Source organism: Ceratotherium simum, chromosome 10 (genome assembly GCF_057802395.1).
Source record: "Ceratotherium simum simum isolate JZ-2026a chromosome 10, ASM5780239v1, whole genome shotgun sequence".
Taxonomy (NCBI): domain Eukaryota; kingdom Metazoa; phylum Chordata; class Mammalia; order Perissodactyla; family Rhinocerotidae; genus Ceratotherium; species Ceratotherium simum.
In genome coordinates, this window is record NC_141909.1 from 74,329,458 (window position 1) to 75,482,890 (window position 1,153,433).

General features: G+C 41.1%; 5 protein-coding genes, 2 long non-coding RNA genes and 1 pseudogene across 13 annotated transcripts in view; 4 read left to right on the forward strand and 4 right to left on the reverse strand.

Moving 5' to 3' along the window:
• The first annotated feature begins 18,483 nt into the window (after positions 1 to 18,483).
• On the forward strand, positions 18,484 to 97,242 carry SLC7A1 (solute carrier family 7 member 1). Of its 2 annotated transcripts, XM_087436242.1 has the most exons (14): positions 18,484 to 18,725; positions 32,796 to 32,941; positions 55,267 to 55,365; positions 70,978 to 71,361; positions 74,371 to 74,529; positions 76,312 to 76,486; positions 82,693 to 82,814; positions 83,476 to 83,698; positions 84,484 to 84,623; positions 87,160 to 87,262; positions 89,014 to 89,231; positions 89,494 to 89,660; positions 90,347 to 90,455; positions 92,119 to 97,242. In XM_087436242.1, exons 4-14 carry the CDS (start codon positions 70,992 to 70,994, stop codon positions 92,220 to 92,222), a joined length of 1,890 nt encoding a protein of 629 aa, XP_087292368.1. In that variant the 5' UTR covers positions 18,484 to 18,725; positions 32,796 to 32,941; positions 55,267 to 55,365; positions 70,978 to 70,991; the 3' UTR covers positions 92,223 to 97,242. The 2 variants fall into 2 exon arrangements, with proteins under 2 accessions (XP_087292368.1, XP_014646738.1); XM_014791252.2 differs by lacking the exon at positions 32,796 to 32,941.
• A 3,804-nt stretch (positions 97,243 to 101,046) lies between these two features.
• MTUS2 (microtubule associated scaffold protein 2) lies at positions 101,047 to 679,958 on the reverse strand. Of its 4 annotated transcripts, none has more exons than XM_087436241.1 (16): positions 679,545 to 679,958; positions 663,094 to 663,166; positions 511,311 to 513,788; positions 504,637 to 504,877; positions 456,382 to 456,576; positions 298,399 to 298,563; positions 257,161 to 257,259; positions 246,204 to 246,415; positions 160,048 to 160,114; positions 124,427 to 124,641; positions 116,639 to 116,744; positions 113,705 to 113,778; positions 109,804 to 109,902; positions 108,572 to 108,691; positions 105,837 to 105,934; positions 101,047 to 103,938 (listed from the first exon to the last, which is right to left on the reverse strand). In XM_087436241.1, exons 3-16 carry the CDS (start codon positions 513,543 to 513,545, stop codon positions 103,725 to 103,727), a joined length of 4,140 nt encoding a protein of 1,379 aa, XP_087292367.1. In that variant the 5' UTR covers positions 513,546 to 513,788; positions 663,094 to 663,166; positions 679,545 to 679,958; the 3' UTR covers positions 101,047 to 103,724. The 4 variants fall into 4 exon arrangements, with proteins under 4 accessions (XP_087292367.1, XP_087292365.1, XP_087292366.1 ...); XM_087436239.1 differs by having other exon boundaries at positions 456,382 to 456,579; XM_087436240.1 differs by lacking the exon at positions 663,094 to 663,166 and having other exon boundaries at positions 456,382 to 456,579.
• Positions 679,959 to 774,864: 94,906 nt separating this feature from the next.
• On the forward strand, positions 774,865 to 794,709 carry SLC46A3 (solute carrier family 46 member 3). 3 transcript variants are annotated; one of them, XM_087436243.1, is made up of 6 exons: positions 774,865 to 775,014; positions 775,731 to 775,945; positions 782,511 to 783,381; positions 785,270 to 785,353; positions 791,054 to 791,210; positions 793,453 to 794,709. In XM_087436243.1, exons 2-6 carry the CDS (start codon positions 775,757 to 775,759, stop codon positions 793,535 to 793,537), a joined length of 1,386 nt encoding a protein of 461 aa, XP_087292369.1. In that variant the 5' UTR covers positions 774,865 to 775,014; positions 775,731 to 775,756; the 3' UTR covers positions 793,538 to 794,709. The 3 variants fall into 3 exon arrangements, with proteins under 3 accessions (XP_087292369.1, XP_004435348.1, XP_014646733.1); XM_004435291.3 differs by having other exon boundaries at positions 774,908 to 775,343; XM_014791247.2 differs by having other exon boundaries at positions 774,908 to 775,048.
• Positions 794,710 to 807,149: 12,440 nt separating this feature from the next.
• On the reverse strand, positions 807,150 to 824,423 carry POMP (proteasome maturation protein). Its single transcript, XM_004435290.3, has 6 exons — positions 824,259 to 824,423; positions 821,334 to 821,431; positions 819,486 to 819,546; positions 815,820 to 815,921; positions 812,075 to 812,168; positions 807,150 to 807,320 (listed from the first exon to the last, which is right to left on the reverse strand). Exons 1-6 carry the CDS (start codon positions 824,349 to 824,351, stop codon positions 807,253 to 807,255), a joined length of 516 nt encoding a protein of 171 aa, XP_004435347.3. The 5' UTR covers positions 824,352 to 824,423; the 3' UTR covers positions 807,150 to 807,252.
• Positions 824,424 to 856,347: 31,924 nt separating this feature from the next.
• LOC147916182 (uncharacterized) lies at positions 856,348 to 867,283 on the forward strand. Its single transcript, XR_015553365.1, has 3 exons — positions 856,348 to 856,592; positions 866,768 to 867,032; positions 867,232 to 867,283. It is a non-coding gene; the product is annotated as an uncharacterized LOC147916182 (long non-coding RNA).
• A 59,233-nt stretch (positions 867,284 to 926,516) lies between these two features.
• LOC147916183 (large ribosomal subunit protein eL29-like) lies at positions 926,517 to 927,014 on the reverse strand (annotated as a pseudogene).
• A 19,171-nt stretch (positions 927,015 to 946,185) lies between these two features.
• Positions 946,186 to 951,286, reverse strand: LOC147916184 (uncharacterized). Its single transcript, XR_015553366.1, has 3 exons — positions 951,199 to 951,286; positions 948,215 to 948,331; positions 946,186 to 947,813 (listed from the first exon to the last, which is right to left on the reverse strand). It is a non-coding gene; the product is annotated as an uncharacterized LOC147916184 (long non-coding RNA).
• A 26,211-nt stretch (positions 951,287 to 977,497) lies between these two features.
• Positions 977,498 to 1,153,433, forward strand: part of FLT1 (fms related receptor tyrosine kinase 1) — a 185,068-nt gene continuing 9,132 nt past the window's right edge. Inside the window, exons 1-28 of the mRNA XM_004435289.3 lie at positions 977,498 to 977,856; positions 1,003,191 to 1,003,287; positions 1,003,690 to 1,003,916; positions 1,022,837 to 1,022,961; positions 1,026,603 to 1,026,765; positions 1,026,870 to 1,027,006; positions 1,029,780 to 1,029,954; positions 1,031,345 to 1,031,462; positions 1,033,618 to 1,033,787; positions 1,034,203 to 1,034,362; positions 1,056,924 to 1,057,038; positions 1,065,984 to 1,066,092; positions 1,072,195 to 1,072,503; positions 1,077,234 to 1,077,380; positions 1,106,302 to 1,106,433; positions 1,117,931 to 1,118,037; positions 1,122,240 to 1,122,372; positions 1,130,176 to 1,130,280; positions 1,133,671 to 1,133,784; positions 1,136,027 to 1,136,115; positions 1,139,625 to 1,139,781; positions 1,140,211 to 1,140,308; positions 1,141,035 to 1,141,157; positions 1,142,770 to 1,142,881; positions 1,144,520 to 1,144,619; positions 1,150,265 to 1,150,370; positions 1,150,655 to 1,150,797; positions 1,152,996 to 1,153,080. Of these exons, the coding sequence (XP_004435346.1) occupies positions 977,793 to 977,856; positions 1,003,191 to 1,003,287; positions 1,003,690 to 1,003,916; positions 1,022,837 to 1,022,961; positions 1,026,603 to 1,026,765; positions 1,026,870 to 1,027,006; positions 1,029,780 to 1,029,954; positions 1,031,345 to 1,031,462; positions 1,033,618 to 1,033,787; positions 1,034,203 to 1,034,362; positions 1,056,924 to 1,057,038; positions 1,065,984 to 1,066,092; positions 1,072,195 to 1,072,503; positions 1,077,234 to 1,077,380; positions 1,106,302 to 1,106,433; positions 1,117,931 to 1,118,037; positions 1,122,240 to 1,122,372; positions 1,130,176 to 1,130,280; positions 1,133,671 to 1,133,784; positions 1,136,027 to 1,136,115; positions 1,139,625 to 1,139,781; positions 1,140,211 to 1,140,308; positions 1,141,035 to 1,141,157; positions 1,142,770 to 1,142,881; positions 1,144,520 to 1,144,619; positions 1,150,265 to 1,150,370; positions 1,150,655 to 1,150,797; positions 1,152,996 to 1,153,080 (3,720 nt within the window). The 5' untranslated portion in view covers positions 977,498 to 977,792. The remainder of the gene's footprint in view (positions 977,857 to 1,003,190; positions 1,003,288 to 1,003,689; positions 1,003,917 to 1,022,836; positions 1,022,962 to 1,026,602; positions 1,026,766 to 1,026,869; positions 1,027,007 to 1,029,779; positions 1,029,955 to 1,031,344; positions 1,031,463 to 1,033,617; positions 1,033,788 to 1,034,202; positions 1,034,363 to 1,056,923; positions 1,057,039 to 1,065,983; positions 1,066,093 to 1,072,194; positions 1,072,504 to 1,077,233; positions 1,077,381 to 1,106,301; positions 1,106,434 to 1,117,930; positions 1,118,038 to 1,122,239; positions 1,122,373 to 1,130,175; positions 1,130,281 to 1,133,670; positions 1,133,785 to 1,136,026; positions 1,136,116 to 1,139,624; positions 1,139,782 to 1,140,210; positions 1,140,309 to 1,141,034; positions 1,141,158 to 1,142,769; positions 1,142,882 to 1,144,519; positions 1,144,620 to 1,150,264; positions 1,150,371 to 1,150,654; positions 1,150,798 to 1,152,995; positions 1,153,081 to 1,153,433) is intronic.

Sequence of the window (1,153,433 nt, forward strand, 5' to 3'; positions counted from 1 at the left end):
AAGATGAACCCAAAGAGGCCTACACAAAGACACATTATAATTAAAATGTCAAGAATTAAAGATAAAGAGAGAATCTACAGGAGAAAAGTAACAAGTTACACACAAAGGAAACCCCATAAGGCTATCAGCTGACTTCTCAGCAGAAAAATTACAGTCTAGAAGAGAGTGGACCAAAATGTTCAAAGTGCTGAAAGCGAAAAACTTACAACCAAAAATACTCTACCCGGCAAGGTTATCATTCAGATGGAAGGAGAGAGAAAGATTTTTCCAGACAAAAAAAAAATAAAGGAGTTTATCACCACTAAGCTGGTCTTACAAGAAATGTAAGGGACTTATTTAAGTAGAAAATAAAAAGCCACAAATAGGAAAAAAAAATTATCAAAGAAAAAATGTCACTAGTAAATGCAAATAAACAGTAAAGGTAGTGGATCAATCACCTATCTGATTTCAAAATATACTACAAAGCTATAGTAATCAAAACAGCATGGTACTGGCAGAAACACAGACACACAGATCAATGGAACAGAACTGAGATCTCAGAAATAAACCCACACATTTGTGGACAGCTAACTTTTGACAAAGGAGCCAAGAACATACAATGGAGAAAGGAAAGTCTCTTCGATGAACGGTTTTGGGAAAAACGGGATGGTCACATGCCAAAAAATGAAAGTAGACCATTATCTTATACCACACACAAAAATTAACTCAAAATGGATTAAAGGATTTGAAGATAAGACCTGAAACCATAACACTCCTAGAAGAAAACATAGACAGTATGCTCTTTGACGTTGATCTTAGCAGTATCTTTCTGAATACCATGTCTCTTCAGGCAAGGGAACAAAAAGAAAAAATAAACAAATGGGACTACATCAAGCTAAAAAGCTTCGGCACGGCAAGGAAACCATCAACAAAATGGAAAGACAACCTACCAATTGGGAGAAGATATTTGCAAATCATATATCTGATCAAGAGTTAATATCCAAAATATATAAAGAACTCATACAACTCAACAACAAAAAACCAAACAAACCAATTAAAAAATGGGCAGAGAGGGGCTGGCCTGGTAGTGTAGTGGTTGGACTCTCGAGCTCTGCTTTGACGGCCCAGGGTTCACAGGTTCGGATCCAGGGTGCAGACCTACACACTGCTTATCAAGCCATGCTGTGGCAGGTGTCTCACATATTAAGTAGAGGAAAATGGGCATGGATGTTAGCCCAAGGCCAATCTTCTTGAGCAAAAAGAGGAGGATTGGCAACAGATATTAGCTCAGGGCTAATCTTCCTCACAAAAAGAAAAAAAAAATGGGCATAGGATCTGAACAGACATTTTTCCAAAGAAGATATACAGATGGCCAACAGGCACATGAAAAGATGTTGAACATCACCAATTATTAGGAAAATACAAATCAAAATCACAATGAGATATCACTTCATGCCTTCAGAATGGCTATTATTAAAAAGATAAGAAATAACAAGTGTTGGAGAAGACATGAAGAAAAGAGAACCCTCATACACTGCTCGAGGGAATGTAAACTGGTACAGCCACTGTGGAAAACAGAGTATGGACATTTCTCAAAAAATTAAAAATAGAACTACCATATGATTCAGCTATTCCACTTCTGGGTATTTATCCAAATAACATGAAAACACTAATTCAAAAAGATATATGCACCCGTATGTTCATTGCAGCATTACTCACAATCGCCAAGACTTGGAAACAACCTAAGTGCCCATCAATGGATGAATGGATAAAGATGTGGTATAAATATGTATGTCTATATGTATATATACACAATGGAATACTACTCAGCCATAAGAAAGATGAAATCTTGCCATTTGCAACAATGTGGATGGACCTTGAGGGCATTATGCTAAGTGAAGTAAATCTTTCACTCATATGTGGAAGATAAAACAACAACAATGAACAAACACATAGACACAGAAAATAGATTGGTGGTTATCAGAGGGGAGGGTGGAGTGGGATAAAAGGGCACATATGTACGGTGACAGACGGCAACTAGACTTTTCGTGGTGAACACAATGTAGTCTATACAGAAGTCGAAATACACTAATGTACACCTGAAATTTATATATTGTTATAAACCAATGTTTCCTCAATAAAAAACATAGATAAAAAATAATAATAAGATGTGAGATGTTTTACATTCCTAGTGGTAAACTGGACCACAGCAAAGGTATAAATTCTTCTCAAATTAATCTGTAGTTTAAAAGAAATTCCATTCAACATGCAAGAGTTACGTGTGTGGCAGAAAAGAAATGTGGTAAAATGATTCTAAGAATAAATTGATGTGAAGAGTGAGAATCTGAGAAAGAGAAATGGAAAGAGGGAAGAATTTACCTGCTTGATATTGAGCTAAGTCATAAAGCTGCCCAAAGGAAAATGGTATAAGACACGATTAATAATAAATCAACAAGAGAGCCTACAGAGCTCAGAAGTAGACCCTATAAACCTAAGCTTAATGTATAATAAAGGACTTATCATAAATCAATGGGAAAGGGGTGGATTATTCAACAGATGGTGTTGGTAAATTGGCTATATGGTGGAGAACTATATTCTTACTCCATTGCATAAATTAGAGTAAATTTAGTATACATTAAATAATTGCATATATAAGAACCTGTAAGGTCATATATTATATAAGTGACTTACTAATCTCTGGTCGGGAAAAGCTTTCTAAAGACAAAAGCAGCTAGAGAAATGAAAAAAGGGAAGATAACTAGATAAAAATAGAAAGTTTGTATGGCATAAGTCATAAAATTAAAATACTAATCTACCTATGGAAAAATCCTAACTGGTATAAAAAAGAGAAAACAATTCCTCCATCCTTATGACATAGGACATCACTTCATTGCTTTAAAATATTTTAGTTTTTACTTTTTTTCCCCAAACTCTCTTATTCACCCCTCAAAATGCTGCCTCCAGGTATCAGAAGTGTGTCCAGTACCTGGACAGGGCGTTCTGACCTGACGCTTTCCTTTACTTCCTGCAGATCCAAGTTTCAATTCCTTACAATTTCCCTTCAGCCTGAAGAGCATCTCTAGCATTAAGAAATTCTACTGCAAGTCTGCTGGCAGCAAATTCTCTCAGTTCTCATTTACTTGAAAATGTCTTTATTTCCCCCTTAGGACATTTCTGCCAAATACAGAATTCTGGGTTGACAGTTTGTTTTTTGTTTTTTGTTTGCTTTTTTGTTTTTAAAAACGTCATCCCTTGTGTTCTGGCCTTTATTGTTTCTGATGAGAATCCATGTTTTTTCCCCTGTTTGTGAGGTGTCTTTTTTTTCCTCTGGCTGCTTTTAAGAACTTCTCTTTGGATTTTTGCAGTCTGACTATGGTATTTTTCTTTGTATTTGCTCTGCTTCTGGTTTGCTGAGCTTCTTGGATCTCTAAGTAGATACTTTTCATCCAATTTGGAAATTTTTTGCCATTATTTCTTCAAATATCTTTTTCTGCTGAATGTGTGATTTCAGGCAGAAACGAGTTTACCTTCAGGCCCCATAGTGTGGTGAAGGGCCTGGGTTTAGGCTGTGAGGCCCTTTGGGCAAATCATTTAGCATTGAGAACTCTAGTTTCTTCTACAGAAGAGGAAATTATAATCCTCACCTTGTAGGATTTCTTTGAGTTAAATGGAATGGTTCTTACAAAGGTCTTAGAAGGTGTCAGTAAATGGTGGGCCGTATTTGGTTTAAAGCATTTCTCCAGAAGGCCACAGTTAAAATACACATATAATCAATTATCCTTTATTAACATCCTAAAAGACTCATTTGTTGAATTACTTGGCATAGATCGAAGAGTGTGTATATTCTTTTGTTGTGTATGGAGGAGAGAAGCACAGGAAAAGTTCCCAGCATGGGCCCCAGGTTTCCAGGTTGGCGAGGACAAGTGGACACACATATTTCAGCCTGTGTTGATCAGCAACCTGCCTTTCCCCAGCCACTGACCAGTGGGCAGGATGACTGCTTCATTCATCTTTATTACCAAATGCATGCTGCACAGGAGAGAATGCACAAAATTAGTAATCTCCATATTGTTATGTACTCTGCTATAGCAAAACAAGACAGTAGAACAGATGCACTGTCAGAATTAATGTCTTCTGGTTCTCTCAATTGTCATTGGTTTAATGGGACAAGTGTTTGCTTTAGACCTTGGTGCTTTGTCTATGTGTAATTTTCAGCGCCAGAAAAACAACATTGTCATAAAGACAAGAGATGAGTAAGGTTTCTAAATACCTGTTTCATTTCTTTATGCTGCTTAGAATGCTAATGTCTGTCTGGCAAGGCTGGCTCATTATGAGGGAACATGTGTGTATGTTGAAGGAGAAGGCTTCTGAGTCACTGTTTCCTGGGTGATTATTTGTGATGGGCAGACGGAAATCAATGCTGGAAATGAGTGGGACTGAGGAGGTCTACTGGGAGGAAAGATGTACAGATTAGGGAGAAGTGCCGACACATGATAGGAAGGCAAAAAAAGAGGATGCATGTTAGATGGGAGAATGGGAACCTGGCTGCAAAGTGAACCTGCATGTTCATGTGCTCATTATGGGTGAATGAGTGTAAGAATGTGTTGAAATGCTGCCTGTGGTGTCTGCCAGCATCTATTTGCATGTAATTGTTCCTTTTGATTGGCAATATGTCCCATGAATAGGAAGAAATTTTTAGTACAGACATTGCTGCAAATATATTTAGGTCACTGTAGAGTCAATCAAGATATTTCTCCTCCACTTTTAAAAATTCTACCCAGTGTCAATTAGTAAGTCAATAGTTACGTTGACTGTTACATCAGCAGTTTATGCATAGGGCTTTAAAAACTTAAGATTTCTATATGGGAACAGAAATCGGCAAATCGAAGCACCTCTGCTCCTCCAAAAAAGAAAATTCTGAAAGGAGAAATTTGTACTTTTTGGTACTTGTAACAACTAATTAGAATACCACACAGCCAACGTGATAAATGACTAGTGGTGGGGTAATAAGCTGTTCAGGATAGCTAACAAATAAATCTGTCAGGTGACACTTGTTATAAAACAAAATTCAACTGAGTAAATTTGAAGATCTAATTGGCTTTATTCAACAATTCATAAATCAGGCAGCATCCCATCTAGCAATAGAAAGGAGCTCTGAGGAGCTGTACAGAATGGAAGGTTTTAACAGACAGAAGGGTGTGGAAAAAGGAAGTTTTCTAACAAAGAGTGCATTGTTTCAGGCAAGGTTACCTTCCTTTGGGGGAAGGAGAGGGTCTATCATGCAGATGACCTCACTAGTGATGATCGGGAAATTCCAGAAATGCCAGAAAAACCCGTGACTGGTTAAAAGTCATTTTCTGGGAGAGGTTGAAACTGCAGTTAGGTTAGGTATTAAGTCTTGGTTTGCTGACGTGGGGCTTAGCACAAGTGACTCCATTTTGGGCCTATTGTTTCTTTTTTTTAACACACTTAAATAGGAAATGTAGTAAGAATAACATATTCCTCTTAAAACCAGCAGAGCAGTGATCCCAGCTTTATACTATGCTGAGTTATCTAGCTTGATCTAGTGGGAAAGTGTGGAGTTGGCCTGCCTGAGGCGTATTGGTATGAGGAAGTGGCATGAGGAAGCTTCTGGGAACGAACATAACCTAAGAGGAGAAAGTCCATTCCACAGTTTGGTTCAAGGCCAGTATTGAAGAGGAAGGGCATTTCTCATTATAGCTGGGTTGCTCCTGTTTTATCCTTTGGCCTGTTTCCCAGGGTTTCGTAGGAGAGGAGACTAATTAAAAAAAGGAGTAAGATATGACAAGTCTGTCCAGGCAGTGAGAGCACAGGGCAGTACTGGTGTGTGGCGTTGTGCAGCTGTGTGATAAAACTACCACAACTGGACATTAAGCTTATTTTCCCTACCTGGGATAAGATTGGAGCACAGGACAGATGTGGCTGGAGAGCTCACTGGAGCCAGATGGGAGATGTGGTACCTAAGAACACATGGTATAGATCCATCTGGGCACTCTGGGAATGAGTTGGGAGACATTTGAGCAAGTAGAGGAATGGAAATAGATAGTGGACACCAGTTTCTTTTTGTGTCTGCTCACATTCCTTCCCTTGGGGATCTGCCTCTTCCTCTGTTTCCATGAAACTGGTGGAACTGCCAATCAATATGCTCCTTGCATTGCCTCCATACCCCATAGAGGTAGGTATGTGACCCAGGCTAGCCGACAAGAGAATGCCATTCTGCTGGTATCAGCGAAAGGTGCATATGCTAGGGCATATGACCCAAGCAGAGCCTATCAGAATCCTTTTGTAGGGTTGAAATGGATGCTAGAAGGGGTTTCCCTCTGTGCTGCCCTTCAAACCAGTGGTTCCTACCACTGGAGAGATTTGGAAGAGAATATAGCCATCAGGAAAACTGTGAGATGGAGAAGACAAGACAGATTTTGAGGACCTGGGTCCAGCCATGTGTACCTCTGGCAAATCCTAAACTTTTCAGTTACATAACAATGAAATTTCAAAATTTTCCTACGGTTGTTTAAATCAGGTGTGGATTATTTGCAATCGAGTGACTCGACTAACATAGAGAAGTGGTTGTTTCTGTTTTTGACCATTTAAAACTATGGTCGGCTGTGACCCCTGGGAAAACGAGTCTCAAAGAAAGAAGTCGGGGACAGATAATCCTTTCCTCAGTCTCGAACCCAATGTCTCCTACTGTTTTACAGAAATTGTTAATAAGACCATGAATATTTATCTTTGGAAATTTTCAAAAAGTTGATGGTTTGATGAGATGAAGATAATTGATAAACATGATGTGCCCAAGAGTACTTCCTGAAGTGTTCACATCTCCCTCTCCTTAATAGAGCCTTATGTTATAAGATTGGGGACCTTGATCTCCAACAGACTGCAATCATCTCATAGCATCTGTTTCTCTGAGAAATGAGGGGGATGGGAAATAATGAAATGGACAGCTGTCTTTTGGGGGTAATAATATTTCCAACTGTACTCAGTTGGGGAGGGTTGAGAAGGATAGTGGAGCTTTATCCTTCCCATCACTGCTTTGTGTAGAACCTATGATTCTTATCTGGAATTCCCTCAGTTTATTCATCATTCAACAAATTTTTGAGTGCCTTCTCTGGGCAGGCACTCTGCTTAGCACACAGTGGTGGACAGGTAGGAGAGGGCCTTACCTTTATGGAATTTCATAGAAAATGAAATTGAGGCATAGAGAAGTTAAGCAACATTCTCAAAGCCCTGCAGGTAGTAAATGACTAGGGGATTAGATAAGTGAAGTGGGAGGGGAAAATGTTCTAGTTGGGGAATAGCACGTGGGCCGACCCAGAGGTGCCTCTGAGGAGCTGTCCAAAGCTTGGATTATGGGATGACAAGCAGCTCCAGGTGGACAGAATTGGTGGTAGATAAGAGCAAATTGGGGACTTTAGCACCCCTGTTTCTCCACTGCCTTTAACATACTTCCAGAGCTTTGTTTTCAGAGACTGATAAGCCCATTCAGTTTGGCCAAGGATCTGGATGACAAACTGCATTGAATTCTTCGCTCATATCTCGAAAATTGGCCCAGTGCTCTGACCAAAAAAAACCATGCCTCTATCAAAATTGGTGTCACGAAATGATATCTGAGAAGGCTCATCATGAGTGGTCCACTATTCCAATGGTTTTAGCAACATTGTAACAGTTGTGCTCTTGCTTATAGCAGTTGAGTGCCACTACTTGACAAATGAGCTAATCTTAGCGATTAACTCAACCTAATTTATTGGTAATCTTTCCCTTGGTGCTGAATTCATTGGTAGCCCAGTTACCTGGTGGTTCTCCCTTCCCTTTCCCCATATTGGAGTACCCTTCTGGACACAGATCAGATGCCATTGGCAATGCTTCTGGGTGTCTTTCTTTTTAATAACAGGTCACCATCCGCACTGTGAGCACCCTGGGACCCAAAGTCTGAACCCATCCTGTAAGGATATGTGGTATACGTGCACTACCCTGGAGCCTCAGGACACATCATCAGAAGTGATGTATTTATATTTACAGAGACATTTAGAGGATAGTCATCTCTTAAAACCTGCTCTGCAACAGTCCAGAACTAGGTAAGTAGGCTGTGGTCATCATTAAGCTTAACCAGTCTGAAATGTCAAATGTCACTCTATGCTCTGACTGGGAAAGATGGGGATGAAGATAACAGTGGGTGAAAAGACCACACTGCGGCATTGTTGGAAGCCTTTGAGGTTGAATAACAACCATCTGACCACTTGTAGCCACCAGGATGCTCTTTGAATGAACTTTGTCTTCGCTACATGCACGGCTAAGACCTGCTTTAATCTTTACTTATTTAAAGAGACGTCAGCCAAAGGCTCACCACAATGCAGCGATGATATTAAGCATATTTAACAAGCATGTGGCACAGGCACCAACCAATCAGAATAGGTGCTGGACTATAAACAATGGCTCAGTTGAACTGCTGCTAACCAGCTGAACCTCAGCCCTACCCATTGGGATCGTGTATTCTCTTTGCACCCAAGAGACAGTATTCAGCACCCAATGTGAGACAATCAGATGTTCCTCTAGGTCAGTGGCACTCAAAAGTGGGTGATTTTTGCCTTTCAGGGGCCGTTTGGCAATGTCTAGAGATGTTTTTGGTTGTGGGAGGGTACAACTGGCATCTAGTAGGTAGAGGCCAGGGATCCTGCTAACCATCCTACAATGCACAGGGCAACCCCCTGCAACAAAGAATTATCTGGCTCAAAATGTCAGTAGTGGAGAGAGTGAGAAACTTTGTTCTAGGTAATATCCTCAGTCTGAGCAATAGCCACCCCATGCTCTAAATTATAACAAACCTTATGCAGATGGTTTCATTGGCAAGTTCCTATCAACTTGTCAGCTTGGGTGTGTACCATTAGTTCACAATGAAAAGCCATTTATGAATACCACTGCCCCTATGGCTTTTTTTCCCACTAAGCCTCTTAGGAGCCAAAGAATAAAATAGTCACTGATGAAGGTATTCCACTGGTATTTCCTTGTATCAGCAGAGCATGCATTAGGTGAAAATTGCTGATGATAATAAGGATAATGATAGGTATCCTTTGTGGAGTCATTATTACTACGCAGCAGACTCTGCGTAGGGGCCTTTCAGGCTTTATTTTGACTCTTACAGCAGCTCGTTAGATTTCCCATTTTTCAGATGAGGAAACTGAGGCCTACAGAGGTCAATAACCTGTTGAGAGTCCTACAAATGGCTCTGTCTCTACCATCTGTGGTCTCAGCCACTGCATTGTGCTTGTTGCCTTGAGATCCCACTCTTGTAGAAGGAATGTTCAGCATAAGATGCAAACATAGAGACCTAATTCCAAGACTGTGAGGTTAGAGTAGCTGAAGGCAGGAGTAGGATGGCTAGGGATATGGACAAACTGTTTAGAAGCCCAAAATATCCTTGCATAAAGGTTATATTTTTGCTTAACCAAGTAGAAACTTCTAGGTAGTTTGGATGAGCTGAGATCTCATACCTTTTTCATCTTAATGCAACAAAAAAAAACCCTTATCTGTAATGAACATCTCCAGAGTGCAACAACCACGGTGTCTAGGTTTGTCTGAAGCTGGCACATCACCCAAGTGGCATACCTTTTTAGAAATCCAAAGAAGGGGATGGTTTCTGCCAAATTAAATCCTTGCAGAAATTAGCTAAGCCCCACAGAAGATGATGGTGGGGTGAGCTGCCTCCAGGTGCCACACAGAACCTTGAGATCCACGGGCGGGACTCCCCTGGTTGAGCAAGACAGCCGTGTTTTAGTGGAAAGGGATATGGAAGAGAGTCAGGAACCTGCATACCAGGGCCCACTACCCTTTCTTTGATTTCCTTTCTTCTGGCCAGAAGGGGGAGAGGATGGAATAGTAGGAGGACAGAGGAAAGAAGGCAAGGTAGGAGGGAGCCAGTGCTTGTCGACCCCTTCCTTTCACACGTTGTCTCCTTTAATCCTCACAACAATCAGTCAAGGGTAGATATTGTTGCCCTCATTTAAGGAGACTCTAAGAGGTTAAATAACTTGACCAAGGTCACGCCCTTGATTAGTGATGGAGTCCAGATTCACACCCACACATTTCTGATGCCAAAAGCCCTGTGTTTTCCACTCTGCCACTCTGCTCACGGTGGGAAGTAACAGCCTTCTGAAGCTGATAGCATTGTGCTCATATCAGTGTAGAGCAAGGGGACAGCTAGCGCTGGCAGCACAGCTACTAAACTGCAAATGATGGAGACAAGGATGACATGGAGAATCTCAAAGGCTTTCCTATCTTCCACGTTGGGCACATGAGCCAAGAGGGAGGAGAGCAGTTGTGGGAAACACCTTAAAAGCAACAAATTGATGAATAAGCATACAGTGGCGTCAGTCTTATGTGATGAAGAGTCCTGCACTGTCGGTCCGAGGACCTGGTTCTGCCCCTAATTGGTCCTGTGACCTTGAGGACTGCATGGTGCCTCCCTGCTTCTGTAAGCCCAGAGGTTTGCTCTGGTGGTACTTAGCTCATGTCTTTTTCAATTCTGAGAGCCAATCTTCTTACTGAATGTGATTTCCACCACATATTAGTTTGCTAGGGCTGCCATAACAAAATACCACAGACTGGGTGGCTTAAACACCAGAGATTTATTTCCTCACAGTTCTGGAGGCTGGAAGTCCAAAATCAAATTGTTGGCAGGTTTAGTTTCCTTTGAGGCCTCGCCCCTTGGCTTGTAGATAGTCGCCTTCTCACTGTGTCCTCACATGGCCCTTCCTCTGGGCACATGTGTGTCTGGTGTCTCTCTGTATGCCCCAATTTCCTTTTCTTATAAAGATACTAGTCATATTGGATTAGCCTTATTTAACTTAATTACCTCTTTAACGGCCCTATGTCCAAATACAGCCACATTCTGAGGTACTGGGGGTTAAGGCTTCAACATATGAATTTTAGGGGGACCCAGTTCAGTCCACAGCACACTATATATTCCAGAATGTTCTCCTAAATTTAAACATCAATGGATATAGCATTCATGTGTTAAAGGAGACAGCAAAGGTACGGAAAATTAGTTAAAAACTTTTTCATGAAGCACAAAAAACTTCCAAACACTATGGAAACCCAGTAGGAAATATATACCATTGGCCTTCAAATTTGAAGCAAAGTTAAACTGGGGAGGTGAGTGAAGAAGATTCCTCTCTCAGCGGTGACTCTGACCAGGGCTCAGGGTAGTCAGTGCTGGAGTGCTGGCCTGGCAAACCAAGCCCGTGCGTAGGGCTCTAGCTAAACAGGGGCCCCGAAAGATTTTTGTTGGAAAAAATGTGATATTAAAGAAAAAAACATTGAAGGGAATCAGGGCAGTACAGAAAAAAATTGGAAACGGTTGGACTTCCTCATACTTATTTTAATATTTTTATTTTGAATGCTCATGGGGAAGAGAGGACATCATCATCTTTTCAGAGCTCATGCCCTGGTAACCTGGTTAGTTGGTTACCTGGTGCTAATGGCCTAAAAGACTTCTCAATAGTTACATGCCAGGCCTGAGCTTCTTTCTTGACAAATCACAAGAGACAGTGGGAGTTGAGGATGAAGGCATGGGTGTTCTTTGGCTACAGAGATTTTTGGTGGAGGATGGGGCTGGAGGTAGAATTTTATTTTATTTTTTGGCTACAATTCTGATTTTTTTTTTGGGGGGGGGTGAGAAAGATCAGCCCTGAGCTAACATCCGATGCCAATCCTCCTCTTTTTTTTTTTTTTTTTTTGCCGAAGAAGATTGGCCCTGGGCATCTGTGCCCATCTTCCTCTACCTTATATGGGACGCCGCCATAGCATGGCTTGACAAGTGGTGCATTGGTGCGTGCCCGGGATCCGAACCTGCGAACCTCAGGCCGATGAAGCAGAGCGCGCACACTTAACTGCTACGCCACTGGGCCGGCCCCTACAATTCTGATTTTTAATAACATCTATTGAGTTTATGGTAAATTTTCAGTGTAGAATATAGAGGTAAGTATACAAAAGAATTAAAACTCCTTCTAGGGACAACATTTTTTTGTTTCCATCCTGATTATATATAGTATACATGTACATATGTATGTATAGAATGCATGTTCATATATATGGATATATATGTATGTGTGTATATACAAAAACTGGAAGTATATTGCAGACTAAAATATTATACCACATTCTCATAATATTATCTGAGGACTTTCCACAATATTAAATGTTATTTGAAAACATGATAATTAATGACTGCTTAATATTCTATTCTATTTTACAAGTGGATCTGAATGTATTTAACCAATTCTTTATATTTGGACATTTATGAAATTTCTTATTTTGCTATTATGAGTGGCCCTGTGATAAATACACACAGACATAGACCTTTGTGGGTATCTCTCACCATTTTCCTACAGCTATATTTTCTTACAAAGATGTACATTGTGAGAAAGACCCTTCCTCTTGAGGGTGGGCGCACCGTTTTTGTGGTGGAGAGAAAACACTTCCTACCATGACACAGCCATGCACACAGCTGGTTTCAAAGGTCTCCTACAAATGTGGCAGAGATCTGATTCCATTCTCTGTCAACTAACACCTACAGTCAAATCCTCAGCCCAAGGCCTGCACTTTTCAATCCTAATGGGTGTCAGACATGTCACTGGCTGTCCCTTCTGGAGGGGCAATATTTTGTCAAGGTGTTGATAATTCTTCCCATCTGGACCACGGTAGAAAGCTTCTAGGATAGAAGAGCTGTCTGAATCAGGACTCTTTTGGATATAATGACAGAAACTCAAGACAAATGGCTTTGGAAAAAAGAGCATCTCACCGGCTCTTATATCCAGATGAGTGGGCTCAGTGAGCACGGACTGGGGACTTGAGCACTGTTAACAGTTCCTTCATCCCTCACCTTTGCTTCCTCTGGGTGTCCACTTCATTCTCCCAGACTCTCTAATTCCACACAGCTGCCACTGTGGCTGCTGGTAGCACCTGGCTGACATCTGTCTGGCTCTGCTGACAGGGAGGAAAGAGACTTCTCTTTCTTCTAACTCCCAAAGGACCTGGGAAGGCTTCTGAGGTGACCTCAGTTTATGTCATCTGCTCACACAGTGTGCGCCCTCACTGCAGCCAGCAGGTGACTGACTGGCTTGGATCAGGGGCCTCCCACCTTCAATAAAATTTCTATGCTGAGGGAGATGGGGTTTTGTGAGATGGCAGCTCCTGCTGGAGGACGCAACAGTAGGGGAGGTTGGGAGGGACAGGAGCAGAATGCCCCAGAAAAGAGGATAGTGCTGGTTCCAGAAGAACAGGAAGGAGCTGCCAAGGAAACAGCAGAGGTACTCTGAAGAAGGCAGCGACAACTGTGTTCCTTACCTCCCCACCTGGACCCCCAGGGAAGCAGAATAGTGAGGTTTTACCACTCAGTCCTTGTAGGGCCAACTGCTGACAGCGTTTTCCTGCAAAAGTGTCTGGTTGAAAGAACATCTCTTTACTATAGATGAAGAAATGCTCCCATCTTAGCATTTCACGTGACCCCACAAATCAGTCTAGTGTCGAAGTTAATAACAATGTTCTCTGGGCATTTGCTACGTGCCAGGTATGGTGCTAAATGTTTTACATGAATATCATCATTTATCCATCACGGACACTATAATCCCTCTGTTAGAAGTGAGGAAAGTGAACCTTGGAGAAAGATGAAGTAATTTGCCTAAGTATATGTGGCTCAGAAGTTGCAAAGCCAGGATTTGAAGGCATGTTCTCTGACCCCAGAGCCCACACACTTAAGCTATCCAATACACTGCCTTGAAACACCTTAGAAAATAGAGCAGCTCCGTTTCCTTGATCTGCTTAATAAAAACAACTATTATTAAATGAGTACTTTCTATGTGTAGACCTATATCATGTATAGCATGTAGACTATAAAGGTCTGTATGTAGACCTTTACATATATATGTATTATATATAAGTACTATATATACTACAGTTTTAGGTTTACAAAAAATTGAGAGGAAAGTACAGCAAGTTCCCAAATACTCCCCACCCCAACCCAGTTTCTCTATTGTTAACATCTTGAATTAGTGCGACACATTTGTTACAATTGATGAGCCAATACTGATACATTATTATTACCTAAATTCCATAGTTTGTATTAAGGTTTTCTCTTTGTGTTGTACATTCTATGGGTTTTGACAAATATATAACAACAGCTATCGACCTTTACAGTATCGTTCAGAGTAGTTTAACTGTCCTAAAAATCCTCTGTGCTCCTCTGATTCATCCCTCCCTCCTCTTCCCTCCACAAGCCCCTGGCAGCCACCGATCTTTTACTCTCTTCATAATTTTGCTTTTTCCAGAAGTTGGAATCACATAGTATGTTGCTTTTTCAAATGAGCTTCTTTCACTTAGCAATATGCATTTAACGTTCCTCCATATCTCTTCATGGCTCAATAGCGCATTTCTTTTTATTGACAAACTGTATTTCATTGTCTGGGTGTACCACAGTTGTTGTTGTTTTTTTTTAAGGGATTTTATTGTATTTATTTATTATTTTTTTTTGCTGAGGAAGATTTGCCCCGAGCTAACATCTGTTGCCAATCTTCCTCTATTTTGTATGTGGTGCCACAGCTTGGCCACCGAGGCGTGGTGTAGGTCTACACTGGAAACTGAACCTGGACCGCCAAAGCAGAGCCCGCTGAACTTAACCACTAGGCCATGGCGCCAGTCCCTGTACCACAGTTTTTTTATCCATTCACCTATTGAAAGACATCTTGGTTGCTTCCAAATTTTGGCAATCAGGACTAAAGCTGCTATAAACGTTCATGTGTAGGTTTTTGTGTGGACACAATTCATCTGGGTAACTACCAAGGAGTGTAATTGCTGGATTGTACAGTAAGACTATGTTTAGTTTTGTAAGACATTGCCAAACTGTCTTCCAAAGTGACTGTACCATTTTGCATTTCCACCAGCAATGAGTCAAGAGTTCCTGTTGCTCCACATCCTCGACAGCATTTGGTGGTGTTGCTGTTTTGGATTTTAGCTATTCAATGGGTGAGCAGTGGTATCTCGTTGTTTTAATTTGCAATTCCCTAATGACATATGATGTTAAATATCTTTTTGAATGCTTATTTGCCATCTATATGTCTTCCTTGATGAGGTGTCTGTTCAGGTCTTTTGCCCATTTTAAAAGTTGGGTTGTTTGTTTTCTTATTGTTGAGTTTTAAGAGTTCTTTGCAGGGGTCAGCCTGGTGGCGCAAGAGGTTAAGTGTGTGCGCTCTGCTGCGGCAGCCCGGGGTTCGCCGGTTCGGATCCCGGGCGCACACTGAAGCATCACTTGTCAAGCCATGCTGTGGCGGCGTCCCATATAAAGTGGAGGAAGATGGGCATGGATGTTAGCCCAGGGCCAGTCTTCCTTAGCAAAAGAGGAGGATTGGCAGATGTTAGCTCAGGGCCGATCTTCCTCACCAAAAAAAAAAAAAAAGAGCTCTTTGTGTATTTTGGGTACCAGTACTTTACCAGGCATGTGTTTTGCAAAGATTTTCTTCTAGTCTGAGGCTTATCTTTTCATTCTCTTAATAGTGTCTTTTGCACAGCAGAAGTTTTAAATTTTAATGAAGTCCAACTTGTCAATTTTTTCTTTTGTGGATCATAATTTTGATGTATCTAAAAAGTCATTGCCAAACCTAAAGATCACTTAGATTTTCTCCTATGTTATCTTCTAGGATTTTTCTCATTTTGCATTTACATTTAGGTCTATGATTCGTTTTCAGTTAACTTTTGTGAAAGGTGTAAGGTCTGTGTCTAGATTCATTTTTTTTGCATGTGGATGTCCAGTTGTTTCAGCACCATTTGTTGAAGAGACTGTCCTTTCTCCATTGTATTGCCTTTTTCCTTTGCCTCAAAAATCAGTTGACTATATTGTGTGGCTCTATTTCTGGGCTTTGTCTGTCGGTTGTCATACTGTGTGTTGTGTGGGTCTGTTTCTGGTCTTTGTCAGCTGTCATACTGTGGTGTCTGCGTGTTGTCATGATGCTGAAAGCTATGCCACTAGTATGTCTAATACCAGCAGGGTCACCCAGGGTGACAGGTTTCAGCAGAGCTTCCAGACTAAGACAGACTGGGAGGAAGGACTTGGCCACCTACTTCTGAAAAAACTGGCCATGAAAACCCTGTGAATAGCGGTGGGACATTGTTTGATATAGAGCCTGGAAGATGAGAGGATAGCACAAAAAGACCGGGTAGGGTTCCGCTCTGCTGTACACAGGGTCACTAGGAGTCGGAAATGCCTCAACAGCACTAGCAACAAAAAATTCTAGGCTCTCTATTTTGTTTCACCTTTATGCATATTTTTCTTTTTCTTTTTTTCCACCTTTACTGAATGTATATTTTTCATTCTCACCATAAAGTTATTCCTATCCAGTAGGTAGTAAAACCCTTATTTTGAAGATGAAGAAACTGTGCCTAAGAGAGGACAATTTCCCTGCGCCAGCAGTGGGCAGAAAGTCGAGTTAGAGTTTAAAACCACATCTGTCTGACTCTCTGATGCTCTACACTTTTTGCACTCCCATGCTGACTAATGGTGCTAGGCTGGGACTTGGTCTGTCAACCGTAACCTTAGATGGTGCCCTCTAGGGCCAAAATTCTAGCATCTCCTTTCCTTAATAGTCTTTGGAATCTTGGCTCAATGCTCTTTGATTCTGAGGTTGCCTGTCACTCATGGTCCCTCTGGACCTGCAATGGGAATCTTAACTGCCTGAAGTTTAGCTGTACTTAAAAAAATCAGCCAGGTTTTTTTTTCAGTTTTTTAAAAACTTTTTGCTGAGAACTTGAGCATAATGATTTTTTCCCTGGTTCACACTGAATCCTTTTTGCTGGGAAGCTGCTTGCTTATGGGTCTGGTCACTGAGGGTCTGCTATTGTCTTTCTGAAGAGGAAGTCTGCTGGGTGGGATTGCTAAACTGAGCACAGTGCTACAAATCTCCTTGGTTAAGTTCCACCTATATACCCATCAGGGCCTGGAACATTTGCTCTCAGAATTTACAAATATTAACTCTGTGTTCCTTCTCTGCATTCCCCAAGCCGAGCATCTATACAATCTACTAAATTCTATTTTACTGCCAAGAGTCTTTAAAAAAAATCCTATAATCATATTTCAAACACTAAAGGATAGTGTTCTGATAAGAATATAAGGTTAATAGAGGTGAAAAAGCTTGCAGAAGACCACACAGGGAATGAAGTGGGAGAATTCAGATTCAAATTCAGATCTGGTGCAGAGACAAAGTGGGTGGTCCTTGAATCACACCAGGCTTCCCTCTGTGAGAAGGGGGACATCCTTTCAAGGCAGTGTCAGGGGGTAAAGGAGACTGTGTGGGATTCAGAAAAAGCCCCAACACAGGGGACCTCCTTGATGCAACTCGAGAGCATCATTTCATCACTGTACAATTGAAACTGAAATTTATTGTTTTAAAACAATGTATAGGTAGTCACTTATGATGCCAAACACTGTTCAAAATGCTTCACAAATATTAGCCCATTTCTATGCGTTCATTAAAACCTTTTCTGAAGCCAGTACCATGCAGTTATGTGCTCTATAAATAGCTAGTGTAACTCCAAGAGAGGATCACATCCAGTGGCTGACGACGAGCCCCTTACTGACCAAGAACATCAGGTGGGGGTAGGAGGTGTGGAAAGGATTCAAAGACCATGGACACTGTACTGTCGTTTTGTCTGTTTTCTACAAAGTTAGGAGGAGACTGGCAGAATTAATCTATGTCCCGCTCGCCTCTCCCATGTCACACATCACTGGATCTCCATAGACTGTGGTTTTGCCTGTTTTTTTTTTTTGGAGCAAAGAGAGACAACAAAGAGGGAGCTTGTGAGGTGAGCCCTGTGGGATTCGTTACTGAAGTCTCGGCCATCTCGGGGAGAGTAACTCCGGAAATAAGCCGCTTTGACGAGCCCGTTGGCCAGGTATGCTTGTCCCACGGCCAAGGGGCACAGGTAGATTCAGGCTTCAGGGCCCTTCCTGACAAGGGGCAAGGATAAATTATTTATTAAAAGCAAGGGAATAGCAATAAAATACTCCAATGATAAAGAAATGAAGATTTACAATAATTTTTAAAAACCCTTGAAGTGCTTCCCAAATCTTTTATTTTTGGAAAGGAAAACTGGCCGCGAGCTCGGTGTCAGCTCGCTGGGACCCGCTGGTCGGGGGTTGGCACGGCCGAGCCCGCCGCACTAGCCCCGGCCCGCCAGGCCTGCAGGGGACCAGAGGACGCGGTGCGGCCGCCGCCTCGGATTGGCGGAGAAATGGCAACACGCGGGCGGGGCGACCGCGAAGACGCCGGGAGGCGCCGCCCGCCTGCGGGGGGATCCCAGGTTGGCGCCCGGGCGCGCGACGACGCGCCGCCCCGCCCCCGCGCCCGCCGGGCAGCCGCGCCGCGCTTCCATTGGCGGTCGGCGGTGACGCAGCGCGGGCTGGGGCCCGGGGGCGGGCTCGCGGGGCAGGCCCGGGCCGCGCGGCTGATGAAACCCGGCGCCCGGGCCCGCCCGCCCTCACGCTCCATTCAGTCGGCGCGGGCAGGTGTGAGCGGCCGGTCAACTGCCTGGCGGGGCACGCGGCCAGCCGGCATCCGCTAACCGCAGCTCCCACTCTCACTGCGGCTCCCCGCGCCGGGCCTCCGTCCGAGCGTCCGTCAGTCCAGCCGCGCGTGCGTCCGTCCATCCACAGTCGTGCCGGCATCCTGCCGCCCGCCGGCTCGGTGAGTGCCCGGCCCCCGCCGGCGCCAGGGCAGCTCCCCGCGTCTGGGTCACCTTGGAAGGGACCCCGGCGCTGCGTGGGGCCGTGGGAGGGCGGCGCGGGAGCGGCGAGGGTCCTGCGCCCGGGGCGCTGGCATCCTCCAGGGTGGGCGAGGGCAGGGCGGGCCCGGGGGTGTGCGCGCGGGGCTGGTGCCCATGTGGCTGTCTCCTTCACCGGAGTCCATTTTGGTTCCCTGAAGGCGCGGCGTGGTGCATGATGCAACACCGAGTGAGTAAGCGTGGGCGACCTGGCGCCTCGGTGATGCCCACCCCGCGCGCCCTGCCAGGGACCCCGGCGCCGGGACGGACGGGGTGGTCGGCGTGGACAGCGGCGGGGAGCGGGTACGGGGGCCGGCCCAGGAGGCATCCGGAGACCTTCCCTTACATGGCGCGGTGCTGAGCACCCCGCCCCGCCACGAGGTCCGCGATGTGTCATCCGCCGCGGGTGGGGAGCCCGCCCGGCGGCCGGGATGGTGGTCCCGCGGCAGGTGGCCGGCCTGGGGACAACGCCTAGCACCCCGCACCCTGCCCACGGCGCCCACTCTCTTCCCTAGACCCCGGGACGCGCCCCGCCCCGCCCACACCTCTTGTCTGGATCGCCAGGGCTTTTTCGGGGAAGTCCCCTCTGGGTGGGCTTCCTTGTGACCTGAATTGGCCTGTAAAAGCTGGATTCTTCAAGCCTTCCAGATGGTTTGGAGCGGGAGGAAGTTCTTCCGGCTTAGTAAAGACAACCTATTCTCAGTGTGTCCCTTTCTGCGTAGTAGAAAACTTCCCAGGCCAGGCAGGTCTGGCAGTCCCTCTAAAACCTGTGTGTACACAGAGCGGCACTCGCACTGTAGTACTACCACAGCGTGCTATTTTAGTTCCTTCCCCTTTTCAGTGGGTGTGGGAACCAGTTAGGAGTTGTGTTTGACTTGTATGATTAGGATAGGCAGACATGTGCCTTCTGGAAGAGAACTCTACTTCTTAATACCCACAGGCAGGCTCGGGTGTGTGGAAGTACCTGGAGTTGGGTATTATTCCAGATTTAGTTACAAGGGAGAGGGTTGGGATTTCAGTACCAGGTGTAGTTCCCTAAAAATGTGCTCTTTAAAATTTGACCATTAGAACTGTGTATGTTGGCCTCTGTCTGAATTTCCTGATTGTATTTCATTTGACCTATAATTTACTTAGGATTTATCTTAACATTTGTTGCCCTTTATGTTCGGTTCAGATAGAAGGAAACGGTGATACATATATCCCCCTGATATTTTTAGTTGATCTCGGTGGAAATTATTATTTTTCTGTGAACACACCCTTCTGTCATTAAAACAAAAGATCTTATTTAAGTCACAGAATCAGAATAGAAATTTAGGGGGCAGAGTCAACAATGGATTAAAATAGTTTTTAAAGGTTTAGCATATTAAGATCATGTTTAATCATTATATATAAAATTTAAAAGGTGTCAAAGGAGTTTTGACTAAACCAACAGGATAAGACTAAATAGAGATCAGAAATGTACTCAGTTGTTGGATCTGGATTTGAGCCACGTGGGTGCTTGTATGTATATAATTATTTGCTTCAGAGAAAAAAAGGCTTGAAAGACAAGATTGCTGACCTCCCGAGTTTGAATACTAGGACGCGTGTTAATTATATTTGGTAGAAGTTTCCATTCTTCGATGGAATTAAATACATGTTTGTTGACAGTTTCTTTGTACTAAGTTTAGTTTCTACCAAGTAGTTTATTTCTACTAAGGCCAGTAAAAAGACCTAATTTTGGGGGTTGGCGTGGTGGCGCAAGCGGTTAAGTGCACATCTTCCGCTTTGGCGGCCGTGCGTTCGCAGGTTTGGGCCCGGGGGCTCACTGACGCACCACTTGTCAAGCCATGCTGTGGTGGGCCTCCCATATAAAGTGGAGGAAGATGGGCGTGGGTGTTAGCTCAGGGCCAACCTTCCTCAGCAAAGAAAAAGGAGGATTGGCATCGGATGTTAGCTCAGGGCTGATCTTCCTCACAAAAAAAAATTAAAAATTAAAACAATGCCCAGCATTGTTTAATTGAATTAATCCCTTTTCATTATTAACTATGTATTTGGCAGTATTGGTTTATTAATCCTAAGAAGGAATTCCAAACAGGAGTAAGTGCAGCCTTGTTATGGAGGGAAGCATTTTCCTCTGGGCCAGAGGCATCTTCTGAGATGTTCATCATTCCACCTGGCTCTTGGTCCTCACTCCAAGCAGGACCTGTGGATGGGACCCTAGTGTTTTTCTGTATGATTGACCTTTTCAGGCCTGGGGGCTCTCTATACCTCTGTCTGTTCCAGTTGAGGGCAGGTCTCATAGGATTTTGCTTTTACTCACATAAGATTTTGCTTTTACTTTGAGTGAGGTGGGGAACCATGGAAAGCTGTCTGGTAGTTTTCAAGGATTACTTGAAACACTGTATAGAGAAAAGATGGGTGGGTGGGGAGAGGGGCAGGCATAGAAGCAGGGAGACCAACCAGTTCAGAGACTTGTAACTAATCCTGGAATAAAACCCACCTCCAGGTTATTTCTACACAAGAGAGAGTGACCATATGTAATTTTGGTGAGAGATGATGGCAGCTTGGGCTGGGGTGGAAATGGTAGAAATGTGAGGTGGTCGAATTCTGCTCCGTCTGTAGGTTTATATACTTGCTCTATCTGTAGATTTTAGAGGTGGACCCAATAGGATTGGCCACTGGGTTCCATGTGAGGTGTGAAAGAGGTCGAATGTGATTTCAAGTAGAATGGAGTTGCCATATTAGTGAGATGGGGAAGGCTGAGGAGACAGCATGTTGGGAAGGACTTTTTAAAAGTCACAACTGACTTTTTTTAGACACTTCCCTCTTCAGGGGACTGGGCTGAACTAGATCTACCCTCTTGGGGGCCCTTCCCAGGTGCATGACTGTCTTGTAGCCACCTGCCCCAGAGTGGTGGCCTCCTTCCTTTTCACCCAGCTTTCTTGCCATTTCACCCCTTGCTGGGGTTCTCTTGGTGCCTGCAGCCTCCCTGTACTCCCCTGCTGCCCTCCAGTGGCACCTTCGCTGTGGGGTTGCCCTGTTGCCGTGGGTCCCCCATGGGGACCCTTTGCCCCTTGGTTCTAAAGCCGTGGAGTGTGTCTGCTTTTTCATTCCTGGGCCTTCAGGACACCTGCCTTCCAGGGCTGTAGACCACTGGCATTGGTTCCCAGGCCAAGGTTCTATCCACCCCAAGGTTTTAGGTCTCTTCCAGTTGAACCCTAGAAAGGTAGCTTTTTTAATGCAGATTATCAGCCTTGTGGTAAACTTTAGGGACTTCTCTTTCTGTTTCTCCGTAATACCCCCACCCCCTAACTCAACTCCAGGGCAGCTTTGAAAATAACTACCCTGCAGTTGTTCAAAGTGAATCATAATTTATTATGGGGGGGTTAGTACATTTGCCACCTGTGAATCTGCTAGAAGAGTGGGCAGCAAATTGGTAAAATGATTTGGTAGCCTACTAAATGTGTTCATTTCACTTGGAAGGCATTCCTTCAGATATTTGGCATTGGCGGAGCTGTGGGTGAAGCTGTTGACGCTGCCCGTTGGTCAGGGCTCATTCATCCAGCAGCACAGGCTCGAGGAAAGACATTTCTGGACATTGCAGTGGATTCCAGCATAAGGTTCACCCATCCTGCCACACCCAGGGGCTTTCATTTGGCTTTTTCCCTCTGGTTGTTGTCATTAGCAGTGGGGACTGCCAGATGGTGGTTTAGTGGACAATCTGCAGAAACTGGAGTTGGAGCTGTGTGGCTGAGGGAAGAGGCCTTCGCAGCTCAGTGCAGCCCGAGATGATCTGCCCTGAGGTGCAGGGTGCTGCTTTCAGGAGCTGGGAGCAGGTAGTACCAATGCCGGGAACAGCGCCACTTTAGGCTTCTGGGGTCCTGAACCTTGTAGCCTTGCTCTGTCTGTAGATCAGGGAAGCTTTCCTTCTCAGCCTCATAACAATGAAGCTAATAAACATAAGTCTGTAGTATTCTTTGAAAGAATGAAGGTACTAAATCAATAAATGTAGATTTCTTTCATGAAATAAGTTCTTTCTCTTAGCAGTCTGCTATTCTAATAATGGCAACCAGAAATCAAGCCCAGGGAAACCTTTGAAGGCCGTGGCGAGGTGGGTTTTTATGGAGGTGGGAGAATTTCCCTTCCCTTAGTAGCACTGCGTTTATTCCTATGCCATCTCTCCCCTTTTTCTTGAGTGGATTGTCACCTTTCCCCTACCTTTTCTAGAGGCACAGAAGGCACGGGCGGCTTTGTTTCCTTAGCATTCCATATTCCTGCTGTAGTGCTTTCTTCAGAATGTTCATTCAGATAAGGTTCTGGACAGTGAGAACAACCAAATGTTTTCCCATTTGTCCTTCACTCTCCCTGTGTGCTCCCTGCACAGCGAGTTCTGCATCGTAGAGACCATCTAGCCATGCTGGCGCTGGGCTGCCGGGGAGTAGCCTCTGCTTGATAGGGCCAACCAGAGCCCCTCGCGGGGCGGTGCACTGGGGGTCAAAGGAGATGCCATGGGCCCCTCCTGCAGAGAGGGCCGGGTCCAGCGTGGGCTCCACTTAGAGGATAAGTGCCTTTTCTAAGACAATTCTCAGAGCCACATTAAATTCTTTTCCATGTTGCTTGCATAATAATTGGCTACTAGTGCCTTTTTTATAGGGTTGAGAGGATTTAAATGAGGTAATCCAAGTTTTGCGCTTGACACAGCTTCTGGCATATAAGTGCTTAATATAAATGTTAGCTATTATACTGGGAAGAAAGCTGCACTGCAGGGGGTGGATGTCATGCTAGGTGTTGGGGGGACATTGAGCCTCTGAGGCATCTGCCAACCTGGGTCCAGGATCTGTGGGTGTGAGCCTCCTTTCCTGTACCATTGTCCCCTTTAGCCCTGGAGGGCCCTCTTTACCACTGCCCTTTCACAGTTAAGGTCATGGAGGGCATTTTCTGGCCTTTTTGCCGCGATGGGGAAGGGGGACATGGGGGCAGGAACCACAGGCTCTGGGGCTTATGTTGGCTCTGACTGCCTAGATGACCTTGAAGCCATTCATTCTTTGGGAACGAGGTGCTTCCTGGGTGAGGGTTTAGGGGGCAGGTTCCCTTAGGTCTCAGATCCACACACCTTGGGTTTGGCTCCTCCTCGCATCTCTGGGAAGCAGAGCTCACACGCCATTCTTAGTGCTTGCCTGCGTGTGTCTGTGTGTGTGCATGCATGTGAGCAAGGAAGTGTTTGTGTGTTGGCGGTGGGGTGTCTGCACTCATCATAGTCATCCTGACGCCTAAACACTTTGTCCAAATTACCCTGAGCGCTTTGGGTTTAAAAACTAAAGCCTCAGTTTTAGGGCCATCTCTGTTTTCCACCTTATTTCATCTCTTCCTTCAGGTGGTAATGCAGGATCCCCTAGTGCCTCGGGGTAGGGCACGTCGCCTGAGGGCAGCAGTGAGAGGGGAAGGGATCAAAACGTTGTCTTCTTGTTGTTTCTTCACACCGTTGTGATTATTATCTTCCTACCTGTGAAGATGCCTGAGTTAATCTTTTAAGGTCCACTTGGAAATGTTCTCCTTCTCTGTATCTTCTTATCTTCTGCCTCCCAAGTACCATTAACCAGTCTATTACCCCAAATAGGAAGGAAGGGAGAGGCCCTGGGGCTGGGTAAGATCCAGTATCACTAGCACTTAGTACTCACCGTGTTTTTTTATCTGTTTTCATTTAATCCTCACAACTTCTCACAAGGCCTGACGAGGTTGGTGCTCCTGCTCTGACTAGTGGGGGAGATGGAGGCACTGAGAAGCGACACAGGTTGCCCACAGGCACACAAGTAGGTGGTAAGTGGGAGAGCGAGGATTTGAACCCAGGGGGCCTGGCTCCAGAGTCCTAACCACCAAGTGTGCTGTAGGGCTGTGGGTGTCCGCCTGTGCCTTGGGCCCCAGCCTCTCTTTGGACCCTGTTCTGGCCTGCTGTGTGCAGGGTTCGGCACCAGGCTCTGAGATGCACGCAGCACACGGACCTGAAGACGGCTGGCCCGCACGCCCCTCTTTGTTTTAAGTCCCGCAGGTGCAGGAGCCAGCTGCTCCACGCTGGACAGCACCCTGCTTTTTCCGCTGTTTGCCCTGATTTCTCTTGACTGTCTTTGAACGCAGGTCTTCCTCCCTAAGCCCCAGCGGCAGAGCCCCGGGCTCCTGGCACAGCTGGAGCCCTGGTGTCCCTGGGACAGCTGTGCTGGGAGGTGGCCAGAACCGGGAGTGGTGTGTGTGACAGGCTGGGCTGCATTCTTTCTGGGTCAGTAGTTTGGCATTCACATCACCAGAGCCAGACTGGACGCGGAACTTCCTGCCCGGCCACAGGGGAGCCCTGTTTCATTTATGTACATCCAGTCATCTCTGCGTCTGCCTCCGTCTCTGCTTGGGGAGAGCTCTTTGCCGGGGTCCTGTGGGCTTCCCTGTTGATACTCCCTCCTTCTGAAGACCAGTGGCAGTAGGAGTCTCGCCCCACATCTTTGCTTTGCTGGTTTCTATATTGTGGTGAGGTGGGGCAGTTTCTCCTTCCTTGAAAGACACTTCTTTGACACCCTCAAGAAAAGCCTGGGGTCGGGGCTGCCTCAGCCAGGGTGGTAGCAAGCGCCCGTCTGTCCTGGGGAGACTCCGAGGTGTGCAGGAAGCCAGAGGTGCTGACAGGTGGAGCGGGGAAAATCTCCCCACCGCTTCCTGCCGTTCTCCTTTTTTCCTTTGCTCTTTCAGCTTTTTTTGGATAACATTTCAGACTTAAAGAAAAGTTGCAGGAGTAGTACAAGCAATTCCTATGGACCTTTTCTCAGATTCGCTGGTTGTTTACATTTGGCTCCTTCTGTTCTTTCTATTGATCTCTCAATCTACACACAGCATTTGGATTTTTTCCTGAACCATTTGAGAGTAAGTTGAAGACATCATGCCCTTTTAGTTACTCCTACCTACTTCAGCATGTGTTTCCTAAGAATAAGGGCGTTCTCTTACATAACCACAGGAGGATATCAAAATCAGGAAATTTAACATCGATACAACGTTCTCACCTAGTTCAAAGTCCATATTCAACTTTCAGTTGTCAAAATAATGTCCTTTATAGATATATATACACACACATATATATACACGCACATACGTGTATATACACACATGTATATATATATATTTTTTTTGCTGGAGAGGATCTTTCAAAGGAACTACGGTCTAATTTTCTATCTCATAAGCCTCTTTAAGAAAAAATGTTTCCAAAAGTTAGACTGTTCATCGTGAAAAATTTGGAAGCTACAGAATAGTAAAAGGAAAAATAAAAACCATCCATAATTCCAGCACAGAGGCTTAGCGCTCGGCCAGGTGAAGGGCTTGCAGAAAGGTGGTTGGAAGACTTCTCCAGCTCAGGGTACCCTGGGCATCCAGACCTGCACCCCAAACACCCCAGGCAGCAGCCCCCGGCGAGTCCTCGGGCTGTGGGGAGGGCAGGCTCCTTGTCTGGAAGGGACCGTCTTTCAGGCACCTGCCCACCACTTGGGCAGTCGCCCACCTGAGCAGGCAAATTTAACCACCTCGGGGTGGGGAAGGGTGGAGATCATTATTAAATACCCAGAACTTGTTCATGACTTGAAAAGAAGTGCTACAGGCCCTTTCCTGTCTGATATATCCCCCCGGCTTCCTAGACTTAGCGGAGGGTGAGGATGGGCACGGGGCCTTGGTGCAAAGAAAGGGCACTGGCCTCTTGGCGAATATCTCATGGTTATTTAATACGGTGGTTAGACTTGCCTTTTGTTGACCCTCGTGGCCCCCTGCCAGCGGGCCAGTGGAGGAATAAGAGGAGAAATTCTAAGTTGTGAGCTTTGCTCACTGTGAGTGACTGTGCCGCTCGGAAGTTCCTAGGGGAAGGTTTCAAAACTGTTGCGTGAAGTGAAGTGTGGATCTTGCTGCTGCATTTCGTTTATGGAAGCCGTCCCCTTCATCATCCCCAGAAATAGCTGGGAGGGTTTCCTGGCCTGGAAGGGGTCTTCGCTGAGTGAGTCTTGTTTCTGGAACAGTTCTGTTCTTAGAAGCTGGTACTGCTGGTACTGCTTTGCCTTGTCCACGGCTCCCCATCGGGTGTACCTCAGTTTCTCTGAGCTGTAAATCTACCCGGTGTTGCTGAAGATCATGATCAAAAGCCTCAAGTATTTTTCCATGTGTTTGTTTTTTCTTCTCCTGCCCCAGACCCTCTCCTTGAAGGAGCTGGCCTTGAGAGTGAGTGCGGTGGGCAGCCGCCCAGACTGTGGACACCCTGCTGAGGCCACGTAACTCCTAACCTGGACTGGCCAGGACCGAGGGCTGCTCTTCAAAGAAACCCTTTGAAGTGCAAACATTTCCTTTCCTGAAAAGAAGGGAAATTGAAATGAAAACATATTGTTCTGTGCAGACAATGTTCTCTTGGATCAAAGAGGGAATGGGGCTTATAAAGGGAGATTCACAAATTAGACCTTAATGTGGCACACTGTGGAGGTGTGACTGTGTTGACATCCACTGTCCGGGGTCTGTGAGTTGGTAAGATTGTATTTTCCTTAAGGTTCTAAATCTGGGTCTACTGTGCTATATTTAACTCTATCTCTGTTTTGTGTTGTGTTAAGCATTTAGAAATGTCTTTTGATAAATTATGACAGCATCCACAATGGAATATTATGTAGCCAATAAAAAAGGTATTTTCAAAGAACATTTGATCTTATGGGAAAAACTTTACTGTTAAAATTTAAAAAAAATCTGGATGCGATTTTCCACATTGTTATCTCACTGAGGTGTGTATATATATATATATATATATATATGCACAGAAAGGAAACACTGTTAAAATTGGACTGTTTTGTTTACCACTGTGTACTGTACACTGTGTATGAGCACTAAAATAGTGCTCAGCAAATATTTGCTAAATGAATATTTTTATAATTAGTAAAACAACAGTATGTTTTAAAGGAGGAATATCTTTGAGCTAAATAGTAACATTTTGGCAGGTGGGAAGAACAAAAAAATTATTTAAAATTTCTATTGTAATTCCATCCTGGCATCTCGATTTGGGGCTTATTTTGCTTTTTGGTACAAATAGGTACCACATTTTGTACTTTGGTACGAATCATCCTGTGACCGAGTGACTTTCACATTTCTATTTTTGGAATAATCCAGTCCTGTTGAAATTAGAGTATTGGAATGTTAAGTTTTTCCTGGATTGGTTATTAGACACTTTCGTAAATGGGGTAAAATTACAGCAACTTCTCACGTACTCTGTAGCTAGTGTACCCATTGGACCAGCTTGTCCTGTTCTGTTGTTGAGAATTTTTGCCAGATTTGCCCAGGATTTCTCATCTTTGAGCATCAGTACTACCAGGCTATACATCGTCCTGATTTCTAATTTATAAAGTTCTTTAAAAACACAGCATCTCATTCTTACCTGCAGTGTGGGTTAGCTTTGAAAACGGCCCGGTGTCAGTGATTTCATGCAGGGAGGATGAAGGCTGCAGCCGCCCATACTTCTCCCTGGTGAGATCATCTCGTTCCTCCTTCAGAAGGACACGGGCGCTTCACTTTCAGAGCCCGATTGGCAGCCTCTCTACCATGCCGTCAGCACAGGCTTCTGGAAGCCCCGTCTTTGAAAGCCTTTCTTTAGGCTGTGTTTGGGACAGGGATACAGGTGCCCACACACTGCTTCTCCCCGGGGGTGGCAGCTTTCAAACTTCTTTGGCTGTAATCTACAGTAAGAAATAAAGTTACACTGTGATCAAGTACATACGCAGGGACATACATATTTATATGGAGATTAAAATGAAAGTTTTCATGACACAGTACTCATTCTTAGTACTTGCAGTGCACTCTGATAATTTTTATGCTTGTCTGTTGCATTAGAAAAAATCCTGGTGGCGGCTTGCAGTTTGCAAACACGGCTGGGCATCAGCGTGCTAGACTGCATGCCCACCTACTCCCCTCTGTGTCCTGAACTTCAGGTTCCCTGGATGAGGGGATGGGGATAATTTTCTGTCCAGACCGGTTTGGACAAAGGCAGTTGGGGGAGAGAGGTTTCTTTTTGCGGTGCTTTGAGGGTTTCTGACTGAAGTGGACATTATTCTTTGTGATGATTCCTAAGAAGGCAAATCGGGGCAAGACCTGTGTGAATTCCGCTGCTGATGCAAACCGGAGTAGCTCTGTCCTTAGCTGACCTCACACGCTGGTCAGGCTGTGTGTGATTTTTCAGAGATGGGCCAAACATTTCTTAATTGTAGCACTTGGACTTTTTTGAGTTTATAGCCTATCTGAAAGGTGAGCCTTCTCTCTCAGAGTTAAGGGTTTGTGGGAAGAAGAGGGAAAAAAGATACTTTCATAGAAATATTAATTTTTGGACTCTCAAGTCTGATGGATTAAACTTGAACAGAGTATTGAAAATATAATATTAGCAATAGCAATCATATCATTAAATAGTTCTCCTTGAAAAGGTTGAATGGATTTTACATAAATTTAAATCTTGCTTGAGTAGTGTTATGAATTTTTTTTTGCTTAGGAAATAAATGTTCTTTAAGTAAGAAGTCTGTGTATATAATTCTTAAAACAATTGTAAATCAAGGGAATTGATTCTATGGAACAAGAGCATAGTGACATAACAGAACTAGAACAAGATAAATTGCCTAGTTTATTGAAACAATGTGCAGATTATCTGTCCTTGTTTCCTGTAAACTTCTTTTATTTACTACATTTATCAATAAAAGTAAATTTGTTGTAAGAACTCAGAGTTCTTAATTTATGGTCTAAAAATTCTTCTATAAGTTACAAATATTACCACCACTGTTAGTATTTGAGAAGAATTCTCATGAACTTGATTTTATGTTATTGAATATTTTAATATTATGTGAAATAGGGGATAATCTGTAATTATAATTGCATAACATGTCCCCTATAAATATATAACCTCAAATTTTTAACAGCTAGTTTGCTTTTTAAAAAAAAACTTTTGGTGGAGGACATTTCTTTCTCCCAGAGGGCAATCTTGGGAGAAATTAGGCAAGAACATTTATTAATTCTTTGAGTCATCTGTATTGAACTGGGAAGAATGTCTTGCTAGTCCCAGAGTTTGATGCAATCAGAATTTGGGGAGATTATCAGATGTAGTTTGCACCATGATTCAGGCCTGATTACTGAAGCTCCCTCAGGTTTGTGGTCTGGTGGTGAAGGCGAGGGCATCGCCACCTTCGATTTCCTGGGTGACTTTGAGTGGGGGCAGTAGCTGGGAGGAGAGCACGCTGTGCACAGATTCGTAGCATTTCCTTGTTGCTTCGGCTGCCTGTTAACTGTCCTACCTGCAGAGGAGTTCTTGCCTGTGAGTTGGTGGGGGCTTTGGAGCTAAGAGGCTCTGATTCCTCCCCACCCTACCCCCACTCCACCGCAAGTGTCTCTTTCCGTGGCTGTGACTGTGTGGGAGGGAAATGCCATTTTGCCCTAGAGAGGCACTGGGGGCAAGAGGGAGAGGATCACTCTCTCCACACACATGCTTTGTGGGAGCAGGCAGCACTGCCCCAGATTCAACTGAGTGATGACTCAGGAGCTGTAGTTCTCTTCCCCTCCCCTGGAATTGCCCTGAGCTAACAGAGCTGTATGGCCACTCTGTTAAGCATGTGGGCATGGGCAGAGGCTCCTTGAAAGTTCTGTGGCCTGAGGGCTATATCCCTGCTAGGTCTAGACCTCACCGAGGCCTGCACCCACAGATGCAGGTAGCAGAAATAAAAAAGCTAAACCTAGGCACAAGGCTAGCCAGGTAGTATTTTGTTTCTGAAGTGTCGCACACACAACGGGAGACATTTCCACTGTGTTGTGCCTATCGGGTGAATTTGCCATATGCCTCTTCGTTACTGCTATTGCTCCTTCATCACTATCTGAAAAGCATATGGGTAGGTACACGCATATGCATTGGACAGATGTGGCAATAGGGACAGGCATTAATGTTAGAGAAAAGGTATTCATGTCAGTAAGTATATAAGTTAAATAATTTGCATAATATAATAGTACCTTTAATATCTGGAAGTCAAACTTCAGATGTCTTTAAACTGTCTAGACCAGTGAAGTGCAGATCTGCTTCTGTAGGTCTGGGTGGGACTTCTCTAGCCAGCTCCCAGGATCTCTTGCAGTAGCCAGCATCTGTAAAACTGCTGGAACCTGGACCGAGCCAAGGGAGACCTGAGCCGCCCATCAGACTGCGTGTTCCCTGAGGACAGGGCCTGGGGCACATTCATCCTTGTGGCTCCTGTACCTGGGGCAGTGCCTGGTGTTGAGTAGATGCTCAAAAGATATCTTTTCAGTGGAACTGAAGCATTTGCTGTCCCAGAGCCCATTTACTTTGGTGCCCTTGGGATGGGAGGGGCGTGGGATCCCCTGGTTTATTCATTTCGGACCAGCCTGGTTATCTGTTGGCAGCTGGCTGCAGACAGATTGTAGTAAGTTACACTTGTTGGGAGTTGGGGCTCCCAACAGTGGGGAGAAGTGATAGCTGAGGCTCTGGCAGCAAGGGAGGGGACTGAACAACATATAAAGAAATGCAAGTATAAAGAAATGCAAGAACTAAGTGAACCGCAGTTTGGGATACATTTCAGGACATCTGTGTGTGTGACCATCTGCAGCTCTGTGCCTCAGTTTCCCCACTGGGGAAACTAACAGTTCCCGCTTTGTAGACTGCGTTGAGGATTAAATATATGAAATGTGTTTAGAACATTGCCTGGTGTTCAATAAATGTGAACTAGAATTAGGATTGGAGAATAAGGAGTTAAGTGTCAGTCTTCAGGGAGGTTTCTGCCAAGTGAAAAATCCCATTCCTGAGGTTGCACATACCTGTGTTGTTATTTTGCCAGTAAAGGAGTAGGTGTAAATTAACACGCAAAGTGGTTCTTCCAGAAGGCTGAGGAGTGGTGAAATGGTCTAAGGAGAGGTTGCTACTTGTTCTTTCTTAGTCAAGAAATTCTTAATGGAAGAGGTGGATGCCAGGAGCTTTCTAAGTGTGGAAGTCATGCCACGGAAGGGGGCATGGCGGTGCCAGAGCTGGGGCAGGAGGCGAGGTTCCAGGGTCCCCTGCTCGGAAGACCTTAAACCAGGATGCCACTTAGCAAGGGAGCCCACGTTTGGGTGGACGCTCAGCTGTTTGGGCCCCCTTGCAGCTTACTTATGTTTGGTTCTGAAGAAGTTTTTGGGGTGGATGGCTAAAGGTAAAAGGGGCGCCCAGGCATGGGTCCCCTCCACCTCCAGCACTGCAGAGGCACTGGACTCGGCCGAGGGGAGAGCCTTGCCTTTGAAGAGTTGGGGGAAAAACTTGGCTGCATTTGACCGTCGTTCAGTCAAAAGCTTTCTGCCTAGTAGGAGTGTTTGCATTGGGAAATTTAAAGTGAAGGAGACGGCAAAGCAGATCAGTTTCTCAAAAAGTGGTCCCGTTTCCCCAAGTGTTTGACTGCAGATGCTGTGGAAACCTCCAGGAGTCCCCCCGGATTCCTGGATTTAAATGGTATACTTGTAGTGTCTCACAGGAAAAAAAAAGTGGGGGAGAAGCAATGGGAGTGGAGTGTTATCACATCCAGTTATATAGGATTTTCATTTTTGCTGTGTTGTCTGGTTCATTAACTCAGATAGTCATTAGAAGGCTTTCTATTAAATAGTATACATTGAATTGAAATATACATTTACATTTTTCTTCAAAATTTGGGACTTGTGATCACTTCTGTAAAAAAGTTGGAGCCAAGACTGGATGTGCTAGGGAGGGCTGCGGACGGCGGGGGTGATGGGGGTCAGGGCGTGCCGGGGTGACCCCGTGCCCTTTGCTCTGTGTGCTTTGGTAGCTCTGCATTCTGCATCCTGTGTGTGTTGCGTTTATGAAATTCCATCATAGCATTTTTTCTTTGGGAAAATCAGATTCAATCTATGGCATCTCGTACAGAAATATAGGGGGTAGCTTATAATCACCTTTTTTACGCTTTTCAGTCTCTAGAAACTTACACATTATTTATTTGTCTCACCAGGCGTTACAGTGAGCAAGGCATTACACAGGTGAAACTTTGCAGTCGGCCCGTGAATATTCACTGTGTTTTATGGCACCCATCACCTTGGCAGAGAGGGAAAATCCATCAGCTCAGGACATGTCTTGATAGTTCAGCAAAGCAGCCAGGTGAGGAAATTAAGACACATTTTAAGGTGTAAAAAACGCCTATAACAGAGAAGGCTGTGCCATCCAGTGCAAGGTTCACGCTCGCCCTGTGTTTCTGGGTCATCTGAGCATGAGGAGGGGTGCCTTGTAGAACAGGGATGTTTTTGTGAATGTGCTGGGAAGTCAGATGTGGGGACATGGAGGGGAGGCATGGGCTTTTTATGTTGTGTGGTGGAAGGTGCTTAGAGCCTGGGGTCCTTTGTCGCCTGTTGCCCAGGCACTGAGGTCTTCTGGGGACTCATCACATCCTCCTCTCCAAGTGCCCCCGGGCTTGCCTCCCCCTCAGTTAGACGTGGCCTGGAAGTCCAGAGACCTCCATGCCACCAGCCTGGTCAGGGCAAGTGACTGGGCAAGACTGGGCACTCAGGGCCACATTTTCTGCTTTTGAATTTGGAAAAGATTGGATTAAGATACTCTTTTTAGGGTTTCCAGCCCTAAGCAGGAAATCGGTGACATTCCATGATTATGTATCCACCAAAGAGCTCTGTGTAGTTTGGTGTCCATACTATAAAAGTGGACATTGAGTGAGAACAGTAGTAATCTGATGTAGTAGAAACAGAAGGTCTAGTGTTAGGATGATGACAAAGATTTTGATGGAGAAGTGTCGCTTTGCCTGCGTTAACCCAGAACTGCTGAGCAGGGTGATTAGTGCAACCAGAAGGAGCAGAATGGCTCTTGTAAAAAAAAAAAAGCACACCTGGTACTAGTGTCTAAATGGTCCACCAGATTTGCATCCCCTCCTAGGAATACTCCAGAAGAGCCTGTTGTGCTGGTCAGACTAGTGTATTTCCTCAATGTGTCTCTAGAAAGAGTGAGCCAGTCTTGGACCAAGTATTTCATTGTCTGATGCAACACTTGTGGTTGCTTAGCCGTAGACGAGGGCTAGGACTTCCTAGCAGGGGCAGCTGGTTGCTGGTGTCAGGCCCTTGGCAGCAGCGTCCTGCTGTGTGGGGCATCTCCTGCTGAGGTTTTGGAATGTCGGGATAGACCATGAGAAGTTTCAGTCCCAAACTGTCTCACCAGGGAGGAAGCTTGAGAGAGATTATTTTTCAAAAGGAACAGCCAGCCATACACATCAAAATATATACAGTCCCCATCAAAGGAAAAAGAAAGAAAGGGTGCCCGTGTTAACCCACCCTGCACTTCTACAGCGGCAGCAAAGCCCAGCTGAAGCTCTGTGTTGTGATTTCCAGAAAGAGCTGTCCTCTGCCAGGAACGTTTCTTTTGGAAAATCCTTCCCAGTGTGCTTGCCTCTGCTTCTCTCCTCTGCCTCATCTGAGACATGCTTCTTCACAGTGGAAAAAGGAAAAAGGTGCTCTTAAGGGTGTGAGAGGGAAGGGGAAGGTTCTTGCCTGCTGCCAGGTACCGCATGCAGAGAAACGGCAAAGGTCACTCTTGAAAGTTCACTACTCTGGACAGGCTGTGACTGGGACCCAGTCCCAGGGGGTGTTGCAGGATCACTGCTTTTCTGGCCTTGGTGGATCCTCAGGGTGCACGGAGCACCTGGAAACAGCAGATCAGAGCAGCCTTCCCTCTGCAGCTGCTCCTCAGCCTTCGCTGCATTCTGGGTAGACTAGCCTGGAGACAGATGGTGGGACACCCGGCACTTTTCATGGGCCTCGACTTCAAGGAGCCCCTTAAGGGCATTCTGCCCAAGGTCCTTTTTGATTTGCCTTAGCGGACTTGATCCGGCCGATGATAGAGCTTTCTTATTTAGATATGCAGATGTGTATATAAAAATAACATGCCCTTGTATCGAGCAGTGCACATTCAGCCGTGCCACCGAGTTCATGTAAGGTTCAAAGGAGGACAAAGGATGGCAAATGGTCAAATGTGCAAAAAAGACTTCAATTGTACAGCCAAAGTTCAGATGTCTTAAATATCTGCTCTTCGGACAGAAATTCGATAAGGATTGTATTACAGAAGAGGGGAAATTTCTAGTCTGCAAGTCCCAAAGAAGCCTTCATTTTTATTTGGGAATGGAGGAGAGTTCATAGGAGGGTTAACTGGAAGATTTGGGACTGCCCGGTCTGACAATACCAAGGGAAAGAGACCTAATCAGAGTTTAAAACTCCCACAGGCCATCGTGAACCACAGATGTATCAACCAGCTCTGGAAGTCAGGGCTTGTCCTGTTTCAGGACTTTCAAATGTCTTAGAATAAATAAAAATCAAATAATTCTTTCCACAGCTGGTAACAAACTGACAGAACCAGCGGGAGTAGGGGCAAAGGGAAGTGGGCTCGAGAAGAACGTTGTTGTCAATAGTTGCGTGGCACATGGGACCCAGGGGTGTGTGGGGTTTATCACGAATCTTGAAACTGCTGTCATGGGACATGCCTGCTCACAAAGCTGCTTCTCCAAAGGCAGGACTTCTGGCCAGAGTGGGCCAAGTTTGACTGAGATATTGTGTCTTGTGCCCTTGGCCCCCCAAACCTGGACTGCGTTGCATTTCAGAGAGGAGCAGCACAAGCTCGGGCCTGAGACACCCTGCTGAGTTGTCGTGTTTACATTCTGTGGTCATTGTAAAGTGAGTTGCAGCACCAGGATGTACACAGCCTGAATTAGGAGCCCTCTCCTGGAGCTAAATTCCAGGTGATTCCCCTGCCCTCTCCAGGGTGTTCTCTCCCAGCCTGTCTCCGTTTACTGGGGAGCTCAGAGAGCCACACTCCTGTGGGGGCACTGCTGCCCTGCAGTTAGTGCCCCTGTCCTCCCTTTTCCCGCTGCTCCGTGTCCTCCACACCCCTGGCCAGGTGCTCGCAGCTGGCTCGTGCATTTCTCTCCAACTGTGGGAGCCCGTTGAATGGGCACCCTGCTCTGGCTAACCCGACCCAGTTGGGTGGGAATACGGAGTCAGAGCTGGAGTTGAGCCAAGTCACTGGCCGGAGCTGTGGAGAAAAGCCCGGGAAGCCATTGGGGCAAAGTCAGCCCCAGAGAGAGGCTGGCGGCAGAGTGGAGGCGCAGGGAAAGGGCCTTCAGCCCCATCTGACTGTCAAGTTCACTGTACTTTTAGCCAAAGCAGACCCCAGGGAAAAAAAGACTATATTACGTATGGAATTTTATTTGAATTCTGGAATTGACCTTGTGTTTCACTGTTCTGACCTAGAGCTACCTGGATGGGAAGTGGGAGGAGCCTGGGTTTTGGTGGCAGACAGACCTGGGTTCCAGCTTTGGCTGCGGTGCTGGCTGGGCATAGGGACCTGCTCCAAGCCTTGCCCTGTGCATCCTTCAGAATGACACCACCTGCCGGGTGTCTGGGAATTGAGGGAGTGGCTGACCACTGCTCTCAGCACCGGGCTGCACACTTAGCAGCTGGGCAGTAAGTTTAGTTCTCTTAGTATGTCCCTCCTTATGTTTCTGTGTGCTTTTTAATGGTGGTAGAGATGGTGCATTTGTTGTCCGGAAAGACCACAATGCACTCATCTAACAAGGTTCCTCAGCAAATGCACAGGTAAGGCAGGCTGTCAGCACAGGTTCAGCGACGCCTGGAGCACCCCAGCTCCCTTCCATCTCTGATATTCTGCAGTTCCGTGAAGTACAGGTTTGATTTGAAATTGGTATTGTTGGTGTCAGCTTTTAGAAAGTAGGAAGAATTTGGGACCCCAAGAAACAATGATATAATGCAAGTGACTCACCCCAATGTTGAGACCATGTCAGTTACGTTAATTCCCTGCTGTTAGAAAATCGGTCAGTATTATCTGAGATAGTTGTGTGGTTCTTTCTACCTGCAGAAAGCATTATATTTCTTGACTCTGCCAGTCCTATGAGTTTATGCTCTTATTCACTAGACAACATTAAGCATTAATGATGTTGGTGAAAATTAATGATAAAAAGTGTATCTTCAGCTATGAATGGGGAGCTACGGGCTAGTAGGTCCTTCCTTGGAAGTTGCAAGGCGGTGGCAGATGACCAGAGCTGGCACCAGTGTCCCCCACATGAGGACACAGATATATTCCTTCGGGCCAAGTTTGAAAAAAATTAGTGCTAAGAACGTGGACTCCATTTGGAATTTAAACTTTTTGGGATTGGTATGAAAAACCTTTGGTTTAATTTGTACATAAACTTGCTTTTAGCTTAATTCTTTTAACTCCATGATAAAATACTTAAGAGTTTAGTGACAGAGGCCTAGCATGTTTGTTTTATGCCAAGTAATAGCATATCCAAAAGCTGAATGCAGCTTTCACTTTGTCCAAGCTCGATTTGTTTGTAAATTCTAAATTTGAGGCGTTTTAGCAGCATGGAAAGTTCACAGTAGCAAAGCAAATAAAGATTTCTTTTTAAAAATTCAAAATATACCGGGAATTTATCCTAAGATGGAAGCAGCGTGCAGTACTCTCTTTTTAAAAGTATATGTTGTCTTTTTTTCTGAAGTTTATTGTTTTGATAAGCCATCCCTGGGATTTTTTCCAGCACAGATCAAGGGAAATTGGCTCAGGGTTGAATAATACTTTTGTGTATAAATAAGAAAATCGTGGTGTTCTTAGATGTTTGTTTGATTAAGTGCTCCTGTAACTAAAGAACAGTTAGAACAGTCACACAAAGGCATAGACAAGAATGCACTGGGAGCTAGACCCGCTCCAGTTCGGGAGGTGGTGGCCTGTCTTCTCTGCTGTGTTTGTGTGAATCTTAACATGTGCTTCATCAGGTGGATAGCAGGTGGTTTTGTTCCTTTGTTGGGTTTCAGCCCAGCACAGATACTTGTGATTTGTGCTACAAATAATCCTCAGCTGACAAACTGGTTAAAGAGCAAAGAATATTAGCTACTGTGGTGAGTGCCATGGAGTGTTAAGATTTACCCTAGACTTGCGTTTTCAATAATTATATGATTGCAAATTTCAAAACAAAGCTCTTTGAGAAGTATAGCATTCATTCATTCATCCATTCACCAAATGTCGGCTGGGTGCCTGCAGGTGTGAGCACCAGAGTGCTCGCCTTTAGGGGGCGTAGTTCCGTGGGGTTCTCTGCAGATACTGTGAGAACCCTATTTCTTTATGATTAAGCTAACTAGAGAGAATGCCAAACTTTCACCACCCTTTTTACCTGAAAACTAAGCTCCTACTAGTTCACAATTGCCTCTTTTTCTAATTAGACAACCTAGTGATCTGTCATCAGCCTACACCCCCTTGTTGTCTCTCTGAAATATTTAATATGGTTGGCCATTCGTTTTCCTGTCGACTCTCCTTTTCTGGTCTGTTGCAGGCGTCTTCCTCCATGCACAGTATGTGAGGGGGCTTGTCGGAGAAGGGGGTCATTACTCACCACTCTCTCTGCAGAAGTGCCTTTGCTGGGAGGCGATCTGTGGAAATCAGGGCGGATGGTCAGGGCAAGGAGGGTGTGGGGTGGGGGTGAGGTGTTCAGGCCTGAGCCGTGGACACGAAGCTAGGGATACCAGATTTAGCAAATAAAAATACTGGATGCCCCGTTAAATTTGCATTGTAGGTAAGCAGCAGATATCTTTTTAGTATAACTGTTTTATACTAAAAAAATTATTTGTTGGCAGTATTTGGGACATAATTATGGTACGTTTGGGACATACTTATACTACACCATTATTCATTGTTCACGTGAAATTCTTATATAACTGATATAACTGATATATCCTGTATTTGAATCTTGGACTCTTTCTAAAATTGTTCTTTTCCAAAACATCACTAAGGTGATGGTTCCTCCTGTGGCCCCCAGAATGTGGTTCTTCCCCATGGTTCTCTTAACAGCCTTCTTCCCTCCCAGGGAGCTCTCCCTGTCAACACTTACCTCTGGAGGAGCCCCATCTAGAGTCTTCGTTTCAGATTCTCACATACTCATCTGCTTGCTGGGTATTTCCATCTGTTCTTCTGGACACAGGACATTTGACACACTGTTTTGATCTGAGGATGTTTTGACTATGTGAATATGAATATTTTATCAGAAATATCCCATATGAATTTTTAGTGAAGATATTTTTCTGAGTGAACTTCAGTTTAAGTCATTGATTAACATTTTAGAGTACAGATAAACCATTTAAATTTTACATTTTTCTGAAATTATTCTCATCAGTGTAAATTATTTTCCACTTAAATTTTCGAGAAAGGTTTTTGGCATTTATCAGCCATCTATCTGTGACAGATTTTACTGAATGTAGCTTCTGCCACTGTTTATGTACCTTATTACTTCCAAGTCCAATTTTCCTAGGTCAAATTTTGCAGATTTAAACTTGTAGCACGTTCATAGGCCTTTGTCGGTTGTGTGTATGTGTTGACTTTTTCTCGCTGGTGTGATTGATTAGTTAGTTCACAGGAGTGAACCAGCACTGGTCTACCATATTGCTGATTCACTTCTTTTGTCTGCGTCTCATCACGTGGTGTATCATAAGCCGCAGCAAAGAGCGGAGGGTGGAGTCAAAACGGTAGAGTTGCCATGTCTTACTTAGGTCTCACCCGCACCTCAAACTCTGTACTTCCAAACCTGAACTTAGGATTTCTCTGCCCAAATTTATTTTTCTTGACATCCAAGCTTGAGATTTTAGAGTTTTCTTAGACTCATTCCCATCTCTTGTCTCTAATATTCAGTAATTTAATGCATCCTGTCGATCCTTCTTCCCCATCAGTCACATCCGTCTTTCTTTCCTGTCTGGTCCCACTATCCTCTTCAGTAACCCTTAGTGGTGTCTTTAAGCTTCCCAACCCTTCATCTTTCTGAAATCCTATGTGGTCTCCTTGTATGTTTTTGTACATGTCCTTTTCCCCCTGTTAAACTACAAGCCCCTCTAGGGCAGGGACTACATAGCTTTTTCAGTCGCCTGCAGTTGCTAACAGAGGTCGTGCATGCAGTGGAACACTGGTTAAGTAACTCCTGGTTGCAAGATCTTGGCTCTGCCCCTGATGGCCTGGGGGCCTGGCTGGTAGATGGGCTTCCCTGGGCTTGGGCGCGACTTGGCGTTAGATCAGGTGGTCCAGCTGTGTCGCCTTCCCCACCTGCCTTTGGTGCCTGTGTCACACACCCCACAGGTAGCCTCAGCTCTGAGAGCAGCGCCCTCCTGGCCACTGGCCATCTGGCATCCTTTCCGGTGACATTTCTCTTTGACCTTTCCTTTGAAGAAGGGTTTTGAAGCAACATTGTACACGTAAAGGTCAACAAAGAAGAGTGGATGATATGCCGACAGAAATGTAAGTTAAAAGGCAGGAAGTGAGGTTGCTTAATATAACCAGGTTGGAGGGGATGAGCAAAAAAAATGCCCTTGAAATTCTTCTTTAATCATTTGTCTTTAGACTTGTAAAGTGGGACATGGAAAACAAACATTTCCATTCAATGTATACACAGTTTGGCAAAACAAATAACTGGGCTTTGTGAGTGTCCAGACCTCCTGGAAGGAGGAAAGCAGCCTCCTGACTGGGCGTCCCTTCTCCGCCTGAGCTCAGAGTGGGAGAAGTAGGTGAAGCAGAGAGTTTCATTTGCTAAATGCAAGCTGAAACTTCCTCGTTTGGCCCAAGAGCCAAACAGATGCAAAGGCCTCTGGGTGGAGTGGTGTCATCCAGGGGAGTGACCCATGGCCTGGCCCTCGGGGTATGACCTGCTCCTTTTTAAAGGAGGCACTTTGGGGCCGGCCCCGTGGCTTGGCGGTTAAGTGCGCGCGCTCTGCTGATGGCGGCCCGGGTTCAGATCCCGGGTGCGCACCGACGCACCGCTTCTCTGGCCATACTGAGGCCGCGTCCCACATACAGCAACTAGAAGGCTGCGCAACTATGACATACAACTATCTACTGGGGCTTTGGGGGGGAAAAAAATTAAAAAAAAAAAATTTAAAGGAGGGACTTTACTGAGCAGGTCCCAGCACCGAAGTGACACGCTGAGATCCAGGGAAGTGACACGCTGAGATCCAGGACGGCTGTGGTCCCTGCCTGCCCCCGCCACACGAGCTGCAGGGGACCGCAGTCGTCAGCTCTGCAGACACCGGGACGTTTAAATATTTAAAAATAAAAGTCAGTGGTTAAAACAGTCATTATTATGTTGTTTATACATATTTTTTTTCATATTTTTATATATATTAGTTTTATTTGTATTTTAATAGTTTTAAGTCAATTTAAATATTTCTAGGCAACCCCCCAAATCTTCCACCATCTGAATTAGCACAGATAGAAATAAATCAATGAACTTATTTTTATTTTTTAATCTGTATATTTATAGTGCTTTGTCAGTTACAGAATAGCCTCGTGTAATAAAAACACAGCTATCATTTTGAGTACCCACTTAATCGTCACAGCCCTTTACGAGTTGGTTGTTAATAAGATCTCTTATAGATTAAGAAAATAATAATAATAGTAGCAGACATACAGCGCTTACTGTGTGCCAGGTGCTCGTCAGTGCATTGCATGCATTAATTCATTTGAACCTCCCCCAAGCTCTGAAGTAGCTATCACTATTATTATCTTCATCTTGCAGGAGGAGAAAAGGAAGCTCAGAGAAGTTAAGTAACTTGCCCACCAGATTCTGAATCCAGTTTTAGCTGAGATTTTAACCTCCATCTTGCCTCCCCATTCCTTGAACTTCACAGGGGAACAGGCAGGGATGGGGTGGGGAGGTGTAGGTGAGCTAAGTATCATTATCCCAGTTTTCAGATGGTAAGACTGAAACAGAGAAGTCGAGTGACTTGCCCAAGGTCACACAGCCTGGGGCAGGCAGGTCTTCTGATTCCTCATCAGGTTAGGGAGCAGATATAAAATGGGACATAGGAAAATTTTTTTCCGTCCAATATGTACTTAGTTCAACAAAATCAATAATGTAGCTTGATAAAAGTTGCCAGGCCTTTATAGCCAGGCGCACGGAGCCCTGGCCTTGTCTTCCATGCTGAGTTCAGGGCAGAGGAAGTTGAGGAGAGGGACCGCTGTGCACAGCAGCCATTTCATTTTATGCCATAAAAACATGGTGAAGGCGCCTGCCCAGGGGTTCACGCTCAGGTAGGAGCTACTGTTTTCACTGTTGGCCAATCTAGGTAATGCGACTGAATGAGGCTGGGAGGGAGCCTCGTGTTATGTCAGGAAACTTGCTGCTTCGTCCTGACTTTTTTTTTCTTTTTGCTTAATTTGTGGAATGTGACTGGACATCTGTGGACAGACGAGGTGGTGGCCTTGCTGTGCACACTGGTAGGGCTTGGTCAGCCACAGAGGTGGGTCCTGGGGGGATCCGCCCTAGTGAAGGGAGTTTGGGATGATGCCCCATCAGCCGCTTACAGCTCTGGTAAGCACCACTGCGGTTCTCTGAGGCTCCGTTTTCTCATTTATGAAATGAGGATTGTGTGTTGATTTTCTATGCATGTGAAAGACCTAGCACAGCGTCTGTGACATACCAGCTGCTCAGACTGTAATAAATTAAAATGAAAACTTAAAAATATGTGTTTTTATAATGCAATGTGTGGTTATAACTAATCACTATAATCTCCCTGGGCATTTCTGATACTCGGATGGGTCTAGTGTAGCTCAGGAGCAGCTCACTGTAGAGGGAGAAGGGCAGATCACTAGGTGGTTCACGGCCCGTCCAGCTGGGCAGTTGTATAATAGGGGCATTGTACTTGGAGAGGGCCGGGACTGCCCGCATTCGTCAGGCAGCATCAGCAGCTGCACACATCAGAGCTCACTGCCCCTGAGGCTGTAGCCATCAGGGCCCCTGCAGGGAACAGATAGAAATCCCAGATTAGGTCACGAGAGGTGAGTTTAATAATGTGTTTACAAAGGTACGGGTGGTCCGATGGTGTTAGGAGCCTGGGGTATTGAGGGGGCACCCTGAGTAGCCCTAGCACCCTAGGCCTGGAGGGCCCAGGGGAGGGTTTGGTGACTACAGCTGATGTGTTGAGGGGGATCTTTTGTCAGAGAGGCCTCGCTCCTCTCCTGCCAGTGCCCAGAGAGCCGGGATGCACACAGGTGAGCCTCAGGGGTACTGGGGGAGGGCGGAGAGCGGCTCCGGGGCGAACAGGTGCGAGGTCAGGCCTTGGAAGACAAGGACATTAGGGGAGTTGTGCAGCGCCACCCCCCCCCCCCCCCACCGTCTTGGTCTGCTTTGACAAGACTCTCTTCTTAAAATGTAGTCAAAATGATTAGACAGACGCCCAATTTGAAAGCGATTAAGCTGATGGCTTCTTTGGTAAAATTCCTTCAATTGCTTGGAAGCCTGAAGATGCGCGTGTGAGTGCTCCTATGTCATTCACTGTGTTTGGACTTTGCTTGCCTCGTTCGTAAAATAAAGGCATAGATGAGATCAGGGCCTAGCAGGCTGGTCTGAGAAGGGCCAGATAGCACACCTTTTAGGCTTTGTGGGCCACGTGTAGTCTCTGTTGAATAATAATCTTCCTCTTCTTCCTCCTTATTTTTTTTCTAAACAAACTTAATAAAAACCATTCTTAACTTGTGGTCAATACAATAATGGGCCAAGTGCCGGAGTCTGCCACCTTGTGGACTAGATCTTGGTTTCCCTAATGCACTGTGTGTGCTCTGTATGTGAGATGATTTCAGGGAGGCGCAAACAAGCGTTTTTATTTAGTAGTATGTTAAATTCTAATGCATAGTGGAAGACACATCCAGAGCTCACTGCCCATCAGGCTGTAACCATCAGGGTCTTTGCAGGACACAGATGGCACTCTCACTGGGTAATGAAGCTGAGTTTAATATCTGATTTCAGATCATTTTGGTGGTGCTCCATTTATGAGAGTAATACAAAGTTTTTAAAAATATATTTAAATTATGAAAAGGTGGATTCCTTTAAGGAACAACATTATAAATAACAGTCTACATGCTACACAAATACAGCAAAAACTCGTGAAGGTGGTATGCAAATGGACTGGTTTGGAATGTGTTGGATCACCTCGTAATTCCTTCCCAGCGCTGGCATTCTTGATTATTTCGTATATTGTATATAGCCTGTTGGGACCGTTTCCCACAGATGAAAATGTTGTCAAGAAGTGCCTGAAGAGGAAATTCTGTGTAAGTTCAGCGGGGAGAACAAGAGGACAGAGCCATGTTTAAGCCATGAGTCCCAACTGATAAATGGCAGGTGTGAGCCGTGCCCCGCCCACCTTGCACCCCGCTCCTGGGGTGGGGGGAGAATGGTCCCTGGGTGGGAGCCCTTTGGAGTCATAAACCACTTCCTGCACATTACATTTCCCTAACTCTGTTCATGGGTAGGATTACAGTGACACAGCCAGCAATTTAGCCCCAGGGGAGCAAATTAAGTCTATCAAAGTACAGAATTCAGAGGCCAAGGCTCGTAAGTGCCTGCTTAATTCCCTTTGGTAATCACTGAGCTGGCACAGGCAGGCTCCTCTCCTGAACCTGGGCTCCTCTCCTGGCCACAGCCAAGGCTCATTTGTCTTCATAGGCTTCCTCAGAGCTGCCGCACTGTCGGGGACACGTCTGTGGGAAGATAGGGGTGGGCTGACACCTGCCTGCCGGGAATTGTCCCCAGAGCTCATAAATGCCCAGGAGAGTAGCATGAACTCGCCTGTCAGGTGTGCCTTGGCAGACAGAAGCCTGTGACCAAGCCTCGTGAGCATTCCGAACATTCATTCAGTGTGGGAAGCATCCCAACATTTGCATCTTGTGCATTTTTCCTTCCAACTCCCCAAGTTGTCTTTCCCCTGCCTCTCTGGTGTTTATTTGCCCTGGTAGTGCCCTGGACGGTCTCAGAAAACACTGTGCTAGTGCTAAGCTTTGTTACATCTTTTATGGCCTGATATTTTACTTTCTTCTGATTCCCTATTAAAGCCATCCCATTTTCTCTGAGATCCTGGACCATATGCACACGCAGAGTGAGAGGAGTTCCCTCTCCCCTTACCCTGTGTGAGCTAAAATTCAGTATATTATTTAAACCAACAAATGCTGCTTTTTCCTCAATTTTATTATTCTGTGCCCTGTCACCATGAAATATTTAAGCTATGTATTAAACTGGAGCTTATGTTCACAGTGTAACAGAACAACAAAAGATGAGGCTGTGCTTCTAGGGAGAATTTTATTAAACAGGAGCTAGTTTCACATTCGTGAAACTCTCAAAGCAAAATGACTGTTACATATAATAAATGGCTTGTGCAGATAGACTGGGGATCCTCTTCCCAGCTGCAGCCAGAGCTGCAATTACTGATTTTGGGTAGGAGGTGGTAGAGTTGTGACATGAAGCAGAATTAAAGTATGTGGAGAAAGTGCTGCTTTAGCAACTGAACTCGTATAGAAGGTGTTGGGTCTGCCCAGGCCTGCAGGTTAACAGAAACACCACACTGCGCTTCCTTGTGGACTGGGCGCCTCTTAGCTTTTTTTAAAAAATAATTTTATTGAATATAATTTACATACCATAAAGTTCATCCATTTAAAATATAAATTCAGGGGCCGGCCTGGTGGCGCAAGCGGTTAAGTATGCACACTCTGCTGCGGTGGCCCAGGGTTCGCCGGTTCGGATCCTGGGCGCGCACTGACACACTGCTTGTCGAGCCATGCTGTGGCGGCATCTGATATAAAGTAGAGGAAGATGGGCACGGATGTTAGCCCAGGGCCAGTCTTCCTCAGCAAAAAAAAAGGAGAAGGATTGGCAGATGTTAGCTCAGGGCCTATCTTCCTCACACACAAAAAAATTAAAATATAAATTCAGTAGTTTTTATTATATCCACAGAGTTACACAACCATTACCACATTTTCATCACGCGTAAAAGGAAATCTGTATGCATTAACAGTCACTCCCCATTCTCTCCTTTCCATCCCCACCCCAGCCCTAGGCAACCACTCATCTACTTTTCTGTCTCTATTGAAGACATTTCATATGAATGAATAACACAATATGTGGCCTTTTGTGACTGCCTACTCTCACTTATCATGTTTTCAAGGTTCATTCATGTTCTAGCATGTGTCAGTACTTCATTCCGTTTTATGGGCAAATAATATCCTACTGTATGGATGTACCACATTTGGTTTATCCATTCATCATTTGATGGGCTCTTTGAATTGTTTGGGTTTAACCACTTTTTGGCTCTTATGAATAATGCTGCTTTGAACATTTATATACAAGTTTTTGTGTGGACAGAGGTTATATGCATCTAGGAGTAGAATTGCTAGGTCATGTGGTAACTCTATGTTTAATTTTTTGAGGAATCTTCTTAGTTTTTTTTTGAATTGTAAGTATTTTCTATTATATTTTTAAAGTGTACGTTTCAGTGGCATTAAGCACATTCACACTGTTGTGCAGTCATCACCACATTCCTCCTTGTAGGTTTTGATGAAATAATCAACACCATCTCTTGCGCCCCAGAAAGGGGAAGTGACTTTGACTTTGACTTGGCAAAGGGGTGGGTTAATAGTAAGTCAACTCACTACCTTTTGAGAGCTAAAATGGGTGAAGGGTCCTTGGCCCAAAACTGTAGGGTCTGTCTCTGCATAGATGCTTCTGCTTTAAAAAATGTTGGTTAAGAGGGGCAGGGTGGGGCTAACTTGAAGAGGCTGCCCAAGAACTGGGAGTAGGGGAAATAGTGAGGTGGGCTACTGCCTGCATTCTGGGGACAGCCCACTGGGCGTGTTGGAGAGACACCGTCCCTCCAGGGCACACTGCACAAGCACAAGAGCCTTATTTTCCCGGTGGATCGACAGATCTAACTGGGCCCTGGCAGGTGGCATAAGGGAATCCTGAGTATAAAGGAATGTAGATTATATTTACTGAGTCTAGGAAGAGTATACAAGTGTGGGGCCGAAATGTATGTGCGTATCTTTAGCGCTGTAGAGCGAGATGAGGTCGTGAGGAAGGTTGGCCTAGACCATGGACAGCAGAGTTGACTTCAGCTCCCTCCGCCTGTCTCACAGCAGCCTGGTCCCCTTGCTCTCCCTCTCCTGGCACCCCTGTGCACTCTTCCACGCCTCCCACTTCCGTGTTGCTCAGCCCTGTCCTCAGAGTGCTTGCCTTCCTCCCTCAGCCTCCCCGAGCCCTCCCCTTGGCCGCCTTCTCCCTGGACCTCTCCTGGGTCTGTTGGCTCTGCCCTGAGATTCCCCCAGGCCTCCTTTCTCTGCTGCTCATTTTGCAGAAAACCCTGCAGTTTGTGTATTGTGTTCATATGTTTCTGAGTAGCTCTCTCACCTTTCCAACAATACAGCACTTCCCCCCTGGCAAAGACTGTATTTTATTAAACTCTGTGGGTTAGGTCACTGGCGGACAGAAACATAGGTGTCCAAATTCAGGGGAGGTGCCACAGTCTGTCCCAGCAGCTCATTAAGGAGATGATTCTTTTAAAATATTGACAAACCAGGTAATTAAGAGCTGATTATTCACATGTCAAACAACTCTTCACTTAAAACCGGAGGATTACTTTAAATAGCAGCTCCCCCTGGCTGCATTTATCTATTTGTATAGCTCATTAGCTATTTGGCAGAGAAATTTCAAAATGCCAGCCAGAAGCTAGGGCAGTTGAAGAGCAGATTTATGAAATGAAGAGGAAGTATTTCTGACATTATGTCATTTATTCAGAGAAATCCTCCAAGAGTGCATTTATTTGTGAAAGTCCTTAATATATTTATATGCATAATCTCAATTTATTTTTTTAAGCAATTCTGTGAGCTTCACAGCAGTTTCCTCAGTGGAGAAGTGAAGAAGTAGAGATTCAGAATAATTTGCCCAGGCTCATTCAGCTAGTCAGTGGTTGAGCAGGGATTGAAACCAAAGTCATCTTCAAAACCTCTGCCTGCTCATTCGGTTGCATCTTACTGTGTTTGCTAAGTGAGAGGATCGTCCTTGTGTCTAATTAAAGGTTTACTGTAATTACACTGTGGCCCATTGCCCTAGGGGACCTATTATACGGCTTAGGTAGAGTTTCAGTAGTATTACAAATAATGGAGCATCAGAGTGGATTTAGGGTTAGACATACCGAGATTTGAGCCAAGGCTCTGCTTTATGCCTACTTCGAACAGCTGCTTTTCCGTATGTGAAAAGGGTGTAATAGCTGTATAAACTTCAAAGGCTCGGTTGGAGCATTAAATGAGATTATATACATACGTGCCTTATGAGAGGGCACTGCTATATAGTAGGTGCTTAATGTAAATGCTAGCCATTATTATTATTATCAGTCAGCCCTGGTGGTCTAGTGGTTAAGATTCAGCACTCTCGCCACATGGCCCGGGTTCGTTTCCTGGTCAGGGAACCACACCACTCTTCTGTCTGTTGCTCTACTGTGGTGGCTGTCATACTGTGGCGGCTGCATGTGGCTGTGATGCTGAAAGCTCTGCCACCGGGATTTCACACACCAGCAGGGTCACTCTTGGTGGACAGGTTCCAGTGGAGTTTCAGAGTAGGAAGAAGGACCTGGTCACCTACTTCTGAAAAACTGGCCATCAAAACCCTGCGAATAGCAGCAGACCGTTGTCTGATGTGGCGCTGGGAGGTGAGAGGATGGCGCAAGAAGACCAGGCAGGGTTCCACTCTGCTGTACACAGGGTCACCGGCAGTTGGAGTGGACTCCACAGCACAAACAACAACAAAAATTATTATTGTTAGTGGATATATCTGAGTTCAGATGTGTACTTATTTTTGCTGGACCAGAAGTAGAATTCTGAGGATAGCTGGTGAGAGCATTTAAAGTGTAGGGAGGGAAATGACAGAATGGAAAATCAATATATTCTTCCGTCCCTCCCCGTCCTCCAGCACTTCTCCTCCCTTCCTCTTTCTCCCCACTATTTTCCTGCACGAATCATTTTTTCCTTTTACGGTCTGAGAGGATTTCTGTATTAGGTCGAACTCTTAGAACTTAATGATTTCGTTGTTCAAATTCTCAGGCGTTAAAAAATAAAGAGGTTCACGGCTCACTGGCAGGCAGAGCATTTCTGGGAAAGAAGCTACCATCCTCATATGCTGAACACCGCCTCATCTTTGTGCTCTCTCAGCACCACACGGCGGAGATGTCCTTCCTAATTAAACACTGAAACAGTGCATTTTGCATAACAAGAGGACTTTTCTGTAAAGTGGCAATGGATCCTTAATATCAGTGGAAATATTTACCTTCTCTGATCTTCTGCCCCTCATCTGTGAAATGGGGATAGGTGTCCTCCCGGTGGCAGGTGGCATCGTGAGCAGTAACTGGGGGGCACACAGTAGGTGCTCAGCACTGTTCCCTCTCTGGAAGCCCCACATGACAGGCCTGTCTCTTCACGCTTTTGATCTTCTCTGCATGATACTTACCGAGTGAATGTGTCTCCAGCAGCTCTACAAGGTATCCGATTCACTCTTACAAGTGAGAACCCGGATTAATAAGTGAAGCTTGTCTTAGCCCGCACTACATTTTTTAGTCTTTAACTTTTTTCCTTCATCTACTTGCCTCTTAGTTATGCTTAGTCCTGGTTTGGGGACGTCCAGGTTCTCCAGGGATGTGACAAGGTTTTGCTTTCTCGTGAATACGTGCTCATTTGCAGACATTATTTGTAGGTTTTTTAAAAAAATAGTAAAATATTATTTAAAAATAATTTTTAAACCAGTTCACTTAAAAAAAAATATCTGTAAAACACTTTGCAGCCCACAGTTCACACAGGAAGACAGGTTTTCCCCACCTCGGTGCTATCAGTAATTCTTTGTTGTAGGGGACCGTTCTGTGCGTTGTAGGATGATCAGCAGCATCGTCAGCGTCTACCCGCTAGATGCCAACACCACCGTCCCTCAATCGGGACAACCAAAAATGTCTTCAGACACTGCCGAATGTCTCATTGGGGCAAAATCAGCCCCAGTTGAGAACCGCTGCCCTGCACCCTCTGACTCAGCACCCCCAGCCTTTCTCACTGCTCACTGCTCTTTGAGCCGTCACCAGGAGATTGAGGCCGATGAGGAAGAATCACCTTCACTGGGCTGTTGCAGTGCACAGCAAAGGAGGATTTTGTAGCCTTTTCCTGGAATATTTTGCATAACAAAGGAAGGCTGAATCATCAAATTGTGAGCCTAGTGGTTGTTTCCTTGGTGCAGATTGAGCTGGTGGAGTAGTGGTAATTATTAAAGGGATGGGGGTAGGATAAATATCTTGCTATTATCTCCCTGACCACATTTCCTTTAGAGTTTGTGATTTTTCTCCCCCCGGTAAGCATTGTGGAACCACAAATGTTTGTACAGATTGTGTGGTCTTTCAAACTGCGTGTGTGTTTAAATGCTGTTGCTGCCTTAGGGAGTGGACAGAAACTGGTGTAGGTCCCAGTGAAAGGTAGAGTCAGAGTGGACATTGGAAATTGGAAGAGGTGACATGTTCACATTCTCAAGTGGACACTGGAATCCATTCCTCGAGTTGGCCTGGGGAACCGTTGAGTTAACAGCTGTAAAACCCACTGTTTTACATCAGGTAAGAGACAATCCGTTTTCATTGAGAAAGTGGTAAGCGAGAATATGTCGTGCTGTCACAGAGCTGTGGAAGTCAGGACGTGTGGGTGAGGTGGAAGTGGAGGGGAACATGATAGGTAAAAGTATTTTGGTTTCTGGTACCATCCCAGTCTGCCCTTTGTGAGTATATTATTTCAGTTAACAAGAGTCTAGTCACTTTTGGATAAGTCCAAGATGCAGAATTTCAGGACTGGAAGGCTAAAGGACAGAGGGGATCCCTCTCAAGTTCCTGTGGTCCTGAAAACCATTTTGGAGTGGCCAGCTCTTAGCGTGTTGCAAGTGCAGCTGCTGTGGTGGTCAGTTCTTGCTGCAGCCCCCACGGCGTCCATTCTGCAGGCTCGTAACAGATAGAGGGGCAGAAAGTGCGAGAGTCTCTGAGGACAGTTTTGGATCCTTTGGTGATGTCTGCAGGCCTGCCCTCATGGTTCTGGGGACATTCAGTGCTCTTTTCTTTACTTCAGGTTTTGATTCCGTAATCCATCTCCTTCCTTTAACAGGGAGGTTACCTCAGTTAACTTGTTTGCAGTGCTGTTCAGCCTCTTACCCCGTGCTTCCTTTTAACAAACAAAAATCTTGTGCTGAAATTTCAAAATTATTCAATGCCAAAGAAAAAAATTAATTATGATTTGCTTTTTAAAACTACAGATGCTGTCCTTCCAGGATTCTGACACCCCCACTTATCCCCTTGGGAGCTGCTTTGGCTGTTCCATAGGAACTCGGCTGGCCATCCCGCAGGAGCTCTGTTCTTGCCAGAGTTCTTGTTTGGAGTCAGTAGACCTAACAGAAATCCCCTAACTGCTTTGCACTGCGCTCCCTGTAGCTTCTTTCCTTACAGTACCCCTCCCTAATCTCTGACTTTCTCGTGGGATGGAGCCCTTTCTTGTGTAGTTGGGGCTCATCTTATTTCTAATTATTTCATGGAATTGCTGTAGGAGATCAGAAGTGTGCTACCTCCAGTTAATATTTCATCTGTTCTTATTTTTTGAAGATGTGTTCCCAATGGTCTAGTTAGTTCACTGCTGCATCCCTGGTTTCTAGAACTGTATCTGGCACTCAAGACATTTGTGGAATGAAGAACGGTATAAAAACTCATTCACAGGCAAAACAGCTACTTAAGTTGCCAAAAAGTTGACATTATGTTTAACAAAATAAATTGAAAAACATTTTTAGTGGTTCCTGTCAATGTATTTAATGGAAAGATCTGATTCCCTTTGATTTATAAATTTTTCAGTGGAAATATGTTTGCTGATGTTTTCAGGTTATTTTATGTACATATTTTCCATCGGTGTGCCAGGTGTCTCCTATTATACAGAGTCACATGGTGTCGCAGTCACACCTTCACAGACCCCGTGTGCTCCTGGAACCCTGTCATGTGTGGTGCTGGAATGCTGCTTACTATATTTATGAAATAAATGAACTTGAATTCTTTAGGTATGAGGTGTAGGTAGCATTCTCATTACTCTGTTTTTAACAAGTGAATTTTCAAATCTGAAAAAAGCAATAAATTGGTTGGAACATTCTTAGACTAAAGAAAAGCAGTACTAATGAATTTATTTACTATGTGTTCCCAGCCCATTAATCTTGATGAATTCAACCTGGATTAATGTATGGCATGCTTTTCTTTAGGACTTCTAAGTTGAGCATTAACTGCTTTTGTACCATGACAGGAAAATGTGCGTAGAGCCAGAATCACTGTCAGGCTGCTTCATTATGCCTAAAAGAGCAGGAGAGCAGCTTTCCTGATGTGAGCATATGTTAAACTTGGCTGTGTTCACTTCATTGGGCAGCTCTTAAAGCAGCATTTCTCGAGCTGTTTGGTCTCAGAACCCCCTTACACTGTTAAAAACTGGTGAGGACTCCAAGGGGCTTTTGCTTGTGTGGGTTGGATGTATCAATTTTTATCATATTACAAATTAAACTTTAATTTGGAATATTTATGTATTAATCCATCTAAAAATAACAATAAACCATCTTATGTTAACATACATAAAATTTTTATGAAAAATAACTATTTTCCAAAACAAAAAAATTTAATAGGAGTGGTGGTGTTTTACATATTTACAAATCTCCTTAATGTTTCGCTTAATAAAAGGCAACTGGATTCTTATGTCTGCTTATGTGTCATTCAGCTTCGATATGTTGTTTTAGTTCTTTGAAGTATAGAAAGAAAGCCCTCAGATATGTACTTGGAAAAGGGAGGAGTACTTTAGTGGCTGTTTCAGATAATTGTGGATATCCTCTTTTGATACTACACAAAAACTCACAGGCGGCAGTGTGTTCCCCTGTGGGATCTGAAACCATATCAATGAGGTTTTTGTGCTCTAAGATGCATGGGTCTGTTTTGTGCTTTGAGTCAGTCTTTTACTCATGTATGATTCTGTGTCTCTGCATTACTGTCTTATTGAATTATGCAAATGTTGACACATTTCAGCATGCAATATTTTTTTAAAAATCACATTTGTTAATATTACCACCACCATTACCAGAAGACTCTAAGTTTTGGGAAGCTGTTGAGATTTTGGTAACGGACACAAGTTTTCCCAAATTCTAATTTTTTTGCTTGAAAGTTCAAATTTTATCATTGGCAGCAAACTTTGTCAGTTGTTTTCTTTCTAGATTCTGCTCTTTTTATTCCAGAGTTTTCTTCCTAAGATACAGATCCTATCATGGCTCCTGGCTGTCTCTCCCTTCCCCCGAGAAGAAAGCGCAGTTTTTTTGGCTTGGCCACAAGGACTTCGATGGCTTTAATGCCTTTGCCCCCACTCCCCAGCACTCTGACAGTTTCCAGCCTTGTTTCAGGCCTCTCATTTTTTTTTTTTCTTTTCTTTAGTGGCTTAAAACAGCACAAATTATCTTGCAGTTCGGGAGGTCAGAATTCTAAATAGGCCTCACTGTGCTCAAATCAAGGTGTTGGCGGGGATGTGTTCCTTTCTCAAGGCTCTTGAGAGAGACTCCGTTTCCTTGGCTTTCCCAGCTTCTGGAGGCTACCTGTACTCCTTGGCTTGTGGTCCCCGACCACAGTGATAAAGCCAGCAGTGGCTGAGGGAGTCTTTCTCACATTGTATCCCTCTGACACTGACTCTCTACTCCTTCTTCCTTCCTTTAAGGACCCTGGTGATTACATTGTGCCCACCTCAGAAAGTCTTCCTGTCTCGAGGTCAGCTGGTTAGACCTTCATTCCTTCTGCAACATTAATTCCTCCGTGTTATGTAACCTAACGTATTCACAGGTTCCTGGAGTTAGGATTTGGACCTTTTTTGCGGGGGTGGGGGGTGGTTATTATTCGGGCTGTCACACTTAAGCCTCTGTATTTTTACATTCAGTTCCCATTCTCTGGAACACTTCCTCCCCCTGCCCCATATATGTTGGGTAAACTTATCCTGTAATCATCCCCTCATTGCAAAAGCCTTTCCTGAAGTCTCCAGGTGGGGTCAACGACTTTCTCTGCCAAGACAGAGCCTCACGTATGGGTCACCACCTTGGCGCCGTCTCGCAGTCAGGTGTCTGTATGTCTGTCTCCCCATTGGACTGTGAACCTGAGCCTTACTCATCTTCGTTTCTCTCAGTGCCCTTGGGGTACTTGGCACATGATAGAGAAAGAGCAATATGTTGACAATTTTGGACATTTGATTATGGGCTGTGCTTTAGATGCTGTTGAAGGAATGTTCAGTTTCCTTGCTGTGATAATGGCATTGCTGTTATATAGGAGAGCGGCATTCTTGGGAGTTACTTACCAAAATACTTAGAGGTCAAGTGTCACAATAGCTATAGCTCGCTATCAAATGGTTCGTGGGAAAAGGGCATATTTATATAGAGAAAGATAAAGCAAATGTATTAAATATGGCAAAATGTTAAATATTGGTAATTGTAGATGAAGAGTATGTAAATATTCATTTAACTTTTCTGTGGATTTGGACGTTTTCAACATATAAATTGGAAAAGAATGAAACATTTATGTAGAATGATTGTATGAATGGTTGGTTGGGATGGAATAGGATTCTAATTTTTGGAAATCTGGTTTGCTACTATTCAAGATATTAAAACTGTAGCTGTTGATTAGCATCTTCATGTGCATTTTTGGCATAATGATAATCCTCCCTACATTCACATTACATGCAAATCATATTCAGGAAGCTTAATTAAACCTCTCCAGCTCCTGGGTGAGTGCATGAGTATCTGCAAAGTAGAAATGGTAAGATTGAGAAAACAAAGGATTTTATCTGCTACTCGTCTGGGGGTTCTTCCTCAGCGAAGAGTGACCATTGCTGCATTCAGACGGTGGCCGCTCCAGTCACTAGATCCCGTTCCTTCTGGGGCTGCAGGCCACTCTACCAGGCACGTCATGACAGTGCACGTCCTTCATTTAGAGCAATCTGTGGCCCATCCCGAAGTCTTCAGGCCAGGTGTGTGTCAGCTGGTGCAGGAGCGCTCCACTGTGAAACGGCCGATTCCGCGGTTCGGAGTCCAACTTTACTGAAGGGACCAGCTTAGGCGTTATGCCCCTGCCGACCTCAGTTCTCAGTGCCAGGGTCAGGAGAGGATTCGCTCCGCTTTGGGCCTCCAGCAAGGCCTCAGAGCTCTCGCATCTCCACCTCTGTCCCCTAGATTTGTGGCAGTAGCCCGTCTGGGCAATGCTTTTATATCATCCATATTTGAAATATGGTCTTCCATTTGTAGGGGTGATGGGGTAGAACCTGTGGTTTGGAGGCCATCTAGCCTGGTTTCCCATCTTCTCCCCTGCCAAGTAGTGCTTTGCCCATTCCTGCTCGGTCCCCACGGTGGGATCCTCGCCTCCCCCGCCGTTCATCTCATCCTCAGTTGGTGTTACTGGTGAGATGTCCTTCCTGATGCTAAGCTGAGCGGAATCATTACTTCCTCTAACAGCCACAGACTTGGAGGTTCTGGGGCCAAAACAGATGGATTCTAACATCTCTTCCTTGCCTTTCAGGAGCTTGAAGCCCCCACCTCATCTCTCCTGAGAGGTCTCTGCTCCAAGACCCAAGTGATCTTTGGTGACAAAGTGACGAATCCTCACATCATATTTCAGGTACAATCTGCCTATCAGCTCCAGAGCAGCATGATCTTCTCTTTTGTGCTAGATTGTGTTTTTCATTTAGATCTTTAGTAAGTTGTTGACTTTTTAAGTTACCTGACAGCTAAAACCCTAAGTTGTCATCTTTTTGGAATTTATAACTGTTGAGCTTTTTCAGACTCCAGCTCTTCAGTCCCCATTGACCCGTCAGAAAACAGGTGTGCCTTTTCACTTCAGTGGGTTTATTAAATTCCTACATTTCCTTCAAACAGAACTCTTAACATCCTGCAGATGGCAAAGCCTTCCACACAAAGGCCTGGTCAGCAGGCCACGCTGTGGAGAAAGGGTCTGCCTGATGCCTTCTCCCTCACTCCTGGGGCAGACGCCCGGATGCCGTGTGGGCTGCAGCACCTGGAGAGACCTGTGCTCTGTACAGCGGCTTCTGGCTCATCTGTGATGGTGTGTCTGCAGGGGAGTGATGCACTGAGCTGCATTTCTGCCTTTGATTCTTGGAGCCTTTGCATTTCTCAGGGTCAGGGGCTGGCTTCGATTTCTTTCCTGCTCCAAACTTTTTGTCTTGCTCCTGTTCCTCTCACTCTTCTACTTTTCACTCTTTTACTTAAGAATTCTCCTGAAGCTTGCTGTTAGGTTTAGATGCTGTAGCAATCTGCTGTAGGTCAGTGTATTTCAGGCTGGTCCTGTGGCCCCAGAGTCCTGAGGGGGCACAGGAGCCAGATGGGCAGGACAGAGGAATGTCAAGGCTAGCCAGCGGAACTTGGTGTCCCCCCCCACCCCTTTAAATACGAGTTGCTTCAGTTTTGTCTGATTCTTATATTTGAGTCTGGTGTAGGGTGTAGTTTGGGAAAAAAGGGTTCTATTATTCATATACTTGAAAGCTATCGCTCCAGTTCTTTTTCACTTAAAAAATAGGTTCACTGAGTATGGAGACTTCACCGTGTTTGTCACTATTTTATTCATCACAGAGTTTTTTTCAAGTGTGTGTGTGTGTATGTCCGTAGAAGAACCTCACCTGACTTTCCTCCATGCCTCCCACATTTCTTGCAGTCCTTTGGGCCATTCATATTCTTAATTCCGAGTATAGAGCTATATTAAGAGTGCACGCATAATCAGGATCAGCAGCCCATGCCGAGTCCTTCATCAGAAGGACTTTGTGGAGGAGATAGCCAGTGACCTTTGCCACGTGTAAGCATCTTTGAGCAGGCTGCCTTGCAATCTGAAGGAGGAAGGAGGGGCTCCCCAGAGCTCCTGGTTCCTGGAGAGGTTTACAGCTATAAGTAAGTACCTTGTTTATGAGACTGTTGCAGCCTTGTAAATGTCAGAATCAAAGATGCAGAGTCACCAGGTGCACTTTCCCAAAGACAGTCAATAAAATTAGATTCTTGCCAGCAAGGAAGTGGGAGGATATCCCATGTGGTGCCAGAAGCCACTGTAAGCCTTGAATATCCTTTTCTTTCCTCCATTCGGCGCTTATTTGGTAAAAGTGCTTGAATTAGAGTGAGCTCATTTTGCGTTCTTCCTCCTCTTGCTGCGATGGTCGGATGTGTCTTTGCTGTCTTAACACCCTGTCTCAGAACCTCTTCGTCTGTTACTAATGCGGGGGCTCGTGGAGGGTGAGTGTTCACGTCTGAGAGAAGAGGCTGAATCAGACTGTTCCGTTTCTTGGGCCGGCATTGCTGTGACAGAACGTGTGGGGAAGCCCTCCATGCTTCTTAGGTCCTTGGGCACATGTCCTGAACCATGTCCAAATCAGGGGAATTGACCACCCACCGGACACCACTGGGACCTCACTCTTTCTTGGATGAAGAGATAGAGACCAGGTGCCAAATGGTGACAGAGATGGCACATCTCCTGGAGGCATTTTGGTCTCTGCCACACTTGTTTGTGTTCTTTGGTTTATCATATTCTGTCTTCTCCACTAAGAGGGCAGGGAGCTTTGTGTCATTCCCTGCTGTTTCCTCAGCACCTGGAAGTGGGGAGGTGTATAGTAGGGGTGAAGTAAATACCTGTTGAATGGATGGATGGTTGCTTTAGTCTTCCTTTCCAGACTGTGAGGACTCTTGAGAGCAGAGACAGTGTAGATCCTGTAACTCCTAGAAGAGTGGCATAGGATAGACACACAACTTATAAAAAATGAAATAATAGCCATTTAATGTATGCCGTTCTTCCAGAAGGAGGAAATTACTTCCAAATCATCAGCCTTAATGAAGAAAAAATAGTTTCAGGTGAAGTAAAGGTTAACTCCACCATTGACACAGAGAAAATTAAATAAATGTGGGGGCTCTGGTTTTTAGCTCCTTGAATGTTTAAAGAGAGAATGAATGCAGATTCACGTATTATCTCATGACTGTTTGGACTATGGATTAGTGGCTGTGTAACAAACCACCACAGACTTAGCAGCTTAAAATAACACACCTCTGTTTTCTCAGTTTCTGTGGTCAGCAGTCTGCATGCTTAGCTGGGTGCAGTGCTCAGGGTCTCACAAGGCTGCAGTCACAGTGTTGACCGGGGCTTGGTTCTCATCTGGCGGCTCAACTGGGGTAGAATCCACTTCCAAGCTCCCTCAGGTTGTGGGCTTGGAATCCATTTCCTCCTGGTTGTAGGATTTAGGGATCCGGCCTCTTGCTGGCTGGCCTGGAGGCCACATTCATTGCCACGTGGGTTTTCCAAACATGGCCACTTACTTCATCAAGCCGGCAAGGAGAGTCTGCTCACAAGATGGAGCCTTATATAACATAACGTACTCCCGGGCGTGACATCCATCACCTTTGCCATATTCTGTTGATTAGAAACAAGTCCCAGTTCCTATCCACACTCAAGGGGCACCAGGAGGTGGGGGATCATGGGGCCACTGTAGAGGTTGTCCGTCACAGATCATCTTGCCTTGCTCCTTGAGAGGAGGGATTGAAAAGTGGTTCCTGTCTGCTATCCATTTTTTTGAAAAATTATTTTGTTCCTTTCTTTTTTCCATAATGATCCATGATTTTAAATCTATTAAAGGCTTACCCTGTAGAGTTACATGGTCCATTTATCCTCCAAAGTAACATGGATGTCCTCGTGCCCTCACTGATGCTGCTGGGTGGTGGACAGCTCCAGAGTGCTCAGTTCTGCTTTAGGAGAGTTTTGGGTAAAATTGCTTTTTGTGAGCTGCCTTATAACCCGACTGCGGTTTTGTTGCATTGTTCATATAGGAAAATGTGATCCTGAGTCTCACGTGACTGACCATCACTGAACTTCTAGAGGAAAGATGTCCTCACAGTAGGTTTTTCTGTGGCAGTGGGGCAATGGAGAGAGTATTATTTGGGGCATAAATGGCATTGTATATTTTCAGCCCTTAAGAGTTCCTTAAAAACAATAGAGGTAGTCTGTGCTGTGTCTCCTCATTCTCTGAAGATATGGTGTCTGATTGTCATAAAGCAGTAACCAAAAGAGGGAGAATTTCAATTAACTGCAGTCTGGATAATTGAACGTTGGCATATTGAGAGGCTCTGGGGTCAAGTTTGGGTAGCACTCTGGAGTGCGTGTAGCTGTGGTTTGTACCATTGCCTTCCATTACGGCAAAGCAGGTGGCACTGCCTGTGATGTATGATGCAAACGTGGTCCGTATGATGTGCCGAAAGAGCTCCTTCACTCTGGCACTGCCGTCCAGCTCCCTTGTCTCATGGAAGTAACTACATTTGTCCAACATTCTGGGCTGCTTTGTCCATCTCTGACTTCAGCCTGATGCCCAGGGCAGTCCTCTCCTGGTCTTTGTTCAGTCAAGCATTCTGGTATTCGCAGGCCCTCTCGTAATTGACCATTTGCTTCCGATGCCTCAAAATTATTTCAGTCAAATCAAATCACATTCTCCTCTATAGTAGAGAATGTTCTGTTACCCCTACTAGGATTTTTCCTCTAAGTGTGTTACGTGTAAAGAAAACCTCATGGTGGAAAAGTACAACAGTAGTTGTTGGACTGGAGACAGGTCAGGTGGTGAACCACGCCAGGAGGCTGTGACGTTTCTTTCAGATTTTAAATGCTTTTCTTTAGGGGTGAGTGTCTGAAATTTTGGCCACCAGTGTAGTATGGTTGCAAATAGGACAGCAAGACCTACCATAAAATGTGGCATTTCCTGCTCAGGGATTTTTCGTGCGTGGCTTGTACCACATAGACAATTCCCATAGTAACTGCGGTCGTGTATGTTATGTGTGTCTCAGGGCTTTTTGAGGAAAAAACAGGGACAGGGAACAAAGAGCAGGTAAATATGACAAGTTGTGGCATTTGTGTGCAAAGTTGCTTTATTAGTTGGATTGAAAGATCGTGCACAAAGGTGAACGTATTGATTTGCTACCCCCAAAAAAAGAAGGCTGAGCCACGAGCAGTTGGCAGTCCTGGTGCCAGTCCACCCTCCAGTCTGTCCTTCACAACAAGACCAGATTACTCGTCCCGATATTATTTTGTTGGTGTCCTTCCTTTGCTTATGTAAGTCCCTCACCTGGCCATTCTAGACTCCTACATGTGCCACCTGCCCTGCCTGCTGCTCCACACACCCACCCTCTGGCCCCACCTGTTTACTATCTGACGTGCGTCACCTGCAGCTCAGGGGGCCTGTGCTTTATTTCCCTGGTTAGAGTGTAACCTGCTGAGAGGTGAGAGGTGAACCACAGAGTTCACTTGTGTCCCTCAGTGTGTAGCAGAAAAACACGTGTGCCTGCAAGTCTCTCTCTCAGTAGCTAACAGGTTTTGAATGACCTTTGAACCACTCTTGTTTTCTTAAGTCTGTTCTTTGGAACTCACATTGCCTTTTCTGATTTCAGTCTAATTCCCCAAATAATACAGACTCAGGCTCAGAGGAATGTCTAGGGACATGACCAGTGAGAGGTGAGAGTGCGTCTGCCTGTTACAAGTCCTTTACCCTTGGCCATTTTTCTAGGTAAAAATTTAGGTAAAATTGACAGTTTTGGATGGTTCACCCTAATCCTACATAAAAGACTGTTTAACTAATACACGGCCATGGCTTATAGCAGTGCAGGGCTATCCTGGCCTTGGGGGTGTAGGTTGTGGAAAGAGGTTCTTCATGTTTTGGGTCAGCCCTAGATGAATTCTCTTCTTTCCACATTTACTTTTTGGAAATTTCCGAATGTGCACAAACTTGGAGAGAAAGCATAATAAAACCTCGCGTGCTATGTCGTCCACGTCTCCTCGTAGACTCTGGATGTGGGCTTAACTTGTCTTTGGACCCTCATGCCTTCCTTTTCCTCCAGTTGTTTGTTTGTTGGTTTCATTAAAAGAGGTTTCCTGGGGCCGGCCCGGTGGCGCAAGCGGTTAGGTGCGTGCGCTCTGCTGTGGTGGCCCGGGGTTCGCCAGTTCGGATCCCGGGTGCACACCGACACACCGCTTGTCAAGCCATGGTGTGGTGGCGTCCCATATAAAGTGGAGGAAGATGGGCATGGATGTTAGCCCACGGCCAGTCTACCTCAGCAAAAAGATGAGGATTGGCAGATGTTAGCTCAGGGCCGATCTTCCTCACAAAAAAAAAAGGGGGGGGGTTCCTTTCCCTTCATTCAGAAGCAATCCATACTTACTGAAAAAAATGTCAAAATGCAGAAAATGAAAAGCATCCATCATCTCCTGTAGAGACACCACCTTATGCCCCTTCTAGACCCTTCTTTATCTGTACTTATATTTATGTATGTTGTTATTTTTAAGGGGTACTGTGCATGCTTTTTTGACACTTTTCCCCTCATGTTTATCAGGGACATGATACCTCCAACCTAACGTTTATTAACCCACCTGCCCTGGCCAGCTCTTTCCTCCGCACACCATTTCTTTCTGTATGCTCTCTGGAACACGCAACCAAAGCCCCGGTTGGGCCCTGCAGCCCACATTACCTACTTTTCCCAGTCCCAGACAAAGCTTCTATTGCCTCAAAGCCGGTGGGTCTTGGCCAGCGGGCAGAGGGAAGTGGGTGATCACGTTGATTCACTCCACTGTGTGAATAACTAAGTGACTTAATTTGTACAGAGGTATTGGCATTCAAGAAGGGGTTGTCACTTAACCCATGTGAATCTTTTATTTGTAGGATTTCAGACAGGGTGACAAATAAAGTAGGAATTGTCAGGCAGCAGGGAGAATAAGCTTGGTCAAAGTTGAGTCAGTGTGGCACCTGGCGTGGAATAGGACTTCTGGAATTAGATGACCCAGGATAAATCCTGGCTTCCCTACTTACAAGTTAGGTGACTGAGGGCAATATAATCTGCCACCTGAACTCCACTCTTCTTCTTACGAGAGCTCTGGTGAGGGTTAGATGAACTCGTGTATCTGTCTGGCGTAGAGCTGGTGTCATGTGATGCTCATTGTTTCTGGTGGACCCCAGCTCATCGGGAGTCTGTTCTGCAGGTCAGTTCCAGGAGCTGGCCCTGATTGTTCACAGCTTCTTTTCTTTGTCTACTTTTGAGCCAGTGCATTTTCTAGAAATTCCAAGTTTTTTCACGAAGCCACTTGTGACAGTGGGAAGACTGGGGGAAGGTATTTCCAAGGCTTATGTGTAAACCAGTGAACTGCCTGGGTTTGTTGTGAGTAAACGAGTAAACAGAAAAATATCGGTCTGTGGATGTACAGGGCAAGTTAGATCCGTTTTGCATGGAATCCTCTGCTTTGCTCTAGTTCCAAATTCCAGTGCTCCTTGTGCTTTTTGCAATAGGACATTTCTAGAAGGAGCTAGGGAGAACTCTAATTTACCTTTCGGCATACCTTAGAGGCCTGGAGAATTAAAGAGGTAATGTTCTGGTAGTAAGTCTGAATTCTGATCTTAGGGGGACTTTATTTGAGACATTTCTTTCCCATTTGAGATTTGAGAGCCAATTCTGTAAGTTTTCAAGGCCCAGATGAAGTGCTCACAGTCCACATGCAGCCTACTCGAAGAACGCTGCCCCTCCTTGGGGCCTGTTCAGTTCTAGTGAATGGACATTGTACTTGAGGCGGTGGCAAGTCTCCCCTGGGACCTGCCTGCAGAGTTTGTAGATCACTCAGCTTCACGTTCCTGTGAACAGATACAGACTGTGAAAGTACGTTTGATGAACAGCGTGCATCAGAGGCACGCTGAGCTCCTGGTAGAAGACGTGGTTTTGTCGTAAGGCACTTCTACACACAGGTGTCTGTCCTGATAAAGCACGGCCCCCCTAGGGATGGGGACACCGTCCAGAGACATAAATACTCCCTAATCACATCCTGCTGGCTTCAGGAGGAAACATTTTTAGATTTTATCTGGTTCTTATAAAGATGTATTTAATAGTTCTTCGACTGGCTTCTTGTTTTGTGTGTAATTCTTTGATTTGGGTAAACAGTATTGAAAAGATGTGAGTATAGTTAAGTAGACGGAATTAACAGTATCTTTGGTGAAGCCTCAATTAATGACAACCCTGGTCATGGGACCCTGAGCTGATTGGGATCATCTGCCCTCTGCTTCTATGAGGCAGATCATCTGACAAACAGATTGCTAATTAAGATTTAAAAGAAAGAAATTAGAATGATGAAGAGTGCCTACTAGTGTGGCAATCATAATGGTTCTTTGCCTTTGAAGAATAGCAAATTTTGCTTTTCAGCATGTTCCCTAATGCATTATCCTGTTTGATCCTCACCAGCGCTGTGCAGTGGTTGGACAGTAGTACCATCCCATCTTTCAGATGTGGAAACTGACCCCAAACACTGACTTAAGATAATGAATTTGGGCCTTACAAAAACCCAGGGCAGGGGTTATGACAAATACTCAAGCTGTCCCACAGTGGAGCAGGGAAGACCCTCAGGTAGGGGTGGGGTGGGGATAGAGCACACCCCATGACAGAAGTTCTCTGTGAGGAAAAGTGTGTGGCAACTATTTCAAGGCTTTATAGACAGGACTATGTTGCTTAGGTTAAATTTGAACCCAACTAGCATCTTTTACATTTATATTCATTTTACATTTTACATTCACTTTACATTCGTTTAGAGAAACAGAAACGTGCTCCTTGGTGAATCAAACCATTAACTATTCAGCTAATAAAATCTCCTTTGCTAGAGAGACTCTCATAAGTTGGTGATGGTGATGGTGATGATTCCCTAAGATGAAAGACTGTGTCCTGTTAGTGTCCTAAATTTAAGTCAGCTGATAATTACTGAGAGCCCGCTGTGGGTACTGTCATGTTATGGTCCTGGAAATCCTACTTGGCGCCTCCTGTGTGCTAGGGGCATAGAGGATGATTAGCTCGCAGCCCTTCAGGTGGGACACGTGTGGACACTCAGTCCTGTGATGAGGCTTCACTCCTCTCTGCCAGTTAACTGTGCCATCTGTGCCCCCTTCTTTCGTATACAACCTCCCCAAACCCTGGAGACCCTAATTCAGAGGACATTGCAAGGCTTTGGAGACAGTAAGACTGGTTGGAGCCCCGACTCCATCTTTCATTGGCTACATGCCCGTGGGCGAGTTATCTGGGAGAACTTCACAGAAGTTACTTGATCTGTGGTGAGCCGGGCTTCATTAGTTTTAAAAATCTCCCCACATGATTTTAATGTGCAGCCAGGGTTGAGAATTATGAGTTCTTGTCAGCTGGGTGTCCTTATTTCTAGAATGCAAAGTATTGCCTGCTAGATAAGATGGTATGGAGACTGAATAAAATAATTTATGTAAAGGATCTTTCATTTGGCTTGGTGCCCCAAAATGTTGTTGTTATTAGTTATGACTATTGTTTTCTGCTTTAAAAAGTAACACATCTCACAATACATAATGTGGCAAACATAGAAAAAAAGAAAACAGCCCAGAATCCAAAAGATCACCTCCATTAATGTTTTGGTATTTTACACTCTGCACATACGTATTCACTGGGATTGTATTACGTACTTGTTCACTTGACGTTTTCCCATGACATTAAAACTGTTGAAAACACTTTACTGTCTACATACTATTTTGGCAACAGATTCGCACTGGAAAGATCTTGCTCCAGTTCTCTAATTCGTATGGCACTGTCAGCTCCCGGCCCTATGGGTTATTTACTTGGGCCTCTGCCAGGTGTGGCCCTGTGGGGTGGCGGTGCTGCTCACGGCCACCGTGGAGCCCTGCAGGCTTCCCTACTCTTTAGTTGCTCCGTGCCTGGGCCAGTGCTGTGGTCACGATCTGCGTCTCCACTTCCATTTGCCTTGCTCCTTGCCATCCCTGCTTGGAACCTCTGTGGGCAGTTGCTCCCCGGCTACCTGACTTCCTCGCCTGAGCCTGGAAGCTGCGCTGCCCAGCTGGGTGCATCCCCAGGGCCTCCTCTGGAGCCTCTTCCTCTGAGGTTGGAAGTCAAGGCAGATCAGAACCTCTGGTGGCTGGCTATCTGCAGTTAGCCCTTGTGGAATCAGTGGAAGGGAGGCCACTGGGAGGCAGGGCTCCTGGGACTTGCTGCAATGGCTGAGGTGTGAAGGTCAGCAAGGCCTAGAGGACCGGTGGGCACCTTGAGGTTCAGCCATCACGTTGGCCCTTGTGCCTGCCTGTGCCAGTGAGAAGCCACATTGCCTGTAGGTTGTGGATTTTAGAAAAGCATAAAGTGTCTTTGTAACTGAGGCTTCTAATTAGAAGCAAAGACATGCCCAGGTGGACTAATGGGCTTTAGCCTCTGTCCTCGCTCAGTGAAATTCCACCTTTTTTCCCATGAAAGTAGTGGCCTTTGAGACAGACTGTTAACCTTCTGGTCCTACATCCCTCCTTTGGAGCTCCATCACCGTGCCGGCCTAGCTCCTGGAGCAATTGTGTGTGTTCGCCCTTCCCACCCCAACACTGCTTCCTAGAGTGGGTCTCTGGGTTCGTGCATTTCCCTAAACCCTAGCTATGGCGAGCACAGGGCATCATAGCAGGTGTGAGATCAGTGAATTTGGGTGGAATTTAGTTATATCCTCGGTGTGTTCCTTGATGCCTGGGATCAGACAAATGTAGACCCTGGGAGGCTTTAAAAGAGTCCAGATCCCGGAGTCACATTTCACCCTAGGCGGGTGGATTCCTGCTGCCCAGGGAGGACATGTGCCCGTGAGGTCCTGTTGCCGACTGCAAACCTTGGCCATTGTTTTGTATGCTGCATCATTTTTGAAGCCCCCCCCAACCCCCCTCTCACAAACTTTTGGTTCAATTCTGTCATTTTGTTACCTCCTTTCACAGTGCCATGCCTACTTCTTGGGTCTTCATCTTTAGTGTCTACCAGTCCCGTCTACACTCTGATTTCTTTTTTAATTTAAGTTCTTGCACCTGGGCCTCCTAACATCTGGGAGGAAGTGGATCCAGCTTTGAGAGCACTTCCTTCAACACAGGTTTCTTTTCCTTGCCCTGAGTCTCCTTCTCTCCCACAGTGGCCAGTGTTCTAGAATGCTCTTTTTTTGGACCCCTTCTACCACCTGGTTGAGATCGCTCAGTCACGAGCATTCTGCTCCCTTCCTTGTTAAAGTTGCACAGCTCTAGAGGCCTCCAGGTGCCTCAGGGACAGCCGCCCACAGGCTGCTATGTGGTTGGCCAGCTGCTCATGCTGTCGGGAAGCTGAAGTGACTTAATTGATGATGTATGCCCACCTATTAGTGCTATCCCATTAGGCCAGCACCCGAGCAAAGACCTACTTTCTTTAGCCTGGTGCAAATATAGACCACAGTGTATCTCCTGTTGGAAAGATAGATTTTACTCTGGATGGCTCCCACCAGGTGCCTGGTGAAAGCAGGTCATTTGGGGCCTGGCTGTTCCAAAGACCACTTAAAGGAAAAGCGAAAGTATTGACTTAGTAAAATTTCAATATTAAGATTTTCTCCAAAGGATGGCATTTATGAACTTAGTATATACAACAGCCTACGTCTGACCCTTCCCCTCCTTCCTTCAAGCCATTAAGCTGGACTTTTTCAGTGATGGAACTGTCATTAAATTTGCGAGTGAAAAAAAATCATACCATTCACACTTGCCCACCTTTATCAGAAACCTTCAAAACAGCATAGAAAAGTCTCTATCTCGGAAATCCTGACCCATTGGATCATGTTACTCTTATCGTTATGTAGTGATTAGTAGAATAAAACTTGGCATTAGAATTTCTGTGGGAAAGGGACATATTTCTTTGCTTTTCCAGGAGGATACCACCTAAGATAAGTGTTCTTTAATAATAAATGAGTAATGAGTAAGATCTGAGACTCACTTTGCAAGATTTCTGTCAAAACCTCAAATGAAAGTGTAGGTGTCGACCATTGTACAAATTCCTCCTCACAAGAAAGGATAACCTAATTTTCAGATCATTCTTTCAAAGCGTCCTGGCAACTTTCTGTGTAAACCCGAACAGCAGGAAGTCTGTATAAACCTGACGTCGCTGGGACTGGAACGGTTAGGTTAGTTTTGTGCAGAGGAGTTTTGTTTAGTCTCACTGTTGGTTGAATGACCAGCTTCGGGGTCCGAGCGTGAATGTAAGTGGTGGAATAATGTGTACAAGACACTGACAGATGATGCCTTGAGAACATAGTTTTGCGTTACTTCCAAGGAGACAGAAAAAATATTTCTTAAAAATAAACTAGGACACACATAGTATCTCATTTTCTCCTACCCTGGAAAGTAGAAGCGAACGCCTATTTCAAGACATGTGCGTCCTCTGCATTATCAGCTCGGGGCCCCAGTGGCAGTTGGCTGCATTTTTGTCCAGTGTCTTCCAGAGGAATTGAGTTTGCCCCAGATAGCAAGCAGTACTTAAGAAGTAACCAAGGTAAAAATAATGGGAAGTTAATCTCTAGTCAGGGTCCCTGCTGTGCTTCTCCCTCCATTAGTACACAGAGCACTTCCCTCCAGATAGGCCAGGAACTGTTCCTGAAGAATCTGGGCCACTGTGAACCTATGTAAAAGAAATGAACGGCCTCTGTGTAGTTAGTTTGTAGTCTCAACAAAGAATTCCTTTTCACATTATGTTTGAAAACCGATATCTGCGTCTAAATTCATAGAATTCAATAACTGGCTGCTTTATTTTGAAGATGGTGCTGAGGTCCCCTGTTTGTCAGTCAGTGGGTTCTTTGAGTGGGTTTTCCACTGGGGGGCCCTCCCCCTGCTGGTGACACACAGGCGCGTGTGGCACATACACTTCATAGCGGTGCACGTCTTGGTGGGTCATTTTGACCTAATGTGAGGTCAGTGGGCTCCCATTCACCTTCCGTTCTAAGGAGGCTCAGAAATCTGTTCCTGAGGTGTGTCTAGGCTCCAGTGTGCCCCTGGCCAAGAATCCCGGTGTGGTCACTCTTGCTGCTTTTGCTTCTTGTTGTTCCACAACAACTCACTTGTGAGACAGGAGTGTAGACTAGGGACCAGCCCTTCCAAAGAGTCCAGGGCAGAATGCATCTTGCCCTTCAGGGGAAGGCAGATGGCTCATCCTCGCCTTCTGGGCCCTTAGGTTAGGAAAAGGATATTTGATTGCGTTTTCTTTGCCTTGCACTTGGCCTTTATTGTTTTGGGGAGAGAATCTGCTTATTCTTAACCAAAAACTATGTCTGGGAGAGGACGGGAGCAGGCAGGCACTCTCTAGATGTGGGTCACGTTTACCAAGCAAGTTGAGACAGTGCAGGGGATGAGGAGCTTTCAGACCCCACGCCCCTTAAGGTTCCCGGCTACTTAAAATCCTCCCCTTCTCCAAGAATGGTGGCGACAAGGTATTTTACAGCGATGTTCGCACATCCTCTGGCGTGGTCTTTTCTGCCAAGGGTGGTGTTGAAATGTTACATCTCTCCTTTTAACTTATTATCCAAGCGACTGTTTCCTAATGGCGTTGTCGTGATTTGCAGTCTGACTTGAATAAGTCCAGTTAAATCCTGTAAGGAAGAAAAGGCAGTTTTGGGGGAATTACACCCTGGGTTCCTTGGGACATGCTGGGGCCTTCCCCAGGGCCTGGCGTCTCAGGCACGTCCTCACAGTCCTGCTCCCCGCTCCAGCCACTCAGAGCCCTCGTCTTGACCGTCTAGGTGACCTGCTTTCCCCAGGCCCCACCGCCATGCTGGAACACCTCAGAATCTGCTCCTGACTGAGAGCGGTCAGAAACAGGCCCGGATGTTGCTGAAGACAAACTGGGAAGCCATTGATGTCCGTGCTCGTTTTCTTGTTTGTGTTGCCTGCCTTTTTCTGCTCCATCAAACCCTGTGTCTGTGATTTTCTGTTCTACAAATAATGCCATCTTACCTCATTTCCTTGCTGCCTTACTACACAGTGATATCATTTCCTTTGCACCTGTAAGGCCCTAGGGGAGGAGCTGGCCCACTGCGCCTTCAGAGCTCTGTGACCTTGTTTGATACTTGGCTCTCTGAGTTGTTTTTCCTCCACTTCGTAACAAGGGGATCAGATCGGTTGATTTTTCTTCCCCATTCTAGCTACAAATTTTGAGTCTTGATATTTTTCTCTTCTCTTGGCCTGTCAGATAAAATACAGAGAGGGCACACACACACACACACACACACACACACGCACACGTTCCTCTGTGACCTGGAGCTGGCCAGTAACATGACCCACACAGAGGGGCCCTGGCCTGAGGCTGGGAGGGGTGCCAGACTGCGCTGCACCTGAGTGCCTGAGGCCTCAAGGGTGTGGATGGGCAGTCAGGTATGCTAGGTGGTTAGGTCTGGACTTCACTAGATCTGCAATCTCTGTGTAGACTATTTTGTTTTCCAATGACTTAATTAGCAAAGTTAGGTCAGTAAATATCAATTGATGATAAAGATGAAAAATCAGTGATATTTTTTGTACCTCAGTAGCTAAAAATCATGATAGCTTATCTCTGCACATGCTGTTTTTTTTTAAATAAACTCATTATTTTAGAACAATCTTAGATTGATAGAAAAATTGTGAAGATAGTACAGAGTTCCCAGAGACCCCACATGCAATTCCCCCATTATTAACATCTTATAGCAGTGTGGTGTATTAGTTGTAATTCATGAACTAGTATTGGCACTACTGAAGTCCACACTTTATTCAGATTTCCTTAGTTTTTCCCTAGTGTCCTTTTTCTGATCCAGGATCCCACATCACATTTAGTCGTCCTGCCTCCTTAGGCTCATCTTGCTTGTGACAGTTTCTGGGACTTTCCTCATTTCTGATGACCTTGACGGTGTTAAGGAGTATTGGTCAGGTGTTTTGTAGAATGTTCCGCATCTGTGATTTATATGCTATTTTCTCATGATTAGACTGGGATTATGGTTTTGTGGAGGAAGATCACAGAGGTAAAGTGCCTTTCTCATCACATCGTCCAGTCAACTTGGCTTATCACTGTTGATATTGACCGTGACACCTGGCCCAGGTGTTGTTTGTTAGATCTCTCCACTGTCAAGTTACTCTTTTTTTTCCCCTTCCAGACTGTCCTCTTTGGAGGGAAGTCACTAGGGGCAGCCCACACTGAAGGGTGGGGAGTTATCTTCCATCTCCTTGAGGGTGGGCGCTGGCCCATCCCAGTCAAGGACCTCCACAGTATGAGCCACCTAGGCAAGATTGGCCTGTGCATTATAGGAGAGCGATTTATTTTTTTATTTTTGTTTTTATTTTTTTGTGAGGACGATCAGCCCTGAGCTAACATCCATGCTAATCCTCCTCTTTTTGCTGAGGAAGACTGGCTCTGAGCTAACATCTATTGCCAATCCTCCTCCTTTCCTTTTTTTTCCCCCAAAGCCCCAGTAGATAGTTGTATGTCATAGTTGCACATCCTTCCAGTTGCTGTATGTGGGACGCGGCCTCAGCATGGCCGGAGAAGCGGTGCGTCGGTGTGCGCCCGGGATCCGAACCCAGGCCGCCAGTGGCGGAGCACGCGCACTTAACCGCTAAGCCACGGGGCTGGCCCAGGAGAGCAATTTAGACACTGACCTGGGATGCTGTCCTTGATGTGCCTGGCACCCTGGGGCCCTCACTGGGTGTGTTTCGTGTGAGGTTGGATGATGTAAGCCATATGTGAACACGTGCCCTCTCTTGATATGTGCTCAGGAATATATCATATAGCACGTTGGGCTAACATTTTAGTCCAGAAGAAAAGTGCTTCCTGGAGTGGTAACAGTTACAAAAAGCCCTAACTTGTAATAGTTCAACATTTTTTCTCTTCTGGACCTAACTCTGTGTTAATTTAAAAGTGGAAACAGCTTGGTCCTTGCTCTCAGAGGATCCCCCAACGGTCTAAACAGCATTGTCATTGTTAGTCAAGGCCTCTCGGTTTTAATAATTAAATTAAAATATGGTTTGGTTTGCCTTCTGTTACAGTGTACTTGGAATAACGTCTTGTTTTTCCTGGTAAATTGTATGATTATTGAGGGCAGGAGCAATGTCATTAATTTGTGTTTCCCATACTACATAATTTCTGCCCATAGAAGGTTTCAGTTAAGAACTGAGGTAAACGTGGAAGCTCAGAGACCTCAAAATACAGTCAGCTGGTATATTGGCCTCCCAGGTGTTTCTGTACATGCTGGTTAAGCCAAAGACTGGAGAAGCCCTTGGCGGGTGTTCTGACAACTAAACATGGAATTCCGAGATTTAAAACATTTGAGCAGTAAATGACAACAAAGGACCTTGTCGCTGTCTGTGTTGCGGTAAGAAGAGGTTAATAGGTAAAACAAAGGCAATAATGAAACGCCTTTGTTCTTTTTCTTGGGCAGATCTGAACAGCAAAATGGGCTGCAAAGTACTGCTCAACATTGGTCATCAGGTGCTGCGGCGGAAGGTTGTGGACTGCAGCCGGGAGGAGAGCCGGCTGTCTCGCTGCTTGAACACTTTTGACCTGGTGGCGCTGGGGGTGGGCAGCACGCTGGGTGCTGGCGTCTACGTCCTTGCCGGAGCTGTGGCCCGTGAGGATGCCGGCCCTGCCATTGTCATCTCCTTCCTGATCGCGGCGCTGGCCTCAGTGTTGGCTGGCCTTTGCTACGGCGAGTTTGGTGCTCGGGTCCCCAAGACGGGCTCAGCCTACCTCTATAGCTATGTCACTGTCGGGGAGCTCTGGGCCTTCATCACCGGCTGGAACTTAATCCTCTCCTACATCATCGGTAAGTTTCAGGAGGCCTGGAGCCTGCACCCTGCACCCCTCTTCTGTTGTTCTCACCTTCAAACTGTGGGCGATGCCCTTATTTGCTCCTCAAATAGCCTGAGTCTAGCTCGTCCCTAGGATCTGTCTTCTCTCTTGACTGTTGTTCATTTTCTCTGTTCCTTTTATGGAAGGGAGGCAGCCTTGTGGGCGCTGTGCCCTTGTTTTTAATGATCAAGTGCGTCACACCCTTAGTGGGGCAAGCCAGGCCGACAAGGAGGGTCATTCCTGTTCACACGAGAGACAGAGACTCAATAGGATGTTTCTAATTAGGTAAAAAGAATTTAGTGTCTTTCAGTATGTTTTTCTGGTTACTATAGTAAATATATCACTGGTACAAAAAAAGTTTGGGAAATATGGGAAAGTACTAAGAAGAAAGTAAAGATTGCCTGGTCTCACAACTCAGAGAAATTAATTCTGTTATTCATTCATTCCTTCTTTCTTTCCACAGATATTTATTGAGCACCTCCTCTGTGCCAGACATTATGCTAGGTGTCAGGGACACAGTGGAGGAATGAGATGATCTCTGTTCATAAGAGTGGGGGTATAACCATTGTTAATATCTTTGTGAACTTAAGTGTATATTTTTGTGCAGTATCTCTTTATTTATAAAATAATATATAGTAAACATTTCTCTTAGCATTAACTATCTTTCTATAGTAATATTCCTAATGATTGTATACCATTACATAGATTTATACACATAGCATAATTTATTGGGGGTCTTGTGAGGTATTTAGATTATTTCCAGTTGTGGTGCTATTGTTATAAACAGTTAATTACTTAATATCCATAACTTTTTCCCTTAAAACGGTCTAAGAAGCGGGCATCTGGGTCTGTGGGCCTGCATATGAGGCCCATGTTGACTGTGATCCTCCTGATGGCCAGGGGCCCCTTTCCTCGAATCCCTGCCAGCCCTGGGCATCAGCATTAACCAACCAGCAAACAAAAACAGCAAAAATAGAAAGTCTTTTGGATTTGGTAGGTTGAAATGCTTTGTTTCTCTCTATGTAATTTGCATTTTGATTACAACCAAAGTTGAACACATCAACTTAAAAGAAACAAACACCCAAATGTAAGAATAACCAAAAGATATGAATGGCTAGCCCACAAAAGTAGAAATACAAATGGCCGCTAACCATTCCATTTGTATTTTAGCAAGCTTTTTATAGCAATAAACAAAAGTATCAAACAACAGTGAGATGTGGTAAGTTGAGCCATGTGGAGCCCGGCTTGCTCCTGTGTCCACCAGGAATGTCCCACTCGGTGCTGTGTGCTGCCTGCTGGGACGCGGGCCCTGGGCCTCTGGGGGGCGCCCACTGCCACTTGGCCGTTCCAGCTGCCAGAGGGCTCCCGCCAGGCTCGCGGAGCGGCACCTTCCCTTTCTTTTCAGTGCCTGCGGCGTCTGCTGAGAGCCAACATAGCTTACTCCTCTAAGCTGGAAAATAAAATTCATAATGATGGTTTTTCTCAGTGCAACACCAAAACTCATAACCACAAACGCTCGCACAAGCTGAAGTCTCTCAGTGGGATCGTAGCTGTTTTAGATGGGCTGTTATGTTTCCAGAGGCTTTACCTGGGCATAAAACAAGACAGTGAGTATGAGGCGGCGGCTGCTTCTGGACCAGCAGACAGAAGCTGCTTGGCCAGAGCGTGTTTGCTTGTGCGAGATTCACGCGTGTGTTATTGCACGTGATTGTCAGCCTCAGCTGCTGGGGAAGGGCAGTTTTCCCAGCAAACGGGTTTTTTTTTAAACCCATGATTCCAAGACAGGGAGTAGGGTAGGCTGAGGAGGCTGGGGCAGCCCCTCTCCTCCAGCAGGGTGGGGTGTGGGAGCCCCCTCAGCAGTGAGCCAGCCTCTGGGGCAGATGGGGAGACCATTTTTCTTCACTGAGTTGTGGCCTTGATGGATAGAATTCGTAATAAGCCGGCTGCTCAGGATAAAGAAATGTGGTTACATTTTTGAGTTGTTGGAAAAATACTGTGAGACCAGATAGCGAAATTGAATCTGTGCAGATCACTCTGGCAGAATCCTGTGGATGATCCAGACCGCAGTCACCAGCAAGGCCCCCTTTGAAAGTAAAGGAAAATGCTATTGTGAATATTGGAACTTTTGCAACATTTCCTGAGAAACAAGCTCTGGAAAAGCAGTGACTTTATTCAGATTGAAAGAGAGAGAGAGAGAGCACGGGCGGGCAGTCAGCTGTTGTTGGCATGTGGTGTGCTGTGTCCACTTTTGTTCCTCCTGGCGGGGAGTGTGGGTGTGGGGAGAATGAGGAGAGCCAGGCTTTGTCTGCAGTCAGGCACTTGGGGGCCTGTGGGTGTCAGCTCAGGTTCAGGCACAAAGTGACAGAGGTGGCTGACGCCTGCTCCGGGGTGATCAAGTGACTTTGTTCCCTGAGGTGAGGTCAGCCTTTCACCTTCTGGATCTCCTTGGTCCCCTCTTGCTGGGAGAGCAGTGTCCGCTCAGAGGCAGGTACTGTCAGCTCTGCTGCCAGGAGGGTCTGGGAAAAGGAGCTTCCTGAGCAAGGGGTCTCAGCCTGCCCACTGCAACCCCTAAGTGGATCATGAAATCAGCGTTATGGTTTGCCACCAGTATTTCTTTTTGTAATGAAATAAAATAGGTAGAATTGAATGAATACTATCAGAGCCCCTCTCAGGTGGTAAGGGTAACATTGTTTTGTAAAACTTTTATTATTCAGTTATGTCTTTGGAACACGGTATACATGTGCGTATTGGGTTGTGATGGAAAAGGCATTTCTTTCCAGGCCCTAGAAGCCTTCACATACTTTCACTTCACTGTTTGTCAACACTAATTGACCCTCGCTTCTGAGTTAGCATATAGTGGGGTCTGGCTGCTGCTGCAAAATTCCATTGCACTGTCTGTGGTCCCTGCATGGGTGCTGTAAACAAGCTTGATGACAAATACTGTTTTCCTTCCATTTATTTCTTCCTGTGTACTCTGTGACAGGTACTTCAAGCGTAGCGAGAGCCTGGAGTGCAACGTTTGACGAGCTGATTGGCAAACCCATCGGGGAGTTCTCAAGGAAACACATGGCTCTGAATGCCCCTGGAGTGCTGGCCGAAAACCCAGACATCTTTGCTGTGATTATAATCCTTATCTTAACAGGTAAAGCCACGCATTGAGAGAGACATCAGGTTAGAGGGAGGGGTCCAAGGTATAGGACAGGCTCCCATTAAGTTTGTTTCTTCCTTTTCTCTTTCTCTCTTCCCCTCATTTTCTTTCTTTTTTTGTAGTTAACGCAGACATCTTTTTTGTCTTAATGGCTTCTTCTAGATTCACATAGGGTTGGCCTACTTAATAGCTGTCAAGTTGGCTGTCATTGAATTAAAAGAGAATCCCAGGTGTTTGCATAACTGTAGTGTAAGAGTTTGTTAGTACTGCAGGCTTTTTGTACAAGTGACCCAGGGATGCAAAATCTTTAGACTCAGGGGATGACCATCTGGAAAGGAAGGTTGGTGTTCATCAGCCAGGAAGATGTGGAGAAATGAGACCTGTCTGGAATGCTAACGTGTGCCTGGGTGTTAGAGCAGTCTCGGGTGGTTGGACACCTAACAACCGTCAAAACCCCCTTCACATAAATAAGTTTCATGACAAAGTCGTGGGTATAGAATTTTAAAATTCCAGGTATTGCCTGAACCCAGCTGATGGCAGCTTCTTCCTGGTGATGTTTACTCGTGTCTCAGCCTCTAGGGTGGGAGTTTTGTTAATATAAACATTAGGCTGAAATGCAGGTAAATTCTCCTTTGAGGTTAGAAAATCTTGGATGGGTTTTAAACACAACACACTGCATTTTACACACCTCGTATTTGAAATCACTTCGCACAGGCCGGTCTCAGCAGTATTTCTGGTCCAGCTGGCAGGTACCTGTATCAGAAGTTAAGTTTGCACTGGTGAGGTTTTCATAAACATGAGAGGGAGGGACGCTAAAGAAAACACAGCCAAGTGTGATGAGCTGCTCCCTGTGATTAATTGCTCAGTTCTATTCTAACATCTGTATTTCAGAATTCAGTCTATTTTGTAGAGCATTTTTTCTTTTAAAATGTATAAAAGGCGTACACGGCAGGGCAGTAGTCTCAAATCATAAACATTGATGTCACGTCTTCCGGCACCTTTCCAAGCCTCTTTTCTTGCCTAGCGAGAGTTTACCAAGAAGTCCCCAAATGGCGTGTCTACTCCAGGTGGCCCCGTGGCATAAGCCTCAGAGATAGTGTTGTCATGTGGTTTCTGTGCATTTTTATCACTTTTTGTGTATGTGAGTTTACGAGCTAGGAGTGGTCTAGCTCAGACATTGTTTTATGTGCACCAAGTCCAAGGAGGAACCGTGCGTGTTAGTGGTTCCACAACCACAGATAGTTCTCGTTGCTGATATTACCAATGTCCCAAAGTCAATCTGAATCATTTCCTCATCTGAAAATCTCTCATTCTACCAAGAAACTGAGCAAAGTGTCTCCTCCTTGGAGAAAATAAACTTCTGCTCCCGGGGTGGGGGTAGTTCTCAGTAATATACTTTTAGTGGGGGGGAGGGTGCAGGGAGAGGCTCTCTCTTCATCCCCTGGGAGGGGCTTGCTTTCCACAGGCAGTTGGCTATGATGTTCCTGATCCCCGTAGTCTTTTGGTGCCCCTGGATGCCGTAGTCAGTTCCAGAGGGGACCTGGAAGACCTGATAGCTTTATTAAACACCCCACGGACTTTGGTTATTTTGATCCCTGCCTCTAGAGAGATAATTAATTCAGCCCCATTCCCAGAGGCTCACAGAAGTCTTTGGAGGTTTGATGCCACTTGGATTCTTTTTAAGTCACTCTTTTGTCCCTATCCCTGTGCCAGTAAGGATTTGCCTGGTGCGAGGTTGACATTCAGACAAAGTTCTCTGTTTATGCACTTTTTTAGGACTTTTAACTCTTGGTGTGAAAGAGTCAGCCATGGTCAACAAAATATTCACTTGTATCAATGTTCTGGTCCTGGGCTTCATAATGGTGTCAGGATTTGTGAAAGGATCAATTAAAAACTGGCAACTCACGGAGGAGGATTTCCGGAACACGTCCGGTCATCTCTGCTTGAACAAGTGAGTGGTTTCTTCTGTCTCTTGGCATGTGACAATTCATGTATTTGGGGGATTTAATTGGCTAGAACAATACGAGCCTTTTTTAAAAATGTAATTGGAATTTGAATATTTTGATAATTTTTTTTTTTTTTTGCAATGAGGTAGCTGAGGGTGTTTTATTTGTTTGAAATTTGTGTTGTTTTATTTCCCTGTATTAGAACATTGTATGACAAAGGAAGATATTTCTAATTGCAAAAGTGTTCATAGTTGAGGATCATTGTCAGACTCAGTAAGTAATTCCTTTTTCCTCTGGTTTGGTTTGGTTTCATGACCAACCTCTGAATTTTGTATTCAGAAAAGATTTTCTTTGCAATACCAGAGTGATACCACTTTATTTTGAAATGCCTTCCTATTTAACATAGAAGAAAGAAGAAATGTGTGGAACTTTTATCACAGGCTTTTATCAGAGGTTTTTAGAATTACTAAAGTAACAAAAAGTGATTATTATAATCTCTTTGTCCCACACTCTACTTGGCTGTGTCAGCCCTAAAAAACAGTGGCCCCATCACCCTTTCGTGTCTCACCCGGGGTTGGAGCCAGGTGCCAGGCCGCTCTTGATCCTGTGCCTTTTCAGGCCCCTCAGTGAACCCTCACCAACAAGCTCATATTATCTAGGAAACAAAAGCCAAACAATTGTAATGTATCTTTTTTGTCAGATTTTTAGGTGAATCTTAGGGTCCCTGAATGGAGAACTGGGAGTTTGATTTTGCCTACACTTCTATTTTGATTAAGGCTAAAGGTTCAACTGCTCTGATAAAGAGACTCGCCTAAAATGCAGTGGCTTTAAAATAATGTCTCAGATCCTGAAATAAGCAGTCCAGGTTGGCTGGCCAGCGCGGCTACACACAGGCTTTCAGGGACCCAGATCGTCCACCTGGTTGTTCCATCGTCCTGAGGACATCGTCCTCGTCTGCCTGGACAGAGCCAGGCTGTGGGCATAGGCATGATCCGGCTCTCCCAGAAAGGGAAAGAGAGTGTGGAGGAGGGCGTGCCCAGTGCTTTTAAGGACAGATCCAGAAGACAGGCGTCCCTTCTGCCCATATTACCCTGGTGAGAATCTGGTAGGTGGCCACATCTAGCTGCAAGGGGGGCTGAGAAACGAGATCCCTCATTGGGGATCTGAGTGGTCACATGCCAACTTGGTGCTGGTTCAGGGCCAGGTGCCCAGCCATGTCCTCCAGGGGTCTGATCAGTGGACAGGCGTTGATGTGTGACTAGGTCACTACCAGGGGTCTGATCAGTGGACAGGCATTGATGTGTGACTAGGTCACTACTAGAACGCGAATAAGAAACTATTGAATTAAATGCAGGAAACGTCACCAACTCTACCATTATGTGGTTAACAGTTCAAATAAAGAGAGCCTGCCTTTTGGGAACTAAACTCTATTACAGAGAAGTGAGGACTTTTAATAATATATCATTCCCAGACATTCCTGTGTCATATTTATGCCAAATTGATTGGTGCCCATTAATCCAGGGTGGAGTAAAGCCAATTCAAAATATGCTTTGAAGTAACATAGTAGACTTTGAAAACTTTGGAAGCCTATTTTGTGGTTGCTCTTTGCAGGTCAGGACTTAAATATAGAGGGCACTTCCTGTTTCCTGGTCGTCAGTGGAGACTGACTTTTATTATCTTGGTGAAGAGAGTGTTTGTACCAGCCGATGGTATTGACTTTCCTCGGTTGCCCTCACACTTCATGTGCTAGTGATGACAAACTGTGCTGGCCTCCCAGACACAGTGGCATTTGTTGCCGGGCCCTGTGGTCATGGGTGGGGCGCCTTCAGTTACATCTGCCCAGCCCCAGGAACACTGCCGTAGAGGTGGCGCATTAGCCACTTGAAGAGGTGGAGTGCTGCGGGCCTGGGGCATGGCTTGCTCTTTCATTTTCTTAAAACTTGTAAGCTTCTTTCTTTCTTTTTTTTCCCCCCAGCCCGTAGATTTGTGCCTCCAACAATGACCATGTAGTCTTGCATGAAATTGCTTGTCTCTCTGAAATAGTAGAGCATTTCCCAACCAAATCACACAGTGTGGAGGAGCTTCAGCCTGTGTGGGTTTGGAGGCAGTTCTGACCACGCTGGGGTGTGATGTGATGGTGCTCTTCGCATGGCCAGCTGCAAAGGCCCCTTTGAGCCTGTGGGTCAGTCTGTCTCTTGGTCTGGAACAGGAATGTTGTCCTGCAGTCTGGCTGGTTCCTTCCCGCCCTGGGCGTGTGCTCCCCCTGGCTTGCTTACCCCGTGTCCTGTGGACGGGGAACAAATGTAGTTAAGAGGAAAGCCTCAGCACTACATGGAAGCCTGTTGAGAAGGTTTGTTGGGTGGTGTCTGTCAGGTAGGATGGAAACCCAAAAATAACATTGGCTTCCACAAGATACAGGTTTAATTCTCTTGAGTCAACACTTGCAGACGGTCAGTCCAGCATGTATCACTTCTGTGGGCCAGGAATCCAGTTCTGCCATCTTTGCCCATGGCCCACATTCCCAGGGTCGCTTCAGGGTACAAGATGGCTTCTCCTACTCCAGCTGCCACCAGAGGAAGGAAATGAGAAAAATTCCTTCTTTTAGAAGAGCACCCTCCCTCCACTGCTTCACTCCCCTGATGTCTCTCCTGAGACACATGCCTATGCCAGCTTAAATCAAATGGCTACACCTCGTAGCTGGAGACTCTGAGAAACATGCAGTCTTTATTCTTAGTGGTCCTGTGCCTAACTAAGTGTTCATTACTGTGTAGTAGAAGGGCAAGTGTGGCTTTTGGGGACAAGTAGAAGTTTCTGTCAGGGTGGCAGGTGGAAGTTATGAGATCCGAGTCCTGATGAAGGACGATTACCACCGATGCAGTGGGAAAAGGCCATGTCGGGGAGATGACGCCAGCTACCACCACGGTAGCTCCCTGTCAAGTCCCCACCCCAGGCTTAGGGACGTTTATTAATATGCGACAGACACCCTTTCCGCCCTTCCTTTGCCAGTTATTCTCTTTGCTAACTTCTGAGTACCTGGCTGGGTGGGTGCAGAAGGGTACAGGGGAGGGAGCACTGACCTGAGATCTGGGTTTAGCCTGCTCTGTCACCTGGGGACGTCTGCCAGGTGGTGGCCATGGCAGCCCCTCTGAGCCTGCCTCCTCGTCTCTCATGTGTAAGTTGCCAGATGACGAGTGGGCACAACCACCACGTGCAGATAACGGGTTAATTAGTGATTATATATATATAAAGAGCTTTTAAAAAATATTTCTAAATGTTTTGGTTTGAGGCTGTATAGAATGAGTTCTGTGATTGTTTTATATCAGTACTCTGCCACTGGCATCAGTAACACCCAAACTTTTCTTAAAAGTTGTATTTAATTTTTTGAGTAGGTAATATAATCACGTGGTTCATATGTCATAATGTTATAAAAAGGTTTACACTGAGAAATCTTGTTCCCATTCCTTTCTTCATCTACCTCATTCTCCCATCCCCCCATAGATAATGATTTTTATTATTTTTGTGTGTGTAAGCTTCCAGCTTTTATTTGTAATAATAGAAGCAATTGCAAATACATATTTATATTTATTTTGTGTATTATATGTATATAACATATACCTATATTTCCCCTTTTCTTACACAAAAAAGTATCATTCTATATCCACTTCTGCACCTAGCATCTCCCGCAGGTCTGTTCGTATCAGGACCTTGTTCTTCTTGATAGTTGCATGGTGTCCCAGCACCGAGTGTGTAGTGATGGTTGAGAGGGGGCCCAGCTGGAGGAGCGGGCGCAGTTGTATCATGGTCACTGGGGACTGGAGTACTGTTGGGACGGCTGCTGGAGTTTATGTGGGGCACACCCTCCATGGAGCTCGTGTTCCATCTGCTGTGAGGTTATCTGATTACACCCCCATTACATACTTCCGGAGGAGCTAAGGAGATGCCCTTTGTTTTGCTTTCCTTTTGCTCTGCTAATTACCCAGCTCCCTTGCTCCCCATCTCTGTGCTTTTATTGTTATTTCCGCTTCACCTGTCTGCGTGACACAAGGGGTGTTCCTGCCCTCATCCTCCTCTGTGAGTCCCGTCTCTTTCTGGCGTTTAATGTCGGTAACGCCCTGCACTTTCCTTTTCTCATGAAATGGAATTCTCAGAACCTTTCTAGGTGCTTCTGCCATGTGGTTGTTTAAAGCAAACTCATCACTCATGGCCTTCATTTATTCTCATTCACAGCTGTTCCACAGCCCTCAATGTTGGGGGGCATGCAGACGCAGGTGGGCATCTGGGGACCTTTCTGTACCTGTGTTTGTCCTGGCAGTGACTGGGGACCTGAGTCCTCCTTAGAATCCTGGCAAAGACCTTCCCATGTTACCAGTTGTGTCCAGGAGTCAAAGGGGTCTGCCTGGACCCCCCCAGAAGACATCTTGATCTTGAGTTCCCCTCTCCCCTGGTCTTCTCATCCCCTCTCTCCTGAGATACTTGATCAACTGTTTTGTTTTAAGCTTCAACCACTTTTTATAATAGAAGCCAGCTCACCAGGGTGTTCCATATTCTTTGTGATTTAAGGATGCTGTGAGGGCTGGCCCACCAGCTGGGCAAGGCCTGGGGAGGCATGTATATGTCTTGAATGAGGAGGTGGCAGCTCTGCCACCCATGCATCCTATGGCCCCGCTGACTCACTTGTCCTGGGCTGCCATTTTTGTACTGGGGTTGGTGGTTTATTTTAGTCATACTTTAAGATGACAAGTCTCTCTCTGAGTCTGGCGATGATTTTTCCTACGTCCATCACTTGTGTGTTTCTTGGCGTTTCCCTTGTGTCAGTAGAGACCCACAGTAAGTCCCACATGTAGCAACTTCTTTATACACTTACTTCCAGTGGCTTGCTGGCGGTTTCTGAGACTGAGAAATGTGATTATCCTCTAGGATCAGCATAAGGCTTAATCTCCATTGGAAAATAATTGGGTCCAAACTGTCAGTGTGTTTTATTAGCCAGTCGATAAATCCCATTGAAAGCAAATTTGACGAAATGAGTTGCTAACCCAACCTTAAGAATATCAGTGTTTATAGGATTGGACTATTCTATCTGGCTCTTCTTCTCACATTGGGAAGTGAAGTGGTCAGGGGCAGCTTACCCTGAGGAGCTGGGCACTTTTCAGCCAGTTGAGTTGGGAGGGACAAAGGGGAGGTGGTGACCATCTTCTGGGCAGAAAGCCTGCCGCTCTGGGGCCAGCAAAAGATGTGGCTGGTTGGGGTGGAGCCGAGGCTGCCCTTCTTCAACTGGTTGGAGTTTGGTGGTTTTTCAGGTGGCAGCAGAGGTCCAGGGTGTAGGAGGCTTAAAGTTACTTGGTGACACGCAGGGCCCGGGGTAGCCAGCCAGACTGATGTGAGAGATGGCCGCCCCATGCCCTGTATGGCGGGAGATGGGGGCTCAGGGCCACCAGATGGGGCCTGGGAGAGCCTGAAGCACCATTCTAGGCCTGGACACAGTATTCAGAATCACAGGTTTTGCATCATTGGGACTATTTTCTGAATCTCCAAGGACTTCTTGAGTTTACACAATGTGCACGTTTGACTCTGCATTCATTACTTCAGCAAATGTGCGCTGAGCCCTGCCCATGTGCCCGAGCCATGCTGGGCGCTGGTCCCCACCCATTTAAGCACCCCCGAATGTTTGCTTTGTGCACGTGAGTGCTTAAGAAATGCTTTTGTTGATGAAAACAGTTGACTTTTTTAACCTCAGTGTCTTTGGAAATGCTTGTTTTGAGACTTGAGTTACTGGTAAATATGGGAGACTTTGCGTTTTGTTCCTGGGGCAGGGGCCCCTGTACCCAGCTGGCAGCTGTGTGTTGCTCTGAAGCCTGATGTCTTTCTCTGAGGGTCCCAGGGGAGAGGCCACCGTTGTTGGTTTCTCCCCTCTCTCCTGTTGGACACCCTGTCTCATAGTCCCTGCATCCTCCCCCCACCTGTCAATATTTAGAAGATGCTTCTGGAAAGGGCTTGGTGCATACCATTGTGGCTCTGGGCCATGCAAAGCAGAGGCCTGTCACCCACGGAGTCTGAATGCAGTGGCTAGTGACAGCTGTCTCAAGGATCATTTACGAGGGTCTGGAGCCCCCGGCCTGGGAGTGGTCATAGGTCAGCGGGGTGACTGGAATGGCTTCTCTGCAGGACTCTGAAGCCGGTGTTGGGAGCTTTGACTGTGGCTCTTTTTTTCTAGTGACACAAAAGAAGGGAAACCTGGTGTTGGTGGATTCATGCCCTTCGGATTCCCTGGCGTCCTCTCAGGGGCAGCGACCTGCTTCTATGCCTTCGTGGGCTTTGACTGCATCGCCACCACAGGTACGCCCCCCCGCCTGCTATCTGGAGCCCAGGCCCCAGGTCCTCCTGCCCTCTCATCAGACAGGCTGCACTAATTTTACCCATGGGTCGCTGTTTTCCTTCCTGTGGACACGTGCCAGTTGCCACTCTTTACATGAGTCACGTGTAGGTTTGTAGCTTCCTGCTAATCTTTTTCCCCCCATTATCACTTCCCCACGTGGCAGTCCCTGACAGGAAACTCAGCATCGTGAACCTGATGGACCGTGCTGCTGCTGGGCCGGGATAATGGCAGCGTAGCTGCAGCCTGATTTCATATCTCTGCATCATCTGGGAGAAATGAGCCCATTAAAAATATTGTCATCCTGGTGGATTGAATAGGCTGGGTTCCACTGGGCCTCCCCAGTTTTCTCTGCCAAACAGAACAAGTCTTTTCCTTGGCTGAACCATGATGTAAAGGCCAGGAACACCATCCCAGGGCTTATGAGTCCTCTCATCTGTGTTACTGAGGGCCACCCCTCGGTTCCCAGAAGACCCTGGTTCCCACAGAGCCGAGCACTGTGGGGTGGTCATTTGTGGGTGGCGTGGGTCCCCTGGACACTGAAAGTCCTCGGGCATCTCGCAGGTTTGTGTGGATGCCCCCTGCCATCCTGCCTTCCTGGGGCTGACTCCTTGCTGCTTCTAGGGGAAGAAGTCAAGAACCCCCAGAAGGCGATCCCCGTCGGGATCGTTGCGTCCCTCCTGATTTGCTTCATTGCTTACTTTGGGGTGTCGGCTGCCCTCACGCTCATGATGCCATACTTCTGCCTGGACAAGGACAGCCCCCTGCCGGACGCCTTCAAGCATGTGGGCTGGGAAGGTGCCAAGTACGCGGTGGCCGTCGGCTCCCTCTGTGCTCTTTCCACCAGGTGAGGATTCTGAAACTCTTGGGAAGACGCAGGGTGTAGCAGGCCATGTAAAGCCAGACACAGGTTTGCTGTTAATTTTCCTCTTTTCCCTTGAGAGCCAGCACCCCAGCCCTGATTATATGGTTTTCTCCTTGTTGTTATTAATCATCCAGGAGTTGATTGGGTTGTTGCTATTTCATCACGAAGAAGCTGAGGCCCACTCTTCAACATCATCCGCTTAGCAAAGGTCTGGCTCTCTGCCCCCGCCTTTGGCCACTGGACCAGGCCACCTCTTTGAGCACCATATTTTGGCCCTTAGTTTGGCCGTAAAGCAGAGGCTACCTTGAAAAAGGGAGTAAGTGCCTTTTCATGAGAAACATTTTGCCCCTGAAGTTTCCTACTAGCCTGTATAAACAGGAAATATTTGGTAAATATTGATTTACCATAGAGAAGTCCTCATGAATGCAGTGATGCTATTTTCTGTTTGATTCAGCTAGAAATAATTGCAGGAATAAATACAAAATTTCCCCCCCCCATAAAAATTACGACTAGATACCATGGTAATTTATGTTAGACGTTTCCCCTTCTTTAACTTAAGACATACTTAGAGTGAGTGCTTTTTCTGGAGTTGATGTATTGAATTCTGAGTCTTTTAGCTGCGAGTTCACACGGTTTGGAGGATGGCAGTTCCTGGTGAGAATTCAGGGCTCCCTCGCCTCGGTGGTAAACTGCCTGGTTGCATTGTGGTGCCATTATTCCTGACAAGCTAGTTTTACTGATGCATTTTGCCTCTTCCTCCCATCTAGTCTTTTAGGTTCCATGTTTCCCATGCCTCGAGTTATCTATGCCATGGCTGAAGATGGACTACTATTCAAATTTTTGGCCAAAATCAATGATAGGACCAAAACACCAATAATCGCCACCTTAACCTCAGGTGCCATTGCTGGTAAGAACTGGAATTAATTTCACGTGCCAATATTTTAACAGTTGAGTTACTATTCCCTAGGGAAGTATCTTGAATTGTACTAGTCTGTGAGAAATTTTAACTGGTCTTTTTAGCACTTGGTTTTTACCCTGGGGACCTGGATTATTGCAAGGTAACCGCCCTTTTGACAAAAGGCAAGGGGTGGTTTTCTAGAGGATGTGATGGAATTCTCAGAAAGTTTGAATTCTTTTATTATTATTATTCTCTCATTGGACAGAGCTTAGAACACACACTGTTCCTTCAAAGTCATTTGTCTGTTCCCTTTTCTGAAGGCCCTTGAGTAGACTTTGGTGCGAGGACATCTTGCATGGTACAAGCCAAGTGACTTTTTGTTAGTCCTGGAGATTCAGTGTCCCTGTATCTTAGCTCATGGATTCTCTGCAAAATAGTTCCTTTTGATCAGTGTTTTATAAAATGTGCTACTTATTCCCCATTTTCCTTAAGTGTATGAATAATGGCAGGCCCAGAGGAGGTTTATCTTATCAAATTGCAGGTTCCTCACCAAGAGGACAGTTTTGACAGATGAAATCAGTGGACTGAAGACCCCTTGGAGCTATGCGATGTTCCAGGGGCCCCCGATTCAGGAAAGAGGAGCCCAGAAGGAAACTTATGTGCACACGCACTGAATGCTATTTGTTTTATATGTTTGTATGTTTAATGACTGCATTTCATAGCCCCGAGAGGCAGGCATTACCCCATTGTACAGCTGTAAAAGTGGAGGCCCGGAGAGAAGAAGTGAGGATGCACAGCCAGTAAGTGTGGAGCTAGCTTGTGCTTCCTGGTTTGTTTTTATGCCCAAGTGACTGGCTCCTTCCAGGGTGTGAGTAGAGCAGTGGGTCTTTTTGGTAAATTAGGATATGTGATATCAGTCACAGTTTGTATCACAGGGACCTGTCAGTGGTCACTGGTAAGACATCTGACCGTCTTAAATGAATGAATTGTTGTTAGTATATATGCCTTTAGCACAGTGTGTTTAGTTTTGTGGATTAATATTATATGATGAAAGACAGCTAGTTTTTCAATATTTAACAAATTTGTCATGTAATTCTACATTCCAGAGAGCGATCACAGTGGTCAGGCTAAGGGACACCGTGTGGTCAGAATACGACCATATATTTAAGGGATTAAGGAATTGGAGATAGTGAATATTTTTTCAGTATTTACATGTAATTTGATCGTATTAAGGACTGGCTTTAATTTCCTTCTTGTGCTAATTAAGGGAGATCAAACTATAATCTTTAAAATGACTATAAAGGACTGACTCTTTCTTTTCATTTGTTGGGAGTGGTAAATAAGTATTTGGTTTTCTAAAATCACCTCACATGGAAGAAATTTGGCTCAAGTTTCTCCGGGAGTGGGAATGTAGGCATTTGTGGCACGCACAGTTGGATACTGTTCTGAATACCCAGAAGGCCCTCAGTGCTCCTTAATCCTATTATTTATCCTCAATTTAAGTTTGTTTTAGTTGCAGTAATCTATAGGGGCTTGGGAAATATTTGTGGAAACGTAATGGTTTTGTGTTTATGTTTTTACTTGTGTTGATTGCATGTGATTTGAAAATACCCCAAAGTAGAGCTAGCCAAGTTATTTTTAAATGGGAAACTTCACATATAGACCCACATAAATAGATATACATACTCTCACAAAAGTTACAAAGGATTTTCAAATAAGCATACATTTTTTTTTTAAGTGGGGTCATGGTGAAGGGACTGATACTGTTTGGGAACAACACTGCTTTCTATGCTCAACTCTCGGGGTTACGAGCCCCTGCAAGTCCTCCCGGAGCACTGGACTTGCCCTCATCCACCTCCTCATCACTGTTGCCTACTGATGCATATGTCTTGGATGATATGCTCAGGGAGCCTAGGGACTGTCTGGTCTGCTCTGTTCAATGATGTATATCTAACACCCAGTAACTGGCACGCTCTCAGTGAGTGCTGGGTAGATAATGGAGGAGTGGGTGGATGATAGATGAATGGATGGATAGATGGTGGATAGATGGATCAATGGATGATGGATGGATAGATGATGGATAGATGATGGGTGGATAGATGTACGTGACTGTCTATGAGTCAACATGGTCTAAAGGAAGACACACTGGACTTGGAGTCACAAAAATTTAGTTCAGATCCTAACTTTTCCATTTACCAGCAGTGTGACCTTAGGTAAGTCTTCCAACATGTCTGAACTTCAGTTTCTCCATCTGTAGTGTAGAGATAGCTTGCAAAGTTGCCATGAGGATCAAAAAAGGTCATGTTGATGAAAGTAGTCTCTATATAAATGTTAATTATTATTAGTGTCTGTTGAGGATTGTGTATATGATTTATTCTTGAGCTTTTCCTCCCTTTAAGCAGTGTCTTTCCACGGAAAGGGCCAGGGGTGAGGGGGGCAAGTAAATGCAGGAGCACTTACGTGCCCTGGATCACAGGCGGTAGGGGTTCTGGCTGTCAGTATGTTGAGGGCCGTCCATGGATCCTGATGTCTGTCTCCTCCCCAGCTGTGATGGCCTTCCTCTTTGACCTGAAGGACTTGGTGGACCTCATGTCCATTGGCACTCTCCTGGCTTACTCTTTGGTGGCTGCCTGTGTGTTGGTTTTACGGTATGTATGGCTTTTCTGGATTCCATGACTGAAATGTAGATGCACCCTGTTAGCATTTTAAGAGTTCATACTAATGGTTTATTCAGTATAAATTTTAGGTTGTTGATGGCTCCTTTGGGAACCGCCCAGGAGAGGTTAGGATCTGGTGGTTGAAGCCTAGTTACAGAGAATATCTTTGAAAAGAGTCAGAGGTGGTCCCACATCCCTCTCTCATGTGCCGTCATTTTTCTCACTAGACGTTGGGAGGATAGAGATAGGTTCTCAACCCAACTTTTGGGCCTGGATCCTGTGATTAGAATTTTTGAAGGCTTAATGATTTCAGCTTGGTCCAGGTTCTTGGGACAGAGGGCACTGGGGACTGGCCCTGGTGGGAACTGGGGGAATCCAAGACCTGTGAAACTTAGGTCAGTGATGCTTCTGTAGTAGCATTGCACTACTGCTGGAGGAACAAGTCCTATTACATGGTATGGAGTGGCTGAGGTTGATGCTCAGGAAGACTTTCCAGTTTCTGGCTGTTTTAGCCTTGTGTGGACCAGGCCAGCCCTGTGGACGGCCATAATAAAGCAGCTCTGGGCCTAGGCTTGGTGTCCTGATGTTCTCAGCAGCTCCAGTCCTTCCTCCCCAAGCACACGCCTGGGCCAATTTTCCTTTGCTCTGGAAGGACAGGGCTCTACTTCCTTACTCCCAGAAATGACCAAGGTAGCATTCATCATGAGAACATGGACTCATGGAGACTCTCAGTGTTGCTTACCTGGCAAGACCCTCCTTATTTATTTTCAGGTATTTAAACTTGCAAGGCCATTGATTCCATTTCTAATGTACTCAGCAGTTAATTTACTTAAAACCTGGGTTGAGCCTTGGTAGTGGCTGTGTGGAATCAGCTAAAACTAGTTTGCTAGATTTTTGACTACTTATTCCTTCCTAAGGGCTTAACACTAGAATTTTCTATGAGGTCCCCTCACTTTCTTAATTGACCGAATGGTTTTGTATACATGAATCAGTGAAAAAATGGTTAAATATCTTTATGTTCACTCTTAGATTATATGCAAAATAATTTATAAAGCACTCTGTTTTTCAAAGCTGGTGGAAAAGATTTGAGCTCTGTTCATTTTGGGTGGGAAGATAAGGAGCCTCATTTAAAATGAATGCTTTACATGCAGGTAGCTTGTGTCTTGGAAATCCTGCCACAGGCTCAGTCCATCACTCACCTCTATAGAGGTATTTATTCTCAGGCACATGGAGTTTTAAAATAAATTGATCCAATTAAGTCTCACAAACAGAATTTCTCAAATCCATCAGCCTGCAGACACATTTCTCCAGCTCTGCACCAAACAGGATCGTAAGGTTATTGCTTTCTATTTCTGTCTGTATCTTAGCTCCCTACAGCCGTAGTTTTGTTGGAAATGGCCTACTATCTTAAGCATCCAAGGGCCAGTGCCACTTCACAGAGCAGGAGGAACTGTCTCAGGACATTCCTCTGGGCTGGTTCATGGTGGAGGTTAGGTTGCCTCAAACCAGAGACAGCAAGGAGGGTGTGTTACCCAGAAGCAGGGGCGGAAGATGAGGACCCCGCTCCCCTCCTCTGTTTCTGCTTTGCCGGAGAACGCATCGTTCTGACCATCTTCTTCCCATTTTATGCCTTGTGTCCTGGGCAACCTACCTTTGAAGGCTTACTAAGTACTTGAGTTAGTGTGTGTCCTTTTGCTTAATTAAACCATATTCCAATGGTCACGTAATACGTTTCTTGACAGGTATCAGCCAGAGCAACCTAACATGGTATACCAGATGGCCAGAACTACCGACGAGCTAGATCAAGTAGACCAGAATGAACTGGTGAGCACCAGTGATTCCCAGACAGGCTTTTTACCAGAAGCAGAAAAGTTTTCTTTGAAAACCGTACTCTCACCCAAAAATATGGAGCCTTCCAAATTCTCTGGGCTAATTGTCAACATTTCAACCAGCCTCATAGGTAAGAGCCTGCCCTTCCCTGTAAGGTATTTGGGGTCTGGCTTGTTGGCATTGCGTGGTTTCTTGTTAGTGGTGGCTGGGGGAAGTGTCAGAAGGGATAAGCATCTGTCTTGCTGCTGGACTGTGATATCAATTATTCTGTCCTAACTGTAGCTGATGCCTACAGAGATGGAACCTCCCTCTCCATAGGTTTTGGGGAGAACTGGGGATACCTGTGGAAACTTGAGAAATGGTTGAGTCTCACCTCTCTCTCTCCCCCTTAGCAATTCTTATCATCACCTTCTGCATCGTGGCTGTTCTTGGAAAGGAGGCTCTGACAGAAGGGAAGTTGTGGGCAATCTTTTTGCTCACAGGATCTGCCCTCCTCTGTCTGGTGGTCACGGTTATCATCTGGAGGCAGCCTGAGAGCAAGACCAAGCTCTCATTTAAGGTGAGCAGCTTTGCCCAGCGGGCCTGTAGGGAACCTCCTGGCAGGCCGAAGAGCCTGGCACTCCTGCTGGAAGGCTGGCCTGCGTGGGCTCTGCCAGGCCTGCATGTCCAGAGGGAGGTGCTTGTCAGCCAGCCTCGGGGGAATATGAGGCAGGGGTCCAAGGGCACAGTGTTTGCTGAGAGAGGACCTGCCCGTGGAAGAAGGCACCCCTCCCTGCCTCTGGCTCTCGAGTGGCTTAGCACACCTTCTCATAAATGTCCCTCTAGGTGGATCGCATGTCATTACCAAGCCTTGGAGGTGACCAAGTCTTCTGCATTTTTAGATTATACAAATAATAAAATAGTTCAACCTTAGAGATAAAGTGCAAGTCCCTCTTCTAGTCTTTTCTTCAGCAGGAGAATAGCAAGAGGGGAAAATTAGAATAGCTCTCATTTTGGCAATTAGTGGCTTAGAACCAAACTCCTGCCTATTAGGGGTGTGTGTGTGTGTTGTGAGTGTGGAGAGGTGGGTTGGGGGGCAGAGGTAGGGTTGGTACTCACTTCCTCTTCCCTATGTGAATATGGCAGTCCCCTGTAAATCTCAGGTGCACTGTCTTTCTCTAGGTAGTTTTCTCGGTGATTCAGATGGGTGCCATCTCTGTGCCCTCCACCTGGCAGGTCTGACGCTTCCACCCCCTGTCTCTGCAGGTGCCCTTCCTGCCGGTGCTCCCCATCCTGAGCATCTTTGTGAACATCTATCTCATGATGCAGCTGGACCAAGGCACGTGGGTCCGGTTTGCAGTGTGGATGCTGATAGGTACGTCAGGTGGTGAATTTCACTGTGCCCACAATGTCCGATGTCCTGGCATCTCTCGGGGGGCCTCCCCCCCCCAGAGCTGGTGCCGTGTGGCTCATTCTTCTTCCCCGCTGCTTGACTGGATGGCTAATGTCATTGAGCCTCCCTCCTTTCAGATTTTAAAACACAGTGAAAACACGTTGTCAGCGGTTTTCTCTCAAACAATAAGGAACTCCTGCTACACTGTGGGTTCTCCTCTCACTTCTAGATGCTTTTCATTTTAATAGCCTCTTCCCTGAACTGATTATCTCGTTGGGCAAGAGCTTGAAGTTACTAAGAACAAGGCTCTGAGTGTGCTGTCGACAAAGCACCCGTTCATTTCACCCCAAATGGGAGAGTGTGGACTGGGCCTCCCCCCGGCCTGGCTGGCACCTGCACCAGCTCATGTGGGCTGCGGGCACTGGTAGGGCCTGCGGGAGGCTTGGGTGTCACTGTGCAGGTGCAGTCCCTACGTGGGGCTGACCACGGCTCGCCGCCGCTCTGGGCCTCTGGCATCAGGCACTGGAGGGGATGGACCCAGCTTCCTTCCTCAGTGTCTGAGGCCGAGTGCTGATGCCCAGGGGACTGGCCTTGACCTTCGCCCCTCAGTGTCAGGTCAGTGACAAGAGCAGTGACCTCAGGCCCGTGTTTCTGCCAAGCCTGTCAGCCCCGAGAGGCAGCACTTTGGGCAGATGGCTGCAGCCGCATGATCTGCAGAAGATACTTTGCTGCCCCATTCTCTGCAGGCCCCTCGTTCTCTGAAATTCTGGCCTGTGTCTAGTTAGACGTCTCCCATGGAGCCTTGATGCGAGCGCTGGCTCAGTCTGCAGCAGCGTGCGTGGCCCGCTGTGGCCGTTCCTCGAGATGGGGGTGAGGCGCTCACTCCCGGCTTGAGGCAGAGGACGCCTGCTTCTGAGCATCCCTGATGTCAGTGTTAGGTTATTTCCTGGCTCTAGTTGCTGAGTCCTTCCTTTAAGGCCTGCTCTCCTTGTGTCACCTGCACAAGGTGGCCCCGGTCCCTGGGCTAACGTCCCTGGGCGGGTAGTTAGAAGCACAGATCCCCGGCCCCACCTTGGATCTTTGGAGTGGCCTGAATTCCTGTGTTACGTGCATTCCTGGGTGACTCGAATGCGTCCTGCAGTCTGACAGTCACTGTAGAGAATGGAGCAGTTGGGACTGGACAGACAGCACGGGGATCTGGGGGAGCCCTCGTGCCTGCTGGAATCCCGCCCTGCAGGGACCAGCATGACTTCCTGAGGGTCTGTCCTGTCCCTTCCAGTGGCCACATGGGTCCTCAGCCAGGTGGGTCAGTGGATACAGCTGAGGGACTGAGCCCTTCCCGGGGCCCCCAGCCCCGCTGCTCCCCCTGCTCAGGAGCTGCCGGAGTGAGAGGCTCTCCAGAAGGGCGCATGCCTTTGCCGCACCTCCAGGTGAGACGGCAACCTTTGCTGACCCTGTTTGATGAGTTGTGTCATTTCTCCAAATGTGCAAAGTTGGCCCCCGAGGGCCGCTCGCTTTGGGCTCAGGCCCTGGGCAGGCCGCACGGGTGGAGAGGCTCTTCCACGGGCGTCAAGGCCCAGGGCCGCCCTCTGCCTGCTTCCTGGAACTGCTCGGTTCATGCGTGGTCTCTGCTCTCGGCCCGCAGGCTTCGCCATCTACTTCTGCTATGGTTTGTGGCACAGCGAAGAGGCGTCCCTGGCCGCTGACCAAGCAAGGACTCCTGACGGCAATTTGGACCACTGCAAGTGACACACAGCCCCGCCCCCTAGAGGTGGCAGCAGCCCTGAGGGACGCCCGTGGAGGACCCAGGAGCACCTTGCTTTTTCCACCAGTGTGTCAGGACCCACCCACATCCACAAAGCCCCAGCACAGCAAAAGGTGCAACTACTTGAACCGCAGCCTCAGCCCACAGCTCACGTGTCCTGCCCAGACCTGCCCTGCGGTGGGCTCACCAGGCCCGGTCACCTCTGACAGCTCCCTGGCCAGGGCCACTTGGCTGTGGCTGGCTACTGTGTCTCCTAACCTCCCTCTGAACAAAGAAAGCAACTCCTCGTCACCAGCTCAGTGCCCGTGCTGCGGCCTGAGGCGGAATGGAGGTCATCTCCTGTTACCTTGGGAATCCAGGCCTCTCCCCAGGGATTGTTCTGATGTTGAACATGTTGCCTACTCCAGACTTTTAGTAGCCATCTCCCTGCTCAACGCCAAACAGCCGGCCATAGATGCAAGATGAGTACCACAAAACAGGACGTCCCCAGCAGTTCTACCCCCAGAGCCAAACGACAGCAGTTTACTTAAAAAGGAAAAACAAGACTGGTTTCCTTCTCCCCCTTCTGCCCTCTGAGTTGCTTCTAGAAGAGGTCGTTAGGACTATGACCCCTCCCTCACTTTCTCTTCCAGACAGAGGCTTTGCTCTGACGCTGTGACAGACCCCAGCACCCCGCCACACTCCAGCAGCAGGCCTGAGGGCAGGGGCTTCCGTCACAGACAAGGAGAAGGTAGTGTCACTGTGGGGACAAGGCGGCAGGGCCAGCTCCACTCTGCGCTGCGCATGAATCGGGGGTCCTCCTTCAGCTGCGTCCCCTCTGGGCCTGGGCCCGTTCTTGCTGCTTCTGGCATCTCTCACTGCTGGCTGTTGTCTCCTGAGTAACTGGAACATGACAACTTTATTTACCTAAAACCGGCCTCAAATTAGCAGAGCTTAGAACACTGTTTCCTGTAAGTCTTTGCCGTTCACTAAATCCTGCCCTCTGACGCTTTCGGTCCATGGCCTGAGTCTTGTGAGGTTCTCAAGGCAGGTGTCGCTCGTCCTCAGGTGGCAGTGGCCAGTTCTCCCTGCCGCTTCTGGCCCCTGACGTGATCTGTTTGGCCCCTCTCTTACGTATGATCAGATTGAGTCCTTCTGTTCGTTGCTGTGAATCACTCCACCCAATTAAGTTGACGCCTAATGTTGACTTGGAAAATGACCACATAGTTACCCTGTGCTGTTGGTGTGTTGTTCAGGCTGTGGGGTCCACACATGAGACAGTTGGGGTCATATTGCTGTCCCTCTCGTGTTTCTGTTGTCCAGATGCCATGGGTTTATATATGACTTTGTGACCCTGCCCCGGACCTCCTGCCTCCAGAAGTCAGAGCTGTGGGGCCTGCGTCGTGTCCCGGTCCAGTGCCCTCCCCTCCCCTGGCCCCAGAGGGCTCACGGCGTTCACGCACTCCTTGTGGATGGAAGCCAGAGGAAACAGGAATGCTGGTCGAGTCCTCTTTCCAGTTGGAGTGTCAGTCAGGAGTCAGAGGGCCCTGTGTTGACGGGACGGGAGGGGGACGGGCATTTTGGACGCCCCAGAAAATGTAAATGCTGCTTTCGAAGCTTAGTTCCTTTCCCATTTCTTCCCCCTCTGGCCTTTGACACAAATCTGGTAGAAAGAAGCCTGATAAATTGACGGCACTTGTCTTTTCTCCCTCTGCCCCAGAAAATTCTTGGAGAGAAATGCAAGAATTAGTGAAGCGGCCAAATGGCCGGGTCAGCCAGTGGAGGGCGGGTGGGCGGGCGGGCAGGTGGCTAGGGGCTTGGCCTTCATTCCAGGCCCTGATCACCTCACTGGAAGCTTTTTATTCTAAATATCATTTGTGAATGTTCCAGAGGGAGGATCCTAAGAGCCCAAAGCTTGGATTTCCAAAGAGAGGTATTTAAATTTATGTAGATTGGTGCTGTACAATATTTTGATAAATATTAATTTATTTTGTTGGGGTTTTGGTTGTCTGCTGTGTTCTTGGGCCCTGTTAGCTATTTGTTTGCTTGTTTTTTTTTCCACATGGACAGAGAGAATTTGAGGGAAAGAGGGCGTCCACGAAAGGTAGAGAGGAGAGAGAATTTTTTTTTTTTACTTTAATATCTGGCTGAAATTTCTGTGCAAGACAGTACCCAACAGACTGTTTACAATTGATATTTCAGCTGGCAACAGACATCACTCTACGGACTGAAAAGGTGTTTCCCCTCCAGCGGCTCCCGGAACGAGAACATCCTGACGGATGTGAGTCTCCTTGCTCGGCCCAGAGCCGGAAAGTGCCGCCCGGAAGGCGCCTGGCTCAGTGAGGAGAGGCCCCTGCCCCCTCCCTGGTCCACGGTGGCACCTCCCACTTAGGAAAGGACACCTGAGGTGACGCAGACAGTAGTTCACTGGTCACTGCTTTTATTGAGAGGAGTTTTTGTACAGTTGCCAGGGGTTTTCCCTTCTGTGTGTGAGGCTGTGATGTAAGGGGTGATGTTGGGTAAACCTCTCGATGTGAATAGACTGTCTCATCACACCCCTCCTTCCTGCCCCCGAAATACACACACACACACACACACACACACACACGCAGGCGAAAAGAAAACCCACCAGAAGTGCCGACGGTTTCACATCTCTCAGCTGCACCCTCCCCACCGCCCCCAACAAGGATATGATTCTCAGTTTCATGGCTTGGCCAGTATTTTCCTACAGTCAGAAATTCCACATTTCTAGAGACATGCCCTTTGGGACTGTTGTGTCCTCTTTGATCTGTGCCTGCGCCCCAAATACTCCCACTGGAAAGACCCGTTTGTGGTGAGTAAGCAGCCAGCCGGCCCTGCGTGATTTCATGGTGGGAACTCACGAAGAAGCAAACAGCGGGGCCCCCAGATCTCTGCTGGAGAGGGAGGGTGAAGGGGGGCTCCAGAGAAGCAGCTGAGACGGGAGCCCGCTTCCGGGGGGGACCTTTGGAGGGAGATTGGGCCTCTGCACACCCCTCCAGCCTCCACCTGCTCACACCCCCTCAGACCGACTTTGGGGCTGGATGTGTTTTTCCAAAGCAAGAGGGAGGAGTGATGGAGCCATCTTTCCCAGCCGTTTGGGAGACTCTCAACTTCACTGTCGTCAGACCCCTCACCTCTCCCCCACTTTCAGTTTTGTTCCATTGAGTCATCTGTCAGGCCATCAGCTGCCTGGTCCATGTGCTGATGCTGTGGTTTGGACACCTCGAGCCTCCCGCCTGCTGTGTGTCCACAGGCATCTCCACCCACCCCGAGCTCCCAAGGCCCTGACACACTCCCTCCTGCACACTTGTGTTCACACCTGAATGAGGCACCCGGCCCAGCCGGACCCGTGGCCAGGAGTGCGCCGTGCTTCGTGCGTGGGGGTGGGGAGGCGCATGGGAACTTGTGTTATACCATGTCTCCCCCCAGCCCTGCCACAGAGCAGGCATTGTGAGCGGATGAGGTTTTGCTGGCTCACATAGGATGGCCTCCAGCCTAACATTGGAGACGGAGCTGTGAGTGCAGGGTGGGAGGCTGGGTTCCTTGGGTGAGTGTGGACATGCCTTATGAAGGCCCCACCTTGACTACAGGAGAACTCATGGACATTTTGGGGGGCTCACTGCTGGAGAAAACCTGCCTGGCTCTGTGCCAGGACCCGTCTTGTCTTCTTTGAATGTCCCACTTTTGCACATCTAAGAGCCGATTGTTCTGTTGGGACCTAAGAGCCACCCCCATGAAGACAGTGGTGCAGGATCTTGGCGCCAGGCCCCATCACCGGTGTGTTCTAGGATGGATGGAGAAGTGTGTTTGTGGGCACGTCTTTGCTCTGCTGGACGTACGTAGGTGCGTGATGCTTGTGTGCAGAACTGTTACAGAGTTTACTTCAGATAGAACTAAATATATGTTATATATAATTGTTATGTATAATTTAAAACAAATCTGTTTGCTGTTGTAATGAGAGTATTGTATGTAAGGCTTCTTACGGAGAGCGAGATGTACATTTTATCAGACTTGTGGACTTTTTTTAGTAATGAAATGCTTTATTGATCCAGTGGTGCAAGAAGCTACACTCGTGTTTCGTCATCGTAGTTAAGGTGCCTATTGGGTTTTAAGGCAAAAAAAAAGGTCAACTGAATTTCACATTCATCACTAGAATCCAGTCTTTTTGTGCCGGCTGCTTCACTGAGCAGCAGTGGTCTCTTTCAAGAGGGACGTGGACCGGCCAAGGGTCTCAGGGGACAGTATTGAGGGGCCCTCCTGGATCACCCTGTGCACGTGTTGAACTGCCGCCTGAAACACCCACACGAGATGGAAGACCTTGGCTGTGAAGTCCAAATTGATTTTCTCAGGGTATGAGCATGTGGAGCAGGGTCGGGAAACAGGGCTGCGAAGATGCATTCAGACTTTGTTAATTTATTAACAAAGTATATGATATTGTTTCTTGATGACAAACTTTTTAAGTTTGGGACTTATTTTTCCATTTGAGAAATTATATATTTAAAATAAGTTTCCTGCTTTAAGTTGTGCCTTTCAGCGTCGATGGGTTTAAGGAGCACAAAGGGTGATATCAATGAGGGTTGGTTTATTATCAAATCTGAATTAGCTGTGGTTTCTCCAGTAAACTTTATCTTCTACTGACCATGGAGCCATTATTCAAAGAATTGTGTGTTTTTTATTATGTAAATTGTATAATATTTTTTGCTTATTTGATGTTCTATTTTTCTAATAGTTTTCTTATAGTTTCTTATAATTGTGATATGAGGTTTAGATTCTGAAGCTAACTGCAAATCAGGTTGGTCTCTGCTGGTCCCTCCTGTTTTTGTTTTAAGGGCAAGCATAGATGTCCATCGCCTTTAAAAAATGTGAAACTCTGCTCTGTATCCCATTTTTGCTGACAACACTGTACGTTGACAACTTCGTACCCTACTTTATGTTGTAAAATCAAACTATTTTGTGGTACATTATCTCATGCTTCCGCAGATTCTAATAAATTCTGTCTATGGCTTCAGTGTGCACGGTGTCATCTCAAGAACTCTGGCCGCTCCGGGCGGCGTCCCAAGCTTGGCAGCACCCCAGGGACAGGTCCAGGTCCCGCTCCTTGCTTCCTCAGTATCTTCCTGCTTCCCCCAGCCGGACGTCGGATGTCGCACGGCTTCCTTTCCCTTCAGCCATTTGGCGGAAACCTCATTCCGACCGTCAGCGCCTCAACCTGGGGATCCGTCCAACTGTCATTTGGGGTGCTCCGACGCTGGCTCCCCGCCTTCACTCTTCACGCTTGTCTGGGGTTTGGCCCCCAGAGACCTTCCCGCCAGTCGAGTTCTACGCACAAAGCTGCTCATTTGCTGAAGGACGTGGGTGTCGTGCGGCCAAACCTCCCCCCGCCAGGACCACCTCAGCCTCCGCTTCCCTCCACACCCCCCGTTAGGGAGGGTGGGGTACGCGCAGGCCCGGCAGGGGCTGGGGGAAGGACTGTAGCTGTTCCGGTAGTAATTCCTGACCTCTCATCCCCCCACCCCCCCCTTGAGAAAGGAAGCGTTTTCTTGCACAGGAGGCAAATTCAGTCAAGTGGGCCTTAATTCTCAGACACCAAGACGCAGTGATTCAGCGATCACGCTGGAAGATCTGCGCCGGAAGGTGAGGCCTAACCTCTGCAGTTCTCTCAGCTGATGGGCAGCGCCGGAGGCGGACACCCAGGGCCGGGGGCGGAGGTGGGGGGGGAGGGGCTGCTCCGCGTGCTGACCATCGGGAGCACATGAGAAGACTACATGAGCGTGCCACACATTTCATGTTCGTCGACCACATGGTAAACCAGACCACGTGGCTTGGACGGAGTGGAAGCATCCCCACCCCGCACCCAGGGGGGCGCAGTGCGTCCGGGGACGCGGGCAGGCAAGGGTCCCCTTTGCCGCCCCCCCAGCTGGCTCCCCCAGTGAGATTTCTCCGTTAGAGGTTGTGCTGACAACTTGCGGGTGCCAGTGTGCCCAGCCTCTGGCTTACAAGCCAGGCCAGCTTCACAAACCGTCCCAGAGTGGCCAGCGGCTCCCGGAACTGGGAAATGCCTCCGGGGGCACTCTCGCCCCGGCTTTGTGCGTGTGTGTGCGGAGAACCCACCGCGAGGCGGAGCCCCTTCCGCGGCGCCACACTGCCACCTAGTGGCCGGCGCGGTGCCGGGCGGGCAGCCTGAAGAGTCCCCAGCAGGGGTTCAGCAGTGTCTTAGAAACCCCTCGGAGGCCCCTCGGAGAAGCGATTCCAGCTTAGAGGACTGAGGTAGAGTCACCTGGAGCAACTTTTCCCTCGCACAGTTTGGTTATGAAACACTTCTGGTGAATCAAAAGCTGCCCCCAAACAGCTTGGCATTCGCAGTCGGGAGGAATCCTATGGGCCTACTCACCAGGCTGCAGCCTGGGGGCTGCCGGAGACCTCCAAATCTGTCACTCCAGCCCAGCCTTGCCCAGCCACCAACAGAGCCAGGGAGGGCTGGAACACCAACTGTGGATAACCCTGTCTACCCCTCTGCAAAAGGGAACAGCTTAATTTAACAAATTAAGCCTGTCCACCAACCCATAAATACAGCCAATTACAAAAAAACTGCAGTGTGAGAAAAGGCTTAGGGGCTAAAACAGGCGGTACTTTTGCTAATGAAGCGAGCCTTTTGGCCTACTTCTCAGCACAGTCAGCAGGTAATCCCTGTGGATTCCGGACTAAGTTGGGGAGGGGAAAAGTCGTGCGGGTTGGACTTTCCCGTGGATACTTTTAAGTTTTTTCCTCCTTAAAACAATGAAGTTACTTATTGAGTGCCTCCTTTGATACCAGTGCTCTATAGTGCACGGGAGACAGATGGGAATGCACATGTCTCCCGCTCCATTAATTTGGGTGCAGTTAAAGCGGGAAAGCACTCCGCACGCAGCAGCAGCTGTGCACCGCTGCCCCGGCCTGCGCACCCAGCGGGAGCCGCGGGGCCCGGGCAGGGCCCTGGGGCATGCGCAGGAGGGCGGCCCCGCTTAGGACTGCAGCATCCTGTCCCTGCTCGGTGCTGGTGCTGGGAAAATCTTGGAGGCTTGGTGAGCGAGGCCAATGAGCCTGCGTCTCCTGAACACATCTTGCCTCCATGCTGGGGGGAAGAACAAGAGCTGAGTGTTCAGAAACCCCAGGCGTCCTGTTTTCGTGTGTTTTTTAAAGAGGTTTGAGGTGAGAGGTTTGAGAGAAGCAGACTGGTTTTTGTTTTTTGTTTTTTTTAAAGGTAATTTAGCAAACTTAAATGCGCTAACTCCCTCTGTCTTAACCAGAACAGAACCGGCCTTTGATGGTGTTTTTTTAAATTTTTTTAACCTTTGACCCGGACTCTCCAGTAGGCAGGCCTCTGACTCTTGATAATCACGGCTGGGATGCCAGGGTGCAGTCCCAGAGTCGCTGCGTGACATGCATATGACGCAGCGCGAGGCGCCCACCACCAGCTGTGAGCAGAGCCTTCGACTCCCCAGAGCAGGTGGGAAGTATCCGGCCACTCCGTGTCACCTGAGCTCCACTCCTCCTGCTGAGGATCCACGTCTCCCACGCAGGGAGAGCTGAGCTGTGCAAGGGTTCTTGGCACCGAGGAGGCCACTGAATGACTGATTCAAAGGTCTCCTCTGGCTGCTGCAAATTAGCTGTGGGATGGGCCCAGCTCTCCGCAGACAGGAGGCAGCCAGTCTAACCTCGTTTCCTACACATGGCAGGGGGCACGGCACCAGTCTGCTCCTTTGTTAAGTGGAGGTGCTGATGTGTGCCTTGTTTACCTCACGTGTGGGGGAAGGACACTGGAACGTGGTTATTGTAAAAGTGGAGGGCACAAGACACCCCAAAGACAAAACGGGTTGGGATGTGTTGACAAGTAAAGCATTAATAAATAGGTAGTCGCGGTCAGTAATGGAAGATGAGTGACCCAGAGGGGATGCAGTGGGCTTCCTTGCGGGGCCGGTAGTGGCTCGAGGTGATTCATCATCTGTGGACGGAGGCTTGTTCCGCAGTTGTTCAGGAGGGCAGGTTGCTGAGGTCTCCCTAAAGTAGCTGCCACTGCCACATGCCCTGCAAAACCACCACAGGCAACTGGCCAACTTAGGGGTCCCCCTCAAGACGGGGCAGGCTCCTGTAGGACACGCCAGGGTCAGGCTGGCCAAACCGGCTGCAGCCCATCCTGAAGGCGGGGGGTGGGGGGAGCAAACACTTTCAGGTTGCAACAAGTGTCCTGGCTGCACGGGGGGCGTCAGAGGAAGAGCCACAGAGCTTCCAGGGTCCTGGGTCCCCCTGTTGGCAGGAGAGCTCATGATAAGGAAGGAACTGCAGTGACCACGGACACCACACCAGGGGGCCTGTCCCCTGCCGCTCTGAGAGGACAGCTCTGTGACGACCCAGATACAAAGGGACAGGATGCAGGGCAGATGGAGCTCTCTCTGGAGCAGAGACAGAGGGCTAGGTCTGAACTTGAAATTGGTGGTGAGGGGATTGCACTCAATCTTGTGTGTCCTTTTTCCGATTGACTCCAGCCCACCCCAGCCTACTGAAGACGGCCTCCCAGAGCAGATCCCAGAGCTTCCCAAAGTCAGGGTGGGTTGCTGGAGATCCCAGGCCGGAAAGATGGGTGTGGCGACCTGGGGCCTGCTGAGTGGGGGGAGAGGAGGTCTGGAGACTCAGCGACAATCAGCTGACCCTGGCACACACAGAAAAGGAACCCAGTCTGCAAAACATCTCCCTGCCTCGGATCCCCAGGCTGAATTTCCTGAAGCCTGAGAGGGCCAGGCCAACAGTCACAGCAAGTGCATATCACAGAAGGTCCCTCAAGCTGATTTTAATATGCTTCAAACACAAATATGCAACACAGAAACTGTAGGGGCCGGAAAAGGAACGTGTGACCCCATTCAAATAATCACGGAGTGCGCAGCCCTCCAGCCCCCACCCCACCCAGACACCCAGCCAGCACCTGTCCCAGTGTGTGGTGGTCCGGGGGCAGGGGCAGGGCACCGGCAGGCCAGGAAGAGGTTGATGCGGTTTGGGGGGGGTGTCTGATGCAGGCGGGGAGGCTGCAGCACCTGTGCGTGGAAACAGCTCCTGCCTGGAGGTGGACGACAGGGAGACTTCCGTGTGGAGAGAGGGCTAGGTCCTAGTGGGGTGTTGGAGTGGCGAGGAGGGGGCACAGCGCTGCCACCCCAAGGGTTTCAGGACGGGAGCCATACATGACGGGCGTCCATGACGAAGAAACGAAGCCAGGGCAATGTGAGAATTAGCTCAAGTCCCCAAGGTCAGGCTGGCTAGGGCACAGCTTGAGTCACCTAGTGAAGGATTACTTGGTTCTAACACCACTACGACTTTGACTGCAATAGGCTAACACACCGAACCACACTGGAACATAACACTGAAGTCTGTATTGCTGTGTAACTGCATTTAGCAGGTGCCGTTATGGAAGCAGCTCCTAATTTGGAGAGCTGAGCTTCACCGAACTTGTGTTTGCAGGTGATGCCTGCTGGAAGAGTAAATAATTGTGTATTTAGTCAATGCGGCATGATCTACTCTAATGGAATGCCCAACTCAATATCACAGCGTCATGCAGAGCCACTAAAGGAAAAAAGAAATGTTTCTTCAATGTGTATCGACTGAGTATGTCCCCAGGATGGGCGAAGACCCTAGGAGGTTTGTTAGAAATGAGATGTACCTGAGGCCAGGAAGCCCGGCCTTGACCCACGCAAGGAGCACAGACCAGGTCTGTCTTCATGCCGGCCACATATGCACCGAGCAGGCCGGGCCCTGGACAAGCTGGCCCCATCCTCGGGCTACTTCTTCCCTGCTCCGTGGCTCTGGCCCACAGAGCATCCCTGCATGAGTCCGCTCCCCTCGGGTTCGCTCAGACAGCCCTGTGCTCAGGACAATTTTGAGGGGCCTTAGAGAAAAAAGTGCAGGGTCTTGGTCACAAACAGGAAACAAAGGCATATTATCATCATCATATCAAGTGTTAAATCTACGTCTTCCTTTCGTGCGTCATGCTCCTTATCTTCCAAAGCACTACAGGAATACCTCACATCCTAATTCTACCATTTCAGAGACGAATGCCAGCCCAGCAGCTAGTGACTGCCAGCTGGCTGTTTCATTGGGCTCCTCTGTTTGGAAGACCCTCCTGGGCCTAAGATGGGACCACTGTCAGCTGTGGCATTGCTTGATGGTCCAGCAGAAAATAAACCTGTGTTTCTGGGAGTCATGGGATGATCTCGCACAGCTTGAAACTGATCCCCAGGACCTAAGAGTTGGTTTTCTGGGAGCCCCTGCTAGAACCCCTGAGCCATCTCAATGTACAGTGATGGGTTGGGTTATAGAACCAAACTGAAGGGGGGGTTGCCTAGGAAATGGGGGCCTGAGGGTCATATTTTGGTGGGTTGACCGTTTACAGTATAACATCAGAGCAAACCAAATGAAATGCCAGAGTAAGCTTTCCTACTCTGTGCTTGGTCAAAATGGACCCTCTCAGAAGTTTTCCTTCTAGAGGACGGAGTGTGCATGGCCTTGGCCAACTCCAAGGTCATTCTCATCCTCACGCTAGAAGGTCACGCTCTTCCATATTTTTCCCAGGGTGCAATAGCTTAATGACGGATTCCAAGATGCCATTTAGGAAAAAAAGGAAAGCTTGTGTTTACAAGACCATAGATGATTCACTGTCACGAGTAATGCCTGCAAAACTGCTACACCCCTCAGGGTCTCCCACTGCCATCCCTTATCCACTCATGACAGGAGTGAGTATTCATAATTAAAATTTGCAAATGGAATAATAGCGACCTCACATCATGTTGACTAAGAAGCTGTTTGTTCTAAAGGCAGTTACCGTCCACAAATCGCTGGTGTTTGCGTGTAAGAGAGGACCACTTGGTGGCAGGTTGAAAGGCGCTTCTTCTCTGTAGCTTTTTTTTTTTCCTTTTTCTATTTTGGGTAGAAATATTCCTGGGAAGCTAGATAGAAATGCATTTTCATTTCCCAATAATTCTTAGGCACAAGTTAGAAAACTGCTGACCTTCACCAAAATATGTCAGCACTTCATGTTATAAAAAATGCAATTCAGAACCGCCACATGTGTATGTACGTGTATCTAAATATACACACATATTGGTGCAGTACACAATGATTATTCAATGTATATTCAAAACTGAGCTATTTGTAACTAACCTGAAATTCTGCAGTGAAAGTTCATTGCTCAAGAACAACTGGAGTTTCTTTCTTTCGTTGTTTTGGCTCTAACTACGGTCAAACATTTGCACACCAGACAATACCGTTTACACTTTCCTAAGTGCCAACACCAGGACAGTCTTACACGGGGATCAGGAGAGGACTCCGCCTAGGATGCAGCTATGCAGCTACTGAGCATGCGCGCAGGGCCAGCGGGGGGCCAGCCATGGTCAACGCTCCCTGCCTGGCCATGGCCAGGTGCAGGACAGGGAGCCGCGGCCGCTCCCCAAGGCTGCGTGGTGGCGTCATCTGGGTGTCGTGCTGACTCTGGCGGGAGAGGAGGGCCCGGAGGAGGAGCCGCGGTAAACGGGAGACGTGGGGGACAGTTTAATCGGGCTGGTTGGGTCCCCAGTTTGGAGCTTCCAAAGCAGCTCTTCGTTGGTTCGGCTCAGTCTCTTTTTCTCCTGGGTTTCTTTCTCCACGTATTCCTGGAGATTAGCATTTTCCTCCGACAGCTGTCTGCATGGGGAGCATAAGAAACCCTCAGGTGGCAGTCATGCCGGCAGGCACTTAACTTGAGCCTCGCCAGACTAATGGGTGCAGGGCCAGGGGAGGACACGGTGGATGCCCGCGGGGAGAACTGCTGCAACCAACAACCTGGGCTGAAACACGATTTCCACTTGTCCCGCCCACACTTCTGTTTCCAGAGCCTGGCCAGCACCTAATCTGCTAGCAGTCCCTCTGCCCCAGTCAGGGAGGGCGCTGGTTGTCCAGTGGACACAGCCAAAGCCAAAGGCCGAAGAGGAAAGGAGGGAAGTGGAGGGCCGGTGTGGGTGTGCCAACTGGGAGGCTCGGAGACAGTGGCCATTGACAATATGGTAGCACAGGGACAGGGCTGTCAGCCTCAGGACACCTCCTGGCCTCCCTGCCCCCTGGCTCTGGCCTATGTGATAGCAGTCACCTTCCCTGCTAAATTCTGGTCTGAGCATCTGCCCCCGTGCTGGACCAAGCCCTAGAGGGCAGGAGCCAGCGCTTTCATCTTTGAATCCCTGGCATCCAGCCTGTTGCCTGGCACATAACAGATGCTCAGTTAATGTTTGTTGCTAACGGATGCTAAATGAATGATGAATCGACACATTTTGTGCCTTCTGTCATAAAGCTCAAATTGCTTGCTTTGTTGCATTTTTTAAAAACAACAGCACCTTTCAGGAATTGACAGCGAGAAGTACATATGCATTTTGTAGCTGGACAGACCGGGGCCAGGAAGTTGCCCCGCTGGGGTAAAGCCTGGACTTGCTCTTTGGACCAGGGTGCCTTTGCAGATGTCCTGGGGAGGCGTGTGGTGCTCCGGTCGGGCAGAGGCTCGTCCTCCCCCTCGGCCTGTGTCTGTAGTGGAGGCCTGTTGCCCACAGCCAGAGAGGAGGGTGACAGACCTGCTGCCCCAGCAGTCTCTCCTCTGTGCCCCTGGGGTGAGAACATAACGCCAGCACCAGGAGCTCAGTTGGGAGGCAATGTGTGTGTGTGAGAATGTGTACAAGTGTGAGTGTGTGTGAACCTGTGATGGGAGTGTGTGTGTGCTTGTGTGAGTACATGTGAGTGTGTGACTGAGTGTGAGTAGGTGTTGTGTGAGTGTGTGCGTGCAGAGGGTGACACACACGATTGAGGGCTCTGGTGTGGGTCTCACGGAGCTGGCTCAGCCTGCATGGATGAGATCACCTCAGCTGGCTGGTCAAGCCCCACCCCTGCTTCCCTCCCTGCTGACAGCAGAAGGGAGTGCCTCCACACCCTTTCCAGGAAGTCGGGGCACCTCAGATCAGGGTCCTGGGGGGAAAGGCAGGACCGAGATGGAAACGGTGTCACTCCGGAGCAGCTGCATTCGGCTACACAGCTTGCTCTGGCATGTTCCCTCCCTGCTGTCCTCTGGCCAGGCCAGCTCTACTCTGCACGGCCAGGCTGGCCCAGGACGACAGCTTAGCAGCCGAGGGCCCTACCCAGGTCTGCACTGCTGAGCTAATGGAGCTCAGGGTCAGCTCACGCAGTGGTTGTCTTCTGCCTGGGAACACCCAGCTGGCACCCCTCTCCAAAATCTCCTCCCGAAGTAACCCCCTCCAGAAGTCAACTCCTTCACCTCCGGCTGTGTTGGAGGCCCCTGCCACATGCTCTTGCCAATTTTACTCATTTCTCTCAAGGTGGCGCCCACTGATTCGCAGAGCCAGGGCACAGCTGCGTGGCCAGAGTGCTGTGTTTCGTTCTTCCCTTCAGGTGGGAAATGCCAAGAGCCTGTGGGGAAGCCTCACAGCTCCGAGGAGTGAGGAAACTTGGATGTTGGACAAAAACAGAGCCTCAGAGAAGCTCAAGGGCCAAGCCACTCCGTGGGTGATGCACGCTTTGAAGCTCAGACACCCAGGCCCACCTACCTTGTAACCACGGTGTTCTGGTCGATCCTCGCTTTGAGGTCTTCATTCTGCTGCTGGAGAACTTGGATCTTTTCTTCCAGGATGATGTTCTTTTCTGCCTATAAAGGATATGGTGTTAAAAGGTTCTCAGCAAGGCCATATGGCAGGTAGAAGACCAGTGCCCTTGGCTTCTGGGCTGTGGAGGACTATCAAGAACAGTGTTTTGCAAACTGCAGTTTGCAATGCAGTAGTGGGTTGTAAAATCAGATTAGAGGGATGTGACTAGCATTTCTTTTTCTTTCTTTTTTTTTTTTGTGGGGAGATCAGCCCTGTGCTAACATCTGCCAATCTTCTCTTTTTTTGCTGAGGAAGACTGGCCCTGGGCTAACATCCATGCCCATTTTCCTCCACTTTATATGGGACGCTGCCACAGCATGGCTTGCCAAGCGGTGCATTGGTGCGCGCCTGGGATCCGAACCGGCGAACCCCAGGCCACCGCAGAGGAGCATGCGCACTTAACTGCTTGTGCCACCAGGCCGGCCCCCCAGCATTTCTTTTTTAAACAAAATGAAACAGAATAGAAAATACCAGAGTGCACTGTATGTAGTAAAAGTATTGTTATATATTTTTTAGATATATATTTTTCTCATATACATTATGTACGTGTGTATGTATACATTGGATTCCTGTGTAGAATATATTTCTTATAATGAGTGTCCCCAGGTCCTTGCTATTGTCAGAGATAAGCCACGAACACCACCAAGACCTAGTTTGGCTAACAGGTCCCATGGTTCTTCCCAATGGGTGAACAGCACGCATCAGCATCCCTGGCTGGCGTGCATATGCTATATGACATCCTGAATTAATGGAGGGATGGAAATATAAATAACGTGGCCACATTTTTTTCCTTCTGAGGTTGTGGGCAGCCAGGAACACAAAGCTCAGGACCAGCCTGGCACACGATCAGAACACAACATCATCCACGGTTGTTTCTCCCCCGCAATTGATGCCACTCTCTCTGTTAGTGTGTCCCCCAGGGCCTGAGGCCCAGCTGAAGTACAGTTCCATCCTAAGATGCATTTAGAAATAAATTATTTTTTGAAAAGAATGTGACAAATTCACTGTTAGGGTAGTTAATCTTTAAAGAAAATTGTCACCACTCCCTGAATAAGGCTTAGGAATCAGAGCCAAATGATGGGCCTCTGTCCCTGCAAGGCACTTCACCCCAGCCCTCCTTTTTACTCCCAGGAAATGAGAAGTGATTAAATTGGTTCTTTTTTTTTGGCCTGGAATGAGAAGTCACGCATGCCTGCAGAATGCCTGGAGCATGGCTAAAAATAGCCAAATAAACCAGAGGCTTGTGGGTGAGCACAACTAAATGCGGCTGGCTCAGCCTGGAGGAGGAGGGTTGTGGTCCCCATGTTGGCTGGGCTGCATGGCAGGGCCAGGAGGGCCAGGGCTCTGTCCATGAGCCCCCACTGCCCTTAGCTCTCTTTGCTGGGAAGCTCTGAGCTGCTAGAAGGTGCCAGGGGGCCAGCATCACCCAGGATGCAGGTAACAGACACACGCCATTCTGCCCCCATCCTAATTGATAAGCACTCGTGCAGCAAGAGATGTCTGCAAAAAAGGGACAGTGCTAGATAGAGAGGGGATGTGACAACTGAATGCAACAGGTGGTCCCAGATCAGCTCCTAGTTTTGATAAACCAGCTTCAAGGACGTTTCAGAGACAAATGGGGGACTTTAAAAGTTAGATGAGAAGATCAATTACTGAGATGGTAAGTTGAAGATTTGCTAACTGAAAGACAGCAGGATATGAAACACTTGTACGTGTGTGTGGGGGATGTCTGAGGTGTGTACACTTACACAGAGGAAAAGCCCTGGCAAGTGTTAACAGTGGTAGAAATATATTTTAATTTTCTTATTTTTGTTTATTTTATAATTTCCTATAATGCATATATTTTCCTTTTAAAGTATTAAAAGTTTATTTTAAATATAACAGTAGAAAAAGGAAAAAAAATAATCTGAGACCGTTGGGCCAACTTCCACATCAAGATGGTACCTCCTTGGAAGCAGGCTTCTCTGCTACTAACTTGGGACGACTGTCTCAGCTCTGGCCCTTGCACCTGCAGGGCAGAGGAGTGAGCTCTGGGGTGCTCTGTTCCCCCAAAGAGGTGCTCTTCGCTAGTTCTGTGGGAGCCCTCAGGCTGAGAGGTGAGGCAGAGAGTGTGGTGAGAGCAGGGAGCGGAGCACTGGGCGGGCTCCCGCCTGGGCTCGGCCGCCATTGGCTCTGATGAGATGTGCCCCCTCCCTAGCCTGCATCTCTGCATCTGTAAGAAGAGGCTCCTGACAGCACCTGCTCCCGTGGACTGCTGTTGGAGTCAAAGAACACACACACCTAAAGTGCTTTGCAAAGTGCCTGGCACACACCAGTGATGCTCCACCGGGGCTTGCTCGCCACGTCTCCCCTGGGAGGACGGAGGCACTAGCACTTCAGAGTGATGCACAGGGAATGGAGGCAGGAGTCAGCAGGGCTCCAGAGTCGTACAAAATGAGGCCACCTCTGGGATTCCTTATCAGAACTCCTGGCTTCCTAAGAAAGGCCTGGAGACTCAGCGATGCATTTTCTGTTCAGCTGTAAACAATGGACAGGTAAGGGGCCAACCGAGTGAATGGTGTTAATGATGACATCTGTGATGACAGCAGGGAACATCATACAGGTTACTGGGGCCCTCCCAAGGAAACAGGCCGACTCACCAGCTTTTCCAGCTCGATAATCTTCTTTTCCTGCTGGTGTATTTGCTGATTCTTCATCTCTAATACCTGCTTCAGACTCTTCATGTCTTCTTCCAAGTGCTGATAGGGAGCCAATGCAATCTACAGGGACAGAGAGCAACGAGCTATTTACCAGGGGTCTCGGCAAAGCCCATTATTCACCAATGTGATGAATTCAGCTAAATCTAGCCTTCTTTAATAAGCTCCCCAATAGGCACTGGAGGATGAGAGCGTGAGAGCACAAGCGAGAGAGAATGCTCACAGCCTTCCCTGAAAAGTGCCCACTAGTTTCCCACTGGGAACGCTATTAAAAATCCAGCTCCTCGAGGAGCAGGAGAGATAAAGCCAACATTCACTGCAAAGTCTGGATGCTGGAATGGCTGGACACTCCTTACCCATCCCCCAAAGGGAACTTATGGAGTAAAAAGAGTAAATTCAACATTGGCTTTTAACATTCACCCAGACTACGTGATTCAATAGACAGCTGGGGACTTACAGGTCCCATCTGGGCCCATGGAGACCCCCTCTCCCATTGCATAGGAAATGAGCAAAGTGGTTTAAAAAGAAGAAAAGGCATTTTAGAAACAGAAATGTTAGAGAAAGTTTGCCAGATGCAACAAATAAAAGTACAGGACATTCAGTTAAGTTTGAATTTCAGATAAAGAACTTTTTTTAGTGTATTACATGGGGCATACTTATACTAAAAACCTCATTTCTCTGTAATTCAAATTTAACTAGGTGCCATGTCTTTTATCTGGCAAGCCCTACAGCAGAGGGAAGGAATGTTGCCAGCTTTTCTGGAAAAAACTCCCCTCAACCTACTGACTCACGCCTCAGCGGTGCGTCCCTGTGGAACCGGAGTTGGGAGAGAACAGGATGGAGGGGGTGGTCGTGGCCCAGGTGGAGGGTTCCCAGGCTGTGCTTATCACAGGAGCTCAGGGACAGGGGCTGGGGAGCGGTGTGGAATGTGGCAAGAATAACATTTGGATGGAGAAACCCACAGCTGTCCTCTGTCTCAGGAAAGAGGTGCTGACAGGAAGATGTTTAAATCCCGGGGAGGTCCTGACCAGCTGTCACTTTGGCAGCGGATCAACACAGAGGCCCTGTCTTTAGGGGAGACTGCTGAGGAAGCCACGTGGCTTCCTGGGGTGAGGTTCAACAGAGACACCTCCTGAGGGCCCCAGGGTACTGGGAGGCCTGGAAAGCATGACTACCTCCAGCTGCTCTTCAGTGTTTTTCCGCAAAGCCTCCTCGAAGCGTCTGGCTCGGTCCCGCAGAGACTGGCTCTGGAAAGTCAGCGTGTCCACCTGGTCCTGCAAGTAATTACACAAGAAGTCTGGCTCAGTCCACTGCAGACACTGCAGCCTGAGCAGCTGTGATGAGACACCTGCCACCTCGCCCCGGGGGAGCTCTTCACAGGGCAGCAAGATCAGAGGCTACTTAGATTTCCCGTCCCAGGGGCTCCACAAAAGGGGCATCGCACGATGGAGAGAGATTCGCCCAAACGCCCCTGTTCTCCGCTTCTTGGTGCCTTGTCCAGAATGGGCCACAACAACACTGACAGATGAATGTTTATGCTGCACATCAAGAACACTGACACCGGGCAGGGCCGGGGTGGGGGGGGATTAAAGCACGCGGCCCAACTCTGAACACCTCCTGAGATGAGGAGGTCCTCCCTCTCAGATAAGAAGCTTGTGAAGGGGGGGCATTTAATTATTTAATATCTGAATCACAAAGGCCGACAATCAGCATAGTGAGGTGTCTCGGCCAGGGAGCATCTAGCCCCCGGCTTCAGGAGGGACAATTAATCTATCTCAACTGTCTTTACTTATAAAGCTCCAGCCAGAAACCGTCAAACCGTCCTTGACTTCTCTCTCCACCTGAGACCCCTCTCCCAAACACCAAACGCCCTAAATATCAGGTCAGTGATCAAGTCCTGCTGGTTCGTCCTCCTTCATGTCCCTGGAATCCACGAACACTCCTGAGCCCATTCCGTCTCCCTGGGCTCGGGCACTCCACTGACTTTTTCCCAGACCCGACACCTGTGTTACGGTTCTTTTGCCCTCATGGTGGAGTCAGGGGAGCTTTCTAAAGTGCAAGCCTGTACCTGCCTCCCTGCTACGTAAAACCCCATTGCCCTCAAGATGAAGTGCATACTCTGACGCGGCGTTGACATACCTCCCGATCAGCCTTTCTTGTCTCCAGCCTCGGTTCTCACTGCCCCCCTCTCATCTTATGTTCCAGCTCTCCTGCTGGCGATGCCTTCATCGGCCAGCTCCCTCTCATTCCTGGCTCTCTTCTGGCCTCCACTCGGCCTCCCTGGGCCTCAGGACTGGATTGCATGTCCCTGGTGTGAGCTGCCACGTGAGCTGAGTCTGTCCCCCTGTTCAGACCCTCTCCCCAGCTAGAAGGACACTCCTGGCCCCAGCACATGCCAGCTATGGGGCAGCCCTCTGTGTATGGGCTGAAAGGATGAACGCGAGTCTGAGGAGGCACTGCGTCCCTTCCCCGGCTGCCAGGGCAGATGCAACTACACTGACTCCTCTTCTCGTGACTCCAGCAATGACTGATCGTGGCAGGTGAGCAAAGGATGCCGAGCAGTGGGCTTTATCTCGACGCTCAAACAGAGTGAAGAGATGGTGCTTCACTCATGCCAAGTATTCCAAAGTTCTCTGCCCAACAACACCATTTCTGTAACATTAAAACATAGGGACCAGGGTCTTCCCATGGACTCTTCTGGCAAGAGGAATGGCCTCATCTCACCAAATGTTAGGAGCTGGGTATTGTAAATTATTAGTTCTACATAATAGCACTGTCATGTATGAAGTGATGGCTCGACTGCTTTCTTCATCATGGCGGAGGACTCTGTTTTGCAAACCATCCTTGGCAGGTTCCTTTTCCTGCTTTTTTGTTTGTTTGTTTGTTTTCAGTTACTTCCATTTCATTTTTAAGGAATAAAAGCCCCCACAGTGCCATCAAATGCAAATGCTGGTGTATTAGGGCACTATAGTTGTCAGTGGGAGTTTGTATGCACACGAGCTGGCACCTGTAAATCATAGCCCAGGACAACCCCAGCTGAGCTCAGCACACTTCCCCTGCACTGCTGCAGTTACGTTACCTTCTAGAACGTGAGGATAAAAATGACTCTAGCTCTATACGTCTCCTACACCAAACTTCGACAGCATTGTCAAAGGAAGCATTTCTTTCAAGCCTCTCCTCCTCCATTAAAAAACAAAACACTGAAAAACTCATCAGGCAAATACCACCCAGGATGGATCCACAGTATCACACTGTGATTTTTCTACCTTATTCACCTTTACTCGAAACAGAGCCACAGGCACACAATGGAGCCGCAGCAATCAGACAGGACAGACTGTTTTTCAACTTGGGTTGGGCTCCTTTATGACAAAGTAACAGGCACAAAGACCCAGCTGGTGACCATGCTGGGTGACTCAGGAGTTAACCAAGGGCATGATGATAATGATGATGATGGTAATAATAATAAATGTAACAATGCTTTAAACTATTATAATAGCAATAGCTGCTACTTATTAGCACTCAGTATGAGTCAACCTGGTGCTACACACTTTACACACATTATTCCCTTAATCTGCTCACACCTCGAGGAAGGTACTATTGTCACCCGTTTTACAGATGAGTAAACTAAGGTTTACAGAGCTTGCGTACTGTCCAAGGTTTCAAAGCTAGTAAGAGCAGGTGAGGACTTAAGCCCAAAGCTCGAATCTCAACCACTAAACCTGTTTCTCTAGCTGCCACTAGCCCCAGGAGGGCACCCTGAGCACCTCCACCCTCCTTGCCGCAAATCATCTCCAGCCCAAATGGATTCTGCTCTCTGCTCGTGAAGAGTTACCACTAAAATGCACGCAATTCACGACTGTTTGATGTTAGTGGCAGAGTGAAGACTCACTGATGAAACAAAACTGTCACTGCTTTTGGTTTTGGACTGGATGGGGTTTTTGTTACGTCATGGTATGGCTGTCACTTCCCTAGTTTGTGTTCCTCAAAGACAGTGCCTCTGATGGTGTGGGGTGTGGGGTACACGAGGAAGGTAGTTTGGGGTTACTGTTAATTTGCTAAGGATAAGCCACATGAGGACCGCACAGGCATATTTCAGGTCCATCGATGGATCAATGGATTGGTGGTGGGCTCACAACAGGCAGTTTCTCATTTAAAATTTTTGAATAGGACACTCAATAGCAGTGACACTGGCTATCTGAACAATCCTGGATTCTTTTCTTGGGAGGGCAGCTCTGCGCAATGAACACTGCCAGGGGAAAGTGAGCCATCGAAGAAGTGAAATTCCTGCCTTTGTATTACAGTTATGGTAGTCAATGGATACCACTGCTATTGTCATCCACAATTTCCAGATGTGAGTGTCCCTAATATTTAAAAAACAATCTTGCTATGATTGGGATGTCCACAGCTGAGAATGGAAGCAGGGCTACAACCTCACCCTAGCAGCTCCTCCCTAGGGCTGGAGGTGGTCAACGTCTTTCCACAGAAGCAGTTTGTCTGGGTCTCCAGAAGGCAGGAGGAGATACACGTGATCGGGGAGACCCTTCCTTTTCCCCTTAGGGGTCAGAAGGAAGCCAAGCAACTTCCCTGGAGTTTTCTGTAGGTTGGCAGTGGGAGGCAGAGAAGGTTCTTTTCATCTCACCCACCTCTGGATGATTAAAGCCCCTTCTATAATTCCCAGAACATGTCCTACGACTTCTGCCCTTCACAGCTCTCCTTACACCATCCCCCCTGCCTAGAATGCTCTCCTCCTAGAGTCCTCCCCTTTCCTCAAACACAGCCAGTTACTCCTCTGACCGTAGCAAGTGCAGGGCAATCTCTTGGAACTCCTGTGGCACTCACTAACAGTATGACTTGTTTGGTGCAAGCATGTGTTACCTTGTGGTTGTCTGACACCATCTGTGTCACAGCTCTCTGAGTAGACAGTAAATTCCTTAAGGGCAGGGAGCATGTCTTCTTTACCTCTGTATTCTAATGCTTAGTGCAGGATCCAGTACATAGTAGTTGCTGGATAAATGCTTGCGGACTGGAATATTGATGCTGCCGTTATCTCAATACTAGAGTTAAGGAAATATTAACCTGTAATGACAGTCGCAGCTTTTCAAAATTTTCTTCCAATTCTTTCTTTTCAAGCTCGTGGGTACACATCAATTCTGGAGAGAAGACATCAAATTGTTAAGTTGGTCTTTCTTTTGCAAAGGATCAAACAAGATTCTTTTGCCAGACTAAGAAAAGGACTTAGGTAAATAAGGGACACCAGTATACAGCAACTTAAGCCTAAAGAGACTTCTCCATCAGTCTGAAATTGGATGCAATGTTATTTAAAAGAAAGAGAAAGGAGGAGGAAAGAAATAGGAGAAAGGGAGGAAAAAAGAAAGAAAGAGGAAAGAAATGAGGGAGGGAAGCAAAGAGAACACAAGTGCACACACGCACACACACACACGCACACACACACATGCTCATTTCTATACCCTGCTCTACCACCACCCAGGCCAAGTCAGATTCTCCAACTCTTCCTATTAGTATAACAACTGGGTAATCGAGGTTAAATCTCCATTTTCTTCCCCTCCCAGGATCACTCTGCCTTTCCACCACAAAGCAGCAATCTGGGGCTGAAGAAGGGAGCTTTTCAAGGAGAGTGGAGCTGCGAGCAGCTGTCTTGCCAGCCGGGGCTTGCTGCAGAATGGACGGGTGAATGGGACCAGCCAGAATGGATGGGTGAATGGGACCAGTGCTGTGTCTGCAAGGACACCTTGGTGCCCTCTGGGCCATACTGTGAACACAGAGCTCTAGGATTTGCTTGAGCAAAGATCTGATGTTAAGACACTCAGACAGAAGGGAGGACTAATTGGATTGGTCCTCTCAGTGAGTTTGGAACGATTCTATTCTGTGAAAAGTGTCATTCCAGTACTAATTTGAAAGTTAGGCAAAAAGATGTCATGTAAGAGTTATTAAGCAAATGGATTCTATCTTCCTCCAGATGGGAACAGTCTTAGTAGCTGGGTGAAGCCCATCTCATTCTGGCTACACAAGCAATTTGTTTTCATGTTATAACTGGAGGGAGGAAAGGTCTCATTAATTAGCCTGGATCATTGTGCTTCCAACAGGAGAGTACTGGAGAACAACAATTACCATTCTGGCTGGCATGAGCTGCAATTAGGAAAAACATTGTGGTTTCCATTGACCCAAATCTTTTAACTAATGATGGTGAAAGTCTCTAAGAAATCCAGTTGTTATAGCTGAAATTTATATTTGGAAAACAAAAGTTTGTGCTGGTTTCATTGACATAAAACAATGTGGCCTTCTGGTCTACCTGCCTTTGTCTAAATGATTAGTTTTAATAGTCATTGAGAGCATTACCCTGACCATAGTAATGAATTTTGTAGCTACCATTACATATGCCTACATTGTCTTGACACTACATATAATTCAAAGGCCTTGGATGTGGCATTGAAACAAGACTTCATTAGTCAGAAAAACGTACCAGGTCTATTTATATGAACATCCAGAAACAAAAAGCAACACTGTGGCTCATTGCACCATTTCCATTCATATTCCCTATCCAGAGACCATTTTCCTACAGAGCAGTGATGGGCTTTAGGACATTTTCATATGATTCCAATACCGTAAGAGAAAAGTCAGTATCTGTTGTGGAGATGGTATAAACTGTGGCTAATATCTATGTACCCATAATGTATTTCATTACTTTAAGGTATGACACTCTGTCTCACGCTTAATACTGTGCCCTAAGACAATGGTTCTCAAATTTTGCTACATATTAGAATCACCTGGGCAGCTTTAAAAACTCCTGATGCCTGGGCTGCACCCAAGAGCAGTTAAATTGGAATCGCTGTGGTGGGATCCACAAATCAGTATCTTTGAAAAACTCCCCGCATGGTTCCAACGCGCAGCCCAGGATGAGGACTGGTACTCTGAGTGTGAGACACGCTATCCGGACGGAGGTGACACGAGTAACTAGTGCTCAGGAACTCAGTGTCTCTTGCCTCCAGCTTGTACTGCTTCATGTCCTAATAGTTCCGAGAGGTGGTGGGGCTGGTGCTGCAGGGAGGCAAGACCAGGAGTACTGATGGCTGCACAGTGGGCTTTGCTATTGACACAGAACATTTAAAAAATGATAACGAATACTGATATTAATTCTCAAATTTTTAAAATTCATTAACTTATTGTTAAATTTCATGGTTTTTAATGTACTTTAACGACCAGCTGACTGGGGGAAAAAGTGAGGGGAGGGGAAATTAAAAAATAAATTGTATATATTAATGTAAATGCACGTTAAAAGTGTAAAAAGCTTCTTTCACAAAGTTAAAATTTTAGTAGTACTTTGTAAACATTGTTGCTGTTGTTCTTATGACCCACATAAAACCCTAAATATCAAAAGATAATTCAAAGCTATAAAAAAATGTGAAAAGAAAGATCCAAAGACTCAACTTAAGCCTATGGTGAATGTGGTCTATGAGTGCAAGGTGTGGAGACCCAGATCCAATCAGATGCTCTGTGGCCCTGAGAACATCACAGACGTGGGGAAGTGTGTCCATATCTTTGCCATTTAATTTTATAAGGCTACAAAACAAAATAAAGCCCAGGATTTCCATGCCTACTTTAGAATAGTGGTTCTCAAGCTTGGCTACCCATGAAACCCACCTCAGAAGCTTTAAAAAATCTTGCTGCCCAGGCTGCACTCTAGACCAGCTACATCGGAACCCCAGGTGGGACTTAGGCTGGCATCAGCCTCCTGTTACAGCTCCTCAGGGATTCCAATATCCAGGCAAGGGTGAGAGCAACTGCTTCAGAGGAAAGAAGTAGTTGCCTGGATCCTAGACTTCTCTCTCTTCTTTCCACAGGAAGCAACACAAAGACACACCAGGAAGGAAAGGGAGGAAGAAAGGAAAGAGGATCTAGAGAGGAAGGAAGGGCCTCTTGCTTCCACAGCAGGAAAAGTCCGGCTCGCACAGCCTGCTCCTGCTTACTGCACTCATCAAGGCTGGTAGCTACCTTGGACTTTGTGGTCGTGGTCATCCTGCAGGATCGCAATGGCAACCGTGTGGTTATTTTCCATCTCTAGGAGAGTAGCTTCATGGCTGGCGGTGATATCTTCTACCTGAGGGAGATCACAGTTACGGTTACACAGTGAGCTGGGGAATTGAGGGCAGCAAGATCCTCGCTGCTTGGAGAACAGAGGTGGAATTCAACGAGTGGAAAGGTCAGTGGCCCAACACGTCAAGGACAAGTCATTCTGCTGAGATGACAGCCGTCCTCAGCCTTGTGCTGAGCCAGGAGAGCCAGGATTTGGTGGTAACATGGCAGCCCCTGGAGTCAGAGGGAAGTCACTGCCACAGCGCAGCTGTTACAGGAGGACATCAGCTCCCAGTGGGGGATGGCTACCTAGGCCACCTCTTCACGGTCCTGGGCCTGGCTTTTGGGCCATCCCCTTCCCACTCCGTTCTTTCCCCTTGCGCCAATCACTCTATGAGGTGATGACAGAGAAGGAAAAGAAGAGGGTCCTCCCCACTAGATATTGTGTTCTCTCTATTTCCCAGTGGCAGGTAGGAGCTGCAGTACACAAGGTAAATGGAGGGAACGAACACTTACCAAGCTACCTGCTCTCAGTGGCTCCATTTAACCCTCACGGCAACATTATGAGGTAGATATTTTTATGCTCATTTTACAGATGAGGAAACCAAGGCTTAGAGAGTTTTGAAATGTTTTGCCCAAGGGTGAGTAAACAGCAGGGCCAGCAGTTGGCCCAAGTCTGACTCCGAAGGTGAAGCTCTCTCAAACACACCACGGCTGCCCCCAGCAAGACCCATAACTAGTACCTTATGACCCTCTCCCCAGCACCAAGGCAGGCTGGCAGATCTGTACGATCCCACCTCACCCGCTGTGTGCACCGCATCCACTTCCTAAACGTGAGCTTGCCCTGCTCAGGTCCGGGCAATGTGGAGCTGCTCCCGTGGAGGGCTGCTCTTGTGTGGCTGCAGGGACATGTCCAGGAGTTGAATCACAAGCAGTGCGGCCAGTCCAGGATCCTTTATTTTCACCCTTCCTGATCGCTGCCCCCAACTCACCTGCCACGTTTACTGTTCTGTTATGGTTGTTGTGGCTGTTGCCTTCACTGCAAATGTGTGACTTATAGGAGTAATTGCACAAACGACCTCTCCCTGTGATAGCAAACCAGAACAGAGTCTTTCCAAATTCTTCGTTGGTGACCCACTGTAAAAATTACCACTGAACATCGTAACACAGGGCACACCACACGAAACCAAAGTGTCACAAAGCAATACTTTCCCTTCCTATTTGCAATAATCTGGTTTTTAAGCTTTTATTCTATTTTACTTTGTTTTCTCAAAATGCTAATTACAAACCACTAAATTTATGTCACAACCTACAAATGTGTTAAGACCTGGCATCTGAAAAACACTAAACCAGAAAAGGTGCCCGGGTCCTGCAGCTCTTTGGTGGACTAGTTAAGGACATATTGCCTGGAGCTGGTGGTATTCAGCCACCTCTTCGAGTCTCTCATGTCTCTGGGGATAATTCCCAGGCTGACCTTTGATCTAAAGGGGGAAGGGATCTCCAGAAGAAAGGAAGCCCACTCGCAAAGTGGGTGCGTGGGAGTATTTGTATTTTAAAATGGGATAGATTCCCATTCTAGATACTATAATTGCATGGGAAAATTTGTCTGACTTCTCTCTCCTACAGTAAATGAGACCCTCATCCACTAAAACAGAAATCTCACTGGCAAAACCAACTCTGAACTCCGCGGTGTTAGGAAAGCCACATTACAATATGAAGACGGACATGGTGGGCAATGGCTCACTTTTGTTCACTGGCTATTCTTGATTAAACAATCCTTGACTTGAAGCTCAGAGATGAATCCACTAGCAGAAAGGCTGATTGCCACAGTATTTAATTGTCCAATTCCTGTTTAGATGAGGTTTTTATGGAATTTTTGTCCAAAGCCTTCCAGTCTCTTGGAAAAATAAATCACTGGTTTAAAGAAAAAGGAAATATCTTTTCTTTCCACTCCATTACTGATGTCAGTCAAGCCCACAGCACACTGCCTGTAGAAACAAGCACGCACACATTATCTGGAGGTAAGTTACCCAGTTTAGTATAAAGGAAAATCTTTTATCAGTCCTTGGTGTGATTCTAATTTGTTGGTCTCTCATACAAATTGCCATGGGTGGTTTCAGAAAAGAGAGATGAATGGAAGGACTAAGTTCCAGAAGCGTCCCATGTGTCCCTGGAGCTGGACATGCCCCGACTGGCAATACCACACTATGTGTGTGGCTGAACATGCCCTTCCGGTTTGTTGGAAGGCAGGTCTTTGATTTAGTGGTGATGAAATACCACACCCAGCATATTAAAGATCATGTAAGGGCAAGATCCATCTGTTACAGCTTCTCAGAGGTGCTTTTATGAATGAAATACTCGTCTCCTCACTCTGAAAGGCCACATACAATGAGAGGAATGCCCAGTATAGTTTGAAGGAAACCAATGAGAGCCAATGAGCCAAAATTTGGGCACAATCATCCTTACCCTTCAGTAATCTAGGTTTCTTTACATCTTCATGGTTTTAAAAGAATGTTCCCTCTATGAAGAAGGGATTCTATTTTTTGTCATAGTATTAATCCCCATGACTTCTCCTCCCATGGCTCCTGGCTTCTTTCTAGAGCACGAGTTCACATTTCGAAGAAGCCAGTAAGAACTCTCAGCCTGAGAAGACCTTGAAACCTTCTGCAGGCATTTGAAGAGATTCAGACAAGTCGACCCAAGGGAAACACAAGATAATTTTATGCATTGTAGATCACCAAGTCAGAGGCAAAAGGTGCTAATCCATTATCAGGGCATAGCAAGCTTATGCGGGATGAAGCATCCTTCTCTTCCTTTTAGAACCCTGGGTGGGGCCCCCTTAGACCACTGCTGGACCACCCTCCTTCCTCCCCCAGGAAGACGGAGTTCTGGGCTGTGCCACGGAGGAGTCTGTCAGTGTGCCCATCAAATCACTAGTCCTCGTCACATGGAGAAGCAGCTGCTCCCTGTGGCAGGCACCATGCCCACAGCTGCTTGCTGTCCAGCTGGGCTGAGTCACAGCAGAGCAAAGGGCTGGAGAGCCGCCCTCTCAGACGGGTAAGAATAGAGATGCAGGGTTTACTTCATTTAGCCATTTGCAAAATGCAATTATCGGAGGCTTTGGCAATTCACTTAGAGAAGCCATACATTTAGAATGAAGAAACATGTGCTTTATATTGTTTCAGCTTTACTCATTAAACCCAAACCAGATTAAACGCCCATTTACCCCCATCCCAGACATGTATTCCCATCTGATGAGACAGAGGGAGCCCACCCATGTTTACTGTCTCCAGGGCTCTCGTAACGACTTTCCTTCTAGATCAGGAGGGGCTCCTTCCCTTCTGTGCTGGTATCCACTCAGAGCAGGCGGCCAGCCAGGCCAGAGCTCCCGGTCCGACTTCATCCCATTCCGGGGTGTGCCTTTTGCCCCCTCTGCAGCCCACCACGTGGGCAGGTGTTCAGAGAGGCCCCATCTTCCCTGCACCGCCTCCTCCCAGCGTACAGCGTCTCTGGGCAGTGACGGGTGGGAGCTCTGGTGCTGGAAGACTGGGGGCCCCTCGGGACCTCATTCTATTTGATTAGAGAGAGTGTGTTCCCTGCTGATGGCAGCTGTGCGCCTGCTGTGCAGGGGGACTAAAGAGACGTAATGCAAGATGATGGACAAAGTGGCCTCTGTCCACTCTGATGAAGCTGAGGATGATGCCTTCGGAAAGGATGAACGGTACCTCCTGAACATGAGACAAGGCGACCGTCAATTCCACAGGCTGAGGACGACGCTCCTCAGGGGGAAGGAATCTCTGCTTGGACTTTATTCAGCAGAATCCACAATACATCTAGGAACCAGCGGTCCCTGATGCGAGTGACTTCAGGGTCAGGTCAGGGAGTAAGACAAACTGCCAGAGGGTCTTGGGGGCATGGGGTCAAAGGTCACAAGTCTGATCATTGAACGCCAGGCTCTGTGACCAAATATCTTCAGCGAAAAGCCAAAGGCAGCCCAGAAAGGAGGACTGGAAGCTTGGCTGAGGAGGAACTATGTTTGGGGCAAAAAGAGAAAAAGCATGTGTGTTTATAGTGAAAATCTGTTTTGTGTGCTTTGAGAAAGGGTAGCTATGGCAATTTGGCTTCTATTAATGTGTAGCCAGCTATAGAATGAGGGCTGATTTGATTAAACACTTTTATAATCATACTTGAAAAATAAAAGTCATACCATGTCTTCAAAGTCAGTGAAGAAAGCCAAGAGGCACGGCCACGCCCTGGCTCAGCCCCTAAACTCTGCAGGACTGAGGAACGCGTCCCTGCGTCTCCAGGCCCTGGGGATCCTTGACAAACACCAGATGCCAGGCCCCACTCAGTGATTCTGATTCAGTTAGTGTGGGGGGAGGACAAGGTGTTTTGTAGAAGTTCCCCCAAGTGATTCCCATGTGTGGCCAGAGAGACAGTCGTTGTCCCTCAGGTGAATGAGTGGACAGTGGAGCTGTCCTGAGGGAGACCCTGCAGTCGAATCAGAGGGCAGCCTGCCTGAGCAAGCGAGCTCCCAACGTCAGTGAAGCCTCAGAAAATCCCACGGGTCAGACTGAAGCAGCCTCCCTGCTGCCGGCTCTGGGGCGCTGGGGTGTGAGGAGAGGCCAGATTGGTTAAGTCGAGTTTTAAATCTCCAGAAGGATACAGATGTCACTCTCTGTGGAGTTAGCACTGCCGAGTGCAACCGTCCCTGATCAGGAAGACATGAGTGTGGAGAGTTCTGCATGGATAACTGAAACCACAGAAAAACACCCAAACCTCCACTGCAGGCATGCACTTGAGTCTTCTCCTGCACTAAACAAATGAGTGCTTATTCTATTTGGAAATGAAAATACTGGATTAGGTGCGTTTCCTCCTTTTCCTCTCTGCCTGCACGCTCTCTGCCTGCATGCTCTCTGGTGGAGAAGCTGCAGGCCAGGGTAACAGTCAGCAGCAGGAGCAGAATCAGAGGCCTGAATAATTCAGAGGTTTAAATCATCCAAACCCCAAACCCAATGGGCTGCTATAGGCAAGGTTTACTCAGCTGGAAAGCACTCAGATGCTATTTCCACCATCAAGTGTTCCCTCGTCCTCCCAGCTGGAAGTAAACTCTCAATTCCTAAACACATCATCTGTATTTCTCACCCAGTATTATGGTTTCCAGGCATGTGTCTCAGAACGTCTCCTGGTCCATAACCTGAGGCTATGGAACAAGCTAGTATACGTTTGATAAATCTTGGCATCTCTTGCCGTACCCTATCATGATGCCTTCGTACAGTGGGCATTCACTAAATCTCTCTGCGTAGTGAATGAATCAATGAATGAATTGCTTTAGCTATCATCAAAGGTCAAGAAGAACAGAACTCAGAGCCCCCATAAAACAGAGCACTTTTTAAATATACATAGGTCGCTTGTGTAACTCATTCTCAAGCAGAATAGCCAGGGCCTTCTTTCCTTTCAGTCCCTCCCAGTATGAAATCTCTGAAAGGCTGCCGAGGCCCAGATTAGCGGGGAGGTGAGAGCACATCTCCCGGCATGCGCTTCTGCACCGACCAAGCCCAGCGAGGTGTTCTGCCCCAGGCTGCGCCCCACCAGTGGATGGGCTCCACTCAGCAGAGGCCTTAGCTCTGTGGTGGTGTCCATACACAACACCCCGACGTGAGCCTTCAGTCAGACGGCTCCCTTGAAGCACATTCTTCTGCCTGATAACGACCTCCTGCCCTCCCTCCCCGCCTCTTGGCACCTTCTAAGCCAACCCAGAACTTCGGACCAGAAGTCTCAGTGAACACGGGTATAAATATGTTCTGTGTGTAGTTGGGAACGAATAGCCCCAGGATGCAGTGGCACAGAACAAGGTGACAGCTGTACCAGGTTTGAGATGTATCAAGGGCCATGAAATAGGTAAGCCCATAGACAGCAGCAGGCACAAATGTCCACGTACAGGAGTCACGCTCAGTGAGCTCAGGAGGCAAGATGCTGGGGGTTCAGTGTCTAATCTTAGCACCAGCAGGTAACTTTAGCTGTAACCTATTCTGTTTCCTGGTCTCTAAGTCTCAACTCCCTCAAGCAGGCAGCCGTGTCTGGTTTCCACAGGCCTCTAAAAAAGGAGAATGACTAACCTGAGATGCTGAATAGAATCAAGTGCTATCAGATCGATTGTTTTTTTGTGTGTGTGTGAGGAAGATTAGCCCGGAGCTAACATCTGTTGCCAATCCTACTCTTTTTGCTGAGGAAGACTGGCCCTGGGCTAACATCCCTGCCCATCTTCCTCCACTTTATATGGGATGCTGCCACAGCATGGCTTGCCAAGCAGTGCGTCGGTGTGCACCCAGGATCCGAACCCCGGGCCGCTACAGCGGAGTGCGCGCACCTAACCGCTACACCACCGGGCCGGCCCCGAGATGGATTTTTAATTACAACGACAGTACTTACTATTACTCTGCAATTCCTCCTGTGCCCCTACGATGCACAAGCCTCTGGGGACCGTCACTGTCCAGGATATCTATTTGGAAGCAGCCCAAGGAGGGCAGCCCAATGTTCACGATAATGAAGGGCCACTCAGCACTAGCCTGAGATTTAAAGAGCACTCTTCACAGATGTCACTGTACCTTAGGACTATCATAAGCAGACTATGTGAAATCACACACCAATTAAAAGGTGGGAATAAGGCATCAGAGCCTTGGGGACTTAGAAAAAACAGGAGCAGAACTAGTTCTGACGGAAGCAGAGTTGGCTTGTCCCAATCGCCCGCCTCCCGTCAGCACTAGCGGTCGTAATTGACAAGGCAGCTGGCCGTGAGGATGGGCACGTCGGCTCCTCCTGCCTTCCTGCTGACAGGCTCCCTGGGAATTACTTTCTAGTTATTTCAGGAAGAATTACCTTCTCTAGTAAGACCGCTGGGCTCAGGTTAACTAGTGTCATCATTCTTTCATTTGGCAAAACCACACTGAGGGCCTCCTCTGTGCAGGCATGGTCAGGTGCCAGAGATCTAGCCGTAAGCCTGCAGACAATTCTAACCTGGTGCTCGACAGCACGGATGCTGGAGCCAGACTGGGTTCAGCCCCGGCTGGTCCATGACCAGCTCTGTGAATTCTGGCAGGTCACTGAACCTCTGAGTCTTGTTTTTTCACCTGTAAAATGGGGACAATAATGGCACCTCACCTACTGTGAGGATCACATGAGGTAGTAGATGTCAAGAGTTCAGGGCAGTGCCTCGTGCACCGCAAGGGCTAGATACGTGTTTGCTTGTCATTATTACTGCCCTCATGGAATGTGCAGATGATAAACAGGGTACACAAGTAAAATTTACAATGTGTTAGATAGTGACAAGTGCTGAGGAAAAACTGCAGCAGGGAGGGGGCGGGGAGGGTGTACGTGGTGCAGAAGTTGTAATTTTAGATAAGGAAGGACCTCACTGAGAAAGTGACTTTTGAGGAAAGTCTGGAAAAGAGGGAGAAAGGGAGCCATGGAGTGTCTAGAGGGGGAGCATTCCAGGCAGAGTGCAAAAGCCCCAAGGTGGGAGCACACCTGGGAGGACGAGGGAGAGAGGGAGGGAGGGAGGGGACAGTAGGAAGAAATGAGGTCGGGGAGTGAACTTGGAAACAGCTCACCCACTGAACAGAACTTCTCGCTAAAGCAGTGCCGGCTGCCCCCGCTTCCACCCGCGTCTCCCAGCAGCAGGGCCTGAGCCCAGAGCCGCGCACTGACCTGCTCCTGGTGCTGACACCGGATGCGCAGCAGCTGGGCGCCGTGCTCCCCCTGCAGGCGCGCCACCTCCGCCTGGAACCGCAGCTGCAGCCGCTCCTCCAGGTCCTGCAGCTCCGCCCGCTGCTGCCAGCCCAGCTGCCTCACCTCGGCCTCAAAGCGCCTCTCCAGCTCCTCCTTCTCCCTCTGCAGTGTCTCACACTTGGCTGTGTTGAAGGCTGGGGGAGAGAACAACATCTTTTAAAGATCGGTTAGGAGGCGCCGAAAGGTCTGAAGCCGCGTCTCTGACACCCGCGGGCACATCCTCAGGGTTCACGTGACGACCAGGCACGAGTCTCTTCCTTTGGCAGAACTTCACCGTCTGTAAAGTGTCTCCCTTCTCCTGCACCTGATCCTCACAGCAGACACAGGAGGCCGAGAGGAAACCTGACCCGGGCGCTCCGGGGACTTGCCCAGGGTCAGCCGGCGTGTGGAGCAAAAACTGCGGGGGCAGCTTTGGGCTTTCTGACCGCGAGCCCCGTGTTCCTGCCGCTAGAGCAGGGTTTCTCTGAGGGTCCATGGACCACAGGCATCAAAAATCTTGGGCGTTTGTTAAAAATGCACACTCCTAGGCACACCCCGGGTGGATCAGAGCCCTGGGGCAGGAGCCCAGGGCGTAAACTTTTCACAACGCCCACGGCGACTCTTAGGACCATCCAGGTTGAGACCTGGGCACACCCGGCAGCCGAAGAGAGGATGGGGGTGGGGGTCCAACAGCCAAGCTGTTCGCCCAGGCTGAAAGGCCAACAGGACAGTCTCAGAGAAAGTGCGGGGGTTTCCTTTCAGGTGACCGAAGCTTCACTCACACCATTCCTCTCCAGCGGAAGGACAGGGACCACTCGATCCCCTTCCGTGCAGGCGTGCCTCCCCTTCCAGTCCTGGCTTCTTCCCCGGGCGCTGGCAGGGGCTGAGGCAGTGACAGCAGACCACGGCTCCTGCAACTGCTCCTCACCCGGGAGCCTGCGCCCCCTGGGCTGCGGGCAAGAGTGGCTGCTCTCATCCTAAAGATGGCCTCCTCCACTGCAAACTGCTTCCAGGAAGGAGAAAAACACTGACAATCTCCTCTGTTTAGGTCAAGTGGAGTTGACCGTATACACGCACCCAGAGGTCGAGGGGCACATACACATCCTTCACATTCCACAAAGACTGGGTGCCACCATGCTCTCCACTCTGTGCTACCAGCTGGGGAGACATTGTCATTTGCTTAAAAATTGAGTGAGTCGGTATATGTACTGGTTAATGGTACTCTACACCCAAGGCGTGGTTAGTTATGATCAGAAATATACACCCAAGGTGGTTAGACAGCATTTGAAACACCCTGATCAGAAGTCCCACCCTACAGAGACAGCTAATTCAAGGCCTTCTTTGCCACATTCGACTCTAAAAGAGTTTTTTCATTAGCATGAGGGATGTTTAAAACACTTTTTTCCCCTGGTAAAATGAGTGGTGGATTGGCTGGATATCATTTGGCACCTTGCCCCGTGTGAACAGTGTGTAAGAGTCTGGCCAGCCCAGCAGCCTAACGCTGTCCCCAACGGCCTTCTTGGCCTAGGGCTTCGACTGGCCCAGTGTCCCATGTCCCACCCTTTAATGGAGGATTCTGATGCACAATCTGGCCAAGTTGTCTGCAGGATCTGCCAGTGTAATCGGGGTGTCCTGAGCGTGGGGTGGTGGCTGCTGTCCACCCACATGTAGGCAATAAGAGGATGCACTGTCTGTAGGGAATTTAAAAGCAATAACCAATTGGAAAAGCCCTCTGCTTTTTATTGCCACCTTTGCCAGTAATTCTAAAGAACGTTGGTGAAAAAATACTCGTCCTCAAAAAAGTCTTTTGTTAGTCTAAGTTCTGAACAATTTCTACAATTACTTGTCGAGGTGTTTAAAAATAATTTTTGTATTTTAAAATAATCACAGAGGAAAGTTGGAAGTACAGTACAAGAACATTACTGTACAAATGACATTTTTTTTCCCTGAACCATTTGAGAATAAGAGGCTGCCCTGCTGTCCCATCACTCCCGAATTCCTTAGTGTATATTCCCTACCACAAGGACATTCTCCTACATAACCAGGACACAATCGTCAAAATCAGGAAATCAACATTGATCCAACAGTGCCATCCAACGCTCAGACTCCATTCAAGGTTCACCAGCTGTCCCAGTAATGTCCTTTCTAGAAAAAGGATCCAGTTCTGAAGCATGAGTTGCATTTAGCTGTCCTGTCTCCTGGGTCTCCTTTCGTCTGGGACAGTTCCTTGGTCTTTCTTTCCTTGACTTTCAGGATCTTGACACTTTTAAAGATGACAGGCCAGTTATTTTGTAGAATGTCTCTCAATTTGGTTTGTCCGATGATTCCTCATTATTAGATTAAGGTCATGCGTGTTTGGCAGAAATATCACAGAAGTGGCACTGTGCTCTTCTCATTTGAATATTAATAAGTTTGAATAATCTTTAAAATGAAATTTCTTCTTTTTTAATTGTTTATATAGTGAGTCAGGAAAATAATGCTTATTACTGATTATTACAAGGTTATACTGGGAATGATTTTGTGTTATAGAAGAGGGAAGGTTACAAATGGTCCAGTCTGGGTGTCAAATGTTAGGTATGCCCCTGAATATATATATTATTGTCACATCTGCTGTGAGTAAACCTTTTAGGCGAGGTCTGCCTATGGGCCAGGTTGCTGGGAATGCACTGGGCGTACCACCACAGGGAGTAAGATGCCTTTTGCTTGCTCGCTAATAAATACTAGCATGAACAGCAGACTCGGTCTGAGGCCTTCTGGTACCTAGTAGTGGGGTCGTGGTGGAGGAGGTCCAGAGTCCTCCCCTACTCTGATCACTGGAGCCTATGGTCCCCACAGAAAGAACCTAACAGTAACTAATGGCCATAGTGGCTCAGGCCTGGCAGCAGCAGTGAGGAGATGCCTGTTCCCAGGAGTCCTGACCCGCTGGCTTTAACCCAGCTCCAGCCTTTCCCAAAGACCCTCCAACGGGGGGAAGTTATTAGGGATTTCACCAGGGCCTTTGGCTAGTGAAAAAGGCTATCAGGATCCACAGACTAGGTAAGAGGTGTATATATAAGGCAGGTTTATCCTGGGGTGACTGGACAAAGACATGGAATGTCCATTAAAACAACAGTGCTTGATGGATTGAGACAAAGTCAAAATGAGGCAAACAGAGGAGCAATAATTTTACCTACACACGGGGAAGGCGGAGTCATCCGACAGACAAAAACCTGGCGCCACTGGGTAATGGCTGGGAGCCCCAGGGCGGGTTTCTGGGTGCCTGGGGCCTGTTTGTAGAGTGCTCTTGTTTCTGTAATTTGGGTGAACTAACTTCATAGTGGTCTCTGCCCCATGTATCGTGCCCGGTGGATGGGATCACAATAAAACAGTGACAACAATCCTTTTGCTTGTATTTAAAATAGGTCCACAAAGCAGGGCACAGAGAGGAGACACAAATGGTTAAGAAACATGAGAATGGACGGTCGGCACCATTCGTGATTAAATACATGCAAATTGAAGCCAGAAATAATTTCTCACTTAAAAGGCTGATCAAGATGAAATACTCCGATAATACAGGAAGGGTATGAGGAAAGCAGCATTTGATGGACTGTTGTGGGAATTAACTGATAAGCTGCTTTAGAGGGCAAAAATATCTTCCAAAATTTAAATGATACGGATGGGAGCATTAGAGGGTGACAGCTCAAGAGTATGGGGTTTCTTTTTGGAGTGATGAAAATGTTCTCAAGTAGACTGTAGTGACAGTTGCGCAACTCTGTGGATATGCTAAAAACCACTGAACTGTACACTTTCAATGGGTGAATTGTATGGTACGTGAATTGTATCTAAATAGAATTTTTACAAAAAAGGAAAGAAAATTTAAAAAATAACATGACGGAAAATATCTCAGAGGATAAATTTAGATGTTTTTATAGAAGGAAAGTTCATATTCTGATTTTAAAACTCTATATAACAATGGTGAAGATATATGCTGGCAAAATAAAACAAAAATGAAAACCCCACCACTAAGCTGTTTTATACACACACACAGGCATATGTGGAGCCTAAGAACCATTCTTAGTGTTTCTTAACTAGAGATATATCAAGCACATAAAACTCAAATGAAAATAATAAAAAATGCTGATCATGTATTTTGTCCTTGGTAAAACACTATTTTGTATGGGAAAAAAAATGATTTATCATATACTAATATCAGTATAACTCCAGAAAATTAAGGCAACTAGTTGACTATACAGATTGTGTAGATGGAATAAAACAGATGAAAAGGTAAAGAAATGAATAAAAGCAAATCAGTTACATTGGAGAGAAAAATTAAATGATGCATAATTTTAACCCAACAATTTTACAAGTGCACAAAAAAACTTGATCAAGGATGACTACTAAGTGTCATTTGCCTTAGGGAAATGGTGGGGGGCTACTTAGATAAACGATAAACCCAAGATACATATATGACAACTCCTATATACAATGGGATATAGGTAGCTACTAAAAAAATAAGGTAGGTCTTTTTGTGCTATCATGGAGTAATATCTGTAATATATTGTTAAACAAAAAAGGCAAGATGCAGAAATAGCATGATGGTGTAATTCTATTTGTAGTGGAAATGTATCTATCCATCGTCTATCTCTCCTCCCTCCGGAGGTTGTGTGCTTAAGTTACAGGACTCACTGCCCAACCAACACCGGCAACAATGTATATTTAATAAGATTCTACTATTTGTTTGCATGCCTGATGAGTAAAAACATTTAAAAAATTACCACCATTATTAAGGAGAAGACTGGGTTTGAAAAGGTTATGGTATCCAGCGGTCAGAAATGACATGACTCTTCTTACTATTTTATTTATATCAGTGGCAGGATGACCCATGGGCCTGGCACTGTCTGGGGGCTCAGAGACGACTGGTTTTCATACAAGAGCTGTTCTCCCTGAACTGCACTGTTGCCTTAAATAAATCATGAGCTGTGCAGGCCTCAGTTTTGCTGTCTATAAAGTGGCAAAGTAGTCATTTTTTTCACATATAGCTCCAATCTCCAAATTCCAAATTGCTATTATGCACGAGAGAGGTTATACTTATATTCTTCCCAGACCCCATGTTTTGAGCCCCAGGCCTGCAGAAGATATTGGATGAGATGAGCAGCTGGGCCACCAACGGAAAGAGTTCCAATGACAGAGTCCCTGAAGAAATAAGCGTCCTCTTGCCTTGGGTAAATTTTCAAAAATGTATCTATTCGGGCACTTTGCAGACAGAGATTAATGTGGGCTAATTTAACAGCGTTAGACAACATCCAGAGGCTTACTTTCATTCCTCCTTTATTTATAGGAATAGGAATTCACGTGAAAACATTCGGTACTTCACAGCGAGAGGCAAACACCACAATAACAAGTCCCTAAAATCTAAGAAGCTAAGACAATGATTTCTAAAATATCAGGATTATGATTGGCCAAGACAATATAACACTTCTCATTCATAAGCATGAGTTTGAAAAGCAAAAGCAGGATTAGAATCTATTGTACAGTTTAGACAATTGAAAATAGACATGTATGTATGTATGAATATATGTATAGTGTGTATATCTCTCTCTCTCAAAACACCTAAAATATTATTAAAGCTGCATTTAGAACATCCTCAGACATATATAATACAAAGATACCAATCTACCAGTCTATGAGTGTAGCACAAGAAGATGCAGTGTGATCCTTGGGACAATGCAGGGTAAAATTGCTGTGGAACTATTTGTAAAGCAAGCTTAATTTCAACCCCAGTTCATAAATCAAGTGAGAAGGAAAAAACTCAGTGAGTAAGACCAATTTTCTTTCAACAATTGCCCCAAATGTCTCTTGAATAATTACCACTTTTTATTGGTTTACCAGAGAGGTAGCAAAGAGCAGTAATCACAGCACTAGACCTAAATTGAAGAGAAGTATCTGGCTGTATAGCTCACGCAAAAAGCATAAGGAATAATGTTATACTGCCTTTTGCAGCATAGGGAGTGCTTTAGATATAACAACTATAAAATAAATCATCTAAATATGAAGAAATGATACTGTGTATGAATAAACGGCCTGTTATAATGGTCAGTGTTAACGGGCTGAATTGCGTTGCCCAGAATTCATATGTTGAAGTGCTAACCCTCAGTGCCTCAGAATGTGACCATGTTTAGAGACAGGATTTTTACAGAGGTAATTAAGATAAAATGAGGTCATTAGGGTCAGCCCTAGTAATCCAATATGACTGGTGTCTTTATAGGACACAGACAGCTACAGAGGGAAGACGATGTGAAGACACAGGGAGAAGGTGGCCATCTGTAAGCCAAGAGGAGAGGCCTCAGAAGGTACCAACCCTGCTGACATCTTGATCTCGGACTTGCAGCCTCCAGAACTGTGAGAAGATAAATGTCTGTTGTTTAAGCTCCCAGTCTGTGGCGCTTTGTTATGGCAGCCCTAGTAAACTAATATAGTCACTAGGATGGAAGCACATCTCAGTTAGATAAGAGATTAATTTGTTTCTTTGGGAGATAGGGAGTAATTGAAAAGAGAAAATAACTTTCAAGGAAAAAATTTAATTTAAAAATTACCCATAGTCTCACTACACAAGGAAAATGAAATTTTCAATTGCATAAGCCCTTCATAGCTGTAGCAGTGGTGTGAATTCTTAATATTCTGTTAGGAATTTTCCACGTGTTCCCACTTCACATTTTTATGGCTACCTTATATTCTCATGTTGAAGTACCAAAATTTATATGCCCTTGTTGTTGGACATTTGGTTCATGTCACCCACATATTGTTTTTCTTTTTACATTAGGATAAATTCCTAGGAGTGGAATTACATGGGGTTAAATCATGTGCATCTTTACGCTGTGAAGTTTTGGGGTTTTTTTTTTTTTTTGATGGCAGTGATCATGCAACAAATCAGTGCCCACCAGGGGGAGCTCTAATGCCTGAGAAATGCCCTCTGGCGGCGAATGCCTTTCTCCAAACTTGTCAGATCACAGAGACACACAGGAGGCAAACAGGCTCAGTCTCATGAAACAGGCTGCCTGGGATCCTGGCCACACTGCCCTCTACAGCCCTACTCTCTTTTCTCTTTCCTTAAGATCATCTTTTTGATGAAGATGTCAAGAAGAGAGAAAAGGAGAGCTAAAAATGGAGTATGAAAGGTTCATGGACTAAGTAGAAATAAGAGGGAAGGGGCCAGAGAGAGTCCTGGGTCTCCTGTCATTCTGCAGGTCCATGCAGCATCTCCAGGGCCTGTGACTACCTGAGAGCTTGTGCTGTAAAAATAACAGCTCGCATTTATAGAGTGCTTCCTGGGTGTCAAGCACCTGACATACTGGCCTCACCTAGATAGATATTGTTGCCCACTGTAGCCCTACTAGGTGTCCAGAAGGTAGACTAATCTCCATTTGCAAGGAGCAGGTGGGAGCTGAGAAAGGATAACTAAGTGATCCAAGGCCACTCTGTGAGTGGGTGAGGCCCCTGCAGAGCAGGGGCTGGAGCCCAGGTGAAGTCTCCCCTTTCCTCCGCCCCTGCACTGGGAGCAGCCCAATGCACAGGCGTTTAACATCTCAGAGGCAGGGCAAGGCTTTGGCATATCACCTTCTAAGCACTCACTGCTCTGAATCTCAGTGTATCTCTTTACCTGCCTGTCTCCCTCACCAGTGGGCAGGGACAGTGTCACATCAATCTGTATTTGTGGTCACACGGGCAGGCCAACAGTCAACAGACAGTAACTGAATTCACTCAGCACCTGCCATGTGCCACGCCCAGTCCTAGGCACGGTGGTGAACAGGACACGCTGCCACGGAGCGCAAACAAACAAATGAGCAAAATTATTACACGGCAAAATTCTTACACGGCAAAATTCTGGATAGCAAAAACTTGAGATAACTGCAGAGAAGGTAAAATAAGGGCATGCTAGGGAAGAACTGGGGAGAGGGCAGATTCCTTTAGCTCGGGTAGACAGGAAGCCACTCTGAGAAGACACCCTCTGAATGGAAGTGAATGACAGAGCAGTGTGCAGAGGTGGAGGGAGGGAGTTCCAGGCAGAAGGAACTGCAGGTGTGAAGGTCCTGAGATGGGTTCCATTTCGGAATGCTTAAGGAACAGAAAGACTACCACGGGCTCGAGTGTCCATGAAGGACAGAGTGGAGGGAGGTGAAGTTCAAGAGACAGGCAGGGTCAGATCATGCAGGGCCTGTGGTTTCTGGAAAGGAGTTATAGTTGTAGTCTGGTAACAGTGGAAAGCCCTGGGACAGTCCTAAACAGAGGATAAGAAGAGCTAATGAAGCTTCTGAAAGATCCCTCTGGTGGCTGCACGGAGAACAGACCGTGCGAGGCAAGGATGGAGGCACAGCAAGCAGCGAGGAGGATGTTTTTGGAGTCCAGGCAGATTTACTGGGGATGGACTGAGGCTGCAGCATGCTGAGGGATGGACTGATGTGCAACGTACTTGGGAGGCAAAGCCACCTTGACCTGCTCGTGGATCGGATGAGGGAGATGAGGGAAAGACAGGAATCAAGGATGACTCAGGCTACTGATCTGAGCAACTGGGGGTGGTGGTGCCATTTAAGGAGACAAAACAATGGAGGAGTCGTCCACCTGGGGAGAAAACCATGCATTAGACACTGAATAAATCTACTGAATTAATAGATGAGTTCATGTACGTATAAGGGCCCATAGTTCACAAGTGTTATGGTGGAATTCTCCTCTGATCTGTGCTACTCAAGAAGGGCCTTTCTGAATGCTGTCAACTAGTACAAAAAAGATGAAATTCAGGACTGCTGAATTTTGACAAGCCTTGTGACACTTAAATGATTACTGACAATGTTTCATTGCACATGGTTCATATGCTGTGGTCTATTTTACAAAAGTGTTGAAGTCTTAAAAGCATGAGATCCCGGGACAGGCTCTAGCTATTAAATCTCCCTCTGAGAAGTGGGGGCAGACTGACAGATGTGTTTCTCCCTGTGGGTGTGTAAATGGTTTGTGGAAGGAGATGTGAGATTTGGCTGTAGTGAGATGAAGAGCGTTCTCTAGCTGCCAGGAGTTTTGAATGCTAGGTAACAAATATGGAAACATTTCTTATCAAGGTGGCATTTGAACATTTTACTTACCTACTGGTCTAACTTTGGCAACACAGTCCCCGAACTGGATGACTATATATAGAATTCCTCAAGATTCCCAAATACATGTCATAAAGTGCTGCACTAAAGTCCCATCCCTTACTGCTCAAACTTTCACACGAGTGATATTAATAACTCAGACTGTACACTGAATCCTGAATATCAGAGTTTCCAGAGAACAGATTAGAAGGGGTGGGGGAGGTGGTGAGGTGGGGAGATGGGAAGTCCAGGAAGGGAAGTGGTCAGGTGACACCTGGAAAGGAGCGGAGACAAAGGCAGATCCCCCCGAGGCAAGGGAGGCAGGAGGAGCCCCGGTCTCCAGGCCCGGCCTCTGTTCCAGGCACTATCAGCACTAGGTGTGGGAGTTGAGGCAACTCACTCAACCTCTCTGGGTATAAACACTTTCACTGTAAAATGAGATCAGGCACTCTTATGGGCTGAATTATGATCCCCTAAATTCATGTGTTGAAGCCCTAACCCCCAGTACCTCAGAATTTACTGTCTGGAGATGGGGTCTTTGAAGAGGGGATTAAGTTAAAATGAGGCCATTAGGGTGGGTCCTAATCCAATATGACCAGTGTACTTATAAGAAAAGGAGAGACACCAGGAAAGAGGAAATGGATTTAAGAGGGTGGTTATAATTATGAGTTTTGAAAAGAAAAAAAAGCTATCTACGTGAGAACTAATAACACTACAGCCCATAAATAGGAAATGACTTTATGAGGAAATGGTTTTCCACAGAGCCTGTTTCTTCCTTTCCTCCAGGTTCATTTGGGCTTGCAGAGTTTTAAAAGCATGTCTATGGCACCAGCTCATCTAATGCACTCCACGGGGCCATCCTGAGGGTCCGGGCTTTGGACAGCGCAGATAATGGCTTCAGGAGGTATGGGGAGTATTTACTGCTTTTAATTTATTTTTCTCTTGAGCAAAATGGCATCAAAAAGATGATCCTTTAATTTTATCTCAAATTAATATTTGTTACATATATTGTACAGGTAACATCATCTCCATGTTGAACATACCCTCTAGAAGGAGCTTTTACTAACTTCCTGAAAAATGTTTAAACAGAAGCATAATTTGAGGTTCTGGACCCCTCTTCACTGGGTGGAATTTACCTTAGAGTTCTAAAAAATGACTCCTATGACCCTGACATAATAAGCTTCACAGCCTGGAGTGGCCCCATTTGACAGAATGTTACTAACCTCAATGCTTCCCCTTCTTCGCTCCGAGGTGGGTATGGAGACCAAGTGGCTGCTAGATAATAAATTTTAATGCATTTGATGGTAGTAGGCTTAAATATCATCATCCCTTCTTTCAGGTTGTCAAATGCAAAGCATGACCTGGCCTGGGTGCTCTGTGCTCTCTACAGGATTTGAGAGATCCCCCTCAGAGGTTTTCCTAGATGTATAATTGTCTTTATTTTTTATCCAAGGGTTTACTACTTTTAATTTTTCACAGGAATGAAGGATTGTTTTAAATCTATGAAATCTAATTTTTTAAAAGGTGTGCATTTCCACATTAACTTATCCCAGCCTCTCTCCATTACTTCAAATATATCAAATTGATTCCAAGGAACAAATGAGCCCCCTTGAACTATTTCTACCCACTCATTTTTAGGCATAGACACAGAAGAAGCAACGTTTTCAGGCAATCTCAAGAGCCCAAGAGTGTATTCATGAATAACGGACCTGTCTGTCCAATGCCCTGGCTACAGCTGCTGCCTTTATCGATGGGTTCCCATCACTTAGCACAACGCCAGGCTGATTTCCATAGATACATGCTGACTCGAATGAGGCCAGGACATCACTCCCACAGAGTCCCAGTCCTCACTCCACTGAGGGGACTAGCGGAGGTGCTGAGACAGCAGCACAGGACAGCCACACCCCTGTCAGCGCACCTGGAGCTGTCTCACCTGCGGACTCTGGCTTGTCCTGGCTGATGGGTTTGTGTCCCTACTGCACGGGTGGATCCCATTTACCTGGTAACCGTCTCACCACTTCCACGGGAATCATCACGCCCGTGGTGGCAGTTTCTTTGCAGAGACCCAGCTTCCGGCCAACATGCAGACTCTTCTAATTTATACAGTCACTAAAACTGAGCAGTTAGAAAAGTGACTTTCAGCTGAGAAATGAAGACAACTCTACCTCACTGAGTGGTGCCAGGATTAAATGTGAAGCACCCAGCACAGCACCTGGTTGGAGCTCACCCTTGCTTTGCTGTGTGCTGAGGACTTCCCACTCAAAGCGTGGTCCACTCACCTGGGAGCTTGTCAGAAACGCAGACTCTCGGGCCCACCCCAGACCGACTGACTCAGAACCTGCACACTAACAAGATGCCGGGAGAGTCACGTGAGCAGCACTGTGCTGAGGAGCACGAGGTGCACTGACGGCACAGGGAGGAGAGTCTTCATCCCTCAGTGGCGCTCCTCTCTCTGAGCACACAGCCTCCAGGTGGGTAAAAAATCAGCTTCAAGACTATTAATAAAGTAAAAGTTCTCAGTACTTAAAACCTAAAAGTATGTCGTTTGACCACAGTTAGCGTTCAGTAAAGACGTGTGGCGCTGGGGCAGCCAGAGTTGGCTGTGAGTCGGGCTCAGGAACCAGCACGGAGGGTGGGGGTGAACCTGGCTTCATGAGATGCTCAAATGAAAGGAGGAGTGCCTGGCAGGTTTCAGAACGTGAGGACAGGAAGAACGGCAAGTGAGAGAAAATGAAATAAAATCCGTTTGAGACCAGATGATGAATCACACTGACCCCTTTCCAGGGCAGGGGCTGGACAGGCAGCCCCAAACAGGGCCAAAACAATAGCGTGAAAAGATTACAATTTTAAGGGTAGCCTACCTGGTTACCAGGTGTGAAATGTACAGAGACACCTGCCCCTGTGGCATTTCTTAGTATTATGCAGAAAATACCAAGACGACCATGCTGCTGGACAATGTGACGTGAAGGGGGGAATTTTGGGGCTCCTTGCTTTGCCTCTCCTGCTGTTCGGAGGTTGTGGAGAACCCATGTGCATGGGCACAGTGCCTCCTATTAGAGAAAGACAGAAGGCTCCTTGGAGACACCAAGGGGTTACAACTTCTGGCAATAAATAAGGAGGGAGTCAGGCAGTAGCCCCTGCAGTGCTTACTGTACGTGACAGGCCTCTGTGGCTGCATCTGCTAGACGTGGGTGGTTTTTAAAGTGACTTCGAGCAAATTCAAACTTGAAGAGTGGTGGTGAGACCCTGTAAGAGAAAGAGTCCCAGCATACACTAGCATGGGGATGGACAGCATGGGACCTGGCACTAGGTCCGCAGGATCCCGGCTATGCTGGAGGAGCAACCTAGACCGGCCTGAATAAGACTACGGGTGTCTCCAGTAGGGAACATCTGGAGAATCATATCAGAGGTCCACCTGTAGCTCTTAGGACAGGTTATAACACATTTCCAGTTAAGGAAACTCCTCAGTTGTTTCGTAGAAAAGGTTCAGTCATTCTCGGTTAATCCTGTTACTGTCTTTACAGAACACTGAGTTCAAGACCTCTTTCAAGTGCTGTGGCCAGAGCACAGGCACCTCAACAGACGTGAGCTTGAGCTTACTAGCTGACACTCCTGTGCAGGGGATTAATCCCCCTCTAAGCCTCAGTTTCCTCATCTGTAAAATGGGGACTACTGTAGGACTTACCTCCTAGGGCGAGTGTGAGGTTTAAACGGGATAATTCAGAGTAAGTGCTTACCATCGTGCCTGGCCTCTATTAATCGTTCAAAAAATTTTGATGGGGGTACATAGAATCATGGCAATATTACAAATGGGAATATTTTCCAGCCTTCGTGAAAGCTAAGGTGATACAAAGCATAAGAAAACACACACATCACACACATACATTTAATGCAGTGGGCCCACTTGGACTACTGAAGTTAAAACTCTGGTCCCCAGTGCTGGTGTGAGAGGTCACTGCTGCCCTAGCCAAAAATTATTTTCATGTGGCTTATTACTGCTTTGGTTTGCTGCACATCCTTAAGCACGTATTGTTTGAGGAAACAGTTATCAGATAAGGACCTATGCCCAGTGCCCTGGGTCTCATTAGAGGCTGCGCAATGATTACTTCTGCCAAATCCAAAGCCTGAGGTGATCATGTCCACCTCACGTAGTGGCCACAAGTGTGGCCTAAGGTGCTGCTTGCCAGCAAGGGCCTGCGTGATCATGGTCTTCATCAGAATCCCTAGGAAGACAAGTTCTCCCTTTTGTTACTGCTGGTTAGAATATTACGTCTGTTTCTTAAAACGTAATCACAGAGAAGCAAGAGGGGGCTTCCTACCACACCAGGTGCCAGAAGATGTAAAAACTTCTTTCTCTTCCACATTTTTCCAGAAAAAGGCCTCAGGCAGAGAGGAAGGGAAGGAGTACCACTGGATGGAGGGCCTCTGTGATGGTCACTGTCGGCGGCATCACGGCTGCGGGTACTGAGCGCTCTCTACATGCTGGATGCTCTACTGAGTGCCAAGAGAGGGTTATTGAACTCCACAGAAACTCTGTCAACTGGGTGCAATTCCTACTTAATGATCCCACCTTACAGAAGAGAAACCTGGGCAGCAGAACCAAGTGAGTCCAAACCTGTGGCAATCTCCAGGCTGTGCTGCCACACGGTCCTGTGTTCAGCCAGTGGTTCCCAGACCTGAGCGGGCATCAGAATCACGTGCAGGGCTTGTTAGAACAGAGTGCTGGGCCCACCCCTAGGGCTTCTGATTCATTAGGTCTGGGGTGGGGCCCGAGAATCTGCATTTCTAACAAGTTCCCAGGCGATGCTGATGTTGCTGGTCCAAGGACCTCATGCTGAGAACCACTCCTGTAAGCAAAGACAGTGCTTCTTAAACTTTAATACAAATTATCTGAGGATCTTGTCAAAATGCAGACACTAATTCAGAGGTTAGCAGGGAGCCTGAGAGTCTGCATTTTGAACAAGCCCCAGCTGGTCTAGGGTTGCTGCTGGTCTGGGGACCACACTTTGAGCAGCAAAGCCCTAGGGCTTAGTGCTCAGTACTCAGGCCACAGAGCCCCGCCTCCCCTCGTGTGTAGAAGACACACAGCCTTTACCACCTGCCTCTGAAAAGCTGCTCAAAAACAGAGCAGCGGGCAGACAGTGTCTATCGCTGCTTATGGGACCTGCCCTTGCTGCCACTCTGAGCCAGCTGCCCGTCTGGATTCAGGCCTCTGTTCTCTCACCTGGCTTGAGCTCCCAATGCTGACCCTGAGGCTATCTGTGCTGACTTAGCTCTGAGGCTGTACCCTCCTGGTGAGTTCGAGTCCCAGGACACGGAATTTCCTTCAAGGTTCCAGCCTGTGGTTTCTCATCCTCCTCACCCCTTAGTTGGAGTCATATAGTGACACCCTGTCCCCCAATCATGTACCCTAGGCAGTAAGGAGACTGGCACCTGCTCACAGCCATCCTCCCCATGCCTATCCCCATCCGCCTCCCAGGCACCTTTGCCAAAGCTGGGAATGGCCTGCTCAACACCATGGCCTCCAGGCCCTTCCCAGAGCCAGCAGCCACAGCTCCACCAAGACTCCACAATGGCGTCACCACCATGCCCTTCACAGGGCTTTGGAGCCCCAGGAATGGCTCCAACTCAGCTGCCTCCACCGGCCAACATGGATTCCTTCAAATCCTCTTATTTCTTTGCTCAGAAGAGGCTGTGTGTGTGTGGCCACCAGATGGGGGCTCTGAGGTCAGATGGCCGGGGTTTGGATCCAGCCTCTGCTATTTTGGCTGTGTGGCCCAGGGCAGGTGACCTAACTCTGTGCTTCAACTTCACCTGTACAATGCCCTAATTGGGCACACAGCCTTGACTTCTACTTCACTGAGAAAACTGGAGTCAACAGGCATGGAGCTCTACCACTCTTCATTCTGAACCTTAAAACAATCTTCACTCTGGAAGATGTCTTGTCTGAGATTATATTCCTTGATGACTACTTCCCTGCACTCTTATATCTATACCCCCTGTATGAGTTTCCTGTCACTGTTATAACAAAGTACTACAAACTTAGTGGCTTAAACTAACTCAAATTTATTATCTTATAGTTCTGAAGGTCAGAAGTCCAAAATAGGTCTCACTGGGCTAAAACCAAGGTGTCGGTAGGGCTGTGTTCGTTTTTGGAGACTCTACAGGAGAATCCATGTCCTCACCTTTTCCAGCTTCTAGAGGCCACTTATATTCCTTAGCTCATGGCCCCTCCTCCATCTTCAAGGCCAACAGCACAGCATCCTCAGATCTCTCTCTCTGACCCTTGCTTCTGTGTCACATCTCCTCCTCTATCTCTGTGCCTACTATCTTCCTCTTTCTAAGAACCCTTATGATTACATTGGGCCCCAAAGGAGAATCCTCCCATCTCAAGATCCTTAATCACATCTGCAAAGTCCCTTGACAACATGAGGCAACATACTCACAGGTTGTGGGGATCGGGATGGGGACATCTTTGGGGGCATCATTCAGCCTACCGCATCCTCTCGGTTTCTCCTGAGCCTCATTCCTTCCTATGCCCTCTCCCACTCCAATTTTCCCTCACTCAAATGGCTCCATGCACACAGCCTCTACAAATGTTTGAGTCTCTCTTATCTTTAACAAGCAAACCAAAACCACACCAGAGCACAACCTTCCTCCCCATGCTCTCCTCTGCTGCTTACCCTCCACTTCTCTCACTCGTCATAGCCAAGCTCCTCACAAAACAGGGAAACATCTCCTGTCTCTACCTCCAATCTCTCCTTTCCCATCTGCTCTTCAAACCACTGCAATCAGACAGTGTCAGCCCCACCTTCTCAATATGTCTGGAATTTGGCCACTTCTCCCTCCTCCCTGCCACTGTCCTGGCTGCAGCCACCATGACCTCTCATCCCGGTTTTACTGAAAAGTCCCTGAACTGTTCTCACTGCTCCAGTCTTTGCCCTGGACCAATCAGTCTCAACACAGCAGCCAGAGAGAATCCCTGAAGACGGAGTGAGCACACTGCTCCTCTGCACGAAGCCCTCACCTCACTCAGGGTGCAGGCCAAGTCTTCACACCGGCTCACCAGGTCCTGCACGTTCTGAGCCCCGTGGCCTCCTCACCTCAACTCTCACTCCTCTCTCCCTCGTTCACTCTCCTCCAGCCACACTTGCCTCTTTGCTGTTCCTTGAACACTTTTAGGCCTCTGGTTCTCAAAGCAGGATCCTCAGAGCAACAGCATCAGCAGCACTTGAAAACTTGTTGAAACGCAAATTCTTGGGTCCTGCTCCCTTCCTACTGAATCAGAAACTCTGGGGGGTGGGGGGCCCAGCAACCTGCACTTTCACAAGCCCTCTAGGTGGTTCTGATGCTGAAGAGGGAGGACCACTGCTCTAAGCACCTTCCTACCTCAGGGCCTTTGCACTTGCAGATTCTCTGCATGGAAATCCCTTCTCCCAGCTCCCTCATGGACACCTGGCTCTCCCTCTCTGGGTCTGGATCTCAGCCCCAGGAGCCCCTCGTCTCAGCTCAGAGACCACTGCACCCTTGTCAGAGGTCTGAGGTTCAGCTCCATGAAGTGTCTTATCCAAGCTTCTGAGTTTTAATAACCTCAACCTCTTCCTGAGTACCCCTAGCTGCTTCTGACAGCTGCTACCTCCATGAGACCTCAGAGTTCTCAGTTTGCCTTTTCAGTTGCCTACTTAACAATTCTTTATATTTAATTCTCATTGGTAAAATATCTAGCATGGTTTCTGCCTGCTGGCTGTGCCCTGACTGACAGTCTGGTGAACTCGGGGATGTAAACGCAACTCCTTGCAAACCCGGCCAAATGCAAATTGTCCTGCTCCCACTAAAGTGAACAGAGAGGGGAAATGAAAGAAAGTCCCTTGTCATTCCAGCTGATCTCTGTTGAATGTATTTTGATGTGCACTTTGTCTGTCTATGTGTGGAGTGTGGGTGTGCGTGTGTGTATGTATACTGTGCGGTTCTTCCTGATATTAAGTGATTTATTATCTAAAATAAAACCCTTTAAAATGCCCCTAAGAAGCCGTCTGGTTTAGAAAATCACCAGATTTTCTATAGAGAAATAATTCTACAGAATATATAAGATAATAATTCTACAGAAAAGTAGGAAAAGCTTTTGCCAATTTTTTTTCAGATTGTTGACTTGGAGGAAAGGCAGTGGAATTACATTACGTATATGAATGTTTTTGTGAACATTTTTTATTAAGAAAAAAATCCGTTTATCCCCTGATCTGACTAAACAAACACTGAATAAACATCAGGAAGGAGCCCTGCACTTGAGCGTTTCCTGGGCACCTCGTGCTCTGCCCGGCCCTTCCAGTCACTCTCCTGCCCGAGTCCTTCACGACTCCACATCACTGTGACAGATGAGCCCTTCACCAACTCACTGCTGCTGGGAATAACTGAAGAGGAAGGAACAGGGTTTGGGGATAGAAAAGGGAGAGAAAATGGGTGGCAGAGCAGGAAGGGAGGCTTTTGCATTGAAGCTTTGATGGGAAGAATCAACTGAAGAGAAGCAAATCCAGACCTAAACACTGAACGCCACACCTGTTAGGGGCAGGGAGCTGAGCGGCAAGAACGCGGAGCGGACGCCTGTGCACTAGGGCTGTCCTGGGAGTAAGGGAACCAACAAGACCAGTCATAATATCGGGAACCATCACCATTTGAATGGAGAGGAAGATATTAAAACAACGAAACAAAAACACTGTCTCAGAGTAGGCATGAGAGGCAGAGAACCTATGGGGAAAACAGGCACAGTTCTGGAGGCTGACAGACCTCAGCTTAAATCCCTGCTGTACAACTCATAACCCTGGGCAAGGCAATGTTCGCTTCTCTGAGCCTCAATATTCTCATCTGTAAAACAGGCATAATATGGCCTAACTTGCAGGGTTATTGTGAGAATTAGAAACCGTGTATTTACACTCCCAGGCATTTCACAGGCATTCAATAAGTGGCAGCTTTGATTATGAGTGATACATGTAGAGTCTGCAAGCATCTGGTGAAAGTCACAGGGCAGGAGAGCCTGGAGTGCCTCTAGTGGGTACGGGATGGAAAGAGGAATTAATTCAAATGTGCAAAATAGCATAAATACTATTTCTGTATAGTCTGCTCTATTATTTTATTTTAGCGAATAAAAAATTCGTAATCTCTGTCTCCCCAAAGAATTTTCCCCATGTAGTCTTAAGTTTCTGGAATACAAAATCTCTTGCACAAGGTATTCAGGAAACTAACCTTGACTACTAAAATACTCCTCCCCTTGAGGGGTCCTGGCATGGTGGCAGGAAGGGAGAATCAGATGGATAAATGAACAATGACAGCAATGTTACAAGTTGCTATACATTGTGTGCTGTGCAGGCAGAGAAGCAGAGAAGTGCGATGGAGCAGGAACTCCTCTAAGGAGCAGTGGTCCAGCCAGGGCATTAGGGAGGTGATGGCTGACTTGAGTATTCCAGGAAGCTTGGGGAGGTTGGCAGGGTGAGGAGAGGGAGAGGCCAGTTCAAGGCCTCTCTCAAGAGGCAGTGGAAGCTGGCAGAACTACAGTGGAGGAAGTGGATGGAAAGTAGCAGGAGTTATGTCTGGGAGGCCAAACAGCAGCCCCAGCATGCCATGCTAAAAAGTCTGAATTCTATTTATCCTACAAATGATATAAAGTAACTGAAGGATCTTTCTCTATCATAGCATTTTGATTTTTATTTTTTGCATGTGAAAAAAATTCAAGAAACTTGGAAAGGAATGTGGTGAACAGTGATTTTTCCCTCCCACTCTAGACCCTCTAGCCAGAGGCCACCACTGTTCTTGTCACAGGCAAACATGTTTCTGGGTACTGATGGATTTTAATCAGGGAGGTGATGGAGGATGGACTCTAGGAGCAAGAAGGGAGGCAAGGGGACTAGTGAAGAGGTTTTTGCAAAAGGAGGGGCTAAGTCACTAAAGGAATGAGGAGGAGAGAACATAATTAGGATGTACTTCCAAATTATAATCAACAGGACCTGGTGACTTACTGGATGTCAAGTATGAAGAGAGGGAGAGGTAGAGATGATGATGACTCCCAGCTTTCCAAATTAGTTTACTCTTTGAATTGTGGCATCAATCACTGAGCTAAAAAACTGCGGTTGAGGGCTGGCCCCGTGGCTTAGCAGTTAAGTGCGCGCACTCCGATGCTGGAGGCCCGGGTTCAGATCCTGGGCGTGCACCAACGCACCGCTTCTCTGGCCATGCTGAGGCCGCATCCCATATACAGCAACTAGAAGGATGTGCAACTATGACATAGAACTATCTACTGGGGCTTTGGGGGAAAAATAAATAAATAAAATTATAAAAAAAACAAAAAAACAAAAAAAACTGTGGTTGAGCCTGTCAGCTGTCCCTCATCTTCTTTTCTTTCTTTTATTCCTAGTACTCTTCAAGTTTTAACTGGAATGGCTGCCCTGCTGGAGACTCTGTTTTCCAGCCTCCTTTACAGCTCCCTGTGGCCATGTGACTCTGATTGGGTGAAGGGGATGTGAAGAAGTGATATGACAACTTCTAGATCACATTCTTATAGGGAAGCTGCTTGCCCTCTCCCTTCTCTCTTCCCTTTCCCTCAGGCTGAAATGTGCTCCTGTGTGCATCAGCCTCAACCACACAGATGGACAATGGCTTTGGGGATGGCAGAGCAGAGACGCCCAGCCATCCTTGGGCCTCTTATCTTTGGGCTATTACATGAGAGAAAAAAATTTCCCTTTATCTTATTTATCCCAGTATACCTGGGGGATATCTTTGTTATAGCAGCTTAGCTTGTACTTGAACTAATTTAGGAATATACGATGGAAAGCAGAGATTTTGTTTTGTTTTGCTTTGAGGTGGGGAGTGTGGGGTGGGTGGAGACAAAATTGTTTGACCAGGAAAAGTTGTACTGCCTGTGGTTCGCAAAGAGATGACCTCAAGAGAGACCAGAGCTAGAAACGTGGACTTGGGAGGGCATGGCTTAGGCGGTAATTGAAGCCATCAATGAGATCACCAGAGATATCATGGACTGAGAAGGAAAGAGGGGCTAGAACAACATCTGGGACAAACATATTTTAAGAACAGAGCCACTTAACTTCATCTTATGTTACAATCATTTGCTGGCATTCCTGTTTTCCCACCTGATTATAAACTCTTTGGGTTCATGGATTATAGCTTACTCATCTCTCAATAAAATACCTAGCACACTTTTATGCAGAATGGGCATTCAAAATTATCTTAAGAACAGCACTCTTAAAATGCTTTATAACTTAGCCATAGATTTGCTTTCTATTTTTCCTATTCATAAGTGTGGACCTAGGCCATTCTGAGTCAGTCTTTAAGTGCTGGGATTTAGAAGACAGATCACAAACACAACTGAGTGGTGGGCCGGGGGGACCTGCGGCAACCTTGAGAGAGTCCATGTGCCCAGGTGAAGGGGGGTGGCTGCCACTTGGTACAAAGCCAAATAACTCAATAAAAAATGGGCAACAGACACTTCAGAAAGAAAGATATCCAAATAGCCAATTAGCAATACAAAGTGCTCAACATCATTAGAGATCAGGGAAATGCACATTAAAACCATAATGAGATACTCTTCACACCCACTAAAATGGCTAAAATAACAACAACAACAACAAAATTACTGACAATTCTGAATGTTGGCAAGGATGTGGAGGAACTGGAACTCTCAAACATTTTTGGGGAAAATGCAAAATGGTACAACCATTTTGAGAACTGTTTGGCAGTTTCTTCTAAGGTTAAGCTCCCATCTATCCAATGACCCAGTAATTTCTCATGTGGGAATTTACCTGAGAGAAATGAAAAATCTGTCCACAAAAAGACTTGTGCAAGGATACTCATAACAGCCTTATTTATAACAGCAAAAAAGTGGAAACAACCCAAATGTCCATTACGAGAGGAATGGATAAATTAATTTTGGTATACTCACGCAAATGGAACACCACTCAACAATAAAAAAGGAACAAACCATTGATATACTCAGCAAAGTGGATGAATCTCTCACGTGGAGCAAAAGCATCCAGACACAAAAGAGTATATACTGTCTGATCCCATTTATATGAAATCCAAGAACAGGCAAAACTAACCTATGGTGATAGAAATAAGAAAGTGGTTATTTTAGAAGTAGGGAGGGGGTGGAATTGACTGGAAAGAGGCCTGAGGGAACTTTCTGGAGTGATGAAGATGCCCTATGACTTGTTTGGGGTGGTGATTACATGGATGTATTCATAGCCAAAGATCATCAAACTGAATATTTAAATATAAAAAAAACTTAAAAACAACAAATGAATAGTCTTTTATATTTATCCACATACTTATCCTTTTGATAATCTTAATTCTTTCCTGTAGATCCAAATTTCTATCATTTTTAAAGGATATTTTCTCTGGATATGGAATTCTGGGTTAACAGTTTTTCTTCTTCTTTCAGCACTTGAAAAATGTCGTTCCGCTGCCTCTGGCCTCTGCTGTTTCTGACGCGGTTTACTGTCGTTCCCAGCCTTATTTTCTGTATGGAACGCCTCCTTCTCTAGTTGCATTCAATACTTCCTCTTTAGCTTCGGTTTCCAGCAGTTTGACTATGATGTGCTGAGGGGTGATTGGTGTTTATCCTGTTTGGCATTTCACTGAATTTCTTGAGTCTACAGGTTGCTCTTTTAAAACCAAATTTGGCATGTCTTTGCCTATCATTTCTTCAAATATTTTCTCTCCCCTCTCTCCCTCTTCTCCTCCTGAGGATCCATTACACAGCTGTTAGATGGCCTGATGTAGTCCCACGGGTCACTGACACTGTTCATTTTTTTTTAATCTTTTTTTCTCTCTGTTCTTCAGATGGATAATATCTGTTCATCTGTCTTCAATTCACTGACCCCTTTTTCCGCAGTCCCCAATCTGCTGTAAAGCCCATCCAGTGCATTTTTCAGTTCAGAGATTCTACTTTTGTGTTCTAACACTTCCATTCAGTTCTTTTTTATAGTTTTCATTTCTCTGTTGTGCTTCCTTGTCTATTTACTCATTATGTTCCTCTTTTTCTAGAAGTGCTTGAATATGTTTATAACAGCTTTTTAAAGTTCTTATCTGCTAGTTCCAACATCTGGGCCATCTCAATGCCCACTTCCATTGACTCCATTTTTCCTCGATTATGGGTCCTGCTTCTTCATATGTCAAATTTCTTTTTTTATTGTATGTTCAACACTGTGGGTGTTATATTGTAGGGAGTTTGTATTACACTGTTTTTCTTTAGCAGGTGTTGAGTTTTGTTGACAAGTAGGTAAACTACTAGACTCCTTTGATTCTGTCACACTTGGTTTTATGCATTGTTGGGATGGGTCAGTCTCTCTTTAGTCCTCAAGAGACCCTTACTCTAGGTCATGGTCTTTGCTCCTAAAGCCTGGCCTTTCTCAGGTCTCGACTCAAGGTGCTCATTGAGCTCTCTCCACCCTGGCTGGGCTGGAATTCCAATGTCTCCTAGCATTGTACAACCTCTGGTACCTCCATTCACCTCTCAGTCCCGCAGCAGCCACCCTCTCAGGGCTCGCTGTGCACACACAGCCTATCCTTCGTCTAAGAACACATGGGAAACCGCCATGCAAATTCCTGGGTCCCTCCTCTGCTCAGCTTACTTCTCTCCACACTCAGCCTCACAATTTCTAGCCACTTTAATGACTCTGAACTCTGGTACCTGCTTTTTCAGCTCAGCAAGATGGTGGTCACTGCCTGGAGCACTTTTCTGTGCTGTGGTCTGGTAAGTGGCCCCAGGCAGAAAGCTACATGGGACTCACCTAGTGTGTTTCGCTTTTCTCAAGGCCCACAGGCTGTGGAGTCTATTGTCCAATGTTTTGAAACAGCTGCCTCCTATATTTTGTCTGTTTTATAGCTGTGTACAGTGGGACGTTAAGTCCAGTACTAGTTGCTCTGTTATGGCTGGAAGCAGAAGTCAGGGCATGGGCAGTTGGTAAAAGCTCCCAGGTGATTCTAATAGGCTTCCATCTCCTCCCATGGAGATCCTTGGCTAAGAACTGAGGTCCTAGAAAAGAAAGTTATAGAGATGGCTGCCCAAGGCTATCCCAGTGAGATGTCATTATTATTTACAGTGCATGATTGATTCTGGTGCACTAAGCAGTCTTCTGATTACAATTTTAGCTTTCTAGGTAGATCTGTCTATTAGGAGATATATTTCTCATTGTAAATTAATAAATTGGTTTTTTTTTCCTACATCAGGCTCTAGGAAACTTAGTTGAAAGGTGTTTCCTTGAAAGTCAGAGCCATTCTTGGCATACTATCAAAGAAAACACAAAAAGTTGGACTACAGTGAATCCACCAAGGTCAATGCTCACACTTAGCTGCCAGCCTGGTCTCTCCATCTGGAACCATCATTCTGATTAGCTAAACTCTGATCACATTCGTCATCACAAGCTTTTCTTTCTTTTTTTTTTTAAGAAATCAGTTGTGCTAAGAAGGCTTGAGATCATGACCAGATTCATTATTATTCAAACCTAGTAAGTCTTTACACGGTTCTGTACAGTGCAGAATTGGCCTAGTTATCATCTTCTTCACCAGAATTAACTTCCCAAAGACCTGACATTTCGCTGAAAAACTGCAATTTTGGTCAAAAATAGTGACCTGAATATTAAATAAGCATATACTGCAATTTATATACTATTTTGTTCAAATAAACTGCCAAATTAAGGGAATAGATTGAGAGTACTCTCGAATACCTGAGTATGGCCCCAGTGGTATATGTGGTTTTTGAATGAATGAGAGTAATTCATAATGGCATTAGACAAGAAAAATCAAATGTCAAAAAATCTATAAAGAGAGAATTATTTGAGTCTTATATCCCAAACACCGCCCCTGCTTTTTATACAAGGAATTTAAAGAGTTTCATAAACACAAACTCATTTGCTCTATTCTCTTGCTTAGGGATGGCCACATGGAAAACGTAACTGTCTTCACTGTTTTTCCCATTTCCCAATGGAGAGATTAAGTCAATGATGTCATGAATGCTGTTTCAGTAACTGATCAAGCGTATGGAAGAATCACTTCTTCACTGACTCTTCCATTTACTTTAAGCTCAGCTGTTTTACCCCTAAAAGCCTTTCCTGGACCCCTGACTGGGTTACAAACCCTCCTCTGAACTCCCAGACATCTACTACTTCACTCAGTACACTGGATTTTAATTATCTGCTTATGTGTCTGTCTCTCCAACACACAGGCGTTCCCTGACATCAGAGACCGTGTCACATCCCTTTTACTCCCAGCACACTAAAGGGAACATCTCCTGCGTTCAATTAAGTTTATAAAATGAAGCCATGATGGTCCACATTCCATGTGCTAAGCCCTGGCTGGATGGAGCTCAAGATACAAAGAAAAATAAGAGAGGATCTGTGTGCATGAGCAATTCACATGTGGGAGGTGATTATATTTGCATAATTTGTATGTGATTGTCTGTCATTTAAAACCTGTATTTTGTAAGATGCTCGTCAGTGATTTTCAGGTTAAATCTATATAGCATGCCATGTCTTTCTCTTGCTTTTCATTAGCTTCCCCCAGACACCAGTTAAGATCTTACAACATGAAGGCAGCATGCTGTGGTCATGGCGGAACGAGATAAGGACCCAGCTCTGTTATTCTTAATAGTTATGTGATTTGAGGTTTGCTTTTAGTCTTTATAGTCACGACTTATTCACCGTTAAAATGGTAGTGGTATTATGCACCGTACCTATCTCATAGGGTTGTTGTCAGGATGAAATGCAGTAATATGTGAAAGGGCTTTGTAAGTCATACATCACTGTAAATATTAGATTTATGAAGTCACAATTTATGGAGGCAGCTGACTCTGAGTTTCAAGAAGCCACTTGTCCTCAGGATAGTTTAGGGGCAACCCTTGGTATCCTGAATTATTCTAGTTAGTTAATTTAGGTTAGTTAAGGATTAAACTCACAGGTTCAAAAATATTAACATTAACATATATCAGAAAGCAGAATTATCTTTATTCATAAAAGAATAAATATTTTAGAGAATCACAAAACAAACATTTCCACATAACTAAAATTGCTATGAATATAGACTTCAAAGGATTTTATAAATATCAAAAAATATGTTACTACCAATTGGAATAAATCTTTGTCTCAAAGAAAGTGTAGCAGTTTTGTGGAATTGTAGCTGATAATGTATTTTCCATGGCAACCAAACCCAGTCTCTGGTATACTTAAGGGAGTTTTCAGTCTTGATATTACTGTGCGTGGGTAAGTACCTGTTTGGGATAGAAACTAAAATGACTTTAGAAAATTACATTTACTGGCATAAAATCTAACCACGGGAGTTGGCATCACTGGTTTGAATTTTTCCCATCTCAGAACTAACAACATTTCCCTATGAGTAGGAGGAGCAGGTAATTCCCAGACCTAGTCATGCTGAGTGATCCATCTTGCAAAGAAAGCAGTATATTTGAAGCTATATTGTCATGCTCAAATTTCTAACAGCAGACTAAACCTACTGGATCAAATCTTCTTTCAGATAACACTACTTGCCTCCTCACCAGAGAGCCTAGGACAGTGACAGTACATATTGGGTCCTCCCAAATTGCTGAGCAAATTGAATGAGAAGATTCAACTCTGCTGATCAGAAAAAATTTTGCATCCCAAAGATTTTGATATTTTGTGTTTTTATTTTCATTCAATTCAATATATTTTCTAATTTACTTTGTGGTTTCCTCTTTGATTCATGTTATTTAGAAGTATGTTGTTTAATTTCCAAATGTTTTGAGTTTTCCAGGTATTTTCATGTTATTGATTTATAGTCTAATTCTGCTATAGTCCAAAACATTTTGTATAATTTCATTTCTTTTATATTTCTTGAGGTTTGTTTTACGGCTCAGAATATGGTCTGTGTTGCTCAATGTTCTGTGTGCATTTGAAAAGGAGGTATATTCTGCTGTTGTTGGATGGAGTGCTCTATTAAGTCAATTAGGTCAAGTTGTTGATAATGTTATTCAGGTCTTTTATATCCCTACTGATCTTCTGACTGCTTGTTCTATCAATAGAGAGAGGAGAGCTGAAGTCTCCAACCTAATTGTGGCTGTGTCTATTTCTCCTTTCAGTTCGATCAGTTTTTGCTTCATGGGATTTGAAGCTCTACTGTTAGGTACATAGATATTTAGTATTGTTACATCTTTTTGGTGCACTGACTCCTTTATCCTTATCTAATGGCCATCTTCATTCCTAGTAATATTACTGGTCTGAAGTTTACTTTGTGTGATATTAATATAGACAATCCAATTTTCTTTTGATTGGTGTTAGCACAGTGTATCTTTTTTCCATCCTTCTACTTTTAAGTTATCTACGTCATTATATTTGAAGTGGGTTTCTCTTAGGCAGCACATAGCTGCGTCTTGCTTTTTTATCCAATCTGACAAACTGTCTTTTAATTGGTATGCTTAGAAGAGATATTTTTATAAATTGGAAAATGTACACTATTTTTTTGTTCCCAAGATTAGTTATTTTTTCTGAGGTGTCTTCTTGGTTTTTGCATTTTGATTCAGCTTTTTTAAAGCTGTGAGAGGAACGAAGACAGCAGAATCTAATCTGAAATTTAAGAGAATTAGCATATACTAAGCTCCCATTATTCTGCCAAACATCCTGCTAGATGTTTTGCTCTCACACGCCTGGTGTCACAGGACTATTCTCTCTATCTTACTGATGAGGCAACTGGGGATCCATAGCACAGGCTGCTAGTAGCCCCCCAATATACATTCTCCCCTTCCTCCATAGTAATAAAATAATATCTGGGCAAGGTCACCAAGAAAAAAGAGCATTTTTCCCTGTCTCTCTTGTGACTAGGTTTGCCTTGTGACTTGCTTCTGGCCAATGAGATACAAGCTGAAGTGTAGTTCCTGGAAACTTTCCCCCAAAGACAGCTGACCCACTCTTTCTGCTTCTTTGTTCATTCCTTCCTCCATCCTACTACCTGGACTATAGATATGATGACTATAGCACCAACTGCCACACTGGATCACGAGGAGAAGGGCCACAGTCTTGGGTTGGTAGAACAGTGAGCTGTAAGAAGCCTGGGTCCCTGTGGACTTTGTGAAGCAGAACCATACCTGTCCCTAGGTGAATACCTCCTGACTTTTATGTAAGAGAGAAATAAAAATCTACCTTGATTAAGCTACCATTGTTTGGGGAGTTTGTTATTTGTCCCTGAACCCAATCCTAATGGACATAGTCTAGGACCAATTCACATCACACTGTGTTATATAATTACACTAGAATCCATGTTTGGACAGAGTCATACTAGCATCTTTTATCGTTTTGTGAGTCATATAGAGCTGGGAGAAACAGCTATTCTATTTTGTTTATCTGATTTTTCAATTTCCTAAATTAAAAATTCCAAAAAAAAATTTGGTGGTGGGGCTGGGGATACTGTGGTAAACTTACGTACTATACGTAGAAGAATTCTAGACTTGGGTTTAAGACTCCACCCTGTCCCATACCAGCTGTAGGCTCTTAGGGAATCTCTCTGAACCTCAATTTTCTTTTTTTTTTTTTAATTAATTAATTAATTTATTTATTTTGTGAGGAAGATCAGCTCTGAGCTAACATCCATGCTAATCCTCCTCTTTTTGCTGAAGAAGACCAGCTCTGAGCTAACATCTATTGCCAATCCTCCTCCTCCCCCCACCCCCAAAGCCCCAGTAGATAGTTGTATGTCATAGTTGCACATCCTTCTAGTTGCTGTATGTGGGACATGGCCTCAGCATGGCTGGAGAAGCGGTGCATCGGTGCGCGCCCGGGATCTGAACCCGGGCCGCCAGTAGCGGAGCGCGCGCACTTAACCGCTAAGCCATGGGGCCGGCCCTCAATTTTCTATAAAATAAAGATATCGACCCCTACTTCACTGAGTTGTTTAAATGAATAAATAAAACATAATATATGATACAGCTTAGTAAGTACTAAGCACTATCATAAAATTGGAAGATCATAAAATTGGAAGACAAATTTTATGTATAACCCTTGTGGGAGATCAAAATTGGCCAGGCTGAAATATATCTTTTTACCTTGATTATGTTCTCTGATGGACATTTGACCTCCCCCACTAACTGCCTAAAGAATTTGACATAGAAGATCTGTTCCAGGAAGGAGTTACTATCTGATGGCTGTAATATAATGTAAAATAGATGTTACAATAGGAAAGGCACCAACAAGCCCATCGTATCAAAAATTCTGTCTTTCTGGCCACTTTCTCTAGATGGCCCTGCAAGGAGTTGCCAGACAAACATTTACATTTATAGGGGAAATCTCCATTTGTAAAGGTATCTCCCTCTCTGTATTGGGAAGAGAGGGGATGACTTCATTTCTAGAAACTTATCAATGTGGAAGGTGAGGCCTTAAATCTGCATAATAACCTTACTCTTGTTTACTGTACTTTAGTGGTAATCTCCTGTAACTGACTCCCCTCACCCCCAACATCCTCCTTTGTCTTTAGCTGAAGATGGTATTTAAGACGAGAATTTCTGCTATTGTGTTGAGAAACTCAATGTCCCTGGTTTCTTCCATGTACACATGTTATTAAACTTGGTATTATTTTCTCCTGCTAACCTGTCTTGTTAATTATTTGGCCAGCCATAAGAACCTTAAGGGAAAGGGCAGAAGGGGATTCTCCCTCGTCCCCCACACCCTGAAAGGTAAAATCATTTCACAAATACATTTCCAGTGGTGCGTGTATGTGTGTGTGGGTTGCAGTTATAAATGAGAATAAATTGGGGCAAATTCACTCTAGTTAGTCCCTTAAGAACAAAATAAATAACAATTCAGTGCTTACTGACACAAACTTAGATTTCTATCATACCTTTATATCAAAACTCTCAGAATTCTTTATTTTATATTAGAGAAACATTCAGCTATTTTTTCGCTTCTTTTCAATAAGCTGACTTCAATCAAAATGATTTAACTGTTTAGTTTTCTGCACAATACCTGAGAAACTTTGCCAGAATGATTGCTTTTTTAAACACTGCTTTCTGTTTTAAAACTATATTTCATGTTAAGTGTGTTTAAAGTGTTCAGTAGAGATAAAAAAGTTAAGTCCATCTTAAGTTTGAAGCTGGCAGAAAGATAAAAACCCTAGGGCCTGGCTTGGGGTGGGAACAGCCAGAAGAGAGGTTGTAAAAAGTATGAAAGAGGAGGGAGGCTAGGAGAGGGGGACAGAAGCCACATGAGGAAGCAGAAGGCAGCTTTGTCCATCAGCACTGGGGACTGGGTAGTGCAGGTAACGAAGGCCAGAAGGAGGGCAGCTGGGGTGATTGAGAGCTTCAAAGATGAGAGGCAATTTCACACCAAATTCAGATAGTCACAGCTTTGAGCAGCCCTGAGGAAGGAGTCTGGGGGGAGGCGTGCAGTGGGGTTAGTGTTGTCCAGCTGGAGTCTGCATGTACATCTCAATAGGAATTCTAGTCTGGCTGTGAGAGCATCGGGGCCAACAAGGAGTGCGAGACAGAAGGCTCCATTTGAACCTAGCTATGCACTGCATACGTTTTCTGTCTGGTGGAGTTTATCTAATTCATTTTTTTAATTCATACTTTTTTAAGGCTCAGGTTTTTTAATAAGGCAGCTTTGCTAGAGAGAGGACCATAAGCATCTACCTGATGGTGGTCAACAACTTGAAGCATCAGCTCTCAAAGGGAAATAATCTGCTTCTAGGAAGAACATCTTATAAATCTATTTCAGCATTTACAAATATAAGAATGACCCTTTAATTATTTCACATTTGACTTCCAAATTTGGAGAATGCCACTTTATCCAAAAATCAAGCCTCATATTTTAAGAACGACATTTTCTGGGAAATCTAAATGTGATTAAAAAACCAAATATTAAATATATTTCTAGCATCTTTGCTCCTGCTTCCCTGGAGGTGGTGCTGGATTGTGGTTTCCTGGAGATCCAAAATGCCCTTTCATCTCACAACCACTATAGCTTGGGGAACGCTTTTCCAAGGACACACCCAATTAAGGCCAACTCCAATGACAAGGCAAGAGCCCTCATCCCTGGAGGGTGACTCGAGGATGAGAAGCTTTCAAGAGGATGACCAGAGGTCCCTGTCTCCATAGGAGATACAACATAACACAGATGACGGCAACGTCAACCACTCCACAGGAACTCTGCTCATGGACCACAAGAAGCTCCATCCCAAACTACATGCTGGTACATAATTGGATATTATATGTCTCTTCTCCAGTATGTGTGTCTGTGTGCGTGTGTGAGAGAAAGGCAGAGGCAGAGGGAGAGGGAGAGGGAGAGGGAGAGGGAGAGGGAGAGGGAGAGGGAGAGGGAGATTGATTTAATTTCCTCTTTATAAGGCAACCCTAGCTACACTGAGATTAAATCTGCCATAATCTTTTATCTTGATTTACAGAATAAACATCAAGGCCATTTCACATACAGATGAGTTTAGAACACATGTGAAATCCTATCAAAATTATTGATCCACACTTTCAAGAATATATTCCAAGAAAATAATACAAGAGCAAAAAAGTAATTTGCAAATAGTACACTCGTTGCATAATAGGAAAAAATGGTAAACATCCAAATATTCAAAGGGAAAGAGTAGCTTATTCTAATTTATCAATATGATAGAATGTTTTATAACTATTAAATGACAAATGTGAAAAGTTTTTTTGATACATGGAAAGAGGAACGGGAAACAAATAGAGCTTTTCTTTCCATAGGTATGCAGACCAGGGAATGCCTGAAAATGGTCATGGCATCCATTGGTCCAGGGCACATTCACTGGGGGCAGCAGGCGTCAGTAGGTGCTCAATAATTGTGCTCTTTCCCTTTCTACAGGCATCCATCCAAATCTTAGTCATCATGCAGGCCCATCTCAGACAGCCCCTCCTCCACGGAGCCTTTGGCTGTAAGCTCCTTGAGGATACGAGCTGAGTCCTGTTCACCACTGACTCCTCCATACGTAGCACCAAGTCATAGCTAGCCCACATGGTGCCTTTGTGCAAATTAGAAAAAAGTGCCCCTTCCTCTGGATGGCAGCAGCTCCATGATGGGGCACATGGCTTGGTGAGTGGCTGCAATGTGGCTGCATTTCAGCCCCCACTCAGAGAGGTGCCTATTGCAGGGTAGAACCTACTTCGCCATCCACGGTGACCCTGCCTAGCCACACACTAGGCACTCAATAAATATTTGTTGAGTGAACGAATGGACTGAGATTAAGGAGAACTAAGTTTTTCTTTTTGATACTTCTTGCAGGTGTCCCAGCTTTAACCAAGATCTTTGACCAAGTCTCAATTTACCCATCTCTAAAGTGTGGTGGATAGGTTACAGTCATTAAGATCTGGACCACTTCTGAAATGCTGTGACACTGTACCTGCCACATACAAGGTGCTCAGAACCTTGTTAAGTGAATGAATCATTCTCCATAACTGGCTCGGTGTGGTATAATAATATATTGGTCTTTGTCCCTGGAGCTCCTAAAACCCTTTGACTTTCCTGAGTGACAGGAATGTTCTTTGTTATTCATAATGAGTCCCTTCCCTTCACACCTGAGTTCATGCTAATAAGACGACTTACTGTGGGACCCCTAGATCAGGATGGGGCTGGTCACCAGAAAGACCAGGTAATTAGAGGGTTGGAACTTTCAGCCCCGCTCACCCACCTCCAGGGAGAAGGGAAGCTGGAGACTGGGTTATAAAAACTCTTGAACAAGGAGATTTGGAAGCTTCCAGGTTGGTGAACACATCGAGGTGCTCGGAGAGTGGCTCGTTCTAAAAGGGCATGGAAGCTCCTTGCCACCCCTCTTCCCCCAAATACCTTGCCCTATACATCTCTTCCCTTTGGCTATTCCTGAGTTGTATCCTTTATAATAAACTGGTAAATGTAAGTAAAGTGTTTTCTTGAGTTCTGTGAGTCCTTCTAGTGAATTATCAAACCTGAGGAGGGGTTGTGGGAACCCCTGAATTTATAGCCAGTTGGTCAGAAGTACAAGTGGCCTCTGGGACTTATGATTGGCATCTGAAGTGGAAGCAGTCTTGTGGGACTGGCCCTTAACCTGTGGAGTCCACACTAACTCCAGATAGTTAGTGTTGGAATTGAATTGTCGGACACCCAGTCGGTACTGGAGAATTGGTTGTCGGTGTGGAAAAAGCTCCCACACATCTGATGTCAGAAGTGGTGTCAGAAAACATCACTTATCAGGAGATATTCTCAAGGTTTACTTGTAAATCAACTGCCAGCAAATCCCTACTTAAGAACTATTATCATCAGGGATTCTCAATCAGTGTGGGACAACATACATTAAAATCTATGGTGGGGACACTATTCGAACTACACACCTTCTGGAAGATTCAGCTGTAGCTCCACCAGAGAAGTCACAAATGGGAATGCACTGTAAATGTGAAGTGTGACAGCAAACACACCAGGGGATTACTTTCTGTGGTTGGTTCCTGAAAGCCATCTAACCCAGAAGGGAACTGACTCAGGACTGACAGCCCCTGCCTGACAGGAAAGGGTGAAGGAGGAGGAGGAAGAGGAGGAAGGAGGACACTCCTCCCCCTTGGCCGGGGGCCAGGCCAACCCTCTGTGTAAATTCAAAGCAGGTGGAGTTTGTCTTTTGCATCTTCCCTTTCTGCACCCTCTCCCCAGCCACCTGGGCTTCTCTCCCTAGGCCCCTCCTGCTGCCCATAGCCCTCGACTACGGGACCCCACCATCCCAGGCCGAGCACAAATTACCCACTGCCCCCCCTTGTCCCTGACCCAAAACAAAACCCCAGCTCCTTCAATGTAGTTTATTGATTCTCAAGCTGTCCCTAACAAACATCTGGGGAATTAAAATATTGCCTAGGCCTCACCCTCAAATATTTTGATTCTGTTGCCTTAGGGTAGGTCCTGGGAATTAGTATTTTAAAAAGCATTCCAGGTGATTCTAATATGCACCATGGCTGAGAACCACAGCCAGAGCTGAATCTGGCTAGATGCTAAAAGCCTTTGTTTGAATTTATTCACACCAAGGGTGTAGACAACTGATGGGTACTTATGAGCAGATACTGGCAGAATTTAGGGCAGCATTTTAATGGCTATGAAGAAGTTTAAGCAGTAATTTTTAGATTTGGCAGACAGGACAGCCCTGTTCTGGGATCTGCAATAAGCTCCCCTAAACTATTCTGACGTCTTGCAGCTTCTTCCCTTCTTCCATGTCTGAATTTACCACCTTTAGAAATTCCACATCTTCCTATAGGCCCCTCAGGGTCCCCTTCTCCAGTGGCCCCCATCAGACTCAGCTGACAAGAGGTCTAAACAAGGGTAGGCCCGGTGGTAGGGAGATAGGATTGACCATCTCTATATGGTCACTTGTAAGGCAGGTCTGTAAGCTTAATTCTCTGTTCCGTTCAAGGGAATACACTGCAGGTCTAGACACTAGAATTTACAGACTTTACAGGTAACAGTTGATCCCCATATTTCCCTGTCTTTCTTCTCTCACAAATGCAGTCTCCTCAGTGATTCTGGTACTTTCTATTAAAGTGTCCACTGGGGCTGAATGCTGGGCTGAATGGCCCGGGCCGTGGTGCTGCCAAGGCCTTCCACCCTCCCTCACACCCCATAGCTTTTTCACTTGGCAGGTGACTTCTGGTTCTATTCTTAGCACTAATGCAGAAATAAAACGAGAGAAATACAAAAACCCAATGTAATCCTTGCGTGGTTCCTGCTGCATTCAGAAGCTTCGGGAAAGAGCAGGAAAGCAGCAGTGGATTTGGCACACCCTACCCAGCTGGGTCAGGACGAACACCCCCAGATCCAAAACTTGCCCACAGCGGGTGCAGACATTTCTCTGGGAAGGAATTCACCCTGGAGTGGAAAATCCCGTCCTCTGTCTCCAGATTCAAGGTGCTGCACACCGAATAGTTATGAGAGTCACCTTTACAGACTGCTTTCTCATCGTCTTCTTTAATCGACTTTCCTTTTTATGAAGGGGACCTGAGGGACAGAGAGGTCAGCCAACTCGCCCTGCCTGAACCTGGGTCATCGGCCTCCAAAGCCCACGCTCACAACCACTAAGCCTCAGAACCATCTAAGAACTCATCCATTTCATGGGGAAACACATGCCCTTGTGGACCCTGGCTTCCTAGGAGCTTTCTTCACAAACGCTGCCATTGCCGTTCCTGGCAGGCCTCTCTCAGAAAACCTACATCTGGGTTCATCCACGGGCTCCTCCTCAGAGGATGGCCAAGTGTAGTAGGTGCCCCTGCAGCTGTGGCACAGTCTTGCTGCTTGGATCACACACAGGTGAGGCTGGGAAGGAGGAAATGTTATTTACTGCTTTCCCACAGGGGCCTGCTCTCCTTAGAGGGGAGAAGAGGCCACTGCTGACCTATCTCAATGACAAAGGATGTCAGAAAACTCATAGTGAAGAAAAAAAATTTTAAGGTAAAAACAAAAAACGAAACAAAAGGGTGGGGGAAGCTGTGGTTGGAAATCATTGCCCCATCCACTGCACACCTGTGGGCCTGTGTTCCCTGGGAAAGTCTGGCCTTCAGAGTCGATGCCTATTTGCAGGGCTGGCCTGGAGGAAAGGCACCGTGCCACCACCAAGAATGCCTGGGACTGTTCAAGTCCCTTCGCTTATGGAGGAAGCCACACCTGCACATGGTGGGCTACCCCCAGGACCACACCGGATGGACAAGAAATGCCCACTGTAAAGAGAAGAGCAGGCCAAGGGGAATAGGCCATGTTTATTTCATCTTTGCTGACTGATTCCTGGGGAAACAGAGTAATAGATCCTCTAGAGAGAAATGGGGTCAAGAAATTGGAAGATGGCAAATACTTGGTCTAATCTTTGGCCTAGAATGAAAGTCTACCTCTTGTGACATCCCCAGGGCCTATGGATCATCCTACCATTCGTAATGTCTCTTATGGTTCAGACTGAACTATATAATCTTATCAGCCAAAGATTAGGAGTTTCAACGTGAGCCCTAGCATTTTTAATCCATCCAGACTTGTGTTTTTGACCTTGTTCTACATCTATTTCATGGCAGGGTATACGGTGGCAGGAAGCCATGAAATACCTGCACCTTACAGAGAGTGCCTCACGTCATCCACCAAAGCTGGGCTGCTGCTTTTGGAGCGCTGCCCGCCAGGGGGTGCCTAGATGAAAAGGTGCTCTTAACAGCGCACAACGCAGATGGATGTATGTGTTGCCATCTGCGAAGAGCAGAGTCAAGGCCTGATTAGTTCCAGTGTGAACTGTTATGAAGCTGTCTTTATAACAATAGAGACGTAAAAATTACGGCTCCCTGCAAGGCTACAACAACCCACCACTGTGTTGGGTAAGATACTTCATTCATCTAGGCAGGTTTCCTCTGGCTTATTACACGAGACATAATTGCTTTTGTTACACATTCACAGGTATCAGGAAGACATGCTTTATGTTCCTCATTTTCAATACCCTACTTACCAACTTCATCCCTGATGTTTGCAAGTTCGATTGACAGCTCTTTTTCTTTCACAAGGGCACTTTCATTCTGAAAAAACAAAACGGATACCGAGAGTCCCCTAGTTTTATGCTAGATAAGCACTTTCACATGTTTAATTAACGAATCATATTAAGCAAATATTTATAAGTCTAGCCCTTAAGGAGATAATTTTTTCATTATATAAGCATATAAAAACTTACAAAGCCACGTCTGACTCATTCATTTGTATCACATTCAAATTGCAAAGCTTGCAATATCATATTAATAATACCCCTGGTTGTGCTTTTCTCTATTGGCACTCTTGTATATATCATCCTACACTACTACTTTGCATGTCTACATCCTACCCATTAATCTACTGTTATACATTATTATACATTGTTAATTATTATCACTATTACGAAATTTTTGACCATGAAAATGTCCATGCCATATTTCTCCGAGGGGCAAACGCTTATTTTACCAACTGTCCCCTTAAACTTACCCTTTTGTCCATACATGGTCAGCTACCTAATGAATAATGAGCAGAGACCTTAACACAAAATGTTTCTCTTTGTAACAAGACCAACACCAAAACTTAAGGTTTCCAAGTTTTTTGTTCCACTCTCTGCATCAATTGAAGGAACAAGAGGAAAACTCATACGAAGTATTATTTAGTGCAAAGAATGACATTTGTAACTAAACGACTGCTAAGTTGTTTTCAAATCAAATACATTCTATGACATAAAATAGAGAAATAGTTGAAGATGTGCTGAATTTGTAATCTGGGTTATTGAGTCACCATAAATATTTACATCTGTTATGATTTTATTACTACTACTAATAACAAGGAAAGATGTGCTCTATAAATTCTCAAGTAGAAATACCAAAAATATAAGCTTTCAAGAAAGTCTCTGTTATTCTGTAGAATGTATTTCCAAACAGGGAATTTTGGCTAAAATGTGCACCAAATATCCAGCATGAATATCATCAGGGCCTCATGAATGTTCGTTCTTTCTTTCTTTCTTTTTTTTTTTTTTTGTGAGGAAGATCAGCCCTGAGCTAATGACCAATGCCAATCCTCCTCTTTCTGCTGAGGAAGATTGGCCCTGGGCTAACATCCGTGCCCATCTTCCTCTAATTTACATGAGACGCCGCCACAGCATGGCTTGATGAGTGGTGTGTAGGTCCAAGCCCAGGATCCGAAACTGCGAACCCCAGGCTGCCCAAGCAGAGTGCGCAAACTTAACCGCTATGCCACCGGGCTGGCCCCATGTTCTTTCTTATTAATCTCCTCTGAGTTTGATTTTAGCACCTACGAAGAACCTGGGCCAAATGTGAATAGACAGTTGCCACAATCTTGTTTCTGCGTCTACTGCATTCAGACCCGGGTAACACGTGTGCTACTTTGGGTTGATGGGAGGGTCTCAGGTTATCCAAAGGGCATTTGCTAAGCAATGTCATAATTTCAAAATGCCAAAATAAAATTCTATTTGCATAATAAACTGAGAGCTATTTTAGTCTCAAGCATCAACAGCTATTAGCTCATGGTTCTCTGAAGAATAACTTGGCAATAGTACATGCTTTCAGGGACAGTGGACCCCCATCTCATTCATGAAGCTGTCTCCTTCCAGCCCAGCCCATAGCATCCCTCCCTTCCCTGAATTTGAAAGCTAGCAATCACACCTGAGAGTGTACACTTTCCTAATCACTAAGCAATGCTGCCTCTATGCCATGCCCAGTGCACAGGGTTGTCATGAGGGTTAAAGAAATTAATACATGTGAAGTAGTTAGATCATGCCCGGCATTTAGCAAGCTCTATACAAGTGTTAGCTGTTAGGATAACTCCATTGTTTCCTTTTATCTTATTTGCAACTGGATAACATCCTATAGATAATAGGTGCTTTTCTATATTAAGTATCTAAATGTGGTTAGAACTGGCATGTCAGTCTTATGCTCTGTTGTTGTTTGTTTTTAATGCACCTTCCTGGCTCTGCCCTGGTTTACTCTAAGTTCAAAGCCTGGAGAACCCAGAGCAGGGAAAAGTTCTCATCAGACTGATCACAGGGATTAGATGCTAGTTCTAACAGCAGCATATCGTGACCGGCTGACATGCAACTTGTTACTACAAACTAAGAAAATTTGGTATTCTGGAGAGGGTAAATTTCAGTGTTTACCCTGAAATAATTTTAAACGAGTGAAAAAGCTAACTTGTTTCTACCATCAAGAATAAGTTTGAACACTCGTATCCTCAAGTCCCAGGCACAGCCAGGGAATGGAAATACCAGATTTATCAGTCCAGAAATAGGATTACTAAAGTATTCACCCTGAGTGCTGGGAGTTGCAAAGACTTAGATGAGCTTAAGCAGTGAACAACCAGAACTTAACAAAAAACAACAAACCAACTCTAATTTCTAATCCAAAGCCAACCTTTCCCTCTGCTGGGTAGCGGCCCCCGAGAAAGCAGCCCCGGGCAGATGTTAACAGTGCAGTGTGGAGGGATCTAGCCAATCACAAGTCACACTACACTTTCCGGGCCACAGGAGAATTAGACATTTTGGGAAGGCGTGGCTTGAAGGTCCAGTGAGAAGGACAGGCTTCAGCTGGAGACAGTGTTGATTATGGTAGAGACTGCTGATGAAGACCTTCAGACTTGACTCACTTTGGTGAAAAGCTAATGCTGATCTCTGTGGCCAGGCCTGCCCCACCCATCTTTGCTCTAGGAGAAATACAAGTGAGAGTAAAAGAAAAGCAAGAAGCAAGAAGAGAAAGGGAGGGAATGGGAAGAGCGATGAGATGGAAGGGGAAGCAGGAAGGAAACAAGAGTGATTAGAGCCCCTGTACGCCCTCCATTTGGGAAGCAGAGAGGGAGAAGACTGAAGGAAGATGGCCCCATCCCACCCTCAACCCCAAACTTCTGCAGGCACAGGCTATAAAACCAACCAGTTTCAAACACTGTCATCAAATGTCTTACAAGGAAGGGTCAGCTGCCAACAATAAGAAACAAACCTGACGGCTAAAATGTCCAAGAAAGTGTCTAAACTCTGGTAAAATCTGGCTAATTACTACACCAGTATTGACACTAACCTTTATCAAACACTTTCTGTATGCCAGGCACAGCACAAGCCCTTTATCTCATTTACTCCTCCATATACTGTCAAGTGGGTCGTGGGTTTAATTTCCTTTTTGGAGGATGAAACTGAGGCTCTATGGCTAATTAACCAGCCCCCGCACAACCGGCCAGGAAATGGTAAAGGCAGGAGTTTTAACCCAGAGTCCACACTCTTCATCAAACACTAACACTGAGATTCTTCCCTCCTACCTATGCTCACATCAACCTAACATCAAGATCCACATTGCATTTATCCTCACATTGGATCTGAGCACTTATTACCACAAAGCTCTTCACATCTAACTGGAAGAGAGGCAGTGTCAGCTCCTGATCACTCTATTTCAATGAAAAAGTTCTCTGGTTGCATTCCCACCCCACCCTACGGCCTGAACTGCTTGTATCTGTCCTCTGTGTTGATTTGTCAGTTGCATGTCAGTACATTTCCAGTATAGCTTACATGGGGCTGTAACTTCTGATAGGATAGCTATTTATCAGCTTTCCTAACCCTTTCTGCTGGCTTCTGGATACATTCCTGCTGAAGATGCTGGCACAGCTCAGCTCTGCTCGCTAAAGTCAGCCTGTGCAGTTTGGCGACAGCCCTTCTTCCCTAAGTGCTTGTTTTTGAAAGGATATCAACTCTTCTAATTGATGAATTCTCTGCATCAATTATTTTTTGTTTTCTGCAAGCCAAACCAGAATGACGTAGTGCTGCCCTGCACTGGAATGAGTCAACAGCCATGACTGCAGCAACACTGCTCCTTAGGCAAGAGGTGAACTTAAAGGGAACTTCCACTCTCTACTCCTTGCCTCACAAAGTTATCCCTCCTCCATCATGGCTCAACAGATTCCAGCAGCCATCTGGCAAGGCCCTTAGGTTCTGCTGAACATCCATGAGTAAGGCTGTCCCAAAGACTCCCTTTGGAAGGATCCTGTGCCACCATTTGCCTTGGCTCCCCAGCCTACGCCAGGTCCAGGGCGATGACACAGTGGGATGGCTGAAATACGAGCAAGGCCTCCTCTGCCCGCCCAGTGTTAGATCAGTCCTTCCCTACACGGGGAATGAGTGGAAAATTCCTAACTGGTGCCAAGCACATGAGGTCCTGCTTTCACTCCAAAGGGCTAAGAATAGAACTCAGTATTAACCATCCAAACTATCCTAGTGATACAGTCCAGAAATCACGAAGTCTAAGAAGGCCATCCTTTAAAATTACTGTTTACTCTATGACAGGCTTAGCTGGAAATGGACACTTGGAGAACATTCATCTAAGCCCCATTCCTGCAGCTGCGTCTTCTTAGGTACCTCTTTTATTTGGTCACACACCTCTCCTTTGCACTCCGAGTTCTCTCTCTTCAGCGTGGTACACTGCATTCACAGATGGAATCCAAGATGAGCTATCCCCATGACACATCCAACTCTCCCCCTCCACCTGCAGCCCTAAACATACCACCTCACATCTGCTACAGTGGGGCCTACATTTCTTCTTGGACATGGCTCTCCATGCTAGGATGCACACAAACTCTCGGAGAACGCTGTCTTTCGTCTTTCCCAGCTACAGAAGCCTGGTAAAGCATACAACCTGCTACTCATTCCCTTAACTTCAAGCAACTGGATGTGTGGCTAAGCCCCAAGCAAGCCTGCCACACTCTGTTACTTTGACATGCTTGGTCAACTCGGGTGGCTGATGCTACCCCTGTGAACTTGTGGTAACAGGAAGTGAAAACGCCTCTCCTGGTTAGCATCACCCTCTGATTCTACACTTGGACATCAGCCACCTAAGTCCCTCCTCGAATTAGAAACTAACAGAACAGCCTGTTTATTACTAAAACTGAACGTTGGGTGAATCTGAGCTCCTTTCACCCCAACTAATTCAGAAATAGCAAATTTATATAAAACAACACATATTTACTGAGTGCCTACTACGTGCCAGGCAGACACACCAGAAAGGATATTTCTGCCTTCAAGGAGCTTAATAGTCTCCTAGAGAGTCAGTAAATAAATAAGCAATTACAAAACAATGTGATACAACTCAACCGGGCAGGGCTGGCTGGGACATTTCCTGAGCCCAGAGGATGAACAAGCTGGAGGATACGAAGGGAGCGCCCACACGAAGGCCAGGAGAACTGGTGACACAACACAGCCCTTGAGGCTCTTTCTAGGACCCCCTGTCACCCCAGCAGATGGGCCCTTCTCTTTCTGCCTCTGGTCTGTGATTCTCCCTGAAAGAATTCTTGATCAGCTACAAAAGGTACTGGTGACAATTCCATAAAATTCACTGTAGTTCTGAGTGTTTTTATCAGCACCCTCTTCCCTACCTGATAAACAGAGGCATATAAATGTAAATTAAAAAATATATATATATGTTAGCCCAAAGACTCCCCACTAATCTCTCCTATCTTTTTAGTCTGCCCTGAAATCAGTGCAGATCAGGAAAATTCAACCATGTGAGCGGGGCCGCTTTTCCCCCAGACTAAACAAAAGAATCACAACAGGGAGTTAAATGAGAAATCTGTAGAATTCTGGTATTTGAGGAAACATCCAGATCCTTTTTACTGGGAATTTTTGAAAATCAAAGTGACATACCTACAAACGAAATTTCAAAGAAGTTAAGGAATTCTTCATTCTTCCCATAAACAATATTGCTTTTCACCCAGGGCCCCATGAGTTCAGGTTGGAATTTAAGTCTGCTTGGTAGAACTTTGTCTTAACAGGGAAACATTTTCATTTGTAGTTCTAAATGACCAGCTGAAAGGTGATATCAATAGAACATGTAAGTCTTCAGCGTTGTTTTCATACCATCATTTGTGAATATTGCATTCATTTTCAATACTAATACTGTGAAGATTGGCCAGATTCATAATACAGCTCTGTGGAAAATTCCTTGGGGAGGTAGACTAACCTTTTGTTTTTCATTTCAGTTATTATGGCTTTAAGGCAGCACCGATGCCCTGCTTTGACTTAATCAATACATATTATTTCTTCCACATATAATTAACACAGGCCACTGTATTTTTGTATCTGCTTTTCTACTCTGAAACGAAATTTAATATAGACTGGTCAAAGGTGAGTATCATTCACATTTAATATTCTCAAATACATGTCACTGTCTTCTTGTGTGGAAAATGAGCAAAGCCATATCTTGTTTTAAAAGAAATCAGAATGATTACTTAAGGGTGCTTCATTCCAGCCTTTGTCCTTGTGCATGCTGGGGAGAGCCAGTGGCTGCAAAACATCGAGCTTACCTAAGAGGCCGTAGTTAATAAGGGAATGTCATACCATACCGGGATGACTAATAAACAATTAGAAAGGACAGAGACTTATGGGGCCCAAGGAGAAGAAATGTGAATCCAAAGAAGTAATGCTAGGAAATTCTGGATCTCAGAGTAAGCAAAGGAAAGGAAAATTAGCCAGTATCATGACTTGTGATCCAAGTTTCTTGACTTGTCTGGATTCTATCATCCTCTAATCACCTTCCCAAATTTATTACTGCCAAATTATCCATGCATACCTGGGAGGAACAGTCAGGTGCCTTCTCCCAACTCCCACCCCTACCAAGAATTTAGAGAAAAGCTAAATAAGATTAGCCTCTGAGATTATAATCAACACATAAAAGGTTAGGGTAGAGATATGCAAAGTAACCCCTAAAGGGGCAGGACAGGACCTAAACCAGCAAGACAAGGCCAGCTGCAGTAAAGGGAGCAAAGCAAAGTGAGCTGAGAAGAGGCAGCCAGCAGGGCAGTGACAATCGCACAGCCTTCTCGAGTGTATTTCAGGTTAGATGGGTGATGGCACATGGACACCCAGGCTCTGAGGCCTCTCAGGGCCTAAATGTCAACTTGCTGACTCAGATTCCATTCTCACCAAAGCTTCTTATAAAGCTAGATTTTGGACTCTAAAAAGAAATAACATGTTCATCAGGCTTGTCATCATTCTTTTGCTTGTCAGTTACATTTCTTATTGTTAAGAAACAAGTTGGCATTCTAGTTTATACATCTAGTTTGTTTCTCTTAATAACTCAACATTCCTAAGAATGATCAGCTCTGGAAGGTTGGGTAAGGACTTTCTGTACACAGAGCTGCTAGCTTGATCCTGGACCTCCTTATGTGACAGGTGAACGGACTCTTTAGGACTCATCCGGGTGTCCCAGTGGCCTTCCTGGGTCAAACCTTTCCTTTCAAAATACCTTTAGAATGAGTCTTTCTCAGATTGCCTCTCTGCTCAAAATCCCAAGATGGATTCCTACTTCTTATTAACTCAAGTTAAAAAACGTGGGTCTGGCTTTTGGCCTGGATAATATTTCCCCACAATCTCTATGTCCTCAGATTTCCCACTGTGTTTATTCTCATCTTTCATCAGACTAGGCTAAAACCCCTTTACTCATGCATTCCCTGCTTCAAATTCTATTCCTTCTCCTCACCGGTTCATTAAAACTCCACCCCATTCTTTAAAGTGCAATTCATGTTTGATTTTTTCCAAGAAACCTTGCCAATGATTCCAACACAGATTTCTCCTTTCACTAGATTCCATAAACAGGTATGGCCAGTACCACATAACTTTCACATAACTATTCTCCAGTCTTGTACTAATGTTTTAAGCCTCTATAAGTGTTATTGTTGCCTACCTCACTTGTAATTTCTCTGGAAAAGATGGAAGTACAACCAAATGAACAATTGGTAAACTCCACAGGGTAAGCTGTGCCTTTTAAGAATTCTTTGATAGTCCCCATAACTGAGCACAGAGTAAACCACCAATAAATATTGTCAATGAACAGGTGTTTTATAAGTTGAAAATACATAAGCACGATCAGCTTTTAAAAACCATTTGTTCATTTAACACATTTTTATTCATTTTATACTCTAGACAAGAATCTACAGTTTCTCCCAATAAATTAATGCTAAAGAAGCATCTTCAGATTTATATTTCTCAGCCTCATCTCTGAAACCGAGTACGTAAAAAGTATCTTTAATTGTCCCACCACTCTTTTCAGAACATCTTTAGCTGCACTATGATCAAACTGTTAAAAAAATTTTTGTTTCTCAAAATTAAGTTTTTTATTTTGTATCCATATCAAGTTCTGAGGGAATGTTTCTTTTTTTAAGGTTTATTAAGCTGGGCTAAAGTAACCACAAACAACTTCATCAACGATTTTATTAGGCCTCTTTCAATGCTGATGCTGGGATTGTTAGCGCCAATTAACAGATTGAAGGATTTTATGGTGGGATTTAAAGGAGTACTGATTTCCAGAGTTGGAGATTGGAGTGGAATCCCAGTATACTCCTAGTCTACAATGCCTGGCCCAATAGGTAACTACTGAAGAAACAAGTGATTCTGGCATACTGCCTATGAAGTTATCCTGAAAAGCAGGCAACTAAATAAAACAATGACTTTTTTAATTTAACAAAGGAAAGCCCTCAATTCCTAAAATGAGCACCTACGAACAGATATTTACAAAACCTCCAATGTGAATGCTATTCTAAAATAGTGGAAATGGGTGTAAACACAAGGAGAAAGTTGACAGATGCAGTGTAAGTTTTTAAGTTTTCCTCAGTAGAGAATAATTTGTATTAAGTTTGAAGTTTCAAAGCTAAAACATTTGCAAGTTACTTAAACATCACACTACCAAAGAGATGAAATAACATTTAATTATCTTCCAAAGTCTCCAAATTAAAGAATGACGCAGGGATAATTATTTTTATGGACTTGATTTGAAAAAAAAAAAAGGAGGACATATTCACTTTAAAATATATTTTCTCAAAAAAGGCCTGCCTGTTACAGCTTCTATTTCTAAAACTTTTGTACCAGGGCTTAGGAATATGAACACTATAATATTGTTGTACATGTAGCAAATCCTTCCCTTTTCTTACAACTAGTGTTACAAAACTTTCTTCAACACCCCTTTGCAACTTCTTCTCTGGAAAAAGGGCTTAATCACTTCAATGTTGGATTGCAAACAACTGAGTGCAAACGTTTTCTATTTCAGTTGGTTAGAAACACATAAATGTGTACATAAATATTTTAGTTCATATGGTAGCAGAAGCCAAACCCATTGAAATAGTTAATTTCGATTGGAACAAAAGAACCAGGTGACTTTTAAGACATCAGTTAAATTTTCCTAGGTAGTATGTAACCTGACGTGAGGTCCAAGTCCATAAACAGAACCGATAACTAAGATGTTCCCAAGTGACCCCCTTATAATGAGTTTTATATTAAGCCATATATTTTCCTTCACTTGGTCACATACTATACCTCAAGCTATCTATGTAGCTGACACCCACATGTGTAGAAAGAGGCAATTTCAACCCCTTGTTAAATCTCATTTCATGCATCTTTGAGAAATCCAATGTGTGCGATAATAAAGTGTATCACAGAGACAAGATTTCTTGCCAATGTATTTCTAGTGAAAATTAAAAGTGAACTTAAAAGCATATCCTAATCCCTCTGCAGGCTCACAGGCAAATATCAAAAGCAAAGAAAGGCTTTGTGTTGGAATTGTCAAACAGTTCTTCTATTCTCAGTTCCCTGGCTGTGAATTTTCCTTCCAGTGAAGATGTGAAAACACTCTCAGGCTCTCTGGCTTGTTAAGTTTCCACCTCTATGTTATTCACCCCTCTGTGATGCAACGAAGTACAGAGAGAATGACTGCATTGGTGCTTCTTCTCTGACCTTAAGAATATAAATTACAAGGATGGATGCTGTTTGTAAAAAAAAAGAGTGGTAAACTTTCAAAGTTAGCAGTTGGCCAAGAGAAACATGTCTAGCTAATGGAAATTCCCCACTGGTAGGTCTTAGGTTTCACAGGTACATTAAAATGCATTAAGGATATTCCAAGGATTTCTTGGCAGTTTGGATTTTGAGATGTTTGAGCAGAGCCCTACTGTTTCAGGAAAATGCAACAGTTTCATCTGAGACTGCAGGAATACAGAATTATATAAGGCACTGCAGAGTATGTGAGACCAAATGTTTCTGTGAACACCACTCACGATTCAGCCTCCTGCTCACCAACAAAGCACACACACATGCCAGGGGAGAGGGACAGAGTGGCTGGCTCAGGCTTTCTCTCTGCCCTTTCGAAGGAGGAGGGGGAAGAAGAGGGAGAGGGAAGGCAAAGTACCGTCTTGTCCAGGCACTGAAGGCAGTTATAAGGCTTGCAGCAGCAGTGGCCCATCCCGGCAGGCTGGCTGGCGAGGGGACCTCCTTCATTCAACGTGTCAGCGGTAATTCCTAAGGCGAGGTAATGGCTCAAACGAAAGGGGCGCGCCACCAGGAGCTGTCACAACTTCCATGTGGTCCCCTCGGCTACCTTATTTCTCCTAATAACTTCAGGAATCCAGGAGCCACAGGAACGAGAGGAGGAGGAGCGCAGAGCGGCAGGCAGCATTAGGATTCTGCTGCGGGGAGGGGGAGGGCGGGAGCCGGGAAGGGAGGGGCCGGGCGGAGGGAGGGTCACTTTGCCACTGGAATCCTCAGAGTGAGGCAAATCAATAGTCGCATAAAAATCGAGCATTTACCAGTGCCACCTCCCTAAGAGGACAGCCAGCCTGCTGTCAGCAGGGAGCCGTGCCGCTCCCACCCCTCCCGGAGCGAGCGCGGATGCGCCTGTGCGCGACGCACACACGCCTGGAGAGGGACGCAGGAACACAAAAGAAGATCCCCGTCTTCAAGGGATACTCTGGGCTGAGGACTACGGAGGGGGCTGAGAGAGACCTCGCTCTGCTCAAACACTGGCTTTCTAGTTTCCTGAGAAGGAAAAATATCTGTAGACGTGGTGGATATGGCCTTTCCTTCCATAAATTCCTCCTTTCAGGGTACTAGTTGCCTATGGGGACCACCAACTGCTCATTTTCAGATTTATGTGCCATGAACAATTTTTGTCTTGTTTGGTGAAATATTTATATTTGAAATATAATTATAAATATTTTATAAAATATTTATTTTATAATATAATAAGTATATATGAATAATTATAAATAAATTATAAATATACACAAACCATTTAAGTGGCTTAACGAATTAAAGTTGAGGTTTGGGGCAGATAGTTCTCCTGGGCATATTAGCATAAAAACCTTAGAGGACTTAATCTTTTTTGCACAATTTGTAATTTTTCAAACAGTTAAAAATCAAAAAGGGAAGGGAATAGGGGGCAAAAGTTTTTTTCAAAAGAGACTTGGTATTTAAAAATATATTTATGCAATCCTGAAAGTAAAAGATGTAAATATTTATAAGATTAACTTTATATTTCCTGATATCTCAAAGGAGAAATCCTGAAATGTATCATCTTCAGAATTATACAATTACATCTTTCTCCACAAAATTTGCCTAAGACTATAAACAGACAATAGTTGTTAAAATTAGATAATTTTACTAACTTGAGATTTTCCAAGCAGATTTTAATTAAGTTAACACTGGCCATTTAGATTTGCTTGTAGAGAGGATAACGGTATTTGGTGATCAGATAAGAACAGACTGGAATGTTTGCCCTAAACTTGAAAGAATAAGTTCAAATCTTTCTTTAAAGCTAATAGGTCAATTAGTTTAATTCTTTAAGAAGGCAATATGGCTGTACTTACCAAAATTTTATTTTATTTATTCAAATTCAATTTCTATCAAAATTTTAAATATACACTTTGACCCAACATTTCCACTTCTATCCTACAATAATCTTCACGTAAATATGCAAAGGTGTATGCATAAGGATCCTCAATTAAGCATTGTTTGTAACAGCATAAAAGTGGAAAATATCCAGATATCCAACACCTTTCCACTGTATGGAAAGATGATATATTGTTGAGTGAGAAAATAAACTTTGATAAAACACAAAGCAAAACTATACACATATATATATTTGTATATTTCTAGAATAAAGCTTTTGCAAAAATACACACTGTTCATATCAGGGCAGCTGACTCGTGGGGAATAGGAAATAGAGGTGAGGGAGCAAATTTCCACTTTTTATTCTCTTGACAGCACGTATTATTTTTATTGTTTTAAAACGAAGTGTACCAGGGGAAGGCGGCCACCACGGCCTGGGCTCTGTGACGTTGGGAGGTGCAAAGCTGCCTCTCTCTCACAAAGCTCCCTCCTTGGCAGGGAGCTTGGGCCGACCTCCCAGAGGGAGAGAAGCTCATAGTACCTTGAGCTGGAACCTGGGCTGAGAGCTGTTCCTGGGACTTTTGAAACCTTGGAAGAAAAGCTTTATATTGCAAGAAGCGGTGCCTTGGTACAACCACATTCACAGCTGCTTTGTTCACAATAGCCAAAAGGTGGAAGCAACTCAAGTGTCCATCGACGGATGAATGGATAAACAAAATGTGGTACATCCATACAATGGAATATTATTTAGCCTTAAAAAAGAAGGAAATTCTGACACATGCTACTACAGTACATGGATGAACCTTGAGGATATTATGATCAGTGAAATAAGCCAGTCACAAAAAGACAAACGCTACGTGATTCCACTAATACGAAGTACCTAGAGTAGCCAAATTAATAGAGACAGAAAGCAAATAGTGGTTGCCAGGGACTGGGGGAGTGTGGGAGCGGGGAATTGTTGTTTAATGGCTATAGAGTTTCAGTTTTGCAAGATAAAAAGAATTCTAGAGATTGGTTGCACGTAATGTGAATATAGTGAATGTCACTGAACCGTACACTTAAACGGTTGAAATGGTAAATTTTATGTCATGTCCATTTTACCGCAATTTAAGATTTAACAAGTGGTGTCTTGCATTCACCTGGAGGCAGCAGTTCTTGCACAACAGGTATCTGATCAAGTCAAGATAGAGCAAAGCCCCTATTGTGGAAGGGCCAAGGGGAATGGGGAGGCTCCAAGAAGCTAAACTTCTCCCTCTGGTGATGTAAAGCTTTCCTTGGGCAGAATTGTCTTTGTGCACCTTAGGAAACTGTTTCTTTGCAAATGAAGATCTAGGTTGCACCGTACTGGAAAAATCACTGCTTGTTCTCAGGCCACCCATGAGAGCGCTCGCCCAGGCAGGAGCCCACGGGAGACCAGGGAGAGACTGGGGAGGCCACACAAAGAACGATGGGACTCAGCTTCTCCTGTGCACAGAGGGCACTAAAGGGCACGGGCCTGGGGTGGCTCAGTCCGTCCTACACGGCATTGCTGAAATTGCACACATGGTAAGATTACTCAGAGCAAGTAACCCAGATTTTGAGAAATGCACCAATGTCCTGGAGTTGTGCATGTTTGTTTTCTTTATAAGTTAAAAAACTTCAAACATACTCAAGAACAGAGGGATAAATACAAAGGACCTTCATATACCCATTTCCACTTTCAACAGTTATCAAGATTTTGGCACATTTGTTTTATCTATCCCTTTTTTACTTTTTTCCATATATCCATCACTCAGATTCAGCAGTTATCAAGATTTTGTCACTTTATTTTCACTTGTCCCATTTCTTTTTTTCTTTGTTAAAGTATTTTAAAGCAAAGCCCTACATACTTTAGTATGCATCACTGAAAATTATGAACATTTTTACATAACCACAATGCCATTAAAACACCAAACAAAATTGACAATATATCCTTGGCATCTAATACCTAGTTCATAACCAAAGTTTCCTGGTTTCTAAAAGAAAATTATTTTACAGTTGATTTTCTTGAATCAGGAGCCAAACTAGGTCCACATATTACATTACGGGGTAAGTCTCTCAGGCCTCTCTTATCAACAGCAGTCCCCATCCCTCCCCTTCCTTTCTCTTCCATGCCATTGACTTGTTCAGGAACTGGGTTGGTTGGCTTGTAGTACGTCCCACATTTTGGATTTGCCTCTTTCCTTCCTTGTGATGTCATTTCACTTGTTCCTACATCCCTGAAAATGAAATTTAGTTCTTAAGGCTGGCTGAGATTCTGGCTCAATTTATTTGGGCAATAATAGCCCAGCTGTGATGCTGTGAGCATCATATTACATCCCATCAGGAAGCACACAATGTCTGGGAGTTCCATTTTTAGTGAAGCAATAGAAGATCAGATGTGACAACTTCATCTGCTCCATTGTAAAGTTCCCCATCAACCTTTCATCTCAAGGTTCATTGGTTAATGACTATTACCTGAATTAATTATTTCATTGGGAATTACAACATGATATTCTTATTCTATCGTCCTTTTGCATTTATTAGCTGGAATTTTTGTATAAGAAATGAATTTTTCATCATCAACTAGGATGATTTCAATTCCCCACAATACAGTTGGTACAGGAAAGATAGGATAAATACTTAATCCTTTTCTTTTAAGTGCCAATTTTCTGAATGGAGACTTGGTGTTGCAATGGTACCCAATGAGGTTGTTTGCTTTCTCTCACTTTTTCAAAACAGCATTATAAACTCATGTTTTTATGTTAATGTACACAGTGCATTTTAATCAACTGAATTCACTATCCTCTTTAGACGCTCAGTTTATCTCATCTCTGGCCAATGGGAGCACCTTCTTGTTGGTCCCTGTGTCCCTTTGACACAACTCCTTAGGCTCCATTCCTTCCTTCTGACACAACACAGTATCCTAGTCCCATCGTGGATATTTGTTGTCTTTTGAGGGCCACCTGGCAGGAGTGAGATTTCCTTGAAGGAAGTGATCTTTCTCACAGATCAAAGGTCCTTGGAAGAGGTCACTGAAGAAATCAGGATGGGGCCTTAGGATGGGGTGAGAAAGTAACAGCTCCTTCTTTTGGGGCCTTTAAAAGCAGGAAAATGCTCAATGAAACTCACTTCGAGGGAAATAAACTGGACTCTAAAACACGGTGGCAAGCCAAGGGCTAGGTAGGGAGGTACCTCTCGTAAAAATTTTCTAAGGAGTCCCCAAAGTACTTGAATATCTGAAAAAAGACTGAACTACTTGAAGACATATAGAATGGAGATTTAGATTTGGCATAAAAGGAAGCTGGGACCTCACTGTCTGATGAAATCTGGGACATTTTGGTTCCTAATATTTAAAAAAGTTTGAGGGGCTGGCCCGGTGGCGTAGAGGTTAAGTTCATACGCTCCACTTCAGTGGCCTGGGGTTCACAGGTTCAGATCCTGGGTGCGGACCTATGTACTGCTTGTCAAGCCATGCTGTGGCAGGTGTCCCACATATGAAGTAGAAGAAGATGGGCACAGATGTTAGCCCAGGGCTAATCTTACTCACCAAAAAAAAAAAAAAAGTTTGAGGTGGTTTTTATTTCTAGCATATTTCTTGCATGTTTCTTGCATTGGAGTAGGAATGAGCATTTAGAAAAGTTATATGAAGGTCTATTGGTATACCTCTTCAGAGAAAAGCTTATAAACACTCTATGTTTTGGAGCAATAACTAATAATGAACATTAACTGGTCATTAACAGATGCCAGGCACTGTGCTTAGGGCTTGCATCCAATATCTTATGTGACTCTTAAAAAACAAGTGAAATAAATCCTATTATCATCTCCATTTTGCAGATGAGAAAACTGGGGTTCAGAGATTACACAACCTGTTAAGTGTACAGAAAGCCAGGAAATGATCGAGTAGAGTCTTGAACTCAGATCAGACTTGAAAGCTTATGACCTTAGCCACAGTGCTTTATCAATTGCATTGCAATTGTTGAGGCTTTTTATTTGCAAGGCTTACAGAATTGTAAGTTTGTGTTATAACCTGGATAAGGGACCTGAGCATGTGAAATATAAAAGGGAATTCAGACATATTTATCAAACTGCCCCACATTTTCAGAACTTGGAACAAGAGCCTCTACTGCAGTGTTTTTTAATTTTTTTCTTAAGTACATTCACAAACCAATGCACAAATAACTTTAAATTGACACGGTAGAAACCATGTGCACAAGCTAATGTTAAAATGTTCAATTTTATGGTTTCATTGTCTTCCTTAAACTTGGAATTCCTCACCCATCCCCTACCCCCAGCACCCCTGTCAGACTCATGTCTCCTCCTGCTCAAACTCGACTCCCCAGTCCCAGTCAGCACCACTTCACCTCCTCTGCCTGATCCTCCCATTTGGAGTGAATTTTCTCCTTCTCTGTGATTTCATGTCATTCTGTATAGTTGCTCTTGCTAATGACATTCTGCTTCATGTAATAGTAATTGTTTACATTTGTCTTCCCCAAAATATCATGGCCTCTTTGCTATGCCATCTTCACATTCACACCCACAACACTAGCAATCTGCCTTGAGAGTAAGTCTCAATGACCGTTTCCCCAAGTGATGCGGGATGGGACCTCGGAGGAGTGGAACTAAGGGAAGGGGCTTCGTGGCAGAGGCATTTTGGTGTTTAGTGCAGTTTGTGAGCCATGGGGCCATTTGCAGGAGATCAGAGATAACAATTGTATCTCTGTTTCACTATTTATTTCAAAAGAAAACGATGAAAAATGATCATGAAAGAGCCTCTTACAAATTGTCAAGGCAACCATCTGTTTATTTTGGTTCCACCGTCCAGGCCCCTCCTTTTTCCACGCATCTAAAATATGAGCTGGAGCTTCAGCACTGGATTTTAGCAAAGAGGATAGCCAGGAAAATATGCGTAGCTTTTACCAAACACAATCCATCTAGAGATTTTAATGGGTAAGAACGGACTGGAAAGGAAAAATACCAAACAGAAATCTTTAAACTGGTCGAGATTGGTGGTTACGATGATCTGCATACAGACAATAGATGTTCTGAAATATCTTTGATGTAATAGCCAGGACTTAGAATTTAAGGGAATTATAAAAAAGAAACAAATGGCATATGCACTATTCTGTTCTCAGATACTTGTCAAAAGAGAACTATAAAAATGTCACTTTTCTGCAAATATCCAAGTAGGAAGGTTGCTACTTATGTAGGACAGTCTTTTTTTCTAGTCTGTTAGTCTTTGAAAGTACCTTTATTTCTTTTCCTTTTAAGTCAGTGACTAGGATGATTGCAGGAGAGGTATCATCTTTGTTTCTGCATTATATTCAGAAGAGTTGACTACTCTCATAAGAGAAGTCAAATTCAAAGTGATCTCTACTAGCTGGATGAATAGGTTGGACAAGATTAGATAACTGACAAGTAGAGTCAGATACAGAGAAGGGAAGCAGCTGGCAAAACTCCAAAGTGCATCTGTCTATTTGACATACACCAGATGAGAGGGAAGATCACAGTGGACCATAAGCTGAATATCAATCAACAATGTGGCTGCCATTATAAAGAAAGGATGAAAGGATGTGGCCAATCCTTACTATACTGTGATGAAGCAGTGGCCTCCCCAAAACAGACTGGGATCACTGTAGAAATGGGAGAACGTGTCACTGATCTCAGCATATGGTTTCTCACCTTTGGGAAGACTAGCCCCCAACTCCTCAGCTAGGTTAAGTTTCTCCCAGAAACCTCTACTCCTTCTTTGTAGCATTTCTTACCATGGCAATGAAATAGTTATCTGATCTGTTTCTTTAATATCATCTTCCTACTAGGTCACCAGCTCCATGAGAGCAGTGACCACATCTGCCTGTAAGGATTCAACTGTATCCTTATCACTTAGCCCAGTACCAGACACGCAGTAAGTACCAGTTGGATAAATACATTAAAGACTGAGTGGTGGGGCCGGCCCGGTGGCGTAGTGGTTAAGTTCATGTGTTCCGCTTCAGCGGCCTGGGGTTTGCAGGTTTGGATCCCTGGCACAGACCTATGCATCGCTTATTGCTTATGCAAGCCATGCTGTGGCAGGCATCCCACATATAAAGTAGAGGAGGATAGGCACGGATGTTAGCCCAGGGCTAATCTTCCTCAGCAAAAAGAGGAGGATTGGCAATGGATGTTAGCTCAGGGCTAATCTTCCTCACCAAAAAAAAAGACCGAGTGGACTTACCCTGGTTAAAGCTGAAGAACTACAGGACACAGAGACTCTACTAATATGCAACAACACAGATGTTGCTCTAACATCTGGAAGGTGTTTAAAACCCCTGAACAACAGTAATCCTTGGTGCCAATTGCAAAGATATTGTCAAACAAAGATGGAGAAAGTGCTTTGATATTCACCTGGACTTTTCTTTTGATTTGGAGCTTGGAAGAAGTACAAGATTTTAAGGGCATACCTTTCCATCATTATCTTTATGATATAAGAATGGAAGAAAGCTGACTCTCACAACCACCTTACCATTTTTCTCTCTCTTTTTCTCTTTTTCCACTGATGATAAGACCCTGGCCATCTATCTGTGTGGGTCTATCACTAAACAACATTGTTAGCAATGTTCACTCTAAATTGCCACATGTCCTCAAACCAACGATTCTATATAGCCTTTATTCTGCAGCACATACCCAGATTCCCAAATATGCTATCACATCAGGGAAGAAAATGGCAGGTGTCCCACAACTAGTGATTACATCTGATGTTTGCAAAAAGTCTACATTTACAGTGAAGGTGACCATAGTTCTTTGAAAATAATATAATGAACTATAATCTTACATATAATCCACCAGCAAATCCTGTCCGCTCTACCTTAAAAATAGATCAAGAATCTGATGACCTCTATACCTCTGCTATAAGTAGCCTGGTCCAAGCTGCCATCATATTTCACTTGGATTATGGCAACATCCTCCCAATAGATGTTCCTGTATGTACCCTTGCCCCTACCTCCAATCTATTCTCAACAAATTGGACTATGAGAAATTTTAGAAATAAAAGTCAGAGTATGTTTCTCCCCTATCCTCTATCCTCCAATGCCTTCTCTTCTTACTCAGAATGAAAACCAAAGTGCTTTCAATGGCCCTTGGTACTTCACCTCCTGTTACCTCTCTGATCTCATTATCTAGTGCTCTCCTCATCATCTACCACATTCCAGCTATGCTGGCCTTCTTGCTGTGTTTCCAACATGTCAAGTATTTTCTCCTCTCAGGCATTTTGTTCCCACTGATTCTTGTGCCTGGAATACCCTTTCTCCAGATATCCACACCTTGTTTCCTAACCACTGTCACCTTATCAGTAAGCCCTCCCATAATACCTATGTAAATTTATAGCAGACCCTCACTTACCCCAGTACTCCCTATCCCTTTTTCCTGATTTTTAACTCTCCAAATTACTTACCATAACTTGCTTATTTGTTTGTTGTTTATCTCCTCCTACTAGCATGCACTCCCACTGTAGTGTGGGGTTCTGATGGCTCTTTTGCATTCTCTACTTTGAACAGTGCCTAGCACAAGGTAGTACCGAATAAATATTTTTTGGGTTAATGAATAAATGAATGAAAACCAAAAACTAGCTCAGGTCAAAGAGAAAAGATGAAAGGTACAAATAAACATCTTAAAGAAAAAGGAGGGATATTCTACAGATACAGTAGAGATTAAAAAAGAAAAAGAAGGAAGATAATGGAATCTACCTAAGTCCACATCTCCAAACATTTCTTCAAAATCAATAAATAATAACAAGAAGAAAAAAATTGTCAGCATAAGTTAAGGATATACAATGCCTAAATTCAAAATTATTATAAGTAAAATATAAAACCCACCAAACTTCAGAAAGCAATCTCTCATACTCTTGCCCTTTCGTAAGACTTTTCTCTGAGGAAGAATGAGGTAAGAAAAACTGCAGGAAAAAGAAAAGAGCAGGGCTAGTTAGTTCACTCTAAGTAAGAAAGTCCTACAAAAGTCTCCTGGGAGAGCCACATGTGGTCTAACAAGAAGAAACTTAAAGGTATGTGTGACCTGAAGTGGCAGTATTTGAAATGAAGAGCTTCTGGGGAAGAAAAAAGGCAAAAAGGAAAGAAGAAGCACCCTATGGCAACTGGGTGGTGAAGGGAAAAGGAAAAAAGGGGGAAATTTAGGGTCCTACAAGACAAAAGAGTACCAAAAAAATCAGAGGACACAATCCCTGGCTCTACTCACCCACAAAATCCACTAAAGAATCTGGACCTGGCTGCACTGACAGAAGAAGGCACCAAGCAGGAATCTTAAAATCAGTGCAAGACTACAAAAATGAACAGAAAAAATGCATAAACAGAAACAGAGTTTTCACAAAGACTCAGAAAATAAGATCCAACACACCTCAACTGATGAAAATTGCCTCCAAGAAAACAACCATGGAGCCGAAGAAAATTATAAAAGAACACTCAAAACTGAATTAAATACACTAAAAGTAGCATTTGGAGATAAAAACAAAAGATCTTGAATGAGAAATGTAAAAACTAAGAACAAAGAACAGGAAATAATAAAAAGAGAATTACTTGAATGTCAAAATGGAAGAAAAAAGTTATCTCAGAAATGAAGATTAAAAGGTGCCCAAGGTAAGATATATTAAAATAAAAATTTAATAAGAAACATTTTAAAAGGTAGAAAAGCAACTAAGAAAATGAAAATGAGAAAAAGAAAGAAGTAAAAAGGGTCATAGAGAAAATATTGGAAATGGAAAACAGAAAAAGAAAAATTAATACTCATATTTTTAGACTCCCTGAAGAGGAAAACCTAAACAATGAAACAGGCCTAATACTTAAAAACTATAGTTTAAGAAAACGTTTCAGAAAATTGCATCTTCATATTGAAAGGGCCCACTGGGTGCCTGGGAAAATTAACCCAGATTTAGCAACTCTAAGATGTACCTGTTAAAATTCAGAAATTAAAAAAAAAAAAATCAAGACCTCTAGGCAAAAAGATCATCTAATTACAAGGCCAGAAGTATTAGCTATTCAAAGCAAGACAACAATGGAGCAATATTTAAAAATAAATAAACAAATAAAGAACAACTTAATGAAAGAAAATATGAAATAAGGTTTTTCTACAACGTTAGGCCATCTAAATATCAAGGCTATAGAAAAAGTCTGAAACACACAGGGACATAGGGAATTTTGTACCTATGAGTTTTTCTTGAGGAATAGCCTAGACTACAACCTTCCTTCATCTAAGAGATGACTGGAAAATTTTCAGCAAAGTAACTGATGTGAGCATTTGTATAGAGAATTGCAGATCTAAGACAAAAACGAATGTGAGAATGAGGGTGGAAGACTAATGTACAAATGCTATGTCTTGACAATAGAAATAATGTAAGTAAACACTGGTAAGGGATGGAAGAGAGAATGAAGACAGTAAAACAAACTTATTGGTTGCTGTGTAGGCAATAGGTAGGAGTTAAAGGTTACAATTATAAACTGGCAAACCAGATGGTCAAAGGTTAGCTGAGAAAACAGGGAACTATAAACATTCAAAAAGGTGTAAGTACAAAGGTAGCCACTAGAACAAAAATAATGTTTTCCTAAATTCCATCCTTTAAAATTAAAGAGCAAAGAATATACATCTTTAGAAAAAAGCAACGCAGCAAATATAGTAGATGTAAATATAAAACATTATGAGGGAATTGAGACCAAAGATATCAGCTATATCAATGAATGTGATAGACTAAATTCACCAATTAAAAGAAAAAGATTCTCAATTTGGCTCACAACGTAAGACCCAACTATATGCTATATCCATGAAATATATATAAAATGATTCAGAAAGGCAAAATATAAAAGGATAGATAAAGGTATTCAGGAAAATGGAAACAATAAGAAAGTAGAAGTAGCAATCCTGATATCCAGCAAATAAGAATTCAAGCTTAAAAGTGTTAAACACAACAAAGAAGGGCACTTTTTAAAGCTAAAAGCCAAATTTACAATGAAGATTTTACACTTATGAATATCTATCCTCCAAATAACAGGGCAAGCAACTTTATGGAGGAGATTTACCACTCTCAGTTCAAGACAGATCAAGTGGACAAACAAAACAAAACATAATCAATTAGGTATGCTTTATGGATATATATTGAACTTCATATTTTGATAATGGAAGTAAAGATACCTTTTTATCAAAGGTCTTTGAACCATTCATAAAAAGTGATCACAAAGAAAACATCAGAAAGTTCCATGAATTAGAAATTTTACAAACAATGCTCTCTGATCACAACGTAATAAAAGTAGAAATTATTAACTAATGAAATAAAAACAGAAATAATTAATCAAAATTAAAAACAAAAAGGTCACCCACCTGAAAATTTAAAAAGCCTACCATTAAACAATTTTTGAATGAAAGGGAAAATACAAACTCAAATTAAAGAATTCTTTTAGAAAACCACAAAAACCAAAAACCAAAAACAGTAACATATGGGATACATTTAAAGCAGTTATCAAAGGAAAACTCACAGCAGGAAATGCTTTCAAAATTAAAAAATGAAAATATGTAAATACACGACTTAAATACCTCCCTGAAAAAACTGGAAAAGAACAACAAAGTAAACCAAAAGGAAGGACTAGGAAGGAAATAATAAAGATAAAAGCAGAAATTAATGAAGTAGAGAATAGAAAACTAGGAGACTTAATTGAAAAAACTTAACAAAATAGGAAACCACTAGCTAACTTGAAGAAGAAAAAAGAGAGAAAGCACAAATAAACAAATAAGCAATGACAAGGAGGAAACAGAAAGAAGAATTAAAAATCATAAAAGAATATGTTGTAGACCTCTATACAAATAAATTTGAAATCTTAAATGGATAATTTTCTAAAGAAATATCGATTATCTAAATTGAGCCCATCAGAGACAGAAAGTTTAAACAGACTAAATTTCCACAGAGGATACAGAGACAATTATTAAAGAACTGTCACTCCTAAAAGGAATCAGGCCCAGATATTTTCACCATGGTTTTCTACTAAACCTTCAAAGATCAGATAGTTTCAGTGTTCTATAAATTGCTCTAGAACATTGAAGATTGTGGCAGGCAGAATAATGTCTCCCTTTCCTTGAAGGTTGTCTATGTCTGAATTCCCAGAACCTATGACTACGTTATGTTACAAGGCAAAGAGGAATTAAGGTTTAAGATAGAATTAAAGGTGCTAATCAGCTAACTTTAAAATACGGAGACTATAGTGGATTATCCAGGAAGGCACAATGTAGTCAGAAGAGGCTTTAAATGTGGAAGAGGGAGGCAGGAGAGTCATTGTCAGAAAGATAATAAGAGAAAAACTCAACTATTGCTGGCTTTGCAGATGGAAGGAGGCCATGAACCAAGGAATATGGGTGACCTCTAGAAACTGGCAAAGGCAAGAAAATAAATTTTCCCTTAGAACCTCCAGAAATGAAGACAGCCTACCAATATCTTGATTTTAGCTCAGTAAGACCCACTTTGGACTTCTGACCTCCATAACTGTTAGATAATAAATTCGTGTTGTTTTAAGCCACTAAAACAGTGATTTGTTTGATTTGTAGTGATTTGTTACAGCTGCAAATAGAAAACTAATACAAAAATAAGGAAAAACTTCCTAATTCTTTTAGTAAATTGAGTATGATCTAATTTTGATACCTAAACCTGATGAAGACTCTCCAAAAAAAGTAGAAAAAAACATTGTCATTCATGAATATTAATGCAAAAGGACTAAATAAAATATTAGCAAACAATAAATAAAATAATACATCATAACCAATTGGGATTTGTCCCAGTCATTTAAGATTGTTTCAATATTAGGAAATCAATACTGATAGATCTAAGGGAAAAAATATGATTATCTCCATAGATGCTGAAAAAGCCTATGACGAAAAGTCAATAACCATTCCTGTTAATGGCACTCAAGAAAATAGGAATTGAAGGACATTTTCTTAACATGATAAAACACTTTAAAATGACAAAAAAATATTAGTCTTAAAGCCATTATTTTACTTAATGTGGAAACACTAGAAGAATTTCCACTCAAATTAGAAACAAGGCAAAGACACCTACTCATCTCCATTACTATTCAATACTGTACTAGTGGTATTAGCCAATGCAATTAGAAAAGAGAAATTAATGAGATGTGAAAGATTTGGTAAAGAAGTAAAACTGTTCTATCTTTACATGACATGACAGTATAACTGGAAAGCTCTAGAAAATCAATGGTCAAGGATAAAATTCTCAGTACAAGAATTCAGTAAGGGAGCAAGATATAAAATTAACAGACAGAAGTCAATTGCCTTTATATACACAAACAATGACTAAACAAATGATAGAAGATAAACTCCAATTTATAATAGCAACAAGGAATATTAAATATGTAGAAATAAACTTACCAAAAATATGCAGAACTTATATGAGGAAAACTTAAAATTACTCTGGAAAAACACAAAAGTAGACAGACAAATGGAAAGCATCTTATATTATTTAAAGGATGACTCAGCATCATAAAGATATCTGTTCTCATTAAATTAATTGATAAATTTAATGTAATCCTATTAAAAGTACCAACAAGCCTCTGTTTTATGGAGTTGGACACATTGATACTAAAGTTTACTTAGCAAAACAAACATACAAGAATATCTAGGAAACTACTGAAAAAGAACATCTATGCAAGGGGACTAGACCTATCAGACACTAAAACATACTTCAAAGCCTATTAAAACGGTGTGGCACCAGCATATGGATAGACCATAAACCAGTGGAATAGGATAGAAAGCCCAGAAATAGATCTAAGGACATATGGAAATTTAGTATAGGATAAAGCTGGCATCTCAAATCATTGGGACAAAGATTGACTTTGAATAAGTGGTACGGGGTAGCCCTTGGATAAAGATAAAGTTAGATCTATACTTCACACCATATCCAAGAATAAACTCCAAATGGATCAGGAGTTTAAAAGTAAAACCATGCAAGTACTGGGAATAAAAACAAGTGGGTTTCTCTTTAACATTAGTGTGCAAAAGACTTTCTGACTATGACTAAAAATACAGAGGCAAAAAAACTAATAAGTTTGACTATATGAAAGTTTTTATGTTTGGATAGTAAAAACTACCACAGACATAATCAAAAGATAACTGACAAACTAGGAGGAAACATTTGCAGCATGTATCACAGATAGAGAGCTAATATCCCTAATGCATAAAGAACTCTTCGAAGTTGCCGAACCAAGAGCCAAGAACCCCACAGAAAAACAGGAAATCAATAATTTAAAAAAATATAAAAATAGCCCTTAAACATATGAAAATTGTTCAAAGTTTCTCATGATTAGAGAAAAGCAAACAACATTGAGATACCATTTCTCACCTATCAGCTTGGCTAAAATGAAAACATATGACAGCACATTTGATTGGCAAGGCTTTGGGAAACACTCTCATACATTGCTGGTGGGAATGCAAACTGGTGCAAATCTATTGTAGAGGAATTTGACCAAATGTAACAAAACTATGTATGTTCGTACTTTTTGACCTAGAAATTGCACATCTAGGATTTTACCTTGAAAATACATCTCTAACAATGCACAAAGTTGTTCATTACAGCATTGTTTGTAGTTGAAAAATATTAAAAAACAACCTAAGCACTCATACATGAGCAAGTGGCTCAATAAGTTATGGTACATTTGCACAATGGAGTACTATGCAGCATTTTAAAAAAAGGAATGAAGAAGATTTATATGACTTTATTTGGAATGAGTTCCAGAATATATTGTTAAGTGGGAAAAAAAAAAAAACAAGGTGCAAAAGAATATCTATACTATACTGTGCTATCTTCCAGGTAAGAGAGAACATAAGGAAATAAACATGTATCTGTTCCTTTGTAACAAGAAGGATAGAACAGAAATGAACCTCACCACTACAAGTGGGTTGGCGGGAATGAAGTAGAAAGAATGAGGAATGGGAATGGGAATGAGATAGAAGGGACGAGAGGAGAGTGACACTTCTCTAAGTATACCTTCTTGTGTATCCTTGTGTGTTAAAGCAATGTCAACGTATCACATACTCATTAAAGTAAGAAATAATTAAAATCAACCAGGATGTGTAGGGAACCCAAAATAGAAATCAAACAATGAACTTAACTTTTTCTTAACAAATAAATAACATAACCACACTGAAGCAAATGGGGAAGAAAAAAATTAAGTAACTTTGGAAAACAGTATCTTGACTATATATTACAAGGCTAAAGACAAAAAGAACTGTACATAAATGGGTGAACAACTGAAACCACTTTATGTTTATTCTAGGATAGACCAAAAAAGTAAATATATCGTAGATAAGGAGAGCCATGTTTCTCACTGTTGGAGAAAGGAATTACAAATAAGCTAAGGGGGCAGGCTAGAAGAAACTCTATGGATCGGAGGCGGAGGTCTCAGAACAAACTCATCTCGTATCTTTAATGTATATACAAGTAGACAGCTATACATGTGTAGAAACTTGATAAATGATACAGATTGCATTGCACACAAGTGAGAAAAGGATCAACCATACAATAAAAGGGGCTGGGACAAATGGTTATCCATATGAAAACAAATAGAATTGATGGCCTACCTCATGTCATAACAAAAACTAATCCCAATTGTATTAAAAACTTAAATATAAAATTAAAAACGTTAAAACACTAGAAAAGACTATAACAACACATCCTTATGCTCTTTTGGGGGAGAAGGTTTTTTGTTTTTAATCAAGACACAAAAAATTACAAGCAATAAAGAAAAAATAATAGTAAATTTGACTCCCATTAAAATTAGAAATTTGCGTCATCAAAAGTCACAAAAACAAAATGAAAATCAAGTCACATACTGGAGAAAATGATTGTAATATATATGTCATAAATGATTAGTATCCAGAATATGTAGAAATTATTTCCAATTGGTAAGAAAAAGACAAATAACGCTAGACAAAGGAACAAAGGATAAGAAGTAATTCTCAGAAGAGAAAATGCAAATGATCATTCTTAAATAATAATTAGTGAAATGCAAATAAAAGCCACAGGGAGATACCAATTCACACCAACAGACTGGCAAAAATTAGAGTATCTAATAATATCTCTGCTGGTACAGTCACAGTAGCTGGTAGAAGTATAAATTAGTACAACGACTTTGGAGAACAATGTGGCAATATGAGAAAGGTGAAGATATATGCACACTTTGACTCAGTAATTCCACTTCTGAATATATACCTTAGAGAGAAATTTTTGCATATGTACACAAGTTGGCATGTTTAAGAATGTTCAGCTCATTTTTAATAGTGAAAAATGAAAACAATCTGTCTTTCAATTAAATACTGTATATCTAAATTATAGCATAGTCATACAGTAGGATTTCACACAGCAGAGAAAATAGATGAATGAGATCTACATGAATCAACACGGAAACATCTCAGAAACATAAGTTTGTGTGTAGGATGAGATATACAGTATGATATTTATATAAATCAAAAAACATGCAAAAAGCAATGTTATATATTGTTCATGTTATAAATATTTAGGTGACAAAAATATAAAAACATTCTTCCATTAAAAAAATTTTCAGGTGTACATCATTATACCTATATGTATATGTATGTAAATATATATATATATTTACATCATTATATTTTGACTTCTGTATAGACTACATCATGTTCCCCACCAAAAGTCCAGTTGCCATCCGTCACCCTAGACATATGCCCCTTTACCCCTTTCGCCCTCCCCTCACCCCTTCTCCACTCTGGTAACCACCAGTCTGTTCTCTGTATCTATGCGTGTGTTTATTTTTCACATATGAGTGAAATCATATGGTATTTGTCTTTGTCTGTCTGACTTATTTTGCTTAGCATAATACTCTCAAGGTCCATCCATGTTGTTACAGATGGCAAGATTTCATCTTTTTTATGGTTGAGTAGTATACCATTGAATATATATATACCACATCTTTATCCATTCATTCATTGATGGGCACTTAGGTTCCTTTCAAGTCTTGGCTATTGTGAATAATGCCGCAATGACCATAGGGGTGCATATACCTTTTTGAATAAGTGTTTTCATGTTCTTTGGATAAATACTCAGAAGTGGAATAGCTGGATCATATGGTAGTTCTATTCTTAATTTTTTGAGGAATCTCCATATTGTTTTCCATAGCAGCTACACCAATTTACATTGCCACCAGCAGTGTATGAGAGTTCCCTTTTTTCCATATCCTCTCCAACACTTGCTATTTCTTGTCTTTTTAATAACACCATTCTGATGGGCATAAGGTTATATCTCACTGTGGTTTTGATTTGCATTTCCCTAATAATTAGTGATGTTGAACATCTTTTCTTGTGCCTGGTGGCCATCTGTATATATTCTTTGGAAAAATGACTGTTCAGATCCTCTGCCCATTTTTGATTGAGTTGTTTGTTTTTTTGTTGTTGAGTTGTATGAGTTCTTCATATATTTTGGATATTAACCCCTTATTGAATATATGATTTGTAAATATCTTCTCTCAACTGGTAGGTTGTCTTTTTGTTTTGCTGATGGTTTTCTTTGCCATGTGGAAGCTTTTTAGTTTGATGTAGTCCCATTTGTTTAATTTTTCACTGGTTTCCTTTGCTTGAGGAGGCATATTCAAAAAGATATATGAGACCAACGTCAAAGAGCTTACTGCCTATATTTTCTTCAAGGAGTTTTATGGTTTCAGGTCTTACATGCAAGTCTTTAATCCATTTTGAGTTAATTTTTGTGTATAGTGTAAGATAATGGTCTACTTTCATTTTTTGCATGTGGCTGTCCAATTTTCCCAACACCATTTATTGAAGAGACTTGCCTTTCTCCGTTGTATGTTCTTAGCTCCTCTGTCGAAGATTAGCTGTCCATAGATGTGTGCTGTTATTTCTGGGCTTTCAATTCTGTTCCATTGATCTATGTGTCTGTTTTTGTACCAGTATCATACTGTTTTGATTTCTATAGTTTTGTAGCATATTTTGAAATCAAGCAGTGTGATACCTCCAGCTTTGTTCTTTTTTCTCAGGATTGCTTTAGTTATTTGGGGTCTTTTGTTGTTCCATATAAATTTTAGGATTCTTTGTTCTATTTCCGTGAAAAATGTCATTGGGATTCTGATTGGGATCACATCGAATCTTCAGATTGCTTTAGGTAATATGGACATTTTAACCATGTTGATTCTTCCAATCCATGAGCATGAAATATCTTTCTATATGTGTATGTCTTCTTCAATTTCTTTCAACGTCTCATAGTTTTCAGTGTACAGGTCTTTCACCTCCTTGGTTAAATTTATTCCTAGGTATTTTCTTCTTTTTGTTGTGAGTATAAATGGGATTGTATTCCTGATTCTCTTTCTGCTAGTTTTTTGTTAGTATATAGAAATGCAACTGATTTTTTTATGTCGATTTTGTACCCTGCAATTTTACTGTATTCATTAATTATTTCTAATAGTTCTTTTGGTGGATTCTTTAGTATTTTCTATATATAAAGTCAAGTCATCCACAAATAGTGACAGTTTTATTTCTTCCTTTCCAATTTGGATAACTTTTATTTCTTTTTCTTGCCTAACTGCTCTGGCTAGGACTTCCAATACCATGCTGAATAAAAGTGGTGAGAATGGACATCCTTGCCTTGGACATCTGTTCTTAGAGGAATAGCTTTCAGTTTTTCACTATTAAGTATGATGAGAGCTGTGGGTTTGTGACACATGGCCTTTATTATGTTGAAGTACTTTCCTTCTATACCAATTTTATTCAGAGTTTTTATCATGAATGGATGCTGAATCTTGTCAAATGCTTTCTCTGTATATATTGAGATGATCATGTAATTTCTATGCTTCCTTTTGTTAATATGGTGTATCACATTGATTGATTTATGAATGTTGAACCATCCTTATATCCCTGGAATAAATCTCACTGGATTATGGTGTATGATTCTTTTAATGTATTGCTGTATTCGATTTGCTAATATTTTGTTGAGGATTTTTGCATCTATGTTCACTAATGATATTGGCCTCTAATTCTCCTTTTTTTGTGTTGTCTTTCTCTGGTTTTGGTATCATGGTAATGTTAGCCTTGTAATATGAGTTAGGAAGTGTCCCCTTCTCTTCAATATTTTGAAAGAGTTTGAGAAGAATAGGTATTAACTCTTCTCTGAATGTTTGATAGAATTCACCAGAGAAGCCACCTGGTCCTGGATTTTTGTTTTTTTGGGAGGTTATTGATTACTGTTTCAATCTCTTTACTAGTGATTTGTCTATTCAGATTCTCTATTTCTTCTTGAGTCAGTTTTGGGAGGTTGTATGACACTAAGAATTTATCCAGTTCCTCTAGGTTAACCAATTTGTTGGTGTATAGTTTTTCATAGTATTCTCTTATAATCCTTTGTATTTCTGTGGTATCCATTGTAATTTCTCCTTTTTCATTCTTGATTTTATTTGAGCCTTCTCTCTTTTTTCTTAGTAAGTCTAGCTGAGGGTTTGTCAATTTTGTTTATCTTTTCAAAGAACCAACTTTTAGTTTCACTGATCCTTTCTGTTTTCCTTTTAGTCTCTATTTCACTTATTTCTGCTCTGATTTTTATTATTTCCTTCCTTCTACTGACTTTGGGCTCCCCTTTTTCTTCTTTTTGTAGTTCTTTTAGGTGTAGTGTTAGATTACTTGAGATTTTTCTTGTTTTTTTTGAGGTAGGTAGGCCTGTATTACTATATACTTCTCCCTTAGTACTGCTTTTGCTGCATCCCATAAATTTTGGTATGTTGTGTTTTCACTTTCATTTGTCTCCAGGTATTTTTTGATTTCTCCTTTGATTTCTTCATTGATCCAATAGTTGATCAGCATGTTGTTTAGTCTCCACATACTTGTGACTTTCCCAATTCTTTTTTCTTGTAGTTGATTTCTAGTTTCACAGCATTGTGGTCTGAAAAGATGCTTGATATGATTTCAATCTTAAATTTACTGAGGCTTGCTTTGTTTCCCAACATATAGTTTATCTTTGAAAATGTTCCATGCGCACTTGAGAAGAATGCGTATTCTGCTGCTTTTGGACGGAATGTTCTATATTATATTTATTAAGTCCATCTGGTCTAGTGTTTCATTTAAGACCAATGTTTTCCTGTTAACTTTCTGTCTGAATGATCTATCCACTGATGTAAGTGAGGTATTAAATTCTCCAACTATTATTGTGTTGCTTTCAATTTCTCTCTTTAGGTCTGTCAATAGTTGCTTTACATACTTTGGTGCTCCTTTGTTAAGAGCATATATTTTAATGAATATTATGTCTTCTTGATGGATTTCCCCCTTTGTCAATATATAGTGTCCATATTTGTCTCTCACCTTTTTTTGGCTTGAAGTCTATTTTGTCTGATATAAGTATGGCTTTACCCACTTTCTTTTGGTTGCCTTTTGCTTGGAGTAGCATCTTCCATTCCTCACTTTGAGCCTGTTTGTCTTTAGAGCTGAGATGGGTTTCCTGGAGGCAGTATATTGCTGGGTCTTGTTTTTTAATCCATCCAGCCACTCTGTGTCCTTTGATTGGTGAATTCAATCCATTTATATTTAGAGTGATTGTTGACACATGAGGGCTTAATACTTCCATTTTATCTTTTGTTTTCTGGTTGCTCTATATTTCCATTATTTCTTTCTCCTTGTGTTTTTGCCTGTGATTTCAGTTTGGTGGTTTTCTGTGATGTGTTTCTCAGTCTCCTCTTTTTTATGTTTTGTGACTCTGCTTTGAATTTTTGTTTTGTGGTTACTGTGAGGTTTGTATAAAAGAGCTTATAGATGAGATCGTCCTTTTTCTGCTGGTAGCCTTATCTTCACTTGCCTATGCAGGTTCTTTCCTTTTCCTCTACCCCTTATGTTTTTGTTGTCAGAAATTATCCCTTTTTGTATTGTGAGTTTGTTACCAAATTGAAGTGGTTATATTTTTTTATTGATGTCATAATAGTTTATAACATTGTGAAATTTCAGTTGCACATTATTATTTGTCACTCACCATATAAATGTGCCCCTTCACCCCTTATGCCCACTCCCCAACCCCCTTACCCTCTGGTAACCACTAAACTGTTCTCTTTGTCCATGTGTAAGTTTATCTTCCACATATGAGTAAAATCATACAATGTTTGTCTTTCTCTGTCTGGCTTATTTCACTTAACATAATACCCTCAAGGTCTATCTATGTTGTTGCAAATGGGACGACTTTGTCTTTTATTATGGCTGAGGAGCATTCCATTTTATATATATATGCCACATCTTCTTTACCCAATCATCAGTTGATGGGCACTTGGGTTGCTTTGACTTCTTGACTATCGTGAATAATGCTGCAATGAACATAGGGATGCATAAGTCTCTCTGAATTGTTGATTTCAAGTTCTTTGGATAAATATCCAGTAGTGGGATAGCTGGGTCATATGGTATTTCTATTTTTAATTTTTTGAAAAATCTCCATACTGTTTTCCATAGTGGCTGTACCAGTTTGCATTTGCACCAGTAGTGTATGAGGGTTCCCTTTTCTCCACATCCTCTCCAACATTTGTTTTTGTTTTTCTTGTTGATTACAGCCATTCTAATGGGTGTAAGGTGACATCTATTTTTTTTTTTTTTTTGGTGAGGAAAATTAGCCTGAGCTAACATCTGTGCCAATCTTCCTCTATTTTTTGTATGTGGGATGCTGCCACAGCATGGCTTGATGAGTGATGTGTAGGTCTGTGACTGGGATCCGAACCTGTGAACACTGGGCCACCAAAGTGGAGCATGCCAGCTTAACCACTATGCCACTGGACCAGCCCCTTAATGTAGTTTTGATTTCCATTTCTCTGATGATTAGTGATGTTGAACACCTTTTCATGTGCCTATTGGCCATCTGTATATCTTCTTTGGAAAAATACCTGTTCATATCCTCTGCCCATTTTTTGATCAGGTTGTTTGTTTTTTTCTTGTTCAGTTGTGTAAGTTCTTTATATATTTTGGAGATTAACCCCTTGTTGAATACATGATTTGCAAATATTTTCTCCCAGTTGGTTAGTTGTCTTTTCGTTTTGTTCATGGTTTCCTTTGCCTTGCAGAAACTCTTTAGTCTGATGTAGTCTCACTTGTTTTTTTCTCTTGTTTCCCTTGTCTGAGTAGACATGGTATTCGAAAAGATCCTTCTAAAACCGATGTCAAACACTGTACTGCCTGTATTTTCTTCTAGTAGTTTTATGGTTTCAGTTCTTACCTTCAAGTCTTTGATCCATTTTGAGTTAATTTTTGTGTATGGCAAAAGATAATGGTCTACTTTCATTCTTTTACATATGGCTGTCCAATTTTCCCAACACCAGAAGAGACTTGCCTTTCTCCATTGTATGTTCTTAGCTTCTTTGTTGAAGATTAGCTGTCTGTAGATGTGTGCTGTTATTTCTGGGCTTTCAAGTCTCTTCCATTGATCTGTATGCCTGTTTTTGTACCAGTACCATGCTGTTTTGATTACTATAGCTTGGTAGTATATTTTGAAGTCAAGGATTGTGATGGCTCCAGCTGTGTTCTTTGTCTCAAGATTGCTTTAGCTATTCAGGGTCTTTTCTTGCCCCATATGAATTTTAGGATACTTTGTTCCATTTCTGTGAAGAACATCGTTGGGATTCTGATTGGGATTGCATTGAATCTGTAAATTGCTTTAGGTAGTATGGACATTTTAACTATGTTTATTCTTCCAATCCATGTGCATGGAATATCTTTCCATTTCTTTATGTCATTATCGATTTCTTTCAATAATGTCTTATAGTTTTCAGTGTATAGGTCTTTCACCTCCTTGGTTAAATTTATTCCTAGGTATTTTCTTCTTTTTGTTGCGAGTATAAATGGGATTGTATTCTTGATTTCTCTTTCTGCTAGTTCATTATTAGAGTATAGCAATGCAACTTATTTTTTAAGTTGATTTTGTACCCTGCAACATTGCCGTAGTTGTTGATTAGTTATGATAGTTTTCCAATGGATTCTTTAGGGTTTTCTATATATAAAATCATGTCATCCACAAACAGCAGGAGTTTCACTTCTTCATTGCTTATTTGGATTCCTTTTATTCCTTTTTCTTGCCTAATTGCTCTGGTCACAACCTCCAGTACTATGTTGAATAAGAGTGGCGAAAGTGGGCACACTTGTCTTGTTCCTGTTCTCAGAGGTATGCCTTTCAGTTTTTCCCCATTCAGTATGATGTTGGCTGTGGGTTTGTCATATATGGCCTTTATTATGTTGAGGTACTTTCCTTCTATACCCATTTTATTGAGAGTTTTTATCATAAATGGATGTTGGATCTTGTCAAATGCTTTCTCTGTGTCTATTGAGATGACTGTGTGATTTTTATTCCTCGTTCTGTTAATGTGGTGTATCACATTGATTGATCTGTGGATGTCAAACCATCCCTGTGTCCCTGGAATAAACCCCACTTGATCATAGTGTATGATCTTTTTAATGTATTGCTATATTTGATTTGCCAATACTCTGTTGAGGATTTTTGCATCTATGTTCATCAGGATATTGGTGTCTAATTTTCCTTCTTTGTATTGTCCTTGTCTGGCTTTGGTATCAGGGTGATGTTGGCTTTGTAGAATGTGTTAGCAAGTGTTCTGTCTTTCTCAATTTGGGGGAATAGTTTCAGAAGGATAGGTATTACATCTTTTTTGAATGTTTGGTAGAATTCTCCAGAGAAGCCATCTGGTCCTGGACTTTTACTTTTTGGAGGTTTTTGATTACTGTTTCCATCTCTTTACTTATGATTGGTCTATTCAGATTCTCTATGTCTTCTTGGTTCAGTTCTGGGAGGTTGTATGAATCTAAGAATTTATCCATTACTTCTAGATTGTCCAGTTTGTTGGCATATAGTTTTTCATAGTATTCTCTTATAATCCTTTGTATTTCTGTGTATCCATTGTAATTTCTCCTCTTTCATTTCTAATTTTATTTATTTGAGCCTTCTGTCTTTGTTTATTATTGAGTCTGGCTAAGGGTTTGTCAATTTGGTTTATCTTCTCAAAGAACCAGCTCTTTGTTTCATTGATCCTTTCTACCATTTTTTTTTTTTTTTTGTTGTTGTTGTTTCAATTTCATTTATTTCTGCTCTAATTTTTATTATTTCCCTTCTTATGGGCTTTGTTTGTTCTTCTTCTTATAATTCTGTTAGGCGTAGTTTAAGATTGCTTATTTAAGATTTTTCTTGTTTGTTAGGGTGGGCCTGTATTGCTATGAATTTCCCTCTTAGGACTGCTTTTGCTGCATCCCATATGAGTTGGCATGGTGTATTTTCATTCTCATTTGTCTCCAGATATTTTTTGATTTCTCCTTTAATTTCTTCAATAATCCATTGGTTGTTCAGTAGCATGTTGTTTAGTCTCCATATATTTGTGACTTTCCCAGCTTGTTTCCTATAACTGATTTCCAGTTGCATAGCCTTACGGTCGGAAAAGGTGCTTGATGTGATTTCAATCTTCTTTTCTTTTTTTTTTTTGTGGGGAAGAATGGCCCTGAGCTAACATCTGCCAATCCTCCTCTTTTTGCTGAGGAAGACTGGCTGTGGGCTAACATCCATGCCCATCTTCCACCACCTTATATGGGATGCCGCCACAGCATGGCTTGCCAAGCAGTGCGTCAGTGTGCACCCAGGATCCGAACCAGCGAACCCCGGGCTGCTGCAGCAGAGTGCACACATTTAACCACTTGTGCTACCAGGCCAGACCCTTAATCTTCATAAATTTACTGAGGCTTGCCTTGTTTCCCAACATACGGTCTATCCTTGCAAATGTTCCACGTGCAGTTGGGAAGAACGCATATTCTGTTGTTTTTGGATGGAGGGTTCTATATATCTATTAAGTCCATCTGGTCTAGTTTTTCATTTATATTCACTATTTCCTTGTTGACTTTCTGTCCGGATGATCTATCCACTGATGTAAGTGGGTTGTTAAGGACCCCTACTATTATTATGTTGTTGCAAATATCTCCTTTTAGTTTTGTTAATAGTTGCTTTATGTACTCTGGTGCTCCTGTGTTGGGTGCATGTATATTTATAAATGTTATGTCTTCTTGGTGGAGTGTCCCTTGTATCATTATGTGCTGGCCCTCTTTGTCTCTCCTTACCTGTTTTGTCTTGAAGTATACTTTGTCCGATATAAATATGGCAACACCTGCTTTCTTTTGTTTGCCATTAGCTTGGAGTATCATTTTCCATCCTTGCACTCTGAGCCTGTGTTTGTCTTTAGAGCTGAGATGTGTTTCCTGGAGGCAGCATATTGTTGGGTCTTGTTTTTTGATCCATCTTGCCACTCTGTGTTTTTTTTTTTTGTGTGTGTGAGGGAGATTGGCCCTGAGCTAACATCTGTTGACAATCTTCATCTTTTTGCTGAGGAAGATTGGCTCTGAGCTAACATCTGTGCCCATCTTCCTCTATTTTTGTATGTGGGATGCTGCCACAGCATGGTTTGATGAGTGCTGCATTGGTCTGCACCTGAGATTCAAACCTGTGAAGCCTGGGCCACTGAAGTAGAGCGTGCAAACTTACCCCTATGCCCCTGGGCCAGTCCTGCCACTCTGTGTCTTTTGATTGGAGAATTCAATACATTTACATTTAGAGTGATTATTGACATATGAGGGCTTAATGCTGCCATTTTATTGCTCATTTTCTGGTTCTTCTGCATTTCCCTTGTTTCTTGTCCTGTGTATTTTGGACTACTAATTCAGTTTGGTAGTTCTCTATGATGGTTTTCTTAGTTTTCTCTTTATTTACCATTTGTGTCTCTGTTATTATTATTTGTTTAGTGGTTACCATGAGGTTTGTATAAAAAATCTCATAGATGAAATCATCCATTTTCTGATAGCTTCTAATTTCCTTAGACTAAGCCAATTCCATCCCTCTCCTCTTCCCCTTCTAAGTTATTATTGTCACAACTTATTCCATCTTGTGTTGAGTTTGTGGTTAACATGATGAGATTATATTTATTTTTGATGTTTTCCTTCTCTTTATTTTTAATGTTATAACTGTTTGCTAACCTGTTCTGATAGAGAGTTGCAATTTTCTGATTTGGTCTACCTATTTATCTCCTTGCTCAAGGCTTTGTGGCCCCTTTCTTTTTTTTCAGGTATGAGGGCCTTCTTGAGCATTTCTTGTAGGGTCGGCCTTGTGGTGATGACTCCCTTAGCTTTTGTTTATCTGGGAAAGTTTTCGTTTCTCCATCACATCTGAAACGTATTTTCACTGGAAAGAGTATTCTTGGCTGAAAGTTTTTATCTTTCAGAATTTTGAATATATCATTCCATTCTCTCCTAGCCTGTAAGGTTTCTGCTGAGAAATCCACTGAAAGCCTGATAGGGGTTCCTTTGTAAATTATTTCTTTCTGCTTGGCTGCCCTTAATATTTTTTCTTTGTCACTGACTTTTGCCACCTTTACTGCTATATGTCTTGTAGGTCTTTTTACATTGATTTAGTTAGGAGCTCTATTAGCTTCTTTCACTCATATTTCCAGCTCCTTTCCCAGGCTTGGGAAGTTCTCAGCTGTTAGTTCTTTGAACAAGCTTTCTGCTCCATTCTCCTCTTCTCTCTCTGGAATACCTACAATCCTTATGTTGCATTTCCTAATTGAGTCAGATACTTCTCAGAGAATTTCTTCATTTCTTTTTAGTCTTGGTTCTCTCTCCTCCTCTATCTGAAGCATTTCTATATTTCTGTCCTCCAGACTGCTGAGTCTCTCCTCCATAATATCAGCTCTGTTATTCAGGGAGTCCAGATTTTTCTTTATCTCATCCATTGTGTTTTTCATCTTCAACATTTCTGATTGGTTTTTCTTTATAGTTTCAGTCTTTTTTGTGAAGAAGTTCCTGATCTCATTAAGCTTCTATCTGTATTTTCTTGAAACTCGTTTAGTTTTTTTATTATAGCTATTTTGAATTCTCTGTCATTTAGATTATAAATTTCTGTGCCTTCAGGATTGACTTCTGGATGCTTGTCATTTTCCTGCTGGTCTGGAGTATTAATATATTTTTTCATACTGTTTGGTGGCATTGATTTGTTCCTCCACATAGTGATAATATCTGGTTGCAGATTCCACCTGCTGCCACTGGGTGAGAGTCAAGAGCTGTGTATTCTGAGCCCACCGTGACCCTGGCTCACTCACTCACAGCTGCTGCTTTTCTCTCATATGTGTGGGTGCTCTCGCTGCCCAGCTGAGCTGGAGCACCAGGTTGGGAGAGGGGCGCTTTCTTCCCCGTGTGGTCCCAGAGGTGTTCTCGTTCTGCCCTTGCACTCTGCTCTCCTGGGGTGCTGGCTTGATGAAGATACCCCTGCAATAGCTTAGTCATCTCTGTGTGGGCTTTCCCACAAGCTGTGAGGAAACTTGGAGAGCAAAGGTATTCCTGAGCAGCACCACCCCTCCCCCCTCTCCTCTCAGAGCCACATGCAGTCCTACACCCTGGGTCGCTGCCATTGTCGGGGGGAGAGGAGATTCCCTTACCTCCTTCCACTTCCTCTGGGGGGTCCAGCACCTCCACCTTCAGAAGTATGGCTGCATGGGTCTCTCAGATGTCTTTTGTGTTGTGTGAATGTCTTCTGCTGGTCTATGAATGTTCTTTTCACTGTATCTTAGGAGGGAGAGTCTAAGGGAAGAGCTCACTCTGCCATGATGCTGACGTCACTCTCCTGGTTATAGTTATTTTTAATGCTTTCTCTCCTTTTAACCTTTATGTTATAATTGTTTGCTAACCTATTCTAACATAGAGTTAATCTGATTCTATTTGTCTATTTGTCACCTTGATAAAGCTTTGTATACCTTTGCCTTTTCATTTCAGGTCAGAGAGCTCTTTTCAAGAGTTCTTGTAAGGCAGGTCTAATGGCAATGAACTCCTTCAGCTTTTGTTTGTTTGAGAAAGCCTTTATTTCTCCTTCATATTTTGAAAGATAACTTTGCTGGATAGAGTATTGTTGGCTGACAGTTGCTATCTTTAATATTTTGAATACATCATTCCACTCTCCCTTGGCATGTAGAGTTTTGCTGAGAAATCTGCTGATAGCCAATGAAGGTTCCTATGTAGGTTATTGTTTTTTTCTCTCTGGCTGCCCTTAATAGTCTTTTTTTGTCACTGACTTTAGACAGTTTTAATATAATATGCCTTAGAGATGGCCTTTTTTGCAATGAGGTAATTAGGTGTTCTATTAGCTTCATGTACTTGTATATGCAGTTCCTTTCCCATGTTTCAGAAATTCTCAACTGTTATTTCTTTATATACATTTTCTGCTCCCTTCTCCATCTCTTCTCCTTCTGGGATACCAATTATCCTTATGCGGCTTTTCCTAATTGAGTTGGACATTTCTTGTAGAATTTCTCCATTTAAAAAAAAATCTGAGTTATCTCTCCTCTTTCACCTGAATCATTTCTAGATTTCTGTCTTTGAGCTAGCTAATTCTCTCTTCCATATGGTGTGCTCTATTTTCAATGCTTTCTACTTTATTCTTCACCTCATTTATTGAGTTCTTCAGCTCCAGAATTTATGTTTGGTTCCTTTTCAGAGTTTCAATCACTTTGGTGAAGTGCTCCTGTTCATTAATTTTATTCTTGAGCTCACTGAACTGCCTGTCTGAGTTTTCTTGTAGCTGGTTGAGTTTCTTTATGATAGCCATTCTGAACTCTTTATCAGTTAGATTGCAATCTTCTGTGACTTCAAGTTTAGTTTCTGGAGAGTTGTCATTTTTCTTTTTGTGTTACTATATTACCATAGTTTTTCATAGTGCTCAATGAGTTGTTCCTCTGCTGCACATCTGTAGTTGAAAAAACCTTTCTTATTTTGGTAAGGCTTTGTTTAGTTTGATCTGAGCTGCTTCTGGTTGTATTTGAGAGTCTGTGCCTTCCACCCTCCACTGCCTCTGTCAGAGGTCATCAGTGCCCTTGTTGTGCTGCTTGTGCCTCTGAGGTTGCTGGCGCCTTGCTGCTTATAGTGTCACTGCAGTCACAGGTATTGTCACTGGGGTCACCAGGCTTGCAAAAACCTCTGCTGCTTTCAGGGTCCCCTGAGTCAAAAAAACCCCAATGCGGTGAGGGCAGGAGCCAGGGTCATGGGCACCTCCACCACCATGTCTGGGTTTGTTGGGTCTGCAGGTGCCACTGCTGTGGGAGGGGGATCCAGAGTTGTGGGCACTGCTTCAGCTGGTGGGGAGACTGGGGTCGTGGGTGCTGCTGTTGCTATTACCAGGCTCTCCATGACCTTGGGTGCTGCTGCCACGTGCGCCACTTGTGCTGCTGCACTTGGGTTTTCTGGGGGTGCTGGCACTGCCATTGCTGGGGGTTCAGAGTTTGCAGGTGTCATTACCACTGCTGAGTGGGCTGGGGTCAGGGGTATGACCATCGCTGCCATGATGGAAGGGGTACCTGGGTTGCAGGTGTCACTGCAGTTTCAGGAGTCTCTGGTCTTGGGCACTGGTGTGGTTCATGAAACCTCAGGTCACAGGCGCTGCTGCTGCTGCCAGGGCACCAGGGTCTTGGATGCTGTGCCTGCTGCTGGGAGGGCTGGGTTGGAGGTGCTGCTGCTGAGGGCGGACAGGGGACTGGGTAGCAGGTACTGCTGTGGTTCCTGGAGCCTCTGGTTGTGGGTGCCGCAGCAGTTCCTGGCACCTGCAGGAGCATGGGCTGCCTCAGTTCCTGGAGCCTCTGGTCTCAGCAGCTGCTGCTGCTGCTCCCCCGGTTCCAACGCCTCCACCAGGTCCAGTCCTCCCAATTTCAGATGTTTGGATGTATGGATCTCTCAGGTGTTCTGGTGTGCTATGCAGAGAATCCTTTGTTGGTCTATGAATGTCCTACTGGTTGTAACTCAGAGGAGAGAGACAAAGGGAGCAACTCTCTCCGCCACGATGCTGATGTCACTCCTGTAAAAATATTCTTGGAAGTTGCAGTAACTAGCCTTCAAGATGGCCCCCAATAATTCCCACCTTCTGGTATTCACCCCATTGTATAGTCCTGTCCCAAACTGTCTTAAGGTTGGTCTGTGTCATCAGTAGTATATGGCAGAAATGATGGTATATTACTTCCAAATTAGGTTATAATTTGGCTCTGGCTTCCATCTTTAGCAGCCAATTTTCAACCTGTCTGATCTGCTGCTGTGGGGGAGAAGCAAGTTGCCATGCTGTCAGCAGCCTTAGGGAAAGGCCCATGTGGTGCGGACTGAAGCCTGCAGCCAGCGAGGACCCAAGGTCTGCCAACATGCGAGTGAGGCTGGGGGAGGATCCTCAGCCCCAGTCTAACCTTGAGATGACTGCAGTTTCAGACAACAGCTTGACAGGAACCTGGTGAGAGAGTCTGAGCCAGAAACACCAGCTTCTACTAGCTAAGTCTCTCCTGGATACCTGACCCTCAGAAACTGTGTGAGGCAATAAATGTCTATGGTTTTAAGCTGCTATGTTTTGTGGTAATTTGTTATGCAACAATAGATAACTAATGCAGGGTAGGTTTCCTCTTGGAAGGGATAGTCATAAGACCATAGAGCAGTACATAGGGGGCTTCCCCTTTATCTGAAAAATTTTATTTTTGAAATAAAATGTCTAAAGAAAATATGGCAAGATGTTAAGGTTTATTAAACTTAGATAACTAGTACATGGTTGTCATTATATAATCCTTTATACTTTTCTGCATGTTAGGAGTATTTGACATGTGGAAGAACAGTGTTTGCCAGTGCTGCACCTCACTGGTAGCAAGACAGTCTCCACCAGCAGGGCAAACCTGCAGTGGGTGGTGATTCTGCTGTCTCACTACTGATTATGCCGAGTCTTTTCTGAAAGTGTTTATAAGTCACTTACACTCTGCAGGATTACAATACAGAACTTCAGAAGCTAAAGTTTTCGGGTGGGCTGCACTATTTAATTTCGGTTTCTGTTATGATAAATGAGAAACAGTATTGAACTTGACATTTTTATTTTAAAAACTGTGATGCTAATAAACTTTCTAAAAGCCCTCATATTTGGATAATAAAGAAGTCAAGAACAGGCTGTCAATATAATTTAAAGCTGAAAAAATTAGTATAGGTTCTGGTAAAATTATTTAAGAAGCAAATCAAAATGCTTAAGCCATAGCTACTTAACATGATTATAAGTGCTGATTATTCAAATGAAATTAATTAGTCACAAATTTCCCAAGAACACTAAATTACTCCCTAGCGCAAGAAAAACAGGCAATTTTATTCTCTCATTGAATATATGCTGGATTATTTTCTTTTCCTGGAAATATGGAAAGCAATTGAATATTTATTGATCAGTGTCTAAAGAAAGATCAGGAACCCTTTAGTTTCACAATCAGTATAGAAATGGTGAACAATAAGAAAAGCTTCTTGAGGCTTAATAAGTATACCGAAAATCTAAAAAAAAAAAAAAAGAACTTGTCATTACTAAGCATGCTTCCAATGACCTCTCTGTTGGAGTTAAGTAAGAATTTCAAGAGAATGCACTTTCAGGAAGGCAGAAGGAAACCCGGCTTTCCTGCTCATTACAAGTTTAACTTAAAACACTACTTTGAGTCTATCTTCTTTTTGGTGATTGACCAGCTGTTTTGCCTTGCCTATTCTGTTTTGTCATGAGGATAAGCCCTAAAGGGACAAGGATCAAGCACATATTTTCTCTACCCAACCTTTATCCATTCCTCATTCTGTTCATAATCTAAGTTTCAACTCTAAATGTGGTTCAGGAAGGCTGATGTGGCATGGGGTCGACTCAGGTGTTAGCACAGAATTGAATCTACCAGCTATGTGTCCTCAGTCTGGGGAAAATAAGCCACGAAAGCCTCCTGTGGCTCTAAGGTCAGCATTAAAATAGTATCTCTGTGGAGAGAAATGATGCTAGGGAGCCAGGCAGGGGACTAATAACGGCCTTGAATCTCAAATCAAGGAGCTTGCCCTTTATTTGTTCAGCCTGTGACTCTGGAGAGCTGCTGGAAGGTTTTAATAGAGAAGAGGCATGGTCAGATTGGCATTTCAGATAGCTCCCTCCGTGAAGCAATGAAGACTTGAGACAGTTGACAGAGTACAGATGGAATGTCCTTGAAAGATAAATACAGATGTATGGATACAGATTTATGAGAAAAAAATTGGAGAGGAATAAGGCAAGGAGGGTGTATTAGTCTGAGTTCTCCAGAGAAAAAGAACCAATAGGATATATGATATATACATATTCTATATCCTATATATATGCATATACACTGTTACATACATTATATAATATGTATGTATAGTATAAATATGTATATACATACATATACACTGTTACATATCGGTGTGTGTGTGTATGTGTGTGTGTGTGTGTGTGTATGTGTATATACATATATATAGAAAGAGAGAGAGAGAGATTTATTATGAGGAATTAGCTAATGCAATTACAGAGGCTGAGAAATTCTGGGATCAGCTGTCTTCAGGTTGGAGAACCATGAGAGCTGATGGTGCAGTTGCAATCTGTGTCTGAAGGTCTGAGAACCAGGAAGGCCGGTGGTGTAGTTCTAGTCTGAAAGTTGACTTGTTTGAAACCCAGGAGGAGCCTATGTTTTTGATCAAGTCTCAAGGAAGGAAGAAACCAATGTCCCAGCTTGAAGGCAGTCAGGCAGAAGGAATTCTGTCTTATTCTGCCTTTTTGTTCTAGTCAGGACTTCAACTGATTGGGTGAGGCCCACCCACATTGGAGAGAGCAATCTGCTTTATTCAGTCTACCATTTCAAATGTTAATCTCATCTAGAAACATCCTCACATATATAACAGAATAATGTTTGAGCAAATATCTTGGCACTTCATGGCCCAGTCAAGTTGATGTATAAAATTAACCATCACAGAAGGTTACCAGTTTCCTAGTTTATGTGATTGTGGTACCAAAATGAAACAGAGTAACCAACATTAGGAGAAGGTATGGCAGGAAACCAATGAGCACTATTTGGGATCTGTTGCATGGATGTTCCTGGTAACTGGGTGGAGACAACAAGCAGGAAGTTGGATGTACAAATTGGGATGTTCAGAGATAGAGTTTGGAGAGCCTTTAGCATCCATGTAGTAACCAGGACAGGATTACTGTCCTGGGATGGGTTGAGAAAGAACCAGTTTAAAAAGAGAGAGAGAAAAAAGAAATGGTCAGAAATGGAAGGAAAATCAAAAGAATGCAATATCATAAGCTAAGGAAGTAGCATTTCCAGAATTAAGGTGTGACCAAAATGATCAAAAAGAGATTCAAGAAGATAGAGATTGAAAAATATCCTGCAGCACTGGCAATTAGGACATCGTTGGGGATGGTCGTGGTGAAAGCCAGACCCATGGGGAAGTTGGAGTAGAAGCTGTTACAACAGGTAAAAGAGCAGAAAGGTGAGATGATAGAGAGGGGGATGTGGAGAGACGGGAGCTGAATTTTAGGGAGATGACAATGTTTATAGGGTGAGAAGGAGTCAGGAAGGGAGGAGAAGCTAAAGAGATAAGTGTGAGAGGGTGAGTAGTGGAGCAGGGCCCCAAAAGTAGTGGCCAGGGATTCTGATCAAGAGTACAAGCATGTATGTATGGGGCCAAGAGGAGGGGGGAAGATACTTAATTGGATTGGAGGAAGGGGCTATCTATCCTCTGGGACTGGGGAGACACAAGTGAGGGTTAATAGAGATGTATACAATTTTGTAGGGGAGCAGGGGTGTGAGAAATTGAGGGAGATCATGCTCAATAGTCTTATTCGTCACAATGAAGTAGAAGGCAAGGTTTTCTGCTAAAAGGGAGAGGTAGGTTTTTCACTCAAGATGGTGGGCTGAGGACATGCATCTAATGCCTTCCCTCCCTCCCAAAGTTCAGGTTTAAGTTTATAAGCATTTATTGGAAAGAAATACAGAGAAGTGAAAAACAGTATCACAGAAGACCTTCGTAGAGAACGGGAAGCTATGGTGATGAAGCAGCTCTGGACGGCTTGATAATCTGAATTACTCAAGAGGTTGCCTGAGTGGTCTTATCATCCCTCAGTAACAGGTGGGCCTTGCTTCCCACTCCTGCAACTCTGCCATATGCATGATTCAGCTTTTTCTACATTTTCTATTTGTTTTTCTGCAGCGCTACCCACTATTGTCTCTATACTCTTTTCTCTATCTCAGGTTTTATGCTTACTCGTGACATGTACTGCTTCTTGGCTTTTTCTTAGCACTTTCTCTTTTCCAGCTTCTGACTCTACTACCATCTGCTGACTCTATCACTATATCTCAAGAACAAAGTCCCTAAGAGAGAGGCTCTGATTGGTTCCAGCAGGCACTCTTCAGTACAGAACATGCCACTGGGTAGAGCTCGTGCCTCAGCTGCTGGTCATATTTGTTGGGGCCAGGGTGGTGGGGTTTGGGTACCAAGCATAGTGACACAAGAAAAAGGCACTCAAGTATCATAGGTGACTCTCTTATATAGGTAGTTGTAGGCAGAAAGTTGAAAGGAGAAACAAATCCATGCATAGATTTCATATTCAGAAATGTGCAGAACCAACACAAAAAAAGCATGGATATTTTCACACACACACACATATATTACTTAAGTCCTGAAAAAATGAGATAATACTATTTCTTGTTCCTAATTAAATGACCCAATATTGTCAGGATGTTAATTCTCTTCAAATGAATTTATAAATCCAATGCAATTAAAATTTAAATCCCAATGAACTTTTTTTTTCAAATCTGACACATTTTTTAACAATTCAACTGGGAGAGAAAATGCATAAGAATAGCCATGAAAAATTTTCAAAGATAATAGTGGTGAGGAGAAAAATGCTTGTTATCTATATAATTTTATTATAAAACTACAGTAATTAAAACAGCATGGTCCTGGCACAGACATAGAGAAGTGACTATGGAACAAAAAGAGAGCCAGAAACAGAACCATGTATGTTTTGAAATTCAATAGTGTAATAAAGGTGTCATTTCAAATCTATGGGAAATGACGGAGTGGTGTTGAGACAACAGGCTGCTTATGTGGAAAACCAAAAAGATGAACCCTCTACCTCACATCATGGACCAAAATAAATTTCATATTGATTTAAAATCTAAACATTACAATTAAAACTATCAAGGTATCAGAGACAAATATACAAGAATATCATTATACTCTTGGGGAAGGAGAGTCTTCCTAAGGATAAAATCAAACCCATAAGACATAAAGAGAAGAGGCATCGATTTGACTACATAAAAAGCAAAAATCTTATAATGTGTTGAAGGACAGCATAACCAAGTAAACAGAAATCTATTGATTGAGGAAAATATATGCAACTCATATGACAGACAAAATTCTAACATCTCTAATATATAGTTTATCATAAATCAATATGCAAAAGACAAACAACCGAAGGGAAAAAAGACGAGCAGAGGATGTGGACATGCCCTATGCCTTTTGAAGAATAGCAAAGAGCATAAGATTTGAAATTTTTAAAAAGTATATTTGTGCCCAACCTGCCAAAGCACCATGTGTACCCCCGGACTACCAAGCATATTATTTCCTGGGGAGAGGGTTTGCTAAACACCCTGAATGAATAACTAATGATGACATTTTAGCCTTAACCCTGGCTACTGCTGACAAAAGGCCATCCTATGAACTTCTATTCAGTCCACGAAAGAAAAAAGGACAGATTTCAGATTCCAGGATAGATTATTGTCTGATTATCTATCTCTGATTAGATATTAGGTCTTTTCAATTTGTGGAACAAATGTCACAGTAATAACATCACATGATCTTCTCTTTATCATTTCATCATTTCTGTGCTGCTTAGAGATGTTCTCAAAGTCTCAACCGATTCTTAAGTTCTCCAACAGCAAAGTCCACATCTTTATTGCTTCTTCATTGCCTCCCACTGTTTTACGGGTGTGCTTCATTCAGACTTCATGAGTGCTGACTGCTTATATGCACATCCATTTTCAGACACAACATTCCTTTTTCCATTTCAGACCTCCTTTCTGAGATTATTTTTCTCATTTTCATCATTTGAAAGTTCCTTTAATGAGAGTCTGTAGATGGGTAAATCTTTCAATCTTTGTCTAAAAATGTCTTTATTTTCCCCACATTTTTGAAAGATAGTTTCACTGGGAGTACTATAAAAGACTGACTGTTATTTTTTCCCAGTACCTTTTCATCCCACTGTCCTCTGCTTCATTGTTGTTGCTAAGGAGTTCGTTCTCAGTCTGTTGCTCCTTTTGTAGATATTCTTTTTTTCTATGATTGTTATAAAAATCTTCTGTTTGTTTTTTGTGTTCTGCAATTACACCACACTGTATTTAGGCATGAATTTCTTTTTATTTACCTTGGTTCATTGTTCTTTTTAAGTCTGAGGATCCATGTCATTTGTTAATTCTGAAAAATTCTTAGTTGTCGTCATTTTTCACAATGCCTCTCCCAATTCTCTCCATTCTTTCTTTCTGGAAATCTCATTACATATGTTGGTCTATTTCATTCAGTCCTCTATGTCTGTTAACCTCTTTGATATTTTCCATTTCTTTGTCTTTTTGGGCTACATTCAGTGTAATTTCTTCAAATCTTCAGTTCATGAATTATCCATTCTGTAGTTGAACTCTCCTACTAAGTTTCAAATTTCAATTATTATATTTTCAAGTTTGACAATTTCTACTTGGTTCTTTGATAATTTTTGATAGACTTTGAATCACATTTTGGATTCCTTCTTTTCTAAGACCACATATTATACATACTTTTTTTGAACACTGTTGCTTATGACCATTTTAATGTAAAAAGTCTTTTGTATGTGGTTCTGTTTTTTGTTGTTTCTGCTGACTCTAACATGAGACTTTTTTGGATGTGTTTTGTGATTTTTTAAAAAATGTGTGCTCCTTTTTTTGGAACTCTAGATGCGGGAATTCTTTGAGGCCTGATTTGAGAATGTACTTCTCTTGGGAGATTTTGCTTTTATTCAGACCCAAGGTCATTTCAAATTTAAATTCTTGCCTTGCAGCTTTCAGATAAGGCCAATGGCATAATGAGAGGCACGTGGGCTGGCCAGTTGTCACAAATTATCAGGGGAAACTTTTAAATTTTCCTTTACACTAGCATGATCTTTAAATTTCATTTTAAAGTTATAAGACATATCTAACACACAGAGAAGTATGGTAAGTAATAGAAGATGTGTATATATAATACCAAGATCAACAGATGGTTTTTGTTCTATTTGTTTCACAATTGTTTTTCTTTCTCATTTCTAATTGTTTCACAATTCTCTTTCATTCTTGGAAAAATGTGTCAATTCGTATTAACAAAATATAATAATTATGTTCAAAGAGACTTAAACCATGAGCAAATATGATGATTTTACTCTAATACATTTTAACCAAAGCTAGTTTAATTTATTCAGAGAATTAGGGGTTTGAGTCAGGGCATGAAGGAAATGGTAAGCATTTGGAAGAGTTGTTGAGAGAAACTGGAGGAGACGACAAAACAAAGAAAGGCTTGATAAACAACAGCTCTGAGAGCTCAACGGAGGCTGGAGGCACAGACCAGTAACGGCTCACGACTGCGAGTGTCCGCGTTGCAGGGTCCACATATGACTGGAGTTCTGCTTGATGGTCTGGCAGAAGAACAGAGAGTTAGGGAATCCACAGGTAGGGTAGTTTAAAGAAGTGCTCTTCAGATTTAACGTGCATACAAATCATCTGGGGATCTTGTCAAAGTGCAGATTCTGATTCAGTGGGTCTGGGATGCGGCTTGAGACTGTACATTTCCAAAAGTTCCCAGGCATTGCCAATGCTGCTATTAGTAGCCAAGTCGTCCTGGCTAGGGAGAGAATGGAGACAAAAGGGCCCTGACATAGTGGAAGAAACAAGAGGGCCCAAGGAACTGGAAGGAGATCTGGAGCGTTGAAGAAGAGGTGTAGCAGGAATAAGAGATGAGAGGTGGGCAAAGAAAGGAGACTGGTCAGAGTAAGTTATGACAGTTTAGTGTTTGTATTGTAGAGCAGTTCCGCTTAAGATAGAATCCAGGACGTAATTCATGGAGTGGGTAGTTGAAATGCAGTTGTAAAGGTATCTGGAGTTAAGAAGGTCCAGGAATTAGAGATTCAGTTGTTAAGTTGTTGGTTGGGTTGTCAACCTAGTGAAGCCTACAGTGATTACAGGAGGAGTTGGGGTAGAGAAGAGGGGGAGCCTGCTTGCAGGTCTTTAATAAGAGGGGCTAGATGGGGTGGTCATGAGAGCATCTGAGAAGTTGGTAGCTGATCCTGGCAAGGAGGGCTAGAGGGCAGACATAGACTCAAAATAGGATGAACTTTGAGGTTTAGATGGAAGCACAATGAATAGTTGGTATGTGCACGGTTAGGAGCATTAGTTAAGGAAAGGAAGTGGAGAGAACACCTTTGAACAAGGTTGATAAGCAGGAGAGTTTGTTTAAAATGGAATGCAGTCATTAGTGGGAAGAGTGGAGAGTTAACAGTGAGAGAATGAGTCTGTAGTAGACACTCTGGTGCCTTGCTCCGATCCCTTAACTCACTGGCATGCTCATCCCCAGTTGCTGTAAGTGCTGATGCCTGTGATGTTCTTTAGAGAAGAAAGGTCATTGGCTGGGAGGGGTCACCCTGCTCAGAGCTGCGTGGGAGGTAACACTCCCACCCCCAGAAGTACCAGTAACCGCCTGATGTGGGAGTATTAAAGCTCTTTAACCTCTGGACTGGACAACTCTGTGGGGTGATTTATGTTCCAGAGGCTCACTGTGGATCAGGCCATGACAAGATGTCACTGAGACCACACCCTTGCTCAGCTGCTTCCCTTTTCTTGCCCTGTTTCCCTAATGGGTTTTTCCTGAAGAACACTCCCTCAATAAATCACAGCCACCCAAACCTCTGTCTCAGTTCTGCTTTGGGGATCCGGACAGAAGGCAGGTGGTCCCAGAAGCAGCCCTGGGAAGCAGACGCCAAGGATGGATTCTGGAGCTGAATCATCCACCAGCCACTGGCAATGATGGGGTAAGTAGCAATGGTTCCTGGAAGACTACAGCACACGTGGTGAACTGGGATAGAGTACATATGGAAAGGGATACAGTGGCTTGTGCACTGTCTCCAGCATTTGTGAGGTACGAAGGGAAACAGGAATTTTAAGGACTATGGAACTGGGTGGCTACTGCTGAGAAGCACTGATGCTTTGAAGAGAAATGACAGATCAGGGCAATCAAACATCAATCAAAGCAAAGTATGAATGCCAGAGGGCCTCCTTGGCAGCATATAAAGAATTCCTCATCTCCATCAACCAGGCTCAGGACCCAGTCTAAGAGGAGCAGGCATGTCCTTTCAGAGAAGGAAGATTCTCAGCTCTGGCAAGTCTCCTACACTATCGTCAAGTCCCAGAGAGGAAAAGATTGGGACCTTGAGACTCAGGATGAGGATATCTGGTGCTAACAATGCTCATAGTTCCCTAAACCCTATGACCTGCAGAAGTGATTACCAATCTTCGTTAGGGAGTAGTACAACTTCCACCCCTTCTCAAATGAAGCAGTGCCTTACAGACCACACATGTCCTCCTGAGGATCTGCCCCTACCTCCCCTGTTAGCAACCAGACCAAAACTAGGGTCAAATCTTGGCATGACCCAGCAGAAACTGCTGGGCCTGCTAAGGGAGGAGAGAGATTAAAAGCCAAGGACCTGCAGGAACTGGCTAACCTTTCCGGCAGGAATGAGAGGATATGCCTGGGAGTGGATCCCAAGGGTACTGGATCAAGGGGAAGAGCAGAATATAAAGCTGGATAAGTGTGAGGTTGTTAAAATGGGGCACTTTACATGAGACAGGATTTGGGGTATGATTATGATATGCTACTGGTTCATAGAAGCTTGGAAAAAGTGGTGGCCCACAATAAAAGAACTAGGGATGCCAAAATTTCCATGGCAGACTAAAGAGGAAGAGAACAAAAGAGTCGGTCAGTGGACATGCTAGAATGGATCTTTTATATAAGATTGGGAGACCCACCTGGCTGACTACATTCCTCATGAGGGCCTGAGGATACTCCTTTTACTAAGGTGATGAGGGTTACACCGCGTCACTCAGAAGCTCAGCTGAGGCTCTCCTCTGTAAGCCCTGGCTGATAGCACAAGATGCTGTTATAAAACAAGACTTTTCAGTAACAATGGGAATAAGAGGATCCCAGAATGCCTCAGGCCATGTGACAGCACATAAGCACCAGCCAGACTGGGGTGACAGTATGATGGACTGATCTGCAGGGATCGTTGGAAGAAAACACGGTGTCCTAGAGGCAATATATATGGGCATCCAGCAGGGGTACTGCTTAACACATATAACCAAAACAAATCAGGAATGGATGAGCCAATTGAGGTAAGCCATTCCAACAGAAAGTCAAGATGCCTTCTCTAGTTTCCAGACCTGAGTCAGTTCTCAGACACAAAACCCATCTACCAAAGGAGAGGCTAGATCCCCAAGACCCTGAAACACCACAACAAGTGTATGCAATAGTGATTCCCGCACTCCTTTACCAAAGGAACCAATGGCTTTGACTTGGCTAAGTGTATATTGTAAAAGGGGAAATACCCAGACCTTCTGAGGGATGTTGGATACAGGGCCATAGTGGACACTGATACCCAGTGTCCTGGTACTGTGCACTACCATGCACCCCCTATTAGAGGAGGAGCATGTGAGTCAGGTAATAAATGGAGTCCGGGCCCAAGTTCAAAGCAAAGTGGACCCACAGAGTCCATGGACCTCAGTGATTATTCCCTTAGTTCCTAAATGTATGATCAGAAGGGACATACTTAGCAATTGGCAGAACCTTCACATTGGTTCCTTCACCTGTGGAGTAAGAACTATTGTAATAAGAAAGTCAAAGCAGCAGTCCATGACATTGTCCTCTCCCACCCCAGATAAGACAGTAAATTACAAACACTCTTGTATCCCAAAAGAACGGCAGAGGTTAGTGCCACTGTTAAAGACTTGAAGGATGCAAGGCTGGTGGTTCTTATCATATTCCCATTTAATTCACCAATCTGGCCCCTGAAAAAAACCAGATGGATCATGGTGAAAGACACTGCTCCACCACAAACCTAACCAAACAGTAGGCTTGACGTGCCTGATGTGGCAATATTTACTAGAGCTGATGAACACAGACTCTGGAGTGTGGTACATGGCTATTAAACTGACAAATGCACTCGCCATACTAATTAAAATGGAGGGTCAAAAACAGTTAACCACACACAGGATGAACAACATTACACATCAAAACCTTGACCTGGAGCTACGTTAATTCTTCTGCTCTCTGGCACAACAAAGTCTGAAAGGACTTAGGCCATCTGAACATTTGAGGAACATCACACAGGTCCACTACATTGACGAAATCATGTTAATCTAGCTACATGGGCAAAAAATGGCAAATACAGTGAAGGTTTTGGTAAGATACATGTGCTCCAGAAGGTAAGTGATAAACTCTTCAAAGATACAGGGGCCCAATACATTGATAAAGTTTTCAGGAGTCCAGCGGTCCGGGGCAAGGCAGAAAATTTCCTCCAAAGGGGAAATTCCTGTACTCTGTGCTCCCAACACTAGGAAGGAAATCTAACCCTTGCTTGGCTGCTTTGCATTTTGGCGGCAGCATATTCCTCACCTGGGAATACTGCTACGGCCTGTTTATCAGGTGACGTGGCAAGAGTTCTGTAGTTGGTCTTGGCTGTAGTCCCAGCCGCCCTGCCGTTTCCCTACCCAGCTTCCCTTACTCCCTTATGGGTTTTCTTGGAGCACAACTCCCCAATTTTCATGTGCTCTGAGATCCCTGTCTCAGACCCTGCATCTAGGGAACTCAACCTAAGACACGTTCATAAAAGGGACGAGGTAGTCACAGGTGAGAGAGGAGGGCTGGCTTTTATTTGATGGCCAAGGATTATAGGGATGAAAATAAGCCACGGTTACATGTGATTGGCCTCAAGTATCCCAAATGGATGTAGGTCCCTGACAGAGGCTGCCCCACGGGCCTGGGTGAGGGCTGACCCACAGTGAGCTGAACACAGACATAAACCTCGTTGTACTCCTAGTCACTGGCTTATCATCTGCCTAGACTGTTTGATTTTGGAAAATTGCAGACATGCAGTATACCTATTTGGAGAAAATGCTTCTGACCAGAGGCACTGCAAGCCCTCCAAACCATACTATCTTCTAAGAACGCGGCTGAGTTGGATTCCATGCAGGCATGATGGAAGCTATACAATAAACCCTTCCTGAATTTGATTTCATTAAAAAAGTAGATCGGTTTCAAGCACTGTGATAGTCACAATTTTAATCCCCAACATTACATTTTAAAATGTATTACAAATTATATGACACTTTGCAATAATTCTTTTCATGCCATTAATTCATTCAACAAATATTATCGAACATCTACAATATACCAGGCACTATTCTAGGCTAAGATAATAGTGGCTCTGGGATTTTTTCAATACAGCATTTATCTATATAGATTTAAATGCCAGCGAATTGAAACATACACCAGGAGTTATCACCTATTGATCATATGTTCCCTGTGTTCGTGTTTTTGAGTGTCTTAGAGGTGACACTCTTTCCTTCTTTGGATTATAAGCTTCTAGATGATGCAAACCACGTGACTACTCTTTTCAAAAGTCGTCTCATCATGTCTGGCAGTGTTCTGCCCCTGGTGGGTGACTGATAACATCCTAACCACAGCTGAGCACACCCACACAAAAATGTAAGTTTGTTAGTCCACAAACAACTGTGGTTAGTTTCAGGAAGCTTATAAAGCAAGACCCCAAAACTGTCTCAGTGTAGGAGTCCTGGCTGGTGTTATTTATTTCATTTCAAACCTGACAGCATGAGAGAGAGACAAGGAGTTTTTTCTCCTTGTCTCAGTGTACTGCTGATAAATGTTGCAGGGCAACAATTTTAAAAAGATCCAAAAGATATCATATTTTGAAAGCACGACATGCCAATGTTCCCCCTACATAATGAATATATTAATGAATTTTGATAAAAAGAGTTATGTTCTTGTCTTCTTGAAACAGCCACTTAAGCAAAACAAGTAGCATCCTCAGAAGGGTTTGTTAAGTTGCAGTTCAGGATTTCTGGCATCCTGATTAATAATCCTGGCCTTGCCATGAATAATTGCTATGAATTTTCTTAATAAAGCAAAACTCAGCTGTGACTCTATATGTACCCTTAGAGTGAGGAGACCTCACCTTCTCAACTGACACCGTCCCCAGTTCTCCTCACCTCAGTTAATAGCACCACAATTCACTCACCATCCAGACCAAGAACCAAGGGGGCATCTCCGATTCCTCTCTTTCCCTTCACTGCCGCCCCACAATCTAGTCCACCAACTGTGTTTGCTCCACCTTCAAAATATACCCCAGCCTTTCACCACCTCCTCCATCATCACCCTGGTCCAAACCAGCAGACTTCTCACCTGGGTTATGTCCATGGCCTCCAAACTGACCTCCTGCATCCACCCATTCTCCACAGAGCAGCAAGGATGGTCTTTTTAAACATGTCAATCAGGTCATGCACTATCCACATTGAAACCTTCCAGTGGTACTTACCACAGCAAATAAGCCATTTGACAGATGATCTGAGTCTTGCCTAACTCTTGGGCTTTATTTCCTTCTATTTCCTTCTTATTCCTGGCATTCCAGCCACACCTTCTTGCTGTTTCTCAAACATATCAAAACCATTACTGTCTTAGGACCTGCGTTCCCTCTGGCTGGAACATTCTTCCCTCCACATTTTCACAAGGCTGGCCTCTTCTCTTCATTCAAGTCATCTCTTCAGATGAGCCTTCCCTGATTACCACAAAGTAGCCCACCCCACCCCCAGATACTCCTTATGCCATTGCCTTGGCTTTATTGTCTTCATAGCATTCATAATTATACAAAATTATGTCATATAAAACTACATTATACTGTGCATATGTTTATGTCTTCCCCACTAGAATATAAGGTCTTGAGGACAGGAACTCTACCTTGGATCTCCAGAGCCTAGAATAGTGCCTGGTATATACTAGGCATTCAATAATATTTGTTGAATGAATTAATGGCATGAAAAGAATTATTACAAAGAGTCATACAATTTGTAACATACATTTAAAAACATAATGTTAGGAATTAAGATTGCGACTGTCACAGTGCTTGATACAGTTCTACTTTTTTAGTGAAATTAAATTCAGGAAGGATTTATTGTGCAGCTACACGTGCTCACCAAGCTACTGACCTTATGCACAAAATTAATGGGAACACATCCTGTGTTCTGTCTTCAGTGTTATCCAGTAACTGTGGTCTTCACCTCAGGAAGCCCCTGGGTTTTGGTAACTGGTTGGCTACAGGCCAAGGAGGGAAGAACTTCACATGTCACCGAGATTCTGAGCAGAGCTGACAGGGAGAATGGCTGGCCCACTGGTATTGATTAGGAAGTTACAGGGTGGGTGAGTGTCTGTTTTGGGAGAGGAAGCTAATGTAAAAGTTTTCAGAGTTGATAGTTTCACTTGGTATCCAGGAGACTGGGCAATAAGATTTGCTCAAGGTCACTCCACGGTGAAAAGCAAAAACAAAGGGCTGTGGCCTTTGGACTCTGTGCTATTCTCCAGGTTGAACTTTGCCAACCAGTGTTCTGGGCAACCTTAAGAATCAGTAGAAACTACAATATATCAATATAATAATAAAGATAATTGGAAGTTTTGGCTGACTACCAACTCATTACTCCGCCTTCTTCACTGCTGTGCTTACGGCTGGCCCTGGGAAGAAGTGGGTGCAGCTATGCCTCCTTGAGGCATTCTGCCTTCTTGAGGATTCTGGGACTCTGTCGTATGGATGGATTTCTCTAGTTCAGCTCGTGAAAAGGAATGGTTTTCTTTTCTTCTTTTGATTGAAACCATTCTTGATTCCCAAGTATCAGATATCATTGCACAGATGATACAGATGATACACTTATAAATATTTTTCTTTTTTTGTTTTTGGTGAGGAAGATTTGCTCTGAGATAACATCTGTTGCCAATCTTCCTCTTTTTCTTTTTTTTTTTTTTTTTTGCTTGAGGGAGATTAGCCCTGAACTAACATCTGTGCCAGTCTTCTTCTACTTTGTATGTGGGATGCTGCCACAGTATGGCTTGGCGGGTGGTGCAGACCTGCACCCGGGATCTGAACCCACGAACCTGGGCTGCCGGAGTGGAGCGTGCTGAACTTAACCACTATGCCACGGGCTAGCCCTTAAAACTATTTTCAAGTGTACTATTCAGTAGCATTAAGTACAGTCACACTGTGGTACAACCACCACCATCCATCTCCAGGGCTTTTTCATCTTCCCAAACTGAAACTCTGTCCCCATTAAACACTAACTCTCCATTCCCTGTCCCCTCAGCCCCTGGCAACCACCATTCTACCTCTATATCTATGAATTTGACTACTCTTGGAACTTTACATATGCACTTTGATCGGTTCTATCAGTTGCTAAGCTAGGAACATTTTAAAACATCAGTGCCTCAAAATTCATATAAATTTACACCAAAAAGGGTAAATTTTACACTATATATGTAAAGAATTCCTCAATACACCTAACTTAAAAAAACATTAGTGCTAATTTCCCCAGGGACAGGGTAGTCTAGAGAAGACACGGGAGGTGTTGAGGACTGTCATCTCAGCTGGTGTCCCTGTGGTATTGGGATTCAGCTTTGCTTTTCTCGCACTCCGCACAGATCTCAGAGACCAAGAATGCACGTGATGCAACATGGATGGACCTGGAGGGCATCATGCTGAGTGAAATAAGCCAGACACAAAAAGACAAATACTATGTGATTCCTCTCATATGAGGTACCTGGAGTAGTCAAATTTATAGGGACAGAAAGTAGAATGGTTGCCAGGGGCACAGGGGAGGGAAAATTTAGTGTTTAATGGGGACAAAATTTCAGTTGGGGAAGATGAAAAAGTTCTGGAAATAGACAGTGGTGAAGGTTGCACAACAATATGAATGTACTTAATAAACCTCGTTAATGCAGCTGAATTGTACACCTAAAAACATAGTTAAAACGGTAAATTTTGTTTTAGATTTATATCATTTATTTATTTATTGTATTATTTTTTACCACAACAAAAAACTGAAAAAAATAAATTTTTTAAAAAAGAAAAAAAAAATATCAAGAATGTGAAGAAGACTCCCTAAACTTCTCAAGGGCACGCCCATTCTGAGATATTTCTCCTGAAGCTATCTAGAGTGAGGAATTAGACCTCCCTAACTTAACGCTCCTTCTGTGCGCTACACACTGTACCTTACTGCAGTAGATTTCCTGTCCCACAGCCACCGCAGCAAAAGGCTGGAGAAGGCGGTAGCGCTTGTATTGTGAACATCCAGCTGTAACCAGAGCCCCTTTGGGGTTCTACTGAGCCTGAAGCCAACTGTAAATATAAACAGCTCATCAGGAAGTTCTCAGAAGTAATGTGGTAGGACCATCTGCAGTGGCTCTCTTCCTAGCCAATACCCCAAACATCTTTTCAGGCTTAACGCAAATGCATCTTACAAATCCTTGTTTGTCCATCACATCAGCTGATTTGACTCATAAGCTACCCTTGACCGTTTCATACACCTCTGACCTTACAAATAATTTGGGCCTCATGATTCCTTACTCTTTGTTCCCTCCAGTTGTTTCTCTTTATTTAAAAAAAAAGGCACAACAACCTTTGCTTTCTCCTTTCTGTCAGTAAAAGGAAACTAAGATTAAAACAACCCAGATCAGCTCAAGGGGAACAAAGGCATCAGGTGTGTAACAGCACCTCTGAGATGTTATTAGGCTTAACTTACAGACCATCCCTGCGATAAGAAAAGGAAGGGGTGGATGTGTGCAGGTGGCCCTTTGCAATGGCAGTTCCAATAGGAAATACTGCGGGGCGTAAGACAACAGCCTTGGGCTAGTGAGACATACAGTGAGATATAAAATAAGAATCTGTCTTTTTCAGTTCAAACGCATATAAAAGTTGAGAATGTGCCCATCAGAAATCATATACCAATGGAGCCAAACTCAAATTCTACTGAGAGGTGATAATCCAATATAAGTCATTCACAGATGATGCGTCGTAAGACATTTCCCTAATTTCTAGCCCAATTTGCAATGCCTGCAAAGGTTGCTTAATTATTTTTCAGTTTTAAAATAAAATGATTCTCAAGAGGAAAGTCAAAATTGACTTTGATGATTATAAACAATGAACTTAGCCTTTAACTGTTTTGACAACCAGGAAGTCAAAATAAGAATTGAATCTAAGCTCTGTGTGTATAGACAGAGGCTAGACTTTGGATCCTAGAGAGCAAAGTTTAGTCTCAGTAATCTTTCTGCCTGGGTAAATTACAAAGGAAGGCAACTAGACGCTATTTTGTTGGACTCCTATGTCTAGAGAGTTTGACATGCTGCATTTATGGCACTTCATTTTACCCACAAAATTAATCAGGTAAACTATAAAAAATAATGAGACGAGAACAAAGCCAACCTTCCTGATTCCATCTTAATTTTTCCACTGGTGAAATTAGCAAATTCACAGTAGCCTGTCATGGTGCTAAACTGAATGTCAACTAAGGGAAATACACTGGGGTTGAGAATAGACCTGGAAGGAATTATAACCTCCCCATCTGGTTGTCTGCCCACCACCGGGTTAATTTCACACAGGCTGGTGGAGTTGGGGGACAATCCATCTTTGGCTTTGCGGGTAGGGGCCATGCTGGGTCCTCAGAGCCACACGGCTGCAATTTCACTGGGCAGTGTGACAAAGTTCTGTGCTCCAGTAAGTACATGTTCAGAGTGAAGCAGTGACACAATCACATATATGTGCTGTATTTCTAGGTGTGACAGGATAACAGAGTTTCTAGTTTTTATATTATTAGGTATAAATATCACTAACAGGATTTTAAAATGCTGACTGCCATTGATAGGACCTCAGTCCTTAGACTGTGGAATGTACCACATGCGTCTCAGCGAATGGCATCGCTATCCACTCAGCTAAGCAATCTGAAGCCAAGCTCTCCCTAAACACCTTTCCTAAGCAGCCCCTGATAGCCAATCCTTCACCTAATCCTTCTGATTTTACCACCCAAGCATATCCTATCTTTACCTGCTTCTCCCCCACTCCACTGTTGTTCAAGATGCCATCATCTCCCGCCTTGTTACTCTAATGGCTCCTTACCGGTCTTCTTGAATTCACTCCGACCCCTCTCCATCCTATGGTCATTCTGTGCAAGAGTATACCTCATGGGCACACAAAACTGACTGTTACACACTCCCCCAAAGCTTAACCTGGTTTCTATTGTTCTTAGGATAAAATAGCACTCATTACCCTTCTCTACCTGTTGTGTCCCTGCCATGCTCCTCTCTCTAGAACTTCGTGGCTTCTTCTCCACCCCTCATGGTTATGGCCCTACCGGGTTTCTCCCACCAAGGGGACTTTGTGCTGACACTCCCACTGCTTGGGATACTCGTACTTTTTCCTCCTCATCTAATGAAAGGATCCTTCCATTCTCAGCTCAGTCAGTTATTTCCTTAGAATTAATTACCTCCCTCACCTCCTATGAGAAGTCAGCTCTGCTTTTATGAGCCCTCACGGCACAGTGTGCCTCTCCACCAACCCGTTACAGCTCTGAGTTCACACATATCCGTCAACTCAATGAGTTTTCATACAAACTGTTACCCCCTCACCACCACCCCCAACTCCACCCCCACTGCCTACCATCCTGCCTAGCACATGGCAGGCACTCAGTAAATACCTGTGGAATGAATAAATGAAAATTCCAATATTCTTGGGCTTTAAACCTTCAAACCCTTTGAGTGGAAAATCTACCAAGACACAAGTGGCAAAACTTTTTAGCACGAGCAGTTTCCCTGAGCCCCTTCCCTTGCTGTGTGGAGGGAAGAGCCCTAAGAGGGACCTTCAGTCTGCTCTCAGTATAGCTCTGACCTTTGCTAACCCCGTAGGAAGGAGCTGCCATGCCTTGTCCATTTCTAAAACCTCTATTTAGAATGCAGACTTATTGGGGTTATTCTCTTTCAGGGGAGTAATTGGGCAGCTGGACTCAGGTGATCAAGGATAAGGTACATATGTATGTTAATAAATATAGAAAAAAATAAACTCATTAAAATTTACTGACAATTATAAAATGACAAAGACTCTCTCTTTGATCAAACTTTAGTCAGGCTCCTCTGAGCCCTCCTTATGACTAGGCCTCATCCTTGGGCCCTGTCTTTGTCCAGCTGGCATCCTTCTGCCAGCAAGAATCCTACTAAGTCAGTTTATCCGTCACCTTCGATATCTGGTCGCCCCCAATATCTGATCAAATTCCTCAGCCCCTGCCCTTGATATCTGCTCACCCTGGCCCGCCTGCAGCAAGAATCCCCCGTCCCTGATGTCTCCTCTTTATACGTGTCCACCCACTGACCCCTCACTCTGCTCGTTGGCTACAAATTCCCAGCTGTCTTTGCTGCATTTGGAGTTGAGTCTACTCTCTTTCCCCTACCTGTGATAGTCTTCACACCTATCATGATGATCAAACCTTCCTCACTGTTTTAACAAGTGTCAGAATAAGCTTTTCTTTAACAAAAGGAAAGATTTTACCTGGGGCGGGTCCTCCACCTTGAAGTGTTCTTTCATTTGTTCATTCTATTCATTCATTTATTCAAAGCATTCTAATTAGGTAATTCCTTTATCCTTCCCACATTTAGTGAGGGGCCAAGATGCTGAGGGTGTGTGTGATGACAGGCTTCTCTATAAAATGTGCTCTATGTTCTGAAATGGGGTTCCCTGTTTGAGACAGAGACAGAGAGAGTTTACCTTCCCCAGAGAGGGAGAGTGCTAGGAAAGGTTGGATCAGAAAGTTAAAATAATCATGTCTTTCTCTTCTGGTAAACAAGAAAATGACTCACTTTGGCTCATGTCTGGATGAGATGGTGTTCTGGGTGTTGGTGATTCTGTCACTGATTGATCTAGCACAGAGCAGCTCTGTCCTGCAGTTCATTTGTCCCAAAGCTGGGGTAGAAGCCGCCAACGAAAGGAGGGCTCCAGCAATAGCAGGCAATAGGCAACCTGCATTAAAGCCTCACTGTTGAGAAAGACTAGGGACCACGGTCCAGTGTGGATGTGACAGGGCAGGGGGCTGAAGGAGTTCTCTATCCCCTTTTACTGAAGGGTAGAGGAAGACAAGTAAGAAAATGCCTGTGGCAGGAAGCAATTGGAACCTTCTTGGTTGTCCCTGCCATCTCTACTTCCTACTCCCTCAGCCTGGGCATTTGGCAGGAGGCCAGGGCAACTCAGTGAGCTGTGGGCGCGGTGCGCCCAGCACCCAGCCCTGCTCCAAGCATCACCCCTCAGAGAACAGGGGCAAGCCGAAAGAGTTACTCTAGGGGCCAGAGGGACAATGACACCAGGAAAGATCTTCTGGTCGGACCACAAAAGAGCACATGTTGGGCTGTATTTTGGAAAAATTACTTTGTATTTCTTACAAATGACACATTTTCAGCCTGCCTTATGACGCTCCTGAGACTTCATGCTGCACTGACAAGTGTAGCCTGGAAGCCAGTGTTGGTCTTGTTCCTTGCCGGACCTTGGAGCCTCAGCAGTGCGGCTGACACACCGTGGAGCCAGAAGAAAAATATAATGAATGGGTGAATCTCACTGAGATTGGGATTAAAATTTGATCCCAACACTAGTGTTGCAAACTATATGGTGGTCCCTCCACTCGTATTTTTAAAACTAGAGCTACATATTTTTAGGCCACTAGCACTACTTGAGCAGGAGCTGTGGTCTGTTTTCAGCTGGAAATAACTATCTAAGGTTAAGCGGCTTAAATTAAGATAGGCTGGACACAAGAGCAGGGCTAGGAGCTTGCTGGCTGGGGTCCAAGGCTGGGGGCTGCCATGTTTGAATGATTTTCAAGCTGGGCAGATGAGGCTGTGTCTCGTGGAGGCACCGGCTGTCTGCAGTACGTGCCCCTAGGGTGATGTCAGCAGCTGTAGCTGGACAGGTCTCACGTACCCAAGCTGCTGTCAGGACCGAAGATAAGAGAAACAAACCACGCAGAACACGATCCTTGGCATCACAAGTAGTAGAGGCCTTTATTTTAATCCTGTAGCTCTCAAGGGACCCAGTCTATTAATAGACATAGGAATTCAGAACAGAGTTTGGACTGAGGTGTTCTCATTGACTGTTTGGGTTCCCTCTCTACATGCTGAAACAGTATCCATGTGAACACGCATGCAAAGTTCTGCAACTGAAACTATCCTCTTCCTGATAGAATGTAACAGGTCCAACCCTGGGTTACAAAAAGCTGGTATTTTTATTGAGTAGGGGGATAAATCATGATCATAACAGAAAGTCCAGATAATATCAGTAGTCTGATGAACACTGGATTTCCACTGGGCTTGGATAAGTAAATGGAACTCATCATTACTTTGTTTCATTAAGACAAATCTCTTCCAGTGGAAGAGAAGATTATTCATTTTGGCTGTAATATTTCCCCTTGCTGTCTACCTCTCACAAAATATATTCATGCAAAAAGACTGTTTTAAAAATACACACAGATTTTTTTCTCTTTTCTTTGGGGATTTTGCTGTGGTGCACTGAAAAAAGTATTCACTAGCTTAAAAGCATTTTTCGAAACGCAATCCCACTCCAGGTTTAATTATATACAATATAGGTCAACTTATTTTAAATGGGCCCACAGTGGCTGCCCCTGAACTACTTTTTATGTTGTGCATGAGTAAGTTTCCCTATTACTGAGAAAAAGTGGACAGTTACAAGTTAAAGACAAACGCTTCCTCTATGCAGGTAGCCTGTGGATGATGTTCGAGGACAGGAACAAGCAGATGGAACTGGAAGATGCTGATTCTCTGGGTGCTGCGTCTCCTTCTCCAGCAGATTCGGAGGGGGAGCCCCTCCTTCAGCACAGCCCATGCCCGCAGCCGCCCTCTCACTATGCTCCCGTGGGCACACCTTCTGATCAGCTCTAAGATCACAGGGGCTGGTTCTGACCCCTGAAAGAGGTGAGGGAAGACGGCAAGCCTGATGTGGCGGGAACGCAGAACTGAAAGCCCCAGGATGAGAAATCTTTCCTATACAGACACACTTCATGTTCAAATCAGAAGACATTTTTCCACGTGACCCCAAATTTGAGAAGAGTCATTTGTTCAATCTTCCCTTCGAAACACGTTTTGCCTCGGCTCTGCAGAGCTGTCCATTCCTTCCCACTGCAGGGCCTCTAGGTTAGATTATAGGGTCACCCCAGCTGCCCCCAATAGCTGAGATTATGAAGGAGTGGAAATTGACATCATTTCCTTTAGGCCCTCACATCTATTTAAAATATCATTTTTACGAAGATGGCTGTTAGGCACTACACTACCGAAAGCCTTGAACAGGGAAAAAAAACCATATACATATACACACATATATACCCAATTTTCAAGGCACGTGAACTTGTGTTCGCCACTTGCCATGAGTGACCTGTCCTTTAACAAGACCAGAAGCCAATGAAATCAAAAGCCAACAATGCAAAGAACACATGTCTCATCTTCAAATACATCTCTGTATTAAGTGGCTGGACTCTGTGACCCACCATCTTCTAATACATACACCGCAATCTACAGGCAGTCCACCACCTCACTGCCTCCCAACTCAGTGCTGTATTTATTCTCTCTTTTCTTGCTCATGTTGCTGTATTGCTGTCTCTCTGCTACCTGTCCTACCACCTGCCAGGTGTCTCCCATGTAAGCCTCACTTTCCCCAGGAAGCCTCTCTACTCATTTCCAGCACACTCCTATCTTTGATAATTAATCACACTGACTTAGATTTTCTCATGTGTTCTCACAAACAAGGCCAACTCCGTAAGGGGAGCTACTATGTCTTATACAAAAGAAGAATCCCTTTGGATCCAGACTATGAAGGCCCACAGCAGTTTCTCTGTCACTTCCTCTTCAAGTAAATGTCAGATAAAATGTACTAGCTAACGGTTTGAAGAGCACCAGTTCTATTTAGCCTACTTGACATCTTCACTTGATGTCTCAAAGGCACCTCAGACTCTACATGTGGAGTAGAGTCTCTCATAAACCTCTGTGGAGCCCACTTATCCCATCATTTCTATCTCAGTGAGTGGTACCCCCATTCGTCTGGTTCCCCAGCCAGAAACCTAGACCTCATCCTTGGCAGCTAGCTTTTCTTTATCCCTTATTCCAACACATCACTACTCCCTACCCAACTCACCTCCTGAACATCTCTCCAACCATCCATAGACTTTTCTCTGTCTCCACATCCACCATGCTGGTCCAAGCCACCACTATCTGCTCCCATGTGGACTACTGCCATGGCCTTCTATTTGGTCTCCCTGCCTATCTGTTCTTGAAATGTGAATCTGCTCAGGTCACCCTCCACTCACAGTCTTACTTTTGCTCTTAGATAAGGACCGGGATCCCCATCACTGCTTAGGAGGCTCTGCGGGGTCTCGCCTGTCAACCATCTCCCCAGCCTATTCAGAGGAGCCCAGTGGCCTCCTCCAGCATCCTTCAATTCCGTGGACATGCATGTCCCCTCTCCTCCACAGTGATTTTTACCTGCAGCCTCCCTGCCGCAAATCCACTGGCAATATTGTTCCCTGACCTCTTTCTTCAATCTTAGAGACACATCCCAGATCTCCTAGACTAGGTCGCAGCCTCCAATACCGCTTTTTACATTTATTTTTGTGGTGACTTGTTCAGTCCCTCCACCAGATCCGGGCTCCACGAGGGCACAGACTGTGTCTGCTTTACTCTCTACTGTATCCTCAGTGCTGAGCACAGTTTCCGGGCCAGAGCAGGCACCTGACCATTATTTTCTGAATAAATAGTCATCATCACGAGGTGGCAGAGTGTTCAAACCACTTTCATGTATGTTGCCTCGGTTCACCCTCATCATAGTATCATTTTACAGATTAGGAAATGGAAACAGAGAGATTCTGTGAAATTTCCAGGTCACAGTGCTGATAAAGACAGATCAGAGTTGAGACAGGTTTTCTGATCCCCAGTTCTTGTGCTTGATTGTACTAAGTATCATTGCAAATAGAAACTGCTAGGAGGCAGCAGAATGTGGTGATAAACACTGGTTTTAATGTTAGAGCGACCTTGCTTCAGATCCTAGCCCTGCTCTGATTTACTTTGTGACTTTAGGCAAAGTAATTCATCTCTCTAACTCATGACAGTGCCCACCCACAGGGCTGTGGCGAGAATTAAACAGAACAGGGTACAGGGAGCCCTACTCAAGTGCCTGGCACATGGTAAGCATCCATAAATGTTAGCTAATAATAATGATGGAAAAATAGTGTATGAGTCCCTCTTAGTTCCAATACCTATAAGTAATTCCTAGACTCCGGGAGGTTACTTGTATACTGTAACTAATGCTATAAGCTATAAGCACTATAGCTTCTGACTATATAGTATCAAACCCTTTTGCTTTATTGTGTAGGAATTTTAGCCATTCTCCACCTCTGCTTGCTGCAGCTGCAAACTTTCACCTCACTCTGTCTAGTCTACTTTATATGCCCCAGATTTTTTTCCTGGCACAGAACTTCCTCTCACTCCCTCAATTCCAGCACCTTCTGTACCTGGGCAGAAGCCTAGAAATCTGCCCCTTTGGTATCCCAGCTATAGATTACCAGTGGCAGAAAGGATTGTGGCCAGCTGCAGATTGTAATTTGGGTTGTTCTACCTCTTGCTTCCCTCACTATAAATCCTCCTAAAATCAATGTAGATTTTCCTAGAAGGGAATGTAAAAGCAGGCAGTCACAGCTATCTCAGCACGGGATTTGCTCTGCAGCAGCCTAAGCTGACCTCCATTTCTTCTTTGCTGATAAAGGCAGAGCACCCCATGAGCCTATCTCGGTGCATTCCTTCTTCTAGCAGAACAACTTAAACGATTACAAATAGAGGTTAACGAGACCACCAACAGAGTACAACTCACAGTTATGCCAAATCCAACCCACAGAGAAATGAGTGGGGTGGGGGAATCCCCGTTCCTTTTGGGCCCTCTCCACTTTAAACTCTTTGTTGTCTTTAAAGATGAAGCAAGTGTTAACATATGTCACTTGAAATAACAATACAAACTCACTGGAACGAGTGAGTTCACGGTCTGAGACTATACTCTAGTGTCAACTGAGATTCCCAGTGCCCAGTGTCAGGGCCGGTGTTGGCCACTCTGAGCCAGCATACTGTGTCCCTCTAGGGTTCTCTACCTCCCTTGCCATGGGACGGGGTGCCCCGAGAATTGAGGGACTGGAAACCCTTGTGTTTCTTCTTGTCATGAGAGGTGGTATGGAACATCGGAGGAAAGAGCACAGCTTGAGAGTCAGATGCCTTCAAATCCTGGCTCTGCTGTGTGGCCTCAGCGACTTAGCCTCTCTGAGCTCCAGTTTTCTATCTGCAAAAAGAGACTGTCTCATGTACACGGTGGTTGTTACAGCCCTGAGGCCTCATCTGGAGGCCAGATCATCTTAGCAGGTCAAAATACACTAATACCACCATTCCTTCCTATTTTCACTTATAACAGTTTTTTTTAAAGGTATGTTAACAGATATGACCTTCAAAATTTCAAAACTATAATTTTCTATATTCTGACTGCCCTTAATCTCTACCCTTGAGCCTCTGTTTTTCCTCATTATTGGGAAATGTAATATAGTTGCTTTTAGGTTGAGTTCAATCCTGTAATTTCTCAATTTAGGTTTACAAAAATCAGCCACCTTCCAGTTTGAAAACTCCCTCCTTGGTTTTTCTTCTCTCCTACTCCACCCTGGGTTGATTCCAGGCTCCGGGGACTCATGGCCCCAGTCACAGTGGGAACAGGGATTTTCTGGTTTCTGGTTCTCCTTCCACCTCGCCCCTGGGCTGGCAGCCTTTGAGCTATGGCTCGTCTGGAAGGATCCTGGGACAGTCGCCTTTCACACCACACCTGCTGCTGTGTACGACCATGCCTTCAGGGTTGTGGTCCCTGGCTCTGTCCTCACGGCGTCCCGTGAAGACTGTGGCCTCTGGTGTCAGGTCCACACAGGTCCCCTGCTCCATCTTGTATCAGTGGTGATCTCCCTCCTCTGAAGCTTTCAGGCGACTCCTTCTGCCCTCACCACTCTTCCACAACCTCTGCTCTGCCACTGCTAATCCACTGTGGCTTGGGGGAGGTCAGTGAGGTTTGTAACCACCAGGAGTCCAAGTGGGATGAGCAAGGCAAGGGTCTCCACCACTCTGGGATCCCCCAAATTACAAGGGATCCACTGGGTTTGAGTCTCTCCTCTAGGACTCAGCCTGAGGCAGGTGCAAACAGACTAAGGCTGAAATTTTGAGATTCTTCTAAAACACTCTTCCCTCTTCTCAGCTTGGATGATTTCCCTCTAATTGAGGGAGAATGGAAGCCTAGAGATTAATTTCTGCCCAGTTTAATTGCCCTTTGAAAATCTATTTTTTTGTCTCTCAGGCTTTTCAGAGTGAAGCTGAGAATACGAGTCCTTGTTGAGCTTCACGGCCATGCTATGGCGAGGGGTGCCTTGTGCCTGGATGCGCAAGTCAGAGGCTGGGCAAGAGCACATCAATGAGTGCTCTGAACGTTTCTCCTCACAAATCAACACATCACACATTATCCTGCCACAGATGCAACCTATTCCCATGAAGAAGTGAGAACTCTCCCCACCAAGCACTAAGTATATTTGCCTTTCCTGCAAATTTCAAATGAGTAAGACCCAAAGGACAATAAGAAAACGACCACACGAATTGTGATCTTTTCTCAAAATTTATTTTAAAAATTAACAGACAGTAAAACTGACTGTGTTGTTTGTGTGTGTGACTTTTTTGTGTACAGTTCTATAAATTTTAAAACATATATAGAGTTATGTCACCACCACCAAAACCAGAATATAGAACAGTTTCATCACTCCAAAAAACTCCTTTGCACATTCTCCTCTCATCCCTGACCACTGACAGCCACTAATATGTTCTCCAGCACTGCATTTTGTCTTTTGGAAAATCTCATATAAATGGACTCAAAGAGCATGCAACCTCTTGAGACTAGCTTCTTTCACTCAGCATAATGTCCTTATATTTTTGCTTTCAATTTCATTGGTTTCTCCTCCTATCTTTATTATTTCCTTTCCTTTGCTTGCTTTGGGGTTATCTTTGTGCTATACTGTAACTATGCTATATGCTATAAGCATAATTCTTTTTCTAGTGTTTTGAGGTGGAGGCTCATTGATTTGAGATCCTTCTTCTTTTCTGAGTTTTTAATGCTATAAATATCATTCTAGGCACCATGTTAGCCATGTTCCACAAATTTCTAAATGCTGTATTTTTGTTTTCCTTCAGTTTAAAATATATTCTAATTTCCCTTGAGACTTCGTTTTGACCCATGGGTTATTTAGAAGTGTGTTAATGTCCAAATGTTTAAAGATTTTCCTATTATCTTTCTCTTATTGACTTTTGTTTAATTTCATCAAGGCCAGACAACATACTTTGTATGATTCCAATTATTCTAAATTTGTTTGTTTTATGACCCAGAATATGGTCTATCTTGGCGAATGCTCCACGCGCACTCGAAAAGAATGTGCCTTCTGCTGTTGTGGGATGGAGTATTTTATAAACATCAATAAGATCCTGCTGGTTGATGGTGTTATTCAGCTCTTCTAGATCCTTGCTAATTTCCTGTCTGCTGCTTCTGTTTATTACTGAGAGAGGGGTGTTGAAATCTGGATTTGTCTTTCTCTCCATTCAGTTCTCTCAGTTTTTGCTTGATGTCTTTTAAAGGTCTATTGTTAGATGCAAACACATTTAGGATTGCTGTCTTCTTGGTGAATTGACCCTTTTATCATTACATAATACGCCTCTTATCCCTGGCACTTCTCTCTGCTCTGGTCTACTTTGTCTAATATCAATTCAGCTACTTCAGCTTACTTTGATTTGTGATTCTATCTTTTTAACATTTACCCTACTTATGTTATTATGTTTTAACCAAGTTTCTTGTTGACAGCATATAGTTGGGTCACGTTCTTTTAATCCATATTTCCATACATACTCTGACAATCTTGGTCTTTTAACTGGTGTGTTTAGACCACAGGTTAGCAGACTTTTCTTTTATAACAAACATTTTGGATTTTGTGGCCGATATGGTCAGTTGCACTACTCAACTCTGCTGCTGCAATGAAAAAGCAGCCACAGGCAGGACATAAAGGAACGAGCGTGGCTGTGTTCCAATGTACAAAAATAGAGTTGGCCCATGGGCCATCGTTTGCTGAAATCATTACATTATATTTAATGTAATTATCGATATGTTTTAATTTAGACCTACCATTTTATTGTTTTCTGTTTGTTCCCTCTGTTTCTCCTTCCTGCCCTCTTTCGGGTTATTTGAACATTTTTCAGTACTCCATTTTAATATTTTTATTGTATTTTTGACTACGTCTCTTTGTATAATTTTTTATTTGTTCGTTTGGGAACTACAATATGCAAATTTAACTTTTTGCAGTCTAATTAAAATCAGTATTCTACCACCACAAGTGGAATGCAGAAACCTTACTGCCATCTGGATCCCTTTGCATTCTCTAGTCTGGGTAGTAATCTTATGAATCACATCTATGTGCACGAAAAACCCCAACAGACAATGTCATAATTCTGGCTTCCAGCCTTTAAATATATTTTAAAGAACTCAATAGGAAAAGAATAGTCTATTATATAACCAGATATTTACTATTTCTGTTGTTCCAAGTTTCCTTCTGGTATCATTTCCCATCTTTCTGGAGAACTTCCTTTAAAAGTTCTTTTATTTATTTATTTTTTCTTTAATTTTTTGTTGAGGTAACATTGGTTTATAACATTACATAAATTTCAGGTGTACATCATTATATTTCAACTTCTGTGTAGACTACACTGTGTTCACCACCCGAAGTCTAGTTGCCATCCATCGCTGTACACATGTGCCCTTTTATAAATGTGTCCCTTTCACCCTCTCCTCTCCCTCCTTCCCCCCTGGTAACCACCAATTTATTCTCTGTGTCTATGTGCTTGTTTGTTGTTGTTGTTTTTTTATCTTCCACATATGCGTGAAATCATACAGTATTTGTTTTTCTCCATCTGACTTATTTCACTTAGCATAATACCCTCAAGGTCCATTCATGTTGTTGCAAATGGTAAGGTTTCATCTTTTTTTATGGCTGAGTAGTATTCCATTTTGTGTGTGTGTGTGTGTGTGTGTGTGTGTGTATGTATATATATACCACATCTTCTTTATCCATTCATCCATTGATGGGCATTTACAATGTTTCCAAGTCTTGGCTATTGTGAATATTGCTACAATGAACATAGAGGTGCATATATCTTTTCAAATTAGTGTTTTCATGCTCTTTGGATAAATACCCAGAAGTGGCATAGCTGGATTCTATGGTAGTTCTAGTCTTAATTTTTTGAGGAATTTCCAAATTATTTTCCATAGTGGCTGCACCAGTTTACATGCCCACCAGCAGATTACAAGAGTTTCCTTTTCTCCCCCACTTCTCCAACACTTGTTATTTCTCGTCTTTTTAATAATAGCCATTCTGATGGGCATGAGGTGATATCTCATTCTAGTTTTGATTTGCTTTTCCCTAACACTTAGTGATGTAGAACATCTTATCATGCACCTGTTGGCCATCTGTATATCTTCTTTGGAATAATGTCCGTTCAGATACTCTTCCCATTTTTTAATTGGGTTCTTTGTTTTTTTGCTGTCAAGTTGTATGAGTTCTTTATATAATTTGGATATTAACCCCTTATTGGATATATGATTTGCAAATATTTTCTTAAAGTTGGTGGGTTGTCTTTTCATTTTGTTCATGGTTTCCTTTGCCATGCAGAAGCTTTTTAGCTTGAGGTATTCCCATTTGTTTATTTTTGCTTTTGCTTCCCTTGCCGGAGGAGACACGATTATTAAAAAAGATACTGCTAAAGCCGATGTCAAAGAGCATCCTGCCTATGTTTTCTTCTAGGAGTTTTATGGTTTCAGGTCTTACATTCAAGTCCTTAACCCATTTTGAGTTAATTTTTGTGTATGGTATAAGATAATGGTCTACTTTCATTCTTTTGCGTGTGGCCGTCCAATTTTCCCAACACTATTTATTGAAGAGACTTTCCTTTCTCCATTGTATGTTTTAGGCTCCTTTGTCAAAAATTAGCTGTCCATAGATGTGTGGGTTTATTTCTGGGCTCTCAATTCTGTTCCATTGATCTGTGTGTCTGTTTTTCTGCTAGTACCATGCTGTTTTGATTACTATAGCTTTGCAGTATATTTTGAAATCAGGGAGTGTGATACTTACAGCTTTGTTCTTTTTTCTCAGCATTGCTTTGGCTATTTGGAGTCTTTTGTTGTTCCATATAAATTTTAGGCTTCTTTGTTCTATTTCCATGAAAAATGTTGCTGGGGCTTTGATAGGGATTGCACTGAATCTGTAGTTTGCTTTAGGAAGTATGGACATTTTAACTGTGTTAATACCTCCAATCCATGAGCACAAAATATCTTTCCATTTCTTTGTCTCTTCTTTGATTTCTTTCAACAATGTTTTATAGTTTTCAGTGTACAGGTCTTTTACCTCTTTGGTTAAATTTATTCCTAGGTATTTTACTCTTTTTGTTGCAATTGTAAATGTGATTATACTCTTGATTTCTCTTTCTGCTATTTTGTTGTTAGTGTATAGAAATGCAACTGATTTTTGTATGTTGATTTTGTACCTCACAAATTTACTGTATTCATTTATCATTTCTAATAGTTTTTTGGTGGATTCTTTAGGGTTTTCTAAATGTAAAATCATGCCATCCATAAATACTGACAGTTTTACTTCATCCTTTCCAATTTGGATCCCTTTTATTTCTGTTTGTTGCCTGATTGCTCTGGCCAAGACTTCCAATTCTACACTAAGTAAGAGCATGCAAAAGTGGGCATCCTTGTCTTATTCTTGTTCTTTGAGGGTTAGCTTTCAGTTTTTCACTGTTGAGTATGATGTTAGTTGTGGGTTGTCACATGTGGCCTTTATTATGTTGAGTTATTTTCCTTCTATACCTATTTTACTCAGAGTTTTTATCGTAAATGGATGCTGTATCTTGTTGAATGCTTTCTCTGCATCTACTGAGATGATCATGTGATTTTTATTCTTCATTTTGTTAATGTGGTCTATCACAATGACTAATTTGCGGATGTTGAACCATTTTGCATTTCTGGAATAAATCCTACTTGATCATGGTGTATGATTCTTTTAATGTATCTTGCTAGTATTTTGTTGAGGATTTTTGCATCTGTGTTCATCAGTGATATCGGCCTGTAATTTTCTTTTTTTGTGTGGTTCTTGTCTGGTTTTGGTATCACAGTAATGCTGGCCTCATAGAATGAGCTAGGAAGCATCCTTTCTTAAATTTTTTGGAAGAGTTTGAGAAGTATAGGCATGAAGTCTTCTGTGAATGTTTGGTAGAATTCACTGGGGAAGCCATCTGGTCCTGGACTTTTGTTTTTTGGGAGGTTTTTGATTACTGTTTCAATCTCCTTACTAGTGATAGGTCTATTCAGATTCTCTATTTCTTCTTGATTCAGTTTTGTAAGGTTGTATTATTCTAAAAATTTATCCATTTCTTCTGGATTATGGAATTTGTTATTGTGGAGTATTTTCTAGTAGTCTTTTATAATCCTTTGCATTTCTGTGGTAACAGGTGTAATTTCTCCTCTGTTTCTGATTTTATTTATTTGAGCCTTCTCTCTTTTTTTTTCTTTTTAGCCTAGCTAAAGGTTTGTGAATTTTGATTTTCTTTTCAAAGAATGACCTCTTAGTTTCATTGATCTTTTCTGTTGTCTTTTTAATCTCTATTTTATTTATTTCTGCTTGGATTTTTATTATTTCCTTCCTTCTACTGATTTAGGGTTTTGTTGGTTCTTCTTTTTTCTAGTTCCTTTAGGTGTATTGTTATATTGTTTATTTGAGATTTTTCTTGTTTTTTTAAGGTAAGCCTGTATTGTTATAAACTTCCCCTCCTAGTACCACTTTTTCTATATCCCATAGATTTTGGTATGTTCTATTTCCATTTTCATTTGTCTCTGGATATTTTTTGATTTCTCTGTTGATCCAATAGTTGTTCAGTATAACAGTTCTTTTAGACCAGGTCTGCAGACAATGGATTTTTTTCAGTTTTCCTTCATCTGAGAATGTCTTTATTTCACTTTCATTTCTAAAAGATATTTTCACTGGATATAAAATTCTAGGTTGATGGTTCTTTCTTCTAGCATTGTTAACATGTTCCAATGTCTTCTGGCTTCCATAGTTTACAACGAGAAATATGCAGTCATCTGAATTGTTGTTCCCTTATAGGTGATGTGTAATTTTTTTCTGACTGCTTTGAATATTTTTTCTTTGTTTCTAGTAGTTTGATTATGGTATGTCTGGGCATAGATTTCTTTGGGCTTATCCTGTTTGAGGTTCACCAAGCTTCTCAAATCTGTAGGTGTAATTCTGTTTTGTGTAATTTCACCAAATTTGGGAAGTTTTCAGCCATTATTTCTTCAAATATTTTTCTGCACACACTTTCCTTTTTTTCTGGGACTTCTATGACAGAAATATTAGACTTTTTTACATTGCCTCTCAGGTCCTTGAGTCTCTATTCTTCTCTTTTAATTTATTTTCCTTCTGTTCAGACTGGACAATTTCTACTTATCTATCTTCAATTTCATTGACTCTTTGTCATTTCCATCCAGTGAGTTTCTTGTTTTGGTTATATTTTTTAGTTCTAAAATTTCCATTTGATTCTTCTTTATATCTTCTATTTCTCTGATAAGACTTTCTATCTTTCCATTCATTTTAAGAGTACTTGGCCTTACTTCTTGGAACATTTTTAAAATTGCTGCATTTAATGTCTTTGCCAAATAAATCAACATTTGTGTCATCCCGACTTTATTGTCTGTTGGCTGGCTTTTCCTATACAAGTTGAGATTTTCCTGGTTCTTTGTATGCTGAGTAATTGTAGATTGTGTCTTGGGCATTTTGAATATTACATTAGGTAACTCTGGGTCTTGTTTAAATACTATGGAGACTCGATAGCAGGCAATTGATCAGGTACAGTTCAGGCTACCAGTTCCATCCAGCCTTCTGTGGATTGTGTTTCCAGTGTCTGTTCAGTTTTAAAAGCCTTTGAAGTGCTATTAGGATCTGCCTTATATGTGCACCAAATGATGGCTGGTCTGGCACTGGGTGGTGGCCTATCCTGTAGTTCAGTTGTCAGAGTCCACGTATGCTGTTAGGGTGAGATTCACACACGTACATTTCAGGGGTGAGCCCAGGGGCTCATAAACAACTTTAAGGGATCACTTTCCCAGGTTCCTCCCTCTTTCCAATCTCCACAGTCCTTTCTAGTTCCCTGGGGCTCCCCTTTTTAGTCCTCCAGCCAGAAAGCTAGGACTTTAGTTACCCCACTCTGCTGTGCACTTCTCACAATTGTGCTTATATCTGTGGCTAACTGGCAGAATAGAAAGAGAACAAAAACAATGGGTTTATCCCACCCTCTAGGGGCACAGCTCCAACAAGCAGGGAGGAAAGTTCCCCTCCCTTAGAGTCTGGCTTTGGCAGGCTCCTGCCGCCACCATTGCTGTTGCCATAACCTCAAAGGCCTCTTGTAGATTGGGCATATGAGAAAACAGAGAAAAGAAAAAAAGAGGAGATTTATTTAGCTCTCCCTGAGTGCCAGGAGTTCCCTTTCCCACTTCTGTAGCCAGAAACAGAGGGTTTCTCATGGAGCTCCCTCTGCCATGTCCAGGTGTCCACTTCCAGGTTTCAAGCTGCACTGAGGTCAGCCCAGGGGATACTGGAGAGAAAAACTCATAAATTCACCACCAGTTTTGTGATACTTCAAATTCTGGTCTTCCTTCCAATCCTCCTGCCTCATATTCCTTTCAGAGTTCTCAAATAGCTGTTCCATGCATTCTGCCCTGGCTGTATAGCTTATTTAGTGGGAGAGATAGGGTGGAGTCTGCTTCCTCCATGTCACCCAGAACCAGAACTCAATTGGGATCCTTTAGATCACCTCCTTAGTTTATTTGTTGGGTCTTCATATAAGAAATGATATTCTGGGCTGGCCCTGCGGCTTAGCAGTTGAGTGCGTGCGCTCCACTACTGGCGGCCCGGGTTCGGATCCCAGACGTGCACTGACGCACCGCTTCTCCAGCCATGCTGAGGCCACATCCCACATACAGCAACTAGAAGAACGTGCAACTATGACATACAACTATCTAATGGGGCTTTGGGGGAAAAAAAGGAGGAGGATTGACAATAGATGTTAGCTCAGAGCCAGTCTTTCTCAGCAAAAAGAGGAGGATTAGCATGGATGTTAGCTCAGGGCTGATCTTCCTCACAAAAAAAAAAAAAAGAAAGAAATGATATTCTGAGGAGCTACTAATTGGCAATAGTATACATTAAGATCCACAGAAGAAAAAACTTCTGACTATATAAAGAAGAAAACAATCTGAGTATCTCAGGTCTGAAAACTTGTTCAGACTTTTACTTTTGGGGGGAAACACAGCATCTTGTGTCTCTCACTTAACAGCCACCTGAATCTGTTTCATGGCTTGCCCTGGGCATGGTGGAAGGTCTTTCATGGAGAGGGTATTTGTCCCCAGGAGTGGGGCAGAATACTGAGCTTTTGGCCATCCTCATGGTTAATCTCAGAGCTACAATTATTACTTAGAATTTGATAATTTAGGGCAATAAGAAATCAATATGGTACTAGTGCTCCTTCACTCATGGTGCCAAGTTGTTGAATGGAGCACCGCTTTTCACTGCAGGCACTGAATACTGCTCTCTACTGATTGTCAGAAGTGTGACATCTCAGCATGAGGTCAAGATATTATTTTGCATTGAGATTTTGGTCTGTTACTGTTGCTAGACTGATACGAGAATGAGAAAAATCAAAGCAGAAATATTCTTATCACTGCCTGAGAACAGGCCATGTGTTAATACCCTGGTGGCACTCTGGAGAACTGTGACTATCCATGCAGCCCTGGTCAGAGGCAGGGGCTGTAATAAATGTCCCACATGGTTTCATCTGGCTACAATGCTGATAGGCAAAACTCTCCTTTGCATCATTCTGATCACGGTAAATCAATTTCATGCCTTTGTCAATAAAATACCATGGTTAGAATAGTGGATGGAGCACTAGAATTGGAGGCAGGAGACCTGCATGAAGTCTTAATTCTATTGCTTACTAGCTATCAGACCCTAGGCCAGGAACAACTTCTCCTCCTCTGATTCTTTATCCGGAAAATGGGAATACCAAGAGCTCTCCTGCCTGTCTTTCGGCAATGCTGAGAGGATCAAATGAGGTGCTTTGCAACTAGTAGGTGGGATATTCGACTGGATTTTCTTGAAGGAAGACCCTGCGTCATATCCACTTTATTATTCTGAGATATAGCAGGTGCTTGTTAAATATGTGATGAATAAAATAATAAAAAAAACATTATTTGATCAAAGCAACCTGAGTTATCTATAAAATGAGCACCAAAACACCTGCAACAAAAGGTTCATGTGAGGATTAAATGAGATAATGGACATAAAAAGCATAAAGGACATAGCAGTGCCCGGGACACATCAGGTGCTTACAATTATCTTTTCCCTTAAATCCTGGAGGCTTTTCAGCAGATTTTTGAGATGGAAGCAACAGGGTTCTCAGGACTGCAACAACTGAGCACTACCTGAACGTGAGAGTCACAGGACCCCAACAGAGTGGGCCTTAAATATCAACAACTACCTTCATGCTTTGTATGTCTTTTGGAGACTTGACCCCTTTATCATTATTTTGTGCTCCTCTCTATTCCTAATAATGTTCCTTGTTCTGAAGTCTGCTTTGCCTGAATTTAATATAGCCATTCCAACTTTCTTTTGATTACTGTTAGCATGGTATATCTTTCTCAATCCCTTTACTTCTAATCTGAGTTTTTATATTTAAATTGGGTTTCTCACAGACAATATATAGCTGAGTTTTAAAAAACTAATTTCTGACTATCTCTGTCTTTTAATGCGTGTGTTTAGACCACTCGCATTTGTGATTATTGATATAGTTGGATTAATATCTACCATCTTTATAACTTCTGGTCATTGCATTTGTTCTATTTCTTTTTTATTTCTTCTTCTGGATCCTTTATGTTTGTAAAATAAACATAGAATTCTGGCTCTGTGTTTCTTTCAAACTGAAATAAAAATTGGGGAAATATTACTGAAGAATTTGAGAAATGATATTACCTCCTATCTATTTTGTCAGCACAGTACTTGTGATAAGTCTGTTTTCAAGAGAACACTGTTATGTAACAGAGTCTCAATACTTTTGAATTTTAAATGTTTCTCTTTCTATTCCTGGTGGAGCAGAAGCGATGGGCTTTCATCCTCTCCAGGGACTGACTTACAGATATAGATTGTTTGACTCTGGGTTTGTGCGTACATAATTGCTTCTATGAGTTATCTCATAGGCAAACTTCTTGCAGTGTACAACATAAATCTTATTCTTGCTGTCTTAGTAATTTGATTGTCAGGAATAAAATGAAAAATGAAAGTAGTTGTGTGTTTTTAATTTCAAACCTAGTTTCACTTAAGTTTATGGAATAGGCAGGTCTGTAGTTCACACTTCAGTGAACAAGGGGGAGGAGAGCAGCACTTGCTTTTTGTAAACTTCCCTGGAATTTAAGGTAATATTTGGCATGCACTCTTTTCTCTGGGCACGGATTTTCATTTCCAGACAGCGCCCTGTAGATGTCACCATTGCCACTTCTCACAGGGTGAAGTGCCCAGCCTCACAGGGGGCTGAAGGGAGGGTGAACTTTGCTAAACCATTTGACTGTCAAGGAACCAAGAAAACCTGGTTGTTCTTACAGATACTCTTCTGAAATTGCCAAACTCTAGGGTGTTTCCTCATTCTGCATCGTTTTCATCCACTTTTTGGTACCTGGTATAAATCACCCTCACCTTTCAGAAATTCTTCCCTCATATTTGAGGTGAGATTCTCCTGTTTTCAACAACTTTTCTCACCACCTCCTGTTTCCCTTCTTTTCCTCTCCCCCTCCTCTGGCCCCTAAGGGGCGCTATCCTGTGTCTTCCTTGCTCCTCTGTGTATACTCTCGTGTCAATTGCATCCGTTTTTATGTCACTTCTATGTAACTGACTCCCAGGTTTACTTTTCTAGAGCTTCCTTTTTCTCTCCTGACATCTAAACCCATGTTTAACTCCCTAATGGAGACCCCAGCATCATGAAGCAAAAAGAACCTTGGAAATCAACAAAGGGAGGCTACACCAGGTGTGGAGGATGTTGCATGGAACACAGTCAGCACAAGCAGAATGGCAGGAACCCATAAATTGAGTTAATTTAAGAGAAGCAGAAATTCAGAGCCACAGGTAACTATAAAAAATAGAAACTCTTTCTATCTGAAATTCCTGAGACAATGGAAGAGACAAAGAATAATCCCAGAATGTGGAATGGGATTCTCGACAATTTCTTCCAAATTTCAAAGGGACAGGTGACATTTAAGTTAAAAGTATATTTTGGGGGAAAAATGCTCATCCCTATGGGTCCATTGGACCTGGACCTTGAGAGTTCATTACTGCACAATGTGTGCAGTTCCTGAGAAGATTTTTAAAAAGAGAATCCACAACCCCTTTAAATAATTCTGAGCTATAAACACACATAGTCTTAAGTTGTTAACACTTAGCATTCCACAGTTTTGTGATTTATACTTGGGAGCTGTTGGGCCTGGGGTGGGGAGGGTTTATCATTTACCATCTGGAGCATCTTATACCTGTTAAAGCCCCAATGAGCCCCTCAATCAGCTCACAACCTGGTTCCTTGGGTCCTGTATCTACCCTCTCCCTTCCATCAAGACCCCTGATCCTCCTTCTGGCCCTCTCACTCTTACCTGGATTATGAGTACTACTAGCAGAGCCTCCTAATTGTTTTCTCTGCCTGGAGTTTTCTTTCTACCTTCCATCCCACGCCCTGCTACCATAGTCATTTTCCTAAAATGTAGCTTCAAACACTTTAGTGCTCTGTCCAAAACTCTCAGTGCCTCCTGACTGTCTCAAATAGAGTCAGAGTCCCCTCTTTTTACCTTGTTGTTCAAATTCCCAAACCCCCCCACCTCATTTCCAGTTACTCTCAGTCTCACACTCCAAGCTTTAGGCAAACTAGACTCTTCACCCTTCACCAAGTGGCCCTGCCCTTTCCCAGGGCCACCCGCAATGCCAGATCCCTCCACCTCTGCCTACAGAAATCTTATTTACTTTTGAGGGCCAGTTCAGAAGCATCCGTTCTCTCTGAAGGGCCCCCAGTGACCCCGGAGCAGGAATCGCTCCTCCTTGCAGGCTCCCTCAGCGCCACGTCAGCACTCCTCACACTCCCCTCTGTGCTCCAGCGGTTTGAACCCGTGTCTCCCCTCGGGAATTGGAAGTCAGGGTCTGAGACTTAGTTTTTAAATCTTCCATTAACAAATGGGTGTTGATTTAAACAGAATGGTTAGCGTGGCCAGTGATGTGCTTTTGGGATCAGAGATAATTCAAAGGGTGTGTGTGCAGTGAGGAGGAGGTGGGGCGGGAAACGTGGAGGGAGGCCCTTAGCATAACTCACTACAGGCGACGAGGTGCCTTTCACACACGGACCCACGTTCCCAGCTCCAGCCCCAGATGGAAGGCACAGCACAATCTACCATGCCACTTGTACCTTTCAGAAAGCAGACGCCAAAAGGGGCCAAGGCGTGGGCTCAGCCTCCCTAGGGAGGCTACTCCACAGGGAGTACTGTGGAGGGAGTACTCCACAGCTACTAGGGAGCTACTCCACAGCTCTCTCTGTCTCCTTGTCTCTTTGAACTAGCAGTTTTCCTGAAAAGTTACAGGAGATAATAATATCCTTAGAAATTCACTCATGTTTTAAATGCTCCACAGAAGTTTGTAACTTAAAAATGATTTTCCCAAAGAGAAAAATGTAATTTATATTTTTTAAACTGTGATCATCACATCGCAGATACACTTAAAGTGGGCTTTAAGTGGGCTTTACCAATTAACAGGCAGACTCCATCCCCTGAGGAAGAGCTGAGTGTTTTCTGGTATTTAAATTACAGCACTGCCTCACAGAGTCAGAGGAACTGATCACAGACCCCAGAGCATGAGAGCCCCTTCACTCTAGTCTTGTCTCTGAAGTTGGACCTTTAGTTACCCCATTTTATAGAAAAACTGAGGTCTAGGAAAGTTAGCAAACTCATCTCTCACAGGAAAGAGGTTTTGGAGCTGAGGCAATCATATCTCCTATCTCTTCAGGCAGTAATTAAACTTATCATTCCTTCAACTGGTTTTTACTTGGAGGGGAGTTCACATAAATTTAATTTATTTTAAAATAAATTTCCAGTGATGTTTACGTAGAGACTTTGGTAATTCTCAGAGGGCATGGGTCCAGATAGGTTGAGTAGCAAGGCCTCACGAAGTGCTATTCCCACTAGGCTCTGCTGCCTCCCTGGCCTGTAGGAAAACTACACTGCATGCTGCATCTTAGAGTATTCTGAGGGCATGCACTTTTACTACAGATCACTTTTAACCAACCACCAACCAGGGGGAACCCTCTGGGAAAAGCCTTCAGGCCCCTTTTCAAAAGGAGCGGATGAAACTCATCTTTCTTCTCCCATGGTGTCCATCTGTATTCAAAACAGGTATCATTTAATTTTAAACAAGAAACCATTTATGACAAAGTGTAAGAGAGATGAACTAAATGGTGGCAATTAGTTTCTACCTCAGTCAAGCATCTATTCTTATCTTACTACACCTTATTATGAAATTTAGACTATCTCAATGAAGTTGGATCTTATCAGGCCCCAGTACTGGGAATCTTCCATAAAAGTTGAGAAGACTTTGCAATTTTGAGTTTTATTTTCTACCTACCACTATGTTTTCCATTATTGACATGCCAGGCCAGCAGTTCTTATTACTTCAAAGAGCTGCTTGGCACAGCGGGGGTATTTCCATCTCTTGATATTGTGAATATTTTGATATTTGGGGGTTATGCTAAGAATTTCCTTAAGCTAGAGTCCTAAGAGTCAATGCAAACACTCACAATTCTTCCAGGAAGGTACTATGGCTACATTTACTTTTGTGACACATAACATTCTTTTACAACAACAATCATTGGAACAGTCAATTTACCACTTCACTAACATTTCCCACCAGGTAATATGCTGAAGAACTGTCAGAAATGTCAACCTAAGTGCTCACATTTTCTCTAAGCCTTTAGTTATTCAAGGTAAAATTAAGGGGAAAGAAGATAATCACAGGGCATTGTTTCTAAGGGGGGAGGGGCGCCAAACACTATATTTAAATGGCCATTTTTTAGGATTTAGGGAGCAAGAAAGAGCTTACTGTTTTCAGTTTTGATCAGATGTAATTACTGCTCTGAGAGCTCCACTCAGTGGGAAAGTTTCTGAAATACGAAGTCCTCTAGCGGGTGGACATAATGGCTTCACTACTGCTTTTGGAGCTCGAGGGCAGATGTTCATCCTGATGGATCCCTGAGTTTAAAATCTTAATGTATTAAATGGCTAAAGGAAGCAAGCATTTATTTTACAAAAGGATTCTACCTCTGTCTCTTCTCTCCTCCCCTTTAACACACACCCTGCTCTGATCAAAGAACCAAACCAAGTGGTATGGAGCAAGGAAGATGACTCTGGACCACCTTCACCATGAGGAGCATGCCATCTGTTATAGAGGACTCATCACACTTTTAGAAACAGTTCCCAAGTTCCCAGATCTCTATTCATAAATCATTAACTAATTTACCAAGAGCTTAAAGATAGGGAGGAGGACATCACTTTGCAGACAACAGGCTTTGAGTGTTCCCTTCCCACACATGCTCTTCCTTCCTCTTTACTCATCCCAAATCCTGCCCATCTCTCCATCCCGGCTCTTCCAAGTCTCCTCAGACCACTCCCTTCCCATTCACAATCATTGGGCTCGCACCTGAGTACATATCACTTTTTACGGCAACAGGTTAAATATCATCTTAGATACTTTCTGTTAGCATCCGGTATAAGTGTTTAACTTTTAGATTATTTTTTCACATTTTTTGCAATTATGTTTTTCCCCCCTTAACTACAACAAGAGGGGAGAGAGGGAGAGGTAGCCACCGTATAGTTAGTACAACATGGGTGCTGGTTCGGGACTGACTTGCATCTGTGTTATGGCTCCGTTACTTCCTAATTATGTCGTCTTTTGGAGGGCCATGTAATCTCCCTGAGCCTCAGCTGCCTCAACTCTCACATGAGAATAATATCTACACTGGCTAGGGTTGTTGTGAGGGTTAAAATAACATATGTAAAGTGCCTAGGATATAGGAGACGGTCAATAAACAGGAGCAATATTGCTATTTAGGATCTCTACCTTTTACTTTTTTGAATCCTCCATAGAACCTTTCATATGGGAGAGGCAGCATTGATAAAAATCTTCTACTAACATAAGTGAATTGAAGTTGAAAAGTTGAAGTTGGAATATATAAACTATATTTAAAATATGTACCCTTAAGTAACAACAAAAACATAGATGAAGTGAATGTAGCAGAATGTTAACAAGTATTAAATACAGATAATGTTATATTTCTACTCTTCTGTATTTAAAAAATTTTTTTGTGATAAAAGTCAAATATTAAAAGCAAAATATATATATGCATATGTATATATATATATGTATATGTATGTATAGAAAAAGCCAAAGCAAAGTACATATATGTATATGTATATATACACACACATACATGTCAGAGAGAAGGAGGCAGATGCATTATTAATTTTTGTTAATTGATTGACATGCATTTTCAGGCCTTTTATGCCTAAACTATTTAATAATAAATAAAAAACAATCAAAAACCATCATCTACCATCACATTTATAAAGTAATGATAAAAATGACACAAATCAATATGAAAAAAACATTTAATAACTATAACAAATCTTATTAAAATAAAATGAAAATACATACGCCCTCAGAGGTAACTTGTATAAAACTTGATGCTGCAGGTGAGGCACACCTCTTAATCCAGGACCATCGTCTGGATTGTTTCCTGTATTAGCCACCAGGGGCTGCTAAAGAGCAGCGTTCCCAGGAACCAGGCAGCAAGAGAAGGATAAAAATCATTCAACTTGACCCTGAGAGGTGGGAGTCCCTGAGTCTGGGACTACGGATTTCAGCAGATCCTTTGGCCTGTGGTGAGGACCAGGCCTTGCCACAGGGGCACAGCTGTCTGCAACCAGTGCAAGTGTGAAGCTGGTGTTGGCACCTAAATGTGGCATCTTAGAGTCCCTGGACGCTGGGCTCAGGCTGTGTCACAACTGACAACTTGCACGGCTGGTCTGCCAGAAGCTGTAACGCATGGGGCAGAAATGGAAGATTCTTCTCTAGGCTTCTAATTCCTTTTTTCTAGTGATTTCCCACATACTGAGACTTACTTCCAATATATACTTAATGACATCAGTGCATTCTGGAAAAAATATATAGCAGCAGCTGAACAGCTAGACTAGAAAATTATTTCTATTCTTAAAGTACACTCCAGACCAAACCCTGTGTTTTAACTTTATGTATCTCATATTTATCTTATTCATCCCACTTGAGAGTGAAATATTTGAGGGTAAGCCTTCATCAGATTTCCTTGTACTCAAAAAGAATGTCTTAGTGAGTGTTTGTTCCAAGTACTTCCGCCCATTAATTTACCACATTCTCACAATACTCTTGTGAAGAGTTATTATTAATCCTATTTGAAATTGAGGAAACTGAGACTCAAAGATGACTGGTCAGAGGTGACTCAGCCAGTGGGAGGCTGGGCAAGGGTGAGGATGTTATTCCTTTTGGAGATGATGATGAGGCTCAAAGAAGGGCAGTAACTTGCTCAAGCTCTCATAGCTACATGTGGGTGGAGATGGGACTGACTCCTTGCTGGCATCGTGCCCTCTCTCCACTATGCCATGCTTTGCAGACAAACATGCTATAGCGTAGAAAAGATATATGTGTAGAGTTCCAGCAAGGTCTTCTAACCGGAGGAGCAAAAAGATATTGCCTTTTCAGGCTAGCTATAAATGTCATGCTCTTCATGGCTGGCATGCTCGGCTATGACCATTCCTCACACATAATAATAATACATGGGCTCCCCACAAGAATGACACTGAACATGTCAGGATCACTAGACCTCGTAATAGAGGGCTCCATCACTGGAGGTTTCCAGGTTGCTTTGTCTCTATTTTCCCAGGTGCTTGACCCCATGTCATACCTCCCGGTCTAACTTGGTATTACTAGGAAACTCTCAGATCAATCATCTTAAACCACACAGAACACGACAGCCTGTGTGGAAGCCACTTATGTTCAATTACAGACTTTTTTTAAACATGTCCATTTTTTCTTCTGGGGTTTATCTGGAGAGAGAGTTGAGACCAGAAAGACAGAGAGAACACATTGTGTGGGAGGTAAAATGTCATGGTCATTTGGGAGGCCTGTCTGGAGCTGCTGACTGTGATTTACTGAAAAGAAAATGAAACTCGTCCACTGTCCGTCTTGCTGAAATGTCATGCCGAGCGCAGTTCTAGCAGTAGGGAGGGCCGATGGTGATGCCTACGAATCACCTGCTGGCCCTTTGGTCTCTGATTTAAGAGCTGTGTGTATGCTGCAGAGAAATAAAACTCACAGTCATGGGCCAACAAGGCATTTTCCTGGGGCACAGAAATGCATAACTATGGAGAACCAACCCTTAATTTCCACACAAGAACTCTCTTCTCTGCCATGATGCCATAAATGGGGTCCAAAGGCTCCAACTCGAAGACACAGTGCATATTACCAATCTGTGATATCCGTGTCTGCTGAGACGTCGATCCACATGAAACCTTCGTCAAGGATTTGTTATGGCATTGTGGACGACGCATGGAAGGAGTATCCCAGAGCGGGCAGAGTAACAATGTAAATGTTATCATTAAACTTCAATGAACAACCCTGTTTTCCTTTCTTTATTAAAGATTTGACAGTCAGTGGAAAATACACATCCAGCTGAAGAACAAAAAACAACCCACTCTTTCTCTAATAAGAAAAATGTTCAATATTTACCACGGCAAGTCAGGCCTCTTTGGCACTCAAAAATGTGTTTGTAATGTTAATTCTTACGAGGGTGAGTATACAACTACTTCAATTGTTCGAGGCTGACACCAACAGTACAAGACCAGAAAGAAGATATGAAATTCAAATTGGTCATTTATTGCTGGTGTTAAAATTTTGGTTAGGGGAGGTGTTGAAACTATTGGTAAAACTGAATTCTGTTCACCTTGTCTTTCATTACAACAACAAATTTGTTAATTGGCTCTTTCTGCTAAAAGCTTTAAGAAAAAAAAGAAAACAACAGAAAAGAGCAGCTCGGGCTTCTATCTAGGGCAAGGGGAGGGTGCAGGATGTCATAAAAGGCTGAAGCCCTCCACACTCTAAGGTTCAGATGATAAACGAAACCAGTGGACATGGTGCTACTTAACAGTCTTCTGGTTTTCTTCTTTAAATTAGCCAGAGATCTAGTTAGCTCATTTTCTTATTTGGAGAGCATTTATATAGAATTTTTACTTCCTCCCATTTATAGATACCAGAAGGTCCATATAGGAAACTCAAAATGCCCGATGAGTTTTTAATATGCTAATTCATAATGTTTAAACCTTAAAGGTAAATGTTCATTTTCTCCCCCAAACATGCCTTGGCTACCTCAAGGTGGAGCACAAATGCACTCAGTCAGACACCAGGCTTCCACCAGCCTCTGTTCCACATCAAGAGGCAGGAAGCTGAACTACACCATGGCCAATAACAGACTCAGTGTCCAGATGGCCCCAGGAGCCTCTGGACGCTTATTTGCTGAGAAGAAACCAACCCTCTCTGCATTTTCAGAAAAACCGAACGAGCAGGGAGGACTCCTCTGGCCCCATGCTGCTCCACAAACACTGTGAGCATGGCCCTGAGGAGATGCCCTCAGGCCTGGCACATTCCATTTCCCATCCACAGCCAAAGTGGAACAGCACTGTGGCCCTGTCTCCCTTTGATCTAAAATGGGCAGAAATTTCAGAATCTGGCCATTTCATCTCTATAATGCAAACAATGGCATATTCCATTTTCTTCAAAGAGCTCACCTTCAAAATATTCATTTATATCTTTTTCTTTCTTTCTTACATAATTTTCACTTTTGGCATCAAGATTATTAAATCATTCTTCCCAGACTAATTTCTTTCACATCTAAGTATAAACCTGGCTCCCAAGACGTTATATGATGCTGCTGGAGATTTCATATGACCTTCCGAAAATCAAACCCGAACTCTAACCCCAAACTCAAACTAAAACACACACACACACACACACACAAATAACCATCACCACCACCCCACCACCTCCCCAAACAAAAAGGCCTTCAACATTCACCAAACATGGCCTCACCTTTCTAAAGAAATGCTGAGTGCACAGGGCGAGAGCCTCGAAGCCGCGGATGGCCCTCCTCAGCTCCCCCTGGACGAGGCCCAGCTGCCTGGCCTGCTGCTCACACTTCTCCTTCAGCCGCTGAACCAACTGCCGCTCAGCTTCACGGGCCTGCAGGTCTGGCTTGGGGGGAAATCCATTTCGGGGAGCTGTGGTCCTCTGTTTGGGGTATCCTGTAAAGAAAAAAGTCACGTGTAAAAAACAATTCAGACCAAATGTGACAACAGCCCCTTATGACAGGATTTCATCAAGAGGAAGTGGCCGAGAAGGAATTGCCCATGGTTTGCCATCTTAGGTATCAGAAAAAACAGAGACTTAAAATATTTGCTCCATTTATGTGGTTCTAAGTGCAAGGTTTCATGCTTGGAAAAAGAAGAACAGACAAATTTGCCAAATTCCTTTCAGCTTCCTATATTTCTTCCCGACCTGCTAACAGAGATTGAAGCAGTTGTCTTTTTTCTTCAAGGGGCTTGCTCTTTGAAAATGTCTAATAGGAAGTAAATCAATCAATTCAGGTCGAAGTCAGAATTATAACCTAGCAACCTTTTAATTGGGCACCAGGGAGTAATGCCTACACGCCCCTCCCCTCCCTTCCTGTGGTCGCTCTAGTGACCTTTTCTTCAATGTCAAGTTCAAGTCACACCCCTGGTGACCCTTGCTCCAGGGATTTCTGGCTTTAAATTCCTACAGCATCAATGTCCTCCAAAATATTCCCCCCATGTGACCACTCACGCCACCTCCACGGCTAAAGGTCCAGTCCAGTTACGCTCCATTGCAGTAAGAAGAAAGTGCTCATTCCCTACCATGGCCCACAAAGCCGCTGAGATCTGGCTCCTGTCGGGAAAACACGAGGTGTGGGGTTGCCACAGAGGAAGGAGCCAGAAACTCCGCCTGGGGTTGAGGACAGGGTGGGGGAGGCTTTAAGGAGAGGTGACTTTTAGGCTGAAGCTGGAAGGAGTAAGGCAAGGCTCTAGGAAAGAGCACAGGGACAAGCACTGCATCATATAGTCAGGGGCCCCGGGTCAGCCAGAGTCCCCCTCAGAACTGCCGTCCCTCTGTGCGAGGCTCAGACAGACCCGACACCCACAGAGGACCTCTGTGGTGGACAACGGACTTGCATCCCAAAGGAATGCAAGTAGATCGTGTCCTAGACGACAGGACATGGATACTGACCACACAAGTATGAATAAACTTCGATATTTCAAATGTTCTTCTGTCTCCCTCATCTGCTTCCAAAATGGCAGGAGTAACATACAAAACAAACTGGAAAACGGCAGCCTCTTCAGTGCCTGACTCTCTGAGACACAGCAGAGTAATAGGCTTGTCAACACACAAGTGGCCTCATCTTTTAAGGGGGAAGGGGTCATTGATCTAAATACTTCTGATTATTAATTTAATGGTAATCATGCTAATTTTAATTAAATCTTCCTCTTAAGAAATCATCAGAGATTGCAATGCGACCTCACATATGACATATCCCAAACTATTAAGACTTAATGGATAGTAGAATGTGAAATTATTGCTTCTTAAAACCTGTCTATGACAGTAGAGTACATAATATTCCAGAAAATCCATTTGCATGTTGTAGGCAAATCAATCTTAATATATACTTAATCTCAACATTCTCAATACTGAAAACAGAAGAAAAATAACTACCAACAGAATGTGAGCGATTTTACTACCTGCCTCAAACTCTAAGATACAGCCTAAGACCGAAGGTAGGTTTTTTTCATGACTACTGTTTGCCATTTTATTGTTGTGGCTGCTCATTTTATAAAACACCCCAGTGTTTTAATTAATGTGTTGAGGTCACAGGTGCCTGACATGGTTACAACAGAAGGCACTTCTGTTAGTAATATGAAGGAATAATAAAACATATTTCCAGCTCAGTGGATGACAGCTAATTGTGATCCATGGCATACAGAGTCACCTCTGAGCTTGTGGACATTAGTAAGCACTCATGTTTTCATGTATTTTTGGCTGTCAGACCTATCCCCTGTTATTATTATTATTACTATTATTATTACAATTATCATTATTCTTAGGTTAGAATTGTACTCAATGGTAAATGGACAACATAAAAGGATTTGGTGAAATCCTATTCTTGGCGCTTACTTTGATATTGGTGTTATTATTATATTGCTTTTATTCACACACTCAAAATTCCAGCGTTCTATCAAACAGCAGTGCGTTCAGTCCACATTTCTCTTCCTGGGGCCACCAAATTAACATTCTGAGCCAAGAAAGCGGCTCCTCTGAGAAGGCCGGCTTTTGGTATCAACACAGCCAGTGAAAGGTTAGCTGCTTGGTGACACCAAACCACCTCATGAAACCCATCCTTGTTTGGGATCCCTGGTTGGGGCACATTTGGCACCCTACCACTGCCACAGCACAGACTAAGGCTCAGGCCCCAGCTAGGACTGTAGGAAGGAAATGCAGAAAAACAAGGTGGGTTTTTTGCTTTATTTATTGCTTTTAGTTGAAAAAGGACCTGCCAGTCTCTAAGTATATCCAATATAACTTTGCCTAAGACTAACAATCATTTCACCGTCAGTAGCATATTTTTGGTACTCACTAAATCAGTATTCTTTCGTGTGCCGTCCATTTGTGTTAACTACTTCTACAGTGAACTCCCTGAAGTACTGTTCTGTCACTTACTTTCCTGTCCACCCCTATGTCAGACCATTCTCAGGACGGTACATAAGGACGGGGGGGCTCATCCACCATCTTGGGGACAGAGAGCTTATGTTGAAAGATTACTGACAGCAAGCCAGCTTCACCTGTTTCATTAAAAATTTAGGAGGATTTTTTTTTGCTTCTGCTGTCTTCTCTTAAAAGCACACAATGAAGCTGAAATGCTAATCTGCTTAGGAAGGGGTTAACAGGGCCACGGGATGGAAAACTTCCGGAGGGCAGTGATCGTGGCAGCTGGTGGAGCTCCTGGTCGGCACTGGAGGGCTGTGGTGATGACTCACTTCTGATGCTTACAGCCGTGTTTCTCCAGAAGAGCCACCAGGCACACTTTACACGAGGGGCATGCCATGTCCCGAGGACACTTCGGGTGCTGGAAGGTTTTGTTCTCACTTCCTTCCCTGTTCCTTGCGGTATTTATATTGCTTCTGGGGTGGCTGAAGGTTCAAAGCAGGCAGGCATGCCACTGACCCCCCTCTGCAGTCAGGCCCAGCCTCCTTACTCGGGTTTAGTTCTTTTAAAAAAATCAAAACTCTGGTCTCCTACAATATCCTTCTGAGTTCCACCCAGTTGATCTAGGAAACTGATATTAATGAATAAAGACCTTCAAAACAGTGCTTAGTGAAGGTTTTGGAATCTTTAAACGCTGTGAAAAAGAGAGCAGAAATACTAGTTTTTGTTTGTTTGTTTTGGTTTTTGGTGAAGAAGACTAGCCCTGAGCTAACATCTATTGCCAATCCTCCTCTTTTTGCTGAGGAAGATTGGCCCTGGGCTAACATTCATGTGCACCTTCCTCTACTTTATATGGGACACTGCCACAGCATGGCTTGATAAGCGGTACATAGGTCCACGCCCGGCATCCTAACCTGCGAACCCTGGGCTGCTGAAGTGGAGCGCGCAAACCTAACCACTATGCCAATGGGCCGGCCCCAGAAATACTAGTTTTTTACCCACTGCCCCTTGTACACTTCCCAATTGTTAATGAGACTTATCCTCAATGTGACTCTTCCATATGAAATACGTGAACAGAAATACCTAGACCAGCTCTTGCCATGACCCACAGACAGAGCTGATTTCATATGTATGCTTCGTGTCATGTTTTGATGGGGATGAAAATACTCGACACTTTTATTGAGCACCTACTGTGTGAACCATATGTGCAAGGCCCGTGGAGAGTGCAAAGGAATGTGGCCCCGTCCTTGATCTTAGGCAATCCATTGTCAGTAGGGGCTCAGCCAGGCCTGGATTTCAGGTCTTCTGACTCCTCGCCCAGGGCTCTCACCACTTGAGCACCCAGCTGATCCACTCCACAACATCTCTAACACATCTCACAGGTTTGGGGCATATTCTAAATCTAGAACATCCTCTGTTATCTCAATCTTGCCCCAATCCCAATTTCTTTTTAGCCCTCCTATTAGCTGCATAACTCTGATTAGGGGCAGATAGAATCGACGATGATTCCAGCGAAAAATGGCAACTCAGAGGAAAAAGCCAGTAACCTTCTACTCACAAAGGTGAATGCAAGCAGTTTGCGTGCAAAGGCTGAGCACTGGGGAGAACGCAGCCCTTGAAAATGGAAAGAGAACATTAAAAATTAATCTGTAGCCATCCAGTCACTATCCAGAGGATTCTAATGGATGGAAAAGCTTAGTTTAATTTTAAATCTGGAAACTTAACTGACATAAAAACAAATGAACAGAGCATTAGAACCTGTGTATTTACAACATCAGAGAAGGCCCATGACCTGAACACTTGTAAACAAGAAAAGAAAGATTATAGGACACAACTTTAATAGCTTTCCGGCTTAAAGAAGAGCACTTCATGAGTTTCGTCAACATCCTAACAGAAAGGAGATCTGTTCCTTGCAGATTGGCACCAGCAGGACACCTCAGAGAGCACATGTGCCGAGTTCTTTGTGGTCTTGGACAGGCTTTATTTTTCTTAAACTGATCTAAATTTATTTCAGAAAATTTTGCCCAGCAGCATGCTATTTTCCTACTTAGTGTTGGCACTTGTTTGCCTGGGGTTGGCTAGTGGTGGGGAAGGGGGGAGAGCAGATGGCACGAGGGTAGGAAATCTCCCTCCAGTCAGTCCTAAGCATAGGTGAGGGCAGGAGTTACTACACTGGGCAGCATCCACCCATATAATAAGTGACCTGCTCCACTCTAGAAGGGAGAGGTTTACATTGCCCATTCCAAGGGAGGAGCAGATTCATTTCTCTTTTGATGTATAGAAGAACAGAAAAAACAGAAAGTTACAATCAGGGTTTCCAAGACAAGCTATCGAAAATTTGTCACTATAATCTACTCTCTAGCAAAATAAAAATTGACATAAAGTATTTTCATCTTTAGGAAATTCTTATGATTTACAAGAAGTACAGGTGCTATTTATCAAGGTAAATCTGAAATTCTCTTTTCTCCAAGGGTGAAAAATCGTGGTTTAATAGTACTATAGCAATTGCTGAATTTTTATATTAAAAAATACAGCTACTTGTAGCCAAGATGGAGTAAGGATCAGACTTACCTTCTCATCTGAAACTACCCCCCAAAATTTGGCCCAAATATATAAGACAAGGGTTTTCAAGACATTCACAGTCGGCGATGAAGCACAGCGATCCCCGAGAGTCGGCCGACGATTGAGGCGAGCCTGCAATTGCCTCGGCCTCCTGCCTGGAGCTGCTTTCCCGGCTGCGGCCCAACGAGTCGCCCAGGCAGAGCCTGGTGTTTTCCCTGAGCTGAAAAAGTGGAGCTGGGGGCTCAGGAAGTTCAGAGGTCAGAGGTTACAAGGCAGAGTGGCACAGAGGACAGAGCTCCACAGAGACAGAACTCTGGAGACGTGCAGAGGGTCCCCTCGAGCTTTCAGCCAAGTTCTGATCAGTGCATGGTTGTGAGGAAAGTATCCAGCACCAGGGAAAGAATTCCACAAAGGACTAGGGGAACAATTCCCAGAGCTCCCAGGGGCCAGAAATGGTTCCTGTTCCCATCAGCCAGAGTGGAAAACCTCATCATTCACGGGCATCAGGTAGAGCATTCAGGAGGGTTTTGTCTCAAGGGTGTGGTAAAATCAGCCCCAGATTAATTGCTAACTGGGACCTGCCTAATGACGCTGAAAAGCAAGACCCAAAATGATTAAATTCTTTCCAAGTAACATAGTTCTATTCAACAGCAAAGCTCAAGAATATTTATAGGAATAAAAAAATATCCAGTGCCCAACAAGGAAAATATACAATGTCTGGCATCTAAAAAAACTCTCAGGGGGCCAGCCCCATGGCTGAGTGGCTCAAGTTCTGTGCACTCTGCTTTGGTGGCCTGGGTTCACGGGTTCAGATCCTGGGCAGGGACCTGCTCCACTCATCTGCCATGTTCCACATGCAGGGTACAGGAAGACTGGCACAGATATTAGCTCAGGGCTAATCTTCCTCAAGCAAAAAAAAAAAAAAATTCTCAGGCATGCACGTAAGCAGGATATACAACCCATAATAAGGAGAAAGCGCAATCAATTGAAGCCCACCAAGAAATGACACAGATGATTAACAGTTATATAACTATATTCCATATGTTCAAGAAGCTAGAGGAATGATTGAATATGTCAAGTAGAAACAAAGAATATGAAAAAAAAAAAGACCTAAATAAAAATTTTAGAGATTAAAAACTCAAATGTCTGAGAAGAAAAATACACTGGATGAGATTAAGAGTAGATCAGACACCACATAAGAAAAGATTAATGACATGAATTTTCATAGCAGCATTATTCATACTAGCCAAAAATTGGAAACAACCCAATTGTCCATCAGTTGAATGGATAAGCAGAATGTGATATATCCATGTCATGGAATATTATTCTACCAAAAACAGGGATGACATACTGATTCATGCTTTGACATAGATGAACCTTGAAAACATTATGCTAAGTGAAAGAAGTCAATACAAAAGGCCACACATTACATGATTCTATTCATGTGAAATGTCCATAAAACAGAAAGTAGACTAGTGGCTGTCAGGGGCTGGGGGAAGCAGGGAATAGGGAGCAACTGCTCACGGGTATGGTTTCTTTTGGGGGTGATGAAAATGCTCTGGAATTAGTGGTGATAGTTGCACAACCTTGTGAATATACTAAAAGCCACTGAACTGCATACTTTAAAAGGGTGCATTTTACGGTATGTGAATTATAGCTCAACTAATAAAAAGACAATAAGGATGTTCTGATAGGCCCATTTGGACATGGGGACATTTTGCCGGCATTTTATGAAAATGCCTGTGTCAAAACAGCTGCATCAGAATGTCCTGTGTCCGTTTAAGATATGGTTTCTGCTATCAAGAAGCTTAGAGCCATGGACGAGCAATAGCTTTGACATGTTGATGCTTAAATGTGTTATCACGAATCTGCACCATAACCCTGCAGCATAGACAGAAGTCCCATTTTACAGAAGAGAAAACTGAGGCTCAAAGAAGTTATGTGATTTGCTCAAGGTTATATATCACGTGAGCCACTGAGCCAAGATTTGAATCCAGTTCAGTCTATTCTTTTGGGCCAAGAAACCTGAACATTTAGAAAGTGCACCTAACAGCAGAGCATCAAAATACATAAAGCAAATAATGATAGAAATGAAAGGAGAAACAGAGAAGTCCAAAATTATACTCTGAGATTTCAACAGCCTCTCCTCAATTACTGATAGAACATGTAGACAGAAAAGCAGTAAGGATACAGAAAACTTGAACAGAATGCTATCAACCAACTTGACCTATGGTCTTAGTAGAAGGCTCCACATAGGAACAGCAGAATAGACATTCTTTTGAAGTACATATGAAACATTTACCAAGACAGACCTTGTTCTGGGTCATAAAACAAGTCTCAATAAATTTAAGAAGACTCAAGTCATCCAAGTATGTTCTCCAACCACAATGGAATTAAATTAGAAATACAATCAGAAAAATCTCTGGAAATTCCCAAATATTTGCAAAGTAAACAACACACCTCTAAATACTCACAGGTAAAAGAAGAAATCAAAAAGGGAAATTTGAAAATCTTTTGAACTCAATATATCAAATATATAAAAATTTGTGGATTATAGCTAAAATAGCATATAGAGGGAAATTTATTATACTAAACACATGCATTAGAAAAGAAGAAAGACTTCAAACTAATGACATCTGCTAATTAAACCCAATGTAAGCAGAAGAAATAATAATGATCAGAGTAGAAATCAGTTGCATACCCTTCCGGAAAAAAAGAAATTAAAGCTGTACCTCACACTATATACAAATTAACTCAAATGGATCATAGACTGAAATATAAAACCCAGAGCTCTAAATCTTTGAGAAGAAAATGTAGGAGAAAATCTTTGTGCCTTGGGTTATGCAAAGAATTTTTAGATAACACCAACAACATGGTCCATAAAAGAAAAAAACTATGAATTGGACTTCATGAAAATTAAGAACATCTACTCTTCAAAAGACATTGTTAGAAGAATGTCAAAACAAGCTACAGATTGTGGGGAAAAAATTGCAAGTCACATAGTTGAAAAAAAAATTGTATCCAGAATATATAAAAACTCTCAAAATTCAATAAGAAGACAAAAAAATTAAAAATGCTAAAAGATTCGAATAGATATTTTATCAAAGAATACATATAGATGTCAAAAACAAAAAGATGCTCAACATCTTAACATCATTAGTTATTACGGAAATGCAAATTAAAACCACAATGAGATATCAGTATGGACCTATTTATAATGTCTATAATTAAAAAGACTGACCATACCAAGTGTTGGCAAGGATGTGGAGGAGCTGGATCTCTCATACACTACTGCTGGGAATAGAAAATGGTACAACCATTTTGGAAAACAGTTTGGAAAACTTTTTAACATTTTTAAAGAGTTAAACACACAGTTACCATATCACTCAGGCATTCCACTCCTAGATATTTACTAAGAGAAATGAAAGGAGATGTCCATACCAAGACTTGTACAAATGTACATAGCAGCTCTATTTATAATAGCCAAATACTTGGACCAAAAAAACCCAAAAGGGCATAAAGAGGTAAATGGATAAACTGTGGTATCTACACAGTGGAATTTCTATTCTTCAATAAAAAGGAAGGGACTACTGCCACATGGATGGATCTCAAAAAAATCATGCTGAGTAAAGGAAGCCAGATAAAAGCAGAGTACATATTAGATGATTCCATTTATACAAAACTTTAGAAAATGCAAACTAATCTATGGTGACAGAGTGGGGACTCTGATGGCAGTGCAGAGGGGCAGGTGGGTAGGTGTACCAAGGGGCACCTTTGGGGATGATGTATGTGTTTGCTCTCTTGATTGTGGTAATGGCTTCATATGTGTATGTATGTCAAAATTTATCAAAGTGTACACTTTAAATATGTGTAGTTTAATATTTGTTAATTATACCATAATAAAGATGTTTCTAAACTAGAGTACCACAAATTTTCTTCTGTTTAGTATTTTCTTAGTATAAATATCTCCATTCCATTACTTTCAACCTTTTAGTATTCTTATATTTTAGGTGTGTACTTTGTAAACAGTCTAAAGCTAGATTTTATGGCATATAATATGCACTTAATAAATACTTTTTGACTGTTCAATAAATGAATCCAGTCTGGTAATCTAAATCTTTAATTTAGTCTAGAGAGTCATGTACGTTCATTATGACATATCTGAGTTCATTTCTAATGTCTTATTTTATTCTTTTATTTTTTCCTCTCTCTCTCTCTCCCTTCCTTCCTTCCTTCCTTCTTTCCTCTCTGTTTTTTTTCTTTTTCCTTTCTCCCTTTTTTGCCTTTGTTTGCATTGATTTAAATTTTCTTTATCCTCATTCCAACTTCTCCCGCTCTACTGATTCAGAACTATATACTCTATTTTATTATAACCAATAAAATAGAAATTTAACACATATATTTTAACTTAACAAAGTCTAAAATTACACAATACCTTTACTCTCTTCCCCTAAAATATAAGGACCTTACTCATGGTAGCTTATTTCCTTGTGTGCGTAATAATTTCATTTTATTCTGCTAAGTGCACACAAGTACTACAGCACTTTAAATTGAATTTTCAGACCACAGTGGTAGCATGGATTCTAGCTCTCAAATGGGGGCAGGGCAGATCTGTGGTGAGGAATTCCTAAGGGAGGGCCATTCCCCTTCCCCACCTTCTCTCAGAGCCAAAGCTGCAATAAACAGGCCAGTCTCCTCCTGCAGGGTGAGTTTTCTTTTTCTTTCTAGTTCATCCAGTGAGGGTGTTGCCTTTCAGAAATTCCAGATTTATGCAGGGTCCTCCAATCTGATCTCCCACCCTCTTTAGGCACCAGGCTTTGTCTCCTGACCCTCATATGTGTGGCTTTGGCTTATTTCCTATACATTGTTAAGTAACCAGAAATTTTAATAAGTCCTCTCCTCTCCAAGTTTTCTGGTTAATAGTGTAGTGACTATGAATGCAGTTTTGGGGGTCAGAGTGCTTGGGTTGAAACCAAGACTCTATTACTTATTTCCTGTGGCTTTAGGCAAATTAATGAAAATCTGCGTACCTCAATTTCCTCACATGAAAAGGGAGGGACAATAATAACTCACGTGTCATGGAGTTATTGTGGGCATTAAATAAATTAATACATCTGAAGGCCTTAGGACATACCTGGCATATAGTAAGAATGCAAACATTAGCTGCTATTATTGCTACTATTTGGGGGCTTAAAGAAAATGTTCTGAGGTTGTACTGCATTCTACAAAGGGGTTAATGCCTTACAATATGAATTTTCATAATAAACAATTTTCAACTCTCAAGTGACATTATGTAGCTTATTCATATCTGAATGTAAATAAATGGCTTCCTCATTGACAAAATAACAAGTATTTGATATCCACTGTTTCCCTGTTTTTCTTCCTCTTAGAAAATATTATCTCTTGAGGTTAGATCTTCAAAGTCTGTTTTTCAATTATAAATTATTTCTGCATGCTGTTGGAATAGCAGATACTCCTACACAGAGAAGATCCTACCACTGAAAAGTAGCATGATAACATTTTGTTTTTTAAGATACAATGATGCCAACAGCTGGTTCATTTCATCTAGAGTCAGAACGCATATGTATGTCAAGCCCTGGAACAATCATGCATACCATACGGGCCGGCATTGCTCTGTTAATGACATTTGAACAAAATAAATTCCAAGTTCCAGTCTTCTCCCCAAATAACACACATCACATTTCTTAAATACCTGGTGAATGAAGCTTGGTGGTTGAAGCCGCTATTCTCTTAGGAGATGAAACAGCAGGTTTATTAGCATCTTGATCTTTTTGTACTTCTTTCTTTGTTCCTATATATGGTTTAAAAAGAGAAAAAGAAAGGAGGAGAACTTGTTACAATTGAAACAGTAACACAAGATGTTTGAGGGAAGGGAGGCTTAACAAAAGGCAAACAGAACAAAATAATATTTGGATGATTTGTTGCTATGGTCACCACCCCCTGTGCTTCAAGAATGACACACTTGTTTCTAGCAAAGGGAAGTGAGTTGTAGTGGTCAGGGGAATAAGCACCCTGCTGTCTCTGATCTGATGAAAAACGTCCCTGTCTCTGGAGGTCACTGGACCCTGACGACCCTGACAAACTATCTGGGAATTAAAATTGTACTGTTCGTAGCCACCAACTTGGTCTGCCTGTCTCTTTCTGCTGAAACAAATTTTCAAAAGACAGAGAAGGAAGCTGTAGCTGAATATAACTGCTAATGACTTCAGCATCGTCAGGAGCTGAGCCACGGGGGACACGGTCTGCCTCTAATTAATCTCCATGCAGCTGGTCCACAGAAGTGACCTAGAGAGCCCTTCAGCTCTCTCGGCTGCAGCTGAGCCTTCGTGGAGCCTGCTGCCAGAGCCGGCCCCAGCAGAATGGGATAACGGAGCGTCGGCGATATCTAAGAACAGCACGTAGATGCTCCTCAAATTCTGTCCAGGGGCACTCAGGGCACGGTGCCGTGTCTCCCTTGCGTGCCGGGCACGGACACTCACCTTTACGTCACCTTCATCAGGAAGTCAAAGAATAATGGATAGAAAATTAGAGAAATAACAGACCTGGAGGTACCTAGACCTGCCACCACTTCAGCAGTTTATAATGTCGTTTCAAAAACAAACCTTGGTGATGGTTCCTTAGATGCAGAACATGACTGTCCCACTTTCTCCCAAACACTGCAACCTCACTCCTCTTTCGGAGGTAGCCGCTGCTGGCGATTTAGCGTCTGTTCTTCCAGACCTTTTTCTAGGTATTTATAAATATATCTACACATATTCAAATGCAGCTATTAATTAACTAATGAATCACATACTGCAATTTCTTTTCACCCATCTACATTTTTAAAGATCTTTTTCATATCAGAGCATTTTTATTTTAAAAATGCCACATTGTATTAATAGGCAAGATGTACCATAATTCATTTACACATCCTCCTATTGATGAACATTTAGATTGTTCACAAGTTTTAGCTATTAAAATAGCTAAATGTGCTATAATAAACATTCTTCTACTTGTTTCTTTGTACACGTGTACCAGTATCTTTACAGGACAAATGCACAGAAGTGCTTTTGCTGGATTAAGAGTCTGCTCATTTGCAATATTGCTAGACACAGTCCAATCATCCTCCAAAAGGAGCTACTAATTTACAGTCCCAACCAACAGTGTGGGAGGGCAACTCTTTCTACACGCCCCACACCCTACTGACACTCAAGTAAGTCCCAATCATTTTAATTTTTGCCAGACACCGAGTCTTTTCATATTGGTCATGTGCATATTTCTTTGAAAACCGCCTAATGAAACCTTTTGCTCATTTTTCTTACTGATGTGTAAGAACTCTTGATTTATTCTGGATATTAATCTTTTGCCTGATATGTAAATTACACTTTCCAGCCTTTTACTTTTTAACACTTATTTATAGTATCTTTCACTGTGCTGTAGTTTTAAATTCTAATACATTTGAATATGTCAATTTTTCCCTTTACAGCTTCAAAAGCACTATTATAGATTATTTATACGTATGAGTGTGTGCAAGTATGCGTGTGGGTGTGTGTATATTACTGGGGGGAGAGATCATTTCAGGGGTTTGGAGAGGGAGCAAGTGTTGGGATCAAATCTCCTCCTCTCTTGTTCTCCTCTGGCTGACTGGGCTCCCCTTCCCCCCAGACCTGCCTCACCCCCTCCATCCTTGCCCACCCACCTTCTGCTCTCCCACGCACACATCTCTCATCACCTCCTCTGTTTTTCCGCCTTGGGACAAACTGTTTTAGTATTGTTGATTTAACTCTTCTAAGGCCTGAATTCTCTTTTGTATTTTCCTCTCCTACAGTTTTCTTCCTAATCTCAATATGCTTTGTGTCATTTAGTTAATGCACCCAAGACTTTCACATCTCAGTAACTGACACCACCATTCACTCACTGTGCTCAGGCCCAAAATACTAGGAGTGACCGTGAGTTGCTTCTTTGCTCCCTGCCCCCATTAGCACATCATCAGCAAAGCTTGTTGGCTCTCCCTCTCTGAGAATACCTCCCAGGTCTGACCACTTCCCTCCCCTCTCCTGCCTCTGCAGAGCCCATGTCACCAACACCCCTTCTGCCTCCTCTACAGCCTCCTCTCTGGTCTGCTGCTCCCACTCCTGCCCCTCTACAGCTTATTCTCCCACAGCAGCAGATGAATTACTTAAAATCTAAGTTAGAGCAAGTCATCCCAATCCCAAAAGCCTCCAGTCACCTCCCAAGACACTCAGAGTGACATGCAAACTCCTTACCACAACTACAAGGCCCTAAAGACCAGTGCTATCCAATAGAAATATCCAATAGAAATACGAGCCACTTATGTAATTTTAAATTTCCCAGAAACATTTAAAAAGTAAAAAGTACAGTTAAATTAATTGTAATAAAATATTTTATTTAACCCAAGATATTCACTATCACTTCAACATCTGGCACTGGCCACATTTCAAGTGCTCAGGAATTGCTCAGGAGCCAGTGGTCACCATACTGAACAGCACAGCCCCAGATGATCTGGTCTCCTGGGGACAGACACACTGTGAAGGTTAATTTTATATGTCAATTTGACTGGGCCACGGGGTGCCCAGACGTTTGGTCAAACATTATTCTGGGTATATCTGCATTCTGGGTGTTTCTAGATGAGATTAACATTTGAATTGGTAGACTGAGTAAAACAGATTGCCGTCTCGAATGTGAGTGGGCCTCATATAATCTGTTGAAGGCCTGAGTAGAACAAAAGGCCGAGTAAGAAGAAACTTGGACTGCCTGACTGGTTGAGCTGGGACATTAGTATTCTCTTGCCCTTGGACTGGAACTTACACCATTGGTTGTCCTGGGTCTCCAGCTTGCTGACTACAGATCTTGGAATTTCTCAGCCACTATAATTATATATAAATATATATATATATAAATTATATGTATAAAGAATATACATATAAAATATATTATATATATCCTACAGGTTCTGCTTCTCTGGAGACCTGACTAATACACACATTGACATCACTCTGCCCCCTGCTCACACACTCCAGCCATACTGTCAGCCTTGCTGGTCCTTAAACATGCCATGCTTCCTCCCATTCTGGGCACTTTAGGTTGAGTTCCTTCCGCACAGAATATGCTTCCTCTAGACCTAAAGCATGGTCATCCATTCATTCAGGTCTCTGCACAAATGATAATCTTCAGAGAGGCCATGCCTGACACTCTAGGTAAAATAGCCCTCCTGCCAGTTGCTGCTCTCCCTTTCACTTGTTTTCTTATTCTTCACAGCATCTATCACTACACAAAAATATGTTATACACTCATCTGTTTGTTTATTGTCTACCTTTCCCACTAGAACATCAACTTCAACCAGAGGGCCACACCCTTCCCTGGACAGTGTGGTCATTCCATCAATGCCCCTCCTGCCCTCTCCCTCCCACTGGGCTCCTTTCAAGATAGCTCCTGGCCAGCATTTTAGGGCTTACAGAAGGCTGGAACTGTGGAGTCCTGAAAGCCCAGCCACCCCCCACCCCGCCAGTGAACCCACATCCCCCTGCAAAGTACCCAGTCTATGGCTCTCACTCTTCTATTCCCTCCCTCTGCTCAAATTTTAGGCATCAATAAACACGGAAAGGCACCGAGACTCCTGGGAGCTGAGAAAGGAAATGTTAAAGGCCAAAAGTCTGTGCTACACACAATGCTTTAAAGGAAAACTAAGTATGAATATTTATTCAGAGTTTCAATATTTTCCATCCAGCCTTCATGGAGTGCAATTTATCAGCTTCTATCAAAAATTTAAATATTGATAGACTTGACCTGGTAATTCTGCTTCTACAAATCTCTCTTTGGAACACTTTCACAAGTGTGAAAAGATGTATGTTCACTGATACTTCATACATTATTCACAAGAATAAAGAAGTGCAAATAACCAAAATGTACACTGGGGAATGGTTAAATAAATCATGGTATATCCATACTATGTGGTATTACGCAGCCATTACAAAGAATGAGGTAGCTCTATATTGTACTGGCATGGAAAGATGTCCATGATAAATAAAAAAGCTAGTTACTGAACAGTATGCATGGCATTATCCCATTTTTATAACACAAAATGTTATCTGTATTATGGTTGTAAATATGTAAAAAGGTCTGAAAGACAGGCATCAAATTTTTAATAATGGTTACTTCTGAGCAGTAGGATTGAGGGAATTTTACTTTTTATTTTAATATACTTCTGCATTATTTCCATTTTTTTAATGATGATCACATATTACTCTTATAATAAGAAAAAATACAGAAGAGAAACCAAACCCAAAATCAAAATAATTTGTCTGATCAATGAAAGGATAAGGAGAGAAACCAGCCTAGTGCAACCAGTTCTACAAGAATTACTTTGATCAAAAGTTTCACGATCCCTCCCCCTAGGAACACAGGCTGCCTGGAAAATTCCTGTGTGGTTCCGGGAATTCTTGAAAATTACCGCAATTAGTCAAGACTTTCAGCTCTTTTCGCAGTTTTCTTGCAATCTAGACTTAGTCTAAATGTTTTTAAATGTACCATAAGCTTTCATTTAACCCTATCAGATCTCCAAGTATCCAGAAACACCAGTGTGGTTTCGGTCTCATGGTTTTCCTACTGCCCCTCTGGCCATTCTCCCAATCTTCCTCGCTGTTGCTTCCTCCTTTCCCTACACCTGAGGAAAGCTGCCCCTGGATTCTGCCTTGGCCTTCTCCCGTCCACTCTTCTGAATGAACTTGTCTACTCAACATGCATACACTGCAGAGCTGTATACATTAATACTCTAAAATCTGTTATTTCCAATCCAGATGGGCCCAGACATCTCTCCTGAGATCCAGACCTGTTTTTAGCTGCCAACTAGACATTACCACTTACCTACTAGACGACCAAATCATTATGCCCCAAATGGAACTAATTATCTTTCTTTCAAATCTATTACCCTTCTTATATTTTCCATCCTGGTCAATTGCTCCCCTAGTCACCGAAACCAGGAACCAGCAAGTCCTCTTCCTTGTCCTCCCATATCTAATCAGTCACCAAGTCTTTCTGATTCTACCTCTTAAGTAGCTCCTGGATCTGACCCTTTATCCATTCTCACTTTTAACCTTAGCTCAATCCTCATCATTTCTTGTTGGGACAACTAGAAAAATCTCCTAAGTGACTTATCTGTCTTGTGTCTTACCTTCTTCATCTTTACCTAACTCATCCTCCTCAAAACTGCCAGATGACCTTTCTTAATCACTAACCAGATCTCTTGATTTTACTTTTAAAGGCCTTTCCAAAGATTTCCATGGTCTTCTGTAGGAAGTCTCAACTCTGTGTCACGGGATAAGCAACTTCCAGGATCTCATTTTCTCTGCCACTCGCCCCTGCTTTGACGCCGCAGTTTCCGTATGACAGCCTGTGTCTTCACCTTAGGCTCTTCCCTTAGGCTGCAGTGCTCAATCCCTCCCTTGTCTGCTTGGCCCACTCCTGATCATCCTCAAATTCAGCTCACCTCTCTTCTCTGAAGACTTCTGTATTAGTTTCCTATTGCCACCAGAACAAATTACCACAAACTTAGTGGTTTAAAACAATGCAAATTATTCTCTTATAGTTCTGGGGATCAGAAGCATGAAATCAATCTTACTGGGCTAAAGTCAATGTGTTGACAGGGCTGGTTCCTTCTGGAGGTTCCAGGGGAGAATCCATTTCCTTGCCTTTTTCAGCTTTCAGTATTCCTTGGCTTGTGGCCCCTTCCTCCATTTTCAAAGCACATCACTCCAATCTCTGCTTCTGTCCTCACATTTCCTTCTCCTCTAACTCCTCCTGTCTTTCTCTTATAAAGGCCTTTGTGATTACATTGGGTCTATCTGAACAATTTAGGATAAGCTCCCCATCTCAAGATCCTTAACTTAATCATACCTGTAGAGTCCCTTTGGCCACCCACAGTAACATTCATAGGTTCCAGTGATTAGGACATGGAATATTTGGGGCCATTGTGCAGCCTATCACACCTGCTCTAACTGAGTGAATAAATGAGGAAACTCTTTTGACTTACCAAAAAGGCACTAATTGCTTGGCCTGAGTCCCTGACACTTATATATGAAGGTTTTCCTAATTTCCTCAACTCCCCTTGAATAGCAGTCTTTCCTTAGACCCCATTTGGCTCTACTCATTCTCTTTCCCCCAGAGCAGACTATATGCCTCTAGTGGACATGTCTTGTTTGGCCTGGCCACCTTCTTTTAACAGCAACCAAGCTGACTTTTGGGGAACCAACCCTTCTCTCCTCTTGGTGCAGGTGGTTGGGTGGGGCTGACTCACCTGAATCTCGAGGTGGGCATGTGACCCCAGCCTCTCAGTGAGAGCTCCGCATCATGCTAGTGTGACAGAGCATCCTGGTTTGAGAATGAAAACAAGATCCAAATTGGGATGATGAGAGCCCTACATTGAGAATTTTGCTGGAATAACTAAAAAAGAATTCTTTTTCTGATAGATGCCTAAGCTGGTGGAATGTAAGCCTAAACATCTTTGTCCCCACTTGGAGAGAGCCTTTGTGAAGAAGAAGCGAACAGAAGGGAAAGAAGGGCCAGGAGAGGGAAAAACATTCATGATGACACTGTTTAAGCACCTGAGGTACGGCTATACCACATGTTAGCATTATCTCAGGAAATTTTCAGTCATGTGAGCCAAAATCCCTCTGACCTTTTGCTTCCTTTTTCGCCTATGGCAGTTTGAATTAGGTTTCTGTAGCTTGCAATCGAAGAAGACCTAAATTATACAATGCTGGCCAGAGAAAACAGCTCCTTGATAAATATATACACACACTCATCTCTCATGGGGTTGTATATTAGCCAGCACTACGCCTTGTGTACCTCAGCGTACCCTATGTACACGGAGATGCAGAGCTACGTAAAAGCATGTGCATATACCAAATCCAGAGCCCTACCACTGGAGCTTTTGGGGTGGGAGGAAGAATGAGGCAGGAGGAGGAAGAAATGCCAGCCTCACTGTGGTCTCAGAGGAGAAATCCATAGAGTTTGATTTGAATCACTGTCACTGATAATATTCACCCAATTCCAAGCAATTACTACAAATCCAAATAGTCCTAAAGTGTTTCATCATAAAGAGAGCAGCAAGAAGCATCCAAAGCCCTAGGTTGAGAGGTGCTGCCTGGCGATCATACATAGTTCCTCAGGATAGAAAAGAAGAGTGTACCAGCTCAGTTTACCACATGGACAAGGGCCTTCCACAGTGATATGAGGACTCTGACAACTGCTGAGAGAAGACCCGTTTTGTGTTTTATTCCTGAACTGGACATCGTAAAAGTGACTAACAATCTATTCATCATGGATGCCTAAGGCAGAGACCACTTGCACAGCAGCCGTGAGAACATGACCAAAGCTGCCCAATCAAGAATGAGGGGCTCATGCTGAGGACGAGGCTGTCATCCTAAAAAAAATGTAATGAAAAATGACAATGGCTAATTCAGGATCCTCACTGAGCACATAAAAATAGAAAAAAATTAGATTTAAGGTAATGGTTAGAAGAATGCTATGTACTTTTTTCCCTAAAAAGAAATAAGCACGTCAAAAAAAATCAAAGGGAATTTTTACAGGCTCTTAACCTCACACACAATAGGCTGAAAATTCCTTCAAGTAAATCTCAGTATAAGTAAGGAAAGATAAGAAACAAAAAAAGGATAAAGAAATATACACAGCAATAGACCTTATCGCCCACCCATCTGATCTCCTTACTCCATACTCCTGCAAAAGCGTAGGTAACGGGGCTGATCCTTCCCTCAGCTCTACAGACCCGCTCCCAGAAAAGGAACATGAACAGCCCTGGAAGGAAGACAGAGAGGAGCAAGAAGAAAAATGAAATGCAAACGTGGCAACAATGCAAGTGATTATTATAGTGCTGATGGAACTCAAAGGAGGTGAATAGAAAAAATGAATGATGTAATCAGGAAATGGAGATTCTGAAGTCACTTACATGACAAATAGAATGGGGGAACATTTCAAGGGAAGATTTATAGGGATTGAATAGAATGAAGAAAGGAAACGTTATGTAGATAGAAATATATCAAATAAAAGAGGAATCTGGATGAGTTATAAGTGAGAGAGAGAGAGAGAGAGAGAGAACACTCCAGAGGAGTCACAGGCACAAGAAGAGAAGGAAACAGTTTTTAGCTGCCAATAGCAATTAAAAAAATCAACAGGAATATCTGATGTTGGTGGAGAACAGAGTTAACGAGGGAAACAATCTGAATATCGGGCTATACTTGAGAAGAGGCTGAATTTTAACCTATTTAAGGTTCTCTCCATTTCAACAACCATTTATTGCAAGCGTGAGGGTGGACATTGTAGCTGGGAAGAAGAAGGAGAATAAAGGAGGTCCCTGTCTTCAAACAGAGGCCTACAAAAACTAGACTTAAAATACAGACCTAATTATTCCCTGGGATAATTTAATTAAATCAAGGAACAATTTAATTCTGAAGATTGTTATGAAAATGTAAGGACAGAAGAATGAAGAAGTGGGGTTTTTTGACAAATATCAAATATGTGCAAAAGCTTTAAAACCACCCTCTCCCAAAAATGTTATTATTCCTTCATTATTAAGCACCGAGTATGCATTAGCACTGTTTCAGTGAAAGAGGGTGGTGTGAGCTGTCATGGAGATTATATTTTCATGGAGTGTATTTATCATAAGCATTTATAAATGCCAGGCACCACCTTGCAGTTGCTTCTATGTATATTTTCTCACTTTAACCTACTCTAAACTCTGTTGGCATTATTACTAGTATTATTACTTTGCAAATGAAGAAACTGAAGGTATGGAGGTTGTAACATATGCACGTTTACCAGTACCAGTGAACCTGGGACTTCCTGTCCTCACTTTAGCCTGCATTTCACTGCACCACAATGGCCTCGGTGAGTCCTGAGAAGTAATGAGTCCTATTGCCTGCCTGCCCACCTGCGCTTAGAAGCACAATGAATCTAGGTGAGTATGACTCCATATGAGGGTTTAAAGGAAAGAAGGATGGGGCAGGGGTGAGAACGCTCAGAGCAGACGGAGTGCGAGGAGAGGGCAGGAGAACATAGATGCTGAAGGTTTTCTATTTTAGATTGTGACTAAGAGACCAGGGAATGGCTCAACCTACTTCTTTGCTAAAGCTGAAGGCCAGTGAATCCCTACATCCTTTCCATCCCTGACCCCAACCTTCCTTTCTCTGACTCTTAGTCCATACTGGGTGGAACTCCTTACTCCTTTGGTAAATAACTTCCCTCTACAACTTGCGTCCTCAGTGTCTCTCAGAGCAACCTTCTCAAATGGTTGCCCCTTGTCCTTATCCTCCTCACCCAACTTATCTTTGAGTCAGGAGTTCTCCTTCAAACTATCTAATACCCCACCAGAACTTGAAAGCTCCATGCTCACATAAAACCTCTTTTCCATTGAGGTTCCAAACTTCTGGCTGGCTACACTAACACCGTTCCCTGCTGTCACCTACAGCATGGTTACTGTCCCCACTTAGCCACAGGCACAGTCTTTCTCTTTCTCCTAGGTCCTGCCATCATCCTGGTAAATGTCAATGACCTCACGCATAACTCATCTGACATCCCAGTCCTTCGATGTCTGCTACTCCTGCCAGGTGCCGTTAATTAGGACCCCTGGGAATCACCCTGGACCTTGTCATCACCTGGACTCCATCTTTGAAATTCATATACCCCACTTTCTGAACACAACCTTCCTCCAGCCGTCTATGTTACTGTCACTCCATCACTCCATTTCTCTGATCTAGGTTACGAATCTCTTTATCCCCAAACCACCAGCCTCCTCCTGTCTTCACCTCCATTCTTACCCAATCTAAAGCTGACCCCAATGTCCTTCACTTCTACCATCCTCTTGTCCACACTCTTGTTCTAATGTCACAGAGGCAGCAGAAACCACCATGGTCACAACAGTCTGCAGAACCCAACCCTAGCATAATCCAGTTTTCACCCTCCTCTAGTCTAGCTGAGCATACGACACAGATGGGGCCACCAAATTTACAGTTGCCAGCTATAACTACAGCCACAACACAGTCCAGCAATTCTCTTATTTTTTTCTCTTCACCTTTTGCACTCCTCTTTTCAACCTTTTCTTTAAAAAAAAAATCTAAGTTCTAATATGTACCTTTCTAAAAGGTCATTCTGCAAGGCGTTTAACAAAAAACAGCAGTATCTTGGTCCCACCCTCCATCTGCGCAATTCATACTCCTCACTTTCAACCTTTTAAGCTGTTTTTCCTAGTATTTATCTCCATATATGTAAATAACATGTTTATACTGATAATTTTTTTTTTGGTGAGGAAGATTGGCCGTGAGCTAACATCTGCTGCCAATCTTCCTCTACTATATGGGATGCTGCCACTGCATGGCTTGATGAACAGTGTGTAGGTCCGTGTCCGGGATCCGAACACATGAACCCCGGGCTGCCAAAGTGGAGCACTACGCCACCAGGCCGGACCCTATAATGATAATTTTTGAAATTTACATTTTAGACATTTTAATAGCTTCCTACTACAGAAAATGACAATTATGCTCTCTATAGGCTCCCTTCCACACTATCTCCCTCATCATGTCAATACAATTGAACCATAATTTTTGGTTAAGTCAAAATTCATTGTTCATCTTGTTACAACTACAGAAATATTATTCACAACTGAGCAATTGGCTTACTTATACAACTTTTTGTTTTCCCTGGATTTAACAGCTCTCTTGGTTTTTGTTTGTTTAGATTTTTATACATATTTTGCTAATTCTCCCCAAAACTTTCTATTAGAGCACAACTCTCCTCTCATGATTATGTAAAAGGTTTCCTTTTATTTTCCTGGAGCCTTCAATTCTCCATTTTATTCTGAACTGGTAATTTCTAGGCCTGTTGCATGGCTGTCATCCTGAAATCTCCCTTCATTATCATTCCGCAAAATTCCTTTGCCTCTTTCCTATGTTTTTTTCTGAACCCCGCATGTCTTCCTCTTTCTTGATCTGCTTCCTTATTTTGGTAGAGCAAACATTTTTTTAAGTTTCCAGAGAAAGGTACATGGGAGGTAAATTATCTGACATCTTCCATGGCTGAAAATTTCTTCATACAATTGATTGTTTGGCTTAATCCAGAATTCTAATGTGGCAGTTATTTCCTCCAGAATTGTGAAGGCATTTCTCTTTCAGCTTCCAGGGTTGCTACTGAGAAGTTCGATGCCATTCTAAATTTCAACCTTTTGTACGTGATCTGTTTGCTCCCTTGGGAAGCTCTTGGTACCTTCTTCTTTCCCCAGTATTGTGAAATTTCGTGCTGGTGTGCTGTGCTGTGGGTCTTTTTTCATTAATTATACTGGGTACTTGGTAGGCTTTTTCAGTCTGCAAACTCTCATCCTACAGTTCTGGAAAATTTTCTTGAGATGTTGCATTGATAATTTCCTCTCCTCTGATTTCTCTATTTTCTTTTTATGGGACTACTATTATTTGTGCTCCAGATTTATATCTATATCTATCTATATACATATCTATATCTATATATCTCTCTCTCTTTGCATATATCTCCCATGCACATGACAATCAATATACCCAAAATTGAACCCCTTGTCACCTAACAAAACAGCTTCTCCATCTCAGTAAATGTGTCTTTTGTCCAAGCCAGAAATGTTGATCTCATCCTTGTCTCCTCCCTCTTTCTTGCTTCTTTACATGCAATAAAATGCCAAATCCTGTGACATATGTACCTTGTATCTCTCTTAAATTTAGCCCACTTCTTTGTTTCCTAGTCACTGCAACTTCCTAATTCAGACCAGCGTCACTTCTCTTGTAGAACTCTACAGCAGCTTCCTATATCCTCTTGTCTCCAACTAACTCTGCTCCGACTCATCCTCCAGACCATCCAGAGGTTTCTGGATGCTGCTATTATGCTCTGTGGCTACAACTTTATTACACTAGAGGTTGAATGTCCTTTACCTGTCCATATTCTCCATTAGACAATACATTACCTGAGAATCGCCCACCCAGGAAATATTTGTAAACAAATGAGTTGGTTATTTTTACTAACTAATCATGTTCTTCTTCTGTGGAAAATGAAATCAACCTTGAGATTAGATGAATTCCTGACATTTTGAAACCTCTTCTTATTTTCTCCTCCTCCTTTCTTCTCCTGTACCTCTCTCTCCCCCACATAATATACAGACATGTCCTAAGTGAGTAATGAGAAATCACTTTACACACTGTGAGAAACAAAATGAGTAAAGCTCTGAATGTGATGGATTTGTGGGAAGAAAATAATCCAGTTCTCCTGGGGAATCAAGATACCACATGATCTATTACGTACTGAGAAAATGTGAATAAGTAAGTCATGGTGGGAAAAATACTTTGTATTTTTGAAACTACACAAATAGATATTCGGGTTTTACGCATTGTGACAGTTTTAGTTAGCTAAGCCAAAATGAAAGAAATGACCTGGGTTATTTGTCTCATTCCACCCAATAACTTACTTTCACATTAATTCAAGAGTACAATAAAATCGTGCTTTTCAGAGCTAACATTTTTCCTCATAAAAATAAAAAATCCCTAGCATGGTCTATTTAGTATTAAATAAGTGCCCTTATGTTAGTATCCTGTAGTTTTACTCCACAGGCTGCATCAGCCCTGTCTTCTTTTCTGAACTATTCATTCCTGGAAGGATCCTAAGCATTCTGTTATTCATTCATTCATCATATATTTATTAGGTGGCTCCACTGTACTTGATATGGTATTAGCTGTTGGAGATTCCAAGGTGAAAAGATAAACCCCTTATCTCCAGAAACTCATCAATTAGTAGGACATGTAAATAAGTAATGACAAGATAACATGGCAAGTGCCAGCCCAGAGGTCTGGATAAAGATTTCTCTCTGGGAGCTCCGAGGAGGAGCCACGTAGGGCTTCACCGAAGAAGAGTATGCTTGAGCTGAGATGTGAAGTATGCAGAAGAATCATCAAGAAGGAAAGGGCACAACAGGGAGGGGGATCATGTGCAAAGGTACAAGGTGTAGAGAGACAGCACATTCAGTGACAGCAGGAGGGGTATGAGACTGGAGGGTTTGCTTCTTGAGTCCAGCCTGTATTGTCTCTAGCTCTCTGTGATCTCTAACTTCACCAGACCAAGGCAAATAGTCTCACTCAGTTTCCCTCCAACATATCTGAATTCCCCTGAAAATCTAAATTAAGGCTAAATAAGACTAATGTTCAATCAAATACTTATTATAATATATATATTTTTTTTACTCTCTTTTTCATAATTGGGAAACTGTGATTGAGGTTGCCAATGAATGGAAATGATGACTAATGAAAAAATAGAAAGTAAACAGGAAGTTAAACTGTTTTTGGCTGCTACTGCTTATAGTTTAAACTAAGTTATCTGGTTAAGATGACAGACCAAGACTCAGTCATCAAATGTAAATAAATATTTAAATAAGTTATTTCCTTTTTTATAAAATGATACATATTCATTGTAGAAAAATGAGAAAATACACCTTCTCTTCATTTTCAGCATATCGTCACCCAGCAACAACCACTAGGAACTTATTGAAATATATTATTTCAGATCATATTATGTGTATTTATATTTTTTCTTAATAAAATACTCTAATACATTTTTAAACATTTTTTATTGTGAAATATAATACTTAAAACTTATTTGTACAGTTTAACAAATAATTATAAAGCAAATACTCAGGAAACTGCTATCCAGGTCAAGAACTAGAACATTAGAACATCACTGGCACCCCAGAAGCTTGTCATGTCTCATGCCTCTTCTTTCCCCTCTGTGGAAACCACTGTCACGTGTTTTTGGTCATCATTTCCTGCTTTTCTTCATAGTTTTGCCACTCCACATGCACCCTTAAACAATATCCTTAAGTCTGTTTGTAAATTTTATATCAATGAAATCATACTATGTGTATTCTGCTGTTTTGCAATTTTTTCTAAACATGTGTTCACAATATTCACCCATATTGCAGCATGTAGCCCTACTTCACTCTCATTGCCAAATAGTGATCCTTGGTATGCACATATCACAATGTCTTCATTCATTCTACCATTAATGGAAGTTTGAGTTGTGTCCACTTCCAGTTTTTAGCAATTATAAGCAATGCTGCTTTGAACATACTTATACACATCTCCTGGTACATGTATGTATGCATTTCTCATATACCTACAAGGGGAATTCTTAAGTTAAGGCCCGTGTGAACTTTAGTAGATAATGCCACACTGCTTTCCAAAGTGGCTGTGCTCATTTCCTTATTTTCCGTCAGGACAGTGTGAGAGCTCCTCACGTACCACATCTTGGCCAACACTTATGAAAGTCAGATTTTAAATCGCTGCCATTCTGATGGGTGTCCACCTCACTGTGATTTGAACTGCATTCTCCTGGTCACTGATGAAGTTCAGCACCTTTCTCACATGTGTATTGGACATCTGATTATTTCTTTTGAGGGGTGTTGGCCAGGTCTTTCTGTTCCTTTTTGGTCTGCCTTTTTTTGCACTGACTTGTAAGGGTTACCTGTAATATAATTTTGGAACCTTTCTAAACCTTAATATGTCATGATCATCTTTCATGATAATATTCATCTATAATATTTTTTCAAATGTAAACTAATTACTAACTCGGTAATTTAAATGACAACTCACAATTGAGACAACAGACACTATAAAATAGAAGCTGTGGTTATAAATATCAATTGTTTTTAAGTTGGAGGTGGAAGTAGGTAAAAGATATAATGGAGAGGTTGCTTAGCATGTATTAGCATATCTGTTAAGGACCTGGACACCCAGTTCTACCATGTCCTTAGTTGTGTGACCTCAGGCAGGCTAAACTCTCTGAACCTATATTTTCCCCTGTGTAGAATGGATGATAATAACGGTAACATGTTGTTGAGAGAATAAAATGGTATAGTGCATTAAAAGTGATTAGCATAACGCCAGGTACTTATTAAGCATGCAAAAAATGGTACTTACTAGCAATATTAATTATTATAAATATTTGTTTAGAACCAATGGATTATAAGCACGGTGCTAGTGATTTAATAATCATTACTGAATGAGGTTGGTGTTATTCTCCTTTTTTCAATGAAGAATCCGAGGTCAAAGAGGTGAAGCAATTGAATCGAGGTCACACAGCTGTTAGTGGGTCTAACTTCAAAGGTCATTCCCTGTTTCATCTGCCATCCAAATTCTACGTGATAGAAACTAACAATTCACTGCGGCTTGTTAATAACGTTGTTCCACTCATTGGAACAAAAATCATGTGGAGACAGAAATATGTTCAAGGTGCCCTTTGCTTTTTTAAACCTAAAAAGATGTAGCCAATTAAAAAAAAGAGGGTTCTATAACTTGTTGTTCTTTCCCTGGTCTTGGGCACAAAAGCACTGCACACTGGCAGCCAGAGCAGGCTGGTTCTCTGCTGGGTGATGTCGGCCACAGCAGCTGTGTGCAGAGGGCCATCGCTGTCAGAACCACCCTGTTCCAGAGCTACAAAAAGGGCACAGGGTGCAAGTATGAGCTTTGCAGTCAGATGCCCAGGCTTGAGTCCAACCCTGAAATCACCTGGTTTTGTTACCTTGGGCAAATTACTTGATCTCTCTAATCCACAGTTTCCTAATCTATAAAATAGAGTTAAGAATAGTACCTGCGCATCACAGGTTTATAAGTGAAGATGAAATCAGACGGTGGGTATGGCTAAGTATACAGTAAGTACTTGATACATGCTGGTTAGTATCATTATTATAGTTGCTCAATGTCAGTTTGGCCTGTTTTATGCTATTTATCCCATTGTCCCAGCTCAGATACATAGCGTGATGTTGTAACATTACTTTAAGTTGTGTATACTGAATAATTTGGCGTTCTACTCTTATTCATTCCCCATCTCTATCCTGCCACGCAGACTGTTCAATAGTCAGAGCTACTCCTGGGCCAGAGGACTCTGTATTTCAGGGTCCTGTCGCTGGTGGTCACAGCCTGGCTTCTCTTGTTCAGCATGTGGTCCAGGTGACAATGGTGAAGCCACAAAGAAACAAGATAACACAAGGTTGCAGGCAACTTGTTTTTCTTTATCTGACACAAGAACAGTTCTAATTACATTCAGGCTCACTCATCTAGGGTCTCATCTTTCATCCCAAGCACTTTACAAAACAAATATGGCTTCCTTTATAAGAGGAATTCTACTTGATTTTTTCATGATATCATATATTCTGGAATCTTAAGTCAATGACATATTCAGCAGTCTTAAGTCATAATCAACGTCATGTTTAATCAGCCAATCTTCCAATAGGTAAATGAAGTTAGCATATTAGGAAAAGAAGAGGCTTTGGAGAAAGATAGACCTCAACTCAAATCTTGGGTCGGCTAGATAGTAACTGTGGGAAAGTCACATTTTGCTCACGATTAGAAATGGGAAAAGAGGTACTCCACAGTGTTGCTCTGGTATTTAGAAAGATGGTGAGTTTAAAGCACTTAGGGCAGAGTCTGGCACATAATACTAGGCAATAAATTGTAGAGATCATGCTCATGATGACAGTGGTGGTCATCAAGATGGTCAAGTGCCTAGGCTAGTGAAGGACTCATCAGAGGTATGCAATCAATAAGTGGCCATCTTGGATGAGAATCAGATGTTTGGAAAGTGGTTGGAAGTGGCAGGGCAAGGAGAAAGGCATAACAGCCAAAGGTAACAGTGTGAACAGAGGGAAGAGTTTGAGTAAGGCACAGGGACATAGAGTGTCCTGGCTTCTTCAAGGAATCGGTGGTGGCATGACAGGACAGAACGCTGAAGTGGTAGGCAGGCACAGCTCAGAAGCCTGTGTGCCAGGCTGGGGAGTCTGGATCTGTACCCATAGGCAATGGGGAGCCATGAAAAGGTCCTAATCAGGGAGTAACAGGACCAGATTTGATTTAGAAAGGTGAAAGGTCACAGCCAGCAGTGGGGAAGGGTGGGATGGAGGGGTTTAGATTTATATCAGCTAGGCTGGTTGGGGGATTATTGATTAGCAAAGTGTGGGGCCCATGGTGTTTCTCAGTGCAAATATGCTGACTGATGGATGAAGAATGAAAGATATGAAAACATTGCAATGCCCAAGAAACGTGTTATTCTTTTCCATTTATCTTAGAAAATGGATGACTGGCATTTGTCTCTTTCTTATTAAATCTGCATTTTTTTCTATCCCCCATGAAGACAGTAATTAGTGTTTGGTATTTCATTAATGTAAGATAGCTAGCAGAATATACAAGTCTGGAAAGAAATGAAAAGTTTTAAACAGCAACATGTAATTAAAAGTTCCATGCTCATCATGCTAAGAGATTGGGCTACATCATGGTAGCAATTTGCATAACAATGCATTTATAGTACAGTAGGCAGAGTTCTGAAACACATAAATGTCGGAAATCACAATGGAAAACACTGCTCTAAAAGACCATTTGCATTAATTACTGCTGGACTAGCTCCCATAGCTCTTCGAGGCTGACAAGCAGAGTGGGCAAAATACAAGGTGTGTAACCTTTTAGATACACTACGTGTATATACTCTTAAGTGAGAGTTAGGTTTTTGTGCCTTACTTTTGAGGAGCTGCCACAAAATAAAAGGTTTCACATCAGCCTGCAGGTGGCTTAATATCAAGGTGAGTCACAGCGTTTTATGAATTCTCTGCTGGTACTATGGGTGTGTCCTATAATGCTTCCCAAATTATCTAAAACATCATTCTTACTGTTGTTTCAATGAAAGAATTGGAAAGGCATAGCAGAAAAAGATAAATGTATCTTCTCCCTTACTTAGATCATTCTGTGGCATTTCAATTATAATTGCTAAATAGCACCCTAGGCCACTAAACTGGCAATAGAGGATGAGGTTATTAGAGTTTAGACTCAAGTGCCCTAAAATAAATAAATAAATCAAACTCTTGCAATGAACTGCTTAAGGGGTAACCTTTGTGTAATGATTAAAACCAGGGTGGACTCACCAGTAAAATCAGAGACTGATGAAGCAACTGTGAATTTTCCATGTAATATTTTTTTCAAGCTGTCTGTCTTTTGACCATTTCGCAGCTTGCAATTTCCTCCATAAAAGGGTTGGAAGGGGAGAGGAGGGTGTAAATTTTCAAATTAACAAGGTATCTAACTGTTAGCAACCCTAGTCCAAGATTTTAAGGCGAGGGAGCCTTGAGAACCTCTAATATTTACAAAGAGGGAATTCATGTTGTTCACCTGCATGGAATGCTGTTCCCCACCATCACTGTCTGGCAACTTCTATCCATCCTTTAGGTCTGTGCCTGCGTGTTTTCTGCATACTACGTTAGGTCTATATAGTATGCCTTCATTGTACACTCATTTCTCTTTCACAGCACTTAGCATAACTGTAATTAAATAATTATGTGTGCAAGCATGAGTTTTATATTTCCCTTTTCTGGTATACCATTGGCTCCATGGGGACAAAGACTATGTTTGTCTCATTCACCATGGTTTCCCCAAGCATCCAGCACAGTGCTCAACTCCAAGAAGGTACTCAGGAAATGTTTGTTGAATGAATGGATGCCCTTCCAATTTCACCTGTCCTCACTCCCTGGGATGACTGCGAGTTGACTCTGGTGTCACAGATTATGATTCACAGTGCTTCCCGGCCTGCTGTGAGGGGCTGGGAACCTCTCCACTGCTGGCCAGAAAGAACAGCAAGCAGGCCTTCTAGGACAGCCACGAACAACTCTGAATGATAAAGTGGACAGCTCCTCTTACCAGACATTCCATACATCATCCCCGCCATATTTTCCTGTCGCTGTGACCTCATGCAAAGGGATGGGTCTCAAATTTATTGCCTTTTCTTTTCTCCCACAAAGATTCTTTCTAAACACTTCTACTCTCCTATAACCGCCTCTATCCCCAACTAATTGCTGGTTCCACTGTTAGCTTCACAATGACAAATAAGTGCAAGCTGCGACAGCAATTGCGACTCAGCCTCAGGGAGAACACAGTCAACTCCAAGCAATAACACCATTTGCACTGAAGAGCCCAGCACTGCCTAATTCCTTTGAACTTGCCTCCTTCAGATCTCACTACTGGAAGGTTTCTGAACACTCCTGAATCAACATGGGCTTCTGCACTGTGAGGTGCCATGGCTCTTTCATTATCAGAGAAATAACATGCTCTTAGAGCTATTTATGTTAAAGGAGCATATATCACATGCTATGGTAAGAACGACCCCCCCAAATCATCTAGACCCAAGATTCCAGTGGTACTCAAAGTAATCTTTTTAACTGTATTATCTTTTCCAAACACAGAATATTTTATTTCAGCAAGCTGTCACCCAATTTCTTCATTTAAGGTGAGCCCAGAAAGGGGAGATGATGCTTGGCCAGACGGGAGGGGGAGCAGAGGGAACTTGTTAGAGCAGCTCTCTCCGGCACATGGCACATCATAGTGCTCAGTAAACACATTTTGATGATGTAGACAAGCTACTTGTATTTTTTAATTATAGTATGCCCAGAAATACCTAAATTTGTGGAAGTTAAAGTAGAAATAATAATCTGCTTTTAAAGAAGTAAATTTAACTTTTATGATACAAGTGGAGTTTCTGTAGCCGATAGGGTAACAGCTCACTATTCCCAGACATTTTTTTCTATAGAGAAAGAGGAACCCAAACAATAAGACAGCAGCTGTTCATTTTCTATATAACCATAGGAAATCCTTCTATACCTTGAATTTTATTTTCTATAATACTTCATGTCAACATGACAGAAGCAGAGGGCATATTGACCAAGAAGTAATTTATCTTCAGATCAATATTTTCAACTGAAAATATTTTCCTGTTTGCTACAACAACTGCAAACCAGTTTGAAGAGTCAATGGGTAAAGCCTGACTATTTATGTAAAATTATATGGATCAGTGCACTGGTGAGGTTTTGTATTTGACCTATGAACAACAGAAAAGCTTTCCATGAAAATTTTGAGGAAAAGAACCATTGAAAGATCAAAGCTAAGTTTCTAAAATTCTTGGGAATCTTACTTTTACATAGCCATGGATAGAACGTTTAGCATTTTTTTTTTTTACCGTTGCACTAAATCTACAACACTTCCATTGTCATCACACTTATGTCAATGAGACAATGATCACTATCAACCTATAGGAAGATGATATTATAAGAATGGATCATATTTTATACCTCCCAACATGTTAGAACAGTGCCTTGGCACTCAGCCTGTGTGTGAAAACCCAGGGAAGGAGAGGCATGGACAGACTACAGAATTATTGTAGGGGATCTGAGAAACCATATATGAGGTCACCAACATTGTCTTAGAAAGAAGAACTCAACCTCTAAGATGTATTTTTCAATGGTAGTTATTTCAATAAAATGTAATTACTTGGCCTCCGTCTGAGTAAGACTACTTAAACAGCATAGTACAGAGGTTAGGTATATAGGTTTTAAAGTCAGACAGACCTCGGTTGATTCCTGCTCTGCTACATAGAAGCTGTATGACCCTGGGTGGGGAGGGAGGGTGGGGGATACTTAATTTCTCTAAACCTCAGATTCCTCTAGAATTAAATGAGGGATTGTACATAAATCCCTAAGCATACTGCAGGGTACATAGAGAATGCTCAATAAATATATCTTTAAAAAAAAGAAAAGAAGAAACTTTAACAAAATAATTTTGTTATTTATATGCCTGTTATCTAAAATACTTATGCATCCTTCCAATTATCAACATAGATACTACACTTAAGACAAATTGATATGGACATATTTGCCTTCATAAACTGAACTGAGACAACTCTTACTTTAGAAGGACAGTCTAATGCACATGCTAATCATTTACTTCTGTGGGTTCTCTAAATTCTTGCTTATAGAGTTAGATTTCATAAAGGACATAAAGATTTCCAATCATAAAGATTTCCAATAAGAAATTTCTTCAAACAACTCTTATTTAATATTGTATCATTGATTTAATTGATTTATGGCTATAAGAAATAGCTATAGTCAAAATATTTCTGTGTTATTCATAAAGCCATATTTTGAAATGACTCAGTATTTCCACTTCTGGAAATCTATCATAAGAACATACAAGTATGAGAAAGGGTTAATTCAGCAGGCCTGGATTGCTCAAACTGTACACATTCCCAAGAAGGGCCATATTTTCATGACTGGCCCTTGACCAGCTCCTGGGAGCCGAGCTTTTGGAATGTTCTGACTGGTAAGACTGTTCTGCATACCTGAGGTCTGGGGTCACACTGTACCAGTTTGCCTAGACAGTTTATACATTCAGCAGGTGCTATATGCTTATGTGACTGATCCATAATAAAAACCCAGGAAAACCAGGCTCAGGTGATACGCTGTCACACATCATTGCTGAAAGAATTAAGCACATGTGTGCGATTCCACCAGGAGGGGACTCTGGGGAGCTTGTCCCTGGTTTCCTCTGAACTTTGCTCCATGAACTTTCTCCCCTTGCTTTTTCACTCTGGATCCTTTCACTGTTATAAATTGTAATGAGGAATATAACAATGTTTGAATCCTGTGAGTTCTTCTAGGGAAATCATCAAGCCTGAGGGCAGTCTTGACGACCCCAACAACATATGGTGTTGCAAAATAAGCTTATTGCAATTAACCGTTTCATGATAGTGAACCATTAAAAACGACCTAAATATTGGGCAGGAGATAAACAGTTCCACAAGTTAAGGTAAATCAATATAAAGTTGTTATCATTAAAAGTAACATTTTCACATATTTATCATGACATTGGAAAATGATTAGGATATAATGCTAAGTGAAAAAGCAAGATGCAGAAACTATATATAAAACTTCAACTCAAGTATGAAAAACCATCCATACCTGTATAGAAAAAAGACTGGAAGGAAATGCATCAATATATATTATTAGTGGCTATTCATGGACTGTGAGATGATATTTTATTGTTTCATTTTTTTCTATATTTTTCATGCTTTTGTCTCAGAGTAAATTATTATTCTATTTTTATTGAGTTATTTTTATATATTTCATTGCCAATATCGAAACATGTTTGGAAAAATTCTAACAATATGGAAAGAACATAAAACTTAAAAATGAAATTTCTCTTCATCACAAATTTTCTTCTAACTGGACACCACACTGATAATAGCTATTAAGTATTTTAATGATACTTTCCACCTTTTTTTCTGTAAATATGCAAAAAGGCATATATAAAAAAGATTCATTTTTATTTCAGATTTTGAAAAAATGGAATCATGTTCTGAAGCTTTCTCCCTTTGACAATATACTATGGATATCTTTCCATATAATTCATATATATATCATTTTAATGACTATATAAGAGTCTAGTGAATGTATGTATCATACATACTCTTATTTAAATATTTCCATATTGATGGATATTTAAACTGTTTCCAACTTTTATTATAATAAATATTACAAAAAAAGTTCCTGTACATATATCATTGCTGCTTGAGCAAGTATTTTTGTAAGAGAGATTCCTAGCAGTAGAAATACTGGATTACATGTTATACACACTTAAATTTTCATAGATATTGACAAATTGCCCTCCAAAAGATTGTACCAATTTACATTCCCACTAATGCTACAAGAGTGTTTGTTTGCCATATTCTTACCAACACTGGCAATAATAAATCCCAATTTTTTCTAATCCAATCTGAAAAAGATGGCATCTTATTTAAAGAACTGAATGTAGAGGAGGAGAGTCCAAGACGGTGGCATAGGAAGACCCTGAACTCACCTCCTCCCACAGATATACCAAAACTACAACTACATATAGACCAATTTCTTCTGAAGAAGGGAGGGCTGACTGAACAGCTTTTGCACAACAAATGATAGAGGGACCACATAAAGATGGAGAGGAGAGAGGAGACACGGTATTGACGGGAACCCCACTCCCGATGTGGTGATCTACAGCAGGGAGGGATATTGAGGGGCCTGTGCACAGGCTTGCCTGCCCTGGAGCATAGCAAAAAAACAGTGGTTTAAGGGACACCTAGACTATACAAGAAGGAAGTCGATTTACTAACCCTAGAGCACCTACCACACGAATAGGGAACTGCTGGAAGTCTCTCCTGGGTCAGAGGCACGAGTGAGCACTACTTTTGCATTTCACCTCCATCTCGATAGTGTGGGCAGGAGCACAGTCCAGATGTGCTAGCCAGCTTGCTAAGGCCACCCCAGTGTGCTCTGGGCCCCTGGCCCACACCAGCTCCACCTGCCCCACCATGGTGACCCTGGTGTGGCAGACCCCAGGACCCCCCAGCCCACACTCACTCCAACTCCAGCCATCCTGCCAGGGCAGCCCCAGGACGCACTGGCCTGTGCCCATTCCAGCTCCAGCTGGCCTGCCAAAGCCACCTGGCACATATAGTCTACACAGGGAATGCTCCTACACAAGGCCACTCCTTCAAAACGAGAAGAGTAGCTGTTTTACCTAATTCACGGAAACAAACACAGAGAGTCAAACAAAATGAAGAGAGAGAGGAATGTGTTCCAAACGAAAGAACAAGATAAAACCCTAGAGAGAAAACCCTAATGAAATGGAGATAAGTAATTTATCTGATAAAGAGTTCAAAGTAATGGTCATAAAGATACTTACCAAACTCAAGAGAAGAATGGAGGAACACAGTGAGAACTTCAACAAAGAGTTAGAAAATATAAGAAAGAACCAATCGGAGATAAAGAATAACTGAAATGAAAAAGACACTAGAGGGAATCACTAGCAGATTAGATGATACAGAAGAATGGATCAGTGATCTGGAAGACAAAATAGTGGAAATCTCTCAATTAGACTAGCAAAAGAAAAAAAAATTAAAAATGGAGATAGTTTAAGGGATCTCTAGGACAACATCAAGTATACTAACATTTGCATTACAGGGGTCCCAGAAGAAGAGAGAGAGAAAGGGGCAGGAAACTTATTTCAAGAAATAATGGCTGAATACTTCCTTAACCTGGGGAGGGAAACTAGACATCCAGGTCCAGGAATCACAGAGAGTCCCAAACAAGATAAACTCAAAGAGATCTACACCAAGACATATTATAATTAAAATATCAAAAGTTAAAGATAGAGAGAATCTTAAAGGCAACAAGAGAAAAACAACAAGCTCCATACAAAGGAACCCTCATAAGACTATAAGTTGATTTTTCAGCAGAAACTTTGCAGGCTAGAAGGAAGTGGCGTGATATATTTAAAGTGCTGAAAGGAAAAGAACTTACAACAAAGAAAACTCTACCCAGCAAGATTATCATTCAGAACTGAAGGAGAAATAGAGTTTCCCAGAAAAGCAAAAACTAAAGGAGTTCACCACCACTAAACCAGCCTTACAAGAAATGTTAAAGGATCTTCTTTAAGTAGAAAAGAAAAGGCCATAACTAGAAATAAGAAATCATATTACAGAAAAAAATCTCACTGGTAAAGGCAAATATTCAGTAAAGGCAATGGATCAGCCACTTAAAAAGCTAGTATGGGGGCCAGCCCGGTGGTGTAGTGGTTAAGTTCAGTATGCTCCATTTCGGTGGCCTGGGTTAGCAGATCTGGATCCCGGGTGTGGACCTACACCATTCAGCAAGCCATGCTATGGCAGTGACCCACATATAAAAATAGAGGAAGATGGGCACAGATGTTAGCTCAGGGTCACTCTTGCTCAAGCAAAAAGAGGAAGATTGGCAACAGGTGTTAGCTCAGGGCCAATCTTCCTCACCAAAAAAAAAAAAAAAAAGCTAGTACAAAGGTATAAAGACAAAAGTAGTAAAATCAACTATAATTACAATAAGTAGTTAAGGAATACCCAAAATAAAAAGGTGTAAAATATGATATCAAAAACATAAAATGTGGGGGGGAGGGTGTTGTAAAAATATAGTGCTTTAAGAATTCGTTTGAACTTAAGCAATTATCACCTTAAAATAGAGTGCTAGATATATAGATCGATATATACGAACTTCATGGTAATCATAAACCGAAAACTTACAATAGAGACACAAAATATAAAGATAAAGAAACCAAAACGTAACACTAAAGAAAATCATTAAACCACAAGAGAAGAGACCAAGAAAAGAAGACAGGAACAGAGAAGAACTACAAAAACAAGTGGAAAACAACTAACAAAATGTCAATAAGTACATACCTATCAATAATTACTTTAAATGTAAATGGACTAAATGCTTCAATCAAAAGACACAGGGTGGCTAATTGGATAAAAAAACAAGACACATCTATATGCTGCTTATAAGAGACCCACTTTAGATCTAATGGCACACACAGACTGAAAGTGAAGGGATGAAAAAAGATATTCCATGCAAATGGAAATGAAAAGAAAGCTGAGGTTGCAATACCCATATCAGACAAAACATACTTTAAAACAAAGACTATAAGAAAAGACAAAGAAGGGTACTACATAATGATAAAGATATCAATCCAAGAAGAGGATATAACATTCATAAATACTTATGCATCCAATATAGGAGCACCTAATTATATAGAAAAAATATTAACAGGCATAAAGGGAGAAACTGACAGTAATATAATAATAGTAGAGGACTTTAATACTCCACTTACATCAATGGATAGATAATCCAGACAGAAAATCAATAAGGAAACATTGGCTTTAAACGACACATTATACAAGATGAACTTTATAGATATATACAGAACATTCCATCCCCAAACTGCAGAATATACATTCTTTTCAAGTGCGCACGGAACACTCTCCAGAAGAGATCACATGTTAGGCCACAAAACAAGTCACAATAAATTTAAGAAGATTAAAATTATATCAAGCATCTTTTCCAACTACAACAGTATGAAACTAGAAATCAATTACAAGAAGAAAATTGAGGGCCGGCCCTGTGGCTTGGTGGTTAAGTGCGCGCGCTGCAATGCTGGTGGCCTGGGTTCGGATCCCGGGTGTGCATCGAGGCACCGCTTCTCCGTCCATCCTGAGGCCGAGTCCCACATACAGCAACTAGAAGGATGTGCAGCTATGACATACAACTATCTACTGGGGCTTTGGGGGGAAAAAATTAAATAAATAAAATCTTTAAAAAAAAAAAAAAAAAAAAAAAGAAGAAAATTGAAAAAAACACAAACAAATGGAGACTAAACAACATGTTACTAACCAACCAAGGGGTCAATGAAGAAATCAAAGAGGAAATAAAAAAATACCTTGAGACAAATGAAAATGGAAACACAACTTTCCAAAATCTATGGGACACAGAAAAAGCAGTTCTAAGAAGGAAGTTCATATCAATACAGACCTACCTTGAGAAACAAGAACAATCTCAAATAAATAATCTAACTTTATGCCTAAAGGAATTAGAAAAAGAAGAACAAACAAAGCCCAAAGTTAGCAGAAGGAAGGAAATAATAAAGATCAGGGTGGAAATAAATGAAATACAGACTCAGAAAACAATAGAAAAGATCAATAAAACTAAAAGCTGGTCCTTTGAAAAGATAAACAAAATTGACAAATCTTTAGCCAGACTCATCAAGAAAAAAAGAGAGAGAGCGCAAAAAAACAAAATCAGAAATGAAAGAGAAGTTACAACTGACACCACAGAAATACAAAGGATAATAAGAGACTACTACAAACAATTATATGCCAATGAATTGGAAAACCTAGAAGGAATGGATAAATTCCTAGGAACTCACAACCTTCCAGGACTGAATCACAAGGAAATAGAAAATCTGAATAGACTGATTACAAGTAATGAAGTTGAATCAGTAATTTAAAAACTCCCAAAAAACAAAAGTCCAAGACCAGATGGCTTCACAGGTGAATTCTATCAAACATTCAAAGAAGACTTAATACCTATCCTTCTCAACTTATTCCAAAAAACTGAAGAGGAAGGAATGCTTCCACACTCATTTTATGAGGCCAGCATTATTCTGATACCAACACCAGATAAAGACACTACAAAAAAAGAAAATTACAGGCCAATATCCCTGATGAACATAAATGCAAAAATCTTCAACAAAATGCTAGCAAATCAAATTCAAGAATAAATTAAAAGGATCATCCACCATGATCAAGTGGGATTTATTCTAAGGATGGAAGGATGGTTCAACATCCGCAAATCAATCAACATGATACACAACATTAGCAAAACAAAGGATAAAAATCATGATCATCTCTATAGATGCAGAAAAAGCATTTGACAAAATTCAACATCCATTTATGATAAAAACTCTCAACAAAGTGGGTATAGAAGGAACATACCTCAACATAATAAAGGCCACATATGACAAACCCACAGCTAATATTATACTCAATGGTGAAAAGCTGAAAGCTTTTCCTCTAAAAACAGGAACCAGCCCACTCTCATCACTTTTATTCACCGTAGTATTGGAAGTCCTAGTCACAGCAATTAGGCAAGAAAAAGAAATAAAAGGTATCCAAACTGGAAAGGAAGAAGTAAAACTGCCACTATTTGCAAATGACATGATACTATATATATAAAACCCTAAAGATTCCACCAAAAAACTATTAGAACTAATAAATGAATTCAGTAAAGTTGCAGGATACAAAATCAATATACAGAAATCTGTTGCATTTCTATACACTAATAACAAGCTATCAGAAAGAGAAATTAAGGAAACAATCTCCTTTATAATTACATCAAAAAGAATAAAATACTTAGGAATAAATTAAATCAAGGAGGTGAAAGACTTGTACTCTGAAAACTATAAGACATTAATAAAAGAAATTGAAGATGATACAAATAAACAGAAAGATATACCATGCTCATGGATTGGAAGAATTAATATTGTTAAAATGTCCATACCACCCAAAGCCATCTACAGATTCAATGAAATTCCCATCAAAATACCAATGGCATTTTTCATAGAACTAGAACAAAGAATCCTAAAATTTGCATGGAACCACAAAAGACCCTGACTAGCCAAAGCAATCTTGAGAAAAAAGAACAAAGCTGGAGGTATCACACTCCCTGAATTCAAACTATACTACAAAGCTATAGTAGCTATACAGTATGATACTGGCATGAAAACAGACAAACAGATCAATGGAACAGAACAGAGGGCCCAGAAATAAACCCACACATATATGGTCACTTAATCTCTGAAAAAGGAGGCAAGACATACAACGGAGAAAAGACAATCTCTTCAATAAATGGTGTTGGCAAAACTGAACAGCTACTTGCAAAAGAAAGAAACTGGACCCCTATCTTACATCACATACAAAAATAAATTCAAAATGGGTTAAAGACTTGAATGTAAGACCTGAAACCATAAAACTCCTAGAAGAAAACATACGCAGTATGTTCTTTGACATCAGTCTTAGCAATATTTTTTTGGACCAGTCTCCTCAGGCATGGGCAACAAAATTGTTATTTTTGAAAGTGGGGCTACATCTGAATAAAAAGCATCTGCACAGCAAAAGAAACAACCAGCACAATGAAAAGGCAACCTATGGAATGGTAGAAAATATCCACAAACCATCTATCTGATTTGGGGTTAATCAAAATATATAACAAACTCACACAACTCAACAGCAAAAACACCACCCCATAAAAAAATGGGCAAAGAACTTGAACAGACATTTTTCCAAAGAAGACATATAGATGGCCACTAGGCATAGGAAAAAATGCTCAACATCACTAATAATCAGGGAAATGATATCAAAACCATGATGAGATATCACCTTACACCTGTCAGAATGGCTATTATCAAAAAGACAAGAAATTACAAGCATTGATGAGGGGGTAGAGAAAAGGAAACCCTCACACACTGTTGGTGGGAATGTAAATTGGTGCAGCCACTATGGAAAACAGTATGGAGATTTCTCAAAAAATTAAAAATAGAACTACCATACGATCTAGGAATTCCAATTCTAGGTATTTATCTGAAGAAGATGAAAACACTAATTCAAGGAGACATACGCACCCCTATGTTCATTGTAGCATTATTCACAATAGCCAAGACTTGGAAACAACCTAAATGCCCATTAACGGATGAATGGATAAAGAAGATGTGGTATATATATACAATGGAATCTACTCAGCCTTACAAAAAAGATGAAATCTTGCCATTTGTGACAACATGGATGGACCTTGAGGGCATTATGCTAAGCGAAATAAGTCAGATGGATAAAGCGAAATACTGTATGATTTTCACTCATGTGTCGAACACAAAACCAACAACAGCAACAAACAAACACATAGACACAGAGAATAGATTGGTGGTTACCAGAGAGGAAGGGGGCAGGGGGGAAGGAGGAAGGAGGAAGGAGAAAGGAGTAATAGGGCACATGTGTATGGTGACGGATGGCAATTAGACATTAGCTGGTGAACATGATGTAGTCTCCACAGAAATTGAAATATAATGACGTACACCTGAAATTTATATAATGTTATAAACCAATGTTACCTCAATTAAAAAAAAAAAAAGTGGGGCCAGCCCAGTCGCGTAGTGGTTAAGTTCTTGTGCTCTGCTTTGGCGGCCTGGGTTTCACAGGTTCAGATCCTGGGTGCGGACCTACGCACCGCTTATCAAGGCACGCTGTGGCAGGCATCTCACATATAAAGTAAAGGAAGATGGGCACAAATATTAGCCCAGGAACAATCTTCCTCAGCAAAAAGAGGATGATTGGCAACAGATGTTAGCTCAGGGCCAATCTTTCTCACCAAAAAGAATAAATAAAAGAAATAAAAAAAAGAAATGTTTAAAAACATACAATTAAAGTCACCATGCATTATGTTGCTTAAAGTAACTTTTTTAAATTCACGGATTTAAAATGTTAAAATCTTAAAAATTTGTGCTGGAAAATAACTTTCTCTCTTCTGATGAAGCGACATGCTCTTTTTTTCCCTGATTGTGTTTCTTCTTTTGCCCTTGTAGCCAGGAAGCTCCAAGCCTAGTTTTGTCAGGCTTTTCTCTTTTTCATTTTCTTTTCATTTATTTGTTTGTTTGTTTGTTTATTTATTTAGTGAGGAAGATCAGCCCTGAGCTAACATCCATGCCCATCTTCCTCCACTTTATGTGGGACGCCGCCACAGCATGGCCTGACAAGTGGTGCGGTGCGTGCCTGGGATCCGAACCTGGGCCACCAGCAGCAGAGCACATGGACTTAACTGCCACACCATGGGGCTGGCCCCGCTTTTCCCTTTTTATGACTTGGGTTTTTAGCCCCATATCTCTGTTACTTTGTGTCCTTTACTGAAAGCTACCTTGGATCTTTTCTGCAATCAGAAAATGATTAACTCATAAATAAATTAGAAAATGATTGAATAAATAATAAATAGTGACTAAATAAATAAATAATAAAGAAAAACCTATTATATTTAATTTAAACTTTTTCAGGTCATTCGTTTGTTAATTCATCTTACTATGAATTCTTAGTCTGCTAGAATTAACTGGAATCCAGCTGATAAGATTACAGATCTCTTGCTCTCACTCTAATTATTAGTTTACAAATCTGTTTACCTTGTTGTGAGCTCCTCAAGGACTGTTCTAATTATCCTTGAATCCAAGTCACCTATGGCTTAAAGCAAGCATGTTTTAGATGTTTGCTGAATGAATGCACCAGAAAAAAGTCACTCACAAAAAAGCACACGTGAGAAATCTAGGTTAAAGGAAACAGCCAAGTACTCCCAGGATATTTCTATTGTTGGTACACGTTGCATCTATAATCATGGATGACAGTAATTGAGCAGATGACCCAAAGATACAAGAGCTTGGCTGTCATTAGCCTGGAATCACCAAGGGAAAGAAGCAAAGCATCAGAGTTTAGTAATGTTTCCAACAACAGGGATTAAAACAAGAGTTGGTGTTACCTAAGCAATTGAAATAATCCAAACACCTCACAGTCCCTAGAAATCCAATTATTTGAGATTTATCTGTAATCTGCATGCTTACCTTCTACTTTTTAATTAGCTTGATGACAGAACAAGGCAATGTGAAAGCTGATTTTGTTTTAGAAACTAGATTTCATTTAAATTAGAAATTCAAACCAATGGAATAAATGCAAAGCTAAAATTCAGTAATAAAATTTATCTTTTAAGAACAATAATTTTGAAATACAAGGAAGACTTGGCTGTTGGAATTAGATAAACCTTAGCAGAGAAAGTACTGAAATCTTTCAATGAGCTTTCTGCTTCGTTTTCCCAATCCACACTCTCTTCTGATAACTCAGTTCCTCTTTCTCTGGATTTTTAGGCACTGTGTGTGGTCTCCTTACCTGAGCTGGGGAACAAAACAAATACGGCCTCTCCTTATTGATCCCATTCTCCTGACGATGGGGAAAGAAGCAAAAAATGTTTCTTAGACCAGCAGCACTAAAACCTCAACCACCTCAGGAGGTCAGCTGGGCTGAGGCCAAGGAAGATGACCAATAGTGGGTACAGCACAGTCCTGGAAAGAGGGGAAGCCCTCAGCCTGCAGTGGTTCACAGGGGCCACAGTCAAGGGTCTACACAGTGGCTGGTGTGGGGTCCTCCAACAAGTAAACTGAGGGTTGTTAGTCCTTGTTCTAAAATACCCTAAATCAAATTCAGAGCCTTAGGGCACCGTTGAAATAAGTTTCTGAGCAGACTTGGGCCAAGACTCAGGAACTCGGTCCTCTGTCTGCTGCATGTCTCACCCAGTGCCCCAGCAGCTGGGCCCTGACCACAGACCTGGAGGAGGAGCCTGCGACTAACAGAGTGGGGCTGGCAGAGTTAACAATGGACAGAGGAAACCGGGAAGGAGAGAGGAGAACGAGAGATGTGATGGGGGCAGCTGGCAGCTGTTTCCACCCAGTGAGACTTCTGTAATTTGCCATCAGTACCTAAGAAGCCAACCTCAAGGCAGGCAGCTCAGGTGGGGTTCTTGGGGTGTCTGCTGGAGCCTGTTCTAGGAAAGCGGGGAAAGGGCATCACTTATCTTAAGGAGCTGGTTTGTCTTGTTGCTTCATTAGGTAACCACCTGCCCCAAGACACAAGTGCTTTCTGAGCACTCAGAGTGGCATATGCCCCAAATTATTAGGAAGTTATAACTTTCATTCATTCAACAGGTATTTGTTGAGAGCCTGCTTTGTGCCAGGAACTATTGCTGGTGATTAATTAATATTTACTCAATATTTACTTACTAAATATCTTATCTTACTGTGATAAGAGCTATGAAGAGGAAGGTCCCTGAAGAGGCAAAATCTAGGTCAAGACCAGAAAGAAAAACAGATGTTAACCAGAGGAAGGAGAGGAAGAAGGAACGGGCTGTGTGGAGAGGGAATATGGTGGGTCATGTCGGGTAAGAAATGTTCCCTAGCAGACAGACTTGCAAGAAAGGGCCACCATGACGTTACTTGTTTTCAGGAAACTCCGACCCTAAAGGGAGCACGGCACAGAAAAGTTAGCTACCTTTTAACCAGTGTTAAAAAGAAAACCATAGGCCCCAAATGGTGTCACTGGTGTTAAAGCCCATGATAGCAAACTAGACTTAATACCTGATCTAACTGCAGTTTCAACTTCTCCCAGAAATGTAATCTTAATCAACCAGTCTGGAATTTTCTGGTCAAGCATCAGTAAGGCCCCCTCCATCCCTCAGAGGAAAAAGAGACAATCTTTGTGATAAAACCCTTGATGCCCCCCACCCTCCCAAAAAAGATGTCCCAGCCCAAAAACAATCTTTTCTTTACTTTTGCTAATAGCTTCCTTGCTCCACCCTCCTGCCTATAATAACCTTCCATTTTGTACAACCCCTCCCAGTGGCCTTCTAGTCGCTGAATGGGATGCTGCCGTTGTTAATGAATCATTTAACAAAGCCAGTTACATCTTAAATTTACCCGGTTGAATTTTGTGTTTCTTTTAACACCAGAAGTAAATATTAAAGAATTATGGACAAAGGCAGTAAAATAATCACTTAGAGAAAGGCCCAGAACAGCATTTCAGGGGCTATTCACTGAGTTTTTCTTCTCTCCTGGCCTTGAAAATGTACAGGCCTCTTGTATTTAAAGGATTTAGATTCAAACAGCATTTATTAAATACCTATTATGTTCTATGTCCTTTCATTGATTTTAACTCTGAAAACAATCCCATGGAGTATGTTCTATTATCCTCCCACTTTTTTTTGTAACTAATGAGAAATATAAAAAGATTCCCTAAATGCTGATTTGCCCCAGGTCAAATGCTAGCACGGGGGAGCTGGGATTGGTGCCCACCCAGCCTCCTCACGGGCAGTGGAGTGCATTGTCCACTCCCGTCCTTTAGCCCACACTTATGCTTTGCCGGGAAAGGCTGTCTACGCTCATGTATGCAAAAACTAAAAGGTTTATATTACATGCTTCAATTACTGCTCAGGCCTCAAGCTCAGACATTCATGGACCCCAGACCAAAACCTTCTACAGCTATATGGTAGAAAAAAAAGAGGGGGGTGGGGTATTGCAATTTACTGTACAAAAATAGGAAAACATATTTTTATAAAAGACTGGCACCTCCTAACCCCTCCCCCACAACACACATTCAACACACACACGTTTATTTAGCATATGCAGGGTCAACCTAGGAGAAGCACTGATGCAAAATAATCATTAGGAGGAAGAACCAATTGGGCTCTTTTTGCGGTATTTTATCCTGTCCTCTTAAAAACCAGCATCTGAAATACTGAGACCACGTGTAGACGCTACTCCTTGATTATGCATTAGGCTGCACTGCTCTTCTCACATCATCAGTAATGAACCAGTTGGCAATGTAGGGTCAAAAAGCAAGTTAATCATTTTGTCAAACCTCCCTCAGAATCCACCTCCAAAGTCCAGTGGAGCTTCTGGTCTCAACGAGAAGAAAGTGCAACTCTTTCCAAGACTAGTTCCCTTTCCTCCTGCTGCAGGGCCTGATCTCCCCACCAGTGGCACTCCACCACCTAGCAGACCTCACTCTAACACCTATCAGCTTTTCTCATCTTTACTCCCTCCTTCTTTTCTTGATGCTTCTAAACACGAAGGTTAAGTGTCACTCATTCTAAAACCAAGAATTTCCTTTGTCTGTGGTTCCCTTCAAGCCACCACCCTGTTTTCCTTTCCTTCATCTTTCCATTTCAACAAAGAACAATCTATGCTCACGGCTTCCACTTCCTCACCTGCCACTCACCCTTCCGTGCTCTGAAAGCTCTGTTTTCTCTGGATGGGCCTCTCTGTCAGCACCTTCCATTTTTTGTTACCAGAGGGCTACTTTCAGGCCTTTCTTCCTTTGTGCTCTCTACATCCTCCCACACGAACTCACACACACCCACAGCCTCAATGCACAGAGCAGTGACTATAAGCTAATGACTCCCAAATCTAAATCTCCAACCCAAACTGTCCTTAGAGCTCCAGACTTCTTACCTCCAGCTGCTTACTGGATACTGTTATCTGGATGTTTCCCAAGCACCTCAAACTCATCTCATCTGAAACTAAATTTATCATCTTTCCTCTAACCTTGTCCTCCTTTGGCCTTCAGTCTACTAGTTAAGGGCAGTATTAGCCACCCAGTTGTCTAAGTGAGGAACCCTCAGCCATTCCTTACCAGGTGCTACACACATTAGGCTGTATAATAAATAGCTTATTATAACATTTATCAACTTTTCAATAACTTTGTGCTTCTCTGCCATCAGCCTGTGAATCCTTTGGGGACAGGAACTGTGTCTCACTCATCTTTCTGTCTCCAGAACACTCTATCCCCCAGCACAGACACTCAGTGAGCTGGTCGTTGAATTAGTGAAGGAAGAGCAACTATACAATGTGCTTTGGTCTAGAATAGGAGAGGAAGCAATTATTACCATCACAAAAGATTTTATCTAGAAAAGCAAGTCCAGTAAATCTACTGGATGCCTTGTAGGACAGCTTGAAAGAGTGTTAACTTGAGTTTTCAACAAAGTGATAGCTTATCATAAGAAGGAATAAACAAGTACAGACTTAAATTTTGCCTCTGGAGAGAATAACATACACGTCCCCTTGTGGGAGGGCTGGCTGCACATTTTCACACATATACAATTTGGTTCTTAGGGAAAAGCTCCTACTTCTCTTTGGGCATTATTTGGAATTTTAAGGAATACCTGCAGGTTGTGTGTGGGGTATTCTCAGCCATGAGAGAGAAGTAAGGAAAGACCACACAGAGGTCATGGCATCACCAGGTGAACTCCTAACCAGGTGATCTCAGGAGGGGCTGGCCTAAGGCAAGAAATCTTGGGTACCATTTTGTTTACTACCCTCCCCAGTTCACGCACATGAAATCTGATGGTAATGGACACACTGTGGCCCACAGATAGAATTCTGATACTCCCCAGCTGGATATTTATCATATTTTTATTGAAAAAGCACTGGAAACACACGCAACATATGTTTATTTCCTGAAGCCACCACATGACCTTTGACAAGTCATTTCACCCGAGTCTTGGTTTCCCCATCTGTAAAACTGCCTACCTCTCAGTGTTTTTGTGAGGACCAAATTAGATTCATTATATTAAAGTGTCTTACAAAGTAATACAAAGTGGAAGAGAATTGTTGTTATTAAGATCGCATGGCTTTCGAAAATACCCTATGTAACAGAAATACTTTGGAAAATAATGAAATTTTTATGGTCTTAAACATTGTTTCTCCCTTTCCCTCTCTTCTCCACACCTGAAATACCTTATTTCCATTTAACTGTACCTCCACTAAAACAGTCACTCTCTCTACACATTTTACTTTGTTATTATGTAACACTTTAAACATATACTAAAGTAGAGAGACTAGTTTAGTTAACTTAATGTATTCCATTACCCAGCTTCAACAATGAGCAATGTGTGGCCAATGCTGTTTCATGTTCTATAGCACATTGACTATGCCTGCCACCATCCTGGGTTATTTTGAAGCAAATGCCAGATAGCATATCATTTCATACACGGGAATTTCTAAAACATGACTCTTTTTAAAAAACAAACCCCACAAATACTACCACCATGCTTAAAATATTAACAGTAACTCCTTAACATCATCTAAAGCCAATGTTCACATTTCCTCAGTTATCGTCTAAATTTTTTTTTTGGTGTATTTCTTTGAATTGGGGTGCAAAATAAGATTCATGCTTTGCAATTGGTTGATATGTCTAAGTCTTTTATAATTTACAGGTCCCCTTCCATCTCCTTTTTCCTCCAGAATTGTTTGTTTCTTTGTCTTTTGCTTTTTGCAACTTTGTTGTTGCTGCTATTGTTGAATAAATCAGTTGCTTTGTCCTATAGAGTTTGCCAGAGTCTGGGTTTGTTGATTCTATTCTCATGGTGTTGTTTAACATGCTTTTCTGTCCTTTGTATTTCCAGTAAATTAATAGTTAAATCTAGAGGCTGGTTCAGATTCATTTTTTCCCCCTAAACTAATTCACAGATAATGTTGTATATATTTCCATCAGTATAGTTCATAACGTCTGGTTGTCTCTTTCAATTGATGATCATTGCCTTCCCCCACTGATTCATTAGCAGCTGTGAAAAAGGTGATGTTCTATCATATCTTATCTATTAGCTAGAATACTTTTATAAAGAGAAACTTCCCCTCATCAACTACTTGGTTATCTTGAGGCACAGACTGAATAGGAGAAGTAGCTAAAATGTTTTATGCTTTTCTTTCTTTACCTGATTTCAAAATAATAAGTAGTTTCCTAGCTATTGCCTTGTTTTTGTTTTTTGTATCATTATGCTCTCATGGATATACATATATTTTGGTGAGTGTTAATCCACTGCAGCAGTTATGAATCTTATGGATATTCAAACTCTCTCTCTTTTTTTTTTTTACCAGTTGGAGCTTCTCCAGTTTAACTCTTGAGTCCACTTGATACAACCCTCGTAGTCTTTGAATTCTTCTTGGCTTTTTAGAACAGCAAGATGTTCTGGGGTCTGTAGTTCCTGCCCTAGACCTGGAACCAGCCATTTCTTCAAGGACCTCTATCTCCCTTTAGTGGGAAATGTATTTCGAGTTCACAGTCTGGGCATGAGGGGTGCTTGTTGCTATTGGCTTAGTCACTGTTTATAACTTTTCAATGGACAGAGCTGGGAATATATATATATATATATATATATATATATATATATATTTTTTTTTTTTTTGGTGAGGAAGACTGGCCCTGAGCTAACATCTATTGCCAATCTTTCTCTTTTTGCTTGAGGAAGATTGTCGCTGAGCTAACATCCGTGGCAATCTTCCTCTATTTTGTATGTGGGACGCCGCCACAGCATGGCTTGATGAGCGGTGTGTAGGTCTGCACCCAGGATCTGAACCTGTGAACCCTGGGCTGCTGATGCGGAGCTGCAGACTTAACCACTACGCCACAGGGCTGGCCCTGGGAATATTTTTTTAAAGATAAATTTCAGATGAGTTCATAATTTACCCCATAATATACATATCCCATTTATCCCATAATACACAAATTCAGATAACAGCAGATTCAAAATCACAATAACAACGCCAGCACCAATAATATAACTATTGAGAACAGTTTAAGATTTTTTTCTGCAATTCTTTTTGAACATAGGGTATCTACTATTAGAGATGTACAAATGACTGTGTTTTAAAATCTCTTGGAAGAGTTCTTCTCTGTGTGTTTATGCCACCAACAGACCATACAATTACTTTCATTTGTTTAATTGTACTTTTGATTTTTAGAGATCATCTTTTAAAGTTCAATGTTAATTTTTAATTGTGTAAAATATTTATATGACTTTAAAGTCAAATCTACTAAACAAGGTGTATTCAAAGTCTAGCTTCTATCTCTATTCCCTCCATCCTATTCGTTCTTTTCCTCTATAAGTCAACATTTTTAAAAATTTCAACGCTTATTCTTCTATTGCTTTTTATTAATAGAACCAAAGATATGTATTTAATTATACATATAATTTCCCTATTGTTTAGATAAAAGGTAGCCTACTACATATAATTTTCTCCACCTTGCTTTGATCACTTGATATCTCCTGAAAATCAATCACCTTCTAGTAAAATATGGAGACATTTCCCATCCATTTAGCAGCTGTACAATACTGCATCTTGTGCATGCATCACAATCCACTCAGTGAGGCCCCTATTAAGGACATCTGAGCTGTTTTCACTATTTGCTATTGATAAATAAATGGCAAGCGATAGGACATATTGGAGCATATGAGGAAGCCATTTGGGGTAAAACTAATTCGGCCTAAGTTTGTTTTTCCAAAAGGGCCTGTTGCCTGCATTATGTATCTGCTTTGCCATGTAGATGAGTAGGCCAGAGTAAATGCCCTTAAGATAAGGATGCAACTTCCCCCACGTTGGCATTTCCTTAAGGATAAGCATTTCCCCCTAGGCAGTGACATTGCAATCATATGTGATACATGCTCTTTGACGGTATATAACCACTCTGTACACCCCACTTCTTTGGTACCCTTCCTTCCTTAGGGAAGGAAGTCCCCAGACCATGGTCCTCAAAAGTTGGCGCATAATAAACTCACCCCAATTTTGATTTATAGATTGATTATGGATTATTTACATCGACACTATTTTAAAGCAGCGCTGTAATGAATCTCTTTGTGCACTGTCTTTTTGCCAGTCTACCTTTGGGAAAGAGTACTAGAGGTGGGACCACTTAGTCAAAGAATAAATGCATGTGTGATTTTATTAATTACCAAATTCTCCTTTAGAGGAGTCGTACTATTTTATATTCCCACCAGTAACGTATAAGAATGCCTCTTTCCCTGCAGCCTCACAATAGAGTACGTTTTCAAACTTTTGGGTTTTTGCCTAATAGGTGAGATATTATAGTCCATTGTAGTTTTGCATTTTTCTTATTATGAGTGGTGTTGATTATCTTTTCATATGGCTAAGAGCCACTTGCACTTCTTTTTCTAAGAACTGTCTGTTCAAATTCCTAGCCCACTTTTCTCTAACAATGGTTCCCAAAGTGTGATCCCTAGACCAGCAGCAGCAGCCTCGCCTGGGAATTTGTTAGAAATGCAAATTCTCAGGCCTCACCCCAGACCTGCTGAAGAGACACTCCGGGGATGAGGCCCAGGATTCTGTGCTTTAACAAGCCCTGCAGGTGATTCTGCTGCACTAAAATTTAAGGAAGCTGGTCGATAGCCAGCCTTGATCCAACAACTGTATTCTAACTTACCATAGGCTTGTTAATTGTTTTCTATTTAAACCAAGGCTAAACTGCTAAACTCAAAGATTCGAATGTCATGTGACATTCATTCGTTCATTTGTTGATTCATCCAACCGTTAACAAATAGACTTAAGTATTCACTGTGCTCAGTCCCTGTTGCAGGCAACGGGGATACTGTGCTCAAGAAAACAGACTAGGTCACCGCCCCAGGAGCTTTTCTTCCACTGAGGAAAAACTAAATTAAAAAAGTCTTTGAAGTCTTACCAAAGGGGATTACAAGGTGCTACTGCATCTTACAGCAAGGGGCTCCAGCTAGTCTAGTGGTTGGGGTACGCAAATTAAAATAACACTGAGCTAGTATTTTACCCTCATCAAATGGAAAAAATTTTAAAAAGGATAATACCTATTCCTAGCAGGGATGTGGGTGGAATCGTGAAGCACTGAGCCCTCTTTGAAAAGGACTCTAGCCATATCTACTAATGCATCAAACACAGCAATCCCACTCCTGGGAATCAATCCCCATAGAAGGAATGTCACCCATTCAAGGAAATTTACTGCAGCATTGTTTGTAGGGGCAAATACTAGTCACAAAGTGAATGCCCATCAGTGGGAAATGGTCGAATAAATCATGGTATATCCACACCAGGCAGCCATTGGAAAGAATGAGCCATACCACTGACTTGAAGGTATTTCTATGACATAATTTGAGTAAGGAAAGCAACATGTAGAAAAATGCATGTAATGCAACCTTATTTTTAGAAACTCATACAAGCCCATATGTGTGTATATGTATATACATTGGTATACGATTACAGTCATGTGTCACTTAACGATGGGGATATGTTCTGAGAAATGCATCAGGTGATTTTGTCATTGAGCGAACATCATAGAGTATACTTACACAAACATAGATGGTGTAGTCTACTACACACCTAGGCTATATGTTACTAATCTTATGGGACCACCATTCTATACACAGTCCATTGCTGATGGAAACATTGTTATGCAGTGCGTGACTACATATGACCACAGAAGAAAAGTACAGAGGAATAGATACCAATATGGGTAAGCCATCTATAGTGGATTAGGGCTCAACATTCATTCCCTTCCTTTTAGTGTGCCTTCCTATAGTGCAGAAGATGGAAAGCTAAGAACTTCATGCTTGGACACCCCTGCAGGCAAACAGATGCCTTTGTGTGAGATGTGGGAGGAGAAAGCAGGGCAGGGGCTGCTTCGGCAGTTTCTGCTGACAAGCACCTTCACTTGTCAAACCTTTGCATCAGCTGAGTTCCCGTGTCTGGTCACTAGCTTCCTGGGAGTGGAGGGGAAGGACACAGGGCATCCGTTTAGCTGGTGTGGATCTAGCAGGAACAGCGTGGCTCTGGAGCCAGCCCTTCTGAGGTAGCTGTTGATCCCTGGATCCAAGCTTTGCTGGTGCAGGTCTGGAGCCAGCAGGGGAATAGAGCTCCCCAATCCTTGCAGAGGCAGCAGTTCCCCATGGGGTGCTGGGACTCATTCCCAGAGGCACAGCTTAGAGCTTCCTGCTACATTCCTTCCAATGGTTTCGTCAACACCGACTTCCCTGAGCCAAATGCCAATCTGCCTAAAATAGCTTGATTCTTGTTTTTTCGCAATTAAAACTGATTCAACAGGTTACCAGTTGAGGGAGGAGTGAGAGGCAGTTTTGAGAATTTAAACATAAGAATATACAAAAGTGCCTTGAAAATAGTGGTATTGTTAACTTTAAATGCATTTGAAACTCATCTAATCATCCCATCTAAAGAACTGATGTACACAGGGACTTGCAAAAGACATTTTAATGCAGAAACAGCACTCCACTTTGGAGCTTCTCCAAGGCAGAAAGTCTTACCAGCGGGTGTGGATGTGGATTTCGGCGCCGGAAGCAAACTCCTGCGGGGTGTTGTCACACTGGAGGATGCTGGACCAGGGGCGGTCCGGCTGGCCCCCTTGGGTGCGTCTTTGGAAGGCAGAGCTGCCTTCAGAGCCGGCTGATCTTCATTCCCAAAGGTTGAACCTGTGGGAGGCGGATAGTGTGTTAATTATAACTTCATGACAAATGGATGGACCCCCGCTCCCCCTCATTCGCAATTGCCAACCAATCCTAATGCCATCATCTGCTTTAGAACTTGACCTGACTCTTAGTGAGTGGCCTTGAAAAGTATTATTCTGAGAATGGATTTGGAAAAGAGCTCCCTTTAGTCACTGCATAATAGTCTGTCACTCAAATTCCCTGTGCAAGGCGCTCCACAAGAGCCAGAAGAAGCCTCTCTCCTCCGAAGACTTTACATATGTGCACACGGTCACACACACACACACACACACACTTGCTTATGTGGATGTGTGACTGTATATGTATATGCTAAATATTTATTTGATAACTCACAGAGGATGAGCAACCCTTGTTTGAAAAACAGTGTGAGTGACCCAGGAGAGGTGAGAATAAGAATATATATATGTACCAATAGCCCAGGAAGTTGATTCAGAACTCCCTGAAACCCGGCTAATTTTACTTTCAGCATAAGAGGCTTGGGAAGAAGGTAGAGGGGTGGGGAACATGGAGACAGAGAACCCCTTTGAAACTCATGAAAGCTTTTTGTTTGAAAACCTGAGGCCTCACCAAACTGAGAAGACCCCGAATTAAAGGCAGAAGACAGTTATTGATAATTTCAGCTGACTATTCAATATAGAAACAGACTCTGTCTATAGGACAGCTTGTTTACAATCGACTGCTCTGACACTCTGAAGATATGGCACACTGGGATATGTGTCAGATTTAAATGCACAAAGTGGTTGTGGCTCAAACCTTTCTTCTAGATCTTTCCCAACCTACTGTGGTTTATACATTTGCAATCGCTTAAAGACAATGACACCACCATCTATTCCCTGTTAAAAGATAAATCTTCTAAATATACCTCTGAGTACAGCTGCAAGGCCTAATCTATCAAATTAGAGAGCCTGACCATACTGAGATTACTGCTTGTCTGGAATACAACTATGCTGTTAGGAACGTGACCACCTACCGTGAAAAATAAGCAATGACAGTTGGAAGAAGTATACAGAATTTTAGGGAAAGATTAAATTTTTTGTTTTCATCATTTTAAAGGGATAGTCATTGCAGCCTATTTAGATAGTGCCTGCATAAAAATGATAACATTATTAAAATGGCTTTAGTGTTCAAAACATCCAAGAGTTTTATTCAACCACTTGGAGTAAGAGATTGTTGCTTTTCTCCCTCTGAAGACCTGAAAGTCTATTTAAAATTGGTGACATTTGTTTTGTTTCTAAGAAAAGTGTATTCAGGAAGGAAAAATAAAGAATGTGCTGTTTCCTAACATAGAACCTATGCCCTATAAGTCTTTTGTGGTGCTGTGACAGTTTTTGAACAGTTCTAAACAGTGCTAGGAGAATGCATCTGATCTATGCAAACAGAACAAACAAACTGAAACTCCACCCAAAGGATCTGCGCTGTCAGATCCTGAACGTCAGATAAAAACACAAGCACGTGTCTGATCCAAACCTAGTCAGGAAGGGGACACCACGCACCTGCACAACTGTGACTCTTAGCTTCAGATCACAGAGCAGGCTCACCAGCCCAACACTAGAACGCAGAGAATCTCTGCAGGCTTCCAGCACATTTCAGATGGGGGGAGGGGCTCAGCCAGTAGAAATAGTTCACGTGGAATTATCTAAAGTTTAGCCCACTGCTGACATCCGGCCAGAATAATCTATTCCCTGAAGTGTGTAGTGGACGCTGAAACAAGCACAAAACTTTTCACGCTGAGTCTTTTATTTAACAATTTATTAAAGTTGTTTAAGAAGGGAAATATTTTATATCATTTGTAGAGTTCAAAAGCCCTTTTATTAAATCCTCTTGTGCCTGGCATCATTCTCTTACATGAAATTTATTCTTCAGTGAACATGTCAATTTAGAGATTTGGCCGCTTTCCAGGACTAGAAGTACGAAGTGTCGAGGAAGCTATGTAGTCCTCTCTGAGAGAGGTCTTGAATTACCAAAAAATAAAATGAAATAATAAAATAGAAATCTCTATTTTTGTCCAGTATTGCAAGATACAGCTGGCAGTAAACAGTACTACTCTTTGAAAACCAGCTTAAGCTGGCCAGTAATTAAAGACATATTATTCAGTAAACGAAAAGTACTCTGCATTTGGAAATGGCTGCTGAATTCTATAAATGCTCCGGGTACTTCACAACAATGCAGACAGCATTAAACTACTGCTTGATAAGAGGAAAGAAACAACTGGAGATAAACAGACTGTGCTTGTGTGAACCAGAAAAACGTTCTGGAGGATTCAGCCAGCGGAAGTGGTTCATGTGTCTAATTCAGTCATCTCATTCCCAACCAACCCTCATCTACTCTGGCCTGAATGAGCCAGGTGATAAATGGTGCAGAGTCAGGAGACAGACGACCAGGGTATGGATGCCCCCTCCTCTATCCTCCGCCTCTTGCACCTCAATTTCTTCATTTGTTATGGGGATAATGATAATTGACCTCACAGAGCTGTTGTGAGAATTAAAAGAGCTAACACAAGTGAATTTTTAAAAAGTTGATGTAAAAACTGGTACAAGGAAACACTTAGAGTAGTGTCTGATGCATGGTACGTGCTGATGTGTTAGTTATTAACACTCACAGGTTAGTTTTAAGTTTAGCAGCTAGTCATTATAGCAAACCAGTTTTTCATAGGAACTTGGAAAGCATTCAAGGATTAATATCAGATGGGCTGCTCTACATGAGAAGAAAGGAGAGGATTGAAGTAAATCTAGGATAAACTGCAGGATGAAAAACCAAAGAGAAGAGTGACAGTATGATTCTCTTTAAAAAATATGATGAGCTACTTCAGACATAGGAAAGGGTGAGAATAACATAATGAACCACCAAGCTTAAGAAGTATAAAACATTGCCAGTTCCATTACCAGTGAAATTGCTGGGACAGAGGGCACGAGTGTGTTCGACTTTCCTAGACCTTCAAAAATTTGGAAATTGCTTGTTGCAATTCACACTAACCACAGGTAGTGACTGTCAGACTTAAATTGATTAATTAATTAAATTGGTTTTAATTCATAAGTCTCTGACAGGTAGTGAGGTTGAACATTTTTTTCATACAGTTATTGGCTATTCAAGTTTTTTCTTCCATAAGATTCCCATTCATAATTTTTGCCCATTTTTCAACTGAAGTATTTTGCCTTTCTAATTGTCATATATGAATTCTTTGAATATTCTAGATACTGATCCTTTAATGGTACATACTTCAGATATTCTCCAATCTTTGGGTTGTCTTCACACTTCTGATGCCTTTATTCAGAAGTCTTTCATTTTAATGCAGTTGATTTTTCCGTTTTTTTTCCACTTTATTTGTACTTTGTTTGTCTTAGCCTTTCATTCCCTATCTGACGTCATAAAGATGTTCTCCTGTGTATTCTCCTGAAAGTTTTAAAATTTTGGTTTTCTCGTTTAGATCATTAGTTCACTTGGAATGGGGTGTGAGGCAGGGATCAGATTTGTTTTTATTTTCTATGTAAAGAGCCAATTGTCCCAGCTCTGTATATTGGATAGCCCATCTTCTCTGCAATATCTGCATTGCCAGCTGTTGTATGTCAAGTTTGCATACAGGCATGATTATTTTTTTTTGGAAGCTGGAAACCTTCTTCTTTTTTTTTTTTTTTTGTGAGGAAGATCAGCCCTGAGCTAACATCCATGCTAATTCTCCCCTTTTTTGCTGAGGAAGACCAACTCTGAGCTAACATCTATTGCCAATCCTCCTCCTTTTTTCCCCCAGAGTCCCAGTAGATAGTTGTATGTCATAGTTGCACATCCTTCTAGTTGCTGTATGTGGGACGTGGCCTCAGCATGGCCAGAGAAGCGGTGTGTCGGTGTGCGCCCGGGATCCGAACCAGGGCCGCCAGTAGCGGAGCGTGCGCACTTAACCACTAACCCACGGGGCTGGCCCCGAGGCATGATTATTAAAGGAAGCTAACAATCTCAAAATTTCAGTAACTTAACAAAAGCTTATTTGTTGATCATGAATCATCTAAGGCAGGTGCTCTGTATGGTCTGCTGTCCTGGGGAGCTCTAGTCCAGGTAGGAACTCAGGGACCCAGGCTCCTTCCATCTCATACTTTTGCCCTACTCTGGGTTTCTCAAGAGACCTTAACATTCAGCTGGTATGTGGGGAAAAAGTGAATTGTTCATGGGAGGATTTTATGGGTCAGGCCTAGAAATGGTGTGTATCACTTCTGCCTTTAGTCCACTGGCTGAAACTCAGCCATGTGGGAGGCTGTGAAATGTAGTTTAGTTTATGCCCAGGAGAAAAGGGAAATGGTTTGATGAACAGCTATCCCGTCTGCCACATGAGGCTCCATTTCTGACTCTCTATTCTGTTTCGTTGGTATACTATACCAATACCATCCTGTATTTATTTATTGCAGTATAAGACCAGTTCCGGCATACCAAACCAGAATAACACAAGTACCTGCAACCTTGTTCTTTTATTTTACAAACTGTCTTGGCTATCCTTGGCCCTTTCTCTTACATATAAACTCTGGAATCTACTTGTCAAATTCTATGAAGCGAATTTTCAGTGGATACAATTGTCTCTTCTCAACTGCAACATAATTGAAGGAAGAGCAAGCAGGGATTTCACCAAGATCAGCAAACATATGCTGAGCACCAATTATAGTCTAGGTGCCATGTTAAATGATAGAGATACAAAGAAGACTGAGTCCCGTGAAAAAATAAACATCAAAATAGATGCTTCTAAAAAGGAGCAGCACTACTCTGCAGGGGAACAAAATTTGTGGGGATATCCTGGCTTGAAGCAATACTGGCCTTTATTGGCTGGGGCTCTCAGTACCTCTGTCCAGAAGACATGCAGAATGTAAGAGACCATGGAGAACAGGGGTTAATAAATGTTAGCTGAGTGGTATGAGGCAGGGAAGAAAACAACATTTTCAAAAAACAATCACATGTCATAAAGGGAATTTTCCTATACTAAGAATTCTGTGAGCTGCCAACTTATTTTCCCTAATTCCTTTCCTTGTTCCATGCCAGTGGTGTTCCCCAGGTTTATCACATTATCACCACCAAAGTATGAAGGCATTCCTCTGCTCATAGTAACCAAAGGACTATAGCCTCCTGCTTCACTGCTGGATAGTGGCCAGTTTTTGTAGATTTCCAAACCATCATATCACCAACTTACTGTTTGGAAGGTGAGATCTCCCTCATTAGAGTGCGAGAATTTGCAAGGTATATATTCTGCATGGTTATAGAATCCAGCTGGGTCCAGTTCAATACATAAACCTAATTGCTATACATTTTTCTCTTTAAACCATCAGGACAACTAGGCTCGTTCAGCACCAAATCCTAGGAGAAAGCAATCTTCTTCTTCCTCCAGGGACAGCTCCTAAAGTTGATTCCTCAGATGCTTGAACACCCTGAGCTGATCAACTGAATCTATCAAAATCTCATGAGTTGGACCCCTACCTCACACCATATGCAAAAACTAATTTAAAATGGATCTAAGACCTAAATGTAAGGGCTAAAATTATAAAACTCAGAAGAAAACAAAGATGTAAATCTTAATGACCTTGAGATTAAGCAATGGTTTCTTAGGTATGACACCTAAAGCACAAGTAATGAAAGAAAAAAATAGATAAATTAGATTTCATCAAAATAACAATATTTGTATTTCAGAGGACACTATTAATAAAGTGCAAAGAAAACCCACAGTATAGAAGAAAATATTTACAAATCATATATCTGATAAGGATCTAGTATCCAGACTATATCAAGAACTTTTATAACAACAATAAAAAGACAACCCAATTAACAATGAACATAGGATTTGAATAGACATTTCTCCAAAGAAGATATACAAATGGCCAATAAGCAGATGAAAAGATGGCCAACATCACCAGCCTTTAGGGAAATGCAAATCAAAACCATGAGATACCACTTTAAACCACTAGGATAGGTGTAATAAAAATTACAGACAATAACAAGTGTTGGTGGAGATGTGGAAAAACTGGAATCCTCATACATTGCTGATGGAATTGTAATATGGTGCAGCTAGCTGCTTTGGAAAGCAATTTGACAGTTCCTCAAAATGTTAAACATAGAGTTACCATATGACCCACCAGTTCCACTTTTAGGTACATGCCCAAGAGACTCGAAAACATATGTTTACACAAATGCTTGTACACAAATGTTCATAGCACCATTATTCATAATAGTCAAAAAGTGGGAACAATCCAAATGTCCATCAGCTGATGAATGGGTAAACAAAATGTGGTCTATCCATACAATGGAATATTATTTAGCCCTAAGAAGGAATGAATTATTGATAAAAGCTACAACATGGACGAATCTTGAAAACATTACACTAAACGGAAGAAGCCAGGTACAAAAGGCCACATATTGTATGACTCCATTTATATGAAATGTCCAGAATAGACAAATCCATTGAGGCAAAAGTAGATTAGTGGTTGTCAGGGGCTGGGGGAAGAGGAATGAGGAGTGGTTTCTAATGGGTAAGAGCTTTCTTTCTCGGGTAATGAAAATGTTCTGGAATTAGATGCGAGTGATGGTACATAACCTTATGAATATACTAAAACTGCTGGATTGTATACTTTAAAGGGTGAATTTTATGGTATTTGAATTATATTGCAATGAAAAAAAAAATCTCATAATAAGTTTTCTTTCCCAGATCACAAGTTCCTCAAACTGTGATTCAGGTCTCACCTCTCCCCTGAGGGACTCCTGGTGTTCTTTTCTCATGCAGTTATTATTCCTATTCTCTCCCAGATGCCTACATTGTGGCTATAGCTGACCCCAACCAGTCTGTCCCAGGGTTGTTCTGTCTCCTGAGGGCATACTTTTGTATGATACAAAAAAGAATAACCCTCAAAACCACTATTGCATTCCATTCATTACAGCAGAATGACCAGGCTCCTATGTGAGGAAGAAGATATTCAATTGATCTCTAAACCCCTTCCCCCTTCTCATCTACTCCCTCCAGAGTAGGTGTGGGTCTGAGCTGCTCTGGTCATACACCACAGAGAGAAGAAGACACATGCAAATTCAGACCAGAAAAGGCTGCACTAAAGGAATGAAAGTTTCTCACAGAATTTTCGGCACCGGGAGGAGGAAGTGTAGGTTTACAGCACAGCTGATCTCCTCCTACAAAGTAACGAGTGGTGCCTACTCAACCTTCTCAAAAGGACAGTTCTGACTGTGACCGAAGTCAGGATGAGAAAGTAGTGTTTCTGACCTGTATTCCAATGGTCTTTTCACCATTTCATTTACTGGGAATGCCAATCACTGAGCCTGAACTTTAAAGAGAAGAAACAATGGCTATGAGGTACAAACACTAACCAGACCAGAACAAGGTTCTTAAGGGGAAAGCTGTAGAAGAAAAGCAAAACAGTTATTAATAATATGAGGGCATTACAGCTAAACCTTAAGAAACATATTTCACTGATTTTGAATATTTATCCACATTATAATGATTAACTACTGTCTTCACTGATTTTTTTTTTTTTTAACAATCCCAGGCAATCAAGTTGTATAATGTTCTGGCTGCATGATTGCCTAATTGATGCATATTTCATTGATTTAGCAGCATTTACCACTTGGTGGCAAAATTTAATTATTAAAGTATCAACTGAATGTTTTATTTCCCACCTTCTGCATATTTTAACCCAGGTGTATATTTTATTTCTCACATTAAAGAGCTAAAGTAAACTTGCTATCTTACCATTTCAGCAAAACCATTTCTTTGTCAAAAATGAAGTAGACTAAGCCTTCTATGTGCCAGGCTCTACACCAGGCAAGAGGCATAGGACAGACATGGTCCTGTCCTCACACAACTTACATTCCAGTGAGGGTGACACACAGACCACAAACAAGTCCAGACGAATAAAATCATCACAAACTGTGATTAGTTATTGGAAGAAACACAAGGGGCAGAGCTAGAGGAAAGACTCAAGGGTGAAGGAGGGGAACCTACTTTAGGTGGAGTGGCTGGGGAAGACCTTTCGGAGGAGGTAACATCTAAATTAAATATTTCTCTCTGTTGCACACTGGCCCTCGACCTCATTTATTCTTTATTATTAATGATCATCACTGTTCTAGAAACTTAGATTTAAAGTGTCAGAATCATCTTGAGCCCCTCCTCCCCTTGTATCATCCAATGCAAGTCAGTGTGCTCCTGTTTCCTTTATGAACTTCAAATTTAAATCCCTTCTCTGCTCCTATGGCTGGCAGCCAGGTCAGCCCCTTAGCACCTCTTGGAGAGACAATGGCACCCACTCCTCTCTTCCCCCGGGTCCTTCACTCAGTTCATCCTTCTCACTGTGCCCCACTCTTCTTCCTAAAACACAAGTGGCTCAATGTAGTCTTCCAAATCAAGTCCAAACTCTTCTTTCTGGCATTCAAATCCTTCCATTATATGGTCCCAATGTATCTCTGCCTGCCTTACTTCCTGCTACCACATCCCGCACAGTATAAAGTGCAGGCAGGCAGGACTCCACCCTGTGACTTCCTGCCCTGCCATAAACAACGCTGCGCTCGAGAAATATTTGCTGTATGAATGAAGAAAGTACTGAGTGCAAATCTGTCCCATGGGGCCAGTGCCTCCTTTCATAGCAGCTGCTGCTTCTCCATTTCTGAGCCCACAGACTCTCTAAAAGCTTCACATTGTCCACAACAGCTCCCATGAACATAGTCACACTGAGCATGGCTAAGGTGGGGCTTTTGTTGTTTAAAGGTGGAGGTTGTCTATAGCGTAGTGTGGTGGTTTTCAAACATTTTTGAAAACAATACACAAAAAGATAAACATCAGAGCTCATCAAAGTTTAATGGTTTTTGGGTCTTTCAGCCCAAGCACCAATAGCCCCTCTCCCCAAGAAAGGGTACTATTTACCTAATATTTTTCTCTATATCATATTTCAATTTTTGCTTTAGTCTCATCTTAGGCATTAACCTCTGGGTTGATAAAGTTTGAGAGGCTAATAGTTAAGTGGTTAAGACTGCCTAGGTTCAAATCTTGGCGCCTCCTCTTACTAGTTTTCTGACTTGGGACAAGTTGCTTAATCTCTCTGTGTCTCATTTCTTCATCTTTAAAATGAGGAAAACAGGGGCATGCCCGGTGGTGTAGCAGTTAAGTTCACGTGTTCCACTTTGGTGGCCCAGGGTTTGACAGTTCAGATCCTGGGCATGGACCTACTCACCGCTCATCAAGCCATGCTGTGGCAGTGTCCCACATAGAAGAACTTGAAGGACCTACAACTAGGAAATACAACTATGTACTGGGGCTTTGGGGAGAAAAGAGAAAAAGAGGAAGATTGGCAACACATGTTAGCTCAGGGCCAATCTTCCTCAAAAAAAACCAAAAAACAAAAAACAGCAGAGTCACAGCAGATGGGTATTTAAAAAAATAAGGAAAACAGTAGTGCCTACTAATTAGAGCTGTTGGATTAAAAGAGGTATTACATGTTTAGAGTAAAGTGCTTAGAATAGTATCTGGCACATATGAGCACTCGGTAAACGGTAATATTGATATTATGCCCACTAACCCAACACTGAGCCTCATTCAAGCCCACCAGCCTTTCCACTCTTCCCTTTTCTTCCAGTCACCACTCTCCCATGGCTTCATATCTTTCCAAGGCAATAACTGCAATCAGTCTTGGGAGTCTGGTTCTGAACAGGCAACTCTCAAGAACCATGGTTCTTTATTCATCTTTCCCTGGTAGACTAAGTCCTAACGAAAGAAGGAGAAACATATGGCATGCATTTCACCACTCCCACTTCACCTGGAGCAAATGTTAACTTCTTACTAAGCCAAGGGTGGCCTCAGAGTCTTTCTCAACACAGTATTCCAGGAACCCAGTAAATGATTCTAGCCCTAGACCAGAAGACATGTCCTCATCTACACTTAGCATCCTGATCAGGTGGCATGACACACTTCTATAGGTTAGGTGCTAGATGATTCCTCCAGGTCCACAGGAATTTACTGGATTCCTACTGCAGGGCCTCGGCTCCTGAGCTCTTCTGGCTGGGTTTTGACAGAAAACTGTTAACAGTAATAATAATAATAATAAGAGTACCATATAGTAGAGTCATAAACACCACAAGCTCTGTCTAAATCCAATACTAGTTTTGAAACTTACTAGTATTAGTCTCTTTAAAAAGTTAATTAACAAAGCCTCTTTTATGAAATGGCTTATTATTTAATTTATTTATTTACCCTCTGTCATTAGACTGATCTGAGAATTAAATGAGAAAATGCATATAAAGCACTTTGCAAAGAGCCTGGTACAGTACTCAAGAAACGCTAGCTGTCATTATTAGTATGAGCACGAGCATCAGCAGAAGCAGCTCTCTTATCAGCTGTCATTTCTTCAAGCTCCTCATCTATCCCACAGGACCCCAACTTTATGAGATCCTGTTCCACGCAATCCCTACGGAAATACCCTCAAGACATCCTGAACTCCACCAGATCAACAATGGAAGCAGGAGATTTCAGTGAGTAGTGGTACTGACACTGGCAGTCATCTATACCTCCCCAAGTTCCTGCTGCTTCAAGAGGTAGTTTTTTCCCAGAGCTAGGCATAATTCCCCCAAATTTCCTTCTTTTGACAATGATCACAATTAAATCATCACAGAGGAGAAAAAACTTTTGTCCCTCTACTCTCTATCCTCCCCCCACCCCCCCACTCAAGCAGTCCAAAAAAGCTTCCACATCTCCTCCTGGAGTTCATTCTAATATATATAGCAAAGAGAGTGCTCCTCCTTATTTCTGCTCAGGAAATAGGGGGAATATGAGTGCAGATGAACTGGTAAAATGGGATTCACAGTCCAGGGACACAAATGTAAAAGGGAAAGTAGGTCTGTATGAATGGTGTCCTTCTCTCCCATCTAAGAGAGCTGTGACATTTTGTGACATGGGCAAGTCCTTTAAAGCCCAGTTAAATGCCACCTTCTCTATAATATCTTCTCTCTATTCTCCTCTAGGTAACAAAAGTACATTAAGAAAGACCTAGCTGGTAAACAAAGAAAGCAAAGGCCACGGGTGATAATACCATCTTTCTTTAAGTCACTGAAGTAATCACAGAAGATGAAAGCCAGCATCAACCAGCCCAGGACTTTTGAACTTCCAGGACATAATGACTTAAAGCTTCCTTTTGATTTGAGAAATTCTCTTTAATATATAGCAAGTCACATCCCCAAAAGAGAGAATATAGTCAAACAATATTTGAAGGTTAGTTACTTAAAAGACCAAAGGCTAATGTGATATATCAAGAGACTTTTGAGCAACTTTTTACCATTCCTCTTTTATGTCAATTAGACCAGTTGTAGTAAATCCCTTCTCCCTATCTGAAATACTTAAAAGCTTGAGCCATCATCCATGAACACTCTGGTTCATCATTGTGTGAATCTTGTAATAGTTAATACCTTGAAGAAAATAGTTAAACTGGAACGTTTTAATTATATGCTTAATATAGAAGTTGTTAAAAGATAACAGCATCTGATTTGAACTCAATTTAAATTCCGCTGCAGTTATTAACATGGTATAAGACATTATAGAAATGATCAAGGGCTTATACCAGCTTTTATTAATAGAGCACTAACAAAGTTTAGGTATTGCATTTCTATAGCTTGGATTTTATAGTCTAATATAGTCTCTTTCTTGTGTCACAGATCTGTTTAATGAGTTGTTTTGAGGCATCTGAGGGACTCATGGATTATTCCGTGTCATACACTGCTTTAGTCATTGAAAGAATCCTAGGGTTATGTAGAGAAATAAATCGTTTTTAAACTAAAATTACTGGACTCATGAATCAAAACAAAACAAAGCAAATTCTTCTTTTTTTCGCTTTGGCTATCTGTGCATTCCTGGCCTTTGGCTCCGATGAAAGGAGACTGTGGTCACTGAACCCCATTGTTAGGTGCTGCTACAGCGCTGAGAACATGGTAACCCTGGGACAGTCATTAACTTTTCTTCATCTGCATCCTCATTTGTAGCATCAAAAAGCACTGTTGGGACTGAAAAATCATGTAGATAGTAGCTGATATGTGGCAAGCACTAAATAAATGGTAGGCTCCCCTCTCCTGGCCTCTGAAAGCCACTTCTTGCTCATTTCTTAGTTTATGAACAAAACCTTTTTCTTGAAAGTCCTTTCTAATGTGAAATTCCAAATATCAAAAGCCTTATCTCTATTCATTTTTATGAGTAAAGCTATGACCTGCACCTGCTGTCCCAAACATCACTTCTGCAAAATAAAATCTCAACTATTTAAAAACCTACCATAAAACCACTCAAGCAAACATGATTCAAACTGTTTTTGCAAATTATCATAAACAGCCTAATAAATGAACTTTACAACCTCTTTAAAGCCTTCAAATTTTGTAAGATATCAGCAAAGGCTTAAGTTGACCACTTCCCTTAGGGAAATTCCTCAGGGAAGGTGCCAGCAGCCTCCACACTAAGCCTAAGGCAGTGAAGCCAGGCCCGTCTCTTGCCTTCTGGATTTTCTGATTCTGTGATACCAAGCTAGTGCCCTCATGAACTGCAGTTTTTCTGCACGTTCCTCTCCCTCTTCAGTTGTTTTTCTTTGAGGTCCTCCAACAAGGGCAGTCTTCTGTTAGATAACGGTGAGGGTGCAAACACCCGGGGGCTCCCTGCATCTCCGAGGGGCAGGGCACCCCACTGTCTGCACTGCGCCAGACTTTCAGAACACATCCATGCCTTCTCTCCGCTCTCAGTCCCAATCTGAACAAGGACCAGCTAATGAGTTCCCTTTCACTTTGTTGTTCTTGCTGTCGTTTTTAAAAAATCCATAAAGTTGAAGAATGTTTGTAAATAGAAAGTATAAATATCTATTATTCATAGACCTTAAAATTCATAAATTAAGGTTTATAAGTGGAAGCATTTTCATCAGTAGCAAAATCTGGATTCTTCATTAGTCAGAACATGTGGCTAAAGGGCAGAGAATTCTGAGAAAGCTTCACCTTAACTAAGTGGCAGTGGTAGCTTTGGGCAGGTATATACAGGGAATGATGGCTGGAACCTTCTTTGTTTTCTACCCTGAACAGTAAGATGCCAAGAGCCGTGTGCACAGAAAGGAAGTAATGGGCCAGTCTGCAGCCTTGGGGCTTAAGCAAAAGTAGAATAAATTGTTTCCTAAAATATTTATGAAATGCAAGATCTGCTAAGGTTTCCTTCCCTGAGGAGACTTCTGGTAAAGTATTACACAGCAGATAGGAACAAAACCCTGGGCTACTTCAAGGAGGAAAATTTTTATTTTAAATAATGGCAAATTCTGAAGATAAATGTAATCAAAGTGTGTGTAGGAAGCAGGATTCTAAGATGTCCCCCAAGAGGCCCGCTCCCCAATGTATACCCCCTGTATAATCCCCAGGAAGGGATTATGATGGACTTTCCTCCCAGGATTAGGTTATGTTATCACATATCTGATGTTAAGAAAGGGAGATTATCTGGGTGGGCCTAACCTAGTCACATGAGCCCTTTAAAAGCATAGTGTTTTCTCCCGCTGGAGACAGAAGAGAAAGTAAGAGATTCGAAGCACTAGAAGGACTCAACACACTGTTACCAGTAAGCAGGTGGAGAGAAAGTAGCAAGGAATGTGGGCAGCCTCTGGTTGCTGAGCGCAGTCCCCAACTGATAGCTGGCAAGAAGAGGGGGACCTTAGTCCTACAACCGCAGTAAGTGAATACTGCCAGCAAGTGAATGAGCTGGGAAGTAGCTTCTTCCCCAGAGCCTGGAGATGAGAACTCAGCCCAACCAACACCTTCATTTCAGCCTTTGAGACCCTGAGCAGAGATTTCAGCTGCGCTGTTTGTGAGCTAATAAACAGGTGTTTTAAGTGGCTAACTCGGTGGTAATTTCTTAGGCTGCAATAGAAAACTCCCACAGATTACTAGTGCATCAGCCAGGTAGACACGACCAGCTGTGGGCCAGCACAATGCTGAGTGGAGTTGGGCCTCAGAAAGGTAGGCTGCAGTAGAGGTGAGGACAAACTGAGAACACCCCAACCACAGTGCCCCCCATGGACTCATGGGGGCTGCCCTGATCCCCTGAAGCCAGCTACCCTAGTGGAAAGCACATGGATCCACATATATACTAGACAGTCTCGGAGAAACGTCTCGATCTTTCTGAATCCAAATTTCCTCATCTGTAAAATGGTTTCTGGTGCAAACTTAAAGAAATAGCCTAGATAAAGCACCTAGCAGGGTTCTTGGTACATAGTAGATATTCAATGAAATGTTACCTTCCTTCTCCCTTCCAATTTCTTGCCATCCTCTGTTTTCTAAAATACCAAACTAATCACTTCCCAGTTGAAGAACTTTCAATGACTCCTTATCTCTTATAAAGTAAAATCCAGGCTCTTTAGTAGATCACAGAAGGCCACTCCTTCCTTGCATCTTTAAGTCCAACCACACTGGACTATTTATCATGCTGTGAATATCCTATGCTGTTTCTTTGACATTGTTGCCTTTAAACATGTGATTCTTTCTATCTGGAATGCCTTTCCCATTCCCTTCCTGCCAGGAGAATTCTGTTTCATTCCTTAAAAGTCAGCTCAGGCATTACAATCATAGTAAACTGTTCTGGGAAGGTTGCAGACAATGGTAATGACATCTTGCTCTCATGTACCGAAGTCCTCTGCATACATATCTATAGTCTGCCACACAGAAGCATTAAGGAGTTTGGACTTGATCCTGAAGGCAAGAAAAAACCACTGAAGGGTTTCAATAGAGGAATGACATGGTCAAGTGTACATTTTAGAAAGATTGCCATGGCTGTGGAGCGGGGAAATTGATTTTAATGGGGCAAGCCTGGGGGCAAGGCAGTAATCCGAAGCTGTTTCAGTAGATCAATGAGACAAAGTAGGGGGTCCCAGTTAAGTAATATCCACTGGAAATAGTACTGAGGTACGTCAACTGTTTCGGAACAATGAAGACCTGACCAAAAAAAAAAGGCAACTTCAGAGAGAAAATGTTTAGAAGCAGGTGAGAGGGGCTCATATTATTGTTGATGAGCCATCATTAGTTTGAGAATACCTGCTTGGATAAGTCTTTAATAGGCTAAGATGTGCTAATGAGCCTGATTTGGACCAACTCCAAGTCTTGGCAGGATTCTGAATGAGATGTGAAGAAAGTTCACTTCAATGCAGAAGAAGCTAGTTTAGGATCAATTGAGAGTGGAGCAAATCATGGCAATTACAAATGACTTAATTGTCCCTCAGTAGTAGAGATGCTGTTTGTTTTTTGCAAAGTGTCAAACATTTTGAAACACCAAAATTAAGTCTGCTATTTCTTTCTTTCTCTGTTTTTAGCAAATGAAATACTTATGTATTCTGTTCATGATAATTCTCAGAGCCATATACATATACAGACCCTAAAGAGACTTAGAACATGAAAATATGATGATGACAAAAAAAGGCACTGCCTTCTTCCTTTTGTTGGTGCTTTGCCCTCTTCACCCCCATCCAAGCTCAGCCTGTGCCCCACACTGTGGCCCCTCCTGCCCTGAGCAGTCAGCACTGGGGCTCAGGTTCACTGATGCCCCTGCACAGGAGCTGGCACTGAGGGCCATTTCAATGCCTCAGTACTGACCACTGTGCTTACCTGAGAAGCTGACCCAGGACAAGACGTCCCAATGTTGGCCACCAGATTCTTGCTCCCCAAGTTGCTGTCTGGCAGACACAAAGACATACCCTCGCTAGTCACTGGGCTTCCTTTTGGTTCACTTTTGGTTCCCTGACTGCTGTGAAAGTAAACAATGAAAACCTCATTCAAAATGGAGTTGGGAAGCCCTGAATGGGGAGCTCTCATGTATGTACCTTCTGTCACAGCTTACTTTACATTCCTGGGCAGAAAGAAACTTACTTTACATAGCTTGGCAGGAGGAAAAAAGGTCTTCTCCTTGCCCAGCAACAATGGGAAGCCAATGGTAAGCTGCTCTGACTCAGCCAATGAGAAGCCCTCACAACCCCAAAACTCTTGTTCTCCTCCAATAGACTTTTGTTCATAACGGCCCTACCCAACTTCCTCCTTTCTTCTATGAAAGAATGCTCCCCTCATTTTTTCTCTGGACTTGCCTATGGTTTGCCATAGTTTGCTTGTCCTGAATTGCAATTCCTTTGCCATTCATGAATAAACTAATTTTGCTGGTAAAACAACTGGCTTTCATTTTTAAGGTTGACATTACATGGTGTCAGAAGTGGGATCCGAATGAGACAAACCCCTGTGGGACTGATGACCCCTAGAACTGTGTGCCGTACCCACTCAAGCCCTTTGTGCTCTCTGCTTCCATGAGTCATCTTCTTCCTTTTGATTTGGTAAGTCTCCTCTCAGATTCAGACTCCCTCCTTTGGTTGAGCTCTCGGATTTTATTCAGGATCTGTTTAAAGGCTTTGTTCTTTCTGGTGAGTACTCATTTGTTTTTCTGAAAACTATGGTTTTGAGTAATGAGATCTCAGTCCTCTAAACTTTCAGGAGGATCCTCCCTCTGGGACCCTGGCCAGTTTTCTGTTTAAAAAGTATGATCCCTCTCATGCACAATTTTAACTAAATGGACCAACCTAGCTAAAGTTAATTTGGCACTCCAATGGCCATTATGAGGAACTTTCAATCTCCCTAAACTTGCTTTTCTCAGAACTAAACTAGAAAACCATGCCTCTAAAATTAAACAGACTGAATGGGATGCCTATTTTAATTGGTACCTGGAGGCTTCCAAACACATTCAAGATTCTAAATTTGCCTCTTTGCAAAATACCATTTCTAAATTAACCAAGGTGAACAATTGAAAGAAGTCAAAATGTCTTCTGAGGCCTCTTCTTCCCTCCCCCATCTTCTTTGTCTCCAGAGCCATCTTGTTCCCCTCTTCCATCTTCTTTGTCTCTGGGCATGCAGCAGCCATCTTGTGCCAAGGCCCCACCTCTGATGCCATCTTCCTCATTTCCCTCTATCCTTCTTTACCTGAGTACTCATGTTTTACTAATTCTCTGTCTGAACTGCCTTTCCACTCTGAAGAGACTATTAAAAAGTTACCTTCTAAAACATAACCACCCAAGTTTGCAGGCAATCCTCCTCAGATATCTTTCACTCCTTGGTCAAATGCTGAACTAAAGACCATAGTTAAAGAATTTATTAAATATAGGGAGAATCCTCAAAAGTTTTTGTAAATGGATTACCTCCTGAGACTAGAGGATTGATAAAAAGGCAGAAAATAAGATGAGAGGCCACCGGTCTGACTGAACTCATGACCATAGCTGATATTCAGAGCCTGATAGGAATTTGTTTTAGGCCTTCTCCCTTAAGCTAAATGTACCCAGAGGGGAAGAAAAACATTCCAACATGGATGGATGGGTGTGTAAGTCCTTTGATATCATTTAGGTGGCAACCCAATTCTTTGAGAAATTAAAAACAGTTGTCCTTGTCTTATAAATCTAGTCTTTACAGGACCAGAGGTGTGGCTGCAGAAATAATTTAAAGTCCACCAATCCTTTTTACCAATCCCAAAATCTCTCCTATTTATATCAAAAGGCTTGTAAATTTGGCTTTAGGAAACCTAACTCTTTCTTGCAGGAATTTGCATTCTTTCCCTGTGCCTTTGAGATGTAAATGTTAACTCTTATCTAGGCTATTTCTTTAAAGCATAAACTTCACAGAGGTAGCTCTTATCAAAAAAAACAAAAACAAACAAAACAAAAACACCAAAGGGGGAAAGGTCATTTGGAACTTGACTTGTCAAGGACAAATACAAATCTTAAGTGTCTTCTCCACAAATATTAATTTAAAAGATTTAGCCATCTGATCAGGTAAACTTAACTTATTCCAACTGCCAAAGCAAAATTTGGATCTAACTGTTCTTTTATCAACTAGTGAGTTTTGTATTGTACCTGCTTCATAGGTAAAATTTAATAGAAGCTATAGGTCTTTGTTCACACCTGTCTGTGTGTTTTTGTATGTCTCTCTCTATATGTTACAAATGTACATTATTTTTCTACCTCTGGATGGTACTGCCAACATTACTTTGTAAAATCAATTGGCTTAAAATTTATGTGCTTATGAATTTAGTATTCCTAAAACTCAGAAATATAGAAACTAACCCAAATGTTTTTCAAGTTCATGTGATCTGGAATTAATCTTTGGTAAATAAAAACTAGTTTAAGTTTGTTGGTTTAATTAAAATACATATATCTTCAGAGTAATCAGCATTAAAAATAAAGACATATAACTTTTATTATACCTGGGTTTACTAGTCAAATATGTTCATGTTATCTCTGTTGCAAAATTTGTCAGCAAGAAAAATAATGCAGTGATGGCTGACTTTAATGTCTCATGAAATTTTGTTGAGTAGTCTAAACATAATTGTTGGAAGCAAGTTATTTTGATAGATGTAAGATAAGACTTTCTAGGGAAATTTTTTGGCAAATAATGTTTTATGGTATGTGTACTTAAAAATACCTCCCAAATCTTTTTGGTAACTTGAAACTTTAGAGTTTTGCTAAGTTAAATAGTAGAAATTCATTGAATATCTAGATCATTGCCAAATAAGACAAAATGTTGAACACTAATTACTTAACATAAACTTATCTAGTTTTGGTTTCCTATTGCAGAGAAACTAAAGATAAATTTGGGTCTGTTTGTAAACGTGTCTTGTGATTTGTTGAAAGATTGTACTATGAGAAAGCACATGTTTCTAGAAATTATGAAATGTACTCATAAATTTGCCAGTCTAAAGAATGCTGGTGTAACAGACAGTTCACAGTTGCTTAGTCTTAGTTTTCACCAGAAATAAAAGTGTCTAAGGGATAAGAATTCTAATTACTATATGTAATTAAGACTACTAGAAATAATAAGGGAAACAATTCTATATGCAACAAAAGTTGGATATGTTTTTAGGTATGAGATATGGAGATGCATTTTTGTTAAAGGAACAGAAAATAATTTTGCCCTAAAGAGAGGCTGAAAAAGAGGGAAAACATAGGACAAAATGCAAATATAAAAAGAAAGTTAGTGGGAAAGGAATCTTTGAAAAGGAATTTTATGTGTGATCAGAACTGGCTAAGATAGGAATAAATTTAATCAACCCAAATCAGCTTTAATATCAAAAATAAGCTGATGCAAAATTAAAATTTGATTTTCTTTCTGTTAAAGTGACAAAGTTTTCTTGGACCATTGGTCTGCTCTTGATAAGAGACTGTAAAATTTTCTTTACCTTTTAAATAATCTGCCTAGAAAACAAAGATTCTGTGTTTTGTTAAAATAATTTCCTGGCTCCAAAAAAACCAAATCTTCTCTATTAAAAGAGCTAAATTCCTTATAACTATTTAACTTTCTGTATTTGACTTTAACAGCCTTTATTGTTACTTTGGTTAAATGGATAACTAAGCAGTGTTTCACAGTGACCTATGATTATATTCGACCAAATTTTTTAAAACGTTTTTGATATTTCTGATAAACTTCCCCAAAATCAAATCCTAAATAAAGTCTACTTGACCTGAAAGTAACTTTGGGATTTTCCAGAGGGTCCCTAGAACACCTCAAGAGATTTGTTCTCTCTCGTCATAAAAGAGAGATATTAAATTAATTATGCTTATTTGGTATGTTAAATTACCTGGAAGGATTGTCAAATAAGAAGTGATGCTGAACCTTCTTAGATTATATTTGTGTAGATATATGTTACTAATATAAATGTTCCAGAAATTATATAAAATTCTGATACATACTGGTATAATGTTAATCAGTCATAATTCTAGGTATTATCTTAAAATGTTATATGTCATGGAAATAACCAATTTTCTTGTCAACTGCATTGTAATGAACTCTAATCAAATCTTTAACAACGCCATTTTTAAGTCTTTTGTCATTTACCGATGGTTGTTTTACTCTGATGCTTTGATTAAAAAAAGTTCCTACAAAAGTGCTTCATCTTCAAAGAGCTTTGACAAGTACTCTAAAATACAGGTTTCTGACAACTTTAAGATCATAACACCGAACTGGATAAGAATTTCTAAAACTCTAGTGGAGAAGTGATTGCTTTAATGTTTTTGTTTTCCAGATTTAAAGGACCCCTTTTTCTGCTCTCCTCTAAGCTGTCTATGGCTTGCAGCAATTTGGTAAAGTGTATTTTTGCAGCAAGGGATGAAACATTTGTCTTTTTCTCCCTGCCTGATCCCTCTGGGATTCTGAAACTCTTATTAAATATTCTTATTTTTCATGACAATATATATATTTGCATAAGTTCAGTAAGGATCTGTTCTCCTTGTAACAGGATGTCCAGTGCACCTGGCTCCTGCTTCTTCTGATCCACAGCTGATAAAAGGAGATATACTTCAATACTGTAAAGGCCTTATTGCTTCCATTGAAAATAACTATGCTTAGTAGAGCAATCCTTTCTCAGCGTGCTCCCGGGAGACAAAGACCTCCAACATCACTCCCTGCATCCTGGAGATTTTGTCCATTGGAAAAGACATCTTCAGAAAGACTCTCTTTAACTTTGTTGGAAAGGCTCCTGTGAGGTCCTGTTAACCAACCCTTGTGCTGCCAAACTCCAAGGAGTAAATTCTTGGATTCACATGTTACATCTCAAGAAAGCACCAAACCCCACCTGGACCTGCACACCAAGTGGTGACCTGAAAGTAAAGATTTCCAGGAACTGAAGCAGACAACAGCTGAAGGAGACAGCTTTCCTAAGATGACTGGACCAGGCCTGTATATCCTTTTTTTCCTTGCTGGTTCTCAAACTGCTATTCTGGTAAACTCTGTACCACAGCCTCACAGCTGGAATCCCCAACAAGTACCTTTTGATTCTGACTTATTGCTTGATATTATGCTAATAATATTGCAGTCCCCTTCTAGGACTAGGCCTCTGTCACTGCCCTGCTGCCCAGGCCTGGAAGAAATAGGAACTAACACTGACCTAAGGGCTAATGCCTCTCAAATACTTTTATTAAGCACCTACCTGGAGGAACTCATTTAATCTGTGCAATCTTCTGCTCCTTTTGCAAAAGCAGAAACTAAGCCTGCGTAATTTGAACCAAGGCCAGATTACAAAAGCAGTAAATGCAGAGTCAGCATTCAAATTCACGTCTGTCTGACTCCAAAGTCCAAGTTCTTTCAACAATTCAATATAGCTTTCCCAAAAACTGAAGGCTGCTCCTGAACCCCAGCTGTCCAGGCCCGGGCCATTAGCTATGGATTCCCCTTCTATAGCTCACTCTCCACTGACCTGGAGCTCCCATTACCTTCTAGCTCTCCCCACAGGCTCTGGCTGACAGCAAACAGACAGCTCTGCCTCACAGATAGGAGTTATGAGTCCACAAAACATAGACCTGGTTTGTCTTGTCTTCTTCAAATCCGAAAAGGTAAATCCTAGGATTTTAAAAGTTTGGTTCTTAGAGATGTCTTTAATCAGAAATGTTTCTTACAGTGTTACTTAGTCTTTGATTTTATTTTCTACACAAATGTAAAACCACCATAGAACAATGTCACCAAATGAGCCAAAAGAAATTTACAACCAATATTGAATACCGGTGAGTTCCTTTACCCTTGTGAGTAAATAGTCAGAATTGCAATTCTGGGATGACAGTTTGATGGATGGACCAGAGGAGGCTGTAAGCAATCCTCATAGAAACCTATCTGATGGAGGAGAAACTACTCACTTAATCTTGTCTGAAATGGAAAAGCCCCAAGATTAATCTTGAAAACAAAGGCCAAGGCTGATCCCCCTTCCTTGTTCCACCCCCATCTGGATCCTTCCATCTCTACCTGGCTCAGAACACTAGAGATTTGACCCCTTTAGACAGTTCTGCTTACATCTGCCTCCAGCTATGTCAGGTGCAATTACAGTGGCTGCATTTGGAAAATATTCACCTGGGAACTACCTAATGCTGAAGCAAGTGCACACTATGGGCAAAAATAATTTTGCTTGTAAGCAAGGAGAACTAGCATGAACTTGGCATCTTACAGAAAAAAAATCACAGGGCACATTTAATTCAAGTAAGCAATTCTGTGAAAAAAACATTTTTTAATTGGTGGCCTGGTTATTATAACTTTAAAACTACTGAACAGGGGAAAGACAGAGAAAGCAAAGAAGCAAGTGGTCCATGATTATCTAGCTCAGCTGGCAGTTACATAATTCTGGATCAACAGTACAAAAAGTTGAAAACACGCAGAATGAGGCGAGGTGGAGGTAATCTGAGCTGACAGTGTTTTCATATTTCTGTGAAGTGGTACTCTATTTTCTTGTCACAAGGAAGGAATCACTGGTGCAAACACAGAATGCTAAATGGATTGGAGGTTTTGGAGACAGAAGAAGCACTTACTTTTAAACTCAGGTGGGACTGCCTTGAGTGACCTGATGGTACGTTTCTCAGAAGGGAAAGCCCTTTGCCCATGCAAATGAAGCATGAGAAGGCGAAGCACTTTCAATATGTCTAGCTTCCCCAAACCAGGAGCCGATGGTCATGTTGGTTCCAATCTTCCAAATAAGAAACCTCAATGCCATCAGACTTACTGTTGCACTGTACCATGGTACATCAAGTCAATGCCATTGCCAAATACTGCTGCCTGTTCCTGCATAAAATATTTCTTAAATCCATTTTTCCATTCCATCCCTTAGCCGGGTCTGGGTTCAGGCCATTCTATCTCTGTCTTCATGGTTGCTTGTTTGTTTGTTCATTCATTCATTCACTTACTCACTCATTCATTCATCTAATTCAACAGACCCTCCTCTGTGCCTGGTAAGACCACAATATATAAGCCCCAATGAAGCTAAACCTTTAGCAAGGAAAACATTAAACATATAATAACACTTAAAGTGATTCACAGTCAGATATAATCGCATCCTAATCCTCCAACCTCGTCACTGCCCAACTTCTTCCTGCTCTATTTCTTTTCCAGATCCCAGTTCAGCTTCTAACATACTATAGTATTTCTGGGTTTCTTATGCTTATTTATCTATTTATTTGGTCTCATCCTGTTAGACTGTAGGTCTACAGGGATTTTGTCTATTTTGTTGACTGATGCATCCCAAGCACCTAGAACTGGGTCTGGCTCATAGAAGATATCTGCTAAATAACTCTTGAATGGATGAATGATGTGATAAAGCCTACAGAGGAAAAGTACAAGAAACTTTAAGAAAGAATAACTATATAAGTTGTAACCTAATCTGGGGAGTGGGGAGGTCTGGAAAGACTCTTCAAAAGAGTCACATTTAAACTGAAACCTGAAGGATGAGGTTAGCTAAGCGAAAGGAGCAGGAAGTATTTGGAGAAATGGAGCAGCTCAGGCAAAGGCTCTAAGCTGCAGGAATGATGAACTAGGCAGTGATCTGAAGGATGGTGAAGTCAGGAAACGGGGGCACCAGGGAGGGGGTGATGCTGAGGGAATCTGAATCTGGTAAGGGGGCAGGGCCTGGATCACACAGGCCTGTAGGTTACAGTAACATTATCTGGCTTTTAACCTAAGAGCTATGGGAAGCCACTAAAAGCTTCTAGCAGGGGAGCGAGATGATCTGATGTGCATTTTTCAAAGATCACTCTGGCTGCAATGTGGAAATGGCAAGAGTGGTTATCGAGTGAGGGCTACACTTTTGTGGCAGGCCAGGCATGCGATGACAGTGATGGGGTTAGAGATAGACAGGAGGACAGATTCAGGAAACACACAGTAGGTAAAACTGACAGGAATTGGTGGTTGATTAGATGTGGTGGAGGAGGAAGTTCTTGTAGATGACTCCCAGGTGTTTGCCTTAAACAACATGGAGGATGGTGGCACCACTTACTTTGATAGAATATTCTAGAGCAGGGACAGACTGCAAGGAAAGGGGGCAGGTCATGAACACAGCTTTGGGCAAACTGAGTTTCAGAGGCTTGGTGTCATCCAGATAGAGATGCAGAGAGAAACATTAGATGTCTGCTCAGATGTTCCGTTCTCCAGGAAGCCTCCCCTGACCGTCCTACTGAAGCACCCTCCTCCCCCTGCCCACGACCTCCACTACCATGTCAGCCCCCGAGGGCAAGGACCACATCTGTTTTGTTCACTGCTATCTCCCCAGCATCTAGAACAGTATCAGGCACATAGAGAGGACTCAATAAAATTGGTCAAATAAATAAAGGAGCTCAGGAGAGACACTGGGCTGGAGGTAGAAAACTGAAAGTGGGCAGTGAATAGAGGTAGTACATGAAGCCATTGGGTAGATGGGCTTGTTGGAGAGAGAAGAGAAAAGGACCCAGGATGAAACCCTCAGAAGAAAGGAAAAAAAACCTCAAAATGTAAAATGAGGTATTAATAACACAAAAGTCCCAAAGAGGCACATTTAGTATAAATATCCAATTCTCTCTCAGGTTACCCTTCTGGCAGAATGTTCTCCCTGCTTTAGCTCATCAACAAATTTTCTTGCAACATCTAAAATATTACCCCTATTTCAAACCAATGTGTCCTCTTCATCCACTCACATTTTCTGAACACGCAGTCTCTGCAGCATCCCTAAATCAGTGTAGCAGGACACATTTAGCCCCACTCCCAGAAAAGGCTAATTATCAGGGTGAGTCCCAACGGTTTATGTTTATATATTATTATTATTGTTATTATTATAATTTGGTTACCTTATGTGTTAACTAGGCCCAGTTTACAGACTCAGTCAGAAAATACATGTCCATGGGAACAAGTATTTCATGCTCTAGTAAAGCCATGACTTGAAAGTACCTCTCCACCAATTCAGAATCCACCAAAGAGTATTGCTACACTGTAAAATTAGTTTGGACAGGAGGCAAGACCCTAGAGCCTGGAGGGAAAATCAGTTTTATTTCCATGCCAATCTTGCAGTGCCAAGTTCAAAAGAATTCCAAATGCTTTGTTCTAATTTCTCATTAAAACCTCACAGCAGTATGATGGTTCCTCAAAAGATTAAACCTAAAATTATCATATGAGCCAGTAATTCCACTTTGGTGTATGTAACCAAAAGAATTAAAAGCAATGATTTGAACAGATATTTGTACACCCATGTCATAGCAGCATTATTCACAGTGGCCAAAATGTGGAAACAACCCAAATGTCCATGGATGAATAAATGGATAAACAAAATGTGGTACATGCATACAATGGAATATTATTCAGCCTTTAAAAGGAATGAAATCTGATACATACTACAACATGGATGAACCTTGAAGACATTATGCTAAGTGAAATAAGCCAGATACAAAAGAACAAATATTGTATGATTCCACTTATATGATGTATCTAGAGTAGTCAAATTCATAGAGACAGTAGAATGGTGGTTGCCAGAGGCTGAGGGAGAGGGAATGGGGAATTATTGTTTAATGGGTACAGAGGTTCAGTGTGGGAAGATGAAAAAATTCTTGAGATGGATGGTGGTGATAGTTGTACAACCATATGAAGGTACTTAAAGCTACTGAACTGTACACTTAAAAATGACTAAAATGGTAAGTTTTATGTTATGTATATTTTACCACAATAAAAAACAAGCCAGCAAACAATTCAAAAAAACCTCAACACCCCAGATGGTAGGCATTATTATTATTATCCCAATTTCACAGGTGAGAAAGCTGAGGCTGAGTGATAAAAGACTCATCTGAGTAAGTGCAGAGCTTGAATCTTCATTTTATGCTAAATGATGTTGTTCATACTACCTTAGCCAGAAGATCTTGTATTCCCTCTACAACTTTCACCACAGCCTCACTCACAACTTTAAATTATAAATCACCATCTAGTCACTTTCTTCTTTTGCTGCACTTTGAATTGTCAATGAAAAGCGGGAGCATTTCACGAACTTAAGAGACTCGGTGTCTGAATGTCTGATGAAACACACCCTGGGTGACACAGTGGCCTTATCCATGCTGCTCTGGTGCTTAAAGCTTGGTCAATATGGACAGTTTGCTCAGATCTATGGGAATCCCACATCTTCTGAGCACTGAAGATTATTTTTTTCATAGGTAGGCATTAAACTAGAATTTATGGGCAATAAAAAAAATTAGAAATTCTTGGTACTTAACTAAGAAATTTTCCAATATATATTAAACTTGTAAGTAGTTTATCCAAAGAAAAAGCTAGAGACAACATTGATCAATATTTTTTCAAATTGAGAAGACATATTTAAACTAAAATTTTTGAAAGCCTAAAATCACAATTATTCCCTCCCCTCTGTGAAACGAGGGAGAGGAGAGAAAAGTGAGAACCTTTATGTTACTGTGACACAGAAGTCTTCATTCTCTCCCCCTGTGTTCAGTGCTTCACTGGGGAGTGGTACTCAACGTGAGATGCTCAGAGATTATCTAGGACGGACAATTCAGCCATGCAAGAAAGATGAAATGATTGCGTTATTTCCAGAGAGGGATTAAGACAACGGGGCAACTCTTCATTTATCAAGTAAACGAGAAGCATATTGTTCTGAACGGCTGTAATCAATAGCACTGTTCTGAGGCCATTAAGAAGGTATGCTGATATTGAAGCTCATTAATTTTCCTGTTCAAAATCATACAAACTTCAGGATTTTGGTGACAGAATAAAACAATCTCTGGTCAGAGCAGAACCTTAAGAGCCAATGTCACAACAAAATCCAAACATTTCAACCTAAATATTTTTTCCTCCTTTTTCACTGTTTGGTGTACTATTTTGCCATCTGTTTTCCCCTATCCATTTCTATAAAAACCTCTCAATATTGCCTTTGCTTGAATTTCATTGCTTAAAATCCCAAGGGCCCCTCAGCTACTTACTCAAAAACTTGTTCCTAATAAAATGAGTGTTGGGAGGGAAGGAAGCCGTAGCAAGGTGCTGTTTGGGAAAGGCTGGTTATGTCTGTGGCTCCCTCTACATCTCCACTAAGCATCTTCACTAGCGAATACAAGAGATTCTCACTCGCTGATTGGGACCACAGCCTGGAAAAGGACGTCCTGGATTAGCCGGCTCTCTGCCTTGTCTCTGAGCTCCGCGTCTTGTAGCAGCGTGAGATCTGGGCTAGAGGAGATCTGAGGCCTCTCTCTGGTTCTGGAGACTCTCTTTTGGGGAGCTCTGGGGGATCTAAACAATCTAGGGCTATGGAAGGTTCACTGCGGTGTGCTCCTATGTCAGTGTTCATTCTCAGTCTCTTGCCCTGCCACTCCTTCCCTCCCTTCTACATCCTTCCCCGCATCTTGTCCTTTGTAAACCATCCACTGGGTCAATACTTCCAAAACCTCAGTCATTCCCATACCACCTTTGCTATTTTTTGCCACATCTGCTTGCCACTCTGCTAGTATTTACTGAATATCTTAAAAAGAAACTCACTTTTAAAAAACTTAAATACATTTTTATAATGGATTTTATATCACAACATAAACACACCAGTATCATTTTCCATAAATATAAGATAACTATTAATTGAAATGCTAACAAGACCATATTAAAATCTAGCTTTATGCCTGAGACCCACTCTCTCTCCGGCAAAAAGAAAGATTAGCAAGAGGGGTCTTTAAAGAACGGCAGCAGAAATGAAGACTTTCTCCTTGATTAACGATAAGGATGGGAGGAGAACTGAAGCAAGAATCAACTTCTCACCTGTGACCTCATGCAGTTGCTGTCTAGTCAGTGCCAAGTTATGAGAAACACTTCCCTTCCACACCAGTCTCTGCTTGGAACGCACTTTGGACTTCCTTGCCCATGCAAAACTGATCTCTTCCAAGGACTCCTTTTCCCCTGCTGCCTTCTCCAGCCTAAACGCTTGTTCTTCCAAGGCCCAAATACTATGGAGTTAAATTGGAAGAAAGTTTTGCCATCTCTGCTCTCCTCATCCCAACCCAAACCATTAATTAGCCCCCACCTTCCTGTGAAATGCTCACCTGAGGCTCATGACTGAGGCTCTACTTCTCCTTGTGCCAGTAATCCTGTCCCACTGCCATGATTGTTCCCTCTTATCAATCAAAAACATTGGCATCTGGGGCCAGCCCAGTGGTGTAGTAGTTAAGTTTGCATGCTCTGCTTTCGCGGTCCAGGGCTTGTGGGTTCAGATCCCAGGTACGGACCTACACACTGCTCATCAAGCCATGCTGTGGCAGTGTCCCACATACAAAAGAGAGGAAGACTGTCACAGGTATTAGCTCAGCAACAATCTTCCTCAAGCAAAAAGAGGAAGACTGGCAACAGATATTAGCTCAGGGCCAATCTTCCTCATCAAAAAAAAGCAAAAACAAAAAACAAAAAACATTGGCATCTGGCTCATCTTTTAACATCTCAAATTAAGCCCTTAACAGGATGTTTGCAATATCCAAATGAATGATACATCCAATACTCTATCCTAATAGTTCCTTCACATTGTCAATTCAACTGATTTTTACTGTTCATCTACCTCATTCAACCTTAACCACAGTCAAGCACCACACCTTGGAGCTGAACATATTAGACACCATAAATTCCAATTTCATATAGCAAGTGTAAGTTCCCATCCTTCCAGTTTTCACATGCCCCTAACCTCATCAGCATTTCACTTGGATCTCAGGGGCCCATTCAGTCTCCATATCCTTCATTTTCTCCTAATCAGCCTCCTTCTGCTTGCACTTGCTTTTCCACTCAGCCTAGAATCCACGGTTGAAAATCAGAGCTATTCCATCAGTAGGGTCTTCCACATCCACTACTCCATCCTTACTGAGCCCCTCTTTGGCAAAACCCCAGCTCTGGATCATGAATATGATTCTCTTTCTCTGCTCTTAGGCTGCCAAATGAAATGGCCCTTTCATGTTTGTAGTTGCACCAGAACTGCATTAGCACTGTGTGTTTCCGACTATAGATGGGCCATGAGCACCAGCTGACTACTGGTCATTGGCCCATCCCATTCCCTTCAGCATCTATTCCAAAGTTCTACCTCTTTTCTCAAGCCATCTAGCCTCAACAACCCCCAACCCCCAACTTACTATCAGCCTCACCCTTCAATGGAGAAAGCTGAGGTAAATAGGCACATACTACTTCACTTCCCACTTCTGCAAGCCTATCTGCAAATATACCCATCCTTGCCTCTGGCCTCAGAGATTCAGACACACTTTCTCTTGGTCAAGGCCAACCCCTCCACGTTGCTATTAATCCCATCTGCTACCATCTCCTCTGGAATATTATTCCATCAATTATTCCAGTGCTTTTCAACCGTGGCTATAAATTAGCATCACCTAGGGAGCTATAAAAATTTTATGGATATCTGAGCCCCACTACCAGACCACGCAAACGAGAGTTTCTATTTTTCTTCAGGAGCATCCTCCAACCCTCCCCCTAGCCCAGGTGGTCCCAATAGGCAGCAAGGGTTGAGAACCACTGAATTATTCCCTCACTCGTATATCTTCAACACTCTTCCTTTCCTGGCTCCTTGTCTCATGCTTATAAATATTCTCAAGCCTGTGATATTGAAAAGAAAATCTTCCCTTGATGGTCTGAGCCTTCAAGGCTTTAGTTCTTGAATCTCTTGAAAGAGTAGCCTCTACTTGTGACCCCTACTAATCACGGTCCACTAATTTCTAAAGCCACTACAAACTGGCTTCCAACCTCTCCAAGGCTATGAAAGCAGATGTAATCAATAGCCTCCAAATTCTCTACTCAGGAGACCCGTTTGGTCTCATCTTCCTGGGTCTTTATGCTGCATTTGCTGCTGTTACTCATCTTGACAATCTGCCCATGGGCTTCTGTGGCTCCGCTCCGTAGGGTAGAAAAAATAATTTTCCCTTTACCCTTCTAGGCTCTCGGCTGAGACTGCTCCCCCCCGCCCCCGCCAATAAGAGACAGATTAACAGGAGAAAAACAAATTCAATTTCGTACATACGGGAACCCCACAACGATATGAGACCCATTGAGGCTTATATACCATCCTGAGCCAAGGAAAAGGATAAGGGTCTGGGTCTTTGAAGGGGGGGGAAGGCAATTCACAGGAAGATGAGAAGAGCAAATGTTTGGTAAAAAAAGTTTGCTCTGCCACATAGATAAGTCTCTCAGATGAAAAAGTGATCTCTGGTATTAGCTCTTTGCCTGGTACAGGCCCCCTTCCTAAATTCTTTTAAACAGTTAAGGGGGAGGTAAAAAGCTTTTCCTGAGTCTGCTGGGTTTGGATTGCCTTCAGCTCCATTGGGGTGGCACATTTTGCTACCCTTCAACTCTCTTTCAGTTCTCCTCCTACATCCACCAACATTTCCTCTTGGTGTGGGGTCGCCTTCCTCCTGCTCTCCCTTACACACTGGTGTCCCCAAGACTCAGCTTCAGCTTTCCTCACTCTACACATCCCCCCTGGATGACCTCATCCCTCTCATGATTTCACCTTCTCTTACATGCTAATGATACTCAATATCTCTAGCCTTGATTTCATTCCCCAGCTTTAAATGAGTACATACAAATACCTGCTGGACATCTCTCCTTGAGTGTCCTATGGCATCTTAAATTCAAACTGTCTCAGACTCTCTTGATATCTTCTCCGTTGCTGCCTCCTAAGAACTGTTCTTTCTGCATTTCTTATCTCAGTTACAGGCACTACCATAAACCCAGTCTCCTAAGCCAGAGCAAGTTACTTAAACTCTCTGGGCCAGTTTCATCCATAAAAGAGGGACAATAATGATACTATCCTCCTCACATGTTGTGGTAAGAACTTAATGAGACAATACATGTAATGTACTCAGAACCATCCCCAGCAATAGTAGGTACTCAATAAATGTTAGCTGTTATTATTAGACTGTAAGTTCTTCAAAGGCAGGGATGATGTCTTATTCATTTTTGTATCTTCAGGGCCTAGCACAAAGGTGCTCAATAAATGTTGATAGGAACAGAAATCGAACCAGCATGGCTTCCTAAGGGTTCTCTACACTGGAAAACACCCATAAAAGTATAGTCAAGGTAATGATATCATCCAAACAGATAATTCAGAAAGAGAAAGGGAGCACTAAAATAGTTAAATTATACAGTGTTTTTGAAATATTTATTACAAAATAATTGGTGTTAAATGATAACATAGTTCTATTAACTGGATAGATAAAATGTGATGTATCCATAAATTTGAATACTACTCAGCAAAAAAAGGAACAAACTACCAAAAACATTATCCTTAGTGAAAGAAGCCAGACATAAGAGACGATATATTGTATGGTTTCATTTGTATGAAGTTTCCAGAAAAGGAAAATTTATGGAGACAGGAAGTAGATTCCTGGCTGGTGGTATAAATGGGCATGAGGGATCTTATCAGGCTGTTGAAAATGTCCTAAAACTGAATATGGTGATGGTTGATCAACTTAGTAAATTTACTAAAAATCATTGAATCATACATTTGAAGTGGGTGATTTTTATGATATATAAAATATACCCTAATAAAGCTGTTAAAAATAATACAAATATAAAATATTTTATATTTATAAAAAATAAATTATAATCTAGTTTTATTAAAAACTACTTTCAAAAATAAAATTATTTCTTAAATATCAAAATAACATACATCTAGGATGACTACTAAACTGAAGGAGACACTGGGGTGAGCAGGCATGAAACGGGACTGCTCCAGGGGAGGCAGCATGGACAGTAACCCTAACGATAGCACATCTCTCAGAGCAACAACCCCCCTGCTGACCCAGAAATGGGCTAGTCTCTGGGGTTAATGGGACAGAGCGCCAGAGGATAAATTAATTCACTTACTGTGCCAGCCCAACACCCACAATTTTAATGATTTTTATTCACTCAAAAATTAAGCATCTATGATATACTTGGCACCATCCTAGATGCTAGGGATATGAAGATGAATAAGAAAGGATCCTTGCCCGAGAGAGGCTTAATGACTTACAGGAACAAAGAAACTTAAACAAAACAAATGCAATCGAATGTAAGATGTGGGTTTTTAGAAATCTGTACTGGTTAGGCGGGGGTTTGAAGAGAGAATGAAACGTCGATCCTACCTATCAGGAGGGAGGCAGATCAGAAAAGGCTTCCAAGGGGATGTGACCCCAGAAGGACGAGCGAGTCGGATAGCATATGCCTGACACTGTGCTGGCACTGGGCATGTAAATCCCTGTCCTCGTGAAGCTAAAAGGCAGTACACAAATACACAGCAAGCTAATACATCTTTACAAATGAAGTAACTGCAAAGAAAGGAAAAGATTAAGGTGTTGGGGAGAGAAGTCCTATAGTGTGCTAGGCATTTGATTGTCATTTAAAGTCACTATAGAAATATGTCAATTCTATAGACAAGAAAAGAGAAACTGACAGAGGGAAGTGGTTTTCTCAAGGCCACAGAGAAGGGAGCAAATCTTAGAGCTGGGAACAAGCTCCAGGCGTTCTAACCCCGGTCTGGGGTGCTTTCAACTACGTTCAAAGGTCTCTTTTTCCTGATTTCACATTCAGGCAACCTGAATTTGATTTATGTTAAATTTAAAATACATTTTAACTTTTTCTTCTCTCCTTTGTCAATAATTATAATAAAAACAAATATGTAATGTCTTTAAAGAAGATGGTAAGGAGAAAGGAGGAATGAGGCATCTTCTGTCATTTAAAAGAATTATAATTTTTCTTTTTTGTAAAGTTAGATTTTATACATAAAGTGTTCATAAAACTGTCATACCTACTGACTCAACAAAAAAGAAAGCAAATCAAAGGTAGAAGGACAGATTTGAGACAAAAACAAATGTAGTTCGTGGAAAATACTCTTCATAAAATAAAATCCTAAGAAAGGTAAAAATTGCATTTGTTTGCTGAGAATGCTCATCCCACAATCAGAACCTCACTGCTTGGGAATTTTAATCATACGAGATAACTCAGAACCAATGATCTACTGATGATAATACTGAAATTTTTATAAAGCATTGAGAATCCAATTAAAGAAAAATCAATATTTTATTTATTTTTACCTTATACTGACAAAAGCTTATTTTTTTTAGCATTATAATTGTGATTCATGCAGTGCAAAGGCAATTGAAAAATAGCAAACGTGGAAGCAAGTGCACTTGACCTCATAAACAAAGATCAGATATTTGATAACATGCTAAGTCTTTCCATCATCATTACCACAGCATTAAATTTGCAGATGGTTCCTACAGCATCACATCGGGTAGCTGGGATTATATATGCTGGAGTTCTTACAGCAGAGAGAGATCGCTAATTAGGCCCGAGTTGTCAGCATGCTCTACTGTGAGGGAATGAGTTTATAAACACCTCCATAGTTTGTTAGTAATAATGCTGGTAACTACATTTAGACAGTGCTAGGAATAATAAAATATATCCTGATGAAACACTGGCCATATTAACTGCAATTCTCACGGCATCTCTCGTGTCTGTTTACTGATTGTGTGGGCGAAACAAAACTACTTCTCTTTCCAGAAGGACTTGTAATCAAAACCTGAACAGGTTTATTTTATATCGACTTTAGACCTAGGAGGTCTATGGAGGGGCTTCAGGAATCCAGAAACCATGTGCAAAATGAATGAGTATTTTTCTGAGAACAAAGTCCACAGGTATTTTTTTCAGATTTTCAAAGGAGTCTGTGAGCTCCCCCAAATCTGAGAATCTCTTGGACTGCACCCACGTCTGTCTGCTCTGATGAGTTCTACCCCCAAGAATCCAAGAAGTGGCCTGACCCCTGAGTTACCCCAAGCACCACAAAAGGAAATGCATATTCCATCCATTCCATGCTCTGTGTGTCCCTCCCACTAGATCATGAATCACTGGCAATCAAGACCATTTCTCATAGAGCACCCAACACAGTAATTGCCCTGTAATAGATTCTCAATAAGTAATTGCTAAATTTAAATGAAGTGAATTAATAGAAGAATGAGATATGTTATGTATAGGCCATATAACTATATCGTAACTGAGGCCCCAAACGGAAGCATTAACTACAAGATGAGTGTAGTCATCAATCCAGACTCGCAGGCAATGGTGTGGACAGGACCGGCACACAGGGATCCTCTCCTGCCTCCACTCCTTTGTTTCTCACATGCGAAAATTCTGGATAAAATAAAGCAACATAACTGTAATTACACAGTTGAGCTAAAACCAAAAAAGGGAAATCTCCAGCTATAAAAAGTCAAGAAGGAATCAAAGTCACAGAAGCAAGTAGGAGTTGAAGCCAAACAACTCACTGAACATGCCCTTAATGTCTGGGGTCCTGACAGCCCTGTGGGTACCGAGTCTAGACCACAGACCACAGGGAGCTGGAGACTGAGCGACCTGCCTGAAATCAGGACATGCAAGGATCAGAGAATTCCACCCTTGGCCTGGAGAAGATACAGAGACACAGAATCATCGGTAAGCATGCTTCTATGACCCAGAGCACACAGGACTGTCTTAAAAAGCCACTGCACCCAACATGAGCTCACAGTCAATAAATTCTAAAATATTAAAAACCTTTTAAATCACCTCCAGTGATCCCTGTTCTATATAACGAGACATAACTGCAGTCATGTGCTGCATAACAATGTTTCAATCAATGTCAGACTAATCTTGGTGGTCCCAAGATTAGTACCATATAGCCTGGGTGTGTAGTAGGCTATACCATCTAGGTTTGTGTAAGTACTCTCTATGATGTTCTCACAACGATGAAATCGCTAATAACACACTTCTCAGAATGTATCACTGTTGTTAAGCAACACATGACTGCACCTAAAATAGAAGCAAACCAGATCCATTGGAAATTTTAAAAATGGTTTTTTAAACAACTCTTGGATCAAATAAGGTACCAAAACCACAACTGCAGAAAATAACAAACACTTAAAGTATACAAATGAAAACAGTTGGCCTCTAGGAATAAGTTTATTTTTGTGTGTGTTCATCTTTCTACCTTTATCCTGCTCTTCCCAACAGAGAATGAGAATTGGCAATTGGTTACATTCCAGGACTCTGATTGAGACACACCTGCTAGTGACCAATATTAAAATAGACCCATAGGTCTGACTGTTCTGCATCTCCCGTTATAATGCTGGAGCGATAATATCAGCACCTGTTCCTGTACGGGAAGAGACAGGAACATCTAGTTTTCTCTCTCTCCTCTCTCTTCCTCCATTGTAGACCCTGCTGTGGCTTAGACCAGCCTAACACTGAGACGTTTTGAGCTAACGTGCTTTTTCCTGCTCAACAATACCTTTCTCTGTTTCCATCTCTCAAAGTGCTGGTGGTCATGTACTATACTTTTCCAATATATTGTATTGGATTTGGGTTTGCATTTTGAAAGGAGTGAAACAGAACAGGCCTCACTATTACCGTTTATCAGAAGCTACTTAAGTCTCTTCTGGCCAGGAAAATAAGTGTTCTCCACTGTTAATCCTGGCTTTCTAGGTTCTTTATACTGGGGCTTGAGTTCTCAGGAACCTCATAGGAAAAGGTGATTAACTGAGGTCAGGATTCTGCGTCTTGGCCGTTCCAGACAATAATACGATCAATAGCACCAATCTCACCCTAATTATTTAATAAAACCTACAGAATACACTCAAAGATATATTCAGAGTAAAATACATGTTCTGTGCTAAGAGAGAATAAAATAAATGAAGTAAACAATCAACAGAAGAGGTTATAAAAAGTGCAAAGAAATGCCCATGGAAAGCTAAAAGACTGATTTAAAGAAAAAAGGAATAAATTAGGAAAAAGAAAAAATGGTAGGTTAATAAATTAGCTTTTCTTGAGAAAACAACCTCAATATACCATACAAACCTTTAGCTATTCAATAAAAAAATGCAAATATATAATATTGACTACAAGATGGGAAGACAGAGATACAGATAAAACTTAAAGAATTGTACGTTAATGGATTAGGAAATTTGAGTGAAGTGCATAATTTTTTAGGTAAACATATTACAGAAATTAATTAGAACACCTTAATAGGCCAAAAAACAAAGGAATCATTAAGAGAGTTGCCAATTACTGATTTATAATCAGCTCCAGGCCAAGATGGTTTCATGAGTGAATTAGAAAGAATTAGTAATTCTTAATTAGTTTCAAAGTACAGAAAAAAATAACTCAAGAGTAGAAAATCTATTTAAATAATTGATTGTATCAACAAAACAAGGAGAAAAATCACAAGAGTCTGTTGATTCTTGCTTTAAACAAACACTTGACAAAATTCAACATTTATTTCCTGATTGGAAAAAAAGACCAAATAAAAACAGAATAGGGATAATTCCTTAAAATGATAAAAACATGTATTTCCCACCATCAGCTGAACCATTAAGATTACCAAACACTAGAAGTGTTCCCAACAAAGCCCAAAATGAGATAAAAGTATTCATTAACATCATTACTTAATATTATTTAAAAACTGCAGCTGAAACAAGAGAATAAAGCAAAATATTAAATATTATAAGTGAAAAATAATTATTATTATTTGCATTTTTTGTTAGTATTTCATTACTAACATACGTAGTAAGTCCAAAAAAATCAACTGAAGTATTATAATCAAAAAGCATTCAATTAAATGACCAGTTAAAAATATAAATAACAATAGCATTATTAGTTTAAAAAAGAACATAAAAGATCCCATTCAAGTTATTTACAAATAAATAAAACACTTATACACAAATTTAACTGAAAATGTGTGAGATTCATAATAAAAAGAAGTACTAAGTTCTATTTTGTGGGGAGGTGACCTTGAAAAAATGATTTTGAAAGGCCATTTTGAAGAATAAACTTGTGAGAATAGCTGGGGTTGTGAGAAATAGAAGAGTTAAAGGGGGAGCGCCACCCCCAGAGACAAAAGCTACATAAACACCAGTGGTAAATGCTATCGTATTATACAGCGTGAAACAGACAGATCCATAAAGTGGAGGGTCCAGAAGGAGATCCCAGCAGGTGATAAAGGTGGCATTACAAATCAGCGAAAAAAAAAAGGAGCTATTTCCTAAGTGTTTGTACAATTGGCCAGTTGTCTGGCTACAAATCAAGCTTGACCCTATTCTCAGGCTTTCTACCAAAATAAAGTCTAGGTGAACCAAAAATTTATATTTTAAAGAATAGAAGAAAATATGGCTAAGCAAAAACCAAGACCAAAATCAAAATAAACAGCTGAATATGCCAGGAATGGGGAAAATATCTGTTGGTAATATTCCAAAAAAAAAAAAAAAGAATTAATGATAAATGTATATACATTTTACTACAGAAGGTAAAGACCTTAACAAAAATCCTACTGGAAATAAAGTTAGAAATATAAACAACATACATGTGGGTAAAACATTTACAAAATATAAGAAACACAAAGGTTTACTAACCCTAAGATAAACTTCTTACAAATTAATAGGAAAAAGATGAACATCCAAATAGAGAAATAGATGAAATATACATAGGTAATTAATAAAAGAAAAAATACAAGGGACCAATAAAATGAAAAGATGGAGTGATGGTTAATCACAGAAAAATGCAGGTAAAACTATCATGTATCACTTTCTGCTTATCCAACTGGCAAAGATACAAAAGTCTGACAGTAGTCTTGGTGAGGGTGTGTAGAAACGCATCCATGCTGGTGGGAGTATGGTGACCTCACCATAAGGAAATTTGGCCAAATATATCAATTAGCGTTTTGTATAACCTCAGATCCACTTTGAGGAATCAATCTGCAGAAGGCAATTGGTCATACACGCAAGGTCACAGTATGGCTAATAATAGTGCAAAAAAAAAAAAAAAACACCCCTCCCACACACATACAAAATCAAAAAACAAAAATTAAGCCGACTTCAATTTCCAGTCCAGAATGTAAGTAACTTGGAAGTCATCAGTCCCACCCACACAACAAAAAAACAGCTGAACAAATAAAATCAGTAACTCTTCTTAAATCCATCTGACTGAGGTCACAGGGAAAATCACTGTCCCCAAAATTGGAAAGACAGACAGGCTGATACAGAGAACACAACTGCTGGGAGCAGAAGCCCACAGGCAGAAATCTCCGTAGGAACCAGTACTGAGCATGAAAACCTACACTGTAATTGAGGTATTGCTGGAGGCTCAGTGGGGATGTGATTGCGAGTTAAAAACTTACATGAGCTTTATCTCCAGGAACCCTACCAGGTTTTCACAGTGAAGTTCAGAGAAAAAGCCCATTGTGCTTCTGGCAGAGGGAGGGTAAAAGCAGGAATTTTGAAATAAGTCAAGAGCATTCTGCTCTTCTTAATAAGGCCTACCCTCTGGAGAAACTATTTTACCAGAGACTAACCAACTGTTGATAGAAATATGAACGTTAAAGGTGCTTCTGGTAGGTCTCAGATAGAAAAGAGGAACATGTTATTGGAAACTGGAGGAAAAGTGATCCTTGTTATGAAATGGCTGAGAACTTGGCTTAATTGTGTTCTGCTGTCTGGCGGAAAGTAGAACTTGCAAGTGATGAATTTGGATATTTAGCTGAGGAGATTTCTAAGCAAAGTATTGAAGGTGAGGCCTGGTTTCTCTTTGTTGCTTATAGTAAAATGCAAGAGGAAAGAGAGAAATTGAAGAAAGAAGTGTGAAGCAAAAAAGAACCAGAACTTAAAGATTTGGAAAATTCTCAGCAAAGAATGAGAAAGCGTGAGCTGGTGAGAACACCAAGGGGGTGGCTAGACAACCGTTAGCTAAAGAGATTAGGCATGCAACTTGTAGATCCAATCAACCATCTCAGCAGAAGTGCTGCCTGCTTGGACTGGAGGGGACAGGAAGGGATGAAAGAAAGGAAGGCTGCTGGATTTCCGGGATTCTACAGGTAGGAAATGGGCAGATAGAGCTATTCAGCTGTGAACATGTGTTATCCTTCAAGAAAAGGGAAGAATGACCCCACAGGCAGTTCAGCAGCTGATTCCTCCTTGGTTCCAAAGGGCAGGGCCAACTCTTTGGTTTTAGAGAGTGGGGCTTCCACCCCAGGTAGGCATGGAGGGTGAGGCTGCTGCCCCAGCGGGACCAGAGGATAGAGCGTGAAGCCAAAGAGGATGATTCTCAAGCCTTAAAATCTAATGGAATGTACCCTGCCAGATTTCAGACTTGCTTGGGACCTGTGACTCCTTTTCTTCCTTCTGATTTTCCCTTTTATAATGGGAATGTCTATCCTATGCCTGGCCCACCATTGTATTTTGGAAGCATATAACTTATTATCTGGTTTCATAGGTTCACAGATGGAGGTAAATTTTGCCCCAGCATGAATCATACCTTGAGTCTCACTCATATCTGATTTAGATGGTATTTAAATAAGAGTTTTGACTTAAAGCTGATGCTGGAATGGGTTAAAACTTTTGGGGATGTTAGGATGGGGTGAATGCATTTTGCATGTGAGAAGGACATGAGTTTGCGGGGCCAGAGGATGGACCATTATGAGCTGAATTGTGTCCCCCTGCCAGTTCATGTGTTGAAGTCTTAAGCCCCAGTACCTCAGAATGTGACCTTATTTAGAAATAGGGTCATTGCAGATGTAATTAATTAAGATGAGGTCATACTGTTTTAGGGGGAAGGCCCCTAACACAATATGACTAGTGTCCTTATAAAAAGGAGAAATTTGGATACAGACACTTACACAGGAAGAACACCATGTGAACATAAAGGTAGAGAAAGGGTAGTGCTGCATCTACAAAACAAAAACACCAAAGTTTGTCAGCAAACAACCAGAGCTAGGAAAAAAATAGATTCTCCCTCAGAGCTCTCAGAAGCTACCTGGCTCTCAGAAGCCAACCCTGCTAACACATGGATCTCAGATTTCTAGCCTCCAGGAGTAAGAGACAATAAAGTTCTATTGTTTAAGCCACTCAGTTTGTGGTACCTTATTATGGTGACCCTAGAAAACTAATATAATAATCAAGCATTATTTATTCAAGATATACAAGGCTGGTCTAACATCACCAAGTCAATTAATGTAACCTCTCACATCAACATGCTAAAAAAGAAAAATCATATGATCATATCAATACATACAGAAAAGTATTTAACAAAATCCAGTACCCATTCATGACAAAAACTCTCAGCAAACTAAAAAATAAAGGGAAGCTTTCTCAATTTGATAAAGAACAACTACAAAAAACCCTACAGCTAACATCATACTTAATGGTGAGAAAACAGATGCTTTCTTGGCAAGATTAGGAACCAGGCAAGGATGTCCACCCTCACCACTCCTATTCAACATCATCCTGGAAGTCCTAGCTAATGCAATAAGACAGGGAAAAAAATAAAAGATACACAGATTGGAAAGGAAAAAATAAAACTTTGTTCACAGATCAAAGAAGGAACAAAAAATACTCCTGGAACTAATAAGTGACTGTGGGAAAGTTTCAGGACGTGAGGTTAATACGTAAAAGTCAATTGCTCTCTTATATGCCACCAATGAACAACTGGAATTTGAAATGAAAAACATACTACCATTCACATCAGCACCCCTAAAAATGAAATGCTTAGGTACAAATATAATAAAATATGTACAAGATCTATATGAGGAAAACAACAAAACACTGATGAAAAAAATCGAAGAAGATCTAAATAAATGGAGAGAGACCCTATAAATGTAGATAGGAAGACTCAAATTGTCAAAATGTCAGTTCTTCTCAACTTGATCTATAGATTCAATGCAATACTAATCAAAATCCCAGAAAGTTATTTTGTGGATATTGACAAACCAATTTTAAAGCATATATAAAAAGGCAAAAGATCCAGAACAGTCAACACAATATTAAAGAAGAACAAAGGGGACTGACACTACCTCACTTCAAGACTTACTATACAGCTATAGTAATTAAGACGGTATCATATTGGTGAAAGAATAGACAAATAGATCAATGCAACAGAATAGAGTCCAAAAACAGACCCACATTAATATAGTCAACTAATCTTTGACAAAAGAGCAAAGGCAATTCATTGGAAAAAAGATTCTTTTCAACAAATGATGCTGGAACAACTGGGCATTCACATGCAAAAAAATGAATCTAGACACAGACTTTCCACCTTTCTCAAAAATTAACCCAAAATGGATCATAAACTTAAATGTAAAGTACAAAACTATAAAACTGCTAGTAGATGACACAGACTAAAGATAACATCTAGGTGACCTTTGGTTTGTCAATGACATTTTTAGATACAGCACCAAAATCATGATATATGAAAGAAAAAATTGATAGGTTGGCCTTCATCGAAATTAAAATCTTCTGCTCCATGAAAGACAATGTTCATAAAATAAAACAAGCAGCCACAGTCTGGGAGAAAATATTTGAAAACATATCTCATAAAGTATTGGTATCTAAAATATACAAAGAACTCTTAAAACTCAACAGTAAGAAAGCAAATAACCCAATTTAAAAATGGGCAAAAGACCTGAACAGACACCTCACCAAAGAAGATATAAAGATGGCAAGTAAGCATATGAATAGATGTGCAACATCATATGTCATTAAGGAATTGCAAATTAAAACAACAATGAGATACCACTACACATCTATTAGACCGGCAAAAAAATCAAAACAATGACAACACAAATGCTGGCGAGGATATGGAGCAACGAGAACTCGCATTCATTGCTGGTGGAAATGCAAAACAGTACAGCCATTTTGGGAGACAGTTTGACAGTTTCTTACAAAACTAAACATTTTCTTACCGTGTGATCCAGCAACTGCACTCCTTGCCATTTACCCAAGAGTTGAAAACTTATATCTACACAAAACTTGCATAGGAATGTTTATAGCAGCTTTATTCATAATTGCCAAAACTTGGAAGCAACCATGATGTACTTCAATACGTGAGTGGATGAACAAACTGTGGTACATATGTACAACAGAATATGATTGAGCAATAAAAAGGATGAGCTAGCAAGCCACAAAAAGACATGGAGGAAACTTAAAGGCGTATTTCTAAATGAAAGAAGCCAATCTGAAACGGCTACATATTGTATGATTCCAATTATATGGCATATGGGAAAAGGCAAAACTATGGAGATAGTAAAAAGTTCAGTGGTTGCCAGTTATTTAGGTGTGGGGGATGAAAGAGGGATGAACAGGTAGAGCACAGGGGTTTTTTAGGGCAGTGAAACTATTTTGTATGATACTGCTATGGTGAACATATGTCATCATACATTTGTCAAATCCATAGAATGTACAACACAAACAGTGAATCCTAATGTAAAGTATCAAATTTAATTAACAATAGTCTGTCAATATCAGCTCTTCAGTTGTAACAAACGTACCACACTAATGCTATATGTTTTATCCTACTATTAATAGAGTAAACAGAGACAAGGGTAAAGGAGTATGGGAACACTCTACTTTCTGCTCATTTTGCTGTAAACCTAAATCTGTTAAAAAAAAGTCTATTAATTTAAAAAATGGCAAAAAGAACTAAATGAATAAAACAAAAATTAAATAACTCTGGGAGCAATCTAAATGTTTTTCAACAGGAGATGGTTTACCTAAATAACGGTGGAATCACACAACTGAACACTATGTAGTCATTAAAGTCATACACAGCTATATTCATCAGTAAAGAATCACCAGTTGGGTAGATCATATTATGATGCAAAACTGCTCGTATAATATAGGACGATCTTTACAAAATTATCCATCGGTGTATGCGCATATATCAATATAGAGGCAATGCCTGGAAGAACCTGCAGGGACATACTCAGGCAGTGGTGACAGAGGGCAAGACCCATGCCTTTCTGTCTACTATGGAATCCCCAACACCCAACCTGCATATAGTAGGTACTCACAAGATAGTTCTGAAGTGAAAAATGGAAATCAATTTTTTTGTGTAGTTTTCTATATTGCTTGACTCTTTTTTTTTTACATGAAACCATATTATCATTAGAATGGAACAGGGACTGGGAGCTATTTTCACTCTGGAAAAGTCAACCTACATACTTCAGGGCAAAAATCATGACTGGCTCTTAACACTGTGTGAAATTCATTGAATAGCTGCTCAATTTCCCATTTTATCGTACGAATGAAGGCCCAGTCCTAAATAGCTTTCTTTTAAGAAGTACCTACAAAAATAATTGCCTATTACTTCTCTTCACCATGTGAGGTACAGTGGTGGCAATATTCCATTTCAACCTTTCAAATGTCTTTTTCAGATGAGAATAGCCTTCTGAAATAGGAACGACTAAAATCACTCATTTTTTTTTTTCCTTCCAAAAGCATTCAAAGGAGTTGTTTTCCTTTTTTTCCAGTCAACCTCCAGGCGATATAGTAGATTTCCCTCTCCCTTTCTAAATGATGGCACAAATGTTTCCCCGGAAATAGCAACTTCTTACACAGAATTAAAAAGCTGAGATTGGATCACCACAAATACAAAATGTCTGTGGGCGAGGGAAAATACAAAGTCACATTTCTCCCAGCACACGTTCTGAATTACAGCTTGTCATGGCATCTCCAGAAGATTGCTGGTAATCATTAGTGGTAATAAAATTGCTTAGCTTTGTGCTTCAGATTATCAAATTTACATAAAAAGGAATCTAAAATGACATCAATGTTCACTACAATTTTACCTATTTTACTTCTGCGTAAATTTACATTGGGCACACTCACTGACTCAGACCCAAGAAGCCAGTGGGATCAGTGTCACCGTCCCCACTGGTGGCAACATGTCTGTCCTCCTCTCAGGTGCCTGAGCCGAGTCCACATCTTAGTCACGTAGCCCCCACACCGTGCCAGGCTCAAGGTGCTTCCACATCGCCAAAAATTTTTCTAAAAAAATGCAAAAACCAAAACCCTCAGTACATGGCACTAGGCAATAGTTGAACCATATCACAGTTGGAAGGAATAAAGTGGAAAGAAAAGTTAAACCTTGTCAACCTAATTTCTAAAAAGGCAACAGCAAGGCCAATGTCATTGAGCACACATTTCACACGATATTTGTTAGCTCTGCTGTGAAACAACTTCGAAGTCATCTTGATGTTCCTTTTCCTCATGTCCAGCCCCAATGCCTTCATGCCCCTCTGGACAGGAGACTCTGAACTTCTAGGGACTTTCACAGTCAAATCCCTCCTAATTCAGTTGAAAAAAACCCCGCAACTCTAAATTCAAACACTTGAATTCTTGCGAGGAATGCTTTCACTCCCAGAACATTCAATACGGACATTTCTCCGTATGTTCTGGGGAACAGTTAAAGCCCCATGTTGTGAAAAAAGAATTTTCTACATACTTGAAAGAAAGCAAAGAGTAATTAATTCAAAATCATAGGTAATGTGGAGAAACCCAGACGGTACTAACTCCCTCTCGCCTCCCACAGTCATATCTATTGAGGTAAAAATGAGCAAATGTGGATAGAACTGCTCAGTTAATTCAGGTAAAAAACAGGCCACTTACAACCAACCACCACCCCTGGAACTCTTTCTGCTTTGACTATCTGGTTATAGCAGGATTTTGCATTAACAGTGCAGATCAAAAACATTTTCTACTAAACAGATTAGACACCTATAGTGTCCTGAAACGGAGACAGGAGTCTGGGTTCTGGTATAAATTCTTCCCCTCAACAGCAGTTTATTTTTGATAGGCTCTTGGAGTCTATGATCATATAAAACCGAGGTTCCAAACCGACACCTGCAAGCAAAACAGACATATCAGCCCAACAGGCATATTCTGTTTGGTTCACACATTGTTTTCAGAAATCATGGAATTAATTAACAATATTCAAAACTGAAGGATTTCACCAAAAATCTGAATTTCTGGCTTTTATTTATTTTTTTTAAATCAGAACATCTGGAAATACTAAACGACACCGGCTGGAGTTGGGTAGTGGCTTCCATCTTTAGATACGGCACTGACTCTTCAGTTTGCCACAGTCTCCACCGTTCTCTACTGTCTACACAACTCTGAGGTCAAATGTCACTAGCCATTAGTCATCAAGCTGTGCCATTGTTTCTCTTACACTTGAATGAAAGGAAAGCGAAATGTTTCTTGTATCCATATTTAAAGCAGCATAATGAAAGACAGATCCAAAAAGCTGAATGTGTCGTAGAAAAATGTGAGAAAGTGATATTCTTCACTTCCACATAAAAATATACTAGGTATTTAATATGCAAATAAGCATGTCAGCAACGAAAGAATACAACAGAAAATGCCATTTTGAAATAAACCACAATAAATTCAGGCATAAGGAAAGATTTGTAATGAAAATTTAATAAAATGAGAAAAAGAATTATTTTATTTCTGTTAGAAACTATCAGATTTGTTTCTGAATGTGAATGAATAGCTGCTGCAATTGTGAAATAATGAATTAAGTGAAAGAATTGTTGAGCATTCACTCTTTAAGGAATAGTGAGTTTATAAAAATGTTTATTGAATGTGGCTATAATTATGTATCCTGAACAGACAGAAATGGGCTTTTGTAAATATAAGTGTAATCTGAAACATAGTTGTTCAGGGTATTGAAGAATTAATGAAAAACTTACAGGACAAGTTGCATGAAAAAGATAAATGATTTGTGACATTTTCTAGTGCAGCTGATGAAAACATTGTAAGCTACATTTATTTGTGGGGTGAAGAGAACTTTGATGTGATTAAAGAACTGTTGGATGTGGTGCCCATGAAACAGCAGCAGGAAATTATTTATTTTTGTGGGTTGGGAAAAGTTTTTAAGTTTTTTTTTTTTCAGAAGTTTAGTGCAATAAGCATGTCTAAAGATAGTCCTCCTGTGGGTGGTAATTTCACATGTGCCATAAAACATAACATGTTCGTGTTATGCTATATAACATTCAACAACAACATTTATAAGGATAATTTAAGTCAGTTCATTGAATCATTCAACAGGAAAGGCTTTGCACTAAAAAGTTAAAAACAGAACGTAATAAAATTATGAATGAGAAACCTTCTATGGCTTGAACTACAATTCAATGCTTGGCTGGATGGACTGGATGTACAATATGGTATTCGGCTATACTATATAAAGTCAAGTGGTGGTGCTGGAGATATTTTTTTAAGTGTTAAAAGGAATACATTTGTTTTCTTCATGCAAGCAAAATCCTGATGGTAAAACAGTGGATCAAAGACTTGGCATTCTTGGATGATGCTACAACCCATCTAAAGACTTTGAATACTCTTCTGCTTAGATGTTCAGAAGCAGTACACAAATACACGAACTGATTGGTAAGGTCATCTGGCATGAATAATTCAGCTCACTTTCCTATACTGAAATAAGTCTCCAGAAATGAAAATGAGGGCCTGAACTTTGGTCACAAAATTATGAAGTTGAAAACTTAATTCCCCGAAATTGTTATCTGATTTCAAAGTTTATGAGAATATGGGAGGGAGGAGGGCGAAAGGGATAATTTGGCACACGTGTGTGGTGATGGGTTGTAATTAGTATTTGGGTGGTGAACATGATGTAATCCATGCAGAAATAGAAGTATAATGATGTACACCTGAAATTTATACAATGTTATAAACCAATGTTACTGCAATAAACAAAAAATTAAAAAGTTTATGAGAATAGATTACCAATGTTTAATTTACATTTATCATTATCAGGTGTGTTCAGTTTGCTTCTGACTATGAAGGAATAGCTTCTATCAGGCCAACCTTCCTACTGAAAAGAGCAACAATTACAAAAAAATATACTAAATATAAAAATTAGCTGCTTTAAAGCATCAGAGAGCAACCAAAATAGTCAGGATTTGAGCAGTCAACATACCAGCAGGAAGCAAAACATATTAAGATGTGAGCCAGACTTCCTGCTGCTTTTGTCCCTTGGAGCCTTTGCTGTTTGCAGCACAGGGCACTTAAGCCGAGTAGAAAACAGCAACCTCACAAGGTGATATCTGCAGGTATTTTCCTCTTGGTTTTCAGTTATTTGGTCTTCTCTTCTGGAATGTCTGGTAATTTTTTTATATAATGCCACTGGTTTTGTATTAAACATTCTAAAAGTTCTAGATGATGTTATCTTCATCAAAAAAGGATCTAATTTTTACCTGGCTGCCAGTAAGAGTACAGGCAGATAACTGGTCAGATTTCAACTTAATATAAATAAGGAAGAAATGTACATAGACAAAATGAGTTGCTTCTGGAGATACTGAGTTTCCTACAGCGACAGGAAAATGTTCAGATATTCGGCCAAGCACTCTGTGGAAGTGTTTCAGAAAGGATTATTGTACGTGAAGTATGGTTGGATTAGACGACCTTTAAAATTCCCTTCCAAGATAGATTCTGTGAGTTTATTTTTAAGGTAAAGAAACTAATATGCTAAAACAAGACAGAATCCAACCCAAATATTCAAATACGACTATAGGATTCATGTGTCTAAAGCAACATAAGACAGATTACAGAGCCATCTGAATCTCTGTTGTTATCAATAACATAGCTGTTTTGGAATGTTCCATGAAAAGTCAGTAGGAAAGGAAACTGCATTTAACATAGTACACATTAAAATTATCCTTGATCCTGGACTATGATAAAGTGGATCAAGAAGACAGGCTGTTCTAAGCAAAGGCCAAGAAGAGAATGAAGGAAAAAGTTGGGAATGAAGTACTTTACAATAAAAAAGATGGTTCAGATGCAGAAATTACATGAAAGCTAGAGCTCAAGACAAGATTAAAGCCAATAACCAAAGGTGGAACTTCAGGAAGAACCAGCAATCACCGTCAAAACCTAGAGGTCAAACCAGGCAATGCATCAGAGACAGGAGAGCCAGCAGAAGCCAAGCCTCAGAACCAAGGTACCAAAGTCTAGGGAACCTTAAAAATGACCACAGCCTCCCTTAGTCAAGAAGCCTCTTCATGTTCACATCACGGCAGAACCAACAGAACCTCCCCAGAGCGCAGGCACACCAGCAGCTGGAGCAGTGCTGTGGCTTATACCCATCAGACCTTTGCACTATGGATGCTGTCATGGCCGTTTCTCAAGCCAATGTACAACAGCTCCCGGGGCTATGTTGTTACGGGACAGCGAGAAGGCAAAGCCACTTAGCACGAGCCTGTGAATTTTACAGATTTACAAGAAGGAAGGCAATTTGTTTACTTAAAATTTGTATTACATACATCACACTTACATATCTAATTTCACATGCTTATATAAATGCAACATTTTCTCTCTCTCCCTCTCTTCCTTGCTTCCCTCTTCCTCTGCTCTCCCTGCATCCCTTCTACTACAGGTAACATGGTGAGCTACCTAGTACTTCATGCTAATATCATTATTTACAAAACATACAGAATCATACAGGGTTATTCTGTCATTGCTTGTTTTATAAAAACGAGCTCTTAGATGCACTTTCTTGCATTTTGCTTTACTCATAGATATCCCTTCAAATCACCTGGCAGAGTTCCAATTCATTCTCTTTAATGGCTGCACAATTCCATGATGTGGTGGCTCCATGATTTATAATGTATTCAACAACTTCCCTGGTGAATGCCATGCATTTTATTCCAATTTTTGCCATGACATGTGTTCATAACTATCATTATACATATATCTTTATGTACTGATACTTCTATTTCTATGAGACTATTCTCTATTTCTATGAGACTATTTGGGTTGGATCCCCAGCAGTAAGACTGCTGGGTGAAAGGGTACATATATTTTTAATGTTAACAGATATTTCTAAATTGCTTTCCAAAAGGGCTGTAATAATTCACAAATGTAACACTATAATTCTATTAATAAAAACCTGGATATATTTTGGGATAAAATGCAAAAGTTACATGATATTTTTGAAAATATATAAGCATGCAATGAAACATGGGACTTTCAGCCATCCACAAGCTAACATCTCTAGGGAGTAGATTTTCTCTTCCCTGCCAAGTTTGAGAAGTCCTAGATTACAGGATGGAAACAGCACATTACCTGTAGGAATAGTACATACCTCTTGCTTGGTGGAGAGCCTGATACAGTCCGTTCTAAGGAGAAAGTGACTTCCCTCCCAGAGGTTAGAGTAACATCAGCCCTGCCTATAATGTTACCCTCCTGTCACAAAGCTTATCTATGTGGTTGCTGATTCTCTCCATTTATTCAAATTACTTTCTTTGGCTATTCAAATGCATAGAGAGACCTCTTTTCCTCAGGAAAGATTTTAATATTAAAGAGTCTTCAAGTGTAAACAAAAGCAATTCAAGATTTTAAGAATTTATTTCCACATTCGATGCATTCTGATGATCCCTACTGAATTCTATAGTCTTGAAAGCTTTGGAGGAAAAAAAATTAATGATTATCTCATGTTTAAAATTTATAAACATTAAAAAAATGAATCTAGATCCTGTTTTGGGAATTCAAATGGAGTTTTCTTGAAGCATCAAGCAATGGTGGCCTCTGACAGAGTGTCTCTAGCTCTCTAACTTCTTCATATGAAAAGCTTTGATATTTTAATATTTAAAATCTAATGCTGTCATTTTCTTCTATTGATGGTGTAAATGAAAACATGAGAAGCCACTTCGAAGTTTAGCACTTAAATTTGGCTATAATGTCAATTATTATTTGGCGAAAACCATAATGAACTATCCCTATGTACTTCATACCATTTTCACCTTTTAAATATACATTTTTTTATTTAAGCTAAAAAATGAACATAAATTGGAATGGTCCATGAAGAAGCTATAATGTTATCTTTTTAATCTGAGATAGGCTGTCTCATTAGCATGTTCTAAGATCAGATGGCATGATGACGATGAGACATGGGCTATTGTTAACTCGGTGGAACCACTGGAAAAGCACAGCCAGCACTAACCTAAATTTAATATGGCATTTTGGGAGACACAGCGCTAATTCTCAAGGACATATCAATCCCAGATTGATTCCATTGTTACACTAGAAGCATGAAGTAATGAATATAGAGAGTTTATCAAGAGAAGGTGCAATTTCTTATTTACTCAAGACTGTTGACAAATTGTTGAAAAATATTACACAGAATATGGTACATCCCAGATTTAATTTATTCTTAATTAATGCCATATTATCATTCTTGTTCCAAAAGGTAAACTAGGTATTTCAGTAACAGAAAGTATTCTTTCAGTCAGCACACGAACACAGTGATAATTTATGCCGAGCAAAGCAGTTAGACTTTCTAACATCGCCTTACCTAAACTGGTAAAAACATTTTGATGCTAATTTAGTAAGACAAGAAAACTAAAGAGAATTCACTTCAGTTATTTAAATCCTGTCACTGATGTTCATGCCTTATGGCTCAGATAAACAATTCAGATGTCTCTTTCTAATCATGTTTCCTGAATTAATCTTTCAGCTGGTGGACCATGATATGATTCACTGAAAGAATGTCACCCTCAATTTTATGATCGTAAAGACAGATGGGAGCAGGGGCTGAAAGGATACAGAATTGCACTGTTGTGGCAAATGTTAGGAGAACACCACACAACTTTGAAAATTATTACTTTTTAAATCAGGTTTGGGGACTGGTCGAGATGGCAAAATATGATCACACTTTGATGTATATCCTCTGCTCCAAACATAGGCCAAAGACAGATTTGAAATATAAATAGAGGTAACCATGGTCATCTTCCAAATGAAGACAGAGTTGTGAGTCAGAATTGGAAGAGAATAGGAAGCTGTGGGAAGGGCACACGAGGCTCCCAGTGTGGAGGCAGGCTCCTATGGAGATGCGGACACACTGTGCTCCACTGTCCAAGGTGGCCACCAGAGGAGTTAGCCTTGTGAAGAATGCTGAACAAACCCACTGCTCACTGCAGACGTAGAGAGGTTGGAGGAAGCAGACACAGCTTGGTGACCAGGAACCATGGCAGTGCCCTCATCTCCCACTATATCCAGGTGTGGTGACTGAATCAGAGATAATATCATCACAGCACAGGAGCTCAAACCACCTGTGAAGACCTCATTCTGGATTGGAGGATCCAGAGCTTGGAAGACATAACCATTAAATAGGGAAGACAAACATGGTGGGAAAAAGAGAAACAACAGTTACAACAAAATGAGCCGGTAAACAAAGGTTGCAAAACATATTAACACTAATGCTAAGAAAGCCCACAAATCTGATACATGAACTTACTGTGAATGAAGTCATTTTATGGACTAGTCTGACAAAGATTTTAGAATTAGTATGTTTAGGATACTCAGAGAAATAAATTAAAGCATACCCATTAAAAAAAAAACCCAAGACATTATGGAAAGAAAGTGGGCAGAAATGAAACAACATATGGATACAGAAGAGAATTAATTAGAATTTTTTGGAAAATTTGGTCATTTAAATAAATAAAAACAGTCTAGATGGGATTAACTCTAGACTGGACAATGGAAGCGAGACTTAGTGAATTAGAAGAGTTCTGAGGAATTGACCACAATTCAGCACAGAAAGACCAAGAGGTAAAAAGAACAGTTAAGCAATCTGGAAGATAGACAAAGAGGAGGAGAAATATTTGAAGAGATAACAGCTGGAAAATTGTAAGGCACCAGGACTAAATCATAGTCCAAAGATGTGAAGGACCTTTTTGATGTAAATTACAAAATGTTACCAAGAGACATAAAAGAACACTTGAACAATGCAAAGACATAGCATATTCATGGAAAAGAAAACTTAATATTGTAAATATTAGTTCTCCCAAATCATTCTATTAACTCAAAGAACAATTGTAATAAAAATCCAAACAGTTTTTATTTTTAAGCTGAACAAGTTGATCCTAAAATTCACAGGTAAGAACAAAGGCCCAAGAATAGGCAAGATGATAATAAAGAAAAAAAGAGTGAGAGAAATTTATCTGCCATATCTTAAAACTTAGAATAAAGCTATATCAATTAAGACAGTGCAGTATTGGCACAGAGACAGACAGAATGCAGCACAGTAGAGCACTCAGAAACAACTCTACACACCTGGAGAAAGCAATGAGGTGGTGGGGAACCACAGGCATGGGCAAAGACAGACTATTTAATAAATAGTTCCTGGACCACAGGTTATCTCTAAAGAAAAAAAGCTCTATCTTTAAAAAATCTATGTCTAAGGAAAAAAGTAAAATGAGACCTCTACCTCATGCTAGACATAAAAATCCATTGATCAGTTGCAGGAAAAATAAATACTGTAATATGAAAAGTAAAACTCCAAACCTTGTAAAAAAAACATATTGAGGAAAAAACTTGGGTAGAAAAGAATTTCTGAAGAAACATAAAGAGCATAAGCCACAAAGAAAAAGATTGACAAGTTTGATTAAAATTAAAACGAAAAACCTCTATCCACAAAAGAGACCATAAGTAAATTTAAAATATATTTGATATTCCTATAACCAACAAAGGATTAGTAACCAGAATATATAAAGACTAAAATAAGTCAGAAAAAGAGAAAAACTAAACAGAAAAATGGGAAGTATATAAATTGGCAATTTATAGAAGAAATCCTAATCACAAAAAAATATATACGAAAAAGGTGCTCTCACAGACTAATAGTCAGGAAAATGAAAATTAAAACAATAAGATGCTATTTATACCACTCAGTTGACAAAAACAAGAAAATCTGACAATAAAAACGATTTGCAAGGATGGGGAACAAACTGTTCATACAGTGCTAGGGAATGTGAACTGGACACCACTTGGAATGGCATTTGGCCATCCCTGGTTGAAGGAAGAACTATGCACGAGCCCTGTGACCCGGGAATTCTACTCAGAGACTTGCTCACAAGTGGTTCTCATCTGCACCATAAAACAGAAAACAATCTGCTGCATTATTTTCTCAGCTCTCCCAAGGACAGTATATAACTAGCACTGTTCTAGATGCATAGGTGAGAACCTAATTCATACATACAGTGGGTGGCATGGGGCATTCAGGCTTAATTCTCCAGGGGACCCTGGCTGAGGAAGGCGGTGAGCGATGTTCACAGCCCCATTGCTGGAAATAGTGAAATAAACTATGTGTCCATCAACAGGAGAATGGATATATATATTGTAGTATATACCAGAACACTGTATAATAGTTATCAGGAAAAACTCAAGCTACATATCAATATATTTCAAAAATAATGGAGAATGAAAAAAGTAAGTTGCATAATATTACACATACTCTAATACGATTGGTGTAAAAAATTTAAATATGTAAAAAAATACTACATTTTAAGTATAGATAGAAATATGTATAGCAAAAATATAAAATACATGCAAGAGAATGATAAGCAGCAAATTCACAATGGGAGAGGACCCTGGGGTTGAGGAGAGGTTCACAGGAAAATTCAACTAAACTGTAATGTTTTATACCCTTAAAAATCAAATTATGGAAAATAATATTTGTTAAACTTTTGTGATTAGAACATGAGTGTTTGTATTATTTCCTATACTTTTCTGCATGTAAAATAGCTCTTAAAAAAGTAAAAAGACTAAAGAAATCCACAAAATGTAGGTCTCCACATTTTTCTGGACCTGTAACATCTGCAGTACTTTAGGCCTGTGTCATCCACCTTGATTATTTTGACAGCCTCTGTGATTCTGGGCTTGTTCCTCTCAAATTCATCTTCTTCCCTTCTCTGTTGCCAGAGTGATCTCTTTAAAAAAAAAAATCTGACCACATTGGTCACTCTTTAAAACTCCACCTTTAGCCTCCATAGCAAGCACACAGGCCTTCTTCAACGCAGCCCAGAAATCCATTTCCAGCCTTATCTTCCAGTGTCCCCTCATCATTTGATGCTCCCAAAATACCAATTTCTCTTAGTTCCTTTGAACACATCACACTATTTTTTGCCTATGTCTTTTTGCTTAGGCTGTTTCCCCTCATGAAACACTCTTTCAACAACTGCTCAGGCCCCACCCTCACCAGGATGACCCCCCTGATTGGCCCAGGCTGGGCTGGGTACCCCTCCTCCTGTCCCCATAGGACCTTGTACTTTCCTGTCTTTTGGAACTTGACACTGTGTATCTTCTAACACCAATCCGAAGTGCTACGACTTTTTTTTTTTTTTAATTCAATTTATTTAACCTAAAAAAACAAAACAAAAACAGTTCACCCATTTCACCCACCTCCCCACTCCCCACCTCTGGCAACCACAAATCTGTTCTCTGTATCTATGAGCTTTTTTTTTTTTTTTAAGACTGTGATTATTGACTATTGTAGCTCTTAAGACTTAATATAATGCCTAACCTAGAAGTGCTTAACTGAGTTGAATGGTGTGTCCTACAGTTACTACTACTTTCCCCCTTTCTAGTTCTCCCTGACTGATTCGGTACTCTAGGTCACTGTATAAGAAAATGAAATATACTCAGGAAATGGGGTGGTCACTCTCCTATAAGCTCTTGCATTGTTCAGCAACCACAGAGAGATCTTCGAGGTATGTATTAACAGGATTTCTGCAGTTAGAAGCCTGGAAACAATCCCTTTTCACTGTTCTGCTCATTGGTCTAAAATGCAAACTTATGCTATTGACTCAGTCTCCCCAAAGAGTTGACACTGGATGAAAATATGGGCTGCACTGTTTGGTTACATCCTCTCTTCCGGTACTTCCCCACGGTATCCTCCTCCCCACCCCTTTTCTCACACCCAGGGCATCCTACTGTCTTTCTCTTACGTTTTAATTTACCATCTCTGCTTTTCATCTACTTGGGACCTAAGTAAATTTAAGCCACAGTGTGCTTTTCCCAGGTATACTGTAGGCAGCTTGACTATGGCCTCAGAGATATTCACTAGTTTGAGTTTAAAAATAAATAACTGAAATTTCAAGTGGACTAAGGTAAATGTATGAGAAATGTGACATGGTTAGCATTTTTAACAAGCAGCTTTCATGCCCTAAACAGAATCACACACCTATCACACACTTACTAACCTAGACCTTTTCTAAAACATCGCTTAACTAAATCCCAAATGTCTCAGAAAATTTGAACAAAATATTTAAGACCTAGATGAAGTTTATGAGCATACACACAAACTGTAATTACTGAATTTGACTGATTTACTACTCAATAAATTTTGCCCAAGTACCATCGATGCAGTAATAAAATATTTTAGCACAAAGCAAATTTTGAGATTTATGATATCATCGTGGACTTCTATGCTGTTAACATCTCCTCCCAGCTTTATTTACCACTTGGGAAATAGCTCCCTGCATTGTCCTCACTGCATCACTGACAAATATTTTTTTGCAGATGCCCTATTCTACATGGGACTGGAGACTTCGTACAGGGGAAGGTACAGAAACTGATGATTATGTCATTTCACAGTCATTACCAGCTACTTTACAACCACACCCATTCAAAAACGTCAGCAAGACACTCAGGAAAATGTATCCTGAGCTATTCATCTTTCTTTCTAGGTCTAAATACGAAGGTTCTTGTGAGCAGGGAATGGTTGGTTGATAATTAGCTCCACCTCCAGGATCATCATCTGGTGAGAGGTCTGGGGATTCAGCACTGGCTCAGTCCAGCTGTGGTCTCTTGGGCACAGCAGCCCAGTCACCCCATATTCCCCAACCCATCACTTGCACTTTAGGTAGCCCTCCCTCACAAACACTGCAAAGAGCTTCCAGAAGCGTAGAGAACACAGACACATATCGTAACTGCCAGGATGTCAAAATCTGTTATGCTAGTACCCAGGGAGACAAGCTCTAATTATCACCTTTCCACCTTAACAACTGCTTCTCATCACTGTTTTTATACCTATAATTCTCCTTAGACTCCCTGTGAGCCAATAATGCAAAAAAGACAAAAACAAAAAACTACATTTATATATTGGAAATTCTAGTGCCACTATAGAATGTCAAAGCCACCAAGAGACTGAGATTCTTTCCGACATTTTCCCATCTCCTACAGCTTATAGTTGTCTAAAGAGATATCCTCAAAACAAACTGGATTTCTGAAGCCCCAACAGCAGCATGACTAATAATGAATACAACCGCAGCAAGCTGAAGCACTGAGATTCTGGAGGAAGGGGTCTAGAAGGTAGATCTGAGAACGCCGATGACCAAAACCTCCTGGGCTGCCCCAAATCCAGCCATATGGCAGCTGTTAGATGGTGCTGCCTGCTTCTCTGCACAGGATTCCAAAAAGAGCTCTTCTGTAATGCGCATGCCTATGAGGGCAGGACGAGAGTACGGGACGTTCTCAGGGTAAGTCACTTGAATCTGGTTGTTTCGATTAAAAGGGAAAAACATGTGGTTACCAAAGTCCGCTATGGTGAGGATGTAGGTCACAGTCAATGCCCGCAGGCCAAGCGGTCATCAAGGTTTCACAGTTGAGAAATGCCTGGAAAGCAGCCCTTGGCTGACACACTGCCACAACACTGTCACCCTGACAACTTCAAAGTACAGGAATGACAACGAACTAAGTTATACACCTGAAATGTTCCAGCTTGAGAATGACAGCATGCTAATTAGGAAAAAAGCCAAGCCAGCACATCTTTTCTACCCAGGCGGCACTGAATTGCTGCAGCCAATCAGTGCACAACAAGCTAAAGCAGTGTGGCTCTCTGCGCTCACCTGTGCCTACCACCCACAGGCCACTGAGCCCTCCTGGGAGTCCCTGCCAAGGCCACAGTGAGGCCAAACCAATTCCAAGACAGGCAAGCTTCTCAACCACCTCCACAGCATGGGGCTTAGCGGAGGTGGCATCCATGTGGACCACGGATTCTGGCGCTAGATGACCTGGGTTTGAATCCCAGCTCCACCACTCACTAGCTTTATAAATCTGGGCAAGTTACTTCAGCTTTCTTTGCCTCAGTTTTCCCATCTGAATAATGGGGTTAAAATAGTATTTAACTCACAGGTGGGATAAGGACTGAGTGAATATGTGAAAAGCATTTGGTATTGTAAGTGCCATATAAGTGTCAGGTATCACTGTTATTTTTCTTATTCCTAGAGCACATGGGAGAAGAAAAAAATAGGTGGATCCTCTGAAGGTTTATCACTGAGGATACTCTCTCCTCCCCTCCATAAGAGCGACTGCTTAGGATCCACCTCAGCTGTGAGATGGAGCTTCCCAGCTTAATTCAATGGGCAATAAATTATATTTTAAGTGAAATAAAGTAAAACAAAGACATGGTTGAGCTACATAAAAGAGCAAAAGATCAGTCAAGTAAATTGGTAAGTTAAATAATTAGAGGTGAAAAATCTTTTTTCTCCAGTGAATTTTAACTGTCCCCTTGCCTGGGCTAGAGAAAATTATTTTCATACTAGGTGGATATTATCAGTTTTAATGGCTTAACTAAAACAAAGAGAGCTTTATAGCCTAACATTATGAGGATAACATGAAGAACTGTTCTGAGAGTTTAACACATGGGAACATGTCTCTCCATGCTGTGAGATAAATATTAAAAATTGTAATTGTCTCTTCCTGAGAAACAAAAAAGATCCCCATAACAATGCAAATTACTTTTGGTTTTCTATTCTTGGAAGAAGTTTCTAAGAAGTTCCCAACAACAAATTCTTGAACCTAACATTTGTGAAAGTCCCAAACACTCTGTCCTGTCATCCTGTGTGCCACACGTTCTAGAGATGAGATAAACATAATTTACAAATGCAGCCAAGTGGCCCAGGCCTGTGTGAGGGCCCCCGGGGAATCCAGGACCTTTGCACTACCCTAATTCCAAGCAGGATCTTGAGCTCTGGCCTGCTGGACGCAGAGGTGCTTCCCCAGATCAGAGCAGACCTGCATCTTATCTGGCCACTGGCGCTTCTCATTCTAATGTTTTCCGACTTCCAGAATCTACATGTTGTCTATTTACCTCTATGGTACCTATGTAGGGTAGGGGATTCGAGAGATTTCAGGGCTGAGCAAGGAAAAAGATACGACCACAGGTGGCAGTAATAAACACGAGGGTTACTGGATGATGCTTTGACAGGCTTGCACGCAGGGGAAGTCCTCACAGCATAAGGTTGTCCAGAGGCTACCACACAGGGTTTCTACTCAGAAGGGAAGGAAGGCAAGGGAACTCCTCGGGGATACAATGGGATGGGAGAGGGATGGGAGAGGATGCTCATGTGATGTTGCTCAGCAGCATGGCTGGAGTCTTGGGTCAGAGCGCTCTGAAGGGCAGCAGCAACTTGGGGTCCTTATAGCCCATGGTTTATCTCATCTGTGGGTGGCAGATATTGGGTACAGTTTTACAGGCTGTATGCAAAGCAGGCAGACTCTAAATGGCTAAAACTCTGCTTATCTGGGCTATGTTTAAAACAACTGGATGTGTAAAATTTTGAATTTGGTGCTGGTGGGCTTTTGAGCTAATAAGTCTCAGCCTGTTGCGAAGAAATAAACAGTCTAGCGGCCAATATACAAAGCCCATTTTTGTTCATTCATATAAGATGCCTATTAGGCCAAATGAATTACAAGACATATATCTTTCTGACTAGCATAATTTGTGCTAAATGGGGCTAAATCATTTAACCTAGGGACCTACTGGTAATTTCTGATTCTTTTGCTACTTAATCACTTCATTTCTCTGACCCTACTTCCCATAACGGAAAAGTCAAACACCTACTAGTGTTTATTCTACTTCTCCTTGACGCCTTGACACTGAATTGAGTCCTAGAGAAGACACATGAGAAGCACCTGAGATGCTTGATAAAAATACAGATTCCTGGACCCCATCTCCCTACCAAACCTGTCTTTCTGGGGGATGAAAATCAGTAATTTATAATTTTTTAAAGTTCTCCAGGTGATAGCCAGCCAGGCTGTGAACGAAGATTCTGGAAGCTTCCATGGGGAAATGCAAGATATGATCTCTGCCGTCAAGAAATTTCCTTGTTTCGTTGAAACAAGACAAATGCACTTTGGGAACAGAAGAGAGAGGTTCAGGCAAAGGAAAATCATGAATGAGCCAGAGAAGTCAGCACAGAATGTCTGTGGGGCAATGAGGAAAGTACCACGACCTCTGTCAAAGGTGTATGTTGTGAGGCAATGAGGAATTCAGGTTGGCTAAGTAGGCTGGGCTGGAGTCATACTACAGAGAGTCTTCGTCAGTCAGAAAAGAGAATACCGACCAAGTGTGGCAGGAATAAGGACACATCAAAAGATAGGAGAGTAACGTCAACAAAGTATCATTCTGGATGTAAAGCCTCTTGCCATAACCTATAGGTGTATAGAAATGAAATAAAACACATGCCACAACTTTGCTATTATGAGTTATTTTATTTTTTTACTGTGAAATACAGTTCTAAGATATTATACATTTTAAGGAAAACAGCTATATAACCAATGTGTTATGTGTATGATTGGAATATAGACTATATCTAAGATATCAGAAGTACGCTATGTAATAAAGGAGCCAGCAGGCACATTGTTCAGTACTTGAATGTGGCTACTTCAAATTGAGAGGTGCTATAAGGGGAAAAAACACAGTATGAAACAATAATGTAAAATCTTGTATTCATAATTTTTATATTGATTACATGTTGAAAATGATACTATTTCAGATCTGAGCTCAATAAAATGTATTATTAAATTAATTTCGCCTGTTCCTTTTTACCTTTTTAATGTGACTACCAGAAAACTTAAAATTATATAGGTGGCACACATATTTCTATTATAAAGTGCTGTCCTAGAATTTCTCCCTTTGATTCTGTGCCCTTCCTGACTATAGAGAAAATTTTCTACTGAAACATCTTATATATGGTAAAACTGTAAAGCCATAATAAGATGTTGCAGTAGCAGCTTTGGCTCTTGTAGTCATATCTCTGAATATTTAAAGAAACTTTAGGTTTCAACTGTGCTTCACTTGTTCCATTCACATCATTTTTGATTGAGCAATGTGTTGGGAATAATTCAGGAAATGGCATAAGGAACTCACAATGCATAAGCTTCATATTTTCCCAGTAGATATTATAAGTATACTCTTTCTATATGGATAATATTTAAAACATATTTTACATCATTTAAAAATGTCCATTACTGCTAATTGGTAAATGCAACTAAGAATGTTGATCTTTTAACATCTAGCAGCCAATTGCAAGGTGTTTTCCCTTTAAAATAACTTCCTCACCAAAGCTCTGCAAAACTTCTTATCAGTTTATATCTTAATCATTGTTGTCTGACTCCATCATTATTTTGCTTTTTCTTCCTTGCTGCAAAAAACTTTTTAAAAATCACCTTGAGAGAATGAAAAATTCTCTCACTTTCTCAGGGCAGCATAAGCAGCTTTCTCGCCTTTCATTGCTTTGTTTGGTAGAGGATATTACCATTAAAGGTAAGCACTTAATTTCAACTTAGTGCACTGCACGCAGGACTTCTAGTTGAATGTTAAAATGGAGGTTTAAACAGAAGCATTATAATATCTGTAGGATAGATGTCCTGAAATTCTTTTCTTTATATGGTTTTATACCACCTGCCCTTCACCAGTGGAATAAAAAATTATATAATTACAGATACCTACATACAATGCCATTCTAAAGCTCTCTGAATAAACTATAATATATAATCAAGGTATCAACAAACAAGACATTTTAACAGTGAATAAGGGAATAATAATAATATCTTACATTGTCAGAGTACATCAATCATTTTATCAATTATTTTTAATATTTCATCTTTTCAAACCCTATGAGATTTATAATCTAATTTTATTGATGAAGCATTAATTGATTTGTCGAAGGAAAGGAAACGAACATTTGTTAAAACTCTATACGATAATATGGATTAAGCAAGTTCATAAAATTATTTTATTTAGTCATATCTAATCCCAACAGCTTCGAGACAGGTGAAATTGTTAATTTCTAGTTGAGGTTACAGAGGCTCAGAGGTAACTTGTCAACGACCACATAATAGTGAGGAAGTAAGAAATTACAGATATCAACTCAGTTCTTTTTGCTCCAAATCCAGCACTATTTCCACTGCAATGAAACTGACCACATACAAGAATTATATTAATTCTTTTAAGTCAATAGAACTAGTATGAAAAGGAAAGGAATCAAAAGTAGGAGATAGGAATGAACCAATTTGGAAATGAATCTATGTATGTACATCAGGGTTTTTAAAGCCTCTATTTTAGGGATAGCAGTGAGATTATTTATTCTATGATTCAATGGTTACTAAAGGAATGAAATGATTGGAAAAAAAGAGATGTGGCAGAAAAACATAAAATATAAAAAGTGCATAATAAAACCTTGGAGTGTTTTCAAGGCATTCAGAAGTGGGCATACAGAAATGGGGACCATTTCTGTCCCAATTTGTTATAACCCAAAAGGGAATTATACCAACAAGGTTCAGAGGTCAAATGTAACCTTGGAAGGGAGTAGAAGGAGAAAAAAGTTCTAGTTTCTTCTGGTTACTGGTAAGCCTATCACTGAAGTTTTTAGGACAAAGGAGTTTCAACATAGATTTTTAACCTTTATATAATCAGGTTCAGAAATTAAACTCGATTAAATTAATTTTGGTAACAGGTAAAGTAATCGCCAATGGAAACTGAGGTATCTTAATGGAAACATGTTTCTGAATTGGTGACATAAGGATAGCTAGGACTGAATAAGCCTAAGTATAATAGTAGTCAACATTTATTTATGGGCCAGTACCTATATAATAGCTTTACAAACATGTCATTTATTGCTCAAACCAGTCTTCTTTCTAGGAATTTATCCATTTCATCTACATTATCTAATTTCTTACAATTGGGCATAGTACTCCCTTATAATAGTACATAGTACATAATACAATTGGTCATAGTATTCTCTTATAATGCTTTTTCTTTCTTTAAGGTTGGTAGTAATGTCCCTCCCCTCTGTCATATCAGATTGTAGTGATTTCAATCTTCTCACATTTTTTTCTATTTGTCAATTTTGTTAATCTTTTCTAAGAACCAACTTCTGGTTTCACTGAATTTCTCTATTGTTTTTCTGTTCTCTGTTTCATTTACTTCTTCTCTAATCTTAATTGTTTCTCTCCTTACGCTTGCTTTGGGTTTTGTCTGCTCTTCTTTTACTAACTTCTAAGTATGGAAGGTTATTGACTTGAGATCTTTCTTACATTTTAATCTAGGCATCCACAGCTATAAAATCCCTCTTAAGCACTGATTTAGCTATATCCTATATTTTGGCATATTGTGTTTTCATTTTTATTCATCTCAAAATATTTTCTAATTTTTCCTTTATGATTCTTCTTTGACTTATTGGTTATTAAGGAGCATGTGTTTTAGTTTCCCAAATTTCTGTTTTTGTTGTTTTTTTGTTTTTTATTATTCAATTTTCTTAATAGTTATAGGCTATTCAAATGAACTGTCTCAGATTGGGTGAGTTGTGGTAGTTCATGTTTTTTGAGGAATTGATCTATTTCATCTAACTTGTCAAATTTGTATGTGTAGAGTTGTCTCATCAGCTCAATTATTCTTTTGATATCTGCAAGGTTTGTAGTACTATCTTTTGTTCCATTTTTTTTTTAATTTTTTGTTTATTGCAATAACATTGGTTTATAACATTGTATAAATTTCAGGTGTACATCGTTATACTTCTATTTCTGCATAGATTACATCATGTTCACCACCCAAATACTAATTACAACCCATCACCACACACGTGTGCCAAATTATCCCTTTCACCCTCCTCCCTCCCCCATTCCCCTCTGGTAACCACCAATCCAATCTCTGTCTCTATGTGTTGGTTTATTGTTGTTATTATCTACTACTTAATGAAGGAAATCATACGGTATTTGATCTTCTCCCTCTGACTTATTTCACTTTGCATAATACCCTCAATGTCCATCCATCTTGTCACAAATGGCTGGATTTCATCGTTTCTTATGGCTGAGTAGTATTCCATTGTGTATATATACCACAGCTTCTTTATCCATTCGTCCCTTGATGGGCACTTAGGTTACTTCCAAGTCTTGGCTATTGTGAATAACGCTGCAATGAACACAGGGGTGCATGTATCTTTACACATTGGTGTTTTCAAGTTCTTTGGATAAATACCCAGCAGTGGAATAGCTGGATCATATGGTAGTTCTATCCTTGATTTTTGGGGGAATCTCCATACTGTTTTCCATAGTGGCTGCACAAGTTTGCACTCCCACCAGCAGTGTATGCGAGTTCCCTTCTCTCCACATCCTCTCTAACACATGTTGTTTCCTGTCTTGTTAATTATAGCCATTCTGACGGGCGTGAGGTGATATCTCATGGTAGTTTTGATTTGCATTTCCCTGATAGTTAGTGATTTTGAACATCTTTTCATGTGTCTGTTGGCCATCTGTATATCTTCTTTGGAGAAATGTCTGTTCAGGTCTTTTGCCCATTTTTTAATTGGGTTGGTAGTTTTTTTGTTGTTGAGATGCATGAGTTCTTTATATATTTTGGAGATTAAGCCCTTATCAGATGTATGGTTTGCAAATATCTTCTCCCAATTGTTAGGTTGTCTTTTCGTTTTGTTGATGGTTTCCTTTGCTGTGCAGAAGGTTTCTAGTTTGATGTCGTCCCATTTGTTTATTTTTTCTATTGTTTCTCTTGCCCGCTCAGACATGGTGCTTGAACATATGTTGCTAAGACCGATGTCGAAGAGCGTACTGACTAGGTTTTCTTCTAGAAGTTTCATAATTTCAGGTCTTACATTCAAGTCTTTAATCCATTTGGAGTTAATTTTTGTGTATGGTGTAAGGTAAGGGTCTACTTTCATTTTTTTGCATGTGGCTATCCAGTTTTCCCAACATCTTTTGTTGAAGAGACTTTCTTTTCTCCATTGTATGTTCTTGGCTCCTTTGTCAAAGATTAGCTATCCATAGATGTGTGGGTTTATTTCTGGGCTTTCAATTCTATTCCATTGATCTGTGTGTCTGTTTTTGTGCCAGTACCATGCTGTTTTGGTTACTGTAGCTTTGTAGTATATTTTGAAATGAGGGAGTGTGATACCTCCAGCTTTGTTCTTTTTTCTCAGGATTCCTTTATCTATTCGGGGTCTTTTGTTGTTCCATATAAATTTTAGGATTCTTTGTTCTATTTCTGTGAAAATGTTGTTAGAACTTTGATAGGGATTGCATTGAATCTATAGATTTCTTTAGGAAGTATGGACATCTTAACTATGTTAATTCTTCCAACCCAAGAGGACAGAATATATTTCTATCTCTTTGTGCCTTCTTCAAGTTCTTTCAGCAATGTTTTATAGTTTTCCATGTACAGCTCTTTCACCTCTTTGGTTAAGTTTATTCCTAGGTATTTTATTCTTTTTGTTGCAATTGTAAATGGGATGGTATTCTTAATTTCTCTTTCTGCTACTTCATTGTTAGTGTATAGAAATGCAACTGATTTTTGTATGTTGATTTTGTATCCTGCAACTTTACTATATTCGTTTATTACTTCTAAAAGTTTTCTGGTGGATTCTTTAGGGTTTTCTATATATAAAATCATGTCATCTGCAAATAGTGACAGTTTCACTTCTTCCTTTCCAATCTGGATCCCTTTTCTTTCTTTCTCTTACCTGATTGCTCTGGCTAGGACTTCCAGTACTATGTTAAATAGGAGTGGTGACAGCGGGCATCCTTGTCTGGTGCCTGTTCTTAGGGGGATAGGTTTCAGTTTTTCACCATTGAGGATGATATTAGCTGTGGGTTTGTCATATATGGCCTTTAGTATGTTGAGGTACTTTCCTTCTATACCCATTTTATTCAGAGTTTTTATCATAAATGGATGCTGTACCTTGTCAAATGCTTTCTCTGCATCTATTGAGATGATCATGTGATTTTTATTCTTCATTTTATTAATGTGGTATATTACGTTGATTGATTTGCGAATGTTGAACCATCCCTGCATCCCTGGAATAAATCCCACTTGATCATGGTCTATAATCTTTTTAACGTATTGTTGTATGCGATTTGCTAGTATTTTGTTGAGGATTTTTGCATCGATGTTCATCAGTGATATTGGCCTGTAATTTTCTTTTTTTGTGTTGTCCTTGTCTGGTTTTGGTATCAGGGTAATATCGGCTTCATAGAATGAGTTAGGGAGCTTCCCCCGCTCCTCAATTTTTTGGAAGAGTTTGAGAAGTATAGGTATTAAGTCTTCTTTGAATGTTTGGTAGAATTCACCAGGGAAGCCGTCTGGTCCTGGACTTTTATTTTTGGGGAGGTTTTTGATTACTGTTTCGATCTCCTTACTGGTGATTGGTCTATTCAAAATTCTCTACTTCTTCTTGATCCAGTTTTGGGAGGTTGTATGATTCTAAGAATTTATCCATTTCTTCCAGATTGTCAAATTGATTGGCATATAGCTTTTCATAGTATTCTCTTATAATCTTTTTTATTTCTGAGGTGTCTGTTGTAATTTCTCCTCTTTCATTTCTGATTTTACTTATTTGTGCCTTCTCTCTTTTTTTCTTGGTGAGTCTAGCTAAAGGTTTGTCAATTTTGTTGATCTTTTCAAAGAACCAGCTCTTGGTTTTATTAATTTTTTCTATTGTTTTTTTGGTCTCTATTTCATTTATTTATGCTCTGATTTTTATTATTTCCTTTCTTCTACTGATTTTGGTTTTTGTTTGTTCTTCTTTTTCCAGTTCCTTTAGGTGCATTGTTAGATTGTTTATTTGAGATTTTTCTTGTTTGTTGAGATAGGCCTGTGTTGCTATAAACTTCCCTCTTAGAACTGCTTTTGCTGTATCCCATAAATTGTGGCATGTTGTATTTTCATTTTCATTTGTCTCCAGGTATTTTTTGATTTCTTCTTTGATTTCTTCGTTGACCCAGTCGTTGTTCAGTAGCATTTTGTTTAATCTCCATGTATTTGTGGCTTTTCTGATTTTCTTCCTATAGTTGATTTCTAGTTTCATACTGTTGTGGTGAGAAAAGATGCTTGGTATTATTTCAATCCTCTTAAATTTATGGAGACTTGTTTTGTGGCCTAATATATGTGATCAATCCTGGAGAATGTTCCATGTACATTTCAAAAGAACGTGTATTCTTCAGTTTTAGGATGGAATGCTCTGTACATATCTAGTAGGTCCATCTGTTCTAGTGGGTCATTTAAGGCCTGTGTTTCCTTATTGATCTTCTGTTTGGATGATATATCTGTTGGTGTAAGTGGAGTGTTAGAGTCTCCTACTATTATTGTGTTGCTGTCTATTTCTCCTTTTATGTCTGTTAATAATTGCTTTATATATTTAGGTGCACCTACATTGGGTGTGTAGATATTTACAAGTGTTATATCCTCTTGTTGGATTGTTCCCTTGACCATTATGTAATGCCCTTCTTTGTATCTTTTTACAGTTTTTGTTTTAAAGTCTATTTTGTCTGATATGAGTACTGCTACCCCAGCTTTCTTTTCATTGCCATTTGCGTGGAGTATCTTTTTCCATCCCTTCACTTTCAGTTTGTGAGTGTCTTTAGGTCTGAAGTGTGGCTCTTGTATGCAGCATATATATGGGTCTTGTTTTTTTATCCAATCAGCCACCCTATGCCTTTTAATTATAGCGTTTAATCCATTCACGTTTAAAGTAGCTATTGATAAGTATGTACTTACTGCCATTTTTTAACTTTTTTTTTCTCAGTGTTTTAGTAGTCCTTCTCTGTTCCTTTCTTCTTCTATACAGAATTGATGGTCTCTTTAGTTTGACCTCTGTCTGAAAGCTCTACTCTTTAACTCCCCTCCTCCCTCCTTTTATGTTTTTGATATCATATCTAACCTCTTTTTTGTGCATTTGTATCCATTACCCTCTTATCATCGAAATAGATAACTTTTCCTATTTGTGGTCTTCTCTTTTCCCCTTAAATCAGTCCCTTTAACATTTCTTGTAGCACTGGTTTCTTGGTGACAAACTCCTTTAATTTTTGCTTGTCTGGGAAATTTTTGATCTCTCCTTCCATTTTGAATGATAATCTTGCTGGGTAGAGTATTCTTGGCTGTAAGTTTTTTCCTTTTAGCACTTTAAATATATTGTGCCACTCTCTTCTAGCCTGTTAGGTTTCTGCTGAGAAGTCAGCTGATAGCCTTATGGGGTTTCCTTTGTATGTAACTTGACTTTCTCTTGCGGCTTTTAGGATTCTCTCTTTATTTTTAATTCTGGGCATTTTGATTATGATGTGTCTTGGTGGGGGCCTCTTTGGGTTTATCTTGCTTGGGGCTCTCTGTGCTTCCTGTACCTGGATCTTTGTTTCTTTCCTTAGGTTAGGGAAGTTTTCATCTATTATTTCTTGAAATAGATTCTCTGCCCCCTTGTCTCGCTCTTCTCCTTCCGGGACACCTATAACACGGATGTTAGTGCGCTTGATGTTGTCCCAGAGGTCCCTTAGACTGTCCTCACTCTTTTTAATTCTTTTCTCTTTTACCTGTTCAGCTTGGGTAATTTCTTCTAGTCTTTCATCCAGCTACAGATCTGTTCTTCTGTATCCTCTACTCTGCTTTTGAGTCCCTCTAGTGAATTTTTCATTTCCAATATTGAATTCTTTATTTCTGATGGGTTCTTTTTTATATCTTCCATTTCTTTGTTGACATTCTCACTGAGTTCATCTATTCATCTCCCCAGATCAGTGAGCATCCTTAACACTCTTTGTTTGAACTCTCTGTCGGGGAGGTTGCTCATTTCTGTTTCCCTTAGTTCCTTTTCTGGGGTTTTGTCCTGTTCCCTTACTTGGAATGTATTCCTTTGCCTCCTCCTTTTGCCTCTTTCCCTGTGCTTGTGTCTACGTATTAGGTAGGTCAGCTACGTCTCCTGCTCTTGGATAGGTGACCTTATGTAAGTGATGCCTTAGGAGGCTTCCAGGGTGCTTCCCTCAGTTCTCAATGTTCCAGTGGTGACCCCTATGTGGGCTACGTGTGTCCTTCTGTTGTGGCCTATTTTCTCTCCCTGTAGGCGCCCAGGGAGGCCGAGTTATGCTCCTGGCCAGCTGTTGTAATGCTCAGCTGCTTGTAGTTGTTGTGGGCCCTTCAGTCTCTTTATCAGGTGTGGGGAGCCCCAGCACAGTTGGCTGCAAGTTCTAATACCACATTTGTGTTGCAGTATTTCTTTTAAGTGAGTAGGCCCCCAGCCTGGCAGTTGTTAGGCTCAGGGCCTTACTAGTTCTATAAGCCTCCAGCCTTTAGGTCTCTTGTCAGCTCTCTGAAGATTGCAGCTTGGTGGGGCTGGCCTCAGGCACGGGAGCACCCAATTCTTTCAGGCTTTGGAAGGTGAGGCAAACCCCCTATGTCGGTCTTTGAGAAGCACAAGTCTTCTGCAGCTGACAAGCCCTGCCACCCACAGGTCCACACACACAGTCAACACAGTCCTGCCCCATGTGCACGCCCCGACCTCCCGAAGCAGACTCAGTCTCTCCACGGCGGGAGCCCGACACACTCCACCACCGCCCCACACTCTCCACCTGCTCCTTGTACACGTCCTGCCCCACTGAAGTCGGCTCAGTTGCCAGGCTGCAGAAAATCCAGTCACCAATCTATGCAGGTCCACGAGTTGCCTGAGGGCTTGTTGTTGGGTGAGGCCAGTCTCTAGGGTGGGCTGCCTGCCCTGGCTGAGCTGGATTAAATTGGTGCTCTAGTGGGTGGGGCAGACCTGGGCTAGCAGGCCTCAGGGAGAACTCCAATGGCGTCTGTGTCAGCACGCCCACACCAGGCCACAACAATGGCCGCCGCCAATGTCCCAGTCCCTGGAGTGGTCTCACCTCTCACCGAGATGCACTCAGGGTCTATCAGGTGAGTCTCTTTTCACCAAAGCACTGTGCACCTTTCTTTCTAGTGATTTTAGGTTGCTCTCTGAAACGGGTGTCTTTGCGCGTGGGCCCTTTAAGAGCCGGTTTTAATTTCTTTGCCAACCAGCTTTTCCGGGGGTACTCCCCAATGCTTTAGTAGCAGGCAAAGTCAGATATTATGCCACTCGTCTCGATTGTGCTGGGTCCACAAAATGCCCACAGCGGGGGCGCTCCAGGCTCCGGGCCCCGCACCTCCACGGAGGCTGTGTACCTGTGGGTTGCTCCCGGGCGGCCATGAGGCGCTGCGGCTTGTGAAGGCGGCGTTTTTCTTCTCCAGAAGGGAGTTTCTGCCTCTTCCACCTCAGTTAGGATTGTCCATTGTTGCAGGAGTTCCTCTTATCCAGTTTTCAGTTCTGTCTCGGGGTAATTTTTCCACAAGTAGTTGTACATTGGCTGTGTCCGCGGGAGGAGGTGAGTTCAGAGTCTGCCTACGCCGCCATCTTGACTTCCTCCTGTCAATTTTGTTAATCTTTTCTAAGAACCAACTTCTGGTTTCACTGAATTTCTCTATTGTTATTCTGTTCTCTGTTTCATTTACTTCTTCTCTAATCTTAATTGTTTCTCTCCTTAAGCTTGCTTTGGGCTTTGTCTGCTCTTCTTTTACTAACTTCTAAGTATGGAAGGTTATTGACTTGAGATCTTTCTTACATTTTAATCTAGGCATCCACAGCTATAAACTTCCTCGTAAGCACTGATTTAGCTATATCCTATATTTTGGCATATTGTGTTTTCATTTTTATTCACCTCAAAATATTTTCTAATTTTTCCTTTATGATTCTTCTTTGACTTATTGGTTATTGAGGAGCATGTTTTTTAGTTTCCCAAATTTCTTTCACTTATTTATTCCTAATTTTATTCCGTTGTAATTGAAAAACATACTTTGTATTATTTCAATATTCTTAAATTCATTGAGGCTTTTTTTACATCTTAATATACAATCTGTCCTGAAGAATGCTCCCCATGCAATCGAGAAAAATATGTGTTCTGCTACTGTTTAGTAGTGTCCTATAGAAGTCTATTAAGTCTAGTTGATGTATAGTGTTGTTAAAGTTTTCCATTTCCTTGTTGATCTTCTCTCTAGGTGCTCTATCTATTATTGATAGTGAAGTATTGAAGTTTTCAACTATTATTGTTTAATTCTCTATTTTCCTCTTCAATTCTGTCCGTTTTTGCTTCATGTAATTTGGAGCTCTGTTGTTTGGTGCATGTATGTTTATAACTGTTCTATATTCTCAGTAGATTGATCTTTTTGTCATTTTACTCTTCTTTGTCTCTAGTAACAATTTTTATCTTAAAAGTCTATTTTATATGATATTAACATAGACACTCTCGTTCTCTTCTGGATACTCCTTGTATACTATATCTTTTTCTATCCTTTTATTTTCACCTTTTTGTATCTAAATTAAACCTAAAGTGTGTTTCTCGTAGATAGCATATAGTTGGATCATATTCTTTTTTAATCCAATGTTAAATTCTCTGTCTTCTAATTGGAGTGTTTAATTCATTTACATTTAATATGATTATTGATAAGGCAGGATTTATGTTTGCCATTTTGCTATTTGTTTTCTATATTTATGTCCTTTTTATTCCACTCTTCTTCCATTACTGAATGCTTTCTTTTGTGTTAAATAGATATTTTCTAGTTTACCATACTAATTTTCTTGTCATTTCTTTTACTAAAGGACTCTTTTTGGTATTTCTTGTAGAGAAGGTATGATAGTGATGAATTTTCTCAGTTTTTGTTAATGTGAGAATGTTTAATTTCTCCTTCAATATTGAAGGATAGTTTTGTTGGATATAGAATTTTTTATTTATAGTTTTTTCTTTGAGCACTTTGACTGTGTCATCCACTGCCTTCTGGCCTCCATGGTTTTTGAATGAGAAAAAAACTATTAATATTTTTGAGGATCCCCTGAACTTGTGATGATTTGCTTCTCTCTTCAAGACTCTGTCTTTGTTTTTGGATTTTGACAGTTTAATTATGATGTGTCTAGGATAATTCTCTTTGAGTTTATCCTACTTGGAGTTTGTTGAATTTCTCCAATGTGTATATTAATACTTTTAATCAAATTTGGGAAGTTTTCAGCCATTATTTCATAAGGTATTCTTTTGGTCCCTTTTTCTCCTCTCTTTCTGGGACTCTCATTATGCATATATGGTTAGGCTCAATGATGTCCCACACATCTCTGAGACTCTTCATTTTTCTTCATTCCTTTTTCTTTGTGTTCCTCCAACTGGAGAATCTCTACTGATCTATCTTTAAGTTAGGTGATTCTTCTGCTTGCTCAAATCTGCTGTTAAGCGCCTCTGGTGAATTCTTCATTTCAGGTATACTTTACAACTCCAGAATTTCTATCTAATACTTTTTATATAATTGCTATCTCTTTTTTGATATTTTATATTTGGTCAAGGCATTTTTCTCATACTTTATTTACTTAGACATGGTTTCTTTTCATTCTTCAAATATATTTGAAACATCTGCTATAAAGTCTTTGTCCAGTACATTCAATGTATGGGCTTCTTCAGGGATAGTTTCTATCGACTGCCGCCTCCCCAGTGCACTGCTCCATCCTATGTTTGGCCATACTTTCTTTATTCTTTGTGTATCTCATTATTTTTTGTTGAAAACTGAACATTTTAAATAATAAAATTTGGCAAGTTTTGAAATCGGACTTTCTTCTTACCCCAAGGTTTATTTTTGTCATTGTTTGTTTAGTGACTTTTCTGGATAAATTCTGTAAAGTCTATATTCATTGTCATGTGTAGGCACTGAAGTCTATTAACTTAGTGGACAGCTAATGATTGGACAGAGATTGCCTTAAATGCCTAGAACTAGTAAGTCTCCCAGTCTTGCTGAGTGGCTGTGTGTGTTGTTGGTACATGCCTTCAATATTCAGCCAGGCAGTTTACAACTTCACCTTAGCCTTTACTTACTGCTTGCCCAATGCCTGAAGTTTAGCCAGAGGTGAGAGTTTAGGTCTTCACTGAGCATGCACACAGCCCTGGGAATATGCACAGACCTACATATGACCATGGCCTTCTAGATTCCCAGGAACATATCTGAGCTTTTCAAAGCCCCCTCATGAGGGATACCTCATTCCTCAACTTTTCCTTTTTAAGCTTTTTGGTTAGCCGATTGTTTGTTGAACTGTTATCCTCTGCCTCAGTCACAATGTTCAACAGTTGTCTCTGATTTTTTTCAATGAATGTCCCCAGCAAACAAAAAAAGGCTGTTTGCACAGGTATGAGTTAGGTCCAAAGAGACAGCTTTGTGAGTGGGGTCTTGCAGAGAACCACCACACAGGTTAAACAATGACAATTCTCTGAGAATGTGGCTTTTAAGGAATTCCAACCTTGTTTTGTCCCCTCCAATGGCTGCCAGATTGCTAGGTTTTACCAAGACTCCACACTATTAGTTTCAAGTCTATCACACAGTTGTGGAGAAGACAGAAATAGAGCACGTAAAAATGCCAGAAAACTCACTGTTTTACTGAGATTCAGCTGTTTTTCCTGAATAAACACTCCCCAGATTGTAGTAAGCCTTTGGTCAATTTACAGGATACTGAAAATATTGATTATGATAATTTTTGCCAGTGTTCTCATTGCTTTTATGGAGGGGAGTATTTCCTGATACTAGTCAGTTTTTCACAAAAGTACCAAAGCAATCCAATGGGAAAAGGAAAGTGTTGCCAAAAAAATTGCTAAATCAACTGGATAGTCCTATGGAAAAAAAAATGAATCTTAACCACTAACATCTACCATAGACAAAAATTAATTAACTGAAGAGTTTAAAATATAAAATTTGTGCAAGAAAACATCATAAAATTCTTTGCAACTGGAGATGACAAACGTTTCTTAGACTTGATACAGAAAACAACCATAAAAGAAAAAAAAATATTTCATCAAATCTTTAAAATCTTATTATCGAAAGACCTGGTGAAAAAATGAATAGGCAAACCACAGATCAGGATCAAATATTTGTAAAACATTTATCTGACAAAGGATTTGTATCTAGAACATATAAAGAACATTTACAACTCAATACTAAAGACAGACAACACAATAAAAATGGGAAAATGTTTTGAACAGATATTTCACAAAGGAAGATAAATGAAAGGCCAATACATACAGGAAAAAGTGCTCAACAACATTAGCCACCATGGAAATGCAAATTAAAACCACAGATAATATTATAAACTCACCAGAATGGCTAACACTAAAACAACTGACAACAAATATTGGCAAGGGTCTGGAGGTACCAGAACTCTCAAACATCGTTGTTGTGAGTGGAAAACAATACAACCACTTTGCAAAAAGTCTGGAAGTTTCTTCTAAAACTAAATATATGCCTATCCTGTGACCCAGCGATTCCACCCCTATGGATTTACTCAAAAGAAATGAAAGCAAATATCTACCAAAAGGCGTCTATAAGAATGTTCATATTAGCTTTAGTCTTAGTAGCCAAAAACTGGAAACAGTACCGGTGTCCATCAGCAGAATGGATAAATAAACTGTGGTTTATTGATACTATGAAATAGTGTTCAACAATTAAAAGAACAAATTACTGTTTTGTATAACAACATAGATGAATCTCAAAAACATTATGCTGAGTAAAAGGAGTCAGACACAGAAGGGCATCTGTATGAGTCCATTTATATGAAGTTCAAAAACAAACTACAGTAATCTCTGGTGAAGAATACCAGAATAGTGACTGCCTCTGGAGGATGGGGCCATTGCAGATTTACTGGGAGGGGCATAAGGGAGCTATATAGGGTGATAGTAATGTTTTATATCTTAATGAGATTTGGGCTACATGATGCCTGCATTTGTCAAAGCTAACTAAATGGCATGCTTGAGATTTGTATATTTGCCATAGGCAAATTTTACCTAAAAAAAGTCTATGAACAAATGTTGAATTCTAGATAATGATATGCATGCTGAAATGTTTAGAGGTGAGGTGTACTGATGACTGCAACTTACTTTGAAATATGCAAAAAAATAACAGACTTATGGATAGAGGGAGATATATGATGAAATAAATACAGAAAAATGTTGATTGTTGAATCTAGATGGCAGATAAATAGGTAAAAACTGTACATTTATTTCAGCTTTTTTATGTTTGAACATTTTTATGATAACATATTGCGGGAAAAAGGAGAGCAGTGAATGACACTATCTTCCACTATAAATACAGTTGGGTAACCCGGCATATTTCTCCATCTCCTTGAAATTATACAAAAGAAACAGACTTTGAAAATTCTATTTGTAGTAACATTAGGAGTCAGATAATGTGGAAAAAATAAATAAGGATGCAGAAGACCTAAATAATATTATTTGTAAGGTTGATCTATCAAACTCATTTGACCCTAATGATCACTTCTTTTTTTCAATTATTTTATTGAGGTCATAATGGTTTATAACATTGTGTAACTTCAGGTGTACACTATTATATATCAGTTTCTGTATAGACCGCATCATGCTCACCATCAATAGTCTAATTTTCATCCATCACCATACATATGTACCCCTTTACCCCTTTCACCCAACCCCCAACCCCCTTCCCCTCTGGTAACCACTAATCTGTTCTCTTTATCCATGTGTTTGTCTATCTTCCATATACGAGTGAAATCATGCAGTGTTTGTCTTTCTCTGTCTGGCTTATTTCACTTAACATCATACCCTCAAGGTCCTTTCTTAATAGTTTCTTTCATTTAGCTTCCAGGATACCATATTCTCCTGGTGTCCCTCCAACTTCACTGTTTATTCCTCCTTGGTATCCTTTGCTGGTTCTTCCTCTTTTCCCCAACCTCTTAAAGTTAGAGTGTGCCCAAAGTTCAACTCTTGAACACCTTCTTTTCCTACACTTATTCTCTTGGTGATCTCTTCCAGTTTAATGGTGTTAAACACCATCTATTCGCTCATAACCTCCAACTATATCTCCAGCCCCAACCTTCTCCTCTGAACTCCGAATTCCTTACTTGATATCTCCATTTAGAAGTCTAATAGATAATTCTAATTTAGCAAGTCCAAAATGGAGCTCCTGATTCCCCCCGTCCCAAACATATCTCCTAACCTGCTCCACCGTCAGTTTTCCTCATCTCAAGTTGCTATCAACTCCATCCTTCCAGTTGTTCAAGTCAAACTGCTGGCAATCATCCTTGACTCTTTCTCTCACACCTCAACTCCAACCCATCAAGATACCCTGTTGGCAGTGACTTCAAAATATATCCAGAACTTGGCTGCTTCTTACCACCTCCACTGCATCCACCCTGGTTCAATTCACTATCACCTCTTGCCTGGATTATTGCAATAGCCCTGCTGCCTCTATTCTCAACACAGTGGCCAGACAGATCCCATTAACACATAATTCTGTTTATGTCATTTCTCTGCTCAAAAAATTGCACGGCTTCCCTTCTCACTCACAGTAAAGCCAAAGTTCTCTCCAGGTCCTAGATTGCCCCCCTCCCCCATCTTCCAGCTCACCTCCTGCTACTCTCCCCCTTGCTCACTCTTCTGCAGCCACACTGGCCTTGTTGCTATTCCTGGAACTCATCTAGTTCCTCCTGCCTTAGGATCTTTACAGTGGATCCTTCACCTTTTCCATACCTTTGCTTAATTCAATCTTCTCACCTAATTTGAAATTCTAACTTATTCTGGTATTCCTGATCCCTTACTCTCAGTTTTTTTCCTTCATACTTCTCACCTACTAACATGTATTATTGTATTTATTACTATCTGTCTCCTCCTGCCAGAGAGCAGCACCTGTCGCTCTCTCAAAGACCAGAGCCAGTCATCAGTGGAGACTGTGGAGAGGAGAATATCGAAGCCTAAGCAGAACTAGTGCCAGACAGGCAAGTTCTGGCTCTGTTTTGAAGTTAGTGCCTACACGTCCTCATGGACTGGATGTTGGGTGTGGGAGAAAGAGAGTTAAGGATTACTCCAAGGTTCTTATGTTAGCAGGATTTAGCCTCAGGCTCAATTCACTCCAAATTGCAGACATCTGAACCTTCTTCTTTAGAGATATTAGAACAAGGAAAAATATCCCTGTTGTTAGCCACCAGGGAGGGGAGACCAAAGGAGAAAGAGGTAGACACATCAATTAACTAACTTAAGCAGGGGCAAAGGGAGGCTGAGAAAAAGGAAGCAAATCCTATAATTCTTCTTGACACACTGCATTACAATAAAAATGTGTATAATCTGAGAGCACTTTCTTAGGAGTACTTAACTATAAAGCCAGAATACCTGTTACAATTATTTTCTATTATCAGCAAGATAAAAAATGTGTTTATTGAAAATTCTCTGATCAAAAACTTCAATACGCACACATACACATATATACATATATGTATCTTTATGATACATACACATATATAGTAGTGCACAAGTTATAATGATTTCTAAAAAAGTTCCATATGTAACAGAAATTTCAAAATGCCTTTTAAAGTCCTTTATTAGAAAATCTATTAAAATTATTCATATGGATTTTATTGTTACAGTAAACATCCCTGGCAACTGAAGAATATTCTGTTTTGATCCAGTAATCACATCTACTAAACAAAATTCCTCACAACCACTAAATTCTAATACCCAAGGCAAGCAAACCAAGACACTCTTGCCCCAAAGTCATCTATCTGGGCACTAAAAACAGCAACACTTTGCCTAGAAAAGCTCGAAACCATTGGCATTAAGAATCCAGCTTTCTGCAATTACGATCCACTCACACCCAAGCTGGGGTCCTATGTGGTAATGGGCAGGCTCAGGGTTCCCCAGGAACCCAGGTATGCTGGTATGCTGTGGCACATGCAGCAAGGAGACCCTCACACCATTCCGCCCAGGTTGAGAGTTTAGTGGGTTCCTGAGGAACATCATTTACTCTTGTCAGCCGCGGAGATGACGGACCCGTCTGTAGGGCACCTCTGCTACCTGTGGCTGACGGTGGTATGCAGTTAGTACTGAGGAAACCAAAGTTCCAATGCAGCACTGTGACCACTGGGCTGGTCAGGAGAACAGGGCTGTGGCTGTCATGGCATCATCCCTAGCTCACTTTCTGACACCCGGTCTCCCAGAAGTGTTGAAATGGTGAAAAGAGGCAGAAGTGCCTTATTGTTTTTTCTCAAAGATTTCAACACCTTTCAGATCTGGCCTATAAAAGAGAGGAGAGAGCTCAATCATAGGAGAGGTGAGGATTTTTTGAGGAGATACTAAAATGGGTAGATTTAAAATAAAGTGGATATAAATAAACTTGCTTTTCAATTTGGCTCTTAGGTCCTGTTATGAATATCTGTATATCGAGGAGAACATGATTTATGGAAAATTATACTTGGATCAGAAGACAGGGGCATGAGTGTACTAATGAGGTCAGAAGGCCTACTCTGACACATCCCCTCTCACAGGGTGCTGTCCCACCAACAATAGCCAAACCTCATACCATGTGACCAACCCTGCCTGCTTGTTTGTAAAGGATAGGACCAGAGGTGGTCACTGGACTCAAGGGAAGCCAGTCCATAGGCTGGCCAGCGACCTGTGACCTGGAGAAAACAATGAGTTGGGTAATTGAATGCTTGAAGAAAACAGAAAATAGATGATGAACCACTAAGTCAAACGCTGCAGATTTATCTGAGGATATACACATAAGTCCACGGATGCCCATGAAAGTCCAATCTCTCAGGAAAAAGTTCAGGCCCTTTGTTTCCAAAATGAATCATCTTAACATCTTAAGATTTGCCAATGAAAGGCTGCAACTTAATTTGCTTTTAGTAAAACACAACTTCTATCTTTGCCCTACATCCCACTTTTCTGTCTTTATCTTAGGGATGTTCATTTCTTTCTAATACTTGTATTTGGCAATTAAAATCAATATAGTATATATGTCTGGGCTCATGTGACCCACTTCCTATGTGCTTAGAGGTAGTGGGGTTAAGTGACCCACTGGGTTGTGTGCTTCATGGAGGCATATCACTGCGAGTGCAGAGATCAATCAGCCATGGCAAAGTGCTTATGAAAAAGCCAGCCTTCAAGGAATAACTTCCCTCTCCAATGTTAAAGACACATAAATTATTCAACCCCCTTAGAAAAGGGTTTTACCGAGAAGTATTCAAAGTCATTACAAATCATTTTTCTTTTCTAAAGAACATCTTCATTTGGAAACCAACCAAAGACAAAATAATCAACCAAATTTAGGACCAAAAAAACTTTCTCTTCACCTACCTAACACATTACATGTGCTGATTTTTGGAGACAATTGATTCACCTCAATGCCTACATAGTGTATAAATACCTGAGAACACAGCAATTGTTACTAGTTTTTAAAGAGTTTATTTATAACCCAGCCATAAAATTTCTCCTCAATCTGAGAATAAAATTCCTATAGATATTTTTAAATGAAAGGGCCTAGCTGTTCCTATGTATCAAGTGAAATAAACCAGAAAATCTGGAAAGACTTGGTCAAAAAGCACATAAACAATTTTAAGCAACAGTTTACTTACTGGAAATCATAGTGCAAATCAAGCGTATTTTCAGATTTTCCTAATAAGAATAAAAAAATCACCAAATTTTCAAAGTTTGTTTTTAATTGTTTAAGAAAGATATTTACTTCCTATGCTTTTTGTTCTAGAAAACTCCATGGATTGAGGACATATATCATCATTGTATAATATTTAGTTTGCTGATAGTAGGTATAAGAATTTTAGAAAACTCAACTGATAAATCCCTACTCAGTCATCCAGACAGAGGCTTCCCTCTCTCTCCTTTCACGAGGAACCTCTTCATGGTTATTATCCAGCTGCTGCTAAATATTTCCAGTGGCATTGCCATGAACAAAATCTTTTGACAAAATGTAGGCCAGTAATTGATCTATTAAAATCTTAACTCCCTTTACATTTAAGTTTGCTCATTTCTTTCAAGTTTCACACAAATACTTTGTATCTTACTACACTAACCCATGTTAAACAATCTCTTGCATGTGGTTAATGCGGAGGTAATTTTTGGACAGTAATCAGAGACATACTCTTTCTTCCTAACTTCTTGGGTCTTATCTTTTCTTCTTGGTGAGGTAGAATTGACTTGACTGCCTCTTCATGAACCAGTCATCAATACCTGTCCGTTATTTTATATTTTGAGCTTCAGCCTACATTATATTAAACCAATGAACACAAATAAAGTACACTACAGAAATTTCAGAATGTCTGGGTAAAGATTCTCAATCAACAGCACAGTTTTCTATAATTAAACAGCGATGTAAGAAACCAAGGTAGACTTCTACTTGGAGAGGTCACATATCTGCTGGATGTATTACATCTATCTCAGAATCCACTTGTGTGGCTGAGACCTAATTTGTTTAAACTCTGGTGCTCCTCTCTAATTTACCTAGGCTGATTAAATCTTATTCCCAGAGGACCGCCCCTTGCCACACAGTCCAAAGAGGCCACCAGATTTTCCTATATTATAATGTCAAATGCGATTTGGTCAATGAAACCCTCCACACCCTGGTGCTTCCCACATAGCAGGGAAGACATAAGTTATTTGGGAGACTTAAAATCTACACATATAAATTAGAATGTCTTATAGATATATCTCCTATAGAGATAAGAAGCCCTTTTATTCCATTAGGACAGTGGTTCTCAACCAGGAATGATTTTGCCTTACAGGGCGATGCCTAGAGAAATTTTTTATTGTCACATCTGGGGTAAGGGTGGTATGGCATCAAGAGGGTGCAGGTCAGGGATGCTGTGAATCATCCTAGAGTGCACAGGACAGGGCTCCAGAACAAAACGGCAATAGTGCCAAGTTTAGAAACTTTGCTTTACATGATAATTGCTAACTCAAGTTTTATAATTCTTTTTTTTTTTTTTTTAAGATTTTATTTATTTATTTATTTTCCTCCCAAAGCCCCAGTAGATAGTTGCATGTCATAGCTGCACATCCTTCTAGTTGCTGTATGTGGGACGCGGCCCCAGCATGGCCGGAGAAGTGGTGCATCGGTGCACGCCCGGGATCCGAACCCGGGCCGCCAGCAGCGGAGCACGCGCACTTAACCGCTAAGCCACGGGGCCGGCCCAGGTTTTATAATTCTTATAGTATCTCTTGGGAGTTCAAGAATTTTTAAATTCTTTTAAAAAAAATTAATTATAATTTATTTTAATTCTAAAAAAAATATAAGCAATATGGTCATTTGTAGGGGTGGGTAACCAAACAAAAATTGGCAAGGCAACAAAATTTAACAAGTTTGAGTTTAATGGATATAAATATTTTAGCCAAATTAAACAATTCAAAATTTTACAGGACTTATGTGGCTCAGGATTCAATGTGATTTGACCTATAAGCTAAATGTCCAATAGTTCATTGTAAGTTCCATAAATATAAAACAAACCAAGTGGTTAGAATGAGCTCTCCTGAAGGACCACACCCCAGCATCCGGGCTCTACAGATAAGAATATAGCTGTAGGACTATGACATTTTATGTCTTACCAAGACTCTTGGATCCTAGAGGATTCATTGTCATCACATTCAAGGTTTTGGATCTTTTTTTCTTCCCAGAAGGAGAGGGAAAAAAGCAGTGTATAAGGGGATTCACGAGATTTTGGGAAATAATGGTTGAAGGTTTCCCTGCCTCCAGATTCCTCCACAGATGATGTACCTAAGGGTCCTCTTCTGAGCACACGTTGGGGGTTCACCACCATGCTGTATGCAGCCTTGTGACAGGAGTTACATTGATCCAGTCTTGGACTAACATGGACCCATTCCAGCCTGCAGGTCATGGTTGGGTATTTTAAAGTGTTTTAGGACCAGAAATTTCCAGGAAGGAAATAGAATTACCTTTTCATTTAAACCAATTGCTGCTCTTTCCACTATAAAATCTATTTCAGAGTTGGCAAATAAGTTTCTTTACAAGTGCCAATTTCAATCTATTGAGAAAGCCTTGTGTAGAGTAGTGAAGATTCCAGGCTCTGCAGGAAAGAGTTCTGAGACCAATTATTGAAGGCTGGAGATAAGGAGAAATGGCTGCCCTTTTAGATCTCTTCCCTACAACTTCCATGAATGAGAATTTAACATCCCACCCAGCCTTAGAGCCTATAATGATTTTCTTTAAAATTATGATTATTTACAGTAGCTTCTTTTCAGTTTTTTCTCCTTTAAATGAATCTCCATTTTTTCTCTTCACTTTTCTGTCTAACTTTATTCTCTTTGTGATCTTCTCTAGTCTCACAGCTGTAAGTATGACCTAAAGGCTAATGACTTCCAAATTCTTATCTCCAGCCCGGACCTCTCCCCTAAAGTCTAGACTTGTGTATTCAACTGCCTACTCCACTTATATGTCTATTAGGCATCCCAAATGTAAGATGTTTAAAAGTGAACTTCTGATTTTCCTCTCAAACCTGTTCCCAGCAAACATGGTGGCTACAGGAGAATGAGGATGATAGCTGGGCAAATCTAGACAGAGAGATGGGGTGAGATGACCCATTGCTCCCTGCCCAGGTATTTGGGCATGGAGGAGATCTGAAAATCTTTCCACAACCTCGGGTAAACAGGAGAAGCTGAGAGTAAAGAGCCACCACGCCTGCTGACAGCCAGGACGCAGGGCATGGAAACCCTTCAGCAGAAGCTCAGAGAGAAGACAAGGAGGGTCTTAGGTAAGGAGCAGTGCCAAAGAAAGCCAGAATATGGAGATGGCCCAGCCAACACAAAGAGCAAGTCAAGCCCTGGGAGCAGTACTACATACCACCTGAACCAAGAGAACAAACAACGGGCGCCACAGTGGGGGATGCCATGATGATAAACGCTGATACTAAACACCAAGCAGGACAAGGCCTCTCAGTGCAGTGAGGCCTGGAGGACAGAACGTGAATCAGACACTCCTGCTCTCCACCATGATGCCACATAACCCGCTCTCTGTAACCAAGTGCCAAGGGCGGGGGGTAGCTGGAGGAAAATCTTGTAGAGGAAAGAGCAGTATAGTTTTAAATCTGCATTGCAATAAAATGGGAAAAATATTGAACTAATGGAGTATTACCCAAAAGACAACATTTTCAACCCTGCAGAAACTGAGCTACCTTGAGGTAGGAAAATCATATTCTCTGTTATCAGCAGAACTGGTGCCTCATGACCAAGTTGAATTCAACTAAAGAAAAATGAAAAAAAATATGACTCTCCTCAGGACCAAGTTGGGACCGTAAAGTGCAAACCCACCAACTATATAAAGAGAACATATAAATACATGTGGTTGTTGGGTGAAAAGGCCAGGCTGTCTCTGTTACAGTTGTACTAAATTATAGATTTAAAATTTGTGCAATATTTAAATAAATGCTCATCAGCCACAACAGGATGCAAGCAAGTCTCTGTTGTAAGTCTCAAGAAAAAAAAATAATAAACCATATTGTCGAGACCCTGCATAATTGAGCGTTATACTTCCAGACAGTATTTGTTGGCCACGTGCACATGAAGCCAAAGTTCTATTTCTGTTAGCAACAGCCTATTGTTTGCTCAGAGGTAGTCATTAGCGAGTTCAATATATCCAGTAATCTAACAAAACACTAGAAGTATTGTAGCCCTCTAATGCCACAATGCTTCCCAAAGTCATCGACAGTCTACACAGAGCAGTAATGACAGATATCTACACAGGCTGCTTTCTTTGTTACCATCCTAAAGCAATATTTTTCCAGCACACATATCAAGTGGAGAACACACATTGTCCAATGGAGTTTTGTCATTTTCTCCTTTGTTACTGCCTATGAAAGTTTCAATGGAAGTGACTATAATTACAAAGGGAGGAACAGCAAATCCCCCTTCCTGGGGGTAAGAGGAATCAAATCCCTTTCTTTAATAATCATCCATAAATATTTATGTGTTACTGTCCATTAGTCTTCACCATTCCACAAATAAAAGGCATATTCTTATACTGTCTTCCATTATTCAAAGAAAGAATTTAGACTTTATGTTTACAATGTACAAATAATATTGGACTTCAGTGTCAATTTTTCTGTTTTAAATTATTTTCAACTTGTAATAAAAGAATGAAAATTTTCTAAAAACAGTATTAAACAGTGATACATTAAGATCCTCAAAAATACGATTCTCAGGTCCTATATATATATAAGACTTAAATATTACACTCAGATTCAAATTACACATTTGATTTATGAACATGTTATTGCCTGAAGATATAATCAAGGCATGAAGAGGCTGAATGATTGTCAGCAAAAGGAATAGTGGGCTGCTTCAATTTAGGGGCTGCAAAGATGCTGCCCGGGCACAGCTCAGCATTTTACACGAACTTTACAAATAGTTAATCCTTATAAAACATAAATCTCAGGGAATTTAATTTTCATGAAATACTGACCATAAATAATCAACATTTGCCCCACTGGAACAAAGGAACAAGCCCTTCAATTTATTCCACCCAAGTTCTGCAATATTATACAGAAGGGAAATTCTCGTCCACGTGACCATGTGGGTGTCAGGAGAAAACTGTAATTTGCTGTAAACCAAATTAAACAACAAAGTCTCTAATCAATGGAGGCAATATATTTATCAGGCAAATTGAGGGTAATTTTAGAATGCAAAACAGAATTAGTTTGGCTAACCTTTTATTCATATATCACTCATTTTTACAGTCCAAATCCAACCCTGTTTCTGAGGAATAAAATACTTTAGAATTCCACAATTCAGTATGGACAACCATGACAAACACTAATGAATAGAGCATGTAAGCTACTGTTCTCGTTCTGATGGCTCACCGGTTATTTTAAATGTGAGGCTTAAACAGTGTGAAGGATTTCTCAAGGGTAAAACAGTAAATAGAAATGTGCAAACTACCAGGGGACCCTCCTTCTTTGTTGTCAGGAAATTGGTTTCTTGATAGTCTCAGAGGTAAACAGAATGTATTAAGAGTGCACCCAAACAAGCAATATGTCACATTATGCAAAATAAGTGGTGTAGACATATCATTCTATGTCCAGGTAGCATGGAAACATCTAGGATCGATGAAGCACATTTTCCAATAATGTAAAGAAAAACTGATTTAAGGGGAAAATGAGAGTAAAACAACTGTTAACTTGTAGACATGCTGTTTCAAATTAATATAAAATCAAATGAAATCAGACTGCCTTTGCAACTGCAACAGCACGGTTTACAACACGCCTTAGAGGGAAAGGAGTGAAGAAGTCTGTATTCCCTGAATAGAACAGGACAATATCACCTAAATACTCAAAAAGGGAGGAGAGATAAAAACATCTCAATTAAAATCCGAGTTTAGGTCTAAGAGGCTATCAGAAGGTAATACATACAAAAGATATGTTTTTGCAATTTTACTGTCAAGAAATAGACAAAGGAGTGTTTTTTTTTAAAAAAAAACAAAACTATATATAAATGCTTATTTGAGCCACAAAATAAAAGTGAGAAGAGCAATATAATTTCTTTGAATATAGCACCGACCCACTCATAATCTTCTCAGAAGAGTTCAGATAATTCATCATCTTGACCTTCTCTGGGAGAGAATCAATATGCTATTTCCATTCTAATCATTCACTCTGAACTATAATTTTTTTCCTAAGGAAATGGAAGACATTTAACACAGTACTAAAGGCCCTGATATCTCAGATTACTAAGCCCTTCCACTCACATATGAAAATTATAGATAACCAGGCAATAGACCAAAAACTGGAGTTTTATAAGGAAACATATAAATTAAAATGGGAGAGTAAAACCAATACTTATTTGGTGTCACATAGATGTCTGAATTTTAGTTTATTTCCTTAAGACCATTAACAATTAGGCCAAACAAAGAAAAAACAAGATATACTTTAAAATTGAAGCAAGGGACTGGAGAATTCAAGCCAACATACACTTTTGGCTGTTATTTACATATCCTAGGGCTTGAACTTGCCAAGTAACAGTATCCTTTCTCAATTTCTATTTGCAAACAGACAAATCCTTACAGTAGAATGGCTGACTCCAAAAAGTAAAGATTGAGGATACACAGATACTGATTTTAACACATTATACCAAATATCAATAAAGAAAAGAGGGGCCGGCCCGGTGGCTTAGTAGTTAAGTTCGCATGCTCCACTTTGGTGGCCCAGGGTTCCTGGGCTCAGATCCCAGGCGTGGACCTACACACTGCTTGTCAGGTCATGCTGTGGTGGCATCCCATATACAAAATAGAGGAAGATGGGCACAGATGTTACCTCAGCAAAAAGAGGAGGATTGGCAATGGATATTAGCTCAGAGCCAGTCTTCCTCACCAAAAAATGAACAAAGAAAAAATAAGTTATTAAACAATTTTTACAACAAAAAATGAGCAGGTGTGATTAGTTTGCAACCAACACAAACAAGTCCCAGACAAAAGAATTAACTGCCTAGAAGGGTGCCTGGCACACACTAGGTAAACATTTGATATATGTTGGATAGAAGAATGAATGAAAGAATCAGGATGAAAACCTACAAAAACGTGATTCAATGATTTATATGATCTTACTCAGGACTGTGACATAATTTGCAGGCCCAGTGCAAAATGAAAATGCACAGCCCCTTATTTAAAAATTATTAAAAATTTCAAGATGGTGACAACACAACACTGAACCAAGCATGATGGGTCCCTTCTGAATGCAGGGCTCGTGTAGCTGGGTGGGTCGTACACGAAAGCTGGCCCTGCTCCTACCCACAGCACTCTAAGCTGCCTCATGGGGCTCTCTAATGCTTTCAGACCATGATTCTGAGCTCAAACACAGCTCTTTCCTCTTCCTTTCCCTCAGGTTCTAAACATACACAAGGGCTTCATTGCCTAATGTGCTCCTTTATGTTTGGCCCTTAAATATCTCGCCTTCTCTTCTTGTTCCAGAATAGTGTAATCATGGTATCTCCACTCCTACTCCCCACTTATTTCTCACCTGCATATTTTCCCTTAGATGGTCCACATGCATCCCTAACATAGCCTGTCCCAATCTGACTCATTACTTTGTTGTATCCTCCATTTTCCTTCTCTACTTTGTACATACTTCAATCACTGCATGGATCACACCTTAATGTGATTTTGTGTGCTTGTCTGTGACCCCACACTAGCTTGGAAATGTCCATTTGTCCCTAATACAGTGCCTGGCAATTGATAGATACTCAGATTTTTGTGGAGATAAACAATCTCCTGCCTAGGGTTCTTTTTGTAATTTTATCTCTTGAATGATTTCAAGCTTGATTGTGCAATTGAATCTTATTATAATAAATTATAATGCTAATTTCAGTTAGAGCCAAGAATCCTAAATTGAAGAAGACACTGGAATGGACATTGCCAACATTTAATTCCCCATGAAATATCAGGTCTGCCTAATCCTTTAATTCATTACACCATTTTATTCAGTTTATTAAATGCTTCAATTTGCTGGATGACTTTTCTCTTCACAGGCCAAAGAGCATTCACATGGGCAATAGTAAATTCTTGATGTATTAAGCCCTAAATAACTAAAATCATGAATCATTTTGGTCTTGTTTTCACCCACCACTTTCAGGAGGATAGAAGACATAGCATGTTTGAGAGGGAAGTGATCTTAGAGATCCTCAGGGTCTGCACCTATATTTTAAAAATGACAGGACTGAGGCTCAGTAAAGTGAAGTGACCTGCCAAGGTCACACAGGGAGTCAACAGCATAGCAGTCATGAGATTACAGACATAGATTCCTGCTAATAGATATTGTTGCCATTGACATCACAATCATCCTCTGTCTCCAAACCTCATGGCAAAGACTACTGGCTCTTTCCCTATGTGCATTCTCTCCTTCCATCTTAGTAATATAACCCCATAATTTTAGTGGAGCATGTGGCTTCCTGGAAGAAAGAAGACATTTCCCAGCCTCTCTTGCAGCTAGGTAGGACCAAGTAGCTAAGTTCTGAGCCCTGAAATACAAGCAGAACTGTAGTGTGCATCTTTTGGAAACTGCTTTGAAAAGAAAGGGAGTACCCCATTTTTGGTTCCTCTTCCCTCCTATTGACTGGAATGCTGACATACTGACCGGATTTCAAGCAGGCATCTTGGACCACAACATTGAAGCGTTGAACTGAAGTTAGCAGAGAAATATAATAGAAGGAGCTTGGGTCCCTAACACCAAGTCATATAAGGCTTCTGGGTTTCTCCAGGTTCCTTTTACATGAGAGAAAAATTAATTATATCCCTTTTTAAGCCATAATGATTTTAGATTTTTTATCACATGAGGACAAACCTAATCCTGACTGATATAATCCATATACCCTATCTTTTCCTCCACTTGACTTCTTCTACTTGTAGATCTCACCTCCACTTCTACTTATATTAGGTCTACCTTATCTTCCTCACGACTCAGAACAACTCCAAATCTGCCCCATTGCACCCCACAAGTCTCATCACTGCTCACTTAGAAGAGGAAGTTCTCATGCAGATCATATTTCAGCCCAATCACCTGTGCTTTCTATGTCAACAGCTTACAAAGTCTACTGATGTTCAGAGTGAGCATCCTCAGGTCCTGCAAGATTCTTATTCACTAAATCAGGACTTAATTGTATTCAGTATTCTATATTTACAAGGCAAAGGAGTACAATGAAACATTGGAGAAAGGTTTTTGATTAGAACCTGAACAAAAAAAGATTCCTGTTAGCTCTACATCAACCAGAGAATTTAATTCACTAGAACTCTTCCTCCCCACTCATCAAGGCTTCCGGCTAAGTGAAGATCCTATGTTTCCAAATTTCCTTGTAAGTATATGCACAACAATCCACAGTTTACAGATGGAGAAGAGGAAATTGGAAAAGGTACAGCAAATTTCTAAGAGTCAAACCACCAGTCAGTGAACATCTTATTTCCTGATGCAAAGACTGATGCAAGAGGAAGCCTTTCTCCCTCTCAGTTCAAGCCTGGGACTGCTGCCACATTTTAGAAAGATGTTTTTATCAATGGTCTCTAAATATAGAAAGTTGTTTCAAAGAACTACATTACTGAACAACAATAACAACAAGAGACACACGCTTTAATGAGAAGGAGAACATCCATCACTGTCTGTGGCTGGAGGAAATACTGGGGTCTGGAGCATTTCTCCAAGCTGCCTGTCAGCCCTACCCTGAGGTGTGAGCCTCCTTTGGGCACACCGGGCCCTGAGAGCAGATGCTCTGTCCCACTTGGGAGACCTCAGGGTGGAAGGGCAGTAAGGAAACTAGACAGGTGTCTCTGTTGGATATGAACTTAAAATTACTAACATTTGTATTCAGTTTTACACTGCACAAGGCATTTTCATATACACTATGTCATTGGATTTAAAAAATTCAGCCCCAGAGTTTCCTTCACTCTGTCTCGTAGCAGCAGATGCTGATAAACACTGGCATGATTCCTAGGAGAATAGGGTTGATGAACCTCAAGTGGGAATGAAGCTCTGATTCGTTAGTGCTCAATTTTGTTTCAGGTTGTCAGTTCTCATGAGGTAGAGTTAATAGTAACAGAGTAATAATAATAGTAATAGGGTCATAATGTAAGCTCCCTTGCATTCTGGAAGCTCCCATTAAGAAAAACTCTTTCTGCACCTCTCCTAAGTTTTTCTCTTCTCAGATTCATCGCATTCTTGTACATTTTCCTCTACCTCTTCTAAATCAGTTGGTCCCCTCATACTTGAGCATCTTCCTTGCCAAGGCTAGTGTCCTCCTACATAGCTCTCATTTCTATAGGGAATTCATGTCAAGCCTTTCCTTGTTTTTCCATGCTCTTTCTTACTAGTCACTACTGTGGCTTTTCTTTGAATCTTTTCTAATATATCAACATGCTCCTTGCAGTGAAGTGTCCCGGGGTCTCTTGACAGGAAAACACTCAGAGTTAAAAGGTGGAGGATTTAACTATACGTAAGGTAATATGAAAGGCATATGCAAAATGTCGAATCTTTGTTTTAGGCATGTCTGCACCTTTCTTGGCATCGCCTTTACTTTCTGCAGATTTGGCTAGACAGTCCTTGTGATGTAAGAGAATGACCCTTAAGTTAATATATGAGCACTGGCTAGAAATGTCCTTACCTGCTTGCCCAAATTCAGTAGGACAACAGAAAATTAAATACTTATAGAGAGCAAAGAGGTAGATAAAATGAGGATATCTCTAAATTGAGAATGGACTATCTAATTATATTTATATACATAAAATATATACACATATATAATTATCTATCTGAAATTTTGCCCATCCCAGCACAGTCCCCTGAATACAATGCAGATACTTGATCCGTGCTTCTGACACACATATAAATTAGCAGCCTGCCTTATTCTGATACAAGCTGACTGCTGCAAGTACCACCTCTTGTAATCCAATATAAAAGGATGATCACACACTCAAAAACATTTTATTTTCCAAACAACTATTTCTATTTTACTTTTAAATGCTAAGAAACTGTGGTACCTAGGCATATACTATCTACATGCTTCACTTGTTTTGTTCTGTAAAATAGAAGGACATTTCACCAAAGGACCTATAGAGTACCCCATCATTGGGCTAATAATCCACTTTACTATTAATCCTACCTTTATAAAATGCCATGCATTATGTTTCATTCTCTTCAACATCTATGCAGGTTCATGAGAACTAGTGAGGTCTAATTTGGATTTCCTATGCTTTTTCACCCCAACAAGCCTGGAGCACAGAAATCAGAACTGAGGTAGCTGTCCTATTAAAAGCTTTGGGCAGGTCACAAACCTAAAAGGAAACTTACCTCTTTGGTGAGTACTCCATATATCTGGTTCAGTTACTAGTATCGGGGCAGGATTGACATGCGCATGACCTAGAAATGATACTGAAGATACAACATACTCTTTTCACATATACACATGGATTAATAAAGTGAAAAGAGCCAAATGTGTGTGATGGTGTATGCAAAACAGTAGCATTCTCCCCCTGAGGCAAGGTTTAAATTGCAGAATTAGGATTTCCCAGCTTGAACTCTTCCTCCTGCTTTGAACTTTAATATAGGGATCCTGGAATAATGGTAGTAAGACTTAGGGAGAATGAAGAAGGGGCAATTTGTTCACAAGGCTGGAAATAAAATATTTTGGCTGTCAGTTGTGTCACAGTTGAATGCCTGGCCCATCTTCCTGTCTGAAAATGAGGGCCTCCTTGTTTGTTCTAAAAAATAGCAGATCAATATGGGTAAAATTAAGTAAATTTAATCAAGCAAAAGGAATAAAGATTTTGAACTGTGAATTCTGACCCTTGCTCTGGCACTGCCTGTGTTTTGGTAGGTTATTTAATCTGTTCAACTATAAGATGAAGCGAACAGCAATTACCTTCTTTTCAAGAGTGCTGAGAGAGAAAATTCAAAAAAGAACACTGACTGCTAGACTGTCAAATCTAAAGCTTTTTATAAGAACAGGGCCATCATCTAATATTATTTATTGAGGGGTTGTGGAACAAGGCGCTTCTCTAAGCACCGTCCATGTGGAGCTCAGCTGAAATCTGAAGCATCATCAACATCCATAAGAAGCACAAGTCATCTTCGGGGCTAACGTGGTCTGGAAAGTCAGCAGTTCCTTGTTTAATGACATAAAGCCAAGGGTAGTCCTTTGGGTAACATAAAAAACATTCAGATAATGTTCAGAATAAACTCTCCTCTACATTTTCTGGGATTTAGTAAGTCATTTTGGCTTGTTTCAAAGTTTGCTCATTATATAAACATTAAGTAAATTTGTCATAATAGATACACTAAATATCTGCAGATACAATTTAAAATGATATTAGTTCAACAAAATTATACATATCACTGTGTCCCTTTTGTACTTTGGTAAAAAGGACACAAAAGCATTGGTTTTGCTCTCCTCTTATCTCTCTGTTCATGACCCCTTCTATTTCTTTCAGTACTGTACATACATGAATTTGAGAGGGCAAATATAATATTACTTAGGTCCTTTATTGTGGTTTATTCCTAAAATATGTTCTGATTTTAACTTTTCTGGTTAAATAAGACAATTTAAAAGATCTAATTATTTTCTAATGGTCAAATTTAGAAACACACTGACGTTCTTAGTTATCAATATCAGGAGAGACTGCATTACAATTCAACTTACATAAAGCACTAAAGTAGTTTGATTTAGAAAGTAGTTTCTTTTAAAAAAAGTGATTACATTATTAGAAGTACTTTATTTTTAAAAAGCCTAATAATAGGTTCTAGAGAATACTTGAAAATTAAATCTTAAGAACATGAGAACCCATCTGTGATATTAAATGTAAAATATATGGCTTGAGAGATGCTCCTGTTCTCCCATAAAGCCACATGTATTATATTGTTGGAAAAATTGAATTAACTGCATAGAAGCATAATGAAAGGCAACTGAAATTCTTTTACCTTTTTTATCACCAATTGAGCTGGATTTTCTTAAAGCTAAATTAAGTTTTATGGTTAATAATGGTAGGCTACTGACCTAGTACGTATTTAAATGCCAAACCCTCAAACAACTTTTTACAGAAGCTAACATCTAAAAAGATGTCTGTATAAAAGCCATTTTTTTGGAAATATATATGTAAATACATATAAAAACCACCACTGCAAAGAACTACTATCTTACTTCCCAAATAAAGCCCTATCTAAGTATGTTACAAACATAGAAAAAATAAGTTCTATAGAATTAAACCCTGGACGTTTATGGCTGGGAATTACGGGAGGATGAAGAAAACCTCAGAAAGGTAGAGGCATATAATGGGCTTGGAGCAGACACCATCAACAGTAGCAAGAAGACTCATGGATTGTTCGTGTCTAGAACTGCAGGAGAAAGGAAGCCCATGCTATATTAGGTAAGAAATGACATCTCAGGAAGCTCTGTTGAAGAGTTCATTTGTTGGAAGATTCCTTTATGGAATTCTACTCCAACCTTCTGTCAGTCTTCCACGTCAGCCTATTTTTCCCCTTCAATTCTACGGGTCTATAAAACTGTGTTTCAAAGCTCCTGTAACATAAGTTTCCAATCCAGAAGTATTGATATTTATACATAAAATCCTAGTCCTAGAGAAATAGATATTGTTTGAAATTTAAAATCCTGTGTCCTCATTCTAAGAGTGGCCAGGACGTTCTTTTGAGAGTAAGAGCAGAGTTCTGTTTTCTCAAATAGCTGTACCCTGACATAAGTGTTTTGGTAAAGGACATGCTTTCTCACTGCATCAATTTGGTGGAAAGTTAACTTCTCATGGCATTTAACTATTCCCCACTGTCCTTAGTAGAAAATAAAATGCTTCAGAGCAGGAAGAACTGCATCTCAAACATTTTGCTTCCACCCAGAACACAGTGGACACGTAGTTAACGTTGCATTGACAGAAGAAATGTAGTGACGGCCAAAGATATGTAGAAGAAAAGAATTTGCAATTAGAAGATGAATAAGTTCTGGTGATCTAATGCACAGCATAGTGATTATAGTCAACAATACTGTATTATATACTTCAAATTGCTAAGAGACTAGACCTTAAATGTTCTTACCACACAAAAAAAATGATAATTACGTGACATGATAGAGGTGTTACCTGTATCAAATCAACACATTGTGTACCCTAAACACACATAACGTTATATGTCAATTATATCTCAAAAAAATTTCTCTGCAACATCGTCTACTTATCAGAACACAAAACCTCTATCTGAATTACAGCAACGGTTTTAAAAAAAATTTCTTTATATCAGTAAGTTAGCCATTAAAACATGACTGGTGTCACATTGTCTTCACTTCCTCTCAAAACTTTTATAAAGGCATCAGGATAGACAAAGGGATACATGATAAGAAAAAACAGGCTTCAGTGCCAGCTCTTAAGCAACTCATGGGCTATATAGAGGTTGAGAGAGATTATTAAACAATCTTAAATGTAACTATAAAAGTGCAGCTCTCATAAGAGCTATAAAGGAGAGGAGTGTAAGAGGGGTATTGTGTGTGTGGCTGAGGTGGGAGGAGTGAGGATTAATCTAGTCAAGAAGGTCAGGACAGGCTTCCCTGAAGATGAGATGTTTTAGCTGAGATCTGTTAACTAGTGTGAAGAATTAAAGGAAGGATAGGCCTGGGGTGGGAGCAGAATATGCAAAGGCCCTGAGGCAGGAGGGAGCATGCGAGCACCTGCAGGATGGTCAGGGCTGTGTCAGTGGAGACTGATGGCAGCCTGGTGTGTAATGACACTAGAGAGCAAGGAAGAAGCAGAGCTCACGGTACCTCATAGCTCTGCCAAGCAGTGTAGTTTTACTCTAAGACCCATGGCAAGCCCTTCTAGGTTCAAGCTTTTCAATATTGTCCTGATTACAGAGAAATATTCATCCCTATTCTTAAAGTCAAACCTCTAAGAATTTTTTTCAATATTTTATAATGATACATTTCTACCTTAAATGGAATTCCTTTTCCATAATTCCAATGCTTAAGTAGAAAAATAATCTGTATAATTATTTTATTTTTTTCATTTATTGCTAATAGTAGAGTAACTGATTTTAAATTATTTTTACTTAAGGTGGACAAAAATGGTTTCCTACTTGAAGTTATTTCATAAGACCAATACATAGTTATTTGTGGTGTCAGGACTTCTCCAGAAAAAAAGCTCCAAGAAAGTACTCTTGAATTTAAATATTCTGTAAAAAGATCTTAACTTCAGTCATTTTCTCTTTGTGGGTTCCCACTCCAGTGTAAAAATGCTGTGAAGTAAATTCACGTATATGTTATCCCTAGACAAAGAATGGGAATACCTCAAACCATATTACATGAGAGACTGACACAAGAAAGGCTTTTCTCCAAGAACCCTGTCAATAACCAATTTTAAAGAGATCATCTTTGACTGCCATTGTGGTTTCTAATCACTGAAATCATTAAGATTTATGTAAGGCACCTGTCTTCCCACCACAGCGCACATTAGCCAAAACTGCTGTCAAAAATATAAGCTCAATGCACAGTGCTGCTAAATTTAGGACAGAAATAATGATGCAAACAAAATGAGCAGACAGAAAAAATGCCACCAGGTAGGAAAGTGTTGCATGGATCCTGGAAGACAAAGGAAGAAGGGATTCTGCGTTTCATCACAGGCACGGGGGCACTTCTGGGCTGGACTCACAGAGCAGTGTATCTGCGTGTATGAAATCCTGCTCTCCATTTGATCTTCCAGTCATCTCGCCCAACCACCCATAAGCAGATCTGGGTAGATTTTACGGCATTGGGAAGGGGAAATGCTGCATAATGATTCCTTTTTGGGGGATCCTCTATTCTCTCCGGGACAGTGGGAACTGGCTCTATGAACTTGTTGTGACTTCTCTGAGCTGCTTTCCGGGCAGTTAAGAAAGGGTGGGAACTGGAGTTTTCGGCAATGTTCAATTAAAGGGTGCTTGAGCTCTGGGCACACAAGGTCAAGACAAAGGTGTCCTCATCCATTGAGGGATTCAGGACTCATGACTCCTGGTGTGGAGGAAAAGATCATGGAGATTATTTTGAAACACTTTCCCTAATATGTATGACTGGATTCACTGGGAAGTCCAAAAGTGTCCCACGTATGGACTGCAATATTGGTTATGATAGGCTAGAGAGACTGGGCTGCACTCATGCACACACACACACCCATCCACATACACAAAGGTTGGGACTAGAAAAGGTCTAACTTTAAGGGAGTGGGAGAGACAAGACACAATGTACTTTCTTCACAGCCTTCAGAATCCATTTGGCTTTCTATGCTCATTCATAGCCCCCAGGAGACAAGGATCAAACCCCTCAGCTGCATCAATGAACAACAGCAAGCCTCAGGCACACCAAGTTTTAGATCCTCAGGGGTTTGATCTGGCTCTGGTAACTCAACAGTCCATCAGCAAGCAAGAAATGAAGCAGCTATAGCGTAAAACACTTTGTTAACACATATGCATACACTCGGAATTAGACTGACACAGCCCCTTATCTCCAAGAATTTTATCAAGTAACAGTGAAATTTTCTAATTTCACTGTTCACTTCTAATACAGCCAGAATAATATGATTTAGAAAACATAATATTTATTTTAAATGGCCAAATAAGGTCTTTGTTTTAACCTGATCACTTGATAGTTTGTATTTGTCTATCTGTTCGATAAACATTGTCAAAGGAGCTGACGGACTGTGTCAGGTAGTAAACCACTGACGGGTATGAATAACACCCTAGATGAATCAACACCTTAGATTCCTTATTTGATATGTATGCATACTGTTTAATTTATTGAGTTTCTACTCTTTGCTAGGCAATGTACTAGGAACTTGGGATACACTCAGGACCAAAACAGACAAAAATTCCTGCCTCTCAGGAAGTTATGTTCTAGAACATGGGGCCACACAACAATAAGATAAACCAATTATATAATTATATTGTATGTGTAGTGGTTGAATATTGTCCTTCCAAAATTCATGTCCACCCAGAACCTGTGACTGTGACCTTATTTGGATATGCCACAAATATTACACTTAACTGTAATCAAGTTAAGCTGAGGTCATACTAGATTAGTGTGGGCCCTAAATCTAATATGACTGGTGTCCTTATAAGAGGAGGGAAATCTGTACACAGAAAGATACACGGAGGGAAGATGGCCACGTGAAGACAGAGGCTGAGATTGGAAGTATGCTGCCACAAGCCAAAGAATGCCAAGGATTTCAGGCAACCACCAGAAGCTAGGAGAGTCAAGGAAGGATCATTCCCTAGAGCCTTCAGAGGCAGTGTGATCCTGCCGACACCTTGGTTTTGGATGTCTGGTTCCCAAAACTGTGAGAGAATACATTTCTGTTGTTTAAGCCATCTCAGTTGAGGTACCTTGTTACAGCCGCCCTAGGAAACCAATGCAGTACGTTCAAAGGAGAGAAGAACTACGGGAGGTACCAGGGTAAGGGGATCAGAGTGAAATGGGAGAGGGTTTTCACTATTAAATAGGGTAGTCAAGGTAGGCTTCACTGGGGAGATAAGAGTTGAGAAATAATTCGAAGGAGTTGAGAGAATCAGCAATGTGGATATCTGGGTGAGCAGCCCTCCAGGCAGAAGTGGGAACGAGCATAGCATCCCTGAGGAAAAAACAGCAAGGAGGCTGGTGTGGCTGGAGTGAATGAGCTCAGGTCAGAGTAGCAGATGATTCGAGTTGACATAGAGATGCCAGGCCACTGCAGTAGATCGGCTGATTGCATCTTGCAGTGGATAATCATACGGTTTTGAGTAGAGGAGTGACATCATCTGATTTGGGTTCTAGAAGGATCACTCTGGAAGCTATGTTGACTTTAGGGACAGGGATGGAGGCTACTGTAGTGACCCATTCTGAGACAATGGTGGCTTGGACCAGGGAGGCAGCGATCTTAGTGGAAAGAAGTAGTTAATTATTTCAAAGGTAGAAGCACCAGGATTTGCAGACAGACTGGACATTGGGGTGTCACAGAAAGAGAGGAGTCCGAGACAACCTCGAGACATCAAGGATTTTGGCCTGAGCAACTGAAAGAATGAAAATGCCATCAACTGAGAAGGGGAGATTGTGGGTAGAGAAGGATTTTGTGGGGTTGGCAAGAGTGCTGGAAGTCAGAGGTTTGGTTTGGGGTCTACTAAATTTTAAGATATCTGGTAGACATCCAAATGGAGATGTCAGGTGTGCAGCTGGATAAATGACCCTGCAGTTCAACAGAAAAGAATGAGCTATAAATGTAAAATTGAGTCATAGGCACACAAATGGAATTTAAAACCATAAACTGGGTGAGATCACCAAGAGCATGGAGACAGAGAGAGAAGAGGACCAGCCACTGATCCCACTCTAAGAGGTAAGGTAGAAGAGGGAACCAGGAAGGTACACACAGAAAGTACCCCAAGGAGGACGTCAACCAGCACGACAAATGATGCTGCTGGGTCAAGAGAGCTGGGGACTGAGAGGTGGCCTGCAGTTAACACTGTGTAGCTCACTGGTGGTTTCTGTACCTTCTGGTCAATTGTGGAGATGAAAACCTAACTGAAGTGGGTTTGAGAGAGAATGGGAGAGAAACTGGGTACAGACAACCCTTTCATAGAATTTTGCTGCAGAGAGAAGCAAATTTTTAATTTTATCTTGCAACAAAATGCTTGAATAGCTCAAATTGGTCAAGTTCTTTAGTGATTGCATTAGTAATTACTCTATTTCTTATAAAAACCAAGATATATATATTATATACAAATATGTTATATAATTATATAAATATATGCTATATAATTTATAAAAATATAAAACTTCTATTATAATATACTTACATGTACTTTAAACTTTTTCTTTTGAGCTAATAGTAGACTTCATGCCAATAAATAAGAAATAATACAGAGCAATCCTGTATACCTTACACTCAGTTTCCCCCAATGGTAATGTCTTAGAAAATTATAGTACAATATCACCACCAAGATATGGACATTGATGCAGTCCACTAATCTTGTTCAGATTTCCCTAGTTTTACCTATACTCATTTATGTCTGTGTGTGTGTGTGTGCGCGCATGTGTGGTCATATGCAATTTTATCACATGTGTAGTTTTGGGTCTCCATCACCACAATCAAGATACAGAACAATTCCATCACCACAAGGATTCCTCATGTTGCCCTTTTATAACCATACCCACCTTCTTCCCACCACCCCATCCTCCCAACCATAAACCTTTTAAATAGTAATATATTCTCCATTTCTATAATTTTGTCATTTCAAGATTACATAAATGGAATCAAACAGTATGTAACCTTTTAGGATTGGCTTTTCTCAACATAATCTCTGAAGACTCATCCATACTGTATATCAACAGTATGTTCTTTTTTAACTGCTGAGTAGTATTCCATGGTATGGACGTACCACAGTTGTCTAATCACTTACCTATTAAAGGACCTCTGGGTTGTTTCCAGTTTTGGGCTAGTACAAAGAAAGCTGCCATGTACATTCAGGTTTTTTGTGTGAATACAAATCTTCATTGCTGCGGGATAAATGCCCAGGAGTAAAATTGCTGGGTTGTATGGTAATCAAATGTTTAGTTTTATATGAAATTGCCAAACTGTTTTCCAGAATGGCTGTACCATTTTACATTTCCTCCAGCAATCAATGAGTTACCCAGTTCTTCTGCATTCACCAGCATTTGGTGTTGTCACTATTTTTTATTTTAGTCATTCTGATTGGTGTGTAAAGTGACATCACATTGTTGTTTTAATCTGCTTTTCCCTAATGGCTAAGGATGTTGAACGTTTTTTCACGTGCTTATATGCCATCTGGATAGAGATAGCTGTTCATGTCTTTTGCCTATGTTCTGAGATTTTTTTACTGTTGAGTTTTAAGACTTCTTTATATATACTAGTCCTTTGTTGGATATGTGGTTTTCAACTATCTTCTACAGTCTGTAGCTTATCTCTTCCTCCTCTTAACAGGAACTTTTGCAAAGCGAAAGTTTTTCATTTTGACGTGCTCCAATTTATCAATTTTTCCTTTTAAGAACCATGCTTTTGATATCCAATTTAAGAACTCTTTGCTTAGTCCTAGGTCCTAAAGATTTTTTCCTAAAAGTTTTATACTTTTATGTTTTACATTTAATTTGGAATATGTATGTATGTGTATATGTGTGTGTGTATATATATATATGTATACACACATACATACACATGCATATATAGAATACTAAAATGACTCCAAAACTTATTAAAAAACTACCCATTAACATTTGGTGTATGTCCTTCCAGTCTTGTCTTGTGTTATAAAGTTTACCTTTATAGATGCATATTTTAAAAGTTTACACACACACATACGTATATAACACATGTATACGTAAACTTTTAAAACACAAAATTAGGATTATATCACCTGAATTTTTCAATACTATGAACATTCTCCACGGCAACTCTCTTAACATCATTTTTAAAGCTACACAGTATTCCTTCATACAACTATTCCAACCTGTTTAATAGATCTCCCACTATCAGTCATTTAGGTTGTTTTGAAATTGCTGCTCTATCATATTGAGCCCTCCACATTTTCTGGACTCTTCTGATTTCTGCCAATGTCTTCCGGCTGGTGTAACTTCTCTGGAGGTGGCAGCTTGGAGGACAGGTTGGATGCACTGAAGAACGGATCCTGGTTCCCATCCCTCCTTCTCATTATTGCCATGCTTGGACAGCGGGTTCCCTGAGCATCGTGAAGTTTCAAGAATTCAAAACTCCTTTGGTAAAGAACCAGAGGGAAAAAATGAGGAAGGCTGGGGTGAGGACATTGAGGCAGATTTGGGGCCCAGCCAGCTGGAACGATGGTCTTCTTTTTAATTCTGCATCGTCCCGTCTTGAGAGGTGGCCACAGTGTGTGGGTGAACCAGTGGACAGAGGCAGAAGAGATAAGCATGTGCATCCCTTATTTCTTTCAGACTCCTGAGTGTGACAGAAGCCAAGGAGTATTTTTCCTTCTGTGCCTTCCTTGCTTGACAGAGAACAGCTCTCCTGAATTGCTAGAGACTTTTCTTTCCTAGTCCAGGCCCCTCTGTGGTCCTGATGCTGCCGGGGTCTGGAGAGGCAGCAGTGACCTCAAGCTTCTCAGACGCCTGGGCTGAGCCCTGGCTCTGCATCTCCCGCTTTCTAATTGGCAAAAAACCTACCTCGTGGAATCATCCTGAGGATTAAATAAGAAAATATGAGAAAAGTACCCAGTGTCTGGCATTTAGTAGGTCCTTCAGAATTGGTAATCTTTTGACCCATTCTGCAAGTTATTCCTGCCAGGGATCAAAGTGTTCAACTTCCTGGGAGCAGAGACGTTTGAGAGTCCGGGAGGGCCAGCCTCCTTGGAGTGAAGCATTTTGATTGCGTCTGTGTGAGGGTATTTGCTGTAGTTGGTAAGGCTGGGATGTTAAAATTCCACCACGAAGAGGCACTCATGCCATGTGTGAGTGTTTAGTTTTTAAAGTTGGAGACATTTAACCCGGCTTTTCATGTCTCCTTAGAACTTCTTTCTCTGTTTTTATTTCGCCTCTTAGACCCCTTTAACAAACTTTTGAATTAACGTTGATTGATGTTAGTCCAACACTGATCTTTTCTACCTTGTTTGAAGAGTAGTATGAAGATTCACCCTGGGAGTGTGTCAAAAATGCAGATTCCTTGCTCTAGCTTTGGTGATTCTGACTAGAGGCCACACCAAATATTTCATGCATTCGTCCTGATTTGGGGAGGTCAGTCTCTCCAGAACAGAAAGTGATGTCTGAAGCCTATAGTGGTCATGGCAGTGCTGGGGCTTCAATCAGCCTCAGAACTCGAGGTCGTGGGTACTTTCTATTTTCTCATGGTAGGTATTTAGTGTGGACAACATAGTTCAACGGAGAAACAAAAATATTATCATCATTTTCTAAATCAAATCAAATTCTAAGATTTATTTGTGGGCCCATTTTTCACTTAAAGATATTATGAAAATTTAAAAGTTAAAAACACCAAGTGCTGAGGAGTATGTGGAGAAATAGAAACTCTTATAAACTGATGGAGGGACTAGTGCAAACTGCTAGAACCACTTTGAGGGCATTTTATATATTTAGTAAGGGTGGAATGTGGAGAGATGTACACAACCTAACAATTCCACTTATAGACCTAGAGAAATGTTCACACGCATGCACAAGGAGACAGGTGCAGGTATGCTCATCACAGCGTAGTCTATAAAAGCCCCACACTGGGAATAAATCTAAATGCCATGAGCAGTGGGATGGAACACACACAGTGGAGTTAATGGATTAATGGATGAATTAGAGCTGTGCAGATGAACACGAGTGAATCCCACAAATGGTGAACAAGTTACAGAATACAGAGAGTTTTGTTATCTTTACCTAGTATTTAAAGACATTTAATACAATACTACATGTTCCTCATGAATACCCATTACTTCCACAGTAGCAGTTTTATAGCATGCACAGGAAGTAGGTGCATCAGTATCAGGCTCAAGGGTGTATCAGGGAGTGGGACTTGGGGGATACAAAGGGGTTTCCACTGTGTCTATACTGCTTTATTTATTTCAAAAGAGATCTGAAACAAATTTGGCAAAAATTTACATTTACTCATTTTGAGTGCTGACTACATAGATTTCTGTTTTGTTAATTCTCCAGTTTACTATGTTTGGAAACTTCAGAATAATTTTTAAAAGATATCAATACAGATATTTTGCATCCACTACATAATTCTTCCTATTCCAAATGTGCTTTGGAGTTTATAAGACTCTCTGCCTGTATCCTCAGAGTAACCCTAAAGTAGGCAGGGGAAACGTTGCCTCCATTTGAAGAAAGGGAAGCTCAGAACGGCTAGTGACTTGCTCAAGATCACACAGCCAGTAAGAGGTAAAGCCAGGATTCAGGCCATGGTTTCAAATCAGGGGCTCTTTCTTCTCATCAACTAACATCTTTCTAGACATTTTTATTTATAATGAGCACTTCAGTGCCTTTTAATGCGTAACTCTGAGAGCCTTCTGTCAATGATAGGTATAATTTTGATTTGGCAGATTGAAAAACCAACTTGGATAGCTATTTTATGATACATTGATATATTCAAGATCGCATAGTAAAGCAGTGTTGGAACCTATACTGCCACCCATGAACTCTTAATTAATTTGTTCTTTCTAGCCACTGTCAACCTTCCAAGTTTTAAAACTAAAAATCAAGTTTATAACCATTTATAATCCAATTCTTAAAAATACTTTAATATAATTTATTCATTACATGATTATTTATAACACTAAAAAATGGTAGCACCCTAAATTATTAACAGTAGGGCAAGAAGTAGGTAATTGTGGTTAATCCGGTCATTAACATTTAGTCTGAAGACTCTGTAGCAATGGGTAGGAACAATATGTATTTAGCCAGCATACATGGGTCTGGGTGAATTGCTACTTATGGCTAGTGGCCATTCTGATTAGATACTGCCCATGCCTCTCGTGTCCACATCTGTGCTGTATCAGTTATTAAATATCTTTAATATCGCCCTCCTTAGGATGCAACATAAGTGGGAAAAAAACAGAAGTCAAATTATATTACACTCTGATTACAGTCACAGAAATATGTATATATAAAAAAATATACGTACACATACATAATTGAGTTAGGGTGCTAGAATTACTGGTGGTTTTCCTGCTATATCACAAATTTTCCACAATCTTATACCGATTTTATAACTTGAAGATTAAATATTGGAATCTTATCTTAGAGTAAATCTGCCCCAAGTCTGCCACTTTATGATCCTATCCTACACTGTGCACTCCACCCTGCTCTTCCCACAAGGGCACAGTTTATGTGCTGAGGCAGTGAAGTGTAATGCATTGCTGAAAGAGGAGAGACAATAGCTCTACTCTGTTTTCAGCAATAAGATCAAATGCACTGGACTTAGTTTATGTGTTTCTATTTTGCTAAGGGTATTACAAATTACATAGAGATACAGAAGACCAAATGCTATCAGCCCTTTTTAACAAAATTCTGATCCTCTTAAACCCCCCAGTTCACCCAAGTCTTATTTTCTCTATTGGGATGTTACAGAAACCCACACATCTCTTCAAGGCTGAAAAAGCATGCTTAGTGCTATCAGGGAAACTACAGTTTCATCAAATATAGGTAAAGCTTTCAAATCTTATAAACCCTTGTGATGGTATTATATTTTATCTTTATCAACCTTCCTAACCAGGAGAATTCATCCTTACAATTCAGAGGAATGAAATTGTAACTTTAAAAACAGGTCCAGGTTTCTTGTTACAGACCCATACGTGTTCGGGACGCTTGCTCACGGCATTTTATTCCGTCAACAGGAGCTGGCGTCAGTTAAGCTCACCTTCTTTTCCACTTACCTTGTTGAAAGGCGCTATTTTAATGTGACTTACATCTTTGTACCAATAGCTACTTTTTCTTCTCTTTTTGAAAGGATCAGTTTCTTAAAAAAATTGCAGACTCAAAATATAAGGGAAAGCAATGAGGTTCTGAATTGAGAAGCAGAAACACCAAAACAACTGAACATTTCACTATATGTAATAGTTAACACATAAAATCCAATCCAGCTTAGCCATACTAAATAATTTCAAGTGGGAAAATCTGTCAGACAATTAAACATATTATGTAAGCAAAAGTTGTAGCATATGGCATGATGATAGGTAGTTTGAATTCTTTTCATGCATTGCTTTTCCTGCAGAAGTATCTAGCAATGTTCCAACGCTTGGCTTTTTATCTGGTATTCTAGTATAGGCTGTGCAGAAATCCCATTTTGCAGTATCATTGCAAAAGTATATTATTTATGAAATTGATTCTTGACACATTGTGTTGTGAGAAGGTTAATGGCTAATTGATCTAGCCAGTAGTAGGATTTGCTAGGTTGAATAATGCATGAGATGACAGCCTTTTAATTCGTTTATATTTCCAGTAAGACTATAAACTTCTGCAGTATTATAGGAAAGATATGTAAAATGATTATGCGGATTAGTTCACATTGCTTTTAAACATTTAAAATGCATTTGCAACTTGAAGAGTAACCAAACAAATGAGTTCAGATATTTAACAATGATGTAGTTCACAACGGAAATCCATAGTTTAAAAGCTAGTTTCTGCATAAATCTTAAATGTTCTCAACTAAGAATTTATTTTCTATTAAGTTGGTCTACAAAATATAGTAACATTTTTTTCCCCTCTAATTTTGGTAATTAGAACCAGTGAGCTATGAAATAGCAAAGCCAGGGTTGGAACAATACAGTAACTATGAATGACCTCCAACATCTGAACACGCCTCTCTTTGCCACCCTTCAACTCCTTTTGAACAGGAAACATTAGATTCTTTTAGGTGCCCATGGCCAGTTTCTCTTCCAGCCACCTCAAAACTCTTTTGATTCTCAAAACTTCTTGACCGAGCAACAGAGAGTATAGGTCCATATTACAGCTGTATCCTTCTACTTTCCTTCCCACCAAATAAAACTCAGAGACTTTAAAATGCTAAAAAATGCAGTATTGCCTGATCCTTTTTCAACCCAAGTGAAACACTGTTAAATAAAACCAAAAAAGAAGAAGAGGAGAGAAGAATGAGGAGGCAGAGGAGGAAGTGGGAAGGGGAGGAAGAAGAAAACTGAGGAGGATGGGTAGGGAGGATACTATGCTCACTCAGCAAGAGCCAAGGGAACACTAGAGAATGGGCAGGATAGGATCAAGCCCATGGCATGGGGGAGCGGGGGGCAGCAGCCAAGTGGGGTTATCCTAGAGCTGGAGGTAGTGCTGGGAAGGAGGCAGCCAAGTGCCAGCCATCCTTCCCCTCCAGCAGATGGAAGCATACAGTGGGAAAGCGTTGTGGACTAGGAGCCTCCTGATTCCCTTTTAAAGCATTTGCAGTTGTAACACTGTATGAGAAGAGGCTCAGGTGAGGTTAAGAGACGGTGGCAGAGGAGGGGTTGTGCTCAGCAGCCACGATTGGGTGAGAACTGGCTAATTTGTTTCCAAGGGAAATAAATTATTGTGCATTTGAGAGTGGTTAGTTAAAATTTATCAGTTAAATTCTATCATGCAGTACAGGAAATGTGAGTTTTTTAACTACTAAAATGTCTTTAGACTGTTAATAGGTTAATGGTAATGACACGGCAATTGCCCTGTCCCATCTAACCAGACAACTTAGCTTGAGGTTGGACTGTACTTGTTCATACACTGAAGTGTCAAGATCCACCAGAACCACTGATTTGTCTAAATCAGCCAACTTACAAAGAATTTTGGACTATTTAAGTGGAAGGAATTATGTGGTTCATCTGGTACAACTCACACTTTGTGTATGTAAACTTGAAATCCAGGGGGTTAGGGGACTCTTCCAAGGTCACACAAACCAACAGTCTCCTAAGTCCATCAAGTAATTACCCTTCACACGTTAAGCCTCCCAGATCAGAAAAATGAAAGCATCATGATCATACTTTTCGGAAACTCTTCTCTATTGTAATGCCCCAGAAAGCATCTATTATGGTGATTATTTAGTACTATTTTTTAAAGAAAATTCCTTGGAAACAATTAATTGAGGCATAGTGAATATTAGCACTGTGCATATAAAATTCTCCTTTCAGGTAATATATGATCAGGAATATAAGAAGTGTCTGATTTCAGATTGTGGCTCTGACAGATACTTGTCACTGAAGAAATCATATACAATTAGCTAGCTGGTGGCCTCCATTTTATCAGCTATAAGAGTTTTCCAAGGAGAGGAGATGATGTGTGGATATTACAAGGTACCAACAATGAATTTAACCTAAATGATATCACAGGCTTCTTAGATGAACATTACTTCCTCCCGAATGTACCTCACTGATGGCTAACGAGTGTGGCTGAGATCAGCTGAGTAACAGATTCAGCTTTGACCTCATGACATATAGGCTTTATTTGAATTTCTTTTATAAAAATGAGTATTATAGCGACTTTGCTAAAGTTAAGAATATTTGCAACAACTGTTGTTACCTGCTAGTCCTTGGTTTGATATCTCATTGGTTTTTCCATCCTGATTGAAAACTGACTTCCACACAATAATTATTAATCAGTTTATTTGTTCATTGATTCAACAAATATATATTACACACTTAATATATCCTATACTGTGCTAGGCACCCTGCATAAATTATCTTTCATCCTTAAAACAATCCTGCAACACAGACATTGTTGTGCTTCCCATGTTACAGACAGGAAACCAATGAACTCAGGTCTGTGTGGTATCATACACTCTAGTCTGCTTCATCAAGAAATGTGAATATCACAAGACAAATATCATTAGTCTTCATACTGGCATTTAGTCACATTTGTATAGGGAGTAAGTCGCCTTTCTTATTGGATAACTTGTTCATCTCAGTTGCCAAGAAGTAGTTTTCTCCTGGCATGTTTGCCAAACATTAATAAGGAAGTCTGATTTGGGGTTCAGAAATGGCAACACTGTGTGATTCTAAAATAATGATGACAGTTGCTCATGTTGGATGTGTGATGATCTATAATATGAATTGTTTGGTCATTTTTGTTTTAAAGCATCTGTGTAAAGAGATCTTGATCTTTGGATCAAGAAACGGGAGTATAAATCTGTTTTAAATTATATCGACCACTTTTCAAAGATTTAATTCTCAATTTTTTTTCTTAAAATTATCATTTTAAATTGAATAAGCAGGCCATATATAGATATCAGTATCAAAAATCAAATACCTGATACCCCAATTTCTAAAGTACTGATACATCCAGAATATTTACATCTTATTTGTGGCTGCACACTCCAGCTGGGGCAAAGGAGAGACTCTCAGAAGTTATGACACTCTCTTTATTAGGAAGGTGTTGGTATTCTTTGGGGAGGGTAAAGGTTTATTTGACACTTATTTTTTGTGTGTGTAAGGAAGATCAGCCCTGAGCTTACATCTGTTGCCAATCCTCCTCTTTTTTGCTGAGGAAGATTGGCCCCGGGCTAACATCCACGCCCATCTTTCTCTACTTTATATGGGACGCCACCACAGCATGGCTCAATAAGTGGTGCGTCAGTCTGCGCCTGGGATCGGAACCCGTGAACCCCGGGCCGCCGAAGCAGAGCACACGAACTTCACTGCTATGCCACCAGGCTGGACCCTGACACTTTAACATAAATTTTTGTAAAGAACATTATGCAGTAAACTGAGAGATATAAAGAACCAACCACAACAACAAAATTTTACAACGAATGCAGAAGCAGTATTTCATATGACAGTAGGAGGCACAGGAGGTAAGAACACTACGCACTTGAGTCAGGAAGACCCAGGTTGCCACCTAGGGAATAACTTTTGCCCAGGTGTCTGAACGTGGTAGTATGTTTTTTGTGTTACCATGAATCCGTTATGCTTACTTCTAAAACTATTTATGCTAATGTACTTGCTATTGTAATTATGTAATTTAACTAAAATATACCGTAAGTTGAAATACAAGTCCACAAAGAGAGAAATTTCTCTGAAGAAGAGATTGAATGGTTGGTCTGACAAAAATGATAGAGGCAAGTTTCAGAAAAAATTTTCTGAGACTCTTAGAAGACTACAAGGTGGCAGGTGTAGGGGACATGGGAGGTATAACACTCTAGAAGCATTCTTCAGTTGGTCTACTTCAAATACGTCTTTAAGAGCTTGCTCACCTGAAAAGAAAGATAAACTGGAAATTTTAAATGGCCTTGGTCCTAGAAGGTTGACATACTCATATTCATGAATTTTAGGTGAAAATAAAATATTTATGATATATGTAAATTTTGTCTTATTTTTTGACCAATAATTACAATATTAATTATTCTTATTGCTATTATATGTGAACTTTGATAAAAGTTAATAGCATAACATTAAGTGCAACTTAATGAAGACAGTCCTACCAGGTCCTATAATAAAGCCATTCAGCAACCTTAAATGATCCAAAGACGTAACCAAAAGTGCCGAGAGAAGTGGATGAATAACATATCTGATAACCTTCTGAATTTGTCTCAGATGTGTTCTTTGCAACGAAGCCTCTAGCACATTACTATGGCAGACAGACCCTAAGGTGTGACCCCACCCCCATAATTCCACCTGCTACTGTTTATGCCCTGTGTAATCTCTTCACCTGGAGTGCAGGTGGGACCTGTGACTTGCTTATAATCAATAGAATAAAGCAAAAGTGATGGGATACCGCTCCGGAGACTAGGTTATGTTATTTAAGTATCCATCTTAGACTGCAGCAAGAGATTCTCCTTGCTAATTTGAGGAAGTAAGTGGTCACGTTGAGCAAGCCCATGTGGCAAGGAACTGCAGGTGAGCTCTAACTGCAGGTGGCCAGTAGGAGCTCAAGGTGATCCCCAGACAACAGCCAGGACCCTCAGTCACCTTACCCCAAGGAAATAAACTCTGCCAACAACCTAAGTGAGCGTGGAAATGGATTCTTCCCCAGTTGAGCCTCAGACAGGATGCAGCAGGCCAACACTTTGACTGCAGCCTCCCGAGACTCTGAGCAGAGAACCCCGCTAAGCTGTGCTTCGAGATAAGGTGTGTTGTTTTAAGCCACTAAGATTGTGTAATTTATAATACAGCAATAGAAAACTAACATAATTACTTATTTGGTGGATTTGTAGCCACATCTGTTTACCTTTCTATCCCTCTCACTGGACTGGGAGCTAGTTTGAAGATAAGAACTGTGTCTTGATTTACTTTTGTTCTCAACACACCCTGGTGTTTAGCACACTTGTCTGACACAGAGACGGTCAGTAAGAGTGTGCTAAATAAATAATCCAGTGAACAGATGAATGAATGAATGAATGTGGCACTTTAGCATTCCAGTGCATGGGTTAACTACCATGACACATTGCCTTTCTCTCTAATATCTCTTGGTTAATCAACATGCTGAGGAAACTGAAACTATTTCCTTTTCTAAGCTAGCCATTTATCGTCATTAAAATGGAACTGCTGTCCTATTTTCTGGTCATACTGTTTGATTAGATCCTTTTGGAATATTTTGTAGAATTCTCTGTGGTTTTTACTAGCCTACATAATTTTGTGTCATAAGCTACTTCAATGAGCTAGCTACTCTTCTCCAACTAATTATTTCAAATGTTAGGCACCAATTCCTGAGGCACCCCATTAACTCCTTTCTATGAAGAGAATCTGCACAAATTTCCTTTCTCTGAACCAATTCAAATCCACATGAGAACTTGATTTCTCATTCTGTCATTAGCAATAATAATCATATTCAGACTTTGGGATGATGAAAGTATTTTATACCAATTATTTTGTTTATCTGTGTTATACCCAGAGATAGACTTCTATGTGATCCCCATTTTTTAGATAAGAAGAAAGAGGCATAAAATGTTTTTGGAGTTAACCTGTAAGTTAGGTATTTGTTCAGTGAACAACTTATTAAGCACTGAGAATATATGGGGCACTATATTTAGAAAAAATGAAAGGAAGGAAGGCAGGCAGGCAGAGAGATCTGTCTTGTCTGCCTTATTAAATTATAAGTCCTCCATAGTTTTACCTGTGTTTTTCAATTTTATTTTTTCTATTAGTATTTCCACACACAAAAGCTGGGCATAAACCTTCATCACCTTACACCTAGAAAAATACAACAACTGCCTGTTTGTCTTAGTGCTTCTGATTTATCCCCACCCTTGTTTATCCGACTCAGGACTTAGAGAATGTTTGCTCAACTCTATCTTATTGCTTCTGAGGATCCTACAGTGACTTTCTTGTGTCTATTATTTAAGATACAAACATTTTGGCTTGTTAAAGACTCTTTTAGACACTTCGTTCATTCATCCTTCCCAATCTAATATTTTCTGTTAATTTTTTTTTTTTATTTTATAACCAGGAATTCTCTACATCAGCCAAGATAACTAGCTTATTGCCCCTTTAAGCAAAACTTCTTTTCTACTTGCTTTTTTATATGCCATCTCTTCAAGCCAACATGCCCTCCCGGCTCATGTTTGACAGCCTGACTTTTCTCTCCCCCTTTAAAAGCAGAGACAATATTCACCTGTGATTCACCTAATTCTACTCTGATTAGGCCTTAACTCTTTGCCTCTCATATATCTGAACTTTTCAAATTTGCTTCCATTTATATCAGTGCTTCCTGGACCAGCAGCATTAGCGTCACCTAGTAACTTATTGGAAACGCAAATTCTTGGGGTCTACCTCAAATAGACTGAATCAGAAACACTGAGGGTAGGTCCCAGCAAATTGTTTTAACAAGCCCTCCACATGTTTCTGATGCACGCTACCATTTGAGAACCATTGATTGATAGGTGTGTGTCTAAGTATATAAGTAAAAATACACACACATTTCCTAAATGGTATGTCACTTAAAAAAATTAGTCAAATACCCATTTAGTTTATAAGCTGTTTCAGATGGCAGGAAGTATATGATAAAATTTAACTAGTATTATTATTGTTTTTCTAATACCCACAGCACCTAGAACAGTATTTTCCACAAATTTAATGCTCATTACGTTTGCTAAATACCACTTGTCTCTTTATCCCATCTTGATTCATTAACATTTAAGCACCTTTGACCAAAAGGGTGCAAAGGAAAAAAAAATAAATGAAGCACATTATTAAGTATGTATTTGCAGCTCTGATTAAGGCTGGGATGGCCAAAATTAGTTCTGCACACAAAGCTCTTTGTCATGGGGCGCCTGTGTATTTCTACAACCACGTCTTCCTCCCAAGGCTCCAGTACATACTGAGCTATTTGTGCCTCTCCAACAGCATCACTAGGCTGTAGCTTCTACCTGGAATGTCCTTCTCTATTCCTTGCATGCCTGGATAACTCCTCTGTATTCCTCAAGGCCCACCTTCAGGAAGCTTCTCTGTCTCCCATTCTAACATAGTGAGACACCCCTCCCTTGTGCTTCTGGGGTGCCCTCTATCCTATCCTGGCACTTACCACACTGTATGATGAAAGCATTTCCACTTGTCTGTCGGCTCCACTACACTGCATTGTAAGCACCTTGAAGATGGGGTTCTTATCGTTGTATTCCAGTGCTTGTCATGCAATTGATGCTCAACATTTGTTGACCAGGAAAAAAAATAATTGGGTAACATGTGATACTAGGTGTAATTAAGTTTTCTATGCTTTAATTTCCTCAACAGTCAAACATGAATATATTTTATGCTAACAACAAATTTAGTAGAGAATTAGAATGGGATTCATTTCTGCTGGTTCCTGAAGGGGTCAGGGGAGCCCTGAGGCTGTTTCTGCTCCCCCTGCCTCCCCCAACATCTAGAGCACATTGACACTGACTTTCTCCAGCAGGGATACCAGTAATCCAGACACACACGTCAGACTTGGGATAAGCATGAACATAGACTTTGTTGTATTTTCAAGTACAACCTGCAGCTACCATGGGCAAGTTTGTACTATCTCTGCTTCCCATGAGGAAAGCCTCCTTGACTGTCCACCATACGGAATTGTGCAAATGATGGGTCATCATGCCCGGCAGAGGAAAAGGTCATTTTCTAGTGATTGATGTTTCCTAATCACCTAACAGGGCACTGGGGCACGCAGAGGTGAAACAAACAAACAAACAGACAAACACCTTTGGGTGATGATCTTCCAGGCCAGTAAGCCCTCATTCCATTGCTTAGGACAGAGAACAATTTGTTCAGAACACCACCAAGCCCTAGCACTTGGTTCCCTACAAAAGGAAGCCATTCCAAAATTAGCTGGAGCAGTGGGGACTAATTCCTGTTCTCCTTCACTATCCCTGGCACGTGCTCTGACAAGACATGGGACTGCAGAGGCCAACCTCACAGCAAAGTCATGTTTGCACTGGCCACAACAGTTTGTGAGCAGTGCCAGGAAACACAGTGGTGCTTTAAAGGGCCCAGAGATTCTTCAGGAACTGTCATCCCTATGAGAAGACTACCTTCAAATTCTGTAGGCACCAATCGCTTCATAGCTTATTCCTAAAAGTCTGAAGATTCTAAAGTTAACATTTTTCATTATTTATTCTTAAAGGAGGATATTCTCCTCATTTAAGAGACTGCCTATTTTGATGAAATTAGGAAAGATTTTATGCATATGTTCATAAATAAATTCAATCTATTTTGATGGAGAAAAGTTAAAATGTGTATTTAAAATGGCATCTGGTTAACAGCCCCCAGTGTAGTTTCTCAACTGTGAAAACTCAGAGGAAGAAGAAAACCCTCTACAGAGGACGAAGTCAAGATGGCAGCGTAGGCAGACTCTGAACACACTTCCTCCCGTGGACACAGCCAATTTACAACTACTCGTGGAAAAATTACCCCTGAGACAGAACTGAAAACTGGATAAGAGGAACTCCTGCAACAAAGGACAATCCTAACTGAGGTAGAAGAGGCAGAAACTCCCTTCTGGAGAGAAAAAACACCGCCTTCACAAGCCGCAGCACCTCATGGCCACCAGGAGCAGCCCACAGGTGCGCAGCCCTCCCTGGAGGCACAGGGCTAAGCCGGGGAGCGCCCCTGCTGTGGGCATTTTGTGGACCCAGCACAACTGAGACGAGTGGCATAACATCTGACTTTGCCTGCTACTAAAACACTGGGGAGTACCACCAGAAAAGCTGGTTCACAAAGAAATCAAAACCGGCTCTTAAAGGGCCCACACACAAACACACCCGTTTCAGAAAGCAACCTAAAATCACAAGAAAGGTGCACAGTGCTTTGGTGAAAAGAGACTCACTTAATAGGCCCTGAGTGCATCTTGGTGAGAGGTGAGACCTCTCCAGGGACTGGGACATTGGCAGCGGCCATTGTTGTGGCCTGGTGTGGGTGTGCTGACACAGACACCATTGGAGTTCTCCCTGGGGCCTGCTAGCCCAGGGTCTGCCCCACCTGCTAGAGCATGGATTTAATCCAGCTCAGCCAGGGCAGGCAGCCCACCCTAGAGACTGGCCTCACCCAACAAGCCCTCAGGCAACTTGTGGGCCTGCATAGATTGGTGACTGGATTCTCTGCAGCCTGGCAACTGAGCCGACTTCAGCGGGGCACGGCGTACACAAGGAGCGGGTGGAGAGCGAGGGGCACTGATGGAGTGTGTGGGGCTCCCGCTGTGGAGAGACTGGGTCTGCTTCGGGAGGCCGGGGCGCGCACACGGAGCAGGACTGTGTTGACTGTGTGTGTGGACCTGTGGGTGGCAGGGCCTGTCAGCTGCAGAAGACTTGTGCTTCTCAAAGACCCACATAGGGGGTTTGCCCCACCTTCCAAAGCCTGAAACAATTGGGTGCTCCCATGCCTGAGGCCAGCCCCACCCAGCTGCAATCCTCAGAGAGCTGACAAGAGACCTAAAGGCTGGAGGCTTATAGCAATTGTAAGCCCCTGAGCCTAACAACCTGCCACGCTGGGGGCCTACTCAATTAAAAGAAATAGTGCAACACAAATATGGTATTAGAACTTGCAGCCAACTGTGCTGGGGCTCCCCACACCTGATAAAGAGACTGAAGGGCCCACAACAACTACAAGCAGCTGAGCATTACAACAGCTGGCCAGGAGCGTAACTCGGCCTCCCTGGGCACCTAGAGGGAGAGCAAACAGGCCACAACAGAAGGACACATGTAGCCCACATAGGGGTCACCCCTGGAACATTGAGAACTGAGGGAAACACACTGCAGGCATCCTAAGCCATCACTTACATAAGGTCACCTATCCAAGAGCAGGAGACGCAGCTGACCTACCTAATACGTAGACACAAGCACAGGGAAAGAGGCAAAATGAGGAAGCAAAGGAATACATTCCAATTAAGGGAACAGGACAAAACCACAGAAAAGGAACTAAGGGAAACAGAAATGAGCAACCTACCTGACACAGAGTTCAAACAAAGAGTGTTAAGGATGCTCACTGATCTGGGGAGATGAATAGATGAACTCAGTGAGAATGTCAACAAAGAAATGGAAGATATAAAAAAGAATCAATCCGAAATGAAGAATACAATACTGGAAGTGAAAAATTCACTAGAGGGACTTAAAAGCAGAGTAGAGGATACGGAAGAACGGATCTGTGAGCTGGACGAAAGACTAGAAGAAATTACCCAAGCTGAACAGTTAAAAGAGAAAAGAATTAAAAAGAGTGAGGACAGTCTAAGGGACCTCTGGGACAACATCAAGCGCACTAACATCCGTGTTATAGGTGTCCCGGAAGGAGAAGAGCGAGACAAAGGGGCAGAGAGTCTATTTCAAGAAATAATAGATGAAAACTTCCCTAACCTAAGGAAAGAAACAAAGATCCAGGTACAGGAAGCACAGAGAGCCCCAAACAAGATAAACCCAAAGAGGCCCCCACCAAGACACATCATAATCAAAATGCCCAGAATTAAAAATAAACAGAGAATCCTAAAAGCCGCAAGAGAAAGTCAAGTTACATACAAAGGAAACCCCATAAGGCTATCAGCTGACTTCTCAGCAGAAACCTAACAGGCTAGAAGAGAGTGGCACAATATATTTAAAGTGCTAAAAGGAAAAAACTTACAGCCAAGAATACTCTACCCAGCAAGATTATCATTCAAAATGGAAGGAGAGATCAAAAATTTCCCAGACAAGCAAAAATTAAAGGAGTTTGTCACCAAGAAACCAGTGCTACAAGAAATGTTAAAGGGACTGATTTAAGGGGAAAAGAAAAGACCACAAATAGGAAAAATTATCTATTTCCATGATAAGAGGGTAATGGATACAAATACACAAAAAAGAGGTTAGATATGATATCAAAAACATAAAAGGAGGGAGGAGGGGAGTTAAAGAGTAGAGCTTTCAGACAGAGGTCAAACTAAAGAGACCATCAATTCTGTATAGAAGAAGAAAGGAACAAAAAAGGACTACTAAAACACTGAGAAAAAAAAAGTTAAAAAATGGCAGTAAGTACATACTTATCAATAGCTACCCCCAAATGTCAATGGACTAAATGCTCCAATTAAAAGGCATAGGGTGGCTGATTGGATAAAAAAACAAGACCCATATATATGCTGCATACAAGAGACACACTTCAGACCTAAAGACATTCACAAACTGAAAGTGAAGGGATGGAAAAAGATACTCCACGCAAATGGCAATGAAAAGAAAGCTGGGGTAGCAGTACTCATATCAGACAAAATAGACTTTAAAACAAAAACTGTAAAAAGAGACAAAGAAGGGCATTACATAATGATCAAGGGAACAATCCAACAAGAGGATATAACACTTGTAAATATCTACACACCTAAATATATAAAGCAATTATTAACAGACATAAAAAGAGAAATAGACAGTAACACAATAATAGTAGGGGACTTTAACACTCCACTTACACCAACGGATTGATCCATAGATCAATAAGGAAACATTGGCCTTAAATGACACACTAGAACAGATGGACCTAGTAGATATATACAGAGCATTCCATCCAAAAACTGAAGAATACACGTTCTTTTCAAATGCACATGGAACATTCTCCAGGACTGATCACATATTAGGCCACAAAACAAGTTTCCATAAATTTAAGAGGATTGAAATAATACAAAGCATCTTTTCTGACCACAACAGTATGAAACTAGAAATCAACTATAGGAAGAAAATCAGAAAAGCCACAAATACATGGAGATTAAACAAAATGCTACTGAACAACGACTGGGTCAACAAAGAAATCAAAGAAGAAATCAAAAAATACCTGGAGACAAATGAAAATGAAAATACGACATGCCAGAATTTATGGGATACAGCAAAAGCGGTTCTAAGAGGGAAGTTTATAGTGATACAGGCCTATCTCAACAAACAAGAAAAATCTCAAATAAACAATCTAACAATGCACCTAAAGGAACTGGAAAAAGAAGAACAAACGAAGCCCAAAATCAGTAGAAGAAAGGAAATAATAAAAATCAGAGCAGAAATAAATGAAATAGAGACCAAAAAAACAATAGAAAAAATTAATAAAACCAAGAGCTGGTTCTTTGAAAAGATCAACAAAATTGACAAACCTTTAGCTAGACTCACCAAGAAAAAAAGAGAGAAGGCACAAATAAGTAAAATCAGAAATGAAAGAGGAGAAATTACAACAGACACCTCAGAAATAAAAAAGATTATAAGAGAATACTATGAAAAGCTATATGCCAATCAATTCGACAATCTGGAAGAAATGGATAAATTCTTAGAATCATACAACCTTCCAAAACTGGATCAAGAAGAAGTAGAGAATTTGAATAGACCAATCACCAGTAAGGAGATCAAAACAGTAATCAAAAACCTCCCCAAAAATAAAAGTCCAGGACCAGACGGCTTCCCTGGTGAATTCTACCAAACATTCAAAGAAGACTTAATACCTATCCTTCTCAAACTCTTCCAAAAACTTGAGGAGGGGGGGAAGCTCCCTAACTCATTCTACGAAGCTGACATTACCCTGATACCAAAACCAGACAAGGACAACACAAAAAAAGAAAATTACAGGCCAATATCACTGATGAACATCGATGCAAAAATCCTCAACAAAATACTAGCAAATCGCATACAACAATATGTTAAAAACATTATACACCATGATCAAGTGGGATTTATTTCAGGGATGCAGGGATGGTTTAACATTCGCAAATCAATCAACGTAATACACCACATTAATAAAATGAAGAATAAAAATCACATGATCATCTCAATAGATTCAGAGAAAGCATTTGACAAGATACAGCATCCATTTATGATAAAAACTCTGAATAAAATGGGGATAGAAGGAAAGTATCTCAACATAATAAAGACCATATATGAGAAACCCATAGCTAATATCATCCTCAATGGTGAAAAACTGAAACCTATCCCTCTAAGAACAGGAACCAGACAAGGATGCCCACTGTCACCACTCCTATTTAACATAGTACTGGAAGTCCTAGCCAGAGCAATCAGGCAAGAGAAAGAAATAAAAGGGATCCAAATTGGAAAGGAAGAAGTGAAACTGTCACTATTTGCAGATGACATGATTTTATATATAGAAAACCCTAAAGAATCCACCAGAAAACTTTTAGAAGTAATAAACGAATATGGTAAAGTTGCAGGATACAAAATCAACATACAAAAATCAGTTGCATTTCTATACACTAACAATGAAGTAGCAGAAAGAGAAATTAAGAATACCATCCCATTTACAATTGCAACAAAAAGAATAAAATACCTAGGAATAAACTTAACCAAAGAGGTGAAAGAGCTGTACACGGAAAACTATAAAACATTGCTGAAAGAAATTGAAGAAGACACAAAGAAATGGAAAGATATTCTGTGCTCTTGGATTGGAAGAATTAACATAGTTAAGATGTCCATACTTCCTAAAGCCATCTATAGATTCAATGCAATCCCTTATCAAAGTTCCAACAATATTTTTCACAGAAATAGAACAAAGAATCCTAAAATTTATATGGAACAACAAAAGACCCCAGATAGCTAAAGGAATCCTGAGATAAAAGAACAAAGCTGGAGGTATCACACTCCCTCATTTCAAAATATACTACAAAGCTACAGTAACCAAAACAGCATGGTACTGGCACAAAAACAGACACACAGATCAATGGAATAGAATCGAAAGCCCAGAAATCTACCCACACATCTATGGACAGCTAATCTTTGACAAAGGAGCCAAGAACATACAATGGAGAAAAGAAAGTCTCTTCAACAAAAGGTGTTGGGAAAACTGGATAGCCACATGCAAAAAAATGAGAGTAGACCCTTACCTTACACCACACACAAAAATTAACTCCAAATGGATTAAAGACTTGAATGTAAGACCTGAAACTATGAAACTTCTAGAAGAAAACCTAGTCAGTACGCTCTTCGACATCGGTCTTAGCAACATATGTTCAAGCACCATGTCTGAGCGGGCAAGAGAAACAATAGAAAAAATAAACAAGTGGGATGACATCAAACTAAAAACCTTCTGTACAGCAAAGGAAACCATCAACAAAACGAAAAGACAACCTAACAATTGGGAGAAGATATTTGCAAACCATACATCTGATAAGGGCTTAATCTCCAAAATATATAAAGAACTCATGCATCTCAACAACAAAAAAACTACCAACCCAATTAAAAAATGGGCAAAAGACCTGAACAGACATTTCTCCAAAGAAGATATACAGATGGCCAACAGACACATGAAAAGATGTTCAAAATCATTAACTATCAGGGAAATGCAAATCAAAACTACCATGAGATATCACCTCACGCCCGTCAGAATGGCTATAATTAACAAGACAGGAAACAACATGTGTTGGAGAGGATGTGGAGAGAAGGGAACTCTCATACACTGCTGGTGGGAGTGCAAACTTGTGCAGCCACTATGGAAAACAGTATGGAGATTCCTCAAAAAATCAAGGATAGAACTACCATATGATCCAGCTATTCCACTGCTGGGTATTTATCCAAAGAACTTGAAAACACCAATGTGTAAAGATACATGCACCCCTGTGTTCATTGCAGCGTTATTCACAATAGCCAAGACTTGGAAGCAACCTAAGTGCCCATCAAGGGACGAATGGATAAAGAAGCTGTGGTATATATACACAATGGAATACTACTCAGCCATAAGAAACGATGAAATCCAGCCATTTGTGACAACATGGATGGACATTGAGGGTACTATGCAAAGTGAAATAAGTCAGAGAGAGAAGGTCAAATACCGTATGATTTCCTTCATTAAGTAGTAGATAATAACAACAATAAACAAACACATAGAGGCAGAGATTGGATTGGTGGTTACCAGAGGGGAAGGGGGGAGGGAGGAGGGCAAAAGGGATAATTTGGTACATGTGTGTGGTGATGGGTTGTAATTAGTATTTGGGTGGTGAACATTATGTAATCTATGCAGAAATAGAAGTATAATGATGTACACCTGAAATTTATACAATGTTATAAACCAATGTTACTGTAATAAACAAAAAAGAAAAAAGAAAACCCTCTACACTGACAATCATGACTGCAGACAACCTAACATTTCAACCAAATGTTTGGACAAACAGTTGCTAATTACAAGGCTGGTGATGCTTGATAGAGAAAATCCAACCTGGGAAATGCTGGCTGATGGAGAGAGGGCCCAAGGAGGAGAGGCTAGTTATTCCTCTGCCCCTATCCACTCACTGTCTCAGAGACCCAGCACCTGCACTAGTCAGAAATTTAAGAGCACAGGAAAGAAACGTCATGACATGAGAGGACTGGAGCTAAATGTTGAAACCAATGAAAACAGATATGAATCTAAATAAGTGTTGTATATATTTGGAAAACGGGGTAGTTTGTCTTATACGCTATAGGAAAATGTAATGATTACCCCAATCTGAAACCACCAATACCAAGAAGTGGAGTGAAGAGAACGAGACAATAAAAGGGTACAAAACTCCGTGTCTCAAATAGGACCAACGCAACAAAAAGAACAGAGTCAATAAATATATATGAATTGATGTAAGAATTTAGTATGATAATAAACATGATCCTTTTTTGTTTTAAAAAATTAAAATGAATAAGACATTATAATATCACCTTCATTTTTTCTTCTTAAATAACTTTGATAATTTTTCATTCTACTTATTTCAAAATAGTATTCGTATACTTTTGGCTCATTTCCAGAAAACTGCTTATGCATTTTATGTACACACACACACATACATACAAAATACATGTTCCTGGGTCATTTTACAATTTGGGTTGAAACCTGGGTGCGCTACTCACCAGTAGTGCCGTCTTGGGAGGTCATTTAACAGTTCTGTGCCTCATTTTCTCATCAGTAAAATGGAGAAAATCATACCTACCTCACAGGCTCGTGGTGAGGATTTTTAAAATAAGAAAATCCACATTAAGTGCTTAGTGCAGCTCCTAGAACACAGTAAGCACTCAATAAATATTAGCAATAATCACTTTGTCATCAACAACATCTCTGGATGGTAGAATTATGGATGACTTTTTACACTGGGTATACACTGCTATCTTCTAGAATCTCTACAGTGAACATATATTCTTTTTGTGATGAAAGAAGAAGCAGACATTGTTTAAAGCCATCCAAAGGGATGGTCAAGCAAGTGGGAAGTGAGCAGGGAGGCCAGGCCTTTCTAGCTAGAGTACAGTCCAGCATCCTTCCAAGCAACTGTCCCCAAGAGCTCCCAGCAAGCGTGGCCCCAGCCCTTCATGCTCTGCTACAGAGGTCTCGAGCTGGCCTGTGTCCCTTTGAAAGTGGAAGATATCTCTCTGCCCTGCTGCTGCCATGACCATGGAGGCAGTTGGCCAACCATATCAGATCATCCTGACCTGAGCATCTGTGCTCCTAGCCTGCTGTTTGAAGTCTGCCAGCAGCACTGCCTGCTGTCTCAGGCAAAACACCACTCCAGGCCAGAAGGCATATGTCATAGTGGTCAAGACTGTGGGCTTCTGAGTCCACTCAACTTGGGTTTAAAACCATACTCTGCTACTTTCCAAATCCTACAGGCCTCAGCTTCTTTTAGTATAACAACATCTACCTCCACAACTGTAAAATGATAAGCTCAAGGCCTGGCAGGTAGTAAGAAGCCAATATTACGATTAATTTTCCTGTTATTGTTACTATTACTTAATCTACAGAATTATAACCTGGGGCCTCAACAACTTTGAAACATCATCACACTTTTTTGTTCATGGCATCGCCATGGCATACACAGAAATGTTATGCAGATGGTATAACTGACACATTGAGTCTTCAGTCAATTCCATTTGACACCTATTTGAGGGCCTACTATGTGCTGTTTTAGGCACTTGGGAGAAATCAGTGAATAAAAGAGACAAGGATCTTTCCTTTTTGGGACAGAGGGAAATGGATAATAATCAAAACATACAAAAGTAAGTAAATTATATATGTAAACTAAATCAACATAATGAATAAGTGTACTAGATGGTGAAAAATAGTAGAGCGAGAAAAAGAAAAGAGGCTTGGGTGTGCTGAGGGGGTGAGGGTTGTCATCAATGTGGGGTAGTCACAGCAGGCCTCACTGGGAAGGGGAAATCTGAGCAAAGGCTAGAAAGAGGAACTGAAGGTCCAGGGGAAGAGCCCTCAAGCTTTCAAGCAGGAGGGAGCCCAGTGTGTGGGCGGAATGAAGAGCAAGGAGCCCAGTGGCTAGCGCAGCATGAGCAAGGGGCAGACAGCAAGAGAAAGAGTCAGAGAAGAATGAGGATTAGATAACACGGTGGGTCATGGTGGCCATTTTAATAAGGGCTTTGGCTTTACTCTGAGTGAAAGGAAATTTGGAGATTTTGGAGTGGAGGAGAATTTGATCTGACTTAAATGTGTTAAAAATGATCACTCTGGCTGCTACATTCCTTATCCATGAGCTTTACATCTGCCTTTTTATTGAAAAACGAAACTGCAACTTCTTCCCTAGCAGTAGTCTGTATTCTGTCTGCCAACCACAGCTATTCTAGATGCGAGATTGTAGAGAAATTAACTATATACTCAAAATCTACACATGTTCCTACTCCCTTCAATAGGGAATGGGCAAATCCTCCTCTCTTCTTGAACTCCATTTTGCCCTATGACAGGGGCAAGACCCTAACCTGATCCTCAAACCTGCAGCTAAGCAAACATCACCGTCACAAAGCACTCTGAAAGCAGGAAGGATGAGAGTTTCATGTTAGCAATGAACGACCAGCCAGCAGATAGGGCCCTCCCAGGATCAAGAAGGGTCCTGGGATTTCATCTAAGTGTAAAAATAAAACCAACCCTCCTTGTTCTTACCATAACGGACCATGACTTCACCTACCCCAACTACCCATTTTTCTATGACATCCCCATAAATTATGTATCTTAAACTGGAAATTTGTATCTTTTGACCACCTTCACACATTTCCCCTACCCTTCACTCCCTGCCTCTGACAACTACCTATCAGTTCTCTGTTTCTGACTTTAATTTTCTTAGCTTCCACATATAAGTGAGATTATATAGTATTTATCTTTCTCTGTCTGACTTATTTCACTTAGCATAATGCCCTCCAGGTCCATCCATGTTGTCACAAATGGCAGGCTTTCCTTCTTTTTATGGATGAATAATATTCCATTATATATATATACACCCCACATATTCTTTATCCATTTACCTGTCCATGGACATTTAGGCTATTTCCATATCTTGGCTATTGTGAATAATGCTGCAATGAATATGGGAGTGCAGACATTTGGGAGATAGTGATTTCCTTTGCTTTGGATAACTACTCAGAAGTGAAATTGCTGAATCACACGGTAGTTCTATTTTTAATTTTCTGAGGAACCTCCATACTATTTTCCATAGTGGCTGCACCAATTTACACTTTCACCAACAATGCATAAGGGTTCCCTTTTCCACATCCTCATCAACACTTGTTATCTCTTGTCTTTTTGATGATAGTTATCCTAACAGGCATGAGGTGATAGCTCATTGTGTTTTTGATTTGCATTTCCCTGATGATTACTGATGTTGAGCACCTTTTCACGTACCTGTTGGTCACATGTCTTCTTTGGAAAATTGTCTATTCAGTTCCTCTGCCCATTTTTCAATCATACGTTTTTTTTTCCGAGTTGTATGAGTTCTTTATGTATTTCGGATATAAACCTATTATCAGATAAATGATTGCAAATATCTTCTCCCTACTGGTAGGTTGTCCTATCATTTTGTCGATGATTTCCTCTGCTGTGCAGAAGCTTTTTAGTTTGATGAAGTCCCACTTGTTTATTTTGTTGTTGTTGCCTTTGCTTTCTTTCAATGTCAAATTCAAAAAATCATTGCCACAACTGATGACAAACAGCTTACCCACTATGTTTTCTTATAGGAGGTTTATGGTTTCAGGTTTTATGTTCAAATCTTTAATCCATTTTGAGTTAATTTTTGTGTATGGTGTAAGATAGTTTCATTCTTTTGTATGTGACTGTCCAGTTTTCTCAGCACCATTTATTAAAGAGACTATCCTTTCCCCATTACATATTCTTGGCTCCTTTGTTGTAAATTAATTGGCCATGTATGACCCCATTATATTCTGAAGAGAGTATTTTCTGCTTCATAAAATCAGTACCCCACATCATACAGAAGCAAAGGGGCTGCCAGAACCAGCATTCTAGGCACAGCACACTTCCCTTTACCAGCCTCAGCTCATTTCATCCTCCTTTCACTCACAGTCACATTCCACGGGCTGTTGAAAGAGCAACCTTTCCTGAACAGGCGGAATCTCTTTGTTTAAACAATGACGATATGGGGAAGATAAAGAAAATATATTCTAAATGGAAAGATCACCTGCAGTCTGTCACATAGGGAAGCTGGCCTTCAGAACAGGTTGCAATCATGAACCAAAATTTTCTGCTTTATAACTCCAATTGTGAAAAGAATATATTCCACAAAGTCTGGGCCCTGGCCCAATGACAGAAATACAGAACTACAGTTCTCCCAAATAACAGATCTAAATGACAGGCAGTCCTTTCTGAATCTTAATGTCATTTCAGATGAAAAAACAGACTGTCAGAGAAAAACAGTTCCATGGCAATCCCTGGATTTATGAGTAATCATGGTACTAAATATTTATAAACCAGGGAAAGTGTACAAAGTGTCCATCATTCTGTAAAATTGTGCTTGCCACAACATTTAGAATAGTCTAAAGAAATGCTCTACAAGGCCCCATGTTTAGGGCAGTGGTTTGAACAAAGTCTTTGTTTTATCATTTACAATTTCCTTTCAAGCAGGGGTCATCTTTTAATTTAGAATATAAGGCATCAAAGAAGCAGTGTTTTCTCTTTTTATTTCCATTTAATCACTGAATATATTTAGGACTTGTTCATTTTTATATATGAGCAAAACATAGAAGCATAGAAAGAATCAAAGCTGCAAGAGGGTCTTTTTGATAAACACAGAGGAAGGTAACCTGGCCTTCTTTTATATATGTATTAACTGCACAAGTATTACATGGCTGTCATCAAAATTTTTAAATAATGGTAAGAAAAAGAAGAAAAAACCAAAATTGCCTCAAATGCCACCATTCAGAGATATTCACTGCTGATTTGGGGAAGTGATATTTTTCTTCGTCTTTGCTCAAGCAGACATTGACGGTCTTTTTCTTTTTCCTTTTTATTGTGATATAATTCACATAGTATAATATAGTTCCTTTTTAAAAAATCTACAGTATTGAGATTTAATTTACACGCACTGATATTCGTTTTTCTCCCTACATTTTATGGTACTCTACAATTTATAAAGTGAGATAATCCAAAAGACCTCTTATATCCAGCCCTTCCTCTCCATCTTGCCACTGTGCGACTACGGTCCCCCATCATCTGTCCCCGGACTACTCCTCACTGGTCTCAGCTCCTCTAGTTTCACCTTCCCTAGTCCACTTTCCACACTGCCCCTCATGTGGCCTCCTTTAATTCACAAATCTGAGTCATTTCTTGCTGAACCCTATTTCGTGGTCTCCATGGCATCCATGCATCGCCTCTAGGCCTGAATGCCTGGCATGGCAGGGGTCCCATCTGGCTTCCCACACACGAGGCCTCTGTGAATTCACATTGCTGTTCTGTTTGTCCCACCTGATAAACTCTGATGTTCCTTCAAGATTGTCTCCTCTTCTTCCACCACCTTCTTGATGTCCCAAGCAAACGTGTGCACTTTTCCAATCTGCTCACTTTCTCTATACGCACCTTATAAATGTTGGCTTCAATGCTGATCTACCCACCAGGCTATAGCTCTTGGAAAGTAGGAATAGGGTCTTTTCAGGTTGGTATCCATAGCCCTTTACAAGGTATGTGGCATATAGCAAATAGTCAACAAGAGCATTTGTTGAACGTATTAATCTGCTTTCCCTCAACTTTATTGAAGAATAATTGACAAACATAATTGTATATATTTAAAGTGTACGATGTGATTTGATATACATGTACATTGCAGAATGATTACCAAGATCAAGATAACACATCCATTATCTCACACAGAAAACTCTTTTTTTGTATGTGGTGAGAATGCTTCAAGCAACTTTCAAGTATACAATTCCAAATTATTAACTATAGTCACCATACTGTACCTTACATCCTCACAACTTATTCTTCTTATAACTGAAAGTTTGTACCCTTTGACCTACAGCTGCCTATTTCCCCCTCCTCCCAGCCCCCTGGCAACCACCATTTTAATCTCTGTTTCTATGAAATTGGCTTTTTTTTTTTTTTGATTCCACATATAAGTGATACCGTACAGTATTTATCTTTCTCTGTCTGACTTGTTTCATTCAGTATAAGCCCTCCAGGTTCATCCATGTTGTCACAAATGGCAGGATTTCCTTCTTTTTTTATGGCTGAATAATACTCCATTATATATACCACATTTTCTTTATCCATTCATCTGTCCATGGACACTTCAGTTGTTTCCCTACCTTGGCTATGGTGAATAATGCTGCAACGAACATGGGAGTGTGTATATCTTTGAGATGATGATTTCATTTCCTTTGGATATATACCCAGCAGTGGAATAGCTGGATCATAGGATAGTTCTATTTTTAATTTTCTGAGGAACCTCCATACTGTTTTCTTTAGTGGCTACACCAGTTAACATTCCCACCAACAGTGCATAAAGGTTCTCTTTTCTGCACAGGCTCACCAGCATTTGTTATCTCTTGACTTTTTGATGACAGACATCCTAACAGGTCTGAGGTGCTATCTCACTATGGGTTTAATTTGCATTTCCCTGATGATTAGTGATGTCGAGCACCTTTTCATGTACCTGTTGGTCCTCTGTATGTCTTGTTTAAAAAAACGTCTGTTCAGGCCCTTTGCCCATTTTTCAATTAGGTTATTTGTTTTCTACTATTGAGCTGCATGAGTTCCTTATATATTTTGGATATTAACCACTTATCAGATATGTGGTTTGAAATATTTTCTCCCATTCCATAGGTTGTCTTTTCATTTTGTTGGTGGTTTCTTTTGTTGTGCAGAAGCTTTTTAGTTTAATGTAGTCTCACTTGCTTATCTCTGCTTTTGTTGCCTTTGTTTTTGGTGTCAAATTCAAAAAGTCATTTGCCAAGACTGATGTCAAGGAACTTACTCTCTATATTTTCTTATAGGAGTTTTTATGTCTTCAGATCTTAAATTTAGGACTTTAATCCATTTTGAGTTGATTTTTGTGTATGGTGTAAGATGGAGTCCAGTTTCACTCTTTTGCATGTGGCTGTCCAGTTTTCCCAACACCATTCATTGAAGCAACTATCCATTCCCCATTGCATATTCTTGACTTTGCCATAAATTAATTGATCATATATACATGGGTATCTGTTTTTACGCCAGTAGCATACTGTTTTGATTACTGTAGCTTTGTAATATAGCTTGAAATTGGGAAGTGTGCTGCTCCAGCATTGTTCTTTCTCAAGAGCGCTTTAGCTATTCTGGGTATTTTGTGGTTCTATACAAATTTTAGGATAGTTTTTTCTATTTCTGAGAAAAACACCATTGGAATTTTGATAGGGATTACACTGAATCTGTAGATCACTTTGGGTAGTATGGAAATTTTCATGATATTAATTCTTCCAATCCATGAGCATGAAATATCTTTCCATCCATTTGTGTCTTCTTCAATTTCTTTCATCAATGTCTCATAGTTTTCAATATACAAGTCTTTTACCTCCTTAGCTATATTTATTCCTAAGTATTTTATTGTTTTTGATGCTATTGTAAATGGGATTGCTTTCTTAATTTCTCTTTCAGATAGTTTGTTAGTGTATAGAAATGCAACTTATTTGTATCCTACAACTTTACTGAATTCATTTACTAGTTCTAACAGTTTTTTGGTGAAGTCCTTGGGGTCTTCTATATATAAGATCATATCATCCACAGAGATAATTTTATTTCTTTCTTTCCAATTTGGATGCCCTTTATTTCTTTTTCTTGCCTAATTACTACGGCCAAGACTGCCAGTACTACGTTGAATAGGAGTGTCAAGAGTGGGCATCCTTGTCTTGTTCCTGATCTTAGAGAAAGGTTTTTAACTTTTCACTGTTGAGTAAGATGTTAGCTGTGGGCTTATCATACATGGCCTTTATTATGTTGAGGTACATTCCTTCTGTACTTAATTTGTTGAGAGTTTTTATCACGAAAGGATGTTGAATTTTGTAAAATGCTTTTCCTGCATCTATTGAGATGATTATATGATTTTTACCCTTCATTCTGTTATTGTAGTATATCACATTTATTGATTTGCATATGTTGAACCATCCTTGCATCCCAAAGATGATTACCACTTGATCATGGTGTATGATCTTTTTAATGCACTCCTGAATTTAGTTTGCTAGTGTTTTGTTGAGGATTTTTACATCTATTTTCATCAGGGATATTGGCCTGTAATTTTTTTTTTCTTATAGTGTCCATCTTTTAAACCACACTGCAGAGCAGGAAGGATGGAATTATTATTCCCATTTTACACAAACTAAACCGGGGTAACTAAAGCACAAGATGATTCCACAGCTCTTGAGTGACACAATTGAGATTCACACCCATAATGTCTAGCTCTAAGTCCTTTCTATAAGACCAAAGCCTACTTAAGCTGCTGCAAAGATGGAGAAACTCAGCTTAATATCCTGCTCTCTTCTAGACTTTGTATGGCTTTTGAGTGTGTTATTCTACTAACAATTGAAAACTGAAAAGATGGGAATCACAGCATCTATCCCTTGTCAACTTGCATGGGGTGATTAGTGTACAAAGCTCACATTCCAGTGAGGATAACATTGCTGAATGGGATAATGTCCCAATCAATAACTTAAGTTCAAAACCCAGGCCACCTCCTCATCCTGGGCCTTTTTTTGCCAGCATCCCTATAGCTCTGAACCTGCCTCTTCTCACTTAGTCCTGGATTGAGGCTATCCCTCTCACATTCTAATGATTCCCCTATGCTTCAGCCCCCTACCTCTCTTTTTGGCACTTAGCCCTTCTCTCTTACGGCCAGAGAGGCACAGAGACTGGGCAGGATCCTCTGAGGACACAGGACACTGACCTCCACTGTCTGATCACGCTGTGGCTCCTCTGGGACTGGAAATAGAGACGCTGTTTCAGGAGACAGAATGAATACAGCTCCTTCCAACAAGGGAGATGCCGACACATTTCTCTTCCTATAAAGCTATTTTTAGTTCTTTCAAGGGTCTCTGAATCCAAACAATTCAAGGAACTGCCCGAGTTCATAGTTTCAACATGTTCCAACTTTGACAAAATACACTATGTCATACAGAAAGAGATCCAACCAGTCCTAATTACGGACCCACAGCACCTGCTCAGGAATACATTGCTAGCAGTGTCTAGAGATGATTTCTGAACACTGGTGGCCCCTCAGCACTAAGTATCAGGAAGAAAAGCAGGGTTTGGGTTTGTGCTAGACAGATAAATCAACTAAGAAAGAGCAAAAACAATTATCAGTGCAATGCAACTTCCAAACTGAAAATAAAAATGTCATACAATAACGTTAGAGAGAAATCTGGACTTCAGATTAAACACACAACACAAATCTACACTAGCATCTTCATGAGCATATCCAGCTTTAGCCTGAGTTTGAAAGCAAGCCTCTTGCCAGAACTTTCAAAGAATCCTACTATAGAAAGAGAAAAATTCTAATGAAGGATGAAGCAGAAAAAAAATCACCCAGCTCTGAACAGCTGTTTATAAACTGTTCTCATCCAAACGACGCATGTGTAAGAAAATTAAAGAGCTAAGTCCTAAATGGGTCACACAGAAGTGAAAAGGATAAATCATGACCTTAAATAAATGACAGACTCTACTTCTGAGGCCAGTGGGCAAAGTGGAAAGTGAGGGGAATAGCCACGGCGCTTAATGGCCAAGACAAGGAGTGAGAGAGACACCATTCTGTGTGGACTCCATCTATAGAAATGATGAGGAATAAAGTTATTCTTCTTTACCAAATCATTCTTATTATGCTCAAGGATGTGGTGTTATATATTCTGACTGACTTTCCCCAGTACTCATTCATTCAATATCAATTGAGTTGTGGGACAGGCACATGGAGAAATGTGGCTCCTGCCTGCATGTAGCTGTCAGACCAGAGGAGGTTCAGAAAGCAACAGGGTGCAATGCAGGGTGTGTGTGTGCTACGAGAGGCTGTATCAGTCAGACTTCCACGGGAAACAGAACCTGTAGAATATGAACCCGTATATACGTAAGTGTGTATTCATATACACTAGTCCCTCCTTATCGGTGGTTTCGCTTTCCACGGTTTCAGTTGTGGCCCACTGAGGTCTGAAAATAATGCTAGGTCACAATGCCTACATCATTCACCTCACTTCATCTCATCACATAGGCACTGTATCATCTCATATCATCACAAGAAGAAGGGTGAGTATAGTACAACATTTTGAGAGAGACCACATTCACATAACTTTTATTGCAGCATGTTGTTTTAATTGTTCTATTTTATTATTAGTTATTTTTGCTAATCTCTTACTGTGCCTAATCTATAAATTAAACTTTATCATAGGTACATATGTGTAGGAAAAAACATAGTATATATAGGGTTCAATAGTATCTGCAGTTTCAAGCATCCACTGAGGGTCTTGGAATGTATCCTCCATGGATAAGGGAGGACTACTGCATCTGTATTCATATGAATACATATATATGTGTGTGCAACCAGATATATGTATGCATTCATATATATGTATTAATATATACACACACATGCATACACAGATTTATTTCAAGGAATTGACTTATGCAATTATGGGGGCTGGCAAGTCCAAAATCCACAGTACAAGTCTGTAGGATGGAAACTCTCAGGCAGGAGCCAATGTTGCAGTCCTGGGGCAGAACTTCTTCCTCAGGGAAGCCTCAGTTTTGTTCTTAAGGCCTTTGAAATGATCAGATGAGGCCCAGCCAGATTACAGGGGTTAATTTCCCTTCTTTACTTAAAGTCAACTGGTTACAGATGTTAACTTCATCTACAAGATACTGCCATAGCAACACCTGGATTAGTGTTTGAGTGAATAACTGGGTGCTATTGCATAGACACATTGACACATAAAACTGACCATCACAGAGGGAAATTTGGTGAGCTGCAGGAGGATGGCAGAGACCTCTCATTCATACTTGGGCGGGAGAGGAGGTGTAGAATTAGTTAAGGCTCCTGGAGGAAGTGTTACTAAAGACTTACAGGCTGGAGAGCAAGTAAAAGAAGTAAGAAGTGGTGTGGGAGAAGCCCGACTGCTGGGGTCATGGGCAGAGTAGGCAGGAAGCAAGTGGACACGTGAATGGGATTCCAGGAGCCCAAGCAGGGTAGCCCCAGAGCCAGCATCAGAGGCAGAGAAGTGAAGATGCTTATACTGAGGATCACAGCACTGAACACTGAGTGAGCACTGACTACATGCCAGGCACTGGCAAGTGTTCACTGTGCTTTCCATGCATTAGCTCTTTTAATCCTCTCAATTACCCTGTGACACAGGTACCCCTAACCACATTTTGCTGATGAGAAGCTGGTATACAGAGAGGCCAACTAATTTCCCAAGATCACACAGCTCATAAGCATACAAGCAGGATCCTAACCCAAGCCTTCTAACTAGAAAAAGGGTCTGCAGGTTGTGGGAAAAACTAGCGTCAAGGGCACAGAAGGAGAAATTACTGTAGCTTTGGACAGAAACAGGAAAGAAAGGGCTAAAGATGAGTATAGAGAGAAGGGTGGATAGCAGTTAAAGAGGAATTCCAGAGAGTAGGGGAGGTTTGGAATAGCCACCGTGTAAAATGGGGTAAGAGAGGAAAGGATGGGAAGATTAGCATAGAGAGCAAAGATTTCAGAGGCTGCCCCTTCTTGGTGTGACCATAGGTGGGAGCTGTTAGTGCAGAATTAAAGTTTAGTGGAATCACAGAGGCAAGGAACTGAGAAGACCAGGTGCTGGATGGGTCAGCCATACGGGCTCCCAGGAAAGAGCAAAGTTAAGGCAAAGAGGAAGTCCAGGTGCCAGGACTTCCCATCAACCTGATTGTTCTCATTTGGAGAAAGAAACTGAGTGTCAAAATAATTCACCTGCTTAACTATCTTCCTCATCAGTCTGCTCTAGATAACAGTTAAATACAGTGAAGGCTGTAGTCAGAGTAGAACATACGGATCTTGCGTTAGAAGGAAAAAGAATCCCCTTTCTTCTGTAGATATCCATTGGCCAATCCAGTTGAATCACTTCAATTTTGTATATTTCCTACTGGCTCTATTTTTGTGGATCACAGGCATTAGAAACGGAATGCTTCAAACGAAAGCTCTGAGTTCTATTCCGTTGCTCTGTGCAGAAAGTACAATGAGTGACCTAACTATTGTCTTTTTTTTCCTAAGCTTAACCAAAAGAAGTCCTCTGGATTTAAAAAATCATCGTTAAAGAAAAAGTTTGCCATTTAGTGGCTTTATTTTTCTGGGTGACTTTAGAATGTCTCATATAAAGCTAGTAGTCCTCAGAGTGCAAATCTGGTAGCAGATATCCACATGTCGCTTCCGGTCTGAAAGACTGAGTGTGGTTTGGCAAAGAAAACAAAATGTGGGAGCTGCCACACAAACCACTGTTCTTGCAGAAAAAGCACAGCACTTGACAATCCAAGTGTTTATATTTTTCAATAGAGGAGACAGAAATGAAAACATTTAGATTCAACATTTCTTCTATCATTTTAGAAGATATAAAATTAATATTAGATTTGTTCCTGTTGACAACAGTCATATGTTGCTTGGCAACCCCAAGTGTTTCTTGGGTCAAATCGCAAACTACTAGAGCAGCTACTCATCTTTAAACCAAGGAAGCTGCTCAAGAAGCTGAATGTTATGCCTATCACATACCCAGATCTCACTTTTATACAGGATATTTACAACACATAAGATGCTCCCACTATTGGATGTAACACTGGATGCCCCATTGGCCCTACAAGCTGTCCTGAAGCCATCGAAATGACATCCTGGCCCACTTGATCTAGTTTTCTATTTCCTTAGTAGCTACTACATTACTGGCTGTCACCAGATTCTTTTTAATTTATTTTCTAATTGTGGCAAAATATACATAAAATTTATCATCTTAACTATTCTTAAGTGTACAGTTCAGTGGTATTAAATAAATTCACATTGTTGTATAACGATCACCACCATCCATCCCCATAACTCTTATCTTGCAAAACTGAAACTCTGTATCCATTAAACAACTCCCATTCTCCCTCCCCCCAGCCCCTGGCAACCACCGTTCTATTCTCTGTCTCTACAATTTCGACTACTCTAGGTACCTCATGTATGTGGAATCATACAGTATTTGTCCTTTTTTGTCTGGCTTATTTCATTTAGCATAATGTCCTCAAGGTCCATCCATGTTGTAAAATGGAATTTTACAGAATTTCCTTCCTCTTTAAGGCTGAATAATATTCCATTGTATGTATATACCACATTTTTGCTTATCCATTTATCCGTCAGTGGACATTTGGGTTGCTTCCACCTTTTGGCTACTGTGAATAATGGTGCTATGAACATGGGTATACAAATATCTCTTCAAGACCATGCTTTCAATTCTTTGGGGTATATACCCAGAAGTGGAATTGCTGGATCATTGGTAATTCTATTTTTAATTTTTTGAGGAACCACCAAACTGTTTTCCATAGTGGCTGCACCATTTTGCATTCCCACCAGCAACACACAAGGGTCCTAATTTTTCCACATCCTCACCAACACTTTCCATTTTCTGTTTTTTTTAATAGTAGCCATCCTAATGAGTGTAAGGTGGCCAGTGAATTTTATATGTGCTTTATTTTTTAATATCTCTACTTCTGCAGGTATTGTACTATTTTATAATAATTTACATTAAATAGAATATCTGTTTTCTCCTCCACTAATCTATGACCTCCTCAATGGCAGGAACCAAGTATTCTTAATCTTAATACCCCTCACTTGAAACAGAGCCGACAACATGGCTGGTCCTGAAATATAAGTTTTCTGAATATCTGCCCCATTCCTCATTAGCAATGGAATAACACAGCTTTGAGTAATAAGTTCACTGGAGATTGAGGAAGATCTTGAATTCTAGGCTAAGATGTTTACCCTATCAACAAGGGACAGCAATTATTTGCTGTTTCTGCAAGAGGTTGCTATAATCAACTGTTTGGTGATGGTAAGGTGACCAGAGCACCTGGAGTCAAGGAGTCCGATTACCTGGCTATGCAGTCACACCTGGTGTGGAGGCAACACATGTCTGGATAAGGATGGCTGCCAAGGGAATGAAGCAGAAGGGTCCAGGGGAGGACTGCGGCTGTATTCTGAGAACACTATGGTTTTATTCTCTGGGAGAAACTCCCAGTTTAACACGGAGAGGGGCTCAATTCATGGTTCAGGAAAATGTATTTTTCAAATTTTTATGTTTTGAATATTAAAAGTAGTAATATCAATGCGGTAAGTTAATAAATGATGCTAAAACCTCAAAGTGAGAAGAAAAAATGGAAATGGAAATTAAGAACACAATGTATCACAGAGTATTTAAACTATCCATGAAAAATGAAAATATGAAATCAGTAAATGATGTAAACAAGAAACAATAATAATTAAATATAAGTACAGTGAAAGGAAGCTAAAGAAATTAGAGAAACAAAATCAATGAATACTGATTTTAAAATTGAATAAAATATTTCAAGTATTACTAGAAGAATATTAATATAAAACACATGGCTTTAAAAAAATGAACCACACAAAGATCAAAGATAAAGAAAAGGAAATAAGTTATAAATTATAATAATTTTGATCTTTACCATTAAATTATTTCCAGTTTTTAAACAGTTACTTAGCACCTAGAATAGAGCAGGCATGGAACTAGGCACTGGGGACATGGCAGACCCAGTGACTGAGAAGCTAACAGTGTAGCTGGAGAACAATCAGATATTGGACACAAAAGCCACATTTTTGTTCCTCTCTCCATGTGATACATCCTTCTGACAGAGTTTAAAGGGATTGAAGGAAAGAAACAGTGAGATGACTGGGGATGAGAATTTGTTTAGATAATATCACATTGTTTAATTTCTTATCTCTGTTTCTGATGGTCAGGCAGGGGGAAATTTCAACTCCTATAAGAACCTCTAAAAGGTAATCAGAAAACCATGTTTTTCGGCTTGATTCTTTACTAACCTACCCATCTCCTTTCTTTAGCTAGACAGAGATTAACATGAGTGGAAATATATGAAGCTGATTCTAGACAACATTGCAAAAACACGATGTCTCATCTCTATTAACAGATGCCACTGGGAAGGAAAGTAAAACCAACCTAGATCTTCCAAAGGAGCTGCAAATGTGGGTGGGAAAAGAGTGTCTTGCTTTAAATAGTAGGAAAATATATTCTCAGTTTAGTCATCAGCAAAAAGTCCATGTGGCTAGTGAGAAGGAAATGCAGCCATGGGTAGTGACAGAACCCACAAGGGTGAGGACTGACAGCCCTCCTCATTACTCATTCACAGTGGAAACGTTCCCACCATCACCTCCATCAACACAAAGCCTACACTTTAAGACCTAGTGCAGCTCAGCCCCTTCTTCTCCCTCCAAAAAGCCTCACCTGCTTACCTGGGAGTAATTGCCTCATACTCGGGGTATGCGCCCAACGCACGGGCTGTTTTGGCATCGGTAGAACAACTTTCCGCTCAGGATTTAGTTAGTTAATAAGTATTCCTATTTATACTACATTTTATATCCTTTAGCCTACAAGGAGCCTCAATTACGTGCTCTCCTTCTCACAAGACAGTGGGGAATGAGGTTTGGAGACATGAAAGGGTGAGCGAGCTGCAGACTGGGGACTTGAACCATCGTCTTCTCAATGAAAGTTCTGTGCTCTTTCCACACCTGTGCATTAGCCTGAAACATACCTTCTATAGAACCTAACTTCATTACTATAGTTCTTAATAAAATTCCCCATATTTATCTATATGACACTGCCTATACAAAATCAATATACATAATTACTTATATAAAATTAATTTTATATAAAGAAATCTTTTTTAAAAAACACAACATAAATACAAGCTCCTTAATACCCAGACCCACATCTTCCATATACATTTCTGCCTTGTTACTCAAGCACCCAGCACTGGATAAAAGCAATGGGCTCTTAATCAATATTTCTGGAGGTTTTTTGAATATGAGAGTGATCAAAGACATTTTCAGGGATCCATGCCTGATATCTGTCAAACTTGTACTGAGACAGTTTCCTTAGGGATAAGTGAGAGTTATTTCTTATAGACATCTCATAAAACATCTATATTGTTACCTCTTGAAAAGTAATAAGGGATTACAGGGAATTTTATGATCACTGAAATAACACTCCCTTGAGAAATCAAGAAAGATGGGAATATTTCAAACACTCACACTTTGTTAGGGAAGTGATCTGGCATTTTGTTCCATGTATTGTCTATTCCATAACATGACACAACTCATAAAAGAGGCTTTTATCAAAGTCTTTTCTGAACACAAGCAGGTTCTGCTTTTTCTTGCTATATTAACTATTTTATACAACCTTCTTTCATCTTTTAATTTTTGTCAGAATGTTGTAGAGATTATTTCTGCCCCACTTTGATCTCCACCGCCAGAGTAACTGAATTCAACAGTAGTGGGAACTGTAATGCACACCAGTCCCAGGGGCATCAGGCCATCCTTAGGCAGTAAATTGCCCCCTCCCTTCCAACTGAAATTTAAACTCCTTCTCAGGTCTCTGGTAATGATGGGTCAATTAACCATTTTTTCTTTTTCTTTTTCTCTTAAGATGTGATATATTTCCACCTTCTTTTCTCTTCCTCTTTTTTTCTTCTCTTTTTCCTTCTCTCTTCACTCCCCATGTTTAGAAAATATAAGCGAACAAATTTCAGTCTCCAATACCTCTTACTATTAACATTAAAGTAGAAAGTAATCTAAGCATATATCTGTTTTTTTAATTGAGATATAATTGACATATAACATTGTATTAGTTTTAAATGTACAACATGACTTGATATATGAATATACTGCAAAATGATCACCACAATAAGTCTAGTTAACATCCATCACCACACATTGTCACAATTTTTTTTCTTGTGATGAGTACTTTTAAGATCTACTCTCTTAGCAACTTCCAAATATATACTACAGTATTATTAACAACACCATATATAGACAGCATAACTTGTATGTCCTCCAACTGTGATAAAGGAAAAATACATGGAAAATATAAGAGGTATTTCCTTACAGTTTCTAAATGAAAATGTGAGAAGGAGCAAACTAGTGTTCTAGGGGCCCTGGTACCCCTGAGAACCTTCTGCTCTGGAGTCTTGGGACCAGAGACCCAAGATCCATAGCAGGCATCTCAGAAACCCCGGTCCCACCTCTCACTCTACAGGGAAGACACTGGATGCCCATAGGTCTTACATGATTTGTCCAAGGTGATAGCCCAGGTCAGTATCCAGATTCATGTTCTCCTAAACTCCTAGTCACCCTTCATTCCACCTCACCGGCTCTCTTGAAGTCTGTGAGGAGGAGCACAGGGTCTGGCCAATTTCTGTGCTCAGCACACAACACTCACACCCCTACCCTCAACGGTCTCCATGGATTGCTCACACAGAAACTCAACCAGTATCTACACACTGCTAACAGGATACTGGGTATTTGGGGCAGCTGAACTCAGCTTCCTGTAGATGCTGTCATCATCCTGTAGATGATGTTCCCTTTCCCTCAGCAAAGGGAACATCACAGGAAACTGGTAGATTCTAGTCACTGCCATTTTATGTTGTAGGACCTCAACAATGGAATCTCCTCGTCCTAAGACTCAAGCTACACTTGGAGCAAGTAAACCTTTCTCTAATAAACCCCTGAGTGACATTAGCGCCTTTCACCCTGGTGTGCATCATGGCATGAAGACATCAGACTGATGTTTTAGCCCCAGGCTCATCACCACCTCACCCTGGGATGGTGATAAATGTCACCTCACCTTTCCTTACATCATCTCCTCCTCTGTAGAATGATCATATTCACTTGGATAATGTCTAAGGTGCCAGTGTGGATCTTCTAGGCTTCTGTGATGGTAAACAAAGGCTCCCAGAAGGAACAGACAGCTAAGGACATGTGAAAAAGGAAACTAGTGCAGTGTACGAAGATGCCCAAGAATATAAAGGGCTATCCAAAGGGAACTCACATTTCTTGGACAAGTAACCAGTCACTAGCCAGTGAGCACATTTTTCCTCAACCGTAATAAAAACTAGGAAGACACAGACTGTTTCTCAAGCACTTTCAGAACCACTGTTAGACACAAACTAATAGCACCTGCTTGAAACATCTGCTCCTTGAACTCCACCTTAATTAGCATATTTATTCAGTGAAACCATTTTGACAGGGTCCATCCAGGCTCATTTGCCTTCATTAACAAACCTTACTGGTGGCAAAAGAAGTTTCCCACGTCGGCACCAACTTTAGAGGCACACCTCAGGGCTGACAGCGCCCAAGATGTGTTGGCCTTTTCCATTTTCTAATAAAAAGGGCCAGAGTAAATAGGTGTTAGCAGTTGACAGCTGAGGCTGTCTGCTGTGTCAACTCCCTGCCACACACAGTTTCAAATAAAGAGTGCCAGGGAAAAGATTCGAGCCTCAGATTTCTGTCACAGTGGCCATGGTGGGAGATTCTGGGATGGCTGCTTTCCTGTCACACTTATTTGTGGCAAGGGCAAGAGCTGGGTGGGGAGACTTCATTGCAGCTTTTAGCAAACCTGTAATGAGGGTGTATGCATACACACATATGTCCGTCTATAAACACACACACACAGAGGAATGTGAGGGAGGTTTCCTGCACCACTGCTCTCAATTTTTAGTAGCCAACCCTAAAAACTGAGGAGAGTGAGTGGTGGAGGGGCGTCAGCATCTGCCAATACTTAGCCCCATGTCTCCTCAGCACATGACAAGGGCAGTTACCAACAGATGTGGAGGTGGGCAGGGCAACCCTCTCTCACAGCTCTCAGAACTGCTGGTGGTCCTCCATTGCCACACACTAGTGGTAAGAATGACGGGGTCCTGTGCCTGCTCAGGCCAGGGCAGAGCAAGCTTAACCAAAGTCCCCCTGAGTGGCAGCAGGCAGGGAGATGCAAAATGCTAAGGCCACAGTATCCACATTTTTGTCAGAGAAATCCATCCATCTTTACCTCAGACCCATATTAAGAAGTTACATAGGGAGAGGGAGTCAAGATGGCGGCGTAGGCAGACTCTGAACTCACCTCCTCCCGTGGACACAGCCAATTTACAACTACTCGTGGAAAAATTACCCCTGAGACAGAGCTGAAAACTGGATAAGAGGAACTCCTGCAACAACGGACAATCCTAACTGGGGTGGAAGAGGCAGAGACTCCCTTCCGGAGAGGAAAAACGCCGCCTTCACAAGCCGCCAGCTTCACGGCCGCCGGGAGCAGCTCACAGGTACGCAGCCTCCCTGGAGGCGCGGGGTCCTGAGCCGGGAGCGCCCCCGCTGTGGGCATTGTGTGGACCCAGCACAATCGACACCAGCGGCATAATATCTGACTTTGCTGCTACTAAAGCATTGGGTAGCATCCCCAGAAAACCCGGCTCATAAAGAAACTAAAACTGGCTCTTAAAGGGCCCGCGCACAAACTCACCCGTTCCAGAAAGCATCCTAAAATCACCAGAAAGAAAGGTGCACACTGCTTTGGTGACAAGAGACTCACCTAATAGGCCCTGAGTGCATCTCGGTGAGGGGTGAGACCTCTCCAGGGACTGGGACATTGGCGGCGGCCATTGTTGTGGCCTGGTGTGAGCGTGCTGACACAGACGCCATTGGAGTTTTCCCTGAGACCTGCTAGCCCAGGGTCTGCTCCACCCGCTAGAGCACCGATTTAATCCAGCTCAGCCAGGGCAGGCAGCCCACCCTAGAGACTGGCCCCACCTAACAACAAACCCTCAGGCAACGTGTGGGCCTGCATAGATTGGTGACTGGATTTTCTGCAGCCTGGCAACTGAGCTGACTTGAGCGGGGCAGGGTGTGCACAAGGAGCGGGTGGAGAGTGTGGGGTGGTGGCGGAGTGTGTGGGGCTCCCGCCGTGGAGAGACTGGGTCCGCTTGGGGAGGTCGGGCGCCACACGGGGCAGGACTGTGTTGACTTTGTGTGTGGACCTGTGGGCGGCAGGGCTTGTCAGCTGCAGAAGACTTGTGCTTCTCAAAGACCCACATAGGAGGTTTGCCCCACCTTCCAAAGCCTGAAACAATTGGGTGCTCCTGTGCCTGAGGCCAGCCCCACCCAGCTGCAATCCTCAGAGAGCTGACAAGAGACCTAATAGGCTAGAGGTTTACAGCAATTCTAAGGCCCTGAGCCTAACAACCTGCCACGCTGGGGGCCTACTCACTTAAAAGAAATACTGCAACACAGATGTGGTATTAGAACTTCCAGCCAACTGTGCTGGGGCTCCTCACACCTGATAAAGAGACTGAAGGGCCCACAACAACTACAAGCAGCTGAGCATTACAACAGCTGGCCAGGAGCATAACTCAGCCTCCCTGGGCGCCTATAGGGAGAGCTAACAGGCCACAATAGAAGCACACACGTAGCCCACATAGGGGCCACCCTGGAACATTGAGAACTGAGGGAAGCACACTGGAAGCCTCCTAAGCCATCACTTACATAAGGTCACCTATCCAAGAGCAGGAGACGTAGCTGACCTACCTAATACATAGACACAAGCACAGGGAAAGAGGCAAAATGAGGAGGCAAAAGAATACATTCCAAGTAAGGGAACAGGACAAAACCCCAGAGAAGGAACTAAGTGAAACAGAAATGAGCAACCTACCCGACAGAGAGTTCAAACTAAGAGTGTTAAGGATGCTAACTGATCTGGGGAGAAGAATAGATGAACTCAGTGAGAATGTCAACAAAGAAATGGAAGATATAAAAAAGAACCAATCAGAAATGAAGAATACAATACTGGAAATGAAAAATTCATTAGAGGGACTCAAAAGCAGAGTAGAGGATACAGAAGAACGGATCTGTGAGCTGAACGAAAGACTAGAAGAAATTACCCAAGGTGAACAGGTAAAAGAGAAAAGAATTAAAAAGAGTGAGGACAGTCTAAGGGACCTCTGGGACAACATCAAGCGCACTAACATCCGTGTTATAGGTGTCCCGGAAGGAGAAGAGCGAGACAAGGGGGCAGAGAATCTATTTCAAGAAATAATAGATGAAAACTTCCCTAACCTAAGGAAGGAAACAGACATCCAGGTACAGGAGGCACAGAGAGCCCCAAACAAGATAAACCCAAAGAGGCCCACACCAAGACACATCATAATCAAAATGTCCAGAATTAAAGATAAAGAGAGAATCCTAAAAGCCACAAGAGAATGTCAAGTTACATACAAAGGAAACCCCATAAGGCTATCAGCTGACTTCTCAGCAGAAACCTTACAGGCTAGAAGAGAATGGCACGATATATTTAAAGTGCTAAAAGGAAAAAACTTACAGCCAAGAATACTCTACCCAGCAAGGTTATCGATCAAAATGGAAGGAGAGATCAAAAATTTCCCAGACAAGCAAAAATTAAAGGAGTTTGTCACCAAGAAACCAGTGTTACAAGAAATGTTAAAGGGACTGATTTAAGGGGAAAAGAGAAGACCACAAATAGGAAAAATTATCTATTTCCACGATTAGAACGTAATGGATACAAATGCACAAAAAGAAGTTGGATATGATATCAAAAACAAAAGGAGGGAGGAGGGTAGTTAAAGAGTACAGCTTTCAGACAGAGGTCAAAACTAAAGTGACCATCAATTCTGTATAGAAGAAGTAAGGAACAGAGAAGGACTACTAAAACACTGAGGGAAAAAAAAAAAGTTAAAAATGGCAGTAAATACATACTTATCAATAGCTACTTTAAACGTCAATGGACTAAATGCTCCAATTAAAAGGCATAGGGTGGCTGACTGGATAAAAAAACAAGACCCATATATATGCTGCATACAAGAGACACACTTCAGACCTAAAGACACTCACAAACTGAAAGTGAAGGGATGGAAAAAGATACTCCACGCAAATGGCAATGAAAAGAAAGCTGGGGTAGCAGTACTCATATCAGACAAAATAGACTTTAAAACAAAAACTGTAAAAAGAGACAAAGAAGGGCATTACATAATGATCAAGGGAACAATCCAACAAGAGGATATAACACTTGTAAATATCTACCCACCCAATCTAGGTGCACCTAAATATATAAAGCAATTATTAACAGACATAAAAACAGAAATAGACAGTAACACAATAATAGTAGGGGACTTTAACACTCCACTTACACCAACGGATAGATCATCCAAACAGAAGATCAATAAGGAAACATTGGCCTTAAACGACACACTAGAACAGATGGACCTAGTAGATATATACAGAGCATTCCATCCAAAAACCGAAGAATACACGTTCTTTTCAAATGCACATGGAACATTCTCCAGGATTGATCACATATTAGGCCACAAAACAAGTCTCCATAAATTTAAGAAGATTGAAATAATACCAAGCATCTTTTCGGACCACAACGGTATGAAACTAGAAATCAACTATAGGAAGAAAATCAGAAAAGCCACAAATACATGGAGATTAAACAAAATGCTACTGAACAACGATTGGGTTAACGAAGAAATCAAAGAAGAAATCAAAAATACCTGAAGACAAATGAAAATGAAAATACGACATGCCAGAATTTATGGGATACAGCAAAAGCGGTTCTAAGAGGGAAGTTTATAGCAATACAGGCCTATCTCAACAAACAAGAAAAATCTCAAATAAACAGTCTAACAATGCACCTAAAGGAACTGGAAAAAGAAGAACAAACAAAGCCCAAAATCAGTAGAAGAAGGGAAATAATAAAAATCAGAGCAGAAATAAATGAAATAGAGACCAAAAAACAATAGAAAAATTAATAAAACCAAGAGCTGGTTCTTTGAAAAGATAAACAAAATTGACAAACCTTTAGCTAGACTCACCAAGAAGAAAAGAGAGAAGGCACAAATAAGTAAAATCAGAAATGAAAGAGGAGAGGTTACAACAGACACCTCAGAAATACAAAAGATTATAAGAGAATACTATGAAAAACTATATGCCAACCAATTCGACAATCTGGAAGAAATGGATAAATTCTTAGAATCATACAACCTTCCAAAACTGGATCAAGAAGAAGTAGAGAATTTGAATAGACCAATCACCAGTAAGGAGATCGAAACAGTAATCAAAAACCTCCCCAAAAATAAAAGTCCAGGACCAGATGGCTTCCCTGGTGAATTCTACCAAACATTCAAAGAAGAGTTAATACCTATCCTTCTCAAACTCTTCCAAACAATTGAGGAGGGGGGGAAGCTCCCTAACTCATTCTACGAAGCTGACATTACCCTGATACCAAAACCAGACAAGGACAACACAAAAAAAGAAAATTACAGGCCAATATCACTGATGAACATTGATGCGAAAATCCTCAACAAAATACTAGCAAATCGCATACAACAATACGTTAAAAAGATTATACACCATGATCAAGTGGGATTTATTCCAGGTATGCAGGGATGGTTTAACATTCGCAAATCAATCAACGTAATACACCACATTAATAAAATGAAGAATAAAAATCACATGATCATCTCAATAGATGCAGAGAAAGCATTTGACAAGATACAGCATCCATTTATGATAAAAACTCTGAATAAAATGGGTATAGAAGGAAAGTACCTCAACATAATAAAGACCATATATGAGAAACCCACAGCTAATATCATCCTCAATGGTGAAAAACTGAAAGCTATCCCTCTAAGAACAGGAACCAGACAAGGATGCCCACTGTCACCACTCCTATTTAACATAGTATTGGAAGTCCTAGCCAGAGCAATCAGGCAAGAGAAAGAAATAAAAGGGATCCAAATTGGAAAGGAAGAAGTGAAACTGTCACTATTTGCAGATGACATGATTTTATATATAGAAAACCCTAAAGAATCCACCAGAAAACTTTTAGAAGTAATAAACGACTATGGTAAAGTTGCAGGATACAAAATCAACATACAAAAATCAGTTGCATTTCTGTACACTAACAACGAAGTAGCAGAAAGAGAAATTAAGAATACCATCCCATTTACAATTGCAACAAAAAGAATAAAATACCTAGGAATAAACTTAACCAAAGAGGTGAAAGATCTGTACACCGAAAACTATAAAACATTGCTGAAAGAAATTGAAGAGGACACAAAGAAATGGAAAGATATTCCGTGCTCTTGGATTGGAAGAATTAACATAGTTAAGATGTCCATACTTCCTAAAGCCATCTATAGATTCAATGCAATCCCTTATCAAAGTTCCAACAACATTTTTCACAGAAATAGAACAAAGAATCCTAAAATTTATATGGAACAACAAAAGACCCCGAATAGCTAAAGGAATCCTGAGAAAAAAGAACAAAGCTGGAGGTATCACACTCCCTGATTTCAAAATATACTACAAAGCTATAGTAACCAAAACAGCATGGTACTGGCACAAAAACAGACACACAGATCAATGGAATAGAATCGAAAGCCCAGAAATAAACCCACACATCTATGGACAGCTAATCTTTGACAAAGGAGCCAAGAACATACAATGGGGAAAAGAAAGTCTCTTCAACAAATGGTGTTGGGAAAACTGGATAGCCATATGCAAAAATGAAAGTAGACCCTTACCTTACACCATACACAAAAATTAACTCCAAATGGATTAAAGACTTGAATGTAAGACCTGAAACTGTGAAACTTCTAGAAGAAAACATAGGCAGTACGCTCTTCCACATCAGTCTTAGCAACATCTTTTCAAACACCACATCTGACCAGGCAAGAGAAACAATAGAAAAAATAAACAAATGGGACTACATCAAACTAAAAGCTTCTGCACAGCAAAGGAAACCATCAACAAAACGAAAAGACAACCTAACAATTGGGAGAAGATATTTGCAAACCATACATCTGATAAGGGCTTAATCTCCAAAATATATAAAGAACTCATGCATCTCAACAACAAAAAAACTACCAACCCAATTAAAAAATGGGCAAAAGACCTGAACAGACATTTCTCCAGAGAAGATATACAGATGGCCAACAGACACATGAAAAGATGTTCAAAATCACTAACTATCAGGGAAATGCAAATCAAAACTACAATGAGATATCACCTCACGCCTGTCAGAATGGCTATAATTAACAAGACAGGAAACAACATGTGTTGGAGAGGTTGTGGAGTGAAGGGAACTCTCATACACTGCTGGTGGGAGTGCAAACTGGTGCAGCCACTATGGAAAACAGTATGGAGATTCCTCAAAAAATCAACGATAGAACTACCATATGATCCAGCTATTCCACTGTTGGGTATTTATCCAAAGAACTTGAAAACACCAATTTGCAAAGGTACATGCACCCCTGTGTTCATTGCAGCCTTATTCACAATAGCCAAGACTTGGAAGCAACCTAAGTGCCCATCAAGGGACGAATGGATAAAAAAGCTGTGGTATATATACACAATGGAATACTACTCAGCCATAAGAAACGACGAAATCCAGCCATTTGTGACAACATGGATGGACATTGAGGGTATAATGCAAAGTGAAATAAGTCAGAGGGAGAAGGTCAAATACCGTATGATTTCCTTCATTAAGTAGTAGATAATAACAACAATAAACAAACACATAGGGACAGAGATTGGATTGGTGGTTACCAGAGGGGAAGGGGGGAGGGAGGAGGGTGAAAGGGATAATTCGGTACATGTGTGTGGTGATGGGTTGTAATTAGTATTTTGGTGGTGAACATGATGTAGTCCATGCAGAAATAGAAGTACAATGATGTACACCTGAAATTTTTACAATGTTATAAACCAATGTTACTGCAATAAACAAATAAAATAGTAACCTCAAAAAAAAAAAAAAAAGAAGTTACATAAAAAAGGATTGTAAAATATCTCATTCTTTGCCCACAAAAACCCCAAAACACAGAAAGAGAACAAAGCAGTCAAATTAGAAAAAACATCATGGACACAGTAAAGAAGTGCTCTTGTGTAGAAAAGAAAAGTGAGGGAATTTTTCAGAACTTACTAGAAGTAACCCTCCTTAGCAATGGACAAAACATAAATAGAACAGTAGACTAAAGGCTGATATAAGAAAGCAAAATCGCCATGTCTTAGCTATACTAGGAGAAGGCTCTCACCAGTTCCTTAGAGAGGAAGAATTAGGCATTATATCAAAATCTACCACATATAATCTAAATTTATTGTATACACTTAGGGTAAAAATAATACACAGTAAATGCATCTAATTCTGTCTTATGGATTTAATTATTTTCAATGTATCCCTGTTGTCTTCACAAGGTCCTGGATTGCATGACAAGTAGATATCTGAACTCATCCCCACAGCCCTAACACAGCAGAGATGCTGGGGGTCAGCCAGCCAGGCGTGGAGGCAGACTTATGGAGCTCACACTTTATTTCTGTCCTAGTGTGTTCCAAGTTAGAACAGCACATTATACACAGATATCTACACATTAAAACAGTAAAGATGCAGTCACAACCCCATAATGCCTGGTTGATTCGGCTGATATTATAATCTGTTACGGCCCCACAACCATTAAGTAAAACAAACACACACGTTCTGTCATTCAGCCTAACATTATGACCTTTTTTTTTTTTAAGAATAATTTGGAAGGACTGTTGAATATCACCAAGTCCAAATGCCTCATTTTACGGATGAAGAATTTGAGGCCCAAGCAAGTAAAGTGCCTTGCCTAAGGCCACTCAGCCCTGTATTCCTGGCCACCAGTCCAGCTCTCTTTATATTTCACTACTTTGCTAATTTAAAGGAAAAAAAGGGACAATCGATAAAATATATTTTCATATTTAATTATGAAAGGTATATTAGATATAAAGATACATTATCTTCAGTATATACAAACAGTTTTTCAACATTTCAATCAGTTCTCCTTTTTTGTGATTTTTGACAAGACCAACTAAATTTAAAGGAAAATAAAGAATACCTCATCTTTGGTGACTCGTGTTACTGGTTACCCTGACGCATGTGGCTGGTTGACATGTAGCCTGGTCAAAATCATCCTTACATAACATAGCTGGAAAGGAACTTGCAGATGCCAACGCCAAATTCACAAGTGCATACACTGCTCAATGATATTCAAACCCCAGTTGGTGAATCTATTTTACTGAAATCACCATAGGAACCAAAACTGTCTCATACACAACCTGCACACATTCAACTATGTAAGAACAGTTAAAAAAATATGTCAGTTTAGCCTCCAAAAGTTATCACACTCACCAGATAGAATTTTTAGTGTTTATTGGTGGAATAGAAATTTTAATAGCAGTTACAGCATTAATGGGATCTAGACATTCTTAATCACAAGTTCTATATTTCATTTCAGCTGGTGGTATTTGCTAGCAGATAAAAATCTACATGTCACTTATTTTTACTGTATGTTTCTCTCACATCTTGTCTTATTTTCAATTCAGGCTGCTCTTGTTCAAGAGTGTAGAATGCAAAGAACCTAAAGTGATTTAACACTTCTATTGTCTGCATAGCAAATTCACAGGGTAGGATTTGCATTTCACAGAAATGAAGTTTTCTTTTTATCCATAAGGATACATTTAAGAATTTTTTCTAACTGGCTGAACAGTGTTTCATCGGTAGTCTGGCATCTCCCTGACTTGAAAAATCCAAATTTCTGCATCTCAAGAGATCCAAAGAACAGCTTCACCTTGGGCTTTCCCTTTAGCTCTCACTATGTCTCCACCTTGGAGAGGGCAGGGCAGGAGACTGGCTGAACAGGAGGTCTTCAAGGAAACCAGAAAGAGGCTGATGGAGCATTCACGGCTCCTTAGCTCCTTCTTGGTTATTTCCCACCACAGATATGTTGCCGTCTGCATCTCACTCCCCTCACTTTCCTTCCTTACCCTCCCCCTCCATCTTTCCTTTGACTTAATATATTTCTCTTCCTACCCCCCTCCTTCTTTTTCCTTCTAGTTTGGATATTGTCCAACCCTGTCTGGATGGAGTGGGATTAAGTTATTATATGTACACTCCATGAAGGTATCTTAAACAAAATGTTAAATTACATGACTCTGCTGTTGTTATGAGGATAATGGCTCTGAGCTCTATCACTATGGATGATTTATGCCGTCTTCCAAGACCTAGTCTTATGATCAATGGTATGAACTTATAAACCAACCAGTTAGGGACAGAGGCAGAATTTATGGTTTTAGAAAAGTCTCCCCAGCCCTAACCCCTATACAAAACTTTAAAGCGATCAAATATGAGATCGTCATTAGTTACACATAACCAACCCAGAAGCCCAAAGCTCCAGTCTTCAGGCATTCATGTGGGATGCCTCCACAGGGATGAAGAAATGCCTGCCATTATAAACCTTAAAGATGTTATGATCAGAATCATTATTATATCCTTTAGAAAATCCAAACTAATAACACAATCTAGAATCGTGTTGTCCAATAGGATAGCCACTAGCCACATGTGGCTATTTAGATTTAAACTCATTAAAATGAACAAAATTTAGAATTCAGTTCCTCAGTTACCCTAGCCACATTTCAATGGCTCAATAGCCTCATATGACTAATGGCTACTGTACCAAGAGCACAGATATGGAGCATTTCATTGTCACAGAAAGTTCTATTGGACAGTGATGCTCTAGATACACACAAGGGCCCTATTATAAACCAGCAAGTAACAAAATGCCTTTCTTGGTGATGATAATTAGGAATTTAAATTTTAGAAGAGAATTTTACACTTTTGACCATAGTAGTGAATTCTGTCTCTAATTCTTGAGCCAACTAGACACACTTGCCATAAACCCAGTGATTTCAAATTGTGGTCCATGGAATCCTTTAGGGATTGGTACAACAGGACACAGGGCAGGGAAGGAGAAAGGCACAGAGGGCTCAGGGCTCCCTACATCCCTCTTCAACCAGCACCTCTGTTTCCATGGAGTTGTATTTAAATACCAGTTGACTCAAAACCCCTGAGAAACATATATGCACTCTGGAATTCGAATTGCTGTAACTTACAGTACAATAGAGACAATAGATGGAGAGAAGTAGGATCTACCACCATCACTGGAGTCAGTCCTAAAATCTGGTAGATTGCTTCCAGTATAAAATCAAGTTCTCCAACCTAAAGTTGGCCTTTCCGCAACTCTGCAAGTCTCCCTTCACCTCTTACTGATTCATGTTATATTTCTCCAGGTAACCATCATGTGCCTTTTTACTTTATGAAATCCCAATTCCATCACATTTGCTCTTTGCAAAAACCCTACTTTTTAATTACCTGGAGCAAATGAAGCTACCTAATGTGAACTCCGTGAAGCTCTTTTCCTTCCATCCAACATTTCTCTGCACTTGTCCATTAACCCTTTGTTTGTGTCTTCACGGCCACCCTCTCCGCTTGTATTTGATATCATTCCCTCCTATTTGATCCACGAATTGCTCCATCTATTACCCTCTCCTGCTTTTGTCTCATCTTCAATCTCTTCTCCACTGCTGGATCCTTCCTCTCAGATCATAACATTCTTATATGTGCTTAAAAAAAAAAAAAGGAAAGACCAAACACAAAACAACTTTCCCTGCTCCTCTACTGAGTGATGGTCCTTTCTCTTTCCTCCACCAAACATCTTAACATTCATCTATATTCTCCATCTTCACCTTCCTTACCCCCTTGTAACTTGATTTCTGCCCCACACTTTTTGTTCAAACTAACTTCAAAGTTACCAGTGACCTCCCAATCACCAAGTCTGCAGACCCATTTTTCTCAGTATTGAAACGTCAGCCTCCGCAGCAAAGACAGCATTGACTGACCATCTTCTTTCCACGAATCTCTCTCCTCCCTGGGCTTTCCTGATGCTTCTCCCTCCGCACTGACCAGGCCTTCTCTGGCTGTGTCCTCCCTGCTCCCAACCTAGATAGATATGCCCTGCAGAACCTGGCGGCATCCCTCATCCCATGTTACCTACTTGCACTCCCCCAGCGATGTCAGTCACGGTTCCAAACATCACTTATTTTCTATGGCTGCTCTCCTGAATTTCAGTCCAGTATTTCTATAAATCTGCTGGATGTATTTATATGAATGCTTTTCTGGGACCTCAACATGACGAGAGCCCCTCAAACCCACTCCTCCTCCTGAACCCACGGTTCTGCAACTGGCACCCTCATCCTTCCAGGTAGCCCATCCTCTCAGGTGCTCTTGACCTGTTAGTTCTAACTCTTTCACATTTGGTCCTTCCTTTCCACCCCCACTGCTAACCTCTATTTCAGGTTTCCACTAACCCTCACCTCCCAATTGCTGTTTGTTATGGGAGCCACAGAACCCACTGACGTTTATTTTCTTTCTCACTGAAAACAAAAGGAATCATCAATCTGTGACCCCTGTCTACTGCCTTAAGGAAGATACTGTGTGGATTTTTATGAACTTTCCCAGAAGACAGCCTGTGTGTGTTATAGCACTACAAGGAAGCATGTATTGTTGGCAAAGTTCCTGCAAGAAGTCAATATATGTCTAGAAGTTATACTTGCTTGCTTTTTACTATTTCTTCTCTGTCACTGTCCCAAGTGAAGTTAGAGTTCTAACAGAATGTTACCTCTGACCTATAATTTCTGCTAAGATAAAAGCAATCAAAGGTACGAAAACATTCCCCCCTCCTCCTGCTCCCTCTTCCCACCTCCCCATCTCCGTTCTAGTCCCGTATCAATAATCTAGGATGTCCAGCATGAGGCAGAGGGCAGGAGAAGAAGGTGATTTCCAAAAATCTCACAGCCCTGTATTTTATAGAAAAAAAGCAGGGCAGGAGAACCTTTGAGTTGCTCTCTGTCTGTTAGTGTTCTGAAATTTCCTCCTCATATGACAGGGAACAAATAACAGAAGTAAGATCTGGGCAGAGGGAAGCATCCCTCATTTTGGCAGAACTAAGATCTCTCACCCTCAGTCTCTGTTCTCCAAACTACTTTGTTCACCACTATCATATTAATTTTTCTTGAATACACTTCTGATTACTCACCACTTAAGAACCATAAATGGTTCTACATTTTTTATAGAATAAAATCACAGGATCCCAGTTCTTGAGAGCCAAAAGTGGTCAATTCATTTAATTCAATCCCTCCCAACTTTATATAATAAAAAACTGAGTCCAAGGCCAGCCCTGATGGCCCAGTAGTTAAGTTCGGCATGCTCCGCTTCAGTCACCCAGGTTCGGTTCCCAGGTGTGGACCTACACCACTCGTCTGTCAGTGGCCATGCTATGTCAGCAGCTCACATACAAAAAGAGGAAGATTGGCAACAGGTGTTAGCTCAGGGCGACTCTTCCTCAGGAAAAAAAAAAAATCTGAGTCCAGTGAGGTCAACTAACTTTCCCAAAGATTATTCTATTACCATAAATGCTGATTTTGATGCATATGATGCATGCGAGCATGGCATATTTCTTATCTTAATCACTTTTCCATAATTCAAGGTATCCTTTCTTCATTAAATATTGTGAATGAGCTGGAACATGCTAGAACACGGCACTATAAACCTTTTGAAGGACAGTGTGATTTCTAACAGTTTTGCTCACATATCTGAGTCAAGGTGGATAAACTAGATGTTGCTTAAGCAATAAAAAATTATTTTCACTTATAGGCAATGCTGAATAATACTCAGAAGAACCATGTTCTCCTTTGTAAATGTGTGTGAAGGAAGAGAAAAATAAAGAACTGAATGTGTGGGAATAATTGGGAAAATTAACAGCAAGATTCAGCGTAAATGATTCTATTTTTTCCATATAAAGAATACTTCAAATTACATAATTACAGATTCCAGGGACACAGATATTTAAATCGATCAGAGACATGTGTTTGACTTCCTCATTTCCAGAGAAAATCAGTAGCTTATTTTGGTTTTCGTTCTCACTCTTCTCTTTTACCACCCACCCAAATCAGGCTGAGATATTTGACAAAGTAAAACCCTAGTACAATGGAAATTAGACTCTAGAAAATGAAAGCTGTGTGAAGCCCTCCACACACTGCAAAATCAAATGTTCCCATTTTTTCCTACAGACATTAGAAAGGCACAGAAATAAAATCAGATCCAACTCTAAGTTTCTATTTTGAGCAGAGGTTTTAAAAGCCATCAGCTTAGATTAATGCGCTATGTATTAGTCACCTTGCATAAATGTTTCATTTAAATGGAACCCAACTGAATTTATTTTCTTAAATGATAACATGCTAAGGGCCTGGCAGAGCCCTTTTAGATAAAGAAATCAAAACATGACTTTCCTTGCCTATATTTTATAAATATACAAACAACCACAAGCTTATAGCCCAAAAGTAAGAGACTCCCATGAAAATCAACTGATTAATTTCTAGAACTGCCACCTTAATGTCTCATAAATGACATGTTTCAGTTTAATGCTCAGAAAGCTACTCACCATACATGAAAGAGGTGATTATAAAAATTTTGAAATAGAACAAATGTCATCTTCCTGATTACATGTTATCACTACCACTTTCCTTACTCCATACCAGACACAGTTACTCCATGATGGCCATTTTTTCAACTAAGCTTTTAAATCCTTCTCACCATAGAATTTTATGCACATGGCCAATGGATGGAAATAGCCATAGAAACCTTATTATTATTATTGTGCAAGGCCCTGTTCAAAGCACTTTGCATATATTAATCCCATTTAACGTTCCCATCAATCCTATGGTGGTTTTTTACATTACTTTTATTTATTATTAGTAATATTATTATTATTTTACAATGAGGAATCAGATGCACAAAAAGAGTAAGTAACTTGCCCAAAGTCACAGAGCTGGTAAATGGTGGAGGCAGAATGCCAACCCAGGCAGTCCACCTCCAGAGATCAAGTCCTTCATCACTACGCCATATTGTCTCTTAAGAAATGCAAGCCAATACAGAGAGAAGATGGGATTTTAACCTTCTTTTATGGAAATTTTCAAACATACAATAAAAATAAAGTAAATAGTGTAATGAACCCTTCTAGTTCCATCATCCAGCTTCAAGGATCATCAAAAATTTGCCTATCTTTTTTCACGTATACTTCCCCATCCTCTCCAGTTTTTTTTTCTTTGATGGATTATTTTACAGCAAATCCAGAAAGCTGTCATTATCTAAAACCAGTGTGGAATAATTAGATCTGAAGATATAATGCAGTAGCACTGAGACAGCCAGGGAAGAACCTGAGGGGTGTGAGGTCTTTCCTCAACCCCAATTCAGAGGGATTAGATGCTCCCTCCTTCATGTACATCCTCCCTCATTTGCCCACCAAATGCTGTGCAGTCTTCAACCATAGCCACAAGAAGAGTTCCCTGTATACTCCTATCTCCCCACTGGATTCTAACTTCTCAAGGGCAAGGATCATACTGTCCTGCTCACAGTAGCCCCCAGTACTGAGCTCCATGCTTACCTCATAATAGATGTTGAAAGAGATTAGGGAAGGGAAAATGAACAATCTGATCTTCACAAAACAAGACAACCAAGAAAAATGAGGCAGTTCAACTAGACATTATTTTTAATATAAATAAAAATAACATCCCCCAAATTTCAGTTTATCTTACAACCATAAATGGTCAGCTTTCATAAAAAGAAAACAAAACATTTATACTTTAATCTCATTCCGGGTAGACCTGATCATTGTCTGAGTGTTTTGAAAGGGAATGTACAAGGATGTTAATAAGGCTTAATCTCAAGTAGTCAATAGCTTCTCTGAAATCTGACCTCACAGGTCCCTTTCAGCTCCTTTTTCCATGAATGAAAAATGACTCTTTGCCAATGGAACACGAGATAGGTTAATGACTGCTTCAGTAGGAGTTATTAACAATACTTCTTGTCAACTCTGATCTTATTGGGAATGCATGTCAAATATAGAAAATCAAACATATTATGTATGTAAATGCATTCTATAGTATTCATAAGCATAAATGCTGAAGTTAACTTGCAAAAAGCTCTCATATTAACCCTCATTTTCATTAATTAACCTTCCAAAAAGGCTAGTGATTTTCCACTTCAGATTATTATCCCCAGAACCCAAATCCTGTTCAATAATTAAAAGAACATCTACTTAAGTATTAAAACAAGAAACAAAACTCTAGAATTCAACGAGAATATCTAACCTCTCCAAATTGAGATATCTAATTTTGGAAACTGAAATTCTCTCATGAAAATCCTCAACAGAAAAGGGTTTTAGCTCAATTCTTTTAAAATGGCTAATTATATGCAAGCAGATATAGTATTACTATATTACTAGACATTTGTGAGACTATTAGGTCAGTCTACATGACGATTTATCTCTGAATATAATTATACTATAAACGACCTATTATCTTTCCTACTCTTTGAGTTGTATAAATTATCTATAGGTAAACCACAGTCAATGGAAGTAACATTTTTGAGATAATTTAGAAAACTGTGAAAACCACAATGATGACCTTCACCAACTATCAAGACCTGTGAAAGTCTTGATAAAGTGAAAATGTGTGTTCCCAGTACAAATTACATCTGAAAGCTGACCAAATTACTCTCTCTTGCTCCACACTCTTACATAAGAGAAAATGTTTCTATTAGGAGAGAAATTCTCTTGAAATTCTACTAGTGTAAAGGCCACGCTAGGTAGTGTGAGGGATACTGAAATTATTGAGACACATAACCCCCATCCTCAAAGAGCTTACAATCCATAGGGGAGACAGGACATAGAAACAAATAACTACAACAAGATAGTATGTGATAATCCACAAAAGTGATATACACAAGGGGCGTAGGAATTCCTAGGAGAAAAGACGACTTTGGGTTCACAGACGAAGGAAGGCTTTTTAGAGGAAATATTTGAATTGCACTTGAAAATGACAGAATCTACAGAGAGATTGGGAAGGAGGAGAGAGTATTCTAGAGACGAACAGTTTAAACCAAGACCTAAATGCAGGAAAGCACAAAGCTCTCAGAGAAAAATGTGCATAATTCTGGTTGGCTAGTTGAGGGTGTATGCCAGGGGGTGGTATGCGGGAAAGGAGAAGGGGGCTGAGCAGGTCATGGAAGACCTGGAACATCTGCCGAGCAACTGAAGCAAGCACAGAGGCACCATGGACCAATCAAAACAGAATCAAAAGGAAAATTATCTAGGATCACGTGCTTTGTGGATTAGAGAGTGAAGACGTACTAGGAATAGTTTAGTGAGAGGTACCACAGATTTAAACTAAGACGATGAGGAGAGAAGAAAGAGGATGGAGTAAATGAGAGAGAGAAAGAATTGGTCACATTTGATCACTGAATACAAAGGAAGGCGAAAAGAAGGTGAGAGGTAATGCTGACTCTAAAATGTCCATCCTCCATAGCCAGGAGATCATAGATATTATTAAAAGATAGAGTAACTTTGAGAGGAGGTGTTGGTTTGGAAAAGATAATGAAAGATTCATTTTCGGGAAATGTTCAGTTTGAGGTGACGTGAGTCACCCAGTTGGAGATATCTGGAAGGTCATGTGAAACATAGGTAATTCTAGAGAGAGGTTGGGGCCAGAGGTACGGTTGCAGTATTGTGTCCAAAGTGCTAAGAGCTGAAACTGTGGATAAGATGACTGAAGAATTGGAATAGATGCATTCTGAGAACAAACCTTGGGGAGCTCAAACACACGAGCCTCAGAGTACAGGAGACAGACAATGCCATGATGAAGTGGCAAGCTGCACCAGAAATGGCAACCCCTTAGACTCAGAAGGTTTTCTGGATGCACCAACGACTCCCGCAAAAGATCGCCTAGAGCCCAACTCCACCTCCCAAAATACTGCCCAGCTTACAACCACCTCTGAGAAACAACCTGATCACTACTCAGAAATTAAGCCTCCATCCCAACTCAGGAACTTCTATCCAACTTTGTATCATTTTTAAAGCTGTGGGCACATATATCCTTGTGTCATGATTATTTATACAAATGTCAGCCTCTCTGTCCACCTCCTCAGCTAGATCCCTACTTCCCCCAACATTCTACTACTTCCCTGGACCAAGAAAAGAAATAAGGAAAAAAACCTTCATTTCTCTTTTATACTTCTTCCAAATTCTTTGTCTCAAGATTTCTGGTCTTAGCTCACCCCATAGAGAAAGTGTGACAGTATTTGTGAGAAAGTGTGACAGTATTTGTGAGAAAGTGTGACAGTATTTGTGAAGAGAGGAAGAGGAGGAGAAATTGGAAAGGACAGATGCTATCTTCTTCATATTCTTTTCTGATATTTCCTGTTTCTTGAGTACCCAATATGTTAGATGCTATTCAGAATACACAATGAGATATGATCCTCTACATAAATTATTCTATCCTTGGGGGATATGATTTATTTTCATTAATGATTAATTCATGAAACCCTAAGTCTTCCTATTTTTCCCACACACACCCCCCCGAAGGTTTTAACTTTAAATTACACCTACTCACCCACTGCGAAAATCAAGTCTCCACGTAACTGCTGAGAAATCTGACAACTAGCTATACTTTAGGCTACAGTATGTTACCAACACTCAATTCCACAGTAATTGTTTTCTCTAAGTTTCTATTGCCTAAAGCATATTAGAGGTTTCTTTCTTCTCTGAAAACTATAAAAAAAAATATGAGCTACACACTGGATCAGACCTGCTCAAATACTATGATTTTAAGTTTAAATTTGTTGTAAGTTAGAGAATTATTCCCTCCCACCCCCTACTCAATTTAAATCTTTAAAAAGCTGTGGGTCACTAGTGTAATTTGAGGTTTTATTTGAGGTTCTAAACGGGCCAACCTCATCATCTTCCCATGATGAACCTGTAAAGCAGTGAAGGGAGCGGTTGAGGGCTGTCTCCTGCAGCACAGTGAAGAGAAAGGATCTGTATTCACCCAGAAGAACCGAGCCACGAATCGGCAATTACAGGGAGGCAGCTGAACCCACGTGGAGCACGCCTGACAGTGAGAGCTGCCTGCCCCAGAGCCGGCTTCTTCACAAGATGGAATGCTCCCTACCACCTGAAATGTTCCCACAGGCCAGCTGACAACCTGGAAAGGGGCGGGGAGAGGTGGGTTTGGCCTGAGGGGCCTTCTCAAAGCTACTCTGACTAGAAGATTTGCTTCACTATTAGAAAGAAAAGACTTTAAATCATAGGTGTGTCTTCACCATGTTTGGCAGCTTTAAATAAAAGCTGCCTTTAAACAAAAGGAAGAAGAACATTATTCCTGAGCCAGGAGCAAGTCATTCTGATCTCAGTTTGCTCAGCTATAAAATGAGGAGGTAGACTGGATGCTAAGACACCTCAGGTTCTAAGGACCTACAGACAAAATTCATTTCCCTGTGTCTGCTCCATTTGCCCAAACGTTGTGGAAAAAGTACAAAGACATACCAGGGCACTTGCCTTAGAAAGCCCCTGCCCAGTGGGGTTGTACTAACGGCACGGAGCCTGAGCCCAGGTGGAGGACAGATTCTGCACAGATCAGGGGGCCCACAGGCCTCCCCTCTCCACACGCATCATCACTTACCCCACCGGACCCAGGAAAACAGCACAGTAAGAGTTGCAGCTGAGCCAGAGTAGCCCAGGAAACACTAATAGGTTCATAATGAATCACTTAAAAGTGTCTGAAATACAGCATGCCACAGTCACTGTGGACACTGTTCATACTGTTTATAGGCACATGAGTATTTAAAAACAGGAGCTGCACATTTGCAAATAGTTCCTTTTTATAGCCATGTTTCAGATTTTGAGACATCTCCTGTGCCATGACGTAACCCCTAATTTCAGTGGTATTCCTACAACGAATCCTAAGTGAAAGTGGTGTCTGAAGAAAGATCAACGTTCCAAGAAGGAAAAATGAACCACCTCTGATATCATGTTAGCTGTTCCTATGAGCTAAGCCAGCAAAGCTCTGCTCCTAGGGTTTGAACTAAGGACTTTCAGCTCTTTCAAGAGCTTCATATTTTACTTAATCCTTGTCATCAAAGCATCGTCTCTCCACTCAAGAACAGACACAAAATTTTTCTTGACATTAAATCTCATAACAAGTATAAATGATTAATGGTACTAAGACATCAATTCAAATATGTGTGGAGTTTTCTGTGGTTTACTGGTAAAGTACAAATCTCACATATAGTTAGGTGGCAACTAATTACAAATCAATTCTAACATACTGTTTTTTAAAAATAGAAAACAATTCTAAATAGAGTAAATATTGCTTTATTATGAAGTCTTTAAACCAGGAGTTATTTTCTCTGGCACATAACAGCTCTTGTCTCCCTGGGTCATCAGGGGGTCCCTATCTAGTATTCGTGGAAACAGAGGTGAGAAGAAAAGCCCTAAGCACACCTGGAATCATTCCGTCCACACCTGTCAGCTCTCTTTTAGCAAAAGCTGGTGCCATGGGGACATAGCTCAACTCACCTTGAGGTTAATTTTTTTTTTTTTTTTTTTTTAAGAAATTAAAACCTTAACTCCTTCCTTGGAAAGCTATATACTGGACCATATGAAATTTTTTATCATTCATGCTTCCTCTAAAAGAGAAACATGCCACTGGTAATTTTACTACTAAAAATGATGACAAATAGTTGCTCCTATATTTAAAAATCTTCGGACTGTTAATATACACATACATATCTAAAAATATGAGTTACACATGTGCAAATAGTTCTTTATTATATTCACATTTCAGATTTTGAGACATCTCCTGTGCCATGATGTATCCCTAATTACAGTGGTACTCCTAAAATGAATCCTATGTGAAGGTAGGTCTGAGACACATCACCTTAAAGAAACCAAGTGAGCAAAGAACTTCTTAGAAACTGCTTACGAACACATCAAGATAAAGGAAAATGTAATGCAGTACTTTTAGGAATAACTAGGTAGACTAAAATTAGAACTGTAAAGGTACAAAGGTTCCACACATCATCTCTGTAAACCCAAGAAAAGATAAAGAACAAGCTTGTAGAAAGGAAATCGAAAAAATAATATAAATTCAATCTCATTCTCAATCTCTCTTCCCCTCCCCCTCTCCTCTCTCTCCCTCTCTCTCTTTCTCTCCCTCTCTCTCTTTCTCTCCCTCTCTCCCTCTCTCTCTTTCTCTCCCTCTCTTTCTCTCCCTCTCTCCCTCTGGCTCTCTGGCTCTCTCTGTTACTCCAGCTTGATTCAACTACTATAATCCCTTCAAAACAGCTCTCCACATGAAAACTTCTAAGACTTTCCTGGCCCTCTGGCAAATTCTTGCTAACCAACATCTGAGATGTCACAACTTCAGACCCAATAACAACGACTTTGAAGTTGATGAAGTGATATGGTTTGGTCATCAAAGGCTCAGCAGAATGGGGCAGCCTCCAGATCTTCTCTAGGGACAGTGACTGTTGTGACTTGCTCTGAGGCTATTAATTCATACTTTAAAATACAGTTTATGATATCAGTCTCAGGAACCAGGCCTGGAGTGGCATCATCTCACCTAATGGGGACTTTGCTGGGCACAGACTTGAAGAAGCTCAGCTGTACTTTCCTATTTTTAACATCGTTTAGTTAACTTTTAGAAAGTCAGTCAAGTGCTCCACCAACAAGAATGCATGACAGGTAATCACAGGTGACAAAAATGACTCTTTCCACTAACATTTAACACCTAATATGTTTCAAGATAGCACAATGTGGTGACATCTGTTTTGGATCTTTCTTTGACTGCTTACTTAGAATCCACGAAGCAAAGGCCTCCTGGAATCAGTCCCTGGATAAGTCATTTTCTAGATTTAAGAGTAATTTAAAAGTCTTTTTCTGGCACATTAACTCTCCATAACTGAGAAAATGAGAGTGCCAGATAGGCTTTTTTTCTTCAGGAGATTGTTTTTTCAAGTCCCAACAATGGTAGATTAATGGAGTCAACCCAAATTCTTAGCATAGCACGCAAACAAAACGAAACACTGGTAACACCCACAGGCTGATTCACCTTCACCGCCTGCGCGGCCCGAGGGGCATCTTCCCGCAGGAGAACAGCGCAGGCCCCGCTCGCCCGCCCCACTTACGGTTGGCTAGCCGGCTCTGCTCGGGCTGCGCGCTGTCCGCCGACTGGGTGCTGGAGACGGAGGACACGCTGGAGCTCCGGACGAAGCCAAATGCCGCCAGCTTGGCTGCCGGGAGACGCGAGTATCCGGGAGGACGAAGTCCAGATTTTGGTAGATTGGATTTTACAGCATTTGAACTGGAGGCTTTCTTCAAATCTGCTAAAATGAATCCAAACCAAAAAATATATTCATATATTCTCAGTTGACAGCAAGATAAAGAATACACGGATTATGCATACTAATCCAGCTCTATCACAAACAGACCACAATTAATCTTGCAGGGTCCAATTCAGCAATTCACCAATACATCATTAGGAGAAAGGCCCCTCACTGTGGGCTGGGTGCTTCAGAGAACTCAACTAGGAGAGGCAGCAAGCCAATGAGACAAGCACAAACAACTAATCCTATTACACAGCCATAAAGAAAGTTATAAAGTGCTGAGGAAGCTGAATGGAATGAGAACACTTACAGGAGTAAGTTACCCTAAAATTGTGAAGGTGAGCTATACCTTGAAATCTGACATACAATGGGCCAAAAACCCTTATGGAAATACTCATTAGCAATTATAACCAGTATGTAATAAGTCATAGAAACAGGTACAAGGAATCATTTACTAACCTTTTGTTGGTTGTAGGAATGAGGTGGAAGGAGCACAGACTGTGGAGCTGGCCAGGTTGAAATCTGGTCTCTACCAATTACTAGCTGTGTAACCTCAGGCCCTTAGAACCACAGCTTTCTGCCATGGAAGGAACAGGGAGGATAAAACTGGCCTCCCATGTTTAGTATAACTATTACTGCTTGTAACACAGAACTTGATAGGTGCTCAAATTAAGGCTAGGTTTCTTTTCTCCTTTTTCCATTATCTATTTTTATGTTAGTGCAAGCCTCAAAATTAGTTCCCAGATATGTGCAAAGCCAGCTAATTTTGAAATAATAAAAGCTCATGCTATCAATCCATCATCTCAGCACCACTATGTGTGAGCCAGGCTCCAGCCACAGCCACTGCAATGATTATCCCAACACTATGAGAGGTCTCTCAACACCAGATAGAACCAGAATGTTATCAACACACTGATGCCCTTTAATATGAAATATAAAAGGAAAAAGGGCCAAGCTTTCTAGTGTTCTGTACAACTGTTCTAGTCAAGCCATTTAACAACTTTCACCTGCAGCCATGTTACCGTGAGTGCAATCTTATGTGAGATCTTGTATACAGATGTATACAGATCCTTCAGTGGTGTTCTCATGCTCAAGTTAGTCAATTCTTTATTATTTACTAAAAGATTAGCCAGGTTGAGGATTAATACCAAAAAAATGGGCCATTTGTAAAAAATTCAATGTCTAAAAATCAATGAAGAATCTCTATATTAGAAAGTATCTATGTGTGGAAATATAAAGAGAACCAACAGATGCCAGGCTGGGTCTATGGTGCCTCTTCCTCTACCAGCAGCTCCCCTTAAGAGTGAGGCTGTGCCCAGCTGCATGTCCGGATGCAGGCGGAATCTGAACATCTATGGTTTCCTGACTCCTGGGTCAGGACTCGGAGGGGGAGGAGTCAGGTAAGTGCAGAAGGAAGAGGGAACAGGAAGCTAGGACTGCAAATATTCCCAGCTCAGGTCTGTCCTAAAGCTTGGAAAAAATGCTCAAATAAGACAAAGAAGAAATAATCACTGTTTAATAGGTAGTAATGGCCCTTTTGCAATTAAATGTCATGTTCAATGCCTTTAAATTGTTGTTCTCATATTACTATGCATACTTTTAGGTGATATCCCCAGAACAATGAAATTGTCCCCATTTACCAGATATCATTTTCACAAGTTTACACCAAATCAATTTTGGATGATGCCTGTAAAACAGTAAAAGAGTTGCTAAAAATCAGATGTAATTTCAACAATAAGTGAACAGTAAACCCACCACACTTTGATACTATTTTCAGTTATATAAACCTCCTTCCAGTTAATCAATAATTGACTTAAGATTATGCAAGACCAAGTGATAAGAATATGAATAAAATATTTTTTTCTGGAAAATAAACCCATTTTTGGGAATGAAGGAAAAGTCAGAATTCCTAACAGACCACCTTGGCATGCAGTAAACATTCATTTAATATTTATTCGAGAATGAAAACTAAGTTTATTAAACCATTATATAAGGCAATCAAGCCACTGAAAATGTTCAAAGAGAAATTTATTCTATTCTACCCTTACCGAGATTCAATTACTGTTCATTTCATCAGTAGCAAGGTAGCAGTGGAACATGTGGAGAGAGAAGAACCAACAACACAGGACTCCAAGTACACAGGAAGTTGGTCTCTAAATGACTTTTTAGCTTTCACTTTCCCTTAGTCCAGCTTTTCCTTTTAATAAAAGCACACGTGTATGCGTATGTGTATGTGTCTGTGTGTGTTTAGGCTACTTGTGGAAGTGTGCTTGCCCCAACTCTCTATGTATATAATTTTTCTAAATCCAGTGTAACCTATACTATACATCAAGCTACTATACCATGGTCTCTCCTTCTACCAGACAAATCTCATGAATAGTATACATACCTTCAGGGTTTGGAAGGGCAGGTCTTATTCTTTTTATATCACCAGGGCCTAGCACAGTGGTTTTGACAAGTTATTATTCAATCGAGTTTAGTTGAAGTCTGCATTAGCCAAGCTTGCAATACGTTCATTTAGCCCACTGTATGAGCTGAATACCTCCACTAGTCTCTGCATGAGAACTAGTCTGAAGGGGAGCTCACAAGTCTGCTTTTTAAATAAGCACCTCAGTGATGCTCGTTCAGGTAGCTACCAGAGCATACTCTGAAAACTTCAACAGAAGAGACCACCTGACCCTGTGAAATGATTACATTCAGCTGCTCTGATGGAATATACCTTAATTTATTCTTAGTTTCTCATACAAGGGATGTAATTATAAAAATAAGCAGGCCTTACTAGTTCTCAAACAAGTCCAACATGTCAGAGGAATGTATTTTTTTAAGTATTTAGTGTCCCTGGACTATTCAAGAATATAGACTTTGACAGAAATAATGCACCAAGGTGCCTAGTAATCCCTCAATAAATAAATGATAGCAATTAATATAATAATAAAACTGAGGAGATACATAAAAGAGAGAACGTCCACAATGGTAGCCTGAGGGGCTCCATGGACATTGTTTCCAGTGAAACAACCATAATTGGTGAAAATTATTTTTAAAAAACTACAATCTTTTAAAGTGTCTGGAAATTGTTCTAAGGGCATACAGAAAATAAAGAACCATTTATATAAGAAAATCTACTAAATCTCAGTAAGAACAGTGAGAATGAATGGCACTTGAGCCATGACTTACTCCCTTCCTTCCCTGCACTCCCATCCATCTCAGCATGATGAAAGCTCTACTCTGGGTGGGTGTAGCCAAGACTACAGGTTTCCTCTCCCCATAGTCAAGAGCTACAGTATCTCACTGGGAGAGGCAGGCCACCACCATTTCCCATCCCCATGCCCACCTCTTCCCCCCGTCCATGTTGCAGAGGCTAAATTACTTGCAAGTGTATCCTAGAGGTCAGGGGACCCTTCCTTCACTCAGCCCCAGGTAAGAAGGCAAAGCCATTACCCCAGGCACAGCAGGCCAAAAACACTGCTCTCCTGGCTCACTTGTAGGTTAGAGGTTCAATACCAGGAGAAGTAAAGGGAGAAAATCAGAAGCTACTGCCCCTGCCTAGCGCCCACTTGTAAATCAGGTATGTCACCCCAAAAGAAAGAGGCCATTGGTCCCACCAGCCCCCAGCAGAACCAAAACTAAGAGATTTTGCCCAAGGGTAGAGACAGACCATAAGAACAAAGATGGCTGAAGGACTCTACAAAGAAACTGACTTTATCTGGAATAGAGTGTGGAAGAAGTTCAAGCCTAAGGGCACTCTTGAAAACAATGGAGATTTTGATGGTAAGCAATAAAGAGGAGACTGGTAGCTCCATGAGAGTAAGAAGATAAACTGTAGGTAGGCTAGTTTATCAAAGAGAACCAGGGAAAGAGCTAAGAAGAGCCTGTCAGGGATCAGAACTAACCTCAAAGAGTGGCTTCAAAAACCACCCCTGAAAAGGGGGCTGAATTCAATTGGATCAGACTGAGGAGCAATTTACAGCCCAGGGCATTGTAGAAAATGATAGAGCCAACAACCAGTAATTAGTGGATCCTGATAGCTGGATGTGTCATCAAAGGGAGAAAGACAGCTTAACAGTGAGATCAGGGAAAGAGAAAAGAAATCTCTGCTAAAATACTGTCAGAGTGACTATGCTCATGCCCAAGGCTCTGCCCTCTGCGGAGGGACATCAGTGGCTTCACATTGTAGGGGACATAGGCTTAGACCAACCAAGTCACTAAACAAATAAATAAGTAAACAACAACAAGCCCTAGACAGGAAGGAAGGTAATCAGTATCCAGAGATGCTACAATATATCATGTAAAATATCCAGTGTACAACAAAAAATTTGAGACATGCCAAAAAAAGGAAAGTGTGACTCACACATGGGGAAAAAACAGCGAGCAACAGAAATTGTCTGTGAGAGGGCTCAAATGTAGGACTTAGCAAAGACTTCAAAATAGCTATTATGAATATATTCAAAGAACTAAAGGAATTCATGGTGAAACAAGTAAAGGAGATATGATGACAACGCCTCATTAAATAGAAAATAACAATAAAGATAGAGAAATTATTTAAAAAGAAAGAAAGAAAAAGGGATCCAGTAGAAATTCTGGTGTGTTCAACACTTTTACAGTATAATAACTAAAATAAAATTTAACTGGAGGTCTTTAAAACAGATCGGAACTGGCAGAAGAAAAGAATTAATGAACTTGAAGCTAGATCAACAAATATTATGCAAATTCCAGGAACAGAGAGAAAAAAGAATGACAAAAAATTAATAGAGCCTCCGAAAAATGTGGGACACCATTAAGTGCAACAACATACAAATAATGTGTATATCAGAAAGGGAGGAGAGAAAGGAGCAGAAAATATATTTGAAGAAATAATAACTGAAAATTTCCAAAATTTACAAAAAACATTAATCTACACATCCAAGAAGCTCAATAAAATCCAAATAAGATACATGAAAAGAGATCCACACCCAGACACATCATAGTAAACATGCTGACAGACAAAGACAAAGAAAATCTTGAAAGCCAAAAGTGAAAAATGACTTTTTGTGTACAAGTGAATCCCAATAGATTAACAGCTGACTTCTTATCAGAAACAATGGAGGTCAAAGGGCATGAGATAATATATTCAGTGTTGAAAGAATAAAACTGTTAATCCAGAAACTTATATCCAGTAAAACTATCTTTTAAAAATCTAGCCAAAATAAAGACATTCCTAAATAAAAAAAAGTGAGAGATAATATTGCTCAAAGACTCACCTTATGAGAAATACTAAAGAAAGTCCTTCAGGCTGAAAGCAAGTGATCTCAGACGATAATCTGAATCCTCACACAAAAAAACAAAGAACACTGGTAAAGGTAATTATGTAATTATAAATACATATTGTAAGTATAAATATGTATTTCTTCTCTTCTCATGACTGACTTAAAATGCAATTGTATAAAACAATACATATATAATTGTATTATTGGGCCTATAACACATAGAAATGTAATATATTTAACAATAACAGCACAAAAGAAGTGGATGTGAGCAAAGCTGAACGGGAGTAAGGAAATGACACCATATGGTAACATGATTTCACAGGAAGAAATTAAGAAAACCAAAAATGGTAAATAAGAAGGTTAATATTACAAACTGTAAAAAATATGTACTCACTCTCTTTTATTCTCTGCTTCTTTAAAAAACATAAAATTATATGAAGTAATAACTAAAAATGTGTATTACTGAGTTTGTAACATACATAGATGTAATACATAGAAGAATAATAGCACAAAAAGGAGAAAGAGGGAATAGAGTTATGGAATAACATTTCTATATCACACTGATTTGATATAAGTATTAAGTAAATTCTGATAAGATATATACGATAAGCTCTAGAGCAATCAATAAGAAAATAAGTCAAAAATATAGCAAAAGAATCACTAAAGGAATTAAAATGCTACACTAGAAAATATTCACTCAGTGCAAAAGAAAGCAGTAATGAGGGGTAGAGAAACAAAAAAGACATGAGGTAGACAGAAAACAAAACAAAAAGTAACATGGTTCATGTAAATCCAACTATATTAAGAATAACATTAAATCTGAATATATGAAACAATCCAATCATAACAGAGATTGTCAGACTAGACAAAAAACGATATCAAAATACGTGCTGTCTGAAGGAGAGACACTTTAGATTCAAATATACAATTAGTTTAAAAGTAAAAGGATAGAAAAAGACATATCATGCAAAGAACAACCATCACAAAGGTGAAATGGCTACACTCATATCAGACAAAATACGTTTTAAAACAAGAAAGAGATAAAGAGAGATATTTGTATCATGATAAAAAAAGTCACTCCATCAGGCAGATATAGCAATTATAAGTGTATATACACCTAACAACAGAGCCCCCAAATATATAAAGCAAAAACTTAAAGAATTGTCTGGAGAAATAAACAATTCAAAATAATAGTTGGAGATTTCAATACCTCACTTTCAATAATGGAACAACTAGGCAGAAGCTCAACAAGGAAAGAGATGACTTGAGCACTGTAAACCAACCAGACAGACCTAACAGACATCTATAAAACATTCCATCCAATAGCAACAGAATATACATCCTTCTCAAATGCATATAGAACATTCTCCAGGATAAACTATATATTAGGCTAAAAAACAAGCATCAATAAATTTAAAAGGATCAAAATGATCCAAGTACATTCTCTGATGATAATGGAATGAAATTAAAAATCAAGAACAGAAGGAAAATAGGGAAGTTCACAAATATGTGTAAATTAAGCAACACACTACTAAATAACCAATGGGTCAAAGAAGAAATCACAAGCGCAATTAGAAAATACTTTAAGATGAATGAAAATGAATATATGCCATACCAAAACTTACAGGAAGCAACTAGAGCAGTATTTAGAAGGAAAGTTCTATCTGTAAATGCCTACAATAAAAAAGAAGAAAGATGTCAAATCAATAAAGTAAAGTTCCGCCTAAAAACACTGAAGAAAGAAGAGCAAACTAAACCTAAAACAAGTAGAAGGAACGAAATAATAAATATTAGAGTAGAATTAAATGAAACAATGAAAAACAATAGAGAAAAATCAAGTAAATCAAAAGTTGGTTCTTACAAAGATCAATAAAGTTGACAAACCTTTAGCTAGGCTGACCAAGAAAAAAAAAAGAGAAGACTCAAATTGTTAAATTAGGAATGAAAGAGGGGATATCACTACTGATTTGCAGAAACAAAAAGAATTATACAGGAATATTATGAACAACTATATCTCAACAAATTAGATAACCTAGTGAAATGGACAAATTCCAGAAAGACACAAACTATGAAAACTGACTCAAGAAGAAATAGAAAATCTGAATATACATAGAATAAATTTATTCTGAGATTGAATTAGTAGTCCAAAAACTTCCCACAAACAAAAGCCCAGGCCCAAATGTCTTCACTAGTGAATTCTATCAAGCATTTAAAGAATAATTTATACCAATTCTTCACAAATTATTCAAAAGAAAGAACACTTCCAAACTCATTCTATGAGGCCAGTATTACCTTGATACCAAAACCAGCCACATATAAAAAGGATCATATACCATGACCAAGTGAGATTTATCGTAGGAATGAAAGATTGGTTTTTAAGATGGTAATCAGTCAATGTACTATACCATATTAATAGAATAAAGAAAAACCACATGATCATCTCAATAGATGCAGAAAAATAACTTGACAAATTCCAACAGCACTTCATGACAAAACATGTAACAAACTAGGAATAAACAAAAATGTCCTCAACCTGCTAACGGCATCTAGGAAAAACCCATAGCTAACATCATACTCAATGGAAAAAGATTGAATTCTTCCCCCAAAGATCAAGAACAAGACAAAGATGTCTGCTCTCACCACTTCTACTCAACATTTTATGGAAGGTTCTAGCCAGGGCAAGTAGGTAAGAAAATAAAATAAAAGGCACGCAGACTGGAAACAAGAAGCAAAGCTTTCTCTATTTGTAGATATATATACAACATGTTGTACATATGTTGTATATGCATATATATGTATATAGAACATGTTCTATATACAACAACATGATGTTGTATATAGAAAATCCTATGAAATCTACTAAAAACTATTCAAACTAACAAATGAAGCAAGTTTACAGAATAAAGTTCAACATACAAAAATCAATTGTATTTCTATACACTTGCAATGAACAATCCAAAACTAAAACTTAGAAAATTTCATTTACAATAGCATCAGAAAGAATAAAATACTTAGAAACTGTAGTACAGGGTCAGAGTCCATTTTTTATGTTTGACTGCTAACAGCTACCAAGTCTCAAACTCCGCACCCCCTTCTACACTCCCCATCCACCTTCTTTCCCACAGCTGGGAAAGCTGATAAGAAAGCCCAATACTCCCTCCTTTGGCACTGGCAAGAGACTCAAACTACACAAGACCCCGCCCATGTCCACGGGAACCTCCCCTTGCCCCACTCCCTAACAACAATTAAAAAAGGCTGAGCCAGTGTCCTTTCCTTGCTCTCTCAAGCCATTTCAGACATGTCTGAGAGGCCTGCCCTGCTCTCCCCAGAGACTTCCATTATGTAGGTAATAAAATTCCTCCTACCCTCTTGCTTTGGGCATGGCATCAGTCTTGACATCCAAACCAAATTTTGGGTGAGGGTCCATCCTATCTCTTGTGAGTGGCCACAACAATAGGTGCTGTGATAAGGGTACTGAGGCAGTGACCACCATCACAGGGGGGCTTTCTTCTTGCTTTGCCTGTTAACTGGCTCTGCTGCCTGATAGCAAGCATGCCCTGGAGCTGCTGCTTGCTGGCCAGCTCGTGCTTTGAGTTGTGCTGGTCTGTGCTGCATTAGCCAGTCCTGCAGAGCCTCTGTTATAGATTTACCTGACCTAAGTTGAAAGTTTTAATAATTAATTGGTTTTTAAGAACAAGAATATGGGATTGGGGCGGGGGTCCTTCTTAAAGTGGCCTTGGGTCAAGTGTCTTAGCCTGGACCTATCTGTATGTCTTAGAATGAAGGTGTGACTGATGCTTGGCTCGGGAGAAAGACTACCCTGTGCTATACACAGGCCCACTGGGTGGTCACTCATGAAAATGCAGTCACTAGGGGGAAAAGAGACAAAATGGGAAAAAAAAAGCAATTATATGAAGTGCTGATGTCTGCACTCCTAAGAGCAGATGGCTCAGCAGGACCCTCAAGACCTCTGTTGCTGCTGCCTATGCCTCTGTCACAACAAAAAACCTGATCCTCAGGGATTCTGACTGATTTGAGGCTCTCTGGAGGAAATTTAGAAATATGAGCAGAGAAGAGACAACAAGTCTCTACTAGTAAAAACAAGAAAGGAAATAAAGAAAGGGGGCAAAGGGGAAAGAGAGAGAGAAAGAAACCTGGATACAGGAGAGGAAACAAAAAACTAAAACAGAGGTCCATAGCTGGACCCAACTGTAAATCCAAAATTTACTAAAAGAATTTCTACAACAAAAGATAAAAGGGCACTGACTGACTTTTGTACCTCTACAACAAAGTTCTTTAACTTTAACATCTGCTTAAATGCACCAATTGGCAAACCTTCATGGCCTTAATCAATACCGGGGGTCAAACTACAGTTATACCTGGGGATCTCAGTAAATTTAAACAATGTATCCCCTATAATATTCTGTTATCTTAAAGGAGTTACTGAACAGAAAATAGAGGACACATAGGTATGCTTCACCTTAACCACAAGAATTAGAGTCTTGACTAAATTGCCCAGTCAAAGCATCCATTGCCCTAAAATATCCCACAGGGGGCATGGACACTCAATGATTAATAAATTTAAATAAATTAAGTTTTTGACACATACAAATTGGCTTGACAAAATGAGATCCCATGGACCATACCTCCAGTTTAAGTAGTTAATATGACTCAATGTAAATTAAAACAGGGCCTGCAAGGATTGAAACCCATTATATAAGACCACTCCTTCTCCACTTAACAACCCAATTTGGCCTGTTCTTAAACTTGGAATGAATGACACCTCACAGTGGATTACACAACCTTAATGCTATGGTGCTACTCATTAAGGCCTCCAGACACAATATTATTAGAATTAGTGACTCCATCCAATCAGAAACTGGAAAATATTTTGCTATTATAGATTTGGCTAACATGCTCTGTTCAGTTCCCATTTCAACAGTCTCTCAGTCACGATTTTCCTTCACTTCCAAAGAGAGAGAATACACTTTTATATGGCAGCTATCCAAGGGGTACCTCAACAGCCTTGCCATCACATGCAATCTTTTCAGGCTAGATCTTGACTGCATCCAACCTTCTCCAGGAGCATAGGTCTGACCTTACATTGATGACATCCTCCTCTGAGGACAGTCATTTGACACACTCATTCAGGACATACAAATACTGACAAAAAAGGGATGGGCCATTGCCCTGCACATAGTGCAAGGCCCTGCTACCTTAGCTAAATTTCTGAAAATTATTTGGTAAACTGTGGGGTACTCCATCCCTGACACTGTCAAGAAACAGCTAATGATCCTATCAGCATCCAAAATACTAAAAGAAGCCCAGGATCTTTTAGGCTTTTTTGGGTTCAGGAGGCAAAATATCCCCCACTTGCAAATTTTACTTAAGCCTATTTATGCTGTTACTTGCGAATCGGCCCACCTTCTTTCGGGTGCTCTCCAACAAAAGGCTCGAGAATCTGTCCAAATTCCAGTCAGTACATACTCCCATTAGTGACCACAGAGAGTCCCTCACTGTAGAGGCTTTAGTATACCTCCTGGAGTCTCTAGACCACTCATAGTGTTAAAAGTAGCTCACGGGATTCTGATGCAAGAAAATTGGCCCTCCTTGGCCCTGTACTATACAACATTAGAGTGGCAACTGCTGACCACCTGCTGGTCTCTCCTGAAAAAAGAAGCTCTCATCTGCCCTGAACCTGTGACCCTCCATTCCCAGGTCCCCATTATGCCTCAGGTTACAGAAGTGGCATCCCACAACTCAGCACAGATAGCGAGGCTTCCTTGCTACAGGATGGAGCCAAATCTGGGCCTTCTGGCATATGTTACCTGCAGGAGGGGGTGGCTTCTCCATCCTCAGTCCCTTGCCTGATGCCACAGTGCTGGAGGAGGTCACCCCTCTCCCAGACCGCTGTATACTTTACAGATAGAACCATCACCATCACACTTGACAGAGCTTGTTGTAGAGCTCCTGCTTTTCATCCCTTAACCAAGATGTCCCTGATTAAAGATGAAAGCCAAGGGTCAGCACAATTAGACAAACTTCAGACAGTCATTTCACAGTGGATGCTCTGGTCAAAAGTTGGTCCCATCTGCGTATTTTTACATTCCTGGGCCAGTGCCAACAGTGTGGCCGTCTGGTCCAGCCAATGGCAGCAACAATTCCTTGTTCAAGGTTGCCTCTTTTGGGGTAAAAAAAACAAACCTCTGGGAATCTCTTTGTCACAGAGACCCAAAATATAAAGCAACGTCACATATATTTCTACATCTACTAGTAACCACAATATAAGGCCTCACAGACAGCCCTTAACCACTTTGGAGTTCCAAACACTACTGATAGCGAACAAGGCAATCATTCTGCTTCTCAGAATCCACAATACTGGGCTCTTGAACAAGTGATTCAACAGAATTTTTGCCTTCCTTACTGGCCTCAGGCTGCAAGCCTAATAGAGTGCCTTAATGACTTACTAAACACATTCAAATTCAATTAAATGAAAGATAGTACATTTTAGTCATCATATATCAGGGCTCTCCCTCTCCCCACATCTGGGAAAGCTTATAAGAAAACCTGGTGCTCCCTCCTTTGGTGCCCATGGCCCAAAGTCAAACCACGCAAGCACCTGCCACAACACTCACCCTGGCCCACACCCTAACCACAATGAAACCCCAAGTGAATCTCCTTTCCTTGCTCTCAGGCCATGTTGCACCTGCTTTGGAGGCCTGTCCTCCTCTCCCCAGAGATCTCAATTATGCAAATAATAAAGCTTTCCATACCCTCTTGAGGTATGTGTGTGGCATCATCAGCTTTCACTAGGAAAGTGAAGCAAATGAGGGTTTTCCATTTCGTCATCTAAGGTATCTACGCAATCACCTCCTTAGTAAAGTTATAATTATGGGAGAACCAAAGAACAGGTTTTCTTACTTGTAACATTTTACTTATACCAAAGTGTTTGAAAGTATGAAATGCACTGCTTCTAGACTATAAAGCTATTTCATGAAAAGGCTGCTCTGTAATATTTCACTTTGCTTTCCCATAAATCCAAATTACCTGTATATTTTCCTAATACTAAATGGGTATCTGAACAAATTTGGGGTATAGATCCATCTATATCTTCAAGGTAGCTACAACAGGAATAAATTTAACAAAAGAAGTGTAAAACTTATTGTCAGAAAACTACAAAACATCGTTGAAAGAAATTAGAGGGCCGGCCCCGTGGCTCAGTGGTTAAGTGTGCGCACTCTGCTACTGTTGGCCCGGGTTCGGATCCCGGGCGCACACCGATGCACCGCTTCTCCGGCCATGCTGAGGCTGCGTCCCACATACAGCAACTAGAAGGATGTGCAACTATGACATACAACTATCTACTGGGGTTTTGGGGAGAAAAAGGAGGAGGATTGGCAATAGATGTTAGCTCAGAGCCGGTCTTCCTCAGCAAAAAGAGGAGGATTAGCACGAATGTTAGCTCAGGGCTGATCTTCCTCACAAAAAAATAAATAAATAAAAATTATTAAAAAAAAAAAAGAAATTAGATAAGAAACAAATAAATGGAAAGACAGTCCATGTTCATGGATTAGAACACTCAATATTGTTAAGATGGCAATACTCCCACAACTGATCTACAGATGCAATGCAATCTCTATCACAATACTTTGCAAAAACTGATAAACTGATCCTAAAATTCATATGGAAATTCAAAGGACACAGAATAATCAAAATAATCTTGAAAAATAAGTACAAAGTTAGAGGGCTCACATTTCCCAATTACAAAACTTAGTATAAAGTAATCAAGACAGTGCAGTACTAGCATAAGGACAGACACACAGTTTAATATAATAGAATCAAGATTCCAGAAATAAACCCAACATTTATGGTCAACTGAATTGCGACAAGGATGCCAAGACCATTCAGTGGGGGAAAGAACAGTCTTTTCAGCAAGTGGCACTGGGACAAGTGGATACACATATGCTTAAGAAGCAAGTTAGACTACTACCTCACACCATATTAAAAACAACTCAAAATGGATTAAGGACTTCAATGTAGGTGCTAAAATTTAAAACTTTTGGAAGAAAACATAGGTATAAATCTTCATGATCTCATATTAGGCAATAATTTCTTATATATGACATGAAAAGCATATAGCAACAAAGGAAAAAATAGATAAACGGAATTTCATCAAAATTGAAAGCTTTTATGCTTTCAGTGTCAAAGGACACTATCAAGAAAGTAAAAAACAAAAACTAAGAATGAGAGAAAATATTTGCAAATTATATATCTGATAACTGTCTAGTATCCAAAATGCGTAAATAACTATAAAACTAACTCAACAATGGAAAGAAAAAGAACCAAATTTTAAAATGAGCCTAGGATTTGAATAGATATTTCTCCAAAGAAAATATACAGATTGCCAATAAGCACGTGACAAGATGCATAACATCTTTAGCCATCAGGAAAATGCAAATTAAAACCACAATGAGATACCACTTCATATCCTATAGGATAGCTATAATCAAAAAGACAGATATTAACAAGTGTTGGTAAGGATGTGGAGAGATTAGAACTCGCATACATTGCTGGTAGGAATGTAAAATGGTACAGCCACCTTGGGAAACAGTTTAGCAGTTCCTCCAAAGGTTAAATACAGAGGTGCCATATAACCACGCAATTCTACTTCTAGGTGTATCCCCCAGAAAAATAAAAACATACGTCAACACAAAAACTTGCACATAAACGTTCATAGTGGCATTATTCATAATAGCCAAAAGGTGGAAATGATGCAAATGTATATCAACTAATGAATGGTTAAACAGAATGTGGAATGCCAATACACTGGAATATTTTTCAGCCATAAAAGGGAATGAAGTACTGACACATGCTACAATATGGATGAACTTTGAAAATATTATGCTAAGTGAAATAAGTCAGACACAAAAGGCCACATATTATATGATTCCATTATATGAAATGTCCAGAATAGGCAAAGCTATAGGGACAGAAAGTAGATTAGTAGTTGCCAGGGGCTGGGGTTTGGGGAAAATGAGGAGTGCCTGATTACAGGTACAGGGTCTCTTTCTTCTGGGGTCACGAAAATGTTCTAGAATTGATTGTGGTGATGGCTGCATAATTCTGTGAATATACTAAAAACCATTGAACTGTATCCTTTGAAACAGTGAATTGTATATAGTATATGAATTATATACGAATAAAGCTGTTACATTAAAACAAAAGTTTAAAAAAAGAATAAACAATTCTTGTCTTCAGTTCAGTAACAGGCTTACACTAAGCTAGAGCAAACTGATAGATATTTTCCCAATCTCTACCAGTATCTTCACTTTCAAAGGGCCTGTGTCAGATAGAAAACTTGGTCTGTCATTGTGAGTCCTCCACAAAAACCCTTCTAACAGCCAGGTGAAAGAAATGTTTTGTACAGCAGATCAAAAAGACCTTTCCAAACAAATATAATCATAATGGGGAAATAATTAAAATAACTTCAAAAATTAATAGACATTGAAAAAAACTCTAGGATCAAATATTCAAAGCCCATGCAAAGAAAATGAAGCGGACTCACTTCTTTTATTTTTATCAAGGTTTTATATTCTGGCAAGATTTCACCAAAAAAAAAAAGTTAAAAATTCCTGTTTGAACAACAAAAGAGACTGTGCTGCTATCAAATGTTTAAAAGATGCGCTGCTCTTTTAAAGTAATACTATTTTTCTTTTGAAGGATAAATCCTTCGAAGATGCAAATCTTCACATTTTGATGAAACTTCAAGAATTATATTTGTTTTTGCCTGTTTCTTTTTTGTACTGATTCTCCTTGAAATATGACTCTGTAATGCTAGAAATATCTCAAGCAACTAGAATCAGATCATAGTGCTTCTAAGGTTCAATTTTATATTGATAAAGATCCATCCATCACTGTCCAACATTCTTGACATCCTAGGCAGTAAAACAAAGACTTAGAAAGTAAATGGATATTAATCCAATCCAATATGCATTCACAGATGCCTACCGTTTTTACAAGGTGCTGTGGGAAATTCAGAAACAAAGAAGGAGTGGACCCCAAGTGGGGCTTACAACCTACTGGAGTAGGGGCATTTGTTCACGAATAACCACAGCCAAAGAGAAAAATGAGAGTGTAGGGCCAGGACAGAGGCAAGACCTAGTGCTGTGGGAAGAAAAGAACCAAATGAAGGCAAAATCATTAAGTAGAATGATTCAGAGTTTTTTTTATTCAAGGCCCATTTTTTCCTTATAATTTTATATTTGGAATGTTTTTTCTCTGGTATATTTATATGTACAGGGCAATACATTATTTGAACCACACTACTTTTTTAATTTTACTATAGTTCTTCCTAGTTGCTTTTGAAATTATCTTTCACAGATATGTTGTAGAGAGGTGGTTTGCTTTGTTCAAATGGCTGAGAAACAATTCTTCTCTCACCTTGTTCAGGAATATGAATAAACAGCAGCTTTTTATACCAAGTTTCCCTCGTGCTGGGAAACAGTAAAAATAAGTTTTCAGTATTAAAGCTTTTCTCCCACAGGAGAAAAGGACACAATTAAATAAAGCAAGGGAAATGGCACATTTCAGGATTGTAGTAAAGATCTGGATCTGATACAATTACCATCAAGTGTATAATCTCAGGCCAGACTCAAACTCTCTGAATCCGTTTCCCCACATGAAAAATGAGGATAAAGCCACCTACCCATCATGACAGAAGAGAAATTGCATCTAAAGTGCATGTCATATTGCCTGGCATGTAGTAAACACACAATAAATGACAGGCATTGCTATCGCTGCTATCACTAATGTCACTGTTGTTGCAATTGCACAAAGTATCTCCCCACCAAAAGAAAAAAACAGAACATAGTCAAGGTACATGCTGGCCAACTTTCAGGATGGCTCTCCAATGATCCTCACCAGTGAATCAGAACTGACCTGTATGACCAATAAAAGACTGTGGAAGTGACAGACTGTGACTTCTGAGTCTAGATCAAAAAACATATTGTAGATTCTTCCTTGAGCTCTTCGATTGCTCACTCAGGGAGAAGCCAGCCACACCATCAAGATATCTAAGCAGCCCTGTGCACAGAAGAGGAACTGATGCCTCCTGGCAACAGCCAGCACCAACTTGTCAGCCATGTGAGTAATGATTTCATCTTGGAAGTGGGTCCTCTATCCTCAGTCAAGCCTTCAGATGACCGTAGACTTAACTGATTCTGACTACAACCTCGCAAGAGGCTCCAAGCTGGGATTACTCAGCCAAGCTGTTCCCAAATTCCTGACCCACAGAAACCATTAGATGATAAATATTATTGTAGTTTTAAGCCACTAAGCTTTGGTGTGACTTGTTATTCAGCAAAATATAACTAAAACAGATATTGGTACCTGGAAGAGGGATGCTACCATAACAAGAATCTAACTATGTAGGAGCAGCTTTGGAACCAGGCAGGGGGTAGAAGCTGTAAGGAACTTGAAGAGAGCATTAGTGAAAGCCTAAAGAGCTTCAAAGAGACTTTTAGCATATGCCTATGGCCCTTGAGGAAGCTGTCAGTGAGGGCTTAAAGGAAAGTGAGGAAACTGCTGGGAAGTGAATCCTTGTTAATCAGTGGCAGAAAGTTTAGCAACAATATTACCTGCTGTAATATGGAAAATAGAAATTGTATCTAATGAATTTAGGAATCTAGCTAAGGAGATTTCCAGGTAGAGTGCTGAAGATTCTACCCAGCTTCTTCTTACTCTTCTGGTAAAATAGAAGAGTAGAGGGATAAGCTAAAGACGTTAACATAAAGGAGCTGTTAAACATAAAGGAGCTAGGGCTTGTTGAAAATTCCTAGCCTCTCCAGTTGGTAAACAATACTAAAATTAAGAAATGGTTTCTGGGCAAAGATCATATCTAGGCCATGTCAGAAAAACATGGTCTAATGATGAAACAAAGGGATGCCTGTAAAATCCTTTAGTAAGACTTTGGAAAGATCTAAGGCAATGCCTGAAATAATTGTTAAATAATAAGGCTTCAAAAAAGCTTAAGGTTGTTGTCCCTTATAGCCTCAGAAGAAGCCCAAGATACAGAAAGGCTTATTTTCAAGTTATTTTTGAGTGTGGCTTTAGTCTAATAGAGTGAATCCAATAATACTGATGGGAGACTCACAAACATTTTAAGAGAATTGTATTAACAGAAAGACTGCCAGCTTAGACTGAAATAATCACGAGACAATACTACCTGAAAGCAGGTCTTTAGATATCCAAACTTCTACATCCAGGAAGCAAGCTGGGAAAACCCCTCAGATGCAAATCTTTTACTGAAAAGGAAGACTAAGAGTTCAGAACCAAGAGCCCAGAGGGTAGAGCCAAGAACCATGAAAAATCATTCCCAGACAGTACAACTTAGTGTTAATCAAGGAACCACCAACACGTGCTCTGCTGCATTTCGGAATTGCTATAGGCCGATGACTCCTGTCACTGTGTGCCTCAATTACGCCACTTTTTCTTAATGGGAGACTCTATTGAAGTTATCCTATCCCTGTCCCACTGCTGTCTATTGGGTACATGGAGGGAAAAATTTATGTCTTTAGATTGCAGGTTTTTGGCTCAAGAGGAATTGTACTCAAGAAACTGTACTCAACTATACCTAAGTAACTTCATTCATGCCTAGACCTGATTCAGATGATGGCAATCTGCATGATGAGCTGATGCTGTAAAGGATGAGATTTTTGTGGGCCATCAATAGGGGTGAGTGTTATTTTGCACGTGGAAGGGGCACAAATCATTAGAAGCCAGAGAGTAGACTGTGGTAGCCAGCCTCCAAGATGCCCTCTCCCTGCAATGATCTTACCTCCTACTATTCACACTCTTATGCAGTTCCGTCCCACAATTAGTCAGAGCTGACTTGTGTGACTGGTAGAATACTGAAGATGTGAAACTTCTTAGGCTGTATTGTAAAAGACATTTCAGCTTCCTCCTTGGTCTCTTGGATTGCTCACTTTGGGGAACACCAACTGCCATGCTGTAACACCCAAGCAGCCCTGTGTACAGACCCACATGGTGGTAACTGAGGGCTCCAGCCACACCAACTTGTTGGCTATGTGAGTGAGCCACCTTGGAAATGTGTCCTCTAGCCTTCAGCTTTCAAATGACTGCAGCTCAGCTAACATATGACTTTCTGGATTTGAGGACAAGGCTCAATTCAATGGGGGCATTCTCTCCACTATGACAGTGATGTCTCAGCTTTACATAGGAATTGTCCCAATTTTAGCTTTAAAAGTCTCACATCTTAGGAAACTCACAGCACCAGGCAAACCAAGATGGCTGATCACCTTACATTTATAGCTCCCAGGCTTGGCAACTTCAACACTTATAGAACAGCTGTGAATCTGGATATAGGTGGAAAAGTCCCTGAATGTGAAGAGTGATGAAAATGAGAAAGACATGCCTACAGTAACGATATGGAATGAGCTGCCAACCAGAGAGTAGAGTAAATCCTCTAACCATTGAAGAAGAATTCAAAATCTCAGCAAAACCAAATCATTAACATTTAAAAGAGAACCTCCAGTGCTGGATAACTGAATAGCCACATACAAAGGAATGTAGTTGGACCCCTATATCACACCATATGCAAAATGTAACTCAAAATAGATAACAGATCAAAATTAAAGAGATAAAACTATAAAACTCTTAGAAGAAAACAGGCATAAATCTTCATGAACCAGAGTTAGGCAAAAACTTCTTAGATATGACAGCAAACGTATAAGCAACAAAAACAACAAAATAGATAAATTGGACATTATCACAATTAAAAACTTTTCTTTCAAAGGACTCAATCAAGAAAGTGAAAAGACATCCACAGAATGGGAAAAAAAATTGCAAATCATATATGTGATAAAGGACTTGTATTGAAAATATATAAAGAACTCTTAAAACTCAACAATAAAGACAACCCAATTTAACATGGGAAAAGGATCTGAATAGACAGTTCTCCAAAGGAGATATACAAATGGCTGATAACCATGTGATTCTTCCAACAAGCACACGAGCACCTGCTCAATATCATTAGTCATTAGGGAAATGAAAACAAAGACCACTATGAGATAACACTTCATATCAAGAGGATAGTTATAAATAAAAAAGCAGATAATAACAAGTATTGGAGAGGTTATAGAGAAATTGGAACCTTCAAGCAGTGATGGTCGGAATATAAAATGGTGAAACCACTTTGGAAAACAGTCTGGCAGTTCCTCAAAATATAGTTACCTACCATAAGACCCAGCAATTCCACTCTTAGGTACATACCCAAGAGCAATAAAAACAAATATCTACACAAAAACCTGTATACAAAAATGTTCATAGTGGCATTATTAATTACAGCTGAAAAGTGGCTGAAACAACCCAAATGTCCATCAATTGATGAATTTATAAATAAATTGTGATATGTCCATACAATGGAATATTATTCAGCAATAAAAACGAGTTGTTATGGACTGAACTGTGTTCTCCCAAAATGAATATATTGAAGCCCTAAGCACCAATATGACTGTATTTAGAGACAGATCTTTAAGGAGGTAATTAGGTTAAATGAGGTCTTGAGGGTGGGACCCTAATCTGATAGGACTGGTTTCCTTATAAGAAGAAGAGAAACAAGAGATCTCTCTCTCTATGCACACACAGAGAAAAATCCACGTGAGGACACAGTGAGAAGGTGGCCATCTGCAAACCAATGAGAGAGGCTTTACCAGAAACCAATCCTGCTGGCACCTTGATCTTAGACTTCTAGCTTCCAGAACTGTGAGAAAACAAATTTCTGTTGTTTAAGCCACCCAGTCTGTGGTATTCTATTATGAGAGCCCAAGCAGACTAATACAGGACTGAAGTACTGACACATGCTACAACATGGATGAACCTTGAAAACATTAAGGCAAGTGAAAGAAGCAAGACACAACAGGCCACACATTGTATGACACCATTACACAAAATGTCCACAATAGGCAAATCTATAGAGACAGAAAGTAGATCAGTGGTTGCCAGGGGCTGGAGTATGGGAAAAATGAGGAGTACCAGATAATGGGTACAGGGTTTCTTTCCTTTTGGAGTCATGAAAATGTTCTAAAATTCACGTGGTGATGGTTGCACAATTCTGTGAACAGGCTTAAAACCACGGAATTTACACTTTAAATGGGTAAATTGTATGGTATATGAATTATATTCCAATAAAGCTGTTATTTAAGAGAGAGAGAGAAAGAGAGCGCGCTAGAGTTAGTTAGCTAGTTAACTAGCTCCCAGAAAGGAAAATAAAGAGGCAAGATAGGAGATACAGAAAATTAGGCAGAAGATGGATGACTAGATCAGCCCTTCTCAACCCAAAGACAGATGACTAAAATAGAGGCATCTGTAGTGTCAGCAAGGAGCACAGCCACTTGAGACTAGCACAAAGGGTGGGAGAATGAAAATGGCATCAAGGAGAGTAAAAATGAAGAAGTAGGAGAAGGAAGGGAAGGAGACTAGAACTGCAGATCCTCTGGTGTCACTCAGTTCCTTTGAGTTCCAGGAACACTAATTGAACATACATCGGATGTCATGCTAGCTCTTGCAAAATAAAAACAAATGAGGCCTAGTCCTTGTAATACCAGCATCAGACACACACGTAGAAAATGCCAATAAAATGTGCTCAGCGGTGTGGCAGGGCCAGAGCCCAGAGCTGTGGGAGCACAAAGGGAGGGGGCCCCGAGCCCAGCCTGGGCAGATCAAGGAATGGTGTCTAGGAAGGCAAGCTTGAGCTGGCTGATAAAGGATAAACAGGAGTGAGCAAAGTTAGAAAAGGGGAGGGAAGGGGGCGTTTCAGGGAGGAAGCTGCTTGACGAAGGCAGGGAGAGCCAGGTCTGGTGGTGGAGACTAGGCTGGAAGAACCGATTGACATTAAGGTCCCTGGACTTTCTCCCAGCAGCAATGTAGAGCCAATCAAATATGTTAAAGGAAGGAGAATAGGAATTGATTTGCTGGTGGAGGATGGGTCAGGGAGGGGCAAGGCTGGAGGTAGGGAAATCAGTTGGAAGCCAGCAGGTAAGGAGAGAAGTCCAGATGACGTTCAGAGAGCAGGGATGGAGTGGAGTGGATGTACTCAAGTTACAAAACCAGCAAGTCTTGCTGATTGATTACTTGGGGGGTAGAAGTGGGAGAAGGTGGGGAGAGGGCAGGTGAGTAAAGAGTAATCCTCTTGTTATAGGAACAAGAAAAGGGCTATATACCTGAAAAATCTCCAAGGGAACCACTGTAGTTAAGCCATGCCCCACTGAGATCATGCACACCTGAAAATACAATTTGTAGGGACTTTAGGAAAATCCTTCTTCTCACTTCAAAAAGAACATAAGCAAGCTTTGGTCAGAAGAGCCCCACAGAAGGCTCTCCTACAGAGTGGTTGGACAGCCTGTGGGGGTCACTCCCTGTGAGCAGCAAAGCAAACCCCAGAAAGGCACATAATGAAGAAGAGGGTGGACACCTAATGCCTGAACAGGCAAGGCTGCAAACAGACGGAGGGAAGGCTTAGATCCTACACTTTTGATAAAAATTCTGTCTAGCCAGAGGTAAAGGCAAAAGCACAAAAAAGCTTTTGCTAAGCTCATTACAGATGTGTCAATAATCTGGGAATGATGAGCAGAAGAAAAACTTAACTGAGAGTGGTGGCTCACTGGCATTTAATATCCAGGCCAGAAAGGGAAACTAGTCAAAGCTGTTTTGTTAATGCTTTTGGAGCTGTGAAGAGATTGCTCTAAGGTAAAAACAGATCACTGTGCTAAATGAGCAATAAATAATCTGCAAAACCAAATAAACCTACTTATGCAGTGTGTCTTTAATTGAGGTCCAAATCTTGAGTTTTACTTTCTTATAATAATCTAAAAAACTGAGATTAAGCATTTTGGCGTTATTAGAATAACCAGGATCTGAGTATCTGCATTTGCATTTCTGTTTAGATCTTGTTATATCACCTAAAATGACTGCATTTAATCCAGAGATTCACAAGTATCCAGTGACATATTTTTCACTGTATTAGAATAAAACAGCCACTAGGGAGAGTTGAGCTATCTATACATATTTGGTCATTGTATAAGTGATCAAAACCTTTGTGTAAGGGAAGGGAACTGGAAAGGGATAGGGTCAGGAACGGGCATGAAAGAGTGTCACAAACAGAAAGAAATTAGCAGAAGGGACAAGTAATGTAAATACTGCAAATGTCATCCCTGTGTTGCTGGACAGATCTGCTTATAAGTAGAAGCTGTTTAAAAAGATATGTCAAATACAGGTGACCTTGCACTAGTACATTTTACAGAATTAGAAGAGCTAGTCAATTACTTTTAACTGATTCTAAATCTACTGATGCTACCAAACTGCTGTATTATAAATGTGGATGGATAAAGCCCTTGGATCCTATTTATATTAGTGAGTCTCAGGGAAATCTTCAGAGGCTCAAAGCTAATCGAAAGGAACAATATATTTATGAGCAAATGCAGTGGAATCATCTGTTTTCTGATAAATGGCTTTAGCATTTCAAAATAGAAGAAAAATTAAAGCGCTTGGTCTATTTGCTAAGGAAAAAAACTCAGAAAATTATATTATGATGACATAACATGTCTTTTCCATGGAGTGCATTTAAAAACACAGTTCTCAGAATGCTTTTACAATACTGATGAAACATTCATTTTACAATACTGAACAGCACCCTAAGAGGTGCTGGTAATCAGCCGTCACTAGATTTAAGTAGAATAGGAGACGGCAAGCTCAAGGTGGTGGATAGAACACAGGTATTTTTACCCTCTCTAATCAAAGCCTGAAAATGAGAGGAATTCAATTTCAGAGGTACAGTTAATAATAACAGCTAACGTTTATTGAGTTCTTTCTATTAAGCGCTTTACATATTTAAACCTACAACAACAGAGAGAAAAGAGACAGGTACTTACTAAGCCAGACACTGTATTTCAACAATGTCTAGAACACAGAACAGAGATAGAGGCCCCTGACTGATGGGCAGAGGAGGAGAAGCGCAGCCTGCAGCAGATGTGAGAGCAACACTGCAGCAGAAGCAACGTGCTGACCTCCCAGCCTCTACAGCCAGGGGCGCAGAGGCACGGATCCAAGGGAAGGAGGAGTAGGAGTGGGCTGCAATAATGAGGGAGAAATTGTAACCCCCACACCACCAGCTCCCTAATTGGAGCATGCAGCGTCCGGCACCCAGGTATTTATCTCCCACATCCCCACCCCCTACCAAGCCCCAGGGTGAGAGGAAACAGACTTCTCAAGAGTTTGAGCAAATGAACTCCAAGTTCATCCAACTCAACAGTAAGAGTGAATGATCACAAAGAATTTGAGAAAATCTTCCAATATAAAACAAACAACAAAAAATTAAGACAAAGAGAAACTCTGCCTCCGAGAATATAGACAGAATTCAAGCAACAAAAGATATCTTTAAAAAAAATCTAATTACTATCCTCAGAGAAATTTGGGAAGATATTGCCACAATAAAATAAAGAACAATATGCTATGAAAAGAAGCAATCAGAAACCAAGGCATTCTTGGAAATTAAAAATACTAAAACAACTCGAAAGAAGGGTTAGAAAATAAAGTCCAGTAAGATTGTCTAAAATGAAGAAGGAAGCGTGAGATAAGACAAAACATGTAATAAAAAGTAGACACAAGTAATCGCTTTGGGAGGTCCAAAAACCGAACAGTAGGACTTCCACGAAGAAAGAGAAAACAGAGAAGAAGAAAGTGACAAGTAAGAACACAAGATGATTGCCCAAAGCTGAAAGGAGACACAAGTCTTCAAACTGCGAGTTTAACAAGTGCTTAGCAAGATAAATCAACCAATCCCTCCTTCCGTCCCTCCCCCGTCCTTACCTTTGTCCCTCCCTGCTGCCTCTGAGTCTCTCCCACTCACTCTCTCTCCTCCTCTCCCTCTCTGTCTCTGACATGCATATGCATGCACACACACACACACCTGAAAATTTTTAAGACACCAAGGACAAGAGAAGATTCTGAAGCTTTCAGAGAGAAAAAAATCACGTCTCCTAACAAAAGAATATTTCTCAGACTGGCATCAAGTTTCTTTTGAACAACACTGGAAGTCTTTATGTTTTTAAAGAAAATCATTTCCAAGCTAGAAAATTATATTTAATCTAGTGAATGTAGGCTAAAGACAGTTTCAGAAATGCAAAAAGTCTGCAAGTTTGCTTTCCTCAAACTCTCTCTTAGGAAATTAGTGAGGATGTACCGCAACAAAACAAAGAATCCAAAGAGACGGAACACGTGAATCCATCCCAGAAGAACATCTAGTCAAGAAGGCAAACACAAGCTGCAGGATCATAAGCCCCAGAGGGAGGCACCAGGAGAAACAGAAAAAGGCATCCTGAAATTGAAAGCCCAGGACACAGTGGGTATCCAGTTAATATTTATTGCATGATTCCATCCCTCACTCCAGTTTGAGACTCTACCTATCCAAACCACTCAACACTCTCCACTCTGAACCTGTGCTTTGAAGTCATGTTTTTATATGGTTTTGGGTTAAGGAAGGAGAAGAATGTATACAGATAAGGCTACAGCCCCTTTCCAAACTATGTAAAATCCAGGGAGGCAAGCTTTGTGCTGGGTGTTCATATACAATGATAAATCAGGCAGAAGTCTTGAGATTCCACGTCAACCAAGGTCAAAGATAGCAGGACAAAACAGTCCAGATTATTCACCCTCATCTTTACCATCATTTTAAATAGCAAACAGTTGGATCAGCTAATCACAAGGGCCATACTCTTCAGCTGAGTCCCATTAGAATTACAGGATTTTTGCCTGTAGAGCTGAGTGAAGGATGGCATTACTCATTCCTGCTTTTTATTCTTGAATTATTTTCCCTTCCAGTCTATTCTGATGTGAACTTGACTCACAGGGACAGGAAGTTAGTCAAAGCCACCTCCTAAAACCCAACTACTTCTCTCCACTGCCCCACTCCCACCCCCAACCTCGGATGAGCTATCATTTCTGGTATACTGCAATAGCCTCCTAAAGGGTCTTGGTCTCCAACCCTTCTTAGCCCACTCCAGCCCATTCCTGTCCCTCAATCCATTCTCCAAACTTCAGTCCAACTGATAGTTTTAAAAATCAGTCCCTTAATTAACAACCTTTAATGGCACTATCTTGCTCTTAGGATAAAAGGCAAATGAACTTCACACAGTTTGCTGTGTCATCACAATCGCCTTTTTTCTCATCCCTCCCTGACACTTGACATTCCAGTCACACAAGTCTTCACATGGACCATTCCCTCTGCCTGGAATACCCTTTCTTTCACTCCCACCATTTCTTCATCCCTCACCCCACACCTCAAATCCTTTGCCCCTTCATACCATACTACATCTGAGAAATTTTCCTGGACTCCAACTCAGGGTGAGCCCCCCTCCTATGTTCTACTGAGCTCAGAAGATTTTCCCATCACAGCATTCTATCACATTGTATTGTAATCGCCTGTGAGATCTCTTCTAGCTTGTTCATGGTTGTATCCTCAGTGCCTAAAACAACTTGACACACTGTAGCTGCTCAACAAATACTTATTAAATATACAAAGTTTGTCCAAATAGAAGAATAGTTGTTATGCCTGTGCTCCACCCCAGGGCCACTGAAGTTGACTTTCTCAGTCTGGGCCAAGGAAACTTGCATTTTTAATAAATTTCTTCAGGGTGTTATTAGGCATGCTCAATTGCAATGAAAGTAAGTCCAAGATAAGAGAGCTTGTCTGCTGAATGCACAATGAAAATAGTCATTGTCAATGTCCCTTTCAATAGTATGTAGAAACGGGTAGTGTTGAGACATATATTAAGACAAACACCAGAACAAATTGAATGGCTCCTCTGCAGCCTCCAAGATAAGTCCCATGGTCATCTAGTGCCATTAAGACACCAAAGGAACTGTAATTAGGCCATGTTCCCTTGTACCATCTCAGTAATTCACCAGTTTGTCTTATGAGGATGTTTTCTCATCTGATTTAAATCTTCCTTGGTAGATGCTATAGTTCTCATGAAATTAAGTAAAACAGTGATAAAAATAGTGAAGTGGCACTTAGGTAATGTCAATAAACTGTTCTCATTGTTAACATAGGAATCACCACTTCACCCACTCTGCTTTTCATCTATTCCTTTCCTCTTCTGTCTTAGAAGAATCAATGTTCCACTTCCACTCCAAGGTTCACCCTTCTCTATGTGATCTTGATTTCATTATTTACTAGCCTCTTGGGGATCTTGTTCTAACAGTTACCCACCACGCCCTTCAAGTTCTCTCCACAGGCTGCTCTCTCACATTTCAAACTAGTTCCAATCTCTCCCGCCACACTCTAAAACACAAAACAAAACTCAACCCTGCTTCCCCCTCCCGCTTGCACCCATGGCTCCTTTCTCCAGCAGGACATTTTTAGAAACAGCAGTCTATTCTCATTATTTCCACTTCCTCACTTTTCATTCACTTCTCAACCTACTAATAAGTGACTTCCACTCCCACATTTTACTAAAATTGCTCATTCAAAACTAGGTCACCAACTGCTTCCTAATTTCCAATCCCAACAGCCTGTTTGCATTTTTACTTGTTCTTTCTTCTGTGCGACAGTCTTGACCATTTTCTACTTTGGAAACTCCCTCTTTCTTAGATTCAAACACTACATTTTCCTCGTGCCTCCTACCCACCCACCCTACAGTGTTCTGTCTCTTATAGGCTTACTTTCTTCAGTTACTCCTTAAATGTGGGTATAAAGTTCCCTTCTTGACTGTTTCCTTACTCTACCCTCCTTCTCTCTCCCTGAATCTGCTCATCCATTCTCATGGCTTCAACTCCTCTCTAGGGGGGAAGGACCCTCCACATTTATATTTGGTCAGACTCCTCTCCAGCTCCAATTTCTACCTTTTGGAAATTTCTAACTAAATGTCTCCTAGGAACCACAAATTCTGCACATATCAAATAACTAAACTGCCCATCACCACCCCCGATCCTACAGAACATCCCTCAGTGCTCCCTACTGAGTAACTGATCTCTATAAAGGATCCGAACCATTCAAACTGATGACCTCCCTCTCTGCGAGGTATATATTCTACCTGTCAATGCAAGTAATCAATAATCAATCTATAAATCAAAATTGGAGTGAGTTTATTATATGAGCTTATCTGAAGACCATGTAGCCCAAGAGAACTCCTTCACCAAAAAAGGAAGCTCTCGGAAGAAGCAAGGTGTACAGCATGGTTATATACCATCTTGGAACAAGGAACATCCATCAAATATGATAGAAATATCTTTTTTTACTATAATCACAATATGTTTTGCTAGCACAGCAGGTCAGTGGTCACAAGACATACACAGTAGGTCAGTTTGACCCCTAGTTTTGGGGAAGAAGTGCTTATCCTTAAAGAAATGCTGATATGGGGGGAGGCATACATCCCTATCTTTAAGGCATCATTCTTTGCTTTGGGATATCGTAAATGTTTAAAGCAGATGTGCAATGCATGCTTGAAAGGCCACATCAGGCCTTTCTGAAAAACAAGGTCAGGCTGAATTAGTTTTAAACCAAATGGCTTCCTCATATACCTCAATATTTTAACTTTACTTATTGCTTTTCATTTATTCATCATTTCTTAACCCCTTGTCAGCCTGCTAAACTCCTATTTATCCTTCAAAATTCAGCTCAACTCACTTCATTTAGAAAATTTCTCCAGCGCCCCCATCTGCCTGAGCTGAGCTGTGCATTCTGCACAGGTCTCTATCAAGTACTTCTCTCTTCCTATTGCAATCAGTGACTTATCTCTCTACATCTCCACAAAGTCATGGACTATAGGTTTAATCTGTGTATCCTGAACACACAGACCAGCACCTGGACCATAATAGGTCTTCAGAAAATCTTTGTTGAATAGCTGAATGAATAACATACTGAAAAAAGAAATAAAGGAATGGATCTGACCATCTCAAAGACTAGTGATTCTCTAAATCAGTGGTAGGTCAGGAAACTACAGCCCACAGGCTAGCCATTTGTTTTTACAAAAAGAGCTTCATTGGAACACAGCCATGCTCATTCATTTACATATTGTCTGTGGCTGCTTTTGCATTACAATGGCAGACTTGAGTAGTTTTAACAGAGACTGTTTGGCCCACAAAGCTTAAAATATTTACTAACTGACCCTTAATTTGCCCACCTCTGCTCCAAAACATCTCAAGACCTTATCAACTTTCCGAAATGATGAAACAACAACTACTACTTCTGTTGCCGCTATTATTAACATTTATTCAATAGATATTGGTGTTATAAATTCTGCTGTTCTCATAGACTATACATTGCAGTGGGGTGAGATATAATAAATACGTAAAAGCAAAATAAGATAATTGCAGATGCTAAGATAGACAGTGAAGGAAACAAACAGGATAATGTTAGAAAGTATCTGGTTGGGAAAGGGTCACTGTAGAGAGGGTGATTGGGGTAGCCTTTCTTTCTGGGTCGGTGACATTTATGTTGAAACCTACAGGAGGAGACAGATCCAGTCTTGGAGAGTGTTGGAGAAAATATGTCCTAGAAGGCACAGTGAGAACAAAGGCGCTTAGGTCAGAAAGAGGTTGGCATGCCTGAGAAACTGAACGGAGGCCACTGTGGTGATGTCTAGTGAGAAGAAAGAAAGGGATGCAAACAGGTTCGAGGGAGGAGGCAGAAAGAGACCTGGCCTTAGAGGCCTTGGAGGCCGGGTGAGGTGTTTTGATTTGTTGATTACGTTTTGAATGTCAGGCACTAAACTAAGAGCTTCCATTCAATCCTCTGAACAATCTATTGCTTTAGGTTCTGTTATTATTCTCATTTTAGAGACAAAGAAATCAAGGCTCAGAGAGGTGTGGAGTGAGTAACTAATAAATTGAGAACCTGGGTCTGTCTGACTCAGACAAGGACTGACCAGTAGTCTACACAGCCTCCCTATTGCTCTACCTGAATTCTATAGTATAGACCATCAACTAGAAAATTATCACGATCACAAAAGCAACATACACCATTATAAAAATCTGGAATATACAAAAAAGTATAAAAAATGTTATCTCATACTTACATTACAATAGTGGTTTCCTCACTAGCCTCCCTGGCCTCTCCCAACCATTATCTATCCATACTGCTGCTCATAACAATCTCTTCAAAATGTAATATTATGTTAATTCTCTATTTAAAAATCTAAAGGTTTCTAATTCCCTGTCCCATCCACCCCCCCTAAAAAAAACAACCCTCCAAACTTAGCCTAGCACTGAAAGCCCTTCACAATCTGGCCCCAAGCTACTCATCTAGCTTTGGTTCCAGTGACACCCACAGAATTGGTCCCTCTTTCCTAAAGAAGCCACAAACTTCCATGCCTCTGCCATGTTCTTCCTGCATGGACCTCACTGTTTCACTCTGTCCACCCCATGAATTCTTCCAGGCCCAGCTCCCATGTCACCCCTCTACTTGTCAATACAGGATAAGCTGCCCCCTAACATTCTTCCCCCTCTAATAACACCTTCCCTCAACACATCACAGTGCTTTGCACCGAGCCAGTGCTGGAAAATGTTTCCTGAATGAATGAACGCTTCACCAGCCCTCATTCTTTCTATCACTGAGCTCTGCAGGAATGGGAAGAGGTGAAGGTCCTGCTGCTATCTGAGGGTATCCAAAGGATTTCATACCAATATCCTTCGCAGACACTAAATACATTAAAAATCGGAACTAGTCTTCTAATACAAATCAAAAGATTCAGAATTATTATATGCTTTGGCACTGAAAAGATAAAAATCATAAAGGAAAAATAATGCTGTCACCTTAGAATTCTTATTTTAGAAATATCAAGCATTTGCTTACATTTTTGCTAAATTTCTGACATTATCATGACCATTCAGACTTTTCAACAAAATAATATTAACTGTGCTTGTGTTGTCAATTGTTCCAATCAAGTTTACTTGCTCTTCAAAATGTTACATTAACTTAATTGCCTACATTTTAAAATTAGGTAGGATGCACTCTGCCTTTTAAAAAAAAATTACCAAAGAGAAAAGTTTACACAGTATGTTAAACTCTCAAATAAAATTTATTTTAATACACAGAATTCATAACAAAACTGAATGTAAGTTGAGAAAAATTATCCCAACTTCTCATCTGATTGAACTTCTCTGGTTATTTATAGAATGGAGTATTCTCATATAGGCTTTAAAAAACTTCTATTCTGACACTTTCACTACTCCTAACAAAAAATATAGTTCTTTCAGGTTGCATTGGCTGACACAAAAACGTCATGCTTTCAGCAATACTGGGTATATATTTATTCTCATGAGCACAAATTACATCCTGATGTGCTGTACACGTTATAGGTTAACATTTTTACATAATGTTTTAGGCCATGAGAGAAGTTTTTCTGAAGAAAGAACATAAAACATATAGATCTACTAAAGAGGCAGTACATAAAAGTACTACCGTTTTACTCCTTAGAAGTGAGGGATCTAGCAACAAATTGTTTTTATACACAATCTTAGGTTTCACTAATACAGATTTTATGTCTACCTAAAGGGAGGTAACAGCCTTTGAGCACTTAAACAGCACTTTGAGTTTCATACCCAGGCCTGATGACAGTAAAACTGCATAGTTTTACGCATGACTGTGGAGTCAAAAAACACTGTATACAAAAACACAGAAATAATGTAAAATGTAAGGAAGTGCTTAGGTTCATTTATTCTTCAGCAGACATAGTAACATCAATATCTGTAAGAATTAAGGTCTTAGGAAATCGCATTAATTTATGACATAGAAACTCTGGGACAACCTGCTTTGTGGGGTAGCACGTATTTATTTCATATCCAGTTCTTTTGGGCCCCTTTAAAGCCATGATGCACCTAATGGTACCCACAGAGCCAACACAGGGAGAGAAAAATCAGGAATTCTTCCCAAAGTCTAAGTCACAGGCTTACTTGCCTGTTAGAGACCTAAGAGTTTTCTTACCTGAGAATTGAAAAAATGCAGTCTATGCAATTCACATATCAAACCAGATCTTAGAATTCAGAGTAAGGGAAATTACTTGAGGTTGGAAATGTATAAATGCTAAATGACAGGGTGCAGCATTAAGGGCTGTTCCTATCTCCAGCTCTCACTTCCCAGTGTGATGGTATTCAGAGCCTTGAGTGACCATGTAAAATAAAGATATAAGAATAGTCAAAGTAAGAGCAACAGAGAATCCTGACCTGTTGAGTGTGATACCAGTTAAACACAAAATACAACAGTATTTTTAAACTATTCTTAAAATAATAACAAAAAATCTCTAAAACAACTTCTACATAAATAGCCTGGAACTAAAAGAGTAAACACAAAAGAGAAAGAAGGTTTTTACTAGCTACAACAAACACCATCTGATGTTAACAATCTTTGATAAATATGTAAAAAAAAAATTCCACCCATGAAGATTTAATTGACCTGGAAATTGCCATAAACAATTAGAAAACAAAACAAAATGTATGAAACTAACATTTTCAGAAATTGTACAAGAGCCAGCACAGGAATGTGATCCCTTAGAGAAGGAAAAGAAATAAGGTGCTCTATCATTGCCCAATCTCACTGCCTAGAGGCACTTTCCATGCCATAGCACAGGAAGGAGGAACTTGAAGAGAGTCTGTCCATCACGGTGAGTTGAAGACACAGAGATCAAAGTTTGGAGAGTCCAAGGCAGCGAGAACATATGAGCCAAAGAAGAGGAAGATATGCAGACAAATTGTTCCAGAAGTATCCATTAGAGTCCCCATTGAGCTTCTGGATGAATACCAATCTGTGCACGCATAAAGTAAAAACCCCACAAGACTGACTGAGAACAACTTCTGAGGAAAGAAAAATTACTAGGCAGCTATAATAAAAACAATTCCCAGGATGTACACAGGCTGGACATTGTTCCACTTCCCTACAATGAGAGTCAACAGACCTTGTGGAACACATGAGTACTCAACAGAGACTCCAGAAATGAGCTCTAGAATAAAGGTTACTCTATAGCCACCTAAAAGAACTTAAAACAAGACTTAAAAGGATTAAACTAATCAATAACTAACTAAACTACCTGCCATAAAAAGTTCAAAATTATTTAAGGAAATAGAACAAAATGCAGCATCAAAAGACGTAGAGTCCACAATGTCCAGTATCCAATCAAAATTACTAGAAATAAGAAGAAACAGGATACGTTACCCATAAAACAAAAAAAAAACTCGTCAATAGAAACAGACTAAAAAATGACACAGATGACGGGAGAACAGAAAAGAATGTTGAAAGTTATTATAAATACACTGCACATGAGCAAAGAGGTAGATATAAACCTGAACGTGATGAGGAGAGAAGTAAAATACATATAAAGGACCTAAATGGAATGTCAAGAGAGAAAATATATACCATCTAAAATGAAAAAATGGACTGGATGAAATTAGAGGCAGACACTACAGAAGAAAAGATCAGTGAACTTGAAGGCAAGCAACAGAAACTATCAAAAATGAAGCACAGAGAGAAAAAAGATTGAAAATAAATTAACAGAGCCTCAGTGACTTATCAAGCTAACATATACATACATATACACAGACATATATATGCATATATACTTTATATTTATAATACTTATTTGTCTTGATTTTAAATTTATTTTTACATGTATACATTATTATATATACATACACATGAATGTATAAAGACAGAAAAAGTATTTGAAGAAATAATGGCAAAAATTTCCACCTTTGATGATACTATAAATCCACATTATCAAAGAAACTCTATAAACACCAAACAGAATAAGCCAAAAGAAAATCAACCCATGGCACATGATAATCAAACTTAGGAAAACCAGTGATAAAGAAAAAAAGCTAGAGACAAAGACATAGAGCAGACTTCTTGTCTGAAACTATGCAAGCAAAAGACAATGGAACAAAATCTTCAAAGTGTGGAAAGAAAAAACTGTCAATCTAGATTTCCATACTCCGTGAAAATATATATCAAAAAAAGGATAAAAAAATAAAAATAAAGATGAAAGACTTCTATAATCTTACAAATAATGAAAAAATTCATCACTAAAAGCCTGTACAACAAGAAACATTAAAGGAAGCTCTTAAGGCAGATTAAAAATGATACCAAACAGAAATATGGAGGAAACAAAGGAATGAAGACAATGGAAATAGTAAAATATGTAGATAAAAATATACAATATTTTTTCACATTTTGAAATCTTTGTAAAAGATAATCAACTGTTTAAAGAAAATTAATTAACAACATATTTTGGGATTTATAATAAATGTAGAAATATATAAAAATAACATCACAAAGAACAAGAGGAGGGAATGGAAGTACACTGTACAGAGATTCTTATACTATACATGAAACGTCATAATACTATTTAAGGGTAGACTGTGATAAGTTAAAGATGTATATCAAACTCCTAGAACATGGATTGACAAACTTTTTCTGTAAAAGGAAGACAGTAAATATTTTAGGCTTTTTGAGCCATAACATCTATGTTGCAACCACTAAAATCTGTCATTTTAGTGTGAAAGCAGCCACAGACCATACATAAATAAAAAAGCATGATTGTGCTCCAATAAACTTTATTTATGGAAACAGGTAACAGGTCTGATTTAACCCACCAAGCACAGTACATCAACCAATGCCTTAGAGCATTCACCAAAAGAAAATAAACCACAGAACTATATCTAACAAGCCAACATTGGAGATAAAATGGAATCTAAAGAATAGTCAATCCAAATGAAGGCAGTAAAAGAAGAAAAAAATAAAGAAGAGATGGTTCAAACTGAAAATAAATAAGAAGATGGTATATTTAAACCCAACCATATTGATAATTTCATTAAATGTAAATGCTCTCAAGACTCCAATTAAAAAGCAGAGATTAGCAAACTGGATTTTTAAAAGCCCATTTTAAATATAAAAATATAAATATATTAAAAGTATCATAATGGGAAAATATTTATCAGGTAAATACTAATCAAAAGAAAGCTAGAATAGCTACACTGATATCAGACGAAACAGACTTCAGAACAAGGAATATTATCAGGAATAAAGATGTATATTTCACAAGGAAAAGGGGTGAATTCAAATAAAAAGACATCAAAATCCTAAATGAGTTTATACACATAATAACAGAGCTTCAAAATATGAAGCAAAAATTGGAATAACTGAAAGGAGAATTTTTAAAATCCACAATCACATTTACTGATTTCACCATTCCTCTCTAAGTAACTGATAAAACAAATAAAAAGTATAGTAAAAATACAGACGACTTGAAGAACACTATCAACCAACTAGCCCTAACTAACATTTATAGAACAATACATCAAACATAAACATATTTTCAGTCATCAAATAAGCCTTAATGAGGTTATAAGGACTCAAGTCAAACAAAGGATGTTCCTTGACCACAATGGAATTAAACCAAAAATCAATAAAGGGTATCTGAAAAATCCCAAATTTGGAGGAATTAGCAACACAAATTAAATAACCTATAAGTTAAAGAAGTCATCTTTTTAAGTGAATGATAAAAAAAATAAATATCCCAAATACATAGCTGGAAATCGAAATTTAAAAAAAAATTGGCAACAGCATAAAACACTGTAAAATACATAGGGAATTTTTAATTGTGGTAAAATACACATGACATAAAATTTACTATCTTAACCATTTTTAAGTGTACAGTTTATAACGTTAAGCATATTCACATTATTGAGGAACCAATTTCCAGAACTTTTTCACCTTGCAAAACTGAAACTCTATACCCATTAAACAACTCCTGATATCCCCCTTCTTCCCAGCCTCCGGCAACTACCATTCTACTTTCTGTTTCTATGAAATTGACTATTCTAGATACCTTATATAGTGCAATCATATAGTATTTTTTGTGTGTGATTGGTTTATTTCATTTAGCATTATGTCTTCAAGATTCATCCGTGTTGTTGTATGGGTCAAAAATTCCTTCCCAGGCCTGGCATCGTGGCCCAGTGGTTAAGTTCGGCATGCTCCACTTTGGCGGTCCGGGTTCGGTTCCCGGGCGGAGACCTACACCACTTGTCGGCAGCCAATCTGGGGCAGTGACCCACATACAAAATAGAGGAAGGTTGGCACAGATGTTAGCTCAGGGTGAATCTGCCTCAAGCAAAAAGAGGAAGACCAGCAACGGATGTTGGCTCAGGGTGAATCTTTCTCAGCGGAAAAAAAAAAAAAAAAAAAAAAAATCCTTACTTTTTAAGGATGAATAATATTTTACTGTAAGTATATACCACATTTTGTTTATCCGTTCATACATCAATTGACAGTTGGGTTGCTTCCATTTCTTGGCTATTGTAATTAATACTGCTATGAATTTTTTAATGTACAGAATCTCTACATCAAACTAGAAAATCCTGCTGAGAGAAATTAAAGAAGGCTCAAATAAATTGAGAGATATACCACATTCATGGATTGGAAATCTTAATGTTGTTAAAATCTCAATTCTTCTCAAATTAATCTGTAGATCTAACACAATCTCAATCAAAATCACAGCAAGCACATATTTAGAAATTGAAAAGCTGATTCTAAAACATGTATGGAAATTGAGATGATCTAGAATAGTCAAACAATTTTGAAAAAGAATAACAAGTTGTGAGATTTATACTACCTGATTTCAAGACTTACTACAAACCTATAGTATTCAAGCGAGTGTGGTACTGGCATAGCAGAGGCATGTAGATCAATGCAACAGAATGTAGAGTCCAGAAATAGACTTACATTTATATGGTCAGCAAATTTTCAATGGAAAAAGGATAGTATTATCAAGAAATGGTATTGGAACAATTGGACATCCATATGCAAAAAATGAACCTTAATCCATATCTCATACCACATACAAAAATTAATTCAAAATGGATCATAGGCCTAAACATAAGAAATAAAACTATGGAACTTCTATAAAATACAGAAAAAAAGTCTTTGAGACCTTAGGTTAGTCAAAAGTTCTTATATAGGAAAAAAAAATCATAAACCATAAAAGAAAAATCTTATAAAAAGGAATTTATCAAAATTAAAAGTCTACATTTTGAAAGACACTGTTAAGAAAATGAAAAGTCATGACAAACACCAGAAGAAAATATTTTCAAAAGATATATCTAAAAGATAACTTGTATTCAGAATATATAAAGACCTTTTACAACTGAATAAGAAGAAAAACACTCAGATTTTTTTTAATGGTCAAAGGATTTGAACAGACACTTTACCAAAAAAGATATATGAATGCAAATAAACACATAAAAAGATGTTTGACATCATTAATCATTACTGAAATGCAAATTCATACTAATTATAGTTTTAGGGCCGGCCCCGTGGCCTAGCGGTTAAGGTTGGCGCGCTCTGCTTCAGCAGCCTGGGTTCGGTTCCTGGGCGCGGACCTATACTACTCACCAGTGGCCATGCTGTGGCAATGACCCACATATAAAATAGAGGAAGACTATTAACACAGGGCAAATCTTCCTCGGCAAAAAAAAATTAATTATAGTTTTATATAACTGCACGTCCACTAGAATACCAATATTAAAAAAGACTAACAATACCAGATATTGGTGAGGATATGAAGCAACCAGAACTCTCACAAACTCCTCATGACAATGTAAGATAGGAAACCATTATGGAAATAGTTCAGCAGTTTAATTTAAAATTAAACATACACACCATAAAACCCTGCAATTCCACTTCTAGGTATTTGCCCAAAAGAAATGAAACCATATATCCACAAAAAGATCTGTATATGAATGTTCATAGTATCTTCATTTGTTATAGCTAAAAACTGAAAGCAACCCAAATATCCATTACTAGGTGAACGGATAATCAAATTGTGGTACATCCATCCATACAATACTCAGCAATAAAAGGAATGAACTACAGATACAGGCAACATCATGAGCAGATCTCAAAAACATCATGCTGAGTGACAGACACCAGATACAAAAAGAGTGCATAGTATGTGATTCCATTTATATCAAAATCTAGAAAACATAATCTACAATGACAGAAAGTGGTCAATATTTGCCTGGAGTAGGGCTGTAGGAGGGAGGATTATCTGGTAAGGGGCAAAAGTGAAATTTTGAGGATCGGAAAGGTTCTGTGTCATCCTTGTGGTTAGATAGGTATATAACAGGTATGTAAAAGTATATTAACCTTGACATGCAAACCTCCCCAAACTGGATCCTGCCCATTTCCCCAAGGAAAGAATGAACTGGGCCCTCCAGCTGCATCTGAATGGCAATGCTCTGTCATTCTGCTGATTAATAACATGAATCATTAACAACACAGATCTCAATTCGGGTACTATTACTCTGAATTACTAGATCTGTGACCTTGTGAATGTTACTTAATCACCCTGCGCCTCGTCTGTAAAATAATTACCTTATCTATGAAACAGAAAAAGAAAAAAACAACCTATCTCATAAATTTGTTTGCAGATTAAATAAAATATTGTTCTATATAATAATCACTCTGAAGTTACAATTAACTATCATCTTTGTCGTCATTATACCTCGGTTGTCAAAATAATCTTGTATAGAAGCTCAGCCTTAAAACAAGACATTCCCTTCACTAAGGCATAGCACGATAACCCTTCCCCCACACCTAATAGGCATCCTTCATCGTTCGGGACAACAGCTTTCTTAACTTTTGTTTACCTTCTGAAATTTTGTGGCAGTAAGCCATTCAGATGCTTGTTCCTTTGTCTGGACCATTTTCATTTTCCTTACTTATCTAGGCCTTCCTTTTCCAGCTGTTTGCTTTTCTAAAAGCAGAACAAATAGACCTGGGAAAATGAGTCCAGATAATATTTAGCATATTGGCAGCAATAAGATAAAAGTGTCAGTTCCCACAAAGGTAATAGGTTTTTTGTGACTCATAACACATTTGAGTACAGCTAACGGTGCTGCATCTGTTTGGGTCACATTCAACAGAGAGGCAGCTTTCAGGGAAATTCTGCACATTGGTGTAGTCATTCTAAATTACCACACGTATTTTTCGGAAACCCCGAATATAACAAAATCATTCTCATTCCCCAAACCATGAAGTAACTGCAAGTCTCATCTAGCATTTCTGCTACTTGCCTCTTACATTCCATTAACTTGAGTTGGCTACACTTAGGTGTCATCTTCCTTCTGTCTATCTGCCTAATTAGGCTTTTGTCCCCATTACTCTATTTAAATTGCCCTTGTAAAGAAAATCAGTTACTTCCATGTTGCTAAATTCACTGATCCATTCTCTGTCCTCAAACTACCCAGTTCCTTAGTGGCACTCAAAATTATTGACCACTCCTTGCTTCTTTGACATACTTCCTTCTCTTGGCTTTCAGGACACCATATCCTCCTGGATTTCTACCCAGTGTACTGGCTGCTGCTTCCAAGTCTTCCTTCCTAGAGCTCCAAATGCTGGAATGTAGAGGCTCATCCTGGGATGTCTTCTGCTCTCTGGCTACACTCCCTTGACTTTAGCAGCATCTGGTGAACCCCGAATTTCAATCTCCAGCCCTGACCTTTCCTAGAGCCCTTGACTCATATATCTAATTGCCTCTGTGACAGCCCCACTAGAATTTCCAAAACAGAACTCTTTGTACTTCCCCCCAGGCTTAGTCTTCCCCCTACCCCCTGGCTAGTCAACCCATCTTAATAAATGACATCACCATCCAGCTGGGTGCTCAAGCCAAAATTCTAGAAGTCCTCATTGGCTCTTCTCTTTCCCACTCGTTCATCCTCAACATCCAATCCTATTGGCTCTGTCTCCAAAATATATTCCAACAATTCCATCCTCTTCTCCCTTTACCCTGCCAGCTACCAGTATCTCTCATCTGTATAAATGCACCAGCTTTTAACTAGTCTCCCACTTCTACTCTTACCTCTTCTATTCTATTCTACACAGACTACCCAAGATGATCTTTGTAAAACACAAATCAGATCACATATAAAACTTGTATGGGCTCCCCATCACACTTGGATTAAAATCTAAACTCCTTACCAGGGACTCCTTACCAGGAAACTTCTCTTTCCTCAGGGAAATGGGCAGGATACTAGGTCTCCTCCAGGCCAGAAGGCCTGCTCCTAACCTCTGCCTCATGGTGATGCTCTGAAGGAAGCCTGGTCCCAGGCCTGATGATAGACCTTTATGAGAGTTCTATTACCTCGGTGATCTTCAGTGCTACCTTGCCTTGTGAGTAGGCCCTATATGATCTGGCCGTCGTCCACCTCCCTACTTTCTCTCCTACTATTTACCTCTCACTCCAGCCATGCTGACTTTATTCCTATTCTCTGACCATGACAAGCTCATGCCTACCTCAGGGCCTTTGTGTGTACTGTTTCTTCTGCCTGGAATATATTTCCTGTGCAAACAGCTAGATAGGAAGACTTTACCTTATGAGAAGATGAGTGCGAGTCCAAAAAAAACAACAGGGCATAAACTCAAAGAGTCTCAAGAAATAAGGTGGGAAGTCCAGAGCTTCCCCAGCCTTTCTCTGAGGGCACCCAGGACATGGGTTGAACCAGAAAGGAAGGCTGGCAGTTACTCTGGGTCCAGTGGTGGTGAGGTGGGGTATGGGGCAGGGGGAATCAAGAAGATCCTGATGGCAATGAATGGGGTGGGCATCAGGGAGTATTCATGGAAGATATTTGAGAATTGGGGAGAAAGAGAGAAGCTCCAGAAAAGTTGTAGGATATGAGAGACTAGGGGAGAAAAGGGAGTAGATTTTTAGAGTGGTTAGGAATTGGATCACTTGCTTTGTAAGAAGCAGGTATAAACAGTAATGCCTTATTATTCTCTTGGTAGCTGAAATGAGCTTCTTTAAATGACTGTGTCAAAACTGACCCATCTGGGGCCCAGGGGGTGCTTAAGGGAGAGACCCAGTCTCTGCACTTCATCTTGAACCAGAACAAATGGAATTGGGCACTTAGTTCTATAAAATTTTATGGTAATGAGAGGAATAAGAAGTATAATGGCAACAATGTATAATGATAATAAGAGGAAGGGAGACAAACAGAGAAAGAAAATACTTTTTGCGCTTCCCAGAGACCCAGGCTCCTGCAGCCAGGGCCCAGTAAATGTGTGGTGGTAAGAAGAGGAAGGGGCGTGGGGAGGGGGGCTTTTGATTCTCACTCATCTTCTCATAAGGCGAGTTCTTCCTGTCTAGCTATCTGCATGATGTTCACACACGGAGGGGCTGGAGCTTGATTCAAAGCTGGCAGGACTTCTCTCTGCTCCATGGTGAGGACCTGAGGTTGTGTGTGAGCACAGGCTCTTGTTTTAACCTATTTCTCTCCAGACAAATGAGGTTGGCGGCTGTTGGGCTGCTTGTATTTCAGAGTCTCTTGACACCCGACCTTGCAGACTGATTACTGTAAAGCTGTCTGTGCTCTCATTCAGCCCTGCCTCCCTGCTGATCTGTGGTGAACAACAGGGTCACGGACACTTGACTCCTGCCTATGTACTCTGCCCCACTGCTGCAAGCATGGGTTCCCCAGGGTGAGCTACCTGCTCTGTGGGCTCCCCTGACCAATCCCCACCTACAGCTGAAAGCATCCTCTTTAGGTGTTTTCTGCATTTGACAGCCCCTCCTCCATCATTATGGTTTTGATACACAAATATTTCTAGATTTGCTAAAGACAAAGTCAACACTCTTCTCCTGTTGTTTGCGGGGAGACCTCTGAGAAAAGAAAGTGGCCAAAACTTCTTAACACCACCATCTTAAGAAAACTAGGTGTCTTGAAAAGAGATATGAGAATAGCCTGGAGACTCCTTTAACGGTTCCTCATTAGATTCGTTCCTAAGCATCTCAGCCAAAGGAGTCAGTCTATCCAGCTGATGTTTGGTGTAAGACTGACGGCTACAAAGCTTAGATCCTGCTGCTCTCCAGGGGTGCATAAACTCAAGACTCGCTAAAGCTTATAGTCCCCACAACACCCGTGGTGCCTCCTTGGGGCCTCCCCGGCAGCAGTACTCCACCCTAGTCCCTGTTGCCTCGTGTGGGGTCAGCTAAATTCCCCAGGAAGGAAAAACCAATGGATGTCCTTGTGAATAGATTCATTTTGATAAAATACATTAATAAAATTTAAATTCACTTTGTCTCCCAGACCTAGACTTTCATCGGCTGAAAAGTTTCAAAATCTGTCATATACTTTTTCATCCTAAATGGTACCACACTAAATGGTAACTGACAATGTACAAAGGCAGGAGTCAATACGTATTTTCTTAAAAGGCCAGATAGCACACGTTTTGGGCTTCTGGGCAATATCCTGTCTCTGTTACAATGACTCAACTCTGAAAGCAGCCATAGACAAAAGGTGAACAAATGGACATGGCTATGTGCCAATAAAATTTATTTACAAAAACAGGTGGCCAGCCCATGGACCATGTTTGGCCAACCCCTATTCTAAGGTATAGAAAATCCACAAATGTTGGTCTTATCCTTATTAAATAAAGATACTACATTAGAGTAAGATTTAACATAGGCAATTAAAGGATGTAGTGTAGTGCGGGGGTTGAGATAAGAGTCTTGAGTCAATTCTCTGTACTGTGGCTTACAAGCCACATGACTAAGGATGAGTTACTAAGTTTCATTTCCTTCACTTATAATACAAAAAGAACGATAGTTCCTAATGCACTGTGGGTACAACATGTGTTGTATAACTCCGACAGAACCCCTCAACCTCATTAATACTTCTGCAGCAAAATGCATGAATAGTCACACAAAGCAAGATAAATAAAAATATAAATATTTATGTTGGTGGGTAAGGTATTGTCATCAAATGAGTTATTTAAAAACCTTGTGGTTTCATAGCTTTTAGAATTTTAGAATTGCAGATTTGGCATTTTAGACTTGTATTTATTTATCAGTTCTATTTTCTTATTTTTAAATTAATTGTTGATGCCCTTTTCATCAATCTACTGGAGTCTTGATGTTTTTCTGATTTTACTGATTTTACTGATTGCTTAAAAACACAGAGAATTAATTTTAATATAGCCAAATCTATCCACGTTTCCTTTTAAGATCTGGGCTAACACAATGGAAATGTGCAAGAAGTGATTACTGAACAAATGAATGAGTTTTTCTTTCTCTCCGTAGCTTTCTAAATTCTAGTCCTGGGTGAATCTCACTCCCTCCTGCTGGAAGATTTCTTGTAATGAAGGAACAAAATGAGAAACTCCTCACAGAGGTGGTCAACAGGAAGGCCTGGCAGGAGGTGAGCACTCAGACTTCTTTAATATGGAATCCAAGCTGATTGGTTTTTCTTTCTTCCCTTTCACTCCAGAAGGACATTATGTAGATATTTCTCTTCATTTCCTGAGAGAGTTTGAAAGTTAAACCCTTCTAGCTCTCAAGTTAAGAGAAACTATTAATAGTTTTTTGGTAGATAATGAGTTTGGCTCTGCATTTAATGGACCATGTGAAATAAAAAGAAAATAGTATTTGAGGAGAAAGAGAATATCTCTGAGGAAAACATGAAGAAAAATGGAAGGATATCTGCAGAAAGAAAAGAAGTGAATGAGTGAGCATATTGCGAGAGAAGGTCCTGAGAGCCTGGGGACTCTAGCAAAGTTGCTCAAGAAGGGAGAGGGTCTGCTGTCTGGGATGAGCCAAGCGAGTAGGCCAAGCAAAGGGCCACCGGCAAGGCTCTGGTGCCCAGGAGCCAAAGGGAGCTGAGTCATCGCCCTGTAAAGCTCCTCAGTCTCTGGAGTAAGAACTTCTCACTGTCCGTCCCAGAGCCCATGCCAGGTGATCTCTCAACAGCGCTAAGAAGGATTTGACATCTCCAGTATCCTGCAGGAGTGACACCCACCATTGTCACGAGGCTTTGCTGGGTCCCCTATAATCATCCATGTGGACACACATCTTTCTCTAAATTAAAATACCCAGAAGCCCAAGAAAAAAAGTTGGAGTCCTGAAGGAGTAGGGATGGAGGAGTCCCTCATAGATGCACTTCTGAGGGCCGAATTGAACTCTGAAAAATGTTACCCTCATCACAAATGTGTGACACAAATAAGCCGGCCTCAGAAGGAGCTCAAGCTGCCTGCCTCTACTGGGTAGTGTTATTTTTATGCAAGTGCTATTCTTCAAGACCTTGCATTATTCAAACCTTGACTATTGCAAGATGAATCCCAACAAAGTTTATTTTTAGGAATTTGAAGTTTTTCCAAATTTTGTGCATGCAGTAAAACTATTAACATTTGTTATATCACGCTATTTCAAAAGTACATAATTCAAGTTCACAGCAAATTTACAACTTACTGATGAAGGTGAAGGTGAAATGGTGCTGGATAGCAATGGCAGCACAGCGAAGGGGAGAGTCATAGCTTTGAACACCATCCATCTGCTGATGACTAACACTTTCATGTCTCCAGCTAGGTACTGTCCCCATAACTCTAGTCCCCTAGATCCAATGCTTTATCCTGTAGGATAACTAAAGGCATTTCAACCTTAACATGTCCTAAATTAGCTTCTACCTCCTCTGCTAAACCCGCTTGTCCATACCTCTCTAAATGGCAACTCCTAGTTGCTCAGGCCAGAGCCCTGAAGTCACCTTCCATTGCTCTTTTTCTCTCACAGTCCATGTCCAGTCAGTCAGGATCCCCCCTGTCCTCTACATTGTCACTGTCTCTCATCACTGCCCGGATCATTGCATCACCTCCTGCCTGTTCTGCTTCAGTATCTGTCCCCTCAAAGTGTACTCTCAACATGGGATTCAGAAATCCTGTTTACACAAAAGTCACTCACGCTGCCCCAGCTCCAAACCCTCCAATGGTTTTCTCAGAGTAAGAGTCAAATCCTTCCAATGGCTCTTACACCTTACACAACTCCCCCACCCGCAATGCCAATCACCTCTCTATTCTCATCTCCTATTACTCTCCCCTCCACTCACTCTGCTCCAGCCTCCCTGGCCTTCTTGTCACCTCAGGGCCTTTGCACTGGCTCCTCCTTCTGCCTGGAATGCTCTACCCCCAATATCCTTCCCTCACTTCCTTTGGGGATTGGTTTAAAAGTCATCTTCTCAGGGAGGCCTTTTTCAACCACCCTATTTAAAACTGTAATCCCCCTCCTTCATGTCCCAAACCTATATTCCTCTTCGCTAATGTTTCCTTTTCTTCAGTACTATTTATTCTTCCAAAAGACCATGTAATTTATTTACTTACTTAAAAAAAAAAAAGTGTGCTCCCCCAATTCTAGAATTTAAGCTCCATGAGGCAAGGATTTTTGTCTGCTGTCATTTCCCCACACCCAGAACAGTGCTGACATGCAACATTACTGACAGTCCCTCAGTAATAATTGCTGAATGAGTGAAACAATCACATAATTGACTTGTAGCAGCTCTGATAACAACAGGTAGACTCATCATAATATACACATATCACGGGAACCATCAAAAACTAATTTGATGTTTTTACTGAAGTGATTGTCAAAAAAAAACTAACCATTAAGACCATCAATAATTACCTGAGTAAAGGACAATTCACAAAGTAATATAATGGCAAACAGATGAAAAAAGTTCCCCTCCACTAATAATAAGAGAAATGCAATAACAATAATAATAATAATAATGGCAATACTCAATGCTGACAAGGGTATGGCAAGAAGATAGCACTTTCAAGAAACACTAATATGAAAGTAATTGTTACAAGTTTTCTAGAAAATTAGTGGGCCTTAAAAAAATGTTTGGATATGCTTTTATCCAATAATTACACTTCAAATATCTATCCTAATAAAACAATATGAATGAAGACAAATAAGTATATACAAAGATACAAATTACAACATTATTTAAAATAATGTAGAGGGGCTGGCCCCACGGCCTAGTAGTTAAGCTTGGCGTACTCCACTGTGGTGGCCTGGGTTCGCTTCCCGGGCACAGACCTACACCACTTGTCTGTCAGTGGCCATGCTGTGGCAGTGACCCACATACAAAATAGAGGCAGATTGGCATGGATGTTAGCTCAGGGCGAATCTTCCTCAAGGCAAAAAAAAAAAAGAAGACTGGGAACAGATGTTAGCTCAGGGCGAATGTTCCTCAACAAAAAAATTTAAAAAAATAATAATGTAGAAAAAGCAGAAGCCAACTGCCAGTAATCGGACAATGGTTAAATAAATCCTGATATTATTTCCCACAGCCATCCACTCTTCCCATTTCCTCAAAGAGGATGTCCCTGAAGCACCTCTGTCCCATCCATATAATTCTTCTGGTTAATTTTTCAAAACACTATGTTCCTTGCTTTTGTAACATTTATCACAATTTATAACTATGTATTGTCAACTAAAAAAGTAATTGGCCAGTTGTTTTTCCCTCAAGACAAGTTTATTTGAGAACAACCCAAAGAATTGTAATTTGGGATACACAGGTTATACCATAGGCAAAGGAAGGGGCTTGCTTTTATAGAGGAAAAGGGGTAGTTGGAAGAGGCTGTAATAAACAAAGAGTCCAATGGAGGAAACTGGGAGTCTAAAGTGTAGGGGCTTCTCATTGGTTGAGTTGCTACACTCTCTCATTGGCTGGGCTGTTACCAGTGGGAGAGAAATCTTCCTTCCTCCTGCTAGGTAGTAAAGTAGAAAACACCTTCCTGTCAGAGATGCAAGCATACATCTCTTCCTGTTTGGAATAACTGATGATGTATGACAGGGTGTGAGAGCTCCCCCTACAGGCCTTCCCGACTCCAATTTAGTTGAGGTTTCTTTAATTAATTTCACAGTATCTATTTCCGTGCTTATTTTTTTGTCCATTTCACCCATTACGCTGTAAGCTGCATGAAGGCAGAACTCTGTTTTGTTCACTGCTGTAGTTCTCAATTTACAACTTTTGGCACATAAGCACCCCAAATTTGTTGAATAAATGAATGAACAAAACAGAATATTATGCTGCCATTAAAATATTTCTGAAATATTTTGATAGCATAGGAAATGCCTACAATATGATATTAGTAAGAAAAAACAAAATTTAGATTATTATTTCAACTATTGAAAAATGCTTAGGAAAAAAAACACAATGGAAGAAAAAACTCCATAATATTAACTCTGGTTGGGTGATAAAAATCAAAGTAATATTAAACTATTACTTTCTTCTTTATATTTTTCTATATTCAAAATTTTTTACAATGACTATTGTAGTGTAATCACCTGATAATTAGCTCTTTTAATTGTAATGTAAGCGCCTGACATTAAGCTTTTGATTGCCAAGGCAACCACTTCAGGACATCCATCTCAAATAAACACATGACAGCTACACAACTAGATAAAGCGCCAGTCTGCCCCATCCGTGAAGTTCCCCTTTTTAGAAAGCTCTGGTTGACCTAGATAACTGACTCTCTGACTGACCTCTTGCTTTTCCCTATCTGCACTTTAATTCCTACGCTTATGTTTTAAATTCACCAACAAAGAGTGAACCTCGAAACCCTAGGCACCCCACCCTCAACCCCAATAAAGGCAAAACCCCAGGTTCATGCTCTCTTTCTCTCTACCTGCAACCTCATTGCGCGGCCCCAGGCATGCGTGCCACGTACCCTCCAGGACCTATGAGTAATAAACTTTGATTTTTCAAAGTTCCCTGATGGTTGTTGCTGAGGTACATCTTATAATCATAAGAACCACAAGGGCCAGTCCAACCACAACATGGCTCCGAAAGGGGAAATGTCTGTGGGTGCTTGCCACAAGTAGTACGGGCCCAGGTGAGTGCCCCCAGGCATTTCTAGCCAATAGCATCACTACTGATAGGTTGAGACTGACCCAAAATAGGTATGTATTATTGCTATAATTAAATAACACACAAAACCTGGAAGAAACCACATGAGCAGAAGAATGGAGAGAGGAAAACAAAGCAGTGCAGAGAACATCAGGAGACGATACTGCTCAGCCACCGCAGAGTGGGAGGACAGGCTGGGCAAGGAGGCAGGGTCATTCTGTAAGTAAATATGGGGTGTTCGAGATTTGTGGACAGATGAAGTGTGCTACGGTCAGTGCTGTAGTGTAGAAAGATCTCTCTGACAACCTACAGCCCACAGGCCAAATCCAGCCCAGCATCTGTTTTTGTAAATGACGTTGTGTTGGAACACAGCCACACTCGTTCATTCACCCACTCTCTGTGGCTGCTGTCACACTATAGCAGCAGAGCTGAGTGGTCACAACCCAGACCATAATGGTCTGTAAAGCCTAAAACATTTACTGTCTGGCCCTTTACAGAAAATGTTTTCTGAACTCTCATCTACACGATGTAATAGAGAAGGGAGAAACTACAAGAAGTGAGGAGGTGGTTACAAGGGCCATCATTTTATTTTATTTTTTATAATTTAATTTAATATTTAAAAAAATTTTTTGTGAGGAAGATTAGCCCTGAGCTAACGTCTGTTGCCAATCTTCCTCATTTTGCTAAGGAAGATTGGCCCTGGGCCAACATCCGTGCCCATCTTCCTCTACTTTATATGTGGGACACATGCCACAGCATGGCTTGATAAGCAGCGTGTAGGTCCGCGCCTAGGATCCGAACCTACAAACCTGCTTACGAAGAAGAGCGTGCAAACTTAACCACTATGCCATGGGGCTAGCCCCACAACGGCCATCATTTTAAAAGTGAGATGGAGAATGACAGCTGCAGACAGACGAGTCTTGATAAATGTCTGTGTTTACAATCAGATGGAAGAACAGAAAAAGGCTCCTCTGAAAGGGTGAGAGGCATTCATATTTTAGACAGTTATCATCACTTTATACGATTACTATTTAAAAGTGCAGCAGGAAGAACCAGCAATTGCTGGGTCAGTTACCTGTAGGATCGGAACTGTAGAGACTGGCAGCTGTTGCTATGGGTCCTGGTGGGTGGATGGCGCTTGCTGAAGACCTTTGACTCGCAATCAGGATCCTGTTCTTTGCAGACGGTAAACGGGACATTGCTCCCAATCCCAGCTGGGGCTTAAGGAGCATGGCCGATCGATAGAAAGTTGGAGGAACTTCGTAGTGAGTATAGGGAGGAGAACAAAATTCTTCTTTTCCAGGACGTTCTGTAACCTAAGATAAATGATCAAAAGCTCAATCAGAGAACTTCACGTCATAGGATGAGTACTGAACGTGGTCAGGAGACCAAGGCTCCAACAATGACCACACTGGCACCACTGAGTTGCTCCATCACAGACCACTTACCTTCTCTGGTCCCCAGTGTCTTCATCTCTAAGTTGACAATACTACTGGATGATCTCTCAGGTCTCTTCCAGTTCTAACACTCTATGAATCTCCCTTTCTCTGGGAGAAAAAAGAACTCACTCTATAAGATTTTCAATTTTGATTGCTACAAAATCATTGGAATTTGTGCAAGTAGCCAATCTATAAATAAATAATGTCAATGAAACAAAGAAAGAATTTAGCAAACATTCATAGACTTCTTAAAGTTTTATTATTCCTAAGGAGAAAAGGCACAATTTTTATGGTAAACTAGTCTTATAATAAGTAGATGAACTTGATCAATTTATGTTAAGTCTTCACTAGGTTACTTAGGAAAAAAATATGCATTGTTAATGAGGGAGAAGAGGCTATTTGGAAGAATAAGGAAGTTAATAGAAAAATGTTTGCAGGCTTCTACAATCTATTTACATAATTAAAAATGAGAGACTGCAAATTACCTCCTCTGAGTGTCTTCCCTAGCAAGGTGGTGCTCCCAGGAATGTTTGAGCAAGTTTCATTACAATGGAGGTTCTAGGGCAGAGTCTTGTTGACTGCTGAATTCCCAGCACCTAGAATAGTATCTGGTACATAGCTGAAGTCAATACATATGTATTAAATAAAGGAATCATGTTTCCATTCTTTCTTAAATTGAATAACATAACATTCCCATTCCTTTTTCCTGTAGTTAACGGTTTAGACTAGAATACAACTTATGGCTACCTTTTATATATGCAATTCTGTACTCACAAAGCCTGTTCATATTATCAGTGTTTCTTCCTATTAAAAATGAAAAAATAAGACAACTAAATAATTTATTTCAAGTTTAAAAAAATAGTGCCAGAGGCTATGTATGAAAAGATGCATCTGTTAATTAATTCTGCTCTAAATCACAATACATTTAATGTGTCAAATTTATATTTGTTCAGGAATCACAAGCATTTAACAATATTCTTTAATAGGAGCTATAAAGCTTTGATCCAAGCTGTTGCAGAGATAAACCCTTAGTTTGATACGCTTTTAATGTTGAAATAGATACAAAATTCTCCTTAAATTGACATTATTGAAACAAAAGATTAGGCCTTTCAAGTTGTATCATAATCACATTGTAAAATACACATGATTGCTAGAGTAGATAGACTGAATTCAGGCTGCAGCAAATCACATTCCTGTGAAAGAACATTCTACATCTGCTCTCAGATAAAATTTTTCCCATTCTCTACCTACTCTCTTACTATTAATTTTTAGCCTTTCTAGTATACTTATGTTTCCTCTATTTTTTAATTTTAATTTCTAAATTTTTGATGCCATTGCTCATTGCTTTTAGAGGGTGCTCTCATGAAAAAAGTATTATCATTTCTAACCTACATCCGTCAGGTTTTGGGGATTGCAATATGCTGATCTCAGTAATTCCTCAGTTCTTTCAAACTGGGTAGTTTTCAGGGGCAAAACCCATCATGCTGTCACTCAAAAATGACCTTAACAATTTCAGTAACTTCAACGTGTTAAAATCAAAAACAAATGGAGACTAGCCTTGAAAATTCCCTGAGCAGACAAAACCAGTTCAGTCACACACAGCTTAATTTAGCTTATTTTGCAAGACTAACTTGACCTGGGTCATTTCTTACTTATGCCTCTGAAAATCATAGGCAAAACTTGAACTGTTTCCCAAGGTTGATATGAGGATTCCCTCTCATTCTCCATCATTTAAGAAAATTCTAATATTATAACCAATCACTGTGAAGAATAAACAGTCTCTATATAAGCAGCTTCATGACAGTATACCCTGAGCCTCATTCTGTGTTTGGGTTAAGTGCTCCCAGTTTGTAAACTGTCTTTTTGGGGTGTGCATAAGAAACTTCTCTTTACTACTTTGGTGATTCATTGGTTTGACTTCTGTTATTTCTAAACTTTCGACAAATGCCTATCATTTTGTTGTATAACGTGTCTCTGGTAAGATAACAAATTCTTTAAAAAGGTGAAAAGTATGCCTCAGATGCCTAATCTGTGCATTTTTAATAAAACAAGGGAATCTACAAAAAGCTTCATACTCTCTTCTTTCATCCTTATTGACAGAACACAACAGGAATCGCTGCACAGTCATCAACACAGAGAGAGGAACCTCAAATGGTTTTTTCCCCTCCTTCTCTACTGGAGTATTTTTAGAGAAATAATTTTGAAAGCAAACTGAAGAATCCTTGTGATTTCAAACAAACTCCTAAATCAATCAAGGCACACAAACAAGTAAGTGCTTCCTGGATTGTCCCTCTTCACATCTGCCCTGTCCTGATTTCAGTGGGACCTGGGCTGGGGAGACCTGGGGTAAATGTGGAGGCTTCACTGAGAAGCCATTGGGATAGTTGCAGTGAGAGGGCTTGTGATCACTAATTTTGTCAACTTGGCCAGGCCACAGTATCCAAATATTTGGTCAAAGATTATTCTAGTTGTTTCTGTGAAGGTAGTTTTTTAGATGAGATCAACATTTAAATCAGTAGACCTTGAATAAAGCAGATTACCCTTCATAATGTGGGTTGGCCTCATCCAATCAGTTGAAGGCCTTAACAGAAAAAGAGAAGAGGGAAATCTGCTAGCACACAGCCTTTGGACTCAAACTGTAGCATCAACTCTTCCCTAGGCCTCCAGTCTGCCGGCCCACCCTGCAGATCTTGGATGCGCCAGTCTCTACAACTATATGAGCTAATTCCTTACAGTCTCAATAGATACATACATACATACATACATCAATGTATGTTTTTTTCCTCTGGAGAACCCTGACAAACACAGTGTCCTTCAGAGATGAGGTGGTACGGGGGTAGGGAGACCAGCCCTAATCCCCCATCAGTCTATTGCAAGCACACTACCTCACCCTGTCCTCTCAGCCCTGCCCCCTTCTGCCCACCTCCTTACACCAAAAATGAAAAAGGTTCCCCCAAGGCTCAAGAGAAGGGAGTGTCCTTGAGACCTCAGGATAGCTGAAAGCAGAAAGCAGTCTAAACGAGGAAGCATATTTTATCGTCCTGGCACGACCAGATCCAAGATTATCTTCAACACCGTTTCTGGAAACTCTAAACGCCTGTGTTGTTCCTGCCAGCTGAGAAGAGCTCCCCGTCTCAGAGGAGCACTGGTTCTTGACTTCTCCACTTCTACTCATGCTAGCTAACCAGCAGGACTCTGTCAGTAATGATGGAAGAGTCTGAAGTGGGTTTGAGTTTGTATTGGGAAGACTTTCCCATTTAATTAAAAAGATATATAACTTCTACAACTGAAAAATATTTCTGTTGTAACTGGTCAGAAATGTGTTCTCTTCCTGGAGCTTGGCTGAAGCCATCCTGTGGTGAGCTCGGGGCACACTGGCAGGGGAGGCAGCTTTCGGATCTCCCTGCACCCGGCATGAACACAGGAGGGGAACTCGCTGGGTTACATCAGGTCGTAGCAATAGACACAAAGGCCAAGGGCCAGCCTATTCTTCACTTTTGATTAAAGAAATTAGCTCAGCACCACATCCGGCGCTTCTCTGCTCTATCTTGTATCCCGAGGAAAGGGCCTGGGCCTCAGATGTTCTGATTATGGCAGAAAATGGTCCCCAGACAGAGTGGCTGGCGCACGGGGGTGCTACTGACCCCACACCAGCGGGGTCTCTCTGAACCCCTCAGAACAACTAAAGCCATACAAACACCCATACTACCCCATTTCCTTGAGACTTAGGGTGGCTTCTAGAGGATTAAGTATAGAAAATATTTTGGAGAAAAATGTGCATATAATATAGAAATAATTCTATATTTTATGGAGGGAGCAGAAGCAATACAAAAAAGGAAATATACAAAAAAAAATTAAGGGTCACAGACAAAGAATTGCAGACAAATAACAGGATTTTTGCCTACATATCCAAATAAAGTTTCTCTCATGAATGTGTTTTTCAGAGAAATATCTAGGGGATCTTTTTGGCAGAGGGGAGAGAGGTACCAAATTAGTTTATCTGAAGAAACGGTACAAAGGAAAGAACTAAAGTGAATGTTTTGGGACAACATATAGAAAAGGTAAAGGTAACCCCAATAGGCATGCACTGCCTTGGTGACAAGAGAAGTCACCCCGGTGGCTATGGCTAAGGAGGCCATAAGGCTTGGCCCTCTTTATCACTGTCTCCCAGGGTGTGCTTGTCAAAGAGATACGCTGCCATGCCAGATTTGGGGGCCCTGTCTTGCACTCATTACTTCTGCAGCGATACTTTGAGAAGAAAGAGGTTCATTCATTTATTTATCCAGCTTTGGTACCTGCAGCCCAGAGAGGGTTGGATGGCTGTCTCCCAGAGGCCTCACAAGGAGCATCCCTGCCTTAGTGAAGAGCCCAGTGTCAGAGCCCGACCCTAAGTCTCCGAGGCCCGGGTGGATATGTTTTGGGAAATTTGAGCAAGACTCATATTAACCAAGTTCAGAGACTGACATATAAACCAGAGTGGCAATCTGTCCATTGTTACTGAGATGCCACTGTCTAGGGCCAGACTCTAGTGTCCTCTGGCCAGAACACGCTCTCACTGCAGGCTGCCGCATGAGAAGCCCAATTAAAACACCGTGTAGCCCTGCACAGAGAGACGAGCCCATGCCAAAGAGACTGGACCCCTGAACTTTCCAGCCAGTATCCTCTCTCCAGAGACGTGAGGAAGCCTCTCCAGCAAGCCCAGAGTCAGAAGACAGGGAGCCAACTGGGTGATTCGGTGCTAACAGCCTACCCCAGGGCAGGACAGATGGTCAGAGCTTGCTGTGGTACCTGGGCAGTGCTAGCCTTGGTCAAGATCTAGTCTGAGAATAGATTCACCTCTTCCTCTGTGCCAGAGCTGACAACTGCTGTGATCAGTACATTCTATGCCAGTACATTCAGTGAAGCTAGAGTCCAACTTTGGACCCATTCTGTCTCTAGGGAGCTTTGGTTGACTTTTGTTTGGATCCAACATGTATGAGTTCATAATTCAGCTATCATTCAACATTTCTTGGGCATGTATTTATGCCAAGCACAGTTCTAAACTCTGGGGACACAGCAGGGAACAAAAAACAGGAAAAGTCCCTGCTCTCATGGACTTTACATTCTAGTTGATGCAGCAAAAACAAAAAAGTATATACATCAGGTGGAGATAAGCGCTAAGAAGAAATAAACTAGAGAAAAGAGTCTCAGAGGGAGAGTGAGGCAGCCTCTCCAATAAAGTGACATTTAAACAGAGACCTAAAGAAAGTGAAGGTGAGAGCTATTCAGATATCTGGGAGAAGAACATTCCAAGCAGAGGGAAGTGCCAGGGGCTGAGGCAGCAGAGGGAGAGCGGAGGAAGGCGAGAAGGTCAGGGAGGTAATGGAGCCATCCCAAAGGCTGAGGCATCCTGCAGGGTCCAGCCTGTGTCCTGAGTGGCCTGGGCAGATCTGAAGGGTGTTAGGGAGAAGGGTGATCTGAACTGGCTTTCCCTGTAATTGACCACGCTGGGGGCCCTGAGGAGATTGCCTCAGGAGACAAATCTTTCTGAGCCCTGGGAGGACGACTCGCCACAGCACCAGGTGCTGAAAGGGCCAGCACAGGGAGGACACGAGGAGGGCCTACGTGAGCACCTCAGCACTGTCACTGCTTCGTGGCCTTAGATGAGCTACTCAAACCTCTCCAAGTCTGCTTCTTCATCTATACAGTGACAAAAACTGCACCCCAACCTCCAGAGAATTGCTGTAAGGAACAGTGAAGACTGAGAAAGATTAAACACATGTTCTGTGGGCCCAATGCATAGCAGGCACTCAACCGAACGTCAGTTGTAATTATTATTCTCACTTAAAACAAAGAGCCCACACCTAACACATCATTTTCTACTCACTGTGTTCTTCACATGCATGAACACGAGAATCTCCCGTAAGGAAAACATTCCCCCTTGGGGGGTGAAGTCTGATCAATTTGAACAATATATTTATTTTGGATTTTTTTTTCCATTGACCTGGCTTATAGAAGAATTAGCCTCACTTATTTAAACATAGAAGCCAATTTAAATGCAGACATCTAACTTCATATGTATTATATGGTATTTAAACAAGTCTCCTTAGATGTTAAATCCATCTCATTATGACCGCCAAACTCTTCTAGTCAAAAGTGTTCATTTGTCTATGATCTCCTCTACTTAAAAACATCCATTTCTGTACAAGTGTATCCATCAAAATCTGCAATTTGCTAAGAGAGGATATTCTGTTTTCATAAATCATTGAAAATACACAACAAACTTTAGGATGTTCAACCTATAGTTCGTACCACAATGACACTCTCTTACCTCCTGCAAAAACTTCTCACTCATTTGGCTGAAATGGTGTCCTGGAGGCTTGATCCCGGACACCATCAGTCCAGAACTGAAGACCCTGGGCTTCTGCAGGTCTGGCTTGAATTTCTCGTAGAGGTGGGCAGACGGTTTCAGGTCACCACTCGCCGCCTTCTCCTCTTGGGGAAGAGGCATGGTACATGTGGGCGGAGCGTACGGAAGCCCCACTGGAACCAGCGAAGTGTCCACCTGGCCAAGGGCCTGAGGATTCCTCCTGATGTAGGTGATGATCTTAGGCCTCACGTGCTTGGGTTTGGGCATAACGACGGGCTTGGGCTCTGTCCTTTCCTCTGTTTTTTCAACCTGGTAGTTCTCCTTTCCCTCCTGTGAGGAAGGTACATCCTCGGAACGTACGACGACAGGCTTGGGGATCCCAGTGGGGCAGGTGTCCTTGTCAGGCACTTTCGGGGAAGTGGTCAACAACCGTGCACTGTCGGTGGGAGGTGGGGCAGCCGAGGGCGACCCCGTGTCTACACTCAACACACCGAAGTCCTGAAAACTGCTACTGGGTGGTGTAGGCTGGTGGGTCACATTCACAGTTGTCTCTGGGTGGAGGGGTGCTGGGACATTGAGAGGAGAATCTGTTCTTGCTGGGGTACTTTCAGTCTTAACTGCATTTTCTAGATGGTTCCTACTTTCGGCAACAGATGTAATGATCTCTTTGCTTTCCCCTGCTTCTGAGCTGCTGCTTTGAGGGTCAAGGGGCTCAGGGACCTCAGTTCTGCTCTCTCCAATCAAAGCATCCGAAGTGGAAACCGTAGCACTGTCCCTGGTCCCACTGCCCAGCACCCCTCTCCCCTCACTAACATCCAAGGGCCTGCTGTCAGTTGGATCTTTAGGAATAAAAGCTACATGACCATCACCTGGTGAGATGCTGCTGGATGCCATTTCACCCAATTTCCTAGCTGCACTTGGTGAATTTTTGCCAGTGGGCTGATTATCAGCGGCTCCCAAGGAATCGGGGCTCTGTTGGGGGGTTGTTTGAAGAAATCCCTCCTCACCCAGGCTGACTGCTCTCTTCTTCTGCTCACTACTCCTGCCTCTTTCCACGCCAACGTGGTGGAGACTGCCATGTGACAGACTGCTCAGTGCACCAGCGGTGGCTTCTTGCTGTGCTTCCCCACATGGCCCCTTTCTCTCTAGGGACAACATACTATCCTCCTTAGGACATCCCAGACCCTCCGCCTGGGTTGACTTTAATTCCTGCACGGCCCTGGGTTGGACAAATTTCAGCTCCAGCCTGGACTCTGCCTTTCCCTGACCTAATTGTGCTTCTGGCTTACTCAGGACTTCCTTTGATGCTGAAGGTGAATTCAGAGCACGCTCTGGGTGGGCAGAACGTGATGTGCTCTTGTCACTAACTTTCGGTACGTGTGCCCCCTCCATCTGGGTCTCTAAGGGGGTGGCCTCCTTGGTTTCTGAGGTAGATGATTTAGGATGACGCACACTCTTGCCCTCTGAGGTATTGTCAGCTGGAAGCAAAGCTGCCCCTAGAGAGTGGGCTGTCAATGTCCTCTGTGGCCCCTCCCCACCGCTGGGCACATGACAGGGGGCTTCAGGGGAGTCCAGCGGTGCAGGCTGCAGAAACTGCCGAGTCAGGTTCCCAACACGCTCCTTTGTGAGCACGTCCACTGCAAGAGCAGAGCTGCTTGCTCTTTCCAAAGAATGCCTTCTCAATTCCTCATTGTCAAGGGTCTTTGCCAATTTATCCTTGGGAACAGGCCGGGGAATTTCAACATCCCTTTTAGCTAAAACCTCTGGGCTGGACTCACCCATAACATTCCTCCAACTTGACAGGCTTGATCCCTGAATACTCCGAGGGGTCTGCGGGATATGTGTGCCTCTCTCCATTGTGTGCTCTTCATTTAGTTCTCTAGGAACGGTTGGAGAAAACTTAAAATCTTTCAGGCTGGTGGGGCCAGCGTGAGATCCTTTCCCAAGGCCCTGAAGTTGGTGAAATTCCTTATTGAAATGGGTGCCATTTCCTGGCTCACTTGTATTTGCATTTCCAATTTCATCTCTCAGGTCACATGTCTCAGACTCATCATGAGAGGAACTGACCTCCAATGTGATTTGATTGGCATTGGTATCTCCCAGACTTAGGATACTCTCATTATTATTTTTCACTCCATTTCGGTTGTCCCGCAACTGAGTGTAACATGATTTCTTAGGAGCCACTGGGACGCTCATTTTCAACTCTTCAGTGGGGGCTGCTTGCCATGCAGTCCTACTTCATGGAAAGGGGCTTCCTTCAAGCTGCTATTTGATTAATAGGAAATTCTCAAGCTGCCTGTTGCCCCCTGACAATGTCACATTGCGACACTGCTACAACCATTTTCAGAGCAGTTTTAAAACCAAGCATTGTCTTGGCATACAGCAGGATGACTGATCTGCTAGGTTCCTGCTGAATGAGAGCCAATTAGTCCATGAGACCTAGAGAGAAATAAAAATAAATCAGATTAGATTGACAAACAGAGATTCTCAGGAGAAAAAATCATAGTAAACACAGATTACAATCACTTTCATAATATTATTTAATTCACTCTATCCACATATTTCTCAAAAACCTTTCAGATAGGGGCTCCTGCTGGCCAAATATGGGAAAATTGGAACATCAAAATGATTCATGTTAGAAATAGATTATGAAAACATATTAAATCTTAAAATTAAATTTTAAAAACCTACAAGTCCATACCAAGACTGATTAAAAAGGGTGGAGGAGAAAAGAAGGCTCTTCTTTACAGAATATCAACTAATACAGGAAAAATTATAGAATTAGAAAAAGCATCATTTTGTAGTCACCAGAGTAATAATTATCTTGGGCAAGGGACACCAATGGTTGAAAAATACTGGTTGAAAGATTGTTTGGGGAACAGGATATTCATGGAATCATAAGGTACCATCCTCCAGATTACTTTATTTCTTACAAAAGAAAAATTTTATCTTTACAATGGAGAAAGCTGGTAGGCACCACCTTAACTAAGTGATCAAATTTACCATGTCACTAGTGGAAACTGACACCACGTGCTCCTGATGTAGGCAGTCCTCAGCATCTATATCACCTATGCAGTATTCTCGCTATGAATGTTCAACCTGAATTTAATCATGAGGAAATAATCAGACAAATTTAAAATAACTGGCCTAAACTTGCCTCCAAAATGCTAACAGATATCTACGAATAATGCATGATCCTTGACTGGATCTTTGATTTTACAAAAAATTAGCAAAGGATATTATTGGGACAATTACAGGTTTCTATATGGATTGTATTTTAGGTAAAGGTATTTTATCAATGTTAACTTTCTTGGGTGTATAATACTATTGTGATTATATCAGATAATCTTTGTTCTTGGAAGATACATGCTTTTAAACATGACATGTCTTTTAATGACATGTTTTCTGTAACTTACTCTCCAGTGGTTCAACAAAGAGAAAAATATGCGTGTCGGGGGGTGGGGGGGGATGCATATGAAAGAGAGAGAGAGAAAATGCAACTGTGCCAAATGATAATTTGAAAATCTAGGTGATCCATTCTACTATACCTCCAACTGTTCTATAGGTTTGAAATTTTTCAAAATAAAAAGCTGGAGGAAAATTCTATCCCAGCCTTCAGGGCCTGCATGATCCAGCCCATACACACCTTTCCAGCCTCATCCCCACTATTCATCCTCTTCCTCTCTAGGCTGCAGCCACACTGGCCTCATTCTTCATATTACCATGTTCCTTCCTCCCTGCTTCGGGGGCTTTGCTCGTACTCTTTCATCTGCATAGAATGCGGACTCTTCCCTCAACGTTACTCAACTAACCCCTTTGTATTCATCAGTTTGCAGCATAAGTACCACTTCCTCCAGGAAGCCTTCCCGACCTACTAGCCTTTCCGACCTCCTTCTATAATGACCTTTTATCATATCCCATATTTTCACTTTAAAAAAAAAAATTCAGATGTGCTAGACACTAAAGAAAATATCGTTTAACACCTAGCATGTGTGTTAGGCACTTAATATGTATTTGTAGCATGAATGAATGAATGAATGAATGAATGATGAAGAACAATGTTATTTTTACTCTCATAGGGCTTAAAATCTAACATAGTATTTAAATTTCTATGAAAGTAGACTCACAGATCATCCCTAAACCTCTCAATTCAAGGCTAACATTGTTTTATCCACTACTGTGAATACATTTTATTAGGCACCGGGGATGGGAGAGTTTAAAAGGAACAAGGTTCCGCTCCGTCCGCAATTCCCCCAATGGGGATTCAAAGTTAACAGCCTTCCACACCTTCCCCCTCATTCATACAAAATATGCGAGTACTGAGATGCACATTACGTGGGAGGCTCTTGTCACGTTTCCACTGAAATAAGTTACATGGCAACCTGCTTGTCTTCTCTTCACCATTGTTTAATATATTATTTCATACATTCAAAAGAATATTTGTGTATTCATACATGTATATACATTCATGTATACATAATACATATACATATATATATATACACACACAAATGTATGTTATAAAGCAAAATAACATAATGAACACCTAGAACCAAGGACTGAGAAATCACCAATAAATTGCAGTTACCTCCATGTTCCTCTCCATCCCAGCTCCCAACTTTTCTAACTTAATTTTTCACTTGACAGCCTATCATGGACATCCCTCAGCTGATAGAGCTCTCTTTTCCTTTCATTTCTTTTGCATCTATTACATAAGCATGTATTTTTTATGTAAATGAGATAATTTCCTATAAGCTGGCTTTTTGTCAGTTTTTTTTCTTTTTATTTGCCCCTTCTTCCCTCAGCCCAAGACACGCTAACATCCTGGTGCAGGTCTCTCCACTCCTTTCCCCATGTCCGTATACTCCTATCCAGATACACACACCTGTAGCAGTGTGTGCTTTTGTTTCCCACCACACTGCTCTTCTGTTCTCTTCATGTCACACTCACTATCTTCATCCTCCCACTTCCTTGTGTCTCCCACATTCTTCTTCTCCTTCTCTGTCTTCTTCCAGGCCTGCCTTCAGTGAGCCAGGGACACCGCCAGCTCCAGCCTTGGCCGGATACGGCCCTCAAGCCTAAGCAAGGTGCTGACACTCTGCTCCCAACCTCGGTTCCCTGACACAGAAGTAATTCTCAAGGAGCCCACATTTCTTTCTTTACTCCATTTTAAAAGTGTTTTCCTTGAAGATACAAATGTCCTCTGGGCACAAATATAAAAAGCATGTGGGCAAATCAATAAGACAACAGTTTAAAAGAACACTGTGCTCTCTGGGTCAGGAAACAGGTATCCCAGAAAGTCAGGGAGAGTAAGGAATTCCATAGACATGGGCCATCCACAGAAAGTGAGCATCTCTGATTCTCTGTGGGCAAAATTTAAAGCATGAAACCAAGAGCCCTCTTTGGTTTGAACTATTGAAGCTGGGAGAAAGAAAGAAATGAATTCTCAGCAGTGACAGCAAAACCAGAGCATCATAAACCACAATCCACAATCTGACTGCTAGAGAGCGACAAACAGGTACAAAATCAGTATCTTGCTAGAAAGAACTGTATTTTAATTTTTAAAGAATTACATAATAAATGTTCTTTTTCTTTGTCAGTAAACAATAAATGTTACATTGGTAAGGGGATGGAAAGGTAGAACCTCCGAGGGCCCAAGTATTCTTCTCAGCACTAATCCATATCTGCAAAATTTAATGTTTAAATTATAATTAATTTTATTTAATCTTAAATTTTAAGTTAAGCTATTTAATATTTGTAATGGCCTCCAGAGATAGATCTTAACATCCCCTTGCCTTTTTTCTTTCTCTTCAGGTAAGGAAGTGAAAGCACAGAGAGGGTAACATTCCCAAGGTCACACAGCTAAGAAGTGGCGGAGCAGGGACAGAGACAGGAAGGTAAAATCCAGGCAGAAAGTGGAAGCTGTAAAAAGAAACGCTGCCTATTGGTGGAACTGTATAGATCACACAGGAAGAATCAAAGGAAAAGTCACCACCATCAGAACAAGAATAGAAAAGCAAATTCATAAACCAAAACAGGAGAAAATGTTCACATGAGACAGGAAAAGCAAATTTAAAAACCTTCGTCTATTATAGAAGGCAAATCATGTGCAGGAGGTAATGTTTCCTGCTTCCTTCCCTTCACAACAGCTTCACACCTCCTCCCAGGGCTCCATCATTTGGCCAGAAGACAGTCACAGAGTCAACATGAGCAAGAGTTTTTTCTGGATCTGGATTTCAACCCAGGGTACTCTACTATGATGAACACTTTTTCCCTAATATAAACACGACCATAAAAATTCAGACTCATAACACAAGGGTGTGTGATTAAACAAAAAATGCAAATATGTCAACCAACTGTGCTAACCCCCCACTTGAGGTGCATTTTCCCAGGGTGAGACATGTAACTTTCATGTGCTTCACATCCATGACTAAAAATAGTTACAAACGATGGCCTTAGAGGTAAATAGTAATTTATCTTGGAAAAAATCCATTAAGTCCTAGGTGCAAAAGAAATTTAAAGAATTTCTAGGCTCCTAGCCTATCTGATACTTAAAGTAACTTTTTTTTTTATAATTTTATTTATTTTTTCCCCCAAAGCCCCAGTAGATAGTTGTATGTCATAGCTGCACATCCTTCCAGTTGCTGTATGTGGGATGCGGCCTCAGCATGGCCAGACAAGCGGTGCGTCGGTGTGTGCCCGGGATCTGAACCCGAGCTGCCAGCAGCGGAGCGCGTGCACTTAACCGCTAAGCCACGGGGCCGGCCCTCTGATGCTTAATAGTCTTCCAATAGTTTCCCCTACTGCTAGGGTGAAAACTCTAGTGTCAGGAATCCACCAGCTCTCTAAGCCCACCGCACCTCTGCACAGGGCCACTGTCAAACTTGCCCACAGCTGAGATCTGCCTCCCTAGAGCGGAATAATACAATTCTTCGTCCCCTGGACAACCCTTCAGGTGTTTGTAAAGAGCTGTTACACTCCCTCCCTCCTCTAAACCTATTCTCCTTGTTAAAGAACTCAGATTCTCCTAACTGTTGGAGAAGCTTTTGAAAACTCCCACCATCTAAGCACACACACCAGGGAGCCTGAAGGCCCTCTTAAACAGGATGCTCAAAGCTGCACACAATACTTCAGTCCCAGGTGCCTCATCCAGGGTCATGTGGAAGCAAGACTTCCATTCTCCTAGCTACCTCTAACCACACCATCTAAGGGAGTGACCTCTTCACGAACATATAAATCACCTCGTTAATTCCATATCATCAATTAGAATGCCAAAGTACCATATGAGTTACTTCTAAATTATACCGACTCAATCCTGGAAATTTGCAACTGGCTTTTAGCACCTACGAGTAGGACCATAAAAATATACCTGTTGAATTTCATATTGCTAGTCTAGGTCCATTGTTCTATCCTATTTAAAACGTTTTGGGCCCACTCTTAATTTTTCACCCAAAATATTTGCAATCCATTCTGTTTTCATACCATCTTCAAAGAGGTAAGTACACATTCCATGTTATCATTCATTTCACTGATGCAAATGTCAGCAGAACAGGGCAGGGCACGAGGCAGCAGCATCTGGTGCCGGGGAAAAGTAACTCCATGATGCTCCACCTCTGCTATCAGCACTGCTTATTGCACACACACAGGTACTCCTCTGCCCACTAGGCCCTGCAGCCACCGCACACAGCTTGTCCACAAGAACGTCAAGAGAGAAGAAACCTTGTCAAATGTGTTGCTGAAATAATTATAACACCCAAAAGAACTCTCATCAAAAGAAAGAGGGAGAAAATGAAAGTGAAGAAAGAAAAGAAAATGAGGCTGATCTACCATGACCCGTTCTACACACTACCCAACATTCTCCTAAGGACCACTGTTTATTTTTCTCAGTACTCATAAGTCACCAATACCAATGCTTTCTAAAATCTGACAAGGGCTCAGCATCAGGATCACTGACACACAGTTTGAGCACTGCACCCTCTCCTTACCAACAAACAAAATTGTCTTTGCCCATCTTGAACAATCAGGCATGCTTCAGCTCTCCCCAGCTCACAATCTCTGATAGTGGTTTGACCATCTCATCTAGAACTGTTTTCAGTTGAATGCATATACATTTCTGAATCACTAAGCAGACTGATAGCATCCAGATGCTCATATACAATCTTTTTATCCATCTTGGGCTTCAATTTCCCTTTACCAAGTGTGTTCTGCCCACCCCCATGTGGAAGGCGTTCTCGGACAAAGGGGAACTCTGAAGCAGCCATCTCTGTGCCATCCACTAACATGACAGTGAGCTAACTTGGCTGAAGGACAGGCTAAGGCCAAACTTCTTAGCTTGACCTTCAGGGTCTGATGAGCACTGGGCCCATGTATCTTTCCAGAATTAATCCCCTTTACTCTTCTAATTAAAATACACCTGCCCAATAAAATTGTCCTCCCTACCCAATAGCTCCAGCTTCTGAGCTCAAAGGCCACCTCCTCCATGAAGACTTTCCTAAATTTTCTCCTCCCTCTCCCCCTAAAACGGTGGAAAAGGAGCTAGATACTGAGTCTCCATGTCCTGAATCCCCAGATCTTTCCTTTTGGCACTGTCATACTATGTTGTTCTAATTATAGTTATGTACATTTTATTTTTATTATAGTTAAGTATGTCTTTTTATTACAGTTACATGTGTCTTATTTTTATTACAGTTACATGTATCTTATTTTCTTTATTAAAATATAAGCTCATTAGGTTGGAGGTTAACAGTTCAGACACAACTGTTGCCCATGTGGAGTCTGGGAGAGCACTTCGCACATAGAAGGCCCTTGGGATGAAATAACCTCCTCCCAACTTGAGCTCAAAATGGCAAATGTTCACCTCACTTTCAATACAGCATGGGCCCTATCTTTTTTTTTCAGTCTTTTAAGATGGAGATTATAAAGCCACCCTTCCCAACTGGGTAACTGTTTAGGCACCCTCTTCCCCTCACCTCAGGAGGGCTGTACCAGAATATCCAGAGGAGATTATATGGAAAAATGTATTCTGATCATCATTGTTTGATTTATATTTGTCATAATACTTAATTTAATTGAAAAATAAATAGAGGAAGTTTGGGGGATTTTTATGTTATTAAAGAGAGCATGGGTTTTAAAAGATTGAAAAATACTGTTGTACACTCTTCCTTAGATGCCTGGTCTGCTGTGGAATGCTTTATCAGTTGTGAATTTCCATATAAATATTCAAGAGCTGTGCCTTCGAATATAAATGCAATTCCATCTGACTTAATAAAACTTATTTGCCAAAGAAGTTCCAACTGCAACTCCTACCACGCAATAAATTATCCTTCAGAAGAACTTTAGAATACAGAAAAATATATAAGATATGAATCCCAAATTTAACAGTAAATATAATAATAAAGCAAAAAAGTCAAAACCTCAACTTTCAAATTTTAGTTGACATTTTTACTGAGCATATATTTGGGGTCTATAATGTTCCACCACATTTAATAAGATAATTTTACATAAAGTTACTTGTAAGTATTTACATACAAGTCTATATATGCTTTAGAAAGTTTTGTGGTAATCATCCCTCTGTGTTTTCTGCAATTATAATTACTTAGGAATAGCCAGGTTTTTGGTCCTATTTCCTAATGTTGTGTATGTTTATTCTCAACAGGCACAATTATAGGTAGTCTAAAACTGGATGCACCACAGACTAAATGACCTTTATAAGTTCAGTTTCACCAAGATACGGTTGAAAGTTGAATTTTTGGTTGGGAGATGGTAAATATATGTTCAGGGACGGTGTAGCTATCTGTGGTGCTGAATTCTGTGAAAGCGTGCCAAATAATGTGAAATACAACAGCTCTCTGGAGCCTGCCTTTCTCTCCTTATCTAGGTACAGAACATGAGCAGTACAGCAGGTTTTATTCTAATATATAAACAGGACTGTGTTCAGAAAAAATTTCTTCTTCTTTTTTTTTTAGGTAACAGAGGCTATTTTATTTTTATTTTACCTTGAGTAAAAAGAGTGAAGAAGAATAAACACATAAATGAAATGCTGTTATTTCCCCCTTTATAGAGGGCCAGGACAAGAGGTAACTTGACTTTTCATAGGTTAGACCAACCTGACATTTAAGCAAAATATTACATTAATTGATATTTAAAGTGTCTCCAAAAATTGTTCTCCAAAGGAAGCCTCATTTGCATTTGCCAACAAAAAGCATTTGTTTTCCCCTTTAAAAAACAAATCCTTCCTTCCAGGACAGAATTTCACCAGAAAATATCGGGTATTCATTTCTTGCCTATTATGCTTAATATTTATTTTGTTTTGTTTTTGTCTTGAATGATTTTCTTTCCAAAATGGAAATACTTAACATTGCCAATTTTAAAAGAAATGGATCTTCACTGTATTAAAAAAAAAGTAAAATTATACCAAAGTCTCCTACTCCCACTCCAAGAAATAGAGTTTGATGTGTGGTATCCCAGATTGTTTTTTACACTCAGGGAAGGAGTTCTGTAACTCCAGTTTTTCTCTTTGCATGTCATGGACACCTCCCCACAGAAATACATGTAATAAATACTTTATCAGTCTTAATGGTCACTTTTACCATAATTAACCTACCAATCCCCCTATTGTCAGACTTTAGATTGTTTTCAGTTTTTGCCTTTTAAAATAACTCTACACAGAAAATTGCTGAATGCACATCCTTATTGCACCCCTTATCTCCTTAAGATGCATCCTAAAGGCAGAATCACCGTAGCCGAGGATGCACATTTCATTTTAATCCAGAACTCTGAGCTCCAGGAGGGGTTTCCGATTCCTTTACAGGTGCATCTCCTGTGCCTGGACCATACGGCAGGGCCTGATGCATAATGGGTGCCCCACAATGATGTGTTGAATAAATACATATTGCCCTCAAGAACAAAAAGCGTCAATCTTCATTCTATCTCTACTTCCCTCTTCCTACTCCATCTTCTCTCGCTCAGAACTCTTCACAACTAGAATGACCAAATCACTGACCACTCAAATAGGGACTTTTTTCTTGTTTTGGACTTTTTTCCAATTTCTTATTAGCATAATTTACATATAGTAAAATTCACCCTTTTTACTGCATAGTTCTGCAACTTTTGGCAAATGTATGCAGTCTTGTGACCACCACCACCACAAACAAGATCTAGAACAGTTCTATGAGCTCCAAAAACTCTTAAGTACTTTGGTAGTCGACGCTTCCCTGACCCCCAGCCCCTGGCAAACAATGAAGTGATTTCTATTCCTACAATTTTGCCTTTTCCAGAATGTCCCTTAAATGTAACTATTTAGTGTGTAGCCTTTGTGTCTCGCTACTTTCACCTAGCACAGTGCATCTGAGATTCCTCTATCAGTAGTTTGATCCTTTCTATAGCTAAATGTTTCCATGCTATGTCCCACAGTTTGTTTATCCATTCCCCAGTTGAGGGACATTTGGGTTATTGGCAAATGGTTTTGGCAATTGTAAATAAAACTGTTATACACATTCACATACAAGTTTTTATATGAAACTGAAAAACTTTTGAGAGTTCAAAAACGCTAAACCAGACAGAATGCCATGACACCAGTTGTAAACTAGACATATGGTTACCCTGTTTATAACACACTTACCACCACCCAAGATGATCTGACTCTTGTGCTTACTTGCCCATTTATTAGCTGCCTTTCCTCATCCTCTATAAGCTCCAGGAGAGCAGGCATCTCCTCCTCTGTTCACTACTCTGTTGTCAAGCCTATAACAGTAGCTGGCATACAGTAAAGATTCAAACACATATTTTAATTAGATAAAGTTCACTCAACACTAGGAATTTATTTTCAATACTTGAATAGCATTTACACTACCAGGTGCTATTTTTAGCGCTTTACTGCATTTAATCCACGTAACAATCTTAGGGCTAGATACTACTATCCCATTTTACAGATGAAGAAACTAAGGCAGAGAGAAGTTAAATAACTTCTGAAAGTAAATGGAAGAGCTGGAATTTGAACCCACAATCCATGCTCTTAAGCCTCCATGCTAAGCTTCCACAGAATCATCAATTTTTAAAGTTGATAGGTTTAAAAAATTTTGTTATTTTATTTTGTTATTACTTTACCTCTAGTGAGGTTACACATCATTTCACATCATGTTTGGCGATTTGTATTTCTTCCTTCACACTGCATATCTCTGAAGTGAAATTATTTTTAACTATTATTTTTAATGGCAAACATGGGAGACAAGCTATTTCCAGAATTCAGATTTAATCAAGAGAAAATGAGATATTAGAACTTTAAGGACCTGTTCCAGGAATTAGGGCCAGATAAAAGACCTCTTGCCTCCCGCCCACCTCACACTGCCAGTCCTCGGCCCTCCCAAGTCTCCCCTATGTGGATTACTGGTGCCGTTGTCCACCTCATCACCAAAGCTAGAAATCTAAAAACCCTCCTTGGCTTCTTCCTTTAACTCACACTCCATCCATCAGCAAGGCTATCAGATGAACTTCCAAAGTTCGTCACCAGCCCGCCCACTTTTCCCCATCTCTGTCGCCACCATCCTCTCCCATGTGAGCCACTTATAAATCTCCCACCAGATCTCTTGGCTTCCACTCTTGTTTCTCTAAAGAGGCATTTTCCCTTCACGAGGTAGCCAGAATAATATCCTGACATATTAATCAGATCAGGTCATTTCCCTGCCACAACCCTCCCCTTCCTCTGACCTGTGTGGCCGTGGGAAGCCTCTCTCCTCCCTCACTCTGCTCTCCCACAGGAGCCTCGCCTTGTAGCCTGCCATCAGGCTTCGCATTGCTATTGTCACTGCCTCACACGTTCCATGCCTGGCTTTCCACATGGCTGGACTCTTCTTACATTTCAGGTTTCAGCTTAAATGCGCCCTCCTCAGACAGGCTTCCTTGATGGTCATCCTCTCTCCCAGTCACAGCACCTTGTTGTTTCTTTCACAGCCTTTCCCAGCTTTACCATGTGTTCACTTGTTCATTGCCTTCCTCTCCCAATAGAACATAAGCTCCAGGAGGATAAGGATCACAGAAACCCTGCTCACCACGGATCCCCAGTGACCAGAATAGTGTCCAACACGTTGCGGACACGTAATAAATATTTGTTGAATTAACTAACATGGTGGCATAATTTAATCTTTCCTAATTTATTTAGCTCTCTGACTAATGCCTTGCTGAGCATATATGAATCACAGAATCACTGAGTGTTAGAGGTGAAAAGGAACTGAGACTAATTAATTCAACCCTCTCGTTTTATACAAGGGTTGCAGCCTAGAGAGGCGTCGTGATGAGGGACTGCACCCTAGAGAGGCTTCGTGACTTACTCAAAGTCCCACAGCTAGGACCTGTCATAGCAGGGCGGAGGCCAGGCTCCTGAGGCCCCAGTCTAGTGTTCGTCCTCCTGGGCAGACCGCAGCCTCCCTGGAACAGCTTCCTGCATTAGGCAGTAAGAGAAAGAAGGTGACGTGGAGACAGGACTCAAAAGGGCTCTGAGATGGATCCAATTTATTGAGCATCAACTGGAAAAAAAACACAGTACAAGGAACAATAGGAAATAAAAGATGAATTTTAAAAAGGTTCTAATCCTCAGAGAAATTGCAATCTCCTGAGGGAAAAGGGATCTAAGGTACATAAAGCTAACAACGAGAGTAATAAAAGCAAAGCAAGGTGTCATAAAATATGCTGTTAAACAGAAATACTAAGCACCACACAATGACAAGGAGGAGGCAGAAATTCCAACTGAGAGGCTGGGGACAATGAGATCTTTGCCCTTTCTTGCAATTTATAAATGTATGTATGTGTGTACCTGTGTGGAGTTTTACAAAGACTCCTGCTGGCCACCCCACACTCATGTCTACCAGAAGTGCCACATCATTCAAAGACTGGGTCCTGGATTTATAGGTGATGCTTGAGTCGCATGTCCCCTTTTCTCCCCCAGCTGCCCACATCCTCACAATCTCTTTACCTGTTATTCCCCAGTGGTGAAGTGCTAAGGAAAGGATGCCACTATGAAACAAATCTGTCACACACTGCTTGCTCTAAAAAGGATTTCACGAGGAAAGAGGGCAAAATAATAACTAAAATGAGGCACGAGGATTATCTGCAGATTTCATTTATTTTTGCAATCCGTATCTGCCTACCAGAAAAACTAGGAATTATCTGTTCCAGCAAAGGAAGAAAATGTTGTCATCTAGTTTAAAAGATTGGCAGTTTCAAAAGGCAGCAAGAACAACTGGATATGACAATCAAGAGTTGGTGATAAATTCTCTGCCATTGCTTCATAAGACAGGTGAGAAAAGCTAATACGTTGAACACTAATAATCTATCTACAAAATAGATGAGATCCAAACTCTTCCAATAACATTATTATGTGCTTGTGTTTATTAACAGGAGGCTAAAAAGAGAGACAGAGACTTCAAATCTAGATAAAAGGAAATACTTTTTGACTTATGGAAAAGGAAATGTATTGACATATAGACGTTTCAACTGGCATCCAGGGGCTGAATCAGATGAGGTTTTGTTACAGTCTTGCTGCAGGAGCAGGCAGCAGTTTTTTAAAAATTGAATTCCAATGTATGTTTGCCAGGCATGCACCTTCTCCTTCTCCAGGGGCTGTCCGGCCTATTCACTCACACCTGGTTGCTTCACAGCCTATGTGACCTGCCTGGCACTTGAAGGCAATTGAAGACCCACTCTTTTAGATTTAGAGCATCTCCTCTTATTTATTCACCTGTCCAAGTATTAATATGAAACTGTAATATTTGATTAATCTATTCCCTTCCTCATTCCTACCACAAATGCATTATTTGAATATTCCGATCAAACCCACTCTCCTCCTTTCTTTCCTACCAATAGTCCTCTGGCCCAAGCTGCTTCTGCAGTGCAGATGGTGGGCCAAGCAGTGGCAGGAGAATCCTTAAATCTACTTGAGCAGGTGGGGAGGGAGGCTTATTCTTGGGGGGCTGGGGGTGGGAGAGCTGGCTTGGTGCAAGCTGAGAGGGCAACGCAGACGCTTTCCCGAACTCCACTGCTAGGTCCCACTCAACCTAGCTTCTCCAAGTAGGTTTATTTCAAAGCTCAAGGTGTACCTCTCTGACTGTCTTCTGTGCGCATTAGAGCCTGGGAATGGACTTCAGCATTCAGGGTGGGGCAGCACATGCCTCTCCTTCATCTGCAGGACTGCAGGCTGTAAACCTCAGGGACCGTCTGCTATCTAAAGAAGAAAGAAATCTTTCTAACATCATCAGGGATAACGTGAGAATCACCTCCAGCTCAAAAGCCCACACCGGGTCACTATAAATGGGGCTCTTTAAAATCACTTTTTTTTTCTGGAAGATGAATTTCTTTTATCTTTCATCAGAAGCATATAACCTTGCTTCTGTCAAATGAACTAGACACCTAGAAGGATGAAGCTAAATATTTAACACCATGATGCAGCCCAAGCAAAAAAGTTTGTAATACCCAGAAAGCAAATAAATAAACTGTGTGGTGACTGCAAAAACCTCCAACTAAATGGAAAGGTATCTACTCTCACGTCCCAAGGCCTTTGGTTAAGAGTCTCATTCATTGCACTGTGTAATGAAAAAGGCATTTTGGATTACCATGCTTGGAATGTCTTTACCTCTAAGGAAGAGACAAAGAAATGAAGATAAATAGAAAAGGAAACAATATATTACTTTGGTTAGGAACCAACTTGGACTAGAAACATGCAAGAAAAATAAACGATATATGCTAGAGAGAATGATTGGTTTCTCTATACAATCGAGACAAATGAATAATATTGCTTTAGTTAATCAATTGCTTATAGGAATCCTCCAACATTTTACCAAAACTTGAAGAACAATAGTAAAAAAATACTTATATCCCCAACAAAATTCAAGAATGCTTTTTAAAAGAGCAACATGTGGACTTGTACTTGAACAGCATTGGATCTATAATCCCAGGGTGGAAAACTGGCTTGCTAGCATTTCTGGAATAGGGCATAGGCTTCCTGCACCCTGATGATCAAAACAGGCAACTTCCCAAAGCAACAAAAATCAAACATTCCCAGAAAGCACAAACTTGAATAAGTATGAATTTTAATGGGCATGTTTTAAACATTTAAAATTGCGGTTTAGAAATTCACTGTCAAATAACAGAGACTCAAACATTCATTTTAATCAAAGACTCTTAAAGAAATAGCGTAAGTCTCATGCTTCTTACCTTTTAAATAAAACAGCCAAAAAGCTAATTAGTCAATTTCATTTAGTGATTCACAATCACATCCTCTTATATGTATGATATGTGTGCATATGTTTTAGGCATGGAAATGGGAGCAACGGTGCTAATTTGCCCACCCTAATGGGTGGTTCTGACAGCTTCAGGAAGGCTCCTGACCCCGTGTCCCCAAGGACTGCTCCTCTGACCAGGGCAGCTCTCCAAGGCTGCAGGGGCCGCCCAGACTGTCCTCCATCTGATTTCTGGGACAAGTACATTTACACACTGACTACCCTCCTCCTGACCAGAGAAACTGGTTCTAGGTTTACTCTTAGGGGTTCTTCCTAACTACAGCATGAGGACAGCTCTGAAGAGGAGGAGAAAGCAAGAAATCTGTTTGACACGACTCTCCATGGGAGCACTCCTTTGTGTCATCAGGAGTCAGGATGCAGTGAGTAAATCAGAAGAAAATCTCTCCCCAGCAGTGGGGCATAGCCTGCCGACCAGGCAGACAGGCTGGGCGCGGGGATCCTGAGAGAGTGGGGGTGGTGGTCTGCCCAACCAAAGGGAAGGAAGTCAGTGTGCTAGCCTGAAAAGGCCCAAGCCCCGCAGCCTGAGAACCTGTCAGGAAGGAGGGGAGGAGAGTGGTACCCCTGCATGACAGGTCCTCTGATTAATGTAAAAAGAATAAAGTGATACTGGAAAGTTAACGCAAATTCTCCATTCTCTGCCAAAAGCCAGGTGACTAGAGGACAAGAGAGAAGAGAAAAGGAGGGGAAAACCCAAGAAGCGTTAAATTAAAAAAAGAAATTGATTTAGGAAAGAGGAAAATGCTAAGCAGTGATTTAGTACTTCTTTGCTTAGAATTCCGTGTGTGTGAGTGTGTGTGTGTGTAAATATTTTATAGCTTTTCATCCCCATACTCAACACCTCAACTAGAGCAAAGGCATACAGCACAACGCATGACTCCAGATTCCAATCTCGCTCCTAGATATGAACAAACAGCCACGAATTACCAAATGCATAAGAAAGTCTTCAAATGAAAAAAAGATAAGGCATTAAAAAAAATGCAAAAAAAAGAAGAAAATTTTTAAAATGTGTTTTCATTTACATGCAATAAAATTCATTCTTTTTGGTGTACAGTTCTACAAGTTTTCACAAATGCATAGAGTTACCACCAACACAACCAGATACAGAACAGCCACATCACCCCAAAAGCTTCTCTCACGTCACCTCTTTGTAATCGCCCCTCCCCCACCACTAAGCACTAGCAAATACTGATCTATTCTCCCTCGCTATAGTTTCGCCTTTTCCAAAATGTTATATAAATACAATCATACAGCATGTAGCCTTTTAAATCTGGTTTCTTTCACTTTTAGTATGGATGAATCTAGATAATAAGATTATTATATTATTATATTTTATTATTATAATTATTATATTAATATTGTTAATATTAACATAGAATGCATATTGCATTCTAGGTCCATCCATATTATTACATGTATCAATAGTTCATTCTTTTTTATTGCTGAGTAGTATTCCATTGTGTGGCTATACCACAGTTTGTTGATCCACTCACCAGTTGAAGAAGAAAACATTTAAAAATTCTAATTAATTCCCTCAGAGATAGAAGAGTGTCCATAAAACAAGAATAGGATGCTATAGAAAGGGACAGTCAGAGAATAAATAAGAGCTCATAGAAATTAAAAATGACAATTAAAATGTAAAAATCCATAGAAGGCTTTAAAGACAAAATCTGGCAAATCTCTCAGAAATTAGAACCCCCAAAAAGGAGAAACTAACAAAGATAGATTAATTAGCGTATCAATGCAGGAGCTCTAAATTCAAACAGAAATGCAGAAAAAAAAAGAACAGAGAAAATGCGAGGATGAAATTACCAAAGAAACAAAACAAGGAAATTCTCAGCACTGAAAAACACAAGTCTCCAGATTATAAGGGCACACTGGGGGCATAGAGAATAAAACTCGGCGTATCGCGTGCCACAGTATCACGTAATTTCCATGCCCCAGGAACGAAGGGACATTCCAGAGAGATAAAATAGATCACAGATAAAAGGAATCACCAACAACAGATTTCTGAACAGTATAACAAATATTTGAAGTCAGAGGAGCAATTGTAACACTCCAAAAATTCATGATTTCATCTAAAATTCTATATCTTGCTAAACTATCAAACCAAGTGTGAGTACAGAATAAACGCATTTTCAAACAAGCAATAATTCAAATATATATACATATTTCCCAAACTTCTAAAGAATATGCTTCTGCAAAATGAATGTATAAATGAAGAAGACAAGGGATCCAGGACAGAGGGACCAAAAGAAAACTCCCAAGAAAACAAGTGGCACCCAGGACCAGAGATGAACCAGCTGAGACTGGAGGAGAAGGACGGAAGGTTGTAGGAGGCGGATCCAGTGAGAAACCGCAACTGATGGCCCTGCTGTGTTTGGATATCTGTGTTTAGTAAGCGTTCTGCAGGTTCTTGGAATTCTTTTCTCCAAGTGATAGAGGAGGCTCTTTCTTCCATGTTTGTCTCTCTAAGAACAAAGAAATCTTCCCCGAAGCAACCCCTATAGGCCACCCCTCGCAGAGCAGGCGAATGGGGCCATGGTGACTGGCTTGGCATAATCAGGAGTTACTGCATCAAGTGGCAAAGAAGTGGACATCGGAACAAAATCAGGCTTCAGCCACAAAGAAGGAAGAGGAAACGGCTGTCGGGCAGCAACTGACAATGTCCCACGTGGCATGTATTAACCTTAGGGGGAAAACTGAAGGAAAAAAAGAAACTTGTGTGAGAAAAGAAATGAATCATCAGAGTACACTACTGGGATCATCAGTAAATTACCTGTAATACAATAACGTAAATAGTTACTGCTGATTTACCCAAATTTTGGAAGGCTGGAGAAAGGAACAGTGGGAGTATGCTGTAAGAGAACTAAACTCTCCACTGCTGTGATGGGAAACCAACTGATGATGCCCAAACAAGAGACGGAGGAAGAGCTCATGCTTAGAATGGTGGGGCCAGAGGGCAGAAGAAACGGAAAAATGATCTGAAATCTCTTGCCTCTGAGGAGTAGGATTTAGAACAAGGAAGGTGGGCAGAGGACTGCAGCTTCTTGTTATAAGCCTTTTATCACTAGAATAAAATAAAAACTAGAAACTTTAAAATCACTGTTTTCTTACAAAATATTTAAAGAAAACTGAAGCAAAGTGTGAAAATTTAGATCATTTTAATGAAGACCTAAAGCTACAAACTCCAAAGATCTACAGAGCACATTTCAGCTTAAATTTAAAATTTAAGAGATCTGAGGAGATCTGTATTAGATGCCCGGAAACTGAACAGATTGGCTGTTCTCACTGAAATGACAGGACAGCTGATGCTGAAGCTGAATCAGGAGGAAGAAAAACACTAGTATTTCTGGTTTGTTCAGAGAAGAGCAGACCCCAGCTTCACCAGCGGCCTGGGCAGGTGAATGGAGACAGCATTCTGAGCTCAGTAGCAGGAGGATTTTGAAGGAATGCTGGGCTTCTTTAATGAAAATGAAGTCACAATTTCTGAAGAGTCATCGATCTTGATACATATGAACCAAATTTTAAGATTTTCCAGCTGCCTGCAGAGTGGCAACTCAGGATACCTCTGAATTATCCACATGTTCTATCAGAAGCATACTACCTAGAAGACACAGTCCCCCTGTATCACTACTTAGAGAGAGAATTAACATCTGCCTATTGTTAGGCCTCTCAGAACACCATATGACCACCATACACATTAAACAGGTCCTCTGAATAAGGGAAGGGGAATGTGGCACCCTCTGCCCCTCTGCTTTGAATCCCGGTTCTGTCATCCTCTGGCTGTGTAGTCACTCACTAATCTCATCCTGTTTCCTCATCTGCATTTTAATGCAGCTGAAAATAGTAGTAGCTTGTAGGGTTGTTGTGAGGGCTGGAAGTCATGTATGTACACACTTATCACGTCGTGGGTATTAAATAAATGCTAGTATTGCTGCACTGCATTAAAAAATACGTACAGACTCACTGCTACATGGTTGACTGGGCCACAGAAGGGGTAACGCCCACTGATGTAAGAACTAGTTCTGTTGTTTGCTTTTTCGTGTTCCTATCAGCATCCGGGGCAGAGTGCCCCGTGTTTGCACCTAACTTCTGCAGCAGCCTTGAGCATCCTCCACTTTCACCTTGCTTTTACTCTGCCCATTCTCAACCCAGCTCCAGAGCTGCTCCCAGTTTCACCCACCCGCTGGTTATGTCGTCACCCTTCTCTTCATTCTAGAATTTGCACAGCCCCTCAACACAGAATAAATATTTAGCCTCTGTTCCCGAGACTGACTTTCTCTATAGTAAGGGACTGATGAAAGTATCCATTAGGCAGAATTTCATCTTTAACAGAATTGGCTACAATCAGATAAGAAAAGAATTGTTACTATGGGCCATCTGCCAGGACATAGAAATAGTTTCATTTTAAAAGAACAGATGACATAATACTATTCCTTTTCAACATTATCTCCATGGTGCATATTCCTAGAGAGCAGATTCTGTGCTTAGCAGAGTCTCAACAGCACACAGAAGTACTCTGATGAATGCTGTGTGCTAAGCTAACAGGACTAGGTTAATTTTGGTTAGGAAGAAGCAGGGTTGCAAGACATTGGTATCATTACTAGAAAACTGTAACATGTAGACCATAATATGTCCGGTTCACACCTGCCGAGGTCACACCGGCCTACACTTCCTCTGCCTGTGCCACGCTTCTGCACTTATGTGTGTCCTTATTGTTCATAGTTATTTCTATATATGCCTCATTTTCTACCCCTCCCCGCCCTGCCTTGTTCACAGAACCTGCCTGCTCTTTGGGGCAGGGTCCTTGCTTTTGGCATCTGTAGATCTCTTTTCCAGACCTTTCTCATAACAGGCACTCAATAAAACTTTGCTGAATCACAGAAAACTGCTGACTTCTGATTGGGGGATGGGCCAGCACTGCCATCAAAGCCATGTTTGTGAATTCTAGCCCCTTCTGGCTGCTGGGCTGGCACCACTCCCCCGACAGAGCTCCCACACTCCTCAGCCTCACAGAGGGCTATGCGGGGTTCCTCCATCATTCTATGCGTGGCTGAGCTCTGAGCACTGTCCACAGGAGCTACGTTGCCAAAACTAGGCTAATGCATTCACTACACGCATTACGCAGCTACTTGGTGGCAAAGGTGGCCGGTGCTAAGAACAAAGAGGTCCTGAGGTGGGAATCCTCACCGCAGAAAGGCTCTTCTGGTCTGTAAGCCTGCGCCGATCCCCAGGGCCTCATCGGCTGCTCCAGCGTGGACACCAGGTGATGGGAAATCCCTCGCACACCCTTTGAAGTCCTCCTTTGTTCCACAGAACCTGCTCTTCAGGCACTGGGCACCCACATTCCTCTGGATTCCTATGCATTTTCTTTATTTCTTTCTCATGATCTTTGTCACTTTCTGACACAAACTATTCCCTACATCCTTGTCTTTTCCTCCCTACTAAATTTTCATCTCCTTGATACAAGGATCGCAGCCCAGTTCACCTCTGTATCCTTTATAACATCCAGCAAAGGGCCTCACCCAGGGCAGGTTCTCAGTTCACCTTTGCTGAAAGAAACACACCTGTTTAATAGGCACCAAAAATTTAAACCCCATCACTTTCTAGCAACTATCATTGATGTAAATTTTCCTGGAAAGCTTTATAAACAAACATGCTGAACTATTACATTAGGCACTTTCTGATGGTACAATTGGAAATTATGTTTGGAAACTACAAAGAGTTGCTTTTCATTACACAACAGATTCATATTTTCTTCTTTTTTGTGCTTACCTTGTTGCCAAGGTAATGTGCCATTCTTCAAGGTTCTACTTTGCAAACATTCATTTAAAGACCAGAATTTTGAAAAGGTTTGTCTAGTATATAAATAAGCATTTCATGCATAAAACTACTCCTTGGGAGTATCGTGAATATACCGTACAAAGAATGCTGTAGGGCAAGACTTTCAAACTGGAATCAATTTAGTGAGTCATGACCCACATTTAAAAAAATGAAAACATAATAGAGAAGATTAATTTATCACATTTCCATGGGTAAGTATTGTTTCCTGAAACTTTTTTCAGTTAAGTGTGTATATGCGTGTGTGTGTGTGTGTGTGCGCGTGCAGGTGTGTGTGTGTGTGCATGTACATCCTTTCTGGGTTGCAGAGAAAAACGTTTGAGCAACACTGTGGTAGGGATATTTGTCATTGTTTTTGGCTGCTGGGAACCAAACCAACTTCCTATTTTTAGGTAATTCTCAATGCTGTCAGTCTTGGCAGAGGCAAGGAATCTCCATCCCATTAAAGAGGCAAAAGGAGGGAGCTCCTCACCTCCCTTACCCCTAGGGAAGAGAACCAGCCTTGGTCAAATGGATGCTCTCACTTGGGACTTTGAATCTCTAGCATGTGACACGAAGAGCGAGATGACACTGAGATTGGATGCGAGATGTGCACAGTGAGCAGCAGCTGGCCCAGCAGTGGAGGCTGTGCCTGGAGCAACAGCGAGAGCCAGCAGGCACCCTGCTTTACTTGGTGCTGCTGCCCACGCTCCCGGCTCCTGCCCATCGCCCAGGCATCATCCACAGCCTTCCTTTTCTACTCAAAGTTACCAGAGTGCGTTTCTCTTGCTCACAACCAGGAATCTTCAATGATACAGATGTCATGCCAAGGAGTTTGGCCTCGATTCTGTAAGAAATGGGAAACTCTTGCATAATTTTAAACAAGAAGGATGAAATCAAGTTAGGCAGTCCTATATAAACTGGGTTGGAGACCAGAAACACTGGGGCAAAAAAAACAGTTGGCCCAGACCAGGCAGAATATGAGAACTTGAACTAGGACAAAAACTGTTAAAAAGAAATCCCATTAACACTTTCTGCATGAACTACATTGACAAGGAGAAGAGTACGAGAGACAAGCTGAAAGCATAGCTGTAAAGATCCAGCGAGGCCAGCACCGAGCACAGTTAAGAGCGTGGGCTCTGGAGCCAGACTTCATGTATTTGAACCTAGACTAACAGTGGGTGAACTGGAGTCAGTTACTTAACCTCTCTGTGCCTCAGTTCTGCCATCTGTAAAATGGGAACAACGATAGTACCTAACTCAGAGTTGTTGTTGTGAGAATTAAATTAGTAAAGATATGTGAAGGGTGCTAGGCACCCAGTAAGCAGGATATAACTGTTTGTTAAAGAAAATCAAAGAAAAAAACTCTCTCCCTCCCAATTACTACAGCAAAGCTGTTGCTTTGGGTCTAACTTGGGGAGTGAACTTCCAATATGTTGCTCTTCTTAGGCTACTTTAACTCTACTTTTAGTTATTTGCAATTCTGTTGGGAAAGGCTTTCACAACAGGGTTTATGCACAATTAGAGCCTAATCTTTAAATATCTCATTCGCATTACTGTCTGTGAATTCATCCACAGCTAAAGTTCAATGCCGCTTATTAGCTAGAATCACTGGGGAATCAAGTGTTCCACATAAGTTAATTTTCTAATAACTGAAGCATATCTAAGAACAAATGCACATAAAAGTTTGAATTATGTTAACAGATAGCTTGCAAAACATATTGTATAGTTTCCTACTTTCTTAAAAAGAGTGCCTCAAAAATAATATTCATATTTCTTTTTTTTTTTTGGTGAGGAAGATCAGCCCTGAGCTAACATCCATGCCAATCCTCCTCTTTTTGCTGAGGAAGACCGGCCCTGAGCTAACATCTATTGCCAATCCTCCTCCTTTTTCCTTTTCCCTTTTTTCTCCCCAAAGCCCCAGCAGATAGCTGTACGTCATAGTTGCACATGCTGCTAGTTGCTGTATGTGGGACGCCGCCTCAGCATGGCCGGAGAAGAGGTGCGTCAGTGTGCGCCCGGGATCTGAACCCAGGCCGCCAGTAGCGGAGTGCGCGCACTTAACCGCTAAGCTATGGGGCCGGCCCCAATTTTCATATTTCCATGTTGACTTAGGTTGATCGTTTTGAATGAACGTCGGTCATTGGATTAATGCTGTAATACAGTGCTGGTCTTAAGGATTAACTACTAGGGTTTAAACATCTGTTTGCTAAACTATTAGCTCAACTACGACTGTATTGGAGTCCTTGTATCTCCATTTTACTTTAATTTTTCCTGCATCTTTCTTTGCTGTTAGTTAAATATTACATCTTGCAGCTATTGCTATTTCTGCTTCAGAATATAACTTTTCCTATTTTGTTATAATCTGAAATCACATTGCAATAGGTACTAAAATTATGTATAAAGCAAGAAGTATGCAGTAAATGGGTACACAGTATATTGATTGTGGTGTGGGCACGAGACTCCAACAAAGGGCAGGAAACTTACCCTGTACATTTTGTGGAATCTATCTAGCCTACTCTCTAAAAACTGATCCCAGATTTTTATTGTTAAGGACAGCTGAGGATGCTAAAAGAGCACTGTGAGTTTGATTAGTAACAAGTAACAGCTGAAGGTAAGGACGGTAAGCATCCCCTGAACCCTAGACTTGTGTATAAGGCCACCTACTCCACATCTCCACTGTATTAGTTTCACCTTGCTTCTGTAACAAAGTACCACAATGCAATGGCTTAAAACAAGACATATTTATTATCTTGCAGCTCTGGAGGTCAAAAGTCCAAAATGGGTCTTAATGGGCTAAAATCAAGGTGTCAGCAGAGCTGCATTCCTTTTGGAGACTCCAGAGGAGAATCTATTAACTTGCCTTTTCCGACTAGAAGATGGAAAATGGATTTCAGGAAATGTACAGAGGCCACCTGCCTTGCTTGGCTTGTGGTTCCTTCCTCCATCTTCAAAGCACATCACTTGACCTCTGCTTCAATCATCACATCTCCTTCTCTGACTTAGACACTCCTGCCTCCTTCTTATAAGGATCCTTGAGATGATATTGGGCCCACCTGGAAAATCCAGGCTAACCTCCCCATCTCAAGACCCTTAATCACATCTGCCAAGTCCCTTTTGTCGTGTGAGGTAACATATTCACAGGTTCCAGGGATTAGGATGTGGACATCTTTGGGGGCCATTATTCTGCTACCACACCCATATGGATGTTGAACAGATCTCAAATTTAACACACACAAAACTGAGCTGCTGATCTTCCCACTCAGTCCCACCACCTCTTTCCAAACCTGTTCTACCCACAGTCTGCCTGCATTTCAGTTGACAGCAAGTTGACTCTTCCAGTTGCTCAGGGCGATAACTTGCAGTCACCCCTGTCATCAAGTTCTGTTAGGTATTCTTTCAAAAATGGATCCAGCATCTGATTACCTCTCCCACCTCCACAGCTACCGCCAATCCAAGCCACCATCTTCTCTCAATGGGATCCCTGGAACAGCCTCCTATACAGTCTATTCTCAACCCTGCAGCCGGAAGGAGACTTACTAAATACAAATTAGATCACGTCATTCCTCTCTTCAAACTCCTCCAATGGCTCTCCATCTCACTCAGAGTAAAAGCCAAAGTCCTCATGACAAGCACCCCAGGAAGAAAGAAAAGCATAGGCAAAGGCTCAGAGATGAGAAAGCACAGTGTTCTAGGAACTGAAAGTTGCTCAGACTATCCTGAGCAAAGACTATGAGAGGGAAGGAGAGATGAGAATGTGCACGTGGGCAAGGGTTTATCCCCACATTAGGTGGCCTGACCCTCGCCTAAGGGCCATGCAAGCAGCTGATGATATTCCGCAGAGCCGTGGCTCACCCAGGTCTGCACTGTGGGAAGGCAGCTCTGGCTGCAGCCTGAGATGGGACAGAATGAAGCAGGGTGAGAGGAAGGAAAAGAGTTGGGAGGCCGTTGGAGGAAGGCAGGAAAGAGAGGACAGTGGTGGCAGAGAAAAAGGAGAGTGGGCAGATTCACGGCCATCTAGGAGGTCAAACGGCAAAACTTGGTGACAGCTCAGATTTGAGGTCAAGGATGACCTCTGGGTCCTGACTGGAGTGAATGGGTATCTAAGATGGCGATACTCATCATCCAGACGAGAAACTCATCAGGAGGAATGACTGGGTGTGACATGCTGAGACCACGTGTGGGAGACAGTCAAGTCAAAATGCTAGAAGATGATTGGCCATATGGAATCTAGTGATAAGAGATACTGGCTGGAAATGTGTATTGCGAAGTCTTCAGTTTTCAGATGGTTTTTAAAGCATGGAAATAGATAAAAACCACCCAGGATGAGCATATAGAAGAGAAAGGGAGGAGGGCTCAGGACTGAACCCTTTAAGGGGAAGAGAAGTCTACAAAGGAGACTGAGAAAGAATAGCTAGAGGGTTAGGAAAAAATAATAGAATCTGCTGTAATGGACAGAATGCAAAAGAGCATTTGTAAGAGGAGAGGTCACCAGTGTTAAATACTGTCAACAAGCTAAGTAAAAAAGGTCTGAAAATGTTCCATCAGGTTTAGTATCAAATAAGTTGTTAGAGACCCTGACAAGAGCAGCTTCAGTTGAGTTCAAGCCAGACTGCAGTGGGCCGTGGAATGAAGAGGGGAAGACAGCAAGAGAGGAGAACTGTTCACGACGGCTGGGAGGGGAGATGAGGCCATCAGGACGGTGTCTGAGGAAGAAGGCGGGGAGGGGTCCAAGGACATTTTCGCTTCTTCTCTCTGCTTTCTTTCCTTCTTTTCTTCTTTACTTGCTTCTAAGGTGTCAAAGATCTGCACGGTTAAATTCCTTATGGGAAGAAGCCATCAAGGAGAAAAACAGGAGATTATCAACGTGCAAGGTCTCTGACAAGGAAGAGAAGATGGGATCCAAAACGCAGCAGTCACAGTCCCCTTCTGGTCTCTACTCAAGTGCCACCTTGTCAGAAAGCTCACCCATCTCCACGCAGGGCCCTGGGAATAAAATGGAAAATCAGATGGCACCCCTACCCTCAAAGAGCCTCCCACCACCAGGGGGAGTGGAGGCCACTAACGCTGACACTTCGTATATCCTGTGTAAGCGCTCTGCTGGGTAGCACAGGGTGCTGGTAGAAGCAGCCAGGCCTAGAGTCTTCCAAAGGCCCAGAGGGGCAGAGAGGGACAGCCAGAGTCCTAGAAGTGTCCAGCCATAAACTGAGCTGTGAACTACTGAAAATGCAATTATAAAAGAAATATTTTTTATTAGCACCTTTCTGGAAATGTGACAAGTGTGGAATCAGCTTACGGTTTTCAATGTTACTCACATCAGTGTCCAGTTTTCATTGCCCCCTGTGTATAGGGGAGGCTGCAGTAAGGCCCTGCTTTCCTCTCCTGCATCCCCCACCCCCCCAACCCCACCCTGTGAGTTCTCCACCCAGGGCAAGAAGCTCAATACCTGTTCTTCGCACCCTCGGGGAAAGAACAGGGCAGCATGCTTCCTCCTTTCTTAATTGAAAGCTATGAACACCATCCTTCAGAGCTGGGCGGCCTCCATCCCACCTTCCCCTCTGCCCTGAGCCCGGGGCCTGGGTGGTGAGAAAACCTTCATAGTGGAGCCAGGAAGCTCAGGACAAGGGCCCAGCCCACTCCTGTTGGGCAACCACACTTAAAGACCAAATCTCCCTGCTTCTGGTCCAGGCATAGCCATCAGAAACCATCTCCTTCGCCCTCTGCCCTCTCCCCTTCCCTCCCACCTGCTGCTCAGCCCAGGTGGGTCCTGATTCCCCATCCTCCTCCCCATCCTTTCCCACAGTGCTCATATCTGATCCCTTTTTGCTCTGAAACCAAACAGTTACATAATGTGCCACTGTGGAAAAACATTTGTTGAAATCTTAATTTGTTTCTTTCCTCTGTTTTCCCTTTCTCTGCCTGCCTCCCCCAAGCAGGTAGCTGGCTCTGGGCTTCCTGGTCTCAGGAGAGGTTTGTGACTCAGGAGAGCAGGCACTGCCTGTAAGCCACTTCCCTTCCTGGCTCTTGTCTCCAAATCCTTACGCCCATGGAGGAAAAAGGGTTTCAGGCAGCGAGAGGAAGAGCCTCTGCGAGAACCACAGAGCAGGGTGCAGAGACTGAAAGATTTCCCCCAAGTAAATTTCCCAGGCCCAAAAAAGAGAGAGGGCTGTGGTTCCTACAGGCAGTCGGGCCTGTGCTGGCCATGCTCCAAAGCCAGCAGAGCCTGGGGAGGAGGAGCTTCGGCCCGGCCTAGGCTGGGCTCCCAGGCTGCACAGGTTCCTGGTGCAGAAGAGAGAGAAGAGTGGCTAACATGAAGAGACTGTAGCATCTTGGAGGTAACTGCTGTGGACTTGACACCCACGACCAGAGGGATGTCCCTCCTGCTTCCTCCAACCCCAGGACATTTGCACAAAGAGAAAGGAGGAAAGAAGCTGGAAAAAAAAATAGCTAAGATTGAATTTCCTTCCAGCCCAAAGCAGGAAAAAAGCTCAGAGTCAAAATTAAGTTATAGAAAATGAGGCGGTATACCTGAGTTTCAAAGCTGGTACACCACCTTGACAGAAATACAACAGAAAACCTACTCGTTAGGTAAAACATGTGTCCAGCTTGTGCTGGACAGCAGAGGCAAGTCTGCGTTTATTTGCATCCTCTCCTACATGACTAACAGCAGCACAGACCCTAACTGCATAGGTTAACAGAGTTATAGCCTTAAATGAACTATAAGCTCCTTTTTAAAAGCCTAGCCCTTAAATTAAACATGTACCAGCCCACCTGCTGACTGGTAGCCAAGCCCTCCTGTCTCACCTTGCTCCTCTGCCCAGGAGCAGCCAAAGTCACCTTTTAAATATGAGAAGGTGATCACGTCACTTCTCTAAGGGCTCCCTTCTGCCCATACAGCACAACCCGATTTCTTGAGCAACCATAAAGCCTTTCACTCTCCAACCACCATTTAACTTGCCAATATCACCTCCCCCACCCCCATTCTCCCCCATGGACCCTCTCTAATCACAGAGAAACGCATCATTCCATAAACATACCAGCACCTTTCAAAGTCCCAGTCCTCCAACATCTCCCCTGCCTGGAATTCCCCATGCCCCCTACCAACTTTGTGCCTGGCACAGAGAGGTTAGTCAACAAATCTCAAATGAATGAATCACTCAATGAAGCCCCAAACCTACAGACATCTCCCAGTGAGTTTACCACGCCTCACAGGCAGGAGAAGATTCTGGTGTCCTCCTTCCACACAAGCGCTAGTTAAGACAGAAGGGCAGGGGCAGAGGGTACAGACACATAGGCCAATTCTGTCCTACAGAGGCATTTGATTTGACCATCACAATGTAATGATTTAAACTCATTATCAACAAGCATAAATCGGGGAATTCTGCCTAAATCATCCATATTCTTGACTTAAGCTGGAAAACGAGGCAACCTGGCCTTGACAGCCCAGCGTTCCTACACAGCAGCCCTCTTCAGGAGTAGTACTCGCCCTCCATTCATCCCATCCTCACCCCTCACACTGTCACCCCAACAGATGTGAGGCGGCTACCATCCACCACTTCCTCCTAGCTAGACTCCCACACGTGGACCCCCTGCCTGGCCCCCATGGGCACCCAAATAGAGGCCTCTGGAGCAGAAGACCCAACTCTCATCACACGATGACCCAAATCCATTGACTCCTTTATTCCCATCACCAACACGCTGAATTTAAGCCTCTTCCACACCTGTGACCCCACCACCACTTCTCAGGGTTTGTTGGGGGATATTTTCCTGGTGCGGGAAGCTGGGGAGGGACTGAGTTAATGAGGCTAATTTTTTTTTTAATTTCTTAGCTGTATATCTGAACTACATGTGCTTCTCTAAAATTTCCTCATACATTTATCCCTTTTCTAAAAAGGTGTCACTATCCTGGCCTCATTTTCATAAGCTTCTTTCACCGGGTTAGGTCTTAGGCAAGAAGAGAATTCACCTCAAAGACCCAGTTACCAAGCAATGATTTTCCTGTGGCTGCCTAGATTCTCTGGCTCCTTCTCAAACCAACAACTGACCCAGCATGCAGAATCACAGCTCCCGGCGCCCTCCCAGCCTCAAGAATTTTATAACACATGCCCAACAGAGCATCTTAAATTATAGGGAATCAATATAAATCTCCCTCAGCAGACATGTCTAAGCTGATGAAACTGTTGACAAGAAAGCATTTGCATCTCTTGATTAGAATCTGGTCCAAAACCAATTGAATCAAAGTACTGCAAAGCCGTTTTACAAACAATTGCTTTTGATTACAAGGAAAGCTGAACGAGCAACATCTTTGTGCTATAAAGGGGCTTGTTCTCATATTAAACTAATATTTTAGGCGTGAGCTTACATCACTTCAAACTATATTACCCCCTGAATTATTCAAAACCTTCTCTAATTTTTAGTACACATAAATAAACTCCCCTTAATAAAAATGCTCCCTCTGAGAAACACCTCGGCTCTTTGTCAACTCCTAATGCACCTCTTTGACTATTTGATAATTAAGCGACTTTGAACATTTTTGTACTAACAGTGATAATTATACTTTCTGAAATAACTGTCCACATTCAGTAAATACTTTGGGCTTAAGGTCACTAAAAGCTTTGTTAGTGGCTCTCTATATTTAGACTTTTGTCCTTTTCCTGATTGATCTCTTTGCTCACAAACCCATTTCTCTAATTTTCTGTTTTCTCCACAATGAATTTGTAACTTCTTTGGTGGTGGAGTGGAGACTGACACTGAAAGGAAAGGTGATTCCCAAAAGGCTGTCACTGACAACTATGACACTTTTGCTTTACAACATGTTCGTACAAAACCAGTTCCTGAGGAGTAGACCGATTTGCAGGGACGTGAAGACGTACGACGATGTGCAGGCGCCTGCACCATCCCTCTTTACAACTGGAGAAGTTGAAGGAGAGTCGAGTTCAGGTACTGGGCATCATGAAAGTTTCCATTCCTCTTACAGCAGTAGCTTCATGCCTCTAATTTAAACATAATCTGCACACATCCTTACTTGTGTCTTTCCAGCCCCAGAAGCAAAGGGGTTCCCTGCTCCTAGGTTGTTATGCAATTCCTTCCTGTCTCTTCAGGGTCTTTATCCTCCAATTATTTATCTTCTATACCAGAGGCTCTCCACGTTGTTTGTACACTGGAATCACGTGTTCACTGTAAGCAGTACTGATGCCTGGTCCTACCCTGACACATTCTAACTTAACTATTCTGGGGCATGGCCTGGGCTGTAGGACATTACTGTGCAGCCAAGACAGAGAGCCACTGCTGTCTGTTGTTAACTCCTTCAACAACGCAGGATCTATCTCCCCAGCCCAGAAGTCACAGACTCACAGCCTGTGTGCCAAAATCACCTAGAGATACATGCGTGTGTGTGTGTGTGTGTGTGTGTGTGTGTGTGTGTGTGTGATGTGTGGCAAAATACACAGAACATAAAATTTACCATTTTAACCATTCACATTTCTCTGCAATGAGATATATGCTTTTTATGGAAGGAGTAATCATGTTATTTTAAAAGTGTTTATAATTAGGGACATTTCACATAAAAATCCAGATGTCTGGAATCTGGCAACAGGAAGTTAATATGGCCTCTCAGCAGCAGTCACCTGGGACAGCACGATGCTGCCCCTTCAGGCAGGGCATGTGTCTCAGGGTTACCAGGGTCCCCACTGCTCCCCCGAGGTTACTCCAGCCTGGTTCCCACAGACAGGCTTTACCTTAGTCTATTCACAGGGTCAAGCCTCCTCAACCCTAAAATTGCCCCACGTCTTTGGATCTCATGTCTCTTTCTAGCTACCGCCTCTGTCTCTTTCCCTTTTTCCTCATCTCCTATTCACTCCTCAAAGCCCTGAAATCCAGCATTTTTCCTTCTACTGCACTGAGCCCACCCTGGCAAAGATCAACGACCTCATGCTGCCAAATCCCAGGGCCACTGCCCTGCCCTGGGTAGTCTCAGATCCTGCATCCTTCTGGGACTCCCTCTGTCCCTCTCCCGACTCTCTCCCAGGGTTCCATCCTTGGCCCACAGCGGGGGAAGACTCCCTGTGTGCCTGGGGTTCACACGACCCCACAGGCTGACAAGCACAACAGCGGATTACTCAGGGGCTCCAGGGGAATCTGAGAGGCAGGTTTGGGCTCTCAGCTCTGTCGCATATGAGCTGTGATTTTGGGCCATTTATTCAGCTGAAGCCCAACATCTTCATCTAAACAATGCAGACACGACAGCAGTCTGTGAGACAATGTGCACACAGCTCCAGACCAGAGCGTCGCTGTCCAACAGAACTTCCCGATGGAAATGTTCTGCATCTGTGCTGTCCAATATGGAAGCCACTAGCTACATGTGGCTACTGAGCACTTGAAGTGTGGCTAGTGTGACTACAGAATTTTTAATTTTATTTAATGTTAATTAAGTTTAAATTTAACCGTTACATGGGGCCGGTGGCACCCTAGCAGACACTGCAGCTCTGGAGTGACCAACACTCAATGAGATCAGTAAACAGAGCTATTATCACTGTCACTGTTAACAAAGGGGACAGGAACAATAAACTTCTCCAGCTCAGACCTCCCACCTGAGCCTCAGGCTCTGAGGGAACGGACCTCAGGCTAGCTGAGGCCTGGTCCTGTTAGCAGATCCTATGCTCGGAAGAGTCACAAAAATTTGGTCAGGACATGCAGTCAACAGTCAGGAATTGTCGTCCCAGCCATTTGCACCTGGAGGAGGCAGGCCTGTGGCCACGGTCTCCAAGACACACAGGATGGCATCTTCACTACAAGCGGGTGGAGGCCCCAGTTGCTGGGCTCCCTTCTGGGGCCTGAGGCTGGAAAGTTGGTTCCTCTGGCCTGGAATGTTCACCAGGGACTCTGCTCTATGCAGCAGGTAAGTTCTTACATCCTACCTCTATTAACATCTCTCTGTGACTCATCCTCATCCTGACAGCCACAACCCAAGCATCAATGGACACCTTCCTGTGGACTCCCCTCAGGCCATCACCAGCCCAGAACTGAGATCGGTGTCTCCGCCTCCCTCCCAAGGCCACACTCCTTCCTACCACATCCTCCCAGTTGATGGCCTGAGCCATCCTAGACACCTTCCAAACACCAAATCCAGCTGCTCTAGACCCACCCACATAACCTCTTATACTGTTAAAAGAAAAGTTGGAAATAATCTCCTTCCCTCCTCTTATTTTACAAATTAAGAAACCAAATGAGGTCAAGAGAGGGTGTATTTGTTAGGGTTCTCTAGAGAAAAAGAAACAACAGAGTGTGTGTGTGTCTGTGTGTACGTGAATAGAGACAGAGATTTATTTTAGTGAATTAGCTCTTGGAATTATGGAGACTCGTAAGTCAAAAATCTGCAGGGTAGACCAGCAGGCTGGAGACCCAGGAAAGAGCAGATGCTACAGCACAAGTCCAAAGGCCCTCTGCTGGCAGAATTCCTGCTTGCTGGGGCTGGGGAGGGGGGGATGGCAATCTTTTGTTCTATCTAGGCCTTCACCTGATTAGATGAGGCCCATTCACATTATGGAGAGCAATCTGCTTCACTCAAAGTCTACTAATTTAAATGTTAATCTCATCCAAAAACACCCTCACAGAAACATCCAGAATAATGTTTGACCAAGTATTTGGGTACCATGGCCCAGTCAAGTTGATACATAAAATTAACCATCATAGAGGGTAAATTACTTTACCAAGGTCACTGAGTTAAGGTCCAAGGAAAATCTAAGATAAGCTTTAAAAAATACAAGAGTATAATTTCCCTCATTGCTAAAGTATTTTAAAATTAAGAAGCAAACATTGGTAAAAATCATTTTCTTTGGCATAAGAATAGGCTGTGCTACTTATTAATAACATCTATAACTATAAAAACAATATAATACGTAGCTAACATTTACCAAGTTACTAAGGACCATGCTCTGTGGTATTTGCTTTACATACAGTATCACATCCAATCATCACAGCAAACCTATGACATGGTTATGCATTTTTGCAACGCCTTTGGGTTATATTTTCAAAGAAATAAAACTTGGTAGCATGTATGTATAGCCAGATTCAAGGATGCATTTGAACTGAGATAATTTTTTTTTTCTGTCTAAAAATCAAAACCACAACATTAGGCACCGATATCTGGGAATGACCATATATCCTCTGACCACTAAAGTACAGTACTCCTAGGTTGCTGGCATCAGTACTAACAATAAAAGGTTGACATGCATCAACTCTTTGGAATCTTCTCCCAATCCAGGGCATTCCTCAGCCCTTCCAAAGTAAATCAAAGTCTGGATGAGTTTGCTAATCTGAGTTTATTCCGTTATTTCAGACAATACAGTCACTACCAAAGTCCACAACCCCTTATCCACAATCCTGAATACCAAAAGATCTGGAAACTGAAAGGTTGTTTTTATAATTCATTTGATACCAAAATATTACCTAAACGGATATGATGCTATATATAGTCTTTTCTTAAAATCCCACTTAGCGAAAAGGTCCATATGTTTTACTTCAGAAATATTAATGTACTTGAGTCCCTAGACCCTATTAGGAATGTCATGTCTATATGGTATAGGCACAGTCCAGAAATCTGAAAAGGTACAAATTCCTGCACATATTTGGCCCCAAGGGTTTTACAGAAAGTGTTAAGGATCTATACTATGCCCACTATACAAATGAGGTCACCAAGGTTCAAAAAGAACCCAAATGTAGCTTCATTAGATGCCAATGCCAGTACATGGATTGTACTTACCCACTGTACCACATCTATAAAGCACTTCCACACACATTTACAGGAAGCAAGCTGCAAACCTTTATGGAGCATTGGAAACCATTAGCTCTGTTTTGTGGACCAAGAGTTAGAAACACTGAGAAGGCAAATGATTTGCTTAAATACATGTGGTCTCATCGAAACCGGATGCAGAGTTCTCATCAAGACCCCTTTTATTGATAGGAGGAAGAAACCAAAATTCCCCCAAAAGAAATAAAGGGAGGGAGGGAGGGACATATGTGGAGTCTGATTTTCCCCAAGAGATTCTCAACTGCAAGAGATTTCAAAAGCCACTGTAAATTCAGAACTATTCCCCTTATTCTTCTGAATGTCTTTCCCTCCTTTCTGTCTAAGCAGAATGAAGACGCCATTAGGAATCCAGCCAAGTTCACATGATTACTCAGCAACCTTCGCCATTCACTCAGGCACATCAAGGAGCAGAAACAGCCAGGATGAGTGCCAGCCTTTGTCCCAGGGAGCAATGAGAAGGGAAAGCCAAACTCGGTTGTCAAGTCCACTGAACATGGGGCTGGAAACAGGAAAAGAAAGAGTGGGTCAGAGGCCAGACAGGCAAAGAGTGGGGAGAGATGGAGAGAACCCAGAGCAAAGCAAGAGAGGCCAGGCAATCGCTGCCATTTCAGGGAGCCATTGGGGCCCGTGTGCCATCCCGCAACAGGCTGTGAGTCGAGGACAACGTGTCAAGCAGCCCTGGTGAGCGGTCTCCCAGTTATAGTTGTTACACAAATACCCCAGCACCCATTCACTGACACCAGTTGGCTCTGCCCTTCTTACTCATTTCCTTTGATTGTAAATGCTTTCAATAAAATAACTCGAGACTTAGGAACTGATTGAGAGAGAGTGGCTCTAGAGCATACACCTCAAACTTGAGCATGCACCAGAGTCACCTGGAAGCTTATTAAATACAGATCACTGGGCCCACCCCCAGAGTTTCTGATTCCCTGGGCCTGGGGTGGTGCCCAAGCTTCCAGGTGGTGCAGCTCTAGAAAAGTGATGACCAACAGAATTACAATGTAAGCCATAAATGTAATTTTAGATTTTCTAGTAACCACATTTAAAAAAGCAAAATCCAACAAGTGAAATGAATTTAATAATGTATTTTATTTCACCCAATATATCCAAAAATGTCATTTCAACATATCGATATAAAATAATTAATGAGGTATTTTACATGGTGTTTTTCATACTACGTCTTCAACATCTGGTGTGCATTTTACATTTACAGCAAATAATTTGGACTAGCCACCTTTAAAGTACTCAATAGCCACACATGGACAGTATAGTTATAGAAGATCCCATTGTATGTGAAAAACAATGTATGTAGCAGGGAGATTAGCTTGAGCCCACGTGACAGTCACCCAATATATGAGAGAAGTTAAGGATCTGTGGAGGGCTGGAGAGGGGGACCTGCCAGGGATCTCTATGTGACAGATCACAGGATATCCTGGGAATATTCATCCTAAAGAATGTGAGAGTGGAGGCCTTCACACTTTACTCAGTCAGACAGAAGCAGAGACCCCGGGTCCTCATGAAGTCTACACCTCAGAGTGGTCTGTAGTCCGCCTACGGCCTCTGCCCAAGTCCTAGGTAGAAGAATTATTATGCTATAGAATAAATCAACTCTAAAAGAGAGGCTCTGTTAAATACAGCATCAGGAGCTCAAAGAGGCCCCACTAGGTAACCCATGTAGCCGAGAGAGCCCCTACCCACTCACCACTGCCTCCTCCCCCCGGTACCAACACAGAGAAACTTAAGGGGGATGTTCTGCACTAGATGTCTGCGGGATAGGCACAGAGCTTCTCACCTGCAGTTCTAGCCTCAGACCAGAGTCAGTGCCTCAGTGGTAGGACCCATCGCTGCAGCCGGCCAGATCCAGGACCTGAGCAGGAGCAAGAAAGCCTCCAAAACTATTTGTAATTCACCAGACCCTCCCTGGGAGGAGGGTGGGGATTGAGAGGGTTTGAGTAGGACCAAGTGACAATTTATGGCTCTCTAGAGAAATGATAAAGGACAGGTCTACCAGCAGATACTGACTGCCGAGTCCATTCTCAGACTCCTGGTCTCTCAGCACACTGACATTACTCTGACTCCCAGAAAGGCATGCATGAAACTCAGGAACGTCCAGCTCCACAGAGCCACAACGCATCTGCCTTTGGTGACCACAACCCTCTGTGAACGAGAAATGAAGACAATCTGTGCAGACACAGAGCCTGCCTTGGCCACTGCACCAGTGTCCTCTTCACAGCCACCTGAGGGAGGCTGCAGGCTGCCCCGCCCTAGCTTGCTGGTGAGGCCCACTCGCTTCAGCTCATGCCCCTTGGATTTGTTTTTTTAAGATTACTTTTTTATGGTAAAATATACATTAAAACTTACCATTTTAACCATTTTTAAATGTACAGTTCAGTGGCATTTAATACACTCACATTGTTGTGTAACCATCACCACTACCCATCTCCAGAACTTTTTCATCTCAAACTGAAACTCTGTACCCGTTAAACAATGACTCCTCATTTCTCCTTCCCCCAGTCCCTGGCAACCACCATTCTACTTTCTGTCTCTGTGAATAGGCACCTCATATAAGTGGAATCATACAGTGTTTGTCTTTTTTGTGACTGGCTTATTTCACTTAGCACAATGTCCTCAAAGTTCATCCATGTGGTAACACATGACAGGATTTTCTTCTTTTTCAAGGCTGAATAATATTCCATTGTACGTATAGACCACATTTTGCTTATCCATTCATCCATAGATGGACAGCTGGGTTGCTTCCACCTTTTAGCTATTGTGAATAATGCTGCTATGAACATGCATGTACAAATATCTGTTGGAGTCTCTGCTTTCAATTATTTCATGTATATACAGAGACATGGAATTGCTGGATCACATGGTAGTTCTAATTTTTTGAGAAACTTCCATACTGTTTTCCCTAGCAGTTGCACCATTTACATTCCCACCAACAGTACACAAGTTTCAATTTCTTCACATCCTCACCAACACTTGTTATTTTGTGTTTTTTTAAATACTATGTTAATGGGCGTGAAGTGGTATCTCACTGTGCTTTGATTTGCATTTCTCCAATGATTAGTGAAGCTGAGCATCCCTCTGATTTTCACTCTTGACTGCTTCTGACTTGGGCATCTGTTCCCTAGCCTGGGCCCACAGAACCTGCCTTTTTCCGTCTGTCTTCACTGTCTTTGTGACCTTGGACTCTACTTACCTGTGGGACCTTCTGTTCTTGCCCATCTAAATGTTCTAATTACTTGCTCCAGATGCAGTAGATATTCACCTTGGCCATCACTGGCACCCTCTGTCACACCCAAGACTGAGTCACTGCATAAGAATTCTTTCCCTATGCCAAGAAGAAATGAGACAGAATCCTCAGGGTATTCAAAGAAAGGCCTAGCACTGAGAAGCAGTCCCCTGGCTTCCTCGTTCCTTCCAGGTAGAACAGAGGACCAGATCTATTCATACCCACTCGAGCCTTGCGATGACACACTAGTGCTCCAGCCTGGCCCGGACCCCCGACGTCGGCATCCGCCAGATCCCTGAGGCAGGCCAGACAAACCCTCACAGAGCCAGAGTTTCTTGAGGCAGCAGGGCCACCAACGACAACTAGAAAAATAAAAGTGACACAAGTGGTCGCTGGGGAGGAGGCCCACTGGCAAGTGCCACTCAGGTCACGCTACACTTGCCCAGAAAAGAAAGCCAGACCCGGCAAGACATCTTTCCCAAAGCTCCAGGGAAACAATACCGAGTGGTTTTACTTTTTTTATTCCATTTCTTTCTTCATTTTTTAAAGGTTTTTATTAATTTGCATACAATAAAATGCACCCCTTTGAGTATACAGTTCAGCAAGTTTTGACAAATATATACAGCATATGTGTAACTACTACCTCAATCAAGATACACCCTCCAGGATTTCCCCCTGCTCCATTATAATCAACCCTCCCTACAGCCCTACAGCCCCAGCTCCTGGAAACCACTGATCTATTTTCTGTTTCTATAGTTTCACCTTGTCCAGAATATCTTATGGATAGAATCATATAATATGCAGCCTTTTGAGACTGCCTTCTTTCATTCTGTATAATTTGTTTGAGATTGATCCATGTGGTTTCAGTATCAAGTTTCTTCTTTTTAATTTCTATTTTTTTAATTGTGGTAAAATATACATAAGACTTACCATTTTAACCATGTTTAAGTGTTCAGTGGCATTAAGTACATTCACGTTGTAGTGCAACCATCATCGATAACTTTGCTTTTAAAGGCTGGTCTCATTAAATGATTATTTTTGAACTTTAATTCCATTCATGGTCCCTTGAGAAAAATGTGCAAGTTTGACAGCACATTCTGTTGGCAAGACTATGAGTAAGTCAAGATATGTCCCAGACTGCCAGCAAAGTCCTGGCTCATGCCTGTTGCCCGAGTGTGATTATTAATAGAGCTGGTTTCACTCTTAAAAGCGTTCTGGTTTGGACGATAAGCCACATGGCCGCACATGCCACAGGCAAATAGTTTCTCTCAGACATTCCTGGTGAGAGACCAAAACAAAAAATAGATATATTTTAAATAAAAAACCTTATGGTCTATTGAATTACAACTGTCAAATTACAAATACATTTATCTTTGACCCAAAAATCTCATTTCTGAGATTTTTATCCTACAGATAGGTATACCTGCACTTGCAAATACAATATTACAGCAGTGTTTATAAAAGAAAAACATCAGAAACAATCCAAGTAGCCAGAATGCTGGTTACATAAACATCATGTATCTACCCCTGCCCCAAAAGAATTACCATGCAGCTGTAAAAAGAATGGAGAGGGTCTCTGTGTTCTGATATGGAAAGAGCTCTAGGATATATCCTTAAGTGAGGAAAACAAGGAAGAACAGTATGTATAGTGTGCTACCTTTTGTGTAAGAAAGGGAGCTGGGAAACAATTATATTTGCATTTGCTTGCATTGGCATAAAGAAACTCTCCCAAAGATTTTGGAAGGATACACAGAAACTAACCTGTCTGTCTATGAGGTGGAGGAGTGGGATGAGAATGGGGGTGTCAGTAAGGTTCTAATGTCTTTTTAAATTTTTTCAACAGTGCAAGTGTATTACTGGTTCAAAACTAACTAAATAAAAGGAAAAAAAGAGGGTAAAATGTGAGAAAAGAACTGCTAAGTTTAATGGCATGGATTCTTTATTATAATCAATTTATTTCCAATATTCACAAAATCAATGAATTTACCTTTCAAACACTGAATATCCTCAAAAGCCCTCAAATAATCTAGAAAGTGACCTCCCCTTCAAAATTTATCATGTAATTTGGCTAAGGATGAGAAAGTTTCTTCTGATAACATACTTTAAATTTAAACATGTCACCACAAAAGAAAAAGTGCCTCCCTAATTCTCTTCTGGATGCCGTGTGAAATTCTTTTGAGGGAATGATGTTTCTTGATAAGTGGAATCATTTTAAAGTAAAAAAAAAAAAAAAAAAAACGTTGCTCCAAATTTAAAAACATTTCCTTGGTTCAATTTGTGTGTTAAATGTTAGTATGAAAACAATTTCTAGCATCGTGGATGTTCCATGAAATGATGAGCACAACAGATTTTTTGATATTTGATAAGACTTAAATTAATTTTTAAGTATGCTTGGATGCAAAAGATAAGTGTATTAATTTTCTATGGCTACTGTAACAAAAACCCACAAACTCTGCAACTTAAGAACACACACATATGCATTTATTATCTCACAGCTCTGTAGGACTGTGCACTGGCTGAAGCCCAGGGACAGCATGGCCCAAGGGGGTCCTCTGGTTAGAATCTCACAAGGCCGAAATCAAGGGCTGAGCTCCTTAGTGGAAACCCTGGAGAAGAATCAGCTCCAACCTCATTGGCTTGATTATTGGCCAAATTCAATTCCTTTGCAGTTGTAGGACTGAGGTCCTGTTTCCTCCCTGGCTGTCAGCAGGGGGCTGGTCTCTGCTCCTAGAAGCTGCCCATATTCCTTTTCACTCTTTCCATGTGGCAGGTCAGTCCCTCTTATGCATCAAATCCCTGGCTTCTCCTTCTTCTGCATCTCTCTGACTCCACCCAGAGAAAGTTCTCTGCTTTTAAGGGCTTACGTGATTAAACTGGGCTCACTCAGATAATCTCCCTAAATTAAGGTCCATAATCTTAACCACATCTGCAAAGTCCCTTTTGCCATGCAAAGCTGAAGCCAAAATTCAAGCCCCCAGTTCAAAACCTGCCTACAAGGCTGGTGGAAGCAATCATTGCATGACGGCCCCAGGTCATTCTGGCAGTTATGCTACAGAGAATCTTGGGAAATTGGGCATTTTCTGAGGCACCAACTCACAGACTTACCTGAGCCTCCTACTCTTCTAGATTCCTTTACCATTTTGAATTCAGGAACCACTTTTGACCTAAGAGGACTGACCCCAAGATAACCACAAAAAACTAAATTGAGGGTGACTACATGTTTTACCATTAAACTCTTCTGTTAACTTCCAACTTCTTATTTCTAAATCTTGTCCTCAAGATGATAGAACTAAATCTCTTTTAAAAAAAAAAGAATAGAAAGGATTATTTTCAGCTTAGAAAAAGCCAGTATACCTTAAAGAAATCCAGTATATTCTTTAATTATCATAATTTATTCTTTAAAATGGAAAGGGCCAGATAATGGTTTTCAGGATGAAAAGGCACTATTAATTTTCGATGATAATTCTTGTTCATAATTATTTTATTTTATTTTTTGCTGGGAAAAATTTGCCCTGAGATAACATCTGTTGCCAATCTTCCTCTCTCTCTTTTTTTTCCCCCTCTCCAAAGCCCCAGTGCATAGCTGTATATTCTAGTTGTAAGTCCTTCTAGTTCTTCTATGTGAGCCGCTGCCATAGCATGGCTACTCACAGACAAGTGGTGCAGTTCTGCACCCGGGAACCGAACCCAGGCTGCCGAAGTGGAGCGCACCGAACTTAACCACTAGGCCTTAAGGGCTGGCTCTTCTAATAATGAGTTTTGAAAAAGGATAGGGCCGCTTTAACTAGGCAGAATTTATAAACGTAAATATAAGCCAACAACAACTTGGCCATGGAAGTCACACTTCTCAATCCAGAGTACTTAACAAAGGTTTTATTTAAGTCTTCAACTATGGTTGGAGACCTCAAAAAAGTCTCTCTCAATTAATTTTCTTCCAACCTTCAGTTCCTTAATAAAATCACCTGGAATCTGTAGTTATCCTAAAATGCCCACTGGTGCTCCTTGCAATGTCTGAGTCCAGAGTCTGCAAAAGCTTTAGGGGGTAGGGGAAGAAGGGACTTGCTACCTTCCAGATGACTCATGGACTGACAAGGGGGTTGCTTTCTACAGCCCAAAGGAAAGGTGGTCACTTTGGAAAGGTCAAAGTAAGTTGAGTGAAATGAGGTAGTAGGTCCCAGGAATGGTGCCACTCTAGCTGGCTGTACTCCAGCAATCTCAGCTGTCAGAGCCTGACAGCCTTTGCTCATATCCCTGGCAATGACCTGAGCAGATGGTGCAGCGTCCACGTGGCCAGTCATGAGAGACCTGTAACAAGGCTGGAGAGCCAGGAATGGAGCTCACTAGGTCACTGGGGCCAGAAGATGTGCTGCTGTCTTACAACAAAAGGATATCATCATGAATAAGTACACTCCACAGGACATATATTCTTGTAATACATCTGAGTCACGATTTTAAAACAGACCACAATCACAACCTTCGTATCATAGTAATTTCCAACAGACAAGAGCGATCAGTATCTCAGTGGAGTTCCAATATGAGAAAGACATATGACTAAGTGGATAAGAATGCCGTAAGAATTCACACAAGCCCAGGCATATTATTTCTACATTTTAATGAGAAAACAAAGATATAAATGATGCTCCTCTTCCCATTCTTCTTCCTGCAAATGATGTTATTTAAGCTCTTCCTGTGTTGCTTAATCCAACAGTCAAAATTTTTATTCCTGAGTTGGCTTCCTTGGATATTCTATTCTGTTCAATAATCAAAACTGTGTCTACAAAGTGAGGGGCCAGGGCTCACTCTAGTTTATCCTTGCCTGAACTGTTTTGTGAAACTAGGAAAGTCCTTCTGCTGTAAGATCCTTAAACCATGGGGGAAGTTTTCAGCAGTAGGTAGCTAAGATATTTGCCTATTTCACTAAACATTCTATGTTCTTAATATACTCTAATGAAGTCAAGTGCAATAAGAATGCTTAAAGAAAGAGCTCATGTGGCAAGAGAAATGTAGCCCAGAAAATATAGTTCTGAAATTTGGCAGAGAAATTCTATTTCATGAAGCAATGTCACCACCCTTTGTGCAATGTTGTGATTTAAGTCATTTTTCCATCTTCATGCCCATTGCTCGGCTGTGACTCTCTTGCAGGGGACTGCGGTGGTCTGGGAAAGAGATAGCAACTGCATCATAACCAGCATTAAAGTGTGACACGTAGAGAGGTTAGGTTTGTCAATCAGTATTCTTAAACTGAAAACGGTAAACAGGCAAAGATAACTTTCTGAACGTATAATGTTTGAATTTCTCATTAATAAACAAATCCTGAACTTCATCAGCTCAAAAATTGAATTAGCACAGTACTGTTTTGTTTATCATTTTCTCTGCCTGCCTCCAGTGAAAAGAAATAAATGTTTATCTATCATTTTGATTTATAATAGAGGCTTTCATCTCTACCTGATAATACAGCAAAATAACATTGTGACGACTGGTGTACCTGTGAAGCTACTACCAATCCATAAATGTCTGCTACTCACAAAATTCTGTTCTGTCAAATAACACTTTTCTGAGTGAGTTCTGAGCTCACTCTTTTAAGTGTGTCTCCCAACTCTCCACTCCCACAGTTGTTCTACACCTCCCACCAGACTTGTCCACTTTCCCCACGCTGGTCCCTGTCCCAAACAGCCCAACGCCAGGAACCTGATTCACAGAACCCTGGAGCTGGAGAGACCTAGAGGGCCTCTGATTCAATCTGCCCTCCAACCTTACTCCCCTGGAAGTAATCCATACCAATGTAAGAATGTCTAACTCATTCATAGTCTATCCAAAGACATTTGCATTTATTAAAAGTTGAATAGTAACCCAAAGGATTATGTAATTTATAGAATTCAAGAAAGTGTAAGCAATAAAAATGAAAACATCTAAGCTATCTGCAAGAAGATATTTTGAACCCAGGACCCCCACAACAGCAAGCTGCCACCGTCTCAGGTCTGCCCCCAGGGTCAAGCCCTCTAAGCTAGCACTGCTTTTCACGGCTTCTACCCACCTCCACTTGTAAACTCACAGACCAGCTAAGAGCCTTCCAGGGTTTCACACACACACACACAACAGTCTTCACAGAACCTCTGGAAGAAAAGGGAGGTAGGGAGGCGGGGCAGCCACGTGAATTTAATTCTAGAATTTATGAGGTGGCAGAGGGAGGGGGTGCTGGTTCTGTTACTGTAGCTAAAAGAGCAGCTCTAGTAACTCTGTCCTGCAGAAAAAGAGAATCTCCTAAGCTAAAATTCCCACTCTCTTAAAATTGGTCTAAATAAAGGCCAATTGGCTTGAAATATTTTAAAACAACACTTTGGGCAATTTTAAATGAAAAAGAGACACAGTAATGAGATTTATCAATCATAAATTTCTTAAACCTACTGTGAGAAAAATACATAACAGCTGACTCATCATCCCCTCTCTCCGCCTCCACCCACAGCCCCACCCGATAAACCTGCTTCCTCACCTGCATTCATGAGCTTGAGGTCACATACAACCTCCTCCTCTCCCTCACTCCTCAGACCCAGTTCATAACCAGAGATCTGTTAAGAAGAGGTAATCTATACCCATGGCACAAAGTTCAAAAGATGGAAGGATCAACCTGCATAGATGAAATGAAAGTCCCCCTTCTCCGTCCCTTCCCCCAACCACCTAATTGTCCTCAACAGAGGCAACCGTAATTCCTTGAAGAGTTAGTCTGTGCATATTCTTTTTTTACCATCAGGATTAGCATAGTATGCAGATAGTTTCTGCACCTTTCTCCTCCCACGCACTTCCACTATTTTGGAAGCTGGTCTGTGACAGTCCACATAAAGCTGCCTTTTTCTTTGTAACAGCTGATCAGATGCCATTGTATATATATGTAACATAATTTAATCATTCTTTCACAGTCATTCAGATTACTTCCAATCTTTTGCTATCATTAAAATGCCCTGCTGATTTTAACTTCCAACTGTTTCTCATATGCACTGTCTCTTGCATCATCCTCCTATATATACTTCCACTGACTTGATTCTGTATTTCATCATCCCTCCCCTGGACTATCACAATAGCCATGTAATTGATCCCCCTTGATTCTTACCCTCTTCCCACTCTTCATCTTTCAAAATGCACCACAATCTACTGAATTACAATTCTGTCCATACCTGCCCCAAGCTTAAAATTCTTCAACAGCCACCACTATGTATTCAGTGAAGGTCTGCTCGAATGTCCCACCTATCGTAGTCATATCAACTGAGTAATATCAAACTGCTTGTAGTCCTCATACAACATCAGGCTGCTTTGTACCTCTCCTGTCTTTGGCCATACTGTGCCCTCATCCTGCAACATCCTCTCATCTTACCTCATCTGCCTTCAAGACAGCACTACCACCATCTCCCCAGGAAGACATCTCTGAACCCTCAGAATAGACAATGAGATTCCACAGCTGCCTGTGCCTACCTACTTCAATTTGCCTTGTACAATTCATAGTGAAATTATTACAAAACTCTCTTCGCCTCCACTGTAAGCTGCAGGAGGGAAGGAATTCTGCACCTTTATAACTGAAATACAGTAGACTCTTAAACGTTCATTGCAATGAACTGATATGGAACAAAAAAAGAAGCTGAGTTTCCAAATGGTGAAGGTGATCAAGATGTTACTATGTCTCAGTTTTCCCATCACAAAAATTGGGGATAACAGTATTTTCCCCATACAGTTGTGGTAAAGATTAAATGAGATAATATGCATCAAATACTTAGAACAGTGCCTGGCACATGGAAAACACTCGACAGATGTTTTATGGTGTCAAGGAGAATAAGGATTGGGAAAAGATCTTCGGTTGGTTGACCAGGCTGTCACCATGGTCTTCTGAGGAGTTTTCCTACATGTAAAGGCAAAGCTGGAAGGGATGGCCATGATGCTGGGCCTGGGATGGAAACTCCCGCTGAGAAAACGGCAGAAGAAGCCACTGTGTAGTGTCAGAGGAAGAACCAGGAGAAGAAACGCAAGGACTGCTGGGCAATGGCAAGGGTCCCACTGACCATGCATGTGCCTCTGTGGCCCAAGCCAGGAGGAAAGCAAGTCAACAGAAGGAGCTGTCAGAGACTGCCCAGGAGGAGGGTCAGGTCTTCAGATGGGGGCCTGGGGATTGGGGAGAAAGGAGAACTAAACATGGCTTTGAGTTCGTTTTTAGAATCAAGACACTTGAAATAAATGTTATACCTCGATGACTCTGATCGCTAGGGTTGGGAAGGGCTATGGCTAAAATTCCAACCCACTTGACACTAACAATTTCAATAACATCCTACTGCCACCAATAACAACTGAACTGCCTACTGAGTTCAGTGCGGAAGAGTGTTAATTGTTCTAGAATTTCCTCAGCATTGCAGTTTCCTGGGCTTGATCAAATGCCCCATAAGGAACTTCATTTTCTTCTTTTACGACTGAAGGATTATCACTCAGTCCTCTCATTTCCCCTAGGGAGCAAAGGCTCCAGATGGGCCAATCCCCGTCATATGATTTTCCAAGAGCTATCCACATTCCTTTGTATACATAGCTTCGCCATTTATTATTCATTCTACCGACTATCTAATCTATTAACGTGCTGAGCTTTCTTTATAAATCATGAATTAGCTATGTGGCATTTTGGTGAACAGTAAAACTGTCAGGGTGTGACACATGGAGAGTCTTGTGTCCCAGAAATTTCCTTTTGCCATTAGTCCTAAGGAAATAACACAAAGCTGACAAACAGTAACTCCACTTTTTAAGATTGTCAATTCTAAAGGAATATAGGAGCTGTATGTTTTCATCATTCATGTATTCATTCATTCCACAAACACTTACTAGGAGCCTACTATATAACAAGCACTGTGTTAGGTGCTAAGGAACAGAGACAAGCGAGTAATTCAGTATTTCACAGCTCCTTCAACACCCATTTATACACTGAGGAGGAAACAAGTAAAATGACAGATTAGGTCATAAGGAATCAACCTTACTGTTCATGATCTTTAAAACTTGAGCCTTTTCACAATTCTGTTCTCCTGACAGAAAGTCCAAATCAGTGGCCTACAAACTGAATTCAGATATAGTTTGTTCGGCCAAAACTATATTTTTAAAACGTGAGTCAGTATTTTAAAAACAAAATCAAGAGATTTCACAAAATTGAACTATTTTTTAAAAATATTTCCACTTTCTTTTGGAAAACACATGAAAATATCTGCCAACATTGGATTCACATTCCCACAAAACAAAAATCCCCTAGAGCGGAGTCATAGCTGTCCCTTTAGATCGGCCACGCCCTCTCCAGGACCCATCACTGCCCATCACTTCTCAATCTGGAAAAACCCATTGTCAGCCACCACTTACCAGCCCCATCAGTTGTCTGCATCCACACAGGTATCAAAGGTGGAAAATAAAATACAGACTAAGAGGGCAGTCTGACTCAAGAAAACCAGGAGGGAGATAATTTTCTGAATCTGTGAAAAACAGTCCCACATGTCACATGCGCAAACACATCACGCCCAACACGCTTTACTCAGTTACATAAAACTGCAGGCTACTGAGGGCACCTATATTCACTCTCTGCCCAAGTGTACCCACTGACACACTTACCAATACCATTCCCATCACATACTAGCCAACAAGGAGCATCATAATTCCAGGCCCTTTCTAAGGCTAAAGTCCTTAACGTGAGATATCAAAATAGTAGCTCTCTCTCACCTTCCTTCTTTCCTATTAAACTAGTAAGGATCCCAGCCTCTACTTTTCACTTGCCTTGGTGATTTTTCTCATGACTATCTAATATTGTGCTAAAATAAAAATATAAACCTTCTCCCTATTCATTTCCAACATTTAGAAATGACTTGTTCTGTCTTACTAGTAATCAGGAAAGGCAAACTAAAATTACAATTAGAAACCCTTGTCACAAAAACCCAGGGCTAGAATGGGGAGAAACAGGAAGGAACTCTGCAAATAAGACACAATCACTTTTAAGAGTAATTTGGTAACAATCAGTCAAGTTGAAGATACATACACCCGGTGACCCAGCAGTGGGACTAGAGTGGCGGCTTTCAACCGTTTTTTACTATGACTCTCAGTAAGAAATACATTTGACATTATAACCCAGTGCACCTGCATACACACACATCTAACTAAAAGTTTAACAACAAAACCTACCCTTCTAATGTGCAATGAATTTTGACATTTTTTTATATAATTTATAACCAATTTTTATTGTTACTATTATTCAATGTTGGTTGCAATTCACTAAATTGATTTCATGACCCATTAATGTGAGGCAGTTTAGAAAACACTGGCCTAGAGGATACCTCCCACGTGCCCATGAAAATCTGTGTCCATCAGAAATCTTGTTGCATTACTTTTGCTAAGAATGAAAAATTAAAAATAATCTCAGTGTCCATCAGACAGGAAAAATAAAATTTCATATTCATATCATAGAGGAGTGAAAATGAATAAACTAAATCCAGGTACCCATTCTGATAAAGCTTAAAATTAATGTTAGGTTTTCTTCTAAAAAAGAGTAAGTTACATATGCAGAATGTATGTAGACTTTAAACACAAAAAATAGAACTGTATATTTCTTTGGATACATACATATTAGTAAAAGGATAAAACCATGCAAGGAAAGGATTTATACCTACTTCTGAATAGCAGTTTTCTTGGGGAGAAGGGCATAGGGAAGGGATTAAGATAGGGGTTTGAGGCTATAGCTGTATCTGAAACATTTTATTTCTTATTAAAAAAACCTTCAGCAAATGCAAAAAGAATCTGCATCTCTTAAATGTGGATGTGCATACGAGATGAATTATTTTCTGTACTTTTATATGTTTGAAAAAATTCACAACATAAAATTTTTAAAGAATTACCTTTTCAAGGTACACATTTCTCCCATAAGACAGGAAGCAAACCTCAAAGGATACGAAGGTCATCCTCTAGCACTGTGCGGCAATCAGAATGCCAGCCATCAACAGGAGGCTCTGAATTGAGGATCTAGGTCTTACTGCACTGTGGACCAGAAGGTAAAACTGACCTCAGTGGTTGTGCTTCTAGAACTATTCACAATTGGTCCCTTTGAAAAACTAAGATCGTTTGAGATTTTTGAACATTAAAGTGTTCTACTCCCAAATGCAGACTGCTTATTCTGAAGCTTCAGTGGTTGAAACGCTGCCTGGTGCTGAACAGGCATGATTTTAGCTGACTCCTCGTAAGGCCACCTGCTAAAATAATGTAGAAGGACTTTGTGGGGACCCATTTCTTCGTAGATTAATAACGCTGACTGTTCTCTGCGGTGGAGGGTCCTGGAAGAATAGGAAGGTCACTTCATCAGAGAAGCCATTCATCATCGTACCTGTGATTGCTGTGACCCCAAGGGCTAGCATCTTTGCCGCACATCCCCATCTGCAGACAACATTCTCACAGCCTCCAAAGACAGCTCTGTTTGTGCAGATCTAAGATGCTGAGCAGTACTCAAAATTGGTTTGATCTAAGCAAATATTTCTTTCTCCTCAATAGTCAGTCTGTATGTACAGTTTGAACACCCCCAGACTCAATCCTGTCTATATCTTGTGAAATTTGGAAGTTCTCACTAACATTAAAGTCACAATTCACAGGCTGGACTCCACCTTTGGCTATTAACACTTGGTATTAGTGTTACTGTGAATTGTATAGCACAGCTGTTTGTGTGCAGCATACGAATCTCATCCATTACTTTATTTACAAAGGAAGGTTTGGTATTGCAGACAGAACATGACAAATGGGATAAGAACACCTAAATCTGTGTCCCATTTTGGCCACATGGAAGCTTTCAGACCTGGGGCAACCCCTTCACTGTTTAGGACCTCAGTTTCTCTGCCCACACTTTCTCACAGGTTTAAATGAGAACTAAATGAGCTCAAGCATGTGGGGAGTTCTGCGTAAAAGAGAAAGTATTATGCTGCTATTAGAGATAATAGCAATAATTGTCATGTCTGTGCCCCATTACGTAATGCAAATAAACACCTGAGATTGCTGTTTCCATGTCTGTACATTGCGATCCATTCAATTTTTCTATAGCTCTTTTTGCTAAAATCCTAATGGGTTTAATTTTTCTCTCACTATTAATTTGAATTTTTCATTACAATTTCTTTTTCAGCTTGAGAGAACACTCAGTTTATTTCTTAAAATGAAAACCCGTGGATTCCTTTGGACGTTTTCTAAGTCCCTAGTTCACCAGCGATGATGCGTGGAGCGCCACGCCAAAATCCTGGATTTGTTGTCCTCAAGAAACAGCTCATTTGGCATGTTTCAGTGGCTCTGGACCACGTGTCTGACCTCAATTCATCAATATTAAGAAAAATGCACTACTGATAATAAGTCAGTATAGTGTTCTTATTATTTTTTAAAAATATTCTAAATACAAATATCTTTAAAATGTTTTCAAGTGATGAAAATGATAAAGCTTTCCCATAGCATTGCTAAAATTCCAAATCCAACACCAATCTCTACTTTCTGGCATTATTTTCTGTGTGTGTGTGTGTGTGTGTGTGTGTGTGTGTCAGGGGTAGGAAATGTATAATACTGATTTGTGAGCGAAGTCCAGATTAAAATGCCAGTGATTTTAACAAACTAAATATTGAGTACTGCTCTTACACCCATTTGCGTTAGCTACCCTTGCTAATCTCAAATATACATGATAAAATGGCACACGGGTGCCTGTCACTCTTGATCCTGCCCTCAGCTTGGGCACAGGGGGACCTATAACCCTAAGTGTCTCCTGGGGTCACTAATGCCATTCAGGACCCAGAGAAACGTGTTTGTACAGCTCTTGCCCCATGGCCTGAAATAAAACACCAGAATGCAGTGCAGGTCTGTGGGTTGTGCTGCTGCCAACATGGGAGGTGGGTGCTGCATCAAGGGTTGGAGCCCTTCCAGGGCAGGGTGCTGCAGTAAGAGGAAAGACTAAGCTTTCAAATCCTTCCTCTCAGATAACACAATAACCATTTCTCAACTAAAAGGTTTCCCAGTAGGGTCAAGTCTCCACATTCTTGCTTCTCTTCATGTTCTAATTCATGGTTCTCAAGCAGAGGCCTGCAAACTTTTCCTGCAGAGGGCCTTATAGTAAATACTTTAGGCTTTCCAGGTCACAGAGTCTCTGTCTGGACTACTATGCTGCTATATTGAAAAATAATTTGATTTAAAAATTTGATAGCATAATCTGTATTTTGCCTTTTTTTTTTGCTTTGTTTGGCACTCTCCAGTACTCTTTTATTCCCCCAGCTTTATTGAAATATAATTGGCATATAACATTGTGTAAGTTTAAGGTGTACAACCTGATGATTATGTATTGCAAAATGATTATTACAGTAAGGTTAGTTAACACATCCATCACCTCACATAGTTACCTGTGTATGTGTGCGTGTGTGTGTGTGTGTATGTGTGTGTGTGGTGAGAACATTTAAGATCTACTCTCTTAGCAACTTTCAAGTATATAATACAGTATTATTAACTATAATCACCATGCTGTACATTAGACCCCAGAACTTATTCATCTTATAACTGAAAGTTTGTACCCTTTGACCAACATCTCCTCATTTCCCCCCACCGCCCCAGGCCCTGGCAACCACCATTCTACTCTGTTTCTATGAGTTTAGCTTTTATAAATTCCACATATAAGTGAGATCATCAAGTACTATGTCTCCGACATTTCATTTAGCACAACGCCCTCAAGAACCATCCACGTTGTCACAAACGACGGGACTTTCTTTTTCTCATGTCTGAATAATATTCATATATTATGAATAAATATATGACATACATCACATTCTCTTCATCCATTCATCCATTGATGAAAACTTAGGTTGCTTCCACGTCTTGGCTATAGTGAATAACGCTGCAATGAACATAGTGGTGCATATATCTTTTCAAATTAGTGTTTTCCTATTCCTTGGATAAATACCCAGAGGTGGAATTGGCGGATCATATGGTAGTTCTATTTTTAATTTTTTGAGGAAGCTCCATACTGTTTTCCATAGTGCTGCACCAATTTTACATTCCCACCAACAGTGCACAAAGGTTTCCTTTTCTGCACATCTTCTTTGGCACTTGTTTTCTCTTGTCTTTTTTGATAAAAGCCATTCAAACAGGTGTGAGGTGATATTTCATCATGGTTTTGATATGCATTTCCCTGACAATTAGTGATGTTAAGCCTTTTTCAATATCTCCGTTGGCCATTTGCATATCTTCTTTGGAAAAATGTCTACTTAGGTCCTCTGCCCATTTTTAATTGAATCTTTTTTTGCTATTGAGTTGTATGAGTTCCTTATATATTTTGAATATTAATCCCTTATCAGATATATGGTTTGCAAACATTTTCTCTCATTCTGTAGGTTGCCTTTACATTCTGTTGATTATTCTTTTTGCCATGCAGCTTTTTAGTTTGATGTAGTCCTACTTGTCTTTTTTTGTTTTTGTTGCTTGTGCTTTTTAATTTTACTGCATAATTTGAAGATTTTAGAAGAGAAAATAATTTTTTTAATTGTAGTTTAAATTTTTTATATTTAGTTTTATTTACATTTTTATGAAAATATAATTAATTTTGCATACTTTGGATACAATTACATTTTACTTTTTAATCCTTTAGACGATTGAGAATGAGCACAAGTAGAGATTGTTTTAGAAATAGAAATTACAAAAGTAGAACTCAGAGAAGACAAAGGTTAAAATATTAAAAATTTTCAAGAAAGCAATCTGCTTAAATTTTTTAAATGTTAAAACTGAAGGGGCCAGCCCCACGGTGTAGTGGTTAAAGGTTTGGTGTGCTCCACTTTGGCGGCCCAGGTTCACGGGTTCAGATCCCAGGTGCGGACCTACACCACTCATCAGCCATTCTGTGGTGGCAGCCCACATACAAAATAGAGGAAAACTGGCACAGATGTTAGCTCAGGGCTAATCTTCCTCAGCAAACAAACAAACAAAATTGAAGTGATCAGGCTTCTGGAGAGCATGACCAACATAAAACTCATGAACAGAACATTACAAATTCTTTATTTAATGAAGATTCAATTACTGATCAAAGCACTAAAAATGAACAAGAAAAGTATCCACATAAAGTCCGAGTTCTGAACTGGTTAGAGAAAATTTCAGGAACTTTATATTCTTTATTAAATCAAGATTTAATTACACACTGGCCCATTATTCTGCATGTAATAATAATAGCACAAAATAACAAATAAATTCAGTCAAATCTGATATTTTCCTGACATTCACTCATATAAAAATCATAATGTTACACGTCTTTTATTTTATTTTTTGTGAAGAAGACTGGCCATGAGCTAACATCCATTGCCAATTTTCCTTTTTTTGCTGAGCAAGATTGGCCCTGAGCTAACATCTGTGCCAATCTTCCTCTATTTTGTATGTGGGATGCCGCCACAGCATGGCTTGATGAGCAGTATATAGGTCTGTGCCTGGGATCCGAACCTGTGAACCCTAGGTCACCAAAGCGGAGCACATGAACTTAACCACTATGTCACCAGGCCGGCCCCATAATGTTACACATTTTTATTTTGCCATCGCTACAATATATTTGTCAAGGTATAGGAATAGAATATATTTTATTTAGCAGGTTGTTACCTCAATTCATAACTTTTAAATACATAAGCATATGGTATGAGGCCTCCATTTGTACTTTGCCTCAGCCTCATGGTATAAAATATACTTTGGTTCATCCAGATAATGAAAAATATACAAATATTAAAATTAATTTTTGAATAACATTTTTTGTGGAGAAAGATATTTGAGATGGAATGTTAGCTAAAAAAATAAGAATCACTACTATAAATACTTTATATATAACTATGCAACAAAAAGAGACTTGAAGGTATTACACTGTAATGTTAGCAGGGGTATTGCTGAGTGGTGGTATCATGGATAATTTCTACTTACTACATTTTCCAGTTGTGTAAATAATAAGCCATTATTTAGATAACCAAAAAAAGCAATAAACGTTGTTAAAATAAATAACAGAGTGAAGTATATTTCTTTCCATGTGCACAACATTTTCATGTTCATACATGTTTTTATATGATGTTTAACATAGAAGAACCATGACCATATACTTCCTTTGCAACAAATTGCTCTCTCCATATATACAGACTCCTGATTCCTGGAACATATGCTGGGCTACTTTTCCCAGTGATGATGAAAGTTTTACACAGATCATGTCATCTGGGTGGCAAGGGCAAATGTATGTGAAGTAAGTGGCTTGGGAAAAGGGAAACAATAATGGCCATGGGGGTCTAACTCAAGATCCCACCTACATTCACACCAATTTCTAATGCCATGAGCCAACCAGACATGGCAGTGTTTTTTTTTTTTTTTTTTTTTTTTTTTAGATTTTATTTATTTATTTTTCCCCCAAAGCCCCAGTACATAGTTGTCTGTCATAGCTGCACATCCTTTGCTAGTTGCTGTATGTGGGACACGGCCTCAGCATGGCTGGAGGAGTGGTGCCTCGGTGCGCACCCGGGATCCGAACCCGGGCCGCCGGCAGCGGAGAGCACGCACTTAACCGCTAAGCCACGGGGCCGGCCCCATGGCAGTGTTTTTGGTGAAGAACGTCTACAATGTCACCCAACAACACAAAAGGGGCTTTTTCATTATAATGATGTTGATGATTAGATGATGACATAGACAGAAATGCTTTAATTCCTCCAGCCTATCTTCTATTGGTAAAGCAAGAGATTCTTAATAGGTCAGTACTTTCCTTTTTCTTCTTATTAGCAAGACTACAAGGATAAAAGTGGAGTAGAATATACACTATGGTTTATTCAATAAACCACACTTACGTTTTGTTACTTTAAACCTCCCTGCAAAGTTCCTGATTGACGAATAGACTATTTCAGCAATGCCTCTCTCCCTCCATTATAAACAGGAGCATGTTGAACATGTGATATTAATACAGTAGTCAGGCTCAGGATGAGCTACATGTTGAAAGCAAAAGAAGCTAAATTTAATTTGTATAATACTCATCTTCATGACCAATGATACCACTGACTCCTGCCCATGATGGGATTAAGACAATAACAATTTATTTGAACTATATTATCCACACATTGTAAGTACAGTGCCTGGTATGTCTTGCAGGGAGTTTCAAGCCATAGTTAATGATGTCTAGTATATGGAATTGCTATTGCAATACTATTACTGCCAGACCATGGCAGTAGTGTTCAGGATTTACTCACATTTATCACACCTAATCAAGAGGAATTTTGCTACTATTTTCATTAAATTCAGCTTGTATAGATTGCCTCTGAGAAAGATCATCCCCCAAATCAAGAAATACTACATAATTTGTAAACTTCCTAAATATCTCACAATGAATATTATTTCCATAGGGCATAGGCCCAGGTTTGTGACGTCAAACATTAAACAACTACTGAGTTTGAGAAATGTCCAAAAGAGGGTAATCAACTCTTGAATTAACAGTTAATTAAAACACCAAAAGCAAATTATCTAAGAACTTCTTAAAAATCTAATAATTTAAAAATCAAACATAAGCAAGTAAACTAAATGTCTTTAAGCAAGTTTCTAAAACAAAAAGTTGTGATCATTAGGATCCACTCTTCTAAGCAGCTAAAGAATTGTCTAGGAATTAATAATTTTTTGCTATTTTGGTGTTGATACAAAAAGGGTGAGCTCATCTCTTTTATTTACTAAGTACTATTTGTAGGGCACCATAAAAATAACTATATGATAAACGCTCTTGCTTTTATTACCTTATTTCATTATTATTATTTGGTTAACAATGCTAGGGGAAATACAAACATTTTGTTTTTTACCCAACATACTGGAATTATCTCTGTAAAGATGCCGTTTTTGAGCACTGTCTAGTTAGCTAATGTAACTAGTTAATTTTATCTACCAGCTTGGCTGGGTCATGGTGCCGATTTTGGTCAAACACCCGTCTACATGTTGCTATGAAGGTATTTTTTTAGATCAGATTAACATTTAAATCAATAGACTTTGAGTAAAGCAGACTGCTCTCCATAATGTGGATGGGCCTCATTCAAACAGCTGAAGGACTTAAGAGAAAAGACTGAGGTTCCTCAAGGAAGATGGAATTTTGCCTCCAGTCTGCCTTCAGACTCAAGCTGCAACATCAACATTTTCCTGGGTCTCCAGTCTGTCAGCCTGCCCTGCAGATTTCAATCTTGTCAGCCTCCACAGTCCCATGAGCCAATTCCTTAAAAGAAATCTCTCTCTCTCTCTCTCTCTCTCTATATATATATATATATGTATACATATATATGTATATATATATACACGTATACACACACAGACACACACACACACACACACACACACACACCCTACTGGTTCTGTTTCTCTGGAGAACCCTGACTAATATAGCCCGTCACACAGACATGCAGTTCTTAATTGTGGGCATTCAGTGAGAAGAGGCATCCGAGTGTTCTCTCTCATAACCAATATAACCCATTACACACCTCAGACAGGAATTACTCCACACCTAAAATAGGAAGACAGGAGTTGAAAATGTACCAGAAGGCCCATTTTAAAGTCCAAACACTGAGACTCAAGATCTAGGCCCACTGACTACAAACAATGGAATACGAACAAATGATTTAACTGCCACACTGCAGTCTCCCCGGGCATGGAATGAGGCACCTGCTATCACTCCTGCCTACCTCTGGAGGCTCTAAATAAGACTTGGTTTATTGAAAGAACTCTATAAACTATAAAAAAGTGTAACATTGACTGGAAGGGCTAGAAGAGGGCAGATAATAAATCACAACAACCCGCTTGAACCTCATTAGGATGACATGGTTATAACAAGAGACTCTTCCCACTTTGTTACTAAAATGGAAAGTGACACACATATGCCATAGGGTGACTGCAATTACTGGGCTGCTCATCAGCTAAAGGGAGCAATCACACAAACGGCATGTTTCTAAAATGGGAGCCACATCCAAACTGAGAGAACATATGGGACTATAAGATATACATGCACAGCATGAGACTCTGCCAAGATGAAACAGGTTTGAGCTCAGGGATGCAGTGATTCTGTTCAGAAATGCACAATCAAGAAAGGCCAGCCATCACTAAGAGGTATTAGACCTTGGGCATCTGGGTTCTTCTAACCCAAACCAAGCGTTAAGAACACAGAAAACCTTCCTATACACAATGAAAGCTTAGACTGACTGGAACACTGACCCTGTTCACTTGCAAGGCACAGAAAGTAGCAACAGAATTGTTTATCTCCAATATCAACTTTAACTCTGTAGGCACACCTGCAGTCACTGCCCTTTATAATTTATTCAAAAACTATGTGAGTACCTCCTAGATGCCAGGAACTGCTTAGGTATTGTGGCTGCAGCACTGACCAAGACAAGACTGGCAGGTTCAAGAAACATTTCTCCAAAGAAGACATATGAAAGGCCAACAGGTACATGAAAAGATGCTCAACATCACTGATCATCAGGGACATGCAAATCAAAACTATAATGAGATATCATCTCACACCTGTTAGGACAGATAGTATCCAAAAATAAACTAAACCAAAAGACAACAAATATTGGCAAAGACGTGGAAAAATTGTAACCCTTGTACACTGTTGGTAGGAATGTAAAATGGTGCAGCCTCTATGGAAAACAGCATGAAGGTCTCTCAAAAGATTAAAAATAGAACTCCCACATGATCCAGAAAGCCCACTTCTGGGTATTTATCCAAAAGAACTGAAAGCAGGATAATATCGAAGAAATATTAACACTCCCATGTTCATTGCGGCGCTATTCACAATAGCCAAGATGGAGAAACAACGTAAGTGTCTATCAACAGATGAATGGATAAAGAAAATGTGATATATACATACAATGCAATGTTATTCAGCCTTTAAAACGAAGGAAATTCTGCAATATGCAAAAACATAGATGAACCTTAAGAACATTATGCTAAGAGAAATAAGCCAGTCACAGAAGAACAAATACTGCATGATTCCATTTATATGAGGTATCTAAAATAGTCAAACTCACAGAAGCAGAGAGTAGAATTGTGGTTGCCACAGGCTGGAGGAGTAGGAAATGGGGAGTTGCTAATTAATGGGTATAAAGTTTCAGTTAGGGACTTCCGGTTTCTGGTTCCATACGTGAGAAGCTTGCAAGTCGCCATTCTGTCCAAACAAGTAAAAGCTGAATAGACTGAAAAATCAACAACTCTTCTTGGATCCACAAGAGAGAGGAGGACACAGGGCAAACCTCAGCCCCAAGACTGGAAAGACAGCCAGGCAAACCACTTCTCTGAGCAGAGGCTCATGAGCAGAAACCACTGCAGGAACCAGCGCCGGGGCAGGAAAACTTGAACTGAGGATTGCTCAGGCTCAGTGCAGACAACTCCGAGAGTTAAACACTACAGGGGGACCCAGTCTTGGGGGGCCCCCACAATATTGTGAGATTTACCTCCAGGAGCTCAACCAGGTTCCCATAGCAAATATCAGAGAAAAATCCCCTCTGGTTTCCAGCAGGGGGAGTGGAAAAGGAACCATTTTGAAATATGACAGAGCACTCTGTTCTTCCTAAAAAGGCCTGCCCTCAGGGGAAACTAGTTAACTAGAGCCTAACCTGCTGGGGCGTTATCAGAGCCTAACTGACCTGGGGAAGGGAAAAACCCAACTCTAGTCCGCTCCAGTCTTCCAAGTGGGAGAAGAAAAATACCCAACCCTATCTCACTCTAGCCATCCTGTCCCACCTAAAGAGGGGGCTGGAAATAAACTGAGAAATACTTGTGAAGCTCACAGTCCGGAGGCTCAGGCTCATCAAAAAAAGGAGACCTAATCACAGGACTATAGATACTTCCCTTCCCCTCACACATCACCACATTACTAAAAGCCTATTTACAGCAGTTCCTTTTACCTGGTACATCATATCCAGCTATCAAGAAAAAATTACAAGGCTACCAAAAGGCAAAAAACACAGTTTGAAGAGACAGAGCAAGCATCAGAACCAGACATGGCAGGGATGCTGGAATTATCAAACCGGGAATTTAAAACAACTATTATTAATATGTTAAGGACTCTAATGGATCAAGTAGACAGCACGCAAAAACAGATGGACAATGTAAGCAGAAAGATGCAAATCAATCCTTCTTAGAGAGATCAAAACACTAGAGATCAAAAACACCGTAACAGAAATGAAGAATGTCTTTCACGGGCTTATCAGTTTACTGGACACAGCTGAAGAAAGAATCTCTGAGCTTAACATTTAAATCAGTAGCTTCGAAAACTGAAAAGCAAAGAGAACAAAGTTTCAGTTATGCAATGAATAAGTTCTAGAGATCTGATGCACAGCATTGTGCTTGTAGTTAACAATACTAGATTATACACTTAAAAAATTCATTGAGAGTAAATAGCACATTAAATACTCTTAGAATAAAACAAGAAAAAGAAACAGAGAGGCACTATTGACTATGTTAAGAGGTTGGGATTTTATTCCTAGTAGTATGGGGAATGATTCAATCCAATTTACATTTTCAAAAGCTCTCTTAATTGCAGAATAAAGACCAGTCTGTGGGAACAGGTATAAGGGAGAGTAGTTTGGACTAGAGTAATAACAGTGACGAAAGAGAGTGGGGACACATTTTGAAAGTAGAGGCAATAGGACTTACTAAGGCTGTTGACTTAGGCAACAGAATGGATAGTGTCAGCATTTACTAGAATGAGGATGACGGGGGCGGAACAGATTTGGTGGAGAAGAATTAGGAATACTCCTTTGGAAATGTTAATTTTGAGATATCTATTAGACATCCACGTGTAGGTATCATGTAAACAATTAGCCAAATAAGTTTGGAGCTCAGTGGGATGGTTGGGCTAGAGATTAAAATTTCAGAGATACCATGGCTTTTACAGCCAGGATCTGGGTAAGACCATATGGGAAAAGTGGAAAGGAAGGCCAAAGAGGCCACAGTTGAGCCCTGGCACACTCCAACATTCAGAAGTCGAGCTGAGGAGGAGACTGAGAAGTGTGGCCAGGAGGAAGCAGTACACACAGAGGTGTCAAAGAAGGCAAGAAAGACTGTTTCAGGAAGGAGGGAGTGAGCTACTGTGCAAAGCTCCCAAAAGAATAAGTAAGATGACAACAAAAGTGACCACTGGAGTTGCCAAATGGAAGTTTCTGGTGAAGTTGGCAAGAACAGTACCAGTGGCGTGACGAGGGTGGGAGCCCAGCTGGAGTGCAGTGAGGACGATCAGCGTGATGAGAAGGTGAGGACAATGTCTGCAGACAACTCTTTCCAAGAGTCTTCCTGCAAAGGGGAACTGCAAAATGGAAGAAAAGTAGGGACAAGAAAGGGTTCTTTGTTTTGTCTTTTAAGGAAGGATGTATTACAGCATGTCTGTGTTCTTTGGGAATGACAGAGTAGAAAGGGAGGTGCAAGAGAGAGGAACCCAGGGGATTCTCAGGACATTCCACCTGCAAACTTGACCCCACACTCCCTGAGGCAACACGACTAAGGTGGTTGGGATGCAATGCACAGAGACCAGAGTCCATGAGGCTCCAGAAACTCGTACACAGCTCTAACTACAGCACACCCGAGGACGCCAGGGCACTTCTTGGGTGCAGAGGGCTCTGCAACCTTTCCTCAAACACTCCTCTCCAAATCTTGGTTTACTACGACCAGCAATTTTTGATAGATTCTAGGCAATAATAATAAATACAAGACTGAGGCAAAAGGAGACCAAGAAATGTTAGCAAAAGAGTCTCCAGAGATTCAAGAGCTATGGTGAGCAATGGCACACGCTGGCTGCAAACAGAAAACTATGGGGTTTGTTTCCTTTCAAAGCAGCAGCACTTCCACTAATTCCTCCTAGTGTCCTGCCACCCACAAATCTACGTTAAAGATATAACCAGAAGATATACAAAACAGGAAATGGTTGCAAGAAGATTTTGTGTGTGTGTGTATGTGTGTGTGTGTGTGTGAGGCAGATCAGCCCTGAGCTAATATCTGCCAATCCTCCTCTTTTTGCTGAGAAGATTGGCCCTGGGCTAACATCCATGCCCATCTTCCTCCACTTTATGTGGGACGCCACCACAGCATGGCGTGACAAGCGGTGCATCGGTGCTCGCCCGGGATCCGAACCTGTGAACCCCGGGCTGCCACAGCAGAGCGCGCGTACTTAACTGCTTGTGCCACCGGGCCGGCCCTGCAAGAGGAAGATTTTTAATTCAGGAAATAATAGAGAGCCAGAAAAACATATATTTAAGTCTAAGTAATTTTATTATTTAAAAAAATATTAGAGACATAATACAGGGAATATCAAGGAATGGGGCCACGGACAGCGTGGGATATAGAGAGAGAAGAGAAAAGAAAGCATGCCAAGATTCTTGACTCGATTGGAAGAAGAATGCATTTGACATTTTTATAAGAATATATATATTTTTTACCATCAAGTAAACTAGTATAATTTTTCTGGACAGCAATTTGACAAAATATATCAAGAGATTTTTAAATGTTTATTCTCATTAATCCAAGAATTCTACTCCTAAAACCTTAACCTAAGCAAATAATCAGAGGTACAGCCAGAGACTCCTATTCAATGATGTTCATGAGAGTGTTAAGATAACAAAAATTTGCAAACTTCCAACATGACCAAACATAAATCATTTTACCCTCACAGTATAGTATACAGCCATTAAAAATAACATTCATGATGACTATTTAACAAAGTGGAAAAACTCTCATGATACAAAGTTAAATAAAAAAGTACACTGCAAAACTATGTATCTTTGATGATCTCAGTTTTGTAAAGTGTACAGTAAACAGACTGGAAATAAACACAACAAAAATTAACAATAATTTTCCAGATGGTGGGATGAGAGATTTGTACTTTCTCTACGTTAATCTATATTTCCCAGTTGATCAGCAATGAATATTTTTATAATTGGACGTTCTATAACGTGAAATTTTACGTTTTAGCAGAATGGCGGGAGAGGAGAGTCAGTGGAAGTAATTACAATGGAGTGAAATAGAATGTGTCTAGGTTTCAGTTCTTTCTGACCTCCACGGTTTCTGACCAGAAGGCCAATGCCATTCTAATTGCTTTTCCTCTATAGATAAGATGTTATTTCTCTAATGTTACTTTCAAGATGTTTTTGTCTTGTTTTCAAAAGTATGACTAGGATATATTCTGGTATGGATTTCTTTGGGTTTATCTGTTTGGGATCCCTTAAACTTCTTGAATCTGTGGGTTTATATCTTTTGCCAAATTTAGGAATTTTTCAGCCATTATTTCTTTGAATACTTTTTAGGCCCACTCTCTTTTTTCTTCTCTCTTTCCAGGATTCTGATGACATGAATGTTAGATCTTTTGTTAATGTCCCATGGGTCCCTGAGGCTCTGCTAATTTATCTATTTTCTCTCTTTTGTTTAGACTGGACAATTTCTATTATTCTTTCTTCTAGTTCACTGATTTTTCCTCTGTCCCCTCCATTCTTCTGTTGAGCTCATTCATTGAGTTTTTTATTTCATTTATATTTTTCAGGTCTAAAATTTCCATTTTGTTCTTCTTTATACCTTTGATTTCTTTGTTCACATTTTTTTCATTCATTTTAAGTGTGTTTGTAATTGCTCTTTGAAATATTGTGTTTATTGAGATATAATTCACATAGTATAAAATTCATCCTTTTAAATTGTACAAATCAGTGGTTTAATATATTCACAAAGTTGTGCAACCATCACCACTACCTAATTCCAGAACATTTTATCACTCCAAGATGAAATGCCATACCCATTAGCAATCATTTTTCATTCCCCTTTATCCCTAGTCCTTGGAAACCATTAATCTACCTTCTGTCTCTATAGAGTTGCCTATTATATACATTTCATAAAAATGGAATCCAACAATATGTGGCCTTTTGTGACTGATTTCTTTCACTTAGCATAATGTTTTCAAAGTTCCACTATGCTGTAGCAGGAATCAGTACTTCATTTCTTTTTATGGCTGAATAATACTCCATTATATGTACATATGACATTTTGTTTATCCGTTCATATTATTTCCACTTTTTGGCCTTTATGAATAATGCTGCTATGAACATCCATGTACAAGTTTCTGTGTGGACATATGTCTTCAACTCTCTTTGGTGTATACCTGAGTAGAATTATTGGGTCACATAGTAACTCTATATTTAACTTTTTGAGGAACTGTCAAACTGCTTTCCAAAATGGCTGTTCCATTTTACTTTCCTACCAACAATGTAAGAGGGTTGCAATTTCTCTGCATCCTCACCAACAGTTCTTATTGTCTGTCTTTTTAATTATAGCCATCCTGGTGGGTGTGAACTAGTATCCCATTGCAGTTTTGATTTGCACTTCCCTAATGACATTACAAATCTTTTCACATGTTGTTGAAGTATTTTTATGATGGTTGCTTTAAAATCTTTGTCAGATAACTCTAACATCTCTGTCATCTCAGTACCAGCATCTATTGATCGTCCTTCTTCTTTTGGTTTGAGATCTTCCTGGTTCTTGGTATGACAAATCCTTTTTTATTGAAACCTGGACATTTTGGGTATTATGTTATTATGTTACGAAAACCTGACTCTTATTTAAACTCTCTGACATTGCTCTGACAGAGAAGGGGTTTGGGTGGGGACACTGCCTCATTATTTTACTGACAGGTAGAGCTAGAAGTCCAGGTTCCCAACGTGGCCTCTGATGAACCAAGGAAGGGGTATATGGCCTCATTACCGCCGGGGTGGGGGGAGGTGTGTGTGAAAGTCCTGACACTCCACTAGGCCTCCTCTGACACCATCACAGTGGTGAGTGGGAAGGGGGACTTGTTACTGCCAAGTGGGAACAGAGGTCCAGGCACCTTACTCAGTCTTCTCTGCCACCACCCTAGCAGAGGTGTTGGGGCACCCATTACAGCCTCGCAAGGGTGAAAGTCTAGGCTCCCCACTCAGTCTTTGCCGGCTTGGGTGGGAGCAGAGCCACGATTTATTCCATGGTATTTGACTGGAATAGAGTGGTTATTGTGTAAACGTTTTCTATCTTGCTAACCTGCTTCTTTCCTGGCTCTTTGGTGAGAGAAAGCAGGCTTTTGTTGGGGCTTTTTAATCTGTGCCCATTGGCTGTTCTCAGTTGCTGGCTTCTTCTGCTCCAAGTCTAGGATATATGAAGCAAGAAGAAAACCCAGGGAATTCACCACTGTGTCATTCCTCAAGGTCCATAGCTGGCCTGCCTTCTTCTCTCCACCTCTGAGACCCCCCTCATGTTTTATACATAAAGTACAGAGTTTTTAGCTGTATTAGAGAAGAATAGGCAAAAGTATGCCTACAACATCTTCCCAGAGACAGAAGTCCAGCTTGTCTTTTTAAACACAAATTAAAAAAAAAAAATTGTTAAATCTTAAACACAGACATAGTTTTAATGTGAAGTATGCATTTCCTTATCTTTCTGAAACATAGGCCATTAAAATTAATTTAACCTTTTTGACAAGGCTCAGCAACACACGCATCCACAGCTATATATTTATTCCACAAGATTCGCTTCGAGTTCGCTATGTGATAAGGACTCTTCCATCACATTAAATGGGATCTGTTGACCCCGTTTTGGAAGTTCCTGTGATTGCCTGTTCCTTTTTCTATTTCTCGCTCCTGTCAATGTGACTGCCTCCAGAGAATCCCCACACCTTTTAATCTGCTACTTCTAGCAGTGTGCAGCCTGAGAAACCAGACAGTTAAATCTCTAAGAGATATTTTTAAACAATAGTAAACAGACTAAGAATAACAGACTCTACACTTTATACACAAATTTTCCAACATCTCATTTGGGCTACTCTGCTGCCTTTTTGGCTTACTTACATTTTCCGCATCATATTCCAGTTAGTTGAAGTTGCACAACAAATGACCTCAAATCACATGAAGTGCTACTATATTTATAGATTCATTTCACCTTCATTGAGATCAGATCCAGCAAGCAGCAGGCCTGTGGGAAAACAGGAGACCCATGCCAACTACAGACCACTGGAAAAACGTTCACCTCCTGGTGCCTCTACAAACCCACTACCCAGGAGGGAGGCCTGAGATCACAGATGAGCTGGCAAGTGAGGATTCCAAACTACTGTGTTAATTAAGCAGGAGGACCAAGTTAAGCACAGATACCTAATAAGCACTTTGAAATTTTTTCTTACTTTATTACTGTTAGAGCCTAACCAAAGCTGACAATTCTAGCAAAACAGATTGTAGCACCTGTGAGTTTCAGGAAATGTGCTATACTCAGAAAATATGTCCCAGAGGCATGTTTTTTCAAGATGCCTAGGCTAATAATTGGTTAAACACTGACATTAGGGCTTAGTCTCATGCCTTCTATCATATGCATATCACAAAATAACAGAACACTATGTTCCTGAGTTCCATGACATCCGGAATCAGTTCCTGACATCAGACTGCAGGCCTCCTGCCACCTACGGTCCCGAGACAGAACTCTTAGTCCCTAAGAAAGAGTGTGAGTTTAAAGTCAGGGAGTCTAAATTCACCTCCGTGGCCTTGGCAAGTGACCTGAATATTTTTCTCATCAAACATAAGGAAAACACCCCTGCTTTACTGAGTTTTGATGAACTTTGGAGAAAAAAACCACAGTGCAAAAGAAACATGGATATCCAACGAACGGCAAATATCATTGCTGTTACTGATTTTTATCCATAAGGAAAAGACCACCTCTCTATGAAGGGAAAGGATATCAGACACTACACTCAAGTTACTAGCATCTGTGGACCAAAGTACTGAGTTGATTATTGGTCTAGTTAGAATCAACTCAGTGTCCCCAAATCCAGAGTTCTTTGTGCAAATGTAGTACATCTTCTAGCACACGTGGAAAGGCAGATGCAAAGCCCCAGATCATGAAAGGCATCTGCCTCTTCTCCAGAGCGGCCTTCTTCTCACCAGCCATCTATCCAGTCTCCCCACAACTGCCACCCACACTCCCTCACTCAATGCCTCTCTCTCCCTTTAATCTTCCAAGTTATGGTGTCTGATTTGTTGGTGTTGGTTTTTTTTATAGCCATGCACACTCACTCAAGGTTTGGGTCTTTATTCTATATGTTTTCAACCCACCGGTCCCTCCCCTTTCAGTGCAATCCCCTGGACCTTTCAAATATCCAATTCTACGGATTCCATTTTCTTTGAAAAGAGAGACTTTGGTAGGGATACCTACAAATCTTGGTGTGATGCTCCATACAAAGATGGGAAACCAACATATAGCAGGGGTAGGGTAGACAGAAAACCAGAAGGAGCACTGGGTTGCTGCAGCCATACTGAACTGATGTGGAAGGACCTACAACCTGTGGAGGGAGAGAACTTCAAGGGAAGTTACTGTCTGGGGGCTAAGGTGGGGGTCGGCAAAGGGTGGTGAGAATATCTAGAGATTGAATCAAGAAAATCCATTGGTGCCTAGGCAAAGCAAGGCTTCTAGGTTCCCATGACTGCCCGAGCAGAAAGGGAGTATGCCATGATGGCCTGCATAGGTCCTCTTAAGGCATCAGACTGGGCTCCCACGGGCACTGCTCTTTCAGTGCCAGGTCAAGTGGGTGGTGGAATTGTGGCTTGGATGTGAGAGTGATAGAGTGTCAACTACAACCTCACCACAGATGAGGGCAGAAAGGAATGATGGAGACAATGGGATCTGAAGGCAGAAATTAAGCCTTCATTTCAGTAGTAAAACCATCTCATTCATAAGCATCAATTTTCTGGGACACAGACACCTAGAAAAACATCATATATGGGTCACAGTGAGCTCCTCAGTTATATCAGTCTTTTTATGGCAGCATCATTAAGCTATTTATAGTGAGCAATTAAAGATAGCCTAAGTGGGCCACCACATTCCTCTCTGGCTGGCTAGGGCTGGTGTGCTGTAACACTAACAAGATAAAGGCTTTCCTTAAATGCTGTGCTACACAAACGCCTTCTCTAGATACGTACAAATCGGCCTTTAGTTTGTATTTATATTTTATTTTTTAAAGTTAATTTAATTATTCACGGAATGCATTATCCATAATGTGAGCTACATTACAGGAAATGTCACGAAAATTTTTCAATGCCAGGCACATGGCCAGCATGTGGCTATAACATACGGGTAGGCGGCAGGTAGAAGGCACAGTCCTCAGAACCAAGTAGACCAGAGTCTGAATCGCATGGCTGTGAATAAACATTACATTGGGAAAGTCAGTATCTCTACTTCAGTTTTCTCAACTGTAAAACCAGGATCTATCTATCGATTGACTTTATAGTGTTTTTGTATATAAAGTGCCTAACAATTTTTGGCACCTGGCATTGCTCAGTAAGCTGTTTCAGGGACAGTCAACAGAGCACGTGACAAATGAAGTCAGGTTATGAAGAGACTTCTGGATATACTCCACTCCAACCACCCTTGCAGTGAACTTTCAGAAATAAACTCAGCCTCATGAGTAAGTACCCATGCTAGGATCCCAACTCTGATCACTTCTTCCCAACCTCCTCCCTCCCTCCCTCTCCTCACATATCTGCTCCCCAAACAATCGCACATACACATCTGCTTATGTTGCTCATGTTCTTGGAAGGCCACCCTCCCCCATGCCCAAATATCTATCTACCTGCTCAAAATCATACCTAAGCCTGATGGCCCCACTCAAGCGAGATCTGCAGTCTTCACAGAGATTCCCACCATGATACTGTCCTACCCAGAACCTCTCCGCACTGACCACATCCCCATATTGGTCACTATGAGTACATTAATGAATAAATGAATAGATTCTCCCTCCTAATTCAGTCCAGTTGCGTTCATTTAGAACATGCTGCCACAGGCTCTGGGTGCATGGAATAACAGGTGGAGAAACAAATGGAAGGCAACACTTTTGTTTTTAGGACAGAACACTTGAGCAGTCTGTATCATCCGCAATGCTTTGAAATTAAGAAGTGACACACTGGGATCTTAACTCAGACTTGTCGGCACTCATGGTGAAGCCAGGAAACGATTTGACTTTCACTGTCACATTCACTGAAAAACACTTAAGACAAGCCACTGAGAACTTCTTGAGTAAAAATTCTATATTTTTCTGTGGAACTTACTGGCAAATGACATAAAAATTTATGTTCATTATTAGTAAAAATGAATGCACTCTGAAAATTCTGACTTTTTTCCCCTGAAATTTTAAGAAAGTAGGTAAAACTTAAATAAACCACTCTCTACCAATAGAATTTAAAGATCACTTTGTCATATATTAAAACTTGACTTATACTGGGATATTTCTAGAGTCTCCATTCTGCCCCTCTGATATATTTGTCTATCATACTGATTTTATTATAGTAGCCTTTATAGCATGTTTTAATGTTTGATAAGGGAAGCCTCAACTCTCCCTTCAATATTTTTTTTGGACTTTAATAAACAGTGCTGGCACTTTCAGTTGTCCATTTGGAACAAAATAAATTTCTTACATCATATATAAAAATAAATTACAGATAAAGAAGAGGCTAGACACCAAAAATAAACTAATAAACTCTTAAGAGAAAATCTAGGTGACTATGTGTATAACCTAACGATGCCTAGAGACTTTCTTATTCAAGAAAACAAGGAAACATAAAAGATATATTTTGCTACATGAAAATTTAAAACTTTTGTAGAGCAAAAGCTATCATAAGCAAGGTCTAGACACAAACAATAGATTTGGAAAAAATATTTGCAATAAAAATTTAAAAGGAAAATGCTAATGTCAATAATATAGAGAGCCCTTAGAAACTGATACAAAAAATGAAAATAATCCAAAAGAAAAATGTGCAAAAAGATATGAACAGGCAATTTGCAGAAAAACCAAGATCCAAAAGACCAAATATATGGAAAACTACTCAAATTCACTCTTTCCATTCAGACTAGCAAAAATTATAAAGATGATGAACACAATGCTAACAGAAATGTCAAGAAAAGGACACTCATAAATTGCTGGTGGCAGTGTAAATTGTTACTGAAATTTTGGAAACAATCTGGCAGTAACTATTGCTTAAAATACACTTTGATGACATTCCAACTACTATAACATTTTCTTAAAAAAAAAAAAAATAGTGCAGGGCCAGCCCAGCGGCATAGTGGTTAAGTTTGCATGCTCCACTTTGGCAGCCTGGGGTTCACCGGTTTAGATCCCAGGTGTGGACCTATGCACCACTCATCAAGCCACGCTGTGGCGGCGTCCCATACACAAAAAATAGAGGAAGATTGGCACAGATGTCATCTCAGGGCCAATCTTTCTCACCAAAAAAAAAAAAAAAAAAAACAGTGCAAAAGAATAAAATTACAAATATGTTTACTGCACCACTGTTGCTAATGGCAAAAAAAAAGAAACAAAATGAATGTTTATTAATAGGGTAAGAGCTGACGAAGTAATGATAGGTCCATATCATGGGATATTATACAGCCATAAAAGAATGAATTAGAGCAATTCTAGTTGAATTGGAGGTACTTCTATGAAGTTTTGTTAAATAAGCAAATGTAATGTAAAATGGTGCAGCCATTATAGAAAACAGTATACCAGTTCCTCAAGAAATTAAAAATGGAATTACCATATGATCCAGCAATTCCACTTCTGGGTATGTATCTAAAAGAATTGGAAGCAAGGTCTCGAAGAGATATTTGTACAATCATGTTCACAGTAGCATTATTCACAATAACCAAAAGGTGGAAGTAACCTAAGTGTCCATCAATGGATGAATGGGTAAACAAAATGGTATATACATACAACAGAATATCATTCAGTCTCAAAAAAGGAAATTTTAACACATGCTACAACATAGATGAACCTTGAGGACATTATACTAAGTTAAATAAGCCAGACACTGAAAGACAAATACTGTATGATTCCACTTACATGAAATATCTACAATAGTCAAATTCATAGAGACAGAAAGTAGAATGGTGGCTGCCAGGGGCTGGAGTTAGGAGGAAACGGAGAGTTGGTTTTTAATAGGTACAGAGTCTCAGTTTTGCAAGACGAAAAGAGTTCTAAAGATTGGTTGCACAACAATGTGAATGTATTTAACACTATTGAACTGTACACTTAAAAGTGGTTATGATGGTAAATTTTATGTGTATTTTACCAGAATTTAAAATTTTTTAAATATTAAGAGAATAGGATATTTGATAACAAGGTGAGTGAGGTAGTGGTAAGAAGTTAGGCTGGAAACTGAGAGAGTCTGGGAAAGTGAGAAAACCCAACAGCATACTAAAATCCATAGCCCCAAGGCCTTTGGAATAACCCAGTTGCCCATTAAACTGGTGCCCAAATCATAAGCAACAGGAAAACTGATTCCGGCTGCCCAAAGTCAAAGCCCGGCTGCACCCAATGGGGAGAAGAGATGTTAATATTCCATCCTGGGGAAGGTCAACCTTCCCATAAAATGGGCAAAAGAGTCCCTTCCTATGCAGCGAAGACTGAAAAATGTTTTCTTAATTTAAAAAAAAAGTTTGAACATATATATCCTACTACCTATACCTGTTCTCTTCTATATCCTATAAAATATACATATACTCTATAAGGTGAAAGAAAAATGAAGTTCAGAAATGTTGAGCAGCTTCCAAGATTTACAAGTTGGTAGCGCAACAGGGTGGTGAGGAGGAGCCCTCAACCTGCACTTGGGATCTGCACTGAGCTTGTGATATAAAAGCTCCAGCTAGGGCAGTGGAGAGTGGACATCTGTTATAATATAGAGAGCCATATGTGGGCCCGGAAAGAGTTGGTTCCTTTCCTTTTCCACACACCTGTGAAACGAGCAATGGCTGACATTATCATAACAAAAGCGATGTGTTACAAGTCCACCACGGTGCTCTAAAATATGCTGCCAACAAAGTTATAAAGCCTCCTCTGACATTTAAACAGATTGGAAGCAGCAATTTCATAATATTAAAGAAATAAGAAATATTGAAATGAGGAAAAAAATCTTAGAAGCCAACAAGACTAATTTCCTACCTAATAGAGGAACCCACCCACAGAATCTCTGGCAGGTAGGTGCCTGACGTCTGCTTGAAAACTTCTAATTGTAGGGGATGTCACTACCTAACAAGACAGCCCATTCTATTTTTGAACAGCCCTAAAGAGTTATAAAGTTCCTTCCTATACAGAACCTGATATTGCTTCCCTGTTACTTCTACTTCTTGGCCTGAGCTTTATCTTCTTAAAATAGATTATTTAAAATTATTTAGAGCAATCTACAGATTCAATGCAATCCCTATCAAAGTCCCATGAAAAATGTTATTGGGACAAATGTTAATGGAACAGAATTGAGAGCCCAGAAATTAACCCACACATCTATGGACAGCTAATTTTCAACAAGGGAGCCAAGAACATACAATGGAGAAAGGAAAGTCTCTTCAATAAATAGTGTTGGGAAAATTGGACAGCCACACGTACAAGAATGAAAGTAGACCACTATCTTACTCTATACATAAAAATTAACTCAAAATGGATTAAAGACTTGAATGTAAGATCTGAAATCATAAAACTCCTAGAAGAAAACATAGGCAGGATGCTCTCTGACATCAGTCTCAGCAGGATCTTTTGGAATATTATGTCTCACCAAGCAAGGAAAACAAAAGAAAAAATAAACAAATGGGACTATATCAAACTAAAAAGCTTCTGCACAGCAAAAGAAACCATCAACAAAACAAAAACAATTGGGAGAAGATATTTGCAAATCATATATCTGATAAGAGGTTAATATCCAAAATATATAAAGAACTCATACAACTCAACAACAACAAAAAAACAAACAAACCAATTACAAAATGGGCAAAGGATCTGAACATTTTTCCAAAGAAGATATACAGATGGCCAACGGGCACATGAAAAGATGTTCAAAATCACTAATTATTAGGGAAATGCAAATCAAAATTACAGTGAGATATCACCTTACATCCATCAGAATGGCTATAATTAACAAGACAGGAAATAACAAGTATTGGAGAGGATGTGGAGAGAAGGGAACCCTCATACTGGTGGGAATGGAAGGGAACCCACTGCTGGTGGGAATGCAAACTGGTGCAGCCACTATGGAAAACAGTATGGAGATTCCTCAAAAAATTAAGAACAGAACTACCATATGATCCAGCTATTCCACTTCTTGGTATTTACCCAAAGAACACGAAAACACAAATGCATAAACATAGTTGCACCCCTATGTTCATTGCAGCATTATCTGCAATAGAGAAGTCTTGGAAACAATGTAAATGCTCATCGATGAATGAATGGATAAAGAAGATGTGGTGTGTATATATATATACACAATGGAATACTACCAGCCATAAAAAATACGAAATTTTGCCATTTGCAACAACATAGGTGGACCATGAGGGTATTATGCTAAATGAAATAAGTCAGACAGAGAAAGTCAAATACTCTATGATTTCATTCATAAATAGAAGATAAAAACAACAATAACAAACTAACAAACGCATAGATACATAGAATAAATTGGTGGTTACCAGAGGGGAAAAGGGGAAGGAGGAGAGAGAAAGGGGTGACTGGGCACATGTGTACGGTGATGGATGTTAATTAGTCTTTGGGTGGTGAACATGATGTAGTCTACACAGAAATCGAAATATAACGATGTACACCTGAAATTTACGTAATGTTATAAACCAATGTTACCTCAATTAAAAAGTAAATAAAAAGAAAACTATTTAGGTAATTTAGGATCATCTGAGAACATTCCTCTCCAGCATGAGGTAACATACTATTTGCTTGGAGGTATATGTAAGTCACACAAGGCAGGAAACGGTGACTTTTATGAGGGCTTGGTCACAAAGTTCCCACTCTGAAGGAGGTTAGATTCTGGAGGTCAGAGTCACAGTAAAATTATTTTGCTAGCGAAAAATAGTTAACATCATGCTCAGTAATTTTGATTGCATAAATATGCTAACTGGGAAAATGAACTGTCATCTTTGAACAAGAAAAAGATGGCCTATGAATTCTGTTAGAATTTCTAAAGAAAATTTTCCTGAAGGCATAAACAATATACTTCAAAGTAATTATAGTCTCAACCAGCCCACTGAAATTTACAATTGCCAATAATAAGTTGCTCCTTTCTCCCATTATCCTCAACAAATTAATATGATAAAGTTTTCTTTAAATCCTGGGTAAACATTTAATCATGTAGCCAATACAGCCCATTTTAAAAATGGTTAACGGGTTCTATTTCTAAAAGTTCCCTCAAATCCTTTCTCCAAGAAAGAGTGGCATATATACAATTATTTTTTTCCTTTGATGGAAAATATGAAAAGTAAAATTAAACAAAAAACTGGCTTCTCATCTTTTCCTTAAATACAAAATTTTAAATGTCCATTAATCAGCACTGGAAGACCTGCGAGGTGTTGGTGACACAAGTGCTATGGTGCTGATTCTTCACACGCTAAGAGTGCACTAAAACATGATTTTAACTAGGAGGCTACTTTGGGTCCACAATAAGAGCTCACTCATAGTTTGTTTCCATTAATAGTCACAAACCCTTTTTCACAAAAACCAAAAGATATCATGTAACTTTGGTAGATACTTTGAAGACTCCTTTTCTAAATGAATAAATCACTCACAAACATGTTGGATGTTAACTTTTTTGTTACTTCATCGAAATAAAACTATTAAGTTACATTTACAAACTTGTTTCTCAAACAGATCCTTCCATAAAATCAACACCGGCTCGTGCATTCCAAAGCAAGAGACCGGCCCCTGGTCTTGAATTCAGCTCCAGGCTGCATAAGCATCACTGTGCACCAACGGAGTGGAGTGCCAGGCCTTTGAAAGCACCCCCCACTTTCAAGACGCAGACACTCCTTTCAGCCACATTCCTTAACACTCGAAACATGAAATTCCAGTGAAACGTTAATTAACAAATTCAAGGCTCAAATCAGGATGCTCATATAAAGTAATATAAAACCTTATGTAAGCCACAGTAATGAGAGTGAACTCAATTACAATAAAGAAACATATTTAGTTAAGTAAGAATATTTTAATTATTGCTTATTCAGAGATGGATATAAGTGGCAAAGGCAATTAAATATCCCCATAAACCGAAAATTAACTGTAAACAGCCCCAGCATATTTCTTTGCTTACCATCCTATGGCCTCCAGTTAATTTTATTTCCCCAAATAGTTGCTTACAACCTACTCACATAAATTTTTCTCCATCCCTAAAGAAGTCTGCTCCTTTGGCTGTATCAGCATCCCAGGTGAAAAGGACCAAGTGAGCCATATCTGCCCAAGTGTATCAGATTCAGACATTTGATACACAGCTTTATTCAGGAACCTGTTAGAAATGCAGGCTCTTAAGCTCCACCCCAGACCTGAGAATCAGAATGTCCATTTTAACAAAATCTCCAAGTGATTCCCAAGCATATGAAAGTCTGAGTGGCACTGCTTTAGACCAGTAGATCTCAAAGGGTGGCCCCAGGAGCAGCAGCAGCAGCATCACCTAGGAGCTGCTACAAATGCAAATTCTTGAGCCCCACCCTACTGAATTAAAACCTCTGGGGGTGGGTCCCAGGATCTGTGGTTTAACAAGCTCTCCAGCTGACTGCTATACTCAAAAGCTTTAGAGAACCGTTGCTCTAGACCAGGGGTTGGCAAACTTTCCGTGAAGGAGCAGACAGTGAACTCCGTCTTTGCAGGCCACATGGTCTCTGCGTTAGGCAGCTGCAGCAGGAAAGCACCATGCACAATTTGTGAGCAAATGAGCTCGGCTGTGTTCCAGTACAACTTGACTACGGACACTGCAATTTGAATTGTACTTCATTTTCACGTGTCGTGAAACATCCTTCTTTTGATTTTTCTTCAATCATTTAACGATGTGAAACCATTCCTAGCTGACGGGCCACGAAAAGAAAGACAAGTGGTGAGCCAAACTGGCCTAGTTTACCAGGCCCTGCTTTAGACCACGAGATGATTTTCCCCAGCGCCCGGTGACCTCCTTTTTTGACACACCCGAGTCCCGACGGTCATCCCACAGGCTCAATGCAAATCAGAGCGCTAAGCAACCTCGCCTCTCAACAGAAGTATAATGTTTAAACACAATCTATAATTTTATGGAAACAACCTTGCTGAGGAGGGTACACAAATCTCCCACACTAATAATGCTCAGGAAATAAAGCGAGATTCTGTGGAGAAGTATAATACTAGTGAGCTTTTCAAAACTTAATTGGAAATGGGGGTGGAGGAGCACATGAAAGAATCCAACAGATTTCGTAATCTGAGTCCAGCCCATCTTTCTAATCTTATCTCTATCTGCCGCCTGTGCTCCAACTGAATGCAACACCTCTCTCTCTACCCAAATCACACCGGGTGTGTGCCCACCAATCTCTCCCACCCCTCTCTCCATCAGGAATGCCCTCCTCATTCCTTAATGTCTCACAGAAATACAGCTCCTCCGTGAAGCACTCCCAATCCTCCAGCAAAAATCACTCTCTGTAGTCTTTCCTTGTGTTTCTATTATCCTGATTACCATATTCTTGCTTTATTTGTAGATTTTTAAAATATCCTGCACTAAATTATAAACTCCTTGAGGGTAGCAATATCTTACTCATCTTATATTTCACAGAGCACAGTTAGTCCCATAGCAGAGGGACACAGTAGTCACTTGCATATTTTCTGAAATGATTTATATTTAGTGAAAATATTGTAAAAAGCATTATAGAAACAACAGCAGTGGCAGCTACCATTATTGCATCTCTAGTGCCTGACACTTAAAGTTACCTCCAACCGGATAAGAAAACATCCTTTATGGTAGGAATTCTTGTGCCTATTTGACAGAGTTGACACTGAGAGTCTGAGAGCTTAATCAGGTTGTGCAGTTCAGAGGTTCTCATGGTGTGGTCCCCAGATGAGCAACATCAGCATCAGCTGGAAACTTGTTGGGATGTAAATTCACAGGGCCCACACCCCCCACTCAGGTGTTTCTTTTTACTCAGGAAAGGATGCTGAGCTTTGGTAAGATCTTGTCACAGCCTTTTAAGTGAAAATGTAGATAGATAATTCTTTGATATGTGTCTTTTAGAGATTATCTTGTTCCTCAAATTCTTCCTGAAAATTTGAGTTAACCAAATGCTTACCTATCACCACAACTCAACCCAACCATCAGGGTGCAGTGGATGGAGAGGTACAGACATCAAATGTGGGAAATCCAGCTACTTTCATCAGGTACATGGTCCAAATGAGCATGGACTTTATGAAGACATTTCATAAGAACGCAGTGATGGAATGAAATGTCAATAATGTATAGAAAGCAAAAAGTAAAGATACAAAGATCACAGCAGTTGATTATTTATTCCAGCTGGTGCAAACTGAGGGGTCATTTGATATTTGATTTGGGCAGTAGTAGTTCCTAGGGGCTATTTGAAAAAAAAGTTTAAGGCTAAGGGTAAACTGATAGGCTTAAATATCAAGAAGTTTTTCACCAAAGAGATGTCTGTAACTGGGGTACAGCTGCCGCCAACAGTCATACAGCAGTTTTACCACCGTGAGGGAACACCTACTGTGCATTCATTAGGCCTATTTTATCATTTGTCACAATAAGACTAAATTATCTTATGTAGACCAGAAGATGCTGGTAAGAAAACGAGGATTTCCTTCTAAGAGAGAGTCTACCATGTTTTTTATTCTCTTCTCCCTTGCCATGTATTTTCCTTCAAAGTTGCTGTGTATGTTTTAAGGTTAGTTAACTTTATGCATTACCAAAATCATAAAGGTCAATATTTACAAAAGATGTGAAAGAAACATGTCCATATTCATAGGTTTGGGGATATCTTAATTTACCTTGAGATCCACTTTGCAAAGCCCATAAGCAAATTCCATAATTATTCAACACAAGAGCATCAAAGTGAACATGCTGGCCCGATGAGGAGCTGTAGTCACGTGAGGCACACAGCGGATGCAGCTCCACTGAGAAGGAGAAATTCGGTAAGAGGTGGATATAAGTGATAGTCGCCTGAAATTTTCTGAACAAAAGAGGGAAACTGAGCAGCCTGATCTATGAAATCATGTGTTCCCTTTGGTGGAGCTGATTCAAACGGGCATGGGATTCCTTTTCCGTGGCCTCCTGTAATAAACTACCTAACCTAGGCGTAGACAGCAATAGGAAAAATACACGTGGCAAAACTCCTAGGCTGGCCTCAGGATAGAACTTGAGGGAAAAAGACTATCTATATGAATAAAATGGCCCAAGCAGTCTTCATTACAGTCGTGTATTTGTAATGCATTTATAATTACTAATAATTAATTAAAGATATTCCTCAATGAGGCAATTTTGAACACAGTAATATTACCAGTCCTTATAAACATGAATAATCATGGACAGATGGATTGCTATAATAATTACAGTGATTCTGTTTGTTTTCATTTTTTAGAAAACCCTGAGGAATAGGTCTGGGAGAACTCTGACAAATCTGAGACACATGGCGGATCATCAGAAAGGGACTTACTCTCTCTTGGGGATGCTTCTTACTCTCGATAAACCTGAGTTTCCTCATTTGTAAAGTGTAGTTAATACTAATACCTACCTCACAGGTATGTTATAAGCATCAAATGAGACAAGAGATGAGAAAGGTGCTCTGGGAATGCTAAAGCTCTCTACAAAGGAGAGTCATTTCCACACGGGAATAGTTCACATCAAATGAATGGAGGGCAACAATTTAAAATTGTGGGCTAATTTCTGTAAATGCTATTTCATTTAAACTAAGTGATAATATCTGAATTTCAAATTGTTTGAGAAAATTACTAATTATTCTTTATAGCAACCTCCAAAACACTGAAACATTTTCCAGTTATATAAATGATCAGCCTAAAGGCAAACCATAGGAACACGATACACAACAGATGCTGCTATTGGCCATATTTGAGGAACACTTAAAATGCTGATCAAGCCATCTCCCTCAATATCCACGTCATGACTTTTTTCTTATGATCTACTGAAGAATTACATTTGTGAATTATCACAGCTTACAAAAGTCCTATCCCCTTGCACCCCTCAACCCCACTCCTTAGACATGCTCGTGCACACACGCACGTACACACACACGCAGAAATAACAGTAAAAGTAAAAGCACCATTGGCAATTCTAACTAGGCTAGTTAATTTAAAGCATCCTCTACCTACTAGTTGTTTTTTAAATTTCTGAGTCTTCCAATCAATAGAATGTCAATAACAGAACTTTTTCCTGTAGCTGATTTCTGTAGATTAACATGGTAATATTAAACTATATAAACATGAATCTCCAAGGATGATGACATTGCTACAGAAGATCCTTTCCATTATCTGTAGCTGTGCACTAAATGCACTACTGAATGAACCATCATCCATGAGGTACAGAGGGCTTTTGAAGCACTAAAAAACTAGCACATACATTTTTAAAGATGTACATACCATAAGTAAATGGTGTTTAGAGTAAATACCATGCCAGCCTGGAGTTCAGTGACAAGCTGTATGATTTAGGCTGCTCAGACCACTCACTGGGCCTATGTAATCATGAGTTTCAATTTTCAAACGACCAGAGAATTCAATTTTTAAACAAAGAAAGAAAGAACTAAGTAATCACAAGTTTTAATTTACAAACACAGAAAAATACTTAAAATTTTTGTGGCATAAATGAACAATGTTACATTGATATAAGAAAAGAAAGAGCAACAGAACAGAATAACTCAGAAATAAACCTCATTATATATAAAAATGTAATACATGACAAAGAATCCATCACCAGGAAGGGAAACATTGTTTAATAAATGGTTTGGTGAGTACCAGCTGGCAATTTGTTTTACATATATACACACACACACACACATATATATGACAAATATATATGTAACAAATATTTGTTACAAATATGTATATAAAATTTAGGCACCCCATTCCAGGCATACAAAATGGTGTCAAATTAATTTTTGTATTTAAAAACATAAAAATAAAACCACAGGAAAACAAAAATAAAATGCAATTGAAAATTTTTCAGCTTCTAGAGGTGACACCTTCCATGCTTAGAAAGACAGAAGGAAAAAGCAATGGAAAAGCAGCACAGATCTGCCTATATACAAATTTACCACCACCACAGGTTTTTTTAAAAAACAAAACACTAGGAAAAATCTTTTTGCTAAATATGACAGTTTTATTTTTGTTAGGTAAATTGATAAAAGCATTAACCCAAGAGGTAAGTAACTAGATAAAAAGCACTCTTGAGTGTCCTGTGCTAGAAAAGCTCCTTAATTAGGCAACCCCCGCCCTTCAGCCCCTTTCCTTCCAGTGACATCTCCAGCCTCGTCCCCTTGCATCCTGTACTCCTGCCACACTGAGCTACTTACAATCTCCAGGTGAGTCCAAGTTCTCTCAAAGCCCCATGTCTTTGTGCTTTCACTGTACGAGAGTGGCCATGTCCCCATTCTTCCACCAGAAAATTCAGCTTCCACCTTTCAAAACAGCTCAAGTCGCACCTCTACCAGGACACCTGCCCATGCCCACTTCTATCACCATATGCTGACCTGCTCTGTCAACATGGTCCGGGAGAACTTCCTGTGATGATAGAAATGTTCCATATCTGTGGACGGGCTATGGAGCACTTAAAATGTAGCCAGTACAGCTGAGAAACTGACCTTTTAATTTTACTTACTTTTAATTTAAATTGTCTTATGTGGGTAGTGGTTTCCCATATTAGACAGCATAGTAATCTAGATAGAGGCCTTCGGGAGCTCACTGACTTTGTCTTATTTACCTCTGTATCCCGATCACCAGCCCAATGCCTGCTACATGAATAGAAACTTGGTAAATGTTCGTCAAATGAATAATTTTAGGTGTTAATTATGAACCAAACACTCTGAGTACATTAAATGTATTATCTATCTGACCCTAAAGACAACAATATGAAATAAGCACTTGTTTTACCAGTGAGGAAATGAAGGAACTAAGAGGGCTAAGCAATGTATGGACTAAATTTCAGTGTCCCCCAAAATTCATATCTTGAAGCTGCAACCCCCAATGTGATGGTATTTGAAGGTGCTGCCTTTGGGAGGTAATTAGGTTTAGATGAATTCAGGAGGGTGGGGCCCCCATGATGGGATTAGTGTCTTTTGAAGAGGAAGAGATCAGAGCATGCTCTCTCTCGCTCCCTGCCACGTGAGGACACAGCAAGAAGGTGACCATCTGCAATACAAGAAGAGAACCCTCTCTAAGAAACCGAAACTGCTGGGACCTTGATCTTGGACTTCCTAGTCTCCAGACAACGAGAAACAAATGTCTGTGGTTTAAGCCACCCAGTCTGTGGTATTTTGTTGTAGCAGCCAGAGCTGCCTAAGACAAGCAACTTGTCCCCAGTTACACACATAGTAAATGTTGGGAAGGGATTCTAAGCAATATACCAAAAGAATGATTGTAGGTATTGTGTTTATTTAACTACGTTTCCAAGCTTTTCATGACACGGATGTGGTACTTTCTAATTTCCTTTATTAAGTATTAATGTATTTTTATATAAACTATTTTATATTAAAGTATAACATACATACAGAAAAGTGAACAAGTAATTAAATGAGTCAACACAAAGTGAACACCCCAATGAAACTACCACCCAAATCAGGAAACAGAATATTACCAGCAGTCTAGAAGCCTCCTTATTGTGCCCTCTCATACCACACTCGCCCCCCTAACCATTCTCCCTACAAGTAACTTCTGACTTTTTACACAATAGATTAGTTTTGCCTATTTTTGACCTTGATAAAAAGTCATACATATGAACTCTCATGTCTAGCTTCATTGACTCAGCACTGTCTGTGACATGTATTCATGTCATTGTGGGTAGCAACACTGCTAGTGATTGCCGTACAGGATTCCATTGTAAAAATATACCACAGGTTGCTGATCTATTCTCTTACTGAAGGACATCTGGGTCATTCCCAGTTTGGAGCTGTTAGGAATAACAGTGCCACGAGCTTCTGGCATACGTCTTTTGATGCCTATATGTCCACATTTCTGTTGGTTATATTCCTAAGAATGGAATTGCTGGGCCATAGGGCATGCAAATGTTCAGCTTTTGACTAGCAGTTTCACAAACTGGTTACCAATTTATACTCTCACCAGAGTATGAGAGTTCTAATATTCTCCAATGTTGTTAATATTGATATTTTCATCTCTTTAATTCTAGTGATCCTGGGGGGGAGTGTGTATATTGGTATCTCATTGTGGTTTTGTTACATTTTCCTGACGACTAATGGAACTGAACATCTTTCCTTTATTTATTGGCCATTTGGATATCCTGTTTTGTGAAGTGCATGTCAAGTTTTTTGCCTACATTTCTATTGAGTTCTTATCACTGCTTTTTAAATATTTAGTTATTTAAATATTCTGGATATAAGATCTTTGTCACTTGCATGTATTATAAATACCTCCTCTCACTCTGTGGCTTGCCATTTCAAACTCAATGATCTTTTTCTGATAAACAGAATTTCTTCATTTTAATACAGTCCAATATTTTCTGATGAGACTGACAGTGATTTTATGGTGTCATACAATGTGTCAACATTTGAAAGATATGTGTAACTCAGTGGATAGATATTTTCCAAATGACCAATGCGTGGTGTTATAAAATCACGCATGAATAAAAAAATCATTCAAAGTACAAGATAGACCAATGAATTTTAGTGAATATTATAAAAAGTTCATTGATAAAGTTTCAGATTCCACTTCGCAACTAAGCTTTAAGAAATTATCACTTGGGCCGGCCCAGTGGCGCAAGCGGTTAAGTGAGCGTGCTCCGCTGCGGGGGCCCAGCGTTCGCCAGTTCGGATCCCGGGCATGCACAGACACACTGCTTGGCAAGTCATGCTGTGGCGGCGTCCCATATAAAGTGGAGGAAGATGGGCACGGATGTTAGCCCAGGGCCAGTCTTCCTCAGCAAAAAAAGAGGAGGATTGGCAGATGTTAGCACAGGGCTGATCTCCTCACACACACACAAAAAAATTATCACTTGTCAAGTTTGCTATATCAAAAAATATTCAAAACTATTGAAAAAAGCTATTAAAATATTCCTCCCTTTTCCAACTTTCCACAACATCTTTGTGAGGCCAGATTTTCTTCATATACTTCAACTGAAACAGATATGTTGTCTTCTGGTTCTGTCTTCTATTCTTCTATTAAGCCAGACATTAACAAAATTTGCAAAAATATAAAGTAATAATGCTCATTAAATTTTTTATTTGGAAATATAGTTATTTTCCATAAAAATGTATTATTTAGGTGAACATGTATTGGGTTTATTATTTTTATTTTAAATATGTATTTATATATTACATGTTCATAAATATGTTTAATTTCCTAAGTTAATTTCTGTAGTCCATATCCATATATAATACTGTATGATACAGTAAATATTCAAAAATATAACCCAGGAGAACCGCTGGTATAGTTGTTCTATCAATTACTGAGAGAGGGGTGTTAAAATCTTCAACTATAATTATGGATTTGTCAGTTTCTTCTTCTAGTATTTTTTCTTTATAGCTATCTATCAGTCACCTACATATTTAGAATAGCTATCATTCTCACTTTATCTCTAGTAATGATTCTCTCAAAGCTTACCTAGATTATAGTAATATAGTTACACTAGCTTTCTTTTGGCTAATGTTTTTTTTTTTAAAGTGATCATGTTCTCCTCTTTTTTTTTTTTTTTTTGAGGAAGAGTAGCCCTGAGCTAACATCTGTTGCTAATCTTTCTCTTTTTCTTTTTTCTCCCCAATAGACCCAGTACAAAGTTGCATATCCTAGTTGTAGGTCCTTCTAGTTCTTCTATGTGGACGCTGCCTCAGCATGGCTTGATGAGCAGTGAGTAGGTCCACGGCCAGGATCGGAACTGGCGAACCCCGGGCCACCGGAGTGGAACACGTGAACTTAACCACTATGCCACCAGGCCGGCCCATGGTTAATGTTTTCATGGTATACATTTTCAGCCATTATTCACCTATTGTGCTTTTCTCTCTATCTGCCCCCCTCCCCATTTTCTGGGACTCTATATATATGTACAACACATCTTTTTACCCTGTCCCATAGGTCTCTTATGCTCCTTCCTGTTTGGCATTTTTTTTCTAATTCTTTTTTATCTCCATGCTTCAGCCTGGACATTATTTTTACCTATTTTCTAATTCACCATTTCTCTCTCTAGCTCTATCTAATCTGTCCTTAAGCCCATTGTTGAGATCTTAATTTCAGTTAATTTCTTAAATCTAGATTTTTATTCTTTCTTAGAGTTTCCAGTTCTACTCTTACAGTTCTAGCTCCAGTACAGTTCTCCATCATTTAGTTGCTTGAATCTAGTAATCGTAGTTATCTTAAAGTCTGGATTTGATAACTCCAATAACAAGCTAACCCAAAAACAGGGTCTGTTTCTTTTGCCTGTTTAATCTCTTGGTTTTCAGTCAATTCTTGTTTTTCCATACTTATTTTTTTAATTGAAGGATAGAAATTGTGTGTGAAAACTATTAAAGATAATTTGAGACTCTAAAGAATGTTATTTTTCACCAAAGGGATTTTACTTTTGCTTCTGGCAGCAGTCAGGGTGGGGAAAACTGCTTACTTGCATCAGGGATTGTGCTAGGCTTCTGTCTTCACAAGGTCTGGCCTATTTCCAATTCACCCATATTCCTAGATTATAACCTTTTAGGTGTCCCAAATAAAAGCATGATGTTTATCAGAACCCCTCATTTTTGGTGGGCTCTGAATTGTATTTTTAGTCTCTGCCACCCATGAGTCTTCTAGAAGCTTTGCTCACTTTGAACTGGCATATGCTTCAAGTGGAAATGTAGTGCCAACAGTCAGGCTCACTCCTCTGGGATCTTGGCTCCACAGCCCTTATTGCATTGGTAGCTCTCCAATGCACTTCAAAAACAGTTGTTTTTTAAATTACTATTAAGGTGAAATTCACATAAAATAAAATGAACCATTTTAAAGTAAACAATTTAGTGGTATTTAGTACATTCACAATGTTGTACAACCACCACATCTATCTAGTTCCAAAATATTTCCATGCCTGCAAAATGAAACCTCATACCCAGTAAGCAGTTACTCCCCATTTCCCCTCCCCACAGCCCCTGGCAACCACCAAGCTGCTGTTTCTATGGATTTACCTATTCTGGATATTTCATACAAATGGAATCACATGACATGTGACTTTCTGTGTCTGGCTCCTTTCACTTAGCATAATGTTTCTGAGGTTCATCCACATTGTAGCACATATCAGTACTTCATCGTTTTTTATAGCTGAATAATACTCTATTTTATGTATAGATCACAATTCGTTTATCCATTCATCGACTGATGAACATTTGAATTGTTTTCACCTTTTAGCTATTGTTAATAGCACTACTATGAACATACATGTACAAACATAGGTTTTGTCTTGGCTTTTGTTTTATTTTGGTTTTTTATTTAGCTTTTCTAGTTCTCAGGAGGTGAACTGGTTTGCAACAAACCAGTCCACCATTGCCAGAACTAGACCTCAAATTTTATTTTGAACAAGTATAATATTAAAAAATTAATCCTGATCTAGCTACTAGTAGGAAGACTTATTCTTTGGAATATAAAACAAATACTCAATTTTAAATAATTTGACACACATTTGGAAACTGCTTTATCAATGCTTTTTGAAGACTATCTAAACTTTCCTTAGGCCTGAATATGAAAACAATTAGTAATGTTAAAACCAACTCAGCCTCAGAGACATAGGCTACACAAATTAAAATATAAAAATTCCTTTTTTACACAAAAAATAAAAACAGATATTCTTGAGTATTTCTCCTTTTATTTCTCAAGTTAAAAATGCCTGGTTTTCAGCTATATGTTGCTCCCACATTTAAAAAGTACTACAGTGGCTACAAGGACATTGAATTTTAAAAATTAACATTCGACAGAAAAGAAATAATATTTTAATACAAGGAATAGCAGTTGGGCACAAGCAACCCAGACTCTCAGCCCAATTGAGAAGTTTGAGCTTTAAGAATAATGAAAGCAAAATGCAAAGTGTGAGATTTTATGAAGTTTGAGAGGAAGATGAAATGGAAATACAAAAATAGACTTGCCCAACAAAGAAAAGAAAGATGGTGACAGGGATGTACCAGAATATTTTGGTTAATTTCTGACAAGTCTAGAAATGTGAAGCAGAATGAAGAAATTACAAGTGTAGAAATCTGATTTCATGGTTTCTCTCTTATCACTATATGCCTACACTATTTAAACAAGTGCAGAGTTAATTGGAAAAGCACAATATTAAACTATGTTTACTTTTATGGATTCCCATTTTAAAGTAAATAAAATTATCTCAGATGCTTTTCAATGTCTTAAATTGAAAGTTTTAGTAGCCCAAAGCACTTAACCTACTGGCTTATTTACAGAGAAAGGTGAGTGGTATAATCAAGCAAAACACTTGGTCTTTTTGTGGCTCTCTGTGCCTCAATTTCTCCAATAATAAATTCCCTCATTTCTAGAACTGAAGACCCCATATAGGATGTTTGGGAAACTCTCATAGTTGTGTACTGCAGATGCTAGTAAAAGAGGGAAATGAGGCAAAATTATTTTTAATGATTTAAATGGTTTTGTTTCCTCGAGACTATATCACCCCTAAAAACTCTAACCTTTTTTGTGATACACCAACTACTGGTTTTAAAGAGGGCAAGAAAACAGTCTTATCGTTCTGACTAATATCACAATAATCAGAAGGCTAGAGATATCCTTCTTTTACTAAATCCTTTAGGAAAACACAAATACATTTTTAATGAAGTCAGTCATGTTTAACAACACATTAAACTTTAATTTTCATATTCTCAGAGGCCTGCACGCACAAGAGGTTGGATTAGGGAAACATCCTTAGTCCTGGGCATCCAGGACCATTGGATAAACAGGGAGGTGTGGGTCAGTGGTTAGGAATCTATGGGAAGTTGCTCTTCTTTTAAAGGAGTACGGTGGTAAGCCCCTGGTCCATCCCAACTCGATGTCTTCTCCCCAGAACATATCCCAAGCACCTGCCTTCTGTCCTAGGGATTAGCAGACCCAAGTACCGGCCTCACAGGCCACAGGAGCCTCCACTGTTCCTCAGTCAGAAACTGTACCCTGCAGCCATGGAGAAGATAACTGCGTCCTGCACCCAGGCTCATTCTAGGCTGTGCTCCCAGGACACACAGCAGTCCACCTTGATTGCTCCAAAAGAGCTGGAAAATTCAGCTTGGTGCCACGATGATGTCAGCAGTGGAGAGCCAGGGAGTCCATCAGGTGGCTTGAACCGCCTTCCTCCTCCCGGGTACCCACTTTTTCTTTGTGGTCTAAAGCCACAAGAATCTGCTCCCCTCAATTCTCTTTCAAGTCAAACTATGCCCCCATTCCCTCTACTACCCTAACAGCTCCCCTTAAGGGAAAAAATGCATCATATATAGAAAGTCATGTCATTTCTTATAGCACAAAGGAACAAACTGGAACTACCAAGAAGGTGAAGTCATATAACATTTACAAATGTTAACAGATGGGCTCCCCTCTTCCCCCTCCACACTTCCCTCCAGCACAGGGTTCCCACTCAGGCAGCCAGACATTCTGCACCATCTCCTCAGGATCAGTATCTCAGAAGAAAGCAGAGACGACCCAGTCAATTCTTGGCCTTTGGGTTTCCAAAGCCTCAGAAGACACAGGAGAACGCCTGAGGAGGAAAGGGCTAGCTTACCACACTCACACACCCCTTCCACCAACGCTGTGAGCAGGATAGATTCCTGCCCTGAGAAAGTCGAAGCGGAAGCCCGGAGTGAGTAAATACCCTGTTCCTGAGGACGGTGCTCTGCACTCTTCCCACAGGCCTTGCTGGGCACTCTAGGCCTCCAGCAAGTGAGCTCTCCAAGAGGCACAGGCGCTGAGGAAAGAGAAAAGGCCACACCACCACTTTCCTAGCTGTGAGCCAGACATCCCTGAAGACTCCGAGAGATAACAAGCACAACTAGAGGCAAAAACTAGGTCAGGACCAAAGTCAGAGAAATCATTTTTATCTTCAAGTAAAACACGTAGTCAAGAGGGACCCAGATTACAACGGTAAACGAAAAAAGAGTGACAAATCAAGTTGACTTTCAGGCTTGTTGAGGGGCTGGGGCTGACAACAGTGCCAGAGCGCCGGCGCCCTCCACCTGCTTTTGTGCAACATCACGGAGTCACGCGACTACACAGCATCTACCAATTCTCCCTGGGGGGTTGTAAAGGAACACAGTGAGAAGTAATCTCACGCCAGAGTAGCTCTCTTGATTTCCCTTACACAAAATCTGGCCTCAACAATGTGTCTGGTCTGGAGGTCCCGCCCAGAAGGAAAGCAAACGCAATTATAAGCACATTAACTCAGCCTCAGCATCCAAACATTTGGCACTTACAAGGGAAGGTCATCAGAGAATAATCTGTGGTAATTTAAGGAGAGGGCTTGCCAGAAACAACATAAAATTCAAGAACCTAATCCTAAGGTGACAGCATGTGATGATTATTGCTGTCAGCAGAGTCACTTATACAACTCCATATGTGTCTTCAAGAGAACAATATATATATATTTTTTTAATATTTATTCCTAACATTTTTTTTAGGAAGATTGGCCCTGTGCTAACATCTGTTGCCAATCTTCCTCTTTTTCTTTTTTCTCCCCAAAGCCCCAGTACATAGTTGTATATCCTAGTTGTAGGTCCTTCTAATTTAGTTCTTCTATGTGGGACACCACCTCAGCATGGCTTGATGAGTGGTGAGTTTGGATCCGCACCCAGGATCCAAACCGGCGAACCCCAGGCCGCCTGAAGTGGAACGTGTGAACTTAACCTCTAGGCCACTGGGCTGGCCCCTCAACAATATTTTTAAACCAAATCAAAAATAAGTGTTGGTTTTAGGATATAGAGCAACTGGAACTATTGATGGGAGCAGAAACTCATACAACCACTTTAAAAACCTCTTTAGCAGTATCTCCTAAAACTAAACATATGTACATCCTATGACCCAGCAATTTCACTCCTGAGCATACACAAAGAGAAATTAGTATTTAATGTTCACCAAAAAAATACACAGAAAAATGTTCATAACATTATCACGCATAATAGTCAAAAAACGGGAAACAATCCAAATGTCCCTCAACATAATGGATAAAGTGAGGACTATTCATACCACAGAATATCTCACAGCAACAAAGAAAAAAACTGTCATATGCTGCAGATATAATGTGCAGCAAAAGCACCCAGACACACACTCTAGGATTCCATTTATATGAAGCTCAAGTGCAGGCAAAACAATTCTGTGGTGACAGAATAATAGTTACCCTCGAGTGGGGAAAGGATGGGCAGGGGCACATCCATCCAGAGAGTGCTGGAACTATTCTATATCTTGATGTGGATTGTGGTTACACAGATTTATACATATATAAAAATCCATTGTGAGCCAGCCCTGATGGCCTAGTGGTTCAAGTTCGGCGTGTTCTGCTTAGGTGGCCTGGGTTCCCTTCCTGGTCGCAGAACCACACCACCCATCTGTCAGTCACTATGCTGGGGTGGCGGCTCACATAGAAGAACTAGAAGGACTTACAACTAGGATATACAACTATGCACTGGGGCTTTGGAGATGGAAAAAAGAGGAGGATTAGCAACAGATGTTAGCTCAGGCCGAATCCTTCCCTGCAAAAAAAAAAGTCCATTGTGCCGTATATTTAAGATCTGTGTCTTTATTGTATGTAAGTTATAACTCAATACAGAAGTAAACTTTAAAAAAAAAAGCAAATAACACAAGATATTCACCACAAAGGTAGCCTGCTATCCTCAGCATTAACCAGTACCTATATCCTCATAGTACACTGATGCATGAATCGAAAAGGGCCCTTCTCTCTAAAAGTATAAACTGGAAAACAAGACACAAGAACACTAACATATAAAACCAATTAATGAGTACCCAAGAGACTGGGAACACATGAAAACAGGATGCGATGGTAGGGATATATGAAATAAACTTTAACAATCAATATCTCCATCATGTACAACGTTAGGCTGATTTTTCTGCTATAGTGCACAATTAATCTATTGTTTATAGGCACATATAATAGATTTATTTCATTTTCTGGCAGGAATCTTAACTTAATTATGGTATTTGGTAGAAGAGTGGGGTCTAGTTCCATTAACTCCACTCCTGGGAAGTATCATCTGATAATATGAAATGTGCACATATAAAAGCCTTCAGCATTTATTGCAGTTAAAATTTATATCAATAAATTCCCACTTCATTAGTCCAATTGACCAACGGCCACCCTGGCACAAAGTCAAGGAATCGTGAGTCAATTTCTGCCAGAGAATCCCATACATATAAGCTGCATTTCACAGAACAGTGGCCATTATCATCTGGGAAGTGTCTCCCCAGAGGGGCAGCACACAGAATAGAAATAGGAAGGTCTCTGAATGGGACAAACGTGTGGTCTCAGTTAAATGACTTATTATCCTGAACCTTGGTTTCCTCATTTGCCAAGTGGTGGGAAATAAGGCACATCTTTACAGAATTACTGTAAAAATAAAACAAGGTAACAGTCAATGGACTCTAAGCCCCATGTGGACAGACACCAGGTCTGTTTCATCACTGTGTGCCCACACCAATCACATAGCAGAAATCCCATAAATATATGTTGTGATGGTTAATTTTATGTAACAATGTGGCTGGGCTATGGCACCCAGTTGTTTGGTCCAACACCAGTCTAGATGTTGCTGTGAAGGAATTTTTTAGATGTGATTAACATTTACAATCAGTTGGCTTTAAGTAAAGCAGATTACTCATAATGTGGGTGGGCCTCACCCAGTCAGTTGAAGGCCTTATGGTCAAACACTGAGGTTTCCCAACAAGGAAGGAATTCTGCTTCAAGACTGCAACACAGAAACCTTGCCTGAGTTTCCAGCCTGCCAGCCTGCCCTACAGATTTTAGACTTGCCAGTCCCCACTGTCCTCAGCCAATTCTGTAAAATAAGTAAGTTGAGAGAGAGAGAAAGAAGATACCATATATCTACTATTGGCCCTGTTACTCTGAGGAACCCTGATTAATTAATACACACGCTGAATGAGTAAACATAAGGCACCCAGGACCACAACGAGTTTACAGTAAACACACAACACAATGGTAGAGCCTTACCTTTTTTCCTCTTGACTTCGTTAATTCCCCCCTGTGCAGCAAGTGTGCCCTTACTTTGCATGTATATCTCATATTTTAATTATTAAAAACAGCTACAATTTATTTACTGTCTGCTTACTATGAGTCCGAGCACTGTACTGACAGGATTGCTTTAAGCGCAGAACAACAGTGTGAAAGGAAGGAGATAATATTCCTGTTTTACAGGAGAGGATACAAGCATTGAGAGTTAATTCTCTACTGCCACAATGAAACTACACAACAAAACCCCAAATCTCAGTGGCTTATAACCACACTTATTTTCCCATTGTGTGTGTCCACACATCAGTTGAAGCTCCGCTGATCCCACTGGGCTCCAGGTCAAGGTGGGTTGGGTCTATTTCTCACTCCGGGGCCCGGCTACAGGGGCAGCGACTCCACAGCACATTCTTCTCAGTGCAAATCCCCTGAGCAACAGCCCAAGACACAAGCACATTCAAGCCTCCACCTGCATCCCATTTGCTAATATTTCACGAGCCAAGGCAAGTCACGTGGACAAAGTCAAGGCCCAGGAGAAGTATGCTCCCACCACCACACGGCCATGGCCAGGGTGTTAAAGTATAATACGATAACAGAGGGTGAAAAAGTGGGCTCAATTATGCAATCTACCACAAGTACCTCATCCAAAGTCATACAGCAGCCAGTTAAAACCAGGACCCAGCTCCACTGGACCCCAGGTCTGCCTACTCACCTGTTCTAATTCTTCCACAACAAATAGCTATAAAAAGGCAATGATTCTCAACCCTACTGGCAAGAGTTATTGCAATTACCTGTATACTTTTTCCAGCCTACTGTGGACCATCAGCCACAGCCCACTCCCAATCCCATAAGTACCTTATGGTCACTAACAGGAGCGTCATCCCTCAGGTGTGCTGGAGCTAACAGTAACCACCGTTAACCGTATCTGACCAAGTGAAAACGTTCCAGATTCTACTCTACTACAGTAGATGTTCCAGGTGGAATTCTACTAGAACAAGGCAGATACTCAAAAACCACCGAGTCAACTAAACTAAAAATCACTGGTCTTATTAAAACCCATCAGTGCCTGAAGGAATAAAAAAAATCTTAGATATGTGAGATGTTTTTCTTACTGAAGTTGCCAACCATTTCCCTGTACATGGAGCTCTATACACTTCCACTCTACCTTTGGTTCATACCAACACAGGGAGACCCAAAATTCTAAAACTGCTCCGTAAGGAAACAGAAGTGCTGTGAAGGATCATGCCTGGCTCCCATTCCCAGCCCCAAAGGAAGAGAGCCAGGCAGGCAGGGCTCCACCCCATCACACAATATTCCCCACGTTCTCTAGCTGACCTCCACTCGTAAGCAACTCATGGATCCCACCACCCAGCTTCTAGGGAAGGCCCTCCATCCACCTGCAGGATAAACGATAAGAAAACTGCCTTGATGCTGCTGCTGGTCAGTTATGCCCAGACAACCACACTTTAGTGCATAAAACACAATACCAGTGTTCTCAGAGACAATCTTCTGTTTAATAGATAATTCGTCATAAACACACCTGCTTTTACTACAACAGGCAAAAGAAGGTATTCTGAAGAAGGGAAAATTAAAGACCACAGCCCATAAACATTTATTTTTTCTTGAAAACAGTCTCATATAAAAAAGAGATGGCTCATGACTGAGCTAGACCTTCGAAATCTCAGCACCACCTGGAATCCTGCTCCGGCGAGACAATGATCTCGCCCTAATCCCCTCAGGCTTCTTGCTCCATTCTCGCTGCCTCTGCTTCCACCTCCTCCACCCAACCTTCCCCTCCCCAGGTCACCAGACTTTTCTTCATAAAACCCTTGTAAGATCATGTAACTTTCATCCTCAAAAACACACGGCGGCTCCCTAATACTTGCACACTCCACAGCAGGCGTCACCTCCCTCAGCGGCCAGACCCTGCAGGTCTCCTCCAGCCTCAGCTCCCCGCGAGGGCAGGGGCTGCGTCCACCGTGACCACTGCCGTAGCCCAAGCCGCCAGCTCACACTTGGCACCCAGCAGGTGCTCAGAAGTGTCTGTTGTTGAGTGAATAAACCTGGGCTTCCAGACTCATTTCCTACTAAATAAACCTCTCCCTCATTCACCTTGTGTTACACCCAAGTCTCCTGCCGCTCCTTGAATGCAGCACGGACTCTCCTCCACACTTTTGCTCACACTGGGCTCTTGGCCTGGAATGACATTCCCACCCATTTTCTATGCATCGAAATCCTTATTTCAGGTCAGGTTCAAATGTCAAGTTTCAGGACTTCCCAGATTTTTCCAACAAAATCATTTTATCTTTGTTTAGAATTGATTTCCTAGTGCTTTGTACTATTGTTTCTCTCTCTCTCTCTCTCGCATTATAGAGAAATTTAAAAAGCAGGGCCTTGAAAAAAAAATACATCTTTGTATCTTCCTTCTGCTTAGCATAGTATTTTGCAGACAGGAATACATAAGAAATGTTTGTTAAATCAAATCTCATAGGCTGCTGCAAAAATTCATAAATTATAATACTATTTACATCAATCAAAAAATAATTTTATGCTATACATGCTGCACATTTAAGTAGAAGAAAATTTCATGACTATAAACACTAGAATACCTAGTTATATCCCACAAGTATAACAAAATCTTGATTATCTGGTACCTTCCTGCCCCCAATATCCTAGTAAAACAAGAATCTAATGAACTAACAACGATCAGAATCCCATTTACAACTACATTGCAACAACAAACAAATAAAGGAACAATAAACAGCACACACAAAACTACAAAGGCTTTAATGGTCTACAGAAATTAAATTCCAGAATACACTGTTGTTATTTCAGCAACTAAACAACTCCACTGATATAAATCCCTTACATCAGATTTCATTTTGCACTGCAAACTGTATACGATTTTTTCAGTATATCTTTGTGAAGATGATTTGTGGGGATTTATTAGACAAAATTTCAAATACTGAAAAGATGGCTGACAAGCTATTTTCCTTTAAGAGGTTAACTCAGAATGCATAATCAAGTATAAAAGTTAAGCCTACAACTAAGTTTATTTTTTTTAAAAAATAACTTCAGAAAAGAAACCAGAGTTAGACAATAAGATGGCTGGCCGCTCACTCCTACACCATCCATGACTGAGTTTATGTGATTAAAACGTGAAGGAGAATTTACCTAATTAAAATTAAGTACAAGTTGTCTTATTTGATTAGCTCTCTCCTTCACAGGCATGAGTCCCATAACTAAATGCCCTGGTGACAGCTCTTCTACACAGCTGTCATTTTAATGGAAATATACTTCAGTAAATTCAGCAAATTTCTATCTACCACCAATTGTTAATCCATGTCAATCTCATTTAACAACCACAAAAACCATTATGAACTTGTCAGCACTTTAATTTCCCTAAATGAATTTAATTGACTTTTTATTATTCATTTGATATTAACATCATCTTCTCTTAATAACAAAGTACAACAAAATTACCCATCATGAATGCCCACTATTTTTAAAGCCATACCTTTTAGAAACAGATTAGATGGGGATTTGTGTCTTCAACAGCTAGTCACCAATTTAACTGTTATGAAGAACATAATAATGAGAAGCTGAGGAGAACTCCCACCCTTGGGAGGGAAGGAAGAAGGAGGGTATCAGATGTGGTGGAAGACAGCGACCAAATTAAGGCACTGTTATCTCAGACAGGGTAATGTGGCATCAAGCTAAATATTAGTACATAGCATTTTTACTACTCATCCAGAGTATCAAGATCCTGCTGATGAATAACAATGCCAAAGGGGTTTTATCTTTGTTTATTTTAATTCCCACAGTCATATCTACCTTCTTTTGGTTTCATAATAACAATAATCACCCACCACAAAAAAAGCTAATACCTACTATGTGTTTGCTATAAGAAGATATTGTTCTAAGTGCTTTGTCTATCCTGTTCCACTCAGTACTCACAATACCTCTATACAGTAGTACTATGGTTCCCCGATGTGTATATGAGGAAACTGAGGAACCAGAGGTGAGGTAAGTTGCCCAAGGCCTGAAGTTGTAAACAGTGGAACCAGGATTCAAAGGCAAGCCAGGGACTCAGCCCCGGGTTCGTAACAACAAGGTCTGGTTTACCTCCCCAGTGTGAGAGGTCCTAGAGTGGGAAGAACAAGACTCACCCAACAGAGAAATGTGAGTCCCAGGGAGTCCCAGGCAGGATTTTGAAAACATAGTGCTAGATATTTTGTAAATGTTTAAACAGCTTAAAAGTGGCTAATGATTAGTATTTCTTCATGAAGGACAAATGTTAGTTTTTAAAATCTTTAAATTGATTACATGTTACACACACGTATGAGTATCAAACTCAATTTATTCAGTGAAAATATTTGTCTTATGTCAAACAGAAAATACAAGAACTTAACCAGGAATTCAATAATTGTTTAATCATTAAATGAGTAGAGCCAGAATCAATATCTTTCAAATTCTTTCCTTAAGGAACTTTCAATTCCATTGATTTCTGTAAAGTTGGGGATGGCCAACAGCTTCTTGTGTCAGAATAATTAAGCACAACATTTCAATTCTGCGTAAAATGCAAAACTGATCCAAAATCGCCTTGCTTGACCCAAACAATTCTATGACCCAAAGCAATCAAGGCATCTCTCATCCCACTGTCCTCTCAGCATTAGAAAGAGGATCTAAGATAAGGGGCAGGAAAGAAATTATTTCCTTTGCAATTCAGTATATGGAATCAGTCTTACTAAAAGAACACATCTTGCCTGACAAGACAAATTTAATGCTGGTTTATCTTTCGGAGCAGAAGGCTTTTTTTACACGAAAAAACGGCCATCAGTTAGAGATCTCATCTGCTTGCTCACTAATTCCCACTAATCTTAAAGTGATTTCCACACTGTTTCCATCCCTTTTCAGTGCCAAAAGGACAAGAATTACCTTGAGATAATCCAAAGACAGTCCCCTGGCTGAGGGCTTCTGGGTGCTGCTTCAAGCGATTGAAACCGGGAGACCAGATGGCCACACACTCCCCTTCAGCTATGATGAGCACTGACCACAAGCATGGTGCCAGAGAGGAAAGGACCGTGCCAACTTAGCCCATCATCCCCACAGAGAGGCAGCAACAGCTCCCTCTCCTTTATTCCCTGGGCATGTGGACTTAAACTTCTGTTTTTATATTTTCAGAATGACATGACTCCACACTAGCAAAATAGATTCCATCTACTGGAATTTTCACCTTGGTCAGATTCAGCAGAGCTCCAGACATCTGTACCCAAGAGCAAGAGTACGTTGCTCAATTGCAGGATCACTCTCAAAACTTTTCAAACAAAAGGAAGGGAAAACAACTACAGAAAGGAAATGAAAGCTGAACAAAAAATATGTGAGTCTGGACAAAATGGCGTAGACTCCTTTCTCCCTGACCCTCCCCACTAAGTATAAGTATAAAGCCTGAAAATAAAGCAAGAGTCAACCAAAGCCAAATTCTGAAAGGCATACAGAGGAAGGTAGATGATTAGGAACCCTAGGACCGAAGGAATAACAGAGCAGCAGGTGCCTTAGGATCTCCCACCCAAAGGCAGAAGGCAACCCAGGCCCGGCATTTCCTGATTCTCAACCTAGCAACAGAGGGCCCCCCAGGTAGGTTCATTTCTCCTCTGAATCAAAAGGCAGTCCTATTGACAACAGCAAGGGTGAGCCAAGCAAGGGGCACTGATGAGGAGTCCTTCCAACAGCAAGTGTCCAGGGGAAGCATTCTCCTGCCAGTCAGGCAAGAATACTAACCACCACGGAGAAACATGGGGAGGAGGGCGGGTGGCTCCAAAAAGGGGAGTTCCACCACAAATACTGCCTGGAAAGCCTCTTTGTCCCCGACGGCCTAAGACACTCCTCTCCATGTAGAGGCACCTGGGGACCAGGCAGCACAGGAAAGACGGATCCCCCCACATCAACACCCAGGCTGGGAAGTGTTCTACATCCCCACAGACAGGGAGATCCCACCACAAGTGACCTGGCATGGGAAGCTACTTTGTTCCCATGGGCTGGAGACTCCCCTCCCCCAGTGAGAGACACTGGGAATCCGGGCAGCACCAGTAAAGGGGATCTCAATACAACAAACAGCCAGGAACAGGAAGCTTCATTGTCCCCATGGACCAGAGACACTTTTCCCCCATGTAGAGGTGCAAGGTGTCCTGGCCTGGGTAAACTACTTCAGCCCCCTCAGGCAGCACCAGCAGGGACCAGTGAGAGCCCCAGTGGGACTACATACACCAAGCAGGCTTGAAAATTAAATTGTGATTGAAAAAAGCCCATAAAAGTAGGCCAAGATCTGTGTACTAAACCCAAATAGTGTGACTGCCTTCCAAAATAAAAGATTTATTAAATAGGATTCAGAGACTCCTAACATAATAGCCAGAATGTCCAGAATATAATTAAAAAATCCTCATCATACCAAGAACCAGAAAAATCACAACTTGAATGAGAAAAAACAATCAACTGGCACCAACACTGAGACAAATAAGATGTTGGAATTATCTGACAAGAATTTTAAAGTAGCCATGATAAAAAGGCTTCAATAAGCAATTACAAATTTTCATAAAACAAACGAAAAAATAAAACTGAAAAATACAATAACAGAAATAAAAAACTCAATGAATGGGCTCAGTAATAAAGTGGGGATGACAGAGGAGGTGAACAGGTGACAGAGGTGAACCTGAAGCTAAAACAATAAAATTTACCCAATCTTAACATCAGAGAGAAAATAGACTGAAAAAAAATTAATAGAGCTTCAGGCACCCATGGGGCAATAAGAAAAGGTCCAATAATCTATCTTTTGGAGTCCCAGAAGGAAAGGAGAAAGAGAATGGGCTGAAAAAGTATTTTAAGAAATAATGGCTGAAAATATCACAAGTTTGGTGAAAGACATAAATCTACAGACTCAAGAAGCTGAATGAATTCCAAATAGAGTTAAACCCAAAGAAATCCACACCAAAACACATCATAAACTTCTCAAAACTAAATACAAAGAAAAATTTTGAAAGCAGCCAGAGTGAGACAATAGATTACCTATAGAGGAACACCAATTTGGAGTACTCATCTGAAACCACGGAGACCTGAAAGAAGTGGCATAATGTTTTTCAAGTGCTGAAACAAAACACCTGTCAACTGCAAATTCTTTATCCAGCAAAACCATCCTTCAGGAATGAAGGATAAAGACATTATCACATGAAGGGAAACTAAAATAATTTGTTTCTAAAAGACGTACTCCTCAAATACAGACACACAGATCAATGGAACAGAATTGAAAGGCTAGAAATAAAACCACACATGTATGGACAGCTAATCTTCAACAAAGGAGCTAAGAACATACAACGGAGAAAGGAAAGTCTCTTCAGTAAATGGTGCTGGGAAAATTGGATAGCCACATGCAAAAGAATGAAAGTAGACCATTATCTTACACCATACACAAAAATTAACTCAAAATTAAAGACTTGAAGGTAAGATGTGAAACCATAAAACTCCTAGAAGAAAATTACGTAGTACACTCTTTGACGTTGGTCTCAGAAGGATCTTTTCAAATACCACGTCTATTCAGGCATGAGAAACAAAAGGAAAAATAAACAAATGGGACTTCATCAGACTAAAGAGCTTCTGCAAGGTAAGGGAAACCATGAACAAAATGAAAAGACAACCCACTAACTGGGAGAAAATATTCGCAAATCATATATCCGACAAGGGGTTAATCTCCAAAATACATACAGAACTCATACAACTCAACAACAAAAAAAACAACCTGATCAAAAAATGGGCAGAGGATATGAACATTTTTCCAAAGAAGATATATGGATGGCCAATAGGCACATGAAAAGATATTCAACATCACTAATCATCAGGGAAATGCAAATCAAAACTACAAAGAGATATCACCTTACACCTGTTAGAATGGCTATAATTACTAAGACAAAAAACAACAAATGTTGGAGAGGATGTGGAGAAAAGGGAACCCTCACACACTGCTGGTGGGAATGCAAACTGGTACAGCCACTACGGAAAACAGTATGGAGATTTCTCAGAAAATTAAAAATCGAAATACCATACAATCCAGCTATTCCACTACTGGGTATTTACCCAAAGAACATGAAATAACAATTCAAGGAGACTTGTGCACCTCTATGTTCATTGCAGCATTCACAATAGCCAAAACGTGGAAGCAACCCAAGCGCCCACTGACTGATGAATGGATAAAGAAGATATGGTATATATATATATACAATGGAATACTACTCAGCCGTAAAAAAGACAAAATTTGCAACAACATGAACGGAACTTGAGAGTATTACGTTAAGTGAAATAAGCCAGACAGAGAAAGACAAACACCGTATGATTTCACTCATATGTGGAAGATAAATAGGACAAAGAGAATGGATTAGTGGTTACCAGAGGGGAAGGGGGTTGGGGGATGGGCATAAGGGGTAAAGGGGCACATGTATATGGTGACTGACAAATAATAATGTACAACTGAAATTTCACAATGTTATAAACTATTATGACATCAATAAAAAAATAAAAATTAAATTAAAAATTAATTAATTAATTAAATTAAAAAAGACATACCCCTAAAGAATGGCTCAAGGAAGTTTTTCAAATAGAAAAGAAATCATAAAGTCATAAAAGGAATCCAGATGAAATGCACCAATTCCTCAAAAACCACAAACTACCACAACTCACTCAATATGAAAGAAACAATTTGAATAGCCCTGTAACTACTGAAGAATCTAATTCATAATGTAAAAATCTCCCAAAAAGGAATCATCAGGCCCAGATGGTTTCACTGGAGAATTCTAACAAATCTTTAAAGAAGAATTAACACCAATTTCATACAACCTCTTCCAGAAAATAGAAAATGCAGGAACACTTCCCAACTCTTAAGGCCAGTATTACCCTGATACCAAAACCAGACAAAGATAGTACAAAAAAATATACTACAGACCAATATCTCTCATGAATTTAGTCACAAAAATCCTCAACAAAATATTAGCAAATTGAATCCAACAGTGTATAAAAGGAATTATACACCATGACCAAGTAGGATTTACTCTAGGTATACACAGCTGGTTCAACATTTGAAAAAACCAATCAATGTAATCCACTGTATATACAAGCTAAATAAGAAAAACAACATTAATTGGGATGCAAAAAAAGCATCTGACAAAATCCAACACCCATTAATGACAAAAACTCTCAACAAGTTAGGAGTAGAGGGGAACTTTCTCAACTTGATAGAGTACCTACAAAAAATCTATAGCAAACATCACACTTAATGGTGAAAGTCTGGATGCTTTCCCCCTAAGTTCAGGAATAAATCAAGGTGGTCTGCTCTCATCACTTTTATTCAACATAGCACTGGAAGTTCTAGCCAGCACAATATGGCAAGAAAAGAAAATAAATTAGATTGGAAAAAAATAATAAAACTATCTCGATTTGCATATGATATAATTTACTATGAAGAAATTCCCAAAGAAACCACAAAAAAAAATCTCTTGGAAATAATAAATAAATTCAGCAAAGTTGCAAGAACAAGATCAACTCACAAATATCAACTGCATTTCTATATGCTAACAAAGAGCACACAGTAACCAAAATTAAAAACACAATACCATTTATAATCTCTCCAGAGCAAATGAAATACTTAGGTATGTACTTAACAAAATGGGATGTACGGGATCATTATGCTGAAAATTACAAAATGCTGATGAAAGACATCAAAGAAGATCCAAGTAAACGGAGAGACCTACCGTTTTCATGGATTGGAATATTCAACATAGTAAAGATGTCAATTTTCCCCAACTTAATCTAATGCAAGATCCCAGGTTTTGATGGGGGTTTTTTTGTAGACATAAAAAAATCTTACTCTAAAACTTATATGAAAAAGCACAGTCTCTACCATAACTAATACAATCTTAAAAAAAAAAAAAAAGAACAATATAATAGGAGGAATCACTCTACCCATGATCAAGACTTACGATATTGCTACAGTCAATGTCTTGCTACATCAAGACAGTACGATATTGGCAGAGGAATAGACACACTGATCAATGGAACAGAGTAGAGAACCCATAAATAGACTCACAAAAATATGCCCCACAGATACTTGACAACAGTGTAAAAGCAAGTCAATGGAAGAATGATAGCCTTTTCAGCAAATGGTACTGGAACAATCGGACATTCATAGGCAGAAAAATGAACCTCAACCAATACCTCACATCTTCTACCAAAAATCAACTGAAAATTGATCATATATTTAAATGTAAAACATAAAAATATAAAAGTTTTATTTTAAAAAATATAGGAGAAAATCTTTGGGATCTAGGGCTAGGAAAAGAGTATTCTTAGGTTTGACACCAAAGGCACAATCACATAGAAGGAAAAATTGATAAACCAGACTTCATCAAAATTTAAAATGTTTGTTCTGTGAAAGACTCTGTTAAGAGGATGAAAAGACAAGCTACACATCTGTGATTTGCAAACCACATATTTGAAGATGAATTAGTATCTGGAATATGTAAAGAACTCTCAGAAGTCAACTGTAAGAAAACAAACAAACTCGAATTTAAAAATGGGCAAAAGACAGGAACCTTTCTCCAAAGAGGATATACAGATGGCAAATAAGCACATGAAAAGATGTTCAACATCATTCACCACTAGGGAAATTAAACTAAAACCAGAATGAGATATCACTACACACTTATCAGAATGGCTAAAATACAAAATAGTGAAAATACCAAATGCTGCTGAGAATGCAGGGAAATCGGACCACTCGTACATTGCTGATGGTAATGTGAACTGGCATAGCCACTCTGTAATACAGCTTGGTAGTTTTTTTGTTTTTTTTTTTAAGTCAACATGCAGTTACCACACAACCCAGAAATTATACTCTTGGGCATTTATCTCAGTGAAATGAAAACTGATATTCATAGAAAAACCTGTACATGTTATGGGCTGAATTGAGTTCTCCCTACCTCCAAATTCATCTGTTGAAGACCTAATCCCCAATATCTCAGTATGTGACTGTATTTGGAGACAGTGTCTTTAAAAAGGTAATTAAGATTAAATGAAGTCATTGAGTAGGCCCTAATCCAATATGACTGATGCTCTTAGAAGAAGAAAAATTTGGACACAGACACACACAGAGGGAAGAGCAAGTGATGACACAGGGAAAAGATGGCCGTGTACAAGCCACGAAGAGAGGCCACAGAAGAAACCAACTCTCTCAATACCTTGATCTCAGAATTAAAAGAAAATAAATTTCTGTTGTTTAAGCCATTCAGCCTTTTGTACTTTGTCATGGCAGCCCTAGTAGACTAATACAATGAATGTTCACAGCAGCTTTATTCATAATAGTCCAAAAATGGAAACTACCTAGATATCTTTTAAACAAACTGTGGTACATCCATGCCATGGAATACTACTCAGCAGTAAAAACAAGCAAACTATTGATACACACTATTTGAATTAATAATGAGAGAATTAAGCTGAGTGAATAAAGTGAATCCTAAAAGGTCAAAATCACAAATGTGTGATTACATTTATTTTGTCTTGAAATAACAAATTCATGGAAGTGGAGAACAGATTAGTGGTTGTTAGCGGTTAAGGATGATGGGGGCAGGGGCAGCGGGTGTGGTTATAAAAGGGCAATATGAGGGATCCTTCCTTGTGGTGATGGAACTTCAGAATCTTGACTGTGGTGGTGAAACATGAACCCACACATTTGATAAAATTTCACAGAACTAAACACACACAGACACAAAGAAATGCAGGTAAAACTGGGGAAATCTGAAAAAGATGCATGGACAGTATCAATGCCAATATTCTGGTTGTGATATTGTACTACAGTTTTACAAGATGTTATTGAGGAAAAATGGGTAAAGGGTACACAAGATCTCTATTATTTCTTACAACTGCATGTGAATCTACAATTTCTCAAAATAAAAAGCTAAATAATGCCAAAGAGAAGTGTATTTATTGCCTGGAGAAGTAAAACTGAGATATCGCCCTTGCTGGGCCAGGGTGGTTGCAGTAGGGACTGAAGAAAAGGTAGGAATAAAGGAATTTGAATTCTTTGCTAAATAAAAGGTGTGCATCTCCATCAAGTCTGCATTATTTCATTATTATTCTCCTTAACCACCTATACAGTAGGCAAATATTCTAACTAATCATTACTTCACAGAGGAAAAGGCTGTGCACAGACTGATGAGACATTTAACCAAAGATGACACCACACATTACAGCTCATGTGAAATCAGAACTCAGGTGCCCAGAATTTCCAGTCTATTATATAGGATTATTTTTTAAGTATGTCTAAACTAAAAATCTAAAGCCTCCATGGTGATTTGTATTTTGCTTTATTTTGCTTGATAAATTTCTTGGATAAATTGATAAATTTAACTTTGAGGCACTTAAACCAAAAAGGGAAGTTCTGTACAACTGTCAACCAACATACTAATGAATGCCAAGCCCAGCTTGCATGGCACTCAGCTGGTACTTTCTAAACTCCATCATTCATTTTCCTTGAAGACACAACGTTTGCAATCAGGGGATGAAGGAGTTGGCCACATCCTATGCTTTTCATTGTGTCCAGAAGAATAACACTATCTTCAGTGTCGTGCTCAGGATGGGAAGATAGTCACTGGGTGAAGAGAAGGGCTTTGGCCCTAAACAACAACCCATAATACACAATGCCCTGGGATGGTGAACCTGAGACAAAGGAAAGTTTTCAAGTTTTGATAGTGCTTCTGGTTATATCTCTTACTACTCATCTTTAGAACTCACTAGAACCCTGTAATTTGGCTTATTCACCAAACCAGGGCCAGCTTCACAGGCATGCAACCTATGCAAGGGCCCCATGCTTGGTTTAATGCTCTGCTGTCATGGTCTGGAAATTCTTAATAATTTTTTAACAAGAGAGCTCACATTTTCATTTTGCCCTGGGTCCTGCAAATTATACAGACATTCCTGCCTCAAACACATCTTACACTTCTCCCCATATCCCTCCCCAACAAAACTTTCAATCCATTCTTATAGAATGCCTCCTGATTCATCGCTGCCTATCAGAGTCCTACTGGTTACTTTAACATCCAACAGAAACCACAACTCTTCCCTGACCAACTCAGCCTAATGTCCTGTATCATTTATGACCTATAAATTACTCTGATAATCAATCACACGCTGCACTGAGACAGTGCTGATAAAATGTTAATTACGTTTTCTTTTGTCATTTTCTTCTTCACATCTTTTTGTCCTGGATCTCAAATACATTAAAATTCAATGAGGGCAGAGAAAATAGTCTCACACAGTACTGTCTGATAGAACTTACTGTGATGATAGAAATGTTTTATATCTGTGCTGTCTCATGGAGTAGCTATTAGCTACTGTGGCTAATGAGCACTTGAAATGTGTCTGCACTTGAAATGTGTCTGATGCAACTAAAGAACTGATTTTTTTATTGTATTTAACTTTAATTAATTTAAATTTAAATTTCCACATTTGCTAGTGGCTAGTGTCTTAGACAGCACAGGTCCAATGCTTGCTGCTCTGTAGCTTCCGTAGAGCCTAGTGCAGAGATGTGTGCACAATGGACGACTCAGCTGTTCTGATTTGATTTCTCAAGATCTTAACATTCACCTTCATGGACCTGTAGAAGGTCAACCAAATTTTTTAAGGAAACAGGTTTTCAATAAGTTATATACCAAATCTCGCTACTACTTAAACTATTACTGGTAGTTATACACTATCTATTAACAGGCTTTAATCTAAAAGAATGAATATAACTCTTTGTCTGAATTAATATTGGGGAGTTATGTGGTTCCAAATTTAAGATACCTATCTATAATTTTCTTTTGATTACAGAATTCCTTAAAGTATCTTTCTATATCCTAACACTCCAACAGAAACACAGCTCATTATTGCACAAATTAGAAAAAACAATTCTAATAAAACCCATGAAATATTGCCTAGCACTCTATCAGCCCAGTACAGTGAAAGGCTGATATGATATGTTGTTCTCTTCCGTCAGGGCTGCAGTCCCAGAGACCAATGAAACCACGTCCTAGAGGAGGCCCACTGTATTCCAGATCTGGGAGGTACAAACACACGTTGGGGCCACCTCCACATACAGATACTAGCTTCTTTCTCCTTCCCTCTTTGTTTTTCTAAACATAACTTGGCACACACAAGTCTGGCCTTCAGTTGCTGTGAATAGATGATTTTCAGGAGAGCTAAAACTGACAAACAGACTTCAAGCTCTTTGAGATGCTTTCATATTTTCTTGAACTTTTCTCTGTTTTAAACTGTATTGTCTTAGGTATTTCTTTTATTGCTACAGGACTCTGGCCTCCAAAATTGATATTAATCATCAATTAACCAATTTGTCAATCTTACTGTATATCCAAGAACTTTTGTATTTAAACATTAAGCTAGTTAAATACCCACATGGCTCCAAATTTCCATACCTAGAGCATATGATGTCCCAGGCTCCAAGGATTTCATTGATTGTTAAGCAAAGTCTGCCCTCCCCTTTACTAGAATTTTTCACACAAGTGGACCCCAGTTTTCGCCTCAGCCTGTATCTATCAGACATTTATACGCCACAAATGCATGACATAACATAGACTCACAAAGGAATGGGCAGCATCTCTGTGTAGTAAACACATGATCTGAACCTCAGTTGTACTTTCACAAGTCCTGCTTGTAGTAGGACTGTATTAGACAGCTGGAGCTGCCATAATAAAATACCACAGACTAGGTGGCTTAAACGCCAGAAATGTATTTTCTCCCAGTTCTGGAGCCTGGGAAGTCTAAGATCAAGGTGCTGGCCAATGTGGTTTCTGGTGAGAACTCTCATCCTGACTTGCAGACAGCCTCCCTCTCACCGTGTCCTTACGTGGCAGAAAGAGAACAAGAACCAGCTCTCTGGTGCCTCTTTTAATAAGGGTACTAATCCCATCATGAGGGCCCCACCCTCATGACCCCATCTAAATCTAATCACCACCCAAAGGCCCAAATCCCATCACATTGGGAGTTAGGGCTTCATCATAGGAATTTAGGGGGAGACACAATTCAGTCCACAGTAGGGACAGTGATGAAGAGGGAAGTTAAATAGTGACGAGTGGCCTGGCAGGCCCTAAAGAGCCAAATGATACAACCCTAAAAGCTCTCAACAACTAACTTACTCTATGTGCCTTTTGGCCATCACTAAAAAACAAAGTGCGACTTAATTGCTGTAAGTGCAAAATTCCAAGTCGTTAGCAAAGGCAAAACAATGTCTCTCTGGATCCAGCTTTACAATATATTTCTTTGAGTCAAAAAAATTTGAAAATCTGCACATGGCAGAAACTAAGCCTCACAACTCAAGGATATAAATAATTATAATCATGTTCTATTCATATGGAAAGTCTGTTTAACCTGTCTTCTCACTCAGCCAGCTGTGGCTCAAAAAACCATTTGGAGGGTATCTCAATGCTCATACAGTCTCTCTCTGATGTGTCTGAAATCCGAGATCCTCCAGGGAAGCAGCAAAGCACAGTGTCTTAGGAAGCCCTGTGCTTCATGAGGGACTTCTGTTCCTATATTTCAGAAAGAGTTTCAGAATTACTCATTATACAACCTTAGAAAAATTACCAGGCATACCAAAGCTAATAGAAATGTATATAATGAACTCAGAAATCAGCTCACACCTAGCAGCTCTAAGACTCTTCCAACCATAGATCAGATTAGTTGATCAAAGGCTTTGCCTGTGGCTCTCAGGAAGAAATTAGGATTACCATTTTTATTGTTTCCTTGGTCATTTCCAATCTATATCTTCCCTGTGTCATTTTCTGTATTAAATTAAAGAATCCTGAAAGATCTCCTCGAAGCACCATGTGGCCAGGAATAATTTCCTTGCTGCTTCTGTTGGTCCTTTCTTCCTACACAAATACTTCTCGCCCAGCTGACTTAGTAAGCAGCTTTTCAACTAGTTTTTTTATCTAGTTAGGACAGTTGACTCTGATTACATTTATGATACATCAATTGCATGCTAAAAGTCTTCAGTGGCTCCCACTGCCTCAAGAAGAAAGTACAAACTTCTCACCTAGCATATAAGAACCTCCATAACCACTCGTTAAGTAACCCTTCACAGTTATTCCTTGCTATTCATTCTTCTCTCCAGCCACATGGAATGCTGTTGTTTCCTGAGTACTCTCCAGGCTGTCCTGCCTTCCGACACGTGCTTATGCTGTTTTCTCCTCTGGAAATGCCCACCACCTTCGCCCATCCTCTTCACATCTGCCACCCCAAGTCTCCACATGCTGAATAAATGTGATCCCCACCATGAAGCCTTCTCTGCTATTCTCTAAATGGAAGTCCTCCTTGAGAGAGGAAAAAACGTGGGTCAGGAAGGAGAAAACGCCCAGCCCCATGAATCTCTCATCCATCCACATCATATGATTCAAAATATAATCTCAAACAAATTAACTACAGAATGAACTCAGAGTACTCTTCATCCTGAAATAAAGATTAAAAAGCACAAACCTTTTTACTGTTTTGGGTAAACATTAGATATGTTTTGCTATAAAATGTTCCATGTGTCTTAGATTAAAATATTTTTTTTTTTAGAGTGGGAAGTTGTTCTAAAAGAATAACCTCTGCACCCTTGAACTTACTGTTCTGTCTGTCTAGAGCTCTGTCCCTTTCCTCTCAGCCTGCCAAATGCTTAGTGAGACCGCAGGATGGTTCAAGCACCAGCTGCCCCAGGAAGCTTTCAAAATACCTCACACCACAGCCCCAAACTCCACCCTGTGGAGTTTGCTCATTCAGTAAATGTCTATCCAGCGCCTTCTCTAAGCCAGGCAGCATCATAGATACTATAAATATAAATATTAAAGAGACAGCCCCTCCCTCAAGGAGTTGGGGGTACGGAGTTTGACAGGTAAATAGATAATTATAATAGGCTATGGTAAGTAGAATCATAGGAGTCTGGAAGTCTACACAGGATACCCAGGAAACAGGAAGGGAGACCCTGGCCCAAGCCTAGTGGAGAGGGTCAGGGGGTTAAGGAAGGCTTCCCAGGGGGAAATAACACCTGAGTGGATCGTAAAGGAGAAGTAGGAATCAGCCAGACCAAATGAGATGAGCAGGCAGGGGAGGGAAGGTACAGGCTAGAAATGAGGTTCTGTTATTTTTATTTATTTTGTCTTCTCCTTTCAGAGTACTGCACCTATTATCTTTTTGTTCCCTTGGTCAGGAACTTACAAGTTACAAAACTCCTTCATATTATTCTTTAAAGATAACTTCTAGTTCCAACAGTTTATGATTCTGCTTTTCTTGTACGTGCACGTGAATTTTTTAATAGGTACTACATTGTACGGTATAAAATCTGAAAGATAAAAGAGTATGTAGTGAAAAGTTAAGTTCACCTGCCACCCAGTTCCCTTTCACAGAGGCAACCACAGGTACCAGTTTTCCAAAACATCTTTAAATTAACATATCTGGCTCTTAACGGAAATATTGGCTGTATCCACTTTCCACCTGCAACTTTTTCATCTGAAAAGACGTTGGATGCACCCAGGCTCCAGGTGCTCAAAGGGTTTACGAACACTAATTAGTACCAGCAAAATGTATCCCACATGTCCTAGGACAAATCTCTTCTCCCACAGCTTCTTTCCATGGACAGGAACAATATTAGACAAGCAAGGCAGCCTGCAGCTCGTTCAGAGGAAGAGCTGACACCTTGCAGGGTTGAAAAAGAGAAGACTCCGGGAGACATGACAGCTTTCTTCAATTATGTAAAGGACTGTAATGGAGAAGAGAGATTAGAGTTGGCTCCCGTGATGTCAAAGGGTAAACCAGAACCAATAGGAGGAAGCTGTGGGACCCAGGAAGACAGGCTGTTCTAACAGTCACAGCTGGCTAAGATGGAGTGGAATCCCTGGTGGCCTTAGTCCAGGGTAAATTAGGAAAGAATCAAGCACAAAAAAAGGATGAGACCAAATGGCAAGATCAATGCTTCTCAAAGCAAGATACATATTCTGCTAGTAGAATGTAATCTAATTTTAGCTGGCATAAAGTGACTTTCTTAATTGTTAAATCTTTTCATGTTTATTAGAAAAACATATAACTAGTAATAATAGCCAGCATTTTCTGAGCATTTACTATGTGCAAGGTACTACTGTAACTGTTTTACATTCTTTCTTTTTTTTCATTTAATCCTCACAAAAACCTTATGAGACAGATACTGTTATCATCCCCACTCTGCACTTGAGGAAACAGAGATGTAGAGAGACGGAGTAACTTGCTCAAGGTCAGTACACTAGTAAAAGGTGGAGCCAGGATCGGAACCCAGGCACTCTGGCTCCAGAGTCCAAGCTGCAACATTATCAAATCCAGATACTATGCCCAAAATGAGGCTAAGCCAAACATAGGATATAATCTAGAGAAAATGTATTAAGTAACTAATAGTGCAGGTAGTTCTCAGATATGGCAAAAATTATGGATACAGCATTCAAATCTGATGTCTGAAATACACTTGTCTAGATGTTTCAATAAGGTCCTTTCCAACCCATCTTCTGGAATTACCACCAAGAGCTGCTATACTTAGGCCATTCTACGGTTACAGAGTACAAATCATTAGAAGTGAAGCTGCATAGCCAAATAAAGGATGTTCCAGGGACAATACTATGCTTTATAGCCTAATAAAAAGTTGCTACATTGCATAGAAACTTTTCTGCTAAGTCCTCCGAAGCAAATACTGGAAGGCAAGTGAGGAGAAATTTAGCCAAGACCCTAATTAAGTATTGGAGCTCCCTAGCATCCTGCCTCCCCTCACCCCAACAGCACTCACCCCCACTATAATGGAAAACATATGCCTTCTCATGGTCAAACTCCACCTAAGAGTAGAAAACACAGGCGTACACTGAAGGAGGAGCTTTAGTGAGGTCATGCCAAGTTTCTACTTGCTACTCTTTTGGGCTCTTATCCCTCTTGCTACTGGTTGTTTATTATGGAAACTCTTAGAATCACAAATTAGAGCATCTTAGAGTACAACGTTTTTGCCATGTCTCCCCAGGCACGGCTACCCCTCTCCCAAGAGGAAAAAAATCCCTCACCCTTTCTTTTGAAATGCAAATCCCAGCATGCAGCATAAAGCACCACTCTATCGTTAATACTTATTCGTAATAAACACATAAACTGAGAGAAAACGCGGAAGCCTTGACCATAAGACGCCCATGCTCAGTGCGCACTTCAGCTTCATTACAACTTCAGATGCCCTACAACAGAGAGTAATTATCTAATAACTAGGCAGCTCACCAAAATCTGTGATGACTCTGCTATAATTAGAAAGTCAGAAATAATGAGCGTGTACCTGCAAGCCTGACGCTGGCACAGAAGAGAAAAATGCTCCTGTGCAAATGAGCTTAAGTGCTTTGGAGTAGGCAATGCATGTCTTAATTCAATCATCTTTGCAAGTCAAGTGAACCCCTAAATGCCTCTGACTTTCTCCCCCCTTGAATGGATGCCAGTAATGAGATCCCTTCTTTTTTTCCGAAGCCTGTCATACAGAATGGGGAGCATGTGCAGAGCCACCCCTCCTGGGAAGAGCCGAGAACAAGCGAACGATGAGCCTGTCAACTCCATCATCACAAAGAATTAAAAAGAAATTAAAATAAATGGATTATATGAAGCAACTTCGGTAAACGCTAATTACTTCCAAGTAGATCCTTGGTTATCAGACTTCACTATCAATTACATTTTTTCTTAGCGGGGCGGTCAATTTAGCAATTTTATTCTTTTTCTTTAATTAGTCTTTCCAAATGATGTGGTTTATCCCTTACCCTTAGACCTAGATATTGACAATGCAATTTTAAATGTAAAGGACAAGACTCAAAGGTTGATTGTAATATCTCAAGGGACCAATTCTCTCTTGAAATATCTTTTGCTTTTCAGATTTCACAAGATCTATGCAGGGCCTCCAACAAGAATAATAATCGACAGCACCCCCTGATTAAGATGCCAAGGGGAAAATCTAGATAGATGGGCTTTCTTCATTTGATATATTCTCATTCTATATTAGACTTGACTCTTTTCTTTCTACTTTTCTTGTCCTATTTAAAGCATTTTCATCAGTGTTTCAATATCTATTTTTATTGTGCTCATAAAACAATTATTTAGTAAAACTCTAAGTCCCAAACATCACGCAAGGTACCAGGAAAACGAGGTCTAGAAGGACTCAATCCATTAAGAGCACTGACAAATACACAATGGTCAATAGTGCAAGCCAACAGTGCTAACAGAGGAATGGACAGTGTTTTATAGGGTCACTGGATTAATATGTTTTGCTACAGAAGACAGGGGCAGGGATAAACGGGCAGGAAAGGTTTTGCAGAAGAGTAACATTTGAGCTTTGTTTTTATAGGGAAGAAAGGGTAGAAAAGTTGTTTGGGACCAAGAGAAAAGCATGAAGAAGAGTTGAGGCCCAAGTACATATGCCATACTTGAGAAATGTCCAGGTGAGAAGATTCCTCATGGAGTTTAGGACACGCTCAGTTTACCAGGCCTTTAGGACATGCAGGTGGGGATGCCTGGTGAGGCAGTTTGGATGTCATGAGGGAGGTAAGAGGTGGAAATAACTGCCCAGATGACAGCTGAGGCCAAAGGAAGAGATGAGACTCCCCGAGAGGGAGTGGCGTAAGAGATGGGGTCCAAGGACACACTTCAGAGGACACTCCCTCACAACTTTGCAGTCACATCAGCCTTTGCTTCCTTTCCTGGGTACATGAAGCTCATTCCCATCACAGGGCCTTAGCACACACCTCCTTGGTCTGGAATACTTCCCCTCTTGCTTTTGCCCAACATTACTCAGGCCTCAGACCTCAGCTTAAAAGCCTCTTCCAGGGGGCCCACCCCTCACCCCCCTTCCTCAGCGCTCTGTAGTTTTCCTTCATAGGGCAAAACAAAACGGAAATTATGCAGTAGTACGTGTAATCATTTATTTAACATTTGTTCTCCACTAGACCCACCTGCTTTGTCCTCCAAGTCCAGCCCTAAGTCTGCCACGGAGCAGGCACTGCATAAATATTTGCTAAGTAAATGAGGAATTTGCTGTGGTCAGAGAGACTGGAGGTGAATCAAGAATCAGTAGTGTCCAAGGGGCCAAAAGGGGCAAGCATATCAGGAAGAATGTAGTCAATAACAAGGAAGCTACCCAGAGAAGAAGCACAACTAAAACACCAAAGAGGCCTACTTCTAAGAAAACTAATGAGGATGATTAAACTTCTTAAGGCAGTAATTCAATCAGGTCAACTACATCAACCAAACCCCTTCAGTCATGGCTTATTATCTACAAAATGAAGGCCAAACTCCTTAGCTGGCACCCAGGGCCTTCCTCAGCCTTAACCTCCATTGATCTCCAATTGAAACCCTCATGTTGGCCAATGATTTACTCCTCAACGCTGGACATTCTGACTTCTGACCCTTGGATCTCTCCAGACAGACTGGCTTCCCAGCTCTCTAACCTGACAAACCTACAAATACTTCAAAGCCAAGGGAAATGCCAGGTCCTCACCGAAGTCAACCTAATCCTAAACTCTTCTAGCCCACGGTGATCATTAATCTGAAGTCCTAAAGCAGCTTTGGTCTACGTTACTCAAAAACTTCAGATACTTAAATTTGTGTGCACCTTATCTCCCCTAATTTATCAGCAAGTTTCTTGAGAGCAAGACCACATCTTATACTTACTTCTGTCTACTCAAAAGTGCCACAGTGATGATTTGCACACAGGCAACACTCATTTCCCTTTGGAACTCGCATACTTAATCCAAGACTGAGCTCCTGATCCGCCCCTCACACACTCTGCCCCATCTCAGCTAATGGCACCCACAACTCCATCTCTTTCCCACTGAGGCCAAAAGTCTTTCTTGGTGCCTTTCTCTCCATAACTCGTATCTAATCCATCAGCAACTCCTGTGGGTCCAACCTGAAAAACAGAACCCAAATCCCACCATGTCTCACCACCTCCACTACCTCTACCCTGACCCAAGCCTCTGTAATCTCCTGCCTGCATTCTGCAAGAGCCTTCAAGCCTCCCTGCTTCCTCTCTGGGCCCCCCTCTGTCTTTTCTCCAAAAAGCCCAAGTGATCATTTCAAAATTAAGTCAGATGATAACACTCTTCTGCTCAAAACCTTCCAACCTCCTCCAATCTCACACAGTAAAGCCAAGTCCTAACACGGCCTACGAGGCCCTTCTCAATGCGGCCCCTAATTCTCTGGCCTCATTCCTGACCATCCCCAGCCCCCATCCAGTCACTGTGCTCCAGATGCACCGGCTGCTTTGCTGTTCCACGTGCAGAGAGGCACATTCCCATCTCAGGGCTGTTGGACTCGCCATTCCCTCTGCCGGGAATGCCCTTCCCCAATGGATCTGCAAGCCTCACTCCTCACTGCCTTCAGACCCTGTGAGGCTCTCCCTAATGACTTTTTTCAAAATATCAACCATCCCAACACATCCTATCACCCTTCCCTTCTAAATGTGTTTTCATAGCCCTCACCACGACCTAACATACAAATATTTCACTTATTTTCCTTTATTTTGGTCTGGTTTGCCCACTGCTATATCCCCAGTGCCCAAAATATTGCCTGGGACCAATTAAGGACTCAATAAATATGTATTGAATGTGCATCGAACTAACAGATATTTATCTACTCTCTGAAATATAGTATTTAATATTCACCTTTAAGATTGGTCCATGCAAGTATGTGCCGTAAACACTTCTTGCTTATAAACCAGGGCCATCCAGAGCCAAAGGTGAATGAGGGTAGTTAAGACTGGCATCTCTGAAATTTGACCCACAGCCTGCTCATGGTGCACACTTCGCTGCCTCTCCCAAATCAGTCTGGATCCTAGTTCAGGCACTCTTCAGCTGTCTAACCTTGGGAAAGGCACTGCATGTTTCTGGTCTTCAATCTCCTCTCCTAGAGAACACTTAACCCCCCTAAACAGGGCATGTATAAGAGCATCTAGCATGGTAGTTGGAGCACAGGCTTCAATAAATGTTGGCAGTCAACGTCAGCTCCTTTTCCTCCCCTTTACTCTGAACACGAAGGTCAGAGTAAACACTACTGATGCTCTCCTCCATGTGGCCTCCTGGCATCATTCCGTTGCGAAGAACAGTTCTCAATCTGGTCGAACACGAAGGTCTGTATTCTCGCCAAATTTTCTCACTAATATTTACAGATGATGTATACAAAAAAGTAGAACTGCTGCAAAGCGAGATAAAATGCAATACATGAATGATGCTTTTCTTAAAACACAAATCAAATCTGTTAAGATAAAGTGTGCTACTATATAGAAATTTATTTATTTATTCATTTATTCATTCATCTATCTGGAAAATATGACCTGAAGTCAAACTCAATCACTGACGATAAATTTCAGTATAGCCATTTGAAGTGAATCCTTACCTAAAAAAAGCAAAAGGTGCAAACGGAAAATTCTACTAGACCTTAGAATTTTAATTCCCATAAATATGGGTGAAGAATCCAACAAAATAGCAAACTCTTCCAATAATTACTGTTAGTTTGTCTATTTTCTGTACACTAGGAAAATCTGTGGCTTGTCTTTAAAAAAAATTTTTTTTTAATTTATTTTGAAATTGTAGATTCACAGGAAATAGAAAAAAAATACAGGGAGGTCCCATGTATTCTTCTCCTACTTTTTCCCAATGGAACATCTTGCTTAACTACAGTAAAATATCAATCCAGAAAATTGACATTGGTATCATCTACAAACTTTATTCACATTTAACCAGTTTTAAACCCCCTCATTTCTGTGTGCCTGTGTGAATATGTGTTGTAGCTCTATGCATTTTTTATTGCAGTAAAATATACATAACAGAAAATTTGCCACCTTAACCATTTTTAAGTGGCATTATGTACATTCACACTGTGTGCAACCATCACCACCATCCAACTCCAAAACTTTTTCATCTTCCCAAACTGAAACTCTCTACCCATTAAACAATAATTCTCCATTCCTCCCCTCCTCCAGTACCTGGCAACCACCATTCTACTTTCTGTCTCTATGAATTTGACTACTCTGGTACCTCATATAAGTGGAATCACAATATTTATCTTTTTGTGTCTGGCTTATTTCACCTACCATAATGTCTTCAAGGTTTCATCCATGTGGTAGCATGTGTCAGAATCTCCTGCCTTTTTAAAGCTGAATAATATTCCATTGTATGTGTATACCACATTTTGTTCATCCATCCATTCGTCAATGGACATTTGGATTGTTTCCACTTTTTGCCTACTGTGAGTAATGCGCTGTGAACATGGGTGTACAAGTATCTGTTTCAGTCCCTGCTTTCAATTCCTGTGGATATAAACCCAGAAGTGGGATTGCTGGGGCCTATGGTAATTCTATTTTTAATTTTTTGAGGAACCTCTATCCTGCTTTCCATAATGGCTATACCAATTTACATTCCCAACAGCAATGCACAAGGGTTCCAATTCCTCCACATGCTGGTCAACACCGTTTTGTTTTTTTTATAACAGCCATCTTAATGGGTATGAAGTCCTAATGGGTGGTTATGATTTGCTTTCCCTGATGAGTAGTAATGGTGAACATCTCATCAATGCAATTTTATAACATGTTTAGATTCATGTAACCATCACCACACTCAAGATACAGAACTGTTCCATCACCACTGGGCTCCTTTGTTCTACCCCTTCACCACCACACTCTCCCCCATTCCAAACCCCTGGCAACCATTAATCTATTCTCCATTGCCATCCTTTTATTTTAAGAGTGTTATATTAACAGAATAGTAAACCTTTTGACGTTTGGCTTTTCTCACTCAACATAATTCCCTGGCGATCCATCTAAGTTGCACGTATCAATAGTTTGTTCCTTTTTATTGCTGCATAGTATTCCATGGTATGGCTATACCACAGCTGTTTAACCATTCACCCATAAAGGACATTTGGGAAGTTTTCACTTTTTTGCTATTCTGAATAAAGCTGCTATGAATATTTATGTACAGGTTTATGTGTGAACATAAGTTTTAATTTCTCTGGGATAAATATCCAACAGTGAAAATGCTGGGTCATGCGGTAAATACATGTTTAGTTTTACAGGAAACTGCCAAACTGGATTCTAGAGTGGCTGTAAGATTTTACAATCCCACCAGCAATATATCAGTGATCCAGTTTTTCTGCATTCTCAGCAGCACTTGGTATTGTCACTATTTTTACTTTAGCCATTCTGATAGGTGTGTAGTGATATCTCATTGTGGTTTTAATGTGCATTTCCCTGATGGCTAATGATCTGAACATCTTTACACGTATTTACTTGCCATCTGCATATCCTCTTCAGTGCAATGTCTATAAAGTCTGTTCACATCTTTGTCCTTTGACAACTTTCAGACTGGACTATTCATTAATGTTGAGTTTTGAGAGATCTTTATATACCCTACATTTTGTCCATTTTTGGATATGTGGTTTAGAAATATTTTTCTCCCAGTCTGGAGCTTGTCTTTTCATGTAACATAAGTGGTTGAAATTTACTAAAAATAACTCCAACCATAGTAAAGGAAAAAAATCTATACACAGGAAAATAAAATCTGGAATAAAACACTCAAAATGTTATCTATGATTATTATTGAGTAGTATAATTTATGGTAACTAGTTTTTCTTTTCTTTTTATATATTTTCCCAAATATGCATATATTACATTAAAATTTATTTTTCCTATTATAAAATACATAGATCTTCAATATTTGATTTTCCTTTTCTTCTAACCTTTGCTTTTTGGTGGATAAATACAGTGTTACCAACTAGGTTGTTAGCCTGGATAAACACAGTGTGTTTACTATGATTCCTGGACTTTGCTTTTCCATTTCACAAAATCCAAGATAGAACAACAAACTTGATTCTTTACTTTATTCATTTACTGCTATGTTTCATAAATATTCAGGAATCAATATGAATATTTATTGATCGGCTAGATTTATTCTGATCTTGATGCAATATATTTTATTTTTTCTCATTAGCCTAGAGTAATATGCAAATAGGAAACAATAACGAGTAGACAGGAGAGAAATGAGATTTCAATTTCACCAACAGTAAATGCTTTTCTCATATTTTTCATAGTTGATGTGAGTTGAGCACAATGAATACAGATTTCCTCCTTAAATCATATTATTAACCAAAATTTGTTGAACAGAAAAGTAAGACCAAATGTTGGTGAAATAAAGTTTCAGCAAAATTTGCCCAAATGTTTAATGAAATGGCGAATGGAGCCTTTCAATAGCTGAATCTCTGTCTTGTTTCAATATATCAGATCCTTCCTAACTTCATTTCTTTGCCTCAACCCCATGATCAATCACTTCAGATATTATTAGTATAAATACCTTCAACTTCTTGACCCTTGTCTCCCTGACTTGAGTTAATCCAACCACCTCTACCTTCTCTGTTCTCCTCTCATAGGCTGTTGAGCACTGACTCTGAAAACCACATCACCACACCAATGGTGCCTGGATACATCCCTACTGTCAATGTCAATTGGGGACTAAAGGAAATTCTTTCACCTGTTTAGAGAGTTCTCACTCCTATCAATTTTCAACCTTTCCTAGATCATCAAGGGATCATCAAGGGACTCTACTATTCAACGAAGATCATTTAAAACTCTCTCTTAAAACACACAGACCAATATACCCTGCCCAACAGATAGTTACTCCATCAAATTTGTAGCAATGATGTTTCAAGAATGTACTCAACAAGGGAAGCCCACAGGTCAAGTTTTCAACATCAACCTTTCATACCACTAGTACACAAGATAATGGGCCAGGAGAAGTCTCACGACACCCAATGAAACATACATTCTAAGAAGTAAAACGGTATCCCACAGACCCTGCCCTACCCTCAACACTATGACCCTACATTCAGTTCTAAAATTTGAACTTCCTCGTTGGGATTAACAACACAGAGAAACATGAAAGCAGGGGGAAGAAAAGAAGGTCTTAAATAGTAATTGAACCATATTCCTCACTGGTTCCAAATATGATCTGGGAAAAAGTCCACTCTCACCTGAGTTTTCCCAGCCACTCCAGGCACTTAAAGAAAATATATTCTTTTCTAAGCCACAAAGATCAATGTTTGAAAGTATCCTGGGCCATTTGACTAAAGGCCACCAAAAAGTAGGTTTGATCCTCATATACATCCATTAAAGTCTTTCAGAACCACAAAACATGCACCCTAATCCACCAGCCATTATTCAAATGATCAAGTGCAATCCTTGCACCATAACTAGACAAAACACATAGACCATGCTCTATACTCAGGAGGTCAGTAGCTTCATTTCCAAATGCAAAGGAACACATTTTGGAATGTGGTACAACAGAGAAGCCAGCACCTCTGAGGCCTGTGCTGCCTGTAGGACAACAAGTACCAGAGAAGAGAATTAGCCAAGGAATTCGTTATCTGCATGCTAAATTTATTTTAAATAAACCAACAACGGCCTCAGCAAGATAAGAATTTAATTATAGTTTACAACATCAAGAGATATAATATACGTATACCCATATTACTATGGTTTAGCGGGAAAGTGTCTGAGTATCTTCTTGCAGATTCATTTACTAAAGCAACATCATCACTACATTAATTACAGGATTTATAGAATCTCACACTAAATTCACTTCTTTTAACTGAACAAGTGTCAACAAGTAATGTGAGATTTTATGGTTCCTACCATATGCCATCATTATAATATGACATTCTCTGTTATACTTCCGCTGGCTTACAACTTATAAATAATGGATCAGATTTGCTTTCTTAGTTTTACTGAAAATGGCCCTTTGACTGGGATATACTAGCAAAGTTGTCTAAACATATAGCTATCAAGTTCTTTTAATTATAAATTATTTTAAATAATTCTATTAATTGTAAAATAGCAACAGGCTATTTAAATAAGTGTTTTTAAAATAGTATTTAAAAGTAAGACAATAATATGCAATGTATAAATGTTTATCTCCCAGGAAACAAAAACAATCATAGGATTTGAGAAATGAAACAAGAAGATAAAAGAACAAATTAATTTAATAAATATTTATTGACAAAAAATTATGTGCCAGACATTGTTCTAAGTACAGGGGATACAACAGGGGGTATAGGCGATACGCAGCATGTATTCCCTCCTTCCTAATAAAACCCTGATTTTTTTCAGGTATTCCCCTCTCCTCAACGCATCCCCCCAGGAGAAGTTGGCTATACCCCTAAGTCCATGGGTGGGCCTGGTTGATCCAAGGGTAATTGCATTCCCACCACCAGAGATGGGCTCAACCTAGGCCAAAGACCCACCAAGAGCGCTTTCCTCGGGATTTTTGAAAAAGATCTTCCTTGATCTTCTGAGACCTCCAGGAAGTACATCTCTCTTCCTCTATACAGTGTGTGGGGATTAGAGGCTTGGACCTGCTGCAGCCATCTTTAGGATGGCTTGAGGATATGGAGGGGAGAAGCACGAAGATACGTATTCAGATGGAAATGAAGCTGGAACCTCTAGAGGATGTCACACTGAATTTTACCCTACCTCCTGGCTTCCACATTTATGTGTGCTAATAACTCTCACTATTTAACCAATCTTAACTGGATGTTCTGAGCAAGCATCTGAAGGCAACTCTTGGAGGACAGACATAGTCTCTTTGCTTCAGAATTTATAATGTGGGAGGGGGGAGGACACAGATGCTGATCCAGTACTCAAAGTTATGCTCCTTAATTTTGAAGGAAGGCAGAGAAGGGGCAAAATTTAGAAGGGCTAAAACTCTCCTCAGAGAGATTCATGTTTCAGCTGTTAGCTCAACCATTTAAATAATAGCATCTCAGAATAACAGTGTACAGGCAGCTCTAGGAATTTAGTCCTTTCTGGCATTCTGCCACCCATCCAAGTCTCATCAATTTGTAAATTAAAAAACATTTTAAACAGGTTTTAGTAGGCAAAACAAATGATGAATAAAACAAATCCTGTAACATTACAAATAGCAAACTTTCAAATAATCACTTAAATATTTGCTATAAATCCTTTGTTTTTATCTCGTATTTATAATCTTTTTTTATTGAGGTAACATTGATTATAACATTATATAAATTTCAAGTGTACTGTAAATCCTTTTAATAAGAATAATCCTTACTGATACATTCTTAACATCAATGAACAGAAACCGATTTTTTTCACTTTAAGATACAGTTTTATCTTTCTTACTAACCCCAAGTTGTTGAAATGGTCATCAATATTCTTGAGTGATACTAAGTGATCAATTACAGAATTCAGCTGAACAATTTTCTCCCTGGGAAGAAGCCAAATCCATACCAATCCCGCAGCATATATTTAATTATGGGGTATTTTTCCCTTCCACAACAGCATAGACTATGTTAATCCTTTAAATATTAAACATTAACATGAATACAGAACACTCAACACATAGGCTTACCACAGCAGCAATGTAAGGGCATGCCCAGGATAATAAAATAAAACAAAACAAAAAGTGAATCTATTTAACCCAAGTTCGAAGTTTGTCTAACCAGGAACAATTAGTCTCCACTGGATTCATTTATTCACTCATTTAATACATTTTTACTGAGCGTCTATTATGTGTCAGGTACTGTGCTAGTTGGTGGGGGTACATTGGACCCTTCCTTCATAAAACATTGTTTTGAGGAGTCATCAACAAAATAATCTCACAAATACATGTGAATTATAATTATGGTAGAACTACAAAACAATGGTTTGGGAGGTTCTACTTATCTCAGGAAAATTGATACCAAAACAAGGCTCCTTAGAGTGAATCCACTTAAAACAAAACAAAATTTTCATAGCAAATTGTGGAAAAGGATAATTTATGTGGCAGCCAATCACATCCTCCCCTTGGATGCTTAATATGGATCTCAAACTTTACATAGCCAAAAGAAAACTTTTGGTTTTCTCCCCAAAACCTACTATTCTCCAAGTCCACCCCAACTAAGTAAAGAACATCATATCTACCCAATTGCTCAGGACAAAAACCTAAGAATGCTCCTCAACTCTTCTCTTTCCTTCACACCCTCCTCGAATCCATTGACACATCTTTCAAGATGTATTCTAAACTCACCCACTCTTCCTCAGCTGCACCACCAGAGTCCACACCATTCGTCTCTTATGCAGACTCCTTGTACTGGAGCCTCCTGACTGGGCTCTCTGCAGTCTGCTCTCCACACATAACCACAGTCACCTTCTTAAAGCTTTTGAATCAGGTCACGTGCTTCCTTCCCTTCCTGAAAATCTCCAATGTCTTGTCACCCTACTGTCTCTCTCATGAGCTGCTCCTATAAACTCCTAAGTCTTTCTAGCCACTATTCCTGACCAACTGCAAATATAACCGAACTTGATAAATGCCAACTAATCAACAATTTTAATCACTACCAGAAGCATGGCCACCGATAACCATGGGCAACCAATGTGGGGAGAGGGTGAACAGCTCAGCAGAGAACTTCCCTGAAGAAGAGATGCGAGAGGTTGCCATGTGGAGTTCCACTCCAGTCAGCCTTCCTTCCTCATCCCCATTCTGTCATCACTCTGCTTCCCCAGGTGAGGCCATTTGTCCAACCATTTGGATAATGGAAATAACATCAAGGTGGCTTTTGTTTTAGTTCTCAAACAATAATAGACATTTCATTTGGACTCCTCCTTAAGACCTAAGTTTCTTTAAAAAGTAAAATTTTCAATTTAATAATATTCTACATACCTTTCTACTAATGAATATGAAGAAATTAGTCAGCCCAAGAGTGAACATTTTAAAGTAATTCAAATACCTGATGATAACCAAAACAGTCTGTATTGCACAGAAAACAGATACATAAAATACAGGGATCTGCTCCCTTCATTTTTTGTTTTACTACTTCTTTTTAACAAAACCATACGAACATTACTGAAAGGAAAGAGTCCTTCTTCACAATGAGAATTGATTTACAAATAGACCAATGAAAGTCCAGCCATTGTAAAATTACTTTAAGGACCAGTTAAAATGAACTGGAATTTAATAGCTTTGAAAGGTCCTATGACCAACGCCAATGTGAAGTCATCTGAACAATGAGCCATCCAGTTAAACTCATTAGAAGCTGAGAGAGGCGGCTTTAATTACTTAGCTATTAAGACTTAGAAACCCAGAGCAAGTTAAGGGTTAGGTCCAATGAGGGTAGGAGTTGAAGCCGGAGTCAAGATTCTAGAAAGCTCTTCAGGAGCTCAAAATGTTTCTTCCCTTTGAAAAGGATTTGCAGCCAATTTGCAGATAAGCAAATCAAACCTGTGTAAACATTACAGCTGGGTGGTTCTGAACGAGAAGTTTCTGGCAATTGTCCTGGATACTACTTACGTTCACCAACCTTCTCCTTCCTGCTTGCACCCAAGAGCTGATGAGAAACTGAGAGAATCCCGCACACATGCAAGTCATGTGATGGGGTCGCTGAGACGAGTCCTAGGGATCACTCAGTCCAATGCTTCCCAAACTCCGGTCCAAAATAAAGTTTTTATCAATCACTCTATGGTGAAATTAAAAAAAAAAAAAAGACAGACAGTGAACTCTTTATAAAGCTGAATTTATTTCACATCTAAAGGACTGATAGTCTGAGATTATAGCTTTCCTACTTTTCTGGAGTTAGAATGTCCTTTCTTTTATAAACGCTATAGGCAACAAAAGCAAGGAGAGAATGACCATGAGGATGGTAGGTAATTTCTTTCTTAACGTACTTGGTTGGCAAAATTAAAATCTGGAATATTTTTCCTAGGACTGTCTAGTCCCTGAAATCCAAAAAGCTAAGGATGCACTGACCAATTCTAATTCTCCCCTTTATAAGGCCTGCGTCCTGCTAACAGGTGAAAGTCTAATATGAGGAGGAATATAAGCAGCAGCAAACTGAACGGGAGGAACACCCTGGGCAGACGGAGCCCAGGACCAACAGTATAACACTGTGGGTGAGTCACCCCACTCCTCCCCTACAACCCCAACCCAGAAAGATGAGAGAAGAGCTCACTAGAACTCTGACATCAACGAACAGAAAACCACCAGTGTTGTCACTGATTATGGTACCTTCTGATGACTCTGGGTGAGAGTTAAACCATCACAGAAGTAAAGGTACCAAGGCAAGAAACAGGTGAATTCATCACATAGGATAACACTATTATAAGGTAACACATTAAACATTATTATACTGCAGTATAAATTTTCACCTGAGTAGGCTAAAATGCACATCCAAAATTCACTAGGTTCTCAATTTGGGAGAAAATGCTGTTCCTCTGACATCTATTTGTTCCTATTTTTTTCTTGAAAGCATCCCTGTGATCCCTTCATCTCTGTTCCAGGCAGATAAAGACGAATGATATGAACAGAACATGCTTTAAATTCCTTAGAAGTAAGTACAGGAATTACGCAGTTGTCTAATTATTTGTGTTGGACTTTTTTTTCCTTCCAAGGATCATAACTGTCCCAGGACTTCAAACTGCCAGGGCGCTGGAGTCCAAGCAAACAATACACATCTTGGTGAGGACAGCTGTGCAGACAAGGCTCAGCACTTGTAGTCAGGCCCCTGGGTCCCAGCACCAGTACAGCAGGAAGAACAAAGGAAGCTGCAACAGTCAGTCACTGTGGCAAAGCAGTAAGCATGGGGTGCAGGTCCTCAGGACAGCTGAACAGAATCACGCCACTGGACCCACAACCGGCTTATGAGAAAACTCCACACTCTCTGCCTGATGCAGGAACTTCCAATATTCTTCATCTTATTATTGAAGGAAACCCACACACACTGATTAAGAGTTACAATAGAGGGGCCGGCTCCGTGGCTTAGCGGTTAAGTGAGCGCGCTCTGATGCTGGCGGCCCGGGTTCGCATCCCGGGCATGCCCCAAGGCACCACTTCTCCGTCCAACGGGAGGCCGAGTCCCACGTACAGCAACTAGAAGGATGTGAACCTATGACATACAACTATCTACTGGGGCTTTGGGGGGAAAAATGAATAAATAAAATCTTTAAAAAAAAAAAAAAAAAAAAAGAGTTACAATAGAATTTAAATACAACAGAAGTCTTCTAGTATAAAAAGCTTTAACTTTCCTCCTACTGGATTTTGTTAAGTAATGCAAAGTGATGTTTGGCAGAAAAGATAAGAAAGTCAGTGTTGAAGCCTTGCGTAAGAGATTTACTGGAGTTCTGAAGAATATTGCTCCTTCTCCAGAGCACCTGGAATATATAGCAGGTCTACAACTTCCACTTTGCAGTACTGGTCAATACACTGCCCATCCCCTGTATTTTTTTCTTATAATTTTTCCTTAAATTTTCAAATCTATCTTACATCAAATATGAAGGGGAAAGTGGGAAGAAGAGAAAGAGAGCTTTGGTCACATACCCCAAGGGATTAGAGTCACAAGCAAATTTTATTTAGTAATAATAAAGACAGAAGTATTTGCTTAATACAAAGAGCAAAGGTCTTTTAGAGGCTAAAAATTTTGCCATTCTCGGCAACTGTCTTGCCAAGACCAGACCAACACCTTCTTTCACCATCATTCTGCCCTCCTACATCTACCGTCTACCCATGAAGTATAGTAAGTGAGATTTAAGACTTTTACCTATGTTTTTATAGGCTTGCAGGGATTTAGGGATTCTTTATGTAACTTGAACATTTGCTTCAGGTAGTAGGTGTAAGATGCTGCATTTTAATTCATTCATCATCCTGCTACTGTTTTTAAAAACTTTATCTGCATTTTAAAATTCATTTAACAATTTCAATCAATCCTCAATTATTAAATATATTTTTAAAAGGAGGATGTAGCGGGGCCAGCCTGGTGGCATAGTGGTTAAGTTCAGTGCACTCCACTTCAGCAGCATGGGGTTTGCAGGTTCAGATCCCGGGCACGGACCTACACCACTCATCAAGCCATGCTGTGGTGGAGATCCACATACATAATAGAGGAAGACTGCCAAGATGTTAGCTCAGGGCCAGTCTTACATACACACACACACACACACACACACACACACACACGGAGGATGGAGCAACTTTAAAACACAGCTGGCCCGGTGGCGCAAGCGGTTAAGTACAGGTGCTCCGCTGCGGCGGCCCGGAGTTCGCCGGTTCGGATCCCGGGCGTGCACCAATGCACCACTTGTCAAGCCATGCTGTGGCGACAACCCATATAAAGTGGAGGAAGATGGGCACGGATGTTAGCCCTGGGCCAGTCTTCCTCAGCAAAAAGAGGAGGATTGGCAGATGTTAGCTCAGGGCTGATCTTCCTCACAAATAAATAAATAAATAAATAAACACAGGCATGGAAGTCATATACAGAAGGATATCCAATAATCCTTCTATCAATCCTTGCATCAAATAATACAGCACAGAGAAACCTGTCTAGTTCTCAACCAAAAATAAAAGCTAAATTAAAACTACTATAAGTTAAAAGAAAAATTATACATAGTTATCTAAAAACCATTCTTTGCAACTAGTCTCTAAATCTTATATAAACCATCTTTAAAATAAGAATTACGTGATGAGAGTTTAAGCATGAAAATCTAAGTATATACTTCAAACCATTCAGAAATAAATTTTAAAACCTAGCTGAAAACCAAGAATCGTCATTTTAGTATTTTAATATATGTGTAACCCACAGTTTTCAGCAGCCAAGAAGCAAAGATGCCACAGGGACCAACAGTAAAAACCACAAGAGGCCACGTGCTGAGCAGCAGGAGGCAGCACACAGCTCTTTGTTCCCATCACACCCTTACCTGCACACTTCTATCATCACTGGTGCTTGCCAACTATTTGAAGCTCAGGAAAATGATGCTCCAATCAGAATTTCACCGGAAGAAAAAAAAAGTAGCACAGCTTAAGGAAAGCTATGGCTAAATTAACACTTAAGCTCAAATAGGATCAAAACAATGAGATGGTGCAGTAAATAGCACCAGTAATAACAGCGGCCACTGTCTCATGGACAGACACAAAATGCAATGCACACATGTGCCCCCGTGCAGACAGCAAACATCCTCTTGCTAATCAGCATCAGAACCACGTAGCCGGGGAAGCACTAAAATACACTCCTCATGAAAAATTAAACACATCATCAGTGGACACCCCTCCTCCTGTGTTTACACTTGTAAGAAACCCCAAAAACCTTTTATTAGCTTTTGAGATGAAGAAAAGGAGGAATCCAAACTCTAATCAGAGTTCTGCTACAGCCGCGGATGGTGTGTTTCCAGTTTTGTTTTTAAGAAAACAGTTTGGCTCCTTCAGGGAAATCACAAGAGAAAAGCAATTACAAAGAGATGCAGCAGCTGAGTATCCAAGAGACCATCATTCTAGTGCACCCCGTCCTCCCAAGAACGTCACCATGGGCAAAACCCACCAGTCTGTTCCCAATGGCACTGCTCTTTCTGCACCAGCCCAATCAATGGGCTAATTTTAAGTGGAATACACTAGAAACACCATAGTCCAGCTCATGGTACAGGAGATTCCACCATCAAAACCCTGAATATTACATAGCACAAGATGTATTTTCTCCCCATTTAAAATGTGCAGCCTACATGGATATTTGCTGCTAAAACAGGTTGCATAACTAAGCTTGGCCTCATATTATCGAGCACTTACGAGGGAATCACAAAGTCACACTTGGAAGCACAAATGGCTAGAACAGCATAGCAGTTTGCCAACTTAATACGAAGATTTCATATTTTCTGGGTGTTTCATCGCTTTAATTTGACTCTGACACATGAGTGAGGGGTTGACCCAGAGGACTGGGGAAAGAGCTAGAACCAGAATGAAAATGAAAGGAACTCCATTAGCTCCGTGTTCACACCTCTAAGGCAATGTTTCTTTAAATCATAGACCTTTGTGTCACCAACAGCCCAATCTTTACCAGTACTTATTAGAAATGCAGATTCCCGAACCCCAGCCCAGAGCTGCTCAAGCAGTCTCAGGGGACGGACTCTGGAATCTGTGCTTGTAATTCTTATCACACTGAAATTTGCTCCATGAGCTACCAACTGCTTCACAGACAGGTTGAGTGGGTGGACACACACACACACACCATGCACCTTTGCAGTTGTATTCACTTGAAAGAATTTTACATTTCGAACTTTAAAGTAGGAGCACATATATGGTTTCATATTCTTCAAGAGTTGCTGTATCCATATTAACCAAAAATTAAATTACTGGCAGCTGTCAACTATGTACACGGGGGCAAAAACAAATTTTAAAAAATCAAAGGACAATACAGTGTAAAAAAACTGTTGACTGCAGACTTACAATCATGGCTCATATTTGCCCGTCACCAACTAACTCAGACCCCTCTCTGGGGATCGCCCAATTTTTCCTGAGGGAGGACTGAAGTGAAAACGCCTGACAGAACTGAAGCATCTGGCTGGCAGCTTCCATGTGAAGCACCTGAGTGGGGTATTTTTGTTTAGTGAGTTTGAAAGCCTACAACTTCTCGATCAAGCACAATTTCAGGCCCACACCTTTTAAATCGTCCTTTGATTTAGCCATTGTCAAGCTACCATTGTAGGGTTTTAAAATTCATGGTCTTTAGCTATTAATTTAATGAATATTAACTTATATTTTACCACTTATGACTAGTTTGAAGTTTATTAAATGGTGGAAAAAACACCAGAAAAGCCTTTTTAAAAAGTTCTTTTTACAGTTTGGTGGTTACCAGGGGGAAGGGAGTTGATGGGTGGGCACAAGGGGCGAAGGGGCGCATTTATATGGTGACTGACAAATAATAATGTACAAGTGGAGTCTCACAATGTCATAAACTATTATTACATCAATAAAAAAAAGCTGAAAAAAAAGTTCTTTTTTTCTCCACAGCTTATCACTATGCTTTTTACATAAAACTCAGAACAAAAGTCCCTGAATTCTTTGCGGATAACCAAAAAACTGGATTATAAATTATAGAACAGTCTAAGCTTTATTCTAAGAAACTGGATTCAGGATTCCATGCTGCAGATCCTAAAACATTAGTCGAGCCCCCCAACAAAACTTTCTCACCTCCCTCCCATCACCCCAGACCCTTCCTAGCAATCTACAGGACATGGTATGCTCATTTTGACACGTTTACATCCTGGAATTGTCACCTTCATTATTTATTCATTTTTATCTATCTCATTCTAAAAAACGGACTGAGACAACTTACATAAGGTCGTTATAAATCCTGTCACCTCAAACAGACAATAAGCTCCAGGAATGAAGAGAGCTCTCAGGCATTTTGGCTCAAAATATTTTACAGAACCCTAGAATATTCTGTTCCCTCCCATTCCTGTCCTCCTACACAGAGCACTGCAGGAAATGGGGTTAACTTTTAGAAGCTATTTTAAAGTGAAATGAGCACCTTTCCCCGTGTCCTTTTCTGTACTGCAGACCTCTGCTGCGTTGATGGCTGGCACTCACCAGTCGCTCTGTTTAGTTCTGAGGACGCAACAAAGGATCGCTTATTCCTTTCAAAGTTTTCATGGAACACTCCATCAGGCAGTTTGGTTTTTAATCACTCAGAGGATAAATTCCTATAGAAATGAACCCAACAGAACATAAAAGCTCTTACTACATTATATTATTCTGAAATGGAATACTAAATCAAGTGGCTACCCTTCCTTGACAAAAAAAAACAACGGCAACTTCAAATGTGCTTTCCAGAGATGGTGACTATCTGAACTAAGCCCCCCACAACCTAACTCGGGCCCTTGGTGACCAGCAGTGTGCACTGGCATGACAGACAGCTGGAGCCAAACTGCCTGGGAACATAACACAGTGTCTTTAAAATGGGCCACATGGGGAGTGAATATAGTTCTAAAGTTAATCAATCCCCCTCTCTAACTGGGTTGGCCTGCTTACAGCTAGGTTCAAGATATTGGGAGAGAAACACAGGGTAGTGATGACAAATAATAGGAACTCAATAAATAGATACTGAATAAATGAATGAGGTCAGGGTCTCAGAGACCTGAGTGTCCTTCAAGTACCTCCTGTGCCCAAATCCACTCCCTCAGCCTTTCAGTCCCACTAAACCACCCAGGGGCCAAGCAGGACCCCGTTAGCAATGACAACGGCAGCGGCAGAGACCTAGTAAGTTACTGCAGGCACTCCTCACCTCACCCACCTGAACAGCCCCTGCCGAGCCAGGAAACCTGCAACATTCAGTAGCTGCAGGTGCCAAGCACTTGCCATGATACATTCTTAAAGCCCAGAGTTCACCCGTCTAGACACGATCACAGCTCAAATTTTGATATGTGTGGGTTAATCTGATAACCTGAAATCTGGTTAACTTTGCCTTCTCCATAAAATAGTGTAGAAAGCAACCTCACTTCCCTTTTACTCTAGTGGACCCTTATAATATACTTGCTATGGTTACTATGTTGTTAACAATTGTCAGATTGTGAGCTCATAATTGGTATATAAGAGAGCTTCCTGCATTTGTGAATGTGTAATGAAGGAAGGTGAGGATGGTTAGAAAATCACCTAAGTGAATCTTCATAGATGCTCAGAAGTGGGCAAAGCGGCAGAAGAAGAAAACCAGAGTCAGAGTCAGAGTCATGGGGATGTAATTAGTGACTCCTAACCTGTGACTTCTGAACTCCAGAGAAGGAACTCTATGGGGGCTGGAAGCGGAAAATCAACTTCATATTAAAATATCTGTTTTCAGCAGAACCTGAACTTGCTAGTGGCACCTGCGAAACATTATTCTTCTGCTAAAATGAGTTCCCTTTTCTTCTCTGGAAAGCCCATTCCAGGCAAACACAGCGACAGGTGTGCAAAGCTGATGATGCACCCAAGGCAGAGGAGCAGAAACAGCCGCCTGTCATTACTGACCTCTCCTGTCTGAGGCCAAGTCCCTCAGCCTCAGGCTGTGTTAGAAAGCTCACAAGGCTTGGTGCACAAAACGCCTTTAATGACACTGTGGTTTCTGCATAATGGCTCGGGGGGATCACTGGGCTAAATCATGATTTGTGTCAGTCTCACCAGTTTTCCAGTGGGCTAGGCGTGTCCCTCAGACCAACAAACTGTAACTGAGCGGAAGGGTTGTAGAGGACCTGAACTTGTGAACCAGAAAAGGGAGGGAATTTTAATAAGGAATCATCTGTTTTTCTGGGGGACAAAAGAGCATGCAGACGAGCTCCTGAGAGTCAAGGAAGCCAATTGCTTAGGAGGTCAGAGGAAAGCTGGAAGAAAGAAGGAAAGGAGTTGCGGGATCAATGAGCTTGGGGCTCTGTTTTAACTACCTCTGGATAAAGATGAAGCGTGATCAGCAGAGCTTTCTCCTACACATTACTGCAATGTTTAGGAAGAGAAGACAAGATAGCATGTGAATGACTTTTCTATGTTTGTATTTCTGTAATTTCTTCTTCTTTTGATCACCCTTAGTAATGATAATTAAATATATGTTTGAAATTATAAAACAAATAAAATGTTAGCACCATCACTCTAATAGGAAATTGTATTATTACATATTCCTTATTCATACATGTTTAGCTGAAGTCATTTTGTATATAAAATTTTTATTCCTATTTTTCAGATTTTTAATGTCACATTAAATTTTTCCATGTTACGATAATCTTCAAAATAACTTTTAATGACTTTAGAATTCATCCAGAAGATATATCCCAGTCCCTTAGTTTTTAAGATGTTTCCAATTTTTCACTATTACAAATAAAACTATGATAAGCATCCTGTGTGTAGACAGCTTTCTTTTCTGTATTAGCTCCTTAGGATAAATCCCCAGAAGTGCGACATGAATCACTAAATATTCACACATTTATTGATTTAGGGATTGCCTGTCAAATTCCTTTCCAAAAGTTTTACACTAACTTAAATTACAACCAAAAATGTACCAGAGTATATCTTTGCCAGCCCAAGTATTGTTTCCATTGATTTTTTTCAAGTTTAACAGATAAAAATGGTAGCTTCTTTCCATTTGCATATATTTGATTCTACTTATAATGACCTATTTCCATATGTTTATCAGCTCCACTTCTTCCAAATTATCTATTCATGTTTTTTTGCCATTATCTACTATTTATCAACCTGGATAAGCTCTTTGTATAACAAGCATATTAATACTTGATCATATTTGCAATATATTTCCCACTCTGTCTACATTTTGTTTTTATATATGATTATTTTACTTTTACGTAGTCAAATCCCTTGATCACTTCTAGTCCTTGAAAGTCACCTGTCCTCCAGGGGCTTCATAAATATTACATTCTATTTTCTTCTAGTTTTTCAAATGTTTGATTGTGTTATTGTGGTTCTTTATTACTTATTCATATGGAATTTGGGTATATCCTATCAGATCTTACCCTAAATAAATGTTTTCCAAATTTCGAACCAGCTACATCACCAATATCATTGAATAATCCCATTCAGATTGATTTGTGTTACTTCCCTTGTCAAACACGTTCATTAAAATCACATGTGGGGTAAGGCAGGCGTGCATGTGTGTGTGTGTATATGTGTGTGTGTGTGTGTGTGTGTGTGTGTTAGGGTCTATTTCTGATGAAGTTCTTCTGTAAATGTTAGCCTCTCTTGTGTTAACGATGAAAATAAGAAGGGTTTTCTTTTCCACACACTTCTGGGAGCTGGGTGCGTATGGTTGCAGCAAAAATCTCAGGGGGAGGACCTGTGGGGAGTTCTCTGGGAATCTGTGGGAACAGACTCAGGGAAAACCAGGCACCGGCTGACTTTCCAACTCAATATTCCAAGTGGTCACACCTCTGGTCAAACCTCTAGAGCATTCCCTTTCACACATGCATTGCTCAGGCCGCTGAACACGGAGAATATCTGCCTCCTAACTTTCCCCCGATTCTTCCAGAGACTCGTAAGCACTGACTGAGTGCCCATTATGTGCAGGCACTGCTCCAGGCCCAGCAAAAACAGCACATAAGAAAGATCCTAGACTCCTGATCCGTGAAGTATTCCCAAAGATCATATTTTGGCCTTAATATAATAGTAGCTACTGCCTACCAATTGCCTACTAAGTGCCAGGCATTTTTAATTTATTAACACACAGTCATCTCATTTAAAAAGGGTTGAGAAAAGGGTTGCTTCAAAGCAACCCTCAGACCGGCTGCTGTTACCATTTTAGAGTAAAAGAAGCTGAGACTCAGAAAAGCTAGATAGATGCCTACACAAAGCTAGTAGTGACAGAACTGTACCCTCGCCAGGACAGTCTGGCCTCACAACCTCGCAACTACATGCAGAAAAATAATTCTGTAGAGCTTTATGTGGATGTGCAGGCTACCTGCAATTAATTCTCTAACACAAATCCGGCAATCACCTATTAAATAGGCAATTAATCTACATAATCTCACACATTTTACAAGTACAAACGCACTACACGCCACCATATATTATTTCCTGTTTTATATACCAACCTAACTCCAGGGGACTACTTCCTCTGTTTATGCCATGGCACTGAGAAAATGCCCCTGTAAGGGGGATAGAGACAGTCTCCAGCAAGGAGCACCGCCCTTGACTGGCCCTTCTCTGAGCTGCAAGGTTCAACCATCTCTATCCGCTGGCTCTCTGAGACTGATAAGACTCCCTAATAGACAGAGTATCTGATAAGAACAGCATCTGTTACTGATGGAACTAGCAAGGGACTATCTGCCTGCCACTGGCAAGCAGGATTCCTCTTATCAGGCCAAGGTACCACTGTCCAGCAGAGAGCTACAACGAGCACAACAGAAACCATGAGATGCACACACTGAATCGCTGTCACATCTCTCCCCATGTGTAACGACACCGTTTGCCAAAGACTGAGTGTGTGCAGGATGAGATTTCACATATATATTTAGTAATTCTCTTAAAGCAGTACAAGAAGGACCTGTTCTAGTTCCTTCAGTCTCCAGCACACACAGAGACACAGTAGAGAGAGAGTAGAGAGAAGGGAGCAGTCAGACTCCAAACATCAACTTAGAGCTAGAAAGATGGACCGAGCACACATCCCATTTTATGCTGGAATGGGCAGCACATGGCAATGTGTGCTAAGACGCGCTCTACTGCTTGCTTTTTCCTTAGGACTGAAGGCAAGATAGCCCATCCTCATCAGACTTTCCATGCTCTTATAATTACCCTGGGTTTCTCCACTGGGTGCACATGAGGTGTCTGAAAATGTCAAGACGTGGGTCCCTTTTCCAAATCTCTTGTTTTAGCCTCTCAGCTCAAGTGACGATACATGAATCCTCAGGTGTTTGTTCACGTCATTTCAGACTCCATCTTCTTAGGAGGAAGAAAATCAAATTCCCCAATCCCTGCAAAAAGCCGGCAAAGGGTGACTACTAGGAATGCTGACTCATTACTCTTCTACAAACGAGTTGTTTGCTTGTTTTCACTGAAAATGAAACCAGTTATCTGGAAAGAAGAAACAATGGTATTTTTTTAAGGGAGGAGGACCCTCAATAAAGTCTAGAAATATTCTTTTGATGATACTTCCAAATGGAAGCTTTCCTTACAGATGGCAGAACACCATAGCAAATAGCAATTAAGCAAATTCTAAATCCATCTTGTCAAAGAGATCTACCACTTTGTCTAACTGATCACAGCTAAATGCAATTTAAATCCTCCCCCTAACTCCGCCTCCCCCCAGGCTCAAGGTTTTGCAACAAACATAGGCAGAATGAAGTTTATTGATCAGCAAGATTAACTCTGATATAAAACCCAACAGTCAGTCTGTCTCTTATCGAGCTTCAGGGGGACACGTTACAAGAAAGGCGTGTGCCCCTCCCCCAATCTGATCAGCAGGCTGTTTTCCTCACATCCTGATCATCCCACACAAACATTTTTCTTCAAGCAACATACACATTTTCCACACTATATCTTTTCTCTATGTATGATGCTTCTCTGTGAAGCTCCTTAAATAAAGTCTCTCTTAAGTTAGTCACAGAATGATTTACCCCATGCCTTCATAAATTCAATATGCTTTATGAAAATAAAGTTTTACCTCAGTAGTTCAGTTTAATAGCAGCTACTTGTACTCCACATTGCACTGAGTGCTGCTAACTCACAAAAGCCTCAATTGCTATAGTTTTGGAAGCTGGCAGACGTCCACGCATAGGGCCGAAGGAAATCAGCATATGTCTAACGAACTCTGAGTCCTAAAAAGCAAAGCGTCGCCCAGACAGGCCCAGCTTACAAATGGGTCTATAAACACAGTTTTCCATAGAAATGACTATACTGGAGGGAAGAGGTCCCCAAGCATTCCCCAAAGTCCTGTTGTTCATCACGTCTCCGAAGAACCCAGCCATGGCACACAACCCTGGGGACTGTCTGCAGATGTCCAACCCAGGACAACGCCACGAGCAGCTCACTGTCCTCACAGGCTACACCCAACCCATGCAGCACTGACAACCAAAACCTGACAACGCAGGGTAAAGTCCAACCTGGCTTCCAACCCCACTGGGCCTCAGCTTCTCCTGTAAAACGGAGGCAGTTAACACCTAATTCAGAGCGTTGGTGTGAAGAGCAAGTGCGACGACTGCAGGGCTTGGCTCTGCACCGGGGCCTGACAAAGGCTCCAAGATTGACACCTTAGAAAAATCACATATAATTATGTATTTCCTCCCCTCCCCCAAAAGGCAGCCTGTTCCCTTGTTCTTGCTGCCCCTTGCTATCAGTTTAAAGCCCTCTTGATTCCTCGTTTCCCCACTCCACAGGTGGCTGTCTTGACCGTCTCCTGCCTTCTTCCCTCACCTCTCTCACCTGAATGCAGCTTAGTTCAGGGAATGAGTACTGGAGACAGAATCGGAGGATCCGCCTTCAACGCTAGCTTTCCCACCTCCTCATCCCACAGAGCACATGCTCTGTCTGAACTTGCCCCCAACCCCCCCTGTCCTTTTCTACCTAAACCTTACTCATTCTCCAAAATTTTGCAGAAAGCTCGCTCCCCCATAACCTTCACCCCACACACACATTCTGAGTTAGGGGTTCCTGCCTCACACCCTGATAACCCTAGTGCATGCCTCAAGAGAAATGAACACATGATACTTGAAGGTATCTGTCTCCCTTTCTAGATGCTAAATTTGGGAGGGTGGGGGTAGGTGGTGAGCACACACCATAATTTTGTTTGTAATCTCCAATGCAGCAGATCTTCAAAATCTATTTGATGTTGCTGGGGATAATGATAATAATGTCCTGCCTGTCCTACCTACCTGGGAGGTAGGTGGAGGAAGAGAAGGAAGAAGCAGGGCCAGGAATAGAGTAGAGATACAAGTTTAAAGAACTACATGAAAGTACTTGGCCGACTACTAATTGGTATGCAAATTTTAGTCTTAATATTATTTTATACAGCAGGTCAGTGAAAAAGACAAATTTGCAATTCAATGTTCCTGTCTTTTTTTTTTTTTTAAGGATTTTATTTATTTATTTTTTTCCCCTTAAAGCCCCAGTAGATAGTTGTATGTCATAGCTGCACATCCTTCTAGTTGCTGTACGTGGGACGCGGCCTCAGCATGGCCGGAGAACCGGTGCGTCGGTGCACACCCGGGATCCGAACCCGTGCCGCCAGCAGCGGAGCACGCGCACTTAACCGCTAAGCCACGGGGCCGGCCCTCAATGTTCCTGTCTTTACCCACAACCCCAGTATAACAGACCTGGTATAAATGAGAAAAACGACCCAGGGTAGAAAAGGCTTTGGATCCTTGGATACCTTCTTTCAAGAATCCTTCCTGTAAAACAATTCCAACCCTAGGGAAGATGTACACATCCTGACTCGCCTAAACAAATGAGGACTCCACCTCCCAGGGAAATGGCTCACCCTCACTGGTTCTTCTCCATCTTTGATTAGGTCGGATCCCTCTATCACACATTCAGAGCACCACAGGGCTCTCCTGCATAGGACTTAGTGCTGCTGTCATTGTATACTAGGACTTTTTAATGGGATTAACACAGCAGGGGCCATGTGTGGCTTTGTTCTCCACTGTGTCCTTAATGCCCAGCCCAGGGCCTGGCACATAGCAGGGGCTCAAAGGTATTTATGGAAAGATCGGTGAGTGGATGGATGGATGGTGACTACTAACACTGGAAAGACCAACGTGAAACTATAAGGTTAGACTCTGAGCAGAACACTGGAGCAAACTTGAACTTAAGTAGGCATCTCCTCTAACCCTGATTTATGTTCTCTCATTCCCTAAATACTTTCTTACATACTGATCACTAAAGCTCCATTAACCAGTCCTTCACTCATTGCTTCCACATTACTGTACCAAATGTATTTTCATTCCTTCTCTATTTATCAAAAAACTTCAAAAGGGCAGTTCTGTAGTTTGACTTTCAAAACTATTATCTATTTCCTCCTTTCCCCAAAAGGCCTGTTCCCTGGTCCTTGCTTCCCCTGCTTGCTGGTTACCTCACTCCACATGTTTATCTTTACCTTCTCTTTCAAGAGCCAACTTTGTTCTTGTCTGGGTCTCTACTCCATCTCCCCCATGACATCTTCCTAAAAACTGATCTCTGATTTTTAATTCCTCCAGAAAGTTCATGGACTGTACGACTTGAATCTTTTGGATTCTTAATAAGAAGAAACATTAGTTGGAAGGTCAAATTTCTAAGCATAAGAAAGCTCACCTTTGTCTTTCAGGGCTACTATCTTCCCAAATTTTCTCGGTTGGTACAACATTCCCTGTAAGAAACAACCAATTCTACACCTAGAGTGGCTCTTTGAAACAGTATTAATTGCTGTAAATTAAATTTAACCTTGTTGCAATACACTCAACGCCAAGGTCCTCCCTCCCCTCCAGGTCAGCCAGGCAAATGGGCGACCAGCCCTCTCGAGAAATGTCAACACCTCCTTAGAGAGTCGGTGGCTTATGTGCCCAGCTGCTCTTATGTTTTTATTTAGTGGCTAAGCAGTTGTATTCTGGAGCGAGAATGCCTGGTTCAATTTCAGCTATGCCTCTTAGTTGTGTGGCTCTGGGCAAGTGACCTTATATGAGCCTCAGGTTCCCTATCAATAAAATGGACTCATAACAACATCTACCTGATAAGTTCACAGTGAGAATTAAGTATGCTAGAGAACATGAGCACTGGGCACGGCACCCAGCCCACCCAGCACTCTATGAATGTAGGAGTCTCTCTCTGCATAAGCACCACTTTGGGGTTTTGCGGGGTTTGGGGGTATTTTAAGCTCCACTCCTCTCATTCCACTTTAATATGGATTGAAATTCAGGATATATTTGCAACTTAACAAAATCACAGCAAACAAAGATGCTAAATAGTACTCTTTTTTGAGAAGGACTCTGTTCTACGACCAATGAAAGTAGTCCTTTTATAAATCCTCCTTTGGCTATTTTCAGATTAGTTGGCTAGCCAATAAATGCACAATTTAGTATTCGGTAAACAAATTTGTCAAAGAGATTTCCCCAGATAAGTGGCAGCACTCCAGAGCCAGGCAGCAGATGCACACAAGTGCAAACCTCAGCACTGCCGCGCGGTTGCTGGCAGAGTGAGAGGAGCAGCCCTGCTTCCAGCTGATGGCCACTACTGCTCGGGCTTCCCACAGGCCACCTGCTCTTCCGGGGGGCTCTATCTGCTCAGCCAAGGGCCGGCCCTTGGAGATGCCCAGTCCAGCCAGCTATGAGCTGCAGGCTCAGGATGCTTCAGATGCAGCACTCATTCCACTTAGCTGCCTGAGTTCGAGCCTCATACCTGCTATGGAAAATTTTCTGGACATCTGGGACTTTGGTACATATGTAGTCATCCATTGACTCAGTCAACATTTCATGTGCCAGCTATATGCAATGTGCCTGACTTTGCAAAGCAGCAATCTTCAAACTGGGGCACACAAAGACTTTGCAAGGGTACTCATTTTAAGGGAATGGCTTTATATATCCTTATCTCTTATTTGTACTTTTTCCCAAGTTGTTCTGCCTGGGAACATCTTTCCTTCTCACATCTGCCCTTCTTCCATTTTTTTAAAGAAAAGCATATCCCTCACACATCATGGATCTTTCTATAGTGCACTGATTCAGGCTTTAAAATCTTCCAGTGACAATGGGACAGTTCCAAATGTTGGTATATCAATAAAGACTGGAATATCAGTCAGAATCTCAATGGGAAAACAGAATCCACTTTAAGTATTTGCCAGAGGGAATTAATGCAGGGAACTGAGAAACCAACTGGGAACCGTGGAACAAGACAGAGAGAAGCAACTGCTGAAAACTACCACTAGCCCTGTGTAAAAGAACAAAGGGAGGGGGCCCCCTGGGACCAGCATCCCAGGGAGGAAGCTGGAAACACCATAAGCCTGTCCAGTGGGAGTTGGAACCACCAGGGGACTCAGCTACTGCTGGAGATACCACCAAAGTCCAAGGGTAGGGGGATGAACTCTGGCTCCTCCCACTCCCCAACCCTCCACTGAGAGCCTATCAAATCACCTGGGATTTTTATTCCATTGGCTAATTGAAAAAAGTGATGTAATCAGTTTTACTTTAAAATATCAACATTTACAATAACCTAGGGATTACATTGCAATTTTTTAAATTTATGATGAAACTTTTCAATGTTAACTTTTAAAAATGTGAGGGTACATATGATTTTTCAAAATTCTTTTAGGAGGTACATGAGCAAAAAGTCTAAAGACCTGGGAAATATAAATATAAGCTGTCCCCTCTTCGATGGGTTCACGGAGAAATCAGGCGGAGGGCGGGAAGGAGGGACCAGATCACGTTACTGAGCTCCTCCTCCTCGTGCTGCACAGGCATGCAGTCCTTACAAACGCTAGGAGGTAGAGATATTGCTATCTCTGTTTTACAGAAGTGGAAACAGGATCTCGGAGGTTCAGTGAGCTACCTAAGGTCAAGCTTGTAAGTGACAGAACAACGATTCAAAACCGAACTTGTTTAATTTCACAATTTCTTCTGTGGGGGAATCACCTCCTGATTTCAAAAGCACAGAAGCAGTATGTTATAAAACATGCCCTAGAGCAGCGTTTCCCAAACTGTAATGTGCCTACAAATCACCTAGGAATCTTGTTGAGATACAGATTCTGATTCTGGAGGTCTGATATGAAGGCCTGAGCATCTTCATTTCTCAAAGGTTCCCACATTTGGGGACCACACTTTGAATAGCAGGACCCTCGAGCAGTGGGCACTGAACTTTCTTGCGTGGACTCCCCAAACAGTAAGACACTTTGAGCACGCATCCCCAGTATGTGTTCACTTGTGTATTTATAAATTGTATATACACATATTCTGACCCCTAACTAATATAACAAGACACACCATCCAGTTAGGATGAGATACATTGTTACAATAATAACCATAAACTCACATTTCAAATGTTCTTGGTGATTTTGAATTTGGGGCCAACTTCTTGTCCAATAGGATTAGGTTGTCATTGTTTTTTTTACTTGGCTAAAGAAACAATACCATTTCTGCCATTTCTTGATGTTCATTTGCATTTTCACTTGTTAGTACGGTAGTCAATTTCTGTCATTTAAGCCACTTACCTATTGTGTGAAGGTGAACTTAGTTAAAACTAGATAATGTAATTTGTAAATCTACTTAACCCTGCACACATGCTGCAAGAGAGGCAGGGGTCTGAAGGTGTCACTCTTTCCCCTCCAGACGTGACCTCCCACTGCTCCCGCAGCACACTCCGCTCAGAATGTTACAGGTGACCATGTGAAGCTGTCTGTCCGTCCTTATAGCAAAACATAATAAAGCTTAGTTTCTGTCCCATCCTCCATCCCCAAAGGAATTTTATGAGCCTCCCCAGGGCACCCACATTGGACACTGCCCAATTTGGAAACTGCATCCTCAAGAAGAGGCTGCATGTCCTGCAAGAACAGAAAGAACAAGAGATCACTTTCATGGTCAACATGCTGCTGCTTTCATGACTAAACGCATTTTCAAATAGTTTAACAAATGCGTAATTAGTAGACAAAAATATTTTATATGGGATTTTTTAACCCCTATAAAATTACACTCCCACCACACACACTTTGAACATTTTCCTCCCTTCCCCACTTCTCAAACTTAAAATCTCTTCCAACTAAATCCAAATGAAGTTTAGAAACAACAAAACATTTAATATAGGTGTTAATTACAACACACTATCAGACCTATTTCAGGTCATCTGGTGCTGTCTGCCCACAGGCATCTGACAGGGAAATTTTTTCCAAAGTATTTAGAAATTCTATAAATTTATATTGCTCAAAAACAAATATATTTTTAGCCTTTCAAAATATTTAGAGCCCTGAAAGACAATTAACTTCCCTTCTCGCAAGCCACTGAGGACAAACCTCCCAACTTCCGTCCCCAGCCACGTTTCTCCATTACCGTCATTCACATTTTCATCTAACAGACAGTTAATGAGGGTCTTCTATATGTCACATCCCACTCTAGGTGCTGGGAAAACAGCAGAGAACAAGACATCCTCCCAGAGCTCACACTGCAGTTGGGGAGACAGACAAACAAATGAGTATGTAACGCAGTGATGAAGCTCTGAAGAAAAGAAGATGAATAAAGAGGGCAGAGAACAGGGGTGCTACAGATGGCCTGGTCAGGCAAGGCCCTTCTGAGGGCCACACTGGAGCAGACGGGGAGGCAGCAAAGGGGCAAGCCATGTGCCATATGTGGGGGAGGAAACCTGTAGCAGAAGGGACAGCACATGCAAACCTGAGACAGGAAGATGATTGACGCGCTCAAAGAACAGCAAGGAGACCAGTGGTCGGCACAATAGGAACAAGAGGGCAAAGGAGGAAGGCGTGGGGTTTTATTCTGAGTGTGTTGGAAAGCAAAGGAAGAATTGTGAGCAGGGAGTGATGTGATGGGAATCAAATTTCAAAGGCTCACTCTGGCTGCTGCATGGAGAAACACTGAGGGGAGCAAGAGTGGTAACAACACACACCCACAGTGCTGCCTCCTCCGGGAAGCAGTTCCCAAGGCCCAAAGATGGGCGCTACGTCCTTCTCAGGGGCTCCTACGCCCTCCAGATACTTCCCATGGGCCAGGGCTGGGGGCTGATGCTTCAGGGCTCCTCAGCTGCACAAGCCCCTTCTAAACAAACCTTCATTTCTCTAACAAATTCTCTCTTTGTAATGTTGTACATTTTTAAAGAAGGCCCTCCAGAACTGTATGCTTCAGGCCCTGGTCAGAGCCCTTTCCACCTGCCCCATAACTGCTTGTTCATTTGCCTGTATCTCCCCCTAGACCCTAAGCTCCTGGAGGACAAGGACCATTTCACATTTACTACTGTATCCATGACATCTGCTTAGTACCTAATACACTATAGCCACTCAGTGGATATTTTCTGAATCATTCAACGCACACACATATGTGTGCCTGTGTATAACATTTTTAAACAAGTAGTCTGATTTCCTTTCTCTGTAGATTAGCAAACCCAGGACTTCAGGTCACTTGGTCTTCTAAGACGAATTCCATCAATCTCAATACCCAAATGCATGTGCTTACATGATGGTATTTAAAAATACAATTTAGAATCTTGCAGAATCCCTAGCCCTGCATGTAAACTATGCAAATGTTACGGGTTTCTTATTTCTCATAAATCTACTCCAGATGCATTTCCTCACCTTTCTTTACCTCCTATACAAACATAAGTAAAGGCTTTTGCTGGAACAGCAATATACCTTACTGCTAAGACACAGGAAAAAACACAGCATAGAAATAACCCTCAGACACACCTCACAGCTCTCACAGAGCAAACAAGCACACGCACATATATACACGTATGTGTGCCTGTGCATAATATTCAGGCAAGAATAAGCTTTCATCCTTTTCAGAACATATTTTAACTTGCAAATAAGTGATCATCCTCTTTTAACAGCAATATTCCTCTTCTCTTCGGCAGCTGAGAGATACATTCAGCTGCACACAAAAAGGGGAAATTTCCATCCAGAAACATTTCCATCCAGAAACCATGTAAACAGGCAAGTGAATATTCTGAACACAAAAATCAAGGTAAATTTTCTCTACCCAACGGTCTCGTATGAACAGAAAACAAGTATTTGTAATGAGAACAGGTTTGATAATGAAATTTTAACACCCAGCATGAGGTTTTAATTTTAATGTATTTGTCTCAGTTTTTGCTGAAAAATGAATCAGCTGTCTGAAGACCAACCTCCGGGATGGTTTAGAGACACCCTTAAAAAATGCTGCACAAAACACCAATGTTCTCTGTAGCAAAATTAAACTTCATTTTTACAAGTCTCTTCTCCGGTCTACTGCTTAACACTTTAATGTTAAGCACACCCTCTGGGCAATTTATGTTTTTAATATTGCTCTTCTAAATAGAGCTGATCAAAACCCACTGCTGTTGGGAATTCTACACAATATTGCAAAGTTCCCAGTTGAATCTAGGGAGAGGGTCCCTGGTGGGACTGACAGGAATGCCCAGCCCAGTGGGCTTGGCTCTGGCCAATTAGCAAAGCATGTCCTCTCTCCCTGAGCTTGCAGCCAAGACCAGGGCACAGTCACAGACATACACACCTTCCATGTTGTACCCTGAGAAAACAAGGACTGGCTGCCTTCCACCTCTGTCCAAAAACTGCAATGGGGTCCTATACATATAGGAACTTACCTCTGCCTAATGTTAGGACAGCATTTACGTTTTTGTCTGCCTTTAGGTCTGGAGTTCGCAGACAAGTTGTAAGTGCTCTTTCGCATCCCTTCTTGGTCCAGGGAGGGACTGTCAGAACCTTCACTCAGATCTTAAGCCAGCGGGCAGGATGCTGTGTGCAGACTCTGGCCAAAAACCCCTTGCCTGGTGGGCATTTATCCAAGGGGTCCCTGCTGGACAGAAGCGGGATGCTCTTCTGTTCTCATCGTCTCCTTCAACGACCACAAAAAGATGAATTTCTCCCCAGTCAATTTTTTTTTAAACTCCTGAGGTTTCTATAGAGTGGAGTCCTCCTGGTGCTCTCCTTATCTCTACCCACCTCCTCACTCTGGGACTCACATCCAGATGCAATGTGCTGATGGCTGTTCCCCTGAACCCCTGATGATAAACCATGACTGCAAGTTGTTTCCCAAATTTGGATGAATTGGGGGAGGGAGGACTCAGATGGTTAAAGATGTCTGATGCAGAAAAACTTAGGAAGGGTTTCACAAAGGGATCAGAAGTTCAGCTGGATCTGTAAAAGAAAACTCAAAGGTAGAGAGGAGAGAGAAAATGACATTCTGGACAGAAGAACATGGTGCGCAAACAAGTAGCGGCAACAAGAGGCGTGTTTAGAGAAGCAGCAGGGAAATCTGGCTGGAGCAAAGGGCTCTGAGAGGAAAACAGTGAGAGAGAAATTGGGAGGAGCTTTTCCCAACAGAAGCGGCACAGAGGGCGCCCAGGAGGCAGGGCAAGCAGCCTTTTGAGCTTGTTCTCATCCTATCAGTCCGTGCCCCTGGCCGATGGTGCTGCCGCTACGCTGCATTTCTGCTTCCTTTAAGGACTCTGTATTATGTGCGCCTGTTTGCCTATTCTAGGTTTGTGTTGAGTCTGCTTTTTGGTCCAGCTGTTTGCTTGTAGCATATTCCTCTGTGGCTTTAGACCAAGTGGGCTTTTGTGAACTTCTGCTGTGCATTTGCCTGTTCAGCTTTCCAAACAAGCTGATATCCCGAGTCGATGACTTTCTGGCTTCTCCCATTTGGAGAGTCAGGTGTCTTATTTTTACTGACCTAACTCTTTGAATCTTCGAAATGACTTGCATTAACTCTGGCAGCACATTTTCCACTTAGCTAACTGTGAAAGTACAAAAGGAGTATTTGGAAAACAAATAAAATGCTCCCACCTCCAGGAATATCGGCATTTATGAACTCATGCATTCATGCAACAAATGTATATTAACTATGTACTGTTACAGGGTCTGTGCTAGACACTAGAGATACATTAGTAATGTTGTCCAAAACATGCTAAGCAGTAATCAAATAAAACAATTTATCCTATGGATTAATAAAAATAAGTGTGTTATTGTTAAAAAAAAAAAAAAAAAAAAGGCACGCAGCAAAAGCCAAATTAAATAAAAGGGGTCAGCAGTGAAAAATCACTGCCACCATCCTACCTTTCACCTAGCTCTCTAACCCCCTTTTGCTCAAAATCATCTTTTTTATATCTCTATGGGCACTATCTATATTTTGATTTTGGGTCTTGTAAAATATTCTAGTGAATATGAGCAATATAGGTTATTCATACAGATAAAGGTTTCTCAACCTTGGCACTACTGACATTTTGGGTCAGAAAATTCTTTGTGGAAGACTGCCCTATGCATTATAGAGTGATGAGCAGCATCCCTGGCCTCTACCCATTAGATGCCAATAGCACCTCCCCAGTTGTGACAACCAAAAATGTCTCCAGACATTGCCAAACACCCCCTGGGAGAGACAGCAAAATCACCCCCATTGAGATCTAGACCATTTAGGCCAAATGTGTTCTTTCATCAGTAGCAGAGGGATTGAAGGCGAAGGAAGGGCTACAATATTCTAAAACGGCAATTAATTGGGATGCTTACTAGAAGATTCTTCTAATTTAATTTTCTTTTAAACTCAAGAATCACATCCCTCTTGTTATTGAAAATATTTCCAAAATATTAATCTCCTTTCCTGCCACACTAGGTACCATTAACTGAGTATAACTTAATTCTTTTGACTACTATAGTTCTTATAGTATCTAAAACTATTTTTCTGTACAGTAATTATTGTCATACAGTACTACAGATATAAAACACTAATATGAAATCAATACTGATTGACCCCCAAACATACTAACTGTGAGTGGCTTAGGAAGGATGGAGAAAAGGGGGCCTGTGAGTCCCACCTCTGTGCTTCCCCTGTAACATTCCTTTAAATCATTCTTTTGAAATTGTTTACATATTGGGCTCTCCCATTAGACTGTAAATTCTTGGAAAACAGAAACCAAATTTTATTCACTTTTATGTTCTCAGCCTCTAGCATAGTAAATATGACAAAGCAAGCATTCCATAAATACTTATATACCTGAACTGAAAAAGGAGTATGTACCAGGAAATATGAGAAAACATGGAAACATGCAGTGTGGGAAAGGCCCTGTATTTCTGCTAGGAATCCGGGTGTTATGTGTAGGTAAATACATGGAGTGGTCAGATAACATGAGGGCTAAGCCTGGCAGAGGCAGAAGGCCCAGGTCATTGCTCACTCTGTCACGTGAGCAGCCTAGCTACTCTCCTCCCTCCCGCTCTCCTCCAAAGGCCGTGCTTTGCAGGCAGTGGACACTGGATGCTGGAGCTATACGAAGCCCAGCTGGCATTAGAAAGCAAAACTCCAAAGTGGCATCGATCTTCAGGGCTGCTGCCCGGTTTCCTCACACAGTACCCTAGCAAGAGATGGGCTTGGCCGGTGTTGAAAAAGCCAAGGATGAAAGGGAGCACAGAAACATGCTCACAAGAGAGTTACAGACAGAAGAATTAGGCCATGTGGGGAAGGAAAGGAGACCTCCCCAGCAAAACCACTGTACCAGCTCCTCATCAACTCCCTATCATTTGCCAGAGCAACGACAAGAGAGAAGACACAGTATAAATAATCAACAGGGAAGAGAGTGACAAAATCAAAGAAGCCTTAGAAGTCTCACAAGTCATCTTTAAGGGCCTCTAAGATCTAATCTAGGCCTGATATCCCTCTGAGCACCTCTCTTGACTCCTTCAAGGCAGTGCATCCTTTTGCCTTTTCTATTGGACCACTCACTCTCCTTCTTCCCTCTCAGAGCTCCTACGCCCCGTTGTCCTTCCCTCCGAGAAGCAAAACTGTAGATTTCACCCTCATCCCCACCTTCTCCTTTGCACTACATCTGACGAAGAGAACCAAAGTGCCACCAAAAAGTTTAAGTGATATTGATTGTATTTGCAGAAACTCCATGAACAGTTGTTCATGCCTATTTTAATGTATTCCCACTTTACAAAGACAGTTACCTTAGGTGATTGTCTGGCATGCTTCTCTTGCCACCCTACAGTACAGTGCAATGGCTCAACCTGGATCTAAGAAGGACATGCAGTCTTCCACACCATCCCCATCTTAAACAGTGAGAACCACAAACAATGAATCCAGCCCTCTGTGCTTTGCTCAGAGAATGTTTTCATTCACCAAATATTTATTGAGCCCCATTACATGTAAGCATTTTATCAAATAACGTTGGGACTGAATGAGGCACAGATCACACCACTGAAGAAATACAGTGTCCAGTAAGGAAAGAACATGCGTTTGTACCTAACGGTAGTATAAAGTACAAGGAGGTATCACACACTTGGTACTGATGAAGTGCTACAGAGCCGGGAGCTTCCTAGACTATCATTCTTATTGTGTCTGCCTTTCAGGAAGACAACGAGTCCTAATCCCCTTTTCCTATTAAAATTCACTGCTTTTGTTAAGTGTGCTTTTCTTAATAAATGAAGACTGCTTTGTTTTCTGAACACATAACAAGAACTGCTTCTACATGAAGCGGAAGAAAACATGAGTTCTTCTGACAAGCAGCCCATTAAAAATCCACCATAAGTGACACATTATTTGCACACTTATAATAGTCTGTGGAGATTAACCTGCCCAGATAATTTAATTTCTTCTAAAGAGAAAAAAAGAAAACAGAACTAAAATATTTAAAGGACACATACAGCTTTTCACTTGATGGACTCAGAAGTGTCTCTGTTCTTTTGGGTTAATGTTAAAACGCTCAAGTGAACCGAAACGCATATTAGAATTTATAATTAGCCAAGTGCTTCCAATCGAATTCTTTCTTGCATTTTAGTTACTACAGAGAATTACTATTCCTTTAAATTAAACTCTGAATAGAAAGCTGCCCTGGATTGGTAGACACCAACAACTTAGTTTAGATCCCCACGGTCTTCTCTCACGTGTCTTCCACACTGGTGTCCACATTTAAGAATGTTGGTTCAGTAACAAACTAGTTCAGATCGGTGCAGTTATGTAAATGCCTCAACATGCTCCCTGGTGCCAAATCATAACTTAAGCAGCCTCACTCCCATTTAAGACTCTCTTTAATATGTCCTATTCTGAGGAAGGAGTTAAAAAAAAAAACCTACGTACATGTTAAAAAAAAAAGTTTAACACTTCTAGAAATGTCAACTTCTTAAAGGAGACTTTTAAACTTGGCCTTCTTTGGGAGGGAAAAGCAACATTTCCTTCGTGCCAGGCACTGTGACATTATCGGGTGCTCCCCCTTATCATCCCTTTGGATCCTTACAGAACCACAGGACAGGTGCTATCCTATTTTAAGGTAAAGAAACTGTAATGTAAGTCAGGCCACACACTGCAAGATGACAGAGTCGAGACATGACCCAGAGTGTCACCAAATTCCACACTGTCCTTCGTCATGGCTTGCTGATGACACATCTCGTCCTGAGTGACAAAGATAACAAGTTGTATATGTACAACAGCATAAAGAGAAACCCAATGTATCAGGGACTCCACTGCAAAGCCAGTGCTTCCACTGAGCGAGTTATATGCCTTGAATAAAGGATTTTTTTAATTCTAGTTTCTTAAGTGAAGTGAGTCTTGCCTTAATCTCTCAATGTGTCTCTGCTGCAGAAAGAGTAAGAGAAGGACTACCTGAATCTTCCTGTTTTCCTCCAACTGAGATGAAAGAAGAAGGATTCCACTTCCCAGAGCCACAAGCTTCCAAGGTGCCTCATTTACCCTATAAACATTCACTGAGGACCCCCCTATGTCAGGAGTTCACTGGTCGAGGTGCCAGGAAAACAGCAGTGAATCAACAAGCAGAATGCCAGCCCTCGTGGAGTTGACGTTCTGGTGACGAGCTGGACACCAGGAGCAAGACCAGAAAATGCTGCAGACCCTGGTTCTCGCCCCCACTGCCAAGGCTGCTCCCCAACACACACAGGCCGACAACTACTTCTGAAAAGGCCATTCTTTCTATCCCAGCATCTGAGGGGAAGAGCCCCACCTTAGCAGCTGAACATGAAACACACACACAGAATTCTCAAAAATCAGGATGCTAAGTACAATGAATAATAACTATAAAATAGGAGGAAAAATTAAATACAAAACCCTTTTCAGGCAAAGTAAATCTTAAAAAATCATTTTTAAACAGCCATTTAATTCACCATCCTATCATTGGACAGAACCAAACTAAGCCTTCAAAAGAAGAACTGGAAATAGATGTCCAGCTGATCTCTCTATGCAAAGTCCCAAGCTTCTGCCCCCAGAAGTCACTACCAACTGGCTGTGTCAGCTCAGGTTCTCAGTGTCTCTAAAAGGAGGCAGGGGCAGGGGGTGGGTGGGGGGTGCCGGGGGTGGGGGGCATGAGATGGTGGGGGGAATCCACATTGTATTAAAAATGTGCAAGTTGAAGCAATAACTCATAAAACAGGTGAATAATAACCTATTCATTTTTAATTCTTCTGTAATTTCTGTGATAATTTTAAATCCAATGAACTCATTTGACATAATATGAGTATCACAGGAAGTTTTCCAGGATTCCCACTGTAATTCATCATTAACTGGACATGTGTTCAAATATTACATAGTTCCCTGCTATCTGCCTCTAATAGCAGGAGTGAAGCTATTTCGTTTGCCTACTGGCGTGCTTACCCATTTAATTACCAAAGATGACACAGTGCCAGTGTGATCCAGGCCCCTGTGTGTGTGCCCTGATGACCTAGTTTAATAAAATCTGGCCCCACGTCAAATAGAACACAGGTTTAATTCCTAACTAGAGAAGCTGGATAACAGTCTGTATCTAAGAGCATGGGAGAGCAGTACGTGGAAAACTGTGCAGTCTTATGCACCATTTAAAAACAGAAACAAAGAAGCCTACGTGGATTTATATATTAAAATGTCGTTGGCCTCTTCTTCTCCCATATTTTCTGCCTAAGGAAAACATGGATTAGAGAAAAGATTAACCTCACCCTCCCTGAAATAATGGACTCTGAGATGCTGGCGCTTCTAATCTACTCCTAAGGATAATTTTAAAGCAGAAAACAAGACATACACGTCCATAAGTTTCTTCATATATTCAAAATCTGAGGATATTTCAGTCCTATTTGACATTTAGATATTCCAGAATCACAGGACCTTCTTTGGCGGAATTTAAAAAAAAAAAAAACCATAGTCTATAAAAATCTCTTAAGGTCTCTAGGAAACAAATTGTAACTGACAATTCCTGCACATCTCATTATATGGTGCAAATTTATTTCTAGGATTCCTCTGGCTTTGTTCAGCTGGTGCCCTCTAATGACAGAATTACCTGCTCAATTTTAAAGCAGTTCTGTCTATGAAGCTATCAGGCTTCATATTATGGAGGACGAGACAGGCTAGGGTGAAACATATATTTGGGAAATGAAAAAGACTTTTAGGAATAGATCTGATCCAGTGTCCAAGGGAGTAGTAAAGCCTAGTGGTTAAGGGCACGGCAGGCTGCAAGCCCCACTCCACCCTTCACCACTTACGAGCTGGAAAATGAGGGTGATGGAGCACCTGCCTCACAGGGTGTTTAAGGAGCAAATGAAATGATGAGTTATCAGCTCAACACAGCACTGGAGTGAGTGAGCACTCACTATATGGTAGATATCATTAGCATTTAAACACTGAAAAGTCATTCCATTCCATTAAGTACATGGCACTATATACCTAATCTAACTACTTCCACCATACGATCACCCACTAACTTCCTTTTTTAAAAAGCTACTCTTTGCGTCTGAATCTCTCTTGCTGCAGAGTATGTACATCTTTACATAATCAGCATAAAACATCTCTTATTAAAAATAATCGAGACAATTATTTTGATCATCTAGTGATAAAATATTTCAATCCAAAAATTATGAAGATTAATGACAATAAGAATGCTAGATTGTTGTTAAATATCATTCTGTTTCATTTTAACATTCATTAAGGTAGTGTTTTCACAAATATTTTCTAGTAGCAAATATCATTCTCCCTACCGAAAAGTAAGGAAAAATGGAACAGGAAATTATTATCTCAACATCACAGATGCCAAAATTTAGACCCAAAACATCTTCATATTCTCTTTCCTCGTTATTCCAAAGGCAAAGGGGAAAAATCAGACCTAATATCCACAAAGTAAAACAGACAGCTAAGCAATTATCCATGGGGAAAATTGATTTATATAAGCCTCCATAATCCTCTTTCCTCTTTTTCTTCTGCCCCCTCAACTCATTTAAAAAAAAAATCCACATCATCTCTTTCTTCAAAACATAGATCATGTATGAGTGGTGGGGGTGGGAGAGAGATTTCAGATGTAATAACACCAGGGCCTTTTTCCCTAAATCATATAAATGGTTCTCTTAATTGATCATGTGTCCCTCTATTTCTGCATTCAGAGTATCAAATGCCCCACTAAACACACACACACACACACACACACACACACACACAGAGAAGAAAGAAATGTGGGGCGTGAGCAGGGGTACGGGAAAGAAACATCAACATCTACTGGAATTATAACTACTCTCTGAGGTTTCCTTTTTGTTATTTGTAAGGTAAGGTGGTATCCTCCGGGGGATGAAGGGATGGATAAATGATACAATAAGAAAACTAGCTTAGTGTTCCACAAAGAGGAGCCCTGGGAATGTCCCTCTGATCAATTCTGTCATCAGGACCCAAGGAAGCAAAAGCCTCTTCCTAGGCCCTATGTTTTGTGTCTATGGCCTGGCACCTTTTCCATCTCCCATTTCCTTCCTTCACCTCAGTCATCAGTGTCATAGCGGCTGCTGCCACCCCTCCACCACAGCCACCCCAGCAAACACCACCATCCTGACCACCCCTACAACCACCATCACCTCCACCCTGACCCCAGCTACCGTCACCATCACCACCACCACCACCTATCCACACTGCATCATTTTTTCCCATAATATTCTTTTTTCCTCAATAACACATCATTCATCAGTCACATTCTCTACCTGCGGCCCTCTCTCTGGCCCAATATATCTCTCTTACCCTGTATTTGTCAATCAATATCTACCCATTAACAACAACATAACAGCTTTTTGTCCTATAAGAAGATTAACTACAAAAATTCATAAGTAGGGAAGAGCCATCCATTGTGAACACACTCAACATTTTGAAAGCAACTCCCTTTTACTGGAAAAAATCTCAAGTCTAAATAGTATTTGAGAACAAGAATCTCACAGAGGTGGCAATGCACAGAATAAAGCCGACTTCAGTAGCACTGGGAATCTTTCTGTATCACTGCATTGCAGGAACTCTGTCATAAAGTTAGTTTAAAACTGAGTTTAGGCGTTCCTTTCCTAGTTTTACCCCTAGAAAGCTCAGGCTACCCCTTCTGGCCTCCAAACCTATAGGAGCTACTGTCCCTCTGATAAGTTTATTTCATGTAACCCAAGTGTCCAATCGAAGCCATACTTCAAACTATTATTTTTATCCTTTGTCCCCAATGACCAGAACTTAATCAAAGCCTCCCTTCCTTAGAGTCTGTCCTGAGTTGAATCCCAACAAAGCAAAGCCAGCCTGGCAGCTATTCAGGTTGTAAACTATGCAAGGCCACCACATCTAAGGGGGCACCAATCACATCATTAGCATTTCTGCTATTTTAAAAATTGTTTGTATTTTTATTACAACTTTGATGATTTAAAGATGGGTAATTTATTTTTATTAAAATTTTCCACCATACGGCAACAAAGTGTCTTGTTCTACAAGCCAATATAGTCCGACAATTTTCCATCAGATGGAAGTAAAATGTCTGCAGAAGGGGTACCTTTGTCTAATTTGCACAAAATGCCATATAGGCTAGCAGCAGCCCTCAGAAAAGCTTTCCTCAAACGTTTTAAACTTTCTACGGTCTTGGCTGTTCACTAAAGCTTCTACTCTCAGTTTAATAAACTCTTTGCATTAACATTCCCCGCCCCCCCAATCCGATCCAGTCTTTTTCTCTCAATAACTTCACTTATCAAGCACCTCCTCTACTCAAGCAAGCCCCTAAATACTACTTGTCCTATTTCTATCAATTGATATTACTAAACACATGTTAACAATAACACGATAACCTTTTGTGGCAGCAGAAGATTAATTACCACTAGGAAAGAGATGTCCACTACAGACACACTCCACAAATTTAAAATCATTAACAAAACTTATTGCTTGAACTCGAGGTTCAATCAATGTCTGAATATATTCCTCACATTTTAAAAAAAGCAAAATTAAATTAAGCTTTAATGTGAGAATTCATTTTAATTTAATTGTTCCATTAATAATAATTACAAAAAGTTACCACCAGCTATTTACACTGAGTACCAGGAACTGTTACACAACATTTAAAAGGCAATCCTGGATCCAAGTCAAATGGAATGATAAGAATAGAAATCCACATACACTCACCGTGACCCCCAGAAAACAAGTTTTACTGCCATTGGTGACAATTTGCCCTAGTTGACAACCCAGGTGTGGAAACCTTAAAAAGACAAAGATATAGGGGAAAATTTAGAAGAAAGCAGAAAGATTCAGGAAAGCATAAACAATAACTTCATTATAATACTACTTCTCACTGAAAAATAAAGTTAAGTGCAGAGGTCCTTGAATCTATGCAGTAATTTTATCACAAATAAACGCTTCATAATCGGAGTTGTTTCATAAAGTCACCAGTTTTCCATTGGCTGTGTCTAGGATGTTAGAGATACTTAAGCTTATTTTCAGATTAATCCTTAATGGATTACATGACTTCAATTTTTCTTTCCATCTTAATCCCTCAAGTAGTTAATGATCTGAAAACTGATTCTTAAATACACCATATAAATGAAGTATCTTAAGGACTGACAACTTGGCTTTTGTCAGAGGAAGAATACCTCTGAAACATGAATAATTATGTCCATTTTGTAGATCTTAATTTTCTTAAGTTGCACCAAATTTATACTCTGTTATGCTTCTTATTTTCTTCTAATTCAGAAGAAATAAAAAGCCAGAGGTACTATGAATCCTAAAATATTAACATATTAATATTAATTAAATCCTTAATAAAACAGTATTTCAAAATAAATCAGCAAAAATTACTTTCCTTCCTAAACTGTCAAGCAAGATTAGTTGTTAGGTGATAGAAAAGACACAAATTTTCCTCCCAAATGCTACTGTAATAGATACCACAGAATGCCTGCTATTATTAGATTGAGCCATATAAAACTGCTGATATCCAACCATTTTTTACCTACAAAAATGATAATTTCATCATTTTTCCAAACAAGAAAATAGACAGGATTGGAAAACCCAATGATTATGAAACAATTAAATCTTCAAAACTACCTATTGCTCAGCACATATCATTTTTCTGAGCAGCATCACTCTTTGGGCATTAACTATCTCCATTCCAACCCAAAATATCTTCATGATACCTAAAAGGTAAGTGAATTGCCTCCAGCATTTGGAAGGGCTTGAGAGCATCTTTTCAATTCTTCCTTCCCACCCAGTCCCTGTTTACTGCCAACTCCCTCTCAGCTTCCTCCTTACAATGTTAAGTCTTTTCCAAGAGCGTAAACGTGGCAGAGAGAAAAGCTGAGGGCTGGAAGGCAAAAAGGTGAGAGTAAGAATGCAGATCTCTAAGAAGATGAGGCTAAAAAAGCATGTCAAAAGGAGTGAGGAACAAGATGCAAGGGGCTGTCAGAGGAAGGAATAAGATGCAAGGGAAAGAAAGCAGAAGGGCCGCCAGTACTTAACGTGGTGGGGGAGCATCACACCACATTGAGAAAATTAAACAGGTCCAAGTCCAGGTGGAATGAAGGGAACGTTTACTTCTGTCTAATGATATATTTAGTAACTCGGCTATCTTAGGACCTACCCCAACCACCACTCCCACCCCATCCCGCCACTGCTATGAACAAGCACAACAAACACCACCAGCACCCCACCACTATCGACGTACTGTGGGGCACGTGCAGCACTACTGGAACTAAAAACCAACAGAATAGAGGCCAGCTACAAAAATTTACATGTTAACAAAATGTGTTTTCTTCTGAGATAGAATAGGAAGGGCTTAAATAACTTTCCCTCCTGCCAGGAGACCTATTAAATGAGCAGTCTACCTTAAATTATTTTGTTTTGTTCTGTGCGTGAACAAGCAGCCAGTTGCAAAATAAACTTGTTGATCTCTTTTTAGTATCATTCATCTATTTCTCAAAAATTAATTATTTGAAGATAAGATAGGGTCAAATTCAGCATCCTGACTATGCAGAGTAGTGACTTTGCAAAGTCCAAGTTGCTATGCTGGGTGAAACCTATTGTTTTGTTCACATCCAATCAGAATTTTAAAACAACATAAGACCACGAGAGGAAATGCAAGGAGAGAAAATCCAGCGTTCAGAGCACTCTTCATTGTTCCAGCAGTGAAGGTACTTAAAACAGAGTTAGTACAATCTAACATGGACCACTATAACGTTGAAGGTAAATGCATTAAGGATGGCAATAGCTGAGTGGTAGCACTAATAGAAACAGAAAAAGGAAATCATTATTATTATAATAAGTATGGCAACAGATAAAGAGCTGCTGCAAATAGAACAGCCCTAAATTAATAGACCAGTTGGAATTGCACTGCCCACTGAGAAAGAGAATTAGAAAGTGACTTTATGTTAATAAAGCAACTGTAATAAGAGTGTAAACAAAGTTAAGGAGTGCTGGCTAAGGTATTTGAAGACTGTATAGACATGTATGGAAGCTGCCAGGTACCAACTAAATGAGGCCATCCTGTGAAGAGCCAGAGGCTGCCTGAGCACCAACTGGTCAACCTTGCACAAAGGAGCCCTAGGCCACTGGTAATTATCACTGCAATTTGAGCAGGGTCTACAGAACATCAACCAGGCAACAGAACATGGAAACTGACATAAGAGGCAGGAGGAATAGGTATTACTGACCACCCTAGAGTCCATATAAAATGGCTGACAAAGTGAACTCTCTACACACTAGCACGCACATCTGAAACAGATGGCTGCATAGTAATCACTGAGGGAATTTGTTACACACAGAGATTTCTGGGCACCACCCTGAAACTTATTCTTGAATTTCAAGAATTTATATTTTCAAAAGCCTTCCCTGGGTAGTTCTGGAGCAGAGCCCCGTTGAAGAACCAGCCCTAGGGAAATATACAGAAACTACCAGAGAATGGGTCTCTCAATTCACCAGGAGTCTGAGCTGGACCATCAGGCATGGTACATACAGTAGTTCACTTAATCTTCAAAGTAACTCTCTAAGTAGATTGCAGTACCCCAGGTTTGCAGAAGAGAAAACCGAGGGGCAGGTCCAAAAGGTCAAGTGACTTACCCAACATGCTAAAGTAAAAAAGAAAAATCTAACCGCGTTACTTCCTTCTTAAAGCTCTTCGGTGGGTGCCCAGTGCCTAATATGGAATATATTCTAAATTCCTTTGCAGGTACCCTCTAAAAACATGGCCTCCAACTCTACTCAGCCATATCACTCCTTCAGCCACCTATTCACATCCATACTCCAACCGAACTAAACTTCTAAACAATTTCCTGGGGCAGTGCTATTTCAAGCCTCCCTGACTCTGCCTTTGCTCTTGTCTCCTCCTGGAATGCCTTTGCTCTTCATCTATCTCATGTTCCAAGATGGAGCTCAACCCTCGCCTCTTTATGAAGCCTCTCCTGACCACCACTGACCCTTATCCAGGTAGAACTGACTACTTCCTTTGACGGCTCCTGCAGTAATTAGAATAAAGTAACACTTTGCTTCTCTCCAGTATTACATGTCTGATCATAGAAATAGACTTACTTAATTTTTGAGAAGAGATATCAGTAAATGTTTTAAGACTAAATACAGTGTAGAGCCAAAGCCAGAATCTGAAGATGGATCCAACTCAAAACCAGTACACCACGCTGTATCTCCAGCAGCCTTGAATCTGATTATATAAAAATTACTCCATAACTATCAATACAGTAGCCACTTAGTGACATGTGGCTACTGAACGCTTGATGTGGCTAGTCCAAACTGAAATGTGCTACACGTGTAAAATTTTGTTGTTGTTTGTGCCATCGAGTCATTAGTGCCATCAAGTCAATTCTGACTCCTAGCAACCATGTGTAGAGAAGAGCGGAACCCTGCCCAGTCTTTTTGTGCCATCCTCTCACCTTCCAGCGCTATATCAGACAGCGCTCCACTGCTATTCATAGGGTTTTCACGGCCAATTTTTTCAGAAGTGGGTGGGCAGCTCCTTATTCCTAGGCTGTCTTAGTCTGGAAGCTCCGCTGAAGCCTGTCCACTATAGGTGACCCTGCTGGTATTTGAAATACCAGTGCATAGCTTTCAGCATCACAGCAACATGCAGCCGCCACAGTATGACAAGCAACAGTGGTATGGTTCCCTGACTGGGAAACCAATCCAGGCCACTGTGGTGAGAGGGCTGAATCTTAACCTCTAGACCACCAGGGCTGGCTAAGTGTAAAATACACACCTGATTTTGAAGATTCAGTATGAAAAAAGAATGTAAAATATTTCAACATGTTAAATAATATTTTGGATATAGTAGGTTAAATAAAACGTATTAAAATTAATTCCATTTGTTTCTTTTTGTCTTTTTAATGTGGCTACTAGAAAACTTAAAATTACATTGTGGATCACATTATATTTCTATTGGACAGTGCTACTCTATAAAGTATAGCCTTTCTCTTCCTTACTAATAAATCTGTTAAGATGATGCTAACTTTTCCTAACGATTATAGAGCCATGGACATCAAGACTGCACTGTAGTGTTACACAGCATGGTCCTGCTGGACATACCGAGTTTGTTCCTACATTAAAAGCTCACAGAATATTGCTTTCAGAGTTCTACCAACTCACTGGAGTTCTCCTTCTCAGCTATCAGCTGTTGGTACTTCACAGGTAAGCACCAACCTTTCTAAGGTTTCTAATCTTCTCATCTAGATATCTCTCTGAATTCTGAGGCAACAGGCCTGTAGGGAAAAGCAGGGCCAGGACTAGGCTAGAACCTCCAAAACAATGTTGGATAAACGTGACAAGATCAGACATCCTTGTCTTGTTCCTTATCTTAGGGGGAAAGCATTCAGACTTTCACCACTAAGTATGATGTTACTTGTGGGGTTTTTGTAGATGTCCTTCATCAGGTTGAGGAAGTTTCCTTCTATTTCTAGTTTTGTGAGTGTTTTTATCATGAAGTTCTGTCAGAATTTGTCAGATGCTTTATTGTGTCTATTGAGATGATTATGTGGTTTTTATACTTTATCCTATTAATATGGTATATTACATTGGTTTTCATTTATTAAGCCATTTCATTTATTAAGAATAATAAATGGTTTTCTTTTATTATTCTTCAGATAAATCCCACCTAGTCGTGACGTATAAACCCTTCTATATGTTGCTGGGTTTGGTTTGCTAGTATTTTGTGGCAGATTTTTGCATCTATATTCATAATGAATATTGGTCTGTACTTTTTTTGTGATGCCTTTGCCTGGTTTTGGTATCAAAGTAATGCTACCCTCAAAGAATGTGTTGGCAAATGTTCCCTCCTTTTCCATTTTCTGGAAGAGATTGTGCTCAATTGCTGTTAATTATTCTTTAAATGTTTGGTGTAATACACCAGTGAAGACACCTGAGCCTGGGCTTTTCTTTGTGGGAAAATTTTTGATTACTAATTCAATCTCTTTACTTGTAATAGGTCACTTCAGATTTTCTGTTTCTTCTTGAGTCAGCTGGGTAGTCTGAGTCTTCCTAGGAATTTGTCCATTTCATCTAGGTTATCTAATTTGTTGACATAAAATTATTCATAATATTCCTTATGATCCTTTTTATTTCTCTAAGGTAGGTGGTGATGCTCCCACTTCCATTCCTGATTTTAGTAATTGAGACTTCTCTCTTTCTTTCTTGGTCAGTCAGCTAAATGTTTGCCAATTTTGTTGATCTTTTCAAAAGACCAATTTTTTGGTTTCATTGATTTTCTCTATTATTTTTCTGTTATCTATTTATTTCTGCTCTAGTCTTTATTAGTTCCTTCCTTCTGCTTGCTTTGGGTTTAGTTTGCTCTTCTTTTCCTACTTTCTTAAGGTGAAAGGTTAGGTTATTAATTTGTGATCTTTCTTCTTTTGTTACTATTGGCATTCACAGCTATAAATTTCCCTCTAAGTGCTGGTTTACTGCCATCCCATAAGTTTTAGTATGTTTTTGTTTTCACTCACCTCAAAGTATTTTCTAATTTCCCTTGTGATTTCTTCTTTGACCCATTGGTTATTTAACTGTGTTGTTTAATTTCCACATTTTGTGAATTTCTGAAATTTCTTTCTGCTATTGATTTCTAATACCACTCCATTGTGGTCAAAAAACATACTTTGTATGATTTCAATGCTTTTAAATTCACTTAAACTTGTTCTATGGCCTAATATATGTTCCATGGCATAATACATTCTATTCCGAAGAATTTTCTATGTGCACTTGAGAACAATGTGTATTCTGCTGTGGGTGGGTAAAGTGTTCATTAGCCTGTTAGTTCTAGTTGGTTTACGGTGTTGTGCAGGTCTTCTATTTCCCTGTTGAACTTCTGCCTAGTTTCAACCCATTATTGAAAGCAGGATATTGAAATCACCAACTATTATTGTTGAATTTTCTTTTTCTCCCTTCAATTCTGTCAGTTTTTGGTTCACATATTTTGGGGATCTGTTGTTAGATGTTTGAAATGGTTACATCTTTCTGACGGACTGACCCTTTTATCAATATATAATGGCCTTCTTTATCTCTTGTAATAATTTTTTACTTAAAATCTATTTTATCCAGTATTGGTATAGCCACTCCCAGCTCTCTTTTGGTTACTGTTTGTATGGTATATCTTATTTTATCCTTTTCCTTTCAAATTATTTGTGTTTGAATATGAAGTGTGTCTGTTGTAAAGAGCATATAGTTGGGTTATGTTTATTTAATTCATTCTGCCAATATCTACCTTTTTATTGGAGTGTTTCATCCATTTATATTTAATGTAATTACTGGTAGGATTTACATCCGCCATTTTACTAGGTTTTCTACATGTCTTGTGTCCTCTTGTTCCTCTATTCCTCCATTACTGCCTTCTTTTATGTTAAATAATTTTTTGTATACCATTTTAATTCTCGTTTCATTTATCATATATTTTTTAATTATATTCTTAATAGTTTATACTGTCTTTTACAATTACCTATGTAGTTACCTTTACCTTATTATGTAGTACTCTATTTCTTCTGTGGATTTGAGTTATTGTGTAGTGTTCTTTCATTACAACCTGCAAGACTCTGTTTAATATTTCTTATAGGGCAGGTCTGCTAGTGACAAATACTCTGTTTTTGTTTTTTTGAGAAGTCTTAGGTTTTTTTTTTCTATTTTGAAGGATAGTTTTGTTGGATATAGAACTCTTGATGAGATGGTCACTCTTTCAGCACTTTGAGCATGTCTTCCCACTACTTTCTGGCCTCTATAATTTCCGATGAGAAGTCTGATGTTGGTATTTTTGAGGATCCATCATACATGATAATTTACTTCTCTCTTGCTGCCTTCTTTGTGTTGGCTTTCAACAGCTTGTCTGTTGTGTGTCTGGGTGTAGATCTCTGCATTTATCCTACTTGGAATGCACTGAGCTTCTTGGATTTGCAAACTAATGTTTTAAATGCAATTTGGCAAGTTTGGGGCCATAGTTTCTTCAAGTATTCTTTCTGTCCCTTCTCTTCTCTCTTCTCCTTCTGGGACTTCCATTATGCATATGTTAGTAGTCATGATGAATAGTCTGAGGTTCTGTTCATTCCTCTTTATTCTTTTGGCTTTCTGTTCCTCAAACTGCATAATTTCAATTGATCTACTTTCAAGTTCACTGATTCTTTCTTCTGCCAATTCAAATCTGCTGTTGAGCCCCTTTAGTGATGTTTTCATCTCAGTTATTGTACTTTTCAATTCCAGAATTTCTATTTTATTCTTTTTTTTATAATTTCTCTTTATCGATATTCTCTATTTGGTGAGACATCATTCTTACACTTTCCTTTAATTCTTTAGACACTATTTCCTTTCACTCTGAACACATAATTGCTGACTTAAAATGTTTGTCTAATAAGTCCAATATCTAGACTTTCTCAGGGACATTTTTAATGTTTTTTCCCCCTGTGAATGAGTCATACTTTCCCGTTTCTTTGTGTGTGTTGTAATTGTGTGTTGGAAACTGTATTTTAAATAATATAATATGGAAACTCTGGAAATCAGATTCTGCTCCTCCCACACCAAAGGTTTATTGTTGTTGCTGTCTGTTTTTGTTGTTCCTAATGCTATTTGTCCATTTCCTGAACTAATTCTGTAAAGTCTATTTTCTTCATCATGTGCAGCCACTTAAATCTCTGCTCAATTTGCTTTAGTAAGTCAGAAAATGATGGGACAGAGATTTCCTTAAATGCTTTGAACTAATATATCTCATAGCCTTTGCTGAGGGGCTCTGCACATGTACTGTCACAGGCTTTCTGTGCTCTGATAGGTAGTGTACAACTCTGCCTTAGCCTTTTCTTCCTGCTTGCACAGAGCCACAATGTCACGCAGAGGTGATAGATTATGGCCTTCTCAAGTCTTTCCTGGGCATACACACAGACTTGCACATGCACACAATCCTTCCAGAGTCTAAGGAACATGTCAAAGCTTTTCAAAGCCCTCTATGGATATCTCCTTTCCCAATTGTTCCTTTTAATTTTTTTGGTCAACCTCTTGTTAACCCAAAATAGTGTAGCCACCTCAGGCAGCTGTGATGTTAAACAATTGCTGCTAATTGTTTTCAACAAATGCCCTAAGGCTGTTTACACAGAATGAGTTCTGAGTCAGATGAAATAAAAACAAGCTCTGAGTAATAAAATCACTGGAACAAAAAAACAAAAAACAAAAAAACAAGCTCTGAGAATGCAGCTTTTCAGGGAGCTGCCCGACAGGTCATATACTGATGATTTTCTGCGAGGTGGGCATTTAGAGAGCTCAAAAGCTGTTCTTTCCCCTCTAGTAGCTTTTACTTTTCAAGGCTCCCATGGTGCTAGGAAGGTGTAATGGAAATAAGTTTAAATGCCCCAAATTCCCTGTTCCTACCAAGATTCAGTCTTTTTTCTTGAATAAACACTCCTTGGACTGTTGCAAGTCTTTGGTTAATTTCCAGAGTTCTAAAATAATTTATTTTAACAATTGTTGCCCCACTTGGTGAAATTTTGTTCTCACTGTTGTTTTGGAGAAGAAGATTTACAGAATGTCCATATTCCAACATTCCAGATGTGGTTCCAAGTGATTTTTTTTTTCAAAATAAAAATTAATGTGAAAAAATCCATGATGAACAAAATATCAAAATTTTAAATCAAGACGTGATCAATAACAGTGTCATGCCATGCCATATTGGAGCCTGACACAAAATAAAAAATCAAATACCCTGTAATTTTAGAATTTTTGATATTTTTATTTTTTAAAACCACATTAAAATTTATTTTTATTGCTCAATTTTTTGGTACTCCTTCAATTTTGTGCCTGGGGCAAGTGCCTGACTAATCTCTCGCACTCCCAACCCTGGAAAAGGGTGATTTTCAGACCACGTCTCCACTTTTTTTTTAAGTCTCCAAACTGAGATATTAGTTCTAACTCACATTTATATTGCATTACAATATCTTGGGCTGTTGTCAAAATGATAATCCTAAAATCTAGCAGGAAAATTTCAGTATGAGGTTTGGGGATAGAGGATAAAGTATTGTATTGTATTAAACTAACTTCCTAAAACTGCTAGTAGTGACAGATTAGCTCACTCAGTATAAAACTCATTACTAGCTGCCAGTTAAACTAATATAATGTGGGTTTCTTTTAAAGAAATACTTGCTAGAGTCTTTAGGAAATTAAATGTAATGTTTGGCATGTCTGCCATATAAACTTCCTAAGATGTTATGCAACTCCAATAGAAAATGCATCAAGCTTAGAAATATCAATTTGAACCAAAATTATTCTGTTGCATGACTTTAGTTCTCAACTTTAGTTCTCTCTTGACTTCCCCTGAAAATAAACTGATAGAAATACAAGAATTAAGGACAAAAATATGTTTTTCTTAACATGTGGCAACATCTCCAACCTGAGAAGACAATTATTTGTGTGTAGAGAAAGACTGCCTGTCTTAAGAAGCTATTTCGAGTGAGTAATTTCAAACAGCTTAGTACAAAGACAATTAATTCTGGATGATTTGAGATTACTTCTTCTATACTATCATTTAACAGAGATAGTGTTCATATTAAGTTTTTAGATTAGTACTTTGCAGTATCAGCCTGGTGAAGTATGGAAATTCAACTTCCCTATTAAGTGTTCATTATTTGCTTCTGCTGTTTTATTGTCATCTCTTGCAATCCTTGGCTCTATATTCCATGCTTTTTCCACTGTGCTTTTGAAAAGCATTTAAAATCACTATATCAATATTAGCCTGTTTCTGGACAAATTTATTTGCTTTACTACAGTCTTTATAGAAGCTAATACACTATGTTGGCTTTTCATTTCTGCAGGTGAGTCCAAGTTCCCAAAGTCAATATCAACCTGTCATTAATATTGGGTTAGCACTAATCATATACACTGCTGACTTACCCTTAATGAGTGTGTTTACACACTGTTTTGTTTTTCTAATGGAACTGAAACTACTGGTTCAATGGGTCTGTAGGTGCACAAAGGGTGGCAAACCTATAAAGAGAAGTCTTGAAAGATCACACAGCCTATCCTCTGTGAGACAGGGGAAGTACATCTGCCTGAGAGACAATAATCCATCTTACTAAAAAAAAATCACTCAACAGATCGAGTTAATAATCTCTTCTCCTTCTAGCTAGTCTAATTTTTGGTAATAAAACATAGAAATAAGAAATAAGAAAAGAAACTGGGGCCAGCCCTGCGCATGGCAGTTAAGTTCGCACATCCCACTTCGGCGGCCCTGGGTTTGCTGGTTCGGATCCTGGGCACGGACCTACTCACCACTCATCAGGCCATGCTGAGGCAGCGTCCCACACAGAAGAGCTACAACTCTACAACTATGATACACAACTATGTACCGGAGCTTTGGGGAGAAAAAAGAAAAATAGGAAGATTGGCAACAGATGTTAGTGCAGGGCCAATGTGCCTCAAAAAAAAAAAAAAGAAAAGAAAAGAAACCAAAATAATCATTATATGATATGATTATCTACCTAGAAAATTCAAGGGAAATAACCAAAAAAAGATTAGAACTGATGAGCTTGAAAAGTGCCTAGTTATACAATTATATCTTAAAATCAACAGCTTTCTATATATCAATTATTGGTTATATATAGATGCTACAGTCTGATTGCTTGTGTCCTGCCAAAATTCATATGTTAAAAACCTAATGCCCAAGGTGATGGTATTGGGACGTAGGGCCTTTGAGAGATGATTAGGTCATGAAGGCAGAACCCTCATGAATGGGATTAGTACCTTTATAAAAGAGGCCCCAGAGAGCTTGCTTGCCCCTCCACCAAGTGAGGACACAACAAGAAGGCACCATCTGTGAACCAGAAAGCAGGCCCTTACCAAACACCGAATCTGCTGGCGCCATGATCCTGGACTTCCCAGCCTCCAGAACTGTGAGAATAAGTATCTGTTGTTTATAAGCCACCCAATCTGTCGTATTTTGTTACAGCAGCCCAAAAGGACTAAGACAATATAATATAACCAATATGCATAATATATATAACCAATTAGAAGGGGGCCCATTCACAAAAGCTAAAGAAGAATAGAAAATACCCAGTAATAACCTTAAATCACCCATTGTCCAAAGGTGGTAGGCGTGTGAGAGAAGCCTGCAAAGTGAGAGACCATACAAAGCAACAACCGGCACAGAGAAGAGGCAAGAACGCCAGTCTCCCACATATGCCACCTTCCTAATGCCACCTGTTGTGTGTTCACTGGGCCTGCTATTGTGCTCCTACCTGCCAGCAAACAATCCAAAGAACCTTAGTCTATATGGAAGATTTTTTCTTTGACTGTGTGAGGGATAAAAATGGTTATAAGCTAATGGCTTGAAAAAGTAAACAGCTATCCATCCTTGTCCCACACCCCTGTGCCCCCTGCATCCTGGAAGGCTAGGCCTTTCTACTACTAGATAGTTCCTGGCTGCTTCTCCCCACTGGCTTCTCCACCTTTTCCACTGAGGGATCTACGACAGCCAGAGGCCAGGTCTGCACACATGTTTTCTGGTTACTACATGTAGGGCAGCCATCTGAGCATACAGGAGCCTCATCAGCCAATGAACAACTGCCACCCCTCAAACCCTAACCAGCCCCAGATGCTTTTAGGCCACGGGGTTCTCTCTGCCTCAGTTTTACCTTAGAAGTTGCTCTAAGGTTCTTGACATTTTGACATTCCCCAAGAAAGAGTAGTACGGTTCCCACTGTCAACATCCTTTATTCATCACAGTTCTATTTGTGCCTAGGGGACTGCAGGGAATCCAGGCTGAAATGAGACTTTCCTGTCAGCCCCTTTCCTACAATAAGCCAATGGGGACCATCAATGAAGACACACAACCTCCCTCCCTACTCCTAGCTTATGTAATGGTCTAGAATGGATTCCAGATGTCCTAAGAGGCCCTCAGTTGTACCTGGTCTGAAGCCACCACACCACCTAAGGCCCCAAGAGCAACACCACCATTCTCTGACACAGCCTAAGGTCACTGGAGAGAGGGGTCCAAGGGTTGGCCCAAGAAACCACCACAACAGAATTATAGGGGCGGGCTGCTGTTGTGGGGAAGCACTGGCCATCTGCACGAGAATCCCCCCACAACTGCCTGCAGCACCAGCCATCCCTGCTGGTCCTCATGGGTGCCAGCTGAGCTCTGTCTGAGGGCCCTGCACTGGCTCTTCCCCAGATATCCAGATGGCTCAGTCTTCCATCTCTTTTAGGGCTCTGCTCAACATCCCTCTCAGGAGGCGTTCCCTGGACACTCTATTTGACACACAATTCCCTGCCCTACACTCCTCCGCCCTCTCTGATTCATTTTTCTCCATAGCACTATCCCCACCTGATATATTAAATATTTTACTGAAGTTTCTCCATTACACTGTAAGTTCCTCAGTTTTTGCCTCTTTTGTTCACTGGTCAAGAATACCTAATGCCTAGAACAGTACCTGGCACATAGACACTCAAAAGTATTTGTGTGATATTAAAAAAAAACAAAGCTGGACACTAGTTAAAGGCAGTACAGACAGATTTCATTCAGTCTGTACTGCAATAGGGGGAGGAGACTTCATCATAGAACGGAGCTCAACTCCATGCCTTGTAGAGGTGACTGGGCATTTTAAAGGAAGAATGAGGGAATAAGGAGGGGGAACAAGCAGGGCTCAAACAGAGCCAAGGAAGTGGAAAATTACAAAATCAGGTAGGGTGGTTGGTCAATGTCAACGTCGTTAGGCCACCTGTGTCTGCTAACCAGCACTCGTCAAAGTTAGGCTCCCACCCTCCCACAGAGACCGGCAGACAGAGGCTCTATCCTTCCTAATGATCACCTTTCAAAGGAATGGCTTTCAGGTCCTCGAGAAAGAGACTCCTGGGTTGCAGGAGATGCATATAAATCTCAAAGGGGCAGAGAAATGATGATAATTGTAAGTTTTTCTAATAAACGTTTAATAAAACGGAAGTCAGGGCCTATCATCAAGTGTTGGTTGGAACAAAGGGTAAATCCTTTCAGCAGCCTTGAGCTTTCCCAAACAGGAACTCAAGGAGGGCTGGTTCATCCCAGGGGCATGGCCTTAGGCTGCTAGAAGCCATGTGAAGAGTTTTCTCAAGTCTCTTAATGTGTGTGGGGGGAGGGGGGTGGACAATATTGTGCTGAAAGCTGCAGTTCTTATAAACCAAGGTTGAGGTCTAGTCAAGAAGAGGGCTCAGAGGAGCCCAAATAAAGTTTGGTCAAGGAGAGAGTCTCTGTGGATGGGTGGGTGGATGGGTGGAGTATAAGGGTTGGCGGGAAAGGGGTCAAGATGGTAAGATCTGAAGACATCCAAATTCAGATATGAAGTAGAAACCACTTCAAAGAGAAAATCCTCCACTCTTTTCAATAACTCCCTCTCAAACATGGCGTGGACACAAGGCTCCCATTTACTCACAAAAACCGTGAATGGGAACAAGTTGATAGTTCATCCTAGTCATTCCCAACCTGCATCCGTTTCCTGCAGGATTTTCCAGGCCTGAGTTTGCTCACTGTTTAAACTTTAGATTAGAGACAGATCCTAAGGAGTTCACAGAAAGATCTCCTATGGACCTGATGCTATCTGTTCCTATTAACACTTTATTAATGGGGCATCTTTCAGTGGTTGATTTTTTCTTCTTTTCCCCTTGGCAGCTGCCTAGGAGATGCGGAAGAGCTTTAACCCACTTTCTTCCCTTCCCCACCCCCGTCTTGGTTCTTCTCCGCCTCCAGCTCACACTCATCCAAAAGGGTCCTGTTCATACACCACCACAAGGAGAAGAGTTGGTTCTCTAGGTAACCACCTGATTTCCACACAGGCTCCACACAGCCCCTGCTTATAGCAATTTGCATTTTCCCAGCAGGTCAACAACAATATCAGCCAGATTTCTTTTTTTGTCTTTTCATAAGACTACGGATGTTAAAATAGGAAAAAACATTTTTATAGTGGAACTGAACCTTTGAACACAATTCGGAGACAGGGCAGATTCGGGGTTTGTGGATCCTTACGTTTATATAATGGGAGGTGGGAGGGGTAGTGAGGGCGTCCTCCTTATTTAAAAAGAATCCAAAATTACAAATACAAACTTAGGTATGACCATGTGAACATGTTGCTAGTGGCCTTCCCAGGGGTCTGGAAGAAGCCTGAGTTGGGGGTCCTGAAGCTTAAGACTCATTAGCTTCCCAGTCAATCTGCCTCTGCTGGGAGATATAAAAGACTGGAGAGGTTTATACCGCAGCACTAAAAATCTCTAGAAAACCGCTAAGCTAACAGTCTTCTCTTACATCAATCCTCTAGATGCTATTCTTATCTCTCTTTCACAAACCTCCATCCCTGGTGTTCCCTCTAATTTGGCAGCAGCAATTCATTATAAAAGTGCATTTGCTGGGCTGGGGTGTGCATCCTTCCCCTATTTTGGCTTTAACAATCTAGTACTGTGTCAATTATGTAACAGCCAAAACAGGGAGTTTAATGGAGTACAAAAAGCATAACTCGTAGTTCTTACATAAGCCTTCATAAACCATCCATAAGATCTGCTCCCAGATTTCAGTATTTGGAATTACACAAGGTAGACCAAAAACGATTCAGCAGTCAGGCTTATTTCCAACCCTAAAAACAACAAAAGCTTTTTGCACTTAATTTACTAGTCTATATCAACATCATACATTTTTAATTTGATTAAGAAAATAATCTTATCTTTTCCTGTAAACATAAAGGAATATCCTGACACTACGACTCAACTTCACTGCTGCCTCTGCACAAAGATATGTCCCACTTAGGACTTCCCTACGTAGTCCACATGGAATCACAGGTCCCTGATAAACGTCAGTTTTTCTTTGCAGATTTAAAGAAAATCAAAGAAGATATTTAGACAAAATACGAAAGTGTACATGCTATAATTCTTCAATAAATCTCCCTTCCAATACCATTTTTCTCTCTCCATATTTCTAACCACTTATTTTTTACTTACCTTAAACCAGTGTGGCCACACCTTGGGCTACAAAGTGACAAAATAAAAGAAAGTGCTATCCAATAAGTCCCACCCCTGGCTGCACATTAGAGTCACCAAGGGAGCTTTTAATATTACAAATGTCACAGCATCACCCAAAACCAGTTAGAATGGAATATTTGGGAGGTGGGGGCAAATGGGGTGCTTAGACATCAGTATATCTGATGCTTTCTACTTTAGTCTTATTCTTGCCTGAAAAAAATAACCATATGAGTGGGGGGGGGGGTCTTTAATAACTGGCAGCTCATAATTACAAAGTTTCCATCAGATATAAAAATAAAATTCTAGTTTGAAAACCATAAAGGATATCTGTGGGATTTTTTACTATCAATAAGTACTCAAAGAATTGTCATCAAGTTTCTTAACAGCCTTTACAAAACCTATTTTATTTTTTAATGGTTTGCAATTCTACCTAATGAGTTTAAAGAAAGGGCCCTACATTATTTTAAAGGGTATCTCAAGCTAAGACCATGCTTATCTTCAAGTAAAGTTTTGGTTTAAAGCAGAAATTATGGTTCTGACATATCTTCAACCTCTCTTCTTAGGTGCTCTGGTAATCACTTTTATAACTTCACCAACGAGCAAATATTTTTTTAAAGCACTTATATAACAGAGAGTACAGGCGCCTTGGGTATCCTGCCAAGAGTACTTCTTTCCGTGTTTGTATTTAAAATAGAATGGTAGTAACATCACTTGTGTGCCTGAAATTCCTTCTGTGCACAGGCTCAGAATGAAAAAATGGATGTAGCAAATCGCTTCACTGCTTTACCATTATACAGCTCAAAGGAAATAACACATTCATACTAAATTAAGACGAAGACAGAACAAATTATCCAAAGCTGGGGGGTGGGGGGCTCGGTTTAACTAACCTCGCCTCCCTTCTAAAACAGACGACGTTTAACCTGGCAGCACGCGAAGGTGCCAAACGAGCTGCAGTGCCTCAGCCGAGGCAGGGGACGCAGGCAGGAAAGAAGTGCTATGCTGACAGAAAAGCCAAATAAATGCTGCGCCGCCCTGAGCCCTGGCTGCAATCACTCCCTAACTCCGTGCACCTGTCCTCGAGCGGGCTCCAGAAGGCAGGCACCAGAGCCCAGCCCGACCCCGGCGGACTGTGCAGAAGAGGATTCGCTCACCTGGGTGGGAGAGAGCCAAGAAAGATGTCAAGCCAGCACTGCCCTTAATGAGACGCTCAGCCAGGACCAGGTTCCCACACGCTTCCTCCTCCTTCTCGTCCTCCAGCTGGAGTTTTCTATTTACCGACAGGTCTGGACTCTGCTGACCGGCCAAGGGTGTCCGCAAAGGGGGGCCCCACAAACTTGCCAAGAGAAGCCAGCAGAGGTGGCGCAGGTGGAGGAGCCGGCTCCCAGACCCTGTGGCCTCGGCCGCCCACGCCCGCGCTGCGCCGGGAGCGCCAGCCCCGCGCCCCCGCACTCACCTCGTCGCCGCCACCGCCCAGGCGCAGCGGGGCAGCCGGTGGCGCGGACGGGGACCGCCGACAGGACGCCGAGGCGCCACCTGGCTCGGCCGCGGCGGCGGCTGCTGCCCCCGCCGCCTCGCCCGGACAAAGGGAAGCCGCGGGCCGGGCGGCGGCGAGGCCGGAGCCTCGGAGCGCGCTGCGCAGCCCGCACGCCTGGCTCGCGAGGCGCAGTCCGCGGTGACAGCCACCGGGCGGCGAGCGGGCCCGCGCGGGAGGGCGGCACAGGCGCGCACCCCCTCCCGGCCGCCCGGAGACGCACACGCCGAGACCCCGGCGCCTCCTCCCGGCCCCGCGCCCGCGGACCGCAGCCCCGCCACCGGGGAGCCGCAGCGCCCTCTGCCGGCCGAGGGCCGCCGTGCGCGCGCCGGCCGCCTCCAGCTCCCTGCAGGCCCGTGGGCGCAGCGCGGTGGCGGCCCCTCTGCGCCACGGCGGTCCCCAAGCGTCCCGGCGACCCCAGGGGAAGGAAGGAGTAAGAGTGAGGAGGCGGGGGCTACAGGGCAGGGGGTTTCGAGAAGGGGATGTGCTGTTTTCCTCCTAGGACGGAAGAGGGAGCAGCTTCGAATTCTGTGCAGCAGGAGGAATTTGGGTTCAGCACTGGGAAGCCCTTGGAGGCGGACGGATTCCTGATTCACAAGGAGCCCAAAGCTGATATCTGGAAATGTTTGCGGCAAAGGCAGGCGTTTCTTTCTAGAATCAGGTTTATTTCTCTGTTTAGTAAGCACCAAATGTGCCTAACACTGTTCGACGGGTTCTAGAGAACCTTGACCCTCTTATGAATAAATAATAACTTCTCAAAGGCCCTTCCAGTCCTCCTGAAATGCTCCCGGCTCCCCTAAGCAGTGCACCTAGAAGGTTTGAAAAGCCAGGCAAGATCAGAGAGCTGCTCCCTGTGGTTCAAAAGGCAAAGCAAGACGCATTTATCATGACGGAAGTGAAAAGGTGGTGCTGGTCCTTGCACTATTTAGGTGGTGGTGTTTTTTAAAGGGGAGTGTCTTTTTACAAACTACCATGTTAAGCAATATTTTATACTAGATATTTTTTTTAACAGGCTGGACTACTTGGTGAAGGGAAATCATGAAATAGCACGTTTTTCCCACACCACTGTCTTTTAAAGTTATTCTGTCAGATCTCCCTTCTCTGGAAGAATCTAGGGCAGATTTCATAGCTCTTCCTGCCGCTTTCAGGTGTTAATAAACAGTCGTATGCTCTGGTATTAACAAGTCCAGTCCAATCCAAATCAAAACTCCAGTCTCATTCCGGTTAGGCTTTCCCCACTCCCCTCCCACTACCCACCAGCTCCCAGCCCAATCCAAGCTCAGAAGCCTGCAGGGGACAGTGAAACCTTGTCTTTTCTTTTTTGTTCTAGTCCTCCCAACTAGCTCTGCGAAGACTGGTTCCTCCAGGATGGCAGGATGGGAACCTCCCCTGCATCAGGCCCTGGTCCTAGCTTCCAAGTCAGCTTCTCCTCTGGCGGTCCACTTCACACAGACCCTCTGCCGGGTCACCAGGCTCTGGTGGGCAGACCCAGTGACCTTCCACCACATCCACATTGACCCACAGAAAACACTTGGCCTTTTTGCCCATCAAACTCTAGAAGTGCAGATCACCACCTCTGCTGCACACCCTGCTCTTTCTCTGGTCACAGGCAGCTCTGACCAGCCTCTCTCCTTGAAACTTCTCAAGTAGGAGTCAAGCAGCCATCTCAGGGGTCATGCATGTCCCCAGACCCCAGGTGACACATGCCAAGCTCTCCAAGTAGTTCTCCGGAAGCACACCTTTCTTTGCATGAAGTGGCTGGGTACTCCCACGTCTCCCTAACAGCACCCTCTAATTCTCACTACCAGCCTTCTCCTTGGTCACTCTCTCCTCTCCTTAACTTTAGGCTGAACTCAGCAGAACCCTTACTCAGCAAATTCTACAAGATGGTCCAAGGCCTCTATTTAAAATGTGGAGATGGGGGCCGGCCGGGTGGTGCAGCAGTTAAGTGTGCATGCTCCGCTTCGGTGCCCCGGGGTTCACAGGTTCGGATCCCAGGCGCGCACTGATGCACCGCTTGTCAAGCCGTGCTGTGGCAGTGTCCCATATAAAGTAGAAGAAGATGGGCATGGATGTTAGCCCAGGGCCAATCTTCCTCAGCAAAAAAAAGAAAAAAAAGAAAGGAGGAGGATCGGCATCGGATGTTAGCTCAGGGCTGATCTTCCTCATACACACACACAAAAAAAATATGTGGAGACACCTCTCTCTGTGGCAGGCACGGAGGGGTGCCACTCAAATCTTGAGAGTATAACTAACTGACAGCCTCCAGCTGCCATATCTTTGGATCCGCCACAGCACTCACACTGAGGTCACACGTCCCCAGCCCATGACTGAGCATGGTGGGAGAACTAGAGCTGGGCCATTTCTGCCTCATGCAGGACCCCTCTGATGGGCAGCCTTTGTTCCAGAACTCCCCATCACACTGCCAGGGCTTTCTCAGGACTGCACTACAGTCTGGAGCTCTTCCTACCTCATCTTCCTCCCTTCCCTCTCTCCTTTCACAGGTCTCAGCCCAGCATCATAGTCTGAAGGCTCTCCTCACCTCCAGGCCAACCTTCTTCTCCTTCCTGCACTAGCCTATACAGGTGTTTTCTCAACATATCTTTTGCACATCTGATCCTTCTTGGCATCTGCCTGTCAGAGGTCCCCAACTGGCACAGTCACCTGTTGTTCTCAGCAGTTATCCCAAGACAAGTCCATTTTAACATTGGTTACTCTTGTATTTAGAAACTGTGAAAAGAAGAATAGAATGCTCTTTTGACCAAAAAAACACCATCAGCAGGTATCATAGTATAGGTTCCTCTCCCCTCCCCACTTCAAAGCAGAACCTGATAGAAGGACTTGGATGCAGAGAGATTATTTTGATAGGTGACACCAGGAAGCAGGAGTGAGGAAATTGAAATATTGAGACAGGGAAGTCCGAAAAGTCAATATAAAGGTATGTTATCAAGGTCACTGCCATATGCAACAGGTGCTCAATACCAATGAGATCTCAGAGAAGCTTACGAAAGTCCTCCCAGAATTGTCATTTCAGAGACATGGGGCTGAGCATTTACCACCTAGCTCGTATTCTCTGTGGATTGGAATTGTCTTTGGAGCTTTAACTCCCACACACTTCCAGGCACCCAGGGCTTTAGAAAAGACCCTGAGGCAGAAAAACGGAGTGACTAATGGCAACATCCTTGAGGTGACACTGTCAACTTGAGTCCCAGCCCACAGGGTACGTCAGAGCTATGGTTCACGGGTAGCCAAGGAGATGAGGTGCGGGCATCACAGTGTCTGCTGTACCAGGTCTCAGGTGTATTTTCCCATTGCTTTACCAGACTGAGGAGCATGTAGGTAGGCCAAAGGCCTCCGCTTGTGCAATTCCGAATGGCTGAAATGCCAGTGGAAAAGGGCACAGGAAAAAAGGGTAGAGTGGTATTTGCAAGTTATGAACAACACTTGGCAAGAGACTGAATTCTTAGTCCGTTCAGGCTGCCGTAACAAAAATACCATAGACTAAGTAGCTTATATACAACAGATGTTTATTTCTCGCAGTTCTGGAGGCTAGGAAGTCCAAGATCAAGGTGCCAACAGATTTGGTGTCTGGTGAGAGCCAGCTTCCTAGACAGCTGTCCTGTCCTTGTAACCTCACATGGTGGAAAGGGTAAGGGAGCTCTCTGGGGTCTCTTTCGTAAGGGCACTAATCCCATTCCTGAGAGCTCTGCCCTTGTGACCAAATCACCTCCCAAAGGCCCCACCTTCTAATACCATCACATGGGGGCTAGGTTTCAACACATGAGTTTTGGGGGACACAAATGTTCAGACTATAGCAACTGGTTTACCACACAGCGGGATATTATTGGGAGTTAGTGCCCATGGGAAGGGAAGGGGACCCGGACTGGATAGAAGGAACTGGATTGTGATTGAAGCCCTGCAAACCCTCAGCCAAACCACGGGAGCTCTGGAGCACTTGCAGAGTGGCGCACTGGAGCCCGCCTACGCCAGCGCACAAGTGCCAACTGGTCAATTTTTAGGAATTTTGTGAGCTAGTTGTTAAACACAGCCATTCTTAAAGATTGAATTCTATAAACTTAACAATTTTATATATACTATATTAAAAACAAAGTTAATAAATACTCATCACTCCCATTACTTTGCCACATGTGTATATCCTCTTGAGTTTATTTACATCTAGCGTATCTGTATGGTGGCAATACCATACCATAGTGTGTACTATTGTGCGTCTCTTTCCAACTCCACGTTCAGCGGTATCACTTTGATGGCCTGTAATCATCCACGGGGAGTATATTTACACGACAGAAATTGGCAAACACTCCAAATCAGGGTTTTCTCTGTCCTACCCCCACATCAATGAGCCAGGTGTTAAACATTTCTGAGCACACCACTGCATATATGACATAGTCAGAACTGTCCCAGGGTTCTGAATGGCCTGAATGGCCAGATCTTTATGTCCCCACCCACATCAGTCCCTGGGTGTGGACTCTCTGGGAAAGGTGCGCTCCTGGTGAGGAGGCCCTTCTGCAGGTGAAGCCAACGCTGAAGGAGCCAGCCTGGGCCGGCTGCTGACAGCATTCCCCACAGCTGAGGAGACAAGCCCTTCCTTGAAGGGGAATCTGGGCCACACGTCTCCATATCCTCCACAACTGACATAAAGTCCGTTAGAGTTTTCTCTTATTAATTTTAAATACTTGCTACTTCCGTAGTAGCATCCATTTTTGTTTCTAATTTTGTTTAGATATGCCTTTTTTTCTTAATTCATTCTGCCTGAGGTTTGTCTCTTTTTTGTCTTTTTAAAGACTCACTTTTTAACTTTTTTGATTTTACTGTATTTTATTTACAATTTTACAGTTTCTGCTGTGATTATTATTATTTCCTCTCTTTTCTGTTTTTTGTATTTATTCTATTGTTCTTTTTTCTAACTTCTCAAGTTGAAAGCTTAGCTCATTAATTTTCAGTTTTTATTTTTTTCAAATAAATTTCCTACACATTTTTGTATGTGGTGCTTTCATTCGATATCACTAAATTGTAAATTCTCAATTTCCATTATGATTACTTTTTTGACCCATAAGTTATTTGGAAGTATCTTTTTAATTTCTAAATGTATGAGGCTTTTTTACATATCTTTTTACTATTCATTTCTAATTTACTTGCATTGTGGCCAGAAAACATTGTTTCATACAGACTCTTTGAAATTGATATACACTTGCTTTGTGGCCTATTGATAAATACGCCACGTTCTTGAGAAGAATGTGTATCTTCTGATTTTTAGGTGCAGGGTTCTATGTGTGTTCATTAGGTCGAGATTTTTAATTTTTTGGTCCAAATATTTTATATCTTTTCCAATATTTTGTCTCCATGAGCTATCAGTTACTGAGACGGGAGTATTAACATCTCCCACTATGATGCTGAATTCATCCATTTCTCTTTGCAATCCTGTCACCTGCTGCTTTATGTATACTGAAGCCATGTTACTAGGCGCAAACAAGTTTTAAAATGTTACACGTTCCTGGTGAATTATACTGACTCTTTCTCACTAATACTTTTACCTTAAAATATATTTTCTTCTAATGTAAATATTGCTACAGAAGCTTCCTTTTGGTTAATAATAGCCATATATCTTTTTCTATCTTTTAACTTTTCTGTGTTGTCTTGAGTGTGTTCCCTGTAAATCTGCAATATCTGGTTATTTTTATTCAATCCGACAACATCTATCTTTTCATTTGGAAATATACCTCATTTAATTACTTACATAATTATTATGTAGTTATGTCAATTATTTATATAATTGAACCTATTCTGCTGTAGAATTTGCTTTCTATTGGTCCTGCTTTTTGTGCAACTTCTTTTCTTCTTTTCTGCCTCCCTTAGATTGAGGGAAAATTTCCATTGTTTGATTTTTCTTATTATAGAAGTTAAACACTCTATTTTTTTTCTTCTGGTAGTTATCCTTAAACTTGTAACATGCGTAGGTAACTGGAAATTCTAATTTTTTATATCTCTGTGCTTTTCCTGAATAATAAAGGACTTTTGAGCACTTAAACTCCAATTATTCCCTGCACGTCTTACATGATGTCATGCAATATTTTAGTGGATATTTTTACTCTGCAAATTAGACGGTGTTATTATTATTTTACAGTCAGTGTTTGCTCACCATTCCTTCTTGAATCTCAGATCTTCCTTCTGGGATCAATTTCCTTCTTTTTGGAGTGTGTCATCAGAAATTCCTTCGTGAATGTTTATTGGTGATAAACACTCTCCAGTTTGGTTTCCTAACGATGTCTTTTTTTCATCTCCATTTTTGCACAATAGTTAGCTATATCCACAATTCTAGGTTAACAATTACTTTCTCTTCAGGCTTCCATTGCTGCTACTGCAAAGTCAGCTCCCAGCTCAGTTGTTATGCATTTGAGAGTGATCTCTCTCTTCTCTGTCTGCTTTTGAGATCTTCCCATTGTCTTTGTTGTTTTGCAGTTTCCTTTTTTAGGTCTTGGTGTGGATTTCATCTTATTTTTCTTGTTTGTGATTTATTGTGCTTCCTGCATCTAAGAATTCTTGTCTTTTACCAATTTTGGAAAATTCTCTAATACTATCTTCTTTTTTTTTTTTTTTTATTTTATTTATTTATGTATTTATTTATGCCCCCAAAGCCCCAGTAGATAGTTATATGTCATAGATGCACATCCTTCCACTTGCTGTATGTGGGACGCAGCCTCAGCATGGCCAGAGAAGCGGTGCGTTGGTGCGCGCCCGGGATCTGAACCTGAGCCGCCAGCAGTGGAGCGCTCCCACTTAACCACTAAGCCACAGGGCCGGCCCCTCTAATACTATCTTCTAATATTGATTTTCCCCATTCTATCCTTCTGGAATTCCAATTAAATGCATATGATAATTTCTTATTCTATCCTATGTCTCTCTCAGTCTGTTTTTCTAATTTTCCTTTTTTTGTTTTTCTCTCTGGTCTCTTTTCTCTCACTCTCTCCATCCTGTACAATTCCTTCACATGTCTATTCTAGCTCACTAATTTCTCAGCAGTAGTGTCTAACAATTAGTTTACCCATTCATTAAGCCTTTCTTGATGTTCTCTTTAGTTCTTTTTCATTTCTTAACGTTCCTATTTTCATTTCTTAAAATTCTAGTCAGTTCTTTTTCAAATGTGTTTTCATTTTATTGTTTCTTATTCTTTTCTCATATTTTCAATTCTCTGTTTAATTTCAGTAAACCTGTTAGGAATACTTTAAAAAATTTTTACTTTTGATTATTTAAATACCTGAAGTCCTCAAGGGTCTAATAATATTATTCGCTTTTTCTACTCACTCTCCCTCATTGTGGGCGGTTTCCTCCCATATTTGGTAATTTTTATTTAGAATCATGTTTGGTTTCCTTCTGGCCTCCTTTTACTGGTGGGTCGGTCTTTTTATAATGATGCAGCCCTTAGAGGTTTTATGCAGTGGTCTTACTTCCAACATCTCCCCCATATAAACCAAGACCTAATCTACCACGCCAAAGCAGTCAAAACCCTAGTTTACAGGCAACCTACTTATTAAGTGCTTTCTTACCATTCTGGCTTTGGTCTCTCTTTTTCTTTTAGTCCCTAGTCAATTTATCTTACTCTCTTATGAGCTTAGCTATGCATTAAATTCATGTTATGATGGCCTGGGTTCTCCTAAATGCAGGACATGAGAGTGTTGTGTGCAGGTGGATTATTTGGGAAGCGATCCCAGGGGACAGTAAAACAGGGACCAAGGAAGGAGGGAAACCAACATTAAAACTCATTATTAAAAAAAAACTAGCTCACGGATACAGAGAACAGATTGGTGGTTGCCAGAGGCGGGGTATGTGGAGTGGGCAAAATGGACAAAGGCCATCAAAAGGTACAAACTTCCAGTTACAAAATAAATGTCACGGGATATAATGTTAATAATACTGTATTGCATGTTTGAAAGTTGCTAAGAGAGTAGATCTTAAAAGTTCTCACAAGAAAAAAAATCTTGTAACTATGTACAGTAACAGATGTTAACTAGACTTATTGTGGTAATCATTTCACAATATATACAAATATTGAATTCAAAAAACTCATTATAGAGTTAGCCACTGCTCCGGGAGACTTATGCTCAATCTTTCTGGTTCTTACAAAATGCATCTCAGATATGTTGCAATGCACCACTCATATCTCTTATGCTTTCCAGTAAGTCCAATCCAGCACAGAGTTCCCTTCATGGTGGTGGCCAGCAGTAATCTCTATAAGACTTAATACAGGTGGGTTAGCGGAACAAGCTACAGGTTCTTCTGTTGCACCTGTTTCCTAGAAGGTCACGGATAATCAACATCTTCCTCCTATACTTCCCACTCCAGATTGTCTTTAGCTCTGCCAGGACTTTCACCAGGCTAGGTAGCTTGCAAGAGAGGCTAACTCTCACCTTACTCTGACCCTTACTTGCCTTGCCTTCACTGAGCTGTGACTGCTACAATTGCCCATTCATTGCTATTGCTGGGCATGGAAGTACCAAAAGATGCCCGGTGAGTCCCTGCATTCCAGGCATACACCTTTTTGCCCCCATCATGCAGCAACAACTCTAGCTCCTCATGATGACCAGGATCAGCATCTCCTGCCAGAATAATAACTCCTTCCCTTGCCTTCTGGTCTATTGCCATGGGAAGCTCAAAGTGACAGATGGTAGTTGTAGCCTCAAGTTCAGTGGAACCATTACAGTGAATCAGGGCCTCTAATTCAGCAAAGTTCAAGGTTTCACAGGAAGCACAAATTATGAGTGGATCACTGGAAGTGTTGATAAGAGGGTCTTATCTCCACATGGTTCCTAGATTAACATACTCTGGCTATTGATCACACGGCATCACCCATAAACCAATAGTTTAGCACATATACCACTGTGAAAAACTACAAAATAAATGTACAAACATGTGCGTGTGTGTGTGTGTGTAAGCTATTTTTCTGCTCAAGTTGAGCTTTAGATACCAGCCTGGGGGTAATGGAGGGATGGTGTGAGTGGATCTTGATGAGTACAGCATAATTTTGTGAGGCATTTGCCTTAGGTGAGATTTTTACAGGCAATCAAGCAAGCAGAGTCTTCTGTCCTCTGGCAAGAGGGACGGGGCTGCTTCTACCAGTCCAGAAGTTTCAAGGAAATCTAGAGGTTCAAAAAACTTAATCTTGTCAACCCAAACAACTCTATCTCAGGTCTCGAGACCCTACTTGTCTCATACCAGGGGCTTGACTGTGACATGGGAGACCAGTCGAGGCTGTGTCTTCAGTCTCCTGGGTAGCTCTGCCACAATCGTTCTAATTATCTTTGCCTCAAACTGTTAAGCACTAAACTTACTACATTTCTCATGCTTATCCACTGCATGTGAGAACATTAGTAATTTTGATGCTACTGTGTGCCAGGGTTATCATTATCGGTTTCTACTAGCAATGGAGTCCTTATTGCTGTCTGACTGAAAAGTGATCCAGCCAAAATCCCATCCTGAGGATATGCTCACTTCTATAACTGTGTTAGCACGGACTGCCCTGAAAGCAGAGCCTGGGGAGAAAAAAAAAAGCTTGCGTTCAGGTAGTTTATTGGGCAAGTGATCCCAAGAAGCTGTTATTATGGAGGGGAGTTGTAGATGAAAGGAAAGAAAACTACTAATGGATGCATTACTGAGTTGGCCACTGCTGAGCATGAATGGTATTAGATCTTGCCAGGTCTTTTTGAAGAACATTTTATGGAATGCATCTCAGAAATGTCCTCCTCAGAAATGAAAGGGAGAATCTCTTTATCCACTGGCTTCCATTTCCTGTTGGGTAAAGGTGGTCCTATGAGTTTTAACTCACGCACTCTTCCAGAGTGTGCATGTGGGAGAGATGAGTAGTTCCTCCAGGGACCCCATGCCGTGATGTCAGATGTTTCTTCAGGGAGGAAAACAAGAGATACTCAGAGCAGAATCAAGGTGAGGTGCTGTCTGGTTATACTGAAGGAAGCTGGTCTATGCCTCATGAAATTGGTTGCTGCACCAGCAGCTGGAGAAAAGGGTGGGACCAAGAGGATTTACAGGGGTCCACAAGCAGTGCCCAGTACAGGTATTAACTGTTTATTTTATAGCAGTTTTAAGTGTTTGAGTCAGGAGTTGGGTTTTTTCTTAGAATAACCAGTCCTCCCATATATCTGAAAGGAGAATCAACACACTGGTGTCTGTGCATGTGCCTATGGAGTGCATTGGAGAAATCTTACAGTGTGATGGGAAAAATACCGAATGTGTCAAAAATTAGAAGGTGTTGTTTCCACTCTGACTTTGATTATATAACCTAAGCAGGTTACTTAACATCTATGAGGCCCAGTTTCTCCATCTATAAAGTGGGAATAATAACAAATGACTTACCTACCTTATAGGACAGAAATCAAAGAGATAATAAATATAAAAGTATTTTATAAGCCGCAAAATGCTGTAATGATATAATTTATGATGATTGTAAACATTAAAGCTTATTCTTGGTGGCCTGACTACTCTCTGTACCCCATCCCCAAAACCAAAACTATACCAAGTCCTGGGTTTTTGATAAGAAAAAATTGACATGAAAGAAATGCTTGAAACAAGGAGAGAAAAAAATAATAAACCAGCTGTGATGGTATTCTTTAAAATGAAGCAGATATGTTGCAGAGGTGTGTTTTGTCACGTAAAATGTAACTGGGGCAAGGATGTAGAAAAATTGGGACCCTTGTGCACTGTTGGTGGAAATGTAAAATGAGACAGTTGCGATAGAAAACAGTATGGCAGTTCCTCAAAAATAAATAGAATTACCATATGATTTAGCAATTCTACTTCTAGGCATATACCCAAAGAATTGAAAGCAGAGACTCAAAGAGATATTTGTACACCCCTGTTCATAGCAACAGTATTCACAATAGCAAAAAGGTGGAAACAACCCAAGTATCCATTGACAGATGAATGGATAAACAATATGTGGTATATACATATAATGGAATATTATTCAGGCCTTAAAAAGGAAGGAAATTCTGACACATGCTATAACATGGATAAACTCGGAAGACATTGTAAGTGAAGTAAACCAGTCACAAAAGGACAAATACTCTATGATTCCATTTATATGAGGTACCTAGAGTAGTCAGATTCATACAGATAGAAAGTAGAATGGTGGTTGCCAGGGGCTGGAGGAAAGGACAATGGAGAGTTGTTGTTTAATGGAGACAGAGTTTCAGTTTTGCAAGATGAAAATTTCTGGAGATAGAAGGTGGTGATGGTTGTACAACAATGTGAATGTATTTAATGCCACTGAACTGTACATTTAAAAATGGTTGAGATGGTAAATTTTACGTTATGTATCTTTTACCACAATTTTTTAAATGTAATCAATGCTTGAAATAATATAGGAAGCACAGGGATTGTTTTCATCACGAGAGCACCACTGCATCAAGGGTCAGTGGGATCCTCCTTGCCTCCTTCCCTGGCTGGGTGACCTAAGGCTTGCTAGGCTTGTATGAAGCTTGAGTGGGATGTGCGGACATTCCCCTATCAATGACAGGCAGCCATACCTTCCCATTCTGAACACATTGCCCAGATCCTAGGTGAGTGGGCCACACAAAGCCTGAGGGCATGTTTCCCATAAGTCCTAGTCCCCACACGAGGGGCTCTGGACCTCCCAGCTGCTCCTCATCTCTCTGCCACTGATCTGCAACCACCAACCTGGCTCCGGGGAGAATGGAAAACCTTTCACTCAGAGCAGGGAAAGCAGAGCTGAAAGACTGGAGACCCAAAGGCAGACTTCTCAGTCTTCCTACAGTGTCTCCAGAAGCTAGCCACAACTGTCCACCTTTCTCTCCCTTAGCATGGTTCATTGCACGTTGGCTGCCGTTATTAAATACTATCACCACCACCTCCCTCTCGTGTAGATTACAGAGCTGGTTACTCTTCTCAAAACCTGTCTCTGACTTACCCTTGGCTCTAAAGTCCAAGAGTTTAAAGACTTTTTTCTTCTGAAATTTGACACAGTTTTGAGTATAGTAGTTAATATCCTAAAAGACCCTGGCACAGAGGGGCTTGACTGCATTTTGCCTCAACTATGCGCACTCTCTTTGCATTTGCCCTGAAGGCCAATTTTTCCTCTAATCTGAGACTGCTCAAATCACACAAATGGTAAAAATATATATCTATAATTTCTGTCCCTAGACCTAAGATAAATTCCCCCAGGCAATAATATTTGGCAGGGGTGAAAAATCAATAGAATAAAAATGGCTGCAATCCTCTTGATGCTGTTTGAATTTCTAATGCATTGTGAGTCTCTGAGAATGTGACATTAATTTAGGGCTATAACTAAAATACTAAAATATATCAAAAGATATGTTCTTGGCTTCCCTTTGCTTGTACTTATTGTGGAATAAACTTCAGTTATTATGGCAAAGCCTATTGAAAAATGTATACATAGATTTTAACACAATCTATGGCATACAAAGGTCCTTCTCTGGAAATCTGATATATTCAAACCAGTTTTCCTAACATCCCAGATTCCCTAATTGTTACTTTATGCTATAGTATCTAAAGACCTAATCACAGAAGACCTTGCAAGAGGCTTTTTTAGGAGAATGAGAATCCCCTAGCATGTTACCTAAGATCTCAGAAAGGCATTTCTCTGGAGACCAGTGAATATTGACAAAAAAATTCAAACATGATTATAAAATTTGCACAATGAAGGTATATGAATTACTTACATTCCTTCAGGCCTCCCATATCTTGACCAGTTTGGTCCAGGAAGGGCCTTTTCTTCTTTTATTAGGCATTCAGTTCTCCAGAGGCGGTTACTGGGCACAGTGGAAGGACCACACTGGCATGTTCCTCCTCTCGGGGAATTTACATTCTGGGTAATTGCAGATTGTTCAAGGACTGTGGAAGAAATAATAGGACAACATGATAGAAACTTGGAGAGGGTGGGTATCTACTTTGGATGTGAGAGTGTCCTCCCCTGGCACTTTGTATGCTTGGCTGAGCCTCAGGCTCTGGGTCCCAGAAGGAAGGGAAAGTGACAAGTCCCAGGGGGAAAAGAGCTTGCTAAATCTTTTTTAGCTAACTCATTACTTTTTTCTAAATTCAGTGGTTAATTTCAAGCTTTTTAAGTACTTAATTTTAAGTACTTAATCAACTGGAATTGATTTTTGTGTTTTGTGTGAGATGGGAATCTAGTTTCAATTTTATCCATGTGGATACTCAAATGTTCCAGAATCATTTATTAAATAGTTCCTTCTTCCCCCAATTATCTGCAATGCCACTGCTGTTATGTATCAAAGTTCCATAAGTATGTGGGCTTCTTTCTGAACTCCTTATTTTGTTCCACTGGGCAATTTGTCTAACCCTATACCAATATCCAATGCATAAATGCTACAGATTTATAATACGTCTCTATATCAGCTAGAGCAAGTCCATCTACCTTACGCTTCTTGACTATTTTTGACCCTCTTCCCTTCCATGTAAATTTTAGAACCAATCTATCAGTTCAATAAAAATCTCATTCGGAGAAAATAAACAACTTCATGCTATTGAGTATTCCTCTGCCAAAACATGAATATCATTCCTTCTTCTTGGATGTTCTTTAATGTCCTCCAATAAAATCTTATGATATTCTGTATAGAGACCTTGCACATCTTTTGTTAGAGTTATTCCTAGTGTGGTAGGTTGCCATTTGTCTCCAAAAATCCATCCTCCTCTTCCTGGGCACACAGCCACCCAGCAAGAGACTCTATCCACCCCAGGAGTGATGGTGCATGTCTAGGTAGCTGCTGCTTTCCCTGGACTCAGCTTTTCCTCACGTTGTGTTGACCACAACACTGATATGTGAGGGGCCCAGCTTTGATTATTCAGATGAGTACATTGCTCTTAGGAATGACCTAGCAACAAAGTAGAAGGAACTTAGGTCTCTAGATGACCTGTTGAAGCAGAGCTGTCCCGCCAGCCTAGACCAGCCAAGTTAAAAACCTCTCTCTTATTTAAGCCATGCTATTTGGAGGTATTTGTTATGGTGTGTGATTTTTTTTATACACAGTTAGATTCTGTTTAGTAATATTTTATTTAGGATTTTTATATCTATGCTTAACAGTGATATTGAACTGTAATTTTCCTTTATTTTAGTGTTCTTTTCTTGTTTTGATGCTAGAAAATGCGGTAAGACTATTTCTACACTTTCAGTCCTCTGGAAGAATTTACCTAAGACGGAATGATCTGTTTCTAGAAAATTTAGTTGAACTCCTCTGTAAAACTATCTGGATCTCGTATTGTTCCTGTTGGGAAGAATTTTACCATTGAGTGATTTGATTTCCTTAAACTTTCTTTGTTAATAAGTAATAAGGACTATCTCAATGCAGTTTTAATCTCCATTTTTTATATTTCTAAATGGGTTGATCATCTCTCCATATGTTCATTAATGGTGAATTTCCTATCTTGTGGGCTGCCAGTTTATTTCCTTTTCCCATTGTGATCATTTAGATTAATTCTGCTTCCTCTCCCACTGTGGATGGAATACCATTCCTTACCCTAATTATCTGGAGCTTGGCCGTATGACTTGCTTTAGCCAATAGAATGTTAGCAGCCATGACATAAGCAAAAGGCTTTAGCTGTACTTGCTCAGACTGGCTTATCTTTTGCACTTTTGCCATCACCATGAGTACCAGCCCTGGGTAATCATTGGTCTTAGAGTGATGAGAGACACTTGGAATAGACCTGCACCCAAACTGCATCCTGGAGCCAAGCCCAGCCAACTTGCAGCCTGAAGCAGAGTTGCCAGCCCAGTCCAATCTAAGTTAGTCAAATCAGAGTTGACTGGCAGACTCCTTTAGGAATAAGTGCTGTTGTTATAAGCCACTGAGTTTTCAGGAAATTTGTTACACGGTATTATTGTAGTAATAGCTGACTAACACATCTATTTATCCAACAGGGTGTCAGAGAGTTTCTTACCAATTTTTCTAATTATGAACATATAATTTTATATATAATTATAATTAATATATAATTAATTTTATATAATTATTAGCTTATTGTTGTAACTATTGCCCCTGTGCTAGAGTTTGTCTTGTATTTTGATGATGTTTCTTAATTTTACATAAGGAAACTGTCATTTTTAGTTAAATTTGTACATTTTTTTCTCTGTTAATCTTACACTACTTTTGAAACAAAATGGTCTTTCCCAATGCTAAGATTTAATACATAATCAATTCCATTTTCTGTCTTTCTAAAACTTTAAAAATACATAATTCTGTAATCTATCTGGAATAAAAGAGGTATACTAATCATTCCTACATCCTCTTATTTTCTTCCCCAGTTCAATGTAATATATCTGAGAGCCCTAAAATTAATCCTATTTTTAATTGGAAAAAAATTTAAATTGAAAACTCATTAAGATTATATAATAGTTATCCTTTTAGCTAACGTTTGTTTTTGCTTTAAATTTTTAATTAACATAGTAATTAATTTTTAATTAGCATACCAATTTAACTATTCCAATTACTTTGTGTTTAACCAAACTGAAATTAAGCTTTCATTTGCTGCCCAACTCCTCTAGAGAATTTAAATTCACCACAAACTTCTAGTAATCCGCTTCTCTGTTCCTTATTAACCAAAATAATTTAATTGCTTCCAAAAATGTTTACTATTTCTAGTTCCTGGATTATCTTACAATCCTCTTGTCTGTACAAGTTGGAATTGAAAGATGCATATTTTATTATTAGAAGGACTAGAAAAGTGTGTGAATATCATCACCGTATTGGAATCCTGGTGTGAGTGAATGTCTGTCCCTCGGTATAGCCTTCCCTGACTCTCCCAGGTGGAATTTGTTGCTCTTTTCTCTGTAGTCGCATAGCAGCATTGTTTATAGGACTTGCATTGCAATGTGCTTTTGTTTACATGTTTGTTCATCCCATTTGATTGTCAGCCCCCTTTGGCAGTTATTCATTTCTAGTTGTCTAGCACCTACTTTGGTACTTGGCTCATAGACGATGCTCAGTAGATGTTGATTGATTGGTCAACTAACTGGAAGGTTGCACTGGGTGATATGAAAGTGACAGTGGGCAGCCTATTTTGGTTAGCTTCCTTTCTCTTTCCTTTCTCGGGTTAGACAACGACCAATATACAATTCACTTAAACTTTTGTGCCGGGTCATTCTTTTATATCTCTTACTCTAGATCAGAGGGCCCAAACACCACATAGGAGGTAGGAAAGTGGGAATAAAAAAGATTATCCCCAGTTTCTAAAACTAAGTTATTCTAGCAGCGTGATATGTTAGAAAGAGCACTGAACTAGGAGTAAGGGGCATGGAGTCTAAGTCCAGCTCTTCCCCTTAATACCCAGTTCAGGGCTGGTCACTTCATTCCTCAGGGCTGCAGTTTTGCCATCTGTAAATTGTAACATGCCACTGCATTACACAAACTAAGTCCTTACGACTCTAGTTCTCTACAAAACTAATCAGGATTAGAGTCATTCATTAGGCAGCCACATTGCAGAGCAGAAGGACAGGGGGCTTTGGCGTCAGGAGGATCCAGCATTGAGTCCAAACTGTCAGTTACTAGATTAACAGCCTTGGGCAAGTTATTTACCTTCATTGATGCTCAGTTTTCTGTGAGAAGTATAATACCTCTCTTGTCAAGTTGCTGTGAAATTTAAATGAGATCAAGTAGATGAAGCTCCTGCCACCATGCTTAGCACCCAGTAGAGTCTAGACAGGGACTTTGGTGTGTTAATCATACCCCTGTCCTTACACACAGAGGAAGCTCATCTCTCACCTTTCACCTATGTTCCACATACATCACACACACACACACACACACACACACACACACATACACACACACGGAACAGGTAAAGACAACAGAAGTCCACCAATTTTAATGGCGTTTTTTCCTATGATGTTGGTACCATCATTGCCAAAAAGAGACGCTATCTTAGAGGCAGTGATTTCATGGTTAAATATTAAATTCTTAATGTTTTACAATCATTAAAGAAATATTCTCTAGGTAATTCTGTCTCCAATGAAATAAAAAATCACCAGACATGTAGAACTTGGAAATTGGAGTGATTCGGTTCTTTAAATCCTGGACAAAGTTACCATTCATGTGTAGGTCCATTCCAATTTTTTTAATTATAAAGAATACTTCCTACACAGTAACCAATATTACATGATGGCACAATAAAACAGTATCACCAACTGTTCAAAATGTTATATTTCCTCTGTACTCTACACCCTGGATCTGGAGACTGAAGTTTTGTGATTGCTTGTTTTGAAACAAAACTCACCTACCTACAAGGCAGTTCACTTTGGAATCGGCTATCCAAAACTGCAACAGCCTTCAAAAGCCCAGAGGGAGAACATCAATGGTTAAACTATTGTCTCCCACTTGGGTTTTGAAATTCGTGATTTGGCAGCATTTTCTTCACCGATTTTGAGGTAGAGCTAATGCCTAAGTCTGCCCAGCAGAGGGCAACAGGACCCACGGGAAAGCACCAAGAGTGTCCACCGCGTTTTACAAGGCTCCACTAGTGGCAAGCCCTGGCCCAGGGGGTTGACGCTCCGCTCCGGGCCAAGAAGAGCGCCAGGGGCCAGCGCAAAATTCAAATACCAGTCCCTTGTTCAAAAGGCAAGAAAAAAGCTTTTCCTTTCTTCTGCAGTCTCTCTCGACCTGTCATGTTGTGTTTTATTTGCTATTTTACGTCAGCTTCCTCAGGCACAGGGATACCAACAGGGTGGGTGCAGACCCTGAGGGCCCCCGCCCTGTGACTGGACGCGCAGAGGGCGCGGCCCGGCCCCCACTGGGCCTCCTGCCACTGCGCCCAGGCTCCGTTGGAGCGAGAGCAGCAGCGGCACGGCGCCCGGGGCCCGTCGGGGCGAGGGCAGCAGCTGGTGACCCAGAACCCAACCCAGGGCGGTGAGGAGGCGGCCGGTGGCAGGACTGCGCATGAGGGAGGTTCTGAACCCCTGGCACAGGCTCCGTGGACTCACTGACTTCACTTACAGATCACAAATGCAAAGATTAAATTAAGAATTTCAAGGTGGCTACCACAGAGCCTTAAAGCCAAGTCGGGTCCCCCTTTCTGAGCATGGGGCCTTGTGGGACGGCACTGGGCACACACCTGTCCAGACTCTCTGAGTCCAGACAATGCTAACAACCTAGGTCCCCCTAAATCCAGACTATGCTGTCAACTGCATGCCTTCCAGCTTTGGAAGAAAAGGAGTTAACAACTCCCCAAGATCCTTCTACCATCAGAGCAGAAAACATCTTGCGGGCCGCCTCCTGGCTTAGCGGTTAAGTGCGCGTGCTCTGCTGCTGGCGGCCCGGGTTCGGATCAGGAGCACACTGATGCACTGCTTCTCTGGCCATGCTGAGGCCGCGTCCCACATACAGCAACTAGAAGGATGTGCAACTATGACATACAGCTATCTACTGGGGCTTTGGGGAGAAAAAGGGAAAAAAAGGAGGAAGATTGGCAATAGATGTTAGCTCAGGGCTGATCTTCCTCACAAAAAAAAAAAAAAAAACAGAAAACATCACTACGGCCCAATCTCCTCTTTCCCACCTCTCTCCAGCCCCATCAGTCTCCTTGAGGTTTCCTGAACACCCCAAGCTTACTTTCCCTTCAGGACCTTTGCCCTTAACTGTCCCCTCCCCTAGGCTGCTCTAGCAGCCTGTGGGAGGCTGCCCTCCCTCCCTTCATTCAGAGCTCTGCTCAGAGGCCCCCTTTCAGGGAGGCCTTCCCCAGCTAAAATAGCACCCCCTCAGGTGGGACCTGACCCTGTAACCAGATATGGTTTTCCTTAGAGCACTTATCATCACCTGATGTGTTATATATCCATTTGTCTGCTTTCGGTGGGTCTGCCCTGACTAGAATGTCCATGGCAGCAGGATTTTTGTGGGGTTTTGGTCTGTGACTGTATCTCCAGCTCCTAGAACAGTGTCTAGCATGTGTAAACTCTTGAATGTTGAGAATAAGTGTCTTGACAACCCACTGTCTGATGGCACAGTGACTAAAGAACACCCCAGGCAGGGCCTGCAGGGCATACCTGTCAGCTCAGTGGATGGCATGGGAGAGAAGATCCCTTTACCTGTATGCAGATTGGATATAAAGAAGAATGCAGACGTTGCATAATACCTTCTTTTCCTTTCTTTCTTTTTAAAATTATTTTATTCAGGTCACATTGGTTTATAACATTGTGTAATTTCATGTGTACATTATTATATATCAGTTTCTGTATAGACTGCATCGTGCTCACCACCAATAGTCTAGTTTTTAATCTGTCACCATACATATGTGCCCCTTTACCCCTTTCACACACTCCCTACCCCATTCCCCTCTGGTAACCAGTAATATATTCTCCTTATCCATGTGTTTATCTTCCACTTATGAGAGAAATCATACGGGGTTTGTCTTTCTCTGTCTGGCTTATTTCACTTAACATGATACCCTCAAGGTCCATCCATGTTGTTGCAAAAGGGATGATTTTGTCTTTTTTTATGGCTAAGTAGTATTCCATTGTATATGTGTCTTCACTTGTATCATTGTATATCCATGTTCTTTATCCATTCCTCAGTTGATGGGCACTTGGGTTGCTTCTACATCTTGGCTATTGTCAACATAGGGGTGCATAAATCTCTTTGTATTGTTGATTTCATGTTCTTTGGAACAGAATTGAAAGCCCAGAGATAAAACCGCACATCTATGGACAGCTAATTTTTGACAAAGGAGCCAAGAACATACAATGGAGAAAGGAAAGTCTCTTCAATAAATGGTGTTGGGAAAACTAGACAGCCATAAGCAAAAGAATAAAAGTAGACCATTATCTTACACTATACACAAAAATTAACTCAAAATGGATTAGAGACTTTAATGTAAGACCTGAAACCATGAAACTCATGCAAGAAAATATAGGCAATACACTCTTTGACATTGGTCTTAGCAGCATCTTTTTTTTATGTGTGTGTGAGGAGATCAGCCCTGTGCTAACATCTGCCAATCCTCCTCTTTTTGCTGAGGAAGACTGGCCCTGGCTTAACATCCGTGCCCATCTTCCTCCACTTTATATGGGATGCTGCCACAGCATGGCCTGACAAGCAGTGCCTCAGTACGCGCCCGGGATCCGAACCAGCAAACCCCGGGCCGCCGCAGTGGAGCACACGCACTTAACCACTTGCGCCACTGGGCCGGCCCCTTAGCAGCATCTTTTTGAATACCATGTCTACTCAGGCAAGGGAAACAAAAGAAAAAATAAACAAATGGGACTACATCAGACTAAAAAGTTGCTGCGAGGCAAAGGAAACCATATAGAGTACCCTTCTATTTTCCCATCGCCTCATCTGTGGCACTTTTACAACACCCTTGGAGAGTGACTGCTTTGCTCTTTTTGCAGGTGAAATAAATAAGGTCCACAGAGGTAAAGACTCTTACTTAGTCACACAACTCATAGTGGCAGAACCAAGTGTAGAAGACCAGACCCCAAGACTCCTGGCTTTTATCTTTGTCCTCTTTTCCAAGATCGTGCTGTTCTGACATGTGGTCTGTAACCTGAGCTTTTCATTTTATCTCAGGGTCAGGAGGTTAGACCGACTGCCCCTCACAACTCTACCTAGCGGCCCAGCACCCCGGGAATTTACTCAGCTTGCTTGCAGAGACCAGTCAGCTTTGCCTTGGATTCAGTTCAGGGTCAATATTCAATAATTCTTTGTTAATAAGCCCAAGCATATGATGTTTCTAAGCAACTGCATATCAAATGTCAAGAGAAAATATAAGGGAGTGCATTGTACGTTGTGAAACATTGCAATAGACAGGCATATTCTAAGTGATGTGATTTTAAGTGTTTGCTTCCTAAATGATCATTGATCTCTGGCCCCTGAGGAGGTCACTGTCTGGCCCTGAGCAAGGCACTTGTTCCAGCCCAATACTGTAGTTAATTAGCCACAACTACATTTCACATGAGGGTTTTCTTTGTGGTGAACTTTAATATTCAGCAGGAGAATAGACACTCTTTATTCCTTTAATTGTGTTTTCCTAATTAAATAGCAAATTGTAATTGCTTCTTACTCTTCAAAGGAAGATCTTAGATTTCATCCTTGAGTTCCTATGCTCACATTTTATCTTAACTATTTTTAAAACCTTGGCACAGGGGCCAGCCCGGTGGTGTAGTGGTTAAGTTCATGCGCTCCTCTTCGGCAGCCTGGGGTTCGCAGTTTCGGATCCCAGGCATGGACCTATGTACCACTTATCCAGCCATGCTGTGGCAGGCGTCCCACATACAATAGAAGAAGATGGGCACAGACGTTAGCTCAGGGTCAATCTTCCTCAGCAAAAACAGGAGGATTGGCAACAGATGTTAGCTCAGGGCTAATCTTCCTCACCAAAAAAAAAAAAAAAAACACCACACCTTGACACAACTAAGTAACCAAATAAATCTTACACCATAGATAACTTTTGGATAAGTATAAAATTTCCTGTTTGACACTAATCTTCACAACATGATTATCTAATAGTGTCAGATGTATAATTATTACAAAAGGGACAAGAATAATACACTTCAGTGTAACTGGAGAAAATGAAATATATCATACCCTTCTCCATGAACCACTGTTTCTCATTTCTTAACCTTGATTTTTTTTTTATTTTTTTATTTTTGTGAGGAAGATCAGCCCTGAGCTAACAGCCATACCAATCTTACTCTTTTTGCTGAGGAAGACTGGCCCTGAGCTAACATCCGTGCCCATCTTCCTCCACTTTATATGGGACACCGCCACAGCATGGCCTGACAAGCGGTGCGTGGGTGCGCTCCCGCATGGGAACCGGGCTGCCAGCAAGAGAGCGCTCGCGCTTAACCGCTACGCCACAGGGCAGCCTCTTCCTAATCTTTAAAATGGAAGAAATCCCATCTAACTCTTCTCTACTTAAAGGAAGATTATGAAGATTAATTTAACACTCTTGGAAAGAACAAAAATATTTTAGAATGAATTTTGGAAAGCAAAGGTACAGTGTTAATAATAATATTATTTACAACATAGCTGTCTCATAACAGATTGGTAAAGATGAAGAGATGTATAGAACATAGAGTTTTAAAACTGGAGGAGGGGGCCGGCCAGTGGCTTAGCGGTTAAGTGCGTGCGCTCCGCTTCTGGCGGACCGGGTTCGGATCCCAGGTGCACACCTACGCACCGCTTGTCTGGCCATGCTGAGGCCACGTCCCACATACAGCAACTAGAAGGATGTGCAACTATGACATACAACTATCTACTGGGGCTTTGGGGGACAAAAAGGAGGAGGATTGGCAATAGATGTTAGCTCAGAGCCGGTCTTCCTCAGCAAAAAGAGGAGGATTAGCATGGATGTTAGCTCAGGGCTGATCTTCCTCACAAAAGAAAAAAAAAAAAAACTGGAGGAGAGGCTAAAGGTGATCTGGCTCAAATTCATTTGACAGAGAAATAAACGAAAATGCAGAAATAACAAATTATCAGAGTTTAAGAAACCTATTTTAAAGTTTTCCTTTGATAGATAAGATTATATAACTGTTTTTTTTTATAATTTTATTTATTTATTTTTTCCCCAAAGCCCCAGTAGATAGTTGTGTGTCATAGCTGCACATCCTTCTAGTTGCTGTATGTGGGACGCGGCCTCAGCATGGCCGGACAAGCAGTGCGTCGGTGCGCGCCCAGGATCCGAACCCGGGCCGCCAGTAGCGGAGCGTGCACACTTAACCGCTAAGCCACGGGGCCGGCCCTATATAACTATGTTTAAAGAGGGAAATAAACTTATTATTAGCTCATTCAGAATCCATCATAGTAGTGAGACAACTAGTGTCTCTTTTAGGGGCTACAGACTATTTACAGCAGCCTCTTTAACTATTCTACATAGGTCAGGCTTTCCAGATCCTTCACCATCCTGCTTACCCTCGATAAATTTTAAATTGTCAGTGTCCTTCTCAAAATGAGTAAACTTAAATCCTTAATACTATTCTCACCACTATAGGGAACTGTGGGGTTGGCACCTCCTTGAAACCCAGGTGGGTCTAATTAATGCAAACCAAAATCACATCCATTTTTGGAACACCTGCATAGCTAAAACCCATAGGCCTCTCCTGTGTAAACTGCTTTAAAACCAGAGGACATCTGTTCTTTTTGTCTGCTTAGTATCCATTTCTCCTACTTCTGCACCAGCACCTCAATTTTGCTTTGGGGAGTTACCACTCTATCCACTGGAGAGAATCTTGGAAGGACTATCAATCCAGATAGCCTGCCCTGCCCTGGCCTGGCCGAGAGGTGGGCATGTGACTCCAGCTACACCAACCAGCTGGCCCCTCTCTGGCATCTTGACCCAGAAGGAGATACCAGTAGGAACGGATTGATTCGAAAGACACTGTCCATCAGTTACTTCCAGTCTCCTGGATCCTCAAAATTTTTCTGGTTTTGGAGCTTCTAAATTTTGGTTCTTCAGCCTTACCTTCGATTCTATGAATACCCCTGTATCTCTCGGTAAAATCCTTCTTTTGTCTTTTGTTAAAACAGTCAGTTTCTGTTGCTTTTAACCAAAATCTCTACCTCTACACCTGGCCTCCAGGCTATTTTCTGGTTTGTTTCCTTGTATGTTTGCTGCCCCTCATCCTCTTCTATCAGAGAAGGGACCTTGTCTGCCCTGTTCATTGCTGGATCTCAGAACTGAGAATTGTGTTTGTAATATGGGAAGCTCTCAAGAAATATATGTTGGATGAATGACTGATACACAATTCCCTAAATAATCCGGTTGTCAAATCCAAGTACATTGGGATGATAAACTAAAGAAACCGGATTTTTTAGTTAGTCTATTCCTTTATAAATAAGAACTCATAAAAGAAAGAGGAAAAAAAGTCTATAAGAGACTATTTAAGACCTGATCCTCCTGTTTTCTGCCGAATTAGCCTCAGAATTGAGCAACTGGGAAAGGGTGGAGAGGACCTTGTAACAGAGTGGATGATTCAATTCATTCTGTCTCCAAGGAACTGAGCCCTGGGGAGGTACTGCGGCTCTTGTGGCCACAATCACTCACTTCTCTCCTCCCCAGCCCAACAAGCCAGGGAGAGAAGTGGATCAGTGCAAATGATCCTTAGAGAAACAGCTCTGCATTCTGTACTTGCTGTGTAATCCACAACGAATTTAATGTGGGCCTGAAACTAGTCTTGGTTTAAAAAGAATGAAGAGAAACAGTAAGAAAGGGAAGAGGAAAGTGCGGATAGAATTGTTGTGGCCAGTGTTTGCTGACAATGATAATGAGATGACTACTGAAGACATAGGCACAATGAGAAGATGCTCACAAACTTCCCACCCCTAGATATGACATAAATAAAATCTGAATTATTAGCACTCTGGAGGCCTTTAAAAAACCATAAGGAGGCTGCAGAGCAAAAGCCTTATATTACAGAAATGTCAGTTGGCCCTTACCCTCACAGAGGCCTTCCCAGAGATGCTCATTGATAACAGCTAATGTGAAGTGAATGTCTGTTGTGAACCAGACGCCGACCATGCTGAGAGATGCGCCTGCATTTTCTTACATGACTGCACAGTCTTCTGGGGTAGATACTACCATCATCTCCCATTTTACAGATTAGGAAAGTGAGATTTAGAGAGGTTAAACAACTTGCTCAAGGCCACACAGCTAGCAAGATTTCAATGGGATAGCAAGAGCTGCTCGTCTGGAGAGCAGAAAACAGGGTAGGATAAAGGAGAGAGGCTAGTGAGATCCGTGTCTCAGCCCAAACTATGAGTGTGAAGGAGAAATTTCAGGAAAAGATTAGGTGAGAGAAAACCAGAGTGGAATCTAACAGTATTCAAACTGCCCAGCTTTCCTGGGGACCTGGGTATGTCCTGAGCCCCCCCAAGGGGCTTTCATTCACTCCCACCCCACTCCCTCTCTGTACTGTTGCTTCCAAGATATTCCCCGTCCACCCTCACCTACCATCCCCTTGTAGCAGATTAATCTGACTGAGAAATTTGGTGTTGTGATTTCTGCTGGTGTCTCACTGAAAAATAATGAGAAGTGTTTTTCTCACCCTACTCCCAGAAAGCAATCATACCTTTGAGTGTTGAAAACTTGGCTTTCTCTTGACCCAGAGAAGAAAGAACAGGTCTTTGGAGGTGCCCTAAGTTTTGAGGAAGAGGGAGTATGACCCCTCCAGCCCCAGGAAGAGTTGGATCCTCTAAAAAGAGGTTCTCAAAATGCTGTCCCATAGGGATCCCCAAGACCCTTTCAGTGGATCCAGGAGGTCAAAACTATTTTCATAATAATATGATGTTATTTACCTTTTTCATATTCACTTTCTCATGAGTGTACAATGGAGTCTTCCAGAGGCTACCTGGTGTGTGAGGTCACAACAGATTGAATGCAGAGGCAGATAGGAGAATCCAGCTGTCTTCTATTAAGCCAAACATTAAAGTAGTTTGAAAAAATGTGAAACAATACCACTTTCCTCATTAATATTTTTTTGTTTTGGAAAATATATTAATTTTACACAAAAATATGTTACTTAGGTTAATATGTAATGGGCTTATTAATATTTTTAGCTGAATTAATAATGATTTTAAACATTTCTCAGTTTTAATTTCTGATACAGTAAATATTGATAGATACAACCCACATAAACAAAAGCTCTTTGGAGTGCTCAATAATTTGTAAACCAAGCATGATGAATTCTAAGAGTGTTGGAAACCTGAGCCCTGCTTTCACATGTCCCGGAGATGGCTGGACTCGAGTCAGAGTGAGTGCCTCGATGTCTGTGGAGACTGGAATCTAAACCGCAAGGCTCAGGAGCATCAGTGAGGGTCTACTGTAGTTGAACTGCCATCGGTGGAGAGGCCCACGTCTGTGGGCACCACTCCAGCCCACCTGAGTGCAATGGAAGCAAGAGGGATTATGGCAGCCACCATCCCATTTCCCTGAGACCACATAAGCGCTGGGATTCTATTAAAGAATTCAATAGAGAAGGGCAGTAAGAGCCCCAGTAATGACCAACGTTGACTATGCCACCAACCGGGGAGTTGGAGATGTGGAGCTAGATTTGATTTGTCAAAAAACAAAAAAGTCAGGTGTCATGTACCTGAACATCATGAAACAAATTCCTGTCTGCTGCACATTCTTCCTTTCCACATCTCTATTATCTTCCAAAGTTCCTCAAAGCCTAAAAAACCTCGCCTATTTTTTTGACCTCCTCATCAGCATCGACCTTCTCCTCCTGCACCTTCATTGCATACTTCCATTCCCTTCCACAGCCATGACCTATACCTTCTCATCACCTGGACCCACCCCTCCTCTGGAATCCTAGCTCCAGCATCCATGTTATGACCACACCCTCATCCTCCCGGCTGGGTCACCCAGTTACTTCTTCTGTATCAGTTCTTTCCCTTTGTCCAGATCTCCACCCCTTAATCCTTCTCCCTTGCCCCTGTCTACCTCTCCTGTCAACACTCCCTTCCCTCCCTAGCTTAGACCCAATGTTTTATCCTATCAAATTTCTCTTGGCGTTCTCAACAAGCTCACCTCACTGTCTTTCCATCACACCCACCTGGCAAAACCTAAACCCTGGATTACTCCAACTATTGGCATTCTCAATGCTTTTAAGCACTATAGAAGAAAACCACACCACCTCACAGATTGTGTCACTATAAATTCATGGTGTCTGGCCCAAATTGGGTTCACAACCTTACCAGCCAATTCTTCCAAGTTGCTTTGGTTGAATCTCCTTCCCACTCTCCACAATGGCTATTTCAAACCATCTCCTCTTTCCTCAAACCACTAACTCCACCACTCTCCTTCTCACCCTTAGGTGATGACCTGACCTCTCACTTTTCAGGGAAAATAAAAGATACTAGAAAGGAATCTTATAAACTTTTTACCACCTCTCCTACAAACTTAGCTCCATTCATACCCACCTCCTTACTTCTGTTACAGTAGAAGAGAACGTCTACTGTGTTTGAGATCCCATCTCTTCTCTCCTCACAGACACATCTCCATCAGCTACCTCCTCTCTGTCCTGTATCTTCAGTCCCTACCTCCACCAACACATAAATCTCCTTAATGTCTGAAAAGAAAGAGAAATAAAGAAAACCTCTTCTAAGCCACATCCTCCTCCAGCCATTATACCATCTTTCTGTTTGTCGCTTGTCTCTACTCTTTCTCCTCCTATACACTCTTCATATAAGTCATAATCTGGCTGAAAACCAACAGATGACTGTATCAATTAGAAGTCCTTGTTTTCAAGTAACAGAAGCCTATTCTGACTGCCTTAAGCATAAAATGAATCAATAAGAAAGAAATAGAGCAGGAATGATCAGGAAACCTGGACAACCAGAATCAGAAGAAAGGCAGAAACCAGAACAGCCTTAGGGGTTTAGGTAGTAACAACTATTCAGTAGCCTTATCAGGGCCCCGCTGTTGAAATGAATGAACTTCAGCTGTAGTTGCTATTCTTGTGCCTCTGTTTAAGATCCAAAGTCCCAGGAGACTACCAAGAGTGCACACAGTGTGGAAGGAAGTTCGCTAAAAAGCAATGAGGGTCCTATAATAAAAATAAGGGTGTAACGATACTGCATGGCAAAAACGAAAAACAAATGTTTGCTACAACTCTTTCTATCCTGATTTAATGACCTCTTTGCAGCAGTGAACACTGCTTGTTCATTGTCTGTTAGGAAACTCTGGAATGTAAGCTCCATGAGGACAGCATCTTCAGAACCTTGGACAGGGCTTGCTACATAAAATGCACTAATAACTATTTGCTGAGTGAGTGAATGTTGACCACTCATCCTCTTGGAATCCTCTCTCCCTTGGCTTTTGTGATATCACACTCTCCTGATTTCTCTCTGAATTAGTTTCCTAAGACCACTGTAACAATTTACCACAAACTAGGTGGCTGAAAACTACAGAAATTTATTCTCTTACAGTTCCAGAGGCCAGAAACCTGAAATGCTTCTTCTGAAGACTCTGGGAGAGAATCTGTTACTTTCCTCTTCCAGCTTCTAATGGCTCCAGGCATTCCTTAGTTTGTGACCACATCACTCTAATCTCAACCTCCATCTTTACATCATCTTCTCCTTTGCATATATCTAATCTCCCTGTGCCTCTCGCTTATAAGAACACTTGTAATGGCATTTAGGGCCCATGTGGATAATCCAGAATAATCTCCTCATCTCAAGATCCTTACCTACATCATATCTGCGAAGACCCTTTCTCCAAATACAGTAACATTCCCACATCCTAGGACCCATCTTTGAGAGCCATTATCAGCCTACCATACCTTCCTACCTCTCTGACCACTCCTCAGCCTTGTTTGCAGGCTCCTTCACCTGAACTTTACATTTTGGTGCTCTCTAGAATTCTGCTGAACCCACTTTTTTTTCTCATTCCACACATTCTCCCTGGTAAATCTCATTTTCCCACAAGATCTCAATTACCAACTACACATTGATGATTTTCAAATCAACATCTCTAGATTAGAAATTTTTCCTGAAAACTAAACCCATATAACAAACTATTAGAAAACTCTCCTTGGATCTTGGATGTCTCACATAAACTCCAAATTCAAACATCCAAAAATGAGTCCATTGTCCTCTCACAGATCTTCCCTGTTCCTGTGTGCCTGTGTCAGTTAATGGCACCAGTTACCACTTACTTAAGCCTGAACCTTGACATCTTCCTCACTCTCAAATCTCTCATTCAGTCAGTCCTAAGTCCTGGTGACTCTATAAAATATTTCTCCATTCTGTCCAGATTCCACACCTACCATCTTTATTCAGGCCAACCTCCTGCCAATCTCTCTGTCTCCAGTCTTAGCCCATTCCAACTAATTCTCTAACTGCAGCCAGAATGATCTTTCTGAAACAACAGTCTGATCTGATTACTCCCCTTGCTTAAAACCTTGTTGTGATCTCCTAGGGCAAATTCTATTTTCCAAAGATTGTTACAACACTATCTCCCACCATACACGGTCATTAGCAATGTCACCTTGCCTCTCCCCCATCAAGAGGTAGAGGCTAATTTCCCTCCATTTGGTTCTGGACTGGTCTGAGTGACTTGCTTGTAGCCAACAGAATGCAACAGAAGTGATATTGTGTGACTTTCAAGGTTAGGGCAGAAGGATCCTTGCAGCTTCTGCCTGAGTCTTTTGATATGCTCCTTCTGCAGACACTCCCTCTCAGAACTCAGCCACTGCACTGTAGGAAGCCCAAGCCAACCTCATGGAGAGGCCACCTGGAGGTCTGCAGTCCACAGCCCAGCTGAGCCCATCCTTCAAGCTGTCCCAGGCCAGGCACCAGACATGTGACTAAAGAAGTCTTGAATGACTCTAGCCCCTAGCTATCTGAGCCACCTCCAGCTGTTCAGTCTTCCCAACTGAGGACCCAGATACCATAAAGCAGAGACAAGCCATCCCCTCTTGCCTGTCAGAATTCCTGACTCACAGAATCTGTGCACATAACAAAATGGTCATTGTTTTATGCCACTAAATTTGGAATGGTTTGTTACACAGCAATAGATAACTGGGACATCTGCCAATGTTTCCAAGGTAAGATCTAAACTTATTAATCTGTTCTTCAAGATGCCCCCCCTGTTCCAGCTTCACCTCTTGCCATTTCCCCACTCCAGTACATTCTCCAACTCTACTAACCAGTGTCAGTTCTCTGAATAAGCCACATTCCCCAACCTCCAGCCCTTGGTATGCTTGTGGCCACACTGATTGACTGACACATCCACTCTCAGCCTCCATCTTCCTTCCACTTCCACTACTGAGTCTGGGATAGCTAAACATTCCCATTTCCAGCCTTTTTTTGCAGCCAAGGTAGCCATTTGTGACTCTGACCATGGAAGTTAAGCCATAGTCTGCTGTGAGCTTCTAGGAAAGCTTTTGCTTTCCTGATTGAAATGATAGAAATTGCCAACAAGATTTCATTTGTTGTGCCTTCAACACAGAAATGATACTAGGGTGGCAACAGTGATCTTGTGACTGTGAAGGAAATGCCAAAAGAATTGCAGACATAGACCCTGACATCATGGAGTTTCAGAACCAAGGCCAGCAGCTGCCCATTCCAACTCCTTGTGATGTGACAAAAATAAACTTTCACTGCTTCAAGCCACCGTAATCAACCCCCTCTCCCTTGAAACCAAAATCATTCCTAACTGACACAATGTTATTCCTTCTGCCTGGACACTCTGCCCTTTCCCCCTTTGTCCTGCTAACTCCTTTGGGTGCTTCCCATCCAAGCTGAGGCTTCAGCTGCTCCAGGAAGGCTTTCCAGACCATCTGAGCCCATACCTGATCACCCTCCTGGGAATTTCCCCACAGCATCTTGTGTTCACCTTGCTCTAGCACTGATCACACTTTTTTCTTTTTTGATGTATCTCACATCCCACTATGTTATGGGCTGAATTTTGTCCCCCCCAAATTCATATGTTAAAGTCCTAACCCCTAGAACCTTAGAATGTGACTGCATTTAGAGACAGGGCATTTAAAGAGGTAGTTAAGGTTTAATGAAGACATGTGGGTGGGCCCTAATCCAACATGACTGGTGTCCTTATAAGAAGGGGAAATTTGAACACAGACACACACAGAGAAAAAGACTATGTGAAGACATAGGAAGAAATAGCCATCCAGAAGCCAAGGAGAGAGGTTTCAGAAGAAACCAACCCTGCTGACACCTTGATCTTGGACTTCCAGCCTCCAGAACTAGGAGAAAATAAATTTTTATTGTTTAAGCCACTCAGTCTGTGGTACTTCATTACAGCAGCCCTAGTACTAAAGACTAGCCAATATGGCCAAGGTGATGGGCCATCACTGCCTTGGTTAGGTTATGTTATATGACTCTATTGTAGCTGAATGGAGAGAGAGAGTCTCCTGGCCTCTAAGAAGCAAACAGCCATGTTGTGGACTGCCTATGGAGAAGGCCACATGGCAGGGAACTGTGGGCACCTCTAGGAACTGAAGGTGGCCTCCAGCTGAAAGAAAATAAGAAGCCAGGACCCTCAGTTCTATAACTGCAAGGAAATGAATTTTGCCAGCAACCATGAAAGCTTGGAAGAGAACTTTGAATTCCAGATAAGAACACAACCTGGTTGATTCCTTGATTATAGCCTTGTGGAGCAGGAGACCCTAAGCCATGCCTGCACTCCTGACCCATGGAAATGAAGACATGATAAACAAATGTTGTTTTAAGCTGCTACTTTTGTGGTAATTTGTTACACACCATAGAAAACTAACAAATGCCTGATGATGAGATTTCTATTTCCTCACTGGGGAGAAGGGGGGTAGGTGATATCCATATGACTCCAAGCCAAGAATGTCCATTGGAAATTCAGAAATTACACTGAGCCTGAGAAGAGAAAGGAGAATGAGAAATGTTACGTGACTCTCTACCACCCCAAATGCGTTTGTCTCTCAAGGTTTGATGGAGTAAACAACAACCAGTATAGTATAATTTGAGGAACACTAAAAAGCTGTGAGTCCAAAAATATTTGCCCTGCCTACCTGTCTCGACACCTAAGATATCTGCAGAAGGGAATCTTTATGTAATAAGCATTTGGAGTCCTTGTTTAAAATGCACCTGCCTGAGCCCCACTCCACCTTAACCGAATCGAAATCTACATTTTCATCAAGGTTATCCAGGTTCTTCTAATGTTTGCATTTGAGAACTATCCTTTGAGGAACACTGCCTTACACAACCTTCAAGAGACATGTATGTTGCAAGCTGGAACAATGCCATCAATCGCTCGGAAACTGAATTTATTTGAATGATCTCAGGGAGAAAGCCACCCTCTCCCCTCTGTCTCAGGGCCTGTCCAGGAGCTGCATTTGGTTCTATGTTCCCTGTCAGGACTTGTTGCCAGGCTTTCAGTGTTGCCCAGCCTGCTGCAAACCTCTGCCCAGCCCAGGCAGGGTGGACATGCTGTGCCTCCTCTGAAGCTACCCCCAGCCAATGGCTGGTCTCCTCACTGGATTCTTTGTGCCTGGGATCACCACGCATGACAAACACAGATCAGAGCCTCCAGCTCTGTAAGCAGAAGCTTTGGGCCCCAGGCTGCAGCTCTCTGGGTTCTAGAACCCAAGACATTGCCCCAGAGAGGGCCCAGGCGTCTGGGGCCAGCATGGATTGTCTGTGAGTACCAGGCACTGGGATAAGCTCTCTGCCTTCTCAGTTTGCCTCTGACAGTCCTGGCCCTCTGCTGACCTGCTCCTCCTCAGACGTGCATTATTTACAACCTCACCCACCAGGAAGCCCCAAGCAGCTGGTGCTGCCCTGAAGGGGATATCCCAGGATGCCAAGGATATCAGAAGAGCATTAGTGACTCATTCCATCCAGACTCTGCCTCGTCCTGCCCTCTCTTCCCTGTTGTAACTGTATTCCAGGTGTCTGACCAGTGTTCCCTGGAGGGGTATGAGTTTCAAATGGCAATTGTCTTTAGTGCGTCAAACTAACATCAGAAATACCATCAATGCCGTCTGGCCAATCACATCAGACTGGCCTGAGGATTGTGTCTGGCACCTGCTCATGAGTTTGTTCTACTTTTCACCCAGAAAAATTGAAACTGCTCCCTCCAAACGTCATGACTTGGGATTAATCAGCATTTTGGGTAGAGTCCAAAATTCTAACTGAAAGATTTTTTCCTTGATTTGAGATATTTTGTGTAATAATAGGCATAAAGTCTTAGGGAAAATGGTATTTGAAAGCGATGGTAATGAGATAGGGTTATGGACTTGGTTTGGTCTCTCCCTGACCCTAAAGGATATAATAATTGTGTGCTAAGAGGAAAGGAAATGTTTTTGCCTCTGAAAATTAACTTACATTTTGAAAAAGTATTGATTGTACTGATTATGAGACCAAATCATCTGGAAGACTTTGTGCTTTCTGTCAATGATTTAAGAAAAAAACAACTTAAACCTTTGTATTTTATTACTAGAACCACACAGTACTTTCCACATAAAATCACCATTCAAATCACAAATTATATATGACATGTATAATTCTCATTTGCTGCAAAATCCGTCTATAGAACATTTTGTACTAACAATAAAAGCAATGGCCATCTTACATTTTTGTTCTGTTTTACAGTTCACAAACCCATTTTATGTAACCTCATGGTAATCCAGCAAGGTACATAACATTTGACGAACAAGGAACTGAGCAAGTGGAGAAGAGCCTCAAACCCTCTCTCCTTGTCCCATGTGCTTCCACTGTTTTACATGTATTCTTTTGTTTTTTTTGTTTTTTTTTAAAGATTTTATTTATTCATTTTTTTCCCCCCAAAGCCGCAGTAGATAGTTGTATGTCATAGGTTCACATCCTTCTAGTTGCTGTACGTGGGACTCGGCCTCGCGTTGGACGGAGAAGTGGTGCCTCGGGGCGCGCCCGGGATCCGAACCCGGGCCGCCAGCATCAGAGCGCGCGCACTTAACCGCTAAGCCACAGAGCCGGCCCTTACATGTATTCTTAGGCTCCTGAAAATGACCTTGAGGATAGTTTTATCCTGGTTCTAACTTTATTTTTTCGTTACAGGAAGAAACAATAATTTTGAGATGAATCAATGCATTTCCTTCAGGAGAATTATTTTCATTCGTGTCTTCCTCCAGAGAGTCATACAATTTATGACTAAGTTACCCTGTTTGTGTTGTTGCTGTTTTGTTTTGCTTTGGTCTCTTTTCCTTCCTTCTGAGCCTCCCCAACACTTCAATCCAAGGCACTCTGGAACAGATGAATCATTGAACACAGGTGTTGGGCCACCAGTGAGCAGCTCTAATCAACCATTGCCCCCAAATCATGAAACTTATTCATCAGGAGGGGTCATCAGTATGTTTTATCTTCAAGTATCTAAAATATCACTGGCCATCCATGTCATTGCTAGTGGAGATGGCCCGGTATCTGCTTATGTTCTTTCAGCTTGAGAGCTGCTTATGGGCAGGGCCCATGGCTTATTCAGCCTTTGGCCTCACAAGGCCTAGTGAAGAACCTGGCACACAGGAGGCACTCAGTGAATGTCTGGTAAATCTAGTTGGGTTGGATTGCAAAACCCTAGGCCCTGCCAATCCAGGAATAACCGGAGAGACCAGATGAAGTATGACATGCTGCTGAGTCAACGAAGCATCGCCAGCTGGTGCCCCAACTTCTGCTGGTCCTCCTCAGGGACCCCCAGTCAATTCCTTTGCTCATGGTACCCTCACAACTGCCCTGCCCTACCTCCCTCCTCTTTCCCCTGACCAGACTGTGAGGAGATGGGAGGCCAGAGAGGGAACGGGAGTACCCAAAGGGGCCTCCACCAACATTAAGATGGCTCATCCTGGCCTGTTTGTGTCCAGAACTGAATATTCTTGCAGTGATTGTCTATCATTTGTAAATGTTAATATGTGCTTTACAGAAAAAACAAATCTACTCAACTAAAATGTTTCTAATTCTGGTCAATATTGACTTGAATTTTTATAGAGTTATAATCAATGGTTTATACTATAAACTATTGAGTGTGCTCACTTTTTACTGAATATAATCCAAGTTGGATTATACACATTAATGTTTACATAGAATTTTATTATACTCATGTATTATTGTTGGCTTAACATTTGCTGTGCATTGGTTACTTGAGTTGCTGCAATTTTTCACTACCATGTATTTTGCTCTGATAAACATACTTACGCAAATTGCCTTTTTTGTCTTTTAGTTTTCCTTAGAATCTATTTTCATAAACTATATTCCTAGTAATAAGATTACCAGGGCAAAGGAAGGAATGGATATACACATACATACATACAAAGCCATGCTGCTTTGCAGAAAGATGAGAACAAATTGTTGGTTTCTATTTGGCAACATTTTTTTAAGCAAGAGTTTTAAAAATCTTCTACTTTAAAAAAGTTGAGATCTAGAATTTAAGGATTGGAATGGAAGACTTTTTAGAGGTCATTTACACCAGCTCCCCAAAGAGTACAAAGATGCCTTCTTCATCACAATTCCTTGTTGTAATAATCTGTTTGTGATATGTAGTTTTGGTTGAAGTATATGAAGAAAATCCAGCTTCACACAAATATGTAGTTGTAAAAGGACGAGTATATTAATAATCTTGTCAGATAATTGTGGATATTTTCTTTGATACTACACCAAAACATAACAAATGACTAGCTGCAATATAGAACTTGAATTATATCAATAAAATTTTCATACTATGTTACATTAAACTTCGCTGGTCTACGTTGCACTTTGAATGGCACTTTTACTCAGGCATGATTCAATAACATCATGCATTGGTCAGTTGGAAAATTTTGGCTCACTAGTAGTGGAGATCTTTCAAGTGTAGACACATTTCATTATATAATCAAAAAATCATGGGTCAGCCCCAGTGGCCTAGTGGTTAAGTTTGGCACACTCCACTTCAGTGGCCCGGGTTCGGTTCCCGGGCGCAGACATACACCGATTGTCTGTCAGTGGCCATGCTGTGGTGGCAGCTCACATATAAAAAGAGGAAGACTGGCAGCAGATGTTAGCTCAGGGAGAGTCTTCCTCAGAAGAAAAAAAAAATCCCATTGGCCCAGAACTAGATGGCTTCACTGGAGAATTCTATAAAACATTTAAATAAGAAATAACACCAATCTTTTTCAAATTCTTCCAAAAAATTGAAAAGGAGAGAACACTTCCAAACTAATTTTATAAGGCCAGAATTACCCTGATAACAAAATCAGACAAAGATACTACAACAAAAGAAAACTACAGCTCAATATCCCTGATGAATATTGATGCAAAAATCCTCAAAAAAATACTAGCAAACCAAGTTCAACAACACATTTAAAATATTGTACACCATGACCAAGTGGGATTTATTGCTGGAATGCAAGAATGGTAAAATCAATCACTGTAATACACCACATTAACAGAATGAAGAACAAAAACCACACAATCATCTCAATTGATCAGAAAAAGCATTTAACAAAATTCAACACCCTTTCATCATAAAAACACTCAACAAGCTAGGAAAAGAGGAAATTTCCTCAACACAATAAAGGCCATATATGAAAATCCCACAGGTAATATTAAGTATAAATTGAATATAAACTCAGTGGTGAAAAACTGAAAGCTTCCTTTCTAAGATCAGGAACAAGGCAAGGATGCCCATTCTTCCCACTTCTATTTGACATAGTACCAGATGTCCTCACCAGAGCAATTAGGCAAGGCAAAGAAGTGAAAGTCAGGAGCCGGCCCAGTGGCGTGGTGGTTAAGTTCACACACTCCGCTTTGGTGGCCCAGGGTTCTCAGGTTCAGATCCCTGGCATGGACCTATGCACTGCTCATCAAGCCATGCTGTGACAGGAGTCCCACAAATAAAATAGAAGAAGATGGGCACAGATGTTAGCTCAGGGCCAATCTTCCTCAGCAAAATGAGGAAGATTGGCAGCAGATGTTAGCTCATGGCTAATCTTCCTCACCAAAAAAAAAAAAAAAAGAAGAAGAAGAAGAAGTAGAAGTCATCCAAATCAGAAAGGAAGAAGTAAAATCATCTCTGTTTGCAGATGACATGATCTTATTTACAGGAAACCCTAAAGATTCCACACAAAAAAACACACACCCCATTAAAACTAATAAACAGATTCAACAAAGTTGCAAGATACAAAATCAACATGCAAAAATCAGTTGCATTTCTATACACTAATATTTCTATACATTTCTATATACTAATGAACAACTCAGGAAATTAAGAAAACAATCTCTTTTACAATAGAATCAAAAAGAATAAAGTACTTAGGAATAAATTTAACCAAGGAGGCAAAAGACTTGTACACTGAAAACTCAAAACAAAATATTAGAAGAAATTTAAAAATACACAAATAAATGGAAAGAGATCCCATGCTCATGGACTGGATGACTTAATATTATTAAAATGTTGGTACTACCCAAAGCGATCTACAGATTCAATGCAATCCCTATCAAAATCCAAATGCCATTTTTTGCAGAAATAGGAAAAACCATCCCAAAATTCATACAGAATTTCAAAGGACCCCAAATAGCCGAAACAGTCCTGAGAAAGGAAAATGAAGCTGGAGGCCTTACACTTCCTGATTTCTAAACATATTACAAAACTACAGTAATCAAAATAGTATGGTACTGACATAAAGACAGACATATAGACCAATGGAATAGAATAGAGAGCCCAGAAATAAACCCTCACAACTATGATCTTCAACAGTGGGGAAAGGATAATCTCCTCAAAAAATGTTGCTGGGAAAACTGGACATTAACATGCAAAAAAAAATAAAGTTGGATCCTTACTTTACACCTTACACAAAAATAAACTCAAAATTGATTAAAGAGCTAAATATAAGACCTAAAACTATAAAACTCCTAGAAGAAAATAGGGGAAAAACATAGGAGAAAGTTTCATGACATTGGACTTGGCAAAGATTTCTTGAATATGAAACAAAAAGCATAAGCAATAAAAGCAAAAATAGATAAATGGGACTACATCAAACTTTAAAACTTCTATATGTCAAAGGAAACAATCAATAGAATGAAAAGACAACCTGTGAAATAGGAGATAATATTTGCAAACCATATATCCAATAAGGGCTTAATAATCAGAATATATAAAGAACTCCTACAATTCAACAACAAAAAACCAAATAACCCAATTTTAAAATGGGCAAAGGGCTTGACTAGACATTTCTCCAAAGAACATATACATGTGGCCAACAAGCATGTGAAAAGATACTCAACATCACAAATCATCAGGGAAATGCAAATCAAAACTACAAGGAGTTTTCACCTGACACCCATTAGGATGGCTAGTATCAAAAAAAAAAATAACCCCAAAACAGAAAATAATAAGCGTTGGCAAGAATGCAGAGATATTGAAACTCTCATGCACTGTGGTAGGAATGCAAAATGGTGCAGCTGCTATGGAAAATAGTATGGCAGTTCCTCAAGAAATTAAAAATAGAATTACCATGTGACCCAGCATTCCCATTTCTGGGCATATATCCAAAAAACTTGAAATATGGATCAGGAAGAGATACGTGCATTCCCATGTTCATCGCAGCACTGTTCAAACTAACCAAGAGGTAGAAGCAACTTAAATGTCCATTGACAGACGAATGGATGAAGAAAATGTGGCGTATACATACAATGGGATATTATTCAGCCTTAAAAAAGAAGGAAATCCTGTCATATGCTACAACATGGATAAACCTTGAAGACATATGCTAAGTGAAATAAGCCAGTCACAAAAAGACAAATACTGCATTATTCCACTATAGGAGGTACCAAAAGTAGTCAAATCTTAGAAATAAAGTAGAACAGTGGTTACCAGAGGCTGGAGAGGGGAGGGGGAAATGGGGAGCTGTTGATCAATGGATATAGAGTCTTAGTTTTGCAAGATGAAAAAGTTCTATAGATCTGTTGTACAATAAGGTGCATATAGTAACACTACTGTATACTTAAAAATGGTGAAGATGATAAATTTTATATGTTTTTTAGCACAATACAAAAAAAAAAAAAAAAAAAGCCCAGTGGTTGCCAGAAGTTGGAGGGCAGGGGAGAGGGAAGGGAGGGGTGAATAAGTAGAACACAGGAGATTTTTAAGGCAGTGCAACTATTCTTTATGATACTGTAAGGGTGGACACATGACACTATGCACCTGTCAAAACCCATAGACCTGTAAAACACAAAGAGTAAATCCTATTGTAAACTACGGACTTTAATAATATTGTATCAATATTAATTCATCAGTTCTGACAGATACACTACACTAATGTAAGATGTTAATAATAGGGGAAACTGTAGGGTTTGCGGGGAGGGGTATATGGGAACTCTGTACTTTTTGTTCAATTTTTCAGTAAACCTAAAACTAATCTAAAAAATAAAGTCTATTAATTTTTAAAAATCACATTGGTTAATATTATTGATCTCATCAGAAAAAATTTAAGTATTAGAAAGCTGTCAAGCTCATGGTGGCAAACAAAATCCTAAATTCCTCTTGGAAGCTTTAATTTTTATTGTAACAACAAATACTGTCAGGTTTGCTTTGAAATGATAGGCTTACTTCACTTCTTTTCAAGAATAAGAATTAGAATCATGCAACCTTCCAAAACTGGATCAAGAAGAAGTAGAGAATTTGAATAGACCAATCACCAGTAAGGAGATCGAAACAGTAATCACAAACCTCCCCAAAAATAAAAGGTCACAGAAATACAGCAAAGAATCCTAAAATTTATATGGAACAACAAAAGACCCCGAATAGCTAAAGGAGTCCTGAGAAAAAAGAACAAAGCTGGAGGTATCACACTCCCTGATTTCAAATTATACTACAAAGCTACAGTAACCAAAACAGCATGGTACTGGCACAAAAACAGACACACAGATCAATGGAATAGAATTGAAAGCCCAGAAATAAACCCACACATCTATGGACAGCTAATCTTTGACAAAGGAGCCAAGAACATACAATGGGGAAAAGAAAGTCTCTTCAACAAATGGTGTTGGGAAAACTGGATAGCCACATGCAAAAAAATGAAAGTAGACCCTTACCTTACACCATACACAAAAATTAACTCCAAATGGATTAAAGACTTGAATGTAAGACCTGAAGCTATGAAACTTCTAGAAGAAAACATAGGCAGTACGCTCTTCGACATCGGTCTTAGCAACATATTTTCAAGCACCATGTCTGACCAGGCAAGAAAAACAATAGAAAAAATAAACAAATGGGACGACATCAAACTAAAAAGCTTCTGCACAGCAAAGGAAACCATCAACAAAACGAAAAGACAACCTAACAATTGGGAGAAGATATTTGCAAACCATACATCTGCTAAGGGCTTAATCTCCAAACTATATAAAGAACTCATGCATCTCAACAACAAAAAAACTAACAACCCAATTAAAAAATGGGCAAAAGAGCTGAACAGACATTTCTCCAAAGAAGATCTACAGATGGCCAACAGACACATGAAAAGATGTTTAAAATCACTATCAGGGAAATGCAAATCAAAACTACAATGAGATATCACCTCACGCCCATCAGAATGGCTATAATTAACAAGACAGGAAACAACAAGTGTTGGAGAGGATGTGGAGAGAAGGGAACTCTCATACACTGCTGGTGGGAGTGCAAACTGGTGCAGCCACTATGGAAAACAGTATGGAGATTCCTCAGAAAATCAAGGATAGAACTACCATATGATCCAGCTATTCCACTGTTGGGTATTTATCCAAAGAACTTGAAAACACCAATGCGTAAAGATACATGCACCCCTGTGTTCATTGCAGCGTTATTCACAATAGCCAAGACTTGGAAGCAACCTAAGTGCCCATCGAGGGACGAATGGATAAAGAAGATGTGGTATATATACACAATGGAATACTACTCAGCCATAAGAAGCAATGAAATCCAGCCATTTGTGACAACATGGATGGACATTGAGGGTATTATGCTAAGTGAAATAAGTCACAGGGAGAAGGTCAAATACTGTATGATTTCCTTCATTAAACAGTAGATAATAACAACAATAAACCAACACATAGAGACAGAGATTGGATTGGTGGTTACCAGAGGGGAAGGGGGGAGGGAGGAGAGTGAAAGGGATAATTTGGCACATGTGTGTGGTGATGGGTTGTAATTAGTATTTTGGTGGTGAACATGATGTAATCTATGCAGAAATAGAAGTATAATGATGTACACCTGAAATTTTTACAATGTTATAAACCAATGTTACTGCAATAAACAAACAAACAAACAAACAAATATATTCTGGTATTCGAATATCCAGGTCTGAATAACAATAATTTGACTGTTATCATTCTTTAAATAAAATTGGTGTTCTGTGGGAAAAAAAAGCAGCTAGTTGAGCTCACATCTCAAACAATTGAACAAGTACTTTTACTTAAGCACTTCACCACCATACTTCAGTATTCAGCAGCAGTGCTTTAAATGCACTTCCATTTCATCGCAGAGAACATTAAAAAGACTCAGGGCTGACATTTAATAAACTTAATTTTTACTGCTTCATCAAGGACACTCTTAAGTGAACAGACATTTTTTGTACTGGGCGTACATGGTGGTGAGATGTACAATGGCTACTAGTAGAGTTTGGTGCCACTGTCTCACTTCAGAGAGTAAGCTTGTCAATCATTGCTGTGCTACAATAGCATAACCATAGCCCTTTACAGTTTACAAAGTCAATTTTTTTATTATCCCCACTTAATGCTGACAACACTTATCATCATCTGTCATTTGAGGGATATAGAGCTTAAGAAACTTCTCCCAAGTCTTCAAGGTTATCAACGGGCAGTGCCAGCTCTTCTGACATAAAACCTCTTGCTGTTTTCTCTAGGAAACAGCACCGCTCACCACCTCTGATTGACTTGACCCCTTTGAGTCACGCACAGAGCAAAGCTGTGAAGTAAGCGAGTCTGTCTCAGGGCCTCCTCACTTCTTTTTCCACCTTTCTTGACCCTGTGGGTGCTCAACCATCTGGATGTCTACCCCATCCCTCTGCTCATCTTCCTTCTCCTCTCCTGCAGCCTCCTTTCACCTGCCTCCATCAAAACTGTAATAGTACTGGACATTTCTTCTGTGCATTTGAGTTTTGTGAAGCACTTTCCCATTTATCATCTCCTTTGGATTTTTATCTTCACACTACTTTGTGAAACAGTTTTTTTGTTTGTTTTTTGTGAGGTAGATTAGCCCTGAGCTAACATCGCCAATCCTCCTCTTTTTGCTGAGGAAGACCGGCCTTGGGCTAACATCCATGCCCATCTTCCTCCACTTTATATGGGACGCTGCCGCCACAGCATGGCTTGCCAAGCGGTGCGTCAGTGGGCGCCGTGGATCCGAACCGGCGAACCCCAGGCCGTCGCAGCTGAGCGCGCGCACTTAACCGCTGCGCCACCGGGCCGCCGGTGAAACAGTTCTTCGTTGCCACTTTCCACAAGGAAAATGAGGCTCTGAGCGGTGGTAATTTGCCGAAGTCCACATAGCTCACTTTTCTTGTGTCTCCCTTCCTTAAGATCTTTCCAATCTCTAGTAGACTAATTTACAAGGAAGTTTAAATGATGGATAGAACTTCCAAGAACTATTAGCTTTATAAAAAGTTTTAATGCAGCATTTGTGTCTAAGAAACGACTCTCTAATCTTGAGACTCTTACAATCATTATTGTTTGTGCCTCTCCAGGAGAATAACTACATGTAGAACTGAAGGTGGGCCATGGAGAAATACAAATTATCATAATTTTGCAAGTGAAGGTGTAATGGGCATACATTTTTGCAAATTTTAATAAATGAAACTATTTACATTTAGAAGTAAGGGTATCACCCACTGTGTGCCTTTCACCTCACAATGACGTCTGAACAAGGCATACGTCCTCCTCTGAAGCCCTGCACCACAAGAATAATATAATATATAGGCTCAGATTGGATATACACGAGTATTAGCAGAAATTAAATAGAATTTAATAATCATGTTCCTTTAATAGCCACAGACCATTCTGTAGGATAACAAAATGCTCAATTAGAGCAAACTATAACGAGTTAAAAGAAAAAAGCCTATGAGCCTAGATCTGGGAGACCTGAGCCTTTGAAGTTCTTTTACAAGCCTATGGCCAGGGGACGGAGTACTTTAAACTAAGGAAACAGGAAGCACCTAGATAAAAAGTTTGCTGCATTTCCTAGGGAGGATGGTCTTTCTAGAAGCGTTCTTCCAGGAAACCAGTCCTTTCCCACCTAGATGTTGAGGTTTCCTCAGAAAAAATAACCTCTCCCTGTCACAGTGTAGATCAGTCAGTCAGTAAAAAGCTGCAGAAACTGTTGGCCGCATTCCATGTTATCAGCACAAAGGCAGGGAGGAGCGACTGTGAAGGAGGGGCGGGGGAGAAGGGGCCGCAGGAGGAAGCGGGCGGCGCGCAGGCTCGCCGTCCGGAGCCGTGCGCAGCCGGCAGAAGCAGCGGGCAGCCAGGAGAGGCAGGCAGTGAAGGTGTTGGTTCCCGCGGGCGTGCGGCGAGGCCCGCCGCCGTGCTCCCGGGAAGAGCCGGCCTGGCACGACATACGATGCAGAAGAGGGCTACCTCGGGCACGGGAGAGGGCACCCACTTAAGACCTGGGCACCGTGGAACTGAGACCTTGCACGGAGCCATTCTCAATTCCGTTCTGTTCACAGCTCCACCGGGAGTACCCTGGCTGGAAGGGTCTGATTTTGCGTGGATCACAGTGTCCCCTGGTGGAGGTGCACTTGAACCGCGACCGGTTTGGGCTGTGGGGCAGTACGCCGCCAATGCGGTTGCAAGGAGTTGAGGCTTCCTTTACACGTACGGTTGCTCCATTTTCCCAGATATCAAATTATTTAGTTAAAATATGCTAGCTGCAGCTATAAATGCACTATGCTTCCTTTTTAGAGATTACTTTCCCCCACCCCCTCAGGTTCAACTAAAGCGGACTTCCCACGCGTTCAGCCGGCTCCACCCTTCCCCTGGATGCAGTTCACTCAGCTGTCTTTCTTTTGTCATCTTTTCCCCGTGTGCTCCTTAATTAGCCCTTCCCCAGCTTATCTTTCCTCTGGAGTTCCCAGCATGCCTCTCCATTCTGATTCGAATGAACCCAGATTTTCTGCTACTTCTTTCTGTTTCCCGAACCTGCCCTCTGATGGGCCCATGACAAAGCCACCAAGCTTCTCAGTGATTTTTATATTTGTCAAAAGCTTCCGAAAGCTCTTTCCACCAAAGGAGACATTGCTAGTATTGCAAAGGAGCCCTGTCCAGTTAGTCACAGTGAGGTTGTGAATGGCCAGAATGTCCATGCTGATCCTGTGCCAGCGTGTGGCTCTCTTATAGACCGTGGGCTGTGAGTGCAGCCAGGCCCCTGTTCAGCCTTCCTTGAGGGGCAAAGCCCTGAGGAGAATAACAGAGCAAACACGTTGCCATGTAGGAGTGTTTGTTTCTGAATATATGTGAGATTCAGCAGTATTCCTGAATAAACTAAGAGCTAGTATTTTGAGAGAAGTAATATTAGTACTTGCCTCGAACCAAGAAATCTGATTATATGTTTGTAATAGTTAAGAGACAAAAAGAGGTGCTGTTTTCCTCATAATAGATTTATTTTCATACCCATTGATATTTTTAGAGACCTTGTCTATACAGGAACTGAGATGAATGTGGAGTTTCTTGGAAGTGTGAACAACAGTTAATAATGTCTGCCTGATTCTGAAACATTTGAAGATTTCACAAAAGAAACCTTTTAATGCTCTTTTAATAATTATAAAATAAATTAGGAAACAGACCTGAATAAATATATAGGATAGAAAAACAAGCCACTATAATCTAAATATAAGATACAAACTTCCAGTATAAGACATACCTCAGACCAAAAAGAATGTATTCAATTGGCCCAAACAATTCTCATCTTAGATGGCAGAGCCATGCCATGTCTGGCATAGGGTTTGTGGGAAAATGTTAGCATCTGAGAGGTGGGTTATGAGGTGTGTTAAAGAACTAGTAGAAGCCTCAAATTTATTTTGCCCCTAAAAACGTTTGTGTGTTGGAGAATTTCCAGGAAAGTACATTAGATGGTTCTAAAAAATAATTCCTGGGCATTGCCCTGACACCAACATAAACTCTGCTTCCCCTGGATCAAAGAAACTACTCCTTCAAAGAAAAACTAGACAAGACCAGGATTCCATCTTTCAAACTGTAGATAAATGCTGCCGTAAGCATACAGCAGAGGAAGTTTGGAAAGGAGACAGCAGAATGTTTTTTAATGTTGAGAATTAAAAAGAATTTTTTAAATAATAATAATAGTAGTGAGATGACTGGTATTTATGAAGCATTTTATGTGTCCCAGTGCTCCTCTCTAAGACCTTTACACATACGATCTCATTTCAGCCTCACAAAACTCCTATCAAGTAGGCACCATTAGTATCCCCACTTGACAACTGAGGAAACAAGCACAGAGAGGTCGTTAACTTGCCTAGGGCCACAGAGGCAGTCGAAGGCCTTGGCCTGAACTCCTAGCTGGGCTGTCTTGCCTCCTTTCTGGGCTATTGAGGGTGCTGACACTTCCTAAGCGCTTGCTATTTCTCACTCTTGCAAGTACTTTACAGGTGTTAACTCATTTGATGCTTCACAACAATAGCCAACGAAAGATACACTATTATAACCCCATTTTACAGCTGAGGAAACTATGGCACAGAGAGGCTGAGTAAGCTGCCCAAGACCACCCAGCTAGGAAGTGCCACAGTGGAATTTGGAACCAGGCAATCTGAGCTCAGAAGCCAAGATCTTAATCACTTTCTAATACTACCTCTTACGTAGCAAAAAAATTTAAAAAAAATTCAGTCTTACATGTTTAGTTTCTTAATTGCGCCATACACAAATAAGTCAACAATTTAATACAACGGGGAGAATGAGTATTTTCTTTATTCACATTAATTTCAAACCCAGGAAGGACTGAAGGAAAAGATGGCAGGGAATGCCCTCAAGATGACTAGGTTTTTCATTATCAGCTACTGGTAATGTCAGCAGAAGTGAGATATGGTAAGGGGAAGATTTGGGGGGGATTTTGGTTATGAAGTCAAAGAAGTGGCAGGCCATGACAAGAAAGAAGCAAAGCAGGATCTGAGCTTCTGCACTGGGCAGGCTCCAAATTAATCACTCAATTAAACAGAAACAATAAAATAATCAAGTTGTTGTAGTACCTAATTCCTAACACCAAAAAATAAATACATAAATAAATTACCTCAGTACTTGAGTTAATCCTCCTTCTAGAGAAGAGTGTGATCTGACTCTATGGTTTACTACGTGTATCTATCTTTTAACAGCTTTCATTAAAGATTGGGCATATCTGTATCCAATATAGCTGTGCCCTTGAGAGAGGTGTTGGAAGAATGAACAGGAATGCATTGCAGATATTTAAAGTTTATTTTTTTAAATAAACAAATATTTATGAAGTCCTTACAATGTACAAGAGCTAATTTCAGCTCATGACTGAACTATCAGCCAGCTGTTTGAGAAGATGAGGAAGTGATTCCTCATGGTGGTCATGATAACCGTTTCCTTAAATTTGAAAGAACGTGCCCCTCCTTCCCACTCCCCATCCTACAATAGAAAAAGAAGACCATACTGAAGACCATACCATTTCCTAGCAGTTCTGTACTTACTAATGATGGATAACACTACCAGCTGATGCCAGTGGACCAGTCAGGACAGACAGGATAGGCTGCTGTAACAAACACCCCTCCCAACACAATCACACACACACACAAATCTCAGTGGCTTAACACAACAAAGATTTGTTTGCAGCTCATAGTACATGTGCAGTGTGGATTTCAGGATCTGGTGATGGGGTGCTCTTCTTACTGTAACCATCCAGGGGCCCAGGCTGCTGGGCTGCTGGAGGATCCCTCTAGGGAAATGCTTCCATGATCCTGGAAGAATGGGAACAGAATCGTCCACAAGTTCTTAATGTTGCCTCCTGGAAGTAACATATAACTTCTACCCACATTTCATCAGCCAACACAAGATACATGACATGCCTAACTTTAAAAGAGGCAATACAAACTTACCATGTTCCCAGAAAGGAAGAGAATTGGACTGTTTCTTTAGGTATAGCCCTAATGGCTATGACATTGAGTAATGGAAATTTGATGTCAGAATCAGGAACTTGTGAACAGCCCATTAACTTTGTGGATCTCAAACTAAAGACCTGCAGGAAGAGTTATTCAAAATTGGTGATGGGTAGTTTTTCAGTAGGTGGCTGTGTACATGGGGGAATGGGTGGATGGAGCTGGTAGTGGCTGTAGGGGAGGAAGACTGTCCTCTACCTACTCTGGGTCCTTTCTGGCTGGGCTACAAATTAAACTGACATGAGACAGAATAACAGGAGAAAATCAAACAAAGCTTTATAACATGTATACATGGGAGAGACCCAGGCAAGACTGGGTAACTCAACTAAATGGCAGAGGTTCTCCTCTTAAATAGCATATTCAGGTAAAGACAAAGGAGGATGTTGGGGGTGGGGGGAGTCAGCTCTGGGAGATTACCAGAAAAGCACAGTAAATAAGAGTATGCAGATTTAAGTCCTTGCCTTCAGCACTGATAAGAGTTTCTAGAGGTAAGGTCATCCCCCCTTCTTCCTGATACAGAGAGGGAGATACCTTTACAAATGGAGATTTCCCTTATAAATGTAAATGTCTCTTACGAAGGATAACTTCTACTTCTACTTGGTTTTTAGAGCTTTGATAAGAATGGGCTTAGCAAGGACCCTCCCAGTATATCCATACCCAGTTATCTATAGTGATGGCCTGTCCTGGGGACAGGTCTTCTATCGTAAATTCTTTTAGGCAGTTAGTGTGGGGGGAGGTCAAAGTTTCTTTCAGAGCCTTTATTGTCTTCAGCTCAAAATAATCCCCATACCAGAGTGGCACATCTTGGGGCGGCCTGCCCTGAACCCCATCATGGCCAGTGAATATAGAGACAAGGACAAAAAAAACCCCTATTGCGCAGTTAGTTTAAGAACTTGCAACTGAATCCTGAGGTTGCCAGATGCACACGGTTCCTGAGGTCTCAGAGGGAACGGTGTATATGAATTTTAGGAAGAGGAGAAATTTGAAACTATTTTTCCCACAATCCTGTGACTCTTAATAAAACATGATTCATAATGAAAGGAAGCTTGTAAAAGGCACAGACTCAGCCCTGGCAGATTTTGGGATCTGGCTACAGGGCTTCATGAATTTGGCCTTGATCTTTGGCTCATCGAATTTCCAAAATCCCTATGCCAAAGTTCTCTATGACAGAACACTAGGGCAAAATGACATTTCATTCATGATAAAATTTAACTAATGCAGGGCCAGCCTGGTGGCATAGCAGTTAAGTTTGCATGCTCTGCTTTGGCAGCTCGGGGTTCGCAGGTTTGGATCCCAGGCACGGACCGATGCACCGCGTGTCAAGCCATGCTGTGGCGGCATCCCATATAAAGTGGAGGAAGATAGGCACGGGTGTCAGCCCAAGGCCAATCTTCCTCAGCAAAAAAGGAGGATTGGCAGTGGATGTTAGCTCAAGGTTGGTCTTCCTCACAAAAAAATAAAAATTTAACTAATGCTTTTTGTAAAATAAAACAACAGGCAGGACCAGGAATATGGGAAGAAAAATGAGAGCACCTCAAGAGAGGGAAATGTTCATAGCACTGTCCATCCCCCAGGGCTTCTCCCTAAAGGAAGATATTGTCTGTAGGGCCTGGATGTCTCTGTAAAATGGGAACAATATTGTCTCTGAGGAAGCTGTTGAATGATCCGCAATCCACACCAATCTCATTTGCACTCTATAACCCCCCTAGAAAATATAAAGCACACTTTTAAATCTTAAGCACTGCTTTGATTGATAATAGAGCCAAACAGGCTGACAGCTGGGAGGGCTAAGTACTAGCTTGGGCTCGTTTTCCTATTGTTCAGGGCTTCTGCTCTGCAGCTGTGAGAGATCACAGAGCACCTGTTTGCTTCTCTTGGTTGCTGCTTTAATGAGGTACAAATTCAACGTGCTCCACCACTGCTGAGAGGGAGAGGGAGAGAGGGGGAGAGAGAGGGAGTGAGGGAGGGAGGAAAGGAGAGAGAGAACAGCAAAGTGCTCTAATCTGACCACTCAGCGTGCTCCTCCCACCAGCAGTATCAGCATCACCTGGAAGCTTCTTCGAAATGCAGAATCTCAGGCCCTGCCCTAGACCTAAACCACAATCTGCATTTTAACAAAGTCCCCAGGCAATATGTATGCAGATTAAAGTCTGAGAAACTGTTTTCCAGAATTTTAAACCACCTGTGAAAGAAGCCTCTGCTACTATCCCTTATCAAACAGAGGAAAGAATAGAGGCCAACTTTTCCTGGCCTGCCTTCTTTCCCATCTTGTTTTCAAACAGTCAAATTAACACCAAACACCCAATTAATAATTCACCTGTCTCAGAGCCTTTAAAAAATAGCCAGTATTTACATGAATGAAATTGCGCTTACTACGGACAATTCTATTTCAGTATGTCCCTGTAGAAACTAAAAGTATAATTTTTCTCTTTAAAAAATCAGTTTTAAATACTTACTTCCATAAACAATATACTTATTTCTCCCAGACTCTAGATTAGGCACACGCATCTGACCGTTTTATTTCCAACGTTCTTCTCTCCTTCCATCAATATTTGCCAAGGACAAATAGAGATAAGTAACAGTTTACATAACATGTATTTCTATTTGCAGGGATTCAATTGTGGGAGATCAAGATTTGGCCACCCTGAAATCTATCTCTTTACCTTGATTGTTTTCTCTGAGGGACATTTGACCTCCCCCACTAACTGCCTAAAGAATTTGACGTGGTGGCTCCTTCCTGGAACAGGAACATGATGGCTGTAATGATAACATAAAATAGATGTTACGATGGGAGGGGCACCAAGCCCCTTTTATCAAAAAACTCTATCTCTCCCTGACCACATTATCTATAGATGACCCTGAAAAGAATTGTCTTCTTGCCCTCTGAAGTCCCAGACCACTACCCACCCCCAACACCTTCCTCGCCTTTAGCTACAATACTTAAGCAAGCAGCTTAGACAGAGGGACGAGTTGCTCCTTTCTGAGTTTGTCCCATGTATACATGTTATTAAACTTGGTATTTTTTTCTCCTGCTAACCTGTCTTGTTAATTATTTGGCCAGCCATAAGAACCTTAAGGGAAGGGGCAGAGGGGGATTCTCCCTCTTCCCCCAACACAATGGAATGTTCTTTTTTGTTTTGCTTTCTTGGTTTTGCTTGAGACTCTCTGGGCAGTCTGGACTACGTCCTGCTTTACTCTATTCACCTGGTCTAGTCTGATGTCCATGTCTGAGGGCTAAAGTTGAATGCTGAGAGATGCCACTGGGGAAGAAAGACCAAGTGACCTATTCTTTATTTTTAAAAAGTTATGAGTCATCACACTTCACCTTAAAATATTAGTGCTCAATATCAGAGCAGTTTAATTTGAAAGTAAGTTTTTATTGTCTTAAGGAAAATATCATTATGATGTATGTATTAATTACATCACCTCCTTTGGGAATTTAAATGAAGCATGTAAATAGATGTACTTAAACTCAAGGAGCCTGCGTTTTAAAAGATATTTTGTGGGGCCAGCCCCGTGGCGCAAGTGGTTTGGGTGCTCACGCTCCGCTGTGGCGGCCCGGGGTTTGCCGGTTCGGATCCCGGGCACGCACCGACGCACTGCTTGGCAGGCCATGCTGTGGCAGTGTCCCATATAAAGTGGAGGAAGATGGGCACGGATGTTAGCCCAGGGCCAGTCTTCCTCAGCAAAAAGAAAAAGGGGGGGGAGGATTGGCAGATGTTAGCACAGGGCTGATCTCCTCACAAAAATAAATAAATAAAAAAAAATAAAAGATACTTTGCTTTTCATTAGCATTTACTTCTTAAGACAAGACTCCATTTTCTGCCCTCAAAAGATGAAGTTTGTACAGTTGATGCAAATGTGTGTTTTAACATTATTCATGCAACCCAGAAACTATGTCCTCTGGAGGATTTCTATGACACACTGTTCCCAAAAGCCTTTAAATAATCTCTAATAAAACAGTAGAGAGGATATTTCCAGGTGACAATGGGACTGGAAGTGATATGACATTTGTACGTGATGAGATACTCATTTTTCTGAAATAAAAAATCTTGTGAAAAGAGGAATTATGACTAGTATTTACAACAACTTTTCGTAAACATTCCCACATTCCAGGCACAAGACAAAGGCATGACTCATGTCCCAGCCAGCGCCCAGCCAGGGAGGTGGCCCTGGTGGAGATCACTTCCCCAAGGTTTGCAAGTGGCTCTGCCGAGATCTGGAGGAAGCTGATAATAGGGTATTTCATTCGAGGATCACCAGTAAAAACCTGGTTTTTGATCAACAGCATTTCCTTAGCTAAAAATGTCATGTTTCCAGACTTTGATTTGATTTTTTAGTAGATCATGAATGAAAAGACTGAAAACTTGAAAAAGTAATATGAATGGTTGTAATTCCTTAATTTGTGCTGTCATATGAATCCACATGATGAGATTATCCCTATGAGTGTGGCTTGAGTTCTCCTACATGCTCTAGTTTTTAGGGGCCTGGAAGGTCCTCTCGCCCTCAAATCTCTCCCCAGAGGCTTGTCAGCAGGCCTACTCCCCAACATGTGGGAGGCATTCCTGTGAGTGAAGGTGGCAGTGCGCACAGGAGGTTGCTTAAAATAAGGTCACATTCAGAGGTCCCACTTGGTCTGAGTGCAGTTAGCAGTCTGCATGTTTACAAACACTCCAGATGATTCTGAGGTGATGTTCAGAATAAGTTTAGGGAAACACTGACCAAAACCTAGTTAATTCCTCATCTTTTAAAAAATTTACATCAAAAAAAACAGAAAATAAGAAGTGTTGGTGAGAATGTGAAGAATTTGGAACCCTTGTTCACTGTTGGTGGGAATGTAAAATGGTGCAGTTGTTATGGAAAATAGTATGGTGGTTTCTCAAAAAGTTAAACATAAAATTACCATATGACCCAGCAATCCCACTTCTGGGTACGTATCCAAAGAATTGAAAGCAGGGTCTCCAAGGGGTATTTGTACACCCATGTTCATAGCAACATTATTCACAATAGCCAACAGATGGCAACAAATCAAGTGTCCATTGATAGATGAATGAATAAACAAAATATAATATATATATACAATGGAATTTTATTCAGCTTTAAAAAGGAAGAAAATTCTGATACATGTGACAACATGGGTAAATCTTGAGAACATTGTGCTAAGTCAAATAAACTAGACACAAAAGGACAAATATTTTAAGATTCCACTTATATGAAGTACCTAGGGCAGTCAAATTCACAGAGACAGAAAGTAGAGTGGTGGTTGCCAGGGGCTGGGGGAGAGGGGAAATGGGAGTTATTGTTTAATGGGGATAGAGTTTCAGTATTACAAGATAAAAAAGTTCTAGAGATGGATGATGATGATGGTTGCACAACAATGTGAATGTACTTATTACCACTGAACTGCTCACTTAAAAAGGGGTAAGATGATAAACTTCATGTTATATGTATCTTACTACAATTAAAAATATTCAGTACTCCTGAAAAGGAAAGGACATTATGCAAATAATAAATGATTGGCTCTGTGAGTTTGTACTTCAGGTGGGAGAGGGAAGAACATGAGTCAAGACTCACGTAAGGAATCCAGGATTCATAGAGGGTTAAAAAACTTGCTCAAGGTCGGATAGCCGTACAGCCAGGATCTGAATCCAAAGTCTGCTGCCTCTGAAGACCTTTGACCTTTGACCCCTCTGGCTCATTTCTGTCTGGATGTGAGGGAGACTAAGAAGAGAGTCAAGATGCCTCTTCGGGGTGCTGTTTGGATTACTGAAAGACGAGGCAGAGGTTGCAAAAGTGGGAAATCAAGAGGAGGATGTTCTTGGGAAGAGGGAAGAGAAACAAAAGGTTCAATTTAGAATTACAATAGTTCCCCCTTATCTATGATTTCACTTTCCATGGTTTCAGTTATCCATGGTTAACCTTGGTCCAAAAATATTAAATGGAAAATTCCAGAAATAAACAATTCATGAGTTTTAAATTTGTGCACTGTTCTGAGTAGCCTGATGAAATCTCCCGCTGTCCTGCCCTCTCTCACCCGAAACCTGACTCATCCCTTTGTCCCGCATATCCACACTTTATACAGCTACCAGCCAGTTAGTCACATAGTAGCGGTCTCAGATGTCAGATCAACTGTCGTGGTATTGAAGTGCTTGTGTTCAAGTAACCATTATCATCTGCTGATGTTGCTAAGATCTACAGTAAGAATGAATCTTCTATCTGTGAAATTGTGAGGAAGGAAAACAAAATTCATACCAGTTTTGTTGTCACATCTCAAATATACGTGTATAGAAAAAAACATAGTAGGGGCTGGCCCAGTGGCGCAAGCGGTTAAGTGCGCTCGCTCTGCTGCGGCCCGGAGTACGCCAGTTCAGAACCCCGGGCGTGCACCAACGCACCGCTTGTCAAGCCATGCTGTGGCGGCGTCCCATATAAAGTGGAGGAAGATGGGCACAGATGTTAGCCCTGGGCCAGTCTTCCTCAGCAAAAAGAGGAGGATTGGCAGATGTTAGCTCAGGGCTGATCTTCCTCACAAAAAAAAAAAAAAGAAAAGAAAAAAACATAGTATATATAGGGTTTGGTACTATCTGAAGTTTCAGGCATCCAGTGGAGGTCTTGGAACGTATCCCCCACAGATAAGGGGGGACTACTGTATACCCACCAATGTACATATATATATATCCACATACACAATATTAATACTACATCTTTCATATGTACATAAACACATTTTAATAACTACATCTTTATATATGGATATTAATCTGGTTTCATATGTGTATCTATCTATACGTCTGTCCATAAAATCAAACAGATGATGGTTGGGAGTGGTCTTTGGAAGAAAATTCTGACATATGAATGCAATATATTTTCATTATGCATCATTGGGTGAATGGATTGCACTCATTCCTCCTCACACAACTTACTGCAACATGCAGAAAAGAGTCCACATTCCCTTAGAGATTAAAAGAAGCCTACTTTCAAAAAAAAAAATTAAAAGAAAATAACTTCTAATAACAGAGGACATACGGAAAAATGTAAGTCATGAAAAAGAAGTGAATGTATTTTGACATCTTCTTCAACTGAGTATTAAACCGTCAAAGGTCTGGGGTAAGTACATTCTAAGCAAAGATCCACACTCTACCTAGTGACCGCCTAGGGAATGTTCTAAAGCAGTGCACGTGGATTGAAAGGATCTAGATCAGTTCTGCATGCCCAAGGAGGGTTCTGACCCTGCTCATTCTTGACCAATCGGCCAGTCTTGGGTTGTTGGGACAAATCTACCTCAGACCTTGAATCCCAGGCTAGGATTGGAGTTGCTTTAGGAAATCCTGGAGAGAGGATAATTTATAGTCTCTGTAGATTCTCTTTAAGTTTTAGACTGACTTCCGAGCATAGGGTCCAGCTCAGCCCAAATCTCCCCCGGCCCCCGTAAGAAGCCCCCAGTGGACTTCCAGAACCACCCCAGGGCCTAGAACCCTGAACTTTGATCAAAGCCAGAGAAAATGATAGTGGGTCCATGCAGCCTGGTCTTGCCCAGGGAGAGCTCCAGAGTTTTGGCTTCAGTGCTGTCTCAGAATTCATTGCAAGGCTCCCTGTGGTCTTGCTTTAGACTTACGACCAAGCTCTGCAGGATGCTTAATTCTCCTGTGACATTTTACTGCAGATAACACTCTGGAGAAGAGTGGAGATGTATGTGCACTGCTCTGCCGTGGCTCCACTGTGAGGCGACAGAAGGCAGGAGATGGATTCCGTAGCTAAATCTTGCTGCTTTCTCCCTATCTGATTCTGAGAAGATTTTCTTCTAAATCTTTGAGAGTTTCCTGTAGTCATTACATAGGTTATGTATTTGGCTCCATGTGATTTTTTCTTAGGGACATAGATAAGACTCCTAGAGGAAACAGGACAGACATAAATATACTGACTTTTTGTTGAGGCTCTAGGTTTTGTGAACAATAGCAGTTGCCAAGTATGAACAGAACAGAAAATGTGTTACTCTTTTTGTGTTAATATTACAAACATAATCTTTATGTTTGCTCCATATCTGTTTCCAAAGAGCTCAAAAGGCTTTTCAGATAATTTGTAAAAGGTTCCCAACCCACCAGCTGTACCAGTACTGGTGTGGGAAACCTTGGTTCAAGGCAGCTGGAAATCCAGTCTTCCCCTTCATCTTCGTCCAAGGTTACCATCTTGCAAAATTTGGACAAACATCATAGATCTTTAACTGGTGACTGTTGGAGGACATGTTGATTTAATGACCAGATTTAATAAAGAGATTCTCATGGCTTAGTCTCTTGATCACAGGACCTAGATTTTGCTTTGATTTCCAGAAGCAAGGCCTCCATCATCAGGTCCTCCCTACAGTGGCCGATGGCCTCCATCCTGCACACGTCTCCCATGACAATGACAAGTTTCGGTCTGAATATAATTCACCTCTCCATCTTCTTTGTAACAACTTTAGAGTGATGTTTTTTCTTCTACTTTTTTCCTATTCCCCATGGTAGAGTGCCCTGTGTAGAACAGATGCTCCATAAACAGTAAATTCTCAATTAAATGCACTCCATTGTAATTTTCTTTTTTTATGATAATCTCATAGATACAAAAAAGTTTAATTAATTAATTAATTTTATTGAGGTCACATTGTCTTATAACATTATATAAATTTCAGGTGTACATCATTATATTTCAACTTCTGTATAGACTATATCTTGGTGTTCACTACCAAAAGTCTAGTTGCCATCCATCACCGTACATGTGTGCCCCTTTACCTCTTTTGTCCTCCCTCCAGCCCCTCCCCCTCTGGTAACCACCAATCTGTTCCCCATGTCTCTGTGTCTGATTGTTTGTTTGGTCTTCCACATATGAGTGAAATCATATAGCAGTTGTCTTTCTCCATCTGACTTATTTCACTTAGCATAATACCCTCAAGGTCCATGCGTGTTATTGGAAATGATACGATTTCATCTTTTTTTTATGACTGAGTAGCATTCCATTGTATATATATATACCACATCTTCTTTATCCAGTCATCCATTGATGGGCACTTGGGTTGCTTCGAAGTCTTGGCTATTGTGAATAATGCTGTAATGAACATAGTGGTGCATATATCTTTTCAAATTAGTGTTTTCCTGTTCCTTCGATACATACCAGACGTGGAATAGCTGGATCATATGGTATTTCTATTTTTAATTTTTTCTTTTTTTTTTTTTGGAGAGTAAGATCAGCTCTGAGCTAACATCTATGCCAATCCTCCTCTTTCTGCTGAGGAAGACTGGCCCTTGGCTAACATCTGTGCCCATCTTCCTCCACTTTATGTGGGACACTGCCACAGCATGACCTGACAAGCAGTGCATCGGTGCATGCCCAGGATCTGAACATGGGCAGCTAGCAGCAGAGTGCGCGCACTTAACTGCTACGCGACCGTGCTGGCTCCAACTATTTTTAATTTATTTTTTGATAAATTCCTATACTGTCTTCCATAGAAGCTGCACCAATTTATATTCCCACCAGCAGGGTATGAGGGATCCTTTTTCTCCACATCCTCTCCAACACCTGCTATTTCTTGTCTTTCTAATAATAGCCATTCTGATGGATATGAGGTGATATCTCATTGTAGTTTTGATTTGCATTTCCCTAATAATTAGTGATGTTGAACATCTTTTCATGTGCCTGTTGGCCATCTGTATATCTTCTTTGGAAAAATTTCTGTCCAGATCCTCTGTCCATTTTTTGATCGGGTTGTTTGTTTTTTTGTTGTTGAGATGTATGAGTTCTTTTTATATTTTGGATATTAACCCCTTATCAGATATATGATTTGCAAACATTTTCTCAAAGCAGGTGGGTTGTCTTTTTGTTTTGTTGACGGTCTCCTTTGCCATACTGAAGCTTCTTAGTTTGATGTAGTCCCATTTGTTTATTTTTTCTTTTGTTTCCCTTGCCTGAAGAGTCATGGTATTCAAAAAGATACTGCTAAGACTGATGTCAAAGAGTGTACTGCCTATGTTTTATTCTAGGAGTTTTATAGTTTCAGGTCTTAAATTCAAGTGTTTAATCCCTGTTGAGTTCATTTTAGTGTATAGTGTAAGGTAGTGATCCACTTTCATTCTTTTGCACGTGGCTGTCCAGTTTTCCCAACATCATTTATTGAAGAGACTTTCCTTTCTCCATTATATATTTTTTGCTCCTTTGTCAAAAATTAGATGTCCATAGATGTGTGAGTTAATTTCTTGGCTCTCAATTCTGTTCCATTGATCTGTGTGTCTGTGTTTCTGCCAGTACTATGCTGTTTTGATTACTATAGCTTTGTAGTATATTTTGAAATCAGGAGTGTGATACCTCCAGCTTTGTTCTTTTTTCTCAAGATTGCTTTGGCTATTTGGGGTCTTTTGTTGTTCCATATAAATTTTAGGATTCTTTGTTCTATTTCTGTGAAAAATGTTGTTGGGATTGCATTGAATCTGTAGAGTGCTTTAGGTAATATGGACATTTTAGCTACGTTAATTCTTCCAATCCATGAGTACATAATGTCTTTCCATTTCTTTATGTCTTCTTCAATTTCTTTCAATAATGTCTTATAGTTTGTAGTGTATACACTATAGGTCATAGGTCTTTCACCTCCTTGGTCAAATTTATTCCTATATATTTTATTCTTTTTGTTGTGATTGTAAATGGGATTGTATTCTTGATTTCTCTTTCTGCTAGTTCGTTGTTAGTGTATAGAAATGTAACTGATCTTTGTATGTTGATTTTGTACCCTGCAATCTTGCTGTATTCATTTATTATTTCTAATAGTTTTTTGGTGGATTCTTTAGGGTTTTCTATACGTGGAATCATGGCATCCACAAATAGTGACAGTTTTACTTCTTCCTTCCCAATTTGGATTCTTTTTATTTTTTTTTTTTCTTGCCTAACCGCTCTGGCCAGGACTTCCAATACTGTGTCGAATGAGAGTGGCAAAAGTGGGCATCCTTATCTTGTTCCTGTTCTTAAAGGTATAGCTTTCAGTTTTTCACCCTTGAGTATGATGTTGGCTGTGGGTTTGTCATATATGGCCTTTATTATGTTGTGGTACTTTCCTTCTATACTCACTTTATTCAGATTTTTTTATCATAAATGGATGTTGAATCTTGTCAAATGCTTTCTCTGCATCTATTGAGATGATCATGTTATTTTTGTTCTTCATTTTGTTAATGTGGTGTATCACATTGATTGATGTGTGGATGTTGAACCATCCTGGAATAAATCCCACTTCACTGTGGTGTATGACTTTTTAATGTATTGGTGTATTCAATTAGCTAATATTTTGTTGAAGATTTTTGCATCTGTTTTCATCAGTGATATTGGCCTGTAATTTTCCTTCTTTGTGTTGTCCTTGTGTGATTTTGGTATCAGGGTAATGTTGGCCTTATAAAATGAGTCAGAAAGCATCCATTCCTCTTCAACTTTGTGGAAGAGTTTGAGAAGGATAGGTATTAAATCTTCTTTCAGTGTTTGGTAGAATTCACCAGAGAAGCCATCTGGTCCTGAAATTTTTTTTTTTTTTTTTTTTTTTTTGTGTGTGTGTGAGGAGATCAGCCCTGTGCTAACATCCGCCAATCCTCCTCTTCTTTTGCTGAGGAAGACTGCCCTGGGCTAACATCTGTGCCCATCTTCCTCCACTTTATATGGGACGCTGCCACAGCATGGCTTGCCAAGCAGTGCGTCGGTGCGCGCCCGGGATCTGAACCAGCGAACCCCGGGCCACCGCAGCGGAGCGCGCGCACTTAACCGCTTGCGCCACCGGGCCGGCCCCCGGTCCTGAACTTTTATATTTTGAGAGGTTTTTGATTACTGTCAATCTCTTAACTTATGATTGGTCTATTCAGATTCTCTGTTTCTTCTTGATTCAGTTTTGGGAGGTTGTATGAGTCTAAGAATTTACCCATTTCTTCTAGATTATCCAATTTGTTGGCCCATAGCTTTTCATAGTATTCTCTTATCATTCTTCATATTTCTGTGGTATCCATTGTAAATTCTCCTCTTTCATTTCTGATTTTATTTATTTGAGACTTCTCTCTTTTTTTCTTAGTGAGTCTAGCTAAGGGTTTGTCAATTTGGTTTATCTTTTCAAAGAGCCAGCTCTTAGTTTCATTGATTCTTCCTATTGTCTTTTTTAGTCTCTATTGCATTTATTTCCACTCTGATTTTTATTATTTCCCTCCTTCTACTGACTTTGGGCTTCTTTGTTATTCTTTTATTAGTTCTTTTAGGTGTAGTGTTAGATTGTTTATTTGAGATTTCTCTTGTTTCTTGGGGTAGGCCTGTATTGTTATATACTTCCCTCTTAGTACTGCTTTTGCTGCATCCCATAAGTTTTGGTGTGTTGTGTTTTCACTTTCATTTGTCTCCAGGTATTTTTTTATTTCTCCTTTGATTTATTCATTGATCCAATAGTTGTTCACTAGCATATTTTTAGTCTCCACATATTTTTGACTTTTCCAGCTTTCTTCTTATAGTTGATTTCTAGTTTCATACCATTGTGGTTGGAAAAGATGCTTGATATGATTTCTTCTTAAATTTATTGAGGCTTATTTTGTTTCCTAACATATGGTCTATCTTTGAGAATGCTCCTTGTGCACTTGAAAAGAATGTTGTATTCTGCTGCTTTTGGATGGAATGTTCTATAAATATCTTTTTTTCTTTTAAGGAAGCAGGCATTGGTATTTTTTTTTTGAGGGAGATTGGCCCTGCACTGACATATGTTGCCAATCTTCCTCTTCTTCTTTTTTCTCCCCAAAGCCCCAGTACATAGTTGTGTATCATAGTTGTAGAGTTGCAGCTCTTCTATATGGGACACCACCTTAGCATGGCTTGATGAGTGGTGAGTAGGTCTGCACCCAGGATCTGAACCTGCGAACCCTGGGCTGCCAAAGCAGAACAAGCAAACTGAACTGCTATGCCACAGGGCTGGCCCCTATGTATATCTATTAAGTCCATCTGGTCTACTGTTTCATTTAAGGCCAATATTTCCTTATCTGTCTGGATGATCTATCCGTTGAAGTAAGTGGAGTTCTAAAGTCCTCTACTATTATTGTGTTGTTATCAATTTCTCCTTTTAGGTCTGTTAACAATTGCTCTATACAATTTGGTGCTCCTATGTTAGGTGCATATATATGAATAAATGTTATGTCTTCTTGGTGGAATATCCCTTTTATCATTATATAATGTCCATCTTTGTCTCTTGTTATTTTTTTTGGTTTGAAGTCCGTTTTGTCTGATATAAGTGTGGCTACACCAGCTTTCTTTTGTTGCCATTTGCTTGGAGTATCATATTCCATCCCTTCACTTTGAGCCTATGTTTGTCTTTAGAGCTGAGACGGGTCTCCTGGAGATAGCATATTGTTGGGTCTTGTTTTTAATCCATCCAGCCACTCTGTGTCTTTTGATTGGTGAATTCAATCCATTTACATTTAGAGTGATTATTGATATATGAAGGCTTAATACTGCCATTTTATCTTTTCTTTTCTGGTTGTTCTATATTTCCATTGTTTCTTTTTCCTTGTATTTCTGTCTGCCATTTCAGTTTGGTGGTTTTCTGTGACATGTTTCTCAGTTTCCTCTTTTTTTATATTTTGTGACTCTGCTCTGATTTTTTTTGTGGTTACCATGAGGTTTGTATAAAAGACCTCATAGGTAAGATAAAGATAGTCCTTTTTCTGCTAATAGTATCTTATCTCCATTAGCCTATGCAGATTCTGTCCTTTCCCTCTTCCCCTTCTATGCTTTTGTTGTCACAAATTATTCTTTCTTGTATTGCCAGTTTGTGACCAAATTGAAGTAGTTATAGTTATTTTTTATGCTTTCTTTCCCTTTAGCCTTTATGTTGTAATTAAGTATTTACTAACCTATTCTACTACAGAGTTGTAATCTTCTGATTCTGTCTATTTATCACTTTGCTCAAAGCTTTGTATACCTTTGCCTTTTTGTTTCAGGTAGCAGAGCATCTTTCAACATTTCCTGTAAGGCAGGTCTAGTGACTATGAACTCCTTCAGCTTTGTTTGTCTGGGATAGCTTTTATTCCTCCTTCATATCTGAAGGATAACTTTGCTTGATAGAGTATTCTTGGCTGATAGTTTTTGTCTTTCAACATTTTGAATAAATCATTCCACTCTCTCCTAGCCTGCAGAGTTTCTGCTGAGAAATCCACTGATAGCCTGATGGGGGTTCCTTTGTAAGTTATTTTCTTCTCTCTGGCTGCCCTTAATATTTTTTCTTTGTCATTGACTTTTGACAGTTTTAATGTAATGTGTCTTGGAGAAGTTCTTTTTGCATTGAGATAATTAGGAGTTGTATTAGCTTCATGTATTGTATATCCAGTTCCTTCTCCAGGTTTGGGAAGTTCTCAGTGATTATTTCTATAAATGACCTCCCTGTTCTTTTCTCCCTCTCTTCTCCTTCTGGGATACCCATTATCCTTATGTTTCTTTTCCTATATGAGTCAGATATTTCTCATAGAATTTCTCCATTTTTTTAATAATCTTAGTTCTCTCTCCTCTTCCACCTGAATCATTTGTAGATTTCTATATTGGAGCCCCCTAATTCTCTCTTCCATATGATAAGCTGTATTTCCAGTGCTTTCTACTTGATTTTTCATTTCATTAATTGTGTTATTCATCTCTGAAATTTCTGTTTGGGTTTTTTTTTGTTTGTTTTTTGTTTTTTGTTTTAGAGTTTCAATCTCTTTGGTGAAGTACTCCTTCTGTTCATTAATTTTATTTCTGAGCTCATTGAACTGTCTTTCTGAGTTTTCTCATAACTCATTGAGCTTTTTCATGACAGCTATTTTGAATTCTCTGTCAGTTAGATTGCAATCTTCTGTGACTTCAAACTTGATTTCTGGAGAGTTGTCATTTTCTTTCTGTGCTACCATGTTATTGTAGTCTTTCATGGTCCTTGATGAGTTTATCCTCTGCCAGCATATTTGTGGTAGTAAACACCTTTCTTATTTGGGTAAGGTGCTTTGGTTACTTTGATTCTGAGCTGCTTCTGGTTGTATTTGAGATCCTGCACTTTCCACCCTCCACTGTCTCTGCCAGAAGCATCATCACTGCCCTCCTTGTACTGCTTGTGCCTCTGAGGTTGCTGGTGCCTTGCTGCTTTTGAAGTCACTGCAGTCATGGATGTCGCTACCAGGGTAAGCAAACAGTGAGCACCTCTGCCGTTTCTGGGCTCACCTAGGTTTTCCCACTGGCTCTCCACGGACTCTCTGTGGGCTCTAGTGCTGCTGCCCTGTGCACCACGTACACTGCTGCTCCTGGGTTATCTAGGGGTGCTGGTAGCACTACTACTGAGGGCACTGGGTTCATGGATGTCACTGCCACTGTCAGGGGCCTGGGGTCTCTTATGCAGCTCTACTGCTGGTAGGGCTGGTGTCAGGGGTACCACCACTTGGGGCTGGGTCACCAGTCCTGCTGTGGCTCCTGAACCATCAGGCCACAGGTGCCACCCACCACTGCTGGAGAAGGGGTAGGGCTAAGCCACGAGTGCTGCTACGGTTACTGAAGACTCAGGTGGCTAGTGCCATCTACCATTGCTGGGGAAGTGGTAGGGGATGAGCCTTGAGTGCCACTGCTGCTCCTGCAGCCTCTGGTCTCTGGTGCTGGTGTGCTTTTTGAAACCTCAGGTCAGGGCACCACCACCACTGCCAGGGGTATCCGCATTTTGGATGCAGCCCTTGCTGCTAAAAGGGCTGGTGTTGGAGTTGCTGCTGCCAGGGAGAGGGTGAGGAGGCTGCTCCTCTAGTTCCACTGCCTCCCAGAGGTCCAGTCCACCTACCTTCAGATGTATAGATGCATGGGTCTGTCAGGCATTCTGGTGTACTGTGCAGGGAGTACTTTTTGGTCAATGGATGTCCTACTGGTTGTAACTTAGAGGGGAGAGACAAAGGGAACAACTCACTCCATCATCATGCTGATGTCCCATTGTAATTTTCATTTCTGCGATTTTGATGACCTGAAATACTTTCTTAGCTTCTACAAGAAGGCTAGACAGGGAGAAAATGAAATTGTTTGGGGCCACTGGGAGCTTGGGTAGGGAGCTATATTTGGCCTAAGAACAGCAGAATCAAGCACAGGATATGTAACTTTCTCTTTTATTTGAGCCTCTGTGCCCTTGGACTATTTATGGAAGAGCTATCAGAAGACAATGAGTTAAAACAGGCAAGTCCTATAAAAGGGACCTTAGAGACAACCTGGTCAGATCATTTACCTCCACTGACCCCCTCCAGTGGTGGTCACTCTTTATTGTAGGAAGCTATGCATTTCAAGGAAGGTTTACTCATAAGGCTAGCCTTCTTGATATGCTGCCAAAGTGGTCTTCCCCAGAAGAGAAATAAAGGAAAGATGGAGGGAACATGTCTTAGGTCTGGCTCACCAGGAAACAGACTCTGTAATGGAGATTGGGGCACAGGAGTTTTACTGAGGAGTACCCTGGAGTGGGTACCTGAGGGGGAGTGAAGGCAGCAGGCCTGGGCGGAGGGAGAAGCAGGAGCAAAAAAACCTTAGCTCACCTCCAGGGAGCCCTGTAGAGTTGTTCTGACTTGAGGCAGGGAGTCTTGAGTGTTACACTGTGTTATGGGCTGAATTGTGTACCCCAAAATTCATGTGTTGAAGCCCTAACCCCTAGAACCTTAGAAGATCACTGTATTTGGAGATAGGATCTCTATAGAGGTAACTAAGGTTAAATGAGGTCATATAGGAAGGCCCTAATCCAATATGATTGGTGTCCTTATAAGAAGAGGAAGAGATACCAGGGATGGGCAATTTAGAGAAAAGGCCAGTGAGGACAGAGTGAGAAGGCAGCCAGATACAAGCCAAGGAGAGAGGTCTCAGAAGAAACCAACCTGCTGGCTCCAGCAGGGTTGATTTTGGATTTCCAGGCTCCAAACTGTGAAAAAATAAATGTCTGTTGTTTAAGCCACCCAGTCTGCAGTACTTTATTATGGCAGCCTGAGCAGACTAATACACACCCCCTTGGCCAGTGCTTGGATGTGAGTTGTTGCCAGGGAAGGGGTGTCCTGTTGGATAAGGCAGCTTCCTTCACCTGAGGCATTTGTTTCCCAGGCAGAGTCTGAGCCAGCAGTCCAGCAGCCAGTGCTGGGTCCTGAGGGGTCTGGATTGGGCACCAGGGCATCCTCTGTAGCAAGGCCCCATGACAGTGCAATGAGCCAGATGAAGGACTGCAAAGACTATGAGGAAAATATTGCAGGAATGGGAACAATATTACAGGAATCATCTCAATGATTTGCTAACAAATCAAGCCTTTAAAATCTTGAATAAGTTTGCATTCATAAAGCAGCACTTCAAAACCTGAAGGAATCTTAAAGATCATCTCTTCAAATCTTTTATTTTAAAAGCTGGAGGCAAAGAGGCTCAGAAAAGTTGAGATTCTCCCAAGATCCAGAAGCAACTTGAAAACCAAGCTTCCCAGTGTTACCGAACCAGGGTAGTTTTGGCCCACTGCCCAGAAAGCCAATCACTGAGACAAGATTGCAGCAGAGAGAGGGTTTACTCACGAGGCAGCCAAGTGAGGAAAATGGGAGGACAAGTCTCAAATCTGTCTCCTTGAAAATAGGGACTCAGGGATATTTATGGGGTAGGGGGCAAAGTGGTCTGAAATGTGGAGACAGATGATTGGAGGTGAAATAATTGATGATCTGTGCAAGCATAGTCAGGCTTCATGCCTCTTCATGGGACACATGCTTACAAAATGGCAGTGTTGGCATGACCTGAGAGTGGAGTTTTAGCCTCTTGATATCAAAAGGTCACTTATCGGACGTCTGCACAGGCCCAGTTGATGGGTTGTTGGTCTCAACCAGCCTGAAGTGGAAAAGCGGTTCTAATTCCTGAAAAACAGCTCAAACACCCATTACCATGGTGATAATCAGGAAGATGTTATCTATAGGGATCTAGTGGGAGTCAGATAGCATATTGCCTAAACAGCATGGTTAACAATGGCTGGGTAAACAGCTAAAAGCTATAGCCAGTAATTGCAAAGAGGAAAAAAAACTTTAGTTCCTAGCTACTTAATCATCAATGGCTAACTGTTTCCTGGTTTCAATCCCCCCATTCTTTGGTTATTCCTCATTCTTGAGGGATTCAGGGCAATGACCAATCTAGCTACTTCCTGCTGAATCAGGGAGTAGATCCAGGTTAGAGGAATGAAACTGTTTAGCACTCATCTGGAGATATTCTCTTGTTCCCGGCTTCAGGTTGACATTTTTCATTATTAGAATTTTTTTACTTTGCTCAACAGTTTTGGAACAACATCTAAAGGTGCATTTATAATCAAGTATCTGACCAGGAGGATAAGAAGTATAGACAACCCAAATATTAACAGTCCCTGAAAAATAGACCTAGCCCTTGGGGAATCCAAGAAAACAGTCCTGAAAACCATTCTGGACCCGGTACCTCTGGGGATATAATATAAGGGGCATAGGCCATTCCATCTCATTGAACCAGTCTCTTAGTAAGACAGTGATGCAGGTGGGCTCTCAAAGTTAGGCCTATATTGTGTAAGCAAGTAATCACATATTCAATAAGAAGCATTTCTAGACAAACAAAAAGAAAAACAAAGTTAATGGTAGGGGCAAATTATAAACCAGTTCCTCAGCCCAGGGGACAGCCAGTCAAGAAGATTTCTAGATATGAGGGTCATAGCATCTTTTGCAGTTTGAAATGTCTTGATGATGTCATTGGGTGTTCAGGTATCTTTCTGAGTGGCTCACACAGCAACAGACATGAATCTCGCTTACGTTTATATCAAGTTGTCCAGCTTCAATTTGCAAGGCTTCAGGAAAAAGGGCAGATTCAGTTCTCAGTGACTCCAAATGAAAATGACGGAAAAAAAAATTGAAAACATTAGTTTGGATATTTGTAGCCAGATATGTCAGGAGGCTAGAAGAATTCAGGATCCAGTCCAGTTAACATATATAAAACAAAAACTTCAAAGACAATTATCAGAACTAGAACCTAATATCCACGAATGTGTACTATAGTTTCTATTGAAATATGATTTTTCTCTCTAAAATCACCCTCATTTTCAATAAAAAGTAGCCAAATTAAGACTAACTGGTTTGCAAAATGTTTTGTTTCAATAAATTTGACCCAATTATTTATGTAAGTACAGCAAGAATAGCCATTGATCATACAGACTCTTTTAAATCTATTTTGCTGGAACTTTTTATAAGGAGTCTGAGATTGAACTTTAAAGGTATCTCAAGGCCGGGAAAGCCAATCCAAAGACTTCACCATCAGACTTGCCTGTAATACCTACAGATTTGGGTGAATTCCCCTCTTCTCTTGAGGTTCCCCAAAATACTGAGGTTCCAGGCACCTGCCAAATAAGGGACCTTCCTTACTCATCTGGGTAAGATTGCTTGAAACTTCTGCAAACAAGGCATCAGGCCAATATTTCCAAGTGGCTTTATTCCAGAAAGTCAAACTTTATTCCTCAAAAGCTGTCTTGTCATATCTGAGTCTGTATGTTTTTCTCAAATATGATATTCCAGTCAAAGCTTTGGTAATATAAGCAATGTTTCCAATTGTGTCCTGTTATAAGGAGAACCAATTCTTACTGAACTTATGCAAATAACTATATTGCCATGAAAAAATACTCACTCACTAAGAGTTTCCAAATCCTGGAGGGATCAACTAGAGAGAAAAAGATAAATGTTTCAATTCTGATTACAATGTTATAATTTACCAAATCGCTATAAATCATAGTTAAATTGAAAGATAAGAGAAAAAGATTTCCTTAAATCTGAAAAAAACAAAACATTAAAAAATCAATATTTCAAACAAAAGTCATAAAAATGATAATCATCCCCATCAGTTCATTCAGTCCTGTGTAATCGATTCTTGATCTTAATCTTCAGTCAGCAGCTTCATGAAGTCATCAGTTTCTCTGTTATAGTTCTGTGATTTCTTACCCAGTTCAGTTTTATAATCTGAAAGTTTATCAGAAATCTATATTCTAGAGTAAGCACCAGAGTCCTTTCCATGAACTTCTCTGAAGATGAAACATATTATGCAAAAGCATCAGAGTGAAACAATAACTGTCTGTAAACAACAAGACCTCAAAATGGCAATTGACAAAGGAATTTGGGTAATTTTGTGACACACAATACTTTAAAATACTAACCAGAACCAGACTGATAACCAGGACAGATCATAAATTTGTAATGTTATACAATTTCAAAACACCTATATCAATAACATTCACCCACATAATACCACCTAAGAAGGTTTATCATAAACACTCGATCAAGTAGGAAACAATGCTTACTATGAAACAATGCTCAGTTATCCAATCAAAGTGACAACAGAAACAGTCAATGGCAGAGAGTTAAAACAGTCAGAAAAATCTTAATAGAGAGACTTTAGTCTTTTTGAACGTGGGAAATTATTTTAATTGTTTTTTTTTTTTTTTGTGAGGAAGATCAGCCCTGAGCTAACATCCATGCTAATCCTCCTCTTTTTGCTGAGGAAGACTGACTCTGAGCTAACATCTATTGCCAATCCTCCTCCTTTTTTCCCCCCAAAGCCCCAGTAGATAGTTGTATGTTATAGTTGTACATCCTTCTACTTGCTGTAGTTGCAAATCCTTCTAGTTGCTGTATGTGGGACACGGCCTCAACATGGCCGGAGAAGCAGTGCATCTGTGCGCGCCCGGGATCCGAACCCCAGGCCGCCAGTAGCGGAGCGCATGCACTTAACCGCTAAGCCACAGGGCCGGCCCGGGAAATTATTTTAACATAGTTTTCTATCTTTTAGGTAGACTTACTCAAAGGTAAAGAAAAACCTTTTATAACCTCTTTATCAAGTTCAAGAAAATTATCCTTTTAAGAGAAAGGAGACCAAATTTTAATTTTGCTTACTTTTGATGTTAAAACTTATTTACTTAATTGGATTTACTTTAATCCCAGCCAATTTGACAAGGCATAAAACTCCTCAGGGTTTTACTTTCACAAACTTTCTGTCACTTTCTTTTTACATTCAGAATTTGTCCCATGCCTTCCTTTCTTCCCTTCTAGTACTTTAGGACAAATTTATCTTTCTTAAACAAACAAACAAAAATATTTTCTTTATCCTTATATCTTGTTTGTTGAAAACAAGCACCTTACTTTCCTTGAATACAAAGATGTTTTCCTTATTAATTTTTAGTAGAATTTTAACCATTACAGACCTTAGTGAAAACTAAAAAGCAATTATAAACTGTCTTTTATATTAGCACTTTGTGGCTTGGCAAATTTATAAATACCTTTCATAATTTCTAAAAACATGTTAATTCATAGTACAATCTTTTAGTAAAATACAAGACGTGTTTACTAATAAACCCAAAACAACTTTTAGTTTTTCTGTAATAAGCCAAAAGCGGATAAAGTTAGATACGTTTAGCAATAATGTTTCAGTTTTTTATCTTATTTGAATAGTTACTCAATAAATTTTTATTGTTAACTTAACTTAGCAAAACTCTAAAGTTTTGAGTGACCAAAAGGAATTTGGAAGCTGTTTTTTCAAGTATACAAACCATAAACATAATTATTGTACCCAAAACCTCTTACCCATTTTCATTTATCTAAATCATTTGTTTCCAACAATTACGTTAACTTGAAAGACATTCAGGTTAATTTCTATTACATTTAGAATTTATGTAAGTGCTTACTTTAGGCCAATTAAATAGAGCTCTTTAATTTTGGCCATACCATCCAGAGGTAAAATATCACACATATATAACATACTTATAGACACACACACACAGTCTTCACACCTATTGTTTTAAAATTTCCTCCATGAATCAGGTACAGTGATATCAAGCTCCCTAGTTATGAATCCAAATTTTGTTTTAAGCCTTATTTACTAATATTTGTGGAGAAGACACTCAAGATGTTAGATTTTTGGCAAGGGTGCTCCTATGACCATTTTTCTGGCCTTTTTACTTTTTTTTTCTTCGGTCCTAGGAATTAAAGTGATGGGCCAGATAACAGTTCCCAGAGAGGCGAGATGATAATCCTTTTTGAGATAAAGGAAATGTGTGGAATCTGAACTGCCTCTACAGCTGTATTTCCAGTCTCGAAAGGATTTGTTTTTTAAGTACAATTGCTCTTAATTTCTCAGAAATTGTGTTGTAACTGAAATGACATTATAGGTTGATCTACCTGTCCAACTACATCATAAAGGCACAGAGAAACCACTCAAGTTTTTCCCAAGATGGAGCTCCTGGAGCATAACACATCCAATAGAAAATGTTTCAAAGTAGTTCAAATGCACCCGAGGGGTGAGTTTCGGGGGACGCTTGGGGCGTTCCACATGGCGGTAAAGCAGGTGTCCCACTGACAGCGAGCCAGAGAAGCGTGCAGAGCCCAACTGCAGGCGTCAAAATAGCTGTAAGATTTAGTCAAGTCCCACTCAGCCCAGGCACTTAGTCCCTGAGCCAGCACAAGGCAAGCCAGGAAGGCAAGAGACAAAAGCCTGGAGCCGGCTGGGGGCCGGGGCTCCCAATGCTGGGGTTGAGAGTTAAGTCCCCGGCAAAAAGTTTTCAAGTTTCCAATTTTTACAGAAGGTCCAGGTTCTGCTCAGGTCCAGCCTGAACTTAACCCCAACTTGGTGACAACAGAGGAGGTGATGAAGGAGACAGACAAAGAAGGGAAAGAGGTGATCAGGCCTTGCCCTCATGGCCTCTTCCCAAGGATTATCAAAATAAGGGTCACACAGACAATAGGTCCCGGGCAGGACAGTTTACACAATAAATTACAGATCTCCTGTCCCCATAAGTGACTAAGCAGGCACCTAAAATACTCAACAGGTTCCTAACAGGAGACAAAACAGGGTTCTAGATTGTCAGTCAAATGACTGATCCAGGGCCAATGTAGAATCACTCCAGGTGCCCAAAAACCAGAGGAGAGCTCCCAGAGGTGGAGCAGGGACTCTCTGAAACCAGAACCCAGAGGAGAGCTCCCAGAGGTGGAGCACAGACTCTCTGAAACCAGAACCCAGAGGAGAGCTCCCAGAGGTGGAGCACAGACTCTCTGAAACCAGAACCCAGAGGAGAGCTCCCAGAGGTGGAGCACAGACTCTCTGAAACCAGAACCCAGAGGAGAGCTCCCAGAGGTGGAGCACAGACTCTCTGAAACCAGAACCCAGAGGAGAGCTCCCAGAGGTGGAGCACAGACTCTCTGAAACCAGAACACAGAGGAGAGCTCCCAGAGGTGGAGCACAGACTCTCTGAAACCAGAACACAGAGGAGAGCTCCCAAGGTAGGGGGTGGGGCATGGAGCTTTCATTAGCATCTGTAAGACCATGAGAGGAAGCTAAGACTCTAAATTTGATTAAGTTCTTAACACTAGTCATTGCAAGGGCTCTCTGATCATGGCCATGTGGTGGTATAAAAGAATTTCGTCTTTTCCTGTTTCATGGCTCTTAGCTAAAATTTGCCCAATTCAGGGAAATGAAGACTAAAGGACTACAGGTGGGGGTCCAATTAGCATTTCCCATAGTTTCAGAATCTAGACACAGCCAAAGTATATTTATACTGCAGCTAGAACCAGATCTCAAAACCAAACCAAGCCAAGAGAACTTCTGTGAGCTGATCCCCTAATTCTTCGTTAATATTGGGTGTCCCCAAAACCAAGATGCTCACAACGAAGGCCAAACCAAAGCTTCCTTTTTGGAAGTCACGGAGGGCGTCCCCTGCCAAGCCAAGGCTTCCTCTTCAGAAGTCAAACCAGAAGGAAGAAGAAATAAGAATCTGGTCACTTGTACCAAAGTTACTCACCAGAAAGACGTCTTCCAAACCCGGAAACTGTCTGTCTACCACAAAGTGCAAATATGCACCAAGGAGTCGGCAGCACCAAGCCGAGAAAAGATCCCAGAACAATCCCAGGAAAAATGCTCCTGGCGGCCACTGGACTCATCCACAGGTTCTCCACTCTGGCAAGGGGCTGATGAATCGGGGGCAAAAAGGTCCACCTGAACTTACCTCCTGCCTGGCTCACCAAATTGTTACCGAACCAGGTTTGTTTTTGCCTGCCGTCCAGAAAGCCAAATACCCAGACTATGAGATTGTGGCAGAGAAAGGGTTTAATCACAAGGCAGCCAAGTAAGGAAAATGGGAGAACAAGTCTCAAATCTGTCTCCTTGAAAATAGGGATATTTACGGGGTAGGGGGCAAGGTGGTCTGAAATGTGGAGATAGATGATTGGAGGTAAGGTAATTGATGATCTACACAAGCGTCAGGCTTCATGCCTCTTCATGGGATGCGTGTTCACAAAATGGTGGTGTTGGCATGACGTGAGGGTGGAGTTTTTAGCCTCTTGACGTCAAAAGGTCACTTATTGGACATCTGCACGGGCCCAGTTGATGGGTTGTTGGTCTCAACCGGCCTGAAGTGGACAAGGGGTTCTAATTCCTGAAAAACAGCTCAAACACCCATTACCATGGTGATAACCAGGGAGATGTTATCTATAGGGATCTAGTGGGAGTCAGATAGCATATTGCCTAAAAGCACGGTTAACAATGGGTGGGTAAACAGCTAAAAGCTATAGCCAGTAATTGCAAGGAGGAAAGAAAACTTTAGTTCCTAGCTACTTAATCATCAATGGCTAACTGTTTGCTGGTTTTACCAGTGCTCTCTCCAAGATATCTTGTCTGGCTAAAACTGATTTCATATTCACCACAACCTCAGTGGCTCTAAATACAACTTTTAATTAACTGTCCTGTTACCAAACCATGTTCATTTTGCCCACCACAAAATTATACCAATCACCGAGATGATCAGTTTGCGAAGAGAAAAGGTTTAATCACAAAGCAGCCAAGCAAGGAGGTGGGAGAACCAATCTCAAATCTGCCTCCTCGAAAAATGGGGATCAGGGATATTTATGGCATAAGGGAAAAGGGTGGTCTGAAGTGGGAATACATGATTGGAGGTAAGGAGAAGTGAGGTAATTGATCTGCACAAGCGTAGTCAAGCTTCATGGCTCTTCATAGGACGCACGTTCAACAAATGGTGGTATTACCAGGATCTGAGGGTGGAGTTTTCAGCTCCTTGATGTCAAAGGGTCAATTATTGGTCATCTGCACAGGCTCACTTGATGAGTTGGTGGTCTCAACTAGCCCCAACTGGACAAGGAGCCGACTTTCAGTTCCTGAAAAACTCAAGCACCCCACTCATTACCATAAGAACCCAAGTGTCAGAGATGTTATCTATAGGGTGGGCTTTAGTAATGCATTATCTAACTACTCTTGCAAAAAGACAACTAACTCAGTATAGTTAAAGCAAGCTGGCCTCTGGTTTCAGTCCCAGCTTGAAAACAAAGCCAAATGTAAATTGCACTGCCAGTAAACTTGGCAGAGTTCTTCACAAGCTGTGTCTCTGCCCCAATGAGGAAAATCCCAGAGACCACAGTACTCATTGTACAATATGCTCTGATTGACCCAAAACAGCAGAAAACATGGTATGAACTACTTTTTTACTTTTGTTCCAGGTGGGAACAAGACAGAACAGATCTCACTCTCCCTCTCTCTCCTCTCCCCCCACACCTTCTCCTTCCTTTCCCTTTATTCTGTCACATTATCTGGACATTTTAAGTAATAAAACCTCATTGTTTAACCTAAGAGACCAGAGTGTCAGTCCAGAGATAATAAAGCCAAAGTGCCAAATAGCTACCACCTGTCAAGAAACATGATTTTTCTTCTTTGCTGTAATATTTGCACAACATCTCCCTTAGAAATAAATATTTTTTTCTTTTGTAGAGATTCGCCCCAGCTAACTAAGAAATCCTCACTGAATCAGTGCATCCCAAAGTTGAAGGATAGTCTGAACCCAGAGAGAGGAGGGAACCAGAGTCTCATCCACTCTGCTCCAGGGCATTTTCTGCCACAAGCTCTACAAGGACTCCTGGGCTTGGCTTCCTCACCCCCCAGAGCAGGAGGGAGCAGTCAGTGCCCAGGCAGGGATGTAACTGGAGTCCCTCCTATAGGCGATGCTCCAGAGGGCCCCCCCGTCAAGGTAAGTGCTGTCCATGCAAAATAAACAATAACCGTACTATAGATAAGAGACAGAAGGTGTGTTTCACTTGAGCCAAGCTGAGGATTATAACCTGGGAAGGCAGTCTCCACAAAGGAAGAAAGCGTTCTAGAGAAGCATGGTTTTCAGTACAGTTTTAAACCTTTTTAGAACAAAGAACATGCATTAAACACACCCAGGATACATATTCATCACAGTTACAAAGAGGTATTCAGCTGCACATTAGCAGATCAACATGACCCTGATGTTGGGAAAGGGAACTTAACTTCAAGAGAACTAATATGTGCATTACCCATACTGGCATCGTAGGAGGGGAAGTATGCATTCTTAACTTAAAAGAGTGCATTCTTTTACTTTGAGATAATGTTTAATGAGTTGTTAAGGCAGATGGACAATGTATGTTTTAATGGCCATAAATCAGGCTTCTTTAGTTCAAGCCAAAATAGTTTTGAACCAGAATAGCTACCCCACTTACCTCAATATGTGAAAATCTCTTGTCAATGTGAACCAGAAATAAACCTTCCCTTTCCCCATGATCCTATGGGACCTCAAGGAAGGTTGCTAGGTACCAACTACAGCTGGAAGAAAAAAAGAAGAAAAAGGAAAAAACTGCACTGTAGAGTCTTGATTGCAACCCTGCCCTGTTGCCTTAGGCAGATTTGCAGGCCAGGTTGCCTTCTGGAATCTCAAGCCAGGGACTGAATTTAAGGTGTCCTTGACCAGAATTGCTCCTGGGCACCTTGCACTCAGCAGAAGCAAATGCAAATCCTTTATGGAGGAAGTACCTCTATCCCAGGCCTCTGGGAAACCCTAGATATCTTTTTTCTAGGGCAATGGCCTCTGTACAAAGATATGTGGCAAATCAGGAAACAAAGCTCTATGAGAGAAAGCCAATGGAAACAAGAAACAGTAGAAATAGACTTACATAAACTTTTAAAAACTTATCAGATACAAATTGTAAACCAACTATGCTGCCATGTTTCAAGGAATAAACAAAAAGTCCAGAGGAAAAGTTTCTCCACCATTGCGCATTTCAGCAACTCAACAATTCATTCAGGGATCTGAATTCTTCCTATCTTTCCACCTTGCCCACCATCCTCAGCAGCCTGTTTGTCCCCTACTACTTCTCCGCGTGGTCACAAATGGCTGCAGCAGCTCCAGAATTTCACAACCACACGACTTCCAGGAGCAAAAAAGGAGGGAGTGTTTCTGTGCAGCCCCCTTTTTTTTTTTTTTTTTGTGAGGAGATCAGCCCTGTGCTAACATCTGCCAATCCTCCTCTTTTTTTGCTGAGGAAGCCTGGCCCTGGGCTAACATCCATGCCCATCTTCCTCCACTTTATATGGGGCGCCGCCACAGCATGGCTTGCCAAGCAGTGCGTTGGTGCGCACCCGGGATCTGAACCGGCGAACCCCGGGCCGCCACAGCGGAGCTCTGTGCAGCCCCTTTTAACAGTGAAGCATCCCAGCAGACTTCTCTGCACACTTCACAGGCCAGGATTAGATCACACACCCACGGCTAAAGTAATCACAGGGGAGGGGAATGGCTGGATTAGACCAATAATGATTCAATCTCTGGGACTAGTGATGGTGAACCTACCCTAGGGTTTGTGGAGGAGGATAAATATCTGAGCAAAACTCAAGCTCTGATGGCAAGGTTAAAAAAAATGTGTATGTGGCAGGGAGGAGCGGAGACAGAGGAAGGAACCCACTTGCAGCAGCCTCCCTCTCCCAGGTTTTCAAAATGTGCAGTTTGTTGATAACATTTTCTAACTCTATGACTTTTGGCCTCCAGTCATCCAACAGTTGCTCCCAAGAGAATATTCCCTCTGTTCTCCTCTGCCAGGGAGGCTTTTAGGCACATGTAGAATAAGTGCACAGCTTTTGTCGTCCTTGTGCTGATTATTAACGTTTCACGTGATACTCTACTATTTGTGTTTTTCAGCTTCTCTGTTATGTCTTACAAGGAAATGCCACTTTGCATAACCTAATGCCAAGATACAGAATTTGGTGACAAGTTCAAATTCTATATGAATCAATAACAAGAAGGTTAAAATATACATCTGAAAGCTTGGAGAAAAAGAGAATTAAAGTCATTAGATGCAAGTCAAAGGAGGGGGACAGATAGTGGTGGCCTTTCTGGGGGTGCCAGAATAATATAGAGATTGAAGGTTCAAAGGTGTATCTCATTAACTTTCTCCACCCTTGGCCCAGCTTGACCAAGGAGAAGAGTTGAGGAATTCCATGTAGAATGCCACTTCTTAGAGGTCAGGGAGGGTCATACATGCCCAGTGCCCACCCTGACACTCATACACTCAGCCCTTCATGGCAATAACCCTGTAATATTAGAATGACTATATGTCCCAGTTTCCTGGTGTGCACCTGTCGTCTTGGCATAATTATTAATAGCATCCTTTTCACTCTAAGAACTGTCAATATTTGGAAGAGAAATTATATAGTCACCCTCCTCAGCATCATAACATCATCTACATCCTGTAACTCTGTTTGCACACTCAATTCCTTATCCACACCTTAACTATTGAATTATCTCACTGTCTTTCTGGGGGTGGTGGGCACATCCCTGGGGAAGCCAGGGTGTTAGGTATGGACTTAAGACAGCTCTTAGGATCCTTGCCCCTAACTCAGGGCTACACTGACCTTTCTGGGCCCTGCATTTAATTTGTTGTCATTTCTACTTTTATTCCTCCTGAAGACTCTTTTTCTTGCTATAGATAAATTTCGCTTTGGAATTCAATATTCTTGCCTAACTCTCTCTCCCCACTCCCCCACGCCTTTCCCTTTATTTTTACTTGGTATGTATTATTAATCCTATATACCAGACTTGCCAATCAGAAAAGTTCACTCCTCCAGTGATTTAACTGCCATTTTCCAGGCATTCTGACTATGAGGGAAAATTAAGTTTGACCTTTTCTAATAACCTATCCAATTCCAAAATTTTATGGCATTAAATGCCTAAAATGACACAACATAATATGATACAGTTATGGACTGAATTATGTCCCTCCCCCCCCAAATTCATATGTTGAAGCCCTAAGCCCCAGTGTGACTTGTTTGGAGACGGGGCCTTTAGGGTAATTAGAGTTAAATGAGGTCATCAGGGTGGGCCCTAATCCAATATGGCTGGAGTCCTTATAAGAAGAGGAGGAGACACTAGGGATGCATGAGCTCAGAGGAATGACCATGTGAGGACACAGCAAGAAGGTGGCCCTCTGCAATCCAAGGAGAGAGGTCTCAGGAGAAACCAACCCCACTGACACCTTGTACTTCCAGCCTCCAGAACTGTGAGAAATAAATTTCTGTTGTTTAAGTCACCCAACCTATGTTGTTCTGGCGGCCCTTGCAAACTAATACATACACAAAAGAAGTATAGGATTCCCTTCTTTCTCATTAGTAGCTCACCATCTAGTCATGGTCTCAGACACAGTGAAAAGAAAGTAGCCAAGAAATATTTTTGGACCTTTGTAGTTTCCTTGCTGCATGACTTTCGTTTTCTTTAAGGCTATCTTTAGCCGCTATCTTGGTCTGATCTATGCAAAACCGTCTTGTACATACTTTTGTGTCTTTGCATTCTGTAGCTGTTAGTCAGCTAATTGCCTTGGGGATTACATGAATAGCCCCAGTATGCTAACCTTCTAGGACTCTCCATTAGTTCCCTATCCAAATGAAATAACTGAAGCCCTATAAATCCAGCTCTGTGGGGAATGCTGGAGTCCTGCCCAGACCCCCTTCAGGGCTGCCCTCATTCCCCAGCTGCTGGCAAGTGCAGGCTCTCAGCTGAGTTGTCTTTCAGGCATTCTCCTTCCAAAGAGAGCTGACTCACCCAAAGTTACACCTTCTCCCTGGAGAAGCCTTTCCTCCTCTTTCCTTCCTGCTCACACCGGACTTTTGCCTCTCCTCCAACATGCTAGGTACACATTCGAGCAGGTCCTTGCCTTAGCCAGCCCTTTTGTCAGAATGTTCTTCTCCAGCTGTCTGCATGGCACACTCCCTCACTTCCTCCAAGTCTTTCCTCAAGCATCTCTTCTCAATGAGGCCTGCCCTGATCCATCTGTATAATCCCACAATCTGCCCCGCTCCACTCCTCCCCAGCATGACCACCTCTACTATCCTGCTCTTTGTTTTCCCCAAAGCGCTTATCCACTACTCACCTACTACAACGTACACTTTTCACGTGTGTGTCTCCCTTTCCCAGTGTTACCGAGGAAGGGCTTGCCACCTGATGCGCACAGAAGCCAACACCGTGGTGCACCGGTCTTTGAGGGAGGAAGGGCTTTATCGCACAATAAATTGGCAAGGAGACAGGAGGCCAGGCTCTCAAATCTGTTTTCCCATCCATCCAGGTTATAGGGGATGGTTTAAGGGATCAGGAAGGGCCGCATCAAGGTATGCGGAAGCTCTGGCTGGATGAGTTTCGATTGGCAGATCAAAATTTTCTCTTTTGTGCATGCTCCTGGCTGGCTCGCCACCCCTGAAAAGTGGCTTTAACATTCTGTTGTTAAGATGGGGTCAGTTATGGGAGGTTACGGGGAAAAGTACAGTAAACAAGGGTAAAGTTGTTATGCACCTTTAAGTCTTTGCCTTCTTCATTGATAAGAGTTTCTAAAGATTTAGAGTCATCCTCTCCTTCCTGGCACAGAGAGGGAGGCACTCTTACAAATAGAGATTTCTCTCATAAATGTAAATTTCTCTTACAAAGAGTAACTTCTACTAGGTTTTCAGAGCTTTTCTTGTGTCTGCTGTTTTTTAATAATCATCAGCTCAAAATAGCCTTCATGCCAAAGACGCCTATTTTGGGGTTGCAGATTCTGTTCCCGGTCCTGTGGTTACATCAGCAGGTGCGCTCACAAGGTGAGAGTCTTTGTTTTATTCACAGATGTAATCCAAGCACACAGCGAGCATGTGAGAAACCTTTGTTGAATTTGTTTGATGAATTTTTCACCAGTTTAAGTAGGGATATAATTTCATTATTTATATGATATAACTCTCTGACATCAGAAAGAGCCATGATGAAGACAATTTAGTCTTCTTTACACTTTGGAGATCTTATACTGCCTCGTAGAATTCTGAGTCTCAAGTTTAAATTCCATAAAAGCAGTGACATGATACCTACCGTATTTGACAACTGTAGCCAATCGTTGTTTTCGTACTCCCTTTCCGTAAACAACAAAATTATTTTCAGTAATTACTAAAAATAATTTTATTTTTATACTTAACTTTATATTGTTTGATTCTTTTAGTTTTAAAACAACTAACAAAAATAAGAATTACATTTAAAGATGGAATTCAAACTCTGTAAATATATCACGTATGAACCAACATTCGCACTTACCACACAAAAATATTAAGTCCAGCCCACCTTCAGGAGAGGGGAATTGGGCTCCACCTATTGAAGGGAGGAATATCGAAGAATTTGTGGAAATTATCTTTCCACACACAGCAATTATTTAGAACCAAAAAACAGATTTTCGGGAGGAACTATTTCATCACTGACGTTTAGAACTGCTGGTTCTAAACAAGTTGATAATAAAAAGCAACAATTCTTTTAGTCATTTTTATTATGTTCTTAGATCCTCCACAGACAATGTACCCCTTATTGTCGGCATGTGGGGCAGAACATTCTCACTTCCCCACCCTGTATACCACAGAATAGAAAGAAAACCTCAATGTAGAAGATGTGGGGTGCTAAGGTTGAATTGTGTCCCCCAAAAAGGAATGTTGAAGTCCTAACCCCCAGTACCTCAGAATGTGACCTCATGTGGAAAGAGGGTTGTTGCGGATGTAATTAGTTAACATGAGGTCATACTGAAGTAGGTGGCCCCTTAATCCAACATGACTGGTGTCCTCATAAGAGGAGACACATGAGGCTGGCCAGGTGGCACAAGTGGTTAAGTGCACATGCTCTGTTGCGGTGGCCTGGGGTTGGCAGGTTCAGATCCCGGGCGTGCACTGATGCACCACTTGTCAAGCCATGCTGTGGCAGTGTCCCATATAAAGTGGAGGAAGATGGGCATGGATGTTAGCCCAGGGCCAGTCTTCCTCAGCAAAAAAAGAAAAGAAGAAGAAGAGGAGACACAGAAACACAGACACACGGGGAGAACGCCACTTGAGGGTGGAGGCAGAGACTGCAGTGATACATCTACAAGCCAAAGGACGCTGAGGACTGCCAGTAACCATGAGAAGCATAGAGGAAGGCACTTCCGGAAGGAACCAACCCTGCTGACGCCTTGATTTCAGACTTCCAGCCTCTAGAACTGCAAGGAAACAAATTTCTGTTGTTTTAAGTCACCCAGTTCATAGCACTTTGTTAGCAGTCCTAGGGAACTGACACGCAGGTCTTCAGGAAAATCTGCACAGTCGTGGTTTGTCATTTTGGCTCTTCAGCATGTGAACACCATTCCTACTTGGGAAGCTGAAGAGAAGCTACTGCCTTTTCCCACTCCAGCAACTATATCACAGACACCTCACCCAAGGGTGGCAAGTCAAGGTCTCCCTCTGAGACTTTGAACCTTGGAAGAGGGGCTGAATCATCAATTTCAGATTGCCAGTGGTGCCTGTGGCAGTCGAGAAGCGCCACACAAGAGGTGCCAGTGATGCCTGCCCTGGTATCAGTTCCCCTACGTTGAACCAGCATACATGGGGTTAAAAACCAAAAGCACTCCTTCTCCCTTGCCCACTTCTCTAAGTTACATTCACAGGTAGATATTGGTTGTTTTATCCTTCAAAAATGTCCCTGAATTCCACAAGACAAATGGAGGTAATCAACAGTTAAAAGACCAGGTGGCTACAAACTGAAGTTCTGGCCAGTTCTTGAGGTTTGTTACAGGGAGACCAATATCCTGAAATTATCAAGAAGCTGAAGCTCCCCAACTCCTGGTTCCTGGCGCCAAATCCACCATCATCACAGGGACAGATAAACCGAGGACACCTGCAGCTTCCCTTATCCCAGCCAAAGGCAGGCTGATAGGAGGACACCCAACTGTAAAGCCACAGCTCCCCTCCCTTATCTAAAACCTTGTAAACTTTGTAATCGTTAATTGGCAGCAGCTGCCGTCCACTCCCCAGGGCCCAATTTTGGGTGACTCGGGAAGATTGATCGATGGAGCCCTAAATCTCCTGCTTTAGATAGAAATAACAGCTGGCTCGGTGCCAGAGGTCTGGGACCAACCACCCCCCCCCACACACACACAATATTTTCATGAAGAGTACATTCTTTCCCACAGACTTTCCTTTAAAAACCCCAACTCCTAATGCCTTGGGGGGACTGTGGGTCTTGGGGCACGAGCCCACCACAGCCTCATTTTGCTGGCAAAATTAAACCATCTTTCTTTTCCTCGATGACCAGGGGGTCATCGTGTTCATTGATTCGGCTATGGTGACAGGGTCCCGGGTTTTTATGGTTACAGAAATTTGGCAAGCCAGCCGGGAGGGGCTTACGCTCCAGCGGAATACACTCTCCCTCTCCTGCCTACTTCCAGGACGGAGCAATTGGCCACCGCGGCGCGCCAGGGCTGACCCGTGCCCGCTGTGGGCCGGAGCTGCGGGGGATTCCTGGGGAAGTGCTTGAGCCCCTGCCAGCGGGGAGCCCCCTCCCCAGGGGAGAACCGCACGGTCCCAGCGGCCGCCAGACCTCTTTGTGCTCTAGGGAAACTCTTTTTCTCTTGCCATGGGGACACAGCCACCGCTGCTCTACATTCTCAACGAAAAGAAACAGTTTTTTGGAAGCGCTGAAGGACCTTGGCCAGTTCGGTCAAGTCCCCTCTGCCCTGTGCATGCCAAGACTCTTGATTCCGTGCTTTTGGGGAGGTCTCCTCCTTTTGGGTTCCGTGGGGAACATTTGTGGCACCAGTGAGCGCGGAAGTCATGGTCAAGTGGGGCAGGGGAGTTTTTGCATGGTTCCATTCCCTGTTTGTATTCAGGGACGCTGGTTCCCGTTTGGTTCGTTGGCCTTGGTTTTTGGTTCCTGTTTGATTTGGTGGATTGCCTTGGCATTTGTAGTTTTCTTTTTGTTGATTGTCTGTCTGTGTTACTGTGAGCCATTTCCCAGAAAAGAGTTGGTTTGTCCTTGCTGGGTGTAGTTTAGTTGTCTGCATCATTTGTTGCATATTTTTGGTTAGAGATTGGGGGGGCACCGCATCTATCCCATCTGAGAGTCCCTTGGGACGCATTATATCTGAATGGTCTAATATAGTTATAAGCCAATGTCCAAAAAGGGATGATTTTCTTTTGTAACACCACATGGCCACAATATTCTTTAGAGTCTGGAGAAAAAGAAAAATGGCCAAATAATGGATCCTTAAGTTAGAAAATTTTTTAGAGAGCTCTATGATAAACAGCTGTTGTATTGGTACCTATAAAAACTTAAATTAAAGAAAAATACTAGTCTTAAGAACTTAATCAAACTTGGGGTCTCAACTTCCTTACATGGTCTTACAGATGCTAATAAAGGCATTGAGTTAACACAGGAGTGAAGGGAGGCTGGGAGAAAAAAGAGACTCCTCAACAAGGTGGAAATTTTCAGAGGAGTTAAAAAGTAATAATGAGGTAAATAAGACAGTAGGATAAATAAGACAAATATTAAAGTGAAAAAACGAAGAGAAATCAAAAAGGGAAGAGTCACAGGACTCATCCTAGTAGGATGAAAATCTTTAGCCAGTTATTAAAAAGGAAAATGGGATAAATAGAACAGACATACATGAAGTTAGGCCTGTTCTGTTCACCCCAGATTGAAAAAATTTAAAAGCCAAAAGGGCAGAAGTCACAATGAAAAACCTGATCGACAGTTATTTAGAGCAACTGTTAGGCTGCTCAGATTGATAAAACTATAAAGGTTAAAGCGTTTAAGCTAATATTATATAAAAAGGTTATGTCAACTTTGTCTAAATGTTTTTTGAAAATAAATGTTATGTCTGGCTAGGAATGATTCCCCCACACAGTATTGTAATACTGAAACTTGTTAATTGAATTCTAATATGTTATAATTAGAGATGTAAAAATTGATAAAATTGAGATAAAGTTTTGTAAAAATTGGTATCTTTAAACAGACTTTATGTAAAGTGATTACATGTCTGCCTAATTATATTATAGATTATGTTGTGGGGATAAAAATTGTGTGTCTTACTGAGGAATGTTTCCCGTACCTGGTATTGTAAGAGCACATAATTCTACCCTTCAGGCAATGCTAATTAAACATGCTAAAGGAGATTCTACTTTAAAATGGCCAAAATCGGGCAATTTCAGTTTACCCAAACTGGTGTATTCACTTATACAATTGGAAAATCCGGCTACAAAGTTAAACAACCAACGGAATGCCTATTTTAATCTTTTGAGGCTTCTAAATGAAATCAGGAATACTATACTGCCTCTTTAAAAGAAATAATTAAATAATTAAACATGCCAACAACTGAGCCAAATCTGCTGCTCCTCTCTCCTCTCCTGCTAAACTTCCCCACTTCAACTCCCCCAAAATTTCTGACCTAAAACTAAACAAGTAAAAATAAGTAAACTTTTGAGATAATTTAGAATTATAATGGCCATTCTGGGGGACCTTTGTTTCAGATGAGTCCACCTTAAGGGTCACCCTTCAAAGAGAGGATTTGGAACCTCTCAAGATGGAATACAATCTTTAATACACAAAAACTTCTAAAAGACAAAGTTATTTCAAAAACAGCTGTAAAAAGGCTTACAGCAAAAGGAAAGAATATTTAGTAAATATTTTTGGCCATCTGAGCAGATCCACCTGCTAGAAAAATAGTTTGGATCTAACTATTCTTTTGAGTTTTGTACCTGAGACCTGGCTAATATTTTAAGGATCTCTGTGTTTATCTGTCTCTGGGTGTATTTGTTTGCCTCCAGATGGTACAGTTTCTAAAGGAGCTCTATTTAATTGACTTGGAGTAAACACATTTATAAGTTATTTCTAAATGTAATAGAGCTAGCCCAGATGTCTTTCAAATTAACATAATATAAAATGATTTTTGGTAAATAAGAGCCCATTTAAGTTTGCTGGTTTGATCAAAGTAAATATGTTTTCAAAGTTATTAACATTGGATATGGTACAAACATGCTATCTTTGTTACAAAATTTGTCAACAAAAGTAATAACTTAGGATAATAATTGATTTTGCTGGATGTCTCATGAGGTTTTCACAGATAATCTAAATGTAATTGTTGAGGACAGATAAACTAGATATATTATGGCTTATGTACTTAGAGCACCTTTCAAATTCTTTTTGATAACTTAAACCTTTAGAGTTTGGGAATTTAGAGCATTTTCAGATAAGATAAGATATTAGACATTAATTGCTAAATAGAAGTTTATCTACTTTTGGCTTCTTATTGCAGGAAACTAAAAGGTGTTTTGGGTCTATTGGTAAACATGTCTTGTGTTTTGTTAAAAGACTGTACTATCAAGTAACATGTTTCTAAAATTATAAAACTTTATAAATTTGTCAAGCCACAAAATGCCAATGTAAAAAGTGGTTCATAATTGCTTGCTTACTTAGTTGTTACTTAAAAATTAAGGTTCCCAATGGTTAAAAATTCTAATATATGATTAAAGCTACTAAAAATTAATAAGGAAAACATCTTTCTTTTGTGAGGATGACTAGCCCTGAGCTAACATCCAATGCCAATCCTCCCCTTTTTTCTTGAGGAAGATTGGCCCTGGGCTAACATTTGTGCCCATCTTCCTCTACTTTATGTGGGATGCTGCCACAGCATGGCTTAACAAGCAGTGCGTTGGTGCGCGCCTGGGATCCCCACCAGTGAACCCCGGGCCACTGCAGTGGAGCGCATGCACTAAACCACTGCACCACCTCGCTGGCCCCAGAAAAACATGTTTGTATTCAAGAAAAGTAAGATATGTTTTAGTAAAGAAGGTATGAAAAATGGAAATATTTTTGTTTGGTTAAGAAAGGTAAATTTGTCCTAAAGTACTAGAAGGGAAAAAGGAAGGCATGGGACAAATTCTGAATGTAAAGAGTGAGTGATAGAAGGTTTGTGGAAGTACAACCCTGAAGAGTTTTGTGCATGGTCAAGTTGGCTAAGATTAAAATAAATTTAAGTAAGCTGATACAAAGTTAAAATTTGACTTTCTCTCTCTGAAAAGATAATTTTCTTGAACTTTTAGTCTGCTCTTGGTAAAGAAATTATAAAAGGTTTCTTTTTTGAGTAGTCTACCACAGGGGTAGAAATTTTGTGTTTTATCAAAATAAATTTCCTATGTTGTTTTTATCAGGTCTTTAATCACAGGTGCTAAGGTTTTTTGTACAGCTATTTAATGTTTTTTGCATTTGCCTAAAGATCTTTAATTGTCACCTTGTTTAAATAGACAGCTAAACGTTGCTTCATGGGAACCTATGATATTATGTGAGTAAATGTTATTGATACAAGTGTTCTAAAATTTTATAACATTACTAGAATTCTGATCTGCCCTGGTTATCAGTCATAATTCTATTTATTATCTTAAAGTATTGTTTGTCACAAAAATTAACCAAATTTCTTTGTCAATTGCCATTTTGGGGTCTTGTTTACAGACAGTTATTTTATTCTGATGCTTTTACAGAATATGTTTCATCTTCATTCAGAGAAATTTATGGAAAAGACTCTAACACTCTAGAATATAGTTTTCTGATAGACTTTCAGATCATAAAACTAAACTGGGTAAAAAATTACAAATTTCTACCTGACAAACTGATGACTTCATGAAATTGCTAACAGAGGGTTAAGATCAAAAATTGATTGCATGAGACTGAGTGAACTGATGAGGATAATTATAATTTTTATAACTTTTGTTTGAACTATGGTGATGTTTTTAATGTTTTGTTTTTCCAGGTTTATGGAAAACTTTTTCTCTTTCTCTTAAGAAACTATGACTTGTACCTTTGTAAGTAAAATTGAAACATTTATCTTTTTCTCCCTACCTGAACCCTCCAGGATTTGAAATCTCTTAGCAAGTGAGTATTGTTTTCATGGCAATATAGCTGTTTGCATAAGTTCAATAAGAATCTGTTCTTCTTGTAACAGGACACAATTGAAAACATTGGTTGTATTACCAAAGCTTTGACTGGAACATCATATTTAAGAAGCATATGCAGGCTCAGATATGACCAGAAAGCTTTTGAGGAATAAAGATTGGACTTTATGAAATAAAGCCACTTGGAAGTATTGGCCTGGTACCTTGTTTACAGCATTCCCAAACAACAACCTTACAGAAGAGTAAAAAAGGTCACTTATCTGGCAGGTGCCTGAAACCTCAATATTTTGGAGAACCTCAAAAGAAGAGAGGAATTCACCCAGATCTGTAGGTATTACAGGCAAGTCTGATGACAAAGTCCTTGGCTTGGCTTTCTGGGCCTCAAGAGGCCTTTGAAGTTCAATCCAAAATTCCTTACAAATAATTCCAACAAAGCAGATTTAAAAGAGCCTATATGTTAAATTGCTATTCTTACTGTACTTATGTAAATAACTGGGCCAAATTTATTGCCACTAGACTTATTTTACAAACCAGTTAGCCTTAATTTGGCTATCTTTTACAAAGAATGAGGGTGATTTTAGAGAGAAAAATTGTATTTTAGTAAAAACTGTATACAGTTGTGGATATTAGATCCTAGTTCTGTTAAGTGTCTTTGAGGTTTTGTTTTCTACCTGTAATTGGACTGGATCATAAATTCTTCTAGTCCCCAGAGGTACCAGGTCCAGACTGGTTTTCAGGACTGTTTTCTTGGATTCCCCAAGGGATTAAGTCTATTTTTTAAGGACTGTTAAAATTTGGGTTGTCTATACTTCTTATCCTTTTGGTCAGATACTTAATGTACATTTAGATGTAGTTCCAAACTGTTAAACAAGGTACAAAAGTTCTAAATAATACAAAATGTCAACCTGAAGCTGGGAACAAAACATATTTCCACATGAGTGCTAAACAGTCTCATTCCTCTAACCTGGACCTATGCCCCAATTCAGCAGGAAGCAGCTAAATTGATCATCACCCCTAATCCCTCAAGATTGAGGAATGAACATAAAATAGGGGGGAAATTGATGCCAGCTCTGATATCAGTTCCCCTACATTGAACCCAGCATATATCGGGTTAAAACCCAAAAACACTCATTCCCCCTTCCTTGCTTCTCTAAGTTACATTCACAGGTAGATATTGGTTGTTTTATCCTTCAAAAATGTCCCTGAATTCCACAAGACAAATGGAGGTAATCAACTGTTAAAAGACCAGGTGGCTACAAACTGAAGTTCTGGCTAACTACCAGTTCTTGAGGTTTGTTACAGGGAGACCAATATCCTGAAATTATCAAGAAGCTGAAGCTCCCCAACTCCTGGTTCCTGGCGCCAAATCCACCATTCATCACAGGGACAGATAAACCGAGGACACCTGCAGCTTCCCTTATCCCAGTCAAATGCAGGCTGATGGGAGGACACCCAACTGTAAAGCCACAGCTCCCCCTCCCCTATCTAAAACCTTGTAAACTTTGTAATCGTTAATTGACGGCAGCTGCCATCCACTCCCCAGGGCCCAATTTTGGGTGACTCAGGAAGATTGATCGATGGAGCCCTAAATCTCCTGCTGTAGATAGAAATAACAGCTGGCTCGGTGCCAGAGGTCTGGGACCCCCCCCCCACCCACACACACAATATTTTCATGAAGAGTACATTCTTTCCCACAGACTTTCCTTTAAAAACCTCAACTCCCAATGCCTTGGGAGGACTGTGGGTCTTGGGGCACGAGCCCACCACAGCCTCATTTTGCTGGCAAAATTAAACCATCTTTCTTTTCCTCGATCCCTGGTCATCGTGTTCATTGATTCGGCTACGGTGACAGGGTCTCGAGTTTTTCAGGCTACACCAGGACACGTGGGAGATCAAAATTGGACACCTCAAAATATGTCTCTTTACCCTGATTATTTTCTTTGAAAGAAACTTTGACCTTCCCCCAAACTTACACCTAAAAGCGACAGACTGTGAGGGTTCTTGCTAAGCCCATTCTTATCAAAGTTCTGTTTACCAAACATTTACATCCCTAAGGGAAATCCCCATTTGTAAAGGTATCTCCCTCTCTGTACTGGGAAGTGGGAAGACTGCGGGGGGGGGGGGGGGGGGGGGGATGACCTCATCTCTAGAAACTTATCAATGTTGAAGGCAAGGCTGCATGATAACCTTACTGTGCTTTTCTGGTAATCACCCATAACTGACTACCCTGCCCCTCCCCAACATCATCCTTTGTCTTTGCCTAAATCTATTTAAGAAGAGAACCTCCACCATTTTGTCAAGAAACTCAGTTTCCCTGGTTTCTCCTATGTATACATGTTATAAAGTTTGTTGGATTTTCTCCTGCTATTCGGTCTCATGTCAATTTAATTTGTAGCCCAGCCAGAAAGGACCCAGAGCGGGTAGAGGATAGTCTTCCTCCCCTACAGACAGCTCCACCAGCATCAGTTCTCAGTGGGCGGTGCCTGTGGCAAATTCTTGGCTGTGTCTTTTCTGTGACTCTCCAGCCTTTCTGTTGATTTTGTGAGCTACCCAATATGCTTCTAGAAAATTCCCTCTCTGCTTAAGTGAACCAGAGTCAACTTCTGTTATTTGTAACCAAGAACCCTGACTAATACACCCTGGAAATTAGTTTTCGATCCCAATGCCTATTGTAGTTTGGTTTCTTGTATTTACCTGTTTTTTCCATCCCATAAGCCTTCTGTATTCATTCATCTGTTCATTCATTCATCCATCAAACATTTACTGGTTACCTTTATATACCAGACAAAGTAGTAGGTGCTTGAAATACATGGTCTGTTGAGACATGGCCTTAAAGAACCCATAGCCTAGTCCAGGGCAGAATAGTCAAGAAAACAGATGATTATCATACAGAGTGGTAATTGCTATGGTAGACAGAGAAGGCACAACTGATGTGTTGGGAGAGGAGGGAAGGCTTCCTATGGCCATTGATCCCTGCATTGTGTCTTGAAGGATAAATTGGACACCTAGACAAGGCAGGAAAGGATAGAGGAGGGACATTTCATTAAGAGGAGGGAACTTAGATTGGAACGTTAACTTACCGAACAGGAGTTCTGTGTGTTTGTGAAACCAGCAAACAGTTAGCCATTGATGATTAAGCAGCTGGTAACTATGGCAGATTGGAATTTGCCACCTCAAAATATGTCTCTGCCTGAATGACATTTTGCCACCCACCCCCATTAACAACCCAAAAGAGTTTGGGATGGGAGGCCTGCCCCCAGAAAAGGCCATTACCGTAGACATCTCCGGGTCATTGCTAAGCCCATTCCTCATTCTAGTTATCCTTTATAAGAGACATTTACATTTGTAAAGAAAATCTCCATTTGTAAAGATATCTTCTTCCCTGTACCAGGAAGAAGCAGGGGATGGCCTTACCTAGAAACTTATCAGAACGGAAGATGAAGACTTAAATCTACATGATAAACTTACCCATTGTTAACTGTGCTGTTTAGGTAATACGCTGCTCTCTGACTCCCACTAGGTTCCTATAGGTAACATCCCCCCTGGAGCTGGGGTCACCATGGTAATGGGTGTTTGCGCTATTTTTTTCAGGAACTGAACCCCTTGTCCACTTCAGGCCAGATTGAGACCACCAACCCATCAACTGGGCCCACGCAGACATTTGTCCAATAAGTGACCTTTTGACGGCAAGAGGTTGGAACTCCACCTTCAGGGCATGCTGACGCCGCCATTCTGTGAACATGCATCCTATGAAGAGGCGTGAAGCCTGACTAGGCTTGCGCAGATCACCAATCACCTCATCTCTCCTCACCCCCAATCATTTCAGACCACCTTGCCCCCTGCCCCATAAATATCCCTGAGTCCCTATTTTTGGAGAGGTGGATTTGAGACTTGTTCTCCCATTTTCCTTGCTTGGCTGCCTTTTGATTAAACCCTTTCTCTCTGCAATCTCGTCATCTCGATGATTGACTTTCTGGGCAGCAGGCAAAAATGGACCTGGTGTAGTAATATCTGTACTAGGCAACGAGTGGTAAAAATTGAAGCTATAGAAGTAGAGAGATGTCAGGGCTGCATGACTTGCTTAGGAATTTGGACTTTATCCAAATAGCAACAGTAACTGCTAAAGCAGAGAAAAAGCAGCCAGTTTTATATTTGAGGTCGATTTTTCTGGCAGCAGTGTAAAGAATTAACTGGAATTAAGAACTTGAAAACCCAACAATTCAAAGAGACTTATGCACCCCTATGTTCATTGCAGCATTATTCACAATAGCCAAGACGTGGAAGCAATCCAAGTGCCCATCAACTGATGAATGGAGAAAGAAGATGTGGTGTATATATATACAAAGGAATACTATTCAGCCATAAAAATAGACAAAATCGTCCCATTTGCAACAACATGGATGGACCTTGAGGGTATTATGTTAAGTGAAATAAGCCAGACAAAGACAAACACTGCATGATTTCACTGATATGTGGAAGATAAACAAACACAGGGACAAAGAGAACAGATTAGTGGTTATCAGATGGGAAGGAGGCTGGGGGGTGGGTGAAAGGGGTGAAGGGGCACACATACATGACGATGGATAAAAATTAGACTATTGGTGGTAAGCACAATGCAGTCTGTACAGAAAACTGATAAATAATAATGTACACCTGAAATTTCACAATGTTATAAACCATTACAACCTCAATTAAATAATTTTTTTAAAAAGAAAAAAAAAATTAATTGGAATGGAGCAGGATTGAAAGGTAAGAAGACCAGATATGAAAGTGTTAGAGCAATCTGGGAGGTTTGAAAAGGCAAAGACCAGGACTGGGATGGAGGGAGAGAGAGAAGAAAGGAAAAGGACAGGCCAGAGACAGACCTGAGACGGACGGACATACCCTGAATTCTCTGCTTGGTGGCACGTAAGGCAGCTCTGGGAGGACACAGACCGGCCTGTCTGGTTCACTAGTGCCCAGTAGAGTGTCTGGCACTCAGAGGCACTCAATACATTTTGACCTGCTTTAAGCGCACTAGTTCTTCTCTTGGTCACGTCCAGTCTGCTGTTGAGCCCATTAGGACGTTCTTCATTTCGGTTACAGTCGTTTCGACTTCTAGCATTTCCTTTTGGTGCTTTCTTAGTTTCCATCTTGCTGCCTACATGACCCATCTGTTCTTGCAAGTTGTCCACTTTTTCCAAAAGAGCTCTTAAAGTAGTAATCATAACTTTTAAATTGTTTGTCCAGTCTTTCCAAAATCTCTGCCGTACCTGCATCTGGTTCTGGTGCTCTTCAGATTGTGTTTTTGTTTGCCTTTTAGCATACTTTGCAATTTTTTTGTTGAAAGCCGGACATGATGTGTCTAACAGGAACTGAGGTAGATAGGCTGTTAGTGTGAGCTTTATGTTGCTCCGGCTAGGGTTTTAGGCTGTATTCAACTTTGTTGTAGCTGCAGGTGCCAGAGACTTCAAAGTAAGTGGAGTCTGTGCCTTGCTCTTTCAGCTGTGATCTACTGTTATTTCACTGGAGCTCTGCTGGTGGTCGTACGGTATGGGGGAGGTGAAGCATCCTTATATAATCTTATAACTAAATATCAGTCTTTTAGTGGACCTGTGTCCCTGGGCTGTGACCTTCACAAGCATGTATTAGCTTTTTTCCCCTCCCTTGGGTGAGACAGGAAGTACAGAGGGAGCTAGAGTCAGGAAAATGCCCTTCCCCCAGTGGGATGAGCCTTTGCCTTGGAGAGTAGGCCTTTGTTATGAGAATGCCCTAGGCATATTTCAAAATGGTAAGTATTCCCCTCCCTCTGCCAGAGCCATGAGGGGGTCATTCTTGACCCAGCTTCACTGTGAGAACCTGGTGGTGTTCCCGGAGATAAAACCCACAAAAGTGTGGAGCCCCCACTAGGCAGCAGACCCCAGGAGTTTCTTACTCTCAGGCTAGTCCACACTTGGCCTCCAGCAATTTATCAAAATTGCCGTCTAAGTGTTTCTGCCAGCGTGTGGCTCCAGCCCCTTCTGTACAGGGAAGGAGATCTCAGCTGTGACTCTGGATTCGCCTGTCCCTCCAGACCATGGGGTGTAGCTGTGCCCCTCGATCTCAGTCTCTGATGGGTCCAAGATAAAGCATAAATTTCCAGCTCCTTCAGCTTTTTGTGCTCTGAGGATGGGAGGCTCTTTACACCTTGGAGCTGAAATCGGAAGTCCCTCAGTACATTTCTGTTGAATGATATAAAGCACAATAAGCAGGTCCAAATGAACACCTGTGGAGGGAATGCTCTGAGGGAAGAGTCAAAGACGAGGCTGGGTCTGGCTGGGGTGAGAAGTGGGATGCTAGATAGGGAATACAGAGGGGTAGCAGATTATTTGGGGAAGAAAAATTAAAAAAAAAAAAAGCCCATTAACAGAGATTCTGTTTAGTTATGTTCTGAATACTTGCAGATTATGTTTTGATTACCTGAAGGTTTTCTGTGTATTTCAAATCTGTCTATTATCAGAGTTACAGGGGCATAGAAATAAAGTAAAACATAATCCAGTTGACCAGGATTGGCATGAATGCTGACAAGACAAGTGATATCTCCTTTCCTTTAAGGCTGCGGCTCCCCAGGGTGTCAGAGGTGTCAGAGCAGAGGCAGTGGCGTGGCTGCCCTGCTTTCGTAACCTCAGGGAGAGCAATGTCCTGGAGGACGTGAGTAGTACAGACTGAGTGAGTAATGACGGGAGCAGCTGCAGGAATGGAAAGATAAGAGGGTACATTTTACCTCCCTAGGGCCCATATACAGATTGAAGCTTCTCCTTAAAAACTCCTTCGTCTTCCCTCTTACAGGGAAATCCTTGGTCCCTTTGCATATTTACCCACCTCCTTTCCTGCAACCTTCAAATTCCACTCACCAATAAGCTGATGGCAAGACAAAGCCCCGACCTCAGCCAGGCTGAATAAGATCTGTTCAGCCCAACTGCTCTGAATCCAGGGGCCCACTTGCCTTACAGCCACACACCTAAAAGAGGTATAGAGAATACTAGTTATATTTATGATGTAAAAGCTACAGCATTTGGTGTCCAAAAAGGCAGGTACGGTTCCTGGGTCTCTGGCTTTGCTGACTGGACAGGTGATGTCACTGACTGAAACAGGAATTTCTGAAGGGAATCGGAGTTAAAGGACAACGATATCTGTTTTGGACATTTAAAAGCATGCAGTGGTTTTGTTTTCTTTTATTTTGGTGAGGTAGATTGGCCCCTGAGCTAACATCCATTGCCAGTTTTCCTCTTTTTGTTGAGGGAGATCAGCCCTGAGCTAACATCTGTGCCCATCTTCCTCTATTTTTTGTATGTGGGATGCGGCTACAGCATGGCTTGATGAGCAGTGCATAGGTCCACATCCAGGATCCGAACCTGCAAACCCCGGGCGACAAAAGAGGAATGCAAACTTAACCACCACGCCACCGGGCAGGCCCCTGCAGTGTTTTTTTTAAATACTCAGATGGAAGCTCTGGGTGTCAAGTTCAAGAGAAGCAAGTGAGCTTGAGATTTGGGGATGACTGGTATATTTGTGGTAGGTGAGTCACAAGGGTGGATGTGATTGACCGGGGAGAAGAAGGGAGCTGAGATGGAGCCTGAGGTGGAACTTGAGAAGCAAGCCCATGGAGGAAACTGAGAAGGAGCTCTCAGTGTAGTAGAAAGACAGAGCTGTGCCACGGAACCCAAAGAGACAGAACAATTCAAAAACGAGGAATTTGTTTAACAGCGTCCAAGGCAACAGGGGTCAAGAAACACAAGGATTGAAGTCAGGTTATGAATTTCTCAGATAGATAAGACCTATTCAGGTCTGTTTTTGCAGATTATTGACCAAGGTCATATGATCAGATTACATTTCCTTTCAATAACTTGTGCCTGGAGTCGTATCCTTAGACTCTTGTCAGCAGTATTGACAGTCACCTACTAAGCAGTAATTGGTGTTACTGCAGTCTTTTCATCACATGCTACTTTGGTGATTTCATCAGAAGCAAAAAAAGCCACTTTCTTCTTGAAGCTACTATATTCTGTTTTGGCCTTGCCACTTGACTCTGGCATTGCCCAGTGCAGCACGGGTTCTTTTGAGTTCACGACGTCTATTCACGTGTCAGGTCCTGACTCATTTCTCCCACACTTGTTACTGGAGCACTATGAAAACTTATTTTGAACAATGCGATATGACATTTTTTGGTCTTCACTTAGCTTGGGCATATCATTTATATCTTTAGTTTACTTCTTTTCTCTTTAGTCTGACATTATTAAAGTACTTCTTCTTGGAGCCAATGTGATTATAAGCAGAAATACAAATACAGTCGGCCTTCCGTAACCGCAGGTCCTGCATCCGCAGATTCAACCAACCTAGGATTGAAAGGCTTACTACATAGTTCTGTCTGTACTGAACACACACAGACTTTTTTTCTTGACATTATTCCCTAAACAATAGAGTATAACAACTGTTTACATAGCACTTGTATTAGGTATTATAAATAATCTAGAGGCGATTTAAAGTATAAGGGAGGATGTGTGTAGGTTATATACAAATACGTCATTTTACATAACGGACTTGAACATCCTCGGCTTTTGGCATCCGCAGAGGTCTTGGAACTAATCCTCCCCGAGGATACCAAGGGAGGACTATACAGGCACAGAAATCAAGTGTCAGTACTTGATTATAAGATAATTCAGAATATGCTTACGTTAAAATCTGTAGGTCAGGGCCCGGCCCCATGGCAGAGTGGTTCAAGTTCCGTGTGTTCTGCATGGGCGGCCCGGGTTCACAGGCCCAGATCCTGGGCATGGACCTCCAACACGCACCAGTCATGCTGTGGTGGTGTCCCAGGTGCAAAAAAATAGGGTAAGATTGGCACAGATGTTAGCTCAGGGATAATCTTCCTCAAGCAAAAAAAAGAGGATTGGCAATGGACAAACCTTCCTCAGCAAAAAAAACAACCTCTCTAGGTCGTTGAACTGAAACCATAAAATTTCAAAATCCTCCTGGAGACCTTGCCGTGGAGATCCACCTGTTGACCTTCATTTCAGAAACACTGCCAGGGAGATTGCGCCTGAGGAGTGGTCACTCCTCCTTCCGTGCTGAGACTTGATTTCCCATTTCAGAGTCTCTGAGGGAAGAAGGCTTGAGCAGGAGCCTGTAAGGAGCGACAACAGTAGTAGGGGAATGTAGTTACTGTTCTGTGATGATTTCCATAGACTTGGCTTTAGAATCATTTTTTTATTCCTTTCATATGTTTCCATCTTTTCTTACCAAATAAATGGAAACTTCTTTGATAATTAACTATAGTGTGTTAACTTTTGTCTCATTCACAGTGCCCAGTACAGTGACAGATTCCAAGTTACAGTTGGTTAAGGCTTCTTTAATTTAATACCTACACAAGCAGTTAACATTAATTGGGGGGGGGAAGACTTGCATAGTGATTGTTATCTCCATAGAGATATGCATCAGAATAAATGAAGTCTTGGTTTTCTTTTTCATGCGGAAGAGTAGGGACAGCAAAGCACGCAAGTGTATTGCATAGTAATTGTTCCTGCCCATAAGAGAGAACATCTAAATGCTTTTCCTTCTACCGACATCCCCCCCCTGGTTCCCCCTGTATGCATTTCTCCTCGCTACAAGAAGTAATAGATCCAACTCGTTCAACTTCGGGTGTGTTCCTGGTGGGCTTGTTGGAGGGCGTTCACAGTCGCTCCTATGGTCCAGGGCTATGCTGTATACACAGGTTGAGAGTTTCATTATAACAATCCTGTAAGACTGTTATCCCCGTTGACAGATAAAGAAATGGAGGTGCACAGAGATGAAATAATTCCACCAAGAGGAAGAGCCAGCGACCACATTCCAGCCTCAGGCTAACTCTTCGCTAGGAGCACTCTCTCGTGCTCGCCCTCCCCGGGGGCCCCTTACCCCGCCCCCCTCTCCTGTGTTTCTTCTTAGGGCACTTGCCCAGCTGACCGGGATGCTACAGGGAGCTGCATCCCAAATATGGTACTTTCGCAACAGATCCCCTGTGTGCTTCAGTGAAAAACGACATTCGGACCCAGAAACACTGCAATTGCAGAGCCCCCGCAGGAGCCCGCGGCGCGGCATCAGGGGGGGCCTGCGGGGCGGGGCACTGGAGTGGGGCGGCCAATCCCCGCGGGGGCGCCTGCCACCCGGCCCAATCGCGGGAGAGCCGGAGGGCAGGGGCGGCGCAGGCGGCGACCGCCCCCAGCGGCCCCGCCTCCTGGGCGCGCGGGCGGCGAGGCCCGGGGCCCGGGCTGAGTCAGCGCGGAGCGCAGGCCGCGCCGCCGACCCGCCAGCCTGCAGACCGGCCGACCCGCCGACAGACCGCCGCCGCCGGGGAGCCCCTGCCGGCGCCTCCCGAGCTCGCTGAGCCCAGGCCGCGGGCCGCCGAGGACCCAGCGAGGGCTGCGCGGTAAACTGTCGCCGTTGTCACTCCGGACGCGGAAGTGCGCCTTCCTCGATTTGCTTTAAAATAGGGGCTTGAGTCTCGCCGGCAGGTGTATTTGGTGTAATTCAAGGGAAATTCCCCTCCGCATCCCGGCGCGGCGGTGTAGACCCCGCCCCTCCTCGCCCCATCCCCCCTTCCCCCGGGACGGCGCTCAATGCCTCCGGGAGCATCTGCTGCTCGGGAGGCGCCGCGGGGGCGCAGGGCCCCCCAAAGAGGGGACAGCCCCCAGGGAGTGCGGGCCCCGAAAATAGTCAGACCTGCGTCTAGCCTGGCAGTAAGACTGTAACCGTGGGGTGAGTTTTTAAAAAAGTGCCTTTACGATTGGGAGCTGCTTTTTAAAAGGCCCCCTTCCTGTCCGCTGTTAGCAAGTAGCAGAATAACAATAACAAGCAGTTGCCAACTGTAGTGTCCTCAGAGGAACTTCATTGTTGTGGTGTGATCATTGGATAGCCAAAATGGGTGACGACTTTTCAAAGAATCACCTTAAAGGCGGTTTCAGCCGTAAAATGTCCTACTCTTAAAAATGGGAAGTGTGACAGTCTCAGGTTAGGAAGTGCTTCCTGTTTTCTGTTCCCTGGTTTGCTTGTTTACTCCACAAAATTCCTCTAATTTCCCCGTCATTGAAAATCTAACCTCTCAGGCAAGAATGCAACTGATTATCTCTCTTTTTTCTTTTTAAGAGAATTCAGCTTCCTACCCAAGCAAAATGAGGATTTTTTTGGTAGAACCTGCCATCTGCCTTAGTGCATTTGCTACGACTTTGAGCAGTCCACTGGTAACACAATATGTGTACAGGAGGATATGGGAAGAAACAGGCAACTACAGTTTTGCATCTGATAGCAATATTTCTGAGTGTGAAAAAAACAAAAGCAGCCCAATTTTTGCATTCCAGGAGGTAAGAAATTAAAATAACCCTAAATGTAATAAAAAGGGAATGTGTAATAGGGTTTTAAGTGAAAGAGGACGTTGCACTCGTCATACATTGATCTCAAGGATCACCATAAAACTCCTAAATCTCAAATCAAGAGCCTTTATTCAGTTCTCATCTGTTTGAAGTTTCCTGACACCTTTATTCTATCTCTTCTACTTAAACTCTCCATCTGCTGTGACACTGGCTCTGCTCCTTTCTCTCAGAAAATTTCAGTGCAGTTTCATCTCCTCTGTGGCTGTCTCCTTCCTCCTTCCCCCAGAAAAGCCTGAAAGTTGGACCAAGGTCGGCTGGAAGGTTGGCCTCAAAAACAAACTACTTACAAACTTTGAACTCTTCCCCTTGGGGATATTTTGTGATGGCAAAAGAGTGGCGCTGCCTTCCCAGTCAAAGGACCAGAAGAGTTTAAGGGAATTGGGTCACCTGCCTGCTGGCTCTAAGATTTTCTCCTCAGTCAAAGAGAATTCAGGTGTGACTGAGAGATGAGTCTGAGCCCTGGGGAATATAGCAAAGGGCCCCAGAAGGAAGGCTCTAGCACTTCCCAAGGTGTTTTCCCCAGGTGTCAGGCATACCCTTGCTGGGGTGAGGCCTGGTTGTTTGGCACAGCCCTTGCTGTTACTCTTCTCCTCATTTCCATGGGAGAAATTTTCTTGATTATTTCTGGGCAGCCACACAGACATCAAGGTTCTGGCCTACAGGGAGGTCATAAAAATAGATGGGGCCAAAGGTCTCACCTGGAGGTTTTATCTCCCTTCAAGAATGTTTTCTGTTACATATGTGTCATTCGCAGGGAGTGAGAAGTTTCCATAGGCTCATCAGTTTCTGTATCTGATTCTGTGCTTTCCTTCACCAGACCCCAGGGAGCGGTGGGAGGGATGGAGAAGGACAGGACTTTAACGTCTGGAAATGTAATCCTAAAAATGAGAGATCACATAGCACAGGGTCAGTCCCTAATAAAATAAATGAATTTTTAGTGTGTGTGAGGAAGATTGGCCCTGAGCTCACATCTGTTGCCCATCTTCCTCTTTTTGCTGAGAAAGATTGTCCCTAAATGATTTTTTTTCAGCTCAGATTTTTCTTGCCTCTCTCCCAAGAGATCAATTGTGTGTAAGAAGAGTCCATAATATGATCATGTTCTTACTGTTATACCATATTTATTTATCCTTCCTACATAAAAAATATACACACACGTACATATGTATTGGAATGCAAGATAATATTATGAATTTCAGGGGCCAGCCCGGTGCCGTAGTGGTTAAGTTCCTGCGCTCTGCTTTGCTAGCCCGGGGTTCGCAGGTTTGGATCCTGGGTGTGGACCTACACACCACTCATCAAGCCGTGCTGTGGTGGTGTCCCACATACAAAATAGAGGAAGACTGGCACAGATGTTAGCTCAGGGCCAATCTTCCTTACCAAAAAAAAATTATGAATTTCAGGGTACAAATATAAGAATAAACTCAGCTATTTCACTTATATTTAACATTTTGAAAGTCTATTTTTTGGATGAAAATCTTTTTTTTCCAACCCATTTGGGGTTAAGATATATATATATTCATATAAATAAACATTGATCTACCCTATTTTTCAAATCTTTAAGTTTTCTGAGCCCTGTTACTATAAGGTACCTCTATATACTTCTCTGGGGCAATGAGATTAATCTCGAAAGGACATTTTAACAAAATGACAGGGCTGTGGGAAGGGAACTCTTGGCTAACGGTGAAGAGACAGGGAATTCTAGGCATGTTTGTTGACTTTTATGGAGGAAGGAATTTTTAAGCCCCTTACCACTCCATCCTTGTTAACTCATTAGTTTTGATGTATTAAATTGGCCATTGGGTCTGTTCTCTTCAGGCAGCTCTCAAGATAGGGACTCTGCTATTAGAGGAGACAACTTAGGGTTACCCAACAGAGCATGAAGTTGTTCTTGCTTGGGAATTTATTTATTTAACCTTTTAATAACTAACACAATCCCTTGTTAGCAGATCAGGAATATTTTCTACTCAATTGGAATTAATATATACATTTTAGCCTGTGAAATTGTGACTTCTTTAAAATTGATATTACTTTCCATAATTTATTCCTGTCTCAGTACGTTGTCATTCTCTTCAGTCTTGGAGAGGGAATAGGATTTTTTTTTTTACTCTGATTTCTCCCCTCTACCCTTATATATTATACAGTTAGAATTCTCCAGAGTTTAAAAGGTATAGACACACAAAACAATTTGTTTCTTATGTCTCAAATTTGATGTATGATTGAAATATGCTTTGAGTTTGTCTTTAAAATCTGTATTTTAAAACATAGACTACAGATGAGGAGAGTAGTCTGTGTAAAAGATTGGGTTAGAAATGACAGTAGATAGAAAGGAGAAGACAGGACTTGGGTGAAGGGGTGGAAATGAGAGGAGAAACCCAAAACTGGAACATCTTGTTGAGAAGTTGATTAAAAGATAACTGTTTCATTTATTTATTCAATAAATATTCACTTGATGGCTACCATATCTGTAGGAGATACAGAGATGTGCTCAAGAAGTCTGATCTAGTGAAAATGAAGCAGCTAAAACTGACCATGTACTATGGCCTTGTGCCCAGCACATTATATTTACTTTAAATTTAAATTTAACAGCCTGCAAGGTAGGGACTGTTATCCCCTCTTTTCAGATGAAGCAGCTATAGAGATCCATAATTTGGTCAGGATCACACAGCTGGTGAGTTACAGAGGCCTATTTTACTTGCTTATTCATTCATCCAATCAATATCCATTGAGTACCTACTCTGGGAAGAAGTGTTCTTGGAGCTGATGACACGCAGTGAAGACAAGATTCCAGCCCTGCTGGAGCTGAGGTTGTAGTGAAGGCATATAATGAGTAGATCAGTTAAAGTGTCATGTCCTGTCAAGGAGTGGTAAGTCTCCTCAGAAAAATACAGTAGGAAAAGGGGATAGAGCATTGGAGCGTGTGTGTGCGTGTGTGTGTATGTGTGAGTGTGTGAGTGGGATTGCTTTGGATTGAGTGATTGGTCATAGAAGGCCCCTCTGAGGAGATGACTTTCTTTTTTTTTTTTTTTTTCAAATTTAAATCTCAATTTTTATTATAAAGAGATAAAGCAATATTTCCAACGTATGTGAAGGGAGGCATAAAGAGTATACAACGCAATCATCTCTAATCCCACCACACAACAGAAGCAAGGAAACATGACCAATTTCTTAGAACTTTGCTGTGTGCTTGTGCCTTCTCCCAGTCCTTCTTGATTTCCTCACGGGGAACCATTCTCCAGATTTTGTATCTCTTATTCTTTTTTACTTTACAGTTTTATCATATGTGAATATACTCCTAAAGTATATGTCACTCATTTTTATATAATTTTGAACCTTATGTAAATGGAATAATGATGTTTCTTTGATGATATGATTTATGCTCAACATCACATTTGTAATATTCATCCATGTTGATGCATGGAGCTACATTTTATGCATTTTCACTCTAATTTGAGTTCTCCATTCTGTTTTCCTGCTTTTGTGCTTATAGACAGTATCTTAATTATAATATCATTTTAATATAAAAAGATTTAGCAGTTCTCGATATCTGGTTTGGTAAGTCTCCTCCCTTGTTCTTTTCCAGGTATGTCTCCATTCTTCTTGCATGTTTCTTCATACAAAAACACATTAGATTCTGCTTACTTAGGTTCCAAAATTTCTCTGTATGTTTATTGGAATGCCACTGAATCTGCAGATCACTTGGGGAGGATTGAATCATTATTTTATTTTATTTATTTATTTATTTTTCCTTCTTTTTTATTTATTTATTTATTTTTTTAAATTTTTTGTTTATTGCAGTAACATTGGTTTATAACATTGTAAAAATTTCAGGTGTACATCATTGTACTTCTATTTCTGCATAGATTACATCATGTTCACCACCAAAATACTAATTACAACCCATCACCACACACATGTACTGAATTATCCCTTTCACCCTCCTCCCTCCCCCCTTCCCCTCTGGTAACCACCAATCCAATCTCTGTCCCTATGTGTTTGTTTATTGTTGTTATTATCTACTACTTAATGAAGGAAATCATGCGGTATTTGACCTTCTCCCTCTGACTTATTTCACTTTGCATTATACCCTCAATGTCCATCCATGATGTCACAAATGGCTGGATTTCGTCGTTTCTTATGGCTGAGTAGTATTCCATTGTGTATATATACCACAGCTTCTTTATCCATTCGTCCCTTGATGGGCACTTAGGTTGCTTCCAAGTCTTGGCTGTTGTGAATAACGCTGCAATGAACACAGGGGTGCATGTACCTTTGCAAATTGGTGTTTTCAAGTTCTTTGGGTAAATACCCAGCAGTGGGATGGCTGGATCATATGGTAGTTCTAGCCTTGATTTTTTGAGGAATCTCCATACTGTTTTCCATAGTGGCTGCACCAGTTTGCACTCCCACCAGCAGTGTATGAGAGTTCCCTTCTCTTGAGGAGATGACTTTCAATTGAAGAAGTGAGCTGTGTGATAGTCAGGCGGAGGGAACAGCAAGTACAAAAGCGAATGAGCATGGAGTCAGCTGAGAGGAGTAAGGAAGTGGAGATGAAATCAGAGAAGTCGTGATGTTGGGCCACCAACGCCATGGCAAGGAGTTTGGATTTATTCATGTAAGGAGAGCCACTGGGGCATTTTGAGCAGAGGAGTGACATGAGCTGATGTGTGTTTTTAAAGATCATTCTAATTGTTGTGTAAAGAACTGACTGGATTTGAATCCAGATTCATCTGACTCCAGAGCTCAAGCTCTTAATCATTATGCAAAAAAGTATAACTGGGGAATGATAATTGTCACATGAGAAGGTTCAGAGGAAGACGAGATTACATCTGTTTGGGGATCTCAGGGAAATCCAGGTTGGACCATGGACTGTGCCGGGAACATAGAGGGTATTTGGGGAGAGAGTGGGGATAAGGCTGAAAAGTGAGGTTGGGGCACATGGCACCTTAAATACTCTAGCAGGCAGTGGGGTGGTACTGAAGCTACTAGGTGGGTGAAAGCCATGCTGAAAGTGTGCTTTGGCAAGATGCTCCCAGCATTAGTGTACGTGATCTGCAAAGTGAGAAGCCTGGCGTTATATACTGAATAGGATAGACACCAGGCAGATGCCAGAGCGGTCCAGGTAAAAACTAACGAGCGTTGTCGTTCCAGTGGCAACTATGGGATGATAGAGAAGGTCAAGGGTGTGAGAAGCACTGGGCGGAGCAGGAAAGATTGTCTTGGGGGGCACGGGTGAAGGGAAAGGCTAGAAGCAAGATGACTGAAGTTCTGAGTCTGAGTGACGAGAACATTTCTTGGCGACATGGAATTGCTTGAATTACATGAATATATAAAAATAAAAATAGGCTCACTATTTTAAAAAACCATTAATTTAGTATTTGATATTCTGATGGTTCATCAGTTGTGTAGGGTGCCTTCTAAATATTATAGGAATAGATCTTTGTTTTAAAATAAGCTTAGTAATCCCCATTATAAAAATGGCACATACTCTTTATATAAAATTTGGAAAATATAAAGTGGCAAGGAGAAAATGCTTTTATTTTTATTTATTTATTTATTTAGTGAGGAAGATTAGCCCTGAGATAACATCTGTCGCCAATCCTCCCAGGGCCAACATCCATGCCCATCTTCCTCTACTTTATATGGGACGCCGCCACAGCATGGCTTGACAAGTGGCACGTCAGCGCACACCTGGGATCTGAACCCTGGGCTGCTGCAGTGTAGCGCGTGCACTTAACCACTACGCCACTGGGCCGACCCAAGAGAAAATGCTTTTAAATCACCCAAAATTCTTCCCATCAAATAGTTAGTCTAACAATTGTTACATCTGCCAATCTGTGTGTGTACGTAATAGTTTTGGTCCTCAGGGGAACTGAGTTTATCTCACTCCTCAGTTCATGGCACACTATCACTTTTACTCACTGCAAAGCTCCTCTTTGGGTTTTATTTTAATTTTTAGTAAATAAAAGAATAAGTTTCTCAGTAATCTATTTGTGGAAATACATGTAAAAAGGGCAACTGAGCCCTTCCTAAATAAAGGTCTATCAGATATGACATTTACATGTGATATTCATTCCCCTTTAGAGTAGACAGAAAGATACATCATGGGAAAGGGTATTGCTCTTGCTTTAAACAGCAGTCATGATTTCTTAGTGCTAACTGTTCATAGAACAAAGAAAAATCCTTGTATGGCCAGTCCCGGAGGCCTTGGGGTCTATGGATGCTCTTATATAAGACAGACACACATCAATACACACATTTTTATTTTTATGGGTTGAAGTCCCCACCGTGGTACTTGAATATTATGACTGAGCATTGATGATTATATCACCTCTTGATATTTGCTTTGTGAACTGGATGAAGAGTTAAGCTGTATCAAATCCATGTGCCAGAGATTCCCATCGCTGACCCACTGGCCATGTCAAGACAGTCTGCACCGTGATACTGTTACATATGTTGTCTAAACCTCTGTAAACATTGTCTTTTTATTTCTTTGCAGGAAGTTCAGAAAAAAGTGTCTCTTTTTAATCTGCAGATGGACATAAGTGGGTTAATTCCTGGTCTAGTGTCTACGTTCATACTTCTGTCTCATAGTGATCAGCAAGGACGAAAATTCCCTTTGATTTTATCTTCTGTTGGTGCCCTTGCAACCAGTGTTTGGCTCTGTTTGCTTTCCTATTTTGCCTTTCCATTCCAGCTTTTGATTGCATCTACCTTTATTGGTGCACTTTGTGGCAATTATACCACATTTTTTGGAGCCTGTTTTGCCTACATAGTTGATCAATGTAAAGAACAGAAACAAAGAACAATTCGAATAGCTATAATTGACTTTATACTTGGACTTGTTACTGGATTAACAGGACTGTCTTCTGGCTATTTTATTAGAGAACTAGGCTTTGTATGGTCGTTTTTAATTATTACTATGACTCTTACTGTTAACTTGATTTATATTTTATTTTTTCTTGGTGATTCAATGAAAGAGTCTTCATCTCAGAATGTTTCCATATCATGTAGTGAAAGTTTTAAAAACCTATTTTACCGAGCTTACATGCTTTTCAAAAATGCTTCTGGTGAACGACGGTGTTTGCTCTGTTTGTTACTTTTTACAACGATCACTTATTTTTTTGTGGTAATTGGCACTTCTCCCATTTTTATCCTTTATGAATTGGATTCACCACTCTGCTGGAATGAAGTTTATATAGGTTATGGATCAGCTTTGGGTAGTATCTCTTTTTTGACTAGTTTCCTAGGAATATGGCTTTTTTCTTACTGTATGGAAGATATTCACATGGCCTTCATTGGAATTTTTACCACCATGGCGGGAATGGCTATGACTGCTTTTGCCAGAACAACATTGATGATGCTTTTAGGTGAGTTACAAATGTAGCCTTAGAAATAATCATGTATTTGATGTTTATATAAAACGAATTTAGTCTCTTGGATGAAAAACTTTAATATAAAATTCTCTAACGCATTCCCACAACATCTCCCCTCTTCTAGACTACACTCTGGGTACCTGGGTCCCCATAATTCCCAGCCAAACAGCTCTGAGCTCACGTCCAGTGAGTGCCTTGATGAGTCTATTCTAGTTCAATTAAAGGTAATTTGTTAAAAGCTAGTTTGCCAGAGGCTGAAAGCCAACTTGTTTTAAAAAAAGCAATTCACTGAACAACCACAATTTTCCAAATTTGCAAATTAGCCAAAAAATTATTTTGAGGAACATTCTTCTTGTGAATCAATTCTTCAATATAGCTTTCACTAACTTGAGTGTTTCTTAAAATACTGCTAAGAAGGCTACTTTCCATAAAAAGTTTTAAGATGGGCTAGCCCAGTGGCACAGCAGTTAAGTGTGTGTGCTCTGCTTCGGCGGCCCAGGGTTTGCAGATTCAGATCTGGGTGCGCACCGATGCACCGCTTGTCAAGGCATGCTGTGGCATTGTCCCATGTAAAGTAGAGGAAAATGGGCATGGATGTTAACCCAGGGCCAATCTTCCTCAGCAAAAAAAAAAAGAGGATTGGCAGTGGATGTTAGCTCAGGGCTGATCTTCCTCACAAAAAAATGAAAAAGAAAAAAAAGAAAAAGTTTTAAGACAATTATATAAAGTATACTCAAAAGATTTATAAGAAAAATGTGTATTCACTGAATATATTAAAAAATAAAACTCTTTAAGACAAGATTTTGCAAATTGATCTTTCAGCAAGTCAGTCATTTTATGAATTGGCTTTTGATGAATCACTTTTGGGCAAATTGGACCACTTCCTTAACTACCTATCTCATGAGTGATTTTTGTAGGGCTCGAGTGAGATCCTGCATTTGAAAGGGCTAAGGGATCTGTAAGGTCCAATTTAGTCTTTTTCTACGAAGGTAGTGTTAACCTCTTGCTACTTGGCAGGGAACCAGGTTGACAAACAGAATTGGGATTCATTTCCATCTATAGTACTAGGTGATGGTGGGCAAGTTACTTAACTACTCTGAGCTCTCATTTTTTCATCTGTAGCATGGGCATAGTAGTCCCTAATTCAGAGGGTTATAATAGATATTAGAAGAGAAAACTATAAAGCACTTAGCACAATGCCTAGTATTCAATACATGCCAGCTCTCCATCTGCCTTAGAGGTGCTAAGACCAACTAAGTTAATAGATGTGAAAACACACTGAAAACTTTAAATTGATTTGCAAATGTAATATATTACTATTTTATCATATAACTAAAAATGTTATAGACAATTGAGGGTCATAATTTAAAAGGAGAGGCAATTTGTGTTCAGGAAATTATTCAGACACAGAGATAAACCAGCAAGAAAATAAAGAACCAATTTATCAATAAGTGAATCAATATATTAAAAGAATGCTAACGCTAAGAATGCCAAGTCTGAAAAAGCAAAAACAGAAAACAAACAAAAAAACTGATTAATAGTCACAACTTGCGAATTGTAGTAACCTGGGTTACTACAATAATTAGGAAAATAGCAGTTCATTCCCAATTGGCAGATTATATAGATCTGGACCTAAAATTTCCACGAACTCTTGTTGTTCTTAGCACTGGAAAAAGAATTGGAGAATAAACTAACCTTAAACTGACCCATCTATAAGTCTATCTTAATTCATTAAACAGAATTCTGCAATTAATTAATGCAGTCTTTAGATGCAATGAGTCAGGATGCTTAAAGAAAATGTAATATTTAGAAAGTGTTTCACATTTAAAATTGGCCCTTAGTTTTCTGACTCAGCCAGTGACTCTGGTCGTTTCTCTCACAGTCAGGCTGCCGTTCCTTTTCACTATTGTGCCACTCTCTGTTCTACGGTCCATGATGTCAAAAGTGGTTCATTCTACTGAACAAGGTGAGTTTGATTTGCTTAAGGAATATAATGAATCTATAATCTGTACCAATTGAAATTTTTGTAAGATCAATGTTTGATCCTTCAGAATATTCCTACAACCCTTTTCCTGCACAGAACTCTTTTTGAATTAAATGCTAAGCTCTATGTTAGGAAGAGGCTTATATTCACGCAAGGAGCCCCTCCCAGGGCCTCATGCTTTAGAAGGCTTGCTCTGGACATGCTCCCTCCCCTCCCCCTAAGAGGAGAGGAGACCTCAGGCCAGGCTGATAATGCCCACTGGGAACCCACAACACCTCCCCTCTTCTAGACAACACTCTGAGTACCTGGGTCCCCATAATTCCCAGCCAAACAGCCCTGAGCTCATGTCGTGAGTGCCTTGATGATCCTCTTCCTCAGGCCCTTCTTCCTGAGGGTGGACTGTGACCCCAGTGTGCTTACCTCTAGACCAAAGGGGTAGCCAAGAAGTGACTCTTTATAGGAGGGTGTGGCTCAACCTTGGAATTGCAGGGTGAGGTGTCTACACCCATGTGTACATGATCCTTTCTGAGCAGGACAGAGCAAGAGGTAGAACACAAGGAGCGGAGGGGGGTGTGCTGGGGGTGGTATTGCAGCCTGCAGGCTGGGAACCGAGGGCTGAGGGCCAGCTCTCCCAGTGCTGTCATGTACCTACATGGAACTCTAAAAAGCCTGGGAATTCTAAGTTTGTGTCTGACCGTCCAAATCATTACGAAGGTATACTTCTCAGAGTAGAGAGGCAGAACATATCTTAGTTAACAGTTTGTTAGTCAGAATTATAACTTTTAAATACTTAGAATATAATATGTAGGCCTCTAATTGTATTCTTACGCTGGCCCTCACAAATGTTAGAGCTGGGCCTGAATCAGAGTCCCAGCAAAAACAGGATCCCACTCAGCTGGTTCAGTAAAGAGACTTTAAGGAAGGGCAGGAGAGAGGAGTGGGCAGTGTGGAGGCACCCAGAGAGGATGGCCTGAATAGGGAGGGAGCAGAGAAGAAACATCACAGCCTTTCTCTCCTCCCTGATCCCATGGACCAAGTGCAACAGGAAGTCAGGCCAGCAAGGAAGTCAAATCATATAATCTGTGGGGTCAGCCTCCCAAGCACAGAGCAGACCACCGAAGATCAAACAGTTGAAGGGGTGGGCAGAGAATAACCAGTACAGAAGAAAAACAAAAATTAAATTTCTAGTTAGAACGAGTTACTAGTTAGATATTAGGCATATGGGGTTGTCCTCCTTCCCATTTGTTTCATGTGAATATTATTAGACTTTGGAGCTTTCCTTTGTTTTATGTCTTAGCCTAGTGCAAATGTTCATATTAATTGTTTATGAATAATTTGTAATTATGCTATTCTATTTATGGCAGTTTAGTCAACACTGGAGAAGACTGCATGATTCAATAAATTAAAAAATATATTCTTGATTCTTTTCCATTCATAAGATGTGGCTGTAATACTCACACAGCTGTTTATAGATTGATAATGATTAACTGGAAAATTACTTAGGATATAAAAACTATAGCATGTAAAAATCTACTTGCTTACTTGGATTATGCAATGGTTTCTTAGATATGACACTGAAAACATAACAATAGAAAAAATAGATAAATTAGACTTTATCCAAATTAAAAACATTTGTGCTTCAAAGGACACCATCAAGAAAGTGAAAAGACAATTCACAGAATGGGAGAATATATTTGCAAATTATATGTCTGATAAGGAACGTGTATCCAGAATATATAAGAACTCTTAAAACTCAACAACTGGGCCAGCCTAGTGGCATAGTGGTTAAGTTTGCACGCTCCGCTTCGGCGGCCCGGGGTTCATGGGTTTGGATCCTGGGCTCGGACCTACACACCACTCATCAAGCCATGCTGTGGCAGCATCCCACATACAAAAAAAAAAAAAAAAAATAGAGGAAGATTGGTATAGATGTTAGCTCAGTGACTATTTTCCTCAAGCAAAAGGAGGAAGATTGGCAACAGAAGTTAGCTCAGGGCCAATTTTCCTCACCAAAAACAAAACAAAACAAACAAAAAAAAACCTCAACAACAAAAAGACAATGCAATTAAAAATGGGCAAGTAATTTGAATAGATATCTGTCCAAAGAAGATGTGCAAATAGCCAATAAGCACATGAGAAAATGTTCAACATCATTATCCATCAGGGAAATGCAAATCCAAACCACAGTGAGACTCACTAGGATGGCTAAAATGAAAAAGAGCATAAGAAGTGTTGGTGAAGAAGTGGAGAAATTGGAACCCTCATACACGGCTGGTGGCATGTAAAATGATGCAGCCATTTTACAAAACCGTTTGATAGCTCCTCAGCAAGTTAAATAGTTACCTTATGACTCAGCAATTCCATTCCTAGGTATATGCTAATAATGCTGCTATGAACATCTGCGTACAAGATTTTGTGTGGACACATTTTCATCTCTCTTGGGAAAACACATACACAAAATCTTGTGCGCAGATGTTCACAGCACCATTATTTATAATAGCCAAAAAGGAGAAATAATGCAAATGTCCATAAACTGATGAAAGGTAGATTTGTCCAATGGAATATTATTTTGCAATAAAAAGAAATAAGTACTGATACATGCTACAACATGGATGAACCTTGAAATCGTTATGCTAAACGAAAGAAGCTAGTCACAAAAGGCCACATATTATCATATAAATATGATTTCATTTAGGTGAAATGTCTAGAATAGGCAAATCCATAGAGACAAATTAGATTAGTGCTTGCTGGGGCTGGGAAGAAGGGGAGTGACTGCTAATGGGTACAAAGTTTCTTTTTGGGGTGATGAAAATGTTCGAAAAGCAGATGGTGGTGATGGTTGCCCAACTCTGTGAACATACTAAGAAACACTGAATTGTACAATTTAAAAGAGGGAATTTTACGGTATGTGAATTCTCTCTCAATAAAGCTATTGGGAGAAAAAAAGAAAAATCTACCTGCTTTGACTTAGAGCTAAAATAGACTTGTCAGAATGTATAGTTTATTTTTGTTTATATTTGGTTTAATTTATAAAGGCTTTTAAAAAATCATTTCATACTGTTAAACATAGCAACATTTTAAAACGTTTTGCTTACATGTTGGCATTTCTTATTCTGAATTGTGCTGGCTTTGTGAATTATGATTCTACTGTTCTAGGATAGTATCATTACTTTGTTCTTAACTGCAAACTAAGGAATCCTTTTGATGGTGTCGAAATTTCCATAACCAAGTGTATTCTCATCCTTCTTTATTTTTTAAAAATGGATATTTTTGTGAAAACATTATGCACTTTACAATAATCAGAGGGGAAGGGAAATGCTACAGAGGTTTTCATATGTCTGTCACCATCTCTATTATCTTAAGAAAGGGGAGGACACTGGATTTGGTAATTATTTTGAAGTCTCTGTGCTCTCTCCAGCTGTGAAACCCATAGCTAAAGCCCTCGTGGACTACCTCTTGTCCTCACCTGTGTACTCCTTGTGATTACAAAATGGAAAACAGTAAAAACAGACTTGATTTTTGAGGTCTATAGGATTAAAAAAAGTTTAGGAATAAACTAAACTGCATTTATTATTTAATCCAATCCAGTCCCACTGTTAAGCAAGTTGAACTGCTCAGGGAAGTTCAGCAACAAGCTAAAGCTACTTCATGATAGTGTGGTTGTTCATGTCAAAACCCAACACTGCCTGACCAGTTTCCCAGCAAGAATGGATTCACACCGTTGCCTTATAGGACTAGTACTATGTGGTCTGTCCTCCACGGCATTATCCCTGGCTATATCAGGGGTCAGAAATAAAATAAAATAATAAAGCAATTAGGCAAGTAAGAGAACTTCTTCCTAATTAAACTGACTTAATGTAGTCTCATAAATCATGGAGGCAGTAAGTCTACATGCTACTTGATGATTGATAACTGCGCCTTCAATGAAGCTGTTATTCGTTCACTTGACAAATACGTCATAAACATCTAGCATGTGCCAGGACAGCTCGGCCCCGGGGACACAGCGGTGAACAAAGCAGGTGTGCACTTGGCGTTGACGGAGCTTTCATTTTAGTCGAAAGAAGAAACATAAATGACAACACAGCCTTCCGCAGAGAGACGTTTGTGTTATGAACATGTGTCCTATTGTTCAGTGAAGAATTTGAAGCAATGTACGAAAATATGTAGAATACAGTGAAAAGTTTAAATAGACAAAAATCAGTACACAGTCTGAAAGATCAAGGCCATGGGGAAAATCAGAGTATAGACATGTGAACCATACCCCAGTTATGAAAGGTGAGCCTCAAGCTTGTCTTTTCTTTCCTATCAGTCCAATCAAACACAATTATTTACACAACTTGCAGTGTTTATGAGAAAAATGCATTACAATTTATCATGGAAAAGTAAACTTGGCAAAGTAGGGAATAAGGACAATAGCTTAATGGTAGAGTCTGCAGAAACTACATAGGAACTTATACCGAGGAAGGCATGGAGAGCTGAAGACGGCCTCAAATTTTTTTGTATAGTGATGTAAAACTTGACAAGGAGGAAGAAAGCTACATCTGATGGCCAGCCTGTCTTTTGGAGGTTTAACTCTTCAGTCGATATGGTCTTGGATTCCAGACAAAACTAAAAATTAGTAGAATAATGACCATTTCTCTGATTGTGAGCTTGGACTGACCATGCAGCCATCTCATGCTTCTTGAACGATGCTCCATGGCCTACCCTTTCCCAAACCTGGTGTGTGGCAAGTGTGATGGGCAGCAGATCCCCCTCTTCTTAATCTTGTAAGCCACCTCAGAGCGCAGGCAGTTGCAAGCAGGTAAGACAGAAAAATATGTTCTAAGAATCACTTCACATTAAACTGTGGCATAGCCTTCACTAGAGCACAGGGTAGTTACTTGATGAGTCAAACATACAGGAATCTTGAGGTGACTGCATTTGTTGTCACTTTAGAGGGAGGGATCAAATTCAAATTGCAAAAAGTATGATAAGAAGATCATCTCTCTTTGCCTGCAGCTGTCACTCTTGCCAGATCTGAGAAGCAGATGAAAATGATTACTTTACCTTTCAAAAGGTCCCTGGAGGGGAACCTTGCCTGCTCAGAGCCATCCTGCCCACAGAGTGTCACAGATTAGGGTTGGGAGAGGAAGTGGGAGATTGCAGCATGAACATCGTGGGTAGTTGTGGCTATGCCTGAGCCTGTGGCGGGGAGAGAGACACAGATTTCAGCTGTGTCAGCTGCTGTTAACTTTCAGCTTTGCCCTGTTGACACTGGAACTACAGTCATGCGCCACACAACAACGTTGAGGTCAACAACAGACTGCATATATGACGGGTCCCACAAGATTAGGACCATATGGCCTAGATGGGTCCAAGTACACTCTATGATGTTCACACAACAACGAAATCACCTAACGATGCATTTCTCAGAACGTGTCCCCATCATTAAGTGGCGCGTGGCTGTACTGTGTTTTCAACATCTCTCACATCAAGTCCAAGGAGAACTCTTGACTTCAGTTTCTTCACCTGCACAATGGGTTACTGACTTATTAGGGATTTTGAGGGAACAGCTTTCATTCACCAAGCAGTGCCTTCATGTTTGCTCTTTTCAATGAGTAACAATTTTCTCCACAAGTTTTTGTTTATTGTTTTGTAACTCGGCCTTCTCTTTTTCTCCCTCCACACCTCAACCCCAAACAGGTACCCTGTTTGCTTGTGTTGCTTTCTTAGAAACACTTGGTGGAGTCACTGCAGTTTCCACTTTTAATGGAATTTATTCAGCCACTGTTGCTTGGTACCCAGGCTTCACCTTTCTGCTGTCTGCTGTTCTGTTACTAATTCCAGCTGTCAGTCTATGGTAGGTAATTATTTTAAATCATTTTATCAAAGGATAGCTGGATTAAATGAATTCCATAACCTCACCGGTAAAATTACATAGATCTGTTGAAGTTTTGCCTTGGGATGTACTTTTCTCAAGAACTTTTAGACGTGAAGATATCTGTCAATAATTTTGGAGACTTAGGAAGAAAGAGACAATGACACAGCTGACCAGAACTAGGAGAAAGAAAGATTGGGATAGATAAAGGTTCAGACAAGTTACCCCCTGTCTCTTTAAATATGAACACTTGATTAAATTAGCAAGTAAGAATAGAGATGAATAATTCAAACTGTGATTTCCTAGAGTACAATATCCTCTGATGGCCAAAGATGACTATAAGAAGACATCTTTTAATATGGACTCCTAGAGAAACGACAAGAGCAGAGAGCAGGCACTGACCATGAAGAAGTCTCGGTCCAAAGAGTTGGCTTGTTTAATTACTCTTTTTTTAAATGTAAAACATCCAAATAAATACAAAGTACAAAATTCTATTTATGAATAGTACATAGAGTAAAAAGATAGACCAGAGGCATAAACTTAAGAGAAATATTTGTTTCTCCCTTTGTTTTTCAATTAACAAAATGTGTACATCAACTAGGTAAATGGTTGCTAAAACACTCAAGCAAATATACCTGACACGTTCTGTGGGGCCCAAGCGTTGAGCTGAGAGCTCATTCATCTGTCTCTTCTGGGCTTTGCCCATTCCACGTGGCTGATAGCATAGCTTGGTGATGGGAATCAATATGAGGTGGGGCCCAACCGTCAGGCGTGTAGATGTGGCTGTGAGTAAGGAAGAATGGTACCTATGCGCACAGGCTTTAAGCCTTCTACCAAAACTGTGAACTCCTAAAAGGGCTGGCCCATGTCTTATTCATAGTAGGACCTCAATACATTGTCTCAGTTGAATTCAGATTCCTAGATCTGTGTAAGACAGAATACAATAGCATTTATGGTTCCTGGTGTAATTTTGACAAAAAGTTATTTTTACTAGATATCATTTTTAAAAAGTGACTGTTCATCTATTGAATCGGCAAAATTAAAAATACATGCCGTGCTAGTGAGCACATGATGAGACAATCAGTCTTATACACTGCTGGTAGTAGTGTTATTCAGCACTATGATTTTTGGAAAGCAGTTCATGAACAGATATCAAAAGCTTTTTTAAAAAGTTCATAGTATTTGAACCAGTGATTCCTTTTAGAAACCTATCCTAAGGAAATAATCAGTAATGTCTAAAAATTTATATATAAAGAGGTTCAGGGCCAGCCCTGTGGCTTAGCGGTTAAGTGCGCCTGCTCCGCTACCGGTGGCCTGGGTTCAGATCCCGGGCACGCACCGACGCACGCTTCTCCGGCCATGCTGAGGCCGCGTCCCGCATACAGCAACTAGAAGGATGTGCAACTATGACATACAACTATCTACTGGGGCTCTGGGGGAAAAAAAGGAGGAGGATTGGCAATAGATGTTAGCTCAGAGCTGGCCTTCCTCAGCAAAAAGGAGGATTAGCACAGATGTTAGCTCAGGGCTGATCTTCCTCACAAAAAAAAAAAAAAAGAGGTTCATTATGGCAAAAAAAATTTTTAATGGCCAACCATAGGAGAATGGTTAAATAAATGATGGTGCATCCATATCATGTAAAATGACTTTAATAAGAACTGCATATACACAGGGAGTAGAATAATAGGTAATTTCAATTTTGTTCTTCATATACTTATAAATATTCTGTTATGAACATATATTACTTTTATAGTTAGAAAAATTAATGCAGGTGGATAAAAGGTAGTTAGTTATCCTTTTAATAGTGCTTCTAATAATATAAATGTAGATGGTTTTCTGAGGTTTTTTTAATCCTATACTGTTCAATATTTTTAAAATTACATGCTATTTTAATTATTTGCAGGTGTCTTGTCTTAGCTTCGGTTATGGCTATTGAATATGAACTTCAGTAATAGCTTTAGTTATAACTATTTTATGAGAACTACACAGAGTAGACAATGGGATAGATGGACATCTTAGGGATCTGGAACAGGAAGAATTCATGTAGTTTTTTATTCAGAACATTATGCATAACGAGTCAGTTGGATTCAAAATAGCAGTATGCTCCTTCTATGCATAATTTGCCTAATTCATTAAAAGCCATGTAACCAGGGAAAAGATGGAATACAGATTATTTATGTATTGCCTTAGTCACAATTTTAAAATGTCTTGTTTGCTTTGGCAGTGTTGTCAAGTGCACCAGCTGGAATGAAGAAGGCTATGTACTTTGTATACAAGAAGAATCCAGTGAAGACACTTCTGACAGTTGATTGATTGTGATTTTAAAAAGCCAAATGCACATATCATCTACTCTGATTTCTGAAGAATATAAACCATCTCCATAATCCATACTTCATGAATAATCAATGCTACATGTCCATCCCTCTAAGCTGAACAGTCAGAGCAACAGCCGCTGGCTCCAGCTTCTTACAGAACCACGCACTTTGAGCACTTTATGAATGTCACGTGAGGTATTTCCAATACACAGAAGAACAAACCTCAAAACACTTCCCAGTTTTGGACTTACAAAAGATGAAACTTAATAGTAGAAGGAGGGATTAAGAAACTTGATTCAATCAAAAGCAATAATCTCCCTGACATACTCCAGTCTCTCACATTGAGACCGAGGAGATCTCTTTACCTCGGTTTCATCATCTGCAAAAAGGGTGACCTCTCTCAAGCATTTTGAAGGCATAACTTGAAAATCATGAGGAATCATTCACTGATAGGAATATAATGATGGAAGTTTCAAACATTTATAATATAATTTTACTGCTACTTAGGTAATTCTTTGTTTTATAGAATCCATCAAGGTGTTATTGATAGTCACAGCTTTTACTAGATGCAAAATCCTCAAAAGGGAAGCACTTTAAAGAATATATATTTTCACTTTTCCTAATATGTTTCATCAGTGACAGGCCTGATAATATTTCTGTATGTCACACAGGGGTGACTAGAAAAAGATAAGATTATAAATAAAATTGTTTCCAAAGAAATGTAAAAACTGAGTAAGCAGCTAATTGTGAAGTAAAGTAATTAATATTATAAAGCCAATATTCATTCCTTATTTCTGTCAAAGGATATCCATTTCTTACTGCCTTAGCTCATCCTGGGGTCCACCCTGGTCCCTGAAAACACCACATTCTCTCATGTCTCCTGTCTTTTTACACACTTCCATTGGCCCTTCTTTCCTCGTGACACTGAAACTTTCAAGTCTCAGCAAAAACATTGCTTCTTCTGGGTAGGCTTCTTGACATTTCTTCCCTATTCCTATACGTCCCTCCCCACCGTCCCTGCAGGGCTCCCATAACACCGTGTCTACTTCCATCCCAGCATTTTCCATTGTCTTGTAATGTTTGTTTCCCCTGACAACGAGCACCTTGAGGACAGCGACAATCTTTGATTCCTTATTGCATCCTCAATAAATGATTGTTGAACTAAATGACTAGAAAATTTTGTTTTAACTTGTAAAAATAATTTAAAGCTAAATATTTAATGCATTATGAGAGTAACCACTCATATCATGCCATAGTCATTAAGCCAGCCTTGCAAATAAATTGAAAAATATTCTAGCCCATACACTTTTTATGTTGGTCTATAGTATTTTCACAGGTCCTTCAATACTTCCCATTTTCTAAGTTACCTTATGTAATAACACAGATGTCTTAAAGGACAACTAGATGATGAACTTCTTTGTAATCTCTTGAAAGCAGATACAGTCTTCTGTTTGATAGCATTGCTTAGGGCTTTCTTCTGTAGGGTAATGAATGATTGCTTGACTAGCAAATAGCATTCATAATTTAAAATACTAGAAATTCTTATTTCCAAGACATTCCTTCTGAGCTGGGAGCCCATGTAAGAACTGATTCTCAGATAGACAGATTGACTGATTGATTGATTGATTTTTATTTATTTTTTTCCTTCCTGTTCAATGCTCTTCCCAAACCAAAAGGAAAAGTACTTTACAGTTTACACAGTGTTTTCTATACCACCTTATTTTATGCTTAATAACCCTTCAAAGTAGATCTTCATTTTCCTCATTTCTCAGACAATGAAGGTAAGTCTCAGAGAGATTTGCCCATGGTTATTCAGCTGCTACTAAGAAACAGCATTATACAGGGATGGACTTGGCACTGCTGAGGTAGACGTATGACAGATTATAAATTCAATATCGAGAAGTGAATCAGATAGAGTATGCAGTGCCCCTCCAAAACACTTCAGCACTATCTGTACCCAACTAAATTGCCTACAATATTGCATTTTTTGAGGTTAGACAAGATAGTCTATAATCAAGTCCCTTCCAGCTCAACCTTTCATGATTTTACACATTCCTCTGAACTGAACAGAGCACAGATGGTATTATATAATACAGTTGAAGGATTAACAGATGGTTTTTCAACTGAGCAAAAACTGTTTTGAGATGTAGTACATATATTAGAGGACTGAACTGAGGTGGCCCAGGGTAATAATATAGCATGAATGAGCTTAGCCATCTCCAAAGTTTCTATTCAAAGACATGATTAGTAAATGTGATGCTGAAGACACCAGAGAAACACTCAAGCTGATGGGGTATATTGCCAAGACAGAAATGCAAAAACAAAGATATCTAATCTCTCATAATGTGACCTGATTATCTGAAGAAAAATTATTAATGGAATGACTTGTCTTTCTGGAATCCAGATAAAGGGAAACAAGGGAAAAACATGTTCCTTTTTATCCAGCACTGTACAAGGGGGGTTAGATACACCATATCTAATAGAAATGAATATTTTCATCACTAGGGAAGGTGTATTTCTATTTCTATGAGGCTGGACTATTCAATAGGCTCATCCATAGCCTGCATTGCACATCCTCAAGAAATCCCTTTCTCCACGCCTATGCTCCCTAAATAATCCTCTGGTTACTCATTCAATACCCAAAAATCTTACTAATAAGAATAAGGTGCCCTAGGTTCAGTCCTCTTTTAAAGAAATGCCTACATATCAGAACCACTGGAGGAATTAAAAATCCCTGGAAATTCTGATTCAGTTGATTTGGAGTAGGGTCCTGGAATCTATTTTAAAAATCTACCCAAGGGATTGATACACATCCAGATCTGGAAACTACCGCCTTAGATGAGTGTTTCTCAGCTCTAAATTTGTATTAGAATAATCTGCGTAGGATGAGCAGTAAAATAAATACAAATACCAAGCCTTATTCTAGGTCAGTAGTTCTCAGTCTTGGCTGCCAGGTAGAATCACCTGGGGAGCTTTTAACACAGCCAATGCCCAGGTCCCAACCCAGGCCAACTGAATCAGAATTTCTGAGAGTGGGAGGCAGACATCAGTATTTTTTCAAGTGTTCTCCAGGTGATTCCAATATGTGGCCAGGGTTGAGAATCACTGCTTTAGATCAGGCGTCACCAACCTTTTTCTGTCAAGGGCCAGAGAGTAAATATTTCAGGCTTTGTGGGTTAGTCTGTCACAACTACTTAACTGCCATTGCAGCACAAAGCCACCACAGACCACACATAAACGAATGCGCATAGCTGTGCTCCAATAAACAAAACAAGCAGCAAGTTGAATTTGGCCCATGGGCAGTAGTCGGCAGAACGCCTGCTCTAGATGGAGGACATACATATTGTGGTTACTGGAGAGGTATGTCCCTCACTGTAAATACTGGCATTTTAGGTTACAGAATACATAAAATAGTGTAAATATAAAACTCTTAGTACAGTGCCTGGCTCAGTGGGGGCTTGAAAAATCAGTCTCACTTGATTAATCTGAGGCAGTCCCTTGAGCCAGATTGATTCTGGTTACACCAACAGAATAAGTACATAGCCTCAAATCATCACTTAGGGACTGCTTTCTTGGGGATGATATGTAGCTAGAACATGATCAAGATGGGACCCAGACCAAATGGTCTCATTGTGAAACATTTAAGGAACAAACAAATCAATTCTACACAAGTGTTTCCAGAAAAGAGAAGCAACGAACGCTTCCCAACTCATTTTATGAGGTCAGCATTATTCAGATGCAAAACCAGACAGAAATTACAAGAAAAGCAAACTGCTATTAAAAAAAGTGATTAAAGGAGACAATTTAGGTGATTCAAATATTTAATACTTCATGAAGCAGACAGTCTCCATTTGGAGAACTGCAAAATGGGGCGAAAGGTGGGAAGCTTTTACAGCATAAAGAATCAGGACCAAGGAAGTAGTTGGCTTGGCACTTGGGGACTGGCTGACTGGATATACTGCATTTCTGGTCAAGAAAAGCATTTACCAGGACATGCAAGTTATCTAAGTTTGAGTGTGTTGACGTGGCACACCGGGCAGGAGTAGCTCCATCGTGGGCCTAGAAAGTTATTTCAACACTACAGACTGACATGCCTTATAAACATGAATAAAAAATTCCCAACAAAATATTAACAAATCAAGCAATATATAAAAAATATAATACATCTTTACCAAGTGGGGTTTATCCAGAGAATGCAAGGCTGGATCAACATTTGAAAATCATTTAAGGTAATGCACCACCTTAACAGACTCAACGAAAAAAACAACATGATCATATCAGTAGATGCAGGAAAATAATTTAACAAAATTCAACATCCATTCATGAAAAAAATTCTCAAGAAACTAGGATCAAGATGATAAAGGGCATCTACAAAACAAAACAAAACAACCCTGTACAGCCAACCTGATATTTAATGGCAAAAAGACTGGATGCTTTCCCCCTAAGATTGGGAAGAAGGCGAGGACACCCAGTCTTACAATTCCTACTAAACACTGTACTGGAAGTCATAGCCAAAAGGCGAGAGAAAGAAATTAAAAGGCATACAGATTGGGAAGGACAAATTAAAGCTGTTCATCTACATATGACATGACATAAAAAATTCTAAATTTTCATTTAAAAAATAACTAGAATAAATGAATTTAGCAATGTCATAGAATACAAAGTCAATGTACAAGAATCAATCGTATTTCTATATACTAGCAACAAACGACTGAAAAAATTAAAATTAAAAACAATACCACTTAACAACAGCATCGAAAAACACAAAATACCTAGGGATAAATTTCATAAAATACGTACAGGATCTGTACACTGAAAACTACAAAACCCTGCTGAGAAAAATTAAAGAAGACCTAAATAAATGGAAAGATATACAACATTTATGGATTAGAAGAGTCAACATTGTTAAGATATAAAAGTTAATATAAAACTTCTAGAAGAAAATATTCGTAATCTTGGGTTAGGCAAAGATTTCTCAGGATGCCAAAGGCACCAAACACATACACACAGATAAATTAATTGGATTTCATCTAAATTAAAGTTTTCTGCTTATTGAAAAACATCAATAAGGAAATGAAAAGGCAAGCCAAGATTCCAGAAGATATTTGCAATACATATATCTGACAAATGCTTCATATCCAGAACATATAAAGAATTCTCACAATTCAATGAGGCAAATAAACTATTTTAAAAGGTGGAAGAGAGGGCAAAAGATTTGAAAAGCCAATTCACAAAATAAAGATACAGTAATGCTCAATACCATTAGTCATCAGAGAAATGCAATTAAAATCACAATGAGATACCACCACATACTCACCAGAACGGCTCAAGATTAAAAAGTGTGACGATAGCAAGTACTAGCGAGGGTGTCAAGCAACTGGAATGCTGATATACTTACTGTATGACTCAGCAATGCCCTCCTGGGTTATTTACCTGACAAACGTGAACATATGTCCATACAAAGACTGGCATATAAATGTTCACAGAAGCTTCATCCATAATAGCCAAAAACTGGAAATGACCCAAATATCCTTCAATAGATGAATGAGTAACAAAAATATGTTCTATCCATACAATGGAATACTAGTCAGTAATAAAAAAGAACAAAATTACTGATATACTCAACAACATGGATAAGTTTTTAAACATTATACAAAGCAAAAGAAGCCAGATGCAGAAAATTACATATTGTATGACTCTATCTATATGAAATTCTTGGAAAAAAAAACTAATCTGCAGTGTCAGAAAGCAGATCAGTAGTGGTTGCCTGGGGCTTGCAGCTGGAGAAATAAAAAGGGATAGGAGAGAACTTTTGGGGGTAATGGAAATATTCCATATTTTGATTGTGGTGGAATTACACAGTTGGTTACACAGTTGAATACATCTGTCAAAACTCATCCAGCTGTATACTTTAAATGGGCACACTGATTTTATGTAAATTATACCTCAATAACATTAAATAAAAACGACTATATTGGTGCTTTGAAGCCAGCACTAATACATGTTTGAGGCCCTCAGTAAAGGTACAGTTATGTAGCTTATCTTGGGAAAGACAGTTAGGTGGCCTGTGAACAGGGGATTTACATAGGCGAACCACTCCAATGTTCCTGTCCCTCAAAGTATATGATTTTCTTCTCCTACACCGGTGGTTCTGAGAGAGCGGTCCCTGGATTACAGCATCACCATCACCTGAAAACTTGTTAGAAACACAAATTCTCAGGCTTCAACTCAAACCTCCTGAACCACAAACTCTCTGAGGGCAGTGGGGCCCTGCAATTTGTGTTTTTAAAAGCCCTCCTGTGATTCTGATGTCCAAAAATTTTGAGAACCACTGCTCTACACTATGCTAAGGACTTCTGGCATCTCAGCTCCATTTAGTGTGGGCTGGTGTTGAATCCAATTTTGCAAACTATTAAAACCAGATCCAGCCTCTTGAGTTAAATGAATCTAGAATTATCTTGTATAAGGGCATCATAGTGATATTCTAAAAGCATATTCAAAATCTATTCCTTCACATGTTCCTGAAATTCTTGTAGATATAAATTGGCAAAGTTCTCATACTCTTTCTACATGTTAGACTTCTTTGGATTTGGCCTCCAGGGGGCATGCTGGGCTCTTCACACTAGCTACAGGTTTGGAAATAAAAGAGCGCTGTGGAGAGAGGAGAATTGACTTTCTCCACTAAACTGACCCCCTCCGTGAAGACAGTTTAAGGAAGAAAGGAACACTCTCCTTCTAAGAGAGAAGAAACTGCTTCCTTCCTCAGTCATATTCCCACTTAATTCAGTTCTCACGGTCCTAATCAGTGCTCCAATTTTCACACATTAGATCTGGTGGGGAAGTGACTTCAAGAGCTGTACTAATTCTGGAGGCTCAGGTTTGTTTTTTGCTGAGTACTGTACCTGTAAGAAATGACACTCTTTAGGCTTCTGTAGGTTGATTTGGGGGTTTGAACTTATATACTTGCTTTAAACTTTCCAATGCTGTCAGAAGCAGCCACCCCACCATCCTGACTTTTTCATATTCTGGTTGCCCAGAACCTTGCTATAAATTGGGCATGTGACTTCACGTGATCAGATAGGATAGCTATTTTACAACTGCCTGCCAGAGACAGTGATATTTCCTACCTAGATTCAGGGACTAACCTATTTCAGTGAGATAACTAATCCCCAGTTCCCACAGTTCTCTGGGTATGTTCCCTAGAACACCCACTGTCTGATGTCAACCACCATATAAGTCAGAGATCCTGATTGCAAGCAACCAAGTGTACTCAGTTTATCTCAAGCACACAGGAATTTACTGGAATGATAGTAGAAGCTCTCAGCTTCAATAAAAAGCCTAGGAACAGGCTAAGAAAACAATCAGGATCTCAGGGAGCTCCACAGATAGAGCAGCGGCAGCACAGCCATGGTCACACAACATGAAGGCACTGCTTCTGCCATCGATGAGTCACTTCACTGCCCTCATGGCCTTGCTCTAGAGTCCAAGTTCAGGAGAGAATTGATTGGCTGACCTAGGTCACATACCTGCCCCCAGGAGCAGAAAGGCAAGCCCTCTTAGAATTCTAGAGAGGAAGGCAGGCACTATCTCCCCCCAAGACAACATACAATAGAGGAGAGGCGATTCCTCTAAAGAATTCAGAGCGTTATTAGGAAGTGAGAGTGGATGCCAGACAGCCAAATACGACAAGTGAGTTCTACAAACTGGAAAGTGAAATGAAGGGTAATGGAATCTGCTTGCTGACCTTTTGCCCAAAGCCAAACCCTGGAGATATTCAGTTTACATTTTATTAAGGGAAGAGAGAGCTTCTTAAGCCAGACCTAGTCCCTAAAATGGTAATTTGGTCTGTGATCTGTTGATCTTTGTAAAAAACAAACAAGCAAACAAAACAAAACAAAACCACTGATTAAACAATATGCTTCATTATGATACTGACAACAAGAAGAAGAATTGGTCACTGTTAAAGAATATAAAAAAAAACTTTTATTTTGAAAATGGCTACAAACAAGTTAAGAAGAAAGCATATCTTTGCCGTCTTTCCAATATCAACTCCATCCCTGGGCAACCAAATGTAGGTCACAGTGAGTTTCCCTTTAATGAAGTATTTTCGCTAAAAAATGAAGAAGGAATGATGAATTTAGAATCACCATTTTGCAACCCCTAATAAATAAATGGATCTATGCATTGTGCGTCAATGGCCACCAATACCAGAAAATGAGAGCCCATTAGGCATTAGGTATCTTTTTACAGAAGAACACACCACCTTTGAAGTGATCTTTCCAAAAATAATGAACATGACTCTGATCAAGCCCATACTCAACTAGCAATTTATAAGAAATACAGACACAAGAAGAACATGTTAAATTAATCACAAAGATGCAAACAGCAAAATCTAGACCATGGGAAACTATACAAAACAAACAGGTTGGGTTCATCAACAAATAGTAAGAAAAAGGAGAGAGAAAGAGATGGAGGTAGAACCCATAAATTAAGAGACAACTGGCACAAAACCAATCACAGTATAAACTACTTGGATCCCGATTCAAACAAAACAGCTGCAAAAAAAAAAAGAAAAAAATGACACTTATTGGACCATCAGAAATCGGAATACTGACTGGACATTTAATTAAAGGAATCGTTGTTAACTGAGGTATGATAATAATAGTATTGTGGTTGTGTTAGCTTTATAAACTGAAATATTTACATAGAAATGATGTCTGGAATTTCTCTCAAAATAATATTGAGGGGGAAAGTGGGTGAAAAATGTTGATGAAATAAGATTGACTGTGAGTAAATTATGGAAGCTAGATGATGGCAACATGAGATTATATTGTATTTTTCTATCAACTTTTGGATGTTTGAAATTTTCCATAATAAAAAGTTTAAAAACAAGAACAATGCACCACTTCTTGTGCCCTATCAGTTCCTTGCCTTCTCTTAAATTTTCATAATATAGTGCCTACGTGCGAGCCCCGGCACAGAATGAAGCAAGGCTCTGGCTGCCCTTGTCGTGATCACGTGACTTTCTCACATGATTGGGCAAAACATCAGTAGTGCTGAGGTCAGCAGTGTTTGCCCTATGGCTAACATAGTATTTTTTTGGTCATAACTTCTATGATAACTGATTATGATAACTATGATAACTAAAGTATTTCAGGTATATTCAATATTCTGTGAAATAACATTAATTAGTAATGCTAAAAATTAAATTAAGCCCAATGTAATTTTCTCTTCAAATTGAAGGTCTATGTATTCATTAAAACAATTAGGTTTAGGGCATCAAAAAGAGTCATGATAGAAATGGATTATAAAACATTAAGTAAGAATCTATGAGTCCATAAGGATACCTTATAGACAGGAAGATACATGGGGGGAAACCTGGCTTTACAAAAATTTGTCAGCCAATAACTGTAGAAGGAATAATAAAATACGATTTTTCAGCCCTCTCCTGTCCCCAAAGACCATGTTATAAATGACTGAAGCAAAGATCTTTCATGGATGCTAAAACCTCTGGGTGAAAAGTTCTTGGGGAACACCACACACAAAAGGTCTCAAATTATTACTTCACAGATTATTTACTAATTACAAAAGGAAAACTGTACTTTTACAGTGGAGAGATCTGGCGGCCACCACCCATTAACCAAGTGATCATCACACTTAGCAAGACCAATAAGTGGGACGACCTGACATCATGTGGCTCCTGTTCTGATGCAGTGAGAAGTACATGTCACCACCTCTATATACTTCTTGCCAAAAATATTTATCCTGAATCTACTCAGGAGGAAATAAGACAACATGCTGACAATTGGTGAATCTACAGGAAGGTTATATTGGGTGTGCTTTGTATTTTCAGTTTTTTCTAAATCTTAAATTTTTCCAAATGAAAAGTTTTTTATATATTTGAAAAATATAATTTGGTTTATGTTTTGCAAATTTCTATACAATATGAAAAACAAGCAAATGTAAGGGTGGTCTAAGTCTTGAGTTAAAATCAACTCATCTCTCCAAAAGTAAATAAGCCTAACCAAAGTTAAGGCAGAATTCCACCTGGTCCCTCCCTGACCCACAGCCATATCCTCTATCTGACCTCTATCTTGTCACAGAGATGAACAATATAGCTTTTCCTGTCTCCACCAGGTCAAAACACTGAAAAGAAGCAAAACGACAATGTACAACTGACAAAGCACGTCTACTGGCTCCAGAAATAAATTCAAGATTTGGAAGCAAACTCAATTTTCAAAACTTCATTTTTTATCTTTAAATGTAAAAACATTTTCAAGTCCCTTACATTTTTTCAATCTGAAAAAAAAACTGCTGGAATGCTACTCAAAAAACTAACAGTATGCTCTCATCCTTTAGTAGTATTTAAGGATCTATAATAAAACAAATTAAAAGTAGAGGTTCTTAATTAAGCATTTATTGTGCATGAAGGGACCCGAGTTTCAATTTTGGAATCACAAGCTAAATAACCCCACTGAAGTGTCATGACATTTTCGCTTTTGCCTTATTGAAATAGCAAGCCAAAATGTGGTTAATGTATGCTTAGATTTCATGTGTTTAAAAAAGATACATTTATCCAGTTGTAGATTCCAGTGCAAGATGATAAACTACATAGTCTGTTTTTCAAAAGTAATCTACAGTTCAGATCATCTTTTACATTCTTGAAATCTCTGCATTCAAAGGAATAACAAAATGCAGAGCACTGGGCTATCCTTATGTGTACTCAAAGAGGGATAAGAGCCACCGCAAAGGGCAAGATTAATGAAAAATAAGCCTACCATTTCTATTTTGTACAGAGGGTAGGAGTGAAGAGGTGTGTTTAGTGAAAGAGCCATCCCATTGTATGCTAAGTAGTGTTCAATTTTTTGCCAAACCCCCAGCACTTCCAGACAATAAAACCCACAAATTCCTTTATTCTTATATATATTAAAAGGCTTAATATAGAATTAGATTGCACCCTCATTAGGTATGTTTGTATCTTTTATTGTGAATTTTACCATTTAGTGTTAATAAAATGAATTTTAATCAGGCACCAACCTGTGAAGTACCTCTTGAATCCAAAGATAAGTATTTCACAACCAAAACAGAGACAAGGAAAATACTAAACTAATTCTTAAACAAAATCATAGCATCTGAAAGAAAAAAATGCCTAATTGAAGTTTGGCACCTAGGCAAGTAACTCAGAAAGACCCGCAACTGACTCTTAGGAAGGAACCCGAATAATTCCGCAACTCTAAGCAAACACTGTAGATTGCAGAGATTAAGAAACAGTAAACTTTTCGGCACTGAGATACACCAGAAGAATTAACCAACGCTAATGAATGTCGCTAATATAAACGCAAAAGTAAGCAAGAAAGGAAAGAAAGAATATAAATCAAAGGTCCTCAATCCTGCAGGTTTTCTTTTTTTTTTTTTTAAACATTTTATTTATTTTATTTTTTGCCCCCAAAGCCCCAGTAGATAGTTGTATGTCACTGCTGCACACCCTTCTAGTCGCTGTATGTGGGACTCGGCCCTAGGATGGACAGAGAAGTGGTGCCTCGATGCGCACCCGGGATCCGAACCCGGGCCGCCAGCATCGCAGCGCGCGCACTTAACCACCAAGCCACAGGGCCGGCCCATCCTGCAGGTTTTCAAAAGTACACTTCCTGGGATCCACCCCAAACTAGTTCTACTAGAATTTCTTTTTTTTTTTTTTTTTTTTAAGATTTTATTTTTTTTTTATTTATTTTTTCCCTCCAAAGCCCCAGTAGATAGTTGTATGTCATAGCTGCACATCCTTCTAGTTGCTGTATGTGGGACTCGGCCTCAGGATGGACGGAGAAGTGGTGCCTCGGTGCGCCCCCGGGATCCGAACCCAGGCCACCAGCATCGGAGCGCGTGCACTTAACCACCAAGCCATGGGGCCGGCCTCTACTAGAATTTCTGAGATTCAAACCCTGACATCAAAATTTCTTCCCAAGATTCCCAGGTGATTCTTGCATGCATCCAGGGATGAGGATCACTGATACAAATACAAAGAAGATAAAAGAGAGAGAGAGAGAGAGGAAGCAAAAAACCTTCAGAACGTAAGTGCTAATCATGTGATTACCAATTTCTTTGTTTAAAGCATCAGTTATTCCATCTAAACTATGCTCATTAATTTCATAGTACCCTCTACTGGTCAGGAAGGGTATCCATTATTCCTACAACAAAGGTACAGAAGAAATCTCCAACTTTCTCAATTAGTTGAAAGAGAATGTACCTAGAAACAATTAGTGAACCTTCATTATTTCTATATTTTCCCATAATTTAAGTGTAAAATGGGTTGGCAAATATTTTGTTGGCAAAGATGATTTTAAACTTAATCTCAACAGTCAGGAGCAACTTTTTAAAAATATGTCATTTGGCCTATTTCAAGGTTTGTCAACCTTGATACTATTGACATTTTGAACCAAACTATTCTTGGTTACATAGAGCAAACTCTGGATGTAGACAGTTTTACAATATGCAGTAGTAACATTTATTATAAGACACTGAAGGCTATTGTTTGGATATAAATTAGGAGTTTTAAAATCATCTTCATTTCAATTCATTACATGACCATAAGTTTATGTTCTGTATACTGTATGTTTACAGCATCCACGGCCTCTACCCATGAGATGCTGGTAGCAGCACCACCGCCCAAAGTTGTGACAACCAAAAATGTCTCTAGACATTGTCCAATGTCCCCCACCCCCAGAGGAGAGGTGCAATATTGCCTTCAGTTGCAAATCAGTGACTTATCCAATAAAGATGTTCCTGAAAAACTGATAATCAAAATATTTTTAATTAGCAAAAGATGACCTATTCACTAATCAAACCTAAAAATCTTTAATTTTTGTATACCAGGTTCATAAAGAATACCCTATAAGAAATAACAACCATAGTGAAGATTTATTTTTAAATAAATTATGGAATTTGTTCATGGATGCAGTGTGTGTGTACGTGAATGATCTAATTTTTTTTCAATTTAAGCATCTTGTGATATATAAAGAACAAGGAAAAATGAGTTTTATTTTTCTTTAACAGTGTTACTTAGTAATATATTAAATATTAAATCTATGCAGTACAAAGGATTAATCTACGTCTGCTGGTTGCTTTAATTTTTCAATTTAAAAACAAGACCAAAACCAAAACATCTGAACTTTCTGACCTGAAAGAAACAATGAATAGCTGTAATTCTAAAGTAGCATCAATAAGGCAAACATTCTTATGAGTACTAATGAACTATACTAGCACAAGGTAAAATATAAATCTTATTTTGTACTTAATTTGAAATGCTGTGACTAAAATCAATTAACAGACGTTTATTCTGAAAGAAGCTACCATAAAGGCTGCAGACTCAAATACTGATAATGGTTATTCAAAATTAGATTTATGGAATATGTAGAAAATAGGTTGAATTGGAACCTATAGAGTTTTAAAAAATTGTTGCTGATGAATATTATAAAGACAAGGAGGCTACTGTTTTAATATAAATTAGGAGGTTTAAAATCATGTCTCTTTAGTGCTTTCAATTGCTGCACGGCTATAAACCAAAGACCCAAATAATTTCAAATGATCACAGATATTATTTAGGCAAATATTCTCACGTGTAGTACTTTTAATGTTGTGCACATCAAATTACAGTACAAAGACAACTATAAACAAGATGCAGCCACTCTCTTTTCACGAACAGCACACACGCACTACAGTAAACCGAGTTTATATTCCACCATCAAGTGTGGTTCTCCCATTAGTTCACTTTGTGATGGGTCTGAAAACAAACAAAAACAAACATATTAGAGATTCTCAAAAAAAGATAAATTCAATGATTCCACTCACATGAATATCTAGAACAAGCAAACTAATCTAAAGTGACAGAAAACAGACCAGTGGCTACCTGGGGCTAAGGGTGGGGAGACTGACTGCAAGGGGACCAAGGGAACTTCCTGGGTTAATGAAAACATTTTATATCTTGACTGGAGAGACAGTTACACAGCTGTACACATTTGCTAAAATTTACAGAACAATACACTCAAGATGGATGCATTCTACTGTATGCCAATTATACCTCAATAGAGTCAATTTAAAAAGAAAATATAGATTGAAAAAGTTCTCCTTTTTTAAAGTTCTTAAGTTTTCCAGGGGCTTCCCAGACGACTCTAGGAATAATCTTTAATTAAGACATTAAGCAAACTCTTAATCTAATTCGCAAAAAACCTTTCATCTCTATTTTGTGCTCTGTTGCATACACATATACACAAACATAAATCAGAATTCTAGAGCAAGAAAACCTTAAAAATCTTCACTCTCTTGTTTTTATGCATGAGTCAAACTAAAGTCTTATTTTAACTGTGATAATACAGCTAAAAGAGCTTTAAAATGAATAGAGTAAGCTAAATAAAGTACAGCTAAAAATGAATACAGTAAGCTTTCTAAAGACAATTAAGCCCTTTTTTCTTTTTTGCCCTCTACTCCTCACCATAGAACTAGAAACAGAATAAAAACCCAACGAACTCAACTATAAAATTAGTTGGTAAAAATAAATACCCATTCACATTAAAATAATGATCATCAAATTGGATGTTTCCTCACTGGATCTCCTAAGGAACTAGATTATTATGTCACATCATTATTGTGATTATTGTATCAGTTCAGCAATCTATACTCTGGACAGTTGTCACACCACAAAACAGCCTTAGCAACAATTGATACTGCTACAATATTAATAATAGAGTAAACTGCTATGTATACAACAGGCATTCAAAACCCAAACCTAAAAAAACACATCTGCACATGAGGACAAAGAATAGGCAAAGATGTTTGCTGCAGCACTGTTTCATGTTAATGTGTAAGAGAAAAAAGCAAGTTTCTATCAATAAATGTACTGATGTATCATACATACCGTATGATACACACAGTATGATACCAATTGTCTTTAAAAAAGAAACACTAAGCAATGCCAAATAGCTTCTGACCGTATACATATTTGTATGAAGACACACAGAAAAAAGTCTGGAAGGACATACACTAATTAAAAACAACAGGTAACTAGGGAATAAGTGAGAAAAACAGGTTTGGGGGTAATCATGGAGGAACTCAGTTTCAGCTGTAATGTTACAAATTTTTAAACAAAGAATATACTCATTTATATAATGACAACTTTCTTTTAAACTCTGCTTTTTTAAGCTTTTCACTTTAATGAAGTATTTGCTTATAAAATTAATCACTTGCACCAAAACACAGCACACCACACAAGGAAGGCACTGGCCTGTGGTTCCAGCACCTGCTCCGCCACTAGCTCGCTGTGTGACTCAAAGGGAGGACTGAGCTTCTCAGTCAATCTCAGTTTACTCATCTTAAAGGGAGGGAACTGGAGTAAACGGAAGGCCCTTTTCAGCATCAAGAAAAACTCCAGTTTTGACTTTACTACTGCACTCCTCATATTCCCTTCCCTTCCTTGAAAGATGTCCAGATTTTTCTTGGCCAAGCACTTCCCTGATGAGCAAGCAAAACCCTCATCACCTCCAAAACTTTAAAAAATATAAACTGGAGAAATGTACAGATTTTCATCACAGTTTAACAGTCTTCATCTAGTGATTAGATTAATAAACTACTCCCTCATTACAGACTTAAAAATTCCTTCTAGGGGCCAGCCTAGTGGTGTAGTGGTTAAGTTCCCACACTCCGCTTCAGCGGCCTGGGGTTCATGGGTCCAGATCCTGGGCCCGGACCTACGCACCACTCATCAAGCCATGCTGTTGGTGGCATCCCACATACAAAATAGAGGAAGATGGGGCAAGGATGTTAGCTCAGGGCCAATCTTCCACACACACACACACCCCTCCTTCTAAGTCAAAGGTGATGAGGAGAATGTGGTGAGCAAGAAGTTTTAACACTTCCTATGGATCAAGCACCTTACGAGGCACTGGGCACACAAGAGGTAACAAGACAAAGTCCCCAGCTCTCATGAGGCTTACATTTAAGTTGAGGAAGACAAATAAGAAAGAAGGAAAATACCAGATAAGTGCTATGCAAAGAATTAAAAGTAAGGTGAAATGACAGAGTGACTGCGGACTACTTTAGATTGGGTACTCAAGGAAGGCCTCTTGAAAGGAGTGACATTTAAACTGGGATCTGAAAAATGAAGGGGGAAACTATTCTAAGCAGAAGGCACAGCTAACCCAAGGCCCTAAGGTGAAACCACAAATTGCCCATATACTCTGCAATCATAGTTCCCACAAGAGGAAATTACCCAAAGTGCAGTGCAGTGGTCTCATCCTGACAAAAATCACCTACCTAATCAGAGGATCTCTCCAGCTCATATCTACCTTAGAGAGATGCAAGGAATGAATATAAAGAGGTCCACGAGATAGCTAGTGATCTTTTTAATCGTGAAATTACATCACATCACATCACTGCTTAAAATCATTCAATGGCTTTCTATTGCATTCTGAATAAACTTCTTTGCGGTCTGCAAGGCTCTCACTCCTCTGTACTCTGCCTAGCCTTTCAACCTCATCTTATTCCACTCTCTACTCTCCTCAAAACACTTCAGCCATATGGGTCTTCTGAACACACTCTTCTGTGTGTTGGGAGACAGTTCTCTATGAGTCTCTCACAATTCTGCAAATCTTGGAAGCAGAGGCACTGCCTGACCTTGTTCTGGACTCTCTTTCCAAGGCTGTTTCTAAAGTGAACAGCCTCAGAAGACAGAGATCATGTCTCCCCTAGAGCACAGGACAGGCAGGCTGGCTGGCTATTATGAAAGACTCAGGTGCCCTGAACTTGGTGTTCCTCTTCCTATAACAAAATACACCACATATGCAGGTATCACCTGACTCTCTTCTTGCTGCCCTGTGGGAACTAGGGCTCAGGGAACCAACAGAAAAGCTGATACTAGGGCTATTGCTATTGCTGTGAGTAATAAACTGTCCTTTGTCTCTAGTCTTGTCTTCTGCCAGCATCCATGAAATCACAGCAGGCTAACTTGTTAGCTTGTAAGTAGGATAAGATTTTAAACCCTTCAGAGTTCTTCAGCTGTTCTCAGGTTAGAAACCCTAAGTATACTGCTTCTGCCTGAAATATTATTCTCTCTACTTTTAGCTCAACTAATTCAAGTATCTTTCAGGAATCAACTTATATATCATATTCCCAGAGGTACCTGACTCTCCCCCACAACAACAAACTATTTCCCTATCCTTTTTTTTTTTAATAATTTTATTTATTTATTTATTTTCCCCCAAAGCCCCAGTAGATAGTTGTTATGTCATAGGTGACCATCCTTCTAGTTGCTGTATGTGGGACGCGGCCTCAGCATGGCCGGAGAAGCAGTGCGTCGGTGCGTGCCCGGGATCCGAACCCGGGCCGCCAGCAGCGGAGCGCGCGCACTTAACCGCTAAGCCACGGGGCCGGCCCTCCCTATCCTTTTTATTCCTCGAATTTTCCACAATTTGTAATCATGTTTGTGTTTCATCTGTTTTTTTACCTCCCCCCATTAGAAAGCACAGATGTTTTTCTCACTGTGTATATTCAGAGCCTAGCCCACTGCCTGACATATAATAAATATTTGACTGACTGACTGATTAGATAATGCTAAGTCCCTCTCCCTTTCTTTACACAGAACTACAGAAGTCGATTTTTAAATGAATGCATCTTTATAACTAATTAAAAGATAAGACTATATAGATCTGAATTATCACCTTACTAACATTAAATGAGGTCTAAGTTCAACGTAAAAGCTTAGGAATTCTAGGTTTTCCTGCATTCAATAAGTTCCCTCAGGGAAGATTCCCAAGAGGAGGCTCACTACACTTCTGTTGTGTCCACGGCATTTCCTCACCAGACATCAGCAGCCAAGCAAAACTAACATAATTTAATCTTGTCGGGTTTTTCTGTTTCTCCTGACCTGCTGGGGAATAATGAGCAGAGGCAATACAGGACAGAATTCTATTTGTTTATCTTCCTCAGAATCTGAAAAAATAGAGGATCCTGCATGTATTGTTCTTACTGAAAAGTCATTTACCTTATACATAATACAATTATTCAAGGAATTTTGTTAAAAATGACACCTTCTTCTTTCCTACTCACTGTCTACAGAGGCACAAATATTATTTTTTGGGGGGTGACCTATTTTTTAAAGAAAACTTTTATCTTATTTTTTCTAGTCGTTTTAAAAACCAGTCACATCTCACAAACATTTCAAATACTGAAACAGTGATCATTGTTTAAGCTACCCTAAGAACACTGTACTAGACTCACACATCAGACATTATCCTCAGGACATGAAATGAATCACTACCATTAGTTGACTGAAACGACTATAACCTCAGAACTCCATAAATAATTTTCACTTAAAAGCAGTTAAAGAACGGTTATTACCATTAAAGTTTATCTTATTTGCAGTGAATAAAAGGTGAATCCAATCAGCTCTAAGCTCCATGAGAACAAAGATGCTCTTGGTTTTGTTTGCTGCTGTTGCCTTGTACATTACCGGGGCTCCATAAAAAGGTGCTGAATGACACTTACCATTAAGAATATCTTCAAATCCAATAGTCTCATCATTACCCCTCAAAATATCTAGTGAAAGGTTTGAGCTTGGAAGAAATGGAAGACGCTGAACCTTTGGGAAAAGTATGAAAGAGTAAGACTAGAAAAAACCATGGGGGAAAAAACGCTATATAATCTAATTTCATTTTCTTCATTCTTTTTTTGTAAAATTCACAAAATTAAGTAAAATATCAATTTAACCAGTGGGGGGAGGAAGAAAAATACCAGTTCATATTTTAACCCAAACCAAGTTTCAAAAAATTTTTCAAAACTTTACTCAAAATATGCAAAAACACTGAAATTGTAGCTTTTATTAACACTTCATAATCCCATCAGGTTTGCACATATTTTGGGGCTTTGCTTCTGTCCAGGAATAACACAGCAAATACTTGTGATGAAATGAAAAATCTCAGAGCCTAATACCATGCCTCATTTCTAATAAATGTGGGATGATCAAATTCCTGAAGAAACTCCAATTCAGTGACAGCATATTCTACTTAGCAAACTGATGACTTCATTTTGTACGCTGTTTTGTATTGCTCATAGTACAAATGTAAGTTATGATCCTCTAAAACAGTAGTGGTAACCAGAAATGAAGATCTAAGTCACCTGTTGGGCCTTTAAAACATATAATGCCATTCTGAACTAGTGTCATCCCCTTTTTTCAAGTATCAAATATGTATACCGCAGACTGGTACCTAAGTATGGTTGAGAAAGCATAGGCTGTGGAGTCAGAGAGATCTGGATTCAAATTCTTATTTGACCACTTAGCCATTCTAGGGCTTTGCATAGCTACCTAATCTGTCTCACCCTCAGTTTCCTCATCTGTGAAATAGGATAATACCACCTTCCTCTCAAATGTGTAGTATGGTGTAGGTGTAAACTATGTATATAGTATAGTCACTGGCACATACTTGGTACTCAACAAACTTTAAAGTAACCAAATGAAATTTTCAATTTTTCCGTTCTTCATTACCTGTCCAGCAGTTATAACTGGAATCAATGCAAATAATTTTGGATATAAACAAAAAAATATCAAAAGAGTAATAAGTGGTCAGTGGCTAATGACTCTAGTATTTTAAAGTAATCATAACTTTAGAATCTAAGGGGCAGTTAAGACTTTTCCCCCTCAAGAAAATGTATCCAGACTAAAAATATTTTCAATTACTAATGGCCTACAGAGTTACTTAAATCTTTATGGCATGCAAAAATTTTTCTAGATTATCTAAATTAAAAAAAAAAAAAAGGAAGTGGGGAGGATAGAAGAGGAAGAAGAAATAGGAACCTGTAAATAAAGATAGTAAGGGGGCTGGTAGGTAGTTTGATCAGAGGTACGGTCCTGAGAAAGCATCAAAGGCAGGGATCAGCAGGCAGTTGTAATACATCTTGACAAGTAAGAACTGCAATAGTATAGGGATCAGAAAAAAAGGGCCAGAATTCTGAGCAAAGATTTTTGGATTAAATGGGATTAAAAGCTTAGGCCCAAAATAAGAGCAATATGTAGCTGGAATCTGAGTAGCAGGAGAATAAAAGGAAGCTAACAATTCTGTGCCAAATATTTGTTATTTCATTGAATCTTCAGAATAACCCTATACTGTTCTTATTGATAACTCCATTTCACATTAAAAACAAGCAAAACAATCTGAGGCTCAGAAAGGTCCCTAACTTATTTAAGTTCTTAAGACTAGCAGATGGTGGAGCAAAGATTCACATGCAGGTTACTGTCACTTAAAGCGATGTATGAGCTTGCAAAGCTCTATCCTTGGAAGAAAGTTCTAAAACAGCTTCCAGGATGACTTAGCCAATACAATTGACGGCATTAATGGAATTTACTGAAAAAGGCACAATTTTGGCGAGGTGAGAGAAGGGAATTCACAGAAATAGGAAGAACACGTGGAAAAGCCAAAAGGTAGAAGAATATCATTAGTCAGAAAACTGTTAAGTAGTTGAGGAGGGTATGGAGTATGGTGGAGAGCAAGGAGACGCCAATGCATGAAGAGGGCCACGTTAAGAAGTTGGGTTTTGGGCCAGCCCCATGGTGTAGCAGTTAAGTGCGTGCGCTCCGCTGCTGGAGTCCCGGTTCGGATGCCAGGTGGACACCAATGCACCGCTTATCAGGCCATGCTGTGGCAGCGTCCCACATAAAGTGGAGGAAGATGGGCATGGATGTTACCTCAGGGCCAGTCTTCCTCAGCAAAAAAAAAAAAAAAACACACAGAGGATTGGCATGGATGTTAGCTCAGGGCTGATCTTCCTCACCAAAAAAAAAAAAAAAAAGGAAGTTGGGTTTTATTTTGAGGGCAAAGTGAGGGGAATGACACGATCAAATCTGTGATTCACAAAGGTCATTCTGGCTAGGTCATTCTGGTCACTCCACAACGGAGTGGAGGGCAGCAGGGGTGGATGTTGCAGTAATCCAGATGAAGCAGAGGAGGGGTCAGAACCAATGTATAGTAGCAACGGTGAGAAGAGGTAGTTGACTGGATGTTAGGGGGTGCAGCTGGAGTTTGGGATGAGGTGATGGGTGAGATAACCAAAGCTAATGCTCCAACTTCTGCCTTAGGAAAAAATCTATTCATACATGATAAGGAGTACATGAGGAATAGAGTTATCCTGTACTTGCACATGTGAAATCTGAAGTGCCTAGAGGGCTTCCAATTGGAGAAGCCTATAGGTTACAGCTCATGAGAATTATAACTTGGGAGTTATCAACATACAAATAATAACGAAAGCTACAGGAACAGACAGGAAATAATAGGGCGAGGAGAGAGAAGGAGATGGGGTACTAACAAAACTGGTATTTCAGGGAACAGAAAAAAACAAAAGGAACATACACAGAGAGATCTGAGGACAAGGGTTCAGAGAGGAGGAGGCTTCAGGAAAGTGTGGAGTTCTAAAAGCCAAGAGAAGAAGGAAGGAGCCATTAGTGGTACCTACCACAGGAAGATCAAGCAAAATGAGGGCATAAGAATGTCCACATTGTTCAGGAGCAATTTTGTTGATGTGATGGGAGCCAGAAAAGTGGGTTGAGTGAATAGGAGGTAAAGGAGTATATACAGCAAACGTAGGCAACTTTTTTAAGACAGGACTTGCAAAAGCATACCCAATGAGAATCAAATTGCTATAAAGGGATTTGGGATTGAAACAATTTTTGTTTTGTTTTGTTTTGTTTTAAAAGACAAAAGAAGTCTTTTAAAAGAGAAGGAATATATGTAAATGCTGCTGGTGAGTCACAGCAAGAACAGAGAGAGGTTAAAGATACAGAAAGGATCACCAAAGAGGGAATTCCCTGAAGCAGTGTGATGTGATAGAACCCAGAGCACAAGTGGAGGGACAGTTCTTACACACCTGGAAGGACACTTTTGAAGATCTTATTCCTGAGCAACAAGTATACTCAGCTATATACAAACTGCCCACTAGATACTTCCACTTGGATATTCCTAAATTCAATGTAACCCCCCAAAAGAAGAAAAACATGAAAGCAGATGAGTAAGCTTTCAGACACTGAGCCTATAATTTGAAGGAGTTTTCCATTTAATGGCTTCTTGTTTTCCTCTATGAAGCAGGAATTGAGGTTATTTCCTAAAAAGGAGGAAAGTATAATAGTGGTTGTAGGGGAGATGAGAAGGTAGGTTTGTAAAGCTGTTGTTAAAACAGAAGAGTCCTTCCCAATGATATCAACACACGTGTGGGAACCACACATAACCGACATCCAAAAACTCACCTGCTGTACTGCCTTGAATTCCATTTGTAATTTTAGTGGGGCAAACAGACCCTGGATGTTTCTCAGTGTGGAAAAATTCATTTTATCCTGGTTGAGCTGGAACTACAAAAGACAACAATGCCATTTTAAATGTTACACTCAACATTTTGCTTTCAAAACTGATAGCACTGACACATATGTAACACAATACTTAGATGAAGGATTTTAATATCCATAACTGAAATAAAAACACGAAGTACTTTTACTATTTCTTCAACAAATTTTAGAATATATATGTCTATATTTTATCCAGCACGCAGGTGTGCTTCACCAGTGTAAAACTGCCACCTAAAGTCTGGATTTACAAAACTAATAAATTAAGCATAACCACATTTCAGTGCTTTTGATTAGAATTACTGCAAATTTGGTAGCAAAGAAAAGGTATAAACAATTTCAGATCTAGAAAGTTAACGTAGAGTGACAGAAATTAATAATGAATTTATATTCTAAGTACAAAAGTATATATCTCAAAGGACTTCATAAAAGAAATAATCAGATCTACTATACCATCCTGTTAATTAAACTACAATGTTTAAACTCCACTTTTTTGGGTAATTGATTCTGAAAGAAAAAACTCTCAAAACTCTAAAAGTCTGTCCAGATTGTACTGAGTACTAACAAGCAATGTTTTTCTGGAATTATACTTTTACTAAGCACTGATATTACTTCTAAAAACTTTTATTGCAATTTAATGTGCTTCAGGCAAAATGAATCAACTTGACTCATGGATTCCAAAACATAAGTTTCCCAAATGGCTCTTAAGGATAGCGGATAAGATATGCAAACAGACTGCCACAAAGATCTGTCTAAGCTAAAATAATTATAATGAGGTAAAGTGACCTCTGTGATCATTTTTTATTACATTATATTCTCTTGATAAGATTTTTTTCTAACAGTCATCAAAAAAAATCATTTTGACAAAAAAAATCTATTGAGATTAGTGCCCAACTGGAACACGACCTGGAGGCAATACATATGAATTCTGACGGTAAAATATCTAGCAATATGGTTTTTAATTACTTTAGCTTGAGAGCAAAATTTTGACTGATGGTCCTTAGGGACAATATGCAATATTTTAATTATGGGTATATGATCTGAAAGTTCTAATTGAAAGGTTTCCCTTAAATATTGAGTTATCCTCATAAGTAAACAAAATTTTACGTAGAAAAATTTAATTTTATAAACTTTGATGAATATACTCAACTTGTAACGTGATGGCAAACTGCAATTATCAATTAACATATACTTCATTATTAGCAACCATGCGCAAAATTAGAATTAGGCTCTGTAGTGATATAAAACAAAACAGAAGAAACAGACTACCCGGGAGGAGGTTATCTAGTCTATTTGGGAAGACACTACCTATATAGATCAGGGCTTCCCAACCCTTGCCACTAGTGACATCCTGGGCCAGATAATTTTTTATTGTAGGGGGCGGGGACTGTCTTGTGCACTGTAGGATGTTTAGCAACATCCCTGGCCTCTACCCAAAAGATGCCAGTACCAAAGATCCTTCCCCCCCAACACCAGACATTGTCAAATGTCCCTGGGGGACAAACTCATCCCTAGTTGAGAACCCCTGGTATACATGATGATGGTCATCTTCCATCACTATCACCACTGCAACTCTCAATCATGGAGAGCTACTATAAGCCAGCACATACCAAGGGATGGACTATTACTAACTCCATTTTACAGATGAGGAAACTAAGACTTAAGGATCATTGAGATTAAGCAACTTGCTCAAGTTTACTTAGCTAGTAAGTGTGGTGCCAAGAATTTAAACCTATATAGTTCAACCACACAATCCATGCTAAAAGACTTAAAGTAAATGTCACAGAATTTCAAGAGACTGCCATTAGCTGGTAAAGTGATTAAGGAAGATGACATCAGCAGTAGATGTAAGCTGAGTCTCAAAAGATCTATGAAATTTTTAGACTCTTCACCATTTTGGTCAGTCTTACTCAGATCTGTCAAAGTTTCTCTTAACATGTATTGTTCAGAATTGAACCAATATTCCAAATCTAACAGTCAGACTAATACATAGGAAAGTGAGACTATAATCTCCCTTGATTTGAGCCCCATCTAATTATCAATCAAATCCAAGACTGCATTAACTGTTTGTAATCTGCTGGTTTATACTGAACATACAATTAAAATTGTCAAGTTTTAGGGGCCAGCCTGGTAGCATAGTGGTTAAGTGTGTGTGCTCCACTTCAGCGGCCCGGGGTTCACAGGTTCGGATCCCAGGCGCAGACCTACACACCACTTATCAAGCCATGCTGTGGCAGGTGTCCCACATATAAAGTAGAGGAAGATGGGCATGGATGTTAGCCCAGGGCCGATCTTCCTCAGCAAAAAGTGGAGGATTGGCAACAGATGTTAGCTCAGGGTTAATCTTCCTCACCAAAAAAAAAAAAAAAAAAAAAGTCAAGCCTTATGTAACAAGTCAGGTTTACCCCTTCTAAACATGTACAATTCATTTTTTTAACCCAAATGAAGAACTTCACAATCACCTCTAATAAGTGTTTTTCTTGAAGTTTTGGTCTAGTCTTTTGGTCTATTGTGTCATCTGTGATATAGTTCACTTATTCATCAAAATGAGCTATCTTTATCAGCTTTTTCTTTCATAAACCTGATTTACATGCTTTCTATGATTAGCCTCTATGGTTGAAAAACATTTAACCTTTCTAAGTCAACTTCTGAGCATGAAACCAGAATGCACTTAAAGCAACTAGGAGTCCTTTTATTTCTCATCTAATGTGAACTTGAATTTCATCATTATATTATTTGTTCTACTCATTCTTATAGAAAGATATTTCTCCCTACTAAAAGAGGAAGGAAGCAAAAAACAAATGGAATAGGTCAGCTTTCTGCTAACTGGGTAACACTGCACCACTTTCCCCAAGTACTAAGATACCTCCTTCTTCTTGCTCTGAACGTACATTTAAAAACCCTTTAAGTTGTCTTTGGAACATCTGTACAGGCTATACTCTCTTTGGGAGTGACCTTTCCCCACCAATTTACCTGGTAAATACTGGTCTAAAACTGTTCAAATATCCCCTCCTCTATAAAGCCTTCCAAAAGCCCTAACAAAGGTGGTTGCTCCATCCTCGGTCCTCTACAGCACTTTATGAAGTCCCTATCCACTGCTTGTACTCCCATTAAATTTTCAGCCCCTTAAGGATGGAGATTATGTCCTCTTCACCTGTGTACCTACTGTGCCTAGCAAGTGGATACATCCCTCAGTAACTTAGAGATGCGGGGCTTGAGAAAGAGGTCAAGGCTAGATACGGACTTGGAGGTCAACAGCAAAAATGGCAGGCGAAAAATATAAAAGAAAACAAGGTCATCAAACAAGAAAATATTGTAAGAGAAATAGAGAGGTGGACCGACCTTTAGAAATGTCCAAAAAAAAGACAGGAGAAGAATGTGTAGAAAGAGAGCTTTAGTGAAGCAGTATAACGATAACTCAAAGCCTACTCTAAAGAATATTGAAAATAAGTCCTCCTATTCACGGTCAAATGCTCAACACCAGAATTATCTTAATAAATGAAACCACAAAAATATTACTAAAAGTATTTTTTGACTAGAGGATAAAAATACAGACACAGTAACATAACTTACATTTTTTTCTGATAATTCAAGAGGATGACTGGGCAAAAGCTCATTTTTCACAGAAGAAAAACTGAAAGTAAACATTTAAAAGGGAGATTAAATATCACTCAAGACCCAAAGCTCAAAATCACATCTATCGAGGGTATAACTATAATGGAATGGCACAAGGCAGTTTTTTTGGGATAATGAAACTGTTCTGTATCCTGACTATGATGGTGGTTACAGGAATTGATACATGTATTAAAATTCATATAACTATACACCAAAAGAAAAAAAGTCAAATTTACTGTATGATAATTGTTTTAAAATGCATCTCTTACAGATATTGGTGGCTAAGACCTCAATTCACTAGGGGGAACCATCCAAAAAATGTTGCTAAGTGATGCCCTATATCTAGAAGAAATTTAATAAAGTATGTTCATTACTATTACTCTGATGACATACTTCTTGTATTATATAAACTATCTAAGCCTCTTCTGTTCAGGTCTAATGTCTACTCAGTATTTAATATATCTTTAATAAACACATGGTGACAATATGTTTACATTTACTGAATATCTACTATGTACAAAGTATTATGTTAGGTGACACATAGCTAGAATCAGGCCACTGGTCTTTATCACTCCAGATACATAAAGATGACTATCTTATTGTCCAAACCAGGATTTGAGAGCTGAAAGAAACCTTAGAAATTCTGTAACAACCTTTTATTGAAAATCGTCTTTGTACAGAACATTACTCTAGAAGTGAAATTTGAAAATGGTTCTGCTCATGACAATCTTAGTCTAACTGGAAAGAAAAAGGATCATTTCACATGAAAAAATAAATAAATAAGGAAACCATCAGGACTTTGTTACCGGCTTATGAATTAGACTATACTATAAATAAATAAGGAAACCATCAGGACTTTGTTACCGGCTTATGAATTAGACTATACTATAAATTAAATGATATCTCCAATTCCAAAGACTATATACTGCATCTTCCACTACAAAATGGAAAGACTATAATAAGGCATTATGCCTGTCCCCAGACACCGGGGTACAGTGATACTCTATTATAGTAAGACTAATAAACACCTTAAAATTAGACACAAAATTCAAAAATTCAAAACAGCATGTTCATGGGGGAAAGGCATTATCCTTATTTGATTAAGCAGAAAAGCAACCTGCGAAGAAAAAGAACTAGTACCAGAAACTGACACCTAAACATATAGAATCATAAAGGAAATGGAGGGAAGGGGTATAATTGTGCTGAAGCTAGACAAGAAAAATAATAGCAGCTAACACTTACTAAGTGCTTATTAATGTCAGGTACCATTCTAAGTATTATTCATGTATTAACTCATTTATTCCTCAAAATAAGATCTATACTATTAATAGATTGCAGACAATGAGAGATAGAGCAATTAAGTAACTCGCCCAAAGGCATACATTTAGTAAACAGCAAAGCCAGGATCAAAACCCAGGCGGCCTGAGTCCAAAGTCCATGCTCTTAACTGCTATGTTCTACTGTCTCCTCCCCAAAAAGTGAATTACTCCAATAGTTAATAAGACAAGGAGACAAATGGCCCTCCAAGTTATCAGTAGCAAAAACAAGAATCCTATCAAATCATGCTACTGGGTAACATCTCCTAGGAGGATGCCCTATTCTAGGAACTACCACTGTGATACGACGGTTCTTCCACTATAGAAAACACCTAAGCCTCTGTTCCTCTCCTAAGTCTAAGGTATATTACTTGCTATCTCCAAATTACATATACATTTACAGACTATCGAAATATTTAAAGAACACTGTGAAAAATAATTCACAGAAACATTGTATTATAACAAAGTCAAAGTCACAACTCTCCCATACCCTTTTCGAAGAAGATCATGACTTTCAAAAGGTCCACTTGCTGAAAGTTCAGTAACTGGAATACTGTCCTTTAGCTGAGATCCGAGTCCTCTGGCATTCTAAAACACAAATAAAAAACTATTAAATACAAAAAATTTTTAAAATCCCACACTGAACACCTAGGTTAAAAACACTGCTTAGGCACTAGAGAGAAAAGATAAGGTCTCTGCCCTCAAAGAGCCCACAATCTAGACAACTACGATGAGCCTTAAGCATTATGGTAGAGAGACATACATGGTACAGTGAATAATACTGAATTTGAGGATAAGAAGGATTCCTGAGTTGATCTTTGAATGACGTCAGATTGAAAGACATTCCAGGAAAAAAAGAACATGGGTAAAGCTATAAAAATATAAATGTACAAACCACAAGTAGTGTGAGGTGACTAGCTAAAAAGTTGTATAAGCGAGGCAGAAGTAAAGGCTGGCAAAATGAAAAGCCTTAAACACGCAAAGAAATTTGAGTTTTATTCTGAAACTGATAGAGAGCCTCTGAAAGGTTAGGGCATGATCAGATTTACTTTCATTGGAGAGATCCCTCCCTTAGGTTGGAATGATTAGCACAGAATGCAAGAAGTCGAGGACAGAATCCTGAGGAATACCATTCCTTAAGGACAAGGAAATGGGATCAAGAACGGACAGAATTGGAGCCAGCCCGGTGGCGCAAGCGGTTAAGTGTGCACGCTCCACTGTGGCGGCCCAGGGTTTGCCGGTTCGGATCCCAGGCGTGCACCAACACACTGCTTGGCAAGCCATGCTGTGGCGGCGTCCCATATAAAGTGGAGGAAGACGGGCACGGATGTTAGCCCAGGGCCAGTTTTCCTCAGCAAAAAGAGGAGGATTGGCAGATGTTAGCTCAAGGCCGATCTTCCTCACAAAAAAAGAAAAAAAAAAAGGGACAGAATTGCTAGAAGAGTGGTCACAGAAGCTAATAAAAAAAGGAGTTTCAGAAAGTATTTGGTTTCTATTAGAGAACAGTACTACCTATGAAAAATAAATGTATCTAATCAGAATAATGAAAAACAAAAACAAAGACTCACAGTGCATTTGGTAGTGATGTATCATCACCCTATGTAATACTATAAAACACTCACCAAATATTTATTAAGCATCTATTATGTGGCAGGTACTCTGCTAGATGCTAAAGATACATGTTTACCCTGGGTTCCAGGGCTTAGTCTAATGAAGACAGATTAAACAAACAAATAAAATGTAATAAATGTTACAACAGGTAAAACACAAGATACTGCCTTTAAATCACTCACTGCTCAAGTACAGTATCCCTGCAATTCTGCAGAAAAACTGAAAACTGCTAAAGGTAGTTTGGTATTCAGTCTTCCACTATTCTAGGAGAAACTATTCTGAGAAACCAACTTTTTTACTAATTTCTTAATTCATCTGTATACTTTATCTGGTCAGGTACTTGATATCCTGTGCAGGGTTTCTTCAATCTACCATTGCAGTCCAGGCTCCAACCTGGATAACCTCAAGTGCACTCTACTGGGTCTTGCTGCCTCTACACTCTTCCATTTTCCAGTTCTGCATATCAAGGTTTTCCTAAAACACACAACCTCTCCTACCAAAGCTGTTAAAACACCTTTCACTGATTCATCCATGTCTTGTCTGATTCATCCATGTCTTGTCTGAAGAACAAAGTCCAAGATCCTTAGCCTGGAACTCAAGAACCTGCAGAAGAGGTTTCAATTCTCCTACACAGAAGTGACGGTCAATCAGGAAAAGATCTGGAATCTAGTGTGGACTGTCACTAACCTACTATGTGACTGTAATCAAGGCAGACAACCTCTCTGACCCTGTTTACTCATCTGTACCAGGTACCTGAACTTTTTCCAGGACTAGAGCTGTAGGACTGTACCTTTCCAAACATATGCCCTGTTACTTTCCTGTGTGAACATTCTCCTCCTCCCAGGTTGCTTTATTGTAAAATGACAAAATAAAAGTTTCTTCTATACACAAAGAAAATGGGAATTCTGATCTCTGTGTTCTACCGTTATCATTTTCCCAATTTCCTTCTGTAAAATATCAGAATTAGTATTTATGTTTCTAATCAAGTAGCGGAGGAAAACCAATCTACGAAAAGTTAATTATCAGTAGTCACACTTGAGAGTGTTTACAAAATCTCTTTACAATGATCAGCAGTATTTACCAATAAAAGCTTTCTAGATTTGGATGGGCTAGCAGCAGTACTGGTACCAGAGTCAGGGCCAACGCGACTCACGAATCCTTCCTAAATAACACTTTTAAGTTATAAAGAAAGAAAGAGAGAGAGGGAGGACAGAGGAGGAGATGCACTAACAATACTGACAAACGGGGAGTAGCAACTGTCTGATTTTTTTTTTTTCCTCCAACATCTGGCATACTACAAGCTCCCGAAAATGCTTGTCGAGTTATTAAAATGAGACTCCTGGTTGGGGGCTGGTTGTCAGGGCGGTTCCGAGATCCAGGGGTGGGTGAGCGTTTTGAGAGCTCGGAACTCCCCGAGGTTCTACCCGCAGGGAAGGGCAGCCGGCGGCGCCCCACACAGAACGCGACACTTTCGGTTTTGTCCTTTGCAGACCCGCGCCAACGACGGGGAAGGGACCGGGACCTACCGGGGGACTTGGGGACGGCAGGGCGCAAACCGAGAGAAAAGGGGGTGGTAGAAGACCATGAAAACGAAGCGCCGTTCGCGGGCCCTGCGCCGGAGCCCGGCCCGGGCGACAGCCACGAACCCCCCAACCCCGTGACTCGGCAGAACATGGCGCGCGAGGCCAGCCTCATCGCCCTGCCGCTGCCGCCGCCGGGGACCGGCTGGGAGGCGGCGGCCTGTTCCTGCAGGGCCACAGTCCCGAGCCCGCCGGGAACTCGGGTCGCCCGGGGTCTCACTCACCATCTTCAACACGCTCTGCGCGCAGGCTCTCAGCCCGGTTACCGTCAGCCGACCCCGCCGCTCACTTCCGTTTCCGGGGCTGCCCCCCCACATCCGCCGGAAGTGCGTCCGTCCGGGCGAGGAAGGAAGTAGGGCGCGGGGCGACGTGAGGGAGCAGCGCGGGGCCGGGGCTCCCACGCCTGAAGTCCCGAGGGACCGGGGGCCAAGGGCGCAGTAAGGGTGTGGGCTGGGAGGAGGGCGGGGTGGGGACGAGATGTGCCGGAGGAGAGGGAAGACGCGCACCTCCGCTCTCTTAATAATAAACATCTCCCGTTCGTACAACAGTGGAAGATGTGCAACGTGCTCTGGAGATGCATCGCCTTATATAATACAAAACCTCCTTGAGGTAGATACTGCATTTTTCATAACGGGAAACGAGGCTTAGGTGAGATGAGTGATTTGCCTGCGGTCATTCAGCTAGTAAGGCAAACGAGGAACACAAGGCTTCTGCCAGTTTATTTTTTAAATCATTCGTGGAAGGACTGCTATGTTTAGGACCCTGTGATGAGGCTAAGAATTCAGAAACGAATCGGGCTGGGGTGGTTCCTGGGCTAGAGGAGCCGGGGAAGTGGGTGTGGGACAACTAAGTAAATATGATAATTACTGATATGTAGTGGGCTCTTACTAGATAGCAAAACAATTCTAAATGCTTTACATGAATTATCTTTTTTAATCCTTTCAGTTATCTTATGAAGTAGATACTATTACCCCAATTTTACAGACAAGGAAACCAAAATATAAAAGAGGTTAAATAGATAAGGCCCAAGGAGCCCTAATCATAGCGCTACAGTATTGCTTTCCAAATATAATGTGATAAAATGACCTTATGCTCTGTCACTATATAATGGAGATAACTTAAGGAATCCTTGGGCTAATAGCCAAGGGATGAGAGTGAACTAGTTTGAGGTAGGTGAGTATATGAAAGAACATTACTGGTAGTTTTGCTTGTGCAAAATCTCAGGTGAGAAAGAAGGCCTGTGTGGCCTAAGTTCAGGGTAATGTGAGATGAGGCTGTAAGTAGATGGAGGCAAGTTTATTATAGAGGCCCTTGTGCACCACACTAAAGATGAGGCTTTATCTTTAAAAAACCATTGAAGGATTTTAAGTAGGGAGATGATAAGATCATATATGTTATGCATATCCACTGCCTTGGTCTTACAACCTTGAAGTTCTGCCCTGCTTCAGTCAAGTATTGTGCACTGCTGTCTTGATATGTCTTCTGGCTCTTCAGAAGATCCATATTTACCTTGAGATTTGAGCTTGAGTATTTCATTTGCATCTTTTTCCTTTCACTGAATTCCAGCTAAGGAAAAGTTTTAAAACTGCTACTCTTTTTTTAAAAAAATCATTTTAATGTGTGTTGATTGCTCACAATTCAGTCATTAAATATTTGTTGAGCATTTGCTTGGTACTAGATTCTGGAGCTAAAGAGAAGAAAAAGCTGTTTTCCTATACTTGAGATGCTTTTATTTTCCTGGAGGAATAGACATGTAAACAGATATTTAAAGTCCAGTATTGTAGATGCTTAATCGAGAAAGGAGCTGGGTCAGGAAGTGGTTAGAACAGGGAAAAACGACATTTCAAGAAGAGGAAACATGGAAAGGCAGGGATTTGCAAAAGGGCATGTTGTAATCTGAACAATGAAGAACATTTCCATGTGGTTGGAGTTCTGGCTGAGTAGGTGGAACAAGATGAGATGAGATTGGAGGGGTGGGTTGGGGCCAGAATGAAGGGCCGTTGTATCGTGTGCTAAAGTTTGGGACTTTTTCTTGTAGGAAACAGGAGATAATGGAGGTCTTTTCACAAACAGTTGACATTAAAAAAAAAATCATTCTGGCGGCAGCATGAGGGATACACTGGAATTGGGAGAAACTGGAACCAGGATACCATTTCGAGTGTTGCAGTAGTCCAAGGCAGAGATGATAAAGGTATAAATTAAGGTAGTGCAGCATATTGGAAGGACTTTGAGAAGCAGTAAATAGTAGGCATGAACCTGAAAAATACTCGAATTCAAGAGGCGGCCAGGGGAAGGGGAGCCTTCCATGGAGGCAAAAAAGAAATGGTCAGAGAGGCAGAGAAAAACCAAACTGAAGTGCTATCTTACAATCTAAAGGTCAAGAAAGTGTTGAGAGGTTGAGAAATAGCTTAAAGGAGAGGTTAGAAAGTAGTTTTAAAGTAGCTAAAAAAAGATAATGAAGTCCTGAAAATGGGCCTTTGGTGACCAATGCACCACCAAGGAGAAAAATTGCCTTATTTTGAGCAGTACACACATGAATATTTATATCCTTTTAAAGAGGTTTTGTGACAGTATTAACTAGTACAAAGCAGTGTTGAGTATGCTAAAATAGTTTAAAGAATTAAATTAGATTTGATACTAGAATGTTTTAATATGTTTGCTTAAGCTTTATCTGTGTTATATTGTTTGGAAGATAGAATATTAATAAGAACACATCTGCTATGTGTCAGGCCCTGTTCTCAGTTCTTTATATAAAGTTTCAGTTAATCTTCAGTTACTGTATGAGGTAGGTACTACTGTTATCCACATTTGACATAAGAAACATGCTTATTGTATGCATTATATGAGAACAAATACCTTATTTTACTTTACTTTTCATTGTCTTCCTTGAGTTTACTCTTAAGCCAGTCTGATGACTTATGTAGACCAATGAAGACAACTTCAGCATCATTGACAACATCTGGCAAGAATCCTCCTCTTGTGTTCTAGCTCTTTCCTCATTTGTTACCTTTGGCTGTCTCCTGTTTGCATCCCATTCCTGTACTTCATCTTGTCAACTAAATTTAGTTCTCCTGACTTAAACTGTGGTGCTCCCTAAAGACCTAGAATTACATTTAACTCTTTGGCTCTTTTGCTCTTTGAGTTCAAGCTCTGGGCACCCAAACCCAACCACCAGCCTGCTGGGTTGGACCCCTCTTAAAGTCTGGTTTGTCTGTACAGCACAGTGCCTTGCATACTTTAAACAAGCACTAAGAAACGTGCAGGCCTTAAGAAAGGTCTTTACATCTAATATGTAGTGAATGTCTCTTTTTAGAACTTGGGAGAAGCTAGAAGAGGCATGGAGAAGAAAGGTAGGAAAGTGTCTCACTTAAGGAATGTCTCAGGAGCCAAAGAAGATCTGCCAAGATAAAGGAACGACCAATGATGTCAAGTATTGTGATTATAAGAAAATCAATGGAGTTCGGCAAATGGGTGTCATTTATATGATCTGGTGAGCAATTTAAGTAAAATGGTGGGAGCAGAAACCAAATTGCTAGCAATGGAAGAATCAGTAGTTAGAAAATGGAGGCATCCGAATTTTGTATTAATCTTTTCAGAAAGTTTGCAGTCTCAAAAAAGGGAAACAGGAATTTGGTTTGAATGAAAATTGGGTTTTGTTTTTGTTTCATATGTATGGTTGGAGGGACTAAAGTTTGTTAGGCAGTTATTAGAAAGAGTCAGTGAAGGTGCAAGGGTGAAGATACCAGGGAGAGAGAAGAATTGGTAAGGCATGATTGAAGTAATGACCTCTTAGATGTCCAGAGCAGGTGTGAGGGGAGATCAAGGGCAGAGAGAGAGTGGCTAGCCATGGAAGGAGTACGTTTCTGAAACAAGAGAAAAGATGGAAAACGTGGTGAAGAAAGAGAAGTCCCAAAGTGTGGAGGAGAAATGTGGGAACTGAAATCTGATCACCACTGTTAATAGTGATGGGATGAGTGGAGCTGGTGGTGACTTTAGAAGAGCAGAAAGTTGAAAAATCGACATGTATAATGCACTAGCAAATCAGTAAGATGAATTAAACTGCTCAGAATCATAAGGACATGAGTGAGTGTGAGTAACATCAATTTGTAATAGGCTCGATCAACACGCTTGCACTATTTTCTGCAACAGTTCTCAGCAACACAGGGTAGAGAAGGAGATTCACAAAGTAGACCTCATGAAGAGTAAGTAGGGCAGAGATTCTAGGTGACCATATGGTACAAGGGGTTCAGAAAGGCAGAGGAAGTGATTAGAAAGGAGTACAATGACACTCCTCTCCTTTGTGCTCCAGTAGCACCTGGCTTCTAGTCTTACAGCTTGCTTATTTCTCTGGACTGCACACTCCCTGAGGGTGGGGACTGTGATCTGTGTACCTGTGAATACCCACCCTCTGGCACAAATATTTATTGAATGCGTGTTGGGGAACTTAGAAGAAACTCCCATCCAGAGTACTGGCTGGTGCTGAAACATGACTGGGAAGCAGGTGAATGAATACTGCCAGGCAATACCTGAGGTTGGTTATTGGGAGATGTAAAAGCATGCTGAGTTGAATTCTCATGCCTCCAAAAGTAGAGAAAAGGTAGTGTGAAGCAGATGGCATGCACTTCAAAGAAGAGGTGGTTGAGTGATCATGTTAACGATCAAACAGTAATAGTGGGGAGCAAGAGGTGGTGTCGACATATTTCTCGCCCTATGAGTCAGGGAAAGTGGGAGCAAGAGTAGACAGTACTGAATAAGCTTTTGAGGAAAGTGGCAACATTTATGAGACACAGCTAGGTTTCAGTTAGGGCTAAGATGTGGAAAGACAACTTGTGGCAAGAACTGGGAAGTCTAGTTGCATGTTCCAAGGGACATCGTGGCAGGGGTTTGTGAAGGGAAGACAAATGAGTAGCCAGTTCAGGGGCTGAGCAGATAATGGTGGCAGAGGAATACATGAGGTGTGCTTAATTTAAGATAAATCCAGGTCCTCTCCTTTATGCCCACATGCAACCTATACACACTTTATACCATAACCTTTAACACTTGATTGCATTGACCAGTTCCCACGTCTGTTTCTTGTCTCCCACCAACTCCTGCAGTTAGGGGCTGCACTGTACATATTATTATATCTGCATCTGGCACTAGAAAGTGCCCAATAAATGTTTATTGAATGAAAAGTGTGGGAATGAATGGATAAATGGGTAGTTGTGCCTAATGGACAAGGCTGACTAATATGGATGGGAAATAGGGAGGTAGACATGGGGGTTCCCAGATAACTTATTTGGAGAAGTTTCCAGAAGCACCCTCCTGGGCCTGGAGCCCAACCCAAAAGCTTAGGACTGTAAGCCAAGGCCCTAAATCCTCACCTGGTTCCAGTTATCCCGTTTCCCCCAGGGCTAGATTCAATAAAAACTGGCGTTCCACCACCAAGTCTACACTTCTGACATCCACTAACATTAAGAACCACAGTGGGCGTGTGTATGTGATGTGCTCAGCCTTCCCCTCCTCCAGCCAGCTGCAGATTCTGGCCAGGCCTGTTTGGTCTTTTTCCCTTCCAGTCTTTGAGGACAGTGCTTCTCAGCCAGATGGATTTTTTTGAGCTTTGAAAGCAGAATGGGAAGATTTGGAGAGGGTATGGTGGCAAGGGTGGGTGGTTATGGTTTTCTCTCAGAGTTTCAGATAGGAGAGGCAAGAGAGCCCCACTGTCTGAGAGAGATGAGAGGGAAAAATCATTTAATTAGTGTGAAAGTTTGTAAAACATGTTCTCTCCAATACCTAATAGAATGTTGTATGGCAGGGCAAGTCTCAGAAATTGTGCTCCCCTACGTGGTTGGGGAAGGGAGTTCATGTGAGGGGGTGGTACAAGTCTCAACTAATGAGAAAGTTACTATGTTTCATAGGACCTCAAAAGAATCTATAAATTATAAATAATACATCCAACTCTTCTTTAAACCATCTAAATTCTTGTAGTGCTGGGAAAGGTTCAACATGCTTCGTTTAAGATAAATCATATTTACACATCTTCCTTTGCAAGTCCCTTTGCAAGTGTTAAGGGATGAAGAAATACTTTACATCAAGTTTATTTGACAGACCCCTTCTTTAATCCTAAGAGATGAGTGTTTCATATTTCTTCTGAAATGCTTTGCTGACTATGATTTCAGATGGAGCTGCCTTTAAGAGTGTCCTCTGATTATGAAAAGCTGGGTTTTGAGAGTAAGTAGTACAGTGGACTCTTGAATCCAGGTGTTTTGTTTTACTATTTTACATCTGCATTGCATCAGACATAGCAGAGGTTCGCATTTCGTTTTCCATGGCTTCAGAGCCCTATTTCAGGTCTGTCTGTTTTTTTTTTATTTTATTTATTTATTTTCCCCCAAAGCCCCAGTAGATAGTTTTATGTCATAGTTGCACTGCCTTCCAGTTGCTGTATGTGGGACACGGCCTCAGCATGGCCAGAGAAGCAGTGCGTTGGTGCGCGCCCGGGATCCGAACCCGGGCCACCAGCAGCGGAGCACACGCACTTAACTGCCAAGCCACGGGGTTGGCCCCAGGTCTGTCTGTTTTTAAAAAGCAGTTTATATTTTCAGCGTAGAGAGTATTCATTTGCCTGTGGAAGATACACTTTGTAGATTATATGCAATGAATTTTAAATTCTAGACCTGTTTCCTTTACCATAGCTTTCTTCCTTCATTTGCCAGCCTACATGTAGGAGCATAGTCATTTTAATATTAGCTAAAGAAAAAGTTAATTCAGAAGGCATATCTGCCAAAGCATTCATTGTACAGTGCCTTACAGAGTCCATTGTACAGACCCCAATATAATATACACGTATACTGATGTTTTCGATTCCCTGCTGTTCTCGGTTACTAGTGTCGGTAATCCCCTCTACTGGCATGAAAAATTGAGAGGGGAAGTTTTTGTATTTTTGAAAATTCAAAAATGTATTCCCTGAAGACGAAGACTTGAGGAGAGAAAATTTGCCTATATTCAAAGCACACTAGAAGGTTACCATAAAAGCAGTTTACATTAATTTTATTCAGAATCAGAAAGCTGGTTTAGAATCTAAAAGCTGAAAGAGACAGCCTAAGTCATTGTAATTGTACGACTGGTCTATTTGACTTTTCTATTTTTCCTTCTAGAAGCAATGCATGCTCAATGTGAAAAATTAGAAAACACCAAAAGCAGAAAGATGGGCATCGAGAGCAGAGATAACCTCTGTGAACATGTTGGCTCGCAGACGTTCTTCTATATGACAGAATATATCTACCTTTTAAAAAAAATAGATTGCCTCCATTTTCTAAGTGAGCTGGGAAGTTTTCACTTGGCTTTTTTCTTGACCATGTTATTATTTAATGAAATATGTCATTTTGAAGCCTTAGAAAACATCCTTCCTTTGCTTCTTCAAGAATGGTGAATTACACGTAGGCTATTTACTCATCATTTTTCATTCTGTCAGCACGGTTGGATGCCAAATGGCTGTTCTGAATAATTTTCAAGGGTATGTTTTTTTGACACTCTGCCAGGGAAATCATAACTCTTAAAATGCTCCATAACCCTAACCATACAATTGGATTTGTGGATAGACATTATGCTCCATGTTTGGTTGTTTTCTCACTGTTTTAGTGTCTGGGGTTGATGCCAAAGGCTATTCAGCCTCACTCCATTTATTAAATTAGAGTGTACAACTAAGTTTACACAATAAAGTTTACAGGGAAAAAAAAGACCTTGTTTATCATTCTAGTTAGGTGTCTTTACATCAGTGAGAAAGAAAAGTATTATTTCTAAAATACCTCAGTGAAATTGCCTAAGAAATAAGGTATCATGGCTAACAGAATTAATTACCCAAGGCCTGAGTCACAAGAAAACCTCCTTTGTCTTATTCCAACCATCTTCCATATACTGCCAAAGATATTTTGTCCCCTAAAATTCAAATCTATTGCTTCCCTCTTTAAAGCCCTTCAGTAGCTCCTTGTTGCCTGCCCTACAGGATTAATTCCAGACTCTTGCGAATGGCAAGCAGGCCTTCTGTGATCTGACTGCCAACCTCATCTTTAAATCCTTTACTCTGGTCACATTAAATAACTTGAAATTCTCTGAAAATGTCATTGGTTTTATGCCCCTGTACTTTTATTCCTGTTCTCCCCCCCTTCTGGAAATGTTCTTTTGCGCCATCTCAGGTCAAGCGTCAATTCCTCCATGAAGCCTGTCTTGACTTGCTCTGCCACCCTTTTACCCGCTTCCAGGGAGAGTAGCCTCTTTGGGCAGCATTGCATATACATATGTAATTGTATCACAGCAGCGTCTGTAACATTGCTGCACTTCTTGTGTTCACATGTGCCTCTCCTGGTTAGACTATGAACCCCACTCACCATCTTTCTGGAGCTGATTGTATCCTTGTGTAGCTCTCCTCTTACATTAGGAACATTGTAATCGCCTTTCAGCTAGGCTGCCTGCCTCCATTTTCACTCACCTGCTCCCTGATTCATTCTCCACACCATCTCCAGAGTCAGTAGGCTCAGTAAACAATGGCTGTATGTTTGAAAGATCTGGTGGTAGGGACTGGGCAAAATTGGCTCCAGGGCTCAATTAGCACTGGGTCTAATTTATTTCCTACAGTAAATATCAAGACTGCCAAGACCCTAGCCACCTGCTAAGAGATTCCAGAAAAGGGTGGAGAAGGAGTGAGGAGGTAAGTAGAAAAATTAGGAGCTGTGAGAAACTAGGTGAAGAATCAAGTGTGGACAGCCATACAAGTCACAGATCCAGAAAGGAATAGTTGGTCAGAGTTCAACCAGGGCTTCCAGAACTTGCATGGGCAGGGCGCTCAGGGCTGTGTTCCTGGGATTTCCTTGTAGTCCTGGGTCAGAGTGGTACTGAAGTAGAAAAACACTGTCCAGTGACCATAAGTAGTTGCAAAATTCTTTGTTTGGAGCTGAGATGGACATACAGTTGGGAGATACAAAGAGCAACAGAAGTTGGAGTCTTGTCAAAATACATTCCATGAGAATCTCAAGTTTCAAAATAGTATAGTTTGTGTATGATTAATTGCAATACAAAATAACTTCTTCCTTTATCACTATATTTATTAAAGGATTGTTTTGAGAAGTCCTTTTTTAAAATGTAAAAAGTGATTCAGAATATGTAAATTCACATTTCTAGCAAAAATTAAAATTTTTATTGATCTGATGAGTGAGAAGTAACGGCTCATTGTTGCTTTAGTTTGCATCCTCCTGATTGCTAGTAAGATGAAGCATTTTTTCATATTTATCATTTAGGTTTCCATTTTCTGGAAATGCCTATTCACACATCCTTTGCTCGTTTTTATGTGGAGTTCATCTTCCTGTAAATTTGTAGGCATTCGTGTTCTATACATGTTAACCTTTGTCTTATGCATTACAAATATTTCCCACAATCTGATGTAATAATTTAATTTATGGTATCTTTGACCTACACATTTTTAATACATATCTCTTCTTTTACAACTCCCTAGTTTACTGTTTTAGTTGAAAATGTTTTCCTAACCCCTAGTGTATAAATTATCCTCTTAAATTTTGTTCAAAATATTTATTGTTTTTCACATTTTTATTTTTAATTCATAGGGAATTTGTTTTTGAATATGGATTAAGATGAGTCTAATTTTATATTCCTCTAAATGGCTATATTAAAATCCCAATTATACCAAGAGAGTATAAGTGAGAGACTCTCCATTCCAATGATCTAATTATTTTCCCAAGTAACAAAACTAGTTAACATTTATTGTACATATATGTGCCAAAAACTGTCCTAAGTACTTTACATATTTTAGCTCATTTAATCTTGGCAGCAACATTGTAGGTCAATTCTCTTATTCCAAATGAAAGTTAAAATGCTTTTATCAAATTAAAAAGAAACCATTGGGATTATGATTGGAATTACATTAAATTTATACATTGATTTTGGGAGAATTGGCATGTTTCATATCCTTCAATAGTATTTTATAATTTTCTTCGTATGTCTTGAACCTGTCTTGTCAAATTTAGCCTTAAGTATTCTGTACTTTCATCGTTGTTACAAGTAGAATATATGTTTTTCCATTTTCATTTCTATCTGGCTATTCCTGTAAGCATTGTTACTGATGCAGTGAAGACCGTGTGCATATTAGTCAGCTTTAGGGTAAATTATGCTGCAGTTAACACACACTCTGAAATTTCTCAGTGGTTTGCTACAACAGATGATTTCCTCTTCATCCTACCTGTCCATCACAAACCAGCAGCAGCTCTGCTTCAGCTTGCCTTCACTCTGAGACCCAGGCTAACGGAGGAGCTGCTGTCGGGCACATTGTAGCCTGGTAGCAGAAAGAAAGGAATCAAGGTATAGCATCTTCTGGCTCACAAAGCTTCTACAAAGAACTGTTCCATATCACCCCCACCCTCACATTTAGTAAGCCAAAGCAAAACACATGCCCATATCTGACCTTGAAGTGTCAGGGTTGCATAATCCTCCCAGAGGCAAGGGCCCTTCAAGTCACAATGCCAAGCCTGGCATCAATGGGATGGAGATAAGTACATAATATTCTGATATGAAGGGCAGCAAATATTTTGATCAGTAGTATAATCTATCAGTGTTTTGTTTTTAAGTTGTTTTGAGTTTTAAGTTTAAGTTAGCAAGATTGAGAAATCCTAGAAAATGACACATGGGTGATTGACATTTATCACTGTTCATCAATATCTAGTTCCTCTCTACCTCCAAGTATGCACGGAGATTACACTTTCTTGTCCCTTAAAAGTTGATGTGGAAGTACCAAAAGACTGAAGTAGCCAGAATGCTGGGCCATCATATAGAAGACAGTTGCCCTGGACACCACCCAGGTGAAGAGTCTTTGTGGTTTTAAGTCACTGAGATTCAAGGGGTTTTGTTTTTGCTTTTGGTTTTTTGTTACTCAAGCATAACCTAACCTATCCTGACCAATACAGCATACATGTTTTAAATATTTAACATTAAAACATGTGGGTAATATATATATTCATTTATCCATATTGTGATTTAGGGCAAAGTCCTTTTCTTTAAGTACAGGTCCACTAATTTGGAGTGGCATGATATCTTTTGTGCATAAACCACATCCATAATGCATCCTATACAATTTCCAGTTTGAATTTCTCTAATGTGTTTCAAGAACTTAAAAATACTTGTACATGATGTCTATACAGAGGTGGAAATATAATGATATACACCTGAAATTTATATAATGTTATAAACCATTGTTATCTCAATGGAAAAATAAAAGAGGAAAAATATATTTAAAAAATACCTGTCTGGGCCAGCCTGGTGGCGCAAGCGGTTAAGTGCACATGCTCTGCCGCAGCGGCCTGGGGTTCACCGGTTCGGATCCCGGGCGCGCACCGACGCACCGCTTGTCAGGCCATGCTGTGGCGGCGTCCCATATAAAGTGGAGGAAGATGGGCATGGATGTTAGCCCAGGGCCAGTCTTCCTCAGCAAAAAGAGGAAGATTGGCAGATGTTAGCTCAGGGCCGATCTTCCTCACCAAAAAAAAAAAAATAGGGGCCGGCCCCGTGGCTTAGTGGTTAAGTGCGTGCACTCTGCTGCTGGCAGCCCGGGTTCGGATCCCGGGCGCACACCAACGACCACTTCTCTGGCCATGCTGAGGCCGCATCCGACATACAGCAACTAGAAGGATATGCAGCTATGACATACAACTATCTACTGGGGCTTTGGGGGAAAAAATAAATAAAATTATTAAAAAAATATATGTATATATACACTTGTAGGAAAATATAAATACAGAATCTTACAATTTCCACCTCTTTTATAATTGTGCCCAAACCAACAGCATTTTTTGTAACTTGCTTTTATTGAATCTTTCCAAAGCAGACAACATAGTTTTCATAGAAGCAACAATTCATTCTTTTCACATTATTGTATATTTGAGTCAGTAATATTCACTTAAATTACTTAGTAACAGTACAACTGTCATAAAGATGTTTAGGAGCAAGCACAACTGGATATTATTAGTAAGCATACGACTCAGCTGGTGAAAGTGGAGTACGTAGTTATATAAGAGGAGCTCACAGGGTGAAAGCATTTATCCTGTCGTAGTATCTAAGTTTTACATACAAAATTGCCAGCTGGTGTAAATCCCAAGAGTCGTTTAGATAGAAGTGACTTAAGAGAGCTTCTACCGTAAGAGAACAGTGTGCACACACACATACATTTCTATGTACATTTATATATGTATGTGTCTATGTGTTATGTCTGGCATGGCACTCGATTATTTTATTAATTCTAGTAGGCTTTTTTTTAAAGCATGTCTCGGAGTTTCTAAATATGTAAACATTGTCAACAAAAAGATAATTTAATCTCTTCACCAAATTTATACGAATTATTTCCTTACTTGCTATACCCTCCAAAATAATGTTGCATAAATAATGGTGATAGTGGGTATCCCTGTCTTTTTCTTGATTTCAATGAAAGTGTATTTAGTGTTTTGCTCTTCAGGATAGTATCTGTTATCAGCTTTTTGGTAAAGGTCTTTAATATTTTAGATAGTTACTTTACTCACTCAACCCTTTTCCTTTTCCCCTGGGAACAGCTAAACTACATTTTCTAGTCCCACTTGTGATTAAGTAAACCCAATCTAAATGAATTTTGGTCAAAAGAATGTGGGTGGAAAAGATGTACCACACTTCCAGTCCTAACTCTGAGCCTCCCACGTGATTCTCCACACTGTCTTCCCTTCTCTGCCAGTCAGATGCAAAGGACTTGGAGAATTCTGCGATCCTAGAAGATGGCAGAGCTACTGGTGGCAAGAGCCTGGATCTCTGAATAACTGTGTAGGAGAGCTCCGTTGCTGACCCACATTGGATTATAATGTGATGAGAAATAATTTATTGCATGAAGCCACTGAGGTTTGGGGCTATTTGTAACATGAGCTAGCTTATGTTAACTAATACATCTTCTAATCAGATTTTATAGAGAGTTTTTATTTGGAATGACTGCTCACCAGTGCCTTTTCATCATCTATCTGTATAATCATTATTTTTCTCTGTTAGTTTGCTGGTAATGGTAATGAATTATGTTGACAGATTTCTTAATATTGAACCAGCCCTGTATTCCTGGAATTACCCTACTTGGTTGTAATAAATTTTTCTTTTCTTGTTCTGAAATACTTATTTTCCTAAAATAGTATTCAGAATTTTTACGCTAATAATCTTAAGTGAGACCATTCTATATTTTCCTTCCTTTTACTGTTTTTTAAAATCAGATATTCAGACTAAGATTTTGCTGGCTTTATGTAATTAATTATGTAGCTTCAGTTTTTTTCTATGGCTTGGAATAATTTTTAAAACATTGAAATATCTAGTCCTCGGTATGAAAAGGAATTTTAAATCATCTTCCTTGCTTTTATTTATAGTTGCACTCAATTTCTCTGTAACTTAAATATATATTATTTAGTTTTGCCTGTTTTTAATCTTTATAAAAATAAATCACAAAATATATTCATCCATGACTTCCAATTTTTACTCAACCATGTTTTTGCAATGCATCTATGTTGCTATGCAGGTGATTCATTGTGCTGTTGTATAATATCCCATTGTATAAACACACCATCATTTTAAAAAATCCATTCTACTGAGTTCATTGGATTGTTTCCAGTTTTTGCTAATATAAATAGTGGTAATATAAACATTTTTGTACGTGTCTGCTGGTGCAAGAGTTTCTCTACCAGGAGTGGAATTGCTGCATTGTAGAGTATGCGCATGGCTACTAGATAATACCAAAATGTTAACCAACTGTTGGAAGCAATTTACACTCCAACTAATAGACTTCCCATTTCTCCACATCCTTGCCAGTACTTGGTCTTAATCAACTTGTACATTTTTCTCAATCTGTCGGGTCCAATATTGTATCTCATTGTGTTGTTTTAACTTTCATTTTCGTGATTACTCCTGAAATTGAGTATTTCACATTGTTGGCCAGTTCGTGTTTTCTCTCCTGTGAAATGCCTATTCATATCTTCTGCTCATTTGTCTGTTTGTCTTTTTTTATTTATCTGTAGGTTAGCTATATGTTTTTGATAAAGAAACATTCTTAAATTAAATATAATAAAATTTATCAATATTTTTCTTCAGAAATTTTCAAAGATTTATCTTTCACATTTGTGTCCCTAATGTAACTGTAATTGTACACACACACACACACACACACAAATATACATACACATATTAGGTGAGGTAGGGATCCAATTCCTTTTATTTACCCCATATGGATTATCCCAGCTCTTTTCATATTGAGAAATTCATCATTTTCTCCACTCATCTGCAATGCCAGCTTTGCCAAATATCTGTTTCTGAGCTCTCTTTTCTGTTCCATTGGTCAGTTTATCTATGCAAATTCTGTATTGTCTTAATAACTATAGCTTTATAATACCTCTCATATCTGCTAAGACAAGACTTTCTACTTCCTTCTTGAGAGGTACCTTGGCTATCTTTGGCACTCTGCTCTTTCATATAAATTTAAGAGTTAGTTACAGAGGTTATTTGGATTTTTATTGAATCTATAGAGTTTGGGGAACATTGACAACTTTAAGATGGAATTTCTGTATTCATATGGTATTTTTCTTCATTTACCTGGATGTTTTTATGTGTATTTCAGTAAATTTTTATATTTTTATATATAAATTTTTATATTTGTAAGAAACTTGTGTATGAAGTTTCTTAAATATTTTTGTTAGATTTATTCCTAGATATCTTATTTTTTGTGCTATTGTAAATGGTATCCTTGTAAAATTAAAATTTGAACTTTTTTTTTGCTGGTATATATAAATGCAATTAACTTCTGCCTATTGATCCTATCTGTAGCAATTTTGCTAAATTTTCTTATTTCTTATAATTTGTGGTAGATTCTTTGAGTTTTCTACATAAACAGTCATTTAATTTATAAATAATGATGGTTCGGTTTCTTCCTCTCCAATCCTTAGACTCCTTTGTTATTTTTCTTGATGTTCTGCGATGGCTAGAACTCTAGCACAAAGTTATTGGGAATGGTAATAGTTTATCTCCTTGTCTTAGTCCTTATTTTTAAAGGAAATGCTTTTAACTTTTTTACTGTGGAGTACTACATTTGCTGGAGATATTTTTGCAGATGCCCTTTATTAGGTAGGCTGAGGGTGTTCTTTTCTATTCCTTTTTGGCTAAGAGTTTTTTGCTTGTTTGTCTTTATTATAAATGGCTTGTGAAATTTTTTGAATGCTTTTTCTACCTCTTTGGAAATGACCATGTGGTTTTTCTCTTTCAATCTGTTAATGTAGTAAATTACATTAATAAATTCTCTAATGGTATAACAACCTTCCATTCCTGGAATAAACCCAATAATCATTATCTTCATATATATATATTGCTCAATATAGTTTCTAATATTATGTTTAAGATTTTTGCATCCATGATCAAGAGTGAGATTGAACTGTAATTTTTTTCTTGTCTGGTTTTTGTGTAAAGTTCTACTAACCTCATAAAATTAGTTAGGGAATGTTTCTCCTTTATACTCTCTGAAGAGTTTACAATTGGAATTATCTGTTCCTAGAATCTTGGTAAACTTTCTTATGAAACTGCTTGGACCTGGTGTTTTCTTTGTGGGAAAAAATTTAACTACTGATAAAATTTTATTAATGATTATAAGCTGGGTGGTAATCAAATTATTTAACAACCAATTAGAATGGTTGCATCAATCAATCAGAACAGACCCTAACCCTAAGCAAGCAGTATGGCTGTACAGTTGCATACCAGCTAAATATCAGCCCTGATATTTTAAATTTCAGATTTTAAATTTCTTCTTGTCACTTTTGTAAATTTGTGTTTCCACAATTTGTCCATTTTGTTTTAAAATTTATTGATACATTGCTCATGGTTTTTTATCTGGGTAATTGCTGTTGTATTTATGATTTCCTTTTCCATTCTTAAAATTATATTTGCTCTCTTTCTTCATCAATTTGCTAAAGGTTTGTCAGTTTTATTAATATTTTTTCAATGCACTAACGTTTTGCTTTGTTCATCTTTTCTACTGAATGTTGTTTTCTGTTTCATTAATTTTTGCTCTTTTTTTTGTTATTTCCTTTATTCTATTCTATTTAGGTTTTTTGTTCTTTTTTATTATTGTAAGTGTTGTAGGGCTGTTCACTTCCTCCATCTACCACTTTAGCTGTATCTCACAAGCTTTCCTGTATAATTGTTATTGTTCATTCTAAGTATTTTCTTCTTTCTCTTGTGCTTTCTTTTTTGACCCATGAACTATTTAGAATTATGCTTTTAAATTTCCAATTTTCTTGTTACTTTTTGTTATCAATTATGTTATGGTCAGAGAATGTGGTCTACATGAGCCTTCTTTTGGTTAATATTTATTAAATGTTTTCCTATCTTTTTACTTTCAACACTTCTATGAACTTATTTGTTTTACATTTAAGTGTTTCTTACGAACAAGATGTAGCAAGATTTTGCTTTTCATCTAATCTGACAAAAAGTTTAGTCCCCTTACCCGTATTGTTATTTTAATATATTTGGATTCCATTTCTACCATCTTATTTTATGTGTTCTATTATTCTGACTTTTTTTTTTTTAAGTTTCATGTTTTATTTTTCTCTTGATCTCTTTTTTCCCTTTATTAGTTTGGAGCTTATACCTTTGTAGTTTTTATATTTTATGGGGTGTCCCAGAAGTTTTAGCATACATATGTGTATGTGTAATTTAATGAAGAGTATAACTAGTAAAGTATGTAATTTAATGTCTTAAGTTAATCAGTGTTTTACCTGCCTGAACAAAGCACAGACCTTTGAATGCCTTATATCTGATTACCTCCTTCCAACTTATATGCCATTTTTACCAGCATTTTTGTTCTATATTATTTTTTAACTCCATAATTAAGACCTTATTATTGTTGTTTAACACAGTCAGTGATTGTTTAGATTTACCCATGTGTTTATCATTTTCTTTGCTATCTATTTTGTATCTCCGACCTTCTTTCTGGGATGAGTTTTCTTTTTCCTGAAGTGCATCCTGTAGAAGTTCCTCTAGTGAGTGATGGTAAACTCTTATTTTGTCTTTGTCAGAAAATGCTTTTCTTTTGCCCTCATTCTTTTTTTTTTTTTTTTAATTTTTGATTAATTTTTTTATTGCAGTAACACTGGTTTGTAACATTGTGTAAATTTCAGGCATGCATCATTATACTTCCATTTCTGCATTGATTACATCATTTTCACCACCCAAATACTAATTACAGTCCGTCACCACACACATGTGCCTAATAATCCCTTTCGCCCTCCTCCTTCCCCTCCTCCCCTCTGCTAACCACCAATCCAATATCTGTCTCTATGTGTTTGTTTATTGTTGTTTTTATCTTCTACTTATGAGTGAGATCATATGGTATTTGACCTTCTCCCTCTGACTTATTTTGCTTAGCATAATATCCTCAGTGTCCATCCATGTTGTCACAAATGGCTGGATTTCATCATTTCTTATGGTTGAGTAGTATTCCATTATGTATATATACCACATCTTCTTCATCCATTCGTCCCTCATGGGCACTTAGGTTGCTTCCAAGTCTTGGGTATTGTGAATAATGCTGCAGTGAACGCAGGGGTGCATGTATCTTTACGCATTGGTGTTTTCATGTTCTTTGGATAAATACCCAGTAGTGGAATAGCTGGATCGTATGGTAGTTCTAGCCTTAATTTTCTGAGGAATCTCCATACTGTTTTCCATAGTGGCTGCACCAGTTTGCACTCCCACCAGCAGTGTATGAGAGTTTCCTTCTCTCCACATCCTCTCCAACACTTGTTGTTTCCTGTCTTGTTAATTATAGCCATTCTGACATTGCCCTCGTTCTTGAAAGATCGTTTTCGCTGGGTATAGAAACCCAGGTTGTCAGTTATTTTCTGTCTGCATTTTGAAGAAATACCTTTGAATCCATTGTTGCTGTTGATAAGTATGCCAAAAGTCTGCTGTTCCCTTGTGGGTAATCTGTATTTTTCTCTCTGACTGCTTTAAGATTTTCTCTTTGCCTGCATTTGACTACTATGTGTCTTGGTGTGAATGCCATTTTATCTATCCTGCCTTGACTTTTTGGGACATACAGAAAGTTCCATAATAAAACAGGAGAGCCATTCTAAAAAAGTCACATTTTACCCTTGCCTGTCCCTCCCTGCTCCATTACCGCCGTCTTTGAATGCAGTTATGAGGATCATCTTAAAGTCATGAGGTGACGAACACAAGGATGGAGAAATGGGAGAGAAAGAACCATGTCCTTGATAACCTCATTGAGCACTGGATCGCCTACCTCTAGGCTTCATGATACAGGGGAAAAATAATTGCCTTTTTTGCTTAATCTGTACTCTTTGGTCAAGTATTCTGTTGCATCCAAAAATAATCTTAATAAAACAGAATACTTTATTTCCCCTGTGAAGTGCACCAGAACATCGTAATGGAGTAAGTGTTCAATAATGTTTTCAAAATCATTTTGTATCATGTACGTAAAGAAATATGTGTTTTGCCTTTGAGCATATGCCTAAATTAATGACTCGTAAGAAGAAAATCATTGATTAAAAACAGCTTGTAAGATTTCCCCTTCAACTGAAAATTTATTTGGAAATCTGTATTTCTTAGGATTACTTTTTAAACTTAGTATTGTGTCTCATATTGTCATTTAAACAAAAGTCTTGGGTCTTAAAAAGTAAAAGGAGTATCATTTAAAAATTATATCTGTTGCCGACATTTCTCTGTCATGTCATTAATTCTCAAGGAGATTTGTTTTAAGTGAGGAACACTGTGAAAATGTATTTATCGTGTTAGGACAAAAATCATGCAAGTGCAGGAAAAGAATTAATTTTATTAGTTAACAGATATGGAGAGTCTGGTTTATGTATATGTATAAAAACTACTCTTTTATTTGAATGCCCTAGTATAGCAACCACTAAAAGACTGGCAGTTCTGTTAAAGGATCTGAGTGCTTGACCCCAAATGCTCATTTGCATTTTGTCCTCATAAATCTGCACCCTATATTCAAGTGATCTGCACTTGATGTTTGAAAAATAACATCGCAACTAATCACTCTAAACAGAACCTAATAATTGAATAATAGTTTAGATTCACAAAATTCTTCCATGTGTATTAACGCATTGTTATTGATGGCATTTATCAATAACCCCATTCCTTTGATAGTGAATAACAACTTTATTCATTGGTTCACCAAATATTTATTGATTGAAGTATCTACTGTGCTAGCTTCTGGGGCCTGCGTAAGGCCTGCCAGTTATGGTTCCTGTCTTCGTGGAGTTTTATCCTTGGGAGGAGCACACATCAATCAAATAATCAAATAAACAAACAAAAAATTGCACCTCCAGCAAATGCCACAGAAGAGAAATAAATGATCTTAATAAAGGAGATTTGAACTAGTCAGTGAGGTCAGAAAATACGTCTCTGGTCTAATGAGTAGAGATTAACCGAGGGCTGAAGGATGTATAGAAGTTAACTGAGTGAAGAAGGGAGGAAGTGAGAATAGACATGGGCAAAGGCCCTGTGATAGGATGGAGCCTGGTGAATATGGCGCTAGAGGAAGGCCAGTATGGCTGGAGAAGAAAAATGAGGCTGTCAGAGGTAGATATACAGCCAGAACGTGCAGGGTCTTATAGGTAGAGGGGCCACAATAGGATGTGACATAGACTAGTGAGGAGGCTAAAACAAGGGATGAGGGTAGCTTGAAGACAGAGAGAAGATGGATTTGAGAGCCATTTAGAAGTCAGTAATTACAAGTTTTGGTGATAGGTTGGAGGAAGATGTCAAGCATGACTCTTAAGTTTCTAACTTGTGGAACTTAATGGAGGTAGATATCCAAAAGGAAATCTCAAGTAGGCAGCTGGATATACAGGCTTTTGGTGCCCAGGGGAGATATATAAATGAGTGAGACATCTGCATATAGGTGGTAATCGATGCCCTGGGCTTCGGGGAGGTCCCTCAAAGATTTAGTACTTTAAGAATAAGAAAGAAACAGGAGCTAAAAGGGAGAGTACCTATCACCCAACAGCACTTCTCAGAGTTGTCCACTGAAGCACTTCTAAAAGCAGAGGAAGGTGAGTATGACCAGGAGATGAGGGTGGAGAGGCAATCTGTGGTCAGGATTCAAAAGTGTTGGCTGCAGGCGTAAGATTCATGCACACTTTACGTTTCAGGATTACCTAATATATCCTTGTTTGATTTCATACAACAACAAAAAATAAAACTTTACCCTCAAGTGAAATTGATACTCTAGGAAGATATTTCTCTTCTGGCTATGTGCATCCTCAGATACAATCCTGATCTCTTCTGTCTAGGGGTATGGGTACCCCATTTCAAGAATCATGAAAGTACAGTTCCTTCTTAGAAATCCCAGAAATTGTAAACCCAGAGAGGCTAGGAGATTGTCAAAGACTGTACATCAAATTAGTAGTAGAATGCTGACAGAGCCTGCCTCTCATAATTCCTAACCAGTGTTCAACCCATTCGCAAACATCAAATAGCAAACAAAAGTTAACAAATATTTATGAATACCTACTAAGGAACCAGGTAGTGTTCCTTCCACTACACCATAGCTGTGTCAGACTTCGCCGGTGTTTTAGGACCCAGGAGTAATGCAGTCTAAGACGTGAAATACACGACTCTTGTGTCACTAGGTTTGTTCCGTACTCAACTGAGACAAATTCTTCGTTCTTAGGGAGGAAGAGGCAAAACAGATGAAAACCATGATTAACTGGAGGCTTTGGCTCAAGAGAGCTGCCGATGTAAGTGGGAAGGAGGAGGAAGAAGAGAATGAGATAGAGAGACAGAAAGAGAGAGAGAATACAGAATGGGAAAGAGAGTAAAATAGCCAGTCCCAGTAACTCTTCTCTCTCCCAATCAGCTCAGCTTTTTTTAAAGAAAAGGAGATGTGTTTTAAGAAGGAGCAATCTGCAAGGAGCTTGGAGGCAGACATGCCATTGGTTGACCTGTGGGAAGCTCTCATATTCATCCACTGCTAACGGTATTCTGGGAATACCAAATGCATTATTAAGGTGTAGTTTGCTGAGACAGAACATGATTGTGTGCTACAGTGGGACACGTAATGCCAGCATGCCAGGGAAGCTCTGAAAGCATGTCTTAACTTCTTGCTTTTCCCATCACATAGATGCATTTTCCACAGAACTTAAAAAGCTGGGCTACTGCAGGGGCGCCAAAACCCAAAGGTACTTGAAAAGTTTGTTTCTCGAGGTGAACACTGTGGGGTTTTCCGTTGTTCAGTGTAGAGAATCCCATTTCAAGTTTTGCATAGAGAAGTTCCGATGGCCAAGGCAGTCACCGGACTCAATAGTGTGTCTCTAATGGAGATATGGAGACACAGAAACCTGCAGTCTGGTTTGGGGGTTGAGGGCTGGTTCTACTGGTTCTACTCTGCAGTCCCCATAACAGATGTGTGAGTAAGAAGACTCCCCTGATCTAGCTACCTCAGGATCCCTGATTGACGTAGCCCAGCCTTCTGAATGGGTCAAAATGTCACACACATTTTTAAACAATTATAGTAGTTATATCTTAAAATAGGCGGAAGAGGAGCCCAGCTGACCATTCCCCTAGCAGCCATTTCTTTCAGGAGGAGTGCTGCAGCTTGACCTGCTGGTGAGGAGAGTGGCTGCCAGTGGGGTGTTTGGATTTCCTTCTGTTTCCACTATGCCCCTTGTCATTAAAATGGGGGATCTCCACAGAGTTAAAGGTTATTTTACACAGGAAGCACATTCAGTATTAGTACAACAAACGTTTTCCTTTCTCCAGCAGTGGAAGAACTCCACTCAGGGAGTCGTGATAAATCAGAGCATCAGCCCTTTCCGCTTGGATACCAATAAGTCTTGCACTTCAAAATTGCTGACCTAAAAAGGATACTTAAGAAGGAGCATGTCTTTTTTTTCTTGTAAAGAAAGCAACACCAGAAGCAGTCTGATTTCCTTGTACACTTAGATGTATACAAAAAAGAAAAGTGAGTCACTCTGAGTTTCTAACTTTAGTTTTTAGAAACAAAGCACTAAATCATATTACTTGTCTGGGAAGACCTAGATATAGTTTTATCTAGATAATGTTCATATTAAAAGAGTCTGAAGTTCTATTTTTGTGGTAGAGTTATGGGATTGTATCTACAACTGTCTACTCACTAGTAACTTGGCAATCAGGATGTGACTATAAAGAACTTTACAGTAGAGATATGATAGGACCGTCTCACAGCACAGTCTACCCTCAATCAGAATCTGCCATGCTCAGGTCAAAACTTCTCCCCATCCAGAACTGAAAGGGAACTATGAAATCAACATTGGGAAAAGCATTGTAGAGTCAGTCCAAATATTAATGTTACTCATGCTGTGGATGACATGAAGTGTTTTTAAAAAGCACCTATTCAATTGGAAACTAAATAAAAACCTATATATAAAATGTATTGAGTAGATATGATCCAAACTCAAGTCTTTCTGCAAATCAAAACAACTCTCGTAGAAGCCTGATGTAACAGAATTAGTCTACCCAAATTAGTCCTGTTTCCCAAATCCTCCCTTATAAAAGTTATCCCCTACCCTGTCTTTGATACTTTTTAAACTTACTTTTATTACCTCTAATACATATGAACTATATTTCCTGCAGTTCTGATAGGTATGTAATTATAAAATGTCAATCAACAATCATAAACAATTATTGATAACAATACTGTGAAATAATTTTTAAAACAATGATTGAGCTACCTCATTTCACCACTCTGCCATACTCTCATTAAAGTAAATTAAGCGAAACACAGTAATTTGCTGATTCAGTGCATTCTAAAGCTGTGATTTGGGGAGTATCTGGTGTTTGGAATATTTGTGTTACTGCTCTCCCAACCATGAGAGGATTTTTGTTGAGTTGTTTTTCTGTAAGATTTCCTGAAGTCATGAGATACCATTTATCACACGCTGCAGTTAAGTTCGGTCTCATGTAGAGTTTTAAAGAATGATTAGTTCAACAAAACTGTCTTCAGCATGACTATTCTGTTACTTCTCTATTTATCAGTCACTCTCTTTGCCTCGTGACCTTCCTCCTTCTCTCACCCCTCAGCATGAGCCTGTAGATTGCCTGCAGATGACCATTCTACTAAGAACTTCCATGTCCTTCCAGGAGACTAACAGAAAGGAACCAAGTTGAAAAGAGACCTAGTGTTTAGATTTCCCTCAACTGCTGCCTAACATCTTTTAGGTTGTTTGTAATTGATTTAACGTCTTGGACACATATCCTTCTTTATCAAAGTAACATTTATCAATTAATGCCAGGCCCTGCACTGAACTCCTTACGTGTGTTCAATCCTCACAACCACCTTTCAAGTTAAGTACTGTTAATATTTGCCATTTTGCAAATGAGCAAATTAAGGCTTAGAAAGCTTCATTGACTTGCCCAGATCTCACAAGTAAGAATGAGCTTGCCAAATTCTAGAGCTCAAGCTCTTAGCCATTTTATTCCACTACCTGGGTAGAAAGCTCAGAAACAATGCCATAAAAAACAAAAATCACAATCTAGCCACATGCAAAATAAATATTTCTTGAAGGCTTTCGTAAAATATAGCAAACATATATTGAAACTGTTTGGAGGGGACATGTACAAGAAAAATAAAAAGAACTGCTGTTTCTCTTTGAATGGTATTTTTATAGGACTTGAGAGGGCCCATATGATAGCTGCAGGTTGGAAACAACCAGATATTACACCATCCAAAGTTGCTTTGGCTGATTACAATGGCCTCATAAAGAAAGAGACCACTATTATGCAAACCCTTCTCTTACCACTCCAAATTGAACTGAGAATATACTTCCATCGTGTCCTATTCTGGCACGTCAGTCCATAGCTGACTTAACTAATATCACAGACTTAAAGAAAACTCAAATCTGTAGGTACTTGGGGGAGAAGAGCTTTCGTTCTCTAAAACCCCATTTCTTTCCTTCTTTATCAAAGGTAGCACTAAAATCTGCCCAGCATGAGAGGTGCATGAACTCGGAAGCATTTGCATTCAGTGATAGATACAGCAGCCCAGGCAATCCGTTCCTGCTCAGTGCTGCACTGATTATTCACTGCCCGTATGCAAAATAAGGCAACATATGCAAAATAAGGCAAAGCCCAAGTTATTGTCTCTTTCCCCCATAATTTTAAATAAGATTGAAAGACACACTCAAAAATACCATTGGCTTGAGTCTTCAATCCAATTACAGCATCCCATTCTAAATACAAATCTCATCTTTTTAGAGTGAGTAAGTTTCCCAGCTCTGTGAATATGAAGGATAGGAAGCCTTTATCTTGGTGGGGGTGGGGCAATAAAAACTTCTCCTAGCCTCCTTCAATAGCCACCAGAATCCCTTAAAGTGAAAGTACTTGTTATTTGTCTTGAGCAACTAAAACAAACAACAATCCCTTGATCTCTAGGAAGCTCTTTCTTGTTAAGGTAACATTCTGACTTTTATGTTTCAGCATTCATTGTATATTTAATTATTTTAAAAAGTTTTGTTTTAAACTATTACACTTTTCATAAGATAAACATGGGCATGCTTTGTTAAAGATTAAAAATAAATTTCACACAAAACTGCAAAATGTGACAAAGATAATACCACATGGGGTCGGTATGTTCCAAAACATGGTTCTCAGGGGGCCCCTCTAAACACACTGCTTCATTAGAATGCGTGTTCTGAAAAGTTACAGGAAGCCCCTGACTCAAACCCACCCTTTCCTGAAACTGGTAAAACTATGAAAAAAAAAATGACCACTGAAGTAAAAAAAGAAGAATCTCAACATATCAGGGAGGCATGTTTTGTCTTTTTCTAGACGGTTAACTGTTCAAAAGTACATTGATGCCTACCTTGTGATAGCTTTCAAACAGAGAACACAGTGAGGTGGCAATTATAAAAACAAATACATTTACATCTCTCAATAGAAATGTTATCAAATGACTGCTTTTCATTCAACTGGAAAATAATTAGTAGATCTTAAATTATTACATTGAAAACATCATCTCACTACAACCTATTGGACTTTGAATCTTTTATAAGTAAGGGTTTGCTTTAGGAAATATCAAAATAGAGATAGAAACAGGTTTCCCTTGATGACTCATTTTCAGGCTTATTCCCCAGAATCTTTGAATGTTTGCTTGCTCTTCTAGTTCATTCTTTCTTTCCATTCCAATACATTTCCTCTTTCTGCGGTTGGAGGAGTCTCCCCTCATGGATTTGGGACTGGGATGTCTAAGTACTCATGCAGTTCTTGGAGCAGACGGTAGGTGGAGTTGAAAAGCCGCCTCAGCCAGCCATCATTTCTGAAGTTCCAAATCAGAAGTGTGAGAAGTCTGATGTAATGGGATAGAGGAGAGAGTGCTGCCTAGGAGAGAGACACACCGGAACCAGAAAACACGGGTGTCTATTCCTTCCTTAGACATCCACGTTTATGCTGGGGACCCAGATTCCCTACTTTCAAATGGAAAACAATTCTACTCAATTGAAGAAATTAAATATTTAGACCTAACTGACACTTTGCAGAAGGATTTTACATACTCAATGCCAATGATGTTACAATTTCTAATATGCCAGTGTTGTTTGCCTAAACTAAACAAGGATGTACACGTGTGAATTCAATAAAGTATAAAAAGTGGTTTTAAAAAAAGTTTAGAATTACAAGAGTCCTTTTACAGATCCTTCCTAGCCTCGGATTCCTGGAAGGAAATATTTCCCATAGGGAATAATGAAATGGAAAGGTTTTCTAGGGTTTCTCTAGGAGAAAAGTTAGAAAATGGATTACCCAAAGATGTAAAATGGAGCTGTAACTATGGTGCTCAGCTCAGAGTGGAATGTGATAGGCCATCGGAAAGGAATGTGATCTGGGTTTGCTGGAATGAAGTGGGGTTTATTAGTTATTCTTTCCCAGGACCAAAAATTGACAACTGGTTGGCCTAAATGAAATTGTTGCTATTTGGACAGGGTTGTGGGAATTAGAAAGAGACTGAGAAAGCTACAAGTTGAAGCACATTATTGTTCTGGCATCGGGCCACTGCACAGTCTGAAAAGCGGAGCTAAAAGCAGCCTAATTTGGGGTTAAATCTTCATAAAAACTGGAATTATATAATCTTGGTATTAGGGATCATGTGTTCTGACCTCTCTCCAAAAGCAAAAATCCCCAGAAGAACATCTCTGAAGGATGACCTTACAGACATTTTCTGAAACACTTTGAGGAAAGAGGTGCTAACAACTTTTCAGAATACCCCACTTTCATTCTTGAAACCCAAATTTCAGCATTTCTTAAATTGGTGGGGAACCTGGAATACACAGATATATTCTTGGAGATCTAAGAGTTCTATACAAGATCTGTAAATTTGTGTCTTTTCATTTGGACAGCCATCTAAAAAGAACTAATATGAAAGCATGGGATAGTGACCACTTTTTTAAAAAAATTAGTAGACTTGTTTTTGAGAAGTTTTAGGTTTACAGAGAAATTGAGCAAAAAGTATAGAGTTCTCATATACCCCCTGTCTCCTCTACCTCCAATTTCCCGTTATTAACATCTTGTGGTACATTTGTTACAATTGGTGAGCCAAGATTGATACATTCGTATTAATTAAAGTCCATATTTTACATTAAAGTTCACTCTTTGTGTTAGGCATTCTATGGGTTTTGACAAATGTAGTACCCACTTCATATCTGAGGACCACTGGAAGATATTTTTCAGTGCTTCTAATTGTTTATGTGTTAAAGGTAGTTGAGGGTAGTTCTACTTTAATGGTTGGGGATGAATAAGAACAGAGTTGGACTGTATAGGCAATAAATGATGTCAATTTTACCCCAGGAAAGTGATATCATAGCATGCCTCATAAATAAAGGTTTCTCTGTGGTTCAGAAAAAGAAATGTGTTTGATTTGGGCTATCACAATTTATGCAGTTGCCGATGCCTGGCCAAGACAAAAGTCACTGGTACCATATTCATGCTCTGAATGGTGATTTTGTTTCAGCAAAACAGCATCATGTCTCACATTAAAATAAGGTTATTTAAATATTGCTGACATTGTAGCTTTGTTTGCATTTAATTTAAACATTTGTAAATGTAGTTTGTAAATTTAATTTGTAAATTTGTGTAACTGTAAGCATAAGGACTTTATATCTAGTTTCATGCCCATAATTAAGAAATCTTATAGAAAAATATTTGTAAACCCTGGAGATTTGCAAAAATATTTTTTCTCTATCAGGGGGTCTGTACATGACTCAGGTTTAAGCAACTCTGTTCTAAGTGTTAGATAGTTTGTCCCTATATGGAGTGCAGAACTGCCTCCCTGTGATTTGCACACACTTACCCTGGTTCTGCCCTCTGAAATCTAATCCTTCCTCAACACTGCAGCTCTCTAAGTATTTAAATGTAACAATTGCTCAGTTTGAAGCTTTCTCTTTTATATTTTAAGAGGCTGTAACAGATTAATATAGACTGAATATATGTATAATTCCTGGAGGGCAAGTTGTAACTCTGCTCCACTCCCTTCCCCTGGTTGTCACATACCAGGGCATGGAGGACTGAGGTTAAGATTTGCCCTCTAATTTACCAGCCCTCTCAAAAGTGAAAACAAGGGCAGCCTGGCCTGATTTGTTCTTAGTGAATTCATGTTGATTCTTAGGGACTCTTTCTGGATTTCTTTTCTGAATCTCACAGCCATGTCCAGGGTGGATTAAACAAGAGTTATAGTTTCTGTAACATAGCCTTCTCCCCTTTAAAAACTGGGACAGTGTTTACCTATAACCAGTGTTCTGGCAACTCTATCATTCTATATGATTTCTCAAAGAGAACTGAGAGTGGTTCTTCAAGCAAAATCTCAAGTTATTTTTCCCAGTACGATCGTTATAATTACCTGGGCCTGAAATGAAGGATGAGCATGCTTGCTGGAGAGCACTATGTTGCTGATAACTGAAAGAGTTAGGAAGCTATTGCCAAGTCTCTGAGCTCCAGTTAAAGTTGCTACTTTGGGGGTTGGGGTCAAGGTAGGCAGGACCTAAGGGCCCTGTGGAATTGGGAGAGGCGTTAGCCAATTGTTAAGACAGAAAAATAAGGACTCTCTGTGAAAAGAACCCATCCTAGCATGGAGGATGACGGTGTGTCTTAGTGAGAGTCAACAGAAAACTAAAGAAAAAGTAGAAGTCAGTGACTTAAAGAGTTGAGAGCAGGTTGGGATGAGGTTTGAGGAAAAGTTTCTTCAAACAGGAGTTGAGCATATACAAGGGGAGCCCATCCTGAAGCATCATGTATATGGGTGCCGTGTGTGTGTGTGTGTGTGTGTGTGTGTGTGTGTGTGTGACACAGAGCAAAACTGGAGGGAAGGCAATTTTGCCAGTAGCCTAACTCTTCACAACCTAACCTTAAAAGGGTAGGAAAAAGAGAGAATTAAGCGTTCTTACCTGCTACCTTTCAGTAATGTGATTTTGATTAATGTTTATAATTAATTATGAGGCCCTTAAGAGAAACCACAAATTTTGATCCTTCAAAGCCGGGAGGTAACTTCTGTGGGAATTGGTGGTGATAAGTAAGGCTGCGTAGGAAAGCCAATGTCTCCCTAGGCCAACTTTTGCTAATTCAGGCATAATGCTTGGATGTACTCTTGGTTACATAAAGACAAGCCTAGATATTCTGCAGATAACAAAGGAGCATAGATCTTGGAGACAGACAAGCATGGGTAAGAGTCCTTGCTCCAATATTTACTAGCCATGTGACCTTAGGCAATTTACTTAACTTCTCTGTTGCACAGTTTCATCTTCGGTAAAATAGGATGATAATAGCATACTTAGCTCATAGGGTGGTTGTGAGAATTAAATGAGTTAATAGATACAGAAAGTACCCAAAGAATGGCACATGGAAAGTGTTATTGTGTAAGAATTTTTATTTTAACTTGACCTTCACTAACTTCCAAGGAAGCTGGGAAAGTGAGTACGTGGCTAACGAGAAAGGAATTACTGCAAGTGACTCAAACCAGTCATGACTACCCCTGGGGGTTGTCGCAGGACAGATCTCCCTGAGAACAGGGACTCTCCACCTGGCATCTACATGAAGTCAGCGTTGTGTTAGCAAGGAAGAAGGGGGATGGTGGTAGTGGCGGTTGGAGAAGCTGCAGACTGTGTCTGCCACACACCTTGGTTTACAGATGGAGCACAGAGATGCATGAGGCCTCCCTGAGATCACACATCTACATGGTGGCTAACCATAGCAAAATCTAGGTCTCTTATCTCAATATTACTTTTTGGTACAAAATGACTTGATAGCTTTGTGCTTCCTCACTATCACGGCCCTGGTACAAAGTTTTGATATACAAATTTATCAACCCTAGAAATTCTGAAGAACAAAGTACAGCTATTGCATGAACACATACCAGCAATTAAAGTGTCACTGTAAATAATAGTGCTTCTGACATGTTCAGGGCACATGTTGCACAGCCTACTTGGTCATGATTCTCAGGATTGTCTTCATCTGAGGTGTTCTGCTCAACTTGTTTGACGAGAGAACTTCCAATATCTTTAAGAACCCACATTTCCATTCTCTGGTATACATCTGCTTTCTTAGAGTTTGGACAGAAATGAGTTAGCTATTTGTTGCCAACTCACTCATTCCATTTTGAAGCAATGTAAATATCCAATATTAGAGGGATAGTTAAATTATGGTTCCATTATGAATATTATGCAGAAATTAATCTCATAAGTGTAAAGACCGTGTAGCAACAAGGAAGTGTTGGTGTTGTAATAAGTGTTAAGGGAACAAAGCAGTATAGCAGCCACTCTGGGTTCACCGATGACACTTAGGGCTCTCAGTTGTTCCAGCCAAGTTCCAGCTGCCATATAGAGCATCTCTGAACCTGGGGGCTCTTTTCCAACCACCCCTGACTGAGGACACACACACAGCTGAGGAATTAGCTCCCCTTTTCCACCCCCTAGCAGTCCTCAAACAATGACCATGGGGAGTTGATGTATAAACACCCCAGTTCCATCACCCCTAGAGCAGGACAATTTTGGGGTGCATGTTTTACACTATGTCCCTAAATTTCCTTGGGGATTAAGCTTCTATCACTTAATAAGCATGTTTTTCATTCCCTGTATCACGTCCCCACTACCCTAACAGCATTGCCTACACTTCCCAAATAAACTACCTTTGTATGAGTCCTTGTCTCAGGGTCTGTTTCTGGGAAAATCCGAGCTGAGACACGCAGGATAGGGAATTGTAGACATATCCCTGTTTGCCACTATAGACGATGTGTTTGCACACAGGCCAGGATGAAAAGGAAATACACAACAAGAGTAAAAGTTGAATGAGGATGGAGAGAGTATGTTAGATTTTTATCCTTCTATTTTCTAAACTTTCTGTAAAGTTGTTATATGAGTTTTTAAATGTTTTGTTTTATATTTTTAAACAACAATAAAAACATCTGTATGCCCCAAATCCACATACACAGAAGACTGGAAACAGAAGTGAGAAATAGCTGTTGAAGAAATGGGTTGTCCCCAGAATGGTCTATTACAAGGAAAACAGAGGGGAGAGCAAAGGAGACAGTGAGCTTTCTGGAGCCCGTCGGGGGTAGGGGGACATAACCTTGTAGAAACCGTACCTCAAATTGGTCCACATCTAAAATCTACGTAAATTCAAAGCCCCAAAGAACAGAAATGTCTATTTTTTCAAAGAGCAAGCTGTGTAAATACAAACACATGTTGCATTCATTCCTTTTTTTTCCCTAAATTCCAAATAACTAAGCATTTTCTTTGGAAAATTCCTTCACAGATAAGTGAAATCATTTCTATTTTAAATTGTGATCTACAGTTTATATGACGAGATCTTCTTTTATTTTACTGAGATATTTTCCATGTAAAACCTATTTTTAATCTGAAGAGATGAGTTTAGTTATTTTGCTTCTAGGAACATTATAGCAGGCTGTAGAACCTAACATATTACTGTATTTTTCCATCATTTTCTTCTTTAGAACTTTTGATTTAAAAAAATACACACAAACACACACACACACACACAATTGATTCTATTGCAAGGGAAATTTAGGCCCCAAACAAAGAACTAAACAGGTGTAAAGCCAAACTATTTGGACAAGTGGTCTCTGAGATAAATATTGTACCCAATATTTCATTTATTGATTCACTTATTTCATTTTTGAAATGGGGAGGAGTGGATAGCTACGGCATCTGGGAAGGTAAGTTATTTTATTTGAAAGGCTAATTAACTCAACTTACGAGTTTTTCTTCTATAGGCAAAGAGAGGGTGGGGTAACTTTCTACCAGTAAAATGAGGAAAAAAAATATGCTCTTTACTTCCTATTATCTTTCCCTTATGGGAAGACTGATAGAGGTTGCATCAAATAGTGGTGAAAGACACATGTTTCAGAGCTAGAGAGATCTAGGTTCAAATCCTGGTTCAGTCACCTATTGGCTTGGAGCAAGTTACTTAACTTCTCTGTGCCTCGGTTTCTTTCTCGGTAAATCAGCATCATACCCAAGAGAAATAGCCCTTCATTATGACAAAAAAACAGAAAGGCAACCAAAATGCCCATTAACAGAAGAATATATGGAAAAATTACACAGCAGAGAAAATGAATGAACTGTGGCTACTACTGAAAATGTGGATGAGTCTAAGGAATATGATGCTGAGTGATCAAAAGTGTGCCACCCTTTTTATAAAGTCCAAAAATAACTAAAACTAAGCAATAAACTATCTTGGCATACAATAGAAAAAAATGAGGAAATACAAAATTCTGGATAGTGGTTATACGTGGGGAGAGCAAGAGAATGGGATGGGAGGGGCACATAGATGGACGTAAATTATTGTTAATGTTCTAGTTCTTGGGTTGGGCAGTAAGTTTATTGGCAAGTTAGTTTTGTTATTTAAAATATGGGTAAATGAATTAAAGATGAATGAAAGAGGGCCATGCCAGGAACAATGACAGTGTGCCCTGAACTAAGGGTTACGATTAACCCAGTGTTGTGCTAGTGCATCTGAAGTAGAAAAAACCCCGAAATAGACAAAATAGTACCTACTTCATAGAGTTGTTATGAGAATTAAATGAGAAAATGCATGTCAAGTGCTTAACATGCTGTCTAGAAACTAGTACATTTTTAATAGATGACATCTAAATTGCTGTTTCGCAAAACCATAGTTTTGGGACTATTTCAGACGTTAGAAATGTCTCATATACTTAGCATGTATCAATTTCAAACAAAAATATTAACATAAAACTGTTTGTGTTGTCTGCTCAGGTCTATATACATCACAGATGAACAGAACAGATCCTTGAACTCAACCATTCATTTTCGAGGGCCTACGATGTGCCAGGTGTTGTGTTGGGTCTTGGAGAAGCAGCACAGCAGAGTGCAGGGAGCACAGACTGGCAATGACCACGAAGGTCCACAGTCCCAACTCCACCTCCCTGGGCAAGTGACCAGCCTCAGGGGTGTTATGAGGAGTAAACAAGTCAGCCTGAGTCAAGCATTTAGAAGAGTGCCTGGCACATAGTGAGTATTATGTTAGTATTATAAATAAAACAAAACAAATGTATATACTTAAAGGGTTCAACTCCCCACTGCCATTTTTATACACCATACACAATTCCTCTTATCTGTAAAAGGGGGTTGTCTTATCTGTTCCAGCTGCTAAACAAATTATCATAGACTGGGTGGCTTATAAACAACAGCAACTTATTTCTCACAGTTCTGGAGACTGGGAAGTCCAAGATCAAGGCACCAACAGCTTCAGTGTCTGGGGAGAGCTGTTTCCTGGTTCACAGACAGTACCTTCTCACTGTGTCCTCACACGGTAGAAGGGTGAGGGAGCTCTCTGGGGTCTCTTTTATAAGGGCACTAATCCCATTCATGAGGGCTCCATCCTCATGACTTAATCACCTCCCAAAGGCCCTACTTTCTAATACCATCACCTTGAGGATTAGTTTCAATATATGAATTTGTGGGGGACACAAACATTCAGTCCACAGCAGGGGTCCGTCATACCTCCCTCCTGTGGTATTTAGGAGCAATGAGTTAGATAGTGTGTGTGAAGTGCTAAGCACAACCACAACATTCACAAGGTCATTATTATTACTGTTACCAAATAAGCTTAGAGAATGACTAGCTATTCTTTAACATGCAGTGCAAGGAAATGGTACTGGATGCCCTCATCTGCGTGAATGTCACATCACCTGGAGGGTCTGTAAGCAGAAAGTACTATAAGCCTCCACCTTGGCTCCCTTCTTCTCAGCCTCATGCGTGAGTCTGTAGCACCACTGAGCACGGACCCCTCCTTTCTAGCTCCCAGGGCCCGACAATTCAGGATTATTTTTGGCTCCTTATTGTAGACATAAGCACGAGTATATGATCACCCTACAACCAAAGGCCCCAAGGGTCTCCATCACCCTTCCTTCTCTCTCCCTACCCTCACTGCCACCCCTCAAAGGCCAGCAAGAAACAATGTTTGTGCACTGGCTTCACAAACTTGAAAATTGTTGCCTTATAATGTAAGAACAGCAAAACACTAGATATAAATGACAGATATGATTAACATAATAAGCTTCAGCTTATTTCCTCCAATGAAACTGATAGAGACACTTGGCTATAATCACTGAGACACTTTTCATTCAGTAAGTGCTTCTTACACATCATGGGTGCTCATCTAGACACTGTATAAAGAAGTATTTGCTTTCACGTATCACCTGGAATAAATGTACTCATAATAAGCTTATGAGATTACTCATAATAAGCTTTTAAATATATTTCTCTGCTTCTGTGCTACACAAAGTTGATTCTACAGGGGAAATGAAGCATTAACATAAGGAAGATGAATCCTTAATCACCGCAGAGTGATGATCCGTGAGTCCTTAATTCAACACTAAGGTATTCTATTCTTGGCTTAGAAGCTGAGGGAGTTGGGACAGGACTGTATTCAAACAGGTTAAGAACAAGTTGGGTTTGCTTCATCTCTGTAACTGTGAAAAAGTGTTAAATAATTGTGAAAATGGGTAAAAATGTTTTGAAAGCGCCCTTCCTATAAAAGGTAAAGCAAATGTTCCCTGAGTGAGGGATGGTTGAAGTTTTACCCTCTAGCTGCAGAAATGCCCAGCAAGGCCCCTGCCACTTCACACCTGTCAGGATGGTGGCTCCAGGTGCCCCACCTCTGACTCCAAGTCACCCAGACTCAGAGCCTGGCAAGGACAGGAAGCTGCCTTTACCTTCCCTCTCCTCAAACCCCACTCTGCCTCTCCTTGATTTTGACATTTAAAAAAAAGTTTCTGGGGCCTGCACTATGGCATAGTGGTTAGGTTCACATGGGCTGCTTTGGCGGCCAGGGCTCGTGGGTTCAGATCCTACACACAGCTCGTCAAGCCATGCTGTGGCAGCATCCCACATACAAAGTGGAGGAGGATTGGCCTGGATGTTAGCTCAGGAGCAGTCTTCCTCAAGCAAAAAGAGGAAGATTGGTAACAGATGTTGGCTCGTGGCCAATCTTCCTCACCGGAAAAAAAAAAAAAAGTTTCTTCTTGTTCTCCACATCCCCATATCATTTTCACGTTCCTAATATACATATGGGCAATATGATATATGGAATTATTGCATCCTTTCATTTAAACCTAAGCTGTCATATTAAACTCCCTTAGTCTTTCCTTGTTACCCTCAGTGTAGCGCCTCCTGCATGTGGAGAAGAGAGCCGAGCAGGTGGTGAAGGGTGGTGGGAAGCACTGGCCCAGAGGCGGGGGAGTGGGCTCTGGTGCTGGTTCCCCACCAGCTGGCCACATCCCTGCTCCTTCTTGGGTCCTGAGTCTTGTCACTGAAGTGACAGGCTCCACCTAGTTCACCTTCAAAGTCCCTGCCAACCCCAGAGGGCCTAATTCACAAGTCACACATTTCTGCAGCTGTTTGCAGTGTGCATAATTTGTACAGAGGAGAAGAGTTCCCCAGACTTTGTAATGAAGCCAGCTCAGCTCATCAGCCCCATTTCCTCTTGGTGGTGAAGTATGGATCTTGCCAATTCCAGTAATTCAGTCACTTCCAGTTTAAACTCTGTTGCCTTGGGGAAACCTCTCAGTCAATTCGGGATCCCCCCTTCTTTCTCTTTTCCTCTCCTTCTCTCAGGTTAGGATCTGGATTAAGGGAGGCTTACTGAACATTTTGCTGCATCTGTGATGGGCGTGGGTGACAAGAGCAAGGTGTCTCTGTTCTATGGTTGTCTTTGGCCTCCGATGACTGGGACTCAGCCCTCAGGTCCAGAGTGTTGCCCTCGGTCCCTGCTCACAGCAGAGCTCCCTCCTGGTTGTGGTGTCCTGCACGTGGCATCCCCTTTCCCTTGACCCATCTGTGCATCCTGAGCTGGGGGGCGGGTGGTGCTGGAAAACTCTGGAGTGCTCCCCCGGCATCACGCTGAAGTGTGGGCCCTATCAGCTGCCCAGGGAGCCCTGTCTTGTGCTTAGGTGCCAAACCTGAATGGAGACACACCACTCCCCAAACTTATCAGCGTCTCCAGCAGGGCTTGTTTTGCTAAAGGATGCTGGACCCTTCTCAGGAGCTCATCAGCATCTGGATCTTAGCCCCGTTTCCTCCAGTTCTCCTTTTCCCCATCACTGACCCCATTAAACTCATCTTGGCTGGAAAAACAGCTCTTATGTTATCTTAAATCCCCTCTCGCCTGATTTATTTATGGTATAATTTATTCATGGTATAATATATGCTGTGAGGGTGAGGGAGCCATTTAAGAGTATGAAGAGCAGGCCTAGTTCATTCTCAAAGGAACTTAGATGAAAAGAAAGATAAATCCATATATAGTTAATAAAAATATTTGTAAAGAGACAGACTAATTATATTGAATCCGAGAAAGGTTGGAAATGATAAATGAGATAGTAGGGTGGAATTAATCTGGATTACAAACTGCAATCCAAAGAGAGGGAGGGAGAATAAGAGAGTAGGGGTTCACTTGGGCAGTGGAAGAGAAAGCAGCCCCAGGTCTGGAGGTGGTTTAGGTGAATATCCACAGGTTGGACATGAAGGTGAAGTGGGGGTGGGGGATGGGGGCAGAAAATACTCTTGATCAGAACAAAGCTGACCAAGGACAGTGTAGGTGAAGATGGAGGACGTGGATAAGCAGCTGGGAGAAAGATTTGAGCGGGACAGTGTTGAGTTTGATTGGATAGGATGATTATGGAGGAGCCCAGTGTTGTAGAATAACACAGCCAAGCAGGAGAAATGGTTGTAGGTAGTTTAAGACCATTCTTCCAGGGAGGAGTGAAGGGGTGGGGGTGGGAGGGTGGGAGGGTGTTGGGGGTGGAGATGAAAAACAATGCTGCATTACAAAGCCATCAGAGCCTGGTCAATGGATTTGGACAGGATTCTGGTGAAGGGAAAGACATGGGCAGAAGTGGGACAGCTGTGGAACAGGAAGCTGCTGGCCCTGGCAGCTGACGGTGAATGATGAAAACTAGAGAGGCGGCAAAGATTACTGAGGTCTCAGACTTGCAAAAGCAACAGGACACTGGCACAGCCCACAAGGACGGAGAAGTTGGGCAACAGGGAAGGCTGGGTGAGGAAGGGTGGGGAGTTTGAGGTCTCAGGGCTATTTATATTCAGCTGGAAATGTCCTGGAGCCCTTGGTACGTGACTGATAGAAGTGGAAAGGCCAGGGTGTGTACTGCAGTAGGAGGGTGGTGGGAGGCAGTAGTGGGTGGTGCAAGGCGAATGGAGGAGTAGGGAGCTGGGCTCTGTCTGATGATAAAGACAGAGTGTTCCACTTAGAAATGTGTAAGTCAGCAAAGGATCTTGTCAGCCCTCTGCCACTCCATCTCTGAGCTTGGAATGCTAAGAACAGAACCAGGACATCACTTTCTCATTTCATTTTCATTCTATGTATAACGTGAAATGTATAATTCTCTTTAATTTAAAGCACTGACAAGGTAACATGGTTTATCACAAGAAAGGAGCACGGGATTTGGAGCCACACAAACTTGGATTAAAACCTTAGATCTGTAAAGAAAATGTGGTGTATACATACAATGGAATATTATTGAGCCTTAAAAAAGAAGCAAATTCTGACACATGCTACAACATGGATGAACCCTGAGGACATTATGCTAAGTGAAATAGTCCAGTACAAAAAGACAGATATGGTATGATTCCACTGATACGAGGTATCCAGAGTAGTCAAACTCGTAAAAACAAAAAGTAGAATGGTGATTGCAAGGACTGGGGGGAGGGGAGATGAGGAGTTGTTGATCAATGGGTATAGAGTTTCAGTTTTGCAAGATGAAAAAAATTCTAGACATTTGTTGCACATTATGTGAATATACTTAACACTACTGTACCCTTAAAAATGGTTATGATGGTAAATTTTATGTTATGTGTTTTTTAACCACTAACAACAACAGCAAAAATCCTAGATCTGTTTGGGTAGTGAACATGAGAACATGATGTAATCTATGCAGAAATAGAAGTATAATGATGTACACCTGAAATTTATACAATGTTATAAACCAATGTTACTGCAATAAAAAAAGGAAAAACAAAATCCTAGATCTGGTCTTAGTGGCTCAGTGACCTTGTCCTTGTACAGGCAGACTAATTTCCTGGAGTCTCAGTTTCCTTATCTGAAAGATGGGCATAAAACACCCACCTCATAGAGATAGTCGGAGGATTAAATGAAAGCATGTATGTGAAGCTCCTAATACTACCTAGCACATAAAAAGTGTTCACATTTTAATTAAATTAAATACACTAAATTTACTTCCCTATTATCAAAACCTGATTGGTTTTCTTTTAAGGACCTAGACCCATTTGGGCCTTCAGCAGCATATCGTAGTGCAGCCTACACAATACTGAGGATGAAATAATTAATAGTCATTGCTGTAGTTGCTATACCCAAGGAATTTGTAATAGGATTTGTAAAAGGACTGCATAAGAAGTGTCCCAGCATCCCTGTTTTTGATCGGAGGAGGGTCCCAAATGCAGAAGTCACTCCTCCCATCAAAAGAAGCTGAATATAATCTCTTCTGACCACAGAAACTGGACAGAATTCAAATGCAGCTGGCCAGAACACTGGATTTTCAGACTTTTAGAGCCTCAAAAACATAGAGAAGCCCTTTGCAAAGTAGAAGTCATGAGCAACAGGCATTTTGGTGAGCCTAAGGGAGAGAACAAACCTCCTTAGGAATACTATGACTAAATATTTGGTGCATAAAGTGAAATTTGAACAAGTCCCAGTGTAGAGACATAGACCTTATTGGAGGTATACGGCAAGATCAAAGTGAAATATGCTTAGGAGAATCACCAGAACTTGGAAACCCAAGATGTAGAGGAATTCAGACAAGACTAGAACAGAGAACATTCTCTTAGCCACCCCTGGCTATGAGTTTTTCTTACTCCTTAGTGACAAGAATTTGGGAGTTTATGCCAAAATGCCTTTCTATATCATGTACAGTTTGTTGCATAAAATTATAAGTTAACTGGAAGTAACTAAATTGGTCTTATTTCGTAAGCACTCTCAATACTTCCTTTTGTTATCTTCATAAAGTCCTGGGTTACGGACAGCCACCAGCTATTATTATAAGATACCTGCACAGGGTGGACTCCCTCTGACTATTGCAGTTAAAATCCTGGTGCCCGGAGTTTCCAGGTAAGCAGCAACCCTCATACAATGTTCTCTGGGTGTGCGGCGTATAACAATAGTGCACCACACCCGGAAAGACAATATGCCAAAATATTAAAATATCCTACTCAGGCACGATGTCACGCAGAACACGCATGGCCTGGCACAAGCCAGTCCGTCTTAAGATGTCAGGGCCCTTGAGGGGGTCTGTCAGATTGACTCGATACTTTCATATTGCTCTCAACTTTCTTAGGCTGTTTTTTTAAAGTGTTCCATGGTCCGTCCCCACCTTAAGTGACAACATGGTAGAGGGGATAGAGCAAGGGTCTTTGGCGTCAGTTGAAATCTCATCTTTCCCTCCTTTAACAGCTGTGCAAGCTGACCATATTACTTAATCTTTCTGAGCCTCAGAATTCCTCATCCATGGAGGAGACTCCTAGAAGCTTCCTCAAGTGTTAGCCCTGGACACTTGTCAGCCCTTAACCAAGGGGTTAAGATTAGGTAGGTGCTTTCATGGCCACGGCCCAGGTTCATTTCTCGGTCAGGGAACCACACCACCGTCTGTCGGCTGTCATGCTGTGGCGGCTGCATGTGGCTGTGATGCTGAAAGCTATGCACCGGTATTTCACATACCAGCAGGGTCACCCATGGTGCACAGGTTTCAGTAGAGCTTCCAGACTAAGACAGACTAGGAAGAGGGACCTGGCCACCCACTTCTGAAAAAATTGGCCTTGAGAACCCTATGAATAGTAGTGGAGCATTGTCTGAATTGGTGCCAGAAGGTGAGAGAATGGTGAGGAGATGGTGCATAAAGACCCAGCAGGGTTCCACTGCTGTACACACGGTCATGAGGAGTTGGAAACCACTTGACGGCACTAATAACAACAACTCTCCAGTTTATGGAGAGAAGACACATGGTGCAGCTGAAGGGTCCAAGACACTGCCTGCTCCATACTAGCTGCTCCCTAAATGTTAGTTGCTTCCCCCCACCCCTCCCTATGTCACCCTCTCATTTCCCGATTCTAATTCTTGTTTCATTCTTTCTAATCCCAGGAACCGGCTCTGAGGCCTTGACCTCTTTCTTTGATGAGTACTTTCATTCGTGGACACTCCCATTCTCACACACACTCACAGACTCTCTGATAAACAACCTCTAATGTTCATAAAAATTTCATCTTTCTTGCCTTTACACACACTCTCCCCTAACCAATTATTTTTCTCCCTTTAAAAGAAGACTGACTGGCCCCTTAATTTCATGGTTGTCCCCAGTGACTTAAACGTATGTCCCCAGATTGCTAGCATTTCAGCATTCTCCAATCTTGCTCTTATTGGGACCAAGATCTTTTTCGTTGCACTTCCTACCATTCACTATCTGGTCTACAGGGTGGGATCGTTTGTTTTGTGTTCCCATGCTTGGGTGTGTGAGAGGGAAAGCACGTGTGTTTTCTGAACGTGTCTGTTTCTCTCTCTTAAATGCCAGTACCACGTTTTAACCTAGAGCCCTCATCTCATTTGTCGTCAGTGGCCCAGCAGCACGTACGTGCGCTGGGCCGAGCCTCTTCTTTCCACCTCAGTATCCCGCTCAGGAACTTTCTCCTGTGTAGCCACTGCTAATTAACTCGGACTGAACCCCCGTCTCCACAGCTACGTGTTCAGATGAACGAGGATCTCCCCTTTTCCTGCAGAGGAGATCAATCTCTCCTTCCCCTTTACTTACAGCCGACTTCCTCCCGGAAGTGGGCGGTGTTTATTTTCTAACATCGCAGAAGTGCCAGTTAAACGTTGGATATTTTTCTTTGGGAAGTTGAAAAGTGTTCAAGCAGGTCCTTTTCCCTTTATAATTGTGCCCATATAATTACATCTGGCTCATAGAGGTCCTGTTAACTTAAAACATGTCTCTGTCGTTAGAAACCGCACGATGGGCTATCGGTTCCCTGCAGTGAGCTCTGGTGAACTAAGGGGGCGGATGAGGAGGGTTTTAGAAATGAGATTTGATAAACCCTGGGGCTCGGCGCCCTGCAGCTTTACAGAGCGCGGTGAGGCAGACTGCTGTTAGGATATGCAGGACTCCGGCTTGTTTATCTTGTTTCTCCACAGACATCTCGGGACACATGTGGTGGCTGTTTTTGTTTTGACTAATTTTGATTTTTTTTTTTAATACCCTAATGGTTAAAACAAAAACAAGCTTTAAAAATGACCTAATCTTTGTCCAGTGTTACTTCTTGGGAAATCACGAACCTCCAGGGAGCGCAGAGTCCGAGCGGGGCTGGCGCAGGGAAACGAGACGTGGAATTCGGAACCTTCTAGGCTGTGTTGAATAGCCATTAAAGTATTGTGGGATTTGGACCTTGGTTCTCCTTCTGCAGAAATGAGAGTTACCATATGTTGACTGCCATATTTAAATAAGGAAGAAATGTAAAGATATTTCAGTGTAGAGAACTGCATAGATTATCATTACTATAATGATTATAGGTAATATAATATAGGTATAGTATACATAATATTCCTTTCGTAAGAATCCTCAAAAAACCCCTGATGTAGGTACTATTCTTACCCCTGGTTGACAGAGAAGGGACCAAGTTTAGGGAAGTGATGTCAGAGGAAGAACGGGAAGGCTGCCCCCTCGGTGGGACTCTAGAGGTCTGCCCTTAACCAGCACACTGCTGGTGATGGTTACCTCAGTACTGGCTTTTATAAATTATAAATTACAAATATAGTTGATGTTCATCGTAAAAAAAAAATCCAAACAACAGAAATATTTAAAGCAGAGTGATAGGAGCGCCTCCTGGGAAGGGGGTTAGCAGTCTGGTGAATGTCCTGGAGGCCTGCACACTGAGGGCTGTCTGCTTGTGTTAACACAAGTTAGGTCGCACTCTGCACTGTTCCACGTGACAGGTACATCTTTATTTTAAATGAAAGGAACGTGGGGTAGTGGATAAGGGCAGGCTTCCGCATTAGAGCTGTGTTTAAGCCCCCAGCCCCACCTATTACTGGCTGTGTGTTTTGGGGTAAATTATATAACTTTTTTGAGTTTAATCTTTAAAATGGGTATCATGCTATTTCTCTCGTGAAGATTAGAGGTGATATATGTAAAATGCCAGGCACACACCACATAATGAGGATCATTATTATTTCTAATTAATTAAATTCGAGGGTATTTTTCATTCTTGAACTGCAAAAATACTATGTTTTCCTCTTGATTTGAACAAGATTGGTTGTAATTTATAACATTGTCTTAGATGCTTTATTTGGATAAATTCTTAATGGGGTTCATTCCTGTTTTCTTTTTTTTAAATCGGTAGTTTTTAACCTTCAATGCATATTAAAATTACTTGGGAAGCTTGTAAACACCCCAAACCAGGCCACACCACAGACCAAGTGCATCAGAATCTCTGCGGTCATGGCCTAAACATCAGTATTTTCCTAAAGATCCCCAGGTGATCCCAATATTCAGGCAAGGCAGAGAGTCATCACTTTATATGATGCTCTGTGTGCTCTCAGGAAATAAACATAGACAAGAATGGGATGGATTTCATTTGGTGAATGTGTCTGTATTGATGGAAGAGTTTATTACCTTTCCCCGTTTAATGTAGTATAATTAATATTTAAATATACATGCGGAGTATAAATGAAAATTAAGATCAAATAAGATAAATGAAATTAAATCAAAGTAGTGTAATTGTAAAGTAGATATATATATTTATTATAAAAACACATTAAAGATATTTAGAAAATAGGAAAAAGAAAGAAAACAATTCACTAATAGTCCCACCACATTTATATATATAAATTTCTGCTGATGTACTAGCATTGGTGTATATATTTTTTCTATAAACAGAGTTTAAAGTATATAATTATTATATCAGACTTTATAATTCCGTACAACTTTTCATTAGTGAACAGTTGTAGTGACCAATTGCCTTATAGAGAAATTGGCTTCAGGCTCAGAGCTCGGCAGCCAGCAGGGACCTGCCTCCTCCGGGCTAAGGACAAGTCCTTATAACGTTGTCCACAGTGAGGAGTCTACGTTCGTTCAAATTCTTTTGTTACTTTGATTCATTTTCTCTTTCAGATTGGAATAACTCAGTGAGAATGTTGGGGCGATGACAGGGATTGGCTGGAATCAAGAGAAAGGAAAGACTGTCATTACCACATGGAGCTGTGAAGCCAGATTATAGTAATTTGTTCTCACAATGAAAGCCTCACTTGTTAGGAAACTCTTCACGAAACCTCTGGAAGAATGCACAAGCAACAGGCAACAGTGGAAACATGTGGCTGGGGAGAGAATTCACCCTACACCGTTTTGTACCACATTCATGTGGTTCTTCTCCAAAAAAGTAAATATAGAGTTTCAGACAATCTATTTTTTAATACCCATAGCTACTTTCTATCATCCATTCTCTGGGACAAGTGCGGTGTTGGGTGTGTTTATATGTGTTTTCTCATTTTCTTTATTCACACAATTACCCTGTAATAATAATTGTGCAAATAAACAGTTCTTGACCTCTGGAAGCTTACTGATAAATCTGCCCACAGGTATGCAGAGGAACCCCAGGACAAACAACAGACAATTCACTCGATGTCAGCCATAAGGCAGGTGTATTTGAGGGAATATGTTGTGGGAGGAACATACTTAAACAGGGTGGAGTGAGCCGGAAGTAACCTTTCTTACCGAATCGATTCCAGGGAAGGAAGGAAGATTTCAGAGGTTGTTTCAATGACAGAAGAGATGTTTGTGCAGTGTGGGGGAGGAAGCACGTTCCAGACACAGGTATACATACCGCAGCCCATGAGGGGGGCCTTTTATGTTGGGGTCCCATGACTGACAACCTCAGAAAGGGTCCCCATGCCTTTTCTTCATTGTAAAGTGAACCCTGTGGGAATTGTAAGATGAGTTTAGAACAGTGTCAGAGATGGTAGGCCCTCAGGAGATGTATGCTAATTGACCGCATTTATCTAACTCCAGGAGAGGGGAGCCCCCTTATTCCGGAGGGCCCTCTATCCTACACTGGAAAGTCTGTGAAGACGGTACATTTATGCCTATTGTCCTAAGTGAATTGAAGGCAAAGGAACAGAGAGATGACATTGAAAATTAGGCTGGGACAGTTTAGGCAGCCCAGAGCTGCCAGGCAAAGGGCCCGGAGACAGAAGAGGAGGCTCTTGGTACCTCTTGGAAGGAGATGTGGCCAGTGATTAGATGGAAAGGAGAAGAGGTTTTAGAATAAAATAGATGTCCCCAAATAACCCACCAAAGACAAGTCTCTAGCAGGTCTTTACTGAAGCATTTCTAGGCAACTGTTGTCAGCACCAGGACCGAAGACAGGAAGCACAAGCTTGACCGTTTCTCGCCCCCTCCACCCCCCTACCTACACACCTTGTCATCTTTAATTAAGTCAGCTCCTCACGGGATTCTGCCATTTTGCTGCAGGTAGGTGCCCTCAGTCTTGCTTCTTGTTTATTCCCATCAGATCTTATTACAACTTGTGATAATTTTCTCTCTCTTCTTGGTTGGTTTGTTTTTCTTCTTTCAGCTCCCTGGACAGTGAGCTCTGTGAGGGTGGATGTCTGGGTAAATCACCCTGTGACTACACAGTGCCTGGCACATGGGAGGTATTCACTAAATATTTGCTGAATTAAAAGAATAAGTTGAAGAATATTAAAGAATAAATAGAATTTATTAACTTAGTTTAACACAAGATTAAACTACTAATCATTCTCCTGTTTCACTCCACTCCAGCCAGACCGTGGCTCCTGCTGGAATCCTAGCACTCCAGGTCACCACTTGATTGTTTATTTATTTATTTATTTATTTATTTTTTATTTTTTGCTTGGGGAAGATTAGCCCTGAGCTAACATCTGTGCCAGTCCTCTTCTATTTTGTATACAGGTCGCCACCACAGCATGGCAGACAAGTGGTGTAGGTCCACGCCCAGGATCCACACCCGTGAACGCAGTCCGCCGAAGTGGAGTGTGCTGAACTCAACCACTGCGCCATGGGGCTGGCCCACTACTTGGTTGTTTATCTACTTCCGTGGCCAAGAGAGTGTGACATGGCAGAGAGACACCAGGACTAGAAAGAGTGCCCCTCCAGCCCCGCATGATCTTGTCCCTCTGGCCTCATCTCTTGCTCCTTTGTGACATGTTCCAACCAACCTGAAGGCTCTCAGGTCTTTGCACATACTGTTCCTTCTATCTTCCTTCCTGCCCCTGCTTTAACCCCTACATCTGAGTTAAGCACCCTTCACATGGGCTCCTATACCATTCTGTATCACTCTAATTTTATGCTTAGCTCATTAGCCCGCAATTGAATGTTTAAGTATTTGTTTTCATTTATTCATTCATCAATAAATATTTATTGAGCAGCCATGATGTCTTAGGCATTGCTTTAGGTACTGGGCACACAGTAGTGGACAAAATAGGCAAAATTTCTGCCCTCTGGAGCTTACATTTTAGTGGAAAGAGATAATCAATTAACAAAGAGACACAGTCATATAATATGTCACATGTTAATAAGTGCTATAAAGAAAAATGAAACAAGAAAGGCAGATAGAGAAGAAAACGGGGATTTTAGATAAAGTGGTCAGGAAAGGCATCTGATAAGAGAACATTTTATTATTGGCTCAAAAGAATTGGGAGAACAAGCTATGAAGATGTCCGGGACATAGTATTCCAAGTGGTGGAAACAGTTATTGCAGAGGCCCTGAGGCAGGAATGTGCTTCACATGTTCAGGACATTGAAGAAGCAGAAGCTGGTGTAGCTAGAGCAAGTGACCATGTCACCCTGTAATCCAAGCGGTAATGTCCATGAGGTTAGAGACTATGTCTACCTGGCTCAAGGTTGTGCCCCCAGTTTCTAGCACTGGGCCTGGCACATGCTCTAAAGATGCTGAATGAGCTCACATCTTGGAACAGTTTCCCCATTTGTCTAGTTTCACCCATCAGGTCCTGAATGGAATAGACAGGGAGGAAGACGTTGAGCCTTTGGGCAAGGGCAGGTCTGGGCAATACAGGAATTGGGTAGATAAAATGAGAACAGCAAAGAGTTGAGGAGTTGAGAATAAACCTAAGGGGTCCTGCCTGATGCTCCAGTGATAATAGCTGACCATGGGAGAAGGCTCTGGAAAGGACTTTTTATAACCATATCACGTTATTAAAGCTGCACTCTTTAAGTCACTAGTGACTTCATACCAGATAAATCCAGAATCCTCTCCTAAGTGTCTGACACTGCATTCAGTGTTTTACATGGATTAGCTTGGTGTGATTGTTATGGAGATTAGACGAGATGACGTCTCCATTTTACAGATGAACAAACTGACATTTAGAGAGGTCAAGTAACTTGCCCAAGGTCACACATTTAATGGCAGAGACAAGCGGTGAACTCAGGCAGTAGGATTCTGAAGGCTTCGCCCTTAATCCCTGTACGCTCTTAATCCCTGTACCATTAATGCCTCCCTCCTTCTCCTGTCCCGTCGTGGTGGGATGATCTTACTATTGTGGTATAGGCTTACAGCTGAATGAAGGCTGAAGAGATTGAACTTCAGATTTGAATTAGATTTGACCCCAAATCAGTGTATTTTCAAATCAAATGACAGCAACTGTCCCATGTTTTTCTTCTGGATTGGGGTCAAGCCTACAGAAATGAGTGAAAGAATCAACTACAGTGAGAAGGAAGTCTTTGACAAGAAATCCATGACCTGTGAGGCTTGAAACTGACTGAGGACAGTACATCTCACTAGGAGGGAGCCTGGTGATACATGGAAGTTGTACCTAACAAGAGAACATCAGGAATTTTTAGTGAAAAATGGCAGCACAGTCCTGGAAAAACCCTGTCATGCTCTGTCTCTCCAAGATACAGATGAGATGTGTGGTGCTCCCACTGGGACAAGTACTGACAGGAATTCTGGTGACAGGGAGGACAGCAGCACCCACCATAGGGATCAAGATATGCCTTGGAAAACAACAGCTAATGATTCATTCGCTTACAATGTAAAGGACACAATGGAGATGTTTTGGCTGTTAAGCATGGCCTCACCATCCAGATCCTACAACGTAAATTAGGAAGGAAATGGTTGAGTGGAAGTTCATTAGATTGCTCTGTGTGACCTCTAACGCTATCACAATCCTATTCAAAGAGTTACATGGAACTCCTTATGATGACTAACTCAATCCCTGCTAACTGCGGCAAGTTCCGTGAGAAGATTTTTAAAAAGAGCAATGTGGGCTTTCCCATCTCTATCTACTTCCCTCCTGAAATCCTCTAAAGAAGAAATCAAAGCGACTGAAAGCAGGAAGCAGCCTTTATCCTGTGATCTCACTACACCCCACTTGGTGCTTCAGTGCCCAAAGGGAGGCCTCTTCCCTGAAGTGATAAGAAGAGCTGCATCTTGAAGATCTGAGTGGTCATTGGAGCTTATGGCCATCTTGTCAGCAGGACGTTGGCTGCTTGATCAGGGGCCTAAATCGTAATCTCTAAGAGACTCTTGTGGCCAACACTGGGAAGAGTTGACATGAGGGCAAAGCAATTGATGAATCTATCCTCCAGATTGGAGGAAAATGAACGGATGCATGGAAGATGGGCCAGCTCCCTTACAGCATCCCGAAAGACTTCAACACCAGGTTAGATATCCTTCCTGCCCTTTTAACTTACTGTCTGGAGAACATTGACAGCTTTATCAGGAAAGACAGATACGTGAGCATCAATTTCTCAGAGGAGAAAGAGCCCATGAAAACACAACAGGGTTAAAACAGAACACATCAAGACAAGCTGTAATGGCGAAAACACCACCACCCGCCTATGTCTGGTTTAAAGGCAGTGCCGCTAGGGCAGCACGTGGCACCACAATTTAGAGCTGATTGTCAGAAATCCAGTCACTGGTCTTCATGAACACAGCATGAACTCTGTGTATCTGAGAGCACAATTTTTTTTATTGTGAGTATGTTAAGTAAGAAATTGAGAGGCAAAGTTAATGTCAGGAAGCCAGATCTCATTTCCAAGCACAACACATTGTTTTTTCTTTTTTTATGTGGTTCCCCTGTTCCTCAACACAGAGTTAGGAAACCTGGGTTTGGTTTGGTTTTGCCACTAACTGGATGCCCTCTAGCATTTCAAGTCATTTGGGATTTAGAGCCTACAGCGTGCAATGCCTTGGGCTAAACACAATGGGAGATGGAAAGATGAACAATCCAAGGCAGCTGCCCTCAAGGGAGTTGCATCCAAGTTGAGAAGACAGGCAGATAAAAAACCTGAGCACATAAAGGAGGGAATGATAGATGTGGAAAAAAAGTACAAAGTGTTAAAATAATACAAAGGAGGAGAAGATTAATTTCAACTGGGCAAGATATTTAATAGGCATATGGGGAGGGCATTCTAGGATGAGGAAATAACATAAAAAAAAAAAGCTCACAATGAGACACCAACTCACACCCAGTAGATGGCTATGATCAAAAAACCCAGAAAATAACAAGTGTTGGCAAGTATGTGGAGGAATTGGAACTCTTGTGCACTGTTGGTGGGAGTGTAAAATGGTAAAACTGCTTTGGAAAACAGTATGGAGGTTTCTCAAAAAATTAAAAATAGAATTACCATGTGATCCAGCAGTTCTACTTCTGGATATATACTTGAAAGAACTGAAAGCAGGGACTCCAACAGATGTCTGAACATCCTTGTTCATAGAAGCGTTATTCACAATAGTCAAAAGGTGGAAGCAACCCGAGTGTCCGTTGGGTGGATAAACAAAATATGGTATATCCATATAATGAAATTTTATTCAGCCTAAAAAACGGAAGGAAATCCTGACACATGCTACAACATGGATGAATCTTGAGGACATTATGCTAAGTGAAATAAGCCAATTACAGAAAGATAAATTCTGTATGGTTCCACTTATACAAGATACTTAGTCAGATTCATAGATACATAAAGTAGAATGGTGGTTGCCAGGGGCTAGGGGCCAGGGATGAGGAGTTATTGTTTAATGGGTACAGAATTTCAGTTTTGCAAGATAAAAAGAGTTCTGTGGATAGATAGTGGTGATGGCTGCACAACAATGTGAATGTACCTAATGCCACTCAACTATACAATGGTATAGTTGTATATAACTATAAAAATGGTTATAAGATAGTAAGTTTTATGTTAAGTGTATTTTACCACACACAAAAACACACACACACACACACACCCAAAAACAAAAAACAGGAAGAGGCAGGGTGGATTTAAAAGTCCGTGAGCAAAGGGCTTAGGAGATGTATCAGCAGATAAAGGCAGATCAGGTCTTGAGCCAGTCTAAGACAAATCTTTTGCTACATGGTGTCTGACAATGAGAGGGGAGAGGGTGAAAAGAGACTCAAGATAGGCAATCTATGGGGAGAAATAAACTTTGTCTTGAAAATTACACAATAAACATCATGGTCATGTTTTGTATAAATAAATTTTATGCTCTTTTGCTGTAAATATGACATTTGGAACTATCCTAGAGTCATTCCTGCTATTGGGATTGAAGAGAGCAGACAGATTCTTATCCCACGTTGGAAAAGTCCCAGAGAGCTGTGCCGTGCTCCTTACTCATCACCCAGACAAGCACCTTTCTATCTGGTTGTGCAATTGGTGAGTATCCCAGGAGGCACATCTAAATTAGGATTATTAGAGAAAGGCTGAATAAAGGGACTTTTTACAAGGATGTGAGTGAGGTTAGGGGAACCACAAGGGAGAGAGCAGTATTCTGGAGCCAGTAATAGGGACTATTACCATCCCTGGACCTGCAAGGTGAGGGGAGGAAGTGGTTACTGGATCAAGAAAGAATAAGTCATGTGGCTCAGAGGCTGTCTTGAGAGGTACAGTGACCTTTGGTACGAGGATGAAGCTAGACAATCCCACAGGGAGGGAACCTGGAAAAAAAATACCCTCAACTCACTCCTCCTTCTGTCTGGGATCTCCTGCCAGGGTTCCCCATGGGCCCAGGCCCAACTGGAAGCCAGAGGTTAAGGAATCCGCCCGATGTTATCCAGTGTCTCTCTAACTTGAACGAACATCAGCATCACCTGAAGGCTTGATAAAACACAGAGTGCTGGGCCCCACCCCAAAGTCTCTGATTCAGTAGGTCTAAGGTGGGGCCTGAGAATTTGCATTTTTAACAAGTTCCCAGGTGATGCTGATGCTGCTGATCTGGGGACCACATTTTTTTTTTTTTTTTTGCTGAGAAAGATTGGCCCTGGGCTAACATCCATGCCCATCTTCCTCCACTTTATATGGGACGCTGCCACAGCATGGCTTGCCAAGCAGTGCGTCAGTGCGTGCCTGGGATCCGAACTGGTGGACCCCAGGCCACCGCAGCAGAGCGCACGCACCTAACCACTTGCGCCACCAGGCCGGCCCCCAGGGACCACATTTTGAGATGCAGCCCATACAGGTCAGCCTCCCAGAACAAAGAGAGGAAGATAGATGGAGAATAGATCTGGAAAGGCAAATAACCTGTTTAACTTAATTAAAGGTGTTGCTGGGCCTCATGTTAGTGTCACAACCTTTGCAGGCCTCAATTTCCTCACCTATAAAATGAGAGAGATCTGTAAGATCCCTTCTAGCTCATTCTGTGATCCCATGGACCCCAGGCTGCAGCATCTAAAGCCACATTCTTCTATGACCACAAAGATTGCATGTCTTACAGGTGAAGGAGTTCCTATTGCTGTGGGCTGCCTAGTGGTGGACAGTGGTTCATTGAATTGTGTGATGAGTTGTGTGGATGGATTCTTATGTATGTTTTCTAGTTGTTTTTCCCGTTGTGAAGCTGTTTGGGAAAGGACATAAACGTTTGACTTTTCCACGTTATTCTCTGTAGGTAAAAGGAGGTGTTCACTACATCAGACGAACTATGTTCAAAAATAGAGAGGCCTCATTTGGTGTGTGTAAAATCAGACATCGAGGAGGTCATTTTAAATGTTACAGGAGAGTGCACCGAATTAGCAAGAGCCCCGTCTGTTTACACTAATTATGCCTGTGGAATCACTATTCGGTGTAACTTATGAAATACTTTTCTCTTTTCAAGAGCTCATTTGTTGAAATCAAAAGACGCCAGTTGTCCTTCTGGTCACCGGTGGCTGTGCACACGTGCGAGAGCGTGCATGTGCACGGAATGTTGATGCGTCTCTCCGCGGGTGTTTGTTTTTGTGTCCTGTATGTTTATAGTGATGCAGATGACATACGGGCATGGCTGAAAGGGTTTGGAAAATTCCCATCTGTTGCTTGTTCCCCTTTTGTCTTCATTCAATTTTTTAAAAAACATTTTTTAAATTCTTATGCAATGGCTGGCTAAAAATAGACTCTCTCACAGCAGTCATCAGCTATAACCTCCAGGAATCTGAAAATAAAAACATCTTTTGAACAATCATTTTGCTTTCTCTTCAGGGTATCTCTGACCCAGAAATTTAAGCTGCTCTTAAATTACTGATTCATGTATTCATTCACTCAGTTGTGGTGATGAAGTCATAGGGAAGATGGCATTTGAGAAATTTGTGTCCTAATTCTGAGAAGTTGAAGAGTTTCAGGTTTTTTAGGGGAGATTTTCATTAGGAGCTTTCAGAGAGCTGGGCTCATGGAACAGCCTGTCTCTACAGGTGTGTTTCATTCGTTCAACAAAACTTATTGAGCATCTACCGTGTGTGGAAACCTGCCGTGGTGTGCAGTATGATCTCCTTGTGTAGCAGACATAGGCTTGTGCATGAGGAGCCACGACACAAGGTGATGAGTTCTCCCAGTGGACTTCTAAGGTCCCTGAGGACAGAGACTGAGTTGGTCACTTTGTGACTTGATCTCTAGTTGCCTAGAACATACTAGGTGCTCTGTAAGTATTTGCTGACTGGGTGCAGTAATAGAAAAATAAACAGAGCTGTGGAGGCACAGAAGAGGGGCTGATTAATCCTGCCTCGGGGTCCAGGAGGAATACTAGCTCACTGGGAGAAGAGCACCCTCACTCGTGCCTTCCCGGGAGGCCCACGCACAGGCACACTCTATCTTTAAAGGTTTTATTTGTTTTGACAAACAAACAAAAGAGACAAACAAAACAAGTCTGGATTCTGTTCTAAATATATTACCTCAGGCTGCCAGGGTTAACAGACTTTTTCCATGTAAATTCTACTCTTTGACATGTTTCACTTGACTCCAGGGTGGCGGTGCTAGATTCAAGCCAAATTTCTTCAAAGTTCACTCATTGCAAATTGAAGGGACCCAAGCCTGACCTTCCTGAAGAGCGTAGAGAGGGTATTAAACCAGTGCTGTCCTTGCCTATCCTCTTCTTGTTCCTTTCTTATTTTTCCTTGGGCAAGGACTGGGGATGGAGCAGAATATTAGGGGATGCAGGTGAATATGGTGAACAGAACCTTAAAGCCAGAAATTTTATTTAAATGGGAAGAAAAAGAACACTCTCAATCGATTTTCAGTCTTCTAGGAATTGCCTGATTCTGGATTAGGGAGGCAAGGCGTTCTGTTCAGTTAACGGTGGGGGCAGGGTGGGGATGGGTGTGGTAAGAGGAGAGTGGAACTTTGTCCATTTGTCTCTTCTCTTCCTGTGACCAGCCCCGGACTGAAGTAAACTAAGGGATTAGCAGTTGCTGGAGCCAGCTTGTACCAGCTCTCGAGAGCCAATTGTTAAATTTTCAGGAATTTTATAAATCGGCGGATAAACATATTTGTTATTAAAAAATAATTATACAAACTTATAATTAAGTAAATTATATTAAAAACAAAGGTATTAAATACTCAAAACTCATTACTTCCTAATTATGTTACTACATTTTGCTATTTGTTATGCTTTTGAGGTTATTTACATCAATTATATCTGTGCGGTGGAAATACTATATGATGACATATTACGACCTGTTTCTTCTCCAACTCTACCTTTATTGATATCGTGTTGGTAGCATGAAATTGTCCATGGTGGGAATGTTTACACCAGGGAAATTGGCAATTGCTACAAATCAGGGCTTTGTTTTTGCCCACCAGAGAGTCAGTTGTTAAACATTTACTAGCATATCACTGCAAGGGACCCTCTGAAGTTTCTTAAGAATAGACTTGCTTAAGTTTCCATTGGCCTTAGGGTGCTGTGATCAGTTCAGCTTAGTGATCTCTGAGGATAGGACAGGTATCCTAAGCAATGTGTGCTGGACCATAATATTGGTTCTGTCACCTGCAGCCCAATTGTTCCTTACTGGGACATATCATTCTGTGGTTAGCAATACATCATTATATAATCAAATAGACTATAGTTCAGAATAGATTTTTAACAGCTTTACTGAGATATAATTCACACACCATACAATTTGCCCATTTAAACTGTACAGTTCAATGATTTTTAAGTATATTCACAGAGTTGTGCAATCATCACAATCAATTTTAAACCACATTCATCACCCCAGAAAGAAACCTTGTACCCATTAGAAGTCAGTCTCCATTTCCCTCCAGTCTTCTCTTTCCCCTCCAAGCCCCAGGCAACCACTAATTTACATTCTGTCTCTATAGAGTCGTCTATCTGGACATTTCATATAAATGGCACCATACAATAGGTGGGCCTTTGTGACTGGATTCTTCCACATAACATAACGTTTTCAAGATTTATCCGTGTTGTACCATGTATCAGTACCTCATTCCTTTTTATGGCTGGATACTATTCCATTGTGTGGATATACCACACATTTATCCTTTCATCAGTTGATGGATATTGAGGTTATTTCCACTTTTTGGCTACTATGAATAATTCTGCTATGAATGTTCATGTACAAGATTTTTTTGTGGGCATATGTTTTCATTTCTCTTGAGTATACACATGTCTAGAAGTGGAATTGCTGAGTCATATGGTAACTCTATGTTTAACAATTTGAGGAACTGCCAACCTGTTTTCCAAAGAGGTTGCACCATTTTACCTTTCCACCAGCAATATATGAGGTTTCCAATCTCTCCACATCCTCGCTAACATGCTATTGTCTATCTTTTTTATTTTAGCCATCCTGGTAGAAATGAAATGGTATCTCATTGTGATTTTGATTTGCATTTCCCTAATGACTAATGATTTTGAGCTTTTCGTTGCTTATTGGCCATTTCCAAGGTATATCTTCCTTGGAGCAATTTCTATTCAGATTCTTTTCCCATTTTAAATTGAGTTGTCTTTTTATTATTGAGTCATAAGAGTTCTGGATACAAGTTCCATATGAGATATAGGATTTGCAAATATTTTCTCATATTGTGTGGGCCGTCTTTCCACTTTCTTGATGATGTCCTTTTAACCACAAAGGTTTTTTCATTTTGATGAAGTCTAATTTATCTATTTTTTCTTTTGTTGTTGTGCTTTTGATGTCATATCTAAGAAATCTTTGCCTAACCCAAGTCCATGAAGACTTACTCCTATGTTTTTTTCCTAAGAGTTTTATAGTTTTAGCTCCTACATTTAGATCTCTGATACATTTAGAGCTAATCTTTTGTGTACAGTATAAGGAAGGGATCCAGCTTCATTCTTTTGCATGTGGATATCCCATTGCCCCAGCACCATTTGTTGCAGAGAGTATTCTTTCTTTATTGAGTTGTCTTGGCATGAAATTAATTTTTAGATATTATCTTACATTTTCGCCTGATACTACTCCAATTTCTTTAAACATCCATTTGTTTTCTTTTATCATTTCTGGCCCCATAACACAGGCTCCATGGAAGGCCCTCCTGTAGTGACCCGTCTTAACATACACACCAGCATATCTGTAACCCGGAGAGAAGCCCCTCTCTAATCTCCACGTGTGTTAGGCAAGATAGACCACACACTGTAACAAACAGCCCCCTACATCTCAGTGCCCCAATACAATAAAAAAGTTTCCTTCTCTCTCTCATCACAGTCCAATATGAATTGGTTGAGGGAGAAGGTCTTCCACACAGTCACTCAGGACTCAGGCTCTTTCCACCTAGTGACTCTGTGCCCCCTAGGGCCTCATAATCCTTCCCCAGGTCCTCTGGATCTGGCCAGCTGTCAAGGGACGAAAGAGAGAGAACATGGAGGAGCTTGTGGGAATTTTTTAAGGGCCAAGCCGGGAAGTGGCACACAACACTCCTGTTCACTTTTCATTCCGCAAAACTCAGTCACATCACCCCAAATCGCTGCAAGAGAGACTGAGAAATTAGATGTACTATTTGCTGGGAGGAAAAGGGGGCAGAATTTGGTGAACCCACATGAATCTCTGCCACATCACCTATTTTAAGAATTGTGTGCATGTGTATTTACTTCTTTTTTTGGTATGTTTTAGTGATTCGATGTTTATGTACATTATGAAATGACCACCTTGACAAGTCTAGTTACCATCTGTCACCATACAAAGTTATCACAATATTATTGACTAAATTCCCTATGCTGTACATTACATCCCCATCACTTATTTATTTTATAACTGGAAGTTTGTACCTCTTAATCCCCTTCACCTGTTTCACCCGCCCCCCAACCCCTACTCTCTAGCAATCACTAGTTTGCTTTCTGTATCTGTGAGTCTGTTTCTGTTTTGTTTTATTTGTTCATTTGTTTTGTTTTTTTAGATTCCACATATAAGTGAAGTCATGTGGTATTTGTCTTTCTCTGTCTGACTTATTTCACTTAGAATAATACCCTCCAAGTCCATCCATGTTGTCACAAATGGCAAGATTTCATTCTTTTTTATGACTGGATAGTATTCCATTGTGCATATATATCGCATCTTTGCTTCTATTCTTTTTTTTAATTATTTATTTTTATTGCAGTAACATTGGTTTGTAACATTGTATAAATTTCAGGCATACATCATTATACTTCTATTTCTGCATTGATTACATCATGTTCACCACCCAAATACTTATTATAGTCTGTCACCACACACGTGTCTAATCATCCCTTTTGCCCTCCTCCCTACCCTCCTCCCCTCTGGTAGCCACCAATCCAATCTCTGTCTCTATGTGTTTGTTTGCTGTTGTTTTTATCTTCTACTTATGAGTGAGATCATATGGTATTTGACCTTCTCCCTCTGACTTATTTTGCTTAGCATAGTACCCTCAATGTCCATCCATGTTGTCACAAATGGCTGGATTTCATCGTTTCTTATGGCTGAGTAATATTCCATTGTGTATATATACCACATCTTCTTCATCCATTTGTCCCTCATGGGCCCTTAGGTTGCTTCCAAGTCTCGGCTACTGTGAATAATGCTGTAATGAACACAGGGGTGCATGTATCTTTACGCATTGGTGTTTTCAAGTTCTTTGGATAAATACCCAGCGGTGGAATAGCTGGATCATTTGGTAGTTCTATCCTTAATTTTTTGAGGAATCTCCATACTGTTTTCCATAGTGGCTGCACCAGTTTGCACTCCCACCAGAAGTGTATTATAGTTCCCTTCTCTCCACATCCTCTCCAACATTTGTTGTTTCCTGTCTTGTTAATTATAGCCATTCTGATGGGAGTGAGATGATATCTCATTGGGAGTGAGGTGATATCTCATCGTAGTTTTGATTTGCATTTCCCTGATAGTTAATGATGTTGAACATTTTTTCATGTGCCTGTTGGCTATCTGTATATCTTCTTTGGAGAAATGTCTGTTCGTGTCTTTTGCCCATTTTTAAATTGGGTTGTTAGTTTTTTTGTTGTTGAGATGTATGAGTTCTTTATATATTTTGGAGATTAACCCCTTATCAGGTGTATGGTTTGCAAATATCTTCTCCCAATTGTTAGGTTGTCTTTTCGTTTTGTTGATGGTTTCCTTTGCTGTGCAGAAGCTTTTCAGTTTGATGTAGTCCCATTTGTTTATTTTTTCTATTGTTTCTCTTGCCTGTCCAACATGGTGCTTGAAAATACGTTGCTGATACCAATGTTGAAGAGCATACTTCCTATGTTTTCTTCTAGAAGTTTCATGGTTTCAGGTCTTACATTCAAGTCTTTCATCCATTTTGAGTTAATTTTTGTGTATGGTGTAAGGTAATGGTCTACTTGCATTTTTTTGCATGTGGCTGTCCAGTTTTCCCAATACCATTTGTTGAAGAGACTTTCCTTTCTCCATTGTATGTTCTTGGCTCCTTTGTCGAAAATTAGCTGTCCGTAGATGTGTGGGTTTATTTCTGGGCTCTCGATTCTGTTGCATTGATCTGTGTGTCTGTTTTTGTGCCAGTACCATGCTGTTTTGATCACTGTAGGTTTGCAGTATATTTTGAAATCAGGGAGTGTGATACCTCCAGCTTTGTTCTTTTTTCTCGGGATTCCTTTGGCTATTCAGGGTCTTTTATTGTTCCATATAAATTTTAGGATTCTTTGTTCTATTTCTGTGAAAAGTGTTGGAACTTTGATAGGGATTGTGTTGAATCTGTAGATTGCTTTAGGAAGCATCGACATCTTAACTATGTTAATTCTTCCAATCCAAGAGCATGGAATATCTCTCCATTTCTTTGTGTCTTCTTCACTTTCTTTCAGCAATGTTTTATAGTTTTCAGTGTACAGATCTTTCACCTCTTTGGTTAAGTTTATTCAGGGTATTTTATTCTTTTTGTTGCAATTGTAAATGAGATTGTATTCTTAATTTCTCCTTCTGCTGCTTCATTGTTAGTGTATAGAAATGCAACTGATGTTTGTATGTTGATTTTGTATCCTGCAACTTTACTGTATTCATTTATTAATTCTAAAAGTTTTTTGGTGGATTCTTTAGGGTTTTCTATATGTAAAATCATGTCATCTGCAAATAGTGACAGTTTCACTTTTTCCTTTCCAATTTGGATCCCTTTTATTCCTTTTTCTTGCCTGATTGCTCTGGCTAGGACTTCCAATATTATGTTAAACAGGAGTGGTGAGAATGGGCATCCTTGTCTGGTTCCTGTTCTTAGAGGGATAGCTTTCAGTTTTTCACCATTGAGGATGATATTAGCTGTGGGTTTGTCATATATGGCCTTTATTATGTTAAGGTACTTTCCTTCTGTACCCATTTTATTCAGTTTTATCATAAATGGATGCTGTATCTTGTCAAATGCTTTCTGTGCATCTATTGAGATGATCATATGATTTTTATTCTCCATTTTATTAATGTGGTGTATCACATTGATTGATTTGCGGATGTTGAACTATCCCTGCATCCTTGGAATAAATCCCACCTGATCATGGTGTATAATCTTTTTGACTTATTGTTGTATGCGACTTGCTAGTATTTTGTTGAGGATTTTTGCATCGATGTTCATCAGTGATATTGGCCTGTAATTTTCTTTTTTTGTGTTGTCCTTGTCTGGTTTTGGTATCAGAGTAACGTTGGCTTCGTAGAATGAGTTAGGGAGCTTCCCCTCCTCTTCAATTTTTTGGAAGAGTTTGAGAAGGATGTATTTACTTCTGACTCAGCACAGACCCCTCCACTTCTAATCTCCTTGCTCCCCATTCTGTGACAGGGGAACATCTTTCCTCTCTGGTGGCTCACAGCAGTTTGTGAGCCTAGGAGGAAGGAAGTTGCTGGTTTGAAGAAAGGTCTGTCTGAGCGGAAGAGAGAAGCTGAAGTGCTGCAGAGTGGATGGAAATGCAGTAGGACGTACAAATCAAGAAGGAGGGAGCTGATTTTCTGAAACCTGAGCTAAAACCTATATAATGGCAAATCCTTGGGTATTGGGTATACTAAGGTTACATTCCATGTTATGAATTTGGATCTAGCAAATGTTCACTAATTGAATGTCATAAACTGAGAGACCATGAACAAATGTAGCATGAAGGCAGAGGAGGTTTCGCCTCTTCAGAAAGAACTCCTGGGAATTAAATTTTATAGCCCTCTGATCAAACTGTTCTTTTGTCTCATAATCATATGAATCATTAATTTTTCCTTGTCTCTATTGTATTCTTCTGCTAAAACTAAAAACCTTTCTTCTACTTTGCCATTAATGGGAATGGAGAAGAGGCAGCCACATTGCTCTCAAAGCAGTCTGTAAGAAAATGAAGAGAAGTTAAGTCTCTCCTAACCTGTCTGCTGTCCAAGTTAACTAGTCCCCATCCCTTTGGCTCATCCTTGTGAGGGCTTCAACTGCTAGTACCCTTTGGAATGGCTCCACGTCCCTTGCACCTCACTCTAAGTTTGTGCTCTACACTGAACCAATACCCACATTAGAGGAGACATTTCTGAAAGACTCACTGCCAACTTTCCACAAGTCTCACCCATTGATCCCATTAGTCTCTCCTGTGGCTCAGTGATTTCCTCCTTCACTACTGATTTTGAATGATATGCATTATGATTGGGTGTCTCCTCTCCTCTACAGCAAGATCCTCTCTGCCTGTCCTTTAAACTCTCTCTCAGGCCACACCCTATACCTGAATTGCCCCTTCATGCCTAGCTCAAAACCCCCCTCCTACCCATATTCAAATAATTCTAAAATCACACTTCTCTCACAGAGCCTTTCCCAATAAGCTGGACCAAGATGGTGATTTCCCACCCCACCTCCCACCTCCCACCAAAACCCTTGTCTGGACTTGCCATTCACACAACCACACCAAAACCTCTTGCACCATTCCTTTATTTATCCCATTTCACTAATTAATACATTTGTTATTGTCTGGGGCTGGTTTGCCCAGTCGTAGCTGTTAGTCTGCATCAGTGAGTTCCATCTTGCACAGCAAACTTTTAGAAGAAGGAATCTTTTCATCCTTGATTACATAATTTATTAATAATAATGTTCTACTTTCAGATCGAAGACATTTGATCTGGGTTCTGGCCTATGGTTACAAGAAACACCAAAACTGAAGTGATGCCTTTAGCTCCCGTAGTACACATGTTAACTAAAGGAAGGAAAAGGAAAGCTGAGTGAAACCCACATTTATTAAGACCTTTATCTGTGTTTGTGCCCTGTGTTTGGTGCTTTAAACACCACATCTTTCAGATTCTCACCTGAATCCAATGAGGAAAGTATCATTGTCCTCATTTTGATGATGAGGCTCAGAGAGGCTAAGTAGTGCACCTAAAATCAAACCAGGAGTTCTGGAGCCAATATGTAAATCCACGTCTGACTGAATTTCTCTCTTCCTTGTGGCCTCCCTAAGCATGTATGGCAGGTAATAATATTCACTGTACTTGTTTAGAATAGAGAGACTCAGAGCTTTCTCTAAATGCATATGTTGATCACGAGAGAAGGAGGATGGCAGTGAAAATCCATCTCTTCTACTAGAAAATTAATTAAGTATATACACCCTACTGGTGATGGGTGAGTAGTTTCATTTAGGTACAAGAAAGAAATGTGTATAGACATTCCATTTTTCCCCCATGATGATTATAAGTGGTATTTTCATAGAGAAAAGCCATATGGATCATAAGAACAAATTTGGGACCCAGTTCTTTCCTACGTGATGGTAGGAATGGATTGCTCAGGGGAAGGATAACAGGCTACTATCTATGGACTAAACAACCTTTAAAGGGTTCCTTTCTCTGCACACTTCTGGGCTTGTAAAGTTCTTTTGCAGCCTGTAGCAGTGGACCCAGGTAGTGTATAGGTGTGTGGAAAGGGTTTTAGGAAAGATTCCATTAAGGCCACAGTGAAAGGCTTTTTGCTTCCCTGTTATTAGCAACTGGGAGCACAATCAGGACGTGTAGACGGAGTGTAGTCTATTCCAGATGAGGCTATTTCTATCATCTGTCAAGTCTTTCCTCCCAGTCCCACTTCCTTCTCAGCTACTACTTGGGTAGGTGGAAGGCTGAGGGCTAGGAGGACCTGGAGGGGGAGACAATAACAACTCTTTTGACCTACTGATTTCACCTTTGGATTTTCAAATTTTTTAAAATCTACTTTTTATTTTAAAATGAAAATATATGAAACTCTTAAGCTACCATTAAATTTTGCATGCAATGTGACTGAATTTAGACCTTTTCTTGATAGCACGTGTGATAGGAAAGCAGGAGGATGTTGCCCAGGGACAGGATTGTATAACGTGTGTATCAGTGAGGGAGTGGAGGTGGCGGAGGTGGAATTTAGAAAGTAGCCTTGAGGTCTGGAGCTTCAGTTTCCCTTGATTCTTGGGGACAGGACTTTGCACAGAATGATGGCAAGTGGTTGAGAGTTCTCCCAGTAACCAGGAAGGACACAGTCCAACAGAGATATAATGTGAGCCATAAACACGAGCCATATGTATAATTTTAAGTTTTCTAGGAGCCACATTTTTTTAAAAAGGTAAAAAGAAACAGGGGAAACTAAATTTAATAATATACTTTATTTAACCTACTATACTCAAATTATTATCATTTCAACATGTGATCAATTTTTTTAATTAATTAGATATTTTACATTCCTTTTTTTTTAATGTGATGTCTTCAGAATCTGGTTGTTTTTTACATTTATAGCACATCTTAATTCAGATTATCCACATTCCAAGTACTCAATAGCCACATGTGACTAGTGGCTACCATATTAGACAGCACAGATCTGAAGAGTTATTTCTTCTGTGACTCCATGAATTCTTCTGTGATTTCTCTCAAGCCAAAATTTGAAAGACCATTGCATTCCAAATATATCAGATATATATATTGCTGCATAATAAGCTACCTCAAAACTTAGTGACTTAAGACAACAACTGTTTACTTGCTCACTAATTTATGGGTCAGTAATTTGGACTGTGCTCAGCTGGGAGAGCTAGTCTATGCTCCAAGTTCTATTGGTGGTGCTCATCATGTTGTTGGGCATTGGCTAGGATGTCTGGGTCTCTCTCCATGTGTTCATTCACCCTCCAGGGGGCTATATTGGGCTTGTTACCATGGTAAAGGAAGAATCCCCAGCAGCATGAAAGGGTAAGTCCCAATGTATATTTACTTTTCAAACCATTACTTGCATCCCATTGCCAATATCCCATTGGCAAAGCAAGTCGCATGGCCAAACCCAGAGTCAGTGTGAGAGGGAGCTACACAAGGGCATGTGTTCAGGGAGATGTGATTCATTGGGGGCCATTTCTGTAATAATCTACCATGCCATACTTTATAGAATATATGCTACATTGTATTTCATGCCTCCATATGAACAACTTTTTAATTTGGAAATATGACTTCTTAGTGTCCCTTGATTACTGTGGTAGCCAGTCTCGAAAATGGTCTCCAGTGATTCTAGCTACCTGGTTTCTATGTCCCTGGGTACTCCCCTCCCACACTGAATAGGGTAACCTGTGTAATCAATAGGATATTGTGGAAGTGTGTGACTTCGAAGGCAAGGTCGTAAAAGACATTACAGCTTCTGCCTTGCTTACCTGGATCACTTGCTTTGGGGAAATCAGCCACCATGTTGTGAGGACACTCAATCAGCTGTATAAAGAGGTCCACATGATGAGGAATTGAGGCCTCCTACCAACAGCCAATACTAACTTGCCAGTCACATGAGTGAGTCATCTTAGAAGCAGATCCTCCAGACCCACTCAAGCTTTCAGATGAGACTGCAGCCCCAACTGACACCTTGACTGCAACCTTATGAGACACCCTGAGCCAGAACCACCAGCTAAGCCACCCCAAATTCCTGACCCACTGCAAGTATGAGATAATAAATGTTGGTTGTTTTAAGCCACTAAGCTTTTGGATAATTTGCGATGCACCGGTAGGTAACTAAGTACCCACTAGCTTTATTTAGGAAAGAGATAAATGTTCTAAATTAATCTCTGTCATATTTTGATTACATAGAAAAATTAAATTTATTTGTCTTAGATACCAAATCTAAAATTTTTCCCTAGAGGTGAAATATAATTTTACATAAAGAATATTTAAAATAAAAAATAAATGAACAACCAAATTTACATCTTGTGCCAAACATATCCAGCATCAGGAGATGTATAGTTCCCTCTAGCAAATGAAAATAACAAACCTTTACTTTGGTTTTTATGCAAAAGAGATATATTTTAAATTTAGGGAGTTAAGGAATTTAGCTGAAGAGTATGTCCATGGGGACTTCTAAATTTTCTTCACACAAATCCTAGATATAAAAGTGACTTGTGGAGATTCCCTTGGGAATTCCCCTAAATCCTACTTTACTGCTTGGTATGTGGTGTGCTCTCAGTAGCACTGAGTCATTCGAGATTTAGGCAATATAGTGTTGTGTTGCTTTCGCCTGCTACTTCTTTCTCCACGTTCTTTTATAATGTCAGGAAATTCATGTACAAATGCAAATGGTCTTCAGAATTATAAAATCTGCCCATATATTGAAAAATTAGGCTTTCAAATATCTGAAACCATATAGTTTCATCTTCTTTACCTTCAACACAATGTAATCCACCTTGACTCTTCCTTTCAAGTACTCTCATAGCTATTAAAACATAACCTGACCTTGGAGAGCATGTCAATTGCCAATGAGAGAATTTATACCATAGACTTACTTTGATAGTACTCTTAGTAGTATACCTCTTCTCCTACTTTGTGTCTCTTTTTCTGGTTTTTCTTATGCTTCCTTTTTGCTTTTAAGAGAGATTCATTTTTTATATCTCTGGTATCCCTTTTCCTCTTTAGCAGAGACTTCTAAGTCTTGAGAAATTAAAATCCAGTTAAGACATCTGTGGCTATGTAATGGATGAAATGTTACCTTATTTATCTAATCTTAACCTTAAAGTAGTCATACCTTTGTTTTCTTTGGAAACTTCTGATGCTTCTTTGTCAATGTTGTCTTTCTGAGCCGTTTTCTTTACTTTTGATTTGGGAGCTAGGCATTCTGCATCTTCAGAGCCATTTCTCTTCCTCTCTCCCCATTCTAATATCAGGTGAGCTGGATGCTTGAACTCTTTCCCTTTTTTGTTTGTGTTTTTTTCTTTGAGGATGCCTTTTGGAGCTCAGTGATTTCTACTTCAGAGCCCTTAGACGTGGTCCTGGACCTTTTCGTTTTATAGGCACTCTCGTTGCTGTGTCCATATTCGACTCTTGCCCCGACATACTCTTCCCTCTTCATTCAGCCTGTCTTCTTCTTCTTTTTCTTTTCTTCTGTAACAGTGCTATGATGAGTTTCATTTTACTTCAGCTACATCTACTTAAATATTAAATAAAGAACTCACCAGCTACTCTTCGGGCAGGAATGGGCTTATTTTTACTGTTTCAGGAATATACTAGATTTTCTTGGTGCTTCTTTTGGTGGATTGTTAAGAAACTGAAATGTTGCCAAAGAGTTTGTTATTGTTTATAACACTTGCTAAATTTTTTTTTTCATTTTAGGATCTGGGCTTACCTCAGCAACTTTTACTGCTTGTTCTTTTGTTTTAAATTCCACAAAGGCTAATCCCATTGGATCTCCAGTGGATTTAAAATGTGGTGGACTTATATAAACAACATTGCTACGTTTCCCAAATACTCTTTCAATCCAGCTGTGATTAACATTTTTTGGAAGGTAGTTCCTATTAGATCTAGATTAGAAGCAGTGTTAAATATATAAGGGTTTAATAACTATATAGACCGAGCTTTTCACAAATCCTATATCTTAGAAGGTCAATAAATTTTAACTTGAATATTATACATATATAATCCATATCTATATCTATCTATATCATATATACATATATCCACATATGTGTATGTGTGTGTATATAGATATATATATCTCCTAACCAGGTAAATATTTTTAGCGTTTTATTATAGGTAGTACATGGAAATTAAGAACTCAACTTGTAGAGTCAAATGGAGCTGGAGTTGAACGCTGGCTCCATTATTTACTAAAGTAACTTCTCGGAGCTTTGGTTGCCTCCTCTCTTGATGGAGATGGTAAGGCATACCATGTGGGATTGTTGTGGGGATTATACGAGGTAACAGATAAAAAGTGCTTAGCATTGCACCTGTGCTAACCAGTGGTATCTGACATTATCTTCTTTGCTGGACTTTGCTGTATGTGTTCCTTGACCCTTCTGCACTGTGCATTTATTTTGTGCTAGGAGAGACACTTTCATAGTGGGAAACTTATTCAGGTATTGCACTGATGGTCTAATGTTAACTTTGTGCTCCTGGGCACAATTACAGTTCTTCATATCTGTAAAATAAACCCAAAAGAAGTTGAAATATTTAATTCATTATTAGGTATTCTTCATAAAACACAGAGTTATTTTTAAAAAATAAACAATCTTATTCCAGTTGCCAATTTTATTTATCACATGAAATCCAGACTCTCCGTATTTGGAATACTTGGGCTACTAGAACTTAATTGCAGGCTCAGTCTAGTCATATTTTACACAGAGCTTTTTATCATTCATTTATTCCTTCATTCAATAAATGAAGGAGAGAGACCCCAAAATAATGCACTGTAAAGAGTGGATGTGCCCAACCAGACCCCAGCCCCAGGCCTGGTTCTGTCTTTTGTCTACAAATTGCCCAGACATTATCTGGTGCTGCCTGAATGTGGAGAAAGGGGTGGGAGAGACGGCCAAGAGAGGGTGTGCCACTTGGGCAGCCTGCGTTTCCTCGATTTGACACAGAAAGGACATGTGAATTTCTTGGGGGTTTCGTAGACTGCTCGGTAGATGACTAGACTTACGCTAGCTTCAGGTGCCCGACCCAAGGTTGCTGTTCTCCAGGCAGGGGCAATTCTAGGAGCTGTGGTGGGGACGGTGGGTGAGGAGAGCTCAAACCTGAGCCTGAGCCAGACCTCCGTGCTCCAACTGCGAGGCAGAGAAAGCCATCTGAAGGTTCATCTGGAGAATCCACAGATGGGTCCAGTATGTGGATCCTGCCGCACAAATGGTCAGACTGTGAAGAAGCTACAGCAATCCAGAGAGAGGAGACCATCTGTCACCCTGGGCAGCCCAGCAAGGAGCTGCCACTGCCCACTCTCCCTCCTGCTCCAACCCAGTAGGCCATGTGCAAGGGAGAGGGAACGGGAAAGTGTTTGCAGACCATGCCCCCGTCTCCTGTGCTAAACTGCTCGGGGAAGAGGAGAAGGGCTTTGAGTGAAATATAAAGTTAATATTTTAAAAAGAAAACTTTTAATTATGGAAAATGTCAAACATAATGATAGGAAGAATAGTGTAGTGGCTCCCATCAACCAGCTTCAATAATTGTAAACTCACAGCCAATCTTGTTTCATCTATACCCTCCAACTTTCCCACTCCAAATTATTTTGAAGGAAGTCCCAGATATTATACTATTTCACCCATAAATATTTTAGTATATATCTCCAGAAGATAAGAATTTAAAAATCACCATTAGATTCCTGAATATTATCAGCTATTCCCTGATTGTCATAGTTTTTTTATGGTTTATTTGAATCAGAATCCGAATAATTCCATACATTGCAATTTTTTTTATGTCTTTTAAGACTTTTAATCTATGGTTTCCTCCTACTACTACTTTTTTTCTTGGAATTTATTTATTGAAGAATCTTGGTTGTTTTTCCTGTAGCATTTCCCACAGTCTGGATTTTGCCGATTGCTTCCACGTGACATTGTTTGACATGTTCCTCTGTCCCTGCATTTTCTGTAAATTGGTAGTTGGATCCAGAAGCTTGATCAGATTTAAATTGGTTTGATTCTTCGGCAAGACTATTTCATAGGTGGCGGTATGTTCTTCTTAGGAGGAATGTAATATCCAATTGTCTCTTTCTCTCTCTTTTTAAAATTGTCGTAAAAAATATATATATAAAATTTACCATCTTAGCCATTTTTAAGTGTACAGTTTAGTAGTCTTAAGTACATTCACATTGTTGTATAGTCAATCTCCAATATTTTTTTGTCTTGCAAAACTGAACTTCTATGCCCGTTAAATACTAACTCCCCATTTCCCCCTCCCCTCAGCCCTTGGCAGCCACCATTCTACTTTCTGTCTCTATGAGTTTGACCGCTCTGGATACCTCACATAAGTGGAATCATACACTATTTGTCTTTTTGTGACTGGTCTATTTCATTTAGCATAATGTCTTTAAGGTTCATCCGTGTTGTAGCATGTGTCAGAATTTTCTTCCTTTTTTAGTCTGAATGATATTCCATTGTATGTGTAGACCACATTTTGTTTATCCATTCTTCTGTCAGTGGACACTTAAGTTGCTTCCACCTTTTGGCTATGTGAATAGTGCTGCTATGAACATGGATATACAAATATCACTTCGAGACCCCGCTTTCAATTATTTTGGGTATATACTCAGAAATGGAATGGTTGAATCATATGGGAATTCTATTTTTAATTTTTTTTGAGGAACTGTGATATTGTTTTCCATAGTGGCTGCACCATTTTTCCTTCCTACCAACAGTACACAAGAGTTCCAATTTCTCCACATCCTTGCCAACGCTTGTTATTTTCTAGTGGGTTTTTTGGGGTTTTTTTTGTTGTTAGTACCCATTCTAATGGTTGTGCAGTGATGTCTTATTGTGGTTTTGATTTGTATTTCCTTGATGATTAGTGATATTAGCATCTTTTCATGTGCTCGTTGGCCATTTATGTATCGTCTTTGGATATCTGTTCAAGTCTTCTCAGATATATGATTTGCAAATATTTTCTCCAATTCCATAGGTTGTCTTTTCACTCTGTTTAGTGTGTCCTTTAATGCACAGAAGTTTTTAATTTAGATTATAGTCCATTTGTTTATTTTTACCTTTGTTGTCAGTGCATTTTGTCTTACCCAAGAAATCCTTGCCAAATCCAAAGTCATGAGGCTTTCCCTCTGTGTTTTCCTCTGTAGTTGTCTCTCTTTTAGTCACCACTGATGATCACTATCAAGAACAATGGTTTCATCACACGTCCCAATATTCCAGTTCAGTCCTTCATTTATTAGCTAGAATACTTCTATGAAGAGAAATTTCCCCTCTTCAACTACTTGGTTACCCTGAGGCTCATTTTAAACATGGAAAATTTATTCTTTCTATTTACAAGTTGTCAAAATAATGTGTTGGTGCCTTAGCATCCTCAAAGGATGACTAGTGAGTTGAGTTTTTTTTTTTTAGTCTCATTATGAACTTACAGATTTAATAATTTTGATGTGTTTAATCCACTGCAGTTATTATTTTTTATTGTTGTTCAAATGTTTCCATCTTACAGGGGGGGAGACTCTTTAAGTTGGCTTCTGAATTCTTTTGGCTTTGCCTCAGAATTCTTTGATTGATTCCTTGCTTTCTGATTATAAGATGTTTTAGGCCTATCTTACACATTTCCTGCCCCAGACAAAGAATTGACCATTGAGATAATATTTAAATATGGACAATGCCGAGATTTTAAAATCTAGAATGAGACTGCTTTAATAATCTGAACATTGAGCAATTGGACTGAAGTATCCCAAGTCTTGACTCTCCAGAATAGCATAATTGGGCAACCATGGGAAAACATGAAATGATTTCATGTTTATACTCCCAATGAATTGAAAATTCTCAATAAACTGTTAGTAGATATCCAAATGGAGAGGTCAAGGAGGCAATTGGAGGCATAATTTTAGATCTGAGTGGGAAAGTCCAGGCTGAAGGTACAAATTTGGGAGTTATCCAAATAGATTGCTGTGTAAATCTAAGGGATGGATGAGATGATCTAGGGAGAAAATGTTGAGAGAAAAGAGAAAGCCAAGGACAGAACCCTGAGGTACACTGACATTTAACCATTGAGAAGAGGTGTAGCCAGCAAAGGGTCTAAATATTTAGCAAATTAGGAGGAAACCTGGATATTAAAGTGGTCTTGAAACCAAGAGAAGAGTATATTTCAAGAAGGAGGCCAATGGTGTTCAAGAGAGAGGTTGAGAGAGAGAAAGTCAAAAAAGTGACCCTTGCATTTGGCAAAGTGGAAGTCATCGTGATGTGGACAAGAAGGGTTGCTGAGGGTTGGTGGGGATGGAGGCATCCATGGAGCAGGCTGAGGAGATGGACTGTATCCTCAGGGAGACTGCAGAGTAGCGAGTGCTCAGTTCACCCACACCACCATCTGAGAGGCCAAGGAGTCTCCTTACCAAAGGCCCGGACTCCATACGAGGAAGCAGAGCTCCATGTTTGAGGTGATAGCCTGGAGGAGAAGGGGGCGGCAGACCGGGCAGACCACGCTCACTGCTTATCTGCTTATTTTTTTTTCAATTGTGGTAAAAAAAATAGAGAGTATAAAATTTACCATCTTAATCTTTTTGTGTGTTTGTGTGTGTGTGTGTTGTGTGCGTGAGGAAGATTAGCCCTGAGCTAACATCTGTTGCCAATCCTCCTCTTTTTGCTGAGGAAGATTGGCCCTGGGCTAACATTCATGCCCATCTCCCTCTACTTTATATGGGACGCCGCCACAGCATGGCTTGACAAGTGGTGCATCGGGGCGCGCCCGGGATCCGAACCCTGGGCCACTAAGTGAGCGCTCGAATTTAACCGCTATGCCACCGGGCGGGCCCCATTAATCATTTTTAAGTGTACAGTTCAATAGCGTTAAGTATAGTCACATTGTTGCACAACAGATCTCCAGAATTTTTTCATCTTGCAAAACTGAAACTCTGTTCCCGTTAAACAACTTCTCATTCTCCTCTCCCTTCAGCCACTGGCAACCTCCATCCTACTTTCTGTCTCTGTGAATTTGACTGCTCTAGATATCTCGTGTCAGTTACCTACTAATTTAAGAAGGCTGAACCCAGATCCTAGAGAGCTAAGTGTATGAAGGACCCTGCAGAAGAATATCAGGACTGCACAGAGAAAATGTAAACACAGGCTGGCAAGGCCCAGATTAGGGAAAGTCTGGCTAGCCAAGAGCAGCATTTCGAGAACCCAGAGATAAAACAGAGACCACTGAGTGAATGGGATGCTTCCCCAGCTTGCAGCTGCCCAAGCAATAAGCCAAGGAAAGCCAAGGATGGACTGGGAGAGGAGTAAGATTCCAGTGCCCCACACAGAGAGAAGCACCAGCAAGTGGCTGTTGTGATCCCATTAGGGAGCAGAGAGGCAAGGTGGCTTCAGCAGCATCTGGAAAAGGCTCACCTGACAGGGCTCAGCCTAATCAGCCTCTCCTTTCTTTTTTTTTTTTTTAGACTTTTTTTTTTTAATTTTATTTATTTTCCCCCCAAAGCCCCAGTAGATAGTTGTACGTCATAGTTGCACATCCTTCTAGTTGCTGTATGTGGGACACGGCCTCAGCATGGCCGGAGAAGCGGTGCGTGGGTGCACACCCGGGATCCGAACCCGGGCCACCAGCATCGGAGTGCGAGCACTCAACCGCTAAGCCACGGGGCCGGCCCAGCCTCTCCTTTCAAACAAAGGCCAAATGGTGAAAGAGCAGGTTGAAGTGCAAAACAAATGTTTCTACCCATCCTGAGTTGAAGCACAATATTGCTGGGGCTGTTCGCTTGGCTCAAGGCAGTCCCTCTGTTTTGGAATAAGTTCTCAGTCCTCCTACACCTGTGTCCTCAGGGAAGCAGAGCTGTGTGGCCCTTTCAAAGGAGAGGCTGCATCCAGCACACTTCGGCCAATCTTTTAAAAGGCTTAAAGATCATCTGAAGTGAAGGTGCCAAATGTTGCAACCAGAGTTTCATTTTTACCAATCCTGGTGCAGTAATATGGGGTGACACAGACTAAGAGTTACTTCCTTAAAAGCCTCTAATACAGGGAGGCGGGGACAGGAGAATTCGTTTGTTCATTCAGTTTACTCGGATGGTAATGGTAAGTTTGAATTTGAGCCGCCATGCCAACTGACTAACATTCAGTGTTGAAGACTGTTTCTTATTTTCATTGCTGGTGATTTCCACGGAACGCAGGAGCCCTGGGTTCTCGTCCCAGTCATGCCGCCCACCAGCTGTCTGACCAGGGCTGAGTCACTCTGCTTCTTCAAGCCTCTATACAGGTCTATGATGAGAATAAATCACAGAATTGTTTTATTAAATGAAGTTATGTATGTGAAGTTAATTTATTAACCGTATATTACCAAAAGTTTAGATTTTATTTTTATCCTTAAAAAAAAAAGGTGTATCAAATTATCAATAAAGTCCTCCAATGGCTTCCCATTGCCCTAGAATAAAAGTCAGCCTCCTTACCTGACCTAAAAGTCTATGTGATTGGGCCTCTGCCTAATTCTCTGAGCTCATTTCTTACTGCCCTCTTGCTCACTTTCACGCACAGATTCTCACCGTACTGAGCTAACTTATTTCTGTGCCTTAAGCATTCCAATATTATTCCTACCTCAGGGCCTTTGCACTTGCTCTCCTTCCTGCCTGGAATGCTTCTCACATGGCTCGATCCTTCTCCCCACTCTGGTCTCAACTCAAATGTAATTTCATCCGATGGGTCATCACATCTAATGTTGTGATGTCCCCTAATGTCCCCAGACCTGCTGACAGTCTCTATCATAGTAACCTATTTTATTTTCCTTATGAAATTATCATGCTCTTCTTTACGTATGTTTTACTTATTTATTATCTATGTTTCCTACAAAAAGAGACATAAAGAATAGAATTTTGTCTTATTCGCTTTTGTATCTCTCACCCAGAATAGTGCCTGGCTCATAGGCGGAGTTTAATAAATATTTGTAGAACAAACTAATTACTGCTAGGGAAATTCTTCATGTGAGATTTTTTTTTTTATAAATTTTTTTTTTTTGAATTTTATTTATTTATTTTTTTCCCCCAAAGCCCCAGTAGATAGTTGTATGTCATAGCTGCACATCCTTCTGGTTGCTGTATGTGGGTCGCGGCCTCAGCATGGCTGGAGAAGCAGTGCATCGGTGCGCGCCTGGGGTCCGAACCCAGGCCGCCAGCAGTGGAGTGCGCACACTTAACCGCTAAGCCACGGGGGCCAGCCCTCTTTATGTGAGATTTTTAAGTAGCCACATTCATGGAAGCAAAATAAATTTCAAACTCAGTAATTTTACATCATAAAGAATCTAGTTCTTCAGGCTTATATATTTTTTTAACCAAAAATTATATATGTATTGAACGTGTTATTTTGTAATCTACTTTTTCATCAATGACACTGAATGTTTCTTCTACATCATTTTTAATGGTGAGATGTGGAGGTACCATAGTTTATTTAACCAATTCCTTGTGGTGCACATACTGAAGAATGCCGGGTTAAAGGGCCACTGATAAATAGCCCAAATTTCTCTCCAGAAAGGCTATGCCAATTTGCACTCCTACCAACGGTGTCGTCAAAGAGATCCATTTTCCCGAACTCCTGCCAATACTGAACTTTTCATTAATAAAACAAAACAAAATGTTAGCTAATTTGATAAGTGAAAAAGTGTCTCATTTTTGCTTTATTTTGCATTTCTTTAATTACTTGTGAATTTGAACAGTTTTTCTTTGAGTTTTTATCCTGTTGTATTTCTTCCATTAATAATTATCTCTTCATTTTTTTATTAGGTCTTTTTGGTTGTTGTTGTTGCTGATTTTCTATCATAGTATTCATCTTTTATTGATTTGCAAGAGCTCTTTTTATATTAAAGCAATTAACCTTTGTCACAAATTGCAGATATTTTTCCAATATGTTGTTTGCCTTTTAACTTTGTTTTTGGAGCTGAGGCCACATAAATCTCTAGCCAGGCTCATGTCCTGAGCCAGCCAGGTGGGAAAGTTCACTTCAGTGAAATCTAAGTCCCAGCATAGCAGGCCTGGGGTCCTGGACAACACAAGGCCGGGCCTTGGTGTCTGAGGTGTCAAAATAGTTCAGAACTAAAGATTCCCAGAACAAACTTTAGAACGACTGGCTACTACTGATGGGCTTATGGAGTACCCTTTACCTCTGAACCAAGGGTGTTTAAATTTTAAATAGGAACTTTTAAAAATCCAAAGGAATGAAGCTATAATAGTGAAATAACAAACATTAGAAATTTAAAAGAAAATTTTTTAACTACTTTATTTACTTTTTCCTTAAAGCAGTCTTTCTCTGCCTTCTCAGAAGGCTGGTGTGCAAAAGTGGCCAGACCTGTGGAGAGAGGTTCCCAGTGAGGAATATTCATTGTTTGTGTGAGTGTGTGTGTGTCTAAGGGAGGAGGAGAGTATATGATATTACCTTCCATCTTTAAATGATCATTTTTGATGAAGTGCTTTTCAAATAAATACATAAGAGGATGTCCTCAAACAGGTGAGGTTGCCTCGCAGTGTAGCGCGATTGCTGGAACCCAATGCCCATCTTTTGTCCAAGATGTCCAGAAGACAGGTGAACCTTTCCTTGGTCTGATCTAACTCCCCTTGGAATGTAAACCTGCCTCTCTGGTTCCCTTACCTGTGGGCAGCGCTCCCTCTGCCTGTCGTCTGCTCTTGGGACTGTTATTAGACCCCTCTCTGCCATCACCTCTGCTAACTGAAGGCTGCTGCTGCTTTCCCTCTCTGCCTGGCCCAGGCTCATTTCCCAAACCTCTCCTCAGCCCGTTTCATTTGCAACCTTGTATTCATCTCTGCTGGTTCTGCTTTGTGTCCAGAGTGTCGCAGAAGGGGGAAGAAGATGAGTTATGAGGTGGTGGGCAGGAGGAATGTGAGAAAATAAACAGCTAAGCCCCAAGACTGATTATTCGCCTGGGTCAGATTCTCATTTTCTCCTGCTCCCTGGGGCTCTTCCTGACAGCCAGGGAACCCCCCGGGGCTGGGCAGGGCCTTTCTACCGCGGGAAAACCTGGGGCATCAGCAATATGGAACCCAGCGCGGTGAGGAACCGTGGCATTTTCCGGCCGTATGAAGACACCTCAAAGGCAGTGTCTCGTGCTAAATGTTTCCCTTCGTGGAGCATGTGACAAGAATGGTTAAAGAGCTTCCTAGACATGATGTGACGTAAACACTAGATATGAACATTTTAACAAGAATGTGTGTTTTGACAGAGGGTGAAGTTTAATATGTGCCAAATATTCCTACATAAATCCCCCACCCTCACTATTCTGTTAACGTGCCCGGCGCATCCAGCTGTTTTAGGCTTGTTGTAGGATTTGGGTGTGTGTGTCTACAAAGCTTTCACAGAGCTTCAGAAAACTAGACTTCGTAATTAATCTACCTTTCCTTAATCACAAGAGTTATTTAAAAAACAGATAGTATTCACTGTGTGTGTTCCGTTCCCTCTTCTTACTTGCCATTTCCTGTAGAATCCAGTTCGTCAGCCCCTGTCTATTAGGTGTACATGTGTTTCCAGCTGCGCCCCAGCAAAAACCCAATCCCAACAGCTCACTGGTATTTGCCATCTATTGTCTGTCACTTGTGCCCTGGGGCATGGTGGTGTTTTTTTTTTTTAGGTAAAATGAACAATGTTTTGTCTGCTCACATTTCTTTTAGCAGACGTGTAGCAGGATGTCTGGAAGAGACACACAGTGACCTGCAGGAACTCCTCCGTCACAAAGCTCTTCAGATCCCAGAGAGCCGACCCTCGTGTTACACTACCCAGCAATCTTGAAAGTAAAACTGATCTTACTCTCAGCTGTACGGAACACAACTCAACGTGGCAAGAACTGGAGTGGAAGCCACAAGTAATCATATACGACTTTAATCAGTTCAAAAGTATTTTATTGAGAAACTACTTTGTGCCAATCATTAGTTGAGATTCGGAGGAATCTCAATCAGTAGAGACTGAGATTAGTAGAAACTGGTGGGAAAGGAAAACCCTTTTCTGATGTTAATCTTTCTTTAGATAAATAGGTCCTACCTTTTTCAAGTTCTTTGGAATAGGAGCAACCTCATAAGGGGGCCAGTCCACAAATATTTCCCCAGCCAGTCTACTCTGCTCCTAGATTTCTCAGATTACTGTCTCATCTTTAGGGTCTGTCAGGACCTGGTTAAAGAAACACCCAGAGAAAGAAGGATGTCAGGCAGAGAATAGAGCACTAATCCACCAAAACCTCATCCAGTTCCCCATTTTGCCTGTTTTTTCCTCATTTCCTTTGTACATTTTTCCTTAATCTCTAGTATGTTTTCCACCCTACGGCATTTCCAACAATTCCATCCATCTCCCCCGCCAACAACATCCTTGGTATTTATAAAGTTTGTAGTAACGCCACAAGTGAAATTAGATTATAACAGAGTGTCTGTTTGACAAACCAAGAGATTTCAAAACCCTAGCCAGCCAGACTCTCTTATTGAAAGTCATCTTTGTTATGATGACTTTTATGATCTCTTAGAGTTTGTAGTATTGGGATTTGACTTGTAATAGCCCTGGAATGTGGCATCAGGTTCTGTTTTATACTGTAAATTCTGGAAAACTAAAGACCACAATATACGTTTTTGGTGGCCTGCTTTGAAGAATGACATGGGCACTTAGGTGCTAAATACATGCTATTCAAGGCTACGGTCCATGGGAAATTGGCTTAGATAACTTTATTCACCCACCTCTTGGTAGGTTAGTGTAAGAGTCCTTTCCTTCATTTGTTAGCATATTCAATACATGTTGATGGTTTTTGTAGTGACAGCAATACCCAATGAGCACTTACAGACCCAGGGCAATGTGCTAGGTGCTGCTGAATGGGAACCAGTTGAAGTGGCCTGGATTCTGCACTCAGAGTGCCTGATTTAGTATGGGGTCAATGACAGGTGCTCGGACACCACAATGCCAGCAGATTGTGGCAAGCCTCATGAGAAATGTGTAAAGGACGTGGGCAGGAGTTCAGGAGTGGGAGAGGGCCAGATTTGGGGATGAAGAGGCAGAGTGGAATGGGGAGAGTTGAGAAGGGGAGGCCACAGCTGCCATTGGGGTACTTCAGTTGTGAGGCTGGTGAGAAGGGCCTGATAGGGAAGGAAGGGAGAGGAACACAGAGAAGAGAGATGACAACGGACTTGTGTTGTGAACTGATGCAGAATGAGAAGAAGAGGCTTGGCTCTCAGTAGCAAGAGTCATAACAGTGACCGTTTATTGAACATTTACCATGTACCAGGCACTTCACTTTTTGGATGTTAATTGTAAGAGAATCCTCCTCCCCACTCCACCCCTGCCCAGTTTACAGATTAGGACATTGAGGCCCAAGGCACCCAGCCACTACAGGTCAGAACTGGGATTTAACCCAGCATGTGCGACCCCAAGGCCATGTTTTCTTCACCACATCATGTTGCCGAGTAACCATGAGAAGAGTGATTTCTGAGGCGGCAGGAAAAAGGAATTGGTTTTAGAGCACTGCTGTGGTATTATGTCTGTTTATTTATGTGTCTAGTCTGTTCATTCTCTCATGAATTCTCCTCCGTAATTGGTTTCCGCAATGCTGCTGGGGCGCAGAGGCCTGGGTCCTCCGCATCGCCTGGCAGTGTACCTGAGTACAGGACAGTGTCCCCGCCACTGAGTCCTGTGGCAATGTTGACTTAACCACAAGTGCTGATACCACCATGTCCACGTGCACACTGAGAATTCCGGGGGGATGTCAGCCCACAAGACCTTCCCCTAACTCGCTTTCTTTCTTTTCCCAAGCAAGTGTGTGAGGCCTTGAGGTGCCTGGATTCTTCATCACACTTCCTGCATTTCATGAGAGCTGGATCTCGGACGAGGCCAAAGCCCTCGCCAGCTCTGCCCTGGTGGAATGTTCTCTCATCTCACGTCTGCCTCCCAGGCTGCAATTGTTTCACTTTCTGCCTGCAGCTCGGGCAGCGTCCACCAGGCATTCCTGGTGGACTCACAGCCCAGGCAGGCCCTCTGCTGCGGCTGGGCCCTCAGCAGGTTGGGCATGGCATTTTTTTCTCTTCACTGGATTGCTTTTCCTCTGTTCTCAGGCAGATCCTGGCCTATTCTGTCTCCCAGGTCCCTGGAATCTAGCACATCCCGTCCCACGGCATCATTGCATAATCCGTCTCTCCCCCTGGACAGGGAGCTCCTTGAGGGTTGAACTGTTTCTAATTTAGCTAAAAACAACGGGTCCTGGGAAAAGATTTGGCACCTTGTGGATTCCATGCATATTTGCTGAGTGAGTAAACAAACATGGAGTGTTTGGTGAGGTAAGGGCGAGCCCTCCAAGGGGACAGGCTTGCAGGCTGTTTGGATCTGTGCCACCAGAACTCTAGGGGAAATTCAGGCCCAGGGATAGAACTCAACAGACACAAATATTGAGAGAATATCTGAACCAGTGAAGGGAGAGCGGGTGAGAAAACAAGAGTCGGAACATCCCAGGCACGGTCCAGAGGGTGAAGCGTACATCTAAACATTTCTAGATTACCAAGCAGATTATCATGATAGCTGTGATGCAAGGAAAGGCTTTATTTTCTAGCGAAATTTAGTAGTTAGTGCTGCGCTAATTACATTTGCTGGAGATCTAGAAACATATAATGAAGTTGAATCCGTATTACTCAACACCAGGGAGAAGAGGAAAGGTCCAGGGAAGTCACATTCATGGAGTTCCTATTCTACTGCAGACTTGTCCTGTGCCACTTTATGTCACCGACCTAACAACTTGGTGAGGTGGTTTTGTTATTCCCATTTTAAAGACAAGGAAATTTAGTCTCAGAGAAATTAAACAATTACCCACATCACTTGAAAGTGAAGTGTGGTATGTCAGACTTCAAAGAGCTGGCTCCTCTCCATCCGAAGCTTTAGGTGAGGTCCTCCCATGGCGTCTGATCCCTTGTCTGCCCATCCCCGTGAGCTGCTGGAGAAATCCCAGCTCATTTCAGCTCAGGAAAGAGACAGAACTTCAAAGTCCCTTGGGGATGTTACCTCCTCTGCTCTTAGGTCAAATACTTTCTTATCATTGTCAAGGCAATCTCTACTTGGGAGTCCATTTCTCCACCCTCCTGATGGCTTTGTGTACCGACAGAGGCCGCACCTTCCCTGACTTCCGTGGGAGTCGCATTGTGCATCGCTGCTGCTTATCTTGTGCTCTTTAACAAGTGGCCTCTTGACGTTTCTCCAATTCTCTTGCTTCTTGAGACTGAAGCTATCAAAAAACAAAACAAAACCTAATTTGAGGCCATATAAAAACCTACTAGAGTAAACCAAATGTCATTGATGAGTAATCGTAAAAAAAAGAGAATTAATTTTATGGCATAATAAGTGCTGACATGCTGGCCGGGGGGATAACAGATGATAATCATGCACACAGGTCCCAACCACGCTGCACCATGAAGAGGACCCTGGAAAGAGGGGCCGTGGCCTCACAATCCTGCTTGCAGCACGGTGGGGAGGAGAGGCTCCGGGCTCCTCGCTGGCTTATGACTTTGGACCAGCCTGTAACCTCGCAGAACTGTCAACCACCCGGGCCTATAGAAGAAAGGGCGGGGGGGCTCTTTATAAATGTTAACAAGGTTCCTTTCTAGACCTATCCACCGGACCTCTCTTTTAACTGGTGACTTTAGTGTGTTCATATATATTTTGATTACTGATATATTTGGACTTATTTCTACTACTTAATTTTTGTTTTCTATTTGCTCTGCTTTGTCTCTGTCTCTCTTTCTGGCTTTTTTTTTTTTTATTCCCACCTTTTACATCTAGAATTTTACAACATTCTATTTCTAATTCTTTAATGGTTCTCAAATTTGAGTGTGCCCCAGAATCTCCTGGAAAACTTCCTAACACAGATTGCTGGGCTCCTCACCCAGAATTTCTGATTTAGCAGGTCTGAGGTGGGCCCTGAGAACTACATTTCTAATAAAGTCTCCAAATGATGCTGAAAGATGTTCTTCTGGGTACCACACTTTAAGAGCCACTGTTCAGAGCAATGATTGGTCAACTTTTCGGAGTCAAGATACCTTTGAGTTTCTGATGAAAACTATGAGTCATCTCTCTCCCAAAACTGCATGTACCCATAGAATTTTGCATTCCATTTTCCGGGATCCGTAGTCCTTCCACCCCAAGCCAATCCATGGATTCTCTGAGAATCCCTGCGTCCCTCCAGTTAAGACCCTCTCCTATAGAGGCTGGTTGTATTATTGGGAAAACTCCGGCATTAGGATGCAGGATTGGCAGTCTTAGAATGCCGTCATATCCTGAGCAGACAACTTCAATTCTTCCATCCATTGACTTAGCCAGTGCAGATACTGCCTGAGCACTTCACATGTGGCAAGCACTGTGTCAGGTGACGAGGATAAAATCCCAGCCGCCACAGAAGGCACATGGCAAGTAACAAAGATGTGGACCCACAGGCAATACCACCCCCCACCCCGTGGTAAGTGCAGACTCAGGAGAGGGACAGGTTAATAAAGGCAGAGTCACAAAAGCCTCCACCCCAGACCCCGCCAATTACGAGGGGCACCCCCACCCATCCTCGAGTAAAGGCCTATAGCCCAGTTCCCGAGATGTGTGCTTATCTCAGTCCTCATTTTGTGATGTGTGTGACTGGCCTTCCCATGTGAAGTTCCCTCTGTGTTTGATTTTAGTGCTCTGGGGGTCAAATAAATTAGGCACTTAAACAAAAGGGTCGTGGAAAGTTTCCTGGAGAAAGAGGTGTTGAAACCAAGACCTCAGTGATGAACAAGACTTAGTTAGGCCAAGGGACGTGAGGAGGGGGTAAATATGTTCTAGGCAGTGAGAACAGCGTGTCAGAAGGCCTAACGATAAAATCCAGGTTAAAGCATTTGGACTTTTTTCCTAAAAAAAAAAAAGGATGTGATCCACTGAAGGATTTTAAGGAAGGGAAGGAAGAGGCAGGGCCAGCATCATGGCCAGGTGTGGCCTGACCATTTGCACAGGATGTGCACTCGGAAGGTTGGCATTTAATGCTCTCTAGTTCCTGTCTTGAAATTGTTAAGAATTTTATCTTCAAATACATGTTCTGTAAGTGAAGTCTAATGGGACAATGGAGCCTGTCAGGGGCTCGGAGCCTCTGCTCACGTGTGGTCCCACCTACTGACACCTCCCTGCCTCCCAGGATGTATTCTTGGCCCCCTGCTGCCTGTCTCCTAGTGCCCGAGCCCTGCCTGACTCCCCTCCCCACTCTTGCCTCACTACGGCTCCTGCCCTCCACCCAGGAGATGAAGGTGGGAGGCCCATGTTCCACCACCACCCTCCACCCCTGGCAGGGGCCTCGGTGCACACGTGTGGAATGTTGGATGCAGCTTCGTGGCATCTCAGGGCAGAGCAAGGCAGCAGCCATTCCCACCCCAGGCTGGCTCCCCATGGCACACTGGGTGAGCAATCCAGAGGGGGCCTCTTGCCCACCCCTAATCGGGGAACCAAACACACCCCAATGCGGAGGCTGCAACCCCTTGGGAGTCCCCATGGGTCGTAGGATGGGAGAGTGGAGAGTGTGGGAAGAGGAGATTAACTTCCCAGGCCCAAGCTGGGGCCCCGCATTTCCCCGGGCCTGGCAAGAGGTTTCAATTTCATAAAGATGAACCCAGCTGCGACGTCAACAATGTGAACCGTGGGTGGGAGTGGGAGTGAGCCGAGAGAGCCAGAGAGGAACTAGAACACTGTTGCAGTAATGTGAGTGACCATGCTCAGAGGGGAGTGCCAGGGGGAGGAGGGCTGGAATTGATAGGGCTGGTTGAATACAGAGGATTTGGAGAGGAAGGAGTCAAATGAATGACCCCAGGCTTGTGACAGGAGCAACGAGGTGATGAGGCCAGAATTCACCACCACAAGGAGGAAAACATAAAATGGTTGTGAGTATGGGGAAGGGGACACGCCAGGGAAGGTGGGAATTCAATTTTGGACACGAGTGTTGGAGTCGTCTCTGACCATGCAGGTGGAGGTGGCCAGCAGCCATATGAGTGTGGGAGTCTCAGAGGTGAGGTCTGTGTGGAGGCCTGAATTTGAGAATCACCAGCATATGGAGAAGCTGAAGAATACGCAGAATGTCTGCTCGACAAGAGGCTTTCTCCAGGTTGCTGTTTTACCAAGAGAAGATGGATGATCTTTCTTCTTCTCAAGTGGAGACAGCTCACTCCCACACCCCTCCCCTTCCCGTGGGCCCAGGAGAAAAGGTCAGTGTGTGAGCATTTTCCTACCTCCCTCTTGCCACTGCCCTCCACCTGCCATCAAGAGGCTAAGGCCCTTCAGGTGGGCCGTCCTCCCCTCTCCCTGTTTTCCTCTCCCATCCTGTTAGCTTTCACATGCGTTGAGAGTTTTGGCTCTGAAATCACAGCATCCCTGCACCCGCTGTGTCCTTGCGAATGATCCAGTTAACACTCTGGCCTTGAAATGTCTTGATTTTTCACAACTCCAGAGACCTTCATGACAATGGTGCTTCAGCCACCACCGTGTTACTGCTCACCGTGACCCTGAACAACCACGCCGCTGAACTCACAAGCCCCACTCTCCACCCCCGAATCTTTCCGTCGGTCTCACTTTCTTGTTCTCGGTACACCTCTGCCTTGACTGAATCGGAACCTACTCCATTTTCTCCAAACCACGGTTGTTGTTAGTGCCGGCGATCATATGATACATCACTTCAATCCCACTCTCCCTCATTACATCAAAGGCTTTCCCCTTGGCTCTCTGCCCCACCCTCCCTGATCACCCCCAATCTACCCATTAGGTTGCCGGGGGCTCTGCAGTGTGCCTTTTCACTTGGCTGGTGAGCACTGCTCAATAGAAACCACACTACTGTGTGGCTTGATGGCCCTCAATGTCATGCCTTCAACTTCACTGAATCTCAGAGGCTCCAAATGGCCTACATGAGCCCAGGCAGCTCCTTCTCTTGCTCTCATTAGCGGTGAGGTGAGGTGGTTCTCAGCGCCGCACACTGCTTTCTGATTTCTCTCTCTTTCCAGCACACAGAGATTGCATTTTCTGTCCTACTTTAGAGGTAGATGTGACAATGTGACACGCTCCAGGCAATGAGGTATGAGGGGGGAAGATATGTGTCACTTCCAGACAGAAGACTTTAAGAGCCTGCGTGCAAGCAGCCATCCCCCATTTCTCCTGCCTCCACAATCCTGGGTGCACGTGAGGAGGTGGAGCCTTGGCCAGCCTGCGTCCTGAGGAATTCTGATGAGCGGATCCTCGATGCACACCCACTTCGGACTTCTAAGCACAGAGCAAGAAATAAACATGTGTTGTGCTATGCCACTGATGTGTGGGGGTGTTTGTTGCCACAGCATCACCTAGCCCACCTTGAATGACCCTTCCCAACCTTCCCTTCTCTCCTCACACCCCCTACCCCAGCACTTCCCCATTGACTCTCAGAGCTTGCCTCCTATGTCACTGAGGAAATGCAGGCCATCAGGGGCAAAATCCCTCAACTTTGTTTTCAACCACTGAAGAGTTTTTCTATTTCTAAGCCCACCCTTCCCTCCTCCCTGCTCTCTCAGTGGAAGTGGTATCTCACCACCCTCAGGTCTCGTGCTTCCTGTGTCTTCCAGGTCCCCGCCCCCACCCATCCCATCCCTGCATCCTCAGGGACATGGCTCCAACAGCAGTCTTCTCTCCCACCTATATTTCAATCTCTCTCTCTGCTGGCTCATTCCTCTCAGCATCTAAACCTCAATTTTCTCCCATCTTAAAAAAAAAGACACTGTTTTGAATCATTTATCCCTTCATAATCAAGCTTCTTAGAGAATCAATATCATGTTCATTTAGTTATTCGACTTACATTTGTTGAGTTTGTGCATTTCTGCCAGTTATTTTCCCAGCCGCTGTGGATACAGAAGATGACTAAGATGTGGTCCCTCTCTTCAAGGAGCTGGAGTGGGGTGGAGAGAAAGACAACCAGCAGGTGACGGTAATGGTAGTGGAGTAAGTGCCATGCTCGAGATGAGCACGGGCTGCTATGAGAGCTGGAGTGAGGGAGAGGGGCCCTCGTGATTTCAGCTTGAGCAGGGCAGAGATGATCTGGAGGAGAGATGGGCTGGAAGGAGGAGCAGGGAGAGCAGAGCCTGGAGGGGAGTTCAGGGAGCCAGTCATGAAGGGCTTTATATGTCACACCAAGGAGTCTAAACTTTATCCAGAAGGCTATCAGAGCCACCTAGTAATGTTAAGCCAAAGAGTCACACGATTAGATTTGTGTTGTTAAATGATTCTTCAGTACTGTTTGGAAGTCGAGACAGCCATCTTGGAATGACTGGATTAAGGTGGGAGATGGTGTGGAGAGCAGGGGAGGAAAGAAGAGATCCTAAGGGAATAGAATCAATAGGACTCTGTAATTGACTGAATACATGATATGAAAAAGAGCCAGGAGTCAGTGATAAAGCCTGCCCAGTTTCGGTGGGGCCCTTCACCAAGACAGGGGTACATCAGGAGGAAGAAGCTTAATTTAGGGGAAAATACTAGCTCCACCTTCTTATTGGCCACTCCTCAATTCACTGCAGATTGGCTTTTATCTCAACCACCCCACTGAACATGCTGTTATTAAGGTCCCCAATAACTGCCAAACAGTTGCTGACAAGCCCAACAACAAGACCAAGTGTTTATTTCACTTCTCAGAGGCACTGAATATTACTGACCACTCTGACTGATACTGGACAGATCCACTTGGGTGTCTGGTGCCACAGCAAACCCATCCATCACATCCCAAACCCAACTCATCATCTTCTCCCCCAAACCTGCTGTTGTCTTGTATTCTCCTCGGGATAAGGTACCTAGTCGGGCACTACAATCCAGCCAGAACTCTGCAAGTCCCTCTCATTCACCTTGCACATCTAATCAGTTATAAAATCCTGTACATTCCATCTCCTAAATAGGCCTTAAATCTGCATCCTCCTCTTCATTCACAAAGCCACCATCTTGGTTCAGGCCCTTGTCATTTCTCACCAGGTTACTGCAATTGTCACTCCCCTGGTCTCTCTTTCCCTGCCCTCCTTTTCTCCTCCTCTGCCTTGCCACCTGAATTATCTTTTTCAAAGGAGAATCTGATTCTGTCCTACCCCTGGTTAGAAGTTCTCAATGATTTTTTATAGCTTTCAAGACAAAATTCAAACGCCTTAGCTCAGCACACAAGTCTGTCCTGATGGGACTCTTCTGATCTCTTGAGCATCATCTCTTGACTCTTCTTCACACCCCAGTGACACAGAACCCTCTTCCTCCTCTGGCTTCATCGTGCACTTTCCTACCTCTGTGTCTCTCCATTACTGTTCTCCCGGCTTAGAAAGTGCTTCCCTCATTTTTTCATCTAGACCCTAAATTCTAGTTAACGCCTATTCCTTTCAAAACCTCCTTTCAAATTCAGCCCAAGTCTCAACTCCCCAGGAGCTTTTTCTGAGTCCTTATTCTTAATTAATTAAATGCCTCTCTTCTTGGCCCCCACGGCATTGAGGTATTCCTATGTCATAGAACTTACCAACAGTGCTATATAATAATTATTTACCTATGTGCCTCTCTCTTGAACTAGGTTTTGTCCCCCCATATTGTGTCTGGTATACAATAAGTGTGAAATACTCAACTGTGTAGCAAAGCTGCTAACTCAGGCATGGTACTATTTGATGTGTACACAGAACTGTAATGACTTTGTTTGGTCCATAAATAACCTTATCATTTTCTCATGCTCCCATCAAGTGGCTACTGGGAAAATTTTAATTAAATGTCTGATCTGGGTTGAAGCTTAGTCCATCTGGTAATTTAAATGTAGCGTTTTGCTTCTCCTGTATAATTGCTCAGTCTCTCAGATAGCCTTCCCTTCCCCTGCTTCTTTCCCCCAGATGGATCCGATGTTTGAGGGAGGGATGTGTGGCTTATTTGTCCTGTGGTAATGGGGGAAGAGGGGTCTCCTGAACTTCTACAGGCACTGGGGTACACGCTGTGTGGTTTCCGCTGGCTTTTGGTAAAGTCCCTCACCTTCCCTGTTGTTGCTTGCCTCGCTCACCCCTCAGCCTGAAGTCTGTGGCTGGTGAATTCATGGTCTGCCCTTCTGCCACAGGCAATGATCCTAGTGGGGCCCCCAGTTGATTCCACCTCCCCTTATTGCCCATTGACTGCAGATACCTTAGTGTCCTTCAGAGGAAAAATCTGATTCAGTGTCCATGACTCAGTTACTGAGCCTTTTGTCAATGCTCCCCACAATACTTTCTCATTCTCAGTCTCTCTTCTAAATATTCACAACAGGAAACATTTTGTCCAGCCTTACCATCTGTGGATTTGGATTATTAAAACAATACTGATGCCAAATATGCTTTTTTAAAACTGATATGCCCCCCACCTCCTAGAAATGCTGTTCTGCTGGCCAGTTGAGTATCTCTGATAGAGAGTCAGTCCATCAACAATGCGTGTGCTCTGGTGCCCCCAATGCTGTTTAATCTCTATAAGAAACGCCAAAAACTTCCTGTTCCCAGGGGAAAGGATTTCACGTAATATTCCCAATAAAATCTAGTAAATAGAGATGTGAGTCATTTCACTGAGTCCTCTGAAGAAAGGGTCAATTAATAAAGACTCGTATATGAGTCATCTAGTTATGCTGCTAGACAAGAACCTTCTAAAAGCAGTTTCCACAAAGTCAATCTGAGAGATGTGTCAAACATTTCCTCTTCCTTTAGAACGTGTGTTAGAGGAAGTTCGTGGCCCCAGTGTACACGATGCTATCGAACATTTGCTCCTGGGCCCATTGTTGCATCTTCATCTTTGGGTTCGCTATCTCGTTGTCGGTCCAGGGTAGCCTCAGCAAGGGCCCCAAGCAGAACTGGAACCTGCTCCAAGCAGGTTGGAAGATTGAGACCAGGCAAAATGACATGAGGTTGGAAATGTGGAGAATTGAGGAATACAACAAAACATCAAAGGGACAGTAGCAAAGAGATGAAGTGAAGGGGATGGTTGGGAGCACCGCTTCGTTCTTTGACTCTTTCTTGGCCCTCTACGTAGGCCAGATCATCTCCTTGCATCACTTCATCACACTTGCATGACACAGTAAGACTTGGTAATTAAAATCCTTTTTGGCATCAAAAAGAGAGAGACCTGGAAACAACAGGGAAATTCTGAAAGACTCATATGTATCTGGTACTAGAACTAATCTTGGAATAGGCCTTGAATTTGCACCCAGAGATTGGATAGGCCATATGTAGAAGTATCAAAATGCTGGATTTAGGAAGAAAGGGAACCTGAGAGAGAGAGAGAGAGAAAGAGAGAGAGGCTGAGACAGAGACATTGCTCAAGGTAGGAGAGGAATACCCTGGGACAAGGAGAATTGAGCCAGAGCCCAGGAGAAGAGCAGAAGTGCTGTAGAGCATGGGGTGTGGGGTAAGGAAGAGAATGTGGCCAATGACTCTCAAAGCTTTGTCTCTCCAGGGGACTGCAGGGCTGGCTTCACAAGCAGGCAAACTATATTTGTCCAGAACCCTGCATTCAGGAGGGCCTGCACTCGGTTTAATGCTCTGCTGTCTCCTTCCTATAATTCTTAATAATTTTTGAACAAAAGGCCAATCATTTTCATTTTGCACTGAGTCCCAAAAATAACATAGCCAGTCCCGGGTAGGGGCATCGAGGAGTTTGTCCTCACACGCCAGAGCAAACAGCCTGTGACTCCTGACAGACTGACCCCCATCTGCCTGGTGAACAAGGAAAGGGGTGTTCGTTCCTCAGCTGTTTCCATCCAAGCAATTTCAAAGGCCTCACACATATTCAATTAGCAAAAAAGATGCTTGAGAAAGATGTCTCTTAAGTTTCATATAACATCAAGGGCCTTCTGGCAGTAAAGGATGGCTATGCCAATGCTGGAAGCCACCTTCAATCTAGATTTGAATGGGCTCGCTTTTAAGAATTCTCAGAAAGTACATCTTTTGCAGAAAAATCCTCCAAAGAAATATTAACAAGATTGCTTTTAAGTGTTTGGTTTTATATACTTAATAAATAAATATAAAAGCAAATATTTGTGCTCTTCTTTACTTTTCTTTGCTCTTTGTTGTTAAATTTTGGCATTTTTATCATATGAAATGGCATTCCAGGAATTTTTTCTCTATTTATAACATTATGACCGTAAGAAAGAAGGAGAGAATGGCCTGAATTGCAGCATGAGCAACTAAGGCATTCATTCAAGGTAACTTGCATTTTCAGAATAATTATAAATATGTGTAGAAAAACCCCAAAAGACACAGATTTCCTCATACTTTCAGTATCTGACACATGCAAACACCCACACAGACACACACATTCCCACCAACTTAAGCCAAACAGGCATATTTCTTTTTTCTTCTAAGCACAGTCTAGCTAGACAAAGGGCACAAATATTTTCACTGTACAGGTAAAAACAATTTGTACTGTTCACTTCTGTGTCCCAATGCCCAGCACAGTGTTAAATCATTATTTGTTGAATAAATGAATGAATGAAGGGTATTGACTGAAAATGTAGTAGATTTTCCATGGTTTCAGTGCCAAGTGTTGAAGTGACTTTAAGGGATCAGTTAACATTGTACACTGTTGAAATAGAGTTGGTATACCCATGAGTATACACAGATACATAGGAACGCCCTACACGTACACACAAAGAAGACAAACAGCATCAGAGAGAGAGATGGACAGGGAGGACACTGGGAAAAAAATAAGAAAAAAGGAGGTTTTCTCTTTGGTATCTTCAGCCTCACAGTTTTCTTCATTTTTTCTCCAACTCCCCTTCTCCTAAAGTCACATCTTCTTCTAGCCTCCCATTTCCATAGCTCATGATTTCATCTGCTTCTTTTCTAGCGAAATCTATAAACAGCAGAGTATCTGATAAACTCACTCATAGTAAAGTATGAATGGCTGCTACCATTTTTTGCATGAGCTCTCTGAATGAGCGTATTTATATTTTAATAGAGGATAAAGGAACCGGTTACAACCTGTGGCATTCCCAGAATTAAGGAATGCCATAGAGATGGATGTGGGGGGATGGGGAGAAGAGATATTTCAGGTAGAAATGACCCTGCTTTAAAAACAAGAGTCGTTCCTCTTTGGAATGGAATAACTGCTCAGATTGGGAGCATCCTCATAGGAGCTCCCGTACTTTTCCTCCCTTTTACGTGCCCCAAATATGCTCAACGTACATTGAGAGAGAGAGAGACAGACAGAAAAAGAGACAGAGCGAGAGAGAGAAACAAGCAATATGGAATCTGAGGTGACTGAGCCAATTGAAAAATGACATCTGGCTTTCAAACCTTTGGCGGGGGCTCTGCTCTCTTTTCAAAGGAGGAAGCAGCCAGGACCGCAGGAGTCAAGGCAGGACAGGCCTCTTGGCTGTGTGACCACACGGCTGCACTCTCTCAGGCCAGGTCAGCACGTTTTGCCCCACCTTGGTCTGCTTGGAGAGCCAGACCTACATTTTAAATCAGTCTTTGGCTTGTCTTTTATCCTCAAGGTATAAGCTGCCAAGACAAGTTATCCTCTTGGTTTTGAAGGAAATGGCCTGGCCAAGCTGGCAGTCAGCCAACAAGCAGTATTTACTGTGCCTTTCCTACACCCAAGGGCCCAGAGCAGGGTCTGTGAAGACATAAGCATGAAGGAACTGGCCACGTAGCTGGGGAATCCAGACACAGGCACATACAAGGTAACTGATAAAGAGGAACAGAATCAGAGGACTCGAGCCTCTGTGGAGGAAGAGATCCCAGCACCTTCATCATCTTCAGAAAGCAACAGAATTTAATTGTGCCAGAGGTTGTGCTAAACAGCTAAAGAGAAATGGTTCCAGGTTTCCCCTCACCCTCAACTCATATTTTGTATATTACCTCAGGGAGTCCCACAAGTTTACTTCCAAATTATCCAAACAAGTAAGTCACTTTAATACACAATACAGCTTATATACATTGTGTATGTGTGTGTGTTCGCACACGCACACGCACACGAGGAAATACCGCTTTACTCCTGCCAAGAATTCTTTTTTTTGCTGACATTGTCTCTTAAGACATTTAGAATCTTTATAATTGTTCAACTTTATAACCCATTCATTTATGTACACTTCTCTCGAATCTATATATACACACACAGTGCAGGGCAGTTATTACTCAATCGAGGCAACTACTGTTTTTATTATTATTTTATATTTTCATCCTTGTTCACCAAGAGGGGAACAATCTCCCCTTAGTAAAAAGTAATAGCTGCATTAAAATCATTCGCAGCAGTATCTATGTAGAGTTTAAATGGCATCCCCCTATTTTCTTTCTCTTTGTATTTCCATTTCTATCCCTCCATCCTCTCTCCCCTCATCTCCTATATTTCCCCCCTTCTCATATGGCTCTCTTTTCTTATTTTCTGTGTAGATCTTCTATCTGGGGTGAGAACAAGAAGGTTGAGAATATGCGTGTGGATGGTGGGGGTGGGAGTAGGGGTTTCGGGGAAGAGGGAAGGTTTGGAAAGCTGAACTCAAATTCTGGCTTTGTGACTCCAGCAGTGGGACCAGCTGTCTCAGGCGTCCTAGTGGTTGCTTCAACACTAGCCTTAGCTTTTGTTTTCTTAAGGTCTTCAGGAGTCCCAGGGACATCAGGTGACCATTGAATGGGAGTTTCAATTAGATAAAGGAAGTTACGTGCACACACAGCAGAAATGCCTCGCTCAGATGTGTTCAGCAACAAATAAGAGTTTCTGTCTTTCTACTTGATCATACTGCTCTTTCAGCTTAATCTTAAGTACTCAAGGTTTCCACTACTCTCTCTTCTTTCCCAATTCTAAATTAGTCACCACATTTCCCGTAAGCTAACTCGGACAACAGAGTCAACAATGCGGGGCAAGCCCTTCTCTTTTTGCTTGTTGTTTTACCAACAGGCACCGCGGGTTTCAGTATTTCAGTAATGCCAAACAACAAGAGTAGCCAGGTGATGCTTCTCCACATCTTTTTGGACAATTAATCAATTGTCAAGTAGCCATCTGTGTAATTCGGACGAATAACAACCTCTCGTCTCCAATTTGTTACCCATCATGTGGGAGGGTAGAATATATTCTGTTTGTCCTCCATCCCAGCTCTAAAAATGCTTATCCTCATTTTTAGCAGCACCTTCAGTTTGCTTTGTTGTAAACCAAAAGGTGAGGGCACGTGCCTGGAAAGGTGAGTTTGAGAGCCAGGATTTTGAAGACAGCGACAGTACTTGAGAGGTATGTTAAAGACAGCGAGAGAGACCCGGGGCCTAAAATATGGATAAGATGGAACTCAGAATGCAGAGGAATTTCAGATGGTCAGCAGGGAAAAGGAGAAGCAGATGGAGAAAGGGCAAATGAAGAGCAGAGAGGGAAACACACCAACCGATGGAAGTTTGCCCGGAACTGTACCCGAGATGGGGAAGAAGGAAGTGAGACAGAGATTATGGCTGGAGAACTCGAGGAGACCAGTGCTGACGGGTCCTGAAGTTTCCTGTAACTCGGTGTCTGTAGAATGACTCTAGTTGAAGAGAGCTGAGAAAAAAATCTTGGGTTTAACCTAGTGATCTGCATTTTATGCTGGAAAAAGACCGGCTAGTTGAGAGCATAAAGGAGTGAGGGTCAAACTGAGCCAGGGAACAAAGCAGAAAGGACTCTGCTTCCTTGATGTCGGAGGATCAGAGATGAGGTTCTAGTTTGGACTTTGTGTAAAAGCAAGGTACAGCCTGGGAAGTATCAACAAGGACTCAACTGTGCGACGGAGGCTGCATGGTAACGACTGTAAAAGGATGACCACGTGTTAGCGAGGCCCGAATCAGGCATGTTCCACAGGCTCCGGGCCACCAGTAAGAGGGCCAGCTCGAATCAGCCGAGCACTGCTCAGTAACCGGCTCCTCAGAACTGCAAAGTGCAGGCTCCAAGCCATGCTATTGGGCCTCAGCTTCTCTCACACTCCTTCTCAGCGCAAGTTCCTCATGCATTGGCTGCACTCTCAGCCAGACCCTCTCTGCACAGTGGCCTGTGGCAGCCTGGGGACCACATTCTCCAGTAGGGTGATCCCAGGGAAAAGGGGCTTCTCCTCCCTGTCGTTTCAGAAGAAGCTCTCGGAATGAGGCTCAGTGGACCAAGTGTGCTATCCCTGAGCCACTCATGATGGGATGGAATATGTTCGTTAGCCCAAGTGATTACACTCAGCCGTGGAGCTGGGAGGAGGGAGCAGAGGCGAGGTGGAGTGAACCCCACCCATTCTCAGATGGGATGAGAGCGGTAAAATGTGGTTCCCTAAAGAACAACCGAGGAGCTATTATCAGAAGGGGGAACTGGGTGCTGGGCAGGCAGAAGCAAGGGATGTCCACTGACCCAGTGTGTACCCATAACCAGCCTTACTTGCATGTAGCAGACACCCAGAAATTTCTACCAAGAGAAATAACTTTTTTTTTTTTAGTTTATTTATTTATTTTTTTTGTGAGGAGGACTAGCCCTGAGCTAATGTCTGATGCGAACCCTCCCCCCTTTTTTTCTCTTGAGGAAGAGTGGCCCTGGGCTAACTTCCATGCCCATCTTCCTCCACTTTATATGGGACGCTGCCACAGCATGGCTTAACAAGCGGTGCGTTGGTGCTCGCCCGGGATCCGAACCTGCGAACCCCAGGCCGCCGAAGCGGAGCGTGTGCAATTAACCACTTGCGCCACTGGGCCGGCCCCAAGAGAAATAACTTTACACAGTCACTGGCTAAATCCACATTGTATGGATGACCCATTATGAACCCACAACTCTACAGGGGAAGCAAAAGGAAAAGGTGGGCATCTCAGAGTGGGAGCTGGTGAAAGTAATCAGAGATAGAATTCAGAGGAAACTTCTTTTGAGTCTATTCTATTTCAAAGCCATAAACCCTCCCAGAATGATTTGTGTGCCTACTAAAAATCTGCTCCAGGGGTGGCACAATCTCCTTGTAACCTACTGTCCTCCTTAAAACACTTTTTCCCTGAGGATAGAGATCCTAATCCTTATCATGGCCTACCAGGTCCAGCCTCATCCTGTGCCACACTCCCCATTATTCTCAGCATGTCATATCTGGTCCTTTTCAGTCCTTCACATGTACCATGCTGCCTCGGACCACAGGACCTTTGCATGTGCTATTCTTGTGCCTGAAATTCCCTGCCCCCTACCCACTCTCCCCCCTCCATCTTCACCTGGTTAACACCTCATCTTTCTTCAGATTCAGCCCAGTCTTAACCTCCTCAAGTGACCTTTCTGGCTACACTTATGAACTTTCATGGCATGACGTACCTCTCCCTGGCACCACGTACCTCTCCCAGGTACCATGCATCACAGTTGTGATTTTTTTTTAATTGAGGTAACAGTTGTAATTTAACATTTATTTTTGTGATTTCTTTTTTTTTTTTTTTTTTGGTGAGGAAGATTAGCCCTGAGCTAACATCTGTTGCCTATCCTCCTCTTTTTGCTGAGGAAGATTGGCCCTGAGCTAACATCTGTGCCCATGTTCCTCTATTTTACATGTGGGATGCCTGTCACAGCGTGGCTTGATAAGTGGTGTGTAGGTCCACGCCCAGGATCCAAACCTGTGAACCCCGGGCCACCAAGGCAGAGTGCACAAACTTAACCACTATGCCACTGGGCCAGCCCTTATTTTTGTGATTCTTAAATTCTGTCTGTCTCTACCACTAGATGGTAAGGCTCATGATGGCAAAAAGTTACTTTTCTTTTCTTTTCACCTTTAAGTTGCCAGCATAGTTCCTGGTATGTGGGAAGGAATTTAAATATTTATTGAATGAATAAATGAATGAAGATATTTATAATCTAAGTGAGACATACTGCCCCAGACACAGTGACTATGCACTTTAGTAGGCATTCAATTGCAGGGTGATTTCAAAATATTTAATAACCAGTATGGTAAAATCATCACCAATCAGAACAGATACTGGTGTGGCTGTCCCTGTGTGCCGATGGAGTATCAGCCCTGAATTACATGACATGTGAAAGTGCTTTGAACCATCAATAGGAGAGAAAACTATGCATTTCAGTGGTTACAAAATCCCCATCCACAAAACTCAGAGATGCAAAAGCTGTATAACTTTATTTTTTTAAAACTGAATTTAATTTTGTTTCTTGAACCCTCATTCTGTTGATGGTAAAAACTGTTACGTCAGAGTAAATCCAGTCAGGATTTTCTTGACTGGTTCAGTTTTCCCTCTGTGCCCATGTACCTGGGGATGGGTCTAAGGATTGAGTGCTAACACGCCACAGTTTCAGGGGATCAGATCCCTGGTTGTCGTCATCCCCCCATTCTGGCATCTGCCAAGATGCTCGCTCGTCCACCAGGTCTCTGGTCATTGTCATCTCCCAACGGCAGCATTGGCTGAGATGATCATGTTTCTCCTGGTCTCTGTTAGTGGGTCCACATGGGACCACTACTTTTTCTTTTATCTTATCTCTGCTGTGAGACTCCAGGTCTATTTTGAAATCCAAAAGCTGAGATGGCTTTATTTGTTCTCTCCACATTTCTGCTCTAACTTCTCGAATGTGAGGGCAGTGAAAACAGAGCCTCTTTCTCTTGTCTGATTGGATCAAGGACCACAGAAAATACCAGAGAGAGGAAAACACAGACAAACTCATTTCACAAAATGACACCTCAACGCCATGATGATGAGGATAGCTGCTTGTTGAATGAATATATAACAAACACTAATCAAAAAGGAAACATTTAAATTAGTATATGGAAGGTCAGCAGTGTTTTGAAGCAATCTTTACAGAAAATTCTAATTCTACTATTTTGTACTGAACGTAAGAGTTTCCACATATGTTTTCTCATTTAATCTCCTTTAATCTCTTTTTTAATCTCATAGTTTTGATGAGAAAACCAAAACCGAAAGAAGTTAAGCGACCTGCCCACGTGGCTCTGGGGGTAAGGGGCAGAATAAGAACAAGGACTCAGATTTCCTGGCTCCTGATCCAGAACTCTTCCCACGACATTGCAAACCTGGAGGGGAGCAGAAGAAAAGATGGTTGGAGTTGGAAGTTGTTCCACTGGGGCTATTCCCTTGGCTGGGCTGGCCTACCTCATCAGAGCAGCAGCGTTGATAGAGTGATGTTTTTGTATTTTGGCAGCAGAGCCTCTTGCATTTGTCTGGGTTCTCTGTGACAGCCTTCGTGTAGCAACGCCATTTCCTTAGCAGAGCTCGGTCTACAATCGAGTCATGTTTGAACTCCAATTCACATCAAAATGAAGCCTCCTGGATGGGAAAGTATGAAGTTATAGCTGAATGAGCTGGGTGGCCACAGTCCCAGAAGACAGTCCTGGAGCTGCCAAGCTCCTCCACGCCGGCCCCGGCCAACATCAATCAACCACGTTTGCTAGGCAAGTCTGCTGAGCTGCAGGGTCCAGAAGGAAATTCGAGATCTAATTCAGTCCTAAACTTAGCTTTTCTGATTGTCTACTAAAATTAGCTATTTCTCTGATCTTCAGATTGGCCCAGAATCCAGTCATCTCACAAGCCCAGCCTAGTCTTGGAGGGTGGAAAGGGGAGATGGAGAATGGGGACAATACAGCAAGTTTTTCATGGTCAAACTTGGGTCTGGGCCAAGGGTAGCAGGGAGATGCTTCAAGCTGCTCTGTCTCCATGCTGGTGTAGCCCCAAGCCCTTCTGCTGACCCAAGACAGCCCCAATCACCTTAAATTCATGTTAAAAGACCAGAGTGTGTCTTCTGTCAGCGCAGTCCTCAGAACAGAGCAGATCCACTGGGATGTTTAATCTACATCTGCCAGCCGCAGGCAGCACTGACCCCAAATAGGGCCACAAAGATAAACCAGCTGGGAGTATGATTTAGGATAGCGGGATGGTGCTCCTGGCTAGGATGAGGTGCCTTGCACAAGGAAGGGGAAGAATGTGTTTGCCTGGAGGCTAGGTGATTTGATCAAGAAAGCTTTCAGCTGGAGTGGAGGAGGGAGAAGAATGCTCAGAAAAACTGGTGGAACCAGTTACTATGGCATGGCAGGAGTGACTTGGGAGGGAGAATGAGCATGCAGGAAAGGCTTAGTGATTCCCAGGAGAAGCAAGCCAGAACCATGCCTTTAGAGCCTCAGCCGATGCTCTGCCGGTGCCCAGAGCAAGTGAAAGAAACAAGGTGGATTCCAGACCATGACACAGGATGGTCACTACAATCTCACGGGTGTCGCTGGCAATTGTAGGCGAGTTTTGTGGCATGCTGGCAGAATTGGGTCCAGTTCAATGAACCGTGGGAGGGGGCAACCATAGAGCATGACAAGAGCTCCCATCATGGTCGCCTCAAAATGCACCAGCCACAGTCCTCTCTCTGATTTCCTTATACTCCCTATCTGGGGAGCAGCACCAACATATACTCAGTCACTAAACAGGAAGTCAGACTTCTCTTTTTCCCTCATCCCCAAAGCTGATCAGTCACTGTGATCCGTTGACGTCTCTTTGATCTCTCTCCTCTACACCCCCACAGCTACTTCCTCATTTCAAAACTGCACCATCTCTTGCCCAGCCACTGTCCTAGCCTCCCCGCAGATCCTCCTGTCCCCTGCTCTCCACACTATTGCTGGAGAAATCTTGACGAAGTGTAAAAGTGATCACGTCACTCCCTGCTTAAAATCCTTCAGGAATTCCTCATTGCCTTCGGGGTGAAATACAAAAGGCCTTGGTATGGCATTCAAGGCTTCTCAAGAGTCCACCCCTGACTATCCCTCCAGCCTTCCTTCCTACCTCTCTGCTGCAAACGCTCCATGCTCCCGTCATTCTGAATGGCATGCCATGTCCTCTCCTGCCTCTGCATCTGCTCTTACCCCTGCCTGGGGTGTCTTACCACCCCCACCCACTCCCCAGAGTCTAAAATGCCTGTGATCCTCTAGGACTCAGTTTATATACCTCTAGCCCCCAATCCGGCTTGGGAACCCCTGCTCCAGGCTCCTGGTTTACCTTTGTGGTCACTTGCACATTATACACAAGACCTTTCACATTTGGAAGTCTTTGTGGATTTAAGAACGTGGGCACAGATGCCCAGCTTTTCCCAAGTCATGTCTTTTCAGTGCAGATCCTCCCAGTACAAACTAAGTTCTACTTGATGACCCTTTTTTTTTTTAATAATTTTATTTATTTATTTATTTTCCCCCCAAAGCCTCAGTAGATAGCTGTATGTCATAGCTATCTATGCTATGTGCTATCATAGCACATCCTTCTAGTTGCTGTATGTGGGACACGGCCTCAGCATGGCTGGAGAAGCGGTGCGTCGGTGCGCGCTCGGGATCCGAACCCAGGCCGCCAGCAGCGGAGCGTGCGCACTCAACCGCTAAGCCACGGGGCCGGCCCGATGACCATTTTTCACAGGGAGACAAATCCTTTGTCATCCCAGGTGTCATTGCCAGTGACAACAAGTCCAGTAGTGGCAGGTCCTGGGCTTTTGGTCAGGGTCCTCAGTCGTTGAGTGGCCAATGGGTCTTCCAGGAGAGCAGTGAATTAGCCAGACGTCCCCATGGTCATGGGCAGCGTGGCGCCACTGACCCCCTCCTCAGGAGCAGAACCTGGCCAGGAAACCCACTGCTTGGCCTACCAGGATCCTTCTGAATCACCGATCATCTGATAAACCATGTGAGTAGGGGGACAGAAGGAAGCTGGCTGGGTTCCTCCTTCATTTCCTTCCTGGGATGCGGGGTGGAAACTCCCTCCCTTCGGTGGAAACACGAGGAGTGGGGAATAAGTGTGTCCCCCACACTACCTAGGGACCAAGGGTCTAGGTTTTACGCCCCTTAATCTTTGCATCCCTGGGGTTCATCACGGTGCCTAGCACATAGTAGGTGCTCAATAAATGTTCACTGAACAATGTAATACATGAACATACAGCTACTTGTGCAGTAAAGTAGTTAAAAATGTGGGGTTCTGAAATCAAATTGCCTGGGTTCAAAGTGAGGCTCCATCACTTACTGTGTGACCTGGAGCAAATGGCTTAACATCCCTGCGATTTGTTTCTCTATCTGAAAAATGAATATAATAACAGTGCCTATTTTTTAGGGTTGTGAGAATTGAATGATTTAACTTATGTAAAACCAATTAGACAAGTGCTTGGCCTATAGTAAATGCTCAATTAGTGTCAGCTTCTTGGAAGGAGCATTCTAGATGGGATCCGAGTCATTCCCAAACCAGGCAATCCAAGAACTTTTCTCAGTAAAAGGGAAAAGGAAGTATGATGAAATATACATGTATACATACATATATATGTATATACATAGGTATGTGCGTATACACATATGTAATCAGATTTTTAATACTCTGAGATTGCCTTTTCTGCTATTTTGATAATAAAATATCAAAATATGATTGATTATGATAGTAAATGGTAATTGTTGTTTTTACTATCTTGACAAACCAAAATATATATTGCTCCCCCAAGTGCTTTTTGAAATGTTCCTGGTCTGTGAATACAGAAGTCTGGAAACACTTGGTGGTTGGCCTGCAGATCACCAGGGAGTCTCTCACGATGTTGCAGAGGGGGGGACAGTGGTTCTCAGCCTTGGCTGCTCATTAGCATCACCTGCGGAGTTAAAAAAAAAAATCCAATCTGATGCCTCAATCTGACCGCCAAGGATTCTAATGTAATAGGTCTAGATGTCAGGACTTGAAAATTTGGCCAAGGAGAGACAGGTGAGCGAGCTGGGGCAAGGAGCCAGGCAGTAGCCATTTACTTCCTTTTTCGTTCTCTAATCAAAGACATGCTCCTTTTTCTTTATTAGTCCCAGACCGGAAAGTGGACAAAATAAAAACAAGTAGGAGTGGAAAAGAGCAGAGAATGGAAAGAAAAAGTAGCAAAACATTTGTTTGATAATTGATTAGCATTTTGAAACCGTGTCTTATCAACCACCTTTTTTCTTTATACCATTTAGGTTTAGGAATCTCTTGATTCCTAATTATGTTTGATAAAGTCTCATTCTCTTCCTTCTTATTTCATTTGTAAATAACTTTTCATGAAAACAATAAAACAACACAAAGAGAAAAATCTCTCAAAATATTCCTAAAGAGTCTGTGGTATTCCTCTTCATGCCACAATTATGACATCACTCGAAACATTTGGTCACCCAGAAATGTACTTCCTCTCGGCTTCTAAAATTCCTTATATATTAAGATACATTTCTAATTATATTTCAAATAAGAACCAGATGTTTCAAACACTTTATTTTGAACCTCTTCCTGAATCTTGTTTAAAAATTGTTAGGAAGGGGTGGCATTTTGGCTCACTCTTCCCTTACTCTTTCTGTATATTTCCCAAAGATTTAACATTCTCAAACATTTTTCCTGGGAATTTATAAATTTGCCTCTAGCAGAAGATTTTTTACATCAATTGACCTCTCCTCAACTGTGAGTATTAAGAAAAATGAAGGGTTAATTTTGCAGGAACAGTCATGTGCCACATAACCACGTTTCGGTCAATGACAGACCACACGTACAAGGGTGGTCCCACAGGATTAGTACCATATGGCTTAGGTGTGTAGTAGGCTGTACGATCCAGGTTTGTGTAAGTAGCTCTATGATGGTCGCACAACGACAAAATCGCCTAATGATGCATTTCTCAGAACGTATCCCCGTTGTTAAGCAACACGTGACTGCAGTGATGTTACTAGAGTTTTCTGTAACGTTCTTAGAATTAGAAAACAACTTGCTAGCTGATTACTCCCTACTCTTTGTCAAACTGGCTTTCACCTTTCTTGTATATGGAACAAGCCTGCTTTGTTGTAACACTCGCTTTAACTCATGCTGTATCTTGCCTCAAGCACGCTTACTGCTCATGTAATAGGGAAGTGCAAAACAATACGGGAACAATTAGCCTTAACTTAGAATACAGATTTCTTTTCCTCCTGGGATCTTGCCAAATCACGGCTGGTTGGAGATCACATATTCGTCTAGATTAATTTCCCACATCATGAACTGTATGTGAGATTCTCACTCTTCCTGGGGCAATTGCTGGGGTCTGGGTGTGAAAGATGTCCACTTAAGGGAGCAAGAATGAAAATGGAGGCCTCTGTGTTTTCCAAGGTCAAGATCACTGCTGTGTTTCTTACCTCCAGCCAAGGTCGCTGGAAAGGACCAGTGATCAGGCAAAGGGATGGGAACACCGGGGGACTGACTTCAGCTGGCTGGTTACTCTGTCCAGAGGTGGCTTCACTGGGTGGCAGGTGTGGAAAAGGCACCTTTAGTTTGGTCTTTTTCCTTTATTCTTGGAAACCTCCTGCGTAGAAAGGATACAGGAAACTCAAGACTATCCGCTCATCAGAGTGGAGGGAACTGTTTACGTCTTGCGTTATTTTTCTCATAGAATATGCCAGTACAAAGTAAAGTTTGGCTCAACTTATTTTCCAACTTCATCTTCTGCCTTGCTCCCTCTTTCCCTCACCTCTTGCTATGACTGTGCCCTTCCAGGCCTCCCTCTAAAGGTTTTCCTCCTCTTCTGGGCCTGGTGAGACCCAGGTCAAATGTCACCTCTTCAGTGCAGCCTTCCCCAGCTCCCCCACTCATTGGTTGTTGCCATCTCCATGTACCTGTACCACTTTGGCACATCTCTCTTCATATTTCATCTTGTTGTAATATAAATTTTGGTTCGTGCCTGCAAACCTCCATAGGCTGTGGACTCTTCAAGGGTGAGGACAGTGCCTTCTCTTTGTGTCCCCTGGGCCTGGCACAGTGACTGGCTCCTAGAAGAGGTAACATGTATTTGCTCAAGGAGGGAGGGAGGGAAGGAGAACACACGGAGTCCTGGTGATCCTGCCTCTCACTGAGTGACCACCTGGGTGAGTGACAGAAGAGAAACATGAGGCTGCTGATCCTCATTTGCTGTGCCCCTCTAAAAATGTGAGTGATTTTCTTGAGTGTGATTCTACCTCATGGATCTCAAACACAAGGCAACTACTTCTTCTGATGTCAACGGAAGACACAGTGATCCCTTCCAATGCCAGAGGCAAAATTGGCTGTTAGGCTCAGAGAGAACAGACTACTATAATTTATGGGCAACTGAAAAGATTTTCTGGTGTATTTCTGACAATATGAGTTTGCCCTGAGATGCTCATTTGGGAACCCAAGCCCACTATAAATAGTTATTGAATGAAAGCCTCTTTCCCTTTCTAGATTTGATGAGCTGATAGAACGTGGGAGTGAGGAGACAGACCAGAAAACGTTAGTGCCCTCTTTCTTTAGGGTAAAAACAATAGAAATAGCAAAACAATAATGCAGTCACCCATCACTTAATACGTTCTGATAAATGTTTTGTTAGGTGATTTCGTCCTTGTGCGATCATAGAGTGTACTTACACAAATCTAGATGGTATAGCCTCCTACACACCTAGGTTGTATAGTGTAGCCCATTGCTCCTTGGCTACAAACCTGTACAGCATGTTACTGAACTGAATACTGTAGGCAACTGTAACACAATGGGAAGTATTTGTGCATCTAAACATGTCTAAACATAGAAAAGGTACAGTAAAAATGTGGTGTAAAGGATAAAAAGTGGTGCACCTGTAGAGGGCACTTACCATGAATGGAGCCTGCAGGACTGAAAGTTGCTCTGGGTGAGTCAGTGAGTGAGTGGTGAGTGAATGTGGAGGCCTAGGACGTTACTTTACGCTACCGTAGACTTGATAAACACTGCACACTTAGCATACACTAAATTTATAGCATATTTTTATCTTTTTTCAATAATAAATTAAACAGCTTATTGTAACTTTTTTCTTTATAAACTTTTTAATTTTTTCTAACTTTTTGACTCTTGTAATAACACTTAGCTTAAAACACAAACACATCGTACAGCTGTACAAAAATATTTTCTTTCTTTATATCTTTATTCTACAAGCTTTTTTCTATTTTTAAAATTTTTAATATTTTTTCACTTTTTAAACTCTTTTGTTAAAAACTAAGACACAGACACACATTAGCCTAGGCCTACACACGGTCAGGATCATCAGTCTCACTGTCTTCCACCTCCACATCTTGTCCCACTGGAAGGTCTTCAGGGGCAATAACATGCATGGAGCTCTCATCTCCCAGGATAACAATGCCTTCTTCTGGAATACCTCCTGAAGGACCTGCCTGAGGCTCTTCTTGAGGAGGTGTCACTCTTTTCAGAAAGATGTCAAGGTGGTTTGCTTGGTTTGTTTCTTTTCTTTCATCATAGATTTGCTTAAAAGCAGATAATGCACCATGAACATTTCCCTCGATTAATGAAAATCTTTCAGTGTTGGGATCCATGTTTTCAAACTTTTTAAGGAGCTTATTGAGGGCTGAAAAAGCTTCTGCTAAGCCCTTCACTCTGAATCTTCTTGGGGGTTCTTTTTCTTCTCTTGCAGTTTCCTTTTCTCTTGCCTCTTCTTCAGGTATGTGTTCCTGTTTCAGTTCCAACAACTCCTCATTAGTCAATTCCTCAGAAACCACGTCTAGGACCCCCTCAATGTCATCCTCATCCACACCCAGGTTAAAGTTGTTCACCATCTCAACCACAGCCTTGTTGATTTTTGCAACCTCCTCATCCTTGGCAAATCCCTTGAAGTCATAGAATAATCTCCTGAGTGTCTTCTTTCAGATGCCGTTCATACACTCCTGGGCGACATTACCCCAAGCCCAAGCAAGGTTCTTGATGCAGTCAGAGATGTTGTAATCCTTCCAGAATCACATCAGTGTCTTCCTCAGTTGCAGCAACGGCCTGGGCAAGGTCCTCTTTAGGTAGTAGGCCTTAAAAGCTGCTATAACTCCTTGATCCATTGGTTGGATCAAAGAGGTGGTGTTTGGAGGGAGAAACACCCCTTGATATTGGGATGAAGATCACCAATAAAAGGAGGATGTACAGAAGAATTATCAACAATAAGCAAAATCTTGAAAAGTATGTTATTCTCCAATGGTATGTTCTTCTCCATTTCACTGGCATAGCAATTCAGGAGGGCATCTTGGAAGAGGAGCTGGGTCATCCACGACTTCTTATTGCTCCTGTAGTACACTGGCAGTGCGTGCCTATTGATATGCTTGTAGGCCCTGGGGTTTTCACTGTGCCGATCACGAAGGGTTTCATTGCCCCCAAGCAAGACTGTTATCCTGTCCTTAGGAACCTTGAAACCTGGCATTGACTTGGCCTCCTTATGGATGAAAGTCCTTTCAGGCATCCATTTTCAGAATACAAAAGTCTTATCCATATTGAATATTTGCTCTGGCAAGTAATTTTCCTTCACAATCAGCTTATCAAGAGTTTCTAAAAATTCTTCAGCTGCCTTCACATCAGCACTGGCAGACTCACCACTCACTTTCACATTGTGTAATGAATAATGATTCTTGAATCGTTTAAACCAACCACAGCCAACAGTAAATTCAACATCATAGTCAGGTCCCATCTTTTCTTTCAACATCACAAGCAAACTTTTTGCTTTGGCTGTGATTGTCATAGCGCTGAGAAGGATACACTTCTGTGTCTGGTCTTCAATCCGGGTCATTAGAAATTTCTCCATCTCTGATGTAGGCCCTTCTCGAATTTTTGTTAGTCTCGTTGCCTTCAATGAAGCAGATCATTTAACAGCTTCTATCACTTTGTTCTTGTTCTTCAAAATCGTAGCTATGGTGGAAGGGGACATGCCCGACTGGCGAGCAATAACCATCACTGATTTTCCACCTTCATAGCCCTTAATTACTTTTAATTTCGTTTCCAGGTCAATCAGTCAACGTGGCCTCTTACTGGCAATGTTAGCAGTGGGTTTTTAACACCTAGGGGCCACGATGAACAAAACAACATTAGATTTAATCAAGCACAAGAGAAAATGATACAATCAAGAGACACAGTAAACAGGAGATGTAGGAGTCTGCTGCCAGCGTAACACGGAGTCTGCTGCCAGCGTAACACAGCATACGCTGGAGTCTGCTGCCAGCGTAACACAGCATACAGTAAACTTTTTTTGTAAGTAGAAAAAGTACACTCTAAAATAACAATAAAAGGTACAGCATAGTAAATACATAAACCAGTAATATAGTCGTTTAGTATCGTTATCAACTATTAGGTACTGTACATAATTGTACGTGCTATACTGTTATACGACTGGCAGCACAGTCGGCTTATTTACACCAGCATCACCACAAACACATGAGTAATGCGTTATGCTATGACATTCCCACAACTACGGTGTCACTAGGCAATAGGAATTTATCGGCTCCATTATAATCTTATGGGACCACCGCTGTCGTTGACCAAAACGTCATTATGTGGCACATGTACTCTGAATACGTGGACATGGTTTATTTAAAACACAGAACACTGCACAGTATGATACTTTACCAGATGTGGAGGTCATGATGCTAATTAAAACAATCAGAACTCACCCTCGCTAACTTGCAGCAAGAGGTCTTCAATTTTTTTTTTTTTGGACAGTCTGCCTCAGGTTTATTTGTACAAATAGCACAGGAGGATACCAGCCCCATGCAGCAGCCCAGGGATCACACCAGTCCTTCCATCCTCACGTTGGCAGAAGGAGGCCTCTGTTCTGGAGGCTTCCTGGGGGCCTGGGCACCTCTGGGAGCCTGAGCAGGAGCTGGAGCTGCACCCGGGCCTTGGTTTGAGCCTGGTCTTGGACCTTGCCGGCAGAGCCGGGACTGCGGTGATGGAGGCACGAGCACACTTCCCGAGCCGGGGGGGGGCGGGGGCGATGCAGGCAAGTTAACTGAGCTTGCGTTTGATGCCCTTTGGGATCTGGGGCTTAACCTCCATGGGCTTCACGAGGGCCTTGAGCCTCGGCATGCGCCCTCACGGCCTTGGTATTGTTGGCCTGCATCTTCTTCAGCCGCTTCTGGGCAAAGCACAGGTTCCTCAGGAACTTGGGGTCCACCCAAGTTGGCCACGTGTGCATCAAAGTCCAAGGCTCCCATAGTGCCTGGGACCAGAAGAGAACGAGGGAGGCCACTAGAAGGTCTTCAATCTTAAAGCAAATTTTTTTCTATGAACTTGCGAGTTAGTGTAAAAGCTGCATTTGGTGGACTTTAGATATGCCTCCATTATCAATCACTTACAACTTTCTAAAGATGCTAACTTAAGAATACGAGAGATTGTGCCAGAATGTTTTCCCTTATATAAAGTCCTCATATAAGGACTTTACCAAACTATCTCTGACCCAAACAGACTTGTTTCCTTGGACTCGGTTTCCTTGTCTTCGTTCATCCTTCCACTCTTTCTTTCATTTGACCAATGTATACTGAACGCCTGATATACACCTGGGTTGGCCCTGTGTATGCAGGTTCCTGAACTCACAGAGCTCACAGCCTGGGGGGAGACAGACCTTAAATCAGTGATTACAATGAAAAATGCTGAGGGTGCTGTTAGGAAGACAGGATGTTCTACAAGGATCAGACGGAGCCCATCTTCTCTCACTGAGCCTCAGTTTCTTTTATATTGTGGGCATAATAACATTTACCTTGCAAGGGTTTTTTTGGTAAAGCTTAGTAAATGTAAAATATCTAACAAGTGCCAATCAATTGTACTATTTAAGAGCCAGAGTGTTGTTTTTTACATCCTTTTATCTATTCACAAATTGGAAAGGCTAAATTAATCTTATAAATATTTATAATATGTAGTTCTGTTGGCCGCTAATAAGTTAACGCACTAAAAGCTCCTCAGAGAATAGGCCTACAGACTTTCTTTTCTCCTCTGCTTTATTAAGTAATTAACAGCCAGCTGGTGAGAAAATTTCTGACAGGACCCTTGATTCTCTATGCCTCTGCTGAAGGGGTAATAACACGAATGAATGTGTGAGGCATTCGTCCTAAATGGACGTGCAGTCTGGCCATGTCTCATGATGCTGTGCTGGCTGACCACCTCGTGGGAAATCATGCTGAGAAGGAAGGAGCTATGCCAGGTCAGAACGGGCGCTGTATTATTTAACACCAAATATGTCCATTCAGTACAGCCGGTGTGGCTGCAGGTTTCACTGTCTGCTTTGGCTACCATATCATGTAAATATCAAGTGCTCCTCTCCCAAGTGCTGAATTCCATGATGGCTGCGAACTTTAATGGGGGATGGAGGGCGTGTAATGTCCTTTGTTCTCCTCTTCATGCCAGGAAGATGGATTTTCCAATGGGCTCTTAATGAGCCTGTGCCTCTGAACTGTGAACTTCACATGTGCTTCTCAGTTTTTCCTCCTCCTTTAGGTGGGAGAGGATGGCGGAGGAGGCTGGAGTTGGGTATTGGTCTTCTGGGTCAGAAGTTAGTCTTTAATGACACCCCAGCAGGTTAGGCTCTGGTTAACTAGTTTCCCCTGAGAGCAGGCCTTGTTAAGAAGAACAGAGTGCTCTGGTGTATTTCAAAATGGTTCCTTTGCCCCCTCCCCCTGCCTGAAGCACGAAGGGATTTTTCACTGTTACTCACTAAGAGAACCTGGGAGAGCTTCAGGAGCTAAAACTCCAAATGCGTGGAGGCCCCCCAATGACTGAGTGCCCTGGTGTTTTTATCTCTTAGATGTGTCCACACAGAGCCTGCAGCAACTTGTCAATTATAGCTCAGGTTTTCCTACCTGGGCTCTGGTTCCAGGGCAAGTGCCTGCTGGGGGCTTTCTGCCCTGATGAGTTGTGATCCTCTGTTCTGCCTGTGTCTCTCTCCAATTTTGGGGGGCAGCAGTTTGCTCTGTGTCCTCACTTCTCTTACAGATTTAAGAAGAGTTGTTGATTTTTCAGGTTGTTTTTTACTTCTTAGGATGGAGTATCGATTTCTAAGCTCTTTCCATGGTGGACAAGAAACCAAAAGTCCCCAAATGGATTTTTTTTCTGTCTCTCCACAAAGCACTCTGTATAGATAAGAGAATTTGAAAAACTGAAACTTTGGTAGTTCATTTCAGATAGTCTTAGTGATCTTCATGGTTCCAAGAACTTTCTAGAAAAAACTTAATTGTGTATCTGAAAAGGGACTAGGTCTTCCAGAGTTTTGGTAGAGATAAGATCTCAAATGGTGGAGGCGGGAAGGCTTACTTCTGTTGAGCCTTACACTTACACTGACTCATATTTTAATTGCAACTTGGTGTGGTGACAATGCCATATTACCACTCCCCCAATTTGAGGAGGGGGAGCTAGGATTTTCCCTCCTACCCCTCTAGGTCACCAAATCCCAAATTCAAATTCTCCTGGATTGAGTTTGTCCTCAGGGCAAAAGCATCTTCAGGACTCACTTAACTCTTCAGGGCTCCTCTTTCCTACAGACTTGAACTTTGTAAATGCCTTATTGTCGTATCTGAGCTTTTAAGAAGATTTTGTGTGTGTGCGTGCGTGTGTGAGGAAGATCAGCCCTGAGCTAACATCCATGCCAATCCTCCTCCTTTTTTTCCCTTTTTCTCCCCAAAGCCCCGGTAGATAGTTGTATGTCGTAGTCGCACATCCTTCTAGTTGCTGTATGTGGGACACTGCCTCAGCATGGCCAGACAAGCGGTGCATGGGTGCATGCCCAGGATCCAAACCCGGGCCACCAGTATCGGAGGGTGTGCACTTAACCGCTAAGCCACGGGGCCGGCCCCTAAGAAGATTTTTTAAAATGTTTTTTACCCAGCATTTTTAGTTGTTTTCAGTTCAAGTGCTGTTCCAAATAACCTACCCAACCCTGTTACTGGAAAGAGAAGGATACTCTGTTTTATTTTCTTAACAGAATTTATTAATCTGCAATTTTCCTTCTTGCTCTTGCTTATTACCTGATGACTCCAATCAGATTATACACTCCATTTCATTCTGTCTTGATCACTTGTGTATCCTTGAAGCTCGACTAGTGCTTGGCACATGGTGGGCATCTAATAAATGGTTGTGAAAGATAATAATAGTGAAATAATAACAGTAAAAGATCTTAAACATGGGATGCATGCAGTGTCTTAGCTGACAGCTCGGGACCGGGCTCCTCCTTCTCCAAAGCATCCTACATGTGCTTGGAGATTTAACTTCTGAGAGCACATGCTCTCAACTTTTAATAGCTCCCTATTGCCTTTCCCATAGAGACCATATTTCTTAGCCTGGTATCCATACAAGTCTGGCCATAAACTAGTTTTCTATTGTCTTTGTATCCTATGTTCTCCCCAGTCTACTTGGCATTTCCCAAACGTGCACACAACTCTGCTCTCACTAATTCCCTGCCTTGGCTGCTCCTCCCATCACCTCTTCCTTCTGCTCCAAACTTACCTCATTTCTTTGACACACCACTCAAATTCCATTTCCTCTAAGATTCCTTCTCTCATTCCCTGGCAAGAAATAATGCTCCTTTCTTTAAACTCCCAGAGTGTTTTGTGCTTCCCTATATCTCTTATCACATGTGCTTTGCATTCTAACTATTTATTTATTACATGGATTAATGCTTCTCCCCAAAAACTTGATGGTGCCTTGCACATAGCAGACATTCAATAAATATGAATAGAAAAATGGATGGTCAAAACAGGCTTAGACTGTGGACCTCAAACAATATCAAACCAAGGGAATCTTTGTCCACTACAGCCAGAAATATACCTTATCTTTTAGGATCTTAGAGATTTCTGAATATAGTAAGTGGGGTCAGGCAGTAGCCATGCCAATGGACAGGTTATTTAAAATAATTATTCTCCAATTGTTTGACACATTTTACAGAATGGTTGAGGGCCTGCTGTTCTTTTTTTTTAATTCTAAAGCACATGGCGAATTTTGTCAGGGGACTCACTTTGCTTAGGGAATATAGAACGAAAAGCTAATGCTCATGACACCCACACCAAATTGCCTCTGACTCATATTTTCTATCAGCAGTTCCTGTAACCCTGTTGAATTTCTCATTTGTGCTATTACTACACTGAATGCCACCACCCTGAAAAACAGAAACCCAAGGCAGCATTTTTCTTGTTTCCAGAGACTAGGTTCTAAAGATGGAAAATTCCAAGTTATAAAATTGAGCATTTGAAATCCTGTGTCTTCAGCGTAATGTGGTATTTTTTCTCTGAAATAGGAGTTGGCAGCTGTTATATTACCAATTATTATTAATGCAACAAACAGGCTGCATTATCATATTTGGTTGACTACTGAGAATCTTGTAAGTTCTGCAGAAAAATACTTGTGGTCAATGTATTCCTTCTGGTACTCTTTCCAAAGACTTATAGAAGGAAGCAGGACTACAACTAGATGTATATTGCCATAGGAATCAGGGAGATTAGATTGGTCAATGATTCATGTTTTGGAACCTCCCTTTTGTTTAGGAGAGAAGTTTGAGTAATCAAAGAAAATGCCCTTGGAACTAGTATGTTTTGAGTTAACCTGACAACAAAGGGAAAAACGCATCCTATAAAAGAAACAGTTTTACTGATCACAAATGGACAGCTTTAGGAGAAGACAAAAGAGGACATACAAAAGATACTTGAAATTAAATATCAGAGAGAGAAACTCCCTAAGGCAGGAATGTCATGGGCCAAGAAATTTAAATTGAATGCCAGAAAACTGAATAGAACCCAGAAGGTCCTATTGAAGGAATTAAGAGCTCAGTGATTGGGGGATACCAAAGGATGCTTGATAGAATTTCAGTCTGCTTAGAGGTTAAATCAGGTAACGTCTCATAGGATCTCAAGTCTGACATCTTGTTGATGATGTTGGAGACATATTGGTGTGGAATGTGTTGTGTCCAAACAAGGTGACATGCTTCAGACTCATTCTTAGCACAATCACTGCCAGAAATCCAAGCCTCTCTGCTCACCTAGAATCACACCCCCATACCGCTCTGTTCATCCCCAATGGGACCCAAACCCCAGACCAACCTCCCCTCCAACCCTCTACTGCCCCCTGAGGAACCTCCACTTTGCAATCAGCAAACCCCTCCAGCTCCACCCCCATTCCTTCCCAAGCACCTGAGTTGCCCTGAGAATGTTCCCCTGCAGCCCGAGCAGTTGGGGCTGTTTCTTTCTCACATACCCCTTGGACCTCAAGACCAGAAGCAAAAGTAGTGTTTTCCTGGGTCGCTGTTGCCACTTGCAGACCACGTCTCTCCCTCCCTGTTGCAAAACCCCTGCTTTTTAGCACTCATACCACTCACATGCCACCTACTCTTCCTCCTGATAGCTGCCATACACAGACTTCCAGAAACCAATCCCCCACTCCAGACACACACACAGACACCCCTCATATACTGGAGGCTTTAGCTCCTGGCTGCCTGTCTTCCTTTTTTTTTAATTTTTTTGAGGAAGTTTGACCCTGAACTAACATCTGTTGTCAATCTTCCTCCTTCTTTTTGTTTTTCCTCCCCAAAGCCCCAGTAGATAGTGGTATGTCATAGTTGTACATCCTTCTAGTTGCTCTATGTGTGAACGTCACCTCAGAATGACTTGATGAGGGGTGAGTAGGTCCGCACCCAGGATCCGAACCAGCGAACCCCAGGCTGCTGAATTGGAACGTGCGAACTTAACCACTATGCCACTGGGCCCACCCCTGCCTGTCATCTTCTCCACCCCAACTCCTGAAGCATTTTTGGCTACTTCAACGTACATGGAGACGACACATCCAGCATATTGGCCTCTCAGGCCCTTGACTACTCAACGGTGTTAAGAGCAGCCACACACAGACAAGTCACACCCTGGATTAGGTCATCATACTCCCCCCAGTCTCTAATCTCAACATCCCTCTCACCCACTACACCTTCCTTTCCTTCTACTGCTCCTGTTCAAGCACCTCCACCACACAAGCCTTCAACTCCATCAACACCATAATCCACTGACCCTCATTCTCTGCTGACTGCCTTGTCTCCTATTTCACTGAGAGAAGAGGAGCCTTGGAAGGGGCTTCCCTCCTCTTCCTGTCCCCTAATCAGCAAACCTATTGGCATCTCGCACCTTGTTCCCTCCTGTCTCATCTTCCTTGTTTATGCTTTTGCTGTCCTGAAACAATGCTCTCTCTTTCGCCTCAGGACCATTTCCAACAGCTTACCAATGTATTTTAGTATCTACCATTCTGAGAAAGAACTTTCCTCTGATGCAGTGGCATGCAGGAGCTGGGTCACATGGGCTCTTAAGAGCCAACTAGTAACTTTTCAGGAAATCTGCAAGCTGTTTGATCTTGTGTTGGTAATGTGAAGTTGGCCATGCTGAGTATTTACACCACTACAAATGAAGGCTTTAGTTTTCCAAAGGGGGTTTGTGAAACATTTACCAGTACACTACTGTCTTATCCTTTATCTTCCTGCTGCGACCAACGCATCTCTCTGCTACTCCTCCCACCTGTGCTCGTGTTAAAGCAGAACTTCTCAAGACCTGTCCAGTGTTGACTTCCTCTCACTCATTCTCCTCAAACCCACTCCAGTCTAGCTTCTGTCCTCACAATTTCCCCAAACTACTCTTCTCAAAGCCACTTAACACATCCATATTGCAAATCCAAATAACACTTTTTCTGTTTTTATCTGACTTGACCTTTGCATTCAATTCACCTACTCACTTCCTCATTCTTAAAACACATTCTTCTCCCAGCTCCTCCGAGACTGCACTTTTCCTGCTTTTTCTCCTGCCTCTCTTGTTCTTTTTCAGAATCGGTTGCAGGCTTTTCTCTGCCTCCCTCACACACATACACAACTTCTAAATGTTGGCTCCTCAGGGTGCGGTTCTAGGCCCTCTTCTCTGCTCTACACTTTCTCCCCACGTGACCCCATCCTGTCTCATGACTTTACATGCTAAGGATTCCTAAACGGATACCTCAGAAGTCTTCGGTCTCCCGAATCCTCCATATAAACTTCCTATTTGACAGCTCCCTGGGGATCATGCTTTGCCCCAAAAGTAATGTGTCCTAAATGGAACTCTTGATTCCTTCACCACCCAGCAAACCAGTTCCTCTCCCCAGTTTCCCCATCTCAGTAACTGGTGACACTGTTCAGCCATTTGCTCAAACAGGAAATGTGGCCACCATCCAGGATTCCTCATCCCTCACATCCAGGGCATCAGCAAAGCCTGTTGTCTCTACCTCCCAGGTGCCCATGCATCTCGCCTCTCCCCGCACCTCCCCATGGCCAAAACCACACAATCTTCTGAGCCACCCTCTGATCTGACCTGTGTTGTCCCAGGGACTCCTTACTGGTCTCGTTTCCCCTGCTGCCCCTGCTTAACATATTCTCCACAAAATAGCCAGAGTAAACTTTTAAGAAAGAAAATCCTGGGAATTAAAGTGGCTTTTAACAACTTTAAGAATACACGGAAACTAATTATTATTGAAATTGCCAATTGAAAGAATGTATATAAAATAAACTACACACAAAACAATTTTTTACATTGCATAGAAATGAACAAGTTTATATAAGATTTTTTTTTCTTTTTCTTTTTTTTTTTTTGTGAGGAAGATCAGTGCTGAGCTAACATCCGTGCTAACCCTCCTCTTTTTGCTGCGGAAGACCGGCTCTGAGCTAACATCTATTGCCAATCCTCCTCCTTTTTTTTTTTCCCCAAAGCCTCAGTAGATGGTTGTATGTCATAGTTGCACATCCTTCTAGTTGCTGTATGTGGGACGCGGCCTCAGCATGGCAGGAGAAGCGGTGCGTGGATGTGCGCCCGAGATCCGAACCCGGACCGCCAGTATCGGAGCGCACGCACTTAACCGCTAAGCCACGAGGCCAGCCCTATATAAGATTTCAAGTGAGACAGTATAACAGAAAAATTTGATGGAAATTATTCATCTTTTGATGAATCAGGATTGGCAATAGATGTTAGCTCAGGGCCGGTCTTCCTCAGCAAAAAGAGGAGGATTGGCATGGATGTTAGCTCAGGGCTGATCTTCCTCAGGGAAAAAAAAAAAAGAAAGAAATGATTTCCATTACATTAATTTAGGATTTAAAATAGTAGCTGTCATTTTAAAAACAGCAATGCATCCAAGCAGAATTTTAAAATTTAAGGCTTAACAATACCCTTGCAAATGATCACCAAAGCCTTTTGCATATAAGCTATCAAAATAAAACTCCTGAATATAAGATCTGCCTGAAATTATCCAATCAAATAAAAATTACTCAACTAATGTTCTTCCTTTGCTATGGTATAAAAGGAAATTAAAATCTTACAAAGGTTTCATAAACCTATGAACTTTTGTCAATTCACTTTTTAAAACAAATCCTTAATTCTTAGCCCTTCCTGTACTAAATTAAAATGGCTCTTAATAATTTCAAGATTACATGTAAAAATAATTCTCTTACCCTGGAAATTGTCAACGGTTTTTCTCTTGAATTTACAGAAGTTTCCCTGTTAACATGAAAGATTCCAGAATCAGATAATCTTTTTAAAATGGAAAACAAACTGTTTTATCATGTTGCCTAAAACCTTCCCATTACATCTTAGATCAGATCCACCTGCCTTTTCTACAAGGCCCTGCTCAGTCTGGCTTTTACCTTTCTCTCCACTTTATCCCACTCTCCTTCTCTTCTCACTGCACAAGCATCGGGCACACTGGCTTCCTCTCGCTCCCCTGGACACTCTCGACTCTTCTGGTTGTTGGTGGTGGTGGAGGTGATGGGGTTTTTTGTTTTTGGCTCAGGGCCTTTGCACAAGCTCTTCCTTCTGTTCAGGGACAATTTCCCTTCCACTTTCTGCTGACTTCATCTCATCTTTCAGGGCTTATCTCAAATACCACCTTCCCAGAAAAGCCCAGCAGGCAGAGGGTCTGGTAGAGCAACATGGGCAGATTAGTCAAACAGTCAGCAAATTGCCTCTTTTTTAAGTCAGTCAATATCTTAAATTTATGGTCTTGGTAAAGTAGCGCTTCCTTGTATTTGCTGTCTATTCATAAATTCCTTGAGGGATGGCTTTGGCTGGGCACCCTGGGGGCCAGCAATAATTGGTAGAGACGCTCTATGGGGTCAGCCCAGGTCCTTTCAACGGCCAGGGGCTGGGCAGTGTTTGGTTGGTCTTTCCACGCTCTGCTTTCTCTCATTGACAGTGTCAGTCATGCCCCATGTCTTAAGTCAGGTTTCCTAGAAGCAGAGCTGAGATGGAGATTCTTGTACAAGTGGTAAATTAGGAGCATGCTCTCAGGAGGAATCTGTAGGGAGATGGGGAAGCAGGAAAGGGGAGGGGAGCAGCTAAGAAAAGATGCAATTTCAGCTGAAGTCTAGCCTCGGCCTCAACATCACACTCTGGAACATGAATGGCACCACAGAGCTGTCCCTCTTTGAAGCAGGGGCTCTGGGCTTTTGTACCCCTGTATCAGTCAGTCATTGGCTGAGGGCACCTTGGCCGTGGGGGGTACAGGTAACCTCGCAGACATTGAGGTGTTCCATGTCTGTGCTGTTGTGAGCCGTTAGCTGCCAACACTCAGCAGTCTGGTGCAGCCTCCAGGTAAAAGGGATCTGGGTGGGGAACCAAAAAGCTCAGGATCATCTTAGGGCAGGATCTCTCAGCCTTGGCACTATTCGCATTTTGGGCTGGATCATTCTTTGTTGTGGGGGGCTGTCCTGTGCCTTGTGGAGTACTTATCAGCACTCCTGGCCTCTACCCACTAGATGCCAGTACCACACCCCCACCCCCACCGCAGTCTCTAGATATTGCCAGATGTCCCCTGGGAGGCAAAATTGCCCTCCCCTCCCCAACCATCCCAGCATTCTGTGGTGTAGTGGGGACCCGAAGCTTCTCTGAACATGACTTGCAAACCAAGACTGGGTCAAGCCAGAATGAAAAGAAGGATCAATGAATCTGATAGCTATGTAACAAATAGCATTAACAGAGTTAAATGACCGAGTGAACGTGGGATTAAGAGAGAGGCTGACTGCCAGGTTTCTGGCTTTGGAAAATGCAAAGACAGGGCAAGGAGAGCAAGTTTGGAGGAGGAAAGGACCAGGTAAAATTTGGACACACTGAGTTGGACGTGCTGCGGCTCCCCCACGGACACGTGTGGAAGGCACTCATGTATCCAGGTCTGCGCTGGGCTGGGTGCTCAGTGTGGGACCCCATCACCAGCAAAGTCAAGGGCACAACTAGGGTTGGCTAGGGAGAAGGTACTTGGTGAGAAAAGAAGAGGGCTGAGGGCAGAGCCATGGGGAAACTTCATATTTAGGGGTAGAAGGAGTATGAGATGGTCTCAAAGGAAACTAAGAAGGTACAGCCAGAGAGGTAGGAGGAGAATGAAGCCATAAATCATGGAGACAAGTACGAGAAACCATTCTAAAAAGGAAGATACAGTCCTATGGCCTGTCCCTAGGCTTCAATCCCCAAGGATGCTAGGGTTTTGTGAATTATCTCTAAAGCATAGTCAAGTAAAGTGGTGCAGGCAAAATGTTAGCCTGTGCATGCTTCATCCACATAACAGGCATTCCCATTTAAGAAAAACGAAACACCTCACTTTAATAAACATATTTTGTAAGGTGAGTGACGTACATACCACACACACTGCCAATACAGCAAACAAATCTCCTATAAAGAGATTCCAGAGCCCCTAGCATGGTGGAAGCAACAATGAAATGGAAGTGGGAACTTGTGTCTAAGCTTTTGCTATACGCCCATATGCCATATGCTCATATATGCCATACACCCATATGCTATACGCCCATATGCCATATGCTCATATATGCCATACACCCATATGCTATACGCCCATATGCCATATGCTCATATATGCCATACACCCATATGCTATATGCCTGTATGCTATATGCTCATATATGCTATACGCCCATATGCTATATGAGTCATTTGTATTTCCAGGATTTGGTTTGTTCATCTTAAAAATACATGCTCGGATGGAGTAACCTCCTAGTGTCTTTTTCTGCTTTCACATCCCAAGGCTCTATTCAAATCTACTAACATTTATTACATAAATATGTTCATGAAAGTTCCATCTGATTGTATGTGCATCAGAACAGTGATGCAGAAGCCCTACAGTGCATCAGAATAACCCAGGGAGCTTGTGAAAGTACAGACTCCTGCACAGAAGATACTGTTGCTTAGAAGAATCTCTGCCAGCCTTGCTGGTCTAGTCGTTATGATTTGGCGGGCTCATCCCTGCAGCCCAGGTTCACTTCCAGTCAGGGAACCACATCACCCATCTGTCAGTTGTCGTACTGTGGTGGCTGTGTGTTGCTGTGATGCTGAAAGCTATGCCACCAGGATTTCAAATACCAGCAGGGTCACCCTTGGTGGACAGGTTTCAGCGGAGCTTCCAGACTAAGACAGACTAGGAAGAAGGACGTGGCCACCCACTTCCGAAAAATTGGCCATGAAAACCCTAAGAATAGCAGCTGAGCATCGTCTGATATAGCACCAGAAGGTGAGAGGATGGCGCAAAAAGACCAGGCAGGGTTCTGCTCTGCTGTACACAGGGTCACTAGGAGTTGGAATCAACTGGACAACACTAACAAGAAGAATCCCACAATACAATCCACAACCCAAATGATGTTTTCAAATCACATATTTGATAAGTTCTTAATATATAAAGAACTTCTGCAATTCAGCAACAACAAAAACCAAACAACCTTTTTAAAAAATGAACAAAAGACTTGAATAGACATTTCTCCAAAGAAGACATACAAATGGCCAGTAAATACATGAAAAGATGTTGGACACACTAATCCATTAGAGAAATGCAAATCAGAACCATAATGAGATACCACCTCACACCCATTAGGATGGCTGCTATTAAAAAAAAAACCCAAAACCTGAAAATAACAAGTGTTGGCAAGAATGTGAAGAAATTGGAACCCTCGTGCACTGTTGGTGGGAATGTAAAATGGCAACCACTGTGGAAAACAGTATGGCAGTTCCTCAACTAATAGAGTGTAGAATTACCACATGATCCAGCAATTCCACTTCCACACACACACACACACACACACACACATACATATATACCCAAAAGAATTGGAAGCAGGGTCTTGAAGTGATATTTGTACACACATGTTCATAGCAGCATTATTCACAACAGCCAAAAGGTGGAAGCAACCCAAGTGTCATCGATGGATAAACGGATAAAAGAAATGTGGTATATACATACAATAGAATATTACTGAACCTTAAAAGGGAAGGAAATTCTGACACATGCCATAACATGGATGAACCTTGAGGACATTATGCTCGGTAAAATAAGCCAGTCACAAAAGGACAAATTGTATGATCCCACTTATATGAGATGTCTAGAGTAGTTAAATTCATAGAGATAGAAAGTAAAATGGTGGTTACCAGGGGAGAGGGGCAGCCAGGAATGGGGAGTTGCTTAATGGGGACAGAGTTTCCTTTTGCAAGATGAAGAGAGTTCTAGAGATTGGTTGCATAACAATGTGAATGTACTTAACACCACTGAACTGTATACTTAAGATGGTTTAAATGATTAAAAAAAGAATCCTATGATATTTGTAGAGAAAAAATGTTATTTGACAAAATAAAAGGAAAGTAACTGGTCTATAAATACAAATTGACATATTTTCATATTTTCCTAAAGTCACCTATACTCTTAGAGTAGTTAGTATAATATTTAAATCTGGGGGGGGGTGTTCTATGATATGTTTGTTCTATAATCAATTTTAAAAGACAATCGCTAGATTAGAAACTTGGAAATATGGATCCTTTGGAGCGGCACTTTCGTTTTTAGAATCCTCTGCTGCCCTGAGAGGAGGATTTCCCCTGCATGCAGTGTTCCCAGCCAGGCCTTGCCCAGGCAGACCCTCCAGAAAATGTTTGCATCTTTCAATATTGGGTTGGCCACTGGGTATTTCCCAAATGAAGTTCCCAATTCCAGGATGAATAAGATTTTCTCAGAAAGCCTACTTGATAGCGGAGGCACTGCTTCCTTCTGGCATAGGCACGTCCTCCCCACTACCTCCCTGTCATGAGGGATATGGAGAGGGTGGGTTCCTCAGACAGAGAGCAGAGCACCTCCAAGAGGATTAGAGCACTTACTCTTTTCCAGTTTCCTTTCTGTACAATTTGACTTCATTGAAAAGCAAAACTTCCATACAGATTCATTCATTCATTCAACAAATATTTATTGAACACCAACTTCATGCAAGTCATCAGAATATAACTATTAAAAATGAGGACAGAGGGGCTGGCCCGGTGGCGCAATTGGTTAAGTGCATCTGCTCTGCTTCGGCAGCCCAGGGTTTGCAGGTTCAGATCCCGGGCATGCACTGGCACACCGCTTGTCAAGCCATGCTGTGGCGGCATCCCATAAAAAGTGGAGGAAGATGGTCACGGATGTTAACCCAGGGCCAATCTTCCTTAGCAAAAAATAAAAATAAAAATAAAGAGGAGGATTGGCAATGGATGTTAGCCCAGGGCTGATCTTCCTCACAAAAAAAAAAAAATGAGGACAGAGCTTTTTCTAAGACTGTTTTATGAAGGTTTAATTTACATACAGTAAAATTCACCCTTTTAGGTTTTCAGTTCTATGAGTTTGACAAATGTATATTGTATAACCACCCCTGCAATTAAGATATAGAACCTTTCTATCACCCCCAAAAGTTCTCTTGTGCCCCTTTGTAGTCAAGCCCTCCCCTCCCCACCAGCCCCTGGCAACCACTAATTTGATTTTTGTTCCTACAGTTCTGCCTTTTCCAATGTCAAATAAATGAAACCACATGGAATACAGCTTTTGTGTCTGGCTTCTTTCACTTAGCATAGTGCTTTTGAGATTCATCCATATTGTTGCATGTGTCAGTAATTCATTCCTTTTATTGCTGAGTAGTACTCCATTGCATGGATGTACCACAATTTATTTATCCATTCACTAGTTGATGAACATTTGGATTGTTTCCAGTTTTCAGCATTATGAATAAAGCTGCTACAAACGTTTGTTTATGGTCTTTGTGTGGATGTAAGCTTTTGTTTCTCTTGGGTTAATACCCAGGAGTAGAATTGCTGGGTCATTTGGAGAGTATATGTTTAAATTAGTAAGAAACTGCCCAACTGTTTTCTAAAATGGCTGTACCCTTTTGCATTCCTACCAGCAATATATAAAATATATGCAGTTGTTCGCCATCCTTGCCAGCCAGATAAAGGTTTTTGCAAATACCAGCATCTTAATTATTTCAAACCCGCGGTAATCATGATCATGATATCATCAGCAATGTGTGGGGATATCTTTAAACTTCCCACTCTATAAACTGAGGCTCAGAAATATGCACTACTTGGTTGTTGCCACAATGCATATTTTTCTTTATAAAACAATAATATAAAAGTGACTTAATAATCTCATTAGGTTTAAGAAATTACAGCATGGCAGAGTTAGCCTTAGCAAAAGAGACATAGATATAGAATAGTACAAGCTTAGCGTTAGAAGGGATCTTAAAGGCCTTCTCTCCATCTCACCCTCCACTGGATGCTTGAATCTTACCCCTGGAAAGGGGTCACCCAGGTTCTGCTGTAATCAGTTCTCTTTCGGGGATCTCACTTCCTCCTGAGGTAGCGTATTAGTCAGGAGTTTGTCTGTTACCAAAAGATGCAGTCACCACGAATTGTGTCAGCTGAGGACAGTCACTCTCACTTCAGGGTTCTTCAGCTTATTGGTCTCTGTCTGCGGTATGGGAGCCAACGTAATTCCAACCCCTATTTTATGATATCTCTTCAGATCTTTGGAAGCAACTCTCATGTCTCCTAAAGCATCTCCTCGCTCCCAGACTAAACACCACGAGTTCTTTGACAGTCCTCACACAACATGCTTTTGAGTTACTTCTCCATCCTGCACCTCTCCTCCTTAGCTGTAGAGGCTATATCTAATCTCTTCCCAAAACAGAGAGGTCAGGACTGAGCCCAGAGCTAGATCGGTCTAGCAAACATGGAGTCGATTCTGATGCGGTCTAAGGTCCCATTCACTTTTGTGACAGAGGTCTCTGGTGCCTCATGCTGACTTCACTGTCTGTCGTAATCTGTGCAGCTGGCTACTAGTCATATCTTCCTCAATCTGTATTTCAGAATCAACTTTTGGGACACTCAAGAGAAGGACCTTAAATGTTCTCATTATAGATATACCTGCTGTTTCAATTTGCTAGGACTCTGGGTGACCATAATTTTATAATCAATTATGTTTTCAACTTTGTGTCACCTCCAACTTTGATGAGCAGCTCTACAATATCTCTGTTCAGCAACGAGGATTTGTGGAGCACCTTCTATGTCCAATGCACTGGGCCAGGTGCGGAATACAAAGATGAATCAAAGGGGGCCTCTCTCCAGAGGAGCTCACAGTCCATAGTAGATGACTGGGTTGTTTACTACAATGAAAGCTTCCCATAGGATTCCATCAGCGTAGTCATCAGAACACAATGAGTTCTATCTTCCAACCGGTCACTAACCATCTACTTGTACCAACATCCAATCCAGATGTTTCCATTTTGCCCACATGGCTGGCATAAGGAAGCTTGAAGAACATCTAGAAATCTAGACATGCTGTGTCTGTGCATCACCACTGAGCTAGAGGTCTGAGCATTCAGAGAGATAAGGACATCAGTCTGCTAGGAATTGTATTTAGGAAGTGGCCAGCCCACATTCTCACCACATCCCCACTGTCCTCGTCCCACTTTCCCTAATCTCAAAACATTGCATAAACTTATTTACATGGACATAACGATTACTGGAAAGACAAAACAGTAAGAAGTAGATAATGAGCTCCTGGAGTGGCTCAGCTTACATGAACGGGTAAATAATGAGTGTGTAGGTAATGAATGAACACCCTATACAGGGAAATTGTATTTTAGAGTCTAAGCCTTATTCCAAAGTAATAAATCTCATGTAGTGAAATTTGGGCAGGTTCTAAGAGGCTGTTGGAAATTCTGGCCTGGAGCTGGACCTCTTAAGTGGTCCTGCTTTGGCCTTGGAAACTGGCAGTCTAGGTGGGAGCTGAGTTTTTGCAGGAGGAGGAGAGGAGACAAGAGGCCAGAAAGTGTCTCAGCACTGGCTCCCTCTCAGAAGGCAAAGACTGCTTTGGGCACTCAAACTCCAGGTGGGAGAAAGGTGAACCATGGAGGTGTGCATTTTTAGAGTCATTTTATTGTCCCATGGAGCATCTGTAGTTCTCTGGTTTGGATTTTGTTGCCTCCTGCCTCCCTCTCTGATCAGGCAAAAGTGATGGAGGCTTCCTTTACATCAAGAAATCAAGATGGAACCAAGACGGGCGGGGGAGGGGGCGGGTTCACTGCTGACAGCTATGATCCCAAGCAGCAAACCTTTGGAAAAGAGTTGTTTCCTCAGGAAATTCTTTTGTAGCCTCCTCTTCCAGAAAACCCAGCTCCTCTCAACCCCTGCTCCAGAAAGATTTCCTATAGTGCCCAGGAACACACTTCTTACCCAGAACGTGACAACTGCCAATCGGTTGGTTTCAAGGACAAAGTTTGAACCATGTGTGTGTGTGTGTGTGTGTGTGTGTGTGTGTGTGTGTGTGTGGTTTCTTTTGTTTTTTCCTCGTTTCCACTGGAAGAAAACCCCCCATCAGTGAGAGCAGAGGGGAAGGGCACAGACTCGGTTTTCCCTGCGGCCAAGGCTCTGTGAACTCTTCTCGGGGTTCTCTTGTTTACTTACTTCTCCCAGAGTTTTTGTTCAGCCCGGGGGAAGCTGCGTCGCAGCTCCTCAGATGTTATTTATCTTTTCCTGCGAGGGACTTGTGACAGTTCAGGGTGTTGTGTATCCTGTGAGATTGTTTATCACCCAGCCCAAGCCGTGGCCGGGCAGCCTCCTCGCCAGCACCTCACGTCCGAAGCCCGGGACTACGTGAGCGAGCGAAGGGCGGGGAGGTTGCGCTTGGGCGCTGGGGTGAACCCGCGTCCTCTGGGGCCTTCGGCAACGTGTCCTCGGGCAGAGGCTCTGACCCCGGGGCGCCCAGGTGAAATCGACCAGATGGCCGCGCTGCTCCCTTGACCCCCCGCGGAAGTCGCCTCCCAGGCCGCCAGCTTCGACAGTCGTCCCGGCGGGGCGGGGCGGGGGCTACCCTGAGGTGCAGTGCCCCCCAGCCCGTCCCCACCCGGGCCCGGCGCCACCGTGGCCAGGCGCGGATCCGGGCGCACGGCGCGCCCGCCGTCCCGAGTCACCGGCGGGCGGGGCAGCCCTGCGGGGCGGCGCGGCTCTCCAGGGAAATCCTACGTGCCAGGCTGCCCCGCAGCCCCGACGCCGCGGGGTCCGCTCAGCGATTCCCCAGAGTCCAGGGCGCTCGCACCGCGTGGACTCCCGTGGGATCTCGCTCAGCGCGGGTTCACGGGAGGAGCGGGCTTGGCAGGGGTGGGAGACTTGGGGTTCTGAATACGACCCAGGCCGGTGGAGGACTTCAAATTAGCCCATAGGGTGGCTTTGGGGTGAGACTTGTCTTTTCCCTTCTCCTTTCCTTTTTTTCTTTCTTTGCATTTCTGTCGTTTTCTTTTTCTTTTCCTTTCCTTTGCTTTTTCTTTTGTCTTTGGGACGTTTTAGAGGGCTAGGTCTCTCTTGCCACCTTTAGGAGTGCGCCCGGGAGCAACGGCAGGACGGAAAGGGGCAGTGCCCTGCCTCTGCCAGCCTGACTGTCCTGACCCCGCGCACGCACACTCACACACTTATGGGGAAAGATCAAACGCTCACGGCGGCCCGAGGTCTGTTTTCTCAGGCGTCCTTCCCCCATCACCACATTGTTAGCGGGACAATGGGCTCCTGTGTCAGTCTTGTTGGCACCAGTTTTGTACGATGCAGGAAACAGCATTTCCTCTCGGCGCTGGAAAATTAACTTGGATCGTGCTTTTCCCTTTTTATTGAGAATCCGCACACACCCCGGGAAACTCGAGCTCCCGGAGAGGGGAAGGAGCGGCAGCAATAGACGTCCCAAAGTCCTGCCCCGGTCCGTCCCCTTCCCGCTCAGCTCAGGGCCCGGGTCTCTGCCAAAGGAGGAAGCTCCCGGCGCGGAACAGTGAGATGGGGCTGCTGTCTCACAGCGACCCTCCCGCTGGGGCTCTCAGCCACTCCGCCAAGCCTCACAGTTCTCGCGGTAGGGGAACTTGGCAGAAGGGGTTCCCAACTGCCCTGAGACCCCCACCTCTGGAGGTACTAGCGGTCTTCTCCCAGCTGTCCAAGCCTGGGCTGTGGGACGAGTTGCCTAGGTGGTCCCAAAATGCACACATTTGAGCAATTGTTAGGCCCACAAAACTACTAGTTAATATTATTAATACTTCTATTTTGGTCTGCATCTCACTTTGCCCTGGATTATATAGTGTTCCTTGTCTCTTGGAACAGCACTAGACTGCAAAATCATAGAGGCAAGGAGGGGTCTTCTTGGTCTGGATTTATCACTATAAATGTTCACTAAATATGTAGACGGTCGTGCCTCTGCTAGCTACCCCTACCAGCATCTCCTATTGTTCACATTTGTAGGCTGGGAATACTAACAGCTGACTGCTGAACCACCCATAGAATTTATATGTATATGTAATTTACATGGTATTTTCTATACATTACACACATGTACACATGTACACACACTCATACAACACATATACTACAAATATGTGTTTAGTAACTGCAATACGACTACCATCCCGCTCTCCTCTACCCTGCCCTCCGTGAGGGTCTGCAGAGAAGAAAATGGAAAGTCCATTTTAAGTCTATTATAGGTATACCTCTCCTTTTCATTAATCTTCTTTTGCAATAAACTCTTCAAACATTTTATGCAAATTTAATTTTTGAAAATCTTATTTCCCATCCAATTTTAAACTCTCAATTTTTTAAAATAGACTTTCTTTCTTAGAGCAGTTTTAGGTTCACAACAAAATTGAACGGAAAGCACAGAGATTTCCCGTATACCCCCTGCTCCCCACATGCACAGCCTCCCCCATTAGCAACATTCCCCACTAGAGTGGCACATTTGTTACAATCGGTGAACCTACATTGACACGTCATAATTACCCAAAGTTCATAGTTTACATTAGGGTTCACTCTTGGGGTTGTCAATTCTATGGGTTTGGATAAATGTATGATGATAAGTATCCACCATTATAGTATCATCCAGAGTAGTTCAACCCACCCTAAAAATCCTCTGTGTTCCATCTAATCATCCCTCTAAACCCTCAATTTTTGAATTTATCATCATGTCTAATCGATGTTAAGATCAAAATAGAGAATGTTGAGAAAGCGCTTTGAGGACTTTCTATCCTGTATGAGTAGACTATAAATAAGAGTTATTGGGATTTTTGATCTATTGTTGGCACTGGCTCCGAACACTTCAGGTTTAAATCTGCTTTTTTCCTGACCACCCACATCCATCCCTTTCTCCTCCTCCAGCTGCAGGAGTTAATTGTCTGTAAAACAGTACTTAAATATTTAAATCCTCTAGGGAAGCACTAGAAGGAACCCTTTGGGAGTCTTTGTAATGTGAAAATCATCCTCTAATTGCTTCGCTCCCAGTTGCTCCATCTTTAATATCCTCTGCCCATCTGAGCTGAGGCGAGCCGGGGTAAAAGGCAAGGCTGCTTAATGCTTCCTCAATGAATGATTGATCATATTCTTTTTTGTTTACATGTTATTTTATTTACAAGCTTAGAAAATAGCTTATAGCTTGTGGTCTGTAGGAATAAATTTGGGGAGAAATCGGTGGAGCAATCCCTAAGAAGGTATAAATTGGGTGCCTCCTAATTGCTCGACAGATACCTTTTAGTAATGAAAAAGTTGGCTCCCTCCTATGGTTACCCAAGAAGAGGTGAGACTTATGACAGCAGAGTGTGCAAAACTCCGTGACAGTGTGGTTTACTTCTTAGGAGGGTCCTTGTTGCTTTTGCAAAATACTCACTGCCCCAGAAAGCTTTGTTGTCTTGGCTTTTCGATAGAGTGTGCAACTCTGATTTGAACCTGTTGTAGCTGTTCTTTATCTTTTTATATATGTGTTCCAACTAGACTGTGAGCCCTTTAGAGGATCGCCTTGAATCTACAAACCTACCACTGTTTCCTGCACCTAGCAATAGATCGATAAATGTCTGATGATGGTAATGGGAATAAGCTAGTGACCCAGGTGGAATGAATGCAGAGGTCAAAAGTCATGATGTAGCAAATTAAATGATGTCTAATGCCCTCCAGTGGCAGTTTTCCAATGCCATTCTGTGGATGTGCTTCCAGGGAGCAATGGAGAAGGATCTTCTACCAGACTGATTTTGCATTCGAGGTCCTGCTCCTCAGGACGATTTTGCAAACTTCTCTCTCAGAAGAATGACAGCAACAGGCAGAGGCAGGTTGCTATCCCAAACCTATTACTAGAGGGAAATATTCAAGATTGACCTTTCCCTATAACCAACCCTTAAAAAAAATAATTTGTGAACATGCTCTATGAACTAGAATGAAAACTTTTCAGAAAAGAAATGCTCAGAGCTAGCAGAAAATGGTGGAAGGTTTTAATCCTCTGTTCTCTTCAATAGAAATCATTGTCTGTACCCACAGCTCCAGATACCTGAGGCTCCATCTGTCCACACACCGCGCTGGCTTTTCCATCTCACTTCATTGCTGCCAGCAGAGAGGCAGGTTGTTCCCTACAGTCTTCTCACAAAAGGAGTAGCCTGAATTTAAGCGAAACAAGTCAGAGGCTTATTGCTTTGTGTAGCTTCTCTGATGACCTAGGAGGATTTCACGGCTCCTGAGCAGCTGGCAAATGCAGAATGGTTGCATTTCAACTTGCCTTCTCATGGACTATTCATGTTGGCTTAACTTGTGTAGGTTACTACTGATGCATCTCTTACTTTCTTCATGGATTGCTGAAACATCAGTAAAGCTGGTCTTTGTCTCCATTAAACAGAAGTCTGTACGAAAAAAATTCATTCACGGAGTTAACAACCAGCCCTCTCTTGCTACTTGAAGTGTCCCTCCTCTGCCCTCCACCCCCACTCTGTTCTTGGGCTTCTGATCTGGTCCTTCCCCGCCTCCTCCCCCAAGTTCCTACCCTGGTTTCCTGCCTGTAGTATTCTTCTTCTAGGACTGTTGCCAGGTCCCTTTTCTCGAACTCTGGTCCTGAGGCTGGGGCCTGGTTGAGGGCCCTATCAGGACATCCCTTTCCTATGAAATATGTCTGCCCTGATTTCTGCAGTGCTCTGCCCACATCTTCAGGTATCCTTTTACTTCATCTCAGGCTCCTTGCCCCATTGCTGATTAATTTCCTGGATTTGGACTAAAGAATATGATAATCTGTGGATGCTGCTCTCACATGAACATCCTCAGCAGGGTCAACTCGCCCAGCCTCTGTTCCCCTCCTTTCCAGGGCTTTACTCTTCAGCTTATTGCAGGTATCTGACCATTTCCCCACTGGACCCAATGATGGCACCTGAAAACAGAGAAACATGTGAATCAGAAGACTTGAAATACCCAGTGTTGTTTGCAATCACCTTGCAGGTTTTGGTCTGCAAGGCTAGATCCCAAATCTGTATTCCTCCTGGGTACTCTGCTCACATTTTAGCAAGCTGCCATAGGGCAAGCAACAGTCCCTTAGATTTTCAAACGGCTATATTCTCCCATAAGTATGATTCACTGAGTCCAAGAGTGACTCAGCCTTTAAAAGCCTCATGACTTTAGTGAACTGTGCATCTAAAAGAAGAAGCATTTAATATAAGAACTGTTAGTGTAGTAAATGTTCTTTAAAAATCTTGAACATGAATATTAAAGATCAATATGTCAACCTCCTATTGGCAATCGCTTATAATATTGTAATCTTTAATTTCTGAATGGCTCTAACCCATCCTAAGTAGTTTAGGATCTGTAAGTTAATTTAAATTTATTTTATTACTTAAAGCATGATTTAGTTAAGTAAAACGTCTGGATAAAAGATAGTAATACATAAAATTCAGTGACTTTGTCACCAAGCTTCAGCTGTGTTCTGTCCCTGGTCCTGTGTATATATTTGAGTTGAAAACACCGTTTAACTGACCTCAAATCCTTCTGCCCTGTATTGGCTCTCCCACCAGCCTCTTTCCAGTGGGTGTTAACTCTGAGTTAACGGCATGGCTGTCCTTCTCCAACGTGGATAGAGCCATTTTATAAAAATGCCTCCTCTGCCTCTCTCTCACCCTCTTTGCTTTCCCTCCCACAGGACCTGCATGAAGGAGAGATGGTGAGATTGCACGCGCAGGCCAGCAATCTGGGCATCACGGTTGTCTTCTGTCTAATCAGAAGAAGAGTTTACATTTTGGCCACCTTTCTGAACTAGGCTCTGACACTTGAAGCTGGAGTTCATGTTTGGCATCAGATATGCTGGCGCACCCCTCCGCGCATGTGCACACACACACACACACACTCACACATGTGCACATATGTACACACATATCACCCCACCCAGGGCAAACCCATCCACAGGCTTGACTCAGCCAACAAACTCAATCTCTTGAAAATTTAAATCATGACAAGATACAGGCAGAGCAGACTGAGGAATGAGTCACTTTAATGGGGAAGCCCTGCTGAGCACCTACAAAGGGCTGAGTGTGGTGTTCAGCACCTGTATGCCTTTTCCTTCCTACACCCCTAGGAGGTGTACATTGTTTTTATTCCTCTTTTACAAATGAGGAAACTGAGGCTCAGAGCAGTCAGGTCCCTTGCCAGCTGGTCAGTTCAGAGGTGGGATCCAAACCTTCCTCACTTCCTGGCGGGCGAGAGAGAGAAGATCCAGGCTCCCCTTTCTGAAGCCAACTGATCTGCTTTTCGTGGATCCCACGAGATCCGTTTCCTCTGCCACTTTCTTTACCTGACCAAGTGGCTTTGGTCTCCATTTGGGTTCTGGAGAGCTATCCCTTCAGAGCTATGGTGGAGAATCTGAGGCCTACTCTGTGTCTCAGGAACTAAAAATTCTTTTATATTCTCCTAACTTTATAGATGAAAACATTAAGGCAAATTTAGGAAAGGAGATTATGAAATGAAGGAAGCTCAGAATTTTCATCTCGAAAATTCTCGAGATGAATGAGGTGAGTAACTGTTGCTAACACAATGGAATTGGTATGAAAAGATTATGAATCAGGATTACTTCAGCATTACTGTAGGTGCAGTCTAAAAATGGTGAAACTGTGTCTATGGTGTAGTTGTTTTCCTTAAGTTGCTAAATTACTCACCACTTTTAGGTTAATGTTTTCCCCTTTTTATTTGTGTGACTTCCCATATGTGCTCTCTAATTTTTTATTTTAATGCATAATGACATTTTGTAACTTTTTATTTTATGATAATAATATTTAATTGTACCTCTTTGGCAGATACTGGGAAGTATTAAACAAAATTAGGCTTCAGATTTCTGTGAATGCTAAAATAGTGAAGAGTTCAGTTTTCAATACCCACAAATAAGTGAATCAGAAATCTGGAGGTTCCCCTTTTTTTTTAGTGAGGAAGATTAGCCCTGAGCTAATCTCTGTTGCCAATCCTCCTCTTTTTCCTGAGGAAGATTGGCCCTGAGCTAACATCTGTGCCCATCTTCCTCTATTTTATGTGTGGGACACTGCCACAGCATGGCTTGATGAGTGATGCATACGTCTGCACCTGGGATCTGAACCTGCGAACCCTGGGCTGCTGAAGTGAGGTGCAAGAACTTAACCACCACACCACGGGGCCAGCCCCTGGAGGTTCACTTTTTTTTTAGTACATTAAAAAACTTTTTTAATAGACTTTGTTTTTTAGAGCATTTTTAGGTTCACAGCAAAACTGAGTGGAGATAGAGGCAGAGTCAAGATGGCGGTGTAAGCAGACTCAGAACTCACCTCCTCCCGTGGACACAGCCAATTTACAACTACTCGTGGAAAAATTACCCCTGAGACAGAACTGAAAACTGGATAAGAGGAACTCCTGCAACAACGGACAATGCTAACTGGGGAAGAAGAGGCAGAGACTCCCTTCCGGAGAGGAAAATGCCGCCTTCACAAGCCGCCAGCTTCACGGCCGCCGGGAGCAGCTCACAGGTACGCAGCCTCCCTGGAGGCGCGGGGCCCTGAGCCGGGGAGCGCCCCCGCTGTGGGCATTTTGTGGACCCAGCACAATCGAGACCAGCGGCATAATATCTGACTGTGCCTGCTACTAAAGCATTGGGGAGCACCCCCAGAAAACCCGGTTCACAAAGAAACTAAAACTGGCTCTTAAAGGGCCGGCGCAAACTCACCCGTTTCAGAAAGCATCCTAAAATCACCAGAAAGGTGCACAGTGCTGTGGTGAAAAGAGACTCACCTAATAGGCCCTGAGTGCATCTCGGTGAGGGGTGAGACCTCTCCAGGGACTAGGACATTGGCGGCGGCCATTGTTGTGGCCCGGTGTGGGTGTGCCGACACAGACGCCATTGGAGTTCTCCCTGAGGCCTGCTAGCCCAGGGTCTGCCCCACCCGCTAGAGCACCGATTTAATCCAGCTCAGCCAGGGCAGGCAGCCCACCCTAGAGACTGGCCCCACCCAACAACAAGCCCTCAGGCAACGTGTGGGCCTAAATAGATTGGTGACTGGATTCTCTGCAGCCTGGCAACTGAGCCAACTTGAGCGGGGCAGGGTGTGCACTAGGAGCGGGTGGAGAGTGTGGGGCGGTGGCGGAGTGTGTGGGGCTCCCGCCGTGGAGAGACTGGGTCCGCTTGGGGAGGTCTGGGCGCTCACACGGGGCGGGACTGTGTTGACTGTGTGTGTGGACCTGTGGGCGGCAGGGCTTGTCAGCTGCAGAAGACTTGTGCTTCTCAAAGACCCACATAGGAGGTTTGCCCCACCTTCCAAAGCCTGAAACGATTGGGTGCTCCTGTGCCTGAGGCCAGCCCCACCCAGCTGCAATCCTCAGAGAGCTGACAAGAGACCTAATAGGCTAGAGGCTTACAGCAATTGTAAGGCCCTGAGCCTAACAACCTGCCATGCTGGGGGCCTACTCACTTAAAAGAAATACTGCAACACAAATGTGGTATTAGAACTTGCAGCCAACTGTGCTGGGGCTCCCCACCTGATAAAGAGACTGAAGGGCCCACAACAACTACAAGCAGCTGAGCATTACAACAGCTGGCCAGGAGCATAACACGGCCTCTCCTGGCGCCTACAGGGAGAGCAAACAGGCCACAATAGAAGGACACACATAGCCCACATAGAGGTCACCCTGGAACATTGAGAACTGAGGGAAGCACACTGGAAGCCTCCTAAGACATCACTTACATAAGGTCACCTATCCAAGAGCAGGAGACGTAGCTGACCTACCTAATACGTAGACACAAGCACAGGGAAAGAGGCAAAATGAGGAGGCAAAAGAATACATTCCAAGTAAGGGAACAGGACAAAACCCCAGAAAAGGAACTAAGTGAAACAGAAATGAGCAACCTATCCGACAGAGAGTTCAAACTAAGAGTGTTAAGGATGCTCACTGATCTGGGGAGAAGAATAGATGAACTCAGTGAGAATGTCAACAAAGAAATGGAAGATATAAAAAAGAACCAATCAGAAATGAAGAATACAATACTGGAAATGAAAAACTCATTAGAGGGACTCAAAAGCAGAGTAGAGGATACAGAAGAACGGATACGTGAGCTGGATGAAAGACTAGAAGAAATTACCCAAGGTGAACAAGTAAAAGAGAAAAGAATTAAAAAGAGTGAGGACAGTCTAAGGGACCTCTGGGACAACATCAAGTGCACTAACATCCGTGTTACAGGTGTCCCGGAAGGAGAAGAGCGAGACAAGGGGGCAGAGAATCTATTTCAAGAAATAATAGATGAAAACTTCCCTAACCTAAGGAAGGAAACAGACATCCAGGTACAGGAAGCACAGAGAGCCCCAAACAAGATAAACCCAAAGAGGCCCACACCAAGACACATCATAATCAAAATATCCAGAATTAAAGATAAAGAGAGAATCCTAAAAGCCGCAAGAGAATGTCAAGTTACATACAAAGGAAACTCCATAAGGCTATCAGCTGACTTCTCAGCAGAAACCTTACAGGTTAGAAGAGAATGGCATGATATATTTAAAGTGCTAAAAGGCAAAAACTTACAGCCAAGAATACTCTACCCAGCAAGGTTATCATTCAAAATGGAAGGAGAGATGAAAAATTTCCCAGATAAGCAAAAATTAAAGGAGTTTGTCACCAAGAAACCAGTGCTACAAGAAATGTTAAAGGGACTGATTTAAGGGGAAAAGAGAAGACCACAAATAGGAAAAATTATCTATTTCCATGATTAGAACATAATGGATACAAATACACAAAAAAGAGGTTAGATATGATATCAAAAACATAAAAGGAGGGAGGAGGGGAGTTAAGAGTACAGCTTTCAGACAGAGGTCAAACTAAAGTGACCATCAATTCTGTATAGAAGAAGAAAGGAACAGAGGACTACTAAAACACTGAGAAAAAAAAAAAAGTTAAAAAATGGCAGTAAGTACATACTTATCAATAGCTACTTTAAACGTCAATGGACTAAATGCTCCAATTAAAAGGCGTAGGGTGGCTGACTGGAAAAAGAACAAGACCCATATATATGCTACATACAAGAGACACACTTCAGACCTAAAGACACCCACAAACTGAAAGTGAAGGGAGGGAAAAAGATACTCCACGCAAATGGCAATGAAAAGAAAGCTGGGATAGCAGTACTCATATCAGACAAAATAGACTTTAAAACAAAAACTGTAAAAAGAGACAAAGAAGGGCATTACATAATGATCAAGGGAACAATCCAACAAGAGGATATAACACTTGTAAATATCTATGCACCCAATGTCGGTGCACCTAAATATATAAAGCAATTATTAACAGACATAAAAAGAGAAATAGACAGTAACACAATAATAGTAGGGGACTTTAACACTCCACTTACACCAACGGATAGATCATCCAAACAGAAGATCAATAAGGAAACATTGGCCTTAAACGACACACTAGAACAGATGGACCTAGTAGATATATACAGAACATTCCATCCAAAAACCGAAGGATACACGTTCTTTTCAAATGCACATGGAACATTCTCCAGGATTGATCACATATTAGGTCACAAAACAAGTCTCCATAAATTTAAGAAGATTGAAATAATACCAAGCATCTTTTCTGACCACAACGGTATGAAACTAGAAATCAACTGAGGGAAGAAAATCAGAAAAGCCACAAATACGTGGAGATCAAACAAAATGCTACTGAACAATGACTGGGTTAACGAAGAAATCAAAGAAGAAATCAAAAAATACCTGGAGACAAATGAAAATGAAAATACGACATGCCAGAATTTATGGGATACAGCAAAAGCGGTTCTAAGAGGGAAGTTTATAGCGATAGAGGCCTGTCTCAACAAACAAGAAAAATCTCAAATAAACAATCTAACAATGCACCTAAAGGAACTGGAAAAAGAAGAACAAACCAAGCCCCAAATCAGTAGAAGAAGGGAAATAATAAAAATCAGAGCAGAAATAAATGAAATAGAGACCAAAAAAACAATAGAAAAAATTAATAAAATCAAGAGCTGGTTCTTTGAAAAGGTCAACAAAATTGACAAATCTTTAGCTAGACTCACCAAGAAAAAAAGAGAGAAGGCAAAATAAGTAAAATCAGAAATGAAAGAGGAGAGGTTACAACAGACACCTCGGAAATACAAAAGATTATAAGAGAATACTATGAAAAGCTATATGCCAACCAATTCGACAATCTGGAAGAAATGGATAAATTCTTAGAAGCATACAACCTTCCAAAACTGGATCAAGAAGAAGTAGAGAATTTGAATAGACCAATCACCAGTAAGGAGATTGAAACCGTAATCACAAACCTCCCCAAAAATAAAAGTCCAGGACCAGACGGCTTCCCTGGTGAATTCTACCAAACATTCAAAGAAGACTTAATACCTATCCTTCTCAAACTCTTCCAAAAAATTGAGGAGTGGGGGAAGCTCCCTAACTCATTCTATGAACCCGACATTACCCTGATACCAAAACCAGACAAGGACAACACAAAAAAAGAAAATTACAGGCCAATATCACTGATGAACATCGATGCAAAAATCCTCAACAAAATACTAGCAAATCGCATACAACAATATGTTAAAAAGATTATACACCATGATCAAGTGGGATTTATTCCAGGGATGCAGGGATGGTTTAACATTCGCAAATCAATCAACACCACATTAATAAAATGAAGAATAAAAATCACATGATCATCTCAATAGATGCAGAGAAAGCATTTGACAAGATACAGCATCCATTTATGATAAAAACTCTGAATAAAATGGGTAAATAAGGAAAGTATCTCAACATAATAAAGACCATATATGAGAAACCCACAGCTAATATCATCCTCAATGGTGAAAAACTGAAAGCCATCCCTCTAAGAACAGGAACCAGACAAGGATGCCCACTGTCACCACTCCTATTTAACATAGTACTGGAAGTCCTAGCCAGAGCAATCAGGCAAGAGAAAGAAATAAAAGGGATCCAAATTGGAAAGGAAGAAGTGAAACTGTCACTATTTGCAGATGACATGATTTTATATATAGAAAACCCTAAAGAATCCACCAGAAAACTTTTAGAAGTAATAAATGAATATGGTAAAGTTGCAGGATACAAAATCAACATACAAAAATCAGTTGCATTTCTGTACACTAACAACGAAGTAGCAGAAAGAGAAATTAAGAATACCATCCCATTTACAATTGCAACAAAAAGAATAAAATACCTAGGAATAAACTTAACCAAAGAGGTGAAAGATCTGTACACCGAAAACTATAAAACATTTCTGAAAGAAATTGAAGAAGACACAAAGAAATGGAAAGATATTCCGTGCTCTTGGATTGGAAGAATTAACATAGTTAAGATGTCCATACTTCCTAAAGCCATCTATAGATTCAGTGCAATCCCTATCAAAGTTCCAACAACATTTTTCACAGAAATAGAACAAAGAATCCTAGAATTTATATGGAACAACAAAAGACCCCGAATAGCTAAAGGAATCCTGAGAAAAAAGAACAAAGCTGGAGGTATCACACTCCCTGATTTCAAAATATACTACAAAGCTATAGTAACCAAAACAGCATGGTACTGGCACAAAAACAGACACACAGATCAATGGAATAGAATCGAAAGCCCAGAAATAAACCCACACATCTATGGACAGCTAATCTTTGACAAAGGAGCTAAGAACATACAATGGGGAAAGGAAAGTCTCTTCAACAAATGGTATTGGGAAAACTGGATAGCCACATGCAAAAAAGTGAAAGTAGACCCTTACCTTACACCATACACAAAAATTAACTCCAAATGGATTAAAGACTTGAATGTAAGACCTGAAACTGTGAAACTTCTAGAAGAAAACATAGGCAGTACGCTCTTCGACATCGGTCTTAGCAACATCTTTTCAAACACCACGTCTGACCGGGCAAGAGAAACAATAGAAAAAATAAACAAATGGGACTACATCAAACTAAAAAGCTTCTGCACAGCAAAGGAAACCATCAACAAAACGAAAAGACAACCTAACAATTGGGAGAAGATATTTGCAAACCATACTTCTGATAAGGGCTTAATCTCCAAAATATATAAAGAACTCATGCATCTCAACAACAAAAAAACTACCAACCCAATTAAAAAATGGGCAAAAGACCTGAACAGACATTTCTCCAAAGAAGATATACAGATGACCAACAGACACATGAAAAGATGTTCAAAATCACTAACTATCAGGGAAATGCAAATCAAAACTACAATGAGATATCACCTCACGCCTGTCAGAATGGCTATAATTAACAAGACAGGAAACAACATGTGTTGGAGAGGATGTGGAGAGAAGGGAACTCTCATACACTGCTGGTGGGAGTGCAAACCGGTGCAGCCACTATGGAAAACAGTATGGAGATTCCTCAAAAAATCAACGATAGAACTACCATATGATCCAGCTATTCCACTGTTGGGTATTTATCCAAAGAACTTGAAAACACCAATGTGTAAAGATACATGCACCCCTGTATTCATTGCAGCGTTATTCACAATAGCCAAGACTTGGAAGCAACCTAAGTGCCCATCGAGGGACGAATGGATAAAGAAGATGTGGTATATATACACAATGGAATACTACTCAGCCATAAGAAACGATGAAATCCAGCCATTTGTGACAACATGGATGGACATTGAGGGTATAATGCAAAGTGAAATAAGTCAGAGGGAGAAGGTCAAATACCGTATGATTTCCTTCATTAAGTAGTAGATAATAACAACAATAAACCAACACATAGGGACAGAGATTGGATTGGTGGTTACCAGAGGGGAAGGGGGGAGGGAGGAGGGTGAAAGGGATAATTCAGCACATGTGTGTGGTGATGGGTTGTAATTAGTATTTTGGTGGTGAACATGATGTAATCTATGCAGAAATAGAAGTACAATGATGTACACCCGAAATTTTTACAATGTCATAAACCAATGTTACTGCAATAAACAAAAAATTAAAAAAAAAAAAAGAAAAAAAAAACTGAGTGGAAATTATGGAGAGTTCCCCTATACCCCTGACACGCCCCCATGCACACACACAGCCTCCCCCACTATCGACATCCCTCACCAGAGTGGTACATTTGTTACAATCAATGAACCTGCATTGACACATCATAACTACCCAAATTCCATAGTTCACAAGAGGGTTCACTCTTAGTGTTGTATATTCTATGGGTTTGGACAAATGGATAATGACATGTAGCCACCATTATGGTATTCTGTATCATACAGAGTAGTTTCACTGCCCCCAACATCTGTGCTCCACTATTCATCCTTCCCTCCCCCAACCCTTGGTAACCACTGATGTTTTTACTGTCTCCATAGTTTTGCCTTTTCCAGATTTTCATATAGTTTGAAGCATACAGTGTGTAGCCTCTTCAGATAGGCTTCTTTGACTTGGTAAAGTGTGACTTTTTAAACCATGAAAGGAATCTCTTCATATCAAGCTCCTGTCTTTGTGTTTTGCCTCTAAAGTTTGTTCTGATTGCTTTCCTCTGCTCTCTGATGGCTGGCACACATACCCACGTCCCTCTTAGTGTTCCTGGGATATTGCCTTAAGAGCATAGAGATGGCGCAGCTTTCTGTCTTTAGTTATATAAAGTACAATGGGACATTCATAATCAGTCAAAACACACTCTTGCTCCACTTACCAACCAAGGGTGACATAGACCCACTAGGGGGCATTTGGAATGTATGTCAGGGGGCCAGGGTACAGCACACAAACTACTGCCACTTAAGAATGATAAATATCTTGTAAAAATAGTTAGTTCTACCTAACATGCAAATAGAACCTGTATTGAAAAACACTGCCTATCCTCTCTAGATTCATTTAGTTAGAAAGCATTTTATTAATGCTATTATACCCAAAGGAAAACTACTATAAAATTTTTATTTTCTTAGATCTTGGCCTCAAAGATTCAAAGTAATTCTCCACCACCATAACTAATGGCCATTACCCCGGGCTATCTTAAGATTTTATGATTCAGGAGAATCGTAAAGCTGCCAAGGGGTGCAGAGCCTCTTTCTCCAAGGAGCTGGAGAAACAGGAGTTCTCAGCCTTGTACAGACAGTGGAGCTCCAGATCATCATGGAGTTCTTTGGGGAGGACCATGAATGACATGTTAAAATTAAAAACACTAAGTTCAACCATGATGATGGTAATCATAATAGTAGTTACCACTGATTGAGTGCTCACTATGTGCCCCTCACTGTGCCACTCATTTGCAGATTATCTCATAATTTTCACAATAAGGTAAGACTTTTATACTAGGATTATCCCCATTTTACAGAGGAGTAAACTGAAGTTCAGAGATGTTAAGTTATTTGCACCAAGCAGAGGCAGATCTGGTTTTGTGGGGCCAGATGCATATGCAATTTTAAAGGCCCTCCCTTTCAGAAAAGGAACAAATGTACAAAAACAATCCGGTGCAGGCCTTGGGGAAGGGGTCCAGAAGCTTAAGTTTCCCATGTAATTGGCCTCTGGCCTGAGACCACTGAGCTAGGAAATGAGAGAGCCCAGGTTGAGTCCAGGCAGTCTGACATAATCGTGATTTTAACCTCTGTTCTATGCTTCTAGTCAGGTGAATACACAATCTTATGCTAAAATTTTCTGCCATCTCAGACTAGCTCATTGTGTAGATAGGTGGAGAGGGACATCAAAGTTATGAGAAATATTTGACATAAAATTTTTAAATAGAGAAAAAGCTTCCATTAATATGGTATTTTCTGCAAATTTCTGATCAAAACCTCTGTCCAATTCCTGAGCACCAGAGTTTCACAAAAACATGGTTTATAAACTTTTGACCTAAACTGTTTAAGAGAAAAGATCTCCTACTTGGTTTTTAAAGATCTTGGAGGACAAAAGACTCACAGCAAGCACTCATATGTTTGTCAAATGAATCGTCTGCCCAATTTAGAAGTCATTTCTATGTCCTAACTTAATGCCATGTCCACCTGTTGATAATGTCTCTTCGGGATGGAGAATGCATCAGCGTCCTTCTGGCAATAAGTTTCCAAGATGCTACTACTTAAAACACATGAAGATAAAAATGATGTATTGTGTTTGACCCATGATCTCCCAGCTCAAAGTCTGATGAATGTCGGGGAGAAGGGCTGGTTTGTGAGAGCTCATGCCAATAACTCTTTGTGCTGTTGACTTCAGGAGATGGGGAATGTACCTAGGGTTGCAGGCCCTGCAGCGGGTCAGCACAGAACAAAGAATTTGGGCTTGAGTTCTTGCTCTACCACTTACGTGTGTGTGATCTTGTGCAAATCACTTAACTTCTCTTAGACTCCATTTTCTTTATCAGTAAATTGTGCCCGTAGAGTTCCTGGTTTGGGGTCAAGCACATAAACGGTTGTTCTCATTGTTATCCCTACCATTCTTGGATATCCAAATACCTTTGAAAATATGCGTGTACAGCCTTTCGGAGCAAGGTGTCACATATATTTACCCTCAATACAGAGTATTGATATTTTATTTGACAGAGCTATCCGTGGGGTGGTCTGGACTGACCTGGGATCCCTCTGCTGCTTTTCTCATCATTGAGGGTCAGGATCTGAAGAGTTTGGGATGGGAGAGTTGGTGTTGTGGAGATACACACTGTTGGTTGGGGCATGCCTATACCCTCCTCCCCTAATCATGTGGTGCATTTTTGTAACTTTTTATGTTTCCCTTCAAGATAATGCTTCATAGTTTTTGTAGCTTGATTTGGGATTAAAATATTGAGAGTGAGAATAGTTTGAGTAGCTCATGAGCACATGCTCTGAGAGAAACAGCCCTCCAGCCTCTATCTTGCCAGACTAGCCTTGGTCATAAAATTTCCATCTTCAAGTTTCATGGTGGAGACATGATGGGGAAAGTCTGGGTTCAGACCAACTACACTCTTCACAGCTTTATGGATTTGAATCATGTCCCTATCATCTTCTTTCCAGCCTGAGGAATCCACATTGTCTCAGCACCTCTTCACGAGCCAATAGAGCTGGCTGGTTCACTTGTTTCGTTACCCTTTTGTGCAGGGCCAGCTACATAATTTGTGGGGCCCAGTGCAAAATGAAAATGCAGAGCCCCTTTTCCAAAAGTTATGAAGAATTTCAAGACTGCTACGGCAGGGCATTAAACCGAGCATGGGGCCCATCTGAACATGGGGCCTTCTAAGCACGGGTCCCCTGCAGTTCGTGGTTGCGCCCCCGGAGCCAGCCCTGCTCCTATGGACTGTCCTTGGACGCCAATGCCTTTTTGGGGGCTTATCAACAGAATTATTGATGATGACATTTCAAGTTAAAAAATCATGTTTTTTTAACAACAATAAATCCATACTTCTCTGGTTTTTTTTTTTGACTCAAATATATTTTCTGGTATTTTGTCTTTCTGAGCCAATCAATTGCATTTTTTTTAAGCCAGCATACACATTTTTCTATCTTCTTCATCATTTTACAATGGAATACTCTCTAAATTGTTTCTGATAATCCATATCCTTTAACATTATGGATACTAAAATTAGAGACCATCTTCAGAGAATATTCACCATGAAAACTGACAAGGGCTCAAGACAGTAGAATCAATCAATCGATGTGATTGCAACGTCAAAATGTCTGATTTTTCTTTCTTCGATTTGGAAGAATTTCTGGATCTACTGTTCATAAGGGAAATCAGTCATAGCTTTAATTCTTACACTTTTCTTATTTGGTTTTGGAATCAAGGTTATGGTAAGCTCATAAAACAAATGGGATAGATTTCACTCCTCTTCTCTAGATCAGTTTTACAAGATAGAGATGATCTGGTTCTTGAAGATTTATTAAAATATACCTGGGAACCTGTGTGATAATACATATTTTGGGGACGGGGGTAGGTGGGAAGGAGATGGTCTTCTAGAGGGCATTCAGTCTCTTTAATGCTTATTGATCTGAGTTTTCTCATTTTTCTTGAGTAAAAAAGTTTTAGTTGTTTAAAATTTTTTATTAAAAATAAAGAAAAATAGAAAGAAATGGGGGCGGCCCAGTGGCATAGTGGTTAAGTTCAGTGCGCTCTGCTTCGGCAGCCTGAGTTCTTGGGTTCGGATCCCAGGTAAAGACCTATACCACTCATCAAGCCATGCTGTGGAGGCATCCCACATACAAAATAGAGGAAGATGGGCACAGATGTTAGCTCAGGGCCACTCTTCCTCACCAAAAAACAAAACAAAACAAAACAAAAACGTGGAAAGAAATAACAAAAATTCAAATTTCTATAACCATTTTTAATATTTTGATATACATGCTCAACTGTTTTTAAGAAAAAAAAATTGCCTTGTTAATTTTGTCAAGATAATACATGCAGAAAGTATAAAGATGTAAGGTTTTTTTTTTGTTACTCCAAATCTCCCTATTAAGACATAACCATCATTAACCAGACCAATATTTATTCCAGATAATTTTCAATGCATTCATACAGATAAAATACGGATAGAAAGATGGATGGATAATTTATAAATGCTATTTTTAGATGGATAAATAGACAAAAATATTTATTAATACTGTTAGTTTTACTTGAATTTATTCAAAGAAAAAAGAAATTAAAGTAAAACTGAATTATAGATGAATAGGAGAGATTAATTCCTTTAAGTTTTCTCAAAGGTTAAGAAGAGAATTTTTTTTAAATTAAGGTATAAGACCCATGGGTTTTTTTAAATTACATTTTAAAAAATTTTAGATAGCATCAATTGACCCCCTGTCATGAAAGCAGAGGACAATAGTATTTACTTCCTTCTACTTCTCTTCCCCTCCTGATCTTTGCTCCCATTCACAACCTCTACATTCTAGGAAGTACCATGACTCCCGGAGTTGTTCAGTGTCTACGCATATGTGTATGTATGTCTCCAAGTGGATTTAGTGTTCATCTTAAATCCCTCTACTGTAGTTTCCTCATTCTTGAGTTCTTATATTTGATTAAGTTGTTTTTAATTGGCTGGATTTTGTGGTCAAGTCATGTAGCTTTTCCACGAAGAGTCGTGGCGTTGTATTCTCTGAATTCTTTCATGTTTGAGAAACGTCTGCCTCTGCGTTTCTACTTGAATGACATCCTGCCTGATCTAACATGCCTTTCCCTAGACCCCTAAAGGCAGAGCCCTGTCATCTTCTGCCCCTGAAGGCTGTGAGGGAGAAGTCTGTGGCCAGCCTAATTTTTCCCCCTTATAAGTGATTTGCTTTTCCACCTGAATACCTAAGTTCTTTCTTTATCCTTAAAGTTCAATATTTTAATTAGAATATGTCTCTTGGTATTGTCCTGTATTAAATTTTCCTGGAATACTATTTGTTCTTTGGATCTGCAGAGTCAGTTATTTATTTTATGGAATTTTTCCTACATAGTTTAAATAAATATTCTTTAATTTTCAGAGTCTCTACTTTAAGGACATCAGTTACCTTAGTTGGAATAACTGAATTTTTTTTCCCATTTCTATTAGTGTCTCATTAGTTGCTTTAATATCTTTGTCTTTTTCATATATATTGTTTCAAATATCTCAAGATTTTCCTTTATGTTAGTAATTAGATTTTCAGTAGTATCTGTCCGTTCCTTCTGTTCCTAATTTATGTATATCTATTATGTAACGATGCTGTTTGGATATTCAACTGGTTTCCTTATGTCTGCAAATTCTTTTTTAATTTCATTTTGTTGTTTCAAGATATTATGATGGGCTAGATTATGCTACAGTAATTAATTAACTCAGCTTCCCAGTGCCTTTTCACATTAGGTTTATTTCTTTCTCATGCAAAGTCAGCTGAGGGCTGACAGCTTTTCAGGTGGTTCCTTTCTGAGAGATAAGCCAGAGCCCAAGATATTTGCATCTTGAAGCTGTGCCACAGGCTTCTAAGTTGCCATGGCAAGAGAAATGACAGCATAGAACTCATACCTGCTGACGTGGAATTGCCTGGAATTGGCTTGACATCGTCACATGCCACTTACATTTATCGCTAGAATGTACACTTTTTTCCCCAGAATTAGTCTGGGAAGTATCAACTGCAAGAAAGGCAAAGAAATGCAAAATACCTGTGTGCCTAGGAAGAAGAAAATGACACAACTGGGGGCCGGCCCAGTGGCACAGTTGTTAAGTTCACACACTCCACTACCACAGCCAGCGGCCCAGGGTTCGCAGGTTCAGATCCTGGGCATAGATCTATGCACCACTTACCAAGCCGTGCTGTGGCAGGCGTCCCACATATAAAGTAGAGGAAAATGGGCACGGATGTTAGCCCAGCCAATCTTCCTCAGCAAAAAGAGGAAGATTGGCAACAGAGGTTAGTTCAGGGCTAATCTTCCTTACCAAAAAAAAAGAAAGAAAGAAAATTTCTTTTCAGGAAATTTCAAGATTTGGTGAGCACACAGCATTATCTCTGCCATATGTACCATATCCTCCTTGAGTTCTTGTTTTACTGAATTCATGGGTTTTAAAAAACTGTTCTCATAGAGGCAGTTACTTTGCAAAACAAATAATTATTTGGTGTAAAGAGATTGGGAAGAATTTTTCTTCTTTTATTTGAGTTTTCTTCAGTTAAGTTCTTGGCAGTCTTGTGCTTGTCTGCTGGTCTGCTTGTTTGTTTCCTTCCTCCTTCCCCCCTTACTCTTTCCTTCCTCTTTCCTTCCCTCTGATACAATGTATTTGCATAGTTGTCGTGCTGGGCTTTTTTCATCTTGAGCAATTCTGTCCAGATCTTCTATTTTCTCGGATACAACATGGGGGACTTTTTTACTCCTTTTCCACTGTACCTAAAAACCGTTGTTCTCCTCCAAGTTATAGTTTGTGGGTTGAGCATTTCATATCACATTTTTAAAATAGGAATGAGGGGATAGTGGGAAGGGAAGAGTTTATCTGTGGTGCTAAGAAGTATTTGTTAGTCTATGTGATCCTTTTCTCTCTTCTAAGATTTGTTAAAATGCTCCCACCAGGATTCACAATGCCCAGGGGAGGATATTCTCACGATCGAGACTGTTTCTTGCAGTATGCTGACTTGTTTCTCTATGACTGCTATTTGTCAGACAGAAGAGGAAAAAGATAAAGACACTCACATAGCCTGCTCCTCTTCACTGGGTATTCATGGCGGGTATTAGTAAGAATTCTTAGAATTTCTCTGCCCACTAAAATGGTTTTGGGTGGAGAAGTGAGATTAGAAGTCTCGCCTTGCTGTGCTTCTCAGCTCTGCTGCAGAGGTTTCTGTCTCTCCTTGGCTACTAATATTTGAAGGGTATTTCATTAAATTGTAATTCCACCCTTGCCTGTTGGCTGTTAATGCATATTTTAGGGATGGTTTTCATGAATTTTTTCTTTAGGTATTAAGGGAGGGAAATTCTTTGATATAAATCCCATCTGTCTTTTTAACCTAGACATCTCTTCAGCCCAATTTTGTAATCTTTTTCTATAGGTAATTGTCACATTCATCTAAGTTTTCAAAATGATTTGCATACTTCAGTTCAGAGTTTCCTTATGATTTTTTAAAACTCTGGACTGTATCTGTAGACTGAGCCCCTGTGTATGGCTCTTTTCTCATTACTAATATTGTTTATTTTTGTCCTCTCTCTCCTTTTTTTTTTCCCTTATCCTGCTAAAGGATTGTCTAGCTTTTGGTTTCAAAATCACAACAACAATAGAAATTCTACAAAAGTTTAAGACATATTCCCTATCCATAGTGAACTTTTAACAAAGTTGTGAACATTACATAATTAATATTTAAATTGTATGTTATTGACTAGAAGATAAAATTGTAGTTTTAAGAATTAAGAAAGCAATCAGGTAGGAGTAGTTTATTAGTTTGCTAGGGCTGCCATAACAAAATTACACCAGACTGAGTGCCTTAAACCACAGAAATTTATTTTCTCATAGTTCTGGAGGCTGGAAGTTCAGGATCAAGTTTTTGGCAGGGTTGGTTGCTTCCTCTCTCCTTGGCATGCTGATGACCATCTTCTCTCCCAGTGTCTTCACACAGTCTTTCTTCTGTACCTGTGTCCACATTTCCTCCTCTTAAGGACACCAGTTATGCTGGATTAGGGCCCACCCTAATGACCTCATTTAACTTTACTTCTTTAAAGACTCTATTTCTAAATATAGTTACATTCTAAGATAGGCTAAAAGATTCAAAAATATAGTGGCTCAAAATAGATACATTGGGGCCAGCCCAGTGGCATTGCGGTCACATTCGTGCGCTCTGCTTCGGCAGCCCTGGGTTTGTGAGTTCGGATCCTGGGCGTAGACCTATGCACCGCTTATCGTGGCAGGCATCCCACATATAAAGTACAGGAAGATGGGCATGGATGTTAGCCCATGGCCAATCATCCTCAGCAAGAAGATGAGGCTTGGCAACAGATGTTAGCTCAGGGCTAATCTTCCTCACCCCAAAAATAAAAAAATTTAAAAAATTTTTAAAAGATATGTTATTTTTTCTCATGGAACAATCTAGAAGAAGTAGGTGGTACAGGCCTTCTTCCATGTCATCCAGAAACCCAAGTCCCTCTTGGTTGTTGCTCCACCATTTTCTAGAGAATTACTCTCATCTAATGCCTAAAACTTGGTAGGCATTCAATGAATGCTTGTGGGATAAATGAATGAATGACATGGTGTGTTTGGGGACAATGAAGGGGCTAGCATAAAGGAAGCAAGAATCTTGATAGGAATAAATAAGAAGAAAATATGATTAAATATGTATGTCTGACCAGATTTGAAGAGGCTTTGAAAGCCAAAAGGGACTCACAAGGTACTGGAACCGAAAGGGATGAAGCAAATCCAACTCACTCATTTTAGACGAATGAAGAAACTGAGGCTCAAGGAAGAGAATTAATTTACCCACACAGCTAATAAGTCATGCCATCCAGGACTCTAATTCGGTTCTTCTGATTCCAAGTTAAAGTCACTGCTTTTGCTACTATAATAGGCAGAATATGGATACTCTGCAGGTTTTTATATGGGAAGTGACATGATATATGCCATGTTGTAGGAAGGCCAATTTTTGTGGCTCTTTTGTGTCATTCATCAATGTCTATCCATACACTCACTGTGGCTGACACTGATTTTGCTCATACAAAAGATAATTTGCCTCCCTCTTGGTTGGTAACAGACCCCCGATCTTGGTCAGGTTGGTGGGAGAGGTAGGGAGATCCTTGGTTCTAGGAGACAGAGTGCCCTGTCCAGTCTGTGTGTGTGTGTGTGTGTGTGTGTGTGTGTGTGTGTGTGTGATGGGGGGGTGTTAATTAATCCTGATTGGCCTAAGCCAGTCATGTTAACTTCATCCCCCTTTGTCAATGATTGGTCTAAGGGTTGACATGTGACCCAGTTCTGGTCAATGAGATATAAAGGGGATTCTGCTGGGTAGCTCCTGGGACAGTTTTTCTTACTTAATAAATAGATAGGACCCAGTGAGGAGAAGACCTCTTTGCCCCACTCCCTGCCTTGGATGTAGTTGCACAAGTCACCTTGTGACCATATAGCAACATCAGAGATGGCAGGGCAGAAAGACTGAGATAGACTGCCTGGGTAATTTGTAACATTGTGGAATTGCCACATCCAACTGGGAACTGCCCTGCCCAGTCTCCATATTATGTGAGATAATTCAGTTTTGTCTCTATTGCTTGTTACTTTTAGTCAGGTATTGTGTTACTTGCAGGCCAAAAGCATGCTTAACTGGTGTATTCATTGTATTTGCTTTTTACACAAGCACTTAAATGCCTAAAAACATCCCCTTGCAGTTCCCTACAGTTTCTAAATGAGAAAGTACAAGATAGAAATTCAGAACCATACATTCGAGAGCAGTGCATGAGAGAGAGAGTCTGGTTGAGCGGAGTGCTCAGGAACATCTTCACGGTGCATATGGCACCTGGGCCAGGACTTGTGCAGTGGGTGAGAGCTGAACAGGCAGATGGAAATCGTCAGGGTGCATCACGTGCAGTTGGCAGGTCCCAGCAAGAGCAAATGACGACAACTCCTTCAGATACTTTGGAGGGCCTGGATCCCAGTCTGCGTTTAAACTCCAGCTTCCTGTTGGACCGCAGGAAGCCTTGCTCTTCTGGTCTTCCAGCAGGCCTTGGGGATGATCGACGATCCAGCCAGGCACGTGTTGAGTAGGAAGCCCCGCAGTGGAGCAGCACATTAACCATCCTCTTTTACCCCAGAGCTAGGCTGTGGGGGTGCCCTTTGCTCTTCGCTGAGGGAGTTCCCTGTTTTCCTAATATACCTCTTTCCTGAGGCTGAGATCTTTATCTTTCCTTTGTGGTCAGAGTTTTAATTTTGGTGTCAGAGGATGAGACCAACAATCTGGAAATTTCCTTCATGGCTCTAGAAGGGGGTCTCTTAAATTAATGGCCCTCCTGGTGGCCTGTTGTAAACTTTCCAATTTCTAGGTGTGATCATGCTCCTCAAATCACCTAACGCTTTTAATCACGGCAAATACCATATATGACAAAAAAGTAAAACCATGTTTTTCAGTGGCTCTTCCTCTGCAAGGCCTGACATTGTGGCTATAGAAGAAAACCTGGTCTTGTACGAATGTACCGCTAACTTAGTTACGTGGCCTCAGCTGGATACGTCACGTAATATTTTGGGGGCTTCATTTTCTTCATTGAAGGGATTGAGTCCTTCGGCTTTCCTAAACTGAATTCGTATTTCAAGTGTATAATTATAATTACTGTTCTTCTAGATACTGAAATCACAGGATTCCTGCTTTTTTCCTCCTTCACCACCATTTTTAAAGGGGGAGAGCATTCTAAGTCCAGAGAACAAAATAAGCAAAGGCAAAAGCAAGCCGCCCTTGCCCAGCCACACAGGAGGAATTGACCACCAGAGGTCCGAGCGGACTAGGGGCCTGTCAGCTTCTACCTACTCTGGCCTGTTTATGGAAGCCCTTTACCTATGGATTCTTCCTGGTCTCAGAGCTCAACCAGATCACAGAGCTCAACCAGATCACAGGGACAGGAGGAACATCTGGTGGGCTGTGGGGGGGGCAGGGCACATCTGCTGTTGTGCTGTCTGAGTCTTTAGTAGGGTCCTGGTAACGGGTACAGCCAGTCTCAGCTGTGCTGATGGAAGTTAGAGGAAGCATTTGTCCGCACTTGTGGAATGCTGCAGGGCAGCACTGTGCCCCAAAGACCAGCTCCATGGTCGCAGTGGCAATTGGAAAGGAGAGGAGGATGGCGAGGGCTTCACCAAGATGAGAGTCTCCCATCACTGCCAACCTTGGCGGATTGAGGTTTTTGTTCGTTAAAGGAGCTGGTGGATTTTCTTACATGAAGTTTAGGGTTTTATGCTGGAAGTTCAGTAGCAGAGGCTCATGGAGAGAGGAGATGGGCAGCTGGACTGGGGCAGGGTGGAGAGGAAAGGGAGCAGGAGAACACGACAATATGAGCTGGCACTGCAGGATGGCCATGAAATCCAACAGTTATCCAGGCTCGGGTTCCTGCAGACAGGCATCTAGGGCTTCCAGTCCAGAGCATGGTCCGGCAACTGGAGGCTCTAAGCACCAGGGAACACATGAATTCAGACAGGATCTCAAACAATGTCTTACAGTAAGGGGAAGAGGATCTGCCCTTCAGGGACAAGGCTAGTAAGTGTAGACAATGCGCTGGGCCATTCGAGGCCAAATCCCATTGGAGACCTGGAATTTGAGGGCAGAAGTGCAGTCAACCCCATGGGATAAGTACTGCAGGATTAGTTAAGCAGAGTGCAGAAGCCAAACAAACATTACTAATGTTATCGCAGCTAACACTGATTCCGTGCTTATTTTGGTCCAGGCACTATTATAAATGCTTTTCTGGATTCCTCCTTTAATCTTCACAGCAATCCTATTACTATGTCATCAGCCTGCTGTGGAGAGTAAGAGTCTGGGGCCCAGACAGGTTGAGTGGTTTGCTTAAGGTCATATATCCAGCAAGAGGCAGAGAACCTCTGGCAGGCCAGCCCAAGAAGCTGTGCACATACCCACTTTCCTAGCAGAAGCTCTTTGCTCTCTGCTTTGCTTTAGGTTGCCTTCTGGGTGCGGTGACCCTCTGCCCAAAGGTGGTGATCTTGACCTGAATGGGATCTGAGCTGACCTACAGGCAAATCCTTCCTTCCTTCTACTGATTTATCAGATCATCCCAGACTGATCCAGTGGATGAAGCAATGGGTCTTTAGGAACCAGCTCTCTCCTTCTCGTCTAATAGGCTTGGTGTTAAGAGACTGGAAGCTCTGGGAGGTCTGCCGGGTGTGTCTAAACTAAAGCCGAGGGGGTCATTCAGACTCAGGTACACTGTGGGTAAAGCACGTCACTCTGCCTGTCTCCTACAAGTAGGGTCAGGGGGTTGGACCAGATCATCTACGAGGTTCGTTTGTACACAAATATTTTATGATTTTATGTTTTATCTTCACCAGTTTTCTGGAATCTTTCTTTTTCTAACCATTGGAACTTCATAAGTTTTAGAAAAAATGGCCAATTGTCCTGCAATATTGTCTTCATGTTCCTAAAATTTCCTAGGGTGCCTGCCAACAAATCTTGTTTTTTTTTTTTTAACACAAAAACATAGCTTTTAAAGTCCTTTTTAATAATATCATTACCTGATTAAGCATGAGCTTCTATCCTTTCACCCTAAGTTTCTTTTTCTTTACTTAATGGTCACCATCCACGATTTGTAAATAAAGCTGATGGAGAAGAAAAAGGATTTTCAAAGCTTGTGCATTTCCCTCTTCTCTAGCATATAGGAAGTATTCTCCTTAATTCTCCTTTGAAATAATTTTCCTATTTTCTTTCTTCTTTTTCATTCTTGATCTGGTTTCTACTTATCTGTGCTATTCTTAACACAGCAGTACTTTTCAAATCAAGTCGATTTTTCAAACCATAAGTTGTTCCCCTTGTGACTGCTTTACACCTATTCATACCTCTTTATCAATGAACATTGGGTTTGCTGAAAACTCGGGGGAAAGACACACATCCTCACGTCTATCAGTGAAACCAAAGCTCTGGTCACCAGGTGAGATTCACTGTCCCCTTCTCTCTCAGGCTTCACTTTTTTCCTAGGCTCAGATCCTAAAATTTACCTTGGGCTGGTAGTTTACATTTTCAATTTTAGACTAGGAAAGAAAAAATGTGTTTTATTAAGAAAACATTTTAAACATATGTATAAGAAGAAAGAAATATACATAAATTATATCCCCATGATCCAGCTTCAACATTATCAACATATGGTCTATCTTGTTTCATATTTGCTCCTCTTGGATAATTTTGAAGCAAATCTCAGACATTTTGTCACTTCATCTGTGGTTACCTCAGTATGTGAAGAAAGGGAATTTTATTTAAATAATAAACTTATTTGGCTGGGTTTTAAATTTCAGCAAGAAAAAACATACTAATATTCAACTTGATGCCTTGGACATTGTTGTTTTATGTCTAAAAACAAGATTTGATTGTCATATCTTGACATTAACTTTTTTTTTTTGTGTGGATAAACAAAAGTTGTACTCCAAAATAAAGACACAGGGACTCTGATATTTTATACAGGTGTTCTGAGGAAATTTCTATTATAAATTATACAAACAAAGTTATTTAGTAATCTAAAACTTAGTGGAAAGCAGCTTATGATATTGTGCCTTTCAGGTAATAATTAGAAGCAATGCTCTCAGTTTAGCAAGAACTTGATTTTATGGAATATTATTCTTTCTAGAGAAAAAAACCTGAAGCCACTTATACTCAATTCTTTCCTCCATGGTAGGGTTAGGTGAGCATGGGGATCTAATTTTCTTACAAAAGCCAGATTTGCCAGTTTCTGTATTCTGTATGCAGGGCCGTATTTCTGTATTCTGGCTGACTTCTGGTTCAGATGGGAGTGTGGTCTAGGGCAGAAGGTGGCCGGCCTCCTCCGTGACTTCTGCTGCTGCTGCTGCTGCGCATGAGAAGTACATCTGGGAGGAGTCTGGAAGAGGTGCAGGAAGGAAAGGGATGGTCTTCCACTGAAGCCGCCAGGAGACCTGCCCTGAGGCCGTGTCTGGAGTTAGGGGAACTTTTGAAGAAGGAAGGCTGAAGATGGAGAGTTCCGCTGGTCACCCCTACTTACTCAGAGGTGGAAATTAAGTTCATGGCTTTTAATAAACTTCCTAGTCATAGCCCAGCCATTATATAAAACTAAGACATGACACATATATATATAAATATTTTTTTTAATTTATTTTATTTATTTATTTTTGTCCAGCATTAGAGTGCAGCAATCTGATGATGAATTTCTACTTCCTTAAAACAAGGAAGTTGGACCTGAGCCAGGCTGTCACTTCATACCCTGCCTTGGCTCAAGTAGGAAATCAAGTAGATTGCTTTCAGTTGCCCACTCCCCTCAACCTGGCTGAAACCAAGTCCTTCCCTCTGCTCCCCGCAGCCTCCCAAGCCTCCCCATCCTGGCAATGCTCAGCTATCTCACAGTCCTCCTCAGAACTTTGGAGTTCTCTTGGGCTCCTCCCTCTCCCTGGCCTCTACCCCAAAGTTAATTTCTCTCTCCATCCCTTCTCTGAACTACTAACCAGAGCCACCCTGCACTCTTGCTCTCTCCATCCCATCATTGTTCCAGTCCTATCCTATGGCCTCTTAATAGTTTGGTTCTTCATAAATTTATTTCTTAATAGTTTATTCCTTTCCTTGCAGTCTCATTCCCCTTTAATCCCCTATATGCTAGTCTAACTATCCTAAAACCATCCCTTCTAGTACTGGCAGAATTAAACACATTTAAATTTATCTACTAACTCGTCAAGGTCGCTCAACCTCACCTCCTCGAACTTAACCTCCCTCTTTCCGGGCACCTTCCATCCTCTACAGACCCTCCTCCACACGCTTTTCCCCCATAGCTACTGGTTTTACTCTCTTTTCCTTGTCAGAATGCCCTCATCTCTCTGCTGATACAAATCTGTTATTACCTTCAAAACCACTTCCCAATTTCGTAATAAATAATTTCTTTTAGTACTCATAACTGTATCTTGTTGTTGCTTTTAATTGCAGTAGAATTGTTTCCTAATGTTTCATGTTAAGTCTGGCCTTCTCAAATAAACTGTAAGGCTTTCTAGAGCAATAATTCTATCTTCTATGCTACTATTTTCAACAAGACTGGCACAGGATTGTGTATGGGGTATGTGCACAAAAAATATTTACTGAGTGAAAGAATACACTTTCTGGATTATGCACCATGACATGAATTTTTTCTGTCTGATGGCTCAGCCAGGTCACTGTTGGACTAAGCTGGTGCAAGTTTCAAGTGAAGCAAGAATATTGATGTGTGTGTGTGTGTGTGTGTGTATGTGTGTACGGATGAAAGGGGCTTGGAGGGAGGAGAGGAATGGGTACTGAGTGTGTATATGTGTGTGTGCTTAACTAACTGAAAAATATTCCAGCATCAAAGTAAATTTATTTTGGAATATTTATAATGATGAAATTGAAATTTCCAGCAGTAGGACAATATTTTTGCAGCTGTGAAATACATATAGTAATTATGAAGGCTATCTGGGAACATAGAAAAATAAAAGCACTCTGTATGAAAAAGACTAACATGAAATATATTAAAGTGATCCTGGTGGCGATGTTGTGATGATAGAATCAGGATTCATCCTCCAGCCCTCTCTCCATCTTTTTTGTGTGTGTGAGAAAGATTAGCCCTGAGCTAACATCCAATACCAATCCTCCTCTTTTTGCTGAGGAAGATTGGCCCTGGGCTCACATCTATGCCCATCTTCCTCTACCTTATATGCGATGCCACCACAGCATGGCTTGACAAGCGGTGTGTTGGTCCGCACCCGGGATCCGAACCTGCGAACCCGGGCTGCTGGAAGTGGAGCGCATGAACTTAATCACTATGCCACTGGGCCAGCCCTCTCCCCATCTTTTCATCTGTCTAAAATGTTTTATAACTAAAAGAGTGTATTGAAAATAATATAATACTTTTTCAAATAAGAGAAAAAGTCAATAGCTGACAGTTATATGCTAAGATAAAATTAACTTTCTGCAAAATTGTTAATTATAATGATTAGATGACCATTATCCTGATTTCTCCTTAGCCAACTTCTTTTATTCTGTTTTGCCTTTTCTCCTGCCCCAATCTTCTCTAATTATCTCAGTCTGGACCTTTTTTTTTTTTTTTTAAAGTTTCCTGGAATACCTTGAATAAAACTTACCTGTCTTATTACTCTTGCTGGGACCATCAATTATTCCTGAATATTGACTTGGTAAATGTTAACAAGATCGTATGCAACCTCCCTTGGTGAACATACGTCTAGAGATAATGACACAGAGAATACTTTGGTTTACTCAACCTCTACAGATCCCTTCATTCATTCATTCATGCATTCATTGATTCAGCTCAGTCCTAGTCAATGATTTTGATGATGATCCAGAAGGAACATTTATCATATTTGTGGATAATTTGAAGCAGGAGATATAATAAATGCACCGAATGGCAGAATTGGAGATCAGAAAGATTTCAAAAGGCCAGAAAGAAGGATTAAATCAAACAAGAAGTTTAATAAGAGTGTGTATGAGGGTCTGCAATTTGAGTTGTCAAAAGCTGTGGCTGTATGAGTATAGCCAGATCACAGCTCTTGTGAAAGAGCCTCAGGGGTTTTAACTAAGAGCAAGTTCTCTAAGAGTCCAGGGTGTGAAGTAGCCGACAGAAAAGGCTCCTTTGATCTTCGGTTGCAGTAAGAGAAGTATAGTGGCTATGTCATGGCCCCTGGGGAGTAGAAGGAGGTTCAGGGCTAACTAGGAGCCAGAGCTGGGACACACAGCCTCAAAACGAAGCTGAAACCCGGAATAAATCAAAATGAGATAAACAGCAGCAGTGTCAACCTGCGGGAGGAACAGAGAGCCAGGCACACAGTGAAGCTTCTGGAGCAGAAAGGAGGGGAGGGAGGCTGTTCACAACCAGTGGCCCCTAGGGAGCTCCATCAGAACTCAGCGTCTGACAAGTCAAACCATAAGTGTGCCTGTCTGCTGAACTCCACAGAGCTCGCTACATGAGGTTTGTGAGTGTGTGCGTCTTAGATCAAGGAACCTGCACTGTCAAGTGCATGTGTATTGAGGGGTGTTTTTTCCATACAACACAGAAGGTTTTATAAGATCATTTGGTTCTTATAGCCAACCATACATATTTATGCTATGCAGTGTGTAGCCATGGAGTATATTTTTCCTTTGTTCTGCAGCTCCCTGACCCACGTGGGGATGAAATTTCTCATTGAGCCCCAGTGACCGCAAGCTGAGCAGCTCCACGCTGGGTCCCCTATGGGAAGATGAGGCCCTGGGGTCCCACCGGTCTCTCACACTGATGTTCCCACACTGTTATCCAGTCTTGAATATTAAAGCTGTTGGTTTTACTAACAGTGTGCCTCTGAATAGGGACTAGAAAGAATCCTCAAGAGAGTGTTTGCAGCTGATAACAGGAGAGAGTGTCTGGTTTTGCAGGAGATGAAATGTTCTTTTGTATGTGAGCAGGAAGCAACAGATAGTCTACTTCAATAGCTTTTTATACCCACCAGGCATGTTGAAATTGATCTTTTCCATCACTATTATCTATAAAACCTCTTTCGTTAGTGATTTAGTTAGAAGAATGCTGTAGCCCATTCTCATTCAAAGGTATTATCTCTTTTTGGAGGGAGAGTTGAGAGCCATACCTTTATTCTCACATCATTTTAGCTTAGATATTCATTTATCTAATGCTAAAATTTATCTAAGCTAAAACGAAATCAGGAACAAAACCTTGTGACAACTTGTAGCATCTTGAGTTCTTTGTGAGGAGAAAAGACATTGCTGAAAAAACATTGCTGACTATAATTAAAAGACTGCAACTTTCAAAAGAATAGTTGAGGAATTTGTGGAGGACCACTCAACGCAGAATGATTTTGGTATAAATTAAGTTAGATTCAACCATGATTCTTTTAACCTTGAATAATTGAGCAATATGTTAGTATTGTTGACTGGCATCTTAGACTATGAAGATTGTTTTAGCTGTGCAGCAAATACCTGTTCTGGCTTCACAAATAAACTCGATATAGGTTCATTTCTGGCAGCAGGTATGTGGAGTGTTGTCTGTGTGTTTAAGAATCAAATAGCATTTGAAAAGTTGTATTATTAAACTTTTGTAGGTTTTACTATGGACCACTTTCCCCCAGAGTCAGCGAAGTGTTTCTCCTGAGAAGCCCTCCGGAACTCTGGGGACTGACCTCCTCTTCCCTGGGCCAATGTGGACCCAAGCCCCCCCCAGCACCGTGATCCTTGCACTGTATTGTCATGGCCTCTTTACACGTCAACTTTCTCCCCAGATTCTAAGCCCCTTAGAAGACATCTCCCCATCACTGTGTTTTTGGTCCTAACACAATGTCAGGCCCTGTGAGGTGCTACAGAAGGGCAATGCTGACAGCTTCTCCTTGGGAGAAAGCGCAGGAGTGACCAGCAGCTCTGAAGTGAGGCAAAGGGACACTTTGGCTCTCCGGTGTGTCCCAGATTATGACCTGGGCTCAGGGACCAGTTGGGAGAAGAATCTGCTGTCAGCGTCCAGCCCTGCGATCCCTATTCACCAACTGTTCACGGAATGATCCTGTTGTTTTGGAGGCACGGAATGATCCTGTTGTTTTGGAGGAATCAGTCTTGAGGGAGGCAGAGAAACGGAGCCAAGGAGAGTGGTGAGGAGCATTGGAAAAATAGAAAGGGCTGATGAAGTTGACAGGCGAGCAATGACTGCGCGGTCTCCCTTTCTTCCGAACCATAAGGGACTATGGCTGAGGTGCCCCGGCCCAGGCGCGCGGACGTGCGCTTCCTGCGTGGGGCAGCCGGTGGGGGACCTGTCCTTGCTCTGCCACCCAAAGGTGTGGCAACTTCGGGTTGCCCAACTTTCCTAGGTGGGGAGGTAGTCTAGTCCTTCAGGAAGGGGCTGTGGCCCGTTTGGGACCATCACAGTTCCTTTTATCATGCCCGTCTGGAGGGCACCTATTGAACTATTTTTCAAACCAGCGATATTTACAGAGACAAGACGAGGCTGCTCCGTGGAGCCTAGGACGATTTCAGCCTTTAAGATAATGAAAGCATAATTGAAGAACAACGCGCAATTAGTGTCATCACAAATGATCTAGTGCCTCAAATTAATTTCAGCGGGTTTTGTTCGAAGAGCAGGAGAGTCACTCATCTTGCGTAGCAAGCTGCCATAAGAAAGATTTTTTAGAGCATTTGGGAAATAAAGTTCAAGTGCTCGGCCCTTACAAGTTGCAGGAGCAGTTTCACGCCTCAGCTTTTAAAAAGGTATCATCATGTTATTCCTTGTTTTGCTTCAAGGAAGCTAGGAATTTAGGAAACGACTTGGGCGGGTACATCTATGTGGCCGAAAAAGACTCATACACACTCCCCAGGGACCTGAGCGGTTCGCTGTCTTCCCGAAGGTGCCAAGCAAGCGTCTGGTCTCCTTGGGTGCTCCAGGTCCAGTCCCCCGTGCCGAGGGTCTCCGGCGCCATCCTAGACGTCTGAGGACAATCGGGGGGGCGGGGGCGGCTGGACAGCGCGGGAAATGCAAGAAATGGGAGGGAGCCGGACTGCGCCGGTGCCAAGGACACCGTCGCGGAGGCGCGGCCAGCTTCCCATGGATCGGACTTTCCGCCCCGGGGGCCGGGCAGCGGAGCTCCAGCCTTGTCCCCCTCCCAGCTTCGGGCGGCCCCCAGGGCTGAGTAAACCGGGCGGAGGGAGCCTGCAAGGATTTCCTGCGCACTATGGAAAGGAGGAGGGGACGGAGGCAGGAGGATCGAGAGCAAGGACCCTGAACCTGCCGGGGCCGCGCTCCCGGGCCGCGTCGCCAGCGACTCTCCACGCGCGCTAGCTCTCAGCCCCGACGCGCGCTCGGCCCCCGGCCACCCGCCCTCCGCGGCCCCCGCCCCTCTCCGCAGCCGTAGGGAATCAGGTCCCGGAGGAAGAGGGTAGGTGGGGAGGCGGATGAGGGGTGGGGGACCCCTTGACGTCACTGGAAGGAGGTGCCGGGGTAGGAAGTGGGCTGGGGAAAGGTTATAAATCGCCCCCGCCCTCGGCTCCTCTTAATCGAGGTCCGCCGGAGGCTCCGAGCGCGCCGGACGGACACTCCTCGCGGCTTCTCCCCGGCGGTGGCGGCAGCGGCAGCGGCTCGGAGCGGGCTCCGGGACTGGGGCGCAGCAGCCAGAGGACGCCAGGCTGCGAGGATTACCCGGGGAAGTGATTGTGTCCCTGGCTGGAGCCGCGGAGAGGGGCGCTTGGGGCGTAGCGCCGGAGCGCGGGCCCGGCGGCGGAGCGCGAGAAGACAGGCTCCGGCGGCTGGGTCGTTGGCCCGCGAGGAGCGCGGGCACCGGGTGAGCAGGCCGCATCGCGCTCACCATGATCAGCTGCTGGGACACCGGGGTCTTGCTGTGCGCGCTGCTCGGCGGTCTGCTTTTCACAGGTGAGGCGCGGCCCGGGCCCGGGGCTGGAATGGGGCCGCCGGGGGGCACACCCTGTGGGGCTGGGACCGGGTGCAAGCGGGGAGGTGAGGCTGCAGCCACGAGAAGCGAGCCTCGGCAGGAACCTCGGACACTAGTTGCAGTGGGCACGCCTGGGGCGGTGGCGCCCCTTCTCCTCCGCTGAGCAGTCAGTGTGGGCCCTCGGAGAGCAGCAGGCGGGGGCCCGCGCGCATCGCCGCCCTGAACAGCTGCTGGCGCAGCGCTCGGGTCCGCGCTGGGGCTGCCCCTTTGCGGCTGAAGTCGCTGATTCTCTGCCTGGCTCCCGGGTCCGGTCTCCCGGCCGAGGCTCCTGGCTCGGGGCGCACCGCGCACCTGGACCTGCTTGACACCCAGAGCCTGCTCCCAGGCGGCCTGGCGCGGGTCTGTGGGGCCCTCCGGAGCCAGGATCAGCGGCTCCTAGAACGCCCGCGAGGCTACCCGGGGGCTGGGCTGAGGCCGGGACGTTGGCGATGTTGGGCACTGGCCACGACGTCGCGCCTCGAGAGGGAAGGAGGAAAGCCACCTTGGAAGGGGTCGCGTGCCTGCCGGGAGCAGACGGATCCCAGGAGATGGCAAACGCTGGTATCCTTCTACCCACTTCGGGCCCCGGAGCCCGACTGTCCCCAGGAACGTTCCAGGAGCGTCCACGCCTCCCCGCCGCTCGTCTACCGCGGGGCTGAGCGCGCTGCGCGCAGCCACCCGGGTGGGGCCTCTGCCGCCGGTCCAGCCCAGGTCGCCGACCTAAGTGAACCTGACCGACGAGGGCAGCCAAGGACCCAAATACTGTTAAGTTTCTGAATGGCAAGCCTAGCCTTTAAATTCCGAGAGAAGAAAGGGAGGACGATTTAGACGAAAAGATGTGGCTTGAGGAATCGGTGAGGTCCGCCCCTTGGCCGGGCGTTAGAAAAACAGGCTGCGGAACCATGGGCAGCCAGGAGGTTACACCCGCCGTCAGCGTGGAGGCCGCCCCGTCGAGGCGTCAAAGCCCGGGGGCATTTAGGGGCTCGTCCTTGCCGTTTCTGCCCAGCGGGGATGAGTGGCCAAGCCCTCTGGTTCAGGCCCCCTGGGCAGAGAGAGCCAGATTTCGGAGCGCCTTTCTTTTAAGCATCGTGGAGAAAAGGTAAAATATGAAATAAAACAGTAACATAAATTATTGCAATGATTCTCGGGAAGGAAAGTCAGTAGGGTTGAGCATATTAGGAAAAAAAAAAAAGCTTGTTAAACCCAAAACTCAGTAACAGTGAAATATTCTTTCTCAGTGGGAAGACTAATTAGAAGTTTCAAAATAACTAGTAATAGTTCCAGTTAGGTTGGTAAAACTAGTAAACCGAGAGGCAAGGCGAAATCGTAATGTCTGAGGACTCGCTATCGTTGGGAAAGTTGCTAAAATAACTATATTAAGTGGAATATTTTCTATTTCAAAAATACATATTTTTTGTTTTGAAATGTCGCTTATATTGAAATATAATTGTTTAGAGCATTTAAATAACTTGCTGAAGTCCATGTGTCTGTTATGTAAAGGTAAATCGAGGTCAATTACTGTGAATCCAAAAAATGGAGCGAAAATGATTGGATTTTCTTCTTCACACACACGTCTTCATTTTTGTTCAAAAACGTGGTTGACTAGTGCAGGATAGTTCTGTTATTGGGAGCAACTTAGATCTGTGAAGCCTTGACACACGAGTGAGATCTTGTGATTTCTCTTAGATTTTATTTTATTTAAATGAGGCAGAAATCGTGGAGCTCTTTTGTGACTTTTTAAAAAATTTACATACATGTGATAGAAAGAAAGCAAGATAAAATATTGGCAAGGTGAGAACTCCTTTACCTCCGGGTTTAGAGAATGTTCTATCAGCGGTTGGGCTTTGTAGTTCCCTTTGCACACCACAGGCTTCTCCTGCTGATTAACAGACATCTCACAGTAAAACAGCTACCTACTTTCTAAACTGCATCAGAGCTTTCAAACTGAACGAGGGGCTGCATCTCTGGGGAGTGGTGAAAGGGGCTGAGTTTCTGTCTGGTGGATTTATCAGAAATTCACTCTTCAAGGGCGTTCATGGGTGGGGTCTGCTCACCTGCAGGTGCTATAAGGTCTTTGAATATTTATCAGTTATTAATATTGTGTGTGTGTGCACTGAAGTGTAAAATAACCAGAGGTTCAGTAATACAAAAAGATAATGCATTTCCACTAAAGAGTATATTTACCTTCTTCCAAATATCCTGGGGGAATAATAAGATGCTAGTAATTCAGACACTTTCAGGAGGACTTGAAAGTCCTCTATATTGAGGTCTCTGCCTCCGTGAAGGATACCAGTCCTCCTTTTCTCCAGCTCAAAGTCTCATTTTCTTAATCTTAAGGCACCACACCCTTGATTAAAGCCACGACTCTTTTTTTCTGGCCCATTTTTCCTGTATTTTTGAGCAGCTGACACAATTTGCTATAACTGGAAATACTTCACTTGTGAATTCTGTGAAGGAAGTCTACACTAATAAAGTTAAATCAAGATGTACGTGAAAATAATAGCCATTTGCAAAATGAATGTAATGTCTTTCATAATAAAGCTAATTTTACATAATAATTTTTAATTGTTTTTTGTTGTTGTTGTTTTCTCCAAGGTTTATGAAGCCATACTTTTTAGGTTTTGTTTTTCCGAATTGCATATTTGAAATGTTAGTTATTTAGCACCTTTGGCAGCCCATGTGGTTTTCCAACTGATGGATCATGTTGCAGATGAACTGCATGTAGCTACCTACTCTAGTTCCTCAATATTTTTACCTTATTTATTTATTATTAGTTTAAGTTTTTTCTTTCCCTGTTTAAAATTCTATAGTAGGCTATCCAGTTTCTTTTCTAGCGATCACTAAGTGGATTTTTTGTTTTCATATGTAAAATTTAGAAGTTAGAATAGATGTTTATTTCCAAGGCCCTTTCCAACTCTAAAATTCAATGAATGATTCCAAGAAATAGACTGAACACAGTGTCTGTCTCTTTTCTCTCCCTCCCTTGTCTACATTTGCTTACAGAATGGATGATAAACCCTGTGGTGCTCAAGCTAATGGGGTAAGGATGAATAATCTGGTCGCTCTGCTATCAGTCATCACACTGTATTTTCTTTTCCACTAGCAGAATGCACCTGACCAACCGATTAACTTGGTCTTTACTGGGTTGCAGGAGCTAGGCTGTTGGAAGATGCCCAAGCCAGTAGTAATCATTATCCTGTGCTTTTTTTTTTTTTTTACTAGCAGCATGTGTAACTCTATGAAGTAGACGCTACTTCATAACTCTAGTTGCATTAACTCTGCTAAGGAAATCAGTCATTTTAAACCCAATTGCATTTCTTGGTTTCTTATTAATGCTCAGTTATTTGATCCAAAAATAATTTTATTCTAAATAAAGTTCCAGATTTCAGCAAACATACTAAACCTCTTATTTAAAATTGAAGCTATCTTATATGATATTTTAGAACAAACCAAATAATCACTTTGTTCCCCTTACCAAAAACTATTGAGACAGTCTAAATCTACTTTGAATGTATACAATATAGAAGTTGAAAATTATACGTTGCATAAAATGGTTTTATACTGACAAAAAAAATGCAACGTCCTTGAGGAAGGTTATCCAACCTATTGCAAAGTTATGGCTGATGTTTACTTTGGCTTGGGAAGTTCTGCAAAGCAAGAACAAATAACAGAGTAAGTAGCTTCTGCAGTGCTTCAATTGAGATGTGAGTGGGCGTTAAGAATGGAGAGAAAGGGGGAGAAGCTCTCTTGGCACTTGGGTGTTAAATGCAAAGCTTGCTGGTGTTAGGTTCTTGGTTCAGTTGCATGGTCGCAGAGTTTGTTGGATATCAAGTAAATATAATTTTTCAGAGTATTTGTCATTGTGGATAGGGGAGGAAGGACATTTGAAATAATAACAGACCTTATTTTTTTAAGCAAAAATATATTATTAGGAATGGTTAAAAGCATTAAAAGCATCTGTTGCATTTGGTTTAAACAATTTAATAGAACAGAACAGTCCATTCTCTTCCATTGGTTTAGTCTGTTGGTGAAGCTTATAAGGAATGACAAGATTTGCCAGATGCTTTCCAGGATCATTGTTGATTCCTCACACACTTGGGTGCCTTGGAAATTGCATGCTGCTGATTAAATTACTGGATTTTATACCAGATTGAGGGAGGGGAAGGAAATGGGAGGAATGGGGTAATTGAGGGAGGGCTTGAAAGGAAAGCCTCTGGCTTAGCATCTGGGACTGCAGGGGGGTTTCATTAAGGAAGTGGTTCCATTGAGTCTGCTGAAGATAGTGGACTAGATTTCCTGCATTGCTGCTGGGGCGGATGTGGGGGGGATGTCAAGAATTCCTGGGGATTTCCCATCAGTCTTGGTGAAGCTGGACGCCTCAGAGCCCTTTCTGATTATTGCTCTTCTCCTTGATGTTGAGCTCCTTGGGAGATTGATCTTGTCTCACAGACACATACATTGTGAGCACTAGATGGAACCTCATAGATCCAATCTACTCATTTCAGAGATGAGAAAATCTGCCCAGAGCAGTTTAGTGATTTTTTTCAAGGTCAACAGCTGGCTAGTAGCAGACCCAGGAACAGAACCTGATGTTCATACTACAGATAACATTTCTTCTTCATTTTTATAGTTCCTCTACCCCAAACAGGGTAGAGATGTTCAAATATTTGTGGAATGACATTATTATAGTGCTAAAATTTCTCTTTAAACTCTGACATCTTTTTTTAATATGAAATTTTCTTCTGTTTTCTTAATGCCCATAAGGGGTTTAAATTAAGAATATCAAAATTATGGCTGCATAGTAATACCCTAACAGATTTGGTGAGAAGATTGATTTTTCTTGTGAGCATTTGGAGTCCTTTTGAACTGCCACAGCTTACATAGCTGTGGCTTACGTTCTAGCTTTGTCTTGCACCATTTCCCTCCGCACAACCTGTGTCCCAACCACACAAACTACCCCAGTCAAAGAAATTACTCACCACTCTCTAGATAGTGGTGCACTTCATCATTATGTGTTCATGCTGTTTGTCTGCCTGCAAGACCCTTCTCTTCCCTCGGCATCTCCTCCCACTGCCTTCGAAATCCAGCTCAGAAATCACCGTCTCTGTGAGCTCCTCCTGACAGCCCCAGACAAATTAACGGTTTCTTCCGCTCTTATGCGTACCCTCCTACATATAGCCCCTCTATGTGCCCCTCCTCCAGTTCTTCTCATCTTGCATTTTTAGTATTCTGTTTATGCATCTGTGCCCTCGCTCTTTGAGGAGGAGAGACCATGTCTTAGCTGTCCTGAGATCCCTGGCACCTAGTGTAGTGCCCGGCCTGGAGGCTCTCAGTAAGTGTTGGAATGAATGAATGAGTGAGTGAATTAGCCACACTATCATTTCAAGGAAGAAAGCTCTCAGGGCCAGATATGAATTTATTCTAATATATTAATGTACTCCTAATGTCCATTTGGCCTCAGTTACGGTGTATTCCTTAGAGGGACAATAGATCATGTTTGTCCTCCACAGTGAGTGACTAAGAGGTAGGAAATCAGCTATGGTCTTCAACTCTGAGATACCCATCTCCTGTCATCCCTCTTGTTTCGTCCTCATGCTTCACTGGGGCCTCTCAGCCACCAAAGCCAGGCTTCGGTCTGTGCAGAAGTTCTATCTTAGCCTCTGTTGGTGAGGTGGCAACCACTTTGGTTTTACTCTGCAGTGCTTTATACAATTTTTAGAGACAACAGTGCTCTCAGATTTTATGGTTTGACTTACTCATCCTCTCAGAGACTCAAACCTGAGTCCTTGGGTGCTGGGCTGTGATGTAAAGCTGAATGACAAGAGACCTGGCAACATTCAGAATCAATGCTTTGTTTCAATGGGAGCCTTTATTATGGGACCAGGCTAGTCTGCCTGATAGCCTCTTTTGTGGGATGGGTTCTCCTCAACCATTCATGCAAATAGGTTCCTGGCAGGACCACCCTACTAGATGTGAGACATGGTCAATCTGAATCCCACAGTTAGGGGTCACGTTGGTACCTCCCTTCCCCCACTCCCACCCCCAGCCCCACACTTTGCACATGCCCACAACATACTCCAAAACATGCTTCTCAAAGCATGGCCCAGCATCCCCTGGGAACTTAATGAATCAGACCCTGTGTTTTAATAAAGTCCCCAGATGTTTTGTTTGGACATTAAAAATTAAGAAGCACTGATTTTAGTAAAGGACTCAGTTCTGGTGTCAGGGTCTAAATCCTCTTCACCAACATCCTAGTGATGACCTTTGACCTGTGTGACTAAGGGACTAGACATAGGCCAGCCAGGAGCCTCTTCTGGCTCCCACATTGTTCTAGTGCCCTGTCTTCTGCTGGGACACCTGTGTCCTACTTCAAGGGTCTTTGTACAAAATCTTAGACTTGGCTTGGACCTGTGATCAAGCTAAACAGAGGTTGTGCTCTTGAAGAATACCATGGTTAACCAAATCAGAGATGGGAAGATCAGGGTCTTAGAAAATATGGAGAAGGTGAAAAGTAGTAAAAATGGCATTAAATAGATAGGTTTTAACCATAAATAAAAGTTTTACAAGGCATTTGCTTCCAAAACAAAATTGGTTGGTGGTAAAAACCAGCGAAGGTAAGCATCCTCTCTGGAAGGAGCCTTTGTTGTCAAGGAGGCATCACTGTCTCGTTGTGTCATGCTACAGCTGATAACAAATTTTTTGTGCTTCTTATTGGCTTGAAATTTAATGTGTTTTGCACTAGCATTCTTCCTTGGCTCATTATTGCAAATCTTGGCAAATGCTTTTGTCTTTTCACAGATTATCACAGTGCTTACAGGCACTTTTTCTCAACCTGGTCTTCTACCCTTCTATTTACCGGGTGGAGTGTGAATGAATTGCCTTTCACAGACCCACCCATGTGGTCCAGACAAGCAAGGCTATAACAATGATCATATTCTTTTATTAAAAGAGGCCTGAAGTGAACCTTGTATAAATGAAAAGCCCTGGCTTTTATTATATACAAATATGAAACCACTTCAACTCACAGCCACCTTTAGCCAAACCCTGATTAGTAATCAGTCTGCCAGTTCAGTTCTGTGAAACCCTTTGCTTCTCTCTAGGGCCCTGGGCCCCAGCCTTGGTTCTACATTAGAATCACCTGGGGAGCTTTTAAACCTCCTACAGCCCTGGCTGCACTCCTGACCAATTTAATCACAATCTTTTGAGTGGGAACCAGGCATCAGTAATTTTAAAGCTCCCAGGTGATTCCAGTGGGCAGCCGAGGTTAAGAAACTCATATTTTATCACACATCCAAATCACCTGAAGAGCTTGCTACACTACAGAGTGCTGTCCCCCCCCCGCCCCCCCCCCCCCCCCCCGCAGAGGTTCTGATTCCCTAGGTCTGGGGTGGGGCCAAGAATTTTCGTTTCTAACAAGTTCCCGGGTGATGCTGATGGAGCTGATCCAGAGACCACACTTTGAGAGCCACTGCCCTAGGGCTAGTTTGAGAGGCCTGGCCACCTGGGAGACCCCTGGCCACCTGGGAGACCCCTGCTCAGGTGCCAATCTATAAAAGGCACTAAATCATCACTAGACATATAACAAGGTGGAGGAAACTGTATTTATGTATTTTGGTAATAGAGTGTGGGAGTGTGGCAGAAGGAATACTAGGATAAAGTGCTTGGGGCATGTGACCAGTAGATGTGGCAAAATTGCCTTCTGAGGAAAGTGAGTCTGTTTTGCCAAGTGAGGTACGTGAGTTGGGAACCAGAACTGAATTGCTGGTCTAGACAATAGAGCTAAGAGCAGTCCTCCTTCTCCGCGTCACACCACAGAGCACTCAGCCTTTCTTCTGCATAAATATTGGCGAATGTCTACAGAGTCCTTTTGAAAGATCCCCAACTATTGACCTGTCCTGGGCACCCACGTGCCTTGGTCCAGCCCTGCTCCCCTCCAACATGCCCCGCACAATGCTCTCTGAAGCCTCACCATGACTTGCCTCTAACTGAGCCTCTATATCTGTATTTCCTTTGCTGGGATCAGCGTCCCCCACTTGGGTGGCTAAATTCTACCTGTTGGAGCAGTATGGTTCTGCTGACTTTTGTGATATGCCAGGGGGCTGTCCCCCTTGGTGGGAAAAGTCGCTGCTTGTTGGAGACAGAGCTGGCCTCTCATTGTGTAGAACCATGGTGCTGGGACCCTTCCTGTGAAACACCAAGAATTCAAGCTGCTTCTCTTTCCCTGAGAGCATTTAGGGGTACTTATAGAGCATTTAAGGCCTAATATTATGTGAGCTCTACTTGGACACTTTTATATTCAAATACAAAAAGGTCCAAGACTTGGCTTGGACCTATTCTTTACCCACTACTGAATCACTGCTTCTGCAGGGCTGAGTCATCATAGCATTTGTATCTGTCATCTATAGCTACCTAACAGGCTGCCCCAAAACTCAGTGGCCTAAAACAATAATTCATTATGTCTCATGAGTCTGTGGGTTAGAAATTTGGGCTGGGCCCAGCTAGGTGGTTTTTCTTCAGATCTCACCTGGGTCACTCATGCAGCTGTAGTCACCTGGCATTTCAACTGGGACCTTGGTGCTGGCTGTCACTGGGCCTCACCCCACACACGGTCTTTTGCCATTCAGTTATCTAGCCCTGGCTTCCTTACATGGAGGCAGGGATGGTCCAAGAGGGCCAGGGTGGAAGCCTCAAGGCCTTTTGAAGTATGGGCTTTGGAACTCCTACAGCACCTCTTCTGCCACATTTGATTGGTCAAAGCAGATCTTAACCCAGAGTCACGGGATGGGGAAACAGGGTCCTCTCTTGATGAGAGGAGCTGTGCAACATTGTGGCCATGTTTTTCAATCTACCACACCACTATTGAGCACTTAGCATTTTCTTTTCAGTCAAGACATTAGGCTGGGGTTTGGCCAAGAAAATAATAGTGACTAATGCTTTGGCCCTTCTAAACAGTGCCTGTGAGTGAGACAACTGGTCCAATGGAAGAGCTTCCTATTTGTAAATCTTTTGATTGGGGCACACAGGCCACGATTAATGTGGCATTCCGTGTTGGGGCGGCTAGCCTCCTATGAATACTATGACACCAGCAAGGGAGGACAGCTGACCCTCAGATTCTGAATGTAGGCAGCTTCTTGGAGCTTATATCATAGGATCTCTGATTGAACACCTTCTTCTGGAGGATGTGGTGAGGCTGTGTGCTTTGGGGGAGGGAGAAAGGAGGAAACTAGCCCCTATGGATTGTCGGGCACTTTGATTTACATACATTATTTTACTCAGTTCCAAGAGGTAGGTACAGTACTCTTAAATATGAGGAAACTGAGGCTTAGGTATATTAAATTCTTATCCTAAGATCACAGAAATGGTAAGTAAAGCTGGAATTATTTCAATCTGATTCTGTCAGACTCCAAACCTCCCTCCTCTTACCACATGTTACAGCCTAAATGAAAAGAGGCGAAGGAAAAGATCATTGAGGAGAGAGTGCTGGTCTTTCCCTTCTTTCTAAACCATTCCATCCTTAGAGTTTTGCCATCTCCAAAGAATGTGAGGAGCCACTGCTATTCCAGCTTAAAGTGGCCTTGGGAGATTCCACTGCTGCATGTGGCAGACACCATTCAAGTCTCCATTAAGACAGAATTTTAATCATGTGGCTTTTCTTATCATGAGTATTCAAGGACCTTCCAAAAAATTCAAGTCAGAAAAGGATCCCCAAAGCCATTAAAACATGATTTTATATAGGCTTCCAAACTGTTCTCCTCTATGTGGCTTTAAGCTAATTCAGATTACATAGGAGGACGGATAAGGCCAGTGCTTTGATTCCGGAAAAGTTCTCATCAGGCAGGTCCTCTGAAAAAGCCAGGAATATCCTCTGCCAGATTGTTTCCAGGAATCAAATATCTACTTCTCTGTGCACCTTTTAGATCCCAGAAACCTCCAAGACTTGGAGCTTTTTCTTAATGGAACTGGAGTACAGGGAAGGACCCTGATGTGTGTTTGACCCTGGAGGCAGATGCTACATAAATTGAGGGAGGGGGAGCACTGAAGATGTCCGCCGTGGAAGGGGAGGAATGCTGGCTCTGAGCACCTCCTAAGCACAGGCGCTGTATACGTCAGCTCAAGTGAGCCTCTTCATAACCATCCAACGTGCGCACTCCTAACTCTGTTTTACAGATTGAAGCCCTGAGGCTCAGGGAAACTTGGTGATTTGCTGAGGGTCATACACTTATGGAGTGTCCAGGCCAGGATTCAAACCTAGGTCTTTCTGATTTTGAAATCAGTGCTCCTACTGACATTTACCCAACATGTCTTGAATGATAAAATCTAGGAATTAAGGAAAACCAAAGAGTTTAGTTTTCAGGGTTTAGAATAAAAAGCTATTATATCTGTGCAGAAAAAGACCACTGTCTGAGAGCATTTTCCTAGAGGGAGTTACTTTTCAGTCTGGGATGGCCACAGATACAGGCTTTGGTCTCCCTTTTTTTTGTTAGCAACTTTCAAATATACCATATAGCAGTGTTAACTACAGGCGTCATGTTGTACGTTATCCCCAGATGATTTCCCTTTTTGATTGGCAGTCCTTGTACCATTATCAAAAATGGAAGCGTTTCTTTAAGCCCTGTTGCTCCTGTGTCTCTTCCTCCTCCTCAGATCATTCCTTTCAGATATTCAAAGCTGCAAGAAGTCAAGAAAGAAAAAAGCGTTTTTCTTCTTCTTCCTTGATCTATTACTTGAAGAGGGGCTCTTTTCAACACCAGAATATGACCATGTTTATCCAAATCACAGAAAAATGCTGTCCTGCCACCTATTGAGGAGTTTTACCTTTATTTACAAGGAAATAGTGGAAAGTGTGGTCAAATGGATATATGCCTTGATGACAGTTACAAGTAGTGGTGACATATATATTCTGTTTGACTTTTATGATTGGTTTCTTTTTCTAAGTTGGCATTAGAGAAATGAAAAATATATGTAAACAGATGGAAAGGCAGGGATATATTAGAGGGGATTGCAAGCAAAAATTTTAAAAGGCAATGTAAACTCTTGTTACAGCATTTTGTTTATGATTAATGGTACCGGTTTCTTTTTGGAAAACACTGTTTGACTCTCTTGTCCACTTAATGTCTCCTGACAGGTCAGATTTTTGTTCTCTGTTGTTATCTGGAAATTTTTATAGCTTTGAAATCTTCTCCATAGGGAATTCTGCTAGAACTAGAGAAAAAAAAAAAGCATGGGAATTGAGTAACTGTATTGCCCTAGGATGGACCCTGTGTACCTACAACTTCTTGAGGGTTAGGGAATATTTGACACACATTGTCAATATACAGATTAAAAGTGGTTCTAACACTCACTCCCTGATCCCATTTCCTGTCCTCAAAACTGGTAAATGAAAAATACCCTATGCAAAGTATTCGCCACACAAAGTCATTTAGAAATTCAGGAAGCTAACACAAATGCTAATTTTCAGGAATTTCTATTTCACTTTAGCCTTTTTAGACTGACATTAAACTTAGTGATTCTATATCCAGATATATCTCTTTTCAGGAGTAGTAAAATCCTAAAACATAGAAATAGAGTTGTTTTTTATTTTAATTGTGCTTTATAGGCCAAATAGATGGGCATGGGATTGCCTCGCTCGAGTAATGCACTTACCTTTTGGGGAGAATGTTAAGGACAAACTTAGGAGGAGAAATTTCTTTTGAGAAATATATTTTCTTACGGTGTTTTGGGATGCTATATTTTCTGCTATAATTTCATGAGGAAAAACATGGATCATATCGAATTTAATTCTCCCGATGCCAATTTCATAACCAGTCATCATTCTAGGTTTATGTCCAACTTCCAATGTGAGTTCAGGCATGCATAGAAGATTGTTTTATTTTAGAACATTTTAATATATTCCCTTAAAAAGTGCTCAAGCAGTTATCATCAATTAACCCATTATATATATATATTTTTTAAATTTTATTTATTTATTTTTTCCCCCAAAGCCCCAGTAGATAGTTGTATGTCACAGATGCACATCCTTCTAGTTGCTGTACGTGGGACGCGGCCTCAGCATGGCCGGAGAAGCGGTGCATCAGTGCAGGCCCGGGATCCGAGCCCGGGCCGCCAGCAGCGGAGCGCGCGCACTTAACCGCTAAGCCATGGGGCTGGCCCAACCCATTATATTTTATTTCAAGATATAAACATGGTTGTATTTATTGTGCTAGATGTTTACCATTGAGAAAGTGTCTTTTTTTTGTGAAGTTCACTGTGAATTTACTAAAGTGAATCAGTTATGTTAGCGAAGAATTTGTGACTCCCTATACTCAAAAAGTGTGATTTAAAAACAAGGTATACATAGTTTTGAGGTGATTTCTATTTGTTGACTTAGATAATCTTCTACATTTCTTGGTATTCACCTAATCTACTTCTAGATGACTCATGTCCTAAGAGGCTGCTCAGGGCTGAAAGCTCTTTAAGAGGGCTTGTTTTTGATCCATCTTCAAAGCTGTGATTCCAGTACAGCACCTGGCACGTAGTAGTCACTCAATAAATGCTGGCTGAACTGACTGAAACTGTATCCTAGCCATTCTGCTAGGTTTCAGAGGCCTTTGTAGGAATCATGGTTCCGCATTGGTTCACTTTCTAAGAATCTATGTGTGAGAAGCCTGACTGAAATATATCCAAGAGCTGGCAATAATTCTCCCCACACACCTGTAATGTCCTGTTCCTTCCATTTGGGCCATCCTCTGGTTCCAGTGACCCCTTTCTTGTCCTTGGCTGAGCTGGCCCTGTTTTCCTGAATTGAATCTAGACTCAGGATTCAGAATGAAGATCTAAGCTGCCCAGCTACTAGAGAAATGGTTCCCAAGAGATATTCCCTTTAGATGAGCCCTCCTGCTGGCATACTCTTAGCTGGTCAAGGTTCCCAAACAGCACAGAAGAGAGACAGTTGATTGGGAATCTTAATTTCTAGGTACACCAACACAGCCTAAAGATATTAGGTAAGGTTACGGTTGCTGCCATTGTTTTTGCCATCTGGGATAAGAACATTTGGGTTGGAAAACTATTTCCTCTCGTCTCTGGACCATCCACAGTATAGGCTAGGAAGAAGAGAGAAAAGGAAGGACAAGTTAAGTCCTGGCTAATGTATCACATTTGGTCATTTTCTTTTTTTTTTATTCCCCACATTGCTGCATCCCCATCCCAGGACTCTTCCATGATTTCAAAATATGATTTTAAAAAGCACAATGTGACCTGGGTGGCATATTTTCTAGAGAATGTTCACTTGTGGCTTTTTTTCCATGGCAACTGAAGTCAGGTCAATCCCAGACTAAAAAAAGAATATGCAAACCACAGCACTGGAAGAAGACAATAGGGCTTTCTCCTCTCAGCAGAGAGGTCAAAGAAAGCAGAGTGGTAGAAGCAAGAGAATTAAGCGCAGTTGGTAAAATAAAATAACTGTTTAAAAAGTAAAGATGACCAGAGAGGGTTTGAAGGTTTGGAAGTCTTTGAAGGAGAGAGAAAGAGACCCTGGTGTTTCCTTTAGCAAACACACACTCATTCTTCAGGTCTTACCTTCAACATTATTCTTCTGAGAAAATGGCCCTCACTCTCTGGGCTGGGTTAGCTACCTTCGCATCTAGTTCTTCCCCATGATAACACACAAATATAATGTAATTTTATATTTATATGCCAAGTAATTTATAAGTAGAAAACTGCATATATCCATATATACTTGTTTATTTATCTGTTGTTCAGCTTAAGTTATAAACACTTTAAAGAAAGCAATCTTGTTTATTATTGTATCCTTCTCTTAGTATATGTTTAAAATACTAAATGGGGGGCCGGCCCCGTGGCGTGGCAGTTAACTCTGCTGCTGGCGGCCCAGGTTCGGATCCCGGGTGCGCACCGATGCAGGGCTTGTCAAGCCGCGCTGTGGCGGCCTCCCACATAAAGTGGAGGAATATCGGCACAGATGTTAGCTCAGGGCCAGTCTTCCTCAGCAAAAAGAGGAGGATTGGCATGGATGTTAGCTCAGGGCTGATTTTCCTCACAAAAAGAAAAAAATAAAATAAATAAAATACTAAATGGAAGAATAAATGGTGAGGCTAAAGACTGGAGAAATCAATAAGGTGAAGGGGGTGAGAGGAAAGGGTCATATCAGGAATGTAGTAGGAAAAAAACCAGGGTTGGCTGGCAGTAAAAGGGAGATAAGAAGCATAGATAACTGAGGGAAAAGAGTTCCCAGACTCCTGGAATCATGGATGGTTGTCCAACCCTTCACCCAGTGCATCAACCTCATCCAGGGAGTTGGTGGTTGAACTTTGTGGGATCAGCTCTGGTATTGGGGACCTTACTACCTCTCTACGGAGTTCTTCCTTCTGGTTTTATGTTACTTCTACTTATTGGTTTTGGTCTTGTCCTCCAGAATGAGCTGATTCATGAGCTATTTTAAAGCCTGCTAGGTTGGTGGCCAACTGGTAAGAGAAATTGGTGTTTTGTTTTTTCTCCCATCAGAGATGTGATATTTTGGATGATGTTAAAAAGACTAATTCTAGAAGCAAAGTTCTAGATAGATTAATGAAAGTGTGTAAGTAAAAATGCCCTGATAATTAAAATTAATATTCTCCAGGTTTTGGGTACAAAGTCTCCCATGGCTATTTGTAAGGAAGGCTTTAATATCATATACTGAAGTGAGTGAAAAACATTCAGTAAATTATTTCTTTAAAGATTGAGATACTTCTGGTGGAAGCATACTGCTTTTAATATGTTACTTTCCCTTCCGGACCCTTGACCTTCAGCAAAATTTATATAATATTAGTTTCATTTGAGATAAGATTTTTTTAAAGTTTGTAAAATCTTAGGAAGGCACAGCTATTAAGCGATCTTAAGAAAACATGAAAATTAAAGGAACCCAGAATTAATAAGAGCAGTTTAGTCAACATGCCCATCCCATCGTTTAAGCAAGATTAGTTTCCAAAATATGTGTAATGAAAAGCAATTGTATTTCAAATTGTTTGTTTAATTTACAAGGAAACTGATTCTGACAACAGAAACACAATGGTCAAGAAAAGTGTTTAATGAGCCTGAGAAAATACGCTAACAGAGCTTTCAAAACTCAATTTCCTCATGATGGATAACTGTATTGCACACTCTTGGCCACTTAAATCTCAAAGGTCAGAGGGTTTGTATATATTATTGGTTACAAAGACAGAGATCTCTCAAGTTTCCTCTTAGTGAGTGAATTTATAAAGCACCTTCTTTATAGACAGTCTAAAGTACTCCAGAAAAATGTTTTCCGTGTAGTTTAGACTTCATAAACTGTATTAGAGTAAGCTTAAAATTAACATAAGAACTCTATCATACTCGGCCTTCCAATCTCATTTTATTTCTCCCCTATTTTTATATGCAAATGATATTCTGTCATTATTTGTAATGGGTTATAAGGTTGAAGAATATATGAAAAGAGCAGACCAAATATTGGGTGAGCTATGATAACATTTTTGGCTTTTTCTTGTATGAATAACTAGAGTGTTCCGGTGCACACTTGCCCGCCTGTCTGCTTGCTGGCCTTTTGTGTTCATTTTTTCATACAAAAATTTTAAGACATTATTTCAATTCAAAATTAAAACTTCAGCATGATACTTTTTTTTATGGTTACTTAATAGCGTCACAACATCCAGCTCCATGATACATTCATTTTTTCCCAGAAAAAAGAAGTATGTGAATTTGAAGATTATCTATGTTACATGACAGGTTATAGGCAGTGGCTAAACTAAAATTTAAAACTTCTAATTCTCATTCTTACGCTTAAACCATTATACAGAAGCTCCTATCTTGAACTGATAAAATATTTCCCAGATCTTTTCTGTGATGTTTTTCTTCCTAAGGGAACCCACAGGGATCTATGCAAATAGCATGTACATGAAATTTGGAGACCTGTTATCATCTCCATAGATGCCTGGAACTTTGGCATTGGACAGTAATGGACACAAAGTATTTGGTAAAATATTTGGTGGTAGACAAAACTGTAATCATAATGCCATGTTAAATAGGGAAAACTTTAGATTTTTAAATTGTGGGTCACATACATACTGTACCATGCTTCCAGACTAATAATTGTTCATTTTAAAAGAATATGGAGGATACCTTTGGCAGAACTGAAACTCGTAATCCTAAACAATTTAGAGACTAGAAGGCTATTGTTAAGGCAGTTCAAGCATTTTATTAATATGACTCTTATTCCTAATAATGCAACTCTATCCAAATGCTCTTTCAGCTATAAGCATTCTGACACTGACTTGATACTGGATTGTTATACAGCAATATGATTCTAAAGAGGGTGCACCAAATGATGAAAGATTAACGACAACAATCAAAAATCAATTACTTCCATTAAGCCAAGTGTTGTATATTTAATCTTGCATGTATTGCATGTATTTTTATTGAAATTGCACCTCTACCGAGCAATCTCTTTTCCAGGTGCTCATAACCTGAAAATTAATATATTCTGGCCTGAAATAACTGTGAATCAACATGAACAATAGCATAACACTACTGGTGATTATGATCCATTCTACATAAGATGACATCAGGCTCAGTTTCCCCACAGTCTTCTGAACGGTAACATTGGATAAGAACATAGGCCAGTGGGGAGTATGCTTCAAATGTAATGTATTGTCTGCTATTGATAGAGAAACGAAGATATGTCCAGGCCCTGCCTACCAGACAAAACCTTCCTCTCTGCATTTTTAGGGTGTAAAGACCATTTGTTCTGTTCATCTCCCTTTGCATAACCAGACCAGATGAAGGTCTACCAGGCTTCTCCACCGAATACTTGTTGAGCTATCAAGTGCCTTGTCAACCAGAGCTTGACCCTTGCTCCAGGCCACTCAGATAACTTCCATGACATTGTATGGTAAATTGAAATGACATGTTGTTAGACAGCTCTGTGGAGGTGGTTTCTGAACCTATTCAATAAAAGAACAGCAGTGTGGGAGCAGAGCATTTCTGGGGAAAATGTAACTCCTTGGTTGGAGGAGATTTCTCACTGACCAACCTTAATTAACTCTGATGTCACATGAAAAGGAGCTGTGCACGGGTACAGGTCATTGGGAGGGTAGGCTCCTGATGGTAGCCTGGTGACAGGACCAATGATAAATGAATGTGCCCTGTTAAACCATGACCCTCCGAGAAGCCAGTGTCAAGGAAAAAGCTCAGAGAGGTACACTGAAGACATGCCCCCTCGTAAACATTGACAGTAGGAATGTCGATGTTATTGGAGTACTTTTCTCTTGGTAAACATCTTAAACCACACAGATTTTTCCTTTTAAATAGCTTTTATAAAGTTAAAGGAAAAATGAGTAAAGTTAATAATCCATGCATGGATGGCAAGAAGACTTTGCAAGTTCTGAATATTTGAGACATCAGCCACTTCAGTGGCTAACAGTGTGGTGTCCTTTGTGCCATGTGCTGCAAAAGCTATTTATGGATTTTGTTGACCAGCAATTAAAATATGAATTGTAAGACAGCTTTAAAACAAACAAATCACAGCAGAATTATTCAAATGAATATATCTCTAGGGTAGTGCCAATGCTAACTGCTGCAATTAAACATTTAAGTCATTTTTTCACTTGTTTTTTTTACACCTGAATTCAAAACATAAAAGTTATATAAATGACTATTTTAGATTTTATATTTAAGGCATGGAGATCAGATCCCTCACATTTCAAATCTAATGATTTGGGAATTACTTAGAATAGCAAAAACTAAAGCAAGAAGCCAGTGAATTCTTTTTGTGGGTCTGTGTGGTAAAACAGTGAGTTTAACATAGTGTAAAAATGTAAAGGAAAATAGCAGGTTCCTGGGATAGCACCGTTCTACAAATTAAATGTATTGTTGCTGGACAGCAGCCACCTAGACATTCAGTCTTTTGTGGACCCTGAAGATAAACAGCACAATTACCCTAATCTAAAATACCCTATTTGTCCATCTAAAAGTCACAAATAATCTTACCTGCAAAAGGGATTAGTCAGCGGTGAGTCAGAGCTTCATGCTATTGCCGAATACAAGTCAATTTCTAAATCCCAGCCTGGAAAGAGCTTTCCCTATGCCTAAAAGAATGAACAATGCAATTAAAACATACACACCAAAAACCTCCTTCATTTCTACACCCACCTCCCCACCACACCTAAGACAAACTTGACGTTATCACAGAGAGAAAAGTGTGTGCATGTGTGTAGGTAGGTATGTATATGTGCATGTATTTATGTAAACATCTTTCATTTCTTTAGATTTTTCCTTGATTTAAGGCCAATTGTTTTGGAGAAAAAAATAACATTTTAAAAACTCATATCATGGCTAATTGTGGGACTCAAGTTATGCTGCTGCCATACAAATTCCCATGGCTTTCCCATCTTCGATTTAGTCTGTTGGTAGATGGAACGTGAACCCTTTGGTCTTTCTCCATCATGCTAGAAGTGAGAATGCACATTATAATAGCCTCCATCAGAGTGTGGTGCCTGTCAGGTTAGCTAATGGTGTAGTCTTCATTTAAGGCAGTCATCCAAATCAGTGCATTCAGTTATAATGTACACTTCATATTATCTGATAAATTCTTTAATAGAGGCATGACACAGAGGTTAAGATCAAGATTTCATTAATTACGACAGCCCTGTAGGAATTAGCACGTCAAACAAAAATTTTGGTAGTTTCTAGAAATTTGGTTCATCTGCAGTTGCATTCTTAACCTTTCTCCCACTCTTGCCACCAACCAAAAAGATTCTACGAGATTTAGTCCATGAGACTTAAGCTTTTCATGACCTACATCTTGAGGAAAGAATATCTTCTTTTATTATGAGTTACGTTTAATTAACCTCACACAACCTTGGTAAAAGCTCATGGTCTTAAAATCAAATTTTAGAAACGTGATACTTAGGGTCTTATATTTAGATCAAGAGGTCGTTTATCATGTAGGATTATGTACTATTGAAAACATGGAATGTAAAATCAAAGACAGATGCATATCATTTGACATAAATCTAGTATACAAAGCTATGTAGTATACAAAGCTATGTGTTAAAACAAGTAAATTAGAAATCAATGATTTTAATATAAAAGGAAACACCAATAGATTTCTTCAGAGAGCTCTAGTGACATAATTTTCAATGTGACTCAGTTTGCTAAAATTCCAACTTAAATAGTTAAAATTTGAAATATGCAATTAGAAGTGACTTAAAATTAACATTGAATTAAATTTGAAATATTGTAATTTGGGGGAACAGTGATTTTTTTGCAATGTTTGTAAAGCTTTTAATACATAAATAGTGATGTTTTTGAACATTAAGGAAAAATTATTTCTCTAAAATCAGCCTATTCTGGGCCGGCCCTGTGGCTTGGTGGTTAAGTGCGCGCGCTGCAATGCTGGTGGCCCGGGTTCGGATCCCGGGTGCGCATTGAGGCACCACTTCTCCGTCCATCCTGAGGCCGAGTCCCACATACAGCAACTAGAAGGATGTGCAGCTATGACATACAACTATCTACTGGGGCTTTGGGGGGAAAAAATAAAATAAATAAAATCTTTAAAAAAATAAATAAATAAATAAAATCAGCCTATTCTAAAGCTTTAAGCTGGAAAAACAACTAGTGTAAAATCAAACACTGATGGGGTCATATGTGGCAACAAAGTTCAAAACAGCTCAATATTCTAGGCCTTCAACTTAACTCTGTGATTACTTTAGTCCTAAGTTGTTGTTTTTTTTTTAATAACAGCTTTAATTAAGACAAAATTCACATAACATAAAACTCACCATTTTAAATTTTATAATTTGGTAGTTTTTAATATATTCTCAGAGTTGTGCAACCATTACTACTATCTAATTTTAGAACGTTTTTATCACCCCAAAAAGAAACCCCATTCCCAACATTAGTCACTTTCCATTCCCTTCTTCCCCCAGCCCCTGGCAACCACTCATCTACTTTCTGTCTCTATGGATTTGCCTGTTCTGGACATTTCATGTAAATGGAATCAGACAGCCTTTTGTGACTGGCTCTTTTTGCCTAGCATAATGTTTTTGTTTTTGTGTTTTAGACAACAGATATTTATTTCTCATAGTTCTGGAAGCTAGAAGTCCAAGCTCAAGGTGTCAGCAGGTTTGGTTTTTCTTGAGGCCTCTCTCTGTGGCTTGTAGACAGCTGCCTTCTTGCTGTTTCCTCATATGGCCTTTTCTCGGTATGAACCAGCATAATGTTTTCAATGCTATGGTTTCATGCTATGTTGTAGCATGTATCAGTACTTCATTCCTTTTTATTAGCAAATAATATTCCATTGTATGAATATACTATATTTTGTTTATTCATCATTGATGGACATTTGAGTTGTTTCCACTATTTGGCTGTTATGAGTAATGCTGCTATAGACATTTGTATACAAGTTTTTATGTGGACATGTGTTTTTAGTTCACTTGGGAAGCTACCTAGGAGTGGAATTGCTGGGTCGTATGTTCAACCATTTGAGGAACTGCCATACTGTTTTCCAAAGTGATTGCACTATTTTATAATCCTACCAGCAATATATGAGAGCTCCAATTTCTCCACATCCTCACCAACACTTGTTATTGTCTGTCTTTTGAATTTAAGCTATCCTAGTAGGTGTGAAGTGGTATTTCACTGTGGTTTTGATTTGCATTTTCCTGATGACTAATGATGTCTAGCATCTTTTCATGCGCTCATTGGTCATTTATAAATCTTTGGGAAAATATCTATTTAGATCCTTCATCCATTTTTAAAGTGAGTTGTCTTTTTATTAGCCTTAAGTTTTTTGTTGTTTTTTTTTTTGTGTGTGAGGAAGATTAGCCCTGAGCTAACACCTGTTGCCAATCCTCCTCTTTTTTGCTGAGGAAGATTGGCCCTGGGCTAACATCCGTGCCCATCTTCCTCTACTTTCTGTAGGACGCCTGCCACAGCATGGCTTGATGAGTGGTGCGTAGGTCCATGCCCGGGATCCGAAACTGCAAACCCCGGGCCGCCAGAAGCAGAGTGCGTGAACTTAACCATTACGCCACCAGGCTAGCCCCAGCCATAAGTATTTTTTAATTGTGGTTTCTAACTTGTACATTGGTATCAATTACTGTGATCTCAGGATAATAGAATTTTTAGGCTGGAAGGGATTGTAAAAACCTAAGTCCATCCCCCTCTGTTGGCAGATGAAGAATCTGAGGTGTAAAGTGACATGCCCACGGCCACAATAGAGCTAGTTAGTAGCAGAGCTAGGGAGATTAATGACTCTAAATCAAAAATGGAAAAACATAGGTGTTTCATGATTTATATTTGAATAAGGCCGCTTTCTTACAGAGAATAACCCTTTGATTTCAATATAGTAGAGGCGAAGGGTGGCATCTGGAAGGAAGAGGAGCTAAGGGACTTGTCTTGAAGTTGCATACAAGTAGTAAGAACACTGTTTCTACTTAGATCCATAAAAATAGCAGTTTTCTAAAGATACTTTTAGTCAGACTTTACATAAGAGCCTTCTTTCAGTCTTAAACGTGATGGGCAGGGCTGTCTGGTTCATAATGACCTAGAGTGGGAGTTCACTCTTTTAGTGTCCAGCACGGTAGCTTTGAAAAAATAGCCTCAATCATTTGGGCTTTGGATTTGGTTGCAAAATAAAGTCATACTTTACTTGGAATTTTACTCACTCTTCCCATTGAAGTTAAAGAAAGCATTCCATTTTGCCTCATGAAACGAAGGTGGGGAATGGGGAGTGGCATTTTAGAACAGTCTGCGCAGGGGCTTTCTACCAGAGCTTTGGCATGTGGGGAGAGAAGGGGTTTTTGTCAGATAGTCCTAAAGTTCTGTTCTCTTTTTACCTACCAGATAATACAGAACAGACAAACAATGAAGAAAATATTCAGATGAGAAGAATACAAAGTGTCAGTGTTCACATAAGCCCATGTATACACATTGGTTTTTAATGCTATTAGCTCACACTGCTCGATCTTAATAGTTTTGTCTAATAAAGAAGCATGTGATAAAGCCCATTTCCATGGTCTGCATTGAGTTTTCTGTTTTGTTTTATTTAAATAAAATTTTCCTGATATAAGGAGATTTCTTTGCCCCTCATAATTATATTATAGTTGACTTTGATGAAAACAGTAGTTTACTCAGGGGACAATAATTCTTTTAAACCAGATTTCTAGGCTACCATGACAAACAGTGGAAAGTTTTGATCCCCATCCGAGCTTCACAATGGGGGAATCATTGTTAAATTATAGCACTCCACCCTTGAAAATGAAGTATCCCGTGGGTTGTTTCTAAATGGGCATTGTGACTCTGAGCTACTTAGTGAGAAGAGCAAACTGAGCACATGCTGTGAAGATGCACCTGTATATGGACATGTACATATTTAGATCTTTATATATATTACTATTGAGATGCAGAAAGTGTCAGACATGTAATAGATACTCAAAAAATGTTAGTTAAATCTTCATTACTCAAGTAGATGTATGGACATTAAACTGTCTCAAAGAAATGTTTTAAGGCCTGATGTGATTTCAAAGCATTTGAGGAATAAATATTTCACTTTCCTTTTTCCTTATTAGTTTTCCTGTTAAACTGGAGTCTTGGCACCTCCATTAATCTTTATGAAATTCTAGTTTGCTATGAACTGAAGAATGGTGATGTATTCAAAGTGGCCAGTTACTTGGAAATACAGTTTCTTTATACTTCTCCTTTCTTTTGTTTTAATAAACCACTTTTCTCTAGCTTCCTCATTCCAAGTACAAAATTCATTGATGTCAGTGGAGACAAATTATATAGCAAAATATTTTTCTTAGCATTTTCCCCCTAAACTTTCGAATAACCTTGTTTTTTTCTCAAGGTCTTATTTTTAACCACTCAGTTATGTTGTCTTCTTTTGGTTGGAGGATGGAATGGGGAATTCAGAGAGGAACGTGCAGATGGCATATCCTTTAAGAGATCTTCTCTATGTAACACTTCTCTCAGCTGTGATTTGGGTGGTTCTTTGAGGTCAAAGGTTCTCTCTGATAAGGGTCAGGAGTACCGGTATTCTAGGGTGCTGATAAAGAAAGATTCATAGAATTTGGAAACCAAAACAGCAGGCAGTGGGATTCACCTCATACCATGAAAAGGGAGGCTTCCTCCCCATGGCCTCTCTTGGATAAGAAAGTGCATCACCTCCACACAAACCACAGAGATACCTGCAAGGAATGCCAGAATTCTCCAGGAAGCTTTGCTGGATCTTTTCCAGCACATGAACAATTGCTCAATTAAATCCCCAGAGTTCCATGCCATAAAAAAGGGCAGAAACTATTCTGGCCTTGAAATTTTTCAGGGCAGCTATTACCAATTGCTGGCTGTGGCTTTAGAAAAACCTAGTGTTCCCATGGATCACTGATTTTGAGTTATATGTTGCCTCAGGAAACTCATAAAGATGGTTAAGTACAAAATACTTCTCTAAGTACCTAAATGGGTTGACTTGTTCTATGGGGTTATTTGATAGACCAATTGGATCTATATGACACAGTAATTTTAATTTAAATTAGTTAATATTGAGCCATTTTTTCTGGTAATAATTCGATACCAGGACCTTTTGTATATAATTAAAAATACTAATTTATATCACCAGCAACACCAGAAAAGCAGATAATGTTAATTTAGTATCTTCGCAACTACATACCCAGCAAAATATTCTCTGACAGAAGCAGGGGAAGCGATTCTGCTACATGTCAGTGACAGTGGGCATCTGCCACACGTCAGGCATCATGCCCACACTTGGAGGACACGGCACTACATCCACACACCACATCAGTGAAGCAGATCCTAGGCTTTCTACTTCTACACAGAGGACACCAAGAAGCAACAATTAAGAATGCCAAGGCCATGCAGTTAGTAAATGGAGAAATTAAGCATCAAATGGAGATCTTTTAACTGAGTCTAGTTTTCTCTGGGATATTAGGACCCAAGAGAAACACTAGAGAGCACTGCTAGACTTAGCTGTGGAATTTGACACATATATCTCATCTCACAGATCTGTGATCTAACATTAAAACTTAGAGGATCATTCAGTTCAGTCTTGTACCTTGAATTCCACTGCACAAACCTATTCTTCAAGTAAAAAATATTCTCTAAGATTGGCTCCAAATACTTAACTTTCCTCCCTCTAAGAATATCTTTCCTCCCTCCCCTAACCCTTATCCCTGCTAATCCTGGGCCCCTGATCTCCTGCTTTTACTGGGCATTGCAGCGGCCTCAACAGGAAGAGGGGGAGGAGGGGGAGGAAGAGGAGGAGGGAGAGCAGGGGATGAGGGGAAGAAGGGGGCAAGAGAGATCTTTATTGATATTTATTCTCATTAGTCAATGAGAGCTTCAGGAGAGGATCAACTTTTCCTGAACCAATGGCTCAAAGGATTGTGGGACTGGGGATGTCAGAAAAGGAAAGTCAGAGAGCCCAAGTCATCTAGTCCAGTCTCTCATTTTACAGATAAGAGGACTGAGATCTGGAGAGAGAGGTGACTTGGCTAGGGTCACACCATGAGTCCCTAGAATGCATATTATCATTGTGCTGTATAGAGACATATAGAGTTTAAAGCACTTTTGCATAGCTTATTTCATTGTCTCACAACAATCCCCATGACATATGCTTGTCAAATGTCACGTAGGAGTGAATAGTTCCCTTTTTTCTGCTCCATTATAGAGGGAACTTGGAGATTATGCAAAACAAACCAAATGGCTTCTAAAACTGATTTTGATTCTATAATTAGTTTTACAAATGAGGAAACTAGTTCCGAAAGAGAAATGACTCGCCCAAAATATCATGGCTAAACTAATGACTGAGTTATGTCTAGAACCCAGGAAAATTTCTACACTTTGTATTCAGAAAACAGATCAGACAGGCCTGTAGGACCAGATGACTCACAATGGTAGAAGTTCAGTATTAGAAATATATTTTGGATGACATTTAATCCTGAGAGTTTTTAATGTTGCTATATATTCTTAATATGGTTGCATTTTGAACCATGTATGAGTCTATTAATGTTCTAAAATAATGGGCTTTTGGATATTATTTAGACCATTTGCTATAATAGGATATATGATATTTGAGAGCAAGGCTTGGACTAGAAAATATTTGTGAATTAAGAGAAATTTGTATTAGATGTACCTTTTTGCATATGCAAGTAAATTAAAGATGAAAAGTTACCTTTATGGAATGATATGACTTTTTTTTAAAAAAATGAGAGGGCAATTTACAAATAATACATTTCAAAAATTTGTTTTCCAGGATCCAGTTCAGGTTCAAAATTAAAAGGTCCTGAGCTGAGTTTAAAAGGCACCCAGCACGTCATGCAAGCAGGCCAGACGCTATATCTCAAATGCAGGTAAGTGACTGTGTTGGTTTGGGGATGATCTGGTTGCCTTTCCTAAGGCAAAATCATTCCCTGGCAGAGTGGAAAGGCCGTCTCTTGGAGTAGAAAGGCAGTCACTTCAGTGGTCTCTTGTGATCTGCTAGGGGCATGCCACATGTATCCAGCTTCACAAGAAGGGTGATTCACCTATGAGAGAGACTCACTCTCTCAAGGGGAAATGGGGGAAGGGATGCCCCAAACATTTTTGCATCTTTATTCTGAATTGTTTAAAATCTTTCCTAAATGTGTTGCTTTTCTGTAAAGAAGATGACTACACTTAAGAAGGGACCTCAGAATAGCACTTCCTAATGAAATGAATGCTTAGGAACTGGCCCCAGACCTAATTGTGTTTTCTTTTCTTATCTGTCATTGCAGGGGGGAAGCAGCCCATTCCTGGTCTTTGCCTGAAACGGTGAGTAAGGAAAGCAAAAGGCTGAGCATAAGTAAATCTGCCTGTGGAAGGAACGGCAAACAGTTCTGCAGTACTTTGACCTTGACCACGGCTCAGGCAAACCACACTGGCTTCTATAGTTGCAAATATCTATCTATGCCTGCTTCAAAGAAGAAGAAAACAGAATCTACAATTTATATATTTATTAGTGGTAAGACCCATTTTCTACATTCTGTTTGTTATAGCTTGGCAGTGGGTCATAAATTCACCCTGATCCATTGGAAAAGGGGCTTTCCTAGTGAGTATGAAAGAAATGGGCCAGGGAAGAGATTCTACCCTAGTTGTAGAAACTTTTAGAATGCATTTTTAATGCATTTCTTGAGTGTCAATTCAACTGAATTTTCAAGGAGCAGTCAGTCAATTGTATGCTCCCTGAAGGGAGAGACTGGTCTATTTTGTTCACCACTGTATCTGTAGCTCCTAGGTGTCTGGCACATAGTTGGATGAATAAATGAATGACAAGATTTTAGATCTATTTATTAATTATTGAGAAGCCAAAAATGAATATAAGATGTTTTGTCCAATAACACAACTGTATTCTCTTATATGTTGGAATTGTAAAATACTGTTTTTTCTACTAAATTCATAAATGTAATGTTGGTAATGTCTCTTGAATGTTACAAAATTGGTGCCAGCTGATGATGTTGTAGTATTTCATGTTCATTAAGCAAATATTATAATGATATAAGAGCTACTATGTGCCATTATCTAGCGGAAAGGGCAAAAGGTAAACATGAATCATTTCTCGGCAATAATTTTTATGGTACTGTTTTTCCCTCCTTAGAGAATGAAGTAATATTCAGAGGGAAGAAATCAAAATCCTTAAAGAAATATAAGCCGACAATAGAAAGGATCCCTGAGGAAGAATAAGGAAGATGGCCTGTCATTTCGTTCTTCCTTATTTACTTCCAGCCCATTTCCAAAACCTGTTGAGAGGGATTTAAAAAAACAAAAACAAAAATGAGGCTCTAGAGAACACAAAACGAAATCAGTAGGCACCTCAGGCACAAAATCAAGTTAAAAAACAAAACAAAACAACCAACCATCGGTATCAATAGCCTAAATACACATCATGGGTCTGCCTCCTGGGGAGTTAAAGAGCTGGGTCTTTGCATTGGAGGCAGTACCACAGAATTACGTTTTGGTGAGATTCTTTTGTAATTTTTGAAATAAGGCAACTAGACAATGTTTTACCCAAGCATAATATGTAATCCTCCAGATTGAGAATTAATCTTAGGAGATAGCAGAACTGTTGTATGATATTGGCAGTAACATTTTCTTAGCTCTGGATTAGCTTCTTACCAGCCTGATTTTGACTGTGCCATCCTTCTGTCCCTGTTCCTCCAAACTCTTTTTACATTTTGCGCTTTTCCAGGGGGGTAGATAACTGAAGGAGAAAACAACTTCCTTGCTGTTTGCCATCACAGGAATGCAATCAACCCACTTAAAAATAAGAGGAGGAAGTAGGCCAGGGATCTTTGCTGGGGGAAGTCAGCCCTTCTACAGGAGGGAAGAAAGGGTGGCAACAGGAAATGAGGCAGAGTGCAAAAGATGCTGAATTAAGAAGGGAGACTTTCAGAGAGGTACTTTTGCAGCTTAGGGAGAAAGCAGACACAAACTTTGATAGTGATGGAAAAAATTATATACTCAGTCATCTGTTCTCTTTTTCTGGTTCCATACAGTAGGTTATGTTCTTTCTGGCACTTGTGAAGGAAAGAAAACTTTTTATTCCTGTCTCTCTGAGGGGTGGGGGAAAATTCATTCATGCCAAAATTCTTATAAAAGTTTCTCCTATGGGTTTATCAGAGTCTAACTTTTGCGAATCAAATACTTTAATGGGTAAAAGAAGACCATTTCTCTTTTTTTCTCTAAAAAAATAACTTTCAGTTATTTTCATCTTTAACTTCTATTCAGTAGACCTCATGGGTTTATGGAGCCAGTAGGTAGAGAGCGCAGAATCCATCTTTTTCAATCCCCTTTTATAAGAGAAGAGAAACTTAGCTATTTAGAATTATTTCCATTTCAACTATACAACAGAGCAGATCTGACAAATAACCATTACTCTGGGTGTCAAATCAATTGTTAATCTAAGCCCCATGACGGCAAGGTCCATGTCTGTTTAAATGACTTTTATCTGCAGTGTCCCTCCCTAGTACAGTGCCTGGCACATAGTAGAATTTAGTAATATTTGCTAAGTGAATATATGAAGCAATTAACAGGGGCTATGCAGAATACTATGTTGAAATTGGCATTGAGGATAAATTCCAGGCTAAGTGAGAAAGAGTGCCACGTTTGATTATTGATGTCTGTTATGAAATTGGGAGGAGAAGTAGTGGCCATTATGTCATGAATTTATCATGTCTGCTTTTCTGTAGTAGTCCACAAACATTAGCAAAAAGTTATCAGTCCCAGTGTCTTAAAACTTGCCAACACACAATTTGGTTGGACATTAGGAAACTGTCTATTTCAAAGACCATGTTCTTGGAGAAGGAAAGATTGTGAAATGCATTAATTGTGTTTCATAGGACATTACTATGGAATATATATAAGTACTGTAAATATTATATGAGTTCATTGGGAAAAAATTATTATAATGAGACTATTTTTACTTAGCACTAATACTAGAAGATATCTGAAGCAATAATAGTAGCCATAGAAAAGCATCTGAAGCTTCTTCGTTAATTAATTTAATCAGCAAATATTTAGGGGACACTTGCTATGTGCCTATAACTCTACTACTATGAATTCTCACACCAATTTTGTCTCTTTCATGGTCGAGTGACATTGGTCTCATAAACACACTTTACTGAAGTCCAAGGTAGCTGTGATATAATTCATTAAGCAATTGTAACTTTTCCAAATATCCTAACATTTTATACATTTCCTATCTTCATTACTTTATTAATTCTCTTTCTGAGAAAATTTGGTCTTATGCTTCCATTTGTATTGAATACTTACTACATTACAGGTTTAATTTCATTCAGGGGCACAAAACTCATCCCTGACGCAGGATTGTCTCTGGGATTAATAAAACTCCAACCAGTTCCTAATACACGGCTATGATTACTCACTAGATATTAACTCACTAGATATACTGCTTATTTATTATTGTTGAATATTTACTTTAGAGCACGTTATTCTTTTTTTGAGGATTTTTGCTCCTGATAAGCATACGCAGATGTGTTGGCATTTCATTTTGGTTTTCTATAAAGATGAGAAACAGTGTTAGATACATCTTTTGAAAAGGCATAGATTTGTAGCTGATAGGGCTCTGAGAAAAAGAATCAGGGCTGTATAACTTTGTCTGCATAACACCAAATCCAGCATGTGGATTCTAAACACATATTACTTAGACATTATCGATTGCCTGCTGTGTAATAGGCACAGTTCCCACCTGAGCACTAGTTTGGACATAACATCTGATATGTAGCATACAGAAAAATCAATGTCACCACTTCATCATTACAGCTTGTATAAATCCACCAACCCTCTGACATAATGTGTTAAATTAATTTAATTACTCAAGTAATTATATTTAACTACTTTACTTAATTACTGAATTGTCTGATAAATTAAAATTTCCTTTAATATAACTTCTAACATTTGTAGTTTCTTTTCATTTAAACAAATGGTTTTGTTTACATTATGCCATTAATTCTCACAACAATCCTGTGAAGTAGTCTTCTCTTCATTTTAGAAGGGAAGGACCTAAGATCCAGTTCACGTGGAGGCTACTTGGGGAGCGAGAGAAAAGTGTTAGCACCAGAGTAAGGTGGTCAGATTTTTCCCTTCAGATTCCCTGTGGTAGAAGGAGATCAGAGGGAGCAGGACTGAGGCAGGAAGACCAGGTGGGGGGCTGCTGTGTGCACTGAGGCAGGAGAGCTGGGGGCCCAAGGTCACTGTGGTAGCTGTGGGGAAGGAGAGAAGTTGATGGACTGGAGGGATTCAATGGGCCTTGGTGAGTGTGTGGGTCAGGTGGCTGAGGGCAAGGGAGGAGTCAGAGCAACACTTGGAATTCCTGAGGGGCAACTTTGCAACTTGCTCCAGGTCTCCCAGAGCCAAGTAGAGCTTTGTCTCACTAAACTACATGATATGAAAACAATCATCATCCTCTCCTGATATATCCTTGGTTTGGTCTCAACAAATGGCTTTTGAATGAGAGCAGCTGAAAATACTTATATACCTTTTAAAAAATTGCTTTTGTGAAAATGAATGGAAAATCCAGTAATTATAGCTACAAAATTCTGGGTCATAAAGGAAAACAAATTAAAAGCACTCCTTAATGCTTTGCTAATTACAAAATAAAAAGATTTCTAGATGAATAGTAACGTTAGGGCTTCTGAGGTAGTATTCATCTCCTTTGCAGAGAAAAAGGAAAACTTTTGCACTTCCTTTCTGACCCTCTGGTATACACAAGAAATTGGCTCCAGCTCAGCCTTTTCTAAAAGTTAGACGGTTTCATTGAATTTATTATTGTAATATATGAGTTGTGACTGTCAAGTAAGAGAGCTGACCAGAAGAGTTTTTAATGGCATCTCCAAAGTATTTAATGCTTTGCCAGTGTCTCCAATTTAGTTAGGAAGACCAAGAACTTAGCGTGTTGAGTTCCCCACACTGCAAAGTCAGCCCACACCCCTCCCCTCTCCAGGCCTAAGCCTTTCAGGGCTATTTAAGTATAATGTCTTCTCTTGACAAATTAAAGTTGAAAAGGGGAAAAAAATGTGTGTGTTATGGTTGGGTGGATGTCTTCTAGTTCTTCCCTGTAAAAGAAACTCATCTCTTTTCTTCTGCTTCTCTTTACTTGATTTTCTCTCTGAGTCTATTAAAGCAAATAGGTTGGAGCATTTTCATAACAGATTTTTCCTCCATTGGTTCTCCCATATGTATAAAACTGATGAGATTTGCATAGCAGCCTAACTTCAGGTAGAAAAATTATCAGACACACTGGGTATATATTTGAAAAGTAGTAGAAGTTCTAACAACCCAAATATTCTGGAAGAGAATAATCATTAAGCCTTCACACAAACGTATTTAGTAGGAGAAAACTCTACCTGGCTATGGGACCTGGAGCAAGTAAAAATACTAACAGCACAGATATTCTGAGAAGGATTCAATGTACTCATTTGTACAGCATTTCAGATTTTCCTGAAGAGCTTTTACATAATTATCTCTGAGATAAATCAAGTTGGTATTATTTCTTTCATTTTGTATATGAGAAAATAGCCTCAGTGACCTACACAAGATAGAGAGAGCTAATAAAATGACAAGCCAGGATGGGGATTCAAGTCAGATCCTTAGGTTAGGGCTATTTCCATTTCACTGGAGTTTCAGCTGTTGACTTCAAACTATGAACTAGTTGTTTCAACCTTTGAGAATATGTATTACATAGTTATTAAATTTTCTTAAATTTCAAAATCAATCTTTTTCGTTTGAGGAATGATAGATTAACCTGGTTTCAGAGTGTTTTTCTGAGCAATAGACCTTAGAGAAACAAATACTGATCCCAAAGAGCTTTATGTTGTCGCCTGTTGGGGACAGAACTTGTTTGGGCACCATCTATGTGCACTCTGTTTCACTGCTGCATTCTAGCTCAGACAACATGGGAAAGAGACAGTCCTATTTGCTAACTGGAGCAGGGCTTTGAAAAATGTGCATCCCAATCCATTAATGGGCTGTGGAACCAAATTAGTAGGTTGTAATCAGCATTTAAAAAAAAAAGCAGAATAGAATGGAAAATATCCAAGCATACTGCAAAAGGTAAGGGTAAGTATTGTTTAGTGAAACTTTAATAAAACTTTGGTTTCCATTTTATACACATATGCACACATTTATACCTTATACCCACGTATATGTAAAATACATATGAATGTGTGTGTGTTTAATGGGTCTGATGTAAAATGTATTTCTTATCGTGGCATTCAGTACAATAAGTTTAGAAGTTTTAAACTTTAAAAATTAAAGTTTTAACAGGTTTAGACAGGACAGGTCATATCTATACTTTTTATTTCGGAAAATAGCACCATTTGTAAGCACCGTGGTGTTTATTGCACACCACTCCTGAAACAGGTGTGGAGTGGAAATAACCCCTCTCTTCTAGGTGATGTAGCTGCACCGCTGCTGTGTGGTTTTGTGCAGTACGCTTGTCACACTCCTGAAATGGGGTTTCCCACAGGTATGTCTGACCCAGGAGGTGCCGTCAGCAGATGGAGTCTGTCTGCAGATGTAGATTACACACCTGCTACATACAAGGCCCTATTGTTTGTTCTGTGAGAGGCACAAAGACCAAAGTCATGAGATCTTATGATTTTGGAGTCCCCTGGTCACTTTCTAGGACCATGACTTACAATAGATTTGTGAGGATTTTAAAATGCACAGGTTTAACTTTTTAAAAGAATAACTATTGTTCAAAAGTGCATCTTTCCAGGGAGTGAAGAGGACTCCTCCAGTAGTTCTTCCTGAGGCCTCCCGTCAGTGTTCCATGGAGCCCAGACATTCTGTTCCAACACTGCCCTCCACTGGATTCCCACCCAGGGCCGATGCACTGTAGGGCACACACAAGATGCTTGACTGACACTGCTTGGCTGGCTGATGGCTGAGCAGCTGGCATCTGTTGCCCAATTTGCCATCTGGTATGGCAAGTCCAGAAAGCACAGCCATCATAACGGGCAGGGACACCGATGAAAAGAGCAGCAATCTACAGATTTACTCACAGAACCTCACAGCTTCCACTTGTTCCCCGTGGTGAAAACAACATTTGTAAGGTGGGAATGCATAAAAGATGTCAGCCCTCCAACCTAAACTGAAAGGAGGTCTTGATGCTGTCATTTGTATCAGCTGGCTGCCCTGTCAGGCACACCACATCCATGCGGGTCAGAACTGTGATGGGCAGAGAGCATCACAAGGCTGAATAGACTTTCAAAATCACTAAAAAATTTCAATGGAATCACTGTCATATTTTGTGAGAGAAATTTTAAAGAGAAAATATTTTTTCTATTCATCAAAATTCTCTGAGGGAAAACAGGCTAAAACAATTTACATTTTGTAGGAAGGAAAAAATTAGGAAACCAATTTAAAAAAAAAAAAACCTCTTAGCCACATTAGTTGGCTGAATTCTTTAGGTCTGGATTTCTTAGCAAATTTATGACATTATATATTATTGCTTGGTTAATGTCTAGAGGCTTCTTCAGTTTTAAATGTCAGCTTTCAACATGTACTCACTCAGCCTTTCCCCTGCCCATCCAAAGAGCTTTTCCCCACACCTCCTTTCCTCACTTCACCTCTATCCCTGATGTGTGGCTCCCTCTACATATTTTCTGAAACTTATGTTTATTCTAGCATGAATCTTGCAGTAAGAATTGGTTTCCAAAGTTTTGGTCTCAGGGATTGTCTAAGATTCCTACCCTAGTAGCCACCTGAGCCACAGCTGTTGAGAAGAAAACTTACTAGTCACCTTGCATCACCAGGACTCAGCGAATGCAGAAGGCTGGGTGATGGATCATGTTTGTTATTCTTCTCACATCACTGCCTGATGTATTTGCTCAGGAGACAAATGAACACCTTGGGGTGAACGAAGTCTGGAATCAGCCTCTGGACTACATGTCTGGAAACCCAGGTGGGTTTCCTAAAATGGAAGCAGTCTGAGGCTGACATGCATTTGCAGAATTCTACTTCAATGATCTTCTGTAAAGAATTCCTAGGAATTTTCTGGCCTGTCTCTGCATACAGCTTCATCAAACATCTAGTACAAGGTCAGGTTTTGCTGGATTTTTTTTTTTTTTTCATTTTGATGAAGTTGTGAAAAAGAGGAAACAAATATTTCCAGGATTTAAAATATACACTGATGACATTGTTGATTCGAATTGCAGATTTTTCCTTGGGAAACAGACCCCTCTACATACAGCCTGGCTCTGTGCTCCCTCTAGGGCTGAAGCATGAAGGAGATTATCCATTCTATCCATCACTGGGGGACAGCTGATTAGGACCACATGGCGAGAGTTTAGAGAAGAGTAACTTAACTCTTATCCCTTCCTCTTTCCAGCTATGTGAAAATTTGATGGAAGACATTCTTGATATCTTTTAGCTCTGCCATTTCATATTTCCCTTCTAGAAACATTTTTGTCATTAGACACCAAGAGACTTGGACTATAGGAAACACTTACATGTGATTGGGACAGAAGCCACTTGCGTTGGTGGATTTGTTGGCAGTCGGGAGTGTGGCATCTTCTTTCCTTAGCCCTTGCCCCAAACCTTGTGCTCACCTAGCATGTTTGTAGGAATTTCATCCTTAGCACTTGATGGTACCTGCCAAATAAATGTTCAGGCCATTCCTTCAGGGAGAGCATTTCCTGACATTCCCTGGGCTCTATACTAGAAAATTTTGGCACGCCAGCTCTCTAGAGCCATATTACTAAGCTTTGCTAGCAACAACACAATTGTATATCACCAGGCGTTGAGTACAACTACATAAATACTCAAAAATAATCAGAATGAACATAGTCTTGAATGAGCCATTTGGACACCACCTAGGACTTTGAAAAGTTAATGATTAAGATAGAATTATGAAATTTCAAGATGGCAGTGAAGTCCAAAGGCAATAAAATTGACCATATCCTCTCATTCTCCCCCTACAATAAAGACGTGTGAAAAATAGTACATCAAAACTTTATGGTTTTAAGGATTTTTAAAAATCTCCTTCAAGTAATCTTTTAAGAAAAATGAACAAGGGACTTTTTCAGAAGAAATCCCCTTAAGCTGAAAAGGCTTTAAGGTTCTGACATTTCATAACTCTCTTTAACAGTGATAAGGAAATGCCTGCCCTGCCTGGAGATGAAGAGGTGATCTGTTTTGATCTTGATGGTCCTTGCAGTTCTGATACTCTTAAGTTTTCCTTTACTATTTAAAACATTAATTGTTTTGTCATCTGATGCATTTTTGCTGGGTTATGTTGGTAGTCATTTGGCTAACTGATTATACTATTCAAAATCGGTGACTTACTCAAGCAATAAACATGCCTCCCTTCCTTCCTTCATCAAATATCAATTAATAAGCTATAGTTGAAAAAACACAATCTGGGGTTCAGATTGGGTTCAAATCCCTGTTCTGATACTTGCTAGGTCTTTGACAAATTCTTTAATAAGAATAACTAACGTGTAACACTTAGGTCTTACTCTGTGCCGGATGCTAATCTAAGCACTTTGCATATGTTAACGAGTTCATTCTCACAACAACCCTATGAAGTAGCACTATCATTTTCATCTCCATTTCACAGAAAGGTTAAGTAATTTGCCCATATAACTAGTCATATAATTAGTACACATAGGTCATATAACTAGTACACAGTAGTACAAAGTTCTGGTACAACGTTCTTGTCCTTAACCACCTCTCCTAGTTAGGAGTTCATATATATAAAACACTCAGTTTTAGTGAGTAGCATGTAATATGCACTGTGTGTTTACTGTTACTGCTACTACTGTTGTTAGTATATCATCTTCTGAGCCTCAGTTTCCTCATCTGTAAAATGAGAAGAATATTACTTCCTGGGGTTGTTAGGAGATTAAATGAGATAATATATACAGCACTGTGCCTACACTTAGGAAGATTATTCAGGAGTAATTACTTTGTGTTAAAGGCACTGTGATGGGCAGAGCAGGAAGTACAAAGATGATACCCTCAACTTCTAAGGGGCCTACAATTTGGTAGGGTAAATAAAATAGGTTACAAATAACCATATTGCAAAGCACTATGGGAAAAGAGCAGTAAGAGGAACAGAGACTAGGGATGCTCTACCTGGGACACTCCCACCCCTTCCATCTCCTCCCCCTAGCTCTTGTAACCAGCTTACTCTTACTCATTTTCAGGTCTCAGATTATCACCCCTCCAGGGAACCTCTCCAGGCTGCCCCAAACTAGGTTTGGTGCTTCTACTGACCTGCTCCTTTCACACAGGACTCACTTCTCACAAGCTCTGTGAGGACCAGGACTGACTCTGTCTTGCTTACCATGATAGTTCCAGCACCCAGCTCAGGGTCTGGTGCACAGGAGGTGCTCAAGAAATGTTTGTTAAATGAAAGAGAGAAACATGGGATTTCTAATTTATATTAGTCTTACCTTACCTCCTGGACTTTGTGGAGGAAACTGAGGGCACATTGAGCAAATGAGCCAAATCTGGGGGTAAAAATTCACATTATCATGTGGCAGAATCATGATCCAAAAAATTTCCAACAGATTGGAACAGTGAACTGGGATTAACAAAATGAGATTTGACAAGAATAAGTGTAAAGGACTGTATTTAGCTTGCAAACCCCACCAACTACCCTAGGACTGTATGGGGGAGGCCATGGCTGAGACAGCATATGTGAGAAAGACATCAGGCTTTTCATTGACTCCACATACACCAAGAAAATGAATCCAATCTTGGATGGCATTAATAAATATATAGTATTAAGAATAAAGTTGGTGACAGTCTTACTTGTTTAGTTTGCACTTCTGGAGAGACAATGAAAACAGGAATTCCAAGCAAATTGCTTAACCCTTCTAAACTTCATTTTCATCGTCTGTAAAATGGGTACCTAACTCATAAGGTTGTGAGTATTAAATAATTTTATGATTTCATTATTTTCATTGGCAAGGAACACTTGAAGGAACTGAAATGTTTAATCTAGAAAAGGAAAGAATTGGGTGGGAAAATAGGAGACATGAGTGTCCCTCAAAGTTTTCTTACATGAGAAGAGATTAAGCTTCATCTTTATAATCCTAGATGGCAGAACTACTATCTAAGAATGAAAGAAGTCAAGACAAGCAAATTTCAGTTTGACATAAGGAAACACTTCCTAACATCTGGCTCAGGTTCATTACATATATCACCTCCTTTCATCCTAACAACCCAATGGGATAAATTCTGTTATCAGTCTTCTTTTACAAAAAAGTTGGAGAAATTCAATACCATGTTCAAGATTGCATACTTTGTAAATTACCAAGTCAAGCTTTGGACTCATCTGGTTGACTCCAAGGCCCCTGCTCTTTCCAACATGGCCTTGCCAGGGCTTCTACCCCAACTCCCCCAGAGCTTTGTGTGCAGTATAAAATGGAGTGCGAGGAGGTGGGGTGTGGTGTGGGATTGCAAACTGGAAGTTTTGGTGCCAGATTCAGTTGACATATGTTTTGATGGGCAGGCATAGTGTTTGTGGCTGCCAATATTTAATAATTGGAGGAGTTCACATAAAAATCTGATTTCCTACTTATCTTTAAAAACTGGAAACTCTAGCCACACTGGCCCATATTTCGACTTGGCAACAACTGGTTGCATCAAGCAGGGACTACCCCTTTCAGACATGGCCCCCATATTCTCAACTGCCACCACTCTTACTGTCTTGCATCCTGCTACTCCATTCATTTGCCTTCCTTGCCCGGCCCCTAGACGGATGTCAGTGTGCTATGCCCAGTGTGAACATTTCAAGTGAATGCATAACAGATGATAAGTTTGGGAACAGGAAAGTTTCTGTCGCATTTTCTAGTTGAGGAAGCTGAGCCCCAGTGAGTCCCATGGTGGCACAGATTGCCAGTACAGGACCTCAACAGAACCCTGGCTCCTGACTCCCCACTGCACATGACTCTGGAGAGAATGTTCTGATGGGAAGTATCGAGGCTGCTCCCTCGGAGAACCTGTGTCCTGGCTGGAGAGGAGTGTGACCGAGCACCCCCTGCACTTAAGGATGACTGTACCCTTAGGAGGAATTTCATCTCTAGTCTCCAAAAAACGAGACTTTCTCTGTTTTGGCTGTTTTTAGTTCTGAGGTGGTTATCACAGAGACTCCCAAGAGTCCCCAGCACCTTATAGCAGAGAGAGATAAGCAGAGGATCCAATGACTCAAGCTTGATTTTAATAGTGAGAATTACTTATTGGTCTGTTATTTCATAATTCTAAGTTCTGTCAGAAGATCTCATGTTACCCCTGTCTCTTTGCTATCATTTCTGCCACTGGTGTGAAGATTTAAAGGTGTAATTGTCGCTCCCAAGTCATTCAGGAGAGTCAGGGCCAAATTTTGGTGTGGTGGAGAGAGAATGGTCTAGGACTAGGAAACCTGAATTCAGTTTTGGCTCAGCCATTAATACTATTCCTGTCTTGTGGGAAGGTCTCTCCTTCTCTCTGGGCCTCAGTTTCCTCTTCTGTAACATGAGAGGCAGTGTTAGGGTATCGTAAAAGTTCCTTAAAAGTTTTACAATTTTATGATCCAGAGGCAGAGCTGAGAATAATGGGACGTGGGACATGGCCAAAAATCTTGGCAGTAGAAGAAAGAGTTATAGTAGTCCATCAGAGTTCCTTGATTTCTCCTTTCCTTTCTCCTTCATTTCTGTTTTACTTCCTTCCTTCCATCCCACTTCCTTCCATCCATCTTTCTGTCTTTCCTTCCTTCCTTCCATGCTTCCATCTTTCCTTCTTCCCTTCCCTCCTCCTTCCCTCCCTCTCTTCCTTCTTACCTTCCTTCCTACCTTTCTCTTTCTTTTTCTTTCTCTTCTTTTATTTTGAGATGCTTCAATTGCTCAAGATGAAGATCTGACTGAGGTCATTCATTTGGTGAACATAGAAATCAACCAAACAGCTTGTGTGAACACCCAGTGAGCAAGGCTCTAGGGAGCATGGAAAGCACAAGACCTTCTTTGCCTTCCTTGATCTTATAGTCTAGTCAAGCTTACCATCCACCCAGCACCCCTCTCTTATTTAGATCTTCAACTGACTTATTTCGATCTTAGCTGTAAATTTTTAAAAATGATGTCCCTACTCCCTTGAAGGCAGAATTTAGTATTTACTTTTTCCTCTAATCAATATGAAAGTTTTTGTGTGGGGGAATATGTGCATTGTCCATGCGGCTACACTATAAGGACCTTGAGTTCATGGACTGTGCTGTATGCACAGTGCTGGGTACATAATACATCCAAATTTTACTTTTTTTCTTGCTTCATCTGATATTTTCTCCATAAACGTTAGTTGACTGTGTGCCATGTGCCCAACCTATGCTGGACACTGGGTTGAGATGATTGATTACCCTCATCGCCTGCTGCTAGCCACCCACACTTCAAGGAGCAAATTCATAGAAGATGCAAGAGGAAGGAGAGAGGGTGGACCATCGTCTCTGTTCTTTTCTCTCCTTGCTAACTCTTGTCCTTTTCTCTTCTCTTGCTATCCAATCTGTAGTTATAAGTGGGCCAATGGGGCTTCAAAGTGAGACAAGGCAAAACTACATGTCTCTCTTCTGAAGAAAGGTAAGCAGAGAGAGCTTTTTTAGAAAGAGGCATTTCTTATTTTGTACCACACAAGTAATATATTTTTAATTTTTTACTATAGGATGACATCTTGAGTCTGAAACACAATGACCTTTCTGTATTTATCTTCCTTTAATAGAAATATTTGTGTGAGGTATCTGTCTAGGTGGCAGAAACTGGCAACTGATATTCCTAGGTTAGCCGTAGTGGGATTTTTCTCACTTTTGAATCTGGAGAAAATAATCCACCACTAATGGTAACAGTGGCTGTTTGTAGGGTTAGTGGTAAATTACAGCTAAGGTTTCATGATATTCATCTGGATAATCAGGGTAACTCATTAGAAAATGCTTAACTGTATACTCTGTGTGGACTATAATACTCAGATTCATCAGTCAAGTAACTTCCCATCCAAATGAAGGCAGAGATGTTTCACTATGCTCCCTACTGACCTGGGGCTGCTAGGGGGAACTAAGGACATATTTATAATCAGGGTGACTTTGTCACAGGGAAAATTCCATTTTTTGTGAGTGGCCCACCGGGATGCAAAGGGGAGTCGGAGAACAAGTTTGCAAGGACCCATAAGGTGAGGAGTTTGCACTGGATGATCTCCAGGAACTATTCTAGCTCAGAAAACAGTGGGTCACCATTTCTAAGAAAGAGTCCAAATAAATTTTTTAAGATAGAATTCACATACCATACAATTCACCCATTTAAACTGTACAATTTAATGGTTTTTAGCATATTGACAAATATATGCAACTATTACCACAGTCAATTTTAGAACATTTCATTATCTCAAAAAAAAATCCCCATACCCTTTAGCTATCACCCTTTATCCCTTCATATCTCCCAGCCCTAAGCAACCACTAATTTACTTTCTGTCCCTATCGATTTGCCTATTCTGGATATTTCATATAATATGTTTATAATTATTATATCTTTCTGATGGATTGACACTATTAGTATTATAAAATGTCCCTCTTTAGTAACATTTCTTGTTTTAAAGTCTATTTTATCTAGTATTAGTATAGCTACTTCAGCTTTCTTATGGCTGCTCCAAAGCTCTGTTAATTCTCAAAGGCTTTGCTGGGCAGTGTAAGTCAGTGAAGAAATTGCCTCTTTTCCTTTTTTTTTTGGCTCATATTTCAAATGAAATATTTCACCAATCAACTTTCCTTGAGTACTAGGTATGGTCCACAACACAAAGATCTGCGAGATGTGAAAACTCTTGTGTTTAGATAGAACGCTCTTCATGGGATTGGTTAATTAGTTCCTTATCCTCTTCAATTCATCCTCAATAAATTAAAATCACGTCCTTGTTTAAAATAACTAGGAGTCCTCATGACCAGGATTTAGAGGTAAGGGAAATTAAAGGGAAAGGAAATCAGGAAAAAGTTTATTAAAGTTATAGGAATAAACAAGTGCTTGGAAACAGGATGTTTACTCTTGAACCTCTCTTCAAGTCAGAAAAGCTCCCTAAATTCTTTGGGTGATTCACTTGCTCCGAACCCAGCAGCAGAACTCCCTAGTGATACCACTGAGAAATGGAGTGAAATGGGGATGGCATGCTGGGGCCCCTCTGTCTGTGTGCCTTAATGTGCCAGGGCCATTACAGATTTCAAAAGGAAAAGACATATTTAAAAAATAGATGTAACACCATTCTAAGCAAGGGTCCCTGTTTGATCTTTCCTGGTGTCTGAGCCTGCTTGTTGTCCTGAAGGATGACCGCCCAAATACTCCCACTGGATGAGAAAACCTCATATTCTGTGCCAGTTTCCTGTTACTGCTTTGAGTTCTAACAGTTCAGAGGGGGGAGGGTGGCGTGACCTCTACCTAGCTGTGTGTTGGCACAAGTCCCTGGTGACACTGTGTCTCCGCCGTGGGTACACCAGCAATCTTTGGAGCAGCTCTTCCTCACTCTTTCAACAACCAGCCAATTTGGTCTCAGGAAACCACTCTGCAGTGCTGGCTGGGTTTGGAAGTCATTTTTAATTTTGTGACAAAGACAAATGTGTCCTATGGGAGTAGTAAGTGGTTTTACTGGTGATATTTATGGAAGCGTGACCTGTTCTGTATCTATGGTCCTACAAAACAAAAAATGTTTGTATTATAATATGTCAGGCAAGTTCATTCTTAGCCCTTCTTTGAAGCAAATTGCAGGGGAAATATACTATTAATAAGCCCAGAGAATATAGTTTGTGTATGTGTGTGTCTATAGTCATAAGGTCATTTGCAAACACAGTGGATTTATAATGCCACTATTAACCGTGATACAATTGATGTGTTTTGAATTGTGTGGGGTGGACACAAATCATGGAAGTTCTGGCATGTTTAAACAGAACTGCTGTGGCCCCAGTGCTGAAACTGGTATTGGCTTTGAAAGGACAGTAGCTGTAGTAAAATTCAAGTGTTGAGGGATGCAAAGTGACAAAGGGAAAGAAGAAATTCAAAGGCACATTGAATTAACCTTTCCTATTTTCATTTGGGATTGGCGGTCATTAGCCTAGAAATGACTACACTGATGTTTACCATTTCCTGCAGGAACTTTTTATGCCAGTGGCCTTTGTTGAAAATGGTTGCTTAAGGAGACAGTAAATTAAATTTGAAGGATTTACAGTTTAGTTACGTGAATTAAACCATTTCCTGGTGTTTGTGTTTACCTTAGGGCTCACAAAGGAGACAAAAACATAGACTCAGGAGGAAGGAAAGGAATGATCAAATCCCAGTAGTCCCTGCCTGAATGTCTAGCTCATCAACTTTATTTAGGGAGGAATTTTGTGCTGATAAGTGAATCTTTGTCTCTGTATAATTAACTTTACCTCTCTGCATATGCTACTGCACCCATGAGCTTTCCTAATAGACATTATTAACTGTGATAGTTAATGTCTCATTCTATTATATGGGACAAAACTAGAATAAATCAAATGAAAAATTTATAGTTTTCCTCAAGTAAAAATGGATGGTGCTTTATGATTTGAGACTTCAATTCAATAATTTAAAATGTTATTATAAAATAATACACGATCATTCTAGAAAATCTGACAAATACGGAAGAAGGTAAATAAGAAAATAACAACAACCCATAAAGCCACTACCCAAAGATAATCATTAACATTTTAGTGTATTCATTTCTTGTTTTTTCTGTGCCATTATATGAATATTTATTTATACTTTTTATAGTTAAGATCATGAGTATAATTTGTGATTTTCATATATTCTAACCCCCTCTCTTCATAAGTTCAAATCTCTCAGAATAAGAAGAAGAAAAGTAACAACTAACACATATATAGTACTATCTGCCAGGCACCATTCTAAGCGCTTTACATATATTAATTCATGTAACGCTCATGTAACCCTTTGAAGTAGATTGTACAAATGAGGCACAGAGGGTAAAATGATTTGCCCAAGGCCTCACAACTAGTAAGGGGCAGAGCCAGGACTCAAACCCACGTTGTGAAGTGTGCACTCTTAACCCCATGATCTATCTGTTGCCTCCCTCTGACTCTAAGCCTTGCAATGGCCCTGTCCCAAAGCCTGCCCTCATAGCCCTGCCCCTTGGTGATCGTCCTCTTCTCAGAATTCCTCTAACACTAGACAGTGAGACATGGCACATACTTTCCCCGCTGAATGTGTGAAAATCAGCCTCTGTCTCTGAAAACAATTGCCACCTAGAGCCCTTCCTATGGAGGAGCTCTACTTCAGGCTGCAGATCCAGCCCTATGGGTGGTAGAGGGAAAGGAGCCCTGGATTGGAGGTCAGGAGAAACCGGCCCCCAGGTCCGGCTCTGCTCACATCTAGACAACTCACTTCACCTATTTACACTTCTGTTTTCTCATCTGCAAAATGACCGTGTTGGATAGCCCTTCATTCATTCGTTCATTCATTCATTCACTCATTCATTGACTACATGTTAGACAGAGATGAACACAATCTGTTTCCTCTCCTCTAAGAATTCATCATCCAATGTGTAGCCAGAGAAGTAAGCTGCTATTTCAGTGTACGATGTTATAAGGGTTGTAACAGGAGAATGCTGGGGATGTTGGAAAAGCCCCTAAGGCAGGCTGGGTAGAGAAGGGTATAAGCAAGGGGCTGGTCTAGCAAGGATGCCCAGAGAACAAGTGGGAATTATCTAGGTATCTACGGGCACAAGAGATGGGCTGTGGTGATAGGGTCTTTTTAGGGCCCTCGCTAGCATGTGTCAAACTATCCCATCTTCAGCAGGCTAGAGTAATGTCACTTTTTTGGGGAGCTTAAAACTACAGAAATTTATTATTTCACATTCTAGAAACTAGAAGTCTGAAATCAGGTGTCAGCAGGGCCATGTCACCTCTGAAACCTGTAAGGGAATCCTTCCCTGCCTCTTCCTACCTTGTGGTGGTTGCTGGGGATCTCTGGCATCCCTTAACTTGTAACTGCATCACTCCAATCTCCGCCTTTGTCTTCACATGGCTTTTCTCCTGTGTGTCTGTCTTCATATGGCTGTCTCCTTGTAGGACCAGTCATATTAGATTAGGAGCCCACCCTACTTAACTGAAGTAATTACATCAGCAATGGCCCTGTTTGACCCAAATGGGGTCCCATTCTGAAGTACTGGGGATTAGAACTTCAACATATCAATTTGAGGGGGGACACAGTTCAACCCATAACAATCTCTGCAGCCACCATTTAGTCCAGGCAACCACTGCCTACTTCCTGCTCTTGTTTCTCTCCAATTCATTCTCCATTAAGCACCTAGAATGAGCTTCCTGAACTACAGCAAGCAGGTGGGGGCCTAGTTAGTCTTGCAGGTCCAGATGGAGAGCGTTAACACAGGAATTCTTTCCATCTGGGCATATAAGGCTGGAGCCAAAGGGAGACGATGAGAACATAGGAACTCCTGAAGAGACTGTTGCCTGAGGATGTCAGTAGATTCCTGAGGGCAAGGGCATGGTCGACTGTGAGAATGTTTCTAAAAGGATCTGATGCTCATTCTGCTCCCCAGAGGAATTACAGGGAAACAGAACAGGTGGTTTGAATCCTTCTGGCCTCTGAGTCTGGCCAAATGCCATACTTTTTAAGGGTGGGATCTTGGTGATTACTTTAAGCCTTTTCTAGACCTCTTTGCACGCACTTGCACATGCTTTGCTATTAGTAGATATGCAGTGCATACTAAAGAAACAGACCTAATATGCATGTGAAATAAATGCAGTATTCATCACTGCTTCTCCAGCCTCCCCCTCCCTAAGTAGCTCACACCTTCTCATTCATTATTAGTCTGCCAGGAAAGGTCTAGAAAACCTTCAGAAGTCATGCTTCTGTCATTCAAATGCTAAGCCTCTCTCCAACTTGACACCTCTGCATCACCTCTGTCTGCTGTCATCTGTGCTCCAAAGGCAGTTGACCATTGCACCCACCCTCTTTGACTTCTTACAAAGGCTCTGGAGGGCGCTTCCTGAGGCTACTTAGCATAGCTGTGGTAAGAAGTTTATGCAGAATATTCTCCTTTCCCTCTCACTGCACTTTTATGGCTTTTTCCCATATTGGTCTAAACACCATCCCCCTCCCCATATCACAACTGCATATTAGGGCATCAGGGCAATCTGATTGAAGGCCAAGACCTGAATAAGGAATTAGGTTTTATTAGAGAAGCATTCTTTTTCTGGGTAGAAACACAGAGGGCCAAATTCAGAAACAACAATGTGAATTTATGGATTACATAAGGGGAGAATGCTGTGACTGTGGCAGTGCCCATATTGCCTCACCAGCTACAGTGTCTAGATGTTCGTAATACAATCATTTATATATATATATTTTTCATTTTCTTCTCATTCAGATACAGGTAGACCTTTCTTAGAGATGCACAGTGAAATACCTGAAATTATATATATGACTGAAGGAAGGGAGATCGTCATTCCCTGCCGGGTCACATCACCTAACATCACTGTTACTTTAAAAAAGGTAAAACTGAGCAATGCTACTCTCAGAATATTTTTACTCCAATTGAGTATAATGAATTTTTAGTCATTTTTACTCTCTAGAATAACTTTCTTACAGACATTTGGGCTTCTCAGTGGACTTTTCTGCAACATCCTTTTACTGTAAAGTATAAGTGCTAGAGGTTACACCCATGCATGTATTTAAATGGAATAAAATGATAATGTCTTAAGCATAAATCTATGTGAATAATGAAATAACTAAAATCATGAAAAATTTTATATATTGCCATAAATCCAAGTGTGTGCAAATGTAAGAAAAACCAATTCTATTGCTTACACTATTTAATAACTTGTTAGAGAGTGGTTAATCCAGAGTTTTGCTAAAGACAGAACTGTCAGGCAGGGTGCCTGATTCTCCAGGCATTTAAGAGCTCTTGCTTAATGCATATGGAGCCACCACCTTTGGTTTGAGTTGGGAAGTTCCTAGTAACAAAAAGCTTATCTCCTGCTGGGCATCCAAACTTAGCCTCTTAAGAAAAATGGGGAAAGAAAGCTATAAATGAGATTTTTCTTCATATTATGTTGTAAATTGTGCATGTGGAGAAGGGAAAAGATTTAAGCAGAATTAATAAAGACAAAAACTAAAATGTTTTGTTCCAGCTAATTCATCAGCAATAACAGTTTAGGGGATGCTAAGACTAAGAATTGGATAAAAACTCCCCAAATGGAAAACTGTAGTGAATCCTAAGAGCATAGAGCTTTAAAAGGAAAAGTTAAGGCTGTCCCAAGGCAGCATCTAGCACTGCCCAGCACATAGTAGGTCCTTGGGAAGTGTTTGCTCGTGGTGGTAGTCAAGTTGGAAAAGTTTAGAGTGATTTTCAGTATCACCTATTGACCATGAATCCTGAAACGTGATGGAGGTGTCTCCTGTCTTCTCCTCTTGCATTCACTTTCCTACATTGTTGATTTGATTTAAGCCCTCATTATAGTCCATCAGTGACAGGTTTGGGCTTCCACTACATCTGTGCATCATCGCCAGAAAACATAAAAATCATTGTATGTCAGAGCTGGAAACACCACAGGAGTCTAACTCAATCGGTGGAAGAAAAAACTGAGGTTCCCAGGGAGTTAGGGACTTCCCGGGCCATACTGGGCATTGGCACTGATCTCTTGACTTCTCCTTTGGTGCTCTTGCCACCCTTTGCCGATGTTTTAGTTTGCAGAGGAGGAAGATGAGGGTGGTTAAGAGCAGAGCCCAGTGCTACACTGCCTGCATTACCACCCTACCACTTACCTGCTGGAAAAACTGGCGAGTTATCAAACCCCTCTCCACCTCAGCTTCCTTGTTTGAGAGAGGAGAGTGATTACAATAGCTCCCACCTCACATGGTTGTTAGGAAGGCTAGATGAGGTGACATATGGAAAGCACTTAGAACAGCTTCTGGCACAAGGTAAGCCCTATTCAAGGGTTAGCTATTATTAAATTTATCTAACAGTTTACTACCCAATACTTTATTTATTACCAAGTGATGTTTTCAATAGCATGGCATTACTCCAAGATAATAATAGCTATATGATTCATATGGAACAAGCCATGGGGACATGGAACTTCTCTGTTTCATGCAAGCCCCTTGCCTTTTTGCCCTAATGCAGATCACTTGTCTGTTGTAAGGGACATTCCCAAATTCCCACATGTAAAAAAATTGGGGGGAAAAGCTTATTTTCTCTGTTTTCTACCTAAGATCTATAATACAAAAAAAAAAAAAAAAAGACAGAAGCATAAAGTTCTAACAGCTAACAGGGATTTTGGCTTGCCATGTAAATACTGAAAATATTCTAACCTATTACATATGTATGCTGACATGAAATTAATATAAAATCTTTCCCTTACATTTCTCTTCTTGTCCTTTTTCTTCTGATTTGCCGTCCCCTCCCTCTCCTTTTCCCATGCCTAACGTGGCGGAGCCGTCGTCAGCTGGAGACAGGCTCCCTGTCCAGTACTGCCCATCTGTCTGCCTCTTTATGACACATGCGGCACCACCACAGCTGAGGAGCTATATAGTCTTTTGCTATTTTAGCTCTTGTCAGCTAGAAATACAGTTACTTTGTCAACAGAATACTACTAGTGGCAGTAATGGATAGATTAGAGTAAGAGAAATATTTTAGAGGAAATTTTAATGTATTTTTAAGTTGTGCTGAAGAAGTCCATCAGCAAACCTTTCTTTTAGATTCAGCACGTGTTTGTTTTCACATGTTTTTAAAGCATCATAGATTTCAATTCCTGACTTAAATTTTTCTGAATTTTTCCCTTAATAGTTTGCATCAAATTAGAAGAGAAGGTTCTTTTTTCCCCACTGAATGCAGGGCATTCCTAAGTTTACAGACAGAATCCTGATTTACTAAAACATGAAATGCATCTTTCAGTTGCTTTCAGTTCTTCAAAAACAGGGTGCAATTCATTTCAGACCCAAGTAACACTCTGGTAACATATACCAGGACAGACACATTCCCTGGGAGAGGCCACTAGTGACTTTTGGAATAGAAATTTCTGCCACAGGATCACAAATTCCCACCAGATTAGCTCCTTCAACAAGCAATATAAATAAACAATAACAGATACATAGAGTGATGTAAGGTGTACTTTTTAAAAGAAGACAGAAAAGATATGACACTTTATGGCAGTTTGGCCTTTCCTTTATAATCTGTTGCAGGGAGGTAATCTGATTTTTTTTTTTTCCTTCTCCAACTGGGGATAAGTATTAGTGGTAGTCAGAATGTACTGCCGCTGAAATTGGGCTGGCAATCTGGCATCAGGGGAGTTTGCCTGGGCCACTCTATGGAGCAATGAGTCTTTATAAAGTCTGATCCCAAGGTAGACTGTTTATATTGCAGTCTTTAAAAATTAAGTCCTTGGTGTCCAGAAGGAGGCATAAGGGGAGAATCAAATCATGGATTCTTTTCTTCTGTTTGGACTCTCTGTGTTTGGGAATACTTCTAAGAATCCGAGAGCACTTTATTCAACAATGTCTCTGGCCTCCACATCTGTTTGCGGCTGTCTTTACTGTCAGCGGCCTCAGCTTCTGGGAATTTCCCTCCCAGAGGCAGAGCTGATACCCTCAGCCTTCTCAGAATGATAACCCCAGTGAGTGCCAAGTTAATGCTGCGACTCTTGGAGGACCTGGAGTTATTTATAGTCCTTTTAAGGCAGCTACCTCTTTAGTAAATCATACAAAGTGGGAGGACAAGTTATGGCTTGTTAAAAGCTCCAGATGATGAGACTCAAGAGGATAACTTGGCAGCCCCACTAAAAAAAATACTAATTGGTTTCTCTATCAAGTATCAGGCCAGTTTATGACCAAGATTCCCAAAGGCCAAAGAGATAGGGGCTCCCACTAGAAGTCTGACATGACAACTAGGTCTATCCTAGGTGGGTAGAGCTTGTTGCTAAGGTTGATGATAAATTACCACAATTACTATAATTTATTATAATGAATGTATATCTTGCTATATGCAAAGAAAACTAAAGAACCAATTATAACAAACTGGAGTTTTTAGCTGTACTATTTTCATTTTAGATGAAAATTATGTTTTCACAAATTATTAGTGAAATAGTATTGCCACAGTGCTAACAAGATTTTGTTAAAGCATGTTTCTTCCTTTTCAGTTTCCACTTGATACTCTGATCCCTGATGGAAAAAGAATAACCTGGGACAGTAGGAAGGGTTTTATAATATCAAATGCAACATACAAAGAAATAGGGCTTCTGACCTGTGAAACAACAGTCAACGGACATTTGTACAAGACAAACTATCTCACATATCGACAAAGTAAGTGATGTTCTAAAGGCATGAACATAAGCCAAAATGCTCAACGGTTTATCTGCTTAATGAAACCTTGATTTTTTAAAAAATGTTATTTCTTATGCTTGCAGCCAATACAATCATAGACGTCCAAATCCGCACACCAAGCCCAGTCAAGTTACTCAGAGGCCATAGTCTCACCCTCAACTGTACTGCTACCACTCCCTTAAATACTCGAGTTCAAATGACCTGGAGTTACCCTGGTGAAGTAAGTGACCAATTTTTCTATTTCTTCTGTAGGATAGTATTTATTTGTAACAAGTGAAATGCCACTGAGTTTTTGAGGTGAGAAAAATCAGAATATTCTGACTCCTGTGGCAGTCTGAGTCAACAAAGAAGCTTTGGGTTTGGTCTGGGTGCTTTCCTTGCCTGACATCTCATGAGTATGATATACATAGATACAGTCTTTTGATGTCTGGAGGTTTTGTTTTGAAGTGTATAGGCTGGTATTTCTATTGCATGATTCTGGGTGGAAACAGGGATTGTTTCATCCTTGGAAACTATTCTCTAGGATTTAGAGATGAGAGAGAAATTTATCACTAAGTGCCAGGCAGGGACTATCTTTTGTAACAACAACAACAAAAAGTTGTTGTCAGTGCATTAATTTAAGATACTGGCAGACAGTGAGGCACCTGATTGGAGCATGTTTGGAACAGATATTACAACCTAGCCATCCAGTATTCCATTTGTTTAGTAACAAAGGAGCAATTCTGTCCTTCAGAAAAAATGAGAAGAATGAAGACTGAGTTGAGTTCCCTTATTCAAATTAAACATCCTTGCAAACAATTATGATTTTAAAAGTGTGTAGATGGGGAATCTATGATAAACTGTTAAGAAACTTTTGACAGTCGTTCCAGTCCCAATTTCTTGTGTGTCAGTATGATTTATGCAGCAAATCCCAAGTACAGTCATTTGTTATGTCATTCATATTGCCCAATCACAAAGTTAACTTATGATTAAATTATGTTTGAAAGATTAATGCTTCAGCCCCAAGCTATTGTTGTTTTTCATCAAGATTTCTTGCCATGGAAATAGAATAACTTAGCAACAAAAAGGTGTAACAAGTGCCCTGTAGGGACACATTAAGGACTCATCAGTCATAAAATATTTTCTACAAAGTGGTATTGTTTCATTTAAATAAAAATGCTACGACTTGTAGCAATATTTTATGAGTTTTTTTGTGTGTGTATGTGAGGAAGGTTAGCCCTGAGCTAACGTCCTCACCAATCCTCCTCTTTTTGCTGAGGAAGACTGGCACTGGGCTAACATCCATGCCCATCTTCCTCTACTTTATATGGGACACCGCCACAGCATGGCCTGACAAGCCGTGCGTCGGTGTGCGCCCGGGATCCGAACCCCGGGCCAAGGCAGCAGAGCACGCACACCTAACTGCTACACCACCGGGCCGGCCCCTGTGAGTTTTGATAGAAATCAAATATTCTCAATAATTGCCAAGAGGGAAGAAACTTTTATCCTGTTAGTATTGCTACTATAAGTAAGAATACGATAATATATCTATTGAATGCCAGTAGCCTTCTAAAATGGTATTGTCCAATAGAACTTTCTGTGATGGAAATATTCTATGTCTCTGCTGTCCAATATAGTAACCATTAGCCCCATATGGCTAATGAGCACTTGTGTCTAGTGTGACTAAGGAACGGAATTTTTCATTTTGTTTAATTTTAATTTAAATAGCCACATGTGACTGATGGCTACAGTACTAGACAAAGCAGTTCAGAAATCCAGGATCAGTTGTTTTCCAAGGCAGAAAAAATACCAACATTACTCAAACTTCGGAAGCAAAGAATTCTCAAAGGGAGAAGAGAGAAGTAATACCTACGTAAACAGAGTTGCTGAAAGTTCCTCAGTCTGTTATTTAGGGGACTAAGTCTCTGATTTTTGATGGTGATGATTGACATTTTCTTTCTGGTTACTGCTAAGAATGAAGAAAATGCCCTAAACGTGTGTCTGTTCCAAGAGAGCAATAAAAGGACAGGTGGTGGAAGTTCATTAGATATGGCACAGAGGAGAGCTAAGTTCAGGCGACCAAAGATCAGTTCTGGACAGCTTCCAAAGTCTTTTTTTCATGCCTCCTCATGGGGAAGGATTGAGAGAAGGAAATAACATATTATGTGTTATAAAATGTAACAATAAAAAAAAGAGGAAGGAACAATTAAAGGAAAAGGCAATGTGATCTCATCTTCTCAAACCAGGAGCTGGTCATTGTGGCCAATTCACACTGCCGAGCCTGGAGGCTTGCTCTTGGCCTTCCCTGAGGCAAACACGGGACAACCTCCCCACCCCACTCAAGTGTTAGCTCAACCTTTCGATAGCTTTGCATGTCCCCAGATCCATTTAGTGCGATTAGCAAAAATTGGTGAGCATTGCTCAAATAGTGAAATAATGAAACTAAGATTATTACCCCTTAGTAGGTGTAGCCAGGACTCATTATTTTTTCCTTCATTTCTAATAAGGAAGCAAAAGAAAACTCACATGATAACTTATTAAGAGAAACACTGTCACTGAGCCAGATACTACCAACAATTATTGTCTGAGTCTGTGTGAGATATCTATGCCTAGAGAACAGGTCACTGTTTAGAGAGGTGTGTGCTAGAGGGAAGGCGCTAGATTTATACTCAAAGACTTGAGTTCCCAGCCTGCTTTGGCCAGTGTCTCTGACGCTTCAGTTTCTTCATCTGTAAAAGGGCAATAATCCTGCCAATCTCACTGGGTTGTTGTGAGAAACGATTGAGATAGTGTATGTGAAAGTCTACTTGAAGAAAATGAAGTGCTAAATAAATGCTCCTATGGCACATATTTGAAACACATCTAGACAGAGATGTAGTTTCCAAACAGATGTTTGCTCTAGGTGGGTTTGCTTCTTAGCATAAAATATTGATCTCAGTATTAATCTGAGAAATGCTATAACTTTAAGCATGAACAATTACTACTTCTACATTTGTTATACACTTTCTTTTTAGACAAATAAGAGAGCCTCTATAAGGCAACGAATTGACCAACGCAATTCCCATACCAATGTATTCTACAGTGTTCTTACTATTGACAAAGCGCAGAACAAAGACAAAGGACTTTATACTTGTCATGTAAAGAGTGGCCCATCATTCAAATCTGTTAACACCTCAGTGCATATATATGGTAAGCAACTCATGCTCTGCTTTCAAATCATTATGGATTTGGGGAATTGTATAAGACAAGTAAATTTTCTTTTGGCCAAGAGGTACACTGTCATGAATGAATACAACTTTGTCCCCCTCCTACCCCTGCCAAAAAGCAAATCATATTAAGTGCTCTTTAAATTTAATACTTTTGAATTGGACAGAGAATCTTTTTTTTTTTTTTTAATTTTTTGTTTATTGCAGTAACATTGGTTTATGACGATATGGCACAGAGGAGAGCTAAGTTCAGGCGACCCAAAGATCAGTTCTGGACAGCTTCCAAAGTCTTTTTTTCATGCCTCCTCATGGGGAAGGATTGAGAGAAGGAAATAACATATTATGTGTTATAAATTTGTGTTATAAATTTACACATATATGTGTAAAAATTTCAGGTGTACATCATTGTACTTCTATTTCTGCATAGATTACATCATGTTCACCACCAAAATACTAATTACAACCCATCACCACACACCTGTACCGAATTACCCCTTTCACCCTCCTCCCTCCCCCCTTCCCCTCTGGTAACCACCAATCCAATCTCTTGGACAGAGAATCTTTTCCTTATAAGTTTATTGTGGTTAACAATTCAGTTAAGATCATATTATAATCTATATGAAATTACTTATTTAGTGTTCCATATAAACAAAACAGAAAAATATGATCAGTTTTACCTTTATATTCTCTGGGAAATTTCTCAGGTACTACTATGATTCAGAAAAATAAAAATATGGTGTGATAAATTATTTAGAATTGATGCTATTTTATACCTGGTTTTACTCTCGTGAAATCCTAATATTGTTCCTTGATTCCAATAGGCAAATTATGTAAAGATAATACTTAGACCTCTTTAGAATCCTTAAAAATCTCATTTATTTCCACTGTTGAAAAGAAAAACAGTATGAGGAGCAGAAACTGTGGAACAACTCTATCAATGGCCTTTGATATTCTTTTGATTTTCTCCAGTTGGTTTTTTTATATCAAATTAGTTGTTTTAGGATGCCTGGAGCAACCTTCTCCCATTGTACTCATATTGGCCAGCTAGATTTTTACAAGTATCTTTTTCTATTTCTGTTATTGTGATATAGATATTTCAGATGTTTCACTTTCTGTTGCTCTGCCACTGTTTTTATGTCCCTGGGACTTGCAACCATTTGATTTGAAAGTATTCCACTAGTTAGGGTACTTTTAAATTATTTTATTCATTGTTCAATATTTGGGCTCATTGATAGGCTTGATCATAATTCAGCTGTTTATTTATTCATTGGTTGCATCCTCCTTTAATGAGGCAGGGAGTTGGGTTTTTTGTTTTGGTTTTGTTTACATAAATATAGTCTTTTCTAATGTATTTATCACTTCTCCTTTCAAAGATAAAGCATTCATCACTGTGAAACACCGAAAACAGCAGGTGCTGGAAACTGTAGCTGGCAAGCGGTCTTACCGGCTATCTATGAAAGTGAAGGCATTTCCCTCACCAGAAGTTGTATGGTAGGACCATAATTATTTTCATATCAGTTTAAGATATGCTTTGTAAGTAGAAGATGCAGGAGCTCCATGACTTGAATTCCTGAAAAAATATCGAGATAAGTCTCCTAGACAGCAGTGGAGAGCTAAGAACTGTGTTGGTTTCTGGGCTGGGAGTGGAGTAGGTAGGAAGAAGGGCTGGAGGAGAAAGGAAATAATGTAACAGGATGAAGCAAGGGGTTAGGGTTTTTTGAGTGCTCATTCACTCACTGTGACTAAATTTCTGCATCTCTAAACCTTCCTATGATGTCAACATCCTTTGAAGGGAATATGTTGGGCAATGACTAGGAAGCATCTTGAATATGTAACATGCTCTATTAACCCTGAAGAAGTGGGCCCTTGTAATGAGGAAAATAATTCTTTTACTATCTGAAAATATTTCTTCTATATACAGCTGGGTTGAAATTTCCAGTCTTGTCTTAAAATTAAACAAACATTAATAGAGACAAGACTCATTCAGTTGCAGGAGTAGATGAATGGACCTACTTGAACTAATTAAATTTTTTTTGGCTCAAAGTTTGCATATTCAGAAATTCCTTAAGCAGTGTTTTTTAATGCTAGTACACCATCTGATGTAAAACAATGTAATCTGTTTATAATCTGCAGTCATTTTGTTAAATCACTTTTAAACACCAGTATCTTTGGCTCAAGCCATTGCATTTAAACAAAGAGTATAGTACAAAACTGATTAGGAAAACAACCCATACAATATGGAACTGGTGCCATTTTAGGATCTGCTCAACCAGAGCTTATTTTGCTTTCAATATCATATGAGTGTAGTGTTTGTTTTCAGTTTCCTCAAATAGTTAACAGGGAATTAAAGTGAAAATTAAACTCTGTGCTATGCCTCTTCAAGCTGTCATAGTAGAAAAGAGATTTTTTTGTTTCATACTATCTAAAAAGTTTAATAGTAAATTTCCTATGAGTGAACATTATTCCTTAATAGAAATTTAATCACTCTTGGAGGGACATTCCATTTTTCCGTATCTGAGAGTATCCCCATCTATTAAACTGGGCTAATTTCTTCAATTAACTAAGTAGCAAGGAAGGACCTAAAACAAATAAACAAAAAAATCAATCCATTTTTGAAAATACTGACTTTTTAATAGGAAATAATTTAAAGTAATCCTAAAATGATATTTGTAATCACAAAATAGAGCTTACTTATTTTAACTGCTTTGGAACTGAGACCCCGCTGGTAATGGGCATTTGTTTGCAGAACTATGTAACACATGCATGAATATGAACTAATACCATTCCCAATATTATACCCTTATACAGAACACAATCACCTCCTAACAGATTAAAAATGCTCACTTGAACTGTGCAATTTAATGAAATAATAAAATTTTAGAGTTAAAAGAGATCTTTGAGAAACTCTAGAAAATCTGGGGAAACTGAGGCTCAAACAGATAAGTCACGTGTGCAGCACACAGTGGCAGAACCAGGTCAAGCATTCAGGCCTCCTGACTCTCAGTTCTGTATGCAATTGCATGATATCTAGGCATTGATTCTATATTTAAAGTTAAAAAAATTTTTTTTAAGTTTATACCTTTTGTTTGTGACTTTTGTGCCTTAGCTATTCTTCCTCAGGGGAAAAATCTTGATAATCTTGATTTCACTATAGCTTACGAAAGGGACAACTGGTGTGACCATTTATATAACTAATAAGAACTCCACATGAGACCACAATAGAAAAGTCTATTTTTATTTTTATCTGGAGAAGTGATCTAGTTGATCTGACTTACAATGGCCCTTGTATTGCTGATGGAGCCTCACGGGAAACTTTGAAAAACATCTCGGATGGAATCAGCCGGTGCTTCTGGGTTAATACTTAAGTCACAAAGGCGACCAGTATCCCTGTGGGTACATTAAACTATCACTTTTCTTTCTTCCTTTAGCTTACTTCTTCCTCTTTGCCAATAAATATGAAGTGTTACCCAATCTAAAAATCACACCTGGCTTTGCTGAAAAGTTAGTGTCTAAATTTTTTAAATGGATGTTGAAGATCAGTCTTGAAACATATAAACTTGAGCTTAACAAACTTTAATGACAGTGTTAAAGTGACATCTGAGAGGAGGTGTGAAATGACTTATACTGATCATACTCTTACCCACAGGTTAAAAGATGGGTTACCTGTGACTGAGAAATCTGCTCGATATTTGGTTCATGGCTATTCATTAATTATCAAAGATGTAACTGCAGAAGACGCAGGGGATTATACAATCTTGCTGGGCATAAAGCAGTCAAATGTGTTTAAAAACCTCACGGCTACTCTAATTGTAAATGGTAAGTTTACTGTTCATACTTTCTTCTGGTACTGGTAGGGGTAAAATTAATGAAAATTTGTAAATCAAAAGTCAGTATAATAACATGAAAGAAAACAAAATTTTAAATATTTTAAAAACCACTTATGCCTCCATCATAACTATTTCATGTCGGCTTGTTATTTTCCGTAAGCAATATGATTTTTTATGATTGTAATCATAATGTACATACCATGGAATCAATGTAATGTTCTCAAAACACTTCTACTTTTTTAAAAATTGGCATTATAATGACAAGTATGCAGGTTTAATTTTTGTTGATGTGTTTGCTTCCCTGACATCAAAACCAGTGAGAATGTGGTCCTTCATGTTGTGGCCCAGGAGAAAGTCATTAGAACAGTTCTTGACCTCTATCCTGATCTTTATCTCCTTTCCAGTGAAACCCCAGATTTACGAAAAGGCCGTGTCATCATTTCCAGACCCGACTCTCTACCCACTGGGCAGCAGACAAACCCTGACTTGTACCATTTATGGTATCCCTCAACCTACAGTCAAGTGGTTCTGGCATCCCTGTAACTATAATCATTCTAAAGCAAGGTAGGAACAGTTAATTTCTTGAATAACTTTTAAATACTTTTTGATACCTGGACTCAAGATTCTTTAATAGACACAGATGGGAGTTTGTGGATGGGATGTGCAGTATATTTGGAGCAAAGGCTTTCCCTGCCTCGGGAAGAGGTAGGCAATATCTACTCTTTTTTCTTACCCATTTCTAACCATTTCATAATTTTTCTCTCTAGTTTATAGTTTTAGGAGAACAGGGACAGAATTAAGATTACCCTGTGAGCGGTTATTCGGAACTCAGGTTGGAACTCATCTCATTTTCCAATTGAGGACCCCCAGACTTTGGTACAGCACTACATCAGTTACACTGGTCTTCCCATTTCTCATTTTGTAAACACTGGATATGATGTGAGATCTTCCCAACACTGATGATAACTACCTTTCATAGGCTTTGCTCCTGCTTTTCCATCTGTCTGAAATGCACTTCCACCCATTTTCTGCCTCCTAAGAAGTCCTTCTTTATCCTCCAACGCTCAGCTCTTATGTCACCTTCTCTGCAAACCCTCCTGACTGCCTCATTCAGACTCCCTCCTCAGTATGAACAGCACTTTGTTTACACCATTGTTACGTCACTAGGTGTGCATACCTTTGTCTTTTCTCTAGGCTATAAGCTGATTGAGAGCCTGGCAGAGTGGCTGGCACACAGTAGATGCTCACTGTGTATTTGCTGAATGAATACATCTCTACCCTGTTAATTGTGCAGTGTTTCCTTGCCTCCTGTTGATCACTGAGCCCTGTTTGCTTTTTTTTCCATTTTTGTTTAGTCTAGAGGAATGATACTAATGATAGTTCATGGGAGCTAATTTGAAGAACAGGAATAGAATTGATAGGTGCCACAATAAGATATTGAGACTGCCCAAGGATTATCATTATGCCAAAGTATTTTCTTTGTTGCTTTTAACTCTACTTGCAGAGAGTTTGGGAGAACTGTTATTTAAAAAAAGAAAAACAAAAACAAATTAGCTTGATAAAAAGTAAACAAGAGGGGCTGGCCCAGTGGCGTACTGGTTGAGTTTGGCAAGCTCTGGTTTGGTGGCCCGGGTTCACGGGTTCAGATCCCAGGTGCGGACCTACACCACTCATCAAACCATGCTGTGGCAGCTACCCACATACAAACTAAGGGAAGAGTGGCACAGATGTCAGCTCAGGGCCAGTCTTCCTCAAGCAAAAAGAGGAGAACTGGCAACAGGTATTGGCTCAAAGCCAATCTTCCTCACCAAAAAATAAATAAATAAATAAACAAGACATAATTCTAGCATAAACAGAGAGAAGTGGCTATTTGGTTTTCTAGATTCTTCCTGCAATTTCAACTCTTCTTCATCTTGTGTTTTAATCTTTGTTTAAGGCATATTATTCTGATAGTGAAAGTTACCGGTGAGTTACGGAATTCCTAAGAAGTAGCTGTTTCCACAGACGTCTGATTTCTCATCTAACTGGCATTTTCTAACAATAGAATATGGAAAACTTACAAATCTTGAATACCTTCCTTACCCTTGTGGATATTTAACCCAAAAGAAAGTGAGCTTTCTGGGAGTTTGCATTATTTTGCTAATTTGGGGGTAGGCATCCATATATATGGACCCATCCCTTTAAAGCCTCGATATTTGTGCTAACCTAACATGTAAATAAATGAAAAATAACTAAATAATTTAAGCTATTAGATTTGGATAAAAGTGAAGAGTTGAATTTTTATGGAACAACATAGCCTTTTTTAGATATTTTTAATTTTTGTTTTGACAATAGAAAATCAAAATTTCAATTCTATCAAGGATTGTAACTATATTAGAAAATAACAATTATGAGTGATAGAACATAATATAAAGTTAGATTTGAATAATGCTAATCAAATATTATTTGGGGAACGAGGTCAGCTGAAGTGAAACTCTGTAAACGTTAGCTCTCTTTTTCCGATTTCTTTTTGGTGTATGGAATCCTTCTCTCATGTTATAAGTAACCTTCCAAGGCATGGAAAGATGTCTTATTCCTCTTGGAATTCTCTCAAGACTCAGAGCCCTGTCTTAAATCTTCGATAAATATTTATTGGCCATTTGACTTATTCTTTGCTAAAGGCATTCTTTTTTTTTTTTTTTTTTTTTTACCAATCACAAGACCCATCAGAAATGAAAGCTTTTGTTTCTTTTTTTAACGAATGCTTCATTAAAAAATATGTTGTTGCTTGAAATCACCTGCTGAAAATGGGCACATCCATAAGAAGTTCTCATTTTTTTAGTCAGCAGACTGAGTAGCTTACCTGTGTCAGACCCAGATTTGGTGCTTGGTGGTTTAATCAGAACATTTAACATAGAAATATTTCAGAAAGATATATGGGACTTTTGTGCACTAGGAAACAAATGGAATAACTCTATTTCACCCTATCAGAGAGATAAATGCTAAAATTGACAGATAAATGAAGCCCTCTTTAATTACTAAAATTCTTCAAATACGTCTTTATACACATGTTTTATATACTTAGATTAACACTTAGATTCAGTGGTAGACAGGAATTTTAGTTAGTGACATTTGAATAAGGGATGTTCTATTGTACGAATTTTAAAATCTTACTTATTTTGAGTTACATAGTAACATGTTTGCATAGAGGTGTCTGTGCATGATTATCAAAAGAGAGTAGGTAATTAATACATACACATTACTCTTAAATATGTAGAATAATTCTTGGTATTTAAATTTTAGGCTCTAGTTAAAGGACATATCTATATATGGATACAACCAAGGTATTAGTTTAGTTTTGAGGTTAGAATGTGTTTAAGTAGCTCAGAATTATTAATTGGTTTAATATGGTCAGCTGGTTAATGTATCTAAGTTAAAGAAGTTCAGACAACTCAAATTGTATGGCTTTCTGGAGTCCAATAAATATGTAAATATATTTTAAAACTATCAAAACTACTGCTAAACTAGTTCATCTTTATGGATATTAAGAGCAATAAATAGATTTAACAAAAATTTCCTCCTTTTTTAAAAAAATGTGGTAAACTGCTGGGCTATGTTTTAACTGGATAACATTGTGGTGTTTTTTTTTTGTTTTTTTTTTGTGAGGAGGACCAGCCCTGAGCTAACATCCAATGCCAATCCTCCTCTTTTTTGCTGAGGAAGACTGGCCCTGGGCTAACATCCGTGCCCATCTTCCTCTACTTTATATGGGACGCCGCCACAGCATGGCCTGACAAGCGGTGCGTTGGTGCGCGCCCGGGATCCGAACCAGCGAACCCCGGGCCGCCGCAAAGGAGCGCGCGCACTTAACCGCTTGCGCCACCGGGCCGGCCCCAACATTGTGGTTTTTTGATTCACCTAGAATTTGTTCTTATAAAACATTAGGAAGAAAAGAGAGGGGGAAAGGGTGGTTACTTTTAAACTCATATACCTAACAGCTGAGAGGAAATATAGCAGAATCTTTCCCCCTTTTACTTTTCTGCATATTTGGATGGTAAAGTAGTAGGAGAGCTAGAACATTTCTTTTGAATTTTTAATAACATTAAAATAAGTTACTAACAATGAATGAGGTAGAATTTTGGACTTTTCTCATCCTCAGCAACTGGCAGAGACTTCTAAATAGATATTCCTAAACTGCTCCATGTTAGCATGGACATAAACCTAGGGAGCATGCATAACACCGTTGAGCTTATAGTACCTTTCACGTGTGTGTAGTTTACAGCTTCTGTTCCTATAAAATAAGGATCATTACACATACTTCATAGAGAGAATATGAGGATCAAATGAGGTAATGTATTTGGGAAAAATACAGACATGCAAGGCTGTAATTATTGCTAGCATAAAATTTAGAGAAGGTAAACTTCTCTAAATAAGGCTCCAAAACTTTTAAGGAACTTGAAAAGAATATTCTGCCCACTATAGAGCTAGTTTCACAACAGTGAGAATTTTTACCTAAGATTCCTAAGAAGTGCACACAAATTGTGGAAAGTAAATGTAATTTTGCTGTGCTTTAGAAATAGGAATTTAGTAGGTCTGGGTTGTAGAACTGAGGAAAAGATAATTTATGATTTTTCAGAAGAAGAAAATAAAGGAAATATAGACAAGTGAGGCAAAAGTAGAAATAAGAATAAACAGAAGTGTATAATGGGGGAATAGAGTAACTCCCAGTTTGTGTAGCATGCCCCATTCGTTTCCCGTCATGGGAGGAAGTGGTTCTGACCTGTGGGTTGGCTAAGGCTGGGGTGGGGCAGAGTGGGATGTAGGAAAGCTGACTCCTGCTCAGTGAGTCCACATTAGATTTCTAGAACTTCACTTCCCCTCTGGATTTTGAAGAACTAAGTAGGCTACTAAACCATCCATGCAATGTGGTAGTCTTGATCTCATAGTCCTTGATGAGCTTTGCCACAGTGCTGGTACTGTCTCCTAGGAAATATTGTTTGGATAAGGCTGCCCACTGCAAGGCAGATGGTCTCTAAAGGAACAAGTAACAATATTGGACTGGAGGGAAGGGGCCCCTCTTTGGGGATTGGAAGGGATGGATTTGAGAAGCCCAGGAGGGAATGGGGAAAGGACAGTCTTGGCATAATCTGTTTGTACTTCAGATCACCAGTTACATTTTCTCATGAAGACTCTAAGATGTTGAAAGACTGCTTTTACTCATGCATACTTGAATACCAAGGAGCACCTCAGGTAACTAACTGCCTGGAGAATTTTATGCCTGGACAGGCCATCTACTCCCCACAAACATGAGGGTAGTGAGTGGGCTTCTGCTGGGTCATCCTTCCTGACAGTCTCCATTAACTCAGATCACCTTTCTCATTAGTGTCCAGAGTCTACCTGGTTGCTTCTGAGGTTGTCTTTTCTTCTTTTTAAAACTAAGGCCTGCTGGGGCCGGCCCCGTGGCTTGGTGGTTAAGTGAGCGCGCTCCACTGCTGGCGACCCGGGTTCGGATCCCGGGCTCGTACTGACGCGCTGCTTCTCCAGCCATGCTGAGGCCGCGTCCCACATACAGCAACTAGAAGGATGTGCAGCTACGACAGACAACTATCTACTGGGGCTTTGGGGGGAAAAAATAAATAAATAAAACTAAGGCCTGCTTTTACAATGTTGATTGTGTTTGGGTCTTTTCTATAGGGAGGTTTAAGGCCTGCAGCCTTTGATTATCATAGTTTTGTTTTTAGAACATGTATTCTTTTTTTTTTTTTTTTTGTGAGGAAGATGAGCCCTGAGCTAACATCTGTTGCCAATCCTCCTCCTTTTGCTGAAGAAGATTGGCCCTGGGCTGACATCCATGCCCATCTTCCTCTACTTTATATGTGGGATGCCACCACAGCATGGCTTGATAAGCAGTGTGTAGGTCTGCCCCCAGGATCTGAACCTGCAAACCCTGGGCTGCCGAAGTGGAGTGCGTGAACTTAACCACTACACCACCAGGCCGGCCCCAAGCCTACATTCTTTAAATCATAGGTCGCTTTAATTCTCTCTCTCCATCTAATTATCACAAATTATAATTTCAAGGTAATAAATAACAATGATTGATTATAATAAAGTTGCAACACATACTGTTATTGTCCTTTAATGGAAAAAAAGTTAGATATATTAAGTTCTTTGTGAAAATCTCATTTTCTTCATTGGCTATCTATGAAGACCAAAAAAAATTCATAGAGAGAAACTTCTACTTACATTCTGTTAACACTGCTCACATCTTACAAATGCATGTTGCGAGTTATCAGTAGTCAGTCTAAATATACTGTCAGCCATCTACTTATCACATAAATATTTATTGGGCACCAACCATGTGCAAAACATAAAGACACACTATTTATCTTTAGCATTTATGTTGTAATTCTATAAGATCAAAAATAATTGGTGATTACTTATTCTATCTATATATGTATCTGCAGAAGATCTATTCTACAGTCTCAGGGATAGAGACCTGGGAATCAAGGAAATGGGTTCTATTCTTGGCACAGTCCCTGACTTCTGTGTGACCTTGGCCAGTTATTTAATCTGTGCTTCAATTTCCCCTTCTGTAAATGGTAACTGCCATGCTTCCCCTTTCCTATAATACACAGCTATTAATGAGTGAAATGAGAAAAATCACTTAAAATTATGGTTTCTTCTTTCAAAAAAGCTTGAAATAATTTCCTCATTGTTGCACACTATTTCCCTTCTGCTTCTTATAAATTATAAAGCAATTTGACCTGAGGATTAACTCTGAGGATCAGTGCCAAATTAACAGAAAAAGTCAACTATAGAAAAGTAGAATGGTTCTAAGAAAAGTGTTACATGTAGGTATGTATTCTGTGGTACAGAATTGACTCAGTAATTATAGCATTAATAATTACTCATTAAAAAAAAATGCGTGGCTCCTCCACCATCATGTCAACCCATATTTTCTTCAGTGCCAACCTGGACTACCTTTGCCAGTGTTGGTTCAGCCCATACAAATGAATGCATTATCATACTTTGCCCAGTTAGCCCTAAAGCCATGCTTGCTTTATTTAGTCTTTTGCCAGTGAGTCCCTTCAGAATGCGAAAAATGTATTTGGATTCTCAACTCATGTAACGTGGAGGGGCTAGAGTATTCCTTATTACTTTTTAGCCAAAATGGTGGATTTTCTACGAAAAATCTAGTAGACATATATGGAATCTCAAGGAACTGCTTCCAAAACTCTAAAGTAAGTCAGATCTGTAGCCTCAAATAATTACATGCTTTAGAAGTTTAATAGAAAATAATATTCCCTGCCACACAATTTGATGTTCCATTTCTGAAACACTCTTCATCTGCCCCAGCAGTACTGTGGGGAGTCTAGAGACAGCTGACCAGGACTAAGTGTGGTTTGCTGCGTTTGTGTGTGTGTGTGTTGGGGGGGGGGGGGGAATGGGTGGCCTACAAAATAAGGGAAGGCAGAGGCATCTAGAAACTCTGAGAAGAGCTTGCCTAATTGCATCTCTCTATTGTTTACGTCAGCAAATTGGCAAAGAAAAGAAGGCCTGAATCATTAGGGATGTGCTACGGATAGATCATTTGGGAGAAACAAAGTTTTGTGCATCAATGGGGTATGTAAAATTAACAGGACAAAAACAAAACAATTGGTAGTTAATTAGAAATGTACTCAAGGACTCAAATTTAATTGACTGCCAGCAGGAATGTCTATTCTTTTTATGCTGAAACAGTTTTATGTCCCATATTCTGTTTTCTAGCTACAAAATGAAAGTTTTAACAATTTCAACATTAAAAAAGTCAGTGCATTCTGGGGGCTAAATGTAGGTCAAATGTCAGAGGGAAGCTGTAATTTAAGACCTCCTCTTTTGGAAATATGATCACATACCGAATGTTTTAATATTTATCACACTCCTCTTTAAGTATATATACATTTTGTATCCATGTGTCTCTTGACATATATTCTGTGCAGTCTGTGCATAGGTATGCAGACTCAAGCCAGGCATGCTACAGAGAATTTTAATTTGCAACACACAAAACCTTGAATCAAAATGGAGACTTTAGAGAAGACCGCTTCACCAAAGACCACTTCAGCACGACTTTGAGCTTGAACAAATAACCGAATAAATCTGGCCATCTTATACAGGAGGCTTTCATCACAAGCCAAAGTGAATGTGCACTTACTAATGAGAAACTTCTTGCTTTCTGTTATATAATTACTGGATGAGGAAGTGCATGCTGCCCAGAGTGAATGTTCAGACAACAGCCCTTATTAATATTTCGTACAAAGTCCTGAGAACAGAGCACAAGTTCATTTGCCAAATGCCTCTTTGTCACTTTTCTATGCTTTGTGAGATTTTCCTCTTTTTCCCACTCTTGATACAGTAAGTCTGATGAATAATTGTTTCTAATGAATTAACTGTCTCCTGTAATTGCTGTCAAACATTTCATTATGTGTTTAAATTAAACCAAAAGGCTGAGTCATAGGAAGTCTACACTGGATGGTTTTTATAGGGATCTTTTGAGCAAAATAAAGTGTAGCTTCCCAAAAATAAGAATACCAGAGGTAGTGACGCACAATTTGGGAATATTCCTTAAGAAGATTGGCAGAACCTCCCAAATTTTCTTTGGCCATATTAAAGGATTTTTAAAAAACTGAATGAGCATTTTCATTACTGAATCTAGAAACTAATGCCCTGACACAAGATCCTTAGGTTATAGATAAATAGGACAAATCACTTAGAAAACATGCACCTATTCTTGGAAATCTACATTTCAGTTATATCTCCATTGCCTTAGTAGATTGTTTCTTGAACTATGAACTCTAGTCTGTGGTTTTAATGTAACCTCACTGCACTTTTAGGTGAAAAAGCAGAACCTGCGCATTGAGAAGATGGAAAGGGTGTGATAGATTTAGACTATGGCTCAGGTAGTGCCTTATAATGAGCTTCATGTCACTAAACCTTGTTTCTTCATACTTTCTCTAGAAGCCTCACAGGATGTTTTATCACCTTGAATGCAGGTGTCTACTTAATGATAACAGCTGTAATAGATTTAATCAATGAATCCTTTCTAGTGCCAAAGCCGTGTCCATCCCTTTACATACATTATCCATAATCTGGACAAGACTTCTACATAATGGACATAATATCCCCATAAGGGGAAGCTGAAGCTCAGAAAGTTATTTCTAAGGTGTTTTCGGATCATGGAATAAAAGAGGCTAACGAGGTTGGCATTTCATATGGTTACTTTTCATTGGCGTCCCACAAGACTCCTCAAAGTGGATTCCTGTGGGTTCCCAGAGGAAGGAACAGAAATCCCTGAGGGGACAGGTTTGGGAGAGCACTGCCTAACCTATTAGGTTTACTCGTATCACCAGTGATCCCACAGAGTCCACCTGTTGAGTTAGAGTTGTTGAGTTAGAGTTGAACTGAGACTCGGAGAGGAAAGGAGAAAGAGGTTAGCAGCAATTGAGAGAATTTGACTCAAATTTCACAGTGTCTTCAGGAACCAGTGATGACCTGCAGGTGGTTCGGGCTCCAAAACCTGCAGGTGGGAGTAGACCCTTTGAGGGGGTATAAACCCCAATGGGATGAGCAGGTCTAAATAAGACCGACCTCTCAAGGGTGGCAAGCCAAACAGCTAATTGGCACTTATTTGTGCCAATTGTTTCTCTCTGTGACTTTCTCACCATGCAGGGGTATTTGATCTCTTGCAGGGAAGTCTCATTCCCTCATTTATTGTTTGGGATTAATTTTCTGGATCAGGATTCAGCAAGCACTCAGCCCTCAGTGGGCCTCACAAAGCTCATAGATGTTTAGGCAGGAGACACAGGAGATTAATCAAAAGAGATGAAGAAGGAGAGGCCACAAGAATATAAAGGAGAAAGCACAAGCATTTACAGTTGATGAATGAATGAAATGAGGACATGGAGGCTGCAAATTTCAGTCTCAGCATGCCTTGATCTAGTCACTTTGAATGATTATTTCACTTAGAATTTAGGAATTTTAGAGATAAAAAAGAACTTGTTTTATAGATGAGAAACTGAGGCTCAAAGATAAATAATTATCCCTCACTTCATAGCTAGTTAATGGCAAGCCCAAGACTAGACTCAAGTCTCTGGTTTCCTGTTTATTATTCCTGTTTATTCATATTTTCACCATAATGCTATACTGAGTCTCCAGGGGAGGTGCTTATAATCTGGTTGAATAAATGAACCAACATGGTTTCAATGGATGGTAGATGGTGAGTACTGCAGTTTAGGGCAAGCACCATGGAGGAAGTAAGATCTGAGTCCCTTTAGGTGACTTTAATGATGGGTAAGTACTGGACTGTTAAATGGAAAGGGAGAGGGACACAGATGTGATAGAGTGACATGGGGATAGGAATGGATTGAGGAGTTGAAGAGAACATGCTTAAAGAGTAATTTGGCTGGCTTATCAGATTTGGGCTGAGAAAAAATAAAAACCAAAATTGGAAAGGTAAGTTTGGATCTGACGTGGAATTCTTGAATGGAGGCTAAATAGTTGAGCCAGTTGGTCATTCTACTTCAGCTCACCTTCCCTGGCTAATGCCTAGGTATTCTGCCACCTATTGACCACAGGCACACCCTGTCACTGTTATAGACTGATGGACTTTCACAGACTCATTGTTGGTGGTCTTCTTCCCGTGGCATGTCTTCAGCATGTGTTATGTGCATTGTATCCCTGAAACTCTGCCTTCCATGTCTGAAGATCAAGGCCTTAAAATCCAAGAACTTGGATTTCCACTCATGCTTTTTAAAAAGTTATATGGGTGCACATTATCCCATTTTCTTAGGCCTTTAATGTTCCATATGCCTTGTCCTCATTATTGAAAATTATGTAAGATGATCACTGATTGCTGTCTTATTAAGAAATCCTCTCGTGCATGTGAAAAATTCTTTGGATAAGTAAAGTGAGGAAAACAAAAATAGGTATTTAGAGACAACTTAGAGCCAAATAGAAGATTACGGTTAGTAGAAGACTGTACAGCTTAGTATTTCTATTTTTATTTTCTTTATAGCTGAAAGTTATTAAGCACTTATCTATAGGATGTTAAGTGCTTAATATGTGCTTTATATGTATTATCTCATTTAATTATTATAGAACTTCTATGAGGCAGATACTATGATTATTACCATTTTCTAGATGAGGCACAAACAGTTCAAGTACCTTGCTAGGAAACCAGTTCTGATTGACATGTCAGAGATTCTAAATGAGTGGCCTTCTAGCACATCATCAACCAGGCTCTTGGTCACTACTAGGATTCTGTAAGGACTACTTAGACATTAAAATGAGTAATCTTTGGTCAAAAGCTCATGATCCAGAAAGCAAATATGTCTTGAGGAGCCTGTGTTATGGAATCAAGAGCCAATTTTTTTCTTAATGATAGTTTTCTTGTTACTGATTTTTTTTTCAAAGATTTGCCCTGAGCTAACATCTGTTGCCAATCTTCCCAAAGCCCCAGTACATAGTTGTATATTCTAGTCGTAAGTCCTTCTAGTCCTTCTAGAAGCTGCCGCCACAGCCACGTGAGCTGCCGCCACAACATGGCTCCTGACAGACAAGTGGTGTGGTTCCATGCTTGGGAACCAAACCCAGGCTGCCGAAGCGTAGTGCACCAAACTTTAACCATTAGGCCATCAGGGCTGGCTCTTGAGCCAATTTTAAAAGGTGTTAGAGGGCTGGCCTGGTGGCATAGTGGTTAAGTTCTCGTGCTCCGCTTCAGTGGCCTGGGATTCGTGGGTTCAGATCCTAAGCGCAGACCTAAGCACTGCTCATCAAGCCATGCTGCGGCAGCGTCCCAAATACAAAATGAGGAAGATGGGCACAGATGTTAGCTCAGGGCCAATCTTCCTCACCAAAAAAAAAAAAAAAAAAAGTGTTAGGATGAAAAAAGGCAATATAGTCTAGAGTTTAAGGACATGGGCTCTGGAGCCTGAATCCTGGTTCTGCCACCTACTACCATTTACCAGCTGCGTGATTCTGGGCAAAACAAACCACCTCTCAGGGTCCGAGTTTCCTGATCTGTACCATAGAGATAATAGCACTGACATTGTAAGGTTGTTTGGGGAAATTAAATGAGATAATATATATGAAATACTCAACCCAGTGGCTGGTGCCTTGCAAGTGCTAAGTTTGTTGCTGAAAGTTGTCCAGTATTTTTAGGTTGTTCTGGGGCTGCCTATTGCAAAGCAACTTCCTTCTGAAGTGGTATCATAGACATACTAGTATCTTGTGAAAGCTGACAATAATCTAACAAAATGATCCATGCTCTTAGGTTAATGTTCTCCCAGGAAACATGCTTACATGTTTGGACAAAGCTTCTGACTATGGTGATTTACTCCAAAGAAATTAAGATGGGACAAGAAATGGTAGAATTTTCAGATTATTCAGGAAATTAGAGGAGTTATCCTGGATCTACTCATGTTTGTGAATTCTACCTCAGCTATTCGAATGCTCATTGACCCAAGTCTTGTCCAGCCTATAGTAGCACATGGGCTCTTGACATTTTACTGGCTTGTGCTCAGTTGTATTCTGATATTTTCCATGTATTTGACTCCTCTCTTCGATAAACATAGATATTCCTTAATAACAGAAGGAACTAAATCTTGTACTTCTTTCAGAGAACATGATTTTATTTCTTAAATGGAATATATGTGAACAAATTATTTTTTATTTCAATATAATGATGCTAGTAATTATGGGCCAATATTTTTGCCTACCCTTGAAGAAAGGAGAAGACCACTGCTGGTTAGTTTTCCATTTTCTATTAGACCAGAAGATGCTTCCCCACATGTCAGCATCATTGCCTAAGTTGAAACTGTCCATGACTATCAGTCTGTCAGATACTGATACTGCAGTAATGAGTTTGTCCAGGTCCCAGGCAGATCCTCTGTCTTCATCAATACTCCTCATTGTGAATAGAGAGGCACTGATGGTGGTGACATAGTGCTTAGTTGAGGGGGTATGTGTGAGGTCATTTAAGGGTCAGCAGTGCCCCTTTTTTCAGCACATTTAAGGTAAGTGATAGAAGGCAGGGTTGACACCTGACATGAAGTTGAGTCCACATCTAGTCAGGCCATTATCAGGAGTCACTCTTCTCATCAGGCAGTCAACTGAGCAAGAGACATGTGTGCTCTTCTACTGTCACCAGGTGGTTGGGCTAGGCACTGAGGTTATAATGATGAATAAGACACAGTCCCTGCTCTTAAGTAGCTCTCAATCTAGTCAGATAATAAAATGACAGTAACATTAACGATCTGTCTACTGTGTCCCAGGCACTGTGCTAAGCATGCTACACAAATTAATTCATTTAGTATCACTCTAATGTTTGCTGATGCAAAAGGATCTTCTTTAAATTATTTTCCTTCTGTTTATTTTTTAACCCCTATAATAAAACTAGTAAGACATGGTAACACACAGTGACTTCTTTTGAGTTGGCAATTTTAAGAACACATTCTTTCCCAAAGAATTGGAGGTGGTTCACAAAAAGTACAATAAATAATTGAGCAAATCTGGATGAAAGGAGAAAATGAGGTAAGACTAGTATGGAGATACGGCTCACATGCTTTACTTGCTAGTTGTCAAGAGAGAGAAAGAGAAATGAAATAGACATTGCAAGGTTAAGGGGCCCATAAGATAAAAACAAATTGAGACCTGAGAAAAATGATTTCTCCTCTTATATTCTGGGATGTAGTAGACAAACTCCTCCACCACATTTCTATATAGTGAGTGTCACAGGACTGGTAATTATAATATTCCTCACTGTTGACCAGTGGCATAACACCAAAGCAGAATTTATTAAAAGTGATTTTGGGGGCTGATATGACCCAGTGATTTCAGAACTACTCAAGGGATTGGAAAGACTGCAAGTCCTCTGAGCAATTTTCCATGACTATCATTTTCACAACTGGGCTTTTGCTATCCAGGGTTATATAACTAGAAAGTTATAAAATTATGATTTGAACTCAGGTCTGACTACCTCTAGAATCTATGTTCTTTATGCTAAATTGTGATTCTCCACCCCTACCCCTACCCCTGAAGGCTTTCTGGATGTTTCAGTATTGACCACTATACAATAAGTAATCTGCTCTCTTCCTTTTCATGAGAACAAAATGTAACAATAGCTTGAAATATTCTTCATTGAGTGATTTGAAGTTAATACCTTAAGATTCTTTGAATGTGTTAGAGTAAAGGATATTATTTGTAGCCACTCTTATCATTTCCCTAAAGAGTTCTTATTTATCAAATCACCTTTCCTCAGCTGACCAGTCTTTGATGAAGAAGAAAAATGAATGAACAAAATAAGTGTTCTTTTTGAGGCCCATATCAGGGTGTAACCAAGTAAGTATCTACCCTTTTAGCCTCCCAGTCACCCTGGTGTGGGGCTGTAAGGATCCCTTGACCCTGGCTCAGATTCTGTAAAAGAGAGAGAGAGCGAGAGAGTCAGGGTCAGGGGTAGGGGATTATTGGAGCTCCTGGTGTAAGCAAGCAGGAGAGAGAGGAGGAAGGAAAGCAGAGGCTGGGAAGGCAGACCTTGTTCTGAGTGTGAATGGACCACAGGGCCCTCGAGAGCAGGAAGTAGTGCAGGCCAAGACGCTCACGGAAAAGCTCTTATCTAAACAGAGGTGGCCAGGACGCTGGATCACCTCCACCATTGTCCAAGGAGCTGACCCAAAGCCTTCAATCTCTGAAAACTCTTCTCCACTCCCCCCTCTCCATTCACACAAGAAGTAATTTTCAGTATGGACTCCAAGGCGTCACAAGGTCTCTCACTGCGCAAGCAAGTCACTCCTCCAGAATCCCCTCAGCCTGACCCTGTGACCACCCCAAAGGCCCAGGCCCTTTTCCTGGAGCAAAAGGAGCAGGAACTATTCTGTCTAAACACTCCTTCCAACTCTGCCTTTTTCTGCCAGCATCCTCTCCCCTATATTGTTTTGTTTGTTTTAAGAGAATGTGAGAGGAGGGGAAAAGATAGTGTTTGCAGATTCTATTAATCTGATGGTTCAGACACACTATCGCTAATGTTTTGACACAACACCCACAGTAGCAGAGGAAAGTTTACAGCAGGCCCTTCTACAGGATGGTGCACCATAATGGGGAACCAGCCCTGGTCGTGCCCTCTGGCAAGGTTCCAGGTGGTCTTTTTTTCTTTTCTATTTTTTTTAAAGACATTTTACAGCCTCGATTCATTTGTTCTTTATTACTGCTCTACCCCTTTGTTTCATAACTTGAAATGATTTTTCAATAATCTTTACAAACAGATTCTAATCACAGTTAGCATGGGCAGTCAAATCCCATTAAACAGATAAGCAGAGTCCACACAAGAAGTCTTCAGATTTCATCATCCAAAAAAGAAAAAAAGAGAGAGAGGGAGATTATTCTCTGTCTTGGGACATTGTAGAACTTTTTAGAGTCTCTTTCTTTCCTAATCAAATGTGCTTTAATTATAAATTAATATATGCATTCATTCTTAGGCAATGGCTCAGGCTCAAACAGACATCCATTGGGTGTTGGGGTACTCAGCTCCCCACCGCACAGCTCCGCTACCCCAGAGGCCTTCTTTAAAACCAACGGCCTGCTATAAACATATTGGAGCTTGTAATAAAACAGGCCAGCTTCATCCTAGAACATGTCCAGGAATCATGCAGACAAAAGTAAGTTATTAGAGAAAGAAAAAGATTATGATAAAAGTTGGATTTTTTATTTTGTGGCAAGATTTTTAAAAATGATAAAATTCATCAGCCAGTAGAAAGCCAAGAGTTCCCATAATTTTAACATCAAAAACATTTTTATGACCAAAACTAACGAGAATTTATGTCAAAAATGGAATTATACAGTATTCCTCTGCCTCTTCCCCCTTCCACCAAAGGACCAGGTGCTGCTTCTCTCTCTTAAAAGCTCATGTTTCATTTCTCTTGGTGTCTGACTTTGTACTAGTTTGATTCCGAGGACTCCCAGAGTTTTCCTTTCTAATACGTGACTCTGAGCCAGATTTACTCTGTGAAGCATAGTGGTAGAGGTTTGGGGAGGTTCCTTGGGAACAGAATTCATCCTATGTGATGGATTGAGCTCTGGTGTGGTGGAAAAATTTAGGAATATCCGGGTTCTAATCCCAGATATGCTGTGATCTGAGCAAGGCATTTGATTTTCCTGAGTCTTAGCTTCCTTATTGGAAAAGGGGATCAGAATACCTGCTTCATTGGGTGACTGTGCAAATTAGTTGAGCTTAAATGTGTATAGCTTCTAGCCCAGGCCTGGCACATTAGTAGTAGCAGCTCAGTAACAACTTGTTTCCCTTCACCCACACAAGAGTCAGAATTTAGCAGAACAGAGATTTTGAAAGAACGATCATCTTAATATCGTTTATTATAAGGTGAAGGGATCCTAAAAAGAATTCTTTATCTTAAGACTCAGGTTGTAGGGTAGACCTTCTAGAATTGGGGGGTTATTAAACTTGCTGGAAATCATTTATGAAATGAAAATTTTATGCTGGATTATTACAGGAGTCTTGGGTACCATAATAGGCACCAAACAGATGGGCAATTTCTAGAAAGGCTAAATGAAGGGTTGAACCATATCACTCAGTTCTTGAGTCTATTGTTTTCTCTTGTGAGAAAGCCATTTCAAAGAAAACAGATACTAACCATCAGTGCCTAAAGCTAACTCAGCTTGACTCTCCCTTCTGATTCTACCAGATGCAACAATCCATTCTCTAAAGAAAACAAAGTGCCAGTTCTGCAATTTAGGTAGGGGGAAGGGAAAGACAAGAGGAGTGAAGAAAGTCAGAAAATCAGAATTGTTCAAAGCCAGCACTTAAGAAAAAGCACAGGTGAACACAAAAGGATACCTTTAGGTGCACACTATACATTGTATTTCCTGTGCTGGATTTGCAAAGGTGGATGGGAACTGGGTTCAGAAACTGTGGATGACAATGTGAGTTCTAATACAAACTGTAATTGCAGACCGTGCACATATTGACACTCAATACATTTTGGTTGTGAATGATGAGAGCTATTTGCCAAATTTTGGAAAGAAGCTGTTACGTAAAAAGGGCTAAAAAGGACATTAAATCCTGAAAGCAGTTATGGTATTTGTGTAGTGAATATTTGATAAGCCTTTTCTTCCTATGTGCAAAGAAGCACTGAAGCATGACAGTTTCATGTTTATGATGGTAGTACATGGATATTATGTTACATATATGGTGTAAGAGTTAAATGCACAGATTTTGGAATGAGCTAGAACTGAGTACAAATTCTGCCTCTGCTACTTACTAGCTGTTGGGCTTCAGGTAATTTACTTAACCTATCCATTAAATGGGGGATGATAGGGGCCGGCCCATGTGGCGCAAGTGGTTAAGTGCGCAATCCGCTGCGGCGGCCCGGGGTTCGCCGGTTCGGATCCCAGGTGCGCATCGACGCACCGCTTGGCAAGCCATGCTGTGGCGGCCTCCCATATAAAGTGGAGGAAGATGGGCACGGATGTTAGCCCAGGGCCCATCTTCCTCAGCAAAAAAAAAAAGAGGAGGATTGGCAGATGTTAGCACAGGGCCGATCTTCCTCACACAGACACACAAAATAAATAAAAATGTTAAAAAAATAAATAAATGGGGAATGATAGTACCTACTTTTGGGGATGCTGTACAGATTAATGAGATAGTATAAATGAATCACTTAGCATAGTGCCTAGTGCATAGAAGATATAATCTTTATTATAGTAGACTATAATATTGCATAGTGTATATTATAATTATTATAGCCTATGGCTGGTTAGCTTGCCTGTTGGGACCAGCAGTCAATATTGTCGAGATTGTAGGTTTGACCCCAGTTGTTGGCTTTGCCTTTTTCTGTGGCCCAGACTGCCTTCATCTGTCTGGTCACAGAGGGGTCAAATATTTATGAGTGTGAAGGGAACAGGGCAAATTCATCACCACTACAGGAAAATCAACCCAAAGCATGTAGGTCAGTAATGTCATCTCCATCTATGGAGGGTGGTGTTCTCCCATTATGTGTCAAGAGAAGAAGCCTGGTAACTTAGACCAGATGGGAGAGCCCCACAGATGGCTGCTTTTTGGAGTTAAACAGACTGACATGTCACATGTAGGGATACATGTGTTGGATACATAACTGGCTGCTTTCTTTTAATTTATTTATATCAATCTCTAGTCCAAAACTAATTTGCTTCAACTCCAGGGCAATCGACGGAGATGACATGGAGTACACTCTTACCCCGGAAATTTTTTTTTCCTCTCAATGGTTATAAATACCTCCACGCTATTGTACTTGGCATGCTGTATGCAAATGGAGGTAGGAGTCCTAAAGCTCATTAGGAAAGGGACAGAGGCTTGGAGCACAGAGAGGACAGAGTAAAGCTGAAGCTGATAACAGTGGCCTTGTCCAGAATAGTGCATGGGAGCTTTCTTATCTCTCTTTGGCAGGAGGTGCTGTGGGCTTCCTGTGCGAAATCAGGAGCGAACGCTGCTTTCCTCTTGTTGTTCGGCTTCCTCCCCCCTCAAGACGGTTCCCAGCACAGTGATTATCTTTGCATCTTCAAACATGGCACAATCTACTTCCTTAAGAGCTTGATGTATTCTTAAGGCTTAGGCAAATTCCCCTCCCCCTAAATCTCTTTTCAAGTGCTGTTATATAGACAGGCTCCTAAATGACATTCTATTTTTATGGTTCCAATTACAAAGAGGGAAAAATAAGAGTCCCCAAATTAGACAAGAGCCACAGAATTTGTCCTTTTCATTTGGAGGACCTTGCAGTAAGTCTAGCCTAAAGTTACCATACTAGGGCTTGTGCTGTCAGTAACTGCTCTTAGAGTTATGGGGGTGGGGGGTGGAGGATAGAGGTTGACAGCCCCATGTGAACTCAGACAGCAGACTGCGTTTCCCTCAGGAAACGCCTGGACTGGCTTTACTCTAACATATTTCTTTGCATTTCCTGAAGACCAAGAGTATGAAATTAAGATCTTTGTCTAAGACCTCCCTTATCTTTCTCACTTCTTTGGGGGAAAAAAGAATGAAATTAAAGTTTTCTCTTCCAGATACAAGGTAACTTCAGCTGTTTGATGTCACAATACCAAGTATAAGTGCACATGTCTAATATAGGTGTACACATGTGTGCATAGGTGTATACATGCGTAATAAACCCCCATATGCATGTGACGTATATATACATTATATATACTCATATGTTACTAAGTGTATGTGGAAGTTGTGAGGTCAGGGGCCGGCCTGGTGGTGCAAGTGGTTAAGTGCGCGTGCTCCGCTGCAGCGGCCCGGGGTTCGCCGGTTTGGATCCCGGGCATGCACCGACGGACTGCTTGGCAAGCCATGCTGTGGTGGCGTCCCATATAAAGTGGAGGAAGATGGGCACGGATGTTAGCCCAGGGCCAGTCTTCCTCAGCAAAAAAAGAGGAGGATTGGCAGATGTTAGCATAGGGCTGATCTTCCTCACCAAAAAAAAAAAAAAGAGGTAAGGTCAAAAAGTAGTTCAAGGTATGGATGTTATAGTCTAGAAAATGGAGAATACTGATAATGAAAAATAGGGCAAAGTGACTTTTTTATATGATTTTCATACTTTATCATTAAAATGTTTTATGTAAAGGAGACAGTGTGATTTCTCTTTGGTTCAATTTCCTTTACTAATCAATAAGAGTTAAAATGTTCACTTATTTTACTGGATGATTAAAGGAATATCTAGTAGAAACCACAGAAATTCCTTGAGGAATGATCAGTCCTTATTAATTCTTTTTTATTTTAAATTTTATACTCTAACTGTAAAAACAGACACTTTAATCTGATATATAGACCAGGTACAAACAACACTAGGGAGTTACTGCTAATTCTATTAGATATAATAATGGCATTGCTGTTATATTAGAAAATGTGCATATTTTTTAGAGATACACACTGAAATATGTAGGGCTAAAATGACATGATGTCTGGGATTTGCTTTAAAATACTTCACAAAAGGAAAAAATAAGAAGAAATAAGGGATAGATGAAACAATTGTAGCAAAATCTTGATAACTGTTAAATCTGGTAATGAGTATATGGGGATTTATCACACTATGTCTCTACTTATCAGAATGTTTAAAAACGATAAACAATTAAAACAAATGAAAACTCTTACTAGAAACAACATATCAGTACATCATGCCTGTCTGTATGTTTACAAACGTTTATGGAGTGCCAGTTACGTGCTAGGCCCTTGCTCAACTGTTAGGACAGAGTGAATAAGTAGATGTGGTCCCCTCTCCCGCTGTGGCTGCTGGCCCAGTGAGGCCTCATAAGCATTAAGTGGAAACTTAGAAGGTGGTGAGCGCTCTGGGGGTGGACATTATAGGGCAGTGCACCCAGGAGGGGAGCCTAACCCAGCAGACTCCATAGTTCACGTTCCGGAGACCTTTCTCAGCTCACGGACCAGAGAGGAATGATCACAGAACTTTTTTCTGATCATCACAAGCCCTTCTATCTTACCTTTTTTCTCACTTTTTTTATCCTCTCACTTTCATCTCACATTAAGTCATTGCTGCCCCTGGCTACTTAAGTTAAGATCAACCCCTCATTCTTTGTGGAAATTGGGCTTTAAAGTTCCTCCTGGTCTGAAAATCTCTAGAATCTAATCAAGATGTGTGCAAATTAGAGGTCCGCAAGCTTTCTGCTCACCACAAATTCTAGTCTAGAAGGTAAGAATACAAAATGATTCAATGAAATGCTCCCAGCGCAAGTAATCATAAAAATAACCACTTCCCTGCACTCACTCTTCAGGCTGGGAGGTAAAAAGAAAACTGCATCTAGAAGGGGGCTGTAGAAATAAACAGTATCAACACTTAACGTAACCCGTGAAGCAGAAGAGCTGGCCAAGGGTGGCTGCAGGTGCTCTAGCCCAGCTCCTACAGGCACTCATCTCTCCTCACCTTCCCAGGCTGGCAGAGAAATGCGAGCCTTGGAGCCCACAGATATTTTTTTTTTTTATTGATGTTTTAATAATTTTTAACATTGTGAAATTTGGGGTTGTACATTTTTGTTTGTCCATCACCATATATATGTCCACAGATATTTTTTTGAGGAAACTAAAATCTCTCTTTGTATATCTGCATTGTGTACCAAATAAATCCATATTTAAATCTAAAAAGCTGCTTTAAAGGAATCAGTATTCATTTTGTAATAAATAGTAGACAGCAGATCACCTGCAGCGTTCATTTACTGAGGACCTGCATTGTAATACGCGTGGTACAGTGCTAGGCTCCAGGGCAGTTCACTACCTATTGGGGCAGGGCATGAAAATATAAATTACAGTACAAATTAAGGTGGACTTGCTATAGGGTTATAGAGTGGTTCTGACAGTGAGAGCTGTGAGGTTCACAGTGATCAGAATAAGCTGCTTAAAGAAGATCAGGTTGCGGTGTAGTGAGGGCGTGTCTAGTCATGGTGACTGTGAGTGAAGGTGAAGGGATCAGGGCGCACATGGCATTACACTCTGTGATACAGTCAGAATAATTCCTTACTTTTCTATGGAGTCTTTAATTTACATAACTTCTCCAAGTAAATTAAGTCATTTAATGCTTGTACAACCCTGTGTGACTGACAAGGCAGATACATTTTTATTCCTATTTTTCAGAAGAGAAAACTTGTCATACAGCTAGGGGAAGTCAGGGTGGGACTAGGACTCAGGTCCTCTGGCTCCTGTTTCACTACTCTTTGAACTAACCAAACCAAACCACGGTTTGACTAGAACAAAGGGTTTCTATAGGGGTAAGGTTGGAAAAGCAGGTAGGGAATGGACTGTGGGTGGCCTTGATGTCAGACAAGGGAGCCTGGCTTTCTTCACTACAGTTGTTGAAGCTTTTGGAGCAAAAAAGATTCCACTAAAAACCAGAACATTCAGGGGGTTGGTCTGGCAGCAGTTTTGTGGGTGCTGGAGTAGGAAAAGCCAGCTGGCAGCAAGGTCAGTTAAGATACTACTGCACTGCCCAGGTCAGAGTGGACTTAAGTGTCTTTTTGTTGTTTGGGTTTGTTTATTCATGTAGAAGTTAGGGTACATAAAACAATAAATGATCAATAAATATTTACAGTAATGATTTGAGTAGTAAACATATGAAAACAAGCCTACTGATAATAACATGTTTTTGAAAGAACATGCTAACTTCCAGATGTAGGGCAAAATCTCTCTTTAAAATAGTACTCTAGGGGCCAGCTCGGTGGCATAGTGGTTAAGTTTACGTGCCCCGCTTCAGCGGCCCAGGGTTCATGGGTTCAGATTCCAGAAGCGGACCTATACGCTGCTCACCAAGCCATGCCGTGGCGGCGTCCCGTATTCAAAATAGAGGAAGATGGGCACAGATGCTAGCTCAGGAATAATCTTCCTCCAGCAAAAAGAGGAAGATTGGCAACAGATGTTAGCTCAGGGCCACTCTTCCTCACATACACACATAAAAATGGTACTCTAATAGCTAATTTAAAATAACGAGAGAGAGAGAGAGAGAGATTTCGTGGACATTTAGAAACAAAAAAGATCTTAAAAGATAAAAAACTCCAACACCTTTATTTTATAATTAAACACTTGAGGCCTGAGAAGTTAAAGAGCTTGCCATGATACCCCAAAACTTGTAGACTGAATTTAATAACTGCTTCATGATGTGTGTTTCCATATATACTTAATTAACCCTGGAAAAAATTAGCTGTATAATGGAACATTCTGATTAAAAGTCAGCCTTTTATAGATGTGAAACGCTATTATTTCCTTGAGGTTTCTATTCATTAACATAACTTTATTATTTTTTTCTGTGTTTGCATGTTTCCTCCACTAGGAACTAATTAAAATCTAGATACTAAATTTTCTAATTTATGCATTTTTATTTAATATTTAATATTTAGAACAGGAAGAACGTATGGAGATACACTCGTGTGTTTTTTTTCAGATCAAGCAAAATATATTCGTTGTTTTTAAGTTTTGAGGATGGATATTGGGAAAAAAATCTAAAGAAAAGAAGAAAATGTGTGACTTGGTTATCTGAGGACTTATCCAATGGTTTTCATTTCACCTGTCACCATGGGCTGGACCATGCTGCAAAGCAAAATAGTGATGACTTACTTTTTTTTAAAATAGGTATGACTTTTGCTCCAATAATGAAGAATCCTTTATCCTGGATCCTGAGAGCAACATAGGAAACAGAATTGAGAGCATCACTCAGCGCACGGCAATAATAGAAGGAAAGAATAAGGTATTGTTTATAAAAATAAGCATTGGGGGGCCAGCCCGGTGGTGCAAGCGGTTAAGTGCGCTTGCTCCGCTGCCGAGGTCGGGGTTCGCCAGTTCGGATCCCGGGTGTGCACCGACACACCGCTTGTCAGGCCATGCTGTGGCAGGGTCCCATATAAAGTGGAGGAAGATGGGCATGGATGTTAGCCCAGGGCCAGTCTTCCTCAGCAAAAAGAGGAGGATTGGCAGATGTTAGCTCAGGGCTGATCTTCCTCACAAAAAAAAAAAAAAAGCCAAAAAAATATAATAAGCATTGGGATGGATATTTATTCTAAAAACACATACTCAGCTCTCATTTTGGGTTTATTAGAACCAGAAGTAATTCAAATGCTCAAACAGAAATTCAGAGAGAAGAAAGACAATATCCGAGATATGTCTTCATGGAGAGACACACTGAGATTACTTCAACTGCTGTATTCTCCAACTGACCACCAGTTCCAAAGTAATAAGTACTTAGTCCTAAAGGAAGAGGTGTAGCTGTCTCTTTAACATCAAACTGATCCACATCAGTGGTTCTCAACTCTGGCTGCACACTAGAATACTCTACCAATTATTATCACATTTGAATCTCTGGGGTAGAGTCCAGGGTTCATAAAACCTCCCCAGGAGATTCTAGCATATAACCAGGACTGAGAATCACTGACATACATAAAGTGGGATGTCAATAAGCAAAAGCTAGTACAAGACTTCAGGTTAAAATTGAATGTTTCCAGTTCACAAAAGATCTTGTTTTTCCCCTCTGTCCCTCTGTCTTTGCAAGGGCAAAGCCTGACTCAGTTGGGGTATACAAACACACACAGGATATCAAGATTCCCTGACCTAAGAAATACAAATCAAAACCACAACGAGATATCACCTCACACCTGTTAGAATACCTATTATCAAAAAGACAAGAAATAACAAGTGCTGGTGAGGATGTGGAGAAAAGGGAACTCTTGTCTGCTGTTGGTGGGAATGCAAATTGGTGCAGCCAGTATAGAAAACAGTATGGAGGTTCCTCAAAAAATTAAAAATAGAGCTACCATATAATCCAACAATTCCACTTCTGGGTATTTATCCAAAGAAAATGAAAACACTAACTTGAAAAGATAGATACACCCATAAGTTTACTGCAACATTATTTACAATAGCCAAGATATGGAAACAACCTAAGTGTCCATTGATGGATGGATGGATAAAGAAAATGTGGTATATACACACAATGGAATATTATTCAGCCATAAAAAAGAATGAAATCTGCCATTTGTGACAACCTGGATGGACCTTGATGGCATTATGCTAAGTGAAATAAGTCAGACAGAGAAAGACAAATATCATGTGATCTCACTTATACGTGGAATTTAACACTTTCAAACAAACAAAAACCAAGCTCATAGAAACAGAGAACAGACTGGTGGTCGCCAGAGGCAAGGGGATAGGGGATGGGCAAAATGGGTGAAGGCGGTCAAAATGTACAAACTTCCATTTATAAAATAAATAAGTCATGGGGATGTCAATGTACAGCATGGAGACTATAGTTAATAATATTGTATTGAATTTTGAAAGTTGCTAAGAGAAGAGATCTTAAAGTTCTCATCCCAGGAAAAAAAATTTTTTAACTATGTATGGTGATGGATGTTAACTAGTCTTATTGTGGTAATCATTTTGCAATATATACAAATATTGAATCATTATGTTGTACACCTGTAAATAATATAATGTTATATGTCAATTACACCTCAATTAAAAAAAAGAGAGAGAGACTTCTAACCAAAAAAAACCCCGACATTCCCTGACCTAATCAAGGTCTAGCAGGCATTTTTTCTGCCACTCTTGCACCATTCATTCTCTATTCCCCTAACCTCCACTGAGCCTCAGCAACAGCTGACACCTTGTGATCCAGGCAAATCCCAGTGGATCTCAGACCTGGTGGCTTTTTTTCTGCTGAATTAGTGAAAAACACACGTTAAATATCTGGTATTATCAGGCACAGAGGTAGTGATGGTTTAAAAAGGAAAAAAATATCAAATAACCCCTTGCTGAAATGTCTATTTATATGTGCATATCTTGATTTGGAGTAGTCTGTTAATATGGATGCTATCTCCTTGAGTGTGGTTATGTTTATGTTATCTATTTATTCAGCTATATTCTTTGCATTTGAATGTCACAAAGTTGATGGCATCATTCCCCATTAGGGGTATAGGGGGAGGGAAAAAGGGGTAAAGGGGCACATTTTTACAGTGATAGATGGCAACTAGACTTTTGGTGGTGAATATGTTGTAGTCTATACAGAAGTTGAAATATAATGATGTACACCTGAAATTTATGTTATAAACCAGTTACCTCAATAAAAACAAAACAACAATAACAACAAATAACATCTGAATTCATTATGTAAAACTTTTTGACATATGCTAATATCAACATCATTCTTTGGCAGGCCACAGTGGTTATCTCCATTTTAAAGATAAGAAAAACTGGGGTGATAAGATGATTAACTCAAAGCCACATAGCTTAAAAGTGGCAAATGAGAAACTCAAACCAAAGTCTTCCTATTCCAAAACCCAGTATCCTGCCAACTAAGCCAATACAGAAATTAGTTAAAATGGTGATGACTTGCATAATGATATCAACAATCACTTGTTAAGGATTTAGGAAAAGTTTTTATAACTACAGCAGTAGCTGTAGGTGGTTTACAATTCTTTTCCTCTAATACAAATGAACAGTAGTTTAAAACATTCCATGATTTAAGCAAAATGTAATAAGCAAAAATCTAACAAAGCCATTAAAAACTTTTTAAAAAATAAAAAATAAATAAAACATTCCATGATATGTAGCTATTGATGAGAAAGCAGTTTAATGAAATACTTAGAAAAGAGGAAATTCTGTAACCTTGAAAGTTTGAGTGACACTATATTTTTTAAAAAAGAAAATTGCCTCAGAGTAGAAAGCAAGTTAGTGGTCACAGAGTACTAGAAAATCTCAAGGTGCCATTGATTGTGTCAATTCATTTTGCCTTTTCCTGACCATATCAGGTGGATATGCTGTTAATTGCTGGGTATTAAAACAAGCATTTCTGAGCTTAATTTCAGTGGTAACTTCCAGTCCTATTTTGGTATCCTATCCACAAAAATATACAATAGAAAAAAAAAAAGGAAAATGAAGAGGCTAGGTGAGGCTGCTGATTAGCCTGAACCATGAAGTGGCAACTTGACTCCGTATAGAATACCTGTAAAAATGGTGGGAGTGGAGTAACAAAATCTGGGTGAGATAAAGGAACTTCCCTGATATTTTCCACGTGGGCTTGAAACAAATTTATTGTCTTGTAATTCTGTAGTTCTGCAGTGGTTTTAAATATAGACCTCCAGACACAGTTGGCACTTGTGCCATCCAACCTGCAGTCAGGAGCCAAGGGGTCAAGCTCTGCCACTTTATATCTTGCATAACCACTTGCAAATCAGTTCACCTCTCTGAACTTGAGTTCTCATGTCCAAAAAATGGAGCTAATAATATTTGCCCTACCTAGTTTGCCTGTTGTTATAAAGATGATTGTCATATATACCCTAATGCAATTCCCCAAATCGATGGTGATCATATACAATGAAGACTATTTGTTAAACAATTTGTTTGCATTGAAAAAACTTTTAATACGCTTCCTAAACAAAGTTGACATATATATAGCATATCCTATTAGCAGCTGTAACTATAACACATTAGACTTTAAATAGATTATTAATTCCATGTTCTAAATTTAGAAGAATTTACTACTTTTACTTTTAGTGTCTACTACTGTATCTTTTTGTGGATGTGAAAAAATTTATCTTTCATATGATAATGACAAATGAAAGTTTTACTATTTCAGAATTATTTACCCTGGTCTTTCCTTTACAATTAAAACCACTTTTATTTTCTGTACATTTTTAAAAAGTAAATTGAAGTCCCAACTTAGATGACAATGATCCTTTTACCTGCAGTCATCCAGCCAGCGTGCCCAGCAACACTCTCCACAGATAGCAGAATGCAGGTCCTGCTGGAGCACTTGCTGGATTTCAGGGACTTGCTTTCTTTTCTGTTTGTTTTGTTGATTTTTTTTTTTTGTTTAACTCAAGGAAGGGTGCAGAGGACAATAAAATTCAGTTTCCTTATTGCAAGTTTTGGCCTAGATTTGTGAAAAGTGACTCATCAATTGGAGTTGCTAATAGCAAATGTGGAGTTTTAGTATTGTTTAAATGGGGTTGCCAGACTACTTAGGCTTGTAGATATGGAGTAGGAAGTAGAAGGAACTCTGTGTTGGAAAAAACACACAGGAAATACGTATTACAACATTAATTCTGTGAGGCTGGAGAATCGTGACAGTTTTAATGTTTTAGCAACATTTCCATTGAAATTGTTTTGAGGTTACATTGAGAAATGTGTGTACTGTATGAGGCAAATACATGACAGAAACATTAATACCTAATCACAGAATTACAACTTGTGTTTCATTTCCCACACACTCCACAATTTTTTCTCTCACGTTCTATTTTCCCATCACTTGGCTCAATTGTGCCACCCTAGCTTAATTTTGATTCTTCCATGACCTTTCCGTATCTACTTTTATTTCTCCCTGAAACACTTAAAAGGAAACTATATTAGAAACATCCCGAGATTAAAATCCCTGTTCCATATATAGATTTTTTTAAAAACTAGTGCTTGAAATTAGGCTGAATTACACACCATCCCATCTATTCTATTCTGTGAGGTTCAAACAACATTGTAGTAGTGAATTAATAATGTTTAGTGAAAGAGAAGGAAGGAAGGAGCATGAATAACTTCCAAACTTACTGTACCTGACGACAGTTTTCATCAGTGTTCCTGGGTCATACAAAAGAACCCAGAGAACGGACTTTAAGGGTCTGTTTCTAGTATCTAAATCCTGAGGTCCTGGCAGGGCAAGCAGAGGCACCCTCAAAGCGTGAGAGTTCAGAGGTAAAAAAAAATTATGGCAAATAAAAACTAATTATACAACTAATATAAGCAGACATCCTTGAGAATTTCTTTTGGTGTATCTTATAAAATAAATGATTATAATTTCAAACATGTTACAACTCAAATTCTTGACACTCTCCCTTTTAAAATATTAAGTTGATATTTGGTCTTCCAACTGTTATGCTATTTTCATTTTCCCCCCCTTGAAATAACAGTATCTGGTTATGAGCACTGGGGAATGGATTTGTCCCTTTAACTCAGAAGACTCCTGCGTTGAGACTTACTGTCCCGTGAGAAGTCATCTCCTGTCCACTTACCTACAACTCACACTTGAGTTCCTTTTTCCTGACCCAATAAAGTTTATACTTCAATTGTCAAATATCTTTTGTTTGTCATGAAAATATGTTTTAATTTATAATTTAAAAATATATTCTCTGGAAAAAGAGAAGTACTCTAGAACTCAGATAATTTTTCATAAAGTTGATCACAGGATATCAATTTCATCTTATTTTTAAATTTTCTTCTTTAATTATAACTTTTTCATTCATCAATCATATTTTCAAACCATGTAACACTGTATCAGTTGAAAAATATCTTGCAGCTTTGGAAAAGACTAAAAAAGAAAACTAGTATTTCTGTTCATAGTAGCATTTGACTTATGTGACCTATCTCTGCTGATGAAAGGAGATAATTTCAAGGAAAAACCCAATTCAAAGAGTAGACAGAACTCTACCAATAGATCTGTGCTATTAAATTGAAAGAGTTTTAAGAAAGGAGCAGTTTCGTGTAGAGATTAAGAGCACAGGCCCTGGAGTCAGACAAACCTGGGCAAACGTTCTGTCTAGGTCTGTCTGTGGTACTGTGTATCTTTGAGTGACTCACTTAACCTCTCTAACCTCAGTTGCCTCTTTTGTAGAACAGGGTAATACACCCACCTCATAGGGCTATAGGGAGGATTAAATGAGATAAAGCCTCACACACTGGCACTCAGTAAGGGCTACATAAAGGTACCCAGAAACAAAGAAACAATGTAAACTCACATCAATGTCATTTTCTAGTTCAATTTTAACAGAAAACTTGGGAGAGGTGAGTTCTGGGGCAGGCTTGACTATGGGTAAGGTGTCTGCTTTGGAAGGGGTCACTCAGAAAAATAAGAGAGACCCAAATGCGTTTGTATCTCCATGGTTCATCATGTGACCTGGATTCATTTCACTTCTAGGTAACTCAATTTTATTCTCTGACTATACAAAAATTCTGAGCTATCTGACTGTTTGTTGAAGTCATGTAAAATGGCTATAGCCATTCCCAGATTACCTGCACAGGTATTAAATAAGGCAAATGTATACATCTGAATTCACTTTCCCTTGCCATGAAACCCCGTTTTTGTTCTCAGTTTCTTTGAGCTCAGTGAAATCAAAATAATTTTAATAGAAACCCAAACACAACTTTCAGATTCAGTTAATTGCTGTCCATAATTTCACACATTCTCAAGCCAAACAGAAATGAATTTTTCACTTATTTATTGAGCAACAATAAATCTGAGAATCTAAATAGGATCCTGCTGAGGCCCATTAGGATAAACATTTGAGAGCTAACTTGATAAGACAAGCAGTGCTTGAGCTGAGAGACAAGCAGCGAGAGACTGGCTGTGAGGCCTTCGTTTGCGTTCTTTGCATCTGAACCTGCTGCATACTGCTTTGGAGCATCTGAGCCCGAGTTTTCCAAGACAAAATAAAGTAGTCAGAGTCTTACATGATGATCTCTATTGTCCTTCCAGCTGCTACCAGCTAACACTTCCTTTCACACTGCCACCTACAAGCCTCTTTTCTCACTACTTCTATTTTCTTCCATGACTCTTAAGTCATGGGTGTAGCAATTAAAAGGAAATGGTTATCTAGAATTTTTTTTATTTCCCATCTCTTAGAAAGATTAATAATCAAAATAGGGAAAGTGACACCTGACCTCTCTTTCATACGCTTCGCCACTGGTTATTTGCCAGCAAGTTCACGTGAGTGTTCCTCTGCAAAAGAACGGATAGTGTATACTCAATCTTCAAGTAGGGAAATTCTTCTCTATCACCTTAAAGTAAGCCTTCAAGGTTAAGAATAGGGATTGTATTATATTCCTCTCTGTCTTCCTTACAGCATCTCGGCAATGCCTTGATAAAACACTCAATAAATGTCTGCTAAAGTGAATGAAAAATGCCACATACTACAGACATTTTCATTTCCAATAATTTCAATAAGACACAGAGGATATATGAGTAGATGTAATTAAACAGATCCAACAAAGAGAAAAGGAAGCATCATGTAATATTCAGTATGCCATAGTGAAAATTACTATCAATTGGAGCAATTTGGAGCAATGAACTTGCTGGCAAAAAAAGTAGTAGTATATTTTTTAGTCTTCCTGATCTGTAGATTAAAGACAGAAATACCTTAATTTATTGAATGGGATACAAAAGCATAGATAAAGGACCTAGCATATTACTTAGCAACTCAGAAAAATGTTAGGAACCTTTGTAGAATTTGTGTTCACCATCTTAGAAAGTCCACTGTCACATTTCAGCCTATATATTACTTTAGCCTGTAAGTCATATGATCTAATTATACCTCAGCTAGGACACCCCGTTAGTCTGGAAGCATCAGCACAACTTCTACAATTTCAAAGCCTGTGGCCAGTTATTTGTATCCTAGGCGATAGGCAGCAATGATTTATAAGTAATTGGATCAACTTTTTTTTGTAATTTTAAATATGAAAAACTTACTCGCTTTCTCATTTTTTTTTTTTAAGGAAGATTGGCCCTGAGCTAACATCTGTTGCCAATCTTCCTCCTTTTTTCCTTTTTCCTCCCCAAAGCCTCAGTAGATAGTTGTATGTCATAGTTGTACATCCTTCAGTTGCTCTATGTGGGACGCTGCCTCAGCATGGCTTGATGAGTGGTGCGTAGGTCCGCGCCCAGGATCCAAACCAGCAAACCCCGGGCTGCCAAAGCAGAGCATGCGAACTTAACCACTATGCAACAGGGCTGGCCCCTCATTTTTTTCATATATACTATGCATTACTTTTTTGCAAGGTTGGGTTAAATTTTAAAACTCTCAATAATTTGTTTCATATTCCTAATTTTTATCTTTAAAAGAAGATGGCAATGCAAGTCTTTAAGCTGTATAAATTTGTGTGTCATTACTTTTTGAGACATCACAGTTTGGAAAGTGCTTTCAAGTTCACACAAATTTGACTATTAATGTTTCTTTTGGGACTAATTTTTCAAATAACAGCACCAAAATCTAGTGAAATTATATTGTATTAATTCATAACTTGTAGCTTCATTTTCTAGATTAGGAATTGACAGGCTGCGAAATTAAGTAGTTTACAAACTCATGTGACAGTCTTAGTGAGCTTTCCAGCCTTTAGTCTCTTTCAGCCCCATCAGGGCTGCAATGCCATATTCTTTGAGCACATAAAAGAAATGGTTCAGCCAACCTTTCTCTTCTATTCTTGCTCACTTAACATGCCCATTACAGAACCAAAGAGCAAAGAATGCTCCTGTTACCAAATGGGGTCCATGATCTTAGGTCATCAAACAAAAGGGAAGCTTTGGCCTCACCTGTTCCTCTCATTGACGTGGAACTGACCACCTCATGGAGTAGGACGTGCAGTCCCTCATCTCGGCTTCAGGTCTATAATTGTTACGCCAGCAGCACGCGATAAATAAGCCTGAAACCCTCATACGAGTCGGATGTCATAGGCCCCGGTCTCCTGAGGACCTGCTTTCCTGTTATTTTTCCATTCTTGCTGGGGCCCGGCAAGGGGAGAGCCTTCTGGTAACCACCACTCGTGCAATACTATCTTTGTTGAATGAATGGAATAGCTGAATCATTTCAACCCTCAGAAGTTTCTTAGGGATGTTCAAGTAATTTTTTGTCCTATTGCTAGCTAAAGTTTCCTTTTCTTTTGCAGACGGCCAGCACCTTGGTTGTGGCTGACTCTAGAATTTCTGGAATCTACAGTTGCATGGCTTCCAATAAAGTAGGGACTGTGGAAAGAAACATAAACTTTTATGTCACAGGTAAGCCACACATTCTACACCCACAAAGACAGCCCGGTGACCTCAGTCTCTCTTCAAATTTTGTTTGCTTTTAGTGCACTTAGAGCTTGAGTGATTTTTATTTTAAAAAAACAAAAACATTCCATAGAATTGTTCAACGTTGAGTGCCTTCATCCTTGCTCTCAGGAATAGTATTCTACAACATCACTGGGTCTCCTAAAGAGCTATTTCCCTGAATTCTCTTTTAGAGCTATTTGTGTATGTCTCTTTTCCAGGCTGGACTGTGAATCTGGGATCTTGTCATGTTCATTTTTGAACTCCCTTCAGTACCTAGCACAGGGTCTGGCACACAGCAGTTGTTCAATAATAATCAAAGAAACCAATTATAATACATGTGATGACATTTTGTTTTTAAACTAAGAAGCGAATTGTTTCACAACTTAAGTAATTTTGAGTTTTGGGGAACAAGGCTCTCCTATAGAAATCTGAAACTGAGTTGCTGGCAATAATTAATGTGCTATTTTTTGGTATCATTTAAGAATATTTAGCCTTAAATATGATGGTCTCTGCAAATCTTAAAACTTGCAAGGCACACAAATGGCACTCCCTATGTCCCTCCATGGGTACAGGAAGGAAGTAAGTAGCTCAAAGTATAAAAACAATTGCCTGGCTCCACACTCCCCCAATTTTCTGAGGAAACCTGGGCAGTTTGCCAGCTCTCTGGAAACTTCACACTGCATGGGGCAGGCTGCAGCAGTTGCCTAGAGTTCTCCAGAAGGAAATAGGTAGGTCTGATTTCATGAGACATATGGGTTGTCAGATCACAGGGAGCCTTCTGGCAAGTCAGCCAACCCTCAGAGAAGCTGTGCAATGGGAGATATCCTCAAGTAGATTCCCACAGAATGTCAGAGCTGGAAGAGACGTTAGAGACTATTTAGCATTATAGCCCCCCATTTTCCAGATGAGGAAATGGAGATTAGAGAAGTAAAGAGGCACAGGGAAGAGCTGCTCTAGACCAAGTCAGTCCCTGTCCTCTCACATTTGAGACGTGGAAGGGAAATCATCTCTGTATCCATTCTAAGAAAGAAAAGTCTTTTATTTAGAAAAGGATTCAGATAGCAATTTCACACGTATCAGTTCTCTAATCAATCTCAGATGATTTGGACTAATTAAGTACAAAGGTTTGTATTGTACTTTATATTTGGTTGGAAACAAGTTGCCATTCAAATCCACAGACACTGTATATATGATTTAGAGTACAAAAGAACCGAGCATTCCTGTTCGGTTCTGAACATTCACCCAGTTTGTACAAGTTGAACAAGCACTAACTATGAAACAGTACAGTTCAACTCTGTGCTGAGCACTTGAAGGGATGTCAGTGAAGCCCTGTCTTTCTAGGGAGACAGTTTTAACACCAAGGAAACAAAAAATGTTAAGTTATATATATCCTAGTATCAAAAGGTATGTGCAGAAGTAATGTGACAGGTGAATTTACCAATATTAAGCCAACACTGTCCAACAGAAATATAATGTAAGCCACATTAAGTAATTTAAAATTTTTTAGTGACCTCATTTTTAAAAAGTAAAAAGAAAAAAGTAAAATTAATTTTATTTAACCCAATATATCCAAAATGTTATCATTTCAGCATGTAATCAATATTTTTAAAAATATTACACTGCTTCAGTTTTTAAAATTTAAACTAATTGAAATAAAATAAAATTCCGTTCTTCAGTCACAGTAGCCAAACTTTAAATGCTCAATAGCCACATGTACCTAGTGGGTACTGTATTAGACATTGTAGCTCTAAGCTTGTCAGAAGGAACCAGGATTTGAGGTGATCTTGGACTTGAGGTGGTCCTGAGGGAGGGTAAAATTTGAATAGAAAGAAGAGGACAGTCTTGCCTTGACATTTTCAGAGCCAAGGCAAGAGTACCAGTGGAGGCCCACAAACTATGCATCTAACCACTTATAAGTTCTAAATCAAGCGAACAAGCTGTTAAATATGTTTCAGCCTCCAGTGGACAAATATACCTTCATGATGACCTGAAAGGTCAGGTACAAATTTAGAATTCTGGGACTACTCAGAGTTCTACGGCAGAATGTGGCAGCGGCTGGAGGTGCAGAAGGAGCTGACCCGTGGCTCACCCATCTTTTATTTGCACTCCTGGCTCTGTCCCACGTGGTGAGGGACCATGCACCCATGTGTATGGTCTCCCCAGCCTACACATCCAAACTCTGTCCACACCCCTCACAGTCTCCCCTGGGACAGGAACAGAGAGTATAGCCAGAACAGAGCCATCTAAAGGCACAGGACAAGGACCCCTCTTGCCTGGGTCTGAAGGCAGTGCTGGAAGAGGATGTACCAAGAGTGGAGAGGAACGTCATGCTCATTTCCTTATTGTTCCAGGTCCCCAAGAAAGGTTAATTGATGACCAGCATTAATTGCAGCACCAGCCTATCTATCCCATCGAGTTCTTCACTGCTGCATCATCTATCTATGGATAGTACTGTTGCTAAAAGGGCCCCAGCTGACAAAACTGATCATCTGCTGAATTCAGACAGAAATTCCCTCCCATCTCCCACATTATACAACCATGGAATGGTTGAAACCTCTTCTAGATCCCAAGGCTTGTCCATAGAAAGGAGTGATGAGATTTTAATTTGAACGTACCTACTTGAAGCTCACATTTTCCCTCTAGAAATTCAAGAGCTTTAATCTTAAAACTGAGCACCAATTCAGCCAATAAAGCCCCTATAGCCTGGAATATAATTTCTCTGAACGCTTTTCTACCAGTCCTGAAAATTCTAGTTTTGATTGGTGATAATAGATTAATTTGCTTACCTTCATTATTTGAAAAACGAATTATTATCTTTTCTTACTCAAATCTTTGTCACGAGATTTATTCTCACTAGAGATGAGACTAATACTCTTAGGAATGTTGCACCTTACATGTCTACTTTCTGAAAAATGAATGTATTTTTGTTCAAGGTTTATACTTGACCTAGTACAGGTAATGCTTTAAAAGATCTGTCTAAAATTTAACTGCTCTAAATCAAAAGATCTAGATTTGGATCTTTATTGATTCTCATTTCAATCATGATGCTCCTTCCTTAAAATACAATAATAACTTATTTATTTTTTTTGTGAGGAAGTTTAGCCCTGAGCTAACACCCGCTGCCAATCCTCCTCTTTGTGCTGAGGAAGATTGGCCCCGGACTAACATCTGTGCTCATCTGCCTATACTTTATATGTGGGATGCCTGCCACAGCATGGCTTGATAAGCAGTGCGTAGGTCTGTGCCCAGGATCCGAACCCGCGAACCCCGGGCCACCAAAGCAGAGTGAGAACTTACACCGGGCCGGCCCTGAGAGTTTCCTTCCAAACTGATGAAAACCGGTTAGCTGTGGCCATTAGAATTCTCCAATGCTTCCACTCTAAACTTTGCTATTCACTTGTACATAGAATCTACTTGAAACAAGCAAAACTTTCTAGTAATTATTCACTTTCTTTTTAGAGATTGTTGTTTTTATTCTTCAGTAGAAGTAAAGCCTTTATTTCCACCTGACAAAGGAGATACCATTCATCCTTTTACTTTCTATGCTTGTCTCATTTCATAAACTTAATTCAAATTTGATCCAATCAAGTCAAATGTCTACCCCCAAATATGCACCTTTGTAAATAGATTACTCTTTCATCTAACTCTAGGTTGAATGTCTCTTCTGAGCAAGGGTTGATTCTTCTCCATGACACCTCGTAAGATGCCATGGGTGTGATATATATTAGATGGATGAGTGTTAATTGGTGCTGATAATGATTGTGATGAATCCGCAACATATACTTAAGTGTGGGAAGATTTCTTGTTTTCACTTTGAGAGTTAGAAGGCAATTCTTTCTTGGGTCTGTTTTTGTATTCAGGCTAAAAAAAATCAACATGAATTAAGGGGAAAAATCCCTCAGGATTCATTAACTAGCTCAGGACATTTTATTTATCATCTTCTATGGATAAAAAAGAATACCAAAGAGGTTATACTGAGAAATAGATAATCATTTCTAAGAGGCTGCCTGATAACATAAACCAAATTAGCTTCAGTAACAGCCTCCCCCATATGAGAAACCGACCTCAAAACCTACTTAGTTCTTTTCCTATGTGTGTGTTTTTGCTGTTTTGCTGGCACTCAGCATGACTATGGGTGTGTTAGCAATTACTGAGGGTGAAACAGGAACAGCACTGCCTTATCTCCCTGGTTTCCCAATGTCACTAAATGCATTTTATTTTGAGATTCCTGGTGGTGCTTGGCAAAGATAAACAAAATCTTCCATCAGGAAACCTGTGAGCTATTTCCACAGGAAGTTTCAAATCACTAAAGTAAATAGAAACTCTCTACATGATCTCAATGGTGTTACTTGGGTTTGCTTGGGTTCTAACTACCAGGATGAAACCTCATAAATGGAAAATCTATGGTCTTTTAAGAAATGATTTGATTGCAACCAGTGCACAATATTTCTGTTCTAGTATCTGTGTAAAAGTTGATGGCTACTGTTTTACTCCCCATACTTGGAAAATGTCCCAAATATAAAAAGATGCTGAATTAGAGGGGCTATTTCTGACACCTTATTGTTATGTTAAAAATGACTGTCAGCTGCTTCTGCATCTTCTGGCACATTCTTAGATTTTCATTTTAAAAGCAGGAAAACCTCCACTGGTCTCCACTCTTCCCAATCACTGACAGCTTCATAAGCTACTGTTACCCCCGGCTCCCAGGTTTCAAATGAATACTTTGGCATTTCTTCAGACGTGATACTTTATAATAAAGCCAAAGTCCAGAAAAATCAGAAAAACAAGCAAAGTGAGATTTAGGAAAGAGTTGATATGATATCTAAATTTGGACTATTGTCTCCTTAAGGTTTAAAGGTTTCTTTATAGCTTTGTGTGTAAAGAATAATAATAATAATAGCATAACATAGTGCTTTTCATCTTCAAAGTACTTTGTAAAAATGTTGGCCCAAATTCTTTGCTCAAATACAGATATGCCACCAGTAACAAGCAATGGGAGGGTTTTGAGAGCAGGTCAGTTCAGGGCCAGTAACCAATGATTTTTTAAAATCCTCTGGTGAAATGGTCTAAAATGAGACTGAGGAACTCTCAGCGCAGAAGCTAAACGATGGTCCAGGGTAAGAAGACTGAGGAGGAGAGCTCATGAGGTGTTGCTAGAGGCACTTAGAAGATGGAGATGAAGGTTAGCTGGGAATTGACATTGAAGAAAATGGCTTCTAATGACACAGTCACTTTCAGAAAATGTTTAATATGTTTTTGAGAGTAAATCTGATTTTTAAAATTACTCTTCCCCCATTGCCACCACTTTGGAATCTGGTAACTCTGCCAGATCAGTTGTCTGCATTTTCAGAAGAAATCTTTGCTCTTTTATGTCTGAGTAGAAAATCACCGTAAAGGGACCTGAACAAGTAACCTGGCTCTTCTCTGACCCGCTGTGCCAGCAAAGAGCAGGGAAAGTAATGGAACAGCAGCAAGAGGAGGATATAGCAATCCAATTGTAGGAAACTTGGGAAATCAGTTTTTTTTTAACTGGAAAAGTTTAGGATTAAAGTGGTGTTGACAGGCATGACTGAAGTCTCCTAGCATGTACCTGGGACTTCCTATTCTCACTTGTTCATAATTTATTTTGGGTAAGTTTAACTATAAAAGCATCTTTGGTTTTTAGTACAAACTGTTCTATCACTTCACGAGTTTGCCCACTTACCACAGGAGTTCTGTATGTGATAAAGAAATGGAAATGTGATTATCATCCCAAGTTGTAAAAAACATTCCATTTTGAAGAGGAACTTTGGGCAAATAAGGAAAATGTACCATCCTAATAATGGTCCTGTTTTGCATTTCCTGCCTCACTTTTGATGAAATGAACTTAATTGGTTCCTACCTGCTATGTTTGATCAGTTCTCCTAAAATAAAAAAAATAATACTCATCCTTTTAATCCTGATGCTGAGAGAATTTGTGTAGGAACAACTCTTAAGATCTTTGAATATCTCATGATGAGATGTTGTCTCAGGATGAGACATTGATTTTTTTAATGAAAACTGAAGTTCTTTATTCTTATTTTATAGACGTGCCAAACGGATTTCATGTTAACTTGGAAAAAATGCCTACGGAAGGAGAGGACCTGAAACTGTCTTGCACGGTTAACAAGTTCTTATACAGAGACATTACTTGGATTTTGCTGCGGACAGTTAATAACCGAACAATGCACCACAGTATTAGCAAGCAAAAAATGGCCATCACCAAAGAGTACTCCATTACTCTTAATCTCATCATCAAGAATGTTTCCCTGGAAGATTCAGGCACCTATGCCTGCAGAGCCAGGAACATATACACAGGGGAAGAAATCCTTCAGAAGAAAGAAGTTACAATTAGAGGTGAGCACTGCAACAAAAAGGCTGTTTTCTCTCGGATCTCCAAATTTAAAAGCACAAGGAATGATTGTACCACACAAAGTAATGTAAAACATTAAAGGACTCATTAAAAAGTAACAGTTGTCTCATATCATCTTGATTTATTGTCACTGTTGCTAACTTTATGGCTCAGAGGAGATGCTCCTCCCAAAATGAGTTTGGAGATGATAGGAGTAATAATGAGACCCCAAGGTCCCAGCTCTGGGCTCCCCCATCAGGCTGAGGGGTCTGCCCTCTGGGGCCGACTTGGTGCGCGTTTGGATTTGGAGGATCCCTGCAGTGCATTCTCTGTGTGTTTTGCTTTTTGCTGTCTTCTCCTGCCTGATAAACAACAACTTGGGACTGATCCTTTCCTTCCACTTTGATGCCAACCTCTTTTTATTTTTAAGCTTCGAAGCTGCACAAACTGAATAATTTAAACAGATGCTGGTTTCTGCCAAAGATGGACATGAATAAGTTAATTTTCCAGCTCAGAATGAGTACAGTTGAATTTGAGACTCTGTCGGACCTCTGCCTGGTTTTATTTTGTATTATTTCATCTGTTCTTGATTTGTAAATAGCACCTGGATAGCAAGTTATAATGCTTATTTATTTGAAAATGCTTTTTTTCTTTTTTTTTTTTTTACATTAAGCACATTAATCTTAAACTGGAGCTTCTAAAATGAGCCCCAGGGGTGCAAGATGTGGGTGTAATTCAGAGGTATTAAAGCTTTAGCACAGTATGAATTATGAAAGGCCACCCAAATCAAGCCCCCTTCCCTCCTCTTATGCAATTCCGGGTAGCTAGCACACTAGTCCAGGGAAGGGTTTCCTTCTCACTGCCTCTGAGTGGACTACACAGCTATGACAGCACCTGAAAGAAAGTGGATCATGCCATCATTTTAAATATTTTTGTCTCCTGGTTATTCTGTTAAAGAACTTTATCCTGTTTAATTGATGGCATTGAAAGGTGTACCACAATCAGTTTATCAAGGAAATAAAGGCTATTGGGCCCAGAGGTTTAATGCATTCTTCTAAATGTAAATCTAAAATTTGTCCATTAAAAAAAGTCCACTTTCCCCATATGCAAATGTTAATAGTATTTTTAATGGGGATTAAGAAATGGCAAAACTACAGAAGCAGAATTCAGAGTCATTTAAAAATACACAGCATTTTTAAATCATGAAAGATTGTAATCTCTTGTTTTAGGCTTGCATTTGAGGAGAAAGTGACTTTTTTACCAATTTAATATGCATTGTTTTGTTGTTTTCATTTATGATTGATCATTATATGTGACTTGCATGAACTACTGGAAAACAAACTATAATGACCAAAATAGCCATGGCTGAGAACACAGTGGCTGGGCAGTTCAACAGGGGGTGACAATATGACAACTTTTCAGGCTTGGGAACTCACCAGACTGTTTCCTCCTTTAGGTAACAGACTCTGTCCCACGGCTAAACTTGTCTTTCACGTGGGAATTGCTTTTGTCAAGTGTGAAAGAGTAAACAATAGCATTTCCCCAGAATGCCAGTTTTATGGAGCCCCAAATGCTCTGAAAACAATTAGTAACCTGGAAGTTGTCAGCCCAAAGGAAAGAATAATCAATTGTATCTTGAAATTTTACCTATGGCTCTTTTGCCTGGCGTCTTTGTTCATTATAAGTCAGTGTGTTCCTTCAGGAAACAATGCCTTAGTACCACAGAACTTGGGGGCCTCAATTTTCACTAAAGCTGAAAAAGCAAATGGAATTTAGGGATTCCTTCGAAAAAATGGTGAATTGGACATGCAGAATCTATCATTTCCCTCTCCTTAAAATTGCAATGTAATTTTCATGGGGAGGGGAAGGGTGTTAGTATTTACAGGAGATGATTTTAAGCATTTCCAAGAGACAATTTTAAGAATTCCATAGAGTAACTAATTATTCACTGTGTAATTAATCCTTCCAGAGAGTTTCAAAAAGAAAAAACAATTGGGTGGTTTTGTTTTTTATTAGTTACTCTTTTGGGTGTGTAGTAAGGGGAGGATAATGGGAAAAATAGGAAAAAAAGCCTAATATGAAGAGTGACTGAGATGGAGTAGAGGGCATGAGGCTGGTTCCTCAGTCCCCATTCCAAATGGAAAATAGAAACTATGTATTTATGGGACCTGGCAGATCTCTGCGGCTATAACACTGAAAAATAAAAGAAGAACCTGATGGGGAGCTATCTTTGGCTACTGACAAACCAGCAGAAATATTCTGTTAATTCTGATTTTCTCAGTTTGAAGGGATCAGCTCCACTTTGTTAAATTTTGGAAAGCAGCTACCTATTTCCATCAAATAACCTAGGTTTAAAAATCTGGGTTCAACATACCTTTCTTATTTAAAACGTCAAAATAGATTACTATAAAATATAAAGTGGGATTGATAAAATGATTCCTTGGTTGATTGGTCATTTAGAAACTAGCTAAAAATGAGACTTTTTTACATAGGAGAACATTTTTTCAGAAATGGGTACAAAGAAAGAAATCATAATACTGTATGTTTCAGATGTTTATATGAACTTTGTATTTAATTGAGAGTCATGTTTATTCTGTAGCCTTTCTGCTGCTTCTTTTGTCTGAAGTTTGTGTAGTACAGATAGGGCCTTTGGGAGAAATAAAATGTTCTCTTTTATGTAAGCATTGTTTTCCAATACACCTGTCAGGGAAGCCAAATCCTGTGTTGATGATGTTACAATTTGTAGCTATGAAAATAATTGGGTGTTATAGGCCCTATAGTCAGACTTCCTTTTTATAATAAGGCCTATGGGCAATGATAGATTATTTTATCATATTTAGTGCATGAAAAACAGTAAATGTGTTAGAGGAAGCTACTAAAAGTATAACTCAGTGAACTGGGTCTGAGTTTTAAATGAGATATGTCCAAGTTAGCTTGCCACTGTAAAAGATACTCAATAGTAATATGATACTGTTCTTTATTATCTTGTCATGTTTCACTGATACATTTGGGGTCTTTACTGTGTAAAAATGTCAAAATTGTAATGTTCAAGCATGTAAAAGTTATCAAAATTGAAGATTTTGATACGTGGCTGCATTTTCTATCAGGTAGAGCTATTTGATAGATTGTACAATATGCAAACACAGAAATATTAAAATGTTTCTGCCTAGGGGGCAAGATAGACTAGGAAAGATACACTGAAACAGGCAAAAGGATGTTGCTATCATTCATTCCATACTGTTTGAAGAGCTTATAAATCAGAGCACTTCCTTCAACACTCTTTTTTGCCTTCAGATTTCATTTTGCATAAAATGAGAAAAGACTAATGATAAGCTATAGAAATCCAAATTTAATGAGAAATCTGTTTCTCCTAACAGATAGTAACCCTGCCATGTTTTACTAAGTGAACATGTTATAAAAGTTATATGATAATATACTTTTTAACCTGAGATTTCTCAATTGCTTTAATGAATGCTAATCCTGAGAGTTTCCCTGCAGGAATAAAAAGAGAAAGGGTTTGGGACTTGGCAGAATCCTGCAGGGACATGAAATCAAAGCCATTGCAATGTGTCATCTCTTATAGCATTGTAATCACTCCTAAGCTGCTTTCACAGTTGTAGTACAAGATGAGAAAATCAAAAATGGTCAGAGACAGTTCATACTGTATAATTGAAACCAGTGGTGCAGAATGTGTAAGTTATGCCAAAACTCTTTTGATTTCTGTTCCAGAATTTGCAACAAGCGGGGAAAAGGATGATTTGGGAGGGTGGGAAAGACATTAGGAGTTGTCTTTATTCTTTTACTTTGGAAGCTTGAGCTACCAATCCAGCACCCGCCTAACTAGAATGTATACACATCAGCAGGACTGACTATTTCATTAAACAGAGACACTGTACTCACTGGGGGCCTTGGGGTACTGCTGTTCCTATGTGGGATTTTAATGTTGTAATGTATTGCATCCTAATGTATTAAATTCATTTTGTTGTACTATATTGGTTGGCATTTTATTAAAATAAATTGTATTGTATCATATTTGTATGTTTTAAGAGAAAATAATATAAAATACAATATTTGTACTATTATATAGTGCAAAAACTGCAAATCTGTGCCTCTGCCTCTTGAATTAATCCTTTGGTCGCTTGCATTTGGGAAGGGAATGGAGGAAGGAAATAATCAATAAAGCTTTCAAAGTTCAAGAAATTCTCCTGTTTGGTCTGCTGCCTTACAATTTAGGTTACTGACAGCTGAGTAACACAAATATGCCTGCCCTCACAAACACATCAATAAAAATACATACAAAATTATATTAGCTCATCACTATAATACTATATATTTATGTAAAAATTCATTACAAGCCTATATCCAAAATCATGTTTTCATTTAGAGTTCCTAACATATTGTGCAAAACCCTTAGGTTCTTTTGAGAGAATAAAACTTCTTTCAAAAAAAGGAAGGAAACTAGTTGGCCAGGCAAAAACCTTGATATTGAAATGAAAAAATATAGAATTTAGTCCTTGATTTTACTCTGTGTCCTAACAAATTTCAATTTCTTGTAGCAACTTAATAAAGAGGAAGCAGTAGATTAACCATAGAGGAAAGATTTAGAGAACAAAATACAAATAAAACCTTATAATTGAGTTTTGCTGTTTCTATATATATTTAAAATGTTGATATGCATAAACAATAAAAGAATAAAATTGATTAGTAATAACAATTCCCTTTCTTTATTCACTAGATCAGGAAGCACCTTACCTCCTGCGAAACCTCAGTGATCACACAGTGGCTATCAGCAGCTCTACCACTTTAGACTGTCATGCTATCGGTGTCCCAGAGCCTCAGATAACTTGGTTTAAAAACAACCACATAATACAACAAGAACCCGGTAAGAGACTTTTTCCTTATGTTTACTTTTTCTCATCATCTGCTTCTTCCCTTAACATTCCTCTCACCTCCTTCCAGTACATCTAGAACCACTTGTTGATAGAGCTGCAAAAAATTGGGCTCTGGTTCACGCTTATATCAACTTCAAATGAGGAATATTTGAGCCAGTTCTTATGCAGACCATATTCCTAACCCTATAGAAAGATCCTTACAGAATCTGCTTTAAATAGTGCATTCAAAAAGAAATGGTAGGAGCCACTTAGAAAATGTTTCAGTTCCCCTTGACAACAGGGAAAGTGAGGAGTTAGTTCCTTGGCTTGAGGTATAGCAGAGCTTTGAACACCTGGCATATATAAAGTTCAGAGTAGATTTGTAGTCTTTTTAATTCACCTACACCAATTTTATTGATTTGGTAAAAATAAGAATATTTTAAATGATATTTTATAATATTGGTAAAAAAAAAATCTAAACTAATGGTCATGTGTTCATTTTCTTTCAACAAAAAATATATTTAAAAACAACTAGACTTAAATCAGCCAGCCCTGGTGGTCTAGAAGTTAAGATCCGGCACTCTCACCACCGTGACCTCAGTGCATTTCCCGGTCAGAGAACCACACCACCATCTGCCAGTTGTCATACTGTGGCGGCTGCATGTTGCTGTGATGCTGCAAGCTATGCCACTGGGAGTTCGCATACCAGCAGGGTCACTCATGGTGGACAAGTTTCAGCTTCCAGACTAAGACAGACTAGGAAGAAGCACCTGGCCACCCACTTCTGAAAAAATTGGCCATAAAAACCCTGTGAATAGCAGTAGAGCATTGTCTGATATAGTGACGGGGAGTGAAAGGATGGCACATAAAGACTGGGTAGGGTTCCACTCTGCTGTATACAGGGTTGCTAGGAGTCAGAGTCAACTCAACAGCACTAGCAACTAAAACTGAAATCAGTAAGTATAAACAATATTTATTGCCTGCCTCATAATTCTATGGTTAAATAAGATTAAAATGAACTTATTTATAATTTTGATTAATAATTATATTTATATTAAAAATAAAATTGCCATTTATTTGTAATATCCCAAAAACCTAAATCAAATAACTGGCAATATGGAGTGGTCCTTAAATGTGAGTCCTCTACTCAAAATGAAATCTCCATTTGTGTTTGATGCACGAAAAGGGGTTGTGGTTTAACATCTCCAATTTTAAGCTATTTACAAATGTCTTAGGAAGGCCTTACACTCATCAGGTCCAAAAGTGATCACATCACATCATTTTTCTCCATAAAGCAGCACCTCTTCTCGTACTGACATCATATACTTCATCATCCAAACTAGAAGGTGATGACCTCTCCTTTACCCTACTCCTCCAATCAATCACCAGACTAAGCAGGTTATATCTACTAAATACTAAATATTTCTCAAATCCTTCTTTTCCTCTGCTTTCCTACTGTCATTCTCTTGGTTCAGGTGCTCATTATCTATCCCCTGAACATCTGCAGTAGTCTCCTTACTGCTCTCCCTACCTCTTTTCTCTCTTTGCAGCTGTTTTCCACACACCTATATAAAATGCAGCTGGGAACATGTCACTTCCCTGTTTCAAGTCTTCCACTGGCTCTCCATCACACAGGACTGAGTTCGGCATCTGACAGAGAAGGCGCTCAACGCTAGCCCTGCCTACTCTTACAACTCTTAAACTCTATGCTCACCTTCCCCTGCCTTGAACTTCATATTCTAGCAATTGCTAAACTCTTGTAGATCATCACACATGTTACACTGCTTCAACCTCCTCTGCTTTTTTTGTTATGTCCCCTCTGCCTGAAGTACTTTCCCTTCATCCCTACCCATCCCTTAAGACCCAGATAGGGCGTTCTCCCTCCAGAAAACCTTACTTAACTCCTGCAAAGAAAAGGCAGATCCTCCATGAATCTTTATTATTTATGAATGTTTCTATTCTCTCTTACTCAGTTGTTTTATAATCATCAGTTCACATGTGTCTGTATTATCTGTATTTCTTCTGCTCTCTTACTATATTGTATCATCAGTTCAGGTGTATGCTCTCTTACCATATGTGTATCATCATATGCCCTCATCCTGAGGGCAGTGTGTGTTTGTCTTATTTGTATCTTTCTTACTTGTCTTTTTATCCTTAGACCTGGCGTAATGCTTGGCAATCAATAAATGTTTCATGAATGAATGAAAGAAAGAGTGGTTTTCAGAAAATCTTATTCTATCCTTAGAAAGTTCACTTGGTAGCACAAATGCCTAGACTTGGGGGTAGGGGCTATATCATAGAATTTTTAAAGCTAAAGGGATCTTTGGAATATCTTTAGTCTCATTTGTAGAACAGAAAATTTAGGCCCAAAGAGGTAAAGATATTTGCCTAAGATGACACACTATTTAAGATGGATAGTTTCAAAGAAAACTAATCCTTTGAGATATTCTACCAAAATAAAAGGATAAATAAATACATGAATAAATAAACAGCTTGTGAAATAATGCCTGTAATATCCTCCCCTTAGAGATTCAGAGTTCACATTAGTCTATTAAAGACCCAAAGAAGTCCTGTACTAAAGAAATCAGGTAAACTATGTTTTTAAGCTCTGTATTACCCAAACTTACTTGATCACAAAATACATTTTATGAAGTGTTAATGTAAGATGCTGGGTGGTTCCCTGAAAGAAGTAAATTTGACTTAAGTTCAGTTTTCTACTTTGAATGTGAGCTAAATAATTCGAGTTGACCCAATTTTGAAAGCTCATGACCACTCTGGGACTAGAGGACATACAAGGCAAGAGAATGTGCCAAGACAGTTATTACAAATGGAAAAACATGATGAGGTGTGAGGGAGGGTTTGAGTCCTAGCATTGCCCTCATGGGTCAGAGAATTTAGGCAACTCACCTGTCCTTACTCTCTGAGCCTCTATTTCCTTATTTACAAAACTGGGATAATACTGATCACACAGGGATGTGGTGAGGTTTAAATGAGTTAATGTAACTAGGCTGACCCATAGTGATGGCTTAGTAAATTCCACCTTCTCACCCATCTCATTTATACAAAAATTGGCCAATGAGTTGTCAGAATTCGTTGGAAGGTGTCAGAAGGATTAATTAATAAGTCAGCTCAAATGTCAAACAACTCTACATCTAATAAAGGTATCTTCCTCCCAGCTTTCTTTGATCTTCTGAGGGCCAAAAGAAGAATATCTAAAAAGTCTTATATAAATTCTTTATAAATCTTTTATAAATATCATTCTAATATGCTACTATTGCATTTATTGAGTTCAACTATACTAAGTTGTCAATTTTATCTCTTCCCTTTATTCACTCTTTAAAACTACTATAGCCTTTGGAAAGGAATTTCTTAATTTTCTGGAGATAATCTTTTACATGTATATAGTATTTATAAAATTTCATATGTAAGATTCCCATTTAAGGCAGCAAATTCAGCAGCCAATGCAATATGCTCTGTGACTTATATCCATGTATGTGGATATGTTCAAAAATACCAATTCTTTTATGGTATATCATTTTACAAACCTATGAGTAAAGATTACAGGAAACCAAAGCAATAATCCTTGACTCACTGGTTGTTCCAAAGCTGAAATGGAAAAACATCAAGATCACCACCTAAAAAAGACTGAAAACTAGTTCATCATATACTAAGCCTTTGGAAAGCTAGACTGGGTTTTAAAATCCTGAGAATAAACTGTACATCCTTTAGAGACTTGAAATGCATCTTTTATATGAAGCCTGGCAACTCAAAAAGAATTTATACTCTGAGAGTATTTTAGTGACCTTGGATCATTGATAGGATCCAGCCCATTATCACTGTTATTTGTTAAATGACAACTTACTCTATTCCAAAGAAAATATGAGAGAGGAAGCAGGGCACACACGAGAGCTCATGCTCTAGAGAAGTGGCCATAAAATGCCTGCTGAAAGAACTCAGTGGAGTAGAATGTTTTTCCTCCCTTTTCATTTCCTTTCAGGAAAACTTTTCAGTAAGGCACTGCCATTCCATAGAAGAAATGCAATTTCGGGGCCGGCCTGGTGGCGCAAGCGGTTAAGTGTGTGCGCTCCACTGTGGCAGCCCGGGGTTCGCCGGTTCGGATCCCAGGCACGCACTGATGCACTGCTTGTCAAGCCATGCTGTGGCAGCATCCCATATAAAGTAGAGGACGATGGGCACAGATGTTAGCTCAGGGCCAGTCTTCCTCAGAAAAAAGAGGAGAACTGAGCATCAGATGTTAGCTCAGGGCTGATCTCCCTCACAAAAAAAAAAAAAAAAAGAAGTGCAATTTCAAGAAAGCTTTATGAAAGCTGAGTAGTAAATTCTTGGGCCAAAGGGCATCGAGCAGGAACAAAAGTGGCCTTAGCACGCAAGCCCAGGCAAGCACACGCACAGAGGACATGAGACAGTTTCCACCAGGGCAACCCAACCAAGACAATGGGCACCCTGGAAACCATGCTGCCCGACAACCCATCGAATGGGCTCCCTACTGCCAGCTGCACAACTCCAGGCTTTCCAGGGCCTCAACTGCACTGCCCCACCCTCCTAACTGATTCGCTCCCACCACTCCCTGCCATCTGTACTCTGTCCTCTTCTCCCCTCAGCCTCTGGGCCACAGAGGCTGCCTTCACGAGGGATCCTCCTTTCACATTCCAGTGCACAGTGACTCTTCCTCTTCTCTACTGTCTGGGTTTATTTACAATTCATGTCATAGAGCGCATCACTTAGTTGTTCTCGTTTTATGTGTGCTTACTTTTAAAACCTTTGAAGATAGATATAACATCTTAATGTGTCTTCTTTATTAAAAATAATAATAGATTTATTGAGGATTCACAAGGTACTAAGGCACTGTGTTAGGAATTTTACAAATATCTCATTTACTTTTCACAACAATCATCTGAGGTAGGTACTATTATTAGATGCATTTCACTAACAAGCACTTATTAGGTGCCCAGTACTGTTCTAAGCACTTTACTAATATTAATTTTTTTACTTCTCATAACAATTCTATGAGGTTTGTTAAATTATTATGCCTATTTTACAGACTAAAGGATGAGGAAGTAGAGACATACACAAGAGAAATAACTGGCTCCAGGTCAGAGTTAGAGGGTAGCAGACCAAAGTTCAAACCAGAAGAGTGCCTCTCGAGCCTGTGCTCACACACTGAGCATGTGGAGCTGAACATCAGTCCACATCCCTCACAAGAGAACAAATAGGCAGTGGTTGTAAATGACCTCATGGGCATTAACAAGCACATATTTAAAACAATGAATAGGGGCCAGCCCGGTGGCGCAAGTGGTTAAGTGCGCGCGCTCTGCTGCGGTGAGCCAGGGTTTGCCAGTTCAGATCCCGGGCACGCACTGACGCACTGCTTGGCAAGCCATGCTGTGGCAGCATCCCATATAAAGTGGAGGATGATGGGCACGGATGTTAGCCCAGGGCCAGTCTTCCTCAGCAAAAAAAGAGGAGGATTGGCACATGTTAGCACAGGGCTGATCTCCTCACACACAAAAAATAAATAAATAAAATAAAACAATGAATATTTTCTAATTTCCAACCCTTAAAGATTAAGCTTCTCAAAGACTATAGTTTGTTTAAAAATTTTATTTATTAAAAAAATTTAAAGCATATTAAAAATATTTAAAGCATTTTTTAAAAAGTAGGCATGCCATATATAAAGTTAAAAGTTATTTTGAATCCAAATCCAGTTACTTTTAAGTTTTAAAAGATCCAGAATTCATTCCATATTAGCCCAACACTCTTTTACTCATTCAACAAACATTTATAAGGCACTACTTTGTGTCTGGTGCTGTGCTAGGCTCTGTGAATACAGCAGTGAACAAGAAAAGTAAAATCTGAATAACAAAATATCTAAAGTAATTAATTTGTATATGCATTTAAATGAATAGGGCTTCTTCAGGCGGCAACCATGTGTTGCTCCAAAAAATGGAGAATGTTACTTGATGCACTTTCTACAATTCTCAATTACTTGTTAATGTTTGGCTAACTTATTCACTATCATCACATCAATTGGGCAACAGAGTTAATAAGTCTAAAAATGGAATAAGGCAAATTAACAAATGGGACAAGTAGAAAATATGGCTCAATCAGGATTAAAATATCTTTAATACATTAGATAATTGAAAAAACACATTTTTTGTGCTTTAATGCTGCACATACAGTAGGTTCTTAATCATTAACTGTTAGTTGAATACACAGAATGGAAGAGAGATAAAAAGGAAATAAGAGAAAATATGCGAGAAGTAATAAAGGTGGGAGAGCATCCAAATCAGAACTGAGTAAAGAAGCAACCAGGAACTATTAGGATGGACTGAAAGGTGCAAAGTGTTGAAAAAGGAAGGTAATTTGAGATATATTTACTTTGAAGAGACAAGTGAAAATCGACCAGCTAAAGTAAGTATAATATAAAGGACCAGACATGAAAGAAAAATGTAACATGTAAGGACCAATACCATAAAAGCACCACACAAGAGCTCTAAGTTGGAGACGAATTCTATTTGACAGTGGCTGCTTTGAGTATGGTTTGATTCTCAGGGGTATGCAGACAGCAAAGCTCCTTTAAGAACATTCATTTCCTTTGGGCTAAAAATTTAAAGGGTTCACACTCAGACTTGAAACAATGATACAAAGTCACCTTGGACTCCCCTGAGTGTCTTCATTACTTCTCCAGCCACCTGCCCAAAGGACCAGCAGCTCCTCCGAGATGATCAAAAAGTCACCTTTCTGCCTGACACTCTTCCCAGATTCTCCAGTGAGGTTCTAAAAAGGTGTAAAGCTGTGACAGCTGAGCAAGTGCTGCAAGTAAGGCTGTTGGCAACTTTCTTCATTGTGGCACTGTAAGACATCAAGATAAATTTGCAAAGAAGATATGGCAGAAGATACATCTAGCTTAGTTTTACACTGATACAAGCTCGAACCATCACACAAATGATTGCAGAGAAAATGGGGTTTCTGAAAAAGTCATTAAAATGCTGAAAAAAGTAACAAACTCTCCTTCTCTGAAAACATGTAAGAGAACAGAAGGCAATGTTAACCTGAGATGTTTTTAGTAAAGCCTGCCTAAACCGAAAAACCATCATCAAACTATTACTTAAACTAAATTTCTATGACAGCAAAACATTTTCAGATTATTTTAAGATTAAGGTAGTAGGATCAGAACAACAAGGAGTTTAGAAAGAATAAATTCTGTCTTAAATAGACTGAGGCTGGAACAGGAGAGAATCACTCTAACCCCACTGATTACTATTCCTTCTTAAATGGGATCTTGGTCACTAGGACTACTTGACCTGAAAAGGACATCTTTCCTGTCACCACTATATCACTGACACCAAATAACTTCACCCATAAGCGAATATTCAGATCAAGGTGACCTACTGTCCTAGTACCTGGAGGGATAGAATTATATCTGAAGTGGAAAGTGGAAAGATCTTAAGGAAAAGTAGAGGAGAGAGATGAATGAGGACGTTAATGCCTAGCGATGATAAACTATCTGTCATTCTCAGGCTATTAGAATCAGCAGCTCTGCTTGATTTCTTAGTAATAACAACATTCAGAAATGTCAATTATCTTTTGCAAAACTTGAGTAGTCATTGCCTTTTCTTTCTCATGAAATCTACGCTTATGGTGCATAAAGAATTAAGAAATATTGCAGAAAAGAAATTCCCAGGCGCATGTAGGGAAGTGCATGGGAAGGCGAGCTGGCTGCTCTATTTATCACCTGCACCGAGCCAGTCAATCTGCTGATGTAATTCTCATCATTCCTTTCTCTTCAACATGTGTCTTTAAGGTAAGGGTGTCCATATAACCAGACCAAGAAGGGCCAAGCTTCAGTAGTAGATATACCAGTAGCTCTTCTCCTCTGCCAGAATCTTCAAACAAGTTCTCAAGGTTTAGTTGTACCTCTGACAACAGTATAAGCATGAGGGACATCCTGAACATGTTGCAGAACCAAGGCTCAGTTCTTTTTTGAGGATAAACTTCCATTTAGAAGGGCAGGAGAAAGGAGTGGGATTAAGGAAGGAGTGGAGTCAGACAGCAGGGAAAACATTTAATTGGTTGGCACTGCCAGAGTTCAGAACTACAAGCCCAACCCCAGACAAAAAAGGAAGCCTGACTTTAACCCTAGCCCTAATGTGTGAAAAAATGGAGAATGTTACTTTACGCACTTTCTGCAATTCTGCAATTACTTGTTAAGGTTTGGCTAGTTCAATGAGACTGACTGGTACAGCTGTAGAGTTCTATGGTTTACATCCAGAAAAGTAAAGTAACCACGAGGAGAGTCCCATTTTGTGTTGGAAATCAATAGAAGTTATTTATGGAGAATCGATCTTGACCCCCAAATATATCTCTTTATTGTCAAGTTCCAGCTTATTAAGGTTCTGCACATACATACATACATACATACGTAGCATCATATTATATCCTAATGCTTTGCCAAAGAACATTTCTTGCATGCATTTTCCAGTATAGCATCCTTATCCCCATTCAGCCCAGAAAAGCCTCTGAAAGCTAGATCTAACTAAGGGATCACATATTAGGCAGCACAAATCCACCCTTATAAATAGCAGGGCCAGGGCCAGCCCCGTGGCTTAGTGGTTAAGTGCGCGCGCTCCGCTACTGGTGGCCCGAGTTCGGATCCCGGGTGTGCACTGACATACCACTTCTCCGGCCATGCTGAGGCCACGTCCCACATACAGCAACTAGAAGGATGTGCAACTGTGACATACAACTATCTGCTGGGGCTTTGGAGAAAAAAGGGGAGGAGGATTGGCAATGAATGTTAGCTCAGAGCTGGTCTTCCTCAGCAAACAGAGGAGGATTAGCATGGATGTTAGCTCAGGGCTGATCTTCCTCACAAAAAATAATAATAATAATAATAAAATAAATAAATAGCAGGGCCCTCTGCTAGTTGTTTAAGTTTGGTTGTGTGCCTTTTTAAAAGTCCTCTTGAATTTTCAAATGAAAAACTTAGAACGTAAGAAATGGGAGAGAACTTGCAAATGTGGGCATCACTTTAGAAAGAGCCTCTCCCTTTTTTTTTATTGTGGCAAAATACACATAACAAAAATTTTACCATTTTAGCCATTTTAAAGTGCACAATTTAGTAACACTAAGTATATTCACAATGTTGTGCAACCATCACCCCTATCTAGTTTCAGAACTTTTTCATCATCTCAAATGGAAACCTCATACCCATTAAAGCTTCTCCCTTTCGACTGTGAATTAATCTCCTCTTCTGATTCTTTTTGTGACCTCTTGCAACATATGGAACTGTAGTTTGAGCATGGCCAAGATCAGCAGCTTGTTTTGCCTGAAGAGTAGCTGATGCTTGAGGGACCAGTGGCAGAGAAAAAGAAATGAGCAACGAAGAAAAACAAAGAGAAGAGAAATAAAGAAATATGGGAATATGATGGAGGAGGAGGGAGGGTAGACTCTCCCAGCAGTCATCCCAGAGATCTCAGGGAATCTGTAAAAAGTCACTAAGCCCAATACTAAGAGCCACTGTCTGGGCTCTCAGAGTGGGAGGGGGTCTCAATCCCCAATCTACAATTTCCTGCTTACACTGAAGACTGGGTGACTAGAGAAGGAAAACTTACACACTACCTTAGATAAGTTTGCTTCTCTATCCCTTAGCAAAATAATTAAATGATGTTTTTCTATTTCACATGTCCATAATTTGCATGGAAACCTCTCATCTCCCCAAGTACAAACTTGAAACAGTTTAACCAGGACCTAAAGTGACACACCGCAATGCAGCTAGGGTGACCACTATGCCCAACTCAATTAAGGAAAACAGGCAAACAAATATATTCTCAGATAACCTATTCAGTGAACTAAGCCCATTGCTGGCATGACTCTAAATTGCTGCTGAAAAAGTAAAATCAAAGATGTCAGCATCATGGCGGAGTGAGCTTTCCCTCATAGACTCTCCCCCACTAAGATACAACAAAAAGGACATTCATATACCAACAGAGGACATTCACACAACACAAAAGACATCTGAGAGACCCACGCAGCCTTACATCTGAAGGTGGAGGTGCTGGTACCCCTGGAGGAAGTGGAAGGAGGTAAGGAGAACTCTTCTCCTTCCCCAATGACAGGGACCCTGGGACTGGGACCATGAGGCTCCCTGAGAGAGAGGGGAGAGGGGTGGCCCTCTGCAGGAAAATGGTCACTCTCCAAGTTCTCTCACAGCCTGTGTGAAATTCCCATACAGAGGGGACTCAACTGTTGTGGGGGTGCCTTCATCAAGCTAGCACCCCAGGAGAGCAGATAGTGAGGGAAGAACGAGAAGCCCCCAGGATTGGGCAGGTGAAATAAAGAGCCCCTCCCCTCCATGACTGCACGGCTCTCAGATAGAGAAGGGGGAGGGGCGGCCCTCCACAGGAAAACCGTCGCTCTCCAAGTTCTCTCTCACAGCCTGTGGGAAATTCTCATATGGAGGGGACTGAACTGTTGTGGGGGTGCCTTCACCAAGCTAGCACCCAGGAGAGCAGATAGTGAGGGAAGAGCAAGAAGCCCCCAGAATTGGGTAGGTGAAAGAGCGAGCTCCTCCCCCCACCTGGAGCACCAGCACAGCCAGTTGGCCAGAGTACCCATGGATTGCGGCAGGCTCAAAATACACAGCTCTTGACCTCCACCCAGTTGTGGCAGGTGGAAGCTGCAACCAGATATTTTCCGGATGAGGAAACATAAGCCCACGCCTTCAAGCAGTATGCAAAAATATATTAAATCTCCAGACCAGAAGGAAAATGACAAGCACCCAGAAATCAACCCTGAAGGCACAGAAATTTATAACTTCAATGACAGAGAATTCAAAATAGCTATCATAAAAAAGCTCAATGAACTACAAGAAAATACAGATAGACAATTCAATGAAATCAGGAACTTCTTCACAAAAGAGATTGAAACTATAAAGAAAAACCAATCAGAAATGTTGGAGATGAAAAAAACAATGGAGGAGATAAAGAAAAATCTGGAATCTTTAAAGAACAGAGCTGATAATATAGAGGAAGGAATTAGCAATATTGAGGATAGGAATGCAGAAATGCTCCAGATGGAGAATGAGAGAGAACTAAGACTAAAAAGAAATGAAGAAATTTTCCATGAAATATCTGACTCAATTAGGAAAAGCAACATCAGAGTTATAGGTATTCCTGAGGGAGAAGAGAGGAAAAAGGAGCAGAGAGTTTGTTCAAAGAAATAATAGCTGAGAACTTCCCAAACCTGGGGGAGGAGCTGGATATACAAGTGAATCAAGAGATCTCCTAAATATATCAACATGAAAAGACCCTTTCCAAGACATATAGTAGTAAAGCTGGCAAAAGTCAATGATAAAAAAAATACTAAGGGCAGCAAGACAAAAAAAATAACGTACAAAGGAATTCCTATCAGGCTCTCAGCCGATTTCTCACCAAAAACTTTACAGGCTAGGAGACAGTAGAATGATATATTCAAAATTATGGAAGACAAAAACTTTCAGCCAAGAATACTCTATCCAGTGAAAATATCCTTCAGATATAATGGAGAAATAATATCTATCCCAGATAAACAAAAGCTAAGGGAGTTCATTGCCACAAGACCCCCACTACAAGAAATGCTCAAGAAGGCCCTCATGCCTGAAAAAAAACAAAAGAGAGAGAAAGGGGATACAAAGCTTTGAGCAAGGAGAATAATAGGTAGACAAAATCAGAAAAATTGCAGCTCTCTATCCGAATAGGTTAGCCAACAATTATAACATCAAAGATTAAGGGAAGGAAAACACCAAAAATAAATATAACCTCATCACTTTACACACAAACTCACAACACAGGATGGAATAAGTTGTGACAATAATAACTTAGAAGGGGAAGAGGAAAGGGATGGAATTGACTTAGTCTAAGGAAATAAGAGGCCATCAGAAAATGGTCTATTTCATCTACGAGATTCTTTATACAAACCTCATGGTAACCACTAAACAAATAATCAGAACAGAGACACATACGATAAACAAACAGAAAACTATCGTACAGAACTACCAAACTGAATTGGTAGTCTGAAACACACAGGATGAGAAACAAAGGAAATGCAAAAGAACTGGAAAATGAGCAATAAAATAGCAAGATTAAGCCCTCATATATCAATAATCACTCTAAATGTAAATGGATTAAATTCTTCAATCAAAAGACAGAGTGGCAAGATGGATTATAAAACAAGATCCAACAATATGCTGCCTCCAGGAAACACATCTCAGCTCTAAAGACAAACAGGCTCAAAGTGAAAGGATGGAAGACAATACTCCAAGCTAATGGAAAACAAAAGAAAGCAGGTGTTGCCATACTTATATCAGACAAAGTAGACTTCAAGATAAAACAGGTAAGGAGAGACAAAGAGGGGCAATATATAATGATAAAAGGGAACTCCACCAAGAAGATATATCATTTATAAACATATATGCACCCAACACAGGAACACCAAAGTACATAAAACAACTATTAACAAACCTAAAAGGAGATATTAACAACAACACAACAATAGAAGGGGATCTTAATACCCCACTTACATCACTGGATAGATCATCCAGACATAAAGTCAATAAGGAAATGGAAAAAAAAAAAGGAAATAGTGGACTTAAAAGAAAAACCAGACGAGATGGACCTAATAGATATATAGAGAGCGCTCCATCCAAACACAGCAGATTACACATTCTTCTCAAGCATGCATGGAACATTCTCAAGGATTCCCATATGTTGGGAAACAAGGCAAGCCTCTATAAATTTAAGAAGATTGAAATCATAACAAGCATCTTTTCTGACCATAATGCTAGGAAAATAGAAATCAACTACAAGAAAAAAACTGGGAAAGTGACAAAGATGTGGAGATTAAACAATATGCTACTGAACAACCAATGGATCATTGAAGAAAGTAAAGGAGAAATCAAAAAATAGCTTGAGACAAATGAAGAAAATACACCATACCAACTCATATGGGATGCAGCCAAAGTGGTCCTGAGACAGAAACTCACAGCAATACAGGCCCACCTTAACAAACAAGAAAAATCCCCAATAAGTAACCTTAAACTACACTTAACAGAATTAGAAAAAGAACAAAGCCCAAAGTCAGTAGAAGGAGGGAAATAATAAAAATTAGAGCAGAAATAAATGAAATTGAAACCGAAAAAAAACAGTAGATAGGATCGATGAAACAAAAAGCTGGTTCTTTGAGAAGATAAACAAAATTGACAAAAAATTCTTAGCCAGACTCACCAAGAAAAAAAGAGAGAGGCCACAAATAAATAAAATTAGAAATGAAAGAGGAGAAATTACAACAGATACCACAGAAATACAAAGGATTATAAGAGAATACTATGAAAAACTATATGCCAACAAATTGGACAATCTAGAAGAAATGGATAAATTCTTAGACTCATACAACCTTCCAAAACTGAATCAAGGAGAAATACAGGGCCGGCACCGTGGCTTAGCGGTTAAGTGCGCGCGCTCCACTACTGGCGGCCTGGGTTCAGATCCCGGGTGCGCACCAACGCACTGCTTCTCTGGCCATGCTGAGGCCGTGTCCCACATACAGCAACTAGAAGGATGTGCAACTATGAATTACAACTATCTACTGGGGCTTTGGGGGTAAAAAAAACAAAAATAAAAAGTGAATTATTTAAAAGAAAAAAAAAAAAAGGAGAAATACAGAATCTGAATCTGAATCACAAGTAAAGAGACTGAAACAGTAATCAAAAACCTCCCAAAAAATAAAAGTCCAGGACCAGATGGCTTCTCTGGAGAATTTTACCAAATATTCAAAGAAGATTTAATAGCTATCCTTCTTAAACTATTCCAAAAAATAGAGGAAGATGGAACACTTCCTAACACATTCTACGAGGCCAACATCACCCTAATACCAAATCCAGACAACGACAAGACAAAGAAGGAAAATTACAGGCCAATATCGCTGATGAACATAGAGACAAAAATCCTCAACAAAATATTGGCAAATCAAATAGAGCAATACATTAAAAAGATCACACACCATGATCAGGTGGGATTTATACCAGGGACACAGGGGTGGTTCAACATGTGCAAATCAATCAATGTGATATACTACATTAACAAAACAAGGAATAAAAACCACACGATCATCTCAACAGACGCTGAGAAAGCATTTGACAAAATACAGCATTCATTTATGATAAAAACTCTCAACAAAATGGGTATAGAAGGAAAGTACCTCAACATAATAAAGGCCATATATGACAAACCCACAGCCAACATCATACTCCATGGGGAAAAACTGAAAGCCATTCCTCTGAGAACAAGAACAAGACAAGGGTGCCCACTCTCACCACTCTTATTCAATATAGTACTGGAGGTTTTGGCCAGAGCAATTAGGCAAGAAAAAGGAATAAAAGGAATCCAAATAGGCAACGAAGAAGTGAAACTCTTGCTGTTTGCAGATGACATGATTTTATATATAGAAAACTCTAAAGAATCCATTGGCAAACTATTAGAAATAATCAACAACTACTCCAAAGTTGCAGGGTACAAAGTCAACTTACAAAAATCAGTTGCATTTCTATACCCTAATAATGAACTAACAGAAAAAGAACTCAAGAAGACAATCCCATCTACAGTTGCAACAAAAAGAATAAAATATCTAGGAATAAATTTAACCAAGGACGTAAAAGACCTCTCCAATGAAAACTATAAGATATTATTAAAAGAAATAGATGGTGACATAAAGAAATGGAAGGATATCCCATGCACATGGATTGGAAGAATAAACACAGTTAAAATGTCCATACTACCTAAAGCAATCTACAGATTCAATGCAATCCCAATCAGAATCCCAATGACATTCTTCATGGAAATAGAACAAAGAATACTAAAATTCATATGGGGCAACAAAAGACCCCAAACAGCTAAAGCAATCCTGAGAAGAAAGAACAAAGCTGTAGGCATCACAATCCCTGACTTCAAAATATACTACAAAGCTATAATAATTAAAACAGCATGGTACTGGTACAAAAACAGACACACAGATCAATGGAACAGAACTGAAAGCCCAGAAATAAAACCACACAGCTATAGACAGCTAATCGTCGACAAAGGAGCTAAGAACATACAATGGAGAAAGGACAGTCTCTTCAATAAATGGTGCTGGGAAAACTGGACAGCCACATGTAAAGAATGAAAGTAGACTATTTTCTTTAGCCATACACAAAAATTAACTCAAAATGGATCAAAGACTTGAAGGTAAGACCTGAAACTATAGAACTCCTGGAAGAAAACATAGGCACTACACCCTTGACATTGGTCATAAAGGGATCTTTTCAAATTCCATGTCTACTTGTACAAAGGAAACAAAAGAAAAAATAAACAAGTGGGACTTCATCAGACTAAAGAGCTTCTGCAAGGCAAATGAAACCAGGATCAAAATGAAAAGACAACCCACTAGGTGGGAGAAAATATTTGCAAATCATATATCCAACAAGGCGCTAATCTCCAGAATGTATCAAGAGCTGACATAACTGAACAAGAAAAAAATAAACAACTCGATCAAAAAATGGGCAGAGGATATGAATGGACATTTTTCCAAGGAAGATATACAGATGGCCAATAAGCACGTGAAAAGATGTTCAACATCACTAATCATCAGGGAAATGCAAATCAAAACTACACTAAGATATCACCTTACACCCATTAGAATGGCTAAATCACCAAGACAAAAAATAACAAATGTTCGAGAGGTTGTGGAGAAATGGGAACCCTAATTCACTGCTGGTGGGAATGCAAACTGGTGCAGCCTCTATGGAAAACAGTATGGAGATTCCTCAAAAAATTAAAAATAGAAATACCTTATGATCCAGCTATCCCATTACTGGGTATTTATCCAAAGAAATTAAAATCAACAATCCAAACAGGCTTATGCACCCCTATGTTCATGGCAGCATTATTCACTATAGCCAAGAAGTGGAAGCAACCCAAGTGTCCCTCGACTGATGATTGGATAAAGAAGATGTGGTATATATATACAATGGAATACTACTCAGCCATAAAAAAAGACAAAATTGTCCCATTTGCAACAACATGGATGGACCTGGAGGGTATTATGTTAAGCGAAATAAGCCAGACAGAGAAAGACAAACACCGCATGATTTTACACATATGCGGAAGATAAACTAACACATGGACAGAGAGAACAGTTTGGTGGTTACCAGGGGGTAGGGGGGCTGGGGGTGGGCACAAGGGGTGAAGGGAAGCATTTATATGGTGACTGACAAACAATAATGTACAACTAAAATTTCACAATGTTATAAACTATTATGACACCAATAAAAAAATAAAATAAAAATTCGAAGTTGATATATTCACAGCAAGTTTAACAAAATTTTGGTACTTTAATCTAAAAAAAAAGTCAAATCAAGAAAGCTCATTCCTCCTCCATCCCATATTCAAGTGATAAACTTGATTTTTGCATAATCTCTTGCTACTAAGGACCCTTAAACAGCTAAAGTAGCCATCTCATTCAACTCGGTCACAATTAAACTGACCATCACTGAAAAATAAAACAAAACACAGAGAACATACTATATACCATGCCCCCCCAACACATACACACTTTATAGGGGGCCAGTCTTCTGATGGAATGGGTTTTGGTTTGTCCTTTTATTGCTTTAATCAAAATTGTAAATTGTTAAGTATAAACCTACTTTTCTTGCTTCAAAAATATTTCATCATTTTATATACAGTCAATATTATAAAGGTTTGCAAATGTTTAAGTATTTGGATCTACATAGCTTTTAAACATTCATTGGATGGCTCTTCGCTGATGGTAAAGAGGCCTACATTTCATTTTTTAAACTACCATTATTTATTTTAATTAAATAAGTAATACATGAATACATTTTCATTGTTAAAGATCACATAGTACAGAAATAGAATAAGCTATAAAAATTTCCCTTATTGAGAATTAACACATGATAACTGATGTGTATTTTGTCAACAATTTTTCCAATTTTTACCTATTTATGTGCATATATACAAATATGGGGCATATATATAGGTGGGGCAAATGTAGGGTAAATGATAAATGGGATTCAGTCATTCATTCATTCAACAGCTATTCACTGAGAGCCTGCTCTGTGCCAGGAATATACTAGGTACTGGGAACAAGCCAGGGACCTTGAATTTACATTTAATCGGAAAAGTATAGGTAATAAATTTAATAAACAAACAAAACTATAAGCATATAGCATACAGTCAGATAGTAATAACTGCTATGATGAACAAAACAAGATAATGGATTACAGTGAGTGACTAGTGCAGGTATATGAGAAAGCCAGCATCTCTAAGATAAATTTGAATTGAGATCAAACTACGTGTTTTATGACTTGCTTTTATCACAATATATCTTGGAAGTCTTTCTATGTCAGTACATATTGTTCTGCCTCATTCTTTTTAGTGACAATATACTATAATACGGAATGCATTCTCATAATTTATTTAGCTACTCTACTGATGGAAAAACACTTTCTTGATTCTAACGTCTTATGCAGTGCAATATTATTTCTCTGTCTTAAAAATGGTCATAGAAACCCTACTTCACTATACTCAGAAAGGCCACCTTAGGTGAATGGCTATATCCTGCAGTATAAATGCATCCAACCTCATGGTGGGGCTTTGGAAAATCTGAACACATCACAAGAATTTACTGGGGCAAGGATGAATGCATGTATGTGTACATGTGTGTGCATGCATGTGTGTGTGTTTACAATTTATAGGTATACATAGTTGATTGTTAAGGTTTGATAGCCAATAACCATAGAGTTAGCACCACTTGATATATTTTTTAAATGCCTGAATCATCTTGAAATACTTCATTAGAACAGCAGCAAAGTTCACAATAAAAGGGTACAAAAATGCTTTTCATTTTTAAATATTTAGAAATACATGTGCTTTTGGCACAGTTTCAAGGTGCTCACTTCAACCATAACCCCTTCAAGTCAATCAGTTTACAATTTCTTGAAAGCTTTTGGAAAATATTCTGTTATCATAACTCAACTTTGTAAGTTAAACTAGTGAAGCAATAGACATTATCCCAAATGAAAGGACCTTTGTTTGTGGCTTTTCCCTTATTCAGTGGTTACAAGGAGAAGAATATTATACAGCTTTTTTCACCACTGTCCTCAATCTTGTTCTTTTCTAAGAGCTCTTCTTCTTTCTCTGCCTTTTTCATGGCTAAAGAGCAAATAAACTCATCAGGGATCACATTACCTATCATGTCTCCTTTAAACCATACATTTTAAACATCTCATAATTTTCTTCCAACTTAACAAGACTGCTTTTCACTATGTCTCAGATTATTACACACTTCACCAACTTCTTTTTTCTTACATCTACAGAGGCTTTGCCATTAAGCTTGATCTTAGGGTAAAATTCCCAACAGAGAAGGAAGAAGCCACGTGGTAATCATTTGAAAACATTGGAATCATCCATCTTTTTAGTGACATTTAATGAGTCCATCACCCTTCATTTCTCAATTTTGTCAGCCTTTTCAGTTTACTAAACTTGGATTTCTCTTCCCCAGAAATAGTTTTCCAAACCGGACTGCATATAAAAAATCTCCTTTGTGTTCTTTATGGGAAGTCAATGAGACGTCCTGTCTCTAGCTTCCTTGGGTCACCTTTAGCCATCTTGAATCTATATTTTGGTTCTTCTGGTCCTTAGTTCAGATTCAACGCTTAGCTAATCAATTCCTTTAAGGTATGATTATTTACTATGTACCTAGAACAATATACATCATCATCATCATAGCTACCATTTATTGAAAATATATCATGTGCCAACTTCAAAGAATTTATCATTTAGTTGGAGAGCCAAGACTATCATAACAATAACGAACAAAACTTACTTTTTATTTTATTAAATCTTACAAACACATATTAATTACCTACCATGAGCCAGACATTTTATTATATTCTAGAGAAAATAAAAATGAGCAAAACTTAGTCCTTACCTTTGAAAAACTTACACGTAGTAGGTACAAAGTCAATTCATAAATATACAACATAAATGGTATAAAATTCTACTGGATACATATTAGCACCTCTGATTTGGGTGATCAGGGGAGGCTTTATGGAGGAGATGTCATCTGAATTGGACTTTGATGGGTGAAGAAGAGAGTTTTTTGTGTGTGTGTGAGAGGAGGATCAGCCCTGAGCTAACATCTGCCAATCCTCCTCTTTTTTTTGCTAAGGAAGACTGGCCCTGGGCTAACATCTGTGCCCATCTTCCTCTACTTTATATGGGACGCCGCCACAGCACAGCTTGCCAAGCGGTGCGTCGGTGCGCGCCCAGGATCCTAACCGGCGAACCCTGGGGCCGCCGCAGCAGAGCGCGGGCACTTAACTGCTTGCGCCACTGGGCCGGCCCTGAGAGTTTTGATGATGACGATTAATTTAGCCAAACTGGATGGACATAATGCTCTCTAAGTCAGAAGGACAGATGAGCAACAAAACAAGTCACTGGTCAGACTAGTAAGCCAATTTAGAAAAGCAATAAGTCAGATTTTTGTGTAAGGAACAGGAGGCAAATACATGATGTGCATTTATTTAATCAAATAGGTGAATCCAAAAGCTCTATAGATTTATTTATTCAGTGGTGAATTGGATTAAAATTCTATTCCATGTTCTTCCCTGGGCAAAATGGGAATTTTATTTTATATAAAATGTCAAGATTGTCCTTCACCTTCTGGTATAATGGGAAGAAATAATATTATTTACAAAGTCCCTTGAAAATACTAAAAACTGAAGGGGTCATGCACACTATATGTTTAAATTTAGACTGCATCCCATGGATAAATATACAGACCAATATGGTCACAAACTCTGATCCACAACTCTCATCAGCAACCAACACAACAGAAAATTCAACTCCTTACCCTGAGTCTCATCATCAGATTCCTAGGAGTACATTACAAGTTCCTGCAAAAACAACTCAGTGCAAAGTTTTACTTGACCCTTTGGGACTAATGTTTTAGCAGACCTATGAAACTACCTGAATTTGCATGTCTAAGCTCTAGGAACTGGAGCTCTTTGAATCTTCAGATGATAACATTAAACGACATACAATTTTACAGACTCTCAGGAGAGAGGTTATAAGTCCATACCACTGCATAGGGAGCTAGCATTAACTACTACCTTAGCTTCATAATATTCAGCAAACATTGCAAAGCTTGCTCCCTTCCTCACCCTCTAAATTCCATTTTCCATTGTCTTGGTTTATTTGGACATTTCCTCAGTTACTGAGTGTCTGCTGTCTGTTGGCACAGCACTAGACACGGAGGACTCAATAATGAATAAGGCAGAGTTCCTGCTCTCCAAGAGCCCACAGTGGAGTGGGCAAGTAAGAAAGTAAGCAAATTTACTACAAAATGGTAAGTGCCGGAGTAGAGGTATGTGCAAGGTGATACAAGAGTAACAGAGAAGGGGCCTAAGAGCATCAGAAGATGCTTTCCAGAGCAGCTAATCCTTGAGGTAAACATTAATAACAAGTAAATGTTAATCAAGTAGCCAGGTCAAGAAAGTAACATGAGCAAAGTCACTGAGGCTTATCATGAACTGCCAGTAGATCAGTATGGGTCAAACCAAGGATATATTTAGACATATAGCAGGGACAGAAACTGGAAAAATAGGCAGAGGTCAGATCATGAAGGTCTTTACTTAATAAAAATATAATAGTGTATCCCCATGTACATCCTCTAGGTCAAAGTTGTGTCTAATTTACCCAGCATACACATGTTTATTGGCCCTCACAGCAAATTTATATAAGTTGATTTGGTTGCCAAAATTTAAAATCACGAAAAAAACATGAAAAGTCCAAATTTCTGTCTTCTCTTTAAAACTCAGATGACAGCACTGAACTCAAATCCCCAAATTCCACCTGGTTACAGCTAAGTTAATGCTTCTCCCTTCAGATGAGAGACAGGCCTTCTATGCTCCACAGACAGGCTCCTTCCCCTGATCTCATTCCCAACTCATTTATGTTATGTGCCTGGCCCCTGAAGACATCTACATTTGCAAATCCTGCTCTGTGCCCTGTTGGTCCAATCTGATACAGCTTCTTATAGTAATGGGAAATAAACCATAAGTTTCCATGGGAATTGTTATGTTCTTAGTGGTTGGAAATTACTTAGGCAGTCCCTCTAGAAGCAAGCTGGGGGCCGGCCCTGTGGCTTGGTGGTTAAGTGCGCGCGCTGCAATGCTGGTGGCCTGGGTTCGGATCCCGGGTGCGCATCGAGGCACCACTTCTCCGTCCATCCTGAGGCTGAGTCCCACATACAACAACTAGAAGGATGTGCAGCTATGACATACAACTATCTACTGGGGCTTTGGGGGGAAAAAATAAAATAAATAAAATCTTTAAAAAAAAAAAAAAATTAAAAAAAAAAAAAAAAAGAAGCAAGCTGGCCTACAATTAAATTATCTCAACAACACAAAGAAGAGCATCATTTCTAAGTGAATTCTACATGTTAGTTCTAATGACTAACACCCAAAGGAGAAAGAGAAAATTCAGATAGAATGACTCTTCAAAGAACCCAATTCCATTTTGCATAACAAAAATTACAACATTATCTAGGAATAAATATAACTAAAGAAAAGCAAAATATTTAAAGAGAAAAATCATAAAACTATTAAATGACATAAAAGAAGACCTAAATAACTCAACGATATTTTATATTCTTGGATGGGAATATATATTATTAAGTTGAACCGTTTTTGAGCCTTTTTTGCAGGTCAAAATATTGGCAATTTCATTTGTTTCAATCTAAAAATAAATACAACAATTTCCCTCAAATTATTATATTCATTGGACTTCCCATCAACATCCCAACAGTGCTTTTTACAAAATTTGACAAGCTAAACTTGAAATTCATATTGAAGTATAAAAGTCAAGACAATTCTGAAGAAGAAAAAGGGATCATACCAAATATCAAGATGTATTATCAAGCAATCCTAACTTGTGTGAGACAGAGAAATAGGTCATTGTGAACCAGTAGAGAGCCTAAAAACAGAACCACAAATATATGGAAACTTAGTATCCACCAGGGCTGGCACCATAACTCAGTGGGAAAAGAACAGATTTTTCAGTAAATGATGGGATAATTGGCTAATTATATGGTAAAAATTAGATTCATACCTCACACCATACACAAATCCTTCCCCAAAAGAAAATCCAGATAGATTAAAGACCTGAGGAAAGGCAAAACTCTAAATAAATTTTTAAACAGATTTTTTTATTTGTAGAAGAAAGTATATAAGGGGAATGCCCTATGATATCAGAGTAGGAAAAGATTATTTTTAAAACAAGTAACAAAAGCACAAAGGGTAAAGAAAAATATTGATGAATTTGACTACATTAGAACTTTAAAAGCTTTTGTATTAAAAATTCACCATAGGTCCGGCCCCGTGGCTTAACGGTTAAGTGCACGCACTCAGCTGATGGCGGCCCAGGTTTGGATCCCGGGCACGCACCGACGCGCCGCTTCTCTGGCCATGCTGAGGCCGCGTCCCACATACAGCAACTAGAAGGATGTGCAGCTATGAACATACAACTATCTACTGGGGCTTTGGGGGGAAAAATAAATAAATAAAATCTTTTAAAAAATAAATAAATAAATAAATAAAAATTCACCATAAACAAAGTTTAAAAGACTGTTCACAAAATGGGGGAAGACTTGCAACATATTTAACTGACAAAGGATCAGTATGCAAAACATATAAAGAACCCTAAAATCATTGACAAAAAGAGAAATAGGCTAATAGAAAAATGGGCAAAGGACATGAACGAGCAAGTCACAGGAAAAGAAGCCTGAATGGCCGACAAAAATGGAAAAAGATGTTTCACCTAACTAGTAATTGGAGAAATATAGATTAAAACCACAATGAATACCATTTCACACCCATCATTTTGCCATCAATTAAAACGTGATAACCCCAAGTTTTGGCAAGTATATGGGGAAAAAGGAACTCTTACTTATTGCTAGTTAAAGTGTAAATTGGCATATTTTCGAAGACAGTTTTGTAATAGTAGAGTTGAAAATAGGTATCCTATAACCCAGCACAAGGAGATGTATGTATAACAATGTACACAAAGCTATGTCAGATGTGCATTGTAACCTTCTCTGTAGCAGCAAAAAAGTGAAAACTATCTAACTATCCTGTAGTAGAGAACCAGATTTGTTTTTTAATCTGTAGCTTTTTTATACAATAGAATATTATATATCAGTTAAAAATGAACTCCATCTACATGTATCAATAAGGGTAAATATTAAAACATTGTTGAAAAGGAAAAAAAGAGTTGAAAAAGGATGCATACTGTATGATACCATTTATTTAGAATTTTGAAACCCATAAAACCATATTATATATTCTTTAGATACATACCTATGTAGAAAAAGTGCAAAAACATGCATGAGAATGATGTGCGCCAACTTTAGGATAGTGGTACCTCTGGAGAGAGAGGGAGAAGGCAGGGAGAAAGTATCTATAAATTTTATTCATATAAAAGAGAGAGAGGGGTCTAAAGCAAATATGGCAAAATGTTGACATCTGATTATCTTAATGGTGGCTACATGGGTTATATTTCTTCCTGCACTTCTTAAATGTTTGCAATTAATCACAATGAAAAAATTAAACTAAAAAGAGAGCCCTTTTTAAAAGGTGAGATCCTCAGTAGAAGAGAACCTGTATTATAGGGATCAGGTCAGATAACTGAGTATTACCAGGTTAAGACATTCCTAATAGGAATAAGTATGGACAGAAGATTTGAGAAATGGGAAAAATTTATAAGGGTAGTAACTGGTCTATTTTTGAGAGAAGGGAAATAAACAGCAAGAGCCAAGAATGAGAAAGGGCCTGATGAGATTTGTGAGTGGCCTATATGATGGTGACACATCAATGCCTTTGTGCCATTTATTATAGTGCAATGTGAGGACAAGTCAGAAAGAAGAGCTCTGCCTGTTGATTTTGGATACCCTCTCACATCATCTTCTCTCCTCCATGGAAAAAGGAACCTGTGCCAGATAATGTTAGCTCATCAGCATCCTTGGCACTATCCTCTCATCTCCACAATTACACATCTGCCTCCAAGTTCTTTGACTTTATCTGTTCATGGTTTTAGCCTTAAATTGGGACTTGAGTGATAGAAAATTGGTTGAGGGGCCAGCCCCGTGGCTTAGTGGTTAAGTGCGCGCACTCCGCTACTGGTGGCCCGGGTTCAGATCCCAGGTGCGCACCGACGCACTGCTTGTCCCGCAATGCTGAGACAGCGTCCCACATACATCAACTAGAAGGATGTGCAACTATGACATACAACTATCTACTGGGGCTTTGGTGAGAAAAAGGGGAAATAAAGGAAGAGGATTGGCAATAGATGTTAGCTCAGGACCAGTCTTCCTCAGCAAAAAGAGGAGGATTGGCATGGATGTTAGCTCAGGGCTGATCTTCCTCACAAAAAAAAAAAAAGAAGAAAATTGGTTGAGATTCAGGTCTGCTGCAACGGAGATGATTGTGGGTAGCAAGATAGCTGCTATTATAAATGTTCACTGCCCCTGACCACCCACTATCTAACCACACTTCTACTGTCTGTGATTGAAAAGCGTAAGGTATGGTATAAATGGCAAAGCTTTAAAGCTTTCACGTATCTCAACTGATCCTCATAATTATACCATTAAATAGGCAGAGCAGGTATTATTCTCATTTTACAGGTGGGGAAACAGCCCTAAAGAGATTAAATGATTTAGCCAAGGTTATGAGAGAGACCTCTCATTTTTTTCCTGTTATCTGAGCTTAGAATATTGGAACCATCTGGGACTCATCTCTGTCTATTCCTGTATCTAATAAAGCACCAATTCCTGTAGGTTGTTTCTACAAAGTGTCTGTTTCCATTTCTTCCTCTCCACTTCCTTTCTCACCATCCAGATTTGGATCCTCATCGTTCCTTACCTGAATTACAACTGGTGGGCTGGACTTCCAGATGCCACTTTTTCCTCATTCCAGTCCAGCCTGCATTCTCCTTCTAGACTAAACTTCCTTAAACATTGCTTTCATTACATCATTTCCCTGCTCAAAAATCGTTGTGACCCTCTCTTTCCTTCTACATTGAATGGAAACTCCTTAGCCAGGATTTCAAAGCTCTCCTTAATCTGAACTCACCTTTTCTACTCAAAACAGGTGCTTTGAAAATAAAATGGCTAACAAACACATGAAAGAATGTTCAAAGAAATACAAATTAAAACAAAAATCATTTTCATCTATCGAATCAGCAAAGTTTGTATTTTGTATTTTTTAGATGATACTGCTCACTACTGGCAGGAGAGTGATAACATCTCTTACCTTCGCTGGTAAAAGTGTTAATTGGTATAATCTTTTTGGAAGGCAAATTGGTTATATGAATCAAGAGCTTTTGACCTAATAACTGTTACTAGGGAAATCTACCCTAAGGAAATAATCTGAAACATAAAAATCTTTATGCCTAAAGATGTTAACTGCACTGTTATTTATAGTTGTGAACAATTAGATATAACCTAATGCCAATCAATAGTGTACATGTACATAATTAATGATTATATTAAAAGTATATAAGAACATGGGGGAATACTTATACTATGACATCAAAGAGTTGGGAGAAAGTCAGTATTAAAGTTGTATAATCATTAGGAGAAATCTTATGACATTTCACTACTGAATTTTTTTTCTTTCTCTCCCAGCACACTATTTCACACCTTTTTCTCTCTCTTCAAACCGCCAAAATTCCCTCCTCTTCCTCAGTTTAAACAGATGAACACCTCTTATTTATTACATTGTATCACCAAATTGCCCAATTTACCTGTCACTTTATACGCTACCATCGTTCCTGTTGAAATGAATTAACTATCCCTACTCCTATCCAAGGCCAATTTGGCCACTGAATTCCATCCCCTCTCACTTCTGGCATTATTCCTTCTGTCCCTTTCATCATCAATTTCTCTCTCTCTCTCTTCTGGATTATTCCTATCAGTACACAAGCATGCTGTAAAATTTCACATTTCAAAAAACAAATCACTCCTTGACCTCATGTTGTTCTCCAGCTACCTCCTTGAAAGTAACCTCCTCACCATCTCTACTCCATCACCTCCTGTTTTTTCTTTAAGTGACAGTAATCACGCATTTGCTCCCTTATTTCACTGAAATGGCTCATTGTCAAATTCAGTAGTCAGTTATCTCCCTTCCTCTTAGTCTCTCAGCAGTACTGAACATAGCTAACCATTCTGTCCTTTGTGAACTCTTTCCTTGGCTTCTAGGAACCACGGTCTCCTGTTTTTCTCGCCACCTCTTGGGCTACTCCTTAGTCTCTGTTGCTGCTTCCTCTTCCTCTTCCTCTAAGTTCCCAGTGCTCAGCCTTCAGACTTGCTGTCTTCTCTATCTGGACTCACTTCCTATTTGGTTAGTTTTCATTCCCATGGCTTTACACGCCTTCTATATGTTGATATCACATAGCTGTCTCTAATCCTGATCTCCTCCCTGAGCTCCCAGTGAAACTTCCTTTTGGATGTGCAATAGGCACCTCAAACTTAATGTGTGTGAAACTGAACAGAACTCTTGATTTTTCTCCCTCAAACCTGCTCCCCCATGGGAAAGGGACCATTACTCTCCTAGTTGTTCAAACAATTAACTTTGAAGTCAAATTTTTATTACTTTTTCACATACTACATGTTCATCCATAAGCAAGCCAATTGGTTTTGTCCTCAAAAATATCCCCAAAGCCACCAATTCTTACCACTTCCAACATAGTGACTCTAGGATAAAGCCACCATATCTTTCCTTGGACAACTTCACTAGCTAGCTAACTGCTCTCCCTGTTTCTATCCTTGTCCCCATACAGTCTTGTAACCCTTCAATGGCTTTCTTCTGTGCTTAGAGTAAAATCCTTAATCCTTACCATGGCCTGTGGGGTCATACATGATCTGGGCCCTGCCTAGCTCTCATCTCTCCTGCTTGCTTACTATACTTAGACTCAACTGTCTTTTCACTGTTCCTTAAACAAGCTCATTCCTGCCTGAGGGATTTTATATTTGCTACTCCCTATGTCTGAAACGCCCTTTTCCAGATCTTCAGACGGCTCACTCTTTCCCATCTTTCAGGTCTCTGCTCAGATGTCACCTCCTCAGAGAGCCTTCCCTAAACACCCTATCTAAAGCAGCCTTCTCACCCTCCTTAACCCCTGATTCTCTTAATTTGGTTGATTTTCTTCATAGATTTTATTGCCACTTGAAATTACATTATTTGTTTGTAATTCTCCAAAACTATAATTTAAGCCTTTTGTAGGCAAGGATTTATTTGCCTTGCTTATTATTGTATCATCAGCATGTAGAACAGTGTCTAGTACATGATAGGAGCTCAAAATATTTATTATATGAATGAACAAACTGTGTAAAAAAGTCCACTTTAAAAAGACTAAAGGAAAAATATCTGGGAGGTAAGACTGTAGGTTTCTTTGTTTGTTTACATTTTCTTTATGTTTTCCAGTATTTCTCAAATTTTCTATATTGAATATATCTTTTATAATCAGGGGAATAAAAACTATTTAAACTAACAAAATATAGCCTATTGTCCGGTCAGGCCCATTTTATCACAATTCCAGAACAAGTGCTCAGTGCACATTCATTTCAGCATCACGCATTTCCTCAGGCCTTCCTTTCTCCCTTCACCTCTGATACTCCTTTTAACCTCAACTCAAGGCCCACCTCCTCCATTCTGCCTTCCCTGAGTATTCCTATCCTCACTGATCTCCCTCCTTGCGCCAGACTGTGCATTTAATTGGTTATGCTATGCCACATTTATTCATTCTCATCCATTAAACATTTTTTTTTTGCTGGTGTGTGTGTGTATGTGTGAGAGAGAGAGAGAGAATATACATATGTGTGTGTTTGGTATTAGCTAATTTTCCCTCCTCAGCAGATACCATGTCTCAGCCTGCACCCCACAAGGTTCTAACACACACTAATGGCAGAGTTAAGTACTGAATAAATACTTGGAGAAGTACTTGGTGTTGAAGCTTCTGGGTCTTGAAGCCAGGGTCCCAAAAATTCATGGTGCTCCTTCCACGCCACCATTTCCCATACTAATACTTCAGCTTATATCTACTGAGCATTACTATGTGCTGTGTAGTTGCTGTTCATTTTCCCATTTATCAAGCAGGAACTGCTTTCATTATTATCTTAAGATTGAGGAAACTGAAACTTAGAAAGATTAAGTAACTTGCCTAAAGTGATTAAGCTTAAAGTGGTAAGACTAGACTAAAACACAGCCCAACCTCTTGACCACAAATGAAACATGATTTTCGTTGACCCATACGCTACAAATGTAATGTGCTTTCAATCAAACTGCATGCTCTTGGTCAAGTTAATTAACCTCACCAAATCCCAATTTCCACATCTGTAAAACGGAGACAATAATACCATACAAGTTGGTTGTAAATGTCAAGATATGAATAGTATCTTGCATAGTGGCTAGTGCATAGCAGGCGTTGAGTAAATGATAGTTATTATTATTATATTTGCTACCTCCTTGATATTTGCTCTTTAAAGGTGGGTATGGTAGGCCCATCTCATTTCTTCTACACCAGTGACTGGCCTTGGTCAGTTCCGCATCTCCAACGCTGGGGATCAGAGCTCTGCCAAGGTGGTGAAGGTGCTATTAAAAAGCCTGGACCAGAGAAAACAAATAAGCAGCCCTGCCCCAGGTTAACTAGAGCTCGGATTTCCTTGTCTGAATGCATAATGATAGGAAGAGGGTTGTGTTACAGAAGTAGTTGTTTTTGTTTGTCTTCCAGGCCCACTAATCTAAACATCTCTCACTCTCAGGAGTTATTTTAGGACCAGGAAGCAGCACACTGTTTATTGAAAGAGTCACAGAAGAGGATGAAGGCGTCTATCACTGCAAAGCCACCAACCAGAAGGGGTCCGTGGAAAGTTCAGCATACCTCACTGTTCAAGGTAAACAGCTGCTTCAGAAAGCAACAAGAAACTCTTCAGACATCTATTTCCCTGTTTGTTTAACTTTCCACCTCCCCGTCTCCTGCTGCCGCTGCAGTCTGTTCCTTTCCCTTCTCCCTGCCCCTCTGGGAAGGGACTGTCTGGTCCCACCTGGCAAGGCAGAAGGTGAAGACACTGGCTTGGCCACCCTTGAGAGCCCACCATCTGAACAGTCTCCGTAAGGGAAGTAGTTCCTGGAAGAGAGGAAAGCCAGCTGCTGCCAGAGTGATGACACTGACCCACAGAGAATGGCTGGAGTGGCCACACCTGTGAGAAAGAACTCCACAAAGGAAGAAGACGGGTGTAGATGGGTGAAAAAAACCCACACAGTGGAAATTGTTCATCCTTTTTCCTTTTCCAATTCCCACGAGTTAGACATAACGCTGCTCTTCCAAATATTTTCATAAGCTGGGCTTTAACACAAAATAGGCTGCAAAATATTATCAGAGAGAAGCAACACATAATAAATACACCACATTTAAGAAAAATATTCCAAGTGCTTCCTCTTCACAGGCCTCAGATAGTTTGTTGAGCAGCAGAATCCAAAGAGGCCTACTCCTACCCTGGACTAGGGCCATATGGTTTCCATCTAGAAAACAGTTTACACTTCAATTTCTATTCTCCAATGCCAAGAATCATCCAAAATGTAATATTTACAGCATCATAAAATATCAAACTGGTACCTCTTAACTGGAAATATCTACGGTACAGGTTTTACAGGAAAGATGAAATCTTTTCAGTAGCCTATTTCCCCAGTAGACTTCAGAATATGCAAGTATTTCTGGGGGAGGAACTAGGGAGAAGGCAACATACATCAATTCTTCTGCCCTTGACACTTAACGTTGCTTAAAGATTGTAACTCTGAGAATTCAGACTCCTTTAAAACAGAAAATCATCTCCATTCTTTTATAAGGAGATGACTTTAGGCAATCTCCTGAAAAATCTGAAACTACTCTACCCCAAATTTATACTTTCAGAAAAAAGTCAAAAGTAGCATTCCCCAAATACTTTCAGTAATGGTCCTGTCTCCCGAATAATCCTTGTTTTAAAGTATTCTTTCAACTCTTCTGCTTACACATGGAGAAAACAATTTATTAAGTGTGCATCCCTCTTTAACACCTCCTTCTTCAGAAGCTTGTTAATTTATCTTTGAACAAGGCCTCCACATCAGGCCGGGAAGGGACCTAGATCTGAGAGAGGGGTAGCAGCACAGAGCAAAGAGAACCTCCTAATCCTCCGAGATATTTTCCCCCCATATCCTCACAACAACCCTATAAGATACATAGAGCAGTTATTATGAAACCCCAGAGAGGAAAGAAATGACTAACCTAAATCCTATAGCCAGGTAATGGCAGCCCTGCATTGAAAACTGGGCTCTCTTCTTAGACTCACTCCAGCCTACCGCATGGCTGTCTTCCCTTGCCATGTGTCTGTTCCCACTCTTCTCCACTAGGGAAAGTGGGTTAGCAATGGCTGGGCACCTGATGGCTTGGGAGAAGCCCTTGCCTGAAGCAGAGATATTTATGCAAGTATGTAGGTCTCCCCAAAGCCTTTACTTCCTTTCCCTTCTCCTTTCTGCCAGGCTGATCTAGGTTTCCTAGAAGCCACACTGCTTTACAGCATCTGTGAGTTTCTTCTGCCAGCAGTCATGACCACCATATTTGCCATAAGTCTGCTCTCCAGGAGGCCTGCTGTTATCCTTTTGAGGTCCACGGCCAGAGCAGTGGCACTGCGGAGCCTCTCAGACTGGACTGGAGCCAGGACTCTGGCCATCAGTGAGCCTGACTCACCACATAATGCCAAGTGTGGCCTTTGTTCATGATGTTAACGCAGCCTGGAATGTCTTTTGTCCAGGCTCCCTCTCTCTTTCAGCCAAATCCTCCTTACCCTCTGAGGCCAGTCGAAATGTTTTCTACCCTGCAATGTCCTCCAGGATGAACAGCTGAGTCAGATACTCATTCTCTTCTCTGCTCTTCCACACCATGGTTCTTGTATCTTCAGTTAGCACTTATTTTATTCTGCCTTTTATTATTATTTAGGCATTGATATGCTCTCTTCCCTACTGAATTGTAAACTTTTTGAGGCAGGAACTGTGTCTGACATATCTTTGTATCCCATCCCCATGGCCAGCACTTAGCAGAAGACTAATATCTATTTAGTACATTTATGTGCAGGTGCTGTACTAGACTTCTGACATACTTAATCCCATTAACTTCATAAGAATCCAAAGGAGTAAGTAGTATTATCTTCAGTCTACAGATGGGAAGATGGAGACTCAAAGAGGTTAAATTACTTGCCCAAAGTCACACAACGAATATGTGGTGAGGCTAAGACTTGAGTCCATGTCTTTGTAAACTGCAGAAGGTTTCCACCCTGCCTCCATTCTTCTCATTCCTGAAGTGCCTTAGGAACTTGTCTGCAAGGCCTTAGCATAAAATTGAGGTTTTAGACTGTTTCAGTTATCCTGTTATTTGGTTTTCTCTCTACCTGCTTCTAGATTTCCTATTCTGATTCCTTTTCCCACTAATGTTATGCTCTTTTCTGAAAAGTCAGACAACGTTAAGAATACTGCAATCACTGATCATTTCTACAAGTCTCTATCAGCCTATATTATTTTCTCTTGAGGAAAGGGGAGATAATTTTCACTTGAATTGCCCAATCGGCTACCATTGCAGAAATTCTGACCTCTATCATCTCTTGACATCATCATCTCTTAGCCTCCCAAACAGCCTGTGTACTTCTCCTCTCATCCTCCTCCAACCCATTCCCCAATCTAGAGGGATCTTTGTAAACAACTAATCTTATGACATGTTACTTCCCTGCTTCAAATCTCACAGTGGTTCCTGATTGCCCATTATCCTCACCCCGGCACACAAGGTCCTCCACAGGCTCCATCTCCAGCCTCATCTCTTATCCTTCCCCACTCACCCCAGCACTCCAGCCGTACTAAACTAGTTGCGATTCCCTGAACACACTGTGCTCCTCCTAACCTTCTGCCTTTACACGTCGTTTTCCTTTTATATGAACAGCCGTCCTTCCCAACTTGTTCTCCCCCTGGACAATCCTACTCATCCTTTAAAATTCGCTTTTGCTCTCGGGTCACTTTCTCTACACCTGACCTCCTGTCTCACCATCATTTTTCTCTCTGTGCTCCCATAGTACTTGACATGTACCTTTAATTCAGTGCTTACCATTATTATTCATTTTTCTATGCCAGGGTACTCAATAAATGTTTGTTGGATTAATCTACTTAGAAAACTACCATTGAATGTCTGAAAAAAGAAATATATTGATATACTGTTTAGGGCAATGGAGATAAGCCAAATTCAATTAGTTGTTCACTCAACAACTTATTTATTTGCCCAAGACTATGCAGGACATGGAAATGTAAGCCATGATCCCTAACCTCAGCATGCTTTGAAAACCTAGTTGGAAGAAGATTAAGGTGCACATGAAACAATTAGAAAGATCAATAAACATTTTGAGCTCCTTCTTAGGGTGAAGTAAAAACATTAGTTTGTATAAAACAGACTATACAATGCTGCTAATAAGGGCTAAAGGAGTTTATAGAGACAAAAAGGATATACAGAGTGACTTGATCTCTAAAAGAGGCTTTGTACGATGTTGGATTGGCAAGGTGAATGAGGTAGGAAAGGACAGCAAGTTATGAGGCAACTTTGGACCTTATCTACATTGACATCTCCCTTGCAATAACAAAATCTAAATAATTCTAAATATTTCCCATTGGCTAGTCCATTGAGTTTTCTGAAGAATTGGCCCTTCTGACTCATGACCTCTTTTCCCTCATGTAGCATTAATTTTCAGTATCACTTAGAGAGATGGTATAGTTTGCATAGGCTCAGACACCTTATATATATAGTTCCTTCTTTTTACCCATTATTGCTCCCAACTGCCATGCTTTTTGAGTTCTTGTGTCTGCTTTTTATAGTTCTTCTGCCTTCTTCTCACTTGCTCTCTTTTGTGATTTTTTTCTGCTCTCAGAGTGACAGCCGTATCCAACCTCTCTGCTTAAAAATTGTGGTTAGCTGAGAAAACAGATTACCTGATCTGCACTCATCAAATCACACCTGAAATAGTGTACCCATTTATAAGCAAAGCATAAATAAATGGAGCCATATCTTAATAGGGTAATGATAAAATAGTGCAAGGAAATGAGGATGTTTAGTCTAAAAAAGAGACAACTTGGGTGACATGACTGTTTTCTTCAAATATTTAAGGACCTTTCAGGCTGAGGAGACATTTAACTCACTCTTTGACATAGCAGAAAAGATAACTAGAACCAAGGAAGGGAGATGGTGGTAAAGTTTCAAGGAAGTAGGTTTCAGATCCATACAAGGATATAATTTTGAATAAGAAGAATTTTTGAAAGTTGATATTATGTGGATCTTATGAGTTAGATGCAGTATCTTGAAGGGCAGTACTCGGGCTCACTGAATAAAAATTTGATCTTTGGATGCTATTCAGAATATTTGAATGCAGTACCTGCTCAGTAATTTTATCATTGAAATTGGATTCTTGCTCTAGAGTCTAAATCATTTTTCTTCTCACTCCGGTAGCTGTGAAACATTCCCTAGCTTTAGATTTGATTTTCTAATATACGTGTATAGACCCTTCACACTGACCTATCTTGTCCAGTTGAGTTTAGGAAATGAAACCAGGCAAATGAGTTGTGTCTATGGCTATGTTTAACAGATTTAAAGAGGTTCCTGAATTAGCCAGGAAGGAAACTGTCTGCTCTTTTTATTTCCTTTGAAAAAGGATTCTTATACTCACAGATAAAACAATGTGTTATTTTTGTATCTGAAAAGGATGAGTGGACTGGGGAGTCAAAGTAGCTTCTTTAAATAATCACAGGTCTTGTTTGGTTTGGACTGCGTGCACAAGCACATGAGCACACGTGGAGCTCTCAGAGGGGAAGTTCTAATATTAAGAACAACAGCAACAAAACTGTTACTAACCAAAATTATTTCTGAAATTAACATAGCACTCAATAGCCCATGGAACTCAATGGGACTGTTACAATGAAAGTGCGGCACATTTTCATCCAAGGACTTAAGGAAAACTACACTTCATAATGGTTATTGCAAGTAATAACCACATATATAAAAATACATTCTTAGAACAGATTTAGGCCTCATTTCTATTACACAGGAGAAAACAACTTGAAGAATAATTACCATTTTAAACATTTTTTGAGGATGATTGATGGATACAAAAATCATGGAGAGCACAGAAGGACTGCCTCAGGGTCCTGCAGTCTAAATAGTTGAAATGGCATTATAGGTGTGATTGTAAATTTTGTGCCACAATAATTGCACATTAACACATGTCAGGAAAGGACTCATATAGCAGGAAGTATATACTATGTTCATTAATAAAATTCCCAGAGTAAAAAATAGGAAAAGCTCAAAATAAAATTGTCTTGGGTATCCAGCTACTCCTTTTTATCACCTTTGGCCAGCTTTTCAGTTTTCATTTCTCCTTTTTGACCCTCCTCTGATCCCTGACTGTCCTCCACTTTAGCTCTTCTCTTCCTGAATCTTGTCCCCAAATTCACTCCCATGGCTATTCTGGTACTAGGAAGGATGTGATAAACTAATTTACATGAAGATGTTTGGGACTGACGCTACTCTTCTCATGGGTGTTGGCAAATCCGAAGAGTTTCCCAAGGAGAGAAGAGTTCTCAAAACAGAGAGATGAACTGGCTGTTCACTAATTTCACAAAGGAGGGCTTGGGGCCGGGATAGGCATGCCTTTGTACTTCAAATCTAAACAATGACATAAAGCTGGCCTTGATCAAGAATTCAAAAAATGGTGAAGGAATTCAGTTGGGGTGATGTGACATCTTTGAAGATAGTTCTTGGGGTAAAATAATTCAAACACACAAAAGATTCATCTTAGTTCCTTCTGTGGAAACTAGGCTGTCAAAAAACTGCAGGGAATCAAAACAGTGGGTGTTAGGCTTAGTGAACTTGCTGTTAGGCTCTGTGAAGGCCTGGGACTATGTCATTATAATATCTTATGCTTATTGAACACGTGGTACACTGTTTTAAGTACAGAACATGCAATAGCCTACTTAACTTTTCCAACAATTCAATGAGGATTTTTTTCTATTTACAAGTGAGAATCTGAGGCACACAGAAGTTTAGGACTTTGTCCAGGGTTACAAAGCGAGGAAGTGGCAGAGCTGAGAACTGGATCCATGTTTAACCCTACTGCTCTCCTGCCTCTCAACTCTAAGGCAGCAAGCCCAGTGGTCAAGAGGACCCACTCTGAAGTCAGGAGCATCGCTGTTCATGAGCTGCGTAACCTTGGGCAAATTACTTACCTACCTGGTGCTTCAGTTTGCTCATCTGCAAAAAGGATGTTAATAATGGTATACCAACCTTATAAAGGTTGTTGTAAGGATTAACACATTTAAAACAGTATCTGGCATATAACAGAAACTTTAAATATTAGCTAACATTATTGATTGTTAATATGATACACCAAATTCCATTTCAACAAAACTTTTTGTATTATAGTTTTCCGAGCCTTAACCAGTGAGTCACTCAAATGGTGTTCCAAACCACAAAATTCCTCTTTGACCTAAGGATTTAACTTGCTATAATAAAAATATGTTACAGAACTCATGTCATATATTACCAATTTTAAATATCTTTACCAAAAATTACTCTTGAAAATGTACTTCAAATTTAATATGAATACAGTATTTCCACACATCACTGTCCTTAACAGGGGTTCCACTGGTATACATAGATTCCTAAAAAGCTTCATAAATGGTATGAAGGCCAATTTTAATATTCCAGTAAGTCTCAGAGAAATTACATAATAAAGTTAACTGTTACTGGATTTTAGATAGAAGGAGGTAGTACTGCTTTACTGGCTCATGTGGAGAGTCAAGTCTAGGTGTATCTGATTAATTTTATTTTCATCTATATATAAATATTTATTGAGACTTTCTCTGGGGCAGTGCTCGAGATGCAAAGTGAACAAGAAACACACCCCTCTCTTGATGTCCTAATAGTTTAGCGGGCAATAAACCCACACAGTTACCTCAAATTAATGATAGAACCAGAGAATAACATCTGAGCCACCCTGCAGAGTGTCAGGTAAATTTCCCAGGGAAAGTGATGACTCAGTTGTCTGCAGAAAATGATCAGTACTTGGGTTGAAGTCTGATTAGTTTTAGAAAAAAAGATAAACTGTGATACATGCAATATGTTTGGATGAAAAAAAATTATCTTGCACTTGAAGTCCAAAAAGTAATAAGGAAAAAAAAAAAAAAGGAAAAAAGACAAGGGGGGAAAGGAAGCCTTCACACTAGGTTTACACATTTCACCTGTGAGGTAAAGTGCCGTTGTCATCGCCACATTTTAAGGATGAGGAAGCTAGGGCACAGAGTCCTTAGTCTAAGACATAGTTGCTTGTAGGGTCATACAAAGGCTTCCTGCCCTTTCCTGATGAAACTTGTGCTCACTCTCTGAAACCAAGGCAGGCCCAGGGTCCAGGGGCCCTGGTCTTTTCCTTGGGGAGCTTCCCTAATGTCTTGGGAAGCACCACCACCCGGGTATACTGCATGAACTGAGTTGTCTGGCTCTGCTGCCTGTTGATTCAAGCAGTCTGGTGCCATGCAGTGCCACATGTCAGGGTTGGTGTGACGCTGCCACACCACAAAGCCCAGGCCCCGTGCACCCTGCCATCCTCATCGGAAAGGCTCAAGGCAGGACGGCAGAACACTGCACAGCTGCACGGTCTCTAGACAAGGCACACCACCCTTCGGAACTCAGTCCATCCTCTGGGTGGCACCTGTCCTTCCTGTCCCAAGAGGGATGGTATGAAGCCTGGGAGGATAACTGACATGGAATACTCTGTGCAACAGGGGCAGCAATCTGTAATAAAAGGTACAATTACCCTAACTCTTCAAATTGGCCACATTCTTGTCAGGATCCCACATAAAAATAATATTCTATCATGTCCTGATACTGGCCTTTCAGACACATCATATGAGAGTGATGTCTCTGAGACCCAATGCTAACTCCTCATTATTGTCAAATCCCACCCACAATTCTGCTGGCCTCCTTTTCCCTGCCATGTGCAGCTGGGCTATTTCATGCACTGAGCTCATCAGCTGTCACCAGCTAGTTGAAGCTAGGTCTAGTCAGGCCAGTGTGTAGAAGTTTGACCTCTGAGAAAACATCCAAGAGCTGTATAGGACGAGATGCTGCTGACTTAGATCAGTCTACCCAGCATAAGAATATCCTAACAGTTACTTTTCAAATAAAGATAGAGATCAAGCTATCAAATAAGATAGAGCATAGATACTACATTACACCTTGTAAAATTCTTATTTTAGTTTTCAGTAAGCAGTAATAGAATATTAAATAGATCTTTCCCTTCTAATAAATGTTCATCTTGTAGATGTTTTTTAATGAGTTGATTCTTTAAATGTGCACACAAATACATTTGGTCCCACTGAAAGGAATTTTGCCTGAGTAAGGACTGTGGAATGACTTTGGGGGTCAACTTCCTGCCCCATGGAATGCAATGGGAAAGTTCTCACAATGGGAGGGGGCCTCTCCCGGGCATTCTATGCAGGAGGCATCTGCAGAGGTTTTATACAGACAGCGCCATGTCTCAAAATGCTATCAACATCTCCAACAGCCAAACACCACTGTGCCCTTTGCAGGTCCCAACCAGATTCCACAAAACTTATTTGCAGCATAAGCAAAGAAGTGTGTGTGTGAATACAGCAAGGCAGCATTAGACTTCTCACTATGGGGGAAGAAATCCAAACTCATATATACTCGAGCTTACAATAAATCGAAAGGATGTGTACTGAGAGAAAGGTTATCGTTCTTTGAAATTTCTTGTAGGAAGTTGTTCTCAATCAATCTCATGAGGTTTAGGGAAACTTAACCACAAGCTAACAAAGCAGCAAATGAAGCCAAATTCATTCATTCACTTAACCAATATTTTCAGGATGCCTACTAGATGCCAGGTTCTCTTCCAAACACCAGAGAGGTAGCAGTGAACAAGAGAAACACAATCCTACATTCTGCTGCTTCACTCAGAACTTTGAACATACTCATCAGTTCAGATGTGAATACTAGACTGTGAGCTCCAGACCACACCCCTCCACTTACCACTATATGCCAGCACCTATAACAGAGCCTGGGACATAGGTGGTGTTCCATATGTTTATTGGATTAATACATGTGAACAGGAATTTGACTCTGAATCCTTTGAAAGTTTCATGAAATTCTTTGGAGACAAATAAAGCAAAACATAATTTATCCATTAATTCACCCAATCTGATGAGTGGGGATATAAAGATGAAAAAGACGTGGCCTCAGCCCATGAGAAGCTTACATTCTGGTGGGGAAAGAGCAAAGGCCAGAGCATAGAGGTGCAGAGGGCTGGTATAGTTAAGAAACTACAAGTATTTTGATGTGACTGGAGCAAGTGGGAGGACAGCAGGAGATGAAGCTGAAGAGATAGGCAAGGTTGGGCAAAAAGGACCTAAGGATTTGGATTTTTATCCTGACAGTGACTGGGGGCAGGGGCAACGATGGAATTTAGGCAGAGGAGTAATAGGAATAAACTGATGACTTGGCGAGATCACTGTAGCTACAGAGTGGAGGAGCAACTGGAGGGAGCCAAGGCTGGTTAGGCAGCTAATGCAGTAGTCCAGGTGAGAACTGATGAGGCCTTGATTAAGGCAGTGATAGAGGGGTAGGACAGGAGGTGATAATTTCATGAGCCATGGAAGTAGAACGGGCAGGACTTTGTGATGGACTGGATAGAGAGAAAATGTCAGTTTCCCCTCTAGACTAAAAGATACACTGTGGCAGGGACCATGGCCTACAGGAAGTGTATGTACTTGGTGGCTGACTAGATAAGAGAGAAAAAAGAAGAGGTTCCGGTTTCCAGCATGTGTGTTTGCAATTATTCAGGGCAGAGAACCTTCACTGGCTCCAATTGCCTGCAGCATTTAGTTTAAACTCTCCACACAGATGCTCAGCATTCTCTATGGTCTGGTCCTGTCCTCTATCTTGCATTATACTGTCATCAGTGCCGTAGCCTTTCCCAATTCTGGGTCTTTACTCATACTGTTTCCTCTGCCTATAATGCCCTCCCCTGCCTTCATCTCTGTAGGTCAAAATCCATTTCAAATGTTACCTCTTCCAAAAAGCATTAGATTCCCTCAACCTACAAAACTCTTTTTATCCAATTTCTTTGTATTTGCCTTCAGTCTCTTGGTTAGGCTGTGAGTGAGCTCCTAAAGAGTGACAACTTTCACTTCCCACTCATCTTCTTATCTCCTCTAGCCTCCAACTTTGCCTGTAGCAGGACTCAATATATCTTTATTGAATTGAAACAAAGAACCCACAAGATGAAGTACTCATCTATGAAATGGGGATATTATTACCATCGACTTCACAGGGTGGTAGTGAGGGCTTGGCACATAATAAGTGCTCAATAAATGATATCATTCACATCATCATTTCTAAAAAGAGTAAGTTTCACTTGTTCTTGGCCTAACATAATACTAAGCCTCTGTCTCCTTTTAATGAAGTTAAAAGATAAGGGCCTTACTTTAGAATTTCTGAGAAATTCTCCACTGGGATCAATAAGTAGGGAACTACTGTTCTGGCCCACTGGGGCACTCCTTTACAAATCCCAAAGAGTTTTCTCTCTGGAGGCTTCTCTTGAATACTTTGGGTCTTTTCTTTTTGGTCACGGAGGAATAGTGCTCAGCTTTTGATCTCTGTGTTTCTGGGAAATAAAGTGATTGGGAAGAATCCTACCCCAGCAGTTACCTCTTCTCATCTCAGCCCCTGCAGGTTGACTGCTGAAAAGGTCAGAAATAGAGCCCCAGGTGTGGGGAGCGGGATGTGGGTGGTTTGGCCTGGCTGTTCCAAAAGGAGTGAGCAGGCAATTGTGACAGTCCTTGAGTTTTATTTTTATTTTTTAAATCTACTTTGAAGAATTTTGTGAGTCCCAAAGGAGCCCTTTTATGTCATTTTTTCCTTTTTTCTTTAGAATTTCCTCTAAAACCCATTAGGGAGATTTAACATATTCCAGATTTAGCACTTTAATGGGCTTTTGTTCCTGCCTTAATTTTTTCCCATTTTTTAATTTCTCTTCTGACTTTTAATTAGCTATTTCTGGGATTACAAAGTTTGCAAACTTAATAGCAAAATTTCTGGAAAGTCTTTTAATTTATGTGTGAGTTTATTGTGATAATATCATGGACCCTGCCTGACTCAGAAGGTAAGAATAAAGATCTGTCCTGGAGACAAATTCTTGTGCCAGCAGATTGCATTCGCCATGATGAACCATTTAGGGGCAGTGGACCTCTTTCAGAAAACTACAAAGACCCTAAGTTTGAGCATTGTTTTTTAGCACCACCTCAGTGTTTTTATCTCTCCAGGAACCTCGGACAAGTCTAATCTGGAGTTAATCACTCTGACGTGTACGTGTGTGGCTGCAACCCTCTTCTGGCTCCTATTAACTCTCTTTATCCGAAAACTGAAAAGGGTAAGAACATTTCAGATGAAGTTCTATGCTCCATTTTACATAATATTCTAAAATGCCTGTCTCAGGTCTAGAGCGGGTACTAAACAAATGTGAGAGCCCCTTCTTCCCTTTTCCTCTTGTTCCTATCTCTGACCTGGTGAACAGTGAAAATGAATCATTAAAATGTTTCTCAACAACAAAGTGGGGTATTCAAAAGAAAAGCTAGAGCAATGAACAGATTAATATTTCCTAGGCACAGAAGGGATATTTTTGATATAAAAATATGTAATAAAGTCTTTAAATTAAATTCAGCATGGGACCTGTGAAGCCTTCATTTTCTTAACCTCTGCTAAGAAACAAAAAGGAAAAAGCAAAATAAAGACCCACCTCTGACTTATCTCTCATAATATTATGGAAACACAAAGAAGTGCATGCTGTTCCACACTCTCTGAGCCCCATGATACAATTAAGTTCTTTAGAGTGTGAGGTTCAGGTTGAAATTTAGGACATCAGATTTCTATAATTAGGCCCACACCACGACTTGCTTCTCTGAAGTTCAGTGGGGAAAGAGCCAATACTTATTCATTCATTCATTCATTCATGCCTCAAATATCTCCTGTGTGCCTGCTCAATGAGGCACAATGAGAGTGCCAGGCCTTGTGTAAGGCTGTCTGATGACAGTGGAAAGCAAATGCTAGTGTTCTGGCCAGGAGACTGCCTTTAATCAATGACATAGATAAATGTAAAACTGCAACAAGAGTTAGCTGACTAAAAGATGTATAAGGGTGTTGGTCACACAAAGAAGGGAGGGAAAAGTGTTGCAGGCAGAGAGAAGAGCATGTATGAGGCTGGGGCAGGGCAGAGGGAACATCGTGAGAGTAAAAGACGGACAGAGACCAGTGTGGCTGCAGTGGTGGGAACAAAGGTGTGAAGTGAGGCAGAAGAGGACAGGAAAGGCTGCAATGCCTGACAAGGCAGGGCCTTGTAGGCTATGGTAAGGAATTCAGTTTGTATGCTAGAAGCAATAGGAAGCCATGGTGGTGTTGGGGGGGTGGCGTTGTTAAGCAAAGGTAGGCAATTGTAATTGTGAGAAATTTGTGTCTGGAAAGATTATTTTGGCTGCTGTGAGGACAGGGGACCAGAGGGGACAAGAGTGAATAGAGAGGACCCTAATGAAGACTTCATAGTAGTCCAAGTAAGAAATGATGGTAGCTTAGTCTAAATGATTAGAGTCAAGAGATATTTAGGAGGTAAAATCAACAGGACTTGAAAAGTGCCAAGGAGGACTCCTCAATTTCTAGAGCTTTATTGGCCCTTATTAATGTGCCAGGTCTTGTGGGAAACTCTTTATGTAATATCTCGGTTAATCCTTCCAAAAGTGCCAAGAGGTGAATATATTATTATTATTCCCATTTTATAGAGAGGCAAACTGAGGCTCAGAGAGATTAAGTAACTTGTCCAAAGTCACAAAGCTAGAGTTGGAGCTGAGTTTTGAATCCAGGTTGTTTGACCTTAGACTTGTTATTCAAAACCAATTATAGTTTTGGTATGAGAGGCAAGGCTAGTAGCCATCCTCTATGGTGAATATGTAATATCAGGCTTTTGCTATAAGGAGTGACTGGTTTTGAGACACAACAATTAAGGCCACTGCTTTAGAAGGAAACAGAAGTCAAACAATAGCATTTTGAAAGGGGAGATACATCATATAGGGAAATAGATCTAACAATAGCAAAACTTGCCAAATCGTAAGGGAGGTACAAAGGCTATAGGAGTTCAAAGGAGGAGAGGGGGAGAAAAAACTTCAGAGAAAGCAAAGTTTAAAGACAGACTTTGAAGGTTGTGGCTGGAAGGAAAGAAGCAGAAAAACATAGCCCACCCTACTTCTTCTAACTCCCCAGATTAGGGAATGAGTCTGGTTAATTTGCATATAGGAACATAGTGGAAATAAAACTGGAAAAGTAAATTGGGACTAAAATGGAGAGGTCCCTTGTATTTCTAAAAATCTATGAAATTTTGATGTCAATAAGAAACGATGAGAGTAAGAGATTATTATGTCAATAATAGAATGCCTATAATTTAAAAAGTGGTTGTGGGAGGAAAAGAGGAACAAGGCATCAAAAAATATTTCCATGTGGTTTCTCTAACCACAATGTAAATTCCTCATTGATAAATACTGTATTTTATCTTTTTATGCCCCCCTGCATAGCCCAGTGTGATAATTATAGCTAACATTTATTGATGTTTACTATATACCAGGCCCTGATCTAATAGCTTTACATGGATTATTCATTTAATATTCACAACAACCCTATGAGATAAGTACCATTATTATCATTATTTTATGGATAAGGAAACTAGGCTTAGAAAGGTTAAGCAATTTGCCCAAAGTTATGTGCTGCTCAGAAGTTGAGCTGTGATTCAAATCCAGGCAGTCAGCCTCAATGCCTAGGCTCTGAAGCGCTTAGCTGTGCAACTTCCATGCCAAGCACCTAGTAGCTGCTCAGTATTAATGTCAATTGAAAGAATACATATTTGTCAACTAAGATTCTACTATCATATTCTCCTCAAAGCCCTTAAGGTTTGTTTAGTGTTTCCTCTCATCTGCCTTATCGAGATAAATGATGAAATTGTGTAGTTGTCACATGGGGAGATTGTCTTCCGTTGCCTGCTCCCTTGCCTCTATTAACACCTCTGCCAACCTCCCCTCACATCCGACAGAACCTAACATGTCCCTTGCTAGGCTTCAGCTCTCCTATGCTCTTTGAGGACTGCAGATTTTTTCTCATGGACCTAGCTATACTGGACATTGAAAAGTTAAAATCTACTCCAGCAGCTTCTCTAATGAACACCCAGCACCCTGATACGGGAATTTATCCTCCTCTACCGTCTTATAGACGTGCACGAGTGTCTGACAGGCCAGGCCCTTACAGTCTAACACCAGTGGCAAATGCAGTTCATGACAAACATGCTCCATATCTGTTTTCTACTCTTTGTGGAGGCCAGGCAAATCTTTCTGCTTTGAGCTCTTTGTCACATACTTTAGTGATAATTTTTGTGAGAAGGAGACTGATTGCGAGTGATGAATGAGGTGAGCTGTGAAAGCCCAGAACAGGGTGAGTAAGGGCTGAAGAATGTGGGTGGGTGTGAAATGGTGTGTATGGAAAGGTTGTCTTCTCCACTGAACTCTGATTCTGTTTAGGGAAAGGCACTGAAAGGAAGGGCCCCAAAACTCATTTAAATGAAGTTTACATAACTTCTAGGCAAGAGTTATCAAAACCTACCTTATATGGGCAAGCATACTTCCTTTCTGTTCTCTCACAGAAATGCAGTCATCACATCTACAATTAATTAACAAGAAATACACCTCTTGATGTAAATCTAAGACACTAAACATAAATCCAGTTATCTATGGTCTGAAATAAAGGGTATTTTCTGGGCTTGATGTGCATTACCACAATAAGACACTTGAAGGCAGATGCCACCTTACTTATTTGATATCCTACCAATGGTCCAACGAACTCGGAGTGCGGCTGTAAGTCTTATAACCTATTTACTCCTCAGCCTTTGAAATAATCAACTTCTATCTCTTAGTGAAGGCAAATCTTATTCTAATCTCACTAATGGATCCTACAGTCTTTTCAGGTAGCTGCAGTAACTAAGAGGCCAGGTCTTTTGAGTATATTTAAACACTTCACATGAACTGTGCCTCTCAACTGTCCCAGGGATCCTGGGTTTATTTTGCCACCTCTGGCCTTTCTTGCTAATGTGGAAAAGCCACAGTCATAGACCCCACTGCTGGCCCATCTGTAATGTGTATTCCTGCGTGGACAGAATGGCCACAGGAAGTTATTTTTAGTCAGTGTTTGGAATGGTTTTATAAAAATGCTATACATTTTTTAGAGAAGTACTATCATGATAGTTGTTTAAGAACAAGCAGTAAGGTCACTGGAGAATCTGAGTGCATTTTATCTGAGATAGGATGGTGGAGCTAATAGTACAAAAATGTAGTGTGGGAATAGTAAGGGGTTGTTTAATGGAAATTGCACGCTCAAGTGTGATGTGCATATGTGTATATGGAGGGGTACTTTCTGTACCCAACTACACTGTTTTAACCAAATGAACCAAAATAGCAGCAGATGTTGCCAAATATTGTTTTAAATTGGATATCTGGGGTTTTTTAAGTTGTTTCCTTTTGGTGACTTTGAGATCTCTTTATTTCTCAGTCTTCTTCTGAAATAAAGACTAACTACCTATCAATTATAATGGACCCAGATGAAGTTCCCCTGGATGAGCAGTGTGAGCGGCTCCCTTATGATGCCAGCAAGTGGGAGTTTGCCCGGGAGAGACTTAAACTGGGTAATGTATTTGTTTAACAGATTCCTAAACCCATACTGAACACTTACTACATGCAAAATGCTGTGCTTTGAGGGATGCAAAAGTAAACTAGACTGGGAACTCTACTCTCCAGCTGCTCACAAACTAGCAAGGGAGATGGACACAGAGGTAAATAATTCTAATTAATAGAATGCTGAGACCACAGTACAAGGGGACAAAGGTGCACCTATTCATTCTTTCAGCAGTTACCAAGCACCTTCCTGAGCAGCAGACATCTGTCTGAGCTCTGGGGATACAAGGGTATTTGAGTCTCTTCCCTCAAAGGGTGAAGGAGATAGTCACAAAAGTAGGTAAGCAAAGGATGGGGGGAGGATTAGCTTTATCAGGAGGCTTACAAGTACAGGCACTCTTAAATAATGAAATTTTTGAGGAGTTAGAAATTTATAACCTAGAACACAATTCAGGATGGCAAGGAATAGTAAAATCAAACATTTGGTGAAAGAGTTGGTGCTCTTCAAAGCTGTGGATCTAAAAACCCCTTTGCCCAAATCCACAAGTCACATACTTTGAATTTCCCTGGGTGTTTGGAATGTCCAGACAGAGAAGAAAGTCCTAAGGGGTCACTGAAGTTTTATTTTTGAAGAGCAAGGACTATTGTTTTCCAGGTAACATAGATGTCGTAAACACCAGGCGATTGTGCTTTCCCTTAGCTTACGTGCACCAGTTCCTCTGCTCAGACATCACAATGCAAATCAATCTCCAGCCCATAGTGCTACAAAACAATAGAAGCCTCAATTACTCTTGCCCAGAATATTTGGATTGTGGCTTCTGAAAGTTTTCCACTCACTCCCATGTGTATGCCAGAATCATTAGTAGTTGGAACTAGGAAAAGAGATCACAGATCCAGTGTTCCTGGAGCTTGTCACTCTCAGAGTAAAGTGTCTGTTGTTCCAAATTCAACTGCATTGCCTCCCCTTTCCGCACACACAGACTACATTGGTGTGGGGGTGTGAGGGGAGAAATGGCTTTTCTTCTTGTTCTCTTGGGCCTTGAAATGATTCCACTGACATTTCTTAAGAATACTTGGCCCCAAGAGTATGTTCTGTTTGGCTTGGGGAAGAAAACTGGAAATCAGCAAAAAGCTGGAAAGACAGGCGAAAGCCAGCCATGGCTGCTGACAGAAAAAAAAAAAATCAACTAAATTTAGAGTAGTTAAGGGCAGGTGGCACACGAGATGAGTTCCTTCTGCTAGTCTAAATTATATGGCAGCTAGCCCAGTCCCTCAGTGACCTTGGCAGGGAACATGGGATAATTTTCCCACAACCATAAGCCCTTCTCAGGCCACGATGCTCTCCATAGTTACTAGTCACAATCAAACATGCTTCTTCCAGTGTAGGAGACATGAGCTTTCTGTCCCATTTCTTCATTCCTTGGTCTAGTATCATTGTGATCCATATCACATTAAGGGAGATGGCTAATCCTTTCACCAGAATTCCCCTAGGGGCCTGTGGGTGTAGATAATCTCATTTCAGGAGATTCTCCTTGTTGAAAATCTTTCTTATGGTTCTTATTTTTCCTGGAGTTGCCAGATGCTACGATTTGACTAATGTACATGTGAGTGTCTTTGATGGGTAAAAGAAAGTGTGTCAAGTCAGCTAACTCTGTCTTTCAGTGCAGAGTGTGGCTGCAAGGGCTAGAGGAATGCTCCTCCTACTAACATGGGAGCAAAGAGGCCCAAGATTTGTTTTTTAAGCCAAATAAATGACAGAAAGTAATCTGAAGTAATGTCTGGCAAGTGAAAGTAACCAAGATTATGTCTGGATGCATGGAGAGAAAAAGCTGGTTTGATGGGCAGAGTTAACAATGGGGTTATAAATGTAAAGAAATACACAGACAAAGCTGCATCTGATTTCAGCTGTATGTACTCTATTGGTACTCTCAGCAGCCCTGGTGAGAGAAGTGAGAATGTATTAGTACCTGACTGACACAGTTGGAGCTTGGGTCAAAGGTGTTGCTACCATTGAAATTCCTGAAATCTAGGAACTAAAGAAACCTGTTTTGTTAGTGATTCCTCACTAAACCTAGGAGAGAATTCAGCTCCTATAAATTGATCACAGAAGTTAGGATAATGTCTGACATTGCATCTTTCTATTGGAAAATAAAGTCAGAATTACCTAATAGGGGAAACAACACAGGGAGCCTGGAATTTGGCAAGTGGATGGTGCCTGGGCTGGTGCTGCCTCTTGTAAGACCAGCCCTGGATGCCAGAGAAGGGCTCAGCCCTATGCTGCTGTGTACTCTCCCCAGAGTGTCCCAGGGACCCTGGCCAGTCAAGGACATTCTTGGAGGAGATTCCCATATCCTTTCACTGTATGACAATGACCTAGCGCTTTTCCAAGCTAGTTAGTGGCATTTAGGTAACACCAAAGAGGATTTGAAAGGAAAAGAAAGATCAGGCAAGGTCAAGTCCAGTGTGACTGGGCTCTCCTGAACCTGGAACCATAGGTCTGCAGAAGGATTCCAATGCACTAGATGATTAAAGAGTCTGTAATAGCTTCATGCTGTTCTATGAGGCAGCAGTCAACTTCCAAAAGAATAAATGAAAAGACTGAGGAAAGCCAACTGAGCACAAGCTTATCCTCACCAACAGGAGCAAAGTCCCCACACACTTGTTAAAATAAAGTGTGTTGTGTCAGCTAAGAAGGGAATGTATAGGGGCTGAACCTGTGGAAAAGAAAAGGATTCTGCCTGCCCCAAACAAGCAAGAGTCTTCAGACTATGTGGAGAGATGTCCCAAGACAGCGATTACTGTACTATTTCACAGGCTCAGGACACTTTTCATATTAGATAGCAGAAGGCACTGCAGAAGAGAAACATTATGCTTTTTTTGTGTGAGGAAGATTAGCCCTGAGTTAACATCTGTTGCTAATCCTCTTTCTGCTGAGGAAGACTGACCCTGGGCCAACATCCCTGCCCATCTTCCTCTACTTTATATGGGACACCACCACAGCACGGTTTGACAAACGGTGTGTCGGTCCGCACCCAGGATCCAAACCTGTGAACCCCGGGCCGCCAAAGTGGAGCACGTACACTTAACCACTACGCCACTGGGTCAACCCCCAAGAAAGATTATTCTTTTACTCTAAAAAAGTAAGGAATAAGCCTCCAACCAAAACGTACCAATTATTACAAATCTAGAGAAGGTATCTTCCAGTGCTCTTTCCATACATGCTTTCAACATCCAGCACCTTCAGGGTCCACCCAAGGCTCTTTTATTTAAACTAAGAGTCCCCGTTCTGGTCTATTTCTTGGACAATTTCATCTAAAGAAGGAAGCAGAGACTATATCCCTGCACATGGTGCGTGCTGTGGGAGGAATGATCTTTATCAGTCACTACAGGTGCCTGTTTGACCTGAGGAAAAGAATGTAATTTCACCAGTGTTCCCCTTCTAATGCAGAGTGCATCCCTATGAGATAGATGCAAAGAGGCTCTTATAATTATGTTGGTAAGTGAACTCTGCCCATGGCCTAAGTGGATGCCTGGAGTGGCTGGACTGGAAGATACTAAGCAGAGGCAGGATGAAGACATCTTTGTTACTGAGTAGTTGTGCTTAAAAGTATAAAGGTTATAATATGATGAGGAAATAGAAAAGCTTCATTACAAACTTTACAAGAATCTTAGGAAAAAAACCTATGTCCTTTGGGGAAAGGAACTGGAGTATGAGGAAGGAAAGAAGGTAGGTTGGTTAACTAACTGAAGGCACATTATCAGGACAGTCTGAGAAAGAGAACTTGGTTGGGAGAGGAGGTGTTGTGTTAAATCAACACTCTAACTACCAGGATTTACTTTTAACCAGAGGCATTTTATTAGCTTTTTTTCCCTCCCAGAAGAACCAAAAGAGTGACTTCTTTGGCTCACTCTTCCTTTTGCCATATCACACTTGAGGTATACTGTTTCTCTAGGTTCTATTTAGCTACCCGTTTTCTGATGGTACAAAAGGAAGTCCCCCGATATAAAAGGTAGCTGAGGTCTTCCAGAGGGTGCCCTCCTCACAGAGCATCACTCTCAAGGTCCCCACCTCATGGGCCCCTCTAGTTACCCATGACTGTATGAGATTTGCTTTGAGCATCTCACAAATTCCCAAATACTACTCTTCATTCTGCACCAATATACAGGGACCTTCTATGCAACAGAAACTGGGCTAGGTCTGGGAAGATTCAGACTTGTCATTGCCCCTCTGAGTCAAGCTGTCTCATGCAAGGGCCTTTTGGTGTTCTTAGACCAATTTCAATATGGGGGGGGGTGCTTTCCCCCCACACCAACAGACAATTCTTGGACACCAGCAGGGTGTCCAAAAATTCAACTCAATTCTGATATTATCTACCCAAAGATAGTATCAGATTCCACAGGTTAAGGGTTCAGTCCCACAAGACTGCCCATTTAAACCATGGGCCCATTTAGAGCCAGTTCAAACAGACCCCATCTCTTATCAACAAAGTGATTAAGGATTGTCTTTCAGAAAAACTGCAAAGTCACGTAGCCAGGGCATGTGCAAAAGAAGAAATCATGACCTGAAATGACCTTGGAACCAAAGATCCTCCTTCCATGGAGCCCAAGGACCAGGACACGACCAGAACTTGAAAGCCAGACTCTTATCAGAAGCAAGAGGTCCCTCATTCAGGAAGATCTGGTGTTAAAATTCCTTCCCTACCTCATGCAAAAATATTTAGAACCCCATCATAAATGTTTTGAACCCCATCATAAATGTTTAGAACCTCAACATAAATGTTTAAAACCTTACCATAAATACCTGAAGCCCACCAATCAAAACCTGTCCCACCAGTGTTTCTGCATGCCAACCTGTTCCCCCAACCTCAAATTTTGTCCCAAATCCTGATTCGGGGAGACAGATCTGAGGGCACATGCTCCCTGTCTCCCTGGAGATCAATCTCGCAGAATAAAAGCTGATTTCTCCCCTCAAAGGCTGGTGCCATAATTAATTGGCTTGTTTATGCACATCAGGCAGAGAACCCCAATTTTGTGCAGTAATACCCTGTCCCTCTCAACTTCAGACACCAATTGCAAGCCCAGGTTGTTACCTGTGCTTCTGACCAACTGGCTACAGATTGGAGGTTCCAATAACCCCTCCTTTGACTTCAGATGACAGTCACAAGTCTGAACACGTTGTTACCTGTACTTCTGACCAACTGGCTATAAATCAGAGGTTCCCATGACCCCCTCCTTCCTTGGGTTTGACTAACTTGCTAGAGCGACTCGGAGAACTCAGAGAAACATTTTACTTACTAGATCACCAGTTTATTATAAAAGGATATAACTCAGGAACAGCCAGATGGAAGAAAGGCATAGGGCAAGGAATGGGGAAAGGGCACAGAGCTTCCGTGCCCCTGGGGCGTCCCATTCTTCCCAAGTCTGCACATGTTCACCAGCCCGGAAACTCTGAACCCTGTCCTTTTGGATTTTTAGGGAGGCTTTATTTTTTTTTTTTTTTTTTTTGAGTATTAATTATTCTTGTTTATTGCAGTAACATTGGTTTATAACATTGTAAAAATTTCAGGTGTACATCATTGTACTTCTATTTCTGCATAGATTACATCATGTTCACCACCAAAATACTAATTACAACCCATCACCACACACATGTACCCAATTATCCCTTTCACCCTCCTCCCTCCCCCCTTCCCCTCTGGTAACCACCAATCCAATCTCTGTCCCTATGTGTTTGTTTATTGTTGTTATTATCTACTACTTAATGAAGGAAATCATACGGTATTTGACCTTCTCCCTCTGACTTATTTCACTTTGCATCATGCCCTCAATGTCCATCCATGTTGTCACAAATGGCTGGATTTCGTCGTTTCTTATGGCTGAGTAGTATTCCATTGTGTATATATACCACAGCTTTTTATCCATTCGTCCCTTGATGGGCACTTAGGTTGCTTCCAAGTCTTGGCTATCGTGAATAAGGCTGCAATGAACACAGGGGTGCATGTACCTTTGCAAATTGGTGTTTTCAAGTTCTTTGGATAAATACCCAACAGTGGAATAGCTGGATCATATGGTAGTTCTATCGTTGATTTTTTGAGGAATCTCCATACTGTTTTCCATAGTGGCTGCACCAGTTTGCACTCCCACCAGCAGTGTATGAGAGTTCCCTTCTCTCCACAACCTCTCCAACACATGTTGTTTCCTGTCTTGTTAATTATAGCCATTCTGACAGGCGTGAGGTGATATCTCATTGTAGTTTTGATTTGCATTTCCCTAATAGTTAGTGATTTTGAACATCTTTTCATGTGTCTGTTGGCCATCTGTATATCTTCTTTGGAGAAATGTCTGTTCAGGTCTTTTGCCCATTTTTTAATTGGGTTGGTAGTTTTCTTGTTGTTGAGATGCATGAGTTCTTTATATATTTTGGAGATTAAGCCCTTATCAGATGTATGGTTTGCAAATATCTTCTCCCAATTGTTAGGTTGTCTTTTCGTTTTGTTGATGGTTTCCTTTGCTGTGCAGAAGCTTTTTAGTTTGATGTAGTCCCATTTGTTTATTTTTTCTATTGTTTCTCTTGCCCGGTCAGATGTGGTGTTTGAAAAGATGTTGCTAAGACTGATGTCGAAGAGCGTACTGCCTATGTTTTCTTCTAGAACTTTCACAGTTTCAGGTCTTACATTCAAGTCTTTAATCCATTTGGAGTTAATTTTTGTGTATGGTGTAAGGTAAGAGTCTACTTTCATTTTTTTGCATATGGCTATCCAGTTTTTAGGGAGGCTTTATTACATATTCATGACAGATTAAATCATTGGCCATTGGCAACTGATTCAACGTCTAGCCCCTCTCCTATCCCCGGAAGTCAGGAGTGGGACAAAAAGTCCCAGCTCTCTAATCACATGGTTGGTCTCCTGGCAACCAGCCCCCATCCTGAGGTGGGGGCCTAAAAGTCACCTCATTAACATAACAAAAATAGCTTTATGGTTTTCATCACTTAGGAAATTCCAAGGGTTTTAGGAGCCCTACTGCCAGACACAGGATGAAGACCGAATATGTATTTCTTATTTTAAATCACAATATCACAAAGGGTGAGGAAAGAAACAAGTTAACAATCATTATAGCATAACATAATGGGTACCATGAAAGAAACTTTGCTTTGTTATTGCATTTGGCAACCACCTCTCTGTGGTTGAAACAAATTACTCCCAGTGGTTGATGGGCTCATGTGCTGAACCATGAAGATTTGTAATCACCATGTAAAGACATGTTAGAAATACTAGGAATATTTTGTCTGGCAAGGAAGTCTGAGAAATGACTTAGTGATTATTTTTTAGCTATAAAGCATTATTACAACCAATAGCAGTAACCGCCATTCTCTACCTCTCCCTTTCTGCTGAAAACAGATCAGAAAAAATGACCTTAAGTGGCAAGAAAAGTGGCTTAGGTTAAACACAGGGAAATCTTCTTAGTAATAATGTTAATAAACAATGGAAGAGATAACCCAGGATTTGGTAGCCTATCCCTCCAGGAGGAGTTTGTGAAGAGGAAACTAGCCATCTACCTGCACCAAATGCCTTTGAGGGGTTAAGTCTAGCTGTGAAGGATGAGGGAGCCTCAGAAGCACAGTTAAGAGTTGGAAAAAAGATACTCCAGAAATGTGTCCCTTACTTTGACTCTTTTGGGGTGAGTTCATTGGAGATTCCATTCAAAGTTACATGCCTCACATACACACATAGGAAAAAAGGCACTTCCTTCCTGAAAAAGACGTAAACTCACCCTGTTGGCTTGGCAAACAAATCAATGTGTTCTTTTCATTGTAGGCAAATCACTTGGAAGAGGGGCCTTTGGAAAAGTGGTTCAAGCATCTGCATTTGGCATTAAGAAATCACCCACATGCCGGACTGTGGCTGTAAAAATGCTGAAAGGTATGGGTGCTGTAGTTTGGCTTTCAACTGACCCATTACATTCCCTACACGTTGGTACAAGTTGGCTATGGCCTAGGAACAGACACAAGCTATTTCTGCTCTAGCCACATAACTTTCTTCTACTGCTGGAAGCCCCTTTATTTCAGGAGTTTTAGATTAGGCTAACAAGAGCTCAGAATAAATCTTGTAAATGAAACAATCCAGCACTGTCCATGGGAAAACAATTGCTATCACCTCAAAGATCTTTCTCCTATCACATTTCAGACTCTAGACTACCAGGGACTTAAGCCCACTGTATCCATGGGTACAAAATTTTGGAACAATCCGTTATGACATTTCAAGGAAATTTAGCTGTACATCATAAATCCCAAAGGCTTAGCTGAGGTTTGACCTAACTATAAAGTGAAACTATGAAGCTAGAACAGTTGAGTTAATCAGAACTCTAAACTATTTTATACTGGCACGTCCCAACCATAAAACATTTCCTCTTTAGAAATGAAAAAAATAATAATAAAATCAAATTATCCTTCTTGTGTTGAAAGATGCTACCACTCTGTGAAGCTCTGGGAGGTAGAGCCAATCACACAGTGATTTATCACCACTACCACCACAAGACAGATTGAAAAGGAAAATCAGCGAAAATCGTGTAAACCAAACATCTCAAAGACTCATAGGTCCTTTAAAGTTTAGAAAATACTTCATTTCCTCATTTGTGACTTAATTTTCATGTTACCTCAATGCATTTTAAGATTCCAAAACCAAAAAGAAACAGGACTGAAACCCAAAGGGCAGTTTTCAGCTTTCCAAAGTCTCCAAGATATTGCCAGGGGATTTTAAGGCATAGGAAGCTATGCACCCAACTAAGCAGGTACCTAGCAAAGGCTCCAAGAGAAAGGGCCATTTGCTTAGAGAGACTTCATAGCTCTTCATTTTCTTCCAGCACTGACACCATCATTGCAAAAGTCCCATGTAATGATATTTTCCACCTCAAAAGACTATCCTTGTCAAGCAAAGGCTCTGATAAAACTCTACAAAGAACCTGACAGTTTTACTCTAAAAGTAACCAGGAAAGAAATTTTGCATCTACAAGTCAGGACTTTTGTTCAAGGTGGACTAAACAGACGATGGCAGGCATTTCCGTGAGAATACCTGCATTCCAGCACCCCACCCCGTACCCCCATCCCAGTGAAGAGAAGAGGCATCAACATGTCATCTATGTAAAAAAGCACCAGACTAGGTCTTTAATATATTAGTGTGAACCATATGAAGTTGCCCTTTTTGTTATTTTTCTCTATATAGCCTTGTGAGGTAGATATTATTATCCCAGTTTGCAGATGAAGAAACACCACCCAAAAAGGTTAAATAGCCTCTGCAAGGGCACACGGCTCACCTGTGCAAAAGCAAGGGTCTGAGTGCAAGTCTTCTAGCTTTGAGCACAGTGCTTTCTCCCACACCACAGTGATATAGAAGAGACACTGCAGAGACCCTGCCTCCTGGAAATGGCCAATTGCTCCAAAATCCTCAAAATGATCCTGGCCTGTGTTCTGGAGGCAATCTAGTATACAACCTTGAGATAAATCGAAACTAAATCTGAAAACATCTGCCTCCTCAGCTGGTCCCATTTCCCTGCTTACTACCACACACTGCCTCTAGGAGAGCTAAGTCTGCTGTCCATCATTGGGAGGGTCCCAAGATAACACCTGTGGCCCTGCATATAAATGGAACAATCTAAGCAAAAGAGCCTGGTTTTTCCTCTGTGCTAGAGGGGCATAAATGCACAGAGGGATTGATGAGTTTCATGGGGGAAATTCTGACTTGAGATTTTTTAAAGGCCCAGAGAATCTATTCTATGTAATACAGAAATACTGTGTGTAATATCTTAATAAATGCGTATCTTTTTTTTTAAGCCATCAGCTTTGATTGAAAAAGATTGCCAAATCACCCACTAAAAAACCGTTTTCATTCAGCTTTCTTGTTTAAATTGGTTGGTCATCTGTTTCTAGGAGAAATTGAAAAGGCAGAATGTCAAACAAAGGTCATGAGTCAGAAGCTCCTTCAAAGTGCCCTTGAGCAAAACCTTTAAACTTTTTGGGCCTTTTGCCCACATCTGAGATGAGAAGAGTAACCATGTTGTTCATTTATCTAACAGATATTTGTTGAGCATCTACTGTGAGCCAATCCCAGCCCCACTGGGAGGCTTCCAGAGTTTATCTGGTTGTTATTAAAAAATGATTTGTGCTTATGAAATACCATGTTGGTATGTACCACAATGTTAAATGTACATCTTTTGACCCACTTCCAGGACTGTCCTATGGAAATACTTGCACATATGTACAAAGATTACACACAGGCAGTCTATTACAGTATTAATTGTAATGGCAAAAAAAATTGTAGACAGGCTAAATGTCAGGAATGCCATTAATCAATTAAAAAGAATGGAAAAAGTCTCTGACATATTAAAAAGAGGGGGGAAGCAAATTTTAAAAAATACATACATATGATCCCATTCATGTAAACCAAAAGCAGACTTTTGATTGGGTATATATATTCATAAATGCAAAGAAAAAGGTCTGAAACTCCAAACGATTAACAGTGCTTGCTTCTAGGAAGGTAAGTGGGTTGGAGTGGCTTTCACTTTTTACTTTATATACATCATATTGTTGGAATATTTTACAGCAAGATTATATGACTTTTTTTATTTCTAAAAATAATTTAAAATTTTTAAATGCCTTAGAAATTAACCAGTAAGGACAAACAGACAGAACAAATTTAATTTAGGCTTTAGACTCTGCTAATTCTTAGACTGGTGTTGTTTATCTCTGAGAATGAAGTTGAAGTGAGATGCTTATGGATCCTCACAACTTGAGAGAACCCTGAGGACTCCAGGGAGGAAAAGGTTCTAGGGAGAAAATAACACACTGCGAAGATGTTTACAGAAGTGGCCATTCGCTCTTGCAGGCCCCTTGTGCTCCTTCTTTGTAACTCCTCAAATAGGGGAAAGTGAGAAAAAGAGGGGAGGTGTGAGCACATCTCCTGCCTGCAAGGTTCCTGCTGCGCCTGGTTCTGACAGAAGGGAAGCCTTCAGGAGGTGCTTTCACCAGGTGCCCAGCTCTGAGTCAGCGCATTACTGAACAGGACTAGGTCGACCAAGAGGAAATGTCCAGTGACTAACCCCACCACTGCTCTGGGCCTTACTGTAATCAAAAGGATGTTGGCTCAGGAGGGTGGGAGTAATAAAAACAGTCTGGAGACTTGGCCTTTCTGCAGAATGTAGGGAAGTTAATGAAGCAACTGGCTGAGCACTGACAAATATGGAGGGCAGGAATGCTGCCTCCGGCGGAAAGAGACCCATTGTCCTGTTGCCTTGACTGTTCCTTGCTTCTCACACAGAGGGGGCCACGGCCAGCGAGTACAAAGCTCTGATGACTGAGCTCAAGATCTTGACTCACATTGGCCACCATCTGAATGTAGTCAACCTGCTGGGAGCCTGCACCAAGCAAGGAGGTAAATGGAAGGGGGGCCTGCTCTATCTCCCGGTTCACACGCTAAGAGCCTAGTTCTCTGACATACAGCTCTTTTCTCCCAGCCCTGTTTCTCACCTCCTGGAACATGCCCTCTCAACAGACCCAGAGGGAACATTTCTGCCCATTTACAGAAGGGTGCTCCCATTCTAGAAATGCCTTCCCTGTACAGTTAATTTAAAGGTTCTGCAGAGGACTCCCTTTCAGATCTCCTTCCCCAGAATCAAGGTCAAGTGGAGGGCATTTTTCTCTCAGAATGACTTTGAAGGAGTGTGACCAGAGCTAAGGTGAAAGCACAGAAACTTGAGCATTACTTGAAGATTCACCTAAAGGAATAAATCACTACTGGTAGGATCCCAGGAGGAGGTGATACGGGGGACAACCAGAGGGCCTTTCCCTTCAGACAGGCCTTCCCTACTGGGGCAAGTGGCAAGGACAGGGCTATGGTTATGATTGAGGGCTCCAGCATGTTCTTGAAGACCTTTTTATCCTCCCCCATGGCAAGGTTAGTGCTTGGGTGTAGATGTGTGATCATCGCTTGAGCCAGAAAAAAGGTGCAAAGGGCCTGTGCATATAAATGTTTTCTGAGCTCAACAAAGGTAGTAGAGATGAACGGTAGTAGGGCAAGATCTACCTGCTAGGAGTGGCAGTGGGTGGAGCCAGAAGCTAGGGGCTGGGGAGACCAGAAATAATAGAGTCCTACGGCCCTAGACACAGCCAGCCTGCTTCTCCATTACCCTTGAGTATCGACAAATGATAAACTCTTTCCCAAATTCTCTGCCTTGGCAACCTCATTCTGTTTGCCTCAACTTTGCCCCGTAAAACTGGCCAGGGCTAATTAGAGAACCCACCTCCATCGGCGCCTCTGAGCTCCCCGTTGTCGTTGGCTTCAGAATGTAAGCCCCTCCTGAGGTGAGGCTTGCCGGACCTCAGGCAGGCACCCAAGATCCTCGCAGTCCTCCTCAGTGATGGGGAGACAGACAACCTCTGGAAGCAACTTCCTGTTCTGTAACCCTGAGGGAGGAGGAGGTGCTGTCAGGGTTTCTAACAGACACTTTTAAACCCAGTCAAGTGCTGATAGAGACAGAAAACACTACTGAGAAGAGCCTGACCTCTGCGAGCCGCGAAGCAGAAGCAGGGCGCTCGGGGCCTTCGGCACAAGACACGCACGCAGCCCCAGCCTGCCCGCTCCCAGCATACCCTGGGGCAGCAGCCCGTTGGAGAGGCTCTGGGGTCGCTCCCGCTTTGACCCGGAACTAGAAGTTGTCCTTCCGCTGCAGGCCTGGGGCCCTGTCCCGGAGAGTGGTGGGGGCAGTAGGCAGGTGGTGGGTCTGATGAGGGGCCCAACCGGGCGGAAGAGGCCTTTAGGGCGCTCCAGTGCAGGTTGGTTTTCCTTCCTTCCTAACCGTCATACTTCTTTTTGACCAGGGGTTGGCAGTGGAAGGCCAGCCAGCCTGTGAACTTAAAATGGTTTGGCCCCAACTATTTAGTTGGGGGAGGGGGGAGGGGAATGAAAAGAATAATAATGTTTCGCGACATGTGAAAATTATATGAAATTCAAATTTGTGCGTTCATTAAGTTTTACTGGAGCATAGTTACTCATTTGGTTGTATCGTCGTCCATGCTTGCTTTCATGCTACAAAGGCAGAACTGAGTAACTGTATGACCTCCGAAACCTAAAATATTTCCTGTCTGGTCCTTTACAAAAAAAATTTGCTGACACCTGCTTTAGACCTTCTTACAAGCCCCAAGGCATACTGTGCAGACCCCCGCAGACGGCCATGCTGCTGAGAGAGACAGCAGGGACGGAACCAGCCTGTTCTCTGCACGGGGAGGGAGGAGCTGCTTAACAATTCTGGGGCCGGTGTGACAGTGTCCTGAGCCCCCTCTGCTAGCCCAGGTCTGGCTAACAGGTGGAGAGGGTGGCTGGCAGTGACAGGCTTTTGGCTGGCTTTTGCCCCCCACCCCCGAAAGGCCTTTCTCTTTTCTATCCTACTCTTTTCTTCCTTCTACCCCAACTACTCATACCCACTTGTCTCCAATTCCTTTTCTATTTTTTAAACCCCTTCTTGTGTCAGCTTGAAAAAATGTTTCATCCCTAAGTTGCATCCCTAGGCCATGCTAATATAAAGACAGGGCGGCCTGAGGTTTCTCAGGTGGACTGAAGGCTGGCAAATGGCTGACTGGCTTGGTGTGTGGCTGAGCATGTGCTGTTTTGGCTGCAGGGCCTCTGATGGTGATTGTTGAATATTGCAAATATGGAAATCTATCCAACTACCTCAAGAGCAAACGAGACTCATTCTTTCTCAACAAGGTAAGAAACTTAAAGGTTGGAGGTTTTTAAAGACAGCAGAGAGTTTCCATTTAGGCTGTAGAAGCATAAAGCAAGAGAAACCTATATTTTTCCATTAATGAATAAGTTTAAAAATCAATCTCTGCCTTTTCTTCTTTTTTTATTTTTTCTATCCGTGCTAATATATCACATTCTTTGGGGGAATAGCATAGAGAACATTTGATCCCAGTGTATACACCGATAGTTAGGGGTTAAAATTTACTAGCCATCTACCTAAATACCTATCAAATTATCTTGTTAATTTTATTTCTCTCTCTCTTTCTCCATATATACACAGACCCACACAAATCATGTCCTCACTTGTTTCTTAAAAGAAAATGATAGCAAATATAATTGTCTCCATTTATTAGATTAGAGAAATTAAGGACTCAATCAATTGAGTGACTTTACAGTCAACAATAAGCCAGTGATGGGGCCAGAAAAATAATTTTCTTCCCTTCCTACTGCCCTTTCACCCACTTCCTCATGCCCTCACCATCCATGTCACCCCTACACACATACTGAACCAGCCTTACTCACTAAAGTAAAGCTGTGTAATAAAAGGAACACATGGGTCCAAGACCTGAAAGTAAACAAAGCTTAAAAGAGATTATTGAATGGAGAAGAAAGAGTTTAGTAAAACTTTGCCGGTGTGACCTATCCCACCAATGTTGTGTCCTTCACTGGGCTGGAAAAGCTCGAGGGACAATGATTCAACATTATTAACCAATAATCAGCAATGTCGGTGCATCCACGTAGTGTGGTTGTTAAGCACTCAGACTCCAGAAACAGACTTCTGGGTTTAAATTCTACCACATGAAATCTGGGACCTTGGGCAAGTTATTCAATCTAAGTTTCAGTTCCCTCATTTATTAAATGGAGGTAATAGAACTCAACTCATGGGATTGTTGAGAGAAAGAAATTCAGTTAAGGGTGAAATAAATATTAACTATCATCGTCATCATTATTGACCAATTGAGATAGAAAGATTGGGTGAGTCCAACTTAGTGCCACTGATCTATATGATCTGTGTGGTGGATAAAGTATCCGACATCCAAGAATGATGCCCACCTCTGTCATGTGGGCAAGATTCTTTGTGTGGCACAAAAATAAGAACCACTGGACAGCTGGCCCATTCTCTCATCTCTCAAACTTTGATCCAACCAAAGACACGTGTGTTCTTCCAGACTGCCAACATATATGCAAGAATGTGTTTTCCCCAGTTTTAAACCATGCCCTCTGATAATTAGAATCTTGAAGCTGAAAGGGATCTTTGTGATCAGCTAGTTTACACTCTCACATTATCGATGTGCCCATAGAAGTCAAGTGATTGGTTTAAGGCCACACACTTACCCAGAGATGAAGTCGGGAAGAAAGAACTCAGCTCTCTTGACTCCCTTTCTAATGCTTTTTACACGCACTACATTGGAGAAGGAGGGGAAAAAACATAAGAAAAGTGGAAAATGGTGCCTTGGGCTGAAAGCAGTGCAAATTCCCTTCAGTCCTGAAATCCTGGACTGGCTTCAGGAAGAATTAAGCCAGCAGAATACCCCAGGGATCTGGGCAGGATGGAACGTTTGGATTTGTGCGTCCTTTGTTTTGAAGAGTTTGCTTCCTTCTCTGGCTATATTTAATGATTCGCCTCCCTGTTGGTGGAGCTTAGTGTTTTCATGGAAAACACATGGCTGTATTTCATATTTGGAACCTAAAGGAATATAAAGAGAAGATGAGGGAAGAACCAAAAGGCTAAATAGAAATGGGTTATTTCATTTTCCAAATAAATTCACCAAGATCTTTAAATATTATTTGTAATAAATTTACTGGATTCTGCCAGAGTCCCAAAAGTTCAGTAAATCAGCCTTTATTTAACAGAGATAATTACCAATAAACAAAGCTGAATATACCATTGATTGGGAGCAGTGAGTTGAGGTGAGGGTGAGGGAGCTTGAGTTATGGTCCTTGGACACATGCCCCTGGCTGTGACTTCTGGGAGGGTGGAGCATTTTCACACAGCTGAGCCATGAGTGGGCCTGTCGAGCACTTTCCCCCCCAACACCCTTGCCAGCATTCTCTCCCTGCTGCCTTCTGTCCTGGGAGGGGTCTTGTGAAAAATAAAATTCCAGTTCCCAGATGAGCAGAATCAAATCTAACTGCTGCAGGGAGATGTCATAACAAATAGTTATGTTCTTTACCTACTCTCAGGTAGCTCACTTGGGGTGGCACTGGGTGTTCACTCTGAGGCCTGCCTACCCTCCTGCAGCACAGGAAGGTCTCTTTTCAGGGGCCAGGAGCCTGGTACCCTCCACACTGTCAGAGTTTTCTGGGCTGACCCTCCTGAAACTCCCTCCTGTCCTCTGCTTGCTCCCACTGTGCCCCCTAGTGGAGGGATCGCTCCTACTGTATGACATTTCTAGGAAAAGCCAAGAAAGGATGGGGAGCCTGGTGAATCTTAGCATTGCCACACCGTGCAGGTGGATCAAGGGACACCATTGAACTCCAGTCCCTCTCAACCCCTGTTTCAGTATTGCCATCTAGCAGAATCAAGCTTAGGTACATGGTCCAGTCATGAAGCCACTGGGAGTGCTGAGTTATTAGATGAATTACTAAAGGCGAGAAAAATCTTTTCTGGTTCCACATGAACACCCAGAACCAACAACTCCTTTCCTATGAGTCAAAACATAATAGACTGATAAAGCTTTTCAGATGAGGACAATGAAACCCAGAAAAGCAAGGTGATTTGCCTAAGATCATATGGTCGATGGAAGAGCCATATTACAAATCAAGGCTTGGATGTCCAGTCCAGGTTGAGAGGCCTTTTCTATCCTTGTTAGGATCAAACTGTATCTTTGTTTTGAATGGAGGGGAGAAAAAGAAATGTTGTTCCCTCTTTCCCCAAGGAAAACAGAGAAATTGGTAACACAGCCTTCTCTGATTACTCCTCATAGGGATTACAAGTGAAGCCTCAAGTTTACTGGGGATCCTTTTCTATTATTCATATCATCTTTCACAAGATGGCATGTGGCATGGAAAAGTGGTTAAGGGCACAGACTGGAGTTCACCAAACCGGGGTTCAAGCTTTGCCATTTACTAGCTGCATGTGACTTTGATTACTTGACTTCTCTGAACTTATTTCTTCATGTATAAACAAGAACTACTGCATAAAACGGTTGAAAAGATTAAATGAGAAAATGTATCTAAGATTCTTAATATACTGGCTCACACAGAGTATGCTCTCAGTAAATACCAGCTGCTATTAATGTTCCTTTATCCTACCTAAGATGCTCTCTAGAAGCCCAGTCAAGAGCAGAATAGACTCCACAACCCCAGGAGGAGCCAGGCACCTGGCCACCACAGGGCCCTTGCTACTAATTTACTATACATTTTGTGGAATGACATTCTCCCAACTCAGGTGATTGCCAGCTTGAGGGACTAGTTTCCCCCTTGCTTTCTGGAGCTCCCTTTCATCTGTGTTCTTCTTGGTCTCTTCAAAGGATGCAGCATTATACGTGGAGCCAAAGAAAGAAAAAATGGAGCCAGACCTGGAACAAGGCAAAAAACAAAGACTAGATAGTGTCACCAGCAGCGAGAGCTTCGCAAGCTCCGGGTTTCAGGAAGATAAAAGTCTGAGTGATGTTGAGGAAGAGGAGGGTAGGTATTAATTCCTTCCTGTCCTACAGTCTGAGATATTTTTACAACATACTTGCATCTCTGAAATTTTTTTCTTATTTATCACCCTAATAAACATCCGTGGGAGACTCAAAGGGTAATGTCCTGAGGAGATAAGATTTGAATTAAGATTATTTACAGAGTTACTAATTTTGACAGGGAACTGTACAATTGTCTCCCTTCAGGCCTTTTTGTCTTAACGGATCATCCCCCTTCCCCCATGCTTGGGTAAAATGGGCTAGCAGCCTGGAAAAATCCCTGATATTCATGTTGAATCTCAAATGCTCTTGAAAATGAACTCGGATCTACTTGTTGGTTTGTTTTATGTTTTGCTAACATTGTTCCAATAAAGTGGGATTTGGTGGAATAACAAGAGCCATTACAAACAGTTACGATTTTAATGCTTTCCAGATTCTGATGATTTCTGCAAGCAGCCCATCACTATGGAAGATCTGATTTCTTACAGTTTTCAAGTGGCCAGAGGCATGGAGTTTTTGTCTTCCAGAAAGGTCAGCCTTGCTCTTTACTGTTTTTCTTCTTTGCCAGGCCTGGACATGTGGCCATTCGTGTGAACAAACAGACACCTTTGCTGTAAATCCACTTTTTCTAGTATTTATTTGTACTTCTGTCCTTAAATGTAGAGTAAACTTCACAACAAATGCCTTAATTCGTGCTGATACGAGTGACGAGTTTTGAGAACAATGAGTCTTGGATACCAGTGGGTAGAACTTAATTCTAGAAGAAAACTTCACCAGGTTTCAGACTAGAGAAATTTGACACCTGTTCTCCATACTGCCCTCTGGCTTATTTTCAGAACCAGTCAGAATCTCAGAATACATGACTTCACAGGAGGGCTTCTATTAATACCTCATGTGGAGCCCTCCCACGAAACTGCAGCTGGACCAAGATCTGATCTCACCAGCTTAGGATAAAAGGTTGTGGAGAAGTTTTGCTCCCTGGTAGAACTCGATTGTCAATTTTGTTTACCAGGATGCTGTCCCCCAAAACAGTAGCAAAGCAGATTGAGGCCGTTTCTTGACTTTTGGACCTCAAGGGGCCTATATTTGTAAAGAAGCTCTTTATGTCTATGGTAACTCCACGTGCATTCAGTGTTGCTTCCTTTACATAAAGGAAATGGATCCTCAATTTAAGAAGAATAATGACACTGAGACGGCACAGGAAATTAGTCGGGTAGATTAAGGAAATGCATTGATTATGCAACTATTTTATTATAGTGCATTCATCGGGACCTGGCGGCACGAAATATTCTTTTATCTGAGAACAATGTGGTGAAGATTTGCGATTTTGGCCTTGCCCGGGATATTTATAAGAACCCCGATTATGTGAGAAAAGGAGATGTAAGTCAGTCTGATGTTTGACTCATTTATACCCTGTCATTTTTAATTCACAGACCGAAGCCCTTGGTAAATCTTTACACTTCCTCAGTAGTAGTCCCTGAAAACCATCATGTGCTTTCTGTGAAGACAAGCAGTCTAGATGGGCTGTGTTCCAGAGAGTCCTTGCGTGAGGCTCAGAAAGGCCGCTGTCTCTTGGTTCTGTTCTTCCCTAATTCCTGGTACCTGTCCTTTGGGCAGTGCTGCCTGAGATTGCTAACCTGAGAATTGTTTATTGGGGCCCTGGTGAGACCAAATCATCACCTCCCTTTGACTCCTATGGGAGTTCCCTGTACCACTGCAAAGAACAGCCTGGACTCTTTCCCTCAAATAAACCCGGATGATTGATTCAGCAGGTGTATGTATCTCAGGAAAGGGTGGGGGAGGGTATTAGTAGTGTCTCACTAGAGAGAAAATTGTTTACCTCCCATATCTGCCTTCCATGCCTAGCATCTCCCTGCTGGCTCACAATGGCTTCTCTTCCCTGCTTGTTTTTGGACATAGCGTTATTTTTCACTTTTGTGGGTGACCTCCCATGTCCTCTCTTTTCCGGCCTATACCCTGAGGGCTTAAGCCTGCGTTTGGGCTCTGACGATTACGCTACAGGAGTGGTTCTCAAACTTTGGTGAGCATACGAATCACCTGGAGGGTTTATTAAACTAGTTTGCTAGGCCCCACCCCCAGAGATTCTAATTCAGCAAGTCTTGGGCGGGGCCTGAGAATTGGCCTTTCTAACAAGTTTCTAGGTGCTGCTGATACAGCTGCTTCCTGCACTATACTATGAGAACCACTGCTCCACAGTCTCTTTTTTTTAAAAGGAAAAAAAAAACCCAACAAACTTTCCTCAGGAGGAGCCCTGATTTGCAAAGATGACATCTACCTATGTCAGTCTCTCCTTCTTTTCTGTCCATCTGTGTCTCTTTCAGCCTCTGCCTGCCCTTCCCCCTTCTGTTTTTCTCTTTGTCTCGCCATTATCCCATACTTCCTGTCAATTCCCATCTGTCTGAAGTGTCAAGGCCTAACTCACTGAGATTCCTGCTATCTAGAAGAGAAGGACAATTTGTCTGCGTGCTTGAAAGCCAGCCGTATGGTCTCCTAAATACGATCTATCACTTTCCTTCTTTTCAATGCCTTTGCCCGCTCCCCCCATTCAATGACTTTCAAAATCCTGTCTTTTTACATAGGGATGCCTTTGGAAATCCTCCTTAAGAAAAGTTTCTGGGAATCATTGATTTTCAGGATGTTTTCTAACTCAGATCACTCTTCCAGGTCCCTGTGGAGTGCAAGCTTTTTTGGGGAGAAGGATTTCTTACAAGGTCATAGTTAGGATGTGCTGGACACATAGGAGGGGCTTGCTAAACATTTATTGCCTTCATAGGAATTGGTATAGCACACAGCTCTCTTTTAGTGTAACACTGCGTGTTATGTGAGTTTTCTCCATGTTAGGAAACCATGGCTGCTCTAGGAAATGATTTATGGGCCAAGTGCTAATCTGGGAGGTGACCCCATGGACACTTAGGTTGAATATGCTTTGTTTTCATGTCCTTCTGCTCAAGGCCCCCTTGCCCTTTTCTAGACTCGACTTCCTCTGAAATGGATGGCTCCTGAATCTATCTTTGACAAAATCTACAGCACCAAGAGCGACGTGTGGTCTTATGGAGTACTGCTGTGGGAAATCTTCTCCTTAGGTAAATCTGGGGGAAGGAAGAGATCAAGTAGCCCAGAACCAAATGTCTGCATCCTCTGCTGAGTGTTTTTTAGATAGATACAACCTTTAGATTGGCATCTAAAACAATTGAAAGCCCTTAAAGAGGCATGGGTCCATGTAGAATCTCAGATGAGAAATGGCACATGTATGCGTGCCCTATGCTTGACAGTACTTCGTTACAGATGGTTTATATGAACATGAACAAAGTCAGACTAGTGTAAAATCTGAAGTCAGGTTTATCTTTAGCCAATCTGGCTACTCCTTTCTCTGTCCTTTGCCTCCTTCTTCTAATTCCTCAAATACCCCGATTCTTAATGCCCATCCCTCTTCCCTCCCCGCATCACCTCGCCCCCCTCAGAATTTCTTAGGAAAGGCCCCAACAAGCACAGCTCAACCAGTGTTAGAAACAGGAGGCCTTTCTGTTGCTTCTGATATTAGCACAGCTAACCCTGGACACTGGTTTATGCCAGATGAACAATGGGAACACTCGTTATATTTATTCTGCTTCCAATAACATCCACTATGGGTGCCTGGAAACCTTGTTCAATGCCCCAGGCACACAGATGTGCACAGAGCCCACATCTGCTTGCAGACACGCACTGATGCTCTGAGGCCTCCCAAACATGGGGTCTAGCCAAGAGTCTTTTGGACTTTGCCAAAAATTTGACTTTCAGAGCAAATGAAAGTCACCCAGTAACATCCCTGGTTTCCTGTAATGTGTGAAAATCATTCCCGTGCTTTCGATGACAGGCACCTGTTGCTTCCAGTCTTTGAAAAAAGCTTGGCGGCCACAGTGGCCTCACAGTGACACACTGCCAGCAGTGCACGCCTCCCAGCTGCTTCCTACCAGCAGTAATCACTAGAAAGTTCAGGCAAACAAATGCTAAGATAGACTAGATTTGAGGTCTGGAACAGAGCAGATTGGGAGGCCTTGCTTGCCCCTACCCCCAGCCAAGAATGCCCCTAAAATGAAAGATTACATTGATATCCTGGACAGTAAAACTGGCAAGAGGCAAAGTCTAGGCCCCACTGGCACCCTCTAGTCCACAGACTCCTGCCTACGGGCAACTGCATCCCACACCATTCAGCCTAGTTCTGGAGCTCAAGGCGCCCCCCCTTCCCTCAGGCCCATCTTAGCAGCTAGTCCTCAGTGCTGGGAGAAGTTTACAAGAAAGTAGTGAATTAAAGTCATTCTTACTGAGGTGTGAATGATCCACAAGTAACCTATTCCAAGTCTCCTGGCTTTTTTAAAAGAACTTCATTAACCCAAGGAATGAGTCTCTAAATGATGAGATTTCTTTAGAGTTCCTTGTGGGGAGAGGGAAGAGACTCTTCAGATGACACTGTTTCTCCTGACCAGACAGACTAGCCCTAGGAATGACCTGTGGGCTCAGCCACCCAGCACCTCAGGACCAACCAACCAAGCATGTGTCACTAGCAAGATTTGCTGAGCTTCTCTGCAGGTTGTGCTGTACATTGAGATCCATTCCAATCACTGGGAATTTATTACTAAAACGTCACTTTAAAGGGAGGAAACAAACACTGAATTGCCCCCTCATGGTCTTTTGTATCCCAAAGCTATAATGTGCCCTGTGTTTTCTCATGTTACCTCCTACAGGTGGGTCTCCATACCCAGGAGTGCAAATGGATGAGGACTTCTGCAGTCGCCTGAAGGAAGGCATGAGGATGAGGGCTCCCGAATACGCAACTCCTGAAATGTGAGCCCTTGGCTTCCTCCATCCCCATCCGACACTTCTCTTCTCACGAGGACACCTCAGAAGGGGGATGTTTTGTTGATTTTTAGAATCCCAGTCCTGAGAGATGCAATGGGTTCCCCTTTTCTTCATGGATGCCCCTGCTTAGCCCCTCTTGGGCCCAGTTGTGCTGGGAGTATTTTCCAGTAGTGGGGCACACTGTCCTTGATTCATCCCTACCTATTTCCTCTCTTGACCACTGACATGACTTTTTCAAGGCCTCAATCTGGGAACTGAAGTTACAAATTCAGTTTTGAGGTATGAATCCAAGCAAACCTAACAGACCACCCGGGAACTGAATGCAAGACCTGGTCCTCCCTTACAAAATGGGAGCCAAATGAGCTAAGCAGCCACAGGGACGAAGGGCTGGAAGTCACTGTTGACCAGTCCTCCATCCACACTAAAGACCCATGAGGGGATTGGTTTGGAATACAGGGGAAGAGGTATAGGAGAGGAAAGGAGGAATTTCCCGATTGTAGTCGTTAACACTCCACAGAAGCCTACGTGGGCAATGAGGCTTCTTTAGACTCATTTTAGGAATCGGCTCAGCAGCTGTCTGGAACTTCTTCTTGAGGTGGCTTCCTGCTGTGTGGTCCTGTGACTCTAGGAAGATGGCAGGCTCTGTGTGAAGGCTTTCTCCATTGTACAGATGCTTGCTTGCCTCCCTTGGACACTCTTTTTTCCTGAGGCTTTGTGGATGTTTTGCACTTTGAGGCCAGAGCAGGAATGTGATGACGCTTGCAGTTTTTTTGAGCTGCTGACAAGGACTTGGGCCTCCCCGAGGCGGCACCACCTTTCCTGAACTGGCAGGCGTCCCTCCCCATCCCACTCACACAATGGGGTCCTGTCAGAAGCCCTGGGATGGCCTTTGGGGAGGAGTCAGAGGGAATGAAGGAAGTGTGGGCTTGGCCAAAGTGCAAGGTTGCTGCCTCTTTCCTTCATCGTCTGGAGACAAGGCTAGGTCAGATCCAGGACTAGGACAAACACATGGAGGACAGGAGACTCAGGCCCATGAAGGCGGGCTGGGGAGCAGCCTGAGTGCAGAGGGGAGCGAGGGGACCTGTTCTTATCAGTGTCCTTATCAGGAAAGTGCAGGGAGCTTGAGGCAAGGCCCCTTTCTGAGAGCTGGGGACAGAGCTAGATTAGGCCCCAGGACTGCATCTGGGCTGGAGAGTGTTGAGGTATTGAAGGTTTTTAATTGCTTGCTTACCTTTACCCGGCCAGAGGGGCAGACACCAGGAGATCTGGTTTAAAATGAGATACTTTACACTTTGCAGTTTTCAAAGTGTTTCCCCTACACAGTCTCATTTGAAGTTCCCAGCAACCTTGAGGAGCAGGCAGGCAGATACTATTTTCTGAATTTGGTGAGTAATAAAACTAAGCCTCTGAGAAGTGAAGTGATTTGTCCTCTGCCAGCTAAGTAGCAGAGGAGACAGATTTAGAAGCTGGTCCTTTAGACTGATCTCCAGAAGTCACAGGACTGTTAAATTAGGAATAGATCCCACATTCCTCAGAAGTGGTGTCTCTCTAATATATACACTCGTGCTTTGAATTAAATATACCCTTCTACTTTTCATATAATCTGAAAATCACAAGAGTAAGTTCTCAATTACTAACAGTAATAATAATAATTGCAGTCATTATTAAATAACAGCATTTAATATTTATTAACTAAATAGTTATTTAGTGCTTATTAAGTGCCAGACACTGTTTTAAGCACTTTTAACATATATTAATTTGCCTAATGCTACTAACAACCCTATAAAGTAGGTACTATTGTTATCTCCATTTTACAGGTGAGAAAACCAAGGCACAGAACATCTAAGTGACTTGGCACATTGCTGATAAGTTAAGCAAACCCAGTCTGAGTCCAGAGTTTACAACACCATGCTGCATACCTGCAGGGTATATTTCCAATTCTTATCCAGATTCTGGTCCAGAATGACTCTAGAGGTACAAGGTCATATCAACTTTGGACTAAAAAACTCCCTTGGGCTTTATCAAATCTTCGAGTCTTTACATAAGCTCTCTCAGGTAGCACTTGTACCCCATGCAGCCTATAGAGAAAAGGATGGTTCCTCACTTCTGGGGAGGAGTTATTTTAGAAATTATAAAAGGTAAGAAGCAGCTTTATGAAATGTTCGTTCAGAAGGCCAGAATTCAAACTTTCAGCCATTCTCAGGCATCTGAAAGCTGATGATAGAGTAATTTCCTTCTTGTCTGTTCCAACAGTGGGAAGGCCTAGGTGAAGACAAAGTACAGCTCTCAGAACTGGGATTCTGTGACCTGACCTTGGCCTAAAGTGGTGTGCACTTGAGAGGATGAGTGATGCCTAGAAAGGAAGCTCTTCTATAGGCCCCTCACCTCCGGCTTGTTTCAAGAAGGGTTGTTGGGTTGGGTGCAACTGGTATCTCTTTACTTTATTAAACCTATTTACTTAGTGACACAAAACTGTTCAATGTTGAGTCACTGGTTCCTTGCCCAGAGCCTGTTTAATCAGATGTCTTTCAATAAGGGAATAAGCAATGACTGTTTTCTTTTCCTTTGGTGTTTGCTGAAGTGATTTGCATTGAATTTTAGGCAAGAGGAGTGGAAACTAGAAATCAGAAACCAAGAATCAAAAATAAAAAACAGCAAGTAGTTGTAGATGGTTCCTTTGCTAGATTCAGCAGAGAGAAATCAGGGTGAGTCCTGCTCACAGTCCCTGCATCTCCCCAACTGGTGCTTGCTCAGTGGTAAAATGATGCTGGTTGAGCTAAGCCTGGAACCTCTGCTTGACACAATACTCCCTACTCTCAGGGCTCCTTTTGTTTGCCTGGCTCAAGCCTTTCTTGCTTTGGCTACCTTTTATAGATTATTTATGTATATATTTAGTGTTCTTCCAGCAGCCTCCGAGAATCTGTTTATTGCTGGAGATAACGGAGCCTTGGATGATTAGGCTTGACTGTAGTAAGGGGGAACCGCCACAACCAATGCACCTTGGGGTGAGAGATCTTAGACTTTTGTCTAGTGCCTACCTGTCTCTGTAGTATTCATTTATGTACCTTTTTAAATAAATCAGTAAAATGTGTAAACTTATCTTAAAATGAGATCCATATAGGATTGTGTAGACTGTCTATTTTATGCTAACTTCAGACCTTTGGCCACCAGCAAGCTGGCCCAGGTTGCCTAAATGGAGCAGGTGCCTTGAGCCCTGACTCTGAGGCACTGCTGGTCAGGAATAGTTAGGGACCTTGGGCACTGCAGCCCCTGTCCTGTGTCTCCCAGAGAGCAAGGACAACGGCCCAGAGGTAGAGAGTTAAGAGTTTGCTTCCCCACTCCCAGTCTCTTGGTGTCTGTAAATTGAGCCCTAGTGCAGTGGACCTGACATTGGCCCACACATCACACCCACCAAAGGGCCCTCACAGCTCTTGGAATCCCACAATCCCTGGGAGTTAGGTAAAATAGGTACAGTAGATGAAATACAGGAGTGAGAGGGAACCAGAATTATCTTCTGAGAAGAGTCTTGACCCATAGGTTTGGAAAAGTTAGGAGAATTTGCAATTCAGACATGTGATCTTGATGAGCTCCTGTCCCTTAATCAAAAACTTAGGATATCTACTTGCTGGGTACTTGGCAGAAAGTAGAACCTCAATTCCACCAGCCAACTATTAGAAGAGCTTGCTTTTGAAGATCAGTGCCCATGGAGGGTGTCTGAAGACCACATGGTGCCACCATTCCCCTGGATACCTAGAATTTTTATCCTTGGGTTAAATCAGAACCTTGGGTCACATACAACTGGACCACACTATTTTACCTCTCAGAATTGTTTTTACTGTATGGCATTTTTTTTGCTGTTAAGGCTTTGGCAAACATTGAAAGACCATATACAAGACAGTGCCATGAAGTTGTTGTTACCTGGATGGGAATGATGTTGTTGAGAGGCGTCTAGGAGAACCTCCTTTCAGATTTCAGTTCTAGGAATAGCCACGCTTCTTCCAAGTAACTGGCTTGTTTTTAACTTCTGGCTTATGTGCATCATATACTTGATTATTCCTTCTTTTCACCAGCTGCCTGGAAGCTTAGAGCATTGCCTCTATCAATACTCAGAATCATGATATAAATTTTGTTTATTAACTTGCACCTCTTTTCTTATCTTTATTTTACCTTCCTCCTGGTAATATTTTCTCCTTTTTTAACCTTCCTATATTTTTACTGTCTTTGCCACCTCATATACTTTGAAACAAAATAGGGATATCCTTAAGAGATGCTTGGAGCTGTTGGTGCAAGCTCAAAGCACATATCTGAGAAGCAGCAGAGGTCGGATGAGGACTGGAGTTTCTCAGGCTTTTCCTAGCAACACCTGGGCCCCAGCACTACAAGTAGTGTCTGCAGAATTCATAGAGGGAACAGCACTGTCTCTTCCCAGAGACCAATCTGACTTCCTTCAGCAAATATTTATTGAGTGCTTATATGCCAGGCCCTGAGCTAGGTGAGGGGTGTGGAGATGAGGTTCCTGCCCCATAGCGCTTACAACTGGGGCAGTTGTAAAATTCTGACCAGTTCCAAATTCAAGCCCATTCAGGTTTTGATTCAACCTGATCAAAGTCCTCTGTAGTCCAGATGATTTTATGATAGAAGAAATTACTTACAGTAAACATCTCTTGAGGAGAGCAAAACCCAAAGAGAACAAATCCCTAAGCCAGGGTGTATACAGACATCCGGCATGTGTTTTGCAGATAGAGGGGCAGGTACAGCCGTGCACTCCTGCAGACAGGACCAGAAGAGGAGCCCAATGCCTTGACATCTAAAATGCCAGAGGAGTGGAATCACAGAGGAACCCTGTTGACATTTAAATCCTAGGACAAGATTTGGTTCTGTAATATTAAGACAAACGTTTTCATATCCACAAGCTCAGCTTTGAAATACTGGGTGCGGGGGGTGGGGTGGAATCAGCCACATGCAAGAAACTGGCACACAGCCCAAGGAACTACTCACACTCTATGTGGACTTCCACCTTGTGGAAGTGACATAGGTCACGTGTACAGTGCCTTCTCCGCCAGTCTCCACTGCTGAGCTTGATAATGGAACCATGAGGACTTGGAAATATTACCTACTTATTGAGAAGCCCAAGCCAACCTTCAGTACAGCCCGAGAATGTAATAAGTACTTCAAACTATTAACCCATTGATATTTGTGTCTGCGTGAACTTTTTACCTTTAAGGACGTTGTCCTGCTTTTGACAGTGAGGGGAGGAGTACTACACTCCATATCTAACTGCAAGTGAACAGTGGTGTTTCCTTTCCAAATAGCTCTGCTCTGTTCACAGAACTCACCTTCCACTCTGCAGAGACCACAGGCACTCCAAAAAACTTGGGTCGTGATGGGCTCTGGAGGGTTGGTTAGTCTGCCTTTGTAGATGGGTTTTCTACTACCAGCAGGACCTGGCCCAAACAGCCTTTTATGTGTTGGTGCTGCATACCCCAATCTAAGAATGAAGGCAAATATCACATACTACACAAAGCATAATCTTTATATGTATGACAACACCCATTGCACTGTGGATGGGTACGGCAATCTATGTAACCACTGCTGCTCTCCAGCTGTTTCTATTGTGCTTTCACCACCAGCTATCAGATCATGCTGGACTGCTGGCACAAAGACCCAAAAGAAAGGCCAAGATTTGCAGAACTTGTGGAAAAACTAGGCGATTTGCTTCAAGCAAACGTACAACAGGTAAAGCTAAATTTATCTAGAATATCAGAAGGCCAAATGCCTTTGAATGTAAGTCGAGGGGGTGTTTTATTTGTCTGTTATTATTTTATTTGCTATTAATAGCTGAGATCATCTGTGAAAAAAATGTGTGTGTGTGTATGTGTGTGTGTATATGTATGCAGAAATATCTTCCCAAAACACAACCAAGATTGTGGGAATGACATAATTGAAGCTGACGTAATATTTCACAGAAATAGGCTGAGGTATAAATTTCTGCAATTAGAGCTCTATCTTTGGTATTTTAGGATGGTAAAGATTATATCCCACTAAATGCCATACTGACAAGAAATAGTGGGTTTACATACTCAACTCCTGCCTTCTCTGAGGACTTCTTCAAGGAAGATATTTCAGCTCCAAAGTTTAATTCAGGAAGTTCTGATAATGTCAGGTAAGATTTCTTTCTTTTTCCAACTTTATATTATAAAATTTTCAAACATACAAAAAAAAAGCCCACCTCCTAAATTCAACCGTAGTTAACATTTGGCTGGTTTTATACTCTGTGTGTGTGTGTGCACTTTTCTTTTTGCTAACCCATTTGAAAGAGAGCTTAAGGCATTATGACACTTTACGCCTAAATTGGTATACTTCTTATAAGAAGGACATTCTCCTGTGTAACCATACCAAAATTGTCGTACCAAAGAAACTGATAAGTCCTTATTATTAAATATTCACATTTCCATAATTTTCCCCAGATGTCTTTAATAGCTTTTTAAAAAAAAAATAGAAAAAAGGCAGGATCTAATCAAGAATAACACATTGTATTTTCTTTAGTTTCTTTAGTCTATCTTATTCTAGAATAATTCCTCCATCCTTTTTTTCAATGACATTGACCTTTTTCATGAGACCTTAGATAAAACTAAACAAACTGGATTTTTTTTTCTTACCTGACAAACTAACATATCTCTCATTACTGCAGAGGAATTTGGAGAAGGGGTAAGGGAAGAAGTAGTTATTGAGTGCCCCCACTGGGCACTGGAGGGGATCAGCACTTCAATACTAATGGTTACATGTGTACCACACATGTTCAGTACTAACGGCTACACGTGTATCACACACATGCAGTACTAAGGTTACATGTATATTACAGGCATTCAGTACTAATGGTTACACATGTATCACATGTCAGTGCTAATGGTTATACATGTATCACACGTCAGTACTAACAGTTACATGTGTATCACACACATCATTAGTAATGGTTACACGTGTTGCACACGTCAGTACTAATGATTACACGTGTATCACACACATTCAGTACTAATGGTTACACAGACACATGCTGTGTGTGTTCTGGCACCATGCTAGGCTCTTTGCACACATCAATCTCTTTAACGATCAAAACATGCTATGAAGTAGATATTATTATTATTCTTATACAAATGGAGACATTGAGCCTCCAAGGAAGATAGCTTGCCAAAATTGCGTGGCTAGAAAGTGGCAGAATAGAGTTTCTAACCCAGGTGTTCTGACTCTCTTTCCCTGTTCCCATGCAGTCGGGACTCTTTTTAGGACTTTTAGACTGTCCTTCGACCATCTTCATCTGCAGAGGCACAACCCTAGGGCTTTGACATCAGTTTAGCCAAACTTGGCAGATGACCAGGGATGGCATGGGAGGAGCTGCAACAGTCTGAAAAGAGTGATAGCCATCTATGATAGGCCTAGAAGTCCAGTGGCCAGCCCAGACTTATGGTAATGGGTTACAGGTCAGTGACACTGCTCATACTTCACAACCAGCCCAAGAGGCTGTAACAGACGAGTCATCCATTTTTTAAAGATGAGAAAACTAGTTTGGATTAAATAAATTAGCAGGGTCCAATTGGGTCAGAGATGAGGGAGGGAAATGTCAAAGTTATTTGAGCCCTTTCAGTATGTTGCCTAGCCTTAGGCTCAATAGGGAGCTTGCCTAAAAAATTGGGCCTTGCAGATGGTGACAGGGTAAAGACTGAAAAACTCAATCAATAGGTGAACTTGCTTTATGAGTAACCATATAGTAGATATCGCTGATGGTCTTTCCTAACTGTCAACAAAAGGTCAGTAGGTAGTTACAGGGAAATCACACAAATACTACCCATTTCTTCCAATCTGTAATCACAGAACAGAATATATAAGACTAGCCCTCGTACTTGATTATGCCATTAAATCAGCTGTGTCATCTTAACAGGTCTTTTCATATCCTTTTAGAAGTAGGCGGCTATTCATGATAAAGTCATATCGCTTCTCTGGGCATCATTTCTCTCCTTTGTAATGTAGGGTGTTTAGACCAGATGATGACTTAGGTCTCTTCTAGGCCTGACATTTTCTGATTCCACAGGGACCAGAGGCCTAACCACTCCTGAGTCTCTCCAGGGTCCCTCTGGGGTTTTGCTCAAAACCATGCAATGTGGATTAACAACCATGAGAGGAAGTAGCATCACTGTCAGGATTCCTAGGCGGACAAAAGAGGGGAATTTCAGCCTCAGGTGGAGTGAGGAGATTCCTTCTGGGATTTTGGTTCATCTTAGGTGGGATACAGTGCCCATGGTCTCCTGACTAATCAAAGCTGGATGCATTTTCCTGTCTTGATTATTCTTTCTGCCTCTTCATTAGATATGTAAATGCTTTCAATTTCATGAGCTTGGAAAGAATCAAAACCTTTGAAGAACTATCACCAAATGCCACCTCCATGCTTGATGTAAGTAATGGAATTAACCTACTCAGTGCACCCTGGCAGGACTCCTTGCCAGACTCCATGCAAACACAAACTCCAGTGTTCTGGTGGCTTTTGGTCAATGGGGGGCCAGTAATCAGTGGGGACCAAAATGACAATTTCCCGGGGACTGACAACAAGACTTAGCTATACAAAGCTAATTTGTAAGTGGGTAATTCTGTAGTTTGAAGATGACCCAGAATTCACTCTAGAGTCCAAATCTTTGGTCATAATTTAGTCTCTTAGGAAATTTCATTGTGTGTTTCTAAGCTTCTTGGCTATCGATGATGGAAACTTTCTTTCAGAGTAATAGAGGAACTCAAAGCTATATGAGTGGC

What these genes read in the sequence shown, in the direction of transcription:
- SLC7A1 (XM_087436242.1), top strand. Translation starts at nt 70,992, where the DNA reads ATGGGCTGCAAAGTACTGCTCAACATTGGTCATCAGGTGCTGCGGCGG. An exon ending in AATCCTCTCCTACATCATCG is followed by an intron (nt 71,362 to 74,370) that starts GTAAGTTTCAGG and finishes ACTCTGTGACAG; the next exon opens with GTACTTCAAGCGTAGCGAGA. An exon ending in CTCTGTGCTCTTTCCACCAG is followed by an intron (nt 83,699 to 84,483) that starts GTGAGGATTCTG and finishes CCTCCCATCTAG; the next exon opens with TCTTTTAGGTTCCATGTTTC.
- MTUS2 (XM_087436240.1), bottom strand. Translation starts at nt 513,545, where the DNA reads ATGAGCGTCCCAGTGGCTCCTAAGAAATCATGTTACACTCAGTTGCGG. An exon ending in GCAGAGCCGGCTAGCCAACC is followed by an intron (nt 298,564 to 456,381) that starts GTAAGTGGGGCG and finishes CGCCTCCCACAG; the next exon opens with GTTCAACCTTTGGGAATGAA. An exon ending in CACCAAGCTTCATTCACCAG is followed by an intron (nt 246,416 to 257,160) that starts GTATTTAAGAAA and finishes TTTTCTTTACAG; the next exon opens with GATACCCCAAACAGAGGACC.
- SLC46A3 (XM_087436243.1), top strand. Translation starts at nt 775,757, where the DNA reads ATGAGGATTTTTTTGGTAGAACCTGCCATCTGCCTTAGTGCATTTGCT. An exon ending in GGTTCATTCTACTGAACAAG is followed by an intron (nt 785,354 to 791,053) that starts GTGAGTTTGATT and finishes AACCCCAAACAG; the next exon opens with GTACCCTGTTTGCTTGTGTT. An exon ending in ATTCCAGCTGTCAGTCTATG is followed by an intron (nt 791,211 to 793,452) that starts GTAGGTAATTAT and finishes TTGCTTTGGCAG; the next exon opens with TGTTGTCAAGTGCACCAGCT.
- POMP (XM_004435290.3), bottom strand. Translation starts at nt 824,351, where the DNA reads ATGTGGGGGGGCAGCCCCGGAAACGGAAGTGAGCGGCGGGGTCGGCTG. An exon ending in CATGATCTTCTTCGAAAAGG is followed by an intron (nt 819,547 to 821,333) that starts GTATGGGAGAGT and finishes GTTTACTTTCAG; the next exon opens with TTTTTCTTCTGTGAAAAATG. An exon ending in ATTTGAAGATATTCTTAATG is followed by an intron (nt 807,321 to 812,074) that starts GTAAGTGTCATT and finishes GTTTGTTTTCAG; the next exon opens with ACCCATCACAAAGTGAACTA.